The sequence below is a fragment of the Talpa occidentalis genome, unplaced genomic scaffold (genome assembly GCF_014898055.3).
Source record: "Talpa occidentalis isolate TD23 unplaced genomic scaffold, MPIMG_talOcc4v2.1 talOcc4.10, whole genome shotgun sequence".
Classification (NCBI taxonomy): Eukaryota; Metazoa; Chordata; class Mammalia; order Eulipotyphla; family Talpidae; genus Talpa; species Talpa occidentalis.
The window spans coordinates 14,135,587-15,277,249 of record NW_023600993.1 but is presented as its reverse complement, the minus strand read 5'-3'; the positions used below and the strand labels follow the sequence as shown (position 1 = coordinate 15,277,249).

The following is a 1,141,663-nucleotide window of genomic DNA, read 5'->3' as shown; positions in this document are numbered from 1 at the left end:
GGCACACGCCCTCCCCCGGGGCTCCCCCCGGGGCCGCGGACGTGCTCCGCGGCGCCCAGCCCTGGGGGCGGCCCGGCCGCGGCGTCCCCGGGGTGCCCCGGGCGTGCGCCCCCCGCCCCCGCGCCCGGCACCCCGCGCCCGCCCGCCCGCCAGGGGGCGAGGCCGCTCCAGGTGGGGGTGCGGGCGGCGAGGGTGGGGGGCTGCAGCCCAGGCACCTGCTGGCCGCCCGCATCTCCGCACCCCCACATCGCGGCGCCCCGCGCGCCCGGGCCCGGGGAGGGGGGGCGCCGCGCGCGGGGGGCCGGGGGCGGGGGGCGGGGGATTCCCAGTCGTTTGTTCTTCCAGCCGCGCTCGGAGCGGAGGCAACTTCCTCCACCCTAGCGGGAGCCGGAGGAAAAAGAATATTTTTGAAAAGTACCCGTCCACGCGAATCCTTTTCTTTGTTGCTAAATCACCCAAATAAAGACGCGATGTTTCCTCTTTCTCTTTTTAGGGACTTTTCTTTCCAACTTTTTTTTCTTTTTTTTTTTTTTTTTTCCTCTCCAATGAGCACTTGCTTCCCAGAGCAATGTCTGCAGCCGGCCCGCCAGCAGGAAAAGACAATTATTTTCTGTATTTTCTGTTTCGCAGGGCCGGGCGCTAGCAGAAGGGCGTCTGAAAACGACGTTCGGAATCAGAACTGTGCGCAGTGGCCAAGTTTGGCTGCAGAAGGGGTGTGAATAGGGCCCTGCACGGTGGGATTATAATTTTGCGGGCTTTTTTTTTTTTTTTTCCCTGTAGTGTCTCATGGCTTTTAAAATTGCTGCCACCAGTTTGCATATTAACCATTTAAAAAAAATTGTAAGAAGCACCATCCAAAAGAAGGAGTGTGGATTTGGGCCTCAAACTGAAAGGGAAAAAAGCCAGCTCAGCGTTTCCAACTACTGTTGAAACTTGGAAACTCATTTTCTTTGTTGATGGCAGTGCGGGTGGTGTTGGAGCTTTTCATTGGGAAGTTGGGGATCCTCTCCTTGAGTCTTGCTAAAGCAGGTCTTGGAGCCCAGCACTGTTTCTCAGGACCCTTCACCAGCGTCCTACCTTTGTCATATGAGCCACGATTTCTGTGAAATACGGGTCCTAACGTGCATGTTATTAAATGCTTTGCACACCGTTTAGTTCTCATGCAACTCCAACCAAAGCCACCCTAAAGAATGTGTTTTTCCCTGGTAACCTTCCTCTTTTCCATCCCGTTGGTTTTTTTTTTGTTTTTCATTTTCTCTATCCTTTTTCTACTTTCTTTGTGATCTTTTCATTTTTTAATGCAAAGTAAAAATGGTGGGTTTTTTTTTTTTTGCAACTTTGCAGATCTAAATAGTAAAATTAGGACAAAAGGAAATATCCTTTCCCGATTTAAATCCAGTCTGAGAGGCCTCCCCGGTGGTGCAGCAGGTTGAGCACAGCGCTGTGAAGCTGTCCACAGTCTCTGCCATGGGTTCGATTCCTGGCTGGCCAGGGAGCTACCCACATGGCTTGGCAGACCTCTCCTGTCTCGCCCGCTGCTCCCCTCTGCAGTGTATTTCAGTCAGTCTGCCTGTTCTGTTCCCCGCTCTGTCTCTGGTGAGTCCTCTCACCACCACCCCCACGCCTCTGGCCTGTACCCCCCGCTCTTATATGCATAAATAAATCTTTTTTAAAAATAAAATAATATGGTAGCTCTCATCGCATCCCTTTCGGAGAGATTTTTGGCTGCTTCCTTTCTTAGGTTGGTATGCTTGCTTTTTAACTGTTAACTCTCCTTGCCTGCTGAGGTGTCTTGCAGATTTTTAACCATTCTCAACCAAGCTGCATGGGAATCTTAAGTTGTGACCCCCCTGGTCAAAGTTTAACATCAGAACATTAGCAGATTATTAGGAGGGGGTTAGGTTCTGTAACAGGGTGGTCCCCAGGAAAGGGGGAGGTTCCCTGCCCCACCCAAGGGAGGGTGGAGCTGAGCAGGAAGAGGAGAAGCTACAGAAGAGACTGAGGAAGGAAGCAGGATGGAGCCAGGAGACCTGGAGGAGGCGCATGGAGCCTAGAGACACGTGAAGAAACTGCGCTTGTCTTTTGGTCGTGGACTGGGTGACACAGATGTGGGTGAGACCCGTGGGGAGGTGACAATGGCAGCTTTTATCTTGATGTTGATTTTGCTCTTTTCCTTCCGGGCTTGTCTGGTTGTTTCTGGCCCTTTTCTGTGGGTCCCCACTGGAAGATGTTTTAGACTTGGGGCAGGCTTTGGGGCCTTGCTCTGGGCCGATCCCATATGGATGGACTTTTACCCACGAGGGGACGGGTAACTTTGGGTGCTTCATTTAGAAACTAGAGTCTTTCCCTTACCTGTATTGTTTCCTAGTTTTATTAAAGTTCCTTCCCATTAAAGTCTCCTATGTTTTGTGTTGATGCGGCGGATGGCAGAACCCATTTAGAATAGGCAGGTTTGCGGGGTTTGGGCTGCCCCTCTCCCTGTCCTATAACAGTTCCAGTGCAGGCATTTATCAAACTAATGAAACGATCCGCTTGAGATGTGTGCATTTCCCTGTATATAAATTTCCCTCAAATCTTAAAAAAAGAATAAAAAAATTGAACTCCAATTAATGATGCTCATGCTAAAAATTCAGAGGTGCAGTGCTTGATATCTGTGGTGTCCTTTGATGTGCATGAAAAATATGATGGACTGATGCATCCGTGAATAAGCAAATTGGGTGGGAAATCAGTTACATGATGAAGCAAGCAGAGCTAAAAGCTGGACTTTAGGAGTGGGTACAGGGATGTTCATTATGCAGTCCCTTCAACTTCTCTGTTTGAAATTTTCCACAATTAAATGTTGGGGGGGACCTCTCAGCTTAATTCACCCATGACCTCCCCCTCCCAAACCATCCCCAGGATTCGGAAGGCAGGTTATTTCCAGAATGTTTTGAAGCAGAAGAAAACAACCTCATTTCAGTGCACCCCGAGAGCCATCACTGTCTGAACGGTGAATAACTTGTGACATCAACTGAACATTATTTTTCATTATCTCCCTGCTCAGAGCCCAAAGCTGACATACTGCCTCAGGCAGAAGGCCCACCCTTTCTAAGCACTATTCAAAGTGGTGATGAGCTGCAGGCAGGGAAATTTCAAGGGCAAAGGATTTAGAATTCTTCTTGCCTCTTCCTAATCAGCCTGTTGTGAGCATTTAGTAAGCTCCTAAATGCAGAAATCTTTTGTGAAGTAGATACCAAGAAAATGAAAGATGTTTAGGTTACAAAGTGTTTGCTACTTACTTTAAAGAAGCCACAATAGAAAATAATAAGAGTTTGTGGAACAGGGATTGTAGAGGGAAGGTTTGTTACAGGGCAGGGAGAGGGGCAGCCCAAACCCCCAAACCTGCCTATGCTAAATGGGTTCTGCCATCCGCGCATCAACACAAAACATAGGAGACTTTAATGGGAAGGAGCTTTAATACAACTAGGAAACAATACAGGAAAGGCAAAGAATTTTAGTTTCTAAATCAAGCACCCAAAGTTACCTGTCCCCTCCTGGGTAAAAGTCCACCCAAATGGGATTGGCCCAGAGCAAGGCCCCAAAGCCTGTCACAAGTCTAAAGCGTCTTCCAGTGGGGACCCACAGAAAAGGGTCAGAAACAACCAGACAAGCCCAGAAGGAAAAGAGCAAAATCAAAATCAAGATAAAAGCTGCCATGGTCACCTCCCCACAGATTTCACCCACATCCGTGTCACCCAGTCCACGACCGACCAAAAGGCAAGCACAATTTCTTCACTTGTCTCTCAGCTCCACCCTCCTTTTAGGTGGGGCAGGAAACCTGGAACCTCCCCCTTTCCTGGGGACCACCCTGTTACAGGTTGACCACCAAAGATACTTGTGTTATATTAATATTCCAGAATATTATAAATATTATCTTTATAAAAATACAGTAGCATAGCTGGAGCTCCAAGAAGCATTGTTGAATAAGTCCTGTATGCTGTAACACCATTTATGATCAAGACAAACTCACATTGGCTATTAAGCACGATTCTGTGTATGTTCAGTAAATGTACATAAAAATGCCAAGCAAGGTAAAGATTCAGACAGGTACACAGCAAACTCTTTAAAGCAGTTGCCTTTCTCTGGGAACGCTTGAGAGTAAAACTCATTTTCTCATTGTGTTCCTAGTTCCTCACACGTTGGAAATTCTCAGTAAATACTTATGGTCATGTGTACCTGTAAACTCTGTGATCTGTACATGTCTGTCTCCATGCCCATCACCTCTCCCCAGATTAGTAACAGCTTCCTAGCTGGGTTCTGCTTTTATGCTGTCACCACCCCTCTTCACAGTACAGAACTCTTTTTCTTTAAAATTATAAATGCAGAGCCCCTCTGGTGGTGATGGGGCTAAAGTCACAGTTCTATCAAGCTATGAAGCTGTCACCAGCCACTGAGGCATAAGTTTGATCCCAGGCCAGGGAGCTACCCACATGGCACAGCAGACCTCTCCTGACTCACCTTCTGCTCCCCTCAGCAGTGTATTTCAGTCAATCTGCCTGTTCTGCTCCCCACTCTGTCTCTGGTGAATCTTCTCATCCCCTGTACCTCTGGCCTGTACCCCAGTTCTTGTATGAATAAATAAAATAAATCTTAAAAAATATAAAACTATAAATGTAAACTTGATCCCCAAACCCCACTTTGAATCCCTCCTGTGGCTTTTAATGGCATTTAAAACACAATCTCAATGCCTAACCTGATTTGCAAATCCTGTCTGTCCTGACCCTTCTTCCTGCCCAGAAACTATTGTGCCTCAGGGCATTTGCATTTGCTGTAAGTGCCTGACATCCTCCCTTCCCCTGCCCCCCATCCCTTTGTTCTTGCATCCCTTGCTGGGAGGTTCCTTTCCTCTAAGAAAGGCAAGTTGTTATTCTAACATCTAGCATGTTCTGCTGTATCCCTTCCTACTAGACCCCACAGCTGCTGTAATGTACCAACACTGAAAGCCCACACATGGATTGAAATGGCTGCTGCGGAGGACCCAGAGTCCAAGGATTCAATCTGGAGCAGGTGGTATCAGAGCAGGTATGACCCAGGTGTGGCAATGCCCACCATCCTTTCTGGCACAGTCACCTACCTTTAGATTCAGCAGCTTGACTTGACCTGACTATAAAGACATGTAATATGGATGCTTTATTGTCACCCCTTGACCCAACTTCCCACTGGAGAAAGTGGCTGGGATTGCTAGACCTTTCACTTCAGTTCTTTTATTTTTTTTTTCATTTGAATCATTTTTGTTTAATTGTTGTATAAATCCCTGGTTGGCTATTTATTTTAATAACCTCTAAGATAAAGTCCTTCCTTCTAAGGCAAAATGAACAAAAAACAATTATAAAATGAATCCTAGGTAGAGAGATCTAAAATATCCTCATTCCTCCTTCTGTAGCCTTCAAGCATTTATGCAATTAAATTATCATTTCTAGCACAAGTCTTAACCATGCCCCAAATACCATTAAGTGCTGTTTTATTCATTTTTATTTTTAGTTGTTCTTAATAACAATTTTCCATATTTAATATGAACAAGCCCAATATCTGTGACTGAAGAGTGACCTTGTAAAGAGACAGTTTTATTCCCATTATTTTCTGTTAAATATATGTGTGTGTATACATAGATACACACACACACACACACACACATATTTAAAAGAACAGGTTTATTGGGCCTCCCTGGTGGCGCAAGGGGTTAAGTCTCAACACTATGAAGCTATCAGCAGCCACATGGCACAGCAGACCTCTCCTGCCTCCCCACTGCTCCCCTCAGCAGTGTATTTCAGCCAATTTGCCTGTTCTGCTCCCCACCCTGTCTCTGGTAAATCCCCTCGCTCCCCCGCACCTCTGGACTACACCCCAGCTCTTGTATGCATAAATAAATAAAATAAATTAAAAAAAAGAACAGGTTTATTTAAAAGGTAGAAAAAAATGACACTTGCACAATCACAGGAGAGCAGGAAAGCTGCTACCCCCATTGTTTACTGTCTTAAACATTAACACATGTGCACATTTAATCAATCTACCAGCCATTTACAATGAAGGTACAATGTAAATTAAAAAAAGAACTTCTCTTGTCTTCTGAATGAAGGCTGAATGGCAGGCTGCTTTTCTAAAATTGTGAGTTATCTATCTCCTTGAGCAATTTAAAAATTATATAAGAAAACCACATTTTCAAAGAACCAAACTTTGGTATGACCTAGATTTTTCTGTAGCAATCTGGATATCTTGAATTTTATTCTGTTAGTGCCAGATCATTGTTTAAAATAAATCTAAGAGGGATGCTAATTCCCTAACTCTGTGAAAATGTTCATACACATTATATCACAAATTTTAGGGTCTCCCTGTAAAGGGAAACTGACGTCCTCAATTCTTTCATCTTAAGTCCTAATAGACCAAGCACAACACTCACCCTTTAAGTCTAATGGCAAAGCTCAGAGCAGTGTGTTCCAACTTTTTTTTTTTTTTTTTTTAAGATTTTATTTTTATTTATGTATACAAGCACTGGGTACACTCAGAAGCGCGGGAGGGTGAGAGAATTCACCAGAGCCAGAGCAGGGAGCAGAGAAGACAGAAGGACCGAAGTACACTGCTGAGGGGAGCAGCGGGAGGCAGGAAGAGTCTGCACGCCATGTGGGACCCTCCTCTGGTGGCCGGGGAGCAGCTGGGGATCGAACCGGCGCTGCAGAAGCTGCGGGCAGCTTCGCAACCCAGCGCTCAACCGCTGCGCCACCGGGGAGGCCCAGTGTGTTCCAACTTAATAAGGGCGCTATATCAGCAACCACTTTGGGTTAAAAAATAAAAGGATAATGAAAAGTGTTTGTCGTGGTCACATGCTACCTTCCCAAAGCACACAAATCTATGTGATATTATAAAATACAGTAAATCTTATCTGTATATTCACCAACCAAACATTCCTAATGTTTTCATTTGCCATATAGATAGATGTTATTAAAACAATCCTCCTTCATCTCTCATTTTCCAGGTGCCAGGCCAGGCCGAAGTAAAAACACTCCAGGGAAGTATGTATGATCCTTCTGGTTCTGTTTTTTTAATATTTACAAAGTAAACCCTATAGACAAGAACTGGGTGAACCCTTTACAGGGCTAGATAGTAGATATTTTAGACTTGGTGGGGTCATGGTTTCTGCCAGGCACAGTGTTCAGGGAAAGAACATTTCCTTCCCTTAAATATTTAGAAATCAAGCAGAATGTGTAAGTTATAATGTGAGAGGGCAGGAAGAGGGGCACCCCAAAACCCCTAAACCTGCCTGCTCTAAATAGGTTCTGCCTTCCTCCACATCAAGACAAAACATATTTTAGTGCATAAGACTTTCAATGGAAAGGAACTTTAATACAATTAGTGTGCAATACAGAAAAGGGGGGTGGCCTCCCTGGTGGCACAAGGGTTTAAGACACAACCTATGAAGCTATCCGCAGCCACTGCAGCACAGTTCGATCCCCGGCCAGGGAGCAACGCACATGGTGCAGCAGACCTCTCCTGACTCGCCCGCTGCTCCCCTCAGCAGTGTATTTCAGTGAATCTGCCTGTTCTGTTACCCACTCTGTCTCTGGTGAATCCTCTCACCTCCCCCCAACACCTCTGGCTTGTACCCCAGTTCTTGTATGCATAAATAAATAAATTTTTTTTTTTTTAACTTTTTTTTTTTTTTTTTAATAGAGGCATGTTATTTATTTATTTATTTGTTTGTTTGCTTGCTTTGTTTATACATGCACTGGGTACAGTCAGAAGCGCGGGAGGGTGAGAGAATTCACCAGATCTAGAGCGGGGAGCAGAGCAGGCAGAAGGACCGAAGTACACTGCTGAGGGGAGCAGCGGGTGGCAGGAGAGGTCTGCGCACCATGTGGGACCCTCCTCCGGTGGCCGGGGAGCAGCCGGGGATTGAACCGGTGCCGCTGAGGCTGCGGGCAGCTTCGCAACCCAGCGCTCAACCGCTGCGCCACCGGGGAGGCCCATAAATAAATAAATTTTTAAAAAAATTTTAATATTTTATTTTATATAATTCTTACATCTTTTTTCATCTTTGCACAATGTATGCATTTCATTTTGGTTATATTCCCCATACAATTGCACCTCCCCCCTTATTTTGACCCTAATCCTTCCTCTCCCCGCCTGCCCCCTCCCCCGCCGTAGTGTGTCTGGTTTATAGTGCTCGTTGATTTTGATTTTTACTTTGTATTAATTAGTCTTTTTCCTGGTCCCTTATTTAGGTTTTCTAGATTCCTGCTATGAGTGAGACCATCTGGTATTTTTCTTTTTCTTTCTGGCTTATTTCGCTGAGCATGATCCCTTCCAGCGCCATCCATGTTGCTGCAAATTGCATGTGTTTATCTTTTTTGAATGCTGAGTAATAGTCCATGGTGTATATGTACCACATCTTCTTGAAATTTTATTTATTTATTTATTTATTTTGAAGATTTATTTATTTATACAAGCACTGGGTACAGTCAGAAGTGCGGGAGGGTGAGAGAATTCACCAGAGCCAAAGCGGGGAGCAGAGCAGGCAGAAGGACCGAAGTACACTGCTGAGGGGAGCAGCGGGCGGCAGGAGAGGTCTGCGCGCCATGCGGGACCCTCCTCCAGTGGCCAGGGAACAGTCGGGGATCGAACCGGCACTGCAGAGGCTGCGGGCAGCTTCGCAACCCAGCGCTCAACCGCTGCGCCACTGGGGAGGCCCGAAATTTTTTTTGAAAAAATTAAAAATATAGGGTCTCCCCGGTGGCGCAGCGGTTGAGCACTGGATTGTGAAGCTGCCTGCAGCCTCTGCAGTGCCGGTTCAATCCCCGGCTGCTCCCCGGCTGCTCCCCGGCCACCTGGTGAGGGTCCCACATGGCACGCAGACCTCTCCTGCCCCCCGCTGCTCCCCTCAGCAGTGTACTTCAGACCTTCTGCCTGTTCTGCTTCCCGCTCTGGCTCTGGTGAATTCTCTCACCCTCCTGAGCTTCTGACTGTGCCCAATGCTTGTATAAATAAATAAATCTTTAAAAAAAATTGAAAATATAGAAAAGGGGAGAATGGGGAAGAATATAGTTTCCAAATCAAGCACCTGAAGTTACCCATCCCCTCGTGGGTAAATGTCCAGCCAAACAGGGTTGGTCCAAAACAGGGCCTCTGAGGCCCGAAAGCCGGCTACAAGTCTAAGGCACCTTCAGGCAGGGACCCATAGAAAAGGATCAGAAACAGCCAGACAAGTCTAGAAAGAAAAGAGCAAATCAAAATCAAGATCAATGCTGCCATTGACCTAACCTTTCCACGGGTCTCTCGCCCTCATCTGTGTCACCCAGTACAAGACCAAAAAGCAAGTGCAGCTTCTTCACATGTCTCTCTGCTCCATGTGCCTCCTCCAGGGCTCCTTCTGGCTCCCCATCCTGCTTCCTTCCTTCTCCAGGCTCCTCTCCAGCTTCTTCTCCTCCCTGCTCAGCTTTACCCTTCTTTGGGTGGGGCAGGGAACCTGGAAACTCTCTTTTTCCTGGGGACCACCCTGTTACAATAACTGCCCACCAGACACTATCATTCCTTTTGGTGTGTCTAGAATTTTTTGTCCACATCTTTTCTGACATGCATTGACTTGTTATTTTACTTTAATATATGCAAGTGTGCTGGGCTGTGGTAACACAGACTGGGAGTCACTGCTGTCTCTAAACAGCAGAGCTTTATTTCCTCACAGTTCTGAAGGCCAAGATCAAAGGATTGACAGTATTGGTTTCTTGGAGGCCTCAGTTCTTGGCGTGCAGACAAATGTTTCCTACAGCATCTTTCCTTGGTCTGTCTGAGTCCTCATTTCCTCTTATCAGAACACCAGTCACACTGGATTAAGGCCTATCCTAATGATCCTATTGACCCTTATTACTGCTTTTAAAAATCCATTTGTCAAGTATAATTGTGACAGTGTGATGTCCATAGAAAGGGAAGGTTCCAGGTTCCCTGCCCCATCCAAGGAAGGGTGGAGCTGGACAGGGAGAAGCAGCTAGAAAAGACCAGAAAAGGAAGCAAGGCGATCAAGAAGGAGACCTGGAGGAGGAACTGAAAGCAGAGAAACGTGAAGAAGCTACTCTTGCTTCTCAGCTTTGAACGCATACCAGGGACTTGGGGGACATGGAAGGAGACACTTGTAAGAGAAAGACATGTGGGTGAGAGACCCGAGGAAAGGCTGACAATGGCAGCCTTTATCTTGACCTGGGTTTTGATTTTTCTCCTTTCCTCCAGACTTGCCCACATCTTTCTGTCCCTTTCCTATGGCTCCCCAAAGGAAGGTGCCTTAGGTTGTGGCAAGCTTTTGGGTCTCAGTGGCCCGGGTTTGGCGACTATGTGGCTGGACATTTATCCACAAGAAGATGGGTAACTTTGGGTGTTTCACAGGGTACCTATTTTATCTATTCTTTCACTCCTCTTTATTGCACACTAATTGTACTTTTTTTTTCTGTTGAAAATAGAAAATACACACTAGAGTATGTTTCGTCTTGATGTGGCTGATGGCAGAACTTATTTCGATGCGACAGGTAGCAGTACCCCTCACCCTGCCCTGTAACAGATTTGCAACTAAGGAGCTGAGGGTTTGGACTTCAACACATGACTTGGGGGGGGCGGGTCATAATTCAGTGCATAACATGCAGCAAATGGTTAATTAGCATAGCCAACATGTTTAGCAGTTCCCATGCATACTGTTTCTGGCGCTGTCCTCCATCCATCTAAACTTGTTTTATTTTCATGCTGAGCACATCCTTTAGGAGTTTTTTCAGAGAGGAGCTAAACCAATACTTAACCTAATTTCTATTTAGGAAAGGCCTTAAATTATAGGAAGTGAAATATTTGCAACCAACAGGTTATATAGCTAGTTAGGTTAAATTGAATAATTTTTATGAGCCTGTAAAGAAAAATAGCATCTCCTGGGCCTCCCTGGTGGCGCAAGGGGTTAAGCACTGCATTATGAAGCAATCCACAGCCTCTGCAGCATGAGTTCCATCCCCAGCCAGCCAGGGAGCTACACACATGGTGCAGCAGACCTCTCCTGACTCACCTGCTGCTCCCCTCAGCAGTGTATTTCAGGGAATCCGCCTGTTCTGCTCCCCACTCTGTCTCTGGTGAATCCTTTCAGCCCCCCGCCCCCGCATCTCTGGCCTGTACCCCAGCTCTGGTATGCATGAGTAAATAAATCTTTTTTAAAAAAAAATCTCCTACGCTGAAATGCTATTTGATGTCAGTTTTTTTTTTTTAAAGATTTATTTTTATTTATTTATGCATACAAGAATTGGGTGTAGGCCAGAGGTGTGGGCGGGGGGCATGGAAGAGGGGGTTGAGGATTCACCAGAGAAAGTGGGGAGCAGAACAGGCGGACTGACTGTAATACACTGCTGAGGGGAGCAGCAGATGAAACAGGAGAGGTCTGCTGTGCCATGTAGGTCAGCTACCTGGCCAGGGATTGAACTCATGGATTGAGCTCATGCCCCAGTGGCTGGGATAGTTTGATATTGCTGAGACTTTTACCCCTGCACCACCAGGGAGCCCCCAGAAGTCACTTTTTTAAATAAACAGTGTGTTTCTTTGACACCAAAATGAAAAAGGAAAAAAAGAAAGGAGTTAGATTATGACATATCTACATCTGCAATTGCTTATCTTCCTTTTGCTCTCCATGCTGGAATAGCTACTCTTTTTTTTTTTTTTAAGTAGATTTCTACTTTTAAAGATATAACATGCATATAGTTGAGTGGACTCATTGCAATGATCTCGGTGAATTTTATATCTACATATATATTGCTATTCACCATCTAGATCAATACGTAGAACATTTTCCTTGCCCAAGGAGACTTCCCTTTGCTGATTTCTAGTCTTTACCCTAGGGCAATCATTATTCCGGCTTTTGCATCACAGCTTAGTCTTTCCTGTTCTTGAACTTCATGTAACTATCATGATACAGCATGAACTCCTGCTGTTGGGCTCCTTTTTGAATACCATGATATCCATCGTGTTGTTCTATGGTGCCCTATATCACTTCTTTTTATTGTGTAATATTGCATTATAAGATTGTATCTTTTTTTTAAAGATTTATTTATTTATGCATACAAGAACTGGGGTGTAGGCCAGAGGTTCAGGGGGTGAGAGGATTCACCAGAGACAGAATGGGGAGCAGAACAGGCAGATTGACTGAAATACACTGCTGAGGGGAGCAGCAGGTGAGACAGGAGAGGTCTGCTGTGCCATGTGGGTTGCTCTCTGGCCGGGGATGGAACTCGTGCTACAGTGGCTGCAGTGGATAGGAGTGGACAGATTTATTTATTTATGCATAAAAGAGCTGGAGTGTAGGCCAGGAGTGCGGGGGTGCGGGTGTATAAGAGGATTCACCAGAGACAGAGTGGGGAGCAGAACAGGCGGGTCTACTGATATACGCTGCTGAGGGGAGCAGTGGGTGAGACAGGAGAGGTCTGCTGAGCCATGTGGGTCAGCTCCCTGGTGGGGGATCTGTCTTAAGTAGTGCTGAGACTTAACCCCTTGAGCCACCAGGGAGGCCCTGCTCTGAATATTCTTATAATGCCTTTTTGTGATTATATACCTCATTTCTCTAGGGTCTATGCCGAAAGTGGTTGCTAGATCATAGGGAAAGTGTATGTTCAGCTTTAATAGAAACTGCCAGTTTTGCAGCGATTATACCAATTTACATTCCTTTCTGCAGTGTAGGAAAATGACAGTGTTGCATACCCTCATTAAACTTTGGTATCAATTTCTTTAATTGTCACCGTTCTAGTGGTTGTATAGTCATAGCTATTTGTGGTTTTAATTAGCATTTGCAACATGTATAATAACATTGAGTACATTTTGATTTGCTTAGTGGTATTTTAGATACCACTAAGGTCTGTTGAATCTTTTGCCCATTTTAAAACTAGTTTTGTCTTTTTCTTATTGATTTGTGACAGATTTTAATTGTATATCCTGGATCTGAATGCATGGATGGATATATGTGTTTCAAATATCTTAGCTTGTGACTTGCCCTTTCACTCTCTGAAGAGGGGGGTCCTTTGATGAACAGGTGCTCTTTTACTGGCCTGATTTATCAGTATTTTCTTTTACGTATAGTGCTTTTATGTTCCACTTTAAAACTCTGCCAAATACATTTTGTGAAGTTATTCTCCTATATGTTCTTTGACTTTTTATTCTTACCTTTTACATTTAGTTCCCTGCTTCATTTCTTTTTCTTTTTTTTTAAAGATTTATTTATTTATGCATACAAGCTGGGGTACAGGCCAGAGGTGAGGGGGGGTGACAGGATTCACCAGCAACAGAGTGGGGAACAGAACAGGCAGATTCACTGAAATACACTGCTGAGGGGAGCAGCGGGTGAGACAGGAGAGGTCTGCCTCGCCATGTGGGTTGCTCCCTGTCTGGCTGAGGATTGAACTCGTGCTGCAGAAGCTGTGGCTTGCTTCATAGTGCATGGTGCTTAACCTTTTGCACCACCAGGAAGGCCCTCCCTGCTTCATTTCAACCAAATGCTGAGGAAAGATTGTGGAGGTGCTCACCATCTTATTAACTTTTTCTCTTCATATTTCATTTTTAAACTAATAGTGTTGTGTTTGGAACAGGAGTGCCTTGACCTTTAGCATGACCTTAAAGCTCAATCTTTACTGTAGGTTCACTGCTGAGCTTTTTAAGAGTGGTTTTATGCTCTATTATTATTATTTTTTAAAGATTTAGTTATTTATTTATATAAGCACTGGATACAGTCAGAAGCGTAGAAGGGTAAGAGGATTCACCAGAGACAGAGCGGGGAGCAGAACAGGCAGACTGACAAAAATACACTGCTGAGGGGAGCAGCGGGCGGGGCAGGAGAGGTTTGCGGGCCATGTGGGACCCTCGCCCGGTGGCTGGGAATTGAACTGGCGCTGCAGAGGCTGCGGGGCAGCTTCACAGCCCAGCGCTCAGTCGCTGCGCCACCAGGGGAGGCCCTATGCTCTATTATTAAAGACTTCATGGCCTTCATTTTTTTATAGCAACATCACCCTTAGCCTCAGGCAAAAGGACTACCTCCTCCTGAGACCCCCAGTTTAGAGAATTTCTCAAGGAAAAAAACACTCAAAGCCAGAGTGGGGGCAGGGAGGGTACCTCTCTCTCTCTTGTCACTTGGTTTGAGCTCCAGACATGGCAACCCTTTAAACCTAGACAGTCATCCTTCTACTTAGCAGCATCAAGCCCTAGGAAGACTCACTTCCTTGCATCTCTTGTGCTAGATCCTTAAAACCGAAGTGCCTGCGTGGGAATACTGAGCAGTTTTGCCTGAGAGAGAAGCACAGTTTTGAAGTGCAGAAAGGATTTGAGTGGCAGGAGTGCTTAGGTAAGAGAAAAGACAAATTAATTAACTTGTCAAATCCTCCTTCTTAGTATGAATGCAAAAGATTCTTGCATAACAAAGTATTGTTTCCCAGAGTGCCAAGCTGTCCTTTTTCAGCTTCCCTTTTGGTTTCAATTCATGGTTCTGAAGATCCTCATAAATTAGCACAGTATTCACTTATGTTGCACAGGGCGTCTGAGTTTGTAACAAAAACATTTCATTTTATCCTTATATTTATTTTATGTAGATAAATTGAAGCATTACTTACAGAAAGCACAGTGAGAATTCTTTCACTGGCAAATAGATGAACATGGAATGCAAGTTTTATAAAATCATTAAGTTTTATAAAACTTTTAAAAATAAAAATGGACTTTCCTAAAAATCTAATAAAACATTCATCTTACATCTCTTGGACTAAAATCTTGATAATGATTAACTATGGCCTTTCAGTGTCAATTTACTATTAGTGAATATTTAAATATTTAGATAACTTTTTAAAAGTGAAAAATAATTTGACTTTTAAAAATTTTTAAATTTTTAATATTTACATTTTTTGAATGACAATACATTCAAAATACATACCTGATGTCCTCCCTGGTGGAACAGAGGTTAAAATCTCAGTGCTATCAAGCTATCACCATCCACTGGGGCATGAGTTTGATTCCTGGCCAGGGAGGTGACCCACATGGCACAGCAGACCTCTGCTGTCTTGCCTGCTACTCCCCTCAGCAGTGTATTTCAGTCAGTCTGCCTGTTCTGCTCCCTACTGTGACTCTGGTGAATTCTCTCACCCCCTGAATCTCTGGCCTGTACCCCACTTCTTGTATACATAAATTAAAAAAAAAAACTTTAGAAAAAAAAATAAAATGTGCACATGTTTGATGCTATTACCCTTTTAACCGTGTATTATTTTGAATTAAAAATTAGAAAGCAGAAAAAAAGAAAGTTCATGAAATGAAATAAAGATTCTTCAAACATTGTCAGCAAATGGTGGGTATTCACTCAATATTAGGGGTCTCCTGCTGTTAGGGGGAAAGGCTGCCCTAAAGCTAATTCCATACAGGCTTTGTGGACTCCACCCCCACCCCAGGCCAAAGCCAAAGACACTGGGAACTCCAAATCCCATCACCACCAAAGGGAAGGTGGCTGGGACCTGAGGGTGGGGTTAAGCAGTCAAGTGAGTATAAAGACAGACACGTGGGCTTTGGGGGGATCCCCCATTTTGGCTCCCCGCCAGCTCGCAGCATCCGGCCAGCTCTGAGAGTGACTTTGGGTTTCCAGGTCGGCGGATCGGGTAGGACGCGTTAAAGACTTTATTTCCCTATTTTCTCCCTGAGTTGTACATTTTCCTTATTTCCTTTTCCCTTGTAAATAAACCTTTTATTAACCTTTTGTGTGTGCCTGTAGTGGAGTATTAATAAGTCCCTTTTAAGCGCGCGGGTGAGGACCCACAGCCAGGAACCCGTTCAATATCGGGGCTGCCCTATAACACTGCCACCCCACTTTCCTTCTCTGACTTTCAACTTGACATCAAATTAAACCTCACTTCCTTCCCTCCTTCCCCCCCCCCCAACCCTGCAAACACAAACATGCATATCCTGTTTGAGATTTGGTTGCCTTGGGGAAACAAATCTAAAATTTGGAAGAAAACAGTTAACAGAACTGAAAGGAGATGAGAGAGAAATCTTGAGGCCAAATAGAAAAACTAGGCGAAAGGTCAATCGGTTAAGATGACCGGTTCTTTTTGTAGAATTTTAACTTAAACTACATGCCAGGCACTTCTTGGTCCAGTGAGGCCTTGTGGGTGTCTCAGAAATGTAGGTGTGAGCAAAGGGAGTTTGACTGTTGCTATCTGGCTTACAGGTGGGCTTACCAGCCTCAGCCAATCATGAAAGCGTCAGGAAATCAGCACTACTGGCCACATCCGGACGTCTTCAGACACACACACACTAGGAATGTTTTAACAGCTGGAAAGCAATTTCTGAGGTGATTCACGAGAAATTCATATTTGTCATAGCTAGCAAATTTGGGGTGTTTACTATGTATTAGGCACTATGCTAACTAACCTCCTTTTTGCAAAATATTTTACTGAATCTTTACCAGTAGGTTAGAACTACTGTACTTGCTTTTTATTTATTAAAAAAAAGATTTATTTATGCATACAGGAGCTTGGATGTAGGGAGGGGGTGGGAGAGGGAAGCGGTGAGAGGATTCACCAGAGACAGAGTGGGGAACAGAACAGGCAGACTGACTGAAGTACACTGCTGAGGGGAGCAGCGGGCAGGTCTGCTGCACCATGTGGGTCAGCTCCCTGGCTAGGGATCAAACTGGTGCTGCAGGGGCTGTGGATAGCTTCGTAGTGCTGAGATTGAACCCCTTGTACCATTAGGGAGGCCCACTTGCTTCTTATTTAAATGGAAAAAAATAAGCAAGTAAGTGGGCTCTGAAGGAAAAGTTCTTTCTTTTCCTCCTTCTTCCATCCATCATCAAAGATAGACTCGCTAGATGACTTGGAACCCTTCCACTGTGGGTCAAAAAACAAGCTGGTTATATTTTATGTATTCTCAGATTGCAGTCACTGTTCTATAATTTGTTTTTTAAGATTTATTTATTTATGCATACAAGAACTGGGGTACAGGCCAGAACTGTGAGGGGTGACAGGATTTACCAGAGACAGAGCGGGGAGCAGAACAGGCAGATCTATTGAAATACAGCGGGCGAGTCAGGAGAGGTCTGCTGCGCCATGTGGGTCACCTCCCTGGCTGGGGATCGAACTCTTGCTGTAGTGGCTGCGGATTGCTTCATAGTGCTGACGCTTAACCCCTTGCGCCACCAGGGAGGCCCCTGTAATTTGCTTTTTCACTTAACAATATTGTTGACATTTTTTCCTATCAGTACATATGGAACAGATGCTTTTTTAGTGGGAACATAATATCCACTGCATGAGTATACAAAAATTATTTGATGTTTTCTCTATCAATGGGCATTTAGTCTGTTAATAGCATTTGCCTCGTCCCGTGGCATTTTCCATGTTAGAAATGAGGAACTTGAGATCCTCTATAAGTAAGTTGCACCAGAGTCTCTCCTGCTCTCTACCACTTTAACTTTCAGCCAATAATGGTTCATTTACTGAGAACTGACAAAGGGCCTGAATATGTGTTGTGACTTGATCTTCATAACAATGCTAGTGGAAACACTTAGTGGTCCTGTTCAGATGAACAACAACTGTAAAAATACAGTGTTCCCGGCTCCCCTCCTAATTTGAATGCAGAAGGGAAATTGGACGAGCTGCTTTCATCCTGTTGAAAATCCTGTTTTCTGTGCATAAGGGGATATTTTTCATCCTAGGACAATACCAGTCAATATAACTTTCTGCAGTAATGGAAATATTCCACCTTGGTGTACTCTCCAATATGGTAGCTACTGGCCACATGTGGCCACTAAGCATATACAATGTGATTAGTGACGTGGGGGGAACTGAAATTTGACTGCTATTTATTTTTTTACTGGCTTGGATTTTTTAAAAAAAATATTTATGATGTATATGAGAACGGGGGTGTAAGGCTAGAGGTGTGGGGGGTGAGAGGATTCACCAGAGACAGAGTGGGGAGCAGAACAAGCAGACTGACTGAAATAAACTGCTGAAGGGGAGCAGCAGGCTAGACAGGAGAGGTCTGCTGTGCCATGTGGATTAGCTCCCTGGCCGGGGATCGAACTTGTGCTGCAGTGGCTGCTGATAGCTTCATAGCGCTGTGTCTTCAACCCCTGTGCCACCAGGGAGGCCCACGAGTTTAAACAGCACACATGTCTCGTGGCTACCATATAGTACAGAAACGTTGTAGAGGATAAGTCTGCTTGGTGGCCAATTTCCCAGTAGAATCTAACACTTTCTGACACTTCCTTCACTCTCCTTTCTTTTCATTCTACTGTTAATTAGCTTCTGGGATATGTATCTTCACACTAAGGCACTGCTAAAAATTGAAGAAGAGGGGAAAGAATTGAGATCTTTCTTATTCCCTTTATAGAAATGAAATATGAAAGTGGTCAGTGATTTTATTTGCTCATTTATTTATTTAACACAAATTGGTGGAACTCTTCCTACCTAGCAGACATATTTACTATAAATCTGTGCATTGGCTGAAGCTAAAATGGCAAGCAAGGTAAGACTGGCTACATCATCAGACTTTGAATAAAATGAAGTATAAGGAATTGCGAAGGCATTGACAAGGATGGAAAATTCATCAGAGACATCAGGAAGCACCTTTCTGATGATTTTAATGTCGTCTTATAGAGTTGATGTATTGGTTGTGAAACTAAGGTTGAATTAAATAAGTGGAAGGAAAAACACTGGAGGTGGAGGGTTTGGCAGGCAGAGAGTAGACTTGTTTGAGAAACTTTCAGGAAAGGGAAAATGCGGAGCAATGAGGTTGCAAAGGATCTGTCCTATCGGCATTTCTGACCTTTATCCTAGAAGCAGTGGGAGCTACCGAAAGGGCTTAAGCCGCGAAGTGACATGATTAGAAAATAAACTTAAAACAACCAAAACCAAACCAAACAAAAAAACTTGGCTTTTAACAAGGGCCTCATTGTTCCCTGTTCCTTCCTTCCTTCCTCCTCCAGCAGGCAGGCAGGTGACTTCCCCAGACACAGGGCTGCAGCTGGCTCCTGAGGTAGATCCTCAGAACAAGCTCCAAGGGTTTGGTCCTGGGCCCAGAGGATGAATGGAACTAAGCTGTGTTCTTGCCTCTAATGCTCTGTGTGTTCTCTCTGTGTGTTTCTGCCATTAAATAAATACTGGGGTATTTATAAAAACTGTCAGCAAACCACCCACTCCATTTTCTCTGCCACAGGCCCAGAAGCCCTCAGACAGTAACAGCCTGTACCAGAATCTCTGTGATATCCAAAGAGACAGCTCCGAAAGGACTACATACTAAATATAACTCTTGCACACGGGCTGGTGCTGCCGCCCCGACTTTTACAATCATAGTTGTGGGAGATCTAGGAAACCTGAATTTGACAGGCGGTATTAAGCTGAACAAAGGCTGCCGGCTACAGGGGCCGACTTTGAGTATTTTCTGGCTGTTTTTCCATTGAGTTGCATGTATTTGATTGACCTTGAGTTGGGAGAGTGACAAAGTGAAGAATTTATTCCAGTGGGAGGAAGGCAAGAAGATTGAAAATGAGAGAAAGGACTGGGGAATATATTGGAACTTTGAAAGTTAAAAAAAAAAAAATGGGTATCCCACTTCTGTAAGCAAAATGAATCTGTGTCCTTCTTCCAACAGGAATTGATGTTACCTCTGTTCCTGGGATGACAGAAATCACCCCTGTGGCCCTTCAACACCCTTGAGCTTGATTCCAACAATGCGTTTCAGGCAGGTTAACTCATTTTTGCAGAGCTTCAGTGTCCTTGTCTATAAAATGGGTTAATAGTGTCTCTTTGTATGGGTGTTTGGGTGGGTGTGAGACAATATCGGTGCAATGGTAAGAAATACTCCTTGCACACAGCTCTGACCTTGGTAGTATCCAGTTATGCATCTGTGTATCTATTGTCCCATGACACCGAGCTCCTCAAGCAGACACCTGCCATTCCCTTCATGTCTAGTCCTACTCCTATAGGTGCTCAATCTCACACAGCCAAAATGGAACAGAAAGAACAGAAAGCTGAAAGCTAAAGCTGATAATAGCACTTGGGTAACACCTTTCCGGCTGTCTTTGTACATCTGTAGAATTCCATATAAATGGACTCGTCCTATTTATGCTGCTCTGCATCTGTGTTCTTCATGAAACAATATTTAGTAGACACTTTCTAAATAAATATGGATGGTTTTTACGTTTTATAGTATGTCATTGTATTTACAACTCCTTTAGTAAGCCTAACACTTGTTTGTTGTTTTTTTTTTTAAAGATTTATTTATATATTTATTTATACAAGCACTGGGTACAGTCAGAAGTGTGGGAGGGTGAGAGAATTCACCAGAGCCAGAGGGGAGAGCAGAGCAGGCAGACTGAAGTACACTGCTGAGGGGAGCGGCAGGCGGTAGGAGAGGTCTGCGCGCCATGTGGGACACTCTCTGGTGGCCAGGGATCGAACTGGCACTGCAGAGGTTGCGGGCAGCTTCGCAACCCAGTGCTCAACCGCTGAGCCACCGGGGAGGCCCTAACACTTGTTTTTGAGCATTATAAACATGACACTTTATTCATTTTTAAAATAATGAATAGACCAAAAGAAATATTTTAAATGTATGTAAAATGGAATAGCACTATTAGGAAGGATAATGTATCCAACAGGTATTCAGCATTGAGGAAGTCCTCAATTCCATTTTTTTTTAAACAATTTTTTTTTTATAGAGGCATGTTTTATTTATTTATTTGTTTGTTTGTTTGTTTGTTTATACAAGCACTGGGTACAGTCAGAAGCGCGGGAGGGTGAGAGAATTCACCAGAGCCAGAGCGGGGAGCAGAGCAGGCAGAAGGACCGAAGTACACTGCTGAGGGGAGCAGCGGGCGGCAGGAGAGGTCTGCGCGCCATGTGGGACCCTCCTCCGGTGGCCAGGGAGCAGCCGGGGATCGAACCGGCGCTGCAGAGGCTGCGGGCAGCTTCGCAACCCAGTGCTCAACCGTTGCGCCACCAGGGAGGCCCCATTTTTTTTAATAGAAGAACTGCATATAGGCCAGAGACAGAGTGGGGAGCAGAACAGGCGGGTTTACTGAAATACACTGTTAAGGGGAGTAGCTGGCAAGACAGGAGAGGCCTGCTGTGCCATATATGCTGTGCCAGGTTAGTTCCCTGGCCAGGGATAAACTCAAGCTGTAGAGGTGATAATGCTGAGATTAACCCCAAGGCCACCAGGGAGGCCCCAAGGAAATGAATTTTGTCACTGACCTTGTGCTCACTTGAAAGTGTTTCCTCCCCACAAGCTGAAATTCCAGATGAGAACCTAACCTTGGCCAATATTTGATTATGGCCTTGCAGAGAACGCATGTAAATCACCCACACTCCTCACCCACAGAAATTGTAAGATAATATGTATTGTTTTAAACTACTAAGTCTGTGGTAGCTTACTCGATGACACTAGATGACTAATGTACTCTTGTTGACAAGAATTTGGGTTATTTCCAGTTTTTTCATTATTACTAACTATATTAAGACAACTGCTTCAATGTGCATCTGATGGTGAACACACACAATACTTTCTAGAGAGTAAATAACTTAAAATGGACTTATTAAGGCACAGGATCAGACAAAGTTTGGCAAATCTTTCTGGAAAGGGCCAGGCAGCAATTGTGGTATCTCCGTGGGCCCTATGATCTCGGTTTCAGCAATTTATTCTGCTCTGGTGGGGCTATAGAAGTAGTTATAGATTATCTGTACAAGAATGAGCCTGGTTGTGTTCTGATATAATTTTATGAATACTGATTTGTTTTAAGATTTATTTATTTATGCATACAAGAGCTGGGGTACAGGCCAGAGATGTGGGGGTAGGGGGGTTAAGAGGATCCACCAGAGACAGAGTGGGGAACAGAACAGGCAGATTGACCAAAGTACACTGCTGAGGGGAGCAGCGGGCGAGAAAGGAGAGGTCTGCTGCACCATGTGGGTTACTCCCTGGCCGGCCAGGGATTGAACCCATGTTGCAGAGGCTGCAGATTGCTTCATATTGCGATGCTTAACCCCTTGCACCACCGGGGAGGCCCCGAATTTTGAATACATTTTGTGTGTCACAATATATGCTTCTTATTTGTTTCATCTATTTAAAAAATATAAAAACCAGTCTTAGTTTGGAGGCTATACAGAAGCAGGTGGCAGGCCTCCCTGATGGCGTAGGGGTTAGTCTCAGTACTGTCAAGCTATCACCAGCCACTGTGGCTTGAGTTCAATCCCTAGCCAGGGAGCAGACCCACATGGTGCAGCAGACCTCTCCTGTCTCGCCTGCTGCTTCCCTTCACTAGTGTATTTTAATAAATCTGCCTGTTCTACTCCCAATCTATCTTTGGTGAGTCCTCTCACTCCCCACACCTCTGGCCTTAACCTCTATTCTTGTATGCATAAATAAATAAAAATTAAAAAAAAATAACAGGTGGCAGACCAGTGAGGCCCTCATGGCACATTTCACAGACTGTTGGGATGGATGAATCCTCAGCTTAGGAGGGACGGTGAGCTTGTTTTATAAAATGAATGTGTCCATTTTTCTTTTCACAGGTAGCATAGTCTTTAAGAATTCTTATGGCCCCACATCCTTAACAACATTTGGGATGGTCAGACATTTGGATTTTGCCAATATGGTAGATTGAAACTTGCATCTTTCTGGTAATTATTGAGGTAGAGCATATTTCATGTTTACTAGTTAATAATATGTCCTTAAGAAAAATAACACTTTTTGGCTTTTGGAGGCAAAGGAATATTTGTCTTTCTATTATTGATTTATTGTATCAAATTACTTATAACAGCATACATTTTGGATTTAAATATTTTGCCAATAATATCTGTTGTATGTTCTACCAGGGGATAGTTTGCTTTCTGTACTTTTATGGTACTATTTAACCAGTGTTTTCCCATCCCAAGACAAGGTGGGTATTTGCCTTTATTCTGTTTTATTCATATTTTATGAATATGAATTTCTGGCAGAAGTTGTTATTGGTAGGGATTTTTTTGGTTGTTTTTAAAGATTTATTTATACAAGAACTGAGATACAGGTCAGAGGTATTGGCGGGGGGGCGGGGGTGAGAGGATTTACCAGAGACAGAGTGGGAAATAGAACAGGCAGATTGACTGAAATATACTGCTGAGGGAAGCAGTGGGTGAGCCAGAAGAGGTCTGCCACGCCATGTGGGTAGCTCCCTGGCTGGCTGGGGATTGAACTCATGTTGCAGTGGCTGAGGATAGCTCCATAGGTTGCATCTTAACCCCCTGCACCACCAGAGAGGCCCTCAAAGTTGGTTTTTAAATGTTATAGTGTGTGTGTGTGTGTGTATACATATTTGTGGGAGTGTGTATACAGGTAAGAGTGATATTGAGCTGGGGGTTATGATAAATGTAGGCATTTGGAGAGCTAAAGCTGAATAGAAAGAAATGGCTGAAAGCAAACCAGGGGAAGACATCCTAATGGAAACATATGTGAGAATATGGTGTGGAATGTGTGCATACGAGGTAATATTACTAGGCTAATATTAATGATAACAACAGTTGCTTATTGTGCCTCTATTCTGTACACAATGCTTGTTCAGCATTTGATAGACGTTTCTCATTTCACACCAACCCAGCAGAGGTGCTATTATTATTTCTATTTCACAGCTGACAAAACTTTGCCCTGAACTGGCTAAATAATCTAAAAGCACCAGCAAGTAAGCAACAAGCTGGGATTTGAGTCCCACCTGCCTGATCCTAACCCCTTGCAAATTCCCCTCCACCTCTCAGACTTTCTGTGGTTTGCACATCCACCAACCACCAGCCTCTGCACAAAAAGCCTTGTTTGTATGTTCTTGTAGGTATGTTCTTGTTTGCTATAATGTTCATAGTTATAGCAAAACAATCATTTCCATAATTTTATCATTTATACTTTCTATGGGGTATATTATAGCAGTTAAAAAAAAAATGGAACAGGTTGATAAATATTGACTTGGAAAATCCCTACCCCTACTAGTAATAGAAAATATTTATCAAGTAATTTTATAATTATATTGCAAAGTTATTTTTTAAAATATAGAAAACAAGACTTAGCGGAGTCTACAAGTATATCCCTTTATATCAATTCAACAAGCTATACATTTAGAATTTGTGCTATTAAGGGAATCAGACCTTAATTTAAAAAAAAAGATTATGTCTCCATAGTTCATGGACTTATGAAAATACAGAGAAAGCAGCAGTGTGAAACAATACATGCCTGATTTTGGCAGTGGTTATGTTGCGGAGAGACCTCTACTTTTCTTCTATATACTTCTGTATTGTTTGAATATTTTAAAAAGTAGAATGCTCTAATTGGCCATCTAATGAATAAATATATAGCATGCTCTATTTGTTAGTAAAATAAATGACAAAAATAAAATATGTACCAGCTCACAGATAGACAGAATTAATAGACAATAAATATACTTTGGAAGAAAACAAGTCAGTGAAAACCCATATAGAGATACCCATCTTCCCCCTTGGGAAGTATTCCAGGAATATGCTCCTGAATGTTTTCTCTATCTCTATTTTTGCATCTTTTAAAAGATTTATTTATTTATGCACACAAGAACTGGGGTGTAAGCCAGAGGTGCGGCGGGGTGGGGGTGAGAGGATTTACCAGAGAGAGTAGGGAGCAGAACAGGCAGATGTACTGCAATACACTGCTGAGGGGAGCAGCAGGCAAGACAAAGGTGGTCTATTGTGCCATGTGGGTTAGTTCCCTGGCTGGCCAGGGATTGAACTCGTGCTGCAGTGGCTGGAGATAGCGTGATAGAGCTGTCTTTAACCCCAGAACCACCAGAGAGGCCCTATGTATCTCTGGGTGAAAGTTGTCATGAAAGCATCAGTTAACACTGTAAGGCAGTTTTTCCATGGCCACCCTACCTGAGAGCTGCTTATGGAGGTGAGATAGGAGTATCACAGCCACCCCACAAGATGCCGGGCCTCACCCCAGAATGCTGGAGCCTACAGGAGACTCGGTGCTCGCTTGAAGGAGACCTTTTCCCATGTTTTAGGGACATGGAGATGAAACAGCAGCTGGAAATGAATACACAATGCCTGCACCTAGGGTGAATTGAAAAGCAATCAAATAATAACAAATTCAGATTGAAACTAACAAATACTATTTCCTACCAAACTGGCAAAGGTTCCTCTAGTGGATCTATACACTTTTTTTTCTCAAGATTTATTTATTTATGCATACAAGAGCTGGGGTACAGGCCAGAGATGCGTGGGGGGAGGGGGTGAGAGGATTCACCAACAACAGAGTGGGGAACAGAACAGGCAGATTGACTGAAATACACTGCTGAGGGGAGCAGCGGGTGAGACAGGAGAGGTCTGCTGCGCCATGTGGGTTGCTCCCTGGCCAGCCGGGGATTGAACTCAAGTAGCAAAGGCTGTGGATTGCTTCATAGTGCTGTGCTTAACCCCTTGTGTAACCAGGGAAGCCCTCTATATACTTTTCACTTGGGACAGGGGTAATGATGAGAACTGAGGCTAGAGAAGTTACCAGCAGACAAAGACACCTTGTCAAACACATGAAGGAGTTTATGCCAACAACAAGGTCAAGGCAGTTGAATCACCCCTGTCCATTCCAAATGGCAGGCGCCAGACTGGAGATGTTAGTGTAGCTAGCAGCTGGTACAATGATCCCGGCAAAATATTTTGGTATCCTGCACATTGTAATAGCAGGTTGAGTAAAGGGGTATTGAAGAGAGAGATCTGAAGGCCTTGCTGATCAATTTGATATATATCTGGAATGGGAAGACAGGGTGGTGGTGATCAGCAGGGGTTCAATTGATAAAACTGAACCCAAGGAGTCATGGAATAAAGAATTCATTGTTGAAATCAGACTTTACATGTTTATGGGAGGAACTGGATGGCTGAATATCTGAGAATTGAAGACCAAAGAAATCCCAACCAGTGTGTCTGAGAAACTAAGAGTGTCCAGCCACCAAAGTAGGACCAGAAAGGGGAGGCTGACAGAAGTCTAGAGTAAGCACTGGCCTTTGTAGGTCCACAGGAAGATGTCTGCTGATGGACCTGCAGCTGCTGTTGGTTAGCAGGACCTGTCATCTGGGGCTGGAGCTGCAGACAGAGCAGAGCAAGGACACGCTAGAACCTATTGTGCATTTGTCAGTCATCTCATTGAACTATGATGGCATTCAGATGTAGATCCCCCATCTCATGCAAATCCTTTTCTTGGACAACTCTCACCTGGAACCACACAGGGAAACGGATTCTAAGAAAAAGTTTCTATCCCAACCAAGGTGTTTGGAGGAAAGGTAGTGAGTTTTGGACATGTTGACTTTGTGTTGACTGTGCTGTAGTTCCATGGAGATGTCCAGCAGACAGTCAAGCTTGTCCAAACTCTTCTAATATGTGAACATGCTACTCAAGGACTCTTGTTCTAATCCAGCCTGGAGTGGGAGAGTGGAGTGCCATTGTGGATTAGGAACCTAGGAACTAAAGACAACTGTTCAGGAAGGAAGCAGGCTCAGGAATCAAAAGTACATTACAAACAAGGTTTATAACTTTCAGGCAGTGACTAGGGAGAGTAAAATGGAGTGGTAGACTCCAAAGACCGATAGGAGGGGTTGCTCTGGAGAGACAGCCGAGCATCTCTGCTCCCGGGTGGGATGGCACTACATCCCTGAACTAAGGATAACCTCCTGGAATCACTATATTGAAAGTGACTTACAAGGGGAAAAACTTTACGTGATAACCACTACTCTTATCTTTTTCTTATCCTATCATACAGGCATAAAATTTCTTTCAGGGGCCTCCCTGGTGGCGCAGTGGGTTGAGCGCAGAGCTGTGAAGCTGTCTGCAGCCTCTGCAGTGCGGGTCTGATTCCCTGCTGGCCAGGGAGAGTCCCACATGGCACGGCAGACCTCTCCTGCCTCGCCTGCTGCTCCCCTCAGCAGTGCCTTCAGTCCATCTGCCTGTTCTGCTCCCCGCTCTGTCTCTGGTGAATCCTCTCACCCTCCCGCGCCTCTGGCCTGTACGCCAGCTCTTGTATAAAAATAAATCTTTTAAAAAAAAGTTCTTTCAGTTCTCACAGACAAGTTCCTTCCTTCTTTCCAGTTGGGACCTTATTGCTTCACAATCTTTCAGAATCATGAAGTGGGTTCCTGCTGAGGTGCCGGGTGATGTAGTAAACATTCCACACAGAGCTCTGCCATCAAGTCAGCGGAAGGCCCACCACCACCATCTCCACTGGCACCACCTCTCGACGGTCATCGTCACCGCTACCTAATTTGGAGCAACAGAAGCTGGGAATGGTGGTAGAGAGAGGGCTAAGGAAGGTAACAATTCCAAAGGACTATGGAAAGGAATGCATTAAGGTAAATTTTCTTTATATTTATTGGATAACAAATCTAGCCAATGAACAATTGTTATCTGCAGTAATCTTTTTTTTTTTAAAAAAGATTTATTTATGCATACAAGAACTGGGGTACAGGCCAGAGGTGTGGGTGAGGGGCGGGGATTGAGAGGATTCTCCAGAGACAGGGTGGGGAACAGAACAGGCAGACTGACTGAAATACACTGCTGAGGGGAGCAGCAGGTGAGACAGGACAGGTCTGCTGCGCCATGTGTGTCACCTCCCTGTTGCAGAGGCTGCGGATAGCTTCATAGTGCTGTACTTAATCCCTCACGCCACCAGGGAGGCCCTCTTTTTCTTCCCCTTGGCTTCCTTTAGACTACGGGCATTGATGAGTGATAGATCCCTCTGAATCTTGATACAAAAGATTTCTGCACCTCCCTACACTCTTATTTGTCTATATTCTTCATAGTACTAATCTTTACCTGATATATGTTCATTTTTCCCATATTACCTTGCACATCAGGATATATGCCTGTTTTGTTCACTGCTATATCCCCAGCAAATAAAACACCACCTGGAATATTGTAGACAATCAAGTATTTGTTGAGAGGATGAATGAACAAACAAATGACATATTACATTCGAAGAATCATTCCCAGAGGGAGCTATATTGTGGCTACCCCTTATATATAGAAAAACAAAGTTCTGATATAAGGGTTCGATTCTAGGTCAAATCAGTATTAGGGTGCCTTAAGTAGTGTTCCAACAGCTCATTAGGCCTCAGAAAAAACTACCTTTTATATGACTATTACCAAGTAATGACGAAAATATTTGATAAATATTTTGGTCAAAAGAACTGACATACTTACTATTAAGTGTCCATTTCCTTTGCTTGATCCTCTTCTTCCTTCTACCTGCTTGGATTTGCCTTGAATTGCGGATCTCTTCCAACTGTTGAGTTTTTCTAGGTCAGTTTCTCAGCGCTCATGATGCCAATTCTCAGCTAAAGGGTTAGTCTCTGGTTGGGTACTGTAATGGCGCTCTGTCTAAACCCCATCTGTTCAGCTTAATCCTTTGTATGAGCATATGGATGGGTTTTCAGATTCCTCCCCTCATATCTTCAAGAGCAGGGCACAAGATTTGTCGTCTATCATCTTTAGCACCATACATAGTACCTGGTCTATTTATTATAGGTATTGAAGACGTGAATGGTTGCTGATTAAATTTGCTAATGAATCTGAAGTAGTTATGGGTGAAAGTGATATAATTTTGGGATTTGCTTTACAATACCAGTAAAACTAATCAAGCAAAGAGATTGAAAACATGGATGAAAGAAGAGTTTAAAAAAAAAATAATGGTAGTTAGTCAATCATGATGTGTACAGAAGATAGACAATTTATTAATGATCTTAAAAAATTCTCTTAAAATTTGAAAAATGTTGGTAATTGTTGAAGTTGGTGATGGGTACATGGGGCTCATTATATTTTTCTATTTTTATGTAATTTTATAATTTTCCATTTAAGAAATAAAAATCTGCTGGTGGTCAAAGCCGGGACTTGGCAATACATTGAGAAGACTGGGAGGATTTATGAAGTGGAAATTTTTATTTTTATTTTTTTCATTTATTTATTTATTTATACAAGCACTGGGTACAGTCAGAAGCGTGGGAGGGTGAGAGAATTCACCAGAGCCAGAGCGGGGAACAGAACAGGCAGAAGGACCGAAGTACACTGCTGAGGGGAGCAGCGGGCGGCAGGAGAGGTCTGCGCGCCATGTGGGATTCTCCCTGGCCGGCCGGGAATCTAGCCGGCGCTGTAGAGGCTGCGGACAGCTTCACAGCACTGCACTCAACCCACTGTGCCACCGGAGAAGCCCAAGGTATTTTTTAATGTACCTTATTGCCAATTAAATCACCAGTTATCTCATTTGATGCTAAAAACAAGCCTGTTAACTTTACAGATAAGAAAATACTCACAGAAATTATATAATTTGACTACTGTCAAATAGTAACTGAAGGCTTCCTTTTAGATCCAAAGTCTATGTTGTCTCTCCATATTTAAACTTTCAATAAGAGGCCATGACATAATAATGTGTGAAAATGGCAGTTTCTAGAATGGTCTGAAAAATATGACCCCACTTACATCTCAGAAATATATATATATATATTTAAATAAACATGTACATATAAATATATATAATATATATTTGGAAAGATAAATAACAAGGTATTGATTCCCACTGGACTGGGATTTTGGAATTGAGAGAGGGGTAGGGTATAAGAACATTCTTTTATTTCTATTTTGTATCCTGTATTGAACCTTAAATAATGATTATGCTAACATATTGTTGTTGTTTTTTTTTTTAAAGATTTATTTTATTTGTTTGTTTGTTTGTTTATTTATTTATTTATACAAGCACTGGGTACAGTCAGAAGCGCGGGAGGGTGAGAGAATTCACCAGAGCCGGAGGGGAGAGCAGAGCAGGCAGACTGACGATGTACACTGCTGAGGGGAGCAGCAGGTGAGACAGGAGAGGTCTGCGCGCCATGTGGGACCCTCCTCCGGTGGCTGGGGAGCAGCCGGGGATCGAACTGGCTTTGAGAGGCTGCGGGCAGCTTCGCAACCCAGCGCTCAACCGCTGCGCCACCGGGGAGGCCCCTAACATATTGTTGTTATTTTGTCATTATGACAAAATGGGTTTATTTCTTATTACAAGAATCATCAACATTCTTGAATACCTATTACGTCTGGGAAGTTTTGAGTCCCTAAGGACTCTGGGTATTCACATTGTTTTAGGCCCCACCTCTTATTACATCTAACACATTAAATGTACCCATATCAACTACAATTTATATATGAACTAAACTGAATTTAACTAGTTTTCCTAAACACTTAGAACTACCAACTTTGACTTTTCAGGTTTAAAAATATTTTATAACCTAAGTATATTATTTCAGGTCTCTGATATTCCCATAGGCCCTTGCTGAGGCCCATGCCCTAAAGATCTGTAGATAAAATGACCTCATGCACTGTACCAGATACTTCTGAAAGAAAGGTGCCCGCTTTCCAGAAACTTATCATTCCAGTTACACATCTTTCCTTTCCTCGGTCTATACCTTTCCTTTCCATTGTAGTCTTAAAAAAAATTCTGTCCTATTAGTTCTTTTCATTATTCTGCTTAGTTTTGGTGTCCCTCATTTTTAAAAGAACTCTTTAATTAGGACAAGTGCTTTAAACAAGACAAAATGGAGTACAAAAATAATTACACTCATATTTGAAATCATATTCCCATGTCTCAAGCATATACCTTTACATTGCTGTAACATTGTGCTAATTTCTCTCAGTGTTTATTTTTAGATGTCTATCTGACTTTGTGGAAGTTTTGTCCAACTACATTGAGGCACACACAGGTAAATTACTAAGTATTGAGCAGTTACTGTGTGTTTTAGGGAGAATCACAAAAAGATGCATCAGAATACTTAATTCTAGTCAAAGCATAAGAGGCTGGTTGAAGATAGGAGTTAAAGATATTTTTATTGCATTATTCCTGGCACCTAAATATCTTTCATCCTATTTGCAGAGTGATTTTGAAAACAAGGGGACAGTATATGCAAAAGTCTTCACTTACTTCTGATGATGAACTCCCACCTCCAAGGAGAAGAAAGCGTTTAAGAAGGCAGAGGCAATCATATACCAACACTGAAGACCTTAGTGAGCAGGTCAAAGATAAAGTCACATTTCCCTGTTCCATCTGCCAGCATGAAATTGGCCTTTCTGAAATTTTCTTCCATAAAAAGCTACATGAAGCTATGGCCACACTGGGTTTTCAGTGGCTGGGTAAAAAGAAACCCACGCAGGAAGCAATGGTTGCTCAAAGACAGATTACAATCACCAACCTCTTAACATCTCTTACATACCCTGAAAAAACCTTAGCGAGTGTTAATCATGCGTTTGAACTAGTTTTGAAGAAACACTTGCCAGCATACTATAAGATTATTGATAACATCCACAAGCGCTACATATATTCTAAAAAACTCTACCATATATTAATTAAAAGCATAGCCGTTTGTAATGACAGGAATTCTACATGGAGAGCTGAGATGCATGATAAATTCACAGTAGTTAGGAAGTTTGGCAATAAACCCGATGTGTGTTTTTTTGGTTTGTTTGCGGGGTATGATGGTGCCTCCGCTGCAGACCTGACATCAAGGGAACTCCCAATTTTATTTCTCCATCAACTTTCCACACGTGATCCTTCCTACCAAATGACCCCTGAAGAACAAAATGTAATCGATTCCTTTTGCACAGTGTTTAGGGAAGATTACACAGCTATAGAAGATTTCTTCTCCACAAAGAAAAAAGTAAAAGCAATGGAGTGTGAATATGAGGATATACACAAAGCCTTTGCAAAAGCATTTTGGAGAATGGATAGGCTTTTACGTCTTGGAAGGAAAGAAGAATCCAGGGTTCAGTGGAGTGGCTGTTCTGCAGTTGCTTGTATGCTGGAAAGCCGGAGTGGAAGTTTCAGCGACAAGAAAAATTTGAGAAGCACGCATGACCTCGGTGGTTTGGCACAGACCTTCCCTTCTCAGAAGACATCACAATTAATTTCTGGAGTAGGAGTACTGCACATTGCAAACACTGGTATGTACCCTGAATAGTGCCAGGTTACATTTACCATTTTTTACTCCTGGCAGCAAAACTTGTCAGGCTTCCAGAAGTATTTAGTGGTCTGTTATTTAGTGATATATTAATGTAATGCCTAGAAATTTCACTGACCAACTGAAGAAACTATCAATAACTACAGCTTAAATGCAGATTGCAGGTACAAAAATGATTGTAGTTATTTTTCAGGGATGCACATATATAAAATAATGTGACCAAAACATAAAAATTATTTTTTCTTAATTAGTAAATCAAGTCCTGGTCACAGTGAAACTACAGGAAAGGAAATTCTTAATTTTATTCATTTAACATACTTGCTTAATATAGGATCTTACGGAATTAGAGATAGCAATCACAAGCAGTAGTTTTGATGATGATTTAACTACCATGACATATAGTTGTTCATAAAGGCAAAGCAAATAAATATGTTAAATTTGTTTAGATCTTAGTAAGTAAATTGAAAAACATTTTCTAATGTTTTTCAAGTTCTCCTGACCTTCCCCGTCAGGAGAGTGGCAAGTTCTTTGAGTACTGTTAGTATCACTGCTCAAACTGGTAGTCTCTTGTGCTCACTGGTCAAGAAGCACCAATTTCATCTGAGAGAAAATGCTAGTTCATGTCTTAGCTTTCTGACCATGTATTTTCTTATTCTCCAAAAATTTGGCAGCTTTCCATTTGTTCTACTTCAGGAAGCAATTCTTGTTAACTGTCAGTGCTAATATATTTGACAATACTTGTCAAAGTGGAGGCCAGTCCAGAGGTAAAACAGTTTTAGCAAAGCTAAACCTGAGTTCCATGTGACCTTTCACAAGATGTTTCAGATAGAATTATTATATTGAACAGTTGTTTCTCACTTAAGTCTTACAATTACACTGATATCTAATGATACTAAGTGTTGATTTGTAAAAATATTTGACATGTAACTGTGCTAGTTTAATGTGTACATGTTAATTTGATTAATTTATTGTAATATGATCACCATTGTAGTGATAATTAGCACCTCTATGATGTTACATAATTCTTTTTAGTGGTGGGAATAAGTAAGTTTTAGTCTCAGCAAATTTGAGGATTATAATACACTATCAGTCTCTAAATTTCCTATACTGCCCATTAGATTTCTAGGACTTACCACTTATTAAGTTTGTGCCTTTAACCATTTTATCCTCTACACCCCAAATCCTATCAGTATTGATAACCCCATCTTGCAGATGAGAAAATGGAAACTCAGAGACGAGAGAAAATTTGTTCAAGATTTCAGAGTAATAGGAATGGGTGCTTTTAAGCCCACTCTATCATGCTACCTGCCTGGGAACAGGATTGCTTCAGAGCTGGAGGAGGCGGCCTCCAAGCGGGACTTTGTGACAAACATGGCTCAGAACATGGGCCAGGTAAACACAAACTGTTAAGATGTCCAAGTCCCTGAAATTCAGCCTATTTCTGATTTAGCTCTGATTCTGAACCTGAAATGAGGAGAAATTCAGATTGAGCAATACCAAGGAACCAAGCAATGCCAATTCTTTGGTGTCTTGGTTATTTCTCAGGCTCTATGCAGAGGTTCCAAAGCTCTGCAAAAGAGGCCTTTTTCAGGGAGAGTTTTCTCACTTCAGACCATTCCGGTACTCACCCATATTCTTGGACTTGAGATCTCATTAGAAAATATCAGATATCATGGTTCTTGTAAAATTAAAGGAGGCATTATCAGCTATTTAATAAGTAGACACTATCATTAAATGTCTAGTTTACTATGATTCACTACGTCCAGGCTTCCTGCTGTTTAATTGGTTCTAATCTCCAGGTCAAATATTTTTAGATTTAATTTCCAGGCTTACCTAATTGTGTTAAACTGTTTTCATTTAGGCATCTCTCATTTTAATATAAGCAGGGAAAAAAAAATACAACTTGTGAAAGAAAGGTCTTGGTTTATGTACAAAAGTGCTCCTGAAAATTTAAATGGATCACAAAAAATAAACTTTTGTACAAATTTACCAAGAGTACATTTTGTATTTTATAAAACAAGACCAATTATACCAGAGAAATTCATTCTTGTTTAAAATTTGTAAAATATCACGACTCTAAAATTTAAAAAAAGAACCTCATTTTAAAATGAAACATTTTAATGAAACATGAGTGCAATGACGAAGCCATTGAATAAACGTTGAATTTGTGCATGTGGAAAGATACTTCTAAAGAGAGAGCCTTGATATTTTTTGTTCTTAGTACTTCACATTTATATTGCATTTTATAATTTCTCTTGGTGCTCTCTTATTTTACTTCAATGACTCTCATAGGATAACAACAAATGTATTTATGCAGAATATATAATTACACTTTTCCCCTTATGCCAAGCCACAGATTTAACCTCGCTTCTTATAAATATTAAGGGATTCTTACTTGATTCCTTTTATTTCCCCAGTGCTTTTATTTTTAAAAGCTTTATTGATGCAATTCACAAAGTACGTAATTCACCCTGCAAAAGTGTACAGCTGAATGATTTTTAGTATATTCAGATACATGCAAATATCACCAGATTCAATTTCAGAACACCATTGTCATCTAAAAAAGAAACCCAGTTCCATTAACAGTCAGCAGTCTATCCTCCCGTTTCTCCAGGTCTAAACCACCACTTAATTTCAGAAGATGTTAACATCCTTGCTCCAACATAGCTCTATTTACTTCCCCTGTTTTTGTACTTCATATAATTACAAACCTACAATATTTCATAATTGTTTGATGTATTTTCTTCTAAATCAGAAGAAAAGCATTATACATTAAAATGCATTTTTACTGTTTTATATTTTTGTATATACTTACCTTTCTTTGGTGGATACTAGTTACTATTTAAAAGTGTTTCCATTTCAGTCTGATGGTTTCCTTTTAGCTTTCTTTATGCCTGGCAAAGTCTGCTTGTGATGAATAAGCTGTCTTTATCTAGAAATGTGTTTCTTCATGTTGAAAAGGAGTTTTGTATTTCCAGGATGTCTTCACATATTGGCCATGTAGCCTCCATGATTCCCCTTGTATGTGATGAATCACTTTTCTCATAGTACTTTCAAGGTTTTTCCCTTGTTTTATGAAATTTTGACAATGATGTGTTAAAGTACTGATGACATTTTTTTTAAAGATCTATTTATTTTTGCATACCAGAGCTGGGGCATAGGCCAGACATGCGGGGGGTGAGAGAATCCACCAGAGACAGAGTGGGGAACAGAACAGGCAGATTGATGGAAGCACACCACTGAAAGGAGCAGGTGAGTCAGGAGAGGTCTGCCTCGCCATGTGGGTAGCTCCCTGGCCGGCCGGGGATCGAACCCATGCTGCAGAGGCTGTGGACCGCCTCATAGTGCAGTGCTCAACCCCTTGCGCCACCAGGGAGGCCCAGTACTGATGACAGTTAGTTTTTCTTACTTGAAGATTAAGTTTCTGGAATGTAGAGTTTTTTTTCTGTACTTTGGGGAGTTTTCAGCTATTATTTCTCAAATATTCTTTGTTCACTTCCTTTTCTTCTGATTGGACTCACATTGTGTACGCTGATTGACTTGGGGGGAGGTATCTCACGGGTCTCTGTTCCCTTTTTTCATTTCTATTCTTTAGACTGGACAATCACAATTTACCAATTTGTCATTTTTTCACTCTTCTGTCCGTTAAAACCTGATGCTTGGTTTGTTCTAGTGAACTTTTCACTTGTGTTATACTTTTCAACTCCAAAATCTCTAGTTTGTTGTAGTTTTCAGTATTCTCTATCAGTGGATCATTAGTCCCATTCTTCAAAAAAGAGTCAAGTCCAATGTGTAGACTTCCTTGGGGCACTTTTGCACTTTTTTCCTGTGTATGGATTTTATTTTCATGTTTATCTTAAATTGTTGTTTAAAAGTGGGTAGTTAAATGACACATGTCCTCCACCTCTTAGTTTGCCACTGTTTGGTGTATGATTGTCCTGGACTAATTCAGTAAGCCCTTATTCTGTTACATGTGCACACACGAAGTCTCTGCTTGGTTATCTTAATGGTCAGCCAATGACTGGAAGCTTCCCTTAAATGCCTTGAAGTAGTTAAGTCTGCCTTTGCTCAGAGATTCTTTGTTGAGGCATGTCTTATGAGAAATGTCGGTTTGCAACTCTGCCTCAGCTTTTATTTCCAGCTTGGGTTGAGCCTCAAGATCACTCATGAGAAAATGGGGCCTCTTAAGGTCTAGGGCATAGGTACAGACTGTGTATGTGCACACTTCCTGTTTTCCCAAGAAAATAGGAAATGTCCTAAACCTTTCAAAATCCTCTGTGAACGCTCATTCTTCAGCTTTTTCTTACACATTTTTTTGGTGAACCTCAAGTTAGTCCCAAATGCTTTCATGCCTCAGGCAGCTGTGATTTTAAATAATTGCTGTGGATTGTTTTTGACAAACACCCTGAGGGACAAAGTTATTTGCACAGGGTAATCTCTGAGCCAGGTGAAATAAACCCAAGGCTTAAGAAGGGAGCCTTTATTTCCAGGGAGTTGCAAAACAGTCTGAATAGCAATTCTCTGGAATGGATTGTTTTTATTATTATTAAAAAGATTCAAAGTCATCCTTTTGTAGAGACTGACTTGCTTTTCACAGCTAGCACAATTACAAAGTTGTTGGTTTTCAGTTACCTCAGAGCTGAAGTGGTTGGGAGTAGGTCAAGTTACAAGACCACAAACCCTTCTATTTTTACCTACCTTAGCTTTGTAAATGTTTGTAAGAATTTTGGTCAATTTCTAGCATTCTGAAAAGTTTAAATAACTTTTGCTAGTGTTCTTTTTGCTTTTGTTTTTTTTTTTTTCTTTTTTTCCCAAAGATTTATTTATCTATTTATACAAGCACTGGGTATAGTCAGAAGCGCAGGAGGGTGAGAGAATTCACCGAGCCAGAGCAGGGAGCAGAGCAGGCAGAAGGACCGAAGTACACTGCTGAGGGGAGCAGCGGGCGGCAGGAGAGGTCTGCGCGCCATGTGGGACCCTCCTCCGGTGGCTGGGGAGCAGCCAGGGATTGAACCGGCGCTGCAGAGGCTGCGGGCAGCTTCACAACCCAGCGCTCAACCGCTGTGCCACCGGGGAGGCCCTCTTTTTGCTTTTATTGAGGAATTTTTCAGAGATCCTTAAATCCCGTCGTGTTTAATAAAAGAAAAATTTATGTGCCCCACCTTGCTTCCCTTACGCTTGATTAATCATGCTCTGAAGTTAATCACCATTAGCAATACCCATCAGCAATACAAGGACTCCCAGACATTTTGAATCATTCTTCTCTCTTCTGGCTTCTATTGTGTTGCTAAAAAGACAGTACCCAGTTTTTTTCTTTTTTGGCTGCTTTTAACATATTCTTTGTCTTTGACATTGCATTACTTCACCATGATGTAGCCCCAAGTGGAATTTTAAGCTTCTACATATTTTGGACTTTTTGACTTTGTGAACTGATGCCAGCCATTCTTTTTTCCAGTGTTGCCTATGTCACATTCTGGAGTTCTGACTACAATTACATTAGACCTTCTCCAACATTAGTATGACTTTCCCCACTCTTTCGTGCTGTATTTGGACAATTTCTTCACATAGCTCTCCCAGTTCACTAATTTTTCATGTTCCAGCTCTTTTATTTCCCAAATCTTTCAATAGTTAGCTGCCTTCTGTTGATTAATATGAAAATTTTACTGATTTGAGCTAGTTTTCTTCGGATGGTCAAATAATCCCTTTGTTATTTAAAACAAATTTTGGTCATTTTATGGTTTCTTGCTCCATGCAAGTAATTACAAATGCTTAACTTTTAAAAAACATATTTCTATACTTTTTTGTATACCTGATAATCTATTATCTAATCTCTTTACTGAGCTATTTCTGCTATCTACTGCTTCTTGCATATAGTATTTATTTCATTGTTAATTTCCCCTAAAAGTTTAATTTAGGGGAAGTTAGAAAGGATGCGGTGTACGATGTGAATTCATCTAAATGGCCCACAATAAGGTCTTACCTTGCTTAAATTGAGGGAGGGTGTTAAGATCACCCTGGATTATTCAAATTGTTCCTAAATCCAAGGCAGATTATCTTTGTAAGAGACAGAGAAGACACACACACACAGGGAGAAGTAGAAAACCATGTTTAGATCGAAGTGGAGAATGGACGTTGCAGTCACATGCCAACAAATTCCTGGAACCATTAGAAAAAAAGGAAGCATGGTCTCTCCATTTTGGGGACTCAAATATATTCGAGACAGATATATATAAAATACTGTTAAGTTCCAGGTGTACATGAAAACAAAGGGATTCTTTGAATATCCTAAGAAAACTAGCTCCAATCAGTAAAGTTTTCATATTAATCATCAGAAGGCAGTGATAAATCTGGTCTCCATGAATGCTTAGATTCAACCTCTGCTGCCAAAATTAAAGTCCTGAAAGCTGGATATAGCTCATCTTTTGATAACATCACTTACATGCGTTTCTACTATACTTCCATTTTGGGCATACTTCTTTTATATTCAAATTTCTTTTGGATAACCACTCTGCCTATTTCCCCTCTCATGGAATGCAAAATTAAATAACCTCTATCAATTGTCTACTTTTTAAACTACCTTCTTAAATCCTCACAATCTTGACAAAATAATGACACTGCAGGTGTTACAGTATTATAGAGGTTAATAAAGGTCACAAAGTTGGGATTCAAGTAAGTGTCAGGCTTTCAAGTCCATTTCCCCATGACCTTCTAAACAAGCCATCTTTTATTCCCAGAGTACTCAATGATTCTAGGTATGTTTCCTTTTCTTATAAACTGGCTCTCCCCCCAATCTTTTTTTTTTTAAGATTTATTTATTTATGCATACAAGAGCTGGGGTACAGCAGGCAAGGGGTTTGTGTGTGTGAAAGGATTCACCAGAGACAGAGTGGGGACCAGAACAGGAAGACTGACCTAAGTACATTGCTGAGAGGAGCAGTGGCTAGACAGGAGAGGTCTGCTGCACCATGTGGGTTGCTCCCTGGCCGGCTGGGGATCGAACTCATGCTGCAAGGGCTGTGGATTGCTTCATAGTGTGGTGCTTAACCCCTTGTGCCACCAGGGAGGCCCTCTCCTCCCATTCTTAAACCGTTCCTATCATCTTCAAGTTTATCTGCAAAAATCTTTATCTTGCTCATTCCCTGTTAAGGGAAACTGGGATTCCAGGTCACTAAAGTTTACACTGCTACTTTCTCTTCACTAGAGATAACCCAGCAACTGCAGGACTGAACTCTGTTTAAGAAACACTTTATCTGACTATACATGCCATCTTAAAAAGACTTATGCATCATCTCAGAGCAGTCCTTTTTAATCCCCGTGATTAATGTCCCCAAGTTGTTCTTCCAGTCACCGTGTTCCATTTTTATTCTAACATTTTTGGGAAAAGCACAAATTTCTCCAACTATGGGAAAATGTTATCTTTGTCCAGAAATATGAATTACTTATGCTCGGCTTCATTAAATTGCTTGTGAGGGTCTTCATCACATCTTTCGCCACTTAATTTTCTCTTTTCCTCCATAGGTTACAGGGATCTTTCTTTAAAGTCAATCTTTCTTTAAAACTGCCAAGAGTTGCTACTCCTTCCTTCAGTGCTCCAGGCACATGGCCAGTATTATTTTACAATCTTCCTCCAATTTCCCATCTTCCTTGAGGATTTTTGTTCACTATTGTATTGCAGCTTTCAGTTTAAAGCAGTTAAATGCCTTCAACAACTCCATCTGTGGAGGACAGCATATGAACCTTTGGTTCAGGAAATAAAGCTAACTCTGCACACCCAATTATTCTTCGTGTCTGTTCCACTAGTATTCTTCCAGTGGTTTGAATCTTTTTTTTTTTTTTTTGGGGGGGGGGTTTGTTTTGAATCTTATTCTCTACTTCTGGGCTATAGAAATGAGTAGTTGTGAAACACTGAACACTTCACTTTTTCTTAAACTCAGGTTTAAGAATGCGAGTTACTCATGAGGCACTATCTCTCATCTTATCAGGATGAAAAACTGTCAAAGAAATTTTAAAAACCTTAAAGTCAGACCACAAGTCAATGGTAGAACAAAACTCAAACTATGATTTAATGGCCCTTCTAGAAAATTTTACTGTGCTGAACCCAAGGATGTTCGTAATAGTAAAATGAACTACATGACACTAAATTTCTAGTACAGAAACAAAAACAAAAATACTAGTTAAGCAAAAACACAAACTGGCAAGTAATGCATAAAGTTACATTTACCAAGTTCTCTGTAGAGGCAAATAATTTACTACCTTTCCACAATAATTCTTTTCAAATCATACAGAAGGGAAAAAACCACTTCTTGCTGAATGGGTTTTAGATTACCACACTTAAATCAGGAAGTCAGAGGATTTGAAAATGATGAGTCAAATTATGTTCCCCAATTTACATGTGAAAATTAGAAATTTTCTAATGTAAAAGCAGTTTTGGGCTATGTATCCCAATAACACCTTCCAGATTTACATTAATAATTTATAACCCAGCAAAAATAATTCTTTTTACTGATTTACCTTTTGCAGAGTATCAGTAGAATGACCAGCAGAGAAGACAAGTTAATGTATTATTGAAACAAGCTACAAAGAAATAAGAGGTCATGTTTTTAGAACATATATACAATTCTTAGGTTTCTAAAACATTTTCCACATATATATCATCATTTTGTAAGTCCCAACCAATAGCACATGTTAATAACTCTCATTATATAAATGAGACAACAGGCTCAGTCTATGCCCAACACTAATAGGTCGCCAGCTTACGCTATTTCTGTTCAACCACATCTGTATGGATTTTAGTCTTAAACCTCAATTTCTTTACCTAAAAAAAAGGAGGATTAAACGTGAACTCTTGGAACAACAAAGCTGATTCCAAGTACACCATGTTTGAAAACAGTATTCTAAATTAACTTTTGTCTTATTCTAACAATTTCAATTCTTGAAGGTACAATATTCAATCATTAACCCCATCTCAGGATAACCTTTCATAAATGAGTCTACACAAAGAAAAATGATTGCCTGTACTTAATATACAATTATATTCCTAAAAACTTGAGAAAAATAAATTTTGCTAATTTAAAAAAAAAGGTTTTTTTCCCTTAAAAAACCAAAAAATTTTGGCCATTACAACCATCCACTTACTAGTTCAGGTGTTTAGGTGTTCTTACTATTTCAATGAAGCACAAGAAACAGATTCATCGGAATCATGAGCAAACTGCAATCAACTTTGAAGATTTCAGTTTTCAATTGAAGAGTTCAATTTAAAGTTGGTTGAGTATTATTCATTTAATACATGAATACATACTTTTTCGTCATCACAGGGCTATATGACTTACTTTATAACCACACGTTAGAGGAATCCGCTAAGGCTGGCAATAACTTATCATGGCACTCTAATTCTGAATAAGTCGTACCTGCTTGTCATAACTTTTACCAGCTAAAAACTGTCAAGGAGGGCTTCCCTTGGTGGCACAGCGGTTGAGCGCTGGGCTGCGAAGCCCGCAGCCTCCGCAGCGCTGGTTCAATCCCCTGCCACCGGCGAGGATCCCACATGGCGTGACAGACCTCTCCTGACTCGCCCGCTGCTCCTCTCAGCAGTGTATTTTCATCAGTCTGCCTGTTCTGTTCCCCACTCTGGCTCTGGTGAATTCTCTCACCCTCCTGCGCTTCTGACTGTACCCAGTGCTTGTATAAATAAATAAATCTTTAAATAAAAAAAAAAAGTCAAGGGGCCTCCCTGGTGGAACGGCACGTTGAGCACCACATGGTGAAGCTGTTCTCAGCCTCTGCAGAGTGGGTTTGATTCCCAGCTGGCCTGTGAGAAACCCACATGGTGCTGCAGACCTCTCCTGCCTCACCTGCTGCTTCCCTCAGCAGTGTCTTTGGTCTGTCTGCCTGTTCTGCTTCCTGCTGTGTCTCTGGTGAATTCTCTCACTCTCCCGTGCCTCTGACCTGTACCCTAGTTCTTGTATAAATAAATCTTTCAAAAAAAAAAAAAAAAAGAACAGCGATATAAAAAATAAAAAAAAAGTCGAGCTCCACTTAAAAAAAAAATCAACATTTGTGTTAATTGAAAAGGCATTTATTGAAACATTTTGAATGTCTGCTCTATGGAATGTTAGTTATAAAAAAGTTTGATTCCTAATGCTACTAAAGAATATCCAAAAGCTTTCATAAAATTATTTTCCAACATCCATTAATTATTTTAATACTAAATGCAGTATTTTAAACACTAAAATGTTTAAAGTGAGTGATACCTGCCAGTTTTAAATCTGAATTACTATAATTCATCCAAAACTATGTTACATATTTAAACTTTCAAAAAATGGCCTTTTATGCTCTTAACCACAAAATTAATAAAGTCATCAGCATACTTTGATACAATTGGTTATTAAATCTCAATTGGATTGGGCCTCCCTGGTGGCACAGCTGTTGAGCGCTGGGTTGCGAAGCTGCCCACGGCCTCTGTGGCGCCGGTTCGATCCCCGGCTGCTCCCCGGCCACCGGAGGAGGGTCCCACATGGCGCGCAGACCTCTCCTGCTGCCCGCTGCTCCCCTCAGCATTGTGCTTCGGTCCTTTTGCCTGCTCCGCTCCCTGCTCTGGCTCTAGTGATTCTCTCACCCTCCTGAGCTTCTGACTGTACCCAGTGCATGTATAAACAAACAAACAAACAAACAAATAAAAAAATGCCTCTATAAATCCCATTTGGATCAACTTTTAAAAATTGATCTTTTAGGTGATGTGGAAGCACTCTTATGCAGAAATGGGAAAGGCTTTTACCTAACCAAAGAACATACTACAAAAAACATAAATGAAAGAAGACGAGTACTTCAGGAAGGAGCAATAATTAGTCCAAATGAACCACATGGGCTCCTAGAAGGGAAAACAAATATTACAAGAGGACTTGGATTTCATGGAAATCTCAAACTGAAAAAATTCATTATTCCAGCACCTCAAACTATTTCTGTCCCTATAAATAACTTATGTCAATTCCTAATCTTAGCCACTAGTGGACTTTGGGAAGTTCTGGATATGGAGGAAGTCACTGCAATGGCAATAACAGCATTTCAAATGTATAAAGAAAGATACTGTTCTACCAAAAAAAGCAAATACTTGTCATCCAAAGGGTCTCTCACTTTCCCAATCAAAGTACCAAGGATTAGTGAATTAGAAAGTAATGCCCAGATACTGTTTCAGTCTAAATCTGAATCTACAGAAGGTATTTCAACTATGAATTTAAAAGAATTTTTGCTAGATCCAAAATTTTCTACACATTTCACAAGTAACCCTAAAAAATTAGAAACATTTCTACCAGAAGTGACTAATCGTGATCCTTACATGGAGAAAGAAACTTCTGGATTGAGTGGTAGAGATGGTGTGTCTAAAGATTCAAGAGAACAAGAAAAAGAATCATGCACTAAGAGTTTCTACAAAGGTGCAGCCGAGCATATTAGCCAGGTACTTGTAAATGCTGCCTTCTCAGCGGGCTCCAGAAACAACATTACCGTCATGGTGATACTTCTCAAGGGAAGTGAGTATCTGGCTCTGGCATAAAAGATAAAGTTCTAATTATTCAGAGTGCAAAAATACAACTCCACAAAGGCATTACTTCAGTGGACCATATTATTAGGGTGATATATCAGTAACACGCAAATCATTTTTAAGAATGTAATAAAGAAAATGTCAAAGCAGATTTTAGCTTATACTTTACCGTTTATGTATGTTCACTTTCCACGTCAAAAAAGAGAAAAAGCCAGTACTTGCTTTTTATACCACTTTATTCCAACCTGAGCACCTCATATAAAACTAAACACTGGTGAACTGTTTTCCTTACTAATCCTGAATCACTGTAAATGTACAAGTTCTGCTAACAGTCCAACACTTAAATAGATTAAATCATCTGACACATGGTAGGTTTCATATAATGAAAATACCTAAAACAATTAGTGCAATATACTGAACTGATCAAAAAGATGAACTTTGGGAAACAAGGCTGCAAGATTGTTACTAACAATTCGCAATACTTATGTTACAAATTACACATACATTGTTTATTATGGTTCTAGCCTGTGTAGGAACTGAAGCCCCTTTTTTCCAAAGGGGGAGAGAAGGAAAAAAATTAGCTGTTTTAGTAACTGTACATTTTGTATACTTTTAAGCAACTCTTAAATATTACAGAAAAGTAATAAACATATATGAAGACTACAATGCAGTACCCTATTTACAGTACAGCTGAAGAATGAATTTAAAATAATCAAGTTTGAATGTACATAATTGTTAGTGCACTGACTATCTTATGTCCAAAGGGAACAGAAGCCCCTTCTCCCTGCCCTCGAACAGAAAAACCTATGTAATGGTCAGCAGTGATTAAACAGAATCATAAACACCTGCTTTCTCTTGTTGAAGAGCTCATATGTTTGAAGGGAAACATATCCATTAAGATGCATTCATTAGTTTTCATATCCCTAAAACAAGACGGGGTTACAGTAGATATTTTTACCCCTGTGTTTTTATTTTTTTTTTAAAGGAATGGCTATAATTTAGATGCCACTAATGCTCATTCCGTCTCCCTTCCCCCTGAAAATATGGGACTATTTTTTTTCTTGTAGCTAATCTGTTAAAATGTGGAATGTACACTTTAAGTATAGATACTAGGAGAAATTACTGGATGCCTGAGTACTGTAGCTAAGCATAAGTATGTTTAGAACCGCCTTCTAAAAAAAAAAGTGTGTATCTGAAGGCCCAAATTCCTAAGTTCCAAAGCTTTTTGATAAGACTTCTGCATAGAACTGGCTGGTTAATTATGGTTCCAGATAGTTATTTGCCTATATACCTGGGGATGAGAAATGAATATGATCCACCCAAACATTCCAAGGAAACACGTGTACGTAAAGCTCTCATATTCCCTTTCTACTGCTGAAACATTAGCCAGAGGGTCACATGCACATTATTAAAAATTAAGTTCAAAACACTTAAAATAATTCTGTATTAGAAATGACTATCATAAGTCTCTTCTTTTTGGAAGTCATACTGGGCTGGTTAAATGCTCCAATTCCACTGTTAACATTTAGGAAGCAGAAGACTATTCCAGCTAGTTCAAACTGGAGGTTTAGTTACTACAACACTGACTCCTGGTTGGCTGCGTGGGTTCAGTAAGGTCTACTCCCCTTCCTCTGGCAGAATTTGCTCCTGGATTCTGTGGTTCATTCTTTGGCAATTTTTTAGCTGAGAAAAAAATTTATCAAAATAAACACAATTAGAATATTCACATTAGAATTACTTTCTCAGCTTACTGATAAGCTTTCTTTTTGTTATCTCAAAATATCATATAACCATTATGTTCATTATTTTTAATCACTTTTTACTGAGTATTTATTAAATACCAAACCACTGGATCAGCACCCTCAGGAAGTTTAGTGTACTAAAGGAAGGGTAACATGAGGACCAGATACAGACTCACAATTAAAACTTAACTTGATGAAAAATGTAGTTAATTCTTCATACAGACTCACTAACAATAACAGAAAAGTTGTACTTTATTTCATAATCATTCATACTTGTATTATTTAAAGAAAATATAGTAAAGATGGACAGCTAAAATGTTTATAAAACAGCAGCTCAGCTCTTATCAATATTCTTTGGGCTGTCACAAAGACTTTTAGAACAAATCAGGATAATCACCACCACTGCAGCAGAACTTGTCCTCTACCATGCAATCTACTTATCACCCAGAATTACAGCAGATTACATGTCCCATTTTCTTCCTGGCTTCCACAGACTCCACATTTCAAACCTCTGCCATTTTCCTTTCTTGTGGCTGATTAAAACCCTAATCTGATTCACAGTTCTGACTAAAATAAGTGGACTTGATTCTGAGGATCAAAAACTCTCCCAATTTTGGGTCCTCCCTGGTGGCGCAAGGGGTTAGGCACCGCACTATGAAGCAGTTCGCAGTCTCTGCAGCTCGACTTCGATCCCCAGCCAGCCAGGGAATAGCTCACATGGGGCAGCAGACCTCTCCTGCCTCACCCGCTGCTCCCCTCAGCAGTGTATTTCAGTCAGTCTGCCTGTTCTGTTCCCCACTCTGTCTCTGGTGAATCCTCTCACCCCTCACATCTCTGGCCTGTATACCAGCTCTTGTATGCATAAATAAATAAATCTTTATATAAAAAACTTTCCCAATTTTAAGTCAGGTAAACATGGCTTGCCATACACTTAGACAAAAGCTTCTCAACCAATAGATTATGAGATTTGCTCTGTTAAAGCTAATGGATATTCTCTGGAGTTTTTTTCACTGATTTAGAATAAAAACGATGTAGTAGATGTAATATGATTTGAACCCTAAGATTCTTGATATACAGGATTTATGGTGGGGAGAGTGGTTTCTCTAAGAGTACGAAGTTTAAGGGAAGCTGGAAATGACCTTTTATTAATTTTGGATACAGGCTACTATGCATGACTCTAGCTTTAATTTAGCTTTGGCTTAGGTTACAGAAAAGTTGAAAATGCTCAACCTTGAAATCTGATTGTCTAGTAAAATCTTTTATCCTCTTTAGTTTTAATATTCTATATCAGCAAATCCTAGATGATGGGCTGGACAATGGATTGGAGAATAAGGAGCACTAAGATTTAGGAAGAAAAGGTTTCATACCTTGGGCCCCTTCTCTAGGAATAACTCATTGGAGGGAGGGTACCTAACTGGTAATAATGGAAAATTCTCAGTTAAAAAAACTTAAAAAAGCCTATAGGGACAAAGAGTGTGCTAGCATTATAAACTTTATTATAACTGATATTATTATTGGTTTGCCCTGATCTTTGGCATACTTCAAAGACTCAATATTTCAGATCTGAGTGAAATTAGGAAGCTGAAGACAATACACTGGAATGAGTGCTCAACTTCTACTGGCTAATTTTTATGGTATAAGGATAAACTAAACACATCTTAGGATTGTGAGAAGTTGTATTGTGTCTCTTATCGAGTATAAGCCAAAGTGAACTTGGTGCTCTTTTGGGTATGTATAAATGCAGCTTACCAATTTGTCTTTGATTAGGTTTGTGAGGAGCTAAAAATACTACATTTAAATTAATGAAGATTATAAACAGTTAAAGACATGCAGACTTAACAAATTAAAAGTAAGTAACTTTATTGTAGATGCTCTCTCACTAAGTGCAATACTTTTAGGAAGTCATCAAAAGTAAAAACATGAGTATGTTGTGTGGTTTATTAAGTTATCAATCTGGTAAAAGAAAGGATAGGCCATAGTTCAGTTTACACCTGGGATTTATTTCAAGGAAAAAATATTCTAATTTTATTTTATTTTATTTTATTTAAAGATTTATTTATTTATTTATTTATTTATACAAGCACTGGGTACAGTCAGAAGTGCAGAGGGTGAGAGAATTCACCAGAGCCAGAGGGGAGAGCAGAGCAGGCAGAGTGACGAAGTACACTGCTGAGGGGAGCAGTGGGCGGCAGGAGAGGTCTGCGTGCCATGTGGGACCCTCGCCCGGCAGCTGGGGATCGAACCGGTGCTGTAGAGGCTGTGGCCAGCTTTGCAACCCAGCGCTCAACCGCTGCGCCACCCAAAAACATTCTAATTTTAGAAAAATAATTGAAAGTACTAATATGCAGACTATGTTCTGATTTCAAAAAAAGGGGCAGCAAAACCGTTTTTATAGCACATTTGAATCAAAAGTACAAATGAAGTCCATCTGATGAAGTCTTAATAAAGGTTTAAAGTTAAGTCTGATTCGGGCCTCCCTGGTGGAGCAAGAGGTTAAGCACCGCACTATGAAGCAATACGCAGCCTCTGCAGCACGAGTTCAATCCCCAGATGGCCAGGGAGCAGCCCACATGGTGAAGTGGACCTCTCCTATCTCGCCCGCTGCTCCTCTCTCAGCAGTGTGTTTTGGTCAGTCTGCCTGTTCTGTTCCCCACTCTGTCTCTGGTGAATCCTATCACCCACCTGCATCTCTAGCCTGTACCCCATATCTTGTATGCATAAACAAACAAATCTTTTAAAAAAAAAAAAAAGTTAAGTCTGATTTGAGGAACCTATTATCTTCTTGTTTCCTGTTAACTTTTTAATGTGGTTCTGCATATATCGGTTTTTTAACTGATTGCTGCACAATCCTTTTTACAGCTATGCTATTACTTCTCCAAGAAATCATAAACCCTTTTTTAAATTTCTTTTTCCAAAGATTTATTTTACTTAAGCATATAAGAATTGGGGTCTAGGCCACAGGTGCAGGGCGGGTGAGAGGATTTACCAGAGACAGAGTGGGGAGCAGAACAGGTGGATCTACTGAAATACACTGCCAAGGGGAAGCAGTAGGCAAGACAGGGGAGGTCTGCTGTGCCATGTGGGTTAGCTCCCTGGCTGGGGATTGAACTCAGGCCACAGTGGCAGGTGATAGCTTGATAGTGCTGAGACTAACCCATGCCACCAGGGAGGCCGAAACCTGATTATCTAAGGAAAATACGAACAGGCAGATTTTTCCTGATTAAGTCACCATTAAACACTCTCACTTTGAGAAAGATAATTCTGAGAGTTCTTGCCACTTTCAGTGAGTATTCTTTAGCCTCTGACAAGCTGTCAATTCATTAAATTGCCATATAAAAGACTATTTCTTATTTGGGAATAGGACTGTGGGCACTCCAGTTAATACTACTGCATAGTAAAAGATATTATGGAACAAGGAGTGCTGGACACATGAATACTGTGGAGGCAAGTAAAGAGGAGAGCTGCCAAAGTAGATCCTTCATAAAATCCCCACCTTAAAATTACTAGGAGATAAGGCCAACAGGAATACTTTCACTCTTTTTTGTTATAGGAAAAAAAAGGACGTTTCCTAATTACTCCTCCAATTTTATTACAACCAGCAACTGTGGGACAGTTAAAACTTAAAAGGGGGTTGGAGGCCTCCCTGGTGGTGCAAGAGGATAAGATGCAATCTATGAAGCTATTTGTAGCCTCTGCAGCACAAGTTCAATCCTCAGCCGGCCAGGGAGCAACCCACATGGCGCGGCAGACCTCTCCTGATTCACCGTGCTGCTCCCCTCAGCAGTGTATTTCAGTCAATCTTCCTGTTCTGCTCCCTGCTCTGTCTCTGGTGAAACCCAGCTCTCACCCTCCTGCACCTCTGGCCTATAACCCAGCTCTTGTATAAAAATAAATAAATCTTAAAAAAAACACAAAAACAAAGAACCCACAACATATGAAGCTGTCCGCAGCCACTGCAGCACAAGTTTGATCCCTAGCTGGCCAGGGAGCAACCCACATGGCGCGGCAGTGGGTTGACTCGCCATGCTGCTCCCCAGTGTATTTCAGTCAATCTGCCTGTTCTGCTCCCTGCTGTCTCTGGAGAATCCTCTCACCCCTCTGGCCTGTACCCCAGTTCTTCTATGCATAAATAAATCTTTGGAAAAAAAAAAAAAACCTTAAAATGGGGCCTCCCTGGCGGCACAAGGGGTTAAGATGCAACATATGAAGATATCTGCAGCCACTACAGCATGAGTTTGATTCCTGGCCAAGGAACTACCCACATGGCGCAGCAGACCTCTCCTGTCTCACCAGCTGCTCCCCCCTCAGCAATGTATTGCAGTCAATATGCTTGTTCTGTTCCCCACTCTGTCTCTGGTGAATCCTCTCACTCCCCACACCTATGGCCTGTACCCCAGTTCTTGTATGCATAAATAAATCTCTAAAAAACAAACAAACTTAAAAGTACTTCAAAGGGATAGTTAAAAGTCAAAGGTTCCTTAAAGGAAAGGCAAGAGCACTCTGTTCAGATAACCATTGAGGTAATAGGGAGTTTAGATGTGGTTTTGCCTTCCCTCTCTCTATGCCCCAATTCTGAAACTTTCTTTACGATGTTTATATTAAATGTGTCGATCTGTATCATGCATTTCTGTTAAATTTGAGGTCTCTGTTAATTTTGCCAAGTAATCAATGATTCAAAAAACTTGAAAAACAAAAACAGTGCTCTATTTTTGTTTTTTGAACATCTGTTTTTTTTTTTTTAATTTATTTATTTATGCATACAAGAACTGGGGTACAGGCCAGAGGTGTGGGGGTGAGAGGATTCACCAGAGAGAGTGTGGAACAGAACAGGCAGATTGACTGAAATATACTGCTGCAGGGAGCAGCGGGTGAATCAGGAGAGGTCTGCTGCGCCATGTGAGGAGCTCCCTGGCTGGGGATCAAACTCGTGCTGCAGTGGCTGTGGATAGCATCATAGGTTGCGTCCCAACCACTTGTGCCACCCGGGAGGCCCTGAACATCTAAGAGATGAAAAGAGTTATTGATCAGTGAGGAAAAAATCTCATTATACCTAAATGTCACACTGAAAACTATCTTCCTTTCCATAAAAAAGTATAATCTAATGAAAAAAATACATCAAAATTTCTCCATATAGCAAAATGTCTCCATGAATAATAGAAAATTATCCCATCATGGGTATTATATAATGACTACAACCAAACTTCTTAGAAGTTTGTCTGCTTAGACTACCAGCTCAAAGTGTAGGCTTTCAACTTCCCTGAAAGACCCTTACCTGAACTAAAGGGATATAATAAGTAGTAATTTTTCGCATTTAGCAGTAACACCAACAAAATAATGCTTGGTAGCACAGACTGAGAAAGGCAGTACAATCATTTAAAAAAAGAAAATACAACAATTTTGAAAGACTGTCAAACTGCGTATGTTCTAGTATAAACGGTTTTGCCCACATTAATCATTAGAATAAGCAAATCTTACCTATTGCCATGAATATTTCATTTACATTCATTGATGTTTTAGCTGATGTCTCCATGAATAATAAACTGTTGTCATCTGCATAGGACTGTGCTTCCTGTTGTAGGAAAAAAAAAATATATCCTTTGCATATGCTATATTGAAATGTTATATGGTTGGGTCATATTTGACTGTAATTGAAATGCTCTATCTAGCACTCTACAGTGGGGAGGCATATTAGAGCAATAATATATGTACCTCACATAGTTGTCACAAGAATGAAGTGAAACCAAATGTACCATACACTTAGAACCTAATGATGAAAAAAACAGTAGTTCCTTTCACTCCCATCTAGTTACATTTAAAATAGAAATTTATCCCATCGTTAGTATTATATAATGACCCCAACCAAACTTTTTTGGGAGAGAAGGTGAAGAGAAACAGGGGGACTTTTAAAATGTTTAAGTAGAGGTATTTGCTTAGTTTTAAATGATGATACTTTCTCTCTTTTGCACAGGAAACATTTTTAATTAACGATTAATTAGATAGTAGATAAACCACAGGATGTGTAGCTGTGGTTATGTGTATGTGTAGGGGTAGAGGTACTAGGATAGAAGGCAACCAACTACCTTTTACTTTATGTATTTCTGCACATCAACAATTACTTATTTTGTAATTGTTTAGGTCTCTGAATCACAATGCATACATCACAATTATGTAAAGCTATCTAAAGATAATTTATTATAGTATATATTTGTTTTTGTAATCTGTATTATTTGCATGGTTTTAAAGTTATAATTCAAGTATACATACATAAGAAACATTTGCAAAAATATATGTGCCTTCAAGTTAAAGTTAAATCCAACATACCTGGAAATCAACAGCTCTTTTATTTGCAAGGTCAGCCTTGTTTCCTGATAAAGCTATTACAATGTTAGGACTTGCTTGCCTCTGAAGTTCTTTAACCCAGTTTTTGGCTCTGGCAAAGGACTCCTAGGAAACAAAGACATACCCATTTGGCATAGGCTCAAAAATGGTTAGTGATATTTTTGTAAAGCAAGACTTTATAGATTATCTAGTATGACTCTCAGAAATTCATAGGACTTTGTTATTTTTAAAAAAATTAGCTCTTCAAACTCGAAGAGCTTTTCAAAATTGAAATTGTGATTACAAAAATGAATGAACATTAAAATTAGCATTACTGCATTTCTACTTACCTCATTTGTGATATCATATACAACTATGGCTGCTTGTGCTCCTCTGTAGTACATTGGTGCTAGGCTATGATATCGCTCTTGACCAGCTGTATCCCATATTTCAAACTTTACTGTTGTGTCATCAAGACACACGGTTTGGGTAAGAAAAGCAGCTGAAAGAAGAAAATTCTGCAGTAAGTTTATCATTCCCCCCCCAAGCATTTTCACAATATAGGATAAAGAAGCATGAAAACCTGGTATGTCGCAGAACCACAGTTAATAGTGCCTTTAAATATTTGTGACTTCAAAGTTTCACATAAGACGTTCACAGTAAAAGCACAGATCTTTTTCCTGCATTATTAAAAAGCCTGTTATAATATTTAAATAATTTTGACACTGTTCTACAAATTATTGTAAAATGATCTTACAAACTGTAAACACACACACACACACACACACACAACACAGGAAGTTCCCTTTTTACTGTCTGAGATTTCAGTTACCTAGTAGGGTCAAATGCTGTCTCAAAATAAGGTATTTTAAGAGAGGAAGATCACATTCACATAACTTTTATTAAAGTATATTGTTATAATTGTTCATTATTAGTTGCTGTTCATCTCTTACTGTGTCTAATTTATAATTTAGGTGTGTATGTACAGGAAAAAAACTATGGGTACAGGGCTTGGAACTATTTGATTTCAAACATCTACTGGTGGCCTGATAATGTATCCCCTGAAGATAAGGAGAGACTAAAGTACTGACATATTTGAAACTTGGAGAAAAGCTGTTTGTAACTACCATCTACATTGCCAACACCATACCCTCTGCTCCATTCTCTGATATTTACTGCTATACCTTAGGGATTTAGTCCCAGTCCACTACCATTAAATATTTTTGTTAATTATTATTCCTTCAAAACATTATGATACTATCATTGTTATTACTTCGGTCAAGACTTAACTTGCTTACTCCTAGATCTTTCACTCTTTCCAGGAAGAATTTTTTTGGATTGTTCCTTTCCATCTGTTCTTTTTTCAGATTTTAATGATCACTTTATAATACTTTTGCTTTTAAAATTAAAATTACTGTCAGCTCTCACAAAGAATTACTGCATCACTTATTTTCTGAATTTGCTTCATGTCTACTATAAATATAAATCTCTTGGCTCTAGGAATAAACATTCTTATACCACAACAGAAAGTTATGAAAACTAAGAAGCTGACTTACAAAATATGGATTTTTAATCAATCATATCAACTAAGCTTTAAACTAACTATTAGAGTAAGTTTCTAAAGGTGGCTAGTTTTACTAAAGATACTTGTGTACAGCATGTTCACACAGCCATTTATTTTTAGCAGCATGCGGGTATGACCACAACCACACCTCAGAGCATCTGTTTCCCTCATCACCTTTGGCAGCTGGACCCCTGATGCTGTAGTCATTCATCATAAGCTGATATGCTCCTTCCATCCCTTTTACTTTCGGCTCAAGATATGATATTCAACTTTTTTCCTAAATTGGCATGGATTTATAGTTATAAAGTTTTCTAAAACTGTCACGTTATGCAAAAGAATTACAATTAATTTCTCTGCATAGTAGCAGTATCTTAGGGATAGCAATTTTTCAAAAGAAATTTACTAATCAAATGTGCCAAAGTAGTCAAGTCTAATCAGATTATCTCTTTTATATTAGACATAATTCATTTTTCATGTTTTTATTAGTAGTTCAAGTGGCGGCTGCTGCAATTATCAGCAACTGCTGGTACCTGCAACTGTAATCTTGATTTCTCAAACATCAAAATTGGAAATGTCTATTTTAAGCAAGAGTCTAATAAACAGTTCTATATTTAAAATATGTTCTAATTCAAACCTGCCTCACCATACAAAATTAGTGAAAATCTCTATTTCTGAAATCCTGTATTTATGGTAAATACTGAGAAAGTGCTGTTACTTTTTCAGTCATGAATGGTTCTCCTGTAGAACCAAAAAAACCAAAAAATTAAGCACTTAAAATTAAGTCTTCACTTCTTTTTCAATAAAAAGAAAAAATAGGACAGGAATCAGAAAATAACCCTTATCTCAAGAATAGCTTGAATCAATGTGAAAAAGTGGATTATTTACATTCAGACTTTGTTTTCTCTCAAGACATAGTATGACCACAGAATACACTGGTAAGAAAAACATTTACACTTCCTTAAATCAACTTCAAGCGAGGGAATATATAATCTGATTCTCAAACCAGTTTAAGCTATCACAAAGGTCACCAATCTTTTTATATAAACACATTTACAAAATTCCTAATAAGACACAGGAAAAGAAAATGCAACCAACATATTAAAAGAATAGTCCACAACTAGGTTGAGATTTCTTTCAGAAATACAAAGCTGTTACACAACAGTAGGTTAAAAAAGAAAAAAAAAATCACATTATTTAAATAACAAAAGGAAATCTGAGTCAACAACCATTATCATGTATTTAATAGTCTTCCTTCAAATCTAGCTGTCTACTCCCTAAGTTTAAAAAAAAAAAATCAACATTTCATTCATAGGCAGTTCTGTGTAAATCTAGAAACAAAACAAGAATATTTACTGCTGGCACTATTATCATTTCAGATATCATTATAATTATAAAAGTAATAGCTTACTAGAGATTGTTTGAAAGAGGCAAGTTGGACATGAAAATCAGCTAAAATAAAGATGGGTAGTTCTTTAATTGGCTGTTACACATCAAATTCAGTAACCCTTACAACATACTGACACTGACCAGGATTTTTCCAGTATTTGCTGGGAGGAGAATGGATGCCAATAATACCTACAAAGATCAATTTACTCAACTCTTACAAACCCTCCTTCATCCCACCCTATTTTAGCGACTCCTACCTCTGCAGTAACATATTTTACACCTTTTATAACCTCTAGTTTGTATCATCTATTTCTTCTCCTAGACTAGGAGTTAGAGGAAAAATTGTTAGCTATTATTTTTTATATACTAAATAATATAAACAAACCATAGCTCTATAGACATTTAAAATGCTTGCTCAAAAACAAAGTTCATTTAAAAAAAAAAAGGGTATGTGCAACCATTTTTGGACTGTTTTGGTAACATCTGAATACAGTTCCCATGTGGAAAAAAATAGGCATTACAAAAAGTTTATGTAACCAATACAATCTCAAACAAAATATCACCAAGACCTTTTAAACTTGACAACACTGTGTTACTGTTGTGGTTGTGTATATAGTATAAGCAGAACTTAATTTTAGAAGAGAAATAAAAGACCAACATTAGGTCAGAGGAATAAACTTTTAAGTGTATGAAAAACATATGAAAATTAGTGTGTTGTAATGTCACAAAGACAAACTTTACGGGAATAGGAAAACCCACCACCATAATAAATTCTTGATATACATTACAAGATGGTCATGATTACCCAAAGTGCTCAAGCTTTCAAATGCCCCTAAAGCATTTAACTTCTCCCATAAAAATTCAGTTAAGTATAGCCACATCTTCAAATCCTTAGTGCTTCTAAAATACATTACTAGTCACATATATAAAGTCATAAAAATAAATTCTGGCACTCAAAATAGAAACTACATCAATAGCAACAACATTAACCAACCACAAACTTACCTGAATCTTCAAAACCACTTTAATTTATCCAAAACGTCTATTTTCTGGCTAAGAACCATCACTTTCTTAGACCTCTTCATTTTCTCTTCACTTCCATCACCAGCACTAGCAGTTGGTTTTCTTTTTCGGGCCCATATTTCACAAAGAAACAGCTTTTATCACTTCGAGAGTTACTGTGTACGCGACGACAAGTAGAGAAAAACAAAGCTGCGTTGAGATGCGGGTGCTGGCCTGTCTAATAGGCTCCTCCTTTGAGCTCTTGTTAAGACCAGTTCCTATTTGTAAGCCTGGCAGCAGCAAGTTAACATTTCAGTCTCAGCAAAACTACAAATACTGAATCATAGTCCTTGGGGCCAGCTGAGAATAGCTGAAACCATATAAAGGTTAATTTACAAATAATGAAGGCCTAAAATGTCTAAGATCTTAATAATTGAAGAGATACTGCAATACACTGGGCAAGGGAAAGACTATCAAAATCAGTAACATTAAGTGAACACTCGCAACTCATTAAAGAAAGATTTAAAATCCCTTAAGCTAAAATGATTCTACATTAATGAAATATTTGGGCAAAAAAGTGAAAAAAAAAAATCACCCAAGCCATAAACTTATTCTCAAATGTTGACAGAAAAAAATTTATTAGAATTGAGCAAAAATTCTGTGTAAGACTATCAAGTCTGGTTACATAAAGATCTGAGACTTTTACATAAAAATCTGAGAGTTTAAATTTGCAAACATAAAACCAAAATACAGGGATGAAAGATTTTGGAAACTTTCTACAGTAATTAAGGAATCAATATTTTTAACACATAGAAAGTTCATATAAAATTCAAGAAAAAATCTATTAAGTGCCAAGGGTAAATGTGAAAAGAAAATTCCTTCACAAAAAGAATATAGAGGAAAAAGAGTCAACATTACTAAAAGCCAACAAAATCATATACACAGTAAATATACTTGTTTTATCATATAATAGCAGAATGAAAAAGTGAAAATAAAAAAGAGGGAATAGCAAAAACTCAAGCTATACCGGTGATATTGTATAACTCTTTGGGAAATAATTTTGTTACCATGTGGCAAAGTCATGAAAATGCTGATATTTATTAACATACATCATGGAATCTCCAAAAGATGGTGTGAGGGGCCAGAAAAACAGGGAGATGAAAAGTTTATGCTCAAAGAATTAATTAGAAATAATTAGAAATTAGAATTAATTAGAAATAATCTAAATGTGTAAAAGAAAAGTTCTGGTGGTTTGGTAAACATTAAGTAGCAATTAAATTAAAAATGATTACAAATGATCTATTTAACTGCCATAAAGTAAAATTTATGTAAAAATTTCTGTAGGAACAGGATACATCTATTTTAAAATGTGAATAGAAGAGCAGAGAAAAAACTAAAATAATATTAGTCTATTGTATTGTCCCCAAGTCAAGGTTCTCATTTGATGGGTGGTAGGACTTGAACAAGTAGCATTTATCAGTTTGCTTAGAAAATGACCATCAATACCATTTAATCTAAGAGAAAAATTTTTCAAGAAAAATGAGCACCAACTTTACATCCTAAAATTATAAAAAATATATGGATGGTTTAGAACTATTCACAGACATAATAAAAACAGGGCATTTTTATTATTAAAATTGTTATCTGTCTATAGCGGTAAATACCTAGTGGATTATGGTAGGCAGCCACATATTCAGGGAAGAGATATATTTCAATTAATGCAAGAAGGAAGAAACTGGTGCTCATCAGTAGGGCAGAGAGGAAATCATACATACTGTCTAAACCAAACAGAAAATACTGTAAAAGTCTACCAGGCTAAAAATGACTATATAGGTAATATACAAAAACATAGCAAAATAAATCCACCCTGCAAAATGATCTGTAAGTACTGATCATATAGGATTCATTCTCAAAACTCAACAAACATCTAATAAGGGGCTGATATCTAGAATATATAGAACTTCTACAAATCAGCAATTAAGAAAAAGTCCAAGCATTCCAATTAAAAAGTGGACAAAGGATTTTAAGTCATTTCTTCAAAGATTAAAAAAAGGTCAAGAAGGTTGTGAAAATAAGGTCAACATCACCAGGTGCTAGGAAAATGCAAATTAATACCATCACTTCAAATCCATTATAAAAAACCAGAAAACAAGAGTTGGCAAAGATGTGGGAATACTGTATAACCCTTATAAATTGCTGGTGGGTATGTAAAATGGTACAGCTACTATGAAAAATGGTGTGGAGAATCTTCAAAAATTAAAGATATAATTACCGCATCATCTAACTATTACAATTCTGGGCTTACACCCCAAAGAAGATAAAGCATGGACTCAGATTATTTGTACATCAAAGTTCACAGCAGGCCTCCCTGGTGGCCTAAGGGCATTATCACTGCTATGGCCTGAGTTCGTTCTCAGTCCAGGGAGCTAATCCACATATGGTGCAGTGGACCTCTCATGTCTCGCCTGCTGCTTCCCTTAGCAGTGTGTTTCAGTCAACCTCATACTCTGCTCCCCACTCTGTCTCTGGTGAATCCTCTCATGCCCTGCACCTCTGGTCTAAACCTCAGGTATTCTATACAAAAAAACAAACAAACAAAAAAAAAAAGTTCACAGCAGCAGCATTATTTACAATAGCCAGAATGTGGAAGAAACCCAAGAGCAGGATGATGGATGAATGGATAAACAAAATGTGGCACATACATACAAAGGAATATTCTTCTGCATTGAAAATAATTTGGAATGTTACAATGCAGATGAACCTGCACATTATATGCTAAGAAAATCAGTCACAAAAGGGCTAATATTTTTATAATTCCTCTTATGTGGCTTCTAGAATAGTCAAATTCAGAGAGATAGAAAGTAGAATGGTATTTGTAAAGGCTGGAGGTGAGGGGAAAAAGGGACTGTTTAATGGGGAGTTTCAGCTGGCAAAGTAGAAAACATTCTGAAGATTGAGGGTGTTGCTGATCACACAAGGTGAATGCACTTAATGCCATAGAATGGTATACTTACAAATGGTTAAAATGGGAAATTTTTTTTTTAAGATTTATTTTATTTATTTATACATACAAGAACTAGGGTGTAGGCCAGAGGTGCAGGAGATGAGAGGATTCACCAGACACAGAGTGGGGAGCAGAACAAGCAGACTGACTGAAATAAATTGCTGAGGGGAGCAGAGGCTGAGACAGGAGAGGTCTGCTGTGCCATGTGGGTCAGCTCCTTGGCCAAGGATTGAACTCCTGCTGCAGTGGCTGCTGAGAGTTTCACAGTGCTGAGACTTAACCCTTTGTGCCACCAGGGAGGTCCGAAATTATTTATTTATTCATTTATTTAAAAAAAAAAAGATTTACTTATACATACAAGAACTGGGGTACAGGCCAGAGGTGTGGGGTGGGGAGAACGGGGTGAGAGGATTCACAAGAGACAGAGTGGAGAGCAGAACAGGCGGATCTACTGAAACACACTGCTGAGGAGAGCACAGCAGCTGAGGGCAAGACAGGAGAGGTCTGCCCTGCCATGTGGGCCACCTCCCTGGGCTGGGGATGGAACTCTGCTGCAGAGGCTGGCATAGCTTGAGAACCCTGAGACCTTAACCCCTGCACCACAAGGGAAGACCCCTGAAATTGTTTATTATGGATAGCTTATTATATTAAAATTATCTGGCAACATTGAAAGATAATTCTTGCCAGATGAACTACAATATGGACTACTCATCCTACATAGAGAAAAGTCTGCAAGAAGTCAAGCAAAATGAGGTAAATAAATAACTAAGAATCAGGAGTTCATGCTTTGTGCTGGAAGGAAAGGGTCTATATGCCGTGGCTATAGATTTGCCAGATTTCCTTAGAAGAGAAGGAAAAAAAAAAAAAAAGAAACAGCTAGCTTAAAGTCTAAATTCTTATTTTATGGATGGCGAGGTTGCAATAAAATTACCCAGGTTTTTAGCCATGCTCAGATGGTGATTCTCTGTGTAGGTTATTCAAGATTTTGTGCCAGTTCACAGGAGGAAAGGACAAACTCAGAGGGCTATTCATTTCGAAGAAAGCATCGCTAATTATCTACACAATCTCCTCTAACGCAGAATACCTGATCACCTCAGTAATTCTAGTTAATATACTAAGACAATGTAAGTTTAATTTTGTAAGGCTTATAACAATACTCGCCTGCAGCTTTTAAATAAAGTTTTGACTATGGGCAAAAACAATCAGTATTTCTCCAACACTACCTAGAGGGAAAAACATTACTTCTAAAGGATTCATGTAATTTTTTCCTGAAATAATCCAAAGATAAGGGTAGTTAATGCCTTCTTTTTTTTTTTAAATTTATTTATTTATGCAAGCACTGGGTACAGTCAGAAGCACGGGAGGGTGAGAGGATTCACCAGAGCCAGAGCGGGGAGCAGAACAGGCAGACTGACGAAGTACACTGCTGAGGGGGGAGCAGCGGGGGCAGCAGGAGAGGTCTGCGCACAATGTGGGACCCTCGCTGGCGGCCAGGGATCGAACCAGCGCTGCAGAGGCTGCGGGCAGCTTTGCAGCCCAGCGCTCAACCGCTGCGCCACCGGGGAGGCCCCAATGCCTTCTTTTTAAAAAAATTTTACATCTTGATAGTTAAATCTTAGAGGACACTTGTTACGGACACACCTCTTTGGAGAAGAGGTGCCCTTTTCCCTGCCCCCACTTACCTGCAGCCACCGCAGACTGCAGGTCCCAGTATGCCATGAACCAAATTTCCTAAGCAGGGGGAACCACTGGGAATTAGAGGCAGAACTAAGTAGCCAGGTGAAGCTCTATAACACAGAAGGCAGGCGGGCTCTGGGGCTGCTTCTTGTGGTTTTTTTTGGTTTTTTTTTAAAGATTTATTTATTGGGCCTCCCCGGTGGTGCAGTGGGTTGAGTGCAGCGCTGTGAATCTCTGTCTGCAGCCCCTGTGGCACCGATTTGATGCCTGCATGGCAGAGGAGAGTCGCACATGGTGCCACAGACTTCTCCTGACTCCCCCACTGCTCCCCTCAGCAGTGTATTTTGGGCCTTCTGCCTGTTCTGCTCCCCACTCTGTCTCTGGTGGGTCCTCTCACCCTCCCACCTCTGGCCTGTACCCCAGTGCTTGTATAAATAAATAAATCTTAAAAAAAATAAAAAATAAAATTTAAAAAAATTAAAAAAAAAAAAGGATTTAATTATGTATACAAGAGCTGGGTCACAGGCCAGAGGTGTGGGGGGTGAGAGGACCCACCAGAGACAGAGTGGGGAGCAGAACAGGCAGGATGACTGAAATACACTGCTGAGGGGAGCAGCGGGGAGACAGGAGAGGCCTGCAGCGCCATGTGGGTCACCTCCCTGGCCAGGGAGCTAACTCGTGTTGCAGTGGCTGTGGACTGCCTCACAGTGCTGTGCTTAACCCCTTGCGCCACCAGGGAGGCCCCTGGGGTTTCTTGTTTCTACAGTTGCTTTTTTTTTTTTTAAAGATTTATTTATTTATGCATACAAGACTGGGGTGTAGGAAAGAGGTGAGGGAGTTAAGAGGATTCACCAGAGACAGAGCGGAGAGCAGAACAGACAGATGGAATGGAGAGCAGAACAGGGTAAGACAGGAGCGGTCTGCTGTCATGTGGGTAGCTACCTGGCCAGCTGGGGGTTGGGGACTGAACTCCTTCAGAGGCTGCAGATAGCTTCACATTGCTGTGCTTAACCCCTTGTGCCACCAGGGAGTCCCTGTTTCTACAGTTTTGACTTGCCCCAAGGGATTTCGAAGGTGTAGAGAGAGAGAGAGAGATACTTGAAAAAGACACATGGATGAGAGACACATAAGAAGGCTGTCCTGGCAGAGACAATGGCAGCCATTATCTTGATTTGCACAAGTTCCTATAACAGTGCATAGAAAAAAAAAACAACTTCTGGATTCTGGTTCTGTATGTCAGGAGCTTTTCTAAGTTGCCACTCCATTCTGACAAGTAAAAAGCTAAATAAACTGGAAAAAAAAAACAACAACTCTTCTAAAATCTGTAAGAAAAGGTCACAAAACAAAATGCTATGCTGAAAACTGGAGAAACAGACAGGCATATACAGAAAATAATAATATCCCAGAGAAGAAACCACTAAAGAAAAACCAATCCTGGGGTAGGAAAACTGGTGAACTATGACAAATTTCCAAGTTAGGTTTAAACAAGTTTGAGTTACAAACTCCACAGGAAGCTAGTCACAAGGAGTTCACTAAGTTTTTGTGAATTTTGTCTTCAGGAGCTTGACCATATTATCAGTTTCAGATAAAAATCTGGTGCTTCTGGTAGGGTGAAAGGAGGAGAAACAAATCAATTTGAAGTAAGTTAGAGCACTCTGTTTTTAATAAGGCCTGCCCTTTTAGAAACAAAATGTATAACATTAATAAATGATAATGCCAGTAGAAAGAAATATGTGAAACAGTTAACTGAAAATGTCCCCAAGTTCATGTCAGACACAAAACTACAGACCCAGGAAGCATCAGAAAAACATCAAGAAGGATAAATACTGAAAACCTACACATAAGCACATCATTTTCAAACTTCAGAAAATAAAAGATAATGTGCAAGGATAAATGCACAGCCTATTTTGCAAAAGGAACTTCCTTTCCCCTTCTCCTTAGGTGATACTCCTTCCACTTTCAGTTCAAGAACCTTGCACTGACTGTTTCCCTCAAAGGAAATCTCCCAGATAAACACTGCTTGCCTTGAAAGGGATTCTTTAGTACCTGGCAATAAGCCTACCCACTAAGTGAGCTTAAGTGAGCAGAGATCAGTGCATAAGAGTTCTAATATCTGAGGATTTTACAACAGAAGAACAGAAAAGGGAAAGTTACAGAAGAACTGACATATAGGACTCTAACCTTCAGAATAAGAAGTTACAGGAAACCTGCAATCCAAGTACATAATTATCTATGACAAGCAATGCCTAAAGTAATTAGAAAATATCTGCAAGGAAGAAAAAAAAGTGATGAAAACACTACATTAAAAATTCTTCTGGTTCAATATTCACAACTAGAAATTGGTATTACAAAAATAAGCCCAGGGGCTTGTAGGGCGGAATCCAAGAAAATATTCACTATTATTTGATTACCTAAAACAGCTACCAAAAAAATGACAACGGGGGCCTCCTTGGTGGTGCAGGGGTTAGTCCCAGTGCTATCAAGCTATGTCCAGCCACTGCCAGCCACTAGGGCATGAGTTTGATCCTGGCCAGGGAGGTAACCCACCTGGCGCAGCAGACCTCTCCTGTCTCACCAGACCTCTCCTGTCTCACCCGCTGCTCCCCGCAGCAGTGTATTTCAGTCAGTCTGCCTGTTCTGCTCCCCACTGTGTCTCTGGTGAATCCTCTCACCCCCTGCACCACTGGCCTTCACCCTGGTTCTTGTATGCATAAATAAATAAAAACAAATCTTTAAAAAAAATGCAAACATTAAAGGTCCACCTGTAAATGTATGCTTAAAAAATAATTACGTAAGATTACCAACCACTAAAGTAAGTGAAATGGAATACAATAGTATTGCATATAATGACTATTATATTGGAATCTGTATAAAAATATCATTAAGTTATAAAGAGTTCCCAGAGAAAGGAAAGACTGGGCTCTAAAAATATAATATGGGAAAAATGTACATAAAAAATGCAGAGATCTTGGGGCCTCCCTGATGGCGCCAAGGGGTTAAGCCCTGCACTATGAAGCAATCCGCAGCCTCTGCAGCACAAGTTTGATCCCCAGCCGGCCAGGGAGCAGCCCACATGGTGCAGCAGACCTCTCCTGGCTCACCCGCTGCTCCCCTCAGCAGTGTATTTCAGTCAATCTGCCTGTTCTGTTCCCCACTAGGTCTCTGGTGAATCCTCTCATGGCCTCCCCCCCACCCCCGCATCTCTGGCCTGCTGTACCCCAGCTCTTGTATGCATAAATAAATCCTTTTTAAAAAATGCAGAGATCAGTGCATAAAAAATGACAATTATCTAAAAGTATAATACTGGGAGTTAATAAGGTAGAATAATATATATTCTGTGTACTGCTTATTAGAGGGCAATGTGGAAAAAATCAAAATTACAAATGCATGTAGCTGTTGACACAGCAATTGACTTATATGAATTTATACTACAGAAATACCGGGATATGTGAGAAGTGACTATGCACTAAATTATCTACTACAGCACTGTTAACAATCAAAAACATAAAAGTATGTCCAAATCAAAAGCTAAAAAAGTGATTCAATACAAAGTATGAGCCACACAATGTAATATTCCTATAGCCAAGAAAAATGAGAACACACTTCATAAAAGGATAAAGATAGCTCTTTGGCAAACTGTATTTTTCCAAGATGGTTGCAGCAAGATTTCCCACCCTATATTCTTCTTAATACACTCTTTTGAAGCTTCTACCTTGAATCTGTGAGTGTTTTATCAGAACAAAACTGATGCTATCTAATTGTCTACTCCTAATAGATAATAAAAGGGTCACCCAGATTACACCTGGTACTTTTGGACACTCACTCTTGAACCTAGATCACGCTGTTAGGAAACCACACATTTGGGTATTCTGACTGACAGTCAAGTCTCAACCAGCAGCAGCAGCAGCAGCAGCAAGATACCTGGGAGATGATTCTAGCGCCTGCACTGACTACAACCCATGAGAGAGAAAAAAAACTGCCTATTAACCGACTCAACTACCAGAACCAGGAGAAACAAAATGATTTTTAAATCAGTAAGTTCTGAGGGGTCTTTTTTATCTTTTGATAAATAATTGGAACAATATGAAGGTGAAAAATTTAAGTTATATTATCGTTGGTCTGATGCTTTAAATTGTGTAAAAAGGGGAAGAAGAATACACAGATTTCACTGTAAACTTTGCAAGAATATACAGCAAAGTAAGATTTTCTCTAGGGAAAAGAAGTGAGTGGAATATAAGATGGAAAGGAGACTTTCAATGTAATTCTCTCAGTGTAAATTTTGACTAATGAACAAATTAATGAAGTAAGAAAATACTATCAGTGAAACACATGGATGGTATAAAAATGAGCAAGGTAATTTTGGAACATGAGTGGTTTAAATTTTTAAGATTTATTTATTTATACAAGCACTGGGTACAGTCAGAGGTGTGGGAGGGTGAGAGAATTCACCAGAGCCAGAGTGGAGAGCAGAATAGGCAGACTGACGAAGTACACTGCTGAGGGGAGCAGCAGGCGGCAGGAGAGGTCTGCGTGCCACGCCCGGTGGCCGGGAGCAGCCGGGGATCGAACCAGCGCTGCAAGGCTGCTGGCAGCTTTGCAACCCAGCGCTCAATCGCTGCGCCACCGGGGAGGCCCTGAATGGTTTAAATTTATTTCAAAATATTTTCACATTCTTTCCCTTGTAAAATGATACAAGGGTCCATATCTGCCAAATACCACATATTTAATGACAATGTTATGTCCCACAAACATTTCCTAACTCTGAACCAGATTTTCCAGTCTGATAGTTCCTTAAGCAGACAATTTAGGAAAACAGAAGAAAAAAAAAATCACACACATACATACATGATTCCAGAAACACAAATGGCGTTGAAAAAACACCATCTTTAATCTAAATTGCCATTTAGTTGCAAAACCTCAAGTACATCCCTGTTCTTGCTTCCATTTCCTAATCCATAAAACCTGTATTTACTGATTATACCATGGTAAGGTCCAAATGAGATGTGTCAAAATGCTGTAAAGTTCTGTGACTGCACCATATAACATGTAACTATTTAAAAATTATCTTATCACCGATCTTGCAATTAGCCTTTATTTCACAGAAGTCCCATTTCTCTAAAGTTTATAACTACTAACGAATGCAGTCAATGAAAGGTAGTGTTCTCTAAATTTAAGCTTTCTAATACTAAAGTAACTTAGGTCCAAGAAATATTGAGTTACACTTCAAAAAGAGTTGGTATCAACTGAGTGGAACACATTTTGGCTTGAGTTTTATGCAAAGAAAATTTATTTTGGTGGAGAAATGCTGAAGGTGTCTGATAATTACACAGTGCAAGAGTCCCACATCAGGCTACCCTTTTTGAGACCGAACAGTATCTGCTGTATCAATTGTGGAAAAAGGCAGAAAAACCATGAATGGCTGGTTCCTCACTTTGCTTCTCCCTTCCTCACCTACTGCCTTGAAGAGAGGATGAATGCTGTTTATCAACATTTATTTTGAATATCCTTATAAAGCACTAAGAATTATTTTCAAAATCCAAGACACAACTTCAAGAACTCATTCTCATCTAAAGGAACTTATTAAATTTTTTTGGGTCCAGAGTTGATGTTTAGATCAAGATAGCCAATAACCTCAAATTATCCCATGTTGCTTTTCTCATTCTTAAATGTCTCTATTCTGTTCCAACAAGAGACAGGTTGAGAAAAGGCTCTCAATGATGACTTCAAATGATGTTAACCTATGATAAATAATTCAACATGCATTATATGCAAAATTGCATATAATGCAATTGGTGTAAACCCAAATGAGGAAAAGAAACACTTTCAAAAAAAAGTTTCCTGGTTTCATGTATTTTTATCAAGTCACAATTTTACCATTAGGAGGACTTTTTTTTAAAAAAAGCTTCCCATCCTACCATACCTCCCAGCTATTATTCAAAACCAAATGTATTTTGTACCTCTTACTTTGTCGATGAAAACATCAAATATCCAAAACCCATAAGTAAGAACAGTAAGGTAGCAAAAATGGACTGCATACAGCAAAAAATTTATCACAAAGTCCCTGCATAAAAGCTTATAAAACTTAGACTTGTTCAGTATGTAACTAAGAGTACATTAACTTTTTATGCATATTCTATATGGCGATATATATAAAATAAAATCAGTTGGCAATTCAGGCTTAATTTAATATGTACAGTCCCAGATTATGTTTACTGTTTCCCACACTAAACCACAGGGTCTTTTTTGATTTCTAGTGCTTAGTACACTGTTAAATAAACCTACTGAATAAATGAACTTCAGATAAGATTAATAATTTATTTCCTAGTATACAAAAGAATAAAAACAACAAATTAGTAAATCAGAGGCAGTTCACAGTAGGTTAGAGCTAATCAGCAAAATCATTCTAGCAAACAGCTTTGAAAATTTCAGTGCATCAATGAATTAAGGCAGTTAAAAAAAAATCACATTCATGGGTCTCCCTGAGGGCTCAAGGGGCTAAGCACCGCACTATGAAGCAATCCGCAGCCTCTGCAGCACAAGTGAGTTCGATCCCCGTCGATGGAGGTGACCCACAGGGCTCAGCACACCTCCCCAGTATCACCCCTTGCTCCCCTCAACTGTGTACTTTAGTAGATCTGCCTGTTCTGCTCCCCACTCTGTCTCTGGTGAATCTTCCAATCTCCCCTCTCACTGCCCCCCCTCCAAGTTGGCTTGCACCCTAGCTCTTATATGCACAAATAAATCTTAAAAAAAAAAATAATAATAATGGCAAGTAAATGCACAGATTACAATTATACAAACATATCTTTCTGGAGGCTAGCAAATGAAGGTCAAGAGTAGAAAGCTTACCACTACAGGGAAAAACATGAGCTGCAAAGATTTACATTTTCTTGTTGTTTTTCTCCCTTCAGTTTAGGAAGCAACTTTAATATCTGCATACAAGTTGTATTCTACTTAACTGTAATTTCTCTCTGAGAAAACTTTAAAAAATAACTCAGCTGATCTGGGGGACATGCAGGTAATATAATATGCATGACCACCCTCACATTTGTGAAAACCAATAGATGGATTAGTAAAAATTTACCTGACACAGTTTTAAGAAATTTAATTGCAAATGCCCATGCTATTTACTTGAATGAATGTGCAAAACTTTGCTTTTAGGAAAGCTCAAATTTAATTTTTTTAAAGATTTATTTGTGCATGCAAGAACTGGGGTACAGACGAGAGGTGCAGGGGGTGGAGGGAGGTGAGGATTCACCAGAGACAGAGTGGGGAAACAGAACAGGTGGATTGAAACACACCGCTGCGGGGTGCAGTGGGAGAGACAGGAGAGGTCTGCTGCTTCTGCTCCCTGGCCTGCAGGGATGGAACTTGGGCTGGCTGCAGTGGCTGTGGATAGCTTCATAGTGCTGCGACTTAACCCCTTGTGCCATCAGGGAGGCCCAGGAAGGCTCAAATTTAGTAAGCATTTGTATTTCTATCTTACCTGTTCCTTAATTTTTAATGAGAAATACCTTGAAGAGAAGAAAATAGGACCCTAAAGTTCCTTAACATTTACAGGTCCTCAAAATTTCCAAATCAAATGCTATGTACTAGCGGAAGAGTTATGAGTCCAAATCATGACACGAATCCATGTCATGGTAACAAAAATATCAAGGTGATTAAAAAAATCACTCAGCGGGCCTCCCTGGTGGCGCAGCGGTTGAGCGCTGGGTTGCGAAGCTGCCCACAGCCTCTGCAGTGCCGGTTCGATCCCCGGCTGCTCCCCGGCCACCAGAGGAGGGTCCCGCATGGCGTGCAGACCTCTCCTGCCACCTGCTGCTCCCCTCAGCAGTGCACTTCGGTCCTTCTGCCTGCTCTGCTCCCCGCTCTGCCTCTGGTGAATTCTCTCGCCCTCCCGCGCTTCTGACTGTACCCAGTGCTTGTATAAATAAATAAATAAATCAATCTTTAAAAAAAAAAAATCACTCAGCAAAAGAGTAATGGTAGAGATAACAATGGTAATGGCTAACGATAAGCACTTTACTGTGTGTTAGGCACCGTACAAAGAAATTTATATGTCCTTTCATTTAGTAGTAATAAGAAAACCTTTTAAGTTGACTGCTACTACTTTCATTTAAGAGGAAAATAAGAGGAAAATAAAAGGAGGAAGAGGAAAATAAAATTGAGTCTGACTTTCCCAAAGACATGTAGCTGTTGTGTGCTGGAGGCAGAACTGAAAATCAAACAGTGTAGATAGAGCCCACTTTCTTAGCAATGCTTTATTCTTGAGAAAGACCTGTCATCAATTGATAGGTAAAATACTGTATTAACAGTATTAATAATAATTATGAAACCAGTCTTTCTCTTCTTAAATTTACCCCCAATTAGAGGTTATTCTTGAGTACAAAAACAAAATCTTTTACTTCTTAGAGAGAACTGGATGGATAGTAAATGTAGAAGCATAATGAAAACAGTTTTTAAAAGACCTTCATTTCTTTAAGTAATATAATATTTGATGGATCTCCCTGGGGCGCAAGGGGTTAAGCTGCAGTACTAAGAAGCTGTCGGCAGCCACTGTAGCACTAGTTCGATCCCTGGCCAGGAAGGTGACCCACATGGCACAGCAGACCTCTCCTGTCTCACCTCAGCAATGTGTTTCAGTCAGTCTGCCTATTCTGCTCCCCACTCGGGTCTCTGGTGAATCCTCTCACCCCTGCACCTCTAGCCTGCACCCCAAGCTCTTGTATGCATAAATAAATAAATCTTTAAAAAAATATGTAATACTTGTGGCAATACAGAGAAGTAGCACTGAAAAACAATGGCTACTCAAACTCCCTTATTAGAGATAAGGCAGAGTATCCTTGATGGTATATAAAAAGGGCCATGATCTCCTAAAGAGACCTAGTGGCTGACAGATTCATAGGAAGGGGGTTCCTAAATCTTGTTCTCAACCTGGAGTAGTTGGGTCAATGTTTTTAAAAATCTTACAAAAATCAGTCTACAGTTTAAAAATTATTCTAACAGCAAGAGTAATGTTAATATTCTCACCTACAGTTCTGTCACTTAAACTTTAACCATTAAGGCATTTCTTTGGTGATTACATATGCAAAATTAAACTAGTATCATGCATTTTTCTTTCAAAATTAAACAAGGATTATAGGTACTTAAGTTTAAGATGGCCAGTCCTCTGATCGAAAAAAGTACCTACTGAAGAGTTACGAAACACCAGAAGTAAACAAAGAGAACAACCCTATGCCCAATGTTTCTTGCTAACCTTCTTGGCTAGTTTAAGCAAAAGAGCAGCAGCACAAATATAACCCAGGCATTAAACCCCTATAAATAATCTAGAACTCCTCAAAGTGCTAATCCCATACCACCTATTGATAGTCACCTAGTATTGATAGTCACCTAGGAATGCAAGAGGCAAGGGGTATGGAGATAACCTGAATTCTTTTTTTTTTTTCACATTTTATTTAAATTTTATTTTTTATATTCCCCATACAATCGCAACCCCTAACCTGGATTCTTAAATTTAGCTATTATGTTTAGGAAAAACACAAACTAAAAAAACAGTTGGATTTCCACTTTAAAACACAGTTATGTCAGTGGAAATTTAAGTGAGCTCTTTACCATAATTCACATGACTAAATAAAAATCAAGTAAAAAAGGGAAAACAATGCAAAGTAGTTGACCAGGTTTATCTGTAAAATAACATCACACATCAGCCAAAACAAAAATACATGTAACTTAACAGTTAGGCGCCTTTGGTGTCAGCTCAGAAACCTAGACTAACGCTTAGATTCTAGTATCAGCGCCTAATGGTGAAGAGCTGTTGCAAGAGCATAAAAGCACAGGGCTTACTATATTATAGTAGCTTATCAATACTTTCACCTTAAACTTACACAATGTTTTATGTCAATTATATCTCAAAAACAAAACTGCTCATAGGTGCCATCATGACTGTTAGACCTCCTGGAAACATGTTCAACAGTGGAAAGTATCCACCACCAACTATTAACAAAGAAATTCCTTTTGAAGTCAGTTTTACAGATAGAAAATACTAAGCAAGCCTTACACATAGGAACAAAAATCTTTTCAAAATTCATTTGTAAAATGTAGACAATCTGGCATTAAATGGAAATCACAGATATGCATGTACATAAGATTATACATGTACAGATATGGGATTAATTTTTTTAAACACTTTGAAATATCATTAGAAAAATTTCATTTAGAAGATGATTGTAGTATCCAAAATAACAACAAACAAAAATTCTAGTCTTGATCTTCCGGCAAAATTTCCCTGGAATTAAGTTCTTTACCATAAGTACTTCAGTTTTTTAGTATGTACTGTGGAGGGAGAAAGGGCAGTATATAACACTGCCCATAACTATTTAGCTCAGGTATTTAGCTAGAATGCGTATGTATTTTCAGAAATGCTACCATTGACAACTACTTACGTGGAAACAGAGTAACTTCTGCACCAGTTTAAGGTGAGAGGATATTGCCTGTAGTCTTTAAAATCATCCTACCATGCAGGTCAGTTAGCTAGGATGAATCGGTTTTCTGAAGGCTAAACTTTGGGAAGAAATATTACTAACTCACATCTATGTAAGAACAAATGCATTAACAAAGGAACTACAAAGAATACATATTATATTGCTTATTAAAATGTCAAGATTCCTGACTCAAAATAAACACTCCATATAAACTCCAGTTTTGATATTATAAAAAACATAAAATACTACATGATACAATGCCAACACGACATACAAATGTAAAAGGGTGAAAATTACTTTTATACTACTAAGTCTACCTAAGTGAAAATACCACGTTTATTTCCTGTATGTACTAGGGGAAAATCACAAAGGAGCGCCCTAATTTTTCTTATTGAAGTGTCTGAAATCAAGAACACAATTATCAACAGTATTTTCTTATAAACATAAACTAAATACACAGCACCTAGTTTTGCTTCTGAAAAAGGAATTTTAAGTTGCTACATGCCAAAGGGCATCTCTCATGCATTTCAAATATTTGACTTTTTAAATGAGATTAAAATATAGTGTTATATACCTGAAAAAGTATGACTTAATTACATACCCCTTGCAAAATACTGTGAATGTGAAAGATGAATGGTTCCTCTGACACTACCTAATTCAGTGACAGATGAAATTGAAGCCCCTAGGAAGGCTAAATGCGTGCTCCAATGCTACACAGCTGTGATTTCTACATTCCCAACACTGCTAGATCTCTCTTCTTGGGGACATTCACTTCCCCCTCATCCTGGTCCTGTCACGACCATGGTACATAGTGCTCATGCTCCTCCTTTTCCTCCAACCTCCTCCAAGGTCCATTTAATTTTCATATCCCTCTTCATTAAACCCTCATTTTTCTCCCTCCCTCATCCTGAAAGGACTCTTAAATTTATATCCTAGTAGTGTTCAAATTTAATTTTACAGGTCAGTGTAATTACAACAGTCCAGCTATTTAGAATTATAATTTTAAGTTACTTTTTACTAGTCACTTTCAATATTTTAACTATTCTAATTTAAAGAAATTTATAAGCATTATCATGAAAGATACCAGATCAAATCTTATTATTTGCTTATTACTTGGGACACTGATTCTGGTCTTGTTTGCAGCTGCAATTTAGCTTTTATACAACTACCTTAAGGATATTTAGGATATCAAAATGTGAAAAGACATTATTGTAACCAAAATCAAGGTAATTTTAAAGTGTGAGGTTTGCTGAACAGCTCTTTTCTCCACTGTGTGACCTACTTAGGTATTTATCATCACATGACTGGAACTGCAAAATATTTTTTGCCAGAGTATGATTCAATTAAAAGAACTAGGAAAAAAAGAATTTCTCACCCCCGATGGTACTTTCTTGAAATTCATGAAATTGGCCTTTCACAAAACGAAGCACTAGGCTTGATTTGCCAACAGCAGACTCTCCCAGAAGTACTAGTTTGAACTGGCATATTTTATTTCCAGTATTTGGCCCGTTGGGTCTTGTTGCTCCTCGATTAGCCATGTCCAAATTTGAAATAAGTCCCCAATTTCAGTTTTTTGAATGAACTTCCAGGATGTGAGGTGTCAATTTTTCTTCTTCCGGAGGTAAAGAAACCTGTAAGGAAACAAATATGAAGTAATTATACAAACCAGTAACACAAAGCATTATCTACTATTAAAAACTTAAGTAAACCTTGCCCACAACATGTCATTGCATGGCAATTCTAAACTCTACTAGGTACTGAATGTCCTCTGGTTTAATTCACTATTTTAATATCGAAATAATGTAAGGCATGAAATTTTAGCCTGAAATCATGTTTTCATTTTCAGAGCTTTTTACTTTTTTAAGACTTAACTTTGTTTTAGGTACTACTTTTAGTACTCACATAGTCACTAAACAATCCTATGGACTATTACAATCCTTAAAAAAATGAGGAAACATACACTGAGAGGTTATATAATTTGACTGAGGTCACATAGCTACTGTGACAGAGCGATGACAGAGCTGGGTTTTAAAACTGAGGCAAGAGCTCAGGTTCTGGAATCACTATTCAGGTTAAAGCAATTCTGATGAAAGCTCTTAGTGTTGATCCTAAAACGTAAGCAAGAGCTCCAAAACTGCTGGCTATATTAGAAGATTTCTATTAAATAGTACCATTCTATTAAATGGTACTTTTTTTTTTGTTTTGCTTAACAGAGACTTTGGAGCAACCAATTTTAAAGCTTCTAGGTTTGTGTATCTATTAGCTACAGACTGTTTTCTCATGTACTCAAGTATGTGTCTGGCAATGTTAGCAGTAGTTGTCTATATTGCTAAGCTTGTTTTTTTATTTACTTGTACTTTTCTATAGTTTTTGGGCTAACAAATGTCATTTTCTATATAATGCATTTGGAAAAAAACTAGTCTTTATGCCAACTTCTTTTATGTTGTCTTACTGTCTAATGAGACTTTTCAATCTCAAAGGAATCAGCAAACACTTAAAAGAATTTTTCCCAAACTACTCACAAATCAGCTTTCTTCCACTGTAATAAAAAGATCATCACATGCTAACAATACTAAATGTGAAGATTCTCCCCCTATAACCTCTGCAATTTAGCTACCTCACATAAGAAATGTGCCTTTCCCATGAACTGAGTATGTAAGAATCACTCTTTAAATTCATTAATAAACCCATAAAAGCCTATATTCTGGCGACCATAAAATCATTTCTGCCTTATTTAAACACAAGCTCTGAAGAGTCCTTATCTTTCTTTAGTAATACATTCATAGATGAAATGATGTGTCTGAGTTGCTTCCTAACAATGAGAACATAAATAAAACAAGATTGGCAACAAGAGAATTGAAGCTAGGTTCTGGGATCATTATACTATTCTCCCTATTTCTTTATATTTAAAAAATCTTCTGTAATAATAGTTTAAAAAAAAAAAAAGCTCCAATTCCCACATTTAACTAAGCCCCAATTCCCCCACTCTAGCCCTCAGGAAACATACCAGACCAGATTTGGGGATCTAATCCTGACTTTACTAGTCTCTGCCGGAACAAATACTTTCATTTCCAAGTCTTTATTTTGGGTATACCCAATTTACATAGCTACTGTGAGAATGAGAAAATATACGTTAAGAAATCTAATACAATGCTAACACATAGAGATAGAAAACTGGTCTGTGGTAAAACAAGCAACAGAATGCCATGTAGGCTGAAAATGCACCAACCATGTGTCCGGGTAATATTATACAGAACAGCAATTTAAACTCTTCCCAAATGTCTTTTTATCTACGAAACTGACAACCAGTAAATTGAAATAAGGAAAACATCAGATTCGCATTAAAAAGAAACCAGCAAGACAAGGTTAGTAGTTAGCCTTGCCTTTAAGGTTTAAAGCTATTGGGTTTTAGTTACCCCAAGGCTCTCAAACAAGAAACAACAATTCAATTATACAGTCAACACATTACGGGTAAGTGCTTATATGCACAACTCACCGAAACTTCCATTTTGCAAAAGAAAGATTTTGCAGAAAATGCAATTTTAAATCTTTTGAAAATAACTTATTCTGACGTCCTTACGGGTGCTCTTTAACAAAAATTTCATGAACAGCTGCAGTTAACATTACGCAAATATTTTGTACCAGGCCCCAGTCTGTTAATTTTGCTTACAGTTCCCCTCAGCTCCTAGGTCCCGGTTTTACATTGAGAATAAACTCTGAGCTGTCTGAATATACGGTGGTGTACCCATGGGATTTTTCTTTATTAGTTATGTGAAAGGTAACTGATACAACGCTCAGATACCGCTTCAGCAGACGACCAAAAAAAAAAACCAAGTATGTGAATTATGACGTTCAGAGGTTAAAAAGTCTGAAAGTCTTGGGGGTGGGGGCGCGGGGCGGGGACAACCAGGGAAGACATCACAACAGGTTTAATGGTCTCTACCTACTTAGGGTGCCCCACAGCCTGGTGATCCTCAGTTCTTCAGTGAACTGCTGTCCCCCACCTCATGCAGAACAGACACTATTTCGACCAGCCTCCTCCTCCCTCCATGAGCCCGTCTTTGGAAGTCGAAGGTAGGCGGAGCTGCCCAAACTCACACCTGCTGTAGGCCCCGAACCCCCGAGCAGCGCACCTGAGCAGCTGCAACAACCCAACTTCATAGGTGCGGAACAAGCCGGGCTCGCCGGGCGCGCTGGCCAGCTGCCCGATCCTGCTCCCCCGAAACAGGCCGGGCTGAGGCCAGGACCCCCCACCCCAGCCCGCCCCGCACCCCAGGACTGGCAGGCCAGGAGCGAGGCGGAACCGCGGCCTCCAGGACGCCTTGGCGGCGCCATCTTGAGAAGGGAAGCGGGTGACACCCGTCGCTCCCTCAGTCAGTGCCCGAACCCTGATTTCCAGAGCCCCCCGGAGAAGGAGTCACAGGGCCGGCGGAGAGCGCAGCGGGACTCGACAGCTCGCGGCCCGAGGCGGCGGCGCGCGCGGGAGAAGGGGCGGGGGACCCCGCGCCGGGAGGGCGGCGGGCGGGCCGGGGAGCGCGGACCAGCCGGGTCCCGGGCTCGCTTGGCCGGCGGGGGAGCAGCTCGGTTACCTGAGGCGCAGCGCGCGGGGCCGCGGGGGCTCGGAGGCCGAGGCCGAGACTGTGGCTCTGGCGGCGGCGGCGTCTCCTCCTCGCGCCGCTCCCCTCAGACTGGACGGTGCCGGGCTCGCGCCGCGGTGCCGCCCCCGTCGGGCTCCGTCCCCGCCTCTCCCTGCTCCGCCTTCCTCCGGCCTCTCTCCTCCTCCGCCGCCGCCGGCGCTGGAGTGCCGAGGAATTCCTCCTCCCCTCCCCGGCCTCCTCCCCTCAGGCCGGCCGCCGGCTCCTTCTTGAACTAAAACACAAACACTCAAGTCCCAGCGCCGGAGCCACTTCCGCCGCCCAGCGCCGGCCTCACCGCCACGTCGCTGCACGTCGCGGGCTACGCCCCGCCGTCACTTCCGGTCGCCGCCGGCCCCAGCGCTTCATCCGCTCAGGCCTGCAGTTCAAAACCCTCCGAGTCGCGGCGGCTTCGCGGTTCGGGGCGGGGCGCGTCACGTGACCACGCACTGCCCTCCCCCTCCCTCTCCCCAGGCGCGCGGGCCCCGCCCTCGCCGGCGCCATTGTTATCTGGGCGGTGGTCCTGGGCTCGCGGCGTCCGGGCGTCCCGGAGCCCGGGCAGCTCCTCGCCCGCCCCCACTTCGGGCTAGCCCGAAAACCTTGGGGGTGTTGCGCTCAGCCTTCATGGTGCGGCCAAGTTTCCTCTGAATATTTGCTCACAGTCCCCCTGACCTTACCCGGTGACACCCCCTATTCTGACAGCTGGTAGAGGCTCTTGAAAGAGGATTTCCCAGCTCGAGACCCTCGACTTGACACTGGGGCTGGGGGTGGGGTGGGGGGTGTAAAGGATATTTACTCCAAAGAGAAGGGAATAACCTTCTTCAGCCCCAAAGCTGTCTGTCTGCAAGAGGCGAAGTCTTAAAAACTTGCTGTCAGGGAGAGTTTACTTGATTTTGGTGGAGGGGGGCAAATCCTAAAATGAGTTTCCCTTTGCTCATTGCTGTGTTGAATGCTTTGCAGGGATTGTCCGATTTGTGTTTTTACACTGGGGCTGTCACGCTGAAACTGACTGTTGTCTGCCTTACTGCTTTAGTAACTCCACCGAGTGGTTCTCACCCCTGTTTAGCACGGTGCCTGGAGCAAATCTGAAGTCATGGATGTGGAATTGGTGGATGAGGCGTGCCTGTTTGCAGGTACAGAATCTGAGGCTCAGAGATTGAGTAATTTGTCCAAAATCTCTACGGACTTGATGAAATTGGATTCCAACTTGCAGGCTGGCTCCACAACCGAAGCCCAAAACATTACCCTCGTCTGCAGACCTGCATAAGGCGTTACTTTGGTTAAAGCTTACAAGGTAGTCACTGTCCAGGCATCTGAAAGAAAAATAAATTAAAATTCGTCTTGTACTTTGATAGAATTCTAAATTGATTTTCCCTCAGGATCAGGACTACTTTTGAGTTTGCAGTTTACCATTTATAGCCCTGTTTTGAGGACATCAATATTGATTGTCTTTGAGGTGTACTTGGGTGAGGTATCCTATTGGTGCTCAGTCAACATTATGCAATGAAGATGATTTGAACCCTTGAATAGCCAGTCTTTCAGATCAACTCCTCAGTTACTAACCAGAAGAACATAATTATCATATGTGAATAGTATCTGTGGCACTTTATCACCAAGGGATTTTTCCAATATGACGTTAGTCATGGTAATACTTCTTGGACAATCCCTGGAAGAATCAGGAAATAGGATATGTCACATCAGTTTTGGCATGTCAACAGTATGTCCAAATCCAAACTTGTCTCATCCCAAACTTGCTTTTGCTTGGTGACAGGCATTAACAGCCTCCCAGTCATCTGGACTTGAAACTGCAAAATCATCTTCACCTCTTCCATTATCCATTCTATCAAAAATTCTCTTATCCCCAAATCTGAGACATAATCCCAATTTTTTTGGGCCATGGTAGTATTCCTACAAACTGGAATTAATGCACATGCCTGGCTTTTCAATCTATACAGTTTAGCCAGTTATTCTGCTGGAAAACATTTGGTGGTATCTCTGCTTGCAAAAACAGGGCCCCAGATTCAGCAATTCTAGTGCCAACCTAGGTTTCATTTATTCTTTTTCTATACCCTTTATCTTTCCTCTTGCCAGACTCTTGGTCTGTACCCTAATCATGCCAGTCTACTCTATATTTCCTGATGATGCCTGTGCGTTAACATTTTGGCATCTTTGATCACCTTGTTCTTTCCTCCTGGAACACCATTTTCCTACCACCCGTCTCTGCAAGTCTCTCCTTGGGTGAGATTCCTAACTCCTCTGGACAGCATCTGAGATTACTACTACTGAATTTATCTTTTTCCTGCAGTTTCACAGCACTTTGCTTTACTCCCTGTAGTGATTCTAGTAGCAATAGTGCCCCCTTAGCCATGGAAGATATGTTCCAACACCTTCCATGGGTGCCTAAAGCCACAGATAGTACCAAACCACTGTATTTTTTCCCTATATGTATGCACCTATGATACGGCTTAATTTATAAATTAGACACAGTCAGTGATTAGCAACAATTAATAGGCTAGAACAATCATCACAGTGCACCTTAACAAAAGTTATGTGAATATTCTTTCTCAAAATTTTTAACTGATAATATTTTCAGACTAGGGTTGACCACAGGCTACTGAACCTGCTGAAAGCAAAACTCCATAGCAGGGGGACTACAAATATGCCTCATTTTACAGTCAGAGTGCCTAGACTTTTTTCCATAGACTTGTATTCCCATTAGACATTGAAGTTCTTAAGGGCCTGCCCTATAATTTATTCATCATTTAAATTTTTTTTTTAAATTTTGTGTAGAACTGGGTACAGGCCAGAGGTGTGGGGGGGAGGGGCCGGGAGGTGAGAGGATTCACCAGAGACAAAGAGGGGAGCTGAACAGGCAGATTTACTGAGATACACTGCTGAGGGGAGCAGTGGGCAAGACAGGAGAGGTCTGCTGCGCCATGTGGGTTAGTGCTGTGTCCAGGGATCCAGCTCAGGCCATAGTGGTGAAAGTGCTGAGACTCAACCCCTAGGCCACCAGGGAGGCCCACATTATCTCACTCCTTTTGGAACTTTGATGGATGTAATAAAGACTTCCAAAATATTTGTGAACTTATTTCCATTTAGAAATGTGAACATTTGACCCAAGACTTCATAACTCATGAATACTGAAATTTATAAACTGCCAGGAACTCTCCAATTTCATCATCCTAGGATCTTCCTCATTCATTTCTTTTTAACAATTTTGTTTTCAGATGCATGGCCTTCATGAATACATTCCACAATATTTTGAAGCTTAGTCGTGTTGTTTGCCTGGGAGACTGCTACTCCCATTGCTAACACTTCTTAGATCCAGTGGTTTTTTTTTTGATGAAGTACCACAGTAAAACTTTGCTTACTATGTTTTTTTTTTCCCTCTAGCCCCAGATAACTAAGGAGGAATAATAATTATATATTTAGTGTCAAACATGGGGTATAATAGTTCATAGACTGTGTCAAGGTAGCTACAAGTGGGCCCTGAATAAAGTCATCAGATCTTGAATACTGTCCTTAATGCTTGCTTTTCCCTCAAATCTCTATCCAACTAATCCAACTAATCTCCTTGACCTTGCATCTCTCAATCACACACAGCACAGTCTATCTTCTACCTTTTCTCCCAAGAAATCTTTTCTCCCTTGTATGGTTGAAAAATTAATCTTTGCACAGTTGTTAATGAAAGATTATATTTATTTTGAACTGGCACTCCTTATAATTCCTTAACTCTTACATAAGGAATTATAATTACGGTGGCAAGGCAATGAGCAAAAGGCTGTGGAAACTTGATCTAGTCACGTTTTAAAAGCTTTTGTCTTTGCCTGGGCCACCTTGGTGGTGCAAGGGTTAAATTTCAGTGCTATCAAGCTATCAAGCTATCAAGCCAGCCACTGTGTAATGAGTTCAATCCTGGCCAGGGAGGTAACCCACCTATGACAGCAGACCTCTCCTGTCTCCCCACTGCTCCCCCACAGCAGTGTGTTTCAATGTATCCACTCGTTCTGCTTTCTGTTCTCTGTAGGCCATGCCTCTGACCTACACCCCAGTTTTTGTATGAATAAATAAATAAAAATAAATCTTTAAAAAAAGCTTTTGTCTTTGTAGAGTATCATGCAAGCCTCAGTTCCAATGATACCTACCTAAGGAACTTCCACCAATTCTAAACTAGCTTCCTTCCATAGCAAAGCTTTCTGTTTCTTCATAACACTCAGCGCTATGCCAAATGATCTTACTTACTGGTTTATTTAACGATCACCCCTACTAGAATGTAAATTCCACAAGAAAGGTATTGACTTATATTTCTGGCACTGATAACAAAGTATGAGTTCAGGGCCTCCCTGGTGGTGCAAAGGATTAAGACGCAACCTATGAAGCAATACACAGCCACTGTAGCATAAGTTCCATCCCAGCGTGAGTTCGATCCCCAGCCAGGGAGTTACCCACATGGGGCAGCAGACCTCACCTGCTGCTTCCCTCAGCAGTGTATTCAGTCAATCTGCCTGCTCTGTTTCCCAGTCTTTCTCTGGTGGTTTCTTTCATCCTCCATGCCTCTGGCCTGTACCCCAGTTATTGCATGCATAAAAAAAAAAAATAAATCTTTAAGAAAAAAACAAAAACAAAATATGGGTTCAAGAGATATTTGTAAATTGAAAGAATTGGATGAACCCTTACAGGAACATATTGATTTATATACTACCAAGTTATTTAAAGTGCATTGGGTGGAGGATATATATATTTATTGTTTTTTTAAAATGTCTTTCTGGAGGCCTCCCCGGTGGCGCAGCGGTTGAGCGCTGGGTTGCGAAGCTGCCCGTGGCCTCTGCGGCGCCGGTTCGATCCCCGGCTGCTCCCCGGCCACCAGAGGAGGGTCCCACAGGGCGCGCAGACCTCTCCTGCCACCCGCTGTTCCCCTCAGCAGTGTACTTCGGTCCTTCTGCCTGCTCTGCTCCCCGCTCTGGCTCTGGTGAATTCTCTCGCCCTCCCGCGCTTCTGACTGTACCCAGTGCATGTATAAACAAAACAAACAAACCAGCAAACAAATAAATAAAGCATGCCTCTATTAAAAAATAAATAAATAAATAAAAATTAATAAATAAACTAAAAAAAAATAAAATGTCTTTCTGGAGTATTTAATCACTAGAAAATTTTGGTAAATGGTTTTTACAAATGTGAAATAGTATTTCCCTAGTCATCTCTTAAAAATTTGTGGGATTTTACACGTTTTCTATAGAGTTCCTAGAAAGACTGGATTCCTATAAATTCCACTCGAATTCTAAGGTACATGTTCTCTGTATCCTTAATATGTGTAGAATATGAAAAATATTTCACCAAATATACTTTGATAAACTCGGACAGAGGTTAACCCCAATTTAAATAAAATCCCATGTTTAAAAATTAGTTTGAGTTAGCCCACAGTATTATAACAATCCAATATGCATTATTGTGTAACATTTCAATCTTTAACATACTTTAGATGTTACATAAAACAGTTATTGAAATGTAAGTGTTCTCAAAGACTTTAAAATATTTCTGTACCACAGGGGCCAAATAAAATAACTTTACAGAATTTAAAGTAGTTCTTTAGCACCAGAAGAACGATATGAAGTGCACATGTACTTGCACAAGAAAGGATCTAAAATGTGTGGTCACCACCAGTGTGTTATGTATTTTCTAATCTGTAAAATTAATAGGCCATTGACCTGCAGGAAGCCTCTGGCTGAACCCATCTTGGGTTTGGGCGACCCAAGAGTAGTTGGTGAGAGCATTTGCTCTAGTGCTCAAGACCATATCCTTACAGTTTTCTTGCCCTTCAAATCTAGTAAGGAAGAGAAAACAAGATGTGGAAGGAAATCATAACCGAGGGATAGATAAGGGAGGCAGGCAGAGAGAATGGGGCGGTGATCAGTTGGAGAAAGAATTGCAAGCCAAGCCACGCCCCCGTTTCTCAGGTAACCGTGTAAACAGACCTGCGGCTTCTCTTTCCCTCGGTGAACCCCGGTAGTTAAGTGGTAGGCTGGAAACCATAGGCAGGGATTCCGAATGGAGATGTGTTGTTTCGTGAGAGTGGGATCCCAAAAAGATTTGGGCCCCCCAAGGGACTGGGAACTTCCCTTGACCCAGGTAAAGCCTTTCCCTTAGAGATGGGTGCCCCTACCTGTCTGAGAGAAAGTCTCCACTGAGCACAAAGGTAGGACTTCCCCAGGAAAAAAAAGGCTGACTTAGGAGAAAGGAGGGTCATCGTGGGGTCAAAAATCTCCTATAGAGTTGGGGCTCAGCATGGAATTCGGAAAAGAAGATTCCCCAGGGGGAGAGAGCCCTTTTGTTAGGCATAAAGGTCGAGGAGAGGATGCCATCACCAGAAACAATCTCCATTGGGTGAGGACCCTGAAACGAGATAAAAAAGACAGACTATTTCTAGCACCCTCATGGAAAGGAGTAATTTAGGAGTCTACAGGGTCTCAGGCTCACGGGAAACAAAACCTTTTCTGGCTATGTTGTCAGGAAGAATGGAGTTAGACAACGGGGGTCTGGAGTGTTCACCTGCAAGATAATCCAGTCTCCCTTGGGCATGGTGTGTGGGCATGGTGCTACTATATTGGTCTAATGAAGGGTGTTCATTGATTGGGAATTGGAAATTTAACCAGGCTTGGGATATGACTCAGGTCAATCTCCACTTATTAAATACTATAATTAGTAATTCTATTTTCCTGTTTCACTGTTTGTAGTTAATGACCCCACCCCACAGGCTCTAGGGAGCAGGAGAGATGCTATGGTTGGTGCCCCTGAAGGCTTAGGGGATTCGGTGGGAAAGGAGCCTCCACTGAGTATGGAACCTGAACAGGAGGTAGAAAAAGAATCTACTTGTGTTGGGATGACGCCCAGCCAAGAGATGATGCCTCCTGTGGAGGTGGACATTGGGCTACCCCCTTCAGAGGAGGAAGATGAAACTAAGAACACAGAGCCTCAATTAGGCTTGATCATAGACCCTGCAGAGGGCCATTCTGCCCAGCAACCTGAAGAGAAAAAGGATGCTGAAAACACCGAACCGGGAGTGGAGCCTCCAGATCGCATCAGATCCATATACGCTGGGAAATTTTTTGATCGGATGCCTTGCTGGCCAAGTGTAAGTTTTATTTTTTTTTCTAGTACTTTCCCTAGGAATTACGTATTACCGTGTCTTTAAGATGATAAACTGATTAGTTTGGATTTCTGAAATCAAACTGAAGAGATTTCATTGACAGTCTTTGTGAAAGATTTACTCAATAGAAACAGAAGCAAGAGCATCCATTGCCATTCTGATATCCGTTGTCCTTTCGACTCGTTTGGCTTTTAACCTTGTCTGGTTTCTTCTGATTTCTCTGCTGCCCTTCCTAGATGGCAGCTTTGTTTTCTGATTGCTTCCTTCTTTCTCTGTTAACCTTCATTTCACTCCTCAATCTTCAAACTAATTAGGAAGTTAGTTCTTTAAGTAGTGGAAGATAATGAATAACAGGTGAAAAGTTAGATGGCTATTCCAAAGAAATGACTGCCTGAAATTAACACAGAATTAGAGATCACAGAGTACAGTGAAACCCTTTTAGGAGATGATAGTGTTAAGAATTTGCCATTTAATTGTGGGTCTCTGATGAAAGAGGGGTCTTGATGGGTGACTTAGGAGTTTTCTAGGTTTATAATTATTCTGATCTGGTGGTAGGTGACTATCCAGTAGTGGCCATTCTAAGTTTTTAATAATTAAAAGGTATCAGTTGAAGAAGGCAGAGATACATTTGGTAACATGAGACAGTCTGAGCCATACATGGCAATGGAAAAGGTCTAGGCAAGCTCTTTTAGAAATATATTTATGAGAGGTGTTCAGAGAAAGAAATGTTAATGAGGTGAATTCTTATTGTGTAGTTCGTGGCATCTAGTGGGTATTTAGTTAACATGCATGATAAATGGAAGAAAGACTTGAGATTAAATGGAAGAAGAATCAAAGAAGCACTTAATGTTTATGAGTCAGGGTTGCTTTAGATTTGCCATTTGCTTCTTTTTTTCTGAGTAGTGTTACAGTGCTTAAAAATAACTGTAGCATTAGAAACACAGGCCAGAATTTGAAAAAAAATCTGTTCTTCAAAATCCTTTCTCTCTACCCTGACAGTGATGATCTATTGCTTTTTTTTTCCTTAGGCTGGTAAAGTTATTCCTATTGGATACAGAGTTGCAAACTGCTTGACTGAAAAACTTCCCAGGGTGAGGATTTTCATTATGCACTTGAGTTTATATTTTTACCTTTTATGTGAACATTGTAAGACAAGTCTCAACCTTCCTTATGAAAACTGTATACATTTAATATGGGCATTTGGATTCTTCACTGTGTTTCAAGGCCACCTCTTGATTTCATTCAAGAAAATGAAAATTCCAGGCTTATAATTTCTAGTTCTGCAAAAACAAAAGGGATTTTGGGCCTCCCTGGTGGTGCAAGGGGTTGAAACACAACCTATGAAGCTATCCGCAGCCACTGCAGCACGAGTGCCATCCCGGGCCAGGGAGCAACCCACATGGCACAGTAGACCTCTCCTACCTCACCCGCTGCTCCCCTCAGCAGTGTATTTTCAGTCAGTCTGCCTGTTCTGTTCCCTACTCTGTCTCTCGTGACTCCTCTCACCCCCACAACTCTGGCCTGTACCCCAGTTCTTGTATGCATAAATAAATCTTTAAACAACAACAATAGCAACAACAAAAACAGGGATTTTGATTTATTTCAATAGGAAATAGTCATTTCTGGTATGTTTTCTGTACTGGATACTCCCTTGCTTTAATTTTGAAATTTGGTATCAATTCAAAGTACATTTTAGGGAGTTACAATACTAGGGGTTACAGTTTCCCCACTACACTGCACTGGTGTGCTACTACACTGGTCTAATGAAGGGTGTTCATTGATTGGGAATTGGAAATTTAACCAGGCTTGGGATATGACTCAGGTCAATCTCTATATATTAAATACTATAATTAGTAATTCTATTTTCTTGTTTCACTGTTTGTAGTTAACGACCCCACCGGAGGCAAAAAAATTTTTCAACTTCAGATATCCACCTGTTGGAGCAGAAAGAGTGTTTTATGGCAGAGCGAATGATCCCCAAATCCCACCTTATTTGACACATGGACTCAGATCTACACATTCAATACCAGTAACTTTTCTTTTCTTCCACCCACCCGAATGTTACTCACTAGCCAAAGTGAAAATACACAAATAAGTTGTTAATGAAATCATCAGTTCAAATTTTACTTTTACCTTTAACCTTGAGAAATGGAAAAGAAAATCTAAGTACAGTGACGAGAGTGTAGAGAAATGAAAGGTGTATGCCCTAAGCGATATCTTCTCCTTTCAGACAATAAAAGCCAAGTTACGTTTTATTTTCTCACAGTGAAGAGAAATTCAGTCAGGTTTTGTTAGTGAATAGAGGGGCCAGAAACCTAGAAATCATGGCTCAGAGGCGCTCCAGAGTACTTGCATATACTTTGAGTGGAAGTGGAGGTGGAATCCAAGTGCTATCTGTTATTGATTGAATGGACAGTGTAGAGTCAGAGGACTTGCCACATGTCTGGAGAGACTTTGTGGAAATGATTTGGTTCTTGTGTTTTCCATTTCTACTCTCTGGGAATGTTTCAGGCATGTATTTTGGAAGCTCCCCTCCTAAATCATTTAACCCCATTGAAACTTTTTCTCTGTTGACATGTATTATCATGTCAAAAAGAAAATACATGTCTAGACATGTTTAAGGTTCACAGTTCCAATTCTGACAGTTCATGTGAAGATGAGCAAAGGCAAAGATGATGAAATGTTTTCTCACAGTCTTATTCTCTTCTCCCCAATGATTGGAGTTTCAGTTTTTTGTTGTTACATTTGTACTTTGTATGATTCTTTTAGGCAAAGGTATTGATAATCTATACTTTTTTGTTGTTACATTTGTACTTTGTATGATTCTTTTAGGCAAAGGTATTGATAAACCCACAACCTATTACAACATTTCAACAGAGAATTAAAGATAAAAAGGAATCAATATATTTTAGTAATCGATGGGCGCCATTAGGAAAATCTCATGATCAAACACCAGGATTACCGAAAGGCCTGGATATACTCAATACCACATTTGGGACAGCAGTCATCAGAGGTAGTTAAAAAAAAAATAAGGGGTGGGGAGGAAGTGTAATATTCAGTTAAACTTTATTGTATCATGCATAAAGATTGAAACATGAAAAATGTATTTTAGAACAGATAAAGTACTTTATTTTAATAGGATTGCATTTATTGTTTATGTAGATATGACATAGCATTACAGCAATTAGATCATAGCTGAAATCGATGATTAGTCCACTTAGTATGGAAAAGTACTGTCAAGGTGTACCTCATTTGAATATATAATAGCAAGAATGTTCTAAAATGTGCATGTGTATTAATTTGTTTAATGATTACTATATCAAAAAGAAATATTATTTTAAAAGATTATTTTGACCCCAGTTCTTGGCAGAAAATCCAAAAGAAAGAAAATATATTAATTTATGTTGACAGATTGAAAGGGAAGAATGAAATTTTAAATGGAATTATATTATAAATCATTATGCAAAACAATGAAGCGAATTCACTGTGCACAACAGCACTGGGGACCACCTGTCATGAAAAGCTACTGTTAAACATTTCATAGTTTAGGTTTGGAATTAGTAGAAAGAAGCTTGCTTCCTGATTCCAATGATTCCCTGGCACTTTGGGCCACTTTGAGGATGGAGATTCATATCAAAATGGATTTGAGGGTGTGCCCGCCTGCCTACAGCTTCCAAAATTGCACCATGGCTATGCCACAGGGCATCAGGATTTCTAATTCAAATTTGCTTAAATAATTGTCTTGAGAAGTCTGGGGCAAATTAAAATAAAATTTGTCCAGAGGTTCTGAAAATTTAAAATTTAACCAGTTTTAGAATGTGGCTCAGGACAATCCATACAATTTTGATTATTCTCCAGAATTCTAGGGAGTGAGCCAGATCAATTGGGGGTCACCAACACAGTGACACTTAGACTATGTCCTGTCTTTCTTGATAACTTTTAAAAATAATTTTTTTTGATTTAAGATTTGTTAGTAATACTACATAGATTTCAAAATACAGGATAAACCTTTACTTACCTTGCTTTTGTGTTTTCCCAGAGTATCCATGTAGCTTATGCAATCAGTGTACCTCATTTCTCATTTGTTCTAGTCAATTTAAATGTGTTATAAATAAATATGTTATAAATAAAATATCTTTAAAGTGATTTCAATGATTCTTTCTCTAGAATTTTCTGCTAGAGATGTGGTGAATCCACCAAAATCCTATGAAGAAGTATTTAAAGAAGGAAGGGAAGGCCATGATCTGTATATTGTTTCTCACAATAGTTATTTTGCAGGTGAGTGTCCTTCAGTGTACATTAGGCCTGAAGGTATGGGACTCAGATTTGTGCAGAGAAATAAAATAGATAATGTGCATAAAGTGAAGTGCCTGGCACATGATGGGTGATTAGTAAATGATAGCAACTCATTATTCATAAGGTTATAAACCCTGATAGTTGGGAACATACACATTTATGCATTTTGTACATAAATTGTAGAAATATATATCATCATATTATATATATCATTATCATATATCAAATATAGATATCTCATTAAAGAGAAAAACAGCTAAGAAAGATTAAATGTTAGTATTAACTTTCGTGGTTTTAGATTTAAAATATTATTTTTATTTAAAAGTCAGGATTATTCTAAGTGTTTAGTTCTATATGAGGAATGTTGGTTAGTGGTCGAGTGCACAATTTTTTAATTGGATCAGGTTCAAATCCTAGTTTAATATTCATTATCTTTTAGATCTTGGATATTTCCTTACCTGGTCATCATCTATTTGAATTTCTTGTTGGGGATAATAATATGGTAGGGATTAAGTGAGTACAAGCAAAATGCTTAGCATGGTGTCAGGAACAATAACTATTACTATTGTTACTGCTGTTAATATAATATAATAATTGTCTAGTAGTCTTGTCTAATAGTAACATTTTCTGCAATTATTCTATAACACACGTAAAGGCATTAGATGTAAAATACAACTTGATTGCCCAGTGTATTGATGTTAAGTAAAATCTTGTTATAATAGAGATTGAGAATTAGACTGATACATGTCCTGAGAAAGCCCACGGGCTGTGCATGATCTATGAACTCATTCTTCATCAGCTAGAAGACTCACCTCTTCCTGCAGAGCAAAGCTCCTCTCTTCTTTGTTCCCTCTACTTCTTTACTTTTTCCCTTTTACCACCCTGTCTGCTCTTCCTCCTGAACTTATGCTGGGACTTATCTCCTAAGCCTGTTGCTCCACTGTCTGGAATCTGCCAGTCTCTTCTCTTATGGCCAGTCTCTGAGGGTTCTGTACAGTCTGTAACATGAAAAATGCCAGCCCAAGGATCGTCTCTACCCTCCCATTCAGACTGCTACTGGGTCTACCCACTCAGATGTCACATTCCTTCCCAAACCGTGACTTCTCTGCATCTCTCCATCCTTCTCCTGTGGCTTCTGTTTCTTCCACACCCATCCCAACCGGCCCTTTCTTTATTCCCCCTTCCCTTCCTCCCTCTTTTGTGAAAATATCTTACTCATTTTTTGGACAAAAGTTCAACATCTATTGCACAACAAATACAATGCTCTTTAATGTTTTACAAAGAACTATGTATTTTTGTATCTCTGCATGCCTATCTGTATATATACACAGACATACATATAACTTATAATGAGGACGTATGCACTTAGCAGTTGGAGAAAAATGAAGGTGAATTTTTTTTATATTCAGAAAAACTATAATGGACTATAACTTGTGTGAAATTTCCTTCATTTGCTCATTTTTACATGTTTCATTAGCCTCTAGAAAAGTCAGACTCCAATCTGTTTTATATTGTCCTTATTTCATTATCATAATGAAAGTACTTTATTATATGATACATCGTAACTGTAGGGAATTTCTATAACCTTGACATCTTTTTTTTTTTTTTTTAAGATTTATTTATTCATTTATACAAGCACTGGGTACAGTCAGAAGTGCAGGAGGGTGAGAGAATTCACCAGAGCCAGAGCGGGGAGCAGAACAGGCAGACTGATGTATACACTGCTGAGGGGAGCAGGGGGCGGCAGGAGAGGTCTGTCGCGTCATGTGGGACCCTCGCCAGCGGCCGGGGATCGAACCAGCGCTGCAGAGGCTGCAGGCAGCTTGCAGCCCAGTGCTCAACCACTGTGCCACCAGGGGAGGCCCAGCCTTGAAATCTTATTAGCTAGAGATAGTAACTGTTGATATATTGAAATCTTTTTCTAACTTCATCTATTAAGCCAGCTTTCTTTTTTTTAATTTTTTTAAAAGATTTATTTATTTATGCATAAAAGAACTGGGGTACAGGCCAGAGATGTGGGGGGTGAGAGGATTCACCAGAGATACAATGGGGAACAGAACAGGCGGACTGAACGAAATACACTGCTGAGGGGAGCAGTGGGTGAGACAGGAGAGGACTGCTGCATCATGTGGGTTGCTCCCTGGCTGGCCGGGAATTGAACTCATGCTACAGAGGCTGCAGATTGCTTCATAGTGCTGTGCTTAACCCCTTGCACCACCAGGGAGGCCCCCCATCTTTCTTTATTTAAATGGAATTGTACTCTCCATGCTTTGGAGGAAGCTGCTATCTATATTTAAATTTTTTTATTTAAAATACTATGTCCCATGGAGCTTGGTGGATTATTCTCAGGACTCTGGTAGTAGGCAAGATATGAAAACAAACATTTGTAGATGTTTGAACCTATAACCCCTGAAACAAATGTAATGATATAGCAACAATATATATGTATATGTATGAGCTAATGACTTCTTAATAAATAATATGTCTGTGATGCCATTCAGAAATAATAAATGTTCAATATCTTCTAAATATACTCAATGATTAAATAAAATGCAAGCTATGTAGAAATATATAAAATACAAAGAATACAAGAAAATCTCCCACCATTTCTATTCTTTCATAGATACTTTCCCAGATACATACATGTGTGTTTTGTTCCCCACTGTATATAAGTTTTTTCTATTTGCTTATTTCCCCATTGTTTGAAATATCTTGGTTGTTTTTCTGTCAGCATTTATATTGTATTTTTCAGTATTACAAAAATATGTTGTTTACATATCTCTGTGAATGCAGTCTATTTCTTTAGGATACATTCCTAGATTTCTGAGCAGTTAAAATAGCTACTAATTATTAGTAGCTATTAGCTACTAATAGCTCCACCCTAATAACCACCCCAGTCTGCCCTCATATCTGTAGTGATGAGAATTTCCAATTCTCCACCTCTTCCCCAATAGTGACCTTTGCCTATCTTCTTTAATTTTATCCAACTAAGAAACAGAGCATGATTTCTCATTTACATTATTTGAGTCACTAGTGAGGTTCAATAGCTTTTCTCTATCATTTCTTAACCTCTTAGCCAATTTCCAGTTTCAGTCTTACTGTCTTATCTAAAAATAAAAAGCTAGCATCATGTCATGACTTGAAAGAAGAAAGTACGGCGTTCGATCTAAATATGCAGACTTCTATGTTGGGTTTCCTGCTTTCAGTTACCATTTGAATGCTTTTAATATGTGATAAGTGATTATAATGAGTTATGAGGTTGTGATGGTCTAATGATCTTGCCAAGCCTTGCAAATACTAAATACTTCTCAAGTCTAAACCTAGTGGAAACAACCGCTGAGCTTTCACAGCATTATCTTACCTTTCCTGATCTTTGGGATTTCTGTAACATTACTGGGGGGGGGGGTCTATATTTTTCATCATTGATATCTTTCTCCTACATCATTTCCCTACTTACTTTCCAAATATGAACACAAGGCACTCTTGTGTACCAATCTCCTATCTATAGTCAAATCTGTACAATTTGTGGTGCTGTTACAATTCCATTCTTTGTCCCACTCAGCTTTTCAATGACCATGAGAACATAATGTGCTTCTTGCAAGACAAGGTTATTGTGTTGCTTAAGTGTGAAGTGTTTACACACCATGCTCCTCCTTCCTCTCCACCCCCACAGGAGAAGCAAAGAACAGAAAGTATAATCCAGCAAGTTTCCATAGGTTTAATTTGTATGGGGGCCCAACACCGCATTTTAATGATGGAAGAAACATGGCAAAAACTTTACACTGGCTCCAAGAAATGCAAATGTAAGTTTAATTTTATTGTGTTCTGGAACAAGCGTTAGGTATATGACATAGGGACTTAAAGTACATTTTTAAATTTATTTTGCAAAAGGGCAATGCATTGACATGATTCTAACATAAAATTGATAGAAAATGATATACAGTGATATGTCTCCCAAACTGTCCAAATCTCTCTCCATCTGGAGATAAACATCATACTGTTTTATGTATGTGGTATATCTCTATGTATGTATCATTCTAAAGTCACATCATACCTTTATAAGCAACTATGAAGATATACATAAAAGTTTTTAATCTGTGGGATCAACCATATGTATTTCTTTCTTTCTTTTTTTTTTTTTTTTTTTTTTGTGGGACCCTCGTCAGCGGCCGGGGAATGAACTGGCGCTGCAGAGGCTGCGGGCAGCCTCGCAACCCAGTGCTCAACCGCTGCGCCACCAGGGGAGGCCCAACCATATGTATTTCTTAAAGATGATGGACTTTCAAATTTTGCAATGATGTCACATGTAATTGACCTGTCATTTATCATTCAACGTTTTTTAATAGTTATTTGGGTATCTGATCATCTGACTTAACTGTTGCAAACATCTTTCTATGCCTTCATTCTGTATATAGCTACTTACCTACAAAATTAAAAACTTTCCTTAGTTTTTAATTTCCTGTATAATATTTTATATCTAAGGCAGCACTAAAACATTGGGTCATTATTTATAAATATTCTTATTTCTTACTAGACTTTAAAAAATCAGAGATTTGGAAATATCAGCATAGTAGATTGAATGGTGGCATCCCAAAAGGTTTGTCCAATTCTAATTCCCAGAATGTATGACTATTACCTCATATGAGATAATTCTGAATTATCTGGGTGAGTCCTGAATCCAACAACAAATGTCCTTATAAGGGAAAGTCACACAGAGATTAAAGACAGAAGGAAAAGACATACATTGGAGGTGATGTGAAGATGGCAGAGCAGATTGGAGTGATGTGGCCTCAAGCCAAAGAAGCTGAAGAATGTCAATAGCCACCAGATGTTGGAAGAAGCATTGTGTAGATTCTCCTATAGAGTCTTTGAAGGAAATGTTGCCTTGTTGACACCTTGATTTCAGACGTCTGGCCTCCAGAATGTGAGAGAATATGCTTTAGTTGTCTTAAACCACCAGTTTGTGGTAACTTGTTGCAGCAACCACAGGAAACTAATAATATACTGGGTCTGCATTTCTACCTGTCAGTAATGGGAGCGAATTTGTTTTGCCCTCTGCTCTCTTTAAAGGAGGCCCAAGTTTCCATAGGTCCCAGTGTGCACACCAAGTTTACATTCCTACCGGCACCCAACCTGTCTGAGTGTCTCAATCATTGTTTGTCTTCTCTGTTGATAACAACAGCTCCCAGTTATAGAGGCAAAGGGCTGAGTACTTCATATTTTTAATTAAATTCTACCAACAACTCCATGAAGTAGGTGTGCTAATTTTTATCATTCCTATTTAACAAATGAAAAAAGCAGGAAGTGAAAAATTAAAGCATTTGTCCAAGATCATGCAGCTCAGAAGTAGTCGGGGTAGGAAAGAAACCCAGACAGTGTGGCTCTGGTGCCTATCACCCCAATACCAGGTATATAGGGCAATGATTCTGTGACCACAGGCCTTCAATTGTGACTTTCTTTCCTCTTCCAATCCTTTATTATGAGTTTTGGATACCTGGATTCTTTAAACTGTTAACAGTAAACCGTAAACACAAAAGATGTTCTCACAACATCAGTGCATATAAGATCATTTTCCTTAGGATATAGAAGAAGAGCTCATATAACAAATGTTCATTAATTTCTCATCATTGAAAAGGTTCAACCATACATAAAGGAAAACATGAAGAAGTAGTTTAAATATTAATTAATACATTAATACTTGAAGGGAAAAGGCAAACATGATTTATCCAGCTTTGGAAGCTTAGAAATATAAATCTACTATTAATTTACAAAATACATGAAGTAAACACATTATCAACCATATGGTCTTCAAGAATGCCCTAAAAATGGGGTCAGTAACAAGAACATATTAACAGGGATGTGAGGCAGTCATACAAAAATGCAGCAAGGATCCCTAAAACTAATGCAATCTTATATGTCAATTATATCTCAATTTAAAAATATGCTGTTTGTAAGAGCAGACAATGTGCAGACTACATTTCCCTGTAACTTGTCTCTAACCTTAAGGAGACTTTGCTTATGGAACAATGTTTTAATTGATCACATTTTTTTTTTTTTTTGTATTTTGAAACTTGATTGGGAAATTGTTGCTAAAAAAGTTGAGAAATTATTCCTTTGCCTCATCAGGTTTTAAAATGAACTCACTACTTTGCTCTTCAGTGTAATTTCTTTTTTCTTTTTTTTTTTTTTAAAGATTTATTTATTTATTTATAGAAGCACTGAGTACAGTCAGAAGCACGGGAGGGTGAGAGAATTCACCAGAGGCAGAGCGGGGAGCAGAACAGGCAGACTAACAAAATACACTGCTGAGGGGAGCAGCGGGCGGCAGGAGAGGTCTGTGCGCCATGTGGGACTCGCCCTGCCGCCGGGATGGAACCGGCGCTGCAGAGGCTGCGGGCAGCTTCACAGCCCAGGGCTCAAACGCTGCACCACCGGGGAGGACCTCTTCAGTGTAATTTCTATTACAAGCCTGGGGTTAAGCATTTTAAGGCACCTCAGTTTTATAAATTTGACTTACTCAATTTCCAAAGGCTATTTTTCTTCTGTAAAACTATTTCTTTCTTTCTTTTTTTTTTTTAAGATTTATTTATTTATGCATACAAGGGCTGGGGTACAGCCCAGAGATGTTGGGGGCGGGGTGGTGAGAGGATTCACCAGAGACAGAGTGGGGAACAAAACAGGCAGGAAGACTGAAATCCACTGCTTGAGGGGAGCAGCGGGCGAGACAAGAAAGGTCTACTGCGCCATGTGGGTTGCTCCCTGGCGGGCCAGGGATTGTACTCATGCTGCAGAGGCTGTGGATTGCTTTATAGTGCAGTGCTTAACCCCTTGTGCCACCAGGGAGGTCCTGTAAAACTATTTCTGTTATGATCTTTGGTTTGAAGAATGGGATAGAGTCTTTAAATGGTAGATGTGTGTGCAAGCAGATCACAAGTCTCTATGTTTGTGTGTGTGAATGAATTTACTGGCACACAAAGGAATTTGCTCTGAAAAGGTTGGTGAATGCTGTGAGGTTGTGTAATGGTGTTGTAGTTGTCAATATTCCAACATACATGGCTACTCATACACACTTCCTAATTCTCCCAGAATCATAATTCAGGCATATTAAGACCAAAGAGTAGGTTCTAGGATTTATAGTCCTTACCCTTATCATCCCTGCATGTCCCTAATTATGGCCATTGGAGCTGGGTTTTAGATTGTCAGCTTTGTTCAAATTATCACCCTTCAACTGATAATTATTTATTCCAAACTTTTTTCCTTTTTCTTAAACTAATGAAAAGTAAGAAAGAATTACTTTGTATTTCATCTTTTGTTTCTCCACAGAGTGTCACTCTTCTCCAGAAAATTATTCAGCTCCATAGTTCCATGGTACAGGAAATACTTTTAAAAGCAATGGGATTTAGGAATTTAATGTTCATTGTTTTTAGTCTTGGCAAAACAATGGAGAATTTATTAATTTTAATGTTGTAAAATAGTAGTGTTGTGATTTTACAATTCTCAAAAGAAATCTTATTCATTTAATTACAATAATAGAAGTAACAAAATTATAGTACAGAAAATTGACAAAATAAAATTACCCATAATCCTGTCACCTTAATTCAACCATTATTATCTTTTTAATGTATTTCTTTCTACTGTGGTTTTCTGTATAGAGTTTTGCATAGCTTTAATCAGAGTGCAATTCCATTTTATATCCTGCTTTTTCACCTAACAGAAAATGATTTTCTATTGCTGTGTGTTCTTAATAACCAACATTTAAAATGCATAGAGTGCATTCTTGTTAATGTGACATAATTGAATCTTCATGATTGAACATGTAGATTTTTTCCACTAAAGTCAATGAAGCTACAAACATTTTTATACACACAACTTTTCCATATTTTCAATTATGTGGACTATCTGCTTATGAATGGCCCTTAAACATGGATAAAAGGGTAGGAACATTTCAATGTGTTTTTTGTTCACATTGCCAAATCATTTCCAAAAGGATTATAATAATTGTACTGACAATCTACAGGTGTTTTACCATACATTTTGTGATCATTAGCTACCTCTTCATGTTGTCTGTTACCTGTGTGTGTGTGTGCACTTATTCACTATGTTAACTGTGTTACTATGTTAAAATTTATTTTATTTACTAGAGTTTTATATTTTCTCCAGATAATTTGCTTACTAGATGTGAGTTATCATTTTATTTCCTTGGGCTATTTGATTCTTATTTTTTAGTAATTTTAAGAGTTACACTTACAATATTGATGTTAACATTTTGATTTTGTTTACTGAAAACCATTTTAAGTCTGCTTGTCTATTCTTTAAGCTTTTACATTAAATTTATATATGATTTTATAATAGAATGTAGATAGAAGAATGAGCACATGAACTTTGCATTTTAGCAAAAAATTTCTTTTGAAAGCAGATTTGTATTTTGACGGCCAAATAATGCTAGAGCATTCGTCGCCAAATGGATATTTGATAACCAATAATACCTTAGGTAATAAAGATATCTGACTTTTTTCTAACTTTATAGGAAAAAAGGAGCTAAGATTGTATCTAAGAGAGTGGATGATTTCAAAGAAAAGTTTCAACATAAACTTGGAAGAGTTTTAGATCCGTAAGTTAATTAAATTCAAATTGATAGCGTCTTTGGATGAAATTGATAGTGTCTTTGGATCATGTCTTATGGGAATGTTGGTTTATGTTCTATTAGTTTTTATCTATTAAATAAGAAAGTTATTCTTTTGTGTTAGGAAGGAACTTTATTAGCTTATATGGAGCTTGGGGTTCCAGGAAAGTATAGAGAAGTACTTAAGGAAGAGGGAGGGAGAATTTTGGGTAAAACTTTATTTCTGGATATCAGAAAGTGAACTTACTGAGTTACATTTTTCTCTCCCTTTCCTGTCTTTCTCAGTCTCTCCACATATATCTCTCCATAATTCTGCTTTGAACATACTCTGTTTTTTCTTTTTAAATTTGAACTATGAAAGCCAGTAAAGGCACTCAGACCATTGGTAATGTGAGTTTAGACAAAAGACATATTGGAGAACTTCTATTGAATCTTCACAGTTTGGTTATAGGAGAAAATATAGGCCATTAAAAGTATGCAGCATATGTTTTAGATTCCAGGGATGCCATGTGGTTGGTATTTTGACTAATGATATTTTTTTTGATAGCATTGCAGAAACAATGAATGTTCCCCCAGACCACACATTTGGAGCCTGTCTCCGTCCTGAAGAATACGGTAAATATACAAACTTTCTCTTAATAAAACAATAAAAAAATCTTCAAAAAGTAATGCAATTAAGGTCATCCTCTCCTTGTCTGAAAGTTTCTATTTTTAAAACTTTAAAATGTTACTTTAACTTTATTGAGAAAAATACAGCACAAGAAAAAAATGATTTTTCATATTATATGTGATACAGGTGCAGTTCAAAGTCCTTGTAATGAATACCTTCAATGCAGTTGAGGCTCTGAATTTTATTTAGAAAATAAATATGACCAGTATTGAAAAAGTCAAATCAAAGGAAGCAGCTTTGTAATTAATTTAAATATTATATTAGACTTTTGCTACTCAGGATGTGGTCTGTAGATGGACAGTAAAGGAGTCTCCTCCAAGCTTCTTAGAAATGCAAGATCTCAGGTTCCGCTTCAGCCCTATAATTAGAAACTGCACTTTAACACTATTTCCAGATGAATTGCAAGCACATTCGAGTTTGAGAAAGCACTGTATTCTACAATCACATAATTAAGAACCACTCCTCCCACCAGCCAATCGTCAATCAACCAGACCATAAAGGGACAGCTTACTAGGTTTTTGTTTTTATTTCTAGGCAATCTAAACATCAGACATTCAAAGGGAAAAATATGCTAAAGCTTAGTAGAATTAGGCTATAAGTCAGGAGCTTTCAAAATGCAGTCTGCAGTCTACTTGCATTAAAATCACTCAGGGAGCTTATTAAATATGCAGGTTCTTGGGACCCATGCCCAGATATACTGATTTAGTAGTTTCTTATGTACACCAAAGTTTAAGAACCACTATTGAAAATGTTTTAGCTAAAGTCTACTCACTGACAAATAAAATAAATATTGATTGAGCTTATTTCACATTGGAGCATCATTAATTGTCACATTAAGAGGTTGTATTTTGCTTTTTTTTTTTTTTTAAATGAACTGTTAAGTGTTTAATGGATGCATTTTAGAGGCTCTTCATACCTGTAGGAGGGGGCAAGGGGTGATTTTGTAAGCCCATCAATCAGCCTGAAATATACACTGGTAATGAGGGTAATCGCTTCCTGTTTGAGGGCAGGCTTCATGCAGGTGGGTACTCTGACTTGCTGCCTACTGTACTTTTGAGATGTAGCAACAGGAGGTTTTCTACCAATAGCATGAATCAATGAGTTCAACACATAGTTTGTCATTTTAATACCATTAACAAATTTCTTCTTAGTTGATCCACATTATCCTAATAAATTGATAAGATGCTATTATGAAATGAAAAGGAAGTCTACAACAATAATTTAAAAAAAATGTAAGTATCACTATCAGTCTTGGTGTTGCATGGCGGAACTATGAAAGGGGATTATAAATCCTTGCTGGACATTTTCTGGAGCTCATGGATGGATGTGGATTAACTTTAGTGTCTAGCCTTTTGTAATTTCTCTTGGGGGATCAACTAATAGCATCTATTCCTTGGAAAAGTCAGCATTTGCCTGTTTCCTGCTTCCAGGGACATATTGGTTTCTATATGGTCCTGTATTCTCCCATACTCTTGCTTAGGAAATAAAGGTAGTGACACAAAGAATGCTTCATCCCTAAGGGCTTACTGATTGTGCTAAGAGCCTCCAAAAAGAGTTCAAAGGCTTACCCAACTCCCAGAATGCACTAGGGCAGAGGCAACTTTAAGGAGCATCTAGGGCTGGTGGACCATGGAGTATCATAGGAATTGGTTGCAGGTGAAGTATAATTGCTGTGCCTTCTCAATTTTTCTGACTGTCATGGTGTGGCAACTAGGTCATGGGTCTCTAGCCAGAGCTTATACTCCTGACTTCAACTCTGTAGAGATGACTTTTGAGTAATTGCAAATGAGTTGACATGAGCTTCCTAAATATTCTTTCAGTCAAGGGCAGGATAGGGTATAATCATATGTCTCACCAATCAGGTAGTTACACCTGTTGGAGTTGTAGTGGGAAAACCAGATGGAGTTGCAAAAACAACCACTCAAATGGTTATCTTTGGATGTTAGTGGAGAGTGATGGCCTCTGAAGGTAAAAATAATCAACCAAGGGCTATCCCATAGAAAAGGGAGAACCTGTTATACATAGTAGCCATCCAAAAGGTATCTGGAGGATGAAACAATGCTTAAAGATCATCCCTTAATCATCTTTATTTCCCCTCCCAGATCCTTACTTTTGTTTTGACCACTTTTAGGAGGCTTTGATGGTAATTGGCCCCATTACAGATGATCTTGGTTTGAGGCACTTGTCCAGCTCCTGAAACCAGTAATAGTTGTGGAAATTTCTGCCTCAGGGTACCCTTAAATAGAAGACTTTATCAGAATGTGTGTCATTAACTTCTGATTTTATAATAAGAACCTTAAAAGTGCTGTGAGTACCTATTAAAAGAGACACTTGATAGAGACTAATGCGTACAGAGTAGGAATCAGCATTAGTGCCTTGCACTGCAATTAATGTTATGATTTCAGTTAATCCTCAGGATACTACAGTGACCTACAAGCATAATCCTACCCCCAGAAAGCAAGAAGGGAGGGCGTAGGCCAGAGGGAAATGATGATGTCCATCAAACCACCACATCTAATGCAGCATGGTCAACTCAAGTCTGATCTTGTTAACATCAACATGCAAGGAATGTTTTCCAAAAAAGAATGTCAAGGAATGGGGTTTTAGGCTGTGTGTGTGTGTGTGTGTGTGTGTGTGTGTGTGTGTATGTCATAATTCAGGGAAGTTTCTTTACAATATGAAGGACAAATAGAAACAGAGAGAGGTAGCATGTAGAATGGAGAGTTTACTTTTTTTTTTTGGAGAACTGAGTTCCTTGCAGGTCAGGACTCAGCTAGTGGAGCTGAGGGTCAGGGCAGGTGTCCTGGGCTGCTGATGGAATAGGGAGAATCAGGACTGAGAAATGGGGATTTGATTGATATCCAGACCAAAATCTCATATTAAGAGGGGGTAGGGATTTTGAGTATTCCAGAGGTTCAATCAACTCCAAGGCACACAGAGTGGCCCCAACGTATATTCAACCCCAACTTCCAGATTCTCAGCATCGCAGATAAATGTCTGCTTAGAGGCAGCCTGGAAAGGCCTTTGCTGTCTTAGGAGTTAACAGCTGATGGGGCTGATGATTCCTCCACAAAAATTTTGGGAAATTTTTTTCCCCAAAATTTGTTCATTGAGTAGAGTAGTTACATAAACAAAAACTAATTTTTGTCAAGTACTCTAGTACCTTTTTAGCCACAAAAATTTCTGTCATGCTGCATAATGGTGATCAAAGTTAGGTATGAGGTTTTTCATTCTTGCAAGTTGCTAGACGAGAATATGACTGGCAAATTTAAATTCACATAAAAGACTTTGTTTTCCCCTCATCAATAGGAGCTGGTGATCTCATCCATAATAGACGTCCTGGTGAATATCTTCGAGGCAAGGATAGACAGCGAGCCCTGATTTCAGCAGTTCGACATCACTTTAAGAAAGTTAACTACCAAAACTTTGACACCCTGCTGTCTGCCTTCCGGCACTATGATAAGGCCAGTAATAATGCAGAAAATTTTGGTCTGTGCGTGGGCTCACATGTCCCAGCAGGTTGGTGTAGATCAGGGATGAGCAACCCTGGCCTGTGGGTCAAATTCAGTCCACCACCAGTTTTACATGATTATTTGTTTGAAGTATGATCTATGGCTGCTTTTGCATTGCAAATACAGGTTGTAAAATAGAGATTTAGTGGCCTACAAAACCTAAAATATTTATTATCTCACCCTTGACAAAAGGATATGCCAACCCCTGGTGAGGATCACTGGTTGCCAAAATGTGATTCTTGTACCACCTTCAGCATCACTTGGGAATGTGTAGAAATAGATCTAAGGCCCATGCCAGGACCTTAATTAGCAATTTTGGGCTGGGACCCAGTAATTGTGTTTTTATAAGCCCTTTTGGACGGTTTTGATGCACATTCATTTGAGGACCACTGTTGTAGATGATTATACTATAGTACCAGCACTGTGGATCCCAGGGAGTCTCCTGGTGTGTAGATATAATCTCTACCATCAATCCAGGTCCACCTCAGGCTTAAAAGATCCCTTTCTCTGGGGAGCAAGATAGGGTTTTAGTTTTGAGAGAACAAAATCTTTTAATTTCAAGCTATTCTAAATTTTATCCTTTGATAAAGTCAGATCAATTGAGGGCTGTATAATTACCTTATTCCATTTTAGGCCATCATAGAATTGCTATTACTAAACTGCACTGTCTTGAGCTTACAGGAGGGAACACTATCATAGAAACTGCTTGTGAAACGCGACACAGTTTTTCTTAATATGTCCACGAAACATGCTTTTTGTCACATGCATCCTCTTTATAAAAAAACCCAGTTTTTCTGAAAGTGAAAACTTTCTTCCATCTAAATATCTCATTTGTTTTTACCTTGCAAACAGCGTGAGTTTTGTGCTGATTGTGCATACCTTTTTGACTTGGCCAATGAAACACATCTAATTTGTGAGTGTGATCTTATATATTTTACATGCTATTTTAATTTTATTTGTTATTTTTTAAAAAGATTTTATTATTTATGCATACAAGAGCTGGGTTATAGGCCAGAGGTTCAGGGGGTGAGAGGATTCACCAAAGGCAGAGTGGGAGACAGAACAGGCTGATTGAAATAAACTGCTGAGGGCAGCAGCGGATGAGACAGGAGAGGTCTGCTGCACCATGTGGCTTAGCTCCCTGGCCAGCTCAAACTCATGCTGCAGTGGCTGGCGATAGCTTCAGAGCACTGAGACTTAAACCTTTGCATGGCCAGGGAGGCCCTATATGTTATTTTTATTTCAGTTTTCACCTGATCACCCCCTCCCCATCCTTTTCTTTGCCCTAATTTTCCCACTTTTGGGGTTCTATTTATTTTTTAACATAACCTCAAGGTTTTATTATCTTTGTAATAAACAAAAGATGAAGCTTAGAACTGGTTCATTTGACCCTTCTCCTCTTCTCTCCTCCCAGTTGAAAATGTTTATGTCTTTTAATAGTCAACATTCTCTTAGCTCTATAGTTGGGCTCAACACAATCAGTCTTCAGCCCAGTTTTCTTTGTAGAAAATTGGCTTGTCTGCCTACCATGGCCACTCTGCCTCCCCTGGGCATATAGAAAATCCTGACCCTTCTTGAACTGTGTCACTTATGGGGTTGATGCTTGTCACACTTCTTACAGGAAGTCCAGCTGCTTGAAGGTGCACCCACCATACTTCCCAGGACACTATTGCATAGAAAACTGTCTCTGTTTAATTGTACTTACTTTTGTAGGCAGACTCAAAAACCACTTTAGAATGAGTCTAATGTAAACAAATAAAAGCTCATAAATCAACCAGTGATGTTGCAGTGTATTCTAACTGATTTAAGAAGAAAAATTAGCAGAGTAATTGAGGTTTAAGAGAGGATAATATTCCTGTCTCTCTTCCAAATGTGACTACAATTTTGGAAAAGTTACACTAAACTTTTTTTTTATCTGGAAAAAAACTTGATTCATTTTAAACTTTTTTTTTTAAATTGATTAGAGGCTTGTGTGCCTGCATTGTACTGAAGTTTGTCCTAATTATGTAGGGACAGCTACACTTTTCACTAAATTGTATTTAAAGAAAATGTAAGTAATTTAATAGGGGAGCCTCTGAATTTTTTAAACTAGAGATCAATTGGTGTTTTACCAGTATACATGAGTCTTCAGAATTAAAATAAGTATATATATATTTTATTATTTTAAGGGTTTTTTTTTTCTGGAAAAAAATCCAAACTTATATTTGTATAAATATAAAAATTGCTAATATGTATAACTCTTGTGAATTTATAGAAAATGCTTTTTTAGCATTACGCTTATTACAAATATGGTTGGGAGATATTCTCTTTAAGGTTTTTCTTTTGTTAATTTGCTCAATGCAATCATGAATAGGCAATATATATACATAATATTGTGTTAAAATTATATTTAATTTTGAATGAATAATTCTATTTCACCTCATTTTCCTACAACTTTTTTTTAAATTAATAATAAATTTTATTTTTATATTCCCCATACAATTTCAACCCCCCCATTCTGACCCCAGTCCCTCCCCTCCTGCCCCCCAACCCCCAAAAAAGTGTCTCTGGTTCATAGTTTTTTGTTGATTTTGATTTTCACTTTCTTACAGTTATTCATTTTCCTGGTCCCTTATTTAAGTTTTCTAGATTCCTGCTATGAGTGAGACCATCCGGTATTTTTCTTTTTCTTTCTGGCTTATTTCACTGAGCATGATCCCTTCCAGCGCCATCCATGTTGCTGCAAATTGCATGTGTTTATCTTTTTTAAATGCTGAGTAATATTCCATGGTATATATGTACCACATCTTCTTGATCCAGTCATCTATTTTTGGACATCTGGGCTGTTTCCAAAGCTTAGCTATTGTAAACAGTGCTGCTATAAACATAGGGGTGCAGGTGCTCTTTGGAATTGATGTTTCTGTGTCCTTTGGGTAAATACCTAGGAGTGGAATTGCTGGATCATATGGAAGCTCTATGTTTAGTAGGTCCAGAAATCTCCACACAGCTCTCCATAGTGGTTGGACCAGTTTGCACTCCCACCAACAGTGAAGAAGAGTTCCTTTTTCTCCACACCCTCGCCAGCATTTGTTGTTGCTAGTTTTTTTAATATGTGCTATTCTCACTGGTGTGAGATGGTATCTCATGGTAGTTTTGATTTGCATTTCCCTGATGACAAGTGATAATGAACATTTTTTCATATGCCTGTTGGCCATTTGCATTTCCTCTTCAGAGAACTTTCTTTTTAGCTCTTCTGCCCATTTTTTGACTGGATTATTTTCTTTGTTGTTGTTGAGTCTCATCAGCTCTTTGCAGATTTTTGTGATCAGTCCTTTATCATTAGTGTTGTGTGCAAAAATGTTCTCCCAGTTGGTGGGGTTTCTCTTTGTTTTTGTTATTGTCTCTTTTGCTGTGCAGAAGCTCTTTAATTTGATGTAGTCCCAGCTGTTTATCTTTGCCTTCACTATCACTGCTTTGGGTGATGTGTCTGTAAAGATGTCTTTGATGTGCAAATCACGTAGTGTTTCGCCTATATTTCCTTCTATATATTTTATGGTTTCAGGTCTTATGTCTAGTTCTTTAATCCACTTTGAGTTGATTTTTGTGTATGGTGTGAGGTAGTGGTCAAGCTTCATTCTTTTGCATGTAGCGACCCAGTTTTTTAAGGGTTTTTTTTTGAAAAAAAAAATTTGTTTATCCTTTTTATGGTTTCAGGTCTTATGTCTAGTTCTTTAATCCACTTTGAGTTGATTTTTGTGTATGGTGTGAGGTAGTGGTCAAGCTTCATTCTTTTGCATGTAGCGACCCAGTTTTTTAAGGGTTTTTTTTTGAAAAAAAAAATTTGTTTATCCTTTCTTTTAATTGTGGTAGCATTAGGATTCTCTTCATCAGGTAACAGCACTGAAGGTTGCCTGCCACTGGCTCACCCATAATTCACCACCATAGTCCGTTGTGCTTCCTTCCCTTTTTGCTCCTACCCCTCCTGCCTTTCTTCTCCCCTTTGGATGCTTCAGTTCTACAGAGAACCCCAGTTCTCAAGGGTTAGCTTTTAAGATGGTCTTTCTCTGGTTTCTAGTTTGGTTTCTCTCTACTCCACTTTAAAGTAAGTAGATTTTAAATTTTAATCAAATTCAAATATCTTACAAAAATGTTATTGGGGGAGATTTACTTACTAGTGATATAAATAAGAGAATCTACTACAATACATAACACTCCATGCTTAAAAAAAAAATCATTTTCATTTTAAATGTAATTATAGGCAAAATGATTATCTTAATAGCTGTTGATTATCTTAGTGAACCACCGGGCACATTCCTTATGATAAAATTAAATAAGCAGGGAGGAAATTACTGAGAATTATTTAATGCTGATATACCTTTTAAATAGTTAACTTTTAATATGCACAATTTAGAGCTCAGTGTCCTTGAGGAGCTTTTTTTCTGAGAGGGTAATAAGATTTTGGTCTTTCTAGTATAGCTGTAGGATAATTTTTGATGATTTGAATCTTACATTGTTGGATACCCAGATTTAATTTAATGGAAAACCAAAACAAAACAGAACAAATAAGCTGCTGTTTCCTAAATGAATCTTCTTAGATGATAAGTTTAACTGTTATTTATGAAACACTCAGCAATACATCAATCATTATTCTAGATAATACATAGACCTTCCACTCAGGGAAATGAAAATCTAAAGGGTGGAAATAAAAGGCGTGTCATGTTCTGGAATCGTCATGGCAGAATCCCCAAATTTTCAAAATAGGTCTATATAATTAACCCTGAGTCTTTTCATGCTCATTATTATCAAGGAAGTAACTGTGATGGAATGACCCCTTCCTGGGCACAGCAGCATTCAGTAACAAAATTGCTTTACTAAAATATGTGAACTAGGAGCTGATGAGGAAGGTAGACAGCTTTGAGAAGGCCATTCCAAAGCTCAGTGATACCAGACGACTGTGAGGGTTGGAAGCAGGAAAGGCTCATTGAATACCTTGACTGACAGGTCATTGTTGAGTAGCTTTTATTGCCATAAGGCATATCACCGTCAGACTGAGAACGGGTAGGACAGCAAAACACATGACTCAGATTAATTTCATGGGCCATACTGTTATGACAGGAGCCAACTGACTGGAATAGCAATTCCATTAGTTGAATATGTGTCACAATGTGATGCACCATCAGTGTGTCTGAGTGGGACAAACGTTTCATGTGATCACTCTGTCAGGAGCATGGGGGCAATGCCTGGTGCATGCTACACCCTCCTTACCCTGAGACTAATAGGTCAGCATTTGGCAGCAGTCACAAGTTTGGCATGTGATGGTAGCCAGGGGTGGAGAGTGCTTTACCTTGTACCGTGTCTGAAATGGTGGCTGTGTTGTCACGTCTGGTGCAATGACGTATCCAGGCAGCAGTGTTGGTGATCTAGAAGGTTCGGGCTCAGCCAGAAGCTCAATCCCAGTCATTCTCATCAGAGAATATACCCTTGTTGTGGGTGTTTATACTAATATCCAGGTAGTTTAATCAGCAGCCATAAATTTGCTTCCACAGTTTCTAGACTCAAAAAAAGAAATGTCTTTAATTTTCCAAGTGGAAAAATTAAAAAGATAGGCCATTGGCATCAGTCCCAGAGTCAATGAAAATATAACAGTTTTATCTAGTGGAGCATTGGCCAGTCATAAGAATAACCTTAAGTTCTGCCCAGCAAGTAGAGTGTCTTCCCATTTTTTTGTCCTTCAGAGTTCTCCCTGACACTGAAAGACAGCAGCCCAGTGAAGAGCACTGAGTTTCATATTAGTGAATTAGGCCCAGGACTTAGGGAAGCCTCTGTGAACTGAGGGTTCTATTGAGCCAGTGGCTTTACTACAGATGGCAAGGTGAATAAAAACATGACTTTTCCCCCAAAAGGATTGTTCTCTTTTTTTTTTTTTTTTTTTTTTTTTAAAGATTTATTTGTTTATGTATTTATACAAGTACTGGGTACAGTCAGAAGCGTGGGAGGGTGAGAGAATTCACAGAACCAGAGCAGGGAACAGAGCAGGCAGAAGGACCGAAGTACACTGCTGAGGGGTACACTGCTGAGGGGAGCAGCGGGCAGCAGGAGAGGTGTGCGCACCATGCGGGACCCTCCTCTGGTGACCAGGGAGCAGCCGGGGATCGAACTGGTGCAGCAGAGGCTGCGGGCAGCTTCGCAACCCAGCGCTCAACCGCTGCGCCACCGGGGAGGCCCAGGATTGTTCTCTTTTTTTCATGTAAAGCTGAGATGTTACTAGGGCCTTGCTGGGTGGTTTCTTGAAGATAACATTACCTCTTCACAAATGAGACTTATTGAGCCCTTTATACCTTGTTAGTTACTGAATCCAAGTTGGCTGACTTCAAAACAATGATCATATGGAGAGTCACAAGACATTGAGGCATCAAATGTTCAGTTTCAACAAGAGCTCAGTAACAGGCAAATGGAAACTGATAACCAAGTTAGGAAGGCAGTGAGTCCTAAACTTCAAGACACAAGCCCAGTGGAGGTTGCATCTTTTTTGTAGATGTTTTCATTGTCAAAGCCATAACAATAGGGCCTCCCTGGTGGCCCAAGGGGTTAAAAACGCAACCTATGTAGCTATCTGCAGCCACGCAGCACAAATTCCATCCCCAGCCAGGGAGCTACCCACATGGTGCAGCAGACCTCTCCTGACTCACCTGCTGCTCCCCTCAGCAGTGTATTTCAGTCATTCTGCCTGTTCTGTTCCCCACTCTGTCTCTGGTGAATCCTCTCACCTCCCATACCTCTGGCCTGTACCCCAGTTCTGTATGCATAAATAAATAAATCTTTTAAAAACAAAACATTAGCCATAGACTTGTAGCTCAATGGGGGTTTTAATAGTGTGGTACTAGCAATTCTCTACATGTGACCTCTGGCAGTTATGAATGTTCACAATACAGCCATGTAAAGCGTTAATACCAACTATGCATTCAGCGGTGTAAAGACCATTACCTGAGTCCAGGTATTCACCCCTCACCTCTTGGGACTAAGTAGGATGACGACTTTGGCACCCATATCTAATGAAGCCATCAAAGTTTGAGTCTCCAACCCCTATAGTTCCAAAACATACTTAGACAGATGCATATGACCTTTGGTTAACCTTGGGGATAGGGTGATCTTGGTTGCACATCTAGGCTTCTTTCTCCTTAAAGCAGCTGAGGTTGAGGTATGGGGGATGGAGAGATCAAGGGTGCAGAGGGACAGAGTGGCTGCACTTGCTATGTGTGGTGATTGCCTGCAGCTGACTGGAAACGAACCGCCAATGGTCTCAGTCCACACAAAACCTATATTCAGCAGCAAAGTCACTGTTGCTGTCATTATCTGTTTCAGTTTTGGGACCTCTTGATTCAAAGGCCACACTCCACATTGTTTTTGAACTGAGTCTGTGGTGTTTGCGTTTTTTTTGTTGACTTGGTCTTGCAGCAGAGACTTTTATAAAGGAGGCTACTTTCATCCAGGGCTTGTAGTTCCATTGTTAGGATATGTTTTAAACTCATTTTCTGTTTCAACATAAGAGTTAGAGACATGTTCTAGGGTTAAGGGCATAACCACAGGAATTTTTCCAGAATTCATTGGGCAAGTTCTCATTCTCCAGGGTATCACCTTCATCAGCATTGTAAATTCAATCCTGGGCCTAAGAGCTGAATACTAGTCAATGAGACATTTATGGTTTCCCTGGGGAGTTTGTCAGTCTTGGAGAAACTCTGAAAAGGCTTAAAGGTCCTTTTTTGCAGGCAGGACACACTGCAAAAATATTCAGGCCTTTTGCTGTCATTTCCCCATGGATTTAAGGTTGACTTGCTAAACTACAGGAAGGGGGCTAAATGGTAAAATGTCCCAGTTCCTGCTGTCCTTCCTTAACAGGGACTATGTTTTCTGCCCCTCACCTCCCTAGTGAATCAGCCAGTTTCTGCCTAGAGCCTTCATAAATTTCCCTCATTTCACATTCTGTGTATGTGTATGCTCCTGACTTTATCGTCTGTAAACCCCCTCTACCTTCTGCCTCCTCCCCAACAAACCTTGCAGTTACCAGGATGAATCTCACTGCTAATTGTTACAATGGAGGCTGGTTGCCAGATCAGTAGCACTTCCCTCTTGCCCAGAGGAGTGTTGGCAACACCAGGCAACTATTTTAAATCCACTTCCCTGTACGTGACCTGCCAATACCTCTCCAATTTCTCCAGAGGTGTGGAAAACTTTGAAAGCATGGAAAATTGTAGTGATCTGTGACATGGGCACTGGTCAAATGAAATATCAAGCACATATCATGGTTAGACCTGCTCTTTCACAGCGTAAACACATGATTTAAAGACAAAATTTATTTAAATAAAATTTAAAAGTCAAGATTTTAAATCCTATGATTCAAAGTCACACCCTACTCCAACTAAGTTGAAATTACTGTGGACATATCAGGTTGACACGAAGAGCACCAATTTCACTTAGTATTTCTTAGTATTTAACTCCTCTTACGTGAAAATTCTTTGAATTTATATGATAGAACTCTTTTCTTAAACTAAGTAACAGATGTTGCATAACTCTCCTTTTGAAGACTGCTCATTTTTTCTTTCTCTTTTGTGTCCAACAGAAGGGAGATGGGATGATAGATAAAGATGAGCTTCGGGAAGCTTGTGAACAGATCAACTTGCATTTAGATGAGAAACTCCTGGACCAGCTATTTGAGTACTGTGATGTGGATAATGATGGACTGATTAACTACCTAGAATTTGCAAATTTTCTGACCTGGAAAGATAAAATGCCTCCTCAGGAATCTGAAAAGAGGGTCATTATTACAGGTATTGAATTTTAAAGAGTTGCTAAATTTTCAAACGGACTATGATATTTTCTTTTTTCTGGGAGCTCAACATTTGTGAACTTTAATATTATATATTTTAAAGCATGCACATATGTACATATATTTATTTGTTTATGCCTAGAGTATCTACAGAATGATAGGAAAGAATTTGATAACATTTATTATTTCTAGGAAGGGTAGTTGACAGTAAGGGTGGCCCTGAAATTCATTTTTTCCCTAGTATTTTTGCATAGTTTGTATTTGTGACAATGCATTATTCATTTAAAAGAAAAAAGTTAAAAGTGAAAAAAAACCTTACACTGAAACCCCAACTGTAAAAGACAGTTCCACAGAAAGTTGTTTTTATTTTTTATTTTTTTTTTTTTTTATTTTTTTAAAGATTTATTTATTTATTTTTTTATTTATTTATTTTTTTTTTAAATATTAAATTTTATTTTTATATTCCCCCATACAATTGCAAACGCCCCATTCTGACCCCAATCCTTCCCCTCCCGCCCCCCCCCAAAAAGTGTCTCTGGTTCATAGTTTTTTGTTGATTTTGATTTTCACTTTCTTATATTCATTTTCGTGGTCCCTTATTTAAGTTTTCTAGATTCCTGCTATGAGTGAGACCATCCGGTATTTTTCTTTTTCTTTTTGGCTTATTTCGCTGAGCATGATCCCTTCCAGCGCCATCCATGTTGCTGCAAATTGCATGTGTTTATCTTTTTTGAATGCTGAGTAATATTCCATGGTATATATGTACCACATCTTCTTGATCCAGTCATCTATTTTTGGGCATTTGGGCTGTTTCCAAAGCTTAGCTATTGTAAACAGTGCTGCTATAAACATAGGAGTGCAGGTGCTCTTTGGAATTGATGTTTCTGTGTCCTTTGGGTAAATACCTAGGAGTGGAATTGCTGGATCATATGGAAGCTCTATGTTTAGTAGGTCCAGAAATCTCCACACAGCTCTCCATAGTGGTTGGACCAGTTTGCACTCCCACCAACAGTGCACAAGAGTTCCTTTTTCTCCACATCCTCGCCAACATTTGTTGTTGCTAGTTTTTTTAATATGTGCCATTCTCACTGGTGTGAGATGGTATCTCATGGTAGTTTTGATTTGCATTTCCCTGATTACAAGTGATGTTGAACATTTTTTCATATGTCTGTTGGCCATTTGCATTTCCTCTTCAGAGAAGTTTCTTTTTAGCTCTTCTGCCCATTTTTTGACTGGATTATTTTCTTTGTTGTTGCTGAGTCTCATCAGCTCTTTGCAGATTTTTGTGATCAGTCCTTTATCACTAGTGTTGGGTGCAAAAATGTTCTCCCAGTTGGTGGGGTTTCTCTTTGTTTTTGTTATTGTCTCTTTTGCTGTGCAGAAGCTCTTTAATTTGATGTAGTCCCAGCTGTTTATCTTTCTCTTCACTATCACTGCTTTGGGTGATGTGTCTGTAAAGATGTCTTTGATATGCAAATCCCGTAGTGTTTCGCCTATATTTCCTTCTATGTATTTTATGGTTTCAGGTCTTATGTCTAGTTCTTTAATCCATTTTGAGTTGATTTTTGTGTATGGTGTGAGGTAGTGGTCAAGCTTCATTCTTTTGCATGTAGCGACCCAGTTTTCCCAGCACCATTTATTGAACAAACTTTCTTTGCTCCAATGCATAGTCTTTGCTCCTTTGTCAAAGATTAGTTGACCATAAATCTGTGGGTTTATTTCTGGATTTTCTATTCGATTCCATTGGTCTGTATGTCTGTTCTTGTTCCAATACCATGCAGTTTTGATGATTATGGCTTTGTAGTATAGTTTGAAGTCTGGGAGTGTGATGCCTCCATTTCCTTCTTTTTTTTTTCAGTAGAGCTTTGGCTATTCGGGGTTTTTGGTGATTCCATATGAATTTCATCAATAATTGTTCTATTTCTTTGAAGAATGCCATTGAGATTTTGATTGGAATAGCATTGAATCTGTATATTGCTTTTGGTAGGATGGCCATTTTAATAATGTTTATTCTTCCAATCCATGAGCAGGGGATGTCTTTCCATTTCTTTGTGTCTTCTTCTATTTCTTTTAACAGTGTTTTATAGTTTTCTTTGTATAGGTCCTTTACCTCTTTTGTTAGATTTATTCCCAAATATTTGATTTTTTTTGTTTCGATAATAAAAGGGGTGGTTTTTTTGATTTCTTCTTCTTCAGATTTATTGTTTGTGTATAGGAAGGCTACTGACTTTTGCGTGTTGATTTTGTATCCTGCCACTTTACTGAATTGATTGATGAGTTGAATTAGTTTTTCTGTGGAGATTTTGGGGTTCTCTATGTATATTATCATATCATCTGCAAATAGTGATAGTTTGACTTCTTCTTTTCCTATTTGGATTCCTTGGATGTCTTTCTCTTGTCTTATTGCTCTGGCTAGGACTTCCAGTATTATATTGAAAAGCAGTGGTGAGAGTGGACATCCTTGTCTTGTTCCAGATCTTAATGGAATTGCTTTCAGCTTTTCACCATTGAGAATGATACTGGCTGTTGGCTTGTCATAGATGGCCTTTATGATGTTGAGGTATGTTCCTTGTATCCCAAGAATTTCAAGGGCTTTTATCATGAATGGGTGTTGCACTTTGTCGAAAGCTTTCTCAGCATCTATTGATATTATCATATGGTTTTTATATTTCTTTTTGTTGATGTGTTGGATAACGTTGATTGATTTTCGGATGTTAAACCATCCTTGTGCCCCTGGAATGAATCCAACTTGGTCGTGGTGAATTATCTTATGGATACATTGTTGGATTCTGATAGCTAAAATTTTATTGAGGATTTTTGCATCAGTGTTCATTAGGGAGATTGGCCTATAGTTTTCCTTTTTTGTGTTGTCCTTATTCGGTTTTGGTATTAGTGTAATATTGGCTTCATAGAACGTGTTTGGTATTGTCCCTTCCTTCTCAATTTTTTGGAAGAGTTTGTGAAGGATAGGCACTAATTCGTCTCTGAATGTTTGGTAGAATTCATTTGTAAATCCATCAGGTCCTGGGCTTTTGTTTTTGGGGAGGTTTTTAATTACCATTTCAATTTCGCTGCTTGTAATTGGTCTGTTTAGGTGTTCTATTTCTTCTTTATCTAGCTTTGGGTGATTGTAGAGTTGTAGGAATTTGTCCATCTCCTCTAGATTGTTAAACTTGTTTCCATATAACTGTTCATAGTAGTTACTGATTATTCTTTTGATTTCTGCTGTGTCCGTTGTGATTTCTCCTCTTTCATTTATGATTCTGTGTATTTGTGCTTTCTCCCTTTTTTCCTTTGTGAGCCTGGCTAGGGGTTTGTCTATTTTATTTATTTTTTCAAAGAACCAGCTCTTGGTTTCATTGATCTTTTGGATTGTTTTTTTAGTTTCAATTTCATTTATTTCTGCTTTGGTTTTTATTATTTCTTTTCTTCTACTGGTTCTGGGGTTTTTTGTTGTTCTTTTTCTAGATCTTTGAGCTTCGAGATTAGGTTGTTTCTTTGAGTTCTTTCTTGTTTTTTGATGTGAGCTTCTATTGCTATATATTTTCCTCTTATTACTGCTTTTGCTGCATCCCATACATTTAGGATATTGGTGTCCTCCTTGTCATTCAATTCAAAGAATTTTTTAATTTCTTCTTTGATCTCCTCGTTAGTCCAGTGGTCTTCCAGTAATGTGGCTTTTAATCTCCATGAGGTAGGATAGTTCCTTGCCTTCTTTTTATGATTTATTTCTAGTTTGATGCCTTCGTGGTCAGAAAAGATGGTTGGTATGATTTCAATCTTGGTGTATCTGTTGATGTTTGTCTTGTGCCCCAGTATGTGATCGATCCTGGAGAATGATCCGTGTGCGCTTGAGAAAAATGTGTACTCCGTTTTTTTTGGGTTTAGTGTTCTATAGATGTCTGTTAAGCCCAAATGCTCTAGGTCCTTATTTAGAGCTTTAGTTTCTTTACTTATTTTTTGTCTTGTTGATCTATCCATTGTTGATAGTGGTGTGTTGAAGTCTCCCACTACATATGTGTTTTCTCTGATGTCTGTTTTCAGAGAGGACAACAGTTGTCTGATATATTTTGGTGCTCTTTCGTTTGGTGAGTATATGTTAATGAGTGTTATTTCTTCTTGAAGTATTGTCCCCTTAATCATAATGTAGTGACCATTGGGGTCTCTTTTTATTTTTTTGAGTTTGAAGTCTGTTTTATCTGATATAAGTATAGCTGTTCCTGCTTTCTTTTTTGGCCCATTTGCTTGTAGGATTGTTTTCCATCCTTTGACTTTGAGCCTATTTTTATCTTTTCTAGCTAAATGTGTTTCCTGGAGACAGCAAAAGGTTGGGTTTTGTTTCTTAATCCAGGCTGCAACTCTGTGTCTTTTTATTGAAGAGTTTAGTCCATTTACATTTAGAGTTAATATTGATATGTTAGCATCTGTATTTGCCATTATGTTTGTCTTTCCTTTGATTTTATTTATTCTTTTAATAACTTTTTTTTTTTTTTTGGTCTTCTTTCGTTGTTATTCGTCCCTCTGAGGTTCTGGCTTTAGGATTCCTTGTAGTATTTTTTGGAGTGGGGGTTTAGTCGCAATGAAATTCCGGAGTTTCTCTTTGTCTGGGAAGGTCCATATTCTTTCTTCATGGAGGAAAGAGAGCTTTGCGGGATAGAGTATTCTTGGTTGGCATCTGTTTTCTTGGAGTCTGTTGACTATGTCCCTCCACTCTCTCCTTGCCCGTAATGTTTCTTCAGAGAAGTCTGATGTCAGCCTGATTGGCTTTCCTTTGAATGTTATCTGTTTCTTCCCTCTTGTCAGCTTCATTATTTTTTCCTTGTCCTGGATTCTTGGGAGCTTTACTATTATGTGTCTTGCTGTGTTTTTCCTTTCGTCGTGGAAGTTTGGTGTTCTTCTTGCTTCTTGTATATCAATTTTCAGCTCCTTCTTCTCATTTGGGAAGTTCTCTTCAATTATATCCTGAATATTTTCTCTGTTCCTACATCTCTCTCCTCTCCTTCTGGAATTCCTATAACTCTTATATTTCCTTTCCTCATGGAGTCAGATAGTTCCCGAAGTCTTTCTTCATTCTTTTTCCTTCGTACTTCTCTTTCCTTTTCTGTTTTGGTTCTTTTTATTTCTGTGTCTTCAAGATTACTTATTCGTTCTTCCATTTCATCTATTCTGCTTTCATTGCTTTTCCCAGAGTTCTTTAGTTCCTCCATTAATTCTTTGATCTCCTGCATTTCTCTTACTTCCCTCTTTAGGGACTCAATTTCCTTCTTCTGATCTATCACTTTTTTAATCATGGCAATTTTAAATTCTCTTTCTGGAAGGCTCAGAAGTTCTTCCAAGTTGCTGTCGTTGCAATCTGGGGAGTGGTTTTCTTTTTGTGGTGTGCTTCTTTCCTGAGGAGTTTTTAGGTTGCGTGTGGTTCTTCTACTCCCTACTGTCTGTTTTCTAATTTGTCGTATGCGTTGGGACACTGTGTTGCTCGGACTGACTGATATCTTGGGTGAACTTCTCCGCTCTCCTCTGGCTCTTCCAGGAGCCATCTCTGTCTTCTGGGGGAGCTTTCTGCTGGTTTTAGGCAGTTTTTACTGAAGAAATGTCCCTGTTCTCAAATGGCGAAGCGGGATGCAGTCCCTGCGCCTCCAGTTTCAGGCACACTCTTCTGCGCACCCGGTCTGCCCCGGACGTGGGTGCCTGCTCCCTCTGTGGGCTCAGACTGCTGGTCGGAAGGGGCCTGGCGTGGAATAACTTCCCGGCTGGCCACTGGGTCCTCCAGAAACCTTCTGCCCTTTTCAAGCAGTCTTAAGAAATGTCCTGTTTTATAGGGTGTTAGTGACTTTTTTTTTTCCTGGTCGCTAGGTGGCGCCAGAGATCTCTCCTATTGTCCTTGGGGGGCTGTTTTTCGCCTCCCCCCACCCCGTGGGACAGAGAACAGAGCAGGAATGGTAGGGTACACCTCAACAGCTTTGGGGTGCTGTGTCTGCCTTGTGCCCCACCGTCGTGGAGAAACCACGCCCCGAATTTTCGTGCCCCGGGTCTCAGTTCAAAGCCCTCAGTTCCAGGACGCGGGCTGTAGCCCAGTTCAGTGGTGCGGGAATGGCGCCTTTTGCACCGCTCCCGTGCCTGGGCGCCTGGTTCCTGCTCACTCAGGGAGGGACCTTCACCTCAGTGAGGGCCTCCGCGCGTCTCCCCGCAAGCCTAGGTCGTCTCCCCGCAAGCCTAGGTCGCAGGCGCGGGGACCTGGGCAGCCGCGATCCAGGTCTGCACTTGCTTTTCAAGCGCGCCGAGCGAGCCGCTTTCCCGCGCAGGCTTACCGGCAGCCCGGGCTGTGTGCGCGTCTCCCGGGGTCTTTGTTCTTCTCTAATGGCGCCCGGAGCCGTTAGCTCGCCGCCGCGGCGAATCCTGCAGGGTTCGCCTCAGCTCCCGTTCACGGGGTGTGGTGGCTGCAATAGTTCCTTTCCACTCACGGTCCCGCTTGCTACGTCGTTTGTTCTTGTTGGTTGTTTTGGTTTGTTGTTTCCTCCTCTCTGCCGGTTGGAGAATGCCGCCTCACCAGAGGGGAAGATGGCGCGCAAGCTGCAGGCTGAGAGATGGTGATCAGAAAGTTGTTTTTAAACTGTTGTCTTAGCTCCCCTCCCCCAGGAAAATCAATAATAAAATTGAATTTGACATAAAGAAAATCTGATCTTTTAATTTTGTTAGAAAAGGAAAAACGATAATTTTGTTGGCTCAAATATTTTCATGCTAACTTGCTGTACCATTAATATAACATTAACAACATATATAGAAAGAAAGATATGTGTGTACATCTCTCTGTATTTTAAACACAGCTAAAATCACAGTGAATGAACCACTTGACATTTTAAAATTTGGCTTTCAACTGGGTCGCTACATGCAAAAGAATGAAGCTTGACCACTACCTCACACCATACACAAAAATCAACTCAAAATGGATTAAAGAACTAGACATAAGACCTGAAACCATAAAATATATAGAAGGAAATATAGGCGAAACACTACGTGATTTGCACATCAAAGACATCTTTACAGACACATCACCCAAAGCAGTGATAGTGAAGGCAAAGATAAACAGCTGGGACTACATCAAATTAAAGAGCTTCTGCACAGCAAAAGAGACAATAACAAAAACAAAGAGAAACCCCACCAACTGGGAGAACATTTTTGCACCCAACACTAATGATAAAGGACTGATCACAAAAATCTGCAAAGAGCTGATGAGACTCAACAACAACAAAGAAAATAATCCTGTCAAAAAATGGGCAGAAGAGCTAAAAAGAAACTTCTCTGAAGAGGAAATGCAAATGGCCAACAGGCATATGAAAAAATGTTCAACATCACTTGTCATCAGGGAAATGCAAATCAAAACTACCATGAGATACCATCTTACACCAGTGAGAATGGCACACATTAAAAAAACTAGCAACAACAAATGTTGGAGAGGGTGTGGAGAAAAAGGAACTCTCCTGCACTGCTGGTGGGAGTGCAAACTGGTCCAACCACTGTGGAGAGCTGTGTGGAGATTTCTGGACCTACTAAACATAGAGCTTCCATATGATCCAGCAATTCCACTCCTGGGTATTTACCCAAAGGACACAGAAACATCAATTCCAAAGAACACCTGCACCCCTATGTTTATAGCAGCACTATTTACAATAGCTAAGCTTTGGAAACAACCCAAATGCCCAAAAATAGATGACTGGATCAAGAAGATGTGGTACATATATACCATGGAATATTACTCAGCATTCAAAAAAGATAAACACATGCAATTTGCAGCAACATGGATGGCGCTGGAAGGGATCATGCTCAGCGAAATAAGCCAGAAAGAAAAAGAAAAATACCGGATGGTCTCACTCATAGCAGGAATCTAGAAAACTTAAATAAGGGACCAGGAAAATGAATAACTATAAGAAAGCGAAAATCAAAATCAACAAAAAACTATGAACCAGAGACACTTTTAGGGTGGCGGGGGCGGGAGGGGAGGGATTGGGGTCAGAATGGGGGGGCTGCAATTGTATGGGGAATATAAAAATAAAATTTATTATTTAAAAAAAAAATAAAATTTGGCTTTCAAATGTCTGTTTAATGAAGAGATACTTTTTGATATTTGTAGGCCTAATTTTCAGTTCCTTTATCTTGATGTATAATGAATTACTAAACCATTTCCTTACTTTGAAATTTAGATTGTTTCCAGATATTTTAAAACGAATATGGGTTATAGCAACTATTATCTCTCGAAAAGTTTTCTGTTTTTAATTCTCTCTTATTTCTTATGAAAGTTATCATCCCGGAAGGTCTCTTTCTATACATTATCATTTTACTTTTCTAAATGAATTACAATTTGTACTTTTATCAGCCAAGGTTGTGAGAAGATTTACTTTTACTTGATACCATAGTGCATAGTTTCAAACATTCCCGTTCCTGTAACTGAGTTAACAGAATGACACATTGTTTGCTTTACTTTTCATATCTTGATTATTAGAGAGGATTAATCTTTTCTAAAGCATTTTATACTTAAAAAATTTTTCTTTTAGACTATCTCTTCTAAAAAGTAAAGATAGTACTGTTTTTACTTTTATTCCTGGGTTATGGCTTTCTGCCAAAGAAAGGTCTCTCTACTCCCATCCTCCCAAATCAAATTTTGGGCTTTGTTGATGATGTCAGTCTTTTTTTTTTCCCCAATAGAAAACAACTTAAATAGAATCAGTGTGCAATACGGAGAGAAGAGAGAGGATATAGTTTCCCAATAAAACACCCAAATAACTCATGCTACCCCTAGTAGGTTAATGCCTCGCTAAACAGGCTTGGCCCAAAGCAGGGCCACTAAAGGCCTGAAAACTTGCCCCAAGTCTAAGGCACCTTCTGGTGGGGACCCACAGGAAAGGGCAGAAAAAGAGCAAAATCAAAATCCAAGTCAAGATAAAGGCTGAACCATTTTTCAAACTTTGTCCAGATTTCTGCTTTTGGTGGAGGGGTTGGGGTTGGTGAGCATCCTAGAGGATCTGGAACACTGCACCTGAATGCTTTTACGATAATGATTGGCATGAGCTGAACGGGAGTGCAGACTTAGACAGGCTTGTCTTTCTGGTTTGCCTCAGGTCCCATCCCTCTCAGATACCTGGGCACCGTTTGGACTTTGAAAGTCTTGCTTGGACTTCCCCAGAACCAGAAGCAGTTTTCTGGAGCGTGAAAGACCACAGCGCCCTCTAGTGCCAGCTATGCTGTTATCAGCTCTGTGAAAAAGATGTCTGGGGAATTTACTGCTGGGTTTCACAATTGCCTCAGCAAAGTAAACCTGCAAACGAGGACAGAGTCTTACAATTTGTTCCTCAGAATTGTCTTTTATAAATTGATTTGTAGGGAGTTATTTATAGAATGGGTTCCTGAGTGAGCAGTGAGTTCTTATTGCCTCTCCAAATGTTGCAATACCTAGGTCTCTTCCCCACAATCAAGTATGTGTGGAATGTACAACTCCCATCTGTGCGTGTATTTTCTCCCAATTCTCCCTCTGGCTGTGTCCAAGGAACAACTTTGGTAGGCTTGCAGTGTAGCTAAACATGAAAATAAGCTCCACTTTTAAAAGAATGGAAAGAAAAATATAGCCTCTCATTTGGTCTTTCAGATTTAAAAGCTTCATTCCATGGTATATGAGTGGAGCGGTAAAATGAAACATTGGACTACATTCACACTTCCTGGCACATGTCACCGGCCTGAGCTTGCTTTTCCTCAGTGGGGTGCTGGCATCAGCTGAGGGGTGCTTAACCCAATTCAGTTCTACTGGCAAAAAGATTAAATGGGAAAAGTGATTTAGTTGCACAACAGCAGGCACCAATTAGTAACTTCTTCCTGCCTTTCTTTCACTCTTTGCTTAAAGGTAGTCGGATAGACTGTACAGAACCTACTGAGAAGAAATTTGAAAAATGTGAACCAACACTCTTGATAAAACCTGAAGACATTGTCATTAAAGAACCAGGGAGCTCAGAAACAACTCTTCGGACACTTCTGAGGCCAAGTGATAAAGTTTCTAATCACTATAAGACAACTTCTTCTGAGATCAGTGCGGTTGTAGGAGGTGTTCCTTCTACTTGTGAGTATGTGACATTATTTGTCCAGTTTTACAGGGATCAGCAAACAGACACAAAAGGTCTTTTGTCAATTCTCCTATTTTACCCAGCCTCTGTCTTCTATAGACTATAAATTTCTCAAAGCCTAGGACTTTCATTCAATTCTGTATGGTATGCATTTCCTGGTCTCAATAACTATAGACTGGACTGAACTACCCATGATGATCCAGGTAAAATGATTCTGTCTGTTATTAATGAAATTGAAACCGTGATCTGTGAGAACATTGAATGTCAAACCTGGTAGTAATTTGGTCTTTAGGAAGTGTTAGTGGACTTTTGAACAAAGTTATCCTTAGCTCTCTAGTTAGCTGCCTTTATGTATTTGAAGAGCTCTTCTGAAACTATTCTCTGTATCTTCACCCTCTGCCCCCATTCTTATGCTAGGACTGCCTTAACACAAATCACAAATTGAATGACTTAAAGAATAGAAATTTTCCATTTCATGGTCTTGGAGGTTAAAAGTCTGAGATCAAGGTGCTGGCAGGGTTGGTTCCTTCTGAGGGTTTGAAAGAGAATCTATTCAGGCCCTTCGTATTTCTGGTTTGCTGGGAGTCTGGTACTATTTTGTGTCTGCTGCACCCCATCCACCTTTGCCTCAATCTTCACAGTGTTCTCCTGTGTGGGTGTCTCTGTCCACATGTTCCCTTATGTAAGGATGTCAGTCTTATAGGGCCAACCCAGCACAGTATCCTCTTAACTAATTATATCTGTAAGACCCTATTTCACATTCTGAGGTGTGAGAGGTAAGGACTTTAATGTATAGATCTGGGGAGCATACAATTATATATCTCCAGATTGAGCATGACGAATTTTGATTCTTTAGAAAGATTATTTTATGTTGCTCAAGATCACTTCGTTAGACTAAAATCATGGTCAAGGATTTACATTTTTTCTTAATTGGATTTTATAGTCATGCTAAACATTCTGGGAGAATGTTTAGTATTGCTATTCCCTTCAGAATAGTGCCGTGTCATAGAAATATAGTGGGAGTGATACATATTTTAAAATTTTTAGTAGCCATTTTTAAGATGAAAAACAGGTAAAATTAATTTGAGTGGCATAAGTATATATCTCTTCAAAATCTTATTTCAACTAATAAGCAATATAAAAACATTTTGAATTTTTGATACTGAATCTTTGAAACTCAGTGTGTGTTTTACACGTACAACATCTCACTTCAAACTAGCCATATTTAAATGCTCACTAGCCACATGTGGTTGGTGGCTGTTGTGTTATACAGCTCAGTTTTAGACTGTCTCTTCCTTGCTCATTGATGTCCTAGGTTATCCCATCTGTGGTGTCCCAACCATCCGGTCTGACATTCCTGTCCCCAGAATTCGTCGCATCAGCGATAGGACTAATTATGGTGAAGAGGGCAATGCCTATTCGTTACTATACCCTACTGTCTTTGGTCACAAAGGAGTGTTTGAAAGAGACTTCTTCAAGACCAGATCAAAAAAAGAGGTACAGCATATTATTTCAAAAGCGATGAAGGAAACGCCAACTTTAAATAAATACCCAAAGATAGAAATGTTTATTTATCAAGAACTACTTTTTTAGATGTTTTAAAGCTTGAGTTTTTAAATTACAAAAGCTGTTGGGATCCTCAAAGACAGAATTCTTGAGGATAATGTTCACTTTGGTTGTGATGTCTAGGTACCATTCTTGAAATAGAGTTTATGATAGGAAACATTACTTGCACATTGTATATGATCCATGTATAAAAAGAAAAATATTTTTCCAAGACTGGATGGAACTCAAATTAAGCAAGTCTTTTATCTTTACTCTTACTTTTCTTACTTGAATTTTGCTTCCTCTCTGTACAATCATCGGAAACATGTAGAGTTGAAAGTCACTTTATATATTGGCTACTTTAAGTATTCTCATTCATATAAATAAAATTGTTCATGAGCCAAATGTACTAGAATCTTGATATTTGCTCATTATATATAATGAGCACATATATAACTTATTAGGGATAAACAGCCATAGCCTTTGATGTTTTAAAGACATTCTTATGATTCAAATTTAAAAGCATGTGAATCTTAGTCTGTCAATTTTTTTTCTAGATTGCAGAGATATTATGTAACATTGGTGTCAAGCTTTCTGATGAAGAATTTGAAAATGTATGGAATCTTGCATCAAAAAAACATTATAGAGGAGAAGTTTGCATTGAGAGTATCAGAAATGTTCTAGATGAGCTACAACATGCAGACCGGATTAAATGTAAACCAACCATGTGATATTCTTGGAGTTCATTCATTTAAACAAAAAATTTGTTAAATCTTTGTTCATTTTAAAATGATTGATCATTCTGGTTTTACTTATTATGTTAAAATTCAGCAATCACTGTGATAGGACTCATATGCCTGTATTGTGTTGCAAATAAATTAGATTTTGGATTTAAATTTTATTTCATTGTTTTCTGTAAAGTGCCAAAAAACTTGAGAGCCACTTGGCACATGCCTTTAATCTCATCAAAAGCATGGTTCTGAATGACTTTAGAAGTTTGTAATGTTTAGTTTGCCTAAGAATTTTTGCATTTTAGTTGTTTGTCTGAAATTCAAAGTCTGGATTGTGGTGCCAGGTTCATCAATGTGATGCCTTTAACATTTTGTTATTTTTCTCTTTAGTCATCATTATGACACAAGTTTAATGGGCTTTTACTCTATTAGCTTCTGAAGAAAACAAACATAATCACAAGCAGCAGGATTTATTTTCTTTTTTCTTTTTTTTTTTAAAACAATATTTGCTTCCCCCACCCCCTCAGATTGAGTCCCCATAGAATTTCCTTCCCCAAGGCATCTGTGTACCATCACCACAGTGCCCTGAAGCAGCAGGATTTAAAGAGCAAAACCTTAATTTCATAATCGCTATGACATAATCGCTACTACCTTTTAAGATCTTTCTATGTCCAGAAAAGCATGTAGTCCCTGAAGTATCTGAAGTGATCATAGCTGACTCCCTGAAAAAGTCGAGGTAAAAGAAATTGGGAGCCTGTAGGATGAGTTGCCCCAAGTCCTGTCTGAACAGGAGGACTGAATAATTGACAGGTGAATCCAAACAGTTTGGCCCACCACAGCGACCATGACGCAGCATCCTGACTAATGATTATCTCGAACTCTCCTGGAGGGAGAAGGTTAAGAGCCGGCATGCTCAGCTGGTGTGTAAACATCTGGCATGCCCAGGTGTAGCCCAACCCAGGCCAGACTAAGACAGTGCCCTCCTCCCAGCCTCATGGACTTAAACTTTCAATATCTCTTCCTAACTCCCTTTGAAGAGCCAGGCTAAATTCTCCTTCCCCTCACTGGCCCCCTCATTTGTGAGTCTCTAATAAAGCCTTGCTTGGTTCACCTCCATCCAGCACTTTCTGCTGAATTCTTTCCCTAGACGACAAAGGACTATTTTGGGCTGGGGTCTGTAATGCTACCACTAGATGTAGTTTCAGAGAGTTATTAGAAGCAAAATGTTGTGGCATCATCTGTTACATAAAGACAAGGCCTACCCTTAGTGTGAAAGATCTCTAATAGAATTAATGTGTATAGAGAGAAAAGAGAAGAAAGGATAATAGTTTGCCAACAAAACAGCCAAAATTACCCATCTCTTCATGCATAAATGCCCAGCCAAACACGGTTGGCCTAAGGCAGGGCTTCCTAGGCTCAAAAGCTTGCCATTAGTCTGAGGTACCTTCTGGTGGGGAAACAGAAAGGGGCAAAAGGGGCAAAGCAAGTCTGGAATTAAGGTACAAATTCAAAGTACAAATCAAGGTAAAGGCTGCCATTGTCAGACTCTCCATTGATCTCTTCCAAGTGTCTCTACATGTCTCTTCTTGTGTCTCCCCCAAGGGGGTTTGTCTGTTGCCCCATAGGCCAGACTGGAGACTGCTGCAGAGACATGCAACTCTCACTTGGAAGTAGTTGTGGAGTTACTGCTCTGGTGGCCACCATGCATCAGTGCTCTATGCTGCTCAGAACACCAAGTCCCATCTTGCTACTGAAAGGCGAGATAGACTTGTTGGAATTTGCAATGGGGCATCCATCAGGGTGAGCCCTTTGCACCCCTGGGTGAGGGGAACTACTCAGTCTCCACTCGATCCTCTTGTCCTGCTGCAAGTTGAACCTTTTGAAACACAGTACTTGAAAAGGAACACACAACATTGAATGGGGTGAGACTCAAGCGGTAGCGATCCTGGCCTGGCATTTACCTCTCAGTCCCTAAAGCTGCGACCACCTTTTCAAGGCCAGATGAACCAGTTCTGCTTTCCACTGGTGAGACTGTTTGGTAACAGTCTTTCTTCCTTCCATTGGCTTGGAGGACTTTGCAGCTCTTAGGAGATTGACCCGGTAAGCGTTACACAATTGCCTACAAAGTCTGTCCTTACTGAACACTGAATTCTCCCTAATGAGAAAAACTGTCCTCCCAAACAGGGATGGCCTTGGACGTTATTACTGCCTTTTAAGGAGGCATCTATGCCATTATCAAAACAGAATGCCCTGTATTCATATCTGATGAGTCTGCTAATGTAGCATCTTTCGTAAATCACAAGACAACACAGGCAAACCCTCTGAATGATGTGACTCCCCAGCTAAGAGACTTAATAAATCAGTGCCTTGAATCACAGGGGCTTATGATGGAAAAAATTGTTATTCTGGGCATCACTCTGTTCATCTGTGTTTCTCTAGCCTGTTGCCATATTATTTCCGCGATCTGTTTCCAGTGCCCCCAGATAGCCACCCCCATGCTTAGTGAAAACCCTTGCTGGCTGCAGGCCTGGTGGGTAAGGCTGCAGGAGCTGCACTGCTCTGGTGGGGGTGGGGCGCAGAATTGCTGAAAGTCACCGAGAGGACGTGACCTGGGTTGACCCAGGAGCCGATCGCTCAACCCTAGACTCCTCCCAGCTCTCTGGTCCTCAGAACGCATGTTCGGCCTGCGGGCGGTGGGAGCTGCTCTCCTCGCCACACAGCCCAGAGAAGCCAAGTGCTGTGGGGACTGGTCTAAGTGTGTGACTGATCCGGGTTCAAGCCTTTTGATAAACTTTGAGATTCCGGGAGAGGGTGTAGACGTCTGCTCCTAAGTAAGTTACTTCTAAGAAAGTTCTGTTGCTGGTTCCAACTCTGCTGCCTACCAACGTGGAGAGGCCTGCCTCTCCTTCCTTTTTGCCCTTTGTGTGGGGGACCAGTTAGCAAACTAACACTATCTCTGGGAGACTGTAAAATGGGCCAAAATAATATATATTCAACTTCAACGTAATTCAGTTGCCAAAGCTGAACGTTTTGTGGACTTTCTATTTCTCACCCCAAATTATGCCCAGCCATGTGGTCTCATAAGGCAGGAGGGATGCAGCAAAGAGGAAAATGACACCGGTCCTAAGTGCAGGTTCATAAACATACTCCAGGTTTGAACAAACACTGTCGTGTCCAAATTTACAGGGAGAAATTAATGCCCACATGTTGTAGCTCCTTGAAATTCAAAATCTGAATAAAATGAAAATGAATTAAAGACAAATCAATTTCTAGTGCCCAGGGATTTAAAACTCCCAGCAATTATTTTTGCCTTTTATGCTTGGGGGTGGGAGGATGAAGAGAGAGAGAGAGGGCGTAAGCCGGAGCGAGGGCACATTTTTCTGCATTTTGAGTCTTCCTGGCTCCTGAAGTCATATTGACTTATCTCCAAGTCTCTGATGAACCTCAATTTTAGAAGATCAAAGATGTAACAGAATATACAAGCCAACCCCAAATCCTGAGCAGTTATCCCTGTGAAACTGGCTCACAGTTTAGTGTGTATGTCACCACAACCCTAGCAAAGACCTCAAGTACGAGGGGAGCAGAGTAATGGGGAAAAATATTGATTTCAGCTTCATCAGGAGGCCCATTAATATATGTGAGTTAGCCAGAAATCAGACCTTTGAGCTTAATTTGGGAGAAATAAGTTTAATATGGGTCCTATGCAATTTATTGTATTGGATACTATTTTTTTCTTTGAGAATATCATTTACATTGTTTCTTTCTTGCAATGCTTAGCAATGAGCTATAGCAGCTCAGTCTTATTTATTTATTTGTGGAAGTTATGTTTACTGAGGTAATGTTGATTTACAACACTGGATATTTCTAGGGGTTCAGGTTCATACCACTACAAATACATGTTACCATGCCACCTCCATCCCCAAAGCACCAGGATTCCTCCACCAGTGTCTATTAGATTCCCTCCCCTCCTGGTCACCATGTTTTATTATGAAGTGTCTTTCTTTACTGTCCAGCATATTCAGCTCCATGGATGTTGGTATCACCAAGAAAGATGCCAGAGATGGTAGCAGAGAGAAAGAGAGCCACTCCAGTTACATACCTCTTTGCAATAATGACGAAAGATAGGCACTACCATTTTAGAAAGATGTATATATGCATATACTTTTGGTCATGCAATATCTAAACCTTTGTCTTGGTTCTAATGAATAGCTCTTTGGACCAGGTGAATATTAAAGTGGCTTCATTTTGTAAAAATTTATACTAAGGTAGATTTATTACTTGTTTCTATCATCCATCCATCCATTCCTCCATCCATCCATCCATCCATCCATCCATCCATCCATCCATCCATCCATCCATCCATCCATCCATCCATGCATGCATGCATGTGACTAACCATTGCTTATCCGAACTTCGGCTAAGTATCCTTTCTGGAAGATTTTGTTCTTTGAATGCAAGGACAGAATCTTGGTCTCGGTGCTTCCCCATTTGTGGCGGTAGGGGGCACCCTAGCATTTCCAAACTTAGAGATGAGCCTTTGCTCACAGAGCAGCTTAACTGCAGCCAGCTCAATAATACTTTCATAAAAAAGGAGAATGTTAGATTGGAGTGGGGAGATTGTTTACCATTGTACTTTCCGAAATCCAGGATGATCCAAGCAGTTTCTTCTTTTATTATTTAATGGCAGTAATTAGGCTGGAAAGAAACATTTTAGATAGTAAGCTAGAGGGGAGTTTGTTTGGATAATAAAGTGTCATCTCCCTGAAAGAAGTAAAACAGCTTGAAATATTAAGGTGTGATATATATAAATATCCAAATATATAACATGTTCTCACCTAAATTATGTCTCTAATGTATTCATAATTGTCTTAATAGTAAAACATGTTAAACCCATACAAACTTTAAAAAGCCACTATTTCCTAGCCCAGGCAAGTAAACTTAATACATTTTCTTCACAGCATAGCTAACAAACCGAGACACTTGTTGGAAATATTATGTGGACCAATAAAAGGTAATTTTATTTTATGTAATAACCTCTTATGAAAACTCACTGTGACTTGATGTGAAGAGCAGGGCTAGTTACAGGTTAACACCCCAATCATAAACCAACAATGAGGATAGACTTGAAGGGCATTTCTTTAATTATGAAACCTTTACAATAATAACCCCGTAAAAAATAATGGGATCTATTTAAAGCTCATTTATTTCCCAGCTAAGTGGCAATTTCCCATCACTCAAAATGCTAATACTTCCTCCTGAAACCCTAGGGATAATCTAATTCATGTGTGTTCGTTAAAAAAAGCTGGTTAAAATAAGCAGGTGATTCTGTTTTAATAATATCTGTCCTGCCAGCAATAAGACAGTCTCAGGTGCAAATAAATATATCAACAAACAGATTTTCTTTAAAGCACACAGGGTCTCATATCATTTCCAAATTAACCAATTAGCATGATGCTATTGGAAGAGCTAATTAAAAAGTGCATTTAGACTCAGAAATGTTTCCTGAGAGTAATCTGTAGCTTATAGTCCTTATTCCACCTGTAATTACTCTGCCTGTTTTTTCACTCTGTAGAGAGAGGTGAACACACCTTCACCTGGGCAGAGGAGATATCCTTTTCACTCTCTCCTGGAGAGATCTCATGTATATCAATCAATGCCTTGAACCGATCAGTACACACCTTTTAAAAAAGATACTCCCCATACCAACTCTCTAAGAAGTTGTGTTAACTGGTACAGAATTTAGATTCAGAATTTGTCCAGACATCTATCTTGTACTTTGTCCTGTTAGAAATATTTTCACAGAGGGCCTCCCCGGTGGTGCAGCGGTTGAGCGCTGGGTTGCGAAGCTGCCCGCAGCCTCTGCAGCGCTGGTTCGATCCCCGGCTGCTCCCCGGCCACCAGAGGAGGGTCCCACATGGTGCGCAGACCTCCCCTGCTGCCCGCTGCTCCCCTCAGCAGTGTACTTCGGTCCTTCTGCCTGCTCAGCTCCCTGCTCTGGCTCTGGTGAATTCTCTCACCCTCCCACGCTTCTGACTGTACCCAGTGCTTGTATAAATAAATAAATAAATCTTAAAAAAAAAAAAAGAAAAAATAACATTAAAAAAAAATATTTTCACAGAATTCTTAGTAGGTTCATCAAATTTTATAGTGAATATGTCTGTCAGAAAAAAATGAATTCTTGAGATTTACAGGTAGAAAAATTTTGTTGTTTGGTGGGGTTTGGGAAGGAGACAAATACCATATGATTGTTATTTCTTGCCATTTTTCCTTGTGGAGCAAGCTGATAACGTACCATGGTTTTGATTTGCAGTTCCTTGACGATTAGTGATGTTGAGCTTCTTTTCATGTATCTGTTGGGCCTCCATATCACTTCTTTGCAAAAATGTCTGTTCATTTCTTTTGCCCATTTTTAGATGCATTTAAAGAATTGAGTTGTATGAATTTTGGATATTAGCTTTTTTTAAAAAAAGATTTTCTTTATTTTCATACAGAAGAGCTGGGGTGTAGGCCAGAGGTGTGGGGGGTGAGAGGATTCACCAGAGACAGAGTGGGGAGCAGAGCAGGATGGATCTACTGAAATACACTGCTAAGGTGAGCAGCAACAAGACAGGTGAGGTCTGCTGTGCCATGTGGCTTTGTTCCTTGCCTGGGAATCAAACTCAGGCCATGATGGTGATAGAGCTAAGACTTAACCCCTAGGCCACCAGGGAGGCCCTTAGATATTAACTCCTGATTGGATATATAACATGTAATGTCTTCTCCCACTCAGTTGGTTGCCCTTTCAATTTGTTGATGGTTTTGTGCTGTGAGAAGCTTTTTGGTTTGATATTTATTTCTGGTGCCCTTGATTTTGGGGTCAAATCCAGAAAAACATTAGTAAGATATTTTTCTTAGTGATGTGGAGAATGCCATGTGGATATACAGAGAGATAAAACCTTTGGAGGAACACTGAGACACCCTAGCTGAGCTCTAGTTGAATGTAACAACTTGTTGAACTAGCCATTACCAGAAAGAGCAAATAAATTGCCTACTTGAGCTAAGTCAACCTACAGAACTATGAGAAACAATAAATTATTATTGTCCTAACCAGTTAAGTTTTGAGGTACCTTTTTTTGAAGATTTATTTATTTATGCATACAAGAGCTGGGGTACAGGCCAGAGATGTAGAGGGGGAGGTGTGAGAGGATTCACCAGAGACAGAGTGGGGAACAGAGCAGGCAAACTGACTGAAATACACTGAGGGGAGCAGCGGACGAGTTGGAGAGGTCTGCTGCACCATGTGGGTTTCTCCCTGGCTGGCCAGGAATCAAGCTCGTGCTGCAGAGCCTGCAGATTGTTTCATAGTGTGGTGCTTAAGCCCTTGTGCCACCAGGGAGACCCTTGAGGTAACTTATTAGACAGAAAAAGGTAATTGAAGTAGCCAAGTTTCAAAACAATTGTCAGAGTAGATCCTAAAAAATTGTCAGAGAATACTTACCTGGCAGGGGAGATACCATGATTATGAAGGTGGTTTTCCCAGGGCGAGGCTTATCCATTGGCCTCCGGATGTGCTGACCCCTGCAATTTCCCCAAATGTGGGAAACTCGACTGCATAATTTGTGGTAGTGGGGGACTGCGTTCGCGTTCTCCCCTGAAAAAAAAATATTGTCAGAGAAAGGTCAGTGATATGCATTCATTCATTCATTCATTCATCCATTCAATGTAGCATTTAATGAATGTCTACTATGAACTGGTTAATACAAAATTATAAAGAACCTAGAAAAAAAAGCTATAAAAGGTAAGAAAATGTGCACAATCACTGTGTAAATAAGGAACTTCACTTTAGAATTCGATGTTGATCTCTTTTAAAAGATTTAAAATGGTCTTGACTGTGAAGGAAATGTCTTTTGACTAATCAATACTGACAACTAAATTTTCCAGCATAGAAATGGAGGTAGAAGCTATGCTTTCAGGCCACATTCTCCCAAGGTGTATCCAGCTACTTATATTTATGGACAGATGAGTTGTTTCAAGATTTAAAGGAATATATTTTTTTTTATTTAAGATTTTTATTTTTTATTTATTTATTTTACTTATTTATACAAGCACTGGGTACAGTCAGAAGCGCGGGAGGGTGAGAGAATTCACCAGAGCCAGAGCGGGGAGCAGAGCAGGCAGAAGGACTGAAGTACACTGCTGAGGGGAGCAGTGGGCGGCAGGAGAGGTCTGCGCGCCATGTGGGACCCTCCTCTGGTGGCTGGGGAGCGGCCAGGGATCGAACCGGCGCTGCAGAGGCTGCGGGCAGCTTCACAACCCAGCGCTCAATCACTGCGCCACCGGGGAGGCCCTAAAGGAATATATTTTTCATTGCAATAAGAAACCAGTTATTTTCTGCTTTAAAATTAAGATGACTATCAAATTTTATGTCCACCATTTGTAGATCTATGGTCTTGGGGACAAGTATTAACCATTCCAAGCTATAATTTTCCCATTTGTTAACAGGTATGATAGCAGTTTATACCTATTCTAGTTAGCCTTAACCAAATAACTTTGTTATTATTATCCTAGATGATTTCTGCATCTTTTCTGGATGCTTTCTGTCTTAGACATCTACTTGCTTTTCTTTCTTACTTGAAAGAAAATAATGATCATCTTTATTTGCTAAGAGGCAATAACCAGCAAATAAATCCTTGTCAGTATTAACTAAATTCTTCCTTCCTTTTCATTTTATTCTTTGGGAAATTAAAGATTTTGTAAATAATGTTAACCTTGAGAGGGTGAATTAATGTAGTAAATGATTTTTATATCCATATGAATTACCTTTTTATAAGATGGCTGAGGAGTTGGTGCAATAGACTTAATTGTACAATGGAATAGGAAGCAGAGAGAAAGAACTGGGCTCATCCTATTCTTTGTAGAAAAATGCATAGAATGTGGAAATTGACAAAGGAGAGAAATCTGCTTTCACAGGATTCAGTTTGGAGGCATGAAAAGTAAGTGCTAGTCAAGCAAGGAAACTCTGGGAGGTTCTAATCTTAGAACACAGAAGGCCTTCATGTATCAGGTACATGGAAATCCTGGTCCTAGTTTTGGATTTTGATTTTGCTGCAGCTCTGCTATGCTTTCACTTCCTGATATGGTTAATTACCAACCTTAGGCCTGAGCATATGAGGAGGATATGGCACAGTGCCTGTATGTGGACCATACACAAGTCCACAACTGAAAAAAGTATGGTGCTGGCCTTCCCTGGTGGCACAGGGGTTAGTCTCAGGGCTGTCAATCTATCGGCAGCCACTGGAGGACCCTTGTGGAGTAAGGCAAGTCTCTCCCCTTGGCGATGTCTTCTGGTGTCTTCGCTGAACTGGCACTGTGTTTGTTTTCCTCCTGGGCCAGGCAAGGCATTAATCTTTCTTGTGGTGCTCCTACCCTCCTGAGTTCTGGAAGAAAAGGGAAGGGAGTGTTAGTCAGGGCCTCCTTTTGGTGCCTGTCCACCCTTTCTTCTGTGCCTGGGGATGTCAAAGAACTGCTGTGGGTGTCTTGGAGGTATCAGGATCTACTTCTCTCCTTGTATGTATGCAGTGTGCATAAGTAGCATGTTTTGGGCACATATGTGGTGTGCATGTATGCATTGTGTATCTTGAAGTCCTGTGTTTGTGTATATGACCATAGCACGTGTCATGCATGTTATATGCCTGTGGTGTACATGAATGGAACATCTACTTGTATGTTATGTGCACCCAGCATATATTCGTGTGTTGTGAGTATGAGGTGAAAGTAGCATGTTTTATTCATATTACCTGTTTGCATGCTGCATGCAGCTCCCTGGTTGCTGGCTGAAAGATGCTGGATGCAGGCTGTTGGCCGCAGGGTCCCACTGAGTCAAAGTCCAGGTCTGAGTCTGGGTCCAGCCAGCTGGTTGACATCAGACTTGCAGGGCTAGATGTAGGGTCTGAGTCTGGGTCTAAACTGCTAGACATCCTTGGGAGTCTCTAGGCTGAGATGAGTATGGGTGGGGTCATTGGTGAATCTGAGGAGACTCCAACTGAATCTGGGTCTGGCCAGTTGGTCAGTTGAGGGATTTCAAGGCTGGGGTCTGGTCCGGGTTAGGTGGCTGGTCGACCTTGGAACACCAGACTGAGGATGGTTCTGGAAGGGCTGACGGGCCAATCTCGGAAACCCAGCTGAAGTAGGTTGACATTGGAACCCCTGGCAGAGAATAAGTCGTGATGGGGTTGGATGCTCTTACTTGGGAGGCTCAAGGTGAGGCAGGGTAGGACCAACTATTGGCCTTCATGAGACTCGCTTAGTCCCAGTCAAGAATGTGACAGCTGGTTGACCTCCGAGCCTGAGGCTGAGTGCAGGTGCTGCTGGCACTTGGGCCTTGGGAGCTCCAGGCTGGTTCAGATAGGGCTGGTTGGTTGACCCTGGTAGACTCTTGTCTCACTCTAGTTCAGGTTGGCTGTTTGTCTTCGTAAGCTTCAAGGCTGAGTTTGAGTCCCATTGGGGTCATCTTTTTGACCCTTGGATCCCCAACTTGATGCCAGGTCCATGTGTAGCTGACTGGTCAACATTGGAGTCCCAGGCTAGGTCTGAGTCTTGCCTGTAGTCTCCAGTGGTTCCTAAGGATGGGAGTAGATGATATACTACCATTTAAAGTTTTCTCTAAACTCTAGAACACCAACAGTTTGTCCAGATTCTGAATTATTTTTAGTAAATATGGTCTGGTACTGTAAATGCATTTTCTTTTTCTTATGATTTATTTAATCATATTCCTCCCCCTATCTTACTTTGTTGCAAAAACGCAGTATGCAATACATATAACATGCAAAATATGTGTGTGTTGACCAGGTTTCTGGTCACCAGTAGGCTATTAATAGTTAAGTTTTTGAGAAGTCAAAAGTTATAAGGATTTTTGGTTGCATAGGGGCTCAGCAAGTAAAGCACATTTGTACCATGTAGTTGAAGGTCAGCGGTACCTTACTAAGTAAATAATCTTTTGATTCATTTGGCAGGTTTACCTTTTCTTCTGGCTGCTGCTTCTTAGCCTCATTAGCTCCTCTTCTTTTCTCCTTCACTCTAACAATTTTTCTGCCTGAAGTGCTCCGTCCTGGGTCTTCTAAATCTATGTGCTCCTCCTAGATTATCTCACTAATCTGCATTTAAGGATTTAAAAGCATATGAGAGATGACTGTTGCCATAAAAAAACTCTTAGTTTGGAAGGAGCATTAGACAGGTCAGTGAATAACTGCAGCCAAAGGCTACATGAACAATATAAATGTAACATGTGTCTGTGTACATGTGTATGTACATGTACAGATGGGGTGGCACAGAGGGACATGCAAGCATGTTTCACCCAACTGAAATGGGAAAACTGAAGGGAAAAATAATGCAAAGCACTATTTTTTTTTTTCTTTTCTGAATACAGTTCTTTAAATTGCTTTAGTAATAAAGTGTGGGCGTGCATGACTGGCAGCAGGGCAAACACAGGTGTGCTTTGGGTAGCTGCCGTCTAGTTACTGAGGTTAATGCGCGGTCACTGGAGTGATGAACAGAGGCCCAAATAGATTTTGGAAAGCTTTCAATCACAAGCAAGCCATGAAATCACAGGCTAAGGGAATAGATCTAAATAAATAGCTCTGGGCTTCAATAATAGATGTCAGGAAAAAGGGACGGGCAAACTAATTTATGCAGAATTTTAGGGGAAGACAACATTGAGTCTTAATATAGATTTTCCCCACTGTCCAAAAGTAAAATGTCCTATTTGGTAGGTTATATTTTGGTAGGCTATATTATACTCAATGTTTTTTTCTATATGAATAAATGGTAATGGCAGTCTCTATCCCTTTGTGGCTGAAATCTGTAAGAAAAATGATGTTTAGCTAAAATTTTTCTTTGTTACTGAGCTGTTGATTTTGCAAAGAAAGATATTGCTAATACGGAAGGTAGTTCAAGTATCAAAAACAACAAAATAACTGGAGACACATATACCCAATCTACTTATACAAGGAATCAGGGACAATAATTGAGTAAATGACAGAATTTGGATCGAACTAAAATAATGAGATTATTCTGTTGGCTGTAGTTCATTACATAAGACCTGGAAATACTGGGCCTATTGAGAAATACTAGTGAGAAATGCTAAAGGGAATGGGATGTATTAAATTCTACATTCCTAAAATGGGCTTCCTTGGTGGTTATGTAGTGACAAGTTGACATGGTAGAAAAAGAGGCAAATTAGTTGGTGAAGGGTTGAACTTCATAGTCCAAACTAATTACAGAAAACAAATGCACAGGGGATTTTTAATGGCACAAACAAAATTCTAGCATTTTTATGTGGTCTTTATGAATGAAATAGAGGGCCATTTGTTTTCTATTTTCTCTTAGATCCTTTGATTCTAAGGTCTGTGATTTTTTTTTACCCAACTGGTGAATGTCTCCCTGGGGGGTAGATGTCATAGGATATCTCCTGGGTTAGCTGTTACCATTTTACAAAAATGAATTTGCTCTGTTATCTAGAGGGATTTTTGAAATGTTACTTCTTCTCCTTCACCTCCTCCTTCTGTATTTTTCTTTTTTTTTAAAAATTTTAAAAAATATTTATTTATTTATTTTATACAAGAACTAGGGTACAGGTCAGAAGTGCGGGAGGGTGAGAGAATTCACCAGAGCCAGAGCGGGGAGCAGAACAGGCAGACCGACGAAATACACTGCTGAGGGGAGCAGCGGGCACGACAGGAGAGGTCTGCAGCGCCATATGGGACCCTCACAAGTCAGCCGGGATCGAACTGGCACTGCAGAGGATGCAGACAGCTTCTCAGTGTGGCGCTCAACCACTTAACCGCTGCGCCACCGGGGAGGCCCCTCCCTTCTGTATTTTTCAATATATGTCCAAACATGGCTATTACGATGTGTTAATTTTATGTATTATTCTCACTGCAGGTTTAATGTAAGCTGCCCGAGGGCCTCCCTGGTGGTGCAGGAGGTTGAGCACTGGGCTGCGAAGCTGCCCATAGCCTCTGTAGCCCCTGTTCAATCCCTGGCCACCAGCGAGGGTCCCACAAGACGTGGCAGACCTCTCCTGTAGTGCCCGCTGCTCCCCTCAGCAGTGTATTTCGTCAGTCTGCCTGTTCTGTTCCCCACTCTGGCTCTGGTGAATTCTCTCACCCTCCCACGCTTCTGACTATACCCAGTGCCTGTATAAATAAATAAATAAACCTTTAATGTAAGCTGCCCGAACCACGTTCAGTCAGCAGGGTATAAATAATCTATCTCAGTATTTAGTGTCACATTATCTGGGAATTATGAGGTAGTGTGTGCTGCATGAGCCATGGCACATTTTTATTATTATTGTGTTGTCAATTTCAATTAAGTCTGGGAACAGCTGATGAATGATGGGGTTGGCCTGGGGAGGAGAGGGTCAGATAGGCTGAGAGTCCTTTTGATAATCTGGCATAGTCTTCCAACCAATTTACAAAGCTGTTTTAATTACTTTGGCAACTCTCCTTGGATTCATCTCCAAGTTCCTCGCATTAAAAAGTCTTCTTATCAGCACAACCAAAATTATCAATGATTAAAATGTCATAAACCTCCCATTTCTCTCCTGGGCTCATGATATGGATGGACTTTAAGGTTTTTAATAGTCTGAGATGTCAAGCTGATTCTCTGGTTGCCATTGGAAACAGTTTAGATCTCTTAAAAAATACTGAAGAAACTCTTCAGGGTAATGTAGCATATTCATATTGTGACTACTGACTGAATAAAATTGGATTAAAGAATCTTAAGAGAAAATTAAAAGAGCCTTCTTGTCAGAAATTGGTACATTATTAGTTGGCACTTGAAAACTTACATAAAGAGATTAGACATCCATGTATATTTTATGACCCAACCATATGCAGCATTAAATATAATTTTGACTTGGCTGAGATCTACTATGGATAAATATACACAAATTTGCAGATTTTCCTTAGTCTCAAAAATAGCCATATGAAAATTATGGGGTTAATGTCCCTTAGGGAAGCTCAAATTGGATATGGTAGTGGCTTTGGGATATGAGGCAGAGGAGTGGAAATATATAGCAGAAATGGGGAAATTCCTAGAATTTTATCTGAAGTGAAGCAAAGTGGAAGTAGACCAAGACTGATCTAGGAAATGTTGGCTGGAGGAAGAGACAAGCTTATTGACCCGTTTGGGCTCCAGGGTAAACTTTCCTATGTGGACATTATTTCTTGGCTTCCCAAAAACCCAGTCACATGAAATCTGGGGTATGGGTGGGGTAAGAGATGGTTTGTCAGTTATTTAGTCTGTATCACAAATACAGCGCCTTAAAACAATATTTGTTTCTTACTAGTCTGTGGGTCAGAGAATCCCAGCAGGACTCAGTAGAGAGTCCTGCTTATCACTGCTCTGTATGTTGTTGACTTGTTAGGGGGAAAGGATGTTCTGAGCTAATACCACACAGACTTTGTGGACCCCACCCCCACTCCAGACCAAAGCCATCAAGACGTTGGGAAAGACAAATCCCGTCACCACCAAAGGGAGGGTGGCTGGGACCTGAGGGTGGAGTTAAGCAGCCAGGTTGGGTATAAAAACCAAACACGTGGGCCTTGGGGTCTCTCGCTCTGTCGCTCGCCTCCTGGCTTCACGGCTCCTGGCTGGCGGCCAGCTCTCAGAGCGCCATTTGGGATTCCAGATCTGCGGATCGGGTAGGACGCATTTAAAACTTTGTCTCCCACTTTTCTCCCTGAGCTGTACATTTCCTCATTTCCCCTTCCCTTGTAAATAAACCTTTTATTAACCTTTCGCGTGTGCCTGCAGTAGAGTATTGATAAGTCCTTTTAAGCGCGCGGGTGAGGACCCACAGTCAGGCACCCCGTTTTGTATCAGGGCTGCCCTATAACAGCCTGAGTTCATTCATGCAGCTGCATTCACCTGGGACTGGGAAAAGCTGTAATGTCAAGATGGCCTCACTGGTTGGGAGCCCTGTGGCTGCCAGTTAGCTGGTTCCATCAGTCAGTTCTCCTCCACCTGGCCTTTCTTTTCACAAGGTTGCTCTTTCCTTCAGGAGAGCCTGGACTTCTTTATATTGTGACTCAGGTTAGCAAGAAAGCAGAAGGGAAGCTGCTGGACTTCTTAAGGCCTAGAAATGGCACAGTGTCACCATTGCTAGATGCTATTGGTCAAAATCAGTCACAGGACCAGCCCAGACTTAAGGGAGGGGCAGTAGATTCCTCTTCTGCATAGGGGTGTGGCACTGGTACCAGAGTAATTGTATTTATCTTCACAGGTAATCTCCCACATTTGGCCACCCAAATTTGCATTCAATGAATTCCTGGTGCCTTTACCTTGTGGAAGAGAGTAGTGATAGGTTTTACAAATCTAGGGCAAGGATTAGGGTAGATATTGATATTCTGATTCATTTCCCTTTGATTGGGAAGGGAGTGCAGGAGGAAAGGCACTGGGTTGGGCCTGGATTATGGTTCTTATTTAGTTTTTTTTTTAAGATTTATTTATTTATGCATACAAGAACTGGGGTACAGGCCAGAGGTGTGGAGGGTGAGAGTATTCACTAGAGACAGAGTGGGGAACAGAACAGGCAGACTGACTGAAATACACTGCTGAGGGGAGCAGCGGGTGAGTCAGGAGAGGTCTGCTTCACCATGTGGGTAGCTCCCTGGCCGGGGATTGAACTCGTGCTGCAGAGACTGCAGATAGCTTCATGGGTTGCATCTTAATCCCTTGTACCACCAGGGAGGCCCTTATTTAGTTATTCATAAGATATATGGCCTTGTGGCCCCTTCATATGCAGTGAACATTACTTTCTTCATCTTTAAGTTAGTAGCAAATATTACCTACCTCCTAGAGTTATGCTGAGATGTAACTGAAATAAATTACCCAGTGTCTGATCCAGTGACTATCTTACCTATTCAAAGTGACCATTCAATAGTATTAATCTCCTCCCTTCTGGAGAGATAAAACTGCATGCTCATAAGGATGGCCATGTAATTTATTATCTAAACCAGAATACATTTTAGTGTGCAAGGAGGCCCTTTTAATATTTATGCCAGAACTATGAGTGCTTTGGTGGTGGGAAAACTATGGTGACCACACGTGAGGGGTGAAATCCCATATAGTGGCAAAAATAAACAAGGATGTTTAAAAAATATTAAAAAAAATAAAAAAGTATTTATTCCAGCTACTAGGAGTCATAAACAAGCAAGAACAGGGAAGTAACTGGTGCCCTCAATGAGAACTTTGCAGAGTTTATTTCTATTAAGCATTGTTAAATATGTTGTCAATGAAAAGCATCATAAAACAGGTGGAAAGACTCACAAGAGGAAATCAGAATTTAGAATAACCACAGAACAGTAATGTCTGTCTTCTCTTTCCCTGCATTTCTTTTTTGGTGATGATGTATCTTGTAGCAAATTTTCTACTGTGTGAAGGTTTAAAAAGAACCCAACTTGTAAGGGAATTAATCATGTCCACTTGAAAGCATTCCCTCCTTCCCTACCCTGCTTCCCAACTGCTTTCTACACACACCCTTTCAATCTCAGCATTACTAAATGTATAATTATGGGAAAGAATAATTGGGAATAAGACCAGGGGGATACATGTTATCAGAGTCTAGTACAGAGACAATTCTGTTTCTGTACATCTTAAATGACAATAGAGCAGCAATACCAAGATGACAATAGAGCAGCAATACCAAGAATCCACATCCCAATGAGAACCACTTAAATCATATTTGGTAAGGAAAAAATCAAACCATTGATATTCCCTGAGAACTGCCTTGCTTTGAGAAATCTGAAGGTGTAGGCATTCTGAGTCCATCTCAGAGATGGAACAGAACAAACTGAAACTAAATACAAATGACCAGATTGCAGGTTATTGTAACTTCACATCCAGAGGGTTAAGATGTTAAATATTTGTTCATATCTCCCTTGGCTATAACAAATAGCAAGGCTTAATGTCATCTGTCCTTGTTCAAAATATAGTATGTTCTCTCCTAGATTACTTTCCACAGTACTGTTTTTGAAACTTAAAACAAATAGGAAAGGTTCAATTCCTTTGGTGATGGATACAGCAAATGTATATTAAGGATTGACTATTGTGTTGGACTGCCTAGTACATCCTAAAATATATGGAGAATATTTTTATAACAAAGTCTAAAACTGGGCCTCCCCTGGTGGTGCAGCAGTTGAGCGCTGGGCTGCGAAGCTGCCCGCAGCCTCTGCAGCTCCGGTTCGATCCCTGGCCGCTGGTGAGGGTCCCACATGGCGCGCAGACCACTCCTGCCGTGCCCGCTGCTCCCCTCAGCAGTGTATTTCGTCACTCTGCCTGTTCTGTTCCCCGCTCTCTCTCTGGTGAATTCTTTCACCCTCCTGTGCTTCTGACTGTACCCAGTGCTTGAATCAATCAGTCAATCAATCATTCCATCAATCAATCTTTAAAAAAAAAAGTCTAAAATTTAGTTTACCATTTTCCTTAACAACAAAACTTTTTAGCATATTAAAGTTTTCCCCAATATATTTTTTTAAGTCTCAGTAAGGTTGTGAATGTTCTTAGTTTTCCCTTCTTTCTCAAATGATGGTTTGACATAGTATCAAATACTAGGTTGAGAGCTGTTTCCATGAGTGTTTTGGAAATTCTTTATTATCTCTGGCATATATTCAGTAATGTGATGGTAAATGTATTCTGGGGGCCAGGGAATGAACCCTGATTTGTAGCATTTGTCAGTTTCTGTGGTATAAATATTCCCACTGTGGCTAATTTCAAGCCACTGACATTTTAATGACTGGCTCACAAGATTCCTGGAAATTTAGCAGTCAGCTCTTGTGAGCTGATATAGGCCAGCTCTACCACTCCACAACATCTATTATTGTGGTTTAGAATCTGTCAGTATGATTAGCTTTCTGTTTTAGGTAATATTTTTTCTGGTAGTGTTAAAGGATTTCTTTTATTGTTGATGTTTTGTGGTTTCACATGATATTTTGGTGTGAGTTGCTTTTATTTTTACTGTGTGAGACCCAATATACCTTTTTATTTAAGAATTTAGACCTATCTTCTTTCCAAATATTTCAACACATTGGAAACAGTTATTGCTCATCCCCATTCTCTCTAGTCTGTCTGTCTGTATTTTTGACTAAATGTAATTAGGAGATTCTAAATCTAGTTTCCCTGACTTTTGCTCATATTTTCTATTTAGTACCCTCTGCCTTTAGTTTTTGGTTTTTCATCAGTTTATACTATTCATTTAAACAATTTTTATAGCCTACTGCTTTTTCATTCATTTCTGCTATGCTCTGAAATGCATTGAAGCTTTTCATTATACTGATTTTGAAGTCATTTCTAGATTCCTCCATTATCTCCATTTCTCTAGTGTGAAGTCTTCTAATCATTGGGTCTGTGGATTTTCTCTTGGCTGTGGGATATAGTACTTAATATTTATTGAAAGAGCTTATGTGGAATCTTGAGCACTTCATATGCACTAACTTACTTAATTCTCCCAACAAACTATATGGTAGATGCTCTCATCCTCAAGCTATGGATAGATATTCTAAACATTGAGAAGTTAATAACTTGTATAAGATCACATAAGTAGGACTAGCAGACAGGAAGATGTCTAGAATCAGAGTAAACACTCATAATCACTACTCAGATGATTCTCCATATTCCTATCTCAAATTTGCCTATTGCTAGGAAATTTTGCTAGTTGACTACATGGAAAGTTGGTTGACTTTATCTCTGAATACTACAGTATTGTGTATATAGTTCCCTTTGGGATCTCAACCCATATGAATAATTTATTTGACTATCTTTTTCCCTTCCTATATTATAAACACCTGGAGGACAAGAAAAGAGTTTTATTTACCTTTATTTCTCTGTTGCATAGATATCTCTGCATAAAGGTAGACTTTGGTAAGTAGATTCACGTTATCAAATAATGAAAGTCATTTTAGCACTTAGGGTCAAGCAAGGTGTTGTGTTTTTGAAATAAACTAGTATGTTTCCTTCTAATAATAATGAAATGCACATAATATCGTCTCTTATTTCTATATCAAAAACACAGAGCAAAATCTCTGATAATCAATTCTACAACTTCTTGGTATTTCCTGTTTCATCTGTATTTATTATTGGCCCTATTTTAATAGCTTTGGTCTTAGTCTGCCTGTGTTTTAATTGTAAGCAATCCCAAATATAAAAAGTGAAGACCACCATGAGTCTGGGTTCAAGGGGATGCTCTTAGAAACATCTTGGGACCAGAAGAAAACATTGTCAGTGCCTTAACTGACAGTCATGAAGTTCTGTTAAAGAGTACTAAGAAGCTTCTTAGAGTCTTTATTACAAATTTTCCTGGAGCTTTGATAGAAGTTAAGTCCCTGACATTTGGAATATTACTACTTTTCTGCAGGAGAGGAGACCATTTTTTTATCCATCAGAGTCAGAGAGAATCTTCCTGAACAATTTGATAAGTCCTCATCTAGTCCAGTTGAAGGAAAGGAGATTCTTTGATCTTTGGGTGTGTAAGTAATTATATTATCAAATTTGGATATTCTATGCACATATTTTTCAGGCTCTGAATTCCAAGAATGTCTAACAAAGTTAACAGAAAGAATTTTCAAACTTCACATTTTTTTTTCAAAACTCTGAGATAATTTTACTTTTGAAAAACAATTTTTTTTTTTAAGATTTATTTATTTATTTATACAAGCACTGGGTACAGTCAGAAGCGCGGGTGGGTGAGAGAATTCACCAGAGCCAGAGCGGGCAGCAGAACAGGCAGGCTGAAGAAGTACACTGCTGAGGGGAGCAGCGGGTGGCAGGAGAGGTCTGCACGCCATGTGGGACCTTCGCCCGGTGGCCGGGGAGCAGACGGGGATCGAAACGGCACTGCAGAGTCTGCGGGCAGCTTTGCAACCCAGTGCTCAACCGCTGCACCACCGGGAGACCCTACAATTGGCTTTTATTGTAAATGCAAAGGGGAAGAAATAAACTAGTGAATTATAAATTGAAATGATGCCAGCTCACTAATCTTTCTTTTCTTATCTGTCAGCCTACATTCCTTTGATTTCTGTCCCTACACTCTCCTTTTTCTACTAATCTAACTTCAACACGCAGCTTCTAGGATACTATTCTTTGGAATGACTTAGGAACACATGGGATTTCTCTCCTTCCTTCAGAAACCCCCACACCATTGCATTGGTGTCCTATGGAAGCTTCAACTACTCCATCCTTCACTCCCCACCTAGGGAATGATGTGTGACTCAGAGGACTCAGAGAAAGAAAGGCTTCATCTTCAGCATTCTAAGATAGTAAATCAAATATAATGAGTTCAAGTCTTTGAAAGTCTGTGCCTGGAAATTAGCTACCTCATGAATCATCCAAAACCAAACCTGTGTTACCTGATCTTTTTTTTTTAAAATTCCTCTTTTTTTTTTTTTTTTTTTAAGATTTATATATATAAGAACTGGGGTAGGGGGTGGGGGGTGGGAGGGGAGGGATTGGGGTCAAAATGGGGGGGTTGCAATTGTATGGGGAATATAAAAATAAAATTTATTATTATTTAAAAAAAAGAACTGGGGTATAGGCCAGATGTGGGGGGGGGTCAGAGGAGTCACCAGAGAAAAAGTGGGGAGCAAAACAGGCAGATGGACTGAAACCACTACTGAGGGAGCAGTGGGCGAGACAGGCGAGGTCTGCTGCGCCATGTGGGTCAGCTCCCTGGCCGGCTGGGATCTAACCTGCACTGCAGAGGCTGTGGACAGCTTCACAGCACTGCGCTCAACCCACTGCGCCACCAGGGAGGCCCCACCTGATCATTTTTTAATTGCATTCCTTATAAAAAATTTCTCCTTTCCTAAAATTCCTAAAATTTCTCCAACCTAGTTCTAAGAAACACTAGTTTTGCTTAAACAACACACGAGAGTGTTATACAAATCTGGTCTGGGTAGGAGGAAGAACAGGGATGTCAGAAGTGAGGGTCAGTTGAGGGTGCCAAGAGCCATTTAGCACCCACTATGTCTTTATAACAAAGCTGCCTGGAGCTCTGATAGGAGTTACCTAAAGGGCAGCAGGAACAGCCCTACCTTTAGAGATGTATATGATTTCTACTCCCTGGGGTAATCTGAAGGTCTGTCTATGATTTAATTGCAATTTTATACCTATATGCCAGCCTAGGGGCTAGTAAACTATATAACTTATGGACCAGATTTTATGTTATTATATGACCCACAAATTAAGAATGACTTTTTATAGGATTGACCAAAAAATTAATGTTTTGTGACTCTCTAAAAGATGATGTGTAATTCCAATCTCAGTGTTTCAAAATAAAATTTCATTGAAACATTCTTTTGCATATTATCCACTGTTCTTTTCATGCACCAATGGTAAAGTTGAGTAGTTGTATCAGAGATTATATGACCCACCAGACCTAAAAGATTTATTACATGGCTCTTGTCAGGAAATATTCACTGACTCTGGAACTAGTGTTTCTCTCTTTTCCTGTACTCTCTTGTCCATACGGACTGTTTGCAAATTGTCTTAGGATTTCCTGTTTGTATGGACCCATCTCTTAGTTGGAAAATCGCTTCCATGGGAAAAAGATTCATTCCCATTAAATCTTTATATATTTTCTAGGACCCTACTGAATTTTGGGGAGGGATCTAAGGGGTCACAGAACACCTTGTACATCTTGACATCTTACTGGCCTATTCTACTCGTTCTTCTTCCTTTCCCCCCTCTTTGCATCTCCATACCTACAAATTTCTTCCTGATTACTTCCCCACACTCAGGTTCTCTGCAAATCTCAGTAGTGATTTAGGTGGATTTTTTTTTTGAGGAATTGTTTGCAAGCAAAGCTGGTACTTGGCTCTGAGAAAGAATCCTGGTGAACACAATTGTTGCCACTTCATTACTATGGAAGAAGAATAGGTCTCTAGAGATTTAGCTGAGGCTCAGAGTCTTCTTAGGTGCTAATGACTTTGCTTTCCAATACTCTTAGAGTGGATCATAAAGTCTCTTCATGGTACACTTCATCCACACACTCTTGCATATATCAGACCTTTGGACAGTCTTTCAACTTTAATCCTCTTGTCTATATCAGTGAAAGAAGAGATGAGAGGCTATTCTTTCAGAGGCTTTCAGCTACTTAAATTTATAATTATAGCAGCCTGATTTTTATTGTACAATCCTTACCAATATGGTTTTTAATCAAAAATAACACCCTCAGAACTTTAGTTAGAATGGTGTGTCAGTGATGTATTGTCATACAGAAAGATTGCCTACTGAGTAGCTGGGATTATTAAAATCTACAGTGGTGTCCAATTCTGGCTGGAGTCCTGGTTGAGTATGATTAAAGACTATTTATTAAACTCCTCTAAAGGTTAATCTTTGTTCTTTTTAAGAAGAGTTTTCCTTGGGAGATAGTTACAGATAATAAAATACATGTTTGACAAATATAACATTTCCTTTCTTTCAGCATAGAAAAAGAAAAAGAGTAAAAGTATTTGCATATTAGCATATATTTCTGGCCAAGAGAGCGCTACACATTTTGTTCCAAACTCATTAGAATGATAGATAAAATATAGAAGACCTAGGTGGGCTCAAAAAGTAGAGGAATTTCTCTATGGGAGGAAATCAAAGATGTGTTAGAGGTTCAAAGTGTAGGTTTTCTGGGCTTTGAGGGAACATGCATTGAGAACCTGCCTGAGATTCACTGCTTCATGTGCTCTGCTCTGGAAATGAGACAGAGGAGGCTATTGTGGACCCAAGACTAAAAGAATTTTGTGAGCCCTGGGAGTTGGTATTCAGCTTCCTCAATAGCAACCAAATAAGCTCTTGCTAGCTCAGTGACTAAACTGGATTTATTATATTTCCACAATTCACTCTAGGATAAGGACTTTGAATCATCAGTGAAGTCCTCTAGGAATGGAGAAGTGAGGCAAGTATGAGAGAGAAAAGGAGAGGCACAGACCAAAAGCTCTCATTAAAAAAGAGTCTGAGAGGGCCTCCTCTGGTGGCGCAGTGGTTGAGCGCTGGGCTGCGAAGCTGCCCACAGCCTCTGCAGTGCCGCGCAGACCTCTCCTGCCGCCTGCTGCTCCCCTCAGCAGTGTATTTCATCAGTCTGCCTGCTTTGCTCTGGCCCTGGTGAATTCTCTCACCCTCCCGCACTTCTGACTGTACCCAGTGCTTGTATAAATAAATAAATAAATAAACCTTTAAACAAACAAAAAAAAAGAGTCTGAGACTCACAATTCTGCAACTCATGAAGATTTTTAAGCTAAGAATAAGAGTATAGCAAATCAACAATCAAATGAAAAAATTAGTCCAGATTAAAAAAAGCATTCCCCAAACCATAATTCCCAAAGCCATAAAGCAGATTGATAATCTGGCTATATAAAGATAAAACAAAATTTGTATTGCAAAAGTCACTGCACTAATGGGAGCACTTAGGATCTGATTGCTAGAGAAGACTTGTGGAACCCAAATGACAGCAATCTCAAATCTAGTTTATTGTAGGAAAATGACATGATATAGGACAGAGGTAAAATAGGGATGTACATCACAGCTAAAGGTAGCATGACAGCAATGGGTATGGAGAGACCACGTACAAACTCCAGCTGTTCTGTCTGGAGGGCTGTACCAGATGTACTTTAACTCCCAGGTCAGGAACCACTGACATGTGCATAAAATATCTCAGAACCAGGGAGCCCCAAATGGAGTCTCAGATGGAAATTCTTTTTACATTAATGCATATTCCTTCCATGTACCCATCCTCCATGGCAGAGTTCTTCTAGAGATCTGAATGAGACCAGGTAGAAATCATCATTCTCACTATTATCAATAAACACTACTAATAAGTTGGTATAAACTGGCACTCATGATTACAAAACAACAGTATTAATCAGTTGATTTCATACCTTGATCGGGGGCCAGTGCTGTGCCCTGGTACTTCAGCAAGAACAGTTCAAGCTAATTCCAGACCTGCAGAAATTAATTTCCATAGCACAGCTACTATAAAGTCAAAAGACAAGTGACACAGTAGGAAGATGTATCATAACTCGCTTTGTAGGTGAAAGTCCTATTTCTGGAACATGTAAAGAAATTCTACAAATAATATTGAAATGACTCATGGCCCAAAATAAAGGAGGTGCAAAGACATAGAAATGAAATTATGTTTAAATGTATAAAAAATAAGCACATGGATAAAGTTCAGTATTATTCACGGTAAGGAAAATACATACTGAAAGTACCAAGTGTCATTTTTTTATCTATCATTTGGGCACAGCCGCCAACTTAATGTCTGTTTGCTCCTTGTATTCTAGGACCAGTGCCTATGCTAATTTCTTCACCTGGGATGCAAACAGGAGCAATGCAAATAAAAATTGATTCACTCATCCAGTCTATCTAATTACCTGTTGACCAATAAGAAAACTCCTTAAATTTTGGAGATTAAAAAGATGAAAATATGTTTATTCTGGATGAAAGTGACAAGATGAGGAGTGTTCAATGGATGTTTTCACAGCGAGAAATATTCTAAGTTTTCCATACTAATTGGGATGATACCTGAAATATTTTACTAAAAACATTTGACAGTAATAATTCTTGAAGAAATATATAACTTATTCATTTATTTCATCCTCAAATATTTACTAAATGCTTTCGTAATAATTGTGCTAGACATTGTAGGGGGATACTGATAAAAATGAAATAATAATTCTTTTTGCAAGCGACTTGTGCTATTGTCTATAAGGGAAAAAATGTATATATACATAATCTGAAACAGAAGTTGGAAAACTTTTTCTAAGAAGGACCAAATGTTAAATATTTTAGACTTTGCCAGCCATATGGACTCTATGGCAGCTATTCAACTCTACTGTTGTACTGCAGAAACAGCCACAGGATGCTATGTAAACAAATAGGTATAACTGCATTCCAGTAAGACTTGCATAAATGGGTGGTGGGCTGGATTTGACACATGGACCAAGGTTTGCTCACACCAGAAAAGTATAAAGTAGTAAATTCATTTGAGAAACTTCAAGAAATAGGAGTTTAGAGGATGTAGAGCTTACCTCTGGATAGCAATCGTTTAAGAGGACTTCATCATTATGATGATACTTAGTCATAGTGTTGGGTGGAATATCAACTTGGGGTTATGGTGGGGAGAAAGGTGAGGGAGATGTAGGAAGGTAGAAGAAAATATGTGGTAGAAGAAAATATGTAAGCAGAAGTACAGTGAAGTTGGTTAACCAGCGGTGTGTCATAGCAACTCAGTTTGATTTAAGAACAGTACATGTTAAATGGGTCAATAGGAGCATAGGTATGAAGAAAGATCTTGGCAAGAGCAAGAAAGTCTTTACAATCAGGTCAATGAGAAATCTCATATATCATATAGTCAACTTGGGTGGGTTGATGGTAGGCCACTGGGTCAGAGAGTGGCATGAGCAGTCTTGCCTTAGGAACACTAATCTGGTGTTCTGGAAGACTGAAGCTTAAACAATGAACACAGTATTATGAATTTGATGTTAGGTACAGAACATTGGAAGGGGAGGTCTATAAATATAGTCTCTAATATTTAAGTTTTAGCAGGCTCCTGGGAAATCCACTTCTGTGGGTGGTATCACGATTACAACAGGAGTCATGGCAAGAGATAACAAAGTCTTGACGTGAAAATAACAGAGATTCAGGGAGAAGGGACAAACATCAGACTCTGTAGAGGTAAAAGTGCAGGGTTTGGCAGCTGGGAAACTAAAAATACACAGCTTTACATCAACTGCTGCAGGAAACGAAAAGGGGACAAAGATGGGTCTGAGATTTACAGTGTAAAAGTGCAAGAAGTGGTGATGACATAAACACAAGATGAGGTGCAGGTTATCAAGGGAAGAGGATGCAATCAATCTGGAAGAGAGTCTGAGATTGTTTAGGTAAAAATATTCAGCAGCTTATTAGAAATGTGAAATTGGCGATTGGGAAACAGCCTGAATTTGGTATTCACCTGGATGTTGTAAGCCAATGATGTTGTCGGGGAGAAGATGTCAAAAGAACAGAAGTCTCTGGATGGAATGGAGCCATCATTTATTAAAGGTTAAAATGCAAAATGATGCCTGTAGAATTGATAGGCTACCTGAATGTTCTCATTTGCTTTCTGCATGCCAAACTTTTCTATCACTAGTCCTAAAGTTTAGTTGATTATTTGGAATAAAACTCCTTTTTAATGATGCTTTATTATCTGTTAGATCTTACAGGTATTGCCCTGAAAGTTAACATTTATTTATTTTTTTTATTTATTTATTTGTTTGTTTGTTTGTTTGTTTTGTTTATACATGCACTGGGTACAGTCAGAAGCGACTGAAGGGAGGGTGAGAGAATTCACCAGAGCCAGAGCGAGGAGCAGAGCAGGCAGAAGGACTGAAGTACACTGCTGAGGGGAGCAGCGGGCGGCAGGAGAGGTCTGCGCGCCATGTGGGACCCTCCTCCGGTGGCCGGGGAGCAGCCGGGGATCGAACCGGTGCCACAGAGGCTGCGGGGGCATCTTCGCAACCCAGTGCTCAACCGCTGCGCCACCGGGGAGGCCCCCTGAAAGTTAACATTTATATAAATTATTTATTTTCATTCTGACTTTAAACACCTATGTCTAAAGATGACATCCACTGTGTTTTTTTCGTCTTTCACAAAGCTACAAAAATTTATAAAGCATATGTTTCCCCCTCCTGACAGATAACCTTTAAATCTGTCTTACTTCCCTAGTATTTACAATTACTCTACCTCAGAAGGGGCAAACCTCTAGAACTAGAAAGAAGAACTCTTGAGAGGGATGTAATTATAAGTAATAGTTATGCTCTTTTACTGTAATTACTGTTCCATTTTAGAGCTTCTGTCTTCCCCTTCATGATTCCTTCTGACACTAACAGGATCTAAGAAGTTTGGTAAAAGCTTCTGCAAAAGAAACAATATATTTCTTGAGAATGTTTATTTAATTATCTGGCCTCAAAAAGCTGGTACCATATATTCAGAATATCTTGGAAGCCAGGATATTTAGGATGTTGATATCTACCCATCTAGTCATCTTTGCTTTTGAAGAAACTTTGTTAAAATGCACATTCTATTTCCCCCTGCTGTGTTTCTCTGTTGTCTTAATGATTTTTCTAGTAAGTTATACCACTAATTATTTTCACTGAATATTTTGAGAAGCATATTCCCAGGCATCTTGAGATTATTTGAAACTTGGGAGAGTATCTTTGCCAGAAAGTTTATTAGAGTAAAATACTATGAAACTGTGATCCGTAACCTGGTTCATTATCAGAATCACCAGGGAGACTAAAAATACAAAGATTTAAGTCATCTGCAACCAACAACGCCTTATGCCTTTTCTTCAATGATGTACAATCCTTTCCTTGTTTCTGTGTGTTTTAAAGAGCTATTCCATCTATCCTATAGCTCAAAATAGCATCTATTCTAATCATTCCCAGATTTATCTTTCCAGTCCAGTTTTTTTGCCCCTAGAGACAAAAACATTTTTTCTTTTTTTTTTTGTAAAGATTTATTCATTTATTTATACATACAAGAACTGGGGTGTAGGCCAGTGGTGTGTGTGTGTGTGTGAGAGAGAGAATTCACCAGAGACAGAATGGGGAGCAGAACAGGCGGATTGACTGAAATACACTGCTGAGGGGGGGCAGCAGGCGACACAGGAGAGGTCTGTTGTGCCATGTGGGTAGCTCCCTGGCCAGGGATCAAACTCGTGCTGCAGTGGCTGCTGATAGCTTCATAGTGCTGAGACTTAACTCCTTGCACCACCAGGGAGCCCCCCCCCCTTTTTAAGTAATATCTTATGAATTTACCACTGCTTTGTATCCAGTTTAGTTCTTTTACCAGAATCCAACTAAATGCTTGGTGATTCCAATGATTCATTTTATATAGTTCACCTTACAGTTGATTCTCTACCCTACACAACCTGTTCTTCTCTCCCTATTTTCCTTATCAGGGGATTGCTGCCAAACATATAGGTATGTGGGAACTACCCTTGATTCTTCTTTCTCCATTCCCCAAATCTATTCTATGCTAATCCACTATAGATTCTTTATAAAATATAACTGGAAGCTGTCCCCTTGTAATACCATCAACATCATATAAGTTGTGGTGGTTTCTCATGTAGACCAGTGCAACAATCTCCTAATTGGATTCCTTGCTATCTTCTTCCCTCCCTCGTCTTATAGTCAATGAGTCTTAGCCTGGTTGTATGTTTCATTTACCTGAAAATACACACAAATTACAGGTGCTTGGATCTTACTCCCTGAGATTCTCATTCAGTTTGTCTGGGTTGTGGTCTGGGTAGAGGGGATTTAAATAATTTCCCCAAGAGATTATGATGTAAAGTCAGTGTTGTGACTCACTGCTCCATTCTACACACAGCATAGAGAACAAAATCCTTAATAATTTATTCAGTGTGCTTTAAAAATCCTCCATGCCTGTCCTCCGTTGACTCAAACTCTCCATGCTGTGCTGATTATACTCTAGGCATCTGCTGATCCTTCTGACTAATGGTGCACCCCCACCTTTTCTGGATTCAACTTCCTCCTTTTCCATGTCTACGGTTCTTGCAGTGGTTGTTGGAAGTGGATATGTTCCTGCCACTTGTTGGCCATTCTTCTGCAGAAGAATATCACCTTTAATCATAATACCACCTTTAATCATAATTTGGACTGAGAAGATCCCTTTCTTCTGCCATATCCCTACTCTCACTTTGTGGTTAGGAATGTGACCTAGGATTTGCTTTTTAGAATATGCCATCAGGAAACAACATCCTTTTTGATAGTTTTTGTCTGGAGATATCAGGAGTTATGACCTGCTCCTATCTCCTCTGGCTGCATTGCATTCAGTCATCTCCCGTAGAGGAGAAAGTGATGAGACGCAGGGTACCTGTTTATATGATATTATTTAATCCTTATAACAACCCAATTAGATTATCTATTGCTATCCCCATTTTGCTAATGAGAAAAATGAACTCCAGAGAAATGAAGTAATATGCTTACATATTACAGTTTGAGTTAGAGATTCCAATTTTATGATGTAAGAAATATTAGCTTATAAAAATTGACTTTTGAAATATCTTTGTGATATTAATTTTCCCTATCCAAGAGTAAATTTTTATGAATATTGCACATCAATATGCAAAAATCAGGTTGTAAGAATGTGTAAATTACTTACTAATACTTGAATAAACAGGAAACTTGTGTAAAAGTCTAGTGGTGGTGGTGGCTGAAAAATTTATTAAATTACTTTGATATATTGTTGCTGTTGATGGATTATGTCAGTTAAGATTTTACTTCTCAAAACTTAATGTGACTAGGAATTTTTTTTTTTTTTTTTTTTTTTTTAGAGGCATGTTTTTATTTATTTATTTATTTGTTTGTTTTGTTTACACATGCACTGGGTACAGTCAGAAGCGCGGGAGGGTGAGAGAATTCACCAGAGCCAGAGCGGGGAGCAGAGCAGGCAGAAGGACCGAAGTACACTGCTGAGGGGAGCAGCGGGCGGCAGGAGAGGTCTGCACGCCATGTGGGACCCTCCTCCGGTGGCCGGGGAGCAGCCGGGAATCGAACCGGCGCCGCAGAGGCAGCGGGCAGCCTCGCAACCCAGCGCTCAACCGCTGCGCCACCGGGGAGGCCCGTGACTAGGAATTATCTGAGTTCTTGCTTAAGTGCAGTTGATGATCCGATAGGATTGGGATAGGGTCTGAAATTCTACATTTCTTTTTTTTTTTAAAAAGATTTATTTATTTATGCATAATAACTGGGGTATAGGCCAGAGGGGTGAGGGGTGAGATGATCCACCAGAGATAGAGTGAGGAACAGAACAGGCAGATTGACTGAAATACAATGCTGAGGGGAGCAGTGGGCGAGACAAGAGAGGTCTGCCACACAATGTCTGCCACACAAAGGTCTGCCACACAAAGGTCTGCCACACATAGGTCTGCCACACAATTCCTGGCCGGGAATTGAACTTGTGCTGCAGCAGCTGCAGATAGCTTCATAGGCTGTGTCTTAAGCCCTTGCGACACCAGGGAGGCCCTCCTCTGTCTTCTTGCTATTAGAGCCATACAGTGGGGACCAAGCCCTCCAGCCCTCTTACTTAAAGACCTATTGAATAAATAAATAAACTTAATAAATATAATTTAAAGCATGTAGAACTTTGATTTTCTGAGAAACTACCAATATTTGTAAAGTAAGGTGAAGCTTTTCTTGACCACTGAATATTTAGGTATTCTTTCGCTGAATGTAAATACATAATTCTTACTTCTACCTGGAATTTGGAGATGCTGCTAGGAAGTGTTTTTTACATATAAATCCACACACACACACACACACACACACACACACACAGAGACACACACACACAGATAGCTCAAATGTGATGGTTTCATAGACAAAAATTAAAGTATGCAAAAAGATTGTGTGATGTGACTTAATGTAGTATGGCTGTATCAGAATAAATTGCTTTGTTAGAGAGCAGGATGCTAAGGCAGTGAAACACAAGTTAAAATTTAATTGGGAAATAGGTTGTTGAAAATAGGCTGAGGCAGGAAGCCAGGATGGGAGCCCCTGGGTTGTGAAAATGAAAAAGAATAGTGGGGAACATTTTGAGGTTAAATCGGTTTCTTCACAGCCAAGTACTTGCTGTGGCCTTTACTTGGAAAAGTCTTCCTCCTGCCACTACCTACTCTTTCCTCTTTCTCTGTATGAATGACATTTATTTTTAATCCTTCAGGTCTCAAGTTTAATGTATTATCATCAGAAATGTTCTTACTCTAAATAGTTGACCTGTCTCTACTAGACCCTTTTCCCCCAGAACCCTGTTTGTTTCTGTCACGGTACTTCTAGTATTTATCACATTTTTCAATCATTTTTTTTTTTGTTTGCTTACATTACAGCCTTCCCTGTTGCTCACCTCCATCCCAGTGCCAGTCTCCAAGCTCCCTGAGGAACTATTGTCTCTCTCTACCTCCTGGAGGCTCTTAATGGAGATCTGGTCCCTCTTACCGGTTCCAGACACCAATACAGGTAAGTCATCTCTGACACAAGAGAGCAGGGAGGTCTGGAGATCCTATTATTTTTCTTCTTATTCATGCTACCCCTGTCCCATTTCAGGCTTAAAAAAAGTCAATTTAACTTTGGTAATGTGTGTGTGTGTGTGTGTGTGTGTGTGTGTGTGTTACAGAACTTTCATAAGTCACTTGAAATTGTTTCAAAGAGTTGTAGTTTCAAACAGAATTCCCTCTCTTTTCCCAGGGATGCTGTAATCACCAGAAGGTAAAAAAATTTCAATCTTTGTAGAATTTTATCAAAAGATGGTGTACCCCTATTTTAGCATCCTAATGAGCCTTGGTTAGTAAAGTGCCTTAGTTTGAAAATTTAAAATAGGGAGAAAAAAATTACATCTTTTGTTTATGGTAGTAATCGGTTGAATCAGAATATAGAGGAGAATGCAAAAATAATAAAAATTACCCCATCACGTTACTGATATTCAATAAGGTGAACCTTCATCAAAAAAATCAGAAAATGGAACTTAACTATATTTTTTTAGAGGTAATGTGTACATTGACACTTTTACACTGAGGGGGCTTAAATAATTTAGAAGGGAAAGCAGACGATTTATTAGATATTTTTGGAGTTTGAGAATTTGCACTTTGTTCTTACTTTGACACATTGGTACATAAATCCTGTGAAATACAAAATGTCTTAAAAGGGTTTGAAATGATCCTTGGAAATTCAAGTTTTAACCCCACATGCCCTCGCTAGCAAACAGTGATAAAAAAAAAATAGTGCCCCTGATAATCAAGCCAGAAAGCACAGGGAAGGAGTGTCACAACATGAAGCAAAAAACTGTTTAATCAAGCCATCAAGAGTCTGTTTTGAGATGTGTAATTAATAGAAGCGTCTGGTTAAAATTTCATGATGAAGATTTCAAATCTGATAGAATTTCGATAGTGTTTTGCATATCAAATTAGAGTAAAAAAATAAAGACATTGATCGTATTCATTCATTTGGTGGTGGTTTTAACAAGTGCATTCATGCAAAGTGGGGAAACTTGAAACTGTCTTGGAGGGGTGACTAGAAAACAGCATTGTATTTCTCGTCTTTTCAGGAAAAATCTTTGTAGTTCTCAGGTGTATCATAAATATTTTGTTCAGGTTTCTTTTGTGATCCATGAGCTAAGAAGAAGAGCTGAAGATAGGGAGCATATAGAACTCGCCTTCTAGTGTCTAGGCTATCTTAGTAAATATTCCATCAATTAAGAATCAGAAAAGAACCCCTCTTGGGCCTCCCCGGTGGCACAGCGGTTGAGCACTGGGTTGCGAAGCTGCCCGCAGCCTCTGCAGCACTGGTTCGATCCCTGGCTGCTCCCCGGCCACCGGAGGAGGGTCCCACATGGCGCGCAGACCTCTCCTGCCACCCACTGCTCCCCTCAGCAGTGTACTTCGTCAGTCTGCCTGCTCTGCTCCCCGCTCTGGCTCTGGTGAATTCTCTCACCCTCCCGTGCTTCTGACTGTACCCAGTGCTTGTATAAATCAATCAATCAATCAATCAATCAATCAATCTTAAAAAAAAAAGAAACCCTCTTTAAACAAACAAACAAATAAAAAAACACAATTAAGTACATAGACAGGGAATTCAAATTCAAATGCCCAGCCTTGTTTTTCTAGGAATTATACATTTTCCAAGATAACTGTTAACTCTCTTCTCCCCCTGTGTTTCCTCCCTCTTCCTCCACAGCCTTTTAGTTGACATCCTCAGCTCATTTTTCAATGAAAAATGGCAGTTATCCAGTGGAAAGGCCCTTGTATATTTTCCACCAGATCTAGAAACACACTTGCATGAGCCCCACCATCTCTGCTTTTGCTTCTATTATGCCAGAAGAAGGTTTAGGTTCTCAAGGACTTTATTTTCCACAACCCCCCCGCCCCTGCAATATTAATTCTTTCCCTTCTATTCGGGCATTTTCATCAGCCAACTAATTGCCTTTGGATTCTCTGTCTAGACAAAGTCTTCATTGACCCTCACTTCCTTTTCCAGCTGTGATTTATCTTCAGCTCTTCTTCATAGGCAAACTTCTTGAAGAGTCTGGTTTGACAATGCTAAGGCACCATTCTAGAAGCCCCTAAACCACAAAAAGGAAGGATGCAATGAAAACTCATGTTAGAAAAGGAGAAGCATCAAATCACAAAAGAGGTGGAAGGGCTGTGCCCCAAATAGTGATGATAAAAGAGGAGCCAGGCAGGAAGTGAGGCAAAGAGACCCTCAGCTAGAGCTTAGGATGGCAGCTGGGTACACTCTCCCAAGCCAGGAGGTCCTTCTTGAAGTTCAGACTCAAAATCCTTTATTGAAGCAAAGGAAGCAGGGCAAAAGAGAACGTAGCAAAGGATCCCCTTAATGTGGTTTGATCTGAAGATGAAGTTTGTGTTCAATAAAGCATTTCACAGAGACAGTCTGTATTCAAATGAAACTGTTAGTGAGGCAGCGGATGGGGAGAGACTCGACACTGTGAGAATCTATAAGGCTGCTTCTCTCTATAGACTGGGAGAAGTAATGATTTTAGAGATTGCACCATTGTAAGTGACAGGCAAATTCCTCTAGCCCAGAATTTGGTCTTTTCCTTTGCCTTCCTCCTAGTCATCTTACAAATAGCTTGAAGAAAAACATTCCAGGATGAATAACTAAATTGGGGCCAGAAACATCTGCCTTCAGATGCCTTAGCATCACCATCAAGGCATTGTATGAACCAAGTCCTCCCGACTCCATTCCTGTAATTTTTTCTCCCGTTACTCACACTGACCTTTGAGTTCCTGGAATATGGCAATCTCTTCGCACCTCAGGACCTTTGTACATGCTGTTTTTGTCCTCTTGGGAAGCACTTTCCTTGCTTTTCTTATGTTCGCTTCTGTATATAACACACCTTAACTCTATGTGTCCTCAGAGAGGACATCTAGAAATGGCCCTCCCGGGTATTTGCTATCAAGACATTGATTCCATTTCCTCCAATCATTATGTTTTTAGTTCTTTTGAGGTTCTCTAGTCTTTTCCAGCAGGTTCAGAGTAATAACTATTTGAGTGAAAATGGTGAGAGGACAGAGAATAATGTATGCCTTGTTACCAGCAAGGGATAGAAGAGTGTACATCATTTTCAAACTATATGTGCAATAAAGAAGACAAGAACAAATTCTGGAAAGGATAATGATCATTATCCTGGCTCAAGGGAATTGGCAGATGGGGGAATAATATCCTTTGAGATAAACAGGCATCCATTTACCATCTTGCAATCCCAACAGATACCTAATTACCTCCAGCAGCAGCATTCATTACAGTTTAAATATGGCATATTGCATTGAATTTTGAGCACAGTTAGGACTGTAAGAGGTCCTTGGAGTGTTTCCAGGTTATCTTTTCTTTTTCTAATAAGCAAATCAAGAACTGGAGCAGGTAAATGATCTTCCCAAGGTCATGCAGCCATTGGATGGATTTGTTGGGCTTTAAAATCTAGATAGTCTGACTTCTGCTGCAGGAGGATTTCCATTGTATTTTATTAATGCCTGAGCTTTGAATTCCTAAAAGCAAAGGAGCCTGAGAATTATATGTACACAATGAAACCTTCAAAAAAATTTCCCGCAGCTCTCTGTGAGCTATAGGAGCATAGGAGCATAGGAGCAAGCCAGATTTCTTTCTTGTTTATTTATTTTCACTCAGATTTTAACTTTCCTTTCTTCATAAAACAACCCTAAAAAACAGAAAATAGACATCAATGAAAGTGATAATGGTAAAAATTATCCACAAACTTCACCACTATTCCTTGGATAATAGCATTTTGATGTCTTGTTTCGTCTTCTTAATGATGGCTCAGAACAGGACAATTGTCTTTTTGCTTCTCCTTGCTCAGCCACTGACTCTCACTTCCCCAGCTCTGTTCTAGATATGACTGTTCCCTCCTAGCACTTGTCCTTGGTATTCCTGGGGGGAGTGATGACTCAAAGATCCTTTCACCCCCACCCCCTGCCCCCGCCCCCTGCACCTTCCCCTGCCCTGGGAACTGCCTTCTTTAATCTTGAATCTACCACCCTGCTACCTAGAAATGTCAAAAAGAGAAGTGGGGCGTAAGTTTCTTTTTTAATTTTTTCTCTTTTTATTTTATGTATTTTTTACATCATTTTTCATTTTTGTACAATGTATGCATTTTCATTTTGGTTATAGTCCCCGTGAAATTCCTCCCACCCATTCACCTATGAACTATCACCATGGTTCCTTGTGCTCTTCCCACCCTCCTTGTTTTGATCCTACTCCCTTCTCCCTCCCTGCAGAATGTCTGTGGTTTGTAGTTGCCTGTTGATTTTGATTTTGCTTTATTATAATTGTTTAGCCACAACGAGATACCATCTCACACCAGTGAGAATGGCACATATTAAAAAAAAACTAGCAACAACAAATGCTGGTGAGGATGTTTTCTCCAAATGTTTTCTCCAAAATGTTTTCTCCAAATAGGAACTCTCCTGCACTGCTGGTGGGAGTGCAAAATGGTCCAACCACTATGGAAAGCTGAGTGGCGGTTCCTCAATCTGCTAAAAATGGAGCTTCCATAGGATCCAGCAATTCCACTCCTAGGTATCTACCCAAAGGACACAGAAACATTAATTAAGACTTGTTCAGTGAGACCTCAAATGTTTCCATTGGCATGTATAAAGTAGGTGAAACACACATATATTGAAATGCTAGGGCTCTGGATATATAAGCCCATTTCATTCTCTGTTATTCACCTCGTTTGATTTTAGTCTGTGAAACGGATGTGTGGGTTGGCTGCTATGGATTTTTCTTTCACAGTTGCTGTTATTTTTTCCCCAAGCACAAATACATTTTATCTTCCTAGAATCCAACTTTGGAGCTTAGAGGGGAGGAGCCCAGCTGAGCAGTCATGCTGATGTGTGTGTGGGTGTGGACCCAGGTGGTTATCTATGAATTAGATTTCCAAAGAAAGACAGGACAAAAAAATAGTTGCAGCTCTCTTTCAGCAGGTTCCACATGCCAGCGCATTTTGTTACTTAGTTCCTGGAGAGTAAATTGAGATTATATTGTTTCTTGAATATACCTTGGAATCGATAAGTAGAAAATGATGACTTGGGGTATCTTAGTGCTTGGGGTAAATCACTGGAAGTACTGGGACTTTTCTCCTTTGGTTTTTACAACAAAATATTCAAACATTGAATTTAAAACAAATGCTTCTCTCTTCTTGTGGTCAAACAAAAAAGCTTTTGAGTGTAAACTTTGTAATTAGACAGATCTGATTAATGTCTGTCTATTCTCGGGCAAGTTATGTATCTGCCTGAGCCTCAATTTTCCCTCGTAGTGTGATTATGATAATTCAATGACACAAATGGGTAAGTGGTTTTGCACAAGTGCACAGACCCAACAAATGTCTCCTGCTGGATGAGAAAGAAGGAGGTGATCAGGGAGAGCGAGGTAAGAGATTTTGAGAGTAAGTTTTGCACTAGGACCAGAAGATTGCAATGCTATTGGGAGAAGATTTATCTAGGTTTTAACCACAAAAATTCAAGCATCTTTGGTCAGAATCTCAATTTCAAGGTGTTATGATTATATATGTTTTCTGCGATGGTAGCAAAATGTGAACAATTAGCTTTGGTATTTAAAAAAACGCAAATTCCTCTAGCATCTAGTAGACTTTTTGAGCATCAGCCAGCATCATTCTGTGTAGTCAAATGCTCATACTTTTCAATGACCTTGGAGCCTTTAGCATTTTCCCCCCTCCTACACCCCCTGATGCGTCTCTTTGCTTAATCAGGAATGAAGTTGAACTCTTCTGCCACCCACTGCTTTTCAATGTCTATGGATGACTTTCTTTGAGTTGGGCCCAAAATAGCATCTGATCTGAAAGCAACACTAGGAAATTCAATCATCTATGAAAAGAAGAATGAAAAATAAAAGCAAAGTCAAGCCCCTCGAAAGTTCAGGTTTAGCTCTGGAAATTAAAGAAAGGGGATTTGGACGAGTCTATTTCTGGAAATCTGACTGCTCCAGCACATTGTGTTGAACAGCAAGGGGGATTCTTTTGTGACTAATGTACACTCAGAGTCTGCTCCCTGGAACCTGCCTTTTAACCTACAAGAGTGCCAAATCGGTCTCAGCTGCCTGTCTTAACACTGGGGCTAATTCCTCACTTCAGAGTTTCCCCAAGTATAATATACTAGAGCACTGACTCTGGTTTTCTAGATTGTCAGGGTCTTGGCAGAGAGGCATTTAGAGTCCAAAGCTGTACATCCCAACTGATTCTAGAGTTTATTTCTTGTTTGGTTTATTTCTCCTCCTCACCAACTAGTCTAATGAATCTACTTTTCCCTGGGGCACATTTCCCTGCATCAGGGCATCCATATGCATGTTTCCCACACTCTAATGAGACTTACTCTTAAGCCTACTGTGAAAGAAATAGGACAAATCATGACAGAACAGCCTGGCAGTGCCTGCTAACATCAACATAAGCAGTAATGTGGAGGGAGCTGCTGCTGCAATTACAACTTACTAACCTCTCCACTCCTGCCTTCTTAACCCCCACATTGACAGCTGGGTATGTGGCACCATTGGAAGTCTTGTGAAAACAACACAATAACTTCATCTTCTGTTTCTCAGCATTTCTGGATTATGTCATTCTATTCTGATTTTCCCTTTTGACCTTGATTTAGTGCCTGGTTCTATCATGTTCATCTGAGGCAGAACTCAGCTTCTAAAAGGCCTATTTGCACTTTTCTTATCTGTAGCTATGCCAAAGGGTACATCAAGAAAATAAACCATGGCAATTACCAACTCAACTCAACAGAAAATAACAACCAAAAAAAAAAAAAAAAATCCTTTCACTTGGAATTATCTTGCTGTTTCCAGGTGAAAGATTTCATTGTGTCTTGGACCATCAAGATAATTGCCTCATTTTTCCATTTTGCTTTGCTAGTGGCCTAAATGTTACTCTGAGCTTTGAATCTTTGTTTGGTCTCTTGTTCCAGCTATTCGTGCTTCAACATTTTTGCTCCCCCCACCCCTATTACTTGTAACCAAGGAAACTGATATATACTAAAAGCTTTCTGATAAATGCACCTTCTGTCTTTTTCTTTTTCATTGCTTTTTTTTTAAAATATGTTTACGTTCTTTGGATTTTATATGAAACAATACTCCTTTGGAAAGAGAAACCATTGGTTCAGAGAAAACTGAGGTGAGACTGTGCAAATGGAGTCAAACTTTGGCTACTCATGAAGTTCTCCTGGAATTACATTGCAATGAAATACTATACCTGACAGTCTGTCTTATACTTTGGAGTGGATAGTTGGGAATAATGGCAGAAAAATAATTTTAATATGTTAACACCATTGCAAATAATAGGAAAAAACCATGGGTAGTTTCCCTTAAACCCTTTGGGCATGCACCATAAGGTATGGTTTCCACATACTGTCTGAATTTAAATTGATTAAAATTAGATGAACATTTCCACATTGGTGGAATTTTTTATTGACAACACTTCTCTAGTCATTGTTTTGCTTAAGTTTTTCCCATCTGGGAATATTAGTTTCCCATCCCTGCCTCTGCAAAACCTATTATCAATAGTTTTTCTTTAGTTTGACTCAGACTCAGCTCAATCATGCACTGGAAGTCAACTCCATGCTGCATTTTCACTGTTTTTGTATTTCTTGGGCAACATTTATGGAGTTTAGAACATAGTATGCAGTTAGTATTCTTACTTTATTATTTTATGTGTTACTGCTAGATTTCAAACTAGTTGAAGAGCTTCTTAAAGATAAAAGTCTTGTCTTAGGAAGTGTGTAACTTTTCACTGCCCTGTACAACTTTAAACCATATTATTAATAATTTTTTAAAAGCACACTTCAGATTTAAGTACATGGATTTATATTGTGGATTCTTATAAGTCTATTTCACAATATTTTTTAATTCATGGTATCCTCACTGCCTGGCGCATATCTTGACTCAGTAAGTCTAAAATAAAATAGACTCAATATATCCAAAATGAGAGAGAATGATTTTATTTTCACAACAGTGTGACACAGGTATGATCTTCAGCTTTATGAATTCAGAAATTGACATTCAGAAAAGTGCAATACTTTAGTGAGTCACAGAGTTGATTAACATTAGATATTTTGCACCAAGGTGTTCCTGCCTTTGGCTTTTCTCTCTCCTTGGTGTTCCTCTTCAGCAGATTAACCTGGGTTTCTCACATGGTGGTCATTTCTCTTTGAGCAAGAGGACTGAGGTGTGCCAACATGCCACTTCTTCATTGCCCCATTGGTCAAAGGATGGAAAATCCCACACAGAATCACAGGGTGATGGTATCAGCTCGACTTCTGTGTGCAGGAGTGGTGTGTGTAACAGGGGGTGAGAGATTGCTGGAGAGTGTCTTTGGAGACTAAATACATAGGGAGTCACCATCCTTTATAGGGTCTGAGTTTTCTGGTTCTATGGTTCTTTCTGTAACAACCTGTCACCTCAGAATAGCCTTTTGATGATTTGAAAGTCACTGAAAGCAAACCCATTGACTGCTGGAACATTCCCATTAGAGACTGGTGATGGTGCATGGGTGCATTGGTGAAGGAAATTCTATGGGGACTATACCTGACGGGGTGGGGGGAAGCAAATATTGTTTGAAAATGAACAATTATATAAAAAGTAAAATTAAAAAAAGAGATTATAATAAAAAAGGAAGTGAGTTGGGTTTGATTTTTAGACCTAGGGAGGCCTCTGAAAACCCTCAGGTGGCCTCTTGTTCCAGAGGAGGCAAATATGGTTGTCAGCAGGCTCCACAAGGACCTAGTCTTATCTTGCGTGGGGATGTCGTTATGTTTCCCAGTGAGAGACCTCTCGATTTGTGATACTCTCCTGGGATTCTGAAAACTAGAATTCTTGCCTCATGGTAAAGTCCTTCAAGCTGTGAAGCTGAGACACCTGCTTCTTCCTTCCAAAGTGAAAACAAGCAACTTTAGGAAAAGATGGAAAAGGTTGTTTCCCTCAGAGGATTCTTTTGGCAATCTTCTGCAACCCACTCAGCAACTCAGATTTTACCCTCAAGTAATGTCTTTTTAGCACACAGTCATCTTTTATGGGGAGCTGGGCTTTTATAGTTATGTGAATTACTCCTTTTGGAAGTAAGAAATAACACTGTAAAGAAAGTGTTCTGAATTGACTAGGTAATACGCAAAGTAATTCCTTTGAAAAACAGAAATGTAACAGGGAGGTTTGTGAATATTTTTCTCCTTGTTGTAGTCAGAGGAGAAATTTAGAGTGACCTGCGTTAGGGCCCCAAAAGGAGCAGTCAACATTAGAACCTGGAAGGTCATAGAAGGCTTGAGTTCAGTTGTGCTTGTGTCAGCTAAATTGTATTTTGGGGAGCAATTAATTATTGAACACAATGGGTTTTTTCAACAACTTCCCTCCACCTACCCCCCACTGTGTGTGTTTCTTTCTCAAGTTGTCCCGATAAAGAAGAAAATTATAAAAGCAGCTGAGCAAAGCATATTTTCTGAAAATAAAATGAAGCTAAAGTAACTGAACTAGGCTAGGTCTGATATTTGGCTTTGTCAGTTCTCAGAGAGGGAGTGACAATGGCTATTTTTCCTGTAGACTCTCTGTATCCTGCACTGCACACTTGGAAAGGTGTTGTGGCCTCGATTGGAAAAATAGAAATCCAAAAATGACCTGGCTCCATTGACCAAACCCTAATTCTGAATTATGCATTATTCCCGGAGTAGAGGAATCCTCTCAACCTCAAATGAGTACTGGCTGGAATTTAGAAATCAACATTCTCCTAAGCCTTGGCTGGTGTGATTCACTTTGCAGGAATATTTGGAAGTATGGCTCTAGACTTTAATTACTGGACGTTTCAGAAGGATTTGCTTAAACTTAACCCTGTTTCATTTAGTGCTTACTATAGTCATCTATCCCAAAGAGGTTTAAGATGAAATAAAATAAAATAAAAACCATTTTATTATTCCCCCAAGTTCTTTGGATTGGTTGGCAATTGAATAAGGGCATAGTGTGGATAAACTTTTTTTAATTCATACTGGCGTCTTTGCTCAGGGTTTGCTTCTGCAGGAATCTGAACTAAGATAAGTGGGAAGGACATGAAAAGATGAAAGTGCAACATAAGACAATAAACAAAAAGAAGTAGTGCAGAAGCTGGGTGGAAAAAGGGAACTGGACTTAATGGAGAGTAAATAAGGTAGAGAAACTACTGGGGTTCTTGGGGCAAAGGGGGAGTTTGGTAAACTAACCTGGAAATAAAACTGGTTGGTCAGAAGACCACATCTGTTTACTGCACATAAATCATGTCTGAAGTTTGATGATATCAACTTTATGTTGGCTCAAGGTCAGAAGACATACACAGGGATTGGAACATTTGAATTCCATTTTATTTTTTTAGATATGCAAAACTTTTTATTCTTAAAAAATTAATTAAAAGGTTACAAGTCTGGGGTAACTTTCCCCCACCAAAAATTCATAAACATGCAGAAAAAAACAGCTCTTTTTTAAAAAAGAACATTAGGTAAAAAGCAATAGATGGTATCCATAGGCATTGGTCCAATTTCTAAGAGATAGTGCAGTTCTCAGATAGACCAAGTAGCAAGATTAATGAGATTGCCTTATACTCTTGAGTTTATAACTTAATTTCTTTACTTAAGACAAAGTTAGCAAAGAATTATATAGCCCAACAAGGGAAGAACTATTCTCAAATGACACTCCAGCATGGGTCCCCAAGTTTACTACTTGACATGGAGCTGAGTTTTCCTGTGCCACTGGAACTTTGTTTCCCCAGATGTACTGCTATAATATTATTCTGTATTTTTGCATAAATTCACAAAAATATTTTTTTGAATAATGCAGAATATTGACATGATATCACTGTTATTTAAAAATACTGGCTCATATGTGATTGAACTTGCAATGAGACTGTCCCAGGAGTATTCATATTTGCAGATGCCACAAGAATTAAGTGGATGAAAGAACTCATTGTAATCCAACAGCAGACTGGCTGCACACATTCAGATCCTAGATGAAGCTTGTAAGCCTGGGATGGCCTATGAGCCATCAGCAGTGTTTGTCTGACTTTGACCTTGAGCCATCCCAGTACAGGTTACAGACACTTCCTCAAGACCATGACTCAATATAAAAAGCATAAGCAAACATCCTAACATGTCAGAGATCTTCATTGCTTCAGCATTCAATTCAAGGCATCATAGGAAACAGGAAACTCTTTGAATTTCATTTTAAAGCAAAACTTCAGTGATGCAGGAGACCTTATGAAAGAGAAGTCTAATTTCACAAATGCCTCACTGACATATTCCTTCTAGGTTTGATTTTTCCTTTCCAATCTTTCCCTTTGCAAATCTAGATATAAGCAGGAGTTTTCTCATGTTGTGGCCCATCTTTTCCCTTTTGGATTTTGCAAAAGTCAAACTCAGAGCCACATTTGCTATCCTCAGTGTTTGTAATATGACTTGGCATTTTCCAAAGTAGAATTAAAATTCAGTCCTAATGCACTGATAGCCAATTTCCTACTGAATTTCTTTATTGAATGGCTCAGGAAATAATTACCGAACATTTGAAGTATAATTGAGTTAGTGAATAAACCTTTAGTTTCATACAAGAACTTTTCCTGCCAGAGGACTCCCCTGGGGATGTATCTGGGTTTTCCTTTCACTTCCACTTTTCTGGGAGTGGACCCCTAATGGTCCTCACCTGGCACTATTTCTTCCAGTTTGTTTGTTCTTTCATTTCCATACTGGCTTAGAGTTGGCCCCTGTGGAAGAAGTTATGTCATTTTAGTCACAATGGGTGACTATAGTAAAGAGAAGCCCTCTATCTGGGACAGCTCAGAAGATATTTCATGTCAGTTATGCCAATAAACTTGTATTTTCTCAGAAAACAATGGTTATCTATCCAATAGTGACTTTTCAGTCAACTTTTTTTTTTTTTAAAGATTTATTTATTTATACATACATACAAGCACTGGGTACAGTCAGAAGCGCGGGAGGGTGAGAGAATTCACCAGAGCCAGAGCGGGGAGCAGAACAGGCAGAAGGACCAAAGTACACTGCTGAGGGGAGCAGTGGGCGGCAGGAGAGGTCTGCGCGCCATGCGGGACCCTCCTCCAGTGCCCGGGGTGCAGCCGGGGATCGAACCGGTGCTGCAGAGCAGCTTTGCAACCCAACGCTCAACTGCTGCACCACCGGGGAGGCCCATCAGCCAACTTTTTAAGATACTTTTTCCTCTGTACAATTTTGGCAAACTAAGACCAGGGCAGGCGGACATACTGTTATTATTTTGACAACAATAATAGGTAGCAGAATGGCAGGTCTTAGGAATGGGATTTATTACTGCTCGGATCCATAGAACTATCTACTCTCACATTTTTGTTGTTTACAATCATGGGTTAACAAAAGGAACAAAAACCTAACTATTCATGAAATAAATAAAAATAAAATAGAGCACTAATTTGTCTCCTGCAACACAACCAGTGTTCTCTTAGTTAATGAGAGGGTCACTTAAGTTAATGAGAGTCACTTAAGTAGCTAGGGCACACCCTGTATTAAAGTTTCGTTGAATTTGTAGGAATTAGAGACTAAGTTAACACTTTGGTTCAGCGATTTGGTCATTTTCTTTGTGGCATCAATGATTCCTTTATTAGTTGCAGCTGAAAATTCAATATCACTACACTCTAGGGCACTATTTCCACCTTCATGATATCTATGCCAGTTAATATCATTAAGTATATAAGAAGTATGGATGTGGGCAATAATTCAATGGGTATAAACTTTCAGTTCTGCAAGACTAGTAGAACTTAGTAGAACTAATGGCAATTCTTTTAAAAATCAAAATATTTATTTAGAAAGTAGAAATGTCTACCATAAATAGAAAGTTTCAGTTTTCTAATTCATTTTAAAATGGTTGCATAAATATTAAAAGATAATTTGGCCTCTGAATTACATAATGTACTTTATAAGCCATACTTTGGGGAATATTGCTTATAGGAAAAATGCTTCTAGTGATTTTGTTATTTTGAAGGTATGAAGCAATGCTTATAGAATTGTTGAACAACCAGATCTTGTATGTCTAAATCCTTCCACAGAATAGATTTTCTTCATACCAAGAAACTTTTCTGGCCACAGTAGAAACTAGAATCAATATTAAAAAGAAATCTGGAAAATTTACAAACATATGGAAATTAATTAATACATTCTTGAACAAACAAGCATTCAAAAATAAATAAATGGAATGAGAAAAGATCTTGAGATGAATGAAAACAAAAACCACAATATATCAAAACTCATGAGATGCAGCAAAAGTACTACTAAGAGGAAAGTTTATAGCAATAAATACCTGTATTAAAAAGGAAAAAGATCTCAAAACACCTAAATGTACACATCAAGCAGCTGGTAAAAGAACAAATCAAGCTTAAAGTGATCAGAAGGAAGGCAACAATAATTATTAGAAGAGGAAAAAACAGAAGACTGAAAAATCAATAGGAAGAAAACCAAAGAGTTGGTTATTTTAAAAGAAAAACAAAAATTGATAAAGCTTTAGCTAGATTAATAAAAGAAGAGAAGATTCAAATAAATAAAATCAGGAATGAAAGAGGGGACATTGCAACTGTTACTGCAGAAATAAAAAGATCATAAAAGACTATTATGAACAATAATACACCAATATATATTGGCTAATATAAAAGACATAAATAAATTCTTGGAAACAAAACTTACAAAGATGGAATTGTGAGGAAAATCTGAAAAAAACCTATAGCAAGTACAACAAGTAAGTAGATTGAATAAGTCATCTATAATTTTAATGCAACCTCTATTAAAATCCCAATGGCATTTTTTTAACAGAAATAGAGAAAACAATACTAAAGTTCATATGAAACTGTAAATGACCCTGAATAGTCAATACAATCTTGAAAAAGAAGAATAAAGCTGTAGGAGTCAGACTTCTTGATTTCAAATAAGATTACAGAGCTACAATAATTAAAAATGAGTATTAAAGCTGATACATAAACTAATGAAACAGAATAGAGAGTCCAGAAATAAGCTCATGCTTGTAAAACCAACCAGTCTTTGACAAGAGAATCAAGAATATGCAATGGGAAAAGAATAGTCTCTTCAGTCAGTGATGCTAGGAAAATTGATATCTATATGGAAATGAAAGAATTTGAAGTCTTATACACAAAAGAAAGTTCAAAATGAATTAAATACTTGAATTTGGGATCTCAAACTGTAAAACTTCTAAAAGAAAACATAGGGGAAATGTTTCATGTCATTAGTCTTGGTGATGATTTCTTAGATATGACATCAAAAGCAGTCAATTAAAGCAAAAGTACACAATTGGGACTATATCAAGTTGAAAAGTTTCTGCACAGCAAAGGAAAAACAGAATGAAAGGCAAATTAATGATTGGGAAAAATCATTGAAGACGATATGCTTGATAAGGGATTAATATCTAAAATCTACAAGGATCCCCTTCAATTCAATAACAACAGTCACAATAGTAATAAAAAATTAAATAGCCTTATTAAAGAATGAGCAAAGGACTTAAATAGAAATTTCTCCAAAGCACACACTTGGATTGTCAACAGGTGTATGAAAGGTTGATGGATGTCATTAATCATCCCGAGGAAATGAAAACCTAAACCACAGAGATGTCATCTTATACTTGTTAGGATGGCCACTATCAGAACAAACAAACAAATAAACAAGTAACAAAAGATAACCGTTGGTATGGATGTGAACAAATTGAAATTGTGTGTGTGCTGTTGGTCGGAGTATAAAATGGTGCAGCCACTAAGGATAGCAGTGTGGAAGCTTCTCAAAGAGAGGAAATAAGAATATCATATGATCAAGCAACTTCACCTCTGGATAAATATTAAAGTCAGAATTTCAAAGAGAGTTATCTCCACTATGATATTCATTGGAGTATTATTAACAACAGCCAAGATGTAGTGGCAACTTAAATATCCATCGATGAATGACTGGATTAAAAAGATGTGTTATATACTTTCAGTAGAATATAATTTGGTCCCTCCTCCCTCTCAAAAGGAATTTCTGCCATATGTGATAGCACAGAAGAACCTGGAGAATATTATGCTGAGTGAAATAAGCCATTCACAGAAGAACAAATACTGTGTGAATCCACTTATGTGAGGATCTAAAAAAGTCAAACTCATAGAAACGAAGACTAGAAAGGCGGCTGTCAGTGGAATGTGGGGAATTACTAAATGGGTGTAAACTTTCAGTTCTATAAGATGAATATGTTTTCAGTATCTACTATACAAAATATGTCTACATTTAATAATATTTAATGTGCATTTAAAAATTTAAGAGAGTACATTTTATGCTGTGTTACCACAACAAAAAAATAAATAAAATTTTCAGTGATTTCTTTTTAATAAAAATAGATTTTCTTGGGCAGAAGACTGAGCAGTGCTTTTGCTAGCATACAATACAAATCCAACCCTCTACTGTCAACTTCAGTGTCAAGAAACTGCTGACCAGATCCGTAACTCCTGATAGAGATAATGGTACAAATGATTAAGGAGAAGGAAGAGTAGGATTCATTCATTCATCTGACAACATTTTATTGAGAATCTACTCCATTTTAGAAGATTACAAAATCAATACATTGTCTCAGTCCTTGAAGGGATGTACAATTCAACAGACACATAATGTAAGTGCAATACACTCTTATGGAATCTGCAAGTGAAAGTATAAGTACTCTGTAGGGCCAAGGGCCGTGGAAAGGGGACTTTTCTAAAGAGAGGTAGGAAAAAATTCCATAGAGATAGTTACACTTGAATTTAGAATCGAAAGATGAGAGGTCATTTCTAGGCAGGCTTGAAGTGGGGGAATTTCAGGGGCTAGCAAGTATGTAAAAAAGCCTGGAGTCTTCCTGCAATATATCACTCTTGTATTACAATTCCTATTTTCTTATGTTTTCCACGTGAGCATGAGAGTTCCCCCAGAACAAGAACTAAATATCTGCTTTCTAACATGCTCAGCACCTAGCATAAAGTTTAGTGAACAGTAGGTAGCAAACAATATGTTTTTATTAATGTATAAAATAGTTATCTTTTTAGTTCTTACTACACGACAAGCTTAGTGCTAAACATTTGGCATTCAGTTCCCCATCAATCTTAATAAGCAGTGTTTTATCACCTTGCTACATTAAAAGTGACAGAACTGAGGTTTAACAAAGATCAAACAAATTGGCCAACGTCATACCACTGTAAGCAGAGATCCAGGAATCAAAGATTTCATATTAATTTACCCCTTGTCTTTAATTTTCTTTCTTTCTTTTCTTTTTTTTTAATCCTGGAGTCTTTGATGGAACTGTTAGTTTGTTCCCTGGTGGCCTGAATTGCTGGGTGTGGGTATGAAGGTTTGGGGGGAGTATAGTGAGACAGAAGGCCGGAGACACAGGTGGATCTACCCCAAAAGGAGCCTTATAAATTTTGCTGAGGGACATGGACATATTCTGTAGGCAAGAGCAAACTGATACACAAATTTAAACAAAGGAGTGGCAGAATGAGATGTGAATATCAGGAATATTATTTCAGTTGCAGTTTGAAAAGTCTTTTAGAGACAGTGCTTCAGAAGATTCATGTAAAATACATTGCACGATAGATGATGAAGGAATTAAGGCAACAATCAAGAGGTATCAAATGGGAGATTCCAGAGCCAGGGAAAACGAAGGTGGCAAGTCCCACTTACTAAGAATATATTGGAGAGATAATGGGAAAAGATAATGGGAAAAGAACAGCTATAATATTCCTAGAAGATAAGGATGTATCCAGACTTTTTGCTTGGTGATTGTAGATGGGAGAGAGCGTTTTTTGTTTCCTGCTCTGGGTGACCCTGAAAACTGAATCCCATGATAGATTTCTTGATAGAGAACCATACATTCTTTTAGCAGGTGCCTAATAGTATAGTGGAGGCAAAAACTACATTTTCATGATATTGGAACATTCTGGCATAAGGCCATCTGATTTGAAATCTATCCCTTTATTCTTTTACTCATTCATTTAGAAATTTATTTTATTCATTCATTTATGATTCATTTTGGTATCTCTAGAGAGATACCAATTATGTGGCAGGCAATATGCTCGAGATAATGGTGAATGTGCTAGAGAGGAAGCAACACAAGTAAAAGAGAATTTCATAATGGTCTGTGTTAAAAAGGTCTTAGTCTGGATTAACTCCAAGATAAGGATTTGAGTATTGAGAGTGTTTTATTTGGCAGGTAATTCCAAAAAACACCCATAGGGAAGTAGAGAAGTTAGACAGGGAAGGGAATGAAGCCAGTAGAGGATGTATTAATGAGCAAGTAGCTATTGTGGGCAACTGTGGCTGCATCCTAATGAGTTCCGCTAAGACATTGTGACGAATGCTCTCAGGGTTGTGCAGGTAGAGGAGGAAGCTGAAATAGTTATCCACTAACTTCAACATTAACTTCGAAGTCACTGTTGAGAGCTGCATCTTGGATAACTACCTGGAAATTCTCAGCTTTTCCTGTTGTGTGGACTCATCAACATTACTGTGGGCAGGGCCTGTGTATGGGAACAGAGGCTGCCATGAGAATACAGATTGGGTTCCAGTACATCTGTTACAAAGAATTAGCACAGGGTGATTTAGGAACACATAGGGGGACCTAACTTAGTCTTTGGAACTCTTGGAAGACTTAATTTATTAACTTATCTTTCAGTAATAATCACAACATTTCCAAGTCATGTTATCCTATACCATTTTTTGCTAGTCCTGTAAATGATTATTTTGAAAGGTTGTGAAAATGATTCTGAGAAAGTTTAAGTCAGCTACTCCTGACCTTGAACTCAGACTCAGGACTTTTTGTCCTAAATCCTATTCTCTTTCTCCAACATAATAGTTTGAAAGTGATGATTGTTTTCTATGAGCATGCTGGACCTTTCAGATGAATTTCTACTAGTTAATTATTTGGAATGTAAGCTAATTAACTAGAACTTCATTTATTTGGAAGTCTAAAAACCTGATTATTTAAATAAGGAAATTAGTTTAAAAGGAGATTTTAGAGCATCTTTTATTTAAAACAGCATCTTGTTATAACTGATGATGCTTTTCCACTTGTGCTGCACCTGGAATTTTGATGATGGTGTGTGCCATGGTACTGATGGTGTGATTCCCATGGGGATATGGTGATGGTCCAGTCACAGACAAGAGCAAGGTGGTGCAAACTGCAGAGGATTAATGGAAAATAGCTCTGTCAGATGTTATTTCAAGTTGTAAAAATTTCATGGACCAACATTCATTTACACAGAGAAGAAGATACTTTGAATGGACAGATTTTTAAAAGGAAGAGGATGAAAGAGTCAGTTGATGACTCACATTAATCTTATCAATATGTACATACTCATCTTCAGTTTCCCCCTCCCCTACCCCCATTTCCAGAAGTAGATGTTTTTCTCTCATTTCTTACCCATAGGTCACTTATAGAATAGTTAAATTTGGTTTTATTTTGTTTTTCTATATATATTAGACTCACTATAATAGGGCTTGGCTTGATGAATTGTCCTGGTAATAAAGGGAAGCATGCATAAAAGGAAGCCAAGTCAGCACAGCCAGCCAGCCAAGGCAGCACAAGGCAAAACAAAGCAAACCATGCCAGGAAATGGATCAAATGCAGAATGTCTGGACTGATCAGTAAATTTGCATCTGAAGCAGTATTTGGAAGTTTTGATAAAGTTAAAAATATTTCTTTCCAATTTTTTCCTTCCCAAAATCAACCAAATAGCAATAACTAATTAGTAAATAAGCAAATAAACAAAAACCAATTCTGGTTTCCACACCTTCCCTAACTTTTCAGCTCAGTCCTCAGAGTCATCCATCCTTGTAGGTGAAACTGATTTTAATTGTGATGTGCAGTTTAAAGAGAAGATTTGGGGATACATTGTGATATACCGCTTAATGAGGGAAGCTATAAAAGGTTGGGAAAGAGAACAGATGGGTTAATTTTGGCATTATTATAGATGGTTTTAATTCTAAGTGCATGATGAAAGTAAAAAAAATTGCAACATGTGGCATGGTAATCATTAGCTATTGTCTTCACTTTGGTTCTGATCTATTTAAGTAAATTGAGATCAACAAATATTTTCTGAGTTCCTGTTATGTCTGAGGCATTTCTCATCTTGGAGAACTTGTCACTAGGAATGGGTGCTGATAGATGATTTAAAATAATGGTTTTATTGACATGTAATTCAGTTACCATACAATTCATCCATTTAGAATTGATAACTCATGTACCTGTTGGCCATCTCTATGTCTTCTTTGGAGAAGTGTCTATTTAGCTCTTCACCTCATTTTTTATTGGGTTATTTATTTTCTTGTTGAGTTGTATTAGTTCTTTGTAGATCTTAGATGTAGGTATATAGGCAAGAGACATTAAGACATATGTCTACCAAAAACATAGAATGTTCATAGCAGCATTAGTTATAATGTTTGTTGGACATATGATGTGCAAATTTTTTTTCCCATTCAGTCTGATGAAAAAAGGCTCATTATCACTTATCATCAGGGAACTGTAAATCAAAACCACAAATGAAATACTACATTCCCTCCTATGGCCCATATCTAAAAGACCAGAAACAACAAGTGTTAGACCTGGAGGGTATTATACTAAGATAAGTAAGTCAGAAGGAGAAAAGTGAAGTGAAGTGACATCAGATGATTTCACTTAGATATGGAATATAAAGAAACAAAACAAAGGATCAAACAAAATTAAACCAAAGCAAACCTTAGAAATCTGTAGAGTCCAGGCTACCAGAGAGGGAGGTAGAGGTGGAGCAAAGGTAAGAGGGACTTATGGTATATGGTGGAGGATTATGGGTGCTTTAGAGATAGGCATGATGTGGTTCTATACATCTCAAGAGGTGTGAAGCTGTGTCTTAAGTTATACAGTGATTAACCAGTGTTGTAATCAATGTTACCTCAATTAAAAAGAAATAACAACTTTATGGTTTTCACTATAATCACAGAGTTGTGCAACCATCTCCACAATCAATTCTAGAATATTTTCATCACCTCAAAGAGAAACTCCATATTCATTAACTGTTATCTCCCATTTCTTCTCAACTGCCCAGTTCTATGAAACACCAACACACTTTCTGTTCTGGATCTGCTAATTCTAAACATGTTATATAACGGAATTTACACCAGGTAGTCCGCTGTGTCTGGTTCTTTTATTTGGCATAATGTAGCATGTAATATTACCTAATTTTTCTTATTGCTGAATAATATTCCATTATGGATGTATCATATTATACTTATCCATTCATCAGTTGATGGGCGCTTGGTCTGTTTCCATCTTTTGACTGTTGTGACTAATTCTGCTATGAACATGCTTATACACCTTGTTGGTATATGTGTTTTCATTTCTCTTGGGTATATACCTAAGAGTAGAATTGCTGGTTCATATAGTAACTTTTGAAAAATCACCAGACTTTTTGTTTATGGTGATTGTACCATTTTACATCCACACTAGTAGTTAGCACACCTGTTATATTTTTGTCCTATGAATATCAACATTATCTCTGCCCTAACACCTAACTGTCATCTCCAGTCACTTATCAAGTCCTGGTGATACACATTTGCATGTGTATTAAAAATTCCTTTCCCTTCTCATTGCCACTCATCAGTTTACTACTTCACAACAAAAGTCACCTTGGACTTCCTGTGGCTGGTGTCTTTTACCTTTTTGCATCCTCTGTTACTACTCTAGAATGATTTTTTTTAGAAGTGAAAAATTTCATATTTCTACCTTTAAAAAATTCCTTCATTCCCATCCTGCTTCTCCATCTCCTGTCTTTATAAATCAACTCTTCTGGTTCCAGCCTAGCTTGCCAAGCTTTCTTCCTGCATTCCTACTGCTGGCATGCTTTCTCTTGCTGCCACAAAACCCTTGCTGTTTCATGGAACCTCACGATGTTTCAGGCCTTCAGGCCTTTGCCTAAACTATCTTTTGCCTGGCATGCCTATCTTCTCTTTTATAATTGATTTCAGCCCCGATTTTTATTTCCTTTCAAGACTTTCTTCTCCAAGAGCTCCATGGAGAAACAATGCTTAGTATCACTCCCAACTTTATTGCATATATCACACTATAGGATGACAGTTGTTTGTCATGTAAGGTCTGACTCTCTCTAAAGAATAGGGTGTTTTTCCAAGAGCAAGAGACTTTAACAATCATCTGGCTGATGTTTCGCTTTTTGAAAGATGAGAAAACCAAAGCAGAGAAGTAACTTGCCCAAGGCCATTGGATAAATATTCGTGTAAAACCAAATGAATAAATGGAACAGGTTTAAGTAAATGCATTTGATTTGCTCCAAAGAAGAGGAAGGAAACTGAATTTATTCAACACTTAATATTGTATCAAGAACTGTATTGAGCCTTTTACTTGTAGGGTCTTGTTTGATTGTCAGAACATCTGTAACTGATACTTTATCACTGTTATTTTATGTAGAAAGGAAAATGCCTGTGACATTTTCATAACATATTGATTTTTTTTAAAAGAAGTTGAATTTGTCATGTTTGCATAAGTATCAAAACACATCTGGCTTAAGGAATGATCCTGAATTCACTAAGTCACTAAAAAATTAATGTCTAAACCTTTTCTTTTCCTTCAGGCAAGATTCCATCTTATTATATTTTAATGACAGTAATTACTTTGTTCTCATTGATGTTTTCTCCATCCTGCATATTGATGACAGCTTTAACTTCACTCTCAGATTAAATCTCCTAATTTGTTAAATAACTTATTGTTTTTCATGTGCAGTGGCCCATTGTATTCAATTTAATAAACATTTATAAAGTACCTACTAAATGTAAGATACTCTGCTAGATGTTCAGAGGAAAAATAAAGATTGGTAAGACATCTATTTTCCAGGGTCCTGCAATCTTATCTGGGTGTTTATACAGGAAAATAAACATTTGCAGGGCAAAGTGTTCATTTATTTATTTAGCAAACTTTGTCACCTACTGTGTTCCAGATGTTGTAGTAGCCTTTAGGGCTACAAAGATAAATATGACATTCCTTGCCTTGAGAAAAGTCCTGGTCTGCAAGGTAAAGTAAGATGAGAACCCAAAGTTACAGCATTTAGAGTAACATCTTTGACAATAAAATTCTCAGGCTGGACATAAGTGAAGATTTAAAGAGAATATATAATAATAATAATAATAATAATAATAATAATAATAATAAAAATAATAACCTCAGTTATTAGAGGAACATATGTAATACATTGTAAAGAATTGGAGGAACTATGTAGGAATAATGTCTTGTGGTAGATCTAGAAACACGTAAGTTGTAAATGACATAAATAGTTGTGTTCTAAGTTATGAGCTAAGAGCATGGGGCTCTGAACTATCTGTTTTTCTATCAATTTTTTGCATTCACTGAAGAAAGTGTAATGTGGGGACTTGCCTTTGCTGAGAAGAAATCCGTAGGGTTCAGTCTTCCTGGGATAGAAACATAACTGATGAAAGAATACCTTCTTGCTGCCACAGCCTCATCAACAGGTGTTCCTTAAAAAAAAAGATTTGGAGTTATGTGACTATACAATTGAGGCTACTAGTTGGGGGAAAAGAAGGTGGAGGTGAGAACAAAGAGGGAGGGTCCCCATGCTCTAGGGTAAAGGACTGTCGGTGCTTTGTTGGTGGAAGTGGCATGGTGACATATATCGGAAGAGTTGTAAAACTGTTCCTCTAAATTATATACAGTATTGTTAGCCAATGTTAATTTATTTTTAATTTTTTAAAAAGATTTATTTATTCATGCATACAAGAGCTGGGGTACAGAGGTGTGGGGGGGTGAGAGGCCAGAGGTGTCGGGGGTGAGAGGATTCACCAGAGACAGATTGGGAACAGATTGACCAAAGTACACTGCTTGGGAGAGCAGTGGGCAAGTCAGGAGAAGTCTGCTGTGCCATGTGGGTTGTTCCCTGGCCACCTGGGGATGGAACTCATGCTGCAGAGGCTGCGGACAGCTTCATAGGTTGCGTCGTAACCCCTTGCGCCACCAGGGAGGCCCCGCCAATGTTAATTAAAAAAAAAAAAAAGGTTTGGAGTTGTATATGCAGTTCTTTCAATTGCAATGCAGAAAGAAATTTATAAGAAGTTTTAATCTTTGGATTGAGTGGCTTATTTATAAACCTAAAAGCCAGAGTGGGTAATTGGATTGATGTGCAAGTAAGTGTGTGTGTGTGTGTGTGTGTGTGTGTGTGTGTGTGTATCCTTGACATCCAAGCAAAAGTTGGGAATGGAGCTTGAGGGGTAGGTTTGGTCGACTTGGTACATGTAGCAAATGAATCATCTTTTAAAAAAGATGTTAAAGAATGTTTTAGACAAGAATTTCCCTACATGATAAATAATGAATCACAGTAATTTTTCCTGTCTTTAGAAGTTTTTTCAGTTCACAGGGAAGGGAAAGATCATAGAGTAGATGCATAATCATACTGAAAAGAGGATTAATTTATTGAATGAGCATTATTATGAGATAATAATGGAGATATATAGACTTCAATAATTCATGAATCTTCATTTTCCATAGTTTCTGTCAAATTTAGCTCAGATATACCAAATATTGTTTACACAGTGTTAATTATAGCACAGGATACAATTTTGTCTTCCTTCCAAGTAATGTTTTGAATGATCTCATATCATGTAGATGAAATTTATGAATATGTCAAAGACTTCACTTTTGTGAAAGATGTAGCCACATTCATAAAGAAAATAATTGAACTGGATTTGGCAGACAAATTATGTTCAATTTGTTAGCTATTCCTGCAGTCAGAGCCTTCCCAAAGAAACCACAACTTTTCTGGTATTTACTGGATGTTGACTTATACTTGTCAAGTCAGTTTGAAATTCACATCAATCAGAAAGAAAAATGATAGATGATCCACATATTTTACTCTTTTGTTGTTTTCTAAGGCTGTCATTCACTAAACAATAAAAGGAAAACATTATTGCTAACTCAAGCCTTGGTTCAAATCCCATGCTCTTGGAGAAGTGCTTTGGAGGAATCATTCCTACACTGAATGCAATATGATCAATACCAAGAGTTTGAAATATCAGGGTTCAAATCATGCCTCTGCCACTTGTAAGTTGCATGGACCTTAGATAAGTCTTCTGAGTCTGCTTATTAATTAGTGAAAATGAGATATTTTTAGTATTAATTTGTCAAAGACTAAAGAGTTGGCATTTGACAGTCTCATGACACAGTATGGTACTGAGGTTCAGAATATTGGTTCTGGAGACACACTGCCTTAACTGCTGTGTGCACTTGCACGCCTTACTTAACTTATGTCCACCTCAATTTCTATATAAGCAAAACAGAGATAATGTTATATATTTTATTTCATCCCTGTGAATTTTGAATGAAGTAATTACTGTAAAATTGTTTAACACTAGCCTCTTAGTAAACACTCAATAAACACTTCATTATTACTCTTAGTAGATTTAATATCATTTTAACAGTTCCATCTTTCTTGAAACTCTCTTCAAAATGCATCTTAGGCATCAATTGTTACTCTGTGAAGCCTTGCTGACTGTCTCAGTCAGTCATTTATGTTACCATATTTATCACTCTGCATTATGATTATGTTTATCTCTTTTTGCAAAACTCTTGAATACTGTGTGATCATCGAGAATACCCATATTTTAGTATATGTGCTGCCGAAGCAAACACCATCGAGAATACCCATAACTTCTGATTTTTAGCACAGAGTTCGATGTATAATGGAAGAGACAGCCAATATATGTTTTTCTGAATTAACTAATGTCATGGAAATGATATAATTTTATTCAGTGTCCTGGTGGGATGGGTAGGATTAACAAGCTGGGTCAGGCCGTTCCCTGGGAGAGACTGTCCAGAACCAAGGAGCACCCATTTCCTCTCTCAGAGGCTCTGTGCAGTCAGATGGTCATGGATTTGGAGTAGGCTTTGGGGAGTGGGCAGGATATGAGAAGGTTCAGAGAGAAGGTAGAGGACTTGGCAGTGATGAATGTGATCTTTTTAATTAGTCCTTGAGTTTTGAAAACTCAAGCTAAACTTGTGATGTCATGATTGATATTAGACTTTTAGTGTGTTAGCATTCTGATTTTTTCTTGCAAGCTTCCACTTCATACATATGCAGCTGCCTTTCCAGAATCTTTACTGGGTATTGAAATGAGAAGGGAATTTATGAGCTGCTACTTCAAGATGATGGAGCTGAGACCGAGGAGAATTTGAAGAAGTAAAGTTGGAAGTCATAGGAATTTGGGGGATATAGTTTAGGTTGTGAAAAGGGCAGTGAGCCTCTTATGCTGAAATCTTTGAGGGGCAAAGAGGCCCGAAGTCCTATCTGTATTACAATGCTTTTCATACAGTTTATGAAAAGGTAAAGTTTATGAAAAGGTATTTTAAAGGGATAGCATTTAGTGCCACAAGAGTAAGTTTTCTTCCTTCCCAGACTGTCCTTTCAATAGGAAAAGAAAGAAAAACAGTTTTTCTGTTCACCTATCTTAATATAAATCTAATTAACATACCTACTTTTTTATGATTTACTTTCTGTTAGAATGCAAAACACCCTATTTATAGGACTGCATATTAAATATCATAACAATACAAATTGACAATTAAAAATATAACAAGTTTTTGAAATTAAAATGATGAGAAATCCTGCTCTTGAAATGTTTTTTGACAGATGTGGCAGATAGTTCTTGTATCCTTCCTTATGCCCTCTTGGCCCACATTTTATCCCAACTGTTCCTCTGCCAGCCAGCTTTGTGCAAGTGTGACCTCCCCTTAGTGACAACATGTATCGACTTTCGGTCTCAGATTTTCTGGCCATGTTGCCTGAGAACCCACCCAGTATGTATGCAGAGGCAATCTGGAAATGCAAGGGAGTTAGCATCTCTCAGGCAACCCTTGACCGATGGGGAATAAGAGCCAAGGATCACCTTATGTTTACTTCCCATCTCTCTCCCTCACTATTCAGTGATTGCATTTCTCAGTAAGACATACGTACACAATGGAATATTATTCAGCAATCAAAAAAGATAAACTCATGCCATTCCCAGCAACGTGGATGGAGCTAGAAGGAATTATGCTCAGTGAAATATACCAGAAGGAAAAAGAAAAATATTGGGTGGTTTCACTTACAGCAGGAATAGAGGGGAACCCAATAAGACATTAGTGTAAAAAGAAATAACAGTATAAAACACAACAAAGCAAAAACAGACAATTATAAATCAGAGAAATACTGCACGGGAGGAGGAGGAAGAGGGATCAGAGAGAGGAGCACAGGGGATTGAGGTGATGCTGCACAGGTGCATTGATGAAGGAAATTCTATGGGGACTACACCTGAAGGGGTAGGGGGGCAGTAAATATTGTTTAAAAATGAACAATGATATAGAAAAAATTACAATTAAATTTTTTTTCAATAATTAAAAAAAATACTTAAGCCTTGTTTCCAACTTATTTTCTAGGGGACCTTAACTAATACAGGTCACTGAGGGCTTTTGGTAGGCTGATGATAATACAGAATAATTGTGAACAAGTAGAAACTGACTTTGAGAAAGGTTGAACAATAGGAAGTAGAAAGTAGAAGTGGAAAAGTCTCAGGATACTTCCCTCTTGTAGCTTAACACAGAAGAGATCAGTTCCTTTGATATGGAATTAGTGTAATAGTTGAGAGTTACACTGACAACGTCTGTGGACAGGGAAGGAAGTGACCCAGCACTTCTGTTGCCAGGGTACCTCATTCCTTCCTTAAACAAGGGAAGAAGAATATTTACTTTATCAGTTCTTCGTTTCCCCCTTCATTGTCATGCATGTGCAATAAGCTTTGGAAACGAAAAAGTATTTTCTTGTTACGATGAAAAGTATGTGCACTATTAAGAACTTGGAAAATTCAGAAATTTGTCAAGAAGTGAACAAAAAGCTCCCACAGTTCCCCTACTCATAGACAGTCAGTGAATATTTTATACATTTCTTTCATCATTAAAAAAAAGTCTACGTGCTTATTTATATAACTTACTTTCACCTGGAAATCCTTCCTCATTCTCTTCCAGCTGAAATCTTCTCAGTCCTCAAAATGAATTTTTTTTTGGAATCTCTTTCATGAAGTTTTCTCTAATTTTCCATATAAGATATTCTTCTAAGTACGTCATATTTTGACTTCATGTGTTATAGTTATTTTTATATCTAAGTACATATTTTTATAAATATTATAGTTATTTTTATTTCCAGGCACATATTTCACAACTGGATTCTATGTTTAAAGACTAGGGGACAGAACCCACATCCAGTTCACCTTTGAAATCCCACATGACCTAAATAATAGTTGATGGGTGAACAAATACACAACTCAGCCTACAGTTATTTTAATACTTTATTTCTTGTACACAATTGTTATTTTACCACCTACTTTTATTCTTTATGAATTATCTCCTATGTGTGTGTCTCAATTCACCAAAAATGATAACATTTCCAAAGGTGAAGACTTTGCTTATATTTCTTTAATGTTCCCCGTAGCATTCATTGTATTGTTGAATTAAAGCTGGTATACAGTAACCTTTGTTGACCTTTCCATGATACAGCTTAGCCATGAGCTGTAGCATCTTCCCCTACCCCTCAAACAGATCAAAAGCAAATCAACTATAGGTTTAGAAAATATTTGGAATCTGTATTGCGATGTTCCATACCAATTAAAAGGGGGCTTGTCCATGCATGTCTGAAGTTGGTTATAGCTTTTTCCTGCCAATCAGTCATTCTCATTTAGAAAAAGGTCCAAATGTGTTATAGATACTCAGTATGAGAGAAGTCAATTTTTTGAGAAAATATATTTACCCCTGTTTAAAGTGAGACCTCTGCAAGATGGGACAATTGTCTGTTGATTTCATAAGATCAGAATTCACTAATGTGAGAGAAAAAACTTCACAAATTCAAAATTTGAGGAGTACAATTACATTGACTTTATCAAAATGAGATATGACACAGGGAAAGTAAATCCTAAGGTGGGACTGCCCCTCTCCTGAGCAGTATGACAATATTTCCATAAGTTTTGAGTTAACCCAGGTTCCAATCAGTTTGTGTGTTTGCTTCAGGTATAATCTTAGACAATTCAGGTGTAATCTTAGACAACTCTTAGACTAATTCTCTTTAACCTCAGTTTTCTTCTTGATAGCATAACTGTTATATGAATACTAGAAAATTAAGAGTAAGGGAAGGTAGCTCATAGAAAAGATTTAGCTAAATGCCAGCCTATCAGTAAATACTCATGCACATCATGACATTCATTTACAAATCACACTAGTTACCTTTTAATTTTGATTCCGTTTTCCAAGGAATAATTTTCCATTAAAATCATCAAATTCATGTTTCCTAAACCACTCCCTGTAAATCTAATCTACTCTCAAAGATTGAGTTTTCTTCTCAGCACACAAGGCCCAGATGCTTTGTTACTTAACTGTCATTTAATGCAAGAAATTAAGTCTATTAATAATCAGAAGATAGGGAATATAATAGATGGGTGAGGGCAAAGTGGTAATATCTAAGCCATTAAATCAAAATACAGACTGTGGACATTACAGCACCATAGAGAGGTTAAGATCACTTCTCCCCTCTAAAAACAACTATAAAAAAAGATTTGCTCAAAGTAAGATCTGGAAGTTCCCTGACAGAGTCCCAGAAATTTTTCAAGGAGGGGAACTTGTGCTAAGTTTGGTGGTTTGCTGCAGGGAAGGGCAGGGAGGAAGTAAAGGGGAACATGATGGGGAATGTAGATATACCAGTTGGTAGAGCAGACTGGGGCCATCCACAGGCCCAGGAAGCATGCTGGGGGCATGGTGAATTTCACAGAAGTGATTTTTTTTGGAAAATAATGTAGTCATGGGGCAGGCCTTGCCTACATTCTCTGGGAATTCTGTGGCTAACTCAGGCAAGGGAAGTTCCCGTTACCACCATCTGGGAGGTAAGAAAACAAAAAACAAAGTGCTTCTGAACAATTTCTGGGTCAGTGAAGAAGTCAAAGAAATATGGAGAGACAAGCTACCAGACTGTATGGGATGTTCAAAAAGCAGTACTATGAAGGAAGTTCCTAGCAATAGAGATCCTAAAAAAAGAAAAATCTCAAACTCTCAAACTCTATAGCTGAAGCTACTAGAAAAAGAAGAACAAATGAACCCTAAAATAAGTAGAGGGAACTAAAAAAATAGAGCAGAAATAAATGATAAAAAAACAAAAAGTCAAATAGATCGGTGAAACCAAGAGCTGGTTCTTTAAAAAAAATCAAAAAGCCCTCAGCTAAGCTTACTCAAGATTAGAAGAGAGAAAACCCATATAAATAGAATCAGAAATCAAGGAGCAAGTAACAACAGGTTCTGGAGAAATACAAAGGATCACAGGAAGCTACTGTGAATGTCTCTATATAAACAAGTTGAATGACATAGAAGAAAATTACTAATTCTTAGATATTTGCAACCTTCCAAGACTGAGCCAGGATGAAATAGACAGCTGAAACAGTCCAATCACACACACCAGACTTGAAAGAGTAATAAAAAGTCTTCCTAAGAATAAGAACAAAAGGCCAGGACTAGATGACTTCTCCAGTGAATTTTCAAAGAGAACCTATCCTCTTAATACAGTATCCTACTCATACTCTTCAAAAAAAAAAAAAAAAATGAATAGGGTGGAAAGTTCCTTAACCTATTCCACGTGGCCAACATTACTCTGATCCCCAGGACCAAACAAGAACAATACAAAAGAAGATAACCACAGATTGATATCTTTGATGAACATAGATACCAAATTCTAGCAAACCTAATAGAGCAGCATATTAAGAGAATCATCCACCACTATTAAGTAGGTTTCATCCCAAATTGTAGGTTGGTTTGGTACATACAGATCAATTAGCTCTATTCATCAGATCAACAAAAGGGTATTTAAAAATCTTATTTTCATTTCAATAGATGTTAAAAAAGCATATGACAAGATTCAACATCCATTTATGATAAAAAATCTCAATAAAATGGGAATAAATGGAATTTACCTAAGCATAATAGAAGCTGAAAGCATTTTCACTAAGATCAGAAACAATGATGTCCACTGTCACCAATACTTTCAACATATTATTGGAAGTCGAGCTGGAGGAGTCAATAAAAAGATATTAAAAAAAGCCCAAATTGGAAAAGAAGAAATGAAGCTCTAACTATTCAGAGGACATGGTAATATACATAGAAAATCCAAAAGACTACCAACAATCTGTTCGAAATAATAAATGAATACAGTAAAGTGACAAGATACAAAATCAATACACAAAAATCAATTACATGTCTATATGCAATGTATATTCTCTTATGAGAAAAGAAAATGAAAAAATTCCCATTTCTAATTGCATCAAAAAGAATGACATATCTGAAAGAAAACAACAGAAGTAAAGGACCTATGCATTGAAAACTGTAAGACTTTGTTAAAGGACAGATAGAAGTGGAAATAATAAATATTCACATTTATTACTTTATTCACAGGCTGTTAGAAATAATTTGGTATTCATCAGTATTAAATTGAGCATTTTTTCATATCAAAGTCAGTGTGTGCATTTCATTTTACTCCCATTTGTCCTGTGTATGTCACTCCCACCCCTGACCCCCAACCATCTGTTTATGTCATTTTTAGTAGCAGCGCTACCACACCTGTTTTAGCTGGGTTCCTTAGGGTTGAAGAGGTTACTGCCCCTTTCTGGCATAAATTCTCCTTATATGTGGTGATATTAATCACTGACATTGCAAGTAGATGTGAAGTAGATGGAAGTGTATATTAGGGCAATCGGCAAGACACAGCTCTTCTGAGAAAATATGTGTATATGACAGGCACCATAGAATCATTACTCATTCAGTTTTTGTTTAAGACGGTCTTAAAATCAGTAAAGTACTTTGATTAAATGGCACCATAAAAATAAATGTGAAAATCTAAATTTCATTAAATTATTATAATATATTATATATATTATAATTATATATTATAATTATATATATTATAATTATAATATATATAATATATAAATTATTATATATTAAGTAATTATTATAAATAATAACAAGAACAATCAACCCATTCCCTAATTTTTATGAGAAATGGAGAACTAATTCTATGAAAATAAACTAATTTTTAAGTCTGCGTGTACTTCCATTAAGTTAATAATAGCAAAGTAGACAAGTTAAGTGTAGTATTAGAAGACAAGAGCACGCACACTGAGTTTGATAAGAGAAAGTACTCAATTTTATACTAATGACTGCTGACTTCTTCCTTTTTTGACAGTCTGAGAAACTCTTGTGTCTGTGCTGCAATGAAGCTCATTGATTCTGTCTTCAAAGGCTTTGAAAACAATTGTAAAAATCTTTTGCTTGTGAAGAAGACAATGACGATGACTATTAGGATTTTTTTGAACTTCTTTGATTCATGTTCTTTTATAAAGAGGTACATGATAGTTCCTGCTTCCCACCCTCTTAACAAATAATTGTCTGGCCCTGTTTTTCTTCTCTTTAATCTGCTTACTTCTGCAAAGCATTCCAGAATTTGTATGATTGGAAAGATTCTTTCACTCAAGGGATTTAATTAAAGAAAGAACAATGCTCACAGTCAGCAATGCAGGTGCTGGTGATTCGTAATATAATCTCAATGTGAATAAAAACTTTTTCTTGGACTTGGGGGTCTTTCTCATGACTGCGCATGAGCAGATGTAATAAATCAAGCTGATGTTCAGCTTTTAGGTTTATACACAAAATCCAATACTTGGTCCCATGTCTTGGGATATATTTCACAGGATTCAAGCAAAGTGCTTGGAGAGATAAACATGTTGTTTCCCTGAATGAAGAGAAATTTTCAATCATTTGTGGCACCTTCTATCCTCACTCCTGCACACTTTCTCTCTTGCAGTGATGATTTTGTGGCTCCTGATGGAAGAAGGGAAGAGTTCTTATCTCTACCCTCTGCCTTTAGCTGACCTTGAATATTTGACAAAATTGTCTTATCTTTGGTCATCCAGCAGAATGTTCTGTTAAACATTTTCAAAACACACATGGTGTGACTCCTTCCCTTGCCCATTCATTGAATCAGGAGCTATGACTAAGCATAAGAAACATTTTAAGCATTTAGAGTGACTTATTTTTTCTGAATATCTGTTATCACTGATTGTTTCTTCCTTTAATTAATAGCTCCCTTGTTAGGACTAAAATACTGTGAGTGCTGCAGATAAGACTGCCATATATACATCCATCTGTCCATCCATTCATCCATCCAGCCACACATTTATCAAATATAGTTCTTACAATATGCCACACTTTTCTAGGAGTTGCAGCAGTGGACAAAAAGTATAATCATTGACTTTGTGGTGATTAATAGAAATAAGTGGCTTCAAGTTCTCTTCATCAGGTGGTTTCTGGATTGGTTTATGTCTTCTTCTTTTGACCTTCTCACACCTTTCTAAGATGCTCAGTTTCTGCTAAACTTATGCTTTCCTGAAGGAATCATCCTGTCCCACTATTTTGGGTTTTGTCCCTATTGCTGTCTCTTTGCCTTGATCCCCTTCCACTTCCTCCCTGACTAGCTAATTTCTATCCATCCTGTCACATTCATCTTTTTTTATTACCTGTTTTGGAAATCTTCCTGAATTGGGTTAGATGTTTCTCTTTCATTCCCTCGAGTCCCTTCTATTGGGTAGAGTTAGAAATGAACTAAGAGGAGAAAAATGTATTATATTTGGCATTAAAATGGGGTATGTTAAATCAATGAATTCTTGGCAGACTTTTGGAGAAACAAGGATGATAAGGGTAAGATTACTGTGAGTTTATAATTCTGTGGCCACATGCCATGTATGATGATCAGATGAACTAAAGGTAGCCATAGGGTTCAGCCTAATGAAGTAGAGAGTTAATGAGGGCTGAAAGGTATAGGTTTCGCTCTTTGTTATTCTGGCCTCTCCTCATTTTAATGCTGTTATATAGAGAAAAATCAAAGCAAATAGCTCTAATAAGAGGCTGAAAAAGCAATGATGTAACTGACTATTGAATTAAAGGAAGTTGTTTAGGAGTATTCTGTGAGATGCACAATGATGAGTTCAAGAGAAATGCTCTTTGCTTGAATGGAACATGTTAGCTGGGAAATTTTAGGAATATTTCAGATATGTTGTTTCTTTTGCTGATTTGTTATAAACAGGGTTAAATCAAATCAGTTTGTGAACTGGAGTGGCCTCTGTTGTTATAACTACTCCCATTATCGCTAGATGGGAGAAAACCCAGGAGGAAAGCAAAAGAATAAAGTACACTGCCTTGATTATATTCTTTGATAAATATTTTATTTTTTAAAAATTGTACTTTTTTTTTTTTTTTAGTTGAGATAACATTGGCTTACATTATATAAGATTTAGTGGTAGATGCATTTACCCCTGTCATTGCTGAGGAAGGTTGAACCTCTTCCCCTTCCAAGGGATTAGGGGGTAGTCATTATTTCTTGCTGTTCAAAAGTGCTTTTCATCCTTTTTTATGGTTGTTGGTTTATTTCTTCTGTCTCCTATCCTGGATGTAAATTCCTTGAAAGCTCTGACTATGACCTTAACTTAATCTTGCTCACTTTCTACAAGAACAGGCACATACTAGACATTCAGAAATGTACATTGATCATTACATTCCTACGTCTACAATGTTCATTAAAAGTTTTGCCATTTTGAAATGTCTTGTGCACAGTAAAGAGAGCACTAGGAGAATTCAGAAACCTGAGGTAGTCCCTTTATCACTCTCCCTTAAAACTTTATTTTTAACCTCTGGAGACTAACTTCTAGAGGTCTTTATGATTTATACTTTGCTATTTCTCAGGGACTGATGTTTTTAGGAAGACTATTCTTAGACTGCTGTTCAGTGTCTGAAGGAGGTCCCTCAGGTTTTACAAAAGGCAAGTGTAGGTGAATTTCCACCCTGGAGAGGAAGTGGATGGTGGTATAATAGGCAAGCTGACATTTTCTTCTTTGAACATACTTATTTGGTTGTGTGAGAGGAAGGGGAATCATAACAGGTGCCTCTCAAATGACTTAGAAATAAGGGGAATAATATATAAACCCTGGGGAGTGAAATAATAACTTTGGATTGTAGCACAATTGAGCCCTTCAGAATATGTGAAGTCAGTTTAATAAGATTGAATGACCCCTATGCTATAAACTGTGACCAAAGGTATTTGCGTATGTAGAAGAATAGCAAATTGAAGTGGCTGATCGACTTGATTAATGCAGTAAAGGAAGGTCAGAGAAATAGGCACTCTGTGCAAACAATCTCTAGAGTGAAAAAAAAAATAGCAAGCATATCGTGGGAACTAACAGTTAATACCAATATGTTCTTATTGTGAAAAATGTATATTTTGGACTATGATTTGTCTGGTAACAGCCAACAAAACCAACACTCATACAAATGATTTCCTTTCTTTAATCCCATGCTCATTATATAATCTTCTGTCTATAACTTGCCTGTGCATTGGAATATAATGTGCTTATTACAATACAATGGATATTATAGGTTGAGTGAAATAAACACACCTTGTTATAAATGAAATAATTGGTATCCTGTTTGTCCATCACTTTTTTGGATTATGCTTTGCTCTCCTGGTGGTTCCTTTCTTCACAGGTTAGTTTGTATACTATGTTTCCATTGCCAGAAAGCATTTTATATGATTTTTCATGAAAATGCATTAAATTATGCTGTAAAAACTAGAGCATGATTGACATACCTAGTCCAAATTTTCAGTTGATTATCCTGTGCATTTCAAGATTTTATGTATCTTCTTGTGGATCTTCAAATTTTGAAAAGTTGAAAGAAGGGCTTTCAATTATTTCTCCCAGTTTATAAAGCTCTTAGGCATTTTTTAATCTCATTAGATCCTCATGCCAACCACATAATGTTAGAACTGGCTTCTATTTTCACGTAAGATTCCAGGACATTGTTCCTCCAAGGTCATAAATCTATGTACTAGAGTTTGTGGAACTTTGAAAACAAATTCCTGTACTTAAGATCAATAAAATGTCCACATTTCAAATGATGTGTCAGATTGGGAAAAAGAATAAACATTTCTACTTCTATACATCAATCTCAAGGACAGATCCCATTGAATATTCTCTGTGGTCATTCGTCTGACCTTGGAATAATTGTTCCCCATTACAATATATTCTCTTCCTCGCTTTGTTTCATCTGGTTTACTTCCCAGTTACTTCTTTAGCTACTTGCTTAATGAGGAGACATCACTATATAAAATTAGAAAATTTGGGGGATGATGAATAGGAGTGATGATTCCTGAGAGAATACCTTAGGTTTTTGCTGGTCTTTTGTGTTGCCAAGAGAATAAATTGGCCTTTTGTTATGTTTAGAAATAGCCAAAGAGAACTGAATATATCAAATAAATAGGGAAAAATTGTTAGATTTTAGGGACATTTTAAGAGGGAGTTGGGAGGAGAATTAGGAAAGAAGAAAAGTATTAAGAAAATGGCTAGAGTTTGGGCTGGAGCACAGCAGAAGGTAAGGACTATGTGGTGATAGAGTCAACAAGCCCATTTTAGGAAGCTTGATGTCGTAATCAATTTTAACTTTTTAATTTTTGCTTTTCTTTGGTGCTTAACCACCTCCTTACCTGCTCTGTTGGCCAAAACTTCACTGAAGTGAACTTTATACACGAATGATGTTGGAGAGAAGTTTGTCTTTGTAGAAATCAAGGGAAGAGTCCAAGTTTAAGTTTGGCTCAATATAATGTTGAAATTTTGTAATTTTGCATAATAGTGGACTACAGCAGCAAAAGCAGGTAATTGGGGAACAGGTGACCACCAGAACTAAGGTTTCCAATCAATCTGCAAGAATCGTGAAGAGAGTACTGAATTTTCCATTGTTATATCTTGGTGACCCTAGCTGGCTTCTGGATTATTAAAAAAAATCCTATCAATTGGCTTATCTCTTCCCACCCCAACATCTTATTTGATTCCCATTTTATTGCATCTGACCAAAACCTATGCATTAAAAATTTATTAAGTTAGAGCATAAAGGATTAATTTGTACAGGGTTATTGCCCATTATGCAGTAAAGTCAGTAGAAGGAATTGATTGATTTAATAAATGAAACCCAGAGATTTTTTTCAGATGTGTATTAGTTCAAACACATTGTCAGTAGAGCAGGCAGTTAGAAATGTCTTTTAATGATGGAAAATACCAGTTAAATTACATGTCCTCCCTTGTAAACTGAAGCTAGCACATATTTTAATGTTGATGATGAGGCTTTCTGTTAAAATATATGACAGAAATGTGTGCAGACAAACCAAGAGTTACCTGGGAATGCTTATGAGAAATGTCAGGTCCATGTGATGGTACTAATAATAGCTATTACAGTTAGGCATTTGCCATATGCTAGAACAGAGCTAACAGTTTTACAGTGTTTCTCACTTACTTTTCAAAACTCTATGGAGAAAAATATTACTATTACTGTTATAGAAATGAAGAAACAGGTTCAGAGAGGTTAATAACTTGCCTTGGTCACAAGGTAGAAAATTAAAGAGTTTGTACTTGAATTCACATCTATTTCATTCTCAAACATGTATATACTATTTAGGGAGTCCTAGTAAAGTACAGATGGACTTTTTTTTTTTAAAGATTTATTGAAAATCTGGGGTGTAGGCCAGAGGTACGGGGGTTGAGAAGATTCAGTAGAGACAGAGTGGGAAATAGAACAGGTGGATCTTCTGAAAAACACTGTTAAGGGGAGTAGGGGGTGAGACAGGAGAAGTCTGCTGTTCCATGTGGGTTAGCTCCCTGGCCGGGGATCGAACCCAGGCTGTCGGGATAATAGTGTTAGGGGGAAAAGAATGTCCTAAAGCTAATTCCATACAGGCTTTGTGGACTCTACCCCCACTCCAGACCAAAGCCAAAGACATTGGGAGAGACAAATCTCATCACCACCAAAGGAAAGGTTGCTGGAACCTGAGGGTGGGGTTAAGCAGCCAGGTTTGGTATAAAACCTGACATGTGGGCTTTGGCGGGGGAGGGTCCCCTGTTTTGGCTCTCCGCCAGCTCACAGCGCTCTGCCAGCTCTCGGAGTGCCTTTGGGTTTCCAGGTCGGTGGATCGGGTAGGACGCATTAAAGACTTTATTTCCCTATTTTCTCCCTGAGTTGCACATTTCCTCATTTCCCTTTCCCTTGTAAATAAACCTTTTATTAACCTTTTGTGTGTGCCTGTAGTGGAGTATTAATAAGTCCCTTTTAAGCGCGCAGGTGAGGACCCACAGCCAGGCAGCCTGTTTTTATATTGGGGCTGCTCCATAACAATAGCACCGAGACTTAGCCCCTAGGCCACCAGGGAGGCCCCAGATGGGACTGTTTTAACAACACTATATTGCTTGGCTTATCCCAAGAGATTATTGTATGCTGTTGACTTCTATCATTTGGAATATAAATTTACTTAGGATATAAAATTGCCACCATCAATTTATGCGTGGAAAATTGACTTAGATTATAAGGAAATTGATTTCCATCTCTCATGTTATATGGATCCTAAATTATATGCCACTATTCCAAGTGTCTATGCCTAGAAATTAGATCATAGTAGGTAACCATCTGCTTACCTCACTACCTAAACCCTTTCTAATATTACTGTTTATCTACTCAACTTCATTTCCTACTTTGTCTCCAGACTTATTAATCAAAAAGTAAATATTGTTACATGCAGGTGGATTCAGAAGCTTGAGAAGCACAGGAAAAAAAATAAAGAGGATAGGCTAGGATAGGAAATGATCCAACATTTGTGCCAAACATAGAACAAAGACCTAACAGAAGTTTTTGGAATGAATGAATAGATGACTATGTAGTCAAGTGAATAGATAAATGGATGAATGTGATATCAGTTTGGAGAGGTGTTGGGTTCAGAGGGTGGGGTCCTTGGGTTAACTCTGGGAAAAGTTTCACCACAGCTCTCCTTTCAGTGGCATGCAATGAATTTCCCAGAAGAGATTGCCTGTGAGTCAGAGATATTTAGTTATACGCAAAAGGGCAGGATTATTATGAAAAAGGAGAGAAGAGTAAAGGACACTTGCAAAGACTCAAGTAGGCAGAAAGAGATGCCCCAAAAGAGACAGGTTTGTTACAGAGAGGCCTGCATAGTCATGGTGGGCAGCCTTGGGAGGAGAGCTGTCTCTGCTGCTTTGCAGAGGAAGAAGGTTGGTGAAGAGACATGCCTGCATAGGCCCAGGCTGGCAGAGGGCTGCTGCTACCCTTTACCAGGGCAGAAATTGCACTGATGTAGTCATCTATCTTTGGGAGGGGCTCATTTCTTTGTGAAGTTGTTAACTTTTGTTAAATTAACTACTTCTAGGGTGTGACTAGGTTGATTTGTAAGGGCCAGTGATCGATTCTTTACAGTGGCCTCAAGCTCCATATCCCGTCTCTGATACTTTCTACAGCAGCCTGTACAGTAGTGTTGGGGATTTTGGAGTCTGTGGGTTTGGAATACGGTGTCCTTGGGTTCACCCCGGGAAAGGTGTCACCAGAGCTCCCCTTTCAGCGCACGCGGCGCTTTTCTCAGGTGAGTTTCTCCACGAGACAGAGACGTTAGTTATATTTAAAGAAGAAGGTTTATTAGGGAAAGGGACAGAAGAGTAAAAGACACTTACACAGAGGCAGGCAGGAAGAGCTGCCCCAGAAGGGGCAGGTTTGCTGAGAGGCCTGCATGGTTGCAGGCAGGTGGCCTTACAGGAGGGCGGCCTCTGCTGAGGGCGGTCAGTGAAGAGAAGACCTGACATGGTGCAAGTCACAGGCAGCCAGGAGGCTGCTGTCCTGCAGAGGGAAAGAGTTGGTGAAAAGAAGCACCTGCACAGTCACAGGTGGGCAGACAGAGCGTTGCCCTGAGCCTGTGCAGACACTGAGCTGATAGAATAGTCTTCTATTTGGGAGGGGCTCACTTCTTGTGAGCTGTCAGTTGGTTGCTAATTTTGGATAACTGTAGAATTTGAAAGGGACCCGAGATTCTACAATGGGCTCAATCTCCATATGTTTACCTTTGGATGCACCCTCAGATACCTGCTTGGATGTTTTGCATGTCTGCTCTAAGGATACTGTGTGATCTGCACCTCAGGATCTTAGTTTCCACAACTGTGTTGTCTGCACCTAAGGATCTTGGTTTCCATAGCTGTGTCAATGGCTATGCTAATCTCGTCTACCCCACCTCCTTGCGTGAGCCAGGTTTCTGGTCTTGTGGCGCACCATCTTTTCAGTTTTTTTTTTTTCCTATTCTTGTCCTCCATCATTGGCAGCTAAGGATTTTTCATTTCTACTGGTGGTTTTTCATTTCTTTTTTTCTTTCTTTTTTTTTAAAAAAGATTTATTTATTTATTTATTTATTCATTCATTCATTCATTTATTTATTTATACAAGCATTGGGTACAGTCAGAAGCGCGGGAGGGTTAGAGAATTCACCAGAGCCAGAGCGGGGAGCAGAGCAGGCAGAAGGACCTAAGTACACTGCTGAGGGGAGCAGCGGGCTGCAAGAGAGGTCTGCGTGCCATGCGGGACCCTCCTCTGGTGGCCGGGGAGCAGCTGGGGATCGAACCAGCGCTGTAGAGGCTGCAGGCAGCTTCGCAACCCAGTGCTCAACCACTGCGCCACTGGGGAGGCCCTGGTTTTTCATTTCTATAGCTATGCCTGTCACCTCTACCAGCTTTTGGCCTTCTGTGTGCCTGTTTCTGGTCTTGTGATGCCCCCTCATATCTTCTTTTGAAATTTTCTGCTCTTAGTGTTCATCACATGGGTGGATGAATGAATGGATGGCTGTATTATGTTGTCTTGAAAAATATGGGATGGAAAAGATGGGTCCAACAAAATCCTATCTTGCCTATATCACTGGAGATCTTTTTTGCAGAGAATCTACTATGTTTGGCAATGATTCCAGTCATCTTAAAAGAGCACAAAGGACAGATCCTGACTCATGTTCCTTCCCTATTCTGTTGTTTAGGTTTGAACAAGTAAGAAGACACCTGGGGCTGATGCTAAAATAAACAGAGACTCTTGAATGTAGCTACCTAGCCGGGAAAGGTCGTAAACATAAGCAAGTAAAATTTTCAATCTGATATAAAATCCTGGGTGTTTAATTAAATCCTAAATATCACATATATTTTGAAATTTTTAAAAAGTACTGACTAGGAAAATGAAAGATGTTTACACAAAAGCACTGATGACACCAAATGGAAGACTAGGGCAAAGATAGATAAATGGCTTGGCAAGGAACAGGCTTATGACTGTGGCACCAAAAAAAAACAAAAACAAAAACAAAAAACAAAAAAAAACCCACAACAGAACAATACCAAGCTGTGTCTGGCTTGTGCAGCTCCAGCACTTTGCTTCTCCATCAGTCACAGAAGATGGTCCCCCCAGGGGGCTCTGCCAATCCCCTGGGCCCAGGCAGCTTCTCAGAGCTTCTCTTTTTCCTTTTTTCCTTTCCTTGTTTCTAGAAGTTTGCTGCAGCAGTTTTAGAATGAATATTGCTTGGAGCCAGACCTATGCGGATTTTTGAAATACAGTTCTTTTTTTATGTCTTTGTCTTATTCTGGATGGCCATTGCTGATTGGAATATTGATTAAATATCCTGTGTTGAGATAGAAAGAAATTGGATAACCCAAGGCAAGTTACTGAAACTCAGTTTTCTCACCTGTAGTATGCAGGTGATAAGGCTAATTCACGAAGTTTTTTTGAGTCTAGCTGTCCTGCACTACTCTTAGCCACTGCCCTTCACCCTGTGGGTGCTTTTGTGTCCCCACAAAATATTTGAGTTTACTGCCCGTTTTTTTCTGAGGCTAATAGTGCTCAATAAGTATTTTTGAAGATTGAAAAACAGATTTTTAAGAGCAAAGGAGAACTTTCATAGGTCTAAACTAAATCTTCCACATATCATCATATCATGTCCAATGAGTGAGATTGTAGTAATTCTAACTCCTAAAGAAGAATTCACATGCACAATTTGGAATGTTTCAAATTATTATAATGAGTTTACATTTAAAATCCTAAGCTACTTGTCATGCAAAAAAATAGCTTTCTCATCTTTTATTCTTCTAAATGTATTTTGCATTCATAAAGATTTAATTTCTTAATAAGTTGCACAGAGCTGAGTCTACAAGAATTAATTTAAAACAAAGCAAGGAAATACCATCTTTTTAATAGTTTTTTTGACATTCAATAATTAATTGAAGATACTTTGTTAGCATATAAAAAACTACTAATTTGTTTTAATTTAAATTAACATTTTTACATTATTTACTAGCATAAGACCAGTGGAATGGTTTAATTGCAACCTGGACAAGAACAGGAAAAGAAATAGAAATTAGCATTAACGAAACTCTGCTATCTCATGATATTTTAGGAACCTGAGAAGTGCTTGCTGATTAAGGCTGATGATGCGCTTATAGAAATAGTAAGAAAAGGTAGAATATAGTTGTTGATTTTCTTGCTCCTACTGTAGCTTTGTTTTGATAGCTTTGTTTTGGTATTTAATGTAAATTGCTAGAAATAACTGTCCAGTTGCTACTGGGATTTTTTTTTTGGCTACATTATTTTTATTAGGATGGATTATTATTTTATTCATTCATTGATTCATTTAATTTTATTGAAGAAACAATTTATATTGTCATTGGGATTTTGGAAGTATAGTCTCTTTCCCTTGGGGTAGTTACTATTGATAACATAGCATACCTACCACCAACGCACCCAGGGGCCTGTTGTGTTCTCACCTTCTCCTCTCCCCTTCTGGATGCCTCAGTTCCCTAGTCAGCTTTTTGTTTGGTTTCTCTATATTCCACATGTAAGTGGAACTCTCTGGTATTTGTCTTTCTCCTTCTGACTTACGTCACTTAGCATTATCCCTTCCAGCTCCATCCATGATGCCGCAAGTGGCAAAAGTTTATGATTTTAATCGCTGAGTAGTATTCCATTGTGTGCATTGTATATACCACATCTTTTTGATCCACTCATCTGTCCTGGGGCACTTAGGCTGTTTCCCTAGTTTGACTATTGTAAATAGTGCTGCTATATACTTGGAATTTCAGGATTCCTTTCAAATTGTTGCTTTTGTATTTGTCAGGTAGATATCTAGGAGCAGAATTACTGGGCTATAGAGCAGATCCATTTTTAATCTTTTGAGAAAGCTCCATATTCTATCACTGTATCTTTACCTGCTAAAAGATTCACTTGGGTTACATAATACAGGGATAGGTGATTTCTTCCTAAATTGTGCTATGGAATGGCTGGTGAGGTGGGACAAAGTCTTTTGAAAAAATGTGGGATGGGACCAGGTCATTGATGAAGTAGAAATCTGTCCTTTTGACTAAGGGGTAGTTGCTCATAGTTCCACAATAAGATGAAAGTGTTATCATTATACCAAGATTTTTTCTTTCTCCTGTTTAGTCACTTTCTCTGTCAAGTTCTAACAGGGTGGTCCCCAGGAAAGGGGGAGGTTCCAGGTTCCCTGCCCCACCCAAATGGAGGGTGGAGCTAAGCAGGGAGAGATAGAAGCTGCAGAGGAGACTGAGAAGGAAGGAAGCAGGATGGAGAGCCAGGAGGAGACCTGGAGGAGGCACATGGAATGGAGCTACATGTGAAGAAATGGTGCTTGCCTTTTGGTCATGGACTGGGTGACACAGATGTGGGTGAGAGACCCATGGGGAGGTGACCATGGCAGCTTTTATCTTGATTTTGTTTTTGCTCTTTTCCTTCCTGGCTTGTCTGGTTATTTCTGACCCTTTTCTGTGGGTCCCCACTGTAAGATGCTTTAGACTTGTGACAGGCTTTGGGGCCTTGCTCTGGGCCAATCCCATTTGGATGGAGTTTTACCCACGAGGGGACGGGTAACTTTGGGTGCTTCATTTAGAAACTATATTCTTTGCCTTTCCTGTATTGTTTCCTAGTTGTATTAAAGTTCCTTCCCATTAAAGTCTCATATGTTTTGTGCTGATGCGGTGGATGGCAGAACCCATTTAGAATAGGCAGGTTTGCGGGGTTTGGGGTGCACCTCTCCCTGCCCTGTAACACAGTCACTTACATTTCTGCATGTGTGTGTATGTGTTTGTCCTTATATCTTCCCTATCTTTAAAATAGTCAAAAAGGCATCTGATCACACCATCATACTTTAATTTGAAAATCTTATGCTTTGTCTCTATCTGGCAACTTCAATTTTAAGAGATCTTAGAATTAAACTTTCCCAAATGAACAAATTTCTAAATGAAATGTGTTAATATTTTTAAAGTTTATACATGCTGTTATTTAGGCTATATTAGTTAACTATTGCTGCATAGCAACCAACCAGAAAATATTGGTGACCTATAAAAATAAGCATTTTTTTTTTAATGTACCTGAAGGTAAGCTGGGAGTCAGCTGATCTAGATTGGACCTAGTTGGTTGCCTCTGTTGATTGTGAGTGGACTCACTTGTATATCTGTGGGTTGATCTAGGCTGGCTGATTGGATGGCTTGGCTGGGTGGTTCTGCTCCACATGTTGATCTTTACTAAGGACTATGCAGTCCCAGGCACAAACTTCACAGAAATGCATGAATGCAAACAGCAACACCCAAGACATTGTAGTCTAGGCTGGAACTGGCACAACTTCATTTCCATCCCATTTTTCTTTGCTATATTTTTAGTTTTTAATACTTTAAAAATTTTTTCTTTTTCTTTATATATTATATATTTTTTACAACATTGTTCATTTTTAAACAATGTTTGCTTTCTATTGGGCAAAACATGTCACACATTCAATGTAACTTCAGAGTAACATGGCATAGTGTGTGGAGGTGGTGTGGGGGTAGGTATAAGAACTGGGGCTAATGATGCAACTTACTACAAAATGAAATGCTCCAATATCATTTAATATAATTCATTTTCTCAGTGTTCTATTTCAACCTGGTAGTGAGATTTCTTTGCAAAGTACCAGGGTTACTTTTTTCAACATGATGTCTCTTTAGAACTTTCTTCCTGTATTCCAAAACCTTATCCACTTCATCTCGAGCAAGCAAGGGAAACATTTTTAATTCTAGGGTATTTTTATTCTTTTGCAAAGAATGCTAATTAAAATATGCTGCTTTTGATCTTACTTTGATAAGTGCAATTAAGACCTTATAATTCCAGAAATATAAAAGTATAATAATTATAGACACATTGAAGACAATATGCAAATATTTTCAATCCAAAGACAACACACCCATGGCTTCACTAAGTTTGACTAATTACATCATACCAGTAAAAACAAATTAAATTCTTTTAAAGTAGCAACCCAGAATTTAGGCCTAGACCCATGAAAGATATTCCCTTACTTGACAGGTGTGTCAACTCTGGAAATAGCCAGATTTCCTACTGAAAAGAGAAAGGGATTGCATATACCAATTACTTTGGTTACTTGTCTTATGGCAGACAATGTTTTGGCAAATATATGGGTCATACTTTTATCAAGGGCAATGGAAATAGCTTGGCAAGCTGGATGAAAAGTTACATAGAGGTGACTGGAAAGGTCAGCAAGACTATTAATTAATGATAGCTCTTTATTTTATAGCAGAGCCTAGGTTGTGCTCACCCTAGTTTAAGGTGTGTTTGGGTGCGTCTGGAAGGTTGAAGGGTAGACTCCCTTGCAGTCTCTTTGTTAGACTCATAGGAGACCTTTTTGGAAATACTCTTCCTAAAAAATATAGGGTATGTATGTGGATACAATTACAGCTCACGAACATGGGCATGGAGATGGTGATTTTAAACATCACCTGCAGATCATCCTCAGCTGCCTGCAGGGTTTGACTTGAGTTTTAGAGAGGAGAGGGGTTACCAATGAAATTAAAAATGTAAGTTTCTCCCAAATTCTAAGTGATATTCATTTGTTAAAAATTCTGTAGGGAATGCTATTTGGGCATCTTTCTTCAAGTCTCTGTCTCAGTACGTAAAGTTTCTCATATGAATGAATGTTTGTTCCTGATACCCCTGTCGGGAATGCACACAAATGCCCCTGGCTTCTCTTACTCCCATTAAAGGAGGTGGCAGAGCTAGTCTGATTGGGCAGAATTTTAGTCACTGGGACTTAATCTACTAGAAAGCAGGTGACATACCTTCTCACACGAGAATATCTTCTCCCGTCTACTGCCTGGTATATTTTTGTATCCATGCATTGGAAGGGCTCTGTTGCCCATATTCTGAAGAAGGTCTTTTGAGTTAGGCCAGACACAAACAGTGGGTCCAGATTTAGGGGTGAAACGAGTTCAAAGTTACTCTCACTGTGTTTTAGTATGGTGAGGCATCTAGAGGCATCACATGAGCCTAAGGACATGGGTAAGGCATATAGAAACAGGACCCTGCTGCCTCCTTGACCATCTTGGAATCACACCCAAAGTTTTTTCTCAGTAGCCCAAGCAGAGTGAAGAATCCTTCAAGGCAGAAGAATACAAGGTGGGAGGAAGATGGACAAGTCAGACTACCTAAGATAAATGCATTTGTAGACTTCATGCACATATTCTGCTATTATTATTATTATTTTTTAATAGAGGCATGTTTATTTATTTATTTGTTTGTTTTTTTTTTTGTTTATACATGCACTGGGTACAGTCAGAAGCACGGGAGAGTGAGAGAATTCACCAGAGCCAGAGTAGGATGCAGAACAGGCAGAAGGACCGAAGTACACTGCTGAGGGGAGCAGCGGGCGGCAGGAGAGGTCTGCGCGCCATGCGGGACCCTCCTCCGGTGGCCGGGGAGCAGCCGGGGATCGAACTGGCGCCACAGAGGCCGCGGGCAGCTTCGCAACCCAGCGCTCAACCGCTGTGCCACTGGGGAGGCCCCTCTGCAATTATTTTTTGCCATGTCTTTGGGACAAAGCTTCCAGGTAGCAGACCCAGTCACGATTTCTTCACATCATCATTCACCAAGCTCTTTCTTTTCTGTGTGTTACTTGGTGTATAAGGTAGGACTGTTTGTGTAAGTGAAGCGGAGTCAGGCTGGTAGCCCCTGTTATGCCTGCGTATTCATGCCCAAGCAGGCAGGCTCTGTGATCTAAATTTAGAATGGGGATGGGAGTTTCAACTTTGGTCTTCTAACTCTGTTCTCCTACGTAGTTATCCAAAGGCCCAGCATTTTGGAGATTCCTAGATAAATAAACCAGTTCTTTATTTCTTACCCGTCTGAACTGCTAACAAGCTATATTTAGCAGTGAGTAAAAAAAGGTGAGGCTGCCTGTTTAATCCCCAGCAGCAGCAGAGAACACAGAATGCCACTGCTTTATTGAGGGCACTGGGCTACCAGCAGGGGAGGGCACCAGCCATATTGGAGATTTGGCAGCTTCAGCAAAGCACAACATGAGCACAGCATGACTTCAGACGACATCGATAAAAGATGTCATCCAAGGCAGCATCAGAGAAATTGCACAGACACCAGACTTCATGGAGATGGGAGGCTTGCTGATATGCTGCACACAGCCAGAGCTGAAGTCAGAGCAAAAGAGGACGAAGTGGCAACCGAGAGGCCTTGCTCCTCAACCCCAGTGGGGCATCTCCAGGGGACCTGAGGAGGCTTGGGATAGCTTTGAAGGGGACCTGGAAGATATTCAATAATAAGTGAGAGGGAATTGGAAAACTCCAAGGATTCTATAAATGTGACTGTCACTCCCAAACTGGTCGGGTCTGGGGAAAAACAGGTGCTAAGGAGTTTGAACAGATGTTTGGCATACTTTTGCCCAAATTCTAGTCACACCTAATCTGATTGCCCTATTGGGTGCTTAAAATAAACTTTGATTGGTTTGACAACCTTAAATCTTTTATTTTCTTTTGTTGTGTAGACTATGAATGGGGAGCTTTCACATCTATTTTTACCATTTTGACAGTTTCTGCATTACTGATTCATGACTCCATCAATTAAAATTATCTAAGTTGCTAGGTCCTGTGCAGGTAGATGTGACAGTAGAGCACTGTGGTGACAGGTATGTCTACAAGGGAAAGTTATGAAGGGTGAGCAGAGGGACGATTGGTAATATCATGGGAATAACAAGTTTTAATCTGCATTAGATTATAAATCCCACCAACCCCTTTTTATTAACAACTGATTTCCAGTTCCCAGCACAGTATATGATGTGTAAAAGAAACTCAACATTTTTTTGATGAGTAAATGCTTACTACATCTGTGTAATATCTATGCAACATCCAAAAGAAATAGCCTGTATATTGTATTTGAGAGGAGGTCTGAAGAAGAGGTAGTAGAATGAAGACAAGCCAGAGAAAAATTGAAGACAAAGGATTTTGAAGAAGCAGAGTATCATGAATCTGTCACTTTCAACTCCAAAGTCACCATCAATCTATTTAGCTGCTCTTCTTGGATTTTGCTCTTTGTTATAACAGCCTCTTCAAACACTAAGAAGCTGCGCATGCATTTTTCTGGGAAAGTTTATTGAAGAAAAGAAATTCAGAGCGTGAGACAGAACAGCCTCTTGGCTGCAAATGAACAAGTTGTTCTGCCAAATCAGATTTAAGTGTTACTGTAGTAATGAAATGAAGACATTTGTCTGCCTTACCGAGACCCTGGCCTTATGCAAGCTCACCTCCTTCATGATAATGGCCCGGTCTCTTTTGATGAGGCCTGAACTTGAGGGTGAGAGCTCAGTGGCTCTTACCCATTGTTATCGCCATGCAGTCACCTCAGAACAGCAGATAACTGCCAACAGGTGCCTCTGGAGTGTTGTATGAATTGTAAATATAAAAAACACATCTTTCGCAGAAAGGATCGCAGTATCTCTCCGAAGGGAACAGAGCTGTAGGCAAGCTGGTGCATATTTTCAGCTTAACAACCATGCAATGCTTATTCTCTCATAAATACAGACCTTTGCTATAAAATAAAATGCCACAATCAATGGTTGGATTTTACTGTTAAAACTTGTTCAGTTCTTTTAAACTAAATTGTGCTTACAACCTGAAACAGACATTTTTTAAAAGAAAATATAAATGTGACTATGAAAATGTAAGATTGATGAGGAGAAATTGTGAATCTTTCTTCTTCCCACTCAACTTTGATAATAATGACAGTGCATTTCTGAGAAATGATATGTTTTGTCATCTTCATGCACAAAAGATATTATTTCACCTTATTTTCTGTGATGTGCTTATTTCTTAGAACATTTGGCCATAGGATTTTTTTCCTTTGACAATATATTATGAAACTGCCACAATAAAGATTTGTTTATCTTCTGCTTGAATTATTTCATTGATGATTTCCCACCCTAATCTCTTTTTCTGGACCTGCTGGATGGATCGATGCTTTCATTTTTTTCTACTTTCTCCTCTTTCTTCTCCTCTACTTTTCCCCTCCTCCTCTTCCCACACACATCTTTGACCTTATCCTCAGCTCTCTGTCATATTCGTCATCCCTAGGGTTTCTTCCTTTTCGCAACAAGAAGAAGAAAATAAAAGACTTTTTTCTAAACAGCATCCTGTTCTTACTCCATTATCTGAGAATATTGCTGTGTGATTGTGTGAGAAATTTTCTTCTTCCAACAGTCTTGTTTTCCTCTCATTTGTTTTTGTTTTCTAATGACTTGATTGAGTCCTTACCTTTTAGGTTGTCTGGCAATCCTTGTTTGCTAACACTTATTTAAAAGTCAGGACAATTTAGATGCACTGAGGACACATGAAGAGTTGACTGTGAACCACAACATAGGATGATCAGGTTGAAAGCTTTTGGGAAAGGTCGTGTGAATATCTTTGCTTCTTCCTGCTTTCTCAGGTGCTATAGCAATAGTACGAGTCTAAAAATGACCGAGTTTAATGTGAATTACTGAAGCATAGCTTTTCCCTTCCTATTGTAGATGACTTATCTGAACTACACAAAAATTAGGGGGAAAAAAGAAACCCTAGCAAAGTTTTTATTTTAAAGATTGTATTTTAAAGGTTTTAAATGGAAATAACATTGTAGCATTATGTAGGTTTCAGGTGTACATCATTCTATTTTTTTTAAAGATTTATTTATGTATGCAAAACTGGGGTACAGGGCAGTGGTGTGAGGGGTGAATGGATTCACCAGAGACAGAGAGGGGAACAGAACAGGCAGACTGACTGAAATACACTGCTGAGGGGAGCAGCGGGCGAGACAGGAGAGGTCTGCCGTGCCATGTGGGTATCTTCCTGGCTGGCTGGGAATCGAACCTGCACTGGAGAGGCTGCGGACAGCTTCACAGTGCTGCGCTCAACCTGCTGCACCATCAGGGGACCCTGGATTTAACTTCTTGTGTAACCCCTTTCATTTTACCTGTAAGACAGAGGACCAGAAAGGTGGTGACTTTTGCAAGGTCACACAGCTGGTTAGTGATGGGTACAGTCAGGATCAGTTTTATTTTTTTTTTATTTATTTTTTTTTAAATAATAAATTTTATTTTTATATTCCCCATACAATTGCAGCCCCCCCCATTCTGACCCCAATCCCTCCCCTCCCGCCCCCACCCCCCTAAAAGTGTCTCTGGTTCATAGTTTTTTGTTGATTTTGATTTTCACTTTCTTATAGTTATTCATTTTCCTGGTCCCTTATTTAAGTTTTCTAGATTCCTGCTATGAGTGAGACCATCCGGTATTTTTTTTTTTTCTTTCTGGCTTATTTCGCTGAGCATGATCCCTTCCAGCGCCATCCATGTTGCTGCAAATTGCATGTGTTTATCTTTTTTGAATGCTGAGTAATATTCCATGGTGTATATGTACCACATCTTCTTGATCCAGTCATCTATTTTTGGGCATTTGGGTTGTTTCCAAAGCTTAGCTATTGTAAACAGTGCTGCTATAAACATAGGGGTGCAGGTGTTCTTTGGAATTGATGTTTCTGTGTCCTTTGGGTAAATACCTAGGAGTGGAATTGCTGGATCATATGGAAGCTCTATGTTTAGTAGGTCCAGAAATCTCCACACAGCTCTCCACAGTGGTTGGACCAGTTTGCACTCCCACCAACAGTGCAGAAGAGTTCCTTTTTCTCCACACCCTCGCCAACATTTGTTGTTGCTAGTTTTTTTAATATGTGCCATTCTCACTGGTGTGAGATGGTATCTCATGGTAGTTTTGATTTGCATTTCCCTGATGACAAGTGATGTTGAACATTTTTTCATATGCCTGTTGGCCATTTGCATTTCCTCTTCAGAGAAGTTTCTTTTTAGCTCTTCTGCCCACTTTTTGACTGGATAATTTTCTTTGTTTTTGTTGAGTCTCATCAGCTCTTTGCAGATTTTTGTGATCAGTCCTTTATCATTAGTGTTGGGTGCAAAAATGTTCTCCCAGTTGGTGGGGTTTCTCTTTGTTTTTGTTATTGTCTCTTTTGCTGTGCAGAAGCTCTTTAATTTGATGTAGTCCCAGCTGTTTATCTTTGCCTTCACTATCACTGCTTTGGGTGATGTGTCTGTAAAGATGTCTTTGATGTGCAAATCACGTAGTGTTTCGCCTATATTTCCTTCTATATATTTTATGGTTTCAGGTCTTATGTCTAGTTCTTTAATCCATTTTGAGTTGATTTTTGTGTATGGTGTGAGGTAGTGGTCAAGCTTCATTCTTTTGCATGTAGCGACCCAGTTTTCCCAGCACCATTTATTGAACAAACTTTCTTTGCTCCAATGCATAGTCTTTGCTCCTTTGTCAAAGATTAGTTGACAATAAATCTGTGGGTTTATTTCTGGATTTTCTATTTGATTCCATTGGTCTGTATGTCTGTTCTTGTTCCAATACCATGCAGTTTTGATGATTATGGCTTTGTAGTATAGTTTGAAGTCTGGGAGTGTGATACCTCCATTCCCTTCTTTTTTTTTCAGGAGAGCTTTGGCTATTCGGGGTTTTTTGTGATTCCATATGAATTTCATCAACAATTGTTCTATTTCTTTGAAGAATGACATTGAAATTTTGATTGGAATAGCATTGAATCTGTATATTGCTTTTGGAAGGATGGCCATTTTAATAATGTTTATTCTTCCAATCCATGAGCAGGGGATGTCTTTCCATTTCTTTGTGTCTTCTTCTATTTCTTTTAACAGTGTTTTATAGTTTTCTTTGTATAGGTCCTTTACCTCTTTTGTTAAATTTATTCCCAAATATTTGATTTTTTTTTGTTTCAATAACAAAAGGGATGGTTTTTTTGATTTCTTCTTCTTCAGATTTATTGTTTGTGTATAGGAAGGCTACTGACTTTTGCGTGTTGATTTTGTATCCTGCCACTTTACTGAACTGATTGATGAGTTGAATTAGTTTTTCTGTGGAGTTTTTGGGGTTCTCTATGTATATTATCATATCATCTGCAAATAGTGATAGCTTGACTTCCTCTTTTCCTATTTGGATTCCTTGGATGTCTTTCTCTTGTCTTATTGCTCTGGCTAGGACTTCCAGTATTATATTGAAAAGCAGTGGTGAGAGTGGACATCCTTGTCTTGTTCCAGATCTTAATGGAATTGCTTTCAGCTTTTCACCATTGAGAATGATACTGGCTGTTGGCTTGTCATAGATGGCCTTTATGATGTTGAGGTATGTTCCTTGTATCCCAAGAATTTCAAGGGCTTTTATCATGAATGGGTGTTGCACTTTGTCGAAAGCTTTCTCAGCATCTATTGATATTATCATATGGTTTTTATATTTCTTTTTGTTGATGTGTTGGATAACGTTGATTGATTTTCAGATGTTAAACCATCCTTGTGTCCCTGGAATGAATCCTACTTGGTCATGGTGAATTATCTTATGGATACATTGTTGGATTCTGATAGCTAAAATTTTATTGAGGATTTTTGCATCAGTGTTCATTAGGGAGATTGGCCTGTAGTTTTCCTTTTTTGTGTTGTCCTTGTTCGGTTTTGGTATTAGTGTAATGTTGGCTTCATAGAACGTGTTTGGTATTGTCCCTTCCTTCTCAATTTTTTGGAAGAGTTTGTGAAGGATAGGCACTAATTCGTCTCTGAATGTTTGGTAGAATTCATTTGTAAATCCATCAGGTCCTGGGCTTTTGTTTTTGGGGAGGTTTTTGATTACCATTTCAATTTCGCTGCTTGTAATTGGTCTGTTTAGGTGTTCTATTTCTTCTTTATCTAGCTTTGGGTGCTTGTAGAGTTGTAGGAATTTGTCCATCTCCTCTAGATTGTTAAACTTGTTTCCATATAACTGTTCATAGTAGTTACTGATTATTCTTTTGATTTCTGCTGTGTCCGTTGTGATTTCTCCTCTTTCATTGATGATCCTGTTTATTTGTGCTTTCTCCCTTTTTTCCTTTGTGAGCCTGGCTGGGGGTTTGTCTATTTTATTTATTTTTTCAAAGAACCAGCTCTTGGTTTCATTGATCTTTTGGATTGTTTTTTTAGTTTCAATTTCATTTATTTCTGCTTTGGTTTTTATTATTTCTTTTCTTCTACTGGTTTTGGGTTTTTTTTGTTGTTCTTTTTCTAGATCTTTGAGCTTTGAGATTAGGTTGTTTCTTTGAGTTCTTTCTTGTTTCTTGATGTGAGCTTCTATTGCTATATATTTTCCTCTTATTACTGCTTTTGCTGCATCCCATACATTTAGGATATTGGTGTCCTCCTTGTCGTTCAATTCAAAGAATTTTTTAATTTCTTCTTTGATCTCCTCATTAGTCCAGTGGTCTTCCAGTAGTGTGGTTTTTAATCTCCATGAGGTAGGAAAGTTCCTTGCCTTCTTTTTATGGTTTATTTCTAGTTTGATGCCTTCATGGTCAGAAAAGATGGTTGATATGATTTCAATCTTGTTGTATCTGTTGATGTTTGTCTTGTGCCCCAGTATGTGATCGATCCTGGAGAATGATCCGTGTGTGCTTGAGAAAAATGTGTACTCCGTTTTTTGGGGGTTTAGTGTTCTATAGATGTCTGTTAAGCCCAATTGCTCTAGGCAGGATCAGGTTTAAAATAATGCATTTTCCCTTACACTGTCTTACCTTTGGGAAAATTGAAATGGTGTAATTGCTTCTATTTTGACTGAGCTACGAGGCTGAAGAAGTGGAAGTACATTTATAGCAAGTCGGAATCACTGTGCTTCATGCTTCCCGAACTAGATGTTCCTCCTGCATTCAGCTGTCCATTATCAGATTATTTCAGTAAGCTTATTAGAAGGTATTTGTGTTATTAAAGTAATAACCTTTCCTTGGAAAATATGAATATTTTTAACTTCTTGAAGATGGAGTTTGTTCCAAATAGTTCTTGCATAGGGTGTGGTCTCCAGTCAATTAGTTTTCAGTTTTCTTCATAATTTTCAAATAGTCCTCTTTAAAAACTTGAAGGTCAAACAATTTTTGCCAGTCTTCTAAAATATCCAGGTCTAAGGCCCCCGTATTATTCTGCTGTGTGATGGTCATCTAAATTGCTGCACTTCCCAATTGCTTATTACTTTTTAATGATGTTTTCTCTTTTCCTGGTGTTTTTCATTATTTTTTAATCTCAACTTTAATGATGTTTCCCTTATGTTCTCATTACCATTCCCCCTAAATTGGATAACAGGTGTATTTCTTTTTAAACAAGGGTACTGACTTAATTCATTAACCATGTTGTCAATTAATTAGCCTGAATTCTTGAATACCTGTCAGGTCTTGCTGAGTTGCCAGGATCTCGTCTCTCCTTATTGCCATTTTAGACTTTGTCTTTTGAACTAGTCATTTGGTTAAGTGCTATCAGGATACTTCAAGATAATCTCCCCATTTCAATAAGATTCTTGTTGGAGGAACATTCTTTCTCTTATATTTACCTCGAGCCCATTACAAGTGTCCACTACTGGTCATTACTTATCTCTCTTTTCTGTTTTTTTTTTTTCCTTCTCTCAATCCAGTCCCTTCTTCTGCCTCTCTCTGCTCTTTGTCCACATTGTTTTCTTTCTCTTTCTGTCTTGTCTTTTGTCCTCACTTCTCTCACATCATCTCCCTCTTGTAAAGTACCTCCACTCCTCTTCACTTTCTCACTCTGCTCACTGTTACGAGCTCTGTCTGTCTTTGATTGTCTATCGCTCCTCTCCCTCCCCCACCCCGAAACAGGCCTTAGAATTCACACAATTAAAGCAGCAAAAGGTGTGGCACATCAAATTTAATTTGCCAACTGTTCATTTATCAGACACTTTCAGCTTTTCTTCTTTCCAAAGTGGTGGAGCCCGGTTGGAGAATGAGTGACAGGTGTTTCCAAATAGGAAACTCTTTCTGAAAAGCACCAGGGCAAGGGCACTTAAAAGTCATTGACCTTCAGCAGCGGGAGCCTCCCGATGGCAGCTTTCCTCTTCTCGCTCTCTCTCTTATTTTTAATCTTAGAAAATAAGCTGCTAGCATCAAAGTGAAATTTCCTGCTGCAAATGAGAGTCAAACAGCTGCTTATTTTAGTTTCAATGGAATCCACTCTGCTTGGGCCAGAAGAAGTGGTGAGCCAAGCATCCGGGGAGATGAGACTGGCTCTAACCTCACACCAGCATGGCCAGGGGAGATGGTGGGGTCAAGAAGGTGCAAATGACTATAAATCTGAGACATTTTGCAGGGGAGGAAGAGATAAAGGGGTCAAAACAGGGGAGGGAAGAGCACAAGGGACTATGGTGAATTGGTGGTGGGAATTTTACAGGCACTACACCTGAGAGAAGGCAAATATTGTACAAAAATGAACAATGATGTAAAAACCATATATATATATATATAAATAGACATTTAAAAAAAAGAAGGTGCAAATGAAGTCAGAATGCTAGCTATGCCTTGCTTTCCCTCAGCCTCACTTCTGCACACCCAGCTGTAAAGAAGCAGAGTTGCTGTCCTGCTAGAGACAACCTACTCGGCCTTAAGTTATTTTGGATGGGGTCACTTGGTCAGTCATAGTTATTCAAGGGAAAGGCTGACTCAGTTTCTCCACGGGCTAGCTCAGAAAGGTAGGATTTTTCAGAGGCAAATTTTCTTCCTTTTCGATTACACGCTCATCCTTCTGGCATCAGACTTGGACTTGGACTCAAATGTATGGCTGGCAATGACAACCACCATTAGAAAGTGGGATCCTAGAGTCCCCATTTGTGAAGTAGGGGGAAGTCAGCTAGTCATAGCAACAGAACTTGGAAAAAGTTTGTTTGTAGGGGACAGGGGCACTGAGGTCTTTTGCTTTTCCATAAATTCAGAAGGAACCAGTTCATGGGACAGCTATGGGACCTCTAGTTTAAATTGTGATTGAGGTTAGCAAGACAGTCTTTCTGTTGTCTACTTCCTCAAGTCGGTCTCAATGATTTCTTTAAAATCAGCCAAAGTGTTTCTTTCCTTGTTGATTAAAACTCTTGCTTTGACTTAAATTTAGTTGGGCCAAGTTGAAGATTTGGGAGGTAAACAGTTATGCTCTCCCTTGTCCTTTCTACTTTAATGCCACTGGGCCATTTTATTCCCTTGAATTTCCCACATTTCTTCCTGCCTCTGCTGTTTATTTTTATTTTTTATTTTTCATACAATTTTTATTGAAAGGTGCACAAATGATAAGACACAGCTCAAGGAATTTCCAGAATTTTTTTCATGTAACAGTATATGGATTAAGAAGCAAAACATTACAAAACTGAAGAAGCCCTTTCGTAAAACTTTCTAGTCACTACCAGCCCTCAATAAAATATTATCCTTCCTTCCAACACTATGAATTTGTTTATTACATCATTACCCCCTCTAGGCCCTCCCAAGTCACCCCATTGATACCACACTGCTATTTATTTTTCATGGAATGATCCTTCTTACTCTCTTTCTAGCCAGAACTGCTTTGGTTTTGCTCATTCCTTGGTTCTTCTCAAGTCTTACTTCCACACAGAAATTGTCATTGATTCCCGACTGGATAGCATAAGATATAAACCTCATGCATATATTTGTTTTTGTCCTGGTAGTGATTTAATATTTCTTTCTATGATTATTTCATTACATTTGTCTCAGTGCCCCACAGATACAGGAATTGGTTTTGCATATTTTGCACTTTGCATCTGTAATGTTTGCCACTGAGCTTAGCACATGGTTGTCACTTGACAAATGTTTGTTGATTGAATGAATGGATGACTAGAAAACAAAACGATAATCCTGCAATGTCATTACAATGAACCAACCACCAGCCTTGTTTGTTCTCATTTGGACTGCAGGGATTAATTTAGTAAATATATACCTAGGCCAGTAGGGCCCAGAAAAAGAGAAATCCTGCAGTGCACAGGGTCACCTCCCTTGCCAGGGATCGAACTCATGCTTTTGTGGCTGCAGATAGCTTGATAGTGCTGAGACTTAACCCCTTGTGCCACCCTGGGAGGCCCCCTGCCTAGAGATGTTTTTTATGACATAACTGGGGAAGAAAATTGCCACTGGCTTCTAGTGAGCAGGGACCAAAAATGCTGCAGAACATCCTACAATGTACAGAAAAGTCCCCTCCCCATCAACCAAAATTTAGCCAAAATGTCAATGCATCACTATTGGTAAATCCTGACCTAAATAATGTACCTGAAACTCCCTTGCTTCTTAGGAAACTCTTAAATCTGAAGAAAATTTTGTACTGGAAAAACGCTAACTTCATATTTTAGGATGTAGGTAGAACTCTGTTGTCTGGCAAAGTATTGATTAGCCACACATGACTGTTGCACACTTGAAATATGATTAGTCTGAATGAAATGTGCATGGGCAGAACACACTGGATTTCTTAGTAAGTAAAAAATAATATAAAATCTCATAAAAATTTAAAAATAAATATGTGGCTCACATTCTATTTCCATAGGGCATCTCTGACCCAGGAAAGGAAAATTAGTGAGTTAGCAACTTTGGCCATAAAATATTCTGTCCCTGTTGAAAAGAACAAAAGCCAACATTCATTAGTTCTTTAATTTCTCCACTCAATAGACATTTCTGGATACATTGTGTATACTAAAGATAAGTCTTTTTTTTTTTAAATAGAATTTATTGTCTGTTGAAGAAGTCAAAGAGTGAAGGAAAGGGGTTGCAGCAAAATATTAGTGTATATATGGAGAGAAAAGGGTGATTAGCCACCTGGATGAGTGGGGGGACATGTGGGCAGAGAAGTGGTGATACTTCATTCACCACTGAGGTCTTTCCTTTCACACTTTTGAGTCTAATCTGAGCATTCTGTCTTCTGGCACACACTACCTGGAGTTGTGGTCTTTCTCTCTCTCTCTGTCAATTAACACCAAATAGATCTTGAGCTAAATGACTGAACCCCCTAGTCCAAAGTGATCCTCTGTGATTTTGAACTTCTAAAGATCTTGGTTTGTTAATCTCAATAGGTATTTGATTGTCTAGTTCTTGCCAGAACTTTCCTATCATAAATGACATGTAGTGCTGAAAGAGAAGTATACAAATGCGTTTGCTGAACACAAGAATAGCCATTCCAGAGGGTCTCGTTCAATTAAATCTTGCTTGTAATTATTTCCTGGATATACAGGATAATGCAGTGGTTCTGAATAGATTTCTGCATTAAATAACCCAGCTGTGCACACTCTTCCCTCTGGGTCTTTGCACTTGATGTCCCCTTTGTACTTTTTCACATTGTTCTTTGCGTGGATAACTCCTGTTCAGCTTGGAGGCCTCAGGTTGAATGCCACTTCCTTTGATAAGCTATATCTGATAACTCCCACCCTGTACTTCTTTTCCCAAGGCACTGTTTGTCTCCTGAGACAGTGCTTCTCACAGTCTGCATTAATGCTGATTTGATGTTCCATCTTCTTCACTAGACTGTGAGCTCCAAGTGGCAGTATCTGTGTCTTATTTGTTCATCGTTCTTTAGTTTCTCCCCCCACGTGTGATGTATAATGTGTCTAAGGTTAGGTGCCTCAGAAGCAGACACTGGGTTGAGGCTTTGTGTGCAAATAATTTCATTAGAAAGTTCCCAAGAAGAAGAGAGCTGGGGGGAGCAGGACAAGGCAGCAGAAGTGTCCCAAGTAAAGGTGTCAATTTCAGGTGACGTACCACCTGACGGTGAGCCTCATCCTGATCTCCCTAAGAGCTCTGGAATCATATACCTCTGCCTCCCATTTTTCTCAGCTCAGGTCAGAGGAACTATCACCTCACTAGTCACTCCTCGGAAAGGAGCACTCTAGGGGGACATAAACTTCTAAGTTCTCTGGTTCTCTGTCCTTGCAGCCAAAAACAAGCAAAGTGACTCTGTGGCCCAAGGAAGTTTTCTGAAGATGGTACCAGGGCGGTACCATCTAAAAGAAGAAGCACAGATGTTGGAGAAGGGGTGCATGCAAACTGTAAAGGGAATCTGAGGGATCCAGATGGAACAGAGACAATATCTGCTACATAGTAAACACTAAAATATCTTTGTTGGGAGGATTATTTAAAAATTCTCTTTCAGATTAACTAATGAGCACAAATAATTCAGGCAGTTGTGTGGATATTTATGATAAATTTAATTGAAAAACCTGACAAATAAGGTATTGCATCTCGGTCATTTTGAAGTGGAGGAATTTATTTCATATTTTATATAGAGTGAGTGGTCAGCAGTTGAATAATCTACTTGAAAGCAGTTTTAAGAAAAGTTTGGATGAGCCAACTAATTGTAAATCTTCAATATGTTTTTCAGAGGGAAGCCAGGATTTTTCAAAAATATTTAGCTAATATTTTCAACTGATTTTAAAGAAAGAATCCCCAATATCTACCTGTAAAACTTCTCTTGATACTACAGTTATAGGAATAGTTTGTTTGCTGAACCAGTAGACAAACCTACAATGGCATTATTTGTGGATATGACCATTATAGAAAATAACACTGATGGTAGTACTTATAATTATGACAACTGTAAAAAAAAAAAAAAAGTAAGTGATGTGGCATCTGACTCTGATTTCAAGGGTGCATAGAAAAACCTGCTGAATGAAAGATTTGATTCCTATTTCTAAATCAATATGGCAACCATAATTCCTCCCTTTAATTTATGCTGTCATACTGCACCTGGTAGAGGGATCATTACGCATTATGAAAACATCAGTCTTACTGAAATGGCTTCTGATGGAGATTTACTCTCCCAGAGTTTGCCTGTACCCTATGTCCATAGCAAAATATAAATTGTGAAGTGTTTACTGCAGGAAAAAGAAAGTTTTAAGGGAATGACCAGTGTAAACAAGATCACAGAATTAATGATTTCATGCTCAAGCGCTTACTTCCTTTTGCAAAAATCTCATTTTGAATGGTTGTCACAGATGTCAGTGCTGTATAAGATTATTTACAGCTATAATGACTCTAACTTTTCATTCCATTGCTTTCCTTAGCAACGTGGACTCCTTTAGGAAAATTAAATTTAAAATGAGGATAAATTTACAAGACACTCTTCCATGTGGGAGGAGTTAGCAATATCACCTTGGCTTTTGCCTTTACCTGTCTGAATTGGAGCAAAAGTGACTTAGTTGTTAATGAGTAAATTATACAAATTTATCAGAAGAGTGTTAGGGATCACATAATAAAAAATATACCCCCATTTTCTGGAAAAAGCTATTAATATGGTTGTGGAGGAGCATAGCTAACCATAATAAAAGGGAACACTTACTCCAGGTAAATTTGTCCTCTGTGACAAAAACATTAAAATTTGTATGCTTATGAATGAAGGAGTTCTTTAATTAAAAACACATGAAATTATGCAAACAGGTAATATGAAGGAACACATCTATAGAAAAAGAATCAATAATTTTAAAAATAATAAAACAACATTTGGATTGCACACATATAACTTATTAGGGAGACAGATAGATGTTCTGAGTAATTCACCTTGAAAACAGAAAAGAGAGACAGATAAAAAATATGAAAGAGCACTGAGACCTATGGAAAATAAATTGAGAACTTTCAATGATGCCTACTAAGATTTCTGATCAAAGAAATAAAGAGAATGTTGGAAAAATAAAGGCACTCTAAGTACTAGCTAGGATAAAGAAAAACCCACACCTGATAGTTGGTAATGGTAACATCAAGAGTGTTCTGCAGGACATCAAGAATGAAAAGGAAATTCTTAAAAGCTACTACAGAGAAAGGACAGACTACCTAGGATGTCAGTTAGTGGGAAGAGATGCCAAAAACAATGATGGCACAGCTTCAAATGAATGAGGGAAATAACTGATGACTTACACTTTCATATAAAGCTAGATTATAATGAAAGAGGAAGTTTGGGGTAAAAAAAGACATTTCAGAGACCTCCAGCCATAGTCTGTAGCTGAAAGAAATATTAGTTTTTTTTGTTATTGTTGTTTTTTAAAGATTTATTTATTTATAGAAGCACTGGGTACAGTCAGAAACTCGGGAGGTGAGAGAATTCACCAGAGCCAGAGCAGGGAACGGAACAGGCAGACTGACGAAACACACTGCTGACAGGAGCAGCGGGCACAGCAGGAGAGGTCTGATGTGCCATGTGAGACCCTCGCTGGCGGCCGGGGATGGAACCAGCGCTGCAGAGGCTGCGGGCAGCTTCGTAGCCCAGTGCTCAATCTCTGAGCCACCAGGGGAGGCCCCAACAAATATTAGTTTTCTTCAGCAAGAAGAAAGTTGAACATTGTGGGGAGTGGAATACAAGGAATTAAATATATGAGCATAGAAATGAAAGTTTTGCTATTTAGCTATTGGGCATAAAAAAACAATGCAGTACACAGAGTATGTGTGAATAAAAGGAAAAGAGTAATGTTTTTGGTAGGAATGGCAAGATGGGCACATTTTCCTGTGGAAAGACAAAAAAAAGGTGGTAAGATCAATGTCATTTTTAGGGGAAAGAAAGGAATACTGAACAGCTTAAAACAGAAATTTGATGGAAAATGGGTACCCCCAAAATATGTTAAATAATTTAAGAATAACCCGTTTTTTCAGGCTGAGAGGAAGAACATTTATTAATACAATAAAATGCAGCCAAAGAGAAATTAGGTGAAAATATGATAGGAGAAAGAGCAGGTAATTTTCAACACAATAGCCTCAGTCTGGATGGAAGTAAGAGCCTGTGATTTCACCTACTGCCTTGTACTTAATCATTCTGGTTGCTCTTCCCGACTCCAGTTTTCACTAAAGAATGATCTGGTACCTCTCTATAGTCCTACTCAGAGAGGCATTGTCAGTCTTCACTTTGCAATTGAATCTAAATTTAACACTAGGATCTTGGTGGAAATCTCATATTCTTTGTCATCCATCCTTTCTCCCCCACACCCAAGAACTGCAATCACGTTCCTTGGAAAGAAAATTTAACCCTCTTTGAACCCCAAATCATATCACATGGTTGGATAAGTACTAGTTCCTATATAGGAACTATATGCTATCCTATATACTATGGATACTGTTATCAGTAGTAGAGGTGAGAACAGAGCAATGTATGGTCATGATAAACTACAGGGAAGCAAAAGTAGCTCATGCTGTTAGTTTGAAAGAAAGATAAAACATACCTGATTTTCTAGATGATCAAAATCTTTTTTTTTTTTTTTTTTTTTTTTTTTGTGGGACCCTCGCCGGTGGCCGGGGAATGAACTGGCGCTGCAGAGGCTGCAGGCAGCCTCACAGCCCAGTGCTCAACTGCTGTGCCACCAGGGAAGGCCCGATGATCAAAATCTTGTTGAACCATTGAATAACAAGTTATCTGGCCCACTGTACTAGGTACTATAGAGGTTGATCTATTTATACCTACTTATCTGTCTGATTTTCATCTCATCATACCATATAATTTCAAATTAAATAGTATGAAAAATTAATATCATTCATTTAAACTAACAAATTTTTAATTCATTGCATTTTACTGAATATAAAACTAAGAAAAATTTGGAAAAAAAATATAGACGGAAGAAAGTTTAATAAAAATACTACTTGAGACAGCCACTATTAACATTTTGGTATGTTTTTTTCTTTTAGTCTTTTATTTAAGTACTTGGAAAAAATATTGGCTCACCTTCTTAAAAATAAAATTAATCTTTATTGCATTTCTGTTTTAATCTTGGAGTCTCCGGTGACAAGCTTATGACAAGTACTCAGTGAATGAATGGATAGATGATTAAATGAATGGAGTCATGAATAAATGAATAGATGTGTGAGTGAAATTCATCAGGGGGAAAATTGTATTCAAATTCAAGGCTCAATTATAGGTTAAGGGTTCACACACAGGTTAAGTTCTACAAGATTAACATCCCCTCCCCCTTTTGGGTGCCAGTTACAAGCACATCATGTTGCCTCTGCTTTTATCTGGCTCACTAGGTTGGAGGTTCCCAGAACCTTCTCATTGAACTTCAGGTGCCAATGGCAACTCCACTTGTACTTCTGATCAACTGGCTATAAATTAGAGGTTCCTCTGACCTGTTCCTTGGATTTTATTAATTTGCTAGAAGAGTCCACAGAACTCAGAAAACCCATTTACTTACAAGAGCCTCTATTTATTACAACAGGATATTATTCAGCAATAGTCATGTGGAAGAGGTGCTTAGGACAGGTATGGGGAAGGGAGTAGAGCTTCCACGCCATCTACAGGTGTACCACTTTGCCAGCATCTTCACATATTCAGCAGTATATGGAAGCTCTCCAAACCCCCTGCTCTTGGATTTTTATGCATGTTTCATTCCATAGGCATAGGCATGGTTGATTAAATCACTAGCCATTGGTTACTGATTTAACCTCTATCCCTTTCCCTTCCTCACCTCTGTGGAAGGGAGGAACTGAAAGTTCCAACCTTCCAATCACAAGGTTGGTTTTCCTAGCAACTAAGCCCCATCCTTAAATGCCTCCAAATGTCACCTCATTGACATAACAAAAGACACATTATCACTTTCATCACTTGGGAAATTTTAGGGGTTCTGTGAGCTGTGAATCAGGAACTATGAATAAAAACCAAATATATTTCTTATTAATCACAGTATTACAAACTCATGCTTGTTAGAATGGTTATAAAATGGCTGTGAGATCACTATCTCAAAGAGTAATTGGCAATTCCATGTTCATTGTAGCGTTATTCAAAATAATGGAGATGTGGACATAACCTGAGTGTCTACTGACAAATGAATCAGTAAAGAAAATGTCATCTATGTTTACATTCAATGAAATATTATTCAGTCATGAAAAAGAAGGGAATCTTGCTTTTTGTGACAGTATGGGTGAAATGATGGTCTAATGCTAAGTGAAATAAGTCATACAGAAAAAGGCAAATATTTTATGGTCTCACTTATATGTGGCATCTAAAAAAACCAAGCTTATGGAAACAGAGATCATATTGGTGGTTTCCAGGGAAATAGGGTAGGGTGGGTTAGAGGAAATGGGAAAATATTGGCTAAAGGGTGAAAATTTTTAATTATAAGATGAATAATTTTGGGAATGCAATGTACATTGTGGTGAGGATAGTTAACAATTCTGTCTTATATACTTAAGAGTTGCTAACAGTGGAGATTTGAAATGTTCTCATCTTACACACACACACACACTCAATGGTAGTTATGTGTGATGATGGAGGTCTTTATTAAACTTGTAGTAATAATTTAATACTATATATGTGTGTGTCAGTTACCAATGTTATATGTCAATTATATTGCAATAAAGTTGGGAGAAATGGAACCTGCTATAATCATGAGTTTACAATGTTCCTTTGAGATCCTACGACAATTCTTTTGGGTGTGTACCTGTCTGTAGATTTGCTGGATCACATGGTAATTTTATGTTTATTTTTTTGTGGAGCCATCATATGTTTTTTACAGTAGCTAATCCATTTTAATTTCCCACTAGCAAAGCACAAGAGTTCCAATTTCTCCACATCTTGTAAACACTTGTTATTTTATCCTGTTTTTATGATAGCCATCCTGATGGGAGAGAGGTGGTATCACATTTTGGTTTTGATAAGCATTTCCCTAATGATCAGTGATACTGAACTTATTTTCCTATGCTTATTGGCCTCTTATATATCTTCATTGGAGAAATGTCTTTTCAAGACATTTCAAGATTGTTTGATTTTTCTGTTGTTGAGTTGTAGAGTTTCTTTATGTTTCTCTATTGCTTCCCCTAGTTTATGCATTTTCCCTTTCTGATTGTCCTTCCTGTTGACTTCAGTTTGCAGAACCAGATATAGATACAATAGTCCCATGATTGTTATAAGGTCAGACTCCTAGAATAAATCTCTTACTAGATATGATTCTTAGATGGTCTGTTTTTCTGATTGTACCCTGAATAATAACATTATTCTCCATGTGTCCTTGTACAAAGTCTCAAAACAATAGGAGTACAGTAAGTGTGCCCTATATCACCCACAACACAGTTACTTTGTTGTTGGGGTCAAATTCCTGGTAATTCATGGAGTCAGGACTGAGGTCCACTATCTCCAGCAGGAATGTGTTGTCTTCTTTATTGAGGAAAGACAGAGGTGTCTCAGTACATTGAAATGCCTATCCTATAACATTTCCTTTTATGAAGTGTGAATAGTAATAACCGCCTTATAATCACATGGTTTTCTAGTCAGTCACCAGGTATTTTCATTATCTTCCAGGTTATACCAGATAACGCAATGATTGTCCAGGGCCATCCAACCCATGTCAATCATGGCCAATGTGGAAGCCAAATAAATGCTTTATCCTATCACCATTATAAATAAATATACACATAATGTCCCAGAACCAGATAAAGCAAAAATAAGAGGTTCACTCTGTCTACCTCTGGTCCTTGAAATAACCAAAACTTTGAACATTTCCTCTAAATGACTCACCCGCTTGGAAGAAAGCTACAACCCTGACTTTTGCAAAGTTGATTTCTAAAGATATATAACATCCTTTGTGGATATGATAATTATGTGAGAAAGTTGTTTTTCTGCTCTGAATAGATTAATGTAAAGTATACCTTGTGATTTCACAGGTTTTTTTCCCTTTAAATTTATGTTGTAATTTTTCATTGACAAGCTCTTCTTTCTGAAGTCTGACTTTTGCCAACTTTTCCTTAAGTAAATCTCTTTTCTAAATGCTTTGATGTCTCAGTCTTTAAGAAGGACATGTTTTTGTGTTTCCTGGGATGGAAATATAATTGATAGTTGGTAAGAAGATTAAAAAAGATAGCAGTACTTTCCTCTTAGTTTAAGTCTGTGTAACACAACTTACAAACCAACTTGTGTGCTTTTATTCTTAAATTTTGCCATTTAGTCCCAGAAGAAAACCCAATCTAGAGAATTCATATTCTAACTTGGATTCGGCAGAGGGTATGAGAAAAGAGGAGGGGATAAAGCTGAAATCTGAGTATATGGTTTATTTCATATTCCAGATCAGTGTTTAGTATATAGTTTTTAGTATCCTACTGCTTGAGTTTAAATTTGAACTCTATGACTTACTAGCTATATTATCTTAAACAGTTTATATAAATGCTCTATGTCAGGTCCTTTGTTTAGTGAGTAGGGAAAATAACAGTAAGAGTTGCAGTTAGCATTAAGTGAAATAATATAAACACACAGCTTAGCATAGAAGCTGTCACATAGTGAGTGTTCATTACATTTTTGCTGAAATTATAAAGCCTTGTATTTTGGAGACCATTTAAAGCTGTTGAGACTGGGTTTTTTTTTAACTTTTTTTTTTTTTTAAGATTTATTTATTTATCCATACAAGCACTGGGTACAGTCAGAAGCGCGGGAGGATGAGAGAACTAACCAGAGCCAGAGGGGAGAGCAGAGCAGGCAGACTGATGAAATACACTGCTGAGGGGATCAGCGGGCGGCAGGAGAGGTCTGCGCACCATGTGGAACCCTTGCCAGTGGCTGGGGATCAAACCGGCGCTGCAGAGGCTGCGGGCAGCTTCGCAGCCCAGTGCTCAACCGCTGCGCCACCAGGGGAAGTCCGAGACTGGGTTTTTTTTGAAAAGCATGGAAGTTAGTTAGGTTACCAGACTAGAAGTGTTGGCCCCTCACCTGGTTCCAGGTGCTGAAATATAAGGGACAAATTAAATGCATGTTTGATTAAGTTCACCTTAAGAAGGTGATATTTGAGGGCATGTCAGGAAAAAAGAAATCCTTGAGGGATGTTGTAAAGTAAAATGCTGTGGAGAACCAGCATAACAACCTGTAATTTCTCAGAACCAGGATCAAATTTGGGATGGAGGGTTATCTCCATCCCACCCAGAGAGGAATGGGTTTGGAATGAGAGTTGATTGGGGAAATCATGTAGTGCTTTCTATATATTCTGATATATTAGCTTTCTATATATTCTGATATATTAGTCTTCCCTAAACAGATAATTTTTTAATATAGTGATTTCATTTGCTTGCTTTTAGTGGCATGTTTATTAAAGCATGATGATGTGCATGTAGAAAAGCGCACAGACCCTAAGTATACCCTCTGCATAGTCTCATGAATTAGAAAATAGCCATGTACATATCCTGGATCAAAAAAACAATATAGGGCTTCCCCGGTGGCTCAGCGCTTGAGCGCTGGGTTGCGAAGCTGCCTGCAGCCTCTGCAGCGCCAGTTCAATCCCCGGCCGCCGGGTGAGGGTCTCACATGGCACGCAGACCTCTCCTGCCGCCCTCTGCTCCCCTCAGCAGTGTACTTCGTCCGTCTGCCTGTTCTGCTCCCTGCTCTGGCTCTGGTGAATTCTCTCACCCCTAAAAGTGCCCTTTGCAATCTCTCACCCCTAAAAGTGAGCACCCCTAAAAGTGCCCTTTGCAATCTCTACTCTGTCTAGGTTTTTGTAAGATACTTATTGTTTTTAATGATGTGGAACATCATTAAAATAGCCTTTTTTTAAGTAGGCTCTCTAATGACATAACACCCCCATGTCAGTGCTCTCAGAAGACCCCCATCTCTAAACCTTTTGACACTGTCTTGCAAGGATCTAAGTCTGTACTACAGGGTAGAATATAGCAAGGAAAAACCTAATGAGATGTTTAGACAAGAATGTGCTTGCGAAAAGTTGTAAAAGTCATACAGATCTGCCAGCTTATCTCTGCGTTCACACACAAAGTAATTTTCTGTCCTGTTACTAAGGTCCGTGGTAACCCAATGGAAAGCAAAGCAGTCCTCCAAATTTATGTGCTTGGGTGAGGTTTTTTTTTGTTGTTGTCTCCTTCTGATATTTGATTTTATTTGTTCCAGAAAATACTCTCCCCCCCCCCACCATAAAATCATCTTTTAAAATTTATAGCACAGGAAATGACAGCTTATGGGGTTGCTAGTGTTTTCTGTACAAAAATAGCAGCTGGGTCTTCTATCTTTAGCTTGCAGCTCTTGAACCAGTTATCTGGCAGCACACTGTTTCACATGCATTCCTGAAAATCTTGATTCACATTCATATAATACATGTTTCTCTTGTAACTAAGGTAGGAATTAGAGAATTCTGCTAATCCATAGTCTAATGCAACCAGAAAAGCCAAATCAAGTCTGATTTCTTTTTTCCATTTTATTTTGCCTTAAGATTAGTCTGTTTTTAGCAATTCCACTCCTAGCTATTTACCCAAAGGACACAGAAACATCAATTCCAAAGAGCACCTGCACCCCTATGCTTATAGCAGCATTATTTACAATAGCTAAGCTTTGGAAACAACCCAAATGCCCAAAAATAGATGACTGGATCAAGAAGATGTGGTACATATACACCATGGAATATTACTCAGCATTCAAAAAAGATAAACACATGCAATTTGCAGCAACATGGATGGCGCTGGAAGGGATCATGCTCAGCGAAATAAGCCAGAAAGAAAACGAAAAATACCGGATGGTCTCACTCATAGCAGGAATCTAGAAAACCTAAATAAGGGACCAGGAAAAAGAATAACTATAAGAAAGAAAATATCAAAATCGACAAACAACTATGAACCAGGGACACTCTATGGCGGGTGGGGGGCGGGGAAAGGAGGGCTTGGGGTCAAAATAAGGGGGTTGTAATTGTATGGAGAATATAAAAAATAAAATTTAAATTAAAAAAAATGACTACAGAAAAAAAAAGATTAGTCTGGTTTTGAGGTCTTATTATTTGCCTATCATATGACTGAATATTTTTCTGGACTGTTCTGATTTTTTAAAATTAGTTTTATATTTGTGTGGCTCATCCATTTCACCCCATACAATTTTACTCGGGAGGACTCCAAATGATGGGAACTATAAACCTTAGAAAATGTGGTCCAGATTCTGATGAGTTCAGTGATAGTTTCACACATTCTCATTTTGAGACCATAGAAACCTAAAATATCAGCCATGTTATGTTGGGTTATTGTAAAAAACTTTCTGTGCTGTGGGCTTTATGCTTTGTTCTTATAAAGCATCTTGAATAGAGTTTTAATTTTTGTATCATGTTGTTCCCCAGATAGAGTGTTAGTTTTCTTAAATCCTCTTTCACTTTAACCATTTCTCATTTTACATTGGTTCCACAATTGTCACTGTGGACAAGTGGAGACAAACAAGATGGGGCAGCAATAGTTTCCATGGGCTATGAGCCAGGTGTAGCTTAGCTGGGTGCCTCTGGCTCAGAATCCATCTTGAAGCTGCAATCAGGTGCCAGCCAAGACCCAAGTGGGACAGAATCTGCCTCCATGCTTTCTCGCATGGCTGTTGGCTGGCCTTCAGTGTCCCCTGGATGTTTACTGGCGACATAAATTCTTCACCATGTAGACCTCACCAGAGAGCATTTCACAACATGGTAGCTGGCTTCCTGCAGAGCAAGTGAGCAAATGAGTGAGAATGCAGTCTCAAGAAGCAGTGACAGTCTTTTTGTGACACACCTTTAAAAAAATGCTATCACGTTGTTTTTGCCATATTTTATTCACTAGTGAGTCACTAGGTGCAATCCACACTCCAGGGGAAATTACACAAAGGTATGAAGGAAGCACGGGTCTGGGGGGCTGTTACTGGTCCTACCTCAAACATCTTTTAGCTGTGCCTCAAAGTGATTTTCTCTAGTTTCTGTTAGACACTGATCAGGGTCAGTAATGTTCAGTGTATTAGGGTCTTAGTATGTTAGGAAGGACGGAATGCTCGATCCAGTGTCAGGACATCGGCTATTACCTACTCAGTTCTTCCAGATAAAAAGTAATTTTTAAGAAATTGGGAGATCATTAAGTTTATGTTAAAAATCCAGTTTCTAGGAAGTTTTTAAAGCCCCATAAATTTAGAGAATTCATATAATGTTGCTGACATCCAGTGTTCTGTCTATACTACGCAATTTAAAATACTGTTCTTTCCCAAATTGTCCGTCTGGGTTTGCAATCCCAATCCAAGAACCATCACAGTGTGTACTTGGCATCTGTGGCTCTTTAACACTGTTAACAGGGCTTGAGCTGGCATGGGTGATGGGAGCTCCTGGCTTGCATCTTTGTTAGTGCTTTTGTTTCCCCACAGACCAGTGCTGTACCTGTGTTCATACAAGGTGGATGGTGACACCAATATTATAAAACCAGTATTATAATTCTGATCACTTAATGATTTATGTTGCATTCGAAGAATTCCTTTCCATGATTTGAAGAAAATGCAGTTTTCAAGAGGCAGCGCAAGCATTTGCCCTCAGTGTCGAAAGTTTCATAGATCTGTTTGTTTTTTCTTTACATTTGTTTGTTTTTTCTAGTCCCAGCAGTTGCTAAAAAAAGGGTTGCCCTCTCCTCTCATTCCTATAGCCCCACCTCCATCTTACCTGTGTCTCTTTGACTTTTTTTCCCAAATGCCTTGAATTACTCAGTTTAGAAGCTTGGAGTTGCTCTCCCAACTCCCCACTCTTATCTACTGAGTTGAAATAGCTAAAATAAATCAACAGTTTTCAGTGTTCAAATCATATGAAGTTATATTTAATATCAATGTTTCTTCCTTCCTACTATTTTATATGTGGATTTTTTGTGGTGGAGGTAGATGACTTTTGAGTAAAGAAGCTTAAAAGACATTTTGAACAAAAATGTTCATGCAAATTAAATTGCAGCTAAAAAAGGAAAGGAGATAAGAATGTATTTGAAATAACTTTCCCCCACGCCCATTCTACTGTAAGTATATAGTGAAAAGAAGAGAAAACAAAATGGAAATTATCTGCATTTCCCCCCTTATTTGGATTTGGGTATTTATGGTAGCTTAGAGACTGGTTCGTAACCAGGCATATTGGCTCTCATATATGAAAGTTATGCTTTGGATCTTATACTTAGGGATTGTGTGCTTTTGTTTTTAATTTGGTATGTTTTGCTTCCTCCCTTGTTTTTGGCTTATTTTCTTGCCTACATTGCAGCAGGTGTTTGGGTGATGATAGCATCTAGAATAATTCTAGGAAAATGTGTAAATTAGTTGGAGAGCAGCAGGAGCTATCACAATATTCTGCCCCTCCCTGTAATTTAATTTAATTTGTTTAGGCACCATAGCTGTTATGTACTTGGGGCATTGTATTTTTCAGTGTGCATATGTGTGTATGCACGTGTATGCGTGCACACACACATTTGTTACATTTGGTATGGGTGTTTTAACCAACACGGGAAGCACACAGAAAAATCTGCACTTTGCAGGGGGCATATATTGAAGTAGTCTAGAAGTGCTGGTCAAGGATGACCCCTTGGAGATATAGAAGCCAGCTCTGGCTTCTACAAATCAGAACAAGCATCAAGTCTTTTTCTTAGCCTGAAAGAAATCAGAATAAAGAGAAGAGGCAACACCTTTATCAGGAGAGAAAAAAACCCAGCAAGAAATTTGCACACTACCTCCATGTCTCATTGGCCAGAATTGGGTCACAGGATCATCCATAGTTGCAAAAATGGCTGAGAAACCAAGATTTTTGCCTGTACAGTGGCCCCCACCAGCTCCCAGTGGGTAATAAGTGGAATCAAGCACAACTATCCTCTATATTGATAACTTGGACATTGACACCCAAAGGGTGTGCCCTTCCATTCAACACTAATATAATTTACAGGAATCTTTGATGGGTCACATTCAACCTGACATCTCTAGCATTTCAAATTTTAAGGCTCCTAAGTCTGTATTACAGACAAACAGTAGGTCAGAGGGAGATTTGAACTCATAAGGAGTAAGACTTCTTAATTGAAATGGTAGCACAATAAATTTTATTTTGCAGCCATATCATCACCATGAAGGCAGTGGATGTAGATCAAGGTTCTGTATGCTATTTTTTGCTCCACATTCCTCATTTGTATGAACTATTTCTATTCAGTTTACATGAGGCATTGATCTCACTTCAATAATAAAATCTGACAGGTAGAATTATGATTCCCAAAAATCACAGGAGGAAGTTTTGAGTTAGACTGGGTTCCAACTTTTATCCTCTAAGACATTACCATAACCTCCTCTGTGTTAGTTTGTATTCTCAGAATCATGAATTTGTTTCCCACTTTCTTAGCCTCTGAATCTTTGTTCCTTTTCCAGACATTATATTACTCCTGACAAACTAAAATATTTTAAGTTGTATAATGAATATGAAATACTCATTATATAGCAGCTTGAGGAAAAAACAAATGAAAACTCTACTCAAGAACATGGAAGTTTGGCATATACAGAAAATCACTCTCAAAGGCAATTGCATTAGACATTTCTGACTTATGCAGAGTCATGCTTTGATCACTCAGCTCATTCTTGCCACCACATTGTCATTTTTCATCCTCGTTCTTTCTCCTGTCCTACCTCCTTTGAGCACATTCTTCAGTAAAACTGATCTTGTGCCCACTCATTCACTTATTACCTTGTAACCATTTGCTATTACAACCACTAAAATCTAAGTACTATTAAATACTGGAATCTAATGTGATGAAACTTTGGAAATGCAGACACAGAGGAGAGTATCTGCGTGAAATAATTCTTACCAAAATAAAAGTACAAAAATAGAGGAGAGAGAATATCTTTGAGGGTTTCCAATATTATTTCCTCTGCTGACACCAAGCTACAGGTGATACACGGCTATTTCATTTAATTTGGGATGATTGCGACTAAATGCGTGTGTGTTTACATGAATCAACTCAGGGCATAATAAAATGTGAGGATCAGTCACTGAAATCATAGATGTTGTTTTAAACTTTACTTTTAGATGTTTGAAAGTAGAAATGATACTATTATGTTTGCTATTACTTTCCTTTAATTTGATTGATGTTGATAGGGAATTATTCTTCCTGGAATTTCCAGTGTATGATATGTAAGAAGGTGGTTGAATTAGGGAAAATAGCAATAAACTGTTTTAGAATTCATTTAAAAAAAAGCCATAGGAGATCATTTAATATAGAAAGAAAAAGTATCTTCACCGGCTTAACCCAAAATATTGAAGAATATTAAAAATTACAGAAGGGATTTCTATACATTCCATACTGAAGGAGCATGATTTATTTATTTTTTTTTTTTTTAAAAGATTTATTTATTTATTTATACATACAAGCACTGGGTACAGTCAGAAGCGTGGGAGGGTGAGAGAATTCACCAGAGCCAGAGCGGGGAGCAGAACAGGCAGAATAACGAAGTACACTGCTGAGGGGAGCAGCGGGCGGCAGGAGAGGTCTGCACGCCATGTGGGACCCTCGTTCGGCAGCCAGGGATTGAACCGGTGCTGCAGAGGCTGCGGGCAGCTTCGCAGCCCAGCGCTCAACCGCTGCGCCACCGGGGAGGCCCTGAAGGAGCATGATTTAAAACTTCTACAATTGCTAACTGGATCTAGTCCCCAATTTGCTATCTCATAACTAAAACACAAGTATGAGAAATTTGATACTGATTTGTGCTGAAACCCTTCCTTGATTTTGCTAGTCTAAGGTCCCCTTCTGTGTAGGTTGATTGCGTTATAAAAACACATTGAAATCTTTACCCCCATTACCTATGAATGAACTTATATGGCAACAGGCTCTTTGCACATGATCAAGTTAAAGATGAGGTCAGTAGCGTATACATCCAGTGTGACTGGTGTCCTATATGAAGGAAAAATTTGAACCTAGAGACAGACACACACACAGAGGGTGGATGCCAAATGAACATGAAGGCAAATATCAGGGTGACTTATATACAAGCAGAGGAATAATGACGTTTCCAGCAAACAACCACAAATGAGGGAAGATGGATACAACATATGCTCCCTCATAATACTCAGAGTTCCCAGCCAGCCTACACCTTAATGTCAGATTTCTAGATTCCAGAACTGAAGCAGAATAAATTTCTGTTATTAACTGACCCAGTTCATGATACTTTGTATGGTGGACCTAGCAAATGAATATAAGTCCCAATCAGGAATGTTAGTTTTCCTGTGGTAGTCAGTGGTCCCCAGTGGCTCTAGGCTGCTCTCTCCTCCAGGCAAGACTTGAGGAGAAGCCTATTAAAACTTGAGTCCCCACCTTAAGTGTATGAAACTGGGAGAGTGTGAGGACATGGGATAACTCCAATATTCAGTCTTTAGGTAATAACCAGTCTTTAGGTAAGACCCAGAAAAGGTATTAGGCTTGACTTTCCACACTGATAGTGTACCTGTCCTTGACATACCCATAGAGATAAATTTAGTTGAATAAAATTAAGAATATAAGCTCTATAATAATGTATAAAGGTATTCCTTTTTCCTTTCTGATGGAGTGTAGACTGGGACCTACTAGTTGATTTGTTCCTCATATTTCCTGAGATTATTATTATTATTTTTTATTTTATAAGTTTTATTTTTATATTCCTCATATTATTGCAACCCCCTTATTTTGACCCCTCCCCTCCCTGCCCCCCACCCCTCATAGAGTGTCTCTGGTTCATATTTTTTGTTGATTTTGATTTTCACTTTCTTATAGTTATTCATTTTCCTGGTCCCTTATTTAAGTTTTCTAGATTCCTGCTATGAGTGAGACCATCTGGTATTTTTCTTTTTCTTTCTGGCTTATTTCGCTGAGCATGATCCCTTCCAGTGCCGATTATTTTCTTAATACTCAGGTGATAAGACTTAAAATGGATTTTGTACAGGTTTTCAAAAAATAGTAGTTATCAGAGACACCATGGAATATAGTCAATGGACTAGATCTTTGAGTCATTGCTTCCCTCAGGCACACAAAAGATACATGTCTAGAGGAAGCAGCCACATCTGGAATGGAGCTGGGTTGTGAGGATCAGTGTATTAGCAAGGAGGGGAGCCAGAAATCACTGGAAAGGGCAGGAGAGGAGGGATATATGCCCTTTCCTGACAAGGGATTCATGCATTTCCAGCTGAATTTCAAAGTCCTTTCTCATGTTGCTTTCCATTTGTGACTCTGTAGGCTTAGAAAAACTTGGAACAGTCCACTTGGGGATGAACATTCCACTATGAGGAAGAAGAATCCACTATGGGATGTCTGCCATTTAACATATATTTTTAGTCCTGAAAATGTGTAAAAGCTATTTTGTAGACAATTAGGACCAACTTCTCTTATTTTTTAATCTGCTGTTATGAAGTGTTCCTTGTATTATTTATTTCATCTCAGATTAGACAACTCTCATGCTCTTCTTTGTTGTTGATAACCTGGAAGATGTACTCCATGATGTCTGATTAAAATATCATTTTGAGAAAGAGCCCTTGTGCTTAAATAATTTCTCATTTATTTGCTAGTGGAGTGAGTGATATTTCTAAGGTGATTAACTAGAAAATTTCAGAAATGAGAATGGCCTATTATAATAGGTTTTCACATAACTGCACTCCTAGTAAAAACATCTATATGCTAAGCTTCACATATTTTTTGAAGATCTGTTGCCCTTCTCTTTGAAATAAAACTGTAGTGTATGACTTTATAACTATAAACTGTTTCTCCTCTCTAACCTATTTTTGGTGCTTTTTTGCCAGTAAAAATATTTCCAACATATAATAATAATGTTAATGATAATGATCATATTTGTTTTTTTAAAAAGATTTATTTATTTATGCATACAAGAACTGGGGTACAGGACAGAGGTACGGGGGTAAAGGGATTCACCAGAGACAGAGCGAGGAACAGAACAGGCAGCTGACCAGCCCTGGCCCCATCTTGTAGAGTACCTAGGTCCAGCCAGTAGCTGGCCAGCCCCAGGCTCAGCCTTCAGAGTATCTAGGTCCACCAGCAGGCTGGCCCCGGGCAGACTGCAGGCTGCTGAAGTTGACCAGCTGGCAGGCCCTGGGCTCAGCCAGAAACTGCTGAGGTCAACAAGTTGGCCAGCCCCAGGTACAGACTGTAGAGTACCTAGGTCGACCAGCAGACCTGCCCCAGGTTCAGGCTGCAGAATACCTAGGTCGACCAGCTGACCGTCCCCAGACAGCTTGGAGACTGCTGAGGTTGACCAGCAGGCCAGCACCAGGCAAAGCCTGGAAGCTGCTGAGGGTAACCAGAAATCTAGCCCCAGTTTCTGTGTGCAGGCAACCAAGGTCCAACAGCAAGCCAGCCCTGGGCTCAGCCAGGAGGCTGCAGTGGTTGACCAGCTACCTGGTCCCAGGTTCAGTCTGGAGGCTGCTGAGTTGACTCTCAGGCTCAACCTGGAGGCTGCCTTAGTTGGCCAGCTGGTCGGCCTGGGATCATCTGGAGGCATTTGAGGTCGACCAGCTTTCTGGGTGCTGGTACAACCTGGAGGCTCCAGTGGTTGAGCAGCAGACCGACTGTGGGGATTGCCTGGAGGCTGCCAAGGTCAATTAGCAGGCTGGTCCCAGGCTTAGCCAGGAAGCTGCTGAAGTCGACCAGCAGGCTTGCCCCAGGCTCAGCCTTGCCCCAGCCTGAGTGCTTAGGTTGATCAACTAACTGGCCCCAGACACAGCCTGCGGGCTGCTGAAGTCGACCAGCAGGCCAGCTCTGAGCAAAGCTTGGAGGCTGCTGAGGTAGACCAGAAGTCTCATTCCAGGTTTAGGGTGCAGGCGGCCAAGGTCAACCAGCTGGCTAGCTCCAGGCTCAGCCTGCAGAGTATCTAGGTCAACCAGCTGACCGGCCCCAGACAGCTTGGAGGTTGCTGTGGTCGACCAGCAGGCCAGCCCTGGGTAAAGCCTGCCGGTTGCTGAGGCTGACCAGAGTCAGGCCCTGGGTTCAGGGTGCAGCAGCCAAGGTTGACCTGCAGGCCGGTCCCAGGCAAAGCCCAGAGGCTGCTGAAGTCAACCAGAAGTCCCATCCCAGGTTTAGGGTACAGGTGGCCAAGGTCGACCAGCAGGCCAGCTCCACGATCAGCCTGGAGGCAGCCGAAGTCGACCTTTTGGCTGGCCCCGGGCTCAGCCTGGAAGCTACTGAGGTGGACCAGTAGGCTTGCCTCAGGCTCAGCCAGGAGAGTATCTAGTTCAAACAAGTGGCCGGCCTTAGGCTCAGCCTCCAGAGTACTAGGTCCACCAGCTCACCTGCCCCAGGCACAGCCTAGAGGCTGCTGAGGTCGACTAGTAGGCCGACCTTGGGCAAAGCCTAGAGGCTGCTGAGGTAGGCCAGAAGTCTGGCCCCAGTTTCAGCATGCAGGCTTCCAAGGTTGACCAGCAGGCCAGCCCCAGGTTCAGCCAGGAGGCTGCTGAGGTCGACCCGCTGACCAGCCCCAGTGGACACTGCTGAGGTTCACCAGCTTCCTGGCCTCAGGTTCAATCTGTAGGCTCCAGTGTTTGACCAGACGACTGACCCTGTTCACTGCCTGTGGGCTGTCAATCTGTCCAGACTGAGTCTAAAGAGTACCTAGCTTACTGGTCCCAGGCACAGCTTACAACGTACCTAGATTGACCAGCTGGCCGGCCCCAGGTTCAGCCTACAGAGTACCTAGGTAGACCAGCTAGCAGACCCCGGGCACTGCTCAGAAGCTGCAGAGGTCGACCAGCAGGCTGGCCCCAGGGTCAGCCTAAAGGCTGCCGAGGTTGACTCCTGGGCTCAGCCTGGAGGCTGCTGATATCATCAGCAGCCTGGCCCCAGGTTCAATCTGGAGGCTGCAGGGACTCAGCTTGGTGGCTGCCTCTGTTTACCAGCTGGCCAGCCCCACGCTCAGCCTGCAGAATCCCTAGGTTGGTCAGCTGACTGGCGTTGGTGTCAGCCTTGAGGTTACGCAGTTCAAACTGCGTGCCTTGTCGTCAGTCTGCCTGTTCTGCCCCCCCCCCGCCCCGCTCTGGCTCTGGTGAATTCTCTCACCCTCCTGTGCTTCTGACTGTACCCAGTGCTTGTATAAATAAATAAATAAATCTTTAAAACAAACAAACAAACAAACAAACAAACAAACAAACAAACAAACAAACAAACAAACAAACTGCATGCCTTGGCTATCGGCTCCCGGCTCCCGTGGTTTGACAATGGGCCAGCCCCAGCCTCTCCCTGATGACTCCTAAAATTAACTGTAGCCCAATCAAGACCCAGATGTGGACTCAGCCTGGAAGTTCCTGAGGCCAAAACTCTGTCTGAAACTGGTCTCAGCCTTGAGGATCCTGAATTTGGAATGTGGGCATTACACAGAACTATTATCGAACCCAGACCTAACTTGGAGGCTTCCAAGTCGAACAGCTGGTCAGTCTGTAGGATATAAAAAATATATCTAGCTTCATTTAGCTATATTTAGCTTCATATATTAGATATATATTAGCTATGCATATTTAGCTAAATATATACTTAGCTTCATCCTAAGGAAACAATGAATAAACCTATAAGTAACTCTCAAATGTGTTCAGGTTTCCTGTCAACTTTTGCACAATTCCCATTAATTTTTTTTTAAAGATTTATTTATTTATTTATACAAGCACTGGGTACAGTCAGAAGTGTGGGAGGGTGAGAGAATTCACCAGAACCAGAGCGGAGAACAGAACAGGCAGACTGACAAAATACACTGCTGAGGGGAGCAGCGGGTGCGGCAGGAGAGGTCTGTCGCGCCATATGGGATCCTTGCTGGTGGCCTTGCCGGTGGCCGCGGATTGAACTGGTGCTGCAGAGGCTGCAGGCAGCTTCGCAGCCCAGCACTCAACAGCTGCACTACCAGAGGAGGCCCTCTTATTAATTTTCAATGACAATTTGAAGGCAGCTATTTTTCAGAAGCATCCTCTGATCCTTTGGTCAGATAGCATCTTTCCCTCCTCTGTTTTCCCATTACCTATGTCACCTCTTTGTTATAGTTCTTGCTTCTTCTGCCCTGTGCTCTGGCATCGGTTCCCTCCTTTTGATTGATTATAAAGAGTTTCCCTGAGGTCTTGTGTATAAAACTCAGTTACTAAACCCTTTTCCAATTGAATGGAATTTAAAACTTATGAATATTTGGGATTTTGTAAAAAATATATTTGAAAACTTCTGAATATTTGGGGTTTTGTAAAAAATATATGTTTCCTGTGGCTGCTGTCATAAATTACCACAAAGTTGGTGGTTTAAAAGAACAGAAAAATTTGTAAGTCAAATGGGTGAGTGGATAAATAAGATTTGGTATACACACACACACACACACTCTCTCTCAATGAAATACTACCGAACTATTTAAACAAAAGAGTCTTTTGCCACAACATGTATGGAGATTCTTTCTATCTCCTAGTCTTTTGCCACAACATGAATGAAGAGTGAGATGATTATGCTAATTGAAGTCATAAATTGAAAGACAATACCAGATGGTTTCACTCATGTGTGGAATAAAAATAGCCAAAGCAAATAAAATAATAAAAATAACAAAAGTTTCAAAAAAAAAGTAGAACTTTATCAGCAGTGGAAACTAAGCTAGCAAAGTTCCAGAATCCACAGGCTTAAAATCAGCATCACTGGGTCAAAGTCTAGCTCTTGCCAGAATTGCTGGGGAGTGTCTCTTCTTTACCTCTTCCAGCTTCTTGCATTCCTTGGTTTTTGGCTCCATTACCACAATCTTTGCCTCTGTCTTCTCATTGCCTACTTTGTATGTGCAATTTCCCTTTGACTCTATCTTGTAAGAGCTGATGTGATGGCATTTTAGGTCCTACTTGGGTATTCCTGAATAATATCCTTAACCCTAATCACATCTGGATAGACCCGTCACCATTCACAGTTTCCAGGAATTAGAACATAAGGATCTTTGGGGATATTATTCAGCCGATTACAGGCATATAGCATTTAATTCAAGGAAATACAATGTATTATGTTGATTCTGTTTTTCTGTTTGAAAATGAAAGCCAGGGTAAAATAAAAGGCAGTGTCTGTGTTGATAAGGATTTGGTGGTAAGGGATGAAGAAATACATAAGCCATTTATGGAACACAATTTACATTCAATAAAATGGAACACTCTTGTAAGTGTTCCAAAGAATTTTAATTATTGTATTCACACCCATATAATCACACCAATAATCAACATGCAGAATATTTTTTATACCCCCACAAAGTTCCCTTGTATTCTTTCTATCTACTTCTTGTCGCTATAGATTTGATTTGTCTTTTCTAGGGTATTATAGAGATGTAATAATGCAATATAATTCTTCCCTTTACTGTAATGCTTTTGAGATTCATCAGTGTTGAATCTCAAAATCCCTGTTTCATGGATCCAACTTCCAAAATTTCTGGTTTGAAGCCATTATAAATAAAGCCTCTGTGAGTATTTGTGTTTAAGTCTTTGTGTAGGTGTATGTTTGTCTATTTTACTCCCTGTAGGCTCTGTCTATTATTTGATTTTCCACAACTTCAGAAAGTCATGTCTTAAAATGGACAGTCAGGGATAAACTTTGCAATAAATGTGGTGACAGTATTTGTAGGACTTTCTGCCTTTCATGTTTCTATTATGGAGACACAGAGAACAGTCGCTTCAAAGAAAGAATCCTACTTCTCTTTCAGCTAGGATTTAATCCTTTCAACTAACCAAACAGACAGTAGATTCCATTGAGAAAACAAAAGAAATTGGAAGGGATGTGAGAGCTTGGAAGAATAGGAAAGTAATTATCTGACTCAATCAGAGAGAGAACTAACCTTAATGGGGTATTGCTTGCTAAATTAAGCTGCAGGGAATCAAACATGTGAGTCTAACTGGAGATGTAACCAAAAAGTTCAGATTTCTAAGCCACAAAAAGTTCAGATTCAATTAGTGTTCTTTGTCTCTCTTGCCATAGAACTCTTAGAGGAGCCCCTAGGCAGATGGTGTTAATATGGAACCATCAATCAATCATATGGTTGATTCTTTTTCATGCTGAAAGTCATTTGATGATGAATTAGAATCAACAGTTCATGGATTTGCACAGATGCTGTGTCTGAGTGGTTGAACGGTTAAGAGAATATTGAGGCTAACCTAACCCTAGCTTCTAACTTAGGTTCTTATCCCAAGAAAGGTAAAGAATACATTGTCTCCAAGAGGAGGAAGGTAGAATGACATGTTTTAGCTGCTATGGCAACAGGTGCCATTTATATCTTATGGTTTTGTTCTTTGAGGAAATCTTCTCAGTAGCAGAAATGGGGATAGGATAGGAGGGGGATTGGAACATGTGGTTCCAAGACCTTCTGGCCCAACCTCTGTGCAGAGGATTTAATAGCAATAAAGCCAGAATTCCCAGCATAGGGAATTTCCATTCCCACCACTAATTATATATACATACCAAGTTATAGCTGAGAAATTTAGAGGCATTCTAAACCACAGTGTCTTTATCCAATTTTCCCCTGATAAATAAAAAATAGGAACTTATATTAAATATAAACACCAGGTATCTTACTATGATCCCAATAGCAACACATTGAACTGTAAGAGATAATACCACTGTTTCAATGGAAAAAATGAGCAAACACAATTAAAGACAAATTGTTTTTGGAGTAAACACAGGGTGATTATAACATGACTGGAAATAGAAGGACTGAGATCAGACTAGGTCTGGGAAGAGTCTTTCTGATGCTACACAGTGTGAAATCTCAGCAGGGAGAAACAGATTCAGAAGAGGATGCACCCCCAGAAATAAAGTTTGCCACATATTACCTGATTAATGATCTGACATTGTTCATATTTAGACTTTCCTTGGGGATTTTGGCAGGGGTTATAACACATCCTAAAAGAAGACGAATACATGGAATTGTTGGCAGATCTATCTGCGAGCCAATGTCCACATTAACTTGGGATTTAACATCATCATCACCAATGTCCCCTCACCCTGACAAGCTTGAAATGATACCTGACATCTGACATAATGTGAAGTATTTTTGTATGATGATGTTAAAGGAAAATTAAACCTAGAAACACTGAGAGAGGAGGAATAAAATCCTGAAGAAAAAATACATGGTTTTCAGTATTTTAATAGTGTACTCAGTTGATACCAGGCTTTGTCAAGGTAGCAAAGAACTGGTTTGCCGAGAAAACTTGTCCTCTTCCATTTTTATAAACAAGACTACAGAGGTGATAATAGAGAATAGGGTAACAGGTAGAAGAGAATTGAGGAATTGAGTTGCTGAGCACCTACAATGTGGCAGATACAGGGCTGATGTTTTATATCTGGCATCTCATTTAATTATTTTAAACACATGCTTATCCCTATTTTTCCCCCAGAAACTGTTAGGAAATTGAGGATAAGCGATATTATTCAACTTGATCAAAAGTCATGTATCTAGTACACAGAAGAACCAAAGATGGAGTCCAGGAGTGGTAAACTTCACAATCCTTGACTTTCTAGGTCTTTCAAGAAGGTTAGAGAGAATGTTTGGAAAAGAGTCTAGGATTCTGGAGTCAAAGATTCTAAGACTTTGGGGGAAGAGATCAGAATGAACTTATGAAACCACAAAACTGGCAGAGGGATCTTACAATTCAAGAAAACAAGAGGCTGGTATTAAGTGCAGGATGTTAGTGCAGAAATAGATAGAACTGAAAGTCTTGAAATTCATTTTCTGTTCCCACAAAGAATCTGCTCCTGAGAAGTTGAGTGATCCAAGGGACGAGCCCTTGAGACTGGATTCTATTCTTGGCTCTTCCACTTCCATGTCATGTGATTGTTCTCAGATTTCCTTGTGCATAAATTGGAGCTAATAATACTGCAGTTATTGGGATAGGATGGAGATGGAAGCTTGTAACAATCAGCACAAGATGGACAGTAGCACCATCTGCAAGAGACTTGGAAACCATGTAAGCCAATCATTGTGGTCAGAGGGCTGTGAATTCTGAGAGAGAACTATAGGAAGCAGAAGTCTAATCAACCGTATTGTAACTGGAGAGTCTGGACAAGGCTGTGCAGAGTGAAAGGCCAATAAATCATGAGTGCTTTCCTGTTCTGTCCAAAGGGAGAGCACGCTGTTTTTTAGTTTTTAGACTAAGAACTGTTCAACTCTGAATGAAAAACCTTTTAAGGCCTTTTTGCCTTGTGCCATGCTCACCAAGGGGCCCCAGGATCATGAGTGATTGTGTGTGTGTGTGTGGCTGCTGTTATACTGAGAAGGGGTGATAAGGTTTCTGCTCAATTTAAAAACATATTCCTCCATTCTTATTAGTAACCTGTACTAGATAGCAAATTATCCCTCAAAACTTGTTAAATATTATATCACAGTTGTGTGGGTCAGGAATCTGGGCTGCAGTCAAGATAAAGGCAGAAGCTGCAAAATTCAACTCAAATTCAGAGTCTTCTATAAGGTTGCAGTCAAAATAAAGGCAGAAGCTGCAAAATTCAATTCAAATTCAACCAGAGCAGGATCAGCTTCTAAGTTCATTCCATTGTTGTTGGCAAGATTCAGTTCTCTGCAGGCTGCTGGGCAGAAGACCTCAGTTCCTGGCTGGAAGTGTACCAGAGGGTGTCCTCACTCAGTTCCTTGCTTGGTGACACATTTCATCACAGAAGTAAGTCAAAACCCAAGAGAGAAAAATGCCAGCTAGAGAGAAGTCAGTCTTTCGTTACCCAATAATGGAAATGATACCGCATCACTGTGGCTGTTTCTGTTCATTTGAAGAAAGTCACTAGATCCAGTCCACACTCAAGGGAAAGGGATCCATCCATGGGCATAAATGCCAGGAGACATTTATGGGGATTCACATCAGAAGTTGCTTTAACACTGAGCTATCTACAAACTGCTGTAGCAAAGACAGACATTCATCGCGACTACTAAAAACTGTAGATGATTTCTTAGAAAAGATCTGAAGTCCTCTTTGCTCTGTCAAATATCCTCTCTGTAAATGGCAAATTTAGCTGTTTGTTTTTCAATAAATGAATGACACCAAGTGAATCATCCCTTCTCTTGTTATTTAGGGCAATCAAATCAAGCAGCCATTCTGTAGTCTTGCTCTGACCATGCCCACCCGCATCACCCTCTCTTTGAGAAACCAACTTCTGAGCAAGCCCAAGTGAGTAATTTAAGCTGAGGTCCTTTGACATATGGTTTTCAAAGTCTATTTACGCTCCAGGTGGGCCAATAACCTTGATTTTTGGCAGCGATCTCTGAGGAAATGATGGAAATATTTTATCGCGGTTTTCAGCCAGCGCTCTTATGTTGCTATTTCAACTTTGAATTAAGGGATGAGTTGAGGTTGGAGAGATTTTGCATCATGGGGGAGAAGGGTGAAGGGAAGGAAAGAAGGCAGAGATTTTTTTAAGTCTCAGCTTTATAAATAATAGGGGCTTCGTTCTAGCACTTTGGCAGAATGGGGAGATCAATCAAAACTATGTTTAACCTAGGAGAGTTTATGTGGGATAACAAGAGTCATGTTTAACTAATGCCTGTATTAATGAGAAACTGAGGAGAAAGTCTTCCTGTCTAGAGTGTTGGCATGTGAATGCCTTGCCATTTTGACTTAGAGGAATAAAACCTCTGCGTGTATTTTTTTTTTTAAATCACTAGTTGCATATCAGAGTTACTGACTTAGGCAATTTCCATTTTTTAGAAAATAAGAATGGTAATGCAAAGTATTTAGATTATTTTCTGGGTAGTCTGTACTCTCAGGTATACAAAAAATCTTCACAGGATCCCTCAAAGAGGACTACAGGAAAGAAAGAGGTTAATAATTGTTAAGAAGATTTTATGGGAGATGCTATGTGGGGATCCATTTTTTGCACTCAAATTTGGAACACCACACTAAATCCTGTTTACACCCCATTTTTGCTGTGTAGTTGATGGGAGATCTGGAAGCACAAGAACATAACTTTCGGGATGGCTGATTTATTTATTTTTTATTTCAAATATTTTTTAATTAATGACATATCACTATTTTATTTATTTATTCATTTATTTTAAAGATTTATTAATTTTTGCATACAAGAACTGGGGTACAGGCCAGAAGTGTCGTAGTTGAGAGGATTCACCAGAGACAGAGTGTGGGAACAGAACAGGCATACTGACTGAAGTACACTGCTGAGGGGAGCAGCGGGCGAGTCAGGAGAGGTCTGCTGTGCCATGTGGGTTCCCTGGTCGGGGATCGAACTCGTGCTGCAGTGGCTGTGGAGAGCTGCACAGTGCTGTGTCCTTGCGCCACGAAGCCCCGACATATCATTATTTTAATTAATTAATGATACACCATTATTTAAAATCCTTTTTTGTTTTTCTAAAATACAGGATTCCTTCCCTCAAGTGTGGTCACCATAGTTTTCTCACCAACAACACACTCAGCAAAGGCCAATTTAAATGTCATTTCAGTAATTTGCCTTGAGTGCTAAATGTGTCATGTGAAGCCTTATAATGATTAACTTTTTATTAATTCCTCTGCAGATAATGGTTATTTTCTAGATTGGCCTTTGGGTCACATTTCCACAGAGCCATTTTGTGCCAGACTCTGTCCTTTGCTATGTTCGGAATATAAATCTAGTGAAAGTCTTTGGTTATCTTGGCTGCCTTACAACCTGAAGAGGCACAGAGCTGATAAACCAGCACAATCCTGGATTAGGATCAAGAGCTATGAACACAGATTTTGGAACTAATATTACTAGGCTAAGTCATAGTTCAGCCACTTATCAGGAATGTGGCTTTGGATATGTTATTTAACTAATTTTATTCCTGTTTTCTCAACTATGAAATGATGGTGATACACTATCTGATAGGATTATCGTCAGGACAAAATGAATTAATATATAAAACTCTGAATATAGTGCTGATTACCATGTAAGTTTCCATTAAATATTACTCATTTTTGTTTCTCTGTGGTTTAGCTTCCCTGTTCAACCTTGCTTCAATATCCTCATCTATAAAATAAGCCTAATGTCATTTGCTCTACTAATAGGCTTATCAGGAGGCTCAAATAAAAGCACTTACAAATGTGTGCTTATTAATGAGATGTGTTTTCTAAGTTCAAGTTCACTAGAGGGTTAGGTATGTGCTTATAAATACCCAGGAGTGCCCGAGAGCAATCTAACAGCTCTGTGGAGTTATGCTGTGTGGCTTCTGGAATCTCTGAAAAGGGCCATGCTTTCTATTTACTGTTGAAAATGGCGTAGTTTCTCAGTCTCTGCTTTGTTATTTGGAATATAGAGATAAGAAAGCATTTTATCAAGTTGGAGGATTAAAGGAGAACATATATTTAAAGTACCAATATCTAGAAGGTACTCAGTCATCTTTTGCTGATTTCAGAAGAAGTAAAACGTGGATGGAGTGCCTTGGAAGAAAGGCATTGGATGCCAACAGGGAGACTCATTTACTTAAACCCTAACGGGACAACTCGGACCTCCCCAGAGCTGTGGATAACCTGAACGCAGAGCGCTGTACTTTCCAGTTCTGTTACTTCATGTTTAGTCTCTTGCCGCTTGCTGCCCCCCATCAATTCTCTGCTGAATACCAAAGGTGGGCGAATTAACCAGCTCAGAATTGGTCCTGGAATCATCAGAGGAGAGATGGGTGATAGTTTTCTCTGGTGGTTCTGGAAGTTGGGTTTCCTTAAGTTTTGTGAGTTGGGGCATGAATTACTTGAATATTTACTATCCAAATGATTCTTGCTCTTGAATAGACTGTCTCCTTCATGCTTTTTTGGGCTATCAGTTTCAGTTTTGGTCACATCTGAATAGTGTTCAGAATATTTTTTTAGGCCTACTTTTCTTTGCTTTCCCCATGGCTGGAGAATCTTAAGCCAGAAAATGTTTCAGGAACCACTTGGTCCAATTCAGTTCACCCTGCACATCAGCCAGTGGTCCTCTACCAACTCTTTAACCACTGGGTTGTAATTTCCTTCAAGATGCCAATAGTCCTGCCGTGATCCAACTCAAAAAGAATGTGTGCCACAATCCATGGTCACGTGGCCTCTTTTAGTCTTTTTGGTTTTGATGCCCATGAGTTATACTATACCAGGAATATATCCCTTTGATGTTCTTTGAAGCTTCATGAAGCCAGAAGGAGGGACAAGTAAGAAGGATTCTCTTGATCTTTCAGCAGATCCTAAGACAGATTGTTTTTCCATTTTTAAGAGTCATGATTGATGATGAACATTGATGGTAATTGAAAGGAAACAATAAATTAATAGCCAAAAGCATATTGATGGGTCAAGAAATTAATTCATTTAGTGGAAAGGTTAATTAATTGGATGCCTATATGATACAGACATCTCAAGGTGATATTTTAATTGACTGTTTTATCACTAGTAAGGAGGATAAGAAAGAAGAGTATGTTAGATCACAGGGTTTCAAATCAGTGTTTTTGGTTACACTCTCTCTGACTCTGACTAACCCTGGTGAGAGAAGGAGAAGCAATTTCCTGACAATCTTTGAGAGGAGGAAGCAAAGACATTCCAACAGCTCAGCTTCAGCTTATTAACCTTGTACGCTAGGCGTACCCTTCATTTCCCTACTGCCTATCAACATTTGCAGTGAAAGAATTAAAGATATGCAGGAGCTCTTCTATTCTTGGATTAAAATGGATTTATTATACTTGTTAATTGCAGAAAAAAGACTTGGCTCCCATTAAATGAATTCTAGACAACAAAAGATGTGCACAGACACAGGAGTCAATTCATTGCATTCTGCCACAGAATACAAACCCCATTAAGAAGATCATATGCTAAAAAATTTTTAGAAAAAGTAACTCAGCGTTGTCAGCAAAAGTCACATTTTTGTTACCAGCAGTAATGCTAATGATGGTTTTCAATAAAAACACTTAATCAAGATTATTACCAATGAAACTTTTCAGTCTAAAAAATTATTTTTCATACATGTTATTACATGTACTTTATATAGGATTATTTTGTGTAAATAGTGCTACCTTGTGTCAGATTATCACCTTTCACCTTGAAATCTACCCTTCACTACCCTGCTTCTTTGCCTTTGCAGATACTGGAGTAAGATGTGTAAATATTTCCCCTGTGCCAGTAGACGGTGCTAAAGAGACACTGCTAGAAAAAAAGGGGGGCTTCTGGTTTCTGGTGAGCTGGCTCTTGCTTGGCTCCTATAGTATGTAGTGACCTGTAGTGTATTGGACACTAGTGATGCTCATCTTCAGCTGGTCAGTTCTGGTGCCAGCATTGGTCCACCTGCACTCCAGCAGGAGGGTTGCTGTTTGCCCTGCTTGTATTTTGTATTTCGCTGCCCTCCAGCCTCAATCCAGCAACTATGAACATCTCTGATTCAGGCAAGCAGCAAACTTCTCTGCCATTCATGAGCTCTGTGTACACCTTCTCCAACAAAGCTTTGATCCTTGAAGACCCTTCTTCCAAATTTGTTCCTTCCTTGGAAACTCTCCCTTCACCATTCAGTAGTTTGCATTCTCTCATCTCTTTAGGAGCTCATCCTCCCTAAATAATTAATGATTTTTACATTCAGTATTTCTTGTTCAAATTAAGGTATGGCTTCTGCCTTTTTACTGGGTCTGATTCTGCTGGTCATTGGTGCTTGTTAATATCTGGTGTGCACATAATACTCCCTTCATGTCCAAGGCACCTGTGACAAAGCTAAAGCTTTGTCTTTGCCTCTGCAAGGTGTAGGCCAAGTATACTGAGGGGTTAATGTCTCTGGGATCATCCCTTAGCCATTGACAGATGAGAGATAGAGAATATTCTAGGTTCTTTCTCCTCAGAAAGGGCAACTCGATATCATGTTCTACATTTCCCACAACTAGTAGTTCCACTGAGTCCAGTTGCTCATGATTATCTGCTCAATTATACATTTCTTAGTGGCTTCCATCCCCTATTTGTCTCATGTTCCCAATTCTCTTTCTGTGTTTCCTGAAGTCATCCCTTAAAGGATTTCATTGAAATTTTAATTTTAGAGAAATCAAGATAAAATTCTGGGGAAAGTCAAATGAGGGCATCCCATTTCAGAGATGAAGGAATGACGAGTCTAAGAATTGTCTTGTCCAAAGTCAAATAGTCAAGGAGTGGAGTTAAAAGCTCAGTTCACCTCAGTCCAGATTTCATATTTACATTTATCTCAGCAAATATCTCTGTTAATATTTTAATTACATATTAGATAAATTCAGACCTATTAACTTGCTTTAAATATGGAAATAAAATTGACAAGAGCAAAGTTCCAGAGAATTTGGTGCAACAGTTATGTAGACATCATTAGAATAAATATAGAACGTTTCTGAACTCCAAAAACTTTTTCTCATTATTTTGCGTTTGAAGGTGTGAACCTCTCTGCAATCATTTTACAGGTTATTAGTTATTTCCTATGAATGTGATCAAAACAGCATACAGCTGTCCACCTGGCTTATCTTTGCAGCTGGTTCTGTGTTGAAATATAAAGTCCTGGTTTCTGAACATAACAGCCATCTGTAATGAACAAGGGGAAAAACATTCTATTTGCTTTCTTTGGGACAGATCATCTGTGGTCTTGAGAGAGAAGCTTCTCTTCCCAGCCATGGTTTGCCAAACCTGTAGTTTTGGCCTTTTGTTGTAACCAAAACTATTCTTTACTAACGTTAGCCTTATAAAATTGAGATACACTAATACTCCTAGAAATGAAAATTTTCACAAGGATATCATTTGGGTAAGCTGTGGAGAGAGGAATGATAGCAATGTAGGGGGACTGGTCACATTAGAAAGTGATATGTTTCATCTCATAGTCTGCTTTTAAAGCAAAGAGGAATATTTAAAATTGAAAGAAAATGATGAGTCTCCTGGAAGAAGGTTGATAGTGAAACATGTCTTATTAAATATCTTCTTATAGTCAAACTCCTGCCTGCCTAAGACCCTCCAGTCCATGCTGCTTCCTTTGTTGGCCACACTAGAGTAGTAGTTTCAAACGTAAGCCGGCCTCAGAATCACCTGTTCATTGTGCCCCAGCCCTAGAGTTTCTAACTCTGTAGGTGTGGGAAGAGGTCAGAGAATTTGCATTTTTAACAGGTTTCAAGTGCTGCTGCTGGTCAAGGTACCACATTTTGAGAACCACTGTCCTAGAAAACTGCTTTTTTCAACTCTGGTTGTGCACTGGAGTCACACGGGAGTTCTAAATATGACTGATACTTGGGTCCCACTCAGACAAAATAAATATAATTTTTTGAAGTTGAGCCCAGGAATCTGGGCACACTGATTCTAATGGGTAGCCAGAGCCAAGAACCAATGTTTATCCCAGTGTTTCTAAAATTGTAGCGAGTACACCTGAGGATCTTGTTAAAATGCAGACTCGATTCAGTAGCTCTGGGCTGGGGTCCAAGATTTGCATCTTTAACAAACTCCCAGATGAAGCTGATGCTGTTGCTCCACAGACCACACTTTGAGGACCAAGAGTTGGCAATGCCGACCCCTTTACCTCTTTTCTGTGCATGAGATTTTGAGTAAGTTAACCAGGGGTAGCTGAGTGATCCAGATCTAGGGCTCAAAAATCTTTTGTGTACAGAAAGCAGAGATGACAATTTGATTTTGTTCTACAGGTTGCCTAGTTAGAGCAGGAGGAGCTCTCAGGACTCATGACAGGCAATGGGTTGCCATGGCAACTTCTAGACATCTGTGTATCAACCTGGGGACTCCCAAATATCACTGCCAATCACAACAAAGACCCAAAGACACTCAGAGCTTGGCCATGTGGCTGCAGACACCCGGAGGGCTCTGTGTTCCCTGGGAGATGCCGCTGAGGAGAGCCCTTTCCTTAGCAGCAGTTAACACTGACCTACCTGCTGAGTTCAGGAATAATCCTCTATCAGGACTAATAAACCAGAGTGAAGAAAAAGCTGCAGCTTATTTTTCAGGGTTGTTCAGGGGCCTCTGCAGTGGTAGAATATTTACTATTGGAAAAAGTACCAGAGATAGGGTGTTCTGTACCCTAGAGAGAATTCTTTTTTTTTTTTTTATTGAGGTAACAATGCTTTCTTTTCTTTTTTTTTAAAGATTTATTTATTTATGCATACAAGAGCTGGGGTACATACAGGCCAGAGATGCGGGGGGTGAGAGGATGCACCAGAGACAGAATGGGGAACAGAGTAGGCAGACTGACTGAAAATACACTGCTGAAGGGAGCAGCAGGCGAGACAGGAGAGGCCTGCCTTGCCATGTGGGTTTCTCCCAGGCTGGCTGGGGATCGAACTCATGCTGCAGAGGCCGCGGATCACTTCATAGTGTGGTGCTCAAACCCTTGCGCCACCAGGGAGGCCCGGTAACATTGCTTACTAACTCTGTATATGACTCAGAGCTATGTGATCACATCTGTCAAATGTATGTCATCATACCCACCGCCAAGGCACCCAGAGTCCTCCACGGTAATCCATTGGGTACCCTTCCTCTCTGGTGTTCTCAATTTTACAGTCAGATTTCTGGGCTTTGGTTTGGTTTTGTCTGACCATTTGTTTGTTTTCTCCATATTTCCCATGAGTGAAACCATCCTGTACATGTCTTTCTCCTGGCTGAAATCGCTTAGCATAATCTGGAGAACAGTCCCTTCAAGTTAGTATATTGGTTTCTGTCGTGCAACCATCCCGGGCTGGGTAGGTTCATTCTTGATCCAGGCAGACGGAGATAATTTTGGAGCCTTTGATATCTCTAAAATGCCTTTAATGCTGAATCAGGGGACCAGACACAGGCAGACCAGTAGGCAGGGAGGCAGCAACTGAACCCCCTACCCTCAGGGTGTCTGCCTTTACCTGTGCGCATGCCCTGTGCTCTCTGGCTCTTTGGCCCAAGTGTCTGTAATCAAAGGTGTGGGTGCCCCACACCCATGCTCCCAAGCGCCCTCCAAAACACATGCCAACGTGTGGGCAATGAAGCCTGGGAGGCAGACAAGCCCACAGGTGGCAGCTGTGGAGGCTAACAACGGGAAGGTGGAACAAAGCCGAGCCACTCCATTTTCCCGACAGTTTCTCATAGAAATGAAAAGCACAGACACACTTTTTAGTTTCACATCCACCCCTTTTATTCTTTGTTGTACTCAAATTTATCACACATGTCCATTCTATTCTCAGACAGATCATAAAAATAAACAAAAACAAAAGCAAAACAAAAAGCTCAAAAACCAGAGCCTTGGATGATTCAATTCCATCCTATTCCCAGCTTCTTTTCTCTATAGGGGAAAACCCTAAGGCAGAAGAAAATAGTCTCGGAAGGCAGAGTGTTGCCCACACAGCGATTTTTTTCTAAAATACAGTTTATTTAATCCCCTGGAACCGCGGGTGCAGATGTGCGCTCTGCCTCCCCGAGCTGTCCTCATGTCTTCTGTGAGCTCTTTGTTCAGGGTTCTGTTGAATGACACAGCTCCAGGAAGATTCTTTCAGGACACAAGCTGCAGGGAGTGACATTTAGCTTATTCCCTCTGGAGGGGCCTACTCACTCCATGGGACGCCAAGGGAATGCTTTGAAGGCATCCGTGTGAAGTGGCAGACATTTCATCATCTCTGCTTCCAGCCGGAGGAGCTGTGGGCAAGAGGGCAAGACCATTTGCCACAGGGAAAGTTCTGAGGATTTTGGCAGACAGTGCTCAGGTTTTCTCTGGCTGGGGTTATGGGCATGTCATCTGTGGGGTGTGATTTCTAAAGCAATAGCTGATTTCCCTAGAGAAACTATGGACAAAATAAAAGGTCTATGTCTATGTAACATACTCATGTTAGTGGATGAATTTCTTGGGTCTGTTTGTGACAAAGAATTTAAAATAAAGCCTTAATGACTAAAATTTGGATGAAGAAATCACTTGATCTTAGTCAAAAGGCCGAGAAGCGATGGATGAAGAAATTAGAAGCCATGTGGGTTGGGGTTAAGATAACTGCGAACAGAATCAGGATACTTTTATCCTGGTTTCTTCTCCATGACTGTTTTTTAAGGGTAAAGGTTGGCTTGGTTGTTAATACTGTGCTGAATAAAGGGCAGGGAACAGAGTATGGAAGCTGGATTGTGACCTACGCAGAGAGGATTTCACAGGGAGTTCATTTTCTAGAAGGTAGCCTGAGATATAGGTCGGAGGAAGGCAGGAGCACAAGGAAGGAGGAAGGGGTGAGATGAGAGGGGGAGGGGAAGTAGGAGGGAGCTTGCAGAGACCTAGTGACATTTGCTTAGCATTCATTATGTGTCAGGCAGTATGCTTTCACATAAATTACTTCATTAAATTATTACATCTTCACGAAGACAGTGAATTAGATCTTAATCCTCGATTTTTTAGGCGAAGAAATTAAGGCTCAGAAGAGTTTAAAAAAACTTGTTGGAGGGCCTCCCCGGTGGCGCAGCGGTTGAGCGCTGGGTTGCGAAGCTGCCCGCAGCCTCTGCAGCGCCGGTTCGATTCCCGGCTGCTCCCCGGCCACCAGAGGAGGGTCCCACATGGTGCGCAGACCTCTCCTGCCGCCCGCTGCTCCCCTCAGCCGTGTACTTCGGTCCTTCTGCCTGCTCTGCTCCCTGCTCTGGCTCTGGTGAATTCTCTCACCCTCCCGCGCTTCTGACTGTACCCAGTGCATGTATAAACGAAACAAACGAACAAATAAATAAATAAATAAAAACATGCCTCTAAAAAAAAAAAAAAAAAAAAAAAAAAAAAAAAAAAAAACTTGTTGGAGGTCACAGAACAAGGGAAAATGGTTGGAAACAAACATGTATGTTCTTGCAACACTTCTGCTCCTTTCTTAACATTATACCTATTTGGAGTGTTTGCCTCTAGATAAACAGAATGTACACAAAGGAAGGCCTTTCATTGATGTGCATGTATGCAAGGGACTTTATTTAGTGCCAATGGAAGTCTGAGGGAAGGCTGCAGGTGGGGTCTATAGTAAAGGCAACACCTCCAAAAGATGATGTTAGAAAATGAAGTATGCACTTCATGAGAAGGGGCAGCCTTAGCCAGAACTGTTTGTAACGAGCACTTTTCCATTGTTCTGGGTAAGAGCATAATCTTGACACAAGAAGTTCCCTTCCAGGTGGTTGGCTTGTTTCCCACCCAAAATGATTTCTTTCTATCTGGGAAGAACTTTCTGAGTTGTCAGAGGCATTTGCACTTGCTTTTTCCTTCTGGAAAGACCAAATTCAACAAGAAAACAAAGATCTGCAAGAAAACCAGGGGTACAGGAGCATGATACATAGTAGGCCATTGTAGGCACTCAACCACTGCTAGCTGAAGTCTTGAGTCGATGTTCAGAGTTCTCTTGGAGAAAGTGATCAATCACTTTAGTGAAAAAAGTCATGGATGTGTTAGAAACTGTATGGAAATAGGATAACTCGCAACTGTCAGTTTTAACAGTTTTAATTGTAGTTGGGCCACTTCCCATAGAAACAACTCCTCATTATCTAAGGGATAATGATACCACTTAAGCCATGTTTCTAGCTTGTTTCCTGGAACATCCATCTCAGAATCACTTGGAGCCCAACCCATATCTTAGGGGCCAAGTGCTGAGATCTTAATTTTATTAACATCCTTCAGAAATACATTATTCAAACTGAAGTGTTAGATGACTGATAAGCAGATTTCTCTGTTATATAGTTATAGATCCAGGACGTCTTTAGTAGAACTTAGATACTAGTTCACTTATGTATAAGTTAGTTAGAACTCAATCTTATAATATTATAGATTCCAGATCAATATTTTCCCATCCTAAAGACACTAAGTTGAAGCCAGATTTTCTTCATTTTAAACAAATACCCCTTGGGACCCAATGTTGGTATTCTACTAACTTCACACTTTCTGGAAAACTACTCTTGTCAAATAGTTGTGCAACCTCTGAGAGGACACTTTGTTAGTCATCTTACTCTCTCAATGTAGTAAACTCTTTGTAAGTAGCTGTAAATGCCAGAAATTTCTTACATTGAATCAAAAATATAATCTATTTATATTTATGTAGTTTTCTAGAACTACACAGAAGACTTTAGTCTCCAATGTTATTTTTAAGAAAATAGATTTGACAAAAAAAATACGTGCTTCTCTACCCTCTGGATTCCTGTTTTGCCTTCAGCAGAAAGTGGGTAGGTGAGGGAAATAGAGGGATCCAAGAATATATTCCTAATGAGAAGACAAGGGCTTGCGCTATTTGCATAGCAGTGATATTTAGGAAACTTGTAATATGTAGGAAAACTTGGAATTCTCTTTTCAAAGAATAATATAATATACATAAGCAAACAACCCCCACCCCCAATTGTGTCATTCTTAACTGTCTTGGATATGGGATAGTCCTGTTTTCAAATGATGGCAAGGGAAAGGGTTAATGAGGAATGAAGGTGGAACTGACTCAAACCGGGCAAAGGGTCCTCCTGTAGGAAATCAGCAGGAGCCCTCATTTCTCCTAGGTATTCACTCACGCCAGTGCAGGGAGGATAGCTGTTCTTACACCCGCTGACGATAGCTGTTAGCAGATACAGAGGTGACTGGCTAGAAAAACATGGGCCTGTATCACAGCATCATACTGGATTTCTCCAAATCCTCACCATGGGGGTGGAGTGTACTGGGCTATCATTTAAAATGATGTGACTAGGAGTTCAAAAAGATGGCTCCCAGGTATTTGTTTACAAAATGAGGATTATTATAAGCAAACATGTTAATTCTTAAACATGGGTTGGTACATAGTCAGTACTCAAAAACTATCCGTCACTAGCTTTAGTAATAGCAGTGCTGGTTTGCAGGGTACTCAAGAACCATCACCAAATAGTTCCTTTTGAATGGTACTTAGTGATTACATAGGTCAGGATGTGCAAAAGGGGGAATAGAAATGAATTCATTGGCTCTAAAAATGTTCCCTTTGCCTTAATTTTCCCATTCAAGTAGGGAGACATTGAATCTGGGAGGACTGGAAGTAGAAGGCATTGAATCTTGAGTGATAATTGTCCCTCTGCCTCAGAAATTGGTACTGTTTCCATTTCTCTTAGAGAAGTTTATCTTTTCCTTTCTGCCATGCTGGCCTATGTTAGGGGACAAGAGTCACACAACAGAAGTCTTGGTTTGTTTAGATGTCTTTAATGATACATTGTTTATTCGGACTGTTTATGCTTGGTGGTGGAAAATAAGAACAGAAGGTTCTAGAATGTGAATTCAGTGTTTTTTCATCTGGAATGATTAGACCCTAGATGTTCTTAACCATATAATAAAACTTAAGAGAGAGCATTTATGTCACTGCCAAGCCCAGTACCTGGACTTGCATGTTGACTGAGACACAGGGAACTTAAAGAGTGTTAGACTGTGTTCAGCATTCAAGCTGTGTCATCGCTGGTTTTTATTTTCTCCGCAAAATAAACATCAAAACACCTGCTTTGCATAACTTAGAACATTGTTGAGAGTTTTAAAGAAAAGAAATTAAAGTGCTGATCCTATGGGTGCTGGGAGCTCCCGTGTGATGTGACTCTGCAGTTGCTGCTTCCCTGTGGAATCTGCATGGATCCACCGCTGCTTCTAAAAGAAGAGAGGGTAGGAAGGCTTACCCTAGGTTTCCCCCCTCATTTTGAGACCAAGGTGGCTCAATGTATTGTGATCACATATTCCACAGACTAATTTTGGGTTCTTGAACAAGAAAATGTGCCTGGAGGAGGGCCATTCCAACTGGCGCGGCCTGGGGAGTTTGCATTAAGGTCTTGACATCAGTCCATGGTGACTGGGTGGAAACCCTCCCTACCCCCACGCCGGAGCACATGGCCTTGACACTCAGTCCAGATTTTTATTTCATTAATAAAATATGACCTCACTTTTCTTTTGTAATCCAGGAGCGTGAGGATACATTTGTTGCAAACTGCATGCAGCTAAAAGGGGGATTCCTTTTGAAACTATATCCTCTTAATAAATAATTTTTGATCTACTATACATAACAGTAGTGCATTTCTTGTTAAAACGGCAAGCTTGTTTTAAACCAAAATGAAAAGAAAACATTCATTTCTTTATAAATATTTTAAATAGTTTAAATACATATTTCATACCAAGGATATAAAAATAGCCTCTTTTTTGATAAATAAAGACATATTCATTTACATGGCAAATAACGTGCAATAGCTAACCACTGGCCACCAACTCTATTTGACTGATTGTCTAGGAGATGACATGCAGTGATAATTGTCCCTTTGCCTTCACAAAAAGAAAAATAGATCAGCAGGAGCTGGACTTCTGAGGCCAACAGTGCTATGGATATTGTTCAGGAATGACAAACAGGCACTCAGAAAAAAAACCTTTGCTGCATTTCACAAATGCCACCTAGGACAAAACGAATCCACAAATTCTTTGTCTGGGACTTCTAGCTGCTCAGACCCTCAGGGTCTTTGGATTTTTACCAAAGTCTGTCAAACAGACCAGAAGTTAATACCTGTACAGGAAAATGTTTCTATTCTGCTTCTAGGATCTAGAAACTGGTTGCTACAGAATGGAGGTGGTTCTACCTTTCCCTGGCTTCTCACATGCTCTTCTGCAGGATTGCCAGCTCTGCCTCTCCTTCACGCCGACCAGAGGCAAAAAAGGCTGTCATGCAGTGGTGGGTTTGGGACTGGCATTTGTGTCTCGTGCGTTGGTATCATACATTTATGGCTTTAATATCTTTCCCTTCTGCTGTGCTCATGACCACTTCCAGGGGAAGGCTCTCCAGAGGTTTGGTAGTGGTTGCTGCCATTCCTTCTCGGTCCCAAGATCCTGGTAAGTTTTCCAGACTGAAGGAACTCACAGCTCCCTGGCTGAAGCTGCCCTCCTCTGATCTGCTTGGCAGAACCAGGTGCAAAGATGTTTCTGAGGAGGAGCACACAGAGGATGAGAGAGTTGCTGAAATGGACTGCAGAGGCGTCAGCGTGGTATCTGAGTGTGGAGAGATGCACCTTAGAAATTGCACATGACCTTCTTGGACAACCTGGTAGTGGGCAGGTGAATAATCAAGATTTCGAGTACGATAAAGTTCAGGGTCTGCGGGATTTTGCTCATGAGCTCCAGTTTGTTGGGGGCTGTTCCCCACGGAGGAGGGATCCACGCTCCAAATGTCCGAGGTGACGTCGCCATGGCAAAGTTGTGCTTGGGTGTAAGCGGCTCCACCTGCTTGCAAATGTAGGCAAGGTTGGTGTGTACTCCAGGTCATTCTGGTCTGTAAGCTGTCCCTGGAAGGATACATAGAGGGGGTGTGCAGAGAGCAAAATTGGGATGGCTGCTGGGGTGACAGAACATTTTCTAGAAGTTGTATCACGTTTCTCATGTCTCTCCCCAACTGGGAGACCTCCTGAGTCAATGTTGTTACCTGTATGGGTAAAGCAAAGCAAAAGGCAGTAGTTAGAGATGTCTGGTGGTAATTTCAGAGCAGGGGAGCCAGATAGGCTGCTCCAAGTTCCACTCCAGCCAAGCCCATTGGGCACCAGATCTAAAGCCATCCTCATTCAGAGGAAACCTACATAGACACAGATGGCCTGAATTCTTGACCAGAGATTCTGGGGTTCTTGAATAAAATGAGATATGTGGGTGCCCTATCATTTGCATTTCTTAGATGCAGAGTATCTATGGATCCCTTGGAATTAGTGGGATGCACAGCAGTGCACACAAGCAGTGCACCTCAAAACAGTGTGGAGTGGTGGGTGGTGGGTCTGTATGTAAAGTTCTCAGTGCTTACCATCCAGAGCAGATGCCCAGTCAATGGCAGCTTTTCCTTTTGTCATTCTCTGATATCTGTGCTATTACAGGACAGAGACCAACTGGCCTTTAGGGATGGTGATGATGAAAGGAAGAACTCACACCAGATTTGCTGGGGTCCCTTAGTGAACCTGGAACTCATGAAATTATATCCCAAGTTATATGACATGTGCTTTGTTCACTTATAGAGTAAATATGGTATATTAAGGCGACATGACCCCCAAACATTTAAGAACCACTGAGGAGTCTTCATTGTTTGTTTTATATCTAAAATCAGCAATAAAATTTAGCAGAAGATTTATTTTCCTAATAAAACACATCACTTTTTTTTGTGTTCTTTTTAACTATGGAAGATCACCAGGAAGGTTGAATTTGACTTAAATCTGGCTTTTACATTTTTCAAGGTGAGAAAAACCTGTATTTCAGAAGACAGGACACAGAGTATATTTTCTAATCTTTCATTAGATTGAAAACACTAGCCTATGTTGTAATTTTTTTTTGCCTTCATTGTTATGATTGCATTTTGTAAAGGAATTCCTATGACTTGATTTTACTCATGAAACAAAATTCCCATAAATAAGTGGGAAACAACACCAACCAGAAAACACCTCCAAACCAAAAAAGGACAGTTCAGCTTCAGTGATGCCAAACCAAGACTGCTGCTTGGGGCATTTTTGTCATCATTTAAGCATACATTCCCAGTTCATTCAGCAACTTAATTCCGTCCACTTCCTGCAAGTGCATTCTGAAACTAATCCTCCTTGGCAGGCCCATCAGGAGGCAGTACCGCTCAAATCAGGCATTTAAAAAGGGCCAGGAGGAAGATTTTTCATCCTTCAGGCAACCAACTGGTAACACCTGCCTTGGAATTGCCAGGCCAAAACTATTTCTGCCTTGCTGCTAGCGTGCAGCTTCGGGGACTCAACCAAACACTTGTCCAGGCTTTTCAGCTCATCAAAAGCCACCAGACTTTTCTGGTGTCAGAAAGGCAACTCCTAGCCTCACATCTGAGAAGGAGCTAAGATAGGCAGAGCTATATTTCCCACTTGTAAAATGGAGACACTAACCTTCCAGTTAAATGACAGTTTTAAAATTTCCTTATTTCATGAACAAGTTTTTATTCTGGAATTCAAGCCTTTGGAATCAGGTGCTGATCTTGTTGTGGCATTAATAAGGAAAATGTTGCTTAAGAATTGAGATACTATTGCTTACATGGTTAGAATTTGTGAAGAGCAGAGATGATACAAAAGCATAACCTGATGGGTGAAAGTTGCCTGAAATATTAATTCAACATCAAATAAGTTATATGAATGCAGTAATAACAATAGTGGTTTGCAACGAGTAAAATCTGGGATCAGACAATATATTAATGGACATATTTCAAGAATATTTTCTAGCTTTCAAAATAAGTAGATATTTCCCCATGGTTGAAATACCTTTCTGTGGCCATATCTTGATATCGAACTTTCACTGAGCATTTGCCACACTTTGTGGTCATGAGCTTTGGAATCTAGAGTCTTGACTGGCTCCAGGACAACATTTTCAGAAAACAACATTTTCAGAAAGCAAAGTTATCACATCAGCTTGAACTAAAAGGAGCAAAGAGCCCAAGAAAACAGAGTTTTCTTTAGCTCTAGAGGATAATGATCAATTTATCTTAGGGAAGATTTCTGTCATTGTGTCACTGGGACACACCCCTGCATGTCATTAAAGTTACAAGAGGGTATTAATCCCTATTAGGCAAAGGATCTTTCCTTTTAGAAGAACAAAGCCAGCTGTCACGTAGAGAGATGGCATCTCCTGGAGGTGGAGACTCTGGTGACAGCAAAGGTGACAACATACTGCCACAAAATCCTCAGTACAGTTTCACTGCACCTTTATTTACTGCTCCTGCTGGGCTTGCTAACGAAATTCATTCTAGAACATGAAAGACCTTATACTTAATCAAATGTAGAAAGCAAAGAATGCAATGCCTCTACTTTCTATGGGTGCTGAGGCTCAATGCTTTCCCTAACACAGGAAGAAAATGTGGATTTGCTGAGGAAGGGTGCTGGGACTTGTGCAACCTACTTTGACTCAAACAGACTCCATGTTGTCTCGAACTGCCTTGCTGGGAATTCTGGGTGACTTCAAAAAAATTCTTTTTATCAGTGATTAGGAAAGAAACAGGAGACCATTTCTGATGGTTGTTACAAAAGACCCCACACCACAGCTTTCTGCTGGAAGATTCCTATCTGCTTATCCAAAAGTTTCAAAACAAAAGACCCAAGCTTAGACCACTGCCCTATTTAATCCTTTATTTTATTGAAAGATATTTTTATTGATAGGACACTGAATCATAACATTATATAAATTTCAGGTATATATCATTATAAATCAGTATCTGTAAATGCTACACTAAATCCACCACCAAAAGTCCAGTTCTGTCCTTCACCATGCAGTTGACCCCTCATATTACCCCATCCCCTTCTCCCTTCCCTTCTGGGAACCACTGATTTGATTTTACAGTCTAAAACGTCATTTTCCTTTCATTTAATTTATTCGTTGCTTGGTTTCCTTATGTAACATATGTGAGTTAAATCACACAGTATTTTCTTTCTCCAACTGACTTATTTTACTAACCATAATACTCTTTAGATCTGTCCATGCTGTTGCAAGTGGCAGAATTTCATTTTTCTTAATAGCTGAGTAATATTCCATTGTGTACATACATGACATCTTGATCCAATCACATGTCATGGAATACAGGTTGTTTCCAACTCTTGGTTATTGTAAATAATGCTGTGATGAACATGGGAGTGCATATATCTCTTTAAATTACTATTTTTTTATCCTTTGGGTAAATGCCTAGAAGTGGGAAAACTGCTGATCTTTTAAAATTCCCCTAGGCCCTGACCCTGGGACTGGCCTCTGGATGTGGACCCAGGTCATGATCCCTATGCTCAAATAAACATTTTCTTGGTTAATTTATAGTCTAATTATTTCTTGGCCCACAGGGCTACTTTGTGAACAAGACTCTGTGCTCTTAAGGAAATATGTCTTCAAATTACAACTTAAAAGTAGAGTACTGCAGAGCTTGGTCATAAAGACAAAGAAAAAGAAATCATTCAGATCAAATGAGCCCAAGTTTTCCAGTATACCTTGTTGGGAGCCTGCTGTCCTGTCTGCAGCAATAGCTCAACAACTGCTTAAAGCTTGAAATGTTTTCTGTCACTCAAATGACACAGTAGGTATTACAGAGTCCTTCACAAGCCCCAACTCACTTGTCGGTGGCCTCATTGCCCACATTCCTCCTTTGTATCCCTCAGACACCACACAGGGAGATTAACAGCTCATAGCCCCATGGACACCATTCTTGTCAACTGGGGGCTCTTCTCTGCCCCTTTGAATTCTGATCAACTTGTATCATATATGACTATTCCCTCAAGTAGGCTATCAGTTCCTTGAGGGTGAAAACATACATCTTTTAGTTCTCGTATTGCTTTTAATTTTAAAGATTTATTTATTTATGCATATAAGAGCTGGGGTACAGGCCAGAGATGTGGGGGAGCAGGTGGTGGTGAGAGGATTCACCAGAGACAGAGTGGGAAACAGAACAGGCAGACTGACTGAAATACACTGCTGAGGGGAGCAGCGGGCGAGACAGGAAAAGTCTGCTGCGCCGTGTGGGTTGCTCACTGGCCAGCTGGGGATCAAACTTGTGCAGCAGAGGCTGCGGATTGCTTCATAGTGCAGTGCTTAACCCCTTGCACCACCAGGGAGGCCTTTGCTTTTAATTTTGATCTTATTTTATCTCATGATTTGATGGTAAATAGTTGGGTAAAAAGCTGACTAGTATAAAATTATAATGGGGAAAAAATATAACTGGTTCTGTCTTTCTGCTGTAAATATCTATTTTTATTTACTTCTGTTTTACATCATTGCTCATTTTTGTACAATATTTTCTTTCTCCTCTCAGGTGTAGGCCCTGTAAAATTCCCACCACCAGTTCACCTGTGCACTGTCACCATAGTTCCAATAAAGTAAATATATTAAATGTTGATATTATCACTCCTTAAATTTTTTTATATACATTCCCTAAACCAAATCCTTGGGTGTCACCTAGTATTTCAGAGCAGGTGGCATCCCCACCTTTAAGAATCCGTCTTATCTTATTGTGTTCCCTTTGTAATTGTAGAAGTAGGCTCCCTTGGGCCAAGACTTTGGATAGACTTAATTTATCTTATTCCTTTGTCACTTGTACCAGAATGAGTTTAATTTCCATAGGTGGTTTAATTCCCTGGGAAATTTTCCCTTTTTACTGACCCTGGTATCTCACAACCACATGATGAGTGCCAAGTTTCAAATTCAATTAAGTTATTTAGCTGTTTTATCAACTGAAGTTTGGCAAAACTTTTGCAACCCTGGTTGCTATCTTGAATGGCAATTTTAGATGTAACCTAATTATTTCTATTAATTTGATCACAGATAAAGAAACTATAACTTAATATACATCATTTTTAAACTTGTGTGTTCAGTTGTATTTTCTTTATCAATTTTCTCCTCTTCTGCTTCCTCCACCTCCTCTTCATTTTTCTGTAGATAAGGAAACCCATCAGTCTGGAATTTAAAACTGTTGGCCAAACCAATTCACCATCACCATCTGCAGAGCCAATTGTTCACATCCAAGATTTTTCTATCCTTTCCAAAGTCCCAACTGTTAGAAAGAAGAAATGATGAAAACACCATCTGTGCTTCCAAGCGGTTCACTTTTCTATCCCAGGCTCCAGAGCACCTAAAGCTTGGTCCTGTCTCTGTTCTGCAAGCATCATGCATTTATCCACGTAGACCATGAAGAGTTCAGCAGTTTTTCAGGTGATGTATGTATTCTTGTTGACCAACACCTTCCATCACTTATAGAAACACTGTGTGGGAACGGACTTGTCAACTGTCCATGATAATCCACACACTGATCTTTCTATATTATTCAGAAGGGAATCACTGACTGTCACAGTTTCCCTAAATTTCTGCCACATCCAGATCTTCTCAGAACTTCTTTTGGCTTAGAAAGTAATTTTTGCCTACATTTCTGAGTATCTGGTTTTCTCCTCTCATGTTTAATTTGCTCCATTGAGGTGATATTATTTCTTATGCTCCTTTGAGTCAAGAGCTTTGTGGTGAGGATTAAATAATATAATGATGTAAAAGCTTGGTCCCTGTATAACTGGTATTATGTCAGGGCTGCAGATGTCTGGATTTGATAATGCAACACAACACCCCCTAAGCTTAGTTGGAAACTTCTGCAAGGTTGGAATACTAACCTAGGAAATACTTAGCCCAGAGAAATTAAAAGTCAGTTATCTATGTACTTCATCTTCAGCCTCATATTGGAGAAACTATTTATGTTAACATTTTTACATAATTAATATTGGAAGAAACAGAATCTTCAAGTTTTAGCATTTTGCCTTATATGAATCTTTGCCAGAGCAAATTGTAATGACAGTAACTGGAGTCTGAAAAATATTGATTAAGATCCTATAGTTTCAGTCCAAGGTTTGGTAATTGCAGTCAGATAGACTGAGAAATCTCTGTAAAGATAGATTGAGCTAAAATACAACAGTATACAGTGTGGTATTGATTAGTTTTGAATAAGGATTGATTAGTATTGAATAAGCACTGATGTGGGGGTGAAAGGGACAGGTACAACTGCCTTTCCAGTCCTTTATAGTAGCTCAGGCCCCTATACAAATCTTGCCATCTATAAATATTTGTTGAAAGATGAATAATTTAATGACTAGTAAATTGTATGATTAATTTCTCCTGAGTTTCTGTTATTTCCACCTGAACTTAAATAACTTTTACCAATCTCTCCCAAATAACACTACAAGACACAGAAGTCTCACTATACCTCTAGCAGGTAAGAAGAATGTTACATATAATATTGGAAATCCCCATGTATTCAAAATGAGATATTTTGAAACACTGCTATATCATGGTTTAAAGAGTCCATTTGTGATGCTGATAACATAGCATCCCAATAACACCATGTGCAGTTAGTTTTTACCCTGAGATTGTGTGCATTTTGGCACAAAAGCAGATTTGCTGTTCCGGTGTGTCTTTGGATTGTGCATTTTGGGAACAGGAGTGTGAGTTTCATAATGAAAACCACAGTGTGTCTGACAGTACTTTTCATTTCACATAGAAAATAGCTTCCTTCCATCTTATATTATTCATGTTTTACATTTCTCAATCTTGGCTATTAGTATGGTATGATTCATAGACTCAGTATAACTGGAACTTCATTTGATAGACAGAGAAAAAAATGTGATTTACATTTTTGTGTATTTAGTGAGCAGATGGGGAATGCATCTGTTGATATAATCTTCTTAGCTGGAAGAGTTCTTGACCCGTCACTCAAATTTTGCCGAACATGTACACATTTTCCTGCTAGACACAATTTTCCTAAATTCAGGGGTACTAATTACACCAATCCTCTCCCCTTGCCACGAACACATATACATTTTTACAAGCTCCGATTCAGGTAATTAAATGGTCTTTCATTTAATCCTTTGTTATGTTGCTTATTTATCATGAGATTCAGACAAGTTCAATCAAACTCCATAAGCAGGCAAAACAAAAAAGACGATCGGCATAATTTTATCCTTGTGTCTTTTGCTTCACAAAGCATTCAAAAACAAGTGACAGTCTTTTTATCTGTCAGCTAAAATAATAATCATACTCGGCACTTGCATAAATTTCACCCAAATGAAGATCTTAATCCCATTACTAATGAAAGTTGTAAATCTTTGCCTACAGCTGGAGAGACTAGAATGTTGGGAGGTGAAGTGGCTTATCTGAGGTCACACAAGAATAGTACCAAGGGTTTTACTTTTGCAGGTGCATCTGATGCCTCTTAAATTATAATAAGAGAAGAACTACAAGTCTAGCATTACCAATACAAAATGACCAATTAGAGCCTCAAAAGTGATTACTTCAATGGTTTCACTGAATTTTTGCAAGCTTAGTCCTTTGGACACAACTTTAGTACTTTAGCTGTATGATGGCAATCCATTATTTATCAAGCCTGTGATTGCTTTGCTTATCTATTTTTCTGCTTCATTGAGACAAAGATTCATTAGTATCTGAATGGCAGTCAAGTCAAGGGATCTTCTCTGTTATCAGTGAACCCCAAACACAAGAGTTGTACGTAGGTTGTATAGGACAGTGCTTGTCGAGCTTTACTGTAAACAGATATCACTTGGGGATCTTGACCCAAAGTCTACTCAGATTCAGTAGATGAGGGTTGGGGTCTGAAATTCTGGATTTTGAACAAACTCCCACTTGATGTCAATGCTGTTGGTTTATGCTCTCTACAGTCTTCCACGGTTCATATTCTTATGAATCCAGTCCATTTGAATAACTCCCTATGTACTGATTTTTCAGTAAGGGTTTAAAATTTAGTCTAACTTTTATCCTTTCAATTCTTCTGGCAAGTCTATAGTTCAAGTTTTCCATTTGTTTAGATATTTAATCTCTTGGAATATTTTTTAATTCTCAATGTACAAGTTTTGTACCTCCTTGGTTAAGATAATTCCTAAGAATTTTATTGTTTTTGATACTATTGTAAATGGAATTGTACATTTCTCTTTCTGATAGTTTGTTGTATGTGTATAGAAATGCAACCGATTTTTGCATATTGATTATGTATTCTGTAACTTTACTGATTTTTTTTTATTCTAACAGTTTTGGGCTGGAGTCTTTGGGGTTTAGAATCTTTGTGATTGTTGAATCTGCTGTCTTTGTTCTTAGTGACTTCTAGTAGCTGAGGGAGTGACCAAACCTGTCAATGTCCCAAAGGGGAGGAGAGTGTTGAACACCTAGATTTTGGCTAATTAAGAAGCTGGATCTCGGCAGCAACTGGGAAAGCAGATAGTCGGAGCTGTTCCAGAGAGAAACCGGGAGATGGACATTTTTGCTTGCTCCCTTTGTGTGGCACGTATGGGCCTGGGGAACACAGCCACGGGGGTGCGCCTGTGCACATTTAAAGACAGCTTCTTTGCTTGCTACAGACCCTCTTGGTTTTCAAAGCTAGGTATATGGGGGGCCCAATAGGAACCTTAAAAGTTGGGACATGCTGCATATGTGGTCCAAACCCTCTGCTCTTCTGGGAGAGGCTGGGAGTTCAGGGTTCTCTCCTGAATGTATGGCCATGTGCCAGGGTAGAGTGGATGTCAAGAGTATGTCTCAGCATCACCTACCACTTCCGTTTGGGTATTTTCTTATTTGCCTAATATGTAGGAGTCACTCAGCTAGTTTTACTGTATTGTGTCTCCAGGGAGTTGTTCTGTATGTAGCCATTTATTTGGTGCATCTGTGGGAGGAGGGAAATTCAGGAGCTTCCTAGCATTTGTAGCATTTATTATTTAGTGCATTTTAATCCACTGTATTTTTTTATTCATTGTATTTCTTATCATTACTAAAATGCAAATTAGCCAGTCTTTGGCTAGTGGGAGACTGTTCTTATTGGCTACTGAGTTTTCTTGACATGTGCTAGTAGTGTTTGATGAGTTTTTTGCTGACTGGTATACTAAGGTGTTCCACACTTATGTGCAGCTTATGTCCTTGAAATGGAAAAAACTTTGGTTTCTTTTAGTGGGAAATTCTATTTCAAAAGCACATTGAGGCAGAGATATTCACTGCCATTTTCTGTTGTAAGAGATGTTTGTGTGAATATAATACCAACTAGGTTCACCCTAGTATTGCTAATTCTGTTTCAGGATTATAGTGTTTTTACTTTACATTTGTATTCCTTTATTCTGCAGTGTGAATTCTGATTATTGAGGTACAGAAGATGATAGAATTAGGATATCCCATAATCATTCATTTGCTTCATTCCTGATTATACACACACAATAGTTTAGCCATATCAATACTACAATTTTCAAATTATGATAAATGAAAACATTTAGAAATTCATATTCTGTTCTTCCAATTCCTCCCTTTTTAATGGCTCTGTTATATTCACATCGTCAGGGTATATGGCCTGGGCAACTGACACTCTCTGCACTTTACCTTTCATTTAGACTTGGTGCTATAAGTAAGTATATACTTAATGCAGATGAATTTGTTCTACGGCAATGTCCTTCAGGTCATCTTGGTTTTCTGAATCTTGTTCTCTAGTACTTTCTTCAGGAAATGAATATAGGAAGAATCTTCCCTGAATTGTTTCATGTTCATAACAGTTTGCACCTTGGTAGTCATTTTTCCTGGATATACCATTCTTAATGTAGCCTATATGCCATTAAATGATAGCATATAATAGAAAATAATAAAATAAATGCTCTTATTTATTTTGGTGTATGTCACTCCCTCTTCATGAATAAACTGTTGCTGTTTAAAGATCTAGTGATAATTGATTTTTCCCTTATAAGTCCTTTATAAGATATTATTCTGGGTAGGTACTACTACTCAAATATTTTTTTTTAAAAAAGATTTATTTATTTATTTATTTATTTATTTATTTATTTATTTATTTATTTATATAAGCACTGGGTACAGTCAGAAGTGGAGGAGGGTGAAAGAATTCACCAGAGCCAGAGCAGGGAGCAGAACAGGCAGATGGACAAAGTACACTGCTGAGGGGAGCAGCGGGCGGTAGGAGAGGTTTGTGTGCCATGTGGGACCCTCGCCGGCGGCTGGGAATCGAACCGGCGCTGCAGAGGCTGCAGGCAGCTTCGCAACCCAGCGTTCAACCGCTGCGCCACTGGGGAGGCCCTACTCAAATATTTTTAAGTATAGTAATTTAAAGTAATTTCACTACAGTTTTTTTTTTTATATGTAGTTTCAATTGCTTTTTTTTGGGGGGGGAATTTCAGGACATTTTTATTGGATTATTGTTTTTCAGTGTTTGATTGGTATCTCAAACTTGGTTTTCTTTAATTTTGAAAAAATACCCCCAAAATATTTTTACTTGAAAAAACCCAATTTTCACCAATTATTTTCTTTACCTTGGGTTATTATAAATTCCAACGATCCATTCTTAACTACTCTAAGTCAAAATCCAAAAAAAAATCAAAGCGATAATTCCTATTTGAATGAATGCAACTTGAATCCTTCATTCTAGCAATGAACACCACAGTGAGAAAGATCTGACCCAGTAAGGTCTACCAGGAAGTCATCATGGGCCGTGGTACTTAAAGTTTATTCCAGGGTTCTAGAAAGAGCTCTCTTCTAGGCACTGATAAGACACCTCCCCCAGCTCAAGCTTTTTTGGTGAAGATTTTTGCTTCATTGGTTTGAAACAAAAGCCACATTTCCCTAATAAACTATTTAAGAAATGCTATTCGACAGAGATGACTTCATCTCCAAGGCTGATGAAATTCAGTTTAGAATGTGAACTTGCAGTTCATCGGGTGAAGTCAGCACAGGACTCTAGCAACAGTCTCTTGTTTCCAATGATCACATCTGATTAAAATATACTCGTAAAAGTCCGTAAATTACCAGTGGATATGCTCTTTTGTCTCTTCTTCATACTCTTATCATTTAATTTGCTACAAATTACTCCTTTTTAATTTTAGATTTTGAAATGCTAACGTGAAATAACCATCAGTGGGAAAGCTATATGTCTCTCGGATAAGCATGTAGTATGTTTTATTTGACGTTTTTGAAAAACCCTTCTAGAATTATCCATGGTTGAATCAAATCTCAAATTTAAGTATATGTGAACCAAAGTCTGGCTGTGAGCTTCTGATATTTCACAAGGAAATCTTTTCAGGACACATTAATGATGGTCTGCTCTGAAAGCAAAACCAAGCAGGGATTCAGAATAGCTTCAACTAAAGGGAAGGTAAGAATTTTAGAGAACATCTGAGATTGGCTATTCCTTAGCTTCCCATATTGTTTCAAGATGTGTTAATGGGAAACAAAATGTTAATAGTCACTTTTCATTAAAGTAATGTACAAGCAAGTATATTTGGTCTATAGCTTAAAAAGGGAACTTGGTTTCTTTACTATAAGATTTCAGCGTCTTACTATGCTAATGACCAATGTGCATCTCTAAGAATATGAATTATCTTTAAGCAAAAATGCCAGATGTAGTTAGCCACAGATGAATTATTCTCTAAATTTTAATTTTAAATCACTTGGAAAAGAAGAAAAATGTTTAAATATTATATATGTTTTTCAAATTATACCAAGTAGAGAATATTTGTCCTTTAGTCATAATGCCATTTTCCTAAGCAAGCATTATAGGTGGTTTTTGTTTTTTTTTTTTTTTTTGTGAGCCACCAGGGGAGGCCCCATTACAGGTGTTTTGAACAAATCTCACAAGAAGAGTATTTGATAATCTAAGAAACTCACAATTAATAAGTGTTAATTATCAGGCATGAATAAATAGAAAATGAGTAGTAAAAGAGAAGTCACAAGTCAAACTATATTAATAATAACAATAAAGATGAATACATTTAAGCAATCTAGTCAAAAGGCAAAGGCTGACAGACTAAATTTAAAATATCAGGATACAACTATGTGCAGTTGTATGATTCTGTTTATATGAAATGCCCAGAATAGGAAAATCTGTAGGCACAGAATGTAGATTAATGATTGCCTCAGGCTGGGCAGGAATTAGGAGTGATGTCTATAGAATTCTTTGTTGGGTAATGAAATATTTTAAAATTGATTATGGTGATGAAAGCACAACTGTAAATATACTAAAAGTCTTTAAACTCTACACTTTTAAGTGGATGAATTATATATGTTAATTATATCTCAATGAAGTTGTTAAAAAAAGGGAGTTAATACATGAGACACCAGACTTCTTTCTTAAAAAAGTCAATGTAATTTGTTACTACAAAGCTAATTTTTGTTTAGGCATGTTACACATTTATTCTCCTTCATATAGTCAAGACTCAAGGTGGCTTAATATTAACTGGCTCCTTTGTGTTCATACAAAACAAAATGCTAAAGAATGTCAATCCGCATTCAATCCAATCTGATAAGCAAGGCTGATTTAATGAACTACCATCATCCTCAATTTTGAAAATGAAGACTTGCCTAAGATTATCTTTCCACTAAGCTTGGCAGGTTCTTTTCTGCCTATTTTTATCATAATTTTAGCATTTAGATGTTTAGCGTAATATCAGGCAATACTTAAGCATTGCTAACAGTGGCATACTGGGTGACTTTGCCCTTCAATCGTCAAGTCTTAACCCAATAACTATTCTTTAAATTAATACAGAAGCACCTAGGATATATGGAAATATAAACATTTCCCCCTACTATTTTGTTTTCTAATTTTACACTGAGCACCCTCATAGCAAAAGGAGTCCCTTTGATGAAAATGCTTATTTTCATGATCAGGTATGATCCCCGTGAGTTCATTCACTTTCATTTTTTCCATTAGCATTGCCTAATTCTCCTGTCACTCTGTGCTGGGTGCTCTTAGGTAGCAGAAAGGTGCTAACCTGAGTTATCTTTTGTTAAAAAGGAGCATAACTTTGTCTGAAGGGGCAATGAGCATTTGACCACTTATTAAGGGACGATATTACATTCAGTGCTTTAGATATGGTCTTTCTAAAAATCTATCATAGATATCACTATAGTCATTTACTAGAGGAAAAATCTGCACGTAGGGAAGGCGAACATCTTGCTGAAGTTCCAGAATTAATTTTATGAAAAGGATGAAAAGGGATAAAAGTGTCTGTCTCCAAAGCCTGTTCTCTTGCTCTACCAGCATGTTTTACGCCTCACACATGCTGTGACTGAGCAGGCAGCTTCCCTCAGGAGGCTTTGCCACCATGTCTTTCTGGGTCAGCCAGATTTCAAAAGCAAGAAACCATTCTCTTACCTGAAACCCTTTCAGAAATAAAGCATTTGACTTACGCAGCCACGGCCCCACAGTGACGTTTTGTTGTTATTTTAAAAACAATTTCTGTAGAGTTTCACTGTTTCTTCTCTGCTGTCAAGCAGTGGCAGTGTTTTCAGAAGGGTTCTAACATTAGCAGCTGGCCTACATCTTTTCAACTCTCTAACTGTTCTGTGAATGTAGGTTATTACCCATGTTATGCTGTTTCTGAGTTTTTGTTATATATTTAGCCAACTGATTATGAAATCTACACATCAGTGAACAATTTCTTTACATCTTAAATGTTTGAGCAAGTTTCAGCATGGGGGGTCCTGCATTGTTCCCTCAATGCTTTACGTAGTGTCCCCTGGTCTGCCCAACATGCCTGACACAGATTGAGGATTGACTTCTAGGTGGTGGTTAGTGTCATGTAGCACATCTCACATTTATTGTTCATTCTTCTTTTGCTTCCTACTCACCAAAGAATAGATCAAATAAAGAATAGAACAATCAAATGATCACAGATGTGAATAGCAGGACATAGAAGAAAAGGAAGATTTGGAGGAGGGGCTATATAAATAACATTACTTTCTAAGCGATAAGAGGAAAAAAGAAGTAGGAGGTTAGAAAAGGCATAATTTTACCGTTTGTATTTTTATTCTGCCTGTTTTAGTAGGTTTCAGTATACCATCCAAAGGGTAAAGGCTGGGTGTAAATTAAATTGTATGTAAAGGGTAAGCTTTTTCTATTAAGCTTCAACCATGAAGAGATCAGATACTTTGCTATAAGGAAAACCCAATTCTTTGGGGAAGGGTAATTGGACCATTGCTATTTTCTCTTGCCTCTCCTATTTTAATATATGACAAGACAAAAAGTTTCATGTCATCTCACTAGAAAAATAATCATGACTACAGAAACACACTGGGAAAATGTTTTGTTTTTTGAGTGGTTATCTGTTTTAACACGTCAACCAGTGGTTAATATGGTCAAAAGAAAATCATGTAGTGTGGGGATTTATAGCTGTAACTTGGAAAAACTACTTAAAATCCAAAAAGTGAAAATATAAACACTTTCTTTTCACTGAATAATCACGCTCTTGTATTTGAGCTAAGATATGCTGGTCAATCAGCTCTTAAACGATGAAATGGTCTCAAATGTGGGGGGAAAGATGGTAGTAGCTGAGAACAATGTATGGAAAGAAATGATTCAATATCAGGTTAATATCAAGTGCTCCAACAGGGTGTTTAGTTTGTTTTGTGATGGACTTTTAATAAGAGGTTACTTGGGTGGGTCCAAGTCTTTGTGATTTAAGACTTTCAATCCAATTCAAAGGATCAGACAAAGACAAACTATAACACTGAATGACCCTTGAAAGCAGATCTGAGACATTTGGGGGGAGGACATGAACAAATGAAAAAGCACTAATTAAACCAAATATCAATAATACATAATTATAGCAATTATCATTTACTTGGGGCTTACTTTATGCTAATTGATTTACTTCTACTATCTCACTTAATTTCACAATGGACCATAAGGCAATTATTATCCCCTACTTACACATGGGGGGGGGGATAGAGCTTGAGAGAAGGTAAGTGGCTAATCAGAGGTCACATAACTAAAAGAAGGTTGATGAGAATTCATCCACAGTGGTCTGACACTACAGTGTGAATGTTCAATGACTGTAATTACACTACTTCTGCTGGTATAATTTCTTCTCACCACTCCAGCCTGACCAAGGAAAGAGAAAATGCCATACCTCACTGTTGAGTTTGTTTATCTGCTGCTTGGTCTCCTCTGCTTTGATGAAGAGAACAGCAGCTCCAACCTCAGGGTCTGAAAAATGGTACATGCAGAGAATGAGTCCTTGATGAATTAACCTTACATTTGAGGATTACGTCAATAGGGATAGGGAAAGAGGCCTAAGTCTTTAATTTTAACTTTTCCTGACATCTGTGCATCATAGGTCTTGTCTCTCTGGCAAGTTTCTGGAGCTCCTCTGGCTGGTATTTGATACACTTTGGAACCAGGAACACATCATGGTGGGGACCATGGCCATAGAGTGATTGGATGTGTTTATGATAAATTTCCCCTTCCCTTGGACACAATCACCACCACCTTCCAAGATGGCACATTTCCTCTTCATTGACCATTCTCTCAAATATATCACAGCTAGTGCCCAAGACATAGAAAAGGGATGTTCTTTTCCTCCTCTTTTTAATTTCCAAATATTGATTCCTGTGCCCGCAAGAGCATTTTCCTCCCACGTCTATTTCAGGTGCTAATGCCCACGGCAGGTTTTCTGTCTCTTACTGTGTTGCTCTAAATGGTAATTTCTCCCATTTCCTGGTTCTCTCATCTCTACTTTTTTCTTTCTTACTCCTCCAAGTACATGTATTTCTATTAGGGACAAAAGTAGAGGTGAGTCACTGTTAGCTGGAGTGGAATTTGATTTCACTTATCTATTCATATCATTAATACGTTATAGTTATCTATTGATATCATTAATTCATATCATATCATTAATGGTCATGATATGACCATTCTGATGTCTTAATTCTGGTTAATTACAGGTAGAAAACTTGTTTGTGGAAGAAAATTTCACTTAAAACAAGCTGAAGTGGCAGAGTACTAAGAGCTCATTTTGCAGATAAATTTTGTAAAGTTAATCCATTCTTTCAACAGATGATTAGAGATCACATACAATAGACTAGACCTCATTTAGTGAAGACAACAGTGAGTAGAGAAAATATATGACTCTTGTGGAGCTTAGAGTCCAGCAGGGAAGAGAGACATTAAAAGAGAAATTTAAAGAGTTTGGATTTCATTCTAAGAGCAATAGGTAGCCACCTCAGGGTTTTACACATAGGAGTAGAGTAATAAGAATACATTTGCATTTTTTTAAAAGTTCACTCTGTAAGGAGAACAGTGTGAGACCAGAGGCTTAGGAACAATACAGGCAAGAGATGACTGTGGCAAGGAAAAGGATGGTATCAGTAAAGTAGAAAGTCCTAAACACAATAGAGATATTTAGGAGATGAAGTCAAGAAGAATTGTTGCTTCAGTGGATGAGTATAGGGGTAAACATTGGGAATAGGGAGAAGAAGAAGCTAAAGGGATGATGGGATAAAAAATAAGCAGATGGACATTGTGAGGTTCTGTGCATTGTCTCCAGGTTCCAGTGATCCAGCAAGGACAAACCTCCAATGGGGACCCTCCACCAATGTTCAGAGTAGGTGCTAGCACCAGTTTGATTATAACCATGATTTCTGTGCTCCTTGCCACAACAGAATACTATTAACACATGTAAGTCATTTGAATTAGGGTATCAGGGTTGTTGACTGACATCAGTACCCATCTCTCCCTGCTCACCTCCCTTTGTCAACTCCATCAAGGATCTGGGAAGAAGGATTGTTGATGAAGATGGAATACTGGTAACTTACCAAATGGAGATATATGCCCAGATCTATATATTTAAAAGTCTTTCTTGGGCTTGTCTTTGTCTAAGGAGGGACTTTCTAATTAGCAGTAGATCCTGGCCCAAGGATCTCAGAGCTGGATAGGAAGGGTAGTAGAGAGTCACTGGGCATTGAATGCCTTATATCCGGTAGTTTGCTGGTATTTGTTTAGATTGCCTATATCTACTTAATACACTTGTCCATTATTCTCTGTCAACTGTGGGTGTATCTTTTTAAAAATTCCTCTGCCATTTCTGCCCTTCATCATGTTGGCAGATTCATCACTTCATCACTGTCCATTCTATGGGATGAAAAGGAGAGGCAGAAACCTGAACTAGATTTGGGGGTACTCTTACATTAATTCACCATCACTAGACATAAATGCTTCATAAAGGTCATCATCATTTCCAACACTCTTACATCCTCCTGAAATTGCTTATCCTCTGACAAACTGCAAGTACATAACCACTTAGCAAATAAATTGGCTAAATATAACCAATTTTCCTATAGTGCACCACCAACACAACATTTCCTCTCGTAATACTGTTTTTGTGGATTTGTCTGCATTTATCATAGGAAAACATGGTTACCCTGTGATAAATAGCAGAAATTTCAGTCTCTTGTTACAGTATTTACCTGGGCTGGCAAAAGGCAGGGCATTTAGCCTGGGCAGAGAATCAATTACAAATGATGTCATAATAATGGACAGATGGCACAGACTCAAGTTAAATTATTCCATGGCATTGGTAAAGTTCTTTCTCAAGGAGAATATTCTGAGAATGGGAAGGCAAAAAAAAAAACCCCAAAACAAAAACAAACAACAACTATGCCAAGCACTATAAGTTGAAGAGAAATAGCACCCCCTGAGAGAAGATTAAATATAGATGTTACCTCCAAGAGGAGGAGAAATTCTGGACTCTGGCCTGATTCGTTCAGATCCAAAGTCAAAAGTCTGACTTTCTTCACTGCTGTTTCCATCTTCAATTCCATCAACAATCCTATTTAAAGTAAAGGAAATTGGTTAGTTGTGCATTTATAATCATAGATAACAGTATTTCCAGAAGATAAAATATATTGCACTGAGCTTCTAAATTCTGGATATTCTAAAACTATTCAATACACATGGTAGCCATTAACCTTTTTTGGCTATTTGGGACCAGATACACGGCTAATAATGCAAACAAGTTGAGATGTGCCATAAGTGTAAAATACATACTGCAGTTTTAAGATTTTAGTAAAAGATGAGTTTACATTTGAAATAACATTTGGGGCATATTGAATCAAATATAAAATATATTACTAAAATAAATTTCACTTGCATTTTTTTTATTTAAAAAATGTGATTATTAGAAAATTCAAAATTACATATGTGGCTCACAATTTTATCCCACACTATATTTGTATTGAATAGAAATACTTTATTCTCAGATTCAAAATCTTACACTATAAAAATCCTCTTATCTAAATTTATATTAAGTCACTAATCTACCCAGAATGAAACTGTTTTAAGCTCATGACTATATCAAAACAGAAAATAAGCTTGATGCAATCTTCACTCTTTGCTTAGACAAAACTCTGAAGTGAGAGCTGAAGAATCACATGTAAATTACTGTTAGGACTTGGCTAGTTTTCTTTCCTTAGTAAAAATGTATTACCCACTCATATTAAAAAAGACAAGTCTATTGTAGACGATGTAAGCATAAAGATAACAAAAATCAGAAAATACTAACAAAATCTTTTTTTATGTGTAAAAAATGTTTTTCAAGTGCAGCATCAGTTTTACACAAACCTTTCTTTTCCAGCTGTGCTACATTTTCCTCCTGTATAAAATTTATTGTTTATCATGTTAGTGGAAATTTAGGAGGAAGAGTTAAGCAATGCTTTCAAATTACCATCTTCAAATGAATTCCTGAACATTTATTGTCCACCTACTTTTACTAAGTTTGTTTATTTATTTCTTACTGTTATCTCTGAATGGATAAATTGTGTTCTTTAAGTGAATAATTAATATGTAGTCTATCAGAAAGACCACTTGCCTTACAATTAGAAAAATAAAATTGAATCCTGATTTCAGAACCTAATTTCCGAGATTTTGGACAAAATACTTAACCTTCAAGTTTTACTTAAGACAATTTTATGGCAGAGTTCATATGAGCTACTTTATAGAATTCCTGAGAAGATTAAAAGAAATAGTGCATGTGAAATGACCTGGCAGAGGACATGAAACATAGTACTCAATATGGTTTTTCTTGTTTCTGCTTATCATTGTTATGCATCATGCCTACTCCTTTTATGTTGTCTAAGTCAGATTATTTTACCTACTCTGTCATCTTTAGTTGATTCGAAGTGAATTTTTAGATGTTAAAAACAAAGTCATGTCACGTTACCTACAGAAAAGACCAAAAATAGAACTGAGCTTCAGTCATCTATAGTGATGAATTAGATAGTATGGAACATGAAAATTAGCTCTTCATTTCCTTCATAATTTCAACCCATTGCTCCATAAAACGTTTGAAAGATCAGGCATTGAGGGGACAGCATTGATGCTATCTCTTTTATTTTTATTTTATTTAAAAAAATATTTACTTATTTATGCATACAAGAACTGGGGTGTAGGCCAGAGCTGCAGAGTGATTCACCAGAGACAGAACAGGAGGATCTACTGAAATACACTGCTGAGGGGAGCAGCAGGCGATGCAGGAGAGGTCTGCTATGCCATGTGGGTTATCTCCCTGGCTGGAGAACGAACTCATGTTGCAGTGGCTGGCAATAGCTTACTAGCACTGTGTCTTTAACCCCTGCCCCACCAGGGAGGCCCCTATCTCTTTTATTTTTATTTAAAATGTTAAAATTGCAATGTGAAAATATACATTTATAACAGGTAGAGCTAAATAGATGGAAGGAGTTGAGAGGGAATTCTGAACATTTAATGGAGACTTTTGAGATTATGACTAAAACTATTCTCAGACCACACATATTTTCCTCAGAGTCAAAAATTGTGCACAAAATTGAGGAAAGCTGAAAATTTGCAGAAGACTGACAAATAATTTACTAGCAGTTATTTTTCCTCAGGAAGACCTACATGATATGAATTCTTCCTTACCTTGGGCTGAGGTCTGGGGGTCCGGCACTATTCAAAGTTGAAAGCTGCAATTTCAAGTTCTTCTCTTTCTTTTTACCATGCTGAGGAGGGTCTGTTTCCTGTTTCGTTTTGGGAGAATTTGAACTGGAGACTCTAATCGGTGAATGAAATGGCACTGTTCCCGAGGCTAGCTGCTTTAAACTTAGGCCAAGATAGCTTTTATTGCTTCCAACCTTCTTGTTGCGTGAAGAGGATCCCCTGGTGTAGATGGGAGAAAGAGAAGCTGTCTCTTCTTCTTCTGCCTCCTCTTCCTCTTCCTCATCTTCCACAATGGATGGGAGTCTCTTGTTGATGCTGCCATTTCCCTTGGACTCCGACTAAATCAGTGGGTAACGCAGATTAGTACAGACTGCAGAAACCACCTGAGAGGTAGATCACTCTTGCAGGTGACCCCATCTGAACAAAGTCAAATCCCCTAGAGACTTCTCATTAAAACTGAAAACTTGATACTATTTATGTAGGTGTTAAAAGTCTCCCCATTTCTGATCTTCCTCATGTTTAGCCTCTTTTTTCCTAGTGAAAACCCTTCTCTTGATCTTGTAAACTCTCTTGGTGGACAGCTGGAGGAAAGGTTCATTTTCCCTAGTTTGCATCTAATTTTTAACCAGACTATCACTTGTCATAGTAGATGATGAGATGCTCTTAGGACTAAAATCATTTCAAATTTTAATGGAAGAAGTGGGCCTAGCTGTTTTGAAGTTACCAGCTCTTCAGTGGAACAGCCAGCAAAATTATATTATCTCTGAGAATAAAAATCTTTCCTGTTTTGGATCACATATAGTGAAAGATCAGATATGTGTTTTCAGTGACTCTGCTTCCGGCTCAACCTGTTCTCACAGGTAGGCAGGAAATGAAGCAAACCTTTCAATAGGCTCCCCTTGAAGCGCCTTGGGAAAGGAAGGAGAAAGTATATACCACCCCCATTCTAGGTCCCCTGGATTCTTGACTGGGGTCATTCAAACTTACAGGCTAAGAAGTAAGGATGAGATAGGAAAGGACAGCTGAGGTGATGATGGAGGGGCAGGGTGGAGAGGACAGCAAAGGCTAGGCTCGTGGCCTTCCACAGAGTCACTGTCTGGGTATGTATACATACAAGTATTGCTCTGCCTAAGACATGGTTTTCATGCTCTGAGATCAATACATCTTTCTGTGCCTCATTTTCTTTTGAGGACACAATCACTTATAATGGCTTATAAAAATTTCTAGTAAAAATAAGATAATAAATGGAAAAGACCTAAGAGTACAATTTAAATCATGAGATGTCATGGTTGTAACTCCATTTTGATAATCTGTTGGCACACTGGCCTATAAGGTATTTTACTGTAAATATGAACTTGAACCTGGGGTGACTAACAGGCCTCACCCATTCATTTAGGTCATAGGTGCTGAGTGAAACTAAGGTCAGTTTACTCATAAGGTTTTCTTGTACTTTAATATTAGTAACTCAAAATGTCTTGAGGAAACGTTTTAGTAGACTCATATTCCCAACTAGATATGATTATTTTAATAAATGGTGAAGTTATTAATTCCTTATTGGGGTAGTCATTGTTTGCTTTTATTTGTTTTTACCACATTTTAAAATTTTGTGCTGTTAACAAAAGTTGGGCCCACATGGAATTGTAGGGAACATTTATATACTCGTTCTATAGGATAGAACTTAACTCACCCAGCTAAAGAAACAACAGGGCACCCTTCTCAAAGAAATGAAAAACAATGAATGCATTCTCTAATAGGACTATTGTTTATATTTACATTGACAATTTAATCATTCCTTTGTTTCAAGGAGACTCCATTAGCCCTAATAGAATCCTCTGACTAATAACCTAGAATGTTTGCACTTCTACAAGTCTGTTTAAATTTCATATTTTCATTTGTCATGGAGACTTGATATCCTGGGCAAGTTGCTTAGATACTGACTCCTGTGATCAAGACAGCTGACATTGCTTATAATAAGAATTGATTATCCTACCTACTATATGGAAGAGCAAAAATGTAACCCCAAAATTGAAATTCAAAAAAAATTATCCCATCTACTATCTACTAAATGCTCAGACCCAGAATAGCTTTCTGTGCACTTTTTTCAGGTCACCTACACAGAAACAGCTGTTTTTCTTGTACAGCAGGATGCACCTGCATGTACATTGCCATAAAGTTCAACCACAGATTCTTCCTTCTCATCTGACCTACTCCTTCATTCTCTTTCTGAAAAATGCTTCTGTGATATCAGTGAAGGTTTTTGCACCCATCATCAAAGAAATCTTTAATTCAACTCATGACATTTTGGCAGGATAGTCATTCAAACTCACAAATGAATAGATTCACTCACACCTATCTTGACTAAAGGAGAAACCTAATAAAGTCTTCTGGTTGAATGCATGGACCTTTGGTGACACAATCCTAGAGGGCCTGTGGTTTACTAGCTACAGTGTTGGTCAAGTAATAGAACTGTTTAAAGTCTTGGTTTCCTCAATCGTAAATTGGTAATGGTGTGATTAAAAAAAATTAGAGAATGGAAGTTATGCACTTAGTAAAATTCATAGAAAGTCCTTACTAAATGCTTGCATTTGTAATGATGATGATGATTACGAAGAAAATAGAAACAACATTTACATCATAGCATATTTATATAGAGCATCATAGCAGGTGCTATAGAGAGTGCTGGTTATCTTTTTACATAATCTCATCTTTCATAGTTAACAGAACTCTTAATGTACCCTGCCCACAAATCATCATCTTTGCCTTTCTTTGCCACTTGATTTGACCTTAGGTTAAATTTTGAGTTGATAGTATAGAAAAGCATTGGTCCTAAGAAACTTTTAGGAAGATTCATAGTAAGAGGGAGACTTCTATCTTGTTTTCTCACATTTCTTTGGTTTCTACTCTTAAATATGAAGTGGATGATGGATCTCCAGCAACCATCTTAGAAAATAAGGAGATCTTGAAGGAGGAAGCTAAATACTGAGAATGATAAAGCAGTAAAAGAAAGTTTGGTATCCCATCGACACACTATTAGTATTTGGAGGTGTCCATGAGAGGGAAACAGTGAAGTCTTAAAAACCCTGTTGTTCTAGTGGTCTTTATATTGCAAACTAATCTCAGCCTAAATTATACAGATTTTTTTCCCCATGAAAGTTAAGGATATTGTATTCTTCAGAGAGCTATGAAGGGGGGAGGAATTGAAATTGGAAATCCAAAAGAAAGCCACATCTCTCTTCATGATAAAGAGAATATAGGAAAAATTCTAAGGGAAAACATGTAGAGTTTGTATAGAGTAGTGAAAAGAAGTTGAGAATAGTTGAAACATAAAGATCATTTTCCTTTGTTTCTGAGGGAATTTTGTAGAGATTAGGGAGAAAAGATAACTAGTGCCAGAGAGAAATGTGGTTCAGAGCATTGAGATGTGTTCTTAATAAAAGCAAACTGCATTTGCTCCCCCATCAAACCATCTTCAGTAAATTGTTAATGCCTTTGAAATGTGTTCTGTGATTGGATTTATTTATGTGCCCCTGTGTGTATGTGTATGCATGTATGTGAATGTTGGTTCTGCTTCTAAGAGCCGACAGAGCAATAAAAGGAGTTCTTCGTAAGGTTCCTGTCATACGATTCCCGGTAATGAAAGCCCAGGAATCAGATCAGATATATCACAGATCTTTAGGAAAGTTTTCTGTGAAAATAAAGGGTATTTAATAGCTGGGATTGTTTGAAGAGCTCCAGTGAAACCACTTGAGACAATCCCTGAACCATATTGTTTAAAGCATGGGTAATCATGTCACTACATCAATTGGATGCTTACTGATCACTAATTTTAGAAATAATAAAAGTACTTCTAAGACCAATACTTCAAGACTGTTACTTTGTTAGGTCTTAGTGACAACCTACTTTACAACAAAGGTAGAGCTATGAGTTTCAATACTTCTGGATTTCTAAATTCAAGAAAGTCACTGCATCTCTTGTGAGAAGTATATTAAGTAAAAAGAAAATACATAAAGTCCTCTAGGGGAAGATAGATTTATGGAAATTCTACAGATTTGAGATAAATATTTGCTCTTTGGCAAAAGCCTTACCTGTGAGACTGTAGATTTGTTCGATAATCTTGATATCACCTGAAAGAACAAACAAACAGAAGTTGTAATGATCATTTAAACCTTCCCCTCTGGGAAAGGATTGGAGAAACTGGCTTCTCAGGAAAGAGACAAAAGTTCAGAATTCTGGGGGGCAGGGATGATGGGCAGTGTAGTCCAGTTAAGAGAAAATTCCTCCATAAAGATACCAAAAATACCTCCCACGCCTACCACCAAGGATCTCTAACTGACCAGTGTGGTTAACAAAAAAGAGAAGAGCAAACTGAAAGTTTAGTATAGGATACCTAGGAAATAATGAACAAAATAGTGAATGTATTGACTGTTTTCCATCTTGACTTTCTCATTGTTCTAGCTTTCCATCTTCCCTCTTCCTCTTTGCTCCCCTTGTACTACATTCTCTCATTTTCCATGATTTTTCTCTTTGACTCTGAAAACAAACCCATGGACTTTAAAAAAAATTAATTTCATTTCTTTCTATTTCTTCACCTCCCTTCTTACTTAATTACGGTGGAGGTAATATCTCCTTTCTTTGTCATTTGGTTTACTCACTATGCTGTTCCTTGTGGAGGGAATTATGTCTTGGGGGATCCTGAGCCTCTATACACTTGAGCTTAAGATCCCATTCATTGTAAAAGAGAAAAAATGCTGCTATCAGTTGTGATATGCCATCAATTGTAGACATATCTCAATTTTAGAGATGCCAAAGTGTGAAAACAAGTATGTCATAGAATTAACTAAGCGTGGATCTCAGGTCCCATCTTGTATACAATCAAACTATGGTGCTGTTGAGGAGTATGTGGAAAAAGCATGTGCCCTCCACGATGTACAAGAAAGTTCAAGACATTATGATATATCCTGGAAACGTGCTTCACATTTTAGCTACATTGTCTTTTGTTCAGATATACTTCTTTTATTTTAAAGTGGTAATAGATGCTATAAATTAACATAATTTTATTCACATGAAAAAAAAAACTTGCACTCGAAAATGATCTGCCTTGTAAGTGAGACATATTTGGTAATTCTGTCACCCACTCACTGTTTTTTTCCCTAGATGATTAGGGAAATAGATCTGTTATTATTTATACAAATGCCAGCATCATTATTGCTGTGCAAATATATGTTTCATCAATGTTTAATTTTATCAAAGCAGTCAACCCATTCTACATCTGCTTAGTTGCCTAAATATGCATTAATCAGAAGTATTGTAGACATAAGTTTTATAATAATTCCCTAAGTGGTGACAAATAAAACAGCTGAATAATTAAAATGTGAAAAATAAAACAAAATTATGGTGCTGTTGCTACTGTGGTAGACACAAAAATGTGTTTTAAGAAGCCTTTCAGTAACAACTTGGTAGAGAAAAGGAATGTCCCAGTAGGATTTAGGGGTACTCAGTGAGATTCAGAAATGAACAGTTTCAGGTCAGAGGTCCCTTTGAGGTAAGAGAAAGGTGCTGATCTTAGTGTCTTCTAATTGGAGTGTGACTCAGCTCCTTAGTTTTCCTGTTAGTATGAGTTCTAGCAAGTTGCTCAATCCCACGTTGCCTTTTATGTATCAGCACTTTTCAAATGTGTGCACACAGGTGACTAGAAGTGACTCTGTAGACTCTGCTACAATGGTTTGTAGACCTAGCAGATCACAGGATGCCTTGAGGGAGGTCCCTAAACAAATCAGATTCCAAGGCACCAGCTCCAGCGAGTCTTTTTTTTTTCCCAAAGATTATTTATTTGTACAAGAACCGGGGTACAAGCCAGATGCGCAGGAGGGTGAGAGGACCCACAAGAGACAGAGTGGGGAACAGAACAGGCAAAATGATGAAATACACTGCTGAGGGGAGCAGCAGGCGAGACAGGAAATGTCTGCTGTGCCATGTGGGACTCTCGCCAGCCGGCTGGGATCGAACCGGCGCTGCAGAGGCTGAAGACAGTTTCACAGCGCAGCACTCAACTGCCTGTGCCACCAGGGGAGGCCCAGCGAGTCGCTTTCAGTTGGTGGTAGGTGGGACTCAGGTCTCCAGGTGAGGTTTGGGGTCATCGATTTAGTTCAAGCCCCTTTCTTTGGAGATGAGGAAACTTCAGCCCACAGAGATGAGATGACCTGTTCAATTCATGCATCATGTCAGTGGCCAAATCTTTTCCCCAAGCCTCACACCCTCACTCTCTGTGTTCCTTACACAGAATTGTAAATTTTCTTAGGTGCCTCTTCCAGTAGTCAATGCTGTCCCTTGGGCTAAAGTCTTTATGCCTGATGTGTGTATTTTAATGTGGCACTGAGCTGGATGATTGCTACATGGCAGACCCCAAAATCTCATGACACTAGGTTACCCAAGCTCTACTTGAACGATTTCAGAGTCCCAGAACTCTTTGGAAATTTAATGGAAAAAAAAAAATGCATGGATATGACTTGTGAATGGAAAATGTTAATCAATCCCATTTTTTAAGTTGTTCCAATAGCTAGAAAAAGACTCAATGGCTTTGAAAGTTTTGAGAAATGCAGTCTTACTCAGGTTTGAGTCCTTCGTACATGAATTTTTTTAAACTTTCAGATGATAGGAAGAACTGTTGGTAATCTTCAACGGGGATAATTTAAAAAGGACTGAAGTAATAAGAGGTTGGCGTTCAAGGGGAAGTAAATCAGACATAAGAGAAGGAATGGAAGTTTTAGCAATCAAGTCTCAAGAGGGAAAGATGGTGAAGGGTTAGCCCACTCGATCTTGGAATTGTACCCTCAGTCTGTCAAGATGGAAGTAGTCAAGTGTGGATAAGAAGGACTGAGGATATTTCTCAGTTTTCTTGAACAGACTTAAGACTTTATTACCTTGTAGATTGTGAGAGAAACATATTCTCAGCTATGGTGAGTTGTTTCAAAAGTGTCTACATAACTTTTATTCTCCTTCCATCCAACTCTATCCTACTGGCATAGTCTGTCACTCTGTGAGTCTAGTAGAAACTGAGAAGGAGGATTCTTAAATGGGCAAATACTATTAATTGCCATGGACAACTATACTATCAGCACCATAAAGGCAAATCAAATTCACAATTGTTTTCAGATGATGGCAAGAAGGCCTCAAAATTCTACTATGGAGGTTGAATTGCAAATGGTAGTCAAACTAAAATAGATTTTAGATTAGAAAAATGTATGTATTTTCTCATGTTGTCTAGTTTACTGAAAACATTTCTGTAAGCGCTTTCATAGGCACATACCTGACCTTGGCCATCCAACTCATTTTCCCCTAAATTTTTAAATTCCTCAATAGTAAATTTTCTTCATACTAGGATTTCCATGAATTTTTTTTATTTTAAGGGTGCTCTTTAATTTTTTTCATCTATTTTCCCCATCCATTAAGATGTCTCTGAATTATGACAGACAGTACTTTATTTGACAACAAGGTTTGGGGTCCAACCTTTCAAGAGATGCTAATACCCCACTTTTTAGAAAGAACTTGAGTGGTTTTCTAGTAGTTGTAAGGTGTAATCAATAAGCTGATTTCAAGAGGCTAAACCACCAAGAAATTGACTACTATGAAACAGGAAGGAATAATGTAAATAAAAACCTCTATATTAGGAATCCTATATATAACCCAGGGGGCCAGTAGTTCAAGGAAGGTAGGAAATCTATTTCCATCTTTCACTCTGTCCACACATCAGAATTACAAGCCCCTGTATAACTCTGCAGCTATGGAATCTCCTAAGACACTGAAGTGCTCTGTAAGGGATGTTATCTATAGCTGATTGCTCAATTGGGAAATGAAATGTGAATTACTAGCCTCTTCTTTCTAACTGATTCATAATATCCTCTGCTTTGTTAATAATGCCACATTGATTAAGTCACAAAGCAGATTGAAAGAACATGTGTCCTCATTCAGAAAAAGGGATTATCAAATATTTTATCTTGTTCACTGGACGACAACATTACTATAATTGGTGGCTGTTTGAGATAAAGAGAATATTAATGAAAGATACTGACAAATAGCTCCATAACTCACATAGTTAAAATGCCTACTCTTACAAAAACAAATAATTACCATGTAGTACAGGCAAGTAGCAAATCCATAGCTCTCATTTTCATTTTTTGATGTGTTTCTTCTATAGAGTCAAATGGAGGTGCCAATAAGTAGTGGATGACAGCAACGGTGGGTGGAAAATGGGAAGAGGAGTTGGAAGCCGCTAGAGAAATGATAGGCTTTGAAAAAGGAAACATTTATTTTCAACTAAACAAGTCTGAGAGTGCATCACCATCTAAGCTCAAGTAGAGACTTCTAGGCTGGCCTGAAACCCTTAGTGGGTACTAGAGTTTCCACTGCTTTTTGTATAACTTAAAAATAGAAATGAGATTTTAATGAAAAAACTGATGATCTTGACATTTTCCAATTTCAAGCTGAGCCTTGCGGTCAAGACAAACTATTAAGACTGAGAGGAAGATTCTCTTCCTTTAGGTAATTGCTATCACTTCTGATGCAGAAAGCACAGGTCAAATAAGGGGGTTCTGAGTTTACTGTGTGCTGCCAGCCAAAGCTGGGGAGTCAGCTATGGAGCCTCTGGTGTAGGAAGCCCCACAAAAACTTATCAGTGATGTATATCATGTTAAAAGTCCTCTGTGCTGGGGGATTGGACCTTTTTAGGAGGTAGGATAGTACAGTGGTTAAAGAGCTGGGATGTTCCTAGTCCAGTTACTCATCTTTTTGTGTCTGTTTTTCTATAACCTTAAAGGTGGTACATTTGATAACCCACAGTAAGTCTTTAAATTACTTTTGCTTTTCTATTTTATTAGAAATAACAAAGGTAATTCTGTCTCTGTTCTCTCACAGAAACTCTCCTGGATTTCTTCCGTTCAGATGTTTCTTCTGATGGGAACATCTGATATTCCTGCCAGAGGTGACAGGTAGGTGATGCCAGGACTTCCTGGCCTCTTTTCTTCTTCCAGGGAGAACCCCCTGGGATTTTCTCACTTCAACTTAATTACCCAAAAGGAATTTGCACATAGGATTTATGATGAAAAGGTCTTTGCATAGCTATACTTGTTAAGTACTTGGTCTGGTATCTCCATGAAGAATAATAATATTAATAAATGTTAATGATATTATATTTGCATATATTATGAAGAAAAGTTTTCATTGAATTAGCGGGGAATAGGACATTAGTAGCTAAGTCATGGATAAATCATGGGTATCTAAACATTCACACAGGTGGATTTGTCCAACTTGAAACTAACACATATGTAGGACTCAAGTCCTTAACCAACGTGCCATGAACTTCCTAAGCATAAGTTTTCCCCAAATTGTTTCCTTAGCAGAAGGGTCATTCCATGCTACACATCCACAGATTTATTTGCACAACACTAGTTGGAATATCTCACATGAAATAGCGACACGGCATTCTATTCTTTCTCTCTCAATCCTTTATCTGAAGCAAGAGAAGACTTTGTCCAAGGGAATGAATATAGTCAACAGATATTGCTAATATACAGATTAACTCAAGCATGATTTCAGCTTCCTATTTCTGAATTCAAATGCATGAATTACAAGGGTTTAGAATTAAAAGAAAGTCCAAAGAAGTATCTTAATACTTATTTAAATACTTGTAAAATGTGGGGTGATTTCGAGGGAGTTATTTGCTAATATATGGTTCATATCATTGGAGGGTGGGGAAGGAAGCATACATACTTTGTGAAGAAAACAACAACTCTCTCAGCGATGACATACAGCTTAAAGAGCTCAGTCTGAAGGAGCTATGTACCAAATCAATGATTTGGGAGTTCAGCAGGGTAATCAGTGCTAAAAGAATTTACACAGTTTAAACTCATTATATTGAGCCAAGATCCCACTCCCCCCAGTGACCTGCTTCTGATTAGGGTACAATGGCTCCTGGTTAGCCTGTAAAATCAGCTACTATGTAATTGTAAGGAAACACAATTGCTGGTTTCATAAGATTTTCAGGATACATGCTGAGCACTTTGGTTCCAAACAAGGCCGGTGAAGAAAGATGCTCAATTTGGTGTGAGAAGTTAGTGCATCTCAATTCCCCGATGGCCCTTTTTAAGCTAATAGTGAAATGCCTAATTTGCTGCCTAGGAGGCCCACTGTCAATTATGAACTGTAACAAAAAAGTTGAACAGCCCCTGTATGTTGAGGACAGTGTTTGAACTGGTATGAAATGGGCTACTTTGCTTATTGGAATGATAGTACCTAGGTTAAGTCACTGAAAATGGTCCCTGGCATGGGGCCATGACAGTGGGTCATAGGCAGCTTGTACATGACCAAAGGCATGCATTTATGTAGTAAAAAACTCTTTGAGGGCCTCCTCTGGTGGCTCAGTGGTTGAGTGCTGGGCTGCGAAGCTGCCCGCAGCCTCTGCAGCGCTGGTTCGATCCCCAGCCTCCGGAGAGGGTCCCACATGATGCGCAGACCTCTCCTGCCACCCACTGCTCCCCTCAGCAGTGTATTTCGTCGGTCTGCCTGTTCTGCTCTCCACTCTGGCTCTGGTAAAAATGAATATAAATGAATAAATGTATAAATGAATAAATAAAATCGTAAAAAAAAGGTGGAAAGATTAAGAGAAAAAAAAAGAGATGGATCCTTAAAAAAAAAAAAGAAAAAAAAACTCTTTGAAACTTTAGCATGAAGAATAGTATTCATCACTGCATTCATACTTTTACCAAATATGCAAATTTTTACTAAGCATGCAAATTTCTAGGTAAGCAAGAAAGCCTCATAGTTAGGAGATGCGAGGCCAAGCGTCTTATGTTACAGCTTTCTTATATTCAAACATGATGTGTGGAGCACATCACAAGATATTATTGACTGACTACATATTGACTAAAAGCACGGCTTTTTGAGAATTCACAATGTGAACACACATCACTGGAATTCAGAAAGAAATGTCTGATTTGGTAATTTTGTCTGTCTAGTGATGCTCCAGAAAGTTCTCTGAACAAAAATTATCCTAGACAAAGTATGCTTGGATCTATGTCCAGTTTCCTTCTCTAGGTCTCTTTCTTTTTTAACAAGTTTTTTAAATTGAGGTATCACTGGCTTACAACTCAATGTAACTGACAGGTACAGGTTCACATGTCCTCAGATGTGCTACTACACCAAGCCCAACACCAAAGCTTCAATAGTCCTCTGGCATAGTCTGTTGGGTCCCCTCACCTCTTTGCTCACCATTTCTTCCCTGTCTCCTCTGATAGCCTCAGTTCTACTATGGGATCTCTAGGGCTTAGTTTCAGCTTAGTTTTTTCAGGTCTTTTGTTTTGGTTCTTTACAGTCCACATTTGAGTGAAATCATCCAATTTTTGAAAAACATAGAATACACATGAATTTGCATGTCATCCTTGTGCAGCAACTATGCTCATTCTAATTTTAGTCTGTGTGCTGCCAAGGTGAGCACTGGGTCTATATTCTTGCCTAAAACATGCTTCTGGTATGGAAAAGCTGCTTCTCCAGTTATTTAGACAGTAGTGTGTATTTTCTTTTTCTTTTTTTGCATACTTATATTTTGAGTCTGAGCTTTCAATATAAGATACATTTCCCTTAATCTTTTAAAATAAAAGAGTGAGGAATTTAAGGAAAAGTTTGTGGGGAGAGGACCCCTTTTGGAGTTATCTCATGGCAGCTTAGTCACCTTTTCCAAGTTTGAGGAAAAGCACAGTGATCTCCATTGAGGAACTCTTCTTCCTCATAAAAATGGGAACAGGGACTAAAGCATATCCATTTAGAAGGAACATAACTTCTTATAGATGGTCATTTTGAATTTATAGAACTATCTAACCCAGTTATTTATACACTTGTACAAAAACATCATTCTGTTTAGTTGCACATATGAAATAAATTTCCATTCAGAACAAATTTTACATGCAGAACAGATTCTTCTCTTCAAGTTTTAAAAGTACTTCCATGCTAATTCATTCAGAATTCTTAGACATTTACTTTTACTTTGGAAAGTGCTATTAAAGTGACTGGTAAATTATTTAGAAAAATGGAAGCACTATTTTCAGGCATGAATACCTTCCTATTTATCAGTGTACTTGGTAGATTTACTTTTTATAAGACCAGGATTTCTTAAATATCCATTTTCTCTGTTCATTTGCTACTCTTCATATTTTTTCTTAAAATATGCGATGGTTTGCATACCAATGTTGTGTTTCCTGAAGAATGTAGTCTTATTTAAATGGAACACAAAAAAGCAGTAATGAAAGAAAACACACACATAGAGCAAAACAGTTTAGGGCCTGTGGCTCTGACTGGCTAGCTGTTCACCAACTGTATCCTCCTAGACACAGAGGCAGATGAGATTTCCCAGACTCCTGCACTTAGGCTGAACCGTGGTTTCTACATCTGAGCCCAGAGTGATATCAGGAGAGCCTTCATATTCTCTCACTTCATCTGATTGGCTGGTTGGGAACAAAGTATTGAGTGGAGGACTTTAGGTTCTAAAGTACTCTGAGACCTCAGGGATGATGGAGTCATCAGATAGAGAAAACCTGGACCCCTGAATCAGTCTGTGAAGAGCTACCATCTGTATATAATGATATGAATGAGATATATCTCTAAAACCTTTATTCTATGTCATAGAGTAGTGTGCTAAGACTTGGAGCTATTCATTATAGCATTTAGCCCGGCCCTACTAATAGTCAGTTATCAATCACCAAGACTAGAGATGAGAAAATAGAAGCCCACTGAAGCCATCCAACACTTAGATGCACTGAGTCTAATATCTAGCATCTATTACTCTTTATGGCATAATCACATTTGTTTTTCTTTGGCTTTTCCATATGGGATGCTAACATTTTATACTAACAAAATGGAAGGGTGACTAATAACATTAAAGAAAAAATGTAAACTGTATAATCTAGAATATAAATATGCTTTGTTAGACTTGGAACTATTTATGAATGCTGGCAAAATACAGTGACACAGATTGGCCACCATATGCTCTGCTTTTAAAGACCTTAGTCTTTCAGGGTAGAAAATATAAGTGGGATTACCACATCACTAAAAGCTTAATATCTTGCAGATGTTCATCTCAGATTTTTCCTTAATCATTTCCCTCAATGGCATGGAAACCAAATCCTCTAAATCCCAATCCGTCAACAGAAATGCTTCTTCCTGGGTCCCTCCACCCTTGTAGGTTTGTCATCATTACCACCTGCTGGTGTTCTAATTCATAATTTCAAGGTACTTCAATTTTCCCCCTTACTTGGCATCGTATTTGCTCCATATTTCTGACAACTTAGCTACTGTTTCCTCCAGTCACTCTTGGCATCCCAGAAAGCTGGGTTTAAATGGTGAGCAAATAGATGCCTCAAATGTGATGAATCCGGGGGCCTCCAGATCTGCCTGCTGAGCACAGTCTGCACTGCGGTGTAAGCAGACTGTCTCTGCCATATGTCATCCTCTCTGCTGTCTACACCCTTTTGGGGAACTTCATGGGAAAAGCACTATTAAAGATGTTTATCCTGGGATTTTGTAATTTGTTCTTAATTTTCATTTAATTTCCACCAACTAAGCTCATTTACAATTGCTTTAATCATTCTACCCACTGACTCGAAGCTCTAACAGTTGAGTCTAGGTGTGGGATTAGGGGACTAACTGAAGAAATGTCCCACATCACCAAGGATGACCTGGGATACATTATTAGATTAGCATCGTCCAAACAGTGATGTATTCACTGCAGTAAAACATTCAAGACCATTCATACAAGTTCCAGGCTACCAAATTCTTTCACAGGAACAAGAAACAAATAAGATTATGTTGTTTAAAAAAATAGTAACGTTTCCACAGATAATGTATGTGCAAGTTGATTGAGAAATGGGGAAAACACTAATTTAATGATATTGGGGAACACAGAGGAAGAGGGACTCAATAGACTAGGGTGGAAGACTGTGGGTGCCTTGGTGGTGGGTGTGGTTTGGTGAAATACACCTGAGAGATGACTCCTGTATTTCTGAATCAGATAGTGTTGTAAACCAACTGTCCCTTAATAAAAAAATTATTTAAATATTGCTTCTCTCACTGATACTCCCAATTCTTTTACATCACTCTACGTATAGGAGAAGGTGTGAATATATAAGAAGTACTGAGAAAGTATTACCTGTTCGCAAATGTGGTATACTTACACTTCACAGAGATTTTTATTCATTTCAATAAATAAGGTGGCCTCCAAATTCTCACAAGGAAGAAAATGTTTCTGGAAAGAACCTGAAATGCTATTTTACATTTGAACTGATGGTGGAGGGAGATTTCCTAAATTTACTGTTGAACATTGAATGAGGGAGGGAGAAAGAACAATGATTGAAAAGCATATACTTGAATGGGAAGAAATTCTCCCAGAAGCAGTCTGTGACCACAGGGTTATTTAACAAATGGAGGGACTTGGGAGCAAATAAATGCAAAAATACCAGGAGAGAGGACACGTCGAATGGCCAAGTTACAATAGTTTTGCCACCTTACTCATCCTCTTGTTAATAAGATGTCTTTCCTGAAATTTTTAGGCCCAGTGGGGTTTTTGATGAGACAAGACAAGTGCTATCATTAATGCTTAGAAGATTAAAGTGGATGTGTTATTCTCAAAATTCAGAACAGCCTCTGTTGAAAATCAGAAGGCCTAAAGGAGACCAGGGACTTTGAGGAGAGTTAAGTTGATTTGTGGCAGCAGGTGTTAGTGGACAAATGCACTAGACTTTAATTTAGATTGCCAGTATTGGACTCTATAATGTTTGATTCTTTCATCAATTCTGTATTTTAGGCAGTGTACTGCTCAGCCACTCAGTTCCTGTACGGATCTGACTGTACTCAGATCTGTAAAGCAAACACATTATTCAAATCTCAGTGATTAAATATTAAATTAAATGAGTAAACAACATATTTAATAAACACTAGCATCCTTTCCTCATCTGTAGATGGTTCACTAAATATACAGTTGACAAGAGAAATGAAAACTTGATAAGATATATTTTGAGTTTGTTGGACTGAATTTTATTTGAAATGCATGCTTGGTGTTGTAGATGGGAGATTTTATCCATAATAGAAGTCCTCTTTGACTGTGGGAAGGCAGTAATCTAACACATTTAAGGTATATAATTCACTCTGATTATATATCTAACCAATGACTGGAGTTTTTTTTTAAAGATTTATTTATATTCATGCATACAAGAGCTGGGGTGTAGGTTAGAGGTGCAGGGGAGTGAGAGGATTCAAACTAGAGAGGAGACAAACTAGGGAGCGGAACAGGAGGATTGACTGAAACACACTGCTGAGGGGAGCAGCGGGCGAGACAGGAGAGGTCCCCTGCCCCATGTGGGTCAGCATCCTGGTCAGGGTATCAAACTCGTGCTGCAGTGGCTGCAGATTGCTTCATAGTGCTGACGCTTAACCCCTTGCACCACCAGGGAGGCCCCAATGATGGAATTTTAATTCTGTAAGTGAATAAAATTTTCTTTTCCCTCCCCTTAGGGCACTTGTAATCAAGAGAAAAACTGAGTTTTACTAGATGGCCCCTAAGGTCCCTTCCATTTTGAACATTGTTATTCTGTGGATGTGGAAACTTGTATATATACAAATGAATGAATTAAATTCCAGTAAGCTTCATTAAACACAGAATTGGTACTAACAATTTCAGTAGGAAAACATTATAAAGATGAATAGAATATAAGTATTGTTCTCAAAGAACTTAAAGGTATACAGCTACGTTATCCACTTATAACTTGGTTGAATTCTTACAATTCATTAAAAAAAATTTTCCCATTGAAGTATAACATACAGGAAAATGTGCACAAATCAAAAATATACAGCTTGATGAATGATCAAAAAGCTCTGTGGTTCTCTTTTTCCTTATATTTGACATGTGATGTTTATTTTCCCATGGAAACATGTTTCTGGTAAATGCTCCAAAATCCTATAATAGAGCTAGCATTCAGGGCTCATAGGATTAAGGGATAAACCAAAAATTTATAACTGTTTTCATGAATGAATTACAGTAAGTTTCAGTTGCATTTGGAGTCATGTGGTTTGGGACTGCAACTGCAGTTTCTCACCCCTCTACTTACTTGCTGAGGGAATCTTCCTTAGCTAATTCTGTATCTAGTACATAAACTGAACAGTTTATCTCCAAAGTTATAGTAAGAATAAAATAATTTCATGCTTGCACAGTTCTTAGCATACAACTTTGCTATATGAGCCACTAAACCGTCATCATCATCAACATCATCTTTGTTGCACAGCACCTTTGTCCAGTGGGCAGGGCTGTTAACCCAGGTCTCTAGGAGAACTGCAAGAGGGCAAACTCTGTCCTGTACCTCTAAGGCTTAAACAAGCATCAAAAATGCAGTGACCACCATTGTATATAAAACAGAAGAATGTTTGTACAAGTTCAACTGTTTTAGATCCCACCTATAAGTGATATCACACAGTATTTGTCTTTGACCTATCTCATTTAGCATGATGTGCTGAAGGTCCATCCTTGTTGTTGCAAATGTGTTTCAATAAAAAAAAAAAAGTAGTGTGGGGCCTCCCTGGTGGCACTGCGGGTTGAGCACAGTGCTGTGAAGTTGTCTGCAGCCTCTGCAGCACGGGTTCGATTCCTGGCCAGCCAGGGAGATACCGACTTGGTGCGGCAGACCTCTCCTGCCTCGCCCGCTGCTCCCCTCAGTAGTGTGTTTCGGTTAGTCTGCCTGTTCTGCTCCCCACTCTGTCTCTGGTGAATCCTCTCACCCTCCTGCGCCTCTGGCCTGTACCCAAGTTCTTGAATAAAAATAAATAAATCTTAAAAAAAAGTAGTATGGAATGGGGACCCTGGGTTCCCCCACAAGAGTCAGTGGGTCCAGTTTGGGGATTCCTGGTGGATGAGTCTAGGTAGTTTTTCATTCTCAAGAGATGTGCCTAAGTTGAACACAGCCTATTTGTATGTGTGTGCATATGCAAATTTGCCCCTTTTTATTTCAGGCAGAACGTCTGCTGTTCCCTGCATGATGGAAGCAACCAGGGAAGTAGGGAAAGAAAGACTTTTTTGTCTTGTTTATGGGATGGCAGGTGGCCTCTTTATCCTGACTTTCTCAACCCAGCTCACCCCCTTCTCCCCTCAAAGAGTTTAAAAATCTAACTGCTCACTGTTCAACTTATTAACACAAGCTGAAATACCCAGATGTTATAAAATGTGGCTGATCTCTTTGCAGGCTGTATCTCATGCTATTTGATTGACAAAAGGCTGCACAGGAGAGCATCCAGAGGAGATGAAATTTGAGCCCACTCAGGGTGGTTTATATAGCTTTTGGTGTGTGCTCTATTTTTTTGTGCCTTTATTTGTAATATATATTAAAGGGTTTTTCGTTTCTAGGAAATGTTGTTGAGATGTACAACCCACAATAATGCAGTTGCCCACAGTTCATATATTAGAGATTTGGTTCATTTGTCCAACAACTATCTCAGCCCACCCACCCCTTTTTAGGATCCTGTCTCTTATCCCAACTTCTCAATCTACAGGGTTGCCATGGAAATCACCATATTACAATAGCACAATCTCCTTCCATCCTTGACTGTCCAACATGCATACGCACGTGCTATCTGTGCCTATTTCCTGCCATTTGGACACAGAAACAACACAGCAAGTCCAGTGCAGTAGAGAGAAAGAAAAAGTAAGAAGTAAGACATGGAGAGGAAATTCTAACAGAGATTGAGAACCAGATTCTAAGAATTCTTGAAATTCAGAGGGGTGTGTGTGTGTGTGTGTGTATGTGTGTGCACATGTGTTCTATGACCCCATAAAATACCTGGAATCCTCACAGTAAATCTCCTCTGTCTCTAATGCTGTATGAGTTGGATTTCTATTACCTGCTTCATGCTGAATTGCCCCCATACTTACCAGGATTCTCAGACTGGCTTATTTGCCAGTGCCCCTACATCAGCTTTGTCTAAAATAGAATTTGAAAAAGAAAGAGTAACTTCTTTTAAGGAATATAAACCTCACTTCTCTGAACCATGAGATGGGCAGAAAAGACAACTTCAGGGTTAGAAGAGAGTAAACTTAGAGGTCAGTGGCGTTCAGTCTCCATAATCTTCTTTGAGAAGGATAAAGATGGGAATGAGGCTAATAATAATGGAGGGAAAGAAGCAATAAGTTCAGGCGATCACTAAGCAGAGGAAGTAGGATCTGTCCATGGTATGGTAAGTTCTAGAGCAACCCTCATTTACTCAACATCATGAGCATAAACACAATACAAATGCTTTGGGGACACTGATGAAATATAATCTCTCCTTCAAGCTATTGTGTTTGCTAGAATATCTGGATCCCTGAAAGATACCACAATGCAGAAAGTTCCAGAATGTAAAAAATATATTGGATGCAAGTAACATTTCCAGGCCATTACTTACTAAGTTTTTCTCTATTACACATGGCACTGTCTTAAGCACTGTAAAAGTGTGTGGGGGGTCAAAGGGTTCACTACCGATACATCAAGGAAGGTTTTTTTGCTCCCTATGGAAGAGTATTTTAAAATACACAACTGACAAACAAAACACTTGTTGTGCCTGGGATGGCAAGGAAAGCTGACATGATAAAATAACATGAGTCTTTTTCAATATGCAATTTTCTAAGAACAATTACCTCAGAAAGGTGCAGAATTAATTATGTTCTCTTGTTACACAAGACTGAGCTAGCAGATACACACCTACACACAGGCTACTCTTGAAGAGCTAAGTATCTGAGCTGTCAGATCTGATTTTAAAAATTATTACTATTCAGTAAATCATTTTCAAGAAAATTGTTTCTAAGCAGCCCAATCTTATTTCAGATTGAAATAAGGACTAAATTTAAAGCAAGTCCCTCCTTTGGAAATAGCTCCCTTTTGAGTTCAATCTTGAATTAAATTGTAATATAGTCACATAAAAGACAAGAGATTTTGGCAAATCACAGACTTCTCTGGGAAGGTCTATTCAGGCTTGTTTTTATCTAAGTGAGGAAGCCTGGAGTTGAGCCACATGGATATAGAACAGCTTTAATTACACAAGAAATTGTGTAGGGCCAGGAAGTCCAAGTGGACACAACTCAAGAATGTGTGGGAGTTAGATGTTTTTTCCAATGATACTTGTATTTGAGATAGGGGTAACTTCTGAAAACAAAACTGGAAATAAAGATTCACCTTTGCATATTAAAGACATGGAGTGATTTGCATACTGGACCGGGATCTAGACACCCAGAGAAATATTCACACTTGCTATCACCAAGGCTCATGCTGACTAAGGAACTGAGAAATACATGGCACAAAGTACAGATTGTATACCTTGCAGTTTACTATTAAGGGCAACAGGCCTAGATTACATTTTATATTTATAGATATTAATCGTAGGTATCTATGATTTATATAGTTATAGGCAATAAGCTGCATTAGTAGACCCTGAAGTGTTCCACATGTAAATTCATTTCACTCAAAAAGTTCCTAGCCTCATGCCCCGGGAAATAACAGTGAGGGGAACAAAAGTTTAGAATGATTTAATGGTTAGCAGTACAGGTTCTCTACTTTTTGGGGGTATGAGTGTTTTAAGAGTTCATCTATTTCTATAGAAAATATGTATTAGCTTAGATTTGAAGGTGGATCCTTTTTTATCTTAACACAACTTAATGTTACCAGATCACCTATGGTAATTACGTTACTGACCGGTACAAGGTTGGTTTGTCCCTCATATTTTTCAGCATAAATTGCTTCTATAACTTTTGAAAACCTCTTGTGCTGAACCTGGGGGAAGTAAAAAACAAGTGTTTTTCAATTTAACTTTTCTTTCAAATCCTACTATTGACTCTGCAGCTTTGTTACTTCTGAGAATAGAATTCCAGATTCCCTTGGCTTTTCATTTTAAACTCCATTTTCTGGCTATGTAGGCTGCTGTCATCAAAGACTTTACTCATTTTCTCAAAACTTCATGTAGGTTCCAGGTCCCAAAGTAGAGTTTTTGCAATTCATTCACTATTTGTTCAACTATATATTAAACTATGTATTAAATGTTGATTCTGCATTATGCTCTGACTTAGGCACCAAACATGTAGCATAGAACAAGATAGAGTTTCCAGAAAATAGACATTCTAGTAGGAGAAATTGATCATGTATAAGAAAATATGCATATTGAAGTATCTTTAGATCTTGGCACATGCTATGAAAAAGAAAAAGTGATGTGATAGAAGATAACTAGGAGGGGTAGACTCCAAAGCAGGTGGTTCGGTAAAGCCAGAGGAGTGGCATAGTAGGGAGAGAGAAGAGTTAAGGCAAGCTGGGACCTAGCACCATGTATGAGGGCAAGCAGGTTGGTTTGCTAGAGGGTAGTGCTGCATAAAAGATGACAGATGAGTTTAAAAGGCAGGCAGGAGGATAAGGTTATGGATAAGAATAGAGCAGGGAGGACCATTACTTCACTTCTCACCTGTCATGGTCAAAAAATATGATTCAGCACCTGCCACACATACAGGTACCCATGTGCATGAAACTCCATGGGTTGGTGAGGACAAGTCAACTCTTCTATTGGCATGAAACCTTTACATTCAATTATGCTTATTTACACATGTGTTGACTAATATATATGGCCATTCTGGAACTTTTGTATTGACTTATAATTACATAGTTGTTTCACCTGAGGGTCCAGACTAAGGCATTGTATTTTGTAATGATATTATTTAAGCCATGGCGCTTGGTCTACAGAGTGTGTTAGCAGAGGAGGGGGACATTGGGATATTATGATGAATGTTGAGGTTTTGAGCTGTTATGGGTTAGCCCTGGAAACCACCCAAGTGCTATCAAAATGCCAAAGTAGACAAAAGCTGCTGAGAGCGGGTGCTCCTCAAGGGCTCCCTTGTTTCTGCTGCGAGGACCTCCTCTGAACTTTGGTGTGACCTCTTATGCTATATTGGAGATGGGGGTTCAAAAGTCTTCACCTAGAGGACACTGGCTTTCAGGAAAATGGGGAACTATCTCTGCCTTTACTAAATAGTGGGGCAACTGAAGGAGCTTTTATTTTTTTAAGCTGATCAGGTTATATGGACAATAATGAAAAATGAGGAGAAATGAGACAATCAGTACAGTTTTTAACAGAGCTCATCACTGAGAAAACCCTCAGTAAGTTAAACTGGAGAATTGAGCATCGTTTTCAGCAACAAATGTGATTTGTTTCTCCACAACCAAGCCCATGTCTACCATGTGCAAAGTACAGGATATTTTATTTGTAGCCACATCATTGTCTGATCTTCAGTCCACTAGCATTATTCATTTTTGAAAGCAGATATTTTTTTCTTTTTAAGTGATTCTGATTCTTTTTTTTTTTTTAAGATTTATTTATTTATTTATACAAGCACTGGGTACAGTCAGAAGCGCGGGAGGGTGAGAGAATTCACCAGAGCCAGAGTGGGGAGCAGAGCAGGCAGAAGGACCGAAGTACACTGCTGAGGGGAGCAGCGGGCGGCAGGAGAGGTCTGCGCGCCATGTGGGACCCTCCTCCAGTGGCCGGGGAGCAGCCAGGGATAGAACAGGCACCGCAGAGGCTGTGGGCAGCTTCGCAACCCAGCGCTCAACCGCTGCGCCACGGGGGAGGCCCCTGAAAGCATATATTTTAAATACTCTTCAATCATTTATTTGCTTATCACAAATTCAAAATTTTTGTATTAAGGCAAACTAAATTTAACAACCAACAACAGATAAGTTTGTGCTGAAATCAATTTCATAGGATTTAGCATGAGAAGCACTGAAGCAAATTTCTCATAATCTGCGTAGATAGAAATAGCCAAATTAATCTGTGTCATTATTGGGGTCACCTAGGAAATATAAATGAGGGCAAATATAGAAAAAACACTGGGTGCAAAAAATGCATAATTAACAGGAGGTCAGACTAGTGCTAGCTGTTCTTTTCACAAACTTAGAAAATATCTTATACGTTTTTATTAATTTTTCTATAAGAGGTTGCTGAGCTGTCATTCTGAAGTTATATATATTTATCACTGTTTTAGAGGCTATAGCTTATTGCTACTTTCATGTCTCTTCTTAATTTTAAAAATTTCCTAAAATGCTTTTTGATTTTTCTTTTAAAATGGGTTCATTATTTGTCTTCTCTTTACCCAGATGCTTATGAACTTGTAGTTTATAAGCCAGTTGGGGTTACCAGGTGAGATCTGGAAGGCAAAATTGGAAAGATGCCAGACAACTCAAGAGAGAGAATGAAGCTAGGATGTATCAGAAATAATGGGGGCTTGGAGGGTAGAAAGAGATGTGAAAGCAGTAACAAATGACTTAACATGTGATTTTTTTAAGACTAAGAACAGGTAAGTTACATCTGTATCTTTTGCATTTCCATGCAAATATTCCTCCTTCTAAAACCCATGACCAACTTTCCACAAAAGCTTCAGCCCACCAAAAACTTTGTGTGATTGGAAATTTTTGAGTGTTTGTTGTGTTTATGGAAATCCAGGACAGGGGCCAGTTTCTGCAACCAGAGAAAGTTGCAGAGCAGAGTAGGAATCCATAACCCTAAGTTACTACCAGAATACAGCTTCTCGTAAGAGTCATGCTACAGAGAGGGGTACTCCAGTTTTTCTTGCCTTTTGGAAGCGCAACAGCCCAGGATCCTAGTTATATATGTACATAGAAGTTTTGAGTGTTCAAAGTTTAGGAAATACTAAATAATAGAGGTTTCAGAGATAATTGTCACTTCCAATTGTTCTTCAAAATGCAGTTCACAGAGAAACCTCTGGAAAGAAGTCATTCTTTTGGTTCTAGCCAAAATGAATTAGTTTGCACTGAACTAATCCTCAGTCATAAAGAATTATAAAGCTGGACAAAATACGTAAAATAACTGTTTGAAAGCACTGGAGAGTAATCAACTCAGTTAGGTAAAACTTGGAGGTCTGTGACCCCTGAGAAAAGGGAAGCACACCAGTGTGAGCACCACAATTACCTAGGAATTTTCCTGAAGGAATTTGCTATTTCATTTGATGGAAGAACAGAGTAGAAAAGAAAGGAGCACTCTGGCTGAGTAGAGAGTGGGTGAAGTTCAGGTGCACCAGACGACCTGGAATTTCTGGAACCCCAGAGAAGAGGCAACTCCACCCATGTGGCCCATGAAGTGTGAGCTAGTTCCTAAATCCAGCCCCTGGGCAGCTCTGCAAAGGAAAACAGCCAGCAGAGGCAACAAGGCAGAACAGAGCTTTTAGCGGTGCTATGGTGCTGAGGAAACGGAGATCAAGCCTGGTGAATGGGAGGGACTTTGGTCAACATCCAAGACTCTGAGCTGAAGAATTAGAAAAACCATGTCTTAGAAGTAATGGTTGCCACTCTAGAGTAGGGACAAAATTGAAATAGACCTAACAGAGCCTCAGAGGACGTGTGTGTGGGATGTCCGTGATGCACTGGTACTCTTTCTGCCTGCCAAAAGGAACCTCATCCTGTTTGTAGGAATATAATATGGACAGTTTTTCAGAATGAACAGCTACATTTAAACAAAATTATGACATCGGCTACCAAAAGAGGCAAAAAACAAAAATAGGTAATCAAAATGATCCCACTTGGCAATTCAGATCTTGGAATTTTACAATCATTATGATGAATGTTTTAGCAAATAGAAAAAAAAGAAATATATATATATATATTTAATCCATGACAAAGGATCCTTAAAAAGTAATCAAATAAAAAGAAAATATTGAGGTTCAAAATTTTCATTTTTCCATGCTGGGGAATGTTGGCTATTTCTCAATCTCTCAGTTCTTTCCTTTTTTTTTTTTAGTTACTTCTACCCACTAATTTACTTTCACTCTTCAAAAGCAGTTGTCATATTAGGCTGTTATGGAGAGCACAAGAGGCCCATGTTGTTTTAAAATTCAGTTTGTTGCATGGGAAGACATGCAAAGTACCTTAGATTTTGAGATGACAGTGACCTGGACTTAGCCTTTGTTCTAGTCACCTACGTTTGTGTCATCATGTACAAGTTACTTAACCATCTGATTCTGTTTGCTGTTCCATAAAAATTGACTGACATGTACCTTACAGAGTAATTTTAAACACTAAATGAGATCTTTTATAGGGACAGAATGCTAAGTACAAATAGGTTTCCAACAACATGGACATGTCCTTTGCTGTTTATTGCTCTGAATGGAGAGAGTGTATACTCAGAACTGGTAATCCTGAACTTCAGAATAGGAGACCATTTCTGTATTGACTGTCATGTGTTTTCCTCAGTCAAAATGAACTAATGCACAATTAGGATTCTTTCTCTAGCTTTTAAAGTACAGAATATCAATGACTAACAGAATACATGGGATTGTCAAAACAATAGCTTCTTAGACTCCTGGGGGTAAAAATTGAATACTGCAAATATTGGGGACAAAGCTCAAGAAAACAAAGCAAGGCTTTGGTTGTTATATAATGCTATGCATGCTCTGGCCTGCCTTTTCACAATCATTCCTATTAAATCATTTGTCTCTCTGACACACCTAATGAAGTCATATTCACGACCAGCTTAATCACAGGATGCAGTTCGGTACATATTTTGACAGGAAGGCTGTTTGTATAAACTGAAACATGGAGCAAATATATATTTCATAAAATGTTCATTATGTTTTCAGTGTGACAATCTTTGGCGCTAATTCTTGTATGCATATTTAGATATTTTTAGAGTGTTTTGGGTTCTGGTTAACAAAAAGATTATTCTGAAGCAAAATCCATGTCAAATAAATGGAACAGAACAACTATAAACACAATAAATTGTATCTGGAAATCTTTAAATTCTGGAGAAATCACACATCTCTAGTTAAATATTGTATATTATTAAAATTAATTCTAGTTATAAATACATGAACATAAGCAAGAAGTGAGTTAAGAGAAGTTACCCATAAATAATACTTTCCTGGAATGTTGATGATAAACTCCAGGTTTGACTTCTAGCTAATTATTTAATTGCTCAACTAATGGCCAAATAGTCATATCTTATATATTCAGAGATTTTTTAAAAAGTGAGGTGAGGTCATGGCCTATGCCTTTACTGTTAATGATCTCCTGGCCCCATGCTATTAGGCCTCAGCACTAATTAAAAGGGAGACTTACATCACTCTCATGACCTTCTCGAAGATTGTAGGTAAGGTCATGCTGAATGTCTTCTACGAATTTGTGGGCATATTCTGGGTAAAGGTCCAACACTTCAAAGAGTCCTTTGAGGATGATACACTGGAGATCACAGTAGGTTAAAGCCTTCACATCTGCATTGGTCTTGATCACTTGGTCCTTAATTGATAGATTTGCTCCAATTAAATCTCCTTTCCCTTGAAAAGGTGAAAAAAAGATGTCACTTAAAAAAAAAAAAACAAACAAGCTTAAGACTGGAAAATTCATTTGATTTACAAGCTTCATTTTTGTGTAATTACACTGAAAAGAGAAGAACATTTGTCTGGAGAAGGGTTTTTAACCTCAGCAATGTTGCAATTTGGGGCATGATAATTCTTTTCTTGGGGAGGACCTTTTCTTATTCACTTAGTAGACTGTTTAGCAGGATCTTACATTCACATTTCCCACCCTCACTCATGACAACCAAAAATATCTTGACATTGCCAAATGTCCCCTGACTGATAGCACTGTCCCTGGGTGAGAATACTAATCTAAAGGGTCAAGGCCAAGAATTGTCGGTCATAGATGGTTCCATACGGGCCTCACAGGATTAAGTGAATGACTTTAAACAAACCCTTTGACATTTTTGTCACAGTTGCCTTAACCCTTCAAGGGAAATGATAAGGGATTAGACTGCGTATTAAAAGGCTCTGTATTATTGAGATTAATACATCAGGAGATGTATTAATAATTTTGATTCTAGCAGTGTGGACAATAATATAAGCATTACCATCAGCTCTCAGACATACTCTGGTTGTTTTATTCAGCTCTGAACATGTCTACAAGATAGAGGGTGATGTGGGAAGAGGAGCCTCCATTCCTCTTTTTAGAGGTGGGAGGTAGAGATAACTATTAGACATGATGGACAATGAAATACACTCCATAAAAATATAAAAAATGATCATAGTTCTATAGCTCTGCCAGTTGTTAAAAAAATCTCACTTTCACTGTCAGAAAAGAAGTGAAAACAAGTAGAGGGAGGTTGTGGCAAGACGGGGGCCCTCATATACTGTTGGTGAATGATTATGGAAAGCAGTATGGAGATTCCTAAGAAAATTAAAAATAAAAATTTTTATTTATCCAGTTATCCCACTTCTGGACATTTATCCCCCAAATACAAAAACACTAATTCAAAAAGATACAACTCCTACATTTATTGGAACATGATTTATAATAGCCAGAGCTGGGCATGATTCAAGTTCCCATTGACAAGTAATTGGATAGCGGAGATGTTGTACACACACACACACACACACACACACACACACACACACACGCATACTACTCAGCCATGAAAAAGATGAAATCCAGTCATTTGCAACAACATGGATGGCCTACATGCTTAGTGGCATATATTGGATGGAGAAAGACAAACACTGTATGATTTCACTCTTATGTGGGTATATAAAAAAACCAAACAAACAATAAAATAAATGAAAAAAACAATCTTTTAGACTATAAGACAAATGAGTGATTATTATAAGGGAAGAGGGAAAAGTATGGGTCACCTGGCTAAAAGGTATCAATTGAAAGGTCAAGGATAAAATAGGACATTTAGTTATGAACTTACTGAAGTATAGACAGATATTGATTTCTAATCTAATGAAATTTATCTAATACTGTAAACCAGTATTACTTCAATAAAAGAAAAAAATGAATAAAGTTATGAGCTCTTCACTTATGCCATCGCCAAGAGAACTAATAGAACCTTGCAAGTCTTCTGTGCCCTAGCCCACACCCAGCATCCCCTGATATTTTGCCTGTAACACTTCAGCCTATCAGTTTGAGGTTGAAATTCATCTTCCTGCGAACTATTTTGCACCCTTGGGATTGCTGATTAGATAATATCGGAAAACATACTTGAATCTTTAAAATCTGTAAATTGATTTAAATTAGTTCAACTTAGCAGGAAGGTGAGCATAACTGTACATTGCTGGCAAAAAATTGATTACAGCTTCAAATTTATAGATTAGAGCTTCAGGTTTCTTCAAATTTGCTAAACATCCCACTGAGACATCAGAAAGAAAATAAACTGAATTCTCAGGCAAACTTAGGTTAAAAGCTGAGGTAATGTAACCAAGTTCACGGAGGACACTGGGTTCATGGCTACAACTTAGGGGTTTCTGTGTCTTTATTCTGTGCTCAAATAGCATCTTACCTGGTCTCTGACTTTGTTTTTTCATGGTTACTCTGCTCCATTTCATAGGAACCAGCAACCAACAATTAACCAACCAACCAAACAGCCAAGAAGCAAATAATATCTTTGGAATGTTATAAAACAGTTTGCTGCATTCAATTTATGGTTTTTTTTTTATAATTTTTTTTAAAATTTTTTATAGAGGAATGTTTTATTTATTTATTTGTTTGTTTGTTTTTTTGTTTATACATGCACTGGGTACAGTCAGAAGCATGGGAGGGTGAGAGAATTCACCAGAGCCAGAGCAGGGAGCAGAGCAGGCAGAAGGACCGAAGTACACTGCTGAGGGGAGCAGAGGGTGGCAGGAGAGGTCTGCGTGCCTTGTGGGACCCTCCTCTGGTGGCCGGGGAGCAGCTGGGGATCGAACCGGCGTCGCAGAGGCCTCGGGCAGCTTCGTAACCCAGCGCTCAACCGCTGCGCCACCGGGGAGGCCCTCAATTTATGTTTTAATGTCTAAATTTTAGTTTTTACTGTACCCAACGTTTCTGGAAGTAAAGTCTGTGGAATGTAGCAGGATCCAATAAAAGTAATAATTGGCTTTACTGCATTTAACAGTAAAAGGAAACATACAGATTAACTATGCAGACCTGAGACATTCATACATATTTATAGAAGACGAAAAATGGAGCATTTAAAAATTATTACATTCTATCTAGGTATTACCTTCAAATTAATATTGTCTTTAAACCTTGAAATCAAACCTGTCTGATAGAAATAAAAAGACTAAACTCTATTCTTGCAGACACTAAGGCAATTAAATAGTGACATAATGATAAAGAATCCAGGTTTGATTTATTGTTGTTACCAATATCATTAATCTTGAAAATTTTGATTCTTGCATATTTTGTTAGAAATCTAATTTTCTGCACAAAAACTCAAAGTTGGGACAGATATGAGATAAAAATATAGTCAGGATGCCATGAATAGTGCAAATTATCAAATTTTGTATATCTGAGAATTTATCATGATGCAGTGTCTTGTCAAAATGAGCTCTCACATTTTCTTTAAGATTTATTTATTTATGCATACAAGAACTGGGGTACAGGCCAGAGGTTTGTGTGTGTGTGTGGGGGGGGGCGAGAGGATTCACCAGGGACAGAGTGAGGAGCAGATCAGGCAGACTGACTGAAATAAACTGCTGAGGGGAACAGCGGGCAAGTCAGGAAAGGTCTGCTGCACCATGTGGGTAGCTCCCTAGCTGCCGGGGATTGAACTTGTGCTGCAGAGGCTGCGGATAGCTTCACAGTGCTGTGCTTAACCCCTTGCGCCACTAGGGAGGAACCTCTCACATTTTCTGCTCAGCAGTTGGTGTTTGGGTAACTTTAAAGTTATCACACTTTGGCACCTTGGATGGTCATTGTATGGCTATTTGTGGCCACAGTGGCATCAGCTGTAAAAGAAGTACCAACATCTTGCTAAACTTAGCACCCTCTAAAGAATTCCAGCTTACTACTGTTTCAGCGACTGCTGGTGAAGCATTGACAGTACGTGCCGGAGCTTGTGTTAGCACTGCTAACAACACGGTTGTCATCCTCATTCATTCACAGTGTTGTGCATTTCTCATTATCTGGATTATCTGGATTTGAGAACTAGATCTAAGTTTCTTGGTTATTGTGTATCTCAGGAGCACTGTGTCTAAAAGAAGAGAACGATACCTGTGGACTCGTCTAGTCTCCGTTTTTCAGAATTCTGTTATTGACATTTGCTAATCAGTTATTCTCCCATTGGGGGGAAAGGGATGGGATGTGTCTGCAAACTGTTCGAGTTACAGCCATAACTTATGTTAATTACAGTCAGGCAGACTGATGCCATCTGTGAAGAGTGCATTAATCGGTGCTTTGTTGTTTTCGTTTAAACATCAGTGAAGACATTGGTGAAAAAACACAATTAGTGGAACATGAAATGAAGGTGAACAAGGCAACAACTCTGTTCCCATAACAAATTCTGGCCTGTATGTCCACTGCCTTCCCAGACATCAGATTAAGACGTGCCTTCACATATTGATTGAACAACAGAGTTGGCTGAATAACTTATGACTTGACAGCTGTGTGGTGAGACTTTTCCCCTATAACATTATATATTAATTCATCTTGTTGGCAGAATGAACATGTAGTAAATATCTCAGATCAAATGTGAAGCCATGTACTTAAGTTTATCAAAATCAGTATTAATTTGAATTAGCCATATTAAAACAATTATTGCCATTGGGAAAGTGAGATAGTCTCCACTAAAATAATGATAACCATGCAGGAAAAATATTAATAATTTATTATCTGTGTTTATGTTTAGTTGCAATACCACCGATGTGTGTTTAGAATGGCCATGTAGCAATTTGCACTTAAATCACTTTTGATATACACATGGCAGAAGCAAAGATGTGGCCACATTAAACATGGAAATCATAATTAATGGAGGAATCGGGACCAGAAGCAAGAGACAACGGATTAAATCTTTCAGTGTAAGTACAATTATTTTTTAAGTAAGAAAAGACAAGACCACATAGAGTATATAAAGAAAAAAACAACAACAAATGGATGAGCTAAATAAAATCATGTACTGCAAACAGTGGTAGTTATATAGAAATTTCTTACGGATTTGTACCGCTTCTGGATTTGTACTCCATTCCTAGAATTGTTGTAAGTTACCATATTTTTACATTTTGGAAACAGTCCATAAGATATGTTCAAAATGGTGCTTTTTATTATTTTTGCTTAAATATATATCAAACCATAAGTCTCTGGAAAAATAATTGTCTTTAAAGACAGGAAATGGTAATAGATTAGCGATGATATTTTCTATCCATAATTTTATGTGTATCTCTTAAAAAAAAACCTCATTTATTTTGGCTGTACCTCCTTCATTTATTATTTATATATCCAATTAATATTCATTAGATCCACCTTATGATCCGGTAACTCTATTCCTAGGTATCTACCTGAAAAATGCAAAACCACTAATTTGAAGGGATATGTGCATGCCTGTGTTCACTATAGCACTATTCATAACAGTCAAGGGGTGGAAACAACCTAGGTGCCCAATGATGGGGGAATGGATTAAGAAGATGTGGTATATATGCCCAATGGAATACTACTCAGCTATGAAAAGACAAACTCTCACCATTTGTGACAGCATGGACGGGACTGGGAAATAAGTGAAATAAGTTAGAAGGAAAAAGACAAATCCTGGATGGTTTCACTTATACCACAAATATATTGAAACAAAACAAAGGGTCATGTGAAACCAAAGAAATAACAAGCCCTAGAAATATGACAGCAGAAGTGAAGCTACCAGAGGGGGAGGTAGAGGGAAGAGAGCAGAGTGTGGAGGGCACCCACTGGGTTATGGAGAAGAATGGGTACTTTGTGTGCTAACATATATCTGAAGGAGTGTGATCCTGTACATTTATTTATTTATTTATATATATATTTTTTAATAGAGGCATGTTTTATTTATTTATTTGTTTGTTTGTTTTTTTGTTTATACATGCACTGGGCACAGTCAGAAGCACGGGAGGGGGAGAGAATTCACCAGAGCCAGAGCGGGGAGCAGAACAGGCAGAAGGACCGAAGTACACTGCTGAGGGGAGCAGCGGGCGGCAGGAGAGGTCTGTGTGCCATGTGGGACCCTCCTCCGGTGGCCGGGGAGCAGCCGGGGAACGAACCGGCGCTGCAGAGGCCACGGGCAGCCTCGCAACCCAACGCTCAACCGCTGCGCCACTGGGGAGGCCCGATCCTGTACATTTAGATCAAATATAGTGTTATAAGCCAATGTAACCTTAATAACGAAAATGTTTATACTGCTTGATTTTTAACAAGCATCAAATGATATGTTAAACACAACTCTTAGCACATTGTAAACTTAATATTCAGCATTAATAGTAAAATAGTTGGCAAATTAAGCCCATATGAGGAATATCCTGAGTCCACTTATTCAACCATAATTTTCCTACTTTCCATAGCAGTTTTCCCTCCTATTTCATCTCCTTAAATTTTCCAGAGTAAAATTTCATGAAATCTTTCAACTCACACCTACCTAGAATAGCCAGCACCATGCTGTCTTTCAGAACTTCCATGGAGCCCGAACAGACAAAGTAGATGGCTTGCAAAGCATCTCCTTGACGGAGCAAATACTCTCCCGGAGCACAGAAAGAGGTTTTGATGTGTAGAGACAGAGATCTGAGGCAGCCACGGCTGGCACACTCAAAAAGGGACAACTGTAAGATTTCCTTGTTTAGATGCATAGTGATGTCTGAACGCAGTTCATCTGGAAAGTCTTTCAAAAGCTGGTAAAGATGAAAGAGGAGATCAAATTGGGGTAAGTGGAGTCTAATTGATTTACTTTGTAAGCCCACAGGGATTTTTTTCCCCCCACGGTTTGACCAATATGAGTATCAAAGAGGGCAGATAAGTATTTATAATCCTGGAGACATTTTTCAATGACTGTGATTCCAAGTATGTGCTACTGAAAAATCAGCTGATAATAAGTCTGGAGAAAGAGAATAAATTAATAAAAGAATCCAGAATGAAAACACAGAGCTCATTGTGACTTGCTTTTCACTAAGACTCCCATTTGGGATAGAAGATAAGGACTCCTAGTGTTTCCTCTGGTGAAATGATCATACAAAGCACAGAGAAACCAAATAATCAAAGAAAAAAGTTGATTTCTGGTTTGCTTGGGGAGTTGTTGGAATGGTTGCTTGATTCATATGACACATTTCTTACAGTGGTAGTCTGAGGAGTTTCCGGGGGGGGGGGTGGTTCACCGATTATACCTTTGCAGAAAAACACTTATTTTTTTACTTTGATAGTTTGGGAGGCAACCATTATGTTGGTGAATTTAATATTTCAACATTTAATTTAAAATTTCAAGATTCTAGTATTTAACTCACATAAAAAATGGTTCTTTTCAAAGAGAGTCAGAGAGTATGAAAATAAGTCTGCCTGATTGACCAAAGTAGCAAGCAAAATCTTAAACATTGATCAAAGGAGAGGCATCTGGACAACATAAGCCAAAGCAGGTGAAAGAAGATGGACTGGGTTTCATGAAGGATTAAAAAAAGTCAAGCGAGAGAAGTTGCAGGTTTGTTGTTCACATCTGAGGGCTACATGAGAGCGCCTTCCTTTTACCTTAGAGTATGTTTTCTGCCTGAAAAACATCAACATGAGAAATGAACATTACCTCATTTGAATCTATTCCATTGTTGACTGACCAGGTTGTTTGGAAATATTCGAGCATCCTCTGCTTGAGCTGCTGGGGCAGATGATGGACACGTATGAAGTCTTTCAGGTCCTTAGTTCTAGTGTGATAGAGGGACCACCTGGAGTACATCCTCTGTATGATCGCTGTCACGTTTCCAAACACCAAGGCATGCATCAAAGCTAGCAAGAACAACACAATATATAATGGAAGAGAAATCCAGGAATTCAACGCTTAAGTCTAAATTTGTAGCCTAAATATCCTGCAGTGAAGTAGAACACGATTACATGTAATACAGCTATTTTGGTACATTCTGATGCAGTCATTTTGGTTCTGTGTAACTTGATCAGAGTAAAAATACCTTTTGAAATACTCAATAACATGCAGGCTAGATCCCTTTGATCAATACTTCATCTGTTATCTGTCATTCTGGCTATGATGAATTTTTATTTTGCACTCTTGTCATATATGTATTATTTTAACTCTTACATATAGTTGAATAATTATGATGAAATAATTTTAATATTCTCATAGAATAAGCTATAAAGTTGTGGCTTCATAGTTATTATTATTTTAATAATAGAAACATTGAAATCATTCTGTTATAATCTTTCCATAAACCATCATTTAAAATTAGTTTTGGGAGATTAAATAGGACACATTTATATTAACCAAAGCTACTGAGAAAGTTGCTGGAAATGTCATTGATTTCCTGAACAATCTGAGGCCCAGATTAATATGGTTCCAATCCTCAATCACATTTTTATCTCCAAAGCCACCCTAATGTTAAGGGGATATCAGAAAATTTGAGCCCATTGGGGAAACAAGTGAATTCACAGAGGAAAACAGGTATTCTGCTTGGACTCATTATAGCCTTTTGAGAAGAGCTGCAGGGAGTGGGGGCAGATGTATGCACCTTCATTTCGATGAGGATTTAAAGAGTTAAGGCATTTTTAAAAAGTGACTAGTATATGTGTGAAAAACAGTGGTAACTCAACTCATGTTAATTTTTCTCGTGAGAGTGAAAAGTGTTATGAATTTTCAACACGCTCAACGAAGTTAAATTTGGGGAAAAGGACCCAGATTTAAGGTTTTCCAGCTGTCACTTAAATAATTAAGAGTAGCTCATGGTGGAAATAACTTCTTGATAGACATTTGAGACATATTCAATAGGTGTTTACTACACCCAAGTGCATCTAAATATATATTTCTTCCACCTGGTCAAAAGCATCCCAAGGAAAATGCATGTTGTGTAACAACTTTCTGCTGATTCTAAATAGAGATTCATTCTTGTGTATGGTTTTAGAAACACAACAGTTCTGAGGCTTAACTATTTTATTTGGAAGAAGAGACCTCTATTTATGATAAACACTCAGCAAAGAAAAGAACTGACTCTGCTCCAAGTCGAAGAAATTAAACCACGATTTCAGGCTCCGTTAATATACTTATGGGCTGGGTGTTAGGAAGCCCTACCATCTGTAAAAGTATGTAATAGTCTTTTATGGAGATTAAACTGAGTACCGAGGACAATTTTATTTCATTTATTTTAACACTGCTTTCCTTAATTATGTGTATGATTTTAACTTTGCTTTGCTTAATTATAATGTGTAAAGCACTTAGAGTAAGAGAAGTAATATGTTCAGATCATTTAGCATCCTAATTGTACATTATCAATAAAATGAATTACTGGATTAATTGTAGCATTCATAAGGGTTGTTGGAAAGTACTAGTCTATATCTGAGTCACCCTAATTTCAAAGTCTCATTTCAGCATAGGAAAATACTTCTAATTTAAGTCATTTAAAAAAAATCAAACCCTAGCTTCTCATACTTTTTCAGTTTCCAAAGTTATTATTGCTTCTCTGTCACTGGTTATCAGTTTCACACTGGCAGAGACTGTGTGTAACTGTCAGGCCAAATCATCCCATCTGCTACGAAAGTTTGACTCAAGAACTTCTATATCCAGGTCAGTTTGGAAATTATCATTCACTTTTCCTTTTACTCCTAGCAAATGTGATATGCATAATTCTTAAAGTAGCATGCTCAGTCTGCTGTTTGCTGAGTGTGTGGGTAGCTCCTTGTCTTTGTGTGGGAGTTTTGTAGAAAGTGCATTTTGTAAAATCTTATCTTAATCGTCTCTTTGGAGGAACCTCAACAATTGGGATCTAAGAAGAAATTGAAGAGACTTCAAATGAAATTGGACTCCAGTAGAACTGTTGGCCATCATCGCTTTCTTCTTTGGTTTTTCTCTTCCCCTTTCCCTTCCTTTTATCCCTGTTCTCCCCACCACAACAGGTTCTCTAGCTCTCTGGATTTTGGACAACACTGCTCTCCTGTGGTATAAAATCCTTGCTGATTTCTTTAGATAGATACTTTGCAGTGCCTTTGAAATCTACGCAGGGACCATCCACTCCAGCATAAAAGGATGCCAGAGCTGGGCCTCCCTGGTGGTGCAGGAAGTTGAGTGCAGAACCATGAAGCCGTCCACAGCCTCTGTAGTACCAGTTCGATCCCCGCTGGCCTCGGAGCAACCCACATGGCGAGCAGACCTCTCCTGTCTCTCCCGCTGCTCCCCTCAGCAGTGTATTTCAGTCAGTCTGCCTGTTCTGTTCCCCGCTCTGTCTCTGGTGAATCCTCTCACCCTCCCACACATCTGGCCTGTACCCTGGTTCTTGTATAAATAAATAAATCTTTTTTTAAAAAAAAGGATGCCAGAGCTGAGATTTGGGGTAGTCTTAGCTGACCTCCTCTCTCCCACTTATTCATTGCCCTGGAATTTTCCACTCCTTGTTATAAGTTGAATTGTAGATGGCAGATGGCAGAGAAAACAGAATGAGAACAATTCCCTAAATAATAATTTTTTTAAAAGTCATCTTAAACACAGCCCAAATATGGGTAAAATAAAATCATGTCAGGATAGTAGGGGTAGAATGAGAAGACCCAAGGAAAGCCTTGGCTCTGTCTTTTTCATGATGACAGGCCTCATTTAAACAGGAAATGTCCTTAATGATGGAGCCTCTTCACCAGGAAGCTTTCATTCTTAGTAACTCCGCATAAACTGGGGCTAACGCATTAGTGATTATTAGGCAGCCATTACTAAGTATAATAGAACTTTTAGTGACATGAGAAAAAGTTCTCAGTTTATTTTGTTTGTTAGCAAGGATGTGTTGTCAATATAAATATTCTAGAAAGTAGGAATATATACATCTAAAAAGACCAAAAAGGCTCTTTTGGTGATGGGATTATGTGTAATTTTATTTTAGAAGTGGATTTTCCAGTCTTTTCTAAATGTACATTGCAGTAGGAAGAAATAAAGTAGGGAATGAAAGAACATCATCTGCCTAAGTGCTTATTTCTATTACTAAATTGTGAACTCCTCGAAGGAAAGCATCATGTCTTAGTCATCTTTGTTTCTCCAGCATCTAACATGGTGCCTGGCATAATTGAAGTGTGTTACAAATATTTATAGAACTGAAATGAAGCTCAGGTAGTCTGATACTTTCTTTAAAAAGTTTTATAACGTTAAGCAAGTAGCTTAGAAAATCTATGGTAGTTTAGCCCTAAGTCTACTCCTTTATTCCTATACCACTCCCTAAAGACAATCTTTTTTTTTTTTTTTTTTGTGGACCCTCGCTGGTGGCCTGGGAACAAACCGGCACTACAGAGGCTGAGGGCAGCCTCTCAGCCCAGCGCTCAACCGCTGCGCCACCAGGGGAGGCCCCTAAAGACAATCTTTTAGGATTATTTCTTTTAGATCTTCTTGTGATTATCACCAATATTTTAGACAGTGATTTTACTTCTATTGCTTGACTCATCATGTTAAGACAGCACATAAAAACAACCTGACAAGAGAAATGAGCTCACTGATATTCAGCTCCTCATCCCACGCTTGATAGTTTTATTATTTTTAACTTTCTATTGTAATTTTACAAGATAAAATTAATACTAAAGACACACAAGGAGAAAATGACACAAATACTAAATGGATAGCTCATTAAGATTTCTCAAAGTGACCATATCTATGGAATCACTTCCTCCAGCCCTGATGAATAAATAGGGTATTATCAACATCCTAGGGTTGACCCTCTGTTCTCTTCACAGTTTGTAACCAGTCTCCTTACTAAAACTGCCCACACTTTGGAATTATGTTGCAATCAATAGTTTTGCCTGCTTTTGAACTTTCTCTAAACAAAATCAAACAATATGTAATTTTTTTTTTCTGGTTTTCTGTAGCTGCATGATGTAATAGTTCCTTTACTTTCATTACTGTATAGTACTCCACTGAATATTTCACAATTTACATACTTGTCCTATGAATAGGCATTCCCAGTTTGAGATTCTTACAATGATGCTTCCACAGACATCTATATATATGTCTTTTGATATATATACGTATGCATTTCTGTTGGATAGACATTGTTGTAGAATTGTGTTTCGGAGTACAGGTAAGTTCAGAGTTGGCAGATATCAACAAAATTGTTGTACCAACTGGGATTCCCATCAATAGTATGGAAGTCAAGATGTTCTCACTTAGAGTTGTTAATGGTGAATATAAATTCTGGTGAGTATAAATGCTAATTTTGATTTAAATTTGCATGTCCCTGATAAGTGAAGTTGAGCAACTTTTTATTTTCCATTTGAGTATGAAAAACTATTTTTTGGTACTTTTTAAGGTTTTGATACATTTTGGGGTTATCTACTATTTTTCTTATTACTTGGTCACATTTCTTTATATGTAATGGGTAAAAGTCTTTTATCAGGTAATGTTGAAATATCACCTATCCCATGCCTTGTCTCTTCACACCCTCCATAATATCTTTTGTTGAAAAGAATTCTGCAATTCAATTTCTGAATCTTTCCTTTATATTTAGAACTTTTTGTTTTCATGTTTCAGAGACCTTTTCCAAATCCAAGGTCATGAAAATATTCTCTTGCATTATCTTTGAAAGCTTTACTATTTCCTGTTCCATATTGAGATCAAAAGTTACCTGGAATTAATTTGAATGTACAGTCTGAAGAGAGTCAAGATTGTTTATCAACATGTGGATATGCATTTGACCCAGTGACATTTATTGAAATAATTATCATTTCCTCTTTGCACTGTGGGGTCACCTATGTCCTAAGTCACATGAGTATTTGGGCGTGTTTCTCCACTCTTGTATTTCATTGACTTTGTATTTATTCCTGAGCTAACACTGCCTTCTTAATTACTGTAAATTTATAAGGCATTTTGGTATCTGTAACATAAATCTTTCAGTTTTGTTCTTTATAATAGCTTTGACTAGGTTTAGCTCTGCATCTCTGCTAACTTTTAGAAACAGCTTATTATTTTTCAAGCACATATGCATGTACAAATATACATTGGCTAGGGTTTTTCATTAGGACTGCATTGAATTTTTTTTTTTTTTTTTTTTTATAGAGGCATGCTTTTTATTTATTTATTTATTTGTTTGTTTGTTTTGTTTATACATGCACTGGGTACAGTCAGAAGCGCGGGAGGGTGAGAGAATTCACCAGAGCCAGAGCGGGGAGCAGAGCAGGCAGAAGGACCGAAGTACACTGCTGAGGGGAGCAGCGGGCGGCAGGAGAGGTCTGCGCGCCATGTGGGACCCTCCTCCAGTGGCCGGGGAGCAGCTGGGGATCGAACCGGCGCCACAGAGGCTGCGGGCAGCTTCGCAACCCAGTGCTCAACCGCTGCGCCACCGGGGAGGCCCCAGGACTGCATTGAATTTTTAGACTACTTGAGATAAAACTAGTATCTTTAAAATACCGAGTGTTAAAACCACCACTATTATATATCCTTCCATTATCTTAAACCGTTTGTAAATGTTCTCCACATTGTCTTATAGTTCTTTGTGTAGTAGCTTTGCATTTTCAGAGATTTATTCCTACACATTTGATGTTTTTAAAGCATTGTTTAGAATTCATTTTCTAATTATTTGTCACTAGCATATAGGAATGCAATAGATTTTCCCATATTAACCTTATATCCATTGGCCTTACTAAATTTACTTAATTTGTTTTTATGAGAGAGGTTGATCCTAGTGTCTCAATACTGCCATGTTGATAACATCAAAAATCTAAATCACTTAAATTGAATAGTTGCCTAAAGCTTCTAGGGTTACTTATTTCTTTGTTTTGGGTGTTCTCAGAGTTCACATAGATTTGTCTAGGTATGGATCCTTTTCTCATTATTTTTGTTTAACCTCTTTTTAATAGTTATAGTCTTTCCCATAAATCAATGGTATGTGCATTCTTCAATGCTTACATGAAAACTTCTCTCCCCCCACCTCAGCCTGTGAGTGCTTCTGCCCTAGATAATTATCAGGTGGTATTAGTAGTCACCCAAAATATTATATTTCAATATTGCTACTGCCTGCTTTTATAGTAAATATTGCATCCCTGTCATTAGCCATTTCATAGCCTGTGTGGGAACTTCTACCTTTGAGGAATCCCTGCACAAATACTTTAGACTTGAGTCCATACTAATGTGCACATAAATTTTCTTTAAAATAAATCATTTGTGTACCTATGGAGAAATTATGTGAATAAAATTAATGTATAATATATAATGAAATGGCTACTTTACAAGAAGTATACTAGATTTTAGTCACTAAACCTCTGCTGCCTTATTTTTAAATTGGGGTGTTAATAACCTCTAGCTCATAATGGTATGAGCATTAAATGAACAAAGTGTTCAACAGTGAGCTCTTTTGATTAGTTTTCAAAGTTATGCAAGTAATTAGCTAATTAGGAAATATTAAAATGAAGGCATCATTTCTCCTAGCCTAGGGTAACTGTCACATTTATATAATTATTTCCCACAAACACAAATTTGGAAAGCTTTAACTAATAAATTCAAGTTACTTAGATGCCATTTGGCATTCAAAACCAATAGCTTCCTAAGTGCTGCTCAAGTCAACTAAATCCTTTAATGCCACTTACAAATGAGCACTGGTTTTGCACCAGGATAATTTGCTCAATAAACATTTATCAAGAGACAAGATGTCATTATCTGATTGTTTCCCATATCCTTGGCCTTGTGACCAGCATGGCTGCTTCTTACAATGCATTGCAGGGAATAATTTACATCTCAACAATTTCTGATTTCAGACCACTCACAAAATAGGAGGATGAGTAGAGAATAAGATCCATTATCTAACAGATTCTTCAAATGTCCAATTAGTAGATTAAGCCTTGAGCATTTCCCAAAATTGTCCTCAGGAGAAAAAAAGTAAGGGACAAATGTTAAATGAGTATTGTATGCGTTTATTTGCAAAATATGTGTCATTCTGCTAGGCTGAAAGACCCACTGTCCAGGAAAGCAGTGATTATGTAAGCCATAACACTGGACTTAAAACAGCCCCACTGGGCCTGGCACAAGGTAGCTCTTCAGAAATGCGAATTCAGATTTCTTCTCCCCAGGGTTTTACTTTTCTACTTTGGCCATGAGCCTGTTAAACTGGCTCAGCCCCAGGATGCCACTTCAGCAACTCTGCCACAAGCACTGCCTTTCCAAGAAATTCTCTTGATCCCAGACCCTCATTTCTTGCTGCATCTGAACTTCCAAATTGACTTGGCCCTTAGTGTCTTCTGCCTGGTGTTGTTAAACTCTTCCTACATGTATCAGCCTACGTCTTCCAAATTAGATCATAAGCTCCTTGAGAGAAGGTTTGGCTTTACATGTCTTTGATTTCTCTATAGGCTGCATGACTCATTACTTAACGAGACATTATTTCACATCTCTCATGCAGGGAAGCTGGTAGGAATTATTCCCTGTGATAAGGTTCTAAAGGCTAAGTGACATATGGGATAAAGGTCCAGTAAGAGACAGGATAAAACAAGCTTTGGGGAATACCATGAGGCACAAAATAGTGATAGAACTCTAAGAGGAATGTTTCTTCTCCTGTTACATCATGAGAACCATGTTACAAATCTGTGAGTTTTCATCTGTTTTCTAAAGACAGAGGTTAGTGTTCAAAAGAAGGAAGGTTTCCCTCTTGCCTCTTTCACTTACTGGTTATACAGCATTGGGAAAGTTACTTTATTTCTCCCAGTTTTAGTTTTGTCATCTGAAAATGTGGATAATGGTGTGATTCATGCATCAGTTTGGAGGTTCAGAAAAGAAAAATTAAACTAAATAGTTCAATGGAGGCAATTTATTATAGAGAATGGTGTCCCTGGTGTTAGCTGGTTCGATGAGCAAACTGGTATCATGGCCACAGCAGGAGCTTCTGCCCTTGGAGATGGATTAACAAAGGGAAGAAGTGGGCAGATCAGAACATAGATGAGCAGGGAAGTTGCTGTGAGGAGCCGTCCTGACTGAGGCTGTGTGGTCCCTCCCAGGTGACACCTAAACAGGCCCAGTGAGGCTAACTCTGCAAGTGTCTGAACAGGCTGAGGGCAGGAACTACCTGCTGACAGCTGAGGTGGCCTCCCTCGAAGGTACATTGCACATGTCAACACAAGGCAGTTCTCCCCCGTCGCCTGCCTTCCAGTCTCCCTCTGGCATTCCCTATTGGCAGAAGGAACTGAAGTTGACTGGTAAAGAGAATAAGGTTTGTAGGCCCCAAGGCCCTACATTACAAAAGAGAATATAGAAAGTGAGCTTGGAGCTCACAGACAATAATATAATAACTTGTCTGTGTTGAATGGGAAACTGATAGTGGCAAGCTTACATATTTGCTGAAGGAATCACTTGGGTATTGTATCAAAGCATTTAGCTCAGAGAATGGAACATAAATGCAATTAATAAATGCTTATTATCATTGTACTAGTTTTTTTGTTTGTTTTTAGCTAAGTCTATCTAACATCCTCAATGTGCTATAATAGTATTAATAAAATTTTGATAACACTAAGCTGTTGGGGGCTCTAAAATGGAGTTTGAAACATAAACCTTCAATTCAGTCTCCTGTAGCTCTCAAACACTTAGGTAAACAGCCTGTCAAGAAAGCAAAGTAACTACACCTTCAAAATCATTATCAGGTTACTTCTTTCTCTGGAATTCTTCAACACCACAGAGTTTCATTGCTAATCTATACATACATTAAATTATTTTCCACTGATTTCCTGACTAGGGTTTTTTTTTTTAAATTATTAAATTTTTTTAATTTTATATACTTTTTACATCATTTTTATTTTTGCACAATGTGTGCATTTTCATCTGGGTTATAGGGCTTTTAGACTCTTCCAGTGTCAACCAATATATCTCCACTGTGGTTTAGAACAGAGCAAACAGAACACAGCACTTTGGCAGAGACACTTTTTTTCCCCATCGTATAGAAGAATTTCTCTTACCACCAATCAGCATGGTGCAGATGGAGAAGATCTTCTCAGCATCTGTGTTAGCAGAGACATTCCCAAATCCAACACTGGTCAGGCTGCTGAGCGTGAAGTACAGAGCAGCAATATAGGCACTTCGGATGGACGGTCCCCCCAAGGTATTATTGCCGTAGTAAGGTGATTCCAGCCTCTTTCCCAGCTCATGCAGCCAACCTGCATTGAAAGGGAGAACGATACCAACTTTAAAGATGCACTAATTTGCCATGGAAGTGAAGAAAGTCAAAGGAAACTAAAGACAAGGGATTAGATTCCTTTGCTATGAAGGAAAAAAAAAATGACTTTTAGGCAGGCTGGTCTATATCCTACTACAGCAGAGAAATATGTATTTAAGAGTGGATTGTGGTCAAATGACAGGTTACTCCAATGCAAGAAACTACCTACAGAGGTTGAAACTCGGTTATCACTCTCAGTAAGAGTGTTGTTTATTTCACTAGTACCGAAGCTTCTTTCTCAATTGGAATTTTAAGCAACAAAGGGCACAAATGGGTAATTAAGACCCTACAGGATGATAAATAGCAGCATCCAAAAGAATCAGGACTTCAGATGGGTGAGATCGGCCTTTTTTCTATCTTGTACAACCTTTTCCCACTTGACTCACTTGGGCTGATATCTAGTTGCCTTCCCAGTCTTAGCTCATGGTGCCTTCCTCAGGACACCTTCTCTGCAGCCTTATTCTGTCATTTGTTGGTGAAGAGGGAAAACTTGAGTTATGCGATATCTGTAATAGAATTGGACCCCCTCACAACTGTTTTATGATTCTGGTGTATATGCGTTTCAAAAGCTATCAAATGAAATGCTTTAAATACATGCAGCTTATTGTATATCAGTTACACTGTCATTAACAGCTGTGAAAAAATTTTCCCTTTAAGATTTTATGTTTTATAATTTCCCTTCTTGCTCCCCCTACCCACTTTCTCTCTGTTGTGTGTCTATTATAAAACATCATGACCTTTCAGCGTAGTCCATAAGGTTGACTAGACTTTTGTTAAGGTCTGTTATTCACTGGCTGCTGCTTTCTTACAGATGCTTCAGTTAATGGCTGACAAGGAGAGATGGAAAGTCATCGCACTGTGGAGTAGTAATAACGTGCCGTCATCAATTAAAGTCATAGATTATGCAACTGTGCCAGGCAATTAAAATGCAAATTTGAAGCAACTGGGAATTCCATGAGATGGAAGAGAAATGCTGCATTGTAAGTACTGTGCCTTATTCATCCAGCGTCTCTAGAGAGTGTTTAGGGACTTTAGTTTGACTTAGACCTTTGTAGAGGGCCTGTGAAACAGACACAACAGCTCCCATCCTGGAGTTTCTGGCGCAGAGTCTGAGGAAGACAGAGGGAGGGGCCACAAATTTGCCTTTGCAAGAGTTTCCTTCACGATGCTGATATCAAACACCCTGAAAATCCCTGCTCTAGAATAATGGTTCTTGATATCGCCTTCAGCTGAGAACTTTTAAAAATAAGTGACCCAGGTTCTACTTTCATGAACAAAATTTTATATATATATAATATATACAATAAATATATATAAAATAAAAAATAATATATAATACATAATATATTACAGTATATAATATATTATATATAAAATACAATAAATACACATATATTAAATATATATAATAAATATATAAATATACAATATATTTATATATAATATATATAATAAATACATATATATAAAATAGAAAAGTAAATCTCAAGCACTGGGAGTTCAGTCCTGCTAGCACTCTGAAAGAAAAAAGCTGAAATTTCTGGTGCCAACCCCAGGTATTGGTGTTTTGGTTTTTTTTTTTAAAGTTCCCAAGTAGAATTTATGGTGAAACCAGAAAATTATTCCGGAACTTAACAAAGTACCTGACAATAAGAGGGTTTAATCGATGCTATTTTAAAAAGTGAATAAAGCAATGACTGTGCAGCTGGTCCTTGCGCTCTGTGATAGTGTGAAATAGTATGACCGCATGGGTGCAATTGAGCAACAATGTGCATGTGCAGATTTGTACTAGATTTATGGGAAAACTGTAGTGAATGGGTTTTGATGACAGAGAATAATAATAAAGTGTAAGTTATACATTATGAAAGGTGATGGCATTAGTAAACTATGACCATTTATTTACTCTGGAAAGATTCTCTGAAGGAATAAACATAGATTTAGATCTGGACTCTTCCAGTTATTGGCTATGGGATAACTAGCATGAGTTTCAACTGTTACTGGCAGAGTTTTAATGATTAAATCTCTTTTCTCTCTGTTATCTATGACTTAAATTGGAACGCAGAAAGCACAAAATTCAGTAAGGTAAGAGAAACTTTATAATTCACCAGCAGTGAATTATAAAGGAAAAGGAAAGAAATGAGATAGAGAAAATCCAGGTGCCAGGAGTGTTTAAACTTTGGGGAGCTGTCCTCCCATTTATGAATCTGAAAAGAGTTGTAGACCTTTTCTCTGCACAATGCACACGTAGAGACACACATGATTCTGTGTACATTTTTAGCTGGTTCATTGCCTCCTGCAGCTTTTTCATACATGCCTGGTCCAGGACCCAGATTAAAAGACCCTGCTGTAGAATTTTAAGGGAGAGGGAGAAGGTAGTAGCAAAGCATGATTTGGTAAAACTGAGTTTAATACAATATGGGAAAAGATTTTGAAATAAAGACAGTGAATCCAAAATTAACTAAGGTGACATCACAAGAGCAAATCAAATTTGCATTTAAACACTATTATTGGTGTAAGAAGATAGTCAAGACACAGAGGTAAAGTCAGAAAGCAGAGGTGACCTCTGGATTCATCGCCATATCAGGATGGAGATTTCTGCAGAGCAGGGCTCTTGAGAGGCATTTGACACCAGCATGTCAGGCATGGACACAGAGACCTGTTGGGTTGGCTATTGGTCCTGTGTCTTCCCAGCTGTGCTCTGAAAGGGATTTCATATAATTTCTACTCAACAAATAAGTGATTTAGAGGTGTTTGTCTTTCAGCTCCCTGTTGGCCATTCCTGCAAATCATTGGGAAATCTGAACAGTTGAAAAATGTCACTTTGCCCAGAGTTTATAACAACATGATCTCATTTTTGCTTTAGTTGATGCACAGAGGAAAATAAAAACACAATAAACCTACCACCTTCTTCTGGCTAAATTGCTATTCAATCAGACCATTAATACAACTGGACTCAATTGCTGATCTTGAGTTGGATTATAGTATTCATTTACTTATGGAACCAAAGTTTTGTCATTTACAGAGGAAAAAAGCAAACAATTCAAACCCAGGTGAAATATTTGGACAAACCCCTTACACTTGAATAAAATTGAAACCTATAAGAATTCTCTGAGCCAAATTAGTTTTCATATACTTTGATTTCCTTAATAAAATACGATACAACCTTATTGGGCCCTACAGATTGCATTAGTTTATAGCCTCACTCAATGCCTGTTCATTTACATACATGTGAAACTGTATCTCAGTCTCAGAAATGATTCAGGCTGCAAAACACAGACAACAATAGACCTACTTTTGTTGATATCTCTTTTCCGTCTGGCCAACTGTTCCGTCTATTTTCAGAAACATCTTGTTTTTTAAGAAGGGTTGTTACTAAACTGTGTTACAGCTGACAGAGCAGAAGCAATAATGATGATGAAAAACCTGGTAGCACGGGAAGGAGGTAACACCCCCAAATCCGGGGATTGGCTCTGTGGGCTAAATAAAACTTTTTCACAGAACAGTTCGTCCAAAATGAGAGCACATGTTTCACTGTAACAAGACAACATGTCACTGTACTGTACAGAAGAAGCAATTTAACCAATTTAGAAGTCAATCTTTTTTTATGCTGGAGAAACTCATCTAAAGCAAGGGATGTCCTAGAACAGCCTGTCTACCTCTGTTCCAATTTTTTCACCCAAAGAACATTTGGAAGGAAAAGGCACACACAACATAAAGTAGAAGCTAAACATACTGAATATACTGCCATGTGAGGGGAAAAAAACAAAAAACAAAAGAGCGAATCCTTTCATTAATAAAAATAGATTAGATGAACAAAATATTGATTTCAAAGCTAGAAAAAACCTAATGATTATGCCTAAAGGGGTCTATAATATAGCAGGACAATTCAATCCAGGTATTTTTCATTATATAATTAAACGAGAGGCCTAGGATTTTGCTTAATTACATACCTTTAATTTCTTGTGTTTTTACTCTTTAGGTATCTTAAAACAATGCACTCTCTTTTACTATATGTTATGAGTGCATTCAGTTTATACCAGTGAGTATAGAGCATGTTATTTAGAGAAAACCCATGCTAGTGCCTTTGCTCATATAATCTGCTTCAGTAATATGAAAAGACATCCAGTATGAGATAAGCCTAAGAAATCAGATTTATATGTGTGTGTGTGCAAAGAAGTGTTTTGTATCAACAGAGAAAAGAGAAAGGATTAGCACCTGCATAATCACACTTACAATTCATAATGGTGTTTGCTTCCTTTGGTATGAATGAAACACATCTAATGGGGCTCAGCTGGAAACAAGAATGAAGCCCTGGTCAGGGTTTTCTTGTTATTAGGTAGGCATACGGCTGACATTTCACTGAGTGCTTCCTCTGTTGCAGATACTTCTAGGGTGGTCGCTCTTTGCCTCATTCAAACACAATAATCCTGTGCAATGGGTACAGCTACCACCCATGTTTTGAGTCATTATTTCATTAGTCATTACAACAACTTATAATTACCTCCATTTTAAAGATGAGAAAACTGAAGCTCAGAGACATTGGATAATTTGTTCAAAGTGAGTATCAGGATTTGAACCCAGGTCTCTGAGTTCTCAGAGCCTAATCAAGCAAGCAGCTCTACATGCAGTAATGGCAGCTTCATCCCACTGGGGACTCTCTGGGGCCACACCCCAGTGGAGCTGGTAATATATGCATCATTGATTGAGGGCTGCACTTTGGGAGTGGCCATTCCCCACCAGCACCATACCTCTTAACAAGGAGCCTTCCAGAGCTGGGAGAAAACCCTGCAAACAAACCCAGATCCTAAGGATGGAATCACACAGAATGAGAGAACATGGTGGAGCATGAAAAACATTTGCGACAGTAGTCAACGATTACTAAATTGTAAGTATTTTGCTAGGCTTTCAAGTAACATTGTTTTCATCCAACTCTTACAGTAACTCTCCATTTCTTTTTAGCTGATGTCACCCCAATAGAACTGTGAGCAATTTTCTGTCTTCTTTTAACAACTATTAGAATGAAGAGGCAAATCTTTAGCTTTTACCTTAAACATCCATGATTTGTCTGCTATACTCTACTATTTATAGACAATCACTTGAAATGATGGTTTTCATTGTGCTTGTTGACACCATGATTAAATTCATTTGCATTTCCAGCTCAGCCACTTCTGCTTAGAATGAGGAAATGTGTCCTAAAGTCGTATCAGAGAAAATAATTCTTCAAACATCACCCACGATATACAACTGGGATGGCATGGTGTTGAGAATATTAGGAGTAATCAAGAGGTTTTAATGCAAATTCCAAGCATGGAAAATACTATAGTTAATGTTTGCTTCCTGTCTCTAATTCTGAGGACCCATCTAACTAACCTATCTCACTCTCTCTGAGTAGCATTGGGGGAGAGGGGGAAAAGCACTGTGATCTTGTGTGTCACAAGCAGGAGATAGCTGGCTGGGAGACAGTGGAAGATAATGCTGTCAAGCACAGTGTGAGAACGTTGATCTCGCCTACCTTCTTGGCAAAGGACTGAAGTGTGGGACTGCAGAGGAGATTGAGAGATATCAGGCTAATGGCAGAAGTCTGAGTGTGTTCGTGAGCTTATGTATGTACATTGCGGGGATGACAATGGGGCAACTGAAGTATTATAGCGTTTGCTATGACTCACACTGTAACAGACTATTAATCAAAAAAAAAATCAAGGCAAGTTTGAGATTTCATCTCTGCTGTCTCTACATTCTACAGACTTATAAGAAACATCTCTATTCCTTCAGGTTCACCTAGTGCCTGCCACTATCATTTTTCATTTTGTTTTTTGCTTTAAATGAGCTTTTTATAAGGGGATAATTTGTGGTGAACACAAATGCTGCAAAGAGTACAGAATACCTGCGTATCTGTCACTCAGTTTCCTCAAAGGTTAATATCTTTTTTTTTTAAAAGATTTATTTATTCATTTATACAAGCACTGGGGACAGTCAGAAGCACAGGAGGGTGAGGTACTTCACCAGAGCCAGAGCGGGGAGCAGAGCAGGCAGAAGGACCGAAGTACACTGCTGAGGGGAGCAGCGGGCGGCAGGAGAGGTCTGCGCGCCATGTGGGACCCTCCTCTGGTGGCCGGGGAGCAGCCGGGGATCAAACCCCTGCTGTAGAGGCTGTGGGCAGCCTGGCAACCCAGCGCTCAACCGCTGAGCCACCAGGGAGGCCCAAAGGTTAATATCTTATTACCATTTTATATTTGTCAAAACAATGACCTTAATGATGTACATTACTAGTTTATAAAATTTGCATATTTTAATTTAAGATGGAGAGTCAAGGTGAAGTTCAGAGACTTATACTCCAAAACTAACTGTCACCTTCCACTTGTCCCTGTTTTAGAGGATGTGACCAAAGATACAAGAAAGGGCACAGGTGGTAGTGATATTTGGTATCGATTTGTTGATTCTGCTTAGGAGAAACATCAATAGATCTGAGGTTCCAATTTGAAGTGGAATACCAGTATTTGGAGTTCTCACTAATATCACACTTTCATTTTTTAATAGTTTTTTTTTTGTGTGTGTGTGTAGAAGAACTGGGATGCAGGCCAGAGGTGCAGGGGTGAGAGGATTCATCAGAGATAGAATAGGGAGCAGAATTGGCAGATCTATTGAAATATACTGCTAAGAGGAATAGCAGGCAAGACAGGGGAGATCTGCTGTTCCATGTGGGTCAGCTCCCTGGCAGGGATCAAACTCAGGCTGTAGTGGTGATAGCGCTGAGACTTAACACATCCCTTAACCAGGGAGGCCATCACATTTCCATTTTTATAATGAAGAGGTGTCCTTACATTTCTGAGGTGGTATAACCTATTGTTGAGCTAAAGATCTGAAAGAAAAGCAGTAAGCATAAATAATTTGAGATAGGAAAAGGGTCTGCAAATCTTGGTCTTGCTACTAGTCAAATAGCCTTTCTATCTTCCATTGTTCAAACTTGAATACAAAGTGATTGAATTGAGTCATGTCTAGGTTATTTTTCAGATCTAAGATTTTGTGAAATAAGATCTATAATGTTTCTTTATAAATGTTTGACTTTTTGAAAGGCAAATGCATGGGTAATAACCCATGATTTTGTGAATTTATCTTTTATCTGTTTTTAATTATTTGAATGATTAGCCATCAGCAAATATTGATGGGACAAGGATGGAAGGTTTTCACATTTGATGCATGTATCACTTCTGCTCTATTTCCACTAGTCAAAAAACTTTCAGAGCAAGAAATATTATATGCTATTAGTACTTTTGAGAAAAAAATGTACCGCTTGTGCTGAAACCAGAGATTGCCAGTTTTCTAAATTTGAAGTTTGCATAATCGAGACTTCCTGAATATTGACTATTAAGGTCTAGTATTTTATCTAAGAAGAATGAATAATTGAAAGATTGTGTATTATTGTAAACTGCCAAAATAGGTCATCACATGTGCACAAAACACCAAAACCCAAATCAAACAAAGCACCCGAGAAGGAATGAAAAATGCGAAACAATCCGAAAGCACAGCTGAGCCGCTACTGTAGAGTTTTCTGAGTGATCCCAAGAAGAGGCAGAACAGGCCATCTGTTTCCAGCCAACTGGGACACTTCCAAATTCCTCTCAAATCAGCTAAAAATAGAGGAAATTCTACAAAGATTAGGTTCATGACTAACTTAGCAGAACATAAAATATGAATTGCTTAAATTTAACCTTTCCATATAAAATGTTGATACAATTCACAATGCTTCAAATCTGTGCCTCAACATGGGCATTTTATCCTGAGTAATTGCTGTGGTGTTTCTCATGGCTTAATGCATTCATGCCTGAGTTCAGAGCACCATTTTCAAAACAAGTTCTCAGTAAAGAAATTCTATCAACAATCCAAATCAATGCCCACCACTTGCACCTACATCAGGGCAAAAAAATGTGCTCTAGGAGACATTTTTCCTGATGCCTTATTTTGCTTAGCATAATCCCTTCCAGCGCCACCCATGTTGCCACAAATGGCAAGAGTTTCTCTTTTTTGATCGCTGAGTAGTATTCACTTATATGTGGAATATAGAGAAAATGAACAAAGGGTCAGGAAAAAGACAAAACTTCCAAGCTGACCATAGATATGAGGCATACAGTAGGGGACAGGAGGAAGAGAGGCCAAAACAGGGAAGGTAAGAGCACAAGCAACTATAATGATGGGTCACGGGTGCTATAGTGGTAGGAAGAACTACGGGGATTGCACCTGAAGGGAGAAATCAAATACTGTACAATAATGAACAACAATGTAAGAAAAGAAATGAATTTAAAAGCAAAGCAAAACAAAAAAAATTAATTAGGCCTAGCTAAATCATTTTATTTTATTGGTATACTAAGGTTTATTTTCTTTTTCTGTCCCCTATTTCCTTTTGCCTGTTCTTTTCTACCAAAGCTTAGAGCTGTAAACCCAGGGAAGACAAAGGAAGTGACACCTCCCACTTTTGCAAGCCAAATTCTCAGCAGATTTTCGTAGCTGTTCATCACTTAAGTCAGAAGGATGGGACTTTGGCATCTGTTGGAAAGTTCCTTTGGTTTGCAGAACTACAAATTGAAATTCTAGTTAGATTCCTTGCAAATGCAGTAAAGGAAATAAATTTTCTAATATCTCAATCATAAAATTAACTTTTAAATAAACTAGACCTTATGCTGGAATATTGTATTCACATGCCCTGCTTAAGAACCCTGTGTTTTTGTTTGCCTTCACTTGGTGTGGAAACTCTTGAAGTGCCATGTTCCCTAAGTTTCAGGGAAATGCCCACGTCACAAAATGAAGATCTGAGTCTGAAAGGCCAGCCTTTGTTCTCCTTCAGAAGAGCTAATTCTGACTCATATATCTAGTAATTCATTTAAAAGCAAATAACTAACTTTGCTTGATGACTTGATGGAGTGTGAAATACAATAAGTAGTGGGAGTTTCTGTAAACATTCCAAAATAAGTTTTAGGCCTGCTGGTTGCAGGGTGATTGGAGTTGAAGTCAACACAGGGCAGTGAGGCTGTGTTGGAGAGACCTACTGGAGAGAAATTAGTGGACAGAGTGCAGAGAGCCAATACATAGCAACAAGACACAGAACGGAGAAGAGAAAATCGGCTACAGAGAAATGTGTTAGTCAATCTTGATAACCTAGAAGGTTATCAATGCACTTTTGTGAAGTGCAATAGGAAAACCTGTCTTGGAATTATATGGCCTGACTGTTTCCTATCTTATATTTCCTATTGAATTGCTGTGCAGCATTGGGTAAGATACTTACCCCCTTTTTCTGCCTTAGTTTCTTCCTTTCTAAAACAGAGAACTTGAAGTAATGACAACATAGACTGTTAAGAGATTAAGCGATGCCATTCACATGAAGTTGCCAATATTAGATTAAAATGTTATGATTATTGTTTCTGCTGTTGTGTTATTGGTGAAGGTTTTCTGTTTTACGGCAAATAATGAAGATTTTAAAAATCACTATTGAAAACCTGTATAAAAGATTTGTCCAGCACCCTATTTCTGTAAATATAAGATAATGAACATAATTGTAGAAGTAATATATACAATTTCATCATTCTTGGAAATCAGCGATCTTGCATCATTCATATATACAAATGCCCCTTTCCATTATGAGTTACGGAAGATGTGAAGTGGGTAGGACATAGCCAGATGCAGAATACTTTCTGATACTAGTTTGCTTTGCTGTTGACTCATTAAGGTAAAAATAATAAGTTGTAATATTTTTATTCACGCATTTGTGGTCGGACATCATCATCACGCATTGATCATCCAATGTGCCGACTACCTTTAATTTAATCCTGTATTGTGTAATTCAATTTCTTATAGCTCCTAAAAACTACATTTATAATCTGAAAGGTTGATATTAAAATACTGGTTAAAGGAACACATAACCAGGTGTATACATTTGTTAAGAAGAAGGATCCAAGTGTTGAATCTGGGTTTGTCTGAGTTGAAAGTCATTATAATTTTTTAAAATTTATTTTTATATTTTTTACGTCATTGTTCATTTTTGTACAACATTTGATTTCTCCTCTCATGTGTAATCCCCATAAAATTACCACCACCTAGACAGCTGTGAACCATCACCCTAGGAAGATCTTACACTTTTTAATATGCTGTGCTAGCTCCTGATCTCTCTTGTCTGTCAAGATTTTGGTATTAAAACAATCTCTTTCACAGAAATGACTGCCCCAGTGGACTGGTCTCTGTAATTGCTCTTTCCTTCCACCAGAAAATGGAAATTTCCCCAGTTATCTTTTGCTGCTTATAGTCACCATCAACTGGGACATATGGTCTAGAGACCACATTTATTTCGAGCATGGAAACTTTTGTGATATTCACCACTACCCCAACCCCCCACCGCAAGCACTAGCTAACTTTCCAAAGGTAGTTGGCGGGAATTGATGTGTTAATGGTCTGTGTATGCAAAGTCTTGGGTAATATAAGAGCTTTTTGGAACCACAGACTGAACTCTCAGCAATGTCCCAATGTTTCATTTTCTAGGAATAGAACTTTTTGGTAAACCTCTTGTGACCTCTGCAGAGATATGTAGGTCAGGCCTATGTTGTGGAGAAATTAAGACCTTACAGTTTTTGCTTTTCTTATGACAACCCCCTTTACTTTGTGATTATTAAATATAATTGGATAAACTAAGCACCTTGAGTCACATTTTTAAATGATCCTTTCATTGACATTTGACTTCAAATTTTACCTGTAGATACCAGGTAAAATGTTTACAAAGCCATTATTTCCAACCATAATTTTTTAATAGATTTGAAGCAATGGCAAAGTATGGTTTAGTTTTTAACCCAGCACACCAAAGTTGGTTTAATTCACATTGTAGCCAAAGTACAGTTTATAGTTTATTTACAGTTTCCTTGCTTTAACAATTTGGGAAAAAAATGTGTTTATATTTTCATTGAATGGAAAAACTTTTCCCATTTCTCCCTTCTGCGTTTTCTTGGCTGCTCTAATTAAGTTGACACAGGACAGATAAACAGGAGAAAAAGCTCCTCACATTTAATTTTGTATGTATGGGGTCCAAGAGAAAGGGGACCCAGATAACTAAATAAAGCAAGCAGTATTTATACCCTCTAGGCAAAGAGAAAAAAGTTATGAGCTGAAGTTTAGTAACAAACAAGGTTTGTTTCCCTATCACTGGTGATAAGGAAGCCTTATCCATTTCTCACAGGGAGGCTACTTTGCCACATGTACTTTCAAGCATACAAAGATGGGTCAGAATGTCCTTCTTGTACTGTCTATTTCTTTTTTTTCCCTCAAAGATTTATTTCTTTATGCATACAAGAGCTGGGGTGTAGGCCAGAGGTGCAGGAGGTGAGAGGATTCACCAGACACAGCAGAGAGCAGAATAGGTGGATCTGCTGAAATACACTGCTGAGGGGAGCAGCAGGTGAGACAGGAGAGGTCTGCTGCACCATGTGGGTCACCTCCTTGGCCTGGGATCTAATTCGTACTGCAGTGGCTACGGATAGCTTCATAGTGCTGAGACTTAACCCCTTGCGCCACCAGAGAGGACCTACTGTCTGTTTCTTAAGTAACTTTAATTCTACTTTAACTTTAATTCAAAATAATAAGGTCAAGTGGCATATTTGGAGGTATCTATTTTGCTCCCATATAGCATCCCCTGAAAACCCCTCAGTCCAGTTTCTGGGAAATGAGTTTCAATTTCCATGTTGTATATTTTGTAGGGGATCGGTCAAGCTGTCTAATTTTGGACCTGGGGTGGAAGTGGCAGGAGGCACAGCAGTGGCAGAGAGAAGTCAGGGACAACACATATCAGGGAAAGGTGGCTGGAAGCACAGCAACATAACTGGCAGTGCTGAAGGAGCAGCAGCAGGATCTCTGGGGAAGAAACTAAATACTAGGGCTGGGGTGAGCTCAGGCCCAGGTGGAAGGCAGAATTGGCTCCCTGTCCCAAGAGCTGAGGGTCCAGCCACACAACGTTTACCTGGATGCCGCAGCTGAGTTCTCATCTGGTGTTGAGCCCAACCTGCCTTCTCTGGTTCTCCACCCTGTGGCCTAGTTCTGTTCTTTCCACAATATTACAGCATTTCCAATGTTTACAAATACACTTGTCAATGCCTCTGCTCCAGCCCCACCCTCTCTATGGGGCATACTTTTTATAGGGTCATGTGACAATCTTTGCATCTCGTTTCCCTTTCCTGAATAGCCTGCAGATAGTCAAACTCTATCTTAGATGCTTTGTCTCAGAGTTGAACACAGTTTTTTGGTCAGCAATTGCCCCTTCATGACATTTCATTCCTGAATGTCCTATTCTCACATATAGTTCCCAGACCAGGGGGTGTGCAGATCAACTCCCTCTGCTTTATCTTCCACACTCCTGAAGTGAGGCTTTCTTTGAATCTGGAGACCAAAAATATTACTTTCATTGCTTCCACCTGTCTAATAATCCCTAACTAACTTGTAAGTGGTTAAGCAGCTAATTCACTCACTTAGCAGGTATTTTATAACCACACATAATGTTTTGGATGTGGCATGAGATGCAGAGATGAGGGAGATTGGTCTTCACACAATCTGTTGGGGAAACACAAGTGTCAAGTCAGTGGAACTAAGTGCTGGAACAATCAGAGCATTTATTTACAGGGGAGAGGAATATGCAAATTTTGCCATACATAATAAATAGGATTTCGAATAACAGAGATGAAGGAAAATTGCTTTTGGGGAGTTGAAAGCTCATGAACAAAGGCACTAGACCAGAAACATAAAATGCACATACGAGGAAAAGGAATTAATGCGATTTGGCTGAAATAGAAGGAATGGGATAGAAAGTCATGTAAAGTATGTTTAACCTGCCAGTTTTCAAACTTAGAAATATTTTCTTCTCCTCCAAGGTATCAAAAATCAATAACCACAGAAGAAGTTGGGCTTAAACTGCTATAACATGGACTTATATTTGATAAAATGGCTAACTGCCTGTCAAGAATGTAAACCTTTGAATAAAAATCATTGAATTTATCTGTGTGTTTCTGTGTGTGTGTGTGTGTGTGTGTGTGTGTGTATGTATGTGTGTGTGTGTGTGTGTGTAACAGAGAAATCACAAATAAAATAGCTGTGGATTAGTATAATTTTTGCTCAAGTTGGGGGAGTTTGTTCAATGTTATTATAAGAATTCTCATAAAAAAAAGATAATACACATTTTTAAATTTTAGAAATAATCTGTAAAGAACTAGTAAGGTAAAAGTCCCTGAGAAATTGCTTGAGAAACCTCTTGGGATTCATCTTAGAATCATGTACACTTACTCCAAAGCTAGGTAAATACAAAGCAGGAGAGACACTTTTCAGTATTTAGAGAGGCTCATACTGGCATTCAATTCAATGCCAGAAAACTGGTATCTTAAGCTGGTATCTTTTTTTTTTTAAGCTTTATTTATGCATATAAGAGCTGGGGTATAGGCCAGAAGTGGGGGGGGGGCAGTGAGAGGATTCATCAGAGACAGAGTGGGGAGCAGAACAAGCAGATTCACTGAAATACACTGCTGAGGGGAGCAGCAGGTGAGCCAGGAGATGCCATGAGGGTCACCTCCCTGGCTGGATATAGAACTCGTGCTGCAGTGGCTTCATAGTGCTGACACCAGGGAGGCCCCTTATGCTGGTATCTAGATATATTTTCTGACTATTGTGAATCATCATCACTATGATGAAACACTCATAAAAACTTTTATGAATCTTTCTGGATATTGTAAAATTCTCTCACCTGCAGTGGTTTCATTTAGAGGGTGTTTTTATCCCCTCACTTTTCAGTAATCCATGTAATCATTTTTTTATTCCTTTTGCTTATGATGCTCAATCCCTTCCACTTCTGCCTCTTTATCGTCCCACTGGAGGTATTATTACTGCACTTAATCTCTCTTATTATCTGTTGCAGCTCATGTTAGACTGCAGGCTTCATAAGAGTGGGGTGATGGTCTGTCTTACATACCTTATTTCTAAGCCTAGCTCAGCATGTGGTCCCTAATATGTACTCAATACATATGTGTTAAGTGATAAAGCTTATCTTTCTAAACCGTAAAGACCACAGGATAGGTACACGGCAAGTGTCATGTATAAAAGAATATGCGTTTGCAGAATGGCTTGGCCTGCAGCCCCATCAGCACTTAGCAACTTGACTCCACTCGGTGAGCACTCTCTGTTCCAATTTCTTCCACTAAAAATTGAAAGTTTAAATACCTCCTGGTTTGTTGAGAGGATTGAAGAAGATAGTTTTATATAACATCTGTCATGATGCCTGGGGTATGACTCTTGCTTAAAATGTCAGTTCCTTCCCCTCCCCCACATAGGTTTTTTCCCTTTTTTGCAGTTTTCTATCACTTTCTCACAACTAACGATATTGTTCACAAATAAATTCACTTTGTAAATTAGGTGATGAGTTGATGTTCATTATATATCACGTATACAACCAAAAAAATGGACATGTGGCACTGGGTAATCTGGGGGTTAGAATCAAGTGATTCATAACTATAAACAGAGTATAAAGTACAAAATATCTCCAAGGCATCTCCCTCAGTTAGGAAAACCATTTGTCTCCTGATTGATCTCACGGAGCTATTACTTTTTGAAGGAGGGCATTTACACTCACTGCTAGATGTGATCATTCTATCTCATGCTCTCTACTCCTTTTTTTCAAAGAAATAAACACATTTTGATTATCTAATTATTAAACATGCTTATTGGAAAGAAGACAGATACAGCTAATAATGTTTAAAATGACCAAACAGAAAATAAAAATTTCCTAAAGAAACTGAAGACAGAAAACATCAATTCAGGAAAAATTAGACACAGAAGAAATAACTGGTAAAAGTAAGATCTGCAATAAAGAGCAGGGTAAAAATTGTTACTGATCAAAAATGATGGAATTCTAAAATTTTCTTGATAAAATTAGTTCTTTAAAACTTAAATTGAGAAAACTGCACTTTGGTAGAGATGTCACAGAAGAAAACTTAGTCTATCTGCTCTAAGTTAAAAAAAAAATGATAGATGAATTAACTCCTTGGTGTAAAGTTCATGGAGAAAATAACAAAATAATTTAAATAACATTTCAAAAAAATTAGAAATAATGGCTTAACCCTGCTGTATAGGTACTTGACTCCCAAATTAGTATGATGAATTGTGGGAAGTACAATCTAGGTGATACATCAACTATGTATCTAAGGAACATGTCTGTGTAACTGAACACACATGGAAATGTCTCCAGGGGACGCAGGGAGTGGAAGGTTCAGAATGGCAGGGTCCAAACATCTTGTACTCATCAAGTATTTAGTCAAATAAAGACTTAATTTTCTGATTAATACCTCTGAATGTAATTATTGACTCACAGAGATAATTTACAAAAAGCTTGCTACCAAAAGATGGTCTCTTTCCCCTCTAAAGAAAGAAAAGGATTTGATTTGCCAACTTAAAAGAATGCCAAAATCTATAACTAGGCTGTGAAAGTGAATTGCTGGTCTCTCTCTCTCTCTCTCTCTCTCTCTCTCTCTCACACACACACACACACACACACACACACACACGTGTATGTGTGTGCTCTATGTACTCATGACATTTGTAAAGAATAGCGACCACAGTGTGACTTGCTGACAACATTCACCAAGCAAGTTATTGACAGAAAAATCAGGCAGCCAGAAATCCTCAGTTGTCAACAAAACAAAACTGGGTTATTCATTTAAGAATAACTAATTCTTGAGAATCCTATTATGCCATGACATTCGTTTTGGATTTTTGCAAATGTATTTTCATTGCTGTGAACAAATATCTTTTGTATGAATCATATTAAAAAACCATGTATTGGAGAATCCTGTACACTCACTTACGACTTACTCTTAAGTGCTAATCACCTCTTTAAAATCATTTCATCAATTACTCCCGAATGGGTCAGAAAAAGTCACCACATATTCCAAAACAGACTATTTCAGCCACAGAATAGCTTTGCAACCTGTAAACCTAAACCAGCATATTTAAAAAATTAATGGAATTAGCTAGCACTAAAACATGATTTTATGGGTAGAAGATAAAATTAGCAATACAGCTCTCCTGTGAGTCACATTAAAAAAATGCCAACCTTGACAGAATTCCATTTCAGGCTAGAAACACTGCTAAAAATAAGCCTGTAATCTCTGACCATCAGTGGCAGGTTTTTAGTAAAAACTGTAGGCAGTCTGGATTTTGGATGTTCCAATACTGTAAATAATGTACATAGTGTCTTGGGAACAAAATCAGCTGCTATAGCCATGATTTTAATAAGAAAAAATAGTAATAACAATAATGACAGTAACTGACATGTACTGCGGACTCAGCCATCCCTTTATGTCATTGAATGCACGCTACAATCTGATGTCTATTTTACAAATGAGGTCTGTGTCTTACACAAGGAAATAACACACACATTAACACAGAAAGGAGGGAGAGGTGACAGCCTTCAAAGTTTGAATCTAGAACTCATGTTCTTAACAGGATAATTTTAAATAAGAGAAAATGGATATAGATTTTGAAAAGGGCAAATAATTAGATGTCCATTAGCCTTTACTTCTGCCTTTAATATTTCAATTGAATAAATCTTCCAGTATCCAATTTTTGCCAGTCTACTCATTTTTGTGTAGACAAATACAGTAGGATAAAAATCCACCAGTTTTATGACATTTTCATTCATTTTTAGAAATTTAAATTCTTTTATTTTTAAGGTTTTTTTAGATGAAGTACTTTTTTTCTTACATCTTTAATTTCGACAGTACTTGATTCCACTTTTTAAGATTTTATTTTATTAGTATTTTTAATTGAGGTAACATTGGTTTACAAAATTTTGTATGTGATTTAGAACAGGTTCACATCTCCTCAAATGTATGTTACCACACCACCCTGCCATCAACGCAACCTTAGAGATCTAACCTTAGATCCTCCCCTCTGGCAGCCTCTATAGTCATATTTCTAGGGTTTGTTTTCATTTAGCTTATTAATTCTTTTGTTTCATTTTTCTGTACCCATTGATGAGTGTAACGGTTCGGTATATCTTTCTCCTCTGACTTATTTCACTAATTATAATCACCTCCAGTCCCATCCATGTCATCACAAATGGCAACATCTCATCTTATTTTAGACCTGAGAAAAATCCACTAGTTTCTATTTTATTTCATTATAAAGATTGATTTATTTATGTGTACAAGAGCTGGGGTACAGGCCACAGGTACAGTAGGTGAGAGGATTGATTCACCAGAGACAGAGTGGGGAGCAGATTAGGTGGATTGACTGAAATACAGCAGCTGGCGAGACAGGAGAGGTCTGCTGTGCCATGTGGGTCAGTTCCCTGGCCAGCCTGGGATCAAACTTGTGCCGTGCTGCAGTGGCTGCAGATAGCTGTGACTTACTCCCTTGCACCATCAGAGAGGCCCCCTCCATTAGTTTTTAAAAAGGGAACCTATACCAATAATTTCTATCACAAATGGAGTTCTGGGCTCTTAGTTACTGAGGAATTAAAATTTGGCTTTATCACTGCCTTGCCTGACTAATCTCAATGGAAAACAAAAGATTCATGTCACAGTAAAAGGACAGGTCAGCAAGGAGATGTTGCAGTAGCCTCTGTAGGATCGTAAACAATGAAACTCATTTTAAGTATTTCTTCTCTTTGTGGCTAATTGGAGAAATCCTAGACACTAGGCAAACACCCACACATATATGCGACAAGAAAGGAGAGAAGAGGAATTGGAGTTTTTATGCCAGATGTTTAATTAGTTTAGATAAAAATTTTAATGAGCTTTTGTTTCCTATCATATATCTATGAGTTATGTTCATGTTTGTTAAAATCTCAACTGGTGAAAGTGTTATTATGGGAATTCTTTACAAATTCAATACCATTTTATAAAAATATTCACATAATTAGTATAATAAACAGAGGGAAACTTTTCATTAGTGGAAAGTATATAGAGTGTGACACCACTTCCTAAAAATAGTATGCATATGTCTTTTCGTGGGAATGTCTACAGCTAGACTAAACAGTTTGGTAAATATCATGAAGAGAAGTGTTTTCTGATTCTCCTTTTCGAGCTTGGAATAAAATTCTTAAAATTCTATATTAATCATAGTGCACTTTCTCTGGTCTCTGTTGATTTAGGGATTATAGCTGCATATTTCAGCCAGTACTAACCCATTAGCTCTGGTGCTAACCCATTATTTTGATTTTATTCCTCTCTCTAACCACCCTCTATTTGGGATGGCATATTGTAGACCTATGACCAAGCCCAAAATACTTTGTTTGGCTCTTACACTATGCTTCGCAAGTTCTGAATTGCTTACCAATGTTTAGATACTAGACACTTACCCAAAAAAATCCCACTTCTCAGATTCTCTGGAAAAAACTGAGATTTTCATCAATATTGGTGCTGGAATTAGCTCATGGGTGGTTTGCTCAGAAAGGAGTTTCATTCGCTACTTCTTTCAGAACTTAATTTCATTAACTTGTACTTTAGTGCCTGGCCTGCTGCATCCACGCATGCTAAGCTACTTTCTCCTCTAGGCTTTTATTTCACAGCCCCAGCTGTTCAAGGATTTTCTACTCTAAGCAAGCTCATCCATTCACTGCTCCTCAAATACACTGTGAGGCCTTCCACTTGCATGCATTTATTCATGCTGTGCCCGCCACCTCAATAATCTTTGTTGAATCCTCCTCCAATATAGTACTCACCGTTAGAAGCCGAACTGAAATGCCCTCTTCACAGAGATTCAGTTATAATTACTTCTACTTCTTTCTAAATAGAAGGAACTTTCTGCCTGTACAAACTTGCAGCAAAATAACATTAAAAAAAGAAATTTTGCATATTTTTGCATCTACTTCTTGACTTTCTAGCAAGAATGCTCTTCTAGAAGGCAGATTCCATTTTATAATTCCTTTTATCACTCACAGTTCATAACACTGTCCTTCGTAGGGCCTCAACAAATAGTTGTTTTATAGTTAAGTACTAAAAATGTTGTACAGTTTAAATGCAACAGTCTTAGAGAATCAGTTCTTCTTCTGTTCTATTTTTCTCTATAGTCTCTGGGGAAAAAATATACAAAGAATTCCTGATTAATATAGGGGCTACGAAGAAATACTTATATATTGAGTGATTTAATGGCATCTTCATAAGACAGCAGTTATTTTCCTGATAACCAAACAGTTTCATTTGAAGGACTGGTGACTTTATGTCTTACATGTAAATGATTTCCCCCCATAAAGCATTCCAAGTGGGAATGAGGTTTTGACAAATTAGTCCTTATTCACTTGAACTTTTAAGGGTTAGATCAACATCATGTTTATATTTCAAACAAAACATATAACAAACTCACAATGGAAAGTAGCACTATTGAAGAAGAATTCACAGCAAAATGAAAAAAAAATTATAAAATACTTGAGGAAATAGCTTAACATTTTGCAAGAGTTAGAAAAACAGAAAATTAGTACATGATTAATATGAATCAAAAAAATAAGAGTAGGGAAATTCAATCAGAGAGAATATATAAAATATTTAGATTCAACTCAGAAGCTTGATCCAATGAACATAAAATAAGCAATAAAAAGGAAAAGAAGAAAAATACTGACACCTGATTCCTTTTTCCATTGAAATCATACTTTCTATTACTTTAAAAAATATTACCTTTATTCTCCACTGAAAATTAAAAGTTATCATGTTCAGACTTGAAGAAAGGAATAGACTAAAAATTTTAAAAAATCATACATCAAGATGTTGGAACTTGGACCAGTCCCCCTTTGGACCAAGGACCAGAAGTCACAAAAACCTACTTCAAATATTTTTGGAAATAGAAATATGTATTTCTATTTTCAGGAATAGCAATGTAGAATAACTTTATTAAAAATTCTTTTTCCTCTTCTTGATATAGAAATGAGAAAAGCTGCTCTGAACAGACATGATTTGTTCTGATCATCTCATTTTAGATAGAAGAAATATAACACCTAGAGCCAGGATGAGACTTTTAATTTCACAGTTTCCTGTCCACTGTTCTACCTAGAACCTCATGGGGCCTTATGAAAGAGAAGCAATTAAGTAAAATTAGAGGTTTCACACATATACTCTCTAGGGTTACTCTTTACATTTTATCAATCTATGAAACAAGGTTGTCGTCAATTAAAGAATAACTCAGCTGAAACCAACTCAACTGCATAAGGTCATTGAGTACAATGACTGAAAAGAAAATACTGGAGTTAAAGGCTATATTATGAAGAGACTCACCAGCTGAGCTAATGAGAACATTCACCAAGTGGCAGAAGTCTTAAGAAGTCAGCTTTGCTTCTGACTATCCTTAAAAAAAAATAAATCAGACATGATATTTTGAGCATTTTAATCATAAGGTATTTCTATAGTCAATTGAGAGGGTGGCTTTGCTTTCTCTCAATTTAAGAAATCATTGTATTCTTGAAAGTTGGCCCTGTACAGAGAAATCATTTTTGGCGCTTGTTTACATCACAAAATTGGAAGTGTGTGGCTATAACTAAAGTCTCTTAATGATAAGAATTATAGAAAGAAATGAATTTAATGAGAAGGATATTACAGCATATATTGGACAGAATATAATTATATTCCAATGGCAAAAACCTGGGAAGAACATGAAGGTTAAAAAATTTTCACTGATGAAGTAGGATAGCTTTAACCCAGTTTTTACTTATGACAAAAGATATGTCAGCAGAGTAATAAGGTATAACTCCTTCACCACACCTAAGCCTCAGGTGTACTGCAGTTTTTTTTGTTTTGTTTTGTTTTGTTTTTTAAGAATTGTTACTAAATCTTCTCTAAGTTAAAAACTACCTTAGAAATCACCTAGCTCTGGGATCTTTTTGTGCATTTTATTTACTAGGAATCCATGAAAGAACGCCGTGGAACCTACAAACTGCCTATAATTTTTTGTAATATATTTGCATGTGAATATATGAATTTATCATCAGAGATTTACAGCTTCCATTTTTATATTCCAGAAGGGCTTTATGAGTAAGGATTGAGTCTCAGAATTAGCCAAGCATCTCATTTTAAAAGGGATAATTGGGACAGCTTGGTAAAATTTCCTACTTCACGCAGGGCTAGTAACAGGGCTATGTTTAGAAGAAAGGATCTAATTCTAAACTAAGAATTGTTCTTATATGAAATCGATTTCTGAGGGCCATAATTTAGAATGTGGTATAATTCTGTGGAGTACCAAGCATCACTTACACCGTTAGTGAGTTATAAAGCACCTTTTAAGTAAAACCTCTTGTGAGCTTAAACATTTAATACAATAAATAATTTTGTTGTTTTAATTTTAGAAAATAGCAGCTAATAAGGGCATAATCATTGGATAAGTAAGGGAGACATTCACTAGTCCCTGAGGACTGTATGACTATCTTCATAAAAAATTCCAAAGAATTAATTAAAACTGACTGGATACATATTATTTGAGATAACTATAAAATATCATTTTGAAGTCACCAGATTGTTGACAATTTATTAGTTTCAATATCTGAAACAAAATTAATGGAAAACAGGTCCCACTCTCATGTGTACAAATATGTATAAGTAAACTTAGTAAGAAATAAGAAATATGTGCAACCCATGTGAAGGAAACTAAACAATTTTGCTTAATAATATAAAAACACTTCAAATAAATGGAGGGTAAATACCATAACCTTGGATGCCAAAAATATCTCAGCGTTACAAAAGCATTAATTTCCCCAAATCAGTTTCTAAAATTAACTCCAATTGAAGTGCCAGTTAAATTTTTTAGGGGGGGGAGACTTTTTTCTAATATTGATGTAAATGACTAAGTGAGCTAGAATGGCTCCATTCTACTTACTGCACCAAAATTTAAACAGTAGAATAATTAAAATTATGTTATATTGGGATAAAATTAGATTGTCAATGGAAGAAAAATGAAATCTAGCAGCAGTCGTATGTATGCATAATAAATATGATTAAAATGCTCTATTAGTGGAAATAAACGGATTATTCAATAAATGTTACTGGGGAACTAGTTAGGCATTAGAATATATAGAAGGAAAGAAGGTTGGAGGGAGGGATGAAGAAACGAAAATCCAACCCTCAGTCAGTTATAGCAAAATCTCCCTGATCTCCAAAAGTAACATTCATTTCTTTGGACATTAACGTTACCTTTTGAACCACCTTAAAATTAGTCTGTGAAACATGGATGGCGCTGGAAGGGATCATGCTCAGCGAAATAAGCCAGAAAGAAAAAGAAAAATACCGGATGGTCTCACTCATAGCAGGAATCTAGAAAACTTAAATAAGGGACCAGGAAAATGAATATAAGAAAGTGAAAATCAAAATCAACAAAAAACTATGAACCAGAGACACTTTTTGGGGGTGGGGGGCGGGAGGGGAGGGATTGGGGTCAGAATGGGGGGGTTGCAATTGTATGCGGAATATAAAAATAAAATTTATTATTTAAAAAAAAAGAAGCAAACACACACACACACACACAAATAAAATAAAATTAGTCTGTGAGATTTTAAGCTTGTCTTTAACCCTTGATTGCTGACTACAGAACTGAAGCACCAAGAGGGGAAGGGGGTAGGGCAGGGAGTGGGGAAGGGTAAGAACTAGGAGGGCAGGAAGCACAATGGTCTATGGTGGTAGACCATGGGCAAGTGCACTATGGTGGTAAAACCTGATGTGGGTATCCCAATATTACCACAATTAAAAAAATACATTAAAAAAATTAAACTGTGAGAGATGCATCTTCAATTTTTAATTCCTTTAAGAGCTGAAACATTTTGCACCCCCTGATCTAGAAACAGATAACTGTTCCCAATCCTAAAACTCTACAATCCCTGCTGGAAAAACCAATAGGGTAGAAAGGAAGAGGTCAGAGATAGGCAAAATTTACAGAGGATCTTTTGGGAGGAGCAGAAGAAGTCAGTGACTGGCTCCATGGGGAAAATACTCAGAGGGGACTCTCTTCCAAAACCTAGGTCTAAGGGGCCTCCCTGGTGACGCAAGAGGTTAAGCGCAGCACTATGAAGCTATCCACAGCTTCTGCAGCACAAGTTTGATCCCCAGCCAGCCAGGGAGCAACCCACATGGCGCAGCAGACCTTTCCTGTCTCACCCGCTGCTCCCCTCAGCAGTGTATTTCAGTCAGTCTGCCTGTTCTGCTCCCCTCTGTCTCTGTTGAATCCTCTCACCCCCCACACCTCTGGCTTGTACCCCAGATCTTGTATGCATAAATAAATAAATCTTAAAAAAAAATCTAGGGCTAGGGTAGGACACAGGATGTTTAAGACCCAAGAGTATTTTTCCAGGTTGAAATGCCCTGGAAGAATTTTTCATTTAGTGAGAGATGAAAACAATACAAACCCAAATTTCTTTCCAGAGAAGAGGGACACATATTTGGGCTTATACTGAGACAGGAAATACAGAAAAAAGAACAAGATAGAGAGCGAGAAGGAGTTGAAATGTTAGCCCTCTCTTGTATCCCCGAAAGACCAACACCATTGCTTAGAATTCTCTTTCATGTTGCTACCACTTAGTAAAAACTGAAATTGTGTTAACAATGGATTGATTCACTGCAACATCACACAAGTCATCAGGCACTAAGTGAGGAATATGGCCTCTAAAATCTACAATTTATTTAAAATCTACATTTTAAAATAATATAGAATACTTTATATAAAAGATAGTATAGGGATCTATAAATTTACCACCTATTTAAATGAACAAGTGAAATACAAGTAATAATTTATTCTTAGCAAGAGAGGTGGCAGCAGAGAATAAGCCATTGTTTTCATAGTACCATTAAAACTCCTGAGGTGTAAATCGACCTCGGATTGATTGCAAGATGATTATTGGATACAAGGTGAGAGGCAGATTTTAAAAAGGGTAGGAGTGGTGTAGACAATCTTATACTTAGTGTTTTAGAAATCAGAAAGCCAAGCCAGTCCAATATGTGATATTTACCGACGGTAATTGCAATTACATTAATGACTGTCAGGTAGTGGAAGGCCTTTTGAGGGAGCAACAAACAGTTCAAGTGTTACCTGAATACTGAGGAAGTCAAGTATTTGCATAGCTAAAATATATAAAAAATAAAACTATTGAACAGGAACAAAATCCTAACTCTGGCTTCCTGTAACATTACTGCCTGTACTTCCAGGCACCTCCAGTTTTAATCAAATGAGCAATGAGAATTTTGTTCTACAACAAATGAATGATGAGGAACTATAAGGAAGTTCAAGCCTAGTGGGACTTACTTCCACACACAGAAAGAAAGTCTGAAGTCGGTCTTCAGTCGACTTCAGACCTTCTTTCTCTTTTAACCTGAATGGGCTGATAGGATACAGAAATCTTTGTTTGTGGTCAGCTCATTCATTGCCGTATTCACCCCAGTACAGGTGTTCTCTGTGGACATCAAAGTCAATATGTTGTGGAGAACACAAAGACAAAAATTTGTGGTATGGCATGTATACATACATGTCTCTCTGTCTGACACACACATATAACTGCAGTGTTTGTATGTTATTAACTATAATACAATAATAGCATCATAATTCTACACTCCTTTTAAATTGGCACACTGCTTTCATGTATGTTACCTTATTTAAGCTTTCCAACTACTCTCCAAAAACTACTCTACTTTATAGATGAGGACAATCTCCCCATTCTTCTAGATTTACTAAGTGAGATGACATATATGGCAGCTTATATTTTTAAAAAGATGAAAATCATTATTATTCTTCTTGCAATGATAGTGAGTTTAATAATTTTTCCTGAGGTGGTTCTTGTTAACACTCCAGAGTCATAAGATTTTTTAACAGAATATTAATAATGCATATTATAAAAAGGGTTAGGAGGTAAAATAAATTTATTTGACATTTGGGTTAAATAAAGTTTAATCAATTTCTTTGGGATTTCTCTGAGCTCATACTATGATAATCTGTCTTGTCAATCCTTCAGAATGGCGATGGCCTGGCTGCCTTTCTCTCCAATTTACATAACAGCAGAAATGTTTGCTGCTTGGAATGTTTGGTCTGAAGTGTAAACACATTTGGAAACTCTGATACAAAGATATTCTAAATATATTTCAGCCTCAGTGCTTTCTAGATTCAAGGGTGTCCTGTTAGGGAACAGCCCTAGCAGCTAGAAATCCTTTTAACTCCAAATCTGCCACCTGATACCCAGGATGTCCCTTTCAAATAATTGAGAACATCATGTAATTCAAAGTTAATTTTGTGCCGCTTTCTCACCAAATGCCTAATTTTTTTTTTTAAATTTTATTTATATAAGAACCAGGGTACAGGCCAGATGCACGGGAGGGTGAGAGGATTCACCAGAGACAGAGTGGGGAACAGAACAGGCAGACGACAGAAATACACTGCTGAGGGGAGCAGCGGGCGAGACAGGAGAGGTCTGCTGTGCCATGTGGGATCCTCCCCGGCCAGCCAGGATCGAACCAGCACTGCAGAGGCTGTGGACAGCTTCACAGCGCTGCGCTCAACTGCCTGTGCCACCAGGGAGGCCCTGCCCTAATAATTGATGGTATGTAATTTTAGTTTTCAGAACCAAGTGTTATAAATTGTTTCTGATGATATTTAAAGTACTGTGTTGTATTGTTTCAGCATTGAGGTTAATTCTTTCTCAATGGACCTCCTTGGTCCATTAGGAATGAATTATGTCTAAATAAATATGCAGATGTGATGGAAATTGAAAAAGGATTGTAAGGTGAAAAAGAACAGGAAGGACTGAACTTTCACTGGTTTGCAAATGTTTATAACCAGCAGCATTAAATTCACAAAAAATTCGAAAACTGTTCAAAGCTGCGCAACTGAAGTGTGCTGTGGGGACCAACAGATCTGACTCCACCTAGAAGCTTGTTAAAAATGTGGACTCTCTGGCTCCCACTCAGACTTACTGAATTAGAATTTTAATGCAATCATCAGGTGATTTCAGTATCCATAAAGTTCAGGACCTGTTTACAACAATTTAAGTCCAGTAGCCCTTTACTAGTGTCCATTTTAATGGTTGGAAACCTTAATTTTAGGCTTTTTTGTCCCCTTTGTTTATTTCACGTATATTCCCAAGAATGTGGATTTCCAGATAAGGGTTATCTGATATTTTATCATCCTTCACACAGAACCAGAAAAGTCGAGTGCTAGTATGTTCTACTTTCTTGAGGAAGATTTGATACAGTTATTGAAATAATCAGCTCATGATCTCATAAGCCTGATCATTTTTTTCATTACATGAGGCTTGTAAATGCCAAGCAGTTAATAACTAAAGACACCTTCAGATCAATCAGCTTTTTATGATGTTTTATCCGACGAGGATCAGAAGATTTAGGATTAAAACTGTCAATGATAATTTGAAAATGCTATCTGATTTAATCCCTTTTTCCCCCTTTCTAGATTCCTGGGTTTCTTTGGTCAGTGATACAGATGTACTTTCAGGTATCCGCAATGGATAAGCATACTCCAGTCAAAGGATTAAGAGATAAAAGAGCTTCTTTTCATTACAAAATACTCTCATCTCTAACCTTTAAAGTAGACCCTTTATTTTGAAGTTCAGTATGTCACAGCCTTAGAAATACAGGTTTTTTTAAAAGTTCTAAGCCCATCTTATTCAGCCTGTATATGATTTTTCAAATTATTTTTTAATTTTATTTTATATATTTTTGAGAAAAAATTTAAGGCAGTAGCACTTTTGCCATGAGAGATGCAATCTCACTGAGGAAAGTTTGGTAAGTAGAACTCCACTGTGATGTTTACACTAGAAGCACAGGCATGTTTGGATAAGCAAGCGGCACTGAGAACAGCCACATCCCCAACTTCCATCTCTTGCCATTTGATATGATGATGTCTGAGAGGCATATGATGATTCATGGCAGCATTTTTGTAAATGTTTTTTATAAATTTTACTTCTTGCTTTTAAATGTAAGGGCAAAACTGTTATTGAAGTCATTTTGTCTTTTTCTTTTTTTTGGCCGTCTCAAATCCCATGCGAATAGGGGGATCTGCCATTGTATGTAGTCAGGGAGAGATGGAGAGCCGCACCAGAAGGGTAAGTTGTGGGCAGTCTCTCCATGCCCCAGCAGTCAGTGCCTTGCATGAGACTTAAGCTTGCCCAACTGCAGTCTCTCTTCAGGGGCTGTGAATCAAAGATGAACAGAAGGTCAGGACTCTCTCTGTGCCTGCAGAGACAGACATGTGTTCCGGCCAAATGGCAGCAACTGTGCTGCTTGCGCTAGGGCTGCTTGGCTCATGTTCTTTTCCAAAGTCTTGTTCTCCATCTTTCTAACCTGAGTCTGCATGTCCTGCTAATGGAATTCCTTTTCTGTTTTTTTTTTTTTTTTTAAGATTTATTTATTTATTTATACAAACACTGGGTACAGTCAGAAGCTGGGAGGGTGAGAGAATTCACCAAAGCCAGAGCGGGGAACAGAACAAGCGGACTGATGATACACTGCTGAGGGGAGCAGCGGGCGTGGCAGGAGAGGTCTGTCGTGCCATGTAGGACCCTCACTGGTGGCTGGGGATCGAGCTGGCGCTGCAGAGGCTGTGGGCAGCTTCGCAACCCAGTGCTCAACCGCTGCGCCACTGGGGAGGCTCTCCTTTTTTTTTTTTTTTTTTTTCTGCAATCAAGAATCTTGGCTGTTATAGAAATATCACTTCTCCACTAGACTTGGAGGAGGCATGTGGTTAGAGACCTGTGGGGAGGCTGACAATGACAGGCATTACCCTGATTGTATTTTGATTTTGCTCCTTTCATCCAGACTTGCCAGACCCCTCCTGCCCCTTTCCTATGATTCCCCACCAGAAGGTGCTTAGACTTGTGGCGAGCTTTTGGCATCAGTGGTTCCACTTTGAGGCAACCCTTTTTGGCTGGATACTTACCCACAAGGGGATGGGTAACTTTGGGTGTTTTGCTGGAATCCTACCCTTTTCATCTTCTTCCTCTATGCACACTAATCCTATTAAAGTTCTTTCACACTAAGAGAATGCTTTGTCTTTATATGGCAGATGGCAGAACCCATTTAGATTGTGCAAGTTTGGGGGTCCTAGGGTACCCCTCATTCTGCACTCTAACAGAATATAGGAGATAGCCCTAAGGATATCTCCTATATGTGTGCAATTATGAGGCTATGTGAAAATTACTAATTTTTCAGACTATTGCAAATAGAAAGTGTGGGCAGATGTATTATTTTGAAGATATGCAAAAGCATTTAAATTGTCATCCAACACAACAACTAAACCTTAAAGGCAACACCTTTTAAGTCATCTCTTAATAACCGTCCTCAATTAAATGCTTAGTATTATTAGTCACAGCTCATCATACTATCTTTATTCAAAGTAATTGTCACAATAAAATGGTAATTATAGTTATAATAGCTAATATTTTTTGAGCGGTTACTGGGTGCCAAGTACAGTGCTCAATGCTTCATGTGGATTGCCAACTTAGTACTGACAACCCCAGTGACGGACGTGCCATTATTATTGGCATTTCACAGATGTTGACGATGAAGCACAGTGAAACATCTGCCTCTGTTTTCTGGTGCTCTATCCAAAGGATCACAGCTTAGCAGAGAACTTGATGTATTTCTATAGTCTCTGCTAAACCCTAAAGCTTAGCAGAAATGGGTTTTAAAGATCTGTTTCCTGACTACTGAATCTTTTTAGCCTCTTCATCTACCAGCTTCCCTTCCCCCTCATTCACACTCTATATTGGTTTTAGTAAAATGTTTCATATATCCCGACAGTCACACATGCCATTTTTCTCAGCATCAGTATAGACAAGACATATTCATCCTTTAAAATTTAGGTTGTCTTGGAGAAGCTTTTCCTGACATTCTAGTTAGATTTAGTTGTCACTTCTCTATGCACGTTTTTGCTATAGAATGTATCATACTGTGATTTATCCAACAAGTTGTCAATTTTTTTCCTATTAGACTTGAAGATTCATAACATTAAGCAAATTGTTTTGGTATCTTTCGTGCTTAACACAGGACCAAGTGTGCAGTGGTCACCACTGTATTTGTTCTTTTCCCCATCTTCCTGACAGAGTGAGTGTGCTAGATAACTACTATATATAATTTCATAATATTCAGTTATTAGAAGGAGTTTTATACAAGGAGTTAGAGAATCTAGATTCTTATGCCATGATTGCATTTAGTAATTACATGACCTTGAAGGCTGATAAAACACTTCAGTCCATTTTCCATGTGCCAGGAGTTTCTACCACAGTGGGGATGCAGCTGTGCCCACAATGGACATGACCCCTTCCACCATAGAGCTTGTCATATTTAGCGCTGGATTCTCTCCATTGGACTAATGAGTTAGACAAAGGTCCTCCCAGAACTCAAGATCCATGAACCAGTAAGCCAAACCTCTAAGTTCCTTAAAATGTGGTATAAAAATACAAAACTACAAAGCAAAATATATTACCAGGCACATCATACCCTAACCAGCCACTGGTATAGTTAGGCCACATGTACTAGTTCCTCTTTCCATAAATAGATAACATACAGGAGTAACACCATAACATTTTTAAAGAAGATCAACTTTGATTTGATCTAATACAAAATGCTGGAATTCTCTCTAGTGGTAAGTAGTGGGCCTGCTAAAGATAAAAAGAAGAAAATTTCAAGACAATTAGCAAGGATTAGAAAGGAAGTTCCATACTATCCCTTGGGAAGATGAAGGTATTCTATACATGTGATGTTAGTCACTACATAAAAAACAACATGTTCTCTAAACAAATTTTATTTGTGTGATGAATTTTCTGATTCATGGTAATTATTGGACTGAAAAAGGTAAAACATATTATTAGTGGACAAATTACATAGTGAAAACTAAATTAGCCTAGACTCTCAGCTGCTTCATTATAAAATTAGGTAGAGAAGGTCATAATTATTTAATTTGTGTCCAAATTTCAGCTGGAGAAAATTTTAAATGAACAAATGATGCAAGTAATTTTAGAAGAAGGGTAAGTTCTTGTAGCCAAGCCTATAAACCCAATATTGACAGACATAATTGGTAGGCTACCTTCCTAATCATATCCCAAGAGGTGTTTGGACAGGAAATCTAATTCCCTAGAGATAAATGTTTAGTTAGTTTTCATCATAACTGGGTAAAATATATCAATTCTTTGACATGTCATAATCAAAAGCTGAACTCATTCCTTTTCCTCAGTCTTGTTGACATTGAATGGATGCTATTGATTTATGTGGGCATTAAGCTATGATATGTGTGTGTGTGTGTGTGTGTTAAGTACATAATACTGGGTTTATTGCTCCATTAAAGTAATAAATCATGGAACTTGAAACAGACGTCTAAGTTATATAGTGAGTTTTCTCATGTTGTACACGAGGAAACTGAGGCCCAGACAGCCGAGTAAAATTCCTGCAGATCTCACAGTTGGCTAGTGGTGGAGCTGTTGATGGTGGGACAGATCCATTGCCCCCAGTGCCATGCTCTTTCCACCATCACATTATGCCAGTGTTCTTTCTGTGGGTTGACTTCAAGCTCAAAAATTCCCTTTCACTGAAATAAAACCCTGGGACCAAGAGTAGGAGTAGAAGGAGGCAATCAGAAGCAATCAGATGACTGAATTTTTTTTCCTGGAGAAATAAAACACTGTATGTTTGTGGGAAGAAAAACAACTAGTTTATATGTCTGCAGCAGGACTGGCATGTTGGAAATGAACAAAAAGCTTTCCTCAATATAACTAAATTTCAGAGCGTGAATAAGCTGAATTTCCCCATCTGGAGACTCTCAGACTAGACAAGCCTTACAAATTAATATAAGTGCATAGGTCTGGGGCCCAAAGGAAATTAGGTCAGGCCCGAAAAGGAATCAGGTGGCTGACCACAAGTTACAATTCTAATACGAATTCAAAACAAGAAACAAAGATCTCAGGACTGTAATTCACTGAACCCCATTAGTACAGCACTGGAGAAGATGATGAGAGACCTTCAGGACAAAGTCATAGAAAATGGAAACAATATTGATGCATGACACATGTTTTCATCCAAGCACAGGCTCCTCCCCACCCCCAGCTCTCCTCATAGTGTTTTTACATAGGATATTTTTGCTTTCACTATACAGTTTTATTTCTCCCTTTACTTCACTTCAGAGAATTGAGGTAGGTCCTCAACAAGGCATAGAGAAAGTGTTTTGATAAAAAAAAAAATAAGAAAGCCATTCTTCGATGAAAATTATCAGAACACATCAGTTGTGTTGCATAGCCCAGGGACAACACTGAGATCTGTGGGAGCAGTTTTAAGAGCCTGGGGAGAAGATTCACTCCCCTGAACCTGCTTTCTTAAGGCTTCCAGCTCATTCTTCAAAGGTGCCTTTGACAGCTTTGTATCTGCCCTGTGGTGAGAGTGGTATTTATGAGCATCAACCCAGGGATGTTCCAAGTGCATGCTGTCACTAAGTGCTGGTATGAAAAATGAGAGGATTTTTTTTCTTCTTGGGAATCTCTTATGGCTTTATCCATGCAGGTAGGTCTGAGCTTCTTTCAAAAGTTCAGGATTGATTTTTGGAGGAACACATAAATGAGGGATTTTCTGGACAACCACAAAACACACACACAGAGTGAATTTAAGGGAAAAGAAATTTTACATAGCATCCTATGACAATTCTGAAATGGGAATGACTGTGGGAAGAAGACAGATACTTTAGGATAGAGGATTGCAGAGTCCAGACATTTTATTTTCTGTAAAGTTCTGGTGATTGATATAAGTTAAAAAATGTGTTCATGGGCAGAAATTTTTAGATTCTTTTATGTAGAATTATGTAACTCTTGTAAATCTCAATTAAACTCCCATGTAGGATGGAGGCATAAAGCTGTACAACATATTTGTAAATTTGTGTTTTTATTTGTCATTCTCTCTCCCATCACAAATGATCAAAGTCTACTTAGTGGGGAAATTATCTGATTATGGTAACACATGCTCTCTACAAAGAAAGAATGTTTGGGATATGTTTTCTATCAACTCGTCACCTCAAATACAAGTGATAGATTTCTTATGATTTAAAATAACACTGGCCAGAGTCCAGGTGTTCAGTGATATACTGTAACTAACCCTGAATCAAATAAGTCACGGTCAAACCACACATTACTTATATAAGCACTTTTACAGCCTTACTGACCATTTGGATCCCCTAACCCATAGGGTGTCAATCCATTACTCATTGGGGAAAATATAAGGTTTTTCCTGAAAGCATTCTCCAAAAATATCACAGTATCATGGGTACCCAGCCCTCCAAAAAAAATGATGAGACAAATCAACACAGGACATGTATTTTAGGCTCATCTTTCACCTGTCCAGATTCTAGAAAATTCTTCCTTTTCACTTAAAAATGGAAAATGTGACAAATGTAAGCCCTTACCAACTTCCCACTTCAGAAGGCTGTTGTCTTCCCTCTCCATTTTTCCAATGACATACCAGATACACGCCATCCAGTGTGCGAGGAGCGCAAACATGGACATGAGCAGAGTCAGGACGATTGTGCTGTGTTGGGAATAACGGTCCAACTTCTGCAGGAGACGCAAGAGACGCAGCAGCCGGACAGTTTTCAGGAGATGCACAAGAGACACCTGTGGTGGAGAGAGGCAGCACAACTTGGCTCCTGGGTTGATTTCACGCCGTGACAGGTACTTTGACTTATTGCCATTCTGCAAAGTTCTTGGAATAGGTATAATCATGATTGCAAAACTATGGTCACCTTTATGACTATTTCTTGGGTTTTGACATGCTATCGTAGGAGGTGACAGGATAGAAAGGGTTAAGACAACTTAATCACTTTGAGTAAATACTTACCTTAATTGATATTTGTCATTTTTTTTCTCTACCTGCCTGCTTTAATATAATTTTATATATTCAGATACGCAATGGAAATATATTATGGCATCAGGAATGAACATAAGATCTCTCTATCCCTTATATACACAGTCCTCCAACCCCTTACCCTCTCTTCCATGCAATGGATCAGTTTTATAAAAATAATTCATATGGACTGGAGTAAAAGCCTGTAAAATGATAATAAAAGTAGCATGGTTCTTAGGTCTAAAAGGTGAGGAAGGTCTTCTCTCCAGTATCAGTAGCACCTCTGCCTCCTCTGCTATACGATCTTCCTTCTAACATTATTAATAGGCAGAGAAAACATAGGCCCAAAGCACCTACATTCTAAGTTCTTTCTCAGACAAACATGCTTAGCAAACCAAATCAAATGGAATGAAAATTTTTAAAAATCTAGGTTCTGCCTTAGCATGAGTTAGAAATAACTAAGGAGTCCAAGTGGAAAAAAAAATACACTGTTAGTGTCCAACAAAATGGACAATGTCACTATCAAGAACATAAGTGATGCATGTGGGCCTCCCTGGTGGCCTAGTGGTTAAGTCTCAGCGCTATCACAACTACGTCCTGAGTGGGATCCCCTGCCAGGGAGCTAACCCACATATGACACGGCAGACCTCTCCTGTCTTGCTTGTTGCTCCCCTTAGCTGTGTATTTCAGTAAATCTGCCTGTTCTGCTCCCCGATCTGTCTCTAATGAATCCTCTCACCCAGCCTTCCCCCCATACCTCTGGCCTATACCCCAGTTCTTGTATGCATAAATAAACAAATAAATAAATAAATCTTTAAAAAAATAAGTGGTGCATGTAATTTACACTCTTTTTACACCCTCAAAGAGCCACAATGAATGCTCTAAAGTGGAAAATACAAAGTGTTAACTCATTACAGAGTTTGACAAGGTCTTTGGCTTTGATTTTTCTAGGGGATATCATAAATAGAAGAAAGGAAAGTGGCATATGCCTAACAATAATTTTCCATTTAGAATGTTATCTAACAGAATCATAAACAAGGTCAGTATCTTTTAGAAGTTTTGGGAAAAACAGTCACATGAAAACAATGAAAATGGACTACCATCTTATATCATACACAAAATTAACTCAAAATGAATTAAAAACTTGAATGCAAGACCTGAAACCATAAAATACAGAGAGGAAATTATAGGTGATAAGCAACTTGACATTGGCCTTGGTCAAGGGAAAGAAAAGCAAAAAGAAACATCTATTTAAAAAGCTTCTGCACAACAAAAGAACTCATCACTACGATGAAAATGCAACCTACTAAATGGGAAAAACTTCTTCAAAAATACATCCAAAAAAGGGACTGATGGATGAAACTGATGAACAGTTTATCCAAATTAACAATAGAAATAAACTATCTGATTAAACAATGGACAGAAGATCTAAGCAGACATTTCAACAAAGAAGACAGATGAGCAATAGGCGCATGAAAATAAGTTCATCATCTCTTATCACTAGGGGAATGCAAATCCAGCCTGCAAAGCAATATCACTTCATACCTATTAGAATGGCGACTACCCAAAAGGCAAGAAACTGGTGTTGGTGAGGACCTGGACAAAAGGGAACCCTGTACACAGTGAGCAGGAATACACACTGGGGCATCATTGTGGAAAACGATATGGAAATGTCTCAAAAAATTAAGGATAGTGGGCCTCCCCGGTCGCGCAGCAGTTGAGCGCTGGGTTGCGAAGCTGCCCGCAGCCTCTGTAGCGCCAGTTCGATCCCTGGCTGCTCCCCGGCCACCGGAGGAGGGTCCCACATGGCGCGCAGACCTCTCCTGCCGCCCGCTGCTCCCCTCAGCAGTGTACTTTGGTCCTTCTGCCTGTTCTGCTCCCCGCTCTGGCTCTGGTGAATTCTCTCACCCTCCCGTGCTTCTGACTGTATCCAGTGCTTGTATAAATATATAAATAAATCTTTAAAAAAAAAATTAAGGATAGAATTACCACATGATGCAGCTATTCCACTGCTGGGTATTTAGCCAAAGAATGTGGAAATGCTAATTCAAGAAGACAGATGCACCTCTATATTTATTGCAGCATTGTTTACACTATGCAAAATATGGAAACAACCTAAGTGCCTACAGACAGACAAATGGACAAAGAGATGTGGTATTTATACACAATAAAACACTACTCAAGCTATAAAAAGAAAATGAAATCTTGCCATTTGTGACAACATGGATGGACCTGAAGGGGTTTATGTGAGATAAGTCAGACAGAGAAAGACAAATGCCATATGATGTCCCTCATGTGGGGAACATAAAGAAACAAAGCAAGCAAGTAAACAAAACAAAATTTAAAGAAGCTGAGATTCTGAAAACAGGATGGAAGTTGACCTGAGGGAAAAGGGAGGTGAGGGAAGATAAAACAGGCAAAGGGAGGAGCACAGGGGACTGAGGTGATGGTGCACAGGTGCATTGGTGAAGGAAACTCTATGGGGACCACACCTAAGGGGGTGGGGGAAGCAAATATTGTTTAAAAATGAAAAATGGTGTAAAAAAATAAAAAAAATTAATATGAAAATGTATAAAAATATTTTAAAAAAACAGACAAAGGGAGACACCTGTTTGGTAGTGGATGGAATCTAGACTTTTTGTGGTGATTATAACGTAGTCAAAGTATAAAGCCGTACCCCTGAAATTTATGCAATGTTATAAACCAATATTACTTTAACTGAAAAAAACTCCAAGCTAGTATAACAATAGATATGCAATAAAAATACATTCCATTATCACTCTGTGAGCAATTCTATTCTGAAATATAATAAAATCGTAAGATCAACTGAGGAACTTTCTAACTGCTCTTTTATTTCTTTTGTGTCATTCTTTGCCGTCAAGTTTTACTTTCTTCTCATCCAAAGCCAAGTTCTCATCTATCATTTCCACTGGTAGTCAGATGTCCACATGCTAGACTTTGCAGTCTCTACTGTGTGCCTTAGAGGAATTCCTAGGGGATGAGTTGACTATACAGACAGATGAATTTGATAGCTAGATGACAATTTTGTACATAAATTGAAACCTGGAACAGTCCCTCCTATGGACTGAATTGTGTCCTCTAAATTTCTTTCTTTTTTTTTTTTTAAAGATTTATTTATTTATTTATTTATACAAGCACTGGGTACAGTCAGAAGCATGGGAGGGTGAGAGAATTCACCAGAGCCAGAGCGGGGAGCAGAACAGGCAGACTGACGAAGTACACTGCTGAGGGGAGCAGCGGGCGGCAGGAGAGGTCTGCGTGCCATGCGGGATCCTCCTCCAGTGGCTGGGGAGCAGCCGGGGATCGAACCGGCGCTGCAGAGGCTGCAGGCAGCTTCGCAACACAGCGCTCAACCACTGCGCCACCAGGGAGGCCCGTGTCCTCTAAATTTCATGTGTTGAAGCCCTAACTGTCAATGTGATGGTATTTGGAGATGGAGCCTTCAGGGGTAATTCGTTTAGGTGAAGTCAGAAAATGGTATCCTGATAGTGGGGTCACTGCCTTATGGGAAGACAGAGACCTCACTCTCTCGCTTCCTCTTCTCTGCCATCTCTCTCCCACCTCTCAGTACATGGGAACACAGTGAGATGCTAACTATTGATGAGATCCCTCACTAAGAACCAAATCAGCTAAACACTTGATCTGATACTTTCCAGCATTCAGAGGTGCAAAAAATAAGTCTGTTGTTTAAAACACCCAGTTTGTATTTTGTTATGGCAGCCCAAGCAGATGGACATCATCTGAACACGTTATCGATGCAAGCAATCTCCTGATCTTCTCTGACCAAAAAGGGGATGTTGGGGAAAGAATTTGAGGTTGACGTCCAGTAATAAAAATTGTCACTTGCATAGAGTAGGAACCTGATCCTGGGTATCCAGGATGAGGCTGTCCTGGTGATTTTGTTGATACATTAAAAAAAAAATTGTACTTGCTCTCATCTGAGTCAACAGTTTCCTGCTATAAATATGAATTTTGGCTCTTGGTGAATGACAGAAGAGAGAGGAATATTTGATTTAGATGGAAATATATATTCTGAAAAAAGGAAGAGATTCTTTTTACTTGGGATGCTGTTCTGAATTTGTCTGATGGGAATTATAAGCTGCTTGTAGACAGGTACAAGACAGTGATGTGTTCATCAAAACCCCCTCTCAAATGGCAGCTTTCTCTGTTACCAAGTGGACAGACCATCTCTTGACTCAACTTGTGGGGAGAAACAGAAAAGAGCTCATGAAAACATACTGAGGTCCTTTTAGCAAGGTTTTTTTAAGATTTTAGGCTGCTCAGAACACTGAAAAAATTGTTATGCTCATTTTCAGACTAGTCTGATGTTACTTTCACTCAGTGATAAAACTAGGATTCAAACTTTTGCTTATTTCACTCTGTCACATTTTCTATGTCTCATTCATAATTGTACCTCTCATGGTACAATGTGCCTTTCACAGTGACTTATACATAACAGGTCTTAATGAATAAATGTGTGAAACTGTATAAAACACTTGTTGTCAACAACCATGCACAGACCTAAAGCTAAAGCACACGATGCATTTTTGGAGGTTGAATTCTTTTTTTAATGTCATCTATGGAGATGCCACAACTGGTCATGCCTTAGATCTGGTTGACTGACACCTTTATTTATTTGTTCCTTCCCTTATTTTGTAAGTTTGTGTAGTACAACAATTGCATGACTTATAAACTAGTCCCTATAACTTACGTTTTCCTGGAAAGTAACTATAAGTTGGTGAACAAGTTTTTCTATTCATATCATGCAATTCATCCTGACTAACATATTTGGAGGAATAATAAATTTATGTGCCAATTTGTTAAGTGATCACAAGCTCATGCCTACGAAAAGCAGAGAAATTACCACTTTTTAGAAACAGTCCACTTTTCCTATCTCTCTTTCTTTCTGACATATTTATTGATTCTGTATAAAACGTTTATGCCATACTCACAAGTCAGAATGAAGAAAGGGAGCAGGGGAGCATAGAAAGTGTCAAATATTTAAAATTCTTTGGAATATGAGAATTAGACTTAAAAAAACCTTTATTTGTGTTAATTTTAGGCAATGGGGATGTTAATATAAAAGCATATATAATATGTAAGTATATATTTTTCTTATACATTATAATTAGATAATACATTAAAAATTATCCTATTTGTTTAGTACCCCAAAAGAAAAGGAATATAAAAAGTATTATTAGCATTTAGTAGCAAAACAGCAAATTAATGTGGAGCAGAATCTATTAAATATCATTTATTTAACAATCCTCCAGGAGAATTTGGAAACAATTTTTAGCACTATGTATATTATATACTTCTTTTGGATTTTTTGTGATCTTGCAAAAACCTTGTTTTAAGTCATTATACTTCCATTATAGTACACTTATCTAGTCAAATTCAATCTCAAAAAGCACTTTAAAAAGACTGCCTAACAATTCAGTGTAGCACTGATTGATATCATATACTAGATTCTTCCCCAGAGCTTTCCTTTCAGTTGAGTTACAAACCTCGTAAAGATGTTGACATCCTCAACTTTAAAAAAAAAGAAAAGAAAAATACTATTATCTAGGCAATCAACAAATGCACAAATCTGTACTAAATAGGATTACAGTTCTATCTTCATTCTGAAGTTAATAATGACTGTATTTGAAAAATTACTATTTTGTTTAATGTTGAAAATCGTGCTTTTAAATTTTTGATAGAAAATGTAATTTCTATAGGGGGCTGTCAACTGACTAGGAAATATGACTAATTTATACTAAATGATTAGTAAATTTTTACATTCTAAAACTGGTTAGCATAGCAGCAAATTGCATTTGTGGTTCAAATGCTATTATGACTCCCTAAAATCTCTGTTATAAGGGAATACTTAATGATTTTAAGAATATCAATCACTAAATAGTAGAAATAGCTTCTACTACAAGTGGACGTACTTTCTGGTGTTGTGTTGGGAGTCATAAATATAAATTCTGTAAGAAGCAAGAGATGAAGTTACAAATATTACTAAATACTCAAGAGAACGCTCAAGTTTAGATTGGTCATTGTGTTATGTAGGTTTCTGCTCCATCCAATTTTTCCAAGTACTTCTAATAAGTGACTGCATTCCTTTACTTTAATTTCAGCATTTCTTTTTATCTTTATCAGTCTTTTCATTTTGTTTGCCAATGAATAGCGAGACACTCAAGAGGTAGAGTGTTAAAGATCATAAAAGTAAAAGGCATCTTCAGAGTCTCCACCCAATTTTCCAGGCAAACATCTATCTAAACAATCTAAAACAATGCTTACATTCCTACAAATGGGTTCCTTATCAAAGGATTTGTTTAGTGAGTACTGAAAATAAATTCAAGCTTTTTGTATACACTAGTTCTCGGTGTTTAAATAACCAGAAACAGGTAGTGTAAATTTCAAAAAGAAGTCACTTCCAATGGGGAGAATCTGGTCGTGTCATTGGACATATTGGTATCTTTATTAAAGAGGAAGCAAAACCCCGCATCCAAACATTGCCAAAAACATTTAAAACCTGTATGTGTGAAAAGTAAACACTTCCCAGGTTGGTACTTACCACTGTGACATTGAATGCGTAGAGGAGGTCAAAAGGCAGGGCAGCAATTAAGTCAATGATGAACCAGGTTGTGACATAGTGGATGCAAATTGATCTTGCTTCAAAGATCACTTGGCCAGACTTGCTGACATAGGTTGTTCGGAAATTCAAAATAATATCTGCTTGGGAAAAAACAATAGAGGAAGAGAAAGTAAAAGGAGAGAGAGAGAAGGAAGGAGAAAAGAACAGAAGACAGACAGGGAAGAAAAGAGAGGAAAAAAATTGTATAGAATTAAATAAAGCTAGAAAATGGTAACCTGTTAACATATGTCATACAGATAACGCACAAAATACTCTTCTTGACAGATACAGTTCAACTCAACAACAGGTATTAAGAACTATGAAGAAAATAAAACATTCTGAGCATTTAATGCATTCTCCTGTCTGCCACATGTTGACACAGTTAAACAAACAGTAAAATAATAACAATACTTACTAAATGCTCTCTGAGTACCAGATATTGTTCTAAGAACTAAATGCAGGCTATATCACTTAATCCTCAGAGCATTTTCTGATGTAGTCTTATCTCCATTTAGAGACAAGCAAGCAAGAGACAAACAAAAGGAAAAGTAACTGACTTAACACTGGCTGAGGTAAGTCTGTAAGAGCATTATAAAACTGAAGAGACAAATTATCTACATATTTACTAACTGATCACCAGATCTACCACAATTTCATAGAAAACCTACTGCCACGGTCCACACCTGACACTCTCCTGCATGAAGGAATGAGTGAAATGATTGGCTTTTGGTTGAGTAATGCAGCAAACATTTTTTAAGCTATATGGTTAATTATGCAGTTGTCTAAAGAGTTTAATCGAGGTTCAGACTTCTGAATACACAGTGTTTTCACGGATGAGTCATTACAGAAAACCAGTTTAGAAAGCTTTATAAAAATAATTTGTTACTCAATTGAATTAATTAAATGAAAAGAAGATATGTTAATTTTAAGTTTCAAAAGAAGCAATATTAAGACTTTTATATACAAATGGTGATAATAGTAAAAGAATAAATGCTATTTTAAAAATCTGTGGATAGAAATGTGCTTGCAAAATACATGAATACATTTAGGTTTATTCTCAGAGAAAACCTAGGCATGGATCACATCCTAAGATTTCCGGGACATTGGTACTAATTTTGTGCAAAGACTGTAGGTTTTTGCAATGATTAGAATTATTTTTGGATAGCTGATTGAAAAAAAAAAACCCACTTTTGTCATATACACAAAGAAAGATAGTTCTGGTGTTGGTGAGTTACAAACGACTCTTCACACTCATTAGTTTGTGGTTCTCGTGCAACTTCTGTCGGATCTAATACTATCATCTTCATTTTACCAATACCTCCGGAGGTGTAAGGAAATTGTATATGTCATGAAGATAGTAAGCAACCAAGAGACAGGATATCTTTTAGCACTCAATCCCATTTTCTTTCCATTATCTTAAAGATTCGCTGTACTTCCAAATATATTTTAGAGGGAATAACAATCGGTTGGTACAGAGAAATGCATTTCCAATTGTAGTCCTTAGATCAAATTTAGCATCAGCACCGCCCAGATAAAAGTATATTAAATCAGAGTCACAGAACTGAATGTGGGAAAGTGCACTCTCTTTGATTCTGGGAATACAGAGCTAAACTTTTGTCTGGGGACACCTAAGAATTCATTCTGCTTTCTCTGCAATGCTATGGACATGGTGGTCCTGTTCAAGAGCCAGAATGTTCCCAGTGTTGGTAAATATCACCACTTCAATCTTAATATCTCAAATGTCTGTTTCTGTATAAATAACTCCTCAGGGCACAAGGGATAATTGTGCTGCTATGGTGAATAAATCATAAATAAGCAGGATATAAGAAAATTACAATACACACTTTACGTGGGTTATATAATTTCTGAAGAATTAATCATACCCCACCAAAATGAGGCAGAATAAAAGTGAATTCTGGGATGATTCAGGTGCCACTATTTATTCCATCAGATAATCAATTTTTCTTTTTGTATTTCAGTTTTACATAAGCATGATTAAGGTAATGACAAATAAGAGAGAGATAACCGCGGACATGTTCAGTTTTCATATTGTTAAGACCTCCAAAAATAGATGCTTCATTTTTCTCCCAACTAATTCACTCTGCATGTGGACTTTAAAAGCAGGAAGGATAAATCCATTTTTCAAAAGTTTGATTTCCTTGAGAACTAGGTAATTAGAATGTACAAAAAAAGTTAAATTCGATATGGCACAAATTACTAGATTTCTTTATTAGCATGCATACCAGATGGGAAATAATTTTAAAATCATATTGGCATACTCGTTAAAAAGTAAATTAAAATATAATGGTGTTCAAGAGAGTGTATGCACTATATACAAATAATTAATATCTTCATTTAGCCATTTCTTTAAAAATTAATCAATGTAATACAGTGTGGGTGGAGATTTAAGTAAACCAGCTGCCAACCAATATTTGGAAGATACTGGTTTTTGTTTTTTTTTTTTTTTACTGCTTAAGAGGCACTCCTTTGAACACAGTAGGATGTCACAGCAAATTTGAGCTAGAAAGTGTGGGATGAATGAATACTGAAAGCTAGTTAATGATAAGCTTAAGGTACTAACAATGATTGCAATAAATGATTGTAATAAATTCTAAGAATGAAAAGGCAACAGGTCCTCCCTGGTGGCGCAAGGGGTTAAGATGCAAACTATGAAGCTATCTGCAGCCACTGCAGCACGAGTTCGAGCCCCAGCCAGGGAGCTACCCACATGGCACAGCAGACCTCTTCTGTCTCCCCGCTTCTCCCTTCAGCAGTGTATTTCAGTAGATCCATCTGTTCTGCTCCCCAGTCTGTCTCTGGTGAATCCTTTCACCACCACCCCCCGCACCTCTGGCCTGTACCCCAGTTCTTGTATGCATAAATAAATAAATCTTAAAAAAAAAAGGGCAACAGACATAGTGAGAAACAGCATGGAAGAGCAATTCCTATTTTTTTTTTTTAAGATTTATTTATTTATACAAGCACTGGGTACAGTCAGAAGCGTGGGAGGTGAGAGAATTCACCAGAGCCAGAGCGGGGAACAGAACAGGCAGACTGATGAAATACACTGCTGAGGGGAGCAGTGGGTGCAGCAGGAGAGGTCTGTTGTGCCATGTGTGACCCTCACCGGTGGCCAAGGATTGAACCAGCGCTGCAGAGGCTGCAGGCAGTTTTGCAGTCCAGTGCTCAACCGCTGCGCCACCAGGGGAGGCCTGCAATTCCTGTTTAAAGGGAAAGAGGAGGCTGAAGGAAAGCAGCCAGGTAGAATAGGGTGGCTGGTGATGGTATTCCACTTTGGCTAATGTTATTATAGTAGACCCTTACTTTGGTTTTGACCGGCAATATCAACATCATGTGAATCCATAGAGAGGGAAAGGGATCATATAAAAATCCCATGAGTCTTGTCTATAAATATTGGAGATCAGTCATCTAGTTCTCTTAGCCCCCCACGCTGAATATCTCCATTTCCTTCAACTGTCTTTTACTGATGTGGGTTAATCTTCCCAATCCTGATGATTTTCTCTAGCTTGGTGGTTCTTACAACAAAGTCTCAAGGAAGACAGGATTTTGGTAGTGCTGACTGATCTTGAGAACCCAATCAAAATTCATTATAGGTAAGGAACTTAGCCAGTTTTCCAGCCTCAGTTAAGGATGGCAGTTCTCCTAAGTAGTAGTTTTTCTTTCCCGAGTCCTGGTCAAAAAGTTATCAGCACAGTTTCAACATAAACCCTTCCTGTAGCTGCTCTCAGGGATTCAATCTCCTGGTGTTGCTTGCAAAGCCAAGGATCAACAGAGGTCACCCCTATATGTACTTGCCAGATTTAGCAAACTACATAAAGGACAGCCAGTTAACTTTGAACTTTAGATAGAAAAACAATTTGTGAAGAATAGACAAGAGAAAAATAGATCTGGGCTTGAGGTAGTAAATAAGTGTTTTTCTTCTGTTAATCTGTCATGTCCATTTAATTATTAAACCAACCAAAGAAATCAGAGGGAAAGTTTCCCAACCCTGCATATCAAACATGGAAAAAGATTCGATCAGAAAAAGACTAACAAGAGGGTACAGTAATCAGAAAACTCTCCTGTGGCTTTGTTATGGCCATTAAATCAAATAATCAATATGAAAATACTTATGTTCAGTTTACTGTTCACAATATTTTGACTGCACATGTCCCTTTATTTCTTTCTTTTAAAAGTGATTTAATGTCTTTGATGTCTTTAGTTTATCTATCTATATACGGGGATAAATATTACCATTAATAAATTTAGTTCTTAATTATACTAAATGTCAGTCTTAAAATATTGTGAGACAGGAAATCAAGGAGAAGGTCTCTGCAACTTCAGTCTTGTCAAAGGGGTATAAATTTCAAGTCAGAGAATGTAGATAATATACTTTAGGCGGTCTAATATTTTCTAGTAATTTTAAAACTCAGGTATAACCATCTTGCATTTTTCTTGGTAAGCATTTGTTTTATCCAGGCCAATATCTGATTCAGCACAAGCAAATCACAATCTTCTTTACTATTATAGTTAATTTCCAGTCATGCTCACTTTTCAAATATTCAACATCAATTCACTGAACAACTTCTTTACACTAAACACTAAGAATCCAGTGTCTTCACACTCAACGTTTCTTCTAATCTATATCCAATGCCTTTATTCATGGGTTGGGCTCTATAACTAGTTCACTCTGACAATGAAAGTCACTTCATCTAAAGGGAGATTTAGGTAGGATTATGAATGAGTGAATTAACACAAATGTATTTCTTATTTCTTGCTGCTACCTTGGTAAGCTCATCCTCATTCCAGATGTTCAGCCCACATGTCTCTCATCCTGCTTTCTTATCAACTTTTCTTCTCTGCTCACACCTTCACATGCAGTGACTAATATGAACCAGTTCTACATCTATTTAAAAATATACCACAGATGTCTTTTCTGCATTCATGGAATCATACAACATAGCTTGGAGGCTATCACTGTTCTTTACTATCTGCTAAAAGTTTTCCATGCATAGATAAATCTCCAAAACACTGTAAGAGTCTACAATTCAGGGAGAATGACTTCACGGCAGTAGGTAAGCATTAGCTTACTATGGGTCAGATACTGTATTAGAGGAACTAGAGAAATAAATACATTACCCAGTCCTTGTCTTTAGGTTGCTTATAGTTTTTTTATGGAATGTGTGTAAGGCTAGAGAAATAGGCAATTATGATATATAGGGTTGGAGAGTGGGGAAGGGAACCTATTTACAGTGTATGAGGGAAACCTAACACAGACTCTGGGAGGAGAAAATACAAAGGACATGAAAATTCAAAGGATGTGAGGAACGGCATGATTGTAGAAATATATGTGATTCTGTATGTTTGGAACCACAGGAAGGAGGAGCAAGTGGTGTTAGAAAAAGGACAAAAATACAGAGTCCAGAACATGAAGGGTCTTCTATGCATGTTGTGGAACTGTCATGTACACCCACTTGGATGGCATCATATAGGTCCTCAATAAGTATTTAATGGATTGAACACAACATAAATAATTATATATAGCCCAGGTTCCCATAGTGTTTTCTGTTATTTAGAATATTAAAATAACTTCTCAATTGATTAAATATATATTTGTTTTTATTTTACTATTATTTATATACTCATTTGTCTTAGAACTACCGGGGTAGTGGGAGAGGAAGTAATTTCACTGGAATATACTAAGTGCATGGATTGAAATAAGAAATATAAGCCACATATGAAGAATGTCATTTTTAGTTAGAAAATATGGTTTTTTTATTTTTTTTTTGTACAAAGCAAGAAAACATTCCTGAAAAAGTGAAAATAAGAGAAAATAAGAGAGAATGACAGCATCGTTCCTGTTTGGTAAGAAGCAAATAGAAAAAAAAAAAACATTGCTCTATAATGTTTCTAAATCAAGAATTCACAATTTTCTTCTGGGTTTCTAAATTTAAAAACAATCCATTCTTAATTTGCTTGCCTTGCTCAAAACAAGCACTATTGTTTCATATTTCATGAGCATGTACTTCTTCTCACAGTCTATTTACAGTAATATGTAAGCCCCAGGACCAGCATTCTCGGACTGTGCCAACCCAATGTTCCTCCAACTATGTCATCTCAGAAACATTTCAGATTTAAACACAATGGATTCAGGTACATTGTGAAATAAGTTTGCCTTTTTTAGATAGACCTAACTCTACTATGCAAATATCTAAAGACTAGATAGTCTCTTGGGGGGAAATAAGAATAACTGATACTACTACTACTACAACAATATTGATAGCATTTAATCTGAATTATGCCATTAAATGATCTAGAGTATTAAAATAATTCAGAAAGCAACATGTACCTAGAACTTCTCAGAGGAGCTGTGACTGTAAAAGACATGAGCAAATTACATTCAACTAGAGCTTTATTGACCAATAAATGCTCTAAGAATAAGGTGATTTATAAAAAAACAAACTTTGAAAATATGTTATAAACTTTACATATTAATATTTTTGACCCAAAAATTCCACTCAAAATAATTCTAACAGTAGGAGTTGAGACTTTAGTGTTTGATGTTCTCTTTGATTAGAATGTTCTTTATCAAGACATACAGTTGAGTGCTTCCTTTCTTGGGTTGTAGGGGTGCAGGTGGCAGATATGGGTGTTGTATGGGCTGTGATGGCTTCCCTTGTACCCTGTGTTTAAAGGTAGACAATGAATAGAAGGGAGAACGTGAGTATGTGGTAGTAGGGAGGAAGAATGGGGCTTAAATGGTGACAGAGGAAGAGAGGAAGACCCTAAATACTAAGGTATACACAAATGTTAACTAATCAAAGCTTCTAAACATGCAGTTGGGGAATAACAGGATGCCCAAACCAGTCAACAGAATTGATGTTAATTCCTTAGTTACCCTGCAACATCAACTTCATTTATTGTTAGAATTCTTCCCCTCTAGAGTCCAAGGATGTATCTTTCATTTCAGTCATTGAACCCAGGGGGAGAAATGACATGAATTTGTTTGCACTTTTCAGGAAAATAATTGTAAGTTGGGGTTTGCTTGTAAAAGGAAATAGCAATAAAATGCCTATCCTCTTTCAGGTTCCATTGGGATTTATATGTTTTACCCTAATAGAAAAGGCACCCAAGAATGTTGAAAGAATTAAAGCACCTCTTTTGAGGTTTGAGTTTCTACTGCAAAGACAAACATTGAAATGAATGGAGTTGAATTAGAACACTAATCCTTAATTCCACATTAAATGGGAGCAGGCATGTTTATAAAGGTTGTGCACAATAAAGAGAGGACCTGGGGAGATGTTTTACAAAACAAGCATGCATTTAAAAATGCTACTAGAAAATGACCACAGATTCAATAAAATTAAGAAGGTGTTGAATAGAGGCAAGTAAGTTGCCCTAAAGCTGGTGACTTAGCCTTTTGCTAATGACTTCCTTCTAGATTCATCCTCAAAGCCTAGCTGTACCTTTCAGGCCTTTTCAAAGCTGAGCCAGAAAAAAAGAGGAAGAACTGAAATGCATTTTACTTCACATTACTAGAAGTAATGATGGAAGACTGGATGGAGAAGAGACTAGAATAATACAGTTTGAGATCACTCAATGCATTTCTATCCCCAGACCCCTGTAGGCAAAGTAAGCTTGACTTAGACAAAATGTAAGATGATGATAAGACCTTCATTTGATTTTTATGAAAGAACATTGAGCCAAATCTGTAGAAGCTGCTGGTTCTATAAAGTGGTAAATAAGTCCCAGACACATTTTTTTTTTTTTCCTGGAAGCTAAGGGATGTGGAATATTCCAGTCTACCTTATTCCCAAGATGAACTGGATTTTCAGAATGTATTAGAGAAGGTTGATTTTCTGAAAACTGTGGATAGTAAAACAAACTCAAGAGACATGGGCTTCATGAATGGACTATTGTGGATAATGCCGTGTGAAAACATACCCCCGAAGTTATATAGATAGGTAAACTGAAAAATTAGTTTAAATAAAGAGAGATGGCCTTGATGCCATTAATGACCATGCTTATCTTTACTGATTAAACAGTGACTGACCTTATTTCTTGATACAGTGACCTCACAAAATTCTCACAATAATGCTACTATTTTGTCCATTTTACAATGGAGTTTAGGATTTTAATCTTACCTTGATCAGTAGTTAACTAGATCTTGGGTAAACTGCTTTCTGGTTTTCCCCTTTTCATTTCTATCATAGAGGAATATTCCTATTTTAACTATATCACAAAGTTATAATAAAAATGTAATAAATGAAGAAATATTCTGGTGTCATATAAGTGAACAGAAATATTGGTTAATAAAGCATTACAGACAAGTGGAGAGAGAAGTAAAATAATCAGAAATGATGAAAACATGCTCATAAGAAACACGCACTTACAGGAATTCTGTCCATTAGCTGGGGTAAAAGCATTTATAAATATGCACACTGGAATCTAAAAGCACCACATGATGGTAGTGCTGGATAATGAATTAAAATCAAACCCACACTATATGTTCTCTACGTGTGGTACTGTCCCCACTGAGAACCAGTAGATTAGAAATACCTAAATCAACACAGAGCATAACCTTAAAAGTGTAGCACTGAGAAAAATTGTCTTTTATATATGTATGGGGTGCTTGGGGTTTGCATCATAGTTGGGGAGCACTGCCTGTGGGTTGTGGATGAGGATGCCAGATTTTCAGTCCTGAAAGAATGTCTACACCATGTCTGACTGCCCTCTATCCACACCACTCTCATTTAGCTTCTACGACTAAGGAAATGTGAGAGTAAACCAGGAGTTGCAATTGACTCTCCAAGTTCTGGTCAAAGCCCATGATTCGAAGCCTTTGTGGTTATAACAGTGGCTAAGAAATTGTGTAAACCACTTCTTAGAGATAAGCTTTACAGTGGGATGACAAGAGAGAACAAAGAGCATTCTGTGTCTTTGCAAAGCATACATCTTAGAACCTCTGAAATGGCCCAGTACAAGAGGTCACAGATGATAAAGCTGTAATTTTTTTTTTTGGCATTTTTGGAATGATATAGTTACCAGTAATAGGATATCCAATTAAAAGTGGCTCCAATAATAGGAACATTTGTATCACTGACAAGGAATCCAGATGTGCATTATCTCAACTTTCTATTCTACCATCTACATCATCTTTCTTAACTCTCCTTATGACTGTGGATAGCTGCAATGTTACCCCTTATGATATCCTCCCAGCCAAACATCTAGGGAAAGGAAGGCAGGAAGGAGAAGGGACATAAATATTTTTTCCATCTCATGTCTTTCTTTTCCTTTTTTCCAAGGAAGAAGGGATGTTCAAGATATCCCACAGAATATATCTCTTTATATCTTACTGGATACAACTGATTACAGGTTTATCCCTACGCTGGAAGTTGGCTAAGGGAGACAGGATGACCACTGGTTAGAACACTCATAATTGATTCCCTGGGCCCAAGCATTTTGTTGCCTGCACAAAATTGGGTTCTTTGGTTTTTTAGTAAGGAAATGGGGAAAAGTGATTGTTGGAGCTACAGGTATACTACAATTTGCCACCAAGACTTCAAAGCTTCCAGCTATTAATTTGCATTTATGGAAGAGTGAAACCAATAATTTCTTTCTCTTCTGTGTTCCAAGTTGAGTGGAAATTTTCAGAAAATGGAATCATATCAGGTATAAACTCTCGAGAAACCTGATTCCACAGCCAGCAGAACTGAATCTGCCATAAGGTATTATGGGATCTAAGGCTTATCACTGGGGCTCAGTTTCCCCACCTATAAAATTGTTACCCTGTGGACCACCCTGTTACAAAGTAAGACAGGTTGGATTCAATAAATCTATGTAGTAGATCATTTCTCATTTTAAGTTTATGAAAGGTTTTAAATTGGTAGTTCACTTATACATGATGGTTTTCAAACTAAAAGTAATTGTATAGTGATTTTGTAATTTACAGTCACACCTTGTGCCCTATTGATCCCAAAGAACTACGATGATTTACAATTTGAAGAAGAAGACAGCAGTTAGAAGTGACCATAGTTCACCATTTTGCATTTATATTCTGACTAACACAATTACACTCAGATACTGAATCTAATCAGGGAAATGTTTTTAATCAGTCTTCCCAAAAGAGTGTTACTAAGTGGTCTGAAAGGAAAGAGTTCTGAGGTAAAAATAAATTTAGGCGGTGCTGGATTAATCACAGAAAGATTTCCTTATCACTCAATTTCTCAGATGATTTATAATGCTCAAATTGCTCTGTTAATCTCCAAAAGAGTTGTGTTAACTCCCAACTTTCATTTTGACTATCAATTCTTTTTTTTCATGGAACACTTACTTTTTTTTCCCCATTTAGAAAATTATCACATCATGTTACATTTGTATAGAGCAGTACAAATAAAAAAATATTTTGAAAAGCAGCATTTTTTAGCTGTGTGATAACCTTTCCTTCCCAAATCTTTTTAACTGCTTTTTAACAATTCTGACCCAGTTGATTATGACAATTTAATTGCACTGTTTCAAAAATAGAAAATAAACATTATCTTACTACACATATGGATTTTTTTGTACATGTGAATTTAACAAATAATAGTATAAATACTGTCTTAATGTAACAATATAGTCTTCCTAGTATTTAGTATTTTACTTATTAATATTTCTCAGTGATCATTTTTAGGCCACTGTTTTGAGATATTTCATAGAATAAAGTCCAGAAAACAAAATTTGAGAAACGTTAATAGAAACAATATTTGCAAGTAGGTTATAGTAATATTTTCCATTTAAGAGCAGGAAGCAATAGAAAATAGCAAGTAAGTTTTTACTGTTTGTAAAAAAATTGCCAGTCAACTAAGGATTCCAGGAAGAAATCACACTAAAACTGTAGGCTGACCAAAATTTTAAATTGTAATCTCAGTGGAAGCTAAATTGCATAAAAACAGGAGTAGGTTTCTATTCCTTTGGCATAGTGAGGGAGGGGAATTGCCTATTGAGAAATGCATCTTACAAATGGCAGTAAGAAAGAATACAGGAGAATTTTGGTAAAGGTGTGAGGGTGTAGGGGCAAGACATTCCACTGGTTTAGTAGAGGAAGGCAACCTAAAAACACAAAATCCAAACAAAACATCATCTCCCAAAGGACGTAGTACCAGATGTGAATTGGAATTTCAAATATTTAAGGAAGGAAATATTTAAGGAACCAAATACTAAGGAAGAGTGCAAAAGAAAGTTCCAGATATAACTGTGACAGAGCTGTAAATAACCAGAATAATGAGAATAATAATGAGAAGGAGGTGGAGAAAGGAGAGAAGATTCTGAGGCTTAGACAAATTGAATGATTACCCAAGATCTTGAAAACTTTAACCACAATGGAGTGGTCCATAGACACACCCAATTTGTCTACAATTTTCATTTTTAATTCCTTTTAAAATTAGAATGTTATTATTTCCTACTTAACAGTGATTTAGCATATTCATGTATGGGTATGTCTTCCTAATGAAGAATGGTTAAAAATAAGTTCAAGATAAATTTTCTTGAGCTTGTAGCTTCACCAAGCTACCTAACTAGACAACATTGCCATCTAGTGGCCAAACATCCACAGCCACTACTTTTGGGGTGGGAGGAGGTGTCCCAAGAGGACTCTGAGGGAGGTGTTCAGAAGACACAATGTTAATAGTGAGGTCCAAGCCACACCAAAAGCATCCAAACTCATCCAGAGCAAAAGTATGTCGACTGCCAGTTAAGAGAAGCCATTTGGGTCCCAAAGTGTCATCAGCTTCAGGGAGAAAGTTCCACCATCATTAAAACAAGGTTTTGATCTGCCTCAGTAATTTCTTTTTCTTTGAACTTGTAAGATCTAATTTTCATGACTTTATCCACCTAACTTCTTGAAGACAACCTCCAAACATTTTCTCATCCTTACCAGAAAAATGTTGCCCTACATCACTTTGACTGGTAAAGAAGGAGGTATTGGTTTACTAACAGCAATCAAGCATTTGGACAGGATGATTGTCAAGTCTTCACGGAGATCCAGAATCTACCCTAGAAGGGGTAAGCAAAAGCTGGGGTTTGGTGTAAACATGACAAAGATTTAAGGGTCAGAATAGTAAAGTACTTCTAAGTGTGGAACAAATGCAGCTTCAACTGCAGTACCCCATATTCTAGATATAAGTACTTTCAGCAAACAGTCCTTGGGTCCTCTTGTTTAGGTTAAAATCAGATACTCACTGCTTTTCCTGGTTGACTGGAAGGCTTAAGTAATCCTTTGCTCCTGCAACCAGACCACCTATGGAGAGTGCCATCAACATGCCCAAAAAGGCATGGAAGAGTGTGGAGAGCCATTGTCGCCAGGACTGGACCAGTATCCTATCACTACTGATAGGCAGCCCACCTTTGACCCTGCATAGTTACGTCATGATGGATGTAAGAGCACAAACCAAACAGCCATCAAGTCTTCTCTAGCCCATTTTTGTAGAAATTCGTTTAGGTCTGTATGAGAAAAGGAACAGCCAGAATGCTGGAAGAAGCAATTTTCAGAAATCCAAATATGTGCTTCTCCACAATTTGCATCATAGACTGAGTCACACCCATGCAAATTTAGTTCAAATTTGTGTCACAAAAATCCAGATCACAGTTCCTTCCCCAATGCAAATCCTCTAGGGGAGCAGCCATTGGCTCTTACCTATAATAAAAAGAATCTCCACGGCAATGTCACTGACGGTTGTGCTCCGAGTCGTAGACAGGTCATCGTTGCCAATAAAGCAGACGTTGTAGGGTACTGTCACGGCAACATAAAACGTCGCCAACAAAATAAGCCAGTCCCAGCCAGCTTTAAAAGTGCTAAAATGCAAAAGTATGAATTTGGATTTTTTTGCATCAGAGACTTTGTACTCCGGAAATGCTGGTTTATCTACAAAAACATTCTGTGGATGAAGACAAAAAGGAGAGAAGGGAGACACATTAGAGCACCAATCACAAAGTCTTAAACACACACTTCTGTGAGGAGCATCATTTAAATGGACAGTCATATATCATTCATATAGATGATGATTGTGCAAATGATATTTGGAAGTCAGTGATTTCTACTTTCTACAAAAGTAGAAATGTCTCTACTAAAATAGTGCAGAGATCTTTGTTACAAGTAAGAGAAATATGCAGAGTTGAGTCATGAATGTTAAGTGAGTAATTCAGACTTGTTCATTAAAAATCAAAGACCATTATCTAAGATACATTTATATTTTTATTTTCATGGGGACATTCTCTATACCTAGTTTTGATACCGCAGTCATTATCCAAAAATGATATTTGACCTGAAATTCATCTAATGACAGCAAAGGTCCCATTTTTTTTTTTTTCTAGAAAGGATAACTAGATACCAGCTGTTTACATTTCTTTCAAAATCTAACTGGGTTTGCTAGCTACTTGCATTTTACCATTGTGGTTGCGGGTGAAGTGTCAAGTCGAGACCCCAAATCGCATAACCCTGATTGACCTGGATTTATTCTGACATTGGGAGCCCTCATTAAGATGGTGAACTGAGAAGCAGTTAAGAAAGTTATTATTCAAGTCATGGGAGGAGAAATGTGCACCGTGCAGCTGATTAAAAGCAAAAGAATAGCTATAGTTTTTATAACTGCAAAGCATTTCACTTTGAAAGCAATCCAAATGGATGAACAATTCTCCTTATTGCTGTGAGACAAAAGGAGACCCAACAATACTGTGTGTGGAAATTTGACAGGCCCATGACCAGATACTTGCACCTTGCTTTGACCTCAATTAATGAGAAATACAAGATAGGTGCTGGAAACTAAAATTCAAAAGTTAAGTTGAATGAACAATTGAAAGTTTTAGTGTCCATGCTACTTGCAGGCTACAGTGTTTTCTTGTTCAGCCATGGAGGCAAGTGCAATTAATGGGGCATTTTCAGAGATTCCTGACGTATTTGAGGATTCATGAAAGGTTCAGAGTCAAATGAGTGACCTAATATTTCTGCTACCTTGGTATGAATGCACCCCTACCTTGTACCTCTCTTCGGTAGGCATTTCCAACACATTTGTACTTCCTGTTCATATTCTCACTCAACCCCCACACACCTCATAATGTCAGTATTTCATGACAAGGGACTTCTTTACTACTACCAGATGCTTCTTTGATGCCCATCTGTTGCTACATCTATGTTTTGTTCAATTCCCTTTTTGCCTCATTCTCTGGTTTCTAGGAACTTGTTCCAAATGTGGATTTTTGTCATAAAACTGAGAAAAGAGCGAAGTACAACTCTTAGATTTCTCTTCAAAGCACAGGCTAATGCACAGAAGGGAGAGTCTGGGTCCATCAGCATTAATCCCTTCAAAGCTGGCAAGGACTTCTATTCACAACAGGACAGGATAGATTCTAATATAATTTATTTTCAAATATTTAATACAATAAGACATTATTCCAGAAGCCATAGGAGAATATCTCAATTTATCCAACTAAGTCTTTTCCTATAACGTTATAGAAATTCAATTTTCTCTTGTTTTAAGGTAAAGCTTCCTCTAGGAGAGAGGGTTGGGAAAAGTCAAGAAATAAAGTCTTTCCTTTGTATGGTGCTGATTACATGAAGCATCAGTGATGCTGATGCAAAAGGTCAACCATGTATCAGTTAGTCTACAAATCCCAAAATAGATGATGCTGTTTCATTTTCATAAACCATTTAAAACACACAATTGAAAGTTAATTTAAAAGATACTAGTAATTCAATGTATCTCAGATTGACAAATTTTAAAGGGTTTTAAACTCAATCTTGCCTACATCTTGACCAAGCACCTGAAAAATAATAAATAAAAAAACCCAGATGCTCCTTTGTTCCCATTACTATATTTATAAAGTTCTATCCAAAGCCTTTTGAATGGAGAAAAATTTCTTATGCCTGGAAAGTGTGCTTTAGGATGGGGGGAGATCAGCTTATTTCTAACCCAGAAGCATAGAGTTTGTATAAGGAATAACACAACTAACTATTCTTGATTTTAGTTAGTCTTTTTTAAGTTTAAAGCATACTTCTTTAGTTCCAATGGTGTTTTAACTGTTTACCCTCTACCCAGTGAATTACTGAAACAAAACAGTTAAGACCCAAGCCTAATTAAGATGACCACATCTAAACTGTTTTTGCAACATTTCTTTGCAACTTCTGCATGAGCAAAGGGAGAGGAAATTATTCTTATAATCACATCAAATAATCCCAGCACTGTGTGTGCCTAGGTGGGGAGCCCCACAGCACCCTGCTGGGAATATTCCAACAATTACAGCATCTCCTTTGTGTGATCTTTACGTTTTCTTTGTGCTGGAGTGGGTTGTATCAACCCACTGTCATTTAATAGCCAGAGCAGCAAACCAAGGAAAGCAGAAATTGAACAGCCCTTCCCTAAGATACACCAGGCAAAGTTAGAGCCAGGACTAAAAGGTGTCACATCCCTGATTGGGAAACCTTGCTAATGGTCTGAAGAGCTCATTTGCCCGTGGTTGTGTCACATCTTCCTACTCCACAAAGAAGCATCAGAGAAACAGCAAGGTAAGGGCATCATTATTAAAATGGAACTAATAAAAAAATCACATCTTGAACTGGCTCGATGTAAGAATCCAATAATACAAAAAAAAAATAAAGAATTTGTAAATGACAAAACTATAAAAATAGAATACTGTAAAAATATTAAGAACTTTTTGTTTGTGTGAAGGTGATTACCACCAGAGTTCCCCCTCCCCCCAAAGACTGATTTTTTAGCCAAGAAACTAGTTAAACCATTTCCTTGTTCTCTTTCTGCTACCTTTTAGCTGTTCTACTCTGACCTCCTTGCAAGGAAATGGTAAACAAGGCTAGTCCTGCCTCCATGCTTCAGATCCAGAAGTAAGATGTTACCTGCATTATCAGAATCACTATGTTGATTAGACATCCTTAATTACATTTTATTATTTCAATGTTCCACTCTGATGTTTGTACTTCTTAAATGAACAGCAATTTAGCAAATTAGCTAAGCCGTGGGAGTTGGAGTTATGGTTTTTTAAATCAGATTTTTGAAACACTGTTCTGTACTTTGTTGAATCTAAAGAAAAAACCAGCCCAATATAAAAAAAAATAACCCCCCCCCAAAAAAAAAACCAACCCAGCCCGTTCAGCAAAAGCGTTTTAAAGCTCCCCAGTACTTGTGATATTTAAATGATTCTGGACCAAAGGCTAGAAGACAGTGTCAGCTTGCAGCATTTACTGACTCTCTGGCTAGTATTTGTTTAGGGGCTTTGCTGGTTGCTGTTGCATAGAACCAAGCCCAGATGTGGTTACCTTTGTTTCTTCCTGCAACTTGTTTACTTTCACTAAGGCTGACTTGGTAACCGAAAGGAGCTATAAATAGGAATTATCAGGGAGATCAAGAGTGGCATTGTTTAAAGTCTGTCTCTGGACTCTCAGGACATCACTGTGACGCTGAGGCGGTGGCATCCTTTGGAAACCTTTATATTAGGTCAGCTCAAGACAGCAGTGTGCAACTCTCTGCACCAGCATGGATGATGGTCGTGGAGCACAAAAGGATGAAGACCTTGTCCTGGCTTCCAGACAGGAATCATGCCCAAGAAGAACCAGGTTTGCAACAATCTCATGTCAGACCTGAGCTCCTGCATCTTTCTTAGTTCACTACTATCAGGGAAGCAGATACTTTGTATTTCTAAGGGATGATTCTGCTTTATCAAAGCATTTGGTTGTCAGGTTAGGGAGTCTCTATGTAAAAAATGTCCCTAACTCCCAGAACTTCTGGATCTCAGATCAATTCCAAAATAACTATTTTTTTTTTGATGTGACTTTTTCTAAGATAACTGACAAACTGGATCCTGAGCGTTTATTGCTGCATCCATAGTCACACAAGTCCCCAAGTGTGTTTTCTGAAGGTTCCACAAAGCAAACTCGAGGCATTGCCATCATTTGAAAACTTGTCTTTGAATGTCTGCAACTAAAAGACACAGCTTTGGATTTCCTGGTAAAGTGCTTAGTGCTAAGAAACAATTATGAAATTAAGTGTGAAATCCTGGAGTGTGTGTCTCATATAAAATTTCAAAAAAATTACCTTTTATAGGCACAGTTCTTTGCTATGGCTTTCAATTGATAAGTAGCAGGTTTCAGAAAGTAGCCCGACTGTAACTCACTTAGGAGGGCAACTCTTTACAAAATTGTGTGAAGTATGGCAGGTACTTTCAAATCCAATGTTCCACTGTGTGAAATTTCCAACTGTGTTTTATATAAAATGTAAATTTTTAAATGGAGTAATGACTTTGATTTTTTTCCTGGTCTGTCTGGATAAAAGCATTCAGTGAAATTAGATAAAATGTAAAACAGATAGCACGAAAATTAAATTTGAGAAATTTTAACCAACAAACTATGAATGTGTAATCTGTCTTGCTGTATCTTCTTCATAAAATGTAACCAGTGTGTCCCCGCTTTCAGTGCCCTTAGTACCATACTGTACTGACTGCAATAATATTCTAATCTCTATGCTGTGATAACACTATGATTAAGCACTTTTATTACAGAAATGCCTCATAACTGCTGACCTTTTCCAGTTTGTTCTTTATAGAAAAGCACCGGGCAAAGTGGAAAAAAATCTTGGAAAGCCAATAAATAATTGGAGGCTTTCCTTAGCAATTCAAACATTGCCACCAGGGGAAACTCTAACATTCAGTGTACACACACACCACCTACATTATTTATTTTCAATTTGTTCTTTTCTCTTCTTTGCAGGTGCCCAGAGATGTGATAAAGGACTGCTCGACTCCGTCTCCGGGCTGAGTCAAAATGTGTTCCTGCTCTTGATCTTCCTTTGACTTTATCTGGGGGAAAATAAAACTCATTAAGCCCCAACAAATACATCATTTCGCCCCAACAATGTCAAGTTTTGACAACTCCCTTTCAAGAGCACACAGCACATGTTTTTTAACATCTAAAGTTACCTGCTAGCTTTTTAATAACATTTAATTTTGTCTTTTACAACTAATATATTTTTATCAGCACATTCACTATTAACTTTAAAAAGTCAAAGTAAACATGGAAACTACACTTTTGGAGATAGTATAATGTAGTATATGTAAGTCTGTATAAATGAATGTTATAAACCAATGCTATATTATTAATTCAATTGAAAAATTAAGAAAACCATACATGAGAAGGAGAAAATTTCAAATTTCAGGAAAACATTAAATGAAATACTACTCCTTTCTTGAAAGTCTATATTCATACTCGTAAATGTACTCTCTTGGTTTTTTTTCCTATTTTTTTTCTAGGAAGGTTTCAAATACATATAACTTATATCCAAATTTTTATTTTTCTTTGCATACATGGACGTTCACAATAAAAGCTGCTTACACATTTCTTTTTTTTTCACACCACAATAACTTCTACATTATTCCAGTTTTGTACTCATACTTTCTGACATCCTCTTTAGGGGCTAAGGTTAACATGTTAAGGATATAACTAGTTTTATTTACTTTACTGTTTCAATGTCATGAAAATTTAGGTCTATCCAGGATTTAAAATACATCTGTGAAGATAATCCTGCAATGAAAATTCTTGAATGCATAGAGCTTTGTGTTGAAGCACTAACACAGGCAGTACAAAAATTGAGTAGTAGGTATGTACAATTTAAATCTACACATTCCAAATTTATGTTCCCACCAACAGCAAATAGCTATTCCTGCTTAACTTACACACACCAAAATTATAAAACATAAAATAAATGTAGAAAAACAGCATTTTGATGGTATTGTTTGAATTTGTACTTAAAAAGTGATGAAAGTATGGAAATTCATTTAAAAATTTATTGTCCATTTGCATTTATTTTTCTGAAGTCTTCATATTTTGGCAAATTTCAGAGTTTGCTACTGTTCTATTTATAAGAATTTTTTTGGTATACTAAATGCCATTTTCTTGTCATGTAACTGCCAACAATATTCCCACTTTGTTACTTGACTTTGGATTTTACTTATGCAGTATAAAATTTTTAATTTTATGTTGTCAGATTTATCAGTCTATCCATTTAGGGTGTCTAGACATTATGTCCTGGATAGTCAAACTGTCTTCAAATTATTAAAAAATACATATATGCATGCTCACTTCCAACACATTTGTCTTCTACTTTAGTAAAATTGGCTAAGTATTCAACTGTTTTTTTCTTCCTAAAGGTCGTTTTTAAAGGGTACTTTCCAACAGGTCCAAGAGAAATAAATTGATTATTTGACATTAAAAACATTTAGTCTTTATTTGGTCAGTCAGTCATATACAATTGCATCCTAAATAGATGAAATACAATGATTATAAATTATAAAATATAAGAACAATTATTTTTTTAGCATCATAAAATCCACTTTAATATTATGAAGCCTCTTTGATGCCTCTTCTTCATAAAAATGATTAGATTTGGTTGTTCCATTGGGGAAGCCACATAACTATTATTGATAGTTACTGTTTATCAAACTGTATTCTAGATGTTCAATATTTATTATTTCGATTAATTCTCATAAATACCCAGGAAGATAAGAACTACTAGTTTTCCTTTAAATAGAAGAAAACTGAAAGTATTAATATATCATATGATGACACAGCTGGCCAGTATGGGAAGACATTTGGGTCCAAAATCCCTCTCCTTCCACGGCAGAACCGAGTCCCTTTATTACTCAACCAATACTCAGGAATGTTAGTTTGTGTCGAGTGTCACATAGACTGAGGTCTACCACTGTTTCCTGCCATCTTAGCTTGGACTCCAAGTCTTCCAAACTTGAACCATCCCTCACCATCCCATTCCACCTGGCTAGGAAATAGGATGCCTTCTTAACTGCAAACATCTAATTTGATGTTACAGGATTTTTTCATAGTTCACCTTTCGTGTCATATTTTGAAAGAATATTTAAAATAAAATGTGATATACTACTGTAGACTTGACTCACTAAAATCTTTAAAACCATAAAATTGAACATAAAGGGGGGCAATTTTTGTGGAAACTCCTGGCTGAACAATGCACGTTTTATTGTATTGCTAAAAGTTAAGATTATGTCTTCATGTGTTCAAATTTTTGCTTTACATAGAACTCTTGTAAATCACATTTGAAAATGTAATTATTAATCCAGCAGGGAGTAATTTGAAATATATTTAAATTTGAAAACAGCCAGAGTTTTCAAGCAATGAGGACAGGTATGTGGTAGGAAAGGCCAGTGGGCTGCCTAAGCAGTGTCAATTGGTATCAAAAATCCCAGGTGGAATTACAAAGCTCACTACAAAATGGACCAGAGCAGAGATTTATAAGAGCCAAGAAGCCAATTCCTTTCCCAGTAGAGAAATCTAATTAATAGCTGAGATTTTCTAAAACAAACAACAGCAATTTTATAGTCTTAAAAAAGGCTGCTGAAAGGAAATGTCAAAGAAACATATCTATTTTGGTCTTGGTTGTAAATGGAAGGAAAAAAGTTTTCCTTGAAAAGATTTAGTCACAATTTAGCCCTCCTGCAAGATTGGGGTTGAACATCCTTCCACTTACGTGATCTAAAATCTCCCAAGTAGAAGACTGAATTTTAAATGCTCCTGGGTTAGTCCAACACTGGGCTAACCCTGCTAGATACAACAAAACTGTTGTAAAACAAAGTAAAAAAAAATATTGGTCTGGGGCTGGCAGAATAGGCAGGAAAAACTTGAAGTGAACGGGGCTTAAGTGACAATGGGCTATAGAAGCCACAGGAAGTGGGTGTGACTGCCATGAAGAGCCCCCTGTAGCTGCTAACACAGGCACACCCCAACACTGGAGCTCCTAAGACCCAGCACTGCACTGGATAAGGAGGTGCATGAGCCTGCACCCAGGAAGGAGGATGCATTGCTGGAGAGCGCAGAGGTGGGGGTACAGAGCGTTGCCTGCTGGCTTGGTCTGAGGCTTTTAACACTGAACAGCTATAGCCTGGATCAGGTCAGAGCACCCGTCCCTCTTTATAGAAGAGGCCACTTCCGAAGCCCAGGCTGAAAGATCCAAAACACCTGCCACACCCCACAAACACTTGAACAATTTAGAGCTTAAACATTTACCAACAGCAGAGTGAACACCCCAGGAATAGATTTTGTGCTGGGGAAGAAAAGAGAATAATTCCTGACCTATAACCCTATATCATCGTCAATTCACACCCAACACTGCATCTATTGCTTAAAAATCATCCAGAGTGGAAGTGGGCATGAGATAGTAAGAAATCCTGAAATGAATGAAAACAGTAGTAGACGAGCAGATAGGAAGAAGGTGAAGTATTTGAGGTTGCCATCAGGTCAAAGAAGGTAAAACTGTAATGTGTAAGGGGAGGTGGTACTGTGTCAGTCAGCAGGATGATTAAGCAATTTCAATTACTGAGCAATACTGAGTGAAGATAATTTCCAGGAAAAAAGATTTTGAAATTAAACTTACACTCCAGTGAGTTAGGACTTCTCAACAAAACATCATCAGCAATATTTTTCTCTCATTTTTAAAAAGATTTATTTTATTTATTTATGCATACAAGAACTGAGGTCTAGACCAGAGGTGCAGGGGTGATACTCATGCTGCAGTGATTGGTGATAGCTTGATAGTGCTGAGACTTAATCCCTGTGCCACCAGGGAGACCCGCTCAGCAATATTTCTTTAGCTTCCATCATAGTCTGGACATTGGTCTAGGAACTTGTTCCCATTTATTCTTCACTTTGTAGTCATTAGTTTTTCCACTGATTGAAAAGCAAAGTAAAGGTAATAGAAATCATGTAATTTGCTAAGATTCAATATGAGTCCTTATTTCTTGAAATCTCTGGTTATTTCCGCCTCACTTAGCAGATAATAGACATCTAAGCAGTAGTCTCTTATTAGATATTTCACTTATCTGCGCTACCCTGCTGAGTCCAAATGGATCTACTTCCTAGACAGGATTCTTTCTTTGCTGGCTTTTCCCCACCCATTTCACTCCTTTCTTGCAGCGGAGACATACCTAGGAAAATGTCCTCTCTGCTTGTTATTTTAGGCTCCATTTACTTGCCACTGGCCCTCACAGCTCCCCCTTTATCACTGCAGAATGATTTCATGAAATGCTTTTATTAATTCAGAGGCTTCTGGTTCAACATGGCACAAAAAGGAGCCCTTCTTAAAACAGTTACAAGAAAACATAAAAAGCATGATTTTTAAGCTCCAAATTTTTGAAGAAGAAATTAGAGAAATTTTCAAGAAGACAAAGCACAGTGAAATAGTTTAACCTCAGAAATTTTTTTAGGTAGCAATAAATAAATAAAATGATAAGGAATGTCATTACTCTTTTCTCCATATCCATCTTCAGATTCCCGTTTTTTTCACATACTCTTGGAACATTCACAAGAGTTGTTTTTTTTCCTACAAAGATAATTTAAAAAATATTCCCCAAAACCGAAGTGGATAGAAAAACCATCAATCTACTTCAAGTTCTCACCAATTACACTGCTTTTGAAGTTTGAATTGCTCTTTATTTTGAATGAAATCAGTAAATGAATTTACTGACTATTAGAAATGAATAAATAATATTGTAAAAAACAAAATGTTACCAGGAACACTTGATACCCAAATGCAATGGATGTGTAATAAAATTGGATCAGAGAAAAATTAATAGTTAAGGTATATGTATTGTTGAAGCTACTTCTATAAATATTCCATGCAAGAAATAGATGGCAAGGGGGAAGGACTCTCAAAACTCAATATTAAGAAAACTAAATATTGCAATTTGAAAATGAGCAAGACACATGAAGAGACATTTCATTAAAGAGGATATAAGAATGGTGCATAATCACATGAAAAGATGTTCAACCTCATAAGACATTAAGGAAGTGAAAACTGCGGCACAATGAGATGTTACTACATATATTGCAGAGCAGCTAAAATGAAAAATGCTGATGAGGATGTAAAGAAAGTGAGGACATTTCACACACTGTTGATAGAGATATAGAATAATATAATCACTCAGGGAAACAGTCTGACACTTTTTGAAAAACAGCTAAATGTATACTTAACCATACAAATCAGCACATTATATTCCTGGGCAATCATCCCAGAAAAACGAAAACTCTTGTTCTTAAAACCTTTTCATAATTGCTCATAGCAGTTTGATATATAACAACCAGGAACTGGAAACAATCCCCAAATTCCTCAGTAAGTGAATGGTTAAATAAATTGTGGTATATCCATATGACGGAATACCACTCAATAATAAAGAGGAACAAACTACCGGCTGATATATAAGGTAACTTTGATGGATCCCTGCGGCATTATATTCAATGACAAAAGCTAGTATCTGAAGGTCATATACTTTATGATTCCATTTATATAACTTTCTCTAAGCTATATAAATGGAGATGCAGAGCAGATAAGCAATGGTCAGGGGTCAAGGTTGGTGGAGGTGAGGAGGGTGGGTATGACATAAAGATAGCGAGGGGGAAACATTTGTAGTGATGAAATAATTACATACTTTGATTATGATGGAAATAAAATGGCATAGAACCAGACACACATGTGCCAATGTCAATTTCCTAGTTTTGATATCATAATTACGTGAAATATAACCATTAGGAACAACTGGAACCTCTCAGCTATTCTTGAAAAGTCCTGTGAATCTGTTACAGAATTGAAAATCAAAGACCTTATTTTCAGGTTGTATCTTGGTATTGGTCTGTTTTTACTGATTTTGAGTGCAACATATTGTGATCTTTTAATTGCTCTCAGCACTTGAAAATTTAAGCTACGCAAAAGCCTATGCTCAGTGAGGCTAACCTATCATGAGTTTGAGTCAATTTGGAAAAAGCATCCTTCCTCAAAGTATGTTACTTCACCAGGCAATGCTTTAGGTCAGGAAGCCCCATTTCTTTGCATTTATATTTTATAAACTGGGCTTCTGTGTGAGATTTTATTCCATGAAATAATTCTGTCATTTATGGAAAGTGGAAATTATTAAATAGATCATCTAAAGTGAAAATAAAAGACAGATACTAGTTCAACTTTATTCAAGCTAAAAAAAATGCACGCTTGGTAGAGAATTGTGTTGGATAATGCAACAGGTGTTTTAGACTTTCAGGATTTCTGGTCTGGAAGATATGCTATCTTATTTGAAAATCTTGCTACTCACAGATTAACAAAGATATAGAAGTCAGTCAGTTCCTGTTAACTGGAGTTACTTCATCAGTTTTTTATTCATGTAGTTGATTTAATTCATCTCAGTTGTTCTGTGTGAGGAATTTAAGTCTCTAGGGGAAGTTTGGGAGAAGTCTTTATGTGAGAATTGGCTAAAAAGAAAAAGGGAGAATTGTTTTAGAATTCAATGTCAAGTCTTCAATTCCTTAGAATAGAAGACCTCTTCTTGAGTTAGAAGAAACCAGAGTAAAGCTAGAGGATTATTAACAAAGCGAAGAGTTTTCCCCCTAGAGCGAGAAGCAGAAATATCTAAAATATTTGCTTAAAAGTCTGCGAAGTTCAAGCAGCAAAACAACAGGAAATAAATGGAGGGATCAAGATAAGCTAAGAATTCAGAAATGTTAAAAGTTTTGGCAATTATATTATATCCTTAGTGTGAAGATCAAGATTAGTTTAAAAACCACAAAAACCAATGAAATTACTTTTTGGAACTTAATATATAAAACTACAAAATGACTTTTAGGAATTACTCACCTTAAGGTATGCGAGAGCAAATTTTACATTTATCTACTTTTTAAATATTAACAATTTTATAGTTAGATAATGAATGCATAGATTTTTATTGTAATAATCTTTCTACCTTTTTTGTTTAGATTAAAATTATTTATATGGGCCTCCCTGGTGGCGCAGCGGTTGAGCGCTGGGTTGCAAAGCTGCCCGCAGCCTCTGCGACGCCGGTTCGATCCCTGGCTGCTCCCCGGCCACAGGAGGAGGGTCCCACATGGCGCGCAGACCTCTCCTGCCGCCCGCTGCTCCCCTCAGCAGTGTACTTCGGTCCTTCTGCCTGCTCTGCTCCCCGCTCTGACTCTGGTGAATTCTCTCACCCTCCCACGCTTCTGACTGTACCCAGTGCATGTGTAAACGAACAAACAAACAAACAAATAAATAAATAAATAAAAACATGCCTCTTAAAAAAAAAAAAAAAAAAAAAAAAAAAAAAGATTGAATTAAAATTATTTATAAAAATGTTCTTAAAACATACTAAAAGATGTCAAACTGTGGTTGTACATCTATGTAGGTACAAAACCACTAGCCATTTTGAACTTCAGAAATGATTTCTTTTTACATTTAAATTTAAAATGTGTACATTTTATTTTTCTTATCAATAATTTGTGACATTTTAAATCAGAAAAAAACTACCAAAGAGATAATAGAGAAGAAGCAAATGGAAGAATAAATGTATCTATTTTAAAAAAATCTATGCTTGTTAACAAAGAATTTTCAGAAAGTATAGAAATGAAATGTTTTGATGAGTGATTCTTTGAAACCTTTGAATTCACAGAAGTGATAAATTGAAATAACCAGACCAAGGCTGAGGTAATTAACTTTCAAAGAGCACCAGTAACAACCAAAAGCATTGTATGTACACAGATCAGAAGTAACACACCTATGGCCTAAGATTATGTGTTCTTCTATTTTCTCCACTTATTTCAGTAGGGTGTTGCCAGTTAAGCAGCAAATATACTAGGAGAAAGCTTTAGTTCAGTGCCCTGAGATCTTGGACAATATGCTCAGGCATTTTAACCTTTACAATTACTGAGATAATCTAGAAAAGGAAGGTATGATCTGACATTTTCTTTTGGATTCAGAGTAAAGTATGTCTGAAGGAAGAATCTGGAGGCAGAAACACAAATTGTCTTTTACCATAAAAAATTCTAGAGGGTTGGTATGAACTGTTCTCTAAGTATTTACTATTTTAGGGCACTATTTATCAAGGACATAAATAAAGAGATTTTCCAGCAGCATATACTAAAGGAAAGAGTCCCTGCATATTCTAAATATAATAACTATTATGATAGAAAAAGAATTCTCTTATTCACAATTTATTTCCTGTAGTGTTTAGTCACATACTGGTCAGGAGTTTCTTTTATAGAAATTCTAATCACATCAAACAGTGTCTGAATCAAGCAAGATGTGGTTTTTTCAATTTTGTCTTTTCAAAAATTACAATCACTCAATTGTCCTTAGTCATTGCTATTAGTTTCTATTTATATTTTTTTCCCATAGGCTATATAAAGACATTGAATAACATAGCTTCTGAACTATTTCACGGCTGACTGGGGCCCTAAAGCCAAACTTTTATTGGGTGTTGTTAGAGGAATTCCAGTCAACCTGTTGTCATTGAAAAGTTGTCAATGGTTTAGACTAGATTCAGTGTGTGAAATTATTATGTGTTTTAAGCTGGTGGAGAAAGAATTTAAGAACAAAATAGATTAAGACACAACATTGTGAATATTAGGTGCCAGACACATTCACAATGCTTCTTTTTTTTTTAAGATTTATTTATTTATACAAGAGCTGGGGTACAGGCCACAGATGTGGGAGAGTGAGAGAATTCACCAGAGACAGAGTGGGGAGCAGAACAGGCAAACAGAACGAAGACGCTGCTGAGGGGAGCAGAGGGCGAGACAGGAGAGGTCTGCCGCACCATGTGGGTCTCTCCCTGGCCGGCTGGGAATCGAATCGGCGACGCAGGGGCTGCACACAGCCTCACAGTGCTGTGCTCAACCTGCTGCGCCACTGGGAGGCCCAGCTATGCTTCTTAAAAGATTTCATGGGGATCTAGGATCAAGGGATGAAAATAGATCACTACACAAGAGGAAAATGTGAGTCAAAGATTGGGGGTAGCAGTGACAAGGCAGACTCAAGAAAGAATAAGGCAATCAGCACTAGAGAACAGTAAATGTCAAAATAGTAAATCTTGAAGTACTTTTGGGACACGATTGCAAGACTTAGGGGCAAAATGTGCTTGATTTTTATAAGCAGAGTTTAGAAACTTTTGAACAAAAAATTCTCTTCCAAGAATAGATAACGGATTTTGAAAGTGTAAAAGTTAAGTAGAAACAGGAAGAAATGGAAGAAACAGGAAGAAATGGAGGCATTAACATTTATCGTGCATCTATTAAGTTTCAGCTAATTACTAAGGACGATATTAAACATATATACATAATATTAATCCCATCAGTTAAATTTTATCCCACTTAGTTAGCAGAGGAGAAGAGTGAGGTTGACGCACAGATCCAGACCAGCAAGAAATAGCCAGAAATGAATGTACAGGGACAAAAGAGGAAGAAGGAAGAGCAGAAGAATTTGAAACCATATGCCAACTCCTAGTATACAAGATCAGCAAATAGATTCAACCTATTCATCCAGTTTTAAAGCATCTATTTATCTTGTGCCAGCCACTGAACTGGGGAGACAAAGATAAATAATTCACATTTCTTGACCTTAAGGAAAAGTAAACAATCTGATTTATCCAGACAAAAGGTGTGCTGGGCAGTTTGAAGGTGACCTATGCTAATTCATGGGGATCCCGAGATAAAGACCAATTCACTTTCTATTCTGAGATGTAACTCCATCCTTGCTACTCTGCATGTGATTTTCAGCTGACGAACAGTCAACAACACATTCTGCTTATTATTACCTTAATATATTGACAACATGTTATATAAAAGTTAAAGAACACAAAGAGAATCTGTATTTTAGATGATAGACTCTCTTACACAGCTTTGTATAAAACAGTATTACTCAAAAATACCACAAAACACAAATTAATTCACTTAAACACTGAAAATTCAACTACTAAGCAAACATATATTATTAATATGAGCCCTCTTCCATTGCATAATGCCTTGGCTGCTGTATACAATGCTTCTGAACCAGGAGAAAATTTTTAAGATAATCTGGAGACAGTGTGGATTGTCAAAACTGGGGTGTGCTATTGGCATCTGGTGGGTAGAGAGCAGGGAGGCTGTTGAAATTCTTACAATATGCAGGATAACACTCCATGACAAAGACTTATCTGACCCAAAAATGTCAATAGTGAGAAGTTGGGAAAATCAACTGTATGCCAATTTTACATCAACTTTAACACTTTTTTAATTTAAACACAAAATGAAGAAATGATCATACACAAGAGATAAACTAGTCCCAGAGAAATTTTAGATTCAATTATTTTTTCTAAAGAAGGTAAATTGAATTGCACAGAAGTCAAAAGACTAGAAATCAATAAACAATCTACTTTGTTTTAAATTTTTGGGCCTCAGATTAATAGTAAGGGTAACATTAACTACTTATTTTTGGGACAGTCAACCTTCCTTCATCCATGTTTCTCTAGTCATGCCTATCAATTCACCAAATAGTGATTTAAGACTCTGACACATTTAGAAATTTTCTTTTGAAATTCTCAATAGATGGTGGCAAGCTACAAGCCATTCCTTGATTTTTTCCGTTAAAAGAAAAATTATAGCATCTGATTCACTTGACTCCAAATTGTAAATCTGTAATGATTAAGTAAAATATAAGATGAAAGGTCCTAGAGGTCCATTCATATGTTTATGATTCACTAATTAAATAAAGATTATAAAGCTAGTTCACATTAGTCAGGGGACATATTTTAAGTACACGAAAGAACTATTTTTTGAAACTTACAAAGCATTCCAGATGGGCCAACATAGAGCAACCTACCAATAGACAACACATACTCTTCTTCAGTCATCAAAACAGATCATCAGAGGACCAATATAAGTCAACATTTTATGGTTCCACTTCTATTTACTACATGTTAGGTGACAGGAGGTGCCAGCAAACATACTCTCAGTTCTGTAAAAGACACTTTTGAATAAGAGAGCAGCTGACCAAGATTTGTAAAGCTATCTCAGAGAGTGCAAATAACAGATCCAGTTCTCATTATCTTGGTTGTATCTACCAGTTTCTAGGGCTTCTAACAATCTCCCCCTTAAACTCTAGTCTCTTTGGGTCCCCTTGCACAGATCTAATACTCCCTATCCTAACTTTTTGAATCAGAAATTGAATCATCATTCTCTATTCATTTCTCATATGGACACCTCCCTCCTCAGTTCTGACACTGAACAACTCTGTGCCATGATTCTAGAATATGACCACTTCCACAGCTATAGGTAGGAGAAATTTCTTTCCCTCCCCAAACTAGAAGTATGGTCCTATTGATCTGTGTCTTAACCTAATATACACTTCTGAAGGCTACAGAAGTTCCTGTGACCTGATGTCAAAGTATTACACAAGACATAAAGCAGAGCAGCAACACTAATTTAATTAGCTCAACTAATACATGTTAAGCACTGAATATAATGACCAAACAAGACTGGAGTCAATGCATCTTTCTAGGGTATCATGTTTCATACTGTGTAATAATGGGAAGATCCATAATTGGGAGAGGTATAATGATCTGCTATTCCAATGCTAATTTCCAATATAAAAGGATCTAGTGTTGGGAGGGTTTCAGGGAGGAATCACTTGATAATTAATTATCTAAGTCAGGAATTTGCAAACACTGACCCATCAACAGGGCATCTGTTCTTGTAAATAAAGTTTTGTTGGAACACAATTATACCCTATATATGATATATATGTACTCTCTTTATATATATACATATAACACATATATGTGCATATACAACATGTATGTATACATACATACATATAGTCTATGACTACTATTCTGCTATAGTGAGAGAATTAGTGTTTTTTATAGAGACTTCATGGCCCACAGAGCCTAAAATATTCACTAACAGGTCTTTCACAGAAAAGTATGTAAATTCCCATCTAGATCAAATGAGGAAAAAAAATCTGAACTGACCATTACCTCAAATACATTCTATTTGAAAACTAAGTTTCCAAAGAAAGAAAAAGTATCATGACCCAGCTTTATCAAAACTTTCAGAAATTAAACTTCACATAATTGATCTTAGGTTTATGTATGTGGGTGACTTAAAGGAAAGGGAAAAAAGCACATCAGCAAGTACATTTGAAGTTCAAATATTTCCCAATTCTATTCATTTCACCATTATGTAACATCAAACATTCCATAAAATGTAGGGGTTATGAGAATCAGACCATTTAAGGACTGGCATTGATATGCAAATTCTCACTAAATTCAACACGGATACTAAAGTCTATTTTTGTCTTTCTTCTCCTGTGTAAAACCGTAAGTTAAACAAGAATTTTGGAAACTTCATAGGACCATCAAAATCTTATGCAGAACGTTCCTTGGGTAGAGCTTATTCACTTAGAGAGTGATTGACTGGGTTTTCCCAATTGAATCTGTAGGAGAACCAGAAAACAAAGTGTATACTTATATTTCAAGAAAATTAGGTAAGAATAGGAGTTTTTTCTATCTAGTAATAATGCATATGGCAAACATGAGTATTCTGATGAGCTTCGAGAGAAGATGTGGAAAATAAAGTCTTTAGTTCACAATCTCTAAGTACGCTCTGTGACCCAGAATACTACATGCCCTCCTGTCATATAGTATGGTTATGGAATTGCAGATCCTTGCAACAAAAGAAACCTAAGAATTTATCTAATCTAATTACCTTCTTTTGTAGTGAGGCGATGCTGCAGTTAGGAGAGGTGAAATGCATGCATGAAGGCCACACCGCTGGCTAGCAGCAGAGATGGGGTGTGACACTGTGACTCCTGGGATCTTCTTAACTATCACAAAGTTATCAAACTGACCTGCCCCAGATAAAATTATGAAATGGAGGAGTACTATCCTCAGAAAACCCTAAAAAATATTAAACCCCCTTCTGATTACACTTACCCACTCACCACTAAATAAAGAACAAGGCTAAACTCTTAACTTTCTACGGACATTTCAAAAAAAGCATTATTTTAATTTCTAAACTTATTTTAGGTAGTTTGAATGTTTCTTTTCTCTTTTCTATGACATCCTATATTTATAATATGAATTCAATATCTGTAATTATTAAGGTTTTTTTATTGCTTAAGAATTCGTTTTTTGCTCACAATGGTTTTTCCCCTTTAGAAGCTTTCAGAAGTCTGAGCAGTTTTTGAAACCCAGGAATCTCATATTTAAGAGTGGAATGTAATTATCAATATGGAAAGTCTAGGTACATGAGTAGGGTACGTCAAAATTTGCTCTTGGTTGTGGGGTGATATGGATGGCCATTTCCATAACGACTGCTGATACTGATATATTCCAAACTTTCCTTCTGAGATATCTAGATTATTTTGAAAAGATTCTCCCAAACTCATGTCAAGAGAGTATAGACTTAACTACAAGCATTCTAGGAGACAGGTTGAGGAAGAGGACTGGAGAGGTTCAGTACTGGGGATGCAAACATTCAACATGATTATTTCCTCCATATTTACTGCTGCACTTGTATCCCAAACATGCCTGGCTCCTTCCATCCCAACACTCTCTTTTTCACCTTCCCAAAGGATGTCTCAAGTTTTCTGAAAGAGGTAGGGAGTTGACTGGACAGCATGCTATGCTCTCCACCTCCCCGTGCACATTCGAAGGATCAATTCCCCAGAGGTTGGGAGAGCCCTTGGGGAAGAGGCCGCCCTTGAGAGTGTACTGCTGTGGGACGGCTTTTCTATGACTTGGTCAGTGCCCAAGCCAATCACAGAACTCAGGACAATTTGAAAGGTTATCCCAGAAGGGTGGCCTTTTGTAATGATATCAGAACCCCAAAGTATTCTGCTCAATCTTGCTTTCCTTCTGTCCCACACAGATGTTGGCCCCTCTACTCAGGCTTCCCAGGGAAAATGACAGTTTAAGAAGAGCAGCTGTCTGGCTGCACATATTAAGGGAGGAAATCTGTGGATGTAACTGCTTCTTTAAAATGCTCTTAAATTCAATCTCTGCTTTTAGCTTTGCTGTTATAGTCACTTTCAGAGGGACTATCTTTTAGTTTTGTGAGGTTCTATAATAAAAGTCATGCTTCTTAGCTTTTCCCACTGCTGGTTATTTGAGTTTCTCAGATCCATTAAGTCAGTCTCATCAATTTGCTTTTCGGTTTCTAAAATTTGGTTGCTGTTCAGTTCCTAAAATAAATTTTCTATAATCTTTAACCTATAGGCTGTGTCTCTAAAAATATCTCTTCACTTTTGTTTTAGTACATTTTGAAAATGTATTCATTTAACATACTGATTTCTTTTTCTTTTTTTTTTTTAAGATTTATTTTATTTATTTATACAAGCACTGGGTACAGTCAGAAGCGCGGGAGGGTGAGAGAATTCACCAGAGCCAGAGCAGGGAGCAGAGAAGACAGAAGGACCGAAGTACACTGCTGAGGGGAGCAGTGGGCGGCAGGAGAGGTCTGCGCGCCGTGTGGGACCCTCCTTCCGTGGCCAGGGAGCAGCCGGGGATTGAACCAGCGCTGCAGAGGCTGTGGGCAGCTTCACAACCCAGCGCTCAACCGCTGCGCCACCGGGGAGGCCCAACATAATGATTTCTTGATGCAGATTTCACTTGGCATCTAGAACTCCTGACATTTATATTTGTAGTTCATATTCTGTAGTAAATAGAAATGCTCATTATTATAGTGTTCTAATTGTACTAATCCAAGAAAGGGGATTGAGTAAGAAAGGGATTATCTATCTTGAAATCTCATATATTCTTTGGAAAGTAAGTGATAGGAAACTATGAGACAGAGGTTCAATACGGATGGAGTTATTATAGGTCTTACAATTATAAGGTGATATAAATGACTGAGCAGAAATTGAAAAACAGATATTATCTCAAGGACCATGGTGGCTCATGACTTGATGGACAGTCATAATTATCTTTAACAGCCATCCTGACAGGGTAGAATACCTGACATGTCTGCACTTAAAAGCTATCCTGTTATTAAACTCAGTATTGATGAGATATAATAAGCATTAGTATGTATCATTCTAGATTTGAAAGGAGAACAATGAACTTCAAGAGGGTTTAAATGAAAATGGCAAAAATGATTAAGAGTTGAGGGGCAGGGGAACCTAAGTAGCATGCAAAAGAACACTGCCATTTGTTCAGAAAAGAATGAGATTTGTTTCTAATGGCCGTACAGCAGATAAGGCAATCCTCACTAGTTTTCAGATTTTAAAGTGCTTTTTCAGAGAAAATCTAATGAGCTAATTGGTGGGGAAAAGTACCTTATTGATAGTAGGCCACTAACTGCTAGTTTTCTTCCTTTCTAAAGGATCCAACCAGGATAAAAGGGTATTTAACTTCATTGGAAAGGAATGAAGTTTTTACATAAGAATTTCCTAGAAGGGATGATTATTAGAGAATGGATTTATTGCTTTAGGAACAGTTACTGACATTTACATAGTAAAAGGAATGGATGGAAATATATCACTGGAAGTGTGAAAGATGGTTGCATAATGAATCTTGGAATGCTATTTATTTCTTCATTTTCTCCTAAGTTAAATATTTCAAGCACAAAAATTCATCTTAGAGTTAATTGATACCTGGCCAGTTGCTTAATTCTGTCCTTTTAAGGAAAAATTTTTCAATTTATTTTTAACAAATGACTTTTATTATCTTAAAAATGTGACCAACTTGAAATTCTCATAAGTGAAAGACAAACAGAAGAGTCACCAAGAACAAAAATTAAACAACAGCAAAGATTCTACGTGAAGTGAAAGGGCCATCCAATGCCAACAGTAAGAACATATTTTGAGAAGGAGCCTAATTTGGTAAATACATGTCAAATTGTCTTGGGCTTAAATCAAGCAGAACACAACCAAACAATAGACTCATCTGATGTGCACCTGAGACATGCAACTGTGATAATTATGATTTAATTTTGAAAAAGCAAGAACATTATGCTGTTTTCTATCTCTGAATAGTTAAGTTTCTAAACTGGATATTACTTACACATTCATTATTCATCCACCCATCAAACAAGTATTTATTAAGTGCTTATTTTTGTGTTGGAGATAATGTCCCAAAAAAGAGAGGTAAAGTCTGTCTCCTGATGAAGCTTCAAGTTTAATGGTAGAGAGAACAATTACAGGCTAAACTAACATTTGAAAAAGATTGTTTCAAATAGCCATGAATGTTATGAGGACAACAAAGAAGGCAATGTGATGGAGGGGTTAGATGTGGGCTCCTAAGACTAGGTGGTCAGGGAAGGTCTTTCTAAGGTACACGCATGCCACAAGGTTTCTCAAAATCAGACATACATGAGAATCACCTTGGGATCCTGTTAAATGCAGGTTTTGATTCAGAGTTTGAAGTAGGCCCTAAGACTATACATTTATTCTGAGCTCTCAAGTGACATTAACGGGTCAGGCTCTTGAACAGTGAGGAAAAAAATACTGTACTCTGAATAGTGAGGGAAAAAATGAGATAAATCCAGTTTTCTATTCACCTCAATTCTCATTTTCCCTCATTTGTTTCAAAAGAGGCCCCAGGCCATGGTGGAAAGATGTGAGCTCTGAATCTAGACAGCCCTGGCCTTCAATTCTGGCTCTGGGGCATTGGGCAGTCTCACTCGCCTGCATTGTAGGATTCTTGGCTTTTGTGTCCAACATAGAGAAAATATCAATAAAGGACAGATGCTCTAGATTGTTTGACCCAACCTCACTTCTGGGCTCTGCCTAAAGACACTCTTTCTACTATAAAACTGTGAATACTTATAACAACAAACTCCCCAAAGATGATTTTCTAGATTTTCTTGTGGTTAGAGATGGCCACGCCAGGTAACTGAGTTGTGGTCAATGATATGTTGATGGAAATCTCTGCAGAAAGGAGAGGCAAGTGGAGGGACATTCTTTCCTGCATCCAAAGCAAATCTCATGGGTAAAGCCCCTGTCCTTTGTCCTTCCCTCTTCTCTCTGCATATACAACAGAAATGAGTTCTAAAGGCACAGCAGGCATCTTCAACCACAAGGTGCCAAGTCTGAGGTGACAGACAGCAGCTGAAGGATAACAGAGCAGAAAGGCAAAAAGAGCCCATCTACCTGCCAATATCACTGAGTTGATACTACAACATGGAGAGCTCAGTTCCAGACTCTGAAATATGAGAAAAATAAACCCCAGCTTATCTTAGTTTTCAGCTACTTGAAGCTAAGTGCAATTCATATCTGATTGTTTAGCATAGCTATTCATTATTATTATTTCTTCTGGAACTACTTAATAAGAAGAAAAGGGCTATGTGATATGAAACTTTTGTCAGAGTACTTAATAATTTCAACCTGCTGCTACCTGCTGGCAGTGTGACTACAAACTGATGCCACTGCATTTGAGTTCTGATTTGTACTAGCACCAAATAAAATATGAAAAGTCTCACACATCAACCCCTACATTCTCAAGATAAATTTGAAGTGCCCACATCATAGAAACTGTAATTGAAATTCTCCGTCTGGGATAACTATTGATGTTGTTGCCATACAATGAATAGCCCAGTGTCAACCATCATTTCAAACCAAATCTGGGACACCCTACCAGAAATAAACAAAAATAACTGCATTGGGCCCTGTGCCTGGAAAAACAAGGCACATATTATTATACTCAACTGGTTTGAAAGGAAAACCAATTTAGCATAATGAATGAACTGCTATGAGAAGTTTGGAAAACTGAGATCCAGGCAACTGAATACAGAGGAAAGGAACTTTTAAAAGAAACTAAAAATGCTGCTATGTAGATAAAGGCCCTTTAATACAATTAATAAGAGGTATCTATTATCGGTATCTATTATGTGCAAAGCCCTGAGGAAATCAGACATTTGCAGTTTTATGCCAACTTTAATGCTCCCAAAGGCTGGGATACGTGGGTGTCAGACAGGTCAGAAGAGCGAAGAGAGACACAGAGAGGTGTGTTGCATTAGCTAAGTGTGAGCAGATCATTTTGGCTTGTTCAAAGACTTCAAGATGGTTGGAAGTGGACTGATTCCTAAGTAATCTGAGCCAAAATCTGCATACAGGAGCTAAGGGTACCTTGATTTAAAGTTAAAAGAGGAAGTGCTGCCATCTCACTGAGTCTTAGCTTGGCCTTTTCTCAGCACTGGTGTCTCTGTGTCTCCTCTACTTATAAGGACACCATCAGAGAGGACAAAGGTCTACCCTAATGACTAATTTTACCTTAATTTCTATTTTAAAGATCCTAAGCCCAAATAGAGCAGCCAGAGTTAGGGCTACGTGAGAAACTTGGAATTCACCAAGTTCCCCCTTTTTTCCCCCCACTGTTCTAACATTGAACCATATCTCCATACCATCCAAATTCCTTAGAGTGACATAATAAATTCTTTAGGATTTAAGCCCTGTCTGCTTATCTAGAGTTGAATTTAGACTCTTATAATCTACTTCTGAACAAAAGTCAGCTATTTGTTACTCTACCTCCCAAAGTAAACAGAAGTGCATGGGTCCCTGGGCACCCAATACTCATGACAGGTATCTGAAGTGAGGTCAATCTGGAGCCCTTAAACCTAGAGTTTAAAGTGAACTCTGAATAGTTCGTGATAGAGTGGAATTACATTATTAGCTATTCAGCTGCTGCCCACGGACATACAGAATTGATTGTTGATATGAAAAAAAACTCACTCACATAGTGTCGGAAGTGTTGTTCTTACTTACCTTTTATAGTCCTATAATACTAAAGAACATACCAAAGCAAAAACAAAAACAAAAGCTGTGCACTGATTTCTACACTTTTCTATTCTCTTGGTGGACTTGCTCTGGTATCCAAGGAATTATCATTGACTACTCTTCCCCTGTGCATGGAAAATGTGCCACAGTATTTAGTCATGCAAATAAACAGGAAAGCAGTCTTGTATTTGCAAACATTTCAAATGATAGAAGCTGGGGGGGGGGGCAACAAACCGTAATAATTTTCCACTGGTGGTGTCATTTCAAGGGATGCCAAATATTTAACACACACACACATTTGAAAAAATCCATGCCTAAGAAGACTTGTTGTGGGCCTCCCTGGTGGCACAGGGATTAAAGACACATCACTACCAAGGTAACACCAGCCACTGCAGCACGAGTTTGATCCCTGGCCAGGCAGGGAGCTAACCCACATGGCACAGCAGACCTCTCCTGTCTCACCTGCTGCTCCCCTCAGCAGTGTATTTCAGCAGATCTGCCTGTTCTGCTTCCCACTCTGTCTCTGGTGAATCCTCTCACCCCCCCCCCCACACCTCTGGCCTATACCTCAGCTCTTTGTGTGCATAAATAAATATATCTTTAAAAATATAAAAAAAGACTTGCTGAAATATTAAAGAGCTGCTTTTAATAAAGAACTTACTTAAAAAACAGGAAATCTCTACATTGACAAGCACCTTTTCTCTGATCACCAAAATACTTAATTCTATTCCTTATTTAAAGGAAATAATATCAGCATTATTTTCACTGTTAATCTTTGTCAACTGAAATGAAATGCAGGGAATTTCTTAATAAGCTACAAGGCAAGCAACATAAAACCCTAGAAAGAATCCTTTAATGCATACATTGTGCAAAGATGAGAAAAGATGTAAGAATTATATAAAATAAAATATTTAAATAAAAAAATTTAAACCTAAAAAAATAAATAAAATGAACAATGATGTAAAAAAAAAGAATCCTTTGAAGGTCATTTCAAAGTTTGTTTTTTAAAACAAGTTATGATACCATCCTATACTATGAAATACAGAGAGACATAATAAATTCATTTGCTGAAAACTTTGCACTCAAACAACTGCTAACCTTGAGTCCTTCATTTTGTATAAAAAATTAAACTTTTCATTGCTAAGTTTCAAGATACTGCGCTTTAGATGAAATTGAGAGATGTATTTTAATCCTATCATTTTAACCTCATGTATTGTTACCGATTCATTTGCTTCCATAATAAAACAAGGTGGTATGAATCTTTAGATTCTGATCCATTGTTTTCCCACCCTCATCCTATTTGCATAGAAATATGAACTTCTGGTTCCTGTCAAATGAGGCTTTATTACAGAGACAGGAGTGTAAATTTATATGAGTCGCTGTGATTTTGGAATAAGGACCAAAAAAAATATTGACTGCAAACAGATATGAATATTTATCAGTTGCTGTTATTAAAAAGACAAATTTTTTTTCTTCCCGGAGTTTTTGAGTAAACAATTTCAAAATGTTACTCCATCTGTCAGTGTTTTCTGAAAATAGTACAAACCTTCTCTTTTATCTTCTGGAGTAATCTTCACTTTCGTATCTGTTATATCTTTGAATGAGGCCAGAAAAAGCACCACGTCTCCTTTCTCATTCTTTATAGGAACAATGTCCAATAGGCACCAAAAGGGAGACCCTGCAACAGTAATAAGAAGACAAATAAACTACTGTCTTGTGTTTTTCCTATGAAAATTTTAATCATTAAGTGGTATAGTTAATAAAGTCTTTACTGTTTTCTTCTATCCCATACTCCCTCCCAAATCTCAAAAATGTTGATTTTCAGATTCCATAAATGTCTACTCCAATAGGCACATCTCTTCATTCCCAACTGAAATGCTTTCTTTGAAAATAAGGCAGTATTTGAAACAAAAGCACTTGTCTGTGCTGACACATTTTTGCTTACATCATTCAAATTGTAGCTCTTCTTTGAACTTGTTGAAGTCCAAGCATTCCCTTTTATGACACATTGTCCCTTTCCACTCCCAACATACTCTAGTTCTTAAATAAGTATCTTTGTTTGGAATGAGTTTGCTAGAGGTTTATGTATTCAATTAAAAACAAGTCAATGATTGTCCACCAGAAGGGCTAAAATAAAACTATAGCAAACACTGTTTGGAAAGGGTGAGCAGTCATTTGAACTCCCAAACATTGCAGGTTGGTTGTAAATTAATACATATCCTGTTTGGCAGTGTTGAGATATATTTTCAAAATGCAACATTATACAGCAATGTGAATGAGTGATGGACAGTAATTTGCAACCAAATGGATATTACTAGCATAATGTTGAGAAGATTGGCAAGATACAAATGAGAAGCATGCAATATAAATGCATTTGCACTAAGCACAAAAACAGGCAAAACTAGTCTAGGGTGTTAAAAGGCAGGATGGAGACTATCTTTTGGGAAAGTGTATGGTTGGGATTTCTGGAGTACTGGTCAAGTTTTCTTTCATTATCTTCATGTTGTTTTCCTAGAAGTGTTCATTTCTGAAATCTCATCAAATTCTATACTTATGCTACATGTATTTTTCAGTGTGTTTATTTTATTTCAAAAACATATTTTCAAAAGCAATAATCAAGTTCAATTCTTTTTTTTTATAAAAGAATCATTGAAAAAATATCACTAGTAGACCCAAGTTCAAAGTTTCTATTTTGAAGTAATGTATTTTTACATATTTTAAAATATACAAAATTGCTGCATGAGATTTCCTTTTACAAAGCATTGCTGGGCGGAAATATTTGAAAATTTTGGGAAAATTGTTGCTTAGAAAGTAAATTATTAATGTAGTCACAAAATTTTGCTTTATTTTTCTTCTGATGGGGAAAAATACAATAAATTTCCACATTACTTGGGAGCTAATTTCAAAGTCAAAGCTTAACAAAGATAGCCTTTATATTTTGATTTGTTTTGCATCTATTGTATAAGATGTCACAATTTTCCACATAGCTGATTATCCATCCAGTATTGGAATAGATAACAACATTAAAAACTATAGTTTCACTTCAGTTGAGCACCAGATGAAGCAGTTGATTTGTATTTATGTGTCATGTGACATATAAATCATATTTTATTATGGATGCTGTTGTAATTTTTGTAAAGTGTAGTCGAATTCACATGATATAAATATTTGTATAATGTGCTTCTACTATATAAAGTATTCAGGAAATATCTGCCCCATATTCTCCTAACAGTTTCAAGGTATGAATTCTTCCTTGCTCTTCTGACTCAGAGCTATGGTTTCATTTCATTCATCTTCCCAAACATCTCTGTGCCAGCAATCCCATCTCAAGACCCCACCACCAAGCTCTGTAGTTCCAACATTCACCGGCTTCGTGACCTTGGGGATGTCAATGAGCCTCTCTGGAACTTGGTTCCCTCAGTCATAACAGTCTCACATCCTTCAGTCCAATGGTGGATATAGAAACCAAAAAAACATGAGACTCCAGCTCTATTGACTATGCTCATGAAGAAAACTCATAAGTGAGCCATATCCCTGGCTAAACACTGTTATCCCCAGTATGGATCTTTCTTCAATTTTTCTCAGTGGCTACCATTTCAAGTTGGGAGACTTTTCCACTAATGCTATAGGAACAAAAAGGGCCTTCAGGTCAAGCAATCAATCAGATGCTAGAGAAAGCAATAGAGAACATGAGGATGGTATGAATCTGACATTTTAAAACATCTCTCTGCAAATTATCTTCCAAGAACATCAAGCAAATCAGAACAGCAGCGATTAATTTTCCTGAAAATCCATTTTATCAATGCACTCAGGCAAGCATACTGTCTCCACAGAGCCTTTGCACAAGCAAAGGAGAGGCAAAAGCACAAAATGAGATGAAAGCCAAGGAAGTAGTGGGTAACACAATCAGCCCTTGATGCACAGTCATCATTTCACATCATGTTCTGGGAGAGCTGAAAGATCATTTTGAGATCTGTCTTTTAAGATGTAAGACGTGATCTTTGAAATTTTATACATTCAATAAATCTTTATTAATATAGTCTCCTCTAAATTAAATTATTGTAATGATTTGACGTGAACTAGCTGAATCTATCTTTCCATTGTTTAGAGGACAAAAATGTGTATTTGGTAGCAATATAAGGAACACTTAGGTTTATTTTTTTCCTTCCTCTCTCTTCTCTCTCTTACCTTCTTCCCTTCCTTTTCTCCTTCCTTTCTTCTTCCAACTGCTCCCTTCCATTTATCCACACTGACTGCCTTACAAATATGAGTTTGGGTAGCTCTGAGTTAGGAAGCAAAGTATTTGTCCTTATTTCTTCCAGAAAGCAAGAACAGAGGCCAAAACCTATGAATTAGTTTCAAAGCAAGACCCTTCACACTTAATTTGCTCCCTTATCTTTCCTTTTTCTGCTCTCCTAGATCTCCCCACCAGGCCCTCCTCCACCCTGGCTCTCTGCCAAAACATTCAATCTCACATGACTGTAATAACTCAAGGTGATTCCCCAGGGTCTGCCTTTCCCTCTTTTACCCACAGGCACAATGATGATCATGAAACTTCTTTCGATCATCAGCAATTCAGTTCTGGTAGGACGGATCTCTCTTAGGGTTAAGGTGGGAGGCAACAAATCCCTCATCTCAAACCCTGAGGTGAGAAGGATTCTTTAAAGCAGGGTTAGAGGGCAGAAATCTTGTGTCAATTCTAACTCCTTCTGTATATAGCAGTAGTAATTACCATGTGGGTTGGTGAGTGTTGAAACAGATGAGGCTCTGCCAGGATTTAAGTTAATAACACCTTTAATTTCCATGAATAAATACAATTCATGGAGAGAAAAAAGGGTTTATACCCTATATGGTAAAATTTATTTTTGGAATTGCATAAATAATTACGCAGAGTTTAAATCTGGTGAAATGTCCCATCTCTCCATTCTGATACTTTCTTTTTCTTCCTTGGAAAACAAAGGTCAGGAGATTTTGATTTGCTGATACTTACAATTGTGAGAAAACTTATATGCTTTACATGTATCCCCAAAAGATTATAGCTATCAATAAATGAAAACTAATAATAAGTTTCCAGTATGAATGCATGGTTTAATACAAGGAGGTGTAGATACAAAGAAAATGAGTCATGAGTTGTTTCTTCCTCCTTGATGTCTCCCCTCTTTCTTCGCTAACACTGAGAAACACATTATGTTTCTCAATGTAACATAACTTTGCAAGTCCTCCTGGCTCTTATAGCAAACAGGATTTATGATTGATTTTTAATGATAAATCCCTGTCATCTTTATTTTTTGAAACAATGACTGCAATACTACAACATTCGGAGTGTTAACATCAGTAGCACATAACCAAAAAGTTTCAGGTGCTTCTCTTATTTCACATTAAATTTGTCAAGTCTTGTTCTCAACAACTATCATCTTACTTACTAATTAAAATAATGCGGTGACAGTTTATAAATATCTGTCTACAGGATATATTTTGGAGCAGGGATGAGACCAAGTGAGTGGTCCAGGTGAGTACATAAGGTTACTCCTAAGGGTAGTAGAGGCAGGCCACTTCCCTCTGTAACAGAAAGAGGGGGGCAGGAGTGGCAACCCCAAGTGACTTCACTGTAGAACTCTGACTTGCCCCTCTTGTTCCCATTTACTACCACCTTGTTCTGGCCTTAATCATTTCTAACCCTATTCTTTGAAAGTGTCTTTCCCCCATGTTGCTTCCAACATGCCGTGCAAACATAGGGTCCTGTTAAAAATACTCTATGACTTTTCATCACTTACAGGAAGAAGCACTAGTGCAACATTCTAAACACATCAATATGGAAGGTCTAATTCAAGGGACTAGCAAAGAAAGCAGGCATGGGATGGAGAATGTGGACTAGAGGAAGTATCAGACTCAAAAGGAGGGTTGTCCCTTGGAGGATCCAGAGCTGGGTGGGAGACAAGTTTCTACAGCAGCCTCACCTGCTCTTCTGATGATGAAAACAATTATTTTTTTTGCTGTTGTTGTTGAACTATTAGGTAAGATTTTCATTCATCTGCTGGCAGCACCTCTTCTGAAGACTATCTATAGTGCAGGCCACACAAGTTTTATGACTAATCAGTCCCTGGTGAATTTGCCTTGAGGAGACATCCCTTCTCCCAACATTCTAGGGTACTAGTCAACCAAAGTAGAAGGTGCTGGCCTGGATGCCTTGTGTATCCAGTGGAGGGCAGAGTGATGTAGCACGGGATAGAAGGAACTAGCGGGAGAGCTCCCTGAGTTGGGCAGTGACTAAGGGCACCTTTCATTTCAATGTTAATGTAAAATGAGGATCTCATAAACAATGTGCTTTAAATTTGTTTCCATGTAGAAAACAACACAGGTGGATTGTGGGATTAAGGTTTCTTCTTTGTGATCCCTTATTTTCAGTGTTTCTAGAAAAAGCATGAAGGGATATAAGTGAGATTCTTACAACTCCAGAGATTTGGAGTAAGCTTATTTCTGGGAACACCACTTTTTACATCTTTCCCATGATTTAAGTTCTGACAGGTATCCAATTAAACAATTGAGAAGTTTTATGTTAAATTAGGATATCTGAATAAAGAAAGAGAAATAAAAATAGGAAGGAAAAAGGAGGAAGAGGAGGAGGAAGAAAGCAAAATCAAATGATGCTGAACTGATTTGAATGTTTTTTCCCTCTTTCCGTTTTGTATCAAATTCCCTTTTCCCTTAAATGGCAATACTTTATTTCTTTTCCAGGAATCTGTATAGTCATGTCTCTGAAATTTCTAATAATTAGGAACAAGAGGTTCTTGGGAACTTAAAATCTAGAAAACATCCCCAAGATGTGCTTTAGTCAATAGTTCCAACATCTGTGCTTACGGAATTCATTTACCGGATAACTGACAAGTAGAGTTATTACTTGCTTTAAGTTATTACTTGCTATCAGAATTATCTGATAATAAACATAGATAATTCTCACCTATAATTGAAGGGACTTTCCTGCATGGGTAAACACAAATTCAGCTGGGACAGATTTAGAGGAGTCAGAACAAATGGGCAAAGTGTGATGAGAAGCAGTGACAAAGGAGTCCACATAAAATAACACAGGCTACAATGACTTAGGAGGGGTGTTGATTATTAAGAATCTATTATCTGGTGGAAGAAAAAGAGCCACATGCTTTAGATGAACTCTACCTGAACTTCTCATTGATCAATTTAACCAAAATTTCACCAAAATGAGTCACACTTTACAAATGTGGAGATTGATATGTATAATATTTTCTTCAGGGTCAAATAATGAGTGTCAAAGACTGGAATTTAAACAAGTCCGAGTTTAGTTTTTAAATTTTGCTTTTCTATAATCTGGGAATTATTCCATGAGTTCCTAGTGAGTTTCACTTTCCTTTGACTTAACTCTTTTCTACTTAAGGTACGAGGCAAAATGATAGGGGTGCTTTATAAAATGTCATATGAGGCATAATGATAGAGTGCTTTATACAATGTCATAAGAGACAAAGGTGACGTGAAGACTGATATGGAACATTTTATTCAGTCTTAAGAACAAGAATGAGTAGAACCTCCATTTGAAACAAGAAGCAGTTACATGAGTCTCAGACTGGAATGCATCCTTACTTGAGGTACACAGGGTGCTAAGTTTTAGATATGCCTTTGTATCCATTGCAACAACAGGATCCAAACACCACCACAGGTGATACTTTCAGTCCTCAACTGAGATTGAAGAGAAGATACTTACACAACCTTCCTGACTGCAGTTTCTAAGTGTAGTGACCTGAGTTGTTCATGTGTTCATATTCTGACCTCATTCATAAAGTCTCTGCCTGGCCCCTCCTACCAGCATGTTTCTGCATTTTGCTTTCTGGGGAAGCTTCAGAAATGGTGGTCTCTGTGTCTTAACTCAAGGCAGGACACATAGCTACAGCCCCTGGACTCATCTCTTCTAAGATTGGAAGAATAGACAAGATGGGGAAAATAGCAAGGAGAACTGAGCCCAGATCAATGTCTGAATCTTGGGTCTCTCTTTCCAATGATATTTTGGGAAAAGAAAGCCAGATGTGATGGACAATTGTTAGTGAGGAGGCTGTTTCAACAGGTCTGGCTTTGTGGTTGTCACTCATAAGTCACTTTTTTTTTGAGAATAAGGCATTAAAACTTACTCCCTAGATACTTGAATTAAACAAAAGCAATTTAAACTTGCAGTTGTTCAGTGAAAAAACACTTGAAATGAAAATTTAAGGATCGAGTTAAGCCCCTCTAATGAAACAAGGCTTTTACTTGAAGGAATCGATGGTCTTTGCAGGGCAATAAAGATAAATGTTGGTGCCAATGGACATGTCGCTACATAAACTCAGCACAGTCCAGAAGGTCTGAGATTTTGAAATTACTCAGTTTAGGACCCAAAATAAAATATTTGGATATTGCATTGCAAGTCATTGGACATAAAATTATTCATTCATTCAACAAATATTTATTGAGTGCCTGCGAGGACTGGGAACTGTTTTAAGTGTTTGGATAAACACTAGATTAGAGATGCCTGAGAGAACTTATATTCCATTTCAGAGAGAGAAACAATAAATTATAAGTAATTGCATAATTTATTACAGGGTTTCAAATGCTGCAGCAAAAAGAAAAAGTAGAGCAGGGTAAAGGTAAATAGGATGTGAAAAAAAGTGGTGTAGCACTGTGGTATGACAATCTTAAGGAATTACCATGACAGTGCTAATTAATGTTGCTTTTGAATATTAATGAACTGTCTGATGGTTATTCAGGTCTTCTGAACAGCAAACAATGGGAAGACCGCAATGCAGATCTGGGGTCAAGCAAAGGAGACGGGGAAGAAAAATTGGATAACAGTGTCCTCGACTGCAATGCAACTCTAAGGAAAGTTTGCCAAGGCCATCAGGGAGTCATCCGGCCAAGCCAACCATCAGAGCAGTTCTGGCTCTCCTGGGAACAGAAATGTTACAGCGTCCCTGCTTTTTTCAGTCACTGGCTGGGAGTGGCCCGTGGAAAGTGTGTCCTCTGTGCCAACACAGCAATGTGTTTGCACAAAACAGCTGGGCAGTCCGATTACTCTTTAATCAAAGATGCAGTGGCATATTCACAAGGTTCCCACAGTAAGTATAATCATACCCCTTCCTCTTGTCACTGCACTTTCAGATGCCATTGGGAACCAAAACTCCTCTGTGTGGGCAACCTTGGGAGAACTCTCAAACCTGTTGTGGGACTTCCCCTCCCTGTACTCCTCTTACTTTTTGGTAAATGTAAATCTGGAACAGAGAAACCCAAGAGAAAAGGTGGAAGAAGCAGAGTCACTCAGCAATGAAGGCCAGGAATGAACTTAAGTTTTTTTTAGACCATGCCCAGGTAGGACAACCAGGCACACTCCTAGGTGATGACCAAATTTACAATGCAATTGTAACTGTCCATGTTCACAACGATCTTTTTACACTTATGCTTATTATATTCAGAAGTTTTGGAAACCTGGCATTATTCAAGTTTTCTTGAATAATGGCATAGGCAATTTGTCCACATTAGACTAACCAGCTATTCTTTTCTGCTAACTTTAATCTTGGGCAGAGGAACTCCAGATCAAAAATGGAAGAAGTAGATTCATTCAACAATGAAGGTCAGGAAAATGTTTCTAGTGAGTCCTGCTACCCAGACATGACAGCTGCCTGCCTTTTTCAAAGCCTAGGTGCTCCTTACTTTCGTTGGTTCTGTAAGTTACAACATAATTTTTCAATAAACTATTATTTTTGCTTAATATGACTAGAGGCAATTTATATTGTTTACAAAGAACCCTATTATGAAATGCCACTTATAAAAGGGCAGTCAATGGAAGGAATACATCTTTAGACAACATTGTATGTTGTTTGAGTCCTTAATTCTTCCTTTATTGTTGATATCCTCAGAAATTATTATAAGTATATGTAACATATATGTATAATGGATATATGTGAAGGTGAAGACCTTTGAAAGGGCCAATTATGTGTAAAAAATATTTTATACATTTTGGCTATTTTACAAAATAATGACTTTATAATTTTTATGCACTGTATATTGTGTATCTCTACTGTGTAACCACACAATATATACCATACACTGTACGTGTAATGCTTTAATTCTTTAACCAGTTAAAAAAAAAAAAAACAGGAACAACCATGGCTCAATATTAGCATTTATTGAAGTTAGGGGACGGTATAGGGTGGATGGTTGTTATAAAAATCTTTGTCTTTTGTATATGTATGAAACATTTCATGAATGTTTTTTCATGAATGCTTTCTTAAGAAAACATTACTATGGAAAAAGGAGAATTACTCAACATTTCCTTGAACATCTAATCTAATATTGAGGCAAAGCAAAAAGTCATTTTAGATTGCTGGAGCTAGTAAATATCTTAGAGATGAGTGGGACTCTATTGTAAAGATGAGAATCCTGAGTTCTGAGTGGTTAAGTAAACTATCCAAGGTTAAGGTGTTAATTGATGGAAGAGTTGAGACTAGATCTCCAGTCATATGCTGCTCGGCTTGATAGGGTGTGGACATGGCTTGGTGGAGGGTGAAAAAAATGAAAAATAAACTAAAAAGAAGAACACTGCAGAAGAATGATCATCACATAAGTGAATAATCTAGTTTTGATATCTTAAAGAAGAATCATGCTTCTGTATATTATTGATAAAATAAGCCAGAACATGTAAAAAATTCATTAGTGATCAAGTCCTTTTAAAGCAATTAGGTTCAGAATAAGGAGCTATGTTTAACAGATTGGACAATGAGGGTAAAAAAGATGGAAAATAGTTATATGGAAGAAGGCAGAAAATTTGAGATGAGAATTTGGAAACAAGAAAACAGAAACTGAAAAGAAATGGTTAAGGATCTCATGACAATTCTCCAGTGTTTAAGTGTAAGATTGCAGTTTTAGGTGTCAATTTAGCACTTTCCAAGAACATGCAGACAACAAACATACTGAACATTTCTTCCATTGTGCAAACTCCACTCTCAGCAAAGACTTATGAACACTGCACCAGATTGCCCTGAGTCACAACTTGGCAGGCATATGAGGAAAAACAGATAGATGCTTCCTCAACTTACTGCTTCTCTCCTAAAATAGAGCTCATCCTAACTAGCACTTGAGGTTAAACCCCGGCGCCTGGATAAGCACAATGTTACCCACATGCTCAGGTGAGGTACTGGCACTGACAAGCCTGCCCCAAGACAGATATTGTTTTTTGAAAATAAATGCACATTTAACATTTTCTCACTTGCTTCCATATGATTACAGGCGTTTCCCTCCCATAATAAAAAGTACATGTGATTAAAACATAGCAATTCAGATCTGTTAAGCCAGGAGTGTTAAGTTCTGATATCTGGTGCAGTCATCATCTTCAGAGAAAAGCACACTTTTCTTGTAAAGAGTCAGATAGCAAATAATTTTGGCTTAGCAGTTTATGTGTCTATAGCTCATCCACCTGCCTACCTATCTATCTACCTCTTCACAGTTGAAATGGTCTGAACTGTCTCAACTACTCAACTCTGTTATTGTAATACTAAGTCAGAAACAATACATTCACATTTAAGCCTGTTTTCCAATAAAACGTCCTTTGTAAAAATAGACATTCTGCCAGAAATGGTCCAGAAACTTTTCTTTCCTGATCTCTTTTGTGGAAACCTGCAGAATACTGTACACTAGGAGTTAATTCTTGATTCTCTGTGAGTTTCGACCTGACTCTATACTCCCAAGATATTTAAGAAACACCATTTGCAATCCAAGAGCTAGATAGAGTCTTTTGCTACACAGACTCTGGTTATGATTGCCATAGTGGTTTATTCTAGATTACCCAGACAAGCCCTATTCTCCTAAGTAGAGGATGGTCATTTCCTTTTTCTGATGAGAATATACTTAATTTTCTAAACCTGAAAAATAGGCTTAATGATCAGTGACTTAGAGTGTGTTCTCTGACAAGACTTTTCTTTCAACCCCATGAACAGAAACTACTTTGGACATCAGGGCATGAGATGGGAACTTTCTGAACTGCATCACAAAGCAAAATACATGCAAATCAGGAAGTTTAAGGAGTAAAAGAGTTTATATAGAGTCAGACTAAAATAACTAGAAGCTAAAGCATGTGAAAACTTCCATTCTGGCAATCTTCTAAACAGAAGAACAAATAGTTTTCTAAGGCATATCAATGTTCTTCTACACAATGAAACAAACTCAGGCTGAGGGGATTTTTTTTTAAATCTCAAAACACACTCTGAGTTTAATGGTCTCCCTTTTAATAGTATCTTTTCTTAGTAGCATTGTTAACAAGATTTCTTTTGCTGTCTTTCTGAAAGTGTGCTTTCTTTTTTTTTAAACAGTGGAACATGATGTTCAAAAGATAATTTAATGGACTCAAAATTGAAGAATTCTGGGAAAGTAGACTTCAAGAAAAATAGTTCTCCTTATCACAGAATGAAATCAACTCTCCAGTTAGAGCTTGGTAATACTGCCAGTGGTAGGATGTTCCAAACCATAAGATTTTTTTTTTCACTCGATGTCATTTTTAATCTGATGTTTCTTGGATCTGCTCATCAGTGCTATGTGGGTTAGTAAATATACATAAAACACACAAACCCAAAGTCTATGCCCCAGGCTTCCCTCCCCATTCTCATCTCAAAACTTCTACAGCCAACAAATTATAAAAAGCCAGATGAGGGTATTTCTATCGTATATGCAGATTTAGAGTCATACTTCATACTTAATTTTTCTTATCTCCCAAACCAAAGAGATCACTAAATCCTGTCAATTCCTGTAGCCAAACCTCTGTAATCACCTTTAAATTTATTTACTTTTCTAACTTAACTGGCCACACTGACTAAGCCAGGATTTCTCAAGCTTTTGTGTGCGTTCGAATCTGCTGCCGGGCTCATGAAAGAACAGACTACAGGGCTGGGAGACACCTCTGGATTTGATTCAGTAAGTCTGGGTGGGGTCTAATAATCTGCATTTCTTCTAAGCTCCAGGGGATGCTACTACTGGTCTGAGTGGCACGAAGTTTTGTAAAATGAAATATTCACTACATGACTTCCCACCTCATAACACTTTGGCTGCCTGGAGTTAACTGATGAGAGCCTTGCCATGGTCAACAAAATCCTGACTCCTGTCTGCCTTCCCACTCCATGAGACACTTTTCTGCCTATTCTCCAGCGACACTGACTTCTCTTTTTGTCAAATGAGGCATCTCCCTCAGGACCTTTGCATAAGTGGTTCTCTTTGCCTAGAATGCTTTTTTCATCCCTCCATGTAGTCAATTTCTACTCATCCTTCCACACTCAACTCAAACTTATCACTTGCTTGATGAAATTTTCCCTGTATCTCTGATTTGGCTGGGTATACCTTTTATTTCCTCCATAGCAGTCCATAATTTGCCTGCAAGCTCCCTAATAAGACCACAACATTATCTGATGAGTCTTTCTCAGTAAATTATGGAGTACAGGACACCCTTTCTCTTGCACTCTCCCACATGCAAGGCAGAATGCCTGACCCAAACATGGCAGGTGCTCAAAAATTTGTTTTCAATGAATGATGGAATTTATCTCATAATAACTAGCAACTTTAAAATAATAATGCCTTTGATTGTGAGAGTGACACTTTACTGAGTGTCCATGTGCTAGGCACTGTGCAAAGCACTTTATAAACAATATCTCATTTTAAAAAAGAAAGAAGATACTGTGACAATTATTGCCATCTTACAGGTGAGAAAATAGGCTCAGAAAGTTGAAGTAAATTGTCCTGAATCCCATAGTTCATAAGGGTCTTCGGTTTTGATGGGAGTTATCATGTCTACTAGATACAAATCTAGACTCTAAGAGTCATCGATGCTACATTTAAATTTCTTTTTATATCTTCTATCACTTAATTTCTCTTATCAGATCTTTTTAGCAGCTTTAAAGATAAATATTATATGTTTGCCTTTCATGGGTAAGTATCAAAGGGTGAAATGATTTGGTGAAGGTCACATATAGCATGTGACTAAGCAGGACCTAGACTCAAGTCTTCACACATAAAATGCACGACTTTTCCATTCAAGCACACTGGAATGGTAAAAAAAAAAAAAAGCACTTTCTACAATAAGGTGATTTTTACTACATTGATGTTCTCAAATATGCATCTAGAAATGGGAATTCATATGAACATTCTGCCCAAGTGGTGAAAGATCAACAATTGGATGACTTCTTAGAGAACTCTTTCTGCCTTGAAAGACACTCACATGCCCCAAATTCTGGGCATAGCAAAAATACTTCTTTTCACATTCTGAGTGGTCCCACTGTCTTCAACACCAAGCAGAAGGATTCCTGAGTTGCATGCAAGTTGCTGGCTTTACTGCATTCTCTGGTGGCTGCCTCTCCAGCTGCTTCCCTCTTGCCTTTTCTTGCCTGCAAGCTCTGGGGAATCATTCACCTCTCCTGGCTGCCTTATTTGTTTACCTCTTTTGCTCCTGCATTGGCTCAACCTCCCAGAGGCAGCTGTGATAGAAAGGACTAAGAGCAAAGGGATGTGAATGAATAATCCTCCAGACCCCAATCCCATATTCCAGAATGCCTTGAGATAACCTGGCTGCTTCCCATGCAAACAGATGTTGACATATCAAGCCAGCATAAAACACCACAATGCCACTCCCTTTTATCTGTGGAGTAGAGAGAATAAAGGGCTTCTCAAAATTGAAAGGAAGGAAAGCATTGGCATGGAATCTAAGTCTTGAAACAGAAAGGAAAGAGGAGGTCAGGAACAGAGACTTGGGAAAACTTGGAGGGAGTGGATACCAAAAAGTTGAGACAGAAATAGGTGAGTTTATAGGAGAGTGTTGAGACAGACTCACACTGCGTCTCAAGGCTACCATGGGAGCAGCGTGAGGCTTAAGCTGAACCACCAGGCAAAGATTTTTAATTCAGTCAGCAAATTGTCATTAAGAATTTCTTAACCAAGGACTGTTCGAGGCACTGTAGATTCAAAGATTAGATTAATATGGCTCCATAAAGAAAGACCACCCTCACCCTGAACAACCTCATGGGGAGACAAATATAAAGATAAAGCAATGACACAGGAAGTTTTCTTAGTTTAGGCTGATATAACCAAGGATCATAGAACTGGGTGGTTTGTAAAGAATAGATGCTTAATACAGCTCTGGAGGCTGGAAATCCAAGATCAGGGCGCCAACATGGTTGGATTCCGGGACTAGCCCTCTCCAGGTTGCAAACTGCTGACTTCTCATTATATCCTCACATGGTAGAAAGGGAGTGAGCTACTCCCTGCTCTCTTATAGGGCACTGACCCTATTAATGAGGGCCCCATCCTCATTATGTCATTACCTCCCAAAGTCTCACCTCCAAATACCGCTAAATTGAGATTATGTCTTCAATACATAAATGGGGTCATTCACTTCATTGTGATACACACTATAAAGAATGGAAGCATGGGCCTCCCCGGTGGCGCAGTGATTGAGCGCTGGGTTGCGAAGCTGCCCGCGGCCTCTGCGGCACCGGTTCGATATCCAGCTGCTCTCTGGCCACTGGAGGAGGGTCCCACATGGCGTGCAGACCTCTCCTGCCGCCCGCTGCTCCCCTCAACAGTGTACTTCAGTCCTTCTGCCTGTTCTGCTCCCTGCTCTGGCGCTGGTGAATTCTCTCACCCTCCCGCACTTCTGACTACCCAGTGCTTGTATAAACAAAACAAACAAACAAATAAATAAATAAAACATGCCTCTATAAAAAAAAAAAAAGAATGGAAGCATGTTGTGAAACAGAGGGCTGTGATTGGTGAGAGTCTCCTAGATGAGATTTGAATTGAATTCAATTCAAGATTTAAACTTGAATTGAATCTTGATGACTTGATTAGCCTAATGTGAGGTGGGGGTGGGGAGTAGCTTTTCTGGCAGTGGGGTGCGGATGGGGACATCAAGTATAAAGGCACAAGGCAAGTTAGAACCACACAAAACTATAAAACAATTAGGCTAAAGCTGGGTGTGGAATGATGAGGAATGAGGGTAGAAGGAGGGAGGTAAAGAGCAAGTTCAAAGAGATAGACCATGAACTGGATGTAGCTCCTAAGTGGCTTCCTATGCCCAACTAAAGAGTTTATATTCATCCCAAAAGATGATGAGGAACCACTGAAGGCTTCATCAGAGGTGAGAAGCATCATCATATTTGTAGTATAGGAACGTGGCTCTGGACACCGTGGGGAGAAGCATTTGAGGGAGTGCACCTTGAGACTGGGGGACCAATTAAGACCATTTACTGCAGCTCAGATTCCAAATCACTAGAGTTGAACTAAGGGCAAGAAGAATGTTATTTTTCTGTAGGGACAAAAGGGCTGAGGTGAGTGTCCCAAAGATGTGGATTTCTGCTACCAGTGTTTGTGTACATTTGATGGGTGTCATGGAGGCTTGGTTCATAGCTTGTCATAAAGCATCTCTCTACTTTTATATAACTGCAACCAGTCAGTGTTATGTAGTTTATCATGCTGAGAGCAAACCTGAAAGATTTTTTGGATGATGTAATTTCTTGTGTTAATTTCATAATTCTCCTGCAACTCCACAGAAAAAAGACCTTCTGAGCTGAGACATCCAAAAATCTTAATTGAAGCTCCTCACCGATGTCTGTGGCTTTCTAGCAAGATTAGGGGAACTGGAAACAAGCTCACAGGCCAGAGTTCAGTCACTCAGGGCCAGGAACTGATTAAGGGCATCTAGTTGTGAGGTTCTGAAGGTTTGGCACTCTGGAATAGGGACAAAGACAGTCTCGTCTTGTGGGGGAAACATATTGGGAAGGAAGAGATATTTTTTAATTGGCTAGAATGTTCCAGAACAATGTCATGGGCAGGGAACCTGTGTGGTCACACAGCCTCACACCAGAAGGGCCCCAGGATTTAGTTTAATGATCTGCTACGTCTGTTTTAGATTTCTAGTAATTTTTGTTCAACAAAGGGCCTGCATTTTCACTGAACAATAAGCCCTTCAAATTATACAGCTTGTCCTGATAATGTATGCTGAACAATGGCTATCTCATCACGCATAGAGGGTGGCATTGTCACCTCTGAATCAGAGATCAAACAGAGGTCTAGACAAGCAAAATCATTTCACTAGTGCACATATTTGGTGAGTGGTAGAGAGTCAAGATTCCACCCCAAATTTTCCTAACTATTGTTCTCCTTATACTAGTAATTCAGAGCTAGAACCTGACCTGGGCACAGTAAATGTAGTGGGAAGATCCCCCTACAAGGCTTGATCCCCAAGTTCAATATCATTTCATCCCACCACAGAAAGAGAGAGAACTTTAAAAAAAAAGAGATTCTCTTGTTTCAAAGGGAACTTAATACCAAAGATATTCAAACATTGTTTGGGGTTACATTCTATGTGGCTCATAAAGATGGAATATTAAATAGCCACAAGAACAAAAGTGAATAATTTCATTTTCTTGAGAGCTTGCCAGTTATTCCTTGAGGGGTATATAGCCCCTGGGAAGTCCTTGGAAATCTCACATACCAAGGATCTGTGAGGGAGAGTCGTGGGCTTCATAGGTAGGAAGTTCATGTTTGCTAAGCCTATCAGCATGAGTTAGTGTTTGAGAGCACAGGAGTTAAAGAGTCATACTGCCAGGACTTGGATCCTGGCCTTTTCACTTAACTTTTCTGTGCATTGGTTTTGCACTGGGTACAGTCCATGAGAGAATTTGCTAGCAATCAGATCTGCCCCGAAAGAGGGTAGAAGAGACTTTTCTGTGCATTGGCACCATGAAAGTAATGAAAGGTCGAAGAGAGTGCAATGAAGTAATGGCACAGAACTTGACCCACAGTGAACACTCCATAAATGTCAGCTGTCACTGTTCTTTGAGGTTGTCAGTATTAAGTCAGGAAGCTGACATTGAAGAAGGGAAGGCAGGCAGGCTCTCGTTAGGCATAATGGGGAGTGCTCACACTCAGCAGGACAGGCAGCGCTCAGCTGCCCTGATGAAGGCGTTCCGCCTAACCTGCATCTCTGTCTCCCTTTTTATGATCACTCTGGCTGGAAGGCACGGGTGAGCAGTAAATACTTCAATAAATGGACTGACGTAGAGCTCCTGCTTGTGGATTAAATAATGCAGCCTTAACCATGGACATAGAAAAAGACAGGCTTTCAGATATAAGAGTAGACCAGGAACCTGCCTACATCCTCAAGCACAAAGCTTGAATCCACGTAAGTGCAAAGAGAAAGCACGGGCAGGCTCACATAGGCTGCTAGTGTCACCTTGAATGCAGGTTCCTTCTGAGTTCTTTGCCTTCCTGCTGCAATCATTCTTAGGGTGCTTACTGTATTTGCATGTCTGAGCTTCACCCCTTAAATGCAAAAGACATAGGAGAGAAACAGAAAATACTATTCTTCTATCAAGACTCAAAAGATATGGTGGAGTATCATCATCAAATCATAAAAACATCACAAAAGGCTTTCCATTTCAGAGCATGCAAAGTCTCAAGCAAGGTCGTGGAGAAGGGAACTGAGAGTAGCAACATTAATCTGGCCCACAGTTCTCCAATATACTTGGTTGTAGGAGGCACAGTCCCTTTGGTGGCCCTTCACATGTTTTGAAAACTGCAAATTTTACAAGCATCAACATTAAATGTCGTCTTGCCTCTTGCTACACACGCACATACACACATGCATACACACACACTCAACACATGTATTTCTACAAATCTAGATATGAAATTTATAAAACATGTAATTTTGGGGCACTTTTTCCAGAAGAAGTTGGGGTCCAGGCACCCTTCCTATGAATCTGCATGGACTTATGGTTACTCCAATCACAATATCAATGTGGTTTTTTTATAGGGCACCCCCGATATTGAACAGGTTGCCTGGCTGTGGTCCTCACCCACGTGCTTACAAGGGACTTATTAATACTCCACTACAGGCACACACAAAAGGTTAATAAAAGGTTTATTTACAAGGGAAAAGGAAATAAGGAAAATGTACAACTCAGGGAGAAAATAGGGAAATAAAGTCTTTAATGCGTCCTACCCGATCCGCCCACCTGGAAACCCGAAAAAGCACTCTCTGAGCTGGCCGGACGCTGCGAGCTGGTGGAGAGCCAAAATGGGGGACCACCTCCAAAGCCCACGTGTCTGGCTTTATACCAACCCGGCTGCTTAACCCCACCCTCAGGTCCCAGCCACCTTCCCTTTGGTGGGGATGGGATTTGGAGTTCCCAGTGTCTTTGGCTTTGGCCTGGGGTGGGGGTGGAGCCCATAAAGCCTGTATGGAATTAGCTTTAGGACACCATTTTCCCCCTAACAGTTTGAGCATCAGCGGTGCTAAGTGATTTCCTAAATTAGAACATGCTAAAGAGGTTATAGGTAGCACTTCAGTCAACTCTCCCAGTAGCTCCCAGACTTTCAAGATGCCAGACACGGGAGTGAAGTCATCCTAGAGCTCCCAAAGGACTGCATTAGCATCTGAGCACCCCCTAACAACCAGATCTAACTCCACAGAGAAGACTCATTCCCAGCCTGGACTCCTGACCCAGCGTGAATTCCTGAAAAATACAATAGTTGCTATTTTCAGCCACTAAGTTCACACAACAGCTGGCACATGAGATCAACTGTGCGGAAGTTCCTTGTCTTCACAAGCCTGTGAGTGAGAAGATCGTGTTAATCCACTTCACAGAGAGAAGTTTCCAAGGTCTCCCTTCACTACCTTTTCAGAATACTGACTCTCATTGAGATCTTCACAAATATTTCTAAAACCCAGAGGAAATCTAGTCCTTTAGACCTCCAAGAATACAAACTCTAAGTTCTGCATAGTCATCTAGATTGCTCTCACCACCCCATGCAAGGATGATGCCCATTGTGGTTCATCCTCAATTCGTTGAGATCTTTTGGAAAAAGTTTGCACTTGTAATTGCTTTTCTTTTGGCCTAGATTCTGCTCTGAGTCCCTAGGAGGGTTAGATGGGGAAAAAATTCTCTTTGGTAGAACACCTGCACCCCTATGTTTATAGCAGCACTATTTACAATAGCTAAGCTTTGGAAACAGCCCAAATGCCCAAAATTAGATGAATGGATCAAGAAGATGTGGTCCATATACACCATGGAATATTACTCAGCATTCAAAAAAGATAAACACATGCAATTTGCAGCAACATGGATGGCGCTGGAAGGGATCATGCTCAGCGAAATAAGCCAAAAAGAAAAAGAAAAAGACCGGATGGTCTCACTCATAGCAGGAATCTAGAAAACTTAAATAAGGGACCAGGAAAATGAGTAACTATAAGAAAGTGCAAATCAAAATCAACAAAAACTATGAACCAGAGACACTTTTTGGGGGGGGGGGGCGGGAGGGGAGGGATTGGGGTCAGAATTGGGGGGGTTGCAATTGTATGGGGAATATAAAAATAAAATTTATGATTTAAAAAAAAATTCTCTTTGTTTTATTCAGAATTATCTTTCCTTCCTCCCCACATCTCACTAAACTTTAGGATTAGGTTTTTTTTTGTTTTTTTTTTATTGTAATCTTAAGCCTGGTTTTGTTTGTTCTTTTTTTTTTTAAATAACCATTTTTTAAAAGATTTATTTATTCATGCATACAAGAGCAGGGGTACAGGCCAGATGCATGGGAGGGTGAGAGGATTCACCAAAGACAGAGTGGGGAACAGAACAGGCAGACTGATTGAAATACACTGCTGAGGGGAGCAGCGGGCAAGACAGGAGAGGTCTGCCGTGCCCTGTGGGATTCTCGCCGGCTGGTCGGGATTGAACCGGTGCTGCAGAGGCTGTGGATAGCTTCACAGCACTGCGCTCAACAGCCTGCGCCACCAGGGGAGGCCATGGTTTTGTTTGTTCTTGTTGAAATATCCCGGCCAGCGAGTTTGCCTCATTGTTCATTAGATGTGGTGGAAATCAAAAGAGACTCCCTGATGCCACGTTCCACATCCATGTAACATTTTCTATTAACATTTTCTTGTTCATTTATTACATGGAAGGGTGTACAACACTCCCTGTTCTGAAATTTGGGCCCTACATGCAATTATTTTATATACAATGCTACAAGTCCATTTCGTAAAAAACATGGATGTTAAATATACTGCAGCTTTAAAATGTTAATTTTAGAATAATCTGACATTCTAGAACCTCCAGGCATTTTTCCTATGTTGCATTCCAATCCTAAAATACCTGGAGGGCATAATCAAATATTCCAAAAATCTTCTGCAGAGTCACTGTATAACTGAGTGTAGTAGAACTAAAGACATGTTACATAAAAATTTAGTGTTAATAGGAAAGAAATGGTTCTTACTATAATTATCTGTCATAAGCAACTCATTGTAAAAAAAAAAAAGAAGAAGGTCATGAGGAAATCTGATTCCCTTTGGCTTTTATCATGAATCGAACTCATAAAATCGAGTATGAATGTGCCTAATTCAGGCAGTTGATGCGTACACTGGCGTGGAGACGGGGTCCAATAAATAATGTGCAAATTCCCAGCAGTATGCCGGTTACTTTTGGTGCTACACATAAATATCTTACATTTTAATAACCATGTATTTGTATCAATGTGTATTTAGAAAATAAGCAGCTAGCCCATCAAATCTACCATTAGACATTTTGAGGGAAATAGCTAAGAAATCACCAGATGTCTCCCCATTTCTCTCTCACCTTCTCTCCTCTTTTCTTGTCTTCCTTAATCTCTCCTCTTATTCCATCATCCCAACCCCCCAAAAAAGGCCTACTCAGCTTTAGCTTTCCCTAATGTCCCATGCCACTGCCACTGCTTATTTATTGAACAATTTAGTTTTCAGCTTCTGATTTGCATCTGAATAGACATCTAGCAGCTCGGTAAACAAAGGATCCCCCATAGGAGGCTTCCTTCTTGGGGGAGAAAAAAAGCAGTAAACCAAACAGTTTTTGTTGTCACAAATGTGTATTTTAAAGTCCTTATCTCAGGGTGTTGAAAAATCTACCTACCTGTAAAATGAAAGAAGACCAAAAGATTCAACAATGGTTTTTCTAGGCATTTTACTATGATATAAGAAAATTGAATAAAGAAATGTGAAGTGTATCAGACGGTAAAGAAAATGAACAAAAGAGAATTGTTGAGGTAATGACAAGCTGAGGGCTGTCTCTTACAAAATGTGTAGACCTATGTTCAAATCATCTTTCTGCACTGTTTCCTCCATTGTAAAGTGAGATGATTCATATTTACTTTGAAGCTTTAATGGGAAAATTAAATAAAATAACATAGGCCCTTGCAGTCTGAGTAAAAAATGGTGAGTAGCTTAAAAACATTAAGCAAGAGTTCAGAAGGTACATGGAATTAAGTGCCAAATCTTGAAGGTGGCAGAGGAATTAGTGAGCTTGTGAGATGGGAGAATTATCCACAACACTATAAGAATCAAGATTCCCTTTTGTAACAAATACTTGTATTTCTCCCTTTTCTATTTAGAACTGAAAAATCATCATAATAAAAGTTACCTATCATTATTTCTAGAAAATGATAGCATATATGAATAACAGTAATATCATGGGGGAAAATTAGAAGTCATCTCTGATAGAATAATGTGCATTTCAGCATGCAAATCAGGTAGGACTGGTTTCACAGAAGAAATAATGAAGCAGGTGGAGAACAGAACTAATGTGCAGAATCACTGGGAAAGCAACAGCTCCCAGTCTGTACAGGCAGACATGCTGCCATCCTCACAAGATTTTTCTGGTGAAATTTTGAAGGAGATGTTCAGTCTTCCCTCACTGCACTATAGTGTTACTGGAAATTAAATGGGAATTTAAAGTCTTCCCAAAACATTATGTGTTTAGTTCTAAGTTCAGGTAATTAGAAACCAGCGTTTTACTTCCTGGAAAACCTGACGGGGTATTAAGTCATGCTGTGTGTAATGCCATATTGTTAACCACGGGTACTGTGGTGTGTAGCAGAGCCCTACAACTCCTTGAACTTACATAACTGTAACTTCACACCCAGTAAACAATTCTCTATTTCTGTCCCCTCACCCCCAGCAACTAACCATTCTAATCTCTGCTTCTTGGAGTTTGACTATTTCAGTTACTTCCTGTAAGTGGATTCATGCCATCTTGGTCATTCTGTGGCTGGCTTATTTCACAGAGCACAGATCTCGTGCTAAGAGTTCTTATCACAAAACAGATCTCCTGTTAAGAGTTCTTACCACCAGCAAACAAACAGCCAACAAAAGAAAACAGGGAAATTTTGGGAGATGATGACAAAATAGTGTCTTGATTATGGTTATGGTATCGTAGGTGTATGCATATGTCCAAACTTATTATGTTTGTGTGTTTGTGTGTGTATAGATACACACATACATATATAATATCTCATGTTACACACATACATACATAATATCTTATGTGTGCAGCTGCATTTTTTTATATTAAGTAGATCTTAATACAGCTTGAAAAAAGAAAAAGAAAATCATGCCAGACATTGGACAATTCTTCAACTGCAAAGTCATTCTGTGTATTACAGTGTATTTAGCACCCTGACTTCTGCCTTTTACCCCAGAGATTAATCATTTAAGAGTAAGCATCTGGGAGTCAGAATAAGAGGATGTTTAGGTATCCTGGATTCTTTATTACTAGTTTACAATATTAAACAAATGAATTAAATTCTAATCTACTTAATATGAATATAATCAGGTATTATAAGTTGAATTTTACCCACCCCCAAAGAAAAGAGTCCAAAATTCTCAGTACCTTAGAATGTGTCCTTATTTAAAGATAGCCTTTACAAAGGTAATTAAGCTAAAATGACAGTAGGCACTAATCCAAGAAAACTGATACCCTTATAAGAGGAGAAATTTGGAAAAGCAAACTCATGAAGGAGGAATTTTATGATAAGATAAAGGCAGAGATCAGGGTGATGCTTCTACAAGGTAAGGAATAGTGAAGAGTTAGCAAGCCAGTGGAAGTTAGGAGAGATGCTCGAAATAAATTTGTCTTCATGGCTCTCAGAAGAAACCAACCCAATGGACCCCTTTATCTCAAACTTCTAGTTTCCAGAACAGTAAGACACTAAATTTCTGTTGTTTAAGTCACTCAGATTATGGTACTTTGTTATAATAGCCCTTGCAAACTAATACATCACAACAGCACTTTTGCAAAATTAACTGTCATTTTAATTTTCTTCTAAAATTTTTGTTCTCTTGTAACATTTCTTTCTTCTGTATCCATTTAATATGAAAAGTGGCTGGAAAGATAAGCTTTCTAGGAGCATGTATGCTAGGATAACATATAAAGTGGAGCTCATGGTACATTCTTGATGGTCTTTTATCTTCCTACCATTAAAATTTAGCCAAGAAGCTAGGCTCTGGCAGAAGGAAAATGTGACATGACAAGTCAGTTTGTTCATGCTCAGCTTGAGGGTTTCTGAGAAATACTATGGGAGGTCAGAGATAATCTCCCTGCTATGAAATTCACAGCTTCGAAATAGGAAGAAGCTGTGTTGGATAGTTTTCTGGAAACACTAAAAACAAAAGGATTTTTTCTTCTCTGTTTGGAACTATCTTTGAGAGAAATTGCTTGTCAGGCTACTTCTTTATTAATGTGAAGGTGCACACCTACTTTTGAGGAAATTTGATAGTATAAAAAACACTATATTCTATTTTCTGAGAGATAAAGATTTCTTTGCTTCTTGTATAAAAACTGGGTTTGTTCCCTTAAGGTAGTTATTATCCTGCCAAGGTAAGAAATGCAGAGGGTAGAAAATAAGTAAGTGAAAACCTTGATTAATAGTGTGATTAAGGGCCTCCCCGGTGGCACAGCAGTTGAGCGCTGGGTTGCAAAGCTGCCTGCAGCCTCTGCAGGCCTGTTCGATCCCCGGCTGCTCCCCGGCCACCAGAGGAGGGTCCCACATGGTGCGCAGACCTCTCCTGCAGCCCGCTGCTCCCCTCAGCAGTGTACTTCGGTCCTTCTGCCTGCTCTGCTCCCCGCTCTGGCTCTGGTGAATTCTCTCACCCTCTCGCGCTTCTGACTGTACCCAGTGCTTGTATAAATAAATAAATAAAAATAAATTTTAAAAAAAGTGTGATTAAAAGAAATTTTTGAATAACAAAAAAATAAGCATTTAGAAAGACTTTTTAGTAATGGCAGCTAGAACCTTAAGTCAATAAGTGTAGGAAAATTTTCTGATATTATAGAAGTCAATGAAAATGGACCTCATTTAAATATGACATGACAATGGAAAAAAAATGACAGAGAAGATAAGAGAAAATTTATCAGGGTAACATGGTATAAAAATGACACAAAATATTCCATAAAACACATATATGCCAATATTTCAAAACTAATAAAAAGTAACTTAAAAGAGTTTACAAACTCTAAAAATTCTAAAAGGATACATTGATTAAGAAAGACTCAAAAAATGTGACTAGTTGTTACAGGATGAATTATATCCCCTCAAAATTCATATGTTGAACTCAGAATGTGACTGTTATCTCAGCTCAGAATGTGGCTGCAAATAGGAGATCATTAATGTAAAATTAAGCCATAATGATGAGCCCTAATCTAATATGACTGCTGTCTTTATAAGAATTGTTGTTTAGGACAAAGATTCACAGAAGAAAAACACACAGATGCAGGGAGAAAAGATTGCCATCTACAAGCCAAGAAGGGAGGTCTCAGAAGAAACCAATTCTGGGCCTCCCTGGTGGTGCAAGTGGTTAAGACGCAACATATGAAGCTATCCACAGTTTCTGCAGCACAAGTTCGATCCCCGGCCTGCCAGAAAGCAACCCACATGGCACAGCAGACCTCTCCTGACTCGGCCGCTGCTCCCCTCAGCAGTATATTTCAGTCAGTCTGCCTGTTCTGTTCCCCACTCTGTCTCTGGTGAATCCTCTCCTCCCCTCTTGTATGCAAAAATAAATAAATCTTTAAAAAAAAGAAGAAAGCAATTCTGCTAACACCTAATCTCCAGAATTGTGCTTCTAATCTTCAGAATTGTGAGAAAATAAATTTCTGTTGTTTAAGTCACCCAGTCTGTAGTATTTTGTTATGACAGTCCTAACAACCAATATACTTGACAAAAACTGAGCTCAGGAGAAAATATCAATGAAAGATAAAGAGCTAAAGACTTAAAGATAAGAAACAATGGGTTCAAGAAATTCTTTCTGGTGTTGACTCCACCTCATGTTCTCTATTTTCTGCTTACCTGGCTCCCTCCCAAGTCTCCATCCTCTGGGCTTCCCACTTAGACCTTTCTCAGTGATGCCATATTTGGCTATTTTGAGGAAGCTTACAAAGAAGTACACTCAAATAGATTTGGAGTGACCTGTCCAAGGAGCCTCTATTAAGAAAGACAAGTCTGCAGTCAGTGGATATTTCAGACAAAGGATGTCCTTTTTCTCTTTGCCCCACCAGATGGTCATTTTATCACTCCCTCCAGTCTGCATTCTCAGCGACAGCCTCCATTTTCTTTTAGCTCAGGCTCTCTTTTCAATGATTAAGCATAATGTGATAGTGCTGAAATCCATTTATTTAATCATATTTGCTACATTGGTCTTTATCTGTTTACTGTGGGATTTACACAACAGTCTGATCCTAGGACCAAAGAATTGGGGTATCCTCTCCTCCCTGCAGGGTGCTCTACTTCTTGACAACTTTGAATCTCAAATTTACGTGATCAAGGAATATTTACAAGGACAAATAACTTATAAAAGGGGACAACATTAATGTGTTCAGGTGCTTATTTCTCTTCCTGACAATGACCCCGTTACTGAGAGTGAGTTATAGAGGCCAGGGATGGGGTTAATCGTCTACAATGTATAGGACATTCTCCCCCAACATTGAATTACTCACCTGAGATGTCAATAGTGCTAGTGCCAAGGTTGAGAAACTCCGAGTTAGAGTACAATGTACCGTAACAAAAAGACCTTAAAATAGAGTGACTCAAACAAGACAGATATGTATTTGTCTTTTTTGGCGTGAGGAAGGTGGGTCTGTAAGGACACCCAGGTTCCTTCCAGAGTGTTGCTCTGTGTTCCTTTACAGCATTGCCCTGATCAAATGATTAAAGCTGGCTTTCCAGCTTAGCCTGCACATTGTGATGCAGATGTCTTACTTTGCTAGGAGTGTCATTACAAGATACACAGGCCAGGTGGCTGAAACAGCAGAGATGTATTTTTTTTCATTTTTTTTAATTTTTATATTCCCCATACAATTGCAATCCCCTGATTTTGACCCCAATCCCTCCAGCAGCAGAGGTGTATTTTTTTTATAATTCTGGAGACTAGAATTCTAAGATCAAGACACTAGCAGGGTTGGTTTCTCTCCTTGACTGGCAGGTGGCTGCCTTCCTATTGTGTTTTCACATCACCTGTGTGTGTGTATCCTGGGGGTCTGTTCCCCTTCTTATAAGGGCACTCATATTAGATACAGGCCCCATTCTTGCAACCTCACTGAACCTTAGTGAAGTCTTAAAAGATCCTATTTCCAAATAGAGTCACATTGGGGGTTAGGCCTTTAATCTATGAATTCTGATGAGGTACAATTCAGTTTATAACACCATGAGAAGGTTGAAAAAAAAGAGAAACTAAGGGGAAAACATTTGAATTTTTTAAAGATCTTCTCTAAGTCATATAAACTATTCTCTCTTACATAGCATTGAGACAAAACTTAGTCATGTGCCCAACCTTACTATTGGGTTGTCAGAATATTCAAGACAAATTTTTACTTGAAAAACATAGAAAAAAATATTTCATGACTTTCCCACAACCCAATACAAAGAAGGCAAATACATTCTCTAGTTTAGCAGCCATGTGCCCAACTAAAACTCTGGGGGTTATGTTACTGAATTTTTTTTTTTATGTTACTGAATTATTAATGAAAGAGATAGAGTGGAAGAAACTGGAAAATGATGAGTGATCTAATTTTTGATTAGCATTTTTCCAATATAAAGACTCTTGGATTCACCCCAACTACCAGGGCCCATGGGATAATGGTATCTATTTCCACTAAGAACCCTAGCACTATAGAGACCACACCCATTCCTAGATCCCACTTCATTTAGGGGGGAGTTGCAAAACTGCAGCAACCACAAAAAAAAAAAAAGAACTAAAACACTTAGCACTTCCCCAGTGGCAGTTTTGGGTCTAAGTAAATTTATTCCCCCTCTGAGACACCAGGTGTTTCTCAGTTTGTCTTTAGAATTTAAAAGATTAGTAAAAGTCTCTGCATCTAGGGAGCTGGAAGAGAAAGTGCCTTTGTTGATGTCCTTCAAATTAACTTCCTTTTCCACCAGAAAACACTCAATCTCTGTTCTTAGTCCTCGATAAAAATTGACCTGTTAACATATTAACAATTATCACATCTAATATGTATATTAGGAATGACCATAACATAATAGTAAAACAATTTAGCATATCTTAATTCAGTTAATATATTGACATTGAATAGTTATAATGCTAATGATAAATTTTCAGGAAGTTTATATTGCTAATGTCTATGGCTAGACTATCATCTAAGTCATTTGTGGAACTTCTAAAACAGACTGTCTTTATGTGAAATAACATTAAGCCTTAATGGGAGTTATGGAGCAATTACTGAGTTGAAAGAAGGTGACCTTCCAAGACTGTCCAATGAGTGGCGATCAAGAAAAGTCAACTCACCGTTCTTCTTGTAGAACATAATTTCTCCCTTGAATTCTGTTTTTTCCTCCAATGACTTTTCTATTTGAAGCATCAGTTGCTCATTGGTTTCGACCCCAAATAAGAATTTGCAGCTGCAACTCTTCTGCATGACTTCAGTTCGGGCAAATCCAGCAAGCTCACAGAAGCCATCAGAACAGTAGACTATGGGGAAACCCTTAGCCACCTGGGCATTTGCGAGGATGAAGTTGCTGTCTGTAGAACAAAAGGAAGACACTCAGCAGCTAGGCAGGTATAAGAAATTCTTTTTTAATGTCATCATTTCATTAACAAAGTATGACCATTTGTGTTTAATCTAACAATGCCTAAAATGCATGCACTGCTGTGCTAAGATAGGAAGGAAACACTGTATATAAAATGCAATTGATCAGCAGAAGCACTTAATAAGTGCTGACATCAGCTTTCATTGCATAGAAGCTCATGGTAAACGGATCATGGTATTTACTGACTTGTTCTGAAGCACATACCATCTACTTAGCAGTAAGGTGTTGTGTTTAGGGGCATGGCTTCCGGGTCAGATCTTGAATCTGCAGCTCAATGTATAAGTGAACTTGAGGAAGTCACTCACACACTCTAAACCACAGTTGCCTTAGACTTGATTTCCCCCAAAGCAAACCCCGAGACAAGGTTTTGAGTATACAAGTAGTTTCTTTAGAAGATGATCCAGGAAGTAATCAGGTGGGTAACAGAGAGGGAAGGGATGAAAAAGGCAATAAACGGTGCGATAAAAGGTGATTCACTGCTATGGGCAACAGGCTCAATCACACAGAGATGCTAGAAATTACTGTGTAAAACACAACTCAAAATTTTACCACTGAGGGGAAAAAGTCAATTTCTTTATCCATCAACATCCATCTTGTTTGTTTGAAAAATACAAATACATAAAAAATATGTACATATATAAATGTTCATACCAAAATATGAAATTTTGTATATACCTAACATGCAGTGGAACAACCGGTAAATGTTGAAGTCTTTAGAGAAAGCAACTTTGAGCAAAGTGGGGTTGAATTAATTATCCCAAACTCATATTTATAAGTATCCCATGCTTTGCTGAAAAATTTATCTACTGTGTACTGTATATTAAGTTTTACTGCATATTAAGTTCTAGTTTTACTGTATATTAAGTTTTAAAAGGTTAAATACCCAAGCATATATATGGAAAATGATATACCCATGATGGCTTTGTTTTACATAAATTTATATACAGTTTTACTGTATATTAAGTTCTAGTTGCAGAGATAAAAAGTTTATTAGGTACAGTCATTGCCCTGAAAGGTTAGTCTTGAGGTATGGGAATTCCCAGCTAAGTCCAGAGAGGGGTGTCCTGCCTTGGGTGTGTGATCTTAGCTTCACCCAACTCCTCTCTAATAAGAGCCTCCTTTTCTTTCTATTCTAAAACCTCAGCTGAGAGATTGCTTAGAACATGGAAATGCATAGCTTTGGCAAAGTACTCAAACATCCTGAAAGGGCTTTTAATGTGCATTCAGAAGTCATTTTGTCAGTCAACTGTTGACATGTTTATTGACTTTTTACTATATGCCAGATGACATGGCTCTACCATATGTGAGTTCTAGGGTGAGGTGACAGGACGTGTTGAAAGATGAATAAGGTAGAGTCTGTAGCTCTAGAACATTACAATTTAATTAAAGAAATGTATGAATATCAATGACACTAAAACAGTCTGTAAGTATCCAATCAACTGCACACAAATAGCAAGTATGACCAGAGATGACAGATTAAAGATCCTAGACTTTGAAAAAGGTTAGCTAGGATCAAGACAAAAATAGTTGGAGATGATTTATCAAAAGGAGAAGATGTATGGAGTGAGCAGTATCAGTAGAGAAATGAAGAAACAGGAATTGGAGACAAAGAATAAACATAACTTTTGTTCTCATGTCCAATTTTCCCATTATTTCAATAGCAATAACTGTTTTTCCTTTGATAGTATCAAACTAGTATACACTTTCTCATCTTCTACTTTTGGACCCTTGTAGGGTTAATATCTTAGAGTTGTGTCTTGCATGTGGCATGTACTTAAATTTTTTAAAAATACAATCTATCCATTAATCACTTGAAATTAATGTTTACTTTTATTATTATTGTCATATTACACTTTTTTAAGCCAATTTAATTTGTGTTTTCTCTTCACCATATCTTGTTATTTTACATTTTCCATGAAAAAATAGGAAACACAAGATACCTAAAAAGGTTTCATAACAATATTTAAAAACAATAATAAATAAACATGGTCAGTCATTCAGTAAAAACCTCTGTGTGCCCCATAGAGCTTGGATACCATTCCTTCCCCCAAGAAGAAAGCCATAATTTGAATTTTTATATCAATCACTCCCATTTATATATATATATATATTTTTACCACTTAAATATATTTAAGCAACATATTGCCTACTTTTTCTGATTTTAAGGAATATATTATGGTATATCATTCTGTGTATTTCTTAGTGACTTGTTTCTTTTATTTATTTTCATAGCATCTTTAGAATTACTTATGGGTGCACACACACACACAAAAAGACCAGTCCTTCACAGTTACAATAAGCCTCTGAAAAAAACTGCTAACGGATCCAGCAAATTGTCTGATCGGTGTTTCAATTAAGGATTATAGTGTGTTTGGGGTGGATAATTCGTCCTGCAAATACGCTGCAAAAACAAAGCAAAAACCACAAAGTCATGTATTTGGCCTTTTCTGTTTATATTTAGCACTTGTCCTCAATATGTAATTGCATTTCAAGTCCAAAGAGACCTTCGTGACAGTGGTGCCTCATAAAGCTTAGTGTACCAGCTACATGAATAGTCAGTCCTTCTATTTGGGAAAAAGAAGCTCCTCTTACCTGGCTATCTACTTGAAAACATATGCTTTTCTAAATACCATTTCTGGAATCTCCAAAGAAGAAACATGACATTTACTTTAGAATTATGTAAAACAAAGCCATCATGGGTATATCACTTTCCGTATATATGCTTGGGTATTTAACCTTTTAAGGAATCAATTATGCATATGCGCTATGCATCTAAATGCCACACAGCTTTTCCCTGCCTGTTTCTAGGTCATCCTTTTGTGTAAATTCAGTTTTGAAGTGCCAGTAAACAGTGGGAACTAAATATGTTTACATATTAGGCAGTTGATTATTTTTCTAAATGTTCCCTTAGCAAAAGGCTCTCCTGGGTCAGGAGAGGGAATCTCAGGCTTGGTAGAGACCTGGGTCACTTGGTCTCACTTTCTGGTATAAAGCATTACTCTCCATCCACATGGAGATATTCTATTCCTTGTTGACTTCCCAGGTAGGAAGGGAGTAGGATTAGGAATGGAAAGGCATAGGGAAAGAGTAGAGGGCAAAGATTGTCCACTATTAATTCTCATTTTTGTACCTTCCATACTTTTCAGATGAGAACATTGAGTCCTGGAGAACTTTAGTTTTCTGTGGAAGGGCCAAATCAAAATCTGATCTATCTGACATTTTTTTTTTTACCTTCTGAAGAAATGAGTAAATTCTAGAAAAATAGTTTTACTTCTTCCAATCTACCAAGAGCCCAAAGCCACAGATTTTTCTCTGTAGATATCACTTATTAAAATTCACTGATGATATCTCCTAAACTAGGCTGGCTCTCTCCGCAACCTCTATGTTACTCCCTCATTTCCAGAGAGTCAATATTTAAAAAACATGAGGCAACATTCTTGGTTCCAAAATATTTTACATAAGCCTATTTGAGAGTCTCCCAGGAAGGAAAGAAATACAGCTGCTACTCAAATGAGCTGGTCTCTGATGTCCTCATTCCCTTTTAATGTATATCACACTAATTCTAAAAGTTTCCCACTGAAATATTCATCTATTGGTCAAAGCCAATAAATGTGTGTTCCAAGGGGCCTAGAGGCATAGAACTTAGATATTGTTTTGAAATTTCATGTTTAGCTTAAAAAATGCATCAGAATTTTGCATCCTCCTGTGCTGTATATTCATGCTTATTTGAGTGTTTCTTGATTTATATTTAATGTAGGTCTGCCAAATTTTTAAACCAATTGAAACTTTAGGAAGCCATGTTGTTTGTTATCTATGCATCTGTGCATACTGTTTGAAATACCTTTACATAACCTAGGTTTGAGTCTCACATTATAAGATAGAATAGTGTGTGCTCAATAGGATTAGGAAGACCCAAGACACTGTTTCCCAATGGCCTGAAATACCTTGTCAACCAACTCAGTCTAAGAACATTCCACAGGGCAGATCCCTATGGAAAGCAAAAGAGTCTTTGCTAAGCACAAAGTAGGCCTCAGAAAAATCTGTACCTCTTTGTTTCTTTCTGCCAATAACACACAAAATTGAGACCTTGATGGTCCAAATCTTTACTTGAAAAGTGTCTCTGATATTAAGTTCTCTTTTTATACCAAATCTTGTGTTATGTTAGCAAGTCCTCATATGAGACAAAGTAGATGGACAAATTCAAACCCTCCAGTCCCCATTTTCTTGCACAAGAACTTTTAATCTTCTTTCAGGAGTTGCCCCCATTCTTTTTGAATTACATTTACACACAGACCCAACAAAGACAGCGTTTGTACCCTTTGAGTTATTGATCATGGTCCTCTCTGGAGACTACTTTATGCAGGCAGATAGAATATGACTGTCTAGAACTTTAAAATATTTAAATAATCTTAGCACTTTATATTGATTTCAGGGAATTTAATTGCATCATTTCCAAGTATGATGGCATTTTTATTAGATTAATGGCACTGGCTGCAAACTAAAGTACGCCCTCTGCCAAAACTTAGGAGGTTAGTTGGTTGGAGATCTTTTCTGAACCTTGTAAAGCAAAGCAGACAAAAAATAAGCAAAGAGGGATTCTGACAGCCCTTGCAATATACATAACACCTAGCGGCATTTGAATTGTGGTATTGCTACCGTCACCATGCATTTATAGTTTGAGTTTTAAAATAAGTGTATAAAATGATCACTTTACACAAAGACTAGAAAACTTTGCAACAAAGCAATGCTCAAAGCTGGAACTCTGATGTAAATATCTCCGCATTTGCATATCTACTCCTGCATTTTCATACTTATAATACCTATCCCCTCCTACCCCTTTTCCTTCAAATCAAATACGAAATCTAGAAAGCTTCCTGGGGAGGTCAAACTTTCTTCCTGCTTTTGCAAAGAGCAAGAAAGCTCAGCGTTCACTCTGCTTTTCATCACTATCCTTTCCCCCTTAATATACATACCTAAATGATATTAAAATCCCAATTCCCCCCAAGCCAGAGGAAGGATAAGGGAGAGATTCAAGTGGAAAGTGACAGGGTAGGCTTTGTGCCTCGGCCATTCAGGAGCTGGATTTTCTGGCACCATTCACATTTAGTGCAATTTTATTCTCTTAAGTAAATGTAAATTACCAAATACATAGCTATTGTGGCTTAAATTTTACATCTTTGTAAAACTTTTCTTAGTTTACTTAAAGACAAAGCAAAACTACATGACAATATTTTTGTTCTGAGGAACACTGTTTTGTTGGGATTTTATTTGGTCTATTGAAAGGCAGATTTAATGGAAAGCAAATGAGACCAGCAGAATTCTATGAATCCCCAGATTTCCAAATATTTAATTTTACTTTACCCCTGATTCTTCTCCAGCACAACCTAGAGTTTGCCTACAATTATGCTTAATTCAAAGAATATTTCCTTTTAATTTCAAATAGAGAATAGGCTTTTTACTGAAAATATACATGCATATTTGGGGGAAAAGAAAAGAAATTTCAGCCACATTTTAGTCATCTTATTTTTTAAAATACTTATAGAGCTTTTAAATTTGAATTTTTGAAGACTCTATATGGTGTGTATATGTGTACGTATGTATATGTACAAATTACTGTGCTCTAGAGTGGACTGACCTTTCTCCATTCAAGGTTTGTTTATTCTGTGGAATATAAAGTAATGCAAATGTTTTTCATAATTTGGTAGCTTTTTCCAGAAGCACATCTGTCCACTGCATGGTCTTCTCTGCTTCAAAGTACTCAGATTAGATTGAAGAGGAAAAAGTGGTTTCACAAGAGATAACGGTAAGATAAACAGCAGGAAACACAAGAGAAACTAATTTGATGGTTACAGATGTTCGACAGCTATAATATTAGTGTTTTTATTTCAGTGTCTTCATAATAATGCAGTGAGAATGCAAAGCTTAATTAAGGTGATATCTGCTAAAGGCAGGTATCTGGGAATTGGTAAAAGAGGTGGAGGTAAGATGATACAAATAATTGAGAAACAAACCAACATAGGGGTAAACTGACTACATTCTGAAACCAAGCTGAGTAAGGAGGTGGCAGTCAAAAACACTCGACAGGCAGAAATAAAGCAGATAATAAAATAGATGCTGTTGGGTCCTCCCTGGTGGCTCAAGGGGTTAAGTCACAGCACAAAGAAGCTATCAGCAGCCACTGCAGCATGAGTTCGACCCTTGACCTGGGTGGTGACCCACATGGTGCAGCAAACCTCTCCTGTCTCACCCTCTGCTCCCCTCAGCAGTATGTTTCAGTAGATCTGCCTGCTCTGCTCCCCACTCTGTCTCTGGTGAATCCTCTCATTCCTGCACTTCTGGCCTGTACCTCAGTTCTGTTATGCATAAATAAATAAATCTTTAAAAAAATAAAATAGATGCTGTTTATTGGACAGTTGTGCTAAGCCAGACACTCAAGTTCAGATCTTGTGGTTTAAATTTCTGTCCTTCACAATAGCATCCTATAGTAAATGCCCTTAAAGGAGGATGATGAGACCTTGGCTCAGGAAGGCTGAATAACCTAGCAACATACACAGCAAGTTAAAATATCCTCAGAGCTACAATATTCTTGACATGGAGGGAAAGAGAGTGGCACAGTGAGGAGCAGAGTAAGGGCCCCGTGTCACCAAGTCCAATGTTTCAAGTGAAGCCCTTGTTCACCACATCCATTAGAATCTCCTAGGTCATTTATTAAAGTTACCATTTATCAAGCCTCATTCCAGATCTGTTAAATTAGCATCTCCAAGTTATGGAGGGAAGTGTGCCTACATCTCCATTTTAAGCAAAATCACCAGGTGATACATGCACAAAAAATTGAGACCTTCTGCTCTAATGGAAGGAGCTTGGAGGATACATCACAGTGCCGACTTGGGAAGCGCATATCCCCATTGTAGATGAGCATGTGCTCAATTTTTAAAGTTTGGAGAATTCTGTTCTGAACAACACCTTTGATTTTGTGATTTTCTATAATTCCTAAGGAGACTTTCAATAATTAACTTGGTTCCTAGAGCTACAGGTTCTCAAAGCTTGGGGTTGTGGTGGGGATATAAAGGTCATTATGCTCACTCTATAATCCTTTAGTCCCCCCATGATATGCTATCTCGTGGTTTTCCAATGTCCACACTTACACCCCCAGGCTGCATCCCCCAGGCTGAGACCTCAGTCTTTTATGAGCTAGTCAAAACTGTGACTGTGAAGCCTCACATACCCCTCAGATGAATTTATCATCTCCTGTCAGTCTTACTACCTAGCATAATCTTGGCAAAAAAGATCAAGTCTATCACTTCTCTGTTATGAATTCTTTAAAGGGTTTCCATTGCAATTGGAGTGTTTTCTACCATGGCCTGCATACCCAGCCTGAGAGTTCACTTAATCCTTACCTGGTTTCTGACATTTAAGAATGTTCTTCCTGATTCTTTCCAGCCTCGATGTTTTGCCCATGACGTTCCTTCTCCTTGGGTTTCATCCTTCAGGTCTCAGATGAAATGTTTACTTGCAGAGTTCTGCTCTGACCTTCTTATCTAAATAGGCCACTGCCCATTTTCCCTGCCATTAGAGCTTATATTCTCTTTAGGACTGAGTATCATAATTTTTAATATTTCAACACATTAGTTTATGTTAATCACTCACATCCAAGCTCGCTATACACAAAAATATAAACATACACTAAAGTGTAAACTCCACAAGGAAATGGTCATGGTGTCTCATCAGCAAGCACATTGCATGTGTGTATTTTTTTCTAGCTGATTATAACACACGTGCACAAACATTCTTGAGTAAACAGTGTCAGTACATCTGAGTTATGTTGACTTAACACCCTAGCAGTCAACCTAACCTGCAACGTAGAAAACTGGTTTTCCATGGGCAAAGTCATGTCTGTTGAAGACTGATTTTAGGTGAGCATCCTTGGGACCTAACTCTAAAGGACATGTAAGTATGAAATATGGCAAATCTAGAGGTCATTTTCTTCTTCAGGTGAACAATGGTACACGTACCACTTATCTCAGAATTGAGTTCTGGCCTCTCAATAACGAGCTGTGTGGTCATGGTCAAGTCGCCCTTCTCTCCAGACCTGACTTGTCATGTGTGAAGTGAGCAAGTTGACTGTATGATCATCAGGATTGTTTCCAGCTCGGACACACAGTGACTCAATGAGTTATGCACATGTAGGTGTGTGTAAAGAGGACTAGAACTTAACGACTGCCAAGAATGATGCACAAACACTGAATGCAATTTTAATGTTTTATGAGTAAAAGAAAGTAAGGATAAAATGAAGGGAGGATGGGAAGAAAGACAAAAGACAGACAACAGGATAAAGAACTTGAATATCAGAATCCAGCAGAAGGAACATCTTAAAATAACATGGACTGTCTCAATCTCTAAAACTCTCCTGTGGCTTTAAGAAAGGGTTTCCATGAGATACAGCAGTAAGCACTTGGGGTCACAGCCACATTCTGTGAGCTTTTTTGACTATGACAAGTGGGTAAGCTGTCTAACTTTCCTAAACTTTAGTGTCTTCCTCTTTTAAAACAGGAAGTGATTATCCCTTCACATAAATACCTAACCTGATACCTGGCATACAAAAGCGTTGCTCAATAAATCACATCTTTATTATTTCCACAATTATTGCTTCAAATATTTGTCTCTTTGGGACTCAGTATCCATATCAGTTAAAGACTGTACAAATTAGTAAAAGATGAAGTTAGTATTATGGACATTTCTCTGTAATAGTAATAAAAAATACTGGCAGAGAGACTTCTCCCATCTGCTGCCAGACATTATTGAGATCAAATCACCTTGAAGATCACCAACTGCTATGTAATTTTTTTTTAAAGATTTATTTTATTTATTCAAGAGGTGGGGTATAGGCCAGAGTCGCAGGAGGGTGAGATGATTCACCAGAGACAGAGTAGGGTGCAGAATAGGCAGACTGACTAAAAGCACTGCTGAGGGGAGCAGCAGGTGAGACAGGAGAGGTCTGCCTTGCCATGTAGGATTCTCCCTAGCCGGCCAGGAATCGAACTGGCGCTGCAGAGGCTGTTGACAGCTTCACATTGCTGCGCTCAACCCGCTGAGCCACCAGGGAGGCCCAATTGCTATGTAATTTGATCACCAATTGCTATCACCAAAACCCATCCAGGGAAAATCTTCAGTTCTATACTTCATGATATAAACATATGCTATGAAATAGCATTATCCTAAACTTGGGTTGGTTTTTTTTTTTTTTTTTTTTTACCTTTTTTCTGTTACACTACAATTTTAGAGACAGGGAGGTTAGATAATTCCTTTACCCTTGTGAAGACTCTCCTGCCATTGTATTCACCCACAATTGGAAGGCAAAATGTATTTGCAGAGCATGTGGTTATTAAATCACAAAAAGAGTGATTATTCTATACAAATAAGAAATTCTCAGAAAAGGCAGAAATTTCTGCAATAGCAAAGACTTGGCATAATCTCTACTTCCTGTTTTGTTTTTCCTTTTTCAATTTGTTTTATGATTGTCTAGTCTACTATTTTCTGTCTACAGATGGGAAAATTACATTGTTTCATATATTTGCAGCAATGTTTTGTTACAGAGAAGACAGAGCTTTAGGCTTGTCAAAGAAGCAGAAGCAAGATCCAGGGATGCAAGGCCCATTTAAAGAGCTCAAATATGGTGAGCTCTCTATTACTTACGTGCAGACAGGTAGGAGGCACAAAGGCACTTTAGAAAGGGGGCTATAAGGAGCAGAGAAAAGTTGGCTTAGATGACATCTCAGCCACTTGAAAAAGACTAAGAAATAATCTTGGCATGTTTTTGTTGAAAGGTTTCCTTCAATCAAGGCCTGAATTCTGGAGATCTTTATTTGGAATTATAGAAATAAAATATTCCAAACCTAATTGCTCAGTTTCTCATCATAAAATTTATAGGGTATATATAAATTATACATTCATTATGAAAGTCTATGCATGTATTTACCTGGTAGTCAATATCTGATAGTCTAAAAATGGACACTTCTTTCCTAAGCAATATGATTTGGATTTTAATTGTTTTGAAATTAAATGTGTAAACACACACACACACACACAGAGGCCAGGAGCATTCCTGATCCTGTTCTGGGTCACCCAACTTTGATCTGTCAGAGTTGATCTACTGATGCACAAATTTCCTCAGTTTTGTTGCTTGTATTTGCTCCAAGCTTAGGTTGTAAAGTCCAGATTTCATCCCCAGCATCTGTACGACCCTAATTACTTACTGATATCTGCATGTTAAACGGCTGAATGAAGGAATGTGCCAAGTCTACTGCACATGTGACCTCCCATCAAATAGCGACTCTTATTTATAAATAAAAACTATAGAAGAAAAACAAGTGGAAAAAAAAAACCTGTGCTTCTCTTCACTGCAATAACATGTATTACTTTATTTGACCATGTAATCTCATATCATTCTATAATACAGAAAAACTACAGCAATATAAGTAAAGTGACTTCCAAAGGAGAATAATAAAGTCAAGTTCAATTGAGTTTAAAAACAGGTTGACTTTTCCAACAACTTCATTGAAATGTATTTTAGCATGAAATATGGGTGGCAGGCCAAATATTGAGACCAACTGTACTATAAAAAGGCATGAATAATTTCTAGAGTTAAAATTTACTCCATTATCTTTTTTCCTTACATTTCTAATCTCCATTTAATCATATTCTATATGGACTACTTATGGATATTATGCTGTTCTAAGGCTGTAATTGGGTGAGTAGTTTTATGCATTGCCTCATCTCAAACTTACACATAGCTATGGGTGTATAATGTGTATAATGTGGTTAGAGTGTTATAGCTTAACCTAGTTTTGTATGTGATATTGTGATTTATAATAATGTGTTTTATATATATATATATATATATATATATATATATGTAGTCTTCCTAGTACATTTCTTAAACTCGAAATTTCCTAAACAATAAGAGCACTTCTTTTGTTATATTGTTTGTTTTTTTGTCTTCAAATAGCTTCAGATGCATAGATGAAGGAAGTGATAATGGTGAAAGGGGTGCCTGGTGATTCATAAGAAGCCCTGTCTAAACACATCTGAATTTATTTTAATAAGGGATCTTAGGAAAAGGCAAAGGATGGAGGCCAGTTGTGAGTGGAGCCAACCAAGTGTTTAGAAGGTTAGAGCTTTCAGTCCACCCCTGCATCTAGGGGAGGAAAAAGGTGGAGGCGGCACCATCACCAATGGCCAATGAGTTGCTCATTATTGCCTACAGAATAGAGTCTCCATGGAACTCGCACATGACCAGTTTGAAAGAGCTTTCCAGGTTGGTGAATACACACAGAGGTGCTGGGAGTGTCTCACACAAGGACGAGGCAGGGAGGCTCCCATGCCCTTCCCACATACCCAGCCCTCTGCCTCTCTTCCATCTGGATCTTCCTAGTTAAGGGTTTTTTTTTTTTTTAAATAATAAACCAGGAACCTAGTAAATCAAATGTTTTCCTGTGTTCTGTGAGTCATCTCTGATGTTTATTAGGTGAGTGGGAAGAACAGGTGATTGGTGTCTGAAGGGTGGAGGGCAGCCTGATGAACTGAAAACTTAACCTGGGTGATCTGATGTTAAATTTCTCCAGTCTTAGTTTTCCTGTTTCTCTCCCACAGAAGACTTCAACTCGTGACTCCTTGCCCCACATTCAAAACACAGACACAGTCCAAGTAAGTATAGTCAAATCTGAGTCAAAAGTGAGTTTCCCTGATTTTAATTTTGGATGTTTTCCTTAAACTAATAGTTAAAAAAAATCAGATCAGGGCCTCCCCGGTGGCGCAGTGGTAGAGCGCTGGGTTGCGAAGCTGCCCGCGGCCTCTGCAGCGCCGGTTCAATCCCCGGCTGCTCCCCGGCCACTGGAGGAGGGTCCCACATGGTGCGCAGACCTCTCCTGCCGCCCGCTGCTCCCCTCAGCAGTGTACTTCTGTCCTTCTGCCTGCTCTGCTCCCCGCTCTGGCTCTGGTGAATTCTCTCGCCCTCCCGCGCTTCTGACTGTACCCAGTGCATGTATAAACAAAACAAACAAACAAGCAAACAAATAAATAAAGAAAAACATGCCTCTATTAAAAAAAAAAAAAATCAGATCACTCCAACTACCATGCCCATCACTCAGAGCCCTAGGTTACCAAGAGGATTGTGAATTCCAGGTACCTGAGACAATCTGGGGGCATTAAAAATATTAATATCTACTCTTCTAAGAGAAATCCATTTGTTTGAGAATATTTATTTTTTCCAGGTAAAATAATTGTTACATAATTTTATTACTAAATATTCAGACATAAAGAGAGTAATGTGATCAACACCTAGTTATCTATTATCCAGAATCCATGCATATTAACATATTTCCATATTAATTCCTAATTTTAGAGTTACAGATGCAGCTGACATGCCTTCCTCAATGCTACCTCCTCGCATTCTTTTCCCAAAGCATACACAATCCTGCAGGAGCCATGACGCCAACAAACCTTTCTTTCTACATTTTTTGTCATATGTTTTATGTACATAAATGACAGGAATGTTTTGTGTATTTGTGAAATTTACAAAAATTGTGTACTTGTGCATTTCACAAAAGATCTTAGTAGTTCAAAGGGATAATGGGGGTTGGTAACCAATCTTGCATCCTAGGATGCTATTTAATCCACTGATTTCCTTGAGGTTTAATTGCTGTAACAGGAGTGCCTTTTTCTAATGCTCACAAAAGCACCTATAGATTATTATAGATCATTTCTAAAGAGAATGCCTGGAGAACTGAAGCACAGGATGAACTAGGTGTGGGGGAGAAAAGTGGTGAGCTGGGTTTTCATAACACATATAAATGGCAAATCTCTGTTCAGTGATTTGCCTTGGTTTTCTCGTAAATCAAATATTTCAACATTAAACATCTCTCTGCTGAAATCCTAAGAGATTTTGAACCCCAGATTCTGAGTGAAGGATATAGCTGGGGAAATAAAAGTATGAGTCGGATTATCATCTTGGCAACCAGAGATGACGTATTCCAATTACATTGGGACATTTGCAATCTATTGATTGAAGTAAATAAGTCTGTTAGGTGTGTTTTGTTTGCTGATCATGAAGGAGACTTTTGTTTGACCATGATTTTTTTCTTTAAAAAACAAAAGAAAAAACAAAAACAACTTGGTAGCACTAATTCCTCTCAACTATTCTCTCGCCAAAAAATAAATTCTAACTGAGCTCCAGCAGCAAACATCTCAAATGTGTAATTCAAAGATTTTAAAAGCAATTCGGTTTGGTGACTTCTGACTCAGGCCAAGTGTCATGTATTCTCTTCTGGTGTCACGTCTCAACTCATTGCAATTAATTTGATGTATTGATTTAATATCTTGGGTGAAGATGTATTTACTTGTCAAGGGCACTGTGGAAGATGTTTCTAGGAGGAAAGGAATGTTCAAGAACCAAAAGGAGATTCTTTGATGAAATCAAAGTGAGAATGAGTAGCATTCACAGAATCAGACCCCAAACACTCATTACCTCCAGGCTCAACCTCCCAAATTACAGCTAATAATGATACAGCATTACTTTGTTGGGTACTTTCATTCTGTAAAAGAATGCAAGCCACCAAGCAGCAGATAAATTCTTACAGGCTGGCCCATTAAGAAAGGGTTATTTAAACTACAGCCAAATTACAAAGAATCATTTCAACAACAGGTATCTCAGCTACCAGCAGTTCTGGAGAAAAGAGGCTATCTCTTTTTCCAATGTATAATTTACTTTACTTAAAAAAATCTTTCTGATCATATGAGAGTAAAAAATATACTAAATAAAATGTGAAATGTAAAAAATAAATCATACTTCTATTAAAGACAACCAGATCATTTTCCTTTAGTTTTATTATTATTCACTCAAAAAGTTATATATTTTCTATAACATACCAAATAGTATGCATAATAGAGGAATACACTGAATCAAGTATACTCTCTGCTCTCAAATTATGGGTCATCTAAGGGGAACAGAGGGCCTCCCTGGTGGCGCAGCGGTTGAGCGCTGGGTTGCGAAGCCGCCCGCAGCCTCTACAGCGCCTGTTCGATCCCCGGCTGCTCCCCGGCCACCGGAGGAGGGTCCCACATGGCGCTCAGACCTCTCCTGCCGCCCGCTGCTCCCCTCAGCAGTGTACTTCACCAGCTCTGGCCCTGGTGAATCCTCTCACCCTCCCGCGCTTCTGACTGTACCCAGTGCTTGTATGTATGTATGTATAAATCAATCAATCAATAAATCTTAAAAAAATATATATATATATACCAAGGGGAACAGAACAGGCAGATCCACTGAAGGACACTGCTGACGGGAGCAGCGGGCGAGACAGGAGAGGTCTGCTGCACCATGTGGGTTGCTCCCTGGTCTGGCCGGGGATCGACTTGTGCTGCAGTGGCTGGCGATAGCTTGATAGCACTGTGTTTACCACCTGAGCCACCAGGGAGGCCCCTATTGGGCAACATTTTGAAAGAGAATCAATCATTGGTCTCACTGGATGAGCAATTCTATACTAGTTACAGCTTAAAATGATAAATGTCTTCAAATTTGTTATACGAAAAGATCCAATTTTGGATTTGAAAGGTCTGGTTTTGGCTTTGTCACTTACTAGCTGCAGGATTTGCATGCAACCATTACTCTACTTCCAAGTCTTGGTCCCCCTATCCACAAAGATTTAAGGAATAAAATCAGTTACAGCCCATAAAAGTGGATAACACACAGGAGGGCTCCTGAATATCCATTTTTTTTCCCATAGAATAAACCAATTCCCTTAGCTTCTCTCCTGGGCCTGACTAGTCAAGCCATTAATGTGTGATTTTATTCATAACTTTCCAGCTAATGTTCTACTTTTTCTCTATTTTGGAAAATAAACTGATGAATACAAATTATTGGTGACATAACATGTGACTAAACCTCCATTTTGTTTGTCCATGAAGATGAATATTTTTTCCTAATGAGTCATGGAGTTAGCGATTGTGTGAGGAGAACACTTATCACAATCCCTCACAATAAAATATAAAATCCATTTTATGCTTTCATTGAGCTACTCCTAAAGTTTCACATCTGTGCCATTCTCATCCAAAGGACCCCAGATGATTATTGTCTTCCTTTTAAAACTCTCTCATGGTACAAAATAATGTAGAAATTCTAATTGTACTCAATATGAGCTTACCATTATCTGGTAGAAATAGTATAGCCTCAGGGTTATGAATGTAGATTTTAGAGTAGGATCAACAAACTTTTAGGTTAAGAAGCCAGAGACTAAATATTTGAGGCTTTGAGGGCCATCTAGCCTCTGTCACTGATACTATTGTAGCATGAAGACAGCCACAGAAAATGTGCAAATAAGTATTGTCAGAAAAGAGTCCTCTTCTCTTTATCCTTTTCAAACATTTTGAAATGTACCCAGTACTCTTACCCACAGTTCAGGACTACTGCGAGGGCCTCGTGCCTAGTGATACTGAATGTTTCATTGATTCCCTGGTATGAAAAGGTTGTCCAAAAATTTGGGGTTGTTATTTTATGTTCAACCTTTTCTCCTAATACTCTTAGGACATAGGTAGTTGGCATGCCTTATATCTCTGCCCCAAACATTACGTGTGTGTGTGTGTGTGTGTGTGTGTGTGTATTTTCTATCAAACTCTACTTAGAACCAAACAGGCTTACACTCAAATGTAACCCAGGGTGATGGCTGGGAATTTTCACATAGAATGTTGGTTTCCAAACTAAGTGGGTCACTTCTAGGAGCACAAGTCCCCACTAAGGGACAAGAGTCACACATGATCATTTATTGCTCATCTTCCCCCAATTTTTCATGGTATAGAAGAACATGACATACTGGCTTCTTAGGGGTACGGCTCACTAATGCTATGAAGAATAACAACTTTGAGTAGGTTAGGAGAAAATGAATAAAAAAGGATCAAGGACTTGAGAGACAAAAGAAGAAAAAGCACAGGGGGAGGGTGGTTAGTTTGTCTGGTTTCGAAGAATAGTGTTCAAATCAGAATGAGGCATCCATAGAGTGATGCTGGCTTGTGGAGAAACAATGAGAGTCCCTGTATTATGCTTGCATGAGCAACAACTTCAGGCAGAGATATGAAGGCAACCCTGGGTGTATTAGGGTACAAGAAGCCCTGTGAAGCATCCAGGTAAGACTTTTGAAGGTACTCTCTCCCCCCAAATGGAGAAGGAAACAAGGATCTCCAGAACTCCACACAGATTGTAGATCTCACAGGTGCTGCTGTTGCTTCCTGTTTCTGAAAAGTTTTGGAGAACATTTTTAGATGGTTGCTGCTCTTTCAGAGCACTACAGAGCTCCAGGAGGAATTATTCAGATTATCGTTAAGTAGTATGTGAATGGTACCTGCTAGTGCTTTGCTGAGCAAAAGCATCTCCTGCAAAGCTGGAGCATTAGCAAGTTGTCAGCTGCCATTCCTGCGGAGTAAATTTCCCCTTCTGTGTGTGTGTGCCCACGTATGTGTGTGATATGCTGGAGCAGAAACCTTCATGCTGGATAAAGCATGACGCCTCCAAAATGTGACTTGGTCTCTCTTTATCAAGCTTTATCAAGACAAGAATTAGAAAAACTACACTTTTTTTTGATGACCTTGTTCTCCACAAAATATGAAGTATATGCTTGTAATTTTTTTTAAAGATTTATTTATTTATTTATATAAGCACTGGGTACAGTCAGAAGCACGGGAGGGTGAGAGAATTCACCAGAGCCAGAGCGGGGAGCAGAGCAGGCAGGCTGACGAAATACACTGCTGAGGGGAGCAGTGGGAGCAGCAGGAGAGATCTGTCGGGCCATGTGAGACCCTCGCCGGCAGCCAGGGATCGAACCAGCGCTGCAGAGGCTACGGGCAGCTTCACAGCCCAGCGCTCAACCACTGCGCCACCAGGGGAGGCCCTATCCTTGTAATTTTTGAGGCAAAAAGTTTCTAGGAATTCCAACTACTGTGGATCAAAACTGTCTTTGACAGGGACCAGGATGGAAACTTTTCTATACACACACACAAATTCACATAGTTATACCAAATATATGCAGACATTTAATAAAGTATAGTAGACACTGCCTCTCCCAAAGCTTTCCTGCCAGCACAGCTGATGGTTGAAGCACTGTTCATAAAATACGTATTCCTACCATAAAGTCATTAAGTATTTTTCAAGTCATGGCCTTGCAAGATAAGTATTTGATATTTAAGCTACTAGAGTATTTCAGAATGGGGGAAGGTTTGTATGGTCAAGAAGAAATTCAAGTCAAAAGGATTATTTCACACCATATATTTGCAGTCCCTGAAAATGTAGTGATTTCAGGGTATCACTTTTCATAGAAATCAAACTCATAATTAACACTGTGAACAGCCACACAATAAGACTCACTTGTAAAATTACTGGTGTGGTAGACCTAGCACCCTAAATCATACACAGCATTGTAAGCCAACAAAACCTCAATTAAAAAAAAAATCACATCGTGTAACCTAGGCAAAATAATTGCATTATCTGGTTTTACTTAGATCAATGATATATTTGGTTAAAAATCAAAGCAAAGTGAGTCCTTAACAAAAGTCAATATCTCTTATCCTTGTGTGAATGTATGCCTTTAAAAAGAAGGGAGATGTGTTATTCAGGTAAAATATATAATTTTCATTTCTTAAAAAAATAAATAAAATAAATCACTGGCATGTATGTACACCTGACATAACATACCAGCCCAAACACTGTATGGAAGAAATCAACACTTATAAGCATTTTGAATACTTGATTAATTTCAGGACTTCTTCATGAATTAAGTATTGTCCAATCAGCCATGCATGAATGTGGGGGGCCAAGAATCAAAAGGATTCCCAGAACAGACGGGAAAGTCTAATCTAGAGGCTAAGGGTTACCAGCAATTGCCAAGGCCTTGTCAATAAAACCACCACAGGGCCTCCCCGGTGGCGCAGCGGTTGAGCGCTGGGTTGCGAAGCTGCCCTCAGCCTCTGCAGTGCTGGTTCGATCCCCGGCTGCTCCCCGGCCACCGGAGGAGGGTCCCGCATGGCGCGCAGACCTCTCCTGCCGCCCGCTGCTCCCCTCAGCAGTGTACTTCGGTCCTTCTGCCTGCTCTGCTCCCCGCTCTGGCTCTGGTGAATTCTCTCACCCTCCCATGCTTCTGACTGTACCCAGTGCCTGTATAAATAATAAATAAATAAATCTTATAAATAAATAAAACCACCACAAACCATACAGCAAGACAGTACTTTTCAAGGACAATTGTAAGAGTTTTACACATGAAGGGCAAGTTATTCTAGTGAACATGTACACCCATTTAGGAGCCAGAGAGAAAGCTACTTTTGGAAAAGCCATTTGGAGGAAAGCAAATACTTAAAAATAATGACAACTACATATTCAAGAAGCAATAAGCCTGCTGAAGACTTTGACCTTGAATAGCACAGTATAGCATGATGTGATGAAAGATTTGTAGACTAGGAGTCAGCAGACCTTTGTTTGCTTGTTGGTTTTGCCCTACCATGCTCTAGATATTCTAGGTGACCCTTGTTAAATTCCTAAACCTCTGTGTGCCCCAACTTCCTTATCTGTAAAATAATGGAGTGGATTTTTTTATGGGCGCTTCTTACGCTAAAATTCTGTATTTCCATTGAGTCTCTACAAGTCTCCCTTCATTACTTCATACTTGCATTTGATTCCAGGGAATGTCAATAAAATCCAAACCTCTCAGGTTAGCACTATTCTATATTCTGACTGTAGCCTTTTGTCCACTTTTATATTGTTCTATTCCCAAAACCACATTAATATTTCATTCAGATCCTGTTTTTCCTGTTTTTCATCAGTTACCTGATTTTTTTTTTCTTTCCTCTCCTCCAACTGGACTATCTTTTATTTTTATTTTCCAGAGTCATATATCTGCTGGAATTCTGTTTGTCTGTGATCCTATAAGATGCCAGTGCCTCAAAGTCAAGTCTAGGACTTTCTGGTAGTAGTATCTGAGGTGTTCCTAGTTCCTCCTTGCCCAAAACATATCCTTGACCATGACTGGTGATTCTAAACTTGGCAAAACAACAAAGGCCTGGTTTTACTTAAATCAATGATATATTTTGTTAAAATCAAAGCAAAGTGAGTCCTTAACAAAAGTCAACTTCTTTTAGCCTTGTGGGAATGCATGTCTTTAAAAAAGGAGGGTGGAATGTTATTCAAGTTTCAACTACAGTAGGAAACTTCAGTCTGATAAACATGATTCTACAAAAAAAGTTAATAAAACTAACACAAATTAAAGGTAAAATAAAAAGGATGGAGAGGTCCTTCCCTGGTGGCGCAGCGGTTGAGCGCTGGGCTGCGAAGCTGCCCGCAGCCTCTGCAGCGCCGGTTCGATCCTCGGCCGCCGGGCGAGGGTCCCACCTGGCAAGCAGACCTCTCCTGCCACCCGCTGCTTCCCTCAGCAGTGTACTTCGTCAGTCTGCCTGTTCTACTCCCTACTCTGGCTCTGGTGAATCCTCTCACCCTCCGACACTTCTGACACTTCTGACAGTGCTTGTATAAATAAATAAATAAATAAATCTTAAAAAAAATAAAATAAAAAAATAAAAAGGATGGAGAATGAAATGCTATGTCAGATCATTATAAATAATTCATCTTTAGACATAGGCTGGTTAGGAGGCATAATTTTCTCAAAGCGAGCATGGTTAAAGTTAGCAAAATCTGTATCATTAATGTTTCATATACTTCATAGTAACTTTTAATGACTTATATTGTCAAATGCTTCAAAAGCCTAATGACTAGAATATTTTCTAATATGGAACATAAAATCTACTCATTATTAAAATGTGTTAGAATTTATTTAAATGCTATGTCCAGGAAAAATCAGTCTCCTATTTGAGTTTGGCTACTCCCTAATTCAGTATCTCCCGTACTGAAAAAAAAAAAAAAAAGCTTTATTTGAAATTCCTAAGAGAATAACCACTCCATGTCAATTACTCTAAACAGAAATCGTGGCGCTGTCTTTAAAATAGGCATTCTTCTACAGAGAAGCACAAATCAATAAAAAATGTGTCACTATAGGTCTTAATCTGACTTGATTAATTCCTCTGTGCATTACCAAAACTGAGTTACATGATTGCCAATAACTTCCTTTACATCTTTTCCCACCCCTGACTATGCATACCTTTTATCTCAGAAAATATATTAAAATATTTGAGGTGAAATTAGAAGTGAAAGAACAAAACAACTTTTAAAAAGGCAGAAATTACTTTTAAATTTTTCCCAAACAGAAAGAAAACAGCAGTGGTATTTACAGGTGATCCTTTGAGGATTTGGACTAGAAGCTTGAAGTTTCACATTCTCAAATAGTAAAGTCAGATTAGGAGGTAAAGTTATGTTATAAAAATTGCTCATTCTGGCAATATGAGTTAGTAATGAATGGTGGAGACAAGCTCTTGCTGCCAGCAGTAATCTTTAAGACATCAAATGAAAAGTAATGCAGTGGAATCTAGTACCAGTTAAGCACACTTGACTTATCCAAACTTAACACACAAGCTCAGCATAAACATATAGATGAGCAAATTAATAAGCAAATAATTTAAAAGAGAATAAGGCAGTATATATATAACATAGACAGTTGAGCCACTTGATTGGAATAGTTTCTAGACAAGGTTATTTTGGGTTTTGTTTGTTTTATGATGTAAGCCCTAAACATAAAGCCACTGTTTCATCAGGGGCTCAACTCAGGATTCTATTACCTGTTGATTGCTGGGGGAAATCTGAATTGTAAAACACAACATCAGTCTGCAATAAACTTATTTCTTCGGGGACAGCAGAGGGTTATTTTGAACACATGCAAATTTCATTATATGTAGATATTAGCACAAAATTGCTGAATAATGAATGACTCTATTATAAAGCCCTGTGTTTGGAAATGAGGCCTCAGCTTGGAATGATCTTCTCCAGTAACTCTTGTCCAATTGTTTTTTAAAGATTTATTTATTTATGCATACAAGAGCTGGGGTACAGGCCAGAGATGCGGGGGGTGAGGTGAGAGGAGTCACCAGGGACAGAGTGGGGAACAGAACAGGCAGATCGACTGAAATACACTGCTGAGGGGAGCAGCGGGCGAGACAGGAGAGGTCTGCTGCACCATGTGGGTTTCTTTCTGGCCGGCTGGGGACCAAATCCATGCCTCAGAGGCCGCGGACTGCCTCACAGTGCGGTGCTCAACCCTCTGCGCCACCAGGGGTTGTCCTCTTGTCCAATTTTTAAGCAATAATTCAGTTGAATCCCAAAGGCTCAGGGGTATTTTCATCTCCCAAAGCATCTATCACACCTAGAGTGCTAATTACTCTTCTTGTCCCCTATGGATCAGACCAATTTAATGTAAATAACCACAGAATATTTGTTCCAGACCTAGAAAAAGAATGGGAGATGTGGCCCCAAATGTTTTATTTTATAAAATAAGAAAACTGAGACCTAAAGATGTTCAAAGATTGGGGCCTCCCCTGGTGGCGCAGAGGTTGAGCGCTGGACTGCGAAGCTGCCCACAACCTCTGCAGCACCGGTTTGATCCCCAGCCGCTGGGCGAGGGTTCCACATGGCGAGACAGACCTCTCCTGTTGTGCCCACTGCTCCCCTCAGCAGTGTACTTACTTCGTCAGTCTGCCTGTTTTGCTCCCCGTTCTGGCTCTGGTGAATTTTCTCAGCCTCCCACACTTCTGACTGTACCCAGTGCTTGTATAAATAAATAAATAAATAAATAAATAAATAATTAAATAAATCTTAAAAAAAAAAAAAAGACGTTCAAAGATTTGCTTAAGGTCAGCTCTTGCATGGGATAGTGAAGGCTGGCATCATTTGTGAAATCTCTGGGGACATGTAATGCAGGTCTTTCTTGATTACAAAAGCATAATGGGGAAGCTTGCTTTCATTCCCCATAGGAACTTCATCCTCAAAAGTAAAATGAAACAGGGTGGTGCAAGGGGTGAAGACGCAACCTTTGAAGCTGTCAGCAGCCACTGCAGCACGAGTTTGATCCCTGGCCAGGGAGGTACCCACATGACGCAGCAGACCTCTCCTGGCTCACCCGCTGCTCCCCTCAGCAGTATATTTCAGTCAACCTGCCTGTTCTGCTCCCCACTCGGTCTCTGGTGAATCGTCTTACCACTCTCCACCCCCCACACCTCTGGCCTGTACTCCAGTTTTTGTATGCATAAATATTTTTTTTTTAAAGTAAACTGAAACAAATTAGATGCTAGTGATTTCTTTGCAAATTTATCTGTGATCAGATCAGAAGTTTCAAAGGTTTCAAATCCTACAACTGGCTTATCCTTGAGCTGGAAAGTTCTGAGGTGCTTACTTTTATCAAAGCTTAACAGTACAGTTTTTCTTGGAGTGCAATTTATTTAAAGGGTAAGCTGTATTATTTGTCACAACAGAGGCAGTTTTACAAGGCTTTCTTATGTCTTGTGAGGGCTTTAAAACCACAGTTAGGTGGATGATTCAAAATCCTATACACAAATGCATATGCTTTGGCCTATTCGAATCAGTCATTTCTAGTTCAAGAAGAAATGATTAAATATTTCACCATCAGTTTTCCTCCCAAGGAAGTATGAGAATATTTTGGTTCTCTAAAACTTTTATTTTAACTCAAGTGTCTATACACAGACACATACATAAAGGCATTCAGCAAAAAAAGTATTTAGCAATTCTCTCATATCTATAAATAATCAGAAAAAATGATGTAAAAATGTAATTGTTTATGTGTATAACCCCATTTGGAAGGTGGGTAGATAGGAATTCATAGAAAACCTCCTCTATCTTCCTGACTCTGCTTGTCCTGTAAAAACAGGATGCTAATGTGATTTTTTTCTTCATGCTTAGATACTTGATAAAAGCTATTTAATATCTTTGTTTTTTTAGAAGTTGCTGAGGACAAAAAAATTACTAATGTTAACTGGAAAAATGACATTAAACTTTATGTGACATTCATATACATTAGACTCCAGAGGACTTGTCAAAGGGTAACAAATAAAAGAGAATTGATAAGACAATGGGAGGAAAAATCTGAGTTTTGGAACTCCTAAAGCTTTTTAAATTTGGGGGAATTTTGTTAGAAAAAAACCACAAATACAGTAGGAGTAAAGGATGAAAATTCACTTAGGATGAGAATAATCACAAAAATGACAAATTGTGGGGCCTCCCTGGTGGTGCAAGGGGGTTAAGATGCAACCTGTGAAGCAATCTGCAGCCTCTGCAGCACAAGTTCAATCTCCGGCCAGGGAGCAACCCACATGGTGCAGCAGACGTCTCCTGGCTCGCCCGCTGCTCCCCTCAGCAGTGTATTTCAGTCAGTCTGCCTGTTCTGTTCCCCACTCTGTCTCTGGTGAATCCTCTTACCTCCCACACCTCTGGCCTGTACCCCAGCTCTTGTATGCATAAATAAATAAATCTTTAAAAAAAAATGACAAATTGTGGAAAGCTGAGAAATACAAACATCAAGTCCCGAAAAATGACCTAATGGATTTATGAAGCAATTGCCTGACATAGCTTTTATGATGCCTTTCACAGACCATTTGCTGGTTCTGTTCCAAGCCTCCTTCCTCACAAAATTCTGGCGCGGTGCACCATGAGAGTGTCCCATCCTGATGCAAGACCTCAGGTGTTGCACTTGGGTGTGCTTCCACTGGAGGAGTCACAGAGGGCTAGCCCCAGTGCTCCCACAAACCATTCATTCCTACACCAGGATGACCAGCAACAGCTAAACTTGGAGATTAGGGCAAACTGTAAATATATTCCGTTCACCTGCGACTGAATAAATACTTTTTCAATTAACTTCCTCCTTAGCTGGACCTCCAAATTGCAAGAAGGAAAGTGCAACAGAAGAGAAAACAGAATACAGAGAGAAAGTACCAGGAAACAACAGTCGTCAAGATACATGACTTTTGAAAATTTCACAAACACAAAAGATGACGGTATAAGGGAGAGCCTGAAGTTCAAGCTTAGTTAGTTCCTGATAAATTCTCATCTGCACAAAGAACCCCTCCTCATCAAAAGAAACCACTCCTGGAGTTAAACACGCCCAGTGTTTTCTTTGAAATGGATTCACGGGGACAGTACTGACAGCCTGAGAGAGAACAAGGAGACATTGTTCAGGAAGCATGTGATAGGGCTAAACAGGGAAGAAGGGAGGCTTATTACTGTGGATTGAGGGATCAAATGTGTTGCCTTAGTCAACTTCTACCTCCTGATAGCCCTGCTGTTTTATGGTCGGCCATGGATAATGTTGCCATCCATGAATAAGTCTGGCTGAAAAAAATCAATGGCACCTTTTCCACATCTGTGTAACCAGGTCTTCCCCTCTGCAGGCTCCTCCATTTTTGATGCCTGGTTGAGAAGGTCCACCCCCTGCACCTTGTGATGCCTATCAACCCCTCCATTCTCTCCTATAAACCACCAATCTTTTGCTGACCAAAGAACTCTTTCAAGAGGTGCTTTAGGGCCACCCCGGGGGCGCAGGTGGTTGAGCGCAGCGCTGTGAAGCTGTCTGCAATCTCTGCATGCAGCACGGGTTTGATCCGGGCCGGCCAGCAAGGGTCCCACATGGTGTGGCAGACCTATCCTGTCTCGCCCGCTGCTCCCCTCAGCAGTGTATTTCGTCAGTCTGCCTGTTCTGTTCCGTGCTCTGTCTTTGGTGAATCCTCTCACCCTCCTGCACATCTGACCTGTACCCCAGTTCTTGTATAAAAATAAATCTTTTTTTTTAAAGAGGTGCTTTAGTAATCTCTTTTAAGGGAGATTAAAGTTCAAGGAGAAACTAAACTAAAAGTGCCAAGGCATGGCCCATGGCCACAGTGATCTCTAATCCAGGGAGCTGGAGGTGATGCTGTCTGTGTGAGGCTGCAAGCTGTGCTCTGAGGTTGTACTTCCAGGGGGTGAGGAAGTATTTCTCAGGTATCTACTATGTGCCAGCATCTCTGCTGGTACCAGGATGAAAACCAACAGTGGGTAAGATACTGCTTGCCCTCATTAAACTCCAGGTTATACAAGGACAGAGGCTCATAAAAAAGAAAGAAAGAAAGACCTTACTTATGAGGACAAAGGAAGATAACAAAAAGATAACTTTAATAGTCATCGATGGATTCTGAGACCAAGAAATGCACCGTGGGCTGGCTAGGTCGGTGGTTCTGCTGGAGAGTGGTCCTGCCATTGGCTACCAGGGGCCCATGAGAGGACTTGATATGATTATTAAGGAAACTGGCTGTGACATCTATGAGCCATTTAAACCTCATCCACTCTAGTGACGCCAGACAAATGTCTCCCGGAGCACTTTGCGGTCACTTTAGGAGACTTTTGCTTTTTGACGCTAGTAGGAAAATCACAGCAAGTCATAACGTGCCTGAGTTCTCAACTTGACGACCCATTTCTTCCAGGAGCCTTGACAGTGGCTTCCGCATGTACTGAATGACGGTGGGAACAAGTCAAAGGAGATCTCTGATCATCTCTCTAGAAGGGTTTTGGTTTCTTCTGTGCATGAAATTATCAGAAAAGAGGCCCAGAAGTCCATGCCAGGACGTGTGGTCACCGTGAATGTGACATTGGGTTAAGATTTTTCTTGCCATCCTCCCCGACTAATAAGGCGACTGTATGTCAGCTCAGAAATCCCATTCTAACCAGCACAGAACAATTTAAATAATCCCAAACCCTGTCCCTCCAAAGCCCCCATAGTACAAGCGGGCCAGACTGACCTAGCATTGTACCCACCAGCACATACTCGGAAGCCAGTCTGTCTGGGTTAGAATCCTGGCTGGCAGCTCACTACCTACAGGATCTCGAACAACTTGTTCAGCTGCCTTGTGCCAGGATGTACGTATTTGTAAACTGGGATAAGAATAGAACTGAAATCACAGTTTATAATAAGGATTAACTGAGTTAATATTTGCAATGGACCTAGACCATGCCTGGCACCCAGTAAAAATGACGTATTTGTTAGGTACATGAACAAGTAGTAGTTTTTTCTGGAAAAAAGTGTTTTGATAAACAAATTCTGAAAAGTCACTATAAAGGAAAAGACATTAAAGAGAGACTTTCAAACCCTTAAAATGTCTGTCTGCAGAAAGCAACGTGTGTGCTAATTAAGGGCTCTTATACCTAAGTATGTCTGCTCACCTGCTCACAAAAGTCACCTACTTTTAAAGTGTGGACTTGACAGATTTTCATAAACTATAGAGATTCCTAAGCCATATTAGCTACATAATTTAAAATAGAACATAAAATAGCAGGTGATTTTTCCCTCAACCTGAATTATCATTGGTGATAATTACACACAAGTGAAGATAATAGCCTTTGACAAGGGTCTGTGCTAAAAACTTAGGTGAATCCCTCATTCTTTTTTATTTTTAACTATTTTTAAGTATGCAAATCAATAACAGGATGTGCATTCACATGGTTCTGCAGCCATCACCACGATCTACCTCCAGGACTTTGCATCTTCCCCTACTGAATCTTTGTTCCCACTAAACAGCAACGCCCATCCCCCTTCCGCCAGCCCCTGAGGGTCACCATTCTACTTCCGGTCTATGAACTTGACTCCTGTAGTATAAGTTGATCCCTTCATTTCATCTGACAATACAACTGTGGAGGTGCAGTCTGTTATGACTATTAAAGATGAAGACCTGGTCTTAGCAATGTGAAGGAATTCTCTGCCCTCACAGAGCTAAAATGCAGTGGCAGAACTAGAGTTGGATTCATCATCATTCTGCGCCACCTGCCCCAAAGCCTAGCTAGAAGTCTGCTCAGCTGCTTCCTGGTTCCTTCCTCCCTTCCCAGGAGCTGGCGCCCTCATCCTGGCTGGCTGCCATGACTGCTGCAATCCCAGGGGCTGAATGGAAAAATCAATCCTGTTGATCACTGTTTCCTTGAGAACCACGCTTGAACTGCGGGGGAAACTGCAGAGAACATGAAAGGGGTGCCCAATGTATTTGTGAGGACTCCGTCGTTGAGGGACAACAGTTCTGTTCCACTGGGGAAAGAGAAGTTCTGCTAATGGAGCTCAGAGCAGGTGAGCACAGGTGGCAGCAAACTCTAACGCGCTCTCCTGGTCTGAGGAGTTATTAGGACTGTTAAGATTTTGAAACGGCCCGTGACATTGCTCATTTTCGTGAAGTTAGACTCCCCTGGTTGGGGGAGTGAGGATTAGGGCACTTGCGGGTCTACTAAGTAGACAGGTTGGGAAGTACCAATCATATTGGTTATTTCCATTAAGAATACCTGCCCTTTCAAATATGGGTGGCAGAACTTGAATTATATCCAAAGTTACCTGCATAACATAAACACCCTTCATCCCTGATAGAGATGGAGGCCAAGCTGCCTCAGCTGGCACTAAAAGCTCTTGCTATGTTTTTTTCCCCTCCATTCCTGCCTACACTTGAGAAAATCAGCTCCAAGAGCCAGGCAGCCAAGGGAAGGGGCACAGTTTGATGGGAGAGTGATAATTCAAGTTGTTGGTGAGTGACAGGTGGATACAAGAGGTTCAGTGAACACAGACAAACTTTATTAGCAAAACTGCTCATTCAAATTACCAGAGGAACTCGGTTTCTGAACCCATAAACGATTCCTTGCAAGCATGCCCATTATTCTAAATTCCTATTAATTTTTCAATTCCCAGCTGGATTTGGCTGCCTTCAAAGGCACATTTCTATTTGCAGTTGCTGACACTCTGTAGGGATGGCTAATAATTTCATCTAACGGTGGGACAAGTAAAAATGTGACTGAATTAGCTACAGCTGTACTTTATCCAGCACACAGGGAACGTGGCTGTGCTGAAGGAAGCGTAACCACCTTTGAAGGTGAGCAGATTGCTCTCCCAAGAAAGAAGAGCCTCTAACAAGACCACCAGTCCTTTCATTAGTTTGCCTGCTTTTTGAGAAAGGGAGAAAAGAAGTTATGTGTCTGCCCAGTAATTACTACCAAACAGGACAGAGCTGCTTAGAGTCCACTAGGGAGCTTGACTAGGTTGAGAAATCTGAAAGGGATCCACATGGGGGTGGGGGGTGTCAAATAACAAAGCACCAAACCAAAATCCATATCAGGGTCATGGAAAAGACTCAACTAAAACCAAGACTTGTAACCTTGCTGCTGAAGCTGTCACTATGTGTTGGAATATCCAGAAATGGGATCGGCAGATGGAAGTTGTGCTCACGGAGTGTTGGCCCATTAGCTTTCAAGATTCACCCTGCAACTCCTTGGAAATCTAGGTCCTTCCAGTTCTCCTGTGTCCCTAAGAAGCCTTTCAACAACCTCCCCCCAATATCCCACTAAGTGCCAGTGTGTGGGGGTGAAGTTATAACCACACTACTGCTCTGGTCACCAGTAATAATTATTATTAACCTAAAAGAGACTCAAGGGTAAAGTTTGTCATCTTAGTTTCTGACCTTGGTGACTGACAGTGCACAATTAATTCCCAGGACATAAGAGACCTACTCTGCCTCAAATGAACATAATGGAGATGAGGAACATAATTTAGCTAAATAAGCACTCACTTCAGGGAACTGGGAGATTGGAGGACCAATAAGGATGCTGGTTCACAGGATGCTGGGAAAGAGAGAGGAGGAAGTGACACAGACAAGCCCAGGGCAACACCTGCAGGAGGTGTGTATGTCTCCATAGAACAGACGATGAGTGTGTAGACCACTGGCACAGCAGGCATCAGCTTGGATATTGTGGAACCAGTAATCACAGACTTCGTCCTACATCAAAGATAGACCATGCTCAAGGCCAAACGGCTCATCATCGAAGACATATGGGGAGAGGACCTCAGCCATGAGAAACTAGTGGTTAGGAACACAGGGTTCAGAGCCAGATAGACCTAACGCAGGCACTGCCTCATTACCTTCTAGCTCTGTGGCCTTGGTACATGTCAGATATCAGTTAAATGCAGAGACCGAGACAGGAGACAATGAAAACCTGCCAAGGGCCATGTGAGTTAGCAGCCAAAGCTGGCAGCAGCTATGGGAAAGACCGACAGCAGTCTGAATCCAATCTGGATATAGAAATCATGCAATAAGTAAAACAGGAAAATTTTAATATAAATCTTTACTAACGATGATCAAAGAATAACTGTAGTACCCAAGTATTGAGGGAGAGAATCCATCCAAAGAAGAAGAAAGGATAAGAAGAAAGGATAAGAAGAAAGTGGGATTCAGCCCTTTAGATGAATCTCTCATTGACCGAGCTGGAGATGAGGGGGTGGTCTGGGTTGCTGGGCAAGCAGTAAGTCATCATGTTTCAGGGCATGGAGAGCATATGGGGAGCAGGTGATCGGCAGTTGATGTGTGTGTGTAGGATGTCTAGGTTCTGGCAGGAGTAGGCAAGAAGGGCACCAGCCTACTAGGGCTCTGGTTTTTGTGTTAAGAAGGTTGTGGAAGGTTATGGGAAGGTTGCAGGTTTGCTGAGGGATTATATTTTGGGGCTCAAAGCTGGAACAGTCTTCACCTTATGTTCTCTGCTCACACAGCCCATCTTCAGGACCACCCTGAGGCTGGCAGAAGAGGGGCTTCCTCCCAAGTGTCTCTCTAGCGCCTTCTACTGGAATTTCATCACTGCAGCATATACTTAAGTGAGTATTCACACAACCTGGTAACTGACATAGCACAGCCCAAGCTAGCAAAGGGGATATGGAGGGAGCACAACCACAACTACTACTACCCATTCCACAAAGTTTCTTCTAGAAAATACGGTGATTGATATCTACCATAAATATTTGTACAGATTAATGAGAATTTGGTCAATGACTAGCGTGGAGTCTGGCATATGGCAAACACGAGACAAATGGTACCAATAGCTATTTGTATAGGATGGTGATGGTGCCACCATCCTTGCCGAGTGATACCCATCATGAAAGCACCCACAGACAAGTCAGGTTGCTCCTCCCCACTTCTTTTGAAAAGTGCCAAGGGCCAAGGTTACCTCCAACATTGCTGAAAAGTTACATGACCAAAGCTATAGACTTCAGCGTTTCTTCTTAAACCTCCTAACAAGTCATTTGATCCTCATTTGATCCCTAGGTGAGCAAAATGAAGCTATGCTAGCCTTTTACTAGAGGACCAGAAGAGAACCTTAAAACTAAGCCATTATTTCCTGAAGGTGCCATTTTAAGCAGTGCCTTGTTACAGGAGAACAAAGCCCAAGCAGTTTCTAGAGGGACTCTCTGGTTGTAAAAAGCTTACACTTATTTCTACATCTTTAACCTCTTTGAATCAGTAGTTTATATGAGGATAAAATATCACACTTTCAGATTATACAGAAAGAAGCAAGGACTAATAGAGATTGGACAGAATAGCATTAAGAGGATATCCATTGTCCAATATTAGCAAAATAATTATTAGCTACCTTTCTAGTCCTATCAATTATATGACCATGATGATAACAATTATTGAGCTTTTACTCTGTGTTAGCACTGCAACAAGCATGTGGCCAGATTTAATGCATCTAATCATCATAATGACCCTATGAAGTCATAGGTTTGTTTCCTTTAAACCATAGGAAACAGGGTTTGAAGTCCTATCTTTGTTTCCAAAGATAAGGGGTCCCTGTCCCATGTTCACAAGCAGCACCTGATCAATCATCAATACTGTAGAAATTCTTACATTTGGGAAGGAGCACATGCCCTTCAACTCATCAATATAGAAGACATCTGATTAAAAGTTGAGAGATCTTCCGTCAAAGTCCTGCCCCACACTTGCTCTGGGGCCTTGAGTAACTCATGAACCCCCTGGGACTTCAGTCCCTTTATTCACAAATGATGAACTATTCTTCCAAAGATACTTCAGTGATCTAACCATCTGTAATTACCAGGCATCCATCCCTGTGCTGTTTCATCCAGATGTTACAAAAGGCAGCTATAAAAAAAAATTCAAAATGATTTAGCAAATCCAAAGAGCTGCTGATGTGCTGAAAATTAATTAGATTCTGGGAATCTGACAAAAGCAAAGCCTTCCCAGGTAGCTCCTGAGTTATCTTTGCTAGAGCTCCTGCCTCCCCACTCCCAGGTGGTAGAGCTGTATTCTGTGATAAGCTGTGGCTGTGCACGAAAATTGAGCTCAGTGTGAACAATATGAGCTTTAACCATAAAAAAGCAAGTACTATTGCCTTGAGACGTGAGAACAGACCTTCTGGGCACTCATAACCTAGACAGTAGATGGTCAGATAAACAATTCTAGTGGAAGGGGAAAAAAAAATTACTACCTAGAAATGAACAGTGCTACTTGCAGGAAGGCCTAAGAGGAAATTGAGCCTGTGTTGGCTTAGAAGGAAAAGCTAGTATTCATGTTGGAGCTTCAGGTTAAATAGTTTTCTTGGACATGATGAAGAACAGGGACTTTAGAATCAAAGCTGCCTGAGTTCCAAACCCAACTCTATTTGCTATTAGCTATATGAACTTCATGAATATTCTTAAGTCGTAAATCAAGTTAATTTCTCCCTTCTAGGGTAGTTATGAATGAAAAGTATGGTAATTATATGTAGGATGCTTCATAGGGCACTTAGCATATGAGAAAGACTCAATAAGCCCAAGTCATGAATATCTGGGTAAAGAAGGTAGCAAATGGAATTTTAAGAGAAGACACACGGGCCTCCTTGGTGGCGCAGTGGTTGAGTGCTGGGTTGCGAAGCTGCCTGCAGCCTCTGCAGTGCCAGTTCAATCCCCAGCCACCGGGAGAGGGTCCATATGGAAGAGGGTCCCACATGGTGCGCAGCCTCTCCTGCCACCCACTGCTCCCCTCAGCAGTGTACTTCGGTCGCTCTGCCTGTTCTGTTCCCTGCTCTGTCTCTGGTGAATCCTCTCACCCTCCAACCTCTGGCCTATACCCTAGATCTTATAAGCATAAATAAATAAATCATTTAAAAAAAAAAAGAACAAGAGGAAGGAAGCTGGACTGTTGAACTAACAAGTATAGAAAGGGGGTATGACGCATTAGGATCAAATTGAGTCTTTCCTATATTGAAAGATAAGGGGAAAGAGGAAACTTTCTCACTGTATGGATATGTAAAACTGAATGTCACATTTATACATCTTCAGTAGAACAGAGCTTTTGAGAGACATTGCCTTGGTTCGCACCATCCTGCCTTCTCTGTCCCAAACCTTCACATCTTTCAATGCTCTAGCAAGCCTTACCTGATTATTCCAATCTCTCTAACCACTCTGCCTTTAAATCAGTGTACTTGGTATTTAGAAAACACATTTGGAAATAAGCCATTCACTTCCTGGGTCATCAATTCTCTGAATGTCAAACTAGCATTTTGCTCTTGAAATTTTATCACTTCATACTGTATTATTTCTTACCTGAACCCCAATATAAGTCATTGTGGATGGGGTCACTATTTTTATTTTTGCCCACCGTATCTTAAAAATCGTTGACATGTGGTAAACATCTATAGAATAAATAACTAAAACACATGGCCAAGAAAACATCAAATACTATGGTTGTATTGGAGAACTGAGGTCACCTAAATGAGGCTGGGAATAGTGACATTCACTAGGCGTTGTAAGATAAAATACTTCAATATCGGGTAGTAGAAAAAAGCTTTCTGAAATAATTTTGGTTTCATATGGCTATAAAAAGAGGATGTCGTCGGCATTAATGTCAGAAAGTGACCATGTTTCCAGGATCCCTTAGTAACAGAATTCTGTCCAGGTTGTTCCTACCAGAGAAATCCACCATCATATTCTTGCCAAGGTCTTTTGTTTTTGGCTTTCATTTGACCCACTAGAAAACATGAACGACTCCTGCTGGACATAGGGAATGACCAGTTTTATTCATTTTTTTTTGTTGTTTATTTTTACTGATACAAGCCATACCTGCCACAACACTTGGGCAGCCATTTTACATGGTGTCAGAACTCACTATAGTGAGACTTCAGAAATACAAAGATTTGAAAAGAGCAATGTCAGAAAAAAAAAAAAACAGTATCATACAAAAGCAGGTAAAATATTAAAATGAATTCTCTTGCATCTTAAACTTAAATGAGATTGGAATGCCAAATACACACTTTGTTCCACTGGCAGTAGGTCTCATGCATTATTTTCCACGGAGCCCCATGTAGTAATCAGGACGTTAATCATCACATACTAGCTGTAAGTCTGAAAGGATATAATTTCATTTTATGCATTTGGCTAATGTCACTTGAGAGAAAATCAGATAAGGAGAAAAGAAAGCAAGAAGTTGAAAAGGAATCACTGTGGAGCGCCTCGGGGTGCTGTACCTTGCCTCCTCTCTCCTGTATCTTAACTCACAAAGGCTATCTTAGCAGTGAATGGGAAGCTCAAAGGAGACCTTTTTTTTTTTTTTAAAAGATTTATTTATTTATGCATACAAGAACAGGGGTGCAGGCCAGAGGTGGGGAGTAAGAGAATTCACCAGAGACAGAGTGGGGGGCAGAACAGGCAGACCGACTGAAATATACTGCTGAGGGGAGCACAGGCAAGACAGGAGAGGTCTGCTCAGCTCCCTGGCCAGGGATCGAACTCGTGCTGCAGTGGCTATGGATAGCTTCATAGTGCTGATATTTAACCCCTTGAGTCACCAGGGAGCCCCATGAAGGGGGCCTTTTGATAGGATTGGCAGAAATCCTAAAGACTACCTAGTTCAAACTCCACGTTGTACAAATAAAGAGAAGACCAGAAAACAGTATAAATTGTCTAACATGGCTCAGTTGCTTTTGGTAAAAGGAGGTTTGGAAGTCAGGCATAAAAATCAAAGCTCTAACCATGGCTTCCCCAATGTTTCTCCAAAGAATTCTCTTCTTGGAGCTCAAAGTCTGAGGCCTACCCTGCACTTGAGTCCAGGCTCTAGTGATAGTGAGAAAATCAACTGTATGTCACACAGATGATAACTAAGTCATCAAATACCTGCAACTGTCCCATGAATAGTCTAGGAGACCATTCAGGTCTTGAGCAAGGATGTGACTCAAGTCTGTGACTTCTCTCCTTGGCCACTGGAGTTAACAGGCAGTATTTGCCTCAGGTTTCATGCTATCATGAACACTGCATCTCCCTATAAGCAAAGCTGGGTTTTTGTTTAGAATCCAGTAGACAGAGCTATGCTTTGTACTGAGAGCAGATGTGATGATACAACCATTTGTTTGCTCCTGCAAGGGAATTTAAATCTCTTGGCTAATTTGAGACAGTCCACATGACTGGCCTGAATGTTTTACAATGTAATAGCAGATCTCTGAATAAGTGTTAAATAACCCTCAAATTCCCCAAGATTAAATTAGCTTGCTTGAAAGAATCTACTCTAAGTGGTTCATATCCATTCTTAAATTTATCAGCACTACTTTCTAGATGAATATACATCCTTGAACTCAGAAAGTACAATGACTTTGGACCCCAGAAATACAAATTATTCTCCTAAATGAAAAAAGGGTACATATTAGTGATTTGTTTTCATTAATAAACTTCTAAGTACAGTAAAGATTGTTGGTTTGGTTTTGATAGCAACCAGAAAGAATCTTTTTCGTTAAAAAGATATATTGCTTTAAACACCAAAGAAAAAGGTATTGCCAAAATGGATAAAGGAAGGTGTTGAGAAACTATTTACACACATATATCCTCTCTTTAAGGAGCCTCTTCCCTACCAGCACAAATCTCAAGGGACTGACCCAAAATCAGCTGGGCCCAAAGCATATTTGTAGTACTGTTTCTAGAATAAGGAAAGAATGAGTATATAACCCTTGTGTCTAAAAATGATGACTATCTGATATTTCTGGATCCCTTATTTTAGCCCCGAAGTCCCCAAATGTCAAATGCAATTCCCTTTCCCATCCTCCCCACTCATTAAGAAGGTTCTAGTAAAAGTTTCTCACTGGGGTTATTATCAAGATGAACTAAATTTGGAAAACCACTTCCCCTAGGAAGCCTCCTTTGACTTCTGTGGAGTCCAGTGATCTTTTCCATCTTTATTTTTTTTTAAAGATTTATTTATATATGCATACAAGAGCTGTGGCCAGAGGTGTGTGGGGGAGGGTAAGAGGATTCACCAGAGACAGAGGCGGGAACAGAACAGGCAGACTGACTGAAATACACTGCTGAGGGGAGCAACAGGCAAGCCAGGAGAGGTCTGCTGTGCCATGTGGGTTGCTCCCTGGCTAGCCGGGAATCAAACTCATACTGCAGTGGCTGCGGATAGCTTCATAGGTTGCATCTTAACCCTTGCGCCATGAGGGAGGCCTCTCTTCCATCTTTAAATACCTTCTGCCATGTGCTGAGCTCTGACAGGCTTGCAAACTTGGAGATTAAGGATTTTAATCTATGCTTATTATTTATGCCTTCTATACTCAGTGCATCAAAACAGACAAGCATGCCAGTCATATTAATTGACTGAGGTTCACACATCACTCTTTTCAATCTTTGAAGTCTGTGAAAACACATGTCCAAACAGGGTTGAGATGTTAATTTAACTACAAAGTGAATTTATTCTTTGGTAGCACCCAGACAATGTTGGAACAGATCACTCACAATATTTTATTATACATGTACACCGAAGATGCATAACAAGAAAAAAAAAACTATGACATTTGAAATATAAAATGCATACTCTCAGAGAGTAAGTACAAGGAATAAAATGTCCTTTTATGAGTGAAAACATAATGACTGACTAAATTTTACACAGTTCATTTTCTGGAGCATTGACAAGAAAGGAAAGTGACTAATTTCCTTAAACTATAATTGAATCTTGGGAAATTATTTTCTGAGGCATTTACCATTTGACTCCCTCAACTTGTGGAATAAGCCAATAAACAAGCAAAGGTTACTTGCAGTATTAAATTCAGTTGCAGCTAGCTTCTGGTGTAAAATGGTTTTGGTTAAATACTTTAAAAAAGTTTTAGCCAAAATATGAATTTTTAAAAGGAAAGAAACCTGACAACCATTTGTGTGATAACTGTGTTCTTTTAAAGATGCTTTAGAACTCAATTGGTGGAAGGGGGTACCACAGTTTCTGCAATTTCAGATCAATAGGCAGCTTTGCTGACAATTTTGGGGTGCAATCAAGCCACTTCTATATAGAGAGAGGGGTAAACATAACAATGTTTACCCAGTGTGATGCTATTTCCAAGATAACAAGTGATAATAACAAAAAAGAATGAGAGAAGCAGTTTTGTTTCATAGTGTATCAAACCCCTGTAATGCTTTTCCCTCCCTTCATTTATTTGGTTAATTTTCACATACATTTTAAACATGTGCAAGGAGACTATATGATTTATTATGAAATCAAGGTATAGTTAACAGTGAACAGGACCAAAAAAATTATTTAGTTAAAAATATTTAATTAACAACTGACAAGTTGGTTTTTAATTGTCGGTGAACCAACAAAAAGTTATATTCAATAACTATTTTCAAAAGAAAATTCTTGCAACACAAAATAGCACACATCTTGTGTAATAAAACAATGTTAAAATACTTTTTCATCTTATCTAAAAATTAAATATAAACAACGTTCACCTCTAGGAGTTGCACCAATGTTATCAGAGATTGCCCTTGATTTTAGGAAATATACACTTGAATAGTAAGTAATTTTAAAAAGGATTGTAAAGGTCTATAAAAATTTACCAAAAAAACAGAAGCTTAGAAACAACATATGCAGAAAAGTATTTTCATATTTACCATGTCACTAGTATTATTTTTAAAATGTGTTTTCAACATTTATTTTAATTAATTTCTAAATTACCTGCAAACTTCCTCAAAGATGCATTTTATGGATAATATATAAGATATTATGGGCATTTCTATTGGTGGTTATTATGTACACCATAAAATCATTAACTGAAAAAAGTATCCTCTAAGTACCAAGGTACTTGGTAAGGAAAAACCAAATTATAATACATGGAAAATAATCTCAATTTTAATATGCTACATTGAATCATGTGATATTCTTCTAGACATTGGGCTTTAGGCCTTTATTTTTTTTTAATCTTTTTTTTAAGGTTTATTTATTTATGCATACAAGAACTGGGCTTCAGGCCAGAGGTGTAGGGGTGAGAGGATGCACAAAAGACAGAGTGGGGAACAGAACAGGCAGACTGACTGAAATACATTGCTGAGAGGAGCCGCAGGCGAGGCAGGAGAGGTCTGCTGTGCCATGTGGGTTGCTCCCTGGCCAGGAACCGAACTCATGCTGCAGTGGCTGAAGATAGCTTCATAGGTTGCATCTTAACACCTTGTGCCACCAGGGAGGCCCTAGGCCTTTATTTTTAATAGTTTTCTTTGCCAAGTACTTCTATAAGATTTCATGTATCAACAATTCATCTCTATCTTGATGCTTCTGAAGTTTCAGCCAAATTTAAATACTTCAAAATATATTCAACCAAAAAGAGTAATGCCAACAAAACATTCTTCCCATTCCTGAATATATTCCAAAGTGCCATTCTAAAATCCTAAAATTAAGGCTTCATAACAGTTGAGCTCTCCTTACTTAATTTGTTTAGTTCTTCCTTTTGTGAGGATCTATCTCAATATGTTTCTGTTTGCAAGCATTGTTTGCAATAATTACAGTTTGTAACATATTCAAAATATGGATATTTTGCCACTCCAGTCTCTGAATACTTTGATTCTAAATTTCTGAAGAATTTTGAACAAAATGCAAACAGAATTTGAAATAGTCACTGGTGCTTCTTTAGCAAATTTGCACTCTGGTGCTTATGTGGTTGATGACTGTCCACAGTTCCCACAGGTAGTAAATATCAGTCAACTGAGCACACGTTACATATTTATCATCAACTTTCTTTTAAGAACTGTAAATTCAGCACCTACCATTTCATTGAACTTCATTTATTTTTTTCTCTGTTATTGCTGCCAAAGTGTTTATTCCAAAATGAACCAGATTTTCCAAACAAAGCACTTGTAGATTTAGATCATGCAATAAATAACAAAACACTACTACTCACAAAAGAAAAGAAAACAAACTACTCTCTATGGAGCAGGACTGCTCATCCTCAATGTCCATTTCCCATACTACGCGCCTACTTTCCCCCATTCCCCACACCCCCTGTGAAGTTCATGTCCCCCAAAAGGGCAGACAGACTTTACTCAATGTGCCCAGAGGAGGGCTTTTCCAATAGGTCGAGATCTCCTTGGTATGGAGACTGGGAGGTCAGTGGAGGCCCCGGGAGTCTGGGCAGTCTCACCATTGCTTAAAGAAGGCAAATTGTTTTGAGTTGAGAGGAGTGGAGGTCCCTGGAGTTTGAGGAGAAGTTTTAGTCCCTCATCCTACCCTCATTCTTCCCTAATCCAAAGAGAAGAGATCATCCTCAAGTCGCCCCATAATGTTCAGCCCTTTTCCTAATCAGAAAAGAATCACTGCGCCCCCTGGTATGACCTAGAAGAATATGTCTCCTCTGGGTGGAGGTTTATCAGAGAGCATGTCCTCTGTATCTAAGAATTTCATCTGTCCTCTGAATAGTGATGGGCTCACCCCCTTCTGTGTCATATGGGGTTCCCCCATCTTACCTTGATCCCTTAACACAGGATAGCCACCCCTGGTTCAATCTGTTATTCTTTAGAATTTACAACCAGGTGTATTCTCCAAAACGAGGTTATTATATTTTGTCCTTTCTCTTACTAATCTGTCTGAGGTTAACCTCTTTGTCTCAGGAGAACCCAGGTGGCAAGGGTCCCCTGCAACACATCACCCATCACTGCTGTTCCGGCAGCTTTAGGAACCCAGCACAGAGGAGTTAGCTGGTCCTGGCCCAAGATCTGAGAGCTTTTGTTTGCTCAGCAACCACAGCACTTGCAACTTTTGCAAGTCTGGAAGTTGGTGTTGGGAAGAATTAGGAATAGAGAGACATCATGATCATCATCCTTCAGATTTAACCACATATTAAGATGAAAAATGTCTTTTTTTAAAGATTTATTTATTTATGCATACAAGAACCAGGGTACAGGCTAGAGGTGTAGGGGTGAGAAGATTCACCCTATCCTTCCAGAGCAGGCAGATACACTGAAATACACTCCTGAGGGAAGCAGAGGGTGAGACAGGAGAGGTCTGCTGCGCCATGTGGGTTGCTCCCTGGCTGGGGATTGAACTTGTGCTGCAGTGGCTGCAGATAGTTTCATAGTGCTGACTTAACCCCTTGAGCCACCAGGGAGGCCGGAAAAACGTCTTATTATCTGCAGGTCTCACAAACTACTAGTCCAGACTATGGCAGAAGTTGCAAACAAGCAGAAACCTATCAAACCCAACTCAGTTCATCACAATAAAATGAATAATACCATTTCCTTAAAAACTGAAACACTGGGATAGATGCTAACCCAGATGTAAAGACAGAACAGCACAGCCAGGGCCAGTGCAGGCAAACCAGCTCTCTCAACTGCCTCCCGGGGAGGCCTGCTTGAATTTCCAGCCCAAACTCAAAAAGGACCTTTTTTTTTTTAAACTCAATTCTCTCAACTAACTAATTTGATATAGGAGCTATATGTTAATGAAGTTGGTACTGTCAGGTTTTATCCTTTAAAATTAGTAATGAATCTGTCAAACGCAGTGAATTGACCTCTTTTGTTTATCTTGTCAGTGTTGTTTTGTTTTTAGAATGAAAAGGAATTTAATTAATTGTTCTCAGGGAAATATAAACTAATCATTCAATGGTTTTGATCTCAACTGTGAAGCGCAATCAACTTGTTATCCCCTGAGTTACAAGTTAAGTGAAGTATTTAAAAAGAAAATAGAATGGAGATTACTGTAGAGACAATTTGTGCTTTGATGGAGGACAGTTGAGATACTGTATACTTATTTTTTTCTTGGTTTGAGAGCTCTTAGCTCTTCAAGGCTCCAAGAGATTGCTGAATAAAGTCCTGGGTTGTTGACATAAAAATTTAGATTTCTACAGGTTACCCATTAGGGGCATTATTAAGGGGAATTATGCTAGGTAGCACCCAGTGGGGTGTTGTGTCAATACATGTTAGAAGTTAATATACATTATCTCCCCTCTGTAGTCTTTAACATTGCTCAACCAAAGTTTTCTAATCTGCAAAATAGTTACAGTAATGTCCTCTGGGGAGAGAATGTCGTGAGATTAAATAACACCACGGAATACAATTGGCCCTAAAATACTATTTGTGGAATTTTGAATGATGAAAATTAATGAGATGGAAGTAAAGAATTGGAGAGGAATAATATATCACAATAAAAATGCTGTTCAGAGAATAAATGAATAACTAGTATATTTTTTTAAAAAAAACAGCTTTTAATTCTAGTTCAAGAAATAAGTCAAAAGGAGAAAGAGAAATACTGGATGGTGCCACTATATGTGAAAAATAGAAAATCAAAATGATAACAAATCCTAGAAATCTAACTATAGAACTGAAGCTACCAGCACAAAGTGGGGAGGCAGTATGTGGGCTATGGTGGAAGACTATGGGTGCACAGGTAGTAGGTATGGTGTGATAGCATCACACACCTGAAAAGGGTGACCCTGTACCTCTACATCATATAATGTAAACCAATGATACCTCAATAAAGAAAAAAAAGGAAAATTGAAACATACTACTTGGCTTTACTACCACATCAGTCATGTGTCAAGACTTTTGGTGATTTACATATTGTACTGAATGGTGGCCTTGTTTATAAGGATAAGAGGTAGTTCCTTATAATTAGGAACTTTAGGTACCATTGCTAAGAGATTTTTGAGATATAATCTTTATGTAGCTATATATTTAAAATTGTGTAAATACATATATATATATGAATTATCCTCAGTAAATAATGACTTAAGCACATCTCTTCTGCATGAATTATACAGAAACAATTTTTTATCCAGTATCTGTAAGACTTTTAATATTGCAAGCTGAGACTACATATTTACAAATTTGAGGGAGTGTTCTTGTTAGATGATTTAAAAGTTTGCCTTAGAACGAGATGTCCTTTGTTGCTCATGATAATTTATGTAATATTAGTGAGCTATCTCCATAATAAAGGTTTAGTTGTGCTCTGATATTTGCGGAACTTAGTGTCCTAAAAGTACCCTGTTAGATGGAAAATAGAGAGTAGAATTAAGGTCAGTTTAACACATAACATAATTTATTTCAACCTGAATGGTGATGAATAACTATCTGATTGTAAGAGGACATAATACAATGAAGGCAAGCTTGGTGGAAGTTAAATATTTAAAGGGGAGGGTAATAACAGCTTTCAAAATGTCAAGCTCTCCCTACCTATAGCATATTTCCTATTTTATAATTTTCTGATATGAAAATCAGGCCAATAATAGACAGATGGTTAGCTAGCCAGGACTGCAAGTTGATGCAACCTATATAGAAAACAGATATCGCTAAAAAATAAAAATGGAAATTTTGTATGATCCAGCAATTCCTCTACTAGGTATTTATCCTAAAAATATGAAAACTCTAGGGCCTCCCTGGTGGCGCAGCAGTTGAGTGCTGGGCTGCGAAGCTGCCCGCAGCCTCTGCAGCGCGGGTTCAATCCCTGGCCGCCAGGCGAGGGTCCCACATGGCGCGCAGACCTCTCCTGCCATGCCGGCTGCTCCCCTCAGCAGTGTATTTCGTCAGTCTGCCTGTTCTGTTCCCCGCTCTGGCTCTGGTGAATTCTCTCACCCTCCTGTGTTTCTGACTGTACCCAGTGCTTGTATAAATAAATAAATAAATAAATAAATAAATAAATAAATAAATCTTTTTAAAAATATATGAAAACTCTAAAACAAAAAGATATATGTACACCTATGTTCATGGCAGCACTGTCCACAAATGCCAAATTGTGATGACAATCTAAGCACCCTCCAACAGACAAATGGAGAAAGAAACTGTGGAATATATACTCGATGGAATACTATATAGCCGTTAAAATGAAACAGTGGGTCTTGGGAAAAAATGGATGAAACTTGAGGTGATTATGTGAAGTGAAATAAGTCAGAAAATGAAAGATAATATATTGGATGGTTTCACTTATCTCTGAAATAGAAATAACAACAACAAAATAACATACACAGACAAAATATTGGATTTAATGAAAATTTAATGGTTACCAGGGGGAAAGAGGACAGAATGGAAGAGGGAGACACATAGGATATTGGTGGGGTGGTTTGGTGGAGAGTGAGTGGAACAAGTATAAATATGAAGGAGCAAAAAATGTAACCCCAAAATTAAACTAAAAAAAAGAAAATATGGGTTTAAATTTTATTTCTGCCATTCATTAGCTACATTCAAATCCCTAGGGACAACAAGCTAAGTAATATTTTCTAAATGGTAAATAAAGATTGCTAAAGGATACCTTTCTAGAAGATACAATTTGTCATATACATTTATAGTATACAGATGTCAAAGATAACTTCTTGATTAATGAGATAACCAGTCCAATGGTGCAAATAGCTCAAAGAATACAAAGAGCCACACACATAGGCAGTAAGAAAAACTGAATTGAACTTACAAATAGACGAAAAACTGGCTTCTTCCATGGTGGGGAAAGGAAATGAATTTAACCTCCACAAAATGAAGTGTATTTGTACATGCCAGGCTAAGAATTATTTGCATGGCTATGAGTTATCTACCATCATAGAATTATAGCCGTGAGGTAGCCACAAAGAGTGTGCTGCTGAAGAAAGTCTAGTTTCCCACTGAAGACATTTATTGAGTGTTTCTTTTTCCATTTCAAAGTCTTTCCCTGGGTAAAAGTGCCCATATCCTGTTGCTGGCTTGAGCATTAAGCAAGAACAGGGACCTGAGGGTTATGCAGATGCAAGTTTATCTGCGCACTTCTGGGGCAGGAGAGGAAGATAACCACTAAACAAAGAGCAGACCAGGAGTTTCTTAGGGAGCATCTGGTAAAAGAAATGTCAGCAGGGCCCAGTAAACTAAACTTGGCAAGAGGGTCTTTTGTTCTGGATTGGAGTATTTTCTCACAAGAAAAATAAATGACTGTCTACAAATATTTTTCAAAAAGCAAATGAACAAAAATGCCCATGAAGGTGATCGGACATTATCATGCTTGCAGAATTTGCAAGAAGACTAGAGGAACTGAAAAAAAGGAGCAGGACAAAGACGATCTGAGCTAGAGGAACAAGAAGCTGGCAAGTCTGATACTAAAACTGTGATGTTTCTGCAACATAGGATCACTGTCATCAATTCTGAACCTTGCTTTTGTCACCACAGCTCCTAGTTGACCCTGACCTGGGTCACTTACTCCAAAACCCACACCTCAGGCTGCAAACATCTGACTGGCTGAACGTGAGCCCCATGCTATATCCTAGTTCCTATGCTATTCTGACCTGCTATTACCAGGAAGATGGAGTGTCTTCCCCTTGCAACTTTGTAGGGAGAGGCAAAAAAAAAACTGCAGCACACCACCACTTCACACAGTGGTCAATTCTGCCAAAATACAAAAGAGGTAATAGATGCTGCAGGTCAAATGAAAGAGCCAATGTCCAGGACAGTTTGGGTGTTGAGATCTGAGATAGGTTCTTTGCTCTAGAGAACAGATGGGATTTGCATCCATGTTTGATTCACCTACTCTGTCAATATGAATGCACTTTGAGGAAGAAGAGTTCTGTAGGAATCAAGGAGGTAAAAAAGCTTATAAGGCCGGGTGGTTCTGCTGTGGGTTGCCTTCTAAAAAGACAGAATAGGACAAGGAAAGGAAGTATTTCATAACCAGCATGAGGATGGACACACTGAAATCATAGATCTACAGGAGGTTTGTCAGCAGCCCAGGAGAGGGGACTGGGTAGGTGACAATAGCAGGGAAAGGGTGGGATTCCAGGAACCTCTAGCTGACAAAAGAGGACTTAAGTATGTCTATGATCATAGCTGTGAAATTCAGGGAAATTTGATTATAGGAGTCATTGACAGTTTCCTCTAAAAGATAACATATAGTATTAATCGTCTGGACTATCACTTATAGCTATGATGGTCTTTCACATGATGCTTTCAACCTACCACAAAGGGGCCTACTATTCCTTTTTATCTAACTAAGTATTTAAACACTAATTTTAACATTGGATTTTTAAATATTTGGAGAATTCCTCTTATTAATAAAATATTCCTTGACCTAAACCAACCTATATTCTTTACTTCATTATCTCAACCACATAATTTAGTACTTAAAATCACTTTATGACCTTTCTAATTGTTTCTGATCCTTAATTCTTGTCTCTCCAACCCACTTGGAGATATAATGAAGAAACTGTACTCTCAGACTTTGAACTTCCTTAGCCCTAGAGAATCTGATGTGCTTTATAAACACTTCTTTTACTTGGTTTAATCATGGCGGAGTGGAAGGAAACAGGAAGGAGATAGGTTAAACCTGTCATACAGTGGTGATGAGATCAATAGTTCATTTATGTCTTGAACCTTACTTCCTCATCAATAAGAACATCAAAAGGAACAATAAATGTAATATAATAAAGATTAAAAATGCCGTCACCAACACCCAGTTAAAAAAAATACCATCACCAGCTCAAAATGCTATCATGAGTTAATAAAATACAGCAAAACATTTCAAATGTTAAACCCCTACATTATAAAAATACCACTTTTGAAACACACACTACTAATAATAACATCAAACAAAAGCAATTTCCCCAGGAGAATTTTAAATGCCTTAAACAGAAATAGAGCCCATTCTAACAAACTTCAAAATATATCATACAGGCAGTTTTTTTTTTTTAAGATTTATTTATTTATTTATTCAAGCACTGGGTATAGTCAGAAGCACGGGAGGGTGAGAGAATTCACCAGAGCCAGAGCGGGGAGCAGAGCAGGCAGAAGGACCGAAATACACTGCTGAGGGGAGCAGTGGGCGGCAGGAGAGGTCTGTGCGCCATGTGGGACCCTCCTCCGGTGGCCGGGGAGCAGCCAGGGATCGAACCGGCCCTGCAGAGGCTGTGGGCAGCTTCGCAACCCAGCACTCAACTGCTGCACCACCGGGGAGGCCCGGGAGTTGTATTTTTGCTTAAAACCTACTCTACTGTCTTTTCCTGTCCCAACATGGCCCATGGAAGTCCAGTTCTGCATCTTAGCCAAATTACTCTATTCAAATGGGTCTTACACCATCTCCCTTCACAATAATTGTACCTTTTATTTATACAGCACTTTACAGTTTACAGAACACTTTCACATCTACTGTCTCATTTGATCTTTGCACACAGGCAAACAAAGATGACAAGAGAGAAGTGTTAATACTTAATAAGCTCCCAAAAATGTTCAAAGCTTTACAGTTAAAGCAAAATTTTGACAGTGAAGCAGCTCTTTCTTTGAGGAGCCCCCTTTTGCCATAGCATAATTATCTCCAATTTGATACTCAGTACTTAAGACAATACTCTGAACGCTTTTAGGGTAGATTCTATAACTTTTTTTCCCTCTACCTAAAATTTAAATGGAGTAAGTTCTGTACCTACCTATACCTACAATGTCACCTTAGATTTATACTTAATTTACAGTCTACAGAAAATTTTCATGCCTACCTGATCGGGCTGATCTCTTCATATACACAAAGGTCAAGGCATGAGGTCAAAGTCATGGCTTACTTTTTCATTTTCATCCCCTGTGGGATTAACACAGTACCTGGTACCCATGAGATACTGAATAAATGTTTGCTAAATTAAATGTGATGGAAGAGGAAGAAGAAGAACTTGGAGGCAGAGAATGATATGAATCAAAAGAAAAGGAAGATTAGTTCCACAGAGATACAGTTGATTGTGTTTATTTTTCTTGGCAAAAACTTCAGTAATTTACATTAATATTCAATTCTCACACATATTCCTAGTGTTGAGCACTAAACTACAGGTTTCTCAAAGAGAGGACTTATTAAATATTGGAATTAGAAGATGTTCTTTTAGCAAGTTTTAAAAATGACATTTTTAAGAATCCAAAACTTTCAAATAGGGGATGAAAATAATCTTCATGGGATCAGTCTCAGCAGTTAAAGTAAAATTCTTTCTCTCATTACAAAAGTTTTAAAATGAGAACATTCAGTGTCTCTTAAATGCATCATTCTAAAAGGTGGATGTAGAAATGTTAATTTTTTTTTTATGGCAAGTAGTGGCAGTTCTTCACCTAAAACAGTAGAAGAAATGAAGAATGTTTCTAATAATATTTGAGACACCTATATTTCCAGCAAGTTGCAGACCATTTCTAAATATACTTGCCTTAAGTATTTCAAATGGAAAACAAGCAAAGTAGTCATTGCTCTTAATCAGACAGAGTGAAAATAAATATATTGCAGTCAAATTCAACCACAAACCCAAGCCAACTCTATGGAAAGCTGAAAAGGAATAACTCAGAAAAATACAATCAATTACTCAAAATGAATGCATCACTTGTTTAACTATAGATATGTCATGTCCATAATAAAAGAAATATGGTCTTCTTAAGTCAAAACAGAAGAGAGCTAACTGAACATATCTCTTCACTTTAAATCCCTTGAAAAGGATAAAAGAAAAAAATAATAAATACAAAAGTACACTGGAAAGTTGGGACAAGCATACATTTCGTGGAAGATATAAAGCAGATGGGAATAGACTAAAGTTAAAATTCAACCTAGTTAAGACTATTTCAACCAGAGAAGACCTGAAAGAATATGAAAATAGAATTCTCTGGAGAAGAACTGGATCTTGGGTGATAAACAAAAAGCAACAGAGTGTCAATAAAACAGGGAGAGCGGCTGGTTTTTTCAGATTGGTAAACTTTTATTTTTGCTATCTGGCAAAAACAAACAAACAGGCATATCTTTATCTGAGTAGGGATTCTGACATGGGAGAATCCAGCAGTGGGCACAAGTACCAGAAATACAGACAAAATCCTAGGTAAAACGCTTCCTAGGATATTCAAGGAAATCTTAAACTGATTAACAGCCCCTACCTTGCCCATTTTCTCCTCTTAACAAGAACCAGAGGCGATATCCCTGTCTTTAAAAAGCTTATATTTACTGCCAAACAAGAAGCAATTATCATCTAGTCTGTGGAAATACACTGATGCTATCAAGACTGTATCATTTGAGACCTGTGGAGAAAACCGATAACTGGAGAAGAAGCAACAACCTACTCTCCCAAAGGGAAATTTGAGTAAACCCTCTTTTTTTTTTAAGATTTATTTATTATTTATTTATACAAGCACTGGGTACAGTCAGAAGCATGGGAGGGTGAGAGAATTCACCAGAGCCAGAGCGGAGAGCAGAACAGGCAGATTGACAAAGTACACTGCTCAGGGGAGCAGCCGGTGGCAGGAGAGGTCTGTGTGCCATGTGGGACCCACGCCGGTGGCCGGGGATTGAACCAGTGATGCAGAGGCTATGGGCAGCCTCACAACCCAGCGCTCAACTGCTGTGCCACCAGGGAAGCCCTTGAGTAAACCCTCTTAAGAAAAAGACAGGAGAAAGATTAAAAATGATGGGTACTAATGTCCTGAAAAATAAGATGCAAGAGAAGAGTGGGAACAAACATTTTTTTTTTAAATTACAAACACACATAAATAAGTTGTTAAAAAAAAGGTTAAATACCAAAAAAAGACCTACACCAAGATTTATAGTTAAAGAGCAAAGTGAATCCTGAGGACTGCTGAATGCAGTGGACGAGAACAAAACAGTAGATTGAGTTGAACAGGTAAGAGAGAAAAGTTATAAGACATAGTAATCAGCTACAAAAGGTCTAACATCTATGTAATAGGAGTTGTAAAGGTTAGAGAGAAGAAGAAATAAACAAATAGAAGACACATTCCTTTTGCCTTAGGAAAAACTTCATAAAATAAAATTACTGTGTAAAAATAGAGACTAAATCTGCTCCATGGTTGAAGACATAAATGGATAAGAAAGAACTATGCTAGTGAACAATTAACATGTGAAAGATGTTAACTTCATTACTAATCAGTCACATCAAAGTCATAACAACATGATTTTGCTTTTTGTTCATAATATTAAATATTTAGAAGGTTGATAAAATACAATAGTGGCAAGCTTTTGGGGGGATGGATATTCTCATACAGCTTCAGTGGGAACATAATTACTTTAGCAGGAAAATGGTACAGGGTGTTAAAATATTAACTGTGAATATATTTTGACCCAACATTGAACTTGGAGGACCCTGTCTTACAGATGTGCACATTATAACAGAATATATAAACTGAGTTTTATAACAGTATTTCTAAACAATTAAAATGGAAGGAGCCTAAATGTCAACAAAAAAGCAACATTTTTATAAATGGTGTAACCATTTTATGGAATATAATATTATATAGTAATATTGTGAAATAAACTATGGTACTTTCATTACATAAATTATCTATGTTATGGAATGTTACATAAGGGTTACAAAATGAAGTAGATAAATATTGTAGTGTAGAAAGATCTCCAAGACATATCAATAAGAAGTGTGGAAGAATTCTCAAAATATCCAACTATGAAACCATTTATATTATATATATGAATGCAAACTCATAACATAGTCATGTATATTAAAACCTTTTGCAGAGGGGAGGGAAATAGTATTATTGTGTGTATGTGTGTGTGTGTGTGTGTGTGTATCAATAAATGTTATGGAGTCAGAAGGAATTTACTTAAGACTTCATGCAGGTATGTATGTGTGTACTATATGTATTGTATTTCCATATTTTATTTTGTAATTTAAAATGTCCAATAGACATTTTCTTTCTAGTCTTTTACGAAGAAAACTTCTTTGATAGTTTTAAAAGATGATCTTAATCAATTACTCAAAATAGCCTACTTCATAGAATTAATGAAAACAATTCTATAAAACTAACAAGTAAAGCAATGACAATCACTTATTAATAACTATCCCAAACATCATTTTCTATAATACATACATACATACATACATACATACATACACACACATATATATTTCTTTAGAACTAATTCATGCACATATTCAAAATAAGGGTATACAAGCTTGTAGAAGACACACTAGCTTCGAGACTTTGGTTTAAAGGACTTTGAAGCTTGAAAGAGGAGGCTGCCAGTAGGTATTTGTGTGCTCTTCCATAAACTCTACTATTCATCCATATTTTGAAAGCTAAACTATTATCACATTGTCATTTCATTTGTTGAATAAAGGAATTTGCTAATCTCCAATTACATCCTACTTGCTACCACATTAAAGCCACCAGGCTTCCTGTCCATATAGCTACTGTTTCTTTGGTTGTAAATCATTAGAACACAAAATTTTCCCCACAAAATGTTCCCCACAAAATTATTCCAAGGAAAAGTATCCCTTCAAACAGCCAGGATTATGTATTTTATTCATGTTATCTCATGTAATCTGCCGCATTACAGAAAAATATGACAACCTCCATTTAAGACTCTACAGAAATTTGGGCTAAGCAGAAAAGATTACTGGATGCCCCTGGCTCCCTCTCTACCCACTGGAAAAAATTAGTTTACTTCTTTTTGTAAATTCATTTCAACATTTCTTTGCTCCATATAAATTTGTGGACTTGATGACTTTTCTTTGAATCTTATAACATCTGCATAGAGTTTTTTAATAACAGGTTAAATAAAGTCTTTAACACATATTTATTCTATATCTGTATAAGAATTATGTTTTTTTTTTTAATGTATCCTTCAACAGAACAAGAGAACACATCAAAGACTACGTATTATTCTGCCTGCCTCACCTCTTTACGTCATGTGAGGGTAGAGCACACAAAAGTGATCTGTTTATGCTCTGCCCTTTCAATATATGAATAAAACACAAGACCCAGAAAAAGTGCCCTTAAGCAACACAATAATTTGTGAAATGCCAGGTGTTTATACAAGGTTTTCTTTGGAAGAGACTTTTGAAAATTAAACAAAAGGCATATTCAAGTATAAAGGACATTCATTTCCAGCCAGTAAGAGCAAGTGGCAAACTTCTTTTTAAGAGGAGCACTTTGTATAAAATAAAACTGTGGGAGAAAGCACCTCAGTGGATTGTGTGAGTGCAGCAGTATCTCCTGAACAATGTGAGAAGGTGATCCAGGAGGAGAGTTACCTACGTCAGCAGAATTTAATGCTGATTAATCTAATTTCTTTAGAATCATTTGACTTCTAGAACTGTTACTGTGGTTATTTTCCAAGTAATTTAGGAATAAATTTTATTAATTTTTCACTACACCCCTATTTCTATGAGACACAAATCTTGCCAACTGGAGTTTGCCCAATAACCAGGAGAATAAAGATCTATAATTGACAAAATATTAACTTCTATTTTGAAGCAGAGAAAATGAATGTGTATGTGTGTATGTATATACTTTATGTGTGGGGGGTTAACACCAGCTCAGAATGCAAATCGTGAGAAAACTTCAAGGAATGTTATAAATAATTGTTATAATTTTAGAATAAATGCAGAGAATAAGTATAATTACTTTGACAAAATCACTGATAATTGGAATGCACGAGCTCTCATAGGCTTGAATCAATGTTTTGCATAAGATTCAAATCTCCTCTAAAGAGAAAAAGGGCAAATAAATCATAGAAGCCCAAATATGCAAATATGCTAACTACATTAATGTATCAGCTACAGTGATAATAATAGTCTTTTAAATTGTCTTCTTGGTAGTACTTTCTACTTCAATGAAGATCATATGAGAGACATATGCAGGAGAATAAAGCCCCACTTAAAATTACATTCTTTCTTACAGGAAGAAAATATCTTCAAATATTGTATCTGATAAAAGACTGCATTCATACTCACACCTCAATAAAAAACAATGATAAAAATAATAATTCAATTTAAAAATATGGCTAAAGACTTGCATGGATATGTCACTAAAGACATCATGTAGCTAATAAGTTCATAAAAAGGTGTTTAATATCATTCATTCTTAGGGAAATGCACATTGAAACCTCAGCAAGATTCCACTGCATGCCCAGATGAATGGCTATAATCAAAACAATAACACGCTTGGCTAGGATGTGGGGAAATTGGAACTCTCAGATAGAAATGTAAAGTGGTATGACCACTGGAGAATATAGCTTGGCAGTATTTTAAGGAGTTAAGCATAAACTCAATATGACCAAACAAGGCCACCTGTATGAATTTATCCAAGAAAAATGAAAATGCATGCTACAAAAGCTTTATACATGAAGGTTCATGCAATATTACTTATAGCCAAACATATTAGAAACAATTCAAACTACCATCAGTTAGTAAATGGATAAACCAAATGTGGTATATCCATATAATGGACCACTATTCAATAATACAAAGGAACAAAACATTGGCACATGATTAATCTCAAACACATGGTGCAAAAGCAAAGAAGCCAGATGTAAAGGCTACAAGTGGTATGATTCTATTTGTATGAAATATCCAGAAAAAGCAAATTTACAGAGCTAGAAAACTAATCATTTGTTGCCTGGAGTTGTTAAAGGAATTGACTACAAACGGGCCAGTAGAAATTTTGTGGGTGCTAGAAATGCTCTAAAATTGAACTGTGCATATAATTTTGATGGTACATATATGGACTGTACATTAGTTCAGTTTAGTTGGTCTGTATCACTGAAGTGTACCCTCACAAAAATTGACGGGACATAAATGAACCCTCAATAAAATTGTAAAAGAAAGGTACTAACAGATACAGTCTATAGATATTTTATGGCACATAAAATTTATTAATGTTTGAACAACATTTGCATTACATTCTCCCATAAAACTAAACCTTACATAACAAAGACTCATCTACTTTGGTTAAATATTTTGGCCATCAGGCAGGTTCTCATCCAAACCACAAGGTTGCTTTAAAAGAGAATTGCACATGGGGCCTCCCTGGTGTTACAGGGGTTAGAGTCTCAGCGCTGTCAAGCTATAGCCAGCCACTTTGGCATGAGTTCATGTTCCTGCTAGGTAGCTGACCCACTTGGAGCAGCAGACCTCTCCTGTCTCACCCGCTGCTCCCCTCAGCAGTGTATTTCAGTAGATCCACCTATTCTGCAGCCACTCCTGTCTCTGGTGAATCCTCTAACCCCCCGCCTACCTCTGGCCTACATCCTAGTTCTTGTATACATAAATAAATAAAAATAAATCTTAAAAAAAAGAGAATTACACAGTATTGTTCCTTTCTAGATACAAATAGTTCTTCAAGTAGTACATAGTATTTTTGATACATTCAGAAATTTTATATAAGCAATGACATACTTTTGCTCTCAAAGTTGTGTTTTTGAGACATTTCACTTTCATAAGTATTTAGTACTTCATAATGCGATGACATGCAGAATTTATTTTCCCAATTTACAAGAAATTTTGCTATTACAAATAACGGTGTAACAAGCATTCTGAACATAGCTCTTTGAGTACTGGTAGAGGACTATCAGAACATATTTCCAAAAGCAGAATTTCTCTGTCAAACTATATGCTCATGTTCAAGTTTATAGAACTTCCTATATTGCTCTCCCAAGTCATACTAACTTAAGCAGGTTTAAAACCAGTTTCTCCAAAGAAGGGAAGGAGCACCAGGATCTATGTTCATAAACTTTGACTCTTTGGTGGTGGGTACTCCAGGTAACAATGCTTGAATGGAGTGAGGGAGATCCTAAAGTTTTATTTTTTTTTGAAGATTTATTTATTTATGCATACAAGAACTGGGGTACAGGCCAGAGATGTGGGGGGTGAGAGGACTCACCAGAGACAGAGTGGGGAGCAGAATAGGTGGATTGACTGAAATACACTACTGAGGGGAGCAGCAGGTGAGACAGGAGAGGTCTGCTACGCCATGTGGGTATCTCCCTTGGTGGCCAGGGATCAAACTCGTGCTGCAGAGGCTGTGGATTGCTTCACAGTGCAGTGCTTAACCCCTTGCACCACCAGGGAGGCCCCTAAATATTGGTAGACCAATATTAACACAGTAAAAATGTATTTTTTTAAAGAAATGTAACTGGTTTCTAGAAATTCTTACCAATACATGTTTGTATTCAAAATTAAAAAAAAAAATACACTGGCCATGTAAATTTGAAATGTTTTGAGTGAGGCTGAACATCTCTTTCTTTCTTCTGTTGACTTACCATGAAAATTTCTTCTTCTGTGATCTGCCTTGGCTGATTTCTTTGTTTAGTCTAACAGAAGTTCTTTCAAAATCCGGTATGAAATCTTTTGTCAGCCATAAATGTGGCAAATGTCAGCCAGGTGTGTGTGGCAAATACCGAATTCCAGTCAGTAGCTTGCATGGCATCTATGCTTGTGGTACATTTTGTTGTAAGATCATTTTTCAACTAAAAAAATTTAAATTCTATTTTATTCCATTTCCCCTAGCAATATCCTTTTTCTGCGATCAGTTTATGATATGATATATTATATATATATTATGATATTATATATATGGCAATCACTTATCAGCAAAAGTATTAAATCGAGTTACATAGTTTACTCTTGATGCAACAATCTAAAACTAATCTCTCCCAGAATAACTTACAGACATTTTTATAGCTGTGCAGCCTGTCAAATGGCCCTGGGGAGAAGAGATTTAAAAGACAAACAAACAAAACCAAACAAAAAAAAATTAACAATTTGGTACGGACTTGCTCGAGAAATATAGTGAATGAGATTTTACAGCAAAAAAGCAATTTTGAATGTTTGAAGTAAAGTTTAGAAGATATATGAACCTGCCTAAAATGAAACTACTTTTAAAAGGGTCAAATTTAATGAAACTGGTAATTGCTTATTCTTGTAATAACACTGGAAATTGCTAATTTCAAAAAGCGCAATATTCCTAAGGCCAAAGTTAATCTTCCATTTTGACAGCCTCCTGCTTATCCAATGATTAATATCAGGCAGCTCAATGTGGCCTTCATAATTGTTTCAACAAGAAGCATGGTTCTGTGAGTACTTTGAAATATACTCTTCAAAATACCTTTAGCTCTGATTAGAAAAGCGTGTGGGCAAATGTCGGTCATACCAGATCATTTTTATGAAGTTCTGAAAGTAGGTCAGGGGTAGAAATAGTTAATTTTATACTGTTTTATTCTTGTATGACCTAATATATGTTCTCCAAATTTTTTAGTGGGAGATTGATTATTCACATTCATTCTAAAACCTAACAATGATTTTGACTTTCAATGTTCTCAGGGTTCAATATTCATCACTGGTATAAATTTCTGAAACTCTCTTGATGCAAACTCTCTTTCACCCATTTACTCTCATTCTGGCCATGTTTAAATGCATTCATTTCCTTTCAGACAACTGCCCTCCTGTGCTATGTTAAATACTTTTGCTTAAAGTATTTTTTTTAAGATTTATTTATTTTTATACAAGAACCGGGGTACAGGCAAGAGGCACAGAGGGTGAGAGGATTCACCAGAGACAGAGCAGGGAACAGAACAGGCAGAAGACCAAAACACACTGCTGAGGGGAGCAGTGGGTGAGACAGGAGAGGTCTGCCATGCCATGTGGGTATCCCCTGGCCAGCCGGGACTCGAACCTGCGCTGCAGCACTGCGGACAGCTTCACAGCACTGTGCTCAGCCTGCTGTACCACCGGAGTGGCCCTATGTTACTTTTAATAACATGTCCATCTCAAGAAATCTCTCCTCTTCCTACTCATCAAATCTACTGTCAAACGGCCACAGGCGCCATTTACAGTCTATCTGTCACTTGGTCTCTCAACAATGACTACCCTTGAGAATCCAGGATCCAATACATGTGAATACATACTTTTCTCTCTAGACTTTTAGCCTCTTTCCACAAGATTTAATCCCCTTGTTTTCCCATTTTGCTTAAAAAGCTATTTCCTAGTACTGTATTTTTGTGGGAGTTACAAAGAGATTAGTTTTACTCTTGCTGCCTCTATTATGCAGCTCTATTAAATTCATTGCAAATGCAGATTTTCAAAGATATTTAAATTTTTCTTCTGAAATTTGTTCATGAAACCCTCACCAAATTTTCCAAAGTCCCTGAGATGGAGCAGAATGCTACTAGTTTTAAATAAAAGGTATGCCAAACGTATTTTGATTTTCCCTGTTAAGTTTCATCTTGAGGAAAAATACAGCAAAAACAGAAAGCAAAGCCACATTCCATCATTGTTTCTCTATTGGATAATCGAAATAGAGTATTCTGATTTACTGATTGAGTGAAGTGTATTACTGTTAGCTTTTCCTCTGACTTCCATTAATCAGCAATGTTACAGAAAATACAGGACATTGTTAAATGATATTCTTAATGTTGACAGTAAGACCCATGATACTGAAGTATCTTCTTAATGACTAGTAAAGATTAAATTATCAGTCAGCATGGTTTTAGGTTTAGGGATTGTCCTTGTTACCCAAAAGAGGATAATTCATATATGTTATCGAACACCACAGATAGATGCATTTGGCAAAACTGTAGATAAACAAACAATTCCCATTCAAATAAAATCAGAATAGCAACAATTTACTAGGAGTAAATTTTCTACAAAAAGTCAATGTTTTGGGCAAAGAATCCACTCAGCGAAGTACAAGTATTTATTACATTCAACACATATTTTTTTAATTAACAACATCTCTCATCCATCCCCATCTTCTTGCTTCAAATTTCCCTTCAACAAGGAGTTGAAATAAGGTAATTTCAGGGTTTTCCCCAAAGAAGCCTTAAATTTACTTAAGATTGAAACCAGAGTGAAATATTAAAGGATGAGAGGTGAACCCCAAACTCAGCAGCACACATTTTCTGAGGAATGTCTAAAAATAGCCAACAAAAAGTTCAGAGAAAGTACTGACATTATAATTTGAATTTTTATCATTTTAGGTAGCTTTATTTCTAAACAAGCTAATGCAGCTAAATTGATCCTAAACTCCCACACAGCTGCTGGAAATTCATTAGTTGAGGAAAATGTCTAATGTGAGTATGTATGGGAACTGGGAATTCAAATGTAAATATAAATAGCTCACAGAATTTTTTTTTACCCTCAGAAATTTCATGGCAAGTATTCAGAGAACAGTTCTCATTCAGCCCATGCATTTAATTCGATAAATATATGACCAACAATAGACTGAAGACAGCAAATCAAATTACATTTTAGAAGTGATGGAAAAAAAAGTGAGATTACAGCATTTCCAAAAGAAAAAGACTAGAATGTGCAGGAATTAGTCTTCCTGTTCTCATGGAATTTACATAAAATTTACCATAAAATAGTATCTTATTTATTTAGAACCACTGGAGTTCAGCACATTCATGGTCATAAAATGGACTAATGTGAAAGCAGAGAATGAACACAGAAAAAAGTGTGACTGGAAAAATAAAACCATTGCAAGTTTTACATCAACCACTCCTTCAAGTCCATGTGTTTTTGGCTATTTATGAACAGGGTATTTCTAGAATATTATAATTAGACCAAACAACCCCTATCACTATGCTAGCTGGGCTTAGAGAATATTTATCCCAGTGTGATAATGTCCTTTAAAACTCATGGCACTTCAATTGGGGTTAAGGCCTGGATAGTCATTTTTAAAAAAGGGGAAAAAAGAACAGAATGTCAAATTCTAACTAGTTGGTCAATTTCTCTGCATAATAAAACATTAATTACTGGTGTTTAATTCAAAGGATACAGCCTTTTGACTCTTTTGCAATATTTTCCACTAATTTTTTTTTTTTTTTGCTTAGAAGAGCTGGGGTGTAAGCCAGAGGTGTGGGAGGTGAGAGGATTCACCAGAGATAGAGTGGGGAAGCAGAACAGGTGGATCTACTGAAATACACTTCTGAGGGGAGCAGCGGGCAAGACAGGAGAGGTCTATTGCACCACATGTGGGTTACATAAAACACTTCAATTGAACTATTTCCTGCTTTCTACACTGGGGAAGTATAAACACTAACACATTGTCTGGCACCTAGTAGACACTCAGTGAACGCTTATGGAATAAAAGAACTGGGTAAAAGCAGGGAACTACCCAGACATACATTACTCAAGGCAACCACCACACCCATTGACCGTCCATTGTTCAGCAACTAACAGCTCAGAACCAAGTCATGATTTTCCACACCAGATACACATTTAAAAAATACACAGAAGTTGTATTTTTAATGTCTCTCTTAAGATATTGTCATTCAACAAATCTGGGACAGATCCTGTGTTCTGCAGTGTTCAATGGCTTACTTGGCAATTCTGGTTTGGAAGCCAGGGTTGAAAACCACCCAGGAGGTTTGTTTATATATAATAGTTTACACACACACACACACACACACACACACACGTAATCTTTATTCATGCAATTAACGTAATGCAAACATTTTTTTACATATTTCTCTTTTTCAATATATAACAACACATACATTCAAGGAGACAAAGAAAGTATACAAATAATAGGGGACTGCATTAGAGGAATTAAGAAACAACACTTACTATGAAATCAAGAATATCTGGGGCAGGAGGGGAAGGTACCTTCTGCCACAGCCATGTGACAGTTCAGATTTGAAATGACTTGAGTCTGAACCTCCCCTCTGCCACTTGTTCATCTGTGACACATGCAAATTTCTTAAGGTGTCTGAATTTCAGTTTCTTTATAAAGTAGAAATGTAGTTACTACTAAAAGGTTGTTGTTTGAGTTAAATAACTTATGTATTAGACATGCTTAGGAGAAACTGGCACTTACTAACAAGCCAGTGTGTGGGAGATGTTATGATGTTAATGCCTCTTAAACACAAGTGATCGAGGATTTTTGAAAAACCCCAAGTTACTGAAAAGAACAACTTTCAGTAATTCTAGTTTCAAACCTATCTGATTATAACTTTTTTTAGCCTTTTTTTTTTTCATTTGCCTGCCATGTTTTTGGCACTTTGCAAGACACTGGAGGGACAATAATAAAAAAAGACAAGACTGACTCCAAGGAATATATAATCCTGTGTGAGAGTTGAGTACACAAGTGATAATATAATGACATCATAATACCATAAAAAGTGTGAACAAGGCCTACCTCTTTCTCTGAGATATCATTCTAAATATAATTTTTGTTAAAATAATCTAGGCACTATTGATTTACAATTATGTTGATTTACAGTTACAACCCAGGAAGGTAGTTCTCCCAATATTTGAAGTAACAAATACCAGGAAAAGAAAAGAAAGATCGAGAAACCCACTAATAGGCAGCAACTATCTACAAAGATCAGAAGTCTTTCCCACACCCTCCAACATGACTGAGAAAGGCAATTGCTATACTCAGAAGAGATGATTCCATGGTCACGCGCTACATACAACCCCATCAAGTTCACGTACACTTCAGAATGAGGATCCTTCACAACTGAATGAACAGAGACAATGCAACAGTTCACCAACACCAACACAACAAAGTATTATTATTCTAGATTTCAAAAACTTATTCACAACTCAGAACCATGTCTCATGCCAGGTTAATGGGATATTTGTCATGTTATCTGTAAACTCAGCCAGGGAAGCAATTAGCACATTTGCTTGCTCACTTCAAAAACATCACAGACGCTAATTTAAAAGTATACATGAAATCATTTACTTGAATTTAGTAATCAAAGGAGAAGATCTGTCTTTCATGCCATCTGACTCCTCATAAGCTCATGTATTTGTAGACTCAAGCTACTGGATATCTACTTGAATATCAAAAAAGAATTGAAGAAAAGCCAGTACCTCTACCTTTTGCATCATCACTTAACAAATGACAATTTGAAAAATATATCACAAACAGGGATCATTCTTGTTTTTGCAGAATCTTAGCTTTTACATCTCTAATGACTGAAAAATAAACAGATATACAGAAATCAATGAATTAGAGCAAAAGATTCAACTGTAGGCTTCAAGGGACCTAATTTTACCTAGAAAATTCTAAGCCAGAGAGGAAGGTTCTCAGAACATCAAAAAAAAAAACCCAGATTTTTAAAATTAAAGCTTAAGTATTTATATGATGACTTATTCCAAAAAGAAATTATTCATAGGGCTCATGAAAATATACATAATTTATAGAAATAAATAAATGGCTGAGGAAATGAGAACAAGGAAGAATGAGAAAGAGAATATGTGCCCAAGAATATCATCTTTACTTAAAATATCTGCCACAAGAACTGGTAAACTTGCTTAAGGAAGGCTGAACATTCAACTCTGAGCATCCTGAAGCTGAGTCGAGGAGGCCATGTAATCGGTTTCACAATATTCCCCAAATCTCTTAATCTTCTACCTGCACCTCTGCTAGGGGAGGGAAGAAGCTGTCATGTCAGAGGAAGACCGAAACCGTTACATGGCATAGGACCTTATTAAGTAAAACTATAGTAACCGATAGATCATTTCATTACCTAAAATTGACCAAAAATGTCCCAGAACTTGACCTAGATTTCCCCCACGTAAAAGAAAGGACTGACTCCATAAAAGTTGTTATGAAGCAGCAGTGAGTCAGCGGAAGGGGCTTATTCAGTGAAACAGTTACGATTACATCATGTTTAGGTGACAATTCTGATGTTTTTAAATTTTCTTTTCAGACACAAACACATTTTTCAAAGCAAAGCTCATTCAAATGTTAGTGAACAAAATAGATGATTTCAGAGTTGAGAGGCTGGGGGACAGGATGGGTAGTTAGATAAAGTGCATACGGGCCCTCAGGTGCTGCAAGATGGGTTAAAAAACCAGCTCTAAAATAATCCCTTCAACAGCGAAGTCTTTGAACTGATAATTACTATATTTAATTTGTTTTAATTTGAAAGATGAGAATGCAGCGTCTCCAGTTTTTTTTTTTTTTTGAGAAAACTTGTTAATGAGGCACCTTCTTTAAGTATTTCCGTGAAAGTTGTTACTCTTCACCCTTCATATTTGAAAGCAGCTGATGTGTGACTGCAGTTTTGCTCAAATACCAAGGCAGTACGTAAGGTCTTTGTAAGGTTTACAGCTGTTAAGTCTATTGGCATTTGGGGGTGTTTCGGCATTTTTCAAAGCATGAGGAATTTATTCAAACAAATCATCCTAGCCCTTTAAAGTTGCAAGTTCTAAGAGCCCATTTCATACAGTGTTAAAAAGAAAAAAAATGGAGTTAGACAATGAACGGATGGAATACTATTTAGCAATAAAAAATAATTAACGATTAGCAGAAGTATTAATGTGGAAGGATCTCAAGAAAATCATGCTCAGTAAAAAAGGTCAGTCTCATATTTACTGTATTATCCTTATTTATCATGTTCTTAAAATAATAAAATTATAGACATGGAGAAAAGTTTAGTGGTTGCCAGGCAGGAGGGAGGGAGGAGGCTGTGGCTATGAAAGGGTAGCATGAAGGACCCTTGTGATGAAGTTATTTTCTCGTTATTCTACAAATTTACGTGTGTGATAAAACTGCATAGGACTAAACACACACATACACACAAATGGTCCAGTCTTCCAAAGGTGGGTGAATTATGTCCATGTCAATTTCCTGGTTGTGGTATTGTGTATTCTTCTATAGTCTCAAAAGACATTCCCATTAAGGAAATCTGGATGAAGGGTATATGGGCTCTCTGTGAATTACTTCTAATAACTGCATGGGAATCTATACTTACCAAAAAAGTTAGGAAAAAAGAATGAAATTGTTCTTTTTAATCAATAAGAATAGAAAAATGCACAATTCTGGTGTGGTAATTGGATTGCCATCCTATTCTGAACCTCTCATGCCTTGAATACTTTCAATTTAACAAGAGCATATTTACTTGTAAAAAGTCCTTAAAATAATAATTCAGGCATATTTTATTTCAAGGGGGAAAAGAGAATCATTTCAGGGTTTGAGAATAATCAATGCATAATCTTCTCTGTTGAAGGAGCAGGAAAAAATCTACCAGATTTTTTGATTTACAAAAAGAAAATTTTGAATTAGCCAGGACACATCTACATTAGGCTTTCAATGCCTTTGAATTTCTATTATGCAAATCTTTGCAATTCCCCCATACAACCCTTTCTAGAAGCAATAAGCATAATTTTAAAACAGAAGTAACAATTCAGATAAGTGGACCCACTTCTCTGTCACTCATCTGCTCAGAAAATATAAACCAGTAATACTCATTTCCTGATTAGCAGAATGGGATGAAATTTCTGCCCTCTCCACCTTACTGGGTTGTGCAGAACAAATAAAAGAGACTTACCACAGAGCAGACTAGGAAGTATTATATAAACTTTCACCTTGTGTCCAACAGTACACATAGATGACTTCATTACAGAAACAGCGAGAAGACCCCTAAGGACCTAAATCCTTAACTCCCGTTAAGGACTCTAACATCCCTGATGCTTTTTAGTCCAGTGTTGAGCTTATAAGTACATGTCAGCACCATTCCATCCTTGACTTGACTTTCAGAGAAATCCATTGCCTTTCTGGGTGTCACCCCTAAGCCTACGGGTGGTTCATTGTTTGACAGCATTCCAGAAAAATAATTTAACTAAGTTTAATTCTATAAATACTACAAAGGTCCTTCATTTCATGAAAAGTTACACTGAGACAGGCAATTTTCTGTATTTTGCAAGTTCATCCTTCCACAACACATTTGATATTCTAACCATACTAGGAACTTTCTAGGAGCAAGACACACTATCCTCTTTTAGATAACTTTTTTAGAAAAGCAGGCTGGCTATGCAAAACATAATGAAACATCATAGGGGATTTTTGCATGTGTAACTTCCCATTATATAAAAATATTAAGAACTCTTTTTTTTTTTGTACCATTTTAGTAGATTTCACAAGTAGCATCATAGGTTTTCTGTTTTGTGATATTCATTTAAAGTTTTAAGGGCAGGTAAGGAAATAAAAAGTCATGTCAACATACCAGGTTGTTATTTTACAAAGAAAACAAACACAACTGATCTTTTTTTTAAAAGAAGTAACTTTTTATTTATGAAACATGGGTTTCCTCTCAACCAAAGATAACATTAGTAAGGAAAGTGGGATACATCTTGTCATCAGCTCCAACTTTCCTTTGGCCTATAACTTTCTGTACCCACTCCCCGTGGGAGGGACATTATCCCCATATCTATATTTATTTGTGTGACTTAGTTGAACCAATGAGGTATAAATAAATGTGACAAAAGCAAAGGCTTGAGAATTGTTTATGTCATTGGGCTGACTTTTCTGCACCTCTTTCATCACTAAAGGATCATGCTCAGCCAGCATGACAAGCAACATATGGGCTAGAAATGCTCCCCACTTAAGCTTCTGTGGCCAAGTCCCAACAGGAGCAGAATCTGTGAAAATACACACATGTATGAGCAAGTCCAAGCAAGATCTCAAAGCAATCTGGCTAAGGTCAACCTGGATCCAGTGAACCCCCAAACATCTGAGCTATAACCATCAGCAGAAAAATAATATGGCAAATAAATAAATAACATAGCAAATCTGTACTATCACCAAAAAAATCAACATTAACTGTAATATGATTTTACGTTTTAAAATTTTTTTTTATTTTTTAAATTTTATTCTTAAAATAATTTCCTATTATTCATTTCAATATCTTGGTTGTTAATTTTACTTGTTTCTCAAGTCTCATTCACTCAATTATTTGGGTCAGTACAACTAGTAATATACCAGAAAAAGCTGCTCTTTAAGAGGCTGAAAGATGGATAAGATTTAATGTAGACAATTTGCCATTCCTAGGATTTGGGGGTGTAACTCTACCCTCTACCATGCAGGAAAGCATTTTGAACAACTTTGTTAAAATAGAATTCATACAAAAAGTGCACATATTAAGAATGCATAACTAGATAATTTATTCAATGTATACACCCAAAACACCATCACAGCCATCAAGTCACTGACCAAATTCATCATACCCCAGTTTTCTCATGTTCTTTTTAAATTCCACCCCCTCCCCAAACCACTTCCATTCCTAAGCAACCACTGACTGACCAGAAGCATTTTAATATGCCAGTTGGTATGACATTGTTCTAGAGGTAACTCTGAATCTGTTGGAAAATGATCACACGTGTAGATTTGTGGTGTAGCTCTCACGCAATCTGCAACACCAGTGGGTTATGAATGCCCGGCATGTGAGAACAAGCACTTTTGGTACTTATTACCAGAGAGGGAAATTTCTGAATAATCCACTAAATACTGTGATAAAACATTGCCACTTTACAACTTTCTGAATAGAGTTTCCCAGATGGTGTGTTCTTAAATAGCATGAAAATGTGTCTCAAAGTGATGTCAAGAGTGACCATTAAGATCTTATTTATGTAAATGTACATCTTACAGCTTAGATTCAGTTATTTTGTCTTTTTATTAAACACAAACTGCTGTAGTCAAAACCCTATGTATAAAGTCCAGCTTCACTATTTGCAAAGTGTGTGGTTGTGTCAATTAATTCAACCTTTCTGAACTTCAATTTCCATAGCCATAAGGTGGGGTGGGGGGGAAATCTATCTTCCTGTATTGCAGAGATTAAATAAATGCATACAGGTGAGAACACCAAACATAGTATTAGGTAAATGGCTGTTCAATTCTCTTCCCTTCTCCTTTTAAATTAAAATCAGTTCATTGAAATAAAACACATGGAATCTGCAATTAAAGAATGAAAGTAAAAGCCCAGCTGTCTCATCTACTAGCTTTGGGACAAAATACTGAGCCTCTCTAGTCTTCTGTCTCCTCATTTTTAAGTATCAACAATAAAAAGGTTTAAGAACAATCTTGGGCCAATAAAGACCAAGGTCATTTCCAGTTCACGTTTTCTGTCATACACAATTGAAGAGATATCAAATTGCATTATCTAGTGCCTCCCAGGTGGTGCAAGGGGTTAAGATGCAACCTATGAAACAATCCACAGCCACTGCAGCACGAATTCCATCCCTGACCAGGGAAACACCCACATGGCGCAGCAGACCTCTTCTGCCTTGCCCCCTGCTCCCCTCAGCAGTGCATTTCAGTCAATCTGCCTGTTCTATTCCCCACTCTGTCTCTGGTGAATCCTCTCACCACCCCCCACACTTCTGGCCTATACCCAATTCTTGTATGCATAAATAAATAAATCTTTAAAAAAAAACAAATTGCATTAGCTAAACCACTGAATATTTATTTCAATATTTATATTAACATTCAAAATTGTAGGGTAATGTTCCCTAATTCCACAATCCACCTGAGAAGATAATGTACAAAGTAAGTGACATAAGAAATCTAACTTCAGGAAATTTGTTCTTGGCAACCTGAAAAACTTCCTGTGAGGTGAGCGTGACATGTGGCGACTTAGGGAGTCCTTTAACAGTAAAAGCTAATAGTGAAGAATAAAATAATTTTTTAGGTATTTATTTTGAGTGGTTTTATTATGTCAATAAACCTATACATTTTCTTTTTTAACCATTTTGAAAGAAGACAAATTATGCAAAATAATTTTACATGCTTATCATTCCAAAATATAAAATAATAACCTAAGCACAATTACCTTCAGAATATTTTCACATATTTAAGTCATATACTTGCCATATCTGTCTCATACCAAGCTTATGGCATTACTTGAAAAAATATGCTCTTTTTCTTAGATAGTATCATTATTTTTGTTTCATAAAATTGCTTGTAATTTTCCCAATGGTACATTTTATGGTTAGTAAATTTGAAATTGCAGACATCTTCAATGAACTCTTCATCATAGAGTCTTAAAATTTTTAATTGAAAAAATACTCTCTATAATTACTGAAATGCCTTTTGGGCACAAAACAAATTTTTCTAAATAGAGGACACCAGCAATTTCATTCCCCAGCCCCCAAATTTTGCTCTGTTGAGAATACTTCAGATTATATTGTAAAAGTAAAAAGCTATGAATGTTTCAGTACAAATAATCCATAAGTCCTTTCATTTTGCCTAAGTCAGAGTAATTATTTTTGAAAGACATTTTTTTAAAGATTTATTTTTATTTTTATACAAGAACTGGGGTACAGGCCAGAGGCACAGAAGGGTAAAAGGATTCACCAGAGACAGAGCGGGGAGCAGAAAAGGCAGACTGACTGAAACACCTGCTGAGGGGAGCAGTAGGTGAGACAGGAGAGATCTGCCACACCATGTGGGATACTCCCTGGCCGGGTGGAAATTGAACCTGCAGTGCAGAGGCTGTGGACAGCTTCACAGCGCTGCGCTCAACCCACTGCACCACTGGGGAGGCCCTCAAAAAATATTTTTATAATATAAAAATTTATCATCAAAAGTGGCTCCATGATTCTTTTAAATGTTTTATCAGATATAGGCTGCAAAACGACACTTTACAATTTGCATTCAGTTTCATTAATGTACATAAATTTTTCTAATTGAAAATGGAAGCTTCATCAAAAGGTTCAAGTTGAAATATTACCAAAAAAGTAAAAAATTTCACAATTAAATCTAATGATACTCTTAGTGCTGTTTGCTTAAAATTTTCTCCTTACATATCCAATGATATATTTCAATCTTCCCTGTCTTTAAGTTTCGTTTACAATAGTTGTTATCCACTTAAATGAAGATTTTGGTTTTTTGTTTATCAAATACTTTGATTAAATATTTTCAGCCAAAATGAAAAGGAAACATGAAACCTATTTAGAACACATCAATAAATTTTTGGACATTTAAACTGTTTATAAAGTATTAATTCAATGTTTTAAACTTATTTTAAGTATATGGGGATGGAATTCCATTATAAGTTGAAGAAAGTTGTACCCAATGTAAAAATTCTAAATAAAATGTTAATCAGTAAAATTAACAACATGGCCAAATAACTTTTATTTACAGAATTCAAAAACAGTTCATTATTATTAAATCTGTCAATAGAGTTTATAAAAAAGTAAAAAGTCAAAAAGCTAGTTAAAATAAATAATAGCACCTAGGAATAAGCAGCCTTCAAATAAACCAATGCAATTAAATTAGAAAAACAAAAGAGTGTTAGACAATAATTAATTTTACTAGTAATTGCAAAAATGAAAATACTAGGAGTAAAATAAACAAGAAAAGTGCAAGAACTTTATGGAGAAATCTCCAAAAAGGTATAAATGATAGAAAAACATAGCCAGGTTTTGGATATGATATATATTTTGGTTATTGATGAATTTTCAACATCATGAATATTTTATTTTTTCCTATAGAATATTGCACTGAATATACCATTATGATTTTTTTTCAGGTAGTGAATCTGATTCCTAAGTTCATATGGCGATCCTATTAAGTAGCCAAGTAAATTTCTGGAGAAAAAAATAGTGAAGTAAGAGTTATAACACATATCATAAAACTCTTATAATGAATGGAATGGGATAGAAAGTCAAAAAATAGCAAGAATCAGGATGGATAAAGTAATGCATATATCAGGAAAATGACTAGGAAGGTAGAAAGAACAAATTTTAATACCTACATTATACTCAATAGATGAATTATAGACCCTATTAATGAAGAAGGAAAATTTCAAATACAAAGTAAAACTAATAAAAAATGATAGAACACGAAAGATGTATTGTTTAAGTAATTTCAGAATAGAAAGCACCCAAGTACATATAAAATATAGAAATCACAAAAGGGAAATTGATGAATTCTTTGATACAAAAATCAAAGAAACAACAAAAATTGGAAAAATATGTATAATTCACATCACTAATATTCATTTTCTTACTATGGAAAGATTTCATATACATGTCAAAATGAGAACACCAACAATCCAATTAATAAAGGGCAATGAATAGGGAAAAATAGTGCCCACAAAGGGAAATTCAAATAGACCTTAAATATATTAATGCTCTGCTTCCTTACAGTTTTAAAAAAAGTACATTAAAATTATAATAGACTCACTCCTTATCTACTAGTTCAAGTAAAGAAATAAAAAATGAATATATGAAAATGGTCTATGCAAATATTAGCTCTTACTGTATCTTTCAAATACTTTTATGACTTTTGGAAAATTACACGACAACACTACACTATAAGAGATGAAGCACTGTAGAGATAGACACGTGATTATTGGTGATTATTAATTCCCTATCCTAAAACCTGAAACCACACATTTGTTGGATGAGAGTAGCAAGCTCAGTTTTATATGACTGAAAGGTAACTTAATCCAAGCTACAATGGAAAAACTCCATTCTTTTCTACCAGTCCTGGAATCGAAATAGAAAACATACATTCGAGTATTAAGGTTAAAAGTATGACCAGTTTGATCTTTACATTATTTCTCCACTAAAGGAATAGCCAGAACACCGCACTTAAGGACAGTCTATTCCTTGTCTAACTGGGCATTTGACATTTTGATAACATTGGGACTTCTTATGTGCATCCTTTTTTTCTAGTAAATCAAATAAATCATGGAAAGACTGACAGGTATTACGGGCTCTGTTCCCTTGAGTTCAATAAATAGAATCAGAAACTCATTTGGACTGACAAGTACAATAAGGAGGTCTGTCCTAAACACTTAATAGAACAGAAGAAAACCTGAAGGAAAAAATAGACCTTTAGATTTGATTTGAGAGTTGGAGAGACAGGTATTCTTATTTCTTCCTCTAAGTTCATTATAGAGAAAAAGTAAATAATTTCTGTTAAAAGATGTCAACAGAACCTAACAATGGAGAATATATTTCCCCCAGTAAAAGCAAACTCAAGATAGGTAAAAGAATTTCCTCTGTAAGACACTAACAAGATAAAAATCCAAAATGATATCACTATAAAAGCTGTAAGAATTAGGATACTTTCTATAAAGAGATTAGCCTGACAATAATAAAAAAAAAAAAAGATCACAAGAAAGTTCTGAAGACATTCCATTCTAAGCTCCAAAATCTCAAAGAAAGTGGACTTTTTTATTTTTAAAAAAATGGATGAAGATTTTCTTTGATGAGCAAAACTGCTTTGCACAGTAAATGCATTTAGTAGCTCCAGATATGAGTCTTAAATACCAATTTAAAAATATTCTTTAAATGACATGTACTTAAAGCATAATATATCAAAAGAAAAAACAGCATATGAACTAGAAATGACTAAAAACTTTAAAGCAGAAATCCCTTTTTTGCAAGTTAGAAACTTGAAATGATACCACAGATTGCCCCAATGTTTATATGACTATAAAAAACACATTTTAGAGACAGTGTGACATAGTAGAAAAATCACAGGCTAGTGTGATAATTTAGAAAAATTCTAAGCTTTAGTTTTGTATCTGTAACAAAAAGGCAAGCTGCCTTTCCCCTGGCTGGGCTGTTGGGCAGTGGCAGAAAGAGATAAAGCATGTCCATGGTGTGTATATAGATCTCAAATGGCAACCGATATTATTCGAGTTTAATAAAAGAAATTAGCACTTGAATCATGTGAAAAGGAAGAACTGGAAACTAGTCTAGAATTATGTTTCAAAAGTAAATTTAATCACATAATACTGAATAGAAGGAAGACCAGTTACCTAAAGGGAAATAAAGATGATTAATAAATACTTCAGATCTTCCAGGAATTCAAAGTTCTCTTACCCAAAGAAACATTATTTTTAATTTATATTTTTAAGGAATTATTCCTTTATTGTAAGCCTTTTATTTATTTAGTTTGTGTAGAAGAACTGGGGTGTAGGCCAGAGGTACAGGGGGTGAGAGGATTCACCAGAGTGGGGAACAGAAGAGGCAGACTGATTGAAATACACTGTTGAGGGGAGCAGTGCATGAGACAGCAGAAGTCTGAGAAGCCATGAGTAATAGGTTCCTGCCCGGGACCAAAATCAGGCCATCATGGTGATAGCGCTGAGACTTAACCCCTAGGCCGCCAGGAAGGCCCCCAAAGAAACATTATTGATCAAATACTTGGTTCCAAGCTTAACATTAAGCAAGGGGGAAACAAAAATGCATACAGACAGAGTCGGGGCTTCAAGTTGTTGATCACTGAGTGCAGAAGTATGGAAGCATATAATTCGAGCACATAGAAGAGCTGGTTAGATGTCCGGGCAGTGTAACGTGGAAGCAAGGAGATGTCATCTGACTCTACTTGAAGCCTCATAGAAAGCACTTCTAAGAGAAGGGCCAGGCCTGGCGGCTGGATGGATGATGAGATTTCGGGTGACTATGTCTGCAGCCTGGGAGGCAGTGGTCAGAAAGATTGCTGAGTCATCTTAAAACTAGATGATGACACTAAGGACTTTGGACAACCTCCAAGAGATAGCAAGGGGCAGCTTCAAGGAGGAGGGTTATGTGGTTAAATGATCACATTGATTTTAATAAAAACCACCTTGTTGACAATGTAGACTGAAGACAGAGCAAGTGGGATAAGCAAGGATGCATTCATGTGGATAAGAAACGGCTTCCAAACTAAAGCAGGAACAATGAAGAAAGAGATGAGGAGCCAAATGAGGGCATTTCTAAAGTAAAATCTCCACGACTTAACCAATTAATTGTGTGGGTAGGCATGGCAGACTCAGATTTCTAGATTGGAGAAATGGGTGGGAGTTAATGCCAATAACGGGGCCAGAAAACAACAGGAGGACAAATAGGTTTCATAGGTTGGAAAAGATTATTAGTTCATTTGGGGACATGTGAATTTTGAAGGGTTTAAGGGAGCTAGACAGTTGCATTAAAAGCTATAAAGAAAAGCAAAATAGATCTTCCAGGGAATTTATAAGCCAAGAACTATATTTGACTATTCAAAGTTTCTGAGAAAGCTATTCATTTGCTCCAGTTGCTAAATATGAACTATGTTGAAGGTAAAGTTAAAGTCTCATCTTTTTGCTTTGCAGGCTCTGTTAAACCAAAATGCATTTTAAAACTTAGTATTTCGACTATGTCAGCAAATGTACATTGCCAGGGTGAACCTACTATCTCTGCAGTAGTTGCAATTCTGTACCTTTGACTGATGGCATTTCTCCAATTGACTTCACAGAGACTGAATTTTAGCACACCCTCAATTCTTTCTCTTCTCCACAGGCATAATTTCATAGTGCAACACAGGGGTGAGCTGCCCTGCAGGACAAGAGTACTCAGCTGTGTGGTCAGAGAAAGTTAGCTCCCTGAGCAAAACAGACATTTGTAAGAAAATGAAGAACCCATGAATTCCACTGCCTTCTGTGGAAACTTGCCCAAGTAGAAAAGCATTATTAGACAAGTAGAAAGAAGAAACATCATAGGTTTCAAGGTTGACATTTCTGCTGTGAAATAGGGGAAGGCTGAGAGTTCATAAACGGGGCATAGAAAGCACCATATTTGTCTTTTTAAGATGTGTGGCTTTTACTTCCAATGGCTTCATACGCAAAGTACTTTGACCTTAAAGATATTCCATGTCTACACCGCCTACATTTCTATCCATTTCCAGCTACATCATGGTAATTTGTGCACACATTTATTTCCCTCTCTGAGAGAAGGACGAAACCTGATTTATCACAAAGATCCTAGCATATATATTCATATATTCATATATTGCTAGTTGATTAAATATTGCTCAATAAATGATTGAATGGTTGAGTGAATAAATAAATGAATAAAAAAAGATTTTTCAGAGAGACCCTCCCATAAGTACTTTGCATCTAGGATAACCCCCAAACGGGTAGCTCAGGGCCTTCAGCATGCTTCTCCTATCAGCAGAGGACACATACTATGACCTTTGGTCTAAAGGTGATATCAAATACCAGAGTCTACAAAAACTATATTGGGCACATTTTAGTATGTCAGTTGTACATTTTTCTCTATATATTGATATCAAAACAAAATTATCTGATATTTTTAAGACTATACAATAAACTTTTTCTTATATGTATATCTGACTCATCAAAAACTGCATTTCTGGAAGAGACATAAACCAATTCTTGTAAATCAAATATTTAGTTAATTGCAGGGAAGTTATGGAAACCCCTGTGTTAAATTCTTGTAAGAATTCAACTACAAAGTCAAAAGGCTGCAAATAAAGGATTCCCTCTTCCCCACTCCTTTCTCTCTCTTTCTTCCTTTCTATATTTCAGTAAAACTGGAATAAAGTTTAAATAAAGAACATTATTCAGATTGACACAGGCAACTGACCTCAGTGTGCAAATACACAGTGGGGAGTTTTTAAATCTGAAACATGGTTAGAGGCAGGAGAAAGGGGAAAACACTGTTTCTAAACAACCCGTATAGTTGGCCCAGAAACAGGCCTGGTTAAGAAAGTTAATTAGTAATAAGGTGTAATCAGCCCAGTCACCTCAGAGTGCCAGCACCTGGCTTGGGGATCATTCTTTGCAGATGCCATGTTCTTGGACTGGTTCCCCATGCTGCACAGACTAAGTTACCCATACTGAGACCAACAGACTCCAGGGAACAGTCCTCATCTGGAAAGAGAGGCCACCCTGTCAAGAGATTGGGTGCTCTGAAAATATTCCAGTATCTCCCACATAACATCTACACCACAAAATAAAGAATCTAACAGCACAGCTGAAAGAAACCTCTTGGGCTAAGTTTGCTCACATGCCATCACCAATGTGAAGGAACGCCCTCCTTCCCGTGAGTTAGACCTCGTGTTACAGAGACTTCAAGTGCATATGCAGCAGAGTTTACATTCACACACAGGTACAGAGTTTGCTCAGTAGACCTCCTCATGGCAGAGCAAACCAGAGCACACCAGGCTTTGTCTGACAGCACAAAAAGGGGAACACATCTGTAGCAGATTTCTAAGAGGGTTCTCAAAATTCCCAACTCCTGTGTATACATCCCATCTAAAACCTTCCCCTTGAACATAGTTGGGATAAATGATTTCAGAAGGTATTTTATAGATGTGATTAAGAGCCATAAGGAGTTGACTTTGAGCTCATCAAGACAAAGATGATACTGGGTGGGCTGACTGAGTTAGGCAAGTACTTAAAAGAAAGACACTTCTGCTGGTCTCAAGAAACTGTTAAGTTATAATACAACCTAATGGATGATGCCGCCTAGCAAGAAACCCCAGGGCACTCTCTAGTTTTTGAGAAGAGTCTATGGCTGGCAGCAAGAAAACAAGGACCTGAAAGAACAAAAGAACAAGAGAATAAAATCTACAAAGAACAAAATCCTGCCAGTCTATGTATGGGTTAGGAAGAAGGCCTCGAGCCTCAGCTGAGATCAGAGCCCCAACAGAAACTTTGTCTGCTGTCTTGTAAGAGCCTGAACACAGGACTCAGTCTGCATGTCTGGCCCATAGAAAATGTGAGCTAATAAGTCCTACTATGTTCATGGTAGTTTCCTGTGGCAATTTCCTAGAAAAGAAAACTAATACAGGATCTAGCTCCCCAAGCATAAAGAATAAAAGAGACAGAGCAACAATAAAAATTAAAAAATAATCTTTATAAATTTCTATTAGTAGGGAGAGAGTATGCTATATACTGCCTTGAATGTTTTCATGCAGTAACCATTTACAGACAGACCCATAGGAAAGAAACCCATAGGAAATTCTTTATTATTGGCTAAATGTGTTTGATGATGTTCACCCCAGGAAAGGATATGAAGAGCTCACTATCCCACCTTATTCTCCCATTCTTAGCACAAGGTACATGATAACTCTTTGCTCTATGCTCTTAATGTTAAGAGATCTATGCACTTTCATGAAATCATTAACATGAAAAAAAATGAGCCTCTGTAAAGGAAGTAGTTCAGATTTTAACAAATTTCCTTGGACCATTTTGAATAAGCTAATAGCAGTACATAAATTATTTGCAAATGTGAGTCGTTTCTACACCACCCTTATTCTGATTACTATGACTGGCAATTTCCTTGCTAGAGTCCACTGGACTAGATTTACTTCCTTTAAAGTTTAAATCTTGTTTCAATAACCACAAAGGGGAAGAAGTATTCTGTCCAAATTTTAACATGGAATATGTGGGTTAATGCACCATTATGTTTGAAAACTGACACTTCTCTGAAAGTTTTATATCTTCCAAAAATGTGTTTTTCTCAAATGGTAGCCTGTGGCAAGTATTTGCACTAAATTTTTTTAATAGTTTAAAAATATGTACTTACGTGTTTTCTTACTATAATTTCACTTTATCCACATTAATATTCATGTACTTAAAGCAAATGTCTACTCAAAAGAGTTTAAAAAAATACATTATGTAAAGAAAAGAACTATAAAAAGTTCATGGCGTTAGGGGTGTGTGTGTGTGTGCTTGTGTTTTAGTGTTTCAGGTAAGAGGATGACTACATGTAATGAGTCAAAAAATTTCATTGGAATTACTTTTCCCCCCATGAATGGGATATACAATCAATACTTACAAGATTCTTAGTTTTTCTATACTTCATTTGAACACAAATCATGAAACCATATTTCTAAAATATATATGAGTAATCTTTTATAGAAAGATTTATACTTTCCAATAGTTTTTTAAAATTAAACTATATATATGGGCCTCCCCGGTGGCACAGCGGTTGAGCACTGGGTTGCAAAGCTGCCCACAGCCTCTGCAGCACAGGTTCGATGCCCTGCTGCTCCCCAGCCACCAGAGGAGGGTCCCACATGGTGCGCAGACCTCTCCTGCCGCCCGCTGCTCCCCTCAGCAGTGTGCTTGGGTCCTTCTGCCTGTTCTGCTCCCTGCTCTGGCTCTAGTGAATTCTCTCACCCTCCTGCGCTTCTGACTGTATCCAGTGCTTGTATAAATAAATAAATAAATCTTTTGGGGAAAAAAATTAATTAATTAATTAATTAATTAAAAAAATTAAACTATATATGAGGACAAAACAGTTGCAATTATCCACAGTGGCCTTCCAATTCTGATGAAAAGCTCATTTCTTTACTAATAAATGGGAAAATATCCAAACATGTAAAACAGTTAAGTATCACTGGTGATAAAATATATTATTAATATTATTGATATTTCTTTTATGTCTCTCTATAATAATCTCAACTGATAAAGTAGTAAGATTATCTTGTAGGTTTTTATTGTCATCTATCTATTTTCCTGGGAGAAATTTTAGGTGATATTTTAAGGTTTACTTTTTTCTATTATAATATTAAATCAATAAGGCACTAATAACACTGCGTAGTGGTTAAATTAGCAATGTAGTTTTTCACACTGTTTACTCTTATTTTTTCATCAGAATTGTCCCAAATAAAATTAAATAAGAAACAACTATGACAATAAAATATACCTAACAAATTAAGGCAGAAATGTACCAAGCAAAAAATTACATTTTGAATATATTATTAATTTTCTAGTATCATTTTCATTTGGGTGAGTAGAAATTTTACAAATGTAAAACTCTGAAACGTTTTATATGGTACAAAAAAATGAATGACTATTATGAAAAGTCACCGGAAGAATGTCGATCACAGGAAAAGTGTTTCTGGTATAGTAATTACACTTGATAATTGTGTCAAGACAGAAGAGATGTCATGATAAAGTAAACTCAATATCAGCAGAGGAAATGGTGCCCTCAGGACTCTACTTACAGCAAAATTTGTGGCTACAATTTGCTTAAAGTGTTTTTCAAGTTTCCAATTGCTCAAGCCATCCTGTAGGTCAAACAAAAACCAAATGAGAAGATATGATTCTCTTTCATTGAGGAGCATGTGTTGGACGAGGGGTATTCATAAAATGTTGTAAACAAAATTTTGTTAAAGTAAACCTTTATGTTTGCACTTCACTTTGAAATCTGTTTCATTAATTTTCACATTGAGTCTATACAAAGTGGTTCCTTGCAGGAATCCCCCAGACCTGGTGGAGCACAGACTGAGCCTGGCCTCCAGCAGTATTAAGGTTGTTTTTTGTTATTGTTGTTGTTCTGTTTTGTTTTATTTTTAATTCTAAATGGTGATATGTGATGATGGTCTTTCAAAATGAGGTTTTGAAATATTTAATCTTCTATTTTACTAATATGCAGTTAAAATACAAAAAGTGCAATCTACTTGTATGCCCATCTTTCTCTGCATGCCTTCAGCTTAACATGTTATACTGAGAGAAAGTGTTCAGGTATCAACACACTGAAGATGCAAAGGCCCTCATTAGTAATTGATATCTAAATATATCACTGCAGTAATTTCCATGGCTGTGCTGGGGTGATTCACTACACATTGCGCTCCATTCAACATCAAATGACAATGAGATAAGCAACTACTATTAACCAATTACCTCATTTTCAATGGGTGCATTTGGGATCAATGTTTAAAACCTTTTGGGTTTAAATTTATAATTTCAAGGATAAACATCCATATCAAAACTGACGAGTGTCTCACATAATTAAGTAGCAGTATCCACAACCAGGCATGATTAAAGACAGCAGTGGTGATTTTGTGTGGTGTTTAGGTGATGGCAGTGGCAGGGACTTGAAGATTTATAACAACATCTTTTCTTGTTAGTATCTAAGGAAGACATAAATATTAGCATTGCACTTCACTCTAACTCCTTGATATGTGAAATATATTTTAAAAAAGGGAGGGGGTGGCCAAAGGTAAAGATAAATAACACCAGAAGTGACCAAACGTCCACACTATCTACCATGATTAAATTGGATGTCAAAAATAAAAACTGAACACAATCAAGTAAACACTTCATTTCTCTCTCCTGTAAACTTTTCCAACTACTCCTGCAGAGCAAAAGTCCAGGACTTACTCCCCTCCATAATAAGAGTGTGTATCTAGACTACTGGAGTGGAAATAGAATTAGATGTGACCTTTCTTTCAGCACCAAAGAAATATAGTCACAATAAAAAAAAAAAATGATACTCCAACCACTGGAAAAGTCTCTAGGATAAATGAGTTTCCGCGAGTCTTGTGTAAAAGGCAACACACAAAGCAACATCAGGTGAGAAAGGTGTGGATATATCCATAGTGAAACCAACAGAGAGCATTGGTTGGGGGTAAGAGTACAGACTCCTAATTACAGGGCGAAAGCCTTCTGGGAAGTTCTACAGGCTCCAATAAAGAGCTTGAGAAGCCTGGTAAGGAACGGGGACCTGGCCGTGGTCCTGAAAGAGAACACCTCGCAGACGATTCTGCACCGTCTCCAGCATCCAAACAGCAGCCTGGCTTTGTTTTTAACCTGTAGCTTGATCAAGCTACACGTCCAATAACATTCACCCTAAAAAAAAAATATCTAAACTTTGTCTTGCGATCAGTTCAGGCTTTACGATGCCCAGGTCGTCTTTCTCCAAGGTCTGTTCTCTGGTGTTAAGCTGATTCCAGAATCGAGAGGTATGCCATTCTAGCTTAAGGGCAGGAACCAAGATCCTGACCATCCCACGACACTCAGAATTCTATAGCCAGCTTACACTTGGCAATCCTGATTTTATCTGCATCTTCTTAAACTCAGATAGGAACTCATGCCTGTTGGAAAAAAACCTCAGGGAATGAAACTCCACGGAGAAAAACCATTCCAAACTCTCCCTGTTTTGAGGGAGCCTTAAAACTCTAGAAGGATGAGGTGGCAACGCACCAAAATGGACAAATCCCACTTTCACATCATAAAATTATCCCCAATTCCTTAAAGAGGCACCGAAACACAGGTCCCGCCGTGCCCACGGGCGCTGGGCTTCTTAAGGCTTTTTTTTTTTTTTCCCAGCCCTTACAAACCCAGTAAGTCAAGGAGGCAAGTGCACCCATTCAAAGTGATAATACCACACACAACCATGAGAGGAAAGAAAAAAAAAAATTCTCCTTGGCGAGAGCAGAAGGAATTTCACTCCGCTGGTGCAAAAGAGAAGGCAGGAGCGAAAGTAATTATCCGAGACAAATCATTCTGCAAAAAAAATACCATGCAACTCGTCCAAGTGCAAGACTTACGTGTTCCGTCAAAACGGGTGGCGATGGTGTCCAGGAAGGTGTTCTGGGGCGCCAATAATCCTTTCATAACCGGCATTTTTCCAGCGTGGTGTGAAATTCTCCATCAAAGTTTGTCCAGAAGGATGGTTCGACAGGAAAGTGCCAAAAAGGGAGAAAGGGAGCGTGATGACGGCAGGCGAGGGGGCCCGGCGCGGCCACGGGGCCGTGCCAGGAAAGGGGGAGGAAGCAGAGGGGGAGCGACTTGCAGCCGCCGCCGCGCTGGCGAGCGCAGCCCCGCGAGCGCTCCCGGAGCCCGCCCCAGGCTCCCTCTCCCGCCTCCTGCACCTCCACCAGCTGCCGAACCCCCCCACCGGCCCTCCGCGGGGGGCAGTGTCCGCCGGGCGCCACCGCGCGCAGCCTCGCGCCCACCCCTCCCGCGCGCAAAGAGTCCGCGCTCGCCCGGGGCGCCGCGCCCTGCCCGGGGGCGCAGGGGTCGTGGAGGGCGGCGCTCCGAGCTGGGCGAGGCTCGCAGGCAACGAGCCTCCGCTCTCTGGGGCGCCGGGAAATGCGAGCGAGCACGACTCCCACCCCCGGGGAGCCGGGGAACAAAGACCCCTTTGTTCGCGCTCCGTCCCTCTCCCTGGGAGACCGGAGTCCCGTGGGTGTGGTGTTGGAGAAGGGGAGGAGACAGGTCAGGGCAGGTACCCGGCCTCCGCCTGCAACAGGGGAGGAGGGAGTGACCCCCCCCTTCTCCCCGGGTCGTGTCCTAGAAAGCTGGGGCAGCCCCGCGCCCCTGGGGGGGATGCGCCCCCCTTCCTGCGCACCTGCCGTAGCCAGTGCCCGCCACGCGAGCCCGCAGCGTCGAGTTAGGTGCGTGAGCCCCGCGCGGCTGTCACCCGGGGAGTGGGCGAAGCGCGGGGCTTTTCGGCCTCTGCTCCTGGGCATCGAGAAGCAGCTCCAACCCCTCTCCCCAAGTGCCATCGGCCTCCCCAAGGATGTCTAAACTAAAAGAAAATAATGCTAGCTTTATATGGACAGTGGATGGTTGCCCCTGCTCCGGTGAAATGTGAGTAAAACATTTCTAGAAAAGTTGGCTGTTTTTATTGCTTTGCAAAATACAACCCAAGTGAAAACAGTGAGGCTGCCTGGTGACAGAGCGTCCCCACAAATCCCCGCACGACGGCGAGGCGCCCCCCTGGACTGGCAGCGTTGGGGGGAAGAGCCCGCCGAGTCCCTGGAACGGCAGGTGCCTCGGAAAACGAAAGTGGCTGCTCCCTGCGCTCTGCGCTCTGCGCGCGGGGACTCCCTCGCCACCGACGTGCTGCCGGGAAAGCCTCGCCCAAGCCAGGGGCGCAGCGTCGCGGGGAGTAGAGGGGGGCCACCAGAAAAGGGGCGGCCACTGAGAACCTTGGACGGGAGGGAGCGCGCGGAGGAGAGCTGAGCGCCCGGGGCTGCAAAGACCCGGGTCAGCCCAGGTGCAGGCGCGCGCGCAAGGGAAGCGGAGGGGGTGCAGGGGTGCGAAGAGGTGTGAGGTCTCTGGCGAGGGGGGGCTCGCTGGCCCGCCGCCCCAGAGCTCGGGAGCCTCGGTGGGCACGTCCGCCCCCCGCTGCTGTCGCTAAGGGTGGGGGGGTTCTAGTGAGAGTTCTCCGGGCTCGCGGGGCGTTAGGGGGACCCTGAAGGTTTCGTCACGGCTGCCCAGGGCTCCGCGAGGGCGGGGGTGTAGAGTGGGAGGGAAGCATCCCTCTCCCCGCCCCCGTACCCCCTTTCTGGTGATGCACTTCCTGCGGCCGAGGATTCCCTTTGTGTTGAAATTCGAGAAGATCCGGTCGCGGCGCGCGGCCAACTAGGCGGGGGCGCGCCGGGCAGGGGAGGGGAATCCTGAGTGGGCGGCGCTGGCGGACGGTGCCTCGAGCCAGGCTCGGGACCAGAGGGCCCCTGCCAGCTGCGCCCCGCGCCTGGCCTCCCGCCAGGTCCAGTCCCCTGCTCTCCACCAGCACCCCCTGCACCCCAATTCCGTGCGTCCCGAGACTGCTGTGCTTTGCGATACCGAGCTCAGGCGGGCGGGGTCCCCTGCGTGACGCGAGAGCCAACTGCGGGTGGCTCCCCCTTGGGCTGAGCGAGGGAGAAAGACGAGGGAGTCCCTTGCTCTGTGTGGACGGGGCGAATCACGTTCCAGAAAACCTAGACTGCTGCTGTCGGTGCAAAAGCAGAAAAACGTCTTCCTTGAAGTGGCTTGAAATTCGGCATGAAATAAAAGTGTAAACCGTGACTGAAGGTCATAGGATTAGCACTGTAGGGTGTGTGTGTGTGTGTGTGTGTGTGTGTGTGTGTGTGTGAAAGCTGTTTCTTCTTGTGCTTGATCTAGCCAAATGCATGAAATCACTTGGAAGAAACTAGCAATAAGAGGGTTTTACAAAGCGTAAGCCTGGGTTTTATGGTTAAGGAAGCTCGGCATTTGTCCCTATGCAATTTCACTACCAGCTCGTGCTCTGCTAGAGGGACTGTGCTAGGTATGACAAGGTGCTTACCCTAAATTCTACAAAAGTCGAGGATTCTGTTGGATCCTATTAGGCCATAGTAGGTGGCTCTCCCCATTTCTTATGTGCTTTCTCCACCACAGTTGTTTTTGCTTGTTTTTAGTGAAGACTGTCATCACCACTCTCTTCTTAAGCCTTCTCTAAGCTCTGGTGCAATCAAGGACTAATACTCTTCATAGGCATGTGTGGCCTGGGGAAGACCAACCTGCACCATTAAAACCCGGGGCTGAGAGTTTAAGCATACTAGGTCCCCTTACACACACTTTGGCACCTTGAAATCAAAGAGAGACAATGAGTTGGAAATTCTTCCATCATCTGCCCCAACTGGCAGCTCTTGATTCCTGTCTCTTGGAATACTTAAATTTCCTTAAAGGAAATACTCTTCCTGCCCCCAGTGGTTGACAAAAAGGACCATAACTCATGTCATTAAAGAGCCCGTTCATCCTTTCTCTGTCTCGTGGATAAGACAACACTGTAAGAATTCAGGATAACCATACAGTGTACTAATTAATTTTTACAGTGCAGTAATTAACCATACAGTGTTACTTAATTTCTATAAGCTCCAAGGCCTGTTTAAAGACATTCAAGTTCAAAGAGAAAGAGACCCTTTCGTTGACCCTAAAATATAAGGGAAAATACCAAATCCCTGTAGTCATGCCCAGGTACTTTATGAAAGGCCTCTCTTTACTAAAACCAACCAAAAAATTTATGCCACAAATTTCACTGGTTTACTGTGTAACAAATCACCCTAACTGGCACCAACTTTTGAAAAGACAGCAATATTTATTTTACATATAGATCTACTATTTGGGCAGGACTCAGTGGGTCAACTCATTTCTGAGTCAATTTAACCTGGGATTGGATGATAAACACCTCTAATATGGTTTACTGACATGAGAAGCAATTTGGTGCTGATGTCAGGAATTAGCTAGAAGTATCCCCCAAAGTGTGCAATACCCCTAATGTCAGAGCAACAAGAATACAGACAATAAGAAGAAAATCTTGCCAATATAATTATCCCTGTGACAAATGGGTATCAAATGGACAAACACAGAATCTAAAAAACAAAACATAATCCAACCATAATCCTAGAAAGAAAAGAAGCTCTAGAATATTCAAGAAGACAATCTAGCTTATCCTTGAGTTACACTCAAATCTATCATTAATTTCTGTCTTTAAAAAAGCTGTCTTCTAAGCGCCTTAAAAAACTATGGAACCTGTCCTTTTGCACATTTTCTCTGCCACCCCCTTAGTCGATGTACTCATTACTTCTCACTATAACAATCTCCCCCAGCTGATCATCCTGTCGCAAAACTATTCTTCCGTTCATGCATCATATTGAAGACAGCAGAATGTTTTTCCATGCTATCAGTTAATCATGTAATTCTCTCCTTAAAAATTTCTGTGTCTGGATCACAAAGAACAAAACACTGGGACCTCATGCATGAGTAATAAAGCTTCTCCTGACCTCACCAAAAAAAAACCAAAAAAAAAAACAAAGTAAAACTTCATCACCTATAATGTAGGAGCCATTCAGGAGCTGGCCTCCCACCACAAACATAGCAGTCTAGCTCGTGCATCATTTTGAACCCAATCCATGCAGAACTACAGGCAGATCCCAGCAAGTGCTGTTCTCTTTCAGACTTTCAATCCTTTCAACTTGCTATTACTTCTATTTCAATTGACCATCTCATACTTCAAACTGTCTCTCCAGTTGAACTTATGACCCAAGGTTCACCATAAATGTCACTTCCACTGAAACCTATTTTTGAGTCCCTAATCCAATTTAAGTACTCATTTCTTTGTGTTCCTAGAGTAAATCACATGTGCTTCTAGCATAACAACCTCTTCCCTGTATGTGTAGGCATGTGTTAGTTATAAACAAGGTGTGTGACATAAACAAAGATTCATAATAGGATGACAACTGGGTTTCTTAGCACATATCAATTCTAAAAATTAATAGTAGCTACATGGCTTCCTGAACGGAAAGTAATATTGGACCATGCCTAGACTTAGGAAGAGAGAATTAAAGCTAAATTTGAGGTGACTCTGATGAGTTGAGAAAGAGGGTAGTGATCACATAACTGCCAAAATATGCTAAGGACTTAGGCTACTGCAGTGTACCTGGAGCTGTTACTTAATTTCTATGAGCAGATTTCTATGAGCTAAGTGTCCTCATATTGTTATCATTGAGAAATGTAAAGAGAATAATATAAACTTTGTGGCCTAGTGCTTTTTATCTTATTTTTCTTACTTGTAGCTGGGATAGGTTAGATTATGTTATAGTAGCATGAGTACCCTACTTCAAGTTTAAGTGACTTAATCAACAACAATTAATTATTGCCTGTAGTATAATAGAGAAGTTTCTTTTCTGTGCATTTATGCAAGGTGTTCAGGCTGACAGATACTTAGCCATCACATCCAGAAACTGAGGTCTCCACCATTGCTACTGAACAGAAAAGTCACCTGTAGGGGGTGACTGCTATTCTGTGTGTCAGCCCATGTGGGTCTGCTACTCCTAAGCAGCCTGTTCCGCCACCATTTCGTTCTAAATCCTAAGCAAGGTCAAAATGTCCCGGTTAGTTAGGTACAGGAGCCCAACCCTGGAAGGTGCCCTTTCAAATCAAACAATAGCACAAAACTGGATCACTTTGGGAAGGCTATGCATCATGAGGTATGACCAGGAATGCCCGGGGGGCTGAGGACCAATGCAAAAAACATACTCCCAACTTGTACATCAAGAGGTATGACCAGAACACTCGGGACTGAGGACTGATGTATGCCAAGGGACCCCAGAAACAGATCTGTGGAATGCCTTGTAGCATTAAAACCAAGGCAGGGGGAATTAGGGCTTGGTCTCAATGACAATACCAAGTCATCAAGCAGGTAAGTGCCTGGAGGGCAGACTCACAATCTCAGATCTGCTACATCCTTTCCCTTTCTTTAATCTCCTTCCTCCTTTATCTCCTTCCCCTTTCCTCTTGCTGCTCCCTCTTACAACTGATGTTGTGTATCAATAAAAGGCCAGGATTTTGCGCTTCAGAGCATCCTGCATTGTGTAGCCTGCTCTACGACTCGCATCTCTTTGTCAGTGTGGTGTTGTCCGATGCAACAAGCCCAGAAAAGACATATGTCACCTCTTCCTGGAGGTTACTGACTGGAATTACTCAACTGGCCTTACTCATCTACTCTGCCTACTTTCATTACTAAAAGGGAAGTAATAATACTGACACTTGTACTTGTTGTGATAATTAAATGAGTGAATAATGTAAAACTCAGAGCAGCGTCTGAATTATAAGTGATGAATAAGACTAAGAATATATTCCCCATCCTTTTGCTGCTTGGTGATGGTGAGGACAAAAAGAAATGATGACAGTCACTATTTACTCCCCATTTTATTCCCAGTGACTAACATGGTCTCTAGCATATTGTAAACACATAAATATTTGTTGAAAGAATAAATGTTAGTTATAATTATCATCTTAATTCTCTAATACATTGCTTTACATTTGTTAATTTATCTGTCACTTTTTTGCCACACATTGGGCTTTGAAAAATGTATTATCTTAAAAAGATTATCCTATCCAACATTTTATTTAAGGTTATCTGGCACATAAGATGTATTTTAAAATGTATTTTTAAACATGTTTAAAAAATACTTTAAAAGAATGCTCTGCATGCTTTCCCCAATACTGTCTGTTGGATTGATCATTTACAGAAAAAATTAAATGTGGGAAGGAGTTTGTATGTGATGGAAAGTTATATACTCAAATTTTTAAAAATATACTTTTTAATAATTTAGTTTTTAAATCATACAAATTTTAGGCTATAAAGTCTTTCTTAAAATTGTAACTATTTGCTATGAGTCAGAGGCAAACTCCATGGCCTTCCTCCAACAGAACTTTGTCACCCCCTGACACACACACACATACACACACACACACACACACACACACACACACGGTCAAGGTCTCCATTTGCTGAATGTCTATTTAGTGACTACACATATTCACAGATAGGTGGATATTTGTGAAAAATAAGGTGATGCAATTTCTGCTTAGCTCAATAAAACAAACCTAACCACAAAGTATTTTCTTCTTACTTTTAAATTATTTCAAGGCAGTTTACCAATTAAAACCTGTACCAAAAGGTAGTCTCAATAAAGTCATGTGAGTGGCAGGATTATAGCTTTTTCACTTTTTTATACTCTGACTTTTTAAAAAAAAATTTCATAATTCTATATATTACTTTATGATAAAATAAAATGTATTAAAATAGGAAAAATAAGATATCAGGGAGGGTAATTTATTGTACAAGGAAAGTAATTTGCTCTTATACCTAGTAACTTCTGATTTCAGTAGCGGTCAAAACAGTGACCCTGAATATAGGCATCTCAGTTACTTGGTGCCATCCAAATCTTTCTTGGTACTAAATTCCAAGAAGAATTGTCATTTGGTCTTTTTGAAGTAGCAAAATAGTAGGCATCAAAACCTCAAGTTCCACTCCAGGCTCATTCTCAACTAATTTTGTGATCTGGATGAGTCATTCATTATCTCTGGTATTCATTCACATAGACAGAGACAGAGGATCTTGAAGGTCCATTCTGGCATCAATATAATAAGATCCATGTCCACGTAGATAATTTAAAAATAAGATTGGGAGTTATTTCTTGACACTTGAAACTTGAGGTCCAATAGCATCCTTGCTGGTCCTGAAATCTTAAAAGAAATCTGTATCCCTTTGCTCACCTACAGATAAAGACAATTCCATCTTGCCTAGTGCATTAAAGATGAAAAGAGTGACTCTTCTCTCCTCTTTCTCTTCCCTAGATTCTATCCTGGTTTCTGTTTTTAGATTTTCACACAAGAAAAAAATATATCTATAAAGTCAGTCTTTTTCAAGTCTCCTGCTGCTCCTTTGTATGTATTTAAACCCAATGTTTTAGCAGAAGATGAGAATAGATGCTGAGTGCTGATGTAAATGGCAATGCCGTCATCACTCAGCTAACGGAAAACAGAAATAAAAGGGTAGCGAAGGGAAAGGGAGGGCACTGAGCACATCTAAATGTTGGTGAAGTAAATGTTGAAAATTCTAAGTACCTGGTGGTCAGACATCATGCTGTTAATTTCTTTTTTAATCGCATGGTGTGCTCTTTCTTCTCGTAGTGCTATCTGAAGTGTTCATCTGCTAGTGTCTCGTGCAATATCAAGACACACTTTCTTTTGATGTCCTTGCTTCTTTCCATAAAATTTAGTTTTATTGGTCCTCCCTGTTGGCGCAGTGGGTTAAGATGCAACCTATGAAGCTGTCCACAGCCACTGCAGCACGAGTTCAATCCCCGGCTACAGAGCTACCCACATGGCACTGCGAACCTCTCCTGACTCGCCCACTGCTCCCCTCAGCAGTGTATTTCAGTCAATCTGCCTGTTCTGTTCCCCACTCGGTCTTTGGTGAATCCTCTCACCCCCCATGCCTCTGGCCTGTACTCTAGTTCTTGTATGAATAAATAAATAATTTTTTTTTAAAAAGAAGTTTTAAAAAATTTAGTTTTATTGTCTATCAGTATCTTCTGCTAGATGGGAAATGTCTTAGAGAGCAGGTTTGTATTTTACATGCTTGTGTTCTTTGCGGTATCTGGTTTGAACCTGTGCCCTTTGGGGGTTTTTAATAGAGACTTCTACCTTCCGCACATAGTCATTGTGAAGTTATTGTGTACCTGGGTTTTTTGTGCAATGTGGATTGATTGAATGAACTTAAATATGACCTCCATGTTGCCAACTTCTCTATTGATCCTACTACTTCCTGCAAAATCCTTGAGATAACCTTCATTGCAGGTTTTTGTTATTTTCCCAACTCAACATTTCCTTTCCCTTCCTTCTTTCTATTATATAACTATCTTCTAGATTCAGCAACAAGGTCACTTTCTCTAAAAAGTTTCTAATATACATTCTTTCCTTTTTGGGCTATCACTGTAATCGCAAGGTTCAGTATTTCCTCTGCTGCTGTCTGGCTTAGGAAAATTTCTTATGTAATTCATTCTATAAACTTTGCTCCTAAATGCTTGTAACAAGCAGTGTTGAGACATTTCTTTCTTATTGGGGAATACACAATAATTGGCATGTTGTAGTAGCTCAGTTAGTGCCGTTTCTTCCTTTTGCTGCCCTTAAATTATAAGAAGTGTTTTAAAATTATATTTCTGAAGTTATTCCTGGTAGTGAACTTGGCACTTCGGAGCCGTTGCTACTCATCTGTGTTCATTGATGTAAAGTGGATACAGTAAGGTGACAAGAAATGCAGGACATTTTTTGAGTCAGGATGGCAAACCTAGAGATGACTCAGGTGAACATGCAATCACCCTGCAGAGGGAGAATGGTGCACTAAGAAGAGCTATGACTTCTCCAAGGTCAAACAGCCCATTCAAGAGAGGACACTTGAACCCAGACTATTTCAGCTGAGTACCTGTGCATCACCCTGCTCTTTCCTGGATCAATATTTTTCAAACTATTAAGGTGGTGCATTTCTTGATGCTCAATCCCTAATGTGGAGGAGGATGAAGTTCCTCTTTTTCTTTTGAGTTGTAACTCTTCTGATAAAATATTCATGGCAGTTCATCTTTTGTAGATCACCTTTAAAGGTTCTCAAACTGTAGTATCAGTGCCTCTGATGATGTGTGGTAACGTTGTTCCTAAAGTCACAGGATGAACAAAGCATCTCTTCTAGAAACTTACTTTCATACTAAGTACAGCTATAGAATGCCCTTTTCAATAAAGGCATTTAAAAAATTTCAAAGTATGGCTGCTACTTCAAGTTATTCTTCCTGCAAATGCATTCAGGCTGCTTTGAGATTAGCAGAAGTCAAGAAAAAAAGTTGAAGTAGAGAATGTAACAATACCTAGTGAATTGTACAGCATCTGCAATGTCAGTTTAAAAAGCTGTCTGTAATGACTGTGTAGCTTGAAGTTTAGCCTTGGCTTTCTATCTAGTGATCTTACTGAGATCTGTATCATTTAGCATAGTACTAAGTATAATATGTATTTGTTGTCTAATAAATGTAGATTTCCTTTCCAGGGAAGGTAGTTATTGGGACTGCAGAGGTAAAGGACACTGAATACTCTGCCTTAGGAAATATGAAGACCCAGATATGTCATCACAAAAATATATTGAGAATATTTTTAATTCTAAGAAATATTAGAAAAGTTCATTTCCAGTTTACTTTATGAAATGATTTCATTTAAAATTGCTGATATGGGAAATAATAGGTAGAAAGTTCAATATACTCAGTTTTGCCTATGGGTTATAATAACAAGAATTAAAATCTCAGTAACTTTTTTTGTACATTCATTGATCATTTTATTACAGTTACCTGATCTTGCATGCTGTTTTAGTTTATTCTGAGACACACATAAAAATGCCTCTTTATATTATCTTAATAATATTTAAGACTTAGTTGAAAGGAAAAAGTAAAAACTTAAAAAATTAGGTGTCTGAAATAATGAAATTATTTGTATTTTAAATCTTTAAATATGTGTTTTTTATTTTTCACCCCCCACATGTCGACAACTTCACATTGGAAACAAAGATTATGGAGATTTTTTTTGTCCAAGTACAAAAATTATCAGTACTTTAGAGAATAAAATTTGCAGTTAACTTTTCATTTCTTCCTTTTAGCTGATAATTTCTTGTCATTGTCACAATCTTTCTTGGGAGATGGGAGATTATATCTGGTGAAACAAAGTAAAAAATTGTTGGAAATGCTAGCATGCATCTGAATGGGGTGAAGCCTCAATGGCTTATTCTTTTCATTAAAAGTACATGAGGATCAATATCACCACTGCTTAATATACAAAATGATTCAAAAGAAAAATCACTCACAAAAGTATCATTCACAAAGGTATCATAAAGATTGTGATTGACCCACTGAAGGAGTGAATGAATGAATGATTGAATGAACAGAGTCAAGTACTTTATTATCAGTGGCAGCTGCCTTGACTCAATGTGCTGCTTCTGTGTGGTTCAAAAGTGTAGACTTATTTGAATTTTGGAAATGCAGGGTATTTTTATCTATGAACAATCCCACACTGCAGCTCCTTTATATTAAGTTCAAATTTCAACATTTAAACACTTCCCTAGAGAGCATTTTGTAAGCTTACTCATTCTTCGCTGCCAAAAACAACAAAACAGGAACATCTAACAATTTTAATTGCTGCTAAAAGCTTATTACGCACATGTGGAAGAATTTTGGGGCTGTAGCTGAAATCACCTCTATTCTCTACCTTTTTTGTTTAAGGATTGGATCCTTTGAAAGATTTACTTTCTTTTTGAAAACACAGTATTGTGTATTATTCTATTCAGAGGATAAATAGTATTTAATCATATTGATTGCATTGAAGAACAGTCAAAATTTAATTAAATTGAAAATTCATTTTCCCCACATTCAAAATTTCAAACTTCAGAGTTTCCTGAGGCATAACTTAAGCAAATCTAAAATTGGGGAGCTTTCCATGGATAATAAATTCACACAACTCAAAACATAACTTGACCTACCAGTTGGGCTCTTTCCACATAATTACAGTAATGTGGATAATGTCTCTATTCTCATAGAAATTGTGGTAGTAGCAATTTAAATGCACATGTTACAGAAAGTAACATGGCAATGAGCAGGTATTCTGAACATGGTATCACTGAAAAACCAATGGATTTGGAACCAGGAGACTTGAGTCCTAATCCTGAACACTTAAGACACAAACCACACTACAAACAGTCTGAATTTTTGTCTCCTAAAAAACAAAACTTTCTGCTTAGTTTCACTATTACTCACTTTTCCCATGGAAAAAATCTTCTTAAAGGACATACAATAATTTTACAGTATTTCTATTTACAGTATTTCTCTAATATTTCTTAGACGATGATACTGTAAGTTGTGGGCTTATTTTAGATTTTATCAAGGTGACATTGTTTTAATAATTGTCTACTATGAAAATAATGCATATTAAAAAATAGTTTTCCCAATTCAGTAATGATTCAAAGAGCTTATATTCTTTATTTATGTTTTACAAGGTACCATATAAAAATATTAAATATATAGTATTACAGGTGGGGGGCTCCCTGGTGGCCTAGGGGTTAAGTCTCAGCACTATCACTGCCATCAACTCAACAGATTGAGTTTAATCCCCAGCCAGGGAGCTACCCACATGGCACAGCAGACCTCTCCTGTCTCACTCACTGCTCCCCTTAGCAGTGTATTTCAGTCATTCTACCTGTTCTGCTCCCCACTCTGTCTCTGGTGAATCCTCTCACCCCTCCCGGTCCCCACCCCCTGCAGCTCTGGCCTAAACCTCAGTTATTCTACAAAAAATAAAAAAAAAATATATAGTACTACAGGGGGTAATAAAAAAATACAGGGTGGAAGAAGCCTGGTTACTGGGAAATAAATGTTGCCTGCTCTATGCAAACCCCACTTTGAAAAATGCTAGGTGACAAGTATTGAGTTTCCTTCCAGTTTTTAAATACACCCTTTTAATAAAGGTGACCCCCAACTAACTTCATCATAGATGGCAAAAAAGGAGACGACACAGTATCCCTATACAGGATTTGTGAACCCTAAGCTAATTTTGTTTTTCTTTAAAATGCAGTTCCTGATGTCTTGGGAATTTCTTTCACATTAGTTATTCAAGGGCTTTTAAATTTTAGTTGTTCAAGATCTCTTAAATGGAAGCTGGTATATGAGCATTGACCATCACCCAGGATCCCTCTAGAGAGATACCTGAATCAATTCTATGTGGTATTGAAGCAAGCACAGACAAAACGAAACGATGGTCTGCAAAAACAGACCGATTTATATAGGGCTAATTGAATTCAATGAAAATACTAAAATATTCCAATAGGGAAAGTAGTCTTCTTAACTAATAATGCTGAAGCAACAGGATATACATTGGAGAGGGGAAAAATGAACCTTGACCCTTATCTGGCATAATACACAAAAAAGAAAATGAACCTAAGTATAAAAGCCAAACTGACAAAATTTCTAGAAGGCAAAAAGAGAAAATAATTGTTAAGTTGGGGTAAAAAAAATTCTTAGATTGGCTAAAAAGTACCAATGCTATAAGAAAAACATAAATCTAAAAAATGGGATAATTCTATTATAAGATGCCTGGTTTCCAATTCAGATCAGGATTAAATACCAGTAGCCAACAGTGGCAGATAAACTGGTTGCATAGCCTTTTTTGATGGTTTTCCCTTCTCTTCCCTGTTTACTTCTCTACTCTTCTGGTTCTTCTCCCAATAAACTGCTTGCACTTAAATCTTTGTCTCAGAATCTGTGTCATTTGCCCATAGCGATACAAAGCTTGACCTTCCCCTATGCATCTCAAATAAAGTGGGTTTTTTTTTTTGGGGGGGAGATATAGCTGAACCTCAGTTTCCTCCTAAGTAAAAAGGGAGATAACAATGCTTGCCTTTCTTTCTGGACATGATTATTATGAAGATCCAGTGAGAGAGTGCAAATAAAATGTTTATAAGATGCTACATGGTGAGCATATAGTTAGGTTATCAATTCCTCATACTTTATAAGGTAAAACCCCACATTGAATGACAAGTAAACAGCAAATAGTGTTCAGCAGTGGTGGTAGAGGCATTGCCCTCTGCCTTCTCTTGAAATCAAAAGGACAAGAATTAATAAAAAATTAGATGATTCATCACAAAGGGATTAACTAAGGCATCCTTTTGTGTAGGCTACAGCTGCCCATTTATTTGTTGTTAATACCAGAGACCTCTCATCAGGAAGGGAGCATAAAGTTAACAGGAAGAAAATGCTAGAAAAGGTCAAAGGGAAACCTCCTGCTGGGCACTGCTACTCAAAGACTAATATAATCTGTACTACCTTGCACTTTGGGTTGCCCAGGGCTGTTGATGGAGAACACAACCCACGCCATAGCCATTTACCCAAGGCGGAATGTTGGTTCCAGGAAAAATTCAGAGCAAATTGACCACAAGTAATTGCCAATTTGCAGTCATTAATTTTACTCAAGTCTGGATCTAAAAATACTCTGCTATATTTAATTGTATATGTACATGCTATTGAATTCTGACACACATTCAGGAAAACCCATAAATCCTAAGTATTCAACTCAAGGAATTATCAGAATGTGAACAAATTTGACAATTCTCATATAAGTCAAGAAATGATCAGTATCCCACAGTATCCCTCTCAGTCACTACCCTACTTTCCTCCATAAAGTTTAACTCTCTCTGCATTTTTATCACCAGAGAATTTTGCCTGATGTTAAATTTTGTATAAATGGGATCATATGGTATATATTCTTTCCTGTCTGGGAATTTTGATTGTAAGTCTCACCTACAATATTACCGATAACTATGTTTCATTCATTTTATTGCTGTACAGTAGTGCTTTATATGATTTTACCATATAAAGCCATTTTACTATTTTACCAATTTACTATTTTACATTTTACCATTTTACTATTTTACCAATAGTTATTTAACTATTCTACTGTTGGTAAACATTTGGGTCATTTCCTTTCTTGGGCTGTAATTACTAGATGTGCAATGTACATTCTCTGTTAAAGGCTTTTTATGGGTCCCTGTGTTAATTTCTTTTAAGCATGTTCCTGAGAATCTTTGGGTCACAGAGTGGGTACGTGTTTAATTTCATTAAAAATCGCATTCTTCCAAAGGAGTTGTGTCTTTTACAATTCCACCAGCAATTGATAATGATTGCCATTTCTATACAACCTTGTAAACACTTGATATTGTCAGTTAGTTTTATTTCATGCATCCTGGTGATAATTTATTTGCTTTTAGGTTATATTTCACTGGCTAAGTTGCAACTCACCAAAAAGATGACTTGGATATCTTTTTAAATGCTTTGACCATTTAGATCTCTTATTTTATACAGGGCCTGCTTGAATCCATTGCTTGTTTTTCTAGTGGTGCATCTATCTTTTCTCTTATTGATTTAAAGGCATTTCTACAGATATCAGATATACAGATGATTTCTTGTAAGTGTATTGTGGTTTACTTCTTCCATTATGTGGCATCTCTTCTCATTGAAATAATGTATTTTAAGGAACAGAAATTCTTAATTTTAATGTAATTTAATCCATCATACAGAAATTTTACATATTTTGTAGTCATTCTTCTATACTATCTTATAGAGTTTTATTGCTTGGATTTTTACATTATTGCTAAAATTTGCCTGGAATTGAGTTTTGTCTGTGCTGAGATGCTAGACTGACATTTTCCCCATCAGTCATTTGTTCTGTACTTAGAGAGCTCCTTTAATACTTCTTATAATACAGGTGTACTGTAATAAATCCTTTCACCTTATGTTTGTCTGAAAATATTTTATTCTTTATTTTTGAAAGATTTTTTCATTGGCTGTAGTTTTGTTTTCTTTTAGAAATTTGAAGATGCCACTTTCTACTGTCCACTGTGTCCAGATGTCCACTGTCTCCAATTTGCATAGCTTCTGACATATTATATGCTGATATTATATATAGTACATATACACATTATATATAGTATTATACAGTATTATGTATATATAATGTGTTCTTATTTCTTTGCCTGTTTTCAAGATTGTTTTTAATTTTTATTTTCAACAGTTTGAATATGATGATTCTGAGTATGGGTCTTAGTATTATTTTTTACTTATTTTTGTTGGTTTCTCTGTGCTATGTGGATCTATAGTTTCTTAATTTTTATTAAAAATCATTAATAATTTCATTGAAAATTATTTTTAAACTGTTATTTCTGTATTCTGCCCCATTCTCTCTTCTTATTCTGGAATTGCAATTACTTTGTATTATTGATGGTTTGATTTTGTTGCACAAATCTTCACTGGTTTCATGATCTATTCTATTAACTGCTTTTTTCTCTCTCAGCTTCTTTGGGGTTATTTCTATTACTTCATCCTGAAATTAACTGAGTTCAAATCCCTCACCACTCCTGGAATATACTTGGTATGATTTTGATAAATGAATAGCTAAGTGACTAGACAAGCCATAGATTTTGTAGTGGAACTCCATGACATAGAGGTCATTTAGTGAGACAGCTATGAAACTATTATTATTTTCTTTTGCAGCAAATACTGCTCTTCAAACATAATCTTGTGCAGAAATGCAATGTATACAATTTTAAAAGGAGCATTTCTCTGGATGAAGTTGGGGGTATGACAACTTACCATTTCTCCTTCTCTGGTTCTTGCAGTGTTATAAAGAAAGTCATTAGCAATTACAACAATATTGTGCCAATTTTGCACAAAATTGTATTGCAACATGCCCATCAACTGTATGGAAAATTGCTCCCCAAATTATATCCCTGCAAAGAACACAGCAGAAATGTACAGTTTCTCCATCAGCTTGAAATTGGATACATAACCCCAGATAACATTTCAAAAGTGCTCAAAGGGAACCTACCACAAAAAATAGTCTTTTAAAATGATTGTATAAAAATCACTCTCCACTTATACACAAAATTTGAAATTGTGAACTGGTGTCTCTTTTAAATTTATCTTTATAAACAAAATAAGGATAATAATATTAATCATAAAAGCACACATAGGCTGTCTGAATATGTGAGAGATTTTAACTCACAAAGATACAAACTCATTTTTCATTCAGATACTTGCTTTGTATACTTTGACCAGGTTCTAAATCTGTGGAATCCTTCTTCAAATCAAATTTTGGGAAAACTCAATGGATAAGATCATTTGAGGTTGAACCCTTCTGACCAAAGCAAACACACGGCCCTGGAGCACTCACTCTTGCCACCCAGTGGCTTTTTTGCTGTCTGGCTCTCTTAAGGACTTGCACCCTAAGGCCCAAACTCTGCCCAAAACTCTAGAGACTCCAAAGCAGAATGTTTAAGATACACATATTGCAATCAGCAAAACCTGGACGTGACTTATACCTCTGCCATTTATTCATTTGTCAACCTAATCTCTCCGAGCTCCAATTTCCTCATCTTAGAAGAACAATTGCAGTAGATAGTCTCCAAACAGGGCTGCCATCATTTCTTTTTCTCTTCTGTGTCCATGCTGTTCTATCCATTAAGAGGCATATTTCCCATGTTCTTGATACATTCAGGCCAGGTTGGTTAATTTCTTTTACCAATAGATTGTGGAGGAATGACTCTATGCCAGTTTCAGTGATAAACCTTAATAAGTCTAGTAGCTTCCGTCCAGGAAAATCAGCTACCATACTAGAAAGCAACTCAGGTGATACTATTCGATGGAAGAACAATCACATAGTAACAGAAGGACACAAGGTGGAGCTCTGGGACCCCAGAGAGTGAGTGAGTCTTCCTGGATCTCCTGGTCTATCCCAGCCACTAGCTGAAGCCAGGTGAGTGAGTGACCCCCAGGTAGCAGGAGAAACCATCTTGCAGAGACATGCCTACATTTCTGAGCCTCTGAATAGTGAAAATAATAACTTCTGTGCATCAATCCACTTATTTTGGGAATGACTTGTTAGCAGCAATAGAGAACCAATACAAAAATAGAATCTACCTCATGGGGTTGTTTTTGGAATACATGAGATAGCAATAATAAAACAAGTATCCACCCTACAGGGGGAAAACTGCAATTAAATTTCAACTTTTGTCAGTGACTGGATTGTACCATGAATGAGATTTCCAGAGGTCTGTCCCTTTGTGGAATTTACATTTCAGAAGCAGCAGAGTGAAATAATAAATAAGTAAATTATATTGTTAGAATGTGATAAGACTTATGGGGAGGTGGGGAGGAAAAGCACAGAACAAAGTAGATTAGTGGGTTTGGGGAAGGGAGGAGATAATTTGCAAGTTTAGCTAGGATGGTCAGGATAGGTTTTGGGGGATGGTTCAGTGTCAGGAAAACAGTATAAGAGGGTGAGAGAACCATCATTGCACACGCCAGGAAAGACCATTTTGGAGAAAGGATACAGACAGTGTAAACACTGTGAGCAGGGGCCAGGCCTGGAGTGGCCAGCTTCAGTGATGAGGTCACAGTGGCTGGAACACCAGGGACAAAATGAAACAAAGGAGGCAATGTGAGAGGAGTTGGAGGCAGTGAACTAATGTGAGGTCTCTGGATGTTCTAGAACATCGGGAAATAGGTATTCCATGTAGTGAAGAAAATGCTCTTTGCTTTCAAATATTATGAATTGAAAATTCAGCAACAGTTGAAATATCTGGTGTTATTTCCCTTAAACCCTTATCACTGCTCACAAGGAACGATTTGTTTTGTTCATTTGTGTCATCTGCTGGTCCTACTAAAATTAGGATTTATCAAACATGGGCCACCCATTTTTAGTAAATCACTGTAACTACAAAAGCTGAAGCGTCGTCGTTACAGAGTAGATGGTCAAGAAATGTTTTTGATTAAAGAAATTCATGGTTGAGAAAATTTCTTTATAGCAGACATTTCCTCAATACTTTACAAAATGCTTTAGATAAGTGATCTCATTTTAACTTTACTACATTGTTGGGGAAATGACATTTTTTCTTCCATGGGATGGTGGTGAGAATAGGAGCAGAAAGTTTAAAGGCCTTTCCAGTGGGGTCTCCCTGAGGGTCAGATGCATAGAATCTGAGCTAATTTAGGGCATCCTCAAAATTTTGGTTATGTACTGTTTATTGGAAAACATTGTCACATTGAACATTTTAATTTGATAGCTAAAGAAATTTCACTACATATTTAAATCAGTACAAAGGGTACAATTTCTAACGTAATGAAACTTTGATCTTAAATGCAACAGGTCTAATCAGAAGTCATTTGATACTCATTAAAGCATATAAATAAGATAAAAATGTGAAATAGCTCAATAATGTTTTATATTGACTGCATCCTAAAATGGTGATTTGGGGATATATTGGCTTAAGTGAACTACATTATTAAAATTAATTGCAGCTTTCTTTTGATTTTTTAAAATGTGACTACTAGAAAATTTTAAATTACATAAGTGGCTAACATTTTCTCTGGAAAATGTTGGACTCGAGCTTCTCTATCTGATTAATTTTTTTTTAATCAAAATCACTTTTGGATAATTTTGAAGTCTTAATATGATGTTACAAAATAAAATACATTAACTAAAGAAAACATTTTTAAAACAGTATAGTACATTTTGAGTCCAAATATGAAAATATTTAAACACACATAGATAAATAACAGGAAAATTCTTCACAAAAACGTTAATAGATTTTTCCTTAATGGCAGGGTTATGTATCATTGTAGATTTTTATTATTATTTTGTAATAATCTAAGCTAGAGATACATAATTTTATATTAATTTTAAGAACAGTATGAGAAAATGTCTTTTTGTTATCTATTTACAAAACTTAAAAACTGTATGTAGAAAATAAACAGCACTGTTTATTTTTAGAGAGGTATGTAATAGTATAATTAAATTATGTGAGATGCTACATATCTTAGGAATATATTACAGTTTTTATCCTTCATCACATATTATCAGTGAAGACTTTTTTCTCTTCCATTATCCATACATTTTAAAGTAATGGATTTCAGTGATAAAAGGCAATAAATTTTTTGAAAATACCAGAAATACCACGAAAAGAATTTGCTTAATTTTTCAAAAGCATTGTTCGCAAGAAAAATCTGTCTACTTGGCCACCACACAAAGCCCAAGTGTATGAAAAGCATTTTGTGGAGTTGGTCCCAATGCAAAACAAAAATAGGGATTAATTGATTTGCAGAGATCTCTGCTACTACTCCAAAAATCCAGCTATGGTTTACCAGCACAGAATGCAAAGAATGCTGAATTCTCTCAGAATTTACATTCTTCGTATTTACTGAAAAAAATTGTTTTTAGTTTGCTAAAGCAGTAATTTTCCAATTATACTCAACCCAGAGAATACTGCTGCACCCATAAGTATCTAATTTATAATCAAGGAGCCATTCCACTGAGACAGTGTGGATCTGATCACAAGTATATCTCAACTGCCCATATTCCTGGTTCATAAGCTTCTAACCACATGGTGCCTTTAAAGGATGAAGATATGCAACTCAGCATATAAGAAGAACTGACATCTGAAATCTCCTGAATGACAACAGCCAAAGACTGCTTAATTAAGAAACAGCAAAGGAGTCTCAACTCAGCAAGAGGGCCACAGTTCAGTGTTCCCACTGATCACCGATCTGCTTTTTAATCTTCTCCAGCTCATCAACTTCATTCTTTTCTTAATAACTACTTGATTGGTTCGTGTATCTCCTGAGGCTCAAGACTAAAGGAAGAGACATCTATGAAAATTTCAGGACTGTGCCGTTCATGCTGTCTTTCTCTAGTGATTCACTTTAACATGTGTGACACCTTTGTGTTCCGCTGCTACCAGGGGATACAAGTCGTTGAAATGGATGTGGGTGGAAAACTGCCATTTTAGACAGTGTCGTCTGTCGCTCTAAGGGGCCTCGTATATCTGTCCAGAGTGGTCTGCAAGCACAGCGACCAGAGCAATTCAGAGCAATTCTGTTCTGCTTGGAGAACAGGGGTATGGGTTTGGGGGAAGTATCACAAATAGGCATGTTATTTGGGTCCATTCTTGCCAGCAGAGAGGTAAAAGGAAGCAGAGGAGGTTCTGTGGCCATAGTGTGAGTTTTGCTTGGAGGTTTAGAATACTGATGTCAACCTAAGCTGTTCTCCCCAACCCCCAAAATTATATTTATTGAGGTGAAGGCTGTTTATTTCTTTGTGCCCGCCCCAGGGGTTACAGTTTCGACCTCTACAAATATGTACTTCCACACCCTGCCCACCACCATCATCCCACCCGTCTTCGACCATGTTCCACTGGCCCCATTTTCCCCACTTCCACCCCATCACCCTTCCTCTCTCGCTACCTCAGTTTTGTAGTCAGGTGTTAAAAATGTATCATTGGCCTGGGTTTGACTGATAATTTGTTGTGTTTCTCTGATTCCACATATAAGTGAGATCACCCGGTGTTTTTGAGTTTCCAGAGAAGTATTCTAGATTGAGTAACTCAGAATCATGGGGGGCATTAGGCTGGGGTAATGCTAACTACCAATAGGTAAGGCACAAGGTTTCCCAAAGATGATGAAGACCTTCACCGCTGAGGTTGTGCGACATTTCTCTCTGAGAAGAAAGCAAACCTAGACCACTAGGAACCAGGTTGGGACACGGGACATATCCACACACACATTCTCTGTGAAAGTTTCAATTCTGGAAATTTTTCCCTTTGACCATGAGAAATACACATTCAGTTCATAGTTTTAAATGCTCGCCCACACATTTAATTTGCTTTAGCTTTTACAAAGCCTTCAATGCAGTCTGGAGGAAATAAGGGAGCGGACTTTAGGGTAAGTGTGTTTTCTGCCTCCAAATAATTGGGTGAAAAAACAGGCAGGTTCTGGAAACAGAGAAGTTGAGTTTGACTGGATTTTTTATTAAGCAGCTCTGAACTGGATTTGTTGAGGATGTCTGGCAAAATGTCTCTGGCTGCAAGAATGTTTTTCACCAATTTGATATGTAGGAATAATTGCTATCTGGAGAAGAGAGAGCAAGCAGGTATGGAGAAGACCATGCAGAGCAGCTGAGTTTGTTGTGGTAAAGGGCAGCGAGTATTTCCTTGGGTGGAGGGGGTGAGGCCATGTCTCATGCATCCCAAAGAAACCCTGTTTGGAAGGCAGTTTGTGGAGGTGTGGAGCGCGCTGTTGTCCAGCATTTGCTGCATAAAGGCTTTTGCATCTCTGGTTCTTACGATCAATTTTCATTTCAGGAAAGACATGTCTGATTTTGTTGACTTTCTATGGGGTCATGGGTCATTTTCAGATGAACTTTTGTTTGTCTTTTCAGGTTGAGCGACTGTAGGGTAAGGAAAAAATGTCAGGCTTTTCTGCCCTCCCGCCATCAGGATAGATGATGGATCCTTGAGGTCCTGAATGCATGCCTGATGGTGGCACCTGGAGTAGGGTGTGGGCATAGGTAGATGGGATTCACCTGGGCTGAGACTGGGCTTTTAAGGGCGGCATCACGGGGATGCCAGCAGAAGCCAAGAAGCTGAAGGGAAGCCAAGAGAGAAGCAAAGAAGCCGAAGCAGTGAGCCCAGAGAGAGTGCAGATTTGCTGGGGGCTGGGAGGCCTGCCAGCCTCCTGGCCCCCCATCACCCCTGCCTGCTGCGTACCTGGTAATCCCAATAAAAGCCTGCAAAACCACTGAGGACTCTGACTCCTCCTTTATCCGGTCTGCATGGGATCCTAGAAAACCTGCTCAGTGGTCATTCCTGACTTTACAGCAACCAATGCTGTTTCTGCCATGAAATCTTTTTTTTCTGCAACACTGCTCTGTGAGAGTTTGTCATATTACTTCCCAGGCATTCATGTAATATTTTTTATTATGTTGGTTCAACTCCCACTCTTACCCCCAAATGGCCATCACTCATCTCCAACGTCCTCCTCTAGGAGCTCAACTAACACTGCTAATTTAGAGAGAAAGTGAGAATAAAGAGTAAAGGATTAGGGGAATATATTTTTTAATTGCTGCTTTGTTGAAAGTCTTAAGTGAATACATTGATTCTATTTCCCTATTGTACCACAGCCCTACCAACAGCTGGTATTGTCAGATTTTAAAATTTCTGCCAATTATGCCTAGAATAATTATATTTCATTGTGGTTTTGATTCTGCATCCCTGATTATCAGTAAGATTGCCATCATTTCAAATATTTGTTGCCAACCACGTGAACTCTTCTGTGAAAGCTAGGTCAGTAATTTTGCCTTGTTTTCTGTTGGGTTATTTATCTTTCTTCCTATTGTATCATAGGAATATTTTAGACAGTTTGGATACTAAATCCTTTGTCAGTTCTAAGTGTTAGAAATATTTGGCAGATGCTTTTTCCTTATCTTTTTTTATAAGGTTGTCATACAAAATAATTTTAATGTAAAATTCTGTAATCTGATGTTTGTATCATTTTATGTTTTTTAAAATCATATTTTTTATTATGACATTATAAAGATGTTTTTACTCTATTGTCTTCTGTAAATAGTTTTCCATTTGAAATTTAAGCCCTTGACATGCTTTGATTTTATTTTCTTTCTCATAGATAAAAATTATTCCAATGTAATATTTGATTAATCTAAGCACTGATGTGAAATGTCATCTCTATCATAAAACAACTTTCCATTTTCATATTATATAATATTTTTCTTGGATTCTCTTCCATTGCCCTGTTGACTTACAACTCCCAAAATACCATATTGTCTTAACCACTATGGTTTATAATAAATAACTGAAAAGGTAAATCTCTCAGGTTGTTTTCCATTATTAGTAATACATTATCTAATTGTAGTTTTTCATTTATCTGAAGAATTTGTTCAAATTAATAAAAATACTCCTGCAATTTTTTTTTAGAATTGCACAGAATTATACATTTGAGAATCAGGGACATCTGCATAAAATTGTACCTTCCTATCTATAAACATTGTAGATTTCTCCATTATCTAGAATTTCTAAAATATCTTTAAATAAGATTTTCTAATTTTCCCAGAAAATATTTGCACATCTTTTGTTAGATTTATTCCTAGTTTTCTTATATTTTATGCTGTTTTTTTCACTAAATTTTCTACCTTGTCCTAGTCATCAATGTAACTGCTTTTTCTTTCCTTTTTTTTTTAAGATTTATTTATTTATTTATACAAGAACCGGGGTACAGGCCAGATGTGCAGGAGGGTGAGAGGATTCACCAGAGCCAGAGTGGGGAACAGAACAGGCAGACTAACTGAAATACACTGTTGAGGGAAGCAGCAGGCGAGACAGGAGAGGTCTGCCACGCCATGTGGGACCCTCGCTGGCTGGCAGGGATCTGACCGGCACTGCGGGGGCTGTGGACAGCTTCACAGCATTGTGCTCAACCACCTGCACCACCAGGGGAGGCCCATAATTTTTCTTTATTGAGTTGGAATCCAGTAGGGTTGCCAAGTCATCTTCTTGATTCTAACTATTTATAGATTATTTTGTTTTCTATATAGAAAATCAGTCTATCTGAAAATAACAAATTATTTTTCCTTCTTTTGAAAACCATTTATTTTTATATCTCTCTGTTTTTATATTAGCTGGCTGGAATTTCCAGCGCAATCTAACCAGAAGTCCTAAGTCTCATTTGACTCTTATTTTTAAATAAATGCTTTAAAATATTTAACTGTAAAGTATGATGCTTACTCCAGGGTTTTCTTTCTGGCAAAGTCAATATCAGAATTATGTTCAAATTAAGTTTATCACAATTTTTTAAGGAAATCTAAAATAAAGCAGTTTTTCTGTATGAAGTTAACTCTATTATTTAAAACAGCACTGAAGCAAGCAGTCCAGGATGGATATAGCATAAAATCATCAAGAATGAAGCTCTTTAATCTTTAATTCCCCAACCATCACTCTTCATAGCAATTGTCCTTTCGAGTTTGTGTCATAGCCCTAAGTAGCTTTTTGGTCTCAGGTCAGCATGTTAACCATTGGGGGAGCAAAATGAAGGAAGTTGGGGGGAAAGAGAAGGGCAACAGAATCAATTTCCGCTAAGAGAACTTCTAAGCGGTCTCATGACACATTAGCCCTTACAGACAATTAGTCAGCTACAAGTTTAAATGAAGAAATATTTTATTGTAGCCCACATTGATAGCTTTGCCTAAATTGAGATAAGAAGGAGGTAAAGGATAGTAAAAAAGGTAAATTGCAGTTAATCTCTGCTGTTTTAAGAAAATTCCAACCTAATAATTTTTTTTTGCTAATAATTTTTAAAATCATGAATACACATTGACTTTCATTGTGCATCTATTCAGATGATCACATTTCTTTCTTTAATCTGCTAATGCTGTGAATCACATGAATTGATTCCTAATTTAAAGGTACTTCCCACATCCATAATAAGCTCAACTTGGTCATGACATATCTTCTCTAAACATTGTTGGTATAGACTTACTATTATTTTGTTTTCGATTCAGTGGATGTGGGTTGGGCCCTGAGAATTTGCATTGCTAACAATTTCCATGTGATGTTGATGCTGCTAAACATCACAATTTGAGAAACATTGCCCAAGTTCACAATGCACTAAAATCGCTGGTCTACATAATCTCTCTCGACTTTCTTATTTATTTACCTTTGTCCTAAATATCTGCCTCATACCCCTCCACAGGCCATTGTCTTAGGTTAGGTTGAAACTGACTCTGAGATGGGGTGTTGCATGAAGGTTTTGGGTTAGAGATCTCAGGAGATAACCCCATTTTGGAGCCAGGGAAAGGCAAGAAAGACCACCTGACACACATGGGTTTCCACTGAGGCTTTGTCTAATTCTACTGAGGTGCTCTGCAGCTGAGCCAGCACTTCAGAGGCCTCCTCAATGGAGACAAATGTTTTGGTCAATCATTGCTGCCGGAAGTCAAGGTTTTACATTGAGGCAGCTCTCTGCTGCCAGGGTGGTGCCGGGAAAGAGGAGGATTGCAGGTGTGAGCTGTCAGCAGCAGAGATTCTCAGCAGCTGTAAAGTGGAGGCTTTTGCTCCGGAGAAAGGTCTGTGCATGCTGTGTTCCAAGATTATTTAAGCTGTATTATTCAGTGAGAAAAACAAATTTTGGAGGCATGTATACAGTACCATCCCATTTTCAGAAAACAAATATCTTTGTTATTTTTATAAATCCTTGTGTTTTTGAATGTGGAAGAGACTGTGGAAAGAAAAATCCTAGGCTCTTAGGCACAAATCACCGCAAGGGGATGCAAGTGTGACAGGAAGGGGATTCCTTGCAAACAGAAATTGGTAAGTTAGAGTTGTTTGTTTTCTCAATGCTAAAATAAGACTTCTAGAAATGTCTAGAAAAAGTTCAACAATTGGGTCTTTGATAAGGGTTTGAAACCAGGAAAGATGCCACAACATCACTTCATCTCTGGCTCAGGGGTCTGGTTGAGAAGGGTAACACCTTGTACTGATCCCCTCTGCGCCTCCTCTTCTCTTTCCCAGCTTCAATTTTCTAGACATTTGGAAAATAGGAAAGAAAAGAAAAAGAAGTAATGGAGCTAATCACTTTGATAGGCTAGAAAAAGAAATATGGTGGAGCTTTGTGTTCCCCTGGAAGTTAATTATTGTCACAGAATGACTTGTGATGTAATAAAGGACCAGTCATCTTAATTATTTTTCCTTTCCAAGCAGGCATGATTGATACCAGATACCAGACAGACATACTCACTAAACTAAGCCCCATCAGGTGAAACAGAACTGCTTTCTTCTTAATTATCTCTGGTTTGGAATCATGTTATTTCATTTGGTGTTATTTTTCTTTTGTAACCACTAATTTGTTGTTAAGTTGTCATTAAACCAACTCACCTAGACCAGCTGAGAGTGTCTGGGGATCATCCAAGGTCGGAGATGACCTGTTTTGGATCCAGACTATCGGTTTCCAGTCTCAATCAAGATGGGAAGTTGTGCCCCTTACCAAGGTGGTGCTGGCATAGCATTGAAGCTGGACTCAAATTTCCTTTCTTAATCTTCTTTCCCTATAAAGTTGTCCCTATGAATTTCATTGTGTGAAGAGACAGAATAGAATCAGACTGTGTGTGGGTTCAAATCCCACCTCTTAATCATCTACTTAATTGTAGGGAGTCACTTAATCTCTTCAGGACTCAACTTCCTTACCTCTAAGATGGAGATGCACTCCCTGCATCTTAAAATTGCTAAAAGACATTACAGAAACTAATTTACATAGATATATATTAAATGATGCCCAACACATAGTACACACCCATAATCGTTAAGCTTTTCTAAAATTTTAAGTCAAGTGATTCCCTGCTCATAATATTTTTGCCTTGAAAAATGTTTGAAATTTCAGCTCCTTTGAAATTTCAGCTGTTTTCCCATAACAGACAGGACTCTCTTTCTCCTCTGGCCTCAGTGCCTCTTAGAATGAATCCCCATTTAAATCTAAAGCAAAACCAAACATTTAGCAATGGTGGATATTTTCTTGCTAAAAATAAAGACTTACCTCACTCTTAGAGTTTCCTGTAGAGGCCAGATGCTGAAAGCCTGTGGAGAGAACAGCGTGTGATGAAATCCACAGAAAATACCAAAATGATCATATCCTGGAAATGCATTTTGTTAACACAACGTCCATCCATCCACTCTCCTCTCCCCACAGCCTCTGACTGTGACCACTTAAATCTTAGGACATTACAGTGCAACAGCAAAGATGACAGACTCCAGATGCAGAAGTGAGGCGTCACAATAAAGGAGGTAGCGGCTAAAGAGATTCTGGTGATATTTCCCTTATTTTAGTTTGCCTTTGCTTTTATTTTATGAAATGTATCTGGGTCTGGAGTGAGGAATAAGCAAATAATGCGGAAATGTGCTCCCATCATTTAATTCTTAAAATCTGGTCCCCAGACCAGCATGCATCAATGGCACCCTGGAGTTTGCTTTATTTTTTTTAAAGATTTATTTATTTATGCATACAAGAACTGGGGTATAGCAGTGATGGTGAGAGGATTCACCAGAGACAGAGTGGAGAGCCGAACAGGCAGATGTACTGAAATACACTGCTGAGGGAGGGGAGCAGTGGGCGAGACAGGAGAGGTCTGCTGGGCCATGTGGGTCAGCTCCCTGGCTGGCTGGGGAGTTCTGGAAATCGAACTCGTGCTGCAGTGGCTGGTGATATCTTGACAGCACTGTCTCTTTAACCCCTGCACCACCAGGGAGGTCCCCCGGAGTTTATTTTTTTTTTGTATTAATATTTTTTAATTTAAATTTTATTTTTATATTCCCCATACAATTACAACCCCCTTATTTTGACCCCAATCCCTCCTTTCCCCACCCCCCACACCCTATAGAGTGTCTCTGGTTCATAGTTGTTTGTTGATTTTGATATTTTCTTTCTTATAGTTATTCTTTTTCCTGGTCCCTTATTTAAGTTTTCTAGATTCCTGCTATGAGTGTGACCGTCCGGTATTTTTCTTTTTCTTTCTGGCTTATTTCACTGAGCATGATCCCTTCCAGCTCCATCCATGTTGCTGCAAATTGCATGTGTTATTTTTTTTTTATTAGATAATAAATTTTATTGTTATATTCCCCATACAATTGCAGCCCCCCATTCTGACCCCAATCCCTCCCCTCCTGCTCCTGCCCCCCTAAAAGTGTCTCTGGTTCATAGTTTTTTGTTGATTTTGATTTTCACTTTCTTATAGTTATTCATTTTCCTGGTCCCTTATTTAAGTTTTCTAGATTCCTGCATCACTTGTCATCAGGGAAATGCAAATCAAAACTACCATGAGATACCATCTTACACCAGTGAGAATGGCACATATTAAAAAAACTAGCAACAACAAATGTTGGCGAGGGTGTGGAGAAAAAGGAACTCTTCTGCACTGTTGGTGGGAGTGCAAACTGGTCCAACCACTGTGGAAAGCTGTGTGGAGATTTCTGGACCTACTAAACATAGAGCTTCCATAGGATCCAGCAATTCCACTCCTAGGTATTTACCCAAAGGACACAGAAACATCCATTCCAAAGAGCACCTGCACCCCTATGTTTATAGCAGCACTGTTTACAATAGCTAAGCTTTGGAAACAGCCCAAATGCCCAAAAATAGATGACTGGATCAAGAAGATGTGGTACATATATACCATGGAATATTACTCAGCATTCAAAAAAGATAAACACATGCAATTTGCACAACATGGATGGCGCTGGAAGGGATCATGCTCAGCGAAATAAGCCAAAAAGAAAAAGAAAAATACCGGATGGTCTCACTCATACCCCGGAGTTTGTTTTAAATGCAGATGTTTGGCTCCTTCTCAGACCTGCTGACTCAGGAACTTTGGGTATGTAATTTAAAGAAGGTTGGGCTAAGGGGTGACCTGCATGCTTCTAATGCATCAATTTATGCTCACTTTGAGAACCAGGATAAAAAGGTAGAGGGGGAGAGAGCTCTGTGGACTCCCCAGTTTGTTTCCTGTGTGACCTTGAGATAACCTTGTCACCTCTCAGACCCTGAGTCTTCCTTTTGCAAAAGGTATCTTCTGTTCTGAAGCTAATGAGTGAGAGCACTTCAGAAACTGTAGTGTGATATTGACATATATCCTTTATGTGAGACTGTGGATGGGAGCACAGGAAGGTGTCAGCAAAGACTTGAATGATTTTATTATGTTATTTCATTAAGGTGTTTGGGGTGCCTTTGTTGGAGCCATGGAGATTAGACCAGTCAAAAGAACCCACTGGGACAGTTTCTAAGTAGGAGGGAGGCAAATTGTAGAATTGTCAAAAGGTGGAGCTTCCAATTGACCTGGGGGAGATAGGGGATGAACAATGATGATGTCTCCTGGCTTTTCTTAATTGTTGACCTTTAACTAACAATAGATTGTCTCTTTTTGTGTGTGGTAGAGTGACAGGGAGATGGCTGGAGTTACCCCTGTGAGTCTGAGTCACAGTCAAAAAAAGTTAGCTTGAAGAAAATATCTTCATAAAATTACAGCTGGCGAAAGTGAAGCCTGATTGTTTAGACCCCAGGAAAATGCATTCTTTCTGAATTTAAGAGACTATATTAGCATCTTCCTGAATTCAGATTGCAAAGACTCAAGCTCATTCTCTAGTCATTCAAAGAGGAAGCAATTTTCCAGTGACAATAAGGGCTATTAAATGTACCATTTGAAAATGAGAATAATGCATGGCTCACCCAGCCCAATTCCAAATCAGGATTCTTTGTTAGTATCAATCAAATTGGTGATGCCTTCTGTTTCTATATATTTCTTATAAGTTACTTACGTGGGTCATTGGGTTTTATAGAAATCTTCAAATATAACACCTGCATATGAAATATTTTTACTTTACAATGTTATATTCAAAGTCATAAGTGGCAATGAACACATAAATCTAAAGCTGTTTTTTCAGGTACTAAAATGCTGTTATTCTTTTCCTTTCAATGATCTTATTCCTGTAAGTTACTACCTACATATAGAAGACACCTTTTTAAGGCAGTGGAAAGTAGGCTTAGAATGCCTAATACTAAGCTATATGGTCTTTTTTTTACTGATTGAATAAAGCATGTCCCTCTGGGTTCAAGAAAAAAATGTATTATAGCTATTAAAATTCAAGTGTTCTTTTATTATGTGTTCTCATTTTATGGCAGAGCCTTCGGGATGAGGGCATTTGGTCCTGTGTCTTATACCGAGCCATTATTAACCTAGGAAGGACACAGTGAATGGAATCTCTTGGCATACTTGGAAATTGTCACTTGAAAACAAAGCTGTAGAGAAACTGGCTCTCCTAAAGATGTGGCATCAACCCTTCCTTCAACTCTGAGTCAGAAATAATCATAGAAATCTCTATAGCTTTAGGCAGTAGGTTTAATATACCCTCTACTGCTATCACCTAAGTTAGGTGCCTTCGATTTAATTTCCAGAATTGTGCTAGCGATGGACTCTTTCATTGGGTTGCACAATATCTCTTTTAGTCAGAATAAGAAAAATGCTAGCACATCATAATCCTCTCTATACTGTCCATCCTCTTTGGGAGTTTTAAAATAGACTTTATTTTTAAGACAATTTTTTTTTAAGATTTTTTTTTTTATATTCCCCATACAATTGCACCACCCCTTATTTTGATCCTAATCCCTCTGCTCCCCCCCCCCCATATTGTGTCTCTGGTTTATAGTTGTTTTGAAGACAATGTTAAGTTCACAACAAAATAGAGCAGAAAAAGTGTTAAGAGTTTCTGTATAAGCCCTGCTGTCAACATGCATGGCCTCCCCTGCTATCAGCATCCTACAGACTGCTGTATTTGTTAGAACTGATGAAGCTAAACTGACACATTGTCCAGACCCACAGTGCATCATTTGTTTTGGGGTCACCTTATGTATATGTTCCTCCATAGTTGTCATGACTTGATGGCTCATTTCTTTTTAGCATTGACTAATATTCCATTGCCTGGATGTTACAAAGTTTATGTATATACCATTCATTCACTAAAAGGCATCTTTGGCAGTTTTGAATAAAACTACCATAGACATTTTGGTGCAGATTTTTATATAGATATAAGTTTTTCACCTTATTTGGGTAAATACTGAAAGAGTGTGATTGCTCGTTCACTGCTAAGAGTGTGTTGTGTTTTCTAAGAAGCTGCCAAATTGTCTTCCAAAGTGCCTGAACCAATGTGCATTCCCACCAGCCAATGGATAAGAATCCCTGTTGGTCCACATCCTTGTCAGCATTTGGTGTGTTATCAGTGTTTTAGATTTTGGCCATTCTATAGATGTGTAATGTTATTTATTTGAATAACATTTGTAATATGTATATTTGTAATGTGTGTATTTTCTCTGGGGAGGTACCTGTTCTGGTATCTTGGCTATTTTTTAATGGGTTGTTCATTTTCTTTTTGCTGAGTTTTAATAATTCTTGCTATATTTTGAAGAGAATTTTTATCAGATTTTTTTTGCACGTATTGTCTCCCAGTTAGTGACTTCTCTTATTCCCTTGATCGTATCTTTTGCAAAACATAAGCTTTCTATTTTAATGAAGTCTAGTTTTGAATTGTTTCTTTTATAAATTATTTTTTGGTTTTGTATCTGAAATACCCAAGATCATATAGATTTTCTCCTATGTCATCTTCTAGGAGTTTTATAACTTTGTGCTTTACATTTAGTTCTGGGATCCATTTTGAGTTAAATTTTGTGAAGGTTTGTGTCTACATTCATTATTTTCCTATGTGGATATCCAGTTGTTCCAGCACTGTTTGTTGAAGACTATTTTTCTCCATGTTGCTTTTGCTCCTTGTCAAAATTCATTTGAAGATAAATGGGTCTGTTTCTGGATTAATGTATTTTCCTATTTTTTTCTTTTGTCTAGTATCATACTGTCTTGATTATTGCAGCTTTATAGTAAATCTTGAAGTAGGCAATGCTAGTCCTCTGATTTTTTTCCTCTAATATTGCTTTGGCTATTCTAGATCTTTTGCATATTGAAAAGAACTTTAGAATCTGTTTCACTATCTGCAAAATAATTTGTTGGGATTTTGAATCTTATTACATGGTGTAACAGGGTGGTCCCCAGGAAAGGGGGAGGTTCCAGGTCCCCTGCCCCACCCAAGGGAGGGTGGAGCTGAGCAGAGAGAGAAGAAGCTGCAGAGGAGACTGAGGAAGGAAGGAACCAGGACGCAGAGTCAGAAGGAGACCTGGAGGATGCACATGGAGCCGAGAGACACGTGAAGAAACTGCGCTTGCCTTTTGGTCGTGGACTGGGTGACACAGATGTGGGTGAAAGACCCTTGGGGAGGTGACAATGGCGGTTTTTGTCTTGATTTTGACTTTGCTCTTTTCCTTTCTGATTGTCTGGTTGTTTCTGACCCTTTGCTGTGGGTCCCCACTGGAAGGTGCTTTAGACTCGTGGCAGGCTTTGGGGCCTTGTTCTGGGCCAATCCCATTTGGATGGACTTTTACCCATGAGGGGACGGGTAACTGTCTGGAGCCGCATGGAGCATGCGCCATGTTGCGCATGCGCACGAAAGTTAGGTTTCGATTCCTGTTTCGCCTTCTGAGAAACCACTGCATTTCCGGTAAATCATGTGGGACTGGGAGGTACGATGGGAGGAGCTACGAGGGTATAAGAAGGGAACCACGGGCGAGCGCGGAGAGGGACTGCGGAGACTGCGTAGAGGATGAGGCGAGGAGACCTCGAGAAGGAGACTGCGAAAGGATACTGCGTAGAGACTTCGAGAGAGGATACTGAGAAACGTACTGAGAGAGGAGCATAGAGAAGGCCAGGGAGGGTAGTAGGACAGGGAAAAGAAAAACATGTAAAAGTAGGAAAAGGAAAAAGGAAAAATAAAGAAGCAACCGCTAGCGGCAAGTTGTCTCAAGGCCCCCATTTCAATCCTCAGCCCTTCTCTTTCCCTGCCTCCGAATCCCGCCGGTCGGGACAGGTAACTTTGGCTGCTTGATTTAGAAACTAGATTCTCTGCCTTTCCTGTATTGTTTCCTAATTGTATTGAAGTTCCTTCCCATTAAAGTCTTATATGTTTTGTCTTGATGCGGCGGATGGCAGAACCTACTTAGAACAGGCAGGTTTGTGGGGTCTGGGCTGCTCCTCTCCCTGCTCTGTAACAATAGGACATATAGATCTTGTGCAGAAAAATACAGTTTGCTTATCATGAGTTTTCCATGCACATGAAATGTCTCTCTACTATTTAAATTTTGACATTTATTTCATCAGAGTTTTGCAGTTTTCCTCATAAAGTTCTTGCACGTATTTTGGTGCAAGAATTTCTTCCTTAAATGTTTGGTAAAATTTACCAGTAAGCCCATCTAGGTCTGGTGTTTTCTGAGTGTGATACATAATTTTTGTCTGGAATGAGTGATATAGCTATTGGTTGATTTAGCTGAGTCTTGACTTTTAGCCCTTTGAAAATGCAGGAACCCCTCACCTGAACTTGTAGAATAATATTTAAAACTCTGCAGTTGTAATGTAAATTCCCTCTTTTTTATTGATTTATCTTTACATCCCCTTTTAAATGTCTTATGGTAGATAGTTATAAATATCAATTTAATAGAAACATTGATTTTTTTTTTGCCAAGTACAAAAATAAAGGTAAAGTTAATTATACACATTTTCTGGGGACATTTTCTCATTATGTGTCATAATGAGAGCTAACACTGTTTTGCCCCCATCTCAGGAGTTATAGTTGACCTCGACCATAGCTTGGGCCAAAGGTACACCCCATTTTGAAGATCAAAGAATTTGATAAGTTGGCGTATGTAGACTCTAATAGGGCCACTTTTGGTTAGCATATTTGTTTGATGAGGTTTTTTTTATACAATCAAAAGCAAATACAAATAATTCTATGAATTGATTTATCCCTTTATCTGTGACCATATGGGCAAACACCTCTCCTTTTGGTATGAATTCTGCTTTTCAAATGTTAGGGTAACTTTGTATAAAGTAGACATATAACTGATGGAATCACAGTTATAGGCCCCTGCTTACCCTTAACAGAGTTGATTTTATGTTAATATGCTGAGAATTCTGGCTTAGGAACTCAGAGAGTAGTTGGGTGAGGCTTAGGTTTAAGACAGTGTTCACGCATTCATTCACAACCATAATCAGTAAAAATATATTGGGTGTCAATATAAGAGAACTGAAATCAAGTCAGTTCTTGAACCCGAAGTCATGCTTTTGAATCTGAACCTCAACCTTTTTGCATCTCAGTTTCCTCAACTCAAAAGTTGTTCTGAGGGCTGAAATTTATAACATCTGTGATGGCACAAAGAGTTTAGATGTCCTGTTGCAAATTTCTAAGTGTTACTTCATCTGAATAAAATACCTTTCTCTGGTTTCAATGAACTACTAAAAGTGAGGAGTTCCTTGAGACAGAACATGTCTGTATCCCTATTATGGTCCTTATAACTCTTTTTTTTTTTAAATGTTTATGCATACAAGAACTGGGGTACAGGCCAGAGGTGTGTGTGGGGTGGTGGTGGTGAGAGGATTCACCAGAGACAGAGTGGGGAACAGAACAGGCAGATTGACTGAAATACACTGCTGAGGGGCGCAGTGGGCGAGTCAGGAGAGGTCTGCTGTGCCATGTGCGTAGCTCCCTGGCCAGGGATCGAACTCATGCTGCAGTGGCTGTGGATTGCTTCATAGGTTGCGTCTTAACTCCTTGCACCACCAGGAAGTCCCACCTTATAACTCTTATAACTGACAAATACTCATTGTAGTTTTGCTAAAGGATGGAGAGAAGAAAAAAAGGAAAGAATGAAGGAGGTAAGGTAGACAAATATAACAAGGAAATGGCTACAAAACTATATTCAAAACTTGTTTAAAAAGCAGCAAAATGGGGCTTCCTCTGGTGGCCCAGGCGGTTGGGCGCCACACTGTGAAGCTGTCTGCAGCCTCTGCAGTGCTGGTTCGATCCCGGCTGGCCAGCGAGGGTCCTGCATGGCGCAGCAGACCTCTCCTGCCTCACCCGCTGCTCCCCTCAGCAGTGTATTTCAGTCAGTCTGCCTGTTCTGTTCCCCACTTTGTCTCTGGTGAATCCTCTCACCCTCCCGCGCATCTGGCCTATACCCCGGTTCTTGTATAAAAAAGGCAGCAAAATGAGTTGCAAATATGTTGTATGCAGATTAAGAACTTGATATATCCCTTTAAAGTGGAGTTTGATGATGATTTTTTTTGAATCAATTGCTTTTAATCCCATTTTGTATAAAACTCCCACCTATATTGTCACTCCCCCATCCCCAAATGCAAGGATTTGTAGAATTTTTTTTTGTTTTTGTCTCCAGAAGGTAATCAAAAAGCAATACTGTCTTACTGAGCCTATGTCTTGTTGTAATTATTGCTTTCTTAATAAATAGTTATGGAAAGATAAATTGGGATATCATCCACCATCTGACATGGGAGATTTGATTAAAACCAAAGGAGGCCAATGGAAAATGAAAGAAATAAACATAATTTTTCAGAGAGCTGGTTGTAGACCAATCACTTGAACAGTTTGTATTGCTTAATGAATCTATTTCTCACAAACACATATTTGGCTGTTGGCTCCCAGGCCAACCCACAAAAGCCTATTTAATGGCAAATACACCTGAAGCAGTCTTTGAGTTTACAGAGTAATATAGTCAAGGCTTCCCCTTGGGATGCCAGCAATCTGTCCTTCTGGATTCTGAGACAGGGAGCTCCTGTCTCCTTCCTAATCCCTTCAACTTCCATCTAGCACTGAGGAGGACAAGTTAATTGGAGGATTTGATTAAAGACCGTTTGTCTTGGACTGAGTTGAACAGGCATAAAGATGAAAGGAAGCATCTGGGATGGAGGGAAAAAAAAAAAAAGAGGTGATGTTTAATAATTCGTAAGGGCCATATTGAAGCTATCCCCTCCAATCTCTTAAGTTTTATGGAAAAAAAGATTTTGAAGAAAAAAATGTATACACACAATGTCTAATATACATTGTATCTATAACCATAGCCTTATATAGTTATGAATGAATCATATAACTCAAGAACTACAAGAAATCACCATTTCAGTGCATAACAAATAAACACTTTTTCTGGTGTGTCCCCAAAAAGGCTTTCTACAGTAATTGCAGCTGTGTGAGTGACTTTCCCAAGCCACACAAGGAAAAAAAGGTGTCTCTTGGACAACTGGTATTAACTCCTATTGAAAAATTGAGATGAGAAAAATTCTCTCCCCTCCATATTAATCTTCTCTTCCACAGACTTGACCTGTAGTCACTAAATTAGAGAATTAGACTCATTATTAGCCTTGCGTTCACAACTTCTTAATTTCTATTTTGAAATGGGAACAATTCTCATTTTAGTGCTGTTTTTAGGTCACACGCTCATGTGGCAAGGCTGCCATCTAGTGGGCACCAGGCTTCATTGCATCCTGAAAGTGGAAAAAAGAATTAGCCCTGAATTTCTGTATGCAGCCAGTATGCTCCTGCTGCTCGCTAAGTTAGGGAGGTTTTCTGGGGATTTTAAGATGCAAAAAATTCAAAGCTCATTAACAGAGTTCCTGTTCTTAATCACACATTACTGTGACTAAAACTTCAACCCTCATTTGGGGCACTTTGCAGTATCATAGACGAATACAGGGCATGTTTGGACTCTGGGAGGAATCAGGGTTGCTGAAATTAGGTCATGTGAACAACTCTTAGAACCAGCAGTAATTTTCTTGCTCTATTACTGGGTTTCAAACAAATTTAAACAGTTTTTATAAAGAATGTTGGCATTCATAACTCCTTTGCTGCTGAACAAGGTATAAATTCATGACAAAGACTTTACATAGAGAGATTTAGCTAAGAGGTGGCATCAGATGGTGGCATCAGTGGCATCAGTCACTCACACAGTTGTGAAAAGCTTGGCTTTTAATAGCGACTGTGTTTGAATCCTAATTCATAGGTGTACAGACTAGAGGAATGTACCAGATGGCCACATGCCTCAGTTTCCCCATCTGTAGTTAAGACTCATAGTAGCTGTTATTCCCAAGAACTACAGGTTATGACATACAAAGAAATCTAGCTCACTATTTAAAAAAATTATTATTATATAATATAAAAATTATAATAATTTATATAATAATAAAAATTATTATATATAATTATTATTTTATTATATATTAAAATAATTATTGTATATAATTATTATATAATATTATATATTAACTATTGAATATCCAGGGATTACCAACATTTGAGTTTCAGAGTCTGCACACAGTTGACAGACATAGTAAGGAAAGAAGCCTAAAACTTACCCACATGTTTATTTTTCTTCTTTAGAGGTCATCCAAAGAAGGCGGTCTTGTTTTACGTGCTGAAAAACTGAAATTCAAGGCTCACTGCAATGAAAGACTGAAAAAAAAGGTAAGGGGGGAGTAATCTGAACATGAATGTTATCTGACTTTTTCAAACAGTTGGAGAAAAGCAAACTGATTTGCAGTGAAGAGCTGTGTTGTCAGAGTTTAGCTCACTCTCCACTTTTTACTGAATTGTATTCAATGAATCAAAATGAGGGGAAATGTCAAATTTTACTGCTTGAGTGATTGAAAAAAAAATGAAACAGAAGCCCAGTTCATGATGAAGAATGAAATCATAGAATTTAGAGATAAGACAAATCCAAAGAAGTAACAAAGTTAGATAGTAATGAAGTTTAACTCCAGAACTGCTTTCCAGTACCCAACACAGGCTTCAGCAGACAAATGAAAAGTCACTAAAATGGCATTTTTTTTAAAAAGATTGTATTTATTTATACAAGAACCGGGGTACAGGCCAGAGGTGCTGGAGGGTGAGAGAATTCACCAGAGACAGAGCAGGGAGCAGAACAGGCAGAAGGACCGAAATACCCTGCTGAGGGGGGCAGTGGGTGAGACAGGAGAGATCTGCTGCGCCATGTGGGTTGCTCCCTGGCCAGCTGGGAATCGAACCGGTGCTGGAGACGCTGCAGACAGCTTCACAGCGCTGCGCTCAACCCGCTGTGCCACCAAGGAGGCCCTCAAATGGCATTTTTATTGGTAATTAGGTCTTTTAGTAAGAAACCCCCCTAGCTTTGCAAACACTCCTTGCTCACATAGCTCCTATCCTTTGCTCCTCTTAGCAAGTGTGGCAGCTGATACTTTCTGGGGATGAGAAGAGAGGCCAGTATCAGTTAATTACTCTTATATCTTGAAGGACTGAGTCAGAACTAGAAGCAGGTAGTCCACAAATACCCTAGAAGATTCCTAAGGGAACAAATATTTTCTAATGTTTCTCTGCAAGCCTGAGCATCAGACAGCAGAATCAAGGAGGAGAGCTGACAGTGGATGTTACCACCTCTCCATTGCCTTAAGCAACTTTTTTGATATTTACATGGTCAACCTGCAGACACGTTGGAGCCCAAAGAGTGAATCACAGACATCTCCAAATAACGTTTGGAGATTTTCATTCTGCCAACAGCCATAGCCCATACCAAACTCTTCTCTTACTCAGTCCAGATTTTCTTTTATTGAATTATGTGTTTTAACCAAGTAGGACAGTCATATCCCAGTTGCTTCATAGTAACTTCTATTCCTGTCGATAATCAAAACATTTTTAAAAGACAGTACTTCTTCACATAAATAAAAGATAGTGAGGGCCTCCCCTTATAGTGCAGTGGTTGAGCGCTGGGCTGCGAAGCTGCCCACAGCCTCTGCAGCGCCGGTTCGATCCCCGGCCACCGGCGAGGGTCCCACATGGCACACAGACCTCTCCTGCCATGCCTGCTGCTCCCCTCAGCAGTGTACTTCGTCAGCCTGCCTGCTCTGCTCCCTGCTCTGGATCGGTGAATTCTCTCACCCTCCTGTGCTTCTGACTGTACCCAGTGCTTGCATAAATAAATAAATAAATAAATAAATCTTTAAAATAAAAAAAAAGATAGTGAAGGAATAGGACAAGTGATGATAGAAATAAGGATAAGGATAATAAGGAGACATAGAAAGAGAAAAGCATTTTCCTTAAGGTATTAATTCCATGGATGCCACATGCCATTTTTATTACTTCCAGCAAGCTCTATCTCCAGGTTCCATAACAACTGAATCTCTCTACTCTTAAAAAAGAAAAAGATTAGCAAAATTCACACGGTCTGTGTGTGCTCCAGGAATTGCAAATCAATAGCAGGTTAGAACTTCTAAGTTCTGGTGGTTTCTCTATTTCCATCTCTTGGTATCAGTGACCCAGGCACTCCACCAAAATTCCCAGGGCAATTGTAATGGACGATGGGACAAAGGAACAAATTTATCTTTTGATAGAATACAAATGTGCTCTGAAATTTTTTTAATATTCTCTTAATTTGGGAAGTTTTTCAAATAATTGATACTACTTTGCTTTCTTTTCTCTGGGGGCAGGGAGGAAAAATGAGGTAATGCTGTAGAGAGTGATAGAAAAAGCAAAGTCAAAGAGGAAGATTAAAGGAAAATCCAAGGGAAGTCAGGATCATTCTCAACCTGCCAACTGATGGGTGGTCTGGCTTTCCTCCATGCACTTCCCCATTCCCTTCCAAGTCTGAAATTTTAGTGTCTTCATCTGGATTCTGCAGCAAGCAGTCACACTATCAGACTTTTCAAAAGTTGGTATCATACATCTAAATCTGATATGCTTTAAACTCAACAGTATAGTTTATAACAATTGTCTTTTGAATGAGTTAAGGTAAAAAAACATACTTGTGTTTACAAATTCAATAATATGTAGGTATATTTGCACTTACTTTTTTGCATCTTCTTACAAAACGATATTTACTGCTGTTATTTATTTCTTTGTGTACATGCGGGTTACCACTTGGCTTCATTTCCCTTCAGCTTGAAGTGTTTCCTTCAGTATTTCTGATTGTGAAATTGTCATAGCCATGCGCTATTTCCATCTTTGTTGGTGCTGGTTTTTTTTTTTTTTTTTTTCATTATCTGCTAATTTTGATGTGGTTCCCTTGTTCATGGTGAGTTGATGTGTGTGTGTGTATGTGTGCAGCTACTTTTAGGATTTTCTCTTTGACTTTTCTGTATACGTCCAGTACGTCTAGTGTGTATAGCTACGTATCTATGTACTTATCTTACTTGAAGCTCATTAAGCTTTATGGATATGTAGTTAATGCTTTTTTGGTTATCAAATTTTGGAAATACATAGCCATTTATTTCTTTGTACATTTCTTCATTTTGTTCTGCTCTTTCTTCCCCTCTCCTTCTGAAACTCCTTTAATCTCCTGTTATTATGCTTTATGTTGTCCCATATATATCTGAGGTGCTATTCATTTTTTTCTCCATTCTTTTATTGTATTTTCTTCAAATTGAATGATCTTTATTTATCCCCTTGAGGTAGGCTGGTTGTTTCTTTTACCAGCTCCTATCTGTTGAGCTATTGCAGTCATTTCTCCTTTTAGTTATTACACTTTTCAATACCCCAAATTCTATGGTTAGTTTTTCTAATCCCCATCTCTTTATTGATATTCTCTAATTGATTATACTTTGTCACCATACAGTCCTTAGCTATTTAGACTTGGTATTCTTTAGTTTTTGAACAGACTATAATAGCTTTTTCTTTGTTTGGTATGCCCAACAGCTAGACCTGTTCAGAGATGAAATAGATATTCCTATATATTGGTCACAATCCTTATTTCTTTGCATGCCTTATATTTTGTTGCAAAATATACTTTAGATACTATTATATACTCTGGGTTCTTATTTCCACTTATCTTAGAAGTTGTGGTATGGCTGGTATTTCCTACTTACTCATTTGTTTAGTGATTTTTTCTTAAATGAATTCTGTAGAAACTATTTCCTCAGTAAGTGCATGATCACTGATGTCTCTGCTGTTTTTTCTTTACTATTGCTTTATTTTAAGTCTGAAATAGTTTAGGGGTCAAAGAACAGTGGGAAATGTTTGTGTTAACATGGTTTATATAATCCATTTTCTGATTTTAGAGAAACTCAAATTTCAAAATGCTTAGAGATATTCATGTGTTCCACAAATATTTGGAAGGGCTCAACTGTATGTCTGACACTTCTAAACCGTGGGAATACAATAGTGAATAAGAAAATCATGGGCCTCCCCGGTGGCGCAGTGGTTGAGCGCTGGGTTGCGAAGCTGCCCACAGCCTCTGCAGCGCCGGTTCAATCCCCGGCCACTGGACGAGGGTCCCACATGGCGCGCAGACCTCTCCTGCCGCCCGCTGCTCCCCTCAGCAGTGTACTTTGGTCCTTCTGCCTGCTCTGCTCCCTGCTCTGGTTCTGGTGAATTCTCTCACCCTCCCGCGCTTCTGACTGTACCCAGTGCTTGTACAAATAAATAAATAAATCTTAAAAAAAAAAGTAAGAAAATCATGACTTCAATCTATGGGACCTGAAATCTGTTGGCCATGACAAAAAATATGGGGAAGAAGTCACAATAGTCCAGATTCAGGAAGTGGGGGGTTGATATGATGGACTCGTGGTTTGTTTTTTAACTTGATTAGATTGGCCATTTCAAAATTATTTTTCCCTAACTATAGCTAACAACACTTGGAAAGGTTATGAAGTGACTGGAGTTGCAGAAGGGAGTCGTTGTATTTTAGGACTTCTTTGGTTTAGTAGTATTTATATATTTATTTGAGTCAGTGGTTAACATGGCAGATTAAAAACCTCCTATTTCTTAGCCTGTGATGGCAGAATAAGAAAGCAAAGAAGGGAAAGGAATCATCTCTGCTCCTTTTTATGTCTACCACAAGCCTTGCCCTTTTCAATGAATTACCCACTTCAGTGCTTATGTACCCACACAAGCATTTTGATCAAAAGACTGATTTTGTTTATTTGTAATAAGACAAGGTATTTTACTAAATAGCTCGTCTTTGATTATTGGTATTCAGTTGGATCTAGAAAATAATTAGAAACTTACAAATCTCAAATCCATGAGATTGAAACTTGCAGTAAATGCACAGCAGTAGCTCTGACCTATGCATGGTGGAATTTTGAAAAATTATGATGAATGGGCTTAATTGAGGCATCAAATGTGTTTTTTATAATGCAACTTATTTCTTTATGGTTGCTTTCAGGGACATACATTGCAAATCACTATACAAATCCTTGCAGCCTATCCAGCAAATACAATTCATAGCTATAAATATGGCATTGCATATATCAAGAAACTACAGTGTCAAGGAGCCGAAAAATGACTTTGATCAGAAATGTCACAAAGTATTGCATATTTGAGACACATGGCATTGATTTGATTGTTTTTATTATAGAGACCAAGAGGTATTACAGATCAGAGAGAAAGATTTAGATTTCGAAGTGATGAATTATATAGTTATTCACCAAAAAATAGATAGTTATATTGTTTTCCATTTTACCAGCAAAACATGCAAAAGATGCTCATAGAAATAAACTGAAAGGGAGGTCTCTCTTGCTTGCAAAGATTTATTTTCCTATTTACAAGTGATTTGTCCATTCCCCTCCCTAAAATATGCAAGAAGAGCTTAGCATCAGGAGAGGCAGTCTTGCTCAAGAAATGATTCTCTAGCTTCATTGTGAAGAGACCATTCAGCTGGTGGAAAATCATATTTCTGCTCCTAAGTAAAATGGTTTGGCTACAAAGCATAATGAATGGTAATTTTCAAAAGGAATATGATTTTCAAAACAAACTGCACAATACCACATTCAAGAGGTTTCTTTGTACTGTAATTAATGGAAGCAACTTCCCCAGCTGAGCCTGCAGGTCCCCAAGGACAATGTTGTTTTATCTCAGGACTCAGAGAAAAGTCCTGAGGGGTGGTCTGCAGGTATCAGTCCCGTGCAGGAGTGGGAGGAACCTGGGCCAGAAAGTAGATCCAACTCCTCTTAGAGCAAAAGAGATATTGGCAACTTAAAGATGGAAAAGTGTGTTGCTGTGCCTCTTGAGGGTTAATGGTGTGCTGCGAGAATTTCTGCCTGACTCTCGAATAGTGTGTGCAGTCTCCAGTACTACAATCTTCACTCATGCTTCTAGAAACAATAACAACCTGCGAACCTAGTTTCCTGTTGATGTGTGACAAAATATCTCAAACATAGCCATTTCAAATAACATGCGTTCATTGCTTGGTTTCTGGAGTCAGGAGCACAGCTCAGTGGAGTCTTTGCTCATGGGGATGCCCTTGAGACACTGACTGGGCACCTGCCTTTCTTGAACTTGGGTACCTCTTCAAACCCCTGGGATTATCAGCAGAATCTTGATGTCTTATATTTGAAGGACTTACGTTCCTATTTGCCAAAGGCCACCCAATTTTCTCTGCCTATGGCCCTCTCTGCAATGTGGCACTTTGCTTCTTTCACATTAATAGTGAGCAGCTCTCCTACCTGTTTTTCTTCCCTCTAGATCCTCCTGTGTAGGTCCTAGGTTAGGCCAGACTCATCCAAGTTAATCTCACTTTTGATGTTCTCAAAAGCCCTCACTTGAGATCTCAATTGCCCCTACTTCTAGAATCCCTCACCTTTGGGCATATAATGAAAACAGATCATGGAGGAAATCCATCACATGCATTGGCTCTTACTCATGATCAAAGAAGTGGGACTTACACAGGGTGTAAACACGGCCAGTAAGAAATCTCGGGGGTTACCTCATAATTCTGCTGACTGCAGAACTCCTGTTGAGACAGGATAAATGACCAAGGCCGAGGAAGAGTAAAGGAGGTAAATAGTAAACTCTAGCAGGAGGAGATTCTTACTAGTTGGCAGGAGTTGGCATGAATAGGGATTCACTCAACATGAGAAAGAAGCAGTAATTCAGAAAAACCAAATGTACACAGACAAACAGTGGCTTGGAAGATCAGAACAGAAGGAAGGCACTAAGATCTCTAGAGGTAGCTATAATTTATAGAGGAAGAGGGTCTGTTATTCTGCCCAGTCCTAATGTGAGAGTAATGTGGGATTAATACCAGAATATTAGGGACATATGAAACTAAAAATGGGGAGGGGTTGGGAAGAGTATAGGATTTTAAGCAATTGTTTGGGGCCAAAGGTGAGATTTTAATTCTATTAGATAAACTGCCTGAATCAGAGTAGGGAGTTTGGATATGTCTGAATCTTGACTGTCAATTACTTTAAATCCCTTTAGCTTTCTTTTTTTTTTTTTTATAGAGGCATGTTTTATTTATTTATTTATTTGTTTGTTTGTTTTGTTTATGCATGCACTGGGTACAGTCAGAAGCGCGGGAGGGTGAGAGAATTCACCAGAGCCAGAGCAGGGAGCAGAGCAGGCAGAAGGACCGAAGTACACTGCTGAGGGGAGCAGCGGGCGGCAGGAGAGGTCTGCGCGCCATGTGGGACCCTCCTCCGGTGGCCGGGGAGCAGCCGGGGATCGAACCGGCACCGCAGAGGCTGTGGGCAGCTTCGCAACCCAGCGCTCAACCGCTGCGCCACCGGGGAGGCCCAATCCCTTTAGCTTTCTAAGGGAGCTGTGTTCAAAAGAAATAGTGAAACTTGGAATCAACACAGTCCTTCATTGATATTTAAGTGAATATTCAAGCCATATTATAAGTTGTCTCATAAAAATTGACCCAGAGAAGTGGGGGGGGGGGTGCTAAAGCTCACGGTGCAAATGGAAATCTCTAGCATCTTTCCCACTCTCTCAATTCAAATCTAAAAATGGGGGAATAATATAATCAGACAAATCTGCAGAAAGAGAGAGAGATTACTTAATCCAAGGATTCTGAGTCCAACAACCCACCACATGGAGTAGAAAAGGAAGTTCAAAAGACTAACTGACTTGCCCCATGGGCTGGTCTCACCCTAAGGTTGAGGTCAGAAGATCAAGATAAGGGGTGGAAGTTAAGCTCATACAATTAAATTACAGCAGCCTTGTTCATTGTTATGTGGCTGGATCCAGTGAATAACCTTGTTATGGCCACTGATAACCCCTGCTGGTGGTCTGAGAGGTGAAGAAGTTGGATAATAGTTTTGCTCCCTTTGGATTAGTCAAGAGGGCCTGAAAGTGCTGAAATTGACAGAGTCTATGATTTTGGAAGCTGGCATAAGGACACTAGGAGATGTGCCTTTGGGTGGCAGGGAAACCACTGTCAAGAGCAGTGGAGTTACCAACCAGTTTTTTATGTTGGTTCTTTGCCCTTGGCCTGGGTGGGCACCAGGTAAAAGACTAGTAGAGTCTCTGAAAGCTCCACTACTTACCAGAAGGTTGTTTTCTTTGTCTTGCCTACTCTGGCTGCCACTGGTTAATCCTATGATGGAACTCAGGGGCCTGAGCTCAGTTCTCTGCCATCCAGTTCTGATTGCCTAATATAAGACTCTGTGTGGTGTGTTAGGCACTGAGAAAATCATAACATTGTGATACATACAAATTATGTTGTCATATTCTGAGTGCTGTACTTAGTTTAATTACAATGTTGTTTTTGCTTTTATTGGTACTTTAAAATGTCTCTTGCTGTTATTAAATATATGTAATATTTTTCAGAGTATAATATGTACAAGCTTACTACAGATTCTTTGGGAAACATTATAATGTGGAGGAATAAATAATGACAATATACACACTTGATACTGTTACAGGGCAGGGAGAGGGGCAGCAATACCATTTAACACCTTTCCACTTTTCATTAAAAATTCAATTTATTAGTCAGTGACTCAGTAATGATCTAGACTTGACCTTGCCAAATTAGTGCACTTTGTTGGGCAAAAATGTGTGGGCCTGTGACTGGTGGGATAGAAATTTGATTCATAATAGTAATTGAAATGAGCCACTAAAACACGTAGAAAGTTATGCACAGCTCTGCTTATTGCTTTTAGGACACATTTCAGAAATTAGAATCCTGAGTCAAGTGGTAGGAAGCTACTTGCACCTCTTGATAGTGCTGCTGTCATGGAAAGTTTTGTGTATCAATTCAGCACGGCTAGTCTCTGGTTATTTGATCAAACAGTAACCTAGGTGTGGCTGGAAAGGATTTTGTAAATATGATTAACAGTTGCAATTAGTGGGTGTTAAATAAAGAAGATTATCCTCAGTAATGTGGGTAGACATAATTCAATTGGTGGAAAGAATTAAAAGCAGAATTGAAAACTCCCTTAAAGAAGACATTCGGCCTATGGACTACAACAGCTTCTGCTCCTGCCTCAGAGTTTCTAGACTGCCCTTCCTATATAGGTTTCAGATTTGTCTGATCAGTCCCCACGTCACTTAAGTCATTGCTTAAAATGTAGGAATATATATGCCATACAGTCATGTAGTACATAAAAGTGTGTCTCATGGACACGTATTTTATGCCACACACAAGCATACATGTCATTATAATATGTACTGTCTATGTCATATATGTGTCATATATACACATAGGTGCTAGCCAGAGAAATAACAGTGTTTTCATTTCTCTCATAGAACCCTGACTGATTCAGTTGCTCATTTTCTTTCCTGAATTATATCAATCGTCTGTAAGAATGTCCTACTCATCACAGACTAACCAACACGGAGTGTGATCATTCCATAGAGACGGGGACACATTGACCAGTTTTGATTTGGGATCTGATCAGAATGGTGTTTCACTGCAACACTGCTATGGTAACAGTGAGCAGGGTGAATTAAAAGGGGAAGAAAAACTCAGGGCCCGATGAAGAATTTACTGTCACAGCTCATAGCAATGAATTCAAATACTCAAACTAGCTCCGGCTGAAAATATGTATCCATTAGGGTTCTCACATTCTTCCCGTCTTACTCTGCAATTGTCTATATAAATTAAAACTAAATCCTGAAATGATTTACTCAATTACTCATCTAAGTATTAAGTTATTAAGAGACTTCAAACTCCTGTGTTCTTTGAACTATTTATCTATCCTGGAATGGAAGATGGTGTTTCTGAATTTAAACAGCCATTTATCAGACTTTCTCTGGCTCACAATTAACCAGGCTCTATGTAATAATCCGTTATCTCCTCTATAAAAGGAGAAGCTGCAAACAAATGTAGAGCAGTGGGTCAGACATGGATTTGAATAGCAGGAAGCTCATTCAAAAACCTTAGGAAGATCAGATAAATACCAAGTGTATAGCCATCACTGGAGACAGCTCTCAGGGAGACAATGAGGAAGCGGCAGCAACTTCCTTTTAGCTTCTGTTCTCCTGTTAAATCTCTACTGGGTGGGTGGCAAGTTCATCCCTTAACTCTGGACCAAATCTCAGGCAAGGCCTTTGCATGTCTGCTCCCTCTTCAGTAATGGTATCAATTCTCCAGCCAATTAAAATCACAAACACATTCTTAGTTTAATAATTTAAAAGTCTAGCCTCAAGTGTAGTTAAAAATAGCTCCTCCTCCTGTTGCTCACACCTTCTGCAGACAGGAAGGCAGAAGTCAGGGAAGAGGGTGAAGCTGGCATCGTCTCCATTTATTTCCATCCGTTTTCCATTCCAATTTATTTATTCCCCATGAGCTGACAAACTGTGCTTCTGACCCAGAGTTGAAGTGAAAGTGGGAGATTGCACTACGGGGGAAAATTTCCCTACTGAACGGGGAAGCTTCTACTTATCCAATTTCTGAGCTCATGAGACTTGGAAGGCATTTATAAATGAACAACTGAGTTGTTGGGATAGCTCATTCCCGTTCATTCTGGGAGAAATTTTCCAGCTGTCATCACCTGAAAGAAGGAAAATGCCCCTCTGTTGTGGCTGGTATCTTACCTCCCCCAGCCTTACACACCCAGCCACACCGCCAGCCTTTTCTTCTTACCCCAAGGGCTGCTCTTGGACAGAATTTAAGAAGATGAAGCAGAGTGCCTTGCAGACAGCCTCGATATGATCTGTATTCATCTTTTGCCCTGATGACCTGCATTCATCTTTTTCTCTGAGAATTCCAGCAGTACATTCCAGCTGTAAATTCCAACATAGTGACCATTTTCCAGCTGCCCCATGATCTGACCGGTTAGCCAGTTAGTCTTTTTTGCTATCAAGGTTTCTCAGGTGAGAGACACAAATCCACTCTGTGTTTGCAAACTACAAGGAACATAGCTTTCTATGTGATCATGTTGAAACTTTTTTTCCCTCCAGTCTTTTTGTTATTTTTATTTATTTTTTTTTAAGGATTTATTTTTTTATTTATTTATACAAGCACTGGGTACAGTCAGAAGCGCGGGAAGGTGAGAGAATTCACCAGAGCCAGAGCAGGGAGCAGAGCAGGCAGAAGGACTGAAGTACACTGCTGAGGGGAGCAGCGGGCGGCTGGAGAGGTCTGCGCGCCATGTGGGACCCTGCGGTGGCCAGGGAGCAGCCGGGGATCGAACTGGCGCCTCAGAGGCCGCGGGCAGCTTTGCAACCCAGTGCTCAACCGCTGCGCCACCGGGGAGGCCCTCCCTCCAGTCTTTTTGGAAGGTGGTGACTACTCTCTCCAACCCCACCTTTCCTGTTCATGAAGTAGTGGGTGGTACACATTTTAGGGTTCCCCAAGTCTTCCATATCCCTCATCTCTGAATCTCTGTTGGTTTATGTCTTTGTTGTGAGGTAGGAATTTTTAGCCACTCCCTCTAAAAAGTTGCATCACGATTGTCTTGCATTTTATTTTAGGACGCAGTATCCATTGAACTAGGGTAGTGGTTCTCAAAGAGTAGGCTCAGATCAGTGTTATTAGCATCACAGGGGGTTCTCAGAACACTCACTGGGTCTCCCTGATGGCCTAGTGATTAAGTCTCAGCCTTATCACTGCTGTGGCCTGAATCAATCTCCCACCACGGAGCTGACCCACATGGAGCAGCAGACCTCTCCTGTCTGTCCACTCCTCCCTCGGTAGTGTATTTCAGTAGATTTGCCTGTTCTGCTCCCCACTGTAGTAAATCTGTACTACTGACATTTTGGGCCAGATAGTGCCTTGTTGTAGGGAATTAACCTACATGCCAGTAGCATCACCTAAGCTGTGACATCTGAAAACTAATTCAGACATGACCAGATGTTGCCTGGGAATCGAAATCAACTGGTTAAGAAGCTTTAGTTTAAATGGATAGCCATAAGTGCCCAAATATTAAAAAGAACTTTGGTAGGTTCCACACCTTTTTAAAAAAAAGAGGAAACATTTCATTTTTGGTTATGGCTGCTAATTACCACAGAGATAATTTTGAAATATTTTCAATAGTAATATTTTGCAACTTGCTATAAAAATGTACCTTTAGATTGCTGAGCAAATATTCTTAAGTTCATCTGATTCATATCATCAATTAAGCCCTAAGAATCATTCTGAGAATTTCCTGTCTGAGAGTCCTCATTTATAAACACAACAAGCTCCAAGTAACACAATTACTATACATTTTCTCAAGGAAGGGAGTGGTGGCAATATCGTAGACTGTTGATTTAAATTGTCTTCTTTTTTTTTCTTCTTTCATTAAGTGGTAATTCAACTCTTCATCTTTCGTGATTTTCTTTACTCACTTCAGGCAATTATTGCTGGCGATTATGATGTTAATGAGTTATGCAGAGCAGACTGAAAAATGAAATATATTTTTAGGAAGTTAAGTTAATGGAAGAAACAACTTGAATGCATGCAAAAAGCAAGCATCTTTCTTATTGTGCCCTGATTGATTTTATAAGTCAGGTGTTCATATGAATAGATAACCTTTACTTAGCGCAGGGAGTATTTTGACAAGAAATTTACTCTGATGAGCCATAAAGGAAGTCTTTTGTGAGATTGCCTGTTCTGTATTGTGTCTGGTATTTTTTTTTTATATTGCTTGAGTTAATTTTAAGGTCTTCAAATCTAAGCAGAAGATGCTGATCGACGTGAAAACCAGAACTCTTTTCTTAGCTCCTTTGTAGTTGAATTCTAACGGTCTTGACATATTGTGGTATTGTTCACTGGGGTGACATAAACTACAATCAAATGCTTTTCCATAGTCAAGAAAAGCAAACCCAGATGACAACACATAACAGAATATTTTCTTTCACCCTTTTTTCTTATTCTTGAATGACACAGAACCGAAACAACCACCCTTTGTGAATGCCTTTGATTCAATCAACTGCAGGCTTCCCTTCAGAGGAAGTTGAAATATTAGCATTTCACTGTCAAAATCATCTTTGTTTCTAAATTAGTATCATATATATGATAGATCTTAATATGCAAAGACTCATCTTTCTCTACCTTCAGTCCTACGACCTATTTTTTTTTCCTTCATAAACTCTCATCCAAGGTGCTGCTTTCAATTCTGTATATCCATCCATGATCTCAGACATTTAGGTGAGGAGACTGGTGGTGGGAGCAGGAAGTGTATATAGGTCAGCCTCTTTTGTTCCATAATCAGTAGATTAGAAAAATAGATTATTAGGAAATACCATTTAAAATTGAAATGGGGGCCTCCCTGGCAGTGCAAGGGGTTAAGCACCGCACTATGAAGCAAAACGCAGCCTCTGCAGCACGAGTTCAGTCCCTGGCTGGCCAGAGAGAAACCCACATGGTGCAGCAGACCTCTCCTGTCTCACCTGCTGCTCCCCTCAGCAGTGTATTTTAGTCAGTCTGCCTGTTCTGTCCCCAACTCTGTCTCTGGTGCATCCTTTCATGCCTACCCCCAACGCCACATCTCTGGCCTGTATGCATAAATAAATAAGCTCTTGTATGCATAAATAAATAAATATTTTTAAAAATAAAAAAAACTGAAATGTAAACAGTGCATTTAGAGAATGTGAAAATAAATTTATGATAGGTTATAGATATCAATGTTTTCCAATATGAATTTTCTTGGGTGATAGATGTGTACTATCTATGACTTGTGGCACAGGGAAAGGATGGAGAGATGGAGGAAATAATATTAGGTTGAGAATTACCACCATCTTCCATAGGTGGGCACAGGAAAACTCAGATGATCTCAAAACAAGGCTGTACATCCCTCTGGGGTCATTTTATAAAGTCAGTTTCTGAAAAATGACACATAGTCCTGGAGATGGCTGCATATTCTATGGCTTGATGCAATTCGACTAGGGAGAGATGCTATTTAACATCTAAAAATAAGATGGATTTAAAAATCTGGAATACCATTCTTAAAAAGAGAAGATGCCAGAAACAGAGAGACTAGCAGTTGTAGAACTCACTCAGCAAGCCAAATAATGGAACAGTAAATACTTTCACCCGATTGCATTGCTAGCTAAACTTCATCACTGCAAACAGGAGAGCTTCAAGGTGGGCTTCTGAGCATAATTTCCCAACTGCAGTCTAAGTATGAGGTTGAATGACTTCATAGACCAAAAACTGATTTATGAATTGACACTTGACTGCAGGGAGACTGTCATAGTTATACATTCTGTTTGTGCAAATGTTTTGTGTGCCTGTATGTGTGCATGTGTTGGTGGGAGGATGAGCACACACCTTCACATAAATGCCACTGCCCAGGTCAGTCATTCCAGAGACAATTTCATACTAATGTTCGATTTCTAAGGGATATCTAAGAGGAGTGATGGATGATGGAGAATGAACAATTCTTTTGCTCTCATTTGCATTATCTACTTGTATATAACACAGTCCCCAGGAAGATGTAACGTCATTATGCTTCAGTTCTTTTCTTAGAAATTTCTGATGTGCAGTGACACTTGAGATCTCCAGAGTCACCAAAAATGCCTTTGGATAGAGAGATGATTCTTCCAGAATTCCTAGTTTTCTTAAAACAAGCTCTGGCTAGTTTTATTTATTTATTTATTTATTTATTTATGATTTATTTATTTATTTATACAAGCACTGGGTACAGTCAGAAGCATCGGAGGGTGAGAGAATTCACCAGAGCCAGAGCGGGGAACAGAACAGGCAGACTGACAAAGTACACTGCTGAGGGGAGCAGCGGGCACGGCAGGAGAGGTCTAGTTGTGCCATGTGGGACCCTCGCTGGCGGCCGGGAATCGAACTGGCACTGCAGAGGCTGCAGGCAGCTTCGCAGCCCAGCGCTCAAACCCTGTGCCACCAGGAGAGGCCCTCTGGCTAGTTTTAGTAAAGCTTTTTCATGATTGACTTTTCGCCAGTCTACTCTGGCATGCTGCTAGTGATATCAGAATCACCTGGATCCATGGTAGCCAGTGGGAGACTCTGTAGTATCATGCACTCCATAAGCACAGATCAATGTCATTCCACTCCAGTGATGGACACCAGTTCTGGCCAGAATGTTGTGCTGCTCTATTTCAGATTTCCTAAAGGCTGGGCACATCGGAAAGTTGTTGGTGAGGATGCTCAGTTTTTCTTTGCGTTGTCTGATTATTTTCAGAGATCTGTTTGTCCCCCAGTGTGTTCTTTGCACTTTCCATAATGAGTTGGAGCCTAGAGTTGATGGACTCCAGCAACTCTTTCCTTTTCTTTGTGGCTACCAACTTCCTGCTTTAGGTGGGGGATGTCCCCCAACCAAGAGCAGCCACCAAGATGGCCAGGGACAGAGAAAGGGAGGCGAAATTCATATTTTTTTTAATCTTTATGTGTCTGTATATCTTATTACATGTATAGGACATGTGTGACAATGTGGGAATTTAAACATACTCTTTTATCATTTAGAATGAAGTTTTCTGGAAACTCATTGGAATAGCAGTAAGAAATGCATGTTCATGAATTATTAATCTCTGCTATAAAAATGGAATTTACAGTAACATGATGTTTATTACTTGTGCTCCTGAGATGCAGAGACATGCGCCTTTTTTGCCAGGCACTTCAAAGCAGAGCCGTTCCACTTCATGCTGATGGCACTGCGGCATTAAACATTGTTCAGGGCCTTCCAAATGAATTTCTAGATTTCATTATCAAAAAAATTGTCTGCCCATTTGTACTGCCTGTCTTTGTCCAAACTGACGGCATGAACTGGAGTGACTCCAAATCTGTTTTGTAGGGCTATCTCCCAGATTACAATGGAGTCATAGAAGAGTATTATAGAGTTCCATTCCATTACTCACTGTCTTTCACCATCCTGGAAAAAAATCCTAGGAAGAGGACTTGTTATTGTTTCATTTTGTTTTGCAAAAAATCTAGCAGATTCAAATTTTTCTTCTACAAAAGCTGAGCAAGGTTGCAAAAGTTTTCTAGAATACTGGGCATGAGGACAAAAATCCTGCTAAGTATGTCTCTCTTCTCTCTCTCTCTCTCTCTCTCTCCATATATATATATATATATATATATATATATGATATGTATGTATCATCTTTCTATCTCTCATGTGCTAACTGTGAACACATACACTGACCTAAATTTCCACAGGAGTGAGTAAAGTTTGCACAACCACCTCCCTACTCATTATATATTTAGGGTTGCTGTAGGTTTGATGTCAGTTAGTTGGTTTGGGTTAGCTATTTTAGCCTAGACCTATTACAGACTTACCTTCTAATCAAACATACTTTTTCCTCATAAAATAAAGTTTTTATCTGATTGGCCATATGAAATTGTTAGTATTTTCTAAGTACAAAGTGGTTGAATATAGATCATTTTATTTGACTCAATCTAATATATGGACCCAATTATCAATAGAAAAATAGCTGTGAATGGAATACAACTGCCTGTCTTCCTTAACTCCAGAGTCCTGTCTGAATGGTATGCCAGGGTGCCAGAAAGAAACTCTAAGTCATTTCCTAATTTTAGTTCCCAGGGATCTGGGCAATTCTGATTCAAAATGTGGTTCTTCCAATGCATAGATTTAGGTTACTTATTCATAGCAGATTGCATGTTATTCACAGTGTTATCATGGATCTCTGCAATGCTTTTAAATATATTTTTATATGTTCTGGGGAAAGGTAAGCATATGTTCATCTTACAGATAGGGAAACTGAGGCCAAATGTGAATTAATGACTTTCCTGTAGTAGGGGGTAGTGGTGTTAGTGGTCTTCTCCAGTCAGCCTTAAGTCCTTTTATAACCACCTGCTGCTTCATCACTCGTGTAGGACTATCGGTTCTGGAACAACCCACATCAGCCGCATGCTGTGTGTATGCTCTCTACCCTACATATGTGCTTATTTCTGCTTCGGTCCCTATAGTTAGTTATTTTACTTCATTTCTCATCTCTAGCATGGGTTAATAATAGTACTAACTTCATGAGGTAATTGTGAGCAATCAAAGATAGTCAACATATGTGAAGTATTTAGAATAGTACTTTTATTGGAAAAGTGTTATGTGTGTTAAATCTTATCATTAGACTTTTTATTCAAAACCTCCTGCTCTGGGAAGCTGAAAAGTGATAGAAAATCTACACTTGAATTTTATTACAATGAGCTTTCATATGCATGAGAGCAACAACATGAAAAATGCAACCAAAGATCGATTATGAGTAGGTGTATTAAATTCTGCTCTAAAAGGGGTCTTCTGTTTCAGTATTCATGGAGTTCATCCATATTCCTCTTTGTTTATAGTCTCATGTTGGACTGAGGAATAGTTTTAGAGCATCATAAAAAAGCCAAGGTGTTTGTCATAGCACCTGGAAGCAAGCATACTGTGGGCAGGTGCTGAGAAGCCATTCTCCATCCCTCGTGCCAAAACACCTCAGCCCTTTCCCTGCCATGGCCCTAAACTTGGACATCACCAAGGCAGCTCCTGCCATCTCAGCAGGCTGTTTGATAGCTCGGTGTTCTCGGAACTGAGATTATGAGATGAATGTTCTGGCTGCTTCTTACAACTGGCACTTTCTACAAGGCCTGTGGGATTGGGGCTTTTGATCTCTGGGCTCTTTGCATGATGGCCAGGTATGAAATGCACAGAAAGCATCGATGGGAGCAAATTTACAACTTTTGGGTTATTGCCAATAGACTACTTTTCCCAAAAACCAAAAGCAGTACATGAGTGAGACTGGATTACCAGCCTGCTAATAGCTAAGTCATTGTCTTATGTAACAAGTCATCTGTGCTCTGCCATCCAGGTAGCAATGGCTGCTGCTATGTAGAAGTATTACCAGCAACTCTTAATTTCCTGCTTAACAATTGTTTCTGGGTTATTAAAGATGTCTGAATTTACCTGCCAAAGTTTGGATAGATTAGGAGGGGATCTTGCTGTCAGAGCTTGAAGAAGTGAGTGAGTCAGGAGAGGGTGGATGGATCATGGAATTTTTTTTTTTTTTAAGAATAGGTTACTTTTTTTTTTTTAAGATTTATTTATTTATTCATACAAGCACTGGGTACAGTCAGAAGCATGGGAAGGTGAGAGAATTCACCAGAGCCAGAACGGGGAACAGAACAGGCAGAAGGTCCAAAGTAAACTGCTGAGGGGAGCAGCAGGCGGCAGGAGAGGTCTGCGTGCCATGTGGGACCCTTGCCTGGTGGCTGGGGATCGAACTGGCGCTGCAGAGGCTGCGGGCAGCTTTGCAACCCAGCGCTCAACCACTGCGCCAGTTCGATCCTAGAAATGTTGTTTTTAGACAGTTACTCCTGAGAATGAGGTGACCTATGTGGGCAAGAGATAAAGTATGAGTCCAGAACAAAACAAAGTAGGTTATATTTATGTTTAGGATGGTGAAGTGAAGATGTAGGTAGAGAACCCTCAGAGGCCAAAAACTGGTGGAATATCAGAGGATACAGTGAAAAGAGAGGCTCAAAGACTATGTGTGCAGGTAATCCAGGATCTGTAGCTATGGAAACTCGAAAAGTCACATGCAAAGGCTCAATGTATTTTCTTGGCTGTAGACATAATAATTCCTTAAACAAATAGATCAATTTAAACAATAAAGTTTTTTTTAAGATTTATTTTATTTATGCAAGAACCGGGGTACAGGCCAGATATGCAGGAGGGTGAGAGGATTCACCAGAGACAGAGCGGGGAACAGAACAGGCAGACTGATGAAATACACTGCTGAGGGGAGCAGCAGGTGAGACAGGAGAGGTCTGCTAAGCCATGTGGGATTCTCGCTGGCAGGCCGGGGCCGAACCCGCACTGCAGAGGCTGCGTTGAGAACAGCTTCACATTGCAGCGCTCAACCGCCTGCGCCACCAGGGAGGCCCTAAACAAAGTTTTAAACCCAAAAGTTGCACAAAAATGTCCCTCAGTAAGAAAATGAATCAGTATATTTTAAATAAATGATCTTATTTTCATTAATTAAAACTGGAGGTGAAACAAATCAATGAAAAAAGGACAGCAATGTTGGAATCAACCTATTAGGGAAATACAATCTCTACTGAACATTTTTGAATTGATTTTTTTTAATAAGATTTTTTTTAATGTACCGAGAACCAAGACTTGCCGAAGACTGGGATTCCCATTGATACCTAATAAAAGATTACTAGATTCTTAAGCTTGGAAAACTCATTGGTAAATAAACATAAGCAGATTTTTTAGTTGGGGAATTTTTCGGAGTCTTTAGGAGAGATGACTGTTTTACTAATTTCCAATAGATGCCCAAACTTATTTGATAATAGAATCTTTTTATAAGACCTATCTGTAGGGACTACCATTTTCCCAGATATTTTGAGAAATATTACCCATTTAGTCTCTGGGTATCATTTAATAAGTTTAAAAACTAAGCCCCCACTGCTTGCCCAGCAGACAAGTTTGGAAGGCTTGAATTGGTAAGGGAATCAATAAGATTGCCATGGAAACGGCCATAAGACTGACCACCTTGACTAGAAAAACCAGCCCAGACCCAGGAATGCAAAAGAAGGGCCGGGACACGTTGCGTGTCAAAGGCCAGTGCCTGGGACCAGACAGCCCAGCAGATAACTCATGCAAACTGGTACCCCAAGTTAGAAAGCCTGTGTAAGCAGAGTATAAAAGAGAGCCTCAAATTCCTCTTCCTTAACAGGTGATATCTCCAATCTTGCACCCTGTTCTTTTATAGGATATTTCAGTAAATCTGCCTTTTCTTTTCTGGTGAATTCTTTCACACACTTCCTCGGGCCTTGCCCTAATAACAGACCTCACAGTCTCCACAATTCTTTATGAACCTTGGGATATCTTAATTGGCTTCATTAAATGGTAGTTATTAGTGTGTATGAAGCAATTCATATGTATTATTTTTAATTCTTATAGTCTCCATGTATGCAAGACATTTTTATTGCAAATAGCTATTAAGGAAATAGAATCAGAGAGGTTAATGGATCTGACCAGTCACAAAGCTAGTAAATAATGGGGCTGCATTTTTAAGCATTGAGATCAACTTCAACCTACAGTCTTTTTTTTTTTTTTTTCTGTAAAAATACAACTTCTTTCTATATGAATATGACCGAATGTCAGAGTTCTTTACTTTATGTTGGCTAAAAAGGGTGGCTTTCTTCTATTCTTTGGAATTAATTACAATAAGGAATACTCTTTTGATAAACTCGGTGCTTGATTTCAAGGAAGACTGTAGAAGGTAGATTGATTAGGAAAACAAAGGGATGAAATCATTCCAGATGAAGTAGGGCGTAACCAAATTCTGTTGCTGAGTAAGACTTGAAAATTATTTTCGAGGCTGCATTTAATGCATCATCTACTGGCTTCCCCTGGCTCTTGCTGTTGCTTTGCCAGTTTCAGTTTTGATTTAATAAGCAACAGCTTAAGAAAAACCGTTTATGAAATATCTTTGCAATGCTCAGAAACCTGTTCAACTTGAAAGCATCTTGGAGACTTGATTGAACCAGAAGGACCATATTCTACACAGCTTTTATTTTGCCTGGAAATAAAAGACTCCACTTCCCTTGTCTTTGTATTCTTCCTTGTAAAGCCTCTGTTTTCCTACAGGAACCATCCTTGCTACTTTAACTTTGCTTCCACTACATTAAATGTTTGACAAAGCACCACTGCCAAATTCAATGACCTTTGCTTCCCTAGCCACACCTCTTTACAGCAAGGGTCTTCATATTCAAATGGATGATTTCTAAAAAAGAGCCATTCTAGAGAAAAGCTTCTTTTCCCAGTTTCAGTGCTATCAAGTTGAAAACAACCAACTTTCCCCCCACCTTTTAACTGCATTGTGTAATTGATCTCACTTTATTTCACGAATTCAGAATGGCTGATTATTATAAATTGTGCATGTTTTCTTTTTTATGTGATGCAAACTGTTTCCTGACCTAAACTTTAACTCCTTGTCTTGACTCAAATTCAGCCATGAATGTAGAACCCTGCAGCTGTTAGATTCGCCTCTTGAGACAAGTTTCCTGAGTCTAAGACAGTTCAGGGCTTAGGGGCACAGATTGAGACTTTCATCGGAGATTTTGGGGTATTCAGCTAAAAATCCTGTCTTTGAAGATTCTTTCGTATTTACTACACTGAATTTTTAAATAAAGTAATTTTCTGTGCAAGAAGGTGGGAGAGATCGGGGTAAGGTGGGAAGGAGATAATGATAGGGAATATGAGAGGGTTTCCAGCTGAAATACAGACTATTCAGTTAATTCTGAAATTTAGACAAACAGCAAAAGCATTTTCAGTATCAATATGTCCCAAATACTGCACAAAATAATCTTATACTAAAAAGTTTTCATTATTGATGGAGACTAAGAGTAAGAAATTTAGAATGGAGGGGTCAGAAGACCAGAAATTGGAGGTGTGGGCAGAAATGATTAACAGAGTTGTTAAGTTAAAACAGCTGTAGAAATGAAATCTCCTCAGGCACTAACTGCTAAGGAAAGTAGCCTAAGGCTCAGACCAGAGGTGGGATATGGAGATTGAGGGTCATGTAGAGAATCAACTGTCCTTATAAATCAAGCTAGTCACACCCTAGAAGTAATTAATTTAACAATAGATAACAATTCCAGAAAGAATGAAGGCCACCCCCTAAAGAACACTATATCTGCACTACTTCTACATTGGCAAGAGGCAAATATCCTGCCAGCCTGTCTATGCACTCGTCTATTTCTTAAACCTACCCCTTTCAAAAATGCAGATTTTGTCCCAACACTGCCCACCTGCTGTCTATGCATGCATGTCTTTTAACAAACCTGTCCCTGTCACAGGCAGGCCTTTCTGCCCGCCCACTTGTATCTGTGTAAGAGTTGTCTTCGCCCTCCCCTTTGAAAATAATAAACATGCCCTTTGGATGTAACCAAAAGTTTCTGCCTCGTGGGGAAGCTTGCAGTGTGCTGCTGAATGGGGAGCTCTGGTGAAACTTCTCTCAAGAGGTAACCAAAGGACCCTGCTCTCTGCACCCAGTATCTCATCAAAAGGACGTCAATTATGATCAGAAATTCAAAGTTAACTAGCTGTTCTGTAGTTGGATTTGCCAAATCTTCAATCCTAGATAAGGGAGAAGAGGCTGTTTACGGAGCTGAGTGCCTCTACCAGGATTCGAACACAGGGACCCAAGAGGGTACAATGTGACGTGTGTGGGCATAGAAAGGGAGGAAAGCAAATGTGTTTCATTTTAGAAGTTATGCTTTGTGGGCCTATTTAAGGAATAAAAGGAAAATAGTCTATTTTCATAAACAATGCAATTAGATAAAACATCAGACGTTAATGTTTTATCACACTGTCATCTAGAACATCAAATTTGGGCCTTTGTAAATTTGGAATTCAAAATAGTTCATTTAATTTGTAGAAATCATTTCTCCTTTTACAAGAAATAATGAGAAAAGTACTGTTTGGGAAAGTTTAATGTTTTAAAAACACACTTGCATGAAAAATAGTTTACGCTCCCAAATCTGTTTTTCAAGATAACAAAGTTTGCCCTGTCTATTCCTCTGGCCTCTGTTGTAAACCCATAGATGATTCTTTTGAATATAGATTTCTGAATTTTCACCTGGCAGAAACCCTCAGTTCCAGGGAACTAGTCTCCCTGACCAAACTAAGCCTGAAAAGATTAATACTGAAATCACTTTGGAGGGCAATTCGAATAATGTGATTATGAGGGAATAATGTGACTATTAGAGCATCAGGCATGATGGAGGAAAATATTTCCTAGAAAAGAAAAAAAAAAAAGAGATGGAGAATTGGAGAATGGAGGTGGCTGAGTTTCTTGGCAGAGGGGCTCCACCTGTAGGTCCAAGAGGAAATGCACTTTTGAAGGGATGACAGGGGAGACTCATCCCTGCGGCAGAGATAGGGGTCCCCAGCTTTCCAAAATATGTCAAATTACTCCGCATAGAAAATATTCAGACTTGAAGGGACCCAAAACTATGCCCATAATATCTCCATGGTAACCATGGTGGACTGATGACTAAAGACCCAGAAGCAATCCCATTTCCAGAAGTTACTTAACATGCTGGAACCTTTGCTAACACTGGGTAGGTAAGTGGGGGAGGAAGAGGTGGGAGAGTTGGTTGCATAATAAATTTCCCAGCAGCACAGCAGGATGAGTCAAAACTAAGTTGATGTGAGGAAAATTAAAAAAGTGAAATTTCCTGCACACCTGTGGCCTAAGATGCATACCCACTCCGCATATTTGCTTCATCTTAATTCCACATTTATCAATTACTAGGAGAAACTTTTTAATTTTTTCCTTGTAATTATGCCTAAGGTATCATGATGAGGAATACCAATTTCATAAATGTGTTCCTAAGATATTGTGGGTTCCAGAGAAATTCCCAAATTGCTTGATTTTGATTCAACTAGGGCAGACTGTAACTAATTGTGTCGCCTCTAAGAAATTGAAGTAATTGAATCTCCATTTCTGTCTTTTGATCCAAGTCCTAGAGAGAAGTTCTCAATATAATAATATTTTCCTAGCATTACTTCAGCAGTCAAACAAGAATATAATCCAAAAAGCCCCCTGTATTCACAGAGACAATGCTCTTATGATGAAACCACAGAAAGAAGTTGTAATTAATGCAGGAAATAATACGAACAATCTATTAACATAATCTGAATGAAATCCTTGCACTGTTAAATGCAGACACTAAGTGCTCATATAATACTTTATTAATTAACAAAGTATTTATCCACAGGGAAACGAGGATAAGAGACCATACACTTTGTCAGACTACAGGAAAATGTATTAGTGCTTCATAAGAAATGCATACAATTCAAACAATAGCATGATTATCTTTTTAAAGCAATTACATTTAATCTCAGAAGAAAGAATAAATACATTAATTCTTCCATGTTCCCTGATAAGCCACCAAGATACATAAGTGATCATTTTCTTTTTCTACAGCTCTGGAGGCTGGTGGCAATCCAGTATTTGCTGCTCACACAACTTATACAGTAAAATACCACTTAGCACCTAAAAACACATTATGAGATTAACTGACATTTGACTGAATAGAATTCTCTTCCCTGGAAAGCCAAGGTTTGTACTTGACTTTGCACGTTCCGTTGAGATTTGGAGACGTGGTTGATGAGAAGGTGTGTCACCCATACATAATTGTGTTTGGTATTGAATTCCATGCCTGTTTCCTTATCCTGTTATTCTGGGCCACACCATGTATGATCTTTGAGAAAGTCTTTTACCTCTCAAGCGCCAAAAAAAAGAGTGAAATCAAAGAAGCTCTGAATTCATGATTTCTTTCCCTTCCCAACCCCCCGCCCCCCTCCCCCAGGCCCTTCTTAGCTTTTCAGAACTGGGAGCAATAAGTAGAAAGCACAACTCCCCTCTGGAGCCATCATCAGCCATGCTGTCACCAGCTAATGCGAGAGAACACTGGGCAATACCTCTTGTTCATTACTTCCTAAGTTACAACCAAACATTTGTGGCTCCACTGGCCACCCATAGTGCTCTCTTGTCTCTCAGTCCTCAAAGGTCTGCCCCAACTTCTCTGATAATTGCTCCATAGATGTTGCCTCTCTTGGCTGCTGGCTCCTCAGTCATAACCCTTCTCAGTTAACCTCTCGGCCCCAGACCCACAGAATGGTGCATCCTCAGATGTCATTACCTCTCACCGGGGTTGCAGCCGATGGATGGGATCTGGTGCAAGCCCACAGATAGGGGGTGTGGTCAGTGGTCCACTTATTTCTTAAATGAGAGTGTGTTTGAGGAGGTGAGACTTAGAATCAGGTGCCTAAGTTCTAGATGCCACACAGAGTAACAATGAAGAATCATTTGACTCCTCCAAGGCTTCTGTTTCAAATTCTGCAAAATGGCATGCTAATTACTTTCCTGGTATTTCCCGGGGACTGTGGTGCTAGACAGTTACGACTGCATAGATGACAACATTTTGGAAAGGTACACACTGGCAAATAAAATGCGCAACATCATTGTTTAAACTCATGTGAGTTAAATATGGTTTAAGTCAGCCCTTTGTAATGTTTGCCCCGAAGTCTAACCTGTGCACAGGTAAACCAGAGTAGCCACAGATGCTGTGTAAATGCTGCTTGGAGGGATCTAGCCTCTTGCCTAAGTTCACGCCACTGGCAGCAGTGCAGCTAGGGCTCAATTCTGGCCACCTGACAGGTGTCCCCGTGCAGTGCATGCTTCGAATCATGTTGATGTCCTGTTGGCTGAAATTGAGGAGCAGTTGAGAACTGTGCAAAAGGATTGCTGTGGTCTGGAGGCATGATTTCTATAGCTAGACTGATGGTTATTTTTTGTTTTTGAAGCCATGTACAAATAAGGGGATCTAATTCTGAATTCAGTGTTCAGAAAGCTAGAGATGGTGTCCAAGAATCATCAAACTCTCAGCCTGGAAATTGAGAACAGGTTAAGTCTTCTGGCTACTGACTGAGAACCAGCCCCTATTGTTACATTGCCATGTGTCAACCCACTATCCTCCCAAAGCATGCTCAGCTCGTCAATCTGTTTATTCAGCTACTTCTTGTTTCAGAGTAGACAACTTATTGCTTTTAGAACAATATAATGTTTATAAGTTGTTAGATTTATATAGTTCAGAATGCAAAAGAATGTTTCTGAAGAACAAGAGTCTGTCTTATAAAGTCTTCACTGCAACCCATTTTTCAACTGCTTCATTCTTAAAATGGATTTCAAAAATAGAATGCCTCCTATTCAGGAAGAGCTTCTAGAGTGGTCGTTCAACCTCATAAGCAGCGATGATATCATTTATAAGTAGAAATAGCAGGTACATGATCTTAATCCATTAGCAAGAATATGAAGCCAGTGGCACTACCCTTTAAAGACAAGCTGGAGAAACTTTGCTGACATGGTGTTTGGGTTATTTTCTTTTTTTAAAGAAAAGATTTATTTATTTATTTATACAAGATCTGGGGTTCAGGCCAGAGGCACAGGAGGATGAGAGGATTCACCAGAGACAGAGTGGGGAACAGAACAGGCAGACTGACCGAAATACACTGCTGAGGGGAGCAGTGGGAGAGACAGGAGAGGTCTGCTGTGCCATGTGGGATTCTCCCTGGCTGGCTGGGAATCAAACCTGTGCTGCAGAGGCTGTGGACAGCTTCACAGCGCTGCCCTCAACCCGCTGCAGCACCGGGAAGGCTCCTATTTGGGATATTTTCTGCCTGGACCACAAACTATCCAGCTGAGGAGCTCATGGAATTTGAAGGAATGTGCCACTTGTAGTTATAGGAAACTTTTTCTTGTTTCTTCTGGAAACTGGCTTTAGTCAAGAGAGACCTTGAAATTTGAGGAGTTAAAATGGACCTAATCAATAGGGTTTGCACCAATAACAAAAGTACCCAGCACTATTTCCTCTTGGGTGACTTCATGTGGGTGAATCTGTCTCTAACTAGATAAGACACAATACAGAATTGAGTTATGGGGAATTTTTATCCTTAGGGTAGAAATGAAGTGGAGACATTCAAGTCTACCACATTTTGCAGAGAGAGCAGTTACACAGAGGAAGAAAGGCCTGTAAAAGATTGCGTGAAGTAGCTAAAATCAGAATGTAATAATTCTAACTCTAGTTCCAAGTTCTTTTTGGAATCACTAAAGGTCGTTATAATTATATTCATCAAAAGTCACTATTTTATGTCAGTGGTGGTAGGGAATTAAGCTGCCTGGGAGTCCTCAAATTTAACACGACTAGAGGATGCACGTCCTCTAGAAGGCTTTCTAGATACTTCCAGGTAGATTGCCCTCTTATATGCTCACAGTCAGCCTCTTATTTCTTGGCAGCTTTCACCACAGTAATAAAAATGGCTTAAAACTAGCAGCACCAGGATCTCTGTTTCTCATGTTTGTGGAGTTACTTTCTTCTCTGTCACTCCAATAGTCCTTTTGATTTCACCTCTCTCCGAAGGAAACCTAAGATCTTGCCCTGTATCTATCAGGATGGCCAAGAAGGCACTTTAATTCTCCTAAAATTGGTCACTTCCTGATTGGAAGCTACCTCTCATTCAATTTTGATCATTTTTCACATCAAATTGCCACTCTCACTCCTGGAGTCTCTGGATATGGGACTTCCTAGGCTACAGCCACCTGAGTGGATAATTAAGAGAACAGTGATCCACAACTCAGAACAGAGCCCTCCCTAGAACCAGACCATGCCATCACCCTGATCTCAGACTTCCAGCATTCAGAACTATGAGAAATAAGTATTGCTTCTAGGCTACTTTAGTAAGGGTCGATATAGTCCCCCTGTTCTGAACATTAATGAAAGTTCAATGTTTTTCATGAATATTCCAGTTTGTTTTCTTCAATGACCTTATCTTGTGACCAAAATATATCGTGGATCTTAGTTCAACACAACCACAGATATAAAGACCAGTTAGCAAGGATGTTTTCATGAAATCTAAAGCCACAGTTGCCAGAGATTTGCCATCAGGCAAGGTGGCAAAGAAGACACAAGTTGTTATTCAACTTCAGCAAAGATTAAATTTGGTTCTTCCTGCTTTGCTAGAGTGATGGCATAGATCTGAAAGCCAAGAAGCTGAGGGATGGTTCTATGTGAGGTCATACTCAGTATGGTAAGAAAAAGTGAGAATTGAAATATTGTGTTATAAGGAAGGCTGAGGCATTCTCAACCAAATGCTGTTATGTTTGTTCAAGGCACCTCACCATGTCCTCACAAAAATAGATACAAATCAGCCCTGGATTTGACGGAGCAGCCTGTGTGTGTCTAGGGTCTCCCTGCTCATCCATACATGACACTTGGAAAAAAGAGATGGAAAATGGAAGTGATTAGAAGGAGCCCTTTAGGTTATGCCAATCCTTACTGTGTGCTCTAGGAAACTATGCTGTCTCGAAAGGTAGTGGTCAGGCTTCCAAAGGAAACTCCATAGGGAGTGTGATACAGAAGGTTTTGCATACATTACATGAAACACAACTATTCCTAGGCCTGAGAGATCGCATTGTTTTCCTCTGCAATCTCCAGTTAGATTAGTTGTTTGAAATGGTATCAAACATGCCTGTCCCTAGGCTAGGAGTAAAATAGCAATTTTGAGGCTGAACATAAGGAGAAGAGAACAAAAAGATTAAAGCAATCAAAATAAAACGGGGTATGTTTGAGAAAAAAATCCTAAAACATGGCAAAGATAATTCTATTCTTTGTTGATACACAAAGAGTCAAAAATTAAACAAATAAATGTTCAAGCCATTATCAAGAGAAGCTCTGGTCTTGAAGTTGGGGATAGAAAAATGGATACTATTGCAGAGGAAGACATGATCAAAACCAGTGGTGTTCAACCATTTATTTCTAAGCACCAGAATGCTTTTATTCAAATGTGATCGTACATGGAGTTCAATTGATAAAGCAGATAAAAATGCAGCTGCTCCAGTAGAGTAAGGCAAGGCCAAGGGCACAGTACCTCTGCCTCCCTTTTTTCCTACTGCAGCTGCTCCTGTAACCCTGCCAGGGCATCTCCCCCCACCCTCAACCCCCCCAACATGAAATTTGAAAAGGAAACATTGGAATGTTGCAACTTCTATCCATTTTAGAGCTTCACAGATATTGACTCCTTCACAGATATTAGCTCCTTTCAAAGTTGTACCTCTTTCTCTTTTCTTGTATTCATGATTTTGAAGCTTGTTGAAAAATCTAACAGGGTTGAAAAATCTAACAGCCAACAAGAGTACAGGTTGTGAACCAACCCATCTTCACACTCCTTGGTGTCCCTACTGGTATTGGCAAGAAACAACTGTATGTGAGTGATGTGTCATTTTCACACCACTAATATAAATTCTTGCCTGACCTCATGATCTGATTTATTTGAACTTATTCTCTTAGATCTTTGACCCAGGGACTGTTGGTAATTTGCATTGCTTCTATAGAGTAAATCTGATATATTTAATATTTATCTCGAGGAGGTCAGAGACCTTAGGTGAACTTTGTATCTAGTTAGCAGGAATGATTAATTCATATATCCAAAAGCTAAAGGGTGCTTTTTGTGAATTGTCTGCATCATTCTTTGAAATGCAGTAGGATGGTTTAATGGCTTAAATGCACTGGTGATGAAGGGATGAAGAGAGCTCAGTGCTTCCTGGTCCCATGAGGAGCTGTAGGCACAGAATCAAAAAGGCCTATTTAGCCCTTGCTTAAGCCAGACCCAGGATGGAGAGGTCCCTGGCCCTGTAATTTAAATCATCATCAGTCTCTAGTGAGGAGGAGAAGGTGGGTCTAAGCACTTCAGAGTGCATGATCTGAGGAAAGAGAAAGCAGCTTATATATTTGATGTTTAAAGAGAAAGAGCAGAGGGATGTGGGGTCAGGAGAAATACAGAAGCTCAACTTCCTAAGTTTTCCTGCCTCAAGTTCACTTTTTCATCTGTAAGATAAAAGCAAGAAAAACTGCAATGGTAGCTTAGACAGTTTTTAAAACATATGCAGGGCCTCCCTGGTGGCGCAGGCAGTTGAGCGCAGCGCTGTGAAGCTGTCTGCAGCCTCTGCACTGCCGGTTCGATCCCCACCAGCCTCGGAGCAACCCACATGCTTGCCGACCTCTCCTGTCTCACCCGCTGCTCCCCTCAGCAGTGTATTTAATCAGTTTGCCTGTTCTGTTCCCCACTCTGTCTCTGGTGAATCCTCTCACCCTCCTGCGCATCTGGCCTGTACCTCGGTTCTTGTATAAATAAAATAAAATCTTCTAAAAACGAAACAAAACAAAAACATATGCATACATTTCTACCACCTTCAAGGTGTGAACAAACTTCTAACTCATGGTATTGATTTAACCAGGTAACTTGGCTGACCTCATCCTGGGCAGGGTATACATCACCACTCTTTGGCTGGGGGCTGCTTGGCATGTAACTGGTATAGGCTGTTGAGATGTGAGTAGATGATGCTGTAATAGGTTAAAATATGCTTGTCATTAGAAAAGCATGTGCTCGCTATCCTACGGTCTAAATGGAGAGGTTCATTGTATGAACCTGGACTCAACCCAGTCTTTTGCATCACTGTCTAGCAGACACACAGATATGTGAGTGACAGTATATATACTTTGACGTCACAGAGTCTTAGGGTGCTTTGTTACACAGCAATGGCTAACTAATACACTTAGAGATCATCGCAAGGATTAAATGTGGTAACATACAAATACTTTAGGTCCATCCACCAATGAGCATTCAATAAAGAATTTCTGCTGCTCTAAGCAATATTCACATTAGTATTTGGGTTAATATTTTTTTCCTTCAAATGTTGCTGATGAATAAAATGGTGTCACATAATTTTCTGTGGGAGTCTTAGTGACAAAATTCATGGTGGTGTTTTCTCTTCATATTTCAAGGCAACTCCCCTCTTCCTACCCTAGGTTTCTCTTTCTTTCACCAAAAAATGGGCATTTCTTTGCAACTGTTGGATTTTGTTTTAAAAGAGTTCTTTTCATAGCAGCCAACAAAAACAGTAGGTTTTCCACGGGTGTGCAATTTGAACATATCTCAGCTAGTGGTCTGATGCTGGCTCTGCCACTGGCTTTCCTGTCGCCTGAGGAACTTAACCTCCCTCTATTGCACTTCTCTGATTTACATAATGGGGCTGATTATAATTGCCAACCTCACAGGATTGTTGTGCGAATTAACTAATGTTTGTAAAGTGCTTAGAGGTCCATAGATGAAAGGTGCTATATAAGCCTATTATTATGTCATCAAAAATGAAATTCCAATAAGATTACACTTTCATTTAAATTTCCATTAATTTTGTCATCATTCTAGATTAATTCTCATGGGTTTTCTAGAGCAAAAATAAATAAATAAATGATAGGAGAAAGGGTGATATATTAAAATATGAAGCATTCATATGGAAAGGAAATTAGCTAGAAAAAGCTAACACTTAAAAGTGATTTTTAAATTATTATCCTTTAATGAGCCCTGATCATGTAATCAATATTATGTAAAACCTAGATATGGTCTCTGAGTTTACAAACTAAATTATGAACCTGACTAATTAAATAGCTAACATTTCCTATTTCAAGTGTGTAGAAATGAATGCTATATAAAGACCCATAACTCAACTCATTTTTAAATTGGACCTCTTGTTATAGGAAATAGATTCAAAAGGTTTAAAAAGATTATAAATGTATAGAGAGTATATTTATGAGGTTATCATGTGATCTACTTAATTCTATATTGGGTCTATGTGAAGTGGTGTTGAAATGCAGACCAACTAAAGTGACTTTGGGTAATTAGTACATAAAAATTGAGTATAAACCTTCTTATCAAGCCAGGGAATGTTAGATCTTGAACATCTGGTTTAATGTTCTCATTTTACATATAAGAAAATAGCGACTCTGGGTGTTTAAATAATTTGCACTAAGTCACGTGGCTAGAGGTTGGCAGACCTGAGTCTCTAAAATTTCCATCTGCTGTTATTTCCTATAGGGCTATTTACACCTATGAAGAAGAGAATTAGTTCCTTCTCCGTATTGCAGAATGGCTTGTCTCTTTCATGTTTTAGGCATCAAAGTTCCATCAGATGGACATTTCCAAGTCTCATTGTTTATTGCAGTAAGTTTCTTGTATTAACACTAGCAAAATATCTGCATTCACTGAGCCACAATGCCGTTTTAAGAAAATAAGACATTATCCTGGGTGTCCTGGATACATAGAAATGAGTCATTTTTTCAGGATTGTTGAAAAGAGCTGGCAGAGAGGTCAATGGAATCTGTTTTCTCCTTTGGAATCTGGGCGTTCGATTAAACATCCAGTTCTCCAAATCTAAATGTTTATGCATCTAAGATGCCAGGTTCATTAGAAGTGGGTGATAGTATGGGATCCTACGCTGGTTACAAGGAGAATTCATTGGATTCCCTTGAATTGTAATGGCAGTAGAAAGAGATGGATGCTGTTGTTTCGTTTTCCATTAGATAGATGCTATATACAGATAATAAAGGAAAAGTCTATTTAAAAGCCTAATGCACACTTATTTCTTAGGTTGTCTCATGCTGTTGATGTCTGAGGATGCAAATTTTCTTTTTTAAATTGGGAGTGAGAGTAGTAGTACCAAGTCCAACTAAACTTCACTGGGTTATGGATGGGGGAAATTACGTTTCATTTGATGACTGCAGTGATGCCAAAAGAAACCTGAAAGACAAATGCCTGCCTTAAATATTGAGACAGAGATAGATGGACTAAAAGAAGCACTGTAGGAAAACAGCATCAAAGCCATTCGTTGCTGGGAATCTTATTCCTTCTCTAGATTTGATTCATCTTTCCACTGCAGTGCCAATTTTACCCACGGATTCATTTTCTGTCTCTATGAAATTGAAAATGTTGGTGGCTTAGCATTAAGGTGCATAATGATGGGAACTTACTCATTCATTCATGCATTCATTCATTCAGTACTTTTCGAGCACTTTCTACTTAGTGGGAGGCATTGTGAATGGCATTGCAGTGACAAATGTTATTGCTAATTTTTGCACCATGTTTTCTACATGTCACATACTTTCCTGTATGCTATATATACATCTTTGTGTGTTTGTACATATTTCATTTAATCTTTCCTGCAACACTATGATGTAATTCTCATTATCCCCATTTTAAAAAGGAGACAAAGAGGTTGAGCAACTTGTCAGAGTCAGTGTATTAATCATGTCTCTCTTTTTTTGAAATATCTATATCTTATGATATTTTGACATCGTAAAGATCCTGCTGGTTTGAGTGATGCTGTCCCTCCCAGGAATAAGCAAGTCTTAGCTCGAGCAAAGGACTCAGCCAGGAGCATGCCTTTCACATGCAAACCAACCAATTCCAAGTCTATCTTCCCAACTCCCCCCTTATTCAACTCACACACCAAGTCAAATCCCACACCCCTTCCCTAAATCAACCCAGGGTCAATTATTAGGCGCCTAGAGACCCTTCCCACAGCCTCAAGCCTACTGGAATTATTCAAATTAGTCATTCCAAAACTGTTCATTCCCCCTTCCTTGACATTCCCACCAAAATCCAGATAAAAACTCTGACCTAGCTTTCGCTTCTGCCTCCTGACTGTGCTTCTTCCTGTGACCTTGTGTGGGGTGCAATGCCGCTTTCTCAGTTACTGAAGATGCCAAAAAGAACAGCGATAACATGTACCTTAAATTTGGGGAGTGGGTATGTGGGCACCTACAACAAGAAACGGTAGAGCATTAGGTATGAAAATCAAGAATGACTCTGAAAGCTTAAGGGTAGAGTAATTAATTCTGTTCTCAAGAGGAAGTGGGGGCAGGTGGGCAGTAAAATTACTGTGAGAAATCAGAAATTTGGAAAGTTTTATGGGAAATGTCGTGAGCCAGAGGTAAAGAATCAAGAGGGTGGAGTCTCATTTCCTTGGAAGAAACAGAATCAGCAGATTTTGAGATAAGGCCTGATGCAAGACTGATGAACTGGCTTGTTTCTTTGAAGCTCCGATTGTGTTAAATGTCAAATTGAAATGAGACTGTTCAGAATTTCAAGCAGGATCACAGATCTTACTGTATGGTGGCCAGGGGATGATCAGAGTGGTGAAGAGACTACCAATTTCTGGAACTCAATAGCTCTGAGCTCAAATCTTGACTTTTTTTTTTTTAACTCTAGCTATATGATTTTTTTTTTAAGATTTATTTATTTATGGGGTACAAGCCAGAGGTGTGTGTGTGGGAGGTGAGAGGATTCACCAGAGACAACAGTGGGGTGCAGAACAGGCAGACTGACTGAAATACACTGCTGAGGGGAGCAGCGGGCGAGACAGGAGAGGTCTGCTGCGCCATGTGGGTTGGCTGGTCGGGGATCTAACTTGTGCTACAGAGGCTGTGGGTTGCTTCATAGTGCGGTGCTTAAACGTTGCACCACTAGGGAGGCCCTCTAACTATATGATTTGGGACAACCATATCTCTGGAAGTCAGTGGGAGTATTTTTATTTCCCTAAGATATCTATCAGATTTCTTTAAGAAAAAAAAAAAATTCTTCTATGTTCTGGACCCCTGTAGCCCAGAGGGGTTCTATATATCTACATATCTAGTGAAAAGATACAGAAACATATAGACCCTCTGGGAAAAACACATGAATTCTAAGCAAATGGCAAAAACTATGGTGACATGATTCCCCACAGGCTTTTGTTACCCGCACGAGATAGGAGAGTGATAAAACTCAGCTGAGTCAATTTTCTGTCTTCATTCCCTTGACCAACTTCTTAGCATTGTTCCTTTCTTGGATGAGGTGGAAATGTGAGATTAGTGAATTCTTGAACTGCAAGAGGCTGGGGTGTATTGATGGAACATGATTCACATAAAGCAAGGATGACCAATGAAAAACAGAAATTATATATCAAGATACCAGTGACTTAACTTTGATGCCCACTGAGATGTTTTTCATTTGCTCTTTGTCAACAAATGGTCAGGCCCCAAGATTGTTTTTCTTCATGGTTACTGTATCAGATTACCCTAGAGGATGCAAAGTCACTATTTTGAGAGTGTGTACCATGTGACATGTTGCTTGGGGCACTGTATATAAACATACATATCTCAGTGGCCTTTGTTCTAAGCATGCTAACCACTAACAAAAATGTTTGAATTACCCCTGCTGGGCCTCCATCTGTCAATAGTAAGAACTGAGCCAGTCAATGGATAATTATTACCTCCAACGTGAGACAATCCTTTCTCATTGGCTCATCATCTGTTCTCAGGTTATGTACCTACAGAATTGATTCGTTGTAGATGAGTGAATTTCATAGCAGGTTTCTTGATGCCACCTTCACAAGAGTTACATGGGAAGAAATAGAGAGTCAGATTGTCTAGGTTATATCCTAACTAACAGGCTCGTCTGGTGACATAACTAAATTAATTTCTGTGGACCTCAGTCTTCTCAATCATAATAATGCTGACCTCATAGACCCCACAAACGTCGGCTAATAAATGAAGATAATGATGAGCCCCATGCCCAGCAAGTAGTAAGTACTCAAAAGATACTATTCATATTTTTATTGACAAGGACAACTCAATGAAATAAAGTTGTGTAGTGCTATCCAATTCAGCAGCCACCAGCCACCTGGGAGTTATTTACATTTAAATTCATTAAAACTAAATTTTAAAAATCAGCTCCTCAGTTGCACTGGCCACACATTAAGGGCTCAACAGACACATATGAATAAGTTTCTCCCACTGCAGAGCCCTTCCTGTTGGTTGGCCTCAACAATGGTATGTCTAACTCTAGAAATATCATAAGAGAAAAATGTGAAAGGCCTTCTATACACATTTTTTTCTGCTTTGGATGGAGGTTTTAAACTTAACAGAAATACCCTAGATACTCACCGACGGCACGTGTAAAGCTTCTGGAAAAATTAGATCATACACTCTTCCCTTTCACAGTGTTTTGTGATTGTTTTTCCCCACCCCCTCCCCCATTTTCAATATCCTTCTGATGGAGCTGCATTCCATATGTAATATTGTTACAGGTGCACAATTGTTTCTTTCAATCCTGAATGCGGTGGCACATGTGCAGATAGCGCTGAAGGCCAGCACACTATTACCGCATACCCAGGCCTCTCACAGTCTGTGGGTCAACAGCGTTCTTCTTTGCTTGCTAATGCTTTATTGTCTCTTAGTATACATTGGAATAATAATGGTAATTTATGCAGATATTTTGTATGCATAGCAAATAATGAGAAACACCTGCAGAAATTTCCCTCCTTCTCTGAGTTCAGCAACTAATTATATTTTTAAATAATGGCTACCATTGAACACAATTATCCAAATCACTTTAAGTAATGGAATCTTTTTAAGGTGTTTTTGAAAATTTTAGCACAGTTTTTAAACACTCATTTTTATCTAGAAGATGGGAGGGGAAAAAAATGCTAGTGGGGAGCTTACTCACCCAAAAAAAAAAAAAAAAAAAAAAACCCATGAAAAAAACAACCAAAAAACGGTTTGTGCCAAGAATGGATCCTGAATTTTCCTCTGGGCCCGGGTCTGCCTTCCAAGGCTGTGACCAGCTGATGAAAACCAGGTTTCCCAGAGAGTTCACCTTGCTGATTTTGGCGACTTTTTCTTCCTTTCCCTCTCCTTTCTTAATGCAATATAAAAATAATGAAATTACCTCCAAAAATTCTCTCCTTTAAAAGCACAAATTGCCACGTTTCCCTCCTGTCAATCTAATAGTTTGAGGGGCAAAAGCACTGGCTGGGAAGTCAGCAGACCTGTTCACTTTGTCTTTGTGTCTGTTTTATCTTCCACACATTTGGAAGGTAAAGGCAGATAATTCCCAGAAAGCTTTCCTACTCTAAAGACCCATGAGCCCTTAATAGCTAAGGGCCTTGACCCCTAGCCACCGGGAATCAAGTTCACCAGGGAATCTAAAAATACAAGTAGTGGTTCAAGAATATGACAAGAAAGATGTATTTTCTTCTCCATATTCCAAACCCTAGGCTGTGGTCTTAATTAGAGCAGGGTTCTAGAAACTTTTTAGCCCCCCCAACCCCCTAACACACACACACACACACACACACCCCATATATCTATGGTAATTTGGGGGTTGAACATAGAGAGAACAATTCGGGAAATTTACATCTCCTAGGGGACTTGCCTCATTTCTAGCTTAAGGCAAGGAGGGGGGGTCAATAATTTCACCTCCTAACTGTTCTAACCTTTTTTTAAATGCACCTGTAAAGAATTATTGGGTTGTAGGAGGAAAAATCAACTCTTGCATAAATCATACGGTTTTCTTTTACATTTGTGTTCATTTGACCAACCGAAATTTATAGAATGCTCTTCAAAATTGCTTAAAGTATAGGAATTCCTGGCCTCAGGGAGTTTATAAGTTGGAGATGGGGTAAGTTAAATATCAATCAAATTCAAAATAAAATAAAATGATGAAAATAAAACAATGCATGATAAGAGCTGGAGTGACGAAGTTTTCCGTTCTGACATGGGGAATTAAGGAGAAACTCACGAAGCAGGAGTTATTTGACCAGGGCCCTGAGGAACAAAACTGATGAGCTAGTGAACTTCAGGTTTATCTGTGGATGCTGTGGATGAGCATTACTCTGGGTTGAAGTTTAATTGATCTAATTAATAAAAGCATATAGGAAAAAAAATGACATGATTATTTTCTAAAGCTAAATATAGCTAACAAAAAGGATATCCCTTTTATTTTCTAAGATTATGGTGTACCGATGCCTTTGCCATTCAGTTATTTTTTTTTATAAATGATGGCTAGAATAGATGGTTATTTTACCTTTTTGTAAATAAAATGCTTGAGAAAATCAAGAGTTGGAAAATATATTTTAACCCCAAGTTCCAAAGGTTTAGTTTGACCTTTTACTGAATCTTTAAACCTAAATCTGGGTGACTGTAGACTCTAGTTATATTTTCTTATTTGTTTTGAAAACTTACAAGGGTCTCTATGGTCTACTAAAAGAAGCATAGTGAAGGATCAAAATGTATTTTTTCTGTGCTATTTAATTACACTGTGTGTGTGTGTGTGTGTGAGAGAGAGAGAGAGAGAGAGAAAGAGAGAGAGAGAAAGAGAGAAAAGGAGAGATTAAAAAGTATGAGGGTGCAAATTTCTGCAAGAAATTAATAATTGTGCTTAGGAGAAGATTGTCATGGTCCTTACTTCACTTAGTTTTGATTGTCATATTAAACAAAAAGGCAGAAAGAAAAGATGAAGGGTAAGAATCATAAGAGACTGACCCTTGATTCCAGAAAATCACAGAAGACCTGGAAGAGCAATGAGATGTATAAAAGCGGAATCTTTTAACCCCCAGAGAGCATGGAAAGCAGCACCAAAGAACCACCATGGGAAACAAGATTTTTTTTTTTATATTTACTATTTTTTTTAAAGATTTATTTATATAAGAACTGGGGTACAGGCCAGATACACGGGAGGGTGAGAGGATTCACCAGAGACAGAGCGGGGAACAGAACAGGCAGACTGAGTGAAATACACTGCTGAGGGGAGCAGCGGGCAAGACAGGAGAGGTCTGCCGCGCCATGTGGGATTCTCACCAGCTGGCTGGGATCGAACCTGCACTGCAGAGACTGCGGACAGCTTCACAGTTTCGCTCAACCGCCTGTGCCACCAGGGAGGCCCTATATTTACTATTTTTTAAATTGTATATTTATTTATTTTTCTATTTGAAGAAAGAAAGTCAATTTTTCTTTTGAAAGTAGGACTGAAAATTAAGTTAAAGCAAGTCCTATTTCCTGAAAAGGTAACCTGCCTCTGTTATGTGAGCTTCTTACGTGACTCACACTGCAGGTGGATAGTTAAAAATTAACTGCCCATGCACCTTTACGCAAAAGAAAGGATGGTCAATAAAACATAGGGACGTGGCCTCTGCTTTCCTTGCTGCCTTGACAATGGAGTGAAGCAACTTGAGCTTGGCTGAGCCTAGGTGGGCAGGGAAAAGGAAGGCAGAAAGAATGCACTTGGAATGAGAAGAGTAAGCAGTAGGTTGCCAGTCACTACAGGATCTCCAAGCTCTTGCTTCTTGGCATCTATCTCTTTTCCCCACTCCTCTGGTGTTAACCAGAAAGAGTGTCCATTTTCAAATGGAACCTCAGTTCTCATGTTAAACTTCTAAATAAATAAACTCTGTAGTGAATGAGGATTGCTCCTTAAAAACAGCTTGACAAATACAGATGCCTTCCTGCTTTCAAAAGGCTCCTCAGAGCAGAATCGAAAGATGGCATTTTTATTACTCAGGATTTTGAAGTGTACTAGAAGACATCACAGACAGCTGCAGTCCTCACAGATCCTCTCTGTCATTTGCCCTCCAAGGCACTTGCCTCTGATACTAACAGCCCTTTACCTTTACTTTTACATTAAATATGATCTGAGGAAAGAAAACCTACTTCAGGGACATCTCTCGGCTGTTGCTGTTGTGAACATGGCTTAACACCGAAGGAAAGCATTTCTGGGCCGTGTCCAGTGTGTGTGTCAGAAGAAAGCCCTGGTGGCAAGAATTTGGAGTGTGTGAGGCAGTGGTCCCTGGGGGACACTTGATTCGAAATAAATCTTTGAGAGGATATATCAGAGGTGCTTGAGAAAATCATCTTGAGCAACTAGTTAAGTGTAAGGTTTTCCACTCTCAGAGGAACTTTGAGGGTACGCCCAAAAGAACACACCAAGTCTAGATTTAATGGTATTCGTGTCCCCACAGGAGAGAACAAAAATTGTGAATAGTGAAGTTTAAATCCATTTCTAGAGCATCAATGAAAGCTTAAACTGCTTTTTCCCCAACAGACTTGTTAATATCTTTAAAATTGTCCTAAAATGTGGATACCATACCCCAGCAGAGAGGGATTTTTCTAATATGCACTACCAATAATAAGCTTCAGGCTGCTTGGCTGTTCTTTCTCAATAAATTCCAAAACTTGTACCTGGATGAAAATAGGTAAGAAAAGCCTGGGGGATCTGGGAAGGCCTCCAAATACAATCTGCAAGTAGATTAATACTGTATGTTTTACCGTAATCTGTTTTAACATGGTAAGAGATATTTTCTACCCACTTTCTGAAATTGCAGTACCAAGTCACGGCCACTAGAGGGAACCATTGTTTAAATGTTGGAAGGATAAGAACTGGAGGAATTCTTCCAGCTCAAATCTTCCTTTAGTATAAGAACCTGGTCAAAAGGGTTGAACAAAAAAGTAAAGGCAGAGATGCAATCATCGATGGGAGTCTATTTTTGATACCTGATTTATTTCGGTTTTAAACCTCCAAATAATCGATGGTGTTCCTATAACCTGGTTAACAGAAGCCCTTTATATCAGAGTTAAGCACCTGATAAAAATCCACCTAATACAGAAAATACCCTCATGTCTTTCTTTTTTCTTTGGGTCTCAGTTTGACTAAGAACAAGATAAACTTTTTGGATGCAAATAGAAAATATTGAAATATAAGGAAAAGCAAACAAATCCAAACCCTCAGCCCAAAATGATATCTATCAAATAGCAGATAACATCTCCAGTAAACTGGTGGAGAAGGGGAACATAGGTGCTGAAGAATTCTTGCTTGCAGCCCTTTGAACCAGCACAGTTGTGAAATCCAGATAAATGTGATAAAAGACATATAGAATGGCCTCTTCGAGGTCGCACGGCACTGGGCTGGCACCCATCCAATTTCTGCGCCAACCAAACTGCAAAATAAACTCAAATATATATAACGCCACTAGGCTTTATAGGAAAACAGACGACGGCTGAGATTATTAATCTTGACAGTTTCCTGATTTATTAGGACGTTGTCATCCTCTTCTTTTGTATAATTTGGCAAATGATCACAGTATTAGACTTAGTGGAGGCAGAACTAAGGGTTTCCCCCTCCTTTTGCAGAGGCAGGAGGTATAAAGCATTAAGGCTTGGGTTTAGGCAGGAGGTGGAGGAAATGAATTTTCAGTTACATGCTGTCATTTGAGGAATACTAAGTCGGTGTCTTTTTATGATTGTCAACCTAGAGACAGTTATGTAACTAAAATGTACTAATTATCTTTAAAAAATATACCTTCTGCTTATTTAAAAAATCCACAGCAAGGGTGATTACATTTAAAACCGAGATCTCTGGCAGTTCAAGACGTGTTGTTGTTTACCATGCAGGCAATGAAAAACAAAGAACACAATTAGAAAATAACAGGAGTCTTTAAAAGCCCTTCCTCTAAATTGTTATACTGAGCAGAACAAAAATGTATGGAATTTCTCACTCTGAATCATTCCTGCCAAATCACTAAACCCATCTTGAGTGACTTCATAGTAGAGTCAGAATAAGAAAGCATTTGATGGATTTTATTAGTGATCTCTTCCAAGACATTTATTACATTCTATTTTTTTGTAATCCCTTGCATTTAAAATAATTGCAACAGAAATTAAGCCTCAATAAAAATGTATCACAATTAGATATTTCCAACTAAATGACGTTATATCCCCAAGACAGTTTTATAAAAATATAAAATCCCCAAACTTAAAATGCTATAATTGAACACTTTTTTTATTAAGGAAAGCCATGTCTGCACCTATGTTTCAAGACTGACATATTGTGCAATAAACAGCAATCAGTCTAAAGATGCTATATTAAACAAACCAAGTTTTGTTTTGCTAAACTAAGCAAAATTAGTTGAATGCCCTAAGTAATAGTTGCTGGTATTTTTTTTTCTAAATTATTTCTCCACTTGTTTTTGTGTCTATGCATAAATTAAAAATCTGCTGAAATTTATTATTCATCTGAGATGTAATTAATATGCAAAATTATGCAAATTAAGATGCAATTAGGCTTCAATTCTCTAGTGGAATTTTCCATTATAATTTAATACAAAGTAATAGAGTAATTGGTGTCACGTGTAATTACGGTTACTCACGTGTACTTGCAGACGTGCAAATGATGTGGTATATGTTAGTTATCCTATGCAAATGGATCATGCAATCTCTTAAAACTTGGGAATGAAATAAACAAAGATGGTCTTCAAAAAAGGGTGAGAGGAACCCCTCTTTCTTCTCATGTGCTACCATTTTGAAGAACCATGTGAATAATTGTAACTAATATTTCTGTATTTATTTTGAAGAATTTTTGACTTGGTGTTATACAGTGCATTGTTTATTACTTTAGAGAAATTATTTCTAGTGAAAATGAATCACTAAACAGAGACCTAACAGCCATTCCAATGCCACATGGAAGCATCCCAGAGCAGAGCAAGCAAACCAAAGCGCTGTTTCTGCATCAGGCTCAAAAGGTCTCATCTTTAAAAGAAAAACACAGCAGCTTTGGAAAAAAAAAAAAAATCACTGTAACAATTTTGTTATTTCCTGATTATAAACTTGACCAATTTGCTTTGCAATCTCTCTGTAACAGTCAGATGGTTTGATTTTCCAGCCCCAAATTTCTTCCCTCCTACTTTTCAGAATTCTAGAAGAATCCTATGTCATTTCTTTCTGAATGAATAAAGCATTCAGCAGATTAAACTATATAATACTCTCCGTCACTAACTCTGCCATTTGGTTCAAGGAACTCAGCCGCTAACTACTGTGTGTTTCATTGTGTCTCCCTGGAGAAATGAAAAGAGAGAGTCTCCCATGTGCTTGTCCTGAGTCTGAAGCTGCAGCTTATAATTTCTCCATGAGAAATGATTACCGCTTGTTTTAAAACACCCATGCTGTGTTGAATCCTGCACAGAAAACATTATGATCTCGACACTTTCCTTCTCATAACTGAAGCACACACTTTAAGACGAGTATTTTATGTTCTCAGCTCCAATTAACCTGAAGTGTTTCTCTTCCCTATGTCTCCCCTTCACCCCCACCCCCCTTCACCTGAGTTTATCCTTCTACCCTTTTGTAACATATTTTTTTCCCAAGGAGGAGGTATGTGATCTATTTTACTGCAATTAGTAAGAGTGGGTGCTGGCAGAGAGGAAAGGGGATAAACAGCTTCACCCTTTCCCCACTACATCCCACTTCTTTGCATCCAACTGGTGCTTGGAGGGATTGGCGTGGATGAGAGAAGTGATAAAAGCTGCCCTAGTCTCCCAGGCCTCACCTTCCTCGGTCCCACCCATTTATCCATATGTAGATTTCCCATTCATTCCAATAATGATACCCATCACTATACCTGCAAGGGCCGTGCTTGTTCTCATTTGCAGCTCAATGTGGAATTTCTACTACACTCTGAGCAGCACCTCTATCTTCAACAACAGGACTGTACAGCTGTGTAGTCATTGTACGTGAAATATACAATGCCGGAATCACCGGACATGCGGAAGGTGGGGTAGGGAAGCTGGCCTTCCCATTGCCTGATTTTTCTCTGTTACTTGGCTTCATTCTCTAAGTCCTGAAGTGTCCAGGGGCTTAAGGTGGAGAAAGAGCTGAACTGATAGAATTAAGAACCAACAAGATGAGGCAACCTTGTCTTTCTCTCACAGGCAGGACTTTGGGATCCAGGTTTGACGGACAAAAGTGTCGTGGAGGCCTCAGAAGTTTGGTGACCAGGCATTCTAGGTTATCAGGGAATAACTTTGATTCAGACTCTCTAGATTTGTCTCCTGTGATGCTCAGACATGACGGGCTGTATTGATAAAAATATGTCATTCTACAAGTGACCATCACTCACCCACATATGCTCATAAACAATCAGCACAGCTCAGATTATATCTATTTTGCAGATAAAAAGATTAATATAGATTTTATTTGTTTTTACTTATCTGACACTTTGATATTACTTTATCTACTAAGAGCTTGGTAAAGACTAATGAAATTGAATGTACTATTTTTATTTTGCATTTTAATATGTAATATTAAACTTGTTTTGTGAATATGTTAATATCTTTTAATGACTTACATTTGACAGTCATTCTCAGTCAAACAACAGTATTTATGTAATTGTTAATGTTTCCATATTTACAAACTTTTTTTGTTATTCTTAGTGAATGACTGAACTGAAATTCTTTGAATGTTTAGCCAACATTCTTTAACTTAAGGACCATTTAAGAAAAAACACAAGTCTTTCTCTTGTCTGAAGATTCTCCATGTGACATTTTCTGGTAAGATTAAGAAAGGATCAGCAGGAAGATGCTCAGAAACTTGGAGATGATAGTAGCGCACTCTTAGGAAATGCCATATCACCAGTGCTGTTTATAGCACCAAGGATGATACTGTGTAGAAAAACAGAGTTGAAATCTCATTCATAGTTGTCAGACTCATGATGTAGAGAGATTATAAGAAACCAAAGCAAATTATCCCATTTGTATTTCCTTTATATATTTTCCGAAGAGTGAGAAATGATAAAAAAATCTATATTGAAATACCTCTGACCAAGCTCTTTCAATCATCACAGAACAAGGTTCTAAGTGGTGAGAAAGCAGCCATCTCTTCTTTCTTAGGAAAACATAACATCATGACTCATCTTGCATTCAGGGAATGTATTAGAAACTCATTGATCTTAATAGATACCCTGTGAGATTAATGCATTTAGTCTCATTTTTTAGATTAAATATTGAGGTACAGAAGTAAGTTCTGCACCACATATCTAGCAACTTGCTAATAAGTGGTGGACTATGTATTTGAAATTCAAGTCATTTGACTCCAGGGTTCACTCTTAACCTGGGCTGAATCTGGCCTATAGACTGAATTTAGGAGGTTTAGATGTTGATTATTTTTTAATCACAGCACAAAACTACAGTATTAAGAAGTCAAGAATTTATCCAGAAGTCAAGAATTATATAAAGCCTAAAAGACTTAGTTTGAAAATCAAGTTTCTATCTTGGGTATCATATAAGTCTCCTGCTAGTATCAATTCCAGCTTAATCCAGCTCCAGTGCTCTGCTGCATTGACTCCTGTGAATTCCAGGCTCACCCTATTGGGGTGAAGAGCCTTCCATCACCCGGCAGCCTTGTCTGATCTCAGGTCTAGCTCTTGTTTCAAGAGTCTTTGGCAGAAAGAACTATAAAATCCTGAATTGCACATAGCCCAGAACTTATGGTGTCCTGCCATCTCAGACCTTTCTTCCTGGGGACTAGAAGGGGTTATAAATGATCAATTTATCTCCTCTTTCATTCATACTTCTATTTCTGATTGGATCTTGAAGCCATCCTGTACTGCAACATCAGAGAATCCTAGGGAATGACGTGAGCAATCCATGGCACATCCCCCAATTGAGGTTGCACTTCAGTGAGGATGACCAAAGCCCAGTGGGACTGGTTATTTCACAGTAGCTGAAAAAGAAGTACAGCTATGTAGAAATAAGTGGGACAAAAGAGAGATCCAGTATAGTCCACCCCTTGCAATACTCGAGTTCACTGATACCATCCATTGAGGTCATGTCTGATAGACCCAGTGATAGGAAGGTATTCCAAGACACCAAATTTTCACAGAGAAAATACCAGGCTTTGTGTTCTTTCACTGTATTAGAAATTAATAAAGCCCCAATATCTGGTCATTATTTTCTTCTAATCATATGATAGTCAATGATTCCCAACCTCTTACAGTAAGGCAGGTGAACTATAGCCAATGAAACATAAACAGAACTGATATGTGCTCCTATCGGGTGGAGGCTGATGAAAACCCACAAACAATTTTCAGTCTCTCATTTCTTCTTAAGTAGAAATATGGGATTTGTTTGTTGAGATCAACAGCCTTGATCATTGAGTCATCACATGGAGGACAGCTGTCCTGGAGAGCTACCAAACCTATAATGGACCTTGCAAGAGCAAGTAATAAACTTTATGTGTTTGGTTGCTGAGATTTGGGAACCGTGTATTATAATATCATAACATATTCTTTCTGAAATTCCCTTAAACCCTTGCAAATTCATTGTGTCATTATAATCAAAAGTCAGAGAATGGGTTACACTTCAGTGTTCTAAATCATTTATAATAGGCTATAAGTTTAATCAATGCTTAGGAGCAATTAAATTCGTAAGTGAGAGAATGTACTAACATTCAGAGTTTATAGAAACCTTTTTAACATCTCTCATCAAGTCAGACTTGATGACTGGAATTGGGAAGTTTTGGTTGAAATCCCAAATCTTGTCCACATTGGGATGCCTCAGTGAGTTTTTGGAAGCCCTTCAGGAGCACATAGGCATGGAATCCCCAAATCCCTCTTTGTGTTCCATACTAAATATATCTCTATCATTGCTCATTACAACTTCATTCCTTACTTAATCAAATTATACTCATCTTTTCCAATGAACAAGTTTTGAATTGCTGAGCTTTTTAAGAAACCCATTTTTGCAACTATCCCACCATCATTCATTGTCATGTCCCAGCATTGTAGCTGATAAAGAGTTGATGTTGATTGAATTTACTTAAAATGACCTGACATGAATTGAAGGAGTAGGAGGTGTATGATCTGGTCATTGGGTTGGCAACTTTATATCTGTTATGAGGCAGCTAATAATAACCCCTTTTTGTACATGAGGAAATTAAACTGCAGAGATTAGGTTGGATGTCAAGTGTCATACAAATAGTAGTTGATTTTTTGAAGTTTCTAAAATCTGAGATAAAGTCAGACTTCTTTCCACATCACAATGCTATCTTGAATTGAAACAAATATTAATTGAACCTAAGTGAACTGAATTGAACTGTATTGAACTGGAAAATCCTTCACAATGCAGAGATGTGGGACTTGAGCCTCTATAGTGCTCATGTTAATTATGGTATATCATTATAGCCAACTAACCACCGAGTGCCTATTTCCTCAGGGTGGTTCTTTAAAATATTGAACTCTTAATATGTTTTTAATCCACTTTTATTAATAAAAGTTTTAGCTAATAAAAAAAGTTTTGAGCCAAACTCTTGGGTTCTTCCACTGGTTACAGCACCTATCTCGTTCTATGTGAGAATGACTCCTTCCCTAGCAGAGAGCTGAAGAGAGGCCTGATTAGCATTGGTTCTTAATATTTCTAGTTGCATTTGACTTTTGCAATGGTACAAAGATGTCTGAAATTATAATCATATAGGGATACTTACCTAGTAAAAGAGCAGTTTTCTAAGAGTCAGTTTCTGTAACCGGTTTTTAAGTCATCTCAAACTTTGAACCAGCACACCAGGAACAGCAACAACATGCAAACATAGCCTCATGGAATGCTACTTTAACACTGTTTTTGAAATAATTCAGGTTCAACTTTCTCATTTTTCAGAAGAGAAAATAATGCTAATCCCTCAAACTGATCTTACAGCTCGTAGTTTATACAGAGTATTCACATACCCATTATCTCATCTATTATGTTATTTGAGGCCTCAGCTGGAAAGTTAAGCAAATGCTCTGAGGTCACGTGGTCAATTAGTGACAGAATGAAACTGAAGTATTAGAAACCTCAGGTTTACTGAATGTGTATTTTTCATTGTTATTTGCTTAACAAATATGTATTGTGCAATATCCAATAGACATCATACTTAGGACATTGGGTTAGCATGGAAAAAAGAATGTATAAAATACTTGGTAAATGCTGACTTGCCCTTAACCTGCACATGGTCTACTAGCAAATAAATGACAGTTACTTACCACTAGGAAGGGACAAGTGCCTATGAGAAGTTCTTTTTCTTTTTTTTAAAAAAGGATTTATTTATTTATGCATACAAGAACTGAGGTACAGGCCAGAGGTGTGGGGGGTGAGAGGATTCACCAGAGACAGAGTGGGGAGCAGAACAGGTGGGTCTACTGAGATATACTACTGAGGGGAACAGCAGGTGAGACATGAGAGGTCTGCTGCACCATATGGGTAGCTCCCTGGTTGGCTGGGGATTGAACTTGTGCTGCAGTGGCTGCAGATAGCTTCACATTGCAGTGCTTAACCCCTTGCGCCACCAGGGAGGCCTTGCCTATGAGAAGTTCTAGTCATTTTCTGTACGTAAGTGTGATTCTGTTTATCTCATTGAAAAGATAGGCTCTCAAAGATTTCTAAGAGAGGGACATTTGAATCAATTTTTAGATGGGTAGGATTTGAATATGTAGATCTGGAACATAAAAATCAGGGAATTTTTCTAGACAAGAGCAGAGGATGGTAGACACAAGATGTGTGGGGAACCAATGAAAACTCTTGAATTCTCAGTGGCATTATCTTTTATATTTAAATGTCTAGCATACCATGAGTTATTGTAGAATAGATTTCAAAAGAAATCTACCTTCCATTAGATTGTTGAATAATATAAGTATTAAATGAATGATGCGTTCTTCAATCAGTGGCGCCGCATAGTCAAGGATTTTAGTTGTTACCATCTATATTTCCTGTATCTATTGCCTTGCTACCAGTGGTGGGTCATTGAATTTAACTTTTTTTTTTTTTTTTTAATTTTGATGCTTTGTTTTGAAGGATGCTATAACATTAATTGCATTGTATTAAATTGCATTCCATCAATTGGTTGCGAGCTATGAAAATGAAAGTAATAGGGGTCAATTTAGTAAAAAAATTAGTTTATCTTGGTGCCAGCTGTGAAAAATGCATAAGACTGGCTGGAAGCCAATCACAAAGGCCCTGTAAGGTATATCCTTCCACCTGCTTGCAGAGAAAATCTTATTTAAAGGGAAAAAAACCCAACATATCAGCAGACGATTGCAGCTCTTTCTGTCTTGACTCAGAGATGTTTTGTTTTAGTCTCTGATTGGACAGTTCTGAATTGAATTCCCTGACAACAGACGCCTCTATTAGCCTGTTGGACCAAATGATCACTGTGATCCTCCAAGGTGGTGGCATCAAACAGATATATATATATATATATGTATATATATATATGTCATATACATATATATATGTATATCAGGATGCCTCTGGCCCAGGATCAGAAAGGAACCTCTTGCTAGAGTCCAGGCCTTCCTTCTCCCTCTCCATGGGTCCTACTAAAATAAACTTGTAAATGTCACACAAAACAGTTCCCACCACCAAGCATTCTTTCTGAAGATTAGATACAAAATTAAAAGCCAGATCAAGAAAAAGCAGACCCCCCTCTGAGGAGGGCAGGGATTCCCCAAAGTGGATTATACTCTAGCCAGTCAGCCAGTTAAAATAGCTGAAAAGGCATATATTAGGGAGACCAATTACTCTATTGTTCTTGGAACTACAGGTCATTCGGCTGTTTTGACTTGCTGGGGACAGATCTTCAGCCCAAAGTACTTCACCCAGTTGACTCTGATCATATTTTTGTCATGACAACTGGGTTGCAAATGGAGGCTAGAATAAGCACCTGTCTAAGACAAACCCCACTGAATATGTCATTCCTAAAGGTAGGCCCTGGGGAAAGAAGAGCAACAGACAAAGGACTTCGGGAAATCCATCATTCCCAGTTCTTTTAAAAGGCTTCTTCAGTCCTGTTTGCTGATATTTCTATAATCATGGGGATTACTGTATATTGTAAACATTTATTTATAATTGATATTGATGCAGCCATTTCCAGTTTACAAATGGGATCAGATCTTTGGTCTCAGCTTATTCTCATAATACCACAGGTATGACACCTATAGAAAAGCCAATTATCTTCATTTAATAGGTGGAAAAACATAGATTTGGAGAAGTGAAAACATTTTCCATTATAAATTCAAGAGAACTATGTCATTCTGCATTGAAATATAAGAAATTATTAACAGAAATGGATTGTAGGACTCAAGTAAAGTTTATCATTTTCAATGGGCATTCAGTAAACCAGGAAATAGGCAGCAATATGTTCAACCCTGACCCTTTAAAAATAATTGGACTTTAAAAAATGAAGATGGAGAAACAGGGGCTGCCAGGATCCAGGAAAAAAAGCAAAACTTCTTAGAGTAAAATATTTGCCTCATATTTCTTCGTATCAACATTTAATACAGGAAGCTATCCAAGTAGTGTCTCAACCAAACCGCCTACATTTCATTTAATGCATAAAGACTGTAACAGTTTTGCCCATTCAAAGCTCAGAGGATATTGTGCTATTAAAACTCTTCTTCAGGGAATTACTAAAGAACAAATTTTGGCCAACTAAAAAGCAGTTGGGCAAACATTGGCAAAAGAGCTAGAAATAAATATTGAATGTATTTACCTATATAGAAGTTAATTTATAAACAGATATGGGAATTGAGATGTGATAATAAAATATAAACTTTAAATGCCTTAGTGATGTAGAAATAATACAAGCAGCAAAAAAACTGGATAAGCATGGGAAAAAGAGTGCCAGAAATTAAATAATTTTACGGTATCGAGATTTCTTGACCTACTAAACATAGAGCTTTCATATGATCCAGCAATTCCACTCCTAAGTATTTACCCAAAGGACACAGAAACATCAATTCCAAAGAGCACCTGCACCCCTATGTTTATAGCAGCACTATTTATAATAGCTAAGCTTTGGAAACAACCCAAATGCCTAAAAATAGATGACTGGATCAAGAAGATGTGGTACCTATACACAACGGAATATTACTCAGCAATCAAAAAAGATAAACACATGCAATTTGCAGCAACATGGATGGAGCTGGAAGGGATCATGCTCAGCGAAATAAACCAGAAAGAAAAAGAGAAATACCGGATGGTCTCACTCATAGCAGGAATCTAGAAAACTTAAATAGGGGACCAGGAAAAAGAATAACTATAAGAAAGAAAATATCAAAATCAACAAACAACTATGAACCAGAGACACTCCATGGGAGGTGGGGGGCAGGGAAAGGAGGGCTTGGGGTCAAAATAAGGGGGTTGTAATTGTAAGGGGAATATAAAAATAAAATTTAAATAATAAAAAAGTAAAAAAAAAAGTAAATACTATTAGAAACTAAAGTCAGAAAAGAGAGAAGAGAGAAGAAAGGGGAAAGGAAGAGGAAATAGTCTAATCTTTAATTATTATTCAGAGTAGAGATCTTAGAGATGTAATTAAAGAACTTAGGGTTTAATGTAAAATTATCATAAAAGTAACAAAGAAAAATCACATAACTTGAGCAGCAGAAAAATAACGCATAGAACACAAATTAAATGGAAATTATAATAAAAAACTACTTTTAAAACCACAAAGAAAATGAAATACAAATAATATGATGGAACAAAGACAAAACATAAATTTTTCTGTCAATAACTCACCCATTAAAAGGCTTAGCTTTGCTTTTTAAAAGAAAAGAATTTCCAGAATGGATTATAGAATCCAATCCTATGCTTGATGTCACAGACTCATCTAAAACAAAGTATTTTACTAAGGTAGTAAATAAAAGAATCAAAAAAGTGGGTCAGAATACAAACAGCAAAAAGCAAGCATTCTAGCAAAACAGTATTATAAATGAAAAAATAATAGTGCAGGAGTGTGTCACTTACAATGTATGAACATGAACCAAATATTCATAAAGCATAAATAGCAAGTGAAAGATGTAGAAATAGACATAAAAACACTAATGGGAGATATTAATTCACCTCTCGACCCATGTTAGATCAAGTAGATAAAAATAAATAAATATATAGAATATTGAAATAACAAATAGTAAGATATAGTTCATTGGTAGGGTAATTCTGTATCTTAATAATTTGAACAAACTTTGGAATATTTAGAAAAATTGACTATATGTCCGACCACCAGGAAATCCTTAATCTATTCCGAATTAAAAATAAACAGGAATCTTAGATACAACCTTCTCTAATAACCATGCAATAAAAATAGATAACAAAAAGAACTGTTTCCCTGAAATTTATAAAAGCATCTTCATAAAGTCTAGGTTGTAGAAGAAAGAAAAAAATGAAATTACATCATATATAGAAAAAAAGTAAAGAATACTTTAGGTACTATGGGATGTAATTAAAACAGGGTTTAGAGGAAAATTCGTAATCTTGAAAGGTATCAGTAAAAAATGGAGTTGTGGATACATATTCAACTCAAAAAATTAGAAAAGGGAAAATGAAATAAAGGGAAAGTGGAAGGCATTTGTTAGATTGAGCATTGTTCCCACTTTATTTGTCCTCTTGGCTTTCCATTCAGCTTTGTGGGCCTCTGGGTGCATCGCAGATGTGATGCAAGTAGATGCTTGCAATGTACTTGTTCCTTCTTCCGTCTCTTATAAATTAATTATAATATATTTAGTCTTACAAAGTTAATTTTGTATGATTCCAATAAAATTTTTTATTTTTGAAATAAAGCTAGAAAAGCTGATTAAATTCATATGTAGAAAAAAGGAAACAAAGGAAACCAAGGGAAATTTTTAATAAGATAGAACATTGGTGGTGGACTAAGACCTGTCATGTATGAAAAGATCATTAAAATATTGTGATATTTTTGAATAAACTTAAAAGTCTAGAATTCTGGATAGAATTGTAGAAATAGTTGTAAGTACATAGAAGAATATATTATATAATAACGATGGTACCTTAAATCTTGGAGAAACAGGGAAGTTTCCTTAACATTGTATCCGTATGCCCTATCATGTACCAGAGTACATTTAAAAAAATAAAAGATTTAAAATGTGAAATAATAAAAACACTAGAAGAAAACATAGATTCATTCTATTATAAACTTGGAGTGAGGAAGACTTTTTGTCTGACTCAAAATTCAGAAGCTAAAATAGAGGTTAATAAATTCAGTTGTATTTAAAAAAAACAACAGCCTATGAATGGAAAATGAAATCACTACAAGCGATAACAAACAACAAAGTGGGGCTTGTGTGTTAATATAGCTGCTCTTACAGACAAAAGACTGGTAGCCGAAATTTATAATGCATTAGAAATTGAGAATACCAGCAGTACCTTACAGAAAAATGAGCAAATGCTATATAGATACAGGGAATCAAAAGTAATGACTTTAAAACACATAAGATGATCAACCTCTCTTATAGTATGAAAAATATAGATTAAAACTCCACTACAATTATTTCTTAACCATTAAATTGTCAAAAAAAAAATCGAAAAGCCTTTCAATAGCACTTTTCATTTGCAAAGGTGGTGGGACTGGATATGGTGAGAATGCACAGTAACTCAAGCCAGTATGATTTCTAAGAGTAATTTGACAATATTTGACAAAATTATAAATACATTTATCTTTGACCCAGTCATTCCATTTCTACTATTTATTTCACAGACGTACTTGTATATGAACAAAATAATGCATGCAGATTGTTTTCATGCAAAATAATTCATGCAGCAGTTTTTATAACAGAAAATGTTTGGAAATCACTTGAATATCTACCAGTATTGGACTATTTAAATAAATTATATATCCTTGCAAAGAAATGTATGGTGCTCTAGAAGGGAATGAGGAAACACTATATATAAAAGTAGCTGGAGTAAGCTTATGGTAATATGGTAGGTATGGGAGCATATCTGTTGTGTATTTATTTATATATATTTATATATTCATTTATTTTTAAGTAAAAGAGTTTTCCAATGATTATCTTTAAAAAGAAACAATGTATGTATTTCATGCAACATTTTGTTTCTAATGGGGAGCCTAAGAATGTGTGTGTTTGCATACAAATATAATAGCATTGGTGGAAACACAAAAAGCAGTCATAGCCATTATCTCTCAGGGCTGTGAACTAGGTATATAAATTCAGGAGTGGGGACAAGTCTTTTTAATGTATATTTGCTTTGTATTTTCTTTTCATCCACTATATTTTTAGAAAAAAATACCTTAATGAAGGAATGAATAAGCAAAACGATCAGAAAAGCACTGATGGTTATGGGGAAAATACTTCACATTTCCAAGAAGGAGACTAATGGTTGAGTGTAAAAGAGGAAAGGATATAATCTCCTGTAACATTTGATGTATTGTATAATTTGGGGATCAAAATCTGGTGCCCCACTGGCTGATTTTAATGAGAGATGTGATTATCCAGCCTGTGCGCTACTGTTTTAATTCTTAATGGTTATGTGCATTGATACTTTCCAGGTTGATGTGGTTACCAACCATCTATTACTTTATACTAGATACTAAAAAACATTTGATTTATAATCACTGATAGAGAGTCACTTGCAATAAGCTGCTTTCACTCTTGGCTGTAGGAGCCATTACCTTTTCCACACCAATCTCTAAGAGCCTTTTCAGTGTAGGAGAGAAACTTCTAAAACTCATAGTTCTAGATGATCTAACTAAGGCGTGAGATAATCCTTTGCACCCTCTTCTTCCGGAGTTGAGGACCTAGCTGGGCTGAGAAGGAAAATCTGTGTTTCCACCACCTGTAACATATTTGACCTGTTTGTGAAAAGCTTTTCATAATAGACCAAATGTTCCCCTTAACATTTACTTAAAAAATTAGAAAATGCGTTAGTAACAGCCTTATCTCCCAGATTTGCACAGGAAAGGACAACATGACCTTTTAAATATTCTTTTTTAGTTAATTCTTAGGCTCAAGATTGAGAAAAGAAATTGAGGATAAATATTGGAAAAAATATGACTGTTAAAGAGCCAAACCTGGATGAGTGAGCCCCACAAAAGGGAAAGTAATTGATAGATGAATAATACAATGTGTAAAGATGTATTAGTGTTTTCATTATTTTGTACTATTTCTATTCAGTTGGAGCTGATTTCCATAGTAATATAGTTAGCTAAAAATCTGCCTTTGTATATAAGGTCTCCACAGAAAAAGCAAATATGAAAATGGCAATTTTTAAAACAATATTCTGTTTTTTGTTTAATAAAACTAATGTTTTCAAATCTGCTTTTATTAAAACACAATAAATACCATCAATTTTTGACACGAAATTTCATTATATACTGTAAATATTTATCACTTTCTAGGGTAAGATTATGCAGTAGATGACTTCTCATTGATTCACTCATAAAGCTGAGTTAGAAGTGAAGCTGCTTTTTATTTTCATAAAAATAAAAGGGACTCAGAATTTGACATCCATTCCATTTGGACCAGCTAATCAGACAAAGCACAGATGGTGCACTTTTCCAGAGCATTTTTTTTTTTTAGCATTAGAAACATTATAAAAGTAATGTTAATATGAAAACGTTGAAGGTAAAATAGACCGAAAACAGTGAATGCTATTGCAGAGATGATTTTCTCTCTAGTTCTGGGACTTATTTTCTTCCTAAATCTAAAGTTTGGGTATGAAATATTCAACTTAAAGATGGGTAGAATGGTATTGTTTACACTGTATTATATTCATAGATCTGGAAAGAAAATCTTTAGAGTCAAATAATAGCTTAGAGGTGGAACACAAGGCATATATATATGACCGTGATGTCAACAAGCTCAGCTCTCTTTGGGAACTGACATGGCTCTGTCATTGGGCAGATTTTTATAGACTTACATGTTCTTTGTCATTGATGATTGATGCCAATAATATGTAGATTTGTGAGGTTTAACGTGACTCAAACTGTTCAATCTAATTCATGATGCCATGATAAGAAGTAAAGCTTTGGGACTGAGGAAGGTAGAAGATGTGTCTTTAGGAAATTGGAGGTTAATTTGAGGCATAATAGCAGCCAAAGAGAGTTGGTTGAATTCTCATGTAGGCAGGTTCATGATTCATGGCTCTGTTGATCAGTGATATACTTTAAATAGAGTAGCCCCTTCTCTCATCCAGGCCTCATTTTTTTTTTTTTAAAGATTTATTTATTTATTTATACAAGTACTGGGTACAGTCAGAAGCATGGGAGGGTGAGAGAATTCACCAGAGCCAGAGCGGGGAGCAGAACAGGCAGACTGAGGAAGTACACTGCTGAGGGGAGCAGCGGGCGCCAGGAGAGGTCTGCGTGCCATGTGGGACCCTCGTCTGGTGGCCGTGGATAGAACCGGAGCTGCAGAGGCTGCAGGCAGCTTCGCAACCCAGTGCTCAACCTCTGCACCACCAGGGGAGGCCCCAGGCCTCAGTATTTTAATCCATCTAATAAGATGGCTAAATTACATCTGTGACTCAACTTTTTTTTAAAGATTGAACATTTTGAGAGTCTGAAGAAAGAAATGTACACATATATCTGGAAAAATTGGGATACAAATTCAAGTGCATCACAGATCTTCAGAAATGCTTCTGTTGAGGACCCAGCAACATCTGGTTGAGGGTCCCTGAAATAAATAATCAATAAAAACATAACCCAAATATTTTCATCCATTTATTACTTCATCTCTTATAGTCCCATCCTTTTTTTCTAGAAATGTGTTAGTTATTGCCCAACTGCAAAAATTTCTGGTACTCAAATCCAAAGTTGATTCCATCATAAATATGCTTTTTCTTACAATATTACCTCTGGTTGTACTCACAGGACTGTAGGTTTCAGTCCTGCTTCTGTAGACAAAAGAGTTAGATTTTATTTTTTTTTATTTTTATTTTCTTCTGAGCTAATGATGATGGAGGAGAGAAAGACAAGAGTCTACCATCTTGACCAACTCATGTAAGACTTTGGTTGCATGTTAACTTTTGGACATTTATCATTTTACTTTCTGTACTGTTATCCTACCAAATAGTGCATAGAATAGTTTGGTGTTCCTTTACTGTGTCTTGAAAAAATATATTAGATAAGCTCAAACCATCAAAAGAACAAACCAATTAATCTCAGAATACTATTTTTTTTACTATGACCATTTAAAGGCTTAATTCGCTTTTTAATTATTTTCATTTGCTAGAGAAAAGCTACCATCAAAGTTGTTAGAATGAACCTGACTTATGATTCCAGATGCAACTACTTCTATGCAATTAAAGATTTTCTCCTTCAGATATGATGTCTTGTTAATGCTGAATTGATGTATTTTTTTTTAAAAAGGAATAATTCCGCTTTACAAAAGCAATTATTTAACTATTCTGGTATATTCTAGCATATATACCACAAAATATTAAAAAAACATAAAAGCAAATAAGCAAGCAAAATTACAGTCCAAACACACAAATATTTAGCTAATTCTAAATAATTATGCAGAATATAAAAAATAGTAACCATCTGGATCTCAAATCCCAGATGATTGCAATACATAATGTGGTGGGGGTTGGGAAGCCAGAAGGAAGTGATAGAAGCAAAAATTTCCCAAAAAGTTAGGGTAAAAAGACCACACAAAAAAGGGAAAATGTGAGATGAAAGGATACAGAAGACGCAGCTTGAGCTATATCATGCGAATAGAAATTTCAGGATGAGAGAACTGAAAAGATGTAAGGGAAAAATTATTAAAGAAACAATAGAGGATTTTGCAATGCTAAAAAAATGAGATAAGAAAAAGAGCCACAACTATCTTGAGAGATGTTCCATTAAAATTTGAAAGTAAACTGAGAGAGAAGACATGGGTCCAGAAACCAATTAATAGTGAGTTATCTAAAAATAATGTTGTTGCTGTTGCTGCTGAAAATTGACTATCTATAGAGTTATTTAATACCTTCCCAAGAAATTTACATTGCTGTCCCACCATTCTTTGAAAAATCTAAGACATATTTAAAAAAGTAATTAAGAGAATGTTTTAATGAGAATTTCTAATCTTTATATAAATCTAGTATTTATTTAAAAGTGGTGACATCAAGAAATAGAGATTAAAATAGTGAATGGAATTATGGCATTATTGCTATAAAAAATAAAACTGAAGTTGTAAGAAATATCATATTGGGAACGGAGAGTATAAGAATAAGATTGATTTTTTATTCTCATAAACCCTTCTGTACTTCTTGATTCATGCATGTTAACTTGATGAAATGAAAATACAGAAGATAAGCAGAAGCACAAAAAGAATACAATTTAAGTCATTCAACCTAAGAAAGTATTGTAAGTTGAAGATATTAAGTATGGTGACAGGAATAATTCCAAGATCACATTAAATGTGAATGGAATAAATTTCTCCACTGAGATATAAGCTCTCTGTTTACAAAGAATTGAACTAGTGACATAAATAAGTAAGCACACGTCCTTTTTTTGGGGACATTAAAATTTTTTCCTTTGCGGGGTAGAGGTAATATTTTATGTTCTCAGCATCCCTTGAGATTACAGCAAATATATGTGGTAATATATGTGAAACAGCCCCATGGTAGACTAACTGGGCAGTGAAAAAATAACCATTAGTCTTTGGACAAGAATTATTTGCTTTTCATAGGGATTACTTGTAGTCAGCATCCAGGCCATCTCTTGTAATATTGCTGTCATTTATTTCACTTGTCCCTAGTGATAATCATCCAATGCATTATTGCAACTGTTATTTGGAACTATCATCTTTAAGTTAAATTTAGAATAAGTAAAATATTTTCTTTTACCTTCATTTATAGCAACTCCAATGTGGGTTCCTGTGAGTTGGCTACTAGCTGGCCACTCATGGGCAACTGTGACCTATTTGCTATCTGCAAATCACAGCAGAGCATGCCTTGACTACCTATGGAGTATAGTCAGTATCATGAGGCAGGCCCGGGGACACCTAGGCCATTGTTGACCTGATAATGTGACTATCTCCATGGCGGTCTTGGGATAACTCTGCCTGTGATAACATCAAATACTTTGTTGACCAAATGTCTCTTGAAATGTTTACAATGTCCCCTTCTCTGTTCCTCATAAAACTGTCCCCCATTCCAATCCCACCCTCCAGACTTTATTCCTCACACCATTGTTGTATGACCAGCATTTACTAGCCTGTGTGCTTTCAACAGATGGCACAAGTCTAAAGCACCTTTGGGTATGCACCCATAGGAAAAGGTCAGAAATAATCAGACAAGTCTAGAAGGAAAAGAGCAAAATCAAAATCAAGACAAAAGCTGCCATTGTTAACCTCCCCACGGTTCTCTCACCCACATGTGTGTCACCCAATAAAGGACCAAGAAGCAAATGCAGCTTCTTTACATGTCTCTCTGCACCCCGTGCCTCCTTCAGGTCTCCTTCTTGCTCCCCGCCTTCCTTCCTTCCTTCTGTCATCTCCTCTCCAGCTTCTCTACACCCTGCTCAGCTCTAGCCTACCTTGGGTGGAATAGGGAACTGGAAACTTCCCTTTCCCTGGGACCACCCTGTTATGCTATGTTGCCTTTGACTTTTTCTAGAGACTCCTCCTTGAATAAAATCTGAGCATTGCAATTCTTTCAGTTGGAACCCCATTACTATAAAGAAGTTGCTTTGATGTCCAGTGAGTTGTGAAGGGAAAGTATTCTATGATCTGTCGTTAGTTCTCTGTATTTCAGTGGGCTTTTCCCCTGACCCACAGTCTTCACAAGTACTTTTTTTTCTTTCTGTTAGGTGATATTGGAAGTTTGAGGGCACTGGAGTTGTGCATTTCCTGTCTCCCATCTCAACTAGGGTCTGGTTAAAATAGTTTCTCTTAAAGGAAGGTCTTTGTTAAAGAGAATTGAATGCTGTGGGCATATTTCAAAATGGTAGCTTTTCCTTTCCACCTGCCCAAAACACAGAGGATTTTCCTCTGCTCTTCACTGTGAGAAACTGTTGAGGCTTCTGAGTATAAAACTCAAAAATGTGGGGACATCCCAAATGATGAACATCTAGGAGTTTTTCTCTCTTAACTTAGGTCAGAACCAGTTTCCAGCAATTGATCAATTGCCACTTATCTGTTCCTTCCATTTGCTCACTTCAGCAACTTCTCCTCGCAATAAGATATGGTTCTCTGTATCCATTTGTCTATTCTTACAGTTTTGGGGGCAGCAATTTCCCCTGAGACTTCATTTCTTTAATGAATCTAGAAGAATTGTTGATTCGCACACAAAAAATTTGTTCAGCTTTTTTTTTGACAGGAGTAATGGCTTCCAAACTTTTTACATGTGGGATTCAGAGATGTAAAGACAGATTCTAATGGTATAAAAAATATTGAAGATTATAGAAGAACATGTAACTATTTCAACATAATGTATCATTATATTATAACCTTTATAAAAATACTTGATAAAACTAGTACAACGTGAAAATTGTAGCTTCATACAATCTCTTATAAATATAGAAGCAAATATCCTAAATAAAATATTTACAAGTTATCAGATTTTTTTGTAATAACTGCTATTTCTTTAAAAATATTTTTGGAGAAACTTTAGCTTTCCTAATAGTTTCATTACTATAAGTGAGAAACTTTCATTGTCAATTCCCTGAACTGTGTTTATTGAGCACAGTGCTGGGCACAAAATAGACGTTCTGTAAATATGTTTTCAATGAGTGAATATTACACATAAAGCTCTTTAAGGGGACTTGTGAGAGGCATATAATGAAAAGGTCACCACCCTTTAGGAGATGCTAGTCTCCTGGGGAGTCAGCCACTAACATAACAGACTATTTCAAATCCGATTGTGATAATTGCTACTATAGAGAAACAATCACACTTCTATAAGTGCGTGTGGGAAAGAGATTAATTCTAAAAGGCAGTGTTTATTTAGATCATGGTTTAAGAAATAGAAGGAAATGAAGCTTTCTGACTAAACTTAATTTCACAATTACCAAGAATCATAGAATTAGATTTGCACAGTAGTCTAGCAGAGGCTTGGTTATTGCCAATTAGATCATAGAATCATCTTAGAATGTTTATTCCAGATTCCAAAAAATTAATGTGGAATTTGAATTTTCAAGACTTTGTGACTTTCAAGGTGATATTGTGTGACTTTCAGGTTCAAAATAAGATATTATTGGTATCATGTCTTTTTTTAGCAGACACATCATTGTTTATTATTTTCATTCATATTTTAAAATTTTATCATTTTTTTATTGAGGTCACGTGGATTTACAACACTGTATGTGATTTACAGGCAAGGCTCACAGCTTTTCAGATGTAAGCTCACACACCGAGCCCACCCCAAAGCAATCCCATTATCCTTCACCCTCCTCCTAACTTTTTCACTTGGCTGAATGGCCTCCTGCTGTAGCCATGTTGCTGCAAATGACAGGTATCTTAAAGCAAACACCTTAAAAACTCAAGTCCAGCAAAGTCTCATCTAAATATGTTTGCAGAGCCTCACAATTTCACATGAGCACTTGCACAATATTTTTGGGTTCTAAACTCTCCCTTTTATTGTCCTCCACGGTTCTTACTTCTTGCCTTGCCTCTGTTACTAGTGGCACCTTGACACTTAACCATGCCGTTTGCCAGCTTTTTCTGAGGCAGATTTGTTTTACTCATAGAAGAACAAGGTCTCAGTTTCCCACACTGTGTGACTCTCTGAAATGGTCACTGGTGTAACTTGAGCTTTCAATCTCCCAGTGAAGCACACCCCCCCCCCCACAATCCATGCATTCTTTTTTTGCCTTTACATAAACATATGTGATTTAGATAGGAGCGCATCTTCAAAGACACTCAGTATTCTTTCGTTCAGGCAAAACTACTCTCCCAAACTACTTAGGTAAACAAAAAAGTTCTCCAATTGTGGAAGCTCGACTCATCAGTTGAGATATTTTCCGTCACTTCTAAACCTCAATGTGGGATATGAATTGTCCTCATAAACCCAGGAAGACAAGAAATATTGTGTCTTTTCATTTTTTATGAATCAACTTACTTTGACTTTCAGGTTCTTTTTGCTTACTGATTCCATGGGACTTGACAACATGTTTGGGACATGGGGCTCGATCTCAAAGTTCTCAGAGATCCCCTGTCCAGACATACCATTCTCTGGAGATTTACCGGTTCCTTAGGTTGCTGCCAGAGTAATGCACACGGCCTCCTTCCTCTGTGTGTGGGACATCAGACCTTTCTCATTTCTCTCACCCCAACCTCAGTCCAAAGGAATCTCTATCTAGTTGGGTGGAGGGAAGCTTTATCCCTCTCCTGCCCCATATATGTTTTCAAGCCACTCTGCTTCTTCCTGCATGCTACTTTGCTCTCATTCTTCCATCTCTCCAAAATGCATCGGATTTCCTAAAAGTTCGGCTGGGAAACTGAGTCAATACATTAGTCTGGCAACATTCCTCCTGGGAGGTAGTGCTGGACAGAGAAGTCTGTGTTTTGACAAAGAGGAGGGGAAAGAGACACACTCTGGGGATATCCCAAGTCTCAAATTCCTCAATATTAGCCAACTACTTGAGCTTGGTTTTGGCTTACGTTCTCTACTACATTGTAGAATGACAAAAAAATTTAGGAGATGGCCCACTTATATCCTGATGAAGAGTTGAAGGCCTTTTTAGTTACACACACACATACACACACACACACATACACATTACCCACACATACACACACAGGATAGATAGTTACATATGTATCCTATATCTCTGTCTCCATTTCCTATTGGTTGTTTCTCTGGAGAACCCTAACTAACACAGTATGTCTCAGACTGAACAGTTTCTCTTCGTTCTTATAGTAAATTCCTTACTGGCTTCTTTCACTTAGCAAATGTAGTTCAGCCAACTCCTCTTACTTTCTTGCTTTTCCCACTTCTCTTCTTTAGCTCTAGCCTAAACACTAGAGTTAAAATTATTTTCCAGACTCTTAGACTATTTTATTCATTCATTTTTAGATATATATATATTCATTCATTTAAAAGATATATTACCACATTCCCTATTACCATAGAAATTTATTTTTATAATTTGAATAAGGCAGAGTAATTATCCAGGAATTCTGAGTGCCTGACCTAAGAGAGTTAGCTTTCTGATAAGATTCTAAGCTGTATCTGACCTGTATAGAAAGCATAGTTTACAGAGCATTATTGCATACCAAAGAGAATTTTGGGGAGCAGATAGCTAGGCATCAACTACAGATTTTCTAGAAAGTGAAAAGTGAAGAGTTTAGGACAATTTGGCAAATGCCCAGAGTGTTTCACAGTATTCTTTTCCCTTCCGTGTGTTAGACATGGCTAATCAGTCAGAGCACTGCAGCTGGAAGTGACCTCAACACAGTGCCCTAGGGGTTACTATAGGCAGAACTATCCAGTTGACATACAAAATAAAATATCTTTGCCTTTTTGGGACCATAATCTAGAGAGAAAGAGGTGAAATCAACTAATGTTAGAATTTATTTACAGAAGACTTAGGGGATGGATTTTGCTTCTATAAATTGCTAATGACAAAAAGCATTTTTACAATAAGGTGGATGTGGTGGTTTTCTGACAGGCCAGAGACCGTCCTGCCAAAGGGTCCATGCAAGGAGTTGTAGTCAATAATCACTTGTGTTGACTGTGATGGGTGGCACCTTGGAGACTTAGTTTTCTGTTGTTTGTTGATTTACTCAGACTTATGCATCTTTAAATGGTTACATTTTGTGTCATGTGAATTATATTGCAATAAAACTGGGGAAAAAATGGCACAGACATCTAGCAACAAATAAATTGATGGAACTGTGGTAAATATGGTTCTGTCCTTAGGATACTTTCTTTGCAAAGTTCCTTCACTTCTCAGATTTCTTCTACTTCCTCCACCTCCATGTCTCTGTGTAGAATTTAGTAGACCACAAAGGTGCCAGATCAATGGTGATGATGTGATTCAATGATTTTTAATTTCATACCCTTCACCATGCTGTAGAAAAAGCAAAAGAGAAATTCAGAAATGTTTTACAAAGCATATTGTGCGTGTCATTCTGGATACATAGATGGTGTCCCGATGCTGCAGACAACTGCTTAGTTGTTCATCTTATTAAAAAAATAACTGAGCCTCTTAAGAGCAAAATCTGAACCACATTTTGATTTTATTATGTTTAGAAAATTGAAAAGAACATTTTGGCAAGCCTGTGATTATTTCTAATTGCCTTAGAGAACTCATGTTCTGAGGAGGGGTGTTGATAAGAAACAAAGCATAGAGAATCGATTTTGGATGCTATTAATTGGAGGCTGATGCCACACTAAATACATGACCATTCTGTTTGGTACCAGATCCTCCCACAGAGGACACAGTGGAAGAGAAGAAATGCCTGGGCAACCTTTTGGATGAATCCCTGTGGAAGGCCCGAGAAACACATGCTATGTGGGCATGCACATTTATCAAATGATTTACACAATTTTTTGGTCTAGCCTATATTACAGACATGACACAATTACTAGATTTATTAATTCCTTGTTGTAGGGACTAGAGATTTCCCAACGTGGTGGATTAATGCATATTGCATTAGCTCTAACATCTGGGGCTCTACACCCACCAACACCAAGAGATTAACTGGAACACAACAGTATAACTTTCCCTTTGTCTTGATATGAGACTTCTTCCTGCCCCTAACCCCCCTCCACATCTTGCTCTTTCTCCTGATCTCTTAAACTCTCAACAGACTTTTGTGTGCAAGGAAAGCAAGAAAGTGTTTGATTTACAACCTCATTTGCTCTCTGCTTGCATTTTACCCTCCATCTTCACATTTCTTACTGAAGCTGAGGTGAGTGGGGGGAGACGTGTGGACTGTCTATTTTCCTCTCAATCTTTCAAGTCTTTGGAGAAGCACCAATCACCATTCAAGTTGTCAAGAATTCTATCAAGATCTAGGAGCAGAGCTCAAAAGAGCACAAGAGCATATGGTTCTTACATTAGACCTGGGGTCTAGGGGCCACTTCATCTTTTGGTAGGGGTAAAAGAACAGGCAGAGAATATGATGGTCATATGCCTACTGGGACCATTGTCCTCTCATCACACCTGCGCAAATAAAAGCCTTCTGCCATTCTAATTCTTGTTGCCTGAGACCCTCTGTTTGTAATTCTGCTCTGTTATCTCCCACTTCCTTTTGTCCTTGCTGTTCAACTTTTATGCCCTAGGATTTTAACCCCAAAACAAATGCCTAAGGCAGGTGTTTGAAATGTCTTAGGTAATGCTCTCAATCTCAGATGTTTATATGGTTGCCTGTGGAAATGGGTCACTTGTTAAAAAGCAAGAAAGCAAGCACTGTGTTGTAGTGGCAATTAACAGCTTCAACATCAGTGAGACAATGTTATAGACATCATGAACTATTTACTGATGTCCTGATGAAAAGGCACAGCCGTCGTTTTAGCCAGTTTGCTACCATCTGAAAATAAGGGATCTAATTTGCTCGCTCTTTCTGTTACACACTTTGAAAGGAGGTAGTTCAAGCCAAACAAAACCCATCTGGGGCTTCCCCTGGTGGCGCAGCGGTTGAGCGCTGGGCTGCGAGGCTGCCCACAGCCTCTGCAGCGCCGGTTCGTTCCCCGGCCACCAGCGAGGGACACACACACACACACACACACACACACACACACACACACAACCATCTGTATTTGTGATTGGACCCATGAGATGAGAGCATGATACCTATGATTTAGTCCCCTGTTTCCCCATTGGTATGTCTGAAAAAATTTCCAGAAGTTCACACCTTTTAAATAGCTTTAAATAGACTGCCCCTCAATCTGCTTTTGCTTAAATACCCTTAACCCTTACATATTGTCTTCTCAGCTATCCAAAGCAATTCACCAAATGTTGATACATGAGAGATCATACAAAAAAGATACTGAGCAATGCAAAGATATTATTTAAAAGGGATTAGATTCCTGCAAAATTGACCTAAATTAGTGGCGATTTAAATAAAATAAGTCCATATTTCCGTCATAAAGCTTATCGGAATATCTCTCTCTCTCACACACACACACAAACCTCAGCCATCAGCCTCCCAAAATTCTTTGCTAATATTTTCAAATATATAGACACTACAGAAATATAGCATCCAAACATATGGGAAAGTAGAGAGTTTTCATTTTAATTTTTAAAAATAAGTTTATTTTGCATCTGCTTTTGTGTTATTTCTAAATTTAATACACAACTAACATTTTCAATGCCATCAATTATTTTTCTGTATATTGTAACATTTTTAAAGATTGTAGAATATTCCATCTTAAGGGGAGGATAGAATTTATTTTAAAAATACCTTGGGTATTTATAGGAGAGGGTTTTTTTTTTGTCTTCTAGGAAATATTGTGAAGAAAATTCTGATAAATAAATGTCTGCATAAATCTGATATTTTAAGGCTAAAGTACTAGAGGTAGAAGTTGTTGGTTAAAGTTATCCCAATTTTAAAAGTTTTGACAATTTAAATTGTCCTGCAGAATGCTTATAATAATTTACCCACGTAAGGACAGTTTATGAATTTGCTTATTTTCTTAGACAAGCAGGTCTCATACTCTTTGTTACCAGCCAGACCTCTTTACTCTCTGAAACATTAAGATCTCTTACAAACCTCAGTTTATGTGAGTTTTACATATATATTAATATTTTCATATAAGAAATTAAAACTGAGAATATTCTAAATGATTTTATGTTAGTTAATGGTTAAACTGACAGGAATCATTCTGTATTAATAAAAGTAACATTGTAAAAAATCATTGTATTTTCCAACCTAAAAATCCTTTAATATCTGACTTAACAGACAGATGTTTGATTCTCGGATCTACTTCTATACTCAATTTGCTTTATGTTGAAATATATGTAGAGAGGCCCTGGCTCATACAGACATGTAGCTGGACAAGGAAAAAGTTTTTTTTTAATAGCCTTTTCATATAACTGTAGATATTCATCTTTAATACTACCTGAAATTCTTGCAATGTGGTATCAGAAGTCAGTGTTGTGTCTTCTGTTAGTTAAAATCCATTGGTCCTTCTTGCCCTGAAATCGATCTTTTATCCATGCAGGATTATATAAAATCATGTGTTGAAAAATACTGTTATTCAAAGATTTGTAGATCTTTCCATCGTTGACGCATTTTGTTATATAACATCAAAAAGGCACAGTTATTCATATCACTGTTGTTTTTTTCTTAAAGATTTATTTATTTATGCATACAAAATCTGGGGTGTAGCCCATTGTTGCGGGGGTGAGAGGATTCACCAGAGGCTGAGTGGGGAGCAGAACAGGTGGATCTAATGAAATACAATGCTGAGGGGAGCAGTGGGCGAGGCAGGAGAGGTCTGCCATGTGGGCTGCTTCCTGGCAGGGGATAGAATTCATGCTGCAGTTGCTGTGGTTTGCTTCATAGTGCTGAGACTTAACCCCTTGCACTACCAGGGAGGCCCTCACCATTGGTTTTATCAGAAAAGTCTTTCAGGGTTGGGGAGCTGTCAAGGCAATAATTGCTTAAATACCTTAATTTCACAATTGACTGAAAATCCTGCCAGTTGCTTTTCTAGAAGCCACAGCCTCCATTCATTTCTTTTCAGGAAAATGTTACCCAAACTGAACACCCATGGTTTGTCTATCCTTTCAGGTAAAAACATGATGGTCCGCGAATGAAAGGGGCTAGTTCAGCTCGCCTCTCACGCAATCACACCAGGCATTTCCTTGAGACAATGGTCATAGTTTGGTATGCAGCAGTAGTCCTTTAAATGTTCTTTCCATTTCATCACACAGAATATTAAAAAGACTGTACTCAAGGGTTCAGATGGAATGAAATTAATATTTTTACTACCTCACTAAGGATTATCTTAAATGAAACTGCCTTTTCCCCCCAGCAAGTGAATTGGGTGAAGAACACAGTTACTACTAGTATGTTTGCTCTCACAGCCTTAATTTATGCTGAGGCACCACTGCTTTTGCACCATCAATGTAAATATCAGCATCTGATAAAGAAAATGGTAGCTTAGCATTACTAGGAAGAGTTTTAGCCTCATACCCCCTGAAAAGAGCATTTCTTGTTATTACATTATGGTGAAGAAGATGATTATAATAGTCTTTCGCTCCCCTTCCAATTAATTGGGGGCAGGGATGAATTGAAAGAGTTATCATTTTACTCCCACCCCCTACCCAGTGATATTTACTATTTAATTCCACTTAAAAATACTCAGAGAAACAAAAGCAAACTTCTCAACTGATACCACAAAGACAGGTTCTCAGATTCAAAGAGAAGCAGGAGAGGAAGTAAACACATGTGGACTTTAAAAACATTATTATTTATGTGTTTAAAGAACAAATTAGTTTGGTAGAGAATATCTCATGTCTGTTTTATTTCCATATCCCTCAGACTGACAATGGGATGCCTATCAATTAATTCATTTAGAGAGCCATACACCACAAGAAATAAATTATTTGTCCTCTGGAGCTTGTCACAAGGGGATTTTTAAAAAACCATTAAACAGAAAGGCAAGTGTTCATCTTCGAAAGATGAAAGGCCAGTTCCTCCTCCTCAGCTGATGGCTTCTTAGTAATAGTGATATCTACTATGTATGGGGCCTTACATATTATAAAGCATGTCCATATCCATGTTACTGAGCTTCTTTGATCCTCACTGTTCTCTGATGTGTAATTGGGTTAATGGCAACACTCAGTGAGTATTTAATATGACAATACATGCGATGTGTTCAGCGCTCTGCTTGACATCTAGCAAGTTCTCAGAAACTAGTCCTGTTAGTGATAGGAGTAGCCAGATCAGGAATAAAAGTAACTGCAGGAGTTGCATTTTTAGGAATTAGTAGCTGTCAGTGTCCAGGGACTCTATGGTTCACCCATAAAGAAAGGAGGAGGTGGAACTTATCTTCATATTCAAGCTCTTTTCACTGTTACCCCAAATTCTTCCCTCTGACCCAGAGCTGCACCTCCAGGCTCTTAGAAATTGTCCTCAGCCTTCCTGTTGGCTTGACCTCTTCTTACCTGTTGATGGGCTTCTTTCTTTTCTTTTTTTTTTTTAAATAAAATTTATTTTTATATTCCCCATACAATTGCAACCCCCTTATTTTGACCCCAATCCCTCCCCGCCCCACCCCCCACCCCCTATAGAGTGTCTCTGGTTCATAGTTTTTTGATGATTTTGATTTTCACTTTCTTATAGTTATTCATTTTCCTGGTCCCTTATTTAAGTTTTCTAGATTCCTGCTATGAGTGAGACCATCCGGTATTTTTCTTTTTCTTTCTGGCTTATTTCGCTGAGCATGATCCCTTCCAGCGCTGATGGGCTTCTTTCAAGCAACCTACTTCGCAGGTGTTTCCAAATTGGGTTCCTCCTCCCCATTTAATAGTTTAGTGTTTTGAGAACCCTAACAACAATGGCACATTTCCACATACACACTGGGTGGTGAAGTGTTCCTAGCATGAACTTTGGAGTGAGCAAATTGAGTTCGATTTCAGCTCTCTGCTTCCTAGATAGGTGACATTGGTCACATGGGATAATCTCTTCCTCATCTAGTAGAAAAAGGTGCTAATGCCTGCTGCATAGAACTATATTGAGGCACCATCTGAAATGCACAGACACAGTGTCAGGCACACATGAATGACCAACGAAGGGCCATTTGATGATTAACTCTTGTAGAAACATTGGCTCTTCTGGGTCTTGTTTTAGTCTCCTAGACTAAACAGTTTTACTGTTTTCCTCCCTATTCAGTTCCCAGACACATCATAGAATTATACGATTATTAAAAATGCAGGACCATACCTACACAGAATTTTCCATAACCCTTTTTCTACTCTGGGCTCCTAAAGCTATTTCATAGAAAAGTGACCTTATTTTTAAATAGAGGGGGCAATTGAAAATCAGTGAACGGACCTACCCCCTAATGATTTTTTTCTCAGACATAATTATAATAATTAGCATTATAAAGTGCTAATTATCTTTGGACACAGAGGACCTGCACACCAGAGACAGAGGTCCGCATTAAGTAAAGTGGATTCACTTTCTTCAGTTAGAGATTTCTCTATTTTCATCTTTGTATTGATGCAAAAGATATTTAGTCCACCAAGCCTCATTTATAAACTTTTTCCAGTTAAGGAAGCTATCTGCTTGCTTCTAGAGGCAGATTCCATATTAAACTTGGGATATTCAAAGAAATTATTGCAAACTCATCATTTTTTGTTACATGATAGCACTGTAGTTCAGGACTAGGACCAAGAGCCTGGGAATAATCCAAAATGGTAAATATCATGAGTTTCTTACTTAGATGGTGGCCATTCTTACTGCCAAACAGACAGCTTTCCAACCCATATTGGAAATTTGAGAAGGAGGATAATTGTCAAATGATAGCTGCAGAGAAAAAATACTTATTACATAGAATTTGAAGATGAAAGAGACTGTTCCAGCCATTTAATTTTACAGAGAAGAAACTGAGGTCTAAAACTACTTGATAGAGCTGTGACTTTAACCCTTATACCACCAGGGGTGCCCCCATTTGTCCTTGTTTAAAGAATCCCTTAGAATTTTGGCTGTTATCTTTTCACATTTGTTCAAACTTTCCTTGTTGGGCATATATGAGTTCTCTACTTGAGGAAAAAAGTGCATTTTTCTTTAAAATAAAGTTAAATGAAAGTGTGATTATCAACACAAAGCAAGATGGCTAAAGAGAATCTATCTCATTAGATTAGTTTCCATAGCCTATATACAAATTATTTGAAGTAGAATGTATTTGCTATGTAACTCATTTCTATTTTCATTCATGAACATTTTGGCAATTGGGGTAAAATAGGCTTTTTTTTTGTATTAAACTTAATTTTCATATTCCGGGTTTATGACAATGTGAGAAAGACTGAATTTGGAAGTTGAAGACCTGATTCTGAAATTCAGAGACTTGGATTCCATGGACATTGTGATGCATTTTGACTCTGTATTGTTAGACAACTCTTTGATTTCCTCATTTTTAACAAGTAATGAGATAGTAATGGCCGCCCTTTATGCTCCAAACGGAAGTGAAGGACAAGCACAATAACAACACAATAATACTTGTCTATCTATAAAGTCTTTGCAAATTTCATTATTATCTCTAGTGTTTATTCAGTTGGCTGCTTTTATTTTTTCATCTGGAATTACATTTTGTGAGAAGAAAAAATAACAGAAGAATCCATTTGCTTAGAAGTATATTCAAGCAGGAGCTCTCCACTGACTGAGTGCATTGCCTACATTATGTCTCCAAATTCAAGTGAACTCCTAGTTAACCAAGTTAAGGAGGTGCACTGTCTCCTGGGAAAACCCCCCATGGAGTCTGAGCCCCCCTAGTTCCTCTGATGACAGGTGTGGTAATGGACTTTTGGTTCCCTATGGAGACCTTTATTTCCTTTATTTCCACCACGTTTTAACAGCATACTCTTTGCTAAGAAAGAATGACAGCAATTTAATATCATTTCTTTTCCATGAGTGGGAGAAAAATAATCCCAGGTTCCGAGGCATGTGACTTCCTGGTGAAACTTTGAATCAGGAAATCAGAGGATGAGTTTTGATGAACTAGTTGTGTTACCAAGGGGCTGTGATTGTTTTTTACTACTATATACAGACTTCTACCGACTACTAATGAACATGCTTAGGAACAAGCGAGTTGAGTCAGCTGAATATTCCTTCATGTCTGTGGCACAGGTACATCTCCCATAACAACTCTCCAGGTAATAGTTGTCTCCACTTATATTTGGATGACTCTTTTTGAATCCATGTAAATAACACTTTTTCAAAGTGACACTAAATAAATGCACTATAAGAAGTGATCATTCAACATTACTGTTCCAGGCACTTACCATTTACGCAATAAGAGTTTCTAATCAGAAAAATATCACTGGGATCTATTTGAATTGCTCCCATGCTAGGATGAGCCCAAAATACTTTTTTGTGCATATGTACCCCCAGTGAGAAGTTGGGAAGGTGTCATTTGCACATTTCTTTATTCTGTTGTGTGTGTGTGTGGGGGGGGTGTTCATTTGTTTTAAAAAGCTCTCTTGCTTAGCCTTTGTTTTGCGAGAAAATATTTCTCCTGTGTTACAACTTTATTTTTATTTTTTTAAAAGATTTATTATGCATATGAGAACTGGGGTGAAGACCAGAGGTGTGGGGGGATGAAAGGATTCACCAGGGACAGAGTGGGGAACAGAACAGGCAGACTGACTGAAATACACTGCTCAGGGGAGCAGTGGGTGAGACTAGGAGAGGTCTGCTGTGCCATGTGGGTCACCTCCCTGGCCTGGGATCAAACTTATGCTGCAGTGGTTGCAGATAGCTTCACAGGTTGTGTCTTAACCCCTTGTGCCACCAGGGAGGCCCATTACAACTTTATTATTTATTTATTTATTTATTTTTGTTTATACAAGCACTGGGTACAGTCAGAAGCGCAGGAGGGTGAGAGAATTCACCAGAGCCAAAGCGGGGAACAGAACAGGCAGAAGGAGCGAGGTACACTGCTGAGGGGAGCAGCGGGCAGCAGGAGAGGTCTGCGTGCCATGTGGGACCCTCCTCCGGTGGCCGGGGAGCAGCTGGGGATCGAACCAGCGCTGCAGAGGCCGCGCGCGGGCAGCTTCGCAACCCAGCGCTCAACCGCTGCGCCACCGGGGAGGCCCACAACTTTATTTTTAAATCTACTTTGAATTCAAGAAAACTGTAAACTCACAAAAAGTTAAAAATCATTCATAAAGAAAGGTAGTCAGATAGGAAAATGTTTTATCCAAAAAATAACTCTTTTGTAGCTCTTATATACCACTTCTGATTTTCTCTGTAGTCTTTTTTTCCTATATTGAGTGTCACAAACTTCCAGTTCACTAGGTTTTAAGTATGAACTATACTTATTTGTCTTTAAGTTATTCTTTGTTACTTATACAAACTTGCATTCATTGCTCAATTGATATATTTTTCAACCGATGTTTGTCAATAAGTATATATAATTATATATATATATAAAATTCAATTGATGTATTTTGAGTATAATGGCTTGGGATGGAGCATGCAATCATTTTGCTGTTTAAAATTAAAATAAATCATCTTTCATTTAACAACTTTTCCCTTAGGAATAGAGTTTTTAGGAATATGTGAAAGTCATTTAGTGAGGCATAAGTTGTATTTTTTAAATTCACAGCAAAAAAAAAAAAAAGAAAAAAGGTGGCAATTTACCCTGGAAAAGGGATAAAAAATTGGGACCTCCGTTGCTTGATTCTGGGGACAAATCAATTCTCTATCCCTTGATATTTTTGTTGGAGCCCCTCCTCCTCTCTGAGACGCCAGGTCAAATATTTACACTTGAATGATGCTCAGGTCTTTAAAAGACAAGCTTGCTGGAACCACTGCTGTCTCAGACAGTCTTTAAATGTATTTTCAGCCTGTCTTGAGACAGTTATTTTTCTTCTGTTCAATTTTGTTCATCTTCTTACTTAACTTTTCAAGCGCTACTATTTCCTTTTTAAATGTGGTATGGAGAAGTGCAAACATTATTGGAAGAGAGAGTCTTACTAGCATAATTGCACATTATCTGCCTTTTATATTGCAGATGGAAAACATTCAATCTAGAGGGAATAGAAATCTGCTCAATCAGATATTGATAGTACAATTTCCTTTAAAAATACTTACCTGTGGAGAAGAAAAATACTGATTTTTTTTATGGTGGCAACTTTCCATCATTTTTAAAAAGAGCTTAATGACATAGGGAATTAAAATTCTGTCTTCTAGAAACCAGACTTCTCTTGCTGATGCTTCCCCCACTTCTTTTTGCAATTTGATAATACATTTAGGGCTTGGGTGGGGGAGGGAGTTCTCCAGTAGAGCTGAATGTTATAATTTGTGGATTCGAGCAATATTTGGAAAAGACAGTGTTCTGTACCATGCTTTAGATTACATTTTAGTCATAATAATTACTTACCAAAAAACCTAGAAGTTTTATTAAAGGATAATTGACAAACAGTAAACTGTAGCTATTTAAAACAGTTATCTGGATAATTTATCGCATTAATGTATGTGTAAGCCTATGAAACCATCACCAAATTCAAAATAGTGAAAAAATTCATTACTCTCGATAGATGCTTCTTTGATGCTGGTCTCAGGTAACCACTTACCTGCTTTCTGTCTCTGTGGATCAGTTTATATTTTCCAGGGCTTTATAAGGTGGAATTGTAGGGTTGTACACTTTATTTCTGGCTTCTTCCATTCTGCATAATTATTTTTAGATTCATCTTGGTTGTTGTGTATGTCAGTAGTCTGGTTTTTTTTTTATTGCTGATTATTCTTTGTGTGGAAATATACTTTGGTTGACTTTGGGTAAATAAATGGGAGTGGGGTTGGTGAACTGTATGGTAGATATCTATTTAGTTTTTAAAGAAATCACCAAACTATTTTCCCAAGTGGCTGTACCTCAGAAAACAAGCAAAACTGGATTAGGTGAGACCCTTGCTACTATCCTTGCCAGTGCCACCCTCTGTGTAAAGCTTTGGGGACTACATCACCTCATCTCTGGTTTAGTGCTTCATGGTAATTGTTATGTTTCCCCACCAGCTCCCTCTACTACCCTCCCTGCCCCCAAATCCTGGGCTGCCTTACTGTGCATTTCAACAGTGATTGGCCCAAATAAAGGATGACTTATTGTATTCTCAGACCTCTTGTAGAGATGACCCCAACCCCGAGCATACCACCTGTCTGAGCATCCGCCTATCGGCTCACAGCTCATGCAACGCAGTGCAATCTGGGTAGGAATTTCCTTGCCATATGCAACCAAAATTATAGATAGAATGACATCTCTCTAGAGTGCTTAGATAACCCCAGGTCAGACTAGTAGAAGCATCTCCTCAAGGTCAGGACTGGGTGCCCTGATCTCTTCACTCTTTTTTGAAGCTATGTCATGCCGGTGTGTGGGGAGCACCAGGCCTTATCACTGTGTTCTTTGCTTCCCCATCATGCTCTCTCTCATTCATTCCAGACACCCAGTGGCAGAAATTGTACCCTTGACCCAAATTACTGGAATCATATCCAAAATCTTCTATTTTAAATTTCTGTGAGATTTTATAGAATGAGATTTTCTCCCAAGCACTTTCAGCTTCAGAGGAGAGCACCGCTTCTTTCTGAGGGGGAGAAACATCTCCACTACCACTTGGGAATAGTTTCTACTATTTAATCGCCTGTCACTAACACTAAAACTCTACCCTGAAACCTCTCTTCTTTAGGGTCAGGCAGAGTTTCTCCACTTGGTTGTGCATCATAGTTTGCACAAAGTTATTTTTAAATAGATGGTTTCCTGGACCTTCTTACAGTTTGGCTACAGTAGAAGCTCAGGACGGGATGGACCTAAATTTGGGGAAATTTTTAAAAGAGGCACTAGAGATATACTCCAGGTGGAGGATCCTTGATGAAGGAATTATCTTTTCATAAAAGAAAATGCACTTTGCTGTTTTAACATTATAGTGCTTGGCTAATACAGCTTTTCCTGCATAGCCAACTGAGAGTTGGTTTACCATAGTGATTTAGCTTGCACTTGGGAAGCAGAAAGTACGGCATTATAAGTAAGAATATTTGTTTGGAAGTTTTGCAAGGTAGCAACCTTAGGTCTCTGAATTTTATGGTTTTGTAATCTGTGGCAAGTTACTTTGCTTTTCTAAACATCGATATACAACACCATAAATGATTCAGAGGTATAAGTTCATACCTCTCAGATATATGTTATCACACCACAGCCACCACCAAACCAGCCACAGTCTTAAATTCATAGGCCACTGGTTCCCTCCTCATTTTCATCTCTACCTTCTCCCTCTTCCTCTGGAAGTCTCGGCTCTACAATCTTGTTTCTAGAGTTTGTTTGGTTTAGTTTTAGCTGTTCTTTTGTTTTGTTTCTCTATATTCCACATATGATTGAAAAACCCCCCACACCTCTCACATTCAGTCTTGTCTCTAATAAAGGTGGTTATCACTATTTTAGAATGCAACCTCCAAAGGAGAAATTAGGTATCCACCCAAATAACTGTTTCAAAAATCCTCCAAATTATTTGTTGTTCAGGGTTTGACATATTGTCTTCATTAGTCCTGTAGTGTGTCCATCATAAATTCCATCAAAGAGCTATTTTCTCCATACTGTTTTGAAAGTCTAATTTGAATGTTAACTAGCACAGCAGTAATACAATTCGGATTGTTAACAATAACCTCCAGACTCAGAGACAGTTCAAATGACCATTATCTGCATAAAGAAACAGAATAAAAAGCTGTTTCATATTATGATGCTTAATTTGCAAATTAAAAGCTTCTTAAACCCTCATTTCAGAGCTGGTCAGATTTGGGGCAGTGATGGATAATAAATATTGTTCTAAATAATAAAATTGTTTTGAAATGTAAAATGGCAAAACAATTGAATTGACAACTTTTGTTCAATTTCTTAAATAAACATGTTGATTAATATGTGCTTAGTATACTTTTAAGTTTTCATTAACTGTCATTGCCTAGAATTAATGTCACTTTCATCTTTCTAGATTGTGAGAAAACATTTGCCTTTAAATATGTAAAGAAGTAGATATATTTGAAATTGGCATTATTGACTAAATTTTTATATGTATATGTGTATATATGAGCTAAGATCTTCCAAAATGTCAAAGATTATGAATGATGATCCTTGACTTGCTGCTTTACATATGCCCAGAATTATTATCATCTGAGGAGAATTCACTTGATAGACCAGCATTTTTTCAAATTTCAGGTATTGATAGATTATTTGTATGGCAGGCAGGATCTAAGGTGACCCTCCACCTAAGGTGCTTTCCTTCTGGTATTAACCTCCCCCAGCATAACTGCTTCCATCCACATATGTGCTGGATCTGTGATGTGCTAATCAATAGAAAGTGGTAATAGTAATAAGACACATGCAATTATGTGCATGTGGTCACCTTCTTGAAGATGAAAGAAATCGTTTTGCAAGTAGATTCTCTCTCAGTGGCTTTATTTCTTCTTCTCTTGCTGGTTTGGAAAGAGTAGGATGCCATACTGGGAGCTTGTCTATTGAAATGTTCACAGGGTAAGAAACTAAGGGCAGTCTTTGGTCAATGGCTGGCAAGAAACCTGGCCCTTTGTCCAGCAGCCTGCAAATTGCTGAATACTGCCAAAAACCAGATGAGCAAGGAAAAGAATCCTTTCCCTGTTGAGTCTCAGGTGGATGACAAACCTGGCTAATACCTTGATGATAGCCTTGTAGAGGACACAGTTAAGCCATATATGGGCCCCTGATTTACAGAAACTGTGAGAAAATAAAAACATGTTTTTAAGCTGCTGGGTTTGTGGTGATATTGCTACACAGCAATAGATAGTTAATACTATGTGTTAGAAAATAAATTTGGTTACTGGCAACCTGCAATTTAAAAAATGAAATGAATAGAGTAGATGAATAGAATAGGATAAAGTAAATATAAGCATATTTCATTAAAATGTTACTTATATATGTGTGTATATGGATCTAACACTGAAGGGAATACACTATTGCTGAAGGTTATGTAAATTGTAGACTCTTGAATTAAATAATTTATACTGTCACTGTAGGGAATGTTTATGTGCTTGTGATGTGGATAAGTGTATGAAGAGACTATATGGGTGCACATATTTTTCTGATATCTATCTATATCCATCTATTAATATCTACTCTATCTATCATCTATCTATACATCTATCAAGATTTATTTTAAGAAATATACTCATGTATTATGGAGGCTGGCAAGTCCAAAATCTGGAGGCTGGACTAGTGGCCTGAAGATCTAGGGAAGATCCTGGAAGAGCGGACACTGTAGTTCAAGTCCAAGGGCTGCAAAGTTCTCTTTGCTTGGGGTAGATCATTAGTTTTATTTCTATTCAAGTCTTCTATGGATTGGATGAGGAATATGGCTGACTCAAAATCCACCGATGTAGATGTTAATTTCATCCAAATACACCCTAACTGATAGCTCCAGCATAATACTTGACTGGATATTAAGCACTATGCCCCCATTTAAGTTCACACATTAAAATTAGCTATAACAAATTCAACCCTCTTCAACCTGGCACCCGTATCCATCCCAAGCTATGCTTAATCTCCAAGTAAAGATAGTAATAAGGTCACACTTCCACCTAACTTGATACAAACCTGTGTACAAGTAAAAAAAAAAACAACACAAATTAATAGAAGAGGAAGCAAAGTCCTTGGATGATGTTTGCTCATTTTTGTGATAGCCCATAACTTAAATATTGTGATGTCAAGTTATCAATACATAAATACTATGATATACAGTCAAGACATTTTATACTGTACAATAAGAGGATAAAAGGGAGAAAATAGAGATACTTGCTATAGATGCAAATTTGCATATATATATTTTAACATGTATATACAGTTGAACCTGGAGCAATCTGGGGCTTAGGCATAGTTGAAAATCCACAAATGACTTATAGCCATCCTCTTCATCCCCAGGTTCCACATCATGGTCTTATCCAATGAATATTCACTGGATGGAAAAATATTCCACCTATAATGGCATCCGTACATATATCAACTGTACATATATGTTATAAACAAACTATACATACTCTGTGTGTTACATGTATATGAATTGTGAAGATTAAATGAAATTAAATCTATATAGCACCTAGAATTTTCTAGCATATGGCATGTTGTTACTAAGTGCTATTTCTCCATACTGTACTCTAATTTAGAATCAATCTCTGGCTACATATTGTCATACATTAACCATGATAGAAATAGCCTCTAGAAATTGTATGTGGTGTATACTTACACATGTTGGTAAATAATAGATGACATGTGAAGTAATTAGGTGCCTGTTTCTTTTTATATAAAGAAATCTTTCTACTGAATTTCTTGTATTTTGGACCATATAAATACAATTGTGGAATTCTTGGCAAAGAAAATCAGGGGCTTTTTATATTTTAGAAACCTGAAACTAATTCTAAAAGTTCTACATGCAGATAATGACGTGAGCCCAAAGCAATTAGGTCAATATATATACTGATCTGAATCACTTGCTCTAACATGGTATTACTGATTGTATATGTATAAATATGCACACATACACATATATATTTGACATTTAAATTTCCTGCAACTTGTATACCTGTAGCTTTATGTAATTCTTTTCAATGTTCAGTCTAACTCTACAGCTGCAATTAAATAGAAAATCCTGCCAACTTTACATTTGTTACCCCTACTTTATCCTAACTAATCTGAAAAGTAAGGAAAAATATTGGCTCATGAGCATTTAATAAAGATGCAAGGTAAAGAACTCTACTTCTATATATCTTGCATTTAAATTCTCTTTTCCATTTAAAAGAGTATTTTCCTCAATAAGACAAGTAGTACATGTCTTTGGTGAAATTCTTTCTCCCTTCGTAACACCCTTCTTAATTCTAGTATGATGTAATAGTAAGCAAAGATTTTTTTCTATTAATTTAAGTTCTTTGCTTTTACAATGATTTTAAAGCTCTCCCAGTCTCTTGCACCTTTTAAAAAATATCACCACCCATAGAAATGCTTAATTCATTGCTTGACATGACAAAAATTAAGAAGTATTTATTTAAACTTTTAAATTTTGGTTTTGCTTCTCCAATGCCCAGTCCCACCTTCTTATATGCCCAAACAGATATAATAAAAGGCAAAAAAAAAAAAAAACTCATTCACACACCTGCACAAAAGTCCATGGAAACTCTTGCATACCAAGAAGTCTAGTCCACATTCTATCTTTCCTGTCATCCAAAATTACAATAATCAGGATGATTAATGATTGAGAATTTAAATTCTGCTTTCTTATTTTCAATCATTATGCTAAGATCATAGAGATAAATAAACTTTTAACAGTGTGCAGTGAGAGAAAATCTTTTTAAATTTACCCAATCAAGTTATTCTGAATCCAATCTTTCCATGCCTTGAAAAATCAGCTATATCTGGTTGTTTTCACAATTTCCTGATTAAATCTGTCAATAGATTTTCTACTGCTCATTCTGTTATTTATCCAGAGCATTAATGAACTTCTCTACCTCCTGTGGATCCATAAATATTTCTATTTTATTATCAAAAACAACCCTTAATTGGACTAAAAATAGGATTGTAGATCTATCTGCTCTCCCTCGGTAGTGAATTAACTTTTCTGACTCCAGAGTCCCCACTTATTTATTTGTCATTCACTGAGACTTGCTACATGCCCACCACATGCCAGGTGCTATTTCTGGGCTCAGGGATAAATGGAGAAAAAGGCAAGCAAGTCTGTTACTCTCAAACATCTTAGATTTAGGGAGAGAGATTGTTAATGAATAGGTAACCAAATAAAGCAGGAGCTTCTCAGGATGAAAACTTGTATAGAAATATAAAACCAGGAACTCTGGACCATAGTGGGAGAGATGAGAAATGTAGACCAAGGGACAATGCCTCTTTGAAGGCAACTTCTAAACTGATAACAAAATAATGAGAACAGGCAAAAATCTAGAGAAGAGATTTTTCAGACAGTGTGAGCAGCAGATACACAGGCTCAGAGTCAGGAGCTTGGTATGTTTGAGGGCAATTGAAAAAAAAGAATGTGATTAGAACTAAGGAGACAAGTAAGTACAGCTGAGATGAGGTTGGTCATTTTTCAACTACCTCTCCTTAATAATAATGACTAAAAGTATTGGGCTCTGAATATGAAACAAGAACCAACTACATTCATTTATTCATTGTCTCAGTTGATTCACACTTCACTGCATGGTAAGCTAACTTTCATTATTCCTATTTTACAGTGGACTAAATTGAGGTTCAGAGAGTGAGTGAGTTTTTGCAGGATATTTAACTAGTAAGTGGACAAACTCTAACTGAACCAAATTTGATTCCTTAACCATTAAGTAAACCCAAACAACATCTTCTATTAGTAAACCGAACAATTTTTACCTTGCTTTATGGGCTACTTTTGCAGCTAAAATTTAGCTGCAAGTCTACTAAGCACAGTGCCCTCAATACTCATATAATACCCTATTGACTAGGTAGGAGTTAGTTGTATGTTGGTAACTATTTAGCAGCTACCCCCTATATCCTCCCAAGAAAGCCCTGATTTCCATGGTGTAAATGCCCTCAGAATGGCCTGTTTCGAGCTCACGATGAGTCATCTGCTAAATGTGCAATCAAGAAGAAATGTGCCCAATCTGCTCTTAGAGCTGGTGAGAACAGGATCCTGTACACCACTGGTAGGAGATGCCCAAGAAATATTCATCTGAAAGCAAACCTACCCCTTGGAAAAATAGATTGAAATCCCTTGGATGAAAGTCAGAATCACAAAAGCTAGAACAAAATGTGTTTGATTACTTTCCATGCTCTAAATGTACTAGTTGGGAGAAAGGTAGGAGGCAGAGCATACAAAAATGGATGCCTTTCCCCGGATGGGTGCCAGGGAGATTTTTATCACTACCACCTGAAACATTTTGCCATTGAGTTTGCACATTGAAGTGTGAATCATCTTCTTGAAAGTAGTGTGCACAAATGGTTATTTCAAAACGAAGAGGCACAGCACCTTAGGTACCTATATAATTTCAGGATGGTTTTGCTAATTGAGAATTTAGGAGACCAAACCACTGGATATGGTACCTAAGGAATTGTTTTGCAACATGGAAGCCATTAGACAATATGGACCTTCTATGAATGAGCAGGAATCTTTGCAGTGGGGGTGGAGAAAGCGCCTTCCAAGTGCAAATTCCAGCGTGGAATCGCCAAATAATAATTCATGACAGAGATACAACATATGCTCTCGTGATAGAGTGGGAGTTGCAGGACACAGAGAGCGAGTAAGCAGCACAGCCTCCGTGAGTTACGGCACCTCATTGCCATTATAAAACATCTTTATTGGGAGGGAAAATGCAATATTTTGGTAGAAGGAGATGAAGTAGGTAGTCTGGATTGCTCACTTAAGGTAGAATGTGCAATTTTACAGCTGGGATATGCCCTTCTGCTTTGTGTCTTCCCGGACTCACAGCCTATCCCGAGCAGGCGCTGAGTATACACAGTTTAATCTGTAAAGCAATCAAGGTGCTTAGGTAGAACTTGGGAAATGGCAAATTTTATGGAAAGGAAACCGATATTTTCTACGTGAAGTTCTCAATGGCCACCCTCTCCATCCCTTTTTAAAAGTTGATTTGATTTATGCTACTTATGGAAATCTGTGCTAATGGTCATTGCATGTTGTTCGACGAATTCACCTGCATAAAGGACGCTTTTTTTTTTAAATGCTAGAAATTGGGAGTAGTCACTATTTTCTTAGGAAAGTCTTCATTCCAAGCACATGTCATTGGAATGAGGCACGGAAGCCAGGCACCCTCAGAGCTTGAGACTTAAGACCAATGTCAGCGTTACACCCCCAAAATGAATTATATCCCCAAAGGGATAGCATCAGAACGGTGGTGAAGGGCCGCTTAGAAAGTCATCACAGAGATTCTCATGCAATCTGAATTTGTAGAGCTGAAAAGAAATTAGCCACGCAAATCCTTCCGTTAGGATTATGTGTGAGATTTTTTTTTCCAGAAGCAAAGAAAGGAAACTAGACTCTCTCCAAAAAGAGCTTTCAATCCAGCGTTTATGTATTTTTATTTTATTTTTTCTCATAAAAGGACTCATTAGGAGATTTGAACCTTTTATCTACTTGGCAAATCAGAATATTGAAATATAATAACGAGGATGTTTTATAGCCACGGAAAGGAGTCTCAGAGAACGGAGCTGAGATGGAGAGCTCTTTGCTGAAAACCCACAGTGTTTAAATGTCTCTATACCTTATCATTTTTAGCAAAGAGAATACAATTCCTCTGAGCAAATGTTTAAGAGTGAGTTCACATATTGATTCTTTCTTAATCACCTGCTAGTTTTGTTGACATGTTCCTTTAAAATATTTTGAATCTCAGTCATCAATTGAGGGATTTTTGAAAGATGAGAAGGAGGTCGCCAATTTTATGATTTTGGTGATATGGCTGTGGAATGTCATTCTTTTTCACTTATGAATTAGATCAGTAAAAAAAAAATACCATAAAATTGTCCTGGTAATTCCCTGTAAGGTAGCCCCCTAACATCTGTGTTTAGAAAAAAAATGTTTCAAGGGGTACTTTGCGGCGATACGCATTGCTGGTATTATTTGTTATTGTTTTTTAAAAGGCATGAAAATGTCTTTCCTATTTGGAGTTGTTTTCAGGAAATATGGACTCTTCTCTCTCTCTTGCTACCTCCTGGCTACACTCACTTTCTATGCTATTTGTGTATCTACATTATTCATGCTTACAAGCCCAGCTGTAAAATAAAAATAGAGTGAATGAATGAGTTCTAAGGATCAACATAAAAATATGGCCTGAACTCCAGCCAAACCTTGAATCTAACACATTTTACATAGTTCATGGCTTTCTCATTTCAAAATTCTATTAGCCAAACCACTTGTCCTCTGAAAACCTAGTCGCCTAAAATTAAGCTTTATGTGTCGGCATCTTCTTAGTTGAAATGGCAGAATCCATAACAATCCATGTCTTGTATATATCACTAGAATCCCTGTATGACCTGGAAAGTTTTCCTATCCATCAAACATGAAGAAAAGTGCTCGGTTTTGTTTATCTATTTCTAAAATTCAGATCTCTTTATTTTTATTAACTCACCATTCCAAAAACATCATATAGTTTTCTTTGCAGCTATAAAAAAAATTAATACGGAGTGGCCCCCACCTCACTCTGCTAATATTCTGGGAGGCTCAGTCCTGAGAGATCATCTTGGGCCAGCCGGCTGCTGCTTCTGATGCTGGTAAATTGAAAAGCAAAACACCATCGACATGGTGAAAAAGCATGGTCAACTTACATCAGACTTCATTGTTCCTGTATAATGCACTGCTTTCCACACATAATCATGACTGATCTGGGTGATCTTTTTCACTTAGAGGGGGAAAACATTTTTAAACTCATTTTATCAGCTCCAGAGTTTCACTTGTATAAACCAGAGAATTACATATGCGACACTGGGGCGAAGAGATCTCCAAACCTGGAATGAAAAACATATAGTTTGCTGGCAATTTGAGCCTTTTGTAAATTCTCCTGAGCTGCTTCACATGACTGAGTAGAAAAATGCCTATTCCTCACTGAGCTCCAACAGGCAGCTTCCTAGCTTTCTGCAGTCAGTTGTGGGGAAATCATTGTCAATTAATCAAGTGGAAGAGCAAACACCTGCCCAATTTATTATTATTTTTTATAAGTAATTAGGGGGTCCAATAAAGCAGCAGGAGTAGGTACATTTTCAGGTAAAAGCATATGTCAAAACCTGCATGTTTGTAAGCAATCTCAGGAGAGAGAGAAACAGAGAGAGACAGAGACAGAGAGAAAGGAGACACAGAGAGAATATCTATCTCTTTTCACAACAACCACAAACAACACTGCAACATGGAACAAAGAGGTTTGTCAGGTAACGATCTTTGCTGCTTCAGAGCCCAGCACCTGCAAGCATATTTAAGAGCATGGGGTTTGAGAGGTGTATGTAGGTCACTGAGTGCACAGACTTAAGTGCCGTTGACCTCAGTGCAGACGATAGGCCTCTGTCTACAGGCTTTATGTATATTTGGTCAGTCACATAAGAGACACAAGCTCTAAACTTTGTGTCTCCTCCAGAGAGAGAGAGAGAGAGAGAGAGTAGTGAGAGAGAGAGAGAGAGAGAGAGAGAAGCAGCCGGGTGGCAGAAGCCCATGTACACTTGCACAAAGCAGGTGGTGTTCTAGTTAGGATGCCATACTTGCTATTTAGGGTTCCTGTGATCTCTGGAAGGATGGGTAAGCTATAGGGTGCGTGGGATGAATCTACACAAAGCATCCATAGCACTCCAAGCCTACAGGCTCCGTGCGACCTGGCACTCCATCTACCGAGATGGGTTATCTCAGCTAAGCCCGCCTCAGAGTCTCTGTGAAATTTGGGTTACCACATTTAGCTGTGGGATCACAGCACATAATACCACAGATAGGAGATAATGCCTCGGGCGTGTGGCTGTGGCAATGTAAGTCTCGGTAGACTAATTATGGCAGAGTTGGGGTTTGGGGGGCTGGAGGTGAGGCAGGACGTGGAATGGGGCGCACAGCGTGGCTTGTGGCTCACTGGTGGCTGCCACGGCATCCTGGCTTCTACAGCCCGGTACCCACCTACACTGACAAACACAAACAAAGCTATAAAATGTCATTCTGTGCCTCTATCCTTCTTCTTTCTGAGGCAGACAACGATAAATCAGAATTTATTTTCCTCAATAGGAGTCCAACAACCCATAAAAAGGGCAGAATTTATTTTTATTTTTTTCTCTTCCTTTTCACTCTCCTTTTGAAGGCTGAAGTTGTAGGTTAAAATTTTCTCTCTTATGGTACTGATGGATTTTTTTTCTTTAATGAGGCAGTATTCATTGCTTCCGGTGGCCAGGAGCTATCAAGATATTTATGAAACAAGTTGTCACCTCTTGGCATCTCCCCAAGGCGTTGTCTTCATAGTTTTTGTTAGCGAGCTTTATTCCTCACTGTGCTTCTGTGGAATAAACTTGCCAACACTAGGACAAGTCCTGGACAGATATGGTAGAATTCAAAATAAATTGAGTGGGAGATGATGATTCTTCCTGGTCGTTCAGTCTCTGATTTTGATCCTGCCTCATTCCCCAAAGCCCAGCATTTTCTTCTGGTAGAAAACCATACAAGGGCCATTTCCATTGTGTCTCTTTCTCCCCTTAGGAAAAACGATGCTTGTCATAATCTCTGAGCTACTCATACAGCTGGGTGGTTTGGAAATTCAAATATAAAAAAGGTGTTTATCTCATAATTCTAGCATTTCCAGTATACTATTGTATTGCAATCTCTGCTCCTTTCTCTCAGATACAACCCTCCCGGATCTTGGGAAAATGCCTAACAAAGAGATATGAAACAGAAATTCCTAAAATGCTGAAAAATGCTAAGTATGGAAACCATCAGTGCTATTCCTGAATGATTTGAGGATGGCTGCCTCTTTGGCACATATTAGGATTATATTTCCTGCCCTCCTTGTGTTTGGATAGAACCATCAGACTTGTTCTATGCAATTAAATTGTGATGGGGGTACTGGATTTCACCTCTGATTGTGGGCATTTAATCGTCTAAGTATATGTGACTTTCCAGAGCTTTCTCTTTTTCCCTCTAGCTTGGCAATTGACTGACATTATATTCTAGATCTTTCTTCAGATAGAGCTATTTGTTTATTGAGTATCTCTTTATTGAGATACTCCACTCTCTCAGCATAACTTAGCCTACTCTGACTGTTTTTTTTTTTTTTAAAGATTTATTTATTTTTATACACGAACTGGCGTACAGGCCAGAGGCACAGGAGGGTGAGAGGATTCACCAGATAGAGAGTGGGGAGCAGAACAGGCAGACAGACTGAAAGCACTGCTGAGGGGAGCAGTGGGCGAGACAGGAGAGGTCTGCCACGCCATGTGGGAAGCTCCCTGGCTGGCTGGGAATTGAACCTGCGCTGCAGAGGCTGCGGACAGCTCCACAGTGCAGCGCTCAACCCGCTGCGCCACTGGGGAGGCCCTAGTCTGACTGTTTTGAACCAGCTCGTTGGGATTGCAATACCTGGGGTGAGCCAAAAAAGAATGCAAGATTGAGAAGGTTTGGGAAAGCTAGCTAGAACAAAATTAAATAGGCTATTTAGAGTGTTTCAGATTCATTAGCAGTTGTGAATCTTCATAAGTTTATTGTAAAGAAACAAAAATATCCTAAATAGAATACTCTCAATTTGAGGCTCACCTCAAAGGACTCAGGTACTAAGAATTCTGGCGAACTCTCCAGCACCTCTGGATGGACCTCACTGATCATCCTCTTCTTTCCTGGATAAGTAGCTCATGGCATGAAGTGGTCTCCATGCCACAGGGTCTCTGAGTGCATTTGTCTGAGGAATTCTATAAATGCATCCTCCTCTTGAATGTTAAGTAATTTCAAAGGCAAGTGTATCATATTTAGCACATGAAGAAGCAGTGCTCTTCTCTAGAAGGTGATATATATATATCATATTTAAAAATATGATATATATATATTTGTAAAAAGGTAGACTGATATTTTCTGGCTTACTAATTTTTTTTTTGATTAAAAAGTATGCTTCATTTATAAGAAAAAGTATGTTACCATACATGCTACTAATAGAAGCCAGCACACCAAAGAAAGTAACTTCTGCTAAAAACTGGCTAATTGAGATATAATTCATTAGTTTCAAACAGAAGTCACTACACACACACACACACACACACACACACACACACATACACACACAATACCCCCCACCCCAATTTTGGCCTCACAACCTTTTTTAAAGCTGCATTTATGTTTCTTTATCTGGCAGTGTTTTTGCTGCACTTGAGAAACTGGAAAACCTATTGCACTGAAAACTAAAGGTCACCACTTACATGTAGTTAATAACAAGGTCTTGTCCATGACTACTTTTATTAAAGATTTATTTATCTATGCATACAAGAACTAGGATACAGGCCAGAGGTGTGTGGGGTGAGAGGACTCACCAGAGACAGAGTGGGGAACAGAACAGGCAGTTGACTGAAATACACTGCTGAGGGGAGCAGTGAGCGAGTCAGGAGAGGTCTGCTGCACCATGTGGGTATCTCCCTGGCCCAGGATCGAACTCATGCTGCAGTGGCTGCGGATAGCTTCACAGGTTGCGTTTTAACCCCTTGAGCCACCAGGGAGGCCCCAGGACTATTTTTTGATGTGGGACGATGGTATAGATGCTGACCTAGTGCTGTATTGGGAGAGGAATAATCAAACTTAATTCTCAAATCCTTCCTCTGATGCAAATCGAGGCCACACTATTTCAAGAGCCTCGAGTTTCTTTTTTCAAAGTCACCCTGCATTTCTGGAGCTAATTTGATCTGAAAAGTAACCAGTTAGGTGAAGCATCAGAGTGTTTCCAAGCCTTAGGCTGCAGGTGGCTGAGATAAAAGTAAATCTCAAGCTGTTAGAAGAAGCAAGAGAGGCAGAGGAGGAGGAGGGGAAAAAAAGAAACTAAAAATGAAATGGGAAGGAAGGAAGAAGAAGAAGAAAAAAGGAAGGAAGGGAAGGGAGGTATGGAGGGAGGGAGGGTGGAAGAAACTAAATTCTGCTCCTGCACTCTTTTACTTTCCGAATTGACACACAAGCAGCCCAGATCTTACCAGATAACGCACACATTTAGAAATCCCGTCTGCACGTGCCTGTGTTCCTACAGCCCATTCTGCCTAGCTAAAACAACATCTTTTTTTCCCCCAAAAATCTGTTTCCTTCTTACATAGTCCAAATGTTAGAATGTGGTTTGAATTCTTTTTTGAACATTAATTTAAACAGTATGGGAATAGATCAGCCCTTATAAGTCTAAATTAAATTTCCTTTGACATATATAATATGGTGTGCTTATTTGGAGGCTAATGGAGTTGGAAAGAAAAAGTGGGAAAGAGTTAAATACAGAAAAGATTAAGCTTCATGAATTTTTTTCTTACAAAATTTAATCGCTGCTTTTTTTCCTCTCCATTCAACCTAGTTAGCAGATATTGACAACAATGCTTTAAACTGGTTTTCACACCAGCATTCCAAATGTTTGGAGATTTTGACCTGAACAGGGAAAAAAAAAAAAATGCAAATAGCACAGTGCCACTTAGTGGAAAGGGGAAAAAAAAAATCATTGTGGATGAGAAAGAAAGTCAACAGCCATCCAAGTCGTTGTCTGAAATTATAGATACAAGTCATGTTTGACATTCATATGCTATGCCTTTTGATGGCTTTCAATCACATTAAACTCCTACTGCCACAATAATAAGTAAATTGTGTCACACGCTATCACAACAAACATTTCCAAAAAGAGCATGGAGGAATCCATTCAACACTTATAACAGAAACATTATAAACTCTATTTGCTCAAGGAGAGAAATTTTAGTGACTTCTTAAGGTGAGATAGTCTCGTAAACTGATAGAACATTAAAATTTTTTGTAGCTATCTGAATTACAATCAGACACTTCTACTGGGCTCTGCAGAGCAATTTTCTTCTCTGTATTAAGGTAGAAGTCGCATTCCTGGAAAAGCCTTGATCATTCACTTCCATAGTTTATGGGTACCTTGCAACAGATCTCTCCAGCTTGGGGTGAGGCAGGAGCTTGGGTCACCAAATGAGTTTGCAAGCTGAATGTTTTGTTTCCACTACTAACAGTTAAGGTCACTCTGATGTGAAGCTTTTTGTAACTCTTGTTGCATTGTCCTTGGAGGCAAATCTTATAATACTCTTAGGCTTTTCTCTGTGTTCCTATTAAATAATGTCATAAATTATCAAATATCATTCCATTATTCTAATATTTTGCAAAATTCACAGTGTGCATAGACGAAAGTACTGACTCGATTTGTGTATATATAACTTGCCATAGCCAGTAAAGAGCATCAAGGCGCTCTATCCCTCACCCACTCCCTCCTGTTCTCTGTTGGAGTTAGAGCTTATTTTTCTAGCTCTGAAAGTCTGCTTCCTCCCACCATCTCTCAGATTCCCAGCATGCTTATAAAAATGCTACCTTTGGATACTAGATTTGATACTGACAGCCACCCTCCTCCAGCACACACGTTAACCCTCTTCTAAGTTACTCAGAGCAGGTTACATTCAAAGGTCTCTGTCTTCCTCTGGACCAACTTGGGATCTTTTTAGGATTCGTGGTGCCAAATGCAAATGGCAGCACTGATGGTTTTTACAAAAAAGTATTTGAGGCATCCCAGACAGTACTTGGGGAGTCAGCAAGGAATTAAAGATGAACAGCATTCACAGCTCTTAATCAGAAGCTCTTTCTACATGAAAAAAAGAGAAATTAAAAAAATGTTCCTACATTACCTACAGTGTTGTTAATGTAACTTTCTATTTACATAATATGCAAAAAGGGCTGTCTGCAAACTGCAGTAATCTATATGGAATGAGGACAAAAGATACTGATTTCTCTAAAATGTTCTTGTTAAGGAATAATCAAGAAGTTAGAACCTCTAATCTTGCAGTCAAAGCAGAAGTTTGGGGGATTTTTTTTCTTTTTCTCATTTTGCTCATGTATATATATTCACATGCACAGACGAGTACAGGCAGATTTACAGATATCAAATATATCGTCTTTAACATTCAGGAACTAAATTAAACTTCAAAGAAAAAGTTAAAGTTCCCAGTAAAGGAAGCATTTATTCACTTTTGATTTAGCCTTAAGCATTTCCAGCAAGTTTGCTCTGAGATGTCTAAGATGTGTGTGTGGTGTGTGTGTGTCTTCCCGCTTGTATACAAGAGGGGAACCAGAGATAGGGGTAGGTGTGAAGGGGTGATCTGGGGAGGAAAAGCAGAGAAGGAGGAAAGAAGATAAACCACACTAGACGAGGTTAAAGCGGAATGGAGGGAAAGGAATGGAACTATGGAAAGGAATAGAAGGAGAAGGAAGGGAAACTGCAAAGGGAAGAGGGATAGAGAAAAGGAAAGGGATAAGTAGGCTAAGATTTAGATGCTCTTTCTACTCTGCATCCCTGCACTTTCCAGTCTTTTAATCAGTGTGAGGTATATTTTCATACATGTTAAAACACAGTCTGCCTCAAGAAGCTTCTGGAGAAAGAAATTCCAAGAAGAAGACTAAGAAAATATCAGACTGCTTGTTAATTCTGTTTTCCATCTCTAGATGATGATAAGGGAAATTTGGGTTGACTTCGACTGCCAGGGGACAGCCGGCAGAGAAAACCATCTCTAGGGCAGCACAACGCCAAACCAGCAAGGGATGAGTAGATGAAAAATCAACACCTGGAATTGCATTCGTAAACAGCCAGCTAGTGCACAATCCTATTGGGAAAAGGTGGTAAACTACTGCATTCCACAACAGTGTGAACTTCCCAGAGCAGGGATAGCAGGAGTCAATGAGCTGACAGTCCTGACAGGCCATTGAATGCATTGATCTCGGTGTCCTTAGAGTCCAAACATTTGCTAAATTCAGGTGTAAAATGTAAATCATGGGAAAGTTTCAGACTGACAACATATTTTAGGACTAAAATTGCTATTAGATTGTCATTTGGAATTCTTTATATATACCAATGAATCCATCTATTGATCAATTTCACTCTGAATTATAATCGCGACTTAAAAATTTATATTAACCTGATATTATCTTTCAAGCTTTTCATGGTGAAATGACAGTAGCATGTATTTTAGATCCAACTCCCAGGTTGAAACTCAGATCTGGTCTGGAATAACTGTGACATTGTTCAAGTATTAAATCAGGCTGCATCTCCATTTCTTCTTCTGCACATTATTAATAATCTTATACATAATACATACCCTACAGAGACTTCTCAGTGGTGAGATGAGATCATCTTTGTGAAGAATCTTTGTCAATCATGACTAATATTTCATGGGGCCATTTTGATTTCTTTGTGTCTGAGATTCATAACTTGTAACATCTTTGAAAACCATCCATTTCAAAGTAATTGGTGATCTAGAATGCTTGGTCCCTCAGTCAAGTTCTTGTAAATGAAACCCTGGAGAAAAACTACCTCTCCACCCAGTGAGAACTTATGTGTGCATGTAGTGCTCTTTTCAGTTTCTCAGAGGGACATCTTACCTACTACCAACTCATTACACTTCTAAAGCTTAGTACTTTTTACTTGCTTTAGCTATCAAAGTTATAAATAAGAGCATGGATGTTGGTCAACTGCCTGCTGAAAAAGCAGAAATTGCCATCCTGACAGGAGAAGGAACAGATGGTCATCAGAATTCTCAAAACAAAAGGAAATGGAACCATTAATCAAAAAAAGAGAAGAAGGTAGGACTCAGTGGTTAAAGAAAGAGAACAGAAAGAAAAGAATAAATAGAAGACAAAATGGTGAAATGACAGTGGCATGGATTTTAGATCCAACTCCCAGGTTGAAGCCACTGGGGTATAGGCCAGAGGTGTGGGGGGTTGTGTGAGAGGATTCACCAGAGACCCAGTGGGGAGCAGAACAGGCAGATCTACTGAAATACACTGCTGAGGTGAGCAGGGGGCAAGACAGGAGAGGTCTGCTGTGCCAAGTGGGTAGCTCCCTGGCCAGCCAGGGATTGAACTCGTGCTGCAGAGGCTGCGGATTGCTTCATAGTATGGTGCTTAACCCCTTGTGCCACCAGCAAGGCCCTGAAATGATATTAAAGAAAAAGCTTAGTGCTTTTCTAGGCCTTGTGGGTTGCTGTTCATATTACTTCATATGCATATTTCATTTAATCTTGATGAAAATCCTACAAGATAGCATACTCTCACCATCCCATTTTACAAGTGAGGAAAGTGAGGCTTGGAAAGCTTATTTGATGAAGATTACCCAATTAGTGCAAAGGAGCCCAAACTCTAAAGTCCATATTTTTATCTATTTACCATGCTTCATAGTTCATCTTCAGTTTTCCCATCCAGAGCCTATCAAAAGCTTTACCAGAAAAAAAAAAAAAAAACTTTTGGAAAACAGAGTGTAAGAAGAAAGAAAATATTGTGTGAATAATACAAAGAATGTGTATAATATGATATTTTAAAAATAGAGGTTCTGTGTATACATGTCTAAGAACCCAGGGAAAGAGTAAAAAAACAACAACTGAAAATTGTCTGTAGGAGTAGATTTAAGCCAAACTTGAAAGGTGGTGTGAATGGGAATCAGTAGGGATGAAATTTAATTTGTTTTGTTTTAAAAATAAGTGTATTATTTTGCTTTAAAGAGAATATAAAAACTATGTATTACTCAATGCTTCTGGCATTTAAAAAAATTCTATGTACAGATGAATGTCAAGCAAGACACAGCCATTTATTTGAACATCAGCGTATTGGCTCTTTGTTTCTCCAATCTCATTTAATCTCAAGTCCTCAGCTCCTATCAAAACCATCGTGAGAAAGAATCAGATGGGAAGATCCTCTGCTTTTCCTGCAGTGTTTGTCAGGATTATTTATCATGTTGTTTTCTAACCTGTGTTTGGTCCCATACATCTATTGAAATTTAGCACCAGAAAAAACTCTTTCCCCTAAACAATTAACATGCTTTCTTCTTTCTCTTAATACAGGAGTTAGACCAATCCTCTTGTTTTCTATATGCACAGATACTAGAAAATTCATCCAGATTTACTCTTTCAGTAGAACCAGGTTGATTTGTGTGCCCACATTAATCATTTCTCTCATCTCCTCTCAGGCCTGGCTTTCTTTTACTAGCTTTTCTGTCTCTTACTGGATATCTACAATCCTTCCTAAGGTTCTTCAAGAATGTAGGAAAAGAGGCACTTTATAAAGTACTTGTTAGCAAAATATAACATTATGCATTTAGGAGGTAGGGGTGATAAAAGTTTGGAAAGGGAAAAAAGACTTCCAATAGAAATTTTATTTGTAGAAAGAAATACTTAGTGAAAACATGTTCTTTTATTTTTTTGAATGACAACAAATAGGTGCAATAGGACCAACTAGGGCAACTTGGTAGGGTAACTGGTGGAAAATCACAGAAACTCAATTGCATGAATTACCAACTGATTCAGCGGGTTAGTACATTACACAAGTGCGTTTTTAAAATTCAGCAGCTACAGAAATGAGCAAAAGATGAGCTGGATGTGGTCATAATCCATGGTCATGTTCTGGGAGAGGTCTAAGGTAGGAAGGCTAGAATTAAAGAGAGGAAGGAATTAGGGCAGTAGTCAAAGAGGATCGAACAAAGTTTCTCAGGATACATTGGGAGGATGTGAAGGAGTTGAACAATTCTGGAGAAAGTTGGGCTTTGAAAAAGAAAGAGACATGATCTAGCCAATGAAGGAAGGCAAAAGCGTTAACGCAGGTGGCAGAAGCAGGATATGTGTCTCGCATGTGTCTCTTAAGTGTCCCCTTATGTTCCATTTTGGGGTATCACAAAAAGCCAGTAAGACAGACGTGAGTAGTGACACCAGTATGTGATAAAGGCATGTGACAAAAAGGGAATTGCTCGGAGATGTATGTGCGTTTGCAAAATAGAAATTATATTTATCTGGTTGATTTATTGCTTTATGCCACTCAAATTCTGAGGCCATTTTACCTAGTCATTGCCTGACTTTCTCTTAAGGAGCTTGCCACCTAGACTCCCCGAGACTGGGAAAAACAGTACCTTATTGGATATAATAATAACAATTATGCATACACTTGGAAAATAGAAAACTTAAACACTAGTGATGCAATAATAATTAAAAGGGAACACAGTGAATGATGGTAGGGAAAAATAGTGTATAAAAATGTGGCAGAAACCAGCTCTGAAGAATCACATGCAAAAAATTAATGTTTTTCTATTGCTGATGGCATTGGATAAAAGTTATATTATTTTTTATTATTGGTATATAACAATTTTTTAAGTAATGAAAAGTATTACAGCCAATAGAGTAAAGGAGAATGAAAATGTCACATAACAACTGAGCTGATCCCAACTCTGACTATCCCAAAAAAGTAATAATAATTATTATACATACATATATGGACATATGCATGTGTACATGAATTAGCCCCTCTAGCACCAGCAACTTTGTTAGTATCTTCCTACAGAAAAGCTGAGTTAGAGGAGACTGACTCTTAAGTTACAATTATGAAAACAAAACTGGTTTCTTCTTAATTTTGTAGATACCAGGTTTGCATACAGCATTAGCCATTTTCCTGTACATTTCCATTAGTAATGTCTTTGCTGATTAGTTTTTTCTAAATTAGCATGTTTATCCATTAGCATATCAATATTGCTGCCAACCATCCTCTTAATTTTTAGTTTTCTTTTTGCAACAAAAAAATTTTTTTTGCCAATAAAAGCAGGCATTTCTTAAAGCCTTAATTAACTCCAGCACAATTCCTTTCTGCTTCTTTAATAATAGTGTGTAATATTTACTAAGATTATAGATTTTGCCTTATTCAAAAACACCACTCACTCGAATAAGCAAAATCTTCACATTTTCGGGTTTGGCATTAACACAGTTTCCTCTTGTCAAGAGAGTTTCCCTGATTTCTGGAATGCTCTGAGAATACTGTAAATATTCAGACTAGGCATCAGTAAAATTTCAAGGACAAGGATGCCAAAAATGTAACAATTCTTCTAAATGATTATTGAAATAATGTAGATTTTCAGAAACCATGTAAAAGGAAAAATATAACCATACAAACTTGAATTCTCTGACAGAGTCTCCTTATCCATATTCTCTCACCACAAATGAGCAGAATTCTGACTGACTCATAACTTTGATATGCGCAATTATATAAATTTAAAGTCACTTACTTACAATAACACTATGTTTAACAAAGTACACAGGAAGAAAGTTAAAATATAGAGTCTGTTAAAGGCTCCTGTCTACACTGTTATTCCAGCTAGGTACTTTTGAGTACAATAATTAAATATCTGCAATATTTTTTTTTTCCTGCTGAGTCTGACTGTTAAAATTATGCTTACCCATTTTAAGCACTGTCTTATTAAGGTAAGTGCTAGTAATGATAAATTTTTAAGTTTAAGTGTAGGGTTTTCTTTTCACACCTTTCTGGTGACTAAGAGAGAAAAATGATGAAGTTGATGATGTGGATGACTATCTCACATACTTTTTGTGGCTGTGTAAATTGTCATTATCTTTCTGGAGGGAACCTTGGCATTATTTCTCAAATGAGAATACCTTTTGACCTATAAGTTCCACTTGTGAGAATTATTCCTAGGAAAAATAATTGGAGAAGAAAAGCAAAGGGGAATGTGCAAAGATATTTGTAATAGTGAGGAAATAAAAAACAATATTATTTATTTTCTTAATATACCTCAATAGAAAATTGGTTCAATCAATTATAAAAATCCCAATAATAGAATACTAGTAAGCCATAAAAATGGATTAGATAAATGTCTCTCTATATTAAAATTTTAAAAAGATTAATAATTATTCAATATTTAAAGTTTAAATACAGAATAATATACATATATGAGAATAATGAGATATATTTATATATGTTAATGCAAAAGACTGGAAAGAGATAAACTGTTATCAATATTACTAACCTCTGTTAGTCCAACTACAAAAAAATTCTCACTCTTATTTACTTCTCTATTATTTAAAGTTTTCTCAGTTAACAAGTTTGATCAAGAATTGTCTTTATTTTTTATTTATTTACAACCCTCAAACCCTTTGCTCTTTCTCCTTAATCTTCCTGTTGAGGGGAGTCCCTGCCATGTGCTGTTTGGCTGAGGAAAGTGCCCACCACAAGGCTATGAAACTGACCAGATAGTCCTTTTCACCTTGAACTATAAGGCACACACATGACACATTCTCCCAGGTCTTTGGTACTCAAAAGAGTGTCTCAAAAGCATGTGAGGAATTAGCTATAAGACTCCTTATGGGGGCAGAGATGGCATGCGAGCCAATGGGGGAGGGGGGTTGAAGTAGGGGGGGTATGGGGGGTGGACCTGGCAGTGGTTCCTTTGTTCAGGGCTTGTAACTCTCCTGGTTCTTGTATGTTTGTTTAACCTCTTCCCCCAGCCACCAGCCAAGTCTGTGAGCCCTTGCTATGCTTCTCATGAATTCTCCGTTGGCTTTTGAATGTCATTGTCTGCTTTGGACAGATAGGAATGCTTTGCTTTGTAGTGAAAGAAAAAAAAAACTGTTTCCCTATATGAAAGAGATAACAGAATATTTAGAAATAAAAACCAAAGCACTGAATTAAAAAGCAAGAGAAAGAAAAAGAAGAGAGAAGGAAGGTGGCAGAGAAAGAGAAGAAGCAAGCATCCTTGTAATTCCAAACAGCAAAGGCCTGGGTAACCTGGTAAATTATGATATGGACAGAAAACAAGAGGGAGAATAAAGGTCAAGGTGTGTGTATAACCATGAGCCCCTGATTAGTATATTCAGTATATGTCAGGGAAAAGTTCACCTCTGTGTTTTGCCTTTCATAAAATAAAACAAGGACTTTAATATTAAGAGTTTAATTCTTATTATTCAATGTAGATTTATTGAACTATGAGTCCCTGGGGGAGCCCTGGTTAATTTATTTCATATGAAGTAGGTGTCTTCTGTATTGGAAAGTATTGCATTTTATTCACCTTTGAGACACTAGGTTATCTAGCCTCTACCTTTCTTTTACTAAGATTATATAGATTCATAGAGTCACAAATAATAATGGGATCATAAACAAACACTCCTGAAATAGTTTATATCATGACTTTCTCTTAAGTTAAAGACATAAATGTTCCCTTTTTGAATACCTGAATAATTCAAGTAAAGGTATTCTTTAAACTTTTCCAGTATTCATATCTAAGAACATAAAATATTTTCACAATACAAGTACATTTACCAAGAGCAAATGTTTAAACAAAAGAACCAGGGTTCTTAATGAAACACCCTCAGGAAAATGTTTAAACTTTGCCCTTAAGTTTACTTTGTTCACTAATAGGCTTCTATTTCTAGTAGAGAGTAGGAAGGGTAAGTTCAATGTGTTAATAAGAAAAAAGTAATAATATTTAATTAATTCTGGCTGAACACACATGGTTTAATATACTTGGCAATATCATTCCATCACATGATATGATAATTTAATGGAACTTTTTTATTTAAATTGCTGGCAAGTTTATGAAATTATAAAGCAAATAGGCCATGCACTTGGGTGTAATTGACTGTATAAATGTGTTTTATACTATACTGTTGGCAAATTAGCCAATCCCTGTCACAGAATCAATTATTATCTAGCTGAATACCACAAACACAATAGCAGAAATATTGCATTTATACAAAAAAACCCACCATGACTGTTAATCTTACATTGTGCATCTTAAAGCAAAGCAATAAACATTTATACACTGGATAATCGTCTTAAGATAATGCCCCTGCCAAATGATGCACATTTAAAGATTCCTTGTTGTTGGAGACAGTCATTTGGGTTTTATTTGTGCTTGCCTCTCCGGATCAATGAAGAGGATAATGGAAGCTTCAGTAGTTCAAGTCAAGTAGGGGTTCAGGCATTTGACCTCCATTTAAGAGACACACACGGGCCAGAGCTGGCACCACGCTGTACATCCATGCGTGCCTTGCACCAGAGGCTTTAGATATAATAATGCTGTCTTGTATTTAAATAGAGCTATCACTTTTTTAAGTGCCCACTCTCTCTTGTTACCTGGGTCATGTGAAAATCTGGGTCATGGAAGACCCAAAGAACTCCATTTTATCAGTTTCTAGTCTAGATGAGTGTTATTTAGCATGGCTTGTCTGAAACAGGTGTAAAGGGTGAGCTCCTTCATGCTTTCTCCTTCAGTTGTCCCTCTGGTATTTCCAGCACAGCTACACACGCTGCGTACACAGACTGTGAGCCACATGTACACACACAGGGCTAACATGCCTATAGCATAAAGTATTATATATACACACACACACACACCCCATTATATATATGTATATGTATATACTATATTGAGAGATGCCCCATCTATACATATGCATATATTATATAAATATACACATCACTATACATAGGCTCTAACCTGCTTGTTGGAAAAACTCTGTATGTCAGCTTCTTGTGTTCGGAAGCTCAAGAGTGGCCTGAAGATACAGTCGGCCTTTGAGATCACGTTTTCAAAACTGTGACACGAAGTGTACCTTAACTTACATGTTCACATTTAAGCCTCCTACGTGCCTGTGAGGGTTACTTTCTTTATCTCTGTCTGATGGGAAAACAGACTTATGGCGTCAGAGGGATTTATTCAAGATGACATATAGGGAAAGTGGCAGAGTCTGGTTGTTCATCCTCAAAGGCTGATTTAAAACCTTTATTCTTTTCTGTAGGACAAGAATAGAAACAGCAAGACCCTGTTCATGTAGCTGCTGATAAGAAACCAAATTGGGGGGAAATGCTAAAATGGATTCCACAAGGATCCCACAAGTATTTGCCTTACAAGAATATTTTCTCCTTAAAGAGAGTACATTCTCTTCCCTCTCATCATTTCAGGAGAGGAAATGTCTTTGGCCATCCAACTGAAACATGTTATCTCCTCTTGGCGTTTTCATATTTGCTTGAATTAGCTTTTATAATATGCCACTTGTCTTCTGTCTTGTTTTAAGCATTTGGACATTTCTTCCTTCTGGGAGGTTTATTTCCCCTTAAGATTTTCTTTTTGCTCTTTTTTAAAGGTTGCTTGATTTGAATCCCCCTCTCTTTCTCTTCCTGTCCATCCTTTCAGTTTCTTATTTCTATAAGTCAACTCAGACTGCTAGGCGATGTGTCTCCCAGCAATATGATTTATAAGCTCTGGGGTGGCGGAATGGCAAAAGTAGAAAAGAGAATAGTGTGTCAAAATTCTGGGTTTTCATTTCTACCTGGCTGTGTGTGATGTTCAATTAATATTTGACAGTGGTGGGAAGCATCATTGAAATAAGCCTTGCCTCCAACTGAATTTAGTATACATGAATGCATTCTAATATATTTAGTATTTAGTATATTTAGTATTTAGTGTAGGTGAATGTGTTTCTAAAAGCATAATTGCTTTTATGGTGACATTCACCCATCTTTAGGATTTCCAAAGAGTCAGTAATTTCTTAAAAATCTGCAGAGTTTTTCCTTACAAGCTAATTTCTGAAATAGAGATTTGTTGAGTTTGTGGGATGGCAAAGGCTAGTCCATGATTGCTTTCCATTTCTTCCTAAAGCACTGGAATATGGCCGTGACTGTTATAATAAAACAAAGGTAGCTCTTGAGAAACTGTAAAAAAATCACAGATGATGAAACATTTTCTAACATCAGTATTAGTTTAAAGGTTTATAGAAAACTTGCGTCAATTATATATTTAATTTCTACACCTTTCTGAATATCCTTTTGTCAGCCACTGAAAGAAAGTCATTTTTTTTCACTTACTTTGTCCCCAACCTGCAAATCATTGCAATGTGATAAAAAGAAGAGCAACAGTTTTTACCACCTCATCAATCAACATTTCAGATGTGGACAAGAAGACAACAACAATCTTTCCTTGACATCACAGTGCAAGCTGTGACGATGCAGATAAAACCATAGAACTTCAACCACAAATCTTTCCTTTTTTCTTGGCACCATAATTCCGACATTAATTCAACAAATATTTGTTGTTTTAGTTAAGATCTTCAACATGTGACTCTGAAACAATGTTCTTAACTAAATGACTGGATCTGATAAGTGACAGAATGTCCAAACTCCAAATCTATGTGTGCGTGCGGACAGACATGTATTTCACCGAACTGACTTCCAACTTCATTCTACAAGTCTTAAATTGGCTATCTGAAGGTCATCCCAGTTTTGACTCCAAAGGACCAAAAAAATCCATCTAGTTCTCCCTTAAACTGACTCCTCTTCTGGTATCTTCTATTTGGGAAAACACAGCTACCCAAGCAAATCAGTAGGAATTGATCTAAATTCAAGATTCAGAAATTTATAAAAGTCATCTTGAGCTCCTTTATGGAAATCAAAGACCCACCAAGAAGTCCTCGGCACCTACCCATAGGCCCTCAGAACTAACTCCCTCTGTCACTTTCACTGTCTTTAGCTCTAACCTTTATTATTTCTCATACTTAGCTATGAGAGGGTCCTCAGCACAGGGCACCAACTGTAGCACTTCCCCAATTCATTCATCCATAGTCACTACCTCTTTTACTGAAAAATTAATTTTACATGTCATTCTCCTGCTTGGAAACATTTCTGAAGTTCCCAGCTCTGAGAGGATAAGTCCATGCTACCTGGATGATGACGAGGTCACATCCAGTCAGTCCCTTGGTGGCTGCCTGCTCCTGATTCACAGCACATCTTCCTACTGGTCTTGCTCCCCCAGACTTGATGTGATTGTGAGCTCAGAATCACAGTTCTCATGTAGTTCCATGACCATCACATATCTCATGTGTTTTTCATGTATTTCCAACACTTTACAGGGATTCTGTGAGGGTTAAAATAAGCGCATGCATGTAAAGTCGTCCAATAGGTTGGGACACACAATAAGTTTCGCAGAAATATTAGTTATTGTTGTTGTTATAATCTGAGTATTGCTGTCAGTTTAGGATTCTTTTATTCCCCTCATCTTCTTGGATAAATTGGATTTCGAAAGACCCCCTCTTTGTAGAATCATGTGTGAGTTACTCCCCTACATTTCTATGGCATTTTGCTCACTAAGAGACTTACCTGATTTAAAATCAAATATTGGGTTAAGTGTTTGTTTACCCCCATTAAACTCTTACATTATTAAGAATGGATACAAAGCCATATTCCTTTTTTGATATCCCAGAAAGCTAGTCAAGTGCCAGTCATTTAAAAGAAGCTCAATAAATGATTGTTGATTAAGTAAAATATATATGTTACATGACAAAGGAAAACAAAGAGACTAATGGATGAACTATTTAAAAACTTTAAGGGGCTCTAGAAAAATTTTAAAGTCCTAATAGTTCATCTCTACTCCCATTAAATCTAGTCTTAACCTGTTAAACAGTGGAAGGTTCTGTTCTTGAGCATCTTTTTCAAGTAAGATGGGCCTTTGGGTCATTCAGTCATTTTCTATATCATATTTTTGAAAGAAATAGAATTGGTGGGGCAGAAATAGTCTCTATCATCCTATCTTAATATATCGACTGAGTTTGAGGTATAGTGTGTCTGTGCTAGTAAAATTCAGAAAACATTTCATTCATTTACATGTGATTCATGCCAGAGACCTGCCAAAAGAGTGCAGATATGAATCAAAAAATGTTGTGATTCATCATTCCCCATATAGAAGTAATTATCTGGGCCCATGAGATTCTCCCAAAGGGACAGCATGATATTTAAAATAGAAGAATTTATAGCTCTCACACATATTTGCATCTCCTACAAAGTTGATAATATTTTGAAAGGGATCATATGGAATATATGGGTGCCCTTGGGCCTACAGAGTTCCAATTAATCTTGCCAAATATTACATGCTGTAAAAAACTTTGACTTGATTGTCAATCCTGAGCTTGATCAGTGGAAGCGGGATATTCTTAAGGTGATAGCCCTTACAAGTACAAATCATGGCTCTTACAACCTACGTTTTCTCCAGGACATTTGCTCAATATGTTTTGGTACTTCCCAAGTGTCAGAGGGAATGAGAATTAATTTAGAATGATTGATGATTTGGCAACCATTGGATGAAAATGATTCATTCCTTCCCTCCTTGGCAGTCAAAATTCAACTTGGGTTCCTGCTTTCTGTCACCCATGAAAGTAAAATTTTCTAAGATTTTAGTAGAGGCTGCCTTCCTAGTTTCCTTCAGAAACCTTAGCTGACTTGCCAAGTTAGGAACCAGAAGCATATGATAGGTTATAGAGGCTAAGAATTCACACCTTTTTTTTTTTTTTTGCAGTTGAAAATGGGTGAAAATGGGTGATTTAAGAAGACCTGAGCATGGCGAGCCGTAACAGTTTCAGCCCAGTAAGAAAATGGTTCCATTCCAGCTGTTCTCAGATTTTTCTTTTTCTTTTTTTTTTTTTGTGGTGGGACCCTCGCTGGTGGCCGGGGATTGAACTGGCGCTGCAGAGGCTGCGGGCAGCCTCGCAACCCAGTGTTCAACCACTGCGCCACCAGGGGAGGCCATGTTCTCAGATTTTAAGTAGTTCAATCTTAACTTGCAGCCCCCCTACTTCCACTCACCATTTGGCCAAAGGACCCCTAGTTTAAAGGGCTTATCAAGTTATTATCAGCTTCTATACCTTAGTGCTTCTAAAGTGAAAACATGCATATTAATCTCCTGTGGACCTTGCTAAAAGGCAAATTTTGATTCCATGGTCTGAATTGCGGTTGGCATTTCTAACACGTTTCCAGGGGATGCTATTTGCCTGCAGTCCACACTGCAATGAGGAAGGGTCAAGATGTCACCTCAGACATGAATGACCAATTCACTCAGGGCTCCTTAACCTGACCATATGCAGGGAAAAAAATACACACACATACACAAACAGCAACTTAAATTAGCTGTATTTTTGGCCTTTCTTAGCATCACCTGAGTGTTTCAAGAATGAATAGTTTATCGGAAGCCTAATTTCACATTTCTCAAACAGAAGTCCATTCTGGTGAAGGAAAGGCAGTCTTAATTGTCCCTAGGACAATCCAAATGATCTTCTAACCATCCATTCAGGGTCCTGTAGAGGCTGTGTGTCATCCAGTCCCCTTGGTGTGCCCTTTGCCCTGTGTCTGGGTGTATAGGAGTCGGGGATGGGTGGACTTCTCTGGTTCAAATGAGAACTTTCTGACCTGGAAGGTTGCCAATCCCTACAACCCATAAGTAGATGGCTGACTAGATCATCCTGGGTTATCAAACACTCAGTCCCTGGCTTGAGGTTGACCCAATGTAGTAACACAACTCATGACCCAGAGCTCCTAATGTGGCCAGATTGGGGATGACTGCCACTTGGGTGGGCCCACCGTTTTGCTTGATTCCTTCATCTCCATCCCTGATTCCCTCATTCCAATAAGTGACATAATGTAACAATCCTCATGGCAGGAAATCCTCTGTGTCCAAGGAACTGATCTGAGCTAAGCTATGCCACATCTCTTCTCTATCAAAGTCAAGCAGTACCTTTTAATTACAAGAATTATCACTGAGTTCTGAAAAAAGAGAAACCTAAGAAAATGATCCTATGACCTGGTGGTAATGTTTATTTCTTGAGTTATTCTTACTCCATTTATGGTCTTGGATAGAATAACTTGCTCACACTTAGTTGAAGGAATTACAGATGTTGTTTTTTTGCTTGAGTAAGGTGAGATGGGATAGTTCCCTCTGCTAGGAATATTTCCCAGGGTAGTTAATGCTATCAGTTCTTCAACCTCAGGTACATATACTGATGTTCACCTGAAATCTATAAGTGATCAGGTGGAAAGCAAATTCTCCATGAGCAGGGCATACCCGAATTGTTCAAGTTCAAGTAGATTAGCGTGTTCATATTGCAAAGATGAAATAATCATCTATGGATGATGTCTCCTTACTTTATCTTGTCTTTCAGTGAGTGGGAGAGTTATAAATAAAATGTTGTTTAAGGAGGTGTATAAATAAATTGGCATAATTAGGTGTCATAATTAGGTGCCCATTGCTGTTCCAGACACATTTACATAATTGTCAGTACTGCAATGAAAATAATTGTTTGCCAGGATTGCTTCTGTTAAGGCTGATAGTTCCTTACTTAGTATAGTTTGCTCTAAGTGGTTGTTTAGAAAATATTCTAAACTCTGATTGTGGAATCATTGTACACAGACTTAAATTTTGCTTTATTCTCTAAAAGGAAAGGAAAGGGCAAATAGTTCATATTTGGAAACTTTATCCATAGATAAAGTTTATCTTTATCCTTAAAAACTTTATCCGTAGAATAGAATCAAGAAACAGTATTTTACACATGTATAAACATATATGCATATGAAGAAATTTTTATATATTTATATAAATAAGTTTGCTCCAAATTTCAAACTCTGGAACTCTCTTTTAAGCACTAAATTGGACTCCTTATCAATAACTGTCCAAGGTTAACTGAAATATAATTGTTGAAAAGAAGTTGGCATTGGGCCTCCCCTGGTGGTGCAGCGGTTGAGTGCTGGGTTGCGAAGCTGCCCACAGCCTCTGCAGTGCCGGTTCAATCCCTGGCCACCGGCAAGGGTCCCACATGGCGCGACAGATCTCTCCTGCCGCACCCGCTGCTCTCCTCAGCAGTGTATTTCGTCAGTCTGCCTGTTCTGTTCCCTGCTCTGGCTCTGGTGAATTCTTTCACCCTCCCGTGCTTCTGATTGTACCCAGTGCTTGTATAAATAAATAAATCCTTAAACAAAAAGAAGTTATTATTCTTCTGCCTGAGAGTGGTAGGTAGGGCAAGATACCCTTGTTGCTCAGAATTCTTTATTCAGCTGCTGTCTTGAAGTTCAGACTTTCTGAAATACTCTCGTGATACTCTTTTTCCAAATGTTCCTGACATCCTTCAAGTCTTGGCTCAGATTCACCTTTGCAAAGGTCCTAGATTGGCCACACATTTTAAAAGTCATGTTCCTCCTCCCACCTCCAACACACACTCTAACTACTGTGTGTCTTTTCTCCATAGCACTGAATACCTTCTACCTATTTATATGACTTACTGCTTAATTATGCTTATTGCTTATTTTCTGTCTCCTTACTTAAAAAAAATTAAATTCTATGGGGCAGAGCTCTTTGCCCTTAATAAAACTATTGTAAAATATAACAACAAAAAGGAATTTGCTGTCCACATAATTAAAAAGTGCAGCACTTTTTAGTGCTGCAGGCATGGCTATATCCAAAAGTTCACAAAAGCTCCTAAGAATGTGTTTTTTCCTTCATCCTTCTGCTTTATTTTTTCCTTTCAATTTTTTTAAAGATTTGATTTATTTATTTATGCATACAAGAACTGGGGTATAGGTCAGAAGTGTGGAGGGTGAGGGGATTCACCACAGACAGAGTGGGGAGCAGAACAGGAAGTTCCACTGAAATACACTGCTGAGAGGAGCAGCAAGTGAGACAAGAGAGGTCTGCTGCACCATGTGGGTTGGCTCCCTGGCCTGGGATTGAACTCATGCCACAGTGGCTGGCCATAGTTTGATAGCATTGAGACTTTAAATTCTGTGCCACCGGGTAGCCCCCCAATTTTTATTCAGTGACAAACTGACCACCAATAACTCCACATTACTTTCTCCAGGTTATTTTGATACTCTAGAAGCATCAAAGCAGGGAGGATGTGGCCCTTCCAATGGTTCCAAAATAAGACTGAAGACTGGCTTTTGAGGTTCAATCCTGAACCAGTCCTTTTGGCCAGGGGTATAATGCCCACTTCTTGGCCTGAATCACATGGTCTAAGATTGAGAACACTGTGGTTTCCCAAATAAAAATCAGGGACATAAATATTGGACAAATAAAACCAGAAGGTATCCATAAAACTTCTCTAGAAAAGTTAAGTTCATCTTTATATGGAATTACCTTAGTGCCTAGCATGATACGTGGAAAATCATAGATGCTCAATAAGAAACACTTGTTTGATAAATTCTTGAGAAAAATCATTCTATCTCTCTAATCTCAATTTCCTCACCAAGAAAGAGCTATAACTCCCAGGGAATGAGCTATAACTACCCCAGTAGGTAGGGGAAATCATGTTAAAGATCCTTGAAAGCATTGTGAATACTTCACTCAGCATTATCCTTATATTGGCTATTAAGAATTATGGTTTTAATCCAGTAAGGCTTTTATATCGGTATAATATGTGATTCTTACCCTTAATTTTAACAAAATTATTGATCATTTTACATAATCTTTAAAATGAAATTTCCTCCCTCTTCATAATTTTCTTTCTTTTTTTTTCTTTAAAGATCTATTTATTTATACAAGAACCAGGGTACAGCCAGATTTGCGGGAGGGTCAGAGGATTCACCAGAGACAGAGCAGGGACCAGAACAAGCAGACTGATGAAATACACTGCTGAGGGGAGCAGCGGGCTAGACAGGAGAGGTCTGCTGTGCCATGTGGGATCCTCGCTGGCCCGCCATTATCGAACTGGTGCTGCAGAGGCAGTGGACAGCTTCACAGCACTGCGCTCAATAGTCTGCACCACAAGGGGAGGTCCCTTCTTCACAATTTTCAAAGTGAAATGTATCTTCCTATCAATCAGTTTATGAGATTGTCCTTCTGGGTTTCAGCTTATGTTTCTTCGACCCTTCTGTCTGTTTATATGATAGTTCCATGCTCTTGATAATTATAATATTACAGGACTTTTCATTATCTGGTAAAGCTAAGAACAATTACAAAGTTCTTATACTTGTCAATTATGCTTGTTATCACCCTTTTGTGGTTTTAATATTTTTTAAAAGATTCATTTATTTACTTATGCATACAAGATTTGGGTGCAGGCCAGAGGTGTCGGGGCTGAGAGGATTCACCAGAGACAGATTGGGGAACAGAATAGGCAGATTGACTGAAACACACTGTGGAGGGGAGCAGTGGGCAAGTCAGGAAAGGTCTGCTGTGACATATGGGTACCTCCCTGGCCAGGGATCGAACTTATGCTGCTATGGCTGTGGACAGCTTCATAGGTTGCATCTTAACCCCATGTGCTACCAGGGAGGCCCCTGGTTTTAAAATTTAAGAATATTTTTATTCTGAATTTTGATAATTGTTTCTTGGAAGTGAATGATGGATCTTTGACTGCCTTGATGCGCCCTTCCTGAGGAACCATGATTATGGCAATGAAGAAAACTGAATTCCAACCCATTTTCAGGCCACACACTGACTTCAGTGTGCTGCAAATAATTTTGACCAGTGAATTGGTGCAAGCTCAGTTTTGATTCCACAGCTGCTAAGTCTTCAACTCTGCCTTGACTGACACTTGACCCCATCCTATTAATGTTCTTCCTGTCACAAAACTTGTTTCTGACATTAAGTAAAATGGAAGTAGCTCTCTTCCAACTGCCCTTTTCTTCTACTACCACTAATTGATGCTGCTTCTGCATGTAACATCATTTCATGTTGAGGTAGACAGTTATTTCTCTCCCTAGCTTCCTTCCACCACAATGAGTATTCCCGTGCTCTTAATCTTCTCTCACAAGTCTTGCTTTCTGAGCCTTTCATCATCTTGGTTGGTCTTGTCTGAACTGCCTACAGTCTATCTTTGAAAATACAGGGTTTGATATCATCACCTGAAGCAGAACCCACTTCCTCACGGAGCAGAATCAATTCTTTTGTTTAAGGATTTTTTTTTGGTGGTAGTGGTGGGGCATCGAGTACATACCCCTGTTTTCTCACCTACACGTGGGCTATATTATTGCTTAACTGGTATTCCCCAGTTATACAGCTATTTGGAAATTTACCGAATGTCATTATCCGACCCCTACACAGATGCACAAAATATAATGAAGCAATTATTTAAAAGAACATAAAACTAATTGTTAAAAAAAAGCACAACTCCAAGTTGATCCAGCTGTTGACTCTGACCTGCTTTCAGCAGGAAGTTTAGATATAAAGAAGAGAGTAGAATCTGCAGGTGTGAACACCCCTTGACATAGAATTTAAGTTAAAAAGAATTTAACCTAAGGATTTTATTGTGCTGTTTGACTTGTTCATTAAAAAAAAAAATCTTCATTAAACATAACCAGGCCATCCAGAAAATGCAAACATGTGCTTTTCAAAATTACAGTAGACACTGAAGCATTATAATATTGCACAAGGGGTAAAAATACCCAAACAGACACCAAATCATGATTCATAAGAATCTACCTGTTGTTTTTATAATTAATGTGCTGATCACATTTTCATTGTTATAACTATGCCACAATATTATATAGTTTTATTATGAAAAAGTGTCATTTAAGGCATAGTACAATCCACCATGTATGCACAATACATTGCTCTTTCAGATGGCCTCATGCAGTGCGTTGTCTGATCATTCACATATTCTGTAACATACTGTTACACTATCCAACCTTGCTTCTTTAATGAAACTTCAAACCTTTGTGCAATATCAATCTGCCAAAGAAAGTAGTCCCTTTGCAGGTGATATAAGCAAACTCAGCTGCTTCCCTTTTAAACTTCCAGTTTCCTCTTCCATAATCAATCTAGTTGCTACGATTATCTATGTGACAGATGTTAAATGGAGAGATGTTTAATTTTCCCTAGGTGTTATTATATACTTATTTTATGTTCATTTGTTTTCACTCATTTAAGTGCTTCATTGGAATGAAATTTCCTCGATGACTGTCTTGGGTTGCCAGAACTCCGCATCTCATTCCTAAATAAGCCTTTCCTGACCTAAAAAAAGCATTTTACTGTCCTATAAAAGTAAATACTTTCCATATTGTGTCTCTTCTTCTAGCTAATGAGCAGATTCACATTTCCCAAGGAGTTACACCAATACAAGGTCCGTAGATATTCTATGACCAAAGGGTCTTCTGATCAGATATGGTCAGGGAGATGTGTCTCTCTTCCCTTCTTGGAGGCAGCACACAGGCACATAAGAATAGTAAAGTCTTTGAGAAAAATTTCAGAGAAAAGAAACCTTTGTAAGGTAGCATTGCCCAACATTTCCAGACTTGACATGTCTCTGGTCCCACATATTCACAGCTGGGCAACCACTTGGAACACTGCAAAATTCTGGTTTGCAAAAATATTTCATCCAGTGATACTTCCTCTGTCGATTTCCAGGCTGTTTTCTACATTCAAGGAAATACATCAATGATATTTCCTTAATTTGTAGACTTCCATAGAAAGTGAAGACAGGTGGGCCTCCCCTGGCGGCACAGCAGTTGAGCACTGGGCTGCGAAGCTGCCAGCAGCCTCTGCAGCACTGGTTTGATCCCCGGCTGCCAGCGAGAGTCCCACATGGCGCGCAGACCTCTCCTGCCGCCCACTGCTCCCCTCAGCAGTGTACTTCGTCACTCTGCCTGTTCTACACTCCGCTCTGGCTCTGATGAATTCTCTTACCCTCCCGCGCTTCTGACTGTACCCAGTGCTTGTATAAATAAATAAACAAATCTTAAAAAAAAAAGAATGTGAAGACAGGTGACAACATGGAGGGACACTCACTGAGACTTGGGAGATGAAGCATAGAGAGACTGGGTTAATTTCTGGTAGACATAATTAATTTTTGGGAGACATAACTATTAGGCATCTATTACATTCAAGCCACTCTTACTTTCATGTACTCAATGTACATGCCTTCACTTATTTACTCAACAAATATATACAGGGCATCTGTCATTTTGGAATCTGGGAAGAAGTCCAGAACAAGGCAAATTCCTTGTTCTCATGGTGCTTAGATCATCATGTTGAAATTTCAAGAGATAAGGGCTTTATTTTCCTTTTACAAATGAGAAAATAGAAGCTCAGAGATGTTATAGAAGTTGCTCAAGAGATGATAAGTCTGCATGGAAACTTGCCTGGAAACTCACAGCAGACCTCCTCAGAAGGCTCATATCCCAGCCGACCCACCTGATATGGGGGAGCCCCAGTGACTGTCCACAGAGGTCCTCAGGGGAAGCTGAGAGATGGCTCATCAAAGCCATTGTCCTCCAGGTACCTTATTATCTGTTACACACCTTCTTTACCAACGACCTATAATAATAAAAGGAGCCAAGCCTGGAGGCTTGTTAGGGAGGTAAATAACACTTCACACTTTCCAAGACAGTTTTGCATCAGCATTCTCAGCAAATACCTTCATCCTTGGTTTCCAACCTAACTTTATGGGAAACTTAATCTATATATTTACAAATCACTCTTCAACTATGTGCCTCAAACCCATCTTTAAGTTCCAAAACCTCTTATTCTGCGACTGATTGTCGAGAATATGCTGAATGCAGACGTTCTCCTAAGTTGGTGAACCGTGGCTTTCCCAGAACCGGTGTGAATTCTAGGTTTGGATCTCTGCTTTTCTACTTACTTACAGAATACAAAAAATTCAAAACAACTTTTTCCTTCCCTCCCTGCCTCCACTGTACTTTCTCCTGCTCCTTAAGAAGGACAACACCCTGTCAAAACTTGTCCTGGGAAAGGATTTGAAGGACCCAGGCAACAGTCATTTCTTTTTATGGTTTTGGTTCTCCTGGGATGAAACTTCCTAAGATTATTTTGAGGTCTTTGTCTTTCCAGCTCCCATAAAATACTCTCCCTGGGGAATCTCGTCCACAGCCTTGGCTTTAACTCTCACCCAGAAGTTGTAGACTCCTTGTTCTCCAGTCTGGTATTTTCTGCTGAATGTCACAACCTTATTTCAAACAGTCTACCTAGCATCGCCATCTAGATATCCTGCAAACACCTCAAATTCACCCTGTCCAAACTTGCTCTCTCCTCAGCATACTCTAAGGTCTACTCTCTAAGTCGTATTTTTGCCCGTGAGGGAAATGTATCCACATATCAGTGACTCTGCTTGTTCAACTGTGGAGAATCCATTGCAGCACCTAAGGTGTCTGCTTATTGTGTTGTCATCTGTCCTTCCTTCTAGATACTAAACATCTTGAGTACAGCTAGCCTGTCTCACCTGCCTTCTTATCTCCAATGATTAGCAAGTAACAGACACATAGAGTGTCAAGTGAATGATAAATATATGACTGAATGTATCAGTAAAGTGGAAATAAAGGTTAAAATGATCAACAATTAATTCCTACAAGTGTCATTTGCTAAGGATACATCACTTTTAAGAGACTTACAAAGTCCAAATGAAAGTTAAACATCTCCAGAGGTTTCTTTATTTTTTTAAAATAAAGAAATATTTATTTTTTCTTTAATTTATTTATTTATTTATACAAGCACTGGGTATAGTCAGAAGTGCGGGAGGGTGAGAGAATTCACCAGAGCCAGAGCAGGGAACAGAACAGGCAGACTGATGAAATACATTGCTGAGGGGAGCAGCAGGCGGCAGGAGAGGTCTGCACACCATGTGGGACCCTCACCGGTGGCCGGGGATCGAACCGGGCTGCCGAGGCTGCGGGCAGCTTTGCAGCCCAGCGCTCAACCGCTGCACCACCAGGGGAGGCCCCAAAGATTTCTTTATTTAACCATTTGTTCAGCAATGTTTCTGAAAACCTTGATGTGTAAAATACAGTGAAAAGCAGTGTGGGAGTATGACTACTAGAAAATGGTGTTAAGTCTATAACTGTGAAGTTTAGGACTCTAATTTTTTTAGATAAAGCCAAGTTTTCAATATCTTGGGTGAAAACACAAAAGTACAGATTTTAGGCTTGTGCATTTTTTTTTTAATTACATAGTTACAGTACTTTTTGGCTTGACATTAGAGTTGAGGAAAGTCTAAGATGGTGGTAGGATGTTTCTCCAAGGTCAGAAAATGTCTGATATGCTTCTTGTCTGGAATTGCTTGACCAACTCTTTCAAGTTTCCTTTAGCTCACTGGCTTCCCTTACTTTAAAGAATGCAGTATATAGATGTTCCTCAATTTATACAAACGTGTGGGGCTAATGAGAAAGGATGTCAGAATTTGCACTTCATATTAGTTGACATTCAAGGAAGAGGCTCATCTCTATACTAAATATATTAATGTCCACAAAGAATCAACTCTTTCTTATTCTAGAATAATGGGACTATAGACAAATTTCCCAAATATAAATGAAAGAATCATAAGCCTTCTGGTCTTTAAGATGTTATCAATGTTCTTATAATTTGCTCAGTACACAAACAGGGGAGATTCCACAACTCTTCCCATGATGCTGTCGACACTTGCCTCTCTGACAATATTAAAAACTAAGTATCCTATTTGCTTTTTAAACATAAAACCTTCATGTTTAAATGACAGCCTGCCTACTTTACAAACAGAATGTCACACAAGTCACTTAAAAATGGGGACAGGGATCTTCTGCTCTAAAGAAAAAGTATATTATCTTTGATAGCAGGACTATAATGTGGTAAAGGGGCTTTCATTCATAAATAATAGCAGCAGACAGATATTGGCATCTCTGGTAAGTCAAACTCTCCAAGCTGATTATATAAATTAACATTTCATCTTCACAACCACTTTGTGAAATAGGTACTATTTTTATCTCTTTAATAATAGAGGAGATTGACCAATAGAAATTTGTATAGGACAAAGAGCACACAAGTAGCAGGGCTAGAATTTAATTTTTCCCAATATTATTGATTTGCCAATCATTTACACAACTATAGAACTTTGAGAGTACAACTTCACACCTTCATGTGTGCACATGCCTCACTCACCCTCCACCAAAACTCCAAGGTCACACCCTATGCCTCCCCACCCTTATTATCACCTCTCCCCCATCCCTTTTGATAATCCTCATATTTTTCAGTCTAAAAATTATTTCTGTTTTGTTTTTCTAGCTTATTTTCTTTTTTTTTTTAAAAAAGATTTATTTATTTATGCATACAAGAACTCGGGTACAGGCCAGAGGTGTGGGGGTGAGAGGATTCACCAGAGACAGTGATTCCTCTGAAATACGCTGCTGAGGGGAGCAGCGTGCAAGACAGGAGAGGTCTACTGTGCCATGTGGGTCAGCTTCCTGGTTGGGGGTAGAACTCTTCTGCAGAGGCTGCCAGTAGTCTCACAGTGCTGTGCTTAACCCCTTGTGCCACCAGGGAGGCCCTCTAGTTTGTTTTCTTTGGTTATTTATATTCCGTGAATGAGTGAGCCACTCCGTAACTGTCTTTCTGACTTATTTCACTTAGCACAATTACCTCAAGATCATCTATTTTATCCCCGAAGGCACTACTTCATTTTTAAAAAATAGCTGAGTAGTGTTACATTGAGTATGTAGTCCACAATTTCTTTATCCAGTTGTCTGGAGGGACATTTCAGTTGATTCTATATCTTGGCTATTGTGAATAATGCTACTATGAACATAAGAGTGAAAACATCATTTCATAACAGTGATTTTTCATATTCCTTGGGTAAATAAGTACTGAGAAGTGGCATTTCCTTTTTAATTTTTTATGTTTCATAAAACTCAGTCTCATCTTTACCCACTTGTATAACTGTTCAGTTTCACGTGTGGACAGATTCACTCTTACTTAGCTCTCCCACTATTCAGACTCCAGAATCAATTTGACTTCTGTCTCCTTTCTCATGTATTCTAGTTTGTTTTAAATGCCTTTTACAAGAAAATACGTCTCTCCTACCATCATGTCTACTTCTTTAACCCAGTACTAACATAGTACTACCCGTAGTGGTAAATAGTCCTTTAAGTTTTCTTAAAGAACTATCCTGCAGTGTCTAACATGGTAATCACTGCCACATGTGGATATTTACATTTTAACTTCAGTTATCCAACTGTACTAACATTTCAAATGCTCAATTGCCACATGTCACTAGTAGCTACTGTATTGGATATCTTAGACATAGAAGATGCACCATTCTAGATGCAGAAAGTTCTACATAATTCTAGAAATATCCCTAAAATCATAGTGTTGTAAACCAATATAACTTCAATAAAATAAACAGTTTTTAAAAATTTCTATTGGAGCCAAATTATGGAAATAGCCAAAGTGCCTAAGGACAAACTAGTGGATCAGAAAATGTGTGGTGCACATGCACGTGCACGCACATACACACACACACACACACATCAGCTATTAAAAAAGATAAATTAATACCATTTGTAACAACATGGATGGAACCAAAAAAATAATGCTAAAGAAAATAAGTCAAAAGGAGAAAGACAAATATTGGATGGCCTCATTTAGATGTGAACTATGGAGAATTATAACTGAGGATCAGTCAAAGCCAAACTAATAATAATGAATTCTAAGCACCCACCTGCAAAACCGAGGCAACCAGAAGGCAGTGGTGTCATGGTGGGAGTGGAGAGAGAAGGGGCCCAATGGAACATGATGGAAGATTATTGGAGCACTGGTGTTGGGCATGTTGTAAATACATTCATTTATGGAGGTTTGAACCTCTAACCCCCAAAGATGCAATGATATAAACCAACTAACCTCAATAAACATAATTTTTTTTAAAAAAGTTTTACTTTAAGTTTCAGGCTAGATCATTATCTTTCTTCATCCTTTGAAAACTGTGTAACTATTCATGCAAGATGCTAATGAGATTTCCCTCTAATTCTCTTCATTGGAAATACATTCCACATGCATTTTCATATAAATTGTCCATGGTGTTTTGCATATAATTTTGATTTTATCATGAAAATAGTGAAGTTTGAAATATGTAGGAAACAATTTTGGGTCCAGTTAGCAGAGGTTGCCAATATTGAAAATATCATCAAGATATAGTGATTCTCCCTCCTAAGATGTCAAAGTGTCACCACTAGTTTTTACAAGAGAGAAGGTAGTTCCCAATACCAAACAGTCCATCTTGGTTGATTTGTCTCCAGTGAGTAATAAATCCTCCCTGTTTGCTAACTCAGCCAACTGATGTACTTGATGGACCCTAGAGAATTTATAGTCTCTTTCTAAAAATTTATTACTTAGTAGATCAGTATATTCATAATTCCAGAATCGCAAACAAACTCTTATATAGCCATCTCACAAATGAACAAAGTGGCATCATGTCCTTAAGCTGTAGCTGGAGTTTGATGAGTATTTCCCCTCCAAATCCACCTCAGATCTCATGACTGTCATTAAGTCAAAAAATTAGTTATCTTAAAAAAGAAGACAAAAGCCATCTCTCCCCATCACCAACTGTGGGTACATTTAAAAAGTGAATCAATCTTTTTTTTTTTTTTTATGAAAAGACTAAACACTAGTAATTCATCTACCTGGACTATGCAAAAGAGAAATAGGTCATCATTGCAGCAAAAACAATAAGCAGAGCCCCATTTGGAAGAATCAATAGTGTCATGATAAATGAAGTCCTTTCTTGTATTGCTACAACAAACCTCCTGTGACTAGAATTCTCGACTGACTCCCCACCCACCCCCTCCTTCCATGCCACTCAGCCCTGGGGTTCTCTCAGACACTCTTCTAGAACAAGAGTCCAGGTCATGTAAACCATGAAAACCTTATGGACACAGCTGCAATCAGAAGTTAACTAGCTCTTTCTGAAAGGCACCCCAATGTGGTGACTGATCACTGGACCTTCGTCCTCTTTTCAGCTGTGTTGGCTGTATCTTGCAGACACCCTACTTAGCAAGTGTGACGGACACTCAGTGCTGAGAGAACTGGATGTCATTCTGCTGACAAGGACACTGACAGACTCTATTCTTCCTGTGCCATTCAGAGGCACTTTGAACAAAGAAGCAAGTGGCCAGAATGTTCAAAGTTAACTGCAAACAGGGAAAAGAAAGTTAATGTGACACACTGCAGTATTCTCTCTTAGCATGCAGTTGCAAGCTTTGAAAGTCCCGTTAAGTATCTCTTTTTTAAGATAAATACCTATTAAGTAATGTATATGCACAAGCTGAAGTGTTAAATGGTTTGTTGAAACCTATTAGAGTACACAAGATGATAAACATAAATTATAGCTAATATACTGCACCAGTGATTTTTAAACATAAAAATTACTGACACTGTAAAAACACACTTGAGTCATCGTAGCAGCATAATAGCACTAATCCATGTTTATCCAACCATGCACTTTTCAAAAACAACACAAACCTCTAATAAATGCTTTGGCTTCACCTTGACAACTTATATGGGTTATTGCCTCGTTCATGCCTGGATAACCATGTGTTATGACTTAAATGTTCTTTAATATCAATTTATGCCTTGAAGAAAAAAGATTGAATAACATAGTGTACATATGGTTCAATTTATTACAGCAAAACAATCATTTTAGTTTGAAGATATTTTCTCATGGTGCATATCATAGAAATCTTCTTCAATAGAGCTTTCAATAAACCAGATTTTTTATGTCACAATAAATGAAACTAAGGCAGCTAATTGTTGCTAAGATTCTAAATAGATGGGTCTATTTGGCTTCCTTGTCAATCAAGAAATACATTCCTTAACACTTGTATTTCTGGATTCTAATGTTTCTAATTGGATTTTACACTATCTGATTAACGAGGTAGTTTATAGGCTACTATAAAAAATTGATACTTGAAAAAGTAGAGGAGGAAATTGTAGACTGTCAGCACTATTGAAGAGTCAAGAAGGCCCCAAGATTCAAAGTAGGAGCCAAAACCAAAGTGGGGGGGGGGAGAGCAGAGAGGTTGAGGAAGTGAATTCTAGAAAGAGAATGTGTTGATGATCATAGTTACAGAAATGCTTCTGAAACAGTCCTCATGATACTATCCAAGTCTGATGGTAGTTGGCCAATATCCACCAACCCCCCAACTCCTCAACACACACATCAAAATTCCAGGTCTTATAAGTGGATATTTTTGTTTGACCCTGGCTGACTGAAACATTGAGATGGGGTCACACACTCAGTACATTGCTTCTGAAGACCAAAGTGATAGATGGGTTCTGGCAGATGACAGATATTTGTAGATATCTATTTTCTTAATAAGTTAGCCAATCTAGTCAATAGATCTTCATAGAAATGGAAATGGATAGAACCAACATATTGCTATATTACAATAAAATAGACAACACTATAGCTATTTTAAAATATATTCCTTTAATCATTTATTTTTTATTTTTCACTTTCTCTCTGTCAATCAATGATGTTATCTGAGAACTTACTGTGGGGTATTGGGGATGAGTGAATGCCACTTTTGAGTTGGGGGTGAGAGTGAAGCAGACAGGTTGAAAATTTATATATAATGGCCAGTAAGTAATATGATAAACACCCACAGAACGGTGTTGAGGAAAAAAGATTTCATGGAGGAGACAGCATTAGTGTTCAACCTGAAAAGACAAACAAAAGTTCATCTGAAAATGACCTGTGACCCCATAGAAAGCCAACAAAATCAGACATGTCTTTCCTGAAATGAAAATTGATCATAAGAACCAGAGAGGCAAAAGTCTTTATGCAGCAAATGCTGGACAACAGTGCGCTCCACACCCTCAACAAATTGCCTTCCAAACAGGGTTTCTTTGGCATGCACAAGCCATGGCCTCATCCCCTCCACCCAAGCAAACACAAGCTGCCCTTTACCACAGTAAACTCAGCTGCTCTGCATGGTCTTCTCTAGACCTGCTTGCTCTCTCTTATCCAGACAGTAATTAGCCTTACATGTCAAGTAGGTGAAAAATTTTCCTGCGACCGGAGACATTTTGCCAGACATCCTAAACAAATCCAGTTCGAGGCTGATTAGTACTAAGTCCAGTCAAATTTAACTTTTCTGTTTCTGGAACATGGTTATTTTTCCACCTACCTGTCTCAGAGTTCTGATTGCATTGGTTTCTCATCAAAATTCCTTCCTCTCCCATTTCTTCACACTCAAATTTCACCCATGCTTTAAAGCAACAGTCTTATCTTACTTCCACAAGAAGCCTCCCCTGATTGCCAATGACTGAAGCTTACTCTCTGTTTCCTCTCCGGTCCCACAGATTGTTTCTGAACTTCTAGAGAATTTATTGATTTTTATCCTACATTCATATTGCTCCTTAAGGACAGTAGAACTACTATCTCTTATTCCATGTCCTATAATTGGATTCTCTTCCATGAGTTTCACAAACTTCAACCAAGCTTCTTTAATAAACATGTTCGATTTGCCCATAATCTTGAAGTTTCCTGCACTAATAGCACAGAAACTTGCCATTAAGAAGATTATACCCTCATGAAACTATTGATGGAAAGAACTGGAACTAGAGGTATTTCTTTTGCATTCTTCTTACTTTGTTTTTTTAAAAAGACAGCTGATTCATAACCATGTTGCCTTTCATCTCAGTTTTATTCTTAATCCATCTAAACGGACTGGATGGTACTCTTCCATGATTCATAAATGAATAAAAGAATTTAAAACACACAGAAATTATGCCTGTCTTGTCCTTCCTTGAAAGTATCATAGTGACAAACTGCAAGTACTGGGACATTGTCTCCTAATAGGCTACGTCTGTCTGTGTGCCCATTGGAATGCATACTTGAACTGTCTAATCCTTCTCCATTATCCATTAGCCCAGCATACATATTCTGGGATGAAACTCAAAGTCAATGACTGTTTATCATCATTAGCTCCTCCAAGCAATGATTTACATGCAAGTGCAGATACTGTTCATCACAGCTTCTCTAGTCCATCAGCATCCAGGTTTCCCCTAGAGCATCCTTAGTGATTCCAGCTTGAGAAAACCCATCCCAGATTCCAAATGTGGAGGTCCTTGAGCAGTAGCTGCATAGACTAAATATTCTAAGTTCATGAAGTTCCCCCAGGGAGCATACCTCTGTAATAAAAACAAAACATGCAAATATGCATAGTCGTGTCAACACCACCTACCCCTTTTTTAATAGCAGTAAGTATGTGATTTGAAGTCAGTTCACCACTGGGGATGGGGTAGAGGTGAGTCTCTTAGTAGTTAACAGAGTCTTGGTAGTCATTTAGAAAATGGCTGCCAGAATGTTCTTGGCTCACTTGATGAAAAAATTATCCTTTCTCTGGAGCCACATGGATGGTTTTATGTGATAACTAAGAGAGAAGACCATCCAGCAGATTAGAACAGGGACCTGGAAGACAAATCTCTCAGCTCTCACTTTGGCAATGCTAACTATTTGTTGGGTTGATCTTTGAGAAGTATCTGCTCTAATGTTTCAGGTTATCATTTTCCTCCTAAAAAAATATGGGGAGAGCACAAAGGCTAATGTTTTCTGATTTCTTAAAAAGACATTTCAATCACAAAATAAATGATTGGGCTCTCATAAAATCTGAAGATCAACTTAAATAAAAGATTTTATCATTTTTTTAGACTTGTGATGCCATGTGTGCCCCAAAGGGACTTTTGACAACTGGGGAAGAATCATGCCTCTGTTTAAAGAGCAAAAACAAACACAAGCAAACAAAACGATTAACTTTCTCAATGATCCCTATATTTTAAAAGCCTGTGAATCTGTACTTTGAAGTTAAATTTGGGAATCACATAGGCAATGGAACTCATTTTTTTCACATAATTTTTCCTCTTCTTGTTTAAAAATCATCAAATGCAGAAATGCAATGTGCATTTTGCATATGTTTACTCATATATACTTCAAAGTGAAGTTTATAAACTCATAAAAAAGTCCAGACTCATGTGAAAATCTTCATGATACTTGCTTTCACTTCCGCTCTCTCATCTGGTCTTACTCTCGTGACAGCCCTGTTATCAAAACCTGATGTCAGGCTGTGATGTCATTTGTTTATATTCTCATGCAAATTTTAAAAACTCGATTCACTTTTCTACTACCTTATATGTCAAGTCTAAACTTAAATTTGGAACATTTGCCTCATGTGAAAGAATTTAGAACACCAGTTGGTAGGTGAGAAATTCTTGGGGGTGAGAGTTGAGAAGAGGAAGCAAGACACCTTCTCCCGAGTCTCAGAAATCTTACTTCTAGAATATTGATTCTATTCAGTAACAGTCTACCTAGACTAAGGGAAACCCCACAGGCTCACAATATACTTATGCTTGTTTTATAGTGCTAGGTCGAGTACCTATTGAAACAATAATTATTAAATTTGATAAAGAAAAACCATTTCTACCCAATTATAAGTTTCCAGTGGTATCTTAGAACTTTGATTTCCTTTTTTTCCCCAGTATTTGTAGGTAACAGGAAGGACATAGTAGTAATAAAATAGCCAGGACACTAGCACCCTTAAAGCCACCTTTAGTGTTCCCTTTCCCTGATTCCTCTTATATTTTACCTCAATTTCCCCTGAGTGAATAGTCTGTGTGGAGACAGGGTTTATCTTCTTTACATTCAGATGGTTGCATTTCCTGCTTAAAATGTCAGCTGGATTGTCTCTGCACCCTGCCTCCCCCTCCATCTTTTGGTCTCCCAGAAGCTGTCTGCTGCTTCAGGCAAACTTAATGATGGCAGGGCCGCAGAGCCAAAAAAGGAAAAACACCTGTGGCCAGTCTAAAGTTTAGTCCTGAAATAGACAGGCAATGGCCATCACCTGCCTGCTGTGTGCGAGCCCAATCAAGTCTATTCATCACAACTCACAACTGTGCCGATAAGGGTTTTTTTTTCCCACCCCCTCCCTTTTTTTTTTTTTTTTTTTTTTTGGGCTGTTGTTTTTGTTGAACTGAGTATGATAGGAAGAGAACAGAATATAGCAAAGGCATGGTGCCCTCTGCCTGGCCCCGAGAGGCTGCTACTTACACACATCCCGGGAAAGTCATCATTCTGAAGAAGTGGCTCCTAGGACCTACTCATTCCAGATGACCAACTTGGACTTTTTCTCCCCCCCCCCCCACCACACACACACATTTTCTTTTGTGATATTTTCTTTGACTTTCCCGAGGAAAGGATGAAGGGAAAAGAATGAGGGCTAGTGACTGCTAACTTCAAGGAGGAGCTTATATGCGTCAGGTCATGTTGCTAATTACTGTCTGGATAAGAGAGAGCAAGCAGGTCTAGAGAAGACCATGCAGAGCAGCTGAGTTTACTGTGGTAAAGGGCAGCTAGTGTTTGCTTGGGTGGAGAGGATGAGGCCATGGCTTGTGCATGCCAAAGAAACCCTGTTTGGAAGGTGAGGGTACCTACTTGGTGAGGGTACCTGGTGAGGGTACCTACTTGTCATGGGAAAAAACAAGAGAAGATGAAAGATCACTTGCTGTGGACACTGGGACAAAAGTGTACAACTCTGTCCCTCTCTCTCTCTAATTCTTGTTAATTTTTATTCTGAGCCTTGCTAAATACTCACATCCCTTGACTTCTAGGACTTCAATCTCTCTTGATTTTAGCCCCCATCTCCTTGGCTGGTTCTTACCCATTTCTTTTGCAAACTCCATCTCCTGTGCTCATCCTAAATGGTGTTGCTACCAGGTCTAAGTCACTTGCTTTCTGTACATTTTCCGTGGGAGATTTCTATTTTTTCCCCACCACAAAGCTGTAGGTTACATCCATATCTTCATAACTCCTCAGCTCTTTATCTAAGAGGTCTCTCCTCAGCTACTCCCCAATTCACAGAGGGGCAACTTGCCACAGTGCTGGCAATGGGACAAGCTGACAGCTATTGGGATATCTTCATGTTTAGCATTTCTGATAGAAGTGCCAAATCATATCCTTTCTTTTCCTCTGTAGAGAATGACATGAGACTGGAAGAGAAAAAAGTATCTACCTTGTAAACAAGAGTTATGAGGATGAAAGTTACCTGCTGAAATTGGAATAACAGAATGATAGATGGAGTCTGGGACTTTATTGATGTCACGAAATTACTGTATAGATGTGGGTGGCCTGCTCTAGACTTCATATATTATGAAAAAATGTCTCTCTTTTGGTATAATGTTGTTATACAGATAGAATTATGTGTACAGTTGCATATAATTTCATACCATAAATAAGAGAATGCCTGTTTAAATGAGACATTTGTATTTAACACAGAGGGAATGTTCACAGACTGATCATGCATTTTGGCATGAAGGAAATCTCAACCTAGTCAAAAAACCAAAAATTCTTGGACAATATTTATTTACTATCATTTAACAAAATCAGAAATTTATTACAGTCAGCAAGCAACTCCCACCACTATCATCACATCCACCTTTCACCATCCAAATATGTTCAACTGGAAATTGAAATTTAACATTTTAGCATCTAAGAATTTGAGTTAAAGAAAAAAATAAGGGCCTCCCTGGTGGCGCAGTGGTTGAGTGCTGGGTTGCTAAGCTGCCCTCAGCCTCTGCAGCGCCGGTTTGATCCCCGGCCACCGAGTGAGGCTCCCATGTGGTGTGTAGACCTCTCCTGCCACCCGCTGCTCCCCTCAGCAGTGTACTTCCTCAGTCTGCCTGTTCTGCTCCCTGCTCTGGCTCTGGTGAATTCTCTCACCCTCCCGCACTTCTGACTGTACCCAGTGCTTGTATAAATAAATAAATAAATAAATCTTTTTTAAAAAAAAAGAAAAAAGAAAAAAAGAAAAGTAAAAACAGTTCAACAAAAAAAAATTGAAATTCTACTTGTAAGGAAGAGTTTCCTATCTTAATATCTATCATTCCATTTTTATCTATGTGGACCCATGAATTCTCATTTTATTCAATAGGATATAATATGTTATCATCATTATTTATTTTGGCCTCAAAACTGTTCCACATTTGGCCAGTGAGAATCCCTCCAGGATTCTCTATTTGATGTGACTTTATCATTTTTTGAACACTTCTTTATTTTCTGACCCAAGATATCCCAGACTTAGTTTACATTATCCATGCCCTAGATCTGGAGCCAGACGTTTTTCCAGGAGTGTGTGTTTCTCCAGTGAGGAGTGTCACTTAGAAGCTAAGCACAGGGATGCTCAGCACTCCAGGATGTCGCTGCTTGGAGAACCTTCCAGAGGACAGGTATTGTCTTCTCACTTTGTGACTCCTCTTTGCTGGTGAGAATGCTGGCTCTCTTTCTCCATAACATATTTACTAATTTTCTTAAACTTAAGAAATCATTTTCATAGTTTCAGAGTTAACCTTTATTTCTGTGAAAAATGAAACTATTAACTAGAGTTCTGTATTTGTTTATTGATCCACACTCTTCAGAAATATCTGGTTCATTAAAGATAAAGAAAGGCTAATAAAATTTTCCAGACTAAAAGTTTTTAAGAAACTTGACAACTGAATGAAATGAGTAATGTTGCTCTACCTCCTGGATCAGAAGAAAAAGAATATTTGAATAATTAATGTTAATTTAAAATGGTCTTTAGATTAGATTATATCATTAGGTTAATGCTATATTCCAAGATTTGAAAATTCAGTTGTGATTATGTATGAAGCACTTAAGGATGTAGGGCCTTGATGTCAGAATTTATTCTCAAATCATTCAGAAAACTATATGTATGTGTGTGTATGTATACATGCATGCATACACATACACTCAAAGACATGCATTTATTTACTTATGGATACATATGGATAGTGACCAATAAAGGAAATCATACAAGAAGTTAACAATTGGCAAATCTGGATAAAAGGTATAGTGCAATTATTTGTACTACTTTTGTGACTTTTCTGTGAGTTAAATTTTACGAAAAATGAAGTTCTAGAAAAAAGAAAACAGAATCAGTGACACTGTGTATTCTATATATTAAGCAGCAATATGCTATGAGAGGAATGCCCAAGGGAAATTTATGACTTCAGAAGCATGTATTAGATTAGGGAAAGGATGAACATAACTGAGCTAAATAACAGTAAAATAACTAGAAAAATATAAAAAATATTCCAAAAAGTACAAGATAAAACATAGAAGCAGAAATTAAAGAAATAAGAAAGGAACACTGACAAAAACAGAAAGCAAATTATAAGTGTTAATCAGTAAAATGAAAAGCTTGTTCTCTATAGAGATCAATGAAATAGACATTATCGGCATGTCTGGATCAAAAGAAAAACTACCTAACATCAATGTTAGTGGGTGCAACTGTAGATGCAGAAATATAATTTGAAAACTTAGATGAAATGGATGACATAATAGGAAAATATTGATGTCCAAACTTTACTCAAAAAAATAAGAAAATTTTGAATAGTATCAGCACACACACATAATAAAAATTAATCCAGGAGTTCTTTCAAGACTAATTCCAATGAGAAGGAGAGACTAACTCCAATGAGAAAACACAACATTGAAAAATATCAGTTATTCTCAATATAATCATAAATTTCATTGCATCTCGATCAAAACCCAATTATGATTTTTCATGTAACTTGAGAATCTGATCTTAAAATCATATGGAAGAAAAATATACAAGATGACCAAGATTTCTTGGAAAGTAGGAAATATTGAAAACTCCCATATTTCCAAATATTTTGCAATATTATAAAATTGTGACTATTGAGATGTAGTATAGCATCAGTGCACAGAAACTATTGGTGAGAGGAAAAATAATAGAAAAATCTAAACACAGAACTGTAACTACATTAAATTGATGTATGTTTTGTATGCAGTGTAAAAGGATGACTTTATGCCAATCAACTGTGTTAGGAAAATGTAAAATAATCTTAGACACTTCTTACCATTTATATAAATGAAATAAAATCCCAAATAGATTAATTTAAAGGACTAACTTTACTAAAACATTTCAAACCTATTCAAGGATCTGCTGGATTCAGATGTTTGAAGACTTATAATAGGAGAGGTCTTCTTCAGCAACACACTCATTGAAAATGACATTGTGAGAAAAAGCGATATATTCTATATTTGCAGAAAATAAATCAGTAAGACACATGATACAAAAAAACTAAAACATTACAAGACAGATTGGAGATAATATGTTTTCACTGATTATAACTGAAAAAGATTAAAAACGGAATATATTCTAAAGCTTTTCAAAATTACCAAGAAAGCAACAATCAACTTAACTGAAACATGGGCAAAGAATGTAAAGATATCCTTCACAGCATAGGAAATACACATAGATTACAAAGACTTAAAAGATGTTTAGCATCATTCAGTGCCAGGGAAATGCAAAAGGAGACTGACAAAAGCCACAAAGCTTGATGCTCTTGAGGGCTGTGAGATATGAGAAATGGGTATTTTTAAATACGACTGCTGTTAAATCAAGTTATCCAGCCACTTCGGCAGGATATTTCTGAATCCTTTAAAATGAAATAAATAAGTGAATTTTCTTTGACCAAGGAATCCACTTCTCATTATCTACTCTTGGGAAGCACATGTATGTGTACCTAAAGACACACGTGTGGCACTGTCTACCCAGCAGGGATGTGATAGCAGGGAAATTTAGGGAAAAGAGACCATCCGAATGAAAAGGAAAAAATATATAATCACACAATGGAATCTTATGTGTAATTTAGACTGAATGTGGTTAATTTATGAAAGGATTGTCAGGACATATTGTAGAGTGACAATAGCAAGCTACAGAAGAATAAATATGGCATTCTATCATTTTAAAAAAGAACTCACGCACAATAAAACCATATCCAACTAAATATCACTCTGTGTACATGCACAGAAGAAAGCTTATACCAAACTGACTTAATGAATCAAAAACATCTTTGGCATCCTCAGGGAAGATACAGGAACAGAAAAGATGTTTTAAAGGTGGCAAAACTTCATCAGTATTGCTTACACTTTTTAACATATGTTCAAATGGCACTGTTGTAATAGAATTTTTTTTGTCAATTTTTGAAAAGAAAAACAAATGGATGTTATTTGTTCTGCAGCCGTAACTAACCATGTCTATTATAACCACATAAATTGGCTAAAGATTTCAAAGTCATTGCCTCTGGTGAATTATAACACAACTATTGTCATATCTGTAACTACACATATACACATACAATGTGTATGTGGCTATTTGAAAACAGATGTTTAAAATAATCATGTATATTTAATTTTATATAATATTTATATTCCTAAAGCATCGAATTAACATGGTCCGCCTGAATTGAACATATCTTCAACACACTAACGATAGTTGTTTTAAAAGCTATTATATGATCAGTTACTTTTGAAGTGAATAAATACTACAAAAAATGCTTCACTTATAAATCTGAATGTCATGCATCAACTTTACATAATAGAAAATAACCCTGCAGGTAGCTGCTAACCCTGTTTGTATCTTTCAGATAAAATATAGCTAGCTTATACCAATTATTTTTACTATTTTCTCAGACAAGTTTATTTTTCTAGAAAGCACTGTCAGAATGCAACCCTATTATTTAAATACCAAATATCCTCCATAGAAAATCTTTCTGTATCATCAAAGTCTCCTTGGAAAACTGTGTTTGGGGGCAATTGCTGTATTGCTGTATTAGTTTTCATATTTTAATTTTCTTGCCAAATATTTAAATATATTTGATAACTACCAATGCAAGCTAAAGGATTTTTAGAATGTGTTCAAGGGGATTATATTAGAGACCTCAGTGTAACTTGCCAATCTGGAGGGGTTTCCAAGGCTAAATGAGTTCTTAGCAGGTTTATAAGAAAACCTTTTGGAAATATTTTGTGAGTTTATTTGTTAATCAGCAAATCAGATTTCCACAGTATTGCCCTCAGTGAATAATTAACTATTTTCATGACAGTAATGCTTAGTTAAGAATGATAAATTTTAATTATAGATTTTTATTGTTTTTCTTTTAAAAAGAAAAGATCTGTGATTGTAAAATAGGCCTTAAAGTAAAAGGTCACCAGATTTTATTCTTTTGAGTATACAGGCCTTTGCCTATCAATAGCCAAATCTCCTGAGACATTAATGTCTCAAGTCATATATATTTGCTATAGTGTGCTTCTTATTCATCATATTCTCCTTTTAAACATCATTCTTTATCTCTCTGAAATCTGCCGATAATCATTTCCCCAGATAACCATTTCCAAAGCTGTGGTTCATGCTCTAAACCTTTCTCAGGGATTAGGAAAAAATCACCAAAGTTACCTGGAATAAAAATCTACACCCAAAAGCAATTTTTATAATCTGCTGTAAATGTTTTTATTATTATTTGAAAGCAAAAATTACAGAGAAGGAACAATACAAAGGAAGAAAAATAGGTAGAAAGGTTAAATTTGTCTTAACACATGATCAAGAACTGTTTCGAACACTCACTGGGAATTGGTGAAATACTTTGTGTTTCATTTAATCATGAAGACAGTCAACATTTATCTCTTATACTTGTTTAGCAAAGTACAAAAGAAAACTTACTTACCCACTGATTTCCCTTCACAGCTCAGGGAAAATCAAGTAAAACACCTCATAATCAAACAGCAAGAAAATGTGCACACAAAATTAACACTCAAAAGGTACCAAATGGAAAATCGAAGTGCCCCAACATTCCATATTCAAAAGACAATAAATGGGGCCTCCATGTGGCCTAAGGGTTGAGTCTCAGTGCTATCATCGCTGCAGTTTAAGTTTGATCCCCAGCCAGGGAGCTAACACACATATGGTGCAGCAGACCTCTCCTGTCTTGCCCATTGCTCCCCTCAATAGTGTATTTCAGTAAATCAGCCTGTTCTCCCCACTCTGTCTCTGGTGAATCCTCTCACCCCCCTGTACCTCTGGCCTACACCCCAGTTCTGCTATGTGCAAAAACAAATAAAATATTTTTAAAAAAACAACAGTTGGGGGGGTTGAGAAAAAAAGACAACAAATGCAAATAGTCTAATCTAGACATCTTTTGAAGATAAAGCTAGGGATAGACAGCTAGATAATTTGTGTATAGTTCCTTCCAATTTATCTTTAGCTCTTTAAGATTCACTGTGAGAGAACTTAAGCAGGGGAAAAGATGATTTTTAAAAGCTGAGAAGAAGCAGATTAGGTCAGGAGATAGCACATTCTAGGCAAATAGAACAATCTAACAAAAGGATTTCTTGGAATTAGTTGTTTGACCAATCTGGAAATAGAAAAAATTATATAGTAGCAGTGTGATTTGAAATGCCTTAATCATTGCTAATTACATCTGCTAAAGACATGGAAATCGAGCTTCACAACTCTTAACCCTTTTGACCAAAAGGACATTTGAGTTTTTTGAATTAATGGTGCTCAAAATCCTAATAATTCATGGAGAAGAGAAGTGGGTAGCAGGAATCACCAGTCATAGGTCCTCAGTGAATGGGGGTAAGATATCAAGCTGCCCCGAGTCATAGAGAGACTAGAGGCATCGAGGAGGCTTCAAGCAAGACAGTTACTTTTAACTGCTGTCACTGGTGCTGACTTAAAATTTTAAATTAAAAAAAATATCAAATTAATTATTTCTAAATTTCAACTATTTAACTCCAGATTTCTCATTTTCTTCATCCCTAATGTAGGAGTAATTGCCTTCCTGACACACCTTGCAAAGATTTTGTGATGTCTAAATTATACTAAAATAAACCAATGTGTTTAAAATTTTAAAAAGTGAACTATATATGAGAGAGTAAAATGAATGTCCCTTCCATTTGGATGAAAAGTTTATTGATGAGACTCATTCAGGAATAATTCCATGGAACCCCTGCTAGCCCTTTCTTATGAAAATGGGCTCAGAAACACATGACACTAAAGCTAGATATTAGTAGTAATACCAGAGTTTCTATTTTGTAAAGAGTCATTTTTTATCTTGATAATTTATTTTGTATCTATATCTTTTACATCATTGTGTATTACCCATAAAATTTCCAAAGAGTAGTTTTTAAATATTAGAATGTGCTTTCCTCACTGAAGACTAGACTGTGTGCAATTATGGTAGAGTGAATGTGGAAGTTTTTTTTGTCACCAAGAAGAGCTCTATCAATTACAGGCTTTTAGGAAATCAAATATAAACAAGAAATGCATGTTCTACATAGGTCTGCTTGGTGTTTTAAAAAGTAGATTGGACACCGTGCTGTAGCTACCCAAATCTCTCTTTTGGATCAAGGCACTCATTCTCCCACATCTAGGAGAGCTGCCTACTGATCCCCATTCCAAAAATTGTCATCTGCCAAATGGAGCCGCTTCAGTCAAAGTTAAGTCCCCTCTTCAGACAGGCAGCCCATTGGCAATGCTAGGTCTATGTGAGGATACTTCATGCAATTCACAACCACCCTAAAGGGCTATGCAGCTTCAGAGCTGAAGTTCTGGTGCACAGCTCAGCCTCTCCGTCTGCCCCAATCTGTTTGTGTCACATTCATTCTTATAGATGTCACTTCTGCAAGCATGTCCCGATACATTTCCTGCACAGGGATATCTTTCTCAGAATCTTTTTCTAAGCATGCTAACTAAGATGAGATGCCAATAGATTTTGATATTAGGAGCATTTCCATTTCAGTGGTTTATTTGAAATGGAGAATCAATAGATATTATCTAAATTTAACAAATCAAGAAGTGGAGCAAAATCCTATTATTTAATGTTATTTAGGAAGTCAGCAAGTAAACAGAAACAAAAAATCTTTACTTCTGAGGATAGAAGAGAAGAACCTAACTTTTCATTTTACGACCTTGTAAATATGAAATATGCATATATTACTTTAAACTATTTAAGGATAAGAACTGCAAAAAATGCATGTGTTTCTGCTTTCAACCTTCAACTAGAATAAAGGTCTATGATGTGTAAAGAAGTCAGAGTAAAACCAAATCATAGAATTTACCTCTGCAAACAGATAATGGAATCATTCAGAATGTGTTTTAAAACTAACAAGCAGAAGATAACCAAATCACCAGGCAAGAAAGGGGGCCGACTTCATGGTCTTTAACACCAAAAAATAGCAGCCAAGGAAGAGAAGATGGTTGAACGATCTTGTCTGATTTATCTTCCAACTTTCCTCTTTCCTTGCAAGTGTTGACCATGTAATTTCATAAATATTACTAGAGGAAATAAATGATGAGGTTTTTTTTAATTATTGAAAAATTCTCCCTAATAGTTTCCTTCCAAACTTATGCTCACCTTAATCTGAAGGGAAATGCACTAAAAAGGTGATTAGAAATTATGGAGACTTTAAAAAGACACCATCCCTATATCCTTATGTCAAAAGCTGCTGGCTTCACCATTTCTAAGGCTTCCATGCTGACATGAGGACAAGTGTCAAAACTTGGCAATAATCCTCCTAAAAAAAGGATGCATTTTTGAATAGTAACAGATAGGTAATAACAATTCAGGAGAGAAAGTAGAGTCTAAGTCGTCCTCAACTGGGGAGGAAACACACTGTAGGGCTACAGAAATGGGAGAAGGAAAAATGCACAGTCCTCGAACTTGAACTGTAACTTGGAAGGTAATGAAACAGACCTCACATAAAACAGTGTATCAAGTAAAATATCCCCACAATGTATAAGATAACAAGGTCTTGAGTAAACTTCCTTTATTAAGCAAGAGAAAGATGAAAACAAAGGACATGAGAAATAGTATGAAAGAACAGTAGGAAGAGGAAGGAAGGAAGGAAGGAAGGAAGGAAGGGAAAGGAAATTAGAAAGAAAAGAAGGCAGGAGACAAGGTGAGAGGAAGGAAAACAACTTGCAAAAGGACTGTGAAGAACCTATTCACAGTTGGCTTAACATTCAAAAATCAATCAATGCGATTCACCATATTAACAAACTAAAAAAACAAAAAACCAGATCATCAGATCAGATCATCTCAATAGAGGCAGAAAAAAATCATTTAACAAGCCCAGCACCCATTCATAATAACAATGCTCAGTAAACCAAATGGAAGAGTTTTTCCTCAAGACTTTACCGAAAGTCCTCACTCAACATTGTGACTTGGTTCTTGAAAACTGTGACTTGGGTCTCCCCAGTGGAGCAGCGGTTGAGCGCTGGGCTGTGAAGCTGCCCGCAGCCTCTGCAGCACCGGTTCAATCCCCGGCCACTGGCGAGAGTCCCACATGGCGCACAGACCTCTCCTGCCGCCCGCTGCTCCCCCCAGCAGTGTACTTCGGTCCTTCTGCCTGTTCTGCTCCCCGCTCTGGCTCCAGTGAATTCTCTCACCCTCCCATGCTTCTGACTGTACCCAGTACATGTGTAATTAAATAAATAAATCTTTTAAAAAAACAAAGTTAATATTGAAAACTGTGACTTAAAGTGAAAGGACATATAAGGAAACCAATTTCACCAGAAGCCAATTGGTATAAACAGGAGTTAGGTTCCAATAGTATATTCCTGGTCACAAAGCAGCAACAAACTTCTAAGTAAAGACTTCCAAATGCTTCTTTAAAAAAAAAAAAAGAATTGTTTTAGTTATTTATGCATACAAGAGCTGGGGTACAGGCCAGAGGTGAGGGGTGTGAGAGGATTCACCAGAGACACAGTGGAGAGCTGGACAGGCAGATTGACTGAAATATACTGCTGAGGGGAGCAGCGGGCGAGACAGGAGAGGTCTGCTGCGCCATGTGGGTCACCGCCCAGACCAAGGATCAAACTTGTGCTGCAGTGGCTACTGATAGCTTCATAGTGAACCCCTTGTGCCACCAGGAAGGCCCCAAAATACTTCTGATATTAAACAATAATTTGTTTCCATTCATTCATTTTCCAACCCTCTTATGCCAGTTCAGAATCACAGGTGACCATGTCTACCTTGGCAGCTCAGGCAGAGAGCAGGAGCAGGCACCATTCCACCACAGGACACATGCTCACACAGTTCCTTAGACTGGAACAATCCAGATTCCACCTCACCTAATGTGCAAATCTTTGAGATGTGGGAGGAAAACTGAGTAGCTGAGAAAACCCAGCAGACATAGGGAGACACACAATGGATACCAGCCCTGTCCCAGAACCTTGTTTTTTTCCTTCCTCAACATTATAATGAAACCCATTGAAGGGAACCAGGTTATTTCAGAACCTGCTGTGCTTGAATGTTCCGAAGAAAAGAGTGTTAAGCTCCTGGGCCTCCCCAGTGGCACAGTGGTTGAGCACTGGGCTGCGAAGCTGTCCGCAGCCTCTGCTTCGCCAGTTTGATGCTCGGCTGCTGGCGAGGGTCCCACATGGTGCAGCAGACCTCTCCTGTCGCACCCGCTGCTCCCCTCAGCAGTGTACTTCAGTCCTTCTGCCTGCTCTGTTCCCTGCTCTGGCTCTGGTGAATTCTCTCACCCTCCAGTGCTTGTGACTGTACCTAGTACTTGTATTAAAAAAAAAAAAAAAAGTATGAAGCTCCATGGAGCACAACAAAAGGAAGGACAGACATCACATCCTCCCCCCATTACTCCTCATCCCTTGTTGCACTTGCAGGCCAGCCTTATCTAGAAGGAACATTCTCCCCTCGCGGACGTGGGCCAATGGGTTGACTCACAACATGGAAGACCTGGCCTCATGGGTTAAGACAATATCCAAACTCAGTCAATATTATGAATGGCTTACCCTCATTTCTCCAAATTCTCTATAATCTCGAACTTTGTTCATTTTGTCCTTCTAAACCTCAATGGTATTTTTAAGCTCTCTTTGTTAGGCTACTTTCTTTGATTTTTTTTTTTTTTTTTTTTTTTTTTTTGGTATTGGTAATTTTATCACATTCTATTCAATTGCAAGCCCTGGGGACAGCGTTATATATTGATCCTTTTTATTTCTCCAGAGTATGGTTGAGAGCCTTTTTCACTGCTGCATCTCAATACCTACTTGTTAAATAAAATTGTATACAGTGGCATAGAGGACAGAACCATGGACTAGCAATGATAAGTCTTGAGTGCTAAGCCTGGCTCAGCCACTGACTTGTCCTATGACCTTTTGATAGCCTCTGACTCCTTGGGTTTCAATTTCCTTTTCTATTAAATGAAGGCATTTAAAATAATTGTGAGGGCTTATGATACTTGCCAGCTGTAAATAAGTTTTGTTATGAATTTTAAAAAGTGATCTTAAAATCAACTTCTCCTTTAGGCACTCGAGTGGTGCCATTGTTGTTTTGCCACATGCCCTCACCATTAGGACAGGGGTTGGGAGGTTGGGGAAGAAGCAACTGAAAAATTAGGTGCTGATAGAAATTATGCAACCCAGGTGTTTAAAGTAGGACACCTAGGGGTGCCCACACAGCCCTGTGGTGAGGCCAAAGATCAGAGGACCTGAGAAATTTGGGGAAGATAAGCGTGTCACAGGTGTATGTACAGTTAAAGAATCCTGCGCTGTAGAACACTATGAAGTGTGGAGGGGGAGGGAAAGAAGCTGCCAGATCAATATACCCTTTTTAGAGACTGAATTTACACAGGAACAGTTGCCAGTGTGGGACTGGCCTAATGATTTTATCTCATTCTCTCTCTGACTTCCCTCCAGTGAATCTTGTAAGGGAACCAGCTACCTGATCCTTTAATCCAGCTAACATTTTATAAAAGAAGATTCAAATTAGTTTTGCTTATTCCAGATGCTTTATATGCAAATGAGCCACAGAATTGGTGACAACTAAAATGTGAAGCAGACTCCACGATCTGGTGAAGGAAATACTCCCACCTGATCACCCTCTTGAAACAATGCTGTTCATGGTTCCTTTTTCTCCAGGGAAAAATTCCACAATTTCCACTGTGACTCTTTGATCCCAAAGAGGAACTCTTCAGATTCCTTTCATGTGTAATTGACGTTGACTTTTCCCTCCCAACGTGTGGATCACTACCCCTGCCTTCCATAAAAAGCATTACCTATGCAGTATTAATCAGAGTTTGCAAGTCAAATATTAAGATCATTCCTTGGGGTAATCCAATGGTACAACTTTGCCATTTTATTTCCCCCTTTGCAACTCTAACTAGACAAGGGAGACTGAAACACAGAGCTTGAAATTATTTATTTAAAGCCACAATCCAACCCACACGGAGTCTGGATAAAGATTGCTCACTCTCCTTTATTATAAAAGTGGCATCTTAATGCAGAGCAGTGTGGAGCCCCAACCTTGCCTGTGGGCCAGCTTTTACATCCTCCCATGTAGGCTGGCATTTGCCCTCTAGCATTCCCATGTTGCTTGGCTCCAAATGGAAGTGCTCTTAATTTCAGATGATTTATTGGGGACAAGTGGGAGGCCCATCTGATCTAAGTCTGTTTGCATTTGGCTTCCTGTGTCTCAGGGGTGATTTTAAGATGGTATCTTCTGTTGTAAAGGAGGAATAGAAAAAGAGAAATGCCCACCTGCTGTTGTGATAGAGCTTGCTGGTGTTTTACAGAACTGCCTAGTGCTGTTTTTAGCAGCTATGAAAAGAAAGGCTGAGGATAACAGCAAAATCACTGACTGGCGAGGGATATTTGTGCAATTCCCATTGAGTTATTTGTTAAAGGGCAGACTTGGTAGATTGTTCCAGGACAGAGACTTAGACCTTGTGACTCCAACATTGGTGACAGTGTCAGTGGCCACAGTTTCCCTGTTGTCTTGCTCCTTAGCACTCACATGAGTTACAACCCACTGCATACTATACAAATATTAAATAACTTTATATTTGTCTTGAGCACTAACCTATGAGCTACTGACAGAAAACTGAATGTGCATGTATTCTATTGATTCTTCACAGTGCAGCAAAATAGTAGATAGTCAAGAAAAATGCCAAATGAATGGAAATGTATGTTAATGAATTAAAACTTTTTTCTCCATCCAAAGCAGGTGCATAATGTAGAACTGAGCCAGTGGCCCCATCTGGTTAGGGAGGTCTATCTGCCTGATTTGGGCCCCCATTCAAGGAGCCAAACTGGTTGTAAAACTTGGTCTATTCCCCACCCAGGCAGCAAACCAAATTTGCCACTTTGCCCAACTGCTGAGGGAAACTTCCAGTCCTCTCCATCCGGGAAGCCTGGTCCAAGAACCATGAGTAGCTACAGTGCTCATCATACAATCCCACTCAGGCAGGAAGGCAAGCCAGCATCTTGACCCAATTGTTGAGAGTAAGTCTAGGCCTGAAAAATCAGGGAACCCACACAGTGATGCTGGGCAACACTTGGTCCCAGGCTATGATACCTCTGAATCACAGAGTACAGGCTAAATTCCTTTCTAACCATGGATTCTGGCCAGTGGACCTATCAAATTGCTCAAAACAGCTTGCAGTCTCTCTCAGAGTCCAGCTATTGATGCTACCCAATAAACCTGCAGCTCCCATCACAAGAGAGCCTGTATAGTAAACCTGCCTAACCAGGGAGCACAGTATCTAGCCTACCCAACTGTGAGATAGAGCTGTATGACTCTCAACCAGAGAGAGACTTTGACCAACAGTGGAGTGTGGCCAGTTTCTATAGAATCACAAAGCCCAACTTGCAACCTGCCCAACTTCAGAATATAGCCTGTGGCACTGCCTGATTGCAGAACACAATCTGGGGCTCCATCTAATACTGAAACTTACCTGCAATTTAACCTGAACCTGAACCTGAACCTGAACCTAGTCACTGGCACCGTCTAGCCAGGGTACATAGACTGAGAACCTACCATGTGAGAGGTGGTTATAGAGCTCAGCTGGAGGCTCCCACAAGATGGTGGAGCAAGTCAGGATCCTACCCAATTGGGGAGCCCATCCAGAGGTCCTACTAAAGTGCAGAACCTAGTCAACAGCAACCCTCCTGACCTCGTAGTACAGGCAGTGACTTTATACAACTAGAGATTACAATAGCAAGCCCAGCCTGTCCATTGAGACTACTATCTGACCCAACTGTTCTGAGAAGACTGGTGAAAGTCTTTCCTTGACAAAGCAAAACTACAGAGACTTCTTCTTCAAATGCATAGATAAATGCAAGGAATCAAATATCACAAAGAATCAAGGAAACAGGACAGCACCTAAGGAAACTAAAAAACTCTAGTAGCTGACACTAAAGAAGTGGAGGTGTTCTACTTCTGACAAAGAACTCAGAATAATTCTTTTAAAGTTCAGTGAACAAAAAGCCCCTCACAACTAAATGAAATTGGGAAAACAATGTATGAACAAAATGAGATATCAGATAAGGAACAGGAACTATCAGAAACAAATAGAATCCTAGAACTGAATACAATGATTGAGCTGAAAATTTAATAGAGAGTTTCAACACAGACTCAATCAAGCAGAAGAAAGAATACATGAACTAGAATATAGGTACTTGAAATGATCTAGTAAGAGGAGCAAAAATGGAAGGAATGATATTGAAAAACCTTTAGCTAGACTAATAGAAAAAGAGATTACAAATAAATGAAACTATAAATGAAAGAGAAGATATTACATATAATATCACAGAAATAGCAAATATCATAAAAGATTATTATGAATGATAATGTATCAACAAATTGGACAACTTAGAAGAAATGAATGAATTCCTAGAAATGTACAACATACCAAGACTAAATGAAAAGCAATAGAAAATCTAAACAGACCCATAATGATATTTAATCAGTAATCAAAAAGCCTCCTAACAGAAGTCTTGGTCAACATAGCTGCTCTGGTTAACTCTACCTAATGTTTAAAAATGAATTAATGCCAACCCTTCTCAAAATCTTACCCCAAATTGTAGAGGGAACATGGCAGGACTACTCTGATGAAAAGTCAGAAAAAGAGACCACAGAAAATAATGCTACAGGTCAATATCTCTGATGCATTTATGTCTACTAATAATAATCAAAAAGAGAAAAAAAGAAACCAACCCATTTATGATAACATCAAAATCAGTAAGATATTAAAGAATAGATATTTTTCCAAAGAAGACATGCAGATAACCAACGGGTATATGAAAGATGCAGAGTGTCACTAATCATCAAGAAAATGCAGATCAAAACCACAAGGAGATATCACCTCACACCTGTCAGAATCGTCCTCACTTACGCAAGAGAGAACAAGTGTTGGCAAGAATGTGGTGAAAAGTAAACATTTGTGCATGTGGGTGAGAATCTGAATTTGTTTAATTGTATTTTTTATTTTTATTGAGGTAATGCTGGCTTACAGAACTGTATATGACTTAGGGGTATAAGTGCATACCTCTTTAGCTATGTTACCAAACCTCAACTAACTACCCCCAAACACCCATAATTCTCTGCCACAGGAGCCTCCTCTCCCCTTTACATCTGCCCCCTCCCCTTCTGGTACCCCCAATTCTGCATTTAGATTTCTAAGGTTTGTTTTGGTTTAATTTTGTCTGTTCCTTGCTTTGTTTCTTTATGTTCCATGTATGAGTAAAATCACCAAGTGTTTTTCTTTCTCATATGCAGACAACAAACTAGAAGAGAATAAAAATCCAGTATACAAATACATAAAAAAAGAATTGAATAACTAGGAATTAATTTAACAAAAGAGGTGAAAGACCTGTACAATGAAAACTTTAAGCAACTACTAAAAGAAATAGAAGACAAAAGAAAAAAGAAAAAAATATTCCTTGTTTGTAGATTGAAAGAATTAACATTGCTCAAATGGTCAACTTAGCCAAAGCAATATACATATTCAACACAATCCTTATTCAAAGTTTCAATGATACTCTTCAAAGAAATAGAGCAAGCATTACTGAAATTTATATGGAACCACAAAAGAGTCCCAATAGTCAAAGAAATCCTGACAAAAAAGAAAAACAGATGTATCACTCCCAAACATGCTGCAAATCTATAGTAATCATTGGAATAAAACAGGCAAATACTTCATGGTATTGGCTTCAGGGATGTCTTTGGGGGGGAGGGGACTCAACTGTAACTACAAAGGAAATAACAGTAGAAATAAGCAAATGGGATTATGCCAAACGAAAAAAGTAAATTGATAGAGTCACATATGGAAGGGAACTCAAAAGTAAAAATATCATGTATTTTTACCAGCAATCCCTATATATATGTATTTTGAGTACATGAGCATGAGAAATAATTTCAAGGCTTTGAAAAGATACCATACTTCTACGTTCATTGTAGTATTATTCCCAACAGCCCAGATATGAAACAGTGTATATATCAATAGATGAATAATAATATATACATAGATATAGCACACAATACGTTCAACCTTAGCAGAAGAAAAATCTTGCATTTGCAACAACAGGGATGAAATGTGAAGGCATTATGCTAAGTGAAACAAGTAAAACAGAAAAAGACAAATACTATGTGATCTCATAAAATGATCTCACATGTGAATAAAAAAAACCAGCTCCTAGAAACGGAAAGTAGATTGCTTGTTGCTAGAGGTGGAGGGAGTGGGGAATGGGCAGAATTGTCAAAGGGCACAGAGTTATAGTTATAAGATGAGTAAGTTCTGGGATGTAATACATAGAATGGTGACTGTTAACGATACTGTATTGCATATTGAAAGTTGAGAGAGTAGATCTTAAACTTTCTCACCAAAGAAAAAAAATTGTAACTATGTGAGAGGATGGGTGTGTTAACTCACTTACTGTGTAATCATTTATATATATATAATATATACACAGACATATATATGTATATGCATATGCACATACACATGCTTATATATTATATAGAGAGAGCCATGCTGTACCCCTTAAACTTGCACAGTGTTATATGTCAGTTCAATAAACAATGCTAAATAGAAATGAGTTGGTAATTAGTCCTGCCCCCCTAAATAATATACCACATACATATATATATGGGGTAGATAGATAACTGATTATTTTTCTTAGTTTACAGAATCTTCTGCCACTTGTCCTGACTGCCATGCCTCTGCCTTGACACTTCTGTGAAAAAAGGTCAGTTAATCTCTCATGAAAGAATAGAGGTAAGAGTCTTGGTTTATTGTTGGAATTTATACCAAGAAGTGTAAATTTTAAATACAAAAAGTCAAGTGAAAAGAAAGCTGGGGAAGGGGAAGCAGAAAATGAATCAAGACAGAAGAACTCAGCTGAATGCTTGCTTTGTTTGTTCTGGTCCAGTTAAATATTGGAAACCCTGGTTATTAGCCCTGGATTTGGTAGAAGTTGTAATGATGCAGGGTAGAGACGCATCGGCCCTGGAATCTGAATTCTCGTTTGACAGTGTGCTTACCTATAGTTACTCGTGGGTAACTATATGTCTTTGGTTAACCTTTCAGTATCAGTTCTCTGTAAGTTATATTTTACTGCAGGATTAAGAGAGTATAAAAAGGACAAAGCCTGGCACATAGCAGGCACTTTAAAATGTTTCTTTTTCTCCCCTCTTCCATGATCACTACTAATATTTTCCATCTCCCCTGACACTTCCTCTATTACATAGGATAATCAGACTGTCATGGTACCTACCCACAAATCCATCTTTTTTAAAAATCAGTCAACATCAGATTTACCTTATCTTTATCCGTGTCTTGACATCAACAGATATGACGAATATAGGTGCTGAAGGATGGCCATCATCTGAAAGAACTACCAGCTTTCACCATAAGTAAAATGAATGGAAAGTCTGTTTTCTGCAGTTCTTTCCCCATTATTGTGCATGTATTCAATTACACCAGAGTTGAGAACAGAGTTTTATTTCTTAAAGGTGTTAAACTAAGGTTGGGGCCTCCTTGTCTCCAACTGTGGATCATTTCGGCGAGCATACTTTGTGCTCCTGGATCTTTAAAGGGTAGTGTTGAATCAGTTGGATCCAAGCTAGTGCATGCGGCAGCCTGGGGGACTGAGAAGCTTCAACCACAGCTCACACTCCAGGCTCAAGTTTGGAATTCCCTTGAATGTAAAATAGGGATTGGATTTGTGCCTTTAGGCATATTGTTAGGGATCAAAAAACTTTCTCTGAGCTACCTCTTTCCTTCACCAAAACAAAAGAATTTCCCATAAAGAAACACCTGCACATTTTTAAGAACCTCTATCAACCAAAAGGTGTTGGCCCATTAATCAACTGAAGTTGACAAAAATATTAATGTTCTGCACATGCACGCGGCAGAGCATTGTGGTCATAGATTATTATCTCCTATCTTCCTTTCATTGCTGCAGGCATGTAAGGAAACAAGTACCTTCCATTGATATCTTCACATCATATTCTTTCTCGGCAGCAATAGTAACAAATAATGTGCTTCTTGGGGAGTGAAATTAAAGGCAAAAAATTTGGACAAGTTTGGGTTTGTTGCTGTAAATATTTCAAAGAGTCAAGATGTGTTCTTAAGTGCTTTTATTATATCAGTTGCAATCCAATACTTGGGGAAAGTTTGTGATTACCATCAAATGTGTTCACACGATTGCCCTATCTGCTTGGCTAGGGGTTTGAGGCTTCACAAGACACAGTTTTGGAGGTAGGATCTTGAGGGTTTGGTATTCCAGAAGAAAGAGTTTGAAAATCTTTTGAGAAATACTGGCCAGGAGAAAAATGTAGTCTGATAACATTGAAGTTGAATATTGTTGGAGATGTAAATAAAAGTATTGCTCAATTTTTTCCTTAAATTGCTAACACTTTGCATAAGGTCTGGTATGCAGTAGCTGCTTCATAGCTTGTGAATGGGTTAACCTTAGAAAGATAAAAGAATGAAAGAGACAGGGGGATGAATTTTAGGCTTTTAAGACCCTAAGCTTTGAAAAGATGATAGACCTCCCTATGTAATTCAAAATAATACAAAAGCAATTCTGAACTGTAAAACAGAAATAAGGAAATCCAATAACATTGAGATTTGTCCCATGGTACTTTTTAATAAGATCATAAAATAAAATCTTTCAAAATATTTTTCCAATTTTTTGGTACCCCTGCTTTGCTGATATCCTAAACATGTGCTTGTTTTCCTGGTGGGCAAGCTAACCCTGAGAAGCCACTGGCGTTTCCCCCATAGACTCATTTATTCGCTAGCTCCTCAGACTTTTTCTGAAGCTCAGTTATCTGAGAGCCTGGGAATTCATAGATAGATAAAAGTCAGGTCCTTCTGGGAAACAGTTCAGAGTCCAGTGGAGATACGTGTGCACCCAAGAGCCGTGTGCTGAGTACTTGAAGTTCTCAGCAAGGCTCATGAGGAGCCAGGAAGAAAAATGCAAACTGGAAATAGCAGCGAAGCCTTGCCAGAGATGACTGGAGATAGGTTTGGAAAACAGACTCACGTGGAGAATGAAAGGGGCCTTCTAGGTGCATGACATAGCATTGCTCCTCTGAAAAAAGGGACATGCCAATGGAACTGGGGAGCTATTGCTGGCCCAACCACAGGGACAGAGGATTGGAGACCCTCTAGGACATATTTCTTCTTTTTCCTTTGCTCTCAGGTTTGGCAATTTTACAATTTCCTTTACAGTTTACATTATTTTTAGAGCCATAGATTCCTGAAGCTGCCTCACCTGTTTGGATTGCATTCTGAACCTCTGGATCTCCCTAGTCAAGACCTTTATAGGAGATGACAATTCTCTTACAGCTTTCTGGTTGTTATTTAAATATCTAGCAGCATTCCTCATTTCCCTCTGCCTTGATTTGTGTATATCATCCCCTCTGTGATTCGGATATAGTCAGATAGAGAGATCTTTCCCTCTGCCCACATTTATTATGTCAGATTTATGTAACTGCAATGCTCCTCCTAATTTGATGTGTGGATCCTGGCCATGGGGGAGGACATGCATAGATTTAAGTGATACACTTGGTGCCTCCGTGTCTGAGCACCTGAATGCATCTGCAGACTGTTACAGGGCTAATTGGCAGGTGTTGTACAAGGCAAGCACAAAGATCTCTCAAGCTTCGAGAAATAACTACTTCCTGGGACCTCTGTGGAGAAACATTCAAGGGTGTCACCATCCTATTTGTTAATTATGAAAAGTAAATTGCCATGGTAATGGCAGTGGGCAAAATTAGGAGGAATAGAGAGACAGAGATAGCCAAGTATGGAAAAGGCACCTGCATTTACAAGCACCAAGAAAACTATTCCTTTCAACCTAGTTCGGGTTATTCTATTCCCTAAATTTATGTGTGAGGGTAAGGGCCTATTTTCTTCATTCTGCATGTAAGATTGGTCTTTCTCTCTTTTGATCTCAAGAAAATCCCAGGTATTTTATGACTAGTGAAGATGGACACTATGTGTGCATGTAGGTTGGAGTGGAATGAGGATGCAGGTGTCCCGGTTCCAGCATAAGATTGTCTATAAGTGAGCTGAAGGTCATGGGGAACAGAAAATGACTTGGTGTGGTGGCCCTATACAATGTCAGGGGCATGGCACATGGAAACAATGTAGCAATGCACATCCCAAGCCATGCCAGTAATTCATACTTTTGCTAATAATTGGATAATGGAGATTCCTCAGTGGGTCTTACACTGGAAAGTGATACGATCAGTTTCATGTTTCAGAGATAGTAATTCATTTGAGTTCGAAACATGGTTGAAGACAATATTAACCACAGCATGATCAGTAGTAAAAGAGATAAGGCCGGGTGTGTGTGGTGACACAGATGGGAAGAGTTGTGACCCTATACCTCTGAATCTCATGCAGTGTTGTAGACCAATATTACCTCAATAAAATATTTTAAGAAGTGATAAGGTACTAAAATAAGGGGAAGAAGTGATGCGGTCTTGAATTAAGGTATCAGAGTAGTTGGGAATGAAAACGAAAGAAAAAATTCCATTAAAACCAAACAAAAAGTACCAGTGATTAGAAGAAGATTAGTTAAAAGTCAAATATAGCTCTCTTCAGGCTTCAGTAAGTGGATGGATGAAGAGTCAGGACCAGTAACTCAAATAAGAATCAGGTTTGTAGATAAAGCAGAGAGAGAAGAAATGGTTCGGAAGTAACTAACCCATATTCATTCATTTGTTCACTCTGAAAGTTTGGTCCTTTGATTTTTATATTGATGTAAGACGGGTCTTCTCATTATGACAGTTCCGCTAGCTCTGATTTCTTTTTTCTTTAGCCAGCACTGTGTGCTTTAAATTTTGAATTTGTTGCTAAGATCTAAAAATAAGAAGTATTTTACATAAATATCAGAATTCTCATTCTCTGCATCCTACTGCTCTTTAAGAGTAAGTTACAGTCTCAGATGATCAGAGAGAAGAATGACCTTGGAGAGATGGAGGCTTAGAGACCACAAGTGAATAGTGTGAGACCACACAGAATGATTGGTTCCAAGACCCCGCGACCCGCCTGTCCTGACCGCACTGGCTGCGGGCCATCTACTCCACTACGAGTAGGCAATCAACAGCGCCCCACTGGCCAAATTAAGCAACGGTCTGTTTTTGAAAATATGGTAAGATAGCCACACCCATTTATTTACCTGTTGTCTCTGGCTGCCTTCTCATTTCCCAGCAGAGTTGAACAGTAACACAGACACCAGCCAACCCACAAAACCTAAAGTATTTTCTATTTGGGAGCAAATGTCTGCTGAGCCCTGCATTCCAAGATAGTTGTATGGAGCAGAGGGTGGGGCCTCATGCTCTCCTGGGCTCACTTATAGGAAAAACAACAAGAGCAACCTCTCTTTTGCACATATGCTCAGTGGAGCAAAAATTGCAACTACCTCCCTTTTGTTCAGCTGGCAGAGGATGTTTGCAGCAGAGCCAAAGGATCAAGGCTGCAACTCTGACTTCTCTCGATAAATTAATTTATTATTTAAGCACATCTGCCTGTTTATTTAAAGAGGTACGGTGGCCTCCACTTGTGCACTTGTGTGGAGGAAAACATCACACTGAGATCTCAAGTGTCACAGCAATTAGTCAAATGGGGAAAGAAGCTGCTCTAGGATGTTCAGGGACACTGTACTTGATAATCTTTAATTTGCTCAATATTACAATTAAGGTAACTTCAAATGTGTTATAACCTTAATAATGTCAACATGTTTCCATTATCTCCAGTGTACATATTATTTTTAACCTACTTCACACACAAGAATGTATTAATGCATTTTTTGGCTGCTGCTAAAGTGGCCCTCTAACATGTTTGTGAAGGACTTAATAACCTTGTCGAAATGTTTTACTGATGAGTATTTAAGAATTATTAGAACACCACTCAGTGAGGATTGAAAAAATACTCTACTGCATTATCATTGGCTGGAAGATAGATATTTGTGAGGAAATACACAATGAACAGGAAGACAGACAAAACTAATGTTTTGGTGACAAAGGAAGCAGAGCGGAGTGGAGAGGGAAATATCTCTGAGTTAGAAATCAAGGATCTGGAATTCAAACTCAGGCTTCACAATTTGTTAGCTGTGTGATCTTGGGAAACTTGCTGAACTTGTCTGATAATTAGTTGCTAAATATCCAGCTGAACAGTCCTGCTTGGTTCCCTGCAACATTCTTATTAGAAAGGAGTTGATGGAAGTTGGAGAAAAGGTTGTGTAAATGGTCAAGATGTGTGCCAATGTGCATTATTATTATTGTACAAACCTGGGACAAAACATGTGGGGATGCTGTTTGCTATAGTTGTGTATTACATGTCTTTCCAGTGGTATTTTAGGACAATTAAACATAAATCAGTGGAAGCACAGAGAGAGGGGGGACAATTCATTCCTTCTATCTGGGAACTTCCTAGGCAGAAATGATAGCTGATACATCCACGCCACTGCCCAAGATGGGGGTAGGCGCTAGTGGGAACGAAGCAGCCTGCCAGGGGGCAATCTCAAAATTGATTTACTAAGAATCCTATCATTCGATGCATGCTGAGTGTGACCAATGACCAGTGACTAGTTCTTTCTCATTTGGGAAACAACTTCACTGGCCTCGGGCAGTTGCTCATGTCCCCTCCTTCACAACCTGTGCAGAGACAGGCATAGCCCCATGCCTGGATTATTGAGGTAAACATTTATGTAACTCCAATGCTTTCCACTGGTGTGAAATTACTGATACATTGGGATCCTCCATTTTCCCTAATTAGACCAGTGAGTGAGGGATTTGCAGAAACAATTCCAGAGACTCACACTTTAATATTAACTAATGTGCACTTGGCCTACTTTTTGATTTTCCCACTGAACATATAGGGTCAGTTTCTCATCTTGCTCGGCACCCCTGTGGAGTAAGCTCTGAGCTCAGAACGGCGATATTTTCAAGGGCGGTGCCTTCCCTCCCTTAACCTCCCGCTTGTCCTTTGCCTCCCACCAGGATTTTGGGCACTGTCCATCCAAGGACAGAAGCTGGAGTTTTGTGGGGCTGCAGAACTCTTTGGGTAGCTTTGCCCAGTGAACTCAATTAAAAAAATTCAAATGGTTCAGTTGGTTTTTTTCTATAAACCTGTATGGCCACTGCATGTGTGTTTTAAACATGGATTTAGTTTCAGAGTTAGAAGGCATTTTTTTATTCTGATGGTCATTTAGGAAGGGAAACATAAAAGGAACATAAAATGTAACACTCTCTTTGAGAATCCAAATGTGAGACAGTGAGAAGAATGACAGTGTTTAGAGTCAGATAGACAGCATTCAAATCCAGGCTCCTGAACTCACTTCCTTTACTATCTTCAACTAGCCAATTTATCTGAACTTGAGATGCGCCATCCAAAAAATGGGGATAAAACTTAGCTCCTAATTTGGTTGTGAAGTTATGATAAAGTAGATGAATGGCTCTGTATATCCTGGCACATGAGGGGCCCTGGGTCAATTACTGCAATAGCCATAGTGCTGGTGACATTTGACTGACTTGTCATTCCTGAGAGCCTAGCAATGGGGATAAGATAGATCAGCCTGGGCCTCCCCAGTTGGTGCAGCAGTTGAGCGCTGGGTTGCGAAGCTGCCCGCAGCCTCTGCAGTGCCGGTTCGATCCCCGGCTGCTTCCTGGCCACCAGAGGAGGGTCCCACATGGCGCACAGACCTCTCCTGCCGCCCGCTGCTCCCCTCATCAGTGTACCTTATCAGTCTGCCTGTTCTGCTCCCCGCTCTGGCTCTGGTGAATTCTCTCACCCTCCCGCGCTTCTGACTGTACCCAGTGCTTGTATAAATAAATAAATCAATCTTTAAAAAAAAAAAATCAGCTTGTAGAAAATCTACCTGCTACAATAGCTAAATTGTTGACTCAGACATCAAGAGAAATGAGGTCGAGGTCTCCTGACAACTATGTTGTCTCTTTAGTATTAAGCTTGTTTATCTAAAAAGAGGTGTTAGGACCCTTAGTGATTTTTTGACTATGCCCTTTAGCACCATACAGACTTTGGGGTTGAACAGGCTGTACTTGAAAAGAAGGGAAAGGGAAAAAAAACAATGTTCATAACATTAGCATCTCAACCCAACTCCAACCCAAAGAATTGCTTTCGTCTCTTGTATACCTGGCTTCTAGATAAGATTCATTAAGCTAAAATGACTTCCTCCTTTGCAACTTAGGAAACCACAGGATGCAGTGATCCTAAGATCCCTGCCAGCTCTCATATTCTGTCATGATGTTGTCACCTTTCCCAACCTGCAGCTTAGAAGACTGTCAGACCACCTGAGATTCCAGAAATTCCAATGTGGTTGTGGGCAGAGTCAGTTTGAAAGCTATGAGGCACATAACTCTATGTCTCCTGTTCTTCTTCAGATTCCTACTCCACCTCAGTCCTCCATCGCCTCATAACCCACAGCTCTGTTTAGATACAGACACTTAATCCTTATCCCTGTCTGGTATCCATCTCCAGTCAAATTGTGGCTAATTAGAAGAAAGTACTTCACACCCTTGTCCCCTAGGAATAGCTTTATTAACCAGAATTATAAACCTCGGAGGGACATACTTTACTTCAGGGGCATCTTTCCTCAGCTTTAGTATCACACAACAATGCCAGTTGTCTGGTTTATCAGCCCCATGAAACGAGATCTATGAGGTGAGATGCGAAAGTCTCTGCTATGGTCATTAAAGATGAACTCGGGGTCATCCAGATCTATCCTTTAATCCTGACTGCATAATTCCTTTGCTTCTCTGCCTTGTACAACTTAACTTCCCCAATTCCCTGTATTTATAAACAGTAGCTATCTCATGATTGTTATTCAAATGTGAAGTTTTTCTTAATATTTTTTTGGGCATCATTATCATTATACAGTCACTCAATTCTTAGTTCAAACCTCAAGACTAAGAAATATCATGCATCTCTATCTTATTTAAATAAGATCAAAACTCTATTTTACATATTGATGTTAGTGAGCATGTGCGTGCGCGTGCACGCACACACACACACATACACACACACACACGGAGTTATATCCAAAGATCCTATAGTATCTTCCTAACAAAAAACAGCTAGAAGCTCCATCTAACCTTGCTCGTTAATGGCTAAGCATCATCCTGGCTCTTCCAATAACCTCCTAGACCACCCAGGAGCTCTGCTGTTTCTGAGTTAGACTCAGAACAAAAGATACATTGATGAGAATGGTAGCTACTGTTTCTGGAGTCTACTCCCATGCTCTCCACCTTCATGTGCTCTGAGACCAGTGTATCCACTCAGAGTAATGGACGGTGGTCATACCTTCTCTTGAGGCATGCTGATTTCTAACCAGTCTGGGGAAAGTTTTTCTCTATCTCCACTCTTTTCATTTTTTCTATCATCAAGTTCCAGTTTCTCCCCAATTCTGGATACTCAAGACTTTATGAATAGTAGGACTAAAATCCATCTTGAGAGAAAAAGAATACTGTCTAGAAATTTTGAGAGAAAGGGTATGCATCTAAATGTAAGTGATAGTAATCCTCCATCAAGGATTAACACTCTGATCATCACCATCACCATCATCATCCATGCCACAGATACCAGGCTCCACTTTTCGAGAGAGTCATGATATCTTACAATTCTTAAAAGGACAAAAATAAGTCAGACTGGCAATAGATTGGGATATATTGTTTTCCTGTTGAAGAGAAAGAGACACATACATGATAGATAATACACAACTCTGGTTCTGAAAGCCATACGTAGGTAGCAAGAAATCCCTTCCCCTTGTACAAAACTTCATAGTCTTTTCACCAAGCCGAACCTTCTCTCAACACATTTGTAAACTGTCACAATACTATATATAGGGGGAGGAGGAATTTTTTCAGGAATGATTGAATGAATCTCCTTGCCACTAAAGTTTCAGTTAAACTTTTAAAACATTAGTGGCTTCTTATGAGCTGATGGCAACGAAATGGTTTGAATTAAACTAGGCACCGTGGTGATGGGTCCTTCCCCTATTTTCAGATAAATTCTAACTTCCTATAAAACTCATTTAACTCATTTAATGAAAATAAAACACTTTCAACGACAAAGGAAAGTGCAGATTATCACTTGCTCTGTTTAGTAGACAAGTAAAGCCACACAAAGGACTTAATATTGTTGATCCTGAATTGGTACGATTCTAGACTTCTAGTGCTTAGAGGCAGAGCCCAAAATACTCCTTCAATTGTGATTAAATAATAGAAGCTACTATGTATGAAGAGATAGCTCCGTGCTACCTTCTTAGCAGCAAGATAAGATCTTGACAACAATAGTTCAGTTAATCGTCACATAAACTTAAAAAACAAAACACAATAGCTACTGCACCTCAGAATGACTTCAGAACTTCTAAACATCACATACTCAGGAAGTTGGAAATCATGATTCAACCCTGCTTGATTGACTCTAAGCCCATGCTCTTAACTACTAAGCTACACTGCCTCCCACTTCCTAACCTCTTCACCTTGATGTAAGTAGTAAGATGTTCGCAATACCAAATTTGGTTAGTGCCAGCCACTGCTCTCCCGCACCAGTTTTTCAACCTTTTTCAACTCCCATAATTTTCCATCTGTTCAATTCAGTTCAAGAAATGAAAACATTTAATTGCCTTTCAGAAACACGGTTTTATCTTTCAACCCTCATTTCATGTTTTCTACATCCAATCACTTGACAAGTTCTTTTCCATATTCCTTTAGTTTATCCTTTTCCCCTTTAATTTAGGCATGCATGAATCAACATGTGTATGTTGAACCAGTTTTTATTTGGGTTTCTCTGTGGTTTTCCCTACTTTCATCTGTTTGAGAAATTGGAAAAGACTTTGAAATGTACCAAACTAACATGAAATAAATAAATAGATTGCTGAGTGTCCTCCAAAACACCCCTCGAGGTCATTTTTACCTTTCACTGTTTTTGACCTATTTCAACTCTTTAATTGTAGATAACTTACAGTAATATCATGGAGACAGTTTTTATACATGCAAATGATTCTGCTAAGCGAAAGAACTGACCTCTCCCTGCTCCAAAAAAAGAAGAAGATGAAGAAAGAAAATAGTTTTGCACCTGCAAATTCATCCAGTAATCCTGATTGAGCTATTTTTGTGTAGTACTTTGAATTTGCCTTTCAACCATTTGTAACATCTTACTAGTGCCCTCATTAATTCATACGTGAAAGACAATCTTTGAGATGTGCTCATTTTATATTGGTAGGCAAATGATGCTTTACCTTAAAAGACATTTACACATAACACCTCTTATTTGACTTTGCTGTTTATGTGAATTTGAACTTCCCAGAAATTAGAGCCTAATGTAGACATTTGGGTACAAGTATTTATCATGTGGGAACTCCACAAAGTTGCAGTGAAAAGTAAGATAGGCATGAAGGGAAAAGCAATCAGTGATGTGTTACTGAATTGGTTACCAGTGTAGGCATGGACAGTCATGCTGGAGGGTGCTCTGAGAAGCATGTTGAATCATCCCTCCATCAGGAAAAAGGCAGGACCGTTTCTCTTCCAACTACTGTCTTCTCTAGGTGGAAGGGTATTGCCTTACAGGTACTAATTCCCTGTATTTGCTAGTTGCACTTTCCAAAACTGTAGAAAAATTTGTGGTATTGGAAAGTGAGGAAACACTGTTGTGTGCATTTGAGCTATCAGCCTGGCAGAAATGCACAGAGCTGGTTACCTCGGCTGCACTAAAATCAGGTAGGATTATGGGGCGTGATATGGGGCACAAAAGCCACTGCCACATGACCAGTGTGGTCTCTCTAAACTGAAAATGACCTTGAGAATAAAAAATCTGAGCACATGGTCACTTCTGCTCTGGCCTTAGCTTCATCTTTCACCTCTCTTCAGATTCCAGCCTCCACTCTTCTCTGATACTTTCTGTTTCTCCTCACACTTTTGTGACTTGGTATATGTGTTCATGCCAATTCTTTGTTCTCCTTTCTCACTACCCATCACAAGATGTCACTAGAAGTGGTAAATGACTGTCCACCACCTTTTTTGCTCTCCCATTATATATGGAATTTGCATATGCCATTGGGCTGTGTTTTCCTTCATCAGAGGGTCAGTTACATTAAATTCCATTCATCTCCCCTTCTGCCATTCTCTCTCTCACTCCCCACCCCCACTTTCTGTGTGTTTGTTTGAAGGCTGAGACAATGCTTCTTTATCTTTGATTCATCCATGCTCAATAGCTTTCACCCACAATAGGCACTTCAAAAATGGTTTGTTGATTTCATTAAGCACTTGCTGGGCACCCTCTGTACTGGTCTTGATAGAAAGTAAAGAATTTGCATTTACAATAGTCAGGTAAGTCAAGTTATACTGCAGTAGCAAGTAACTGTTGAATCTCAGTGGTCTAAAACTGTTAATCTTTATTTATCCCTCTCACAACGTACCAGTAACCTCTTGGCAGAGGACCTCTGCTTATCATAGTTACTTAGGAACCCAGGCAGCTAAGTATCCATGTAGAATATTGTTCTTCACTTTACCTAAAGGAAAAGCTAATTCTTGGGTATTTTACTCTGGCAACTATATACTCATTCAGGAGTGACAACAAACCACACTTAAGACTCATAGGCTAGACCTAGTCATGTAGCTCCATCCATCCAAAAGTGGGACTAAAAGTATATTCCTGCCCTGTATCCAAGGGGAGGAGATCCAGAATTATTTGGTAATTGTTACAAATAACTCCCAAAGAGTCATTGCCTATATAGCAGACTAGATAGCAAAGACTAGTAAAGATTCTTATTCTCTACTATTCTTTTCTCCACTAGCTCCTCTATCTTAGAAATAAGTAGTATGTACCATTTTAACCCAAACTTCTTTTCATAACCTTTTCTAGAATTCTTTTCACTTATCTGGGGAGAAATACATTGTGAAATTTTAAGGCACATCATATTGAAGTAGAGATGTGTCAATTATCAAAGCCAAGCAGAATCCTTCATACAATTAAAAATAGATACTTGATTTTCTCCATTGGTCAAGTATAACTAGATTATCTCAGCTCTACTTTAATTGAACTAGGGATATAAACTATGTGTTTGACAAAAGACCGTCTTTTGGGTTCTCTTTACCCAGAGATACTTTTTTTGGGGGAAATAGAAGTGGAAGGTAGTTGTGTTGGTGATGATGATGATGATATTAGTAATGGTATTGGTGACAATGATGTATGATGGTGGAATGTTCATAACCCTCCGAGTCTAGACTCACTTCCTTGGTAAAATTTGTTCTATGCATGAATACAGGCCTGGCAACTTCCTCAGCCCAAAGGCACTTATCTCACAACTCTAGTGTTTTGTATGACCTTAGTGTTTTAGATTCTCAAAATAAGTCTGTCTGTTTATCTATCTGTCTATCATCTATCATTCTGTACATTTAAATTTTAACTTTATGAGATAGAAAATCTCTAACAGGAAAACAGAAGGCTCATGGAGCAGAAGAAAAATTATTTTGGTAAGGAAAATATTTCCATATTATATTTTCAAGAGGTCGACATAAACAATAGTGAGTTAAAAAATATTTTTAAAATTATGCACAGTGTCACTTGCCAGTGTTGTGTTAATTAATGCAAATGTAGAACACTGCATCAGTTCTTGCTTGAATTCTACCAATGTACATCTGTACAGTAAATATGTTAGTGAATAACCCTAAGCCACTGTCAGAAGATTCTTTTCTCAATTGCTAAATCCTAGAAATTCTTTGCCAGCATTCTAGGCATATTTTTATATGCTCAGGAACATTCAAAGAAGGAAGTAGAAGCCTACAGAAGAGGTGTGATACTTTCCCATTATTGTTATGTATAAATCTATAATCCAATAGTAGTCAGAAGACAGAAAAGAAATTCAGATTAATTGAACACCTACTAAAGAAATGACTTTTATGTTATTTGATTTAATTTTTTACAAAATAGCTGTTACTGAAAGTTCTGATAAAATACCTTATCAGAAATAACCAATGATAGAATAATTGAGAAAAAGCTAAAACAAGAATAATCTTCTTTGTTAACATTCTATGTTTTCTATTCTATTCTATGGTAGACATTTTTATCACTCTAGAAGGATTTCAACATTGGAAATCTTTTTTTTTTCTAGAGATTGGGAAACAAAAAAGTGCAGTGTTTATAAAGTCTGCAGTAAACCCAACACCTTAACAATTACCATTCCTTCACTGATAATTTAGACTTCCTCAGATTTAAAACTTTTATGTTTCAAAAAGCACCATCAAGAAAGTGCAAAGGTAACCTCACAGAATGGAAGAATATTTGCATGTCATGGATCTGATAAGAGAATTGTATCTAGAATATATAAAGAAATATTACAACTCAACAATATAAAGACAACTTAATTTTGAATAGCCATTTCTCCAAGGAAGATAAACAAATAACAAGTGAACATGGGAAAAAATACTTACTATTATTATTTTCTAGAGAAGTACAGATGACGCCATCATGAGATACTATTTCATAGCCACTTGGATGACTGAAATGAAAAGGTAGACAATGACAAGTGTTATGAGGACAAATTAGAGTATTCATACCTTGCAACTCTACCCCTAAGTAAGTACCTAAAAGAAATGAAAGCATATGTCCACACAAAAGCTTGTAAACAAATATTTATAGCAACATAGAAACATTATAGTGAAAAAGTAGATATTGCCCAATTGTCCATCAACTAATAAATGGACAACAAAATGTGGTATACCTATACGATGAAATATTATTCAGCAATGAAAGAAATGGATATGCATTATAACATCTATGAATCTTGAGAACATTATAAGTGGGAGAATATGGTCATAAAAGACCATATAGTGTATGATCCTATTTATACGCAATATCCAGAATAGATAATTCTACAGAGACAAAAAGCATATTAATATTAGTGCTTATTTAGAATTAAGAGGAAGAGAGTAATGGGAAGTGACTGCTAATGGGCATTGGATGTCTTTTGGGAGATGAAGGAGTATTTCAAAATTAAGTTGTGGTGATGACACACTTTAAGTAGGTCAACTGTTTGATATATAAATTACCACTCCATATAGCTGTTAATAAATTCATTAATGAAATTTTATCAGTAATCATTTTTGTCTTAGAATGAAGGGATTAAAGTTCAGAGAAGGGAAGGGGTTGATCAAACCACATAAGTAAAAAGTCACAGATACGTTAGAAATCTGAAAGTTAAAGCTCTTTCCACACTACCAAACTGTGGACCAAAGTACTAAAGTAAAAAAACTTTTAGGAAAAATAACTGGAGGAATAAAGTAGTTCCATACTATTTACTGAAGGGAAGCAGATAAAATTTCTCTACTACAAAACACATATGCTAATGTTAAGAAATGTCCTGCTCATGTTTACAAGAAGCTTAATAGAAATGATCAGGTCATACATGGTTTTTAATAAGATTTTTCTCCCAACAGATCAATTTACAGTGAAACCAATGAGACTTAAGTTTTAATGTCCCCCAATTACACTGGCCCCTTCTCCACCCCAGCATCTCATTTTATATTCTTCATTTGAATTATTTTTCTTAAAGAAGGTACCTCAGATTATATAAACCTTGGATGCTACAAAATCTGGATTCTCTCTTTTTCCCAACCTTTCTTGTTATAATCTCTGACCTCAGCTAGTTATTCAACACAGCTGGATCTGATATCTTTATATCCTAATTCACTCCTAACATGCTTTCATATTCATTGTTCTTGTTAACAGCAACCATTAAAAATAAACTCAAAGGGAGGAAAAACAAACGAAAAGAACAAGCAACTTGGAGAGTCCTTGACACAGAGTGTTCTAGGCCCAGTGGGAATCCAAAATGAGGACAAGGAGCCTTCTCTAACCTGCACCAAATGGCGATTCTTAGGTTTTATTTATTTGCTTATTTATTTATTTATTTATTTATTTATTTATTTATTTATTTGTTTATTTATTTATTTTTGTGGTAGTGTTCCTGTTGCTGGTGAATTACCTCAGGGAGAAAGTCCATTTCCAATATTCCTACTCTCCCACCATAATTTCCAGGTGGTGAAATCTCAATGGCTTTGGAGTAAAGATGGAATAAAATTTATATTGCCATCATTAGCATACCTAAATGGAAGCATCCTGCCTTACTGTACGTACTCATTAAGAGTGAGTATCAACGGATTCCAGAATTTGCCTCATTAATTTGGTGATAGAATCATATGTGGCTCCGGGGCTCCTGAGCAGGATGGGAGGAAACTGGGCATTATGACCTAATCAGGCCATAACTCTAGGGGCTTTCTGTATTTGTAATTTATGTACCCCCTTCTGCAACATGGGCCTTACTCCCATTTGTGATTCAAATAACCATCTTCAGTCTTCCTAAGTATGTACTCAAACTGAAATCCTATTTTAGAAGGAGAAGAACAGGCGTCTCTCAAATAACTCTACAGGGAGTCAGACAATGTAGCTTGGGTACTGCTGAGACCATCTCAGATAAAGAAAACCCATTTGTTTTTTTCCCTTGTCCTGTACAACAACTTTGTGGTGGGGCATGCTGACTTAGAGGAAGTGGGGGTGTCCATGTACAGCACCTGATATTTTCTTTTACAAGCACTATGCATGACTTGTGCCCAGTGTAATGGTGGCCCACAGAATAGTAGGTGTTCCCTAGGTAATACATTGATTATCAAAATAAAGTAATTGAAGACATAATCCTACTGAGAAAAAGGTACAGGCTTAGGAAGTATTAGCTTTATTCCATACACTTAGTTGCACAAGAAATACTATACTCGGGCCTCCCTGGTGGCACAGCAGTTGAGCGCTGGGCTGTGAAGCTGCCCGCAGCCTCTGCAGCGCCGGTTCGATCCCCAACCGCTGGCGAGCGTCCCACATGGCGCGCAGACCTCCCCTCAGCAATGTACTTCGTTGGTCTGCCTGTTCTGCTCCCTGCAGAGTGCTCCTCTCACTCTCCCGTGCTTCTGACTGTACCCAGTGCTTGTATAAATCAATCAATCAATCAATCTTTATATTAAAAAAAAAAAGAAATACTATACTCTTCATAAATCAAACCCATTTCATAAGTTTCAAGGAAAATTTAACTTGAGTCCTTTCTGTGCTCCACTTCTGGAATGTTTCACAGTGACAGATATTTGGAGGGGATGCTGTGGAACTAGTCAAGGGCCATTTGTCCAGTGCATTACTGTGAAGGCCTCCTCTGTGCTGGAAGCTGTCTGCTTTAACAGCTTCAGGTTCAGTGCCCTGGAATCCTTTGAAGCTGCTTCTGCTCCCATAGGCCTAGATATACCTGACAAACCATTTTCTTTCTGAAATCCTTCTTCACTTTGGCTCTACAAAAGTCCTATCCCAGCCTTCCAGTTTGCTTCCCTTTTGAAACTGTAACCCTTGGTCAGAGGGAAAGAAAGTTCCTCCTGGTCTGTTTTTAACCAAGACATCTTGTCTACAGCTCAGTCCTTTCTTCTGCTGTTTGACATATCTGCTAAGGTCCCTGGAAGGCTGAGCATAGTGGAAGAGATAAGCCACAGAGAATTAGGTCTTCAGTTTCTATTCTAGGGCCAGAAGGAGGAAGGAGGAAATAAAAGGAAAATAATCCCTCCATGGCGACTTGCATTTCAAAATGTTGCCCTATGCTATTATCATACAATGAATTGGAGATAAAAGTGAGAACTGTGAAGGGGAAGTAAACCAGGAGGCTGGAGTCAGTGACATGGGACTGAATTAAGAAGTATTCATGAGCAGATGGCAATCAGGCAGTTGAGAATGTTAGCCATACTCAGAAGTTATCACAAAGCCATTTTAATGGCTGATTCTGTAAGGACTGACTTTCCTTTAGATGGACAAGGAAGTTCCTAAGGAAAGACCAGGCTACACGTAAGCTAGAGATTGCATTAAGGTTACATCACCATTTCATGATTATTTTTATCCGATTGCATGATTAACAGGCTGGGAACTCATGATGAAATTCATCAGTTTACCCCAAATTTGCTTAGTCACAAGAAGTGAGCAGCCCACCTGCCAGAAGCATCTGTGGGATAGGCAATGCCATGAACTGCTGGGAAATCCCTGCATTGCTTCTAAGCGACTCTTTCTGATTTGCAACTGCAGGATATGTATGCTCTAATAGCACTTGCTCCTAATGGCTGCCATTTCCACTTTATCTATCTTTCCTGAATTGTCTTAAGTTGCAGCTCACTGGTTCCTTGTATCATCTCTTTTACCCACCAAACAAGCAAATTCACCAAATGGGACCTACTTCAGTTTCTCTTTTTATTTGCTTTCCCAGGAATTCAGCATTTCTAGATCAGCAATTCTCAATTTCGAGTGTGCATCAGAATCACCTGGAAGATTTGTTTAAACCCAAGGCTGCTAAACCACACCCCCAGGGTTTGTTATCTGATAGGTCTGGGGTAAAAATTGAGAAATTTCATTTCTAACAAGTTCCCAGGTGATGCTGTTCTGATAACCCCAGAAAACAAAGGCTTACCTTTAGAAACAGAACTCTGAGTCCTGTTATCCTAAAAGTCAAGTGTGTCAGTGACAAAGAAATTGTACTGTGTTCCTCTGGTTAAAAGTGATTCCGCGCCCCCCACCCTGCCCCACCTCCCCCCACCCCGGTCTGTGTACATTGATACAGTCCAGCCAATGAGGAGAATTTGAGAATTTTATTCTCTAGAGTTACTACCAGCTCAGAATTACAAAGCCCATGTTAATTACTTACTTACTAAATACAATACAGTGAACAATGACTTTCTGTGGCTGGTGTCATGATGACTATGAGACATGATGTGTTGCAAATGAAGACATATGTGTTGCAAATAATACTATGTCATCAAAAGCTTGCAACTTTTGAAGTCTCAAGGCCTAGATAGAAGCCCATCTTTGCTACAAGGTCTGCTCTGTCCAGGGAAGGATCTCTGTGTCATCTTGCTAAGCTGGAGCTCCATTTCCAACAATTCCATGGCTTGTATGACATGGGCTGGGTTGGTCACATGACAAATGTGTGTACAGGCATCACACTCCGAGTTCATTAAGGACTGCATACACTGTTGCAGCTTGCATGCTTGTCTCTGACCTCGTGTTTTCCCTTGTAGGCATGCTCAGTGGCCAGGCCCCAGCTCCTCCACTTCCCACTGCTATTAGAGAACTGGCCAAGTGTAAATCCCACAGATGGTGATAGACACAGCAACTCCTGCATACTACCTGTTTTGCTGAGGTCAGAGGCAAGCAAGACACAGCCCCAGTTTCCAATTTGTCCTCATGGGACCAAGAGTGTCCTTGTGGGATCCACATTTTCCCTTGGATTTTTCAGTTACCCTTTTCTTTCCTTCACTTGATATACTATTTTATTAGCAGTACTAGCTCTGGTCACCTACAATGACTTTCATCCCAACTAGACAGAGTCAACAAATTTCCAAAAATTGATTTCTACTTTCACAGTTATGTAAGGCCTATTGCTGTCAAAAATCCTTTATTTCATATCATTTTTAGTAGTCTGCGGCTCTGTTATTTCATGGCTGATAGATACAAACTTCACATAGTCTAGTACATGAGACTCTGCTCATTGGAGTTTTGCAATACAACCTGTGCAATCATATACATTAGCCCTGTTCTAATACTTAAGTAGGTATGACTTAAATAACTTGGGTCAACCTATGCTTGCTCATAGTTTGATGGTAGCTCATAGGTTGATGAGAGCAATAAGTAGTTCAGAGTATTATTCTGAGGATTATATAAGCTAGCATTTACAAAGCATCCTAACTGCTCTGACTCAATGCAGTCATTCCTTCCTTAGTTATTCTCTACCATTATTCTGTTTTATTTTCTACCTATCACTTTCCACTCTCCAAATCATCTTATCTGTTCCTTTTTGCATGTTTATGACTTAGGAACTGCCAATATACTCTCAGGGAATGTGCATTGTCTACCTTGTTTACTGCTGTATCCAAAGCTTAGTTCCAGAACATGCCTTGGTGCTTAGTGTGATAGATGCTAGATTGAAGAAAGGAGGGGTGTACATGGATGAATGACTGAGTGAACTAATGAGTGAAATGCCTAGAAGAGTAGCTGGCTCATGGTGAGAACTCAATGTGCAATAGTATCCCTTTAAGCATTTGTAAGCCAGTAATGAAATGTGTCCACCATTAACCACAATACCTAGCAGATTGGGATAAATGCTATAGAAATAGTAGTAAGACTTAGAGATCACAGAGAAGTGTTATTTAGCTAAATAATCAACCAAAGTGTATGCATAAGACATTTTGGAAGTTCTTAAATCATGGGTAAATTTTTTTTTTAAAGATTTATTTCATTCTATTTTATTTATTTATTTATTTATATGAGCACTGGGTACAGTCAGAAGTGCGGGAGGGTGAGAGAATTCACCAGAGCGAGAGCGGGGAGAAGAGCAGGCAGAAGGACCAAAGTACACTGCTGAGGGGAGCAGCGGGCGGCAGGAGAGGACTGCTTGCCATGTGGGACCCTCGCTCTGTGGCCAGGAAGCAGCCGGGGATCGAACCGGCACTGCAGAGGCTGTGGGCAGCTTCGCAACCCAGTGCTCAACCTCTGTGCCACCAGGGAGGCCCCATGGGTAAACTTTTAACTGAAGAAGGTTGGATGGAAAAGTGAGGAAAATAGAGGAGCAAATGTGGGTGTTTAGCAAACATCAGAAATAATGGAATAACAAATGGTCCTTTTTTTTTGCCGAGAGTATAAATATAAATTAGTAACAGGAAATTTGTAGGGGGCAAATGGATAGATTAAGAAGGGAAATAAGAACCAAGTCATGGACGCCTTCTAATTACTCCCTAAAAACTTAAAATTGTATTTTGCTGAACAGTTTTTCATTAAATGTGTGTTCCACAGAACACTACCTCTAACACTCAAGATGCTCCAGGAGAAACAGACCTACATGTCAAGTGCTATAGCCTTTATCTTCTACTTGGAATTCTACAAGAACATTAGCACATTGACGGCTCGGTTAAGTCTTGCAGTAAACCTATTTTGTTAAGTCAGTGTTTCCCATATCTATTGATGGAAAATTGTACATGTCAAAGGAGCTGTGATATCCAGAAAAATTAGCATCCATTGGCTACATTTTGAGATGTACTCTACCAAAACTGTGATGTTTGTCTGGAAAACACGGCATGAATATTATACATTTCTTATATGGAAAGTATAGAAGCTCGACTTCTCTGTTTAACTTGATCTCTTCTCAGTGAAGAGAAAACAGTCCATTTCTCTATATTTAGCTAAGATCCCAGTGGCTGTGTATCTGTGTACATGAATATATATATATATATATATATATGTATATCTCCATACGCAAACAACTTCTACTTCCATTAGCACTGACTCCCTTGAGTGTGTTGTGTATATTCCTGTACCCACAGATGAGTCTGGCTCAGTATTGCTGTGTAATATGAATTGAACAAATATTTGTTGAGTGAATGAAAGAGAAAAGAAGGGAAGGGAGGGAGAGAGGGAGAAAGATCTTGCCCAAGATTGGAAACTAAGTATTATCTAACAACATGTGAGTTTCTGATAAAACCTAAGCACATTATATAAAAATCTAGTGACATTGGACTTGGTCTGAAAAAATTTTAACTGAATGTTTGCATCACCAAGTCAAAAATTATTGTATCTTTCAGATACAGTGTATCTTTGTATGTTAGTATAAACAAAAGGTAATTTGATATTGCATGAGTGAGTTAACTTGGAAAGACTCTTGCCTGGTTGTGTATTTGCTGTGACTGGCGGAACCCACCTGAACAGGTACACAAAGGCACATCTGTATGCACACAGAAATCAACAGAAAACAGACAAGATACTATCATTTGATGAAATGAACAGTATGGAGGAGAAATGGATATTTTATGGTTCATGTTTTTTTTTTTTTTTCTGCACAGACACAATGAAAGTGTCCTTCCTGCAATCAGATTTTAAAACGAAAAAAGAAGTAATTCTTATTTGCCATTAACATTTGCCTAATGCATGGTGTCAATTTACATTAAGAAAAGTTGGCCAGGTAGAGTTAGGGTAAACTGAATTCTTTGGGGGAGGAAGAAGAAAACTGGATTATTCCGGTACTAAGATAATTTAAAAATCCATAATAAATAAAGTAATGAGATTTTAGGGAATCACTTAAGCGGGGAAAAAATGGCATAAAGTTACTAAATCTATAGTAGAATAAGTGTTCTTACAAAGATCTAGCTCTTAATTTATCAAAGAGTAGTTTCATGTTCTTTTTCTGATAAAAAAGAAAAGATCTCTCTGTTCCAGTTTGTATGAAATCTAAATACTATGTTGTTATTTGTTTAAATTTACTGCTGAAATTTTTGTCTTGAGAATCTGCATAGCAATGCACATTAAATGGATATTGATCTAACATTAGAAATAAAAAAACCATTAAATTAATCAATAAGGATTTAATTCCTGATGAACTCAGCAACCTAAGGTGGGGTATTTGTTTGCATTTCTCTTTTCCAAGCAAACTATTTCACGTTATAGGAAATAATCCAGCATTTAAAAGATTATACTGGGGAAAAACAGCATTGGTGAAAGCTGCAGTTTGTAATTGCAAAGTTAATTATCTTTCCTAAACCATCAGTTGTCACTTAGAGAGACCAGATTCTTGCAGACTCTCCAGGGACTGCCTTTATTTCATTCCTAATGGCTTGGGACCCACCATTTTGCTGTCTCTGAACATTTGGTCACTGAATGCACCATTTATGGAGTATTGTTTAATTAAGGACAAATTAAGAGAACTGTGCACAGAATTTAATTTCATAGACTCTGTAAATTCTTTTAAAGAGGATACTAACTATAGGCATGATAAGTTTTCATTATCCATTGCTTCTATAAGGTATTGACAATTTATTGTTTGCAACAGTTCCAAGTTTTGTTTACTCTTCAGGGGATTTTGTTGGCACTGTACTTTTTGTGCTTCACAGAAATCCTGGGAAGACATCAGATTCTTCATTAACCCCTTCAGCTCTGAATCACCCAGAAACAGAAGCCCACATGTTTGACAGGTTGCATTTGGCTTTTGTAAAAGATAGGAATTTATGGTAAGGGTCAATTGAGAACTGATATCATTAAAATATGTACTTACTGTTCTTGATCTGGGGATGTGAACTATCTTGAGTGGATAAGTCATTCATTCATTCGTTCATTTGACAAATATTTATTAAGTGCCTGCTAGTCACCAGGAAATATTCTAATGGAGAATGCACCATTTAATAAGAAATAAAGGAGTTCTGAAATAGTTTGTTGTTAAATTTTTTTAGAATACATGTTCACCAGGATCTCCAAGGCATTCTCTGAGAAGTCAAGCACAAATAATAAGCTTTCATACTGGCACTTTGATAGAATAATTCTATGTTAGATACGGAATGAATCTTAGAGATCTTATTGTCCAAATTCCCACATTACTGATGAATAAGCTGAGTCACAGTGAAGTTCTTTTACTTGTCTAAATTCATTTAACACATTCGTTTCAGTTATCAGATACTTGTATCCTCAAATATAAAAATTATTGAAAAACATCATTATTTAAGAAATTGCTATGAACAATGTCTAGATAGCAAATAGTATCAGGAATATTAGGGCTCTTGTAGTTTCATATAATAGAAGCTCAACTCAAACTCTCCTAAGTCAAAGGGAAATTACATGGATATAAAAGCTCCAGAACAAACTGACAGCAGAATTTGTTCAAGATTCTTTGTAGTTTTACAGTTATGCCCCTTTAGGCATCTGTTTCATTCTTTTCTTCCTCTGCAGATATTTCTAATTTTTTCTCCTTTCCTTTTACAAAACAGGGCTGCCAATAGCCTTTTAATTTATAGGGTTTATTGCAGCAACCAAGAGGCATATACCTTCTTTCTGCTCAAGTCCAAAATTCCTAGGAAGGTAATGGTGGGAGAAACGAGACTAAGTGTTTTCCTGAACTAATTTATTATGGCCAAAGAGGAAAACTCTCTTGAAGGCAAAGTGATTAACTTAGTGTCAGAAATTTAACTATGGGTCATTCAGCTAACACTGGAGTTGTTTTTGGCAAAAGTGTGGGGTGGGGGGTGGGAGGGGATCGGATCAGTGTGTGTGACTTTTGAATCTGGCTGCTCTTGCTAAAATCATCTGAATATCCTTAGAACTGAAAACAACTTACATCCTCTCCACAATAAAATGCCAAAATTGTGCTGTTTTATATAGTAGAATACTGTAAAGTGATACACAATAATTTTGTCTATGCGTGAATTTCACAAGCATGATTTTTCACGTGAAAAAAGTCACAAACAAAACAACTTACACTATGTGATCCATATAGGAAAATTTAAAAATAGATAAAATTGGCATTTAGGGTCTTCCCAGTGGCGCAATGGCTGAGCACTGGGCTGCAAAGCTGCCCGCAGCCTCTGCAGTGCCGGTTCGATCCCTGGCCTCCAGCGAGGGTCCCACATGGCGTGCAGACCTCTCCTGCCGCGCCCGTTGCTCCCCTCAGCAGTGTACTTCATCAGTCTGCCTGTTCTGTTCCCCGCTTTGGCTCTGGTGAATTCTCTCACCCTCCCATGCTTCTGACTGTACCCAGTGCTTGTATAAATAAATAAATAAATCTTAAAAAAATTTGCATTTAGTAGATCATACTTAAGCAGTAAAACTGTGAATAATAGAAAGAAAAAGATGACTGAAAATTCAGGATTACCTTTGGAGGAAAATGCTGGAGGGATTACTGAGAGAGCCCCCAAGGGAGGCTTTGGGGAGTTGCCAATGTTTCATTTCTTGAACTGGTAGGAGTGACATGGGTATTCACTTTGTGAAAATTCACTGAGATATATTGTTATCTTTTCTCCCTTTTCATGTGGGAATTGTGACTCACAATATAAATAAGCCAATATTTCCAACAAGGGACGTAGCCCCTCTGTGCCCCCCCTCAATTTGAGAGTTGTCTTCAAAGAGTAGGGGGGCCAGGAGAACCTCTCCATAATTTTGTGGCTCTAAAAGAAGAGGGGCCTTCTCTAATTATTCAGGTAACATCAAGTCTCACCAGAATGTTTTCCTGCTACCACAGATCAGCAGCTTGAGAAGGGATATTTAGGGATAGAATATAGGGATATTTAGATTTTTAGGGACAGAAATCATTTGGGAACTATTATTAAAAGCTTATGAAAGGCAACCCCAATCTGAACAATTTCAGAAGCAACAGTCTCCCTTATTTTGGACAAATTTCCAAAATTTGTCCAAAACTTAAGTTTGAATGGGGAGTCATATCTCCACAAAAAGCACTAAATTCGTGAATGTGTTTATTTAGTTATTTTGTCTGAAAGATATTAATGTCATTTCTATTTTCAAAGTAAAACTGGGATGGGGAAAGAGAAATCTTTTTTCTATTCCCATCATATTTCACTGATTTTCCGTTTTGTTTACAAAACTATAGAATTTGCGGAGTATAACTTCACACCTCAACATGTGCACACATTTCATTTTGTTCTCTGGCAAAGCCCCAGTGCCCACACCTAACATCTTATGCTTCTATGCACCCACGAACCTCATAGCTTTCAGAATCTGAGTTATTTCCGTTGTGTTTTGACAGTTATTTTGTTTACTTTGGGTACTTATAGTTCACAACGGAGAGGAAGCATCCAGTAGTTGTCTTCCACTTTCTGACTTATTTGACTTAGCATAATCCCAGAGGACGAAAACTTTTAAGAGCACCTCAAATTCCTTCTGGTGCCCTTTTCTCTCTATATTATCTTTTGATGATCCCAAATGGTTTTCAGTACATGGAATTCTTAAGTTTTAGCATAATTACAATAGGTGAGTATTTGTTATTGTAGCAAGTAACTCTTAACTGTTTTTCCCAAACTGCCAAAGTCTTTCTTTGGTAGGGATGGTAATGTTTTTTATAAAACCAAATTCTAGCCAGCAGCTCTTCATTCATCATAAAAAAGATAAATAGAGTCATGAAGGACAACATAAAAGGACAACATGAAAGGGTGTGTGGGCGTGTACGCTCTCCTCCATGCTCTGCAGACATGCACACTCACACACACGTACACACATGCACACACACACACCCACGCGCGCATGCGCGTTCAAGTTCACACCCACACAGATGCATGCATGAATTGGGACCAAGACAGATTTTATAAGCCTGGATCATTGAACACAGTGTACAGGACTAAATCCTTACAATTTGCATTTCTACTCTCACAGCAGACCTACCAGTTTAAACATTTGGGTATAGGAAAGAAAAATATACGAATATCGCTAGATGGACAGACATAAAATGAAATTCTGATATGCATCCTCAGATTTGTACATGTGCAGCCAGACAAAAGCGTTTTCATTGTCATATTTCATAAGGAATCCCCTAGCCATGAACTAACTGTTAAAATATTTATATAAGATTGAGAGTATGTAGAGGAGGGAAGGGAAGGAAAAGGAGGATGTGACAGGGGAGAGAGGGAGGACTTGGAGGGGAAAGACTAAAGGGCTTAGAAATAAAATGTCATCTGAATCATTGCTAACATATTGCTCATCCAACACTAAAATTCTATAGAAAAATTATACCAAATCCAAAACCTGTCAAATGAGATTTAGCAACACAGTTCAGAAGTTATCCCCCATTGGGTAACTGTCTATAATCTTGCAACAAACCCCATAAGTATTCACGGTAGTTATTCCATATGCTAAGGGTAGCATATCATTTCAGAGCTGTCAGTTTTAATTTCGGTTTTATTAATTTTACCATAAGCTTACAGACCTATATTTCAGAAGGCATATATCATGAAGATCGTAAACTCCCACAAAGAAGCTGGTGATAGTTATAGGTTGTGTCACAGGTTTGATGGGAATTAGATTCATCAAGAGAATAGTAAGGGAAGGTTTAATGTATATGTCAAAGCATGCATGAAGAAACTGGTCTGTCCACAAATTGGCAGTCAGAATGTGTCCAAGTGATTAAAAATACTTTGGGGAATTTTTTTTTCTCTTTAAATTAACAACATATTGTGTTACAAAAATGTGGGCTTTAATGCAAACCTATGAGCTTATGAGGAACAATTTATTTTTTTTAAATGAAAACTTTTTATTTCTGAAAGTACTACTTCTTTTGCAAAGATTTCTCAGTAACAATTATTTTTTAAGTACCGGAATCAAATTTTTCAAAGGGTATTAGCAGACAGCATTCTGTTACTGATCGACTGGTGTCTGTGGTCTTTAAAACATGATAAAGTGAAACAGATATTGTAGTAAATTAAAAATGGCTGCAATTATTTGCACACATCCTACTGAAAGACAATCTACCCCTTTTCCACCCCTCTCCTTTGAACTGAGGAGAATTTGGGATTTGTCTTGTCCAGTGACTGTGGTGAGAATTTATTTGGCTTTCATGGCTGAACCTTAAACTACTAGTCCTAAAATAGTTTTAAAATTCTCTCACCAATTGAAAAGCAATCATGAAACTATTGAAACCACTGATGAGTGCTGGATGCTTTGATTGCTATGACAGAAGAATGTGGGACCCTAGGGATTTCCCCTTTACCTTTAAGCCCGCTGACACTTGGAAGTCAGCACCCACCTAAGAAATCCACCTCCCCTTAGATTATCATGTTGCAAGGAAGCTCAGGTGACTTGGAAATGGAGAAGTTACTTGCAGGAGCCCTGCAGAGCCAGATCTACATGAAACGTTCTTCAATGTTCCACTTCATCTCTATCAGTAGCTGAATGCAGCTGTAGGCAAGACTCTAGTTGACACTATGTCACAGAAGTACTGCCCAGAAGAGAGTCACTCAAATTCCTAATCCACAGGATAGTTAGGAATAATGAATTGTTTTTCTTTTAAGCTACTGTATCTGTCTTTTAAACTGCTGTGAAATAAGATAAACTACAGAGATTATGTGTGTGGTGTGCATGGGATGTGTGTGTGTATGTGCACATAGAAATACATGCATATTTGTAACCTAAAAAGAAGTGATGCAAAATACAACTTTTAACAAGAAATTTCACTTGTACATATGTTAAAAAAACTAATAAAAATGGGTATATTGTGACTAGGAAGCATAAATGAGAACTTTGTTATTATTTACAAATATACAAAAATATAAAAATATAAAAAAATTTAAACCATGTAATTATTGTATAACATTCAAAATTTGGAACTAAAATTTAAACATAATTATTCATACTGAAAGAGATAAAATTATTTGACTTGCCATGGAATGTTCTACTAGAATGGGTTAATTTTGAAAATACTTTTTTCAGGGATTATATCTTGAACAGCCTTGTGCCAGCCCTCAGTCAGTCTTCAGATAGGCTCACCACTGGAAATACTACCATGAAAAAGTATTGAATCTCAAATATGGCCCATTCAGTGACACTTTGAGTACAGTGACATAAGAATTTAGTCCCATAGAGCCAGGAAAGGTAAACTTACCATTTAGTTTAAAATGAACATCTTTGTTCGAAAGAAGCTTCGATTTTTCTTTGTTAGTAACAATTTTTGGTATCAGCTAGGTCAAATCTATAAACTGCTCATTACTAGTCCAAACTGGAAAACTTTCTACAAAGTAGACATTTATAAAGTCTGTATGTGTGTATATTTGTGTACAAATGATGACAGTTATCTTCACATAATCAGATTTTTTTTAAGACACATTCATTCAGCTTCACGACCAGACTATTAGATTCAGCAATCAATGGCATGGGTGCAAAAAGCAAACTACATTAAAACCCTTTGTTGGAATGCCCTAGACTTTCCAACAGAAATGAAAATAACCTGTTATACAGTAGTCACAAATACAGTCCTTGAGTTTTTTGCCCATTACACATATTATCTAAAATATATTTTGTTTATAGCAGCGAGGCCCTGCTACCACTGTACTGAGTTGGGTTAGTTTTGAAAATACTCTTTCCAGAGTACTTTTTTTTTTAAAGATTTATTTATTTGTACAAGAACTGGGATACAGTCAGATGTGTGGGAGGGTGAGAGAATTCACCAGAGACCGAGCGGAGAGCAGAACAGGCAGACAGATCGTTGACACTGCTGAGGGGAGCAGCGCGGCGAGGTAGGAGAGGTCTGCCATGCCGTGTGGGTTTCTCCCTGGCCAGCCAGGAATCGAACCCATGGCTGCAGAGGCTCTGCAGAGGCTGTGGACCACTTCACAGCACTGCGCTCAACCCACTGCACCACCGGGGAGGCCCACTTTTCAGAGTACTTTTGGTCATTTGGTGCTAACAATATGCAAATGAAGACTACTTCGGAAGGTATTTTTGGTCTTCATTTCATAAATTAGACAAAGATTAGAAAGGTCAGATGCCTTATCAATCATAGCCTTATACAAAGATTTGACCTTACATCTTTTGTCTCCTGGGCCTCACCCTTCCCATAGCCATGCTTTTCACTTCGTTTTTATCAGGAGAACTGAAACGTAAAAATAAAGGTCTTATCCCTACCTGGAATTCAATATCGCATCTTGCCTCAGAACCATAAAATGATGCAAAACATTAGCAGTGCTTATCTAAGGACATTGTATGCTGCTTTGGGTTCATTTGGTTTTGTCTGTGGTACAGTTATGTCATCAAGGTCAATCACTCACTCTCCTTAGTGGTTGGCCTCCTACCAAATGTTGCTAACTGAAGCCAAGTCCCCACAGTGGATGAAGGCAGAAATTGGGGGATGGGAGAAGAAAGGCCTGGTATGGCTCCGATGTAATGGATTAAGCAGAAGCAAAACACTAATTAAAAATATATCTTGGCCCTAGGTTGATATTTAGCATCTTGTCCATTAGCTTACTGGCTTGAGAGTTCACAGCCTTTGTGGTCATACCATCTGAAGGTTTTGATTTGGGCATTGCGGTAAACTCCAAACATTTATCAGCACTCACTGGGGTTATTAATAGAAAAATCTACAATGTTATATTGGATTAGGTTTTTGTGTTTTTTGTGTATTTTTCCATGGGAACAACAGAACCACTGCCTTCTCATAAACACAGAAATTCTATGCTGATATTCCATTAGCCAAACATATAATAAGTTGCTTGGGTAGTTTTAGCACAAATGTGTTCTCTGACTAAAAGGCAGGTATTTCTCTGTACAAACAAATATTGCCCACTGTGTGCCAGGCATCATGATACATGGTTAAGTAATGTAAAATCCCCAAAACTTTCTTTGACTATTTGCTAATTTTAATATGAAAATAATTAAGTCTTCTTCATCTGCTTAAATAAATTAAATTCATCTGTTTAAGCATTAATTCATTCAAGAGATACTTATAGATCACCTACCATGAGAAAAATGTTCCAGAAGCTCATTCAAGGTTCTTCCCAATTAAAATTTATAAGCTAAAATGAAAAATAAGACATTCACATACATCCACAAAACTCTGGAATTCTGCTCTGAATCATCTCCAATGCACTGCCTGACCTGCCATACATCCAAGGGAGGTCATTGGATCATGTAGTTGCCTAGTGACCTTCACAAGACCATTCTAGGCTCCACAATCCCCACCATACTCTGTTGCTGTGACCTATGCACAAAATGGGAAGAGGTGCTCTCTCGCCCACTGTGCCCCTTGCCACCCGGCTTCTCCACAGCATTTCAATGTCCTGAGTTTCTCTCATATTTCTCCATCAAAATAATCTCCTCAAGCATCGCTTACATCTGTGTGATACTGTGATGTAATTAGGAATATATGTATTTCTTACTATACTATATGTGATTTATAGCCATTTGTAGGTGTATATATGTGTGTGTTATTATATATGATATGCTTATAAATACCATATACTGTGTGTGACTCATAGGTGCATATACTATTATACATATTATACATACTATGTACATATTATACATACTATGTACATATTATACATACTATGTACATATTATACATACTATGTATATGTCTATTTGCATATGCATGTGCATATACTGTATATTACAGATGCTATGTATGTGTACATATACTATATATAACATGATATATATTTATTTATGATATATATTATATAAAGTATACAAGTATATGATTATATATATATGTATATGTATCTTAGTTCCAGCTCCTTTGTGTCTTGCCTCTAAGCCCTAAAACCTTTATAATTTCCTAAGTGATAAAGGGAATAAGAAAATCTCTTTGTTCTAACATTTGATCTTTGATACCAGATCCTGACACAGAGCTCCCACACACTTGGAAATTTTCTGGGTGATAGAAAGTCATTTGTTCTAATGAGGCAACACATGGTGGATTCCTGGAGAGCTTCGAGATGGGAGTTGGTCTCCAGAAAGACAAGCCATGATTAAAAGCATGGAACTTTCAGTACCACAACCTGTTCTCCAGGGATGGGAGAGGGGTTAAAGATGGAGTCAATAATTGATTACACTAAATAATGAAGCTGCTACAAAAATCCATGAATTCAAGGAGCTTCCAAATTGGTGAGCTCGTGGTGTTGTGGGGTGGGGGAGCTCCGGGAGTGTGCAACTGGGTCGAGCATGAAAATTCTGCTACCCTTTTTCATATATCCACCTCATGCTTCTCTCCTACCTGGCATTTCTTGAGTTGTACCTTTTGTAATGAATGACAATATAGGAAGTAAACTGTTTTCCTCAGTTCTGTGAGTCATTCTAGCAAATTATCAACACAAAGGACAGGATCATGGGAACCCCACTTTATAACTGGTCAGTCAGAAGTATAGGCAGCAACCTAGGCTTGCGGCTGACATCTGAAGTGGGGGCAGACTTGTGGAAATGAGCCCTTGCCTTGTAGGATCTGATGCTAATTCCAAAAGAGAGTGTCAAAACTGAATTGAATTGTAGCACACCCGTTGGTCTCAGAGAATTCATCAGTGTGGGAAAGAATCCACATATCTAATCACATAAGTGAGTAGTAGAAAAGTGCATTTTCTTTTTCATCTCTAGTCTAAAGTCATACTGTCCAACATTGTAGCCACACGTGGCTACTGAGCACTTGAAAAGTGGCCAGTCCAAATTGAAACACCCTGGTGGAGCAGGGGTTAAAGACAGCACTATCAAGCTATCACCAGCCACTGCAGCATGAGTTTGATTCCTGGCCAGGGCAGGGAGCTACCCACATGACACAGCAGACCTCTTCTGTTTCACCTACTGCTCCCCTCAGCAGTGTATTTCAGTAGTTCTGCCCCCTACTCTGTCTCTGATGAATCCTCTCATCCCCCCACCCCCTGCTTATACCCTAGTTCTTTTTTTTAAAAAAGATTTATTTATTTTTATACAAGAACCGGGGTACAGGCCAGATGCGTGGGAGGGTGAGAGGATTCACTGGAGACAGAGTGGGAACAGAACAGGCAGACTGATGAAATACACTGCTGAGGGGAGCAGCAGGCTATACAGGAGAGGTCTGCTTCGCCATGTGGGGTTCTCGCTGGCCGGCCGGGATTGAACCTGCACTGCAGAGGCTGAGGACAGCTTCACAGTGCGGCGCTCAACTACCTGCGCTACCGGGAGGCCCTACACCCCAGTTCTTGTACCATAAATAAATCTTAAATAAAAAATAAATAAATCTTAAAAAAAAAATTGAGACGTGCTTATAGTATAAAATACACGTATCAAAAATTTACTATGAAAAATAACAAATATTTTATCAGTAATTTTTATATCAGTGATATATGAGGATGATAATATGTTGGATGACACAAATTATTAAAATTAATTTCACCTGTCTTTTATTATTGTTTTAAATGGCTACTAAAAATTAAAAATTACAGTGTGGCTTGCTCTAAAATTCTGTTGGGCAAACACTGCTTTATGTTATCCGATCAACACCCCGGGAGTGGTTGGCTGAATACTTAAATTCTCCATTTTTTTCTCTCCCTCTTGTCTTTGTCTCAGACACTGGTGTTCCAGCACCCTCCTCCTCCAGCTTCACATGAGAATTAAATTTCTCCATGCATATCAAAGAATTAAAACAGATGCCTGAGGGTGGACCCCTTACCAGCGTCTTAATACCTTCAAAATTAATTAAGGTTTAAACAGAGATTCTGTCAGACGTGGTAGAAGTAACATAGTTTTCTATTGCTTCCATAGCAGATGACCACGCAATCAGTGGATCAAACAAAATAATTTATTACCTTACAGTTATGTAGTTCCCAAGACAAACCTCGATCTCCCCAGGCTAAAATCAAGGTTGGGCAGAGAAGTACTCCTTTGTGTGAGCTCTTTCCTTTTCCAACTTCTAGAAGCATCTGCATTCCTTGGCTCATAGCCTCTTACTCCATCTTCAAAGTCAGGTCAAGTCCTCACAACACATCACTCTGATCTTTTCCACTGTGTCTCTCTTCAACTTTTAAGTGTTCTTGTGATTACATTAGACTCACCCTGATAATCCAGGATAATCTCCCCATCTCAAATTCTTTAATCACTTTAGCAAACTCCCTTTTGCCCCAGGTTCCCAGAATTAGAACGTGGACATCTTTGGGAAGGTGGGGTAGATTCTACCTACCATGTACACCAACCTGCACTTAGTCAACCTAATCGAAATGCATACTTTTGTTTATTCCATATTTCGGGAAGGTGTTCTGTAGAAGAGCCTTGGGCAAATATTGGGCAAAAATGTGTCACCTTGATGTATGAAGTGAGGATGCTCTTAGGAACTACTACAAGATGAGACATAGGTTTAGAGGAAGGTGATTCTGGAACCCTAATAATAGTAGCATCTATTCCAGATGATTGATGATCATATATGTGAGGGTGTATTTTTTAAATATGTCATATATGTGAGGGTGTATTTAAAAAAAAAACAGGGTTAATCATCATTCCCAGAAGAATTATTAATCAGGGCATCATCGTCTAGCTCAGAAAATTTAGAGTAGACTGGCTAAAAATTCCAAAAACTCAAATAAGTTAAAAGTGTATGAGTGTGTTCACTCACATCTTGCAGTAACTTCATTAATGCTGACATTCCATCTAGACAAGGGTTTCTCAATATTGGCACTATTGAAATTTTGGGTGGGATAAGTCTTTGTTGCGGGGGGCTTCCCTGTGCACTGCAGTATCTTTTTTTTATTTATTTATTTACTTATTTATTTATATAAGCACTGGGTACAGGCAGAAGCACGGGAGGGTGAGAGAATTCACCAGCGCCAGAAAGGGAACAGAACAGGCAGACCAATGAAATACACTGCTGAGGGGAGCAGCAGGCATGGCAGAAGAGGTCTGTGCACCATGTGGGACCCTCACCAGTGGCTGGGGATCGAACCAGTGCTGCAGAGGCTGTGGGCAGCTTCGCAGCCTAGCACTCAACCACTGGCCACCAGGGGAGGCCCTGCACTGCAGTATCTTAATAGCATCCCTGCCCTCAACTCAAGCCTATGTGCCCTCTAGCACACACCTCCAATTGTCACCATCAAAAATGTCTCCAGACATTTCTAAATGCTCCCCACTATGGGTAAAATCATAGTCTATAGAAAATTATTGTGCTAGATAAAGACTATATAAATACACTGTAACTGAAATGGTGTCTTATTCAGCTACCCCATTCTGGCAAGCCCTCAAAGATAAAGAGCATAAACTTGTGTTTGACCAGTTTCTCAGAATGGTTGAGTGTCTAACTCACACCACCTCCACAAACAACCTAACTAGGTTCCTCTTTTTTCCATATAAGAAATCACCACAAAAAAAAAAAAAAAAAAAAAAGAGCTTTGAAGTTTGAGAGACTTACTGTGATCTTGGTTGATATTTCTGAGCTTTAATTCCCTCCTGAAGGAATGTGGATAATAAATCTCACAATACTCAGTGATACTCAACAACAGGTGTTTCCTCTCCTAGATAACTACAGCTCCCTCACAATCTCGCAAAAATCTGCTAAGTGAAAAAAACTCAGATCCTGGACCCTCTCAAGTGTGCATGTGTATACATAGGCATACACACACTCACACAGACATGAAATCGTTAAAATTGGAGCCATAAATAGGTTCACTCTGCTTAAACCACAGCCTGAGTGTTTTGAGCCAAGTTTGATATTTTTAGTAGACCATGATGGCAAATGTTTTGAGACACATCTACCCCAAAGGTGAGACAACTAGCTATTTTGATTTATCCTCGAGTCCCTGAAGTCATATCAGGGAATCCTGGAATTTTGGAACTGGAATCCTACAAGGAACCATCTAGATCAACCATGTTCAAACTGCATCCTTAAATCCTTCAGAGGCCCCCCCCCACCCCCGGCAGAGGGAGATGTGGACTAAATCATACCCTTCATTTTCCTGCTTCGCTTCAACCAGAGTTAAAGTCACTTGGGCCTCTTTTACATGCACAGCTCCTACATAAAATTTGCTTGAAGAGGTTCTGCTGAATTTTTTATTTTTCAAGCCATTGATTGAATTCAACCCCTTCATTTTACAAAAATGAAAGTAACTTGACCCGAGTTAGGCAGTGAATTAACAGTACCCTTCCACTGCAACTTGCACCCCTCCTCAGGGTCCCCACTGTGCAAATAGAGATGGCTCACGGTCACTGTCAGATGTCAACTGCTCTGCAATCAGCCAAGGGCACTGTGCAGAGCAGCCATCAATTATCCTGAGTAGTCAATGAGAGTTTGCTGTTACAGAGGGACTCAATTGAAGATAATCCATAAAAAATCAATTACATTATTATTTCTTAATTAGGGCACTTGACAATATAGCTTTCCTCAGCAAAGCCGTCAGTGAATAAGCACATAAATACACAAAAATAAATGCTGCTTCTGTCCCACGGAGCTCTCAATAAGTTCACAATGACCTTTATCACCAAACATTCTTCCAGACAAGAACATTTACATGTTTAAGAAAACTCCCAACTGTTTTTCTCTCTTTCGATGGAAAATTGAGTCCATCACAAGTGCCAATAATAATATCACAATTTTTATATTATTAAAATGTCATTTATTATTTGTGTAATGCTTTCCAATTTATGCAACTCTGCCACAGTTCATTTCCTCTCAGGTGGTGGTGAGCTCAAACATACACTTTGAAATGAAGCAAATATGCTTTTGCATATTTTAAATAAATAATGAGTTACCTCACTATATGAAATTATTTTCAATGACCAGTCATCCTTGACCTTACCCCATTTCAATTGAATTTCTTTCCACCATTTTCATTGTGGGTTCCTCTCTTATTGGTAGCCTTGAGAAATACTTCTAGACTTAGTGTTGTTTTATTTTGTTCATTCAACCACTATTTGTTGAATGTCTGGCATGTAACAGACACTATAGAAACAAAGGTTCCCGATGTACAGACTTTACCCTTCATAGGCAGTTGTTCTAACTCAGTGTAAACACCAAAATATCTACATGCTTATGGAGCATTGAGCAGAACACCTTACCACACTTAGGAGAGAGGGGGAGGCTTTCTTAATGAAGTACCAGCTAAGCTGAGACTAGAATAATGACTAGAAATTAACAAGGCCAAGTTGGAATAAAATATCATGTTCAAAATCCTGAGAGTATAATAAACTATGACATAATCCCAGATCTAAAAGTAACCCAAAATGTCTGGGGCTCAAACTGGAAAGGGTGAGGTTAATTAGAACCCCATGGAGGAGTAGAAGGAGAGAGTTATAGGAAAAGGGCATTCCAAGCAAAAAGTCCAGCCTATAGTCTCAGGGAAAAAAAACAAAAATGGAAATAGTTGACTCTGATTGGTAAATTATGAAGGACAAACAATTTTAAGTAATGAGGATGGAATCAGAACCACAGAAGACCCTGCAGGATAGGTTAAAGACATGTGTTCTAAAGGTGTATTAGTTATGGTTCTCCAGACTCAGTAGGAGAGTATAGATGTAGAGATAGTGATATACAGATGTAGATATAGAAATATTTATAGAGATGTCCCTATATCTCCTATAGATATATAGAGACACACACGCAGGGGGGTGGGGGGAGAGAAGAGAGACAGAGACAGAGAGAGTGAGATTGTAGAAATTGTTTCACACAGTTGTGGAGGTCAACACAATCCCATAATCTGTCATCAATAAACTGGGGAACCAGGGCAGTTATTGGGATAAATCAATCTGAGTCTGAAGAATTGAAGGGGGAAGGGTGGTGTGAACCTGGTGCAAGTCCCAGAGTTCAAAGGCTCAAGAACGAGGAGCTCTGATATCCAAGGGCGGAAGAAGATGGACATCTTGGCTCGAGGGAAGATGGAAAGGATTAGGGGGGAGGGGAGAGGCAGAGAGAGAGGGAGGAGGTGAGGGGGGTGGAGAAAGAGAGAGAGAGAGAGAGAGAGAGAGAGAGAGAATGAATGAATGAATGAATGAATTTACCTTCCTCTGACTCAATAAGATCCAACCTAAATGCAAACACCAAACTCTTGACATGTCTGTGGACCCAAACATAGGGGTGGTCATTTCTTAAGCTCATTTTATCAAGACCAAGAATCTTTTCTACCCACCTAAAGAAACCTTGTTGGGTCTCTACCCTAACCCTCAGCTCTTACCAATGCCACCTTTGGAGGATTTTTCCTCTGGATGCCAGTGCTGGCATTACCCACACTGGATACAATCCAGACATGCAGAACCAAGCCCTTAGGAGAAGCTGTCAACCCTGGTAAACAAACACTCCTGCTCTCACACATGGGTTACTCCCAGAGTGTGCAGGAGCCAGTTCACACCTGCTCACAAGAGCTCACACAAAACTTTCAGGAATTTGGTAAGTCGGTTGTTAGAATCATTTTGCTAAATATATATATTTCAATTAAATAAATTTTAATAAAGACAAAGGTAATAAATATTGAAATGCATCACTTCCTAATTCTTTTATTTTACTATGATCTATACTGTTGTGAATCTTTATATCTACTATATCCAGATAGAAGCGATTCTATGTCATAGTATGAGTCCTTTCCAACCCCAGGTTTTAATGATATCACGTTGGTAGCTTGAAATAAGCCATACTGGGAGTATTTACATCATAAAAGTCTTTCAGCTGTTTAATATTGCCTACAGAATAAATCCAAAATTTTAAACAAGCTATGGATACTTCTTCAAGGTGGTTTTATCCCCTTTTACTTTTAAGTTCCATTTTTTACAGACATTACAATTCCCAAAATACAAAATTCCCAAAAGCTTAGTGCCTGCTTCTTTTTCTCTAACTAGGTGGCCCACCCTTTTCCCCTTATTTCCACACCTATGAAGACTCCATCACATGGCTGTGGGACAACAATATTCTAAGGATGTCTTCCATTTCTGCATGTCTTACAAGAGAGGTCCTGAATGCCTTTGTTTTGGATTATCTTTTCTTTTTTTTTTTTTTTTTTTTTTTTTTTTATAAATTTTATTGTTATATTCCCCATACAATTGCCGCCCCCCATTCTGACCCCAATCCCTCCCCTCCCGCCCCCGCCCCCCTAAAAGTGTCTCTGGTTCATAGTTTTTTGTTGATTTTGATTTTCACTTTCTTATAGTTTTTCATTTTCCTGGTCCATTATTTAAGTTTTCTAGATTCCTGCTATGAGTGAGACCATCCGGTATTTTTCTTTTTCTTTTTGGCTTATTTCGCTGAGCATGATCCCTTCCAGCGCCATCCATGTTGCAGCAAATTGCATGTGTTTATCTTTTTTGAATGCTGAGTAATATTCCATGGTATATATGTACCACATCTTCTTGATCCAGTCATCTATTTTTGGGCATTTGGGTTGTTTCCAAAGCTTAGCTATTGTAAACAGTGCTGCTATAAACATAGGGGTGCAGGTGTTCTTTGGAATTGATGTTTCTGTGTCCTTTGGGTAAATACCTAGGAGTGGAATTGCTGGGTCATATGGAAGCTCTATGTTTAGTAGGTCCAGAAATCTCCACACAGCTTTCCACAGTGGTTGGACCAGTTTGCACTCCCACCAACAGTGCAGAAGAGTTCCTTTTTCTCCACACCCTCGCCAACATTTGTTGTTGCTAGTTTTTTTAATATGTGCCATTCTCACTGGTGTAAGATGGTATCTCATGGTAGTTTTGATTTGCATTTCCCTGATGACAAGTGATGTTGAACATTTTTTCATATGCCTGTTGGCCATTTGCATTTCCTCTTCAGAGAAGTTTCTTTTAAGCTCTTCTGCCCATTTTTTGACTGGATTATTTTCTTTGTTGTTGTTGAGTCTCATCAGCTCTTTGCAGATTTTTGTGATCAGTCCTTTATCATTAGTGTTGGGTGCAAAAATGTTCTCCCAGTTGGTGGGGTTTCTCTTTGTTTTTGTTATTGTCTCTTTTGCTGTGCAAAAGCTCTTTAATTTGATATAGTCCCAGCTGTTTATCTTTGCCTTCACTATCACTGCTTTGGGTGATGTGTCTGTAAAGATGTCTTTGATGTGCAAATCACGTAGTGTTTCGCCTATATTTCCTTCTATATATTTTATGGTTTCAGGTCTTATGTCTAGTTCTTTAATCCATTTTGAGTTGATTTTTGTGTATGGTGTGAGGTGGTGGTCAAGCTTCATTCTTTTGCATGTAGCGACCCAGTTTTCCCAGCACCATTTATTGAACAAACTTTCTTTGCTCCAATGCATAGTCTTTGCTCCTTTGTCAAAGATTAGTTGACCATAAATCTGTGGGTTTATTTCTGGATTTTCTATTCGATTCCATTGGTCTGTATGTCTGTTCTTGTTCCAATACCATGCAGTTTTGATGATTATGGCTTTGTAGTATAGTTTGAAGTCTGGGAGTCTGATGCCTCCATTCCCTTCTTTTTTTTTCAGGAGACACATTTAGCTACAAAAGATAAAAATAGGCTCAAAGTTAAAGGATGGAAAACAATCCTACAAGCAAATGGACCAAAAAAGAAAGCAGGAACAGCTATACTTATATCAGATAAAACAGATTTCAAACTCAAAAAGATAAAAAGAGACCCCAATGGTCACTACATTATGATCAAGGGGACAATACTTCAAGAAGAAATAACACTCATTAACATATACTCACCAAACGAAGGAGCACCAAAATATATCAGACAACTGTTGTCCTCTCTGGATTATCTTTTCATTGATATTTATATAGTTTACTTCTAGAAGACAAAAGTAGTGTCTCCCTCAAGTCAAGGGCAAATTTGCTTATTGCTCAGATCTTGGATTCCCTACAATCAGGGAACATGTGTGTTTCTCCTGTAACACAACCTACTGCATGTTTGTGTTTCCCCAGGTCCACTTCATGTCTCCCTGTGGGAATCAAAGCTATGGGAATCAGCAGAAAAATGTGCTGATAGGTTGGCTCCTTCTATAGCTGCAAGCACAAAGCTGTCATGTCAAGGTGTCTCATATTTTCTACTGTCATCTATGCAACTGTGGCAGAATAATATTAACTTACCCAAAGTATAATATCTTAGAATCTACAGGAGTCTTGGTAATGGAAAACCATCATTTAACTTTAAGAATTGACTGAAGGATCATATTGTCAAAGGAAGATGCAGAAAAAGATGTACTCAGAGAAGGAAAGGAAATACTTTCTTCCAAAGAGTGCCAGGGAGTCTAACCCTAGTTTTACTTACTTGCAGCTCCTCACATCAAGAGTTTGAGTTTAATTCTTATCCCTTTGAATTGGGACTGCCCTCAGGGTGGCAGCAATCATGTGGTGTGTCTTCTAGCAGTAGATTATTACAAGTCTCTCAGCTTCCTCTTAGGTCTCCAAATGTACTAGTTTTGCAGACAATGCCTTTTGTCATGTAGGAAGTTGAGAAATCTAAGCTACATGGAGAGGCTCCATAGTATCAGTGTGTGTGTGTGTGTGTGTGTGTGTGTGTATGTGTGTGTCTGATGCAGTGAGAAAATTTAACTTAAGATCTTTCCTCTATGCAAATTTCAAGTATTTAATACAATACTGTTAACTGTAATTTCCAGGCTATATATTAGATCTTTAGTACTCATTACTGTATTACTATGGACTCTTTGTCCAAACTCTCTTCATTATCCTTCCTGCTGTCAGTCCCTGGCAATAATCTTTCTTCCCTCTGTTTATAAGAGCTCAACTATTCTAGAACCCACATAAATGTGACAATATGCAGTATTTGTCTTCCTGTGTTTTGCTTAAATAGTCCTTTTCCTGTGTTCACTTAACACTTTAGTGATAATTTAATCAAACAGCATCATCTTGCCTAAAGTGAATAAGTATTTGTGTCTATCTAGCACAGTTCTTGGCACATAGTAAGTAATTAATACATTTATATTGCACTAGCCAAGAAAAAAGTTTCCAAGCAAAGAACAACTCAGAATTCTAGAAAGCAGAAGAGATACATTTTTCAAATAATGAAATCAGTAAAAACAGTTTAATACCGCTTAAAAATTTACATGACAATGCCTTTAGAGGTAAAATAATCAAATAAGGGCTTCAATCATGCAACATTTTTATTTATAGAATTCACTATGTCAATATTTTAAGAATGTACTTTTTTTACTTACTTCTTACTACATTTGAGAAAGGCTAAAAACACCACTACCACAAAATATAAAATTCACAAAGGTAAAGCACCTACCCTGAATCAGCAAGCTAATTATTAATGGAATCAAGGTTCAAATTTTTCTAATCTACTTTTTCTACTGAAATATTAAGTCAGTCTAATCTATACCCAAAAGAACTATAAGCTTCCTACAGCATTGTACACTCAACAGTCACTCAATAAATATTACTGACTTTTCCCAGCCCAAGCCTAGTAAAAAGTAATTCCATAATACACATTTAATTCATTTTAGTCTTTCAAGTTTTGATAAACTAATGTAGAAACAGACCTTGAAGAACATGTTAAATTATAAAATGTATAATTTTCTAATCCAGCAATATAATACTAATTCAGCCCTTCATCATATATGTATGGAGTACCTACTATGAAATAGCTAACATTCATTGTCATCTTAATATGTGCCAGGCAGTATGCTGAACACTTTACATATATTATTTTTTTCATTTATACATCCATTTGAGGCAGGTACCATTATTATCTGCATTTTTCAGATACGGTTTAGCAAGTTGAAATAATGTGCTTAAGATCACACAGTATATGGCAGAGGTGAAATAAAAACCCAAGTCTAACACTTGCACTGTTAACCACTATGAAATGCTACTTCCTTTTTGCTGTAGAAATAAAACTATTGAAGGCCCATGACATTAACAGCAATAGATGGCTTTTTAGACATTGGGGATTTAAGAGTCTAAGAATGAATCCCTGACTTTAAAAGAATGTAAGGTCTGCTCAGTAAGACAGATATTGACATAAATATTTTCAGATAAAGATACTTGCATGCTTAGAAATGATTGAGAAATTCAGAAAATTGAGACTTCTGGCAACTGAAGCAGACAAACAGGTGTAAAAATTTGAGGTAGACACCAAATAGTAAGTAAGAGAAGAGAACAGGAGGAAAGTTCCAAGTTAGTAACCCAGTGTCACCCAGTGATTACAGGTCATGGTAACAAGTTTACAGAGTAAGATTAGGATTAGATAGGAGATGGTTCTGAGTATAGGCTGAGGGAAATCAGACCTTATCCTTTAACCACTTATGTGGAGTAGAGACTAAACTGATTAAAAAAAAGGGGGGTGTTACAATATAATTTCTGTGGTAGCAATTTGTCAGATTAGTGGGAGGGGAAAGGATTATAACCTAAACTAGATGTTAAAGACTAGAGATGGGGTGGTATGGGGTGGAAGGATGAAGTAAAGGAATCTACTGCAGAGGTCATTATGAAGGACTCAATAAGATCTTGTGGGTATGAAAGAGGTAACGCCAACACTTATAACCCTAGTGACTCTGTGAAAAATAAGGCTATTTGAGGAAAGGACAATTTTATGACTGCATAAATCCTTTGCTTCCAGAGACACAAATGCTTCTGTTATGACAGAAAAACTTGCAAGTAGAAAAGATCAGTTGGCAGCCAGAGATTTTTGTGGAAATGGAATTCAGGGGCGTGTTCTAGACTAGCAGTTAGAGAATTATCTATCTAGAGATAAAGTCTTGATGCTTGACTAAATCTTGACTAAATACAATAACAGAAAAGATCTAAACCTTTGAGTAAATTTAGGGACTGATTAGAGAAAGTGCCACCAAAAAAGTGGAGATGAGGAAAATCAGCAAGTGTCGAGGATGCCAAAGTGAGAAAAGGCACCAAGTACTCTGAAGCCAGCAGTGCCAAGTGCTAAAAAGAGGCCAAGTAAGACAAAGGCTGAAAAAAGACATTTCACAGCTGCTTCAAAGGATTCTTGGAAAGTTCTAATGCAATGAAATGAATGGAAACTCACTGCTTTGACTTAAGGACAGTAAAGTATTGGAGACAGAAAATAGAGACACATTTTATAGCGAGCTAAAAGGAGAGATAACAGGATAAGGGGAAGTTATTTTGTCAAGATGGAGGAGACCTAGGTATGTCAGAGAAGGAAGACCCAAGATTGGGGAAAGACAGAGAAAAGAAAGGCAGGGATCCTTGAGAAAGTAAGAGTCAGTGATGTAAAGGAACAGCTGGAGAAACTGCCATTAGACTGGAAGAGAATTACCTTTTCATTTCTGTGAGACCCTGGAGAAAAAAGAAGCAGAGAAAATATTTTTTCGTGCAGGAGAAGGTATAGCTATTAGGGAGGAAAAAATCCTTTTGATAATCTACCTGCATCCAAACTCAGTCTGCCTGCCAAGTCGTCACAATCATTGTTTAATGGAAAGGCTTCCCCTAAAGGGAGCAGGTGTGATTGGAACCAATTCAAGTGTGAAGGAGTTGACGCTTCCTTTGGCAATCTCCCACATTTCTTCTCACTTTTCTTTTTTCTACCACATCCTGCAGGTGCCCAGTGCCCCCCTATTGGGGAATTACATCCAGGTCTGTTCCCTGGGGACAATTCTTAAGCCTGTATTTATTAAAAATTTAGGTCATTGCTTTCTGCTTACCTATCAAGAAAAATTTGATAAAATATTAGGTCTCTTAGTAGCAGAATTATTATTGCTCCCCTCCCAGATTACTACCTCCAAAAGATTCTTTATTTAAAAAACCTTTGTCCAAAAGAATAAGTGCAGTTTCTGTTGTGGGAGCAACCCACTTAGGGATGTGTTGTGGGTATGGGGTATCATCTGGTTGAAAGTGACGTGGTCTTGATGAACTGCCATTCCACATAGAGATGGTTGAATAGATGTTGGCATAAGAATACAAGAATAATGACTTTTCTGATAGATACCAGTGCTTACTAATGACACTGTAGCCAGTGCCATTCACAATTATAAATGTAACACATTATTGCCATCAGGTTTTTCCCCCTTAAAACCTGCTTTATGAGAGAAAAGAAGATGATTGGCAAATTTCAAGTGGATTGTAACCTGTGTCAGTAGTCTGGGTTCTTCGTGTTAAAACAAAAGAAGTAGGGTGGGCGGGTGGATGGATGGATTGATAGCTAGATAGATAGACAGATAGATACAGATATACATTATTTGTTTATTTCAAGGAATTGGCTAATGCAATTATGGGATCAGCTGGTAATCGGTCTGGTTGTCTCCTCCGTCTAGAGCTGATGTTGCAGTCTCAGAATTTCCCCTTCCTCAGGGAAACCTCAGTTTTGCTTTTAAGACCTTTCAACTGAGTGGATGAGACCCACTCACATTATTGAGAAAAAAATCCTTGACTAAAAGTCAGTGGTTTGTATCTGCTAACACTTACAAAATACCTTTACAGTAATACCTAATATGATTTCTAACAGAGTGTTATAGGTAGCCAAGTTGACATACAAAGCTACAGGATGTACAAAAATCACAGGACTAAAATTATGACTTAATAAGGATAAAAATGTGTTGGCCATAGTTTTAAATCAATGGTTGTGTCACACTATCTCTATAATTTCACACATCTGCTTTGTATAAGTGATGTTAAAGGAATAGACAGGGCCAGAAGTTTCAGGTAGAAAGAAGAGACCAAGCACTAGCCAAAAAATGTTAGGGATTTGGACAAATCAGTACAAGTAAGAAATTAAATAAGAGTTATAGAAGAGAAACTATCAGAGCCCAAGAACCCCCTTGGGGGAACTTGAATATCTTGTGATGGGTTCCAACCATTTTTATTTAAGAGTCTAAGAAAAAGTGACCCCACAATATTGAAGGATTTGGGGAGACCCAGATGACTTCCACTTCAGTTACATAGAGAGGAATGAATATGAAATAATGTTATCCCTCTGTGATATTTGGCTATCCTGTGCAGATTCTCTTCTTTAGATATGAATTGCTTCTCAAATTCAGGATCTAAAGCCAGATCATATCACAACAGTGACTGATCAAAACCTGGCTCAATTTTCCTATTTCTTATATTTTGCAGCACTGAGTAAGATACCTGCTTATCACAAAGAGGCACATGAGAAGGGGTGGTGAGGAAGAGCTAACATTTATTGTGTGCTTACTAAATACCCTCTTACTGATTTCCTCTCTCTCATTTTCTCTTTAGGAAGGCTCTTTAAATTAGGCATAATTGTCTTGATTTTGCATATAAAGAAGCAGAATTAAAGAGATTAGAGATAACAACAGTGATAAACGGAAGAGTTCAGATTGGTTCTAGGCTTCAAGATAAGGCTTCCAAGGGACAGGACTTTGACCAACATGCTGAAGTGAAATTCTAAAGCAGCAAGACCACTGTTTCTAGACTTCCCTCATGTGCTCCTTGGCATCTCAGTCTGTCACCCATTTACCTTAGGGATAACCTGGAAGATCAAAAAATGGCTCTGGAGTTGGAGTGCTAAGCCAGGAGCCCCACCTCCTCTAAATCAAGCTCCACACACACTAGCAACGTTCTTTTGAGTACTCAAGAAATGTGTCTAAGGATATTGCATTAGAACCTTCACTCCACTTAGCTGTTAGACAACCTACTGACTGCAATTTTCCTTGAATAGCAGTCGTGATCTAAAGGACTCCGTGTGAACTGTAGTTTGGTGCCTGGGGTCCAAATGGAGTACAAAGGACTTCACATTTGAAATGACGATCTCCTCACTAGCAGGACCAACTTCAGGTCTAAATAAGATCCACGTTCTCCACACAAGCAGTCTCGGGCAAATGAGCTAATTTTCAAACTTCATTTCATTTCATGCTGCCTAGAGAGGCCCCGCCATAATCAGAGCCTATCCTTCCTAGAGTTCTTTATAAATGTAGATAAGTAGGGCATAAGCATCAGCTCCTACTGTATTAGGTAGTATAATCCAAAAATCAAAACATAAAGAGTCTTCAAGTGTTATCAAATCTATTAAGTCCAAAATAGTTCATTGATGACCAATTTCCCAGTGCTTAAATGGTGCAACTGCATCTTAGCTTATGTGAAAATCAATGTAAAAGCATGAATCACCAGAGAGGAAGCTGGAGCCTTCTACAGACAGTCTGTAATTAGCAAACCATTGATCCAAATAGACAGGACCCTGAAAGCTACAGAGACCAGGCAGGTGAAAAGTCAGAGCCCCTGTCCTTTACAATTAATCACTCCCACCCTACTCCCTCCCAGCTCCATGTAAGGGACTCCCATCCTGACTGTAATCTCAGCATTTCAGGTGGTTTCGGGGTCATAACTCAACTATGGCACTGAAGAGAAATATGCATGTTATTAAAGGGAGCTCATTGTATAACTTATATAAGCTCCTGCAAAAGGCCAGCACTATTATCATTAATATTTCCCAGTATCTTTTTTCCCAAATATCATGTTCTGGTCAATATTATATAAATCCAAATGAAGATAATAACTCACAGAATCGCAGACTCTTGGAACTGAAAGGAAGCTAAGAGATCATTTTGTCTAAGTACTTCATATACAGAGGCGATGAGGCAATTTGTCTAAAGTGACCGAGTGGCAGATATGAGCCTAGAATCATGGTCTTGTTCCCAAGCCCTGCACTTCCCACCACATCTTATAGACGACTAGCTCTAGACATTTGACCTAGTGGTCTAACTCTTTTATCTTAAAGTGATTGATCTCCCTGTTAATTATACCATTTTCCAAAAAGAGAGCTGACCTTCTCTAACATGAAACTCTAGTCAGGCCTGGATTCTTGCCATGAAACTGACATGCATTTGTAGTTTGTAGACTAATAGAGAATTCCCATATTTTCCTTCCATATTCAAATGGTTGTACAGATGCCGCCTGAGACTGATCGTCTCATTAATATCCAATTTCCCTCATGGTGGGGGGAGTCCTGAGGGGGATAGATTATGCTTTATGAGCTCTTTGAAGATAGATAAAGTCAAGATGAATTCTGGTCAATCAAGGGGCTTGTTGATAGTGGTCAGAAATGACATGTGCCACATTTAAGCCAAATCACTTTATTGCTGTTGTAAGACTCTGCTCCTAACCATTTCCCTGTTTTTCTAATCCAGACCACACACATCAAAATAGACAGTCAATCAGCATCGTCCCTGAATGACTGTAAGAAGCAGTGATGACCAGCACTGGGCAGGTAGTAGGAGCCACTGAGATTTGGGTGCCATTTGTTACTGCGAAATTACCAGACCTATCCTGACTAATACAATAATACGTGATCACTTCAAGCTTCTTTTGATTTGTGGTTGGATTTGAAGACACACTCACCTTCACAGTTGAGCTAGACAGCCATGTGTGACACTTAACTCAGATAAAAGTCTGATACTTCTTTTTCTCTGTGTGCACAGCTTTAAAGCACAAACTTATTTATGCATCTAATAATTTTATGTCATGTTTTTGGGAACCTGACTTCAGAAATTTATTTATGTGGATTGTGGTGACCTATACAACATTAATATTTGATTTTGCTTATAAATATATTTCTTTAAACATCAGTTTAAGTAGTGTTGAGGGTAAAACTAATTGGGGAGGGGGGAACTGTGTGTGGAGCCAGCAATTCCACAGTAGTTACCTGAGAACACTGTGGGGATAATTATTATTGAGTCAGTCAAATGTTCCAGCAGCCTGGGCACAGCAGGAGTCGATATGCACACCTCTGTTTTCAATACAAGGGATCATCTCAAAATCATCAACATTTGTGAGGTGTGTAAATACAAAGTGGCCTATGTTTAACCCCTCAGGGACCTGGGTTGGATTTCCTCACTTTTGTTTAGATGGATACCTTCCTCTGACAAGCAGAGGGAGAACTTCTTAAAATTCCCTCTTGTTAGTACAAAATAAAAATATAAATGCAGTCTACCACTTTGCTCTTCTGCCCAGCCCCGCACGCCTGTTCTCCAACCTGATAATGTATTTGCTACACTGGACACATCCTGTCCTTAAGAAACAATAGCAGGTGGCTAAGGGAAGAGTTTTTATCAGATTTCTTTGCCTTTGAACTTAAGAAACTTTGAGCTGGAGCCTTTACAAAGCAGAGTACAAAGACCAGTGGTGAGACATTCCACATGGTCCACACTACTCATTGGCAGAGCAGAAACTTCTGCTCTGAAAACTCCAGAGTGAGAGCAGTTTGGTGGTCCCTCCACAGGCAGTATTGGCATCTCTGGGAGTTTAGTAGAAAGTCAGTGACTCAGGCCCCACCTAGTAATCCAGAGTTCTGAGAAGACTCAGGGATTGGTGGCTTAACAGTCTTGCCAACCAAAGTTTGTGAGTAACTTGTATAGAATTTTTATTCAGCTTCTTTTTGTTTCCTTGCATTTCTGCTTTCCCCTGGAATTTAGAGTGGGCATCGAAGGGCCCAGCAGATATCTGAGTGTACATTACTCAGCTGCTCCAAAGCCTCTGTCGGATTAGACCCCATTGATGGCGTAGTGATAGCAGCCCCTGCTTGTGCACTGAGGAGCTGCCAAGCAATTCCTTTTTCTTAGATAATTCCAAGATTAACGGTCTCACATTACTCAGATTAGTAGTGCTTGCCACCCTGCAGCCAGCTAGAGAGGGAACACACTGTCCTCTCTGTGGGCCAAGGGGCTCGCTTCCCAGACATCAGTTTGGGCAGAAGAAATGCTGATCAACATAAGTCACTGACTGTTCCCAGATTGTCACCATTACCCAACCAGTGAGACATTCTGTCCTGGTGCTCAAGCAATGCTCTGCTGGTTTGCCTGGCTCGTGCTGTGGACAGGCAGAGGCATCACCCATTGCGAAGGGCGTTCTGTTGAAAAGGGATCAGGCAGACAGGGAAGATGCTGCCCACCAGACTGAGGAAGAAATGTCAGTGCAGTAAAAGGGGCCATTTTTAGATAGCAAGAATGAGATGTGCAGGAACCTTCTTGCACATCCTATGGAAAGCCAGCTAGGCTTTGAAATACCTAATCTGTTTCCCAGTGGAGGCCACCGAATGGCCTCCTAGGGAGAGGGCATGTCATGGGAGAAGTTTCCATGCTCCTTTCTTCTCATTTCACTTTTCAAACTGTCTGAATTTTCGTTTTGTTTAATTTGGAGCTGGTTTTCATGCAGGTATGTCACAGGAAGCTTTCAAAATAATAATGAAGTAATAGCTGCTCTCGGTAGAAAAAGTGCCCTCCACTGTGGCAAGGGATTCTACTCCAAAATCTGCCAAAGGCAGTAATAATAGAGGTATGTAGAGTCTCTCTTAAAGGAAAAAAATATATATATTTTTATTTTTACATGATAATTCTTTGAAAAGAATGCTGCTCATTTTAAAGCCTCTGGTCACAAGATAAAATAGAATCCAAGTGTTCAAGTATGCAAACATGATCCAATTGTGACCAATTTTGTTAAAATGGATAATTCTATCCAACCCCATCAGATGAGATTTAGAATGGATGTAGTAGAAACAGCAAAAAATGTTTTGCTACAAAGTAGCAATGGCAAAAGTCTGGTTCCCTCTCCAGCCTCTAAAAAAAATTATCCAGGCTGCCCATTATAACACCTGCTGCTCACAATGGAAACCCAGGCCAAGCAACTCATGGCCTTCCATCCAAATATCCAATCTACCCACAGAGAATTCAAGCTGTCCAGCCACACACCAGCTGCTTGCATAGTCACTGCAGAATGCTCAGATTCCGCTCCCTCATCTTTCCTAATGTGTTTTCTCCTGGTTTCCCTCCTCTCTGCCTTCTCATGAACCTGGAGTCACTGACACAGTCATATAATCTCTCATGAACCCCTGAACCAAGATTTGGGGAGCTTTCAGCAAATAGCATAGAATTTTAACCCTCCTTTTCACCGTCTTCTTCTGCTTCCTTTATGAGTCAAAACCAGACATTTCTAAAATAAAAGGGAGAGCCAGTAGATTCCGCCTGGTACTTAAGGACAACCATGACTCTTTGATTGGAAACAAAGTCAGGGAATGGGATGAGCTGTCACGCACTCTCCCTCAGCTAGCTTCATCCCCTTTTCCAGCTGCAAGTGGAAGGCTTGGAGCTCATGACCTCAAGAATCTTAGGAGGATACTCCATCTTCTCCTGCCATTCACTTTCCCATATGCTAGATGGCCCAAAATAGTTTTCTGGCTTTGCTTGACTTGAGTCTTGCCTTGCCTGGCTTTATAGATGCATTTTTAAAATTATTCATGTAAACCTTAAGAAAACAAATTGTATATTCTCATGAGTATGTACTCTTATTGCAAAGGCTCTTTGACTTTATTGGTGATTGACTATTAGGCAGTGACTTTTAACATGTAAACTTTAAATGCATCCTAGCTGTGTAGTGACACATACTAATCTACTAAAGTCAGATGTTTGTAGTGCCCTTAGGATTAATCCTTATGATATAATGGGTGGTACCATGATATAAATAATCACTGATAGTTGATCAGGTTTGTGAGCCTTGGGGCTGTTCTGATAATTCTGATAACATGAGACGATCCAGTCTAGGCCCCCATATCAGCCAGTTCAACCAATGAAAACTAACATCCAGATTTTTCTTTGCTGCTCAAGTCTTGTAACCCAATGGAAGGGTATCCTTTGAAATTCAGCTCTTCAGAGAGGGGTGTTTTTTTTGGTTTTGTTTTTTTGCAGTTTGCACAGAGATTCTGGGTTGTTGGCTGAATCCCCTGCACTTGAAATAAGCTTACTCTTTAGCCAGTGTATTTCCTTACCAGGTCACAGATCTCACTGCTGAGAAGAACCCTCCCCCACCCCAAACACACCTGTTCCCTCTCAGCCTGTTATTTAATTCTTTTTTTAAAAAAGATTTATTTATTTATGCATACAAGAGCTAGGGCACAGGCCAGAGATGTGGGGGGTGAGAGAGACTCTGCCACTCTGGTGGCAGAGACAGAGTGGGGAACAGAACAGGCAGACTGACTGAAATACACTGCTGAAGGGAGCAGCAGGCAAGGCAGGAGAGGTCTGCCATGCCATGTGGGTAGCTCCCTGGCCAGGCTGGGGATCAAACTCCTGCTGCAGAGGCTGTGGATTGCTTCATAGTGCGGTGCTTAACCCCTTGCGCCACCAGGGAGACCCTGTTATTTAATTCTTAAATGCAAAACAAACCAAAGATCAAGTGTGTTGCAGATTTTATGAGTAATTTTAATTTTTTTGTCCTTCCTTATATCCATGATCTTCTGTATGTAAGTTTCTCACCTCTTCTCACTTATCCCTTATGATTTGCTTTGGCCAATACCATGAGGCAGAAATACAATCACAAATGCACATGTCAAGTCTCTGTTTGCATCTGTTTAATAGTATTCCACTGGCTAAAGCAAATTACATGATCAGTACTAAAGTCAAGAAGAGGGGAAGTAGGAGGAAATACAAATTAACTTGGCAAAGTGCATAGATACAGGAGTAAACAACTAGATTAACTAATTTCTACCAATTGCCAATAATCTATTGGAATGCTTGGTTGAGAAGGATTCTGAAGTTTCAACTGGATTCATTGAAAAGTAGGCCATAGTTAGAGAATCTGAAAAGACATTTCACCAAAGAAAATAAACAGTTGGCCAGCAGTCACATGAAAAAATGTTATCATTTGTCATTAAGGAAATGCAAATCAAAACCACAACAGATATCATCTCACACCTGTGAGAATGACTTATATCTAAAAGACAAGATGCAACAAAGTCTGTGGGGGTGTGGAGTAAAGGGAATAATTGTGCATTGTTGAGAATGTAAACTGGTAAAGTCATTATGGAGAACAGTGTGGAAATTCCTCAAAAAAATAAGAATGGCAATACCATATAATCCAACTATTCCATTTCTAGGTATTTACCCAACGAATACAAAAACACTGATGTTAAAAGATGTATCTATCTTTATTACAGCATTATTTTCAATAGACAAAGTATGGAAATAACTTGAATACCCATTGATAGATGAGATGGATTGATAAATAGATGTGTGTGTGTGTGTGTAATGGAATATGACTCAGCTATAAAAAATGATGAAATTTTGCTATTTGCAACAATATGGATGGACCTAGAGGATATTATGCTCAGTGAAATGATTCAGAGAGTGAAAAATACCATATGGTTTCACTCATATATGGGAGATAAAGAAATAAAACAAATGAACAAACAAAACAAAAACAAAATTTGCGATTCTAAGAACAAAATGGTGGTTATGGGGAGGGGGAAATAGAAGTGGGTGGGTAAATTGCATAAAGGGAATCAATTAAATGCTGGTAGATGGAAACTAGACTTTTGGTGGCAATCATAACAGTATATACAGATGTCAGATTATGAAGCCATTTATTGCTGAGATCTATATAATGTTTTAAACCAATGTCACATCAATGAAAATATATTTTAAGTACACTATAATGAAATTGCAACATCGCTCAGTCTATGGTATGTGATGACACAACAGAAAGCTGTATGGAGAGAGTTAAAATCAGATCAGGGGATCTAGAAAGTAAATATTTGTCCCGAAGCCCAGAGCTTAGGAAATATCACTGGTCAGTAGTTTGGTCCTAGATTTAGTGCCCTGTGCCTCCTATTTGTTTTCCTTTTCACTTTTCCAATGTCTGTGTTTTGGAGACCACTGACTATATTTGCTGTAGCCAGATGCTCATGTTTCCCTTGTCTAAGAACCAAGAATACCGAGGAGGATAGAGAGGTGGCAGACCCATGTGGCAGGACTGAATGCAAATGTTGGGTTGAAGAGAGCTTCATTTTTTGCAAGGCTAACTCTGGGATTGTTTTTAAAAAGTCCATTGCTTTTCTCTTATAATTTGGGTTCATCAAAGGATTTCTCTTATGTGGGCTCCTTATTAAGGTTTGTTGATAATTTGCTTAAAAGCCTAAGAAAATGACTGGTATAGAAGTGTTGGCTTATACCTTTTTTCCATTGCACCTCTATTTAAACACCCACATCAGACTCATTTAAATCTTCAAGTACCATCAAGTTGTTTGTTTTTATTTAATATCTGTCTCTAATAGAAAATCAGAATAATTGGGGGATGTTGAGCTTCTGTCTGGAGGAGCTACTAATTCCCTATCACCCTAGTGGATTTGGTATATGCTGATGGCAACAGCTCCCCACAACCCCCCTTTATTGAGGGGTGGAAATTCAACAGTATATTTGACCAAGTATAGTGATATAGTTGCCATTATAGAGGAAAATAACAGAAGGAGAAAATTAAATCAAGGAGGACCCCATAACATAGAGCCCAGAAACGACTGACTTGGCAAAGGAATGACTTCATCTTTTTCCTTCCACCCAGCTTCTCATCTCAGTGAATGGAGTCACTACCTGCCCAGTTACACCAGACATGAGCCCCAGAGTCATTTTTTTTAATTAAATTTTTTTTTAATTTCATACATTTTTACATCATTTTTCATTTTTGCACAATGTATGCATTTTCATCTTGGTTATAATCCCCATACAATTCCCACCCACCTTGTTTTGATCCTACTCCCACTTCCCTTCCCCTCCCCCCATAGTGTGTCTCTGGTTTATAGTTGCTTGTTGATTTTGATTTTTACTTTATTATAATTAGTCTTTTTCCTGGTTCCTTATTTAGGTTTTCTAAATTCCTGCTATGAGTGAGGCCATCCAGTATTTTTCTTTTTCTTTCTGGCTTATTTCACAGAGCATGATCCCTTCCAGCTCTATCCATGTTGCTACAAATGGCATGAGTTTATCTTTTTTGATTGCTGAGTAATATTCCGTTGTGTATATGTACCACATCTTCTTGATCCAGTCATCTATTTTGGGGCATTTGGGTTGTTTCCATAGCTTAGCTATTATAAATAGTGCTGCTATAACATAGGGTTGCAGGTGCCCTTTTGAATTAATGTTTCTGTGTCTTTTGGGTAAATACCTAAGAGTGGAATTGCTGAATCATATGGAAGTTCCATCTTCAGCAGGTTGAGGAACCTCTACACAGCTTTCCATAATGACTGGACCAGTTTGTACTCCCACCAGCAGTGCAGGAGAGTTCCTTTTTCTCCACATCCTCGCCAACATTTGTTGTAGCTAGTTTTTTAATATGTGTCATTCTCACTGTTGTAAGATGGTATCTCATTGTAGTTTTCATTTTCGTTTCCCTGATTATAAGTGATGTTGAACATTTTTTCATATGCCTGTTGGCCATTTATATTTCCTCTCCCAAAGTCATTTTAAATGTTATTTCTTCTTCAAACTTTAGTCCAATTATTCTGCAGTGTAATACATAATCACAAAGTCAAGTCAGTTTCTTTTTCTCAAGAGGTATCATAACTGTCATGTACCTCTGTGTCCACTTCCACCCTCAGAGTTGAGACCAGCACACTTTCACCGAAGCTGTTGCCTATCTAGTCTCCCAACTCCCACAAAAGCCTGACTCTAGTCAGTTTCCAAACAGCCAAAGTGATTTTTCTAAAGAGCAGTTCTCACAAAGACATATAGCTGGTTGTTGAATCACCATTCTTTTTTTTTTTTTTTTTTTAATAAATTTTATTGTTATATTCCCCATACAATTGCAGCCCCCCCATTCTGACCCCAATCCCTCCCCTCCCACCCCCGCCCCCTAAAAGTGTCTCTGGTTCATAGTTTTTTGTTGATTTTGATTTTCACTTTCTTATAGTTATTCATTTTCCTGGTCCCTTATTTAAGTTTTCTAGATTCCTGCTATGAGTGAGACCATCCGGTATTTTTCTTTTTCTTTTTGGCTTATTTCGCTGAGCATGATCCCTTCCAGCGCCATCCATGTTGCTGCAAATTGCATGTGTTTATCTTTTTTGAATGCTGAGTAATATTCCATGGTGTATATGTACCACATCTTCTTGATCCAGTCATCTATTTTTGGGCATTTGGGTTGTTTCCAAAGCTTAGCTATTGTAAACAGTGCTGCTATAAACATAGGGGTGCAGGTGTTCTTTGGAATTGATGTTTCTGTGTCCTTTGGGTAAATACCTAGGAGTGGAATTGCTGGATCATATGGAAGTTCTATGTTTAGTAGGTCCAGAAATCTCCATACAGCTTTCCACAGTGGTTGGACCAGTTTGCACTCCCACCAACAGTGCAGAAGAGTTCCTTTTTCTCCACACCCTCGCCAACATTTGTTGTTGCTAGTTTTTTTAATATGTGCCATTCTCACTGGTGTAAGATGGTATCTCATGGTAGTTTTGAATCACCATTCTTAAGATGAAAATTCACTTCTATAATTTGGGTCTCACGATTACCTACCACACGTCTTTCCTGATCATTGTAATGTCATTCGATATTTTCTTGGTTCTCTGAATCCACCATGACTTTTCCACGATATTGTTTACATTATTCCACCTCCTTGAACTACATCTCACGCTCCTTCCTTAAGAACCCACCATCTGGCTAATTCCTACCAAGTCATGGCACATGCTTCACTTTATACTGGAAACTTCCCCTGATGTCCTAAGTTGCTACGTAGCTGTCGCCTACTTAGCAACTTCTCATGTGAAGCTGCTAAGTACAGTCTATCTCTTATGAGTACCCCACTCGACTGTCAGCTCGGTTTGATATGTGTACCCCCATTAGACCATTAGTTCCAGAACAGCAGGGTCTATGTGTGAATCTACCCATCATATAGCAGTATTTGACACACACTAGATATTAATAAATGTTTACTGAATTGATTAAACACAGAAGGCTGGAGGGTCATAACAACTACCTGCATGTTTTGAGCACATATTTGTAAACTGGTGATCAGTCTGACCGAGTGCTGATATGCTTGGACTCAGGTGCTGATATGCTTGGACTTGGATCTCATTTGCACCACTTACTAGTGTATGACTTTGGGCAACTCATTTAATTGCCCTAAATCATGGGCTAGTAATCTTAAAATGGAAATAGTAATGCTTAAGAGAATTGTAACAGATTAGACATCCTTACAAAGTGGCCAGTACAGTCTTCAGCTTAATGGGTGCTAAATCAACAATTGTTTTGATATTATCAGAAATAGGATAGCCAGTGATATGTGAAAAATATTGAAATTTAATAGAGAGAAAGAGAAAAAGCCACCCAGGACACCAGATGGAATGGGAGGCTACAACAGTGACATAGGTAGTAAGCTCTTAATCATATACTAAGCTTTAATAGACAACTAAGGTCCCACTTTATTTATATATATATATATATATATTTTAAGATTTATTTATTCATTTACACAAGAACAGGGGTACAGGCCAGATGCGCGGGAGGGTGAGCAGATTCACTAGAGACTGAGTGGGGAACAGAACAGGCAGACTGACTGAAATACACTGCTGAGGGGAGCAGTGGGTGAGACAGGAGAGGTCTGCTGTGCCATGTGGGACCCTTGCTGGCCAACCCGGATCAAATCTGCACTGCAGAGGCTGCAGACAGCTTCACACAGTGTGGTGCTCAACCACCTGCGCCACCTGGTGAGGCCCTAAGGTCCCACTTTAGTACACACTATATTCACTCTCAGATAGAGACACATATGGGTATATCTTAGAATTTCCATTGTGATTATTTTTGATTAGTGACACATAGGTTGAGCACTAAAATCCCTTGGTGGTGGTTGTGTTGTGGTGACATATACCTGAAGGGTGTGCTCCTATGCCTCTAAGTCATGTATAATGCTGCAAACCAATGTTACCTAAATATAATAAAACACAAAACTAAAAATGAATAAAATAATAATTACAGTACAATGGTTTACTTAACTACAGTGCAATGAAAACACTGAATACAAGCTCAGCTTGAACCCAGGGCTCTAAAATGCCCCTGAGTACAGTTTCTTTCGTGTCTAACTCTAAAAGTGACAGCTAGAAGTTGTTCTCTGGTTTTCCCTTAAAGGAAATCATAATAATCACATAAAGAAGAAAACCATGGCTCTAAAAGGTCATCCAAGTTGCACTCAAATGATTAGTTTAGGACACAAATCCAAACATTCCAAAATCAAGTGGCCTTGCAGAATCACATAAATTGAGGCCCCCTTTGAAATAACCAAATGTCATAGTTACCAGAAAACTTTGAAAACAATAGAACCTAAAAGTAAATTGACAGTTTTCTCTAAACAATGTGTATATAAGAGATACAACTATATTTAGTGTCTTCCAATCTATTGCATATATGGATCAAAAATAATAGTTGGAGCTCATGAATCTGTAAGCCTTGAAACTGTTTTTCCATTTAAATGCTTTAATTCTTTTTTTTTTTTTGTAGCATATGAACTTTTTATATTTATTTTTAGGCACTCTGTACTGAGCTGCTTGCATCATGTCAATGTTTGCTGTGCTAACTTTGCATCTAAAGGTTATTCAACTCACTGAGATATGAAAAAACATTCACATTTTTACCTCGAAGAAACTGTACTTGGATTCTGTTTTATGTTCTAATGGTGTTAAATGTCAAAAAAAAAAATACTGGAAATATAAGTATTGGGAAATGCTGTGACTGTAGACCTAGATTGTTTGTGCAGAGAAAGGATACAGAGATGTCAGGGCACTTTAGTTCAAGGTTGGCATTCTCGTGTCAGTCTGTTAGATTTTGAAGAGGAATACAAATTTCAAGGTGGGAAAATTATTCAGTGGTTGTTTATCAGTGCCTGCAATTCACCCATTACTCGTTATAAACAAAAGAAATATTAACAACTGAATTAAGAACTGAGTAAGCAGGTAAGACGCATGCATTTCTGACTTGAGTATACTTAGCCCTTTGACAGATTCCAGCTCATTCCATGGTCCTGACAACCCCGAAAAGAGGGGATATTATCTTACATCTGCAAATAAGGAATCTAACAATTAGAAAGGTTGGGTTATTGGGCCTTCCCTGGTGGTGCAGCAGTTGAGCGCTGGGCTGCGAAGTTGCCTGCAGCCTCTGCAGCACCAGTTTGATCCCCGGCCACCGGCGAGGTTCCCACATGGCGCACAGACCTCTTCTGCCATGCCCACTGCTCCCCTCAGCTGTGTATTTCATCAGTCTGCCTGTTCTGCTCCCCACTCTGGCTCTGGTGAATTCTCTCACCCTCCTGTGCTTCTGGCTCTACCCAATGCTTGTATAAATAAATAAATAAAATCTTTAAAAAAAAAGAAAAAGAAAAAGAAAGGTTGGGTTTTTGGTTACAAGGTCACTTGTGTTATTCTCAAACTGAGGGAACAGTACACTCTCAATTATTTGTTTCTGGATTCACTTTTAACTGGAGTCTGTCGGTCTGCTGTGAGACTGCTTGGTGGAAGTCCCCTCTAGTTGGCTCTGGGTTTCTCCAGTGCTTCAAAGTTTAGGCAAGATCCTGTTGACAGTGCTGTTTCAATCATGCTGCAAGTCTCCCAAAAGTCAGGAGAGAGACAGGCTAACTCCTAGTCTGTCTGATGTAAAGACTCTGGGAATCATGGCCTAATTGGGGAATACTCACAGACAGAGTCATGGAGTTCAATTAGTGTGCATTTTTTATGAAGGAAGGGAAAGGAAATGAACCAAGTTAGGAAATGAACTTTTAAATTTCTCCTTTGTTTAGAAATCATACCAAGTTGCTTTCTGTGCTTCTACTTAAAAGCAGGAGATGCTTTTATTTCAATATCTCCAAAGAAAACAGAATAAAGTGTTATTTGTGTTTAATAATCGTTATTATTAGTATGTTTGTAATTAAATACATTGTTACAATTATCTTATCATTTAATAATAATGTGCTATGATTGTTATCATTGTAAAAAATAAAGCCGTATTTTGCATCTGAATGACCAATTTATGACAACGTGCAGATAGGAAACTTCAGTACATGGATTTGTTTCCTGCTTACTGTCACAAAGTCAGTAGACAGTCATTAGATTGGGGTCTGCAAACTATGGTCTCCCAGGTGAAATCATTCTGGCCTGTCTATTTTGTAAGGCAAGTCAACCATTTGTTGTTTACTATGTATGGATGCTCTAACACCACAGTGACAGAGTCAGGTGCTTGTGATAAAGATGGCTTGGTCTACAAAGCTAAAATTATGCATTATCTGATCCTTTATGAAAAAGTTGCCAACCTCTGACCTAGCTTATAGGAGAGTGTCTAATTATTTTTGTCTTGACAGTCATGCCTGGCAATAAGTAGGCTGTGCTACATTAATATGAAATTGACAAAATATTAATTATTTTACTTCCTTGGAAGTAATCTATGAGAGGGATTATTCTATTTGCCTTTATTCAGATGTATTGGCAACTTATTATAATTTAACTGCCACTTATGAAACACCTACTATGTTTCAAATACAGAAATTCTTACAATCTTGAGAAATGCCCTATAGAATGGATATGAAAAGAAGTGATTCTAGTAATCATTTCTTAACACACACATAATTATACAGGTGGCTCTTGCAGACTTAACATGAAATGAATTAAGCCAGTTATAAAAGTTTGTGCTTCTACTTAAAAGCAGGAGATGCTTTTATTTCAATATCTCCAAAGAAAACAGAATAAAGTGTTATTTGTGTTTAATAATCGTTATTATTAGTATGTTTGTAATTAAATACATTGTTACAATTATCTTATCATTTAATAACTTATCTTATTAATAATTTAATAAGATAATTTATTTAATAAGATAATTTAAAATTAATAATTTAATAATTTAAAACTTATTTAATAATTATCTTATCATTTAAAAACTCAAGAGAGTTAGAATCTTCTAACTCTCCTGTGACAAAGAGTAAGTGATATCTATGATCGAGTGGTAGCACATGATGAAAACTCTCCAATGCTCCTTGAAAAATCAGGCCTATCAGATAAATTGATAGATAAAAGGTTTCCCTCTTTGCTACCCACCATGATTAGGACCAACAAAATAGAATATAATTGACATCAAATGATAAGAACACTCCTTCTAACGCCACTGTTACTTTCTTTTAATATTCCAACAATACATTGTTACCTTATGACAATACCAAATTATTTTAACTCCCTTTCCAGAAAGACTCCAATTATAATCCAATTCCTTTCAGATTAAATACACTTTGATAGCAATTCCCTTATACCAAAAAATATAGCCCAAGATAATGGGCTGAGAGTATAGTTTCAATGCTAATAAGAGGCAGTTTAACAGCCTTGAGAAGTTCATTCTGACTACATTTTCATTGCAGTGATAAACAGCATATAATGCCCCTCAATTATAGCTTTAATGTAAAAAAATGAAGTTATAAGACAATTTATCCCAACTAAATTGTAATTTCATTTCTGAGATGTTGCCCTTTTAATAAATAAAAATTCCACTACCCATTGCATTGTTCTCAGGTTGGCTTCTGACAGTGAGATCGATTACAGGAAAAAAAGAATTACAGATGAAATCAATGCCACCACTATAAGTAAATTAGAGAGAGTTTGTTCAAGCCACCAAGCTTGCAACACTTCTCTCCCCTTATCTCTCAGAGAGCATTAGGAAAAAAAAATATTATTGATGATCACAACTTTAACTGGAATCATGGATTTGTGCCTACTATGAACAACAAAACAAAGGAACACATTAGGGAAGTTCTGAATCACATACTAAATCATTTTTAATCACTTTATTGGAATATACATATATTCAAAAAAGTGCAGCTCTCACAAGTGTGTAAATCTTGTGAATTTTCACTGACAGACCAATGAAATCATGAACCAGATCAAGTTACAGTATTACCAACACCCCAGAAGCCAGTAATGAACCACTATGTAGACTTTTGATAGTATTGATTAACTTTGCCATTGGTATTTTATATAAATGGAATCAAACTTTTATAACTGGCTTAATTCATTTCATGTTAAGTCTGCAAGAGCCACCTGTATAATTATGTGTGTGTTAAGAAATGATTACTAGAATCACTTCTTTTCATATCCATTCTATAGGGCATTTCTCAAGATTGTTTCAGTGGATGAACATTATGAGGTGAATAATTATGGCTTTTTTTTTTTATTAGGCAAAAGGCCACAACAAGAACTATGATTTAAAGGAAGCTTAAAATAAAAGTAACTTAAAAAATTACAATTTTGTATATGAAATGCTTACAGCAGCTCTATTGATAATAGCAATATACTGAAAACAATTTGTCTTAGCTTGGATGACTGTTAACATGACCTCATCTAAACCAAAGATATCAACTCTGCATACCATCACATAGAGAATTACAGTTTCAACATATAAATATGGGGAGGACATAAACTTTCAGTCCATATTACAACTTAAATGGCCTTAGATGGGCAAATGGTTGGACAAATCCTGGCATACTCATACAGTACAGTACTACTCAATGATCAAAAGGAAGACATGATTGATATATGTGACAACCTGGATGGACTTAAAATGCATTATGCTTAGTTTAAAAATATTAATCATGAAATTACATATTATAGTAATCCTTTTAGCTCCCATTCTTAAAAAGACAAAACTGCACAGATGACCACATCGTTGGATACCAGGGGACAAGGGTGAGGAAGCTGGCTATTGTGAGATGAGGTTGGGCACAAATAGAAAGAAATATCCACTATTTATCTAAAGTTCAAATTTGTGTGAGTACCCTATATTTTAGCTGGAACTAAGCTAATTTTAGTCATCATATTTTAATACTCATGTGTATTTGTGTAATTGCTTTTCTTCTCTGGATCACCAGAATCCTTTTCCACACTGCCCTTTGCCACTCATTGTTGGATATCATCAGAATCTCCAACATCCCCAACTTCTTATTTATCTTGTTTTACAAATTGAAATCAGGTTTTTTCCTGAGGACACCGTGATCCCTGCACGCCCCTCTTGCTCACCCTTGTGTGCCAACAGATGGATCTAGTCCCTTATCACACCAAATCCTTTTTCCTCCCATTGGCCAACACCACAACTTCAAATCCCTTGTCAGTAGAGTATACCGCCAATTATCTCTTCTTTCTCTAGGCATCTTCTGTTAGCCCTAAGAAGGACTAACAGGTCCCTTTCCAATTCTTTAAAGATTTCAGTTCTAGGCCCAGTGTCATTTACTGCAAGTCTCCTGTTTTAATTATTAGTGATTTCAATATCCATGCAGATGACATCTCCAAAACCCATGTTCTCAATTCCTTGAACTCTTCTTAACATAGTTTCTGTCATCCCCTTTCACAGTCATGCATGTCTTAGACCCTGTCAGTTCTGAAATTTTGTGGTCTTTAATTCACTCCTCTCTGTTCATTATCTTCAGTCTTCTCAGCTTACACCCTTTGAATACATCAACTTAGCACAGGCATCTGCAATCCATTGCATCTACCTTTAAAACTACCTTTTAACTCCACAACTTCACTCCACTTCTTATCCACGCAAAATGTTGCTGATTATTAGAATCTCTTCCCTGCATGTCCTCTCATCTCCTTTGCACTCTCTCTCTTTGGCATACTCACTTGAAAAATGCAACTCTGGTCAATTCTAATCCTCCTCTTATCCTCACCTGCCCCTGTGAAACTAAATGAAGCTGGAAATAAACACAGGACTGCTGAGTCGCCTCCCTTTTAAATGCCTGTCCACTCTCCACAAGAGAGCCCTTAATGTGGCTGGACAATCACTACAGTCCCCTGGCCCATCCACTCTCCTGATTTCCTAGGTGACTCTTTCGTACCTTTGCCCCACTCCTCAAATTCTAACAGTCCCTTCTTTGTTCTCTCTCTCATTTTGCTGAAAAAATAGAGGCAATCAAATGGGAAGTTCCACAAATTCTGACACTCACATACCCCACCTCCTGCATTATTATGTAAAACTGGCTTCTTCCCTAATTCTGAGTGACCCGCACCTCCACTGGGAAAGCCAAGCCCTTCCCTTGTGCACTTGTATGTCCATTGAATATTCCATGTATATAATGTATCTGTTTCATTTACTATGTATTTCATGTCCCTAGAAGCAATATTTTTGTCTGTTCCTCCAACCTGCTACCTGCTTCCTAGTTTCTTAAAGAACGTCATGGCTCATCGATATTCATGATATCACTTTTTTTCTGAAAACATTTTCCAGAATCCCCAGTCAATTAGATTGCCCTATTTATGGTCAGTGGAATGTAGTCAGAAGAGCAGTAAGCCACCTCTAGGTCTCGTCCATGACCACCTTTTTTACAAGTGATACTCCCTCTTCTTCCTGTTCAGCAAACTTAGAGGTCATTTGTTGGGGGTCGTAGCTTATGGTAGCTGTACATGGGCTCCAGAATGACCAGCACTGGACTGTGATGCATGGGAGAAATCAATCCTCATATTAAACTAAAGATATTTAAGGTTTAATGAATCAATATACCATGCATTTTACAGTACTCAGTATACTCAGTAAATATTTGTGAATAAAAAAGCATATTATTTTTTTAATTTTATTTTTATATTCCCCATACAATTGCAACCCCCTTATTTTGACCCCAATTCCTCCTTTCCCCACCCCCTACCCCCCATAGAGTGTCTCTGGTTCATAGTTGTTTGTTGATTTTGATATTTTCTTTCTTATAGTTATTCTTTTTCCTGGTCCCTTATTTAAGTTTTCTAGATTCCTGCTATGAGTGAGACCATCCGGTATTTTTTTTTCTTTCTGACTTATTTCACTGAGCATGATCCCTTCCAGTTCCATCCATGTTGCTGCAAGTTGTATGTATTTATCTTTTTTGAATGCTGAGTAATATTCCATAGAGTATATGTACCACATCTACTTGATCCAGTCATCTATTTTGGGGCATTTGGGTTGTTTCCAAAGCTTAGCTATTGTAAACAGTGCTGCTATAAACATAGGGGTGCAGGTGTTCTTTGGAACTGATGTTTCTGTGTCCTTTGGGTAAATACCTAGGAGTGGAATTGCTGGATCCTATGGAAGCTCTATGTTTAGTAGGTCCAGAAATCTCCACACAGCTCTCCATAGTGGTTGGACCAGTTTGCACTCCCACCAACAGTGCAGGAGAGATCCTAAAAAAGTATATTATTTTTAATCAAGCTTTCCTTAAAAGATATAAAACTGCTTGCTAGCAAATAAAATAAATTAGCATGACTTAACCATTAATATCAAACAGTATTTTGTGCCAAATGACTAGTCTTAAAAAGACTTGTGTTATATACAACTCTTTATACTTATCAAAACCTCACTCTAATCATGCTGTCTTTTCCCTCTTCCTGGTGTTACTTTCCTTTAGTCGTTATTGCATTGATTGCTGGGTGCTTCATTGTTGGCGCTCATAACTCATCTTAGATAAGAGAATTCCCTCTTTTACTCTTTTGTGATTTTCCCTTGTCACTTTCCTTGCTTTGTGTTGTATAGGCTTTTGTTTTTCAGCTAATGGGAAGGTTTGGATTTTTAACTGTGAACATTGAATAGGAGCATTTTCTGATTGTAAACCATCTATCATACAATATCTTCTTTGTGGACTCTTGGCTTATCACAGCCCTTGCCGTGAATGCTTACGTGAATACTCAGACAGAAAAATCATTTCAAATTCTTTGTGAATTAAAGTCTGTCAGATACATAATCACCAAATAAAGGTAATAGGATAATGCAAACAAATTTTGGCTAAATCTTTTTTCTGTGTATTTATTTATTGCCACTGTTTATAAAAATTGCATTTCTTTTTTTCATATTTCCAAATTTACTGGTGGGCTAAAACAGTCCTTGGAGACTAGAGGAAATGGCATCTCTTGTGGTAACACTTAAGATTATTTTCAAACACAACCTTTTAAAACAATTTTAATCTAATCAAAATGTAGTTATAGCCTGGAATTAAAATATGTAAGAACTAGGTTTCTTAATGGTTTATTTCAATGGGATGTGAAGTTAGAATTGTTAAGAAATGCAGAATGCTAATTAACTAGAGTTAGAAAGCTGGGGATGAGATAAAATATCCTGATGTGAACTCTTGATCATTTTTCCATATTAAAAGTTCACAGAGGCCTGTTGACCAATGCTTAAAATTTGGCAGGTCATGGCTACTCAGACTCTTGGGGGTTGTTCCACTCTACTAACCAGCAGGGGGAGACACAGAATGCTCCTTGTAAACCAAGGTATGACACCCGGTACCCTGGTATCTCATCAAAACTTTCTTTGTCTATAACAGGTAGAACAAGTTGGTCCAGTCTGACAAAGATCACTCCTCTTCATGTTTTTTGGCTTCTTGAATTACAGTTGCTTTTGCATTCAAGTGACTCATTTAAGAAGGAGGAACTTTGTATTTGTTGGTGTTGCAGATACTTGATTATACTGAGTGTTTTATATTAGTAAATTTGGCCTTGGCTCCAAAACATTGATGAATTTGATGGAAATTCAGCCCTCCATTTAAAAAAAAAATCTACTTCTCTCTATCAATCTATGTCCAGTAATCTTAGTCCAAAGGTCAATTTCATAGAAGCTAACAGCTCAAGTAGACCTAATGTCAAACTGTATCAAAATTTTAAAATGTCTTGGCAGATTGGAAGGTCCAGACTTTGTGTTTGGCTTCTCAGGAACAAGATGATTTTGCTCTCATCTCTCCGTCAACTTAGCTTAATACATACATGGGGTAGAAAGGCTTATCTATGGAGATATGTGCCTACTTCTAAATGAAGTACTAGGAATAAAGGAAGATCATCAAAGTTGCCCTTTAGATCAATATTTAACAAATAATTGCTGGGGAGTGTGATCCCTGCAAACATAAGAAATATGAATGTAGTGCTGAAAGAACTTAGAGGAAGGAAAAGCAAATTTTGTCTGAAGTAAGGCTTTATAAAGAGAAGCTATGCCTAAATCTGGTTTTAAAAAATAACTAAAAAGAAAGAGAGAGCATGGGCTTGGGTAAAAACAGAATAGAATGTAAAAAGGCTTGAAAAAGAAAAATCTGAATAATTCCCCTTTCTTCATTGTTCTGGAAGATAATGGAAATGGGGCACTATACAAAAGAAATCTAAGGAGAGCCTCCCTGGTGGTGCAGGGGTTAAAGTCTCAGCACTATCAAGCTATCCACAGCTACTGCAACATGAGTTCAATTAAAATTTGGCAGATCATGGCCACTCAGACTCCTGGGGGTTGACCCACATGATGCTTAGACCTCTCCGGTCACACCTGCTGCTCCCCTCAGCAGTGTATTTCAGTAGCTCTGCTTGTTCTGCTCCCCACTATGTCTCTGGTGAGTCCTCTCTCTCACACACACACACATACATACCCCACCAGCACCTCTGGTCTATACCCCAGTTCTTGTATGCATAAATAAATAAAATAAATCTGTCTGTCTGTCTGTCTTTTCTTTTTTAAAGAAATCTGGGGAGTTAAACAACAAGCTTTGGAGAACCTGGACCAAGGCATGGACACATATTACATAGTGAACCAGGGGAAGGCTCTCACTTGACCCAGTTACTATTCAAAATTAAGTGGTTATTCAGGTTCTACCAACCTGTTGAGTGTGTCATAAGTCAGACAGAAAGAATATGGAAATATATGTCAAACCCCAGCAACTTTAATGACAAAAATCCATGCCTTGCTCCTTCAAGAATATCATCTTCACTATATTAGCAGAATAGACATGAATTATTAGGCATCACAGGTTTTCAAAAATTAAATGTCATTCAAAATAATTTCAACTACTTTTTATCTTGATATTCAGCAACAATTTGTCCTTAAGGCTTTAATTTTATAGATTAATTATCTTTTTCATGGAAAGTCCTCAAAAAATTCTTTGATGGGCATATTTTTGAGTTCTTTTGAAATCAACAAAGGTAAAACAACACTGAGCAAATACCTATTTTACTTTCCCCATTTTGATTTCCTTGATTAATAATTTTATCTACTCTGCTACTAATTTTATAGAACATTGGGTAAGGATGATGACTTTGGAGAGCTGAATTCCTACTTGTGTTATTTAAAAGGTATGTGGGTTGTTGCTTTTTAATAAGTTATTTGAAAAAATAAAGATTGGATCTTTCAAAATCCCCACCCAAATCTCACTTAACACCCTGTTCAAAAAGGAAAATAAAACCCTTAAATGTTTACACAAAACCTAACTACAAGTTTATAAGCATTTTAAGAGGATGAAAATGCATAGTCCTGACTGGAAAGAAGTATCATGAAGTGTAGGTGTGTTATTTACAGATAATAAAGCAGGGAACAGTAACTTCTGGGGCATAGTCAAGGTAAATTGTGCTTAGAGATACTTTTGACAGGTCTCGTGTTTGTTTTTTAAGGATTTATTTATTTAAAGATTCATTTATTTATGCATACAAGAACTGGGGTACAGGCCAGAGATGTGAGGGGTGAGAGGATCAACCAGAGACAGAGCGGGGAACAGAACAGGCAGATCTATTGAAGTACACTGCTGAGGGGAGCAGCGGGCAAGTCAGGATAGGTCTGCTGTGCCATGTGGGTTGCTCCCTGACCCGGGATTGAACTTGTGCTACAGAGGCTGAGGATAGCTTCACAGTGCTGTGCTTAACGCCTTGCGCCACCAGGGAAGCCCAGGTCTCAGCTTTTGATGGTAAAAAGAAAAAAGGGAAATAAGAAGTAGTGAAGGAAACAGGAAGAAAAGAGGGAAGTAGCAAGAAAAAGTGGCTAGTTTCTCTGATACTCTTTCAGAAAAAGACATTTACAAGTCTCATGGACTAGTGAGAAAATTTTATTCAAAGTATGACTCTTCAACTTCTTGGCAACTTGACCCAGGCATATCATTTGACCTTGCTGAACCTCCTCTGTGTCTCATAGGCTTATTGAGATGTTTGATGATCCAATGCATTTAAAGTCAAGGGAGGATGATCAATATGTGTTAGTCTTATACCTTTGACAACCCCTGTATAGAAGAAGATTATCCAGCTTAGGAGAACTCAAATTCATGACATTTTCCCCCAGATTCTTTGGTCTGTAAACTAAAAATTTGTCCTTATAGTTGTTCTCCAAAGTCGGATAACCATTGTGTCATTGTGGTAAATAGTGAATGATCCCTCATAGAACTTAAATTAATAATTATAAGGATACAGGGCCTCCCCTGGTGGCGCAGGTGGTTGAGAGCCGCGCTGTGAAGCTGTCCGCAGCCTCTGCAGCACCAGTTCAATCCCGGCTAGCGAGGGTCCCACATGGCGCAGCAGACCTCTCTTGTCTCGCTCGCTGCTCCCCTCAGCAGTGTATTTCGTCAATCTGCCTGTTCTGTTCCCTGCTCTGTCTCTGGTGAATCCTCTCACCCTCCTGCACATCTGGCCTGTACCCCGGTTCTTGTATAAATAAATTAATTAATTTTAAAAAATCTTTAAAAAAATAATTATAAGGATATAAGGACTACTGCATAATGAGAAGCACGTGGTTATAAGGGGATCAAGTGACAGCAAGACCTAAAGAACTAGCTGAAGCTAAGAATTAAAGATGAAGAAGAGGTCATGTGGGTAAACAAAACAAGGTGGGGGAGAACCCTGGGATAAAGGGAAAAGAAGATGGAAGGTTTAGGACTACAAAAAAGTGCACAGTAGCTAGGGCCTAGAAACCCAGTACAGTACCTTCAGCCTTTGTATCTAAAGAAAGGATTGATTCCCTCAGACCTTTTTTTTTTTTTACTTCATTCTTTTTTCTACTTCCCAAGTAATATTCAATCATAAAAATAATATCAATAAAACAGTCCTTTTTTCTTGTGAGTGGAGGAATTTTAATTCCAGGTCATATTTATTAATTTCTACCTTGTTAGAAAATATAAAGAAATTGTCAAATAAGTGAGTTCTAGAATACGCTCTGCTCTACTCTGGGCCCACACACTCAGAGGAAACACAGGGAGTATCAATTTGTTCAAACTGTGTGGGTGAGAGTTGAATGATTTCCTGGCTCAGTGCAAACAAAGACCACCTTTCTATGCCTCACATGCTCATCGTTTTTAGCTTTTGTTTTTTTCCACCAGCTCTCCGCAGCTCATCCTGTATGTGGTAATGGAGAAGGGGACCCACCTGCCTTTTCCTTCAGACTAGAGCTTCTGTGGGAACATAGAAATTGCCCACACTACACAGGATGACCATTTGAGGAGCCACAATCAATGAAAAGGAATTCCCGCCACTCCTATGTTGAAGCAATTCCTCTAGAACTTCTTGCTTTTTCCCATGTATTCTCTCACTCCCTCTGAATTCTAGGGCCCACATGCTTTCTTATGCTTTAGTTATGCTCCTAGCCTAGCTTGCAAATGATCTTGTTCCTTATGACCCAACTACTAAGTTGAGGCTGTTGGCTAAATCCTTCTAACAGGCAGATCTATTGAAGTACACTGCTGAGGGGAGCAGCGGGCAAGTCAGGGTAGGTCTGCTGTGCCAAGTGGGTTGCTCCCTGACCGGGGATTGAACTTGTGCTACAGAGGCTGCGGATAGCTTCACAGTGCTGTGCTTAAAGCCTTGCGCCACCAGGGAAGCCCAGGTCTCAGCTTTTGATGGTAAAAAGAAAAAAAGGAAATGAGAAGTAGTGAAGGAAACAGGAAGAAAAGAGGGAAGTAGCAAGAAAAAGTGTGTGTCATTCTGCTCATAACTACTGAGGTTCTTGCTCAATAGTGATAGTCAGAATCAAATCACTATCCTATCATCCTCAGATTCCTTGCCTTCTAGTACTTGGAGCTGAAAAACAGGGATTGGAAGGATGAGACAAAAAAAAAATTCCTTACAAAAGAATGTGGCAAGTATAATAGGTAAATTTTCAATCATCACATCATGGAATTCTGTAAGTCAGGGGCTGGCAAATTTATTTCTACAAAGTGGCAAAGTAGATATTTTCAAATTCATAGATCTTAAGTACAATATCTATTCCAACTGCTCGATGCTGCCACTAAACCAGGAAAGCAGCTGGAGACAAAAGGTATGTGAGTGAATGTCACTGTGTTTCAATAAAACTTTATTTTTACAAAAATAAGCAGTGGGTCAGTTTGAGCCATAGTCTATAGTGTGCCAATCCCTACTAAAGTTACTATATAAAAATACATTTTATTTAAAGTATAATTAACATACATTTAAAAAAACTCACTCTCCAGAAACCCAGAGAGGCAGTTGCTGTTGATCTGATATAATACACTGCTTATGTTGACTTCAGAGAGACCCTCAGAAAGAGTGGAAGCATCCTGCATGAAGGTAAACTAACCCAGAGTGGGCTTTTACAATTATAGTAACATTTGTGAAATCGAGCATCCGCTAGAGCTACTTTTCATAATCAAATGCTGATCATTGTGATTTAAGCTTTATTTAGCCCATATTTTAGGCTAATAAATCCCCATTGATACCCACATTGGCAATGAGACCATATGTCACTTATCCAATAACTTTGAAGAAACCATTGTGTCTTTTCATGTAAATCTTGCTAAACTCATGGATCACTGACCTGCTTTAGTTGATGGACGACATATCAGTTCAACCCTGAGTACACATAATAAACCCATCCACCCTTTCTCCTTCTGTGCTTTTATTTATAAAGCAACTCGTGAGCACACATTCACCAATTTCAAACCAAGGTAGCTTGACCATTTTGATTTTTTTCTCCCTGTCAAGATGCCAAAAGCATTTAGAGCACTTTACCAATGTCCCACTTGCCAAATTTCCATTTTAACATCAAAGCTGTTGGAGCCCAAAGACAAAGCACAAAGCCCTCTCAGCCAGTCAACTCCTATTGTTCTGTTTTACACTGGTTAAAAAAATAAATAAATGAATGGCGAAACAGATTGTTTTTGAAACTGATAACACAATTTGTTCCCCTGCTTCATATGTTAGATTTCTGCCTGCAGCAAATATTTACAGCAGAGTTTTAACCCTCTCAAAATCAGCTTGGTTATGTGAGGGCTGTGACTGTCTTTCATACAGTACCCTTGACAACGTGGCTTTAAGAAAGAAAAAGGAGTGATCACAGACACTGTCCTATGTGCCTGGTCAATGTTTAGTTACAAGGAGACATGCAGATAGAAAACATAGTCAAAAACTTGTTGTCAATTATTTAGCATTCCCATAAACCATTAGATGGTCAAAAATATCTTTAATTGATTCCATCGCTACCTATGCTACTTATTATTTATTACTATAACAAACTTCTCCATGGGAACAGCTAATTGTACCTCCCTGGTGGCCACTTCAAGTGGAATAAGCCCTGCACAGTGCAGCCTAAGATACGCTGAAAGGTCTTCAGCTTTGGGGATTTGATTAAAACTGTATTACATGAACACATCAGCAACCATTGCCAAAACAAAACACTAATTTAAAAAATCCTTCTGCTTTACTGCTTAACACAATTGAAAGGAGCTTTGTGTGCATGTGTGCGGGTGTGTGTGTGATATGGTGAGTAGTAACAGGAGGTGGGGGTTGCATATGTTGTCTCCTTTGTAGACAATCAGGTTTAACGGAAATAATGCAACATTCTGTGTCATGCTAAGGCAATAAAAAAGGGCAATCCTGCCAGCTGCATTATGGGTACAAGCAAAATCCCTGACCCAGTGATAGTACACTGTTACACCAGAAAGCGAATTTTGTGCAAGAAGAGAATATTTTGCCAGCCTCTCCTGAACACACACACACACAGACACACACACACCTTTAAAAGAAGCATAATTGTTAATCTGCTCTTTAGTAGAAAAGACAGATGTTATGGAAATAGTAAGCCACACTCTGCTAAGAGTGTTTTGTGGAAAGAGATTCCATAGGCAGCACTCTACATGGGAAGATTTAGACAATTAAGCAACCGTTGTGAGGCATGCAGATGAATAACACATGCTAAATTAAATCAATACCAAACACTGTGTTGGAAATAGGTTAATTGTTTATTTTAAACTTCATGGAAGAAGAGAAAAAAAAAGTAAGCAAAACTGAAATTTGTCAAGTATTCAAAGCGGTATACTGGCCTAGATTTACCAAAGCAGCCCAGAGAACAGGGTACCCCATGAAGCCCTAGCTATCTATGGGGCTTTTTAAAGCATTGTTTCTCTACTTAAACAATCCCAGAATTCATTTAAAGAAGGTGGTGGTTGAATGTAGAATTTGTAAAATATGAAGACAAAGACATTGGACTATTGCATGGTAATTATGGATACACAGACAGATCTTAAGTTCCTAAAGGAAATATATGCCTCAGTTTACCACATTTATCTATGTAGACTAGCGATCAAGAACAGAAGACCTTGGCCAGATCTGAACTGGTTAAGAGCTGCAATATTATGTGAGTCCATCAAAAGCAACAGTTTTCAAGAAATATCTTTATGTCATATGAAAGACAATGTGATGTACTAAAGGGTAGATGCATTTCTTTAGTGCAATGTTTATGTATACAAAATTAACAAAATGGAAACTCTGACATTAAAACGACAGAGAGAGCAACAGGGTGATAGCCTGTATGTTTGCGTATTTATTCAATGACCCCAAATGCTAATTTTTACATCTGGGAGAATCAGGAATGCAGAAGAGGACTCTTTCATTGAGTATCCGAAGACTATACAGTGCCAAATACTTATAAATAGATTATTGTGCTTAATCATCCTCACAAGTCAGTGAGAAAAAAATTAGTAGTCACATTTTCAAGTAAGGAAACTGAGTCTCCAAAAGTTTAAGTGACTTTCCAAGATCACATTCTAATGGAGCTGGGCCATGAAACTTACGTCTGGCTGACTCCCAAACCCAAGATTATCATAGCAACCTGCTGTAAACTTGGAGGACTGCTGAGGTTGCAGGTCTGAGTATAAGTTATGCTTTTCCATACAAGGAATGACCTTTAGTTAGCTGTAGCAAGGCAGCTCTTCACTAAAATAATCCCAGGGTAAGTAACCATGTGTCTTATATACCCAGCTAATTAATTTCTTGCCAGGATAATTTGACCAAGTTGAAATCATAATATTGGACTCATTAAACACGTATTAATTTCATTCCTTTTGATATATTTTTAGATTAATATCCATCCTACTCACAAATTGATTAGAATTGATTTTTACAGTAGATGTCTGAGGTAATAGTTGGTTAATTGAAAAAAAATCAATTAAAGGAAGAAATTCTAAATAAAAATATACACTAATTATTCCATTTTTACTTAAATATACAAATATATATCATTTACTAATTTTTGGATATCAGATACAAATCTTTTCCTTGAATACATGACCATACTCATAATCTACCTCATAGAGCAATTTCAAGGTTGGCCACCTTAAGATGAAGGAAAAACATAAAGATATTTTCAAAGCAACCAGAAGGTGCAATCCATCTACATAACCATTTTTTTCTCCAAGTTTTTCCATTACCTCATCCATGTCTAATTCCATGTCATTATTTTCAGTGACTTAACATTATTGAATCTTTCCAAAACATATGACTGTTTTCATAGAAATGATTCCATTTCTTTGCACTAGTATTTTAAAGTTATAGAATAGTTCATCAAATTTGTATTATAATAATTGCTGTACCACTAGTGCTAGTTTAACTGACATAAACAAGCATGGGATTAAACACAGCTTCCTCCTGGTAAACATTACGTTCATTTGATAGGGACATGAACTCACAGGTACACAAGAAAGGACATCAGTCAGCATTCTTCAGATAGAATGGAGAATAGCAATTCATTCAGCACACTGGTTGGGATCTCTAGTATCAATTACATACCAATCACAAATAAAATAAGACTATTGGAACTAAAGGCATAAGTGTTACTGGGCACCTGATAGGACTTGCTAATGGGAGTTGGGCCTTGAGTGTCCTGGCAGTGAAGTGAAAAGGGGAAACATGCCTTGCTGTTAGAGTTCCACTCCATTGAACCATGATGAGAAGAACCATCTACAGACTCTGTCCCACCCTGCCTCTGCGTCAATGAGAACTGAGTTTAGAGATACATGATGTATATCCTCACCACTAGCAAATGGGAAAGAGAAAGAGAATTATAGAGCCATGGTTATATCATCTTTCAGATTCCTCAGTAGTGCCATAAATCATGGTATTAGTCTGTGGTTCTTATGTTGGTCTCCAGACACTGGGGTATCTTTATGTATATCATTTATCATATATCTCCTTTGCTCTTAATGACGAAGGGGATAGGGATGCATGAGTGGGAATTGGGAGAGTACTTGTTTCTCTTATCTTCACCCACTGATGTCCTGGCTGTTTTTTACCTTGTCCTTTCTCCATCAAGGGTTCTCCTGGGACAGAACTCAGCTATCGAAACAGGTATGGAAAATACACATTTTTATCAGCAGAGATCATCAACCTTTCTTAGAACTCAGAAGGGAATTCAGTACATGAATTTCTGAGAAATGGATATTTATGTGTAAACAGTAGACAATATATGTATAATAGTAGATAATATATTCAACCTAGATTTTGGCAGAAAAAAATCAGAAATAAAACAAAAATGAATGGCAGTTTTGTTCTTTAAAAAGACTAAGGAATCCATCAGTTGGTATGAGCTTAAATAAATAGTTTCATGCGTAGAAAATGTCAGCTTAGAGGGTTTCATCCTCTCATCATCGTTTTTATCTACTCTTTTTTCCTCTTAAAAGTGAAGAAACAAATTTTGAAACTCTAGACTTTTAGAGCTGAAACGGAATTTAAAGTCATCTCATCCCACCTTGTCACTGACCGATGAAAAAAGAATCCTCAAAATTAAAAGCCAGGATGAGAAGAAGAAAACCTTCCAACTCTACAGTTCTACTTCTAATAGTCTCTCTTAGCACCATGTTGTGGGGACCCCAAAGATTAAACTAAAAACGAATATAACTGGAAATAGACTCCTTTGAATATTAGAAGAAATGCTTGACACATAGATCTTGCTTTTGTTAATTCCCCACAAGATTGTCTGACATATTAGGTACCAAGCAAGTCAGCTATTATCGTTATCTTGCACCCTCTGGAACTATGTTCAAACAGAGGCTGCGTGATCTTTTGGCAGGGATATAACAGAAGAGATTTAAACATTGGAGGAGACACTGAAACTAATACCAGCCGGCCAAGAGATGCTGTGATGTCGTTATCTGAATAACAGAGGTTTTCATTATCTGAATAACAGAGGTTTTTTGCTTTGGGGATTGGTTTTTTTGGTCGTGGTTGTTTTTTGCTGTTATGTACATGTATTTTACTTTGAAAATAAAATCAAAGCACCCTTTCAGAGACCCTGTTACTCCCATTTTTGTACATAGATATTCTATTGAATTTCTTTTTGTCTTTTTGTCTTTTTTTTTTTTTTTGCTATCATACAACAGAAACTTTTTTTTAACAGGCCAGTTATTACTGAAACTGGTAATTTCTAAACTTGAATTGGGACAAATGACTGGAGTGCAGAATAATGGTATCCGAGGGCTGTGAATGGAAGATTGACTAATTAACAGCCACCCCTCAGATGGAGGACAAGGTGCAAGGTGGATTCTTTCTGGATGTTGTAATCAGAGAGAATGTGGCCATTTTCCAGCTACTTGCCAACAAAGATGAGCCTCTGCTAGTCACGGGGGATGCCTGCTTTATCCTAGATCTCAGCCTTCACGTTCTCTATGGTATCACTGGGTTTCACCTCCCATCAGGATCTTCACGAAGATCATCATTTTGACCTGTTAGTGAATGCAAAGATACCGCCAATCAACTATCACGTCGATTCACCCAAGGGCCGCACACACTACAATGCCAATCGTGTGTGAACCTCTATTGAGTTTCTAAATTATGAAAATGTGGGAGGCTCTTAGATGTTTTCCTTCATACCTCATTTCTGTTTTCTTCCCCTATAACCTGTCTCAAAACACCCAGGATGCTTCATCTCAACCATGACAGCAATAATCATCCAGTTTTACAATAACTTGGAAATTATTCTAGATTGCTAATTTCTCCTTCCTGTCATTTTCAATCTATTAGCACATGCAATTGATTGTACCTCAACATCTGTTTGTATCTTCCAGCTTTCTCCACCTCCATTGCCACGGAACCAGTCACCACCCACTGTCATCTCTAGCCTAGACTATCACAACCATCTCCTAACCATGCAAGCACTTCCCAGTTTTTATTCTCTCTTAAACTTCAATTATTCTATTGCAACAGCCTAAATGATTCTCTAAAAAGCCAAATCAGATAGTGTCTCTTTTCTGCCTAGAAAATCTACCAACTTTTTCTTGCCTCTAGGTCTTCATGCTGTACTGTTTTCCTGAAATCATTTTCCCACTCCTTACTTGGATAGTTCCTGCACATCTTCCAGATTTTGGAATAAATGTCACCTCCCCACAGAGGTATTCTCTAGCCATCCTTTCTATAATTGTCTGCCCATTATCAGTCTGTCATAGAAGTTTTTTCATAATGTTTATCACAGTTTATAGTAGTTTTGTTTTAAATCTATATTACTAGAAAATTGATACATATGAAAATAGGGCTATTAGTTGTCCTTTATCCCCATAGCATATACTAAGCTCTTCTTAAATATTTACTAAATGAATGACTGAATAAATAAATGAGTGAACTAGGTCAGTTATCATAAGCACTCAGGGCTACATTTAAGGGGATGGCAATGAGAGGAAATGAAACTTGAGAAATATGTCATGTGAAACAAACACTGAATGTTTTGACTTCCTTCTGTGACGGGCAGTGACGTACTCATTTCTGGCTTCCAGTACTTAGCATAGTGCCTGAAACAGCCAGAGCCTTCCAGGACACCTGCTCCACGGGACAATGGAATAACAAATGGTGGGAATTTAAAGCTGAAAGAGATAGATATGGTATAAAACTTGCCTTTTGGATGAACACCTATGTGCAAACATATGAAAGTTGTTTTACAATTAGTGGTATTGTTGAGGATGGCATTATACAGCAAATGATTAAGAGTTCTTTTATTAGAATTAATTGTTTTATACGCAGAGAACGGGAGTCAGCCTTCTATTCCTCCTTTTTAAAAAATAGTTATGCCTTTTTCCAGAAATGTGAGAAGTTCACTCAATTGCTTGGAATCTTAATCATTTCTTATATTTAAAGATTGGTCATTAAGGCTAAATCATATTAATAACAGGGCTCACACTACTTATAGCATGAATACTTGTTGTTATTATTAATGATAATAATAAATTTTTCCTAAAAACTTATATTGGGGAAATGGTTTCCTGATAGCATCACATTTAAATATGTTTTTATTTGTCATGTAAGACCACAGATTCAGAAACATAGTTTTATGTTGCTTAGATGAACTCTTAAGCTACGAAGAAATGAGGAAGGTTGCCCACCCATCTAAAGCATAAAGCTACCACGTTTCAGTTCCTAACACATTATTTTTTAAAGATTCTTATTCTGAGTAAAATTCAAAATCACCAATGCACAACTATTCCAGAACATCTTTGGAAATCCATTGAAATGGAAGGCTCTAGTATTCAAAGTAAACACACATCAAAAGGTTGCTGAGTGGGCCTCCCTGGTGGCTCAGGGGTTGAAGTCAGCTCTATCAAGTTATGGAGCCACTGCTGGATGAGTTCCATCCCAGGCTAAGGATCTGACCCACATGGCAAGGCAGACCTCTCCTGTTTCACCCACTGCACCCCTCAGCAGTGTATTTTAGTGGATTCTTACTACGTTTTACCAGTGGTTTTTAGCTTTTGTATATTTATTGCATATATTTAGTGCATGTTTTTGAAATTTTCAGTCCTATAAACCTGAAAACAATGTATATACAAATAATAGTCCCTTTTAGTAAAACAAATATTATAATACAGTTTTAATAATGTATAGAAATTAGATCATTTCTATACATACACGACATTTGTCAGAATTGCGATTATGATTTTTGTGGAGTATTACAGAATATTCTGTTCTTTGAGACGTTTAATGTGTTGCATACAGTGGAACCTTAAAAAATATTGGTTGAAGGAATACATTATGACAAAACAAGCAGACAGTAAATACAGAAGGGAATGGATTGCAAAAAACTGTCAGAGAAGAGATGACAGATGACGTTTCTTCACTGGCTCCCTAGTTGTTGGGGATCTTAGGAGACTCCTTGTTTTCCCCTGCTTTAAGATAAGCTCAGTATACTCATCCCTGAGCTGGAAATTTCTCTCAAAAAGGACAGAAAAGTGAGCATTTTATTAGCATAAAGCCATTCCCTTATCTGAAAAGAAAGGTCAGCAGCTTGCTCTTCATCATGGGTCACGCACCAGCTACTTGGACATCACCTCGGAGATTGCAAGAGATGTAGAACCTTGCAAGAGATGGAAGATCACCCCGAATCTTCAGAATTAGAACATGCATTTAAACAAGATCATTAGAGGAACAGGATCATCTATGGAACATCCAGCTAAAGCACATCTCCATGAAAGGAGAGTAGGATGTGATGGGTATGTTATGGAGCGTAAATGTGAGGTCAGAGAAGGCTGTGGTTTCAAGCCTTGGTGATGAGGGAAATGATGGTGGCATTAACAAAAATACAGAAGATAGAGGAGGAACTGGTTTGGAGTGGGAGTGAGGGAGAGAAAAAATGATGCCACTCAGTTTTAGAAAACAGGAACTGGTTTGCCCACACTATTTGCCAATCAAATCAATTAACAATCAAGAGTAGCACACTTCTGATATCAGGAGTCCACCAATGCAGAGAGAAATTGCAAGAGAGGAGAAAGTAGGTTGCGTATGTGTAAAAGGAAATGACATATTGTTTAAAGACATCTGAACACCTCAAAGCACTGACAGTTGGTAAGTGTCCCGTGGCCCTGTGCCATCCTTAGCCTGATTATTTTCCTGGACTGGATTCCATCAGCTAACTCTCCATAATTTCCATTCTTGCTCTTTGTGCATTTAATACCTTGAAAAACAATCCTCTCAATATCACCTAAAACCCGTTTTGGATATCCACACTGTGTAAAATGTGTGTAAAAAGCCTCTTAAAACAATTGTTTTCAAATGATACTGTCAATGTATTTTCCCTCATTTTCGTAATCATTATTACTCACTGTTGTTTCTAATAACCCCACACGAGCCTAGAACGGAAGCCTGTTTTCTTATGGATTTTTTTTTCAAACCTTAACCTTCTTTGCCTGTCACTATTATTCTTTCTATTTTTTTTTATTTTATGATGATTTTGTCAGGTTCTTTTTTATCACAAGCATTAATTTTTCTTAAAGAAAATAGCCTGGAATCATTTACATGAACTTTGCAAAAGTGTGCATCTGATGGAGCGTAGATTACGGATGGGGGTGGGAACAGGGAGAGAAGCGAGCACTGCTTAATATAATGCACCTTTTATCGTCAGATCTGAAAGAGCTTCACAAATATTAATATATCACATTACTTTCCCTGGGAAACAAGTCAATATGATTAAACACATTTTACAGATGAGAAAACTGAAAGTACAGATAGGCAAAGTGATCTGTCAAGAGCCGAAATGAAGGCCAGTGAGGCCAGAACCCGGTGTCCTGGTGGCCCATGTCAGTTGTCATGGGTCACTGGACCCTCGGTTTTGTTTTGTTTTGTTTTTCAAAAAGGCAGAAATGATATGGCCCATTAACCCAGCACGGTGTTTGTGGCAAGGTGTGTTCTTTCCTCTTGCCCTGCCCACAGCCCCGTCTGGTAGCTTGGCTCCTTAGTCTCCGACTGATCCCTCCTCTCAGGAAAGAGGGGGATAAATAGGGGCTCACTGGGAATTCGATAAAATAAATAATATGACAATATGTATGTGTGTGAGAGAAACAATATGTGTGAGAAAGACAATGTGTGTATGCGACAGAGAGAGTGAATGTGTGTGTGAGAAAATGTGTGTGACTGAGAGAATGTGTGGGAGAGGGGGAGGGAGGGAGATGGGGGCGAAATGGGGAGAGAGAGAGAGAGAGAGAGAGAGAGAGAGAGAGAGAGAGAGAGAGAGAGACTTTGTGTCCATTCAACTAAAAGGACATTTGGCATGTTTAAATTTTTCAAATATGAGAGGGCACTTTTAGGATCATTGTTAATATTGGACTAAGATAACATGAAGACAAAAAATGCTATAATTATAGCTAAAAGGCAAAGGAGAAACCCCAAACTATTTTTTTTAAGTTTCAGTGCTTAAAGTAAGGCTCTGGAGCTGTGGGCGGGAGGCTGGCATTTCCCTTGCGCTAGCCCCATCCTACCCTGTGCTAACCCTCTCCCAAGGACCCTCTACCCATCCCTCACTACATCCCCCACCCTATCCCTACCCCCACAGTAGTGAGGACCCCCCCCCCACCCCAACCCAGTCCACTTCTGCCTGCCAGTGTCAGATGCTGCATCTTGCAGGCTCTGTGCTAGGCCTCTGGGGAACTGGTACATTGAGATCACTTGGGAATTACATTAAAACTGCTCTTTAATGAGCTTAGGGATCACGGAGCTCAGGGAGGGTAAAGTTTGCACCTGCAAAGATGGAAGTGAGGAGTGAGGACTCTGAGCTGAGCAGGCAGCTTCTACAAGCTAGAAGAGATTTTTATCTTTTCTTGGTGCACCTCAACTTGATCTGAACTCACTTTATTTTTTACTGTACTGGTTTTTGTTCCACGTAACTTTGTCTTGCCCTTGCGTGGACTTAACTCAGCCATCATCCATATTTCCACAAAGATTCTAATTCTGATTTCTCACTTTCCCGAGAATAGACAGGTTCATCTTCAAGAAATTCTCTCTTCTCAAACCACTAAGGGATGAACTCCCCAAATTCTTACCTGCTGACATCTCCTGTTCATCTCAGCCAAGCTTTCCCCAAGACCCAGGGGCCTGTCCCTCAGGGGACTGGCTGCCCAGTCTATGTTCAAGTCTACTGAGGCTTCAATTTAGCCAAGCCTGTTTGGCTCTCTGGCCCTGTTAATAATAATAGCTGTCATTACTGAAGAAAGCCACAATCTCATCAATGAGGATTATGAGAATAAAAAGATTTCTAAACCAATAACATAATAACATAACTTCAGGTTTTATTTCTAACATACTGGAAATTAGGCAAATGGAGGAATAATCTATATCTGGTCCCCTCACTATTACTTCTACCGTGTGTTGGAAATCAAAGTCAAGAGCAGATTCAAGATGGCTATTGTAACTGCAGTTTGGTGACAATGAAACGTTCTTATTTTATCCGAGGCAGTTCTCAGAAGATTCAGTATATCGAAATGTTAAAAAAATATTCCTATAGTTTCTTAGTATGGCATGGAAAATAGATGTGTGAAAAATCATTGAAGGGTGGTTAAGGTTAATTAAGCATGAAGTACTCTTTTAAAAGGATATGTTTCTTTGGGTGTGTTTAAAAAGTGACCTATACCTTTGTATATGCTCTTCATTAAAAAATAATTAATTAAATGACTAAATATATAACAAGATAAATATAATAGAGTAAATAATGTTAATTGAGGTCTGGAAAATAAATTCTTGCTACTTTTCCATTTTCCAACATATGATGCTACACAAAACACAAACTGGATAATGCCAGATAACAGCCTTAGAAAGGTCAAAATAGACACATTTTTAAAAACGTTAAGTTTGAAGGGCATATTACATTCCTAAATTTCACCTATTCTTCCTCTTTGTTTCCATTCTCTCTGTCAGAGGTGTTAAAATAGACCATGTTAAATAAAAAACTCAGAAAATAAAGAGAAAGTAGCTAAGAGAAGAAGCAGGATGAAGGATGAAATACAGAAATTGTGTGCTCACGCACACACACACATGACTATGCAGTATATTTTCTTCTTCAGAAAGCATCTTTGTCTTTAAAGACTCTCCCAATGCCACCATACTCTTTTTCTCTCCTTAATATATGGAAGATATATATATAATTATATATATAAATTTTTTATATTATTTATATATAGAAATATTATATATAGATATATAATTTTTTTTGCCTTTAAATCTTTCATATTTGCTCCTGAACAGACAAGCATCTTTCAAGAAACAGGTTAAAATGTGGGTTTGAAACCACACTTTCTAGGAGCTTCTAGTAGGCATAGGATTGCTACAGGAATGAGCATTTTTTAAACCAACACAACTGGGGGTCTATGAGGCAGGTGGTCCCAGATCTCCAGATTTGAGAAACAAACTGTTTGGCCTCAAGAGAAAGGCAGATTCCTCAGCAAGCCAGCAATCAATGAGATCGTTCAGTGGACAAGAGAGAAAAAGATAGAAACAACTCAAAATTGTCACATGTGGATCTTTCTGATGAAACGCTGACCTAAATCCATTATGTGAGCACCAACAATCTCTTAGTGGAAGTGGCACCAAGTGATAGAGAGAAAGGAATCTATAAATAAAGCAGGTGGGTTTGACAGTTTCACGTTTGTTTTTTTTTTTCTTTTCATTTTCTTTCAAAGTCTGAGATTTATGAATCCTTAACTAGTTGGTGAAAATTTTTCATTAAGCTTCATGGGATAGAATTACTCCAACAAGTATCCAATGAACGCATCTTGGAAGCACTATTGAATGTCAAAGAACAGTCTGCCTTAGTCCATTCAAAGCCTTCCTCTCAGAAACAGGAAGCTGTTTCCTCTTGCAAGGTGACTGGCGTACAAAGCGTTCATGTTTGACCTCAATTCAAAATTCACAGTAAATTTGGCAAAAAGTGGCATCTATGGAAAGAAAGGAAATTTACATTACAGTAGATAGCGTTGTTCAGCTTTTTGAAATTATTGAACTGACACACACTCATCTTATTCTTTAAAGATGCTGTATGAGGCATTTCCCAAGAAATTTTGATGATAATCTGTGGTGGACAGATGGGTAGTATTTACGTACTTCTGAGGGACCACAGAGTTACATTTGTGTGAATGAGCTACTTCCTACTAAATAAATGACTCTTCTTTCACATGTGTAATACTTAGACTTCACTTTTTTCCCTCTGCTCTCCCAAAGAAGGTTTTTCTCTCCTGTCATTTGTTGTTGTTGTGGTGAAGTTATTTTTCTTGACGAGTTCCACCTACTCACAGTTAACCTGAAGGTCTTTTCCACTGCAGACATGCTGTGAATGCGCAAAAAGGAAGCTTGTTATCGCAAAATCAGCAACTCAAATTACAGCGTGATCAGAAGTGACATCACTGTGTGGTTTCATTAATGATATTAGAGAAGAACAAACTATTTTTAGTCCTTCTTTTAGAGTCGAAAAACTCTGCGTCTTTTTGTCTTCATCCCCCTCGCTCCCCCTACTCCCTGAAAAATATCAGGGATTCCTTCTTTATTCCCAGTTCATTCAGAGCATGAAACTCTCCTTTTCTTGCTGGTGGAGAACAGAGCAAAAACAAAACAAAACAAACACATTAACACTATTGACCTGATAACTTTCTTTTCCCAGAATAAGATCTGAAGAGAATTCAAGAAAACCACAGATACTAGAGCTGATGAAGTCTACTTCCTGTGAATTTGTGTGGCTTGTTCAAGTTGTACTCCCTTTTCTATTCTTATTCGTTATTCTGTAGTCACAACATTTCTGCAGTTGTCTGTGAACTGTGTTTACCACAAAGTCATGATTATAATATGTGAGAACACTGGCCCAGTTCTAGTGTTCTAGCAATAAAGACCTGTACCCCAAACCACCCTTTCACCCCAGGTTCTATTTGGACTCACAGGTAATCGATTGCATCGAAGCCAATGTGATCAGGGGAATGATTCCACCTGTGCTTGAACTTGTCGACCTCTCTGCCTTATAGATGAAATTGTGAGCACATGTGTGCTTTTCTTGGTAGCTGGAGGACAATGTGGTAAAATCTGAAGTGTGACAAAAACAAAGATTCTCTACACCTATATTACCATAAAGGGGATTGAAAAGCTGAAAAAGGTGTCTGAAGCCTGAACTGTCTTCCGCCTTCTGGATTTTTTAGGTTCTCTGTGGTAGATGAGATAGAGCCAAAAATAATGCCATCAAATCCTATGACCACCCCACCGTCATGAATAAATTTCTTAGCTTCTCTTGGCTTCAATTCCCTTAACCCTAAAACAGTTTCTCCACCTCATCAGTACTGACTTCAAGGAGAATAATTCCTTGTCATAGGAGACTAACCTATATTCTACAGGATGTTTAGCAGTATTGTGAGATCTTCTAGATATTCTAGACCCCTAAAAAGGAGAGATCAAAATTGCCTCAATTGAGAACCAGCAGTCTAAAATGAAGCAATTAAAATTTGTGACAGTTTTCTGCTCTTAGATTCCATAAGTCTAATATTACATGACTCTAGATCTGTAGTGAATTTCTTGATATAACTCTTAATTTAAACCAGTAAGGATGTGGAGAAAAGATAAAATGAAATCATTTTTCTCACCTGTGCATGAAATTAATTAAAGAGTTAATGCAAAAGTGATTTATATCATTAACCCAATTAAGATTTGGTCTCAAATATTTGTTGAGACCCCATCTTGTGCAATAACTATAACAGACAGCATCTGCTGGACACGTACTGAATCCTCTGAGCAAGCTACCTCACTGAAGGCTGAAGATTGAAGAAAGCATAGTTATGACTCCCGAATTAAAGAGAAGGCACACTGAGGCTTAGCAACAATAAAAAAAACTTGCCCAGTAATGGTTAATGGAACAAAAACTCAAAGCAAAGTGCATCTGCTCTCAAATCTCTAATTTGGGCCATTATTTTATATTAGTAACTGGAATATTATGCCAGAGTTATTCCTTATCTCACTATATCCATGAGGTGAGTGCAATCATTATCATCATTTTTTAATAGGTGGGGAAATTAGGACAAGTGTTTATGTAATTTGCCCCAGGTCACATAGCTAGTAGGTGGCAAAGCTGAGATTTCCACTCAATCCATGAGCTCAGTCACTATTCTCTGTTACCTTCCAACATCAGAAACCAGTACCAGATCTGGGGACTCTATGAGTCAATGCAAATGAGTATTCTTTGGGGGTGCAGTGCTTGGTGAGACTTTTTCAATGGGAGATGTTGTCATCAGTCTCTTCTATAAAGGACTTGGTGCTATGGAGTAAGTGTAACATTGAATATATAATAAAAAGAAATTCTTTATACATGTTACATAGGAAAAAGAGATCTGGCCCATTTTCTTCCACTCAATCAAAGGGTGAGACATTTGAGCCTTCCTCAAATGACAGTGCTACTCAAGGTCTGATCAATAGCCATCCAGTTACTTTCTCATCATATCTTTTTGAGCACTCACTCTGTTCTAGACACTGCACCAAATAATGGCGCACACAACCTCAGAGAAGACATGATTCTTGAAAAGCCCAAACATTAACAGTAAGAGGAAGCCACAATAATTAGGCAGGGCTAGCAGAATGACAGATAGGAGAGCAAATTTCCTTACTTTGGAAAAAGCCTGTTTAGGACAAGCTTCTAGGGAGGAAACCGTTAAATGACTGGAAAGGTACATCAGGTATCCCAGTTAGAGAGGCAAATATGAGAGGTGAAAAGAGGTAGCAAGTTCAGAAAGAGATATTATCATTTACTTCTGGAGAAAGTCTGCAGAGGATGAGAGAAGGCTAGAAAAAAATTAAATAGGATTTGGAGAGAGCCTTGAATTTCGTTCTGAGAAGTTTGGGATTTGGGTTTTTTTTTTTTTTTTTGTAGGTAATATGAACTCATCCAAAGCAAAGAAGTGGCAGAATCAGGTTTGTGTTTTAGAAAAACTGCTCTTCACCTATGTAAACGATGAATGAGCTGACCTCTATCTGAGCATCACCTTGCCACTGGGCAGCCACATTTTTCTTACCGGAATTTATAGTTTGTCAGAAAAAGGTGATGACCTAATACAGAGGAAGGGACCAATCTGGCCCAATTTTTTCTGCCACTGTTCTACCTTGGGGCTAATTAAATTGCCCTACAGGAATCCTCTGGGGGCACATTTCCTTGAGCAATAGGGTTTCGGGAAAGCAGTCCAGCTTAACCTTCCTTCCCCACAAAAGAAGTCTCCTGAGTTTAACAGATCTAAAAAGTCTTGGTGTTGGTGAGTAAAAGCAGGCAGTGCCAACGGCATTAATATTTTATGCCCACAAGGAAGACTATAGCCAAGGTTCTTACGAGCATTAACAAGCATGCATTTTAAAAATCTTTCTAGGTGGTTGAAAACATTGAAAACACAGGACACTGGAGGTAATGACTGAACTATTGTGGTCCCACAGACATGAACAGAACCTGGGATGGAACCCCTCTCTCCTCCTGGTGTTACCCCCTGGAAGAGAGAAGAGTCCAGGCTTAAGACCTCAGAGCTTAGTAGCTGTGCTGGGATGAGTTTTCCCACCAAGAAGGCTACAAAGGACATAGGGAAATCCACATAACCTACAGAAATAAAGGAAGCTGGTCCAACAGAGCTATCTCAGGAAAAGCAGCCCCACAAGTTCCTCATCTGGGTTTCTTTTCCCCCTCGCAGTGACCTCCAGGCAGGAAGGAGAGGTCACGCGTTCTTAGTTCTTACCCAGACCAGATCATATCCACAGTCAGTGAAAAAATAGAGTATCCAGGATAAATTTCTAATCAACAAAACCCAACCAGTGCACCAGGTAAGAGCTGCTGAGAAAGGGGGAAGCATAATCTTGCTCCCAGCTGCCATTTCCTGGAGGTCAGTGGGTAGAATTACTTGTTGCCTTTGGGACATTCCCTAAAGCCTTTCTCTCCCCAGTTTCCATGGTCTCACAGACATGAAGCAGAAGACTACTTCTGTCAAGAAAGTAGTCTTCTTACCAACCTCTCTTCTTTAGCTGAGAACGATGGGGCAGGGAATGAGGATAGCCAGGGAATGCCACTTTATTTCCTGTTAGGATAATACTTCTTCATGGCTGGAACTGAAATTCCATTTTGTGTTTTAAGATGTATCAAAAAGAGATTTAGACAAATTACAGCTATCATTTTAAGGCAAACTACCCAACAGGTAGTAAAACCTGTGGAATTTTAAACTAAACTCTATCAATAACCAGATGAGTGTCTTTTGAACAGAGCATTCTTGTCAGCTTTGGGGTCCTGTCAATATGCAGTTCAATCCAGGCCTGGGTTTTCTCATTAAGAAATGAGGGAATTAGACTAGAAAATGAGACTTCAGACAGAGAGGCACGATTCCGAGCATCCATAATGCTCTACCGGCTTTAACATGTGGAGTCACTGGGTACCTTTGAAAGTCTAACAAAAGCTATAGAAAAAAATGATTCTTTGGAAATTTTGGAAATAATTCAGGGGATTTATAGATATTTTCTGCTCCCTTTACCTCAACCCTCATCCTAGTCCAGAAGTCCCTCCCTTGTTTTTTCTATAAGAAAGGGAAATCCTTCAAAGTGCCCAGATTGGCATACAATTGGAACTCAAATTACTGCTTGGGGCCTCCCTGGTGGCACAAGGGGTTAAGCACCGAACTGTGAAGCAATCCGCAGCCTCTGCAGCACAAGTTTGATCCCCGGCCGGCCAGGGAGAAACCCACATGGTGATGCGGACCTCTCCTGTCTCACCCGCTGCTCCCCTCAGCAGTGTATTTCAGTCTCTCTGCCTTTTCTGTTCCCTACTCTGTCTCTGGTGAATCCTCTCACCCCCCGCATCTCTGGCCTGTACCCCAGCTCTTGTATGCATAAATAAATAAATCTTAAAAAAAAAATACTGCTTGAGTGAGCAAGCATATTAAATCCATCACCTTATCTAGATATTCTTTTTCCTCACAGGTGCAGCCTAATCTCACTAGCATCATCCCTCAAAATAAATCATTTATTAAATATCTACTTGCATTTATTGTTAAATGATCTGCCAACTATATAGTAGTATAAATTCAAAGGACCGGTTCATACTTTAAGAAGCTCAGTCAAGATTGTGCAGAATTAAGAATGGCACAGAAACCCATCAGCCACTCCACCAATCACTAGCTTGCCTGGCATGCACTCGGAAAATCTGTATTTGTTCAGAGAGGATTGCCTCCCTAGAGAGGAGGGCACTTCTTACTCAAGGATATCTGAACAGATCCCCTTAAGAAGCCCATGTTAAAACTCTGCTCAAGCTTGGTACAGCTCTCCAGAAAGCTTTGTACTAGTATCTAACTCACTCAAATTAATTGGTCCTTTCCAGGAGATGATACCATCTTTGATTTATTTTTCTATTTTCTTATTATTTTCATTACTTTGAACAGTATATAATATCAATAGAATTATTGGTATCATTTGAGAAGAAGAGGTAAACCTCCTAAAATATTCAACTCAAGTGATAAGGAATCAGGAATTTTGCCCATGAATTAAAACCTGGCTGTCACTGTAGCATTTAACTGTAGTTAAAATCCTGTATATTGCCAGGCAGCTTGGAAGGGAAGCATTTTGATTTTTTTTTTAGCTGTATCAACAATACTAGCTAAGTGTCACCTTGATTTCTCATTAGTGAAGTCTGACTTTTGACTCATCTCAGAAAAATCTGGCATAATTTATATATTATACAATTGCACTCCAAACCCTGGCTGCTTGGGACAGTGTGGTAAGTTAATCCAAAACATCTGTCCTGACCTTTGTACTCAAAATCCCTAAATAAGGAGACAGGACAATGAAAAATAGATCTTACTCTTGTACTTTACTTATTCAAACCCTAGGTCCTTAAACATTCAGAAACAAATGTGCCTTTTATAATTGATTCTATACATATGCTGAAATAAATGTGTGTGAGTCCTTCTCTAGCACCCACACAACTGGAAACCATCTAGCCAGTCAATATGTCTTCCAGATTCCTTAAATTCTCATTATTCAGAAGTTATTGGTAGTGATTGGCTGGTGCATTGCTGGCCCCCAATGGGCAATTATCCTGGTGTTCATGTCCTTGTACATTGACTCTAATGCTTGGAGTTGTGACTTACTTTGGCCAAAGCAACGTTAGCAAGTTTGATGCAAGCAGAAGCTTGCAAAGTGCTTATATACCACGTTTTGTCCTCCTAGATTATGCCGTTTTAGAAGCCCACCGCCCTGCTCGCGAAAGTGTGGTCTAGCAGCTAAGTGATGAGCTGTCAGGCACAGAGAGGTCCCAGAAGGGGAGAGCCAGTCTGGTGAGCCCAGCCCCCAGCAAATGGCCCAACAGAATGCAGCCAAATAAATGATCTCTGCTATGTCACCTGAACTAGAAAACTGTCAGTTAAGCCCAGTCAACTCACAGAATCATGAGTAATAATCATTGTGGTTTTAAACTTCAAGGTAAAGTTATAAAGAACTGAAATATTAGTAATATAGTTTTAACCCCACATTTTAATTTATACAAAATGAATGTATCTCATGCATATATATAGGCAACATATAATAAATGTATGCAAACACTGTGATATAAATGCTAGTTCTTATTGTTGTTTTTATTACTCACATAAAGTTCAAACTCTAATGTCCATAGTGGGGAAGAAAAATTGTCAGGTGTAAATTGTGCTTGAATTAACATCTCTTTTCCAAAAGTATTTTTCTCCGTATTTATACCCCAAGTAAATAAAAGCATCAATAAGACTTATAAAACTCTACAGTATTAAGAGATGAATGCACAGTTTTGTTTATTAATCAACTGTACTCAAGGCTGAAGGCATTAACCATACAAATACATTTTAAAATTAAAGTATAAACCTGAGCACATTCCATTACTTTAAATAAAACTTGTATTTCTTGTGGAAGGATTATAGGTCTAAACTTTTTTCTTTAGTCTCCTGCAAGCCAATGAGTTTAGTTGACAGACCTGATATTGTTTTCTACTTTTGTTCAGACTCTAGTATAAACTAATTAGTAAGTTTTGCCTAGTATTGTTTCAATAATAACTACCACTTTTTCGGTGATTATTAAATGCTCACACTTCGGCTCACAGTCACTGACCATCCTAAGTTATAAGGTGGAGAGGTTTTTTTTTTTTTTTCACTCCATTTAAAAGAGGAAACTAAAGAGCACAAAGGAATTTGCAAAGTCACAATGCATATATGTGGCAGAGCCACTTCAAGTGCTTCATTTGGAAACTATGGTTTGCGGCATTCTCTAAACCCGGGATCAGAAAACTTTGGAAAGGGTTGGAGAGAGCAAATATGTTTCACTTTTTGGGCTGTACAATCGCTGTTGCAACACATCAGATCTGCCATCACAGCACAAAAGCAATCAAAGGCAATTAGTAAATGAATGGGTGTGGCTGTGTTCCATTTAAAACTTTATGTATATAAACAGGTGGCTGGCTGCATGTAGATCAACAGCTGCACCCTTTCTTCCCCACCCCCAGCACCCCAAGTCAATGATCGTCAAGCTCAAATCATAATCCCCAGGAGGACTTCTTCAACAGATTGTTGGCTCCTCCCCTCAGAATTCCTGGTTCCGTTGGTCTAGGATGGGTCCCCAAATTTGCATTTTCCATGAGTTTCCACGTAATACAAATGATATTGGAACCAAGATTTGTATTACCTGCCTTGAGAGCCATTGTTTGAAGTGGCTTAAGTTTTTGGATGTAAGAAAGAATGCCATGTGACGGCCTAAATCTGGCTTGTTATTCTTTTAGTGAACTCAGGCAGCCAGGAAGGGTCATTTAAATCCAGGTCTTGTCTTTATTTCTTCCTCCTCTTTGGTTTACTCTGGGTTCATGAAGGGGTTGCACGGGTCAGGAGCACAGAAGATTCAGAAAGTTATAGTGAACTTGAACTTGAATCTAGATAGAAAGCACCCTGGGCCTCCCTGGTGGCACAGGCAGTCAACCTCTGCACTGTGAAGGGGTCTGCAGCCTCCGCAGCGTGGGTTCAATCCCAGCCGGCAGGTGAGAATCCCACATGGTGAGGCAGACCTCTCCTGTCTCACCCACTGCTCCCCTCAGCAGTGTATTTCTTCAATCTGCCTGTTCTGTTCCCCACTCTGACTCCGGTGAATCATCTCACCCTCCCATGCATCTGGCCTGTACCCCGGTTCTTGTGTAAAAATAAATAAATCTTTAAAAAAAAAAGAGAGAAAGCACCAGTCTCTGCCACTTGCTCCATCTAGCCACGCTGTGCTTCCTCTGAAGATAGAACCCTTGTAACAAGTTTTAATCTTGTCTTAGAACTCACACATATGCATTCATAAGCACATATTTGTGTATGATATTTAATGTAAAATTAGAAAGCTATAGACTTGGGTTAATATAACCTTATAGAATAACCAACTAAGCTTTCTACAGAGGCAACAAAATGCAATCTCAATGTTGGAAGACACCAAGAGAGAAAAAACAGTGTCTATAGACCTGAGTGTGTATGTGGAAAAAAAATGACATTACTACACACTCTCAGAGCCAGGAACTGCTACGCTGGGGAACTGACACTTGTCATTTCTTCAATAACCCCATAGTTTGGAAGATGTCGTCATAGGGTAGTTAAAAGCAAGGACTCCTGAGTCATAACACCCGTAAGTGGATTCCAGAATTTCACTTACTTCACCTGTGACCTTGGGCGGCATTTTGCTCTCTTTCTCTCCATCCATAAAAACAGGATGTTGACTGCACCTTGTTTAAAGGGTTCTGCAGGGACTGAAGGAATCAACACAGGAACAGAGATTGACCACGTGTTAAGCGCTATTCAGATGCACCTACTGATCATTCATATTATAACTGAGAGACTGCGTGAGAGAGAAGACACATCCATTCAAAGCTGTTTTATACATGTAGTAATCACCAAAGCAAGATTTAAAACTGTGGCTGATTTCAAAGCTTTAGCGCCTAAGGGAGTGAAAACATAAGCCAAATGAAAGAAGCATCCAATCCCTTTTTACAAGACAACAGGCTTAGGAACACACACCAAAAGCTAATTCCAATATCCAAGAAAACAGACAACTGTGCAGGAATGTAGGTTCAAAGAAGAATGGACCTTTTGGAAGAAAGGGCCTTGTGGTAGGAAGCAAAAGCAAGATTGCCCTGGATAGAAGCAGTAGATATTCCTGCGGCAAAGTTAAGACTACAAATTTTGAGACCCACCTCCCAACACACACACACACACACCACGTGAAATTAAGAAAATTCCTACATAAAAAATTACCTTCTAAGTAATTTCTTCAAAAATTGAATAGAAAACAGTATTAGAATTATTTGCTGCTCATCAATAATAATAAATGGGGGAAAAAATTGTTATTCCCTCATTGCTCTTCTCAGACCCCAGCTACTTAGCAAAGTAGGGCAGAGAGAAAAGAGTGCCTGAGGTAGCTAGGAAAATATTAAAGAAGAAGTTTTTTGTGCAAATAATTTTATAAGCCCTTCTGTTTTCCAACAAGGGGCACATCTCTCCCTGGAGCCTTGCAGCTGTGCCTCGCACAGAGCCGGCTATTAGGTTTACAGCTCCCAGAAAATAGCTCCACACAGCTCTGATTGCACCGGGCCCTCAGAGGTCTTGCTGCAGGTTCGGTTTGGTTTCATGGTGATTTTATATTTCCTGTTCAAGTTTTTATTAGTTTTATATAGATACATAAGCATGAGGGGTCAAGGGGGAGGGAGAAACACAAGACGATAGAATGGAATTTTTATGCTAGTAATAGGAATTTAAGGAAATAAGATGTTCCATTCGTGGGAGGTTGGGGCTGGCGTCTGGACCACCAGGTCCAGATTAAGTCAAAGATCTGCTGCCCCAAAATGAAGCAGAGTGGACCCCTCTTATCTCCCACCATGATGTCCCCTGTCCTTCTTCTGGATGTAATGACTCTTGCCAGGGTGTTTTATTGTTGTAGACATTAGGAACAGGGGAAAAAAATACATGTTTACACCGGAGTCACTCTAAATCTGTTGTAGCCAATGATGGAGAGCTTGGGCTCAAGAGCCAGACTGCCTGGGGATGAGTCTGGGACTCGCCACGTTCTAGACCTTGGACTTGGGACACCAATGTCCTCATCCCTCGTCACGAAGTGGGGACCACTGGAGAATTTAATCACATGGCTGTGTGTATCATCTCATTTAGTAATAAATGACAATCAAGGGAAATTTAAATAAATTATATCAAATAATTCATATATTAAATTATATATAATTTTTAATATATGTACATATATTTAAGAGCCAGGCATACAATAAATAAGATAAATATAATAAAATTCTTAGGACAGTACCTGACATATAGAAAATCTAAAACAAGGTATTGCTCAGTATTCTGTTGTTTGTTATTATTATTAATCTTATTTTAATGAAATTATCTTATTTCACATCTAATTTGTTCCCCATCAGTTTCCTTAAGCGATGTTACATGTGCTCTTGGTCTATTGTCTTCTGGCCATGGGTGGTGCTTGTAGTAAGCCACAGAGAAAGAAAGCCAAAGGCTGTGCATTCCTTTGGGGGTAGCAATGCAATAGTTTGGGAAGTGAACAAGAAGTCTAGAGCCATGTTTCTCAAATGTTAATGTGCCTGGGAATTACCTGGAGATCTCATGGATGCACAGAGTCTGACTTAGCAGCTCCTGGAGGGGGGCAGTCATCTTTGCATCCCTGCTGACCTATCGACCAGTCTCTGGTCCCAAGGAATCTAGAATCAAGCACTCTTGGCAGGGGCGTGCCTACCTCTACTGCTGAACTCTGATAGGGTTTGGACAATTCATTTCTTTCTTTCACCCTGTCAGCTTGCCAGATGAGCTCAGGAAATGTGCAAGAACTACAGAAATAGATTGAAGTACATAAAGGGGACTGAGGCCAAAACTCCTGTTCTCAGAGGATCTGCCCTATGAAGGAGCAGAACAACACGTGTGCACGCACCCGCCCCACACAGGTCGGAGAGGAGGCGCTGTGGGCATCCAGGGGAAGAGGATCGTGATCCCTCAACCCGAAGAAATCAGGCCAGTGACAAACTTAATGATACTCTGCCTCCATTTGTCACTCTGCAAAATGGAGTGAATTTACTTGTCAGCTGGTTCTTAAGGGTATACTGACCCATAAAGATAAAGAGTCCTAGCAAACCAAATTCAATCTGACTGTTGAAGTGAGGCTACCCAAAGGGGTGGAGTGAAGGGGACCAGGAGACTAGGGTGGAGGATTATGGGTGCCTTGGTGTTGGGTGCGGAGCAGTGACATACGCCTGAGGAGGTGGGATTCTGTATTTCTGAATCATATGCAGTGTTTAAACAATTTTCTGTGTAATTGTTACTCATTTCAGTAATAAAATCAACTTTCTGATTATGATAGGTAAGTCATTTGAGGTGATTCGCCTTGTTATTGGACATAATTCTAAGCATTGTGCTGTCAGTTACTGTAAAGGAAACACACTGGCTCTCTCATGACTGCACAACTGGAGGTGAACCATCTGCTTCTGACAGGCCTGTTGTTATATGCATGTATTTTTGCACTAATGCCTAACACATAGCAAATGTGCAACGCATAGTTGCTGCTGTCATTATTGTGGGATGGATATATGTCCTTGCCACCAGAGAACACTTTCTCTTCTTTCTCCAGTCTGTCTTTCCTGAGTCACTTCTTCTCACCTTCTCAGATTTTTCAGCAGGAAGGTCATCTCCTCAGCAAAGCATTTGCTGATTCACCTAACTCCTTACCATTTCTTAGAATTATTGTCACCCAAGATTTTTGTTGTACAGCATTTGCTAACTTGTCTATCTCTCGCCATCTATTGCTCACAAAGCTTAATTTTTGAGCAACTTGAAGTCTTGGATACATTTTTTTAAGGCTCTGTTTAACCAGCAAAGAGTAGATGTTTAGTAAATATTTGAAGGTAAAATTTAGATCGGTGTTCTTCTTCCTTAGAATCACCTGTAGAAACGTTCAACATCTAGATTCACAAGCTTGACCTCACATCCAGCGAATAACTCAGGGTTAGGGATCAATTCTGTGGTCTCACATTTGGGTAGAGTTGAGTAAGAGCTCAGCTTGACCATTTACTAGTTCTACTGAGAAGCGATCCATTGAGCTCTAACTTCATTTTTTTTAACATTTGTTATATCATATATTTTTCATTCAAGGCTAAGCCCATAGTCATGCCAATCAATGATGACTTTACCCTACGAAAAGGCTACCAGGCTTTACAAATAAACAATTTGGTGACTGAGTATGTGAGCTCTGGAGACAGGTCACTACCTACAGTTGTAGGTTTGTAACAGGGTGGTCCCCAGGAAAAGGGGAGGCTTCAGGTTCCCTGCCAACCATTTTAAGGTTTTTTTCCTGTGATTTTGATGTATTTGCTGTCTTGTTTTAGCTAATGCTCCAGCTTTTCTTTCTTTTGGCTTGGATAATGGACTATTTTCCAGTAATGGAAAACTGTCATACTGGACATTCATGGACAATGCTGCTGACTAATTGTTGCTTCTCTTACAAACATTATAACCCTAAAAAAAGACTGTCTCCTAAGACTACACCCTGAGATTTGTGCCATCATAGATATGGTGGAATAAAAATTAAAAGGGGGGATTGTAACAGGGTGGTCCCCAGGAAAGGGGGGTTCCAGGTTCCCTGCCCCACCCAAGGGAGGGTGGAGCTGAGCAGGAAGAGAAGAAGCTGCAGAGGAGACTGAGGAAGGAAGCAGGATGGAGCCAGAAGGAGACCTGGACGAGGCACATGGAGCCTAGAGACACCCAGTCGTGGACTGGGTGACACAGATATGGGTGAGACCCGTGGGGAGGTGACAATGGCAGCTTTTATCTTGATTTTGATTTTGCTCTTTTCCTTCCGGGCTTGCCTGGTTGTTTCTGACCCTTTTCTGTGAGTCTCAACTGGAAGATGCTTTAGACTTGTGGCAGGCTTTGGGGCCTTGCTCTGGGCCAATCCCATTTGGATGGCGTTTTACCAACGAGGGGACAGGTAACTTTGGGTGCTTCATTTAGAAACTAGATTCTTTGCCTTTCCTGTATTGTTTCCTAATTGTATCAAAGTTCCTTCCCATTAAAGTCTCATGTTTTGTGTTAATGTGGTGGATGGCAGAACCCTATATAGAATAGGCAGATTTGCGGGGTTTGGGCTGCCCCTCTCCCTGTCCTGTAACAGATTGACTACTGGTCCTGCCATACCCTGCCTGTACAACCTCAAATCAATTACATCCCTCTCTCTGCCTCAATGTCCTTGCCTACAAAATGGGGATGACACTAACCCTCACCTCTTGAAGACTGTGAGGACCAATGAGTGAATGCATGGGAAATATTCAATACTGAAGGTGACATGTAGGAAAATCTTAATGAATTATTTTTATTACTATTTTGATTGTTATTTTTATTATTATCTTCAGCTATTACCTTTGGGAAACATTCATTTATAAGACAGTGATTGGCCGAAATGTCAACATTTATGAGGCTGGGCCATGTGTAGCCAAATTCACAACTCAGGACTTGAATCCCAGGCCTATATTATCTTACCATTGTTAGTTGCTTTTCAATGATCACCTACTTCCTGGTGCCTGAGATTTTTCTCACATTTTGTTTTTCTGACAGTTCTTTCCAAGTGTAAACAAATACACTCTTCAGTTCAACATTCTAGAAAAGACTTGGGTGAAGGATGTTTTTTATATCTTAGAGGTTTGAAATTGCGCAATCCTTCAGGTATAGTATTTCAACTGAGAGTGGCCTGTTTTCTGAAAGTTAGCCTTCCGTACAGACAGTAGTATATCAATTTGTCACCAGCTTGGATACCCTGGCAGAAAACTGTGAAAATTACATACCTGTAATTTGGTTTTCTCATTAGAGGGACCTTGAATGTCTGGGTGCTTTTGAGTAAGGTCATTGACACTTCACAAAGAGCAGCTGGACTGAAGAATTTGATGCCAAAACTCAGCAGCCCCTCCTCTCCCCTCCGCCTCCACATCCCCCTCTGGCAGGAAATTACACCCAAACCACAGAAAACATTGCAAATGTTTGCATCCAAAGAGTTATAATTAAGTTGATCAGCTTAAATAAAAAGGCTGTGACCTGCTTTTTACTTTGTATAAATAAGTCAGGTGAAATAATCCATTTTACTTGTCACCAAATTGTTCACCCACCAAACGCAAGAGAAAGCTTAGATTTCAGAGGATTAATTTAGGGTAACCTTGAAGGAAGGTTTACACATTAAGATCTCTCAAAAACATTACTGTAAAACACATAAGATCTCTCAAAAACATTACTGTAAAAACCTGTGAACTTTTTTCTCATTGAACTTTTTTTCTCATTGAAAAAAAAAAAAGGAATTACTTCTCAAAGTCCTCAGTCTTCGATGAAGACAAAGTCGAAGTTTGTCCTCTAAAAGATCAAGATTTTGCGTAAGATTTGAAAATCTGTCTTGTAGGAGAGAAACTCATTTTGGTTCATTCTACATGAAAAAATCTAAGGAAACTGGATAAAAACATATCAAGGGGGAAGGTCAATATGAATTTGAGATGTAAAAATGTCCCTATATAACAGCTAACACTCTATTTACTCCTAGAAAAAGAAAAATATTTGCTTAGGGCTTTTCCATGATGAGTGCTTGAGGAAGAAGATGAGCATTGTAGAGAATTAAGTATGGATTTCTAGAGGATCTTTCGCAGAAACTGGTGGAGGTATTGAGTGTTGCCTCTGGGGCAATGTAGAATGGAAGCGAGGACGCATATATGACAGCTGGAATGTCAATAGACAGATGCATGAGGAAGTAAGTTATCAGGAATTTGCAAATATCATGGAGAGGGCATTGGGCTTTTAGAGAAATGCATGATGAATTGACTTAAATCCATGAGGGACCCTGTCGGCTTAGTTGTATGACAAGCACCATCCCATAATTTTCTCCTTGCTCATTAAGTGACTCCCCGAGGGGCAATAGACCCTACTATGTTTTCCTCCCATGCTGCACTCTGATCCCCCTGGTCAAGGAGTCTAGAGTCCATTGATAGGGACAAACGAGTGAAGAGACCATGGCAATTCCAGAGACATAAATGTGAAGATGGGGTGCTGCTCGCCATGCTAAGTAGACCCAGAAAAAGAGCCTCAAAATCAGTCTGAGAGGAAGACAATATCAGAGGTTTCTCAGAAGAGGTGATGATGGGGTGGGGCAGGGGGTAAATCAGAACAAACAGTATGTTCAGAATATAATATTTGTCTGGTACTTGGAGGGAAGAGCTCACCGCAGAGCACAGCTAGCTCTCGGGTGCTAACACCGGAGAGCTGTGCTTCCAGAAATCCACCTAGAAAGGTAGCCAGCGGCCATGTCATAAAGGATTTCCTATTTCAAATAGTCTAAAAGGTTTGTATTTTATCTGAACGATGTGCATATATTGTAAATGTTCTGGGAGTCTCCGCTTCCCTGCGCTAGCAGCGAGAGAGCAAAGTTATCTGCATAGAATTGAAGTCAGAACAGGCTCTGCCCAGTTCTGTGAAGTGGCCCAGGCAAAAATCTGCTGCCTGTGGGTGAACCAGCCTTTCAACTGCCACTGATGACCAGCTTCTCCCATGTGTATTTATATTGTTATCAGGTCTAGATACATGCTTAATAAATATAATCTAAAATCAAGGTGCCATGACTCCTGTTATTTTTCATATTCTTGTATTTATTTATCATTCATTTGACTCAATTGTTACTGCTATTTATCTTTTGGACTTATTTCTAATTTTCTGAAATAAATTAAAACTCCTAGATATCATAAACTCTCATAGCCCCAATCCCTAGCATTTTCCCTTTGTAAAGATACTTTATTAGCTGTTTACTACAGTAAGTCACTACGGTTAGTGACTTACTCATGTTATTTCATTTGCTTCTTAAAGGAATAGTACAAAATTATCACTGGGACTTTGATCCCTACTTACAGGTAAAATCCAAAGCAAGATAAGGTTAAACAGCTTATTCTGACTCATGTTAATAGTAAGGTATAGAGTTGAGACTCAACACTGTGAAAGGTCGTTCCAGAAAGTTCTGTCATATCACTAACAATGCCTGGTGATAGTTCTCTGATACAGTCAGAGAACCTGAAGAATGTATTTCTTCCATGTCTCTCCAGTGCTATAATACTACAAGTGATTCCTTGGATAGCTAAATCATTTCAAATTCAATGCAATGATGGCAACACACATACAAACATACAAAAATACTGGAATGATTTTTTGACTTTATGAAGACAGTTGTCCTGTGGTGATTTAAAACATCTTTAGAAGGACCTCCCCTGGTGGCGCAGCGGTTGAGCGCTGGGCTGAAAGGCTGCCCACAGCCTCTGCAGTGCTGGTTCGTTCCCTGGCCACCGGCGAGGGTCCCACAAAAAAACAAATAACAAAAAGAAAAAAAAAAAAAATAAAAAAATCCTTAGAAGTATTTTTCTTAAGGGAAAGAGGAAGGTGAGTTGGGTAAATCCAATCAAAGGGGTCATAATATGGCGAAGGATGAAATTGAATTCTTAGTGGTAAACTTAATGTAGTATATGCAGATGTTGATTTATAATAATGCACCCCTGAAACTTAAATAGTGTTATAAGGCAATGTTATGTCAGTTAAAAAAATTAAAGAATGGTTTTCATATTGTGTTTTTACAAAGGTCTGGTCTGATATTCTCTATAGTTGATTTGACCATAATGGCTCAATAACACCTTCAAATAGTTTTATAACACTAATTTTAAAAAATCCCTGCATATTCAAATAGAAAGTCAACCTACTAGAAGTCTCCAATGAGCTAACCTGTAGTCTCACTGATTATATAATAAGCATATTTATATATTTAAGTAAAAAGTACATTTGTACTAATAAAATACCACTTTTCTCTGCTTTACATATCAGAGTTCTATGTCAGATTATGTTTGCATAATGCATTCTGCCCTATGAGAAAGTTGGAAAGCATCTTTCCCAATATATACCTCCTTACTAAGTCAGCCCCTGTTTGCCTCCCTAATTACATATGCTGAACAGTCAGTAGGGGCCGATTAGCATTGTATTATATTCATGGAATCTAAGACATAATCAATTGCAAGATGTACTATCATTTTATGTACCACAAAGAAAGGAAAAAACCTCCCAATGAAACCATACCATGCCATGAATTCAGGAGCCTTAACAGTTTTTTTAAAAGAAGTAAGTTATCAAATCAATAAAACATTATAATTAAGAACTTGGACTCTAAAATCTGATTATCTGGGTTAGAATTTGGGGTATCCTGATATTAAGCCTCCATCGTCAACTGAAAAATGGGACTATTATTACAACCTAACTCAGAAAGTTATTATGATTAGTATTTAAGAGAGTAAGTATAAAGTCAGGGACTTGAGATTTAGTGCTTGATAAATGTTTGCTATTACATGGTATGAGCCCCCAAAAAAGACCTTGATCCTCTGACCTGATTGCATAAAATTGTTCCTATAGTGGGGAGAGGAGAGTAGAGAGATTACTCTTGTATGATTCCCAAATAAAAGCCTCCAAGAATCCATGTTTCTCCTTTTAATCTCCTTTTCAGAAGCTCTTTACTCTTAGTCAGAACAGTGAGCACATATCTGATTGAATGGCTTTTATCCCTCAAGGAAGAGGTTTGCCGGATGATATAAAGTTCTGTTCAGATGCCAATTTAATCTCTTTTGATGGAGAGGTTTTAGAAGCTTTTAGCCTTCCTTGGTGACCTCCACATCACACAAATAGATTTCTCCTGCTTTGTGTCCTATAGCCCCAGAGTACTTTGAAATGGTGGAATGGGCTTTCCTTCCAAAGTTTCGGTCTTGAGTGCAGTGGTGGGAAAGTTTATGTACATAAATGATGGATTCAAATTTTGGAGCTAATTTTAGTTGCAATATTTTGCTCATTGGGAAAAAAATAAAGGTTCTTGGTCTTTCTGAACTGTGTATACTACTTATTTCATATACGGGTTTTTATGAGGAGCAATTCTAGTCTCTTAGACTCCAAACATATCTTACCAACTCCTGGTAGTTAACATCAACTCATCACATTTTGGACCAAATTCTGGACTTCTGCAAAAATAAGTGTATAAATTTGTGTGGGCTAAGCAGTGACAGAACACAAATCTCACTTCACAGTCTAGCGGAAATCAAATGATTCTCCTCAGCATATTGTGATAAAAGTAGCTGGGTTCCTTCCATTGTGTGACTACACCATCGTGTGTTCTTTCCAAGGTTGTTTCAGAAGGAAAGAGAGGACAGGGCGGTCACCTAGGATGTCTTAAGGACCAGGTCTATAGTCTTATCAGTGGTTTATCTTACTTCCACCCACATTCCATTGCTCAGAATACACTTATAAGGCCTCCCATGACTTCAATGGCATCTGAATCTTCTTTTATTTTCTACTCTCAGTGACACTTTCTTTTTGTAAATACTTATCTCTTTCATCTACACCAACAAAGTAGCTCCTTAAAAGGTCATCCTGCCTCCTATCTCTTTCCTCCCAACCTTGAACATACATCCCCACATTTGTTTGATTTAACTTTCATACACCTGATCTTATTTCCTTAGTTGAAGATAATTTCTTTGGATAGCCTGTGGCTCCTTGCGTAAGTTCAGGTACTGTCATTTGCTGGTGTACCTGTCCAGGCTGACCTCCCAGCAGACCTCTTTATGTGTCATTTGATCCAGCTTAACTGGATTTCTTATATTCCTGGAAATTACCTTATTTTATGCATGGTCCACACCAGTCAACATATTTGTCTTTTGAAGACCTAATTTAAGACCCCGCTTAGGCAATGTCCCTTCCTTTGTCAAACCTTTCTTGAATCATCTAATTGCAATAAAAGATTGTTCCAAGAAGCTCCTAAAGCCCATTCTAAGAACTCTTATTTCACACTTATTACATCCTTCTGGGTGTTTAAAATTAATGATGTATGGACTTGTCTCTCTGACTTGACCACTTGCTTTGTGAAGACCTGCAGGAGACACTAATTTTATATTCATATCACCAACATCAATGCATTTAATGTAGTAGATACCCAATACATGTTCAGTATATTAATTAGTTTTTAAAATTCTTTGCAACTGCTATAGAACCAAACAATACCACAAAATTCCAAATGTAAAACTTTTCAATATATTTCATGCAATAAAGGTACAAGATACTTGAAAGAAGAGATATTTGTGGTTAATGCTCAAATGATCTATATATAAGACAACTTGCAAAGGACTCTCAAGGTGGAAACTATGCCGCCTTGTCATAGCCAAATGATCCAGTTAAGGACTTTAAAGTTTGAAAGCTCTAGTGGTATCTGGGACTTTAGGTAAAGAAACATCATGATAGAGAACTAACATTCACAGATTTAATTCTGAAACCTTGCACTTTATCTAATTCTGCTTTTACATAATATATTTTCTCTATTCTGTTTCTTACCAAATAGTTCTGGTTTTCAGACCTATTGGTTACTTTTAGCTCCATTTTTCTGACTCCATTCTCTCAAACTCACGACCTTCTCCTTGAGTCCTCAGCAAAATACTTTCTTTGATCGGTCGGCCGACAGTGGTTTTATTCCTTTACTCCCTGACTTTTTATTTGGATGAAAGTCCATTTATGGAGCAAAGGGAGGAAAAAAATAAAAGAATAGGTATACTAGACAAGATTCTTTGGATTGCAACCAGCAGCAAACTCAAAGTGATATAAACAATATAGAGCTTTAATAACTCTCTTAATAAAAGTCCAGAAGGAGATAAGCTTATATCTGCTTTTTAGCATTTTTTTTGGCTCCCTCCTTATTTTCTATATTTGCTTATATTCGAGTCAATAGGAAAATGGATGTGGTAATTCTAGAGATCAAACAAAACATGATACAGTAAAAGAAAGAAAAAAAATGTTCTTGTGTTTTATTTTTGGAGAAATAAAACCTTTCATAAAAGTTGTCCCATAAGACTTTATTCACATTTCTTTAGCCCTATTGTTCTACATGCTATTTATAAGCCAATCACTGACAAGGAGAATAGGATTACCCAACAGACTGAACTAGTATTTTTGGGTAGAGTGAATTTTGAGGGATCAGCACACACATTAATAACTACAAAGGAGAAGGCAGGCAGGAGACAGGGAGGAAAGGTAGAAGGAAGGAAAAACAAACTCAGGGGGGAAATGAAGTTCCAGGTCCTTCCAGCAGAAGGAATGAGATCTCTGAAGAGTCATCCTACACTTTAATGTTCCCATCTATAGAGCGGCTATGCCACTTCTATTCACAAGCCATTGGTCACAGCTAGTTATACTGCCCAACTTAACCATGGCAGTCAGTGGCAGGAAATTCAAACCTACCACATTTTAGAAGATAGGAAGTTATAAATACAAGATGACCAGAATTAATGACCACCATGGTCCACTAAATATGAAACCCATAACCGCAAAATGTCAGAAGCTTATCACAACAGATGTTTACTTCTCCCTTCTACTGCAAGTCCACCTTAAGTTGGTAGTAGGTTTTACCTTCTTGGAGTCACTCAGTGACATTACCTGAGGTATTATATCAACATGTTCTCATAACCATTCTAGCATTAGAAAGAGAATACAGCAAACTATGCACTAGCTTTTAAAGTTTCTGTCTAGAAATGACACTTGTCACTTCCACCCACATCTCATTGGCAAGAAAGTCATGGCCGGCTCAAGTGATAAAAGAAGACAAGGAAGTATAATCCTTTTTTGTGCCTGCAAGTAAAAAATAGAACTACCTGGTAAACTACAAGTATGAATAACCTCTTATTTACTCTACTTCTGTTTCCTCAATATGACTTCTTGGGTTTTCCCATAACTTCTCTGGTCACTATCAGGTAATAGACTATGTCTTGTGGTAGCAAATAGTTCAGCCTAGTGCAATATCATAGCTCCAAGCTCAATTTAGTTTAAAATCCAAACACTTATTATTCAATCTATTCCTTGCTTGCCTGGGGTTGACAGGCTTCAGGGGATTTGTGTGTGTAAATGATAGGGGTATGGTCAGCTTTTCCTCTTTCTGACTATACTTCCAATTCCACCCATCCCTGACCCATTCTTTGAACAATTAGGTATTTACCATCTATTCTATTACTTTTCTAGGTGCTAGGGTTCTGGCAATAAACAAAATAGACAAATTTTCCTATCTTCATGGAACAGTATGTTAATAGATAAATAAAGTACACATATAATAGTGAAAGGTTCTGGAGTAAAGAAGAGAGTAAGAACGGTATAGAAAGTATCAAAAAAGTACTATGTAGGTTGGCACTTCCAGAGAAGTTGGCATGTAAATAGAAATGAAAATAAAGGAATGAATAAATAGCAAGATTTTCTAAGTCAAACATGACTAGATGTAAAAGCTCTGGACCCAGACAAGGTCTAGCTTATTTGAAAAATAAGGAGGGCAAATTGGTTAGAGTAGAATTATATAGGAGATAGTAGAATGACACTATACCAGAATGTAAAGAGGAACCGAATCTTGTAGGGCTTTGTAAGTCATCATGGACCAATAGAGGGTTTTGAACAGAGGAATGGCATGAGTTAGTATAGGTTTTATCAAGAGTATTTAGCTACTATGATCTCAATTTTCCTGTCAAACTCAGAAAGTTCTGTCCATTTCCAAAGTTGCACAGTCTACCACCCAAGGGACTGGGCTCAAAATTCTGGTCCTTGTGTCCATATGTCTTTACAGAAGATGTACAGGATTGCAAGTCTTTTCTTTTTTTTGAAGCTCTACTCACTTTGAGCTGAAGGGGAAGCATGGCTTTCCCTCCCCTTATTGGTAACACACTGACAAGTCCATGACAAGAGCAATTAGCAACTCCTCCAAATTCTATTTTATTCTTTTCCTCTTTTTATACAGGCTGAAAGAGAGAATTGGGTTTATTCTGGGAGAACTAGCTTCTCACACTTAGACAGTCCACCAATTATATAGGTCAGTTATCACCTATTTGCAGAAACTCAGTCTCAAGAAAAGTTGAATTTAATATGTTCTTACCAATGCAAGCTGGGAGTAGAGTGAGGCAAAGAATGTCCACAGGGTATGCGATCATTCTTAGGGATGTGCAAGCACAAGGCTGACACTTCATGACCTGATAATTAGTCCTCTTAAATTTTGTGTCCCACATGCCTCATTTGTCTCACTCTAGTCTTAATCTTGACAAGCAAACAGAAACCAACTGGAGTTAATTTAATTGGAAAGGAAGTCAATTGTGTGTTGATGGGGAAAACTAGACTTTTGGTGGAGATAGTAATGTGGCACCTACAAATAATGAGTTATTATGCACCTGAAACCTACATAATGTTGGAAAGCAGTGTTACCTTAATAAAAACATATTAAATAATTTAAAATGGAAAAGAAATTTAAAAAAGAGAATGTATTTGTTTAGAAAGCAATTGTGTGGGTTACTCATAGAATCATTTTTAAAAATCTGGGGAACCAGGTCTGCACAGTGAAAACAAGGTCCCAAATCATGCCCTGGTCCAACAACAACATCTAATATTCCATTGTGGGAGAGACACACCCGAGTTTGGACTGCCCACCACAGTGGGACTAGACAGCAGACCAGTTCCACTATAGCCTTGGTCCATGCCATTTTTGGAAAATAGGTGAACCACCGCTGCTGCTCCTACTCTCATCAAAGTCAGTTCCGAGCAGTCCCTGTTTCATCACTAGCTTCAAAAGTCAGAGTGGTGCAAGTGATCTGAATGACAGTCTAGGTCACGCGTCCAAGATGCAAGGGCTCTTGCAAAGTGAATATTCACCATTTTTAAACTTGTATGGTGGAAACAGACTTAGATTTATTAGTGGGAAATTTAGATCCTGGACAGCAAACACCTATGACAAGAGGTAATTGATCTATCAATATTGAGAAATAAATGGAAATGGCAGAAAGTCCTATGAAAGAAGCAAAAATGGGAGTTAATGAAGGATGAAAAGGGTTTGGATGTCTACTTAAAGTACAATGAGGAGGACCTCCCCGGTGGCGCAGCGGTTGAGCGTTGGGTTGCAAATCTGCCCGCAGCCTCTGCAGTGCTGGTTCGATCCCCGGCTGCTCCCCGGCCACCGGAGAAGGGTCCCACATGGTGCGCAGACCTCTCCTGCCGCCCGCTGCTCCCCTCAGCAGTGTGCTTCGGTCCTGCCTGCTCTGCTCCCCACTCTAGTGAATTCTCTCACCCTCCAGCGCTTCTGACTGTACCCAGTGCTTGCATAAATAAATCTTTAAAAAAAAAAAAAAGTACAATGAGGGACTTCAAGTGAGAACTAGGGAAGGGAAGGATCTGTGAATTTGGAAGTTAAAGGGGAAAAAAAAGAATCCCTAAGTTTCTGAACTCAGTAATTGAATGGATAGGTGTGCTTTAACTAAAATGGAAAGTGGAAACCAGATGTAGTGGTAAAAGTCCAAGAGTCCCATTTGGGACATATTCACCTTGCAACATAGTATGTCATTAAATAGACAAGGCTCCAACTCAAGTCATTAAAGTACCTCAAGACTTGCAACAAACCAATCTGCAAACATTTCAAGCCAAACTGGTATTAAACATTTCATGACACTCAGAGCCCAGAAACATTACGTCCCTATATTAAAAAAAAAAAAATAACCAAATGTTTCAAACATACAGAAAAGTACAGGAATAAAAGCTTATGCGACACCTGTATATCCACCCTCCAGATTTAACAAATGTTAACATTTTACTATATTTGCTTCAGATCTTTTTTTAAATAAATAACACAGTGCACATACAGCTCTACTCCCTCATCCTACTCCTCTTAACTGCATGATACCATTTATATAAAATTCTGAAAGCTTCAAAACAATTCTATGTATTTTTATGGACTGCTGCATATATAGCAAAATTACAAAAACAAGCATGTGAGGACACACCAACAGCAGAATATATTTTTTTGTTGTTTTCCTAATTTACTAAAATGTAGCTCAATCCCCACCTATCAGCGGTTCCAGGAAATCACATCTCAGTCATTTTGGAGACTGGCATTCCCCTTCACTTACAAGAAATCTACTGCTGTGGCAAACCAGGAACATTGAAGGGAACCTCATATTTTCAGGTGAGTAGAATCACATCTAAGATGTTGGTCATCTGAATGAAGGAAGGCTGAATCTTTACAGCTTCAATTGCCTTGTGGCAAATGTGCCTCTAGAACCGATGTCACTGGTCCGGTGTTGCCAATAGTTTGTGTTGAGCCCCAGGGTCACCCCATCACCCCTCATCTGGGATCCCTGAACCCTGGCACAATTGCCTGAGCACAAAACATAAGACCTACCCACCAACCCCCTTCCCAATTTCAAGAAACACCATTCGTCCCAAAGTTAGAGCTTCCACCACACATCAACATTGCAAACCTCCAGCTTTGAGAGAACAGTCCTCCAGAACACACTTTGCACTGTGCACAAAATGTCCGTTCAGGGAAATAAGCTGAGTTCTAACCACTAGCTTCAGAACGGAAGGCTTTTTAGCTTTCCCGGTATGAAGAGTCAGCATTCAAGATGGTAAGTTTTATCAACCCTCACAGATAAACACAAAAGCATCTCTCCCAGCACCGGTTGGCACGAGACCACTCATTTCTCCACAGGTTACCTTGTCCTACACTTCACAATTTCCCTCTTGTGCTTGTTGATGACTCTCTCTGAAGGAGCTAGCCTGGAATCTTCGTGCTAGTCGCTTCCAGGAGGTTCTATTCTCTACATCTTTTGTCTCTTAAAAAAAAATGGGGTATAAATGCTAGGCCACTGACACCTCACTATTTTAATCACTCACTACTCTTACTTCCACCACATAGTCTCTTTCTTAAATTTGTGATCTCTTACCAATTCCAGTCACTTTCTATTCTCCTCAGGAAGGTCTCCTTTTTTTGGTTTGTTTTTCATTCTCCTGCACTCTATTTCACTGGAGAACCCCCAAATCCCCTGATGAATAAGAGCAGGCTTATAGCAACATACCAGGATTCAAAAAAGGAAAATAAATTATATTTTGAAGTAATATACCTCTTGCCCGCCCATTCATCTCTCTCTCTCTCTCTCTCTCACACACTCACACACACACACACACACACACAACAACAACGACGACAACCATGAAACAGATAACAAATGCTCTATCATATTCAAACAAGTGACAGAATTGAAAAATCTGTCTCCAAATTTCTGGGGAAGCTCTCGACACTTACATTCTCATGCGTATACTGATGAACCTACTTTCTCAAGTAAAAGGTCATAGTTTCTTAATTTATTTCATTATTAAAATGCATCTATTTTTGCCACATTTCTACTTAATTTACTCAATAGCTGTAGTGCAAGATTTGCGGAATAGATTGGGGACTTAAGCATCACTTATACTTTTATTTCTCAGATACATTGTGTTCCCAGTTCCACTTAGAAAGAAATGCAACTGACTAGTGGCTCCCCACATGCTAAGTCAAGTGACAAGAGCAAAATTTCATATTCCTCCCCAGTATAGAAATATTTAAGTTTTCTGGAAATATTTCATCAAGCAGTAAGAGCAAAAATTCCCATTTTTAGTATAGAAATATTTGACTTTTCCAGAAACATTTCACTTTTTTAGGCACAACTGTTTTATTTCAATTATTAGAGATTCCATGATCTAATGATTTCCTTCCCCAGAACTCTTTTACTCATGGGGACAAGAATTTATGGAGCACATATGGAAGGTTCTCAAAATTAAGTAAACAAGATAGGCAAAACTCCATCTTTTTTATAGACTTCTTTTCCTTCTGTCTTGTTTTCCTGCCCAAAGTTGCTAAATAATGTAAGTAGAATATTTAGTTACTCTTAGGCTGAGTTCATAAAAAAAGAAATTCAAAACTATTCAAATCTCACATTTTAAAAAGCTTTTAAAAATGAGATAAATTCATGTTTGTATCTTTCATGTCCAGAGTATTCACAGCATACAATTGTCTTGCAATAAATATTTGAGAATGGAAAATATCTGTAGAACACTGTTCGATGTAGCCCTGCTTAGGAGGCAAAAAGAAAAAGAAATTCACTAGCTCTCTGATTCCTTAGATTGTATTCTCTCAGCAGCCTGGTGGTATTCCACATCCCCTTTTTCCCACACTCTCCCAACCCCAAATCTCTAAAAGGCTGAATTCAGGAAGGCAGGACTGGACAAATCAAATGCCTCATTAAGAATGCCTGTAGAAATATGCCTAAAGATGAAATTATAGCTCTTAGACCAGCACTCAAAACCCTGGAATAAAAGAAAGAGAGAAGGAGGTGGGGGCAAAATTATGCGATTTGACCTTGGTTACTTATCCAGCAAATGTTTCTGAAAGCTACTAACTACTAATTGTGGTAAAGGTTTTTAAGCCGGGAAATGGTGAGTCTCTCTCTCTCTCTCTTTCCCTGATGCTCTTGTAATTCATGTTCAGTTTGGGGATGGCACTGTGTCTTAAATACAATAAAATGTAGAGAAATCTGAGCACTCTTAAGTTAACAGGTATGCCAATTTGGAGCCATAAAAGATGCAACTCTAGAGATTTCAAATAATTTAATAAGGTGTAACCATTTTTCTGAAGTTCTGTGGTTTTGTTGTGTGTGTGTGTGTGTGTATTTTTTTTTTTTTTATCAGCCTAAAAAGCTCTACCATGAGGCCTAATTCAAGGCTGCAGGCAGGAGAAATTACTGACTTCATTAGGCCTGCCTGGTGCTCTCCAGTAAAAGCGAGCAGCACCAGGCGTTCCTATTCTAGGAGACTCTGTAGAAAGCTTTTGCCCTGACAGATCTCCACTGGCTTCTTGTGAAAAGCAGCAGTGAGGAGGCTATGTGCTATTGTGTGCCAGGCTCAGAGGTTTGTGTCCCCCTCTTTGGCTGAGAAAAGGCCCACAGGAGGGCCTGGTCTCACCCGAGTCACAATGGCCTTGGACCCTTGAATACCATTCAGGGTTTGCTGAAGAGAGATTAATGTTTATCATTATTGCCATTAATGGTATTACTGTTATTGCTGTTATTATCCGTTGCTTATTGGAAATGAACATTCTGTGGTCTTTTGAAACATTCCAGCACTTTCTCTGCAGGATGTCGAGTAGCCCAGGGTTCCCTACAAGGAAACAAGTTGTAAAGTGAGTCTACCGCTTTTCCCTGTACTTCTTTTGGTGCAACTATTTGTGTTTTTGTTTGCTAAGATAGATAAGAACACAGCAAAGGGTGGTGTATTAGCTAGAGTGAAGCTGGCTTCATTGAGGGAATCAATCCCCAAATCAGTGGCTTAATGCAATACAAGATTACATCTCATTTATCGAAAATCTGAGCAAGGTATTATAAAGGGAAGAAAGCATTATTCCAAGCCCTGAAAACACCAAATGGGTACCTTCAATTTGCAGGCTACTAAGTCCACAGCGGTGGCTGACTCCATTCCTTCTACGTGAATTGGGGGGAGACCACACCTGGCAGGTCTCAGTGGAGCACACACCACTTCTGCCACATTCAGCTGGTCAAATGTAGCTGCCAGGGAATCTGGGAAATGGAGTCTACTGATTCCTGAAGATAGGATTGGAAGCTGTGCTATCTGATTTTGGAAACTTGTTTTATAAAAATTGGGATGGTGGGTTAAAGCACATGAGGGCTCATGATACATGGAATCTAAAAACATCAGACTCACACAAACAGAGTGGTTTCTTAGGCCAGGAGTATGGGTGGAAGTGGGTAGATGTTGGCCAAAGTGTCCAGACTTCTGTCAATAATGTGAATATATTCTAGGAAATGACATACAGGTTGGTGACTAGAGTGAGCACTGTTTTGCATGTTTGAAAGTGGCTGTGAGAATAAAGCTCTCCTAGTCTCACCATAACAACAATGATAACAACAAATAGTAATTATGGGAGGTAAAGGAGGTGCCAACTAACCTTATTATGGTAAATATTTTGCAATATAAATGTGTAACCAGCCATTACATTGTACCTTCAGCTTACACAATGTCAGTAACATCTCCATAAAGCCTGAGGGGGGAAGTCCCAAGGGTGGGGGGGCACTGTTCTAGGGAGCCTTCCCTGGGAAGGTGACATTTGTGTGAATAGGGAGCACAGTGGAAAAAGATCTAAAACCCTTTGCAAGTTGCACATACCTATAGTTTATTGTTATTCTTTATTGTTTCAGCAAAGTCTGTTTGAGCTCTCCTATAAATCAGTTCCTCTTGAAGCACTTTTACATTTCTGGGAGCGACTGGTACAGTGATAGACACAGAATGGGCACTCAAATGTCAATGTCTTTTATCTGAGGCCATTGAATTTCTAAAGAGATAAAAGCTCTAATATCCTATCTGGAGGTAGACATCTGGTTCCCCGGTTATGCTTGCTCTAGTGGGAGATAGGAAGGTCGACTCTTCCAAATACAGATTTTCATCCAATTTCCTCCTGCTTTTAACCAACAACTTATGCCCGCCTGTCACCACGTTGGTGCATCTGAGCTTGTGGTACACATCACGCTTTTCTTCTATGTTCCTCTTTATAAAAGCACTGACCCTCACTGGACCTTATGAGTTTCTTACCAGTTTCTACACCTCCGTACGCTTTCCATCTCCAGAAGTTTCATTAAAATCTCTCAACTGGCAATGTCTCCTCCACCCTCTTTGTTCTTGTGGGTTTCGACAATATTCTTAATTTTTTGAGAGGCTTTTTCTTAAAATACAGATTTCTTGACTTAATACTTGAAAATTCAGGTAAAGTAAATATGACTTGGAACCTAGATCTACCTCATGAAATATTAGGTAGATATTTGGATAGATGGATAGATAAAATAAGAGAGGGGAGATGAGAGGTTGGAGGAGAGAGAGAAAAGAGATGGAGAAGTTGAGAGAGACACAGAGAGAGAAATTTTCCTAAGCTAGGCTGACTGACTGGGACAGGAAAACAGTAATTGAATATCTGACTTATTAGAGTTTAGAAATATATTTCTAGCTTATAGTATTGCATAGACTTCATAGGAATATCTATGATGTATATGGATGTTCATGAATGTATGTTTACGATGAGATGTATGTTTAAGGTGAGAGTCATGTTAACTATGTTTTCTGCAAGAAAGAAAAAAAATTAAGCCTAGTTCTTTGATTTACTAGTTGTGTAAACTTGGCCAGCTCATTTGAAAAATTAATATCAACTTCTATAAAATTTTTCTGAACCACTTCAGGATATTACATCCTACTCTTTCACCCTTAAATATTTTAGTGTGTATTTCTCAAATATGAAAACATTCTCTTATATAATCTTATTGTTGTTATCAAATTCAGGAAAAACAACATTAATGCAATATTGTTATCCAACTTGTCTTCAAACATTTGGTACAATGTAAACATTGATTTGATACCTCAATAAGGGAGAAAAAGGGGCCAGGGGCCAGGGACATAAATCCTCATCTATCATAATATAAATTCAATAAATAATGACTAAGGTTGAAAATCAGGAAATAGATGCATAAACATGTTATTTGAAAATATGGAGTTGTATGCAAGACAGCGGGGCTGAAAGTGGTTGTCTTGGCGAGCAGGTAGGGATGTGATAAGGGATGAAGGATTTGTTATAGCTCTGAGTTCAATTTGTCCTTCAGATACATGTAAAAGTAAAAAAGTAAGACCTTACTCTGCTTTTCCACCTGACTCTACATCTCTCAACACTTCTAAGGAAACAACTCCATGCAATTCCTTTCACTGGAGGAGACAAGATAGAGGGCCAAGAAGCAAGGTACATGAGATGGCCCCCTTGAACAGAACTACTTTGAAAATGTGTAGTGTAGGCGGCAGGACTGAAGTCAGGTCTTAGGCAAGGATGTGTCTAGTATGACTGAATCCTGGCCAAGAGGTGAAGAGCAGTAAGATGAAGATAGAGCAATAGGTTTATGGGAGCTAATAATTCCATTTGGCGACCCTGCTAGGAGACATTTAGTGTGGTGGTAGAGGCGAGAAGTTGGTTGCTGTAGATAAACTCACGAATGAGAAGTAAGACAATGAGGACGAACTTCTTTTTAGAGACATTTGTAGGCAAGATAATGCAGTGAATATTGGGGAATTTAAGGTCAAATGACATTGTTGGAAAATAATTGGATTTTTTCTAGATTTTTAGCAATTGTGACTTAAGTTTCAATAAACATCCTCATTTAGTTTAGTGTGCACTTGTTTTCATTTCTTTGGGTAAATCCCAAGGAATGGAATTATTGGGTTTTACGGTAAACATATGTTTAATTTTGTAAGAAATTTACAATTTTGTAAGAAGTTCAAAGTGACTATCATTTTGTACCTTTACTGCCAGTTCCCTTTCCTCCACATCATTGCCAGTGTAACAGAGTGGTCCCCAGGGAAAGGGGAGGTTCCAGGTTCCCTGCCCCACCCAAGGGAGAAGGGAGTGAGCAGGGAGGAGAAGAAGCTGCAGAGGAGCCTGGGGAAGGAAAGAAGCAGGAAGGAGCCAGAAGGAGACCTGGAGGAGGCACGTGGAGCAGAGAGACACGTGAAGAAGCTGTGCTTACTTCTGGCCTTGGACCTGTGCCAGAGTCTTGGGGGACATGGAAGGAGACACTTAGAAGAGATGTGGGTGAGAGTTACATAAAGAGGTTAATATGTCACCATTTTCTTGATTTTGATTTTGCTCTTTTCCTTCCAGACTTGTAGAGACCTTTGGCACCTTCCCTATGGGTCCCCACCAGAAGGGGCTCTAGACTTGTGACAAGCTTTTTTGGGTCTCAGTGGCCCTGCTTTGACCCAATCCTGTTTGGCTGGGCATTTACCCACGAGGGGATGGGTCACTTTGGGTGCTTAACTTGGAAACCATTTTATCTACTCTTTCCCTTCTCTTGTCTTTATTGCACACTAATTGTATTAAAGTTCCTTTCCATTAACGGTCTTAAGCACTACAGTATGTCCTGTCTTGATGTAGCAAATGGCAAAACTTATTAAGAGCAGGCAAATTTGGGGGTTCTGGGGTACCCCTCCACCCAGCCCTGTAACACCAGCACTTGGTATGTCATTTAAAAATGTTGTTATTCTTATTTTAACTGACATGTAGTAGTCAGGACCGCATGATTTTATGGCAATTTCTACTAAATAGACATGGAACAAGTAATTTCAATGATACATAAAATCTTCTGGAGAAGGAAAAAAAAAATGAATATACACGCCCCGACTCATATTTTATGAGATTAAAATGACCTATTGCCCAAACATGACAAGGACAGAACAAGAAAGGAAAATTACACACCAAACTCGTGGATGACATAGATGAAAACAAAAATCTATATAAAATATCAGTAAACTGAATGCGGTCATATATAAAAAGATAAAACATAGAACCTGGTTCAAGATATCCCAAATTTGCAAAAGTATTTTAACATAGAAAATCAGTTCGTGTAAATTAACAGAATAACCAAATTAAAAAGAAACTGGTACCGTAATGTCAGGTGTTCAGGCCTGGTCTCCCAGCCAGGAATGGATCCCAGGCCGCAGTGGCAGTGGTGAGTCCCAGCCACTGGACCACACAGGTTGGTGCCTCAGGAGGCTGCAGCAGGAACTTCTCTGATGCTGACGTCATTTTGTAGAGTTAGTGCGGGATCCTTAGGTTCACCCTGGGAAAGTTTTCACCAGAGCTCCCATTTCAGCAGCATATGGCGAGTTCCCCAGGTGAGTTTCTCCACGGGATAGAGACATTAGCTATATTTAAAGAGCAGGTTTATCAGGGAAAGGAAAAAGGGACAGGTTTTGCTAAGAGAGGCCTGCATGGTTGCAGGTGGGCAGCCTTGACAGGTCACAGGCAGGCAGGAGGCTGCTGCCCTGCAGAGGGAGAGAGTTGGTGAAAAGAGTCACCTGCATAGTCACAGGTGGGCAGTGGAGTGCTGCCCCAAGCCTTTGCAGAGACTGCATTGATATAGTCCTCTTCTGTTTGGGAGGGGTCACTCCTCCGTGGAGTGGCCCATTTGTTGCCAATGGTGGGTAACAGGCAAAACTAGAAAGGGACCAGAGATTCCAGGGTGGGCCCAATCTCCATATCTTTACCCTCAGGTCTGTGCTCCACTCCCTGTAGCATCTGATCCTGCTTGGGCCTCATGCCTTGTGATAAGGCACCGGTGCCTGAGGGGCTGACCTCTACAGCTGGGTTAATGGTCATGTTATTCCCCTCAACCCCCACCTCCTGTGTGAGTCGGGTTTTAAGTCTTGTGAGGCCTCCTTCCCAGTTTTTCTATTCTTGTCCTCCATCAATGCTCAGGCAAGAAGCAAAAAGAGGCAAATTTGTTTAGAGAAATAGATATAAGAGAAAATTTATTAAGAAGAAAAGGGACAGAAATAAAGGGGGACTTCCAGGCTGGTGGAAGCAGGCCAGGAAGGGCAGGCAGGGAAGTGGAAGTGGAATTGTGCCTCAGGGAATAGACACCTTCCTCCCCTAATTATTCTAAAGCCCCATCAGTCTCTGATGAGTTAGTTCTCGGTGGACTCACTCTCTCTGTCTTGATGTCTCTGCACACAGAATTAAGTCTTTGTCCCAGCCCTTATTTTAGAGTCCTTTTCTCTTTATTGTGCCTGTCCAGAAATGTCCTGTTGCCCCTAGTTGGAGAGGGGTTGGGGTACAGGGGTGATTAGTCCCCTTTAGAATTTGTTGGCCTTATCTCTGGAGCCTTCATTATTGCTCCGAGGCTTTTTTTCCTATTCTATTCTGACCCTGGAAGCCATCCACTTGCCCTATGACTCAAACCTTATATAATCATATCAATAAATCTTGGAAAAGTCTTTGCTAAAATCAGCATCCATTTATATTTAAAAGCCAAACTTTTAGCCAACTACAACAAGAGATTTTTTTTCAACCAGATAAAAGGTATGTGCAGACAGAAAGCAGTGAATCCCAGGCTTAATGGTGAAGCATTGTAGCCATGCTCATTGAGATTTAGAACAGCACAAAGGTATGGGCTCCCTCCACTTATGTCTTGCATTGTAATGGGGTTTAGCTAATAAAGAAAGGGAAGCAAGGGGAAAGGAATAAGGATCAGCAAGAACATGTGTGAGTTCATTTTAATCCTGCCAATGGGATGCCTTAATCTCTCACCACACAGGACAGAAAATATCTGGATAAAGTTAAATTTTATACGGACAGAACTGACACCCACAGGGGTTTATGTCACCAGCCACTGCACTACGAGAAAGCAAGGATGAGTGGTGATGAAAATACTAGGTTTTGGTTTTCTCTGCCCTCTTTTATTCCCCTGTAGCCATCACAACCTGGTTTTGCTCTGTTGTGTCACTGTTATTCATTATGCAGCTTTCAACAAAATCATCCATTAGACCACAAAGGTAACACTGCAAAGGCTAGAGAGCAAATTTTCCACTTAAAGAGGTAAACAAAGGGTAAAGAGAAGTCAACAAAGTTCTTGTAGTACTTTGAAATTCTTAGTGACTTTTAAGTTGAAAAAAGTTTAAAGACTCATTTTAAATGTCATTATTTGCTTAACTTACCATAGAATATGACTCTGCCAATCTACCCAATTACAGTAACTATATTAGAATATTTTAAAAGATTTTCATTGTTTTAAAATTTATTTTTATTGAAGTAACATTGGTTTATAATACTATTTAGAGGTATAGGATCATACCCTCCAGGTTTATGTAACCACACCCGTCACCAAGGTGATGGAGGACAAGAATATAAAGACTGGAAAGGAGGTGCCCCAAGACCAGAACCGACTCACAAGGAGGTGGGGGTCGAGGGAAATAACATGACCATTAACCCAGCTGTAGAGGTCGTGACCCTCAGTCACCAGTGCCTTATCACAAGGCATGAGGCCCAAGCAGGATCAGATGCTACAGGGAGTGGAGCACAGACCTGAGGGTAAAGATAAGGTGATTGGGCCCACCCTGGAATCTCTGGTCCCTTCCTAGTTTTGCCTAGTTACCCCAACTCGGCAACAAATGGGCCACTCCACGGAGGAGTGACCCCTCCCAAACAGAAGAGGACTATATCAGGGCTGTCTCTGCACAGGCTCTGGGCAGCAATCCACTGCCCACCTGTGACTATTCAGGTGCCTCTTTTCACCAACTCTCTCCCTCTGCAGGGCAGCAGCCTCCTGCCTGCCCATGACCCGTATCATGCCGGGGTCTCCCTTCACTGACCTCCCTCAGCAGAGGCAGCTCTCCTCAAGGCCGCCCGCCTGCAACCATGCAGGCCTCTCTCAGCAAACCTGTGCCTTTCCCTAATAAACCTGTTCTTTAAATATGACTAATGTCTCTGTCTCATGGAGAAACTCGCCTGGGAAACTCGCCGCGTGCCACTGAAACGGGAGCTCTGGTGACACCTTTCCCAGAGTGAATCCAAGGACCCCACACTCTACAAAACTCCATCAAAGGCACCCACAGTCCTCCACCAGAGCCCACTGGGCCCCTCCCTACTTTGCTCTCCTGCTCCTCATGCCCCTCTAGTAGCCTCAATTCTGCGGTCATATTTCTAGGGTTTGTTGGTGATTTGGTTTTACCAAGACTCTCATAAAGTGACTCTCTACTCTCCAGTCAGAATCCAGGGTTCCAGTGCGGGGCAATTAAAAATGAAACCATAAGGTCAATCAACCATCAACAGCCTTTCAGATTTGGGTCGAGACTGGTATTTATAATCATTGTATCATGTAAACTGTTCAGTGTTCAAATCCATTCATTTGCCTATTCAAAAACTATAGATTGAGTGCCTACTATGTGCCCTGTAGACACGGGTGTAAATTAAAGAGACGAAAACCACAGTGTTCCTGGAACTTAAATTTTGAATAGGGAGACAGAGAAAAGCAATAAATTTTTAAAAATGGCAAGAATATGAAGTGGTAAGAAGTTCATGAATTAAAAAAAAACAAGAGGGAAGTGGAGGCTAGGAAGTAATAACGGCAGCTGGAGAGTAACATTTTGAAAACATTTTCAGGAATGCTTCACTGACCAGCTCAACTTTGAACAAACCTCAAGGAAATAGTTAAAAATCAGAGAAACTACGTGTCTGTCATTCAGGGATAGCAGAGATGAAACCGCATTTTGACACTGGCAGTTCAGGAATGGGTCATAAAGCGCTAAGAAGTAGATTCTTCTGCCTACTGGCCCCTCCGTCATGGACGGCATAGCATAAAGTGAAGGGAAATGCTTGGACCAGAGCTGGGTCCCAGATTTGGCTTGGATTAAAGATGCTTTGTGCATCTTTTTCAGCTTCTTGGCAGCCAAATACTATTGCTTTTAAGAAAATTTTTCAAGGGCCTCCCTGGAGGCACAGGGGTTAAAGAAAGCACTATTAAGCTATCCATAGCCACTGCAGCATGAGTTCGATCCCTGCTGGCCAGGGAGCAACCCACATGGCACAGCAGACCTCTCCTGTCTCACCCGCTGCTCCCCACAGCAGTGTAATTCAGTCAGTCTGCCTGTTCTGTTCCCCACTCTGTCTCTGGTGAATCCTCTCACCCCCCACACCTCTGGCTTACACCCCAGTTCTTATATGCATAAATAAATAAATCTTTAAAAATATTAATTCTGACTCTTTGAGACTGAATATGATAAATATTCAGGCAGGAATCACCACACATTAGACACTGGCGATTATAGGGAAACTAAGAATGACTTGAAACCAGTACTTATTGAGATACAGCATACAGGGGAGAAAGGCAAATAAATGATCTCTGAAATTAATAATTGCAAGTGAGGGATGCTAAACAAAGGCATTAAGAGGGCGTATTACAAGGTGGTGCCATTTACTCTTTGGGTATTGTGGAAAGCAATCCTAAAAACAATACTTTGGAAAGAGAGAAGGAAGTGGAGTTCATGGAGCAAAAGCCTGAAGGGGAAACTGCTTTTTCTCCCCAGGCTATGCAAGAGGAAGAGAACATCAAGTGAATGAAGGGCATTAAGGTAACATGGTTTTGTTGTGTTTGTTGATTTTTTTCAAAGATTTATTTATTTATTTATTTATTTATTTATTTATTTATTTATACAAGAAACGGGGTACAGGCCAGATTCGAGATTCGAGGGAGGGTGAGAGGGTCCACCAGAGACAGAGCGGGGAGCACAACAGGCAGACTGACCGAAATACACTGCGGAGGGGAGCCGCAGGCGAGGCAGGAGAGGTCTGCTGCACCATGTGGGACCCTCGCTGGCTGGCCGGGATCAAACAGGCACTGCAGAGGCTGCAGACAGCTTCACAGAACTGGGCTCAACTGTCTGCGCCACCAGGGGAGGCCCTGTGTTTGTTGATTTTTAAAAACAGGCATGGATTTTTCTTACTTAGCTCCTATGGGCACCTAAAAATCTCCTGCTGAACCTACCTGCAAAGAATTAGTCATCTGGTCTTCAGCAGACCTGCAAAAACAAACATAGAAATTCAGTCTTTCCCAAAGACTGCTTTCTTACCAGTTAACAGTTACCTGGACAGGGCATGTTTTCTCCTTGCTGAGATGATCCTTTGAGTTTCTACCCTCTGCCATGTTCTCCATCTACAAGTGTCACTGACATCCTACCTTCCACCAGCAGAACCTTAATAGCTTTTCATTGGCCGACTTTGGTCAAGCTCACATGCTTGTCCCATCAGAGCTATGTAAAGCTGAGAGTCTTTGCAATAGCCCCAAACTCATATTTGCCTTGTTTTCCCTCTTCAATAAGGCAGGATGTTTCTATAAAATGGAGACAGGACTATGGCATATTCTGTGAATGACAAACTTTAATACACAAAAGAATCTCAGAAGACTCTTCCGAAAACAGTAGTATAATCTGAAAGATAAGGGGTGTAACCATTCTAGTTTTTACTACATACAAGATCATTTGAGGTATTACCACAACCTTGCTCACATCATCTCTGTATTAGTAACTATTCTGAACTAGGTCTTCTGGTACATGTTTTAGATGATAAAACAGACATAAATTTCTCATTTATTTAGAGATGTGATTTCTATCTGTTCAGCAGCAAATACACCTGGGGGTAAATATTAATGTTAACCAATAAAACTAATAATTTAAATTTCATTTAATTGACATGAATGAAAAGAAATTGTTACTATAAATGTTTGGTGAATCTACCAGAAGTACTTTTAATGTTTGGCTTAGAGTATTCTTTGAGCCATTACATTATTTTTTCACTCCCCACCTTAATGATATTAGTCTATAGTTATTATTTTTGTTTGTTAGATTTTAGTCTAGCCATAAAAATCCATTACCAACAATACAACTTGTATGTTTTATTTATCGACTTTGAGTTTTAGTATCAGAGCAATAAATACCATTCAGCAGTATTCTAACAAAATTTCACTATTAATTTGTTAGTTTTGTCTGTTTTTAAGGTACATGAGTAAAATTGACTTTCCACGGTGCCGTATACATTTTATTTAAAATTACTACATATGATTAATATTAAAAATATTGGCAAATCTGAATATATCCTAGGCATGAAAGGTATTTTCAGCCTTTGTCATCATAGGATCGAGGATTGGTGGCAGAAAAAAAATGTATGGAATATGAAATCCTAGAATTTGGGCGCCTCTCTCTTACAGAGCATGCCTGCCCACCCAGCCCTATGCTTAGCCAGAGCAAATCTTACCTGAACAGCAGTCACTACAGTTTTCAGATGCCCAGTCGCTTCAATCACTTTATAAGAAATGGAAGCCCATTACCTTGCTATTTGTTGAAATTTTGTTGAAGCTTCATACCCCCCTGGAAGCTTACTGCCTCCTTCAGGGCAAATTGAGCTGCTCTGACCATACTTTCTTTGACCCACTGATCAGAGGACCCACGGATTCTTTTCTGTGTCCCAGAAGACTCACCTACACTGACTGCATCAAGTGGTTTCCTTGTCCTATGGCTTCCAGTTGAGTTTGATTAATAGCAGGCACTATTAGGAGACTGAAGAATATAAGAGGACATTGCCTCTCTTGCTTGCTCCTCATTGAGTCACTACACTTTTATTGCACCGTCTTTGAAAAGTCACAGGAACTCTCAGGTAGACCTCGTCCACAGTTAGTGGCTTCCACTAACCATTTCCTCCACTTGTGCCTTAAGATCTATGAAGAGCAATGACGCCCTGGTTTTGCTAGTCTTTGGGTAGTCTACTCCTCGCTGGTTATCTTCTGCCCTGTCTATACTACAATGAAGAGTTTCTTTATTAAATGTTTTTCAATTACCCTGCCGAGATCTTTACTGAAACATTGCTATGTCTGTCAGTGAGGGACTGAGGACTCAGTCTTTGGCCTGATCCAAACAGATGGCCACTATCACAATCATTACACCATGTGCATGTCCTACCAGCTACTTAGGTGTCATTGTACAAATTATTTACTTTTCATGTTCATTTAGAAATAAATATTTCTGGAAGTGCTAAAGCCATGACTAGCTGCAGACCATGATTGTAAACAGATCACCACTGCCCTCTGAGCTTTATTTAAAAACCTGTATTTCACATTGACACATTCAGCTTATATTATTTGACCCAAAGAAGGATCCCACTGATCAGTTCCCGTTTTCTCCATTTTTATATTTCAAAATTTCTAGCCCTCATCAAAAGAAAAGACATGCTTGTGAAGGTAACACTGAGATCCAAAAATGAAGAGATTTTAGGCAACAAATTAATATTCACTGTCCAGACTGAGTTCACTTTCTTGTAATAATTTAGCACCACATATGGCAGTGATGAATAAGCATTGATAAGAGAGGTTTCCTTTTTTTTTTTTTTCACATGAGTCAGAAAAGAAAGATTTTTAAAACTGTAGTGAGTCAATAAAGATAAATATTAATAGCTCATATTATGTGTCCAAGATTCTAACCAAGCAAGATGTGGAGCTGGATTTGCTTTGTCGCAAAGTTAGTGAGAAGAAATTGTTAGTTTTGTTCTGCTACTGCCATTGCTGGTCTTTGGACATCTGAGATGTTCTTGGTGCTGAATGAAACATTTGGGAGGGCAAGAGAGTTGATTACCAAGAATTTTCCTTCTGAAAAATCACAAACTAAACGAGAAGAGAAAAACAATGTTTTAGCTGTTCATTTATTTCATTTCCTTTTATGTGTTTTTACTCTGTAGAGCAGAGAGGGTAGGCTTGGGGGCATCATGCAGAGAGTCTACCATTCCCTAGAGCTGATGGAGATTTGCCTCTATCTCAACCAAAATTTCCCAACATGAAAATAGATTGTATTCTGCTAAAAAAAAAAAAAACCACACACACATACACACACACACACACACACACACAAAAACCCAACCCATTTCAAAATGCCCTCTAGCACACACCTCCAATTGTCACCATCAATAAAATGTCTCCAGGGGCCTCCCTGGTGGCACAAGGGGTTAAGCGGCAGCACTATGAAGTTATCGGCAACCACTGCAGCATGAGTTCGATCCCCTCCCAGCCAGGGAGCTACCCACATGGTGCAACAGACCTCTCCTGTCTCTCCCCGCTGCTCCCCTCAGCCAGCAGTGCATTCCAGTTAATCCTCCCGTTCTGTTCCCCACTCAGTCTCTGGTGAACCCTCTCATGCCTTGCGCCTCTGACCTGTACCCCAGTTCTTGTATGCATAAATAAATAAATCTTTTTTTAAAATGGCATTGAACTGAGTACTTAAGATTTCAACAGAAAAGCTCATTTGCGAAATCCTCTAGGTCTTTGGCTAAATGGTGTCCAACCCAACAGGTGCAAGGAAGACAACATAGAACTCTTGTTTTTCTCCCTGTAATCTTTGGAATTTCCCCCTTTTTTTTAATTCTCAAGTATTCAAAGCTTATTTTGAACTGGAAGTTTAATAAGGAAGTAGCACTTTAAAATATAACTTACGGATGTATGTGCTCCAGAGCTAAATATCTAAGGACTGTAAGTTTATGTTGACAATGTTGATCGTAGTTTCTTTTTTTAAAAGATTTATTTATTTATGCATACAAGAACTGGGGTATAGGCCAGATGTGTGGGGTGGGGTGAGAGGATTCACCAGAGACAGAGTGGGAAACAGAACAGGCAGATAGACTGAAATACACTGCTGAGGGGAGCAGCGGGTGAGACAAGAGAGGTCTGTTTCACCAGGTGTGTTGCTCTCTTGTCAGGGATCGAACCCGTGCTGCAGTGGCTACAGGTAGCTTCATAGGTTGTGTTTTATGTCAAATTTCAAATTACATACCCCTTATAGTAAAGAAGGATGAGCAAAACGTTTAATAAGCAATAAGAAACACATATCCTAAATTTTCCTTTTTTTTCAAAGAATTTATGAAAAAGTATTGTATCACAATTATTAATATACAGGAATTGGATTTTGGTCCTAGATTTACCATGAACTACTTGAAGAACCCTTCCTGAGATTTCAGTTTCTTCCTCTCTAAAATTAGGAAGAAGAGCAGGACAATAATCTTCAAGATCACTTACTGTATATCCTAAATCTATCATAAGTTCCTTTTCACACACACACATATACACACACAAATGGGATTAAAAAAATGTGAGTTGTTATCTTTTTTCCTAAGTCTTTAGTTTTGTTTCAGGCCCTATTTTGGAAAGGAAAAAAAAAATCACAGATGAATCATGGCAATTGCACTACCAGTCATGGATCTTATCAAAATTGGCTACTCACCCATTTTCAGCAGTTTTGTTAGCCATGGGAAAAATGCAATTTCTCTCTCTCCTTCCAAAGGCCAAAGGAACTTTATTGCATTTTTTTCCAATCTATTTTTAAAGGGCTACAACTATTCTTTATTGTTTTTGTACACTTTTTTTTAAAGATTTATTTATTTATACAAGCACTGCGGTACAAGCCAGAGGTGCGAGAAGGTGAGAGAATTCACCAGAGACAGAGCAGGGAGCAGAACAGGCAGAAGGACCAAAACACCCTGCTGAGGGGAGCAGCGGGCTAGACAGGAGAGGTCTGCCATGCCATTTGGGAATCTCCCTGCTCAGCCTGGAATCCAACCAGCACTGCAGAGGCTGCGGACAGCTTCACAGCATTGCGCTCAGCTGCTGTGCTGCCGGGGAGGTCCCCTGTTTTTGTACACTTTTTTGCTTAATCTATAGGAATAAAATTGTTCAAGCCCATTTTGTATCAGTATATTAAAAAAAAAAACAACAACAACCTGATGTTTATGGTTGTATTTTCTGAGCTTGGAGTAATAATCCTTATCCTTATTGTAATAATAATTATGTGCTCTAATTTATTATTGATATTATTTACTTAAGGTCAGTTTTATTTTGGCTCACAAAAATGTCTGTTTTGTGTACTAGGCAGAGCATTGAATTTTTGACTTAAGAACACGCATATTTGTGTCTATCTCTACTTACAGCTGTGTGACCATAGGCTTGTTATTTACATTATTTAACCTTAATTTCCTTGTAGAATGAGGAAACTGATAATCTGTCAAACATGCTTCCCTAGGTTATTGTAAAGGTCTGGTAAAATACTCATGTAAAACCATTTAAGCTAATATTTACACTAATTGTATTTCCCTATTTATTTTTCTAAATGGTTCCGTACTCTTAGGAATAATAAAATTCTACACACCTTTCAATCTGGGATTTACTATTAATTTTAGAATTTTTGAGCACTTAATAGATTTTTAGTTATTCATTTCTGCATAAATAAATTTTCAAATGCTTAAAATATGTCTACCTAATCCAGAACTAGTATTAACATAAAATGCAAAGCTATAGTCACTCCCAGCCAGAGCAGCATGCTGACAGTTATCGTGTGCAACATACCTAAATGTCCATGGTATTGCAAATGTCCTCGTACCTCTGAAACTTGAAAACTCATTTTGGAATACTACAAGTGTGATGGCAAAAATTTTTAAAGAGAACAAATTTTCAAATATAGTCCTTAGCCCAACTCTATCCAAAACTTAAGTCTTTTCCATTCAGCAAAGTAACTATTTTTCAAGTTTCCCTGGGCCTCTGCAATGAAGGGAGTTTCTGGTTATCAAGTTCATTGCCAGGAAATAAACTGAGAGTAGTGATTGCACAGATCTTTGGAGAGATTAAGAGTTTGCAAAGATGGTAGAAGATGACCTGGAAGGGCCAGGGCAATATGCAGAAACTCAGTGAGAAAGTTTCTTTCAGCTTTCTCAAAGAAAATCATTATAGTAATGTGGAAATTTAATAAAGTTCCTTGAATATAAACAGTCTGGGGAATTATTGGTTTTGAATTACTGGCAGTACTGAAGAGGGTTAAATAGTTTCAGAATGAAAATTAGTTTTATTTTGTCAGGAAGTGAGCGAGCAAAGAGGTGCAAAGGCAAGAAAGAGAAAGAGAGATCACAGGGGGCGATACCCAAAAGTGCAACAAATTCAGAGATGACAGAGCAGGTGAAGATTTGCAGTGTGACCACCACAGTGTCAGCTACAGCTGAGAATCCCAGAGTTAGAGAGAAAGCCACAATGCCAATATGAACTAAATTCATAGCCATCCACTTTACTGCTATCAGTGAGAGCTGATCTTTTCTCTCTTACAAACTCTAATGCCCTCATTAGAAATACTGTGAAGGAATAAGATCCCCCAAATTCATGAACCCCTCTTTTATGCAGAAAACTTTGTTGTAGCACAGGTTTTTGTTGTTTTTTTTTAAAGGTTTATTTATTTATGCATACAAGAGCTGGGGTGCAGGCCAGAGGTGCGGAGGGGAGGGGGTGCGATCAGATGATTCACCAGAAAGAATGGGGAGCAGAACACGCAGATCTACTGAAATACACTGCTGAGGGGAGCAGCGGGTGAGGCAGGAGAGGTCTGCTGTGCCATGGGGTTAGCTCCCTGGCAGGTCAGGGATGGAACTTGTGCTGCAGTGGCTGCTCATAATGCTGAGACTTAAACCCATTGCACCACCAGGGTGGTCCTGTTGCAGTACAGTTTTGATGAAAATCACTCACTTCAGACCGCCTTGCCTGCAATGTTGGCACTGGGTCCTGAAACCACCCATCCCAACATGACTTCTTACTTTTGTTTGCATTGAAAAAACGTCCCCCATAAGCCAGGGATCGCATTTTCCCTTCAGATCACTAGAAGAAGTCTCAGGAGGGAAGTTTTCTGTTTTTTACTCTTAGCACTGAGGTATCCTGTCCCACAATTAGATTTTATAAATTCATAAAACTGGGATGACCTAAAACGTCATTTCAGTCACCAAGTATGGAGTGCTAAAATCAAAACCTAAAGTCAAAATCCTATGCCATTAATAGGGCCATTATACAAGTTACTTAAGTTTTTAAGTTCTTTGAACTTTAAATCCCTTCATCATGGCAAATAGGGATAAGCTTGTAATTTTAAGGATCATTTTTGTGAATTAACTGCAGCCGTTATAATTAAATTTCACAAAACACATTAATAGTATCTTTCTTCACCTCTACTATTTCCCCTGAACCCCTCCATGGAAAGAAATGTATCTAAAATCCAGCAAGTAAAACCAAGTCATTCTGGGTTGAAAGAGCATCCAAAGAAATCACACACATTCAAAATAAGTTTCAGTAAAAGCAAGGGCTTAGGAGGTAAATCAATATGTTAGGAATCCCAGCTCCACACTTACTAACACCATAAACTTTGATTCTCAGTCTCTCTGAACCTGTCTCCTTTTCTGAAAAAAAAGAAGACAGTAAGTCATACCCCCTGGGACTTCAACATTTACTCGTAATATATTGTTTCATTTGTGTGACAAAATATTTTTTGAACCACTTAGTCCCAGGTACTGTTCTAGGCACTTGGGAATATATCAGTGAACAAAATAGGTCGATATCTCTGCTCTAGGAATCTCTGTTCTAGGAATCTCTGCTCTAGGAAGGTTTTTGTAGTGGGAGAAAATAGACATTAAATAATAAAGATAATAAATAATGTAAATGGTCTCTACTAAAAGGTTATAAATACTATAGGAGAAAGAAGTAAAAGGGAGTGGGAGTTTGGCAGGAAGTTTTGTGGGTGAAAGGAGGGGCAGAAATATGGCAGTGTTGATTATGATAATCGGGCTAGAACTCATTAAGGTGAAATCTGAGTGAAAAATTGAAGAGGGCCAATGAGTCAGTCCAGGAGCAATGTGAACAACGGAGCAGGGGGTATAGAGGCACTAGGAACAAAGCAAAAGTGATTGTAAGGATTTTTGACTCTGAAGGAAATGGGGACCTTCTGCAGGGTTTTTGAGAAAGGCAGTGATGTGATCCATTGGCTTCTGTGCTGAATTTATTTTATTTTATTTTTCTAAGATTTATTTATTTATGCACACAAGAACTGGGGTACAGGCCAGAGGTGTGTGTATGTTGGGGGTGGTGAGAGGATTCACCAGAAACAGAGTGGGGCGCAGAACAGGAAGATCTACTGAAATACACTGCTGAGGGGAGCAGCAGGGCGAGTCAGGTGAGGTCTGCTGCGCCCTGTGGGTAGCTCCCTGATCGAACTCATGCTGTACTGGCTGCGGCAAGTCTCGTAGGTTGCGTCTTAACCCCTTGCACCATGAGGGAGTCCCCTGCTGTGCTGGATTTAAAAGAATCGCTTGGCTACTGGGTTGACATTTCTCAACTTTGGGGACCAAGGGTAGTAATAGGAAAACCAGTTAGGAGGGAGAGGAATATAGCAAGTGGTAACATAGATAAGTGAGCTATGAAAATGTTCATCTAAGTCGAAGGAAAGCCACAACATTTACTGGTGAATTGAATATTAAGTGTGAAAATAGAAAGAAGTTGAGAAAGATCTCTAGATTTGTGGGCCAGGCAAAGGGGAGAATAGAACTGCCATCAGTTAAGATGAGTAAAACTATGAGTTGAGCAAGTTTCAGTGCAGGAATTCAATGTAGGCATAACAAGTTTCAAATTCTTGTTAAACACCCAAGATGTCCAGTGGACAGTTGGGTCTGAATCTAGAGCTCAGAGAAGAGGTCTGGGCTAGGTATTGCAATTCAGAAGTCATCAGCACATAGAAATATCTAAAGTCATAAAATGAAGAGATCAGCAGGCATGTGAATAAAGCCAGGGAGGATCAGAGAAGTAAGGACAAAACCAGTGACTAAAAATGCAAGGGAAAAACTGAAGGAGCACATCTGAAACAAGTCTAGGAAATATATCTAAATGAAGGGAGTGATCAGTGATTATAAGCATTGGCAATAGGTTATCTGCGATGAGGACTGAGAGCTGATTTGGCAACATAAAGACAGTTGTTAGCTTGACAAAAGTGGTGTGAGCAGAGCGGTAACAGTGGCAAAAGAAGTCTAACTGTGCCAAGTTTAAGATAAGAAATTTTTGAGATAGGATAGTTTTTTCAAGGAGTTTTGCTATGAAAGGGAGAAAAGAAATGGAGTGGTAGCTGCTGTGAAAAGTAGAGTTAAATGAAGGCTTTTTGATGTGGAAGAAATTATAGTATGATTGAGTGTTCATATTATGTGTGTCAAGCTTCTGGAACAAGATTTGCCACTCGGCAGCTATTATGTGCATTCCCTATGAACCCATTCTTACACTTGATAAGCTTGGCTGTCAGAAAATATTTAGGTATTGATACTTCCTGCCATACAAGTACCTGTGAATATAAGAGGAAAGTTTGGCTGATGCCTGAAAAGGATGGAAGAGTGCAACTAAAAAGTCTTTCCCTGTTGGGGGCATTTCCTTTTGACCACATCCCAGACAGTCATGTTATGTCTAGGGAAAATAGCAAGAGCCCACTGTTTCTTTTTTTTTTTTTTTTTTTTTTTATTTTTATTTATTTTTTTTTTTTTTAAGGGCATGTTTATTTATTTATTTGTTTGTTTGTTTGTTTTGTTTATACATGCACTGGGTACAGTCAGAAGCGCGGGAGGGTGAGAGAATTCACCAGAGCCAGAGCGGGGAACAGAGCAGGCAGAAGGACCGAAGTACACTGCTGAGGGGAGCAGCGGGCCGCAGGAGAGGTCTGCGCGCCATGTGGGACCCTCCTCTGGTGGCTGGGGAGCAGCCGGGGATCGAACCGGCGCCGCGGAGGCTGCGGGCAGGTTCGCAACCCAGCGCTCAACCGCTGCGCCACCGGGGAGGCCCAAGAGCCCACTGTTTCTACCCACTTGGGAGCCATTGCACTTGCACCAAAGACACAGACTCTTCCTGCAATACTTCATTCTCCTCTTGATACGACATAAATACATCCTCCCAGAAAAAACATTATGGCAATGCTTTTGTCCTTAGCTGAAGACTCCACTCCCCACACCCTTTAAATCTACTTACTTCACATTGTGGTTGAAATACTATGGAAAGCAGAAGAGGAAAGCTTAGAAGAAATGCTAGCACTAGAGGAACGGGGATGTGATCAAGTGTAGAAGGACAGACCTATATGAGTGTGGGGAAGTGATTCACCTGAATGGAAAAGCGTAAGCTAACCCTCTTACAATTATTTTTTTTAAAGATTTATTTTATTTATACAAGAGCCGGGTACAGTCCAGATGCGCGGGAGGGTGAAAGGATTCACCAGAGACAGAGCGGGGAGCAGAACAGGCAGATTGATGAAATACACTGCTGAGGGGAGCAGCGGGCGAGACAGGAGAGGTCTACTCCCCATGTGGGTTGCTCTGAGGCTGGCGGGGATTGAACCAGCACTGCAGAGGCTGCAGATAGCTGGACAGCTTCACAGCCCTGTGCTCAACCACTTGTGCCACCATGGAGTCGCCCCTCTTGCAATTATTGCAGTGTGTATAGGCTTTGGTGGTGGTTAAAAGTAGCTGTTGGTTTCATCTGGATAAGACTGCACCAAATCTCCATTCCTGGAGATCTTTTCCTGGAAATTATTGCCCCACCATTACCTACAGGTTTGGTGGGATATAGATATAGTTGCTGTCCTTCCTCTTCATAAGCCATAGTCAAAAAAAACCCAGTTACACTAATCAGCCCTTCCTCTTGAAGGAAGTGGCACTAAGGGGGAAAGAGTTGCTCCTGCCTCTCTGCCATGGGAATTCCCTTTGGAGATGGTCTACTGAGTATTGCTTCTCAGATTCGGGGCCCATTTGTGGTCTATCTGCTCTTCCATGACTCCACCTTTTCACATAGTTACCAGCTCGTTTGTTCTGTATCCATGCTATGCTTGTCATTAAGTAATTTGAGTATAACTTCTGGGGTGCCCTGCACCCTGTTCATGCCATCGCTTTGTTCTTCAGTTCTCTCTTTATATCTGTGAGTTGAAATATATCTTCAAATGAATCTTCCTCCCCCCAACTTTTCCTTTGCAATTAAATTAGGCATAACTATTGGCCATGTACCTATAACCACCAAAACATGCTAAGGATAGAAGGGACTAGTCTGTAAAAATGACAGCTAATATAGATGATCAAAAGGGTATCTTTGAACACACCTATTAGTAGGCTGGGATCAGCCCTTGCATAAAACTTGAACTCCTACCATTACTTTTATTCACTGACTTGGTGTAATTTCTCACTCTTGGATAGCACTTGGAATTGTTTGTGAATCAGGACCTGCTCCTTCTGCCCACCAAGTTCTCAGTGACATATCAATACATTACTGCTTAAAAAAAAATTCCCTTTTTTGCTCTTAGAACTAACAATAATTATAAAACATATAGCATTGAAGTACCTAATACGGACATAGTAGGATTTTTCAAATATTTTGTATGTTGTAAATAGATACTGGGGTGGGGGAACACATCCTTTGTCTATTAAATATTATTTTTAACTGAGAAGATGGAAATTAGTTATCTAGATGCCATTCCCAAGAGCCTTTTGCTCTTGGCTAAAAAACCTTCAATTGAAGCCTTTTCCTTTGAATTCTCAGCCACAGTTTTATGGGATGCTCAATGTAAACAGATGCCTCATATAAATTTCATTTTTATAGGTGTCTAATATACTAATATCCTACAGGGATAATTTAAGCTTGCAGGTGTCCAGGCTTTAACTAGGCTACAAAGAAAATTTAGCCAAGGACAACAGGACGAATCACCTAAGCTAGAAATGTCCTGGTTCTTTCATGAGGCACAAGGATTTCAGCAAACTTCAAAATAATGTCTCACCATGAACAATCTGGCTAGGGAAGAGACTCCATTAACTGAGGTGAATCATATTTATAGATTATGTTGGGGCCATTTAGAAGCAGGAAATCCTTGTATGTATTATTTATATACATAGTTCCACATTGAAACTTGGAGTAGTAAAATATCTCATAGTGAGTCGCATCGGAACACAACCCCTTGCTATCTTCTGACACCAGAAAACAGGATGCATGCCATGAGAGAGTACATAATGCAAAAATGGATGAACAATACCGTGTACCACACACACACCTGCCATATTTCTGCATGTAGTGAAGTTCCTGTTGAGACGAAATAGAAACCATGGCAGGAAAAGCCACCAGAAAAACTTTATACCCAGAAAAGAGCTGGAAGCAGATATTTGACTATCCCCAAAATACAAAAGTGATCTTTGTTATTCAAACATAAGGTTAAAGTCACCCTTGTCCTTGGTTTTCTACACTGTTACCCCAATACAATTCTATACCAATACAGCCCAGAATACTTGGCTCAGAACTGAGTTCAGAGAGGAGCTTGGTGCACTGACTTGAAGGCCAAGAAGCTTTCTGGAAAAAAATAGTCCCATCTTTGAACACTGAATATTGTAAGAACCTTTTCCAATTATTAGCATGGCAGCTGAGGTTTTCAAAAATAAAGGTGTTGGGCCTCCCTGTTGGCACAAAGGGTTAAGACAGCACTGTGAAGCTGTCCACAGCCTCTGCAGCACAAGTTTGATCCCCAGCCGGCCTCTCTTGTCTCGCCTGCTTCTCGCCTCAGCAGTGTATTTCAGTCAGTCTGCCTGTTGTTCCCCACTCTCTCTCGGTGAATCCTTTCACCCCACAAACCTCTGGCCTGTACCCCAGTTCTTGTATGCATAAATAAATAAATCTTTAAAAAAATAACAAAGGAGTTGTCAATGGAAAGACAGACGGAGGCTGATGAAGTACCTGCTATTAGGTAGCTCATGAGGGTTTACCAGAATCTTCCCAGTTTAGGCATAAAGGTGATGTTTTGGTGCATTGGTCCAATATTTATGAATTAACAAAACTGTAATCCTCATATGCACGTATGAGACACCACTCCACTGCAATGGGAAGTAAGATTGTAAGAAGTTTACAAAATGCAGACCTAGTAGCTGCAACATTAATGACACATTGGTTAAAAGGAGGACCAGATAATGGTTGAGAAGCCCCTCTCCAGTGGTACTGATTGAAAACAAGAATAACTTTTTAAAGAGGTAAGTCCCAGGGTGTCTTGGCCATTTGGCAGTGCAATTTGGTCTGAAAAGTAATTGCTAAGTTTTCTGCTACCCTGGGATGATGGCCAGTTTTATGTATCAACTTGTCTAGGCTATAGTGCCCAGCTGTTTGGTCAAACACCAACCTAGAAGTTGCTGTGGAGGTATATTGTACATGTGGATAATGTTTATAATCAGTTCACTTTAGATAAAGGTGATTATCCACAATAATATTGGTGGGCCCACATTTAATACAATTAGTTGAAGACATTTAAGAACTGAAAACTGAGGTTTCTTGGAAAGGAAATAATTCTGCCTCTAGACTAGTATATAAATCCTGCCTGGTTTCCAGCATGCCAACCTGCCCTGTGTCTCAGACTTGCCAGTTCCCAAGGCATGTGAGACAATTTCTTAAAATAAATCAGTCTCTCTAAATATATATATATATATGAATTAACAATATATATATATATATATATATATATATATATATATATTCCCAGGTGAGTAGCCTCTGCATTTTCTCTTTAGGTTTTAGAGCTCTGTTTCTGCACTGGATTCAAAACACACACACACACACACACACACACATATACACACACATATTTGGTTCCATTTCTCTGGAGAACCCTGACTGATACACTGATACATCTGGGCAGGCAGGTGCATGCTTGAATGATTATTTATTATAGAAAAATGCAAAATATATAAATATTTGTGTACCCCCCCAACAGGAGAGAAAGCTCATTTTAGTTACATACATATACATAGTTGATAAACATAGACATGCTATTCTATAACTATCTCACTTAAACACTCACATGGAGTTAAAGAGATTTATAGTTACACATTTTTTAAATATAAACATCACTCTTCCATTATAAGTAACATCCCTCATCGGTCTCCTTTTAAGTACATTTTCTGTAAATTATCTATCAAGTGCTATTTTCTACTAAAAATGAAACTACCAGAAAGGGGAATCCCAGGCAGATTTTTCTTGCACATAGATTCATATAACCCCAAGGCTTTGGTGGAATTCTTCATTTCTCTTCAGGCTTCAGAGACAGGTAGGAAGGTACTCGACAAAGGCTGGGACTGAGTGAAACTGAGAACTCTGGGACCAACATTTAAAATTAAAGAGACTAGAGACCTTAAATCAAATTCATTAATTTATTCAAAATTTATGAAGCACTCACGACACGCAAGTCTATGTTTGATGTCGTGAGTTGGTGGGGATGGATGTCCTCAAGCCAGTGTCCTCAAGCTCTGTAGATTATGTATCCAGTCCCACTTTATATATAAAAAGCTGAATAATGAGTAGTATTCCATGGTATACATGTACCACATCTTCTTGATCCAGTCATCTATTTTTGGGCATTTGGGTTGTTTCCATAGCTTAGCTATTGTAAACAGTGCTGCTATAAACTTAGGGGTGCAGGTGCCCTTTTGAATTAATGATTCTGTGGAAGGGATCATGCTCAGCGAAATAAGCCAGAAAGAAAAAGAAAAATACCGGATGGTCTCACTCATAGCAAGAATTTAGAAAACCTAAATAAGGAGCCAGGAGAAAGACTAATCATAATAAATTAAATATCAACAAGCAACTATAAGCCAGAGACACACTGTGGGGGTGGGGGGTGGTGGAGGAGGGATTACAATCAAAACAAGGTGGGGGGGGGATTGTATGGGGACTATAACCGAGATGAAAAAGCATACATTGTGCAAAAATGAAAAATGATGTAAAAATATATAAAATAAAATATATTTTAAAAACAGAAATCAGGAGAACTTAAAAAAAAAAAAGCTGAATAATGAGAACAAGAAGACATGTCGGACCCCTGAACATATGCTATGAAGTCAAGCAGGTGTAAAAATAACTATAATATAAGATGGGAACTCCAAGGTCTCATCCACACAGAAACGAGGAAGTTGACAAGAATGTCCACAGAGGAACCATAACCAAGTGCACTGGAATCCCAAGATACCTGCCAAAAGAAACAGGTCAGGTGGAGATCTAGTAACCCTAATCCCCAAAGACATCATGGTGGTGTCTACCGCACTCCATCATGACCACATATTACTCAAAACAAAACAGTATATAATTTTTTTTAAATTAAAGAAAGCTAGCGAATTTCTAATTGCTTCCACTATCACGATCCCTTTATTGTTTTTCTTGAATGGACACGTTATTTCGAAAACATTTTTCCGGAGGTGCTTCTGTTCTGCTGTGTCACTAACACCATTCTTAGTCTGTCTACACTGTGATGCATAAGGTTTTATTGGTGTACAGCCCCACCCACTCACTGATGCATCATCTGTGCTTCCCCACCACAAGAATGGAGCAGAGATACTACGGGGACTGGTGGCCTGCAAAAGCCTGAAGTATTCCCCCTCAGGACATTTCTAGAAAACGTTTGCCAACTGTTGGGCTTTCAAGCAATTCCACACTGGAATAAACACACACACACAAGTGTGCAAGTGGCATATGCTGATTTTAAACAATGGGCTGGAAATCTCCTAAGAAATATTAAGGCATGGAAGTTATTAGGAAGGTAGTTATAGATAACTGGTTATTTCCGTAGTCTACCTTATGAGAAAAACTTCCTGACTGAGTCCACCTCTTCGGAGCAGATTACCCACAACTGGACTGGAAATTGACTAAAGATGATGAAACTGATGTGCATGAAAAGTATGTCACACTTACCAAATCATTGACCACATGACTCTTCCATCCCCCTACACTCTTAGAGGCAAGAATAGTCAAACCATAGACTCATAAGAAGTTACCAAAGTGAATTATAATGGTAGCAGATGGAGAGACCGTGAAACAGCCTCTGATGAAAGGGTAGCCTTGTCCACAGACCCAGACTCCAGAGCTCGTGAGCTCCTCTTCAGCATCTGGTCAGGGATTGCCTCTAGTCTTCCTTTCACACTTTTGCTAGCTTCCCTCCTTTTCTTTCTTTTTTTAAAATATTTTATTTATTTTGTGTAGAAGATCTGGTGTGTAGCCCAGATGTATGTGGGGGCGGGGCGGGGGAGGGTAAGAGGAGTCACCAGAGACAGAGTAGGGAGCAGAACAGGTGGATTGACTGAAATACTCTGCTGAGGTGAGCAGCGGGCGAGACAGGAGAGGTCTGCTGCGCCATGTGGGTAGCTCCCCAGCCAGGGATGGAACTCAGGCCTTCAAAGTGATAGCACTGAAACTTAACCACTTATGCCACCAGGGACAGCCTCCCTTCTTATGACACATCCTTTCTTTGGAAACCTGAATCTATTCAATAAGCCTGAAGTCAAGTTTTATAAGCCTGGTCTCCAGTCTTTTTTATTTCTTTAGGTCAAGATTTGTTCTCATCTATTGCTTTTCTTTCCTAATTATGAGGGCATCGCTCTGCAGTCTTCAAGGTCAACTCTAAGGAGTGTTTTCTCTCCTTTTCTCTCTCTCTCTCTCTCTCTCTCTCTCTCTCTCTCTCTGTTTTTCTTTGCTTTTCATTCACACCAGTCGAGAGTTGGTTCAGCCCTTCTCCCTTCTCATTGTCATGCCCCTCACTGTGTGAGTAATTACTTCCTCACTCATTTGGTGCCATGAACATGTGTTCACCTATTCAGGAATGTAGACAAAGAGCTCATTTAGAGGCCCTAAAACCTTATCAAATCCTGATTTATACAGGTAACCACATCAATAAACACATCAAAATTCTGCTAGTATGACGATAGCTAAATAAAACTAAATCTGCCTCTCTGGACTGTTTTGCATATACAGCTCTCTTTCTAATGTCTTCTGGATGGTAGCACTTCTGCACTGGTAGCAAAGCTCTTGGCCCCACTGACCACTTCTTTTCTACTTTATAAGACTTATTACACCAGGATTATTGGGAGTTTCCAGTCATTTCATTGTCCATATGGTCAACAACTTAATGTAACACTGAATTCATCGTTTATCAATGGTCTACTTCTTTTTATTATGTTGTCATGAGACCATTTAGGCTAATGGTTGCTCTTTGAAGAAAGATTTGCAAGGCAAATGGCCACTCCTTTTGCTCTTTGGAAGATGCAAGAAAGACAAAAATACATTGTTAAAGCTAGACACAGGATTGTGTATTTCCTATATAAAGTGCTTGTCGTAAACCATTTCAAAGCATGTATCTATTTCATAGATGAAAGTTGAGGCTCAGATAAATTAAGTACCTTGCCCAAGTTTGCACAGCCAGGAAGAGGTGAATCTAGGGAAGCATACCCAAAGCCACTTTACTCCACTGTGATTTCATTCTATTGCACAGATGCATTTTCCCCAGCAGCAGTGAGATAATAAAGTTGGTAGCTCTTGAAACCACTGATGCATTATCACGAGCAGCATATGGTTTAAAAATTGGGGGAGTTAGATTTCACAAACTTACCATCACATCCACAGCTGTATCAAATATTTTCTGGAATCAGGGGCCTCCTCTGGTGGCGCAGCGGTTGAGCGCTGGGTTGGGAAGCTGCCCGCGGCCTCTGCAGCGCAGGTTCAATCCCCGGCTGCTCCCCGGCCACCAGAGGAGGGTCCCACATGGCGCGCAGACCTCTCCTGCCGCCCGCTGCTCCCCTCAGCAGTGCACTTCGTCAGTCTGCCTGTTCTGTTCCCCGCTTTGGCTCTGGTGGATTCTCTCCCCCTCCCGCGCTTCTGACTGTAACCCAGTGCTTATATAAATAAATAAATAAATCTTAAAAAAAAAAAAAAAATTCAGTTTAAAAAAAAAAAAACAAATATTTTCTGGAATCAGGTAGAGAGCCACAACATAAATAAATAGACATTCCCATTGTCAGTTTATATCCTAACTCCCTAGTCGTCATCAAGTTACATCAGCTGCAGTCCATATTCATTCAAATAATGTCCCAGATATTTACTGAATACTTAGTAGGAACCAAAACTTTGTGCTAAGCTTCTAAGAGATTCTTGCCACAGATTGAGCTAATAGCTCAACACATTGGCATAACAGTTTAATATCAGGGTGAACAAAATAGAGTTTTGAAGCTCTTGGAAAGAAACATTTTTTAATCACTGAGATAGTTTTTAATGTGTAGCAATGGTCTCCCAAATGATGCTTCAACTTACTGTTGAAGCAGTAGGGTATGATTAATTCTGTTAACCACATAACTAATGTGCCCTATATTCAGAGCAACTGACACCAAATCTAACCAACCAAGTTTGTTTGTTAAGTGAATGCTCATGCTCACCTAGTCACACTCAACCATTTCCAGTTAAGAGAGGCAAGCAGGCCTGGCAGTGACATAAGCAAATGAAGAGCCCTCCACTGTTCTTGGAAGCTTTCTTTCTGTCTACTGGCATGCGTCAGGGGTGCAGCAGCTAGTAGCACCTGCAACACACCAATGATGCAAAAAAATTCAGAAATTAGTTATTTGTTCTCTTAACCTTACTAGCTTCTATAACAATGGGGATTCTACTCTTAAAAGGTCAGTGGTAGATAAATAAAAGAATGTTAGCGTCATGTTCATTCATTTAACAGAAAAAATACCAGACATTTACTATAAACCAAGAACTGTGCGAGACCCTGGGGGCAGAAGAGAAAACCCCAGGGACACTGCGCATGTGCTCTGGGTCTGTATGTGCAATGGGGGAAACATATCAAGTGAATAGTCACCAATGAACCAAGCAATTAACATATGTCAAATGTTATTTTAAAATGCTATAAAGTACAGAGTGGTGTTATGGGAGTATATCATAAAGGCTCCCTGTGGTCAGCTACTAATGGCCTCCCAAATGATGTCCATGTCCTCTTCTCTACTACCTATGAATATGTGGCTTTCTTTTTTTTTTAAAAAAAAGATTTATTTATTTATATAAGAGCTGGGGTACAGGTCAGAGGCACGAGAGGGTGAGAGGGTTCACCAGAGAAAGAGCGGGGAGCAGAAAAGGTAGATGGACCAAAAGCACTGCTGAGGGGAGCAGCAGGCAAGACAAGAGAGGTCGGCCAGGCCATGTGGATATCTCCCTGGCTGGCCAGGAATTGAACCGGTGCTGCAGAGGCTGCGGACAGCTTCACAGTGCTGCGTTCAACCTGCTGCACCACAGGGGGAGGCCCTGAATATGTTACTTTCCATGACCAAAGGGAATTTGCAGATACGACTAAATTAAGGACCATGACATGGGGAGGTTATCCTGGGCTCAATAGAATCACCAGGGTCCTTACAAGTTGAAGAGGAAGGCAGGAATTTAGAAAGTTTCTTAGAGTTTGGAAAGGCGAGACTTGAGGAAGATTCAACATGCCATTATTGACCAAAGATGGGAGGAGAGTGACATAAACTCAGAAATGTGGGTGGTGTCTAGAAGCTAAAAAAAGTGAGAAAATGATCCACTAGAGATGCCATAAAGGAAAGAAGCCACCTTGATTTAGCCCTTGAGAGCTGCATCAGAGTTTCAATTTACTGTTTGCTATTTTCAGACACTATTGGTAACTTGTAGCAGCCATAGAAAACTAATACTGTCCTAAAGTTAATGGGAACTAGAGAAAGGGTCAGAGAAAGCCTCCTTGAGGAATTTGACTGAGAATTGGCAGTTGAGTTGGAGTTGGAACAAGTGCCTGGCCCACTGATGACCATGACTTCTGCTGGTGGAGTTCAGATTCCATGAGTCCAGGTAGCTCTGGCTAGGACCTCTGGCCTTCATGCCTCTGCAACACAAGTTTTTATTCATTCAACTAGTATTTATTAAATACCTACCACATGCCAGACTGTGACCTAGGTCCTGGGGGTCCAGCAGCAACCAAAAAATACAGTCACTGTTCTTGGTGGAGTATAACTGGTGTTCATATCTACACAATAGATGAAGCCTATTTTATGATGTGTTTTTTGCAAAGCAGAACTACACGTGGATGAATTGATTAATCGTTAAAAGTACTATCATCTTTAAAAGTGATGACAAACAGGAGTTCTGTTCAAGAGCTCCCCACGAAAAGAATTTCACCTTCCAGTAATTTAGCCTGGGTGGCCAAAAGAATCGATTACTTGCTCTCTCCTGTTCTTTGCTACCATGAACGAAGTTCATTGCAGTGAGAGGTAAGGTCTCAACTCCAGCTCTAGGGATTGCTGGTGTGAAACGCACAATTGGCATCTGGATTTAAGAATGGAGCAGGTGCATCCTCAAATCCTAGAGGCATGGCTTAAGCAGAGATTGTACTTTATATCTTCAAGGTGAGAAACTCCCAGAGTTGATGAAATGACAGAAACAAGTGACACCACACTCTCCTGGCATAAACATTGCTGAGGTACTGTGCAGCCTATATAAACATTAAAACATATTTTGTAGCCAAAAATCCATTGTCATTTCCAACACCCATTGATGTTTTGGAAGGATGTTGTTTTCATTTTTGTTTCTTTTATTTTCCAATCAAAAATGTCATACTGGCCTAGCCTAGGTGTCTGTGTTCTACTAGATAGACACTTTAATGCCAAAATGGAGGCACCCGACTCCTCTCCAGGAGGCTGAGGCGGAGTGTGTTCGCATCAGATCTTTTAAAGCGTGTGGCAATCACGCATAACGAAGAATTCTGAAGTCGCTTCTACTGCCTATTGGTTTGAGAAGGTGACCTACCAGTCCCTGGATATTCGAGTGGGAGACATTAATCAAGCATTCCTTTGTCAGTGTTAGTTAAATATAGTTAAATGATCCTATCTGCCTGGGCTGTTTAGACCTGTCAGAAGTAATCTGCCCCTTCTTGAGGATTGCCAAACAGGTTTTCATCCCAAGTGACTCAGTCATTTATTTCTGTTTAAATACAAATCTTACTTACCTCTGTAAGTTCTGGCTCACCCTTAAAAACTCCACATGTACTTATCATGCCATACTGTACAAAGTAGAGAAGATTGTTACAGATTCTTCTCATTTCTCTGAATACTACAAAGAATGTGGCCAAATCTTCCTCTGGAGAGTTGGGCAGAGAAAAATGTAAATTGAGAGCAAACCACAGAGATAGCAAATAAGGATTCCCCAGCTGGCCTTGGAAAGATAAACTTGAATGACTTTTTATCCTTGTTCACCCAGAACCTACATCAGGAAAACAGGCATTATCTGAGGAGTGTGAAAATAATATGTCAAACAACACAGTTAAACATTTTCTGGCTTGTACCTAATGATGATTATTACTTATGATAGAAGAGAAAAATGAAATTCGCTTTCCTAATGGAGAAGCATTTTTGAAATTGAAACAAAGAACTGAGGGCTGTTTCCTTCATTGTCATAGGGACACTGGGTTTGTTTGGAGGGTGGGGATGTTCTTTTTAAGCCACCAAGTGATTTTGACAAATTTTCCTCATGTTTGTGGGCCAGGGTCTTTGCACAGAGGTATGACGGTAACAGTATGGGTCCAGCCACAGGGATTGCCAACTTCCTGTGCAGAATTGGCTTCTGGATGTAAAAGACTTTGAAAAGCTCGTAGCCTTTCACCCCATGATTTCTCTTCTATGAATCTCTCCTAATGGATTGTTTGTCAAATATTAAGAAAAATGTATGTGCAAGATGGTCTTCTCGGTCTTGCTTATAATCAAAAGATAAAGGTAATATAAGAACATGCCACCATCTTCAACAAAAACTGGTCGGTTGAATTAATTCTGGTACATCGAGAAAAAGGCAATAGTGTGATGGCAACAACAATTTTTCATAAGACTTTTAAGAACAACAACAAAAATTGTACTCATCCACACTTTTCTGTACTTCTTTCTAATATTTCCTACAAGATTGTGATGTGTCTTAGTTGTCACAGTTTCCTATTTATCTGAAGTTAATCACGAAAATACTGCTATGTAACATAGTGGGCAACACAGAACAAGTTTTCTTTCTTTAAATGTTACATGCACACTCAGTATTCATTATCCAACAAATTCCTCACCACTCAATCAAATATCTTTAATATCTCGCTGTATTTTCAAACCACCAACTGGAGTTTCTGCACTTATTCTTCTACCTGTTCTTTGTTGCAAAAAGTTAATGCCATTTGTACTACCCTCTTTGAGAGAAATATCATCTACAAGTATTTTGTCAATCAAGACCTTTACTTAGTGGTTTGGATTACATTGGAAGAGGTTCTTCCGTTAGTTGACACTTATATGAAAGGAAACTTGCTTTTTCATATTCTCATGAGAATTCCATTGAACTCAGAATCTTATTTCTGTTTATATACACGTTTCTTTTCAATAGAAGTGCTAGCCATGCGTTTTGTAATAGGTAATGTTTGTCTCACAATTGTTCATGTTGCCTGGAACAAGACTTTGAGTTGCAATGTTTCAACAAATTCTGCTCAACAAATAACTGAAGACTCTACATCAGTGAGTTTTCATCTTTGTTTTTCACTTCAAAAAGAATTATTTAAATTAAATCTCATGCTGCACCCCAATATTTTAAGTAACTCAAAGAGGACCTGTCTGATTAAACTGAAAATGGGGCGCACCAGAGCTGAGTGACCATACAATTTATTGTGCAAACTAGGAAGTTCTTGGGAGTGAAAGGAGGCACCATGAATAATTGCACTGGGGCAAAATATTTCACAAAACTTTCCTTTCTGCTTTAGGAAGATCACAAGGTCAAATTGTCCAGAAGCAGTAAAGGAAATGATTGGGAATTGGTCAGATCAAATGAAATCACCAAAATGGGGGATGGTAGAGAGAAAATACTAGAACTGAAGTCCAGAACCAAACAAATTTTACAAAAAAAAAAAAATATTTTACAGTACAGAGAGTGACTTATTTGGTCAGTTTCAAAAATGGTTGAAAAAAAAAATGAGAAAAAGATGAACCTTTCCAAAACAAGCCAAAGTTAGCTACATGGGTAACTTTAAGGGAGAAAATGTACCAATGGCAGCAAAAGCTCTTGATCTCACTCATAATTAGAGAAATGTAAATCAAAAACAAAAATGTTTTCACCTAAGAGACAAGCAGCTGTTAAAGTGTGAGGATACCTGATATTAGTTAGCCTACAAAGAAGCATCATTCCTAACACACCTGATAAACATATCATCAGGTTAAAACTTTGAGATGGCTGTTGGCAATAGCTATTAAAATAAAGACACATATTGTCTTTGATCTGGCAATGACACAGCTAAATTTTGACTTGATGTTTGCAAAGAAAAAAATGTATATATACAAGCAACATGAACTTGTTATAGTGGTAACAAAAAGAAACCCCAAACAACCTAAATGTCTATCAGTAAGGGAGGAATTAATTATATCATGAAATGCATGTCCACATGGTAGAAAGTCCTGGCAGTGCAGCCAGGAAATAAAAATGATAGCAGACTTGCACGTTCTGATACAGAAAAATCTCAAAAATATATCATTAAGACCAAAAAAAAATAAAACAACCCAGGGTCAGAACACTATAGATGATGCCTTTTATTCTGTTAAGAATTGTTGTTAGCAGCTTCTTGTAGGTACCAGTATGTGGGGGTTTTTAGGATCTCACAGAAGACCATTACCAGTTGTTTTGTCACAGAGATTAGGTAGAGAAGTGGGGGAAGGGATTGTCTTTCACTCTTTGTTTTGTACCTTTCTGTCTTGTTTGAATTTTCTTAATATGTTCATGTGCTCCTAGTATAAATTTTTAAAATGTCAACAGAGGTTATCTGTGTGGTTAGATTACCGTAATAAATATTATAACAGGTGGAGACAGCTATGTGTGGGGAAAACAAAATGGGAAGCCCAATTCAAAATATGTTCCAAACTTACAAAGTCATACCACCTCCATTAACTATGAAAGAGTTTGAAATATCATTCTCATCCTTTGCAAAATATATAGCTTTTGAGTCACCCATTTACCCAGATGTTTATTACAATGTTGAAATTACAAAGGATGCCATTCCTTGCCCTCTAGTAAGAGAGAGAGAGAAATAAGTACAGGGGTTGTGGGAGCAGAGAATATATGGTGAATATCAGCATATTCGAAAAAAGAACCTAGAATATCCATCCCAACCCTATCTTTACTCTTGAACCTCAGCAAATGGGAGAAGCCGCTGCTTCTATGGAGCCTTCCCTGATACCATTTTCTTAAAGCACAAAAGCAACCATTTTTCATGAATCCAAATTATTAGTGTTGTAACCTCCTATACCCTTCAGAAAAGGTGCATGACTGGGGAAGATTGAAGTTAGGATCGGGAACTTCTTCATACACAAGTGAGAATCTTCTAGAAACCTGCTGAACCAGGGGCATCCTCACAGAAGCCAGTGCAGACCACCAGCTAACCTGTTCTCTGGCACATCAAGTAACAAGCATGCATTGAGGGAGGAGACATCACAAACTGTTGAAACTAAAGGGACTGCCCCTTTTCTGTTCTTCCAGTTTTCTTTCTTAAAATTGAGTAGATATATGACTTACAGGATTTCTGCTATCATTCTGTTTCATGTTCTAATCAAACTTTTTTCAGAAGCAAAATAATTGGTTTATGATATTTTGTTACAGACCCTCAATTTTCACCCATTACTTTTATTTTTTATGTATTTTTACAAATGAAATTTCCTCCACAATCTAATGGCAGGCTTTGTTATTCCACCAAATTAATACTAATGCTACTCATTAGGCATCTATTGTCACCCCAGCACCAGACAAGGTGGCTCACATAAAGTCATTCTGTAGAAGAGATTTGGAAACTGAGGCTCAGGAAGACTGAGCAATATATACTCTATTAGACAACTAGTAAAAGACTGAGCTCTTAATTCAATGCATTATGGATGCTGTAGAATGTCACTAAACTTAAACTGGGTAAAGATGAATTTTCCATAAGAGTTTGGCTTCTTTTTTTCTTTAAAGATTTATTTTATTTATTTATGTATACAAGAACTGGGGTGTAGGCCAGAGGTGTGGGGAGATAAGAGGATTCACCAGAGACAGAGGTGGGAACAAAACAGAGCAGGCAAGACAGGAGAGGTCTGCTGTGCCATGTGGGTAGCTCCCTGGCTGGGGATTGAACTTGTGCTACAGTGGCTGCAGATAGCTTCATAGTATTGAGACTTAACCCCTTGTGCCACCAGATAGGCCCAAGAGTTTGGCTTCTTTATCATCACATATGGATGAGAGACTGGATTCTTCTTTATCCCATCAAAATTTTATTGATTTACCATGTGTTCACAAAAATACATACCTCAACATGTGCATACATTTCATGTGCCCTCCACCAAAGCTCCAGTGCCAAGATCCTATTGCCTTAGGCTCTCTGTCCACTCCCCCCCACCCACATTTCCCCACTACTGGATTCCACACATTGAATTGAAGTTGAACATCCAAGAAAAGACCTAAATTAGAGTCTTGTTCACACATAGAACTTTCTGCACTATTGGAAATGTTTGTCATCTGTCCTTTCCAAAGAGGTCCTCTCCATGAGTCAAACTTGGCCCCCTTCATGTGAGATGTGTCTAGTGTCATTGTGGAACTGAATTTTTAATTGTATCCATTTTTAATTTTCTTTAATTCTGATAGCTACCATACTTGACAGCATGGTTCAAAGTCATTCAAGAAACAATGAAGAGAGTGAAGTGGAGAATGAATGTTGTAAAACCACAAAAGATTGGGAGTTGAGAAAAACCTTTATGAGAACATCTCATCCAACCCATTCATTTTACACAAGTAAGTAAGGTGTGATCTGAAGAAATTAAGCAATTTGCTAAGCTAGTGAGGGGTCAGATGTAAATCCCACCTTCTAATGAATGTTAGGCCTAGCTATGGTGCAAAGAGAATCGCACAGAATTGAGTAAGTTAAGAAAACCAATGACAAGATTTTCTTTGTACTTATATTGAGGTCTGATGTAAAGAGCAAGTGGTAAACAATCCCAGGGAGGATGGATTCTCTTAACAAATCTCTACCCAAGAAATAACTTCAGGTCAAACTCTCACAGGTAGGGATGTAAATAAGCATAAAGCTAACCTGCCCGTTAAGCCCATGACCTCTTGTTAGGGAAGTACCAAGAAGCACCATGGAATTGTGTTTTGATGTCCCAGTTCCATTACAAAAAAAAAAGCTCAAACGAAACAAAATTGACTCCAAATTATAATATTCCCTAAAGCTTGCCCTCTTTCCCCACCTCTAGCCCTCAATGGGAGGAGACCTGCATCCCTCCCTCACAGAGAAGCTCTTCCATTTAATTAGGTTAATAGGTTACAGATAGGTTAATTGGGTTAAATCCTGGGCAGAGCGAAAGTGTTTTCTGATTGCTGATTGTCATTCAGTTCCCTGGAGCTTCGCTGATGTTTAGTCTACATTAGTCTATATTCTGTTCATCAGGGTCCTATTTAAGCGTGGGTCCTGGTGCTTACTTGCAGACAGGACAGTACCATTCCCCTAAACTCTTTGGTAGAGGCATTTTGAAAACAGTACTTTCAGCCTTATAAATGATTTCTTGCAGGTTTCCACTGAAACAAGTCATTTAAAAAAAAATTTATTTTTTTTTTTTTTTGACAAATGAAAGGAGGGAAAAATGCCTTTTCAAATCCAGGGCACTTGAAAGTTTCATTTTCCTGTTTTAATTTGCTTCAGCGTTCCAAGGGAATAATAATAGTTTTTTAATGCCAAAGGTGGCTTTCATCACTCAAAGCCCTCTAATTTCCTCCCATATTGCAAGTAATGTGTTAATAGTTCCAAAATGAAATATTACCGAAAACATAACTTGGTAATTTTCCTTACAGTTCAAAGTTATTTGAAAAAGAAGCATCACCTTTTACAAATATTTACTTTATGAAAATGGAAGATGCTGCAAATTATCTGCCATCGTTTCCACGCTCTCTTCTTTTTCTTTCTTTTTAATTTTTTTTTTTTGTTGCCATCTTTGAATCTTCTGTTGGGAAATGAAGAAATAAATAGCAAAAAATTTAAAAACTCTCTTTTTCTTCTTCTAATATCCGGTTCCATGTAAGGACCTAAAATCTACTTTTAAAATTGGATACTGCTCAAATAAACATAAAATAGAGAGAAAGAGAAAAGCTTGGTCTTCGCGGCTCATTATAGAACACACACACCAAAGAAAGGATGTGCATAGAGGCCATAGAGAATTTAAAAGATTTATTTATGATGTATTACTGTAATTTTTAATTTAGACATGCAAATTTTTTAATTTGCACCGACTGCTTTGCCTTAATGGTTTTGATTAATACTTGGAGGTAGTGTTTGTGAAAGAGATTTATACTGTGATTCATCTGCAAAATAATCAAATCATTACCAGCTAATGACAAAGCTGTGAAAAATGATATAGATATTGTGTAACTTCCAGCTATGGCTGAGCACGTGGAGGTACCCAATCCTTCCAGCAAATGTGGACTTGTGTTAATAACTGCTGGGAAGTTCGCTCTAGGTCCATTCTAATTTGGCAACAAAAAACATTGATCTTAATAAAGCTGTCTGATAAAAGGAGCAGTGATTAACATCCCGAACCCTCTCTTCTGCTACTCATGCCAAGGTCCCTTTTTTTTTTTTTCCAGGAATGAAATTCCCCTGCACTTCCTGCTTATCGCTCCATCTCTCCTTAGCCCTCTGTGGGTCTGCAGATAAGACGGCGCACAGCCTTAGGAAGGGGTGCAGGGGACCGGAGGGAGCAGTTCTGGTGCTGCAGGTGGCAGCTACTTAGGAAAGAAGCCTCAGCCTGGTTAATTTCCAAAGTCCAACACCCATTCCTTCCAGAAACAACACCCATTTCTCCCAGGGCTCAGAGGTACCTCCTCTTCTAGCGGGTGCTTCCTGCCTGGATTCCCTGTTCAGAACGAAAGGCCACTTGCTTTCTTACTAATCCTGACAGAGTCAGCAAAGGCGGAGGAGAAAACTCCAGAGCAAGTCCAGAGTCAGCAGAACAAACTCTCAAAGAGTATCAGGAAACAGAAGAGGCCAGGAAGTGAAAGCACACAGATAATCCCCAAATCTCATTATAATTGCTGCTTGTGACAAGATCCTCCACCATGTCTCTCACCCAAGTGGCTAACTTGAGCCAAATTGGCAGATTTGGATTTTGCCTCCTTTCTGGTTGTTCCCTGTCCCCCCATCCAACTGCAAAATGAATTTTTGTTGAGCTATTGTGCACTAGACAGTACGTCCAGACATTCCACACTCAGTTGTTCATTCACCCTCACCATAACCCCGTGACGTGGGTATTATTATTATTATTATTCCCATTGTACAGATAGGTATAGACAATAGCTCTCCCAAAGTTAATAAAAGAAAGCTATGATGTGGTGGAAATAGGTCTTTTTCTGGTTCATTCTAGCACCACGAATTCCCCCAGTCAGAACCATGTGCTGCTCTGTCTGAAGTTTCTTCTGAAGAATGAAAATACCCAAAATGAAAACAGTCAGAAGAGGGATGGCATGAGGTGGAAGGTTTTGTGTTGTTTTTTTTTTTTTTAAAGATTTATTTATTTATGCATACAAGAGCTGGGGTACAGGCCAGAGATGCGGGGTGGGGGGCTGAGAGGATTCACCAGAGACAGTGGGGAACAGAACAGGCAGACTGACCAAAGTACACTGCTGAGGGGAGCAGCCGGCAAGTCAGGAGAGGTCTGCTGCACCGGGGTTTCTCCCTGGCCGGGGATCGAACTCGTGCTGCAGAGGCTGCAGATTGCTTCATAGGTTGTGTTTTAACCCTTGCGCCACTGGGGAGGCCCCGGGGGTTTTTTGTTTTTGTTTTTGTTTTTTTTAATATCAAAACCAATCTTAGATCAGTCACAGTTAATACTGAAACAATTATATCTTAACTTATTATCAAGAAATTCAGCTCCATTTTTTTTTTATTTCAGCCCTCACAAAGGAAAAGCCCAGTGAGTTGATAATCATTAATATTTCATTGAAAACCAATCCATATTTTCTGTGATGGTGACATGGACATTCCACTTCATCAGGAAACCATTTTACAAAATTAGAAAAAGCAAGGCACTATTCTGGAAAGCAGAAGCCAAGACTACTTATCATTATTATTTATTACTTATTGGGTGCCAAATGGGTCCCCGCTGCAGAGAAGGACTCACAGAAGCCTCATGCACAGGCACGGTCCCTGTTCCCTGGATTCACAACCAATTCCGAAGGCAAAGCTGCAATGGCCCCTGCATCTTTAATTACTGGTAACTGCCTCTGCCCTGGAACCACAAAAGGAAGACCAGGGCTTCCTATCACTTTCTCAGACATGAAGACAAATGAGAAGGGAAGCAAGATGGGTAATTAATTTCAACCAGACCTGGAAGAGCAAAACTTTCTGCTGTGGTACCATACACAGCATTTATCAGGAGAACCTCTCTCCCAGCAGAGCCGGAATCATTGATTCACAGATAGGAGGCAGGCTGCCGTTTCAAGAAGAACCAGCAGAGGAAAATAAACGTAACACATGTAACACAGTGTTGGTAGCATTATTTCAGTTCAAAGTATCTGGGAGAAAAATAAGCCTGTGATTTCATTGTGTCCAGGGCCAGGAAAAGCAGGAAGAATTAAGCTCATGCATTCAAAATAAAGTTAAAATTCAAGCTGGTCATAGCAAGCCAACAGAATAAGCCTTTGGACAGATGGGGGCATCCAGTGCAATTCCACACAAGATATCATACGAGCAGTGAGGCTGAAGTGCTGAAGGAAAGGGAAATACACTTTCAGAGGTAAACTTGCATTCAAGTTGTCAGGACTTAGCAGAATAATTCCCTCTAATGCTTAGACAAATGACGCTGTGCAATTCTTGGGAATCGAACTATGTCCCGCCACTCAGTTTCCTGGAGACTCTAAAGACAGAACTGACCTCACTATAGGGAAAATTAAATCCAAAATATATTCTTTTTTTTTTTTTTAAAGATTTATTTATACAAGCACTGGGTACAGTCAGAAGCACGGGAGGGTGAGAGAATTCACCAGAGCCAGAGCGGGGAGCAGAGCAGGCAGAAGGACCGAAGCACACTGCTGAGGGGAGCAGCGGGTGGCAGGAGAGGTCTGCACGCCATGTGGGACCCTCCGGCGCTGCAGAGGCTGCAGGCAGCTTTGCAACCCAGCGCTCAACCGCGGTGCCACCAGGAAGGCCCCAAAATATATTCTTAATGATCAATGCAGAGAAGGGATATGCTCCCTGTCCGTTAATAATGTGAAGAAAAGGACTAAATTTGGTTCTGTTTTCCAAACCTGAAGAGCAACCTCAGATATTTTTAAGGATGGCCAGAGACCAGAGCATTATTGTGCACTGACTTTATTAGAACTTTTGCTGTGAATAACCACAAATATTCTAGAACCCTGTCTGTATCCAGTATGTCAGTCTCCCTTTATCATCATCTATAGTTCCAATCTGGATCATCACATGAGCTATTTTCATGCTGTCTGTTTTCTAGTTCTATCAACTGGTGTGAAGATGTGGCAACTCCTCACATATATCTACAGTCATGCAGTACAACTTTCTGAGAAGATTGAAATGTTTAACATGGCAGCCACAACTCACATGTGGCTAGTGCTGCTAAGGGAATAAATTTTTAATTTTAATTAACTCCAATTTAAATAATCACGTGTGCCTAATAACTGCCATGCTGAACAACGCTTTTCTAAACAGAGCACTGTGGATTTTCCTGAATATGTATCAGCATAGATGGGGGTGGGGAGGGTTGCATTGCTCAGACCAGACTCCCTTGCAGCTAGGAGTTGCCATATGACACAACTCTGGCCAATAAGAATGCAGAGGGTGACTAGACAGTTGTTTCCTTTCCCATCCCCATGTAAAATTTCATTTCCTGTTTATCCCTTTTGCTTTTCTCCTGCCTGTGTGCATGAGATGCCTGCACAGGTGGCAGCCATCTTAAGTGCAAATGCATGTATCAAAGTTTCCAAGGCCAGGAGTTGGAAGGGGCTAGGGCTTTGAGAACTTCCTTGAGCCATCACAATAGTCCAGGATTGCCAACCTACAGATCTCTGTAGCATGGGACAAATAAAGTTCTTATTCATTTAAGTAATTTTCAACCATGTGCCCAAAAAAATGTCTTCCTTAGTCTCGCTTGTGATTTGCTCATGGATAGCTTTTCTTTCCAGTGATTCTTTTTTTTTTTTTTTAAAGATTTATTTATTTATACAAGCACTGGGCAGTCAGAAACGTGGGAGAGCGAGAGAACTCACCAGAGTCAGAGCGGAGAGCAGAGCAGGCAGACTGACAAGCACACTGCTGAGGGGAGCAGCGGGTGGCAGGAGAGGTCTGCGCGCCATGTGGGACCCTCGCCTGGTGGCCGGGGATCGAACTGGCGCTGCAGAGGCTGCAGGCAGCTTAGCAACCCAACGTTCAACCGCTGTGCCACCGGGGAGGCCCTCTTTCCAGTGATTCTTAAATGGCCATCTAGCATCTACTTAGCCTCTGCTTGGCCCTTACATTTCTGTTGTTTCTTCCTGTCCGCAGAACAATAAGAAAGACACTCAGGACAAGGATAAGCATTTGAAAGTTTCTCACATCTACACACTATCTCTCTTCTATACCCATCACATCAATTGTTTCCATTTCACAGATGAAGAAAATGCACCTCAAAAAACAGTACTTCGTCATGGAAGGGTTAGGTGTCGGGATCTCTGGTTGCAAGTCAGGGCTTTTACTACTGGAAAGAACAGGATGCTTGGGGTTTGCTCTACCTGTGAAACTGCCTCGTCTGAACCTACCTAGTCAGGGCTCAGTTTCCCCGGTCCAGGGGCTCTGTTGGAGGGGTACAACAAAACTATGGAAAGGCCCTTAAGTGCTGAGGAAACCCACTCTGTTCTCTGCCGGGATGTCTGACAGAAAGATACTTAACCTCTTAACCCCCAGGATGGCCAAGGTATTAATAAGCTTCCTAAACTCAGGGAAGTTGTGAGGCTTAATTCTTGCTTGAAGCAGCTTGTAATCCAGTGATGAAAGGTTCTCTTGCATTCTTGGGCCCTCCTAGCTCCTCCTCCCACAAACATGACTCATGAAAAGTAGATGCAGCAAGGAGCAGGGTGGAGAGAAAAGTAAAGATGGCAACTGAGGGGGTGTAGAAAACAGAATAGAGTAAAATGAAGGCAGAGTCAGCGGTTCTAGAATTCCTAGACTGCCCAGAACCACTGGAAGAAGATGTGCAGTTCACTGTGCCTTGTCCCAGACACTCAAAAACGCAACAGGGGTTGCCCCCAGCCTGACCCCAGCCCAGCCCATGCCAAAGAGGAAAGTGGAGTATTAACTTTGGATACGTGCTCTGCAGAGGTCTGCTGCTTTGCTTTGGCTTCTGCTTCATCTTCTTCAGTGAAGATGAAGGACAGATTATTCTGCCCTCAGCCATTTGGACATTTGATCTTAAATGTGTCCCCTAAACTGACGTATATCTTACAAAAATTTTCAGAAAATTGCAGGCTTCTGTATAGTTTTCCCTGCCTTTCTTTGCCTACCATAGCTTCTGACTTTCCCTCTTTCTCTTACTCTAATTTGAAAGAATGACTATGGAAACAGAGGGAAAACACTTCTCAGGGTCGACTCAGCATGAGAGCACCCCAAAATTCTGCCTAACAAAGGAATTCCAGGGTGGAGCTGGAAAAGGGGGAGAATCTGAGGAATAAAAGTGGCCTTTGAAGGCCTTTCAAATCCACACACTGTTGCTATAATAGCCCTTTTTGTTCAGTGCACTGGCGAAGCAACGTTCTTTAGGGAATCCTAGATGCACCTCTCTTCATCCAAATCAGGAAGGCGCCTCCGCTTTGGGCTTTCTGTTCCTTCTTTTTAAAACATTAGCCTCTGAATTAATTGACGAATGTCATCTCCAGGACCCACAGAACACTAGCTTCATTTATATTATGACCTTTCCACTCACTTGAGCAAGATAAATGCACACTCATCCAAGCAACATTTACCAAAGACCTCCCAAGTGCTGGCATATAGGAGATGCTCAATAAGCGTTTGTGCTTCAAAGAGCTGAGGGCCAGGGATCACGATGTGCATGGCCAACTTATGGGGGAAACAATTAATTCAGAGGCTAATGTTTTAAAAAAAGGAACAGAAAGCCCAAAGCGGAGGCACCTTCCTGATTTGGATGAGGAGAGGTGCATCCCAGGATTCCCTAAAGAATGTTGCTCAGTCAGTGCACTGAACAAAAAGACTGGCCAAGTCTCTTTGGGACCCAGAACTTGGCTCCCTCTTCTTGCCAAATTGAGAGCCAGAGAGTTACATCTGCTGAGATATGATGGCTTTTACTAATTCACGCAAGGACATGGTCTAGTTTCCTGGAGCCTTATCTTCCCAGCTAAAAGCCAGTCCCTGGTTCAGACTTGCTCTTCATGGGTACTCCGAAGAATCATGCAGGCCCAGAAGAGAGGAAAATCATCGCAATACAGCTCTCGATTGGTGGATTAAATAAAGTGCTGTATCACTGATTTCTGAGCACAAAACTATCCAGAAATGTTGCCGGTGTCTATTTAATAGAACTGCCAAAAAGCATTTAATTTCTCCATATAAAACACACCCAGAAAATTGAACAAATTTCATCAAAATGTTTAAGTGCCAGAAACGATTCTAATCTAATAAAACATTAAGGCCTTGCGTTGTCTGCCTCACACATGTGGCAGCCCTCCATTAACGACACGGTTGGAACCTCGGTTTTAATTCTTTTGCACAAAATCACCACTTTCGGTTCTGCTGGGAAACCTTTTGGAAGGGTCTCTTTATAAATAAAGCAAGCAATTTCTTAAAATAAAGTTGGCCAGGAGTGCGGTTCCTTCGGGGTCTGGGAGGAATCTTCGGCGATGCAAGGCTGCAGCAGGCTTATACAATCAGCTGTGGTGACAGAATCTGTTGGTGTCTGCGGGCGCGCTGAGTGACAGCAGTGTGTAATCAAAGAGACGCACAGATGCCCGTCAGACGGCGAGAGCACAGAAATAAGCAGCGCAACACGAGGATTTTGGAAACCCAAACGGACCTTGGCACAAAGCACTTCGAAACTGGCATTTTGCAGAGCCTGATCATTTTTGCTTATGGCGTTTGGAATCTAGAAAGGGAAGAGGAAGGCTGAGGACAGGAAAAGGGTGCATTTTTATGGAATGCACCCCAAGCTCCAGGGGCAAAGGGCTTTGCGTGTGGCCTCCTCACTAATAATCCTCATACTCACAATCGGCTGTTAGGTATGATCTGTATCTACGAATGGGAAAACCACATCGTAAGGGGTGAAATAAGCTAGCTTCCCAAAGCCACACAGCTAATAAGTGACAAATCCAGAACTGAACTCCATAGTCTCCCCACTTCTTTCTTTCCAGGCGGAAATCAGGGGGAAATACTTCCTTGCAGTCAACCACCCGGGGCTCTCTCCTCCAGGGTTTCTAAATACAGAAGCTCTCTGGCTACTGCTCTTCACCTCGTCTGCCTCATCAGTCAAGAGAATCCATTTTACTCAAAAAAGGAGATGCCAATGAAAAATCAGACAGGGGGTTCAACTGGACCAGGACTGCACAACTCATTTTTTTTTTTTTTAATCAAATGTCAGGGCTGTGGGGGCAAAGTCCCAGGATGAAGTTCAGGAGCACGACCAGCGTCTGCCTAGGGGGTGGTCATAGCTTCATCTTCTCTACAGCCACACAGGAGGAGGGGCTGAGACCAGATGGAGCAGTGGACACCTGTCCCCTGAGGAGCAGTGGACACCTGTCCCCCCTCAGTGAGGAAAGCCAGGTCCCCCCTCTGAGCAAGGGAGCAGATTTACAAGAAAGCAAGTGATGTTTTCTGAGGAGAGCAAACCCACTTGAAGTAAATCTGAAAGATCAGTTAGAGTTCCCAGAATTCACCCCCCAGTGTGCCCCTGAAGTCACCGAGTGAGGGACTGTGAGAAACAGCATGAATGGACTCAAAACAAAACAAGACTCACCTGATTACAAGTTTCATTATGAACTTTGGGTTTTTTAGAATTGGTGACATCACCTTGCTTTGAAATGTGGGGAGGCGAGGAGGCCTCCATGCTTGCTGCACACGTGAACTTGGTGTCTTGCTGGGCTCCCCATTGACATCACACCTTACCTTCACTCTGGTCTCATTGACTTTTTTGGCCACCCCTGCCCTTCTCCTCCTTCAGAGATACTAAGGAATCCATGGTGGATTTCCTTATTTTGGGAGACAGCTTCAGATACCACATGATGGCTCATTGGTGTCCTCATGAGTAACAGCAGTAAAAAGGAAACTCTGACACCCACCCCACCCCCTCTCCAGTGGGCACTATGAACTTGGGGTACCTAAGAGCTAGGGTGTAGTTTATCAATGAGTGTAATCCACCTGAACTGGAGACGTGCAAGAAATGCAGAACTCTAAATCCTGTTCCAGTCCTAGTGGATTAGAATCTGCAATTTTCCCAAGATCCCCAATAATTGAAGTTTGAAAAGCACTGAAATAAATCGGGGCTTCTACTATGTCTCGAGGACCAGCCACACCAGCATCACCAGCACCTTGTTCTAAGTGCAGAATCTCGGATCTACTAAAGGCTGAATCCAAATTTCCATCTCTGTGCATCCCCAGGTGAGCTGTACCCACATTAAGTTGAGAAAGCATTGTTTTAGGGTCAGGCAGCCTGATTTCGGTCTTGGTACCACCACTTAGTAGGTATTTGATCTCAAGAAAATACATTCTTTTGGAGTTTCCATTTCCTGAACAGTAAAATAAGGCTAATAAAGCCTTCTCTCGGGAAATTCAAAAGGATTAAATTAGGTCATGCAGGTAAAGCTCTTAGCACAGGGCTAATGCATATTAAGTGCTTAGTAAATAGTTGTTTTTAGCTTTGCACTATCTGTTCTTTTTCCTCTTGTCTGTCATTCTCTACCCTAGAGATATTTCCACCAGGCCTTCCTGGGTCCTTTCCAGCTTTAACAAGCTCTGATTTGACACTTAGTTCATTTTTCACAAAACTGCTGAGTAGCCACTAACCAAACCCTGTTGTTTATAATAGAAACAAAACTGGATTAAGAATTAGTTCCTCACTTATGTCCAACTTCCCCTTCTTGATGAGTTCAGTTCTGTCTCCAGTTTTGTTCAGTCTCCAGCAGCAGGAGGATGGAGACCACAGCCTGGCTGTTGGGCACTTTCAAGGTAAAAGTTTGGATAATAACACAAGCTTATTTCACCAGAGAGATTGGTGAGCTAGTATATATTTGCAACTTTTGTCATGCTATGGCAAAGTATTGTGAGTCAGAGCTATATGAACAAGAAGAGAAGGATAATAAAATTTAGATGGCAGAGGTGGAGTTGGGAGATGAAGCTGGACACATGGCCTTTAGAGAGAATGATGTGCAAGCTGATATTTGACAAGGAAGAATCCCGACTGGGGCCTGCAAGTTCAATGGGCCTGAGAGAGAAAGTGCTTTGATATGTCAAAGAACCAAGGAGAAGGTAGAAGGAACTGAACCACTCAAGGGGCTGTTTCACAGAGAGTGGCTGTTCTATCATTTAGGAAGCACAAGGAAAGATGACACTAAGGTAAGATAACAGTGAGTAAGCTCGTGAGCATAGGCGTTAGATACAAATCTTGCTACCAATATAGCCATGCATGAGCTCCTGGCACCTAGGAGGAGCTCATAACATTTGTGAGTAAACACAAATGAATAAATGGATGAAACAAGCAATTCCAAGGAACTAAAGATATAATAGAAACACAAGTTATAACCCAGGAAATGTACCTTGCAAAAGAAGTCAGGGCATGGCATTTGCTCCGCCAAATGTCCCTTCTCTATCCTGCATTTAAATTTTTCTTTTTCTGTTGGATTTCTTTTATCCACATGCAATTTTGTTGCAATAGCCCATGTCTTTTAACCTCCTATGACCTCCACATACCAGACCAGTTACTGACCATTTCTCTGGTACCCTTTATAGCAAAATATTGAGTTGTTAGTCCTTGCTATTTCTACTTCTTATCATTTTCTTCTGAAAAATAGATATTATTGATACACTAACGAGTATATGTAGCATATGCATAGATCATAAAACTTAATGATGAAAATGGGTGTTCAACCCAATTCAACTATTTGAGCCTTATCAACGCCACTGAAGTAGTATTTTTTATTTTTCACTCTACCTCCTGCCTCCACTAACTCAGAAAATAATGACTCTGAATTTTAAATAAATAAATTCCCTTTAGTTCGTACATTGTTTTGTCATAAATGTTTTTATACCTAAACAGCATATATTTAATTTTACCTGACTTTTTGTACTTTATAAAAATGGAAAATCAATCACACAAAGTCAATTCCAACTGGAATTGCCATTGGCAAAATATCCAAACTTTTAGAAGAAAGCAGAACAATGTTTTTATGATTTCCACTTAGGAAACTACATTTTAAACAAAATATCAAAAGCACTACTGATTAAAAAAAAAAGACTCCTTCCCTTTATATGTATATATATAAATCTCCCCTCTCCTACTCCCTTCCAGATGTCACACTGGGAAGCAATTGAACCATCAGTAAGTCTTTCGAGTTAAACATAACCCTAACACCAGTGGATTCCTTTAAAACACAAGCATCCTTCAGGAATTGCGAGTATATTAAGCTTCCACTGTATGTTGGGGATGCTGGGTGAAGACTCTAAGACAAAGATCAGCACACAGAGCTCTTAAGATCAAAAACAGTCCGGGGGGTGGGAAGGGAAGGAAGTAGGTTTGGGACAGAAAAGAGTAAAGCTGCCATGTTGTTCCAGTGGAGGCTTCAGTCAACACCACAGAGTTCTGGAGCTGGGGCACTGCAGAGTCATTCATTCTAAGTAGAAGCACAGAGGCCTTTATCCCCTTATCTACCTGTCACTGAAAGCAGCTGACCTTGGGTGGGACTACCTTCTTCAACCACAGTGGTTCCTTCACAGAACTGACATTTGGGAACATCTGCTTATGGTGCTCCCGGCTATGGGGGTTTCTGAAGAGACAACTGTTGGGACATCGCAGAATCCATCAGTGTCCTCACGCCACAGACTGATAAGATCAGATATCTTCTAGAGAATTCTAGAACCAAAAGAACAATAGACACAGGTATGCTAATAAGAGAATGGGAGAAAATATTTCAGCTCTGAAAGCAACTTGGTGTGGAAAGTCAGGAAGAGACTACCAGCTCTGCCGTGGGTATTAACTCAAGGTTCTATAGTGTTCCAGCTTCCTCCGCAGCTTCAAAATGCTTTCCAGAACCTATCCTTGAGCCTTGCCTCTAATTCGTACTGAATTACCACTAGCACACTAAGTGTGTTCTTAGAAAACCAGTCCCACAAGAGACTATATGCATCCCCATCCACACCCACCAAAAAAGTCCACTTTGATAAACTTACCCAGAATTTTGCAATCAGAAAATCTAGAAAGAGACTCTTTTTATTTCAACATGAATAGCAGTGTTGAATCATTTCGAAAAATAAAATTGTAGACTTTGAATTACCAGGTGGGAGAGAAGCACTGAGTCAAGGTGAGTAACCCAAACTCTCTAGGACTTTGGCTCTTGAATGTTTTAATTAAATCCCCTCTGCCCCCCATGGGTGCCCTGAACTGCAAGGGAGTGAGAAGCAAGAGCTGCTCCAGGAGGTAGACAGCAGGTCATGCTAGAACCTATCTCCACACGGCACCACCACCATCGACAAACTTCCCAGAACTCAGCTTTGCAATTTTCAGGTGAGCAAATTTTCAGCATTTTTTTTTTTAAATATTGACCAAAAAGAAAGAGATAAAAACCATTTTTGCTGACTTAGTATTGCTTCACTGGGGCTGAATAGGTAGAAACAATTACAACTGAACGTGAACATGGAAAGGATGAAATGACTCATCTTAATTATTCTCCAGAATGACACTATTCAATAAGCAGCATTTCTGCAAGATATTAATAGGTTTCTCACTCAAATGGGGGGCCGAGGGAACTCTTTCAAATGTGTTTGGGAAATGCTACGTATTCTCTCTCCTGTAGAGCCACTGTGCAGTCCTGCAGGAAATACACCTTTTCAGTCTTGTTGAAGTGAACAGTCCTCAATAGTCAACTGCAGAACACATTTTCCCTGGAACACCCATTAACATCTTGCCAAACTAACATATGAAGAACACAGCTTGGAAAATGCTGGTCTAATGCTACCTTTCCTGTTTACAAAAGAACAGCCCCAGCCCGAGGATCAGAGAGAAAAGGGGGCCTCTCAAGTTCACAACACTTATCCAAGGCAGTGGGGACAATAGGCCTGTTTCCATAGCCTTGAGCCAATGTTCTCATTTGAATCTAACTAATAGGGGGTGGGGGGGAAGCATCAAATGTGCTATTTTATAGCCTGGCTGTTGATTGAGGGTTGATCTAACTGCATGATCCAGCTTGAGCAAAATTGTTCCCCTTTTTAATGTTAATATGATTACTATGAGTTTTCTTGTTTATGGAGTTGCACAGGGTTTTCTTATTCAGAGGGCACTTCCAGCTCTGGTCTGGGATAGGAAGATGGAGGCAAAGAGGGGCTAAATAAAGCCAGCTTAATAAGGCCAGCATATCTACCTAAGGTGTTAAAGTCTACGTGTGCCCTTTATGGGATTTTTGTGGGAGGCTGAATAATTGAACTGGAAGTGGGACCTCCAAATGGAAGGAGAAAGTGAGACAAGACTGTGGGACCCCAGCAATGGAGACTGGGCTTCAAGGGGAGAAAACCCCAAGAGAGGATGCCCTGTGACAGACCCTTGGAAAGGGACATCTGCTTGCTCATTGGCAGTGCTGAGTCTACAGTGCCCCTCATGAGACCCTCACCCCTCTCTACCCTGCCCCAACTGCCAGGGTCATGTAGTGATGAACAATGAACAGCACAGAGAAGTTCTTTGAAACATACTGTCTTGGAGAGTGAAGTGGAGCTGGGGCCATATTCGGAGGGCAAAGCACATTAATTAATAAGGGTAGCGCTGCCTGGAGAGGTGGTGCTGGGAAGCCAGAAGGGGCCAAGGAGGAGCAGGAGGTCAGAGTTGGGTGCAAGAGGTGACAGAAAGCAACCACATCTGTAAACATCTGCTCCCACTCAAGAGTGTGCAGATAAGGGGCCTCCCTGGTGGCACAGGCAGTTGAGCACAGCACTGCGAAGCTGTCCGCAGCCTCTGCAGTGCAGGTTTGATCCCCGCCGGCCAGGGAGATACCCACATGGTGCAGCAGACCTCTCCTGTCTCACCTGCTGCTCCCCTCAGCATTATGTTTCGGTCCAGCTGCCTGTTCTATTCCCCACTCTTGTCTCTGGTGAATTCTCTCACGCTCCTGCACATCCGGCCTGTACCCCAGTTCTTGTATAAATAAATAAATCTTTAAAAAAAAACAAAGAGTGTGCAGATATTTGGAGAAAGGACTGAACATCTCAATTAAAGGCAGGGCAGAAACTCAAATTAATTTACTTGCACATTTAGGTAAAAGCTGAATCAGTAACCTAAACATGATACTTAAGGCACAGAAGGATATGAGCACAGGAGTATCATGTGAGCAAATCATTCAGTGGCTCTGAATTTCTTCCAATTAGATTGATCATCGCTGGATTCCCACCACCACTACCCATGAGCTCCTGCCTTCTCTGTGCTGCTGTGTGGTGTCCAATGTAAACCCAGCTCTCTCTTCATCCACCGAAGCAGTACACCCCAAGCTTAGTGCACATCGAATTCTAAGCTAGTCCTCCCACCCCCTGACAAAATATCTTTAGGATTAAGTAGCAAGACCCATGGAGAATGGCCCCAAAAGACTAAGAAAATGTAGTTTTTTAATTTTCGGCATCAAAATGTTAAGATTTTGTCATTAACATTTTTTTAAATTTGAGAAGTAAGTCTTTGAATTTATCTGACACTCCACAATATGGCATCCTAATTTTGATTTATGTTTTTATTCCTAGTGGCTTTGAATTCCTTAAATCACTACATTTCTACTTCTCAGCTTTTTTCCCCCTATAAATCTAGTCAACCCATGACAGCACATTAATTTGACTGTTTCCTGGTGGTGACTCCCACACCTTTGAGCATTTGAACACTTTTATTCACCAAGAATGGGCGGAGCCAAGTTGCCTCTCCTCCCTGCCTGCTCCCAGCAATGTTCAATCCTTGGATGTAAACTTTACAGGAGCCTGGTCTTCAGATTCATCTTTTCTTAAAATGTAATAAGACACCTGAGCATTTGTTTTCACAACAATCACTCTTACTTTGGGCACCTGCCCCACAAGCAGCTTACATGAGCCAGTCAACTGGAACCCAGTGAGAATGAGCTTTCATAGGCATGAGCTGTGCACTCCCTGGGCTTCAAAAGTTTCTGCTGGTAATGTCTGTAGTTACTCTAGTCTGTCCCTTTGTAAGCAACAAGGCTTAAAACCCAAGCCACCTTTCATCAAGAAAATAAGTCCAAGGGATACCTTGCAGTCAGAGGCCAATGCCCATGCATCCCCAAAACACAGCCCATCTATAATGGTTTTTGCTCTGCACCCCCTCCACAAACCAAAGCACTCCAGAGGGAGATAAGCTTGGAAGTCAGATCTCTCTCCATTAGTGGTTTCTGTGCTCAAGGTCACTCACTTCCCCCCACCAGCAAGGCTGGGATGACTTCATCACATAATGACATTGCTGGACTCAACCATACTTTGTGAAAGAGTCTTTATTTGTTTTAGAGACAATGCTGCCATGTTCCTCATCTGTACATTTTGGAAGAGAAAGGTTAAGGCAGTTAACCAGATTATGTTAAAATATGTGTACAAACACAATCAAAATTCTGAAACTGGAAAGTTCAGATGATTTAATTATTGAATAGTTGAAATGAACATAGGCATGTGATTTGTTTTATTATTCCTGAGGAGTGACTGCAAGAAGCAGTTTCTAGGCTGTATTCTATAGGGTGTGTCTGTTGAGAAATTTTGTAAGTTAGCCAAGTTGAGTAACATGACATTGTTTCTTCTCTCTAGTTAGAACAGCAAAGACAATATACAAAGCTATAGGTATGAGGGATAATCCAGGATTAAGTGTTGAGGACAATGTAGAGGAAATGTGGATCCATCAGAAACCACTTTCCACCTTTCTCCAGTTGCAAAAAGAAAATCCTTCTCCTAGGAAGTGAGGTGAAGGGATTGCATTAGTTGCAAGGGATATTTTCTCCCTTTTTTTTTTCCCTTTCCCCCCCCCCCCGGAGATATTTTAAAGATTAAAACTTGTCACATCCTAAGGGGATTTTTTTTTTCTTGTTTTAATTAGCCCTTTATAATTAATGAAAACAATTCTAAATCAATAAATCATCAATCCACTAGACCAGAAACTGGCAAACTTTTTTATACAGTAAGATAGTAAATGTTTTAGACTTTGAGGACCACATAGTCTCTGTCACAACTGCTGAACTCTACCATTGTAGCAGGAAAGAACCACAAATAAGACACTAAAGGAAGAGCATGGCTGGATTCCAAAAAAACTTTATTAACTAAAGCTGACAAGAAGAAGAAGCTGGATTTGTCCTAGAGATGGTAGTTAGTGGACCCTATCCTAGACTATAAATTTTATCAAGGAGAGGATCTGAATTCACAAGGCCTGGTGCATTTGTAGGCATTCAATAAATATTTTGGTATGACTTTGTTTTATTATTTATTTATTTTATTGAGATAACATTGATTTACAACATGTGTGTGATTGATAGGCATGGCTCACACCTCCTCAGATACATGTCCTCACACCACACCTCCCAACAAGTTACCCACAATCCTCTGCCCTTGGCCATTATGGCTCACTACCCATCGTGTTTTCCCCATTCCCCTTCAATTCCAAAGTTAGTTTTCTAGGGTTTGTTATTGGTTTGGTTTTATCTGACCCTTTGTTTTGTTTCACTATATTCCACATATAAGCGAAACCATTGATGTTTGTCTTTCTCCTTCTATTTCAGTTTGCAATATCCTCTTCAGTTCCACCCAACTTGCTGCAAATGGCAAAAGTTCATTTTTATTTTTATGGCCGAGTAGTATCCCATTTTATGTATATACCACATTTTTACGATCCACTCCTTTGTCTTTGGGCATTTAGGCTGCTTCTACAACTTGGCTACCGTACATAGTGCTGCAGCAAACACAGGAGTACACAGATCTCTTGCATTAGAGATTTTGCATTCTTTGGGTACATACGTAGGAGTGCAATTGCTGGATCATATAGTAGATCTATTTTTATTATTTTGAGAAACCTCCATTCTGTTTTAAATAGGGGCAGACTATATTCCCACTAACAGTGTAGAAGGATTCCTTTTTCTCCACACTCTTGCCAACACTTATTGTTTCTGGTCTTTTTGATATGGGCCCTGCTGACATGTGTAAGCTGCTATCTTGTTGAATTTTTTTTTCAAATGGAATGCTGACCCTAGTTCGACTATTTTGTGACCTTGACCAAGTCATTTTACCTTTTAGAACTTTAGTTTTTAAAAATACAAAGCGAAAATAAGTCATGGCAATCCTGCCTCTTTTCTGAGATAATAAAAACAAAAAAATCAACAAAACAGGTATAGAGTTCTAAGAGTACAATTTGAAGTTAAGTGTTTTATTTTTATGCCCTCTTTTAATCCTCACACCAACCCTATGTTTTCTCCATTTTTGTCAGACAGGGAGCCAAGCATGTAGAGTTTAAATAGTTATGGTTTGGGCCTCCCCAGTGGCACAGCAGTTGAGCGCTGGGTTGCGAAGCTGCCCGCAGCCTCTGCAGCGCCGGTTCGATCCCCGGCTGCTCCCTGGCCACCAGAGGAGGGTCCCACATGGTACGCAGACCTCTCCTGCCACCCGCTGCTCCCCTCAGCAGTGTGCTTCAGTCCTTCTGCCTGCTCTGCTCCCCGCTCTGGCTCTGGTGAATTCTCTCATCCTCCCGTGCTTCTGACTGTACCCAGTGCTTATATAAATAAATAAATAAATAGTTATGGTCACAAAGTAACTGATAGGCCCAAGTCTACGCAGTAAATCATGATACATTGCTTTGTTTTCCCTAAACTTGGAAATTGAAATGAAATAAGCTATTTAAAAGAGTTTTATTGTTTGTTTTATTTTTATAAGTCATGGAATTAGCTTACTTTATATGACCAACAACTTTTTATACCTAGCTGGCCAATCCTCTTGACTTTGTATGATGTGCCATCAGCATTGGGGAAAAATAGGACATACATGATAAATCACATAAGGTCCTGTTGGTGCAAGCAAATGCTGGGAAACTAATGCAAAAGGTAAGGGGTGGGGATATTTACTAGAAAATTACTCGGTATTTCACAGAAGTAAGGAAGAGCTGACAGGGTGCTAGGATGATTTAGGAAGTATGCAACAGCCATCTAAAGATATTGATAATGAAACAATTGCTGAAACCACCCCCTATCTCAGGTCATGTGTTAAATTCCTTGGAAAGAGAATTTCCTTTGTCCCACTACATCAAGCATTTCCCTTTTTATAGTAATCATCTATGGCCAGGGAACAAAACTGGTAGCAGTGTTACAACCATAGATGTAATGGAACCATAAATCAGGCAGCCACATTTGCAGATCTAGCCAAAGTGGAATTACCATAACCCAAATTTCCACACCACATTCTGTTTCTAATTGACTCCACTTGCCCAGTTGTGATATTTTTCACTTGAGAATAAGATCAGTAGATTTTTCATGTAACTATCTTCTAATTCTCTATTATAAGCACAAAACACACAAAGGTGTTGCTAAAAGTTCCAAATATTTCTACTTTCCCATATTCAACCTTCCCTGCCTTCTCTCTATATTTTCATACACTCTTTCCAGTCACATGTATTGTTAATCTTTTGATAATATTACATGTTAATGTCCTTAATCTTTGATCAGCCCTGCTCACCTCACCTTGTATTATACATGTTAATAGCAAAATCATCATGCTTGCTTGTTTGGGGGTTAACCATAGCAATATAATTCATTCCCAAGGTATGTTTTACAATGTCTTTGGCTAACCATATAACTTTAGATTCAGGACTATATATTGTAATTCAAAAGGAATCCATTGTTCTTAATAGTTTTGTTTTAGAAATACGTTCTTAACTTTATTTCTACAACGATTTTTAGAACCTAGCTTTAATTTCCCATCAGCACAATAACAGAATGCCTGTTAAACAGATGACTGTCCTTTATGGGTAAAGAGTGGTCTTATTTCCCTCACACTGGGAGTCTGATTCTTTGGGAAAGTATTTAGATAAATGTTAACTATGGAAGGCTGGAGAATCTGTTTTTTTCTATCACTTTTCCCGTTTCCTTGACTTATAGTTGCATTTATCCCCTTCTTTACTTACTCTCCTCAATCCAGAACAACCTGTCCCTTTCTATAAGCTAACAGCTTCCACCTCATATCTGGAAAAAGGGACTGAGATCCAGAGACAGCATAGAGCTTTCTGCCACAGATGATCTAGAAGGAGTTTGAGAGTCTGGGGATATTTCAGTCCATGATGTTCTGTACAGTTCAGCTGTTGATAATTTTCCCTTCAGATCTTTAAGTTATTTTACAAAAAAATGAAATATTTCCAACTAATAATAATCACTTTAACTTGTGATCTTAAACTAGCTTCCAGATACTTGTTGAGCACTTTACAAGCGTTAGCTCAGTAATTCTTACTAAAATCCCAGGTCCATGTTACAGATGAGGAAACCAAGGTCGCCAAAGGTTAAACAACTTGCTACACTGATACAGAATGCCAGTCTTAGTCTCCTAGGCCAATAAAAGGAAACAGAGTTCAAGGAGAAGGAAAGTAGCTTAATTTGTCAATAAATTGAGGAGGGAAGCCGACTCATGTCCGAAAGGCCACCATCCTGCTCTTTGGCAGAGGGCAGCGGTATTTGAATGGGCAGAGGCAAGGGTTAGCATGTCTGTCCTTGCAACACAAGCATCTGGAGGTTTTAGTTGATGCCAGTTTGCTTTCGCCATTACTTGGTGGTCAGCAATTCAGACTATTTCCTAGTGATGCTCTTTTCCCTCAGAATGTAAGAAAACAAAGTTTGTTAATTCTAGAGGGTAAATAATGGAAATGGGAGAGCTTATCTGGTGGGACAGAAAGAGACAAGTCCTTCATTGCTGTTTCAGTACCACATCGCTAAGCTGCGTGATTGCTAAGTCATTGCAGCTTTCTTGTTTCTTAACCGTGACTTGCTTTGCCCATTACCATTGTAAAATTTGTTAGCTTCTTCAGCATGAGATTATGACATGTGATTCTATAGCCACCTTCCCACATCCAGCCAAAATCATATATCTATATCATCATGGAAATCAATGGATAAGTAGAATTCAATCTTTCCTTCAATTTGTATTTATTGCTTTCTTGCATGCACCAGTACTGTGCCAGACTCTATGACAGGAATGAATGGTCCCTTCCTTCATGGAGTTTGGAGGGTAAGACACTAAAATAATAGAGAGAAGGAAAGGAAAGAGTAAAAAAGAGGAACAACAAGAATAAGCAAAAAATTACAAAGAGCTAGTTCTACTATGGAAATAGAATTTAATCAAAATTTACTCGATAGATAAACCTTAAAGGATTATTCTACTCTGTAAAATTTATCCTTGAAGTATATGTTTATGTTTATTTTGAATAGGACTTTCTAAGCTACTGGGTTCTGTATAGAAATGTACGATTTTTTAGTCAATCGAAAACTCCCCCATTGTTATAAATTCTTAAAAATCATGGTGGACAAATTAATGGAGTTCATGTAAAAACAAAACAAGTGTACAGACTATCAAAAAGGAAATGAATTTTGTCTTCAAGACTGAGTGTATTTATGGAAAATTACCGAAGTATTAATCTAAGAAGAACTATCAGAACCATATTCTCGACCCCTCATCTGGTTTAATGCTAACCTGAGGGTCGAATTTCACTACAACAAATACCACAGTAAACATTTCAGAATTCGAATAGCTTCCTTTTTCATCAACTCCTGCTAACAGAATCTGAAGTTGTGCCATTGAATTTGTATTTTAACCTGAGTAACAAGGTACTTAAGGGTGAGAATAACAAAATGTTAGTTTTCCCCTTAGATTTATTACTGGCCAAAATAATGATATAAAAGGACCAAGATTAAGTCAACTTGAATTTTTAAGCCCTCTCCCAGAGTTAATTTTAATCAAAATTATTTTTGAGCTTCTAGATGGTGTTTCTTCCCTTGTTTGTTTGATTTTGTTTTGTTTCTTTCAAATTTATGTCCCCTTTGCTCATTCCACTTATGCCAGGTTTGGGAGGGGAACGTGCCTATAATTCTGCAAGATGGTTGATAGCTGTGTTTTGGTTGATTAGGATGAGTTTCCAAGAAAGCATCCAAACATGTTGGTGCCGCTCTCAGTTAAACCTTCAAATCCATAGAGGTGCTTCTCATCACTAAAACAACAGACCATAAAGTTTGCTTTATGCAAGCAGATTTATTTCTTTATTTGTACTCAAACACCACCATAAAGGTTTATCTTCTGATCAGAGAAAGAAAATAAACAAAGAAACAAAGGTTTTCACAAAAGAGAGTCTATGAGCCAAATTAACAAGGTCTTTGTTCTCTCCAGGTTAACAAGAAACAGGAGGAAGGATAAAAGTAGAGCTAGGACTGAAGAGGCTCTATGCTATTTGATGTTACTTTCATTCCTGATAAGCAAACTTCAGTGTGTGTTTAAAATCTTGAGGATTTATATTATTAACCAAACAAGAATTTTTACAATCAGGGAACATTTGTCTGGTTTCCCCCTCGCCTCCTCCCTTCCCACCCATCCCCCCAACCAGCACACACAATTTTTGTAGAATATTTTGTTGGCTATAATTAAACTATGTGTGTTAATTAGGATTAGATTTTAAATGCACTGCTTGGGAAGTTGAAAAATACAGGATCTGAATGAGCCCAAATTGAGATGACACTTGAATTTTCGCAGATGTTTCCATAATCCTAATTTCAAATTGATTGTACTTCCTGAACAGTGAGAAGCCATTTTCAGTTATTTATTCAGACGTGTGCACTACTTTTCCCTCTGCCAGTGGGTAGAAAATGTCTAGCACTTTCGTTAACTCCTTCAAATAAACTGATTTCCGAGGCAGGTTTTAATGAGAGGGATGTCCAATAAGACCCACCTGCTCCGAGGGTCACCCAGAGCCCCGCATGGGCACAAGTGGAAATCTGGACTCCAGCGACTTCCCTCTTGCCTGCCCCTTCACGATGGGTTCAGCTGGCTTCTGATGGCCATTGCTCAACAGGCCAGGGGAAAAAGCAAAAGGAGGAAAAAAAAAAAAAACCAACTTCCCAAATGATTGGCTCCCAGCAGCCCATCATACGTGACACTTGATTCAGCCACAAAGACGTGCAGCTACTACACTACATAAGCCGAGGCGCTGGACCCGAAAGCAAGGCCACCTGTAAAACGCATTCCCAAATAAATGGCCTGTAAAAATGATAAGCCCCCGCCAAATCTAAGTGTGTCAGTACCAAGTGGCATTGCAGCTAAAGCTGAAAGCCCAGTGCCTGGAAGAAAGGGTGGCCTTCTCGTTGCAGATGGGAGTTCACTGTCATTTCACTGCACATTTTGTTTTATGTTCAACCCAGAACCAAGAAAGTCTTCAGAAATCCTGCCTTGGAAGCAACCCCATTCCCCTGACAAGTCTCCCATTTGATTGTAATTCCTTGCAGCTTTCCTGTTAGGGGGGCCTGTGCTGAATTAGAGGCATCGTGCCTTCTTCCACCTGTAACGATTTCCCACTCAACTGTAAGACAATGGCTATGATTGATCTAATGAGGGACTGGAAAAGCCAGCTGATTGCTATAAATAGTTGAAAGCAAAAACTTGTGCTTGGCTTCCCAAAGAATTTCTCATCAACTCTGGTGCCCTAACCTAAATAGGTAAGCGGCCTCCTGGCAAATTAGGTGAGACACTTAAGCTTTTTCTTGGTGGGAGTTCATACAGAGGGCACAGGCAGAATTCAAGCAGAGTGAAATGACTGATGGAATATTCACATTTTAAAGCAACATCCACATGGCATTCTATATGTCCCATGAAGGGAGAATTCTTTTTTTTTTTAAACCAAAAGCTGTTTGAATAAATGCATTTGTACATGAGACCAGAGAGTGAGGGTATTTATGTCTGTAGTTGTTTTTTAAATATTTGAAGTCCAGTGGAAATAGCTTTTGTGCATTCATTTGTTAAAGAAAATAACACACTGCAAAGGTACATAAAGGTAATTCACATAATGTCCCTGAAAATCATACATTTTTTTTCCTCATTGCGTCTTTTAGGATTGTTTCTTAACCCCGACTGCACATTAGAAACACTGACCGCCAGACCACACCATCCCCACCCCATCAATTATATCAACATGTCAGAGCAAGGAATCCAGGAACGACAATTTTAAAGCTCCTCAGGTGATTCTAATGGGCAGTCAAACTTGAGAACGAGTTATTGGACTAGAGGGTCTCCAATAATAGCATGGAGAAATGCTTTCTGTCTACCCTCTATGCAGAAAAAAAAAGGATCGAGTAAAATGGTCCCTAGCCCCTACCTCTTACCCCGTGAGTTATTGGGGATCAACGAGCTGGGATTGCTCTTGATTACTGCTATCGCCCCTTCCCCTGGGGGTCGCTGCAATCCCTTGGACATGGCAACAGGGACCAGTTACGTGTAAGTAACCAAGGGTCACTAGCTAGGAAATGGCAGGACAAGACTTCAAAATCAGGCCAGTGTAGGCCCCCAAGTTCATGCTTCGCTACTACAAAAATAGAGGTTGAATGCTGGGTGGCCAAGAGCCAAACCCAGTTCAACATGTTTTATTCGACTCACACAGAAATCTAAAAATGTGGACATTTGTGTGACTGTTTGGGAGTGAGTGATCTCCTACACACCTTCACCCCAGCCACTCCCGATGGTCATCAACTATTTACATTAAAACTTGGTCTCTGCTGGCATTTGAATTCACACTCCTGTATGAAGAAGCAAAGTGGCTTTTAAAATTATGGAACTCAGGGCCTCCCTGTTGGCACAACGTGTTAAACACAGCGCTGTGGAACTATCTGCAGCCACTGCAACACGAGTTTGATCCCTGGCCAGCCAGGGAGTTACCCACATGGCGCAGCAGACCTCTCCTGTCTGCCAACTGCTCCCCTCAGCAGTGTATTTCAGTCAGTCTGCCTGTTCTGCTCCCCACTCTGTCTCTGGTGAATCCTCTCACCACCACCGCTGATCCCTACCCAGCACCTCTGTACCCCAGCTCTTGAATGCATAAATAAATCTTTAAAAAAAATAAAATTATAGAAGTTATAAAAGCATAAACGCTGTCACATATTACTACCCATTACCCAGACTAAAATTACCCCGTCCTCTTTGAATTTTTTTCTCTATTAATCTCATTCAATTATTCACTCATTCATTCTTTCACTTAATGCATTTCTGCTAGAGGTAGCACTTTGTAAGTAGGAGAGGATCCAAAAGGACAGGAATCCAGGTGTATGCACATTAAGTGCCAGGTATTTGGTTGAGTATTTTGCAGACTTTTTTCAGCTAATATTTAATCCATTCAGCAACCTCTCTGGCACTATTTGTATGAGTATTTACTGATAAAGCAAACTGAGCTTATGAAAAACTGGGGCATATTTGTTTCTTCACTTAACACATAGGAATGCAAAACCGCCACAGGTTATTCTAGATCACGGTGACCCAGGAGTTTGAACAAGACTGACAAGTTGCCCATCTATCTTGAATTTGTGCTGGAGTCATCTCATATCAGCTTGCAAGAGCTGTTAATTAATATTTCAGAAATTTGCATGGCCAGTTGTTAAACTATTAGTAACTTGAAATCAGTCATTTCAGGAATATTTACACCATGGAAATTGACTGATATCATATAGCAAGTCTTTTTTATTTTTTATTTTTTTTGAGAAGAAACTTACAGCAATTTATGAAGGCTCAGAATTCTAATTCAAACACCCTTACCTCTGAAACCAGGGAAATTTCTACTCTAGCCAAATAAGGAAATGTCTACCTTCAAGAATCCCGTAACGTAGGGAGAGAGAAATACCCAGACTATAAAATCATAAATTACCATCTGGGCTTCCAACTCTGTAAAGAAGGAAAATAACACCTCATTGGAATAACTGAAGTTTACATTGGTCAATTTATTAATAAATAAAAGTGGCAAAATGTCTGGCACTTCATAAGAACTATGTTCAAGTTAGTTACAATTATTTAAAAAGATAAGCAAAGTAAATCAATGTTTATATGTACAGAGTTTGTACCTAAGAGAGGAAAATATATTTCTTTCTTTTTTAAAAAAGATTTATTTATTTATGCATACAAGAACTGGGGTGTAAGCCCGAAGTGGGGGGGGGATGAGAGGATTCACCAGAGAGAGTGGGGAGCAGAACAGGCAAGACAAGATTGGTCTGCTGCGCCATGTGGGTTGCTCCCTGGCTGGCCAGGGATCCAACTGGTGCTGCAGTGGCTGGTGATAGCTTGGTAGCTCTGTCTTTAACCCCTGCACCGCCAGGGAGGCCTGGAAAAGAAATTTCAAGGGTATACCAGGGACAATCCCATCCCGTTCCACCTTGTATTGTATTTAAAACTCTCACAGTTGTTTAAAGATGCAGGAAATGGTTCATTTGACTACGACTGTTTTCATTACAGTGGTAGAAGAGAAAACTGCTTGGTCAGGCTGAAGATTCCTTTGAGTCCAAGAGTGTATCTAATTTATATAGCTACATCCAAGCATAAGTTTACAAGACTCCCCCAGAGGGTTGAAGTAACACAACAGTTTGGTCGCTGCTTGAGTCCACAGGCATGTCAGTCAGTGCACAGCCATGTCATATACCATTTGTCTGTGATTCTTTGAAAATAGGAATTTTCAATGTTAAAACTTAAAAACTTATAATCAGCCTTGCTGGTTCTTCATTTTTCCTTTTTTGGATTTGGTTTCAAATCACAGTACCTTTGTGGCCACTGAAATATATAAATATTGCTATTGAAAGCTACTTGTTTGATGAGAACAATTCTCCTCCATGGAGAGCTTCAAGGGGAAGAGTGGGGGCAAGTGTAAGAGGTACATTTAATCATCTATCAGAATTTGGTCCCTGCACAAAATTTAACACCAGCATATTTATGATTCAATGAAAATGCATCAAGATAAGGGTTTATTTTTAAAAGCCAGATATAGTTATTTTAGGCTAATAAGAACAAGGAGGACTTGAGTTATGTATCTAGAAACAGTCATGCAATTTGTAAACTGAAGATTGAAAGTCTTACAGTTGCTAATAAAGTTACTCAGTCTTAGATCCGCCAAGATCAGCAAAAATAGCAACTTGGACTATCCCAGAATTGAAGTCTATAAAGGGTTAGTGTGTCATATTTAGTGTTGTGGATTTTGTTAGATGTCAGATTAAGCAGTCATTAGTTCAATCAAATTACTTAACATTATTACTTTGTATAAAATGCTTCATAACCTCCGTACACATCAAAGTGTATAATTTATACCAAAATCATTACTTGCCAATATTTGGGGACCTTGGTAGGAAATCAAGATGCCATCCAGTCTAGCTAGCTAGAATAAAATGTCTTTTCTTCCTTCCCTGGAGACTGCTTTCCCTCAGCTTTTGTCAAAGACTTTGTCAAAATTTTAGGCTAAATAGACATGCAGTATCTATTAATGGTCTAGAATAAATTATTCCAAACGCTATAATATCCCAATGTCCAACTGTTCTGAAACTTCCTGCCCAGACTCTTAATGATATTATTCAACTCAAAGTCCAAAAGAAGGAGGAAAAGTTAATGAAATAATGTACAAAAAGGATTTAAACTAAGTTGGAGAAAGTTACAGAGAATGAAATAAAGTCTGGATTGATGACAAGCTTAATGGTGAATTCTAAAGAAGCTGGAAGTTGGGGGCTCTCTTTCTCTTTTCTTTTTCATTCTCATTCTCTGTCTTTTGAAATTTTCAGTCATTCAGGGGATTTTGAGGATTGCAATTTTGAGGATTTTAGTTTTTGTTTCAGTTATTTTTTTTAACTTTAACAATGGTATAATGATAAAGTTTTATGCGGTTCCTCCTCCACCGGAATCAACTAATTTTAACTGAGCAAACATGCTTGGAATACCTAGGCTCTGCAGGATATTTAAGGGACCAAGTAATGCCTTCCAGAAGTTTTTATTCTGAGAGAGATAGGTGCATCATATACTAAAGAATAAATAATGTTCGCATGTGAACAAAATAAATGGTGGACATTTACTTAAACAAATTAACTGAGAAAAATAGATTTTATTATATCTTATGTTCATTTTTCTGGTAATAAGTGATTGTACCAAAACTGGGAAATTTAGGAAATTATTCCAAACACAAGAAAAATCCGCTGCACATCATCACCATTACCAACATTTTTATATATAGTCTGCTAGCCTGAAAGACACATGAAAATGATCAGCATGAGAACTGTGTTCAATGTAGAACTGATAACATTTGACAAATGATTGAATGTGGTGACAGGGAAGTCATCAATAATCACCATAATCTTCAAAACTAAGCAACTCCATGTACAGTGATACAATAACTACGGTATTGTTTCTAAAGTGCCTAGCACATAGTATGCCCTCAGTAGATTTTAATTGAAATAAAATCAGTGGGAAATCTAAAGACAATTGGATTTGTAGAACATAGATTTAATCTAGCTGCAGAGCTTGTCTAGAATAGGTACCCAGATCCCAAATTTCTGCATACTGTACTTAACAATAGTTTTGCTCACTATCCAAATCTGGTTGTCTGCTTTGGTTTCTTGGTTTATTTTCAAAAGAGGTTGCATGTGTGCCTGGAAACAACCCAGTTTCCTGAGTACATGTTGGCCCATCCCCCCCACCCCTCCACAGGGCTGGACATGTTTATCAGCCCAGTTCTCATTCTCTATCATTCCTGTGAATCACTAGTCACCACTGAGTCTTCACTCCCTGCTCCTTGTTACCCTTGAGAACAACTATGTTGGAATGGAATAAGCAGGAATCTGGCAGGATAAGACAAATGGAAAAGGAACAGAGGCCTGAATAATCCATCAGCTGGCTAATCCATCTCTGAATAATTCATAAACTGACTAATCCAACCCTACTGTCCTGACTATACATCTAGGAAAACAAAAGACACCTTCAGGCAGAGAGCCTTTCTACTTCTTCCAACAAGCAAAGCCAACAATTGTTGCTACCATCATATCCTTGGACTTGTAAAGGGTAGCCATTGAGCTCTATATTCTTCTCATGGTTCCACTAGCATTACAATAATATACTTCAGGCAGAGGAAACAAAACATCAAAGAATGCAAAGGAAACGAGGTCATCAGAATCAAGTACCTAGTGTTCCCAGGAAGAGAATCTTCACAGTTAAGAAAAAAAGACATGAAAGCAACACATTGAAAATCTATTCTAGATCTCCTTTCCTTCTCAAGAACAAAAGTGTGCATTCTCAGTCCTCAGTGTGAGATCACATAATAAATATTCCTGGTGATTGAAAAGAAAAATAGACCCTTACCTCTGTTAACCTAGTAAGAAGGATGGATAAATACCAGTGTTATCTGTTATTGTCTGTCTTTGATATAGGAGAAAATCTGCATTTTAGGGAGAAAGTCTTTAGAATATCTCCAGGCAGTTGATGATGGGACATTTATATAACAGAAATGTTTAAGAGTTGGTGAGACTGGGAATCAGTAGTCAGTATTCACATCCTGAAGTGAACTTTGTTACTTCATGTCATTATTTGTTGAATCCCAATAATCCTGAGGGGTATTTATTGTCCCTTGAATGAGAAAGGAAACACCAATGGAATGAGAGCAGATGTGGTATGAGCCTTTCATGTTTTTTTTTTCATTATGGACACCTTCAATCTTGTGCCAAGTCTCAACTCAAGGCTGGGCGCTGTGCTCCGCATAAGGATGAAGAGGAATGATCAAGACTTCTGTCCATGAAAGTTCACAGATTTAGGCACAAAATCATTTACCTACCAGCCATGAATTGATCATATGTGGACACCATCGTTTATTACAAACCGCACAGAAATTTATAGCATATCGAGGCCAGAAGAAAACTTCAAGAACCATCAATGAAGGAGAGAAGGGAGACGATGGAATATTTAAATGGTTTATCAAATGGTTTGCTCCTCCCTGAATAATTAAGGAGCTGGTCACTTCAAACTAGCACCTCCAAACTATAACTTGCCACTTAGGGAAGGTGCTCAATAACATTTGTTAAGTGGGTAAATGAGTCCCCTATATGCAAATACATAAAAAGGTAAATGCATCTGTGAGAGGGGACGAGATCAGGAGACAAATCGCCCAAGATCTAGTTCATCTCTTTGCCGTACATACTAGTGAAATATTACCTATCACTGATCTGGATCTTTTGTTGTCATTCAGCTTTGAGGCTCTTGTCAGCATGCTTAGACCTGCTTCCTAAATTTTAAAAAGATTTTTAAGTAAACAGTTTGTAGATGTATAACCTAAAGACAGAAAAGTGCACAAATATGAGTCCAGTTCAGTATTTTACCATGGAATCTTGTCTGGTTAATAACCATCGACTAAGAAATAGAGATTACCAGCCCCATGTGCTTCTTTTATTCCTTACCCCTCCCCACCTATCTCACTCACATGAGTGGGCACGCATGCGCACACACACGTACACACACATACAGTGTTATCCTGATTTTTATTACTACAGATTATCTTGGCCAGTTTTTAAGTTCTATGTAATTAGCTGGGTGCTTTCTTGTTTCTTTCACTCCATATTTGTGAGATACAAAACAAGAAGAACTGCTAGTTATATGTTAAACTTTATTCAAAAATGCAAAACAGATTACCAAGTGGCTTCACTAATTTAGATTTTTATTAGTAGTAAATGAGAATTCCAACTGGTCCTTGCCAACATTTAGTATTGTCAGTTTCTATTTTGTTCTGTTGTATTAGCCATCCTGATAGACACATGATTATTTACTGTGGTTTTCTCTTTTTTTCCTGATGATTAATTATGTTGAGCAACTTTTCATACGGATGTCAAGCCATTTAGATAATGTCTATTATAAAGATTCTCAAAATCTCTGGCCATTTTTAAATTGGGTTATCTCTTTTTTATTGACATACAGGATTTCATTATATATTTGGGATTAGTCCTTTGTCATATTTTTGCATTGCAAATTTGCATTATCTTTTGACTTTCTTAAAGGAGTCTTCTAATGAGCAGAAATTCTTCATTTTAATGAAGCTGAATGTATCAGTCTTTTTTATATATGGTTCATTCTCTTGTATCTCATTTAAGAAATATTTACTTACTTCAGGTTTATGAAAATAATATCTTATGTAATGTTCTAGAACTGTATCACCCAGTAAGATTGCCATTAGTTGTACATGAGTATTTAAATTTATATTAATGAAAGCTAAATATAATTAAAACTTCATTTCCTCAGTTACACAAGTTATATTTAAGTGGCCAATAGTGGCAGGTGGCTAATGGCTAGCAGAGAGTGACATTGCCATTGTGGCAGCAAGTTCTAACAGATAATTGGATAGCACTGCCCGAGTAGTTTTGGTATTTTAACTTTCACATTGGTATCTACCCAGAACTAGGTTTTTTTTGTTTTTTTTTTTTTTGTATAATGTGAAGTAGAGCCATGAAACCTTTTATTGGCCCCCCTAGTAGGCTATTTGGCAAGCAGGAATATTTGCATGAGATTTTGCATGAGAAAAATATAAATTTTTGTTGTATTATAACACGAAGAATTTCTGTGTTTGTTGTAGCAGCTAGTGTTGCTGACTTGAATGGATAGAGTCTATGTGACCAGTCTTCCTGTTTCACCCTTTCTTAACCTTCAATTTCAGTGCATGCTTTCTTTTGGGATAGGAATTTAAATCCCAACAACTCTATTTAAAAATGGCCATTGAAATCCCATTTTAAGGCTTCCCTTCCACCCCTGTATCTATGAAATATGAAGTACAGAGATTCACATCTATAGGCTATATTCTTTATTGAGCACCTATTACATACAAACTACTCTCAACCCATGTCTTAACTCTTCATCACCAGATTTTATAAGACAATTTCCTCACATTTCCCTAATCTGATTGATTCCACAAAATATCACCTGATCATTAGAGACATGTTCATGCTTCTACAAAATTTATAGGTTGGAGAATAATCCAAGATCTGCCTTTCAAAGATGATTTTCTAATCATAAGTCACCATGAACTAGAGTTACTAAAGAGTTACTATTCTGTATTTACAATGTGGAACTGTACAAAAAAGGGAGTTTCATTTATTTTTAGGGGAGTTGAAGGGGGGTGGGGTAGAGGCTGACCTCTTGAGCCACTGCTTGAGCAGAGTCCCCAGGGGCTCTTTGTGATCAGATAATTTCATGAAATAAACACTAGCAGATGAAAATGAGAGATAAGAGAAGCCACCAGCTAAAGGGACAATTTCAAGAGAAGTCCCTGCCTTAGTCTTATCTCACAGAGTAGTTTGGGAGTGAAAATAACCCAATTCATGGCAAGGCAGCTGGGTTTTATGCTCCTGTACTCATCGCTCAGTCATTTAATAAATGCTGCTGCTTATGGGACAGGGAAGAAGGAGGCCAATGAAGAACAAAACTCCAAGGCAAGCCAGCAACTGCAGGTGGACCAACTGGCTTCTGAAGCTTGCAGTCAAGCCTCTGCAGAAAATCACTCAAGTGGCAGGGTCATTAGAAACAAAGCACTCAGAAGCCAAAGAAGGGGGACCCAAACCAGAATAAGACCCTTGATCTAGGGCCTCCATGGTGGCACAAGGGCTTAAGACGCAACCTATGAAGCAATCAGCAGCCTCTGCAGCATGAGTTCGATCCTCAGGCTGGCCAGGGAGCAACCCGCATGGCGCAGCAGACCTCTCCTGACTTGCCCGCTGCTCCCCTCAGCAGTGTACTTCGGTCAATCTGCCTGTTCTGTTCCCTGCTTTGTCTCTGGTGAATCCTCTCACCATCCACACCTCTGCCTATACCCCAGTTCTTGTATGCATAAATAAATATATCTGAAAAAAAAAAGAAAAAGACCCTTGATCTAAGAGGAGCATCACTTAGTGTCCATATATCAGATTTATGAGGCAAGGACAAGCCTATGGTAGAAGACAAAACTATAGATCAGGAAGCAAATTAATTTAGAAATAGCTCATGATGGGACTGATAGTCCAGGCTTCTTTTTTACAGGTCCATCACATTGAGCATGATTTGAGTTCCTCTAGCTACAGGTACCGAATCGGAACAGACAAATTAGACGGTCTGCTCTGATTGACTTCATCACATAAATTCACAAGAAATTCCTTCTGCACATTCCTTTGTTCATTCTCAAACATTGAATATCCATGTCCAATGAATATTAAATATGAATATTTAATGCCCATGCAAATATTTTTAAATATTAACATGGGCCAAACACTGCTCAAGGAATAAAATGACCAACATCGTCTCTGCCCTCATGGAGTTTACAATCTAGTAGAAAGGAACTAAAGTTCAGAGAAGTAAGAAGAAACTGTCCTAAGCTACAAAGCTAGAATTAGGCAGAATAACATCTCAACCCAGACACCCTGATTCCATACTACGGACTTTTAATCCAGTTGGCTCCATGAGAGGTAATAAACAATCAAGTCACCCATGGAAAAGTAGAAGCAATGGCTACATTATTCTTCCCTAAAATGTTTTTTTGGGATGATGGAAAAGAGAGACAAAGTAAATTTAATTATTTTATTAGCAATGTTGGGAGAGGTATTGCTTTTTCATTAAAGCACAATAATATAAAACTGAGCAAAAATAAAAAATCAAATTCAATAATTGGGTAGAGAGCACAGGTTAAAAGACCATATTTTCCCTTTTATAAACATTTCTCCCAAGGTGTGGAAAGCCTTAGTGATAGGTGTATAATTTTGCTGATCCTTTAGAAGCAGCTGAAATGTGGAAAAACCAGAGAGCTGGCTTAGACTAGATCCCCTGCCTTAGCTTCAGTGCCTAAATGTGGTCATTTCAAGACAGAGTCAAGACAGATTCCCAAAGTTAATTATGTTTTCCTGTAAAATGTAGCATTAATTGTAAGTGTAGAGTATTAAAATGGAATGTATAATACACTACTCAGATGGTTTGTTGTGTTTCTTTTTTTTCCAAATTAGTGTATTGCACATGATGTCCCTGTAATGGTATTAATTATTTATCATTCTATGTGGAGAAAATATCAATTATAATAAAGTGTAAAAGGGTTATTAGCGTTTCTGAACAATAAATAAAGTGGAAGTTGTGAGATCAATATGATGAATATATTAAGTTAAAATTCTCTTTTGCCATAACAGTTGATAGGATTTTATGTACCAATCTCATGAAAGTGCTATAGACATTTCAAAAAGAAATATATTAAATAAAAATAAAATCTATTAAAGAAGGTAATTTTAAATATTTAATGATATAATTAAGTCTTATTAATGTAACATTCTTTATTTTTCAGATTAAAAATTCACAGGATTGTCATCCCTTTCATCTTAATCAGACACCGTGTTTGTTGTAATTATTTGTTATGTATTTTCATTAACATTTGATGAATATTAACTGTTTAAAATAAAACAGCATTTTTTTCTTCAGCTATGATGACTAGGAGGCTACTTTGCAGCTAGCAGAGAGGGAACCAGAAAAGAAATTGGGAGCTCTTCCCCTAATTTTCCCACACTAAGAGCAGGGCACAATCTTGAAGCCAAGAGCTGTGGGAACCCTGGACATTGCTGTGTTTGAGAAAGTTGTTCTCAACATTATCTGAGGAGCGCAGGGTACAAAGTGATATGGAATTGTTTTCAAATTCAGTTTCTGGTATTTTTCCCTTTTGGTGGTTGTGGGGGTCAAGTAGTTGAAACTCCCCAGCCTCGGTTTTCATATATATATATATATATATATATACACACAATGGGGATCACAACAGCGTGCTTGCGAGGCAGCTGTGAGAATGAGAAAGAGCAAACAGAGCGAGCCTGACCCAGAGTAAATGCTCAATAAGAAAAACATAATGATTTGGGGCCTCCCCGGTGGCGCAGTGGTTGAGCGCTGGGTTGCGAAGTTGCCCGCGGCCTCTGCGGTGCCGGTTCGATCCCCAGCTGCTCCCCGGCCACCAGAGGAGGGTCCCGCATGGCGCGCAGACCTCTCCTGCCGCCCTCTGCTCCCCTCAGCAGTGTACTTCGGTCCTTCTGCCTGTTCTGCTCCCTGCTCTGGCTCTGGTGAATTCTCTCACCCTCCCGGCTTCTGACTGTACCCAGTGCTTGTATAAACAAAACAAATAAAATAAATAAATAAATAAAACATGCCTTTATTAAAAAAAAAAAAAAGAAAAACAATGATTTGATGAACTCCATCAAGCACTTGAAACGATGGGAAATAAGGCTACCTGTTGCATACTTTTTTAATTTTGTTTAGCTGAGAAATAAGAAAGTAATATTGCGTGTTGAGCGATACATTTCTTTTCAAAGAGCAGGAGTTAAAAATGAGTGAGAACTTTTATGCAATGAAAGATACCATTTGGAAAATTAAAAAACAGTCAAAGACTGGAAGAAAATATTTGCAAATCTTATCTCTGATTAAAGATTTGTATATGGAATGTATGAGGAACTCTTACAACTCAATCAAAACTTACATCAATTTTTTTAAGAAGGGGCAAAATATGAGTAAACATTTCAACTAAGAAGATATACATGGCAGACATGTAAGCAAAAGCATGCACAAAGCATCAGTTATTGGGAAAATGTTAAAACCACAATGAGTTTTTTACACCTGTTCTTAATAGTGCAGTTAAATGGTTATAAGGGAAAAAAACAACAACAATACCAGGTATTGGCAAAGATGAAGAGAAACTGGAAATCTCATAGATTGTTACAGGGCTTGTAAGTTGGTGAAGCCATGTTGAGAAAATAGTTTGGCAGTTTGATGAAAGTTTAAACATAAATGTACCATCTGACCCAGCAATTCCACTCCTGAAATTCACCCAAGAGAATTCTCCCTCCCATGTCTTCCAATTCTATCACCCTTCCTCCAAATGCACCACTGGTTAATGGTTTTTGGTTTTGTTTTGTTTTTTTTTTACATCTATTTGTTGCTTATTTCTTAGAACCCCAAGGAAGTTCAAGGAAAACAGGTAGCAGCAACATGCTCATCACAAGCACAGCAACTTCAATGAAAAGCTAAGACTCAGAGTTTCACCCATCGACTAAATTATTTCCAGCGAGTTCTGCTTTCACACATCAAACCTATTTAAGGCTTAAATCACAGAATTTTCCCCCTTTACATCTAATAGGCTCAATGACTGTTGCATAAACAAGAAAGTATACAGGAGACATAGAGGATAGGACATTTCTTGATCATACTCTACAGAGACAAATCGGGCATGGACCAATCTAGGAGGTGAACTGTCTCTCGAGCTAAGTGTATTTTAACTTTCAGCAGACTCCACATTTATGTGATAGTGATTTATGTCTAATATTTATGTCTTAGTACCTTTAAACTTCCTAAGTGTCTTAACTTTCATAGTCTCCTACAAACAAGACTTTGTATAAGTTATTTCATTTCCATGAGTTTTAGATCCTCCTTAAGAAAAAACATGCCCGGAAATTCTGTGTGCAGCCTTGGTTGTGTGGGGTTTGTCCCTGGAAACTGCAGGTCCATTAAATGAATTCCTGGATGGAAGAAGAATGTGCGTGCATTGCATATCCATGCAATCTTCTTTTTTATGGAGGGGTTGCTGGGGACAGGAGGACGTATGTGTCATCTTAATGTTGGCACCCTTGCACAACATGTAACACAGCTTTCCAAGAAATTTTACACTGAACCAAGTTAACAACAGAGCCCCAAATGAAAATTTGGTTCAGGGGACTTCCGGGAGAATGAAGTGAGGAGTAGCTAACACTTTCGGATATCAATAAGGTTGGTGTGTCAAGGGCATACAGATGATCACTGCCTTCTAGATGAAAAGCAAAAAAGAAAGACGGCTGCCTCATCTCTGTAATGTTGTAATGGTTTAATTCTCTAGGTATGAGCATAATCTGCGAGAGCCCATGTGTCACAAGCTATTCTACCCCCTGTGAAGCTGAGAAAGCCCTGCCCGGAAGACAGCATAAAGTTAGAGCGAAGAAAGAAAGAATAACAACAGATCATGAGCATAGGTGAGCCGCACTACACCCAACCAATGTTGTTTACACAAAACACAGTGGCATTGGATCATTTTTAAAAGACTTGGTTTTGTCTCCATTTTAATTATGAAGGATAAAATAAAATTGAGTGACTGAGAGGAATAAATAGATAATGAAGTATCAAGGGTTTTTACATAGAAGCTCCTTATTAAAACGACTGCCTCCTTCAACTGTTTAATCTAATTTCTGCAAGGCAGGTTTTCACTTGTTCTGCTCATATGAATGCACAGGTATTAGAGGTATTATTAAGACACGATGGAGTTCACACCCAGAGCTTGAAGAACTGCTTTAACCCCTTAAATGCTCAGTGAATTAACTCTCCAGTAAGGACCTTCTACTTTTTCTCTTCCTGGTTCTTTGACTTCATGCTACCTTCACCAACTGCTTTCTGAAATGTGTTTGAACACTGAACTTGGAGCTTATTTGTAATCTGCTCGATGTATGTACTATATAATTCCAATCAATAACATGTCTTTATTTTAGCACTCTCTCTAACCAATGTATTGGTCTAGGTATTGGAAAATACAAGGAAGTTCATTCACATGTCTATTTTCAGGATACTCTGAACCTCAAATCTATGAGAAAAGTCATTCTACCTAGTTCCTTCCCAGATCAAGAGATAATTTATTGTCAAAACCAGGAAATTTTTTAAAGTGAAAGAAGATGCTATTGTTACACAAATACAATAGGCATACACTAAGAATGACTTATATAAACCAGGACAAATGGTGAATCTAGTTACAGGTATCCAAGCCATGAAAGTATAGACATTAAAAGAGCAAAGATGTTTTTCCCACTGCTGGTTGGAAATCTATTTCCAATTTTTTTTAAGATTTATTTATTTATACAAGCACTGGGGTAGAGGCCAGAGGTGCGGGAGGGTGAGAGAATTCACCAGAGACAGAGCAGGGGTCAGAATAGGCAGAAGGACCGAAATACACTGCTGAGGGGAGCAGCGGGCAAGACAGGAGAAGTCTGCCTCACCATGTGGGAATCTCCCTGGCCGGCCGGGAATCGAACTGGCACTGCAGAGGCTGCGGACAGCTTCACAGCGCTGCGCTCAACCTGCTGCATCACTGGGAAGGCCCCTATTTCCAATCTTGATGCCTTCAAATTATATGACTGCTGAATGAAAAAGTATCCAGGTGGAGACCTTACTTCTATAAACATAGATTGCAAGTGGGGCTATATATTTGTAGATACATCACATGGGACAGGTATGCAGGTATTTATAAATTTATATTGTGACATACAGGGTCTGAATAACAAATTGCTTTTACTGTTTTCCATGAGTCCTTTGCTTTTCCTCACTTCATGGTGTGCCTCTTCCACAAGTATCTTTCAAGCCCACATTTCCACATTTCCTTTCAAGCCCCAATCAGATGTTCCTCTTGCATAAAGCATCTGAGTATTGACTAAAACCAACCTCTGCCAATGCAGTGCTAAAATCTTATCTCTATTCGATGGCCTTGTCCCCTTCCATCTGAGCACAGTCATTTTCTCGGGACATATACTCTTGCTGACCTTCAGGTTCTATCATCTGATAGCCAGCCTCCATGACTACACCAATGATCACCAGCTCCTGGTAAGCTGACCTTTTGTATGGTTGTCTCTTCCTCCCACTTCCCCCAAGACACACTGAGTAATGTTGACAGGTGTAACCAAGGAGACACTGCAGAAATAGAAGAGTGTGATGTGCAGGACTAGGTCAGAAAAGGCACTGAGGCTTCCTCTCTACCCTGTTGCATCACTGGTTCTGGAACAAGACAGGTACCATGTCATGAGGACAAATGAGCATCCCTGTGCAGAGGCCCATGTGGAAAGCAGTGAAGTTTCCTGCCAATAACCTGCACTGCCAGAGGCATGAGCGAGCCCCCGTTGGATATGGCTCTGCTAGCTTACATTTTGCCTTCAGCTGACTCTCGCCAGAGCAGACGTTCTTACTGCAAATTCACAAGAGACCCTGAACCAGAAATACCACCAGCAAAGCTGCTCCTGAATTTCTGACCCACAGAAACTATGAGATAATAAATGTTTATTTTAGCGACTGAGTTTTGGGGTAATTTATTATGCACTAATATATAACTAATGTCATGAAAGCCAAAAATGTTTAAATATTTGTCCAGAATCTAATATTTAGATGTTTGTCCAGAACTTAGCATGGCCTCCAGAACAGATAAAATTGGGTTGCATTGAGTTGAGTTGATTTATGCCAGAGAGCTGACATGCCCCCAGGGAGAGCAGGTGCATTCCTGACCTGACATGTCCTGCATGAGCTTTCAGTAATAATCCATTCTTGTAAGAGTAAGTAATTGTAATTAACAATAGCTAAGATATATTTTAATAGTTCCTAAACACGAAGCATTGTGTCTTAAGTATATTAATCTTTCTTTATCTGCATAAAATCCCTATGAGTGAGATAGTCTGTATATAATAAGAAAGAAAACTGAGACAAAATAAATTAGGAACCTTGCCCATAACCACATAGCCTAGCAAATAGGGAGGCTGAGAGTTGAACTTGAACAACTTGATTCCAAAGTTCATGATCTGACATTACATCATGTTGCCTATCATAAAAAATATACAGCAGACTTCTGAAGCGTCCAAATAATAATCTCAGAAGAGCCTCTCATCACTTTTTGGGTGTTGTCGATACCAAACCCTTACTAAAACTAAATAACCAGACAAGTTGATCAAAGTGTGAACTCCAGATCAGCAGCATCAATATCACCTTGTTGTTAGAAATGCAAGTTATCAAGTTCACCCCAGAATGCTGAATCAGAAACTTGAGGATGGGGTCCAGCCATCTTTGTTTTAATGAGCTTTCCAGGGAATTCTGATGCCTGGACTTCGAGAATCGCCACTTAGTTTGCCTGCACGTCAAGGGCTGTTTGACCAGTAATAGCTAAAGGAAAGACATTTAGCCTGAGCCTGGCATTGTATATTCTGGCTCTGGCACTTCTGCAACTGTCTACCAGCTCCCAGAGTCAGCTATTTAACCCTTAATGGCTGTATGACTGGGTTACTCAACATTTGAGCAACTCTGATAAAGGTGGCAAGATGACACTGAGAAAGATATGCAAATAAGGGGTTTGTGCAGGCTTTGATGACACTTTTAATATTCCTTGTTAAGTTAGCAAAGGCTTTGAATGGGTAAGGGACTATCCCCCAGCCCTGGGAATTCCCCAGTAAAAGATAGGACCCTCTCTACCCCTTGGAAAACCCAAGTCTTAGTGAGGTTGATGGAGTTCCTGCAGAGATTATTCTCAAAGATTTGGTCTCAAGGAGGCTCATCTTACAAACAGAGAGAGAGAGAAACAAACCTAGATGATATGATATGTGATAGATGATAAGATATGTGATGTGATATGTGGTATGATATGATATATAGTACGAGATGATATATGATGTGATATAATATATGATATGATACAAGCTAGGCTATGATATGACATGACATGATATAAATAGCAAGTATACCCAACTTAATGGATTGCCACCTGGAATTCTTCTTTTGAATTATGTGCATCACATGGAAAATAGTTACTTTTGAATACTTAATAAAATCCTGGTTAAATGTAAGTAAGCTTTGCTTTGATCTCTTCCCACACTTCTACATAGTTGTGGTTTTGTGTTTTTTCTGTAGTTATTATGAATAACACATTCTTTATCTCATTCTTTTTTTAGCAAAAAAAGAAAAAGAGAGGTAAAATGAGAAACACTTCTATATGCAATTGAAAGGTTGGACACCTAACAAATTACATTCTAGGAAATTCCAGGTTTCATAAATACTGCACACATAAGTTATTCATTTGTTACTATTTAAATTTAAAAGTACGGTATAAACCTGAAGCAGCATGACAACATTTCACTAATGAAGATACCACCAGGCCTCCACTGAGAAACCAATGGGTGCATCAGTGTCAGCTACTTTGCTTTTATTCAACTCCACAAATGGGCCTGGAAATATGGTGACAATTCATTGAGAAATATCATCTTACCTAATCAAGAGAGTAGACTATTCCTGAGGCTGCCTCTTAACAATCACTGATTGGTAAGTGTGAGACAGCACTCAAGTATATAAGCTAACTCCAGGCTTCTAAAATTTTAAAATACATAGGAATTGCCAGGAAGGGAGGGACAAAGGTCTTATGAATGTGCAGCTCTCTAATGAGCAGATCTAAAGTAGTGATTGAGCTTTTGCATCGTTGGCCAGTCCCCAGGTGGGTGTTGATGCTCCTGGGACCTGTACCCCACTTTAAGTGGCACACTCTAAATGCAACACATCTCTGCTTCAACTCTCTTCCCCAGGACAAGCAATCTTTTCTGCAGGAAAACTTGACAATAAGAAGGACCTCTCTTAAAATTGTTTCCTCATTCTTGAAAAATCAAAAAAGATTATCTCATTGTATTAAGTATTATTATTAAAAATAGATACAATATCTTCCTTTCCTGAGGAATCCTAGAGCTAATTTTCTGTGTAATATTGGATAAGATCCTTAACTCATGCAGCCTCACCCATTCAACTAACAGTCAGTGAACATCCCCCAGGTATTAGGTCCTCAGCTATGCCCAAGAGATAAAAGGATAGATTCAACATCTAAAGGATACACACATGGAAACAGCTGATTCAAAACCTGTGGTAAGGGCTATAATAGAGATTGACCCAATTGATCATGGGATCCCCAAAAGGGAGTTCCTATAAACTGGAACCCATTGAAAAATATGTGTTAACCAAGTGATGGAAAAGGCCATTCTTACATACGTATTTTATTAATGTAATAATGGCCTTCAATTAATCATGACTCTGGGTCTATATTCCCTTACAATATGATGTTACAGTCGAACAATAGAATCTACTTCTCCCTTGAACATGGACTGCCCTTGTGACTTGCTTTGACCAATGTAATGTAAATGAAATGACACAGGCCTCAAGAAATCTTGCAGCCTCCATTCCCTCCTTCTTGTCACATAGCCACTGTGTAAGGAAGCTTGGGCTAGAGGACTAAGAGGTAAGAGACCATGGGAAGAGAGACATCCCAATTTTCTAGTCATTTTTACCAAGTTTCCAGACATGTGAGTGAGACCATTTTAATCATCTCAATTCTTTTTTTTTAAGATTTATTTATTCATGCATACAAGAAACAGGGTACAGGCCAGATGCAAGGAGGGTGAGAGGATTCACCAGAGACAGAGTGGGGAACAGAACAGGCAGACTGAAGAAATACACTGCTGAGGGGAGCAGTGGGCGAGACAGGAGAGGTCTGCCGTGCCATGTGGGTAACTCCCCAGGTGGCCGTATTTGAACCCGCTACAGAGGCTGTGGACAACTTCACAGCGCTGCACTCAACAGCCTGCGCCACCAGGGAGGCCCTAATCATCTCAATTCTGACCGATTTACAGATGAATGAATTCACACAAGACTGGCAGAACACTCAGTCAACCCACAAAATAACAAGTTGTAATAATAAGTACTAATTTGAACCACTAAGTATTGGAGTGGTTTGTTACACAGCAATAGATAATGGAAATGAGGGGTTGGGGAGAGGAAGAAAGCATATAGAGAATTTTTAAGTCATTTCAATGCCTGGACACGACAGTCTAAGAGGGCAGTGGTAATAGTTGCACCTGGTGAGAAGGCAATGAACAAGTCTGCATAGGACCGTGGAGACTTTAAATTTTATTCTGAGACAGGGCCTCCCCGGAGGCGCAGCAGGTTGAGCGCTGCGCTGTGAAGCTGTCCACAGCCTCCGCAGCGCCGGTTCGATTCCCGGCCGGCCAGGGAGATTCCCACATGGCGCTGCAGACCTCTCCTGCCTCGCCCGCTGCTCCCTTCAGCAGTGCTTTCGGTCCACCCGTCTGCCTGTTCTGCTCTCTGCTCTGTCTTTCACCCTCCCACGACTCTGGCCTGTCCCTCAGTTCTTGTATAAATAAAAATAAATCTTTAAAAATAAATAAATTTTACTCTGAGACAATTTGGAACCATAGAAGTGATGAGGTAGAGAGAAATAGCATTGTCATAATTTGTTGAAGAAATGTTAATGTTAGTTATTTACTCCATCTAGGAGTTGTTAGTTGTTAGCCTAGTGAGAATTAGATGACATATAATAAGTTTTGGTAATGATTTTTCATATTTGATACTAAAAACAAAGACAACAAAATAAAAAATAAACCAATGGGGCTAGAGAAAACTAAAAATCTTCTGTACAGCAAAGGAAACCATGATCAAAAATGAAAAGGGAACCATATATATATATATATATATATATATATATATATATATATATATATATGAAAGTCATTTTAAGAATTAAGGCTAGGCAGAATTACATCTACAGCTTGGGTTGGATGTATGGCAACATAAGCACAACCAGTGGAATATTCCAGTCTGCACCACTTTCCCTGCAGAATGAAAGAAGAACTATACAAACAACCTTATCTGATAACAGGTTGATTCTAAAATATATGAGGGACATACAACTCAATAACCAAAAACCAAATAATCCAGTTGAAAAATGTACATAGGGTCTGAATAGGTATTTTATATATATATAAAACATACAAAATGGCTAACAGGTACATGAAAATATGCTCAACATCACTAATCAAGAGGGAGGTACAAAACAAAACCATGAGAAGAGACTACTTCGCAGCTGTTAGGATGTCTATTATAAAAAGACAAGCAATTAGAAAAATGCTGGTAGGGATGTTGAAGAAAGGAACCTGTACCCTGTTGGTGGGAATGTAAACTAGTACAGCCACTATGGAAAGCAGTAGGGAGGTTCCTCCAAAAATTAAAAATAGAGCTACCCAGCAATCCCACTCCTGGGTATATCTGCACTCTCAGGTTTATTGCAGCATTATTCACAATAGCCAAGGTATGGAAACAACCTAAGTGTCTTCTAATGGATGAGTAAATAAAGAAAATAGTATACACACACACATACACGCACACACACTGGAACATTAGTCAACCTTTTAAAAAGAAGGAAAATCTGCCATTTGTGAAGATATGACTGAATCTGGAGATCATTATACTAAACTAGATAAACCAGCCAGAAAAAGACAATTACTGCTGTATCACTTATATATGAAATCTTAAAAAAAAAAAAAAGGGTCAGATTCATTATTAACAGAGAATGGAGGCTGCAAGAAGTAAGAACTGTGGGGAAGTTTAGTAAAAGTTTAGAAACTCTTGACTGTAAGAAGTTTAGTAAAAGTTTAGAAACTCTTGACTGTAAATTATATATATATATATATATATATATAATTTGCTAATTGATTAGCACCTAAGAGTCTTTAAAATAATTGAAATATATATGAGTCAATGGATGTGGTAATTAATTTGATGGAAGAAATTCTTTCACAATAAATATATGTATGTACGTACAATATAATATACAACCATCACCTTATATATTTTGTATACATTACGATGTTGTCAATTAAATCACCATGAAGCTCAAAAATAAATAAATAAATAAATAAGAGAGAGGATGTGATTTCCAGAAATGGTAAAAATTTTAAACTACCTTTCTTCTTTCTCTCTTCGTCCATGTCCCATGCTAACTTTATCTCCCATACCAGTGTGTCCAGATTTTGCTAGCGGAGCGGAGAGATGAAGTTGTGAGAGCAAGACAAATGTGGGCATGTTAAAGCAGTGAATTTTTCAGGTCCCACCTGGGTATAGTATTTTTCTCTTCTCGCTTCTCAGTGAGAATTTCTATAAGAGAAGCTATAACCTGATACATTCCTTTATCTTGATTCTCAGTGATAAAGCCCAGATTCGTCAATTAATAAATTTACTTTCAGGACAGTGACTCAAAGTAAGTCACTTACTTTGAGTAAGTGGGGGATGTAAACTACTTCTATGGAAAAGAAAAAAATCTTCGCAATCTGTTCTTGATTCACGAGTGCCTGGGGTGGTGATGTGAAATCCAAGAAAGCTTGGGTAATAGAGTTCTGTGAAGTCTGGGAGTTACCTTCCCGAGACGTTCAGTACAAGAAATAAGCAGTTATTTTTTGACTGCCTCTAGGAGTTGGGGAGGGTATAGAAATGAGCTGAATCAAAGGCCAGATTCCCTGTTCTCATCCTTAACTTACTAAGATATAATTTAGCTCCTGCCCATAAGATACCATGAGATACTATACTAGTGACTTCTGATAATCTAAAAAAATCCATCATTGTCTATCAGAAGAACTGACTTACTCTGGAGACGTTTTTACCAGGATATTCACACCACCCCATTTCATGACCAACCTTAGAACAGCTCCACCTTTCCCAACATGGTTACCTGGAAGATGATACCCTAGAGAATGTTCTTAGTAATTCCCTAAAGTTATGTAAAATACAGCTAGTGGGTTTAATTAGAATTACCTCGAAGAAAAGTCTCATTTTCCCTACCAACAAGAATCATAAAGTGGGGTCATTAATGTTAGAATTTTAAACACAGAAGAATCCCATGCCATCTGGAACATTCTGTGTAGACAGCATTGTTCTTTGAAGAAACTGCTTGACCTAGAACCACTGGGGACTCCGCAAGTCCCTTCCATGCCACATTAATAAGCAGGAGATATATAATCAAAATGAAAACAAGGAGAGACTCATGAGGGAAAATAATGTCATAAAAAGGTACCGAAATTTGGACAGAAGGTTTTGTTCAAGAGAGAAGAGAAACTGTGTGTTGGAGAATGGAGATTTTTATAGTCTTAATTTAAGCCTCTATAAAGTTTCTTTTCCAAGAACTAAATGAACCCTATCCTTTTCCCCCAGTAGCTCTCTATTCAAGCCCACGCTTGGTAGAAAGTGCTAACTAACCTCAGGGTCCTGATGTACTGATATGTTGTATGATTGTAGGGTGTGCCTCAAGTAATTTTCTACAAATGCTAAAGTATGGAAATGTGGAGCTGGTTGATTTTACACACACACACACACACACACACACACACACACACACACACGGGCATATTCAAAGTCATTGAAAGAATTAAGTCTAGGCAGAATTACATCTACAACTTAGGGTCTATATAACCCAGCATAGGCCACAACCAGAAGGATATTCCAGTCTGTATCACTCTCCCTGGGTATCACATCAAGAAAAGATTAGAAATATTGACCTAGTTCTAAAAGATGTCAGGTACCCTCTCCCAGATCCCTATCCTAAGTACAGTAAATTGACTCTTCCTACAGTAGAGAACAATCGTTCATACATTCAATGAAATATCACAAACCAGCCCAGTTAATACCAATGAAGACTGAGTGTGAAGCATAGAAAAAATTAATATCAGTGAGATAAACTCCAAAAACTTAGCTTTTAATTCGCATAACAGTCCAAAGCTGGAATTTAGCTGATCTTCCATTCTAGTCTAAGATTCCAAGTTCCTTCCATCTTGTGGTTTCATTGTCTTAATACAAGGTCCTAAAGGAGAAGAAAGAGAAAAAGGCACACCCATCCTTAACCACATCAGCCCAGAAGTAGTTACTGTTTCCATACCATCGGGACTTCCATTCTATTCACAAGAACGAATCACATGGCCACATCAAATGCAAGATGACCTGAAAATATAGATCCTGACCAGCAACCATGAAAAAAAACTGCACCCTGTGTATGAAGACACAGGTAAAGGGGAGGCTTTCTCCATGGGGGAGCCTTTCTCTACCACATGGGAAGAGAGTTCACTGAACACTGAAGAAGGAGGTGAAGCCAGATGCTCCTTTTCATGACTCTTCTGAAAGTTATAGATCACGATGCAGTGTTAGTCAATCAGAAGGACCCAACTGAGATTTTTAATCTGGAACTGGCAGATCAAGGAAAAGGAACAGGGGAGAATGACTTCTGGATACAGTGGCATTATGTACAATGCAGCGGCAGCAGCCAGGGTCTTTTGCTGGTGACGGCAGCTGTGGACTGTGGCACCCCACACTCAACTATCCTCTCCCAATGATGAGTCTTAGAGTCATTAGGACTTCTTGAATGCTGTTAGTATCTGCCTACTTAAAAAGCATAGTTCTTCAGCACTTCCAGAAATTCTAGGAAATATCCTATTTTCTATTAATAAGTTTCTTTTCTTCTCACATCACTAAGATTCGGTTTCTGTTGTTTGCATCCCACAACTCCGATTGATAGAATCATCCGTGATGTTGTTCTGGATGGTAGTGGTGTTGGGGAGATGGGCGATTTAAATAATGATATTGATGTTATTGGGCATTTCTTCAGATGGCAGTGAGTGAAAATTCACTGAAGAAGCTCCAAAATCATTTCAAGAAATTGGCAGCATCAAAGGAGCAAGTGCCACGTCTTCCGAGGTGACTACATTGAGGGAGGTGATACTCCTTGGATAGATATGTAAAGGGGGGCACTTGGTGATTATTTTTGAGCCCTATGTGGCATAAAATGATGGAAGATTTAGCTGGCACAAATATGACATATTAGGTTAATGATTTTAGAACGCTCAGTAAATGTAATCCACATATGTATAAGTGGCTTTATAGGTATTCCTATTCCTCTCGCTTTTATATAAAATTAGGCTGATGTGTGTCAAGCTAGAATGTTCCTAATATTTTCATTTTTACCCATCGTGTAATAGATGATTACTCTTCTGACAATGAGATAAAGTGTCATCTGTTCCATGAAACTTTCTCCCCATTTTACCCTTTTTTTGTTGTTTAGAACACCCCTGACATTCTGCAATTTTTCTAAACATATACTTAATGGTTAGGAGGTTTCAGGCTGTGTTTGAAATCCATCTCCACGTTCACCCACTGTGTGACACTGGGCAAGTCATTTATCTTTACTGACTTTAGATTTCTCCTCCAACCAGGAAAAGATTGAGAACATGTTGGCGGGGAGCATACATAGTTAGATGTCAGTTATGATCAAGGTTTAGCTTTGTTTTTGTTTGAAGTTTATGCAAGTGCTGCTTACATATTTTAAATAATTAACCAACTATATAACTAAATTGAACTGAGATAAACAAAGACCAATTATAAGAATATATATGAACTAAAGATTTTGCTTTATCCATCCAGTTGTGTGCCCAAATTCTTACTTCTCCAAAAGCAAAATGCTTGCAAGCCAATGTAAAATGATACCAAATAACTGAGTTAAGTCAGTGACCTCTTTTCTGGGAAATACTGAAGAATCAATGGGTTAGAAAGTGAGTTCCTGTTTCTACTCTTTCTGCTGATGTTTATTAATAGTCCATTTCCTATCCTAGATCTAAAGAGATCAAATGAGCACAAAGGTAGTGACTTCACATATGCCTGCTCAGTTCAGAAATGCATCATCCATTGCAAAACAAACATCATTTAGAAGCTTCAATTTACTATTTGAAATGGAAATAGAAGGGATGGTGTTAATTGAAGTATCTGAGTTGTCATTTTATGAATATTTTAGTTCCATTATAAATTACTCACTTGTTCAGATATGTCAGCTTTGTTCTTCTCCCCACCCTTCCATGTCCTAAAACATCTCTATTCTAGTAAATAATTAAAGGGTTATCAGAAAAAGTCAAAAGGAATTTGACATCAGAATATCTCATGATGGATAGTGTTAAAGTTAGGCACCAATAACAAGTGTCTCTTAATTATAGCTAAAGGAATCACCTGCCAGTCTCTCTCAGAAAAGACTGTCACCTCTCCACTTGTGATGTCATGGTATGGTCAGAACTTCCTGGTCATAATTTTCATATGACAGAGGGGACTCAACAAAATTTTGCATGAAAGGCCACTTGCTTAGACGGAGTCTTCTGACATCTACCCTCAAATGTCATCAAGTCCTGTTCCAAATACCAGGCTACTAATAAAGAGGTGCAGATACTAACCCTGCTAATCCTAATTTACCACTTCAATATTGCCTCCTAGGTCACCTGATCTTAAACAAGCAAGCAAGAAACTATAAGAATATTCCAGATGTCAACAAAAATAACAAAGGACAAGGGAAGACAGAGGAAATATTTTAGCCAAATGCAAAAAAAAAAAAAAAAAATGATAAGAGCAAAACCAATGAAAGTTAAGAGAACTCAATGGAAAGCTGTCTTGTGAGTTCACAACTGTGTGTTAACATTAATGAAGCAGACAAGTTGTGTCAATTCTTATATGCAACTATAAGACCACAGACAGGTTGAATTATTTGGCTAAGGGATATTTCTTAATAAAATGTCTGTTGGTTTGGTTGTGGTGTTATTGAAAAGTAACCTGGGCAATAGTTGTACAATGGGCTCAATATAAGCCCATTGTTTGCCAAATAATTTAATAACTTATCTTTAGAGCCAGGTTACCAGAGAGACAGTGAAAACAATAGTGAAGGTCAAACTTTTTTTTTAAACTTTATCAATAACCAGTATAAAAAGACAAACCAAACAGTATTGTCCTGTCTCATGGAAACCCCCTAAGAATAAAATGAATCACAGTCAGAACTGTTTATTGAACGTACAGCCACAACTCTGAACAACTCATCGCTTTGAATTAAAACACCTTTTTTCTAGATCTCAAGTATATTAACTCAGTAAAGAATTCAAAAAATTTTAATCCATGGGCAAATTGATAGGAGCCTGAGGGAGGATGGGAACTTGGGTGTCCCTTTGGGGCTTGCTGTGTCGCCTCGGCAGGAGAAAAGGTATCAGGGTGCAAAACTGAGGACCACAACATAGGTTTGCCCCTCGAATCTGGGAGTTGCTGCCATACCGCAGGGGCTTCCTGCACAGGGAGTGCCTGCACAGTTCCAGGTCAAGGAGAATGACAGAGGATCCCTGCACTCTGACACATCAACAGAGTAGAGGCCCCAAAGCCTACCTGCCAGGTGCAGAAGGGGTCAAAGGTCACCATTCCAGAAAAAGCATGAGATCGCAGGTCAAAAACCTGAAACCTAGAGAATCTATTTCCTCACTACCCTCAGAACATAGTCTCTCCCCTATATCCATCTGTTCTGTTGGGGGGCAGAGGGGAATGATTTGGGGTGTAAAAAATGAAGAATGTGAAAAGACCAAGTTACTTAAAAAGAATTTCCAGATGAACGGTTGAAGATTAGTTCCCAAAACTGATGAGGGCTTTTGGAGAAGATCTAATAAGTGAGGGGGAAATGTTTTTTTAAAAAATCTGCATTTCCTTTGCTCTCAAGATGAAAGTCAGTGTGAGAACTTTTGTGATGTCATTTCCTTTGCCCTTTTCTACTCCATCAATTTTGAAAGCAAATCTCCATTGCCTTAAAATGAAGGAAAGCAGGGTGCCCCATACCCACTGTCTGAGACAACCACAGGGGATTCTCCTTCTGCTTAAGTTCAAAACTTCTTCCACAGTTTCTTTACATTATTTTTCATATTTTCAATTTGCATTTGGTTTGGACATTTCAACATTTGTTGAAATGACTAAACATGTTTTTAAATACTGTCTTCTTGGCCCTATTCACACCAGCACCATTGGGACCAGCACCTTTTCTGCTGACATTTGAAAGCAGTAAGATAGCTCCAAGACTGAAAAAAAGCGTTTTTCCTGTAATCTTGAAAAGTTTAGTTGCCAAGGAGACAGAAGCCTTAGCGACCAGGTAAGAAGCCCTTGGCCATATATACAAAAAAAAAAAAAAAAAAAAAAAAAATTCACTGAAGGGGCAGGAATGAAAGGAGTGCCTGGAGAGAAACATGGGTGTCCCCGCATCTTGTACCAAAGTCAGTTTTACTCTGTCATTAGAGGAAATTCAAACCTGCTCTTCTCAAGATGGAATCGTTTATGGAAAACATTGCAATTTAAGCTCCACACCGCCATGACTTGTGACGACCAGATTATAATACAAAACACCGCCTTGATTTATGACAATCAGATTATGATATAAATATCCTCAGAAAAGCTGCTTTCTAGAAAAGAATGGACTCAAGAGCACACACCCTACTTTCAAGGAAGGCCAAAAAGCAATCTCTGTAGAGTCACCGGGGAAGATGTCAAGAGACTATAATCCTGGGGTTTTCTAAATATATTGATCAACTCTTACTTGTACATACTGAGTGGCTTTTGCTTGCACATGTTCTTTTTACCCCATAGTCAAAGAGTTAGAGTTATGTGACCCTTGTCCTTCCCCAGAATGTACCACAAACTAGTCTCAGCTGACTTTTCTTTTTGGCATAAGAGAGAGAGAGAAAAAAAGAGCTGAGAAAAGATGAACTATCAGGCAATCTCAACACAAAATCGATGCATACCTTCCTATAGGGTGAGTAAAACTGGAACTTTTAGTTTACACATTCTAACACATGGCAGTGACATAGGTAAAATTTTGCATATTCTAACAGGTTGCTTCCTTTATCAACCACTAACCAGACCCTACTGCTTCACCATGTAGGCTGAGCTTAGAAAAACATCAAAATTGGGGTAGAAGTGACTCTTCATCTTGTCTGGTCTGCCTAAAATGCTCTCTCCCAAGATAATGAGTACGTTGAATTTTAAAAAGTTAAAATAAAATAGTAGCTGACGAGAAAGGGGATTCTACCTCTTGGCCATATATGCATCTAACTTGAGGCTAGAAACAGTTATCTCTATAAAATATGAACTTTTGTCCATTTATTTCTTTTGGACTTCAATTTTCTTAGATGATTAGCAAAGAATCATTCTGAAAATCTGGCTCATGAGGAGATTTGAGGTCATGAAACTATACTTATCAGAAGAAAATGAATTATACAATTTGAGCAAAATTTATTGAATACTAATTTTAGTCTCTTTTTAAGGCAAAAATTCTTCCACATTTCAGAGGCATGCCATTATTTTTAAATCAAATGTTAAGCAGTCGATATGCAGTTGATATAATATATATTTTCTTTATCTGCATTGCCCTGTCTTCTTTATTTAAGTAACATTCCAAAGAGACATGGCTTGGGAAGAACCAAGATAACGCAGTGGTTTTCCTGAAAATTCTGTGCTCTCAAGAGAATTATGAATATAGCAGACACAGAGAAAACTTTGCATTTTTTTTCCTAGCAAGAATGATTGAAGCAGTAGCGGGGAGTAAGATTATAAATGTAGTGAACACAATAAACAATCAAGTAATTAATGAGTGAGTGATAACTATAGATAGTGAATTTTTTTCTTCCATATAATTCCTACATATTCTATGAAAGGTTGTTTTGAAAACTTTGAAATGGGTTCTCTTTTTTTCCCTTTTACCCTGTGCCATTAACCTGGAAACATATCAATAAACTTTTTCCAGTAAGAAAGTAAGTTACTGGGGCCTCCCCGGTGGCACAGAGGGTTGAGCGCAGCATTGTGAAGCTCTCCGCAGCCTCTCCAGTGCCGGTTCAATCCCCACCGGCTGCGGAGCAACCCACATGGTGCAGCAGACCTCTCCTGTCTCGCCTGCTGCTCCCCTCAGCAGTGTATTTTGGTCATTCTGCCTGTTCTGTTCCCCGCTCTGTCTCTGGTGAATCCTCTCATTCTCTTGCACATCTGGCCTGTACCCTGCTCTTGTATAAATAAAATAAATCTTAAAAAAAATTAAAAAAAAGAAAGTAAGTTACTGATTGCAATTTAGAAAGATCTAGGCTAAAGACATCCATGTTTTTCCCAATTTCCATAGTCAAATGGCCACATGGAGGCAAAATAAACCATAAGAGCTCATGGGATAACTAGATTGATGATGGTATTTCATACTTTGTTCTAGGAATTAATATGGAATGATGCTTTTTTGACAGAGTAGTTCTAGAAGGAGTTTGTTCAAATAGAAGTTTTGGGTTTAGTGGTACCTGAAATGATTTGAATATTTTGGCTTCTGACCGTCCCACCCTACCGAAGGCTCTGTGGTCATTAGCACTTAAACTTTTATTGTCCCAGATGCTGGTCAGCTATTGTGTTCCCATCTTAAGTCAAGATTCCTTTTTTATGCAGCCTTCTATTTCCCTCATATAGATCAGAATTTTTCAATTAAACTCCTATTTAATTTTTCTCCTCCCTTTAGAATACTAAAAGGGATATTGTTTTCTGATTCTTCTTAATTGTTCTCCTTTTTCTGATCCAAATCAATTGAAACATCATAACAGCTTCAAAATTAATTACACAATTTCCCCTCTGCTTGGATAGATATGTACACATCTCAGAATGTGACGGCTGCATTCACATTACTAATTACTCACAAAACCCTTTGATAGCTGTGTGTTTGCAAAGGCCCTAGTGAAACATTCCACCTTTAGTTTGGGGTTCTTTGTTAAAACACACACACACACACACACACACACACAATGAAAAGGCATTGACAATTTTGGTTTTCTGCCACTGAATAGAATCTTCTCAGCCTTTTGCCTCACTGGCTCAATTTGTGCTTTTTGTTTTTTAATCAAGTTTGCATAAAGAGAAGCCAAACATTTGACTTTAGAGAATAATTTTTGTTGGGAGAAGAGAAATAAACAGTCTCCATGCAATCGGTGAGATCAGACCTGTCTTTTAATAACCCCAAATACTATAAGGTAGAGCTAAGTCACTTGAAATTACTTTAAAACTCTTTTTCACTGTTTCATGCTTTTTTGTCCATATGAATTACAAAAAATGAACTTTAAATTTTTTTGTTTTAGAGCACTTGGGTCCATTTGGTATCTTTTTGCCAATTTGTTTTAGGAGAGAAAATAACATGGTTATCATATTAACAAAGGGGAACAAATATCTTAAGAAGCATTTTGTGGACAAAAAGTTATCATTTTCATTGCCCCTTTAGTAACTATCAAAGTTTATCAGCCTCAGAGGCCTGGGCAAGTTGGGTATTATACAATTCCATGGGTACCATCTGCAAAAGTCACCCAGTAGTGTTGTACAACATGGCACCCAGGTATTTGTCTAAATGGAAAATTTTGGTGTGACTTTTGTTAATTTTTTTTTTCAAGAGGACCTTAATGTTTTGAAATAAGTCAAAAAAATATTATTTGTAGACCCCACAAATGATAGGTAATCTATAAATATTTGTTGAAATAAAAATAAATGAGAAAAAAACTACCCTATCTTTGATTTCCTCTTCTTTGCCTTTTCCCTTACTCCTGCGATTGTTTTTAATAAGGCATCTGAATACAAAGTGTTAAAAGAGAAAATAGCAAAATTACAAGGCACCTTTGCAAGGTACAATGTGATATGATCCCTTTTCATTTTGAAATCTGAATTATCCTTTCCAAGTATAAGTCACTTGGGGATACAGAGGAAAAAGTGTCCTTGGAAAAACTAGAACATATGTTATTGATCAGTAGTCTACTAATTATCAAGTTAGTTTAGCCCAAAGAACTCCCAAGACAACTGGAATTGTTATTTAAGTCTTCAAACCAACCACGATCAACTCGTGATCAAACCCACAGAAAGCTCTATGATGCTCCTCATGGTCTAATTTTCCAATAACTAGTTACATCATTTTCCAATTCAAAATCAAAATAACAATTTAAATGTAAATATGCTTTCAAAAAGCATATTGATTTGTAACCTCTGACACCTGTACTAGATTATTCCCTAAGAATCTTATATAAAAGATAGGAGAGGAAGGAGATACAGCAAACAATGCCTGATATGAGGGAATGGATGAAGTGAAGCAAAGGAAGGCTTCATGGGAAATAAATGGGTCTAGAACATTAAAAATAGTCTTTCTTTGCAGACTTTATATTTTGCTGCATTCAGTCTTTGTATCACAGAAAGAATTCAAACCTGAAATAAGGCCATACACACACCAAGAAAAAAATAAAATAAACAAGTTTAATTAGAAATGAACCATTGGTATTCTACTTCTGCCAAGTGTTTGGGTGGGTTCCCATAGTACACAGCTGTATCATTGCAATGAAATTGCTAAGTGTAGAAGGAACCCACCATTATCCATCCCACAATAACACACTCCTTTATAATTCTCCCCAAAATGGGCACAAATATCCTTTGGGCATGATGACCTTCTAGTTTATCATCAGAACTATAAACACATTCTTCAGTCCTCCAAATAAACATTTGTGTTCACTCCTGAAACCTACTGATCAGCCAAAGGAAAAAATTAATTAAACCTAGCCCAATAGATTCACATCATTCTTAATTGACAATTAACAATATGGTTCATAAGCCTAGGATTTTTTTTTCAAATCTATTTGTAACAACTGATGGTTGAGTTATAAAACTTTGCTGTTGTCTTGAATCTGTATTTTAGACAATGATTGAGCAACATCAACAAAACAAAGAGTAATGTATTGAAAGCTTTCACCTACTCAAATGGACTTTCAGTTTGTAGCATGGCTCATGCTAAGAATAACAGAGGTTCAATATCTATTAGAACCACTGGTCATACCTCTAAGTCACGCAATTTTAAGAACCCAGAATTTGAAGAATTCTCTCATAACAGAAGTTCCTGGTTCGTTCTGTTCAAAATTTGGTCTGTGAATCAGCCACCTCTATATCACCTGTAAATTTGTTTAAGCTCCTCCTAGAAGCTGCATTAAGAAGATGTGGTGCATGTACACGAGGGAATACTATTCAGCTATTAAAAATAAAAACTGCTATTTTTAGGAGCAAGTATGGAATTTCAGGGAATTATGCTAAGTGAAATAAGCCAGAGAGAGACAGACAAATACCAGCTGAATTCACTCATATATGGAATACAGTGAAATGAAACAAAGGAACTGACGGAACTAAACCAAAATAAAGTCTTGAAATGTTTAGAATTAAGGTCACTGTGCACGAGGGGGTGGGGATCCAAGTGAGGCCCTGGGGTGGTTGGGGTGTGAGAATGCACATCTGAGGAGGTATGAGCTTATTCCTCTGGATCTGTACAGTGATGTAAACCAGGGTTAGTGCAAATAAATAAATACCCCCCCAAATTAAATGCAGATATCTCAGACCACACCCATCTTAGACAATCTTGATTTCATCAAGGATGAAGAACAGTTAGAGATGAAGGCTATGGAAAAGAGGGGGTGGAGACTATGGACAAGAGGGGGTGGATAGGAGAGCTATCGGGGTTCCAAATATTGGAAGGGTTCAAGGCAGAAGTCCTCAAGGGTATGTCACAGTACAAAAGTGGAATATTGAGGTAGCATCTTGGTATTGACTTATTTGGTTTATTTTTATTTAGATAGCCTGACATGTTCCAGCTAGATTTTGACAAGAGGAAAGCCATCAGACCTATTTGAAAGCCTCTCTTAGCATGGCCATTTTCATAGAGGCTTATCTCAACAACCTAAGGAAGAAAAGACCCTTAGAAGAAACTCTAAATGTTATGATGCAAGCAAAGAGTTTTCACTGGAATATTTGTGGGTCATAATGGATGCTCAAAAAACTGTCTACTCTTGCACTAGCCAGCAATAATGTTATGCTTCATGAGAGAAAAGAGCCTAATCAAAATAAGTTTCCATGTTTGAGTGTCTACTATGTGTCAAGCACTCCACTAGACATTTTTCATTCTTTTTAGAATTTCTATTTATTTGTAAAGAATTGCCACAATGTTCTAGCCTGTCTGAATTCTATCCTATTGCCTGTTGCATCCCTTTGAACAAGAATGGGGGGATTAAGTCCTTCTGTGGGGCACCTGGCATGTAGTTTCCTCTTTTTTGTCCTCATCACCACGGCTGCATCTTCCATGTTTATTTTAATTTCTTCCCCATAGCACTCTCCACTTCTAGTGCTAATCGTGTGTATTAAAATAAAACAGCAAATGTGCTGAGAAGTGCACACTACAAAATGATACTTATAATATCAAGCACTTTCCAAAAAAGTGTATAATATTTACATTAGGTCATCAAATACATTCCCTGCTGTTGGAGAGTGCCTTTGTTCTCTGCACTCCTCTGAGTTGCTTCATCTCTCACAAGAGAAAATATCCTTATCTCTGCTAAGCCATTCTCACGTAATCTTCAACTTGCATCTGTTATTATTCATCAGGGAAAATAATATCATCTATGTGAACAGAGATACATCGCAGGCAAAATATATTACCAATGCATGTGCCTATTGCAGAGTTTTCCTTAAATACATTGGGTGCAAGCCTTAAAATTCCTTCATTGTTTACGGGTCCAAAACTAGAACTCATAGAATCTAGATGCTCAAAACTACAAATTAAAAGCATGTTTTGAGTGTAGCTGGATATCTTCCACCATGCTACTTTAAAGAATATATTAAAGAGAGGGTGAAGGCAGGTGGTACATTTTTAACTGGCAGCTGAACATTTGCTTGGCTTAAAGCCAAATGAAACAACATAATCCTAACTGACTGGTACACTTCTCACTGATCCCTTTAAATTCCTCTTTCTCAAATTCTTTATGACATTTAAATATCCTGGAATTAATCAATATTACCAAACAATGAGATGCTTATAAATGAAGACAACTAGTAGCAATAATCATCACAAAATGAGTATCCTTTCCTGGGTATTTAGAATGTTCTTTGACTTTTCATGGATCGTCAAGTCCCGAGAAAACTCTGAACAAGATACAACATGACTCCCATTTTATAGATGAAGAAACTAAGATTACGAGACCTGCCGGAGGTCCCAGAGAAAAGTAGAGGGAAGACAAATTAAAATTTCAAGTTTGTTTGATTTGTTCCAAAGCCCAAATTCTCTGTACCATCGTCCCCAATAATCATGCTGCCCAGATTCCTTCCTCTTGTTCCCAGATCTGTATAGGAGGCTACCTAGGATTGTTTCAGGTCTTTTTGCTGGGATGAAATGCTAGTGAGGATGCCACTGGCAAATGACAATCTCCAATTCCTCTGTTCCCACTGGCTCCCACGTGGCTGGTGCTCAATCAATGTTAAATAATAACAGTCCCAACCCAGTAATGATAAAGCAGGAAGTGCCTCCCTCTTTATACTTTTAATGACTTCATAGGGTTCTTTTCTGTTAATTGTTTAATCACAAATTTCAGTTATTGCTATTTACATGCTCTTTTTCAACTTTTGAATACAGTCTTATTTCTATTTTGCCAAGCTTTCGGAAACACCAAATTAGAAACAAGCCTATTGTCTTCCACACAATTTCTGCAGTGTGAAGAATGAAAAACACCACCAGAGAGCCTGCCTGTCTAATAGAGAAAAGAGAAGGGAAAAGCATCCATCGTGAGCTGTCTGCAGATGCCACCTTTAGATCAGAGCTTCACAGCTTGAAAATGCAAACCTACTCCACCCCAGGTCACCTTTGTAACACTAACAGACAAGTCAAGGAGGTGTAGCTTTTTACAGGTATGGAATCCACAGAAAATAAAAGGGTTGCTGAGTGAATGCAAAATTAATGGACTTTTGTGCAGGGATGAGTCATTGGTTTGTTCTTTCAGAAAGAAATAGGCTTCTTCACTCAGTCGTGGCCAGTAAAATTAAAGATGAAAAGACAAAAATTTCACTTTTCCCCAAATAGTTAAGAGCAGTTTGAGATTGGTGTTGGCATCACCAGGTTATAATGAGCCACCTGCACAAATAATGTCACTAAGCCTTAGACAATCCATGCCCTAAAACCTCTGCCTTGGAGGTTCATCTCCAAGAAGCTGAATTCTTACACCTTCACCCAAACTGTGAAAAGTATGTAATTCTCTCAAAATCTCCCTGATAATTAGTGAAATTCAGATACTCACATGACAAATCATTTTGCCCCCAAAATTACACAATGCAAAATTTGTTGCCGTTACATAACCCTGCAAATTAACAATGACCTATGTACTCAAGATAGGAGAAAGCTTAAAGAAAGCTTGGGGAAATCCAACAGAAAGTCTTGACTATATACTGCAAAATGTCACCCTTTCTGTTTCTGAGGATATCACTGTACATTTAAATTAAGGACAATCTGAGGAGTAAAGGAATTACTAGTTGGGGAAAAAGATGAAAGTATGAAACAGAGAATTCTAAGTAGCCAGGTCCTGACAAATTTTATTTGGCTTATCTAGTGCTCCTTAAAATTGTATTTTTTTAAACTATGTTTATTTTTTTTAAAGATTTATTTATTTATTTTATACAAGAACCGGGGTATAGGCCAGATTCGCGGGAGGGTGAGAAGATTCACCAGAGACAGAGCCGGGAGCAGAACAGGCAGACAACGGAAGTACACTGCTGAGGGGAGCAGCGGGCAGCAGGAGAGGTCTGCGCGCCATGTGGGGCCCTCGCAGGTGGCCGGGGATCAAACCAGCACTGCAGAGGCTGCGGGCAGCTTCACAGTCCAGTGCTCAACCGCTGAGCCACCAGGGGAGGCCCCAACCAATGTTTAAATGTTGGGAGATGTTAAATAAAATCCATATTCTTAGGTTTCCTTTAATAACATGATCTGGAAAAGTGAGCACAGAATTCCACAGGGCGGTGTGGGGAGTGGGTGGGCTTTGAAGTTCTTTCTCCTGGCTCCCTTTCCTAGATGTTCTTCAGATCCCAAATGCTCTGTCATGACAATCCACCTCTTTGATCCATTTCCACGAACTGTATAGCTCCAGAGAGTATTTACATGGTTAGAATCTCTATTATAAGCAGTGGTGAGGGAACAAAAGTAGTGTGCATCTGAGGACTTTCCTGCCTGAAGATCTTAGAATACTTCTTTGTATATTGAGACTGGATATACTAGAAAGCTCCTATATGTAGATTTAAAGATCATGAGTACTTGGATTCTACTTCTACCATTAATTAGCTGAGTGCTGTGTGGCAAATTATTTTAACCTCTTAGACTAGGATTTCTTCATTATTAAATAGAGTTATTGTATTATGTTACTTTTAGGGTCTCCTTCAGGTCTAGAAGGCTGTGTCTCCTATGAGCCTAAACTATATGAACACAAAAATCAGCCTGATATGTTGCCTCTTAGTGTGAGGGCGAGGTGGGGATAGAGGAAACAACCTATTGACACCTTGTATACCATGAGGACAGTGTGATTTTAATGTCCTCTGAATAATATAATTCTAAGGGGGGGGGAATTCCTTAGAATTCCTTTAAATAATTCCTTTAAATACCACAGGAAAATAGCAATTGAATTCAATCTTATTAAGAAGAGAATTTAATCTAAAAATAATAATTCTTATGGCAGAGATTCACCTGTCATAGATTCAATTGTGTAACCCCCATAAAAAAAATGAGGTGGGTCCAGTCCCCAGTATCTCAGAATATTACCTTACTTGGAAATTAGGTGTTTAAGGAGGCAATTAAGTTGAAGTGAGGTCTTTAGGGTGGACCCTAATACAATATGACTAGTGTCCTTATGAGAAAATGGAAATTTATACATAGACAGGCAGATGTAGACACAAAGACAATAACATCTTCAAACCAAGCAACATGTGAGGCTACTAGAAGCCAGGAGGAGACATGAGAAAAATCCTCTCTGACAATCCTGTCTTCGTGTGGCCTTCCAGCCTTCAAAATTATGAGACAACACATTTCTGTGGTTTACACTATCCTCTTGGCAGCCCTCTTTCTGCAGCTCTGGCAAACTAATACATCATCTTACATCCATTTGCTGTCAGTTAACTAGAGGGATGAGAATATTCCTTGGGTAATGGTGCTGGGGGAGTCCCCTGACAGAAAGGAAATAGTCAGAGTACCCTCATGACCTCTGCAAACACATAGTGCAAATCATTTTGGTTGATTTCAATTGTTAATCTTGAGTTTATAAACAAAGGTCAATATGCATTAGTTCTTTCTAGTTCTTTCTAACTCTTCTGAATCTTGAAACTACTTCCTGAACTGGGTTCAAGACTGGCTGTATCATCTGCAAGACTCATAATAAAAATACAAGATCCTTGGGCTTCCCCGGTGGTGCAGCGGGTTGAGCGCCACGCTGTAAAGCTGTCCACAGCACAGGTTTGATACTGGCTGGCTGGTGAGAATCCCCCATGGCAAGGCAGACCCATGCCTCTGGCCTGTACCCCAGCTCTTGTATAAAAATAAATAAATCTTTAAAAAAAATACAAGATCCTTTATTCAAAAATTGAGAATTGCAAGATGGTACGAGCAGAACATTAAAGCAGGGGTGGAGTCCCATGTGTCTGCACAGGCTGCAGAGCCAGTCCTGCAGACCCAGAAGTTTCAGAAGCCACCAATGTCTTCAATACCCCTTCTTGGCTGGCTACTTCCAAAAAGTCTTATATCTCTTTATGGAACATTTTCGACTTGCTCACAGTGAGTCAAGTCCAAGTATTCTAGCCACTTCTAACAAACTCTCACCATCTCCTTCCACAAGTACCTTCATTTGCCAAATGCACTGCATTCATCCAATGTCTCAGCTTCCATGATGGTCACTGAAAAAGTCATGTGGGATGTGATCTGAAGTCAGAGGCAGAAATGACAATGACCGAGGGAGTGCGTGATAAACAAACATTACACTCTGAGCACCGGAGAGGAAGACTTTACTTCGATAGGCTATTCATAGAGTTAGTGGCAGTGGCAGTAGGTGGACCCCTAAGAGAATGGGCTGGGTTTTGTTAGATGTTTATGCAGACAATCCAGGTATGAGAAGTAATATGTGCAAGAACATAGACATGGGACACAAAGAAATGCATGTGAGGAACATGTAAATGGAAATATATGGTAGCTTTGGGGAAAAACATGGGAAAAAAGGGTAAGGTAAACTAGGAGATCTTTTCCTATTTAGTAATCCAATGGTGCAAGAGCGCTGACTTAACTACGTTGAACAAAAACAAGCAGTGGTTAATTTTATGCCTGACAATAGATGGCATTGTCCTTGAAGACATGTGTAAATCTATCCTATCACTTATTCTTGAACACAAATAACTCTTTTTCCATAGGAAAAATATATTTACAGAAAATCTGGCACCCTGAGCAGAGGGAATCTCATCATTTTTTCATCCTTCTGATAAACTGGCACCTACTTTCATAGAGACATACCATATTGGATTGTTAGTATTTGTCTTCAAGTCCATCTTCCCTACCAGACAATGAGCTCCTCAAGTTCAGAGATTGTGTCTTATAACTCATGCTACTTGAGCATCTGGCATACAGCCTAGTACATGGTGAGCATTTAGTAAATATTTCTTAAATGACTAACTAGAGATTGCTGCTGTATTGTTGGCTCACTCTAAACACTCCCCTCCTGTCTCCTCATAAATGTGGGATATTAAATAAGAAACTGGAATGAAAAAGGCCCTCGTCCAGCCCTAGCTGAGAACAATAGTTAATTGTTTCACATTCAAGTATGTTGCTTCCTATACCCATGATGCATTGTCTTCAGCCTGGTTTCATCATCCCTCAGTGTCCTTGGTCTCTTGGTACCTGGTTGCTGAGTTACACGGTACCACTTTGTTTTGCTTTTTGACACTTGGCAGTGGGCTAACTCTTTTCTAGCAGAGTTACCCCCACTGAGATGAAGATGAGGAACCCTAGGTATTGTGTAGCTAGACCAGTGACAGGCAAAGTATGAGTGTGCAAAATGACTCCAAGGTGTTCTGTTCAAGAACTCAACTTTAGAAAACAAGCAGTTAGCTGGTAAGGCCACGGGCCACAGAGACAATCTGTTCCTTACCCTACCACTTGATGAGTTTCTCTGCTGATTAACTCTGAAAAATGCTTTGAATACACCCTTGTGCCATCCTGTCTTGTGTGTGGACTATTTATTTGTTTGTTTGTTTGTTTGTTTGTTTATTCTGAGAGGGTGTTGCATGATGTTTTTACCTCAGTGTTCACTTCAGTGTGGGGAAGTAGGAAGAAAATTCCTCTGCTGGATGGCTTTGTTGTTTGGTTTCTGAGAGGAAGGCAATGTGACATAGGGCTACTGTTGACACTGCTTAAAAACTGCCTGCAGGGGCCTCCCCTAGTGGCGCAGTGGTTGAGCACTGGGCTGCAAGGCTGCCCTCAGCCTCTGCAGGTTCGTTCCCCGGCCTCCAGCAAGGGTCCCAAAAAAAAAAAAAAAAAAAACCTGCCTGCAACTCCCATTGGTCAGTGGGGAGGTTTTACTTGGCATCATGAGGCAAAATACCATGAGAGACTCTCACTGTGACGCCCAGGGACCCAGTGGCGTTGGCCTAACTGCATCCTGGGTCTCAGGGCTCTTTTAAAGAACACTCGAAAATCACTTTGCTATTAAAGCCACTTGAAATCAGGGTGAACACCAGATTACAGTCATTTCTTAAAAAAAGTCTGTGGGGTGGCTCTGAGCTTGGAAGGAACAGGAAGAAAAGACAGAGATTTGGAAAGAACCTGAGATAGACTAAACCGGAGTGAAAAGCGAAATCTCAGGCTCATTGGGCCTGGACTCCAGCAAGGTGCTTACTTTCTGGGTGCAATAAAATGAAGACTGAAAATGACTGACAGGCATTTCAACTAATAAATTAGTTGAGTCTACAGTACAAAGTAACTCCTCACATTATTATTATCAGCAAGATTTCTGAAATCAGGCATCTTAAGTGGTTTGAGTCCTATCTTATTCAACATCTGCTAATGGTAGAGCCATAGTATTGAGTCACAGGGCAAGCGAGAGTCCTTAGGGTCAGAATAGAATAGGAAAAGCCTCAGAGGAATAAGGAGGGCTCCAGAGATAAGGCAACAAATTCCAAAGGGGACTAATCAAACACCCCAGGGCTAGGAAGATCAGGACAATCTGGAACAAGGATGATAAAGAAAAGTATACTAATGTTACAGGACAGGGAGAGGCGCACCCCAGGACCCCCAAACCTGCCTGTTCTAAATAGGTTCTGCCATCTGCCTCATCAACATAAAACAAATGAGACTTTAGTGGGAAGGAACTTTAACACAATTAGTGAATAATACAGAAAAGACAAAGAATATAGTTTGTAAATCAAGCACCCAAAGTTACCCAACCCCTCGTGGGTAAAAGTCCATCCAAATGGGATTGGCCCACAGGAAGGCCCCAAAGCCTGCCACAAGTCTAAAGCATCTTCCAGTGGGGACCCACAGAAAAGGATCAGAAACAACCAGACAAGCCCGGAAGGAAAAGAGCAAAATCAACATCAAGATAAAAGCTGCCATTGTCACCTCCCCACGGGTCTCACCCACATCTGTGTCACCCAGTCCACGACCAAAAGACAAGCGCAGTTTCTTCACATGTCTCTTGGCTCCATGTGCCTCCTCCAGGTCTCCTTCTGGCTCCATCCTGCCTCCTTCCTTCCTCAGTCTCCTCTGCAGCTTCTTCTCTCTCTGCCCAGCTCCACCCTCCCTTGGGTGGGGCAGGAAAGCTTAAATCTCCCCCTTACCTGGGGACCCCCCTGTTACACTAAGATAAGGGCTGCGAGACTTAGTTCTGGACACAGAGACTTTAAGGCAGTGAGTGAGACCACCGAGAACTAACCAATCACAAAGGGACTAGTGGAGCTTGAGAATAATTAGGGGAGGAAGTTCTATATTCCCTGAGGCAGACTCCACTTCAGCTTCCTTGGCCCTCCCTGGTCCCACCATCCTGGGAGTCCCACTTTATTTCTGTTCCTTTTCTCCTCAATAAACTTTTTCTTTCTCTAAACAAATTTGTCTCTTCTCTCTTGCTTGCCTTAGTGTCAGCAAAGTTCCTACTGCTGCAGCTGCCTGAGACACCAACGGTCTAGTGGCTGCGACTTAGCACTGCCACTGCAGCCTGGGATCCATTCCTGGCTGGGAGACCAGGCCTGAAAACCTGACATTATGGTATCAGTATGATTGCTCGAGTAACTTCTAAAGAGAATTTATCTTTGCCTCAGTTTCCACATCTGCAAAATCTATTCAAAATTTACTCCTTATGAGAATAATGTATTGATGAAATGAGTGGATATGCATGAAAAATATTCAGCAGAGAGCCTGATTTGTAGTCAACACTCAATAAATGTAAACCCCTATTATTATTTTTATCATTGCTGCTAAAATTATTCAAAGGGCAGAATCAATATTCTCTGGAAAAAGAAAATAGCCCATGGTAATCACTTTGAAACTCTTCCTGAGGACTAAGTAGTAAAAGACTTGACAGCAAGATGATAACAAAGGTGTGAATATTTTCTATTCCCTTTTACAAAAAACAACCGTTTATTTTGAAATAATTTTATTTTCAAAGATAGTTTTCATATATACCTTTCACTCACCTGCTCCTCATCTTAAGTCTTACAGAACCCTGGTACAATGAGCTAAAGCAGGAAATTAGCTGTGTACAGCACCATTAACTAAATTGCAGACTTTATTCAGATTTCACCAGTTCTTCACTAACACCTTTTTCCCACTCTAAACTCCTGTTCAGAATTCCACATTTTATTTAGCTTTTGTGACATTTGTTAGCCTGGTGTGAGGAAGGGCATTTTCTGATGCTCAGATTAAGCCTCAGTTGCAGGCAAACTCAGGTCTTCTCTCTCCCCCAGCTGGATACATGGCCTAGGGCATACGAGTGTCCCACCCCCAGAGGCAGAGGGGTGGGGTTTTCTTCCCTTTCCTCAACTGGGCACCACTCGTTGCTGCCTCACTGCAGATTAAGGCTTTTGTTCTTTTAGGAAGCTGGATGCGGGAGATGTTTCTGGCCAGGGCTTCCCTCTCCCAGACAACACCTTGAAGGAAGCTTTGAGCAGTAGAGCAGTGAAATAATGGGAAGGTTTTCAACACAGAATCAGTGACAAGATCAAGTTACATTTTAAAAATAAGGGGGAGATTGATTTGGAGCAGAGCAGGATGTGAGAAGACCAGTTATAAAATGCTTGGAATAGTATAATTTAGATGGTGAAAGGAAAACCTTTTACCTTAAGAGCTGGCATTAGAATCCTGTTTAGGGAGAAAATGGCCTCTGCTCAGGGAAACCCCTTGATGGGCCATGGAGGTGTTAAAAGATAAACCCCCAAGAAAAGACGAGGAAAAGACAGAAAAAGAAAAGCTGGGCTGAATTTCTCACTGGGATAAAATGAAGTAAATTTGATGCTGCTTTGCTGAGACTGATAAGGAGACCACAGGACAGAAAACAGACAACAGGTTACCAATGAAATACCCCCTGGGGGTTGGGAGGGGACTCTCTACTTTACACATATATATAAGAAGGGCTGAGATGCTAATATGAAGTCATTGTGTTTCTGTGATGTAAATATTCTCTGTTGTCCTGAATCTTAAAAAAAATTCCACCACACTCAAGGAAGGGAGTGTTTAGAGGACTTGTGATTTGGGCAGGACAGGAGAAGTCTTGGAAACAAGGATAGAGTTCCAGGTCTGCATCAATTAAGTGCAGGAACTCAAGAGGGAGGGCCAGAAAAAGCACAAAATGAACAGATACACGGGAAGTAAGAGTTCCCTACCTGACCGACCAGAGCATGAAAGTTGATGTTTCCCAAGGAGGGCCCTGGACTTTTTATAAGTCAAAGATTTGGGTAAATGATACTTCATGGTCTCAGCCATCCCTTCCATTCAGATGCAATTCGTTCTCATGGCCAGGAGCAGAGGAGCACTCAGGACAGAGTGTTTCCATGAGATACCTGTCATGTTCCTTCTCTAATTTAAAATAATGTTTAATATTTGTATATTTGTAATAGAAATATCTATACTTTACAGAGGCACAACCAACAGAGTGCGTCAAAATCAGTTGCGCTAGTCTCCAAATGACACCATCTCGAGAAAACAACAGCATGAAGTTAACTTATTCTAACTCCTTGGAATTTCTTAAGGATGTCATTCTTATTATCTGCCGAAAGGAAAATACAATTGAGGTCACTATCAGAGAATGTTTCTCTGAGAGAAGATAATATATAATTTATGAATTGCTATGGTTAAAGGGGAATTAGTCTACTCCAAAAAGAAAGCTGGACATTGTGGTGGTGACCTGGATTAAAATGGAGTGGGGAGATTTAAAGTTTCTCCCTGGGATGCATTGGGATGAAGGCCAAGCATTGGGTCACTGCTCTGAACATGAGTCCTACATTTAAGTCCCACTGCATATAACATATCCCTTGCAAAAGGCAAATTGGGCATAAAATGCCAATTATTTTACACCTGAGACACAAAAGCAAGACATATTACAAACAAGTGTATTTTGGGAGATTCTTTCAAAACAGTTAATCACTAACTTTGGCTCATAGTCTGTTGTATGAACTTCAGTACCAAACAAGAGGCAGTTGGAGTTACTGTCAACAACAGAAGCACTACATAAGAAAGTCAGAATTTTTAAAGAAAACCTCCTGTACATTTATATTGTAAGAATACATCTTATAAACAAGGGAGGAAAATGTCACTAAAAACTCAAGGTATTATTCTTGGAAATATTCACGTTCACGTTGTCTTGTTTTTTTGTCTCCAAAATATCTCATGCCCTTTACTGAAACTAACATGGAGGAATTATATTTCTCTTTGGACTCTTGAATTTGCTCCATCACAGGGTTGTGGAACCAATATAAATCCATACATTTGAGAGTTAGCATTTTTTTTTTTTTTTTAGTATTAATCCTGATGCACTAGTCTTTAGTCTCTGTCTGGGTTTGTTTCCCCCAGAAGCAAGACATTAAGAATTTGAATGCAAGAAGAATATTTAGAGTATGATCTCAGAAATTCCAGCTGAGGAAATGGGGAGGTGAGGCCAAAAGAAGATAAAAGTCACTAAAATTTGCATTATCAAGCAAATAATCACTATGGAAAAATGAGAACTGATGTTCCTAAAGATGCAGTGGAGGGAGTATAGAATGCCCCTCAGTCCTATCCCAACTGGGACAGATACAGAGGTTGAATATTCCTCAGCCAGCTCCTCATGTGCCTGTGGAGAGCTGCCTCTAGGGACATTCACCCTTTAGTTTGCCCTAGGATGGGCTCCCCTTCTCCAGGGACCAAAGGAGATTTGCAGAGAGCTGAAAGAGTTAGCATAAGCAGCTTTGGGAGATAGAGCTTTGTAGAGGTGACTACTAGGGGGATGGGCATTGGGTCCCCAGAGTCCAGTTCGTGGCACTCAAACATTTCTGACAAATAAATCACAAAAGTGTGGGGTGAAGAGATGTCCATACAACAGGGGATAGAGTCCTTTTTGTAGGTAGTGCTGATGCCTTCTTCCTGCACAAGCTTCTATAGGGAGTGTCTTGATTCTTTAAGGAAGGGGGAAGAGGAAGAAATACAAGTGTGTGGGGATTCCCATCTGAACCTATACAACAGGCATGTAGTTATGTCTCAGGAACCAGAAAAGAAGAGGTTGGGGAGGTAGTGGCACCCAGTAGAATGGGCAGCAGAAACAAGAAGTCGTGGAAATGGAGTGGGCGCGAGAAGCTGAGCCTTCTTACTTTTTTTGGCTGGGGCACTTTGAGATCTCAAAGCCATAGTACCAGCTTCTGTGGCCCGGTGAGGCACCCCTTCATCATGTCCTATCAACAACAGAGGTAGAATGTAACTCACCGGAGACGTGTTCATGGACCCTGAAGGAAATGGCAGTGACTCCTGGAAACAGCCAGAGTCTCAGGGAGGGCGGGGGTGACCCTGGAGTGAGGCGGAGCACCGCAGGGCATCAGCAAAGATGGAGTGAGGGGTGGAGCAAGGCTCAGATTTATTTATTTTTTTTGTAAAGATTTATTTCTTTATGCATACAAGAACTGGGGTACAGGCCAGAGATGGGGGGGGGGTGAGAGGTTTCACCAGAGACAGAGCGGGGAACAGAACAGGCAGACTGACCGAAATACACTGCTGAGGGGAGCAGCGGGTGAGTCAAGAGAGATCTGCTGTGCCATGTGTGTGGCTCCCTGGCCAGGGATCGAACTCACACTGCAGTAGCTGCGGACAGCTTCATAGGTTGCGTCTTAACCCCTTGCGCCACCAGGGAGGTCCCAAAGCTCAGTTTTCAATTGAGTAATATGGGGGCCTCCAGGGTGGCCAGGGTTGGAGGGGAAGTTCTTGGGTGAGAAAACAGGGATACAGGGGAGCCACTTGGTGGATGGATACAGGAGCAAGGATCTGTTCCTTCAACAAATGTTGATGGAGCATTCCCTATGTCAACATTTTTCCGTGCACTGGGGATTCATCACACAAGATAGAAAATTCCCGCTCTGCAGAGCTTGGGGTTTAGTGCAGTGATAGTGCTGTGTGCATGATACTCAACCCTTTTTTTTTCTAGTTTTTAAAATATTTTTTATTCTCCAATAATTATTATCTTTTAAATTTAAAGTTATTATCTTAGGATCGAGAAATGTGCATTTTGCATATAGAAATGTCCCCAGGATGAAAATAGTTGTGTCAAAATTTAATATGCACAGTATCTCCATTCCTCTAAGCTATTCTGGGTAATTACATTCCCCTTATAAGAGATTGGCTAAGTCAGTGGATTGTGAGGCATCCCTAGCCAATGAGACTTATAGGGGGGTCTGAAAAGGAGTGTTTGAAAACAAATCTGCCTCTTTGACAAAGAGACATTTAGGGAGAAATTTCTTTTTTGTCTCGCCTAAGGACATGGCATCTAAGACCTCAGTGAGCACCTTCTTTCCCCGAGGAAACAAAACAAACTGGGGAGGATGCACAGATAGAAAAAGCCTGGGTCTGGGCCTCCCCGGTGGCGCAGCGGTTGAGCGCTGGGTTGAGAAGCTGCCCGCAGCCTCTGCAGCGCCGGTTCGATCCCCAGCTGCTCCCCGGCCACCGGAGGAGGGTCCCACATGGCGCGCAGACCTCTCCTGCCGCCCGCTGCTCCCCTCAGCAGTGTACTTCAGTCCTTCTGCCTGCTCTGCTCCCCGCTCTGGCTCTGGTGAATTCTCTCACCTTCCGCGCTTCTGTATGTATGTATGTATAAATCAATCAATCAATCAATAAATCTTTAAAAAAAAAAAAAGAAAAAAAAAGAAAAAGCCTGGGTCATCTCTCATCTCCGGTCCAATGAATGAATAAATTCTAGAACTGCTGACATCCATGCTCCTGCTTTTAAACATACATTAGTAAATTCTTCTTATTGTTGAATGCACATTTAACAGCATATTCTGTTACTTGCAGCTGGCTGTTCGCTACCTCATGGTGACTTTACCAAAGAGTCAATCAAGATCTTTTTAAACATTGGGACCAAATGTTTCAAACTGCTGAGTTAGATCACTGAAAACAAAAGTGCTTCTCGACCTAAAGTAAATCTGTCCACTTCAAAGAAGTGCACCAACTGATTTCACTGACTTGGCTTTCACACCTCTTGAAGGAGGAGCCTTCTCTTTGTCGCCATAGAGCTGAAAGACAGACATACTAGCTATGCTAAATATACAATCTACATGTTCTTACTAATACAGAAGAATAAAAGTCATTCAATACTAAGTACTAGAGTAAGCAGTTATCAGAATTTCATCTGGTGATTTGCCCTTTGTAGTCATTTATGTAGCATCCACATTTCATCCGTCATCGTGCATGGTTGAGGTGCAAAGAAAACCCTCTCTAGCTGCCTGCCAACCTCCCATTCAGCACCGCTTCCTCTGAGCGGGCACCCTGCTAGCCACGTCCTCCACAGCAGAAATGACCTGCCAACGTCACTTAATGCAGGAAGCATCGTGAGACAGTAAGAAAACCTCCAAATATACCCTGACCTAACTTCTCTGAAAATGTCTTTATATTCCCATAAGTCAAAACAGGTAAAACCTTAACACCACCTTTGAAAAGTTATAAAAAAAAGATAAGAAATAAGCGCTTCCCTTTCTGTCAGAGTTCTCTGTTACATTGTGAGGACTTTTCAAGACTTTTCCAATATCAGCCACGTCAGGAGAAATCTCCAAAGACAGCATCTGATCTGAATTGTGGATGACAAATGGTCAGGGTTTCCCATCATCCCAATGTTGTCAATTTGGCCTTCCTCCTCCTGATCTCCTGATGCAGGACAGACAGTAGGACTCCAGCAGACTGGGGCTGCATTAAGTATCATATCCAGTAAATGAATTTATTTCTTTTACCAATCGCATCGCATCAGGGAGGCTTGGGGGGGTGGGTGAGGGTGGAAACACTGGTAGCTGCAGATAGTTCTGTTTCCTTCCTGTCATCCCAGTAAAGATAAAAAAAAAAAAAAAAAAAAAAAAAAAAAAAAAAACAATAAAAAAATCCAACGCTTGGTATTAAGAGCAGGGCAGTGTGGAGCCAGCGAGTTCTCCAGCTCCACCCGCCCACCTGTCTCAGAACCAGAGTTCACAGGTGATAGGAAGGGAGGTGTGTCTGATACCAGGTGTCACCCCCTCCCACCCCCATCCAATTTATTCCCTCCCTGAAAGCTTCCTTCCTCGGATGTGGCAATCGCACCTCCTCACCTTCCTCTTCCAAGAGCTTTGTTAACTTTCCTGATTAGTTTTTCCCCTGCTTAAATAATCCAAAACCTGCGACTGCGTCGGATTCTGCAGAAGAACAGATGCAGTTGGGCGCACCTGGGGACAGCTGCGGTCTGGACTCCCGGCCCCCATCAATTATCACCCCCTTACACTAGCCCTCCCCTCCGTCACGTTGCCACCTGTGCTTCGTGTGTTCCTGAGATTCCTTGGGAAAAAATGCAATGAGAGGCAGGAATCTCTCTGATTCCCGCATACTGTGGAGTCCTCTCTTCCATGCCTCTTTTCAACACGCTAATTGTAAATGCAAATACAAAGAAATAGCTCGAGAAGGCAGACTTCGAGCTCAAACCAGACAAAGGTGGAGCGACTGCCAGAACTCAGACACTATCCAATTTCAGTCTGAGGCAAGGCTTTGAAATTACCGCAGCCTCATGGTTCCCCTGATCTTGGGGGTAGGAGGGTTAGGCACGAGCAGGGGGAACCCACTGTGCGGCTGAGGGTCGCCCAGCAGCGTGAAGTTTTTTTAATATATTATAATTATTAAAACACCTGTGCTAAATAACCTGATCCAGGATGAAGTGTTCCTGAATCTCTGAAATTACTCATTTCTTAACTAGGCAGGATTGCTGATTGCATTTCGCTGGGCACTCGAAAACGGAGGTACAGTCTGGTTCAAAACCGCTCCAAGTTTTCTCACCTGCACCGCCAGGCCTGGTACACCTGCCTTCAATGTCTTGCTCTGTTATTCCCCTGCAGTCTCAGTTAATGACAACCAACCCAGGCTTAAAATGCCCCCATAACTGCCAGAGAAGTCAGGTCAGGGGGGAAAGCTGCTGTTTGGTTGCAGAGTGGCATGGCGCCAAACAAGTCTTTCCTGAGAACATGACTTGCTTTGATGAAAGGTCATTCGGGGGAGAATCACGCAGGAAAGGCAGAGATGCAGTTTTAAGTGAATACATCCCCTCCTGCTCTTCAAGATGCACTGAGTGCCCATGTCATATGCTTAGTCTATTTTAAAGCAGCTGGTCACTTAAATCAAAAATCACACAGATGGCTAGAAAATTCTCACACGATTAAGAAATGCCTTTAAAATCTCCCTGGCCACAAGGCTAGGAGTTCAGCCTCCTTGCCTGCAAGCCCACAGACTCTTATTGTTGAAGGCTTCTGGCTCTTAGCACTATTTTTTGCTGTCTTCAATGCAAGCTCTTCTTTGGCCAGTGACTCTTCGCTAAACCTAGGGCTCAATTCAAGTATGAGCAAGCGTTACAGAAACCAGTGCAATGAGGACATATACAAGTTCTAAGGAATTCAGTTTTTGCCTAACCTTTGAAATACTAAATGAGAAAGCCTTGGATCCTCCTCATTCCAGGATTCCGCTGGGATCCAGGTATATGGTTCTGAGACGAGCTATAGTTGAACTCACTCTTGAACTTCTTGAGCATCTCTTGCCATCAAACCAGATGAATCCACTCTCAGTCCATAACTAGAGCTCTTGACTCATTATCCTACCAATGCAGGCAAGGAAGATGCAAATGGACAGATTAATACTTTGAAAATCTCTCCAGCAACCTCGAGCATTTTATCAGTGCTTCTGTAATCTAAGGACTCTGCTATGTATGTTATATCAAATATCTTATTTATTCCTCACAGCAAACTGGTGCAGAAGGTGCTATATTTTTCCCATTTCAAATATGAAGAAGCTAAAAAAACAGGTTCTATAACTTGCCCCAGGCTGCAGAGCTAATAAATACTGGAACCACAAATGGACCCACACATCCTAATTCCAAAGCCTTTTGAAAGTCATACTCTTCTAACTACATAATTCTTCCAATAGAAACACACACACACACACACACACACACACACTGTTTACCCTCATAAATAATATTTAAAATGTAAGAGACAATAACACAATAACAGTGAGATACCCTTTTCTTCCTGAAACTGGAAAATATTTACCAGGATAATATCTGGGCAGGTGCGCAGGGTGGGGATAGGGCTCTCATTGCTGGGAGGGGGAAAGAGAGGGTGTGAAAATAGATAAAATTTTTCTGGAGGGCAATTTGGCAATAATATCAAATTCCTGAGGATTTGACCTAGTATTCTAATCAACATATTTATTCCCAAAAATTTATCCAAGCAAATAATTTAGATGAGTGCAAAAAGGTGAATATACATGATTTCACTACCTCATTGTCTACAGTACACTAAGAAGTAACCCCAATGTCCAATAATAAGAAATTGGCTGTGAACTGTGGTACAACCATATATTGTTAATTCTTAGTCAAAATTGTGATTTAAATGTGTATTAAATGAGGGCATATGTTTTAGTATATACTATTAAATAAAAACATATAAAACCCATAACATAATCCCATTTTTGTGAAAATTTACACACGTTCGAATCTTTGATGAAAAAGCAGTTCTTATTCCCACTACTTTTAACTCTGATTATCTTTGGCTAGTGGAATTGTGTGCAAGTGTTTTTAATTTCTTTTTCATTTTCTCTGGATTAATAATGTAGTATTTGAGTAATCAAAATATTTTTAAAAAGCTATTGATAATTGTGATAATAAGATTAAATTGATTTTATAGATCAGCAAATCTCAACTACATTGTCTAGGCAGATAAAGATGTGAGAGCAGTTATGAAATGTCAACATTTTCTTATTACAAGTAATATTGAACTAAAATTAGCAAATGCTTTGTGAATTCAAAGTCATCCAAATAATAATGCCTCTTTTACTCTCCTGGATTCCAACATGTTCTCATGAATAAGGGTACATGGAAGGGGGTAGAATCCCCACCCACCGGGGGAAGTGGATGCCATCAGCAGCCAGCTCTACCCTTCAAGATGCTGGATTAGGGGGCTCTTGTGGCAGGACAATGTCTGGTCTTAGTAGGGGTGGCAGTCAAAGTCTGGCTAATATAGACAAGTAAATGATGATTCATTAAGCAGTCCCTGCAGAAAGTAAAGGTTGAGAGCAAAAGACACAGACTATTCAGACTACTTCCAAACTAAACTGCCTGAAGAACAACACTGTCCAAAATGCTTCATTCTTACATGCCAACCCACTCCAACCCTTAATCTTTTCAAGCTATCTCCACAAATTAGAGGATTCTGACTATAACTGCTTCAGTCCATTCGCCTCTTTTTCATCCACTCTGACCAGACTTTTCAGGGATTAGACCACATGCAGATGGTCAAGGATGCAGGGACAAACTTTTGGGGTGTCAACCATTAAGAAGCTCTGTTCCATATACTCAAGCTCTAACTCCTACCAACTTTCTCAAAAATTGTGTGCTGTGGGCCTCCCCTGGTAGCGCAGCGGGTGAGCACTGGGCTGTGAAGCTGCCCGCAGCCTCTGCAGCACTGGTTCCATCCCCGGCCACCAGCGAGGGTCCCACATAGCACACAGACCTTTCCTGCTGTCCGCTGCTCCCCTCAGCAGTGTACTTCGGTCCTTCTGCCTGTTCTGCTACCCGCTCTGGCTCTGGTGAATTCTCTCAGCCACCCGTGCTTCTGACAGTAAACAGTGCTTGTATAAATAAATAAATAAATAAATCTTTAAAAAAAAATTGTGTGCTCTGCCCCACTGGAGCCCCCAAAAGAAATAATTTAGCTGAACTCTTTGCCAATATGACAACAACCAGAACACATGCCCTGTAAAAGGTAGGGTGGAGATACTTTCCTGGACTGCAATGCTAAGTGTTATGGCATTAAGCCATCTTGTAACCAAATACTTTTCCTATTTGTTTATTTATCCAACAAATACATTAACTGAGGAGGAAAGGCACACTCTCAGACAAGATCAGCTTTGTTCAAAATGAGTAATTGTTTCTACCATTTACAATAGGATAAAGCATTGGTCAGATAAGGAAAATACTACAATTCAGCTGAGAGCTTGGATGACAGTTCAAGCAGGAAATATCTGGAATATGTGTCCATATCTGATAGCCACCTCCATCTATTTCCTTGCTACTACATCAATTTTATCTCAGTAGAAATCATAAGCTTCTGTTTTTCAGCACCATGCAGATATAAATATTTACATTTGTTTGGGTATAAATAACTATATGTGTATATGTGCACTATGTGTATGTTTGAGTACATATAAGGGTATATATCATTATGTACTATCATTTACACCAAAATTAAGCCTGAAGTGCTTTTGCATACATACCAAGTTACATTTGATCACTTCCATACAAATATTTAGTGAGCACTTTGTACATGCAAGGTCTTGTGCTAAGTATAGCAAGGGATGCAAAAATGAATAATAATATAACATGTACATATTCTCAAGTCATTTACAAATTGTCAGGTGGTTGGAAAGACAAGTAAACAAACAGTTATTAGATAAACTTAGCCAAGTGATAATGATAGAGATATAAACAACGTGTGGGTATTTCAAAAAGTATACATACACACAATTGTGGAGATGGGTATAGCTCAAGAGCTGTCAAATTTTTCCCATGGGGAGCCAGGTAGCAAGCATTGCCTCTGTCCAGACTCTGCCTTGTAGCCAGAGGTATCTTTTCCAATAAGACTTTATTCATGGACTTGAAAGTGAATTTCATATAACTTTCACATATTGCAAAGTATTATTCTTCTTTTAATTGTTTTTCAACCTTTTTAATGTATAGCAACCATCTTTATCCACAGACAGTGCAAAAACAGGAGGCAGACCAGGTTTGGCCAAAGTGTGAGTTGTTTCAGCCCAATACAGAGTTAACGTGGAGTGAGACAGGGAGAATGATCACACTAGGGACAGGAAAGTAAGCACCCAGGAAAAAACTTTGGGGAGAAAACAGCTTTAGATATGTCCCTTGAAGTAGGTAAATATTTGGAAGACGTGGTAGTGGGATTGGAAAGGTGATGGGAGAAGGAAAAAAATCATCTGGCATTGCTAGAATGGCAGGCTCATAGACCCTGAGAAATCTGAGAAGTATGTTAAGTAAGGCGGGAAAAGATCACAACTGCTACATAGAGAGCAGAAGGTGAGAGGATTTGGTGAAATAAAAAATAAAGCTGTTACGACCATCCAGTTGAGTATCAAAGAGTCTTGACTGCAGAGAACTCAAAGAGGGACTCAAGGGACAGTGATGAAGCCAACAAGACCTGGTGGAAAAATATGAATGTGGGGCATGAGAAAAGGGAAGAAAGCAGCGCTGACTCTGCAACCTCCTGGGGCTGTGGAAAAAGTGATGCCTTGAAGAGACAAAGGGAACAGAAGGATAAGTTTTAGGGTGACTTCAGCATGATGATGAAAACCCAGGAGCATGTTAAAGCAGGAGGGGTGAGCATAGCTAGGGGTTGATGTTTCCTTACTTCTGAAAGGGGGTTTCCATCTGCAGCCTATCCTCTCTCCGCTGCAACCATGCTGCTGTCACATCGTTTCCATTCACAGTGACTACAAATCAGTGTAGACCATTACCTCCCCACCAGGTATTTTTGGACACTCAAAATCTGGGCTTAAATGGTTGTCATTCATCTTGCACATCTGGACAAAGAACAGGTTCAGAGCCACTGCTACCAACTACTTCCCACTCAAAAGTTTAAGGTATCATGTTAGCCCAAACCCTGAATAAGAAAGCAAAGGAGGAAAAAAGTTTTAGGAGGAAGGAGCAGGCATCTGTTTCAGCAGAAATGTATGTAGCATGAAGAAATGCAAAGACAAAGATATTTGCATAGACTGTAGTTGCTAGGTGATCCTGGCGACCTTTGATACCTACAGGAGGGTGAGGGGGACAGAATCAAATTGCAATGGATTCAGAAACAAACTGGTGACTAAAATTCACAAAATGATGGGCCTCCCCTGGTGGCGCAGCGGTTGAGCGCTAGGCTGCGAAGCTGCGCAAAGTCTTAGCAGCGCCGGTTCGATCCCCGGCTGCTCCCCGGCCACCGGAGGAGGGTCCCACATGGCGCGCAGACCTCTCCTGCCACCCGCTGCTCCCCTCAGCAGTGTACTTCGGTCCTTCTGCCTGCTCTGCTCCCCGCTCTGGCTCTGGTGAATTCTCTCACCCTCCCTTGCTTCTGACTGTACCCAGTGCTTGTATGAATAAATAAATAAATCTTTAAAAAAAAAAATTCACATAATGACAATAATAACAACAGCCATAAAAATGCACCAGAACTAGTAGAGAAGGAAAATAAATAAAAAATCATCCTTTTAAGAATCTTGTGTCTTGGGGCTTCCCTGGTGGCACAGGCACTGTGAAGCTGTTGGCAGACTCTGCAGCGCAGGTTCAATCCAGGCCGGCGGAGAGATACCCACATGGCGCAGCAGACCTCTCCTTTCTCACCCACTGCTCCCCTCAGCAGTGTATTTTGGTCAGTCTGCCTGTTCTGTTCCTGGCTCTCTCTGGTGCATCCTCTCATTCTTGCGCACATTTGGCCTCTACCCCAGTTCTTGTATGCATAAATAAATAAATCTTAAAAAAAAAAAAAAGAATCATGTGTCTTAATTTAGAGTGATCGGGTGGACCAGACAGGGAAGGATATTAAAATGACAGTATTTCCAAGTTCTAGAATTTCCTCCATTTTAAGTCACGCCATCAATTTAATAGCAGCTTTCTTCAGAGGGGGAGGGGAAACCATCACTTAACAGGCACATACCTATTCTAATAACTAGGCCTTCCTGACTCAAGAGAATGTGTATATACAAAGGTAAAGAGCTTTCCTTTAAGATGTATGGCTTTTTTTGATGGGAGGAGGAAACCATAACGATATGGATAGATTCCAATCAATATTATCACAGAATCTCAGAGAATTCCAGCTAAACATTCTTGTGCAAATGGTAATGAGTAAAAATATGCAGCTTGTCACAAGAAGTAATCATCTGAGAAGGATGAAGAGCAGAAGATGAGAAGAGGGTAGGTTGACTTGGGTCCCCAAAGGGGTGGAGACAAAGTATTAAACAGTCAGCACTGAGTCAATTAAAGAAATGAGACCAGCTTAGGGATCAAAAAATACATCACATGAGCAGCGGCCTATGCTGAGCTTGAAACTCTGGTTTCAGGGGAAGCTACTTTTGCGTTCTGGTGCCAAAGGGTCTTCATGTGAGGTGCTGCCAACATCACTGGGTAGTCAGAGGAGACAAAGCACTTTCATCTCTTTTCTCCCACCACATCCTCACTCCTGTCTTTCTGGGCTTCCAGCTTAGTGACCCCAGAGTCTTCTTCATCTTCAATAGTGCCATTAATGCCAGCATGGAGTCCTGCTCCCACCTTCTGACTCTGCAGTGCACATTGAGAAATATTTACTTTTCTTTTTTTTAAGATTTATTTTTATTTATTTATGCATACAAGAACTGGGGTGTAGGCCAGAGATGTGAAGGGGAATGGGGTGAGAGGAGTCACCAGAGACAGAGTGGGGAGCAGAACGGGTGGATCTACTGAAATACACTGCTGAAGGGAGCAGCGGGCAAGACAGGAGAGGTCTGCTGCGCCACATGTGGGTTACCTCCCTGGCCGGGGATCAAACTCAGGCCACAGTGGTTGGCAATAGCTTGATGGCACTCAGACTTTAACCCCTGTGCCATCAGAGAGGCCCTATTTACTTTTCTTAAAGAACATAGATTCATAGAGCTAGATAAGATATCAAAAAGCTCCCCAATCAGTTATCTGGCTTCAGAGAAGTATTTCTTTTTCTAGCCCCCAAAGGTAATGATTTATTTCATTCTTGCAGATCCCCAGGGGCAGAGAAGCAACATTCTGCCTTGTATGTTTGCTGCAGCATTTTATCCAGATGTTGCATATCCCATACAGAGACCTATACAATCATGGGTAAAATGCACCAACCTCGATGCTGGAGCCTTTGTTCAAATATGTGCTCTATTTGAGTAAACACGTCTGGGTCACTAAGTTCCTCCCAACAAATGTTATAACATCTTCCCGTTTCTTTCGTCCATTTGTTCAATTCATTGCAAAAATAATAATCATTGTTCTTTGCCCTTTTGTCCAGTTTGTTATTCTGTCTTGTATTTTTTTCAATTAGGGAAATTTCGTGCAACATGTTATGCCTCTGATTCTAAATGTCGACTCTAAAGCTCTCCAAACTCCTGATTTCCGTGGCAAATGTAACTCATTCTCATCACCGAGTCACAGAGGCACAGGCATTAACATTTTATGCTATATGACAAAATACTGCACTTTTGGAAAGGACCGGAATTAATGTTACTATGACAACTCCAAATTTCTGACTTTTATGCATGTAAAATTTCAAGGATCCAGTTGCCTTATAATGCAAGGTTGTTTATAAAATCTCACCCGAGCACTAAGATATTTATTACAAATCTTCACTGAGACCAACAGCAAGTGTCACCCCCCCACCCCACACCAATACACATCAGTGAAATGGATGGTAGTGTATATGTGGTTGCAAAATATTATGAAATCGATTAAAATCTTATTTCTTTTCGTTGCTGCTATACTTATAAACACATACATACAGTATGCAGCACTGGATATAAATACAAATAAAACATAAAGAGAAAACATATAAAACCTCATAAATATACAGTATCCTGCCTTATCAATATTCATTTATGCATATCTCTGCACTCCCGCATTAATAAAAGCACATATATTGGATTTGAATGTGTGAGGGATGGGTAGGGAAGCTGTAATCAAGATATTCAAGCTCTCCTCTTCATGGAGAAGTATTACATTATCTCTCTCAGCCTATTATGTTTTCTGAAATTTCCAAATGTATGTTTTGGCCTCTTCAACTTTAGTCTTTTGCATTTAAGTAATGAGAAAGTTAAGTGCAATAAATGGATCACTCAAGGGCATTCCAAAGAATGTTTTGATCTATTTAGAGCCTTTAACTTCAGAGCAAAGGCCTGGTTTAGTGCGACCTTAGTGAATTCAAACTGTTTTGTTTCACTAACAAGTGAAGCATATATTTCAATAGAATTAATGTATGACGAGCTTCTCAAAGACTCCATTTCAGGGGCGTGGGGGACCTGATGTCTAAACTCCCTTGGACCTACTGTTAAGAAAACCTCGGTATAATAACTGTTGAAAATCTGAGAAGTACATGGTATTGCAGCACTATTTTATTTGTCAGGAATTAGTGGCATAGCTATAGCTTTCCTCAAAAACTCGAAGTGCTGAGACTCTTTTGAGAGATTATCTGGACTTTTTCTCAATAGACTTGTATGTGTTCACAACAAAATACAAGGGTGCAGGGCTCTGAACCCTCTTCTTATTGGGTAACTGTTCATTTTGAGGCCAAACTCAGCTCTGAGCTGAGATTATTTACTGCTTTGGGGGCCTTCATATCCCATAAGTATCTTCCTTTTCTTTGGCTTTTGTTGTTCCTTTGGCAACTATGAATAATGCACCAACATCCTTCCTAAAGACCAGTTGTTTTATGGAGCCAGGATGGATAATTAGCAAATTAATTCATTAGAGTTACCCTCCTATCATTGAGCCAATCATCTGTATTAGCAAGATGCCCTTGCTTTATAAAAGACATCCATGCCTAAGAGTGAGTGATTTTGAACCTGTTTTTCCTTTCTAGAAAGAAAGTTAGAAAGGCTTCGATATGAGATTCCTTTGTATACTTACTTTATATACAACAGGAAGAATATACCAGGGGCCAGAGACAGCCAAGGGCTCAAGGAACCAGGGGTCCAACACAAGAATTATAATCAGGCCTGGAAATGGAGCTTTTTTAATAATAGCTGACACTTAATGAGTTCTTACAGAAAGTGAGCTGCTGTTTAAAATACTTCACAGTTAACGTGCTTTAACCTCACAACAGCCCCATAAGGACGAAGCAGTGAGGTAACACTGCCTGCTCAAGTTCATATAGACAGAAGACAATAGAGCCAGGATTGAACTCAGGCAGCCCGTCTCCAGATTACCCTGGACTACTACTCTTGAGTTACTTTTATCAGCCCTCTTAAGACAATTCAGTGTTTTAGTGTGGAAGTTTCTCAAAATATTGAAACAGATCTACCATACCATCCAGCAATTCCACTCTTACTTATCTAGCCAAAGAATGTCAAAACACTAATAGAAGGTATATGTGTGCTTGGGCTGGAATGATCATGGGGTGGGGTGGAGCCAGCCTGTGCCTCTGTCTACTCCTATGTGCATTGCAGCCTATTTGCCATAGCCAAGTTATGGAAACAACCTATGTCTCCAATGACAGATGAGTGGATAAAGATGTGTACATATAAAAGGTATATGTACAAAAGGGAATACTATTCAGCTGTAAACAAGATGAAGTCTTGTTATTTATGACAATACAAATGGAACTGGCAGGGACTATGCTAAGCAAAATAAGTCTGAAGGACAAAGACAAACACGACTTGTGTGGAATGTAAAGAAATAAAACAAAGGAACAAACAAAACTAAACCAAAACAAACCCTAGAAATCTTACTGCAGAATTGAGGCCACCAGAGTGGGAGGGTAAGTAGTGAGAGTAAAGGAGGGAAGGGACCCAATGGACTATGGGTGTGTAGGTGGTAGGTGTTGTGTGGCCACATACATTTGAAGAGTTGTGAATCTGTACTTCTAAATCATTTAATTTAAAATTAACATAACTTAAAAATTTAAATTTAAAAAGAATCCAGAGTTTTAAGCAGAGTTTTTAGACCTTCTTAAGGCACACTTACTATCACTGTTCACCTAAGAAGGGTTAAATATTTCATATGAGTGAAAATTTCAAGGCAGTTGCTCTCACTTTTGACAACTTTGCCTCCTATGTTCTCTGATATTTAGAATACATTGTTGCCCTTAAGTCAATGAGAGAATAAAGGACCAAATTTAAGCTTTCAGGGTAAAATTTTCTCTTGAAAATGGTATAGGCTTTTTTTTTTATTATTAATGTTTACTAATTTTATAGAAAATTTATACAATACCAAAATGATCGCTCTTAGTAATTATGCCATGTTAATTATCACTCCTGGTAGTAATGCTATGGTCATTAGCACCTTAACAGATTTTCCAGGCACATTTTCCCATATTTTACATAACACCATATATAGTAATTTTTCAAAAATACTTAATATCAGTGCACAACCACTAATATGACAAAGATAGTCTAAATTTCATATGCATCTTGTTTATTATTTTATATCATAAGCCTCATACCAGTTATTTATTACCAGGTCAATGACTTTATGGTATTTTATATGTGTAATATCTAATGGATTTATAATTAGACATTCGCTTTTTCAAAGTTTTCCATTATAGATAATACTAAAATGAACATTTTTGTATATTTCAGATTCTTTCTAGCATGGATACATAGATTTCTAAACATGGAAACACTTGGCCAATGGGCTGACCATGGCTGATTTTGGGGTGGTTATTGCTAAATTGCTTCCTCGAGACTGCTACACACTTGCAGAAGCCTAAAACATCTAGTGAGGCAAGTGTTGTGTGGGAAGATCAAGTTAAAGGATGTGTGAAGCCCTAACTTTCATTGTCAAATGAAATCATCAAAAAACTCCATGCCTACAACTCATTAATGTGGACTCTCAGAACAGTCTCCCCAAAGTCACATGTCAAAAGTATAGCCTTGGCTTTCATTTAAGACAATTTAGACCTGGTCCACATAAGCAATACCACTGTTGAAAATAAATAGTCTGTAGTGTTAGTCATCATCTCTCAAATAAGACAGATTTTGTCCTGTTGGACTAAATGGCACACATCCATTTTTTTCCATTAGAGAAATATATGATCCCATTTTTCCTGGATAGTCAGGAAAGTCAGTATTAAAACTTAAATAAATATCCGTAGCCTACAAAATGAAATGCAAACTTTTCACTAGCAAAATATTCTGCCCACCAGGTTGCATCAATATAGCATTCCAACTAAATCTCCTATTATTGATATTAGCAAAATCTCTACCCTAGACAGTTTTAAGACCCCCTTTTTTGACAACTCTTCAGTTTTCTTCAATTTCCTCATTACATGCACAGTACTTTATCTAAACACCTGAGTCTGATATGTTAGTCTGTTTTCTCTAGGCTACAATTTTTATGTCCAACTTGGTGACTAAACTATAAGCCCTCCATAAGGCCTCTCCTAAGTCTATAATCTACAGAAAAGTTGAGAGGACAGTTTTTTTAGAAATCTCATATTTTAGGTTTATTTAGAAATCTAAAAGAGGAGAGTCAGTTATCACCCCTCCGTAAATCCTTGTGAACTAAAAATTCCTTTATATCGTAATAACCTCTAGTAAAGGCATAATCACTGAAACTAGGAACTCATTCTCCTGTACAAGAGAAATGCAAACTGCTACACAGGTCCCACTTTTGTTGTTAGAACTACACCTTAGTAGAAGATCTCAGCTAGAATTTACTGAGTGGTTAGCAAAAAACAGATGTTGACACAGTACGCGTTGCGGGTACCTCTCCACTCTCTGACAGAAGAGGACATTTCTGAAACCTGCCTTGTCAGTTTGGTTAGGGTTTAGAAAATTCTTTCTCTAACTTTGCACCAGGGGACCTTTCCCAGCAGCTCTCCTTCTAGTAGAATGAATATGTTTTGTAGAAATGTCTTTGGAGAGTGCTTGTGTTCTATGTTAAAGCCATTATTTTTCAATATGGAAGCTCAACAAACTTGTGCCCTTTGTATCCCCTAATCATTCCCTCTCCAGTTTCCAGAATTACCTGAGAAGCATTCACTTTGGGAAGCTCTCTTTGGAAAATAACAGTCTGACCTGTAAGCCTCAGTCAAGAGTAGAGTCGAGTCATAAAATGTGGCTAAACAAGGCACTTGAGGGAAAAAAAGGAGGGTCAGCGTGAGAGGCAGCGGAGCAAAGGAATGAATCTACTGAGTGAAGTGACTGGGTAATGAGTAGGTTGAGGCAATTGAATTTTCTCTCAGGAGAAGTCTTAAACTCTTGGGAGGGCTAGGGAAGGAAAACAGACTTGTTGATCCAAGAGGCTCTTTATGTCTCTCGTGTCTCAAGTGTGGAAATGTCCAAAACTAGCCATCGAGATGTGATGAGGCAGCTTCAAAACAGGCGGTGACAGCCTCCCCCAATTCTATCAAAATTCTGCAACAGAGAAAATGCAGAAACCATCACTCAGATCCTAAAGACCGGGAAGTGGCTAATGGAGTCATCTATTCGTCGTATTGATTGAACCATTGATTTGCCCCCCTTTTTTAAGCGCCCATTTCTTGGTGCCCTGCCAGGGATGCTTTAAAGAGCTTAAACAAAACTTACACCAAATCTTGCCAATGGCCCCAGGGAAACTACAAACTAACTTTCTCTGTTGACACACGCAAAACTGCACAGATGAAGGCCCTCCAAAAAATATTAGAGTTCTAACTCCAAAAACTACTAACCTAAGGGCTCCAACGGGGGATTCCTGGCTGGGAAGACAAAGAAGGAAAGGCCCAAGAAGTAAGTCTGGATGGTTGGAACAACTACATATGAAGAAAGACCTGAAGAAAGACCTGCTCAGTCATCCCTGCCAGTAAAGGTTGAAGGGCTCTTTGGATCAGGAGCAGGGATGGAGCACATTCATTTTCCCAGGAACAGTTACAGAAGTTTTGTCACTATCAATTGCTTCACCTTTTAGGTCCAAATTCTACTGTGTAAGAATCATCTGTGTTGGTGGTTACCAGAAGGGAATGTGATTCAGGGGCAATAAAGGGAGTGAATGGCTTGGTGGTGGATGGAAGTTAGACTTCTGGTAGTCAACATAATGTAGTATATGCAGATGATAAGGTATAATGTTGTGCAATCAAAGCTTGTATCATGTTACTCCAATTCAAATTTTTTTTTAAAGTCATCTGTGGCATTGGTTACAATGCAGATTCCTGAATCTGCCTTTAGGGAGTCTGATTCAGTAGGAAGCAGGGCCTTGGAACCTGCATTGTAACCAGAAGATGCCTAGGTGAAAGGGAGCTTTGGATTCAATTTCTCCAACACTGCAAACAAGCTGTATCTGGTGTCTGCTGTAGATCAATTTACAGATATAACATGGACATTGTTAAATATTTGCAAGACTAATACTTTTTCTTTTTTCGTGGCCCATTCATTCTACTACACACTGTCATCGGGCCAGCCTCTTCCATGGCAAGTAGCAGAAAATGACTTAAGCTAACTCACCCAAATCCACACAACTTGATTATGAGTTTACAATGGCCGCAGCCACAGGGTTTGTTGAATTGAGATGTTAGGAGTAGAAATTTGTGATATTTTGCCTTTCTCATTTCTGCTAGTATCTCTCTCCCTCTCCTTACTCCAAGCTCTCGCTCCCGTTCCCTGCCTTCCTTCTCAGTGTATAAAGCAGGAAAAGACTTTTCCAAGCCTACTACCAATAGCACAATCAATCAATATTGGTGCACAGTCATGGCATGGCCAAGGCCCCTCAGGAGAGGTGGGAGGTAATCTTGAGTGGAGAGTAGTGATAAATTGAAAGTTTCAGGCACACTCTTTCCAGACATTTTTTTTTTTTCAGTCTCAAATTCTCTTACTCTGAACAGCAGTATAACAAACCACACAAAATGTAGCCTAACAGGAAGGAACCCATGGTCCACAGATTGCTCTTTTTAAAAGAAAAAAAATAAACAGATCAAAAGATTTGTCTCAGGGCCTCCCCGGTGGCGCAGCGGTTGAGCGCTGGGTTGCAAAGCTGCCCGCAGCCTCTGCAGCGCCGGTTCGATCCCCGGCTGCTCCCCGGCCACCGGAGGAGGGTCCCGCAGGGCGCGCAGACCTCTCCTGCCGCCTGCTGCTCCCCTCAGCAGTGTACTTCAGTCCTTCTGCCTGCTCTGCTCCCCGCTCTGGCTCTGGTGAATTCTCTCACCCTCCCGCGCTTCTGACTGTACCCAGTGCTTGCATAAATAAATCTTAAAAAAAAAAATAAAAATAAACTGTCTTTAAAAAAATTAAAAAAAAAATAAAAATAAAAAAAAGATTTGGTCTCAGCTCCGGGATCAGTTCATGGCATAATTGTCAAATTGGTGAAAAGTATCTGATTCCACTGTCTTCTTTCTAAACCTTTATGGCCCATCTTCTATTAATAGCTTATGTATTATTAATCACTGTGCCTGGTATGCAAGGGTTTTATCGATCTGCCCCTCATTCTAGGGGGAAGATGATCACAATAAGCCTAAAGACACCCATCTGAGTGACAGAACACTCATTTAATTTTCCCTGGAGGGATCTCCCTTTCCTGGGGCATTGGGCACACAAGTTATTCCTTTGCTCAGGTTTGGGTGACTCACATTTGAGCAGCAAAGCAAATCAAAATGAACAGGGTATGATCAGGAGTCCTGATCACAGAGGCAGATGTATTCTCAGATATATTTTTTGGCACTTCGTGACCTATTTGCCTGTATCTGGAGATTTTTCTGTTTTTAAATATTTAAACGGGGTGAAAAAGTTCATTTCAAGCTCGGTGACGGGCAAACCCCATGGTAGCCTTCCACAGCCTGAACAGAATTTTCTCTCTGAAAAAAATTCATCTTCCAAAGGTAGAAGGTAGAGTGGGGAGCGTGGTGGGGGAGGGGAGAGCTTGATGGCAATTTGGCAAACCTGAACATTCTTTGCAAACTCCATCATCTATTGCTTGAGGGGCTTTTCACCTACCCAGGTGTTCTCTACTGGCAGCCAGTTGTTGGTGTGTGTGTGTGTGTGTGAGCGTGTGTGTGTGCGTGCGTGTGTGCGTGTGTGTGTGTGTGTGTGTGTGTGTGTGTGGTGTTTTGTAATCAAGCCACAATTGAAATTTTATCAGTTCTTTCCGGGATTTAATTTCCACATTTGAAGAAAGAGTTACCAATAAGCATTTGGTTTCTTAAAACTAAAGGAGCTTACAAAGACTCCCATTGAATTTTTTTTTATTTTAAATTTTTTAATTTAATTTTTTCTATCATTGTTCATTATTAAACAATATTTGCTCCCTCCCTCCCCTCAGGTGTCATCCTCATAGAATTTCCTACACCAATGCACCCGTGTACCATCACCTCAGTCCCCTCTGGAATGTGAGCTCGCTTCCGATGAGCCTGCCTTTGTGTGTCCAATGAGGACCCCTCGAAGCTTGCTGCTGAGATGTGCCTCCTTGTTGTTGCTCAAGACAAGACAGCGGTGAGCTTGTGCCAGTGAAATCCTATAGTCCAGGAAGCAGCAATTTGTTCCACACCTTTTCTACCCTCTGGGAATTCACACTCAGAGGGGAGGTCACTCCACACTGAGCCACCTTGTGGCCCGTGTGGCAAATGACAGCCAGCGAGAGGCAAAATAAAGTCCCGAGCGACACAAACAATATTTGGAGATATGGGGAGGGTCTGGGAGTGACTCTGTGAAACTCCTGAAAGTTATGAAGCAACTAACTGGACACCAGAGCTGGTTTCAGTGACTCGCTTTGTCTTCTGTAATTTAACTCTTCAGGAGTGTTTAAGAGAGGAAGCTTCAAAAGCCACAGAAATGAGTCAAATACTGACTCTACCAGTTACTGGTCACCTTTTCTTGAACGAGTTATTCAGCCTCTTGAGCTCATAAACCCTGAGGAGGATCATGGCACCTACCTCATACCCTTGTTGTGAGAATTAAATGAGAGAAAGCATGAGGAAGGGATTGGTGTAGTGTCTATGCTCAATAAGTTTTGATAGGATGACAAGCAAACATAGTATTCTCAAATGTGTTTTGGGGAATTCTTACTATTTCTCCTTTGAAATCAGAATCACACTTTTGTTGTTTGGTTAATGATCTGATGACAGAGCTGCCTTTTGAATAAAAGGGGGAGAATCTAAGAATGGCTGCTAAGTCTGCATTCATTTTATGATCATTAAATACAGTGATTCCAATGGAAACTCCTTTCAGTTCCTCTCCAGTGATGAAGAGGATGCCATTTGAGGTCTAGGTAGCCTTTGAGAATTCTCTTTCCTCTTTGTCGGCATTGTGCTAGTTTTGACCTAAAAACGTATCTTGAACCATTAGAAGATATCAGAGAAAACAGGTCAAGTGACCAGTTCCAGGAGCTCACTCTCCGTCCAGATGGAAGTTGAAAGTTGTTGCTTATGTTCATGCGAACATCCCAGATCACCTGGTCACTGCATCCAAAGCCCACCCAACCCAGAACCAGAGAAAGAAAATTTCTTTCCCATTTCCTGTTTTCTTCCTTTCTCTTCTTACTTTCGCAGCAAGTAGCTCCTTTTTAAGCACTGATTTTCTGGATACATATCAGAGCTTTGTCCAGACCATGGACCCATTGCCTCTGCCAAAGTCCAGCAGACAATCTGTTGAGGGAAGGAGTTACAGAAAAATATTATCCAAACCAATAGATTTCAATTTTGAATAATGTATTTTCTGGGCAATCTCAATAAGAAAAATTTATGTAAAATTGAATTTTGTAGAAGATGAGACCTCACAGCCTTGGTAAAAGAGACCAGATACTTTGGGAGACACCTCTCATTCTACTTCTCAGGCTAACTCACCGAAAGATCTGGGTAGATAAATGCAATGCACAGAAATCACCAAGGTCCCACGAAATATTATTTTCCTTATCCATTTGGAATATAATTCAGATGGCATGAAAACTTGAGTCAAAGAATGAAAAGAATACCCTAGTATCAGGACATCTATATTTTAAACCTAAATAACAGAAAATATATTCTTTGACTCTCTTCAGTCATATTATTCAGTAATTAGTCATAAAATGGAGGGAGAGCTAGTGAGTTTTCCATCTCTAGTAAGGTGTTCCATACATTTTGTTGATTGTATTTTGTTTTAAGAGGCACTACAAGAATAGGAATTATGTTTAATATTATAGGAGCTTATCATTGTGCAGTACTTCACAGTTGGAAAATCCTTTTAAGTGGGTTGTTTGCTTTGATCTTCAACAATAAAATGAGTTCCACAGGTCATTATTAGAATTCAAATTTGACAAACAAGGTTCGAAGAGATTAAGTGACTTGTGTAAGTACACTCTGCTACTAAATATTCATGCTGAGATAAGAAGATGGTGTTTAGGGACTTCAAGGAGCTCACAGACAAAGGTATAGGACTTTCTCATCTGAAAAATCTTTTAGAAAACAAAGCTTTCCAGAACAAACTGTTTTGATATGACTAAAGTCAGGGAGAGAGACTAGCGGATCTCTCCTAAGTATTCAACTGACCCTGTAATTGGGACAGTTTCTTGCTAGAATTCAAATTTGACAAACAAGGTTCGAAGAGATTAAGTGACTTGTGCAAGTACACTCTGCTACTAAATATTCATGCTGAAATAAGAAGATGGTGTTTAGGGACTTCAAGGAGATCACAGACAAAGGTATAGGACTTTCTCATCTGAAAAATCTTTTAGAAAACAAAGCATATTCTTTCCATAACAAACTGTTTTGATATGACTAAAGTCAGAGAAAGAGACTAGCAGATCTCTCTTAAGTATTCAACTGACCCTGTAATTGGGACCATTTCTTGCTCTCTAAATGGGGGGACAGTGATGATAATAATTAAGCTTTAGGCATCCATACTGCCTTTCATCTGAGTTCTTCATCTGGACAGAAAGAACCCAGCCCCTCCATGAAATGGTTTTTTCATGTGGCCATATCCATGGACTATCTAGACTTTCTTTTTTAGAAAAGTCAAACATCTTAAGGAAACCTCAGGAATTTGCACCCCCAGATGGATACCTCTGAAGGAGTCATAGGCTTCTGAAAAACTTTCCGAACAAATAAACTCACTGCTGTTACATATAATAATGAAGTGAAGGAACCATCAAAGTCTCTAGTCAGCAACATCTGCATGTTTGGTGGGGGAGTCTGAAGGAGCAGCAAGAATAGAAATGTGAAAATCCTTCACTCCGGCCCCGCCTCCTCCAGCCTCCACCTGCAATAGACTGTATTCATATCTCCCAGAGGAAATATGCTATTACTGATAATATGATCACTGAAACACTGGGAGTGGTTAGAGACAGAGCTCTGGCAGTGGGTTAATAAAAGGCCTAATGAAGAACAAAAAATCCTGCCAGTCGCTGTAAAAAAATATTGCCCCCGGGAAATTATAAATCAGACACCATGGTGTGAAGTTAAAATATATATATATCGCATTGGCTCCCTGATAGATGCAGGAATGGGCAGCCCGGTGACGAAACAAATATGTCACTGGGTGCCCTTGAAGTTTCAGTCCACCTCAGCATGATGCAGTTAACCGCCTCTGCAGGGCGAGCCAAAAACCACATTTACTCAGCCTTGTCAGACCGCGCTGCACCGGCTGCGGAAACAGAATGCCTGGTCCACAAATTAGTTACAATTCCCAGAGCCTCTCTCGCTTTTCTCTGCTTATTTTTATCTTTTTTTATTTGTTTGTTTGCCCAATTCCACAGCGTTCATCTGAATAGGCTCTTAAATGCTGTCTCTGGATAGAGACCTGTATTTAGGGTTTTCTTAATATATCCACGTTGAGCTGGCCTGGAAAGAACCCAATGGAAATTAGTTTTATGGGCAACCTCAACACAGTTCCATCTGACCGATGAGGGAAATTGATGAACAAAAGAGGGCAAAGGCCCTGATGGCAGGCTCACCCTACCTTTTAGCTAAATTGTCAGTGGTTAGGTCAGAGATGGCCTTCCCAACACCAGACACACTTGCTCTCCTGACTCATGTACACAGAGACGGCCTGGTGAATACTTCCTGAGGAGCTGTCCTTGTCCTCAGCTTTTCCCGTTCACACATCACTTTTGCCTCTGACCTTGAGTCCTAACCCTACTGCCCTCCAACAGGTGAGTCATTCCCCTGGGGCATTTCAGCCAGATTTTCACCTGCTTGATGGTATGCCAACTCTTGACTCCACATCTGAGAGGCTTGTCCCCAGGCGCCTCAGGGAAGACGGCCAAGCAACATACTGGGGTCAATGCCCAGGAGAACCCAGGCCAGCCCCCTCCCAGCACCACCATGAAGCCTGCTTTACATTCTCTCAGTGCACCTCTGTGAGGTGAGGCAGTGATGTTTCAGGAAATCCTTTCTAGTTTTCTGGGATTCCAAGGAGACATTTCCAGAAATGTAAGGAAGCTCTGTTAGTGAAACCTCCAGCTCCCTTATGGATATTGAACCACAAATCTAATAGGTAGAACAGGAGAGATCTCAAGTACCTCATTCGGTACTTGCATCCTGAATTCTCTTTCCTGAAATTTACATCCTTCTAAAGACGTCCAAAACACTGCCAGTTCTCCTTCACCCTGGTTTCAAACAGCCTATTGGTCCCATATGAAGATTCATTTTTTTTTTTACTGAAGCGAAATAAAAAGACATAATCCAAACTTTGTCAAGAATTCAGGAATGGAAAAATAGGAAAACAGACAGCAAAGGAATATACAATTTAGTAATCTGATTCACACATTACAGTTCCATAAAGTTGTCTGATGGAACATTGATTCCCATATGCCAAAACAAGCCTCCGAGTTTTCTTTGGTGCTCAGTACAGCAAAATGCAAAAAGGATAAAATGCAGTGAGATTTTCATATTCTATATAATATGTATATTAAACTTATTTTATTTATTCTGAGATTATGTCCTCCTTCTTATGTCATAAATAATCCTTTCTTGGTAATACTTGCTTTCTTGGTATCCATATTTGGTAAAATAAAAAGTTAATTGTTCAGTATTTTAAAATTTTGCTAGTTCCAGAAACCCCAAAATCTGGAATTCACCATCAAAAGGGGATGACTCGGACAGTTTCTAGTCTTTCTGAACATGACGAAGCCTAGTTTTCCCCCCTCAGAAGGATTATGAGTCATCAATGGGTTCAGCACAACGACCATCATGAAATAGAAATCACAAAACAATGGGAAGTTGTGGCTAGAGAAGGAGATCTACGCATTTAAGATTATGGATTAGGTAGAGAGGAAAAAATCACTTCAAGGAGAAGGAAATAGTGTGAGAAACAAGTTCCCAAGAATGATGAAAGCTGTGGAGAAGGAAATGAAGATACTGAGGCCAAGATTTAATGGAAGAAGATAAGTGGCTAGGAGGAAATCCATAAATAATAATCACAAGAAGAAAATGATCAAGTATCTAAAAGGACCAGGACCAAGCCTCAAGGACTCAGGGTTTTTTTAGGCAGGAGGGGGAATGGTCATCTAAGAGCAGTGGGATGGGCATCATGTCTCCTTCAGGTCCTACTAAGAGGTGGGGGTGTAGAACCTCTCCAAAAGAGAGAACTGTTGAGCAGGAAGGTCTCCAGAGATTAGTCAGAGATCAGATCAAGTTATAAAGTGGATATTTATAAGAATGAGTCTGTAAGGTTGTTGACCCCCCCAAGGGAATGGTATGAAGATTTGAAAATGAGCAGAGAATGCAGGACAGAGGTAGTCACTCAGCGAGAAGAGTTCAAAGAATAGAAAGTGAGAAGAATTGTGCAGAATCATGGGAACAATGTTGAAACTGTCCCTTGGCAATGTTTTTTCTGCATATGGAGCCACAGTGATATATGTATAACTATGGGGTTACTTCCATGAGTAACCCCAGTGTGTGGGGTATGCATTTTACATGCATTTTCTCATCCAAACTTGATGACAATTTACAAGCAATCTGCCTCATTACCCACTTTACAAAGGATGAAACTGGACTTAGACTGTGTCATTTGCCCACAAACACATGGCTTTTAGATGACAGTTTAACCACTCTCCTCCACTGCCTATCACTTAGTAACAAATGTATTCCTGGGTGAGTCAATCATAATCTGAATTTTTGTAAATCAAGCCATCATTCTAATTCACGAAAGGAGTTCAACATTTCTGGGACTACTATTATGAAACCTTTGCAGTGCAAAAATAACTCTCCCTCTCCCAGGGATGCCTCCTTATTAAACTGCTTGACCCATCCCAACTTTCTTGAAGCAAGATTAATTTTTACTGAAAGGTGGACTTGCTTAGTACTCTAGATCAGAAATCATCACAGTATTTTACAAATAAGTTGTCTTTCTGATTAAAAAAAAGTCCCAATAAGGTCAGTGGCAAAAGCAAGAATTACAGCAAGGCATATGACACTACTTAGTACAGAACATTGCAATTTCTTACTCATTAGCAGAGCTTTATTTTCCATGGGATGTCTTTCAAATGAGGATATGCTATAAGTAGAAAACAATACATACGGGTTCATTAGTCTTGCTCTTTTAAAGATAAATGCTGTATGTGGGATAAATGCTGTGAGCAAGAAATTATAAGCAGGTTCCCATATGCTAGATATCTATTTCCACAGCTCCTATCATCATGGTTTCTGGGCACTTTGACAGATAGATGAGGCTAATTCAGGCAACGCAGTACATTCGGAAGAGTAGGTGAAAATCCTTTTTCTCCTTAGCTCTCTGCCTCAAAAAAACACAATAATTTGCTAGAAAGTAAGAGGAAGAAAAGATTTTCTAGAGTAGAAACCTATGGGGAACCCACACAGACAGGGCAAGTTTTAATCTTTTGGTTACAAGGGATAATGTTAACTCTACTATCTTTCATCAAGGTGTTTGAGAAACAATCCTAAGTAAATAATCCTTAGTGGGGAAAATGTTGTGTGCTAATCATTATAGTATTAGGGAAGCTATTCAAAAGCACACAAGAAAGAAAAATGTTCAAAAGAAGAAGCTATTTTAAAATAATTTGTGTTGTATATTTCTGTGATGATTACTTAACTGTTAAAATCGTATTTATAAAAACCATAGAATTGGGGAAATTCTTAAATGACCAAAACAGTGATATTTTAAAGCAATGTATAAATGTCAAGCAAAGAGTGTGATTGCAACTGTGAAAAGTAAAAATACAAAGTGCAGGGGAAAGTTGGGCTTAGGAATTAAGACAAAATAATATTTTTACTCTTCCACATTTTCTGTGTTTTTCACATTTCCATTAGGGTAAATATCTTATTTTAAACTATAAATAATAAGGTCATGATCTGGAAGCTTCAGAGCTAGAAATATTACCAATAACCCACACATTTTAAAAAATAGTCATTATTGGTTTACAATAACTACATCATTATTGGCTAACTCTGCTGTTAATTTTTTTAATCAACTTTAATCAAAGTTCCATGATTTTACATACCTTAAAGTACATTTAACATGTAGACACTTTGGTGAATTCTGACAAGAGCACATACCACATAACCACTCCACAATCAAGATATAGTGAACAAGTCCTTCATTCCAAAAAGTTTCCTTGTGCCTCTGGCCAGTCAAATCCTCCCACACATGTACAAACAGGCAACCACTAACATGTCTTCTATTCCAGAAACTGGAATTCATATAAGTGGAATCACACAGTTTGTGCTATCTTTTATCTGATTCCTTTCCCTTAGTATAATGTTTTAAGGTTAACCCATCTTGTTTGTTTGTTTTGTTTTGTTTTTTGATTTTTTTTAAGATTTATTTATTCATGCATATAAAAACCGGGGTACAGGCTAGATGTGTGGGAAGGTGAGGATTCACCAGAGACAGAGTGGAGAGCAGAACAGGAAGACAGACTGGAATACACTGCTGAGGGGAGCAGCAAGCGAGACAGGAGAGGTCTGCCATGCCGTGTGGGTATTTCCACTGCCGGCAGGGAGAGGCTGCGGACAGCAGAGGCTGCAGACAGCTTCACAGCTCTGCACTCAACTGCCTGCACCACAAGGGAGGCCCAACCCATCTTGTTAACATGTATTAGTAGTTTACTCTTTTGTATTGCTTTGTATACCGCATTGTATGCATATATCACATTCTTATCCATTTATATATTGGAGCAGTTTCCATTTGGGGATTGTAGACAAAGATGTTACAGGTACTTGCATTCAACTTTTTCTATATATGCTTTCATATCCCTTGGGTAAATACCTACCAGTGGAATTCCTGGGTTGTATGTTAAGTGGATGTTTGGCTTTATAAAAGTTAAACCATCTTCCAAAGTGTTTTAACCACAAAGATTCTAGAAGAAAATCTTTTCAACCTAGAATACTCCAAAAAATCTTAGATAGGACACAAAAAGCACAAACCATAAAAGAAAAATTTTTATATATAGGACTTCATCAAAATTTAAAATTTCTGTTCTTCTAAAGGCAGCACTAAGGATATGAAAAGGCAAGCAACAGACTGGGAGACAATATTTACAATATACATACGTGAAGAAGGACTTGCATCTGAATATATAAATAACTTTTACAACTTGATGATAAGAACTCAAACACCCAATAAAAACATGGGCAAAAGATTTGAACAGACAGTTCTACAAAGAAGATAAACAGATGGCAAAAAAGCACATGAATAAATGTTAACATCATTAGTCATCAAGGAAATGCAAATTAAAACCATGCTGAGATGTCATTATACTTCTACCAGAATGTCTAAAATTATCAAGATTGACAATACCAAAAGTTGGTAAGGATGTGGAGCAACTGGAACTCTCAAACATTATGGTTTTTAGTGGGATGATTCATGTGACATCAGTATCTTAAACAGGTGAGCAATTATTCCCATGAGTCAAAACCTGAGATTTAATTAATGTTTGTATTCTTCTCTATATTATTACACTCTCATACTTTGTTAATTTCAATGGCTAGAGCATTGGATAAAGTATTGCTTAATATCAGATACTTTCTACATTAAGAAAAACAAAATATTATTAGCTTAAGAAGTTATTTTAGCATAACATCTCTAAAACACCACCAATTCTTATAATATATATCATACTTCAACTTTGTTCTACTTTAATTTTCATAAACTATTTTGTTATTTTTTCATGAGTTATTTTAGAGTCCATTTTTGGGCTCCTTCTTACCAGGACAAATTCTGCAATAATTTTGGCCAAAAGTAATAAAAATTCAAACCAGAAACAATTAGCAAATTTGGGAGTTACCTTTTAACTTAGGTCAATTTCAAAAGCTATCTTCCCTTTGATTTAAAGTAAACTTTATGGAATCAACTAGAATGTCAATGGTGTTAGGTTGGGGGATTTGAATTCTGAGATTGGGAAAATTCAAGTATACTGTCATTTACGCTAGACGTTTATGCTCCTATAATTCTCTCACAATCCACAATTTTTTTCTGAACTGAAGACAGGATCAGTTCTGAATTTCACTAATTCCACTTTCCAACAAGCCTTATTTGATCTGTTTTTGTTTTGTTTTGTTTTGTTTTGTTTTTTGTCATTCTGACTTTCCAAACCCCAAGTCAAATACTTTAGGGGTAGGTAAGGGGAAAATAATCTCAGATAGGTTGTTCTATGTCAGAATAATGACAATTTCCACAATATTTGATAATTTATGGAGATAATGGAATAGGTATTTTAAATTCAACTTTTCCTAACTCCTCAGGTCATACATTTACTAGAACTATAGCCATACCAAATATTCTTAGACCTGTGTTTGGATGAGGTAGTATGGAGACCTCCAAGGTTAAACATCACATGTACATGATGGTCTCTAAATTTTCTGTGGATTCTCTCCTACATCAACTTCCTCACCCCCTTTCCATGCCAATATTGATGGATTCTACTTCATCGTTCACTTCCTCTGTAATTTCTTTAAAATGTAGACACGTACAGATTAAATCAGAGGCAGAATTGTTCACGGTACAGCTTGTACCTTCTTGGAGAAACATATTTAATTAATTAAGAAAAAATAATAGCTTTCTGCAGGAAAAGCAAAAAAAATGCAAAATCAAAACTCTAGCTAAACTCTTTAAGCCATTATGAGTGACCTCTAAACCACAAACAATGTGAAAGTTCTTGGGAAAACTTTGCTTAACTGGCACTCACAATGCATATTAACTCAGAAGCGCAACCTTGCCAAAAATGTAAACCAGTCACTGTTTATAAATGTGAAAAGAAAATTAGCACATGAGCAAAAGAAAAACACATTCGTGGTGTCAACCTTTCTGTGAACTTCTCTATGGTGATTGCAGTTGTTTGCTGGTTTTTGCAAAGGTGTGATGGACAGAGGGAAAGCTACACCTGGAGCGAATGGTGCAGCTGTTTGTAGTCACAGGCTGCAGCTTGCTCAGGTACACCTGTGTTCACTCTTTGTGATTCCTGATTTGTAAATTGCCTTAAAGTCTCTGCAAGAGGAGCAAATCTGGTAGAGGTCCCCAGTTCTCCCTCCACGTTAGACTTGTAGGGTGTTTGCAACAATCCTCCATTGCTTGATCCCTCCTCCAGTTTCCCTAAGTAAGAGCCATCAGTAAGAACCAGGAAAAAGACTAATCAATACAAAGTAAAACTCAAAATCAACAAGGAACTATAAACCAGAGACACACTACGGAGGGGGGTGGGAAGGGCAGGGAAAGGAAGGACTAGAGTCAAAATAAGGGGGGATGTGCAACTGCATGGGGAATATAATCAAAATGAAAATGCATACATTGTGCAAAGATGATAAAAGATGTACGAATTATATAAAATAAAATATTTAAATTAAAAAAAAAAAAAAAAAAAACTCTGGGCATGGCCTCAAGGAGTCAGCTTTCCCTAATAACCCCCTGGTGATTCTGATGCACAGTGAGGTCTGAAAAATTCTGTGTTAAAACAACTGTAGGGTAAAGAAAATGTCAGGCTTTTCTGCCCTCCTGCCATCAGGATAGACGATGGATCCTTGTCCTGAATGCATGCCTGATGGCGGGCACCTGGAATAGGGTGTGGGCATAGGTAGATGGGATTCACCTGGGCTAAGACTGGGCTTTTAAGGGCGGCATCACGGGGACGCCAGCAGCAGCAGTAGAAGCCGAAGCCGAAAGAGAAGCCGAGAAGCAGCAGAACGAACTCCAGAGAGCTCAGATAGAGTGAAGACTTGCTGGGGGCTGGGAGGCTGGCAGGCCAGCCAGCACCCCTGCCTTGCACTACCCGCTGAACCCCAGTAAAAGACCTGCAAAAACCCACTAAGGACTCTGACTCCTCCTTTACCCGGTCTGCATGGGATCAGAAAACCTGCACTGTGTCCAGTCCTGCCCTTACAACAACCTTTAGCAGCTAAGACCAACACAGGCTTCTACCATGAGAGGGAAGGTAGGAATTAGATCTGCATTGAAGCAAATCTTTATTTTTTGTTTGTTCCTCTGATTTTCTTCTCTTCAACCACCAATCCCAGACTCCTTTGGAAACAAACTGCTATTGAACAAGCGGGTAAGTTATTTTGTGCTTGCAAAGAGAAGTTTGTTAATCCAACTGACTCTCTAGCATATATCTATGTATATGTGTGTACACATGCATGTGTGTGGGCAAGTGTGCATGTGTGTACATGCACGTGTGTGTGTTGAGATTCAGAGCTTTGGGAGAGTAGGGAGGTTGAGAGTGAAATTCACCAAATAAGGATTCTCATTTACTTTATGTACTTTTTAATTATTTCTTCAGAGTATGTGGGGGATATATTAGATTAGTGTTACAAAATTCATATACCAAGGGCACAAAATATCTCAGAAACAGAATCTGAGAAAATCTGAGAATTAAAAGTTCTCTAGTATCTATTCTGCTACCCTACTACATTTATTTTCCTTTTGAATTCTTCCTAACCCTTCTCTGAAAGCATGGAGAACATGAGACATTGAAATGGAAATTACACAATTTGACTACTTATAACTCTTATTTTTAAATAAAAGTTGACATTTAATAGAGTGATGGAATAATAATGTTAAGATATTAACCAGCATGAACCCACCCACGCACCCCAAGTGGTCTCTTGCCATGTCTTTGGCTAACCCACTGTTCACTCAGCTGGGCTGTTCCCCTCTAATTGTTTCAGAGAAGGAATGTGACAGGAGAAAACAAAGAAAAAAGCAGTCACTTCTTGGCTTTTGAATTCAAAACCTAAACAATGAAGTAGAGGAACAGATAGGAGTCACAGTCTAGCAAAGGATTTGGGAAAAAATATCATGACAAAGCACACAGCTTTGCTTTTGTCCCCAAGATCAATTTAGAGAGGTTAAGTTAACAGAAGTAGAGGCCAAGAAAATGCAGTCCAAGAACAGACATCACAGAGCTTTCTAGCTCCCAAACGATAATAACTAAGGCAAGCCAGGGGCTAAACCCCTTGAAAAGTTCATGGAATCTAGTTTGAACCAAAGTGTCAAAATCTAAGAGAAAAAGAGACTGCTGAGTTCATGGAAGCAGATAGACCTTCAGACAATATCAGAATTTCCTCACTGTGCAGTGTCACAGAGGGAAAAGATGACTGACTTCAAATCAAGAGTGGCTCAGAGGGGCCTCCCTGGTGATGCAAGGAGTTAAGTCTCAGCACTATGAAACTACCAGCAGCCACCGCAGCACAAGTTCGATTCCAGCTGGCCAGGGAACTACGCACATGGCACAGCAAACCTCTCCTGTTTTGCCCACTGCTCCCCTCAGCAGTATACTTCGGTCAATCTGCTTGTTCGGCTCCCCCACTCCCCACTCTGTCTTTGGTGAATCCTCTCACTGCCCCGCACCTCTGGCCTACACCCCAGCTCTTGTATGTATAAATACATAAAAATAAATCTTAAAAAACAATAGTGGCTCAGAGGTAGCAGGACAACCGGTGGCTCTTAAGTAAGTCCCTCTTGCATAAAGGGGGAACCAGTATATCTGCTGGGGGGCCTTGTGGACTAACAGCTGAGGTTCAGGTTAAACAATGAATGTAAGTGATTGAGGACAGAAATCACCGAGGATCAGTAAGTCAATGAATGTTTTTTAAATTGTCTATGGAAAATGGGCAAATGACACGGAGGGCCTGATTTTGCCTGGCTCCATCCCTGCCCATGCCTAGCCACCCATAATACCAGATCTTTAACATCAAATAATTTATAAAAGCAGATGGAATATCAGTTAAGCGCTGTTAAAAAGGACATATTTAAGCAATCAAAACCCATTATCTGACTGAATAATAATGTTCAAATAACTGTTTCTAATGCAAAATTTTTCTTTCATATGGATGATCACAAAATTCTATGAGTGATCTCTTTCTAAATGAAGCTGATCAAAATTTTATAACTGACAAATACGATCAACATTCACCACATAACCTTAGTGGAATAAAAGCCGAAATAGTTGCTCTTCACCCTCTTGAAAACAGAGACGTGACTGAAATATTTGCAAGCCAACAGGCACCAAAATCATCCCTTCAAACAATGCTCAGCCAATCGCACCATTTTCCTGGTTCCCAGAGAAATGAGTAGGTGGGTTAGGACCAGAGCAGAGTAAATTACGCTGGGAAAATAAATTTTAAAGTATTGATAATGTCTCTCATTTGATACCTCCACACTCATATACCATTGACATCATAGTTTGGTATGCTGCTTTTAAATACATTGTACACTTCCAGAGTCTATGCTTTGTGCCACCCACAAAAGCTGTCTGAGGTCAGGGATTATGTCAAATCCAGCAGGTCCCTTATAGTTTTATTAGACCCTTTTCCTGCATTTGACATTGTTGCTCATTTATTCTTCAGAAAGTTCTCTTTGAGCTTTATTCCTTGACTTTCAGCCTCTGATAATCCAGTGGCTAGTGGCTACCTGTTTTGTGGTAGGTATGATCCTAAGCTCTAGGAAAAGTTTGATAAATAAAAAAGACAAGTTGTTGGCTCTTGTTGAGTCAAAATTCCAGTGCAGAGTAAACAGGCAATAACAGAAAGAAATAAATGGATTAAGTAATTGTGATGGATGCTAGAAAGAACAAAAATAAACACAATATTATAAAAAAAATAAAATGGAAAGGCAATTTTGGGGGGTTCTCATGAAAGACTTCTTTGAAGAGGTAACTTATGAGCTGAGACTTGAGTAATTGGAATGAATCAGGCTTACAGTTATCTGGCATAAAAGTAAATAACAAATCAAGTGCTGGGAGCAGGATCAATCATACATCATGGCAAGAAGACCAGTATGCCTTATGCTGAGTGATCCAGCAGAGGAGTGATAGAAGGTTCTAGAGAGGCAGACAAGGACCAGCATTTGTTGGGCCTTGTGGGTGATGTCACTGCTCTGCTTGACTCTCCTCTTTTTTTTCTGTTATTTCATCTTAGTCTGCTGCATGTGTTTTCCTGCTTTGCCTGGCTCTCAAATGATGGTGTTCCTCAGCTTATCTGAAATCTTTCCTTTTTGGGTTTTCCCAGGTTGTCACCACCAACCATGCGATCGAAACTCCAAAATCATTATGTCTGGTTATAAAATATATTAATCATGACTCTTAAGCACTAGTGATAGTCACAGAAACACATCGGTGTCAACATGTGAATGTTGTCTAAATTGCATATCATATAAACTGCTATGCGGTACGGGTGTAACAGAGTCTCTGTATCTGTAATTATATTGAGAATCAACATCTAAGAGTCTTATACACCACATCTTCACATTCCCATATGGAAACCAATTATAAAAAAAAATTCCTAATATGGAGTTGTTAAAATTACATGACATTTCTGTGGTTGGTACACACTGTGCCTTCTCCCTCCTAAGCTTCTAGAACCAGAGAGAACACCCATCTCTACAAGATGTCTCAAGCACTACTGTAGGCACTCATGCACTGGTTAAGGTAATATGACTTCATACCTCTACCCCAAAGGATAAATTAGATGGAATGATTTTATATTGGAGTAATTCTATGTTAAATAATCGTACGTAATTTGCAAAGGCTACTATAGGTCATTTTCACTTAATACATGGAAGTCAAATAAGAAAATTTTATACTATTCACTGTCAGTTTTAAACCTCCATTGCTCTATCAGCCCTGAACTCTCACCCGAGTTTTAGATTTACATGTCCAACTTCCTTCTTGATCTATCCATATTTGGCTAGGAACTGCAAACTCAACAGATCCAAAACTGAACTCATCACTCTCCTCCATAAATTTAATTCTATAGTCCTATACTCCTCCTATATTTCTGATTTATTATAACACCATGATTACACTTTTAGTCACCCATGCCAGCATCTAGGAGTCAATTCAGAGAATTTTATTTACTTTTAAATGTACAGTTTGATGAGTTTGGGCCAATTTATTAACCCCTGAAATCACTAGCACTATGAAGATATGGAATATGTCCGTCAACCCAGAAAGTTCCACTGCCTCTTTCCCAGCCAACACCACCAAAATCCCTGATCCCTGGAAACCATTGGTCTATCCTTTGAACATTTTAATTAGATTTTTTCTTTTATAGTTTCATATAAATGGAACCATCCAGAATATATTATTTTGGATCTGACCACTTTTGTGCAATCTAATGTTTTTGAGATTCATCTATCCTATTGCTTGCATCATTATTTCATTCCTTACTATTACCAAGTAGTATTCCATTGTCTACCATATTTTGTTATCTACCTTTGGTAGATAATTTTCACTTATCTTAGATAAATACTTAGAAGTGGAAATGTTAATAAATTACAACGTTTTAACCTCAGACAGTCTCTAGACCAGCTAAAGTATTTTGCATGGGTAGTGCTTAACTCTGTGAAATAACAATTTTTTTCCAAAACTCTAATATCTGAGAATTCAAAAACCAGTCACCAATTTGCCATACATCTAATTTATGAGGCTTAGAAACCTTATAGCTTGGAGTTGGATCTTTGTGGCTATTCCTTAAAGAAACTCAGAATTTAGGTCTTTGTGAGCTGATACTAAATTAGCACGCCAATTTTCCTAACACTTTCTAACCCCTCACCCAACTTTTCTGGAAGGAGTCAATAGTACCTTCCATATTTTAAATAAAATTATGATACCTTATACCAAATGGAAATTGCTCTTTCTAAAGTTTCAATATTTTTCCTTAATAGCTCAAGAAGATATATAATAATTGGCCATTCATTCACTTATTTTTTAAATATCATTTAAGAAATGATGATGGAATGAATATTATGTCCTAGACCCCATACTTTGTGCGGGAATCCATCATCCACTTAAATGCCATTCAGCCAGCTCTCTTCTGGATCTTGGAACTGGAGGGAATAATGTTAAGTGAAATAGATCTAATAATCTTGATTCATAATTCTCAAACTTTCAATCATCCTTCTGTTTCTCTTCTATTATCTTCATTCTTATTTTGAAGATCTTTCAGTTTAAAATTCCAGAACTGAATCCAATAAATATCTGAGCAACTGCAGGTAAACAGCAAGAATCTTGGGTGGAGAAAGCATAACTTTTTCTAACTGTAATGCTAACGCATTTTATTATCCCAAAATATTCTAAATAGTACATGCAAAAGAGAATATAATATAAAATAATGGATATCATCTCTTATTCCATATATGTATATGGGGAGATAAATAATTTTTTGTATCTCTCTTCTATGCATATTGTTTTAAATTGTTCAAATGGACAATATATGCATTTTCTTATCTTTTCCACTGCCCCATAGTATAAATTATTTATAAACATAATAATAATGGCTTTTAGAATGGCATCATAATTGAATTTATCATTCCCATGCAGTTATACAGATTCCTTGTGATTGAATATCATTGCCACGATTAGCTTGCTATCCAGCCAAGTGAAGCTCAAGTCATCTCTACTATTTCTGAGTGGTGTACCTAATGTTAAATTTATTCTTGCAGAATATAATATTTTGTGTTATTTCACTTTCATTTGTGCTTGTGAAAGTGACTTTTGGTTTGGGGAGGATGGTATTTCCAATATAAGTAATGCTTCATTGAACATATTTGTACATAGGTCAGGACATTTTTGTTCAAGTTTATTTTTGATTAAAATCCTGGACAGGATAGGTCAAAGGGGATGTGCATTTAACATGTCAATAGTTTTAAGATGCAAATAAAACTGGAAGTTGAACCTCTGTGCACTCCTACCAATGTTAGGTTTCATTATACCTTTGTAGTTTTGTTCAAGTAATGATGAAAATGCATTGTTTTTCTTTTATTTTGCATGTCACACATGTATGGGCCATAGGAATTCCATTATCTGTGAATTACCTTTTTCATGCTCATTTTTCTTCTAGGTTCTCAATTTCTTATTGAATTCTTAGTAGATTAAGAAAATTAGCACCTGATCTGCAATGTTAGCACATATTTTTAGACTTTGACTCTTCATTTTTATGGCATTTTTGTCAAATCAAACTTTTAAACATTTTTCTTCATTTAAATTTGTCAATCTCTTTCCTTTGTAATTTATCCATTTGATATGTTACTTAGATTCACTTTATACAAAACTCACTCACTTTTTTTCTATTCCTTTATTCATTGCTCAATCAGGCAAAGTCATGGGATGGGAATGGGTCACTTAGGTCTCTGCTGCCAATATCTGGGGATCATACCATTTGCTTTTCCTATCAGCACAGAAAAAATCTAATTGGTTAACACCTAACTCTTAGGGTGTTAACTCTCTTGTAGGAAGAGCACACTGCTCAGTATTTATCTGATTACAAATTTGGTAACCTCATTCTCACAACAACCCATTATGTCTACACTCCAGAGGAGACATGGAAGCAGGAAAATGGCACCAGTCATTGGAGCTTAATGTGAATTAAAGCCTAGAAGTTTGAGTCTCAGAAGTCAGCACTGATTTCCAAAGATGTAGTAAGTCAGTTAATTACTCTAATGTTATTCACATTTAGTATTGTATTTAACCTTTTCATTTTATACATTTATTTGCTACCCTGTTTTAAAATCTCTACTAACATAGATCTCTCCATTTTAAATCAAAAGGTTGGATTTTAATAAAATGCATAATTATATAAATTAAGGACAACAAGTATAAGGGTGTCCAGAAAGACACTGACATAATTCAGAAATAATACAGCAATTGTCAAAGTGATATTCATTGAATTAAACCTTTAAACATATTTTTATTGATGATAAGTTTCAAGTGAGGAGAATTTTTTTTTAACATGAAAGAGAATGCAGGGGTATCTGAAGGACTGAATATTTATTAACTTAATTAATTCAAAGTTCATCTAATGTATCCCAGAAAGTAGGCATTTTAGGAATGTAGAGGTTTGAGCTGTGAAATTGATACCTTTCTCTCATGGATTAGAAAGCAACCCATAAGAGAGCAGGTGTCAGATGAGAAAGTTCAGGCAGCAGGAAACCAGCAAACTATAACCCCTATAATCTATTGCAAGACTGTAAGTCAAAACTCAAAGACTATTTCAGATTATAGTATTTAATGTCTTATCATAAGCCAATATTTCTCTTTATTAAAGAAAAGGAGGTTGAAGGAATTCTGAGAGAAAAGTCTACTGTTGCAGTTTACATGAGATTATGTCTGTGGGAGGAATTTTTCCACTATTGGCAAAGCCAGGAATAAAATCTTTGTTTTGCTTTTTGTTTTTTGCAGAATTTGCAAAAACAATAACTTTAAATCAGCCCTCCTGATCTACCACAGGCTCTGGGTAATTATCCCCAATAGGTCCCTTTAGTGAGTCAGTTTCTATTTTTTTCTTCAAAAGTAGTTTCTTTTTGACATTTTTATGTAGTCTTTCTGTTTGCTAAAATAACAGAAGTCTCCTATTACAAAAACATCAACAACTGTCAGGGATTTAGTTTCTCCAGAACTCGGCTCACAAGCCTACTGACACGGTGGCTAACACAGCATTCTGAGTTGTAAATAATTTTATATGAATCCCACTTTCTTCCTTAGCAAATTAATAAAATTGTAATTGAGTCTGACCCCTGCTCTGTTCTATTGTCAGTCACCTATATTGCATGACTGAAGTCTCTTTGTGAGTTCCTGGAAGACTCTTATTTTTTATTATGACCTTAAAGAAACCAATGTAAGCCAAAAATAAAAATAAATAAATAATGAGAACCCCTGCTTCTGGCCAGACTGTTGAAAAAGGAACTGATTTGTTCTCCTAACTGAAGCAACCAAAAATATATATAGCAATGGTTTCTAAGACCTTGGGTCATCACACAATGCAGGATACTGATCCCTGAAGAAACAAAATGAGAAGTGAACCCTGTGGTTGCTCCACCTTACTATTTTAAACCCCAGGTCTTTCTACACAGAGGTTTTCCAGGTGGAGTTCAGCTGCCACCTTAAGTTGAAGACATAATGTTGACTCTGAGAACAAGACAGCTATAGTACCAGAGTATAGAGATTCACAGAAAACACTGAGATAACTAAAGATTTTTACAACCTTCAGTTTTATCCCCCTCGATATTCAACTGCATACAAATTAATGCATGCATGTAAGGGAACTACTGATGTCAGAGAAAGAATTCACCCAAAAGAATTAGAGGAACTAGAGATCAGTGAACACTCAAGAGATGGAATAGTGCTGACACTCATCAACAGACTAAAAATCTCAAGATTTATAGGGTATTGGTACAGAACTCAGACAGATTTTGCCTCAGTAATAGTGCCATGACTAAACACTATACTATCTCTGCCTAGCAATTATAAAAAGCAAGACCAGAAAAGACCAAACTACTTCCAAGTAACTTAACTGTGTCTCAGAACAAAGCTCAAGAGTATTTATAGAAACACAAAAACATTCTGCACCCCACAAGGCATAATTTACAATGCCTGGAATCCAATCAAAAAGTCCCAGATACACAAAGAAACAGGGAAATATAATCTATAATGAAGGCATAAATCAATCAATTGAATCTGATTAAGAATTTATCACAGATGTTAGCATTAGCAGAGAAAGGCACTAAAGTGGTCATTATCATTGTATTCCATATGTTCATAAAGCCAAACAAAAACATGGAAGATATAAAAAGATTCAAATTGAACTTCTAGCAATGAAAATTACAATGTGTGAAATGAAAAATGTGCTTTCTAGGATTAACAGTGGATTAGACATTGCAGAAGAAAAAATTAGTGAACTTGAAGGCATAGCAATAAAAAAACAGAAGATTTGTTAAAAAAAAAATGGACAGTGAAAAATGAACAGAGTATCAGTGAGGTGAAGTGGGCAGACAACTTCAAGCAGTCTAAAATGTGAGTGATTGGGGTCACATGAAGAGGAGGGACAAAAAATTTTTTGAATTTGTTATAGATTAAAATGTTCAAATTTTCTAAAATCTATAATCACACTCATATCAAAGAAGGTAAAATAAAATAAAGAAAATGAGACCAAGGTACAGTATAATCAAACTGATCCAAACCCATAATAAATAGAAAATCTTAAATCATTCAGAGAAAAATGATAGGTTATATAAAGAACAGATAAAAGATAAATATAGATTTTTGTGTTGCCAACAAAATAAGGGAAAGAAAAATGATGTAGAAACCTCTGTAAAGTACAGAAAGAAAAAAATATCTGCCATTCTAGAGTCTATCCATACATATTTCTAGAAATACAAACTAACTTATGGTGGCAGAAAATAGGTCAATAGTTGAATAGAGATGGGCGAGGCAGGAGGAAGAGACTACAAAGGCATGTGAAAAAACTGGTGTGAAGGACATTTTCATTATCTTGATTATGTTAACAGTTTCACTACTATAAACATCTGTCAAAACACATAAAATTGTATACTTTAAATATTCTCTGCTTGTTTATGTCAATTATTGTTCAATAAGGATGACAAAAAATTAAATATGAAGCAAATAATCTTGATCTTTCCAAGAATCCAAAAGCATGAGGTGATACCTGTGGTCACCCCAAAATCAAACCATAACCTTGTGAGGTGACAGGCTACCACACATAGATGTTGAATAAATTCCTTTTCACCTACAATTGAACAAGCCAAGTTCAGATTCAGGTGTTTGGGGCTTGAAGAATGTTTATTTTAAGAAAAGAAATACAAAATCACAAATACTAACTTAAGTTTGAAGTGATTATTAACATAAGAAACAAAAGAATCTAATTTTAAAAGGCTGACAAATACCACAAAGCACAAAATTCATAAAAATGAAAAATTTATCAATTCATCACCTAATACACTTCTTAATAGCTTCAATGCAAAATATTTGATCATTTCTTTATAGGACAGTTTTATAAGAATATTGTCTACAACAAAGTAAAAAGATAATTCAGCCTTTCCCTTATAGATATGCATATAACGTTAATAATTGCATGTGTGGTATTATTTGCTCTATCACTGACAAGAGAACCCAGCTGGTAATTTTACATTTCTGGTGATTAGAAGAATTTCCATAGACCTTCTTTCTGTCTTTGTACATTTCAATTCAGGTTTCTCCTATAATCTCCCAGTGCTGGCCTTAGTACCTATTCATATGGCCATATAACCTCTGATCTTGCAGGCCTTTTTCCCAATGCCAGATGAGATGGCAAAGTTGACAGAATGAGTATTCCTTAGAAGTCAGTCTTACTGCAATGACCAGCAATTCTTTAATTACATGTGGAAGTGTCTGATCCATGTAAACATATTCCCCTGGAATTGTGGAGCCTTTGGCAGATCCTGGAAAAATCTGTAATCACTCTCCAGTGCCTCCCAGCCCACTAGACTATAATGGGACAGAGAGGATTAGAGGAGAGAAAATACTATCACCTTAACCAATGGCATTTAAGATATTTAGCTCTTGAAAACTTTGGAAAATCCTTTGGCTATATAAACATGTCTCTAGCACCCCCTCAACCAACAGGGAAGGGTCATCAGCACTGAAGTTTAAACTTCATTGGTTTCACAGTGAAATGACCTTTGAGATGAGCCATGATTAATTCTTCCTCTACCTTCTGGTTTTCTCTGTCTTGTTTGCTTTCTCCCTTCACAACGATTCCTGAGCTTCTGTTTCCTTTTTTTTGTTTGTGTATATTAGCTTTTTAATTAATTTTTATTGAAGTAATATTGGTTTATAAGATTACAAAGACTTCAGGTGCACAGATTATACCTAGACATCTGTATACACTGCGTTGTTAGCCACCAGAGTCTAATTGCATCCATCATCAGACAATAGACCCCCTTTTTCTCAATTACCCTGGTCCATGTCCCCCTTCCTTCTGGTAACGCCCATTCTGTTCTTAAAATTTAAGAGTTTGTCTTTGTTCTGTTTTGTTTGTTCATTTGTTTAGCTTCTTCATCTTCTATGTATGAATGAAATCAGATGGTATTTGTTTTTCTCCTTCTGATTTATTTTATTTAGTATAATACTTTCTAAATCCATCCATGTCATTGTAAATAGAAAAATTAGTTTCTTAATTTTATGACAGGCACTTGACTTAATGAGATCCATAGACCTAGAAAAAACTATAGCTCTATGTTCCAATCACCTACAGTAGAAAATACTGTAGATAATTTCTGCAAAATGAGGATCAAACAAGAGAAAGGGAAATATACTAAGCTTAAGCTAAATTAATGTTACTTCAGATGGGAAACCAAGGTATACATTTATTTTTAAATTAAGTATATACAAATAATTTGAAATTTTTGCTCCTCCAACTTAAACTGAGTGTCATTTTGTTTATTCTAAAATTATCAGAAAACACCATCACTAATTAAGTATTTTTTTTTTTGCTGAAGTTAAGAAATCATTAACCCAACTATTCTTTGTTTTCTTTCTGTATTGATCAGAAACTTTGTAAATTTTAGTGGACAACTTTTCTCACCTAGTGAGGAGAATAGCCTGAGTATAATTTAATTTGATTAATTAGTTTTCTGAATTGTTTCAGGAATGCGATTCTCTGCAAGTCAATTCTCATTGTGCCAGAGGTTTGGAAAATGTAAAGATTCTTAATGACGGTACATTCCCTGGGGAGTTTCTGTATCACTTTCCAAATCTTTGCTGTGAAATCGTCCCCAAACCTATAGTCACTTCACTGCAAATGGTAGTTTGAGCAAGTAAGTTTGCAGTTAAGTCCAGAAGCAATCCTTACCTGCAAGTAAGGTTTGATCCAGGAGTTCAGTGGTTGTTAGTATAACATGAATTCATTCTCTCTCTCTCTCTCTCTCTCTCTCTCTCTCTCTCTCTCTCTCTCTCTCTCTCTCTCTCTTACCTCTGTCTTCAAACTTCTTTGAAAACCAAGGCTTCAAACCTAATCTCTAACTAGTGGTTATCCCCACAGAGCCATGATTTCTCCTATAGGTCAAAAAAAGCTGCCACCATTCTAGAAATTACATCCTTACATAACACAGTTAAAGGAAAGCATTTTCTCATTCCTACAAGACCAGCAAATATCTCATTCTATTTCCCTGGCTGTGATTATCTGACTAAATTCATCTTTGAACCAGGCAATATGTCTGGGCGATGGTTGAAAGGAATAGAATATAATGGTTGGCTTAAATCAATCCGGGCTTACTCTTAAAGCAGGTGGTGGGGTAAATTTCACTCACACTAAATTATTGTGGTGTGGTGAGGGGGACAGATAGAGAGGGCTAAATTTTCCAAAGGGAAAATAGATATCAGTGATGCAACCAACAAATATCCACCGACAACATCCATGAAATTATTACACTTTTGAGTCAGGCAGTTGAGAATTCTGATTCCATCAGATTGCATCATTTCTCATTTATGGGACTGAAGGCAAATTCATTTCTAAGTCAGTTTCCTCTTCTATAAAATTATGTCAATAATACCTCCATGCCAAAGTTATTAGGAAGGCTACATATGGTATTATACATATGGTGAAAGACATAGTGTCTGATAATAGTAAGTGCTCAATAAATGGCAATATTGCTCTTGTACAAATTTCTCAATTCAATGAATGGCTGCTATTAAAATGGAAGGTAGGGGAATTCTCTTACAAGTATAAATCACCACTTTGGCCAGAGGAAGAAGAGCTGTGGACTTCCAGAAATGATTGTCTTTTTACTTAGTGGCATCACCCAAAATACAGAAAATCCTCTTGCAAGGTTTGAGATCGTTCAATCTGGCTGGAATATATACCATACAGATACATATTTGATTGTTTTTTTAATATTTAAGATATCTAAATGGAGTCATCTTACCCAGAAAATCCCTAGTGTTAGGACAAAATAGTAGGTTATTTAAAGATATGTAACACTTCACAAAGTAAAATGCCAAAGTCCTATCTAGTTATCAGTCCACATTAAAAAAATACTATTCTATTCCCTGTATTTTTCCATAAAATTACCTTTTCCATGTACGTAGTAACATTTGAGATTTTCCTTTGAGGAAGAAAAGACAACATCGACAAACAGAGTTCTCCTTGGGAAGCAAGCTACCAAAGCAGATCAGTATGTATCTCTTCTCAGGCACAGACGATATGGTTGTTTCTGGAGGGTCATTAGATTTCCAAACATACTCAGCTTCAATTGATGTATTCTTTTTCTTTATCTTTTGTAATTCACAGATCTGCTTTGCGGAAGGTTGCAGGTGCAAAGCAGCTGTGTTCAAGGTAACAACTCATATGTTTTCACAGCATCTTAAGCTGGGCTCATATCTTTATCTTTGTCCTCGTCTTTTTCTTTCTTTCCAATTTGAGTTATAGGATTTCAGTCCAGTGCTCAATAGAAATTATAAGGAGGAAGCACTTCCTTTAATTCAACCTAAAATCCTCCTGCTATAATGGCAAGGAGATTTCTTATCTACTCTGTCGCTATTTAAGCACAGCTGGTCAATCTATTCTACGTTAAATCCTTCCTTGAACTTGAAGACCATTATTCAATTTCCTCCTTTCTCTTGAACATAGAATTATCCCCATTCATTTTCTATAAATTCTTTTGGTTATAAACTCCTGCGTCATCTGTTTTTCCTATTTATCCTTCCCAAGTTTTTCCATCCTTTCCTGATTTTGGCTACAGAATAGAACCAAAAGGAAGATTGAAATATAGTAAGAGAAAAAAGAGAAGGAATATGAGAAAAAAGAAAGGAACATAAAAGGAGAAGAGGAATAAGGACTACATTAAGTGACTAGATATAATATAAAAGGAGAGAAAAGTAATTGACTTGGTCTTTAAATAGACCAGGGTGTGAGTCTTGGTTCTGTCCTGATCTTTTTTGAACACACTTACAAAATATTTATCACTTCAGTTCCTTAGTATGTAAAACAAAAATAATTCCTAGTGGTATTGTGAAAATTAAATGAGATATTATGTAAAAATAAAAACTTTCCTGGCACTAGTGAAGGCTTAATAATGCTTTGAACAAAGTGGTAGGCACTGCAGTGTCCCTGCCCAGATCCCCTGGAATTCCTTGGACCATTTTTTTTATGTTCCTTCCTTCTCCATGAACTTCATATGTTTCCAGTGACCCTGAATATGACTCTGTTAGCAAATGACTCTAGGGTCATTGAAGCAGAATACCCGGATGTTTACATGGGCCTGGGGTCATGCAGTGACTGATGATGCAAGAGCATGGAAGCCCCACCTCCGCCCAATTGCCATGTGGGGACAACTCAATGTCTACTCTAAGGCTTCCTTGTAGAATCAGAATAAAGCTTCTGGCTGTGGGGCTTGACCTGAAACAGCACACCTTGCTTGACTTCTTTCCTTTTTCTGCCGCCACTCCTTATTGTTTCTCCTGGGACAACTTCCTTATTAAATCACTCAGACCATACAAAAATCCCCCATCTCAGGATCTGCTTCTGGGGCCCTGACCTAAGACAATTATCAACATAGTTATCATTTCTTCATAGGGCAAGTTGTTCCAATATGTCAGTTTAAAAAAGATAATACTGATTTTTATTCAGGTGAACAAATATTTTGAAAATATAACTTAACTCATCATACTGTAGACAAATTGTAGCTCATACCTAGTAAATTATTTAGTGAATTCCAGAATTCAAGGAGATTTTAGGCAGGTGGCAGCGCATTTACATAATAATTTATTCTTTAGAAATTGTTCTGCTATTCCTCACTTTGTTTCTGTATTTTGAGCCCACAAGGAATAAAACACTTGCCAGCCTGTGGACATGGTTTTGCTCTGCATTTCTAATCTCTGCATTAAGAAAATACGGCCTCAACATGTCTAATCTCCTTCCTTCCCTCACAAGAGAGCTAGGACTAGAGACAGGGGCATGAGAAGTTGGAACAAGAGCTCCTACCCCAAGTCATTCTGGGAAATGAGACATGAGAACCAAACACCTGAGTGACAAAGGCACAGATGATTCTTGGAAAGGCAGGAGAAAGGAGTTTGCAGTCTTACAGAGTCACATCCAGGACAAGAACAAAGAACATTCCAAAGCCATCCAGGGTAATAGCCAGCCAGTAATTTGGGTCATTGCCTATGAAGTGTGGAGTATGTCAGCCTGGCTTCAAGTCCAGACATAGAGATTTGAGATCTGAACCACCAAGGATGAGGGCTGATTGCATCTTGCTCTCAAGCCACCACAGGTAAAGGGCTTAAAATAAATCAAGCAATTTGTTCCTCTCATAGACCACCTCTTTCTTTGTTTCTACTTTCCCATTGCACCCCAATCCTGGGCCGATCATCAATTAGTCAGTGAATCTGCTGCCCTTAATTTAAGGGGAAATCAGATAACCAACAGGGACCTGAATGTTTAATTTCCCCTCTGCCCTGAAGGGCAGTGCCATGCCGGTCCTATATCACTATTGCGCTCTGTAACAATTTTCTCAGGGAGTTGGATTGCAATTACTTGAGACTGCCAAAAAACACAATCCCAAATATGTGCAGCAGTACCAGCATGATATATGCATCTATATTCCCAAGTTTCATGGGGCAAAGGTGTACATATTTCCAATTTTATAAGTAATCTGATAACTCCCTTCTGTCTCTCTCTTTTTACCAATTCCTATTCCAATCAGACTGAGTTGGAGGTCTTCTAAAAATCAAAAAGATATGCTTCTGTTTTAGTCAAGATTACCCTCCACTCTGTAACATAATTGGGCTTCCTACCAAATCCACCCACACAATTTCAACTTCATCCATTTTTAATTGCATTTTTACATTTAAATCTATAACTATGGGGAGGATTTTTAACCACTTACATTAGACCTGTTTTGTTTTGTTGTTGTTTTTTTCTAAAAGATGAGAAATCGCTTATTTATTTTTCCCTAGTTCTTGCTCTTGCCAAGGCCACAGCATGATAAATACACTGGGAAAGCTGAGCACACACACAGATTTTCTACAAGGCCTCTTTTCCCCGTTGTCATGGTTTCTATTGAAGCCTATTACCTATGGTAATCTTATTTGTTGTATTTGTTAGTTGGGTTGGTTTAAATACCACATCATTTCCATACTTCAGTCTATAGGATGGCAGGATGGCATGGGTAAGGAATTTATAACTCTCTTCCACAATATCTACTCTCTCACTCAACCTGTTTTTGAACAAGTTTTCATCATCTGAACCCATTTCCTTACTTCATTTATTAAGAAGATGAGATATCTTGGATTTTTTAGACTTTGGACCAACAGAAATAAGTTCTCCAAATCACTAAAGGTTTTTTTTTTTTTTTTTCATTGTTATGTTGTTAAATGGAACGGCTAAATCCCACCCAATGATCCTTATCTTATTAGACTTTTCAGATACATTTGACCGAACTGATCACTATTTCCACCTGGAAACATGTTTTTCACTTAGCTTCTAGGACATCACACTCTTTTTGAACTTCCTTGTCAGCTTCATTGATTGATTTTTCGGCACCACAAGATTTAATCCACAGAAACTTTCTCTTGAATGTGATCTAGTGGCCTCAACCAGTCCACATCTTTAAATGCCATTGGCATGCAAATGATCCTCAACTCTCTACCTCCGACCTGAGCTTCTTTCTCTCAATTCCAGACTCATATATGTAAGTGCTTACTTGATAAAATTCCACTTAAATACTTAATAAACATATCACTATTAACATGTCCAAAATTAGGATCTTTACACACACACTCACACACATGTGCACATGCATTACATTTTTTCTAATCTCCCTCATTTTAATTGACCCTTTATCCTGAAAGTTATTCAGATCAGTACCCGGTGGCATTGATAATTCTATTTTTACTCTAACTGTTGCCATCAAATCATGTTGTCCGTGCCTTCTACATTACGTGCCACCTCCACTACCACCACCCTGATCCAAGTCCTTCTGAGTAATTTCAGTAGATCCCTAAACCACTCCCCCTCCATCTGCCCTTGCTTTTCTTCCATCTATTATTAGTACAATATCTAGAGTGATCCTATTAAAATGTAAATATGATTATCTCAGTCTACTGCATGAAACCTTCCAGTGGCTTCCCATGAGACTCAAAGCAATGACCAATGTCCTTTCTGTGATTCATAAGGTCCTAAAGGGTCTAATTTTCATTACCTCTATGATATCTTCCCTTATAACATTCTCCTTCATTATTTCTACTCTATTAACCCTGGCCTCTTTGATTTTTCCCACAAAAAATGCCAGCATGTATCAACGCCATGGCCTTTGCATGTGCTATTCCCGCTGCCTGAATTAGTCATCTTCCAGATCTCTGTATGGCTGGTTCTCCCACTTTCCTCAGATCTTTATTCAAAGTCACCTTCTCAATGAGACCTGTTCTATCAAAAGTTTCCCCTCCTTCTCTCCTTTATTCCTTATTAGCCCTTTTTACTATCTAGCATGTCATTTAACTTATTTAAATATTTTGTTTATTATCTGTCTTGCTAACTAAAATGTAAGATCCGTGAAGACAGATTTTCCTATTTTGTTCCCTACTAAATCCCCTAGTGCTGGAAACACAGTAGGTGTTCAAGGGCGTTTGTTGAATGAATGAATGATGCTCAATAAATACAGACACCATTTTATGTAACCCATCTCACTTCCCCACCCCCTGCCAAAATAAAGAAATAAAGAAGATAGAATAAGAGTCATTCGGGGATGGATACAAGAGTAGTTACAGGAAGACTATGCCCAGTCATTATGGAACTTGTAAACTTTCAGCTTTAACATTGCTGCCTACACATTAGTCACTGGATTCACATGGCTATGAATAAAGGGGTTTCATCCAAATCATCAGGCATTTTAGGTTGCTAAGAACTTATTCTGTGCTGGATTACCTGCTGAAGCTTTACCAGTCCCTCAGCTTTCTTCCATACACTGGGTTTAGCAATTTTGCTACTCAGTAATTATAGGTTTATTAAGACCTACATCATCACCCCCTTCTTTGAGGTGTGTGTAAGTCTCATATCTTAGAAACGTCAAAGAGAATTATATAAAGTTTTGTTTAAAAATGAGGCTTTAATAAACTGATGACAACATGGGCTCCTGAGCTTGGAGATTCAAATCCTTCTGCCTGATCTTCCTGCCCATTGTTTTCCTAATTTTTCCAATTCTCTTCCCTGCTGACTTCTTTTTTAAACCTCTTTTTTCTTATTATTATTTTTTTAATTTAAAGGTACACACCAGGGATTCTACATTGCTCACCCGAAAGCAACAAAAATTAGTCAAGGAGTGAAGAAATACCTGCAATTTTATTACTCCAAGGAGACCAATTTAGACAACTTTTCAGAATTATGGCAAGTCTTCCAATTTGGTTGGTTGGTTTGTCTGTTTGTTATTCTATGTCTTTGAGTCCATCACACCTGAGACCAAGGGGACCTTCCCTTCCCATATTGTGTCACCTGCAGGCATGAAGATACCTATAGGCAATTATATGCATTCTCTATTCATTTGGGGTTTGAGGATATTACTAATAGGGTGTGGAAGATTTGTTTCATACAGGGAGTTATGTAGCATCTTCAGGGGATCTGAGACCTAGAAAACAGCAGTCCTATTCAAGGAAGACCAAGTTACCAGGGAGCCCAGTTATCAATCAATGTACCACAAAAATTAAACCGTCTCTTATAACAGCAGTTGAAGCACTGTGGGCAATGAATTCTTAGGGGGTGGCAAAACAGATGAAATCCAGTCATCACATTTTACAACAGATCTGCTGCTTGATAAAGTATAACTGGAGAGCAGACTGTTAGCAATAAGGCCATTTCTAAGAATAAAATGGGAGTTTATAAAAGATCCGTTTGAATTATTAACTCCAAAAAGTGGCTGGAGAAGAAAATGGTTGCTAGTATCACTGGTTTTTCTTCTCACGTGTATGATTAGAACAAAGGGAGGCACAGAAGAGCAGGGAAAAGAAGTGAAAGCAAATTTCCCTCCGACATAAGGAGGCACATTTTCACGCAGAGCCTCATCGATACATGGAGAGGCCACCTACCAGGTAAAGAAAAACACTGCGGCCATTGTCAAAGCGAGCAGATGCCGAAGCAGGGGAAAACCACGCTCATTATTACCAAACACCGTCTCTTTTTTTGCTTGCAAAAGCATTCCTTTAATACCGAGTGGACACATCCAGCCTTCCCTTTACTCGGCACGCTGTGAATTTCTACTCTCCACTCCCAGACATCCCAATCCAGATTCCATTTTAAACGGGAGGTCATAATGAAACCGCCAAGGTGACCACAAAATAATCTTCTCTCTTGTTCTGACCTTACAAACGATGAATCGCTATAGAGAGGCAATATTAGTGTTTCCAGATTCAATGCTGGCTGTCACTTTCATGAGGAGCTCTGAAATCTTTCATCTGATGCCAAGCAGAGGAAGATGGTCACAGGTCACAACTGTCAATGTTCTTTGATTTTATAAGCATGCTTTCTCCATGTTATGTGGAGACAAGCAGATGCATTGTGATTCTAGAAAATAGGACTCTTCGTTTTGGAATCCAGTCCAGTGGAGGACAAGAGAGCCATGCTTTCACTCACAAGGAACATCCTGGGAATATCATTTTGGTCTTTAACTCTTGAAAAAGTTGCTCTTGGACCATCCAAGTCTTCTTTTCAAATCTTATTAGTAGAAAATGCCAAAGTCTTCCTTAAACAATGTAATTTTCCCAAACCTGTATGTCCCATTGACATTTAACACCACTAAGCTTACATCTCAAGTATTGCAGGTCTAATCAGGGCACTGCAACAAAAACAGTATAAGAGCTAAATCAGAAAAAATGTGTGCTATGACAATCTAAAAATTAGAGCATGAAAAACATTTGACCAAAGTCTACAAAATTATCTTGTAGATGTGTTCGCCAAATTCTGAAATAATAGAGCTAGAGTACTTGAAGTAAATAATTTGGGGTTGAGTTATTGCTACTGTTCACTGTTAGGTTGGTTTTGTTTGGTTGGTTTTGTTTTAGACACATTTTTCCTATCACAAGGTAGATACAGATTTTTTAAATGCCAGTTATTTTCTTTGAAGCTATATATAAGATCCAAAGAAAAGTTAGTTCATTTTACTTGTATCTATTTACTTTATTCTAGATACTCTTCTTTTTTTTTAGAGATTTATTTATTATTTATACAAGAACTGGGGTATAGGCCAGAGACATGGGAGGGCAAGAGAACTCATCAGAGACAGAGCGGGGAGCAGAACAGGCAGAACGACCAAAAACATTGCTGAGGGGAGCAGCAGGCGAGACAGGAGAGGTCTGTCCCGCCTTGTGGGTTGCTCCCTGGCAGGCCGAGAATCAAACCCGCGCTGCAGAGGCTGCAGAGAGCTTCACAGTGCTGTGCTCAGCCCGCTGTGCCACTGGGGAGACCTTATTCTAGATAGTCTTCTATGCACTTTTTAAAGTTAACTCATAAAACCCCATGAAATTTCAGTAAGGTAGGTATTCTCATTATGCTCATTTTTCAGGTGGAAACTGAGACTCAGAGAGGGTCAGTAACTTTCTTGATATGACACAGCTGGTAGATGGTAGAATCTGGCCCTGTTGGTAAGTTCCCCATCACCTCTCATTTAATCACACATTCAGTAAGTGTTCAGTGAGCACTTACTGGATGCAGGGACTGGGGCTAAGTGAATTAAATATTGTCCTTTTTTCAAAATGTCTAGGGATTAAGAAGAGAAATGAGACATGGACACAGTGTCTACATCCTAGGCAAGAGTGTGAGAAGCAACATAACCAATACACCTTGAATATAGGAAGCAACTCCTAAATCCAAGAGAATGGGACAGTGGAGAAGCAGGAGAAGACAAGGATTTAGGAGGAGGGAACCAAAAATCATCATAATAAGGATAATTGTAAAATGAGCCTATTGTAAATATCACTCAAATGTTGAGAAAAGGGAGTTCTCCATGGGAGAAAAATGAATTCTCACAAAACACAGAGTTTTTTTGCCAATTTCATTATACTATAGACTCAGTGAGTACAGGTGTCTTGAAGCAAAACTTGGCTCTTTTTCTTCTTTCAATTTGGATAGCAAAGAAACTGACCAAGTATTTACACATTTTAAAAATACAATTTAGCTACTATATACCCATAAGAATAAGCAAATTTTTTTTAAATACTGACAATGTCAAGCGTTGCCAAGAATAAGGAAAAAATGAGACTCTCATAAATCGCAGCTGGAATGTAAAATGGAACAACCTTTTTGGAAAAAGGTCAAGACGTTTCTTATAAAACTAAATATACACCTTCTCTATAAACCAACAATTCTATCCCCAGGTATTCACCTAAAAGAAATGAAAACAGATGTCCACAAAAAGGTTTGTACAAGAAATACAACAACATAAAAGAATCTCAAGAGCACTGTGCAAAGTGAAGTTGCTGACACAAAAAGCAATATGCTGTGTGAGTCCATCTATATGAAGTTCTAGATTTGGAAAAACAATTAATGGGTGGAATCTAATCAGAACAAGGAATGGTTCTGGAAAGGTCAGTGCAGAGATTATTGGGCAGCATCCTCAAGGATCCCTGGGTAAACTTGCTGTTTCATATAGTGATAAGAGTTTGGGTGACACAGATAAATGCATTTACCAAAACTCATCGACTGATCGCTGAAGGTTAATAAAGTCCATTGCACATAAATTTTATGCCAAGAAACAAGAAATGGACTATGAAGGATACTGAATTCTAGTTAAAGATGTGCATAATGTAATATTTAGAAATGAAATGTCCTCATGTCTACTACTTACTTTAAAATGAATCAAAAGATAAAGTGAACTGATAGATGGAGAAATAGATATGTGCTAAAACAACTTATTAAAATGCTAATTACAGAATCCAACCAATAGATCTATGAATGATCACTATAATATTCTTTCAACCTTGCTGTAATTTTGACATTTTTCATAATACAATGTTGGGAAAATATAACTCAAGTATATATTACTATGTTATTTTCTTAAAATAGGTTTGAGATTTGAATTACTATAAATGAAAGATATTTTATGGTAAAGAAAGCTTAATTTTTGCTGTTTAAATTACCCTCCTTTCTTGAAGTGTAGACAAAAAAAACCTGAGAAGTAACACCACTACAAAGCATGATTGAAGGACCTCAATTTTGTTGCACAAGACATGTGTTTTAGAAATAATTTGACTATAGTCTTCATAAGGCTTTTTTTTTTTAATAGAGTGAATCAACCAAGGTTTTTGGAAAATAACTACAACTCTGGAGCCCTGAGAATGTGTTCAAGATATTTTTTGCTTGTGTGGAAAGTTTGGAAAAGCTCCTAAGTCCATAGTAAAGAAGAAAGAAACCACTTATGATTCTACCGCCAAAATTTTTTTTAAAAAATCACTGATAATAGAGTGAGAAATATATTTCCAATCATTTCTCTTTCCACATTATTAAGAGAGTTAAAATAGGAAATATAATATATAGCATGTTTCAAATGTATAAAAAATTTTCCTAAATAATTTTAAGGACTATATAATGTTATTTTTAAATGGGTATGTCATATTTGACAATGGAAACGTGGACATGGAGATTCCTTTCATTTTATTTTGCTATAACAAATAATGGTGAAAGAAAAATGTCTACACAAAAAGCTCTTTATATAATTATTATTTTTAGGACATGGAATTTCTGGAAATGTATATCAAACAGAACATCTCAGCTGGCCTATGAGTTAAGAAACATCCCCATGTGCTCAGTACAAAGTGTCCCTATTGCTCCAGGACAGTTCAGTATTAAATATGGGTTTAACCTCCTCCATTGTTTGTCCATACCTCGGCAGCCTATGGGAAGGGACTTGAACCCTGTCTAACCTGTGGTTTAGGCTAACACACTGAGAAGGGGTTGATGTGAGGTAGGATATGATGAACTTGTTCTGAAAGTTTCCTTCTCCAGCAAGGGAGACATGAAATACCATCTTAAGTGAGGTAGGAACTAGCACTGAAAGATACATTGAGAGGATACTTCCAAGAGAGGGTGAGCTTAAACCCCTTTCAGATTAAGGCAATTGGTGGCCCCTGGGTGTCGCTTGAAGAGCCATCTCCACATTTTATTGAATAAAAATACTTAAAATTAAAACTGTATCTGATCCACAGGAGAACAGATAAACCACTTTACTTCAAAGGTCCTATTCACAATGAGTGGATATGAGAAGATAAAGGTATTTCTATACCACAACAGGAAAAGGTGTGAGCCATGGAGAAAAAACTTTAAAATAAAAAAAAATGTAGGCAAGAGAATCTGGTACAAGGTAAGAAAATGTTTGTACCTCTCTCATCCTCAGTTTGCCACAACACAAATCTAAAGCTCCTTAGCTTATTTCTCTCCTAAATTCCATACCGTTATTATCAGTTGCATTTGGAACATCTCAACTTGTCTTAAATTCACTAGATACAAAAAAGAACTCATAATATTCTCTCCCAGGAATATTATGTATAACTCTTACTGTGGTCTTCTGTATTCTTGTTAACAATTTAGCATCTTCCCAAATGCCAACACTTGAAATCTCACTATCATATTTGACACTTCACTCAACAAATAACAACAAGAAGAAAGAGCATTAAAAGGCATAAATTTCTTAACAGAAACCCCAGAATGTTTCCTCCTTCCATGTTCCAGACAAGCCTCCTTGGAGAGTAACCACTGCTCTGATTTATTACATTACCAATGAGCTTTATCTGTTCTGCAGCTTCATATAAGTTAAATCATATAGCATTACTGTTTGGTAGAAGACTTCTTTAGCTCAACATTTTGAAAATAATCCATATTGTTTATGCATGTCATTATTTTGTCTTTCAATTGCTGAGTAATACTCCATTGTATACATAAATCAGTGTTTATTTATTCACTCTTTCCCTGATGGACATATGAATGATTGGCTATTGTGAATAGGGATGCCATTAACATTATGCAAAAGTCCTTTCATTGGTACCAGTCTTTCTTTTGGGAAAATCCTAAAAGAGAAAGCACTAAGCGATAGTTTAGGTGATTGCTTACCTAACTGAGAAACAGTCAGACTGACTTCCAAGGTGATCAGGCATTTTATATTCTAACTGGTAAAATATGATGATTTCAGTTGCTCCATATCCTTGTTAACACTTAATATTGTCAGTCATTTTAATTTTAGCTATTCTAGTGTGAATGTGTGATAATAACTCATTGGTTTAAATTTACATTTCACTAATAACTTACACTGTATACCAAAACTTCAAAGAAAATACAGGAGTAGGAGCTCCCCCAGTGGCACAGTGGGTTGAGCGCACTGCTATGAAGCTGTCCACAGCCTCCGTGGTGCCAGTTCGATTTCCAGACCACAAGGGAGATTCCCACATGGCACAGCCGACCTCTCCTGTCTTGCCCGCTGCTCCCCTCAGCAGTGTACTTCGGTCCTTCTGCCTGTTCTGCTCCCTGCTCTGTCTCTGGTGGATTCTCTCACCCTCCTGTGCCTCTGGCCTCTACCCCAGGGCTTGTATAAATAAATAAATCTTTTTTAAAAATTTTAAAAAAAAGAAAGAAAATACAGGAGCATCAGGTGTATCTTCATGATTTTAGAGTTGGTGAAAATTCCTTTAATTGGACCCAGAAAGTAGTAATTTTATAAGAAAAATAGTAGACTATATCAAAATGAAAACCTTAAGAAAACCAATAAACAAGTCATATCTGGAATAAATATATTCATATTAAGTATGCATATCCAGACCACATAAACAACTCCCTCAATTAAAAAAGATGTAGGTCCAAAGGGAAATCATGGGCAAAAAACTTGAACAGGCACATCACAGAGCAGGATATACAATAACTAAAAAGGTGAATGAGGAAATTCCTCACAACACTAGATCTTTACTTTTTAAAGAAGATAATCATTTTCTTTTTTATTTTACCCAATAGTTAATGTAAGTTTAACTCCCAAACTGCAAATCACTTGAAAGTGTAATGAACATTTAAGGCATCTTCATAGCCAACGATACATGTAGAGACAAGCTAGGTTACAGATATTTTCAAATGGCTGATCAAATGAACAAGCAGTGTATATCTAAGATATTTCAGCTGGCCATCAATATTGTGAGCTCCTGGGACAATACTCTTAGAGGAGTGTCATAAGCAAACAGACATCAGGAAGAATAAGCCTCCTGGGGTGGGGGGAAGGTCATTTCCCAAGGACAAGTGGAATGACATTTTGTTAGTGTGATATTTTAGAGGAAATGGGCTAAGTAGAATAAAACAACAAAGATAACATGAAGCAAAGTTTTCCAAAAATAAGACACCTCCTCTTTTGCATGGGCAACCCATCTCTGTGTGGGTAATTTTGCATCTATGAAAGCCCAGGGGAAGGTTATCAGACCAAAACAGGAAGCTGTGCATGGGTTTTCAGGCGGAAGTCACCAAGACGTGCCTCTTATGTCTCTGATGTGCATCCTGCTTGCCAGAAAACTCTGATTCCTTGTCAAAAAATAGGCCCAGAAAATATAGAAGGCATCATTACTGCATCACAGTAGTATTCTCAGACTCAGATGACATCATCTTGGAATTCCCAGAATACCATAAATTTAACTTTCATGGGGCATGTCCTCCATGAAGTAAAATTTGTTCACTGAGACACTCTGAGTGACTTGTGTGAAACTTGCTGAACCCCATGATTTGTGAGCTGTTACTCAATATTTATAAGAACTCTGAATGGAATTTTCTAGATGAGAGGTTTACTTAGACCATCTTCACAAACATTTTAAAATAATAATGTACATTCTAGTCCAGATGAAGACCTCAAGAACATATTCTTTCTAGGGGGAAAAAAATCCATGAATATATTCTAATGTTCTTATTTCTGTCCCAAATTTCAAACAAATTTGTATACATCATTCAATTCCCATGTAAAGGAAAGATTGTATTTTTTATTTCCCATTAGTGATCAGATATTCTAACCAATAGAAGCAATTGTCCTGACTTTTTCTTTTTGAGATTCTCAGAAGGAAAGAAAGCCACCCTACCAAATAAATTAAATGACATCGCATGACAAGATCAGTATACAAGAAGATTAGAGGGACACACTGAGTGGGGTTCATACAAGTCCTGGGAAACGAAGGAGAAAAGCAGAAGCAAGAAAGAAAAAAGAGGAGAGGTAAAGTATTTAGAGTACCCTAAGAAATGGCATTCCAACTGTAAAGTGTGTTTGTGTGTAAGGGAAATGCTTTAGCCAGCATGCACAGTGTTTGGAGATACTATTTAAAAGACTTCAGTTGGAATTCAGGATCTTGGAGAAGCTTTTAATGAGAATGTGGTTATCTGGCCGTGGATGATTCAAAAGCCAGTTTGCTCTTTGGGGCTCCACGGTAGGCATATGGCATATGTTTTCATAGGGCAGTCAGAGAAAAGAATACCTTAACTAAAAATTAGATGCAAAATTACCCACACAGAGGCTGGGTTTTCTGTCAGGAAACCAGCACATAAAGCTATTTTGTAAAGCAAAGGTGATAGAGCCAGTTAGCTTATAAATAGATCTAATTCATATACTCATTCATTCATAATTTAAACCCTCAGTGAAATATGGAATATTCTAAAGTTAATCGCCTCCCCTGCTTCAGTGCACTCTGAAACTCCAAAGACAAAGTTCAGAACAAATTAAAGGCATTAAATTTATGTAAATGATGATCATCTGTTATTTCAAAATAAGAGGGGTAAGTTTGGTCAACGTGTATTGGTATTTTAGCTCCACCCAAAAGTTCTGTAATGAATCAAATCCACCCTGAGAATGCTGATACCTAAATGTTCACTGGATTGTAGTCTACACACAGGATGTTAGCCTGAGATGTCAAACTCAGCTTCCAGCTTCCACATCTCAGCTCCTGACATTGATATCATAAAGCTCTTGTTTCAGTCCACACACCCACGGAGCTCCCAAGCCTCTGTATTCTCCAGCTCACACCAGATACCCAGGTGAGAATCACTTGCTTGCTCATTTCCATCCAACATCCTCTATGGTGTTTGGTAGCTTTGCTAGACAATATCTTTATTTTTTACAAAATATTTCCTATAAACCTTAGATGGAAAACACGTGATATCTTGGCAGTTATGAAACGAAGTCATTGAACTAACTGCTTCAAGATGGAAACAGCTAAGGACAAAGAAACTAACCATCAACACCTGAGCTGCACAAGTTTTCTAGGTGAAAATTATAAAGATTAATTCATCTCACTATACCTTGAAAAAGTTCAGATAGAAAAGATTGACAGCAACTGAAAGAAATGAATATGCCCCAGAAGGCTTGCTGTGACATTCTAAATTTCAGAGTCAGTGTATTGGCAGGTAAATACCATCAGGATAACATCCAGGTAGAACTATATTAAAGGTTTATAAAACAATAGCAAACTATAGGAAAATATTGCTTTTTTTTGTGCATCTTAATGAGAATTTCCTGTTTTACCTTTAACACTTGCACCCAACTGTTTTTAGCCTCATCATTTTGGTATTAAAATGGAGGATAAACATATTTATCTCTACTCAGGCAAAACACACCCACATAATGAACAGAACTCCCTAAAAATATGACCTCTTCTGAGATACAAACCCAGAACATTATTCTCCAATTGAAGAGAAACATCTAAAACACACACACACACACACACACACACTTTCAACACCAGAACTGAAACCATAGTAACCAATTCAAGGGAAGGAAAAGATGGAAATCACAAAATGGCAGCACTCTCTCAAACACAATGAGTGGACATACAACCTTCAAGCTACTCTCTCCATATCTCTTTTTTTACCTCAAAGTTTCTCAAAGGAAAGAAAGTATTTATGGCTTCTGGCTTTCTTGTCTGCCTTCTCTCAGGTCAACCATGGCTTTGATTTTTCCACAAATTTGACATATTCCTATAAAAGATATCTGTAGTTCTCTGATCATTGTATTTTGTGTGTGTGTGTGTGGGACCGTCGCCGGTGGCTGGGGATTGAACTGGCACTGCAGAGGCTACGGGCAGCCTCGCAACCCAGCGCTCAACCACTGAGCCACCAGGGGAGGCCCTGATCATTGTATTTTTAAGTGTTCAAGAAGAGCCTATTAGTCAAGTGATCTCCCTTCGCTTATGTATGTCTACATTCCAACTTTGGACTTCAGACTTGTAGAAAAGGCAGCCTCTGTGCATGGGTTTGCTTCAAGGGTGTCAGGCTTTTCAGTGTGTTATTTTCCTATTTTAATTCAGATTCTTTCTCTGACGACCCATCCATCTCTATGGTGAAATTTGCTGGATGGTTTAAAGCTTTCAAGTCCTTTCTCATCTATTCTTTAAGATGCTTAGTTTAGCATCTTATATTCTTATATTCCTCCCACCCCAGTATTTTCTCCACTCATAATTCTTTGGCACCCCAGGCGGAAGGCTTTCAAACAGTTGTTGGGCTTTCTGTGGCCCCCAACCATCCTCAAAAGATGGGCAACTTGGGAGCATCCTGAAGGATTTGGTGCCTGGGGTAATGTGTGCTGTTGTTTAGTGAATTAGCACCTCAGAAAAAGATCGTAAAAAAGGTGTTCCTCATGGTGTGGAGAAAAAATAGGAAAAGTAGTCAATCTGTTACAGCACTATTCCTGCCCTGTCAGCACTCTCCAAATTTTAGATGCTGGTTCCAAATTGATAACCTAGATGCTTTAGCCAGCGTGCACAATGTTTGGAGCTACTATTTAAAAGACTTCAGCTGGAATTCAGGATCTTGGAGAAGACTTTAATGAGAATGTGGTTATCTGGCCGTGGATGATACAAAAGCCAGTTTGCTCTTTGGGGCTCCACGGTAGGCATATGGCATGTTTTTTGGGAGCCGGGATCTGATGTCATTTCTTTTCCTCAGCTCTGTGCTTTAGCAATAAATCTGTAATGGCTATTTTAAGATCTCAATACATGACACATAAATGATGAAAAGGACATCTGTGTTTAGTACTAATAATAACCGCCAGGGCCTCCCCGGTGGCGCAGCAGTTGAGCGCTGGGCTGCAAAGCTGCCCACAGCCTCTGCAGCACCAGTTCGATCCCCAGCTGCTGGTGAGGGTCCCACATGGCGCGCAGACCTCTCCTGCTGCCCCCTGCTCCCTTCAGCAGTGTACATCGTCAGTCTGCCTGTTCTGCTCCCTGCTCTGGCTCTGGTGAATTCTCTCACCCTCCCACGCTTCTGACTGTACCCAGTGCTTGTATAAATAAATAAATCTTTAAAAAAAAGAAGCTTTAAAAAATAATAATTACCACCAATATTAAGAGGCAAGTAGGGAATAGCCCTGAGATTAAGCTATTTACATACATCACATCTTTGTGATAACACTGCCACTTAGGTCCTACCTTTTACAAATAAAGAAACTGAGCTGTCACTTTGCTAAAAATATGTCACTTTGTCTCCAAAGTTTGTTTTTGACCATTACACTCTCCTGCCTCTCTCTGTGATGCATTTGAGTATACTTTGAAAAGGTCTAACACTCTGTAAAACTCAGGTGGCATTATTCTGGCTGCTAGAAAAGTCTTAATCTTTCCCTATTCTTATTGCTACCATCTACAGGAAGAAATGCTGTAAAGTGGTTTGAATGGTACAGCTCTCCTGTGAGTCCTTTAAGTGAGTGTCCTTCTACCTTAGGAAATAGGCAGTGATACTTCAAAGCCAGTGTTCTAGAGTTTTAAGAACTCAAGAGATGGGTGAGTGTCATCAGAAGCAGATACTGTCTACTTCTCAGTATGGAGAAGTAAGAGGCTTGACAAAATCAGCCCACGAAACAGCTACTTGAAGAAGTAGACCTGCTTTGGATAACTACATTTTCCTGCTGTGGTTGCAGAGAAAATGCTGGCATTCTGAAGGCATTTCAAAGGGAGTTCAATCACCTGCTCTTTGGAGGATACCTATGTGTGAAGGCCTCTAAGGAAAAGATCTTGCTTCTGTGACACCACCAGTTAAAGATGACTATTTCCATTATCCGATGCCATTATTTTGAAGTGAAATATAGATTGAGGACAAAGGTCAAGAAGCATGAAACAGAAAACTCAAAGTGTTCAGGCCTTGAGAAGCGCTGCTCCTGCTTATGTGAGAATGTGACTTTCCCTAGTTTAAGAGTTATTGTTTCTTGACACAGCTCTCTGGAAAAAATATACTGTTTCTCAGCCTTCCCTGAAATAGCAGTATACCCTCACTTTTGAGAGGTGAGACTACTTTTGCTCACAAGTCGATCATTTGGGCAGCATTAGGCGATTGCAAGTTATCGATAATTGCTTTGTTAAGCAAACAGATTTCAGCAATTGCTCACCAGTAAAATATTGCTTTCAGGACACCAACTCTTTAGTGGAAAAGAGGAATTAATCTGTTGTGGAGGCAACTAAAGTGATCTTAATTATAACTGTGAATTTAGTCTCATGCATAAATTAGGGGAACTATTTTGTTAATCTCAGGGGATTCTTGAATTTGTAACAATCTCTCTCTCTCTCTCTCTCTCTCTCTCTCTCTCTCTCTCTCTCGAATCCATAGCCCTGAGCTGATGTAGAATACACATATCGAGGTGTTCAAATAGCCATCTCCTCCACCATCTTTAGTAAACACTGCCTTGCAGCAGGCATATCAGTGAACAGCCTCTGTCAATTACTAGGGGGTGTCAGTATGTCCTTCTTGATAAGGTAAGGTACCTGTGATCACATACCTTCAGGAGAAAGCAGATGGGATGTGTTTGGGTAAGAAAAGTGAATTAGCAGACTTGGTGACCATGCAAGCTAAGAGCAGCTCATAAACTGGCGTTGAGAATAGAGAACAGGACTATTTGGAGTACTGTTCTTATTTTTGCCTTTCTAATCTAAAAACTCAACAGACTGCCCACGATGGCCTTTTCAACATTTTTATTTTTCTCCTCCTTAAGAAAGCCTAATTTATTGTTGAGTACAATTCTACCTTGTTTTGTGTTATTACCAATATATCCCTTTTTGTTTTAAATTGCACTGTAGATATCCTTGAATATTTAAACCTCACCAAGGACAATATGGTGGAGAATCCATGGTAGGTTTTGTGACTTCTATCAGCCTAGATGAATAGATACAGTTTGAAAAAAGTCTCAGGGTTTATATAAATTGTTATTCTTGAGTTAATGAGACAAGGGTTTTGATCAATTAATACACACTTCTCAGCCTTTAAAGCAATGTGGGAAAGTCCTTAAAAGATTTCTGACAGAATTAGCTAAAACATTGTGTGTGTGTGTGTGTGTATGTACACATATGACAGAGACAATACATGTGGCACATGCATACATGTGTACCCATCCCTTAGTTTGGGTTGGAAGCCAGAATGAAAGTTGAAAATTAAAACTAATAGGCAAAGTCTCAAAAGTATGAATATTGTTTTCAGTTTGAATCTTAAAGAAGGGTTTGAGTGGTTCATATTCTATCTGAAATGGTTTGTTCATAAATAATGAATGTTAGAAAGGCAGAATGCCTAAAGTCCCTTTATATCCAAAGGAAATTTATGATCCCTTCAAATTTTTAAATCATTTCAGGCTGTGTAAAAAGAATACCTTTAGGTATTATTCTTGACCTAAGTTCTACTCTGGCAACTTGCTAGAATTGTATTCCATAGAAGACAGAGTTAATCTACCTCAGCACGATTGATATTTTGAACCAGTTAATTCTTTGTTATCAAGGACTATCATGTGAATTACCAGACAATTAACATGATTCCTGGCCTCTACCCATTAACTTTTAGAAACAAATCCCAATACGAGTTGTAAGAATCAAAAATGGTTCCAGACATTACCAAATGGCCCTTGGGAAAGAACAGGATAAAATCACCCCCACTTGAGAACTGCTGATTGAACAATAACTATGTAATGGGGCTGGGGGGAAACACAGGGGAGGGATTTTACTAAAGAAATCAGCCGCAATGTAGTTTCAATTTTAATTTGGTGTTGCCCATTGTAGAACACAACAGCAAATTTGGTCATTCCCGATCACAAGAAGTAAAGCGTATTTACTCTCCTTTGTGACTAAGTGTGATATCTGAAGCTAGGTCTTCAGAGGTCTTGCCATTTCAAAGGTGCTGTCTTGGAGTCTTGCCCTGACCACACCCTGTAAGGAAGCCAGTCTATATTTGTGGAAGGTGAGAGAGCATGTGAAAGAAAAACAAAGTGCTCAGCCAACAGCTGGAACATAGTGCCAGGCACTTGCATGAAGCCACCTTGGACTTTGCAGGAAATTCTCCCACTAATCAGCCTTGTGAGTGAACCACGGTGAAGCCAGCAGTGTGAACATCCGGTCAACATACAGAATCAAGGGAAATAAGTTCTTGTTCTTGATTTAAGCCTCTGTTTTGAACAGAGGACTTACTTGGTTTCTTGACATAGAGCCAAAGTATAATGCTTTCAAGAAACTCCTAGGTGAAATGTGGTGGATCAGATCCAGAGAAATGATTTAAAGTCAAGGTCATGAAGACACAGCTCCTAGAGTCCTCAGAGATTTCTTGAAGACACAGCTTTTAGTGTCCTCAGAGATTTCATACAGCTTCTTAAAAACACATGTGTAGATAAACTAACTTTTTAGAACCTCACTCAATTAAGGGAAAGTAAGTTTATACAGTATTAACAATTTACAAAGTATATAAAGGTAGAGGAGAGGCTATAGTTTTCTATTCTGTTTCAATGCAGAGTAAGACAATTTTGGCTATTATTGTGAAAAGACATAAAGCACAATTCCTTGGAACAAATAAAAATATATGCATTCAACAGATCATGATTGTGGAACTTTTGTATTGCTAACTTGTCAACTAGGCTATGCTGAAAAAATCTTCCCAGAACCTCTTTCCTTTTATAGTTCAGATTAGAATTTGACCAAAAGAGAAATTACAACAAGTGTTTAAAATTGAAGGGGAAGCTGCAGACTTTGAAGGTCTTCCTAGTTTGCAGTCATGAGAGATGGATGCAATGATGGATTCTGGTATGCCCAATATGTCCAGCTCAACCTTCCCAACCTGTGCCCAGTTCTTTGTTCCAACAGTTGGTCCTGCTGACCAGCAGAACCACTTGACACAGAAGCAGTGGCTTCCATGGCCTGGCTGCCACCTGGGCATCTGGATGTGCTTATTAACTTCCCAGATTTTCCTGTAAACTATCATTTGCTATCTTGTACCCACGTGTCAGTGCACACCCATGTGTTCCCAGGGACTTTTATGGCCAACTCTTCCTTTTGAAGTTCGCTCCAACTTCTTCACACTTGGGTAAGGTCTTCATATAATAAATTCTTTCCACTACGATACTCAGAGTGGTTATTTACTTTCCAACTGAATCCTAGGAAATAAGCTTATATATTTCAGAAGGAAGAAATGCTGAGGGTTTAATTTTGCACTGACATACCATTTTGAGGATCCTATGTTTGATTGCCTAGCATCAATTAACACTGGAAATGTCCTTCCATTAGCTTGCATATACAGTCTACTCCTTCTTTACCTAGTATGGAGATGCAGAGAGTGAGAGGACACATTAAAAATCACTCCTGCACTTACTTGTTTCAGTTATCAATCTAGGAGGTCTCAAGAGATATTTTTATATTGTGAAAATATGGCAGAAGGAATTAGTACACTGTCTATAGAGATAAAGATCTCATGAACTACACTGTTTTGAGGAATTGCAAGTAAGGGCATTTTTAAAAATTGAAAGTTGAGAAAAAATAGTACTTGACTTTTTGGTGAGACAAGAAAACGTTTATGACATTTGAAGAGAGATCTCAGAAATAATTTAAATAGGTTCCAGTGCCCATTGAAACTACCAAAATACCAAAAGAAAGATCTGTAGGCAAATGTAACCTTGACGGGTATAAATCAGTAAAGAATAAAACATTTTCTGTAAGACATATCAGAATGTGTGAAGGAGAAATTAATGTCACAAGCTCCAAGTTTGACAATATTGAGCATTGGAATTCTGAAAGTATTGTATCTGCAAAAAATTATGATGTTCATGGTGAATTCCATAACAGTTAGAAGGAATTTTGAAGTTATAAAAACGAGATTGCAAGACGGCAATTCTGAGTTGTAGATTTTTTTATGCTCAGTAAATCAAGTCAAACACAAGCTTCTGGTTTTTCACTTACCTTTGGCCCTAAATGGTTAACCTTTGGCTGAATTAGATGCCAGATCTATACTAGTGGTTCATCAACTCTAGGATACAACAGAAATCTTCTGGGGGCTTGCAGAAAATGTGCCATCTAGGCCTATACCCAGACATCCTGATTCAGTAGATGCTGAGTAGCATCAAGAAATTTCTCCTTGTTCTGAAATATTCCAGGCAATGCTGACCTAGAAAGTCCAGTAGCATAACTTAGGAAAGTTATCTGGACCCTGTAGAGTAAGTTCTGAATAACCAAATGAAAATATAAAAATGTTGTTTTCTAAGTATAAGAATACCATATAATGTCCAACATGCTGCTTTACTAAAGAAAATACTATTTGCTTTGTTCATCAGGAAAATGCATGGAGTTCATTATTTATGTGAGTGTGTGTGTGTGTGTGTGTGAGAGAGAGAGAGAGAGAGTGAGAGAGAGAGACAGAGACAGAGACAGAGAGACAGAGACAGAGACAGAGAGACAGAGACAGAGACAGAGAGAGAGAGATTGTGCATCCTGTACAATGTTCCTGGTGCTGTTGAAACCTGCCTCAGATGTGAAACCATGAGAGAGTCTAGTTTGCTAACAGGTCCAGGAAAATAGTTCCAGACTAAAGTAAATTATTTTCCCCACCGTGTATTGCTAATTCTAAATAAATGCATACAATTACTCATACAAATTTGGTGATGCTAAGGAACTCTGCATTTTCTTTCTAACAGTATATGCCAGAAAATTAAGACTAACTTTAGTTCCCTATGAAGAATTTACTTTTACCAAAAGGAAAAATGTTCAACATCCAAGTTTTAAAAGTGGCAGAGGAGTACACATTTTGTGCTTAAGGGTTTTACAACAATTCAGGTATGAAACAGGATATCAATCTTCCACACTTGGCATCTTGCTTACTTTCTGTGAGTGAAAATGGTATCGCATGAACAGGGATGACTATTTTCGAATGTTCTCCCTTGCATGCTTGCTTTGTAGACTTTTGTCTGTCTGAAATGCCTTCCCTATACTGTCTACACTAAATTAAATCCTGCTTTTGCCTGACACTCAATTCATACTCTACAACCTCAGGGACATTTCCCTGAACTATTTTGCCATCCCCATAACCTTAGCCCTGATTAGAAATTTCCTCCTACCTTGTCTCATCGCAGCTGGTACTTCCTTCCACCAATGCACTGTGACTCCAGCATAATTCATGAGTTCAGAAAGATTAAAAGCTTCATTCTATGTGTTTCTGTCTATTCCTGGGATTGAGCAAAAAGTAAAGGTTAAAAATTATCTGCTTAATAAGTGGATTTTTAAAATTGTGAATTATTAACCATAAAGTAAATCTTAGTGAAGCATAACGTTAGTGCCTGAGGGTGACATGTATACAGAAATCCAGAAGGTCTTTAGTTACAAGATGTGTACCTTTGTTTTAAAAAAAGCAAACCTATCACATACTCACAACTGCAAATGTACATCAGTGCACAGCTGGGAGGGGAGTGTGAGTTTAAGTGCTGAAAAGTTGCAGTGTAATTAGAATTGGTTTCCCTGTTACACTGTATAAGCCCCCCAGCAATCTGCCCTCAACACTCCTAGAAGGTAATGAAGTTTTGACCCTATTTTTTTGCTCCTTATAGGACTTAGTACAAAACTGAGCAAATACTGATCTTTCTATTTCCCTTGTTTTTATTAATATGAACAATCTAGCACTATTCTTTCAGGTAAGTGGACAAAGTATCCTAACCAAAATAAGAACACAAATAAGTATTTGATTTTCAAGGAAATGTCATAAAACATCAATGTCATAAAACATCAATCATTGACCAATTGATTTAAAATACAACTTCTTTCTTGTTTAATTAGTATTGCTTATTTGGGTTCAATTTTACATTTATCTTTGTTGTTCATGATAATTTTTAAAAAAAGTAAAATTTGCTTATTTGTTTTATATTCTTTTCTCCCATTGCAAGTTAAGCTGCACTATGCCAAGCAAACTGTGATTAAGGAAATAAGTTTTGCTTTTAATCAATTACATTTAAAAGTTGGCAAATGAAACTTGTGACTCTTTAAAATAATGACTAAATAAAGAAGAGGTAGCTTAATATTTAGCACAGTGAGACAATAATCGGAAGTAATAAAAAGAGACATCTTTAAATAGAAAAAAGTGGCAAACCTATATAATGCATACGGTTTATTCCAATAAACTCCAAAATTAATATCTCATAAAAGAGAGTGCAAATCATTGCACTTGAGTTAGTGCAATCAGATTGAACCTGCTATCTGCCTATAAAGCGATCATTACACAGACATTTATATACTCAGCAAACAAACGTTGTGCAAGTAGGAAGATGAACACACTTGGAAAGTGAAAACATGTACATCTTTCAAATGAAAAACTCTTATTTATTGAATCAAAAAAATCAAGAAGTCTTCAAATATGTCAAGTCCTACATTCACACAAAAATCCCTATATCACTTTATATCATTCCTAAAAATCAAGAAGCTTTGTGATTTTAAATATAGTAAAGTTTGAGATGTGAGTGAAAATGTATTTAATCTTTTCAGAAGTACAGTATATGTGACTTTTTTAAAAGGATTTAAGACATCTTAAATTCTGAGGCAGTCATGAACTAGTGTTGATATAAATTATTCCAAAAGTAGTCAGACATTGATGTGGAAGGAACTTCAGGATATTTTAAGGAGTATGCTGGGGTAATATGAATTTGGGATTTTGACTAAGCAAAGTGATTTATCAATTTATATAAAAGTTAAATCCTCATTTCCCTATGAAAGCAAATTTTCCTTTGTAGGAAAAGCAGTTAGGGTTAGAGTTCAGAATCCTTTTCTATTGATTTGCTGTCTTTATTCTTTCCAAATGTTTCTTTCTCAATGAGACCCACCCAAAGATCTATTTAAAAATTTAAATATCACACCTATACGTTTGATCCCCTTTACTTTGTTGTTTTTTTTTTTACTCTTTGCATAGTAGTTCTTCCTATTTTTTTTTTTAATATTTTCAGCTGCTTAATTTCTTTTTTTTAAAGATTTATTTATTTATTTATACAAGCACTGGGTACAGTCAGAAGTGCAGGAGGGTGAGAGAATTCACCAGAGCCAGAGTGGGGAGCAGAGCAGGCAGAGGGACCGAAGCACACTGCGGAGGGGAGCAGCGGGCAGCAGGAGAGGTCTGCGCGCCATGTGGGACCCTCCTCCCATGGTCGGGGAGCAGCCGGGGATCGAACTGGTGCTGCAGAGGCTGCGGGCAGCTTTGCAACCCAGCGCTCAACCACTGAGCCACCAGGGAGGCCCCAGTAGTTCTTCCTATTTAACTTGTATGTGATATTTATTGTTTTATCTCCCCAAGAGAGGATATTTTATCTCATATGTTCTGTGCTGTATTCCAAGCAACCAGAGCAACAGCTAGTAACAGTGAGCACAATAAATATTAGCTTCCTGTCAATGAATCTATATACTATCTAGAAAAAGTCAAAAAATGTGTTTTGGTAAAATCCACTTTACCAATGTATAAAAGATGAACTTGAATATTACTTGGCATCAATTCATGGTACCAATTTCAAGCAGTTTTAAAATTGTATTACAATATTCAGGATATTGATTCCAAATATATTTTGGCTAATATCAATATGCCCAAAACATCTGTGCATTGTCCTGTAGAAACTATTTCATTTGCGAATTTATAGACTTAGAGATGTGCATCTATAAGGAAGCCAGGTTCATTTAGAGTTAAAATTTTGAAGCTGAAAACTCTGCCTTCAATTTAAGATCAGCAACATTTTGAAAGAAACAATTGAGAAATATTTTCATTATACATTTGTACACACCCATTTTCTTGATGTCCTCATCCATCTGCATCACTGATCTTCTACCACTTATTCATCTATTTAAATTCAGCACCTGCTCTATATCTGTCTTGACAGGACAACATCATTGTTTCATCATACATAACACTGTAAGTAAATCAAGTACCTTTATGACAACATTTTTATTAAATTTCCCCATTTGCTTGCCTTCCTGAGTGGACAAGTGTGACCTTGCTTTTATTCTACTATTATAGTAATGGGGTTATCCTTCATCTAAGAATGACCCTGGCTTCCAGCAAACAGTCTTCTTCAACTACCCAGCATATTTTGGGAAAAGAACTTTCAAATCCACTTTGGAGTTTAGAGATGAATTGTCTCACCCTCTTAATACCACATCTGGCCACTTGGGCTCACAACTAAGAATGATGATGATTCCTCCCTCCTAATAGTAAAGTCCCCACACTATCCTAATGTAGCTTCACCATCTAGCATCCCCTGTTCCATCTGTAATCTGAATCCATACAACATACAGCAGCAAAGTTATTATACTCATTGACAGTACCCTTCCTGACAGTAGGACGGATAAGAAAACAGCAACAAAGCAAAATACAATATGGTGACTATTGTGGTTTTTGATTAATGGTGTAGCTCCAAGTTACATGAACTCTCATGCCAGTTTTGAACAAAAGAGCACACAAGACAAGTATGGGATGGGGCCTGGCGTATCATGCTCTGCCTGTCTTCGATGCCTCTGCAAAAATTCAGGTGATGGTCACCCTGCCAGACCAGAGTGATCACCTCCTAAATGACTTCCCTTTTCCAGATCTGTCTTATTCCTTTTCATCCTCCACAGTATTGAGAAAACTAGCTTCCAAAAATCTTTAAATCCCTTGCAGCTCCCCACTGCATATCAAAAAATCCAAACTCCTCAGAGTCCTATGATCCAGCCCTCACTTGTTCAGAGCACTCCTATCTTCACTGTCTCCCACCTCTTCCTGTGTGGCCCAAAGAAGATGTTCAGTGTGTGATTGTTCATGATCTTCCACTTGATTGAGAACTCTGTATGTCTGCTTTGTCCATCCAGTAACTAACATGGAACCCAGCTCATACAAGACACTAGTAAACAGACTCCAGATGGTCAATTAAGCATAATTTCCATTACAAATGACAGGAAAAAATGGTAAAAAATATGTCCATAGCAGCACTGGGAAGTAGAAGAAAGCAAACAGCAAATGAATACAAGCAGGATTTGAGGACGATCTAAACATTGGTACAATCCAATGTACCTGCGGAATCTGTGACCCAGTACATACTAGAAAGAAACCTATTATGACTTTTCATGACTTTTAGATTTTTAAAAAATCTCAGGATTTAACATTGATGAACAAATTAGCAAGCTGAAAGTTCAAGTAAAGCAATTCTCTCGGGATGCACAGAAAAAGATAACAGTGTTGGAACTATAAGGAAACTGTTCGGAAAAAGAAATGATGGATTCAGAAGTTTCTACCTAATAGGCATTCCAGTAAGTGGGAATGAAGAAAATGCAGGATTACAATAATTAAAGCATAAATAAAAGATAATTCATCTGAGCTGGAAAAAAATAGGATGCAACTCTGGTGTTTCAAAGGGCTATCAACCATCACACTGCAATGGTCTCAACTTTGAGAAAATTTAGCTTCACAGATAAAATTATAAAACATAATATAACAATACAAAAAAATTCCCTTTAACTTCAAAGAAAAGAAGTTACAGTGAGAATGTGGATGTATATCATCTGCAAACTTGTGTGCTAGAAGAAAGTGGAAAAATTTCTTCTTGGATTCTTAGATGAAATTATTCTGAACCTAGAATTCTTTGTCCAGCAAAATTATTGATCAAGGATCAGAATCCACAAAGACATCTCTGAAGCCAATGTCATGGAGTGTTTTGCATGTTTTCATCTATGAATTGTTATAGGGTTTTTTGGTGCGTGTATGACAATGTTTGTAATTTTGTGTATGTGTGATTTTTATGTAGGATGTGAGAGAGTGTTCTAGATTCATTCTTTTGCATGCAGCTGTCCAGTTTTCCCAACACCACTGACTGCCACTTTCTGATCTACATCTATACATCAGTACTTAAGAAGTGAACATTTTCCCTTCCTTGTTAAAGTTTTGTTTTTTTTTAAGGATTTATTTATTTATGCATACAAGAGCTGGGGTACAGGCCAGAGATGCGGGGTGGTGAGAGGAGTCACCAGAGACAGAGCGGGGAACAGAACAGTCAGATTGACTGAAATACACTGCTGAGGGGAACAGTTGGCGAGACAGGAGAGGTCTGCTGGGCCATGTGGGTTCTCCCTGGCCCACCGGGGATCCAACTAATGTTGCAGAGGCTGCGGTTTGCTTCATAGCGCAGTGCTTAACCTGTTAAAGTTTTGTCCAACTGGGCCTCCCTGGTGGCGCAGCAGGTTGAGCGCAGGGCTGTGAAGATGTCCACAGCCTCTGCAGTGCCGGTTTGATCCCCGCCGGCCACAGAGATACCCACATGGCACAGCCGACCTCTCCTGTCTCACCCACTGCTCCCCTCAGCAGTGTATTTCAGTCAGTCTGCCTGTTCTGTTCCCAGCTCTGTCTCTGGTGAATCCTCTCACCCTCCCGTGCATCTGGCCTGTACCCCAATTATTGTATAAATAAATAATAATAAATTATTTAAAGTTTTGTCCAACTGGGCAGCTGAAATGAGAATCCTGAATGCTCCATAAGGCAGAAGGGTGTTTTGTAATACTGGGTGAGCTACCAGGGGAAGCCTGGCAAGTTCAAACAAATCATATGATTGAGATAACTGTTGAAGGATTTTTAAAGTAACTTATTACTATTCACAGATTGTGCGGTGATACAGGCCATGCGTGGTACAAGTTCTGAGTAGCAGACATTATTTTTTTATTTGGTTTCCTCTTCACTTCTCGTTTTGTAATTGAGTTATCAGGTAAAGACAGGTACACGTAGCCTATTATACACTTGGGTTTTGTGCATTTTTATTTCATTATTTTATTTTATTGCATGAAATACTGAGCAGATTGAGAATAACATTGTGAGATCATAAGCATATCAGAAAAAAAAATTTAACTCTCACACACACAATTTATAGAAGGGTGTGGAAAGACATGTGATTCACTCACAGTTGAAGGACATTTTTTTAAGTGATTTTAATAAAATGTTCTATGGAATTTATCAATCAGATAGGGGCCCATGGAATTTAAAAAATAGGATAGATTGATAGTTATAGAACTGAAGGGCAATCAAACAATCATACACACACACACACTATTGTTCTGGCCAATACCAAAGACCTATGCCAAAAGACTGCCACCAAATTTTCCAGGAACGCATTGTTTCTTTAACTAAATTATAATAAGGGAAAAAATAAGATTCACCCTCTGATGTTCAATCTACAAGTCAAGTGGAATAACTCTGGTATCAGGACTAGGAAATGTGTATATCTAGGAAATCCACTAAGGCAATATTGCTTATCAACATGCACAGAGTTCCTAAATAAAATACTAACAAAGTTAGTCAATTTCCTCCAGTGTAGTAAGAAGGAGAGAGATGACACATAGTTGAGAAGTTGTAAATTGGTAAATCAAGTTGCAGATTGAATTTTCTCTCTAAGTTAGGAGGCACCATCAGCTTTTCCTGAGAGAAAAAGCTGGAAGAAATTAAAGGGATTTGGTAATTAAGGGAATGGAGTATTGAAATAATGGTGGCAGAGAGTGGGAGAGTGGTTTTAACCTGACAAATTGTTAGAACTGTTAGTGTTGAATGTTTATTTGAGATATGGTATCACTACCACTCTGGCAAGATTTTTGTTCAACAGAGCTTATCTGCTTGGTTACAGGGCACTAAGAGCTGTGGTCTTGCAGAAAGAAGCAACACAGATAAAAGGTCTAAAGAAATAGTAACTATTTAAGCTGGAAAGGTAAGAAGAACAGAGGAAATGAGGAAATAGGGCAATGAATGTTGCAACAGAATGGTCAGGGTGGGAATAGTTGAGAGGGAGATTATTACATATTGCTATTTTGGAATACTACGCAGCAATGTAAAAGCATGAAGTAGATATGTATGCACTAAAATGTAAAACTCCCCAATATATATAATTGATTGAAACCAAGAAGTGTGTGTGTGTGTGTGTGTGTGTGTGTGTTTTACCAAATGGTGCAGTTATAGGGAGACGGGCTTACAATTTTTATTTATTTTTATTTTAACTTACTATGATTTGAGAGTTTGTAACTAGCATGCATTTTAATTTTAAAATATATTTAAAAAATCTATTTGCATGTTAGAAAAGATGCTATGTATAAATGTGTCATGTAGAGATGCTGCTGTTAACATTTCTATTTGTTTTCATCCACTATTTTTTTGATGTGAATATCATTTTTTTACAAAGGGAATCATATTGTGCATCCTGTTTTTAATCAGCTTTTCCCACCTTTTCTGTAACATTAAATATTCCTCTAGTATCATTTTTAGTGGCTAAATAAAGCCTTGTTGTTAAATATTTATGCTTTATTCAGTTTTTATTTCTACCAAAAACACTTCCATAAAAATCTTGAAGCTATAATTTTGCAAACATCTATGACTATTTTCTTAGCATGAGTCCCCCAAAGTAAAAATGCTGGTTTAAAGGTTTTATGCAAAATTCTGAGGCATTCAATAGATATGGCCAAACTGCCTTCCAGAAAGATTTTAAAAATTTACACTCCTACTAACAGCATATGACAGTGCCTCTTCCCACACTTTTTTGGCCAACACTGAGACTATAATTTCTTAATCTAGCTTTTAGATTTTTAATATTGGGTCCCTAAAGCAAGATCTATCATGAGATTAAGGAGTTTTTCCTTCTAACTTTATATTAAATTATATTTCAAGCTCAAATAACATAGAGATAATAACCTATAAACAGTTGATTCTGTGGGTATAGAAATCAGGACAATATTTATGTACCTTTTATAAATTTTTGCTTCTTTGCCAATCAGTTACCTAGAAGATTGAGGATTGGGTTTTTAAGCTCTGTTTCTAACTGCCTCAGATGAGTAAAATTATTAAAATTTAAATATAAGTTTAAAAACTATGCATTGGACCTTTGTGCCATTGAAGAAGGTCAAGTTCAAGCCCCTTATTTAAAAAGACCTCTCCCTGAGAGATCACAAAAGGAAGGCTATTAACATTACATCTATCCCTTCTCTTTTCCTCTTTATTCATTTTAAAACAAGACTAATACTGACTGAAAGCTAAAATGGGAAAAAAAAAAAAAAAAAACCCAGACATGCCTTCTAGTATCTGGATACAGCATGAAAAAAAAAAAAAAATGAGGATTCTCTCACTATGATTATTAGCAGATATCTTTGATGACTTACCCAATTAATTAAAGCCTAGCTGTTTTGTTTTCTAAACAATACTGGAACCCATTCAGTAGTGCCAAGTTGGGCATTTTGTGTTTTTATTTTCAAACAAGAAATTCAGAGTTTGGTATGGCTGGAGTTTAGTTACTAAACATTTTGTTATTCCTATAAAATCAATGAAAAATTTTTAAGCAGGAATGCTATTTGAAATTACAAATACTTCAAAACCTTGAAATGCTTCTGAATGTTGAGGCTGTGAAATGATTCAAATTTTAAAGTGATTTCTTGTGGAAGGAAAGGAAAATAGTCGCTTAACATCACTAGAGTTGGACTATATACACACAAATAAAGTAATTATCCATTAAAATAAAGATGATGGTTGCAAATGATTTCATTTTATAGATACAGCCATGTTCTTGAAATTAATTCTAATGACAGTGTTAAGTTTTATTGTTCGTTCTCATATGAAAATTGCAAAAATGTTACTATGCTAAAAAATGAGTTGTTGAGGGAGATCAGAGGAGCAAAAACAATTGAAATCTCTGGTGTCTTTGCTGTTATCAAAGGAAATCAGCTCTTAAGACATCCAATACTTATAATTTCTTTAAAAGGCACATAGTTAAAGTAAAAAAAGAAAAGAAAAAACACAAGATACCACAGTAAAACAATGTTTTTCCTCTGTAGTTTCACCCAAAATCTTTTCAAACACGTCAAGTCTTGAATATTTCATTTGAAAAATCATTGCAAATCCTAAAGCTAACCTTTTATTTTATCTACTACTTCCCTGGCCACTGACCTATTTCTTTCTTTCATTGCCAATCTCCAATTATAAAGGGTTCACATGAACCAAGCCTGTTTCATTTATTCCCAGCACAATCTTTATTGTAATACAGCAGCCCTATCAAAACACTAAGTTGGTAGTTTCAGTTACCACATGAGAGTGATGCCATGTGACAAAGAAGGTGCGAGACCACATGGAAATTTACAACGGAGAAACTTGGTTACGAATTTCCTGGAACCCCCTCACCAACCACAAGATTATAAAAGAATCAAGGTGGAGACATGAAAGAGGAATTTGTGAAGGGGGCAACTTTAAAGAGACTGCTCTTGAATTCGACTTGCAAGGGGGCGGGGGAGATACTTACCCCTAACTGAACGAGGGCCTTTCATGAGACGCATGTTCCTTGCATGTTCCTTTCATGAGACGCATGTTCCTTGTTCCTTGCAGCTGGGGAACACAGAGGACCTTTGCATTTGCTTAACTCCTTCATGACACACGAGCTGGGGCAACACAGTGGCACAGCTATTGCTGTCTGGAGGTCGTGGCTCTTCCCACTGATAACCAGGTAAAGGCCGTTACATCCCTGAGCAATTGAGTCAGATTAATTTAAAATTCTTCCTAAGAGGACTCCAGAGAGAGTCTGTGTGGAGCAGACTGTCAAGAGAACCAGAGGTTGGGGGTGTTGCCCAAGGAGAAGCTACCACATCAAGGCAGTTTCACTCAGAGGCCCAGCAGAGGAAATGCTGAAGAACTTACTGAAGAGTGTGAGAGAAAGTGTCAGTTGTGAAAGTCTGCCAAGCACAGAGGGGCGTCATCATGTAAAATGGTGCCAGCTGAGCAGGTTTCCTGTCTTTCTCTCCTTCTTCCTCTCTGCTTCAACCCCTGATGTTTCATGAAATGCAACGGGCAAGCTGGAGGGGAAAGAACAGGGCAAGAAAGAAGAGTTCACTCTAAATCCAGTTGGCTTCCTGTCAGGACTGGATCCTTGTGACTGAAAGTGCACAGAGCATGTTAGAACAGAGATGCTCCAGGTTGCTCACCAGGAACAATGAAAAATGGCCTTCAACAGCACCTGGAAAACAAACATAAATTGTTTATGGAAATTTCTCCCTCACATCCTAAACGCTCCATTGCTCTTTTGAAACTACTTTTTCAAAACCTGTCAATAATTGTTAAAAGGCAGTGTAAATACAGTAGGAAAACGAATCAACTTGGAATTATAAGATTTGAAGTGGAATTCTGCGTTCACAGCTAAATAGTTGAATGGCCTTGGCTAAGTCATTTAACCTCATGGAACCTCATTTCCTTATTTTTTTTCCCAACCAAATTCTTAGAATAGTTAATCCCTAAATTCTGTCTTCATGTTCTTCATCTGGATTTGAGTTCTCCAGAAACAGACCCTGAGACAAGGATATTAACGCACCGTGGGAGGTAACCTCAGGAGACTTCATTGAGAGGTAGGAAAGGAAGACAGGAAAGGAAGCTAATAAAGAGTGTGCTGTCACCACAGTGGGCGACAGGCTTTCAACCCAGTGAGGACCCCAGGAAGGCAATGTAGACTGTACTGTCAAGTAAAAATAGCTGCGATGCCAAGCTGGTAATTTCTCATTGTCTAGCAACCACAATAAAATAGGTGAAAACAAACAGGTGAGATTAGTTTTAATTATTCATTCAACCTATTAAATCTGAAATATTACATATAACATGCAAATATTATTGAGATACTGAAATTTTTTTGGACTTAGTCTTTGAAATCAAGTGGCCAATTCCATTTGGACACTAAACTTTCATCTTGATATGTCCTTAAAGTTCATAATATTTCCAGTTGCAAAAGTAGATTCATATAGCCAAGTTTTTCCAGATTTAAAAGTTTTCCAGCAGCTGAAATGAGTATCATTTTTTAATTTAATTAAAATCAAATCAAATTGAAAAGTCACTTCCTCTGCCACACTAGCCACATCCTATCTGTTCCACAGCCACATGTGGCTATTGTATTGGAGAGCACAGATGTAGGACATGACTCAGAGTTATTCCGCCTAAGGGACAAAGAAGCTGGGACATTTATCCACCTCGTGAGCCATCATTGGTTAATGGCTGTTTCTGAGGCCGTTGACAGCTGTGCTCACGACTGAGCTTGCTACCACCAGAACAAAGCTTCTTGCAAAGTGATGCAGGTGTTCACAGTAAGAAGCCTTCTGCACATAAGGATGAATGCCAAGGGGATGTGGGCCGAGTGCTGGCGGTGTCTGCCACACCACATGACCTCCATTTTGTCATACATTGTCATTTTGATCAAGTCTCTTCTAGATCATTCAGGAAGATATGGCAAATCAGGTTTTTGTTTAAAATATCTGTCACAATCAACTCTTTTCCTTCCATTGCTGCTGTGGCTACCATGCGCCAGAGGCCCTGCCTTACCTAGCATGGCTTGTCACATTTGCAGCAGTTCCAGTATGGTGTGTGGTTCAGGCTTGAGGGTTGGTGCTGCGTATGGCAGGTGGGGGGAAGGCGGGACTATGGTATTTATTAGGTACATATTCTCGCCCTGGTCTCTAGAACTATAAAGGGGCCAGGCAGGTCTGGGATGATAGGAGCAAAATCAAAATCAAGATAAAGGCTGCCATTGTCAGCCGTCCCACAGGCCCCCACCCATGTACGTTTCAAGTGTCTCCTTCCATGTCCCCAACTCCCTGGTATCACTCCACAGCTGAGAAGCCAGCACGGCTTCCCATGTCAGTCTGCTCCATGTGCCTTCTCCAAGTCTCCTTCTTGCCTCTTTCCTTCCTTCTCCGAGTTTCTCTAGCTTTTCCTTGCTGCTCAGCTCCATCCTTCCTTGGGTGCAGCAGGGAATCTGGAAACTCCCCTTTCCCTGGGGACCACCCTGTTACAGAACCAAACCTGATTTGAGGTAGAAATAATATTCAACTTAATGCTCTAGGACTTGGCATTTAAATAACCCTACACCTGGTTGAGTGAAGAAATTGGTCATGAGAACCTTCCATCCATGCAACCCATTCAAACTTGTGATATAAGTTGAGTGTCTGATTTTCTGGTATCTTCCTCTGAGCCCCAGCCTTGGCCATGTCTCTACTTCGTAATCCGAGGCAGGAAGCAGTCTAGTCAGCTGACTTCCTCGGTGAGTGTGCCCCTCCTGCTCGCCCCTTGGAACTCTAGATATCTAATGGCTGCCCCCTATCTCCCCATTCTTCCTTGCCTCTTGGTCCCTGTTACTCAATATTTTCTGGGTTTTTGTGAGGCTAAACCTCTGGACACCATGTTCTGCCTGCCAGAAGGAACCTCTTCTCATCCTCTACCTCTAGCCTATGCCACCTAACTGGCTGGATCTTATTCCCAGGTCCTTGCGTCAGTCACTCTAGTTAACCAGGTCACGTAATATCGCAGTTTCACAATAGGATAGTATCTACCTTCAGGCCACAAGTAATATATACAAATCACTATCATCACTTATTTTTTTCATAGCCTGCATTAGGAAGTCAATTTTGTTTCTTAAAACCCTATACTTGACATGTCAAAATTTGCTCAGGAAAATTTTAAAGTGTCCCAGAAGGAGTCAAATGCCAGGGAGACAAAAGCAGCACAAGTCAATGTTCCTGAATTCAAGCAGTTTTCAATCAAATTTGAGAGGGTAAGATTCAAGTGAATGACAGTTAACTGAGAATGAGTGGAGACTGACAAACTTCATCTGAAAAGGGCCCAAAAGTAAATATATTAGTCACTGTGAGCAATATGTGCCTTGTTGCAACTGCTTAACTGTCATTGCAGCATGAAAACAGCTACAGAGAATACATAAGAAATGGGCGTGGCTGTGTTCCAATAAAACTTTATCGGATCCTCAAGGGGTCGCTGAAATTTGAATTTCGTATTGTCTTCCTGTACATGAAATTTTATTCTTCATTTGATTTTTTCCAACCATTTAAAACTATAAACACTATTCTTAGCTTGCAGACCATTCAAGAACAGGCAGTGGGCAGGATGTGTTGAGTTGTCATAATTTCCCAAACCATAGCGCAAAATATAATTAAGTACTTAGTTGGGTGGTTCAGACCCAATTATAAAGAAGTTTAACTAAGAGAATCACTGAGAGTCCTTTATAGAGAAACCAAAATTTAAACTGATCCTTGGAAGGGGTAAAATAATTTGGATGATGAAAGGAAGAAAGGATATAGTTCCAACCAGCAACGGCATAATCTGAGAGGAATGAGTTGAGTGTGGCCACAATGAAGAGCACTGAAGGTCTTTATCATCCACTAACCACGTGGTACCTGCAATCTTGGCCATAACGTTAAATACATAAACTGCAAACATTGCTTCTGTTCTATCCTTGCAGAGTTGCTTTTAGAAACCCATTGTACCTTTTTCTAGCTTCCACAACTCTAAAACTCTGCTTTAAATTTCTCTTCTTTATACTTCTGTGATCTCTATTCTGAATAATTTCCACGGTTTTATTTTCTAGTATTGAATTCTTGTCCTCAGGGCTCTCTACGGTGTTGCATTTCCATTGAGGTTCTACCACCAATGGCTCTAGGTTATTTCTAGAACCCGGTATTTAAAAATCTTTTCTAGTTTCATGCTGACCTCTACTTGGGGTACAATACTATGCCTTCATTTAAACATTTTTTAAAAATGTTTTTTAAAACACTAAGTACTTTATATTTTAGGTTGCTTTTTTTCTTCTAGGTTCTTTGGCTGCTCATTTTCTTGTGGCTCATGATGGTTTGTTCCTCTGGAAAGTTTATAATTTTGATACTGAATTACCATTCATTGACGTGTTTACCTGTGAAACCTTACATCTTCTCAGGCCCCTGCCTTCGGGCCACACACCTCATATTCCACCGATCATTGCTTTCTGCTCTGTCACTGGGAGTTTCCCTTCCACTTGAGTTTACCTCTATATACCTCATTAATATTGAAAAATTATATTTTACCCATCATTTCTGTACTTGGAGGCCAAAGGATGCCTTACCGTGCACTTCCATCTGATGGGTTCTCAGAAAAGCAAACAACCCTAAAAGTGGTTTTGCACATGCCCCTGCTCAGCCCATGGCGGTGTAATCCATCCACTAGCAGTTTGTGCATAAATTTCTTAGCTTCTCTCCCATGTGAGCAGTAGAAACTTGGATTCCACCGCTACAAAATGTATAGACTTGAATTTGGTATCTTAAGAGTGATTATTTTCCCACCCATGGCCCCTCACCTAAGGCTTCCTTGACCCCTGCCTGGGTTGGCTGCTGGCTCCCAAGTTTCCAGTTCTTCACCTGGCGGTAGCCTGAAACTTCAAATCTTATCCCAGCAATGGGATCACCCCCTGCCTTCGGGCCAAGAGGTTTATCTCTCCGCTGATCATTACTTTCTGCTGTGTCACTGGGAGCTTCCCTTCCATTTGAGTTTACCTCTCTAGCTCACCAAGTTTGAAAATTGTATTTTATCCATCATTTCTGTAGCTAGAGGGCAAAAGATATCTTACCATGTACTTCCATCTGACAGATTCTCAGAAAAGTCAGTGGTTTTTATTTTTAAGATGAGGTGATAAAAGCATCTGAGGACAAAAATGAATGAAGATATGAAATATGAACAGGAGTATAAAGATTCTAAAATGAAAAATGAGATCCAGAGATACAGAGGATTAAGTTTTTTACGTATATATATATTTTGTTATTAATTCTTTATTTTGAAATAATTTTATATTGACAGAAGATTTGCAAAGATAAGACAGAGCTGCTTTCTACACCTTTCACTCAGCGGTCTCATCACCAAAACCACGCTACAACGATCACAAGTAGCAATTAACATTGCACGGTATTAACTGAATTACAGACTTTCTTCAGTTATTACCCATTTTTCACTAATTTCCTTTTTTTTTTTTTCTATTCCAAAGTCCAAGCCAGGATTCCACGTCGTACTTAGTCGTGTCTCCAACTCCTCCAATGGGTGGGAGCTCCTCAGTTGATGTTTAATGAGTACAGGTCGGGTATTTTGTGAAATGTTCCTCTATTAGCACTTGTTTGGTGGGTTCTCAGGACCACAATGAGTTATGCATTAAAGAGCAACAGCACAACAGAAAGTGCCTTTCTCAGTGGCCCACATTTACTTTGTATTCTCCGGGATACAAGTTCTTTGGGGTCCTGTTAACTTAATCACTTGTATAAGGTGCTATCTACTGTTTTTAATGACCCAAAAATACTTTTGCCCCCCTTTTAAAACAACAAATATTGTGGAGCAATACTTTGAAGATAGACCAGTATTCATTTTTCCCTCACACTTCCACTCACTAATTTTTGCATTGATAGGTGGATACTACCTACAGCAATTTTTACTAATGTTCTGATAATTTGCTATTTCTTTCTTTCCTTTTTTATTTATTAGCTATAAAACCTCTGTAAGGAAGAGCTAACCTTTCTCTGCTATTTACTCATTTATTCAATCATTGATTTAAATCAGTAAGGACTTGTACGTATTATTCTCCTTCATAATGCAATATTCCATTTTGCTGTTGGATTTGTCCCAGTTTTGGTGGCTGAGAGCTATTTTGGGTTGGCTCCGGTGTCCCTTAAATGTTCCCTGTGCTTCCTTTCTTTTTGGTACTAAAGATCCTCCAGGATCATCTTGTATTATCCTTGCCTGGGTCCTAGAAGCAACCACTTCTCCAAGGACCTAGGTAGAGATTTTAAATCATTGGGGTAGTTTAGGACCCTCTACTCTCATCCAGTGGGGGAGAAGAGAGTCAGAGAAGAAGCTAGAAAGACCTTGGAGAAACCCAAGGATTTCAGTAGAAATGGGGTTGGGAACAGTGAGATAAGTGAGGGAGAACTCAGCATGATGTCAAAGAAACCAAGAACAGACATTCCTCAGATTGAATTGTCAGACCCCCTATAAATCATCCTTCCTGATACCTGCCACCTAATTCTCTCTTCAGAAAAGCAGAAATCTTCCAACCAGATATCTTTATTGTCAGAGAAAACTAAATCCCTAACTGTAGTAAACCCTGCCACAACTAACTAATGCAGCCCTGTGGACTTCAGATCTCCACCCTTCCATGGAAATATCTTTTCCTCCTTACTCAGACTGGGACACCACTCATATTTTCCAAATCAGGGCAAGCTGTACCTGTTTCTTGAACTTTCTCCCAGACTCCCAGCCAAGGTTTATCATTTGCTTTTTAGAAATACCATAGCTCGTATCTTTTCAGTTCATGGAGCATTTGCATTATATACTTTTAAAAAGTTTGTTTCCTATTATTTACTTCCCAACAATACTGCAGCTGCTTTAGGAAAGAGCACTACCTCACCCTCTCAGTAAGCTCAGTAGTAAGTGATAGCTAAATAACTAGTAGATATTTAATAAATATGTGTCAGTTTAACCTTCCTAATTACAAATCAAGTACTCTGATGAGTCATCAAGGAAATAGTTGAGAACTGGGAACTTTCCAGAAGCTATCTCATCTATGCAGGAATGTTAAAAACTACTCCTACAAAGTTAGAATAGCTATTCAAATTGCTTATGGCTTTGATGGTACTCCAAGAAAATGTAACTCTGGGCCAGGGCAATTCTTACTTTTCACCAGGAAACAATTCATCAGGATATTTATGGCTTATCTATTAATAAAGTTAGTCACTATGATTTTACATTTTTTGCTTTGTTTTAGGACAACTATTTGATCTATTTCCAGTTTTAAAAACAACTGTTATTGAATTATTAATATATAAAGCTATCAAACTTTCAAAGCACAAATAGTAGCATATTGATAAGGTACATTGATTTTTTTAAAGTTAAATATAATTTTTTATTAAAAACAATACATATTTGTTGAAAAATCAAGACAATATAGATACACCAAGATAATCCATAATCCCAGCACCTAGAAAAATATCCCTAATAGTCCTAGTTTTATTGACCTATAATTGATTCATTAACATTTTATTGTATAATATGCCATATGTATGTGTGTGTGATCATTTTACACAAATTGTTTTCTAAGTTTTTTTCATTTAATGTTTCCTATTTTTCACATCATTAAATGTTTTCTACATTATTTCCTTGTAATGGTGAATAAAATTTTATAGATTGAATATGTTATAATTTATTAAATTAGTCTCTGGACATTAGGGTGTTTCCAATTTCCCCCCAATATATGCCATATCACAGTGAACATTCTTACACTTAATTGTGAATATACCCCATATTTCCTTAGCATAAATTTCTAAAAATGAATGTCTCTGTATGAATGGTTTTACACAGTTAAAGAGGGTATTTTTTTGTTTTTTATTTTAACGGCCATTGCCCAACTGTTATGCCAATTTACCATCTCGATTAGTGGTAGTTAAAGCAACTTTCAAACAATATGTCACTTCATATATCCTGCTTCCCTCTGGAGCGTCTCAAAGTTGAAATAAAACTGTTTTCTTTTTCTACTGTGGGAATGCCTTTTTCCCTGCAACTATGAATAATTTTTTAATAGTTTGCTTACTGATATAAAAAAAAATACAAAACAACGCACATCATTTAGTGTGAGCTGCAAAGCAAGTACAAGGTCATCTGAAATAAAGTCCAGGAGGGTGTGGTGGGCAGTTAAGAATGAACAGCAATGACATGTATTAATTAGGTTTCTATTTATAAACCTCATATCAAGAAAATGTTCTTATGTGTTCTTCCTTTCTTTAGTACTATTAGTTTATTTCCATGAAAAATGATATTTTTCACTTTTACTTTTACTTCAGATTCACCTTATTTTCTTATAAAAAATAATCCAGCTCACTCAACACTTGGATGCACAAAGGAAAGATAGTTGCCTAATCTAAATTAGGATTTTCCTAATAGATATGGGATTATTCATTTATACTACATACTCACCTCTGCGCAAAAAATTGAAGTCAAACCTATTTATATGTTTAAATGACAAAAATAGCAGATAAAATAATGTAATTAAGACTAAAAGCAGACTAATAGGGCCAACAAAAAAGGAAACACACATGTTAACATAACAGCTCTGTTTGAACATCAAATCTGATTTCGTGAATTCTTTCCTGTTTGATATATGTCTTTGTTGCTAATACAAATATCAGATTTATTTTGTGAAACCCGAAAATGATGACTCAATGATTTCTAACTCTTAATTTTTATTTCAAGAGAAAAAGGAACACAAGTTCTTAAAGAAGGTAGATGTTATATGTACTTTTCCATTTGCATAGACGAAAATCAGAAAAGCAATGTAGGATAGGATTTCTTCCAATTAACTGAGCAGTTTTAGAAGCCAGGCCCTTTTCCCCTTCAAAGATCTGAAAAGGAGAGGATGGAATCACCCTACATTTTTTTTCCCTAACTCGCCTGATATCAAGCACTGGTAACTAAATCTTCACAAGGTTGCTTTAAATTGCATAGTCCTTTAAACTGATACTGTATTCTTGACATATTCTTAAACTAACACGATATTCTTAAAGTACAAATGAGATGAAGTTGGCATCTAGGAAAAAAGATACATTTTATTGATCCCCGAAGAGACATTAAGAAAGCCAAAGAAGGCATAAGCAGTCTGTTTGGCAGTGGGGATAGTGTTAGGAAAAGCTATTACTAGACAGGACTATGCCCACCAGGATGCAAATCTGCACACACGATCTCATTTGGCTATTTGCAAGATTATTTATATTTTCTGCACATTGGATAATATAGAACACACAACATTGCTTCTGAAACAAAAAAAAAAAATGTGTAAGAGAACTGGTAAGTGATTGGCTAAGTCAGGTCTACTTTGGTCAGGCATATCCCGCTATCTATAAATCACGTCTATACTGCCAGTGTGCCTGCGGGAACACTAAGAAGGTCTTCTAAATGCCTCACAGTTCAAATGCTTGGAGAGTGGCTCTGTAAATGCATGTTACCCCTCAGATGCTTCTAATCATGTCGGGGTACAAACACTCAGGAAAGCAGTGTAATGCTTTATTTTTTTCTTTCTCTTGACTGTCATACGTTATCTCTATGATACCAGCCAATGATGTGCTTCTCTAGGTTAAATTTCGGAAGACCTTTTTTGTAAAGTAAGAGTATGCGTTGAAAACCAGGGTATATTATTTTTCAGAAACCACAATCATTGGACAAGACTTCCCTGCACGTTCCCCATTGTGTCCGTCTGCTTCATCCTAACCGTGCACCAGAACAGCACACTTTGATTGCGTTTGATTCGTGTTTCTTTTTTGTTTCACTTGCTTATTTTATTTCTGCTTTTACAGGGGTATGGTGCTATGTGTCTTCAAAATTGGGCAGTAAGCATTCTCCTTCTCTCGTTGGGTCACGCGGAGAGGTGACGGCTCAGAAAGGACCCTGGATCTTGCGGCTCAGAGACCAGCACTGTGGCATTGCCCGACCATTTACTAGAAAAATAAAAATCCAACAACCTCTCCCCACCCCAAATTTATGGATTGGGAATCTGCAATGTTAACAAAAATCCAAAATCCAAAAAATAAAACAAAAATCCAAAAGTGATATAAATCCAAGTTAAATTTTGAGCAGCATTGTTTAAGCGCGCAACTACTCCACCATACTCAGGGGTTACTCCCTGGCTAGTCTCCCATTTAGAAATAACAGCTTTGTGGATAGTGGCCCGTTTTCACAGAGATAGAAAATAAAGGTGATATTTTACATTTATATTAGTCTATTTTCTATGTAGATGAATTCTTCATTCTTATGTAAGTATATATTCTTCATCTTCTGAAGAGCTCCACTTTAAGCGTAAGAGGGTTACTTTCGTTATAGCAAAACTGTAAGAAAAATGAAAAGAAAGAGTTAACATTTGGCCTACAACATCCACAATATATTTTTTTTTATTCTGCAAAAGATGAAAGAATTGGAAGCCAAGCTTTAGGAAGAGAGAAAGATTTTTCTGCCATTCCTATCTTTCTCCTTTGGATTAATCATATCACAGAACAGGTGGATGCAGATCATAAGTTTTTTTCCACAGAATGGTAAAGATATCTATTCCACCTATTACCTAGGTCATGAATTTTTTCCTTCATTAGTTTTATTTTGAAATAATTGTACATTTACAGAAGAGCCGCAAAGGTAGTGGAGAGAGTGCTCACAAAGGCTTCACCCGCTTTGCATAATGTTAACATTTTACATATCCATGTCACAGTGGTAGCAATTAAGAAATTAACATAGGTACAAGACTCCAACTTCAATTGGGTGGCCTGGTTTTTCTACAAGTTCCTTTCTTTTCCAAGGTCCAATCCATGATAATAGGTGACCACATTTCTCAGTCTTTCCAATTCTTTCATATCGTGACAATTTTATTTGGTAGAATGTTGCTAAATTGGAGTTTATCTAAGGTTTTCTCATGATTAGACTAAATGCATAGGCTTTGGGGAAGAATACCAAAGAGGGGGTGTTAGGTCATGAATGTCTATTCTTGGGAGAGGAGCAAGGAGATTTGATGATGCTAGGGTTCAGATTAGGGTTCATCACATATTCCTTCTGGGGGCTAAATTTCAGGGGAAGGGCAGCTTTGCAACATTTAGACAGGTATAGGGTGACTGGAGCCCACTGGGTTAGTGGCTCACTTTCCAAGATGCAAACTCTGTAGCGATATGCTGGGACATCTTCATAATTGGCAGATGCATGTCAGGGAGGGTAGGGCCCGGAATTATGTTTGCTTATTTCCATGATGCAAATACTCCTATCATGGCATAATGGAAAGTATCAACACAGCATTATGGAACAGCGCTGGGAGAGCTGTGGGGTAGTGCACTAGATTACATAGTATCTCCACCACAGACATGTAATAATCCCAGCTAGTAATAAATTGCAGGATAACAAATGAAAAGTGAAGATTCGGAATATTGTTTACCTTTCATTTTTATATAATTTGCTTAAATGTATACTTACATCATTTAATTTTTAATAATCATTTTTTAGCAACTGGAGCAAAACTTTCCTGAACAATTAACAATTGGTTGTTAGGAACTGTCCCCACTCCACTGCTTCTAGGGGATTCTCACCCTTTGGCTCAGCACCACATCCAACATGGCTCAGGAGCAGAGGTCAGAGGCAGCAGGGGAAGGTGGGTGCAGAGATAGGTCTTAGAGAGCATTCCTGTCTCTGCCTGGCCTCTGGGTGGGAGGCGGGAGTCTGCAGTTTCTCACTTCCCTGGGAGATAGCTAGTTGACTAGCAGAAGTGTGGGAGCAAGAAAGAGGCTATGGTAGGTGGAACTTGGACACAAGGGCGATGTTCAGGGCTATAACACATCATCCCCAAAGTAGAAATGGAACTTAAGTCATCTTTCAGTAACCCCAGTATTCCCATGAGAAGATGCCCCCTATGGGAGGCCCTTGAGAACCCAAAGATACACATAATCCACAGGCACCACCAACTACAGTGATTCCCCCTCATATACCAGATGTTACCTTGGGAATGAGAAGGAAGGGCAAGGCACAGAGTGTCTCATCTAAAACAATGTCATGCTAAATGTGGCCCAGGAGCCAGTGCCCATTCACAAACTATTGCTGGTGGTAAAATAAATACAGCAGAGAGTTTGTGTTTGGACATTTGCATCTTGTAAGTTGACACTGCCATGACATCCCAGCATGTGATCAGGGGACTAAGCTTGTTGAGCAGGCTACAGACCAGTTCAGGTGTGTTGAACTGGCATGGTGAGTTGCTGGTGGCACAGCTGCTTACAGACCTACATGGTTAAGACCGAGAATTAGATTCACTAGGTTGGCAAGATCAATTCGAGAAGCATTCATCTAACAGCCTTGATACCATCACCTCTGGAAGCTGAATAGGTTCAGAGGTCCTCAGAGGCTCCCAGTGTGACTCCTGGTCCAACAAAATCAGCATTACCAGGCAACTCCCTAAAATGCAAATTCTACGTCTCCCCCAGAAGCACTGATTTCTACTCAGAAATCCGGGGTGTGGGCCCAATGGTGATTTTTAACATGGCCTCTGGATGATTGTGCCGCACCTTTGAGTTTAAGGACCACTGTTTAGAATGTTTAAAGAAAAAGAATTACATTTAAGCTGGCAAAGAAAGGAAACACTATTAATTATACACAAATTATCCCTGCAATTTTGCTTTCTTCTTCAAATGTGTTCTTCATTGATTATCACGTGAATGTAACCACTTTCTTAGAAAACAGATACTGCAAAGCTGGGGCTGATGAATCTCAGGCCAAGCTGAGAAAAAAAGAAGAAAACTAAACTTTCTTTGCAATGCTGAGTGGTAAACAAGGGAGTGAGGTCAAGATGTTAAAGCTGATGGAAGAACACCAACCCATCCTGTGGGCCCAACCACTTCCGAGTCACCAGCGCATGTTCTAGCTGACTGTGGGAGGCACGGCACCCCACAAGACCAAGACAGGCTCTGGACCACCTCATGGTGTTGGATGCCATCCTTCCACCCTCTGACAAGAGGATGATTCCTACAGTTCTCAATATGCGCCTCTGGAGCCAACAGAAAAACGTGCCCACCTAGGACGTCTGTTCAAAATTTTGGCTGGCAGCACCAGGTGGTAAACAGCCACCCTGGAGAAGAGGAAGAACACCAAGATCCATCACCCTTTGCACTGACAGATTGCTTCATGGTTTCCGAAGAACTTCAGCACGGAAGCGCCCATCTGATCTTCTCCCGAGCCCTGAAAGAACAAAAGGACAGAGATGACTGTACACATTTCACAGATGAAGAAATTGAGGGCTGGGAGACTAAGCGGTTCATCCAAGCAACCCAGGTCTTTTTAGGTCCAGGTCATTGTCATTGCAACCAATCCCTCTAGTTCAGTCTTCCTCAATGGATTCCCTCTCTCCTTGTTGCCCAAACTGTCCCCCTTTTGTAAAGCCCAATCTTGTAAGACCTCTCACACACCTTTCCTGATAAACCTGGTGAAAAAAGAACTTTTCCTGCTTACGAACTAAGACGGTCCTTTATTTTTTCTCTCTACTGGCAAATAGCAGCAGTTTTTAATTAAAAAAAAAAACATAACCTCCCTTTCTGTACTGTGATTTAGAGAAGGGGATTAATACTACACCCTCCTTTTCATCTTCCACAGCACTAAGCTCTGCACTTATAGTAGAGGCTCAATAAGACAGAGGAATGAAGGATGAAGAGATGAAAATTTTATCTGTTTTCTAAGAAAGTGGTTACATTCACATGACAATCAATGAAGAACACATTTGAAGAGGCAAGCAAAGTTACATGTCATCTCTTCATTTTCAATCTCCATAAATAAGGGTGGGGAGGTTAATTAAGTGCTTGCTGGGTGCCAGGTGATTTATATCATGACATTTTGCCTTCATAACCTAATAGATAAAGACTATTGTTCCCATGTTCAAGTGGAGGAACTGAGACCCAAGAGAGTTCAGAAACTTGTCAAGTTCAGACATTGACGGTCCATAAAGAGACCAAACCCAGTTCCACTAACTTCATGGCAACATGAATACAGGAAATCGCCTCCACTTACACTACGACAATAAGGAATGGGCTGGTACCTACCCACCTAAGAAATTAGTTCATAGTATGGTAATGATCCTGAGACCATCTTTCAGTGACATAGTCTTTCTCACCTTATTGCTGACTTAGCACTGATTCACCACATGCTGGTTGAAGTCTTTGATCCATTTCTCCAAAAAGAAAAGAAATTTCTACTCTCACTATATTTCTTCCTGGTTCGTCAGGTACCTAGTCATCACTAATTGGCCTGTGCCTTAGTAAATCTGTCTTAACAAGTGATATTGTGTTGTAACAGAACATGTCTATTAGAAAAGCGTGTGAAAGGTTTTGGGTAAATCCTGGAAAAAAATGGGGGTGGGTGTGAATAAACCCAGAAATGCCTTCATGAATAACCTTCAAGGGAATAACAACTTTAGCAAAAATGGAAAACTCAGACATGAAAGCAATTTTTTTACTATTATAGGACTGAGAATTATTACGTAATTTAACAAAAGGACATTGCCACGAATGACAGATGGACTTGACAGAGGCAGAGAAGAGACAGCATTACAGAAATGGCAAACTCACCCAGGAGGGTTTCGGAGCAGATTCTCTTCCAAGAGCAGAGGTCTGCAACATCCTAAAAATCAAAGCCACATGTCAAAGGTTATGGTTCTCACAAATGCACAAACACCAACTTGCATCCTTTTCTCTTACAGACACTGCTGTGCCCTCCTGGCAAGCACCCTTCAGTCTAATTGGCAGGGAAGAGGACAAGACAACTTCAGTGAACTGGTTTCAAACAATGAGGAAATTGTATCAAACTCTTCCAGGTGAAAAAAGTTTGAAAGCACATTTTCAGCCCTGCTGAGCTGATCAATTCAGAAAAGTCAAGTCACAACAACTGTTCTGTTTTTTAAACAGCTATTGTTACTTAACCTATCAGATCAGGGAGCTGGTGATATGTCAGCTATCTAGAGAAGACTGGAAGTTGGGGAAATTGGTAAGTCAACAATTTCTCCCATTCAGTAATGAGGTGTTAATATAAAATCGGCTGCAGTGGGCAGTGTCCATTCCTCAGGCACATGTCTGCAGAGATGTGACACGAGCTGGGAGTCTGCGCTTCTTGAAAATTCAAAAATCAGATTTTGGATTTTTGTCACTGTTTCTTGGGAAGAGTTCAAAAGTGCCCCCCTTAACAATCTCCACTCTGGAGAGTTCACAGAAAGGGTAAAGCAAGATCCAGAGAAACTTGCTGCGTGTGAATGGCTACCTAGGAGCATTGGAGGGCATTGTGTCCTGTCTGATCACTGAGGGGCTGGCAACAGGAAGCTGGTTTGTTTTTAACAACAGTAATAACCATACTAGGTGATGTCTACATATTCTGTAAGTTCCAGACACTGTCCTAAGTACCTGTTAAGCATATTTAGTTCTCACAATCACCCTGTCAGGTGCAATGATCCTCATTTTATCGGATAAACTTAGAAAGGTAAAAACGAAAATTCAACAACTCATCCAAGGTCACGTACCAATAAATGGTGGCCCAGGGAATCTGGTGCCAGAACCCATGCTCTTAGCCAATATACACTCCTGCTTTTTGAGATGCAGATAACAGCATATATTGTTTCAATATAAGAAATATGCATTATTAAAAATTTGAGAAAATGAGAAATGAAAAAGAAACTACCGTGCTCCTAAACCTCACATAATTGTTAGCTTTGGGGGATATTTGCTTATAATCATATCTGTAGGAATAATTTTCAATTTGTTGTAGTTCTGTGTTTTTGATTTTTTTTCCTTCTCACATTACATCAGGAGTATTTTCCATGTGAGAAAGTATTCATTATGCTCCTTTTCAACACCTGTGTAATATTCCACAGCATGGGTATACAGTGCTTATTTAGAGATTTCCAGTTGTGTGCTATTTGGGTTGCCTCTAATAACCTAGAGCAGGTTTAAGTGCAGATTGTACAGCCAGACAGCCTGGGTCAAATCCTTGCTCCTCTACTTGCTAGCTGTATAATGAGTAACTTACTTGCCCTGTCAATGTTTCAGTTTTCTCATCTGTAAAATAAGGATATTCATAGTGACTAGTGCTACCTCTTTGAGTTTTTGTGTGGGATAACTGCAATAATTGGAGTAAAACACATAAAACATTGTCTGCATGTAGTTCTTACAATCATAAAATAAATATGTAGTGAACAGTGAACATTTTCATGCATATACTAATTCACTTGAAAAAAAATTCTTTCCTTAAGACAATATTCCCAGATAATATTACTGGGTGAAAAGATGTAGCCTTTTTCTTTTTTTTTTTGTTCAAACATCTCCTTTATGTTGCCAAAGCATTTGCAAAACTCTTGTATAGATTTATATGCTGTCAGTTATGTAGCAATAAATCATTTTGCAATGACTGCTGACTTTAGATATTAACACTAAATTTTCAGTTGCTTTGTCTTCTAGTTCATCAACCTGTTCTTCTACTCTGTTTCTGATATGCTCTTAAAATCCATCTATTGAGCTTGTAATTTCTATCAGTTTGTTTCTAAGTTCTGGAATTTCTATTTGATTCTTATTGTAATTGCCAGTAACGTGCTAACATTCTCTGTCATCTCATCTGATTTCCTTAATGTATTAATCAGGGGTATTTTAAGTTTCTTGCTCCTATATCTTATCTCCTATATCTGCTGGTATGCTTGGTAACTTTATTGGATGTCCGACACTGAGTCTGAAAAGTGGTAGCGATAATTTGAACCTCTGGATGATCATATTTTTATCATGATGTTTTCCTTTAGCTTCTCTCAGGCAGTGAGGTAAGTGAGATCTCTTGTGGGTTCCCTGACCTGTGGATTCTTGATTTCTCGCATCTTCCCCACCTCAAGCTCTGTGATACCTTTAAACAACCATTTGCGAGATTTTGTCCAGCTTTTCTACTTTCTTCTGGAGGATGAGTTGATCCAAATGAAAAGAACCTGTGCTAGTGAGACTATAGGATCTTGACATTAATTTTAAAATAATTGAACAAACCTAAATATAACTTAATTTTTGAATTAGTGCATGCTCATTTGATTATTAGAAAGGTTGAATGTTTTTATATGTTTGCAAATGTCTCATATTTCATCTTTTGTGAAAAGTGATTTTAGTCTCTCCCATGTAATTAATTAAAGGTGATTGTGTTCTTATGTATTAGGTCTCTGTCACAGTTTTATAGTGAATTTGTATAAGCTTCTGTGTAACAATCATTTTAACCCTTTCTGTTATTATATTCAAATAATCGTACCTAGGCTACTGTTTGCTTGCTTTAATATAATCAAATCTATTTTTAATATTTCACTTTCCAATTAGTCACAATATTCTATGACTGTAAAAACAAGTCCCTTTATGGTTTCAGTGCCAGTAATCTATTGTATGTGTATCTGAGTGTATATATTGATTTTTTCCAAACTGTTAATCAGACCCCATATTGCAAAATGTTGTCTGTCTCCATTGATTTGTGTCCTGCCATTATCAATATTTCATCCTTATGCAAAATATAATTTATTTTGACCACATATTTTACCTCATTAATCTCTCTATTTTGGTACCAGTATCACATGATTTTAATTATTATAACTTTATAATATATTTTAATATTTTATAAGATTAGACTCTCCTCATTACTCTTCCTTCTCAAAACTGATTTTCCTATTCTTGCCTACTTTCTTTTCCAGATTTATGTCAAAATCAAATTCCCATTCCCATTACCTCAAAAAGTGAAAACCAAAAGAGAGATAATTATTAGATTTCCTTTAAATTTATATTTTGGAAAAAATTATATAAAGGTATGTTATCTTTTACAATAATCAGCCTTTTGATCAATATGTTTATAGCATCCCAAATTACAGATCACTTATTTTTTAGGTAGCTCACATACTTCCGTGAAAAATCAATTATAGAGCTTTATAAATCTGGTTGTTCTTATAAAATGAATCCTAGTAAATTATTAAATCCACCAATATTTCCATGGATTCCTCTGTGTTTTCAAGTTGTAAAGATACTTTCCCAGTACATAATGGTAATATATGTTTTTCCACGCCTTATATATCTTCTTTCTTTAGTATGTCTTATTAGTTGTACCTATGCTACAGTTTACTTGTTGCCTAATCAGGGCTTTGCATAAAACATTTAACAGCATAGTTATGGCAAAACTATATTACCAACTTCAATCCCACTTCTGTTTTTAAATACACAATTTTTTTTGGTATTTTTGATTTAACTTTAATGTTGATTATTTGTTGTAAATACTTATATTGAAGCAATATTTTATTTTTCTTTTTTACCACCTTTTAGGAACAGGTATTAAAATTTTATCTAATGCTTTCTAAAAATAAACTATTAAAATAGCAGCTTACTTCTTTTTCTTATTTAATCAGCTGATATTTAACCAGTATTGTTTTCTAATTTTGTAAACCTTGGCACACATTATTTTCATTATTGTGCTGTTAACAGCATGCATGAATTATTTTTCAGTACCATTATTCTTTCACTAATATTATAATATTTAATGCTTATAAAATAGTCCATCTTGTTTCATTTACTGTGTTTTTTAAACAAAAATTTAGCTTTGTTTGATGCTCATATTTTCTGATTTAGATGTGAGGATATTAGGCTGGAAAATCTTTGCCATTTAAAAAATATTTCTATGTCATTTCTCTTGAAGTATGACTCTGAAAGCACCAGCAAATCATAAGACTTTCATTTTAATTTAATGTGAAGATCTTTCCATTTGAAAAGGGAAATTTAAGCCATTTATACTTGTCATAATTTTTAAGCTTGATTGGACTTTTTTATACTTTCTTCTATTCAATAGCTCTTTATTGTTTCCTTTCCACTTTGTCTTTGCATGAATCATGTTTTGTTTACTTTTATCTTCTACAATTATTTATAAAATATCCTGTTTCCAATTCAACTAGTGCCAACATTAAATTGTTCACAACTATTCTTATCCATGCATTCTTATCTAATGATTGAAAAATAAAGCAGCAACTTATTAAGCTTTTGTTTTTCTCTTTTCTCTTTCCATACTGTGATCATCAATTACAGGCTCTTCATTTAAAAACTTCCTTTCCAGATTTATTTTATTGAAAACATTGTTCCCTTAGTTAAAAAAAGAAAAGAAGAAGAGGTATCTAGCTATTGTCTCTTAAATCACTTCACTTTTTACTATACTTTATTCACTGATTATACTGTCCATTCACCTTCAAGGCTTACCACTAATCTTTTCTCCTGAACTTTGAGATTTTATATCCTCTCACCTCTCACTGAAATTCAAGACATGCTTATTCAACACTAATAGTACATATTAATGTATTAAGCTCTTAATGTAGGGTTACAATAGTAAGATATTTATTGCCTTCAAGAAGTTTATAGTCTAAGTTAGAATGCCATACCTTGTCTATTCAATTTTTCCCTTAATTCTTTTAAATTGTATTCATTTCCTTTGAATGTTTAGAACAGTTTTGAAGTTTTTCTTCTGTATCCCTTCTTGCTATTTCTGAAAACTTAAATTTCACCTAATGAATTTTGTATTTATTGATAATCTATTCTTATTTTTACTTGCTCTTGTTAAATTGAAAACAACATAGTCTGTCCTAGTATCTTGTCATAGCAGCATTTCTAAGAAACCTCCTATTATCAAAAGGTTATTATACAAACAATTATTTCAAGGAGAAAGGAGACTAGGAGATAGTTGCAAAAGTACAATAAGATAGTTTTTGCCACAGTAAATTCAGTAATAAATGTGGGGTTTTTTTTTTTTGAAATCTCTAAACCAAATTACAATTAATAAATTGACCTACCAAAACTGATCAACACAATCTTCATCATACTTAATCAAGTAATGTAAAACTATAATGTAAAGATGACATCTTAGGCGAGGAGTTCCAGGCCCATAAAATAAATATTACAGTTTGCAACAATCCAAAAAAAGGACTCTAATACCAGTTGAGCAGTCAGCGATCCACACAAATATATTTCAAATATTTTTATAGAGTAACTTCATTTCTACACATATAATTCTAGTTCTAAATATGCCATTATGGTAAAACTAAGAATAGCCAGCACAATGCAAATGATATGTTTTAATGTATCCATAATGTTATCTATAAAACCACAGGAAGAAGGAGTAATGGCTGGGTCCTCCTATGGAAAGAACCAGGTGTTCTGGGTACACTTCACGTACTGAGATACGTTCAGTACTCCATCACCACAAACTCTAAGGAGACCCAACAAATTTGGGCCCTAAGGGGAAAAGCCTCATTGCCCTCAATGTGATCCTACCAAATCCTGCCTCCTCCATAAGTTTGAAAAGTAAGCTTCTAGCACTTACAATGAGAGCAAAGGAGAAAAAAGAAACATTTTTGTGATTCTCATATATTACAAGTCACTGGTGCACAAGGTCCTAGATGTCATCAAAGGGAAGCCTTTATGTTTAACCATTATGATGCTGACATGCAGTTCTGGCCAGAGTAACTTTCACCTTGCTTGCACAGGAAATTCCTAACACCTGTCCACAGGCCACAGAAAATGTCAGAGAACAAATAAGAATTGATGGAGTAGACCCTTTATTTTTCGGTATCAGGAATATGCTTATTTCTTATATGTGTATTGTTGATTTCTAAAATTCTGTTTCAGATGGTTCCAATGCTTTTAAAAAATTCAGTGGAGAGTTCAAATACTGCAACTCATCGGTGTCTTCCCAGAAGTCCTCAAATTGGAATCTTAAAATATGCATATGGAAAAACAGCTTAAAAACAGTTTTGTTAAATGTCTGTTTTTTTAATTCAATGAATGATTTTAAAAATTAGCTTCATTGTTTTTTAATTTACCATCTGTTAACTCAATAAATATGAGTTCTTAAAGTTAACCTAATTGTCTTGGAATTTGCTGTTTTTGAAGCTGATTAAAGTTATTTAAATTAATTTTATTGTATATCCAGACTAGAACAAATCATGTCTGCATTTGGATAGAACTTGGCTAATAATTTACAAATAAATATGCCTGTTTTTTAAATAGACTAATTTTGTTTACAGTCCTTAATATATAGCTGTCAACTTGAAGACAGGCAGAGGTACTGACATTAGCTAGTCAACAGGATAGTATCTAGTATACCCAAACTCAGCCATTTAAAACTGTGACCAAGCAAAAAGTTTTCATCAACTCTGTCTTTTTTTCTAATAAAGAGGAAACAGAGTGAGTATCATCGAGAATGCAATTTCTTTTCACGCCACATCCCCCTGAACGAAAGGAGCTACTGTTTCTTTAAACACCCTCCTGCCTCTGATCACAATTTACTGGACAAAGCGTGGTCACTGGATCCAAATGGGCTAATGAATCTCTTCCCTGAGAACTGAGAACAACAGAAAGATGCGGCTTGCCTGGAGTATCCACGACTCAACACTAACTGTCAAGGGGCCTCCCAGGTAGCGCAGCAGGTTGAGTGCAGCGCTGTGAAGCTGTCCGCAGCCTCTGCAGCGCTGGCCAGGGAGATACCTACATGGCACGGCAGACCTCTACTGTCTCGCCCACTGCTCCCCTCAGCAGTGTTTTCAGTCTGTCTGCCTGTTCTGCTCCCCACTCTGTCTCTGGTGAATCCTCTCACCCTCCCGCACCTCTGGCCTGTACCCTGGTGTATAAATAAATAAATCTTAAAAAAAAAAAAACCAAAACTGTCAAGCATCACCAGCTATGTAACTACGGAGAGAGCCTGACAACCAAGAGGACAAAGAGATGAAGAGTGAGGACTGGCAGGGTTCTCTACAGCACATCAATACTTCTATGCCTGAAGTATTCTCTACCCACTGCACTGACTTGGGTGCCATGAAAAGCATCGGTGCTTTTTCTTTTTTGCTTAAGCTCAGAGTCCACTTCTATCACTTAGAAGTCAAAATGCACAAGAGGAAATCCCGTTGGTGGTAATGACTGTTTAAAATCAGGGATTTCCAGGCTTTTGTATCCTACCCTTTCCTTTGGATGAGTTTTTTTTTTTACTTTTTTTTTTTTAAGATTTATTTATTTATACAAGCACTGGGTACAGTCAGAAGCACGGGAAGGTGTGAGAATTCACCAGAGCCAGAGGGGAGAGCAGAGCAGGCAGACTGACGAAGTACACTGCTGAGGGGAGCAGCGGGCGGCAGGAGAGGTCTGCACGCCATGTGGGACCCTCCTCCGGTGGCCGGGGAGCAGCCGGGGATCGAACCGGCGCTACAGAGGCTGTGGGCAGCTTCGCAACCCAGCACTCAACCACTGCGCCACCAGGGGAGGCCCAGGATGAGTAGTTTTTAATTTTAACATGTAATTATTTTATTTTATGGTTACTATTTTCACGGCTTACTTACAAAACTTTTGTCTGTCTCTAAGTTGCATGAAGTTTTCCTCTAGCTGCTTTATGGTTTTCTCTTCCTCATACGGAACTATAATTCATTGCCAGTGGAATTTATGCATATGGTGTGAGATAGGGCATCAAGGCTTTTTTCCCCCTCCTCTGTGACTATCTAGTTATTCTATCATCACTTGTTGAAAATGCTTTCTTTTGTACATTAGGTTCATTTGGTGAGGGTGAAATTGGGATAGAGGCATAAAGAAGCCATCTGTAACTAAACTAGTAACAACACTAAAACGAAGGGGTAGACATTTAATTTTATTAATTTTATGAATCACTTTCAGAAAACAGCAGCTTCTTCACTTAACAAAAGAAATAATTCATTCTTCAGAATTCACTCCTTCCATGAACTCGAATGCAACACACCCACAACATATATGACAGCTAACAGTCAACTCAGTTTTCTGTTCCAGGCTATTGCCAGCTTGTCCTTTTCCATTGCCTGTATAATGTGCATCCTTTTATGCTGCAAACATTAAAAGGTGTCAGACATGCTAAGCTCCATGCTAGGAGCATCCATTACACGGAACTACATTTGCTCACAAATATTAAATATAACCAAATTGATAATCAAGACAAAGCAGGATTCAACTACCAATCCTGTTTGTCAGTCTCACTTTCTATTGTGACTGGAGCTTTTGTTATCCTTTCACTAATATAAACTAACTTCCAGTTATCTCAGGAAGATGTTAGAGGAGTAGTGTTATTGTATGCTTGAAATGACCTCACAGAGTGAATGATTTTCAAATCTATTGATTCCCAATGCACAACTCACAGATGACCTGCACATAAATCAGCTTCATGGCACACATAGAAAATATTTAATATTTGCTCAAAACACTGGGGCAAATGAATGAGGCACCTGGCTATCCTCTGAGCCTCTGAGCACTTCCCTGGTCACCCTGCAGGCAGAAGGTCTCAATGCCTTGGCACAACATTGGTTATCCTTTGGTAACATAACTGTTGGGCCATTCTTATCTAAATCTCTCAAAAGACTGGAAATCTTTCATTTTGTGTAATAAGCACAGAATTTCCCTATTTCTGGGAAAAAATCACTCCCAACTTGTCTTGGAGAACAATACTTTGCCAACATTTTGACTACATGATTTGGGTAGAGTGGCTGTACTGCAAGCCAAGGTAGATATCTGACCCCGAGATGACAAGACAAAGAATGAGAGCCTCTGACCAGCGTGAGGTGTGCACTGTGGGGATGTGATAATTATTTGGCTGGAAACTTTGAGAAAGGATGGCTCTTTGTCCCAGGGTTTCTTTCATTTTTAAAAAATATTTATTTATTTATGCATATAAAGAACTGGGGTACAGGCCAGCGGTGCGGGGGTGAGAGGATTCACCAGAGACAGAGTGGGGAGCAGAACAGGTGGATCTACTGAAATACACTGCTGAAGGGAGCAGCGGGGAGACAGGAGAGGTCTGCTGTGCCATGTGGGTCAGCAACCTGGCCAGGGTGCTGCAGAGGCTGCTGATAGCTTCACAGTGCTGTGCTTAACTTCTTGTGTCACCAGGGAGGCCCCTGTCCCAGGGTTTCTATGTCAGAGATGGAAGCCTAGAGCAACCAGCTAACTACAGTAAAGGGAAAAGCAGACTGAGAAGGAAGTTAAAACAGAAGTTAACACAAAAGAAAGCAGAACCAAGAGCTGATTGGTGGCATTATTTGGGCAGCTAAAGCCGTCCTAACACTATATTTTTCAATTTCTGTATTCGGGGTGGAAAGTAGGGGGAGTGAAGTGTAAAACAAAACCAAAAGCAGGGCCTCCCTGGTGGCGCAAGGGGTTAAGTCTCAGCACTATGAAGCTATCCACAGCCACCGCAGCACCAGTTCCATCCCTGGCCAGGGAGCTGACCCACATGGTGCAGCAGACCTCTCCTGTCTCACCCGCTGCTCCCCTCAGCAGTGTATTTCAGTCAGTCTCCCTGTTCTGCTCCCCACTCTGGCTCTGATGAATCCTCTCACCTCCTGACCCCCTGCACCTCTGGCCTACACCCCAGCTCTTGCATGCATAAATAAATAAAATGAAATCTTAAAAAAAAAGTAAGATTCATTCTGAGTCAGATTTTTGTCCTTTACAATCCAAGACTCCCAAATCTGTGTGGATTGCTGGATCCCAGCTGGTTTCTATCAAATATGACTTACAGGCTGGGGCCAGGGAACCTGCATTTTAAACATTCCATTTAATTTCTATCTACTGACCCAACCCTTTATCTTATAGCTTTCCCAGCACATATTTATCCTAGTATGTGGGAATTATGAGTGAAAAGATCCAAGATTCCTGCCCTCTCAGACATCAACAAAATAGCTGGTTAGTTACAGAATGAGAACTAGGACTTGGTTCTACTCTTTTCTTTCTGGTGACTTGCATTCCCTAAGGTCATGCACTAACACTTTTCTTCCCTACATCATTTTGTACCTAAAATATGAGCATTTACTACTGGCAAAGATTCTATATTTGGGCAGCACTCACAGAATGTAAAAATAGGAAGCGCTTTCACAACTTTAAGGTAAATGCTACTAGCCTGGAATTCATATAGCCTGGAATTCACAAACATTTCCACCCAAGTGGTAGAGAAGAGAAAGCAGCAGAAGACATGGAATATCATATCCACCCAGCCCTTCAAGTCGTCCAAAGATCAAGACTCTGGGTATTTTTGTGTGTGTTAAAAATTCAAGCAAAATGCTGCATTTGACCGATTCTGTTGCATGTGTGTATTAATGGAAAAAATAATTTCTCCCAAACTCTCTAAGGAAAAAATATTCTAGGAATGGTGGCCACAATATTCTCTGGTTTTGTGTACCCTATGGCATGGCAGCAAGTTACCTAAGGCAATTGGCCTAAATCCCACAGGCGATCCTGTCAATTCACTTTCTAGTCTTGTTTAGATCCCAGGATTTCTATTACAATGACAATGATAACAATAACAAAAGAAACAATTTCTAACCTTTACTGAGTCCTGTGTTGAAGCACTGTGCAGCTATCAACTCCTGGAGGTGGGAACTATTACCCCTATTATATGGATGAGCAAGTTGAGGTAGAAAGAAACCTGAAGACTTGCTCAGACATGCAGTTGTATCCAGTTGAAACAGGATCAGAATACTGGCAGCTGGACACTAAGGCTGCCTGTATTTATTCTGTATGTATTTATTCTGAAGTTCACTTAAAATATTATAGTTTGTCTATACTGCCCCTTTGTATTCAAAACTCATGGAACATAGAAAATGGGTGCCTCAAGAAAGCTGGATAAAAATTATGTCCTGTAGAGCTAAGTAGCTAACAATTTAAAGTCTTGATTGCTTAGTGAATGGACTGAGTTTCAGGACATAAAATTGTCCCTTGGAACATAACTTGTAAGCAGCTAGTTGGCACATCTGATGAAAGGATAGCTAATAATTTCTAATAATTTACGGGACAGTGTGGGGTTTTCTTGCAGACTGCTACCCGTGGGGTGGTAGGCTCACCTGGCTTCAAAGCAAAAGAGGTGCTGGGAAGAGTAAGTAAGTAAGTGTGGAGTGGACTCAATTTTTTAGAAAACTGAATAATTAAACACCGTTAAGACTGTCTTAGGCACATGGCTATGTGAGAGACCGAGCTCTAATATACTCTGATGGATAGTAATAAAGATTTTGGCCTTCACTAGACACACCACAGCTCTACTAACGGGCCTACTGCAGTTTTCCTGAGCCTGAGAGTAGGCACTGGAGATCCTGGCACAAGATCCACGTGTTTGGTGGGCCTCCTCATGTGGGGGATGGTTAAACTTAGTCCTAGACAATAGATATTCTGATGCTGTGCTGATCTTCGTGTACTGTACTTTATGCATTTTTAAAAACCAGTAATATTTACCATAGGCACATAAAAATTAGATGTGGTCAACATAAGATCACTGTGCTTTTGAAAGAGCAGCTTAGCAAAGGAGCCTGTGCATAAGGAGTGCTGAAGAAATGTGCCCACCTCCTAAAACTTTAGCTTTCCTTTCTTTCACCCATTAGCTCTGCAAATATTTATTGGTACCTCCTCTGTGCCTGGAAAGTTGTGTTCTATAAAACAGGCAGTGTTATAAAGAGCTGCACATCACTCCACAAATGGTCATGGAATATCAGCTACAGCCTCCCAGACTCTAGATTTTTCCTGTGCATTTTGTAATCACAGTGATCTTTCTAGACAGATCTGATGGTGCTAGCTCCATCCTGAAAACCAGAGGTGACTCTCACTCACAACACAGGAGACATTGCAGCCTCTCTAAAAATTGAAAGAGCTGACATTCAGGATTTTTGACTTTGGCTGCCCCACTTAGAGAACAGATTCTCTAGATCGGTACAAGTCCAATACTACCCATGGCCTAACTAGTCTGCTCTGCTCACTTATAATACCCACTCTTGGCTCAAGGTAGACATAAGAGTTTACAATCCCTAATATGAGGGATAACATCTACACTCCAGAGAATATCTGCAAGGTCCTTGACAATATGGAGCTGTTTGGTGTCATCCTTCATAAACACCCCGTGTTCCAGCCACACGGAATTCCGTGTAGTTTTTTCAATAAGCTTTGTCACGCAGGGGGCCTTGACTCGTGCTAGTCTCTCTGCGTGAAAGATCCTTCCTCCATCTTCCTTTCCACCTAGAGGCATATTCTCAAGACTTGGTTCAATTTCTCTATGGAACTTTCCTAAATCCTGCCAGATAGCTATTTGCCACTTCTTGCTAAGTGTTCCCACAGCACTTTGTGCCTCTGTTAGTATTGCAATGACTTTTTCTTTCTGTCTGCCCAATCAGAAACCTCATTTCTTGTAGAGGAGAATTTTTAATCACCTCCAAATGCCTGTCCTTAATGGAGTGCTTGGCATCTAGTAGGTGCACAATGAATATTTACTGAATGAAGGAAAAATTGGAAGAATGAATGAAGGAATGAATGAATGAATGAATGAATGCTTCCAAGATCATTTTGTGTTACAAGATTTTCCATCAATAAGGGAGGGAACTACTCAAGATCGAATCTCAAATTTTAACAATGGTCATATCATCTTCAGGTTAACAGTCCTTCAAAGTTCCTGGTCACTGTATTCTTTTGAGTAAAACAAGTCTTGAGGAAATAAGATGTATGTAATATCAGTGAGTATATGAAGTGAGACAGGGTACCACACTGGGTGGGAGTGTGTCCGTGTAGCATGCAAAAACAGAGTAGATGGTGAAAGAAGTTACATGTCTCCCTATAAGCTGGTGGCCACTCTGGCAGTGCTGACCTTGAACCACAGGTGACAGGAGGGGATCACTGGCTGCTGCTATCATGCAGACAAGGGTCACAACCAGTATGGTAATATCTGAGCTGGGCACCCCAGTTCTCTACTTTGTGGCGGAAGGCAGGCAGCACTGTCTGGCCCCAATGTGGTAAGTCTATAGATCCCAGCAACCAGCCCTTGTCAGTTCACTGTTAGACCCGATGGTGGCTGTCCTTTGTGGCCACAGCATTCATATGCCCGCATGAGACCCTCCAGAGTGACTGTCGTTTAAAAAAAAAAATTATTCATTTATAGAAGAACTAGGGTGCAGGACAGAGGTGTGGGCGTTTAGAGGATTAACCAGAGACAGAGTGGGGAGCAGAACAGGCGGGCTGACTGAAATACCCTGCTGAGGGGAACAGCAGGTAAGACAGGAGAGGTCTGCTGCGCCATGTGGGTTAGCTCCCTGGCCAGGGCTCCAACTCAGGCTGTTGCAGTGAGCCTTGGCGGTCGGTGGTGGTAGTGCTGAGGCTTAACCCCTAGGCCACCAGGGAGGCCCGTGATTGTCATTTTTTGCAAGGCAAGTGAAACCTTCAAGATGGCAGCTGTTCTGTCAGCTTGGGACAGCCCAGCAGCCCTGCAATGTATCCTGACACAACCAAGAAGACGGCATTGACCGTACAGACCACTACAAACTGCAACCGTTTGTCACTGTGGCATAAAACAGCCTGTCCTGATACAACGAATTTGCTCATTTTGCTGCAAATGGCAGAACTAAGACTGATGGAAGTTTCAGAAAGACCGATGCTGTGCAATTTAAGAAAAAAATCTAACAAAGTGTACAAAGATGGAACGTTCTACTTGAGATATTACTCATTCATTCACACCATATATAATGAACTCTACTCTGTGGTAAATATTCTGCAGATAAAATCCCTGCCTAAATTTATGGAGGTAAGTGATGAGTACGCCTTCCTCTAAGATGTCTGTACTTGATGGCCCTACAGGTTTAACTGGACAAATTAACCTTAGACATACCTTCTAACCACTCCCCCTGGCCTCAAAAAAAAAAAAAATTGATGTTCTCAACTATTACATTGATGCAAACATTTTACCAATCCACTGAGTTCTTTTTCATGCCTTAGTGTTATTTCCCAGCAAGTAAGTTCCTTGAAAGCCAAGGCTGTCTTATCCCTTCTCTGTGTCTTCTTCATACTACTTAGCAGGCAATATTTTATTATCTATTCTATGAAGATAATTAGCTTTTGACAATAGCTATTATTATTAACCATTGGGTATGTTTCAGATGCACTTGTCTTTCAAACTTTAAATGACATTTGAACTTGTTAAAAAATCTGGGAGCACAAATGTATTACTCAAACCACTTTCAGGTACATGTTTTTTTTTTTTTTCCTCCACAAAACAGAAAGAAAAAACTACAGCCGTTGCACTGTACTATTGAATTTGTAACCAATCATAATATTCCCATAACATCTTAATTCAGTTAAATATATGTATTCCTACTATGTGCTAGGGGCAAGCCTTAGGTAAGTGATCAAGCTACTCTACTGAATGCACTGTACCAGGTACCATGTAATTCCAAACTGTGAGAGTCTATGAACTCTCTGTACAAGAGCATTTGAAGGAAAAAACTCAAAAGGTGGGGGCAAAAAGTTCCTTTGGTTTAACATAGGGGATCATATCATACCTTAAATTCTGGGGGCTTAGTTGGTAGCTTGGGGGAGTAGATGAGTATGGAGGAGAGAGAAACAACAATCCTTTTTTTGTATTTCAATTTACGTGAAGCTTCCTTCCAGGCTTTCAGAATTAGAGAATCAGCTGCCTGCTACAAGAAATTGCTAATAAGCAGTAATTAAAGACCGAGAATTTATTCTTTCCATTCCAAACCTGATGTCATTCCCAGATGGAAACACTGGTACGGGTTTTAGGCAATTTAACATTTTGGTAAATTAAGGCAGGAGGAGTTGGTGTCCCTGGGTCCTGCCTAGGCAGAAGTGATCTAGGAGGGACAACTTGGCTTTTACTTTGTTTTGCCCATTGCAGTCATTTATGCCATTTTTGCTTTGCTTTACAGAATCAGGAATTAAGGTGGGCACGTACCTCTTAAAAATGAGAAGCTAGTTCTCTAGAAGAACAATAATAATTCATACACTTTTACAGTCCTAAGTCTTTGGAATTGCCTATGCATAAAATGACAATCCACTGAAAAAGACGGATCAATTCCAGTGAATTCAATACCCATTGATAGAAAAGAACTGGCATATCAGAAAGCAGCATGAATACATGCGCTACTCTCCTTTATTTAGAAAAAAAACACACAAAAATACAGCACAGTTGATGTGTTTGTTACCAGGGTTTGAAAGTAGAATCAACCACTGTGTAAAAGATAAAATAAGACTGCACGGATATCAGGATTTTCCCAGCGTGCTTTATTCATAGACATCTGACAGAAGAGGACCTAACGGAGCTTTTAGGAAAAACTGAATTCTCAGCCCACAGTCACTTTCCAGGAACTTCACTCCAAACAGTGCTCTGTGCTGGCGGGATGGAGATCTTAGCAATCTCCCTCCAGCTTGCATAGTTTTCTTCTCTCTAAATACAATTATTTATGGGGACTTAATGAAAGAGCAAGCCTTGTGTGAAAGGAGCTCAAGAAAGTGCAGCTTCTAAAAATACACTGCGGCGGTTCTACAGTCCTTATTGTTGCCAACTGATGCTTTGCAGTTCATGCTATGAAGCTAACAACACAAATCTCACACACACACACACACACACACACACACACACACACACACGAAGAAGAAAAAGACTTTGCTTTCTTCAAATCCCTTAACTTTGAGTAAACAGAAGTCCTTTTTTGTTGTCATACTCCATGCAAATTTCCCAAACCAAACAACACAAAAGACCTGTTAGCTTCCTTGGATTTGGAGGGGGCGGGATAGGGGTGGGGTGGGGTGGGGTGGGGTGAGGGATCCAGAAGTTGGGGGGCGGGGGGCGGGGGGCGGTGAAAAAGGCCAAAAGTGAGGGGCAAAGTTGATCCAGTTTCCTCTTAGCCTGGGGTCCTGAACCTCGGTCGCTGGGATCTTGCAGAGGGTTTTGGAGTGTCAGCCCCCCTTGGGGACAGTTCCCCAGCCCTCTCGCCGCCCCGTCAAATCCTCATCCCTGGCCCTCTAGCTCGCCGGCTTGTCGGAGAAACTGGACCTCATCTTAGGCGTCTGTCCCCAGTAGGCTGAAAAGAAGTACAGCAGCAGCAGCAGACGGCGGGATAAACATTAGACCCGCGGGCAGAGAGGTGGCGCGGGGGTCTGCGAGAGGGACCCTCCTCCTCATCCTCCCGCCACGTGCTCCTCTGTTGAGGTGCGGCGCTCGGGGACCCCCCAGGTGCTGGGGGCGCAGGGCTCGCTGAAGGGAGATGGACAGAGCAGGCTGGCTGGCAAGGAGGCCCTTTTGGAAAGATCATCGCGAGCGAACATAGACGAGAGAAAAAAATTGGGGACACATGCCCCTAATGGGGAGCGATACGCCCCTCCTGGGGAGCGATACACCCCGAGCAGCCGGGTTGGGGTGTGTGTGGGGGGGTGCGTGGGGGCCTTTCACCTGACTTCCTCCTCCGCCCGCACACACCATCACCCCCTCCTCCTGCCCCCCCAAAAAGCCCGGCCAAACAACCAACAACAAGAGGAAGCCGCAGGCGGCAAGAGGAGGGGTGCGCGAGGTGGGGGCCCCGGGAGAGGTGAGGGGGCAGGGTTGGCGGGCGTCGAGCCGCGCGCGGCGCCCCGCAGGAGCCTCGCGGGCGCCCACACTTACCCCGCGCGGCGGAGGGTCCGCTCCTCGGCGCCCAGCGGTGCGCGCCCCTCGCCCGCCCGGGTCCCCGCGGCCCGCCGCCCCCCCAGCCCGGCCGGCGCGCGGGGGGGAGCCCGGGAGGCGCGCGCGGCGGCGTTGGCGGCTCGGGCTCGGCTCGGCTCGGGCTCCGGCGCGCCCAGGGTGGCCGGCGGCCGCCGGGGCTCCGCCGCCAGGGGGAGAAGCCGGGCGTGCGCCGGGGAGGCGGGCCGGGCCCTCGCCGTCCCTCGGGCCGGCCTGCGCGGCCCCGGCTCGGGCGCGGCGGCGACGCGGACTCCGCGGAGCCCCGGGGCGCAGCGCGCCGGGCCGGAGGCGCCGCGGCTGGATGCGCGCCCCGGGCGGCGGCGGGCACCCGCGGGGGGCGCCCCGGCCGCTCCGGCGCGCCTCCAGACTGCGGGCGCGGCCACCGCTGAGCCGCTCTCGGCTCCCGCCGGCCCCTTCCCCCTCCCGCCCCCGCCGCCCCCTCCCCCCTCCCCCTCCCCCCGCCAACATCTCCTCCCTCCCCCCCCTTCCTTCCCTCGGCCCCGCGCGCTCGCTCGCTCGCTCGCTCGCTGCGCGCCTCGCTCTCCCCTTTAAACGCCCACTTCGGATGGGGAACGGAGACAACTTGAAGTCAACTTGCAATTAACTTCCGCGGCAGCCGCAGCTCCGGCGGCGGCGGCACAGGACGCAGAAGCCGCCGCCCGGCAGGTCCCTCGCCGGCGCGCCCGCCCGGGGAGCCGTCGCTGCGCCCCGGCCCGCGCCCGCCCGCCCGCTCCGCCGCCCCCCGCGCCCATGCCTGGGTGAGTTCCCCTGCGCTGCGCCCTTCCCCGTCCCCGCCTCCTGCTCTTTTCTCTCTGCCTCGCTCTCTTTTCGGAATCGGTCCAAACTTCTCGGTGGCACCCGCCCCGGGTGCCCCCCGGTTGGGGGCGGCTCGGCGCCCCTCGCGTGGGCGCCGGGCGAGCGGGGTGCTCCGAGCCCCTGCTCCGCGCGCGGCCGGGCCTCGGAGGGGCGGGCGGGTGGAGCGGGGCAGAGCCCGCGGCATGGGGACCTCGGGATGCCACCTGGGCTCGCCCGGGGTGCGGGCGCACGCGCTCGCTCACACCTCCGCGCACCTGCCTGGCTCGTCCTGGCGGACCTGACGCCTTCGAGTCGTCGGGGTTGCCCCCTTTGGAAGAGAAAGGGGAGTCGAAAGGACCGGAGGAAGCCAGCCCGGCAAGGGGAGAGCCGCTCCGGGCGCCCCGGAGCCGGGCGCGCGGGAAGGTGCCGGGCGGCGTCGGTTGGGGAGTGGACGCGGCCCCGCATCCCGCCCCGTCCGCCTCCGCCCGCCCAGCGCCCCGCCGGCGCGGCCGACCCGGAGCGGGGCCTGGGAAGTTTGTGGCAACTTCTCCATCCTGGGAGCCGGTGGGACGCCGGGGCGCTCAAGTTGGAGCCGGGAGTTTGCCAGCCGCGGCGCTCGGCGCTGGGAGCCCTGGCCAGCGGTAGTGAGGCTGATCCTGGGGGGCGGGAGGGGGTCCTGGGGTGGATGTGGGTTTCGAGATGGGCTGGAGGCTGGAAGAGGTGCTGTCCCTCTTTGGCAGGGGACGAGACATCACAGGTGCGGCCTCGGGGTCTGCGTCCTGCCTCCCTCCTGCGGTTGCGATCCGAGCGTGGCGGCCTTTACCGAGCGCTCGGCTGCCGAGGCTTCCGGGGCGACGGAGCGTGGGTTTGAGAGACCCGGGGGGAGCACTTAGCGGGCAGGTGACAGGTCTGGGGAGTGGAAGGGGCACTGAGCAGGACTCTAGGGAGGACCCCAGAAGACAGAGTGGGGTGTAGGACTCTTGCTGGAGGTTGTTGGCCCGGACCTCCACTAGGGCGTTCCAAATTTCACTTAGAAGTGTCAACCGCAGGGTCGCCTCTCAAAGTGCCCTGCTTGGCAACTTTGACCTCTGCGCCCTTCCTCGGCGAACTTTCACGGCGGCATTCGGGAGTTCCAGGCCAATGTTCTAAGACTTGGATTCCTCGTGGTTGCAAAAAGAGAGGGAAAACAGAAAGATGCCCCATTCTCAGGAGAGAACCTTTCTGCCCCCGACTGACTGGGGTTTCCATGCTGGCATCCGAGGAGGCCAGGGGACCTCACTTTCCCAAGAGGACACAGAAGGGGGTAAGAGTAAGTTAACCCTGACTGCTTGGTCTCAGGGTTTGTCCTCAGCAGTCCCTGAAATGCTCGCCTGCTGGTGGAGTAACTCATCCCGCTGAAAGTTTATTGAAATTTACTCTGTCTAAAGTGGGTTTTTCTGAGATTTACGAATATAAGATTTATTTTATAGTTGAACATAGCTGCAGAAAACCCATACCTTAGGACTGGAGAAAGCAAGCACCGTTGAGGTGTTTGCTCTAAAACCCTGTAATCGGCTGTGTGGTGCGGGTGCTATGATTTAGCAGCAGTCCTTTATTTCTATTGCATATTATTTTAGTAGAACAGTAGTACATTCATATACTGGCTGCTTCAGTCTGCTGGCAAACATTAGCATTCAAGCTTACATTTTTGACAAATGTGCAGACAGGAATAGCATGAATAGGCATCTTAAATATTAACAACCTAAGCATCTGTTGTGAAACAAATTTAATATATTTACTCTGTTTTTCTCACATTGTTAGAAAAGGTTATAATAAGTGCATAATTTCAACTTTAGTTAGCAGAAGTAACTGACTGTATCTTTCACTACCTCTCCAAGTGTTTAACACAATCACCAGCATAAATACTTTAATTAACTTGGTTAGACACATTGTTAAATACACTTTAGACAATGTGTGTACTATGTAAAATGTAACAGGAGCAAAATATGTATCCTATTTGTGCACATATTAAATGATTATGCATTTTATTAATATACCAAGCATGTTTATTCTTCATCTCCATTTGACACTTATTACTTCATATTTTTTCTAATGGTAACAGTATTTTAAATGCAGAGTTGTTCAGTCATATGTAATACATAATATGTAAACAGTGGCTATAAAATTCAAGGCATTGTTAAAGTTGAGTATGGCTACGTGTAACAAGATTATACACGAGAAATAAAAATCATTGCTCAATTTTGTATTCTTTTCTGAATAATGAATACAAGTGAGAGATGAAAAAAAGAACAAATACGTATTTCCCTCCTAAAGTACGGGTGCCCTAAAATGTGTGTGTGTGTGGGGGGGGTGGGGATTGGTCGAACATGGGGGAGAAGGGGAAAGAAAAGAGGTAGGGAAAGAAGAACTCAAGAACTTCCAAAAGTCTGAATAGTTATTTCCAGAATCAATGCATTCCTCATTTTCCCACAAGCTGAAATATGTAATAAATAATAGTTCTTTGTATGTAAAAGTATTCAAAAGGAATGCCTTTTGTTTAGTTGTTGTAATAAATTAATATATTCTTGGTTGATAATCTACAAAAAGTCATTCTTTTGTCTCCCAGCATCTTAAACAAAAGCAACAAAATGAATGTTGGTTTATTTCTGCACAGAAGTCTGTTGCCACTATATGAACCTGCAGTTGAATGAGATGTGATGTGCTGAGTGATGGTTAAGAAAGACTGCATTAAATTAGCAAAGACAAATATCTGGAGGAGATTTTCAATTATTTTTTCATGTGACAGGTTGTGGATTGTAAATTAGGCCTAAAAGGTCAGGTGACAGGCACCTGTTCCTCATTATTCTAAAAATCTTTTGGTTACAAACACTATTAAGCTTAACACAACATGGATATACAGCAGGGACTCTATAAAGCACTCCAGTGGTTTTTCATCTGCTCTGTAAATTTCCAAAAGGGCCATACATAGATATGCCCTTTACATAAAGACATCATTTCTTCCTTGCGTGTTGTCTTGGATGACTCTTATATTAGTACTTAGGATTGATGAAGTATATAAAATAAATGCGTAAGACTGAATCAATCTTCAGACTGTGTCTAGACATGTTGTAGTCAAAAGCAAAAATATTATTTTTAAACACCTCTTTTCCCCTTATAATCTACTCACTAATTATCAGAATCTGTTCATGTTTTAAATAGAAACCTCCCCAACTTGCTTTTTATACTTTTTTAGATAAGATGAGTTTCCATTTTAAATGATGCCATGAAATATTTTCTCGGTACATGTATGGAAGGAGAAAATCAGTTGCTATATGTCATCACAGCTTTGTGCTACATATAAAATGGGAAGAAAACCACATTTTACATGAACGCCGTTAGGAAGATTATCATCATTTGATCTTTGAACTTGCCACTTCTCTCAGGAGAGTTTAGTAATATTTCTAGTAGAATTAAGGAGTGTGATTTGATTTTTATGAATGATTTACCTCTAGATTTTTCCGAGAGCAGAATAAGCATACATACTAAATGGACCTACGTAGCACAAGGCTGCAAAATATTTAAGTTGCCAGTTGCTTTTAATTAGCAAAAGAGGAGGCTGGGGGTGGGGGGGGGAACTTTAGTAAGCCAGATTATTAAATTCCCTATATAAATATGCTTTGTCTTTTTCAGTTTGGGATAGTTTATCCTTATTATATTAAGTCTTCATTTTTAGCATTTGTGATCAGATTACAGAACAGGCATTACTCTTGCTTTTTAAATTGATTTGGTTTCAAACTCCAAAACTCTGGGATGATTTTAACAAATTGCTTTACATTTTGACAGAGCAGAGTTAAGTTAATTAATAGATCAGGCACGAAAAATCATCCACGGTAGGGTGTATTTTCTGGTAAAATGAAAGTTATGTTTCAGCATGATGAGCATCAGGCTTCAGTAATCTGTTCCTCGTGTGGAATGAACACTTCCTACTTCGAGCTAGCAGGCACCTACTGTTTATTTACGCTGCATTAAACTGACAGCTCAGCAATCAGAGGAAAAATATTACTTACCTTCCTGAAGTAAATACCAGTTTATAGGTTAGTGCACGTATTTATATTCCTGTCACCGCTAAATAACGGCTCTGTCTCCATTTTAATATCTACCTGTACTATAATCCAGGACTCCCGACTCTTCCTGGTTGGGGGGTAAGGGCCAAGAGGTGTTTTTTCTTGTCAATTCTCAGTGGCAGAACTTTAAGAAGACTATCATCTTCGCATTTCTGTTGTGTGAGAACTAGTGGAAAGCAATGTTAGGCACTTTTACTTTACATACCTCGACTATCATATCAAGCCCCCCAAAGAATCTCCATGTCACTTAAAATAGCCAGCTTACAGCCTCCTCAGGACAAATACATTCAAACACATTCAAGTGGTTATTGCTAAATTAACTTTCTACTAAGTTCCAAATTGATTACTTAAATGACTTGATTACTTAGATGATAGTGTCTTCTCCCCCCAAGTCTTAGATGGAATGATTCACTTTATAAAGGAGATCTGCAAAGAACACAAAATAAGTGGGATGCATTGATTGATACTGTTTGCTTTCTTCTACAAATATCTTTGCCTCTTTTATTTGCATTTTTGTTAATCTGCCAACCTTAAGTGAGATTTTGAGTTTCTTACAATGCTAGATTTATTTGTTGACTTCATTTGAAATCCAAAGTTCCTTCTTTTTCAAGACCCCTGGAATCATCCAGATACTGTTAAAGTGGAATTTCAAAACTTGTGAATAACTTGAGAAAGTGTTTATTTTCACTGATACTCTATAAGTAGATCTTACACATATCTACACACAGTTGTCAGTCTCTAATCACATATTCCATTGACATCAGAGCAGAATGTGGTCTTAATACAGCATATAAATCAAATCTGTTACACAAGGTTCTTCTTCACTATACCAAAGAAAAAGTGTCTACTATGGTAATTTATATATCGTTCCTAAGTGCTATTCTCAATGGTAAGTCTATTTAAACTTGATGTCTTCATAGAGTGTGAGCAACACATTAGCACACATTATTTAGTACTTTTGAACTTATGCCAACAGTACCTTTTGCTGTTTATTTTTTTAAAGTCTTTTTTAAGATCAGATATTTCATTTCAGAGTAAATAGATACAGATTGTGTGTATATATATTCAGGGTGAGATTTAGTAGTGTAGCATTTCTCCAGCATATTGGCCTATTTTTATTCTTTCAAGTTATTCTGTATCACTTCCACAGTTGTTACTGTCTGAATGTTCGTAATAGAAATTCTAATCACCTCTTTCAATGGACTTTCAAGGATGTAATTCAACTGATGCGGTGATCTGGTTTAGTTATGAAAGATGAAAATTAGTTAACTGGTATCCCAGCATTTATGTCCCTAGTTTCTGCCAGAGTGTGGACAGTCTAGTTACTTGATATTTGGTAGTGAAGGGTCTTGTAGTCAAAAAGGAAGAGTTGATTCAGTGATTATCTTGTTGGATAAACCATTGGACTCTGTTAATATTTTATTATACTCTTCACTCATTTCAGAACCTGCTTATTGCACCATTTTTTTGAATACCCCAGGGTGCAGGACCCCAAATGAAACTGAAATGTTGGCCAAAAAAAGCAGGTGTCAGACTGTGTGTGCCTGGATGAGACCTTACTCGAGTGTCTGTGAACCTGCATTGCCAGGCTTCTCTGTACCCCTCCCCCCCAGGTGTGCAGGAAGTGGAGGGCGTTGTGTCTGGTGAAGTGGGTGGACTCTACTCAGAGCTATGACCCGATTTGTGACGCACCCTCAGAACTGCAGTAATGGTCCAGCTGCTTCACAGGCAACTGGTAACCACCTCATTTGGGGATGCTCCCGCCTCGCTAGCAGTGCCAGGGAGAACTTCATCTTTGTCACCTCATCAAAGACTACTTTTTGAGAGCTCTCTGTAGGACTAGATTCAGAGCGCAGCCTTTGATATTTGGAGGGGTAAGTGCCAGCAAAGTTCTTCTCAGTTCTATATGGAGAATCCGGGCGCAAGCCTCAGTGAGACATGGCATCTGTGGCCCCGGGAGGTCTCTGCTGGGATGTCACTTTATCTCAGCTATAGGTGACGGGACCAGACAGCAACAAAACGTCTTCTGTGGCTATTGTTCTTTGGGCGGAAAAATAGGGTAGGATGCGCCCAGGAGGAATTATTAGACCTTCCTTCCTTGAGATATTTGAAGAGAAGCTAGTCAGTCATCTGTGTGAGGGGGAATTCTTTGGATGCCGTTTTCCAGGAAGCGAAGCATATAGTGGAGTTGATTGCTAGGGGTTCCTCTCGTCCTCCTCAGTGGTTTCTGATGTGCCGCTAAGAGCATATAAATGACAATTTGGCTTTTTAATGTTTATAGTGTTAGGAGTTTAAGGTAAAAGAGATTTTATGTTATAAATATTTTATTGTCATAATTATTATAAATAAAATAGAACCTAGTGTATGCAGATATCTTTTGAAATGGAGATAGTCTGGAATATAGCTTATCCATAATTAGCTGTTTGATGTTGAATGCCATGGAGTTTTCCTGTTCCAGTGAACCAGACAATGGAAATCACTGGGGATTAACAACAGGACTGTGAATTCTTCATATAGCAAATCTTTCTTTCCCTTAGATAGTGTTTTATCAGTGCATGAAGGACTAAAATGAAAATGCTGAGAGTTGTAAATTTTAAAATGTTTTGTAGAATTGGTAAAATAAGGCAAGGACTTCCCATTGTATTTTTACCAACTGAAATGAAGCTGAGTTGTCTTGCGTCATGTTGGATTTCTCCTGACTATGGAGGGAAAGAGCAATATTTTAATAACTCTGCTGTAAAAATGTTTCTTCGAGGTGGGCTCTCTTTTGGGTGGTTTAAGAGGACTCAAAGACAATTTAGAACATTATCTTGAAAGTTAAAAAAATGACAGCCTTAGTTTGTATGGAGTCATTGTATTTTAATAATACTGTACGCTTATTAGTGTTATTAGAGCAGTAGACAGTTAATTACAGCCTTTTTGGAGACATGTTAACTGTATATTAACAGTCAAGTTAAAAAAGAATGATGTATACTCTTACATACAAGCTGCTGCTTGCTAGACTCTTAAAAATGTTCTTTTAGAAAGGATGGAGTCAGGTTTTGGGTCCAGAATCATCAAAATGTTTCCTACTAAAACAACTTAACTTTGAGACTTTTCACTGGCATGTAAAATTTCCTTCCTATTGTTTGTCTTCTTTCATTGTAATTACTGTTGGCTTTATCAGTTTTGCCAGTGGCTCTTGAAAATTGTTGTCCCTCAGCAGTTGTAGCGGTCCCACTTTATATTTTGAGACGCCTACATTTTCTTGTTTGCTGATGACTTTGGCCAAAAGAAACCATTAAAAGCTTATTGAGTTGACTTAGCACCTCTTAATGTTTCTCTTAGTGGAGTCATTTTAGCCCCTGTGTCTTTAGCCAAGTTATGTTTCCTTGCAGTTCTCCATCCCCTGTTATTTCAGGCACATTTGAGCAGTGGGTCAGCACAACAGTTGTGTCATTTTCCACTTCTCAAGTCTGGGTTTTTTGCCTTGGCCTCTGGCATGGCAGAATAGTGGACATTGGAAGGAGAAGCACACAAGGCTGGACTTAGCCTTACTCAGACAGTTCTATCAGAATGCTTGCTGTTTGCATCCCGTTGGTACACATCGATGGCTAGATCTTGTAGCCTTGTGACAGTGCTCCTCCTTCATGATATTCTTAGGTGCTGCTGTTATTTATTTCTACAAGATATTGAACTACAAAAAAGAAACCCCGGGTAAGGTACATGTCTGTGTTCTGTCAAACCAAGAAACTTCACAGTTAGCATTCTGTGCAGCGCATAGGGAGCACTCATTAAAGATTTGCTAAATTAATAATAAAATAGTGAATTTAGCTGTGCGCTGATCATGATTTAATGGGAAAGAAGACTTTTCTCTCTAATTTTCTGTTTTGACTGAGGTTATCTGAACACTTAATCTACGCATGCCCCGGTTTTCTGGATAATTGAATGTTTTTCTTCTTTAATTGTGTGCTCTGTCATTCTTTGACAGCAGCAGGGGTCTGTTCTAGCCTCCTTGTCTGACCTCCAGGGTTAGGGGAAGTTTCTCTGCTCAGGTTCATGGGCCTTTGGTGTTAGGTTGTGGTTGTAAATCACCCTGGAGTCAACACAGAGCAGACTCCTGAGGTCCTTGCATTTAAACCACCCTGTGATGGTCTTTCTGATAAGCTGGGTCCCAAGATACTATGACCTAGTGGGCCAAGCTGATTGACCCCTACCTGTTCTTCCCTATGGTTTCTTTTTCAGCATCCCATTGAATAAAATACGGGACATGATTATCGCACAAAACGATAATTTTCATTGTAGCTATCTGCATTGTTTAAAAATGTTTGCAGATTTAGGGTATTTATATTAATGAAGCTTTCACGCCAGTCCTTAAGATTAATACTGGAATTGTAGTAGGGCTGTGTCAGCTGCATCTAAAACCTTCTGAGAAGTTCTAAGCAAGCTATGGAAGTTATCTAAAAAAGATACTTCCTTGTAAAATTTATTTTCTTTTCAAAACCTATGGAGCTGTTTCCAAGACAGGTCCCATTTGGTTTTCTACAAGAAAGTGTTCCTTTAGTGGTGCCCGACTGTGTGACCTCTTACGTTATCATGCACATTCTGTCTCTTTAAAAACAGTCTCCTCTATTTGCCCTATTAATTGTTGATATGTTGCCATCCACGAGACAAAAATTAGAGCTGTAATTAAATAATCATGTGATGCTCCTTAGTGCCAGTGAGAGCAAACTCATTTTTCCAGGCCCTGATGGTCACTGATTATTGTATTACTACTGGCTTGCTTTATTTTTTTTAATGATTCTCTATCTGTAGATCACCTAACTCCTGCCCTTCTTTTCAAAATTAAAGAAAGTAGAGAACACTCAGCCAGTTCATTGGACAGAGGTCCTCAGGGAGGTAAGGCAGACATACCTCTTTCTGCTTTTGGTCACCTGGTAGTTCTTTGGGGAGGCTACGTCGGTGGTGTGGTTGCCTGCCATTTAATTTACACTGGTGTTTTGGCTGGGATGGAGGCATATGGGGAATGCCAGGAGAATTACAAAAGGAGTCGGGTATTAAAATTCAGAAATGATTAAAATTGAAATAAAAGGATGCTGCTTCTTTGCCAGTCCTCTGGCAGTCATAATGACACGTAGAGATTAGTTTCCACCTTCATCTTCTCCTTTCTCATTTCCTCTTGTTTATTGTTGACACATTTTCCTTATGTCTGTCTCTATAGTCTCTGTGTCTTTTGCACCATTATGCATTCCTACTTCTCCCTCTTTCCTTAAGCATGGAGAAGCCTACTTAACCTTATTATAACAATAACAGAATAGGTTATTAATATTTAATATGCACATGATTAAAATTTCTCTCCCTTAAACATAGGTCAGCTGTATTATTATTAACCGGCATGTAATTTTTCATTTAAAATATTCTTATTCTGCCCTTGCTGTTTCTGAAATGTAGTCTACTTTAGTAGTGATTTAATACATACATAATGTTTAGAAAACTGTGGTCGGCTAGTGAGAAAAGAACTTACCAGTCATGGATAATCAATTATGCATGAATTCAGATGTAACAGATGGAATCTGGTGAGTTAAAGTTTCTCTTTGCCTTAGTGGGGTTTTTTTTTTTTTTTCATTTGTTTGTTTGACACCTGTCTCTTATATATAGATAAACATTTAATGTAGAATGTGAGAAATTTCCCTAGAACTGTATATTGTCTTTAAAGTGAACTTGCTTTTTAAGTTTAAGGGCAGAGAGTCTTTTTTATGTAGTCTTGAAAGTGATCAGATTCTTTCCCATCATGATGTAGATCAGGAACCTGACCCAAATCTCATTTCCCTACCTTTTCTTCAATTGCTTTCTGTACAATGTCATTTATCCTTTCCTTTGTGGGAGTAGCTTGGTCAAAGAACTGCTACATTAACTCTGGATTTTAAAGAATTTCTGATGAAATCTGGGGTGGACTAGTTTTGAGTTGTGCAATACTCTCTTGCAGGGTGTGCAAATAGTATCTGTGAATGTATATCCTGGTGTGCTTTCTCTATGTCAGATATACATTTATTCATATTGATCTCTTGGCCAAACAATTGAATTTCCCAAATCTACTGAAAGTCCCCCAAGATTTGGTTTCTATCCTGAACTGCAGCATATGCCAGCCACTGAGATGCCTTTGCATGTGCTTGCAGTGTTATAATTCTTAGCGACAGAACCTCTTTGTTTGCAAAAAGATCCCAAAAAGTTATTTTTGAGAGCTTTGTTACCTCCATAGAGGGATAAGTTTAGTTTTCATTAGATAAAATGTGAATGTGTAGTATTTTTTCATTTGTAGAAGTGATATAATATTGTCCATCTTTAAAGCAATAGAGTCTCAAAACAGTTACAAGCTGGTCCCCATCAAAATTTTTCATAAATATGCTGTTTGTTTCTCTCCCAAGTGTATTTATATATATATACATATATATATAAAACAATACAAATGAAAATAGTCTTTACAGAATAAATAAAAATAAATGATTAAAAAATAGCCTGAAGGCTTACTAGTTCTGTTTTTAAAGTTATACTGTAGCATTATTTATCAACTTTTTGCTTCATATCAGCTGGAAATTTGCATGTATATTTATAGTCCCTGTTAGTTATCTAGTGAATTACATCCCACAATAAACAAATTAATAAAGAAAGAGGCACTGGGAAAATAGGTAACTGGATATGCTTTAGATACAGCTATACTGTAAAACTATGTTTTAGTCTTTTTTTATGCTTTTATATATAATAAATATATAATTTTAATTTGACTTCACTTTATATTCACATTTCTTAGTTATGCATCTGAAAAATAGAGAGATGTCTATATGCCTGAACTTCAAGAAGATAATCTAAACACAAATTTCCAGTTCACTAAAACTCCATCATGACTGTAAAAGTCCATAACATAGAATCAGTAAGAATAGATGTTAGAGAATATAGGACAATATATATAGAAAAAGATATTACAAATTATTCATGCAGAAGTCAATAATTTAAACCTAATTATTGTCACTGATAAATGAATGATACAATAAAATGGAAAGCCTTTTGGACTTTTAGAACAAAAGAGATGGCATTCTTTTATTTAACAAAATGAATCTAAAGTCTTTGTACAGAAACAATTCACAAATCATTACCTTGACGTTATGTATACAGTTGTTGCACATCTGGCTGTACCGCATGTAAGTGTTTGACCCTGGAAGCACTATTTCATTGGGAGGGTCTACTATTGCATGCATATAGTTAGTTATATTTTATGCCTTTGAAAAACATCCCCAAAAGAGTTTTTGGACTCAGGGTACTTTTGTTTGTTTTTAGCTATGCTGCTTTCTTTTATTCTGCTAAGATACAATAGTATAGAATCAAACCTGGAAAGAGAACTGTTTTCCTTGCAAGAGAGGGCTATCAAATTACCTACTTGGGGTGGGATCTTGGTCTCTAATTACCAATCCATGTTAATTATCTTTGGGTCAGGTATTCATCATATGAATTAATTATCTAGCCGAAAGTGGACCATGACTGTTGGCGGGTAAGGACGGAGTGAGAGAAGGTTGGTGGTGAGGATGGGGTTGTTCAGTGTGATGTAGCTCATTGTTTTTCTGCTTTCATATTTACATGATGATATCTATCAGCCACCAACCTCAGGAATAAAAGAAAGACTGTTTTGCTTTAGGATTATTTTGTGGGTTTTTTTTTTTTTTTTGGTTCAAAAAATTTTTTAATTGGGTTAAAAGATATTTAACATAAAACATGTCATTTTGACAATATTTAGTATATAATTCAGTGGTACTAATAGCATTCACACTGTTGTGCAACCATCACACAATCTGCTTCCAAATCTTTTTCCATCACTCCAAATAGAATGTGCTTCAGTTTTGAATTAAACTTCTTTGCTTCAACAAATTTCAAACATTATGGTGGTATTTAATCATTGTCCAGATGTGTTGCAGTTGTTCCTGGTGGTGACTTTCCTTGCTGGTGGACAGACCCTGTTCAGTGGCTTGTGGCGATCGATGGACATAGCGGTATAATATCCGATATTGACATTGGCCGATACTTCCCCAGAACCATCTGGACTAGGATCTAGGTCCATTGTAACCTCAAACTGTTTCTCCCTCCAATTAAACCAGGAAAGATTAACAATGCCATTCACATTTCTGAGTTGCTCTGTCTTGGCTAAAGGTTGATGGGAACCGTTGCTATTTGACTTTGTTGAAATGAAAATCCCTAATCTTCCCAAGAGCATTGCACAGCAGTTAGGGCTCTGGAAATAGCTTGAATGGTTTGCAAGTTTTCAAGGAGAATCCCACTCAAGGTTGAGGTTTTTCTGGGAGAAAAATCATGCTCAACTATGTTGAAAAAAAAAAAAAAAGAATTAGAGGAAACCGGGATAGCTCTGGCTCCAGTAATAACAGACTGGTTTTAGAACTGTACTTCCATGTGTAATTTTGTGGTTAGTTGCTTATGTCTGTGATGATAAATCATATACTTGCACAGGATTTCTGGCACCCTAGTAAATCTCAAGCAAATGCCCAAATGCTAATTTATCATGGTTCCTCAAACAGCATACCATGATTTACCAAATCATTGATCTCAGAGCTTGTCCCCCACTTTCTCTTGAGGTATGTGAAACAAATGGCTTGCCGGCATATATGTTGCTTCAATATCGGGCCACTGTTAGGTCCTAGAATAGACTTAGACTTAACTTTGCCAAGTGACCCCAGGATTAAGTTTAAAATGTCACCTGAAGATGTCCTAGCAGGTAGATCTGATTGTCTGTGTCCAAACCATCACCTCACGCAGTGAATGGAGAACCTGGCTGTATACAGCGATCACCTTGGAGCTCTAAAAAGTGAGTGCCTGGCTCCCACTATTGGCCATTCTGATTTAATTGCCAGCGGTGCAGACTAGACATTTGTATTCTTGAAAGAGCTCCTCGAGGTCAAGAAATTTGGGGAGCCATTGAACTAACATCTGATCCTGGTGCCCGACTTTGCTTCCTTCTTACAACTCATGAAAACAGTTCTTGGATTCCTTCCTGCGATGGCAGATATTATGAGAGGCTCCAGGAAGACAGACATAAGTACACTCAAGATGTTTAACAACTTGCAGTGAAGGAGCTAGGGGGTGGGGAACAAACAGATAGGTACTTATGGCTGGCCTCGCCGAGGGACAGGTAGTACAATGGAATATCAGAAAGGAAATAACAGCTGGAGAAGGCTTTGGACAGAAGAGGCATAATGAAATGTAATATTAAAAGGGGTAGAGAAGGCAGGTCCCCCAAGTGAGAAGGTGCAGGAAGGGTGTGGCAGAGAAAATAAGGCAACCTGTCAACTGTAAGTACTTCGGTGGTGGTATCTGTGCTGGATGACTCAACTGAAGATGCTTTGGATCTAGGTCTAGACTGAGATACCTGTTACTACCGCTCTACCTTGTCAGGTAATGACCCCTACTCACATCCTGATAAAAGGGGAACTTTTAAAAATTTTTGCCCAATAAATACATGCTAAAAAATGGTAATATTTGTTTGTTAATGGCCCAGATAGCCTGTTAGGGCTGCTACTTACTCCCCTAGCCAGCTCTCCAGTACTAGCCTTAAGCACTGGCCTTTCTTTGTTCAACTTTAATAATGACCTTTCTGTATTAAAACCATTTTGCAAATTCCCAGTGGGTATTTACATCCATCCCAACATAATTAGTAAGCAACTTTGATCACTATCCGTCTGGCTATAACTGAAATCCCACTTATGAGTGGGAAAAAAAAAACAACCAGAAGACCATAAGGCCATATTTAGAATTCATTGTCATTTCTCCTTTATCTCCCCTGAAACATTTTTAAGACTTTTGCTCTGAATTTCTTTAGCACACCATGAAGTGTATGGATGTCCTCCAAGTTTGAGTAGGTATCTACATTAGGTATCCAAAGGAGCCAGTGCTAATGGCAACTCTGCTTATTAACATGGGGGTGGGATTGAGGGTGGGGGGTGATTATGACTTCTAACCACCTCGAGCTATTTAAATACGCATGGGAACAGCATGCAGGTAAATACATACTACTCCAAATGTACTACAGGACCCTTTCAAATACAGACATGTCTAGAAAGTTGTCTTCAATCTATTTTCAGTGGCACACACGTCGCATTCCATTGCAAATTTACAGATCTCTGGGCTAATTCTAAAATGGAAAATGATTTCAATTTGGACAGCATTAGAATGTCTGAAAGCCATTCAGCACCTCTAAGACTCCTCTTGGCCACGTCCTGGATTTACTTAGTTGTCTTTTATTGGAGTTCTTTAGATAAGTGCTGTCTCACATAACTTTCTGCAGTGGTAGGAGTGCTCTATAATCTACACTCTCAGATAGGATAGCCACTAGCCACCGGGGGCAATTGAATACTTGAATTGTAACTGAGGAACTACATTGTAAGTTTTAATTCAAATGTAAATGATATAGTCACATTCGCCACTACCCCCTCCTTCCCACTTCTACCATCTCTAAAATGAATTGTCATTGTGATTAGTAGTGGAAGTTGGTTGCAAGTGATACTGTGAGCTTTTTGCTCCCCTTTATTCATTCATAGCAAGCATCGTCGGGTCAGGATGCTGTCTGAATTTCTGGTAATAGGGCCATGAGCAAGACACACAGTCACTGCTCTCATAGGGTTTATGATCTAGACTGGGAGGCATTTGTTAAGCCAGTGATTATCCAGATTGTTCGTTGATGAAGACAGTGATGTGAACGACAAAGGAGAAATGCAAAAGGCTATGAGAGTATAAAATGGGGCCATACCTGTTTGTAAGATTAGTCAGAAAGTTTAATCCGAGTTCTGTTTATTCACTAAATAAGAATAACATGAGGCAGCTTCCCTTCCCCAAGTTCAAGACTGGGTCAGGCTGGCTGTAGGACCCAAGGTTCTCAGAGTAGGGCAGCTAATGTGTGTGCCAAGATGTGGGGTCTGTGCAGTTGAGCAGAGTGCACACACACACACACACACAAACTGCAGACTTCTGCACTTGCTTAAGTAGATGCTCTCCTAAACTGCATGCAGTTGTGATGTCAGTCACAGATAAGATGTGAGAAGAAGGGCGCAAATGTTTACAGGATATTGCATTTCCTCTCAAATATATGTTTTGACAAAGTCGTGTGTGCTCCAGCCCCAGCTCCTTTTCTCTCTGTTCTTACAAATGTGTAGTTGGTCCATTCAAGAAACGATGTGGAAATCAGTCCTGACATCCCAGACAGACAAAATGAGACACATGACAACAAAACATATGGCTCAAATAGACATCCTTATATGGCCAACACAGACCATATTCCCAGAAATTCATATATGGAAAACACCACCTGCAGCTAAAGCCAAAAACAAAGAGTCGACAGGACAAAAAGAGCAATATGCTACATAAATTGTGCTACTTTAAGAGTGTGGATAGCCAACTGTATTTGAATTTAAAAAGATGAAGAAAAAAAAAAAAACCCACATGTCCTTAGAAAGTGCTGTGATGGTGAGCATTGCTTTGCTAACAGTGACTGGCTGAGTTGCCATATCTTAAAAGCGTTCAGAATCTAAATGCTTTTTCTGTTTATTACAAATGTATGTGCTATTCAGATCTCTGAATGTATTTTAATGCTTTTGGATATCTGCCTGCCTATTTATCTAAATATGAGGCCATGTGAAACATGCAATTGTCCTTTTATTATTAAGTAGTTTTTTAAGAAATCTGGTATATCTGTTACAGTATTTTATCTTTGCCACCTCTGTGGAGCCAGTGTCAGTGCCTTTTCATGTGATAAAATATTAATGTCCTCGGCTTTAACTGTGCATGCACATGTTATATATACAGTGCATGTATTTGACTTGCAATATTTCATATTCTTGAAGCTTTCTTTTTTGATAGCTAGCTTTATAAAGTTTAACTTTTTTTTCAATACTTGCTCCCGTCTTTGTTGCCAAAATTGCAATAAATTGTGTAGAATAACTTGATGCTTTTTTTCTCCTCCACTGTGATAGTTTTTCCTCACATATGCCTTAGAAAGCTGGTATTTTCCTGATTACCTTTTTTTCTTCTTTTTTTAAAATCTGAGTTTACCCAGGTCATTTTTCAGTGGCTATCCTGACTATTCTAAAGAGTAGATAATGTATAGCAATTAAGTTCAGCAATGCACTCTGTTACTTGGAAGGTATAAAATGCGGTGTGCAGTTGTACTTATGTCATCTGGTACGATCACGTAGTTCTGAAATAAAGAATGTGCTTGAGGGAAAATGAGTATGGATATGTGATGAATAGATCCATAATTGTACTCTATCATTATTCTTTATAATAAAGTCAGTTTTAGATAGCTTTATCCTCATTGATTCTGTTTACCATTTTCTGAGGCCATGTCCCTCATTATTAGACACTTCTAAGTTTTGTGTTTATGAATTCCTGGATAAAAGGTGTTATTCAGATGTAAAGATTACTACACTTAATTCCTGTGTTACATAACATTGACCAGGTCCTTAGAAGACTAAGGCAATCAGGAAGCTTTTTGTCTTACTTGTATGTACAGATGATGGAGTAATAGTTACCATATTTTATTCCAGTGTATTTTATTCCTAATACTGATACTTTCAAAAACCATTTTTCTTAGTGTTCTTTGCACTTTCCCCAAATTTTACTTTGCCCAATTACTTGCTAACTTCATTTTTATAAAAAGCATTGAACTTCAAGTGAAGTTGCAGGAATATTTTTTAGTCCACAAATCATCTTTCTTTACTTTTAGATTTTGCTCTTGTTTGTGAACGTGTGCAATGTCATACTAGAATGCACTGTCCCTACTGAAAACCAGACGGACAAAACATGAGGCATCACCAGCTTAAAGCAACTATAGAATCCCCATCTTGGAAATTCCTAATTTAACCGATCCTATTGCAAAGACCATTGTCACAATAGAGGTAATTAGATGGTTTTCTCTGTTCCTTAAAGGAGCAAAATATTTTTTTTAAAAATGTCTTTTCATCATCAGTTTGAGTACTTCCATGCAAACATCCAACTTTGACTTTTGCTGTGTTGGTGCATTTCCTTATTGATTAGGCTTCTTATACTTCAAAATATCTTCCTTCCTTATTTCGCCTCACTTCAACTTTTAAAAATGTGGTATCATTTGGACTTTTCAGTACAGATTGCCTTATATTTATTTTCTGGTATTTGATGCTGTGTTTTGTGTTTTATTATCATGTTGCTTCTTTTGCTCAAGGCTCAGTTTTTACATGTGCCAAGATTCACGATTGCCTTCCTCGATTTTGACTAACCTTTCGGGTTTCTGGGTGAAACTTGGGTGCCATTAGAGTGATGTATTTTCATTGTGTTTCTCCTAAACTTGTTCCCCCCAGGAGGCCATTATTTTCTGTACTTTATCTTCTGCTTTACCTTCTGCTTTTCTTAGATTTCTAATGTAAACAGTGTCTCTAAGAGGGTATTGGTAGCTTTAAAGGGCTTAATTTGCATATTTCCCTCTTATCTCTCTACTTGTGTTAACTTGTTGCTTTTTTATGTGTAACAAAATGTTTATCTGACTGATTTTTTTTCTCTTTCCCCTACGAGTGTGTTCTGAAAAATAATTCTTACAACATTTTTGTTTTTGTTGCATGATTAACTGCCTTCAGGGTAGTAAGATGTTTAGTCCTAACAACCTGAGCTATAAACGCTGCCTGGGTTTGGGGCGAGAGTGTAGTGTTCTGCATTTGCAGAGAAACTATATTTAATAGATTATCTAAGCGAGAGAGGATCCTATGGATGTGCTCACGACCATCTCCCTCACCGGGGAACTCACCCTAGCTTGCAGCCTGAGTGCATGTACTGCCCCAACCCCAACTTTCTCGTCTTCAGCCCGGCGGGGTGCATGGCATTTCAGAGAGGTGGCACCCCTGGCACCCCGTCTTTTGTAATCACCGGTCTCTTTCAGCGAGTGACCCCAATTTTGGGTAAACTCGGCCACTCTGGGACACGCTCGTCTTCCTGCAGCGCGTCCCGCGGGCTCGGGAGTGAGGGAGTTTGCAGCCGGCCTCGGACGGGTCCAGCAAGCCCGGACTCGGCTCTTCCCGAGCGTCGCCTCTCAAGAGTTGGGGAGCCCCCCCCCCTGAGGAGAGCTGTCCGCGAGAGCCCTTCCAGGGTCCCGGCCTTTCTTCCTCCGCGGACGTTCCCGCACAACCCCGCGCTTCTTCGGGGAGACAGCCCCCCCTCTTCCGACGGGCCCCTCCCCGGGGTCCCCACCCCCGCCCTGGGCGCCCGTCCCCGCAGCCGGGGGCGCCCCCCTGCCGCGCGGGTCCCTGAGGTGCCCGCGCGCGACGCTCCCGGCGTCTTCCTTTCTGTGGCTTTTGTGGCGTGCGGGGGGGGCGGGGGCAGAAGAGGGGGGGCTCGGTTTTCCCGCTCGGCTCGCGCCCCTCCGCCCCGTCACTTTCCTGCCCGCGCCCCTCCTCCCGCCCGCCCGCGCCCGGCGCACACCTGCCCCTGCCGCCCGCGCGCCGCGCGCTCCCTCCCCGCGCCGGCGGCCGCTGCCAGGGAACCCCGCGCGCCCCCCGCGCGCCCCCGCGCGCCCCCCGGCGGCGGCCGGCGCTGGCCCTCGCGCGGCGCCCTGTTATTCTGGGTATTGTGTGAATAAATGTCGGGCCGCCTCACTCCAATCAAGCTCATTACAAATTCCTGCGCGCCCGGGGCCGGAAATCGCGCGCTCCCCCCCCCCCCCATTCACTAGTTACTTGTCTCGCGGCGGCTTCGCCCGCCGCCCCCGCCCCGGTCCCGGCCCTCCAGCCCGGGTTTTAATCCCCGTCCCCGTTCCGCCCGCTCCGTGCACCCGGCCCCCTCCCCCGCCCGCGCCCGCCGCCCGCCCGCCCGCCCGCGCCCCCGCCTCCCCCGCCCGCCCCCTCCCCGCCGCCGCCGCCACCACTTGCTCGCTCGCTCCCGCTCCCGGACGCGGCGGCGGAGCCGGCCCCGCTGGGGAAGGGCTCGGCGGCCGGGAGGAGGCGGCGCGCTCGGGCTGGGGCCGGGCGCGGGCGATTCTGTATTAAAATGAGGAGGAGGAAGACGCGGCGGCCACGGCGGCGGCGGAGCTCGGCGCGGAGGGCTGCGGCGCGGGCGGACGCGCGGGGCCGGGCGGGCCCGGCGGCGGCGGCGGCGGCGGCGGCGGCGGCGGCGGCCGGGATGAGGCGACTCCGAATTTAACGGGCGGCGGCGGCGGCGGCGAGGGCGAGGCGGGCGCGCCAGCCGGGGGGCGAGGCGGGGAGCGGCCCCGTCCGGGGACTCGCGCTCACACGCACGCACACACACACCCCCCACACGCGCTCACACCCGCTCACACTCTCACACGCGCTCACACGCACTCACTCTCCTCACACGCGCGCGCCTCGCCCCGCGCCGCCGGCCTCGCCGCCTCAGCCGCCGCCTCGGCCGCCCGCCCGCCCGCCCGCCCGCCCGCCCGCGCGGGCCGCCCGGGGGCCGCTCCCCGCTCCCCGCCGCGATTTCGGGAAACTCCTCCTCAGTTTTGTCGGGGTTTCTGGGCCCCCCCCCTCCCGCCCCCAAGTCCGAGGGCCATTGTGGCGCTCCTTGTTTACCTCGGACGCGGGCGCCGCGAGAGCGGGGCGACTTTTCGGGGGGCGGGGGCGGGGCGGGGAGCTGGTCCCCGCGGAGGCGGTGAGGCGGCTGGGGGTGCCTGCTGATTCCCTCCCCTCCCCCCACCCCGCTTTCGCGCCCCCCCCCGCGCCCGCGGCGCCCCACACGCTCCCCGCCGCGCGCCCATGGGCCGGGAGCGGGTCCGCGGGGCTGTCGCCGGCGAGGGCCGAGGCCAAAGTGGCACCTCAGTGCCCGCCCGCGGCTCCCCTCGCGACCTGCCGCCCCCCGCGCTCGCCGGGCCCCGGTCGCTGCCCTCGCGGGGGGCGCGAGGCGGTGGGAAGAAAGTTTAAGGTTTGTCGGTGTGAGGCGCAGTCGTTGGGGAGGGGCGGGGGCCTCGGAGGCGGCGAGCCGGCCGCCCCCCCGAGCGCCGCGGGGCTGTTGGGGAACAATATCGCAAGTGACAGCCAGAAGTAGACTTTCCTCGCCCGGGAGCCCCGCGAGCAGCAGGGAGGGGGCGCAGCGAGGGGACCTGCACCCCCCCAACCCCCTCTCTCCCCCCTTTCTGGAGACCTGGTCCGCAGTGATTCTCTGTTTTCTTCTTCTTTTTTTTTTTTTTATTTTTTCCCCCTCTTTTTAAGAGAAGCGTCAGTCACCACCTCGCCTCCCCAGCACCACCACAGTGTACAGCTCCTAACGGGGTTCTGCTTTGTTTTTACGATCGCCACCCCCCACCCCCCACGAATCACTTGTCAGATCAATTTTATCTTCTCCCTCCTCCCTCCTTCCTACTCTCCCCTCCTCCCCCATCGAAAAGCCCCGTTCGCCGAGGTTAGACATTTTCCAAACCCTATATGTTGTTTTTCGCATGGTGATTTTTTTTTTTTTTTTTTGCACCCCCCTCTCCCATGGCTACTGTTCTAGACGTTCGTTTCTGCCCTTCCCCCGCTTAGGGGAGCGGGGGTAGGGGAAGAGAAAATAATACAATTTCAGGGGAAGTCGCCTTCAGGTCTGCTGCTTTTTTTTTTTTTTTTTTTTTTAATTAAAAAAAAAAAAGGACATAGAAAACATCAGTCTTGAACTTCTCTTCAAGAACCCGGGCTGCAAAGGAAATCTCCTTTGTTTTTGTTATTTATATGCTGTCAAGTTTTGAAGTGGTGAGTTTCAGGTCGGTTTTGCTAATTTCACTCAGTAAAACTGCAGTGTTTCTGTTTCTAGATAGTACTTTGCTTCTTTGTCTCTTTAAAAGGTCACAGTGAAAGCTTGGCCTGGATCGTTCCGGCCATATGGAATGGATAAGGGCACAATCTCTTTAAAATGTGATTATGGGGTTCTGGGGTGGGGGCGAGGGAGGCCAAGCAGCAAGGAACTCGTTGAAAACGGTCCCACGGTGCAAAAGAATAGGTTCTTGAAACCGGAATTTCGTGCTTTTTTTCTTTTTCTTTTTAAAGGAAATAATTGCTGCGTCTGAGTTCACTGTTTTATTCAGTAATTATCATATAGGGACTTAGTTTATGGGGTGGGGAGGGGATGGGATTTGGAGAAAGTAGCGTGCTTTCTGTGTGCCAACCAGACGTTGCACGAAAATGGGTTTTAAAATGTGTAACTCAAAAGAAACTCTTCAGCCTGGCATCTGTTGAGACCGTAGTTAGTTCCCGTGCTGTCAGTCCGGAAGGCCCGGTGGAGGTTGCTCTTTGCAATTCCAAACTGAGGTTTGGTGAACTTTAGCCTTGGGCACAGAGTAAATGAGTAAATTGGGTGTTTTATGTGCATGTAATTTTGCTTTATAATGTAAAGCCTTTTACAAGATGACTGAGTGTTTAATAGTCGCTTATAGGTGGGTATTTCGAGGGACCATTTTGCATGACCTGTATGATGTTTTGATTGTCAATACATGAACTAAATTACAATCTACCAGTTTTATTTGCTGTACAGTTTAGAATGCTGTTAAGCCTCATGACTACTTAATTTGTTTTGTAGTATTAACTTTGATGCTGTTGTCTACTCCCCCTACCTCCCCCCCCCACCCTTTAAATTGCCCCAGGGCTTAAGTATTTTCTTTTCAAATCATGTTTTCAAATTCATCTTCTGCTCTAGGATGAGGCAACCAATTTCAGAAAAGGCTGCCCTGTGTTATAATCCATAGGAAACATCATACACAGTGCTTTGAATAAGTTAATAATCATCACCCTTTAATTTTGGCTTTAGACTGCGGCTTATTATAATGGAAAAGAGTAATCTTGATAAAAAGTGGTTAAAAGAGGCACATTTATTGTTAATGAACCTCATAACCAAAAACAGATGGGACCCTGGAATCCACCGTCAACCTTTAGTTCTCAGCGTGCCACCCTGCAGTACAAGGATGAGTAGCCATTATTTCTCCAAGTTTGTACTTCTCCAGTTGGTATTAAGTTTGCTTTTAAGCCCACAGAATACCACTGCTCCCCCGCCCCATTCATATCTTTTCGGATTATATGGGACAAAGTCATCTTTGGTTAAACAGGGAGAAAAGGTTTATAGAATGGCCCAGCAAATAGAAGCTGCTTCCAGCAAATCCTGATCTAAATAGCTTCTTTGGCATAATAATTTGCTTAAAGGTATAAGTTGAACTGTTAGACAGCTGGCAGAAACTGACAGTTAATCTTGTCCTGTCTGGTGTTCCTAAATGTCCCTTTACCCTTAGTGTTGAAAACTCAATACTTAAAAGTAGCGTGAAAGTTCCTAAAAGAATTCTGCTACCTGCTCTTATCAATTCTTCTTAAATCTGTAATTTAGAAGTAACTTTGATGCTGTACTGGTTTCTATGTTATAAACCATGGGGAAACTGATGTCCATATAATATGTCCAGTATAATATGACTGAAAATGAATATCTCTTAATTTTTGGAAGTTAATGAAGACATTGACTTCATGGCATATTGGGATTATTTGTGAGTCCTGGTGATTATGTTTTATCATAATCATGAAGGTTTTTTTTTTAAATAACAGGCTTGACACTTGGATCTAATATGTGTGCCACAAAGTATTTTCATGCTTTTTTCTGTTATAATTGTTAGAACAGCATTCTACTACCAATGGATGCTCAAATGTTAATTCTGAAACATAATGAGTTATAAAGCTTCAGTTCGTGGGGCATTTGAAGAAACTGCCTACTACTGTCTATTTGCTTAGGGGTAAAATGATCCAATCACATGTTGAACTAGGACTTGACTAGTTGTTTAACAGGTCAGATAACTCATGAAACTTTGATAGCAGAAACTTTTTCTATAAATTAACCTGTAAAGCCAACAGGGACTTTAAAAAGCAGGTGTTGGCTCCCTTCTTTTGAAGTGATATCTGTGTATTTTCCCCTCATGAAAATTAAACTATGAAAAATGTAAACACATATATCAGGTTCAGCTAGTCTTTTGGCCTGTGAAAATTGTTTCATCCTTGATTAAAGTGTTGCTATTGTGTACTGCAGTGAGTTTCTAATTTTTAAAAATTTGAGCTATATAAATTCATCTTATTTCCTTTTTAGTTATGTTTCTGGTCATTCTTGTCCTAAAAGTAAGCCTTTCCCACCTTAGTTTTGTTGGTAGGTGAATAACTACATTTTCAATTTATGTGGGTTAGTGCTGTTTCTATAAATTATTAGTTTAATTTGAATGGAAATGTAACGCTGTTGTTCAGAAACATGGTAACATCTGCGTTATACTATGTATCTAGGTAAGCGAGCTTACAAATACCTTACAAATACTTACCTTACCAATATCTAGGGGTAGAACATGTGTGTCTATCTACATACATGCATTCACATAGAGAGGCAGAAAGAGATTGAGACCCACCAATTATAACATGTCTTTTCTTTTTTAATTCTGGCAGGTGATCTTTAGAGGGTAACTGAGTATGGATCATTTGAACGAGGCAACTCAGGGGAAAGAACATTCAGAAATGTCTAACAATGTGAGCGATCCGAAGGGTCCACCAGCCAAGATTGCCCGCCTGGAGCAGAACGGGAGCCCGCTAGGAAGAGGAAGGCTTGGGAGTACAGGTGCAAAAATGCAGGGAGTGCCTTTAAAACACTCGGGCCATCTGATGAAAACCAACCTTAGGAAAGGTAAATAAATAACAGTACTTTCAGGCTAGATCCTGGAAGCCTTCTAACCCTTGTGTCTATCCAACACCACTGTGTGTGGGGGTGGAGAGGCAGAACTGGTTTTTGTGTGTTCTTTTCCTCGATTCTCTTTCTGATCTGAATTACTTGCATTCCTGGCTGCGGTGTCAGCCACGTTTTGAAAGTGTAGACTTTGTGCTTGAGTGGAGCATCTTACTCCATTGGAGACTGGAATCACTGGACATTTTGGATGATAAGGGCTGGGTAGAGTATAATGGTCGTGGTTACGCAAAGCTTGCCTTGATAAGGTGTTATTGTGATAGAGAGGATGTGTAGGTGGCTGTTGCTTCAACTAACCCTGATTAAGAATAAGACACTTAGGTTATTTGAAGACCATGCTAGCTCTTTTCCTAGGATTACTAGTTGTCAGGCAGTGTTAGAAATAATGGAGAGCTTATGTGATATGATGGAAAAGTTTTGTTGATAGCCTTTTTTTGGTGGCTTTTTTCCTTAAGAGCAAATTCATTGTTTAAGCAGTGAAAAAACTTGATGAGTCTAATACTTGATATTTGCTAAAATTGGATAACTTTGATAAATGAAGAGCAGATTTAGGCACGTTTAAGCAGACTGTGTAACTGGGTGACTCCTTTCTAGCACTTTCTTATTAAATTGATGGAGTCGAACAACTTGGTGTTCCACGCTGTTGTTTGTGTAAAGCAGTGCCTGCACTGAGTAAAATGTGTGTGCCTCATAATAGTCTTTATTTTGTCTCTGAAGAACTGTGTGTAGGATTCAGATTTTCCTTATATTTGTTAAGCAAAGGATAAAAATGCCATCTTTTAGCAACCAAGAATATTAAGTAGATAAAGTTAGAAGGCAGAGGAATTTCATTGTGTTTGATGCATAACATTTATCATACAATCATTTATTTTTTCCTTGGTTTGGCGAAAACAAAGAATATATTGATCCTGAAATGAACAGACACAGCAGTCCGTATTGTTAGATCTTTATCTATTAAAAATGGAAAAACAGCACTTCAGCAAATTCTTTGGCCTCTACTCATGATTACCCTATTTATTGATTGTTTGCCAAGAATGTATGCATCTTAAGAAAGCCAGGGTAAGAGCATTAAAAATATAATTTATTACGGCTTTTCAAACAGAGTGCATTAATATTGTACTGTGAAGCACTGGGGCTCTATAAAAAAGACTTTCTGACGCCTGCAAACATATAAGTTCCATAAATTCCTAAATAGGAGATTTCAGCTGTCTCTGGTATTATGTGATATTTGCACAGCAAACTTTAATGCCAGGACAGTTTTAGACAAGGATTCTACAGACTTCACTGCTCCTTATGGCAGACGTGCTGTTTACACAGGCTCATAAACCTTCAGCAAAAGCTTCTAAGACTGCCTCCAGGTTTAAATCATGTGGTATTTTTAGCATTCAGCAGTGACCAGTGCACTCCCCTTTTAATGCTGGAAGGTTATGAAGTTGCTGTAGTTGGAAGTCTCACCAAACACCAGCACAAATAATCAGACAGTTGAGAGAAGGCTGCTGTTCAGTATTACTCCTTGCAGCAGGACAACTGTGACAGTTTGCTAGAAGATTTAGCAAGTAGATTTGTAATTAAGTGATACTGTTGTCACTTTATCAATAGCCTCCTTTATTATCTACAGGATACCTCTAAATTTGATCAATAAAGTCCAAAATAAATCCAATATATTTCAGTAGATTGAGAAACCTGCAGGAGCAGGTCTGAGGAGCAGCTTATAGTTGAACGCGGTCTGTAGAATCCTGTAAGAAGAAAAATCACTGCATGTATTTTTGCTGCACTAACCCAACTCTTTGAAGACATCAGGACAGGGGGAGGAGAAACCAAAGTACAGTAATTTCACTTCCTGCTCAAATGCTTTTTTTTTTTAAGCATTGCATTCTTAGTGACTTATTTTTAAAATGCAGTGTAATTGTAGAAGGTTCTCTGCTTACTTCAAACAGCAAAATTGCCAAAGCCTTTTGGTGGTGGTAGTGTTTTTTTTGTAAATATTATTTTTCATGTGCATGGTTTCTGTTTGACAGGTGTCAGATAAAAATTGTGGCTGAGCTGAGAAAGCACTTCTTAAATAAAAGGGGTTGGATGGTTTTGTTTATTTGTTTAGGAGATTTTGCCAAAGTCCCTTCAAGCCAAGGAAGAAATCATCAGTTTGCATATTGCTATTTTTATTGTGGTCTCCCCAAGTCTTCCTCTGATCCCTGATGGATTCTCTCTCTGGTATAAAACAGCTGAATGAATGACAAGAATATTGGCAAGCTCTGTGACTTGTTTTTCATGCCTAGCCTGTTGGGTACCTCCGAATGAGTTTGTGGGCTTTTCTAAGTAAACCTAAAGGGGTTTATTTGTCAGAGCTGGAATCTCTCGTGAACAGTTCACTGAAGCTTTGGTGAAGATGCACATGTAGAAAAATGTAGCTGTTTTATTGCCGGCTTTTGTTCAGCACAAACCAGCAAATGGAACATTTTTAAAGGGCATCTCTGGTGTCAGTGGGAAATCCTGATTTTTTAGCTCTGGTTGGTGTGCACTAGTCATCTTCAGAAGTTGGTAGGATTGAGCGAGTTCAGAGGGCAGAGCTTACAGAGGCATTAATGTTAGAGGACTAATTGGGGATCCTGGGTGCCCTGTTAAAGTAACCCTTGTCATCATTTATGCTAAAGATGATACCTTCCTGGCAGTTTGCCACAGTACAGTTCAGATGCATCTGCTTTTAACCCTTTTCCGTTTATCACTGGAAGTCTGACAGTGCGCTGGCTGCATATGCACCTTGAGAACCATAGCATTCCGTGATTTTAGTTTCTAGAAGCCTCTTTTCTAACAGTGGTGTGGCCTGGGCTTATTAATCATCTGGCTACTGAGTTATACCATTGGATTAAAGTAAATAAAGGGAGAACACATCAAATCTAGGCAGATTCCTTTATCCTCATATGTCCTGATGAGGCCAGTTTCCCTTTCTCTTTCTCATTTTTATCTCATTCATGAGAACTGAGATTGTTCATTTTAGAGACATATAGTTATTGTGATATCTTTTTTCTCAGGTAGATTAAATGAATGGCCATAAAAATAAATCCTATTTATCTGTGTTATGCACATATTGAAATCATATATTTTGAGCCTCAGTTTGGTTAAGTTTTGTGTTTCTTTTATGGAACTGTAAACGTAAATGTCTTTCAAAATGGAAGAAAATGCTAATGATATTAGGGTCAAAGATAATTTGTTTGGATGTGAATGGAAAAGTTTAATATTAACAGGAGCATGTAGGGAAAGCACGAAGGTGGGTTTGTCTGAAGACAAGTATAGTAGTTAACGTTTGCATACTGCACCCACAGCAGATCAGATGGGACACTTATTTCTCTGTCGTCAGCTTTATTATTTGATCCGAAAGGTAATTCTGCATGAATTAATTTTGGAAAATGCGCTGTTAAAAGGAAAGCAGAGCCTGTGTTACTTAGGGCCAAGTTCACGTTCTGAATATTTGTCTTCCAACTTAAAAATAATAAAGAATGTATATATTTGTGTGTGCGTGCCTGTCTCTCTGTGGCCTGTCTGCCTTGGAAACAGTCTCCCCTCCCTCATGGTTGTGAAGATTTATTTTCATCCCTTAGTTTTTTTCTCCCTCTCCCCCCACCCCCCACCCTGACTATGTATTCCTGAAGATTGTTGGTTTGCGTCTCTCTTTCTGTCTTTTTGATAGGAACCATGCTACCAGTTTTCTGTGTGGTGGAACATTATGAAAACGCCATTGAATATGATTGCAAGGAGGAGCATGCAGAATTTGTGTTGGTGAGAAAGGATATGCTTTTCAACCAGCTGATAGAAATGGCATTGCTGTCTCTGGGTTATTCGCATAGCTCTGCTGCCCAGGCCAAAGGTAAATAGTGCATACGTGGGGTTGGAAAAATTGCTTGGCATCCTTTGTTTACCTTGCAGAGAAAGCACTGAGTATTTTTAATCCAAAGAACTGTAGCCTGTGTAATACATTGGTTCCTTATAGACTGTGGCTTTAAAAAATTGGCTTAATTCAGTTTGGTTTAGTTAACACACATTTTGCTCATGTGGAATGTCGAGGTAGATTTTTTTTTTAAATTACTTCAGCTGAATCATTAGTATGCTTATTGACCTTAATAATCTGCTCCACTGAGGACCCACAAGGAAGTGAGGAGCGTATTTGAGCAGATGGACTGTTGAGAGTCAATTTGCATTTATGACTGAATATCTAGTTCTGTTTCTTTTATTCTGTTTCTGATGGTTTTATGGGCTGTAAAGTATTTTTCAATGCTGATTCCCATTGCAGTAGGGAATCTTATCTAAATCGTAAAGCTATTTAGAACTGGTTCAGCTATGTCTTATTAGAACTTCCTATAAGTTAGGAAAATGTGGCCTCTGCATAGGTTTTATTGATGGGCTTTTATTTCCAAAATAATAAACAACCCTACGGTCATTTACATAATTTCACAATTTGGAAAGCTAAGCTGTGAATATTTTCATTGACCTGCCTTTTAGAGGGAAGAGAATCATTCAGACAGAAATAACAATATTGCTTGTGGTGGGGGCAATGAAAGAAGACTTTCTACTAGATCTGTTATCTGAAGGGTGAAATATTTAGTGACACACTCTCTTTATCTGGAATAGGGCTAATCCAGGTCGGAAAGTGGAATCCAGTTCCACTATCTTACGTGACAGATGCCCCCGATGCTACGGTAGCAGATATGCTTCAAGACGTGTATCATGTGGTCACATTGAAAATTCAGTTGCACAGGTGAGTCAGGACAGCAATTCCAGGGCAGAATATCCTCCCTATCTGGCCTTTTGAAATAAAGCATGTCTGGTCAACCTTCAATTTTTTTTTTTTTTAACTCTGTTTCAGAAATGTTAATCCAGATCGACTTTGTTACCACCTACACCTTCTGTTTTATTTTCCTAACTTCAATGTGTGATTTCAAAGCCCCTCCTCCCCCCTCAAAATTTGTAGGTTTGTGCAGGTTATCAAAAGACAAGACTTTGTCCATTGAGTCAATTAAATGATGCATTGTAAGAAGGCATTTTACATAAAGTTTACTTAAGAGAAAAATATTTTTGCTTATCGTGAACAGTGCCATCTGTGTACATTTTGTGAAAGAATGCCTTGTTCACTATTGCCGCGATCTCATTTATTTATATATTTTTTCCCATCTTAATTCGTATGAGCAGAGGCATGAAAGGAAGGCGGTTAATATGTCCATGCTTTTCCCGACGGCTGGTGAGAAAGCAGTACACCTTAAATTGTCTTCCCAAGCGCATCAGAGCAGGAAGGTAGAAGTAACGTGAAAAAATAGCCACCACAGGCAGCTGATGTATAATTCATGCATCGATACAGCAGATGTGTTGTATAAAGTAATTAACTAATCGGAACAATCAGGAGACCGAGAGCAATCTCCAGATGCATCTGTTTGATGCGCAAAATGAAATCTGTCTGTCTTAAAGGAATGTTCTGCAGCGGGATGCAATCTTGTAATAATCCCCTTTCTAATCTATGTCTCAAATAGTTGCCCCAAACTAGAAGACTTGCCTCCCGAACAATGGTCGCACACCACAGTAAGGAATGCTCTGAAGGACTTACTGAAAGATATGAATCAGAGTTCGTTGGCCAAGGAGTGCCCCCTTTCACAGGTACTTAGCATAGCATGTAATAAATAATAAGACAACTTGGGCAGCCCTGATGTGAGGTTTGATGGGGCTCCATAGGCCCATGCAACTGGTATCTGAAGCAAGAACCTGCCAAAAATGCAAAGTGACTTGACCACTGGTGACTTTTAAAAAAATATGCCTGATTCATTCTGAGCAGAGCCTTTACACTTTTTCTCCCTGGGGGAAAAGAGCGAAAGAAAAACAGCTCAGCAGAACTCCGTGCTGGCTTGTTTTAGATTCCTCTTCTGAATGTTTTAGGCAGTGATGCTCCATTCTCCTGAGTGCCCTTATTTTAGAAAGAGTGAAGGTGGCTTAAGTTCCTGGAACCTTTAGCGAGTGGCCGTGGCCATGGCCACAATGTCGCCAATGCTACCTGAATAAAATAAGAGTAGAATTTGGGATGTTTTGTTCCTTACCAAAAAAAAAAAAAAAAAAAGGACAAGAAAGCATTTAGCGAGAATAGTGATGAGGATAACAGACATCTCTTACCTCTAAGGATGGAATAGTTATTTTTCATTAGGATTTTGTTACCAGTTTTGTGGCATTGGTTACCTTTTTTTTAAGTGGATTTTTTTTTATCTCTCTAAGATGTATATGCCCTACCATCAGGGATTTATGAAATGAGACAAAAATTATTATTGTATATGATTTTTAGAATGAGTTTTGGTAAAGGGCAGCTAAAGCTTGAGATACAGACTGTGCCCCTGTTACCAGATTTAAAAAACCAAGCATCATTTTAATAATGCTCAGCTGGTTTCAAGTAAAACCGAGTGGGCGTCGTAAACTCGTGTGGTCACTGCATAAATGTGCTACAGTGCATCCTCGGGGCCCATAACCAGTGTAAGGTCATTCTGTGATTTAGCATCGTTGAAGTGCTGGTATCACCAGATTTTTCACTGAATTTAAGTTTTGCATTTAATTGAAGTTTAAAAGGTCATTATGAATGGTAGTCTGTCAGTCCTTTGAACGTGAACCCTCGGACTCTGCTGTAAACATTTCTGCAATTGAGATACTCCAAAGATGTATTTCTGTTGTGATGCTGGTGAGAATACTGGGCACCTTTGCAAGGCAGCTTGTGGGCATTTGTGGACTGTTTCATGGAAACTCCATGCATTTCAGGTTTGCAGCATTATAGTCCCTCAGCTTTACTTTGATATTTGTGAGTAATTAGAGAATGAAGCAAATGAATTAAGTTTATAATTAATGGTGGCTTTCTATGTTCTTTTAAGGGAAACTGTAGCCATAGGTAAAATAATTTCTCTATTAAGTGTCCATTTCTTGAAATTCAGAGCAAAGTCTTTTTGTCATTTTAGCTTATCTCTCTCTTTCCTCCCACTCTTACCTTCGGAGTAGAGAGGATGTGAATTTATAACCATCGAATAAAAGTAATTTAAATTAATTAAACACAGTTAAATCAATAGGATGATATAATGAAGCAGGTGACGCTTACCTCAGGGACTCTGGGTTTTGCAGACAACTCAGATAATATGTCACTTGGTTACTAGCATTTAAAAATTTGAAATGCTCTAGAAATAAACTTTTTTAAAGAACTCAGTTAAAATATTTGTAAACACCCAGTATTGGAATCTCTGCTATCTTCATGTTTCTCAGTGTCCCATTGATTTTGGAAGTAAATTCAGGCAACGTTTTAAGGTGTTTACCATGAGCTAGAGGATACCAGTACAAGTATTTACTAATAGAGGCAGGCAGTGAGAACTAATTGTTAAATGACATCAACATTCAGCCAATCAACTCCACCTCACTGTAGCTTATAAATACAATTGTGAATTTACTTAATGTTATCATGGGGAATGAATTGAATACAGACAATTATAACATTAAATACATGGCAAAATGAAATTCGGGATTTGGTTTTAGAATTATACACTGGTGAAATTCTGTTGAGAGGCCTTCAGAAGTCCTGGCCCCGCTTAGCTAGAGAACCCACTGTAATCACTCAGCGGTGAGGCTGGGCAGTGACTTCGATATCAGTTGTAATGGCAATCTTGCTTTCTTTCAAATAGAATTGAAAAAAAAAAAAAAAAAAAGCAAAAAACTGAGCCTTGTTTAGCTGCAGCAGCAAATATTTGAAATTAACTTAATATTTAACATTATGAGAAAAATGCAACCTATCCGCTAAATGAGGGAGTTATTTTATATTCTGCTGCATCATCTTTTGTTTCTCTAGATTGAATCCATGAATCTGACACTCAATTCAGAATGTTTTAATTATGAACTATTTCCATTTGCTTCTAAGGGAAATGCAGGTCCACAAAGGCTGAGACCAAAATATATGCTGGGTTTGGCACAACTGCTCATTTTTCCCCGGTGGTTGAGATTTGGTGATGAAGAGGCTATGGTAAAAAATGCCTCGCAAATAAACATTGCCTCAGTCGTGTACAAAATGGGACCTACCCCAGCGAAATGCTAAGTGTTAGGACTCTTTCCCCGCAGTGGGATTTTGGTTCATACAGGAGAACTTTGAGCACACACTTCACATACACATTTTACTGAGCATTAAGGGTTTTGTTTTGTTGGATATGAAAAGATACCCCAGTAGCAAGTGTGGCTATCGGGTCCTTTAATAATATGCAGAACAGAAATTCCACCCTGTGGAGTCTAGAGGTCAGGAGGGGCTGGGAGAGGAAGCCCCCAGGGATTTGCCTGGGGTTCTGACCAGCCCGCTTCCAGCTCTCTCAGTACTCTCCCACACTTGCCGGGCGGATGAGCAGTTTGGACTTAGGTTCTTAGAACTAGAAAGTGCCACACTTCCTGGCCTCCTTTAGTAGGAAAAGATCCACTGTCCCTGCAGATGAAAGTTAACATACTGGCTCATGACTGATCCAAAGTCCTTTCTTCATGGGACAGTTTTAAGTAAGTGTTGATTTTAAGGTGAATACTTATTTTGGGGGGTGCAAAGGTGGTTTTCTTTGATAATGCTTGCAAGATTTTCTCTAGCTACAGAAATTCCATAAGTGTCCATGTGATTTGATTTACAATTCATACCTTTATTTCTCTCACTGCTTTCCTGCCATAAATCTGCCCAAATAGATTGACATCCATTTATTAAGTTTTTGTGCCCTGTGTTTATTTTTGTAAAATGTTCTAAGACATGAGCGATGCTTAGCTTATTATAGATCTGAGGTTGAGCGTTTTGTTGTTACTTTTGCTTTTCTCAGTGGATGTGGTTAGATAAGTTGGATCTTCTGTATTCTGAACTGCAAGTGGGGAGGAGCGAATAAAACCTGGCTTGGGGACAGGAAAGCCTGTGGTCATGAGAACTTTGAGACTGTGGATCTGGGAGGTACACTGGGAGTGAAAAGAGTAAACATTTTGATTTACAATAAAACATGTCATGTTGATGGTAGTTTACCCTGTACTTAACACTGGATAAATATATTTTGATGTAAGGATAGATTCATCTTGTTGAAAGTACCATGAGGAAAAGTCAGTTATTACTTGTGCCAGCTTGGTCTTCCTTCTAGAAATGTCTAGATTGAATATTCCTGAGAGGTTTTAATCTGATATGTACCCCCCTCCCACACACACTCACTTGTCATAGCTTTGACATTTGTAAAACACTGGATTGTTTTCTGTTTTGTTTTCACCTGAGGAGAAGGAGCTCCAAGCCCAAGTCCTATATTAAAGGGAGAACTGCCATTTGTATATTCACGTGGCAAAAGATACGTACATTTCAATGTGAGTATTCCATTTAGAAGTAATATTGAAAAAAGGAAGTTGGTTTTCTGTCTCCTGACAGCATCTAAGGATCTCATGTATGTCAGACTTTTTATTAGGTAGTCGTAAAAGTGATTAAAAAGGGAACTGTTCTGCCCTCCTGCACCTTAGCATTTAACCTCACTGATTCTCTGAAACTGACTGCCATTTCCACAGACATTTGCTAAACCTCTGTGTTCAGTGATGCCCAGCCTGTATTGGACGTAACACTGGAGCAACAATTTAAAATTCCCTGTCCACAACGGCCATACATTATAAATGATGAATACGTCTTATATATTTTTAAACTGCACCTTGCGCTTTTCTCCCTTAATTTTTGTTCTGAAATGACATTTCTGAAAAATGTTTAATAAACATTAATAACCGCATTCTCTCAAGAGAATATCCAACATCAGTATTCGTAGCTTGTATTTCATGTGTGACTCTAACCTATGAAACATTCACATATTTATTCATTCAAAAATATGAATTGACAGTCTGCTCTGTGACAGGCATCCTATTTCCTCTGTAGCAATAAGGATGACACATCTTAATAGCAGAAATAATAATAGTTAACTTTTATTTAGTGCTTTTGATGTATCAAGAGAGCTTCTATCACCCTGAGCAGTAGATCATTTTATATCTCATTTTCTGATGGTTCCATAGCTGGTAACGTATAGGGCCAGAATTGACCCCCAGAGCCTGCTAGCTTAATTCATTATCCTGCTGGTCACATACATAGATAAAGGGCTTTATCTTAAACCTTTCTCAAATTAATTTGATAGGCTTTAGAAAATACTTGAGTTCTCTGAAGTTTCCTAGTTGTGGTCTCAGCATTGAGATTTTTCTTACATGGGGCTTGGCTTCTGGGTACTGCAAAATCTCTGCTTGTGTTGTTTGTGAATTACTTTGTTTTACAAGCACCATCGTTTTATGCTCCTAATTGAGAACACGAGTGGGTGATGCAGACCACGGGGAATGACTGCTAGAATTATGTATCTGGGAGGTTCGAAATTGTTTGACTGTAGCAGCTCTGTGGCGGGCCCTTCTCCCCATTTTTCCACGTCCCTCGGGATCGCCAGGGTATAACTGAGTTAATAGCTCTTTCTTTTGAACCCCAAGACACTGTTAGGCATTTTCATTGGAAAAAGGGATGGTTGAATTTTTCAGTCTGTTTGAAAGTTGCAGATTTTAGTCACCCACTGGCCTGAGATGGTGGGCAAGAATATTATCTGGCAGCTCTATTTAAAAGTAGAAAGGTTCCTTTTGAGATTTGCTTATAGGACTTTGAACTTCCCCCTTCCCAAGTATAAAATGATAAACTGTTTTTAAATATATTAATTGTGTTTTGAGGAAAATCTCCATTTTTTAGATTACAAAACTTTCCCCAGTTCTTCCCCTACTGGCCAAGAACTCTCAGGTTACAATACCTGCTTTGCAGGCACTGAGGTACTTGATACTCATTGGCTATTTTTTTTTTTTTAATCACTTTCAGCAGTTGCATTGTGGAGATTCATAAAGGAAATGGTAAAGCAGTCTTCTCCCGGTAGTTGCACGAATTGCTAAATTTACACCAGACACTTTTACTGCCTCCTTTTTTGAACCACTTATTACTTTGTTCTAGTTCCTCTTTCAACTTAAACACTTGAGCTACCTGCTCCTCTTTCAACTTAGATACTGAACTACCTGCCCCATGTTAACATTAGAGTAGGGAGAATGTACAATAGAAGTGTCCTTCACACTGCAGATTTCCTTTTTGCATGTCATGTATCAGGCTTATTTTAGCCAATTTAGATACATCAGGATTTTACTATAACTTGATGTTGGCTCTCTCTAACCTTTTAGACATATTAAATCAAAAAATCCAAACTTAATAAAGCATCTGACTTAAAACGGATTGATCTCAAATATTTTATAGCCACTATCTTTTTCACAATAGTAAAACATAAAAGAGTTTAAGCCATGCCAATTGACAGAGTGCTTAACAACGTGTAAGTACTTCAATTTCACTTAATAGATTTTTACCTATGCTTTGTTTTAGATCTGAACAGGTTTCCTTTGACCTCAAAATCACTAATGCAAGGAAAATTACCATATCATGAGAGCATTTCCTCTTTTTTTTTTTTTTTTTGATTTGCAGAATAATAAACACTGCCAAGGCTTAAGAATAGACATAGTCTCAGAGAAAGCCTATTAAGTGCTATTTTCTAATTTTTTTTAAGTCAGCTAAATCATGCTAATCAATCCGATTTTCTTGCTAAAACAGCTAGGTTTAGAGTGCTTTTGTGTGCCCTTTTTTTTTTTTTTATTTTGACAATTACTACTTAAGTTTCAGGTTGGGCTCTATGTGAATTTGCTTTTGAAGCCTCCTCTATTTCATGTCAGATTTGGGCCCCAGACAAACTCATACTCAACAAACAAACAGAATCTTAAATTCAGAACCATCAAAACAAACAGCCACAGGCACCCAATTTTTCCCCTCTTTCACTGGAAACTGCTTGATCATAACATGCTCTGAGTATGAAAAACATGAGAGAGCCTTTAACATAACAGGAGAGAGCCTCAGCCCGGTTCTGCAGCTCTTTGCCAATTGAAGTAAGGAACGCGCTGGCAGTTGGGACTTTTAAATCTAGACTTAAAAGTTATTTGTTCTGTTTAGCATTTTTAAAATGATTCTATTAGGAATTGTATGTGCTTCAGTTTTAATTTTAACTCATAATGATTGTAAAGCACCCTGGGATGCTTGCATGAAGGGCGCTACAGAAATGCGAGATTGTATTGTGCGTTAATCTGCAGTATTTCTATGGGGTGCAGGAGTGTCGTCATGGACAATTCATGGGGTTGCGGATTTCCTCATTGTGGAGAAAGTGGATGACTTCCTTTTTCCTATCTTTTTCCTGTCACTCATTCTAAAGCTTGAGCTTCCTCAGTCATCATTTTTTCTTGATTTTCTTAAAAAAAACAAAAAAACAAAAAACAATAACTGATGATCTTGTAATCATGATATTTTTCCATGAAAATGCTGACCTAACTAGTTTGTTCATAGGGGTTAAAGATACAAAGCAGGACCTCGCTGGTGGTGCTGCAGGGTTGAGCACCGCACTGTGAAGCTCTCTGCAGCCTCTGCAGCTCAGGTTTGATTCCCGGCCAGCGAGAAACCCACATGGTGTGGCAGACCTTTCCTGCCTCTCCCGCTGCTCCCCTCAGCAGTGTATTTTGTCAGTCTGCCTGTGCTGTTCCCCGCTCTGTCTCTGGTGAATTCTCTCACCCTCCTGCGCCTCTGACCTGTACCGCAGTTCTTGTATAAATAATCTTATAAACAATTAAAAAAAAAGATGCAAAGCAGACAATATGTTAAGATGGAAAGTTAAGAAGAGATGAACGCCTTAATTGTTTGCCCATTGGGGACCACTGGCTCCTTCATCACTGCTCCCACCATTTGTCTCAGGCTTCTCCCATTTTACTGTCACAATCCAGCATTTTTCCAAGATAATTAAAAAATGGGGAGCTTACCGAAACAACTATTAACTTTATGAAACATCACAAGAGCTGTTTCCCAAAATGTATTGAGACTTCTGAATTGTGTTAACATGGGACAGAGCCTGATTTTGTTTTCTTTTTATTGCTTAATGGAATGATTTCTTGAGGTGATAGTTTTCTGCAGCAGCTTCCTTCTGTCACTGTTGTATGTGAGTCTCCGTGTATCTTTGCTCTTTGCCATCATTTTCCTGACTGAGCTGGTGGCTCTCAGTACATAGAGGTCAAGGACATCAGCTCTGGGGTCAGCAGCCCAGAAGCTCAGGCCTGATATTCTCCCTGCCTCAGTTTCCTCATCTCTAAAGTAAGAGGATAACTGTACCCATTCTTCAGAATTGTGTGAGAATCACAGGAGTGAATACTTGTGAAACATCTTAAGTATGTAGTAACTTCAGTTGTTTTTCTAAGATGTGGGGATTGAGATTTTGAAGTCTCACTTGTGGGCTCTGCATGGTCTCAGAAACTTTTCTGCTAGGTAGAATATTTTGATACAGGCCTCACTTTTTATGGAAACAGCAAAATATGTTTCATTTATGAAAAGATTAAAGGACCAATTTATAACTCATTCTCACCTTTAAGGGGTACTTTTAGCACCATCTTTAAAATTATTAAGTTCTAATGTATTTTAAAATGAAAGTGGGGAAGACTCAAGCTTTGTGCTTTAATTAAGCCCATTTGCAATTTAAGCAAATGTGATACCTTAGAGATTGTCAAGGAAGATAAAGATGGAGCTGTCAATAGGATGGGAATTTTTCCCAGTGTCCTTTCCTTTAACTCTCCTCATCACAGCTCCTTCCCTCAGGACTCCATCTGTCCTCCCTTTATGCACCCATCTTAACACTTTCCACATTGTTCTGAAATTACCTGTGGACTAACTCTCTCTCTATGCTGTACATTGGCAGGCAGAGGGATTGTCTTACTCAGGATCATAGTGGTAGATCCTGGCACACAGTAGGCTCTCAGGAATGGTTGGTAAACTAAAACAAGTTCATATGATCTTTCCTTGTTTATTTCATGAATCAATAAATTATATATTATAATTTTTTTATACTCTTGTCTATAGTATCCTACCTTATGAAATATTTTGTTACACTTAATTCTGAATTTTTAATTTACCTAAGCAAGATCAAATTATTTCTGGATTTTTATCCAGAAAAAGAAAACCTATTGATATTTTAAGCTGTTCCATATTTTTGCTTCTATGGTGATAGAAGCAAAATTGAATATATGTACAAAGCTTTCCTATTTGCAAGCAGAACAATAGTCTTGGAGATAAAGGGACCCAGAGATCTCAAAAATGCTATAAAAGATGTAATTATATGTCACTATTGAACAGTCCTTAGCAACATATTTCTATGCACATTTAAATTTTTTCTTTCATAACTCAACCTATAGTTCAGAATGGCAACCACTTTTCATTTTGTCTCAATTGTGTTAGGTCTGAGATCCATACTTTTTTGCTGTTAATTCCATCTGTCCATTTCTCATACTTAAAAATAAAGAGGGAAAACTCAATAGTAGAGTCAAATGGTTTCTAGACAGAGATGCAGATGCTGCCAAAATGAAAGTGCTAGAAGTCAGCCCACTCCCTGCTAGCTTGCAATGTCCCCGATGTTCTAAAGTCCACACTTGGCATTGGAGACTCTGTTTAGGGCTATAAACATGTAATGGGTAAAGTCTACTGTATAAAGGTCCAGAATCACCTGAATTGAGAGAGAGGTGCAGGTGTAGATAACTGTTCAGCCATTCCAGAATGGGCCTTGGGGACTTGGTTTGTCCACCCTTCTCTGTGAGCACCAGCTCAGCCTGGAGCACACACAGCAGTGATGGACAGCTTAGTGCTGCATGATGGCCAACACATTTTAATCATTTCACCAGAACTCCTCTAAGTAAGTGATTACCCGTATATGGCATTTTCCTAGACTGAAGCATTTTTTTTCCATGATTTTGCTAGAAATGAGCCAGATTCATTTGATTTTTTTTTTTTTTTTCCTCCTCGACCCAATTCAGAGGTGACACTGTTTTAATGTAATAGACATGGCAAGTCTTAGCTCACAGCCAGCAGTGACTAATAAGGCACAGAAATCAAGGACCTGGCGTAGCCCTACGTGTCCTGGGAAATACTGCATGAGATCTGAGTGGGGTCCTAAGCCCCTCATGGACTTCTGAGGGCTTGTGCAGACCCTGAAGTGTATAAGCCACTTTGGGGAGTACCTATGGGAAGAGCTTCCATAATTTTCATGAGATTTCCAGAGTGTTCTGTGGCCCCATGAAAATCAAAGCTTGGCTCCCCCCCATCCCCAATTCTTAAGTAATGTTACTTGAAATCTGAGTGTGTCCATATACAGAAAATTCAAAGAGAGTATAAAATCTGTGAAGAGTTACAGAGCCTAATTCTAGTACTTACTTTTGGGAAAAAATGGTTTGATCAAACTACTTAGTTCTTTTCTTCACTCTGAGGCTTTATATAACTTTTTCAGAATGCTCTATTTAAGACCTCTGGAGCTTAACACAAATTTGGTATCTTTCTTTCTGCTATTTCCAAGCACAGATACTGGAAATTTTAATCACTGTAGAGGACAGGAGATTTAACCACTCAAGGGTCATCAGAGAAAAAATAAGCATTCTCCAAATGGGCAAGATTTTAGTCTTAGGAAACAATTTTTGCCAGGAAATCAAGTAAAACTCATTGGACTTTGATTTATCTAATAAAAATTGGTGAAAATTCTGTTTGGATTAGCATTAGGTTTAGTTTCATCACGATGAGTATATTTTAAATAATCATATTATAAGCAAGATATCAAGGGGTTTTTACCCTTTCTAAAACTAAAACTGTGGTTAGGGACATTTTCACAGTGAGTGCTTGAGAATGGATGATGTGTATTACTGTGGAATCTTCTTTAGTCACAAAAGAAGACCCTATTGGACCTCTGTTTGGGAAGACATATAGATTTCATAGAATCTTAAAACTGGTAGAAGGCACTGTGGAGATTATCTAGTTTAATTCTCTTCATATTGCAGATGAACAAACATAAACCTCTCTATGTAGTGAATTTGAAACATTGCATGCCTTTCATAATAATATCTTTTAAATAATTTCTAATTTAAAATCTTTGCTAATAGATTCGATTTACTTGAGTTAGAAGTCTTTAGCAGAGTAAACAATATCTAGCTAGGTATTTGTACACAAGGGCAATATAGAGAATCTGGTCAAAAGATTTGATTCGGACCTTATGTAAAATTACTTGAATTATGTAGAAAGGCCATATGAATCAGAACCAACATTTTCTTTAAGAATTATGAATTGGGCATTTACATAATTAAATAAAATATCTGCTTTGAGACGATCACATTTTTATCTTTAGGAAATACAGACAGAAAACCAAAACAGAATTGGATGTGTTCTCTTTGGGCTTCCTTTTGTATTCCTTTGGAACTTCATACTGAGTCTCCAGTTTTAGCTCAGAACAAGGTTACTTTGTGTGAAAATGCCATTTTCAGGCACTGAGATTGATCAAGATGGCGAGAACCATAACTATGACAACTGAAGTTTAAGTAAAATTTAGAAGTGATTAGTCTCTTCTCAACAAATTGAGATTCGGAATATGCCCCAGTTGTATCTCCCAAGAGGATAGCTTAGAAAGCAATAGCAGATCCAGAGGGAAAGATTTGGGGAATAAACTAACATGCACAAACAGAATATTACACTTAGAAATCCTGCCATTTGCTTCTCATAAATTGAAGCCTATTTCCCTTCCTTCCCACCCCAAATACCAGATGGGGACTACCTCTTAATTTTGAACAAATTTGTTCCATGTCACCATCTCATGTTCTTTTTTAGAGCTTGTTGGTAGTATTGGGATTTAAAAAAAAAAAAAAAAACACAACAAAACACAAAACATCGCTTTATTGAGACTCACTGATAAATTGTATTGGGATGTGGAGTTGTTCACATTTGATCTGAAATTAAAGTTTGACTTTCAAGTTTTCCATATACATGTGTAAAAACAACTGAACATTCAGGTCATGGGCACATGGGACATAGAGCCTGGGGAGGGACAGTGGAGTATATAAAGTTGCACTTCTCAAAAAAAATAGTAATGTGAAAGAATAGAGAGCCAGCAGTTTGACAGATTGCTCAGTAAATGCTCATTTTATTGAAAATTATAAAAAGGTGCTTAATGCCTCTGTGCCATTAATACAATACATAAAAAGGTTACTGTCAAGATTAGTGTTTCAGTCCCGAAAATTAATTGTAGGCCTTTATGTGTCACGCTGCATCGACTGAGAAAGTTTTAGGTTTCCCTCTGTGTGTGTGTGTGTATGTATACATTTTGCATGTACAGACATTTATTGCAGAAAACAATTATTTTAGACTTTATGCCAAAGACATTAGCTGTGATGTGCTTTCATTTAAAACATGGCCGTTAGAGATATATATTACAGACAAGGTAGGACCATGGAAATCGCCTTATGGAATTAAACCTGTTCAAAATTATTCCCCTTACTGTCTCTCTAGAGTATTCCAATTCAAAACATACATTCCTTCCTACAGAAAAAGATATTCAGATTCCTTAGTTGAAATTAATTAGCATTCAGAAACCAGATAGCATGTTTTTGGGTATTCATGAGATCTCTGTTTGAAAAAAATGTTTTTAACTTGTAGAAATGTGTTGCAACACACAGATGGGAAGAAAAAGAAAAAAAAATCTCTTTAGCAAGCACTGTGTGTAAAAGGAATATTACATTTTGCACGCTCCTGATTGCTCTGTGTAAACAGTTTTTGACATCTGTCTTTATAGTTTTCGAGGAGAGGAAGACTTTGTTAAAAGAATCATTTTTATACAGCAGTCACCATTTCAGTCTTGCTTTACCTGTATTATGAAAGCAGATGGTCTGCATGTCTTTTGAATATTTATAACTATCAAAAACAATCTCTTGCTATTCACCCTTAGGCTTATGAGATGTCAGGACTGTTCTGGTTGAAAAAAAATCATCTTGGGTGTTTACAGAAAGAGGATTACATTAAGCTGAAATGACTATACATTTTCCAGTTTAATATTTGTCCATCAGCTGTTTAATCGTATTTAGATAATTGTGTAAATAAGATGTTGTAGCCTTTGCCCTCTCTGCTGATGGAGCCTGAAAGCTTTAAACATGGGTGAACCACCATTTTGTAGATGTTCTTGCTACCTCCTCCCACCTCAGTTAAACCATCAGCAAGTCGTGAGTAAGTTTTGATCGTGATATCACAATCCTGTTTAAAAAACAAAAAACAGCGCATGAAAAACCGGTTTGAAGATCACATGAACTGCTGGGGAGCTCCTGGCTTCCGGTGCAGCCTGCATAGTTTATTACAATCTACCATAATATGCAAATGTGGCATAGCACTCTGGCTACCCTTTAAAAATGACATGACTTTCTTTTCATTCTCCTTGAACATGCAGAGCTTTGAGGATATTTGGGAAAACTTTTGGTATAGTGGGGGTTAACTGTTTTTTGACTGGAAGCTGAGCAATCAGAGATAACAGATTTTGCTGTGGTTGGTTGATTTGGCAGAAAAGCATGAACAGTTTTGGTTTAAATGATTGAATAACCTGATTAGCATTGTTTTGGGGTGGGTTTTTTTTTGTTGTTGTTAAAGGCACAACAAAGTAATTTTAAGGGTAATCAGATCACTGCCTCTCTGCTGGTTGATGAATCCTTTTTTTTTTTTTTTTTACCCCCAGAAGGCCTCACCTCTCCCCAAGCCTCTTTATTGGCCCCTAAGATGACCAAGTAGAAAAATAAAGCTACCTTTCTTCAGTTCCTAAATGTGTTCTTAATGTATACCTCTTGTGTATGTCATATTCTAGCAGCATATTTGAAGAATGTGATATTTTGCAAAATTATGTAACCTCCATCAATTCCTTGTGGGTTTTTTGTTTGTTTTTTGTTTATTTTTTGTTTTTCAAATGCAGCGACCTGCAGTATTTCAGAGTAAAGGTTGAGAATGTTCTAACTATATCTAAGTCAGGCTTTAGAAAAATTCCACCCTTACCTTTTCACAATTAGAAAGGTTATAAATAATGTATTTGGCTGAAAAGGAAGCTCAGCCTGTGGCAGATGGCATCATTCTAGAGTACTGGGGTTTCTGTGAAGATGGCATTCGTTCAGATCGGAACTTCAGCAGACTCTCAGAAAGAACCGAAGCTCCTCATAGGGAGTAGACATGTGCTTTATGGGTCTTAGAAAAGCTTACAACTTGGCTCCTAGGATGAGAATATTGTGTCACACCGGGGTTATGAGACCCACAGCCAATTTCTGCCGACTTTCAAATTCTGGTTCCCAGCTCAGAAAACTGTGGTCTGTTCATTGGTCTGTGTACGATGTAGCATTTGAACTTGGGATTAAAGCTGAGTGTTGTCAGCCCGATTATTTTATTCCCTGAACACGGATGTTTTACACAGACTGGCCACTGAATAGGAAAACTTGCCATGTAAGTTGTGTCTTTTTCAAAGTGCTTTCGAGAGCTTGTATAAATAGACACTGCGAGAGAACTGGAATAACATAACCAGCTCTGCGACTTCCGAGACATCTGTGTGGATGTATTTGAAAAACCTGGGAAGAGATCTCTTGCAAATTAATGAACAAAGGTTCTTCAGAATAGGAGTTCTATAGTGACAGCTAAAAGTGATGGATTTAAGATTCACATGATAATGGAGCTGCCACTACCTTTGACCCATAAGGGAAAAAAAGAGGATTTTCTAGTTGCCTGGAGTGATGGCTCACTCTGTGACCTTTCACTGATCACCTAGTATGCATCCAGCCCTGTGATAAGTCAGGTTATATAGAGATGACTAAGGCTTGCGGTCTAGTAGAAAATAAACAGTGTGACAGGTGCTTTAGTCCTGCTGTGTGCAGCATGTTTGGGAAGTCAGGAGAAACCTTGGAGAAGCAGAGATACCTCAAATGTATACTGAAGGAGGAGCAGCTGTTAGCTGGAGAGGGGAGAAGGTGTGAGTCGAACCTCAAGTCCAGGAAGTGCCTTGTCTTCTGATGTCAGAGAGCAGGTACAGGCCAGCGTTAGGAGACGCGACATCAAATTGAAATATTGAAACAAATGTAAATACTCCCGTTCTCCCTTACCATCCCTTGAGCTGACCTGTAGTTATGTGCCTTAATTGGTACACACTGTTCGTAGGAAAATTTGACTTAAATCATGTCATCTGAAAATTCTTCCTGATGCTCTCATCTGTGATTTAAGACACAGCTTTTTTGACTGTCCTGAAATGTGATCATATAATAAAAGTCCAATGACCAGGAGGAGACAGAGGGTTGTCATAGTAATTAACATCTCTTCAGTCCATACTTGGTGTGTTCCAGGCTCTGTGCTAATTACATCACATTCATTATTTTATTTATTGCCTCTCTGAGGGTAGATAGATGTCTCTTCAAGTCATTTTCCTAACGGCTTGCCCAGTGCTTTACCATGCTATAGGTGTTCAATAAATATATGCTGAATCCGTGGGGAAAAGCTGCTGGACTGAGTAGATTCTCAGAAGCACCCCAGGAAGTGAGCCCTACTCACCTCCCATTTAGCATGGAGAGTTGTGACGGGGGTCATTTAATTTGACCGAGGTCACACTATCAGTGTGTGATATCTTAGACTTGAATGCTGATTTAGCTAGCTGTTTCATCAGGTGAACATTTAATATGTATTTAATATGTGTCAGGCATTTGGGCTGAAAAATAATATGTAGCCCCAGACTGTATGAACTCACAGCTGAGTGTAACCTTTTTTAAACCACTGTCTCCTTTTGTTTCATACAAGGAACACAAGCCTCCATAGAAATGTGGACCTTAGTCTACCCCCACATATAGCCCCATTTAGGAAAATATTTCCAATCTTGACTTTCTGTTATTTGCATTGTCATAGCAATGTATTGCTTTATGATTTTTCACATTTAAGATTACAGTGTGAACATGACCTTCTAAATGCCATGTGTCCCACAAGATTCTGAAATGTCTCTTACCTGCCCTTGAAACTCTCTAGTTGATTCGGATGCCATGCGTGAGTCTTCAGTAGAGATTTGACAACAAGAAAAAAACCTCACGCAGTGGCTACATGAGCAATTTAGTTGTACAGATTACTGCATATTGTTCCAATAAAAATAGAGTTGACCCCAGGTTACCTGAATAGAAAATATGTCCCACCCCACCCCATCCCACCCCACCAAAAGCACAGAAATAAAACTCTTAAGATGCTGCTTTGGTATGTATCATAACCTGTAGATTACTCTTTTATGTCTTGCTTAGGCTAATATTCATATTAATCAGAGTTCCCTAAGCATACACCACTTGACAGAGTAGAAAGTCACGTAAGGACAGAGCCTACCAGTTTAGGGTTAAATAAGGGCAGGGAAGCTTTGATGATCATGCACATATGGATATTATTTTCCACATATGGATAATAATGAACTACATAGCACCATTACATATGGGCTCGAGTTTTATAAAAATATTTCAGACTTTTTTTTCCACGCATGATATATTCACCCCCCCCATATTTTTTTTTTTCATTTTAAGTTGAAATGATCTGTTTATCTGTCTTCCTAATATATAGTAAAATCTTGCAGGTAGAGGCTGTGTCTTACTTGCCTTTGTATTCCTAGTGCCAGCCAGGTACATTGTAGACATGCAGCAAAGCACAGATTTCCTCCATGGCACTCATGGCCAACTGACGTAGACTGAGTGTTTATCCAAAAGCACAGCAAAATTTAGATATTTCATACATTTCTGTAAATTAAGGTATAAATGACATTTAAAACCTATGTGTACTATTATATTAGCATTTAAGAAACTGCCAGAATGTCTAGGTATGAGTAATAATTTTTTGAAAATTGGGCCAAAGCGGAAGAACATCAACTGTCATCCATTTGCAGAATCACCATTATCCATCAGCGATCTCACTGGTTTTATTAGTGTCTGACTTTATTGATCCATTATTACAATAGAGTAAGTGTGATTGAAGCTGACGGATTGTTAACTGGCTCAGGTAATCTTCTGGCCCTGGTTTTGGCAACCTTGCTAAGTATCTTTTTGCACTCTGGTGTGAGGGGGAGGCTCTTAGTAAAATTGCAAGCTACTGGATTAATGGCAGAGCAGCAAGAGCACATTAAGCATGTCTTTTCAGAGAAATACAATGTGAAAATGACTATACAGTAGAAAGTGTCAAAAAAAAAAAAAAACTATCCCACTGCCTTTTAGGAAAGATGGCCATGTTTTACTTAAATAATGTGACTCCAGCTCATTCTTCACGGGAAGTTCTTCAAAGAATCTCTAAGATTTACATCTTATAGGGATATGTGCATTTTACAAAATTAACACTGATAAAGGATGTCAGGGAATCAATAGCTAACAGAGTTTTCAATTAGAAGTAGCTTAAAGGAGATAACGATATAGAAATACTTTTGTCCCCAAACTGGCTTTTCTGGTTGTTCATTGCCTCCCAAACAATGCTGCCTTCTGTAAACTATTTCACCATTGAGCAACTGAAATTTGAAATGTTAGCTCCCATATTTCTACACTATAGGAGTGGGGGATGGATCGGTGCTGCAAAATCTCGTCTTTCCTGACTCAATTGGAAGTTAATTGGGCAACTATTAGAGGGATATGGGTGTTACGGTTAAAAATAATCAAGAATTAAGTCACAGAAATTATCATAACCAAAACTTGCTGGGAGGAACACACACTTCTTTGTTGAAAATTAGTTTAAAAAACACAGTTCCTCGTAATACATCGAAATTATTGTCTTTCTTAATTTTTCTGCTAAACCTTTGACTCTGTTTTCTGGGCTTTTGTTCAAAGCAGAATAAAGTCAAATGGGTGGCAAAATAGGTCATTTTCTTTTTTGTGGTGTCCTTGAGAAATTAAGCACTCAAGCTTTACTATAGGTGAAGGTAGTAATCAGATTGCAATATGTATTTTTCTTCCATAGAGATATCTTAGAATAGTTTTCCTCCATAAGTGTTGTGAGTTAACCTTGGAGCAGTGTTAATACACTTCATCTGAAACACAAATAATATGAGTGAGAAGTGCAAGGGGTGTATCCCAAACTTTAATGTGCATGCCATCCCCGGGGATCTTGGTAAAATGCAGTTGCTGATTGACTAGGTCTGGGGTCAGGGCCAAGATTTTGCACTTCTAGTAAGCTTCCAGGTGATGACGATATTGCTGGTCCCTGAGCCATCCTTCCAGTAGCAAGGATGCAGAGTGTACTCACTAAACTTCAGAGTGGCGTTTGTTATGAATTGCAATCATAAAGTCATCTTCAAGTACTTGGATTTATTGGGATCAGTGCAAGTTTGTCAGCCTAGGAATAGATGACATTGATGGAAATTCCATAAATACTAGAGCAAAGTCTGTGGGTTTGATAGCTTTATACTGGTCTCTGTGGGCTGTTGCTTTCTTCTTAAATAAGCATTTGATGATCTACTTAATGAATTTTCAGAAGTTGAGGCTGTAGGCTTAAGTGTGAAACAAAAATGTATTGGTACTCAGTTGATTTAAAAAAATTAGTTTTCACAATTGAAATCATTTCTGTGTTCCATCTTGTGCCGCTATGTATTACAAATGTTTCCCCCCCCTCTTCATGCAGAGTATGATTTCTTCCATTGTGAACAGCACTTACTATGCAAATGTCTCAGCAGCAAAATGTCAAGAATTTGGAAGGTGGTACAAACATTTCAAGAAGACAAAAGATATGATGGGTAAGCAAAACAGCGTTGCAGCGGTGGCTACATAACATTACGTGTCATTTGGGGGTTTATCAAAGTCACATCTTCAGCCAGGTCTTTTGATTGCCCAATTAGAGATCAATTTAGACTGTTTCTTTGAGGGTGGGGAGTGGGTATGAGTATAATGAGATAATTAAATTCAATAAATGTTTGTGTTTAAATCAGCCAAACTGACTTGGTTGTCAGACATGCAGGAAATTGAGGCGTGAGGAGGGGAGCTGTCATCTCTTAACATCTCAGTGAAGACCTAACCAGGCCTTGAATAACTAATATTAGCTGTGATTTCTCACAGGGATAAATTATGCTTTTATGTTTTTTCATTTTGAGAGAAAGTGCCTATTTTTACACCCAATTTTTAAGGGAATTAAATTGTATTTATAGTTTCCACAGTTGAGATCCAGCGATTTTTAGACCTATCCCCGTCCTCTGGGTGGACCTTGGGTGAGCGAGCTGCTTGACCAGCAGTCCTTACCAGAAAAATCATCATGTCATTTCCAAACTTCGAATTCCAGTAGATCATCTTGTCTTAACATATAACTTTAGGTCAATGCTTGTCTCGGAAGAAACACAGTAAGGTTATCTGCAGTGTAGAAAGAGAGAGCCGTTGTGTGTTTAGAGGGTGGTGTTTTCTCCCCGTCAGTGGTTAGTGCTCACACAAGCAAATGCTGTGGTTAAGGTTGATGTTTCAGTTTCTATTAATGTTTTCTCTCACATGTTTGTACCTTCCAAATAATACGTTTTCAAGTAGTATAGGAACGGGATGTTTAATATGCATAGCGTTATGCCCTCTTAAATCTATTTCTGTTTACTTTCATTACATTCATTTAGTAACAACAACAATAATAACTTTTCCTAAAGATTTTAAGAGACAAGAGAACCTGAATTTTGAGCATGTTTTTAGCTTTTAATATTTCAGGAAAAACCATCCATCTACCAAAACAGATTCTTTGCCTTTTATAGCTTAGCGCCGTAATGAAGACAATGCATCATTTTTGGAATAATTGCTTGAATTACTATTCTCTGTGAATGGCCCACTTGGGCTGGTATCACTGGTAGAAATGGAAGGTTTCTTCCCCAATTCTTAGTTATATTTTGCACATATCAGTGATTATAGCAATAGGGTAAGTTCCTCTAAATGTAAATCCAGAACATTTAATGAAAAGAGAACTGATGATTAAAATCACACCGGAGTCTGTCCATGAGAGGTGTGGTGTGCTATGTGGAAAGGGGATCACCTATTTATATACAGCACCATGCTCAGCCTTTCCAGTCAAGAGTATCAAACCAGTCTTTTCCTTGTAGCAGCAAAGCATTTGACACACTTAGAACTGCCTCTCAGCCAATCCACATGGGAGACCTAGCCAAGGGGAAGCATTCATCTGGGGTAGGTGGTAATAAATTGCAGCATCACGACAGCATCACCATTGTACCAGAACTGCTCTCCACCCCTTCCTTGAAAGATTGTCTTTAGCATCTGGTGATAAGCTTAGCTTCTTCAAGAAGCATTAGGGCCTCGACAAGACTGGAGATACTGGCTTCTGAATCAATAAATCATTTCCTTCATTCTAAGAAGTGTTTGCAGATATACGTGGCCCCTGTGATGGTTAAAATTAAAGACACTCAGCACATGTTCAGTGTGCACTCCATTATTATTACTTATCATCGTGACCACTTTCATTATTTATTATATTGATTACTTTATGTTCACGGATAGGTAAAAATTGAATGTGGGTAATGTTTTGCATCTTTCGCTCTTTCAAACCTTTTGCCTAGGGCAGTAATCGCTTATGTGAGACAATCCTTATGATATTTCTTTTTTCTTTAGTTGGCTATGATAGTCTTAACACGCTCTTTCTAGTTGCCATTAAGCCAGGTTCATTCTCTTGAAGCTATTTTAAAATTGTCATTGTTTAAGTCTTCTTGGAGTAATACAGGAGAGTGAATGATAGTTTGACCCCAAAACTCGTCACATAGAACTTGAAAACAATGGATTTTATGCTTTAAATCTCAATCACACTATAAAATTAGATCAGAAGTGTTGTCCACTTTCAGAGTTTGTGGAACTATACAGAAGAAGAAAGTAAAAAATGAACCGGTTGAGTTCCACCCTGAAATCTTCTTAGTTTAATGGGATCTGTGATGTGTCTTATGCCTACTGTCACTATTTAGGAAATGATCAGAAATTTGTATCAATACCTGTTGCTTCTGCTTAACATGATTTTATTTTTCGTCCATTTCAGTTGAAATGGATAGTCTTTCTGAACTGTCCCAACAAGGTGCCAACCACGTCAACTTTGGGCAGCAGCCGGTCCCAGGGAACACAGCCGAGCAGCCCCCGTCCCCCGCGCAGCTCTCTCATGGCAGCCAGCCCTCTGTCCGGACCCCTCTTCCGAACCTGCACCCGGGGCTCGTGTCAACGCCCATCAGTCCTCAATTGGTCAACCAGCAGCTAGTGATGGCTCAGCTGCTCAACCAGCAGTATGCAGTGAACAGACTTTTAGCCCAGCAGTCCTTAAACCAACAATACTTGAACCACCCTCCCCCTGTCAGTAGATCTCTGAATAAGCCTTTGGAGCAACAGGTTTCAACCAACACAGAGGTGTCTTCCGAAATCTACCAGTGGGTACGCGATGAACTGAAACGAGCAGGAATCTCCCAGGCAGTATTTGCACGTGTGGCTTTTAACAGAACTCAGGTCAGTTTTGTTCTGCTTGTGAATGCTCCCTCCCTCCCTCCTTGGCTACATCTCACCCGCCTCCTCCCTCCCCAGGCCCATCTATACTAATGTTCATTCTTTTACTCAGTACAAGTATTTTGTCCTCTTCGTGCGATCATATTGTCTGTTCCTGGTGAGGCCTAAATTTTATCACATCTTTTCTTATCTACCTCTTTTATAACAAGAGAAAGCAGTGCATACGTGGATCCCAATTCAGGGGCTTGAAGGAATAAATTAAATATCAAAAATACTTCAAACTGGCATTACCTGTGCTTTTACATAATGCAGTCACAGACTGTTAGTAGGAGCAGATTGAGAAAAGTTTCCTGAGTTGGTCCATGCTGTTGGTAGCGCTCCAGGCTTCTAGTCGGTTGTCCGTGTTACCATCTCTATCAAACATGAGTATATAAATATGCCCTATTTAAGTTCCTTTATAACATCAGAGAAAAAGATCTTGGGACTCAATGGAAATTTCTCTCAATTCAGAGCAGCCATTTAGGGAAAAAAATAAAGGGCTTATTAACATAAAAGGTTTCTTCTTTTACAACTTAATTTTTATTTTTTTAAGAATCCTTTTTAATTTAATTTTTCACAGTATAGGATTTCTCCTCTCAGGTGCGGTCACCGTATTTTCCCACCAGCAGAGTGCCCACAGTCTTCCACCACATAAAAGGTTTCCCAGCACAGGCGTCTCCTTCTTCACATTGTTAATGTTCTCCTAACCTCATTTTGTAGCCAGGGATCAGCAACCCTCTTCTATAATAGGCCAGCAAGTAAATATTTTAAGCTTTGAGGGCCATGGAGCTTTGGCCATTGTAGTGTTAAGCAGCCATTGATAATAAGTGAATGGATGTGGGTATGCGGTGGGCGGTGGGGTTTGAATAAAACTATTTACAAAACAGGCCATAGGGAAGGTTTGGTTTTGGTTTGCAGACTTCTTCAGGAGATCTGCCTGCACCTCTGGGTGCACACCTTTGTCCTTCTGGGCAAATTCCTGCAAAGATGTCAGCATGGAAGATGATGAGAGGGTCTAGGAGAAAGGGTGACATGATAAAAGAAGGCCGAAGATAAAGACATTTGAGAGACCCAAATAAATTAATTGTATTAAGCTGTGGATGGGTTTTTTTTTTAAATTTCTTTTATGGATCTAGTATAATATATACGGTGTTTATTTTTAGCTCAGTCATATTAAATAAATAAATAAATAAATAAATAAAAAACATCCCAAAGGACATATATCTTTGATTAGAATGAGGACATTATGTCCTTTCAACTTTCTTGTTTTACCATTGCTTTTTTGTCAATTATTTTTTGGCCTGACTCATATTTTCCTTTCATATTTAAGTTACTTTGTTTATTACATGATTATAAGAATAAACTTATGGTACAAAAATAATCTAGTATTAATTCCCTGTAGGCACAGTTCCCATACCTAGGAGAATCCCAGGTGTGACTTTTTCTTGGCTTGCCTTAACTGAATTGCAAGTTAGGGGACCTGACAAAGCCTTTAACTCAGTTTGTTTTCAGTTTATCTTTTTTTGTACATCATTCGTCTACTTTTTTAAAAGGTGATTTCAGAAGGCTTTGTGACTAGTGAAAATTGTATGGTTCTACCTAGTTCTGTATTTGCACAACTTAAAAAAAGGGTGTCTTTTACGTTGTGGTTAATTTAATATGGCACTATATTCATTCAGGGGTTATTTATAAAATGAATGAATGAGAAGTCAATCTTCTAGGTATTCCTGTGTCTGGCTGTATTCTTTATTCTTGTAAATAACAGCTAACTACTTGTGGTTCTCAGTCCTGAGGGGAGAAATAGACTTGAGAGTTCAGTAAAATGCTGGTTGAATTGAATTAAATGCCCCCAAAGTCAACATTAACATGGACACAGATGACATACAGATTAATGGATAAATGTTTTAAAAATTGAACAAATTGTTATTTTTCTGAAGCAAAAGGAAAGTGTATTTTATCTGGTGTGGAATGACCCCTTCATTCCTGAAGGGGTTCAGCTGGAGGGAAAGAAGTGAAGTCACCACCCACCAGTATAGTTTTTCTTCTCTTGGTTTATGGTGAAGGGTCTGAAGAGTTGACTGTTGTGCCTTTGGTTTTCACATTGACAAGTCCCACAAATATCTATAGGATCTTGTTCCTGGAAAAAGGCCAAATTCTCTTTTTACACTATACTGATCTGTCTGAAAAGATAGTCATCTCTGTGGTTAACATAAGAAAAACAGGGACTTTATTTCTTTGAGTGCGAGAGGAGAGTGAAAGCTTGCTGCTGATCTCCGTTAATAATAGCCAATTTAGAAAAAATTATCACCAAAAATTATTTAGAACCCTGGGTGATGGAGGGTTTTAAACCTACATATTGGCAACTGGTACTTTTCAGTTGAAGTGGATGTTGGGCCATATTGGAAACTGTGTGGGTTTAAATAAGAGTATTTTTTTGTGTGTATTTCGGTGTTTGCTTTTGGGGAACTAGCTCTTGAACATGCAAGCATGCATGTATTTTTTGGTGGTCATACTTAAAACTACATGCACGCACGCGCACGCACACAGCTGCATTTATTTTAATGATTACACATTCATAGGAATGCATGTAGTGTGTTTATTTCAAAGTGTATGCATTTCAATAAAAGCAGGTGCAGAGTGAGAGTGTATGGTGTGAGTGTGGAGTACGAAAATACACATGCTAATGCATATGTATAGACAAGGAGCTCTGCAGAGTTAAATCGCACATCACACATTTGTGTGCACTTATTACAATGTGCAATTCCAACTCGAAGTTAAAAAAATTAATGTAAAATATGTACATATAAATGCAAAGTTATATGATCAGATAAAGACTGGTGCCCTATAAACAGTATGTTAAAACCTTAATATAATAGATAACACTGTTATGAGTTGAGAATATTTTAGTCATTGACAGTTCTGTAAAGCTTTAAAATCTTGGATGTCATGTTTTAACTCTCATTTGGAGAATTTTCCCATCGTCTTAATTGGGTCTCCTAAATTAAAATAAACCCTTCTCTAAAGACTGTCACACATGACTATTTTTAAATTCTACCTTTTCTGAAAATTTATGATGAAATTTATATAATTACTTGTTTTAAGGACTTTCCCCCCTTCTGAATTGATGGGCATATGTTCCTTAATTGCTATTGAAGATATCAGCTTTTAGCATATGTCATTCATTCAGTTATGCCTACTTGATGTCTTTTTAATGGAAACCAATGGCTAAAAATAATTGCCGAAGCTTCTACATTTACACTTTTCAATTCACTTCTGTATTCTTTCCATTTAAAGGTTGTGGTAGAAGAACTAAATTTTAGTGCCTTAGGAAAAAAAAAGCATCAAATCCAGAGTTTAACTCTGATCCCATTCTGTGGCTTTTCCCCTTTTCTCACCCCCACCTCTCCTTGTCTTTGGCACATTTTATTTTCCAGTAAAATAAAGAATGAAGATGGATTATTCAAAACTGATAACAGTAATGGACCATCATGTAATGTTTTATTGAATTTGAGTTCTGTAAATTATGTGGTGGAGAGAAATTTGCCTGCTTAAGTATAACAGAAATTGCTACTGTGTTCCTATAATTCTTCACAGTGTAATTTAAGAAAAGTCCACTATCCATATTGCTATTGAATAAAAGCTAAAAAGGTGCTATTACCTCAACACGACAGCTTTCTTTTAGCCTCCCAAACGACAGAGATAAATGTGTCTGCGTATAACTTACTTGGCATGAGTCCAAGGTAGTAGGTGGAGTTTGAATATGGTCTTTCACCTGGACATGTGATTAAAACTTCTCCACACCACAGAGGCAGGTACCCTTGAAGAATGCATTCTTTTTAGGAGGAAGGTTTCGTCAAATCATATTTTCCTTCTGAAGGCTTTGAAGTTCCATGAAGCTGATAAAATCTGTTTGAATCAGTGATTATGTTCAAAGAGGAGGCAACTGGGAGGCCAGACAGGCTTTTTTGTTCAAATTGGCAGTCTCTTCCGCTTATCTGCTGTTTTAAAGAATTCATAATTAGCTTTTGGAAGTACTGATAATATTTATTGAAGGTTTTCTTCTTTCTTTTACAATTACTAATGAATTTTACTTGTAATGACTTGTAAACTCTTTTTGGAATATAAAAACGGTTTAGGAATTCATCAGTCAGTTCACTTTAATTGAAAAAATGACGACTCTCCCTTAACCGCTATCACAACAATGTGGAATGTTTCCATAATACATGGCAAAAGTACTTGAGGATGGAAAGTCTTAAGGAAGAACAGCTTCTCATTTCCAATAAATTTAGTATTTATGAGGTGCTGGTAACTTGCTCCAAACAATATACAGATTCTTCTTCTCAGAACCAAGAATGACTAATATTTTGTTGAATTTTGGTCAACAAATTGATTGAACACCTATGTTGCCCATTATTGATGAATTTAGTCCTGGTGTTTCAACATCTCTGAGATAGCAAGTCAGGGACATGATGCCTTTGATATATTATTTTTTAGGGGGAAGAAGAATTTTTGGTGAGAAATCTCTCTTCGTATCCACCATGGGAGATTACTACAAATAACCTTGACCTAGTAACTTGGCAAGTCTGAACTGTATTTTCGACTATAGGAAATGGCAAATGGGCCAGAAACACCTTGAATCCAGGAATCACCACCGGGACAGGACCAAAACATGCATTCCCATATCTGGGTTCTAACTGCAGTCATTTTGCATCCAGAATTATGCTCCAATGACATGACTTTTTTTTTTTGGTAATTAACACATTCTAATCAGAACATTTTCTAACAATATTTTCAAGCTTTCCACCAGGGGGCACTCCCCTCATTGAAAGCTTGGGCCAAAAAAAAAAAAAAAAAAAAAAAAAAGCCACACACTCACAAACCCCTAAGGTTCTAAAACACTGTCTCTACTGGCTACTTAGAGCTCTTGAGGGGTTCCAGGGTTTGAAATACCACTTGAGACCTTTTTACATTTTGGAAAAGCTGCACTGGCTCCACTGGAATAAATAAGTGGAAATAACATGCTTTGCCCCTGATATCCTTCGTATACACAAATGGGACTTTGTGCAGGCCTCAAAATACCACTGGAGAAATTTCTAAATTCTCTCCCAAGTGAACTGCTGTCTTCTACTTGAAGCATGCAGGAGTCACTTAGTTGCATGTTAGCAAGGCTTGTTAAAGTACATTATTATGTATTTTTTCTTGTATTTGCTTTGCTCATTATTGTTCTCTTCTGTCTCTGGAAACATAACAGCAAAGTAGATAAATTATTTGAGAGATGTATATGAGACTCATTTCAAATTTCCCAAATACATTAGCATCTAAATATAGGACCTCTTTTGATTTAATATATATGTGTATATATTTAAATTATTGAGCAATTGGAATAAATACCTTATAGTGAGTCTCAAAACTGTATTGAAGACTTATCTTGAATATTAATACTAATTATTTGAATTTACATGTGGGTTGCATATTTTGCTTTTAGGTTCCTGTCACTCCTGTGCAGTGTTTTCCTTTGTGACTTTTCCTATAGTCTGTGGAATAGAATTAATCTGTTTCGTAAATACTAATCAAGCATTTATGTGGTAGTCATTGTGTTGGGTTGACGAATGACTGTTAGATGATTGGACACAAGAAGTGTGTAACATTGCATCCATGCATACTGTATGTTACTATCTCTCTAGTTTTTTATAATTAATATATGTTGGCTTTGCCAAGCACATCTTTTTTTTTTTTTTTAAAGATTTATTTATTTATTTATACAAGTACTAGCTACAGTCAGAAGTGCGGGAGGGTGAGAGAATTCACCAGAGCCAGAGTGGAGAGCAGAATAGGCAGACTGACGAAGTACACTGCTGAGGGGAGCAGCGGGCGCGGCAGGAGAGGTGTGCGCATCACATCTTTTAATACATAACATTTGGTGGGGAGGAGTGGAGAGCAAGGACTAAATTTTTATAACTAGTTTCAAACGTTTTTTTTTTCCTGAGACCTGTATTTTTGTTTGCGATGTGACACATCAAAAACAGTCAATCTAATTAGCTGACCTTGTGCAAATTAAATTGTTGGATGATTGACTCCCTGTTTCAGTGAATTTTAGTTAAATTGTCTAGATCTTTACTCTTGTATAAACAGTTCTAACAAACCTTTAATTCTTCAGTCACGTGTCTTAGGGTGAAACCAGAAGTTTGATTTCAGTATTTTGCACTGTTGTAGTGAATCAAGAGAGACTCTAAAATTTACACTTACACCCTGTAAGTCTGTTGGAGGCTCTTTTTAGTAGCAGCCTATATACATCTCTTTAACGTGGACAGTGCCTTTTATACCATTTGAACCCAACTGTTATATTTGGACAAGGTGGTACATTATCCGTGAGAAAGTGGGAAGTAGGTTTGCGCTTCCAGGGAACTATGAAAAAAACCCAAATGTTACAACCTTGGAGCTCAGTTATTTTGACGTGACATTTCACCTTCCTTTCCGCAAAAGTACTATCACTTTTGTAGGCTTATTCGAAAGCGAAATTTGCAAGTTATATCAAAATCTGACAAAACTATATTCTGAAGCGTATCATGATAAACTGACATTCTTGCTAAATGATGAAAAAGAATGTGTCTTGATACTCCAAATCATGAACAAGATTGAAGAGGCAGGGACTATTTAGCCCCTATCAAATGGTCACAAAATTTTCCTAATGTTTGTAATTTGTATAGTCATTGAAACAACATTTGACAAACCAGCCATTTTTGAGACTCTTCCTCCAAAAGTCAAAACAAGTAGTTGACAATCTGAGAGTAAAACTCTCATTTGGGGGAAGAGTTTTACTAATGGTTTATGAATTTCTTCTATTCCTAATACAGATTTTCTCAAGTAATATTATTGTTGAATTTGATAGTATTCCTTTGCTTGGCATGCTATGATGGATTTTTGCCATGTGGAAAAAGTTATATATTTCAAATTTAATCTATGGTTTTTAAAGTTGAAAATTTCTATGTGCACCAGGAGCAAGATTGGATTTAGAATAATGGGGGGGGGGCGCAAAGGGAGGATATTCAGTACAGTTTTCTTAGTTGATAAGTGAAAAAGGTCACTTGGTGTCACTGACTATAAATATTTGAAAATTTAGGAATAATTTAAAATATTGCCTCTGAGCATGGCATTAACCATAGATGATGCTTTATTGATGTTCTTTTTTCTCATATGTTGCAATTCATTTTCTCGTCTTTTCTTTGAAAGTTCTAACTACTTTCAATACGGCTTTGTATATTTTCATTTACCGCCTCAGTCTAGGCAGCCTGTGAGCCACACGGTTCAGTGCTGTTAGATTAGGAACATTTCATTGATTCTTAACTTCCCTCCCTCATCTCTCTGGAAAGATTTCATGGCAAGTTCAGCCACTCTAAGGAAGGAGACCAATTAGGCAGTTTCAGTTGATGTTATATGTAAAGCAGATGCTTAATAAAATTAAGAATACAATTGAGGCTCTCTTCTCTACCACTTCAGCGGTAACTAATATATTCCTATGTCGAGTTAATGCTTCTGACTCTTCATTTTCTAAACAGAGTGGAGAAGAAAAGGGAAGAATCACTGCTGGCTGGGTGGATCCCAGGGCGCGAACTCACCCTGTGCCTTTCCTTTCCTGCAGGGCTTGCTTTCAGAAATCCTCCGAAAGGAAGAGGACCCCAAGACTGCCTCGCAGTCTTTGCTGGTAAACCTTCGGGCTATGCAGAATTTCTTGCAGCTACCAGAAGCCGAAAGAGATCGAATTTACCAGGACGAAAGGGAACGGAGCTTGAACGCCGCCTCGGCCATGGGTCCTGCGCCTCTGATAAGCACACCCCCCAGCCGCCCCCCCCAGGTGAAGTCTCCTTCTCGCCTCACCTTGCCTGCCTTCTGTGTGCTTTGTGTTTTTTCATGGCTGAGGGAGAATCTCAACAAGAAATTAGAAAGTTTAGATGGATGGAGATAGATATTTTGAAAAAAATAAATCATTAATGGAGTTGCTTAGAGTTTGGTCCCAAATCTTTAATTCTAATATGAAAGCAGTAAGCTACTAATTAGATACAGGAAAGGAAATGGCTGTGTCTTGTTTCCTTCTGGGGTTCTCTGTGGGTGATAAGTCCTCTTTAAATGAGGTATAGGTCACTATTACTAAGTAAAGAACTCAAAAGGAAAAAAAGTAATAAAGTCAGTTTTAGCTCTAGGAGTTTTAGAACTGCCATTTGAATCGTAAATAAATAAAAATAAATAAATAATTCCATTTGTATTTATGCTTTCCAATGTGAACTGCAGCTGGTACTAATTACACATCATCTCGTTTGTAATCTTTCATAATTAAGTTTAATACAATCCTTGAAGGCAGCTTTAAATGGGACTGATAAGGAATTCGAGCCATATTCCCAGAAATGGGCACATTTTCTATTTTCAAAAAATTTGTCCTGTTTTCAGGAGGGACAAAAGTCATCTTTGTGGATGTGTGTTTATATTGTATTTTTCTTTTTAATCAAGTTTAAAAGATTCCTTCATACGCAGGAGAATTCAAGAAATTAATTTTCAGTACAAGCTATTAGATAAAAGTTTGATAATAGAGTCAAAAGCCACAAGCAAACATACTGTCTTATACATTTAATTTGTGGCTCATGGAAAATTCTTTAAAAAGGGGCAATTAAAACTGAATAAAAGTTGAATATGAACATGGAGTACAACTTGAAAGTACTCTCATGATATCATAATGAAATTATATCTTGATGTTAATTTCTTTTCCTTAATAGTAAAAAAAATCATGTATTTCCAAGTATAGAAATATAGAAAAAGCTCATTCAACACCCAAATGAAACTTCTGTAGACAATCCATAAATAAAGGATAGAATATGCAGACACTTTTATGCAGGGTGTTTATCTGCATATTGTTACGTTCTGAAATGATTTTTTTTAAAAAAACATAGCAGTTCATTTTCTCCATTTGATATAATGAAAATCAATTTGGTCTTGAAGCAGACGCTAAGAAAGTCATTGCTGTAATTGGCAAGAAGAATGGTGTCCATGTGCCATCCACATCCACCATCACACACACATGCTGAGTTTGATCTGTAAAGCCTTCTGTGAAATACTTTTTTTAAAAAGAATGAGGAGCTGTCTCTCTATGTATGACTTTTGGGAGAGTGATGTAAAAAATCTTGAACTTTGAAGTCAGTTTAGCACTTAGTTTGCAGTGTTCAGAGTGAATATACACATCATGAGTTAATTTTGCTACTGTAGTCATCCCTGATAGTCCTCTGGGTAGAGAACTGTACTTATCACTCAATCTGCTATACTAACGAAAGAATAACTTACTTAAGATAATATGAACATAAGCAGTGAGTTGCTGCTGCTTTTAATCTCCAAATATTTGACCAACTGGTTTTTTTAATATAGCTTTTGTTTTCTAATTTTTCCAGGATTTTAATGCTTTTATTTGTTATTCAAATGTGATTCTATTATACATCAAATTTTTTCATTATCCAAAGTTACATTAATTCTTAACTGATACTTCTTTTCACGTACTATTAAGATACTCTTGGGTGGCTTTCCTATATATATATATGTCTAAAGACTATATGCCAATAAGCTTGGATAGAAAATATAATTTACTTTGGCATGAATTATTGATTAACTGGCTGAGCCACTCTTAGCTGTATTTATTTGTTCTCAAGAGGGGTTAAGACCAAGCCCTTTGCTGGGATAGTATTAGTAATTATAGTCAGCCAATGAAGAACATATAAAATACATAGATACTGTGGATTCTTAGTCAAATTCAAAGAAAAAAGTAGTTTCAATTAATGCAGTATTGTTGGCCATCTCACAAAATTTCAAAATAATTATCTGATATGTGTATATAATTTTATTTCACTGCTGTAATGTAAATCTTTAAGGTATCTTATTTGCCTCACTGAGAATCCCTCTGTGTTAGTTAATATTATTATATAGGAGCTCACAACTAGTCTGTGCCGATTTTACCACTTAATAGTAACAGTGATTCAATGAACTAAAACTTTAAGAAATAGGCTTCAAGTGTTAAAGTATTATCAGTGTAAAATCTTAACTCTAGATTTGGAAAAAAGATGATAGAGTTGAATTTTGCAGTGGTTGAAAACAAAAGCTTAAACTGGAACCAATATACCATATGTAAGGTTTTAATATGCTTATTACAGATGACTAAAATGGAAGGAGGAAAAAAGGATGAAACACAGATACAGAAATAGACTGCAAAATTTTGTCTTTTTTAATTTTATATTTCGACAGAGAGGAATCTACGTGAAGTCACTATCCATTTCATTCATTACTGCCAGAATGAAGAGATTTGCAATCTATTTAGAGTCAGGTCTTGGGCTAGAGCTACATCTGAAGCCCGATTTCTTTCTAGAGCACTGCAGATTATAGAAAGAGCTCACAGGAAACCCAGAACATCTTACTTGCACCTGAGAGACTGGGTTTTCTTTCATTTCCTTTCCAGGGGAGTTTAGGGCATTTGGAAGATGATTTCCAAGTCCCTGGGTCATCTAAGACCTGGGACCTGAAGGAACGAGGGACTCAAGATTCTAAATCATCTTCAAATAGGGAATTCCCTGGTTTTGTCAGGCCCCAGCTGTCCTTAGGAGAGAACCCCTGCCAGCCTCCGATCTGCATGCTCCTGTCTGCCTGCATGAGATGCCTTCGGACCTACCCTTTGCTTGAGCAGGGACTGCCCCAGGGGATCTTGGTCTTCTGATTGGGGAGTAGGCTCTGAGTGGGACTTGTGTGCTCAGAGCGTATTTCCACAACTTAACATGCTCTAATGTAAGGGATAAAGAATGCTTTGCAGATAATGGTTCACAGTTTTCTAAGCACGTTCATGTCCATTAATTCACTGAATCCTAATACCAACCTTTTTCGTAAAAGAAAATTGAGAACACCACATTTAAGATTTAGTCAGTCTTCAAACACCCCCCTAAATCTCTTGCTTTTCCCTCATCTCTGTCCTCAAAACACAAACAAAATATTTTAAAAAGGGGAAAATGAAACACAACTCTCTGTGTTTATCACAGAAAATGGAACGTATTAGTGTCAGATTAGGAAGAGGAACACATGAGAATGTTCTGATAGGACACATTAAATGTTTGACGAAAGATCTGCATTGAAAGACTTTGGACAATTGGCATTTCTGAGATTGTGGAGAAAATAACCTCATGTAAACTTTAGTCAGATGAAAAGTATCTAAGAACCTAATCCCCACAAAGCTCCTTGGCCTCTTGGTCTCTTCTTAACTATGCTTAGCAACATTTCCAAATAAGCCTCTAAGAGGAATTTTATTGGTAATAATTAATGGTTATTTTCTGGCAATTTTCTGTTCCATAAGTCAGATCAGTTTTTAGTAATGATTTCTACTTTAGGCACATGCTTATTCTGATTTTGTGTGTGTTAAAATGTGTGACTTTTGGAGTTAAATTAGCAGTTTCTATTTTCATAAAGATTGAAGGCTTATAATGATCAAGTTATAACTTTTATATGAATTTTACTAACTTTTCTCAATTTTTCAACATTCCTTTATGTAGATCTTTGGTTTCTTCTAAAGTAAGGCGCGATATTTTATAGCAATGCTTTAGAAAATGTATGATGTTCATAGAAGCAATGTATAATTAATTTTATCTGGAGCTATACAGCAAATTCTTAGAGCAGATTCTTCTGTGAGATAATGAAATGTAAGGTCAGTGATGGGCAAGAACTTAGCACTTGATCAAAGTTCTATTCGTTATGGATCCTTTTATGAGCATTATTTTAAGCAATCTTGCTTAGAGGCGCTTATAAGATGCCTCACATTAATAGTCATCTTTAAAAAGCTTGAGGACTTTTAAAAAGTCCAGATTTGGAAAACAATATTGTTCCTTCAAAAGGGAGGAAAGCATCAAGATAGCATCATGACACTCAAGACAGTGTTAATACAGGAAGATTTGAGCATGGGGACTATTTCCATCACTGGTAAAAATGCCTCAGTGTAGCACATTGCTTACTTACAATTTCTAACAAAATATTTATAGTTTGTATATTTTGAAAAATAGATTCAGGGTGGATTTGTAAAATTAATGACAAAACCATTTGCTACTAAAAATTAGACATTAATGGGACTAGATTTAGGAAAGGACCACCAAAAAAGCAAGCCCAGCATGTCTTAAAAAAATAAGAATATTTCCTAATGAAAAAGGCCCATGCAGAATCATGACCTCAGTTTTCTAAGGTCAATATTAAGACCATAGGGACTTTCTTTCAGATCTCAGGCTTGCCCCATGGACAAATTATTTAACCTATTTGTTTTGAGTGTTTTCTCAATTTGAAAATGGGGCAATAACCGTCCCTGGTCAGGGCTGTGGAGCAGGTTAGAGTTAATGTACATTAACAGGATGCCCAACACATCATAAACACCTAGTAAATGTCAGCCTTTATTATTATAATTATTATTAAAACTACATCACACTTTAGTTGTGGATGTGCATACACTCGCATGTGCCTGCAGTTTGACTGGCACTCAGTTGCCCCTGCCTCAAGGAATGGCACCTTCACCAATCGGGAACACAGCAGAATTCATTTTGTGGAGCCTGTCTGTAGTGTGCAGCATCTGTAGAGAATATTGAGCATTTGGTGGGATGCATTAATGCACTCAACAACCCATTGTTAGGGGAAAAAGGATGTCCTAAAGCCAAATCCATAGTAACACCATGATCAAGCAAAATAGAAATTTCATGGAAAATTTCTGTTCCATTGCTCAGTTTTAGTGAAATAAAAAGCAGACCTTACTGCTGAACCCGAGCCCCCATCTGAGGGTAAATAGTAGAAGCTCCAATTCTTAACTACTTCCCGGCGCCGCCGTAATGATGGAGTAGTACACCCTACCTTGATAAAAGCTATTCAGAAAGCAACTGCATTTATTTTACCTCCTGTGCTATTTGTGGAGAAGAGCTGAAGTGTAGTTTGTTTTGCCTGGAATGAACTACTTTATGAATTTTAATGTGTGATATAATATTAAAAGCTAAACCAGGATTAAAGAAGATTTTTTTTGTACTAAGCTAAAATAGTACTTAGTAGAGTGAGGTATAAAAGATTTTTGTTTCCATTTTTACCTGGGGAAAAATTCAGCTTTCATATTTTTGAAAAGCTGTCCAAGTCAGTTCCCCTTAAGCGATCGCTTGTCTTTAGGAAAAAATGTGATTCCAGTATTCTAATAGCTTATCTATGAGAAGATGCACATCCCAGCCAACAAGATGATAAAGAAGAGCTTTTCAAAGATTTTTTAAAGGAGTAATACAGTTTCTTACTTGATATTTTAAAAATTTGCTTCCCCTTTCTTTTCTTTTTAATGTCTGTACTTATTCTAACCCCACCCTGCTTTGATTGTGTTGGCTAGTAGGAAGTGATATTTGATGTTTTTTTTTTCATTTTTAAATTCTTGCTTTTTTGTTCAAGTTGTAATTGCTTTATTAGAAAAAATTATACCAAGGAAATTTTTGGAAAACAAGATCACAGGGTTGAAACAAATGATTACAGCCCACCTCAAAGATACATTCTTAAAATTTTTACAAAAGGATGAAATTATTTTTAAAACATATCAAAATCCCAAGTTTCCAAAGCCTGCTCTCCTAACTATGGCTAAGCAGTTAGCGACCAAAGAACTACTTCCAGTGCCCTGGACTTCGTGCTTCCATTTCCATAACATTCAATTTTCAAAGTGCTTGAAATGGCTTTTCTTTTCTCTTTCATTTAAGCAGTGAGAAAAATAGGTATTAAAAGGGACCCCATGGGGTGATCAAATCTATCCTTCTGCCTCAAAGCAAGACCACCCCAGAGCAAAGTTGTGAATCTCACCAAAGCAACTTTGTAGGCAATTTATGGTAATGCGTTAACTCTTCTGGCTCCTAAAGCAGTGTTTAGCAGATTATTGCTTCAAAGCCCTGTGCACATTCTTCGTGGCCTTCAGTCCTTAATGTACCTCTGTGAGTGCCCTTGCATACAGAGAGGATGTCTGCTGCACTCCCACATTCCAAGCTCCAGCTCCCAGTTTAGGGAACCCAGCTAATTGGTCCCTTGTCCTAGCTTACCTTCTTGTCCTCACTTGAGGCCTGTGGTCCAGTCATTTTACATTGTCCTTTCAGGGGTTAGAGGGTGATGTCAAGGCAGGAGACTCTCGCTGCCTTCCCAAAATAAGCAGGTGTTGTTTTTGCCAAGTGGCTAGAAGTTGGGGTTCTGAAGGTAAGCTATACAAGGGGCTCATTTGCTCTCAAAGAGCGGAGAGTTGAATGAGTTAAGATAACTGCTGCCCCATTTTTGATACAGAATATTTGGGAGCAGGGTGTAATGAATCTGAGTGACTTGCAGTGTGGCTAGGAGGGTATATTATCATTTAGTGACCCCCCAAAATCCTTCACTTATCCCAGAGTGTGTATTATTCTCTTTTGTTTGTAGTATATGTGAGAAGTTATTCAAAGTGATAATTTACTAGAGAACAGAAACCTGGCTTGTATAACGTTCCCTAAAAAAATGCTGTCCTTAAAATCATTTTGCTGGGAAGACATGGTCCTGCATCTTGGATAACTTTCCATTTATATTTCACCTATTTCCTAGTTCAAAAAAAAAAAAAAACCACAACTGTATAGTTCACATGTACATTTTCCAGATTAGTTCATGTAATTGCATAATAAAAATTAAATTTGGGATTTTCAAGATTAATAATATTATCAGTAAATCTTGAGTTTGAGGTTGTATTTTTATCCCTAAAATTCTGTGGCATTTTCCTGCTGCTCCCTGTTTATCATTATTTACCAAAGGCATTATTACTAATTTTTGATTCAATGTCACATAGTGTGGATATATCTGTAAAGTCACTGACTATACGTTCAGTGTCACAGTGATATTCTGTTAAATATTGTGAACCATTTTCTTACTGTCTGGTTCCACAAGTCAAAAGGAAATAGTTATATACAGGGGTGCCAGGAAAAGATGAAATAATTATACAGAACAGCTTGGACATGCACGTGTAAAATGCAACCAGCCTTTATGATAATTAAGCAAGGCACTGTACCTGTTTCATGGATGGATAGAAGATTTAAATATGCAGCTCTGCAAATGGCTTTGTTATGGAAGATTTTAAAAATGAAACATAAGAGGAAAAGGCATTAAAAAAAGTCTAAAATTAAAAAGGCCATAGTATGTAATAGCTATTAGTGATGCAATTGTCTATTAGGCACCGGGCACCCAGGAAGATTCAGCACCATGCATTATGATTTTAATTGTGAATTTCCTTTGTTAGAATTGCAATGGAAGGTAATTGGGAAACAATTAGGTTAGGGTTTTCAAGTCTTTAAAACTATTCTTTTTTCCAGAAAACTTACTTTATGGCGTTATAATTCCTGGTTGTCAGCTGGCAGTTGCTGTCATATTATAGAGGCAGTCACCTGTGACAATGTGACTTCCTTAAGTCGAGCAATCTGATCTCGGGGTAATAACTCACGTGGAATGACTGTGCTGTTGGTCACCTTGATCATAAAAGGAGCAACAATGTCCAGTTTGGATGCTGAGCCTGAGAAGCTTCAACACAATTTGGCCGATGAGAAATGACAGCCATGTTCACAATGTTTTGTAGGTGAAAACAGCTACTATTGCCACTGAGAGGAATGGGAAACCAGAGAACAATACGATGAACATTAATGCTTCCATTTATGATGAGATTCAGCAGGAAATGAAGCGCGCTAAAGTGTCCCAAGCACTGTTTGCAAAGGTTGCGGCAACCAAAAGCCAGGTAAGAGCCTCTATTAGACACTGAGAATGATTATCTGCGATCCTATGAAAATTTCATTAGAAGGGGTATCTATTTTCAACATGAACTCGCATCACGGAGAGGTCACAATCTCCAGGATTATTTACAGAGCCCTGTGATGAAATAGAATGTTCAGATTCAGGTAGCAGTTTTGTTTTGTCAAACACCTGTGTGGGCTCCAGATCAAGGATTTTTCAGTCAATTGCTGAGTCAGTTTATAGTTGTTTCAGAAGATTGTCATAATATATAGGAAGTTTCTCAGTCTGATCTATTGCAGTGGAGCAAATAACTTGAATTACTATTAGATGACCTTGATTCCCAGTCTAAAATACACAGGCAGCAGTGTCTTCTGTTCTAACTCAGGCAGCTGCAGCTATTCGGTGCACTTATTAAAACAAACTGTTGTACCTGTATCTTTGTATACTAATGATGTTCATTTAAATGTATTACACAAATTGAATTACAGTTCGAAAAATTGCCCACGTCTGGTGAATTACAGATGAATCGAACTGGAAAAGTTATAAATTCCCACAAAACAAGATGAAAACATAATAAAGGATAGATGAGGCAGACTTTTATAAGTATGACTGTCATATATTGGTAATTTATGCTCATCAAAAGTAGGGGTCCTCTATATGAAAAACTCAGAAATATCTATAAAGCCTTGTGCTGCTTTTTAAAACACCAGAATACAAAACTGTCTTCTTTGCTAAAGTGATTTGATAACATTGTCCATGTGAGATTAAGAGGCAATCAAGGACACAGGTAAGATTTTAACGACTTGACTTGAAATTTTTAACAAATATATTTTCATTGTCATTAATGAATCCTCCTCTGGTGTCTAGTAAAAAAATTCAACCTCAAATATTTACAATACAACACATTTTTGTTAGATTTTCCTAAAATTTTACTCTATTAACATTAGTAGTGGTACTTGATGGGAGTTTTTCTTTAGAAAAGGTTGTTCTTGTTTAAGTTATAGGCTGGATGAAATACTTAAGGGATATCTTGGAAATGTTATATCAAAATGATTAAACTCAAGCTGTGGACTGTAAAAATTATAGCTTTATAGGCCACATGCCTGCCTACCCTTCAATCACTGTCAAAGTGATAATTTCTACAATAATATGTTTCTTTTATTGTGAGATTCTAAACATCAAGTGCTGTTTAAACATTAAACTGAATTGTTTATGTTAGTGCTGTACTCAGCGTGTCATACATCAGGCCACTGTAATCTCTCATGGAATGTAAAATTCTGTCATGAATCATGGCTTGTATATCGGAAATTACTGTAATTTTGATTGGAAATTACAGGGCTCTTGAAATGTTTCTAATTATGATAGAATGTTCGAGCCGCTTCAAACCTGTGTGCTTCTTCAGATGTCTTCATTTACATGCCAAGACTATGCATTAAGGAGAAATGTCCTGTTCTCACTTTACCCCTCCCCCACCTGCCCTGCACATTCTTGTTTTGGCTATTTCATCTAATTAGGGTGAGGAACTCATATTTAAACACATATTCTCTCGCCTTTCTTTCTGATCCTGTACCTTCTCTGACCTGTCCAATTAAATTATAACAGATTATATTCTTACAAGGGCCAGACACTTTCCCCAAATCTCCACAATAGTTAAACAGAGAAACTACACCTGTATTAATGGTCATTAAAGCAAACAAAATAACTATGAAAACTTGACGCTGTCATTTAGTTGCTTGTCATCTGACACTTAAGTCAACCCCCCCTTCTCTCAGTCTCCCCATTCCCTTTCTGACAACAGCATAGCGCCTTAGGGTTAGCAGCCCCCTTCTGCCTTTGGCCTCATTCTTTCTTTTAATTCTGATCCCTAGTTCTCCCACCATGGCTGAGTGAGTGATTTTGGGATACAGATGGCGTCATTAATTGGTGAATAATGTCATGGGAATGATAGTCTGGGAGTTTCAAGCATCCTTGCTCTTTGTACCACTATCCTGCAAAACTCTCCACCAGCCTTCAGCGGCAGCCATTGGCAGCTCTGTGTGTCAGCACCCCCCCAAGCTGTTCCTTAATCCCCTCATGCCAGGTTGAGAGCGAATCCATGGGGCCCTTTATAGGCTGTGGGGTCTAACAAACTGTTAACTTTCTTTCCCTCGGATAGTTGTTCCTAACTGCTCCTTTAGCATAACTTCCTGGCAGAAACTGCTGGTAGATTTTTAGTAGTTTTTCTCTGAGTTGTTCAGTTTAGGTCTTTGCACTATATGAAAAGATTGGTGAGTACTTCAACATAAACCTTTCCCAAAGTGGAAACCTCTCCTTGTTGAGTTCTGCTCTCTTGCCATGTTTTTTGAGATGGAAACAAAAACCAGCAAAAACAAAAAACAACCCCAAAGAGCAAAATCTTCAAAATCAAACTGACCTTTTTTTATGGTCAAAATTCTGTCGAAAGCATTATCTAGGCCTTGAAAATAAACGCCAAGGCTTGTCAGAATGAGGCAGAGAATCCCCCATGAAGGGTGTGTGAAGCGGGAAATCACAGCATCACTCTTCCTTGCACGCGGCCGGCTCCGTCTGCTTCGGCTCCGTCTGCTTCTGCTCCATTGCGCCCTGATCCTCTGGGTGGGCCTCGTAGCATCCCCTCTTTTGTGCTAGACCCCATCCTGCCTTCTGTTGTATTTGCCCTTCTCCGAGTAACCCTGTGAGTTGTTTTCCTCATCTCACAAGGGGGGCCACGCCGCTGCTCAGTAGTAGCACCAGCCCAAGCCCTCGGCACCTCTCATGCTGTGGCACTGTCTCTGCAGTTCCAGGCAGCGCTGGTCTCGTGCTCAGCTCCAGGGAAGGGGAATCTGGGACACTGGACTAGCTGATAGTCCACTGGGGGGACTTTCAGGTCTCAATGGACACATTCATGGAACCCAGGTTCTTAGCTGCCTAGTACCTGTGGAAGCAGGACTTTCTCATTCCTGGTGAGGGCAGAGGGTGGGGAAGGCTGCAAAGTTCCTCAGAGGAGGCTGTGGTTTGGGGCATTGTCACGGGGGCTTTGACATTGGGCAGTGATTTCATCTTTAGAATCTGAGATTTGGGAAGAGGTCGCATGCTGTAAGGTCTGCAGAAGAGGTTTAATCAGATAGCACTGTACACACACGGATGACTTCATGTGCCAAGCAGGAGGCTCCATACAGGCTGATTTACTTAATGTGTTGTGTTTCAAATACCTCTCATTTTCGGAAGGAAATGCTTTAAGTAGACGACTTGAATGGCAGGCAGCATAATTATTTTAAAGTTACTTCAGCCCTAGAATGTTATAGAACCAGACACAGGGTTGCTGTGCTATGCAGTGACTAATGCACAAGGTATTTTCAGTAAAAGAACCAACTCTGTAGATTCCATTTCACATGTATTATATGATCTCTCCTCTTCGATGAGTAATAGAAATGAGATTGTTTTTAACTCTAATAGAAATGTCTGAATAAAATATGCAAGTGAAAACCAAAGGTAGGCTACTTTTTGTGCTTGGGTAGGAAAGCAGACTAATGCAAACTTTAAAAAGATGATATGCTTTAAACATAATGTGAATAGCTACAAATGAATACACTTTATATTCTGAGTATTCAAATAAGCAGCAGTTTTTCCAAGTGAATCATATTGGAATTTTATCAAACATTTAGTCTGATAACATTCAAATAATTATGAGAGCAGAATTCGCTAATTTTACTGTTTAAAAAAAATAGTTGATTTGGGTAATAACCATTACGGTATCAAGGTTCAGTTACTGTTCATTGGTTATAGTGTTTTCATACGGGAGATGGAAATGGAATTTTTTCCTTAATGGTGGCAGATGTCGGAATCTAATTTTATTCCACAGCAAACCCCTTGGGAGCTCTGAGACTTAAGGTGTATGTCCAGCAAGGGGACATTAGCAGCGCTGTAGGCCTTGCCTTGAACATCGAATTGTTACATTGATTTTCATGTTTGCGGAGATGGAGCTGCAGAGGCGATAATGCAGCAGGAGTTGAGGTCTTGTGCCGTGCACACTGCATCCCCACTTGTGTTCAGAGGTGATTTCTCTTTAGTGCTTTATTGAACAGGGTATTTCTTTCAAGTAAAGCAATGAGAGAAAGGAAAAACATGTTTGACCTACCATGCTACCAGTATAATCTCTACTACTCACCAGTCGTGTGGAGTTACAGAACTTTGGCTGCTGTGCCTTTGGCTGGTTGATAGGTTTGGTTTTTAATGCCAGAAAGAGAGGGTTTCTGTCTTTGTGAGGAGAGCACCAGACATAGAAGAAACCAAGTAATTTCAAGACTTCCACCTACTTTCCAGACTCATTTGCCGTTGAGATTGAAGGTTTCTAGGATGAGAGATGGAGGGTAGAAGAAAGGGAAGAAAAAACTTTGACGCAGCTGAGGTCCATAGGTGGGGAAAAAAAAGTATCCTTTTAACTTCAGGTTTGGAGAATTTTTGATGGTGATTGGTATGTCTTAAATATCTCAGACTTGATGGGTCACAAATGAATGGGTTTAGAAATTGGGCTAAATTTCTCATTGCTGGGAAGAGAATCTTAGACAAAACGCAGAGTGGGGAAAAACCAAGTCCTAGAGCCCTGACTGCATTCTGTATTCTGGCATGTTTGTGAAGGCATCTTTTATTTTGTTAGAATTAAATTACACTTCACGGAAAGTATACTTTGGAGTCCTGTGCTGATTCATTCCTTTGGAATGTTCATGTTATGGTCTTTGCTGCAACAGGATTTCACCTGTATCGCCTCCCCGGCCCCTGCAGATCTGAGACTCATGGTTTCTCTTACCTCTGGTGCCACTTCCTTCTCCAGCTGTCCGTGGCAAGGTCCTCCCTATGTGTCCTCACAGCCCCTCCTCTTGGCCAAACAGAGTGTCCTCCAGCCACAATCTGAGGACTGTCTCTGTTCATTTTCCATCTAGTTAGTGTAGTTATTCATTTATTTATTTAATTTTTGACTGGGTAGAAGAGACCCTGGGGTGGGGGAGCTTAGATTTCCCTGGGTCGGGGAAGAGTAAGGACAAGAGGAAATTTGGGGAGAGGAAGGAGTAGTGTATGGCCACCAGAGTGGAGCTTCACAGCGTCTGCAGCATCCCGTTGAACACACATTTTTGCAGGCCCTTGTCTGCCTTCTTGAGCAGGAAGGATGTGGAGTCCATTGGTCTCCTTTTTAAGTTGCTGTTGGCTGGTAGCCACCACTAAGAATCTCTTCTGCCTACATCTTGGGGATGCGTGTTGGATTTAAGTTTTTTAAAATGTAGACCTGACTTTGTATTTCTAGTTGATTGATAGACAGGGCTGTTGAATGGTTTTAAATAGATAAGCAGTGTAAAAGGTCTGTGATTGTGTGTTACATGATGCTTTAAGGGCTAGTTAAATTTATGGATCTGAGTGTGAGCTCTTTTCACATTACCATATTATAAAAATCAAATATGTTTTTATAAACCCAGTGTTTAATATAGAATTATTACGTAGAACACTTAGTTGCCTGTTATGTTTTTGCCTCAAAAACATTAAAGGGGTGTTTTCCCCCCAGAACACTTAACTGTTACCTATTTTAACAAGTTAGATACAAGATTTTCAGTTATCTTATTGCCACTTTTAAATCATTTAAAAAATTTACTCTTTTCCCTCTGAATTTAAAATTCATTAACTTAAGTCCTCTAAATACATTTTCCTCATTAACCCACTTAGTAAGTCAACTGTTAGAAATGTGTTCATAACTAAAAGTCCAGTTTTTCCATCTTTAGAAAACATTGTAAGAAAATTTTAGACAGGATTTGAAAAGACTCAATTTGTGAATATCAGGCCACCTCCGAAAAGGCCCCCCCCCCCCGCCCCCGTGAGGGTACCCACAGAGGCCACCAGGAGAGGGTGGCTTTTAAGCAGTTTGGTGTCTGTATCCTGCGGCCTGGGCACACAACTGTGGATTTGTAGACTCTGCTTTAGAAGGTCATCTTTTATCCTAAATTGATAGTTGAAGGTGAAGTGTGGACTAAGAATATTTGGGGGTAGTTCCTCTTTTTGGAAGCCCTTCTACAACCAGCTGTGACAGTTGAAGAGTTGTTCAGGCAGAATCTGGTGTGTACACAGTGGTGTGGGGAAGGCAGCAAATCATTGAGGTTTAACTCTCAATAAGAATTAATCTTCAAACTGCATGTCATTCAGTTAGATTTCGCACAGAGCTCTATCACTGATATAATCCTCTAACAAACGACCAGGCTAGAAAACAAAGTGTTTTCTCAGAAGTCTCAACAGTTGTCTTTTATGTTTTTGATAGTAAAGGTGGATTTTATTTTAGCTTTATCTTCTTTTTTCCTCATATGAGGAATGAAAATAAAGGCCGTGTGAAATGAATGAGCTATGAAAATGCATTTATGCAAAATGACAATAGAAAAATAGCTCTGGAGGAAACTGCAACATTAAAATTTCACATCAATGAAGAGAGGGATGGAAGAACTTATGCTGGTAATAGGAATCTCCTGTGCCTCCTTGCCCCTGCAAAAGGAATACTCAGTATCTTTAAAAGTACCTTGAGATGATTCATGGTGAGGAGTGCGGTTGCTCTGCTTTCACGCGTGCAGTTCTTTCAAGCGACAAATGAACAAATTGAGGACCACCCATTTAAAAATGTATGTACATATTTTATAGGTTAGTAGGGATATAGCCATTTATAATTTATGGGAAACACCTTGTGAAAATGTAAGTTCCAAACTGTTTGTGGGGTCACCGTGCAATTGTTACACTGGTGAAGTTGTCTTTTTCCTAAGTCTTAATCTACTTCTGTTGTATGTTCTTGGAGAATCTATTCTCCTTTGATTTCTTGATTCAACAATTCCAGTTGCCTTTGTGTATTTTTTTTTTTTTTTTTACCAATTCCCCCTCCAACCAGTATGCTTCAGGAATTGGGTTTAAACACACTGTTTCATAAACCGCCAGCCTCCTCGGCCGCCTCAGTGCCTCTGATTCTGTAAATCAGATCATAGGCAGCATGCTGTCATATAATAAGGTGTCTGATCCTTATTACCAGTTTGTTGATGCACAGACTCCTTCAAATTGACCATTGCAACACATGGTTTCCCCTGAAACTAGCTGTGATAATTAGCGTGGTTCTAATGAGACAGAATGTCACTGATCTTGTGCTGAACTGTCGAGTATCAACGCTACGGATGGGAACTGTCAGAGCCTGCCATCTGTGACAGCGCTTGGCATATTCCAGTGGCAAGGTAGAGCATGCTCGATCGAGTGTTTTCAGACAAATGGCCCTTTCTTGACGAGGGCTGTGTGTTCTGTTAAAGAGGAGGAGCGTTTGCCCCAACTTTGGCCTGCACGGAAGCCCATTCTGAGATCCGAAAGCAACTAAATATTTAAATTTCCGTCATGTGTCACAGAAGAGAGGAATCTTTTGTTTAGCAGGTGTGTTTTGAGTGGCAATCCTTTCCCTTTTTTTTCCTCCTTTTTGCCTTTCCCAATCGCCCCATATTGTCAGTTAACAGTGCCGCAGTCCTTTAAGATACTTTCCCCCGATTTTAAAATTGCCTTGTTTAAGAGATTTGTTGGGGAGTTGGGATGGCTCCTCGTGATAAGCAGTCTGATTTAACCGAGAGAAGGGGAGATGAGAGAACCCGTTCTGAAAGCGTGGAGGAATAGGCGAGTGGAACAGAAGAATTAAAATGGACAGGACAGTCAGATCGGTAGGCTCCAGAGAGAAGTCGAGATTTTTTCGCTAAAGTAAGAGTCCAGCGCTGCTTATCATTCCAAAATATGCTTTGTTGCTTTTTATTTCCTCCTCTCTGGCAGACCACACAGGGCTTGTTCTGAAGAACATTTTCACTAATCTGATCAGGCAGCCAAATACGCCGGGAAAACTGCTTTAATGATCCCACTAATTACCTCAAGTCAATATGAACTGTATTATTAGACTGAGGGAAAATATTCCATTAGGTCTCCCCCTTGGGAGTTTCTCCGCTTTGTGATGTCACTGAAGCCTTCACCCTCTCGCTTGTAATTAATTTTATTTACACACGCAGGCACGCACAAGGTCACACCTGCACAACCGGCGCTGGCCAGGGAGCTTGTGGCACTCCGGCTTAATCAGATCTGTCATAATTACCATTCTGCATGTTTCTGACACACGCTGTGAAATATTTCAATTTAACTGCCGCTACCAGCACAACCAGATGTAGTGTGAGTGTGGCTGCACTGGAAATATTATTCCTCAGGATAAACTCTCTCCTCCTCCTCTTCCCTCCCACCCCCCCACCCCCTTTGCAGCTAATGTGGCACAGAAGCTGATGTATCCTGTAAATCTTGAATGCAGCGCTAGATTGATAACAGGCGATTAGACAGTTTAACCACAAACAGCTTGTTCATTTTTCACAAATGAAAACCACATGTGGTGTAACTAAAATTTCAGGCCCTTTTTTTTTTTAAAGGGTTGGGGTATACATGTGTGTGTATTGAAGATGTGCTTAAATAAAAATAAATGCAATCCATAGCAGTTAAGTGGGGAGAAAGCGGAGGAGAAGTTACCTAGTTTTTTCTAGGATCTTTTTTTCCAAAACCTTCATCAAATTCTCTTTTTCTGCTTTCACCAAAACTCAGATGGGGAAAAGATAGGTTCCATTCCTTTTCTATACTTTTTAAATTTTATTTATTGTTGGATGGGAGGCCTGGCATCCCTTTGGGCTATGTCTTTTTGTCTTTCGACTGTTAAACCTTTTATTTGAACATAAACTCTGAAAGAATTTCTAAGGTTGAGCATGTGTTTCCCTCATTTTGTTTTTAATGAAAGGTTTAGTTAGGTTAGACTTTATGGTCATAGCTCAGATGATCCCAAAATAAAAAATGGACCCAGTGAGAAAATGTATTTGATAGGGATATTTGTTGATTTGCAAAATCTCTTTGAAAAGTAGAGTTGAAATGCAGCGAATCTGGTTTTTATGGAAATGGTGGAGGCTAAACTGGCAGTGCAGGTGCGGGCAGTTCCATGGAGGAGTCCAGCCATAAAAAGAAATTCAAGTATTGGAGACATAAGAAGGCAAATAACTGCTGGAAAAGTAAACTTAGGAGAGGGGACAGAAACAGGGTCAGTGGTGATTTAAAATCATGGTCTAGAGAAGGCCACAGCAGCCCCTCCAGAGAACATGTAACACATAAAGATAGCCTAGTTCAAGTCTATCAGTGCCACATAAAGTAAGCTTTTGCTTTTTATCTTTATCTTACTACTATACTTTACTACTTTAGCTATGAACCTTGCTCAGAAGTTTTCTAGGATTCTGTAGTGACTCCTGTTCTCTGAGAAAGGGTGCTATTTTACGGAGAATAGGGGTCTCCCCAGTTTCCTTACTTGATTCATTTTCCCTCTTTTTAAGTTAACTTCTCACATGATTTAAAAGAAAAAAAAAATCTATACTTCCCGCTTCTTTCCTGGAACTTTCTTCCCTCTGATCTTAGTGTACTTCTGTGTTTACTCCATATCTTCCAACTCTGAAAGACTTGGAATACGAAAGTAGAAAAGAGGAAAAATAAAAATAATGGCTTTTTGTTAGAGTACTTCTTCTAACCCAGCTGTGAAGGGGTACACCTGGTTACTACCAACCATTAGATCAGTTTCTTTGCACACTCTTAACCTGCCTTTTTTTTTTATAATCATTTTGCAAGATGCAGTTACTGTGAAAGATCTGATTCAACTCCACATCACTGATCTGTCACAAGAGTATTTCCTGTCAAGTACAGATAGCACCTCAGGATCCTGCTTATTAACACAGAGGTGAAGGTTCCTTTTGCTAATCAGTGAGATCAACCCACTACTACAGTCACTTATATTTTAGGATTCCCAAGAAGAGGTTTGATATACATAGCACAGTTGTATGGGGATGAGCCAAGAAATTAGAAAAGTGGAGATAAAAAAAGTTACAGCTTATGACTTCATTGCTGTTGCCCATGTTTTAATAACCCAGAAGTTTTTGGCTCAGCTACTTCAAGATATGTTAGGAATAAGCCAATATGCAAATTGAATCACATTTTTTTAGTCACTGGTAAGAGTTCGCCAGTTAAAGGAATTTTGACTGTTCTATGATAGCAAGTGAAAATTTTCATTTACAACCTTGCTTTCTGTTTGTAAACTTGAGTTTTTGTGTATTCTGATTCTTTGTGTCCAGCATACCTGTTGATATAGAAGGAAATAGAAAAGGGCAAAAAATGTTGTTTAGGGATGCAGTGATCTGCATGGAGTTTGAGAATATTCATTATTTGCAGTAAGAGGGTAAAGTGTGTCTTATTAAATTGAATTAGACTACAAGAATCCCATTGTTCAAAGACATTTCCTACAAATTTCTTTATGAACCTGCTAGGTTCCTTTCTAATAAAAGGACAGTTTTCATGCATCTGTTAACTGGTCACAGTTGAAGATACGGTAGAAGTTCATCAACTTTCTCCTGCCCCAGTGGAGTCCAGCTTTCTTAACCCTTCTACAGGTCCTCCTGAAAATGTACACGAAAGAGAGCTGGTTCCTTTGAATATTCTTTGCTACTTTTTTTGACCCCCCACTGTCTGAATTTGTCACCTCCTTATTATCATCATTGATCATTCACACTGTAGCTCCCTGTGGTTTTTTATTCTGAGCTGAAAGTGAGGGGAAGACATGGCTCCTGATTATCTGTGTCACATAGAAATAGGGTGATGGTAGCTAATCTGCAAACTCATGGTTGGTTTACAGTAACAAGTTGAAAGTGAGCTTCATCTTTTAGAGAAGGCATCAGGGTTGCAGAGTCATGGACCCAGCTCCACTGCTGCTATGCTGAGTGGCCTCCGGCAAATAGCTTAACCCTCTGTGGTTTTAAATTTCCCCTTCAAGAGGTAAAAGAGATCGCATCTAATAGCCCTTGCAGTTCAAGGTTCTGTGTACATGTCGCTAAAATAGGTGCACAACAGTAAAAGAGGACGCTGTTTTGATTGAAGTTACAGCCGACAGGTGTGTTAGTCTGGGAAGGAAACAGAGGAGGTAAGCTGTTGAATAATGGAAGGGCTTAGTTTGGGGGGATAAGGCGATGTTTTGTGATCCGTAGCCAAAAAGATTGCTTATGAGTGGCATCTAGACTTGAGAATTGCTCGCTTGAAATCCAGTTGTAAACTCCATCTGATTTTGTGTGAGAGGAGCTCAAGATTGAAGTCATCTCATCTGAGACATGTCAGTAGATCGCTGGATGATAACTCTCTCTTCCGCATCCTACAAAGTCAGGGCACCCAGAGATGAGGCGAGGAGCGGGCTGGGCTTAAAATGCAGTTGGGTCCCAGTGGGATGCCAGCAGAATCCCCAGTTTCCTCCTTGCCATGTCTCTTTTGGTCTGAAGGTCTAGCTTTAACATCTCCTTTGTTTGGGTGATATGCATTCTTGGAAGGATAGCCCAGGAAAGAGGAAAAAATATACCCAGTCTGAGAAATCATGCATTTGGAAAAGGCCAGTGGGATAGGGAATAATCAAGAAAAAGGAGACGGGATGACAGTTCCTCGGCAGGAATATCTTGAAACTCTATTTGCAAGTTCATAAATTGTACCAGTAGCATTAAATAACTGCTGAGCCCATCCCCAAATGTCTCCCTTAAATATTTGCCCGTTTTACTTACGGTACCTTCATGAGTGCTCCCTGTCATGGGTGCTACTCGGCTGGTTCATTAATGGAGTATTTGGTGGTTTAAATGAAATGCAGATTAGGTAAAAATAAATTACTTTCAATAAGGTCAAGGAAGTGAAGGCTGTAAATAAAATATACATTCACAAACAGACAAATGCTATTAGGAAATTCAGCTCAGTCCATGCCAAGCTGTTACTGTCTAAATTGCCTCTTTCTTCCTGGCTTGCAATTAATTTTTGCTTGTGTGTTTGGAGATTGGGGGAAGGGTAATAGCCTAATGGGTAATGATTTTATTTTAGTATTTTGATTAAAGAGACTAAATAACTTGGACCCTGGATAACCATAAGGACTAAAGCCTTATCCATCAAGCTTAATTTCTAGACAGGAAGTTGTGTTTATATTTCTGGATAAATTTAGCATTGAGCTGCATATAATATAAAGTGATGCGATGATTTCTGCTCACTTATTTTCTACCTATGTCCCCTGCCCCATCACTATTTTTCCTTTTTTTTTCTTTTTTTTTTAACACTCTATTAGACTAGTATCCTTCTTCCTCATCCTCAGATCTTGAAGGCAAGTGCTTTATAAACATTTGCTTTTTGAAAAAGCTGTGATGAGAACTAGGATCATTAATGACTACTGCTGGCTCCCAGCCTTTGCATAGCTACTCCTCTTGCCCCGCACACAGCATGCCCATGCCACAAGTCCAAGCCTTGCCCTACCTCCAGCTTGCATCTGCTCAGCCACCTTATCTCCTGTTTGGGAAAACTAGGCGTCTTTGGAAAAACTTAGTGTTCCTCTCCTGGCAGACAGACATTTCTTGAAGGACACCCTGCTCATCTTGTTTACCTTTATGGTGTGACATTAGCTAACTTAGACCATGGATGTTCTATTCAAAAGCTGAGAACCCATTTTCTGAGTTTGTAATAGGACCAGGATAAAATAGGTGTGTAGTTGACAAAGAAAAAAGAAAACTAAAGCTGTATAATCATTGTCTTATGAATAAAATCTCATCCAGAAATAAAATGTACCAGTCAGATAAAGGTCTTGCCCCATTTTGATTGATGAGAATTTTATGGGGCCAAGGGGCCAAGGGCTTCTCATCTACTCCCCCCTCTGCACAGCACGAATGGAGCTGGTGAAATAGCCCTGGTGGACACGTGGGGCCTGCAGAAGTGTGGGAAGCAGTGGAGAAACAATAGTAGTGACTCCCTCTTTCACTCTAGCCTGCCTCCAAGAGGCATGGTAGTTTAGTGACCAAAAAAAAAAAAAAAAAGTTGTTTCATGAATTTATAAGGCAGTTCTGGAAAAATGTTTGAAATGCTTGGTCTGTATGTATGCCTAGACACATACACACAGGCCTGCATATGGACAGGGCCTATTCAGGATGCTATGGATGACTCACAGCAGTATTGGCAATAGCTATGGATTTGTTACCGACCAAAATCAGAAATATTTTCATATCACATGTTATTACACACATCTCAAAATAGTATTTCTCCATCATCATAAAATTATACTAGCTATTAGATCTATCCTTCGACCTTGTTAGTGTGTCAACAAACATGTTAGTATAGCACAGGTTTTTGATGACAGTATTTACGGACTGATATTCTTTGTAAGCTTATATATTTTACTTCAGGTGCATAAAGCTTTGTTCTGAGAAGGCATCATCTGTGGGATATGCCAGATTGCCCGAAGGGCCCATGACACAAATGAAATGAGATTGTGATTAGATAAATTGCACGTAGGAAAAAATAGATAGGGATTTTAATACATTGACTGAGAATTCTTGAATTTTCCAGGAAACCATTAGTTACTCCTTAGCATGCTTATATGTATGTCAAGTGCCCCTCACTCCAGACCACCTGAACAGGGGTTGTGATTACTGCAACAACATTTAAAGCAGCGACAACAGAAAGCTTATATCCCACCCTGTGTGCGCTGCAGGATGCTGAGAGAGCGCCTTTGCCCTTAGACTAGATGTACGTACTCTGACAGTTGACCACGCCTTCAGGAGCACGTAACCCCTGAAATTTACACTGCCCTTTCCTCCCAGGAAACTGAGTGTTGGATAAATGATCCCCCATCATAGCTGTCCCTTCCTCCCCTCTCAGCCCACATACTAAGTAACACAGAGTCACCATTTAAAAGTACATTTTACCTGCTCACAATTTCACCTTCACAGATGCTAGTGTATTCCAAAGGGCACCTGGGTGAGAGCTGTGGGGCTCTGTGCGGGGAAAGAGAGGGCATTCAGACTCTACTCCTGCCTCCCAATTCCTGGGACCCTTGGTTCCCCCAGGTACAGCAGGAGAGGTGGTTGGGCGGAGTAACAGAGGCACAGTGAGCCTTGCTTCTGTCATCTCTTTTATTGGTAAAGAGATAACCTAGCCATTGTCACCGGGACCCACCCGATGTTTCTAGAAATATTTATGCTTTCCTTTTTTAATGCCTACTTGTGAATCACAAGATTTGAGTCTCTCAATTAAGCCAACTTTTGATGAGTAGGTTTGTATAATGGATAAAATGATGTGGGTTTTGGCCACAAAATGGGTGATACTTTATCAGCAAAATCATAAGCAACTTGGGAGCTCATAATGACCCTGCAGCTTGATTGTTCCTCTTAGGATATGATTCTATCACTTTTATAATCCCGAATTGCCTTCCCCTGGTTTGCAAAATTTTTTTTTGTTATCTCTTCCTAGAATGTCATAGAGGGAAGATTTAAATTTTTAATTCCCAGCCCTAAATATGCATAATGGGGAGTGTAGCTCATTTTAGCAGCTATCGGCAGTATTGAAAAGTTTTATATAAATCAATTAAAAATGCAGTGGCAGAAATAATATTGTTTAAAATAACCCAGCAGTTGATTATTTTTGTAAGCAAACAGATCACTGTATCAGGTAAATTGTTATCTAAAAATTAATTACTTTGCCAATTTGTATTTATAGATTGGGGTTTCTTCACATGTGCCCCATTCATATATCAACATTTCATCTTACTAGTCATCATAGTTTTCAGTAGAAGAATAAATCTCGTGAAGTTTTAATAGTGACATTAGGAAGCAACATAACATTACAGTGTAAGAGCACATACTTAGGTGGGTTAAGGGATTTTTTTAGAAAAAGTGCAGTTTCCCATTAAGTTTCTTTGAACAATCAAATATGCTTGCCTCTGACAGAAGCCTTTCATGGTACATCCCTGCCTCTTTAAACCTAGTCAGCTAAGTTCAGTTTTAACCTATTCCTGTGAAATGCAACATCACCACTATGGGTATAAGTTGGTGGATTTTGCTGTAGTATTGGGCGCCCTCAGGAATCAGAGGTGGATACAGCTTCCTGCCACTAACTCAGTAGTCCAGCTTGTGTCATTTTTACATCTTTCTCTGTCCTTCAGTGTGCCTCAGGGAATCTGCTGTATTTTTACACTCACTCATTGAAGTGTGAGCCTTAGGGCATCTCGGACCCCTTCGGTGTGGGAGAGTAAAGAGTATGCCATTCAAAGGGCTATTTGTGTGGACATATGTTTATGATAAATGTGATTCATGAGAGATGGGGGTGGACTGGAATAAAGTAACTCATCAGCACTAGTTCATAGAAGAAATGCTGAGGGCCTGAAACAGCCGTATGAATGGAAAAGGAACAAATTCAACAGATGATGTGAGGGGGATATAACTGACAGGAATTCATGATTGCTTGCTTTTGGAGGAAACACACAAGAAAATCACATATTTAGTTGAAGGTGTTTGCTATTTTTTTAAATTAAAAATCAGTATGTTGTCATTATAGAAAAAGAAAGAAATGCATTCCCAGTTACTTAGAGATGCACAGATTCATGTTCTTTGTAGACTTTTATATGAATATATATGTGTGCACATCCATATATGTGTGTATATATACATATATGTCTCTTGCATTCATTTTTATGTTATATATACTTTTTATTTCCCCATTGAGGTATATCTAAGTTATATTCAACTTTTACTATCAGTGATTATGCTAATGTGAACATTATTATAGTTAAGCATTTGTATGCATCTTTAATTATTTCCTAATGATAAATTCTCTGAAGTGGAATTATTGGATTAAAAAAGGCATTTGTGTTTTAAAGATGATTGTTAGACATTTCTACTTCCAGCATTTAACACTGTCCATCAAAAAGATGCCAACTTATGTTTGAGAGAGCAATCTTAGCTCTGGTAACTGGGTGGGTTGTGATGCTATTAATTCAGGTAAGCTATGTAGGTGGAGAACCTAGTTTGTGGGAAGAAGTTACTGGATTCAGATTAGGATGTATTAAGAGTAACTGAATTATTTTTATTAACTTTCTAGATATTTAGATCTCTTTAGGTTATCTTTGTGATAATGACAAAAATAATAAAAATAGCTGACATTCACCATACTGTTACATCATGTCAACACCCTGCATGAATGATTTTACTACCTGATGAAAGGTGGTAAAATTATCCCCCAATTTATAGAGGAGAACTTGAGTAAATTGACTGAGGTTACAGAGCTATAATAGAAGAACAGGAGCTCAAATGAAAATCCAGACTTTCTTAACAGATAGATCTTAGAAGTACAATATATAGAGGAGATGAAGTCACAGTAATAAAGTTGTATTCTCGGGAAAGTATGATAAAAAAGTTATTGCAAAAGAGGAGTAGGCATAGTTAATTTGAAAGCAACTGGTCTGCTTGTTTTTCCTAGCACGTTGTTAATCCATCTCATTTCCCCATTGTACTCTACACTTTAAATACTTCCTATACTATCACTCTGCATCAGTAAGACCTTCTTGACCACCTTAGTCCATTTCCTCTTCCTCACTTCCTGGATCCCATGTGATACCTGTCAATCATCGACCTTTATTATGTACTGCCTTGGACCAATACTGTGAACTAGTTAAGACAAGTACTTTTGGTTAAGTTCATTGTTATCATAGACCAAGCCCCGGGCTGAATAAATTCTCTTTCATTTGTACCAGCCAAGATCCTGTGATTAATACCATGATTATCTATACTTTGTCAAGGAGGAATCAGAGACTCAGGAAGGTAATTTGCTCAAGTTAACATAGATGAATGCCTGTTCGCTATATAACTCTTTATTGGTATAGAGAGGTGCTTTTGTATGACGTGAAGTAGAGTTAGTGTAAAATAGGGAAACTTTCCTATTAAACTTTCCTATTAAAGAAATGGGGAACAGAATATGGGGGAAGTGTTTAGCAATAGCTAATAAATGATTCAGTGAACTAGGACATGAACATGATTAGGAGGAAACTTAAGTGCAGCTCTAGGGAATGAACTTTTTTCCTAAATTGAGAAGTCTCTTAAGGTCCCTTTGAGCAATAGGATAACTTTGCGCATTTTGAAAGCAGAAGACCAACGATAATATTCAGCCCAGTATTCCTTTTCTAAGGGCATCTCAAAAATGGCTTAGGGGACTCAGGAAGGCTTAATTAAAATTGTTTTTTGGAGCTCTGTATGGTAAAACTTGTTCTCTTATTCTTCATCAGAGTGTGTCCATTGTAAACACATAAAAAACATGGTTGGTGCCTAAGAACATAATTCACAGAAGAGGCGCCCTAGCTCTTGTAAGTCAGTGCAGGGTGGAAGGAGCAGATGGTTCATTGTGATGGAAGCAGAGGGTAAACTTGATGGTAGTATGATAGCATGAACCTTGGGAGTATTGAGTTGGTTTAATGACACTAGTTATGAAGAATGAGGACCGAATAAACACTGAAGTAAGGTTTGAAGGTAGAGTGTATAAATGTTACAAAACATATCACTGGCATTTATGTAATGTCAAAGATACATCTTAGCTTGAAAGAAAAAAAAATCACATTTTTTCAGAAGTCATATTCAAGTATCAGATCTATGAGACAGATTTTTGTTTCATTTATGCTTTGAAGGAAATACCCTAAAAACAGATTTGAAGTATATTGAAGAAATTAAACTTGTCAATTAGTTGTCTTCCAAGCCTAATGTCTTTAAAAATAAAATTAAGGCTTTCTTTGGAAATTCTCTGTTTCAATCAAATTTAACGATTATCTTCTTGCTAGCTAGTTTATTATGTTGTTAAGCATTTCATACTTTTATCTTCATTCCTTCTTTTTCTCCTCAGACTTTTCCTTGTGAAAATATTCTTTAAAAAGGTGAGATCGCTTTAGCTGACAGAGAGGACCGTTTTTATCTACTCTGGCCAGGTTGTTAACTGAGAATCTTGGTGTGGACCAAACAGTCTATAGGAAAAGGGGTAAAAACCCATATTTATGTGTGTCCTTTTCAGGTCAGCAGCTTTGAAAAGATAGAAATGAAGTGAACATAGAAAGCAAATGATTTTCCTTACTTGCTTGATTAAATTTTAAGCAAATTTGAAAGATTGAAAATTAAAGATCATCTACCAGTGAGCTGATTATTCCTTTTAAAGGGAGTTACCCGCGAGCCCCATTATATACACATTACTTTTTGCTAATAACAAACCTCCAAAAACTCTACTAGATGTATTTAACCTCTTAAAGACAAGGTAGAAAAAATTTACTGATGTAAGGGATTTATGGATAGCCATTTTATGTCTCTTTAGCACAACAATTTGAGAACTCATAGATTCTTGGTTAAGATATCAAGTCCCTTAAACTAGAGACTAGAGCAAGTTTTAAAACAGTAACAGTTTAAAAATTGATTTTTTTTGTTTTCATTTTCAGCAAATGCAAGTATCAGAAACCATATTTTGAAAATATATATATGCACATATAATTTGAATATAAATATATTTGAAAATACCTGTGTGTGTGTGTGTATATATATATATTCCATATAAGTGTATTTTGTTTTAAAACCCATTTTCAAATAAAGGGAATATAATGGGTACTTTCAGAATGGAAAGGGCATTTGTTGGTATGTCTTTGTGCATATTTATTTTTCATGTTTTCTTTAATAAGACCAGTGTTAACTTAGCAGGGAAAGTTAATAGTGCCTGCTGAGATTCTCTTCACTTTATACAAAGTAGATGTTATTAAGTTGGGGAAAAGATTAATGTATTTCCTACTAATTCCATAGAAAACATGTATCTTTATTAATGTTAATGGTGGGGGCCTCTCATTATGTAATAGAATAATCTGCTTTAGCAAAGGTTTTTCTTCTAAAGAACTTCATAACATTTAAAGGTTAATATGTTAGGTAGAGAACAATATCTTAAGATAAGCGTTTTTATTACAGGACATGATGGAATGGTTTTTATTAAATTATATGGTGATTTGAATGGGGAAGAAGAAAAAGTGCCTCACTTCTTGCCCTCAACTTTAATGCCTTTAATCAAATAATGATCTTCTGGAAAATAGTTAATTTTAAGCATTTGGAAAGATCAATACCACTTTGCCACCAAAAAATGGCCCAGACGATGAAATTTGATGTATTTAAAGTATCATTTCACCCTTTTAACCTAGTAAATAATTTAAAATGCTTTCAGTATTGCTTTGCCATTGTTTTGTTTCTCACTGTTCAAAGTGTTAAGATTGTTCTCGAAAGAAGGTTGGAGTGTGGCGCATCCAGGCCTCCCTCCCGGAAGAGGGGCTGTATACCTTGTGTATCTCCAGGTCAGGACCCCAAAGAAATAACATGTTTTCGTACTAAATTTCAGGTAGAATATGTATAAAGCACAAACGGTTTGAAAATGAACCTCTTTAGGAATTTTAAAGAAGTGGCTTAGAAGCCTCATGAGTCACTTTGCCTCTTTTGTGATATCTTTAAACCTATATATGCTAAAGGTGAAGGATTCAGTAGCTCTGACAATTAGAACCCTTCCCCCTCCCCCAGCTTATAGACACTGATATGAAATTACCCTTGAGTGCAGACAGCTTTGTAAATAAAAAAAAAATTGCCCTCTATTAGCATGTTTGTGGGCAGATTAAAAACTGTCTTCATTAGCATAAGTAACACTTACAGATTCTTTTAAAAGTAGAAAATTATTTGCTGAATGATAAATTGCTAGCTTTATAGTTAGTTGTTGTTGAAAATGTACTCATTCAAAATGCCTGGTATAGTTTAGTCTACAATACTGAATTTTTTTGTGTTAGAAGTACTATTTAATGGATTATGTACTTAATCCTTGTTCCTACTACTTGCTAAAATGTAATTCATGCTTTCCACTAAAATGTTTGTATCAAATACCTCCCTATTTAGATTGATTTCTTTTAATATCATATATTATTATACTATATGCCCCAGAGATTGGAACAAAATACTCCTGCAAATAACACATAAAAGATGAGGGTGAGGGGGAATAAATACAGACTATAAAATGTTTTGCTTTTTAGAACTCAAATTACCATTCTATTTTTCAAAATGTATTTTTCCCTCTTAGTTGCAGCAAGAATTATGTCATTTTCTTTCTCTTTTTCTGGCTCTCGGTTTTAAAATGTATATGTACATAACGATAATATGTACATATTTGTGTATTAAATGACTCTCTTTCTCAGAGCTAAGACTGAAGTCTTTTTCCTTCGGAGAGCTAGTAGTGTTCCCTGCGCCCTGCTTTGTCACAGACCAGGCCATAGCAAGATTCTCTTTTCATGTGTGTGAGGCTTTACAGGTACACTAAATTTATTCGTGAAAGGAGGTTACTTTCCTGACTCAATGAAAATCATTGTGCACCCCTTATCTGTAAAAAATGTTAGAAGCGAATTGACTTGAATTAACTGTTCTAAAAAGAGTGGAGTGGAAATCAGAGATTGAGTTTGGTTGGAAATTAGCAGCTGAGAGATGAAGGTGCCAGGATTTTTATTTAAATGTGGTACAACAAGATTCTGTCAGAAAAGCACATCATTAGAATATTGAGTTTAGAACTGCTAATTTTTCCTTTAAAATGAGCATACAGTCGTGTGTTTCATGGACCATAATAAATTGCCATTGTGTTGTCATTGAGTTTGTTTTGCTTTTTTTCAGGACTGGCTTGGCAGTCACTCCGCATTTTCTCTTTTCCTTTTTTTTTTTTTTTTCCCCCTCCATCCGATGTTTCTTTAATAGAGCCCTAACCAAAGCCAGTCAAAGGAATGTTCTTTATTTCATGCAGTCTTAGGTTTAGCATCTTTTGCACCATTTTCTTGCTTACGGTAGCAAGACATTTGCAGATGGTTCTTGGTTACTATAAAGTACATAACAGTATTTCCTTTGTGGCAGATGGATTTAAGACTTTTAGTTCTCAATAAATGTAGGTTTACAATACATAACTTTACAGGATTTGTGTTGTATATAACAGGTTTGAACATATTATCTCAGAATTCATCTGCATGGCATTTTCAGCTTATTCAGGGCCCATGCCAGTTTTTTTAAGTAATAGGGGGAGCGCTGTGATTGATAGCAACAGCTCAAGGCGTGATTTTGAATAGAAACAAAGGGTTTAGAACAGAAGGTGTCAAATTAAACTTTGTCAGTTTGAAAAGTAGTAACATCCTGAAAGTTTTACTGATTTATTTACATGTGGCTACTGTTTATATTTTGCCCTCTTTATATGCAGTGTAATGTTGCTTGGCAAATTTACTACATTTAAAGTTTAGGTTGTTCCTTGTACCATTTTAGTTTTCTGAGAATGGCTCACTCTCATTATGTTAAGATTGCTAATCCCCTGTCTCTTCTCATTTTGAGAGTAGTTCCCTACTCCGGCCGGCCGAAGGCCTAACAACCGGTCAGGTCCCAGAGACCTGCCTGAGGGATCAGTGTTGGATTTTACCACAAAGTGTTGTGTTGTCTTTCCTTTCCTTTCTCCTCTTCTAGTAAATCTGGATTTATTGTTTGCAAACCAGTACAGTACTTAGGGGACTCATTAGTTTTATTTGTCAGATATTACAGTTATTCTGACATGTGCCTAGTTTTCCCTGGTTTATTTGTTCTAGCAATATCACTTAGAGAAGAGTCACCTGGAAGAAGGGAATGGGGAATTGGAAAGCATTTCACTTTAAGTCACTTTCTGAAAAACATAGATCAGATTACTGTCATGATTAATAAAGTCTCAATCAATAGAATCTGAAGTAGTCAGAATATTCCATGGTTTTAAAATAGTATTAGAATAAATTTTTGCCAGTGTAAATTGGGAATGAGCCAATTTATTTCTTTGCTGACAAAGAACTAGTGTGTCAAAATATCTGCTTTCCATTATTTTTAAGAGAGATGCACATCAAGGAAAGCACACCCCCCCCCTTTTTTTTTGGAATACCCTTGTAGAACTAACAGTTCCCAGCTGCACCGTTAAATATTTTTCTAGGAAGCATCTGATTTCAGTCTCTTAAAATCATCATGTCTCTTGAAAGGCTAGCAGAGACATGCTTCAAAGTTATAATTCATCAAATTATTTTTAGATAAGGAATTAGAAGTATTATTTAAGGGCAGAGGTTAATAGCAAACTACTGGAAATGTTATGTTAGTCATGGGCAATTAATAAAAATAAGGATCCGTCTGGTAAGTATAAAGACACAGAAGTGACAATATGAGCAAAATATTTGTTGAATGAGTCAGGGTTCTTTTTCTGAAATATTTGTTAAACCAGCATGAATGTGATTGTTTAGGAATTAGCTATCATTATTAGCCATTTTAAAAGAACTAATGATTTTCTTTTCCAAAGAACATCTGTGATCCACATGTTTTTTTTTCACATAGATCCAAGCGCTAACTGATCTCTGCAGTACTTTAAAAAGTTTCTAAAGGATTTGAAAAATTATTGGAGTTTTCCTGCTCTCTCAAGGAAGCTTTTCTTACAGGAATCGTTCTTTAACTTTCAGCAATTTTTAGTTACAAGCCTTTATTTCTCAAAAAAAAAAAAAAATCATAGATGCTTAAAGTTTAGAATGTTTATTTCTCAAAAAAAAAAAAATTCATAGATGCTCAGTGTTTAGGATGTATGGCAATAGTATTATAATTGCTAAGCTGAAAGAAATTAAAAAAAAAAAAAACAACTTTTCTGTTCCTTGTGAACCTTCTAACATCTCTTAAAAGGCAAATAAAATAGTAGTGAGCGCTGTGTTTGGGCCTGGGCCCCCTCACTCACCCTAGCTGAAGAATGAGACAAGGGGCTGGGGAGAAGTCCTCTTAATTATAGTTGATATGCAAACAGATACATCTCTAAAACCTGCACAGCATCAAAACTTAGAGGTAAAGAAGTAACTTGGATGTAGAAGCAAAATATTTTCATGGCTTAATCCTGAGAGCAAATATTAGTCAGTAAGAGCTAAATAAGCATCCTCAGGGCATATAAGTGGGTCTCTAATATTGGAAATATTCAAATGTAGTTTTTAGCTCATATTACAGTTACAGTAAATAGAGCTTAAATATCACATCATCTATCATATTATTCTGGAAATAAGCATGGAATTGGCATGGCTGGAAGAGAAGCATGTTCAGTGACACTGTAATCACAGTTTGTTTTTAATTTAGCTAACATTCTTTCAGAACTGCTTGTTCTCTTAGCCTTGAATTACAGTTTCAGTGGCATTGAACGTTGAGAGCACGACTTCATGGCTGTGGCCGTGTACGTATTTGTTGATTTAGAGAATCAGAGCTCTTTCAGAAACATTTCTAGATCTCATGGATTCAACAGTCGTCACCCTTACCTGGCTAGTAGGTGGACCTTTGGGAAGTGAAGATGTTAGTTCTCTATCTCGCCTTTTAAAAATCTCTCAAATAAATCATTTGGGGGAGTCTGGACCTTGCTTCTTCCCACTGTATATCGAGTTGGGAGGAGAATTTTCTTTCCAGTGATTGTTTCAGAAGGGTAGGAGAGTCATGCTTTTGCCTTGTCTCACCCCAAAGAAAGCATTAAAAAAAAAATAACCAAAAACCTGACTTATTTCTAAAAATCAGATCTACAAGAAACTATATTCTTTGTATTCCCATCCAGCTATCTTATTTGGAATTTCCTAGAAACCCATTTGTCTTTGGCTTTGCTTTTAGGGATCCTGATCTAAATCAGCGAATCAGGTGCTCCTTATGATTTGAAGGTGGAGGTGGGTTGGGAAGAGAAAAGGCCTCAGAAAGAACGTGGTCTCAGATCATTTCTAACCCTGAATTGGGGGGGGGGCGGTGGAGGGAGCAGAAGAACGGGACGGCTGTCTCTAGAGATTAAGTTGAGAACTCAGGCCCTTGAGCAGGTACTTGGTACCACAGTCACTCGGCACGCCAGGGAAAGGTCAGTGAGGAAATGGAATAAGTGAGATGACTCCAAGACATTTCTCCACGGAAGTGTGTCTCCGTGAGCTGTTAGCAGGCAGCCTGGTGCTTGAATGTGGTTGCCTTGACTGGTGCAGGGGTGAGGGGCAGCTGTCCTCTCCACCCTGGTCTTGGTGTCCATCGTGGCAGCCCCGATGAAGAAGGTCTGAGATGGTGACCAGAAGATCTAGACAGTGTGCTCCGTCCAACCAGGCAGTTCTTGATGGATTAGCTGAGTTTCAAAACCTGGGCCTTATGGCCAACAGAGAGGTTCAAGCTTTTGACTTTCTTCGGCTATTTCTTTCCCTCTTAGACTAAGAAATCTGTTAAAATTCTCGCCTGAGAGATCACGTGTAAACTGCAGTGTAAACAGCACAGGACGGGAAGACATGACTCCGGAGTATCCTTATAGAAAGTTCTTTCTTGGAGAATTTTTCTAATGTCCATTCTAGTAGTATGTCTTACATTGGACACCACTCTTGCTTACACAGCTATATGCGTCCTTTCTCTTTTCTGTACACGCACACACACCCACACCCCCCCATTCCTTTCTAATACCAACAGTTTAAACTTAGGAAAAAAGCATTATTCTGAAAATCTGCCCTGGCTCTAATTAAATACCCCCAGAACCCTCAGATCGCCACTCAACAGACAAGAAAGCAGGGCAAGACCGGAGCAGCTCGGCTCTGCTTTCCTCCTGTTTCACATATTGCAAAATCCATGGTAAATGTGTCTTGCCCTTAGAGTCTGAAAAATATGACCCTCCTTTAAGATGCAAATCTGAACATACATTAGAAACAGAGCCAGTCTCCTCAACAGGTCAAAAAAAAATTTTAAGCAGACTGGATGGTTTTGCGCCTCTAACAGAGTTAACTTCACAGGGTCTTTCCTTTTTAGTTCCTAATGGAAATTGCCAGCCCCCCCAGGCACGAACTGACCTGTCATGCCTTGCCTCACAGGGGTGGTTGTGTGAGCTGTTACGCTGGAAGGAAGATCCTTCTCCGGAAAACAGAACCCTGTGGGAGAATCTCTCCATGATCCGAAGGTTCCTCAGTCTTCCCCAGCCGGAACGCGACGCCATCTATGAGCAGGAGAGCAACGCGGTGCATCACCATGGCGACAGGCCGCCCCACATCATCCACGTTCCAGCCGAGCAGATTCAGGTTCGTTTACCTTGGCCAATTCAATATAGTACTGAGTAAACAGAGCTGTAAACTTAGCAGGGAAATTAGCGTTTCTCTTCTTCCCACCAGTCTAAACATAGGCTTTTTAGCAAGAGATAACAGTGCACTGCCATCTCGCTCAGGGGGATAAAAGGAAAATTAACACACTTTTCCCAACATGTGTATTGTGTTCCTGTCTCCACCCTGCAAAGTGGCAGGAACCCCCTCTTTACACTTCTCGTTTGGCACGTGTGTCTTTTTAGAACTGGGTCGTTTTGTGTGTGAGAGCTGAGAGGGTTTTTATTTTGGGGGGCTGTGTTTTTAAAAGTCAGAATTTTTTAAATACCACCTAGTTCTTAGTGAATCCCAGTACTGCCCCCAGGGAAAGGAGTTACTGCTTTTCTGTAAAGGAAGTTTGCCGGATCAGTTTTATTCCTGGAACTCTGTCCAACACAAGGAGGGAGGCAAGCCAATGACATCTGACGTCTGACTCCTTGGCCCACCCTGCACCTCCCAGCTCTCTCCCCATGTCCTCACGTAACTCACGTTAGGGGTGAGTCCTGTCTGTCTTTCCTTTAGAGCTCACCTCCCACCCGCCCTGGGAGAGGAGAGTCTAGCTGCGATTTCTTAGCCGGCCTGCTGTCCCCTGCCCCGTGGCTCGGTGCTGCTCCTCGGGGGGAGCGGGCATGTTACAGATGCCAGCCAGAGAAGAGGGCGGGGTGCAGAGACATGCTAATATGGTGGCGGCCAGAGACCAGGCCACCAGTAGGCTCCGGCTAAGCTTGTGGCTGGCTTTTTCCTTTCTTGGGGCTTGTCTCCGTGCATCCCTGAGGGAACTTCGCTATGAATTTAGATGGGAAGGTCCTGAGATCAGGTAGTTTGTTGATGCTTTTATGACCTTGACTGGTTAGGGAGTGTGTTGGCATTGAGCTGGAGCTGTGTAACTTATTTCTGTTCATGGTCCAGGCCAGTTTCGCTTTTTTCCTTTAAGGAAAAATGCCTCTGTATTCCAGAATCCTGAGAGTAGTCTATCACCTGCATTGTTTCTTGGTATGGCTGTGGAAAAAAAAATATGTACACATATAGGGAGAGAGAAAGAGCGAGAGAACGCTAAAAACAATAATAGGGTTATCCATTCACTGAGTAAAAAAAAAAAAAAATCCTTGAGTGTGTATTAAAGATAAAACAAATTGAGAAACAGAATCCCTTAGGATATCAAGTACGAACATAATCGTGAAAGCCTGAAGAACTACTGTTTGGCAAAAACAAAAAAAGAGAAAGATATATGTTAATAAAAATAGTACTTGTTTGAGAATGTAAATTGTTTTTAATAAAATTGCTTCTTGGGGGAGAAGAGGCGATGCAGAGGCACATTGGAAACGGTCGAAGATGCTGCCGCTCTCTCAGGTTGATGTGCCTGGCTGGTAAAAATGAGGGCTCCAGCGTGTGCCTTGTGTCACATTTGTTATGTATCATTGTGTATGGAAATCACAGCACATATACAGCTACTAATTATGAAAAAGTGTCTGTATACACTAAATTTAAATCCTAATCACATCTGAGTTTACTACAGACAAAACAATTCGCTGGCCGATGTGTGGGGGTTGAACCTTTATTTTTCGGTAAGAAAGAAACTTGCAGTGTCAGCCTAGTGCAATTTGGTAAGAAATTATGTGTGTATTAAATAGGAACTGTCTGGTAGGAAATTCACAGACGTGAGAATCTCCGCGATCCTCTGGACTCTGAGGGATAATGCTGAAGAAGAACAGATGCTTATCCATTTTATCTGGAATTTAAGGCTAGCCATTCTTGCTCCCGGTTTTTGCCAGCTGATGAAATGGGGCAAAACACACATTTCTTTCCTCACGGCTCTGTCGCTCACCTTTCTAAAATTCCTTTGAAATCCTTTTTTCTCCATCTTCGCGTTACAATCTTTGTTAATTATTTACATCATAATTTGCTTGGCGGTCTTCGCCTTTGATGCTTATCCTTGTGGGGAAGTTTATGGCTCAGGGTGTCAGAGTTGTGGAAATTCATTTCTACCAGCCAGGCTGAAAATCCAGGGTAGGGAGGATCCAGTAACCCTATAGGGAATCCCAGTAGCCCCCGAGGCCCCCTTCGTGCCTCCCTTTCTAGCTCCTGCTCAGGCCTGTTCCTCCTGAGCCTCTGTCCCCATCACGAGGGACTCCTGCCCGCGCTGTCCCGATTCTAGCCTGCCCCGGGCGAGCTGCACACGCAGGGCGCTGACCGTCTGCTTGTTCCCTTCCAGCAGCCGCAGCCACAGCAGCAGCCGCCGGCGCCACCACCCCAGCAGCCGCAGGCGCAGCAGCCGGCCGGGCCCCGGCTCCCCCCGCGCCAGCCCACCGTGGCCTCGCCCGCCGAGGCCGAGGACGAGAACCGGCAGAAGGCCCGGCCGCGCACCAAGATCTCCGTGGAAGCCCTGGGAATCCTCCAGAGCTTCATCCAGGATGTAGGCCTGTACCCGGACGAGGAGGCCATCCAGACTCTGTCCGCCCAGCTCGACCTTCCCAAGTACACCATCATCAAGTTCTTTCAGAACCAGCGGTATTATCTCAAGCACCACGGCAGACTGAAGGACAACTCCGGCCTGGAGGTGGATGTGGCCGAGTACAAAGAGGAGGAGTTGCTTAAGGATCTAGAGGAGAGCGTGCAGGATAAGAATGCTAACACCCTTTTCTCGGTGAAACTAGAAGCAGAGCTCTCGGTGGAAGGGAACACGGACATTAACGCTGACTTAAAAGACTGAGACAAAGTATTATTTTCCTTCAGCAGTGCCACTGGTATTTCCTCACGAAGGAGAGTCCACCTTGTATTCCCTCGGAAGACCCGTGCTCATTGTTTGGCCAATGAATCTTCAGAAACTTGCACAACCAGGATAGTCGGGAAAGGATGGGTCAGACTGCACTAAATGTTTTACTCTGTTTTACAAACTGCTTGGCAGCCCCAGGTGAAGCATCAAGGATTGTTTGGTGTTCAGAGTTAAGCTTTGTGTTCGCGGGACGCATGGAGGTGTGTGCCCGGTTAGCATGATGCCAGTGATTTTTTTTTTTTTTTAATTATTATTCTGGAGCCTCCAACAAGCATTATAACTTCTGTGATTATTATTTCCTTCCTTTAATTATTTCTGTAACACTCCACACTGATCTTTGGAAACTCGCCCCTTATTTAAAAGAAAAAAGGAAAAAGAGTTTGTTACTCTATTGTATGTTACAGAAGAACTCTAGACTGTGGAATGCAGTTTAAAGATGACATATGCCAACAAATGCCTTGTATTATATGGCACTGCCGTAATTCAAATTTGTTTTTATTTTGGAAATAAAAGTTCACTGTAATTTTTTTTTTCATTCTCATCGTTACCTGATTTTTTAAAGCAAAAATGAAAAAAATGTGAAACACGATTTAGTCCTCATTATTTATTTGTAGATCCCGCAGCATCATGTTGTAATTAATTTTTTGGAAGTTTCCGTTAAATGTAATATTGCTTCTCTTGTTACCATACTGATTCTTTTCTATTTATAAGTGTATTTTGATGGGCAGTAAAACAAAGTGTCTTAAAAGTTTTAAATAGAGAAAATGTGCTTTACACAGTTGCCTATAAAAAGTGCTCTATGTTATCCAAGCAATTCATACTATAAGCTTCACTCTGATTGTTGTATGCAATTTTTACTCTCATGCAAATAAGCTTAGGTAAATAAAACTAATAGATCACCTTAGAAAATTATGCAATTAATGTGAAAATAATTGATGTTTGCAATGTGTCTTCCTTTGGTTTACAATCAATTTTAAAGCTACATCTGTATAAAATTTCTGTATAAAGGTGTATTTCTTTTTTATGAGTTCATGGCTATGAAAACACCAGCTATTTTGTTACAGCTGGCTGTTTTTATAAGTGTATCACAATTTTCTTTATGCAGAAATGTTCTGATTAGGAGTGGTTATTGACTGTAACTACACAATTAAAATTGTTTGTATGGTATGACACGGTAGGGTTTGTCTGCTTATGTGAAGTAACTTTAAAAGGGTGGCCCTCAGTTAGGTGCATGTTGATACTTTCTAGATAATATTTTACTTGATTTTAAAAGGCACAAGAGAAAACAAGTCACTGGAAACACTGTAAATTTAAATCACAGACACACACGCATTTTTAAGGTAAGCAATGAAGACGATAACCTGTTTTGGGTTAACATGTTGCTTAATATGCAGAGATAGAATGTTCAAAGGATTTTGCCAGCAAAAACACAAATCAGTCTAGCAGTGAGGTGCTTAGAATGAATTCATCTGCATTTATTCCTCAGTACTTCAGTTATGACAACTCTTTTCTTTCAGTTAATGTATAAATATTTTTAAAGGCCGTTAATAGTAACGTAAAACGTGTGTTGGGATAAGTGGACCTTCTGTATAAAAACTCCTTAGTAAGCCATGTATTTTTTTTAAAGTTATAAATGGAATGTAACGTAATCACTCTGAGCTCATTGGGTTGTATATGTCATAATTTTAAGAACATGAATAAGGATAACACACCTGGGATTGAAACACAATATTCCAAATTCTTGCTACATAAAACGCAGCAAACGCCAACATACAAAGTGAGGTGTGCTAATGGTCACAGAAAGGATTGGGGCCAGTGTTGCAGTTTGTGGATTTATTATTTTCTTTTTGATATTAGCTTTATCTTTTCGCTTCCTCTTTCTAAGGTTTCTTAAGTGGTAAGAACATTTATCTGGGTTTGTTGATACATGGTTCCGAAGTCACACCTTCTCTTTCTGCCTGTCATTCCCCAAGCCTGATGAGTTCCTTGATAAGCAATGGGCTACTTAAGAATTGTAACAAGCTGTAATTGGGTTATTGCAAACTCCCAATCAGCTTAAAATCTACTGGTTAGCTTTGAAGCACAGCTGAACTTGATACTGTATTGAAAAGTTTTTAGTTCTTTTTGTTAAATGAGAAAAAAAAAAAAAGGTTCTGCTCACTTGAGTTCAAGAAAGTAAAAAGTTTGAATTAATAAAACTAGATTCCATGTATTAAATATATATATATATATAATAGAAGAAGCTAAAATGCTATGAAGTTTGAAAATCTTGTCTTTTTTTCCTCTAAGTTTAAGGGAAAAGCTAGAGGAGAAAATTTTTTTTTTTTTTATCCAGTAACACTTAAGTGTCAGGTATGTATGAAGTTTAGTAATTTTTTTTGGAAGGAGAAATTGGGTTGCAACTAAGATTTTTCCATTCCTAATAACCTAACTTCTTTTGAAGTAGCATTTCAATCACTTCAGTGCATGTAAGAAATCCACATAATACTTGACAAGTTCTCCCTTAGACCCTTTACCTTAAGCAGCATAATGTTGCTGGCTTGATATTTTAAACCAAAAAGAAGCATGGCGATAAACAATGATGGTCATGACGGAGTGAGTAAAATTGGTTTCAGGAAGGATGGCACATTTCGGAAAAGATGTGGTCTGGGTGATCTTAACTTTGCACCCCCCACCGATGTCATCTGCTGCTCCTACCAGCTATTGCCAGTGATTATGGTACCATTCCTTGAACAAGCTTCCTCGAGTCTAAGTATTTCAGAGACTTTTAAAGCTGGGCATGACATAGCGCTTCGTGCTGTTAAGACCTTAGCAGAGTCAGGTAGTTTACGGGTAATATTCAACCTTGTGCTTCTGAATCTGTCGTGGATTCCTACCCTCAGCACTTTGCCACTAATTTGTAATACACTCTGTGGCCATATAATACTTGCACAATATGCAAAAAATAATGTTGATAGTTTCTCCTTGGCACATAATATGCAGAGTTGACACATAACCTTTGAAAACTAAGGTAACTAATATGTGCGCCCTAGTTGTGTGGCACCTGGTTACAAAGTCTGTACATATTATGTATAAAATGTGTATCGATTGACATTTAGTTCTAAGGAATTCTGAGCTTAGAAGTGTTTTCTTTTTCCCAAGTAGTGATATCTATATCTAATTGTGCTTATCTAAAATATATAGCTTGAGTAGAAAAGCCTTTTCAAGTGGTTCAAGATTGAAAAAAATGACAATCCCATACATTCCATGATTAAATTCTGCCCTATTCCCTATTGTTATTGGCTGATATTAAGGTCCTTGATTGTCACGATATTATCAATAAATGAGGTATTCTGAACTGCCTGGTGATATTTTCAAAAAAAAAAAGCAATTAAATGTGTATTCCCTGTTATGTAGCTAGTAGAAATAAAACAACTGTGTTAAAGCAAGCCAGAAATTTGCATGATAGTATGGAAATTAATGGAGGTCCCAAAATACTAATCAGATATCCAAAACATCAAAAGACACCGAATCTACCTTACAAATAAATACTTTTGATCTCTTAAGGGGACTTATTATGGATTCAGTGTTCCTGCTGAGGCAATTCTTTTAATGTAAATACTAAACACTTGCATGTCTTTGGACAAAAGCTAAACTACAATCTATTAACATGCACATTTTTGATAAAAAGTAAACTTACTAAAGAAATGTGGTGGAAGGTGTATGTCCAGAATACTATACCTGTTTTACTTACCAAATGTTAAATAAAAATAGTTTGGAATTAATGCTTAAAAGATGAGCAACATGTTTAAGCCTTTCTTACATTACCCTACTGATGTGGATCATGTGTTTCCAAAATTAATTGCATCAAAATAATTCTACAAAAATTCCTTCATGGCTTCTTACCTTTACCAAGGTTGTGTACAGTCACCTTCTGTCAACTGTTTGCAACTGCTAATACCTGTTATGATCAAAAGCACTTGATATGGGCTCTGTTCTCTAAGACAATGGTTGATGAGGACTGAATGTAGTAAATAGCACATTACATTTTGTGTCTTACCAAGTTAATACTTGTTGAAACTAAAGTGACATATTTTGCACTACGTTAAATGTTGCACATTCTTTCTTTCTGCTTAACGGAAACTCTGTTATTGAGTATTGACTTTTTAGTGGCATGGAAATCAGCTTTCATTGCAGTGACATTCATTCATTCATGCAACCCAGAAAAGAAAATGTGTCCCACGTGCTGATCTGATTTTCTACTCATAAAAGGACCAACAGTGCCTGTTGGATGAGAATACCGAGAAGGTTCAGATACTTAAACGTGTCTATTGATTCACTGGGTTCATTTCGTGGTCATGTGATGAAAATGAACATCTGTGCAGAGCATACCACTGCCCCACAGCTGTTCAACGTGGGGAGTGGTCCCACCTACACTGCCTTTGTTTCCAATTTTAATTGCCAATTATTTGTCTTATTAGATGTCATCCAAAGGGTTCCTACCTTCTGAGCCTTTAGCATCACTGTCAAACATGTTCAAAATGGTAAGATTTGTAGCTTGCCCCGATTTATAAGGTGCCCCACACACCTATCCAGTTTTAACCCTTCATCCCCCTGTGAGGTGTTTGAGGCAGACACTGAGGCCCCACATCAATGCCTGGGAAGGAGAAATTCAAATCAGGTAACTGATTTGCGCAGCTCTGTAGTGACCACACTGGCCTCATGTCCAACTCTTCTCTATAAATTTCTACATGTTTGACTTAATAAAAGCCTTCTCCAATGCAGAAAAAAAAATGCAATTGAACATTTTCAGAAATATGACAAGTATTTTGCTAATATTAAAAAAATCCATCATTCAGAATTGAAATCAAGTGTATAAAATGTTTCATTTTAAAATATGAACCCCAAAACTCTGCCCTCCTATGATAAGATCCAGATACAACAAGTATTTTTCTTAAAAAAAGAACACTGCTGTACAGGAATTTTAAAACACATACAAAAGAAGAGAGAATAGTATTATGAACCCACAAGAATTTCTCACCCATTCAACAGTTGAAACATTTTCCTATTAATAAATCACAAAAGGCATTAAAATAAAGATGAAACTTCCTTGAAAACATTCCAACTGTTCGATGCCTTTTGCCCAAAATGATGTTACAGCATCATCTTAACTTTTTGCAATGTAATGAATTTCTGATTTCTAGAGAAAATATTAAAAGTTGAAGTCTTTCTCAGAGCTCTGAGAATTTTCAAAAAGCCAATTTTAGAAGAACCTGTGAGAATTCTACAAATATTTGTAGCATAAAAAAAGAGACAAACCAGCCTCTCTGTATTTATAAACAATACGTTCTTTCATATCATTGTTGAAACTAAAGTACATAATTTTCAGTTATGCATAATAAAATATGTAATTAAGCAACATTCCATGGTGGATTAAAGAATTAAAAGCTTCAGGTGCAGAAAAGAATTTGTTGGCATTTTCTTTTTCAAGGTGGTATTTTGAGGTGTTACTTTTCATTTTCCTTTGACATCTTATACACAAATAAATAGACAGAAACAGGTGAGAAGCAGAGAAATGAAGAATTGGCTCTACTACAATAGACCTGGAAAACATAGCAGGGTAGAATATTTGCAAGAGCCCATGAAGGCTAAATTAAAAGGTACAGAAATCTTGGGAAGAAATCCTGGGAAGAAAAAACTCTAAATGGGGCATGTGCTTCACTAAAGAGAAATATAATAAAAAGATAACCGCAATTGGCAATTCCTATATTTCAAACAACATTAAATTAATTCACACTCCAATTTGTAAAGCTCAAGAAACTTATTTTTTCAAATGAAGAACTACATTTAATTAATAATTCTGTGCTATAAACACTGAAGTTCATAGAGGCATTTGGCATTTATCCTATTTTTTAAAAAGGGTAATACATCACATCAAGACAAACAACTCAAATGTCAATGTGTCACAATGGCTCCAAAAATAAATTATGCTACTGAATATCTAAGAAAAAATAATATTACAGAGATGAAACTGCATCTTACATCAGTAGAATTTTCTATCTAGTATCTACAGATTTTCATGTATGCTTAAATTACAAGTCAATTCTATATGATCAAGTAAATTTAATATCACGTATTTATATTACTCAAATCCTAGCACAGAAATATATGTTTGGTGAATGAATGAGATCAATTACATATAGCACGAGGTAATCTATAGGTAATCAATTACCTATAGACCATATCTCAGGTACAGTCCTCTTAATGGTGCCTTTTATACTGACCTCTCTAAGAGACTTTTGCTAGCCTTTAATGTCTCATGGCTCTGCTGAAATATGACATTGTTGTATTTGTATGTGTTTTTATACCCTATCTTATCACAAAATGAATTTGCTAATACTATCATATACACTACAATAACGCTAGGAAAAAACTCCAAAGAAAGTTAATGCAAAATTTGAATGAAAAATAATACAGATGGAAAGGTATGTTTGATAGAAATGTATACCATGAGACCCTCAACAGTTTAGAGGGACTATGAAAAACTTTCACAGCTTCATTGACATATAATTGACATACAATAGACTGTACATATTTAAAGAGTACAGTTTGATGTTTTGATACATTCCAATACAGGTGACATATATGTATGTGTGCGCGTGCACACACACACACACTGCCATTTTGTAATATCCTGCCCCTCCCACCCATCCCATTCTTATCTATCACCATCCCCATGAAACCACTGATCTGCTTTCTGTCATTCTAAGCTAGTTTGCATATTCTAGAATTTGGGGCTGATACAAAAAAAAAAGACAATATGAGCATTTATATGCATGCTTTTCTATGAACATAGGTGTTTGTTTCTCTCAGGTAAATTCCTAGAAATAACTTCTCACATCACAGGTATTAATTTAAATTTTTAGAAATTGACAAACTATTTTTCCAAAGTGGTGGTATTGCTTTCCATCCTCCACCGACAGTGTATGAGCGATTCCCTTGCTTCACATCCTTGTCAACATTTAATATGGTCAGTCTTTTTAATTTTAAACATCCCAACAGAAGTGCAGTGATATTTTATCATGACTTTAATTTGCAATTAATTCTGTAATAAATTGCAATGCCCTAACTGAACACCTTTTCATATGATCTGCTACCCACATGTCTTTTTGGTATATTGATCTTCGCTTCTGCAACCTTGCCTAAACTCACTCAATAGTTTTAGTATTTTTGTAGATTCCATCAAGTTATCTATATAGAAAATCATGCTAGATAACAAAAAAAGAAATATTACCACTCTAAATGTCTTCTATGTTGGTCTTATTTGGTTTTCTAGAATGTTCAGTACAATGTTGAAGAGAAATGATGCGAGTAGAACTCCTTGCCTTGTTCTTGAACTTTCATACTAGCACTATTCTATGACCTTTATAATCCAAATTCACACATAAGGTAGATACATTATTATCACTATATTACTTGTCATTAAACAAAAGCACAGAAAGGCCAAATAATGGATCCCAGTGGATTTATCTCCCAACAACCCTTTCTAACTTGCAGCTCTTGTTGTCCTTATCACAAGTCTTCACTTAAGCACTCAATTCTGGATTAGGTTGTCAGACTACATAACAAAATCCTATTTGACCAAAATGAGGCTGAAATGTGGAAAAGAAGGGAGGAGCATAGTATAATACAAAAGAATAAAATTAAAGTACAAGGAGAAGCGAGCTTTGGAGAAAGAAGAAGATCACAGAAAAAGAAGGATGAAGATGCTGGGAAGGAAAAACAAAGAGTTTGCCTGATAAGTGAGATGATTCAAAGAAGCAGCATACCTTTTACTATATTCCCATATTATGAGTTTTTAAAAAATATCTAGAAACCACATGGAAAACTGACCTCATTTAATGATTTTAGAAACACCGCCTATTTTTAAGTTTGGCACTTCCAAAAAAAAAGTGACCTAATTTTGGAAAAATAAAGTATTTCTAGATACAGTATGAGAGGGATCAAATTACAGTATCAATGACCTAAATAAAAAACTGGCAAACTATGGTCCATGACCCAAATCTAGCTTGCTTCTCATTTTGTAAATAAAGTTTTATGGGAACACAGTTTTACCCATTCATTTACATATACTCTATGATTGCTTCTGCGCTACAATTAAAGTAATTGTAGAGAAGACTGGATGGCCAGGAAGCCTAAAATATTTACTCTCTGGCTCATTACAGAAAATGGTTGCAGCCCCTGCCCCATATCATTAAGCTACACCTAGGTTTGCAAAGCTAAAGAAGACTCTTTCTGGATAAGCTGTGTCAAAATTAAGTCATTGTGTGGATATATTGCAGAAGAATTAGAGCATATATTATCTCAAAAACTCTTGTTTCAATTCTGCATTTCACTTCATATGTATGAAGAACTTAATTCTTTCAACTCTACTAATTACCTCATTGGCCTACACAAGATAAGAAGACCAGAGATCCTACACCCTGTTGTTCACTAGTAACTAGTCTATAAATTTAGAAAATTATTGACTAGAAACTTTACCTCTTCTCGATAAACTCAAGAAGTGTTAATATTCTTGGCAAAATTGTCTTTGCACTAATTGCCGTATCCATCTGCTCTGTGAGATTGATTAGACTGTGGGAGCATTTGCTCTCTCCTGCATCAGTGCTTCCTGGCCCAGCAGAAAGTTAGATCTGCCTTATTTCCATTCTGAGAAGGACATGCCACTGATAACTACACACATTTCTTTTTAGGATTTGAGATTAAATTGGCACTTGGCTTGATGGTCCTTCGGGAAATAATTTAATCTAAAGAGAGTTTTGTTAAAGTTAACTAAGACCACAGGAATTTAAACAAGTCCTTCTCATATAGCAAACCTCCACTGTTTTGGAAAGGCTATTTCTGTATATCCAGAGCTTGGGTGCAATGTCCTGTAGAAATGTCTCCTGGCCACTGGAAGAGTCTAAATCTGTCTCAACTCTTGAGCTCATGAAACCTTCAGAGACTGAATAATGCTGTCAGTGCATCTGGGAAAAGCAACTGCAGAGTCTAATTCTATCTGAATTGGACCCAGTATTTTATTTATTTGTTGCTAAGAATACACTTATCACAACAATCTCTAGGTTAAAAAAAAATTAAAAAGAGTGGTGTGTGTTGGGGGAACGTAAGTAAGAAAACTTTAATAATAAACATTTCTCAAAAAAATAGCAACAAACTTCTGCCTTTACAGTATTCCTCACAAACCCTACTGGACAATCACAGTGGACACTAAATGAACAGGATGACAATATAAACAGTGCAATACTGATATTGGATAATCATCTCAGAATCTGAGTATATATGGGATGGTGTCCTACAGGAAACTAGCAGCTTGATTTACACATCAAGTTTGAAAAGACACCTCTATTTATAAGCCCCATAAAATGAATTTGGGGAAAATTTCTTTTAACATTAGTTTCACTGGTCAAGAAATTGCTATTTAGATGGCAAGAAAAAACTGAACTAAATTTGAGAGAATCAAAATTATACAAAGTGTATCTTCATATATAATGGAATTAAGCTAGAGATTTGTAATAAAAAATAGGGAAAACTAGAAACACATGTTAAAGAACATACTTCTAAATAATCCATGATCAGTGAGGAAGTCTCCAAGGACATTAGAAAATATTTTTAGTGAACAAAAATTAAAATGCATTTCAAAATTTTGGGTAGCAACTAAAGAAAGGCTTACAAGGAAATTCATAACATTAAATGTTTATATCAGAAAAGAAAAGTCAAAAAGAAATAGCTTATGTGACCATCTTTAGACACTAGAAGAGTAAAATAAACTGAAATAATCAAAAGAAGAAAATAATGACCAGAAATCAAAGAAATGAAAACAGGAAAAAAAACAGAAAATAAATAAAACCAAAAACTGAATCTTTGGAAATGTAAAAAAAAAAAAAAAATTGAAATCCAACAAAAAAAGGCTAGGAAAAAAATACAAACTACTTATGTCAGAAAGAAAAGAGGTTATATCATTACAGACATAGCAGTTGGTAAAAGGAGAATGTGGGGAATTTCTGACAACTTTATGCACACAAATTCTACAATCAAGATGAAATGGACTAATTCTTCAAAATCCACAAACTGTCAGAACTCACCCAAGATTAAGTGGATAACCTAAAACATCCTATAATCATTAAGGAAACTGAATTCAAAGTTAATAAAAGATTCTAAAAAGAAATCTGTAGTCTTAGGGGATTTCACTGATTAATTTTACCAAACATTAAAAAAGAATATAAAATTTACACAATCACTTTTGAAAAATGGAGAAAGAAGATAACTTCTCAACTCAAATTTCGACATTAGGGTTCTCCTCATACTAAGAAAAAACTACAGAACAATAGCTCCCCGCCACAGACATAAATATCCTCAAAACCAAACAAAATGAGTCCAGAGGTCGACCAGCTGGCCCCAGCTGGACTGAGACTCAGCCTAGGGGCTCTGATGATGACCAGCAGGCTGCACACAAATCTGATCTCAGCCTGGAGGCTTTTTGAGGTCAAGCAGCCGGCTTCACCCTGACTCCAACTCAGCCTAGAGGCACCAGGCTAGACCTACACTCAGGCTACTGATTCCTTTAGTAGGAGAGCTAGCCTTACCCTCGCTCGGCCTCAGCCTGGAGGCTCCTGAGGTCCACCAGCGGGCCCCACCCAGAAGGACTCAGCCTAGTGTCTCCAGGACAAACCTGGACTCAGGTTGCAGAAAAGAATAATATGTTGGTATCAAGTGCAGTTTATCTAGAGGTTGTAAACACTGTTTTAACATTAGGAATCATTCAACTCAATCTATCATATTAACAATCTGAAGAGGAAACTCACATGATCATATCAATACAGAGAAACATTTGAAACAAAACCTACTCTAGGCAAACTAGGAATAGAAGGTAACTTCCACAATCTGATAGAGTGCATCTACCTAAATAACTACAGGTGATATCATACTTAATGTTGAAAGGACAGATGTTTTCACCCAATACTAGGAAAAAGGCCACATCCATTCTCAGTGCCCTTATTCTTTGCAATAGGGCAAAAAAAGAAAGAAACAAGGAACGAAACAAAGAACGAAAGAACGAAAGAACGAAAGAAAGAAAGAACGAAAGAAAGAAAGAAAGAAAGGGCATAGAACTTAGAAAAACAAAGAGATAACACTTTCCCTACTTGCAGGTAAGTTTTTTTTTTATGTTGAAAATTCCAAGAATGTACTAAAAATCTCCTAGAATTAATAACTAGCAAGATCACACAAATCAAGGTGAATAAAAATTAGCGAGGTTTCTCTCAACAAGAAATGTAAAATTGGAAAGCAGAATGTAAAAGAATACATGCAATTCTTATAGATTGTATATTTGTGTCCCCATCCATATATTAGAATTCTAACCCCCAAAGTGATGATATTAGAAGATGAGACCTCTTCGAGGAAGGTAGGTCATGACGGGGAGGCCCCTAAGAATCAGAGTAGTGGCTTTAGAATAAGAAACATGAATGAGCTTGCTTCTTCTCTACTTGTTCTGACATATGAAGGTACAATGATTAGATAACTGTTTTCAAACAAGAGAGTGCATGAGCAGACACTGAATTGGCCAGAGCCTTCAACTCCAAATTCTCAGCCTCCAGAATCTTGAGAAATAAATGTGGTTTAAGTCACCCAGTCCATGATATTTTTGTCACAGCAGCCAAAAATGGCTAAGACAAACAGCTTACACAATACTTAGGTATATAGCTAACAAAATATGTCCAGAATTTGTATATTAAATACCATGAAATATGGATGTAATAAATCAAAGAAGACATAAATAAATATCAAATATATGGATTGAAAACACAATACAGTGAGAATGACTGGCCCCAAATTTATCTCTAGATTTAAAGCAACACCAATCAAAATTCCAACAGGATATTTTTTGTATATATACATATATAGCAATTTATAAACTTATATGGACATTCAAAGGAACAAATACAGCTAACACAATTATTGGAAAAAGAATAAATTCGAAGGAATCTTGCTACCAAGTTTTCACACTTATTATAAAACTATTGGTATAAAGGAAGTGCATTATTGGCAAAAGTATACACACATAGAGCAATGGAACTGAATAGAAAAGAAAGAAATAGACTTGCACAAATACATCCAACTAATTTTGACAAAGATACAAAAACAAGACAAAGAAGGAAGTATAATATTTTTAACAAAATGTTGTGGAATAATTAAATATCCATAGTCAATTAACATTAACTGAAATCTCAAAGAATGATAATTTTTGTCCCCTCCCCATACATCAGTTTGAACAATAACCTGTGTACAAAAGCACCTTTACATGAACCAAGGATCCCAGCACCTTGGTGAAATTCATAATTAAGAAAGGAAACATTAAGGAGAGAAATCAAAAAATATCTTGAAACAAATGAAATGGAAGTACAATATATAAAAATTTATGGGACACAGCAAAAGCAGTTTTAACAGGGAAGTTGATAGTGATAAATGCCAAAATTAAGCAAGAAGATAGATGACAAATAAGCAACCTAACTTTACACCTCAAGGAAGTAGACAAAGAACAAACGAAACCCAGAGTTAGCAGAAGGAGAAAACAAAGACCAGAAATAAATGAAAGAGACCAAATATAAAAAGATCAAGAAAATTAAGAGATTGTTCTTAATAAAAGACAAAATTGACAAATTTTAGATCGACTAAGAGAAAAAAGAAGCGGGCTCAAACAAATAAGAAATCAGGAGGACTGTATACATTACAATTGTTGCCACGCAAATACAAAGGATTTTAGGACTCCTATGAACAACTATTTGAGAATAAATCAGATAACCTAGAAGAAATGGCTCAATTCCTAGAAACATAAAACTTACCAAGTCTAAGTCACAAGGAAATAGAAAATGTGTACATACCAATAACAAATGAATAGATTGTATAAGTAGTCAATACTCCCTCCCACACAAAAAAAGTTCAGACCAGATGGTTTCACTAGTGAATCCCATCAAACATTTAAAGAAGAATTAACATCAATCATTTTCAAACTCTTCCAAATATTGCAGAGGGAACACTCCCAAATACCATTATTCAAGACCAACATTACCCTGATACCAAAGCAATGTAAGACATTACAAGAAAAACAAAAGAAAAAATAAACTACATACCAATATTTCTGATGACTATGCCAATTTTTAAGGCAAAATATTAACAAGCCTAATTCAATTGTACATTGAATGGATCATACACCAGGATCAAGTGGGATTTACCCCTGGGATAAAAAGATGGTTCAATATATGCAAGTCAATAAATGAGGATACACACCACATTAATAAAATGAAATATAAAAATCATATGATCATCTCAACAGATACAAAGGTAAAATTTGGCAAAAGTCAATGTCTTTTCATGATAAAAATTCTCAGCAAGTCAGATATAGAGGGAAAGTGAAACAAAGACCATATATTACAAGACCACATAACCATATAGTCAATGACAAAAGTTCGAAAACACCCCTGATAAGCTCAAGAACAAGACCATGGTGTCCACTCTCACCAACCCTATTCAACTGGTACTGGAAGTCCTAGCCAGAGCAATTAGTCAAGAAAAAGAAATAAAAGGCATCTAAACTGGAAAGATGTAAATTCTTCCCTGTTTGCAGATGGTATGAGCTTATACATATATAGAAAATCTTAAAGATTCCATTAATAATTTGTCAAAACATGAGTTAATGCCATTTATGCACCCTTAATATGGGTATAATTTTAATTTATGTAAACTATATCTCATTCCTAATATTTTTTTGCAGGAAACACCATACCCTTCCCTTCTGTTACTTTTTTTATCTTTTTTTCCCTACTCAAAAGTTCCTCTTGCCACAGGTGGTTCCACTAATCTGGGAATAACAAGGAAATCAATATCCTCCAGCCACGGGCCTGACAACATGCTGGAACTATTTGGAGTCAGGTGTGATGAGAACATATGCAGTCAGCTGGTTGAGGACATAAATCATATCTGTGCATGTATTTCTGAAACAAGCTTAAGCTAACTAGAAAAACTGGTGGACAGACTCCCTGCAGTGCACTGCTGGCAGAAGGCTGTCAATGTCCAAAGACTGCAGAGGTAAAAAAATGATTTGGAGGCAAAGGTGTCTGTTGCCAATGGCAACTGTGTTGCTTGAACTGTCCTAATAGAAAAGAGGGATAGCACTTTCTCCTCAAGTTAGATTTAGTCTCACCACCAGGATGGAAGAATATGAGAAGGGGAATTTCTCTTCTGGGACACCATGGCCACAAGTATGACTTTTTAACTCCTGCTTCATATAGTTCTAATGTTTGGAATCTAATTTCTATCTCAACATGAATTTTATTTGGATCAACAAAGAATTATTCCTTCAGAGACAGAAACCTCTGCTTGGTTCATTGAAACAGAAGTCTTCTTTTATTGATTTATTTTTAACCACAGAGACCAGCGCTCTTCCAAGAGATAACCCATTAAACAGCTAAAATTTCAATCAAAGAAGTTTCTCAACATCATTCAGAACAGAAATTATATGAATGCAAACTCTTTTCTTTTTTCAGCAAATTATAGGTCTAAAAACCCACTTCTCTAAAGTTCACTAAGTAGAGGAACCAGTAATGTTGTATCAGCACATCCAAGGATGCACAAATTAATTTGTCCTTGGCAGACAGGACAGGTTATGAATATGGGTCATTGTGATAACATCAGTGTTGCTGAATGGTTTGGCCAAACATCCCAAAGAAGTTGATACAAGTGCAGGAGATAGTCACCGTGTGAGAGTGTGTGCATGTGTGTGTGTTTGTGTGTGTGTGTGTAATGGTTTCCTACTCCACAGGCTAATGGATGTATCTTGAGGCAACAGTCACTGAAAGTTTGAAGTGTGTGTTTACTCACAGGAGCAAACACACCACCCAAGAAGAGCCAGTATATGATGATCAAAGAATGACCTAAAAACCATTAGAAAGACATTTGATAGAACAGAAGGGGAAATGTTCATTTCTGTGCAAAAATTATTTTTTCCTAAAAATTGATTGATAAAAAAGTTTATTTCAAGATAAAAGCCTAATGTCATTATACTCTTAGGACTATTATTATTGTGTACATCCCTTCATTATTGGTCCATAAGATAAAGATACATTTAGTTTATTGAAATCTTAGCTTCCTCATGAATTTTGTCATTTATTGATAATTTTCAGAAATCTTAAAATACTACCTTTAAAGGATTTTCTTAGCTAAAAATAGACACAGAGATCACTTAGCTCAATCTCTTCAAGTGTTGCCCCCTCCCACCCCCGGGTTTTAATGGGTGTTAATTTGAAAACAGGATCCATGATTAATTAAGCTGGTTGATTTGTGGTAATGGTCATATAGATTTGAAGAATGGGTATTGATATGACACATTTTATAAATCTGCTTGTAGATGCCATTTGACAAGGAGTATCTTGTAGGATTATTGAGATCCATTTCTCTATCAGGAAACAGGTCCAGGGACATTAAATTGTACCATTACAAAATTTATGACAGAATTCAGACCAAAGTCTCCTCTACAGTTTTTTTTTTTTTTTTTTTTTTTTTTTAGTTTGGTTCAATTACTATTAAACAAAATGTTTGCATATAGGATAATGGTGAAAAGAATAAAATAATGAATGTGTAGAATAACTTTCTAATACCTCAAACATATTAGAAGACTGTTTATAATACCAAATGATTAATTATATTCCTTCCTTTGCCATTTGGCTGAAATATTCTCATGCTGCCACCAAAATTCTGTTATCAACAATTATATGAATATATTCCATATTATAATATCCCCTTGTTGAGTCAACAATACACAGAAGCTCTCCACTTTACCTTAGAGGAGGCTGAGGGGCAGAAGTGTGGGTGACAACTCTTGGCTTGTATATAGCAATTCAGTGATGACTGGACATGTAGAGCTAGTGAAGATAGCAGTAAAATCAGTGCCTAAAAAATGTAGATGCCTGCAAAATTTTTTATAAGTTCTGTACATTGGGAAAACAAAAGGATGCTTTTAAGGAAAAAGTCCCAGTTTTTGCTGTTATTTCTCAATGTCCTAAAATAAAACACTCTAAAAATTTCTGTAGTAGACCATAACTCACAAAGAATGGGATTTTCTTAGTACTCTAGTGCTTTCGTTTTGATTCTGAAACTCTACAAAATACCTGGTCGGCTTGCCAAAATTGGTTGATGAAATCCCACTATATTATAAAAGAATGTTTTCTTGGCATCATCTACAGTTCTATATTAAACATTCTACTAGCTCACTCACATACTAGGGTTATTTAAGGGCTGCTTTATTCGTTATGTCTTAGTTCAAAGCACTGCCTCGTAATGATAGAGGTTAAGGGTTATTTCTGCTTGCTTCTTTTCTTAAAAAAAAACTCCTGATGGCAGCTAATATTTCCAAGATAAATTTATATTTCTTTCTGCTTGAGATTTGACCCATGGTAATACTAACTTAACAAAGTCTTTGCCGATATTTATATACAAATTAATTTTCAAATACCCAAAGTTCTTGTTCTTGCTCCTGCCTGTGCAGCCTGGAACCCTCTTTGACTTTCAAAATCTCTAAATATTTCTGGGCATTCCCAAAACGCTGATCTTTATCTGGGAGATAGTGGTGTGCTAGTGATTTACAGCTTCTGCTCTAATTAGTTGCTGTCAAGGTATTAAAGATTTTGCATTGATACCATGTATGGGTTGACAAATTATGTGTTATGTATGGACAAATATTGGTCTCTGTTTCTTCTCCATCCTAACTTTGCACAGGGAGGTGTGTGTCTCCAAAAGTCAACCTAAAATTCATTCCTGCCACAGTCAGTTGAGCTCACTGTGAAAAAGTTGGTGGTTTCCATGCTACCAGTTTTTGATGTGTCATGGCTGACAGTACAAAAAAGGGAGTGTGACTCTTGCCTTAACTCCTTGTCATACTTGATCACCTGGCACCAGAAGCCAACTTGCTGCTTCCCAGAGCTTCCCAGAGGCCCTCATGGAAGTAGTTCTGTCTGATAGTAGCCTTCCGACTCTTCACAAGTCAGATCCAATCCCATCCTCAAGAGCTGAGTAAGTGATAAATTCCTTCAAAGCTTCTGAAGCTACCAAAGCACTCATCCAGAGTACTTATAGGCTCTCTATGTTTCTTTGACTCTCCCTCAATCAAATGCTTCTCTTCTCAACCTATCACTAAATATCACTGAATGTCATCTGATACTGGTGATGGCTCAGGAGTGAGTGTTGTTCTTACCAGTTGCCATACCTGGATTCCAAGTCAAATCAGAAAAATACCCCTTTACACTTATTAAAAAGCATCAACCCTCAGAGGGATAAATGTGCACATTGGTCTATAAAAAAGCCTTGCATAAGGAACAAGGGAGAGTGCAGAGGGGTGGGAGAGCTGGGATGAAGCCATCTGGAGCATTTATATTGAAATAGCTGCTTCCTGGATATTTATTGAAAGCATTGCCTGTTGACACATAGACTCCTCTATCTCTACTGAGAAATGACTTTCTTCTTAATTCCACATGGAAAAAAAATGCATCAATATCTTTTGATTTTGTTTCAAATTACAGGAATTTAAACTATAAACATACACCTTCAGATTTAGAGCTGCAATAAGAAATTGAGCTTCAATACTTCCAATTTTAAAATATGGATTCTGTGAGAGAATGGAACCACTGATGGGTGAGCAGTCATGGTCAGTTGAAAATTTCAATGATGTTGGTCAAATTTCAGTTCAAAGAGTTCCTTTAAACAATCAGATATGATGCAGACTTTCAAATAAGCTATGAAATCCCAATCAGTGGAGTTGGACTATTTCCAAGATTAAAAATGGTAATAATCCGAAACTGATTTCACATATTAAATCAATGTATCAACATAACTGTAGCATCTAATATGACTTTTGCTCTGGTGTTTTGAAGTTTACCATACTAAAAGTAATATACAAAAAGTTAAAACATGATCATGTAATACAGTAGATAATTGTACTTTCCATTGCGAATTTTCTTCAAATTTGTATTGTAAGTGTAACTCCCAAACATAATGTTTTATAAGTAACAATAATGATCAATTTCTTTGTTTTGACTTAAATATTAGGGATTCCTAATTCTAGTTGCCTTTATAAAGAAAACAAGGGCTTTGTTGGTGAGACTAGAGCAGACACTCAATCCACAGAAAGGTGATTAGATGGATGTGGATAAACATGGAGACAGGTAAGTTGAAGATAATTCCATAATTCCTGTTTTCTACATTTGCTTGATTTATTTATTTTTGCCTTGGAAATAAGGTGGCTTGTAATGCTATTTACCAAGGCAGACAACAACAGAATGTAGCATAATGTTGGGGCAAAAGCTGAGAATGTGCTTCTGGATATGATAAATTGAAGAGGTTGTCATAGCTCTATGAGCTTTCACATACATACATGTATGTCTATATGCATATATGTGTACACACATACATGAACATGTATATATGCATCTGGACTGGGTTAAGTCAGACAGGTGACAGATTTGGTGACCATGAGCAGAATTAGGAGTTGACATATTGAGCAAGGACAGGGGAGCATATGATTAATGAAAACATGGGCCACATGCAGAAAAGGAAACTAGGCTACTCACACCATATATATAAAATAACTCATAAAAAGTAACTCAAAGTGGATTAGAGAATGGATGAGGGACCCGAAACCATAGAAGAAAACACAAGCAAAACACTTCACATCATTGGTTTCTGTAATGTCTTTGGGGACTCGACTCCAATGGCAAGGAAAATGAAAGCAAAAATAAACAAATAGGACTACGTCAAACTAAAATGCTTCTGTATAGGGAAAGAAACTTTCATTAAAACCAAAAGACACCCTACTGAATGGGAGAAAATATTTACACATCACACATCTGACAAGGGGCTGATATCCAATATCTACAAAGAACTCATACAACTCAGCAAGAAGAAAACAAATAACCCAATCAAAATATGGGTGAAAAAGCTAAATAGACACTTCTCCAAAGAAGAAATACAGATGCTCAATAGGCATAGGAAAAAATTTTGAACATCCCTTACCAGGGAAAGGCAAATCCAGGGAAAGGCAAATCAAACCCACAATGAGATAGCACCTCACTCCTATGAGAATGGTCCATATCAAAAAAGCTAGAAACAATAAATACTAGGAAGGGTGTGGAGAAAAAGGAGCCTTCATACACCACTGATGGGAATATGGACTGGTTCTTCCCTTATGGAAAACAGTACGGAGGTTGCTCAAAATATTAAAAATAAATATACCACCTGATCTAGCAGTTCCACCCCTAGATACCTATCCTAAGAATACAAAAACACTCACTCAAAGAGATATATATGCACTCCTATGTTCACTGCAGCACTAGCTACAATAACCAAGTTGTGAAAACAACCTAAGAACCAAAGAGAGAGGAATGGATTAAGTCAATATAATACTGGAAGTCCTAGCCAGAGCAATAAGACAAGAGAAAGACATCCAAGGAATCCAAATAGGAAAAGAAGAAGTCAAACTATCACTATTTGCAGATGATATGATAATATACATAGAGAACCCCAAAATCTCCACAGAAAAACTAATTCAACTCATCAATCAATTCAGTAAAGTGGCAGGATACAAAATCAACACGCAAAAGTCAGTAGCCTTCCTATACACAAACAATAAATCTGAAGAAGAAGAAATCAAAAAAACCACCCCTTTTATTATCGAAACAAAAAAAATCAAATATTTGGGAATAAATCTAACAAAAGAGGTAAAGGACCTATACAAAGAAAACTATAAAACACTGTTAAAAGAAATAGAAGAAGACACAAAGAAATGGAAAGACATCCCCTGTTCATGGATTGGAAGAATAAACATTATTAAAATGGCCATCCTACCAAAAGCAATATACAGATTCAATGCTATTCCAATCAAAATCTCAATGGCATTCTTCAAAGAAATAGAACAATTATTGATGAAATTCATATGGAATCACCAAAAACCCCGAATAGCCAAAGCTCTACTGAAAAAAAAAGAAGGAAATGGAGGCATCACACTCCCAGACTTCAAACTATACTACAAAGCCATAATCATCAAAACTGCATGGTATTGGAACAAGAACAGACATACAGACCAATGGAATCGAATAGAAAATCCAGAAATAAACCCACAGATTTATGGTCAACTAATCTTTGACAAAGGAGCAAAGACTATGCATTGGAGCAAAGAAAGTTTGTTCAATAAATGGTGCTGGGAAAACTGGGTCGCTACATGCAAAAGAATGAAGCTTGACCACTACCTCACACCATACACAAAAATCAACTCAAAATGGATTAAAGAACTAGACATAAGACCTGAAACCATAAAATACATAGAAGGAAATATAGGCGAAACACTACGGGATTTGCACATCAAAGACATCTTTACAGACACATCACCCAAAGCAGTGATAGTGAAGAGAAAGATAAACAGCTGGGACTACATCAAATTAAAGAGCTTCTGCACAGCAAAAGAGACAATAACAAAAACAAAGAGAAACCCCACTAACTGGGAGAACATTTTTGCACCCAACACTAATGATAAAGGACTGATCACAAAAATCTGCAAAGAGCTGATGAGACTCAGCAACAACAAAGAAAATAATCCAGTCAAAAAATGGGCAGAAGAGCTAAAAAGAAACTTCTCTGAAGAGGAAATGAAAATGGCCAACAGACATATGAAAAAATGTTCAACATCACTTGTAATCAGGGAAATGCAAATCAAAACTACCATGAGATACCATCTCACACCAGTGAGAATGGCACATATTAAAAAAACTAGCAACAACAAATGTTGGCGAGGATGTGGAGAAAAAGGAACTCTTGTGCACTGTTGGTGGGAGTGCAAACTGGTCCAACCACTATGGAGAGCTGTGTGGAGATTTCTGGACCTACTAAACATAGAGCTTCCATATGATCCAGCAATTCCACTCCTAGGTATTTACCCAAAGGACACAGAAACATCAATTCCAAAGAGCACCTGCACTCCTATGTTTATAGCAGCACTGTTTACAATAGCTAAGCTTTGGAAACAACCCAAATGCCCAAAAATAGATGACTGGATCAAGAAGATGTGGTACATATATACCATGGAATATTACTCAGCATTCAAAAAAGATAAACACATGCAATTTGCAGCAACATGGATGGCACTGGAAGGGATCATGCTCAGCGAAATAAGCCAAAAAGAAAAAGAAAAATACCGGATGGTCTCACTCATAGCAGGAATCTAGAAAACTTAAATAAGGGACCAGGAAATTAATATAAGAAAGTGAAAATCAAAATCAACAAAAAAACTATGAACCAGAGACACTTTTGGGGTGGGGGCGGGAGGGGAAGGATTGGGGTCAGAATGGGGCGTTTGCAATTGTATGGGGGAATATAAAAATAAAATTTAATATTAAAAAAAAAAAAAAAAAAAAAAAAAAAAAAAAAGACAATGTGGTATATAGACACAATGAAATACCATATATATATATATATATATAAATACCATATATAAAATATGTATATGGTGTATACATTTATATAAATATATGTGGTATACATCTTTATATATGGTATTACATAATACCATACATATATATAAATTCTTGCCATTTGTGACAACATGGATAAAAGTCAGGGGACTATATACTAAGTGAAGTTAGAAGAAGAGAAAAACCAGATAATTTCACTCATGTGGAATAAAGACAAACAAAACAAAACCGAAACAAACCTGAGAAATATGACTGCAGAATTGAGGCTACTAGAGGGGCGGGGAGGGTGGGGTAGGAAAAAAGTGGGGAGGGGAATTACTGATCTATGGGTACTATGGATTATGGGTGCTTTGGTAGTGGGTGTGTTATAATGACATACACCTGAGGTGTGAATTTGCACCCCTAAATCACATACAGTGTTGTAAAACCAAAACTGCAGATGGTCTCACTCCCCTGGCAGGAATTTAGAAAAACTAAGTAAGGGACCAGGAAAAAGACTAATTATAATAAAGTGAAAATCAAAATCAACAAGCAACTATAGACCAGAGACACACTACAGGTGGGGAGGAGGGAGTAGGATCAAAACAAGGGGGGTGGGAATTGTATGGGGACTACAACCAAGATAAAAATGCATACATTGTGCAAAAATGAAAAATGATGCAAAAAATATATAAAATTAAAAAAATTTAAAAACCTACCAAAAAAATAATTAAAAAAAAAAGATGGGACTTAAAGACTTTTGAACTCAGAAATTTCAGAATCTGGGAGAGAAGACAAAGCCAGAGAGAGCAAAGAATATGCTAGTAACAGGATAAATTAGGGGGAAATGGTGTGAAGGCAGAAGAGAATTTTGAGAAAAAAAAATAAGTCTTGACTGTCGGGCACCAATCCTCCTTGGTTCTTTCCTTTGTTTTCAGTGGTGCTGGGGAGAGGTACTATCTGTGATGAAGCAGGACAGACACAGATCTAGGCAGGGCTGTGGGGACTTTCTCCTCCATAACATAATTTTTAAGCAAACAGAAATAAGGCAGGGAAGAGTGTGGACTGCCCTGAGTGGTCGTGTGGTCAAGACTGGACCTGGTACATAACATACTGGCGGTCCCTCAACCCAGCAGTCTCTATGATCTTCCTACTTCCTATCTGTCCCCCGGCCCCCCACAATAAATTCACTTTTCAACATCACTTGTAATCAGGGAAATGCAAATCAAAACTACCATGAGATACCATCTTACACCAGTGAGAATGGCACATATTAAAAAAACTAGCAACAACAAATGTTGGCGAGGATGTGGAGAAAAAGGAACTCTCCTGCACTGCTGGTGGGAGTGCAAACTGGTCCAACCACAATGGAGAGCTGTGTGGAGATTTCTGGACCTACTAAACATAGAGCTCCCATAGGATCCAGCAATTCTACTCCTAGGTATTTACCCAAAGGACACAGAAACATCAATTCCAAAGAGCACCTGCACCCCTATGTTTATAGCAGCACTATTTACAATAGCTAAGCTTTGGAAACAACCCAAATGCCCCAAAATAGATGACTGGATCAAGAAGATGTGGTACATATACAACATGGAATATTACTCAGCATTCAAAAAAGATAAACACATGCAATTTGCAGCAACACGGATGGAGCTGGAAGGGATCATGCTCAGCGAAATAAGCCAGAAAGAAAAAGGAAAATACCGGATGGTCTCACTCATAGCAGGAATCTAGAAAACTTAAATAAGGGACCAGGAAAAAGAATACCTATAAGAAAGAAAATATCAAAATCAACAAACAACTATGAACCAGAGACACTCTATGGAGGGTGGGGGGTTGGGAAAGGAGGGCTTGGGGTCAAAATAAGGGGGTTGGAATTGTATGGGGAATATAAAAATAAAATTTAAATTAAAAAAATCTGGAAAAAAAAAAGATAAGTAGATAACCTAGAGTTAGATGAACTACACCTAAAAAGGTCACTGATAGTATACAGCTTGATGAGTCAACTCAGATTCAGAAAATTTAAAACCACTCAAGGTCACTAAGTTAATTACAACAGTGATAGGATTAGAAATCATGTCTCTTAACCATTCCCAGGACACCATTATTTTGACTGTAAAATACACACAACATAAAATGGCCATCTTAACCATTTTTAAGGAAGCAGTTCCACAGTGTTAAGGAAATTCTCATTGTGCTAACAATCTCCAGAAATCCACATTTTAGGCAAAGGTGATTTTCGCTCTGCCACTGTGGTCCACGCTTCTGTGCATCTCCCCAGTATTCACTTTCTCCTTTACTTTTATAGTAAAAGAACTCCCCCAACCCCTGCAATTTTTTGCTGGGCACATGGTCACCCCAAATAAATCTCTTTTCCCAGCCTTCCGTGCAGCTAGGTCCAGCCAAAGACATGTGAGCAGGTGTGATGTGCACAGCGTCCAGTCTGCAGCACTGAAAGGAACCAACATATCCTTCTTTTTTCTTTCCCACTGAAATAAATGTGGGCCGTGGGCCATGGGCTCTGCTGGTGAAAACGATGCCTAGGGATGAAGGCAGAACAAACTGGAAGAATTTCCCTGACATCTTCCTGATGCAGAACTGCTAATGATAGTTTGCACTGCTATACATCATAAAAATAAAAACAACAACGAAAAAAAGCAAAACAAAAAAATAAATAGCCCTCACACTGGGGTTTTTCTGTTTGCAGAGCTGAACCCAAGATACTTGATACAGCCACACCAGACCTTACTTCCTCCTTCTCAAGTATCACAGGAAAAATGCCAGAGATGTAGGGTTTCTTCCCTTTTGAAATGTTGGATGAGCAGAGACTCGTATTTAATATTCTTGGACCCCCACATCCAAGAATAACGCTGTTTCGTTTATCCTGATAGCAAGGTCAAGTGGGAAGAGACACACAAGTTTTGTGGATGGGGTAGCTGGGTGGAAATCTATTTTGAGCAATGTGTTTGAAGTGAGACCTTTGTACTAAAACAGCTTACCAAATAAATAAAAGGAAAAAAATAACCATCTTTTTAATTCAGATTTATTTCTGGAAGATAAGTGTGTGCAGGTGGGGCGGGGGATGAGCAACAAGGATACGGCGCAAACATTCTAACGTATTCTTACACGTGTGAGAACGAGGAATATTCAGTCAGAATCTGGTGGTTCCACCAGGTGGTAAAACGCTGGGTAAAGAATTCAGAGAAGAATGTTTAGGTTTTGTATTTAGCAAATGATGGAGAGAACTATGAACGCTATTCATTCTAATTCACAAAAGTCTATAATTCTCATGAAATACTTTACTTAAAGATGAATTATAATTCTGTACACTTTCTTTGAGAGGCTTCATGGATAGATAAATCAATCATGTGCTACTTCAAATAATAACAGCAAAGCTACTTAATTTTTTTCTTAGTGAAGTCACACAGTGGATTCAATGTAGATGCTCGGTGTCTTGAAATTATTTCTCAAATAGTGAGACAGACTTGGGTATAAATCCTATGATTAGAAACCTAACTTTTCTGGGCCTTAGTTTCCTCATCTGAAACTGGAGATCACCATATTTGCATATGAGGGCTGATATAATTGTGAGAAAACAGAATTATGTAACAAATGCTCAGTAAATTATGTAAATGGCTATTGTTTATTGTTATTATTATCATCACTATTCTACACCATAATTTTATTATAATGCTACCTATTTTGTAGTTTCTAATTTTTCACTCTTACTTTTGTGATGTAAACATTGTTTTCCTATTTCATCATCGCCCATGTATGTAAAGATAGGTCTTGATTCTATCATTGGTTATATGTCATAATTTCCAAATAAACCTTTAATCTATATTTTTCTAATTTACAACAACCTTAGTAACAATGTTTCAGTTTTCTCCCACTTCCTATATGTCCTTTAAGTACAGTAAACTTACTCCCCTGTAGCTTACTTTTCAATCTTTAATATATTCTGGGCTTTAGATACCCTTACTACAGTTATGTTTTTTAGTGATATATTTTCAGTTTTGGAAACAACTCTTGATAATTATAATAATTTAATATGAGCTTGAAATAATATTAGAATGCTAGATAGTTATTGATGCAGTTAATTGTCAGTGTGTTCTGCCTTTTGCATCCATTTTCTTGAGGACATATGGATAGTGTATTTTAAGAACTCTTGGATATCTGAGAAGGTCTTCCTGTTGTATCCTGGAGTCAGAATAGCGTCTTCAATGAACATAAAGACACTAGACATTCATTGAACGATATCTGCCTTTAGTGTTACAGAATTCGAAGACTATTTTCTCTTAGTACTTTTAAAGGAGAGTTTTTATCAGCATACAACTATTTTTCATACATTCAATATATGATAATAAGTGCGTCAACATATAATACATGTGCAAATCAAAAATGGTGCCAGGGTGTGTTGGTTATCTCTTGTTGTATAAATAATTGTCCCAACTTTCATGGTTTCAAACAACAAACATGCATTACCCTCTTGTTTCGGAGGGTCAGAATTCCGTAGAGGCCTAGCTGAATAATTGGCTAAGGTTTGGATATCCCAAGACTTGTCTGGGCTGAAAGATTTTCCCCTAAGAGGGCTCACTCATGTGGCCATTGGCTGTGAATGGAAGTCTCAGTTTCTTACTACGTGAACACGAATTTCTTCATAGGGCTGCTTGGCATGGCAGCTGACTACATCCAAAGTGAGGGCAGAGAAAGTGTGTGTGTGAGGGTGGGTGGGAGAGCGTAGGAAGCTGTGAGACTTTTATGTCCTAGTCTCTAAATCGCAGTCTTTTCTACCTAATTTTATTTGTTATAATCAAGTCACTAAATCTGGTTCATACTGAAGGGAAGGGGAATTCAGATCCACGTCTTGAAGGGAGACATACAGGAGAATTTGAGGGTTATTTAAAAAATAGCACCACATAGAATAACTCAGTTGTGGATTTAATTCCATGGTTTTCCCTCCTCCAAATTGTTAGCCTGTGATATCTAATCTTTATTCAGTTGAAATTTTTTCAATAATATCTCTGGTATTTTCTTCCATTGTATTTGCTTTAGCTTTTCTTCAAAAATTTCAATTATTCTACAGTATGTATTCTAGCTTCCTGTGCTCTTTTGTAACTTTCTTATTTATGTTTTTCTCTGCAATCTGGTAGAGAATTACAAGTTTGTGCTCACATCATTTGAGCTCCTTTTGACCTTCAATAGCATTCTAAATTCTACTATTTTTAATTTATCTGCTATCCTACATCTCTTTCACATTTATTTTTGTCTTCTGTTGCCTTTTCATGACAACTTGTTGGCTTTCTTCCTGGGTTATTCTCACCATACACACTCCAGCTCCTCTTCATCGAAGTAATTTTTCCTTGTATCAATTGGAGATGCCAAAGAATTTCATGAAATTCTGTTTCTGAACTAGAAATTGATAATTTTCATAGTTACACTCCTCCCCTGAACCTTCCCACATTGACATTATTTTCTCATAGACTCACTGGTGCTTTCTTTTAACTTTTGTTATAATCTTGCCATATGTCAACTAATAAGATGTGTGATTTCCCTTGGATCTGTCCATTTGGGTCAATGGTAAAATTCTTTGCTTATTATGACAACTAGAGGGCAAGTTTAATGTCACCTTCTAGAGGACATTCATCGATTGCATCTCTGCTTTACTGAGATGGCATCTTCTATTGCTACTATCTGGCTTGATGATATTGTGAATGGGCACAACACCTGGAACACAGTACTTTCTGGTATGCATTTCCCAGCAGGCTGCTTACCTCTGTGTCACTTAAATACAGATGTTGTTTATGGGACTATATCTCTTAGGATAGGAGACACTACTGCTGCCATCCAATTTATCTTAACAGATGCATTCTGGGTATATGTGGGGCATTGAAAGAAAAGAGTGGCAGCCTTAGGTAGCAACAGTTATGGCATAAAGAAAAGCTGCTAGTTTTCTACTTGGTGAGGTCTTGGATTCTGAGTAAGGACAGACAATAGGAGAACATTCATATCTTTTTTTCCCCCAGATTATTTCTGTTACACATGAGTGGAAGATTGGCATTTCATTAGCTAAAATTTGAAGAGTTTCCTTTTGCTCAGTTCTTTCTGTCTTATGGCTAGTAGTTAGTCCCCCCAGAATCAGATTCTGGCACTGAATTGTCCATACATCAAAATTTTTAGAATCATTGTGAGTTTTTATATTTTCTGGTCTTTATAGTTATTTTAGTTTAAAATTGGATGAAGTTATCTTGTGGCAACCAGCCAGGATGGCATTTCAACCTGGAAATTTCTCTTGGTATTATTTATGCTAGCAAAAAAGGAAATAGTTTCAGTACTCAACAGGAGAGGATAAACAAAATAAATTATGGCATATCTTTGTGAAAGAACACTCTGTAGTCACTAGAAATCACACTGTTGAAGCATATTTAATGGCATAGGAAAATGTCCATAATTTATCATTTGGTAAAATATTATGAAACAGTGTGTACAATGTGATTCTAATTTCATAAAACAGTAAAAAGGGGAAAGCAAAAAAGATAGGAAAGATCTATAACACTCCTGGGCCATGGAATTTGGGATAACTTTGATTTTAGTTTGCTCGTGTTTCTTAACTTTTTAATTTTGTAATAAAATATGTATTATTTACTAAATAAGGAAAACAATTTCTAATTAGTTATTTGTAACTACAAGTTAATTCACTTGCAAATTTTCTATTTTCTCCTAGTATTAATATTATATACATAGTGTTTGGGGTGGGAAGAGAAATGAATCCTAAGTATAGAGGAAAATCTCTGTTTCACTAAGAGCAAAGGTATGTGAAAACCACAGTGCTTTTTATTCAGCATAACACTAGCTAGGTATGGATTTATTATCGTTCAATGTAATTGATACATAAATATTATAACGTGTGCACGTTCACACACATACCCGTGTGTTTTCTGTAATTGATTTGGAGGTTTCCGATGGCCACTTAAATAGGAGACTGGTGTCTTACATCCACGAGAGGACAATATTTGGCCACAGTAAGGAAGATTGATCTATAGCCCAGAGCTGTACCAGCAATGTCAGCATCACTGGGGCTCATATTACCAATGCAAATCCTGAAGACTCACTTAAGACCTACTAAATCAGAAACTCAACCTGTTTTTTAACAAGCCCTTCAGATGCTTCTGATATACACAAATTTGACAGTCACAGCTATGGACATTCATTAATGTCCGCTAAAGCATGCATTACCAAAAGGATGGAAACCTTTTATAGGGCTGGCCATGAAAAAGAAACAAAAATACTCTGAGAGGGAGAACTATCTCTGATGCTCAGGTAGATAATTGTTCAGAAGATGTGATCCTATCCCGAGTGTCAGACAGATGACAGGAAAGTGAGAACTTGATCTTATTTCCTGTGTGGCTCTGGTATGTATAAAAACTGGTTAGAATAAAAACTAACCAGAACAAGCCCTAAAAATGACTGCAGAATTGAGGCTTCTAGAGGGGCAGGCAGGGGTGGGAAGGAAGGGGAAGGGGCCAGATGATCTATGGTAAAAAGGCTTTGACGGTGGGAGTGGTGTGGTGACATACATCCTAGGAGGTGTGACCCTATTCCCTTAAATCATATATAGGCTTGTAAGCCAGTATTACCTCAATAATCAGTCAATCATTTGCTTGTTTAAAAAACTGAAAATCTCAAAAAAAAAAAAAAAATAGAATGTGTGGTATAAGCGTCATGTGAGTCCATTAGTTGACTTGTACGCCATTCTGATGTAAGAATTAGCAGAACCCCAGAAATACGTTACCCTGTGCTTAGGTGGAAATGTTTTCCTGTCATTCCACCCCATGGAGGAAGGTTATGGATGTGGATGAGCCATCTCTAAGGACATTTGTCCACAGTACTTGGGGTAAAGATAGAAGGTCCTAGAGCTCAGAGACCCTGAAGCTGGCTGTCCTTCCAGAATCTCCTTCTTCTACATGGTTGCTGCGGTAGAGGGGACAGAGCCACCGCCCACTTGGAAGAGGCACTTTCTGGGGGAAGTTTGGGTTGACAGCATTTGATACATCTGCCATAAACATGAAGGAGGAAGTCTTCTTCCTTGACTTCCTTTCTTACGGCATCCTTTGTGACCAAATGGGCTAGTCATGATGTATGTGACTGGGCTGTGGGTGTGGATCCAGGTGAAAGGAGTCAAGTAGGACACTTGTTTAGAGGTAACCCAGGTACTGGGGATCCTTTTCTTCTTAATAGGGTTACCAGGCACCCCCTAAACCAGACCAAACAAAAAAACCCTCATACCTAGTTAAATCTGAATTTCAGATAAACAAATTTTTTTAGTATAAATATCCTGATGTTATTTCAGTACAAAATATTTTACATGCATAATGTTTTGTATGTCATTTTAGTTATAATTAATACTAGATTAATTTAAGAATAATTAGTAATTCATTATATGTCTACCTGTCTTGTGAGACTTGGTGTTGCGGGGTATGGATTATATTTTAGAACTCCAGCATGTACTATCTGGGACATACTAAAAGATTACCTGTTAATCTGAAATTCAAATTTAACTGGGGGGTCCTGTTTTTTTTTTTGTTAAAAGGTTCAACATCACTCGTAATCAGGGAAATGCAAATCCAAACCACTATGAGATTCCATCTGACACCAGTGAGAATGGCAAACACTAGCAACAACAAATGCTGGCGAGGACGTGGAGAAAGAGCAACTCTCCTGCACTGCTGGTGGGAGTGCACACGGGCCCAGCCACGACGGAAAGCATGTGGGGGTTTCTCGACTACTAATAATTGTAGCTTCCCTAGGATCCAGCAACTCCACTCCTAGGGATCTACCCAAAGGACACCTGCACCCCTATGTTTACTTCAGCACTATTTACAATAGTAAGCTATGGAAACACCCAAATGCCCCAAAAGAGGACTGGATAGAGAAGAGGAGGTCATGTACACATTGGCTTAAAACCTCCTTAGCTGTGAGTTCTTGCTTCCACATTGATGGGCTCCCCTTGTTTTCAGTTCTTTCAACTGATGTTTCCAGCAAGTTTCTCAGACCTGGTTTTTTTTTTTTTTCTTCTGGTTTATAGTTGCTTTTTTTTTTACTTTTATATTCCCCATACAATTGCAACCCCCTTATTTTGACCCCAATTCCTCCCCTCCTCGCCCCCTACTTCCCCCCATAAAGTGCCTCTGGTTCATAGTTGTTTGTTGATTTTGATTTTCACTTTCTTATATTCATTTTCCTGGTCCCTTATTTAAGTTTTCTAGATTCCTGCTATGAGTGAGACCATCCGGTATTTTTCTTTTTCTTTCTGGCTTATTTCGCTGAGCATGATCCCTTCCAGCGCCATCCATGTTGCTGCAAATTGCATGTGTTTATCTTTTTTGAATGCTGAGTAATATTCCATGGTGTATATGTACCACATCTTCTTGATCCAGTCATCTATTTTGGGGCATTTGGGCTGTTTCCAAAGCTTAGCTATTGTAAACAGTGCTGCTATAAACATAGAGGGTGCAGGTGCTCTTTGGAATTGATGTTTCTGTGTCCTTGTATAGGGGGTGGTGGGGGGAGACGGAGACAGAAGGGGGGACGGAGACAGACGGGGGGGGAGAGACACAGGAAGGAAGAGCGAACATGACTGAATGACACCACTCAGGGGAGCAGCGGGCAAGAGGAGAGGCCCCCTGCACCTTATGTGGCTTAGGCTCCCTGGGCCGGGTATCGAACTCAGGCCGTAGCAGCAGCAGCACCGTAGCACTAGAGCCTTAACCCGCTAGGCCACAGGGGAGGCCCGTCTCTCCACCTGGCTTTAAGGCTCCTCGTACTCTCCGGAGGGAGCGCGTCTGCTCTGGCATTGGTGCGCTCATGGAAACGCCTCCTAAACTTGGCGTCTGCAGGTGTAGCCCATGTCCTGAGAGGGCCGTGAGGGGTAAACAACGCGGTCTGGCATCCGCTCATGGGGAGCCTGTGCTCAAGGGGGCCTCAAGTTCACAGTCAGCTGACATGCACGGCGGCTCCCGTCTGGGGGGCGCCGACTGGCGCGTGTAGCCAGGCCCGGCTGTCCAGTCTCCCTTCCGCGGCAGGGCCTGGGGACGCGCGTGGACCCTTGCAGAGGCCCGCGCAGAAAGTCTTCTCCAGCGCCACGATGCCCAGGTTGTGCAGTGAAGCTCCTGTGGGGTGCACAGAGAGCTCCCTGAGGGCGTCCAGTAGTGGAAAGAAAGTTGGAGGCTCTTCCTAGAGTTTGAGGTACCGCCGGGTCCGTCTCACCTTGGCCAAGAATTCCAAAGACATTCACTCAGGTCCATGCCATCCTTACGCAGCTGGAAGGGCCCTTCAGGGAGTCCTCACGCAAGGCCTTTCAGTTTCATGCAAGGCCTTCCAGGGAGTCCTCATGCAAGGCCTTCCAGGCTGCGTGTGTGGCTCCTCCTCCCACCAGGCGCGCAGGGCCCGGGCTCCCCGCCTCTCTAGGGCTGCCCCTGCGCTTGTCCTCAGCGTCAGCGGCGCCCCGGGGGTCCTGTATTTTAACTGGCAGACCTACTAGGTAAACTAAGCTGGCTAGGAGACTGCATCAGGATTTGGAGCAAATATCTCCCAAGAAAAAGAAAGATTTTACAGAATGTCCATCCTCCTTTTGGAACCTGGCCTTGAAGCAGGTGACTGGCTGTGAACTTGGGTGTTGAGTGCCTCTGCACCCCTCCCATTCTGACACCAGTTCAGGAAGGCTGACATAGAACACTTAGACACCAAGCTGGCTAGGGAGTCATTGCCCCCAGCCCCTGCCCCCCCAGAACTTCCAGACCTTTTAAGGATGCTAAAAAGCTCAGGGGGGGGAGGGCGGAGCTTGATCCTTTTGCATGACCCATGACTCATTTTTTGGGAAAACTCGATTTTCCTCCTTCACTAACCATAGAAAACACAATCCTTTCAAACCTCTGCATACAGTTTGCAAATAAAAGTAACAACATTACTGATAAATAGGTCCGTCTCTAGGACTAGCAGGCAAATTCAGGCAGGAATCAGAAAAGCAGTTGTGATTTATACTTGGTTTTCACATTTCTGCCTCAATGGCAGTTCAGGGACTCCATTGCGCTACCAAATTTTTTTTCACTATGAGGAAAGGCCATTTTATAAAAATAAAAAAAGTCAAGCCTGAAGCTCATTAAAGAAGGTTAAAGGAATTTATTTCATGTTCTCCAACTTGGCCTATTTGTCAGTCTGGGAGCATGGTTCTATGGAAAGCTTTGTGTACTGCTGGTTTTCAGCTGGGGAAGTTGTGTATGAGCTATTGCTCCTCTCCCAGGTGAGAACAGGTGTACACCACTTTAAATTTCCCGTGGATCTGATTGCATCATTTGTTATATTATCCAACATAATGACATGAAATACGTAAATAATAAAATGCCAGTTGCCTGCTGAAAATTTAAAGTGGCAGATCCTCTTTCTTCCGTTGGAGAGGCTGCTATCTGGTGATGGAGCTTTCACTGCTGAAAAATGACGACCCACGCTGAAGGGAGCCACAGGGGAAAACTTACTCCTCTGGCTGATAAAGTGACTACAAAAAGGAACAGCAGGACCTCATGCCTCCTCTACCCTACACCACTGCCATGTCTTCCTATGGTAATCATATGCTTGACAAAAAAGGTTAACTTTAGAGCATGCATTTAAGTCATGATTATGGAATGGAGTGTTTGCAAAGGTCAAATGTTCCTGTACAAAGAGAGTAATAGAGGTTGCTATGGCTATACACACACACTCTTACTTTTGCTTGTCTTTTTATAGCAGAGTGTCAGTTTGGTAGGTGTTTGTATTGGGTAGATTCTATAGCACCTGGGAGAGATGCAAAGCAGAATAGGTCCAATTAAAATATATCCCACATATCTGGGAACGCAAGGCAAAACTCTTTTAATCAATCCACATACTATTTGTCTGGCTACCTACATTCTTTAAAATCCAAGAATTTCCCCCTAAATGTTGGTAACATTATCAGCAGATTTCATCTGCAGCATAAACAAAGGAACCACATTTTTTTATTAGTTGAATTAAAAATAAATGGACTGAGCATCTATCCGGAAGCTCTGGGTGAGGTACAGAGAATATACTACTGAGTTAAACACCGTTTCTGTTCCCAAGTCCTTAGGGTCTTGTGGATCATTTTAAAATAAAGTCAAGGTTTCCACTCTACATGGTCATTTGCCACCAAGAGATGAAATACAAAGAACTCTTCGTGAAATTACAACTCCTTGCCTCTAAATTCCTTTTTAAAAACAAAGGTGTAATTTTCAGCTTGTGTTCCTTACCCATTGGTACAAAAATGACAACTGAAGACTAAGTCACCAGATATCTGTAGATGGTAATACTAGGATAAGTGTTGTAAGGGATAAACACATAAATGGAACATGAAAAGAAACAAACCATTAAAAACTAACATTTGTTCTAACCAATGTTGTTGGGTTTCTAGTTCTGGACCAACAAAGACAAGATACACAAAATACATTCTGGAGGCCCTACAGGAGACATAAACAGTGCGGCACAGAACTTAACAGGGGATTTGGCTCCGGAGCAGTTGCTGGGGTGTTGCATAAGGAATGGATGCCAGCGCTGTACACAGCGACAAGACTTGCCAGCTCAAAGTATTATCTGCTTATGAATTAAGAATGCTTTTTGATGGAGCCCTGCTAATTTGCCTAAAGGAATGAGAGAGAAAGCTGTAAGAATAGAAAAATATCCCAGACTGGTGGGAACTGATGACCTCAACTATGTATGAAATGTCATTGTATATGTATGTGGAAGGAGGAGACATTAAGTATTTATGTTGTCACCATTTTGGGCAGCATTTTGGATGGTGCACCATCTAACTCTAACTATAGAGTTAAAACTTGTCATTGGAAACAAAAGTGACAATGAGATTTTGAGATACTTATTCAGAACAATCATGGTGTTTTATGGCTATATTTTTCTTTAGATGCACTAATCTGCCTTCCATGCTTTCTGTAACCTTCTCGTCCCTCCTCTTTCAGCTTAATTCCTCCTACGAATAGAGCAGAAATGTATTGTAAACTGAGGATGGTGTAAAAGTATGAACCTGGATTAATAAAATGTAAATAATATTTCCCCTAAAATTGAATAGCTGCATAAAGTTCCATTATAGCCATGACTATATGTGTCATACATCATTTATGTGTGTTTTGGATGGTGTGGATTTTAATTTATACTTCTTTGTACTCTCTACAGTGCCTTGAACACAATAGATGTTCACTACATATTACTTGGATAAACCAACCAATAAATAATTCTAGAAAATGGGAGAGTCATTCACGGACAAGTTTTACAACGATACAGAATGACAGGCATTTCCTATGGGTTGCAAGCAGGTAAACTAAGGAACAGACGTATCAGAACTGCATGCCCATAACAAATAGTGCTTTCTAGTTCCAAATTTGTTTAATAACTCACTATTTTACTATAACAGATCTCAATTTCGCTACCAACGTGGTGTACATCAACTCAAGTTTGTAGATTGGGTTGATCTTTGTCTTCAAACTCTAGCTCTACTTGATCTTGGTCTGGTCTTGGTGATCAGAGTTCACATTCCAAAGCATAAGTGTGACCTCTGAAACTAGCTGTGATATGATTGGCTGCTAGAAGCCTGAAGCTAGAAAACAGAAGTTGAGCCCACATGTCTGAGATCGAATCTCACCTCTACTTATTGCTAGCGACTTGATCTTGGCTCTCAATTCCCTCCTTTAATTTTTAAAATTTTTTTTAAAGATTTATTTATTTATTTATTTATTTATACAAGCACTGGGCACAGTCAGAAGCGCGGGAGGGTGAGAGAATTCACCAGAGCCAGAGCGGGGAGCAGAACAGGCAGAAGAACCGAAGTACACTGCTGAGGGGAGCAGCGGGCACAGCAGGAGAGGTCTGCACGCCATGTGGGACCCTCGCCCGGTGACCAGGGATCGAAACGGCGCTGCAGAGGCTGCGGGCAGCTCGCAACCCAGCGCTCAACCACTGTGCCATTGGGGAGGCCCTCCCTCCTTTTTTTTAAATGAAGGAAAACAGTTGTGAAAATTGTTAGATAAATGCATATCAAATACATGGCATGTAGTAAGACCTTGTGCATAATAAAGTTATAGAACCCTGGGCAAGTTGTGAATATATTGATGGAGATGGAAGTAAATTTTGAGTTAGGCCTTTAAGGCTGAGCGTAGGTTTATTTTACTTTGTTTTAGGCACAGAAACAAGGGGATGAGACAGATGACAGGCAAAGGAAACTGGAGCAAAGGCACTGGGGCTAGAAAATACATGATATGTCCAGGGGTCAGAAGACCACCCATACATGGTCCATGAGTGGTCAGTAGGACACAACAAAGAGTATAAAGGGGATGGACAGGACATTCAGAGCATGGACTTGTTCACAGCATTGATGACATTAGATGTTTCTTGACTCCCAATGAATGATTTCCTTAACAAGTACCAATCATCTGAAACTAAAATTTAAATTTCCAGCAGTCTTCAGTATCTCCAAGGAAGTTTAAATGCAATCTACACAGATTGCTGGGTAGAGGATCTTTATTCAACCCCCTGAAAGCCAAGAGCCTACCTGTTCTGGTTGAATATTAAAGCCTTCTCAGCATGCGTCAACAATGAGGGCAGATGTTGCTGCCAATATTTTTAGACAGAATTCAGAGACCTGCTAAGAATTCTGAGCAGCTGAGCATTTCACTCTCCATATAGGCTATTAGTCATCCCACAGACATATCTTTAAATGCTCTAGTATGAAGTTTGCTCATCTACATCGTGCAATTCCAACATCAGCTGTTTGTGGATGGTTATTCAGTAATTGTGATTTAAAGAAGTGCAGTGGGGTCCATTTAGAGTGGACCAACTTATTTATAGACAGGAAGCCCAGAATTACTGTCATGCTTTGGGAAAATTATGGTTCTACTTATAATGACTTCTTACTTTCCATTACATTTGGCGAGGGGGAAATAGCAACTGTACATTTTTAACTTGGTTTTTTTGATTTGCCCTGTAGGACTGCAGTGATTAGCATAAAATGTTCAATAGCACATAGAATGCTTAGCATTTAGGAGATGTTCAATGGCATAGGAGAGATATATTTTCAGTAAGTATTTGTTGACTGACCGACTGACTGAATGAAATCAGCTGAACTAAACTTTTAAATTGTTGTTTCAGAATGTGTGGAGCATAGTTTGAAGCTGACGCCTATGATCCTATTATCCTTTTGTGCAAAAAGAGAAGCAAGAAAGATTCTAGAAAGATTCCTGGGAAGATGGAAGTTTACTCATCTTGGGCACTATTCATTTAACTTCTCTCATTTCTTCTTTAGGAAAATGAAGGGTTTGACCTCAGTGGGAACTAATGTCCTCTTTACCTCTAAAATCTATGATCCAAATTCTGGTTTGGCTGATACCAAAAGATCTGACATAGTTGGGTCCCTTGTAACATTTTCCTGACATTGAATTATTTTGTTTCACATTTGCAGCATTGTCATCCATTTGAAATGTCTTCATGAAAATGAAACCTTTTTTAATGGTTTGGTGCGTTATTTAAATGTTTTTCTTGTATATAAACATTGCATCATTTATATATCTTTCTTGTCCTGAGTCATTTCTGATTCTGGGCTCACCCCCGCTAGCTGGGCTTCTCCTGAGAGGCAGGAACTATACTTTATTTGTCTTTGTGTCCTGTAAGCCCCTTGCACGATGCCATGCACAATGGAATCCCTTCTTCACAACACATCCCAGTGTTATCTGTTCAAGTCATCCCGGAATAATGGTTCCACCCTAATTTGTGGGTTTAATAAAATGCAGCTGCTGCAGCAGCCAACCCATTTCATCTCTCCCTCCCTAGCTGTGTTCTAGCCACCAAGCTGCCTTTTGAGTTCTCAAAAATGCTAAGCTGGTTGTGGCTTTTGGGACTAGGCCCTGTCTGGCATGCTTTCTCCTGTGGTCCCCATTCCGGCCTCCTTGAAGCCCTCATCCCAGGGAGAAATTTCCTGGTCACCTCCTCCAAGTTACCTATTTGCAAATACTGCCTCTTCCTTAGAACACCCTGACCTGAAATGATCATAGATTTTAAACTTGTTTTGTCTTTCCCAGTAGAATATAAGATCCACCGAAGCACAGAGTGTGTCTGTCTTGTTTTCCCCTCTGTAGCCAGCAGCTGGAACAATGCTTGGCATGTGATAGGTGCTTGTTAAATATATTTGTGGAACAACCTAAGTAGCCTCTCCCTCCTTTACTGCCAGCCCCTTATCATCTACCATCCCTTCGCACTAGGATTTCCTCACTTTACCCCCATTGCCTCTGCCACACACTGACTGTCACTCAGCACTTTGATGAAATATCATTTGCCACACTTTCTTTTTGCTACCTTCAGCTTGATCAACCAGAAAATGCCTTATAGCTATCCCATTTCATGCCTAAAAATAGGAATTGCAATCTGTAAACAAGTAAAGATTTTATTTTGTCAGGGAACAGAGAAAAATTCTCTGAAATTTTAATGTGATGCTATTGCTAGACATTACATGATTATAATAATGGGAATGGAGTGGAAGGCATACCGGAAACTTGCCAGTTTATGGAATAAGAGCATGCTAATAATAATTGTTATTATAAGACTTCATTAGCACTGATACTATCTTGGGTTCTATATATAGAAGAAAGAAAAATAAATAGCTCATCATAAGGCAAGGCAAATAAACTAATATTTAAAAAATAACTACAATTGGATGACATAAGAGAATGTTTTGTGTGTATTATCAGAACAGTCGCCTACCAAAAGCCCCATTAAATGACTTAGAGGCAGAAAGATAAATGCAAGCGGTTTCAGACACACTCTTGCTCTGGCTCCAAAGCATTCCTTGGGTGCTGGGGTAGCCACTGGGTTGTTGCTCTTGGCCTTTTCCCCACTGGACTGAACATTAATTTCCTAGGTCCCCTTGCTGACTGGTGTCCAGCTAGACTGTGTCCTTGGGAAGTCCTGGCAAGATCAGAGGGATGAGGGAAACAGCAGAGTGTGTCTCCCCATCTCTCTGCTTTAGGGTGTGTCTCCAGCAGTGGCTGCAGGTCCCCTCTGGCCCAGCTTTCCTGAGGGAACCCTGGAGCTGCCTCTGGTCACACCACCTCTTCCACTTTGTCCTCCTGGCCCTAGAGATCAGAGCAACTTTCTGCAGCTGTTACTATCTGTTATCACCTCCTCTTTGCCCTTTTGTTTTAGTATTATTGTTCTAATATAAACTTTCCTATATTGGAAGATCTGGGGTGGATTCTCTTATCCCATGTAGGTCCTGACTGTTACAATAGCCGAGTAGTGATCATTGGGGCCATTAATTTTTGTCTAAATTCCTGAACTTATGATCTTTAAAAGGCCTTAGGAAAGAGAGAAGCCATCTCCACCAGCTTGGACCACTTTATGCAGTGCTTAATCTCCATTGAAAAAAAGTAATTGAAGTTTAAGAATGCTGGATAATTCATACATAATAATAATGCATGATTTAAATACAATAATGGGAACTTTCATTTTTAAAAGACCCATTTAAGTATCTAATTAATAAAGGAACAAGGACGGGCAAAAGAAGTTTCTCAGCACAAAGCAATTCGCGGAGAGCACAAACAAAAATAGCTTTCTTAGAAACTAAGAATGTTTGCCTACTCAAAGGACATGGACATCTTGAAACTAATTTTATTGATTCTTGAGAACAAACTGAATTCATAGTCAAATGACAGTGAACAAAACATTTCAGACAGTTCTGTGACTCCACAAAATTTGTGGGGAAGGGAGCAGGAAGGGATTCTAAGCCTTCACTAAGGATGTCAAGTCAGAAGAGGCCCTCAGGATCCTGAAAACAGGGCTGTGTGTTCCCAGGATGGGCATGAGTGACAATGATGGGAGGGGGTAAAACAATATCTTTAGAAAGCTGGAAACAAATTAAGCAACATGTTATTTTAAAAGGTTAATTTATCTGAACCAAACAGCAAACTACATAGACCTGTATATCTTTCATGAAGATACAGTCGCTTGGGAATATGTCACTTACTATGGTACTCTCTGATTTTCAGACTACGGTTTGCAAAAGACATGACTGGAATAAATATGTCTCCAATGGAAGTTTCTATGAAAAAGAGTTTCACATATATGCTTCTTCTAGCCCTTTCCACTTCAGACCTCAATTCCTTCCCCGGTTTTACACCGTGACTCTTCAAACACATGGAAACACCCTCTTTGCAATGACTATTTTTTTCTTTTCTGACTGATTATTATAGTCTTCTGATCTAAAAACCTGTCACTAAAAAGGCCCAGGTACAAATATATCCTGACGAATATGTGACTGTAAAATCATTCAAAATGTTGCTTATTCTGGGAAGAGAGTTACAGGTATGAAGTATGAAAAAGTACCGATTTCAATTCTAGCACCAACATTTATTTACTTCTTTGGGTGGTGTTAGACAAATTACTTAACTTCCACGTACCTCAAGTTATTTCACACTTAAAAGAGAGGAAATACAAACAGTACTGCATTGTTTGGTTTTCTTAGCTTGCAAGTAACAGAATCTACACTGGTGATTTAAGGTGAAATTAGATTTTTTAAGGATATTAGGAAGCTCACGGAAGCAGGAGGAGCAATGAAGTCTCTGGCTCAACTCTAAAACTTCAGGAACAATGAATAATGTCCTAGGCTATGAGGGAACTGGATGGCAGCTATGCTAACCAGTGCACCACCAACACAGCAAGAACTGGATGAGTGAGAAGCTATCAAGTCAGCTGCCTCTTAAGCCAAAGCTGACAAGAATGCTACCAAATTCAACCATTTTTGGCTTCTACCATGCCAGAAAACTGAATGTCCCTCCCTACCCATGCAGAACCTTTAGGTGCAGGCCATTCAGTTCTGAATGAAGTCTTGCATGGGTAAATCATTTAGGCTGACATATCCACAGCCAAGCTGCAAAGGAGTCTGGGAGAAACAAGTGTTTGTATACCTCTTGGGAAGGAGCAACTTATGTAGGGAATTACCGAAGCCACAAATGTCCACTGCCAGCACTATCAGATATAAGTGGGGTAAGGAGAATTTGATAAACATAAACTATTTTGTAGGTGTTCAGCCTAAACTATATTCTAAAAATAAGATGGATTTTATTCACAGTTGTTAGATGAAGCTGGGTATGACCCACACACCCAAACTAAGCATCAATAATCCTCTTTCAGGGACAATTAGCTCAGGCACTAGGCATTTCATATGAATAACCTAATATTTACTTTTAAAAGATGAAGAACAAGATCTCAACCAAGGTATTTGGGGAACACAAGTGGAGATACGGGGTTAAGGACTTGGAAAGCAGGTTCAAGGATTCTGCGGATTTATGTGAACAGACAGAAGGGAACCCTGGGAGGCAGAAATTTGATTGAACAGACATGAGAGAAATCATGAGAGATTTAATTGTAAAGAAAATCCTGTTTATCAAAGAATTCTTGGCATTGTGACTGTTTTTGTATGTTTATTTCTAGATGAAAGATATTTATGATTGCTTATACTTTGGTTGAATGGTACTTATGAAAAGAGGGTATTATTTTTTAATGGCATTTGTTGAAATGTACAACATAGAATATGTACTAAAGAAACTTAGGAACCTTACCTCATCTTTCCGCCTTGTCCAAACTCTATTTACAATTGCATATCATTGTGTAATATGAAATGCTATTTTTCACCATCATACCAGTCAAGTGGTGGTTTGCGTGAAAGCTTGGATGTCGCACAACCATTTTCTTAGCTCCTAGAAGATGTGCTTATATCCTGTTTCCCTTTAGCATATGAGGCACCTTCAGTTTAAAATGCAGACGTTCTTGGTTACAGTTGCTATGTGAAGTGTTATGAGACAGAAATTACTGTCATAATTAATAATAGGTAAAGGTTTTACCTTTGATGTGCTGCATTCTACATTTGATTGAGTCTTTTTGATTGTATTTATTGTACATCTCTATCATCCCATTGGTTTTCTGGCTGTTTGTGTGCTGAGCTTGATGTCTGTTTCTATTTAGTCAAGGCTATTAATGCCTTTCAGACATATTTTCAACTGCTCCGTAAATCCATATGGTTTAAGTTTAAAAGGAGATTTACACTATTACACTCCTGGATATTAAAACTCACTTGTGTCTTTCTTCATTTTGCTGTCCTTAAAAGATGTTATGATTTATTAAGAAGGTACATATCATTTTGCACCCACAGTAGCCAAAATTAAAGCAGAGATTATTCAGAGATTAGGTTTTCCCAAAGCCAAAAATGTTAGTAAAATAAAGACCCCAAATATGTGTAAAGTCTTTACAACTTACAGAGCCCACTCACATATACCAGGGAGGAATTTAATGTAAACAGTGATTGGTGTGGACAGTGCATGCTTTTACTTGCCCGGAATCTTTTCTTCTTTCTTTGGGAATAGCATCCTAATTTTACCTGGGGAACTGCTTCCTCCCTACCAGAACACAAGTCTGGTGAGACTGCTGATCAAGGGGACATGGTGTCTGCTGGCAAATGGGCGCACGATCAAAGCGCCCCTTCCTCCTGGGACCTGAATAGTAAGGGCAATCCCTCAAAGACCAAAAGTAGCTGCAGGTCGTTCACTGTGACCAGGTGCCCCTAGAGACTGCTAGTTCATCTCTGCTACCAAGCTTTCCGGAGTGGTTCTGGTCTGAGTGCTTTCCAAAGCTTCAGTTTGAGCTTTTCTTCCAATTGTAAGAGCTATCTGCTATGCATCTAGTAATATCACGCCTTCTTTTTTCTTAGGGTCTTTTTTGTTAGAGACCAAAGAACCCTGATACTAAAATTAGAATGTGGAGCAGGGGACAACGGACACCAATTGGAAAATGTGTAATATTTGGAATTAGTAATTGGATAAAAGACACTGAAGCACAATGTCAAAATAGCTAAGTTATTGCCGTTGGATATGCAGCATCATATGCTCATTGGAAACCAAAATCTAGGGTCCATGTCTCAGTTTCACATGACCATTTAAAAGGCACCAAGAATTCTGGGACTGGAGAGAAGCTAGCATTTGTTTATCTTTAAGATGAGAGGTCACACACTGAGATAAGTAAATTCTTGCCTTAAGGCACCAAATGAAATTCAGAGACTATCATGGCCATGCCCAGAGAATCTCTTACCTCATAGAGATAAGGGCTAAGATGAAGGAAAATAAAAAGACAAAAACCAAGCTCACAGCAAGAGTCACAAGGTTGCTGAATTATAATGACAGTTGAATTCACACTCACATAAAGCCTTTGATGTGGAAGGTAGGTAGGGATCTCACCTCTGACAATAGTCATGGTGATATCTGGCGAGTATTCAGGGTGCTTGCCATACCCTGAACCCACCAACCTCCTCTGTAAAGTTCCCATGAAATACCCTTACTTCTTCCATTGCTTTAAGAAGCAGAGAGTTTGTGCAGGAAGAGACTGATAGATGCCTCCTCTACCCCCACCCCACCCCTGCAATTGTTATAGGTCAATATCCAGAATCTGATTGCAGATTGGAATAGGGTGAGAAATACAGGACTGGAACAAGGAAAAGCGTTGCATAACTTTGTCAATGCACATCATACAAATCTGTGGTTTATTTATAGTTAGAGGAAGTTTCCACTGTAGTCTTTTCCACAAAGTTGGCATCCTAGAAAGAAGAGCCAAGGGATTTTTTCATGTGATCCTTCTATGATTCAGGCCTTCCTTAATGAGAGAAACTCTGGGTTCCCTACAAGGGTGTAGGTGGGGAATAAAATAAAATTAAAAAAAATATATATATAGAAGATACTTGATCAAAAACATGGATGGCTCTAATTCTTTAATAGAAATGTGCCTTCAGCATGTTTACCTTCAGTGTGCTAGCTCAGATCACTGGCTGTGGTTCTAAAGGATCTCTAGGTTGGTTAATACAACATAGATTGAATATTTTCTTCAGTGAACTGTATGAAAAAGCCAGTAATCCTACAATATATAATGTGGAACAATGGTTCTCAAAGTGGGGTTTCCAGACCAACAGAACATTGGGGACTTGTCTGTTAGGCTCCACCCCAGAATGCTAAATGAGAAAGCCTAGGGTGGGGCACAACATTGTGCCTTAACAGGGGGCTGAAACACTGCCTTATTTCTATGAGGTGCTTTCTGCCCACTTAATTCCTACCTACACCCTTTTAGGGAACCCAGAAGGTTCTCTCATTCAGAAGACCTGAATCCTAGAAAGATCACACAAAGATATCCCTTAGCTCTCCTTTCTAGGATGCTAGCTTTGTGGAAAGGACTACCGTACAAGCTTCCTCTAACTTTAGCGGGCATGATTTCACAGTGGCAGAGACCAGATATCAACCACAACAGACATCAAGGCTGATGAGCAACCAAAATTCTGGAGGTTACTCTGACCCATAGCTCTCTCTAGATGTACTCAGTTAAACATGGGCTTGCGAGGATTTAAATTAATAAGGAATCACCCTTAATTCTCTATTGATTTATTTAACAATCAAAGTCTCCAGGTCTGATGACTTGAAGTTGAAGTTGAGCCCTCGCTCTAGAGATCCTCAGCCCCTCAGCAGATTTCAGACCCAAACAAGTTATAGATCCAGAGTCCCAAGAATGACCAAAGTGGGGACAACTGGAAGAGAAAGTCTGCTGTTACACTATTAGTATAGTACATATCGCGGACGTCTGGCGTAACATTTCCAGGAAGGGGCCAGTATACATTCATCAAGGTAACTTAAATAGAACCAAGTATGTGAAGTATTTAGTACAGTTCCTGACACACGTAGGCTCTCCAAAAATGGTAACATAGCAGCAGCAGTGGTAATACTAGTAGTTGACATCATAGTGCTAGTTATTCTCAGATAGGTATAAATACCAAAATTGGCAAAGCTGTGCTATAGCCATGTATTCTGGTTTTTAATTATATTTATTACTTGTATATTCTTATTCATCTGCTTTTACCAATTATATGTTTAATTTAACATCTTTTTCTAAGAAATCAAGGCCTCAACACTTAACTGTCCTTGCACCACAGGGTCTTGCCTGCTCTTGGCACAGATTGACCCTGTCTGAGCCCAGTGACACTAGAACATCATTTGCAAATTAATTCCATATATTTTTTATACTCAGCTACATTTTCTGCATGCTCTTAGCATTCAGACTTCATGTATCCTTGGGTCTATGTTTGCATTATTTGTTCACCCCTAGAGAAGAAAGCCAAAGAAAGATTAATTCATAAAAAATGAATGGTTGTTGAAACTCTTCAAAGCCTTGATTTACTGCATAATTAGTAGACAACATTAGAAAACAGAATATCTTTCTGCCTGTGAATTAAGTAAATTGATTAATTCATTAATTACGTATGATAACTCCATAGATAGCATAATTGTATCGCTGGTTAACAAAACACAGCAAAAGAATCAAGCATGTTTTCAACATGGTCAAAAATTTAATTTACAATATTGGGTTCCTCTCTTAGAATTCTAATCAAAGAACTCAGGAAAGGCATATATAGTCCAAGAGCATTTCTGGAGAGAGGGTAGTATTGCTTAAAAAGCTTGCCACATTTAGGAACAATCTTTTTTTTTTTTTGTCTCCCAGGATTTTATCTGCACTACAAATCACTCATTATCCATTCATCCATACATTAATTTACCAAGTATTACTGAGCATTATCTATGTTTCATGCACTTTGTAAGCACTGGAGGAACAGCAGTGAACAAATTAGACAAAATCCCTGTCTTCATGGAGTATATATTTAAGAACTGTTCCATTCATTATGGTAGCCACTAGTCACGTGGTTATTTACATTTACATTTAAATAATTAAGATTAAAAATTTAGTTCTTTAGACTCAGTAGTCAAGTTTCATGTGACCAATAACCATATATGCTAGTTAGTAGCTACCATATGCAGTAGCCCAGAAGGGTTTTTTCAACATTGCAGAAAATTCTTGCAGACAGTGTTAATCTAGAGGGTGGAGACATAGAACAATAAATAATTAGAGAATACATTTTTTAGACAGTAATAAAATTCCTGAGGGAATTAAACAGAGAGGATATGAGAGAGCCTGTTTGGAGATTGGATGGTCAATTTATGTAAGGTGATTGGGATAGAGAGCTCTGAAGAGAATTCATTTTAATGAAAACTTGAAAAATTCAGCTCTGTGAAAAGATGTCAAGGCAGAAGGATCCACATGTGCAAAGGCTCTGAGGCATGAAAGACCTAAATGTGCATGAAAGTTGTGAGAGAGGTGAGTAGGGAAGGAAGCCATGATAAAGGATAGAGTTTTACGCTAACATCCAAGGGAAATCATTAAAGAATTTAAAGAAAATGACATGTCCCAATGAATGTTTGAAAACATAGGCTTCTGTGTGAAGAACAGATTGACAGGGGCAAGAGAGGAAGATGAGATTTCTGTTCAAAGGTAAGATATTAAGATAAATGGACCTAGAATTGTGAAAATGCAATTGGGATGAAACTGAATATAGTTTGGAGAAGTGACTGGACATGCTGATGGGTTAGATGCTGGGAGTGAAGAAAAGAGAAGAATCAAAACAACTGCTGAATTTCTGCTCCAAGCAGACTTGGAAGATGACTGAAGGGAAAGTTTGAGGTTAAATAACATGATTTGTCATTTGATTATAGCAGGTTTATATGTTGAACCATAGATAGTGGGAAATGTAAATCTGAAGCCTGCAAAAAAATTAAGGTCAGATGTATGAATTTGAAATCATCATCAGATAAGTGGTCTTTAAATATCTAAGACTGGATGAGGGACTCCCCTGGTGGAGCAGGCGGTTGAGTGCCACGCTGTAAAGCTGTCCACAGCCTCTCCAGCACTGGTTTGATACTGGTCCGCTGGCGAGGGTCCCACATGGCGAGGCAGACCTCTCCTGTCTTGCCCGCTGCTCCCCTCAGCAGTGTATTTCATCAGTCTGCCTGTTCTGTTCCCCGCTCTGGCTCTGGTGAATCCTCTCACTCTCCCACAGTTCTTATGTAAATAAATAAATAAATCTTTAAAAAAAAAAAAAAAAAAACTGGATGAAAGCATCAAAGGTGAATGGGGGCAGAGAGAAATAAGGGGGCCAAAGACCAAGCCCTGGGACATCGAATATTTTTGTAGTGGGTAGAAGAGGGGCCTGAGAAACAGCAGCCAGGAAGGCAGGAGGAAAAGCAGGAAAATGTGGTGACACCATAGCAAATTAAGGAGTAGAGCTGGTAGACATCACAGTATCGAGAAATCTATCTATGGGAGGTCTTTGGAGACCTCTTCAAGAGTAGTGGGGACATAAGCCAGAACGGAATAGGTGGAAACATAAATGAGGAGAAAAGAAATGGATACAGCTGAGTGCAGAGTCATTTCACAATGGACGTGGTCACGAGAGAGGACATCTTTTAGAATGGGCAAGAGGGGAGCAGACTTGCAAGCTTATAAAGCTGACACAATAGCAAGGGGAGAAATGATGCAACTAGGAAGGGGAAGGGAAGACCTTAATAGACCAGCACAAGGGGGATACAGGGTGTAAATAGAAAGGGTTGTTCTATTTGACAAGGAGAAAAAGCAGAAAATGAGGATCCCGAGGCAGGAAGATTCATAGATTAAGTGGCTGGCTTGGAAAGCAAAAGAGTTCCAGCAACGCTGTTTGTGGCTGCACAACTTCACAAATTGAAAGAACTCTGGAAATCACAGTTATAAGATGCAATAGAGTAAATGATTCTATTTTTGTCACCTCAGGCGCTGGGAAGAAAACATTTCAGGTCCTCTGCAGTTATTAGCTGAAATCTGTATCGCTCAGGGCTCTTGCTCTAGATCTGATGTCAAATCTTGACTCCATTAGTTGTAAGGTATGTGACTTTGAACAAGTTATTTAAATTCTTTCAGCCTCTGCCTCTTCATCTGTAAAATGGCAATCACCACACACTTAGCCCATGAAGGTTCTGGATAATATATACAAAGCATATATACATATAAAGTACTTTTGCAAAGACAAGCAAAGGAAACATAAAAGCAGCAATCAGAGATTGCAATCAGAGACTTGAAGAACATGAGGGGCACAATATTGTGAATGTCAAGGAAGGAGAATTGCAAGAATGGGAAGTGGACGCATAGACTCACATGAAACCGAAAGACAGAGGGATGCAGAGAGGGGAGACAGACTGAGCGAACTGAGCACACTGGATTTGCTCATGAAAATGTCACGGGTGACCTTCAACATTATGATTTCGTTGAAAGGCCAGGACCAAAATCAGAACATATGGGCTTTGGACATGAGAGAGCAGTGGGGAATCAAAGTCAGATACTGTGGAGTAACTTTGTCAAGACTTTCAGTGGGTAAGTAAGGAGAAATAGATGCAAATAATACAAGATCAGAGACAGAACGGATGAAGGTCCTCTGCTAGTATGAAGGAAATGGAGTCACGCTGTAGGCAGATGGGAATGATTTACACCCAGGGAGAGGAGATGAAAGGGAGAGTAAAGTACCTCCGGGGCTACATGGACGTGGAGTTAGGACTTTGGAAATGCAGACAAATGTAAGGTCTGAAAGATAAAAGGAAAGCAGGGGATTGGTGCTAAGGGGACCAGGTGGTTGAGTGGTTTGAGTCTATGTAAGGGAGGAACAGAGAAGTGAATGCTAAATGCAAATCAGTGACCAGGAACCTAAGAAATTGAAAGACGGAATGTGCAGATTTAATAGCATCAGACTTGGGAAGATTTAGAAATCTTCAAAAGCAGGATTTAATTGCCTGGATTTAAATTCGGATGTAACTGTCTTCCAATCTACTGAGAGTCATCCTTGCTGACTTCCAAGAAACAGAAACGCCAGTGTGTGGTTCTTTCTCATTTTTTATGTTCTCAAACAGGACACAGGACACCAGGTTGCTCCTCTCCTTTTACATTGCTTTTGAGTTTCTGATCCTTATATTGAGATCTGTCCTGGGTCACTCTGTCACTTTGATTCAGAGTAACTCAGAGATGTCTTTGGGTATTCCTAAACTCTCCAGTCACAAATGTGTAGCTATTCCTCGGCTATTCAGGGTAATCAAATGTACCATCTGTGGCATGCGTTCATTTAATTGCTAGTAGAAAACCTTAGACTGCTGTTTCTATGAAGACCACTTACAGGACGTAGTTAAAAAATCAACCCATTAACCAATTCACAGATTGATGTAACAGGTGCTCATACTGGAAGAAGTGTCCATCAGACTTCTTTCCTCTTTCTCTCGCCACTCTATTCTCCCCCTCACCCCATTGCCTTTATGCCACAGAAGACTTGACCTGTACAACGGAAATGATCAACCATAAAACAAGCTGTGTCCATCAACAGCCTCCAATCGCACGCACCACTTCATTAATTAGCTGGCACTCCCCAAACCTCCAGGTTGTAAAAAGAGTCTATTTATGAAATATCTGGCTATGGTGTATAATAAACAATGCCAGAGTGAACTAAAAACAGACTAATTTAATAAGCAATTCCTTTCCCCTACACTGTTTAAATTTACATAATCAACTGGCTATAATATTTAGCATACTTTTAATGTTTCTCATTTGTTTACACTACAATTCTGTGCTTCAGACTTCTCCATGCACCAAAATATTGATTGGCCTACAAAGGGTACAGAACAGCAAATATTCCACTGGTAATCATTACATGAATGTGAAGGAAGTGAGAGGTGGATCTACTGTGTTTTTCTTGTTAATTACAACCCTAATATTCTATTAAAATGTATGAGAAGACAAAGTCTCTACTAACTCTCAAAGCTTTTCCTTGCAGATAAAGTGCTCTACCAAAGTATTAATATTAGCATCGTTAAAATAGTTTTATCGAGTGCACATTTATTTACAGAATGGAGACAATAGCAGCCTGAAGGAGAGAAATGCCCTGGAGTATTGTGGCATGAAAGCTGACAGCAGTTTTAGAGCCACAAAAAGTCTTCTTTTGGCTTCACAACGAAAACAAACAAAATTCTCGAAGCCACGTTTAATAGAGGTAAGAGAGTAAATGAGTATTTTTCATGACATTGGACTTGGAGAAGAAAACACAGGAGAGATATATTGATGAGGAAAGGGCTCAGATATTCAAATACATTAACTTTACTTTAATTGGTTTAAACAGATCCAGAGCTTTCGAAACGTGCCTGATGTTATTTCTGCATTAGTGGACAGAATAGATCTATTTTAGATGGCAAAACTCCATTTCTGTATCTCCCATCTGGTAGGGAGAGGAAAACCTCTCTGTCTCTTAGTCTTAAAAAACCAAAACAACACAGGGAACAATATACACTTATTTGCTCTGGCTAAATAATTTGCTTTATCCTTTCCTCAAAATCCCCTTTGGAAGCATCAGTTCCTTATTTCAATATGATCAGGGAAAAATAACAGAGAACATACAAGGAGAAAGCAGAAAGGGAGGGGGGTTCTGAAGTCAGCAGGGGGCTCTGGGGTCCTTGCTCTTTACCTAATTGTGCGATGTGGCCTCTCAAGGGGGGAAGAGTTAAACAAAAGGCAAAGTCATAGTTTCTTCTATCTACCAGAAAAATAGAATATTTACATCACCCCCTCCTAATATTCCACTGAAATAATTTCTTTCCTCAGTTTCTTTCTCTCTGTTATTCCCTTTGTTTCTGCAGCATGATTTTAGAAAGTCACAAAAGCACAGAACTCCCTGTTCAGATCCCTAGACACCACACCCAAACTCCTGTGTCCAGATGAGGAAACCGAAGCTTAGAGAGCAGAAGGAATGGGAAGTGGATGCACAGACTCACATGAAACCGAAAGACAGAGGGATGCAGAGAGGGGAGACAGACTGAGCGAACTGAGCACACTGGATTTGCTCATGAAAATGTCATGGGTGACCTTCAACATTATGATTTCGTTGAAAGGCCAGGACCAAAATCAGAACATATGGGCTTTGGACATGAGAGAGCAGTGAGGAATCAAAGTCAGATACTGTGGAGTACTTTGTCAAGACTTGCAGTGGGTAAGTAAGGAAAATTAGATGCATCCCTTATCACATCATTTGCTGATCTCAAAGTCCACCTTAGAGTCCAGATCTTCATTTTCAAAATATTCATATGGTGTGAAGGGGAAGAAAAAAGAATAAGTATTGCTTTCCATTTCAGCTAACTCCCTTTGAATATAGACTATTTGAGAATTGGGGTCAAAAACCTGCAACAATTGATTCCCTATTCTGATATGAGAATATTGTGGGATGAGAATATCTAAGATGGTTTTCTGGCAGTAGAATTAAATGATGAAGCTTCCTCTTTGTTTTTTGGTTCATAAAAAATATTTTCTTCTAGAGTTCCTGCAGCTAGGAGTTCTGCTTTCAATCTTGGGCTCACTAAGCACCAGTCGAGGCTGTAAAAAGAATGTCAGCGACATATGATGGTTCTCCGGAAGGTCAAGTGCAAGATGATGAAGGAATACTCCTCTGCCACTGCTGGTGCATCTCTCCACACGCAAGAGCCTGTGAACCAAGGAACCCACGTTCCACAGAGTGTGAGAGCCAAAACACTGTGTGTCTTTAATAATCCTAAAACAAATGCTATTGAATAGACTGCTTTAAGTGCTTTGTTTATTTTAGGGAACTATTTCCAAAAGAAGCCTTCCCATGTGGGGTCACGGAAAGCCCTTTATAAAATGGTATTAATTTTATGCTGAAAGTGAAAAGTATCATTGAACGAGAAGACCGCTGGATAAAATACCAATATACCGTCTCGCCGATTACTAATTTAGACAAGTCCCTATCCTAGATTTCCAGCTGAAAACTGGAATTACTTAGCAATTATTTAGCTGAGCATAAATATTTAGAGACAGTTTTTGCTAACAAATCTTGCCTCTAGGAGCCAGGCCCATAACAATATTCTTGGCGTTGGCTTCCCACATATAAATCAACCATCTAACTTCACACCTTCTCTATTTCATTTTTACTATTTTGTTGTAGTACCACTGTTCTTTTTAATTCATGGTCTCTTTTTTTGCACTATTCCATGAAATTGAAAGCTGAATGACTCAGCCAACCTGTACAGAGTTTGAAAAACTTCCTGAAAGAAACAGGTTTGGTTCTTTTTGAGTGTTCTATTGGGATTCATAAAGTTCACGAGAGCTTAACCAGGTCTGGGGTCTTACTTTCATGAAACGTGCTTAGTATTGCCTATCTTCTCTTTCCCTCATCCTCTGGGTGCCCCTGTGTGCACAAGTCTATGCCCATGACCTAGGACATGACTGGCTATGAAAAACACAAGGATATTTCTCAATCTGCATGGTATCTTGTTTTCAACATCCAGCCATTTGTGAGAATGAAATCAAGTATCCAAAGCAATATGGCCCCTTTGCAGATGTGGGGTGGACTTTTCTGTCCCTTGTCACTTGTAAGCACTGTGATTCCTGAAAACTTCTATCCTTTGACAAATACTTCATTGCCTTTTCGGAGAGTTCGCTGATTTTCCAACTCCTCTGTTTTTTGTTTTTTTTTTTTTTTGCTGAAATTTCATGGGGAGCAGCACTGACAGCAGCACTCCAGCTGAGTTCTCTATATATGGTAAATAAATCATGTGAACAACAGTCCCCAATTTCACATTAATTGTTTGAAAATCTCCACAACATCAAACATTTTGTTAAAAGTCTAGAAAAAAATAAGTGTAGCTCTTTTGTTGTCACTGTCGTTGTTTGGCTTCAGAGTGATTTGTTCTAAATACAGCTTAACAGGCAGATGACTGGTTTGTGACTAGAGGATCTTTTCTGAGATGAAAAAGCAATACAAATGCCCCCCAAAAGGATGCCAACCAGGCACAAAGCAACACGGGGACCATGGAATGGGCGCACCTGGGGAAATCCTTATCACAAATTGGATTGACAGGGAGGGCTCCCTTCCTTCCCAGCACACGTGCCTCTGAAAAGCTGAAAGGGAATCACAGTGCTTTAGGAACGAGGTCTGGGAATTGCCTATATATGAGAGTTTCAAATTGCTCAGGCATTAAGAGAGTAAGAACATGCAATGCAAATATTGCAGGAATAAAGAGGGAGAAGATATGGCGCAAAACTCATAATTGTGAAGAAATGGAAACAGAATCTGAGCCCTACATCCACAACTGGATTTGGGGACATGGCGTGTTCCTTGCGAAAGGCATGTCACTGTCATCCCACCCTTCACAGCTGACTTCTGCACGTCACACCTGAGCAGAAAGGGAAGACAGGGATCTTGCAGAATTTGGTGGCACAAGAAAATAAAAATTCTGTTTAAACCCTCGTTGATCAAGGTCTCTCTAGCTTGTGGAAAAAATTGCCAGACTGAAAAGAGAAATAGAATCCAAGCTATATTTGTCTGCAAAAGTCACTCCAAGGGTAAGAAATTAAGGTTTTGATTTTCTATGTCGACGCCTTTTGCTCTTCTAGAAATTTAAGGCACCAATGCCTCTATCACCTGAAAGGCTTAAATGGCCTGGAGATAAAACAATAAGGTTTATTCACAAAACTCGCCCAGAAATGCGGTCAGATTTCTTTAGAGTTCTCCTATGCTACTTTTCCACTTCAGACTCTGCCTTGCAAGAAAAATTATGGTGAATTGATCTATGTTTTTATTTTTACACAAGAGGAATTTGCAAATCCCTTATAAAAGGGTTTCTAGTCAATGAGTCTTGCCCCTCCCCAAATAAAGTAACCATTTTATAATTATTAATTATTCTGATGCATACACTCTTCTAAGCTAGGAGCATGTGTATTAAATGACTGATTTTCAAAGTTCTATGAATCCTCAGGTGCATTTCACACAAAGGCTGAGAACACCAAGCCCCATGGATGTGAAAAGACTGACTAAAAACCACTAAAGCAATCTTAATAGCCAAGTCAAAGGGGCAGAATCAATAGCCAGGATTCTTTCTACATTACGTTCTCCTCTATGCACGCAGGGATGAAGCAGAATTGGAATATTTGCATAGATTGGTGTCAATTAAGCTAAAACCTTAAGGAGTTGGGATTGAAGAGCCCCGTTCTACTGACTTCTCCATGAAAAACAAAGAGCTTGTTCATAAAATGAGCAATGTGAGATACTGCAGTTTCCCCCAGTTACTTTGTTTTTCTCCCCATTCTGGACAGCACATTAAATATTCTCAAGAAGCAGCAACATATTCCTTTCTCAGAGCTGTGACCCATAGGCTGATTAACACATCAGAGCGAGAGGCAGGGGACCAGGATCAGGAGGTTAAACTCTGCCCATGGCTCGCAGGAACCAAAGGCTGCCCTCACGCCCTTTCATCCAGGCCCAGACCACAGCTCTCTAGAATGAAAGCGGTGCTGACCCACTGTTGTGCTGTCTTTACTTTTCGTCTTCCTCACTTTGGATCTGTTGTGCTCAAATCCTGTAGAACTCTTACCACGGCGGTCTTTAGGCTCACCAGTGGACACTGGACACTGCACGGAAAAGACAATGCACGCTGATCTTGGTAAGACCAGGGTTCTGCAACCAGTTAGAACTAGTTGGCTCTTGAGCAAATCACCGAAGCTCTCTAAGCCTCAGTTGCCTCCTGTGGAACACGGAACTTCTACTGCTATCTCCAAGGGTGATTAGGAATCGTGAATGCGAGTGTTTGTATCATCATTCGAAAAATGCCTGGCTCGTAATAACCTTGCAATAAAGCGTGCTATTGGTTCATTATTCTTAAAATAGATTCAATAATATTTCTGGAATAGCTACATGACCAAGTAGGGAACAACTAGGCAAAGGCCTCTGCCCTCCAAGTTGAAGTGCTTTTCCTTAAAAGGTTGACCCATGGTTCCCCTCCGTGGCTTTATAAACATTTGCGTATCCCCTGAGGTTCTAATGTTCTACATGCAGCCGGCCCTGATGTCAGATGGGCTCCTACCCTGGAATTCTTTGTGTCTTTTTTACCGGAAGCTAAAAATGAAAGGCTCAGATATACCAGTGATCCCTGGAAGAGCAAAGCAAAAACAGTAATACTAATTAGTAGCTACCAGAGCTGTTCAGCATGGCAATAAGCTGTAAATTTATGGTTTTGTTAAGAGTCAGGATACATTTGAAATCTTTTATATAATATTAGATATGAAAATACACACCATCTGGACCTCTTGCTGGTAGCCTTGAAATGTCTACATCTCACAGGAATCAAACCCATTTTACCTGCTAGGGAATAAAACACCTGTTTCACATATTACTTCACACTGGGTGATGAACATTTCCACCATCTCCAGCCAGAAAGAAAAAAATGAAACTGTGGCTTCACATTGTTTAGTAGATTTTAAAAAGCTAGCAGGGTTGGGGGCTGTTTTACTATCTGCTAAGAAGAAGGCTCTGCAAATTGCCCCTGTAATAGTAGCAGCTCCCTAATAATTTTGGGGAGTTCTCTGCAACCCTGCTTAGTATTGATAAAAATACATTTCCCCCTCATTACAAATCTGTTTATGAAAACACTTAGTGAAATGAGCCAACTGCATCTTGGCTGCTCGTTGCATCTTGTAATGGATGGTCCCAAAGAGGATAGAAGGCTGTAATTCACTGGAGGAACTCTGCTGATGACATAAAATAGTTGAACAGTTTATGAATAGCCCTAGAATCTTGAGAGAACGAAGCTTTGCATTCTTCTCTAAGACATCTGTTGTTACTCTATAGATATCCTTCTGCAAACTTAAAAAAAAAAAAAGGCTTCCTTAGCATAGCTTTCCTTCTCACTTTTCATAAGTCATATTGTTCTTTAGCCCAAATCCAACTGCCCTGAGAGGGAATTAGCTTGCATTAAATAAAATAAAATTAAAATTAAATAAAAACAGAATCCACACATGATTTACCTGTTGCTGTTTCCTTTCCATTTATTCCTTGCAAATTTGTCATGTAGACGTGTCCATAGTCAGGATGCTGCTGATGGTCTTCCATGGTGTCATTTAACGTGTTCTTATGTCCTCTGTATTTTTGTACACCGATGTGTCGTTTATACAGTATATTCTATATATTAGAGGCTCATCAAATTCAGGTTTGACTTCATTAGACAGTTTCATCAGTGCTTTTTCTTCTTTTAGGAGGCATCTAATTGTCTGGTTACCTCAATGTCCATTAAAAACCAATAATATAACCCCAGGTTATTATTATATAATCAAATTATGGCTTAACCCTTCGGTTACTTATCATTAATTGTAAGCTTATATAGATATATATATATATATATATTGGTATTGGTATTGTGTTTCGATAAACAGTAGCTTAACAGTAGCTTAACTATACACATTTGTATCCACTTTGCTTTTTTCACTTCAAGCACAACTGTGATCTCTTCAGAGCCCCATATGATATTTAATTCATATAGCACTCTGTTCTATGGTTATACTATAGTTTACTCAACTAATCTCCCATTGGTGGTTATTTGGGTTGGTTTTAGACCTTTGCTATTAAAAATAGCATCCTAGTGCATATGTATTTTCATATTTTTGATTTGGAATAGACACTTAGAAATGGGATTGCTGGGCCAAAGAGCAAATGCCCATGACATTTAGTTCATCGCTGAAGTCCACTTCCCGTAGGTATTGTACTATTTTGCACTCCCAGTAACAATGTGGGATGTAAAGCTTGACTTTCACGTCTATATTTTCCTTGCTGGATAGAGTCGCAGTTGTCATTTTACTTCATCTTCCTTTTTAAGAACAAGATGAAAGGATAGTTATCCCTTTAAGTGACATTTGTGGAAAGAGTTTCAATGCAGTAAAAATAAGGAAAGATTTATAGCGAACTCTTGACACCCTCTAGTTTGTCAAGGAATAAAGTATGAAATAAAAACAAAAAGACACCAACTTGTGAAAATGGTCACACTCTTTTTTCTTTGTTTGTTGATTGAATTGTTTATACTCTTTTGATTCTCTCTTCATTTGATCTAACATGGTTTGACCCTCTCTGCATCCTGCTAATTATCAATAGGAGTGAGCATTTCTTTTTCTTTATCCATTTTGAAATGCTCTACATTGAAAAGAATGATGCATCAGATTTCTATTCTCAGTTATTGTCCTCTGTGGCGGTGTCAAAGTGCACACCTTAGACAGTGCCAGCCTACAAATTATTTGCTACTTCAATGAGATAAGCACACTCAATGGAAAGCATAGTAATCTGATTCTTGATGTAGCAAGTGCAAGATCAGTAGACTTCTACAAGGGTATAGCCTCGCAGTGGATTAAAATTTTTTTTAATGGCCTTTTACCAAAGATAGTTCACGAAGCACTGCTCTATGGCCCTGCTTTGTCTTTGGACAAAGCAGGCCGTAGTGTAGATCTACAAGGATTATATTTCCTGTGTCCCCCTATAGCCCTCCTCAGGACCTTTAAATGCTAATGTATACTACCAATCTCTCGGAGATAATATTCCACAGGTAGTTGCCCATGGAAACATTTTTTTGTGATTTATGGGACCAGGTTTGCAGAGAAGAAACAGGGAAATCCTGGTAATATCTCATAATTTTCTTTCTCCAAAACTGGTGTTGTGGGAAAATGTCAAAATTTTGCCATTCTATCAAATCATCAAGGCTAAATAAACCATCAAACTCTAAATAAAGACAGGGCAAAAACAAACAAGCAATAACTACTCCAAGACTTTAGATCACCAGATATGTCTAATCCTCTAAACATAACTTCCATTCCACGCCTTCAAATTAGCTGGTTGCTAATTTGATGCTGAAACAGTACTTAGAAATGAGATTCTATAAACTCCTTACTTTTTTTTTTTTTTTTTTTTTTTTTTGCATCAAGTACAAATAACAGTGTGTTGGGCCATTGAATAATTTTTATTTTCTGGAACTTCTCCCATGTGACTGCTCTTAATTTTGTCAATTTCAGTATAGATTCAGTTAAAACTGACATCTCTTCTGTATTTCTTCAGTTCCCCAAATTTCTTTTCCCATTTTTAATGACTCTAAGACTAGAAGAGTATGGGTTCAAACTTTCATGGTAATTTTCAATCCCACAGTGAAGACATAAAGAGCCTAGGTTCTGGAAGCAATAACACTTGGACACAAGTGGGGTGTGGGGAAGGTGGCCAAGAAGACACTGCTTACTTCAAGCAGATTTTGTTTGGTGGGTTGCACTTGAATATGAGCAGCAACCCCCATTCTCTTTATCTCTATTTGCAAATATGTTCTATTCTAAGGAATTCTAAAGGCCAGCTCTTACTGCCTCTACAGTGTTTTCAATTAACATTGCTTTCCTTCTTCCTCATTATGGAAGGCATATTCATTGCAGAAAGTTTGGAAGATACAGGAGAATGAATATTTTTTTAAAAATCCCAATATCACCAACTCATATAAACACTATAAACATTCCGATGTTCCGCCTTCTGGTATTTTCTCTAAGAGTACAAATAATGTATAAGCAATATCCATATTGCATAGATATATCCATATATATCTATATATAATATATTATATGACATTATATATACCCATATATAATACATTACATGACAAATATAGGTTTGTATATTACAAATATCTATTCTAATTATTAGATTTCATTTTTTCAGAATTTCCCAATAATTCCCCAGCATATAAACCTCAAATATTAGAATCTGTTTCGTGAGTTAATTGACCTAAGACTCCATATTTTCATGTGTTGTTTGCTGTTCCATTATATCATTTGCCCCTTTTATTTATCACTAGTATTGCTTCATTTTTTTGACTTGTCAGTTATTTATATATTATGGAGATTATTTGTTAATTTTATTGCAACTACCTTATTTCAATTTGTGACTTGTCTTCATAATCTTTATAGTGACTCTTAATGAACAGGTGATCTTATTTTTATGGTAGTTAAATTTTTCAGTTTTTTCTTACATATTTAATGTGTCTGTGTTTTATTTAAGGAAGACTTCTTAAGGTCAGAAATATATTTTTCCACATTACATAATATTCCATATTTTCTAAGGATTGTTAGGATAGGGATTATTTTTTTGTTTAGATCTAAATGGATCCCAACTCTATGCATCTTGCTAAATTAAATTTCTAATAATTTATAACTGGTGAAACTTTTTCTGTGTTGAAACCACATCCTTTTTGAAACTGACTTTTATTTCCTCCCTGGCCTTTATAACTTCTAATCCTTTTTCTTGTTCCTCCCAACCCCCTCACTGGCTGGGAATTCAAATTCAGTCTTAAATAAAATTGATGGGTAGTGGGCATTCTTGTCCCTGACTAAAGGAACAATCTCACCATTAAGAAAGATCTCTGTCTTAACTTTTTGTAATAGCCTTTACCAGGCTAAAGGACATTTTTATTTCCTTTTTGCCAAGCAAGTATTTTTATCATTATTGGTTGTTAAAATTTATCAGATGCCTGTTTTCACATGTATCAAGAAGACCATGCTTTTTTCTTTAATGGAATAATTGATATTTGTAGATTTATCTCATGCCACAAGGTCCTTGTGTGTGATAAATTCAACCGGCTCATGATGTATTATCTTTTTAATGTACTTCTTGCATCATTTTGCCCATATATTGTGTTAAGTCTTTATCTGTACTCACATATGAAAATGATTTCTCTTATTCTCTCCTTTGTCTGGCTTTTATATTAAAGATTTACTAGACTCATAAATTGGAAAATATTTACTTTTTTTTCTGTATTCTGGAAAGCTTAGGTTAAGCTTGGAACAATATTTTAAAGAGGTTTGTTGACTCACTAAAAAAAGCCATCTAGGACTGGTGTTTTCTTTGGAGAAATTATTTTTAACTTGTGATTAATTTCTTTAGAGGTTATTGGGTTATATACACCCTAATTCTTCCTGAGAAAGTTTAGTAAGTTACATTTTTTCCCCTAGAATTCTCACATTTTGTCCAGGGTTTAAATTTATTGTTAGTACATAGTACTTCCATGTTTATTTGAAAAGAATGTTTACAATATTAGATACGTGTCCAGATCATACTTTTCTTAGTTATTTTTTTTTAAATAATCTAGTTTTACTCGGGTTTTTTTTTTTTTCCCATTTGGAGGTGGTATTTTGAAACATCCCAATATGATAGTGGATAGAGAATTTTTCTTCCTGAATTTCCACCAAATATTGAATTGAGATTTTTTAGTGATGCAGAGATATTTTGATTTTTATATCTTCCTGGCAAATTAAAACTTTTAGGGCAAGAGTAGACCCCTTCCCTGGCCAAGCCCCTTGTAAGGACTATAGTGCCTTTTGTGGTAGGCAGAATTCTCAAATCGTCCTCAAAATCTCCTGCACCCTTGCTGTATACATTGCCACAATTCCTAGCACTATGAGTGCAATGTTTCTTATGTAGACAAAATTATATCATTGCACATCTTCCTTACAGAAGGGAGATGACCTGGTAGGAGGGTCCTACCTAATCACACAAGTCTTGAAAAAACAGAGAGGTTTCTCTGATTGGGAGCAGAAACAGAAATCAGTGATATTTGAAGCCTGCAAAATGAGTATATTAAAAATCAGTATGCTGGTGATTTTCTGAGGAGCAAATAAGATAAATATATGCATAAAGTTTAGATATAAGCCAAGTATGCAATAGAAGCATTGGTTTTATTTCATATTGATCTCCTGTTTTGTAGCATAAGTTTCTTTGCTTATACAGTGTCTCTCTTCTTAAGAGTCTGTATATGTTTCAGTGTCTTTGTCCTCATATTATATTCTGTTTGATCTTACTAAATGATATCCTCTCATCAGACTGTCAAGAAAGGCCTTTAGATGTAGGATTCAGAGTGAGAAGACCACTTCTCCCAAGTGCAAAGTGGCCCCTGGGGCACACCATTCTGCCTGTTGAATACAACATGCCATGGAATGAAGGAATAGCAATAGGTGGTAATCCTGAGGAAAGTATTGTCACCATTATCAGCCAAGAAGAACAGGGCAACTTTAGTAAGCTTATGTAACTTGGATACAATGTAATTTTTAACCTATGTATTTGGACTTTCATAAAAGTCAAGTGGAGAGCATTGCTCCAAAATAGGCTTTCAAAAAGAGTTCATGAGATTTTAGTAGCTTTCTAAATTTGACCATGAATGTTAATACCTTTTAATTTAGTGGACTTGAAATGCTTGGCTTCCAAGTAGCATGTTGTAAGAAGGTTATTTCTGGACTTTCTCCGCATGTAATGTATAAAATTAGCATCCTTCTTTGGCAACTGAACCTCTTCATTTCAAAGCTAACCCAAATCATCAGATTGTTAGAAGCAAAGACTAATTAAATGTTTTTCCACTTTCAGCTTAAACTCTTTATTGGCACAGACACCTAGAGGTCAGATTTGAGTGGTATAAGCCAATAAATGATCGGTATATTACAATTAACTCCAAGCACACGAAATAAAAAAAAAAAAAAACAGCAGAATTACTGCTTTATGGTCACAAGAAAGTTACAATATAATTACAATTGTTGATTCTCAAAGATTCAACCTAAGTGTAAAAAGAAGGAACTCTGTTTCAAGGCTATCTCAGACCCTTACTTTTTTTTTTTTTTCTTTTCTGAAGTTGAGCAGCTGTCACGAAAGCAACCACAATGGTCTGCCTCCCTCCGGAACAACGAGAAATATCCCCCCTTCACCAATGGAGTTAGAACCCATGCAGTGGAGAGGCCAAGGCTGTTAAAAAGCATGAAAAACATCACCAAACAACGACACGGAGAGACAAGTCTGAGGCCTTCACTGCCAGGGGCAGGCAGGAGAGGTCTTTGAAGATTGAAAGACGAATAGAAAGCCATGTTGTTTTCATTTTTCAAGGAACTGGGAACATTACAGGCAGGAAAATGTAGAATGTGGGAATAGACAAGCAACATAACAAGGTTTCATTGTATTTCCCCTTTCAAAAAGTTCCACCAAAATGAGAAAATTGAATCATTCTGCAGTCAGCCCTTGTGAAAAATATCGATGGGGTGCTGGAGCAGGACAGGCATGCACAGAAGCTATCCCCATTTGGGGTTTAGAACTCCATGTAGCATGCATGCCTTTGCTCCCAAGCACTCAGGTTTATTAATTGTGTTGAATTATCCTTCCCAGCAGTCCTGTGAGGCCACACCATTTTACAGATAAGGAAATGAAGGTAAGGTAGATTTACGAAACAATCGGGTCATCATACCTCTACCAGATGTCAGGTATTGACTATGCACCAGATATTGAGCAAATTTGAGAATACTCACTAAACACAGGCAATAATGACACAGCTGGGCCCTAAGACCCTGATATTGGAAGTTAGAGATGGAAGTTCAGAGGAGTATCATTAACTCCTCCCCATGCCCTTAACCAGGGAAAATTGCAAGAGAATAGCATTCAGGATTTGAACCTGCACTTGTGGGATTCCACTTTTTAAAAGTTCACTAATAAAATGTCTCTCCCCATGCACAATATTACTGATAAGTTAGGGGAAATGCCAAAAGTGACAAGTACACAGTAAAAAACATCTCTGTTTGTTCCCATCAACTATGAGGCTATTGTTCAGAGGCGCCCCCCTCTGAAGATGGAGGACTATGCTGCTCCTGGAAAATGGTAGCCCTATAATGTGCAATGACTTTGCTAGTGGTCATGGTTCAAAGCCAAAATTGGGAGCCCCGATCGATCCTCTCTTCATGGCTGCTACTGCAAGTGCTAGGGCCCATGGTGTGGTTGTTGTCATTGCTGCTGGTAGGTATTTATGCTCAAGCCTCTGTATCTCTTTCAGGGTGAGAGGACAATGCTCTGCTTATAACATTGACTTGGGAGCCTGGATCACTTTTAGTCACATCCACGGTGCTCTCCCCAAGGTATGAGGCTGGAGGTTGAGTTAATTACCGATGTCCAGTTACATAATCAATTGTACCCATGTTATGAAACATCTGCACAATCCTCTAAGACTGGGTTTGAGATTGGTGAATTTATCAAGCTCCTTGGGAAGGTTGTGCCTCTGGAGAGTGCACGGGAACTCTTCACACACCCCCAGTTCATCCCAGTCCTTGCCTTACATATTTCTCTACTTGACTGTTACAGGGTTGTATCTTAAAACAGCAATAGTGAAGTATATTTTTGAGTTCTGTGAACCATTCTAGCAAGTAGTCCAAACTGCTCAGAAACAGCTGCTTTGCTGTTCCACAATCTTCTCTGTGGTGTTCTTAGAAGAGGTGAGAGATCTTCATTTTTAGGATCTAGAGACTTAGATGTAAGTGCTTCAGTTATCTGAAGTTTATCAGCTGTGCTCAAGCACGGTGGTCAAGAGGGCAGGCTGTGGTGCTGAAGTACCTGGGTTCAAATTCAGACTCAGCCATTTACTCGGTGTGTGGTCTTACCCAAATTGTTTAACTTCTTTGCACTACACTCCCCCTACAGCCCCCTCCCCAGTAAAAAAAGAAGAAAAGCTTAATTGATGTGAGGATTAAACATACAATGCACTTGTAATCTTCTGGTACATGGTAAGGACTCAACAAATATTGGCTATCATTCTTTTACTAATGCTATTATTCTCTGCCAATCTGTTTTTACTGTGGGCTAGAAACTTCCATTCTTTTCTTTGATAATGAAGAGAGTTTGGGAGGATGGTGAGCACAGGAAGAAAGTGCCATTGGTTGTGCTTATTATCCTGATCCTGGGTGGTCAAACTGAACAAGCTCCTTGCTCTAAAACTCCCAGGTCTAATGGTTTTTCAGAAGAACTGGCCTGATGCCCCTGCATTCATTTTTTTAAAATTTTGATCAAAGGGTATAGATTTATGCAAAGTAAACAAGTTTTGGAGATCTACTAGACAGCCTGTTGTTCACAACACAACAAACACAACACAAATGTAGTCTTACATTTGATAAGAGGATAGATCTTATGTTGCATTCTTCCCCTACATACAGATACACACAAAACACTATTGCTACTAAGAAAGGGGTGGGAGGAAACTTTGAGCCACGCCTCTGACCTTGATGGTGCTGATGGTTTCATAGTTGTCTACATATCACCAAATCATTCAAATGATACATGTTAAATATGTACAGCTTTTTATATCTCAATCCGACCTCAAGAAAGTGGCTTAGAAAATAT

The 1,141,663-nt window shown here is 38.7% G+C and overlaps 5 protein-coding genes, 7 long non-coding RNA genes, 1 other non-coding gene and 1 pseudogene across 34 annotated transcripts; 7 read left to right on the top strand and 7 right to left on the bottom strand.

Annotated features, from left to right (window-relative positions):
• The first annotated feature begins 27,175 nt into the window (after positions 1–27,175).
• On the top strand, positions 27,176–53,695 carry PP2D1 (protein phosphatase 2C like domain containing 1). 3 transcript variants are annotated; one of them, XR_005127975.2, is made up of 4 exons: positions 27,180–27,379; positions 30,940–32,003; positions 47,066–47,147; positions 53,301–53,695. XR_005127975.2 is itself a non-coding variant. In XM_037524924.2 (3 exons), the coding sequence occupies exons 1-3, from the start codon at positions 27,360–27,362 to the stop codon at positions 43,566–43,568; spliced, it is 1,902 nt and encodes a 633-aa protein (XP_037380821.1). In that variant the 5' UTR covers positions 27,176–27,359; the 3' UTR covers positions 43,569–44,412. The 3 variants fall into 3 exon arrangements, 1 of the variants encoding a protein (XP_037380821.1); XR_005127974.2 differs by lacking the exon at positions 53,301–53,695 and adding an exon at positions 52,591–53,042; XM_037524924.2 differs by lacking the exons at positions 47,066–47,147; positions 53,301–53,695 and adding an exon at positions 42,751–44,412 and having other exon boundaries at positions 27,176–27,379.
• Positions 43,775–75,404, bottom strand: RAB5A (RAB5A, member RAS oncogene family). 3 transcript variants are annotated; one of them, XM_037524952.2, is made up of 6 exons: positions 75,320–75,404; positions 72,106–72,361; positions 51,967–52,118; positions 51,620–51,742; positions 50,774–50,867; positions 43,775–45,239 (listed from the first exon to the last, which is right to left on the bottom strand). In XM_037524952.2, exons 2-6 carry the CDS (start codon positions 72,266–72,268, stop codon positions 45,124–45,126), a joined length of 648 nt encoding a protein of 215 aa, XP_037380849.1. In that variant the 5' UTR covers positions 72,269–72,361; positions 75,320–75,404; the 3' UTR covers positions 43,775–45,123. The 3 variants fall into 3 exon arrangements, with proteins under 3 accessions (XP_037380849.1, XP_037380866.1, XP_037380858.1); XM_037524969.2 differs by lacking the exon at positions 75,320–75,404 and adding an exon at positions 74,227–74,540; XM_037524961.2 differs by lacking the exon at positions 75,320–75,404 and adding an exon at positions 72,633–72,798.
• EFHB (EF-hand domain family member B) lies at positions 74,634–120,949 on the top strand. 7 transcript variants are annotated; one of them, XM_054691567.1, is made up of 15 exons: positions 74,765–74,804; positions 76,431–76,497; positions 82,099–82,496; positions 83,540–83,602; positions 84,397–84,540; positions 85,344–85,524; positions 86,679–86,789; positions 90,481–90,610; positions 95,335–95,418; positions 95,978–96,045; positions 99,410–99,564; positions 108,209–108,416; positions 118,305–118,517; positions 119,837–120,018; positions 120,624–120,949. In XM_054691567.1, the coding sequence occupies exons 2-15, from the start codon at positions 76,458–76,460 to the stop codon at positions 120,795–120,797; spliced, it is 2,151 nt and encodes a 716-aa protein (XP_054547542.1). In that variant the 5' UTR covers positions 74,765–74,804; positions 76,431–76,457; the 3' UTR covers positions 120,798–120,949. The 7 variants fall into 7 exon arrangements, with proteins under 7 accessions (XP_037380788.1, XP_054547542.1, XP_054547493.1 ...); XM_054691518.1 differs by lacking the exon at positions 74,765–74,804 and adding an exon at positions 75,891–75,991; XM_054691548.1 differs by lacking the exon at positions 74,765–74,804 and adding an exon at positions 75,891–75,991 and having other exon boundaries at positions 76,398–76,497.
• On the bottom strand, positions 100,994–101,265 carry LOC119237430 (60S ribosomal protein L36a-like; annotated as a pseudogene).
• A 7,317-nt stretch (positions 120,950–128,266) lies between the features above and the next one.
• Positions 128,267–128,430, top strand: LOC119237738 (U1 spliceosomal RNA). Its single transcript, XR_005123385.1, has one exon. It is a non-coding gene; the product is annotated as a U1 spliceosomal RNA (small nuclear RNA).
• Positions 128,431–246,815: 118,385 nt separating this feature from the next.
• On the bottom strand, positions 246,816–492,852 carry KCNH8 (potassium voltage-gated channel subfamily H member 8). 2 transcript variants are annotated; one of them, XM_037524877.2, is made up of 16 exons: positions 492,548–492,852; positions 415,720–415,953; positions 388,630–388,761; positions 368,228–368,355; positions 363,191–363,431; positions 350,458–350,615; positions 343,438–343,645; positions 310,766–310,963; positions 301,452–301,651; positions 300,306–300,555; positions 294,020–294,234; positions 272,942–272,980; positions 268,839–269,194; positions 266,627–266,733; positions 264,037–264,113; positions 246,816–249,071 (listed from the first exon to the last, which is right to left on the bottom strand). In XM_037524877.2, exons 1-16 carry the CDS (start codon positions 492,621–492,623, stop codon positions 248,367–248,369), a joined length of 3,324 nt encoding a protein of 1,107 aa, XP_037380774.1. In that variant the 5' UTR covers positions 492,624–492,852; the 3' UTR covers positions 246,816–248,366. The 2 variants fall into 2 exon arrangements, with proteins under 2 accessions (XP_037380774.1, XP_054547444.1); XM_054691469.1 differs by having other exon boundaries at positions 247,789–249,071; positions 350,458–350,618; positions 492,548–492,753.
• Positions 492,853–493,422: 570 nt separating this feature from the next.
• Positions 493,423–740,845, top strand: LOC119252581 (uncharacterized). Of its 2 annotated transcripts, none has more exons than XR_005126851.2 (8): positions 493,423–493,592; positions 529,318–529,401; positions 630,225–630,292; positions 650,543–650,666; positions 666,224–666,289; positions 735,685–735,781; positions 739,800–739,834; positions 740,167–740,845. It is a non-coding gene; the product is annotated as an uncharacterized LOC119252581 (long non-coding RNA). The 2 variants fall into 2 exon arrangements; XR_008550324.1 differs by lacking the exon at positions 493,423–493,592 and adding an exon at positions 524,631–524,964.
• Positions 516,764–529,556, bottom strand: LOC119252582 (uncharacterized). The gene is made up of 4 exons (XR_005126852.2): positions 529,293–529,556; positions 519,044–519,084; positions 518,389–518,572; positions 516,764–518,035 (listed from the first exon to the last, which is right to left on the bottom strand). It is a non-coding gene; the product is annotated as an uncharacterized LOC119252582 (long non-coding RNA).
• Positions 740,846–775,309: 34,464 nt separating the features above from the next.
• LOC119252574 (uncharacterized) lies at positions 775,310–813,732 on the top strand. The gene is made up of 3 exons (XR_005126850.2): positions 775,310–775,360; positions 809,868–810,014; positions 813,164–813,732. It is a non-coding gene; the product is annotated as an uncharacterized LOC119252574 (long non-coding RNA).
• A 41,231-nt stretch (positions 813,733–854,963) lies between these two features.
• Positions 854,964–860,054, top strand: LOC119257146 (uncharacterized). 4 transcript variants are annotated; one of them, XR_008550285.1, is made up of 4 exons: positions 854,964–855,120; positions 855,905–856,108; positions 856,706–856,794; positions 858,352–860,054. It is a non-coding gene; the product is annotated as an uncharacterized LOC119257146 (long non-coding RNA). The 4 variants fall into 4 exon arrangements; XR_005127969.2 differs by lacking the exon at positions 855,905–856,108 and having other exon boundaries at positions 854,969–855,120; XR_005127968.2 differs by lacking the exon at positions 854,964–855,120 and having other exon boundaries at positions 855,873–856,108.
• Positions 860,055–893,458: 33,404 nt separating this feature from the next.
• Positions 893,459–945,382, bottom strand: LOC119257157 (uncharacterized). Of its 2 annotated transcripts, XR_008550303.1 has the most exons (4): positions 945,344–945,382; positions 942,653–942,760; positions 897,680–897,783; positions 893,459–893,593 (listed from the first exon to the last, which is right to left on the bottom strand). It is a non-coding gene; the product is annotated as an uncharacterized LOC119257157 (long non-coding RNA). The 2 variants fall into 2 exon arrangements; XR_005127971.2 differs by lacking the exon at positions 893,459–893,593 and having other exon boundaries at positions 897,653–897,783.
• A 13,932-nt stretch (positions 945,383–959,314) lies between these two features.
• LOC119257141 (uncharacterized) lies at positions 959,315–983,429 on the bottom strand. Its single transcript, XR_005127967.2, has 4 exons — positions 983,392–983,429; positions 966,504–966,555; positions 964,961–965,124; positions 959,315–962,252 (listed from the first exon to the last, which is right to left on the bottom strand). It is a non-coding gene; the product is annotated as an uncharacterized LOC119257141 (long non-coding RNA).
• Positions 983,430–984,186: 757 nt separating this feature from the next.
• On the top strand, positions 984,187–1,082,284 carry SATB1 (SATB homeobox 1). 5 transcript variants are annotated; one of them, XM_054691198.1, is made up of 11 exons: positions 984,187–984,206; positions 1,007,786–1,008,020; positions 1,011,763–1,011,939; positions 1,012,701–1,012,827; positions 1,013,594–1,013,717; positions 1,031,629–1,031,740; positions 1,034,008–1,034,462; positions 1,042,138–1,042,350; positions 1,050,139–1,050,294; positions 1,075,093–1,075,296; positions 1,077,566–1,082,284. In XM_054691198.1, exons 2-11 carry the CDS (start codon positions 1,007,810–1,007,812, stop codon positions 1,078,061–1,078,063), a joined length of 2,277 nt encoding a protein of 758 aa, XP_054547173.1. In that variant the 5' UTR covers positions 984,187–984,206; positions 1,007,786–1,007,809; the 3' UTR covers positions 1,078,064–1,082,284. The 5 variants fall into 5 exon arrangements, with proteins under 5 accessions (XP_054547173.1, XP_054547205.1, XP_054547160.1 ...); XM_054691230.1 differs by lacking the exon at positions 984,187–984,206 and adding an exon at positions 1,004,351–1,005,079 and having other exon boundaries at positions 1,077,569–1,082,284; XM_054691185.1 differs by lacking the exon at positions 984,187–984,206 and adding an exon at positions 1,004,351–1,005,079 and having other exon boundaries at positions 1,077,566–1,082,283.
• On the bottom strand, positions 1,029,621–1,075,301 carry LOC119257136 (uncharacterized). Of its 2 annotated transcripts, XR_008550255.1 has the most exons (4): positions 1,075,072–1,075,301; positions 1,054,456–1,054,638; positions 1,038,223–1,039,734; positions 1,029,621–1,029,767 (listed from the first exon to the last, which is right to left on the bottom strand). It is a non-coding gene; the product is annotated as an uncharacterized LOC119257136 (long non-coding RNA). The 2 variants fall into 2 exon arrangements; XR_008550253.1 differs by lacking the exon at positions 1,029,621–1,029,767 and having other exon boundaries at positions 1,037,987–1,039,734.
• Positions 1,082,285–1,141,663: the final 59,379 nt, after the last annotated feature.

Coding starts and splice junctions, on each gene's coding strand:
- EFHB (XM_054691518.1), top strand. Junction 76,498..82,098: donor TGAGGCGTGCCTGTTTGCAG/GTACAGAATCTG, acceptor CACTGTTTGTAG/TTAATGACCCCACCCCACAG. Junction 84,541..85,343: donor GATCTACACATTCAATACCA/GTAACTTTTCTT, acceptor TGATTCTTTTAG/GCAAAGGTATTGATAAACCC.
- KCNH8 (XM_054691469.1), bottom strand. CDS start 492,623: ATGCCGGTTATGAAAGGATTATTGGCGCCCCAGAACACCTTCCTGGAC. Junction 301,652..310,765: donor CTGCACCATGCTGATTGGTG/GTAAGAGAAATT, acceptor TGTTCTTGCTAG/CTTTGATGCATGCCTTGGTG. Junction 266,734..268,838: donor CCCCCAGACCTCAGCCCAAG/GTAAGGAAGAAT, acceptor TACTTTAAATAG/GATTGTTGATGGAATTGAAG.
- RAB5A (XM_037524952.2), bottom strand. CDS start 72,268: ATGGCTAATCGAGGAGCAACAAGACCCAACGGGCCAAATACTGGAAAT. Junction 51,743..51,966: donor TATATGATATCACAAATGAG/GTAAGTAGAAAT, acceptor TTTGTTTCCTAG/GAGTCCTTTGCCAGAGCCAA. Junction 50,868..51,619: donor AAAGAGCTGTTGATTTCCAG/GTATGTTGGATT, acceptor TTCCTACAACAG/GAAGCACAGTCCTATGCAGA.
- SATB1 (XM_037524826.2), top strand. CDS start 1,007,810: ATGGATCATTTGAACGAGGCAACTCAGGGGAAAGAACATTCAGAAATG. Junction 1,050,295..1,075,092: donor TTGCGGCAACCAAAAGCCAG/GTAAGAGCCTCT, acceptor CTTGCCTCACAG/GGGTGGTTGTGTGAGCTGTT. Junction 1,075,983..1,077,561: donor GCTCCTCGGGGGGAGCGGGC/ATGTTACAGATG, acceptor GCTTGTTCCCTT/CCAGCAGCCGCAGCCACAGC.
- PP2D1 (XM_037524924.2), top strand. CDS start 27,360: ATGGAAAGGAATGCATTAAG. Junction 27,380..30,939: donor ATGGAAAGGAATGCATTAAG/GTAAATTTTCTT, acceptor TCCTATTTGCAG/AGTGATTTTGAAAACAAGGG. Junction 32,004..42,750: donor ACTGCACATTGCAAACACTG/GTATGTACCCTG, acceptor TTGATCTTTTAG/GTGATGTGGAAGCACTCTTA.